The following is a 1,005,942-nucleotide window of genomic DNA, read 5'->3' as shown; positions in this document are numbered from 1 at the left end:
ATATATGTATATTATATATAAGAAAGATTTAATTTCTTTATGATTTTTATTATTATCTTAATTTTCAGTCAGTGAATATCAACATAGCTATTATTGAAATATATATATATATATATATATATATATATATATATATATAAATACTAATATCATATTTTTGTATAGATTCTAAAGTATGGAATTACTTTTTATCATAAACGTGTGAAATATGTTTAGCAATCTTGTTATATTTTATTTTAAACATCTTTAAAACAAATTTTAGCTTTAGTTATTTTATTATTACTACATTCATAAAACAGTAAAAAATAAAAAGATATTATTAAATTAAAATCAATATTTATATTTTCAGTTTTGCATTTTATAATTATTATCAAATATTATCAAATTATATATCAAAGTCTTCAAAAAATACATTAATTATTTTAAAGTTTCAGGATTGCAAATGTAAATACTTGAAATGAAACGATTAAAAATTGTTTAATTTATAAATATCATATTCGTTCCATAATCTGAATAAGGAGGCTTATTTATTCCATATAAATGACATATTAGGATATCCATAGCAAGTCAAGAGAGAATTTAATCAAATCCTTTCATATTACAAATATAGCATAAAATTCGCCCAGCGTACAAATGTCAATCAAAATGAAAGTGTTTATTTTTGGAAATATTAATTGCTCTTATTATTATTCCTTTTGATTATTTTATCTTTAAAAAATAAAATCGTCGATCTTGATATAATTAGAGAATAATTTAACATGAATTTTTAAATAAGAATATAATATTCATTATTAAATGGAACTGAAGATCTAATTTTAATTAATGAATACTTCATTTTGAATTGTGTAAATTTTCAACAAAAACAAAACATATTTTTATAAAAAAAAACATATGAACAGTTTCTCTTTTTCAAAATAATGAAATGCATTTATGTCAAACTAAAACGATTTGTATTGTACTATGAAAGATTATTTTATGTTTTTTGTTTTACTTTCCAAAATATTAAACAAATAAACGCACAAAATTTATATTTAAATATCTATTAATTGCATAACAATAATACTGCATATTCTTATTCCTAAAATTTAGAAAATTATTATATAAAAATTATTATTAAATTAAAAATTATTATTATATTTACTCATATCTTTCTTAGAAATATGTTGTAATTATATCTAATAATGCTTGACAATATGAAATTTTATTAATAAAAAATTAAATTCTTCATTAATGCGTATTTAAAATTAGTATTTAATACAATGAAACATATCAAGTGTAAAATCTCCAATTTTCACTTGTGCTATTTCCATTATTACAATTTATAGTACGTTCATATATCTATGCGATAGAAAGCATTATTACCTATAGTAAAGTATCTTTTCTTTGAGAAATAAATTCTCCTTCAATGCACATGAAATAAATTTTAGAAAACAGATTTTGCTGTCCACAGATATTCTAATTTATACCGAGAAACTCTTGGAAATTTTCTATCTACTGTAATTACAGAAAATGACGAAATAATCGTAGTACAGGATATTACGAATTTTGTTGTAAGTGGTAGACGATCCAGAATATTAGCTTGTTAGTTATTTCAAATGGAATCACCAGTTAAATATGAATGTCATAATCTAGATATTACTTTGTAAGCATGAAAACTTTCGTCATCCATAATAAGATACGTAATTTTATCATAAATTTTAAAACAAAAATAAATTATAATATTAGAGTAGTAAGAATTATAAAAAATAAGATAGATAGATTATTTGTTACAGATTAATTTTTTAACCTGAATTTACAATTGGAATAATTAAACATGTGATTGTGATATGCGAGATGGCGAAATCTATTAAATATACATAAGATGAAATTCTTGTGAAGTTAAACTTCACAAAACGATCGATCGTTTTCTTTTGCTTATACAAAATGACAACTTTCTTATGAAAATTTTTCAAAAAACAAATTTGCAAAAAATTTCTTCTTTTTCTTGTATGCAATTGAAAAAGAAGCATTATTTCATTTCCGTTTCAATATCTATTTATTGAAGTTTACGATTGTCGAAAAAAAAGAAAAAAGAAAAAATATTTATTATTCTGTAATTTTGTATATATATTTGTTTGCGTTCATATATTTTAAAAGAAACTTCAAACATAGTCAATATATCATATGATTTACTCGAACTTTTTTGAAACAAGTTCACTTTCAAATTCTTTCTCTTATTTTGTATTTTTCACATATTTTTTTTCTTTCTAAATAATATTATAGATAATATTAAACTTTACATATTTACATGTTTTAACTTACATATTTAAATTATTAACAAAAGTAAATCTTTGTTCCTTCTAACAAACAATATTATAAACTCGAAAGGCGCCATCGCAGAATATTAATCAAATTCATATCTCAAAAACTTTTTTGATTAATATTTAATTAATTTTTATGCATATTCTGAGGAGTAAAGTCTTAATTTTTTTTTTTTAAATATAATTGTGTTTTTATTATGATAATTCTATATATACATCAACATGTCATTTAGTTGAAAAAATATAAATTAGTCAAAGATATCGAATACGCATGCGCAAATAGTGTTTTCGCGCCGTGAACATCGTAAAGGCCGGCAGTTAGAATCGAACCTCTGCACGTGTCGGTTATCCTTTTATCATTTTATAAAAGAAAAAAAAAGTTTTGGTGTCGAGATGTTTTGTCTGTTTTCTATTTCAATACTTCTATACAATATGTTTATGAATTATGTACAATTGTGTAGTTGATGTTGATTCACGGAATAATTTTTAATCGAACGTGCATAATACGTATGATTGCTCACGCGTTTGAAGCATGGCTATCATGCAATCCTGTTGCTGTTGGCGGTCTGTAAGAAGAGGTAGCTTCGCTTGTGCTATTTATGTTGGGGTAAGTGCTATCATTATTTTTTTTTATTCGAGATATTTCAATAGTTTTTTCATTAACAAGTATATTTTTTTATGAGATTATGTAGATATTTAAAATGTTATATGACATGTATTATAAAATACCATACAATAAAAGAATAATATTTTGATTTAAAATATCGGTGTTCTATCGACTGAAAAAGTAATCGAAATATAAATATTTATCGAAAAAAAATAACACGTATACGCGATAAAAGTACACATTTTATCAATATGTAATACACGATATAAAAAAATGTAAACGTATAAATAGGATATATTGATAAACATAACAGTAATATGTTTCAAAATTTTAATCCTTTTTTTTTATTGTAGTAAAATAAAGTATTTCTTTGCAATAGGGATACAACAAATTATTTATAATTAATGTAATTTATTGCTTTTTGCTATATACAGTGCCTTCTTTATAAAATTAAAAAATTAAAAAACGAACTTCAAAAAATATTTATGAAATTATGAAATGAACTTTCGTTAAATAATGTATTTAATTACTTATTTTTGTCCAATGATTTAAACACAAATTCTTTTAATTGATCTAAATTCTATAAATAGATGTATATTTATTTTATTGAAATATAGAATATTATTTTATATTATGAAAATTTACCAAAGAAAAAGTACTTACTTAGTTCCAAGAAAAGAAACTTAGCTTTCTTTAAAAGAAATTGAATAAAAATAATAAGATTGCTAAATTTTTCTTATTTTACTGTTTGCAAAAAAAAAATAGAATATAAATAAATAAAAAATAGTTATGGATAATAATTATACATATATAAATTAAATTTTGAAGTCACTAGTAATACATTTATTTGATAGTTAGTAATAAAAAATTTATTAAATCCTGCCAAACTTTTGCATTATTTGGATGAAAATATGTAAATATGCAATGATAAAACGAACAAGATTTTCATTGTACAGATTTTATGATATTTACTTTTTCTTTTTAATTTTAACCGTTATAAATCATATCACAATAATAAAAAATCTTATAATAAAAAAATTTATGTATATGTGAATCATCGAAATTAATTTATCAGAATTTTATTGCTTAGATAGGATTGTATACAACTATAAACAAGTGTATTGTCATGAAATGCATTATGTATTTGTAAACATATATTCTCGTAAAGAATATTTGTTTTTATTATTTGATCGTTAAATAGGAATCATCTTTAAACTTTGCAAATATGAAGTTATTTGCATTAATATTTAGATATCCTATTTCTGAATTTGTTACTTTATAAAGAGGATTATTTAAATATTGCGTCTCTTATGATATAAAGCCGATTATTGTATTTGAATATATATATATATATATGAAATGTATTGCTATAATACTTATTTACACAATAGTTTGAACAAAGAATATCACGTTTTAATATTTTTATATACTCAAGTATATTTACTATCATTATTTATGAAAAAGAAATTGTTTTTTACTTTATGAAAATTTAGAAAAAATATAAATGTGATATATTTCTTTCATTTATACATTAGTTCAAACAATATTTTAATAGTTTTAATATATTTAAAATAATTTTTTCTATATGATAATATTTTCACATGTTATAAATAATGAAGTATTTAATTCTATTCAAATATTAATGTGAGCAATTCATATAAAAAATATGTTATAAATATACATATTGCTACGAAATAAATTTTTATTTAATTATTTTTCAAGCTTACGATTAATTTGATAAAATTTACAATTGAAATATTTCTTTATAAATGAATTCATAGAACAGAGATGGTGAAAATAATTAGAAAATTCTTTCCCGATCTCTAAAATACGACGAAAAATCGATAACATTCTACATCAATTTAACTCAAACAAAATTTCAGAAATTTCATTCCGTATACGCGGAACGAAACTAGATTCGATAGATTGGTTTTTCAAAAACTTTCTGCAATTCATTCGATTGAGTTTGAGAAATGCATTTTGGATCACTTTTTTAAATCGCGAAAAATTCGATACATATTGCAGAATAGAAAAAATTGCAAGAAAAAAAGTGATAATGATAATTAACGTTTACGCAATACATCTTTTGAATTTATTGGCGTGAAAATCACTCTACATTATAAGATCTGTCTTTAACGTTGAATTTCCACTAAAAAAAACTAGATATGCTTTCGGATTTTTCTATCATTATTCACATAAACAAAACGTCGATATATATATCTTAACTTTTATTATCAAATTCTGGAATTTCAATGATACTACAATTTTCAATTTCCTAATTTTTCAATTTTCTAATTTTTCATAATATTTCAAACAGAAAATTTCAATATAGAAATTCAATATACTTCATTCTGTAAGTAACACGAATAAACCAAGAATTCAACGTTTCAATATAATTAATATAAATTTAATTGAATATACTTACATATATAAATATAATTTTCATCGAGAACTCGTTTTACCGTTAAATTAAAGATATCCTGTATTGGAAAATTTCTCACACATGTACAAGATAACACAGAAAGGGAATTAGTTACATCGACCTGGTTGGAATAAAATTAACTTCTTGAAATTTCGGCCACATGTCGCTTTCGGCTAGTTTTAAGATCTTCGACATCCGGTTTCCGTTTTCGACGATCCTGTATTTACGATATCGTCTTCCGCGTCGTTTAATTCTTTTACGCTTTTTCGCAAACAAGTATATTTATTGTTCGACAAGATATATCTGTATCTAAAACGAAACCAATTAATTTGTATTTCGCAGCCAATACATTGATCCGAGAATAGCGAGAAATATCATTTCAAGATTCATTTTTTATATGTCATGATGTGAAATGTGTATGTTTTTTCTCGATGTGAAATAACGAAGTTGCTGCATATTTAAATTGAGATTCGGAATTTAAATTTGATTGCAATTTTTCATTCTTTGCGAAATAATTAAATTCCAGTTCATCGATCAAATTTCGATAGAATGTATACAGGGTGTCTTAAGAAAAAACTAAATAATTTTATTAATATCTTTGATATGTTAAAATAAATAAAAAATGTCATATACTATTTTTTTATTTATTTCATAAAATAAATTCTACCTATAATAAATAATAAATAATTGAAATAGAATAAGATTTAACTTTGATAATTTGGATGATCATAATACAGATCTATTTAAAAAATATATGAAAAAATCATAAAAATTCCATTATGAAGAATTTATTTCGTAAAGTAAATTGAAAAATAAATAAAAAATTTATATTCTATATGATATTTTATATTCAGAATAATCTGCCAAATATAAATTTGATTAATATTGATAAATTATTCAGTTTTCTTCTGAAATATAAATAATAAAAAGATAAAAAATTAATATGATTCTAGGTATAATTTTGTTAGAAAAATTTAATATTTTTTACGATTTTATAAAATTTATCTGAAAAATTTCAATTATATCAAAACTTTTAATAAGATTAGATAATAAAATTAAATAAGTAAGGACGAGAAGTTGAAACAATGTTAAAGTTTTAACAAAGAGAGAAATTAGTATAATTTTATCTAAACGTACAAAAATCCTTGAACGATCGAATTAAACTCGTGTAAGGATTTTATGGATTTTAAAATCAAATGGAATATATCCGCTATTGCTATAGTAATAGAAAATTTAATTTTGATTGGAATTATGGAAGAAGGGAAGAAGGGCAAAACAGCTGTATCGGCAATATTTGATGCTTTGTAAAGACATATCCAAATCGTTTGAACTGCAGTGGAATATCGGTAGAAAAGCATCTTTGAACCTTTATTACTCGAAATTCTTTTCGTTGAAGTTTCGAAGGATAAAGGGGTAAAGGATAAAAAGAAAGAAAAGCGAAGAAATAAGAATTAAAAAAGTTTTTATGAAAGAACCTGATGTCCGTTATTGCATGAAATTAATGATCAAGTTGCAAGATATAATTTATTTCAATTAAAGTCAAACTTTCTTAAATTCCAATTTTGAGTGCATTAAGCAGTGATATCTTTTGTTGATGAAGTTTCCTTTTTGTTGAATAAATTTTTTAATCAAAAGTTTTTTCAAAAGTTCGTAATAGAATGATTAACTTTAACCAAAAAGCTTTTCTTTTAATAAAACATATGAGATTTATTGGAGAGATATTATTGGAGATATTTCTTCTAGAAAGTTTTCTAACTTTATCCGATGAATACTGGAATGAATGAATGATAAATTCCAAGTCGAATATTTTGATTGATTATAATGAAAAATTATTTCTCGAAGATGTTTCTCGAAAATTTATCTAGCTTGTACACTTCACAACTTCTTCTTATGAAATACAACGTTTCAAAAATACAAGATTGAATCGTATATATTTCGTAAATTATATTTACTTTGGAATTTTAAATTATTATTCTAGAAAAATAATCGTTTTATTGTTCTTTTTAAATATATAAATATAAATATATTTTAAATATATAATTTTGACCGAGATATTCAATGAATGATAAAAATACGAGATACATGGAAAATATAGTTTTATTCATAAATTCCATTGAACCAAATAACATCGAAAAGGGATTAAAGTATTAAATGATCAGACACGAAGAGATTTCGGAACAAACGAAACAGTTTAATTAAAACATTTATGCAGGAAATCGCACAGTCATTTTAATCCCGTTTGAAAAATCGTGAAATCTAACACTTTCCAATCGATAAAATTTAATATTATCGAGTTTACAAAATGATCAGAATCGCGTTAAATTAAGATCAAATTGTTGAGCTTATGATATGATTAAAATTGTGTTAATTAAATGGGATTAAAATCGAAAATGAGAAATACGAGATACAGATATTGCTGATTATATGAGATGTTTTCAAAATTTCATACTCCTATTCGAAATTTTCATAATTAATTTAATATACGTAAATTAATAAATTTAATTTTATTTACTTCGTTCTTAATTTACGATTTGTTCAAAAAATTATTAAAATCAATTTCCTCAATAGATACATCAAACGCGAAAAGAAAAATATTTTACTATTTCAATTGTTTATTGCCATGTTTATCTTATTTCGCATTTTATAAATTTAGACAAAACGTCTATTTCTCCATGAAAAAATATTTGAGAAGGAAAAGAAAAATGAGAAATGTTAAAAAGAAAATAGAAAAGGGAGAAAATATAAGAAACGAGATATTTCTAAACCAATTACACATCTAGAATTTTATAATCAAGTTATTGCAGGTGTAAAGATATGAAAATAAAATAAAAGACATGAAAAACTTTTCTGAGAATCATCTTACCTTCAACGATATCGTTAAATGAAACGGTGAGAAGCAATAGAATAATATGTGCCATTACACAAATTTCCTATTGAGTTTCTTTAGCTGACAACTCATATCTGGTAGAGAAACCAACAATTTATCTCTCGTTCTTTCAAATAGCCTATCATCTCCTTGTGGATCGTTTTTTTTATATCACCTTTCCTCCCTGCTTTCTTTCAAATTGCTGCCATATCTTCTTCTTCGATAGTTTATTGAATTCGATAAAGGCGTCGTTTCATAGATATTTCCTTGATTACATTTTATTTCGCGATACACAGGAATTTCATGATATAACGTTGTTAGTTACAATAATATAACGTATTGTGCTTCGATTAAAATTTAAAGAGAAAGAATGCTTTTGACGAACTTTCGAAAATTGAATTTCAATCGATATATGCGTCGCTACCAAAAATATCAGAAATGGTCTATTTTCGTGTTACAAAGTTTTTAAGTTTATCGATCGAAAACTGAGAACAGTCAGATAGATGAGTGGATGGAAATACGAAGATATAATTCACAGTTAAATCAAGATATAAATGATAAAGATATCAAGATAAAATGACATTTTATATATTTAACTTTAATGATGAAATACTAAATGGCCATTTTTGCAGTTAGAAAGAAAAATAATCTCTTTCTCATCGTATCCAGAAAGGAGATAGAAAATTTTCTTAGATCTTGTTGCTTTAATCTTCGTTAATCCACCGAACTGTTAACTGACGATGATTAATCATTATTTTATATTATTCGCTTATGGATTAAATCTTTCAAGCGTATTGAAATAATTAATTTTACTTCTGCCATTTTTCTGTATCTTTATGTCATAAACTATATCGAGTTTTACATAACGTCAAGAATATTTGTTTTCATTAAACATAAAATTCTACAATAACAATAATATTCGTAATATTCTTATTACTCAATTTTTTATAATTTAATTTTATTTATAACTTTTTTTATGAAAAATTGTTCTCGAAAAAATTGAATACAAATAAATATTTGAATATTCAGTTTTAAATTTTAAATTATACTATGCGGATATTTATTCAATAAATTTTCAACTTTAATTTTTTCAAAAACGATATATCAAAAAATAAAAAAAATTTACTTTTGCGCAGTCGTCTTCGATTATCTCTTCATATCTAGTCACGTAACCAATTTCACGAGTACATGACATCTTTTCAAACTTAATTTTCTCGACAACGAATTTATTCGAAAAAAATTATCACTCTATATTTTTATTTTATTTTAAATAAGGAATCACTTCTATTCCATTCGTATGCAATTTTCGATAGATATTTAAAGATATTTAAAGTTCACGAGCGTGCAAAATCAAAAGAACAGCGACGAAAGATTGTCTTCACGCGTTGTAAATATTCGCAAAGTTAATAATACTTTGAGGTACAAAATTGGTTCAAGGCCAACATGACTATCCGACAAGAGACAATAAATTGGGAGAAGCAATTTCAATAACGTCACGTAGAATCGATCCCTCGTCCAACAAGTATAGAGGCGCAACGCACCCTTGAAGAAGCACGCCTTTTACCACTTACTCATCCTTCTTAACTTCTTATGTACCTATGTATCATGTTTCATTATTGACAAATTATTAACAAGTACGCAATTGACAAAGTGAATTTTTTAAATTTATCTATTTTACATAATTTTTCTTCTCGATGAATATCCATGAGTGATATGGAATACAGAAGTTATAAATGATCAGTGGATAAATTTTTTTATTCCATATATTATAAAATATAATGATAGTTTTTCTGATGAATTTTGATCTAATAAGAAGTCATGTTTATATTCTTTTTTTTTTCGAAAAGATTTAATTAAATCTTATTAGAATAATAAAATGCTTATAAGCATGCATTTAGAAAGGGATCAGTTAAGATTGAGCTGGAAAGTCTAAGTGGATTAACCTAGAAAGAAACAAATTTAGAATTGTGTTTTATACAGTCAACTTATTATTTTCTTATTAACAAAATAAATTACGAGATAAATTAAGTAAAATATAGAAAACTTGAAATTTTGAATCTTAAAATGGCTATAATTTTAATATTTTATTCTATGTTGAATAGAATTGAGATTAATTTTTTAATGCACTTTGAACTGAGAATTCCAATTCTTATATGGTATTCTATTTCCATAAAAGAAATGTTGCAATTTTGATATGAAAAATATAAGAATAGAAGTAGATCGATTGACAAATATGATTATAATCTGATTAAAATAAAATAGGAAAGAGAGATATCGTAAACCTTGAGAAATATTCATGAAAAATAACGAAATCCAATTTTAAAATAACTCACATAATTAATAATTGATAATTAATTCTGAATTTTTATTGAGTTAATTTTTTCCATATTCTACAAAAACTGTAATAAATTTTAATCAAAAGTCAACATTAATTGATTGAAAGATAGTAAAGTTCAATACAATATTATATGGAATATAATCCTTTTTATTTTGAAAGACTAATAATTAAAATGAATTAATTTTTAACATGAAAATATCAGTAGCTTTCATTCCAGAATTTTCCATTCATGTAAAATGTAACTTTTTTAAAAATTTTAATTTTCTGATAATATTTTATATATATATTATAAATTTCATTGCACATAAAATATTAGAATAATCAAAATATTTTTAAGATTTGAATATATACTTGGAGAAAAATTCAATAAAAGTTTTTGAAGATATAAAATCTTTGAAGATTATAATTATCTTCTACTCTATTTATATAATTTTTCAATTTCATCACGTTTCTGAAATTTAAAATTAATATAAAATATTTGATAAATATAAAATAATTAAACTGCTACAATCATTGTAAAAAAATAAATAAATATATTGACCTGAAAAAATATCAGTATAAAACATTTCAAAAAGAAATTACATACGATTTTGCAATTGGATCTTGAAAAAAATCCAACAATTATCACAATAAAAGAAATAAAAAAAAAAAGAATCAAAAATTCCACTAATGTTACTTTAAGTATATCTTTCTCATCTTCGATATTCGATTATTTCTGAATCCGATTCCCAAGTTGTTCCAACCAACTCGTACTTTTACTCGTAATCAAAATGATTTATGACAAACAGACGACTGTTATTTGTCCTTGTTTCAGATTTACTTTATCGTATTGGCGCTAACCACGGGTAAAGTGCTCCAGGGGGAGAGTCAATATCTGCGGGGGAATCGTTCGTTGCCGGAATCCAGCAGTTTCCTAGAATCGGATACCATATCCCCCAGTGAGTGTTCGGTTGCACCAGCAACGATTAGATGCAGCGGGAAAGGAATCGTGTAATTCCATTTCTCGTAATATAAGTCGCTAAACCAATCGCGCAATTATCTGAAATCATACTCGAGTAGTAAATTGAAAAACAACGAGATCTCACGTTCAACATGCTTCTGTTGCTTCAGCGACGGTATGGTTTAACGTGATGCTGTTTATATGCTCGTGCTGCGGTGTAATTTGCAACATCCTGCTTCTCTATGGGCTCTATAAGGTAAGACGTTCCAAACAAACACTTTAGTATAATGGCTTTCAACCTGTGGATTGACGACCCAGGCAAAGGGATCGTCCTTTACCATGTTTAATTAATTAATTTTAGTATTTCAATATGATTAATAAATTAGGAATTTTCAAAGATGTTCGATTATTACACCGATTATTATACCACTCGTTTGATTAATCAACACCTTGATCAACCTGATTAAAGAAAGTCCAATTTACTTCGATCAAGAAAGTTTTTTAATCAATCCAAAGTATCGAATGTATCATTAATATCGTTGTAATCAATATTTTTTCAGAATTAAGCATATCACGTAATTTATCCTAAAACTCGATTAAATTTTATTAAAAGTTCATTTAAACATTTCGATTATCAAGATATCGTAGTAAAAAGAAAAGAAAAGATAAAAGAAATTCTTAATCATTTATTATTTCCATTTTTGTGGCTTATTCGAATTTCTTCGTTCCATTGATCAATCTCAAACTACAAATAAATAGCACATGCGATTCCTAGAAGGTGTATGTATTTCTAAGAAAAAGTATAGCTCATCGGATGGCTATTTATAATTTCTGCATTGTCTTGAGCAGCATGGACTTTTGAATCTTTATATCTTGATAATCAATTGAAATATTGACAAAAAAATAATTTCAAATAACTTCAGTATATTTTTCTTTACCTTTTGAATTGATTTTGATGACAGGATTTTTATTTTCTTCTCATGATTTTCATCAAAAAATAGACTTTAGCTATAGTCCAACGTTATATTGATCGATGACCGATGATTCTTTTAGGATTATAATTGCATTATTCTGTAAACATATAAGATTTATATAACATAAAAAATGAAAAATGGATTGAAATCTAGGTTAAAAAATTGCACCTGGATAAAGGCAGGTTTTGAAGTTGCAACGAAGGTTTTAAAGTTTTACAGTTTAGATTCTTTACGACGGATATTGTCTGAGATTTTCCGACGAGTCGTATCCTTTCGAACGAAAGAGGTTTAAAAATTTCTCATCGGTTTAGATCTTGTTGGTATTGCTTGTAGATATTAATAGATATTATTTTCACATAAATCAATATGAATTGTAAAGCATTTTTTCAAATAATAAGATTCGAAGACGATTATTTAGTTTTAACAGAATGATTCGCATTAATTCTAAAATTAATTCTTAAATTACATATTTATATATGCAATTAATAACTGAATAAAAAACAATACTTACAATTTTTCTGGAAGATTTTTAATATTGAAAAAAAACTGAAATCAATCAATTTGATAAATGATATATAACACATATATTTTAATATTAAACTTTAGTTATCGCTTTTCGATTATAACATTATAGTTTAAATGAAAATGATATTGAAATTTCGTTAAGTTTCTCAAGCTATTAACGCTAGTAGTAAGTGTAAACGTTATAGTTGACAATTTTTCAGACAAGTGTATTTTATGTATATACATAGAATTTTGTAGTATCGAAAATCGATAAATTTCGTTTCGTAATATTTCTTTCTTTATAAAATTTTACAACGTAAGAGTGAATGCATATAAAAATTATTTCGAAATTTTTTTCACCCTTCTGTCCGCTTATAAGTTAAAATTAATACGTATCCCTTAAAATGATACCTTGTCTAATTAAGTTCCTAAACTCTGGTTTCATGTTTCTGTAGTACCTTAGTCGCCTAATTCTCTTCTGGGAATGTATTTTGCACCAACATTTAATAGCGAGACATAAACTCTGAATCTTGCGTAACCTTGTTCGTTATAAACCACAGTCTTCATTCCCGAGGTACGTGGTTCTTACATAAAATAGAAGTTATTAACAAACTAAAATTAACTCCAACTCTCAAGCAATCCTTCAATCATTGTATCTGTAACAGAAAGATAAAAAATGTAAGTAATACAAAGAAAAAGAAGTAATTAAAGAAAAAGAAAAAAGTTTACTTACCTTTTTGTTTTAAATTCAATCGCACGGTGGATCACATGTATGATAATTTTTTAAAATAAATTATAAAAGAAGAAAATGAAATCGTTTAAAAGAAAATTTGTAAGAACAGATTTCAATAATTTGCAATTAAAATTGATTAAATAAATATATTAATATATAAAATTAAATAATTTGTTTTTACATGATCTTTGTTTCTTTCTTTTTTTTTCTTTTTCTTTAAGAAATGTAATATTATCATATACCTTAATTTTTGCAACTATCTTCATCTATCATTTCAAATGACAGACAAATCCGACCTTCGGGGAAGATCGATACAATTTTTATCATTGGAAACACGGCAACAAGTTTTCTGATACGGAAAAAAGCATCGTGAATTGAAAGACTGAAACGAAATTCTAGTTTACTGGATCGAGAAAGATTTCAATTTTCGAATATACTGCTCTCGAAATCCATTCCTATTTCCTATCTGCATTTCATATATATTCGTGTGTCTATTTTCGTTCTCGCGTCAAATTCCAAAAGTAATACAAGTTGAAAAAATAAGGCAAAAATATTATTTCAAATTTAAACGCAAAAAAATAAACGATTCGTTATAGAATGATAATGATAAACGTGTTATCATTTATTCAAAAATAAAACTTTGATTTTCGTATTTTCGTTAAACGGGAATATAAGAAAGCAGATCTAATTAGAACGTGTTTATAATTGCATTACAAATCATTTGTTATATCGATCCTTGAAATCTATGAAAGGAATAGGAAAAGGTTAGAAGAGAAATACTTTCTGTCTAGTCAACGAGGGTACACAGAATTTATGAGCAAGATAAGACAACACCCTTGGGCTGACATCCGGTCAACCGCAAAATTTCTTCCGAAATTTTGCCCTTTTGATCGAATTGAATCTTCGTTACCTTAAAATACGATCTTATGCAAAATCGAATTAATAATAAATTTATGAAGAAAATAATTCGAACTATTATTTAATAAATAGTTTAATAACTAATTATAGAGAGAAAAAACTTCTCACTATTTTATCAAGCTCTTCTTGAGCAAAATGATTTTTTAATAACTTATTGTGAACTTTAATAGCTCTAAGAAATTTGAGTTTGTTAAATTTGTAAAATTACACGAAATCATGATTTTTTTCAGAGAAGAACAGGATTGACAAAAAGAGAATTACATGAGAATATTTTTCTTATTTGTTCGAAAATATTAATTGAAAACAATCAACAATTAAACTAAAAGGATAATTCTTTCTAAAAATTTTTATCAATCTTACAAGCGAGATCTTAGAAATTCCTGGAGGAAGGAATCTATCTAAGAAAACAGAAAAAAAAATAAATTACTTTCCAAAGGGTTATTTACTTTGTTGGCGCACGATCAATGTATCAAACTTAGAAATCAATTTTCGAGGCAATACACAGCGATTTACAGAGCAACGATGAAATAGTTCTCTTAAATCCAAAGAGAAACTAACTTTTCGAATTGGATTCTGTCCGATTCGTGATACGTTAATGCAATTAAGTTCTCGTCGAGTTGATCCGGATGTTGCCTCGGTAACGCATCCATCAGTTAGAATCATACACGTTCAACGATTAAATATTGCGTCTTCTTGCTCGAAAGAACGCTCGTCAATCTGGAATAGGAATATCAATTTTCGTCACGATGTTGATTTATCGACGCTTTTCGCGTGTAATCGACACTGCTATCACTCACGTTGTGAACGACGTCTTTCTTATGTAAAACACAGACGCAACATGATACAAAGCGCATTCATATATTTTGAGAGAACGATAATAAAGAAAAACAGGACAGTCACTGTAGATTTATCAAATATATGATATTTAATTGATCTTGTGATACCTATTCGTGTAAAATTTAGAGATGAGTAAAAAATAAATATATTTTTAAAAAAAAGAATTTTTATACAAATAAATGATTTTACTTTATGAGATTTAGTATGATTTAGTATAAAATGAGATCTATATGTACATAAAAATAAACTTGCATAATCAGTTAAGAACATAATTTTCGACAATGTAATTTGTCAATGTATTTCGAACTCTAATGTTTAAGAATTAAATCTAATTATCTTGTGCATTAAGTAACAAAATTAATTTAATATCTCCATAAGATCCAATGTGTTTTTTATAGCGTCCAATCATTTTCCAATTAGTTGCTTTCAGATAATTCGAGATATTAATCGTCTTATCGTCAATTTTCACGCAGAATAAATCCACCGATTCCTTCTTCCTTGTCCATTAGTCACTTTGTGGTAAAACCACGCGTTTATTTCGTGATAGTAATCGATGATGAATAACCATGGCAACCATTTCGCCAAGATTCTCCATATTCAGACCTTCGATTTTACCCTCTTTGTTCGCCTATTTGTCATCCGGAATCTATCATTTTTAACATCCATGATATATTTTCGTATATATCACAAATGAAATATTTTCATTTATTTTATATGTAAAAATATCTTAATATCGCAATTCTATTTAGATTTTATAGATTTATTTGTTTAAATTTTGTATTGATTTAATTTTTGAACTATTTCGTCTTTTTTTATTTACTTATTTTCATTTATTCAATTGATACGCACAGAATGAGCACAAACAAAACTCTTGTAGGATTTTTTTCACATTCATATCGCTATGTTGATTGCCCCAATTTCCATTTCTTTATCGCTCTAAGGAAAATAATTCAAATATTTGCCTGTTTTAATGTACAAAAATATATTATTGGAAGAAAAATTGTAAGTTTTATGATATAAATTGCACGTACCTTTTGTTGCATTACTTTTTATGTAAAATATATTCATTTATTCGTGTAATAAAATATATTCCTAAGAGTATACTTTGTATTTATACTGGTGTCTCTCATTTAAATTCGCACAGCATTGTTGTACTTTAATCCATTTTTTGTTAAAAAAAAGAATACATTGAACATTCGTAATAATACATATTATAATAATACGTTTATCGTATTCATTTAATTTTATTATTAAATTAAATATTGTATATGTATGAGTCAGTTTTTACATAAATTATTCATACATTCAAACATGCTAATGCATGTAAAAAAACTTTTTCATATTGAATTCAATTGAATTTTAAAAATATCTTTCGCGAATAATTACAATCCACAAGATAAAAAAATGATTTTATTATGAATAGTTATAAACAGAAATGTATAAATAATATGCTCTTAAAAATTAGTCTGTCATCTATTTCTTCTTTTTCGTCGTTGTATCAAATTAATCTATATATTAAAATGAATTCTTTTCACGCGTGTATAAAATAACAATTTCCATAAATATAATTTGCAACAATTATAAGTTAAAGAACAAAATGAATTTCCATTTTTTGCTAAAAGTTAATTAAATCTGTTAAACCAAAGTAAAATATCTCGCATATATATATATAAAAAGGTTTAATATTATGCCTTTGCGATACATTCATGCGTCAAAAAGTTGATAACATAGAGACCGTGTTTTAATTAATAAATTAAGAATCGTGATATTTATATTCGCAATTTTTTATACAAAAATGATATATTCTTTGAGAAATTTCAACAAAGTTAAATTCATAAGTGTGGGAATGATTACGTAGCTCTGCATTATTGCAATTACTTTTTTTTAACGGAACAGTTTGCAATTCCAAGAAAATAAGATATTGTTTCACTTCACAAAAGAGAGAAACTTTCTTTTCTTTTCCCGTAGAGAGCTCGTTTATACCTTTAACCCTCTGACTATAAGTACACTTTACTTCGACAGTGTTTCTCGTTTCTTGACGAGGTGCAACGAATCGGATCAAATTCCGACGAAAAAGGATACGAGGGAAAAAAAAGAAAGAAAGATATTTAAAATTAAGAATGATCTGTGAAATTATTTTCTTAAAATTGGGCTTCTCATTCTCCATTTATTTCTGTTCACTCATGATCGATGTCTTTCAGGATCAACGTGTCTTTCTCGTACCCTGGATTATCGTTGTCGTCACGACCTGTTTCGTCGATGTGGCGCACTCCTTATACTTGTTTATCGTTGCTGTAAGTATATCTTTTTTCGATTATATCGGAAAAAGGATAATTATTAATAATCGTCTCTTCGTGTGTAAAAAAAATATGTAAAAAAGATATTCAAATATTTGAAGATAAATTAAATCTTGTCATTTTTTAGTACACATATATGTATACATATTTTTCTATCATGAAAGGAACAACAGAATCTTCTTGGTTATTTAATGAATTAAGAAAAGTATATACTATTATTTGATTTTCATGAAACGAATGGATCTGGAAAATCTTTCGATATTTTTTTTTTTTGTTTCGTTCATATTTTCACATCTATCACCGTTTTTCGTGAGAACGAACCATATGATTTCTAGTTCGCGTGAGAAAAACATGTATGTGTGATAATTGCGAGATTGCCTCTGTCTGTGTGGAAACATCCATCTAAAAGAATGATCCTCCGATGGCTTCTTTTGCTGCGCGAAATACGAGAAATGGGAGATATTTCGCGATGATACGATTGGAAATGAAAGCTAAAAATGTAATTTCAAAGAAGATACGATCTCGAATATAAACATCGTCTTTGCGCGATCCGATAACGCACCACTTGCGATTCTTCTTGGATATCTTCAGATTAGGAATTCTTTGACCCAGTTTCCAAACATTTGTTTTTTAAATAGCCATTTTTATGATCCACGGATAATGAGACTTTCTCTAATAAAACGTTGAATATGAAGAGAAAGCGCTCATCATTCTAATAAAAGAAAAAAGAACTTTCCCTTTAACTCAACAAGAAATTTTGAACCAAATTCAAATTCCTCATTAAATTATCGTGGAATCTTGATTTTCTATGCACATTTTTCTTTTTCGACAAACGAGTAGTGTCGAAGAAAAATTGTTGCTCGACCACGGTGTAATTTTTTCTCAACGAGCTCGATACTCGAATCGATCGTTGAAATCGCGGTTTAAACGTTTTCGTTAAACTTTCTTCGTCTCTCCCAACTTTTCCACTCAAGTTAGCAAACTTTTCTCTATTTTTAAAATCCTGCCGTCCCACGGCTTACAACTTTTGCACGACGGCCAGAGTTTCGAACGAGAGGAGGCATTTAATGCCATCTTGGGATTACAACGAGTAACAAGTACTTTTTCTCGTACGACACCTAGTCGCGCAATTACCCCTTGTCAGAGCAAATTTTTTTCGTCCCGAAGAATTTCGTTGTACGAAGAAAAAAAAGGGGGGAAGGGTTTGAAAGGACCATCCAAACTCCTCCCTCTATTATTCTCCCCCTCTTTTCATTCTCTCGTTTCACGAACACGTTTCGCGCAGCTGCGCCGTTTTTCTCCGTGGTAAAAGGGTTGAAATGTCGTTCAGCCGCATGATTCGAGAGCGTCGAGTGCTTTTGTCCCGCGATTTTCGTGTCTTTGAAACATAAATTTATCGTAAATTCGCGCGTCCAACTGGGTTTTAATATCTTTAAATGGATGGCATACTTTGTATCCACGTATATGCGGAATAAGAGAGGAAATAACTTATTCAAAACTCTTGTCTTGTATTCTTTTTCGTTGCACAACAATAAACTTCCATCGCTTATCTAAGCATCACACGTATCCTCGATTTCAGGGTATAACAAATTTCTTGATTGAAACTTTAATTCGATCGCAATCCGATTGATTCAAGCTCCTATTGTATTCAATTCATGGTTATTGACTCGATTTGGACAGGATAAACGTGATAGCATTCCTATATACATCAAGCGATGTGATACAATTTAACCAAGAATTGATCTCCATATAGCTTACAAATAGCTATATAGGAGTTTCAATTAAGGAAACCGCGATAAAATAGAAATCCAATTTTGATGGAACAATATTCCTTAACATAATAATTTTTTCAAAGTACAACAAGAATTTTTTCGTAAGTTTTTATTCTATTTTAAGAAAGCGAAATAAAGTAGAAAATAGGGGCATCCACTTTTCACTTTTCAATTAAAGTAAAATATTGATTTTAGTTTCCAAAGATAGAGGATAGCATACTTCTATCTCGATTGGCATTTTAATCACTCTTTGACACTTTTAGAGCTCGTCACACCGGATTCAGGAAATGTTACTTTCCTTCAATGAAATTTCAACCGATGTTGTAATTAAATCATTAATTTCTATTAAAAATATTAATTAGAAGGATTAAATATTTTGTAATGTTTCAAATCTCTTTTTGTAATTTACATCCTTTTGACTAGATTCAAACAATTGCATGGATTTAAACGATTTTTCGAATAATTTTTAAGATATTTGATTCTCCTTTTATATTTTCTTTTCTTTAATTATCAAAATAATCTTCAATTTTTCATGATTATTTTTTTATTAGATAAAAAAAGATTTTGCTTTCGATTTTCGAAAGTCATCTTGATATTTTTTAACTGATACACAACGAAAATTATATATATTATGTATATTATACATTTTCACGAATTTCTTCATAATAATATAACATTTTTATACTTTTTCTTATATTGTTATATTGTTAAATTTCATTTCTCATTCTTATCCAATACATCTATGGAGCAGAGTGATCAATTTATGAAATTCTATATTTCAAGACATAGATCAGATATGGTGGCAATGATGAAATCCTAAAAGCGAACCGTGCAAATCCTTTTTAAACGTTTCAGACGTGTACAATCCCCACTTTGACAGCAAAAGGTAAAAGACCTGACATAGGTTCGATTTTCCGGATTTGTCCTAGTTTTTAGAACTTCTAGTGGAATCCGAGATTTTTCAGCAATGATCCGGATTTCACGATTTTACTTTGAGATTTGTCTTTAATAATTCTCACAATCATAAAAAATAATTCTTCCTTTTGTACGATTATCGTAATCAAAAAATAAATTCTAATAAAACGATTATGTAAAAAATCACTGTAAAACTTGGAAAAAAATTTCAGCTTTCCGATAAAATGACACTTACGTTTCGTTTCTTGTGAGAAATGCAAGGTGAAATCTGAAAACTACGTAATCCTGATACGTGGAAATATCCAAAGCGGATAATATGCAGCGATATGAGAATATAAGAATGTAGACACGTAAACGATAATGCATGTGATGGAGATCGCATGCCAAGTATGTATTTCCATGTACCGAGGGACCAGATGCAAAAGTTCATTCTGGAATAACAGCGCGTCCGCCAGCATTGTACGTTGGGATGCGCAATCTTCATTAAAAGCCCTACTGCCTCGAGCTTTTTCTTCGTAAACCAACAAAAATAGGGAGAACGAAGAAAAATACTTCCTTCTTTTTTCTTCTTCTTCTTCTTTCTCGGTTTTTGCCTCCTCGTATCCACGTCAAATTATCGTTACGAAGTCAAAAAACCGAGCATGTATCGCTCATAAAACGTGTTTCGAGAGTACCAATGGCTACTCCGAAAACGGTAACGAGTAACATCGATGTAAAAGCACTGTTCTCGTAATTACACGAACTCCACGATGAACTTCTCCACGTGCAATTTTCCTTCGAGTTAACGGCGCGTATCTTGTTTCTCTTACGATACAGAGATATAATAAAACGGAACGAAATCTACGCGCAAAATTTATTTATTCGAAGATTATTAATTGCAATATTTAAGTACGTAGTTTGTTTTATTCATAAAGTATCAAAGGATATTTACTAATGAATCTCGAAGAAATCTTTAATCATCGTTGATTACAATGTGTATTTTGTTTTAAGAAAATTTTTTCTTGCAATCAGTTATCAATTATACAATTTTAATATATATTCAATTTTTTCAAAATTCAAAGTTTAGATTATTATTTTATTGTCACGCTTGCTTATTCGATAAAATTTTTGTCAATAAATAAATGATACAGATTATTATTTATAATCGATACTCGATATTACGAGTTTGTAGTATTTACTTAAAGTATTCGAATTTCAACTTTGAAAATTGCATCGCTATATAGCGTTGCGCAATAGAAAATTGTTCTTACGATATTCGTTTTATTTTGTTACGCTTCTTTCGGGTCAATATATCCAGTGCGATTGTGATAAAATTTCCGGCGAATTATCAAACATATCGAAGGGATGTTTTCGATTTCTTTCGCATGGCGATAATTAATTTTCGATTCGTAATATCTGTAATACAATTTCGTCGTGAAAAGTCTTTAAATTGCTTTTTCTGATTGTTTCGATAAACGATTCGGATCATTGAAATTAGTTTTCCATCGATATATTATATTCAACGATTTCATCGTTTTGAAAATAAAGAAAAATCAAGGATCCCTCCCTTTTTTTTTTTACGATGCCAACGGTGTTAGAATTTTAAAAAAAAACGTATTTTTCTTTTTATGTACAAACTAATTGCCTGTTAAAAAATTAAGAGATGCAAACAACGTGAAATTTAATCTATTTCTTATGAAAAGCTTTTGTGTGTTAACTACTTTTCAACAGTATATCGAATATCATTTTATAACTGCGATCGATATAGATATATACATACACGTATAAACTTGACACGAATAATAGAGAACATCAATCTTTATTGGTTTCCCGTAATCGAAACTGTAATGATTTCTCGATCGTTCAGTAAAATTTATATTGTCATACAAATGTAAATATATTATGGTTTATAAATAAAATAGATTATGAACATGGGTGGAAAAAAAGAAAGAAAGTATATTTTGAAGTGTCGAACATATTTCATATATTCAAAAAATATTTATCGATTCGATTTAATTTTATCACGTTTTTGTTTCAGTCCACTTTTGACCCGACAAAGGTGATGCTATATACGTTGAACTTCTTCCTTTTCTGCCTGAACGTAAGTTTTAATTCAGATTTCAAGGATAAATTTAAAAGAATAATTGATTCGCACGGAATCATTGTTTACCATTACATTATCGCTTTTAATTAATTTCTCACACAATTTTTCACCATTGCAAGCTTTTTAAAATATTACATCGTATCCCATCATCTCAATTTCACTTCAATTCTATCGACATTCCGTTTTTCCGTTTCTCGCTTCTGATCTTGATTTTTATTTTTAATTATATTCAAACCTAGGTAGAAAGAATGTGTTACGTTATCAGATGACCAGGCACCGGATTTCCGGCTATATCCCACGTATCCTTTACTTTAGATATATTCCGTGTTGTGCGTGATCTCCCAGTATCAAGAATATGTGGCCGGTCGAGGCACTGCCGCGGACGACTACGAATACAGGGTCAGTATTCTGAGACTCTCTCAACGGAGACAGGAACGAGATAAGGGACGAAAAGTTAAGTGTATTAACTGTATTGTCGAATAGTTAGAGTACAATGAGATGAGAATTGCACGCGATAAATTTAAATACATAAGGCATTGTAGGAAATGAAATTTAATATTCAACGAATTTTAACGATTGATAGATATAATTGACTTAGATATAATGGATATAAGAAAATTAGAAGTGTAATAAAATTTCACGTATATAAGTAGATTCGTGTAAATAATATATATAAGATGTCAATGTTGTTTTATTACAGAAAATCTAGATATGGAATATTTTTATATTGTTATTGTATTGTATAGTAATGTGCACTCATTTAAAACGACGCAATTACGCAATAATTGTATAAAATCCAGAAAAATGTTGTTCCTATCACATTTTATTTAGGTTACGAAGAACCTCTCTGAAACGAATCTAATTCTGTTTTTATTATTCCGGAAATTCTGCTTTTCCAAAGAAATTACAGCGAAAAGGTCTCGAGAGCATATCGAACAATCGTATTATCCAAATGGAAGCTTTATGTCAATCAATCCGAATCTTTATCTGATATCGCCATTCTTTTCTTACGCTCTTCTTACAATATCCTCGAAGAATTTTATTATTTCGTTTTATTATTTCGCAGTAAAATCTCATATCTATAGAATATTAATTTGAAGTCTCCGTTTGAATTTAAAGAATAATGATATATTTATCTGTAAAATTTAATACGTGTGCTTTCTATATTTTAAATAAGATATACCTACAAATATAATGCTTCAAATACTACAACAAACTGAAATAAAAATTGAATAATACATGATTGAAAATACGTCATGCCAACGTGCATAATAACAATCAGTTGTTGTTGTCGAAAAATCAATATTTTTTTTAATTATAAAATTATTCGCCAAATTATCAGTAACACGATACAACTATATATAATATATAATATATCTGGAATACACTTCGAAGAGAGAATTTGATAGTACCTCCAGACATTGATTAATATAGATTACGTTACTGATGACGTTATAGTATACAGATCAGGCTCCTATTATTAACTTGTCGGATCAATGTCGACGATATAGATTGAGCATCATTCAAAATAATCGACATATGGGAAATTTACTTTTGATTTCACTCTCGATACGAATTTGTTCGACAAATTATTATATTCAGAAAACATTAACTTTTTAACAACAATCTCAATGCAAATCATAGGTATATAAAAACTCGATTCAAACACCGTAAAAGAAAGTTCATTTGCAATTTTCGTAATGGCGTAGATGAAATTATCTCGAACGATCTCCAATTCCGATTAAAAACTCTTCTCGACGATACCTTTGAATACAGAGAACTCGGTTATTCCAGCTTAAAGTTTTAAAGAGAAACTGTAAAAGTCTTCGTTTGCTCGTTATCTTTCCCCCCCCCCAAAAAAGAGCGTCGCTTCGAAATTCAATTATAAAATGGATCTTATGAAGCGATCTTTAAAGGTTCCAGCAGTGAGGTATGCCGTTCAGCCGCCAACTACAACCGCTACGTCTTGCCTGAGTTCTCGCAGGGCGGCAACCAACAACGAAACCAAAGCAACCGCAACGCCAACGCAGAGCCCTACCGCGGCTCAGAACACCCTCCCCTTGGATAAGAGTCCTGTCACAGGACGATCGAGAAAACACGTTCAGTTCCCTGACACAACGTCTGATAATCAGAAGGGAAAATCCGGTAAGCGATCGCTTTTCGCATATATCTAAATCATAATTTAAAACATATGTGTTTCTTGAAGATATTGTTTTGAATTGCTTTGAGTAAATAAGAAATTGCAGAAGTTGCGAAGGTAAATTTAATTGGACTTATTCGAACGATTTTATATTATTTAAAACGTTATATATCATTGCATTGTTGTTGTTTTAAAAATTAATTTTGTATCTTTCTAAAATAAATTTACAATTTATCTATAAAGAAATCCTGCAATATCTCTCTTTTTTTTAAATAATCGTTTTAATAATTAACTTTTGATTAATTATTTTGTTTCATCTTTCACGCGTACATCTTTGATATAACTTTGAAGTTATCGATGCTTTTTTACTGTTCCCTTTCAATAGTATAAAGTAAACGATGTTGCAAAATCATTATTATTAATGCAAAGACGCCAAATTACGCCAAATATAATAGGTAAGAAAAATTAGATTGGATGACGATGCAAACGATCCGATAATGATAGAAATAAACTTCAGAGATACAATGGCACGTGGTATGGAATTTTCAATTTACGTAGCATTATCTGGAATTGATCAGACAACTATATCATTAACTAAATTCGTATTGATACAAATCGATCGAAGAGTAGACTAGTTATTTCGAGCGAATGTGGGGCTATGAAACGTTTGAATTGTTACTTAAATATATGAATACGTGTATGTTGACATCAGCAAAACTCGCTTTACCACTTATGGGGACAAAATTCCATTGGAAATGCCTTTGATCTTGAAATTATGTGTCCGCGTGTAACGTGTGCTTTTACGCTTTCCTGTCTGCGTCTCGTATTACTAACACTTAACCCTTTCACTCTCACGCTAAACAAATCAACAATTTCGAAACATCGCATTCTCGCTGTGTTCGTGCCTATGTGTATATATGTTTCAGAAGTTCCAATCACGGTGTTGGTGCTTAAAATGGAACCAGAGAACGAATACACGACGTCATCATCCTCGTTGAAATTCGAGGAAACTATGACGATCGATCAAGTTCTTCAATCTCAGAAAACCAGCAATAGCCAAGATACCCGAAGTGTCCAGAATCTATCTTTGTAACCGACTGTGAACTCTTAATGGCAAGATTTTCTTATTGCCATTTTATTGCTGGTACTTTCTACTTGCGAATGGTTCAACATCGCCAATGAATAATTTATCTTACGTAAGGAATGTTCTCAAAGTTGGTCTGTGTGTGAGATAAGAGAATTAAGACCATCAATGCGCTAGTTCGTTCAAAGCGATGGTCAATTCGTATCACTGATTTAATAGACTTACCAACTTTGCGAGTTTCAAATTATGTCTCGATTCGATTCTTTAACGGGTTCTTCGTGTTTCTCTTGTTTATTATAAATTATTCGTGTAAATTCGTAATAGGATAAATTCGTACGTTTGGATAAATTGATTGGAATTGTCCAATGATGAGATAATTATCTCGTGAGAAACTGTCATTCGTCCTTTGTGTTTTATGCAAAGAATAATAACGTGAGATTGATGGCTTAATGCCACACGAGAATGAATTGAAACGCTAACATATGTTCTTTGGATTATTGTGTTAGCCATAGTGTATAGAATGGTCAAAGGCGATCAAATCGAATGTAACGATAAACGTTTGCACAACCGTCGATCAATATTGACATCATTCTATTACCGTTATAATGAACATTGATCTTCCAATTGAAGATGGACGCTTCGATAACACATCAACTATTTCAAGAGAAACAATAGCTTAATTCTCTGTTACGAAATGAATTTTAGATGAACATGCCAATGCTTGCAAAAGAATACAAGAATATATCAAACAGATATATAAAATTGACTTGACTAATGTATGAAGTTGATCAATTGTATTTTTGTATTATAAATTTTTAGACAAATGTATATTTTCGGGAGAAAAGAGAATATTCTCTTGTTTTATAATGCAATTTTTTAAAAATCATCCATTTCGTATTCCGTCGATTTAACGCTTGCCCCTTGGTTTCTATTACAAGTTGTAATGTCCGAATATTTACAAAAAAAAAGAATAATGAAAAAAATAAGTGCGTTTCTTACTCAATATTGATATAAATGTACATATTATTGTAAATTTCATCGTGTTAGTACCTGTTTATATAGAAGTCCGATGTGGACATTTGAAAGGCTGTTCTAACGTTTTCAATAAAATAATTTATGTGGTTTTTAAATCAGTAGTACTCTTATTTTCTTAAGCTTGTAACAATTTATATAATTAATTATAAATCTACAAAATGCTTAATTTGATATGTTCTCTTTCGTTAATCACTTGTTCACTCTTCGATGAAATTCTTTCTAATTTGCGAAAACGATTTTCTTTTCGTCTCTGGTAAATAAAATACTAGGTATAAAATACTAAACACGTTTAGGGCAGAGATGCATAAGAATGCAACAGAATATGCATTATATTCTAACACGACGACATTCCAGACACGCAACATAATGAACGACCACATGAAGTTTACGTAGAAACAAAAGCTGACACACGTTACTTTCGCGTATATCGGAAATATTTCGTTTATAATAACGTAAGGCAGAATGGCCAATCCCAACGAGATGCTCATAACGTAAAATAATATCGCTATCAAAGGTAACATTTGTAGATCCATAGTATATATAGAGTTTTCCTGCACATAAAAATAAATACCTAATAAAAAACTGAAACTGGAAACGCCTACTGTGGATATAATCATCAAAGGTCTTCTTCCTAAACGATCCACTAAACTGATACACACTAAAGATGAGATCAGATGCATCGTTATTAAAACGATGCTGGTATAAGCTTCTTGCAATTCTCCGTTATAATTCTCGAAGATCGTTTGATAGCCAATAAGAATGATCGAGCCTGAGAATGCTTGCAGCATCATTACACCAATACTGATGAAGATTATCTTTTTGCCACCTGAAACATCAAATATTTAATATATTAGAAATTGCGAATAGATATAGGATTTTTCTAAAAATTTTACAAAATTTAATCTACCTGATTGAGATATTAGATTGAAGATGGAAGATAAAGTTCCTTTATTACCAACATCCCATACCATGATCGAATCCATTTCCTCGCTAACATCAGCCGAATCACGTAAGAATATCAAAGAATCCATAGCTGCCTCGAATTTTTTTTGGCGTAACAAATAATAAGGCGTTTCCGGAAACCAGATAAACATTACAAATTGCAACATTGCCAACGACAACGCCACATAAGAATATTGTTGCACAGTGCCAAGCGAGCCGATTACATAGCCCAAAAGGTTACCGCAATAATCCATTAATATGAAGCAACTGCACAAGGCACCGCGAATGTACGTAGGAGAGATCTCTGTCACAAACATAGAGCCACTCGTGAAAATTATACCGTTGGCTATACCGCCTATGAAACGTGCGATGTACAAATTCTAAAAATAATAAAAATTACATTTGATAAGTATCAATATATGACTTGTAAATTAATATGAAAAATAGAAGACCGAGTTGTATAAATATTGAAAATTCACTTATGCTCTTGAAATATGAAAGGAAAATTTAAATATAATTATTTAATGAATATTCGTATTTTGAAAATTATAATGTACGTGTACCATTGTCGTTGAATTCCATACTATTAGTAACCAACTTAAGCATGTAGGAATGATGGCTAGTAATATTGAAATTTTTCTGCCTATAAAGTCAGCGATGAATATCGAAACGAAACATCCGAATGACATTCCTAATTTGAACATTGACATTAGCCAGGAAGCCTCGCTCGTAGTGATTTCAAAGGGAAGACCATCGATTATCATTGGGGACGTCCATCCCAAAAATAGACCACCGTTGAGTTGAGCTAAACACACTGTCTTATCGGAACAATTATTGGTACTATAACTTGCAAACGAATAATTGACATGTTTTATAGCATTTTTTCTTACCAACAAAAGTAACCAAGTAAAGTTTTATATTTGACATATTGACGATTGCCACCTAACTCGAACGTTTCTACGAGGAAATAAAATTGTTTCGCAACAAATATAATTGCATAGATAAAAGTATTCTATTAGTCTTTTCTTTTCAGACAAGGTGAACGAGCTGCGATAACGGCTTACTAAAATGTTTTACTATAATTATCATTATATGTTTTACTATAATTATTATTACATTTTGAATAATTACAATAAATATAAAATACATTGATAATATTTATTTTATAAAATGTATACCACGTAAATCATCATAAACTTAAATGAACTTTGTTGCCATTATTGAAAAATCTAACATTTGATACATAATGATACAACGACTCATTTGTGCTCAAATGTTTTGCAAAAATAAGAATTAAATAATTACATATAACAAACGTGAAAATCAATGAATAAGGTATATATATATAAATCAATATTCTTGGTATAATTTTTTACATATAACATGATTTTATGCGATGGTATTTTCATGTGTGTGTATGTGTGTGTGTATGGATATATCAATCTATATTTTTATAAATAAACAGAATAAACATATGTTAAAATATATATTTTTGGTTATAATATTATTAAAGACATTAATTCGTTTATATAATCAGAAATTATTTTTAAATAATTTAATTTTATTTTATAGAATTATTTAATGAATACAAAATTTGACAAAATTTATATATTTAATTAAAAATAATTTCTTCGTAAAATAAAAATTATACGATTATACATGAGGCATGTTTATTTATTGGAATACCTTAATTATTTATTGGATCATTTACTATTAATATAAGTGCTTACATACAAAATGAATAATTTATTTCGAAACATTTGGAAAATTATGAATTATCGAAATGTACATGTATATGTACATATATGTGTATATATACATATATATACGCTTAGTAACGAGCTACATGGATAGAATTCTACTTTACGTAATCTAATAACTTTTCAAAACTCAATTATTGAAAAACATATAGATTCTATTTATTTAAATACATTACTAATATATAATACATAAATTATAATTCTATATTTATTTACTAATAATTATTTCTTCCTATTATTTCATCATGTTTAATTTTTTTTATTATTTACTAGAATTCATGATGAATCAAATTATTTATTATTTTTCTTTTTACATGATAAATAAATGGATAAATCTAATAAATTTATTAAAAAATTTTATATGCTATGATCAAATATTTATAAAGAACATTTTATAATCTTTAATTTTTTATACTTTTTAATTATGAATAAATAAATAATAATAAGATATAAAATATTAAATATTCTTATATTCGTGACAAAATGTTTGATCATATGATAAATTGACTTAAATAATTTTTAAATGTGAAGACAAAAATATCAATTTCTATATATTTATATTAATGAAAAATATATTTTAGAAATGATATATTATGATAATTATATAAATTATCTTAGGAAAAATAATAAATTATTGATTTGTTAAGACAATTTATTTTGTTAAACAAATTTAAATTTTAAAATAATTGTGTTGTGAAATATCAAATAAAGACAGCATTAATTAGAGAAATATTCTCTTGTCTATATGATTTCTCAGAAGCAGTTCTATGAATCCATCAATTAAATCTCCAATTTGTGATATAGAAATGATCCAAGTTATCTTGTCAATAGTTACTATGTTCTATAATGAACTTGACTTCTTTAAAATTTCTAACAAATGTGAATATCCATATGTCCAAAGTGAATATCCATATTAAGAAGTAGTTAACAAGTAAATGAATGAATTCATATTCACAATTGAAGAAAATATTATCTATCAAATATAAGTTTTTTCTAAAAAGCTATAAATTTCTTAACGCAAATATTTTTTTCAAAATTTAGATATATACATATCTTTTCATTTTAGATAATAAAAAAAATTTACAATTTTTAATTATAATTTATATCCATGCAATTGATCCTGTATCTCTTGCAATGTTTTTCTCCTCGTTTCGGGCACGCAATAATATATAAAAATGATACCCACGATAGTGGTGAAAGAAAAGAACCAAAACGCGATATATGTCCCATACTGAATAGCAATAGGTTGATAAAAGAGAGTTACGGTAGTAGAACAAAAATAAGAGCATAACATTCCAATTGTACTGCCAAGCGCTTTAACATTCGTAGGAAAAACTTCGCTCATCATGGTGAATGGAAGTGCAGCCAAGCCGAAGGCATACATGATAATGTAAAATATCGTTCCAATAGCTGGTAACCAAATGATCCCACTGTCTAATTGCATTTCCCGAAGGAAAAAAGATAAACCAATAAGGAAAGTGGAAATGAAAACGCCCGATGCTGAAAATATGAGTAAAGCCCTTCTATTGTACCGATCCACCACAGATGCACTGATCGCCGCACATATTATTTGGATACCACCCAATATCATAGTTAAGTATTTGCCTTCTAATTCATTTTTCGTCTCATTGAAAATTATTTCGGCATACGAAAGTATCGCCATACTGCCACTCCATTGTTGAATCGCGATTAAACCCAGTACAACTATTAACGCTCTATAAAATAAAAGAAACTAAATATATTCACCCTTGAAATTAAAAGAAGTTATTTGACTATCATTGAAATTATATTAAGAATATTTAAAGTCACTTAAAGATTTCAAAAATATGATATACTATACTTCCGATTTCCTGAGATGCTGATTAATTCCCACAATCCAGTATTATTAGCCAAATCAATTTTTATATATTTCTCGATAATCTCAGCTTCTTTAGAAACATCCGTAGTTCCTCTTAAATGCATAAGAGATGTAATCCCTTCCTGATATTTCCCATGACGCATTAAATGATATGGAGATTCCGGTAATGATATTGAAATCACCGAGAAGAGAATTGGTATTGATGATGATACAAGTGCGAGATCTCTCAAAGAGAGAAACGGTCCTATCAGCCATTCAATCAATATACCAAATTTTACAGCTACAGTCAATGATGAAGTTAATATTCCTCTTATTTTAGCCGGTGAAATTTCACCTATATATATAGTGGCAGACATATATCCAATTCCGTTACTTATTCCGCAAAAGAATCTACCGACAATCAATTCCTGAGAAAGAAAAATAAATTTTTTGTAAATAGTGCAAATTTTATATTTAAAAATTCGGAATTTTTTAATATAATACGAAACATGTTTATTATAAAAATTGTAAAAAAAATATTAAATTAAATATTAAATAATACTCGATTTGCATATTTATATATCTCATAGTTAATATCAGTTATATCAGTAGTCAATATTTACATATCTATATGGCTTAAAGTATTAACTATATCTCTGAGAAATAAAACAATAAATTATAGACTAATCATTATCATTATCATATCAGTATTAACTATATCACATAAAATCATTTTAATTGAAAAATTATCGTAATTATAAAATTCATAAAATCATATTCTTTTTTTGACTTGTTTATATAATAATGAAATATACACATTTAATAAAAATTACCCATGCTGACGTTGCAAAAGCAATCATCATCCATCCTATTATCATTGGTATCGCAGTGAAAAGTAGAGTCAATTTCCTACCAATTATATTTATAATATAAGTACAAAACACTGCACCCACAGCTGCACCCATGGTGAAAATGGATGTAACCCATGTAGCTTGTTGTGATGTTAAAGGTATAGGACTATTATTTTGCATTAAAAGAGACAATGAAGGCGATGGCCAGCCAAAGAATAAACCATGTGAAATCATACCTACATTACCTAATAATCAATTGAGAATTAAACAATTTTTTATTCAATTCTATTTTTTCTCTTTTTAGTGTATTAACAATTTTAATAATAATATAATAAAATAATACACGTAATAATAAATTTAACAAAACTTACTAGCAAAAACAGCTAAGTATATTTTCTTCATGATGATGATATGGCATATGGAAAACAAATGAACCATCTAGCTTAAAGAAAGATCTATCAAATGATAAAAATAATGTACTTTATAATGTACATACATTCTAGATAGCAGATAATGGTTCCTTATTAAATCTACATAAAGTACTCATAATCATTGAATGAATGCATTGTTATCAGAATTCATCTTAAACAAAATATATCTTTAATTATAACGTGATATACTGATAAAAATATTAAAATACTATTAATACATTAAATTAAATATTGATAATGTCATAAAATTGATTATAATTCATAATATAAAATTGATAAAATATTGAATTCAATTATATTTTATTTCGACTATACGTAATAAAAATAGAATAATAAATAATTTTATATTGCAGTAAATATAATCGTATGTTATTTTATTTCTAATTATATTTTAGTAAATCTTTAATATTTAATTTATGTTATTACATATATTACTAAACTAATGAATAGAAAACAATTGTATCATATATAAATAATCTCATTAATAATATCATTAATAATAATACATATAACTATGCAATAAAGTGTTCATTGATTATTTATTTTTTATTTTGTAAATATATAAATATATATTCTTTTTGTACTGTTTTTTAGAACTACAAGAAATAATAGATTAATAATAAATACAACGTATTAAGTCTATTACAAAAGAATAGTTTTGTATGATTTATTTATGTACTAAGAGATTTATAAATACATAAAATCTAATAAATATTGTATACTATTATATTTCAATTATAAATTAAGATTGATATTGTATTTTTTATCTATTGAATATTAAACTAAATTAATATTATTAATTTGACAGTATATAAATTTATCACAGTTTGTAATGCTTGGAGTTATTTTCTTTTTTTTTAAGATAACTACAATTAAAATATTTCTATTTACAATAATAGCTGATATTATTCTTACATTTTCTTTTAATTTTATTATTTTAACAATAATTAACAAAATTTCAAATTTCATTAATCAATTCTGTCACAATTATGTAAATACAATTACCATTTGTCAAATATGTTATAAATTTATGTACATTATATTTATTAATTTACAAATAATGAATATTAGAAGCCAGAATAAATGTTAGTAAAAAATTGCTTACTAAACGACATTTATATCTTTTTATATGACAAAAGGCATTTGTTTAAATGGATATCAAATCATTGTGTGCGAAAACATGACAAAATATGATTATAAAATTGATAATATTTTGAATATTACATAAATACTGTTTTCTATTTGCATATACTATGTAAAAACACAGCCAATTATATTAAATTTCTTAAAAAATACTGAGTTTGTATTCTCTTTCCATTACAATTTTATAATACACTTTCCAACTCCAATAACAATGTACTTTTTTAATCTTATAATTTAATACATTATGACATTAAAAGAAAAAAATTGTTTCAAATTTATAAGAAACAAGTATACTAAATACAATTCGCGAATACTCATATATATTTTACAATATTTTAATATTGTAATATTAATGTTAACAATTCTTCGCCTATTTTTCTTCATATATTATGCAAATATTAAAAATAATTGTGAAATATACAATCATGTACAAATTTGTTCTACATATATAGAAATTCTAGAACAATACACGTCAGAAAGTTTATTAAAACTACAACAAATAAATATGTAAAAATTTTCATACAATACTGTTCTTGAATGCGTTTACACCAATTGATATAATACCACTGTACTTATAAAGGAACTGTTAACTTTCTTACTAACATAAGGAAAATGTATTACAAATTTACCTGGAACAATTAATTAATTTTATAAAAGAATATAATCATTTTCATGTTAAAATAACTTAATAGAGGAAACGACTCGCAGGCATATTAACTGCACCCCGACAGTTACTAGGTGGAGGATTTTCATCATCAGAATTCTCATTCTTTCGAAATAATATTGAATTATGCCGTCCGCGTTGAGATTTTTCAGCTTGATGTCTCAATTCCTCAATATAAGCTGTAGTATCATTTGCCACTAGTTCTTGTAAATGTTTATTTAATGTTAATAATTCAGGTTTATCTTCATCATAAAGTCCTTCAAATGGCACAGTTTTTTCATAAAATAATATATAAGGTGTGTCTGGTGGTTTTAAATCCTTAAAATCATTAAATGTCGTTTGTGAGACATAACTATCATTAAATTTGTACCAATTTTGTTTCGAATCGCGAGCATAAGTGAAATAATGACCATAGTCCATACTATAACCCGAATGAACAACAGCTGCATATAACTGATAATTTTCTGTAGTTGTGCATAATGATGTTGATACTGGTAATTGTATAGTTTCATTATACATCACTTTGTGCCGTAATTTTGTTCTTAATCTTGTATCAAAATCATAACGAAAATGTTTCAATATTAAAATTAAATATGTAGGTGCATGCAAAATTTTTATAATTCTTTGTGCATCACATAACTTCATACATTTATCGCAACGATATTTATTTTCACCAGTTAATTTTTCTGGTGTAAGATAATAATTTATAAGATCTTGAACAGAAACTTCCTGATTTTCTTGAATCTCTTCTGGGAAACATAATTGTAAATCGCGAAATTTATCAGTATTATCAGAACTAGTATCACATTGAGCACATTGATAAGTAATTTTACATTTTCCTCCTAATACTCTATGCACAAGAGGTACTTGACTACTTGTATCTTCTCCACCTACAGATTGTATTCCACTATCTGTAGAATCCGAATGTGAATCACTAAGTTCCTGTACTTGTGCTAAATCTTCACCTGCAATAATATAAATTTAATATAAAATATACTTAAAATAATATTGTTATACATTTTAAAAAAAAAGATTAAAGAATGAAAAATACCATGAGTAAAATCTGCTAATGATTGTGTTTTTCTTTCTAATACAATACTTCCACTTAAATCTTCTTCAGTAGTCCAACGTTTAATACTAGCTCCTTCCTCACTTATTGATGAAATATCATTTATTTCTCTATCATCCTTATATTTAAGATTAGTATTAGCTTCACTATTTATAGTAGTTGACTTTTCTTGCTCATGTAAAAGATCTAAAAGATGACTGTTGAAAAATAACATATTACTTAAATTACATGGAAATATTTTAATTAAAATTAAATGTTATAATTAAATCATAACTAGCAAAAACATTTTTTTCAAATATTATTTTAAATATTAATGTATATTTAATTTAATCATTCAAAACATATTCTCTATTAAATAACATGATTTTTTTTATTAATTAATAAAAACAATAACAATTAATAAAAAGTTAATAAATAATAATTATAAATTATTATTCTAATAAAAAAAAGCATTAAAATATTAATAATATATTAACCAGAGAAATTCTGAGCTATCTTGTTGTTGACCCGGTAGAAAATAAGCAGGACGTGAAGCTAATAAAACTTCAGTTGGTGCCAAGGAAATTCTTTTTGAATATAATAACAAAGCAAATAGATTTTGCAACTTTTTAAGTACAATTTGATCATCAGTTTTGCTTAAAGGTTTGTACATTAATACTTCATAACAAAATTGTTTAGTCATTAACAATGCTTGTAATACACTATTCATATAACATGTATTTCCAAGATTTGAAAGTCCAACTTTTCCCAAATGTGTTTTTGGAGATTCAATTATTGGTTCAATTTCTTCCATTTCATCTATCCAAACATGTTCATTCCATATTTCTTTAATAATGTGCATTCGTGGCTGAACTGGAAAGCTATTTTCTAAATTATTGCAAACACGCTGATTTGAAAATCTTAATGTAAGTATTTTCATAATATCAACTAAATTTTGTATGCATTCCTTGCTTGATTCAGAATCTTCTTTCATTAGAAAAAAAGATATCACTATTTGTGTGTTTCTTATTATACTTTGAAACAAGGTTGGAGATCCTTGTCTTTTTAATATATAAAATATAATTGTGGAAGCATTTTGACGAAATACAGGTACAGATAAAGCACGAAACATTACATCAATCTTTGCTTTAGTAACTTCAATAAGTATTGAATATTTATGTCTTTTTTCTAATCCAAGTATAAATTCCATAATCCAAATACTTAATCGATCACCTATCCATTTTGGAAGCCAACTACATAAAACTTTTAAAGCTTGAGTTAATTGGGCATCAGAATGTGATTCAGAAAGAATCCAATTAACAGCTTGTGGTATAATAGAAGGTTCTACTACTTGTAATACAGCAGCTAAGCCAGGTCCAGGATCTTGTTTTTGTTTAGTATCAGATATTATTCTATATAATGTTTGCAAACATATGAAAATTAAATTATCATTTTCAATGTTCTTAGATTTTGATCTTATTATTTTTAAAAAGTTTTGTACTTTTGTAGCATTGTCATTAAATTCTGAAATCTTTTTTGGATCACATGGCATTACAAAAGTAGACAAACTAATAACAATTGCTTCACAAAGTTTTGAATGACTCACAGATTCTGGTAAATATACACTGTGTTCTAATAATACTTGAAGTATCATTGTCAAATGAGACATATCACTGATTTCTGTATTCCTTAACATTGTTGCTATATCATTTGAAATTGAATGAACAGTATATGGTTTTTCCATCAAATATTTCGAAAACCAAATCATAATTCTTGAAACTTCTTGTACATTTTTTATTTCATCATTGAGTATTTCTCGTAAAATACTTTCATAATTATTTAATTGTCCATATACGGGCTCACTTTCTAATTTTTGAAGTCTGGTCCATCCTTCAATAACATCTGCATTTTTACCAGTTATTATTAAATTTAAACATTGTTTGATGTCGTACTTAAGAATTTGTTCAGTATTCATTGTTCACAAATTATTATTATAACACCTCTTTAAACTACTTCGCTTACAATTTTTAGCAAGAACTATTATTAACCTCAACTAAGAATGACTTTCACGAAAATCTAAATGATTTCATGGTCCTAGAGAAATAAAAAAATAAATGTCAACTTCAAAACAGAAAAAGTAACTATACATACAATATAAAATCAAAGTTTATTTTTAAAACTATAAAAATAAATAATATGTTATTTAAAAAATAATTATTTCTTCTACTCTAAATCCATTATAAATATTATATTTTTTTTATGTATTTTTATGTATTAAAATAGATTTTAATACATAATTAATATATTAAAAATTAAATACTAATATATAAAGTATATCAAAATATTTCTATTATATAAAACTACAGCTTACTTTAAGTAATAAATCTTTTATGCTTATAATTTTGTAGTTGCATGGAATCTAATTATTTTTACTATATATAAAAATATTTTTTAAGATTGCTATTTTTAATATACTATTTGAAATAGTCGTGATAAAACAGATACAAAACATGATAAACATATAAAACAATTAAATAGTCACTAGAAACATAAGAGCGTAAAATGTTGGCTATACTACAGGTTGTTTCGTTAGTTTCCATACAGCTCATACGGTACGGGACGGCCAAGAATAGCAAAGAGCACGCGAATCTAGCCGTCCTGTAACTGAGTCTGGTGAAGGCGACCGACCGCTCCCTTCATACTCCGTCAGAACGAATTTTAACGTATATTTTTTTTTCTAGAAAAACACGCGATCCGCGATTAAGTTGTATATGGAGGTAAAAAGTGAGAAACGATTGTTTCAGCGTGTCGAATCACGCAAAGTGAACTGAAGTGAAGTGGCCTCGGCGAAGTTAAAATCTAAAAACGTAAAGAAGAGAGAGAGTGGAAGAAGAGAAAGAAAGAGAAGAGACTGTGCGAAGTGGTTATAAGGTTCTTAAGTGCAGTCGTGCGTGTTTTCGGGTAATGTCTCTCGAGAGTCGTTCGAGTTCAGCCCTATTTAAAAGGGCTGAACAACTCAAACGCTGGGAACAGTCCGAAACAAATCGCGAACCGACTCAACCACGTCAGATTGCACGGAAGATTAAATTCTCTGCGGATTGTGTGTTTCTGGCAGCATGCGCGGCAGGCGACAAGGAGGAGGTCGTACGTTTACTTCAAAAGGGGGCGGATATCAACACCGGAAATGTTGACGGTCTTACAGCATTACATCAAGTAAAATTCCTTGATTCTTCTTCTTTATTTTTATTTATATTTATTATCCATTTATTATCCGTGATTTTTTCGCTATATATATCCACGACAACAAACTTGATTGAATTCCAGTTTTGTTTTCTTGTCATGTTGTTCTTCTTAATTATAATTTTTATTGCAAAATGTCACATGTTCCAGCTATCTAATTTAAATGTAATCTATAAATTTTTCTTTTATATCTACAATGTTATTTAATAATAGGAAAACATGCATTTCGCTACAAAATGCTCGCTTCCGCTATCTCTCGCAATTCAAGCCATACAACTACTCCCTCTGATAACAGTCAACAAAACTGTTTACCCCCACTCTTACATGATTATTGTTTATATATACAGCGAATGAATTTCAAAAATGAGCAAAATTATTCATAACATATTTACGAATTATAATAAATTATATTTTAAAAAGAAGTATAATAATTCTTTAGTTTATCTTAAAAATATATACATTATATGTAAAAATTGTTTATTTCATTTAATATTCATCAAAATTTATATTTATAATTATATAAATGTAAAAATTATTAAATTATTTTTCAGTTTTAAATTAATTAAAATGTAATAATAAATTTTCTTTCATTTCTTTAAGTTAATATTAATTGTCATGAATAAAATTTAATATCATATAAATTTATTATTTATTATTTTAAACTATTAAAAATTGCTTATTTAAATTATTTAATATTATATTATTTAATACTAAATATTTAATATTAAATTATTTTATATATAATTATTTAAATTATAGGAAATATCTTATAAATTAATGTTTTTATTATTATATTAATTATACTTTCAAACAGATAAATTAAATAATAAATAAATTAAATTTATACATATATAGCTTTACGCAATTAATTGAACAAAATCTCTTTTTAAAATATTTTTATTTTTGATTATTAATATAAATATTGTATTGTTCAAATAAATTTGCAATATTTATGCATATACAATATCTACAATATATTTTATTAATTAATAGTTTACTTTAGAATTTTATTTTATTATTAATATGTGAATTATTAATAATGTGAATTTTAATAATACTTAAATTGTAAAGTTAAATTGAAGATATATAAAGACATATAAAGATAAAAATATATAAATTGAAAAAAATTAATAGAATATTAATTAACTCACTGTTAATATTTTTATACATTATTATTTGAACATGAGCAATTAGAAAGATTTATTAAAAACCTATAAATATTCAAAAATTATTTTTTTTAATATATTTAAAAATATAAATTTAAACTTTTTTTTAGTAGTTTAAATAAAGAAATATCATGTAATTAAAAATGACTTTTATTATATTTTTGAATAAAAACATTTTCTTATTCAAATGTAATATTCATAAGAAATAAAATTATCATTAGATATATTGTTTAAATTTTCATAATTTTTGTTTATTATTATTATTGAATTAAATTTAATTTATAAGTTTTATTGAATGAATTATATCATAGTTATGTAATTACTAAATTCAGATAAAATCATTTATAAAGCACTAATTTATTTTTTTATTTATCTTTTTGATCAAAATGATTTATCTGAAAATATAGAATAAAATTATTTTACATAAAATATATTATATTTGTTACTATTATTTAAGTGTGATAGTAAGAGGAAGTTTAGGCATTTCATGGATTTGCGAAAATAGAATGTGAAAATACATCAGGCATCAAATGCTATTTATAGTTCTCTGTTAGAAGTCAGAGACTGCAGCATCTGTATTCTATGTCCTCTGTCTTAAAATGTTATGATACATAATGTCCTTTTTAATTTATATGTGACATCATTTTTTAAATAACATTATATTTGTCTATTCAAACTATAAAATAAATAAACAATTTATATTATATTTAAAATTATTAATATCACATTTATTTTATATGTATTATTAAAATTTATCAATAAAATAAAAAAGTTATCAATAAAACAAATTTTTTTTTCATTATTTAATAATATAAATACAAATGAAGTTAATCTTAAAAATATTTGTTAATATATTTTTAAAAGTTATATCATTGACATTTATATAACTTTTTATGTCTTGTTCTCATATATATAAGTACTGTCTTTAAGATATTTTTATAATTATATCTTATATAACTAAAAAAATTCACAATATTTCAATTATAGGCATGTATCAATGATGATCTGGATATGGTCGAATTTTTAGTGGAAAAAGGAGCTGATATCAATTGTGGAGATAATGAAGGATGGACACCATTGCATGCAACTGCATCTTGTGGATTTATATCTATTGCTAAGTTAGTATCATTTTTATCTTGATATTATATAATTAATATTTATATTTAATAATTATTATATAAAATAATAGTTTAAGAAAGTTTAAGAAACTTATTTAAATAAAAAAATCAAATTTTTACAGATATTTAATAGAAAAAGGATGTAATTTGGCAGCAGTTAATTATGATGGTCAATTGGCTCTTGATATTGCTGAAAGTGTTGAAATGGAAGATATGCTGCAACAACATATAAGTAAAGCTGGTTTGTATTTAAAATTCTTTTATAAAAAAAAATTATTATTATAAAAAAGATATTTTATAATTTATATATAATTTATATGGTCTATAGGTATAGATTGTGATCAAGCTAGAAGTGAAGAAGAAAGATCAATGTTAAATGATGCCAGAGCATGGCAATCAGGAGTAGCTGGTAAGGATTCAATCCATCCTAAATCAGGAGCTACTGCTCTTCATGTTGCCGCTGCTAAAGGCTACATTGATGTCATGGAGTAAGAATCTTTAGATTCTATTAAAATAAATTGTTAGAAAAAAATGAATAATAGAAAAAGATCAAATAAAGTTATTGTTTGTTTATCACTAATATTACAGAATATTACTTCAAGCTAGATGTGATGTTAATGCTCAAGATTTTGATGGTTGGACACCTTTACATGCTGCAGCACATTGGGGACAATTGGAAGCCTGTGAACTTTTAGTGGAAAACTTTTGTAATATGGACATTAAAAATTATGCTGTAAGATTACAATTGTTTTATTTTATGAATAACCAAAATTGTCTCTTTCATAACTTTACATTGTTAGGATCAAACTGCATTTGATATTGCTGATACAAATATATTATCAGCCCTGGAGGAATTAAAAGCAAAACAACAGTTGTGGATGAAAGATCACCCACAAATTATTAATAAAAAACAATCAACTGTACCAAAGAAACGGTTTGTATTATAAATATTTCATAATAATTAATAACTATTTATAAAAAAATTATTTACTTATTTTATTATATTAATTATTTTGTTATAGTATATCAACAAATAATGAAAATATTATAACTACACAAGAATCTGTAGAAACATTTGAAGAAGAAACACCAAATAAAGTTAAAAAGGTTGAATTAGAAATTCAATCTGATAAAGAAGATTCTAGTGGAACAAATAGCGACGTTGGTATGTTCTATTCTTTTTATATTACTTATATGGTTTGTTTAATATATGGTTTGTCAATTTGCATGTCTATATTTAAATATTTTGGTAAATTATTTAATTTTGTTACTAAATGGTGATGAATTTCTAAATTTAAATATTCTATAAATATTATTATCTAGTAAAAATATATACATAATTATTTGTTACTTCCAATTTTTTTACAATTTGAAAATATATGACAGAATATATCAGAGCACTTTCTGAATTAAAAAAAATATATTTAGTATTTTTCAATCATTTTATATTGAAATATAAATATATTCTTTTCTATGAATAATTCTTTCACGAAAAATTTGAAAATATATTCTATTTATTCTTATAAATAATTGAGAAATACTAATGTAGGTAGGAATAATTTCGTATGAAGAACATATTACGCATTATTCAGTTTTGCAAGTCTATTTTACTTACCTTAACAGCAATTTGTATTTCTTGTAACAATGCTGCATGGACAGAAGCGACACGTGAAACAGATATGGAAGAGAGTGATGGTGAAGGTGAATCTGAGACTAGCTCAGACTCACATTCTTCCACTTACTCCAATCAATCTGATAAGTCTAACGAATCAAACCACTCTCCATGTCTTACAGATGATGGTGAGTTTTGTCTGTAAGACTGTTTTTATATTTTTAAAATTATATTTTATTGCATGTATTATAAAATACATTTGTTTCCTTTTGTTTCTTTTCATGATAAAAATATTATCTAAAAAAATCGATTGTTAAAAACAATATTCCACTGAAATAAATGGATGCATATTTTATTGATGTCCTTTTTAAAGAGATGTTAAAAAGACATAAAGTTAATGTATTTTACATTATATTAATTTTAATTTAACTTTGCAGAAAAGAAAAATAGAGCAAACAGAGAGGAAACATCATCGCGTAACACTTCATCAACAATTGATACTAGTAAAGTTCCTAATCAGGTAATATTTATGTCAATATTTTTTATTATATATCTTTTTTCACCAATTTTTATAATTTGATCAATTCCTTTCAGGCTCCAATAATGCCTCCAAAACAACAGACTGATAATGAAGAAGGAATTATACCATCTTGGCGACGATCTGGCTCTTTTAGAAATAGGGTACAAAATACAGAGACAACTCACACTTTATCTTCTAGTAAGTTCTAAATATTATAGAAATTATAGATAAATATTATAGAATTTTAAACATAGCCTCATATAATTAATTAATTTAATAATCTATCTTATATATGTATAGGACTTGAAGAAAAAGATAAAAATATTAAGTCACCATCCATGTCAAATAAACTTAATACAGAACCTGATGTTGTATTAACAAGAACACATAGTTTTGAAACAGATGAAAAGTGAGTTATAATATTTAATATTTGTGATTTTGCAATTTTTTTACATTATATAAATTTCGTTAACACAACGATTTTTTATAGTACCGTTATTTATAATTTTGTATATTTATAATATTTAATATTTATGATTTTGCATTATATTGCAATTTTTTTACATTATATAAATTTCGTTAACACAACGATTTTTTATAGTACCGTTATTTATAATTTTGTATATTTATAATTTTGTATATTTATAATTTTATTTTTTATTGAAAAATTTGCAAGCATTTAACAAATTAAACATTAAATATTATAAATGCAGTAGCTTTTGAGCTTTATGCATATAGAAAATTAGTGTAGTGTGCATGGCATGATGCATGTTATGCAGGTTTTATGAGCAGTACTTGGCATTACGAGCTCGAATCAAGGCGTTTTCTTGTCCTACTCTCCATTGCTGCAACGCAGCTACTCCTACTTACACCAATACTACGACCCGTTCTGCATCTCTACGCGAAACCCACAGGTGCGCATATTTCGTACATCATTTATAATGCTTTCAAATTATAATGCTTCTTTATTTACCTTATTAAATTTCTTTCATATACTATAAATATTAATGTACGAAATAAGCTTTATTTCTTTGCTTTGCCTGGCTTCAATGTCAATTAATCATTTTTTTATATACATCACAAAATATTATATGTATTTCATAGAAAAAAATTTAAAAATGGTTGTATTAAATTTTATTTTGGTTTTATGAATATACATAACTCGTATTTTTATAAAATTTTTTCTGCAATATAACAACTATATAACAACTATACTGTTTTGACTTTAGAAGAAAAGAAGCAAAATTGAATTTGGAACTCTCAAGACTGCCACAAGGAAGCAATACACTTTCACCAACATCTACATCAAAAACAATAGTGTCAAGTACACTGCCAACTACAACTACAGCTACTACAACTGCCACAACAACAACTACTACAACAAGTCCTATTCCAACTAATCAAATACGCAGGTAAATATTAAGAAGAGAAAAAATTTATTCTAAAACTTATGCATCAATATAGAAAAATAAACTGCCATTTATAAAATATTTTTCTATAATTTTCAAATCTTAATCAATAAAAATTAAAAAAATTCAATAATTGAATCTAACAAATATAGAAGAACTTAAGTAGAAATATTTTAAAATTTCATCACTATAGACTAAAATATACATATATAAAGTATATTTACAAAATCAAAGTTTATACATTCATATTTGCATCGTGCAATGTCAATATGGCTGAGTAGTGTTCAACCAGTGGAAGCTACAACCACAAACAATTCAGTAGCAGTTCCTGGAACTCCCACTACACCAGGAGGGAGCAAGCTAAGTCCAGGAAATATCTTCAAGAATTTCTTCAAGTGGGTACTTAATACTTGACCTGGGAAGATTCTCTTGAAATGTGTGATTTTGCATATTCTATAATATCTATATACAACATTAAATTATTAGCAGTGGCATGAAAATTTGCTTTACATTATAATTATTTTTTTCAGTTGCATACATTTATATCCTAAGATATTATTTGTCCCAATAACCACTGCCTCATTTTTACTAGCAAAAATAATAAATTTAATTCAAAAATACTATTACTGAAATGATGAACGTATTAATGAGTTAATTTTGTCAGTTATTTCTAAGTAGCTTCACATATATTTTTTTTTATGAAACCTACTTCAGCAAATTTACTGATATTATCACAAATGTTATGATTTCAAATGCACGAAATATTATGAAAGGCATTAAAAAAAGTAAAAGAAATATGTGCAACATTGAAGAAAATTATTTTTTAATTTTACACAAATTTTGGCATGTTTTGAATACCTTAATGTATCTTGTTGTGCAATAAAAATTCAATTAAATAATATTTTTATTTCTTAAATATTAAATTTAAAATATTACATATGACTGTGATTGATATAAATAATAACAGTAATAAAAATATGTTTTATGTTAAAATAAAGGCATAATTATTTTGTGTAATATTTTTAAATGTTGCTTATTATTATAATATTCATTATAATTAATGCTTTTCTATTTTCTGTTAAATAAAAATATGATATTAGTACAAATTATATGGATATTAGTATAAATTATTAATATAATGTAAATTTTTGTCTGTAGATCATTTGTTCCTCCTGTTCGTGATGAGGAAAGTGAAACACAGAGAAAAGCACATGCAAAGAGAGTAAGAGAAACTCGACGTTCAACTCAAGGAGTGACATTAGATGAAATTAAAAGTGCAGAACAATTAGTAAAAAAGAAACAACAAAATAATGAAATTTCTTCTACAATATCTTCTACACAGGTAAAACTCTTTATTTATATTAAAATATTATTTTAGCTTTAAAATATGTCTATAAATCCATTATTATAAGAATGTTAATATTTAACCCAATATTTTAAACTGTAAAAATTTTATATACAATAGTGAATGTATAAATAGAAAAATTTTTTTCTCTAATTCAACTAATTTTATTAATTAATATCTCATAAAAGATTTCATTTCTATTTATTTAGATAATATAAAATTAAATTGCACTATATATATTTATAAATCCAAAATATAAAAACTTTTATTTATTTTATATAAATATAAATTAAAAACTGTTTCTATTTATATTTGTCACTACTGTATATTTTAATTCACACATTTGCAATACTTATAAAATACTAAACTTCCTAATAATAATGAAAGCTTTATAATTTTTTATTCATTTTTTCTTTTTCCCCCTTTTTTCTCTTTTTTCTTTTTTTTCTTTCTTTCTTTTTTTTTCTTTTTTTTTTTTTTTTTTTAATAACTCAGTCTGCAACCACTACCAGCAATACAGCCTCAGTGCAGCTACAATAACAACAGCAACTCCACTACTACTGTAACTACAAATAAGCCTTCTGAAGAACTTAATTTACCTGAAAGGCGACCTTCTTGGAGGTTAAAAGTGGATAATGGAAGCAAGGTTTGTGGTTTGTATATAACTTTATTATCAAATTTTTTAATATTATTTATATTATATTTATATTACATTAATATATTTATATAATTTTAAAAGAAATTTCATTACTTAGTTTCAGTTAGAAGATGCTAATAACAGAACTACTACATTATCTAATCCAGATACTGCTACATATATGAGAAGACCTTCTGCAGGTTCTAATGTACCAAGACCATCATCAGCTCCAATTGAAACTATCGCAACGAGTAGTGCAGAAACAACGGTGACATTACCACTTAGACGATCGTTAAAACAATCTGAAGATAAAGGTATATGCACAGATACATTACATATTAAAATTCTCATGTATTAATATACTTATATGAAAAAAAAAATTGTACATTACTTCTACTGATATCTTTCAGAACAAGATAAAGAAAATGATAGTAGAAATGCACAAGCTACACAAGCTGTTATACAAAGGAGACGAAGACCTAAAAGGAGATCTACTGGTGTTGTCCATGTTGATATGGATGTTAGTATTTTTATTTTTTTTTTTTTTATTTTTTTTTTTTTATTATTAAATTATTATTTGATTTTATTATTGATATTTCTTAAGTAATATATTTTCAAACATATTTCATTCTTACTCTATCTTACAATAATTTATTCTTATTACATAATAATTTATTAAATTTTAATAAATTACTATAATTAAATAATTTTAGGAAATTGATCCTGAAAAGCAAGACTTAACTGCTGGTGGTGATTGTGATGAATCTAAAATCAATCACAATGAGGTTTGTAAATTAATTTTATTTCATACTTTTTTAAAATTGTAAATAAAATTTAAATTCATAAATATAAAAAAATTTTTATATTAAAACAAAAATATTAATTAGAATTAAAATTAATTTATTAAATTTATTTAGAATAATTATTAAAAATAACTATTATTTACATTTTTATATTTTAATTAGAATAATCGTTATAAATAACTATTATAATATGAACGCAATTTCATGAGGCACAGAAGCTTTATGTTATTTTTGGGTTAGTTTCTGGGTAGATTAACCTCTATTCGTGCGTGCTTTGTTAAAAATAGTTTTCCATTTCTTATACTTCTATATTCATTAGGTCACATATTAAGACTAAATTGTACATATCAATTTCTTTATCTTATATCTAAATTATATTTATGAATATTATATTGTGAATATTTCCATATTAATTTATGAAATTTTACATCAATTATATTATCATTTGTAAATAAATAAATTTTAATATATAATATATATAATATATATTCTGTAATAATACATTACAATTGCATAATTGATATAAAATAATATAAAATAAATAAATTAAATACTAATAATTAAATGTTTGAATATATATAGTATGTAATAATAGTATTTAAAGATTGATTTAAAATAGTAAAATAAAAAAGAAAAGTAAAAAATTAATCATGAACATGGCTTGGTATTGCCTAAAAATATTCTATTGACATTTGAAACACTGTAACACTTTGACATTTAAATGAAAAGGAATTTATTTATTGTTTGCATAGCATTAATACTAAAAAAAAGGAATAAATTTTGTAAATTTATTTTACAATATATATTATATAATATAAAAAATTTATAACTGCATAAATATTATAATTATTAAAATTATTTTAACATCTCTGTGTGTGTGTATATATATATATATATATATATATATATATATATATATATATATATATATATATATATATATATAAAATAATACAATATTGAAATAAATATATCTTATTTGAAAAATTAATATTAAAAAATAATTATCTATTAAAATATTTTTATATAATTTGAAACATTATTAATATAATTAGAATTATATATTAATTAGAATTATTTAAAATTAAAGTTTCATATTTATTTAACATACAAAATATTTTAAAAATATATGTGTGTTATATATGTGCATAAAACATCAAATATATTTATTCCAACACGTAATCTTAATATTAGTATAGGTTTATACATGTGATCTATAAATAGGATACCAAACTGATGCTTTAGAGTAAACTGGCTGATGTCTTAAGTTCCTCCCAATCTACGTCAGTCAAATATCTACTGTCATTACAACTAGATCGTTTCATATTTGAGTATATTGTGATAAAATAATTTAATATTAAATTACATCACATGAAAATTTTTTAACTTTTTTTAAAAATAACATGTAAAAAAGTTATTTTTAATCTGAGAAAAACAAAAATAGATTAATTTCAATTTTAAAGTAATTTTAACCATTTTATATAAACAATGTCATCCTATAGAAAAAGATCACAAGGAAAGCCAACAACAGCTGCAGGATTAAGAGCTCAAGCATCAGCAAATGGAAATTCAATTTTTGGAAACAGATCACGAAGTATTAGTGGATTATTTCCTTTAAATCAAAATAGCTATTCTGGTTTGTTAGGTATTAATGGAAATCCTATTGGATTACCAAATTTTTTTAATAAAACTATAAAAAATAATGAATCATTTAGAAAAATTCCTTATTCAAATTCTACAAGTAATTTAAATTTTCAAAATCCATATACAACTTATGGTGGAACAGCATCAGGATACGGAAGTATAACTCTGCCAATAAATATAAACTCTTTACGTTTACCATCTTCTACAAGTTATAATTATTTAAATCTTAATTCAAATAATCATTCACAAGCGCAAAGAACAGAAAGTTTTAATAAAACAAAAACAAAACAAAATATTCAAATTGGATCTAGAAGTTCCAGTTTACAAAGTTTAGCCAGTTCTGAAGGATATATTGTAAGAGAATATAATTAAATTACAAAATTATTATATTCTTTATATCTTTAACAAATAAATTTATTAAAAAATATTTTTAATTTTTTATACATTTTCTTTGTTTTATTTTTTTTCACAGAGTGGAAACGATCGTACTGGAAGATCTAATAGATTAGGATCTATATCATCATTATCATCAGAAGCACCTTCTATGTCAATTAGAATAAAATCTACTACTTCTGAAAATGGCGAACTAGATTATAAAAAATTGTATGAAGAATCTCAGGCAGAAAATGAAAGACTCAAAGAAAAGCTTAGGCGATCAGATGAACAATTAAAAGAAACTAGAAATTTATTGGATAAAGCACAAAGTGCTCAAAATAAAACAGTCCTATCTGAAGCTGAAAAAAGAGAAAGGAGAGCAATGGAAAGGAAACTCTCAGAAATGGAAGAAGAATTAAAGGTAAAAATTAAAGATTTTTATTTTATATTTTAGTGCTTTCTATTTTGTATATTATTAAAAAAAAATTATATATATAATTTTAATATATATATATATATAATCAGATACTAAATACATATAAAATATATTATATATACATGTATATATACAAATACTAATTATATATATATTTAAAACAATTTCAATTTTTTAATTATTATATATAATTATATTTTTCTATAAATTTTTTATTATATATTCCTTAGTTAGAATGCACGTCATAATTTTTAAAATTACGTTTTGATTGTTATAACTAAATACAGAGGAAGGTGCCAGCATTTCTGGAGTGGTTAATTTGAGAGAAATTCAAAAAGTACAAGCAGCTTTTAATGCATTGCTTTTTTCTTTATTTGGCATTTTTTGGTGCTTTTATTTTTAGTACTTCTTATCAAATAATCACGCTTATTATTTATGCAATATATGATTGATTTTACTTGGCACTGTATTTTTTCCTTTTTTTATTTATATTATTTACATTATTTTGTGTGGTTTACATTATATATAAATTTGGCCAACAATTAAAAATGATATTATTACATTATTAATGATAAAATACATATAATAGTATTGTCTGATGGGACTTTTACAAAACAAGCGAATTTTGGGCTAATTGTTTCACTGTTTACAGCAATTACAAAAACTCAAAGCTGAAAATGAGAGATTGAAAGCCGAAAATCGGGCACTTACCCGCGTCGTATCCAAACTCACCAATACTACTAAATAGGTAAAGGACATAATGACAGCATCTGCGTTAACAGTGTACATCGTATTTCACGTACAACATTAATTAATTAATTGATTCCTTACGATTTTACATTCTGATCGCAATATTAAAATTTTGAAACGATGTCGCTCACTGACTTATCTTACAATACAGCTTCGCCAAATACATTACGCGTAATTGTGATTATTAAAATAGTTTCATTCTAGGATTTTATAACAGCTTATGATACAAAAATTTAAAGCTTATATAAATTTTTTACTAGATATTATGCTACAATTATGTAAAATTACGTTTTTCTCTATTTTACTAATGACACTTACAATTTTATAATGTGCATCTCTTCGTTGATTTTTATATATATTTCGTATTTTTAAATTCTTACAAAAATATCGTTTAATAAAATTTATAAAAATTTCGTTATTATTAGATTAATTATAAAAACGTTATTACTAGATTAATTATAATAATTACATTTTTTCCAAAATTGAAAAACGCAGTCTGTCTTTTGTTTTTAAATTTTAAATTCTTATTAATAATTTAATTAAGTTTTAAATTTATTAAATTAAATTATTAAATTAAATTATTAAATTAAATTATTAAATTAAATTAAAGATTTTAATAAAAAATTTATTAATAAATTACATCTATTCTTTTTTTTATGATATTTTTTTTTTATGATATTATTTAATCATATATAAATTATTATAAAATATTAAAACTTTTATAAAGTATGAAATTTTCATAATAATAGAATGTAGACTATTTCAAAATTCTATTCTGAATTTTTTAAAAATGTTAAAAATATTTTTTATTATATTTTTATATAACTTTTAGTATTATTTAATCTATGATATAATAATTAAAAACAATATTTAAAAATTCATATAACTTTACACTTTTTTCTAAGAAAGCATGTTTAAAGTAAAATCATATTTTATTGTATTCTGCATTGTTTGATACTCACAAATTCAATGCCCAATTTATATCATCTATACATATCATTTTATTTATTCTATAATAATAATTTTATAATGATTGATTTCATAAAATGCATGAAAAACTTAAATAAACAAGATAAAAAGAAGTTAATAATCTATAGTAATACTATATTATATATGTTATAAACATATAATTTATTGGAAATTCATAATAAAATATAATAACATAATAATGTTACTTAAAAATGTGAACCAAACATATAATAAAAAAAATTAACTTAAGCAATTAAAATAGAAGATAATATACATATGAAAGTACAAAATATTAGGGTATATATTAGAAATTATTTTATACATGTAATAATTATTTTTGGTTCTATTTATGCATTTAATCTCAAAATATAATATTATTTTACATAAAAGTAAAAATATATGAATAAATATCAAAAAAGAATTTTAAAAGATTAATGGAATATATTTCAATATTTTAATTTATAATTATCCTATTTTTATTATATGTGAAAGATTTCTCTACAGCATTCAAATTATACCTGCTTGTTATATTCCATTTATATTATTCCTTTGATTTTAATATATCTAATTGTTATATTATTTTAAAAACTTTATTTAATATTTGCTTGTTTTCCATTTTTTGTTTAAATTTTTTTTTTCATTTTGTGCAATTATTTTACCCACTCTATAATGGCATTGCCTTTGTATTTCTTCTTTTAATTTTTATTTTTTTATTTTTTCTTTCTTTTTTAGTAAAAAAACACGATTAAATGACACAAAATAGTTCTACATTCTTCTTTTTTAGGTGATGGACCAATTGAAATGTGAAAACCAGAGGCTAAAAGATGAAAATGGTGCCTTGATCAGAGTAATCAGCAAATTATCTAAATAATTTCAATTTTAAAAGAAGGCTGTATAGCGTTTCTTACGTTACAATTGCATTACAATTGCATTGAATGAATTGTTTTTTAGCTATAAAATATCATGATCATTATTGCTAGTATTCTTATAATGTATATTACATCATCACGTTATTGATGAATTTATTCTTAATGCTAGTAATTTAATTTATTATCAAACAAATTACTCGCGTGGCTGTGCCAAGAGCGAAGAGAGACATTGCTCCTATTCTTATTATTATGAATAGTTGACTATGAAGGATTTAGAATTTTTACTTTCTCACATTACACTCTTCCTGTCGAAGATAAATTTCATGGTTCATTTTAGAGCCAATGCTTTGTAAAACAAAATGTACTTTGTTCAAATTGATAAAAAACAAATGTTCTTTATGACAATTTTTTTTAAAGAATTCACATTATTAATGTTGACTCTTTATAAGAACATTTTGTAAATATGTAATAGGTAATAATAACGTGGCATTTTAGAATTAAATAAAAAAATTTTTTACTTTCAAAAAAACATAAAAAATATCAAATTTATTGTCTAAATTTGTTTCTATAATTGTAATGCAGACGAATTCATTAGATATTACAAAATTAAATAGAACAATAAAAAAAAAGTGAAGATAAGATAATGATTTTCATGCTATTCAAGTGGCCTTTCCTGAAAGACTGCAATTTATAATCCTTCCATCATTGCCATTTTTTATAAAAAATAGAAAATTCATTCTAAATAATGTATGTTTTAATATTATTTTATAATTCATTGTTAAGAAAATTCAGCTAAAAATTTGTTAATACATGAAAAATGTTGAAGATAATATAGTTTTAATAACTGGTATCAAGAATGGAAACTGTATTATATTACATTTATTAATTAATGAAATATATTCAATTAAAAGAAGATTTCTTCTTTTTAAATACAAATATTTATAACAAAATTTTAATTTTGATAAAATAATAAATTTATAGGTAATGAAGAAAGGACAAATAATAATATATCAATGACATGTTTTTTAAAAATGTTATTATAAAAAATTGTACAAAAATAAGTTGAAATAATTATTTTATAATAATGTTATTAAATTTTGCGTAATTATTTAGATACATTTATTACATATTATATAATTGCAACGTGTTTATTATACTCGAAAAATATTTGGATAAAATTAGCATCACAATGTTCATTAATGTATAAATATAAAAAAGATCCATTTATACAATTTGTGATAAATAGTTAAAATTTTATGAAATATGTTTTTATGTTTGAAATATTTTAAATTCTGTACTTGTTGTAAATATAATGAACTGTAATTAAAATATATAAACGAATGCATTGTGTGTGTGTATGTGTGTGTGTACACACACACACACACACACACAATCAATATATATATATAATATATATATATATCGCTAATCAATTTTCAAACGATCCTAATAATTATTTGTAACATTTAGTTTTGTGTTGATTTCATAATTCATCTTGTATCAATACATTTCCATAATATATTTATAAAATTATTCAATATTTCACATGAACAGCATGAAATGATTGAATCTTTAAAAATTTATTCATGTGATAAAAATTGATTCTGCTATTGTATGTTATACAATTATAATAAGCATGTCCCATTCTCAAGATCACATATTATGTAAATGGAAGTTAGTAAATGTGATCTAAAATTTTTGTGAAATATTTTATAATATATTAATACTGTTAAGAATAAAATTTTGTGCTAGTTCAAATTAAATTTTGAAGTTGCATAGAAGTCAATTTGTTAAATCAAAGATATTTATTTCATATTTGATTTTATATTTGTGATTGCAATTTATAAAAAATAAATGTTAAAAAAATTACTTATATATATATTTCGTATAATATTTTTAATGTGATGATGTGTAAATATGTTAAAAAATAAGAACTTCTGATCATTTATAAAGTTATTATTTAAATGTTTTTATTATAAAAACGAATGAGATGATAATGAAATATTTTGAAATTAACTTAACAATCTTGTCATAATTTTTGAAACTTTGACCATTTCTGCACATCCTTCAGTAAGTGTAACTACCTCATGTAGAAACTTTTTAAATATCTTTTTATTTCCTCTTTTGTATTTTTTGACCCATTTTGGATTTGTTTTAAGTACTTTTAAACATAATATTTCTAATTTCTCTTCATTTGATATCATAAACCAATTATTTTCTTCAACAATCTATAATGAAAAAAAAATTTTATTAATTATGAATTATTAGAAATATTAATATATATAAAAATATAAGAATAATTCAATTCTATTTACCTGTTCTGGCATCTTATTTGATTCACTAAGTAATTTATTTAACAATCTTCTTAGTATATGTTGATTTATTACTTTAGCTTGTAGTAAATCAATTGTCTTTTCAATATATTTCTGATTACACACACTAAAAACACATTATATAAATATATTTTTTTTAATTTACTATAATAAACTTACCAAAATGCGAGATTCAATTTATGTTCATCTATAAATGCACATACTTCAGAAATAAGAATTTGAGCCACCAACTGAGGCTTACGATGTTTACCATTATTTAAAATGTCACGAAATAATAAATATAATTCTAAGTTACTCTAGAAATAAAAATTAATTAATATATAATATTTTAGATATTTTAAATGTTTTAAACATACCATTATTGCTATAAATACATGTGGTGTAAGTGTGTTCTGTAATTTTTGACGTATTTGTTCTGGCAATTCTGGTAATTGCTTTTTTAAAGATGGGACATTAATTAGATTATATTTATTTTCCATAGTATTATCAATGTGTAAATATAATGGTAGCAAATTTGGTTCAGGCATAAAACGATAATCCTAAACAATAATAAATATGCAATGTTTCTTATAATAAAAATTATTACAAAAATTAAGTAAATATAAACTAATATAGTTTATATGTTAAATAGTATTACATGTTTTTCTTCTTTTTCACGCATAAGAATTGTTTTTTTGTCTACTGGATTCCATGCACGAGTTTCATTAATAACTTGATTTCCTGCTTCTAAAATAGAAATTTGTCTTTTTATCTCGTATTCTATAGCACGATTGATAGCACCTATACTTCCAATGTTTTTTATCTCAGTACGAATACCTAAAGGTGCATTAGATTTGTTTACAGAAACATTTGCATCAACTCTTAGGGCTCCTTCTACAACACAAAACTATCTATTATTTATAACATATTATTATTATTTATAAAAAAAATTGTATAAATAAAATGACCTTCCATTTTACATGAACATGTGCCTAATAATTGTAAAATAAAACAAAGTTCTTTCACAAGAGCTGCTGCTTCTTCTCCATTTGTTAAATCTGGTTCAAAGACTAATTCCATTAAAGGTATACCAGCTCGATTAAGATCAATTAAACTTCTATCATAAATGAAATAAAGTATTTATTGAAATGATTTTATTTAATGAAATAAATTAAATAAAATATTGTAATATTGTAAACAATTATTTTATTAATCATTAAAAAGAAAAATTAACAATACCTTCCAAAATCTTCATTATGAAAACTTCTTCCACTATCTTGTTCTAACTGTATCTGCTTAATTTTTGATGATTTTGTATAAGGTTGTTTATGTATTTCAGGCTTAAATACATTAAATTTAATTTCTCCATTAACAGCTAATGGTTTTTTTTGTTGTGTAATTTGAAAGCCTGCCTACAAAAAAATTATATGTAATAAACATAAAAAAATAAAAATAAAATTTAAATCATACATTATTTCATTTTTAATAATTATACTTTAGATGATAATGAAATATTATTTATAGAAATTATATTTACAGGTAAATCAGAATAAAAATAATGTTTCCTCTCAAACATTGAGACAGCATTTATTTCACATGAAAGAGCTAAAGCAGTTAATATTCCAGCTTCTACACATTTTTTATTTAATACCTATAAAAATAATATAATAAGAAATTATTAAATTACTCTATTTTAAAATACTTGTATATAAAATACTTATTTACTGGCATTGTTCCAGGTATTGCGCAATCAAAAAGTGATACAGAAGAATTAATTGGACAATTAAAATTTGTAGAAGCTCCAGAAAATAATTTTGATTTTGTTAAAATTTGTGCATGTATTTCTAAACCTATTGTAGGCTTCCATTCTCTTCTATAAAAATATTTTATTATTTTTAATATATAATATATGTATACATTTTTAGGATATTTTTACAAAACAATTAGTTAACATACTTACATGTCTGTAGAAATAGATTGAATATCACATTTTTTATATATATCTTCATAACAATTTTTTATAAAATTCTTTAAGTAAATTCTTCTACATGAAAACATCTTAAAAATATATTATATAAATAAAGTATAGCATTTCCTTATATCTAAAAATACATATGTAATAAAATTTATACAATATAAAAATATAAAAATATATATATATTTTTCAAATTTTAATTCAACATTTTAACTTATTTAATAACTAAATTTATATTTTTTACATAATTCATTTTTAAAATAAAAATAAAACTAATAAGAAATAAATTTCTCTTTGATTACAATTGTACTTACATGCATGCTTATTTAAATCTTATATATAATTTCATATATATATATATATTTTATATAAAAAGTAATGAATATATTTATATAATTTAGACATCAAGTCATAAACAATATAAATTAAATTTTTAATAATTTTTAATAAAATTTATAAGTCATTATATTGACATTTTAAGTTATATCAATCAATATTAAAATATAAGAAAATATTAAAATTTATAAAAAAATAATTTTGTTAATTAATAAATTATTGAAAATTATTATAATATATAACTTTACAAATTTATTTTTTGTAACAATTTAATAAAAACATTTTTTATATTAATTCATATATTTTTTATTATTCAATGATTTTAATCTATATAACGAATATTTTAAAAATAGAAAACATCGACTTAATTTATTTCACATGATAATACTATTGTGGCGCTATCATATGGAAGAATAAGAAGTTTAGAATTAGATACGTATCGTAATATACGTCATACGTTCGTATATCATTATAAACTGGATCATATTTATTATTATATGATATAAAAAGTAGCAAATAATTATTTAAAATTAAATTAAAATATAATTAATATGCAAAATAATATATAAGAAATACATACAAAATTTATTGTCTGTCATTCTAATATTAAAAATTAAGGTAATTTAAATTAAATTTATGTGTTTATTATGTTATTATTTTTTACTAATTTTAAAATATTTAAATAATATTAATTTCAATATTTAATTTTTATATTTATTAATCTTAAAAAAATAAAAAACAAAAATATAAATTATTATTTTATATATAAATACAAATTATTTTTTTATATATCATATAATTATAATGTTTTAGAAGTTAAAAAATTATTTACTATCTAAAAAATTTTAAATATTTTTTTTAAATATATAATATATATAAATATATTTCAAATTGCAGATGTCAAAATTAATGGAATGGCTTTTATTTGCTACTTTATTTTTTGGTATATGGATTGCTGCAATTACTAAAAATGTTAATTTATTTTTTATCGCAGAATGGAAACAAGTTATTCTTTTTTTTCCACTCATTGTTTTATTTATATGTAGTTTATATGCAGCTATTATTATTTTATATAGAGTTTTCACATTTAACAATTGTGAGCATGCAGCTATTGAATTACAGGAAGTATGTTTAAAAATATCTATAGTATTTATTAATATTATATAAAATATAAACAAATATTGATAAATTTTTTTGAATTCTTATATTTTTAGCAAATAGAAGAAGCTAAAAAAGATCTTCAGAATAAAGGTATAGTTTTAAAAAGTAAATAAAATGAAATTTTTATATTCAAAATCAATATTATCTGAATAAAATAATATAATAATATATAATTGTTCTATTTATCTTATATAAAGGTTATATTTATGTATATTTTTTATAATGAAAAAAATATTTAAATTACATAAATTAAAGAATTGTAACATAAGCAAGTATTTTCTATTTACAATATTATAAGTAATATTGAATTTATACATATTTTCTTATATTTATTAAGATTAGAAAATGCTTAAAAAAGTTTTTTATTAAATAATAAATGGATAATAATTATTTTTTTTTATTTTTATGTAAATTTTTTTTAATGCTTTTATTCATTACAAATAAAACTCAATAATAAAAATCTGATTTTGTTCAATAATATTTTTATTTGTAATCCATTATTATTTTTGGTATTTAAAATAATGAAAATTAAATTAAGATGTATATGACATAAGATTTATATATTTTAATTCTCTCTAGCATGAAAATCTTCAATGATAATTTCTAATTATATAATAACAAACATTCAATTTAACAACAAAACATCAAAACATATAGTTTATTTATGTAGAGCTATATGTTTGTACATACATATGTATGTATAATAAAATCAAACTATAATCTAATATTCAAGACTTAACTTATAACTATACTTATACATTTAAAAACAGGGAAACTAATATATTCATTTGTGCCTAGACTCATCATTTTTATTTATTAAATATGTAATTTTGCAATAGTATTTGTTTTACATTGTGCTATATTTCTAAAATTTTAATATCAGTACTAGTATCTTAAAAATTCGAACGATTCCTAATAAGTTACATATTACTATGTTAAGGCTACAACATATTGAATGCATTTTTATAATAATAATAATCTCATTGCCTTCACTTTTATAGAAAGTTAATTACAAATTTTCTTTATAGATTTATAGTTCTTGTAAGTCACCTTGTATTTATCTATTTAAGATATTCATGTATGATTATTTCTTATTAACTAGTCATAAGTTATTCGAGTTTTTTAGATGAAAAATGGATATCGATATCGAGGTCAAAACAAATTTAAAACAATATACGTATATGTTACTTAACTTTTCATTTTTTTTCACTTCAAAATTTCTTACATTTTATTATTTTGTGACAAATGAAATGACTTATAATGTGTTATTAATGAACAACTATTTTCATCACTTTTGTTTAAAAAATACAAGACTTTTTTTATACATACATACATAGGCGCAAGTTATACGCAAGTACACACATATATACATATGCAATCATACATATACGGATGCACTTACATAATTTTTATATTAGAAAGCCTATCAAATGTACAAAATATGCTTGTCATACATACATTTTGAATACACACATATCTTTATTTGTGTATACAAATTTATATGTATGTGTAATTGTACAATATCTTCACATATAAATACAAAGTATTTATATCTTTGTATATCATAATTCATAAAACAAGCAGGCTTTCTTACATAAAAATGTAATTACACTGTTCCATATATTCAAAAAACAGAAAGTTTTGCCAAAGAGTAATTTTTAGACTGCAAGGATGGATATAACACTTAATAGCAAGATAGCAAACTTTAATTGCAAAATACTTAAAAAAAGTTGTAAATTTATATATTTTGAAATAGACAATTTAAAGCTACAAAAAATTTAACACATGAAATAGTCTGATATATACTCTCAATAAAATTTTATCATTTATCAAATAATGCCAATATAAGATTAACGACTAACTAGAGAATTAATATAATAAATATGTGTGCATATAATTATATACAAAGTAAAGATGACCAGTTGAAAATAAAAAAATGCCTGTGTAATTACCCACCCTATATCAGTCCTTTAACTCCTTATTATGAAATCAATGAAATATATTACTTCAGTCATCAAGACTTTGTGATAACAAAAAATTAGCAGCAAGATTTTCATTTTTTTCACACGCAAAATAGGCTTGTACGACTAAATGTTCCGGAAATCCTAGTGCCTTCAGCCTCTCAATAGCTTCTTTATCCTGAGGTGTTACCTGAATTACAGAAGTTTCTACATCTGATCCTGTTCCTATACCTGCGCCAAGTCCTCCACTTATACCACCAGGAGCAGTTGCTGGTGTAACAGTAGAGGCAGATACAGGTGTAGTTCTTCCTCCAGTACCACCAGTAGTTTCCACTACTCCAAAATAAGATATATAATAGCATAAATATATTCAAACACATAAATCAAAACTATTTTTATTTTAATAAAAAATAAAAACTAACCAGGTTCATTAAGCATACGCACAAATGCTTCTTGATTTTGTGAAATAAGTTGTAACAATGCAGGATTGGTTTGACCAATTTGTTGTAATACAGCATTTAATAACTGAGGATTTTGTTGAATAACTTGCCGCATTTGTTGAAATTGAGGTTGCATTCGTAAGAATGCCAATGGATGTTGACCATGATCTTGAAGTTGTTCTTGTGCTTCAAGTTGATCTTCTGGTAAATCTTCAAAAAGTTGAGCTGGTATTCCTGTTAGAAGATATTCAACAGCTCTATCAGGATTGTTGAAACTTGCTCTTAATGCTTGTTCAACTTGTTCTCTTTCATACCTAATATACATGATATTATAATTAAAATAATAATTACATAGATATATTTTTTTTCTTTTATTGAACATATATCTACCCCATATCCACAATATTGTTCACCATAGTATTATAATCTTCACCCATTAACAAGGCACTTTCAGCTTGACCTCCAACACATCCAGCAGTAGTACTTGCTTCAGACTGTTCTTGTATAATATTACCAGGGCTTGATGCACCCTGAACTGTAGGATTTGAACTAGGTTGTGCTACTAAGCTATGGCAAAAATCATGTATTAAGAATAATATAATAAAACTAAAATAAAATTATTTATGAATATCATTTTTAATAATTTCAATTAAGAAATTAAATTTAATAAATAAAAAATAAATAATAAATAAAAAAGAATAAATAAATAAACTTTAATAAGATAATCTTTAAATATACTTAAAAAAATTATTATAAAATATACAATTTTACTAAATATACAACAAATTTATTAAAAATATTTGTTAAATATAGTTTTTAGTTAATACCTAGTTGTACTACTTTCTTCTTTATTATCTGCACTTGTATGTTCTTCATCGGTTGTTGTATGACCATTACCAGTCTTAAGTTTTGTTACCATAACAACTATAAACTTTTTTTCATCTATATTATATTCTGCTAATGGATGATCATCTGTTAATATTTTTCCTATAAAAATAATATATTATTATTATTAAATTATCATTACAAAATTATTCATTATTATATATAATGATATTTGCAAAAACAAATAAATTCTAATATTTTTTTAATTTTTTAATTTAATAATATTAAAATAAATTTAATAAAAAAAAATTAGTTTATAAACAGTAAAATATATTATAAAATTTACAATTAAATGAAAATAAGGTTATGTAAGCTATATCGCTCACCAGCATATATTAACTTCTGATATTTAGCAGGAAAACCTTTTTGAATTTCAATTTTTTGCTTTAAATCCCTTACCTATAAAAAGCGTAAATAAAATTGATTATATTTAAAAACCTATATATTTTACATTTACTACATTCACTTACTGTTTGCGATGGATCAATTTCTACTGTAAATGTCTGCTGCTGCAAGTTTTTTAGTGTTATAATCATATTGTAAGATGAAGAATTAGTAGTACGTTGTTGGTTGATAAAGGAAACTTTGAAGAATCTGGTGTAATAAGGCTATAAAGATGTTTTGGTAAAGATCTTTTCAGCGATGAGTCGGCACTGCTTAAAGCAACTTACAAATGCTTAACTCAGGGTAATATGCAGCTGAAAACATATGATGACATAAAGCAGTATTTCCATTGATGAACAATTGAATATATGAAGTATGTACTAAAACAAGACTAAACTAATTTAAATCTAATTTGTATTGTTTAACATTACACATATTTATTAAAGTATTTATATAAGTATTTATATTTATTTTTAAATATTCTAATTAATATTAATTTTTTTATTAAATATTGTATTTAATTAATCGTAATAAGATAAATAAAAAAAGTATAAAAAATAAAACAAATATTATATCACAACCTATCTTAAATACAAATTATGACAATAGTAAATTTTGCAATATCAGAATTATCTTTTTAACATAAACGTAATTTAGTTACTAAGAAGTCCCACGATTTTATGAAATATTTTTTTGAAATAATATACGTTATCAAATATGTTTTCAAATTAATGTAAATAATAATATAATAAATAATACAATATAATATATTATAATATATATATAATAACAGAAATGTATTTTATATTTATATTAATATTATTAATACTTTATACATATACAATATCATTATAAATTGTTAATATAATTAATATAATTATATATTTACTTAAAATGGAATATATATTATTCCAGAAATAATAAATTTACTTATTACTTTATTAAAATCTTAAAATTAAATTTAATAAATAATAAATCTATATAAATACTTTATTAGAATACTATAAATAATGTAAATAATAAGATTATACTTCTATATTTACAAATATAATATTAATTCATTTAAGACTATAATTTACATTTATATTGAGTATTAAAATTACGTTATACTTATAAATGAACATTAAATACGTTTTTATAAATTTTATTTTATAATGTAATTTTATAAATACATGTTACATTTTATATATAAATGTGAATAAACATTGTGATTTTTTTATTTATATGTTTATACATTTGTAAATAACTAGAGTAAAACTAAAAATATTTCACAGTTATAATTTAAAAATATATTACATAATAATGCTCAATAATTACTCAATAAATTAAATTATAAAATGTATTAAGATACACAAAAACTATATTGTTTTTAATATTAAGGATAGCATTCTTATTCAAAATTTAAAAAATTAAAATATAATGATAAATTTTTAATGATTATATATATAACTTATATTTTCTCTTTTAATTACATTGATTTTTTTTGACACATTGATTCTTTGATGAAATTATTCAAATTAAATTAAGTTGTTAATGTTTTAAAAATGACATTTCTTAATATTTTTACATTATTTTATAATAATTTATGATTTGAGTATCTCAATACATGTACATGAAAAATATATAAATAGTTATAATTTAAATTTTTGCAAATTATGTATATATTACGTATATTTATATATAAATTCTATATTATATGTTTACTTTTTAATAATCTTTATACAGTTATATAATAATAATTAAAATATTCTTTTGAAATAATCATTAATATAATATAATAAGAATGGCAGAAAGATTAGTAAACAAGAAAAATTAAAAAAAGAGATTAATAAACAATTTTTTAAAAATATAAAATAAAACTGAATTAATATGTTTCTTTTTTAAAAACATAATTATAATTTTATCTAACATTTATCATATTATTATTTGTCAATACATTCATCAATTTTATCTATACATTTTCTAAGTTACATTAAATTGTTTTATATTAACACTTACGAAGTAAATGCAAAAATCCAGAATGTTCTTCAATTTTCATAATAAATATGCACAATTATTCTTGATATGGTGTATTTGAAGTTACATTGATCATCTGTGTTACACTAAAAAATATATAATAAAATTATATAATCAAATTATAAAAAATATTAATAAATTATTAATATAAAATTCTTAAAGTATTTACAAAATTATTTCTACATATAAAGAAAAATTTAACAATTCAATGCAAATAAAATATCTTGACTAAATTCTTAATAAAGTATTTGATATAACATAATGAATTTTCTACATCTTACCTTTTAAACAATTACATAATACTAAATTTTTCTAGACATTTTTATGTAATTTTTTTATTTAAATATAATTATTTAATATATCAATAAAATCCAGATTTCTCTGAGTAGTTAGATTAAATATATATTAAACATATGTCAAAAAGAATGATATATTGAATTCTGCATTGATTAATTTTTATTTTATATTACTTTTAAATGATATGACATTAGTAAATATATATTAGTAAATATATTATGTAATGTATAAAGCATAGTTATATTTATGCAATATGTATATTTATGTATAAAGCATGTATACGAAGCATATGATATAAAAATATGAATAATATGAATTTTTAATAAAAAATATATAATCGAGTCACAGTTATATAAAAAATTTGAAGAATCAAAAATAAAAAATAATAAATGTAACTACATGCATATGATTAATTTTTAATTCATAATAAAAATTAAATACAAAAAATATATATAATAAATCAATAAGATTTGATATTTAAGAACTATTCATATCAAGCTATGTATAAGACAATATTAACATTCTTGCAGGATAGACATAACACAATATCACAAACACTTACAAGAACAATTACGGTGCCCTAAGCATACTTTGTTGCAGTCATCTTTACATTAGTTTGCTGTATAACATACATTATATAATGTTATATAAGTTTTATTATCAAATTTAAATTCAATATATATAATATTATAAATATGAATTCATAAATTAATTAAATAAAAACGACATTTAATTTTTCAATTTTTAATTAAATATTTTCTTAATCTATAATTATTTTTAAAAAAATAATATTTTCAAATTTGTTAAAATTTTATATTATATATCATATTATAGAGATTTATAAATGCACTTATTGTCAAGCTTTTCAATTAATATATTTTTCTGAAAAAATAAATATAATATACAATTAAAATTATTATAAAATATACAATTAAATTTATTAAGTAATAATACTTTTAATATTCTATTAATTTCTTAAAATAGCTTGATAATAAATGCAATAATGTGATGAATGCAGGTGATAAAAGAAGTATTTATATATAAGATATTTGTTTTATCTAAATACTCTGAAATAAGAAATGTTATGCATAAAATATTCTTATAAAAGATGCTTGTTATAAAAAGATAATATATTTTCTTATACCGTATTACCAAATAACTTTTATAAAAATATTTTTTTCATAACATACTTTCTTTAAAAAACATTTCATTGTATTTAGAAATAAACATATATCCTTTAAAACAAACATATTGTATATTCTTTTTTTTTTAATTTTATTATAAAATCTTTAGTTCAACAAGAATTGAGTTTTAAAGCAATTTTTAATTTTTTTAATTAAGCCTCTTTTAAGCACAACACCATTTAGTAAAAATCAAAGAAGAAAAATTATAATTAATATATAAATTGATCTTTACCTTTTAGAACATTTGATGTGTATTATTAACAATATAATGCCTAATAACAAACAAATACATCCTACAACTATATAAGCAATACCAAGAAAGGGATTTTTCCCACCAAGAAGAGAAGTAGTACTTAAAATCATTCTTTTCCTACCATTAAAGGCAGATACAGGATATGCTGAAAAAAATTAAATAAGAATTTATTATACATTTATTATTTAAAATTATTTTCAATTTGATAATTTTTACTTACTATAACTAACAATAAGTATATACTCTCCTTTTGCTAAACCTTCAGCAAAACCACCTTCTGTATGGTTTACTCTGCGATATAGTTTTCTAAAAGTAGGCAAAGCAGCAGTTCTCATCCAAACAATTAAATCTTCATTTTGAAAACCATTATTATTTTCATTTTTTTTATCTAACTCAAAAATATGCTTACTCCAATTCTTTGGTTTTGCAAATTTCTCAAATGCTTTTTTCAAATCACCTTCAGGATTTTTAAATTTTATATTTTTATCTGAGGGCCAAGCTATACCAGTTTCTAACAATGGTACGTTAGTCTTATATTTAACAGAATATAATTTTAATTCATCACTAAATAATGAATTAGCAATAGCACCACATGGTACAATAGCTTTTCCTTCATCATAAGCAAATGGTTCACAATCTCCTGAGACAACTTCACTTAATTTTCCTAATAATTGATTATCATCCCTTGATTTTACATATCTTCTATGATTTTGATAAAAATTAGTCAAACCATAATACATGTAAATTTTTCCATTGAAGTCGGAAGGTAATGTGAAGTTTAATTCACAATTACAAATATTTGAACGATTTTCTGCTATAACATCAGCACATTTAACAGGCATTCCTTTTGTATGATTAATATTTGTAGAATTACAATCAGTATAATCTAAAATATATTCTTTAACTTGATCAGAAAAATAAAGTAATCCAACTCCAACTGGTATAAAAGCAATACCAATTACAAAAAATGTTGGTAAAACAGTTCCAGCAGTAAGTATTGGTTGCCAAGCAGGTAAACGTTGCTGTTTGAATGCACTGTCTGTATTAAATAAAACATTTGCTATAAACTATTAACTATTCATTATTAATTTATATATTATATATTATATATAAATTATTTATATTATAATAAATAATAAAGATAAATTTAATTCAACATTCAAATAATATATATACATAAAAGAATATAAATAGAATTATTCAATAAAAATATTACATTTTAATAAAGATAATAACAAATCTTTTATTTTTATTATTAAATTAAATTAAATTTTGTATAATATCTTCATATATACACTACATAAAATAAATATAACCTAACAAAAAAATGAGCTTTCATAATAAAACTTACCCGAAGGTTTTTTCGTTTTAGGTATCGAACTAACTTCATTAATAGAAGTCATATTTCTTTATTAAAATAACAATTTATTTTCTTCTTAAACTTCAAAAATTAAATACTAACATTTGCAAAAATTAGACATTAATTATTTTTAAAACACTTTTGACGACATCATAGAACAATGATTAATATGATATGATAAATATCTTAAAAATTAACTTCAAATTAAATTATATCAAATTAAACACTTTTATCAATTGTATTATTTTTTATTATTTACAAAAAATATTTCTTTAAATAATTAACAATTTGAGACTTAATATAATTCAAGCTTCAAATTAATTTTATATATATATATTCATTATAGATGTTTTATTTTTATATTAAATGATTTTTAGTTCCTTACAATTTATCACTATTTTCCTAGATTAGATAAAATATAGAAGACTTAATATTCAATGCATTTTCTATGTTTAATAAACCACAAATTCCTTTAATTTTTATGATTTATCACAGATTGGATATAGCATATGTTAGATAAAGTATAAGATATATCTATTATCCCATATATTTTGTGTATTGTATTTCGGGAACAAATGAGTTAATAAATGAACCTACCTAAATATATTTAATATATTTTTTTTCTCCCATATTTCGGAAATTAAACTATTTCAATGTTACTTTCAATGTTATCGATTTACTCCAGAAGACTATAATATTTGTAATAATGGTACAATCTTGAATGGTTAGAACTTTGTTTATACTTACTGTGGAAAACTTTTGCACTCAAGAAATGACTCCAATATCCAATTATCTTATTATCTATGTTTATTCTTGCTTGACTTATTGATTAAAAATCTCAACATATCTATTTGATTCAATTTTTATGTGTATATATTATATTATATAAATATGCATTTTATATATTTTTATATATTTATAACTTATAAAGAATATTAATATATTCATAGAACATTTTTTTGTGAAATTCATTTTAAAGATTAAAATCACATAAAAATATACATAAATATTGAAAAAATGCATAAATTAAATAAATTAATATTTATATTATATATTAATATTAAACTATTGAAAATACAATTTATTATAAAAATAAAATATATTTGTATAAAATATGTTATAATTGTACAAGGGAAATAAATAACACAGACTTGAAAAACTCTAGAACTTTATTACTCATTTTTTAACTTCTCCTATTTCTGCTATGAAACTTTCTTCAGAAGAAGTATTTTTTTAATTACCAAAATTATTCTTGAGAATAAGAATCAACATGTAGTATTTATAAATATTTGTATGACTATTGTGTTTTAATATTTAAATATGGAATTCTTTAATGTTATTTATAATGTGCAAATATTATACATTAAAAATTATATAATGAATATTATTTGCATGTGGCTCTTGCATAGCAGAGAATTATTAATTACTTTATACTGACATTTAGCCTGAAAAAGAAGCAAGGAAGTCAGTAACAACTTGCTTTAATTTTGCATCAGAAGCTTCACTGATTGTGTTATCTTTAGCAATAGTATTAAGAAGATCTCGTTGACTAGTTCTGGAAAAATATGAAATTAAATAAATAGAAATGCAAAAATATATTTAAATAAATATGTATAGTAGAATTTTAAATTAAATACCTAATGTGGGCAAGAAATTCTTTTTCAAAAGCTGTAATCTTAGTAGGTTCCATCTTATCAAGATACCCACGAACACCACAATAAATAACAGCAACTTGTTCTTCAATAGCCATAGGTACTAAAAACATTAAGGAATATTTTTTATTTTTTATCAGATTTTCTGTATAATTTGAATTTATCATTTATACATATTACAAATTTTTACCATATTGTCCTTGTTTAAGAAGTTCTGTTAATCTAACACCACGATTCAACAATTGCTGTGTTGCAGCATCCAAATCAGAACCAAATTGAGCAAAAGCTGCAACTTCACGATATTGGGCCAATTCCAATTTCATCGAACCAGCAACCTATTAAGTAAAACATAAAAGTTATTTAGAATTTCAGAATATATATATGAATTAATAAATTCATTAGAAATACCTGTTTCATAGCTTTAGTTTGAGCAGCAGAACCAACACGAGATACTGATAAACCTACATTAATTGCGGGACGAATACCCTTATAGAATAATTCGGTTTCTAAGAAAATTTGTCCATCAGTAATGGAAATAACATTTGTGGGAATATATGCAGACACATCACCAGCTTGTGTTTCAATGACAGGTAAAGCTGTTAATGAACCACCTCCTAAACTTTCATTCATTTTAGCCGCTCGTTCAAGAAGACGAGAATGAAGATAGAATACATCACCAGGATAAGCTTCACGACCTGGTGGTCGCCTTAACAATAAAGACATCTGTCGATAAGCAACAGCTTGTTTGGATAAATCATCATAAATAATTAAAGCATGCTTTCCATTATCCCTACAAGAAATTATTTTATTATTACAATATTTAAAATTAAAAAAAAAATTAAAAAAAAAATAAATATTATTTAAGGAAATTATTTTACATAAATATACCTGAAAAATTCTCCCATTGCACATCCGGAATATGGTGCCAGGTATTGAAGAGGTGCTGCATCAGAAGCAGTTGCAGAAACAATAATAGTATAATCCATAGCTCCACTATCTGTCAAACGTTTTACTATTTGTGCAACAGTAGATCTCTTCTGGCCAATAGCAACATAAATACAATACAATTTTTTCTTTTCTTCTCCAGCATCATTAAATCGTTTTTGATTAATAATTGTATCAATAGCAAGAGCAGTTTTTCCAGTTTGTCTATCTCCAATAATTAATTCACGTTGACCACGACCAATAGGTACTAAAGAATCTACAGCTTTAATTCCAGTTTGCATAGGTTCTCTAACAGATACTCTTAAAAAAAAAAAAGAAAAAATATATAAACATATATTATATATATATTTGATTTTTTCCTATATATATATACATAGGAAAAAATTAAATATTAATATATTTTGTAGATCAATCTAAATCAAAAATGTCAAATATATTATGAATTTTGATCCAATTCGTTTTAATTCATTTCAAAAAATTAATTCTATATGTATATAATTAGAATTAAATTTTTATATTTATTCTTCTTTTATTTAATTAATTTTTCTTATTTAAAATAAAAAAATATTCAAATGATAATCTTCATCCTATAATATAATATAATAAATCTATTTAAAGAATAAACTTATGTCATGAGCACCAAGAATAAATTAACTCTTATAACTTAATTTTTATAGGATTATATGAAAGAAAAATATATAGCAATATACAGATTCAAAAGTTTAAAAAATTTACAAAAATAATATGCAATATAAGTATTGGCATCAAAAATTAAAACAATTAGAATAAACTAACAAAGAAAGGAAGAAGATTATTATTTTGAATATTTCTTTTAATCTCTATAAGTAAAAGGAGATAAGAAATGAATACAAAATAAAAAACTATTACTCTATTATAATTATATATAAAATCTATTTTTTGAACTAAATAAAAAATTAATGAATTAAAATTCATAGTATTATAAGTGATTTTTTTAATTCAATAATCTATCAAACATATTGAAAATTTTCAGTTTTCTCTTGAGATATTAACTTTATATAATAAAAAATTAAAAGAAATACAATTTAAAGATAAAAATACTTATACTTTAATGAGTAATTAATAAATACCTAGGAATGATGCCAGGTGCTTTAGTACCAATACGGAATCTCAATTTACTGTTAAGTGGTCCTTTACCATCAATAGGATTACCTAATGCATCTACAACGCGTCCTAACAATTCTTCTCCAACCGGAACATCAACAATAGCTCCAGTACGTTTAACAATGTCACCTTCTTTAATGTGTCTATCATTACCAAAAACGACAACACCAACATTATCTGGCTCCAAGTTTAAAGCCATGCCTTTTAATCCTGAACTAAATTCCACCATTTCATCAGCTTGAATATTTTTAAGACCATAAACACGGGCAATACCATCACCAATACTAAGCACTCTACCAGTTTCTTCAAGATTAGCCTATCAGATTATGTAACATTTGATAAAAATTAATATTATATAAACAATACATATAAATATTAATAAAATTTTTTATTTTACCTTAGGAGTTGCACCCAGAATTCGTTCTTCCAAAATGGAAGAAATTTCAGCAGAACGTCGACTACAAGATACATGATATTTGCAAGAAGATATACTAAGAGGCCATTTGACCTGTAATATTAAATTAAAATTAATTATTATTATACTTTAGAAACAGAATACTTAAACACTTATTACATAACTTGTTACTATTTGTTCTATTTATATAATCTATTGCACAAAAAAAAATTTAGAACACATATTTTAATTATCATAAAATTTTAATAAAAATTGTTATAATAAATGAAAAATTTAATAATTTTTTCAAAAGTAAAAATTAAGATAAGTGAAGTATGGATCCGTACGATTATTGCAAAGTAGAAAATGTCGGAAATTCATTTAAATATTTTCTCATAAACAAATTATAAAAAAAAAATTATTTTTTTATATTACCTGAATTGTAGTATTCGGCAATTGTCTTGCTATCGAAGAAACCAAACGTAAGGATAGAAGAGCCATTTTAATATATTATAAGCCCGTTAACCGGACTATGAATTCTGAAATGAAGAACGGTCAAGACAGAAACAGGTCCAAGAACGTCTCATGTAGCCCCACTCTGATAATCTTACCGGCAGGAAGTCAATATTCATCGATTTGCGCGTAACCTCGTATCCAGATACATAGAGTAATTCATAAATCAAATTATTTTATGTTTAAAAAACATAAAAAGTATATTATATAAATTATATTTCTAACAAATTTATTTAATGTATATATATGACTAATTAACTTTATAATAATAAGATATTAATATACTAAATTTTGGGTACGAGATTATTTGCAATTATACAATGCTGTTACAAACAATTGGCGCCAAATTTTTGAAATATTTGAAATATATACTGTGTAATAATTGCATGCTAATATTATAATAATGTCATGTTAAAATAATTATTTTATATATAGAAATATATAATTAATATTTATGATGTAATTAATGTATTAACAATTAATAAATAATATTATTGTATATATCATATATTATTTTTATAATAATTATATAGTTTCTTTCATCATAAAAAAATATATATTTGATATTTTATTTAAATTATTAACATATTAAATTTTAATAAATTATGTGCTATAATATAATATTGTATAAATTCAATGTTCTAAGAATAATATATTGTTATATTTAATATTTAATATTTTTTAATATTTTTTAACAATAAATTATTTTTATAATTAGAATAATAGAATAATAGAAATATAACAGAATAATAGAAAAGTATTTAATATCATATTATATAAGAGTTTCAATACTTATGATTTTAAAAAATTTTATTAAGTTGTACTTCTATAAAATATCTTGTTCAGGTTAAGTTGATTAAATATAAAAGCATCATTACATCGGCGTTAAAGTTTGTTATTGTTGTATTGTATTGATTAGTAATAACTGCTTTTAAAAGATATTTTATTACAATTTTTATTTAATAAAGAAATAAGAAGTTATCAAAAAAGAAGTGAAAAATGTAAAAAATTGTGAATTTTACAAATTTTACAAAAATATCTATCATTTTGTTAATTATTTTTGAGTTTTTTTTCGAGGTTGATAAATGATAGAATAAATAATCCATTGTTTACATGGATTATTACTTTATATTTAACAATATACAAATTATTTTAATTAAAACATATATTTTAGATAAAGGAAAGTTAATTAAATATAACAGAATTTTTATACAAAAATGATATTCTTAGTTTAATGAAACTATATATTTTCTATTAAAAAGTATTTATTATTAAATAAAAATATGGATTCTGCTACTGAATCAGAGCATATAGAAAAATTAATAAAAGAAGCTGAAAGCTTAAAAATTCGTTTAGAAGATGAACGACAGAAATTAAATGATATTACTCGTAAATATTAATTTTATTATTTTTTAAAAATAATAAAAAAATTTTTAAAAATGTATATTGAAAATAAATCATATTAAAATATATAATTAATATTATTGTTTCAGTTGCTAGTGTAGCAGATAGATTAGAAACCATTAGTTGGATTAATGTAAAACCACGTCGTGTTCTAAAAGGTCATCAAGCAAAAGTTCTTTGTTCTGATTGGTCACCAGATAAACGTCATATTGTATCTTCTTCACAAGTCAGAATAGATTTAATATTTTATTTAAACTTTTAAAATATTTTTTAATATGAAAATAATTCTAGGATGGCAAAATGATAATATGGGATGCTTTTACAACAAATAAAGAACATGCTCTTACTATGCCAACCATTTGGGTAATGGCTTGTGCTTATGCCCCAAGTGGTGCTCTTGTTGCTTGCGGGTATTAAATATATTTAAAATTTAGAAAAGTACAATAATCATTAATTATAATATCTTAATTATTATATTTCTTTTATAGAGGATTAGATAATAAAGTTACTGTATATCCTTTAAGTCAAGAGGATGATGTATCAACTCGTAAAAAAACTGTTGCTACACATACATCTTATATGTCTTGTTGTGTATTTCCTAATAGTGATCAACAAATTTTAACGGGTAGTGGAGATAGCACTTGTGCTTTATGGGATGTAGAAAGTGGCCAATTATTACAAAGCTTTCTTGGTCATTCAAGTGATGTCATGTCTATTGATTTAGCACCAAGTGAAACTGGTAATACATTTGTTTCTGGTAGTTGTGATAAAATGGTTTTAATATGGGATATGCGAACTGGTCAATGTGTTCAAAGTTTTGAAGGACATCAATCTGATGTAAACTCTGTATGTAAAAATTTATTATTAATATATTATTAAAATAAAGTATATTATATTACCAAATTATAAAAAAATTATGTATGTTATGTTGAATAGGTAAAATTTCATCCAGGTGGTGATGCAGTAGCAACAGGTTCTGATGATGCAACTTGTCGACTTTTTGATTTACGTGCAGATAGAGAAATAGCAATTTATGCAAAAGAAAGTATAATATTTGGAGCAAATGCAGTTGATTTAAGCATTAGTGGACGATTACTTTTTGCTGGTTATAATGATTATACTGTAAATATATGGGATACTCTAAAATGTCAGCGAGTTGCATTTTTATATGGACATGAAAATCGAGTATCTTGTTTACGAGTTTCTCCAGATGGAACTGCTCTCTCTACTGGAAGCTGGGATTCAACTCTAAGAGTGTGGGCTTAATTTTAATAAAATTACATCTATAATCATTAAATAAAAGTTAAAATTTTCTCTATATAGAATATAAATTTTAATATAATATTGTACAATATTACATTTAATATTACATTACATTTTATTTTTAATTGAGTTTTTAAAATAATAAGATATATCAAATATTGTAATATAAAAATATTGTTATAATTATTATATCGTAGAAAATAAATGGAAATAGAAATTATAATTGTCACAATTACAACAATGTGATAGCTTAAAATTAATAATTTTTAGGCTGGTCCTAATTTATAGAATATTCTGTAAATTATCTATTTAATTAAATATATTATTATCTTGTATAAAATTTAATAAAAATTCAATTCATGCATATTTAATATTATTTACTTTTTTTCTTATGTATTATTTAATTTAAATTATCAAAATAAAAAAAGTTATAATATCAATTTTTTAATCAATTTATTAATTATACAATTATAATTCATAAAAGTAAGTTATATGTTATTGGATTCATGTACAATTCATGCTTATACTTGGAATATGTATGTGCTTGCGCGCGCGCGCGTATGTGTGTTAGTACACGAATGCCTGACGGTGCACTTTATGCACATTAATAATTACTAGTGAAAAAATATTTTGTAAATTAGGTACATCAAGTGATATAAATTTATAAAAACAAAAGTTTATTTATAAAGAAAAGAAAAGAAATGCCTCAATACTCAAGTATGTATTGAAAAAATTAAAAATTTTGAAAAATCTAACCTTAAACTTTTTTATTTAATTTTATGCCGTTTTCAGTATTTGATGTATGAAGTATTTTGTTTTAGTTAAAGTAAAGTGGGGAAAAGAACTTTTTTCTAATGTAGAAGTTAATACAGATGAAGAACCAATGTTGTTTAAAGCACAACTTTTTGCACTGACAGGAGTACAACCAGAAAGACAAAAAGTTATGTTAAAAGGAATGACATTAAAAGATGATGATTGGGGCAATATCAAATTAAAAGATGTAAGAAAATAATAATATTGATAATTTTATTATAACTAATTATAACGAAAGAGTAAAACTTTTATTATTTTATTATAGGGTATTACTGTATTAATGATGGGCTCTAAAGAAGAAGATGTGCCAGCAGAACCAACTGAAAAACCATTATTTTTAGAAGATATGAATGAATCTGCATTAGCTACTGCTTTAGATTTACCAGCTGGTTTGACAAACTTAGGAAATACTTGTTATCTAAATGCAACTGTACAATGTCTAAAAACTGTCCCTGAATTGAGAGATGCTTTAAAGAATTTTCCAGGGGGACTTGCAGCTGCTGGTAGTTCATCGCTTGTACCTGCACAAAGTATAACTGCTGCATTAAGAGATTTATATGATAGTATGGATAAAGGATCAGCTTTGCCACCTGTTGTTCTTGTCCAAATGATGCATTTAGCTTTTCCAAGATTTGCTGAAAAATCTGAACATGGTGGATTTCAGCAACAAGATGCTAATGAATGTTGGACTGAACTTATTAGAATGTTGCAACAAAAATTACCAGCAAAGGTTATTAAATGACTCAATATTTTATTTTAAATATAAATAGTAATTTCAAATTCATATTAATATATTCATATTAATTATAATAATTATATATATTATGTATTCATATCAAATATCAATCATAGGAAAATCTTGCCTCAGAAAATAATGGACAAAGTTATAAACCTCGATCATTAATTGAACAATATTTTGGAGGAACATTTGATACAGAATTAAAGTGTATAGAATCTGAAGATGAACCCCCTACTAAAGGAAGAGAAGAATTTTTACAATTGAGTTGTTTTATTTCAACAGAGGTTAAATATATGCATTCTGGACTTAGAAATAAAATGCAAGAACAAATTACAAAAATGTCACCAACTCTTGGTAGAGATGCAATGTATACAAAAACGGTAAAAAATTTTATATAGTACAAAACAAAAATTTTATTAAAATTTCTTTTAATAAAAATAATATATTTTACAGTCAAAAATTAGTAGATTGCCAGCATATTTAACAATACAATTTGTACGTTTTTATTATAAAGAAAAAGAAGCAATCAATGCAAAAATTCTCAAAGATGTCAAGTTTCCACTTGAATTTGATGTTTTTGAATTATGTAGCAGTGAACTTCAAAATAAACTTATACCAATGCGAGAGAAATTTAAAGAATATGAAGATCGCTTAGTAGAAGAATCTCGCAATATAAAAGATAGAAAAGATAAAATAGATAATAAAAAAAAAGTTAAACAAGAATCTTTCTGGTTTCCAGATGGTAATAAAATACAAAATTAAAAATAAATGGAAAATCAATATTTTTATATATTTTATATATTTATATTATTATTTATATTATTACAATTACAGATATAGGATCAAATAACAGTGGTTATTATTCATTACAAGCAGTTCTAACACATAGAGGACGATCAAGTAGTAGTGGCCATTATGTAGCTTGGGTTAGACAAAAAAATGACACATGGTTAAAATGTGATGATGAAAATGTTAGCGCTGTAACTAGTGAAGAAGTATTAAAACTCAGCGGCGGTGGTGATTGGCATTGCGCATATGTTCTTCTATATGGTCCAAAAATTTTAGAAGTACCTGATACAGATAATAATGAGGATTCAAATATTAACAATAAGTAATTCTTATGTAATCAACAAGTTTTCCATAAAATCTGAAACATTTCCACTGTGCATTAGGCAAATGCATTTTTTTATACAGATGAATGTTATTATAATTTCAATGTTAAGATACTATAGCATACTATTTGCAAAATCAATGGAAATTATTTCCTACTAAATTATGAAAATCTAATAATAATATATTACTTATATAATTTTTGCATAATGTGAATATATAAAAGCTATACATTCATTGATTCTATACGCTTAGAAAATATGGTGATAATGAATCTTTGAATTATACAATAATAGATAATTATTGTAAACCATTAAAGTGTTCTTTTATAATAACATTACAATAAAATTACAATTAAAATTAGGATCATCTTCATTAATTTATCAATGTTCTCAATATTTATATTCATTTTATCAATGTTTATTACTTTAACAATATATTAAAAATATTATACAAATGTATAATATTTTTACAATAATATGTAGAACAATAAAAATAGATCAATAATATGTAATCATAATATTCAAAAAATATTTTTAATATAAATATAATTCATTATAATTTCATTATTGTTTATCCAAAAAATGAAAAAACTGAATATTATCAAAAAAAATTAATATACAAACTACATTTCTTTAAACTTAGTTTGAATATAAATTAAAAAAAGAATAGATTCCTATTAATATTTTTACGACATATCTTGTACGATGTACAATGAAAAATATTATTAATTTCTTTTTTATATTTTTTTTATAAATTATAAATTATTATATTATATTTTATTATATTTGTATATATATTTTGGATTAAATTGATAAAAAGATGTTTTTAAAAATTTGATAAAAATATTTAGAATAAATATTGATTTATCTATATTGATTGATTTATATCTACAAAGATATAACTGGATAAAACGATACAATCTGATAATATAATAAATGGGCTCTCACACATACAACATGGGTATAAAATACGATACGATATATTCCTATGCATATAGATATATATGAAAAACTTAAGATAGATAATTTGAAATGAATAACCAGTGCAGTCATAGATGCTAACGATTACGGTTCTCAGTATTATATATATATCGCATAATTTATCAAAAATACCGTGTAACACGTTTAGAAAGTTACAATCACGTGGATATACCGTATTAAATTGTTCTAATGCATTCTAAAATGTTTCGTAGTAAAATCCTATACGCATTCAAATTTTTCAGGTAATAATTAAATTGATAAAAATTATATATATATATACACATAATATATAATTATATATTATATCATTATATATCATATTAAATGATTTGATATGCATTAATATAATCACTGAAATTGATATAGCATTATACCATATTCTAGTGATATGATACAAAATTATATATCATGCTATACTATAATGATTAATATACATATCATTATATTAAATATTCCACTACATTTGTATTTGTTGCGCGCACGAATAATTAAGAAATGTTATTTAATTTTATTTGACAATTAAATATATAAGTATAATTAACAACGATAAATTAAATTATTCTAAAGAAAATAAATCAATAATTCGTACAGAAACATATAACGTATGTTATATCGTCTTTTTATAATTGTTTCTTATTTCATATATATCAATAAATATTTTTTTTATTCAATATAGCAAATCAAATATAATAATTATTTTTTAAGTAGTAAAATTAATAACAGAAATTTAAAACTACATAATAATGTATATATAAACAATAAAAGCATATATTTAATTTAGAAGAAATAGTCGAATTACAATTTTTTTCAAATGTACAATAAGATGTTTCAAATAAAAAATAAACAGATATATTTAATGAAATTATATCGCTTTGATATTTTCATACTTACATACATAATTTAATTTTTTTTATCATTAATTTTTTTTATTTTTACTCATATTTTATGTTAAAAAGATGTTTCAATTGTTCTTTTATTAATTAGAAAAATTATTAAATTAATTACAACCTTTCAAATTTTTTTTATTATTTAATTTTATTATTTATTAAAATATTAAAATATTTATTTTTTTTAATTAAAATAAAGAATAAATATTTTATAATATCTTATATGATACAATAAAGATATGTTAAATATAAAATTATATAGATAGTAATTCAACGACTTGTATTTTTGATTGAGATGGTAAAGGATCGGTTAAATTCGGTTTTAACCGAACTTACCCGAAAGTTATATTTCGCTAGTTACTGGCTACCTTCACCATGGGTGTTTTCACCTCTTTGTTGGTTTCTGATGAAAAGTTTGTTCGTTTATCGCGTTTGTTCTTGAAATAAATAATCTTAGACGTGTCTAAAATATTATACGGAGTGTGTTCATTTCGTAATTATATTTTTTGATGACAGATTGGGTCTGTGTTTTATTTTTCGCTGTTTTCAGTATCGCACATGTGAAAATTAGGATTTTGACGGATCTGATTTAATGCAATGGCGACGTTACTTTCCATTATATTGTCTACGTTTCTTTTTACCGTTGATTATTATTGTGCTTCTAAAAATTCTTGCAATTATGCAATATCAGTGCTAAAAAATCAACAATAGAAAAGGAATGATCTTCTTCTGGTGTAAGACAATTTATATTGTTCCTGGATATTATGAACCGGTGGATCTAATTTAAATCGAGCGGGCTCTCTTATAAAAAATATATATTTTTTTAATTTTATCGTAAATTTTTATGATGTTTTTTTGAAGAAATATTATTTATTTAATAGAAAAAAAAATCTATAATGAATTCATAAAAAAGTATTAATTTTAAATTGAAATTGGATTTTATTTATTATATATTTTTTTAATTTTATATTTTAAAAATTTGTTAAAGATATTTTTATATTTATTTCTTATTTAAAAAATGATTATATATTTGCATTTATATATTTGAATACGTTTATTAAAAATGATTTAAATATAATCAAATATTTAAATAAATCTTTATATTTTACATCTCTGAATTAATTTTTTTATTGTTTTTAAAAAAAATTTTATTTTTTTATATTGTAATAAAAAATATAGATTAAATTCTAAAATTATAAAAAATTTATTTTTCATAATTTTCTCATTTAAATAATTTTAATATTTATATTAAATTTATATAATTATATATAAATTTCTTATTAAATTTATTGTTTTTTAATTATGATTTTTTTAAAGTTTAAATAATTATTATAACAAAATTTTAATGGTAAAATGACCAATAGAAATATATTATTAGTATTAATAAAACAATATTAATACAATATCATTGTTTTAATAGCATTAATAGTACAAATATCTATGCAATTGGTGTTTTGCAACCTAACCTGAATTGTAAAGGGTCATATTATGACGTCAAGTTTAGATCAACACGACATGACGAAAATGCATATTCTTACTAGTAAAACATATATCTCTTTTTTGCATTATAATAATATAGTTGTTTTTTATAGTGATGTGATAAAATGTTATCATTAAAAGTGATTATCTGAATAAATATTCGTATTTATTATTCGTATTCTTTTGTAAAATCTTTAAATAATTAGAATTATATGTTGTTTGTCATTCTAAATGCAAAGTGACTCAATATTATTGTTTAAAAATTTTTTAAAACTTTTTTTAATCTTTTTTTATATGTATTTAAATTTTGAAAATAATATTATTTTATTGTAATTATTTTTTATATATTTTGTACAATACATAACAATTTATTTATATCATGGAAAATATGATTTTATATGGTTTCGAAAATTCGCGAAAATCGCCAACAATATTGAACAAAGTGCAATTGTTTCAGGAAAAAAACAAATTACAATTTGTTCTATATCTGATTTATCTAAACGTTTTTTTATCAATAAATTTGAAAGTAATTTAATTATTATATAAAAAATGACAAATTTAGTAAAAAATTTTATAAAAAGAAATAAAATTTCAAGTTTAATTTTTTTTTATAGTAAACTAAATACCAATTTTTAGTTGAGTGCAAGGTCTTAAGTCTGATGAGATGTGTTTATAAGACTTAATTTTTTTAATGAGTGTCAGATGTTTGAAATTGAACTAGAAGTGGGGATTGGAAGGAGTGCAAGTGGTCGAAGGAACGATCGGCGTCGGGCGGAGTCGACGGCCGTCACAGTCGATATCCATGCAAAAGGATCAAACATAAAATATTGGAAGAACATTTGCAAAAAGAATTTTTATATTTCATGACTCAGTGACAGTGAATTTGAATATTGGACAAATTTAAAACTACATACAAAAAATGGGTAATTGTTTCAGCAGTCCAACAGATACAGAGAAAGAAAAGCCTGATAGAATAGGCAATCCAAATATAGAGGCAGTTGCATCTCAAGCTAGTCCAGTGCCAACACCACCTCCAGATCCTATCAGGCCTATGCCACAAATTCCAGATGCGGATGTGCCAACTGCAAAAATTTTTGTTGCACTTTATGATTATGATGCACGTACAGATGAAGATTTAAGCTTCAGAAAAGGTGAACATTTAGAAATTTTAAATGATACTCAAGGAGATTGGTGGTTAGCTAGAAGTAAAAGAACTCGACAAGAAGGATATATTCCCAGCAATTATGTTGCAAAGTTAAAGTCTATAGAAGCAGAACCGTAAGTTTTAATTAGTTATTTATATTTCAATATTTATTATTTAAAAATATCTTTTTTTTGATAAATATAAAATATTTAATTTAGGAACTATTTATATTTTTATTGCAATAATTATAAAATAATAGATAATGAGTGATTATAAAATTAACATAGAGAGATTAGAATGCTAATCACATAAAAGTTTACAGTTATACATTCATTTAAGAAATACATAAGGTTATTATGTATAAGAGATATTAAATTACATATTATACAATATAATATACAATATTACAATATATATATATATATATATATATAATAGATTGAAAAAATATAATAAATCCTAATTTATTTGCTTTTATTTATTGCATTTCATTAATGGATTTTTGTTTATATCATCAAATAGTCAAATGCGATTTTTTTCCATTTTTTTTTTAATTATTCATAATAAATGTATTGGCTTTTAAATTTTTATTAATAATTAATTTAAATCAACAATATTTTTTTCTTTATCTTTCTAATATTTCTACATTCTATAACAACATTAAAAAAAAAAATATCTTTTTTTTAATATTAAATATTTTTATGTTATGTATTATGTATTAAATTTTTTATGTTAAATTTTATATGAAATATTTTTTATATCTTGAAACATCTCTTTATTTTATTCATTATTTTAATCATTATTTTTTTTAGATGGTATTTTAGAAAAATTAAACGAATTGAAGCGGAAAAGAAATTATTACTTCCTGAAAATGATCATGGTGCATTTTTAATCAGAGATTCTGAAAGCCGACATAATGATTATTCTCTTTCAGGTAAGTTAAGATATATTTGAATGCATGTTAAAAATATAAAATAAAATATAATTTATTACATTTATATATTTTCATAATTATATTTCTAATTATAAATGACTTAAATTTTTATGATAAAATAATAAAAAATTTTTTTGTAGTACGTGATGGTGATACAGTTAAACATTACCGCATTAGACAATTAGATGAAGGTGGTTTCTTTATAGCTAGAAGAACTACATTTAGGAATCTTCAAGATCTTGTTGAACATTACAGTAAAGATGCTGATGGATTATGTGTAAATCTCTGCAAGCCCTGTGTACAGGTAAGGCAAAAATTTTTATTAAATCAATATTTCTGAAATCTTATGTCATATAAATGGAGTTTAGACAGCTTGCTGCATGTATAAAATTGATTTTTAATGATATATTTTACTGAAGGATATAATATATTGCTTAATTATTAAATTTTTTTTTTATATTTATCAAGAAAATTCTTGATGAATACAAAAATCCACTTAAGAATCTTTATTTTGATATTTAATAAATTAAGTAGAAATCCCTTGATGTTGAATATAATCTATATATAATATCAGGTTGAAAATAAAAATAAAAATACAAATGCATGATTTTTGTTAACCTTAATTGTACACAAATTTAGAATAATTAATTTTATATATTATATAATAAAATAAATGAAATAAATGAATTTAATTATAATATTTTAAATCTTTTTAAAAAATATTTAAATTAAATTTAAATATTATATTTGTTATATATTTATAGCACTGTCTAAACTCCAATTAGACTTTGCTCTATAAACTGATGTATTTAATAAATATATAATATACATTTTTTAAAAAATATTATTGGAGAAATATTTAAAAATAATACACTGATCAAAATCACAGTTCAAGTTACAAAATAATACTTTTTATATATATATTTTATTGAAATTTTATTATTAATATTGTTAGGAATTATGTTTAAATATATTAATGAAGAAAGCACTAATTTGAATGCTAATAAAAATATAATAAAAAATTCTTATATAAATATTAAATTTTATAAATATTATATTAATATTTATAAGAAAAAAAAGAAAATATTAATTATTATTTTAACTTTATTAAAATTATATATTATATGTATTATTGAAAAATAAATATATATACATATGTATATATATTGTATTATACATATATTGCTAAATTTATTTTAAAAAACATTGAAGTTTAAAAACAGCTTTTAGTTTGATAAATAATCTTGCAAAGTTTGATCTCTGAATAGACTATGTTTGTTTCTCTGTTATTGCTTACCTTACCTCCCGCTGGATTTTCTTGGTAAATTGAATGTCCCAATATGACATAACATGTTAATTTTCTTTTTAACATAAATGCTTTCCATTATGTCTTTGGCCTGTACATACAGCACAAGCCCGTCCTATATGGAATAATGTATCAAAGACATTAGATCATTCCTCATTTAAATAATTCACTTTTTTTATAATCTGACATAACGTTGCTAAATTTCATAATTTTTTTTTTTTTAAAGAAAAACGATTGAAAGCACACAATTGAAAAAACAAAATAAAATTGTGTCTGTATGTGCTATTTTGATGTATTATTCATTATGAAAATATTTAATACAAATTTTTTTATATAATATTCAACAGATGACAGTATTTTATTATTAATATTTGTGTGCTTAAATCTATTTGATGTATAGGATATCTCAAATAAATTCTTAACATTACTATTAAATTATCCACATCTTTTAGTACTGATTATATAAATAGTAAAGATGTGAAAAAAGACTGTTATTATAATATATTACATTATAGTATATCATATTAAATATCATATATAAATAATATATTAAATAAAAAATAAGTATTATATTTTTTACTAATGATTGAGATATCCTATATATGCAATTTAAATTCATAAATCAGTTCTTAAAATTTATGTTTTAAAATTCTTTTTTGTATATACATTAAAGAATTTTAAAACAAATTTTCTTCCTAATCTTATATATCTAATGAATCTTATATATTTTCTGAAAAATTTTTAATGAACTAAAATAAAAAAGTTCATAATATCATTAAAAATAAATTTTTGTCTTATCAAGTTATATGATTTAATGCTCTCAATGATTGAAATTTTCTTCTATATTTTTTATACTTCTCTTTAACTTAACTTTAAGCCATTGAGGGCATTTTATTTTATTAAAACAGTTCAAATATGGTGCTACATTCTTGTTAATAATGTATATATTCTACAATGAATAAATTTTTAATCTATACATTTATGTCTTGGACTGTGCATAAGTGTTCAATTACTAAGTTCCTAAAATTATATTTAATGATTTTATATTCTTATCTATAAAAACGAATGTTAATGATTTGTGAAAAAATATTATTATATGTCAAAAATAAAGATTCATCTATTATAAATTATTTTAAAATTTTATATATTTTATATATATCTTAATTATTTTATATATATATATATATATATATATATATATATATATATGTCAAGCTCTGTAAAGTCATTTAAATGTCAATGATATAAATAAATAATTTAAAGTTTGCTTTTCATCACTTGCATCTTGCATAATAGCCACTATTTATTTTTTATGATTTTACTCTTAGATTAGATATCTTAATTTAAACAACACTTATTGTTTTATTTTATTATATTATATAATGAAATCATTAAGAACTTAATGAGTAGTTATGCAGCCTAAGCAACATCTTTAAAGGGCTTCTAATTAGGTTTGTATTTAATAGAAAGTAAAATCAGTGCTCTAAGTTTCTTTAAGAAATTTTAGAATTTTTATATTTTTTATATTTATATTTTTAATGTAATTTTAATTTATTATTATACAATTTTTGTAAAAAAGCATCTGCTATTAATGCTATGATAATATGTTTATTTAAAATAATTAAAAAATTTAACAGTCATTGATTAGCACATATTTGATTTTGTTGACAGGTTGAGAAACCTGTAACTGAGGGTCTTAGTCATCGCACACGAGATCAATGGGAGATTGACCGTTCTTCTCTCAAATTTGTAAGAAAATTAGGCCAAGGTCAATTTGGAGAAGTGTGGGAAGGATCATGGAATAATACAACTGCAGTTGCAATAAAAACACTCAAACCAGGAACTATGGATCCTAAAGATTTCTTGGCAGAAGCACAAATCATGAAGAAACTTCGTCATGCAAAATTAATTCAATTATATGCTGTATGCACTTTAGAAGAACCCATTTATATTATCACAGAATTGATGAGGAATGGTAGCTTGTTAGAATATTTGCAAGGTAATAAAATTATTTTATTTAATTACTTATGTTTCTTTATATTTATTTATTTATTCATTTATATATATATATATTACTTTTTTTAATAGGAAAAGGAAAAACATTAAATCTGCAACGATTAATTGATATGGCTGCACAAATTGCAGCAGGTATGGCTTATCTCGAATCACAAAATTATATTCATAGGGATTTAGCTGCTCGTAATGTGTTGGTAGCAGAATTAAATGTCGTGAAGATAGCAGATTTTGGTTTAGCTAGACTAATTAAAGAAGATGAATATGAAGCCCGAATAGGTGCACGCTTTCCAATTAAATGGACTGCACCTGAAGCTGCAAATTATAGTAAATTCAGTATTAAATCTGATGTATGGTCATTTGGTATTCTTCTTACTGAATTGGTTACTTATGGAAGAATACCATATCCTGGTAAATAAATTTTCAAATAAAAATTTTTTATATTTGTAAAAATTTAAATAAAAATATTTAATTATTTTCAATTTTAAAGGTATGACAAATGCAGAAGTTCTTCATCAAGTAGAACATGGCTATAGAATGCCATGTCCACCTGGTTGTCCAACTGCATTGTATGATATTATGTTAGAATGTTGGAATAAAGATCCAATGAAGAGGCCAACTTTTGAAACATTGCAATGGAAATTGGAAGATTTCTTCACTATGGAAGGTTCTGAGTATAAGGAAGCATCTGCATATTAAAGTACTAAAACATTTTATAATTTCTTGGTTATTTCGTTAATACTTATTGACAAGATATAATAGATATTTTTGAATGAGCAACGAGATAGATGCAAATTATTATATAACAATTATATTCAGAACGCGAATGTTTGTGATATTTAAGAGTATACTTTATACTAAAAGACAGTCTTCTTTCTATAAAATATGAATGATATCATTCATTTTTTCAGCAATACAATTATTGCTTTTGTTATATATTCTGGCTGCCATAAAATTGTAGAACAATTTTGTCAATTCATAATGATTATATATAAACAAACATTGAAATGTTAATTAATCGTTTTTAAGAGAGCGTAATTTACATTTCATTTTAAAAAAATGACATTTTTGACATATAAATGTCAATTATTATTCAACACTTTTTGAACAATATCTATGGGAGTTAACATTTTGTAATAATTAAAAATTTATTATTTACAAATCTATAATGCAGTTTTCAGAAATATTGACAAATTTGACACAGTTAAAAAATTTTCAACACAGTATAGATAATTCACTTAAATTTTCTAAGGAATGATTTATTAGGAACTTGAAGTATTTACTAACAATAAAAAGAATTATTATTCATCTTGGCTCATCATTCCTTCTTTTATATATGTATATATACTAAATATATATGTATGTTTGTATAAACACATTTTTATTATTATCATAAATGTTAATTTGTTTAATTATTGTTTAATTATTAAAACTTGCAATTATAATACATTTTATATTTAAAATTTATCTTAAAAATAATGTGTTAGAAACTCAGAAATGACTTCTTTATAATATAAATATAAGACTTCTTGTCAATATTTATTATAATTTATATTTCTTTCTGATTATGTTAACTCTCTATTATTTTTTAAAAAAAGCACATATTAACTAGAAGCAATGTATCTAATCTAAAAATTATTCCTAATTGTTCATAAAAAATATAATACATGTATAAGATAACATAAGAAAGTATACAAGAGTATTAATATTATTAGTAAACTATTAATATTTGAATTTTTTATTTAAAAATATAAAATAGGTTATAGAAAATTCCAAATTAGTATTCATTGCTATATGTTATTCATTTGATTATATTTTCATATATATTAATGCAGTTTAATTTTTATTTTTAAACTCAAATTTTTCATTTTTATACATTTGTACACTAGATATTATCTTATTAATTTATTAGATATATAAATTTAATTTTGTATCAATACTTCTAAAAATTATAAATTCTAAATTAAGAGATATAATTTTTGTAATTAAAATCCTTTATAACTTTTTAGTTTTCATAAAAAAACTTTAAAGTAAATAGATTAAGCATATTATGTATTAGCTTATTTACATTTACATTTATATTTGAAATTATATTTATAAATATTTACTTTTTTTTTTAATTTTTCATCATTTTTATATAATATGAATTTTATAAAATCCTATAAAAAAAGTTTATTTTTTTTTAAGACATTAAGATATTAGCTATCTATAAAATGGACATAATGAATTTATAGTATTTTCTTTCTTATTCTAGTGGATATACATAAAAAAATTATCAGAAATAAAAAATATTTGTCTAGTCAGAGACCACTATTCTATTATGAAAACTTATGCTATTAAATACATTTATATCATTCTTTTTGTAAAGACATATAAGATATACTGCCAAATAAGTATAAAGAAACAACTATTATATTATTATTATCACACTTAAAAAAAGTAATTTGAAAAAAACAGTATAACAACAAAATATCATCATACTATTAATTAAAAAAAAAAATTTTAAAAACTTAAAATTAAATAAGATTTAAAAAAATTTAATTGTTTCTGGTGGTCATCTGATGATTAATTAAAAGTATTTTTTGTATTATTTCAAAAAATTAAATCTGATATAAATAGTATTAAAACTGTGTGATGATAGTAAGAATTTAAAGAATCATTTATGTAGGTTGTCAAACTTTGTACAAAAATAAATTTTTATATAAGCATATATATTTATATTTTGTACAGTTTTATTTGATTGTAATGAAAAAAATGATTTTATATGTATAAATTTCAGTAAAGCACAAAACATTTATATGATTTTTATATAGTAAGCACAGTAATTTCTTCACGACTTTTTCAATTAAAAAAATGGAGAATACGTTGGTATATAAGTATTAATTGTGTGAAATAAAATGAAATAAAATAAATATACTTTTAAAAATAAACATAAGAACTACGACATCGTTAACAAAATAGTATTATCGTTAATAAAATTGTTTATATATAAGTGTATTATGTCATAATTATTATATTATATGCAACTTTATAATTTTGTATGTATACATAAATATATATATAGTATATATGTATAAATATTATATAATTACATATAGTACATACATATTCATATCGTGCGCGTGCGCATTTGTATGTGCTTAATGTATGTATATATATAAATATATATGTGTATATATGTATACATATAGTACATACATGCATATTTAAAATATTATAAAAACAATTTATCTCTTATTTGTAATTTTTATTGTTCCTTATCTTTCTTTCGAATATCTATAATTTACTTACAAATAATACATATGTATATGTATACGTTTTCTATAGATTAAATTACATTTTAATCATATTTTAATATATCTTTTTATCTTTAATATGTTTAAAATATATCTTTTTATTTTTAATATATTTTAAATATATTATTTCGATTAATTATTTTTGGTATTCTGTATTTGATAATATTAATCTATGTTAGAGATATATTTATTATAAATATTTTACATATGCAATATTTTACTGCATGTTATAAATGGATAAAAAAAATTGAAATATATATAAAATAATAATTTTAAAAATATGTTATTTATATAAATATTATTTTTCAAAACTATAATTGAACTATATGGATTATTAAATATGTAAAATTTTTTTAAATTTTATTTCAGTTTTTTAACGTTGCTTCAATAGTTGGCAATTGACTCTTGATATGAAATAGAAATATCACTAGGGAAAATTACTAAGCAGTAAGTCTCGACAGGTGTTTTGTACAGGTGTTCAGTCGGACAGTGGCGCGTATTCGCGTGTTCAGTACATATCTTGTATCTTCGGCACAATAAAGTAATTGATATTAAACAAATATAAAAAAAAAATGTGAAATTTTTCATTTAAAATTTTTAAAAATGTCTCGGTTATGGTGTGATGTGATAGATTCGAAATATCGTGAAAGGTGATCGTTATTAAGAATAATATTTCCATACGAAAGATCAACGGCAGACATCGTGGGATATTGCAGTTGGATATTATGCTAATCACGTTACGATCAGAATGCGAGAAGAAGAACTTGAGATATCACTCAAGGTGATCAAAAGATTAATTTTCATTTTTAATATTTTTTAATATTATATATTTTCGTTTAATATCTTTATATAATAATATATCACATTTTTATATTAATGTATCACATTACATTTTTAATGAACGAAATAAATTCACGCATTTTTAGATATGGATTAATAATTTAATTTAAAAAAATAAATTATTTATGCATACCAGACATAACATACTTATATGTACATTTATTATTTTGAAGGTAAAAAATAATAAAATTATATTTAAAATCAAATATTAATAGATTTTGAGTAAAACTATTTTAGTAAGATTTACATTAAATTTCAAATCAAATTTCGGAAATGCGTATGCGCAGTGATAAATTTACATTACGAATATACATATAATGTAACAAACCGGCTTATTACATTTTAGGTTAAGAGTAATATTTTTTCATTTCTATTAAAAATTAAATAAGAATGAATAACAAAAATAATTATGAACAAAAGTGTAGAGAAATAGAAAATATATATATATAAAAATTATTATGTACATGCATATTAATACAATTTCAGAAGTAAAATATTTACAAAAATGGCATTTGTTTTAAATAGAAACTGATAAATTTATTTTAAATTTATAATATTTAAAAAGTTCAAATCATTTTTAAACAACTTCAATAGAAATAAAATAATTCTAATTAGAAAATAATATTAATATATATAAATAAAAGAATATATATATTTTTATTTTTCAAAAATTATAAAAGATATATAGATATAAAGATATATAAATATATAGATTAGTATTTGTTAACATTATTTAATCTTGTTTCATTAATTGCAATTTCTTATTTGATTATAAAGGAATGTATTGATATTTTCATAAATATATAATTTTAATTTTGTTCTTAAAACAGTGCGTGCATGCATCGTATTTTATTTCGTATTTTATTTCGTTATAAAAAAAATAAGTAAAAAAAATAATTCACTTATCAATAGAATGTTATGTTTATTATCTTATAATAATACTAAATTTAATTAAATAATTTCTATTTTAATTCATTTAAAATTGTTTTTGAATAATATGAGAATAATTTTTTTGATTGTTTTCATTAAAATTTATTAATAATAATATGCTTTTTATATCGTTATATAATGTTTTATAATAACATAGATGTAATTCTTTTTTTTCACTATGTGATCTTTAATTATGTAAAATGATTCTTTATAAGTTTTTTATATTTAAGCAAAAGAATAATTTAATTTTAAAAAATATTTCTTATTTAATTTAAGAAAAGAAATTTTAATCTGATTTAATTATTTTAAGCTTTATCGTGTTATTCGAATAATAGTTTTTTAATAGAAATATAAAAAAAATTTATTTTTTCGTTTGAAAAATTTTTAGAAAGAATTGATTGCATGATTGCATATTGTTTTTTTCTACTTTCTTTTATGATTTTAGTGATAAATTCATAGAAATTAAATTATTAATATAATGAAATTACTATCATTATTTAAGATTATAATTAATTATACTTTTTCTAATATTGAACAATAAAATTAAAAATAAGATTATATGAGAAATTTATGAGAAAATTAATTGGAATAATTAATTTAATTGGAATATTCGTCTTCAATAAATGTTTCAAAATCGTATTTAGAAATTATAATTATTCAGATCCAAAGAAAGAATACTCATTAGTTATATAACGTTTTAAATTGACTAAATCGTTTATGGTAAATACTAAAAAAATTGATATATATTCTGTATCGGAATATTTTTTATGAATATTTTCAATTTACGAAAATAAAAGTTTCCAAAATATATATAAAAATATATATTGAGACGTTTTTTTTTATCTATATATGTATTACAGTATAAAATATATTTATTTGTACAATTTAATATATATATATTTACATAGTACACTTTTAAAAAATAATTTTACAATATTTTATCAATATAAAATAATGTGATATATATGTAAATTTTAAAATAGAATGATAATCTATGCAAAAAAATATCTTTCATTAATATTTTACATATTTTTATAAATAGTAAATGTAATAAAAATTCATAGAAAATGATTTCTTTTTGCTAAATTTAAATATTATCTTTATTTTATTAAATTGTTTGATCTGTAAATATATTTTAATTTAAACATAAAACCTTATTATTATAAAATTATAAAAAAATATTTTATGCAAATGTTTTATTAAAAAAATTTTAATTAAATTTAAAATTTGTTGTTTTCTTTCAGCATGTTGTTTTCATCATAAAATTTTATTTATGTATAGATTGAATGTAGAAATTATTTTAAGTTTAATTATAGAACATTTAATTTCAGAAATTATATTGCAATTTCAAACAATATTATTATTTCAATGTTCCGAAATTCAAATAAATATATAATAAATATTCAATGTAGAAATTATGCATAAATCTTATTGATGTTATTTCAAATTTTTGATATTTTTAATATGATATTTGTATTTTTTATATTAAATATTTATCATTAATATTTAATTTTATGAACATTGTATTTATTAAAATATATCGAATTTTCATTTATAAATCCACATATATAAATTTCAACAAAAGCTCGATCTCAAGGATTGGATCACGTTAGGCCCTTATCGATTTAACCTACTTCTTTCTATAGGAAGAACCGTTATCTCGATTTTAATAGAATTTTTTGAAATATTTTAATGAATATAATTTATTAGAATTTTTAAATTTTTAAGAAATTTAATTCAATATATTATACACAATATATTGTAAAAAAATATAAAATGGAACTTTTAATAATATTTTATTCGTTAAAATCGGTTATTAAACTATTGCATATAAAATTATCTCGTTTAATAATGACACTAATAACTTGCATCAATAAAAAATGATAGCACATCTTTGATATTGATGAGAATATGTTCATAATGAAGTGTTTCCTCTTTTTCTTTACTTGAAATTATAGTCGACTAATAACTGTACATGAAAAACTGTTAATCAACCTGAAATCATAAAAGATATTTGCACACAGTTTAACTAAATTTTTTTCTTTGTTATTTTACTTGCTTTTATTATTGCTTTTTATTTTATTGCTTTTTTTTATATTTTCATATTTTCTGTGTTTCGAAGACTAAACGATTTTTGTTTTATCGATCATTCTACTTAAAATATTATAAGCCATTATATTCATTAATTCATTAAATGAATCTTTATGCTCGAGGTTCTAATCTTTTTAATATACGATAAGAGTATTGACTCTTATAATATATAAATATTATCATTTATCATATTTGATTGATTTAAAACAATACTAATGACAATATTGAATGCAATAATATTCGATATTATCTACATCATTATTATATAAAATCGTTAACAATTGAACATATTCTAAAAAAAAAAAAAAAATAGTGCATGCTGTGTAATGAATTTTAATATTTAACAATATTATGAATGTCCTATATAATTTTTGATTGAAAAAAATCTCTTTTGAATATTTTTATCAATATTTTTATCGTTTTCTTCGTATTTAAATGTGTTGTTATTTTGTATTTGCAATCAAATGATATATTTATTGATCGACGAAATACAATTTCGATATCAAAGAAAACATATCATTTTTATAGAATTAAATTTATTCTTTTGTTAATAATAATTTTTACAAATGTATTACGGCTATTAATATCATTGCTATTATCTTCGTTGACATTACTCAATTGTTATAATTTTTTGTTATTATTTTTTGAATGAACAATTTATATTATATATTCTATTATTATATTTTTATATCGATCAATCATTTTATAATTGATTAATAAGAAAGTTGCGCGAGAAATTAGTTACAGGTTCTATGCTCTTTCTTGCTTGTCTCGATCTACAGATTTTAGAAAGTCCATCTTTCATATGATCATATCTTCTGTATAATTTGAAATTGTTCGTAATGGCAAATAGTGGAATTGTTTGCAAAAAAATTTATTGAAATCGATGATACGAGTTTTAATCCAGAAAGCAATCGAGAATTTTAATCAGAGAGCATCAAATGTATGTAGAAATTTTTATTTACAGGTGGTGATAGTAGGTAATGGAGCAGTAGGGAAATCGTCAATGATCCAAAGATTTTGTAAAGGTACTTACACAAGGGATTATAAAAAAACGATTGGTGTGGATTTTTTGGAACGGCAAATCGAGTAAGTAAAAATATAATAAAAAAAATCCTTTATTATTATTTTTTTTAATAAAACTTTAAGATTAATTATAAATAAAATGACCAGCTATGTTTAACACTTTAAAAATACCAAGAACGATGGACTATATCAACAGCTTTTCTTTTTATTATAATCAGAATCTTTATTAGAACAATTGAGAAAAATTTGTTTAAACGAGCTTCGTGATTGATAACAGTGTCTATACCTGTTTGGATGATAAAAAATATTTTATCCGTTTTGCTAATCTCGATGAAAAAAATTCATCATAATATTCTATCTCACTTTTTTATATATAAAAAATAGTTGGTATGTAAAATGTATAATGAAATTTGAAATTCCTTCGATCAGTCGGGAACTCGATCTCATTTAGTTGCTCGTGTATTATTTATCATAGGCCTTGAAATGATTGTTTTTTCAGAAAATTCTTATATCTATGAATATGGATGATCGAAATAATTACATTACGCAATATAAGGGAAAAATCATAAAGAATCGAATATTTATTTTTAGATAGATTTTTATATCCCTTTATACATTCAAAAAAATTATCTCACGAAGGAACAAGAATATTAATATCAAACATGGAACATAAAAATTCGTTTTCACGCTACGTCGGTCAATAATTAAAGACCATGTTAAAGAAGAATGTATAATAGGCATATTCTGCTTTGCATATATACTTACATATTCTTCTATAATTGCATTATATGGAAAAATGATTTTCTCTTCTCGTTAATTATGGATTTATCGTTTTCCAAAAAACTAATGAAACAATTTCCTATTATCCTTTAACTTCAATTTCAATTGCGAAAATTATTATTAAAGTTAGTATATCTAATTAAACCGTTATTGGATTTATTTAATGACATTCATAATATGTTTCCATTATTGCTTCAATTATTAAAAAGAAATTATTTTTATTTTAATAGTAAATATATTTTAAACGTATGTTTTTCTTATAAATTTTTCTAATAAATTTTTCTAATAAATTGTTTATCTTACAATTAAACGATAAATAAATTTTATATTTTTTATTTATTTTTTTGAAATCACGAATGGTTCTTCAAATTATCCACGATTATACGAATATTTTAATAAGATTAATTAGATTTTCAAAAATTCTTATGTAATCGAAATTACATTACGAATTTATTATTTTTTTATTTAAATGTTAAATATTTTGCGTACAGTTACATATAGACAAACAGCAAAACGTTTTTCTAAGAACAAGCGTATGTTTCTAGGTCCCTGAGAAATGCGCATGTTATTCGTCTCGACACAAGCTATCGTGGGATACTTCCTGATGCACATTTGCTCCGCGATAATCGTGGTCGCCTTTTTAAGAAGACTTTAAACTACTTTTTGCACCTTCTTTCTTCCAGCGCAATGCACAAAAGAAAAAAAACAACCAGAAAAAATTGACAAATCGTATGTTATATATAAAGGTCTATACAAGATCAATTATAACGAAATAATTTAACAAACAATTCTTAAAATATTTTATTATGATCGACAGATTTAATCAAATGGTAGTTTGAAATCATTGGTTTTCAGTTCGTGTTAATGAAAGCACTATAACTGTAAATCTTTTAAGTAATGAATGAAAGGTTGGAATTAATTACGGAATTAAATCAAATAACGGAATGCTAAGACGTTCAATCTTGCGCAAATCTTTGTGGACTCGTTTGAAAGAAACGCGGTCGAGTTTTCTCTTTTCCCTTTTCACACATCTTAAGTAGATCGAGGATTTTAAGTCAGACCGGTATTTTGCAACAAATATCGATACAAACTTTTAAAATTTTAAAATTTTTAAATTTTCCGATATTATGCTATGCATATGTTTTATAGGTTCTTTTTTTTCTCAAGAAAAAGAAAAAAGAAAATAATACAAATTCATACATATATTATACATTTTAAGTATAATATACCGCTACCGATGACCTTGGTCACGACAGCCTTTCATCCAACTTTATTTAATTTGCACGTTTTACATGTATATATATTCATTCGGTTGAGAAATATTTTATAGCCAAACATGCACGTCCTCAATCCATGATTTTTACATAGAAATTCTATGATTCGATAACACATTATGAAAAAAAAAATGTTATTTTCTTATTAATAAATCGGAATACTTATTTTTCGTTTCATTATCTAATATTTAAATATTATTTTTAATGTATTTTTATTTAAATATCGTTGATGAAAATACATGTCAAAAGAAAAAAGATAAATATATAATTTCTGTAGAACACTAATAACGATATTTAGTGGTCGCCGAATTGAATCTAGTTGACAGAAATTCTCCAGTAAGATATATATGGCACACTAGGAATGCTATGTAAAAAACCATTTACGTATAAATCATTTCATTGTCCGTTCTGAAGCAGCGTTTATGAAGCAATGTTACGTCCATGCTATATTTTCAAAAGCTTGAACATATTGTAAATCATTTTAATCGATTTACAAAATATCAAGAAAATAGAGAATATCCTCAAAATATAATAGAAGTCTATTTATTAAAAATTTTAATTAGAAATTTTAGTTAATATCTGATTTTTTCAATTTAAATTTTTATTGATTGAATCTAATTATTCACGAGTACTTCTATTATTTCAGTAAAAAATCATGTATAATAGGAAGAATAATATAGATCATTTAGAAATGAAATTGATTAATTCCATTTTTTATAAATTCTTAATTTTAAATCCAAAAATATATGATTTAATTTAGAAAAGTTTTCCAATTATCCTAAAAAAAATAAGAAAAATAATCTTGTTGTTTTATAGAGTGGATGGAGAGGATGTAAGACTGATGCTATGGGATACTGCTGGTCAGGAGGAATTCGACGCAATCACTGCAGCTTATTATCGCGGCGCCCATGCCTGCGTCCTCGCTTATTCAGCGACCGACAGAGATTCCTTCGACGCCATTCCTTCGTGGAAACAGAAGGTACGACTCTCGTGCACATGAGACATACACACTATGCTGAACCGGTGCAAGCACGTTTCCGTAGGTAGTCACGACGGATGGTGGAATGTGAAAGTGAAGGTGCCATTAAAGCAGGGGGCTGATTTTAAGTCGCTCCACGACTGAATATTTCTACAGGTAGCAACACACCGGTCTTAGATTGTTTTGCAAAAATATGATTCTTAGAATTATATTTTGTTTAAAAGAGAATCGATTATAGATATAAATTTATATTTATGAGATATATGGTGCTTTTTATTCTTAATCTTATTTCATTATACCGAGTAATAATTTTATTTTTTGACTATCCTATTGCATATACTTTAATCAATATATTCTATATACATAATTGTTAAATTATTTTTTAAAACATCAGTCATATTTTATTTTTATCAAATAAAAATAATCTTAAATGATTTAGAAACTTTGTAATTCTTTTTAAAACATTATATAAAATAATTTATAACAAATATACTTGTAATAAACATATAATCTTAAAATGACTTAAACAAATCAAAAATTGAATTTTTCATCGATATACTTTTTAGTTTCCGTCTACTATCACATAAAATGAGTTAGTAGAGAATAATTATTGGCGTATGTAAATACCATCGATGATGCTTTAAAGATATATACTTTTTTATAAAATTTTATACGGTGTTTTTTAATTATCTCTTTTTTGTGATTATATTTTGAACAAAATAATATGGTATTTCAAAAATTCTAATAATTTAATCTGTATTTTTAATAATTAATTTAATTTAATATAAAAACTCTATATAAATATAGAAAAAACATAAAATTTAAAAAAAAATTAATAGATGTGTTATGAAATATTATAATAAAATAATATATATATATATATATATATATATATATATATATATATATATATATATATTGATCTTAATAATATTAATAATCAATATTTGATTATTTATAACGAAAAATTCTGATTATAATTCGAAATCATTGAACATTCTCTTGAATTTCTTTCATAGAAACTTGTACACTTTTTTTTTTCTTTTCGGAAAAACACAACTATGTAAATAAATGTCATTGCGAATTGTATTTTATTCAGATATAATTTTTCTACAAATTTAAACTAATTAAATAAAACTGTATATTGTATTTCAAATTAATTTAATGATAGTTTTTTCCCTTTCTTTTTTGACCGCTTAAAATATAAATACTTTCTTAATATTAATTAAAAGAAAAAAATTTTGAATTCTGATTCGCAGACTAATAAAAACAACGATCTGTTTTTTTCAGGTGAAAAATGAGTGCGGTGAAATTCCCACAGTTCTTGTACAAAATAAGATGGACCTTGTTGATCAATGTGTCATTGATTTGTAAGCCTAACATCTAGTTTGCTTAATTAATAGTGCAATTTCAAATAATCTCAAGCATAGTACTGTTTCAGAGATGAAGCTGAGAAGCTTGGTCATATCCTAGGTTGTAAACTTTTAAGAACATCAGTGAAAGAGGATGTCGGAGTTATGAGCGTTTTCCGGCATTTGGCATCACGATGTCTTCACGAAATGCGTCGCTGTGATGACGATTATCAGGACGATTTAAGATTATACTCTGCCGGACCTAGATCTCCTTCTGTAATAAGTAACTACTTTTTACTTTTTTCTTATTCTTTCGTGTGATGTGTAATATTCCTCAATGCAATAGTTATATATTTAATTCTTCAATACTTTCATTCTGCTGTAGACTTATTATTCTATAACAGGAAAAATATTTTGATAAATAAAAGATATAGATTTTATTTCAAGAAATCTAAACAAATATCTTTTTATATTATCATACATGAATCTAATTAGAAGTTTTATTAATTAGAAGTTATTTTCAGGATACTAAGATATAATACAAGAAAAATAAATGTGATGTATATCGATAAAATAATACATAATCGGTTCACTAAACCGATATAAAAATTATAGTCATATAATAATAAAGCTAGTTTTTGGACGATTAAAAATAAAAAATTTTATTTTCATATTTTAATATTTTATATTTTAATATTTTTTTCAATATAACATTTAATAATTTTTTAATAAATTATTTTTATAAATTTACTTATAATTTAATTTTAATAAAATAAAGTTAAAAGATTTTAAAATCGATCTAACAATTTCTTGTAAACTAAAGATTCATTCGTTTCAGACGTGTGTTGAAGAACATAGAAAATTGAAAATGAATGATATCGTTGACCGCGATTTGCATTGGCTATTAAACACATTGATTTGTACAAATAAGAACAATGGAATAGTGTTGATTCAGCGTGTGGCCGATTCAACATAGATGCTGACCAATTGTTTTAACCGGTAATACGTAACTGTGTGAAAAAAACAGTGTGTCTTTCTTGGAAACTGCTTGAGAAAATGCATAATGTATTAACTATATTGGATATGTATCCTTGTATTTAGCTTGAATTGATTCTATTGATTTTATTGATATATCATCATTATATTCGTGACTCTTTAATGTATTTTTTATTTCAAATCTGAAAATATTTTAGAATTAAAATATTATCAGAATTAATTTATCATGGATAAAAATGAAAAAAACATTAAGAGATTTTTTTTTGTTCAATTTAAATTGAGATTTAAAAGATGATGATAAATTTATCATTGATATTGTATTTTATTAATCAGTTATATAATATAATGAAATCTATAGGTAAACTAACAATCTAATAAATTTGTAATTTTTTTTGAAGAAAATAATTACTTAAATAAAAAATATATGAAACAATTTTAAATAATATTTTTTAAAATATAAATAATTTTTTTCTATAAGATTTATCTTAAAAAAGAGAAGTATGAACAATTTAAAAATGTTTAAATATGATTTTAAATATGTAATGTTTTTTGGAAATTAAGTATGAAATCTTTATATCATTGAATTGATTTTTAATATTTTAATTATTAATGTGATTGATATTTCTTTTTAATGTTTTAATGTTCTTTTTAATTTCTTTTTAATTGAACATAAATAGAGAAAATTATACAATATAATAATTACTCGAATATAATTAATTTATTTGTAAACATAAATTCTACAAATTGTTTATAGAATATATAGTATTTACAGAAGTAACAAAATATTTTAATTAGTATGTATAAAACAATTTGAAGTATATATCTATGTAATATAATTTTTAACATTAATGTGTGAATGTGAAATTTTAATAGAAGATATCTTTATCTCTCTCTCTATCTTTCTAGATCTTTAATAATTTTGTAATTTATGAAAATATATACATACATACATACATACATACATATATGTATATATATATATGTTGTAGGCGCATTTAGTCCAAATGGATCCACATGTGCTCGGAGTATGGGGAATGGTACCATAGTTTTGCGGTCAGGAGCCAAGACAAAGAATCATAAGAAAAGGAATTTTGTAAAAAATGCTTGTAGATTGCTTTAGTCTTTGTATGGATAAATATGTGAAAACTATATGTAATATGTAAAAACTATAATGAATGCTTTAACCATGTACAGATTGATATATTCATATTTATAAGATATAAATAATTTTCATTTCAATATTTCGACAAATTGATTTAAGATTATTATAAAATACGCACAACATAAAGTATCAAAAACATAACAAGAAAAGATTAATGCAATTATCTTTAAACAATATTGTTATATCGATTAATTTGTAATATACACTTGCTTTGATTACATATAGAACTATCACTATATGTCTATAGTTTATTTCAATTACATATTGAATATTTATTATAATTATAAATGAAAAAATAATCCCAATTTATATAACTTTATTCAAATAGTTCTATTAAATAAAAAAAAAAGAATTTAGGAGATATAAAGTACAAAATAAAAAGAATTACATTAATAACATGAAATAAAAAAAAATTAATTCTCACATAAATTAAATAACTTTTGAAAATCTTGCCAAACTGTATATGAAATTCTTATTTTTTTTTTAATTTAAAATAATAAAAAAATATACTGAAACATTTTTATACATTGAATTTCTCTTATTGAATATTAATTTTTCTAAATATTTTAATGTTATTATGAATATATGTAAATACATTTCTTTTTGTTCCCTGTATGATTTTTTATTTCTCAATCAAATATATATCTTTTATAATCTCTATTAAAAACATAAAATTTTCATATTTTTCATATTTTTGTAAATATATTATTTGTATTGAAGATAAACATAGTGATGTTGACTGTTCACATATTAAATTAAGTTAAATTATAAATAATTAATAAAAAAATGATATAATTTTAAATATCATAATTGAATAAAATAGCATGTTTTTTTAAACGAATTTTAAAGAATTTCAAATTCTTAGAAAATATTGAAAAATAAATTAATTTATATATAAACAAATACTAATATAATGGTTAACCAAATATGCTAGTTTATAAGAAAGAAAATATTATTGATATAAACAATATTTTTTGTGAATGATAATGCAAGTTATTAATAAAAATAAAGCGTTATAATTTTTATATCTAATTATTTTTTTTAATCTATATTTTAATTTATATTAATATCTTAAGAAAATTGTAAAAAATTTACAAAGAAAAATAAATATTATAGAATGCATAAAAAATATATTTATATAAATTTTGATTTATTGTATTCTATTTAAGTTAAAAGTATTATATTATAGATTTTACTACATAAAAATAATAGATATTAAAATAAAAATTAAATTCTTGAATTTTTTTTATGAATTATATGGTTATTTTGAATTTCAAACTTGTATTAAAATTGAATTTGTATGTATCAGATGTAAAGAATATATTAATTAAATGTATAAAAAATGAATAAAAATTATATGTCTATGCACTATATCATATATTAATAATCATTTTAACGAAATAATTACATTATAACATGAAATAATTACATTAATAACATGAAATAAAAAAAAAGTTAATTCTCACATAAATTAAATAACTTTTGAAAATCTTGCTAAACTGTATATGAAATTCTTATTTTTTTTTATAATTGTAATATAAAGAAAATTATAAATTTTATATCAAATCTGATAACTTTATCTACGATAATATAATAAAGTTATAACTATTAATAACAATTAACATATTAAAAAGTCAAATCTATAATTATAATTTATATGTAATTTTCATTAACATTCCTTAATAGTTTTTTTATAGTAGGAAGCATTATTAAGTTTAAATACTTAAGATAATGATAAATTATAGATAATAACATAAGTATATCATATGTCAATCAGTAATCATATAAATATAATATCTACACAAAGAACAAATACTATAAAAATACTAATAATATGTTATATTTTTATATCTTTTAAAGAAAAAAGAAAATTAGGAGATATTTATTATTCACAATTAAATCATTAAAGACCAATGAATATAAAATGTCATGATTTACACACATTTATATTATTCATTTTTTTTCTTTTCAAATATTGATTCTAATAAAATTATTATTCTTAACATAGCTTTATTTTATTTATATATTATAACTATTTAAAACATACACAAACTTAGTTTTTATTAAAAAATTTTATGTGAATATATTATGTATGAAAATATTTTTTATATTAATTTTATATTTATACTTCCTACCATAATTAATGTTCAAATATAAATGTAATGTCTATTAAATCTTAGTTCTACATACAGTAAGATATAGAAACAATATATATAAAGAAAATAATTCACATTATATAATACTTTTTTTACATTTATCATAAAAATCATCATTGAATTATCATGAAGCACCCTGCCTTAAGTAACTTTTTGCAAATCTCCTTTAGAACTATTGCTCATTTAAGGAGTGATTTATTCAGTTTTCTTTAAAATCAATTATCTCCAATATAACTTCATAGTAATTGAACTGTGTGCATTTTATCAATATAATCTAATAATCCTTGTAATCTTTTTTTTATTCGTTTTTGATCATCCATAGTACATCCAAGAATTGCTGTTTCAAAATTTTTATCAGAATGCTCACCATTTTGTGAGGTACAAGCATTCATAAAAGATGCACAACGTTGTCGAGTTCCAGCTGGATCATTACGAAGACCAACAACTAAACTATCAATCAAACCATTTACCTAAATGAATCAATTTATATTGTTAATTATATTAAAAAATATATATAAATATATAATAATATGATTAATACTTGATGTAATGCTTCTTCTTGAATCTGATCACGTTGAATTTTAACCAATACATCAACTGTTAAACATCGCATAGACAATCTTTCAGCATATCTCAGCACATCATCTTTGTCAGCTATTTTTAAAAATAATATATAATTTTGAATATTCTTTTATAATTTATTTCATAGAAATATAAGAATAATATATTACATACTCATTAATTATATTCTTAATATATTCATATAATATAATGAAAATCTTTTTAAGATATTTCTAGATATATTAGAATCTTCTATTTTTAAAATATAAGTAAGATTAATACTTACTCTCTTCTAATGCACTAAGAATTTCATTGTTTCTAAGAGTATCTAAGGTTGTCAAGAGAGTATCCCTTTCTTCTTCGAGTCTCCAAGCATCTTTTCTCAATTGTTCTACATGTACTTCGATCTGATCAAGAAGGCTGAATAACCTGTCTTTTGGTTTTGTTAAACCATCACAATCCGCACTTTCCATAATATGTGGTAATGGACTATCCATTCTTTTTTTAATTTTTGAAACAATATTTCAATAACACAATTTCACGTAATTAAAAAATATGAAAAATTGATTTCAGTTGCAAGATACAATGCAAATGCACTAATCGCGTACAAATATATTCTCGGACTCTCGTTGCGTATACTGTACTCTTGTAATCGTGATATGAAAAGATGACTGACGGAGTATGTACGGAACATCTATATATAATTGACAACTGAATTATCAATGAAATAGCGCCAAATTCAAAAAATGTTTTTCTTCGTAATTAATTTAATAAATTTTATTATAATGTATAACAATATAAAAAAGTAAAATTTATAATATGTCTTAATAAACGATAAAATTGAATTATATATTTGTTTATTTTTTAAATTAAAATTTAATTTATTTTAATTCAAGCTATTTATTTAATATTTAATTTTTACGATTTTAAATAGAAATTTGAAATTAATCAATATTTTCTAGTATTTATAGTAAAGGAAAATTTTATATAATTAAAATTATATATAAATTATTAAAAAATGTTTTATATATTTAGTTTGACATATTATATCACTAAATAAAATAATTTAAATATCTTAATAAAAGAAATTATATTTATAATTAAAAATAATCATTTCATTTTGAATAAATATAAAATATTTTTATTATTGTATAAATATAAATTTGTATATATATATATATATATATATATATATACATGCTATATTATATGTATATAAATATAAATACATATAATATAAATTTTTAATATCTTATATAATAAAATATATTATATAATAAAAATCATTTATAATATAAAATTAATTGATTATTTTAATTAATAATATTTTTATTTTTATTATATAATTTTATATTTGACAATATTTTGTTGCTGATTTGACAATCTCTTATGAAAATATGTTCTTTTTCCGGTTATAAGGTTGATAAGGTTCATACTGATTTTTCAAATAGTTTTTTAAAATCCGATTTGCTATTAGAAATCTTTTTATTTTTTAATTATATAGTAGTTTTATATGATCTAGATACAAATATTTTATTTTTATTCTAGAAATTTCTAGAAATTAATGATATAATAAATTTTTTTCTCATTTGTTCCAGGTGATTCTATTTATATTTCATTCCTATCACAATGGTGAGTATTGAATATTTATTATTAATATATTAAAATTTTTAAACAATAATTACAATTAATTTAATTTTTATTTTGCAATATTATAAACATTAATAGATATATTAAAAATATGATAAATTAATATAACATAACCTCAAATTAATATCTGAACAATGAAATAACGTATGAAATTTTTTTAGCCCCGAGAAATCAAAGAAATCAAAGATTTTCTTTTAAAAGCCAGAAGGAAAGATGCAAAATGTGAGTATTAAATATTCTTTTATTAATTATACATTATTTATAATATTATATGATTATATATATTAATTTTTTTTTATTATAAAAATTTAGCTGTGAAAATCAAGAAAAATGCCGACAACGTTAAATTCAAGGTTCGATGTTCACGATTCTTATATACTCTTGTTATTACAGACAAAGAGAAGGCAGAAAAATTGAAGCAATCATTACCTCCAGGTATTTATTTATTTAATAATAAAGAATTATATAAATTTTTGGTAATAAAAATAATATATATTAAAAATAATTACATTGAATTAAAATTTTGTTTTTAATAAACATTAATATATTTTAGGTCTTCAAGTGAAAGAAGTAAAAAGAAGTGAACGTATGTAATTGATAGAATAAACTAACTTTTTAACATATATTGTTTATTTCTCTTATTATTACATAAAAATGGGTTTAAAAATAATGAAAATTATAATCAATAATCAAAAATTTCTTAATTTCAAAATTAAAATTTTTTTAATTTTAGTTTTAATTTCATTCAAATGTTATAAGATTTTAATTAGAGAGAGATAAAATGCATGGCTGATTTAAAAAATGCTTTCTTCTTTCAAACATATGTTGGTAAATATTCTTTCTTTCTGCTGGTGATGTAGACATCAATTTTAATTCATCATATGTATCTATACATATATTTCCACTGTTGCACATTGGTCTTTGATCATAAGGATATATGTGATGATAGTTGAATTTTATTTGACATTTCCTTGTAGTATGCTGTGTTTGTTGTTTTAAATATCGTTTTAAAGAACAATATTTTCTTTGACACAATCGAGTTTGAAGTTTCATATATTGCGCAAATAATATTGCTAATTCATCATAGGTTTCACTTATTTCTGATTTATGATTTGATACAGTAAAAATATTTTCATTATTAGAAACTAATTTTTTAGATGTAGAAACAGATGTTTGTTCTGTAGTAAAATTATTTAAATTACAATTAATAAAATTATCGAAATTGTTTTTTGTTAATGAAGTACTAAAATTATCTGATTTTGATATTTTTACAAAACTTTTAGATTCTTTTATTTCATTTTGCAATATGTCTATTGATGATTTCATTTTTTGTTGTAATTTTTTTGAATGTGCACATTTATTTAAATTTATTTGCGATTTTAATTCTTTTGATCTGTCTCTTTTAATTGTATCACTTTTATTTATACTACATATAGAAGTATTTTCAGTTTTTGAATTTATATGTAAAATTTGATTTGTTGTTTCAATTATATTAGATGTATTTGATAATGTAGAATTTGTATAGGAATTGTTTGATCTATATAAATATTTAAAATAATTAATCTATTAATTTAAATTAGATTCAATAGTATATTTATAAATTATTAAAAACCTCTTTAATTTGCCAAGAAAAGTATTTGATAAAATATCCGATTTATCAATTGCAGAATCTGAGAAATATTTTGAATCACTAACTAAATTTTTTGTTAATAAAGAATAAGGTGAACAGCTTGATTTAGATATGGAAATTTTGTATTTTTGTGTATTATCACTAAATGAATCTGTACTTTCAAATTTTAATTCTATCTGCTTGGAACTAATCTGTCTTTTAGAATTGTAAATATTTCCTGAATTCAATTTACATATTAATAATTGTTCATCACTTTGTCTATCAGATTTTGAAGATATTGTTAAAAATTTAAAATCTGTGTCTGAGAAACAAATATCTTTGTCATTCTAGAACAAAAAAAAATATAATTAAAAAATTATATTCAATGTAAAATTAAATATTAATTAAATAATACCTGATGTGACTCTTTACAAAGATTTTTTATATTTTGAGAATTTAATTCATTGTATTTATAATTTTCAAAATCTTTAATATTCCATTTATTTGATATTGGTTTAGGTACATGTTTGTACTTAGTACAAGCTGATGAAAAACACGAGAAAGACATTTTCCAAGATAATTGTTTTCTTAAATCTATATTTTTAGATGTTACTATTTTATTCTGATTTGGAGCAAGTAATTTTTTCTTTTCCTAATCATAAATTTTTATATATATATATTTATAAAAACTAAATTATCATGATTATTTGCATATAACAATTTTTAATATATTTTTGTAGTACTTGTAAAAGAGTCTTCAATTTATATTTATTTTCATTTTGTTTGTTCATGTTTTTTTGTTCATCATGTTTCATGTTAAGTTTTGAATTACGTGTATGAGATTTTAAAAAACGTTTTTTATAAATTTCTTTTATCTTAGAAAAGATGCCATCACTCTTATCTTCATTTCGCCGAGTTATATATCTTTATGAATGTAATTTTAGTATAATAATCAATAACTAAATATGCATGTGTATATATATATATATATACATATATATATATATATATATACATCATATATATATGTATGTATATATATGTATTATAAATAAAAAATATATACAAATATTACATTGCACAAACAAATTATAATAAACCTTTTAAAAATATAAATGATTTGTCCATAGATATAACGATAAAACGTTATAAATAGAATTATTATAATTAAGATGATGAATAATGTAAGAAATAATTTCCAATTGTAAGAACCACTTTCATTTTGATCAATATTATTGTAATACCTTTTCTCGGTATTAGTCATTTCCAACCTTGTCCGTTTAAGTTGCATGATAATTATGATAATTTTGTTATGATAATTATGATACAAATTAGATTATAAAATAAACTATTTGTACATAAAATCACTGTATTTTTAAAAATACAATTCATATATTAAAAAAATTAATTCATTATTTTATTGATAAAAATATCTAAATTGCAAAATAAAACATTTGAATCTGTTACATATTTTTATCTCTTTTGTTTTATTAACAGATATATCATTAGTATGTTATGAAAATTTTTAAAAATAATCAAATTTATCATATCTATATAATATCTGTATTAATAAAATTAATACTGTATAATGAATTATTATTATTATTATTATTATTATTATTATTAATTAATAAAAATTATTAAATTATTTTTATGTAACCATTCTAAAACTACAAATTACAAATAAAGTTATATTTTATATATTATTCACAAATTATTTTTACATCATGTATATCATGTATGCATATCTTAATTATATGCTATATACCAATCACTTACTAAAAACTTATTCATTACTACTTTTTATTTTATTTAAAATTTTGTCATAACATTTTTAGATATTTATTTTCATACATATAATAAAAAATATTTATTGAATTGATGGATATTTGATAGATTGTATTAAATATAAAATAACTATAAGATCACATTATATTATATGATGTGTAATAATATATAATAAATATGCGATTTAATAGGCTCTATATAACTTTTGAAAATTGAAAAAACTCTCTGTACTTGAAAAATATAAAATATCAAATAACATAAATATATATATATATATATATATATATATATATATATATTTATGTATGTTATGTATAAATAATACTATAAGACATTTTAACTCTTTTAAAACAAAACAAAATTTGGGAAAAACTACCAATTAAATTGTTGTCTGAGAAACTCAGACATTATATAATTATGATAGTTTATTGTATATATAAGTAATATCTGTTGTACTTTATACAAATTTAAACAATAGAAAAATCCCCATTTTTTTAAATTAATCTTTATCATTTTCAAAAAGCAAATTATATATGAATATAATTTTTTTGTAATCTTGCTATTCTATAATTATTTATTCATCACATTCATGATAAGTAGCTCTGCAGAAAAAAGAATATAATTAATTTTAATTTAAAAAAAATCTAAATATTTACATAATGATTACATTTATCTAAATATTTACATAATGATTTATATTTATTAGAAATAAAATTACCTTTGTTTGTCCATATTTCTTCGAGATAATCTCCTTCCATGTTCATGTGTAGTTAGGGTGTACCTTTTTGTATGAGGACGATTTGCTCGAAGTTCTCGAGCTTCTGTAATTTTAGCTTTTTCAACTTTTTGCATAAATTTTGCAATTAATTCTGGACAATTTAAGTTTTCTTCTGGTTCCCATGTATCATCTGCTGATGTAAATCCTTTCCAACGAATTAAAAATTCTCTTGTTTTATTCTTTTTAAAATGTACTTCTATAATTTTTTCTACTTCAAATTCTTTTTGATCATCTTTTACATCTTTTTCTTCATCTGATGCTATTATTTGTTTACCTATATTTAATTAAAAAAATTATATAATAATAGATCATTTTTAAAAATTTTCTAAAAGCAAAATAATACCATTTTCTGTCTGTTTTTTTGTATTATTTTTAGGTTTTTTAGATTTTTTATCCACTTTATTTTTTGGTGATTTTGGAGAAATCTCCAACCTTTTAGCTTTGATATCTTCTTCATTTTCTGTATTTTCAGCTAAAAACTCTTCTATTAATTCTGGACAACTTAAATCCTTTTCTTGTTCCCATGTGTCAGAATCTTCACCATATCCTTTCCATCTAACTAAAAATTGACGTTGACCTTTGATAGTACGTTGACTCACAATTTTTTCTACCTAGATAATTAATTATGAATAATTATTATATTTCACTAATCTTATTAAATCAATTTTATATAAATTATTTTTAATTGTAATCTTATAATTTTAAATGAAAAATAAAATATAAACAATAGATTATAAATATAATATATAAAATTATAATATATATATATTATAAAATATATAAAAATTATTTTACGGAAAACTCTTTTTTAAAAAATTTCATTTTATTTTTTCGTATTGAAACGACTTTATGATAATTATGTTATATATTTATTTTAATTGCAATCATATTTATTATATTGCAATCAATAGCAAAATGATATAATAAATCGAAACATAATATATAATACACAAGATATTAATTGTTGTTATATATTGTGTTATGTTATAGAATTGTAATGCAAATCAACGTATTAATAATTTTAAAAAACTAAAAAACTAGTTTATACTAATATAATCGATCATTTTGTGATTACTATATTAAGTTAAATTTTTTCCGACCGCCATAAGGCGGTTATCTACGCTACACGAATTCTTTTCGATCGTTGTTGCAATCGATCGATTTCTTTTTTTTTAATTTTTTTCATTAGTTATGTATCATTTAATTTTTAGAAAGATCAAAAAGTATCAAAATAATTAAAAATAAAAAATAATATTGGTTAAATTGATAAATAGTTGTTAAAAGATAATTGATAATATACATATAAAAATTTTTTAATGATTATATAGAACTGACATTTTTTTTTCATAATTTTAAAATATATTGTAATTAACAACTAACAATGTTTTTTTGTTGATAATATATCAATTCTTTTATAAATATACATTACTTTCAACCGACTAAATACGTGACTATATAGGTTAACTTTTGCATTTTTTTTATAGTAAGATGAATTTTCATAGAACTTTTATGTAATTCTATGTTAAAACAAATCAATATATTATATGTCAATTTTATGCCCTATGATTATATTAGGAATGTTTCAAAAATAAGATGACAATATTAATTAATATTTACTTTTTATGTTACTTTATTTTAAATCTTTTACTTATTATTCAACAATGCAACAATTTAGCAATTTATAATAATTTATAATGATTTAATGGATATAATTGATAAATACAATAATATAATATTATTATATGATATATAATGCATTGTATAATGCATATGTATTGTGTGTGTGTGCGCGCGCGCGCGTATATATATATATCTATATATATATATATATATATATATATATATATATATTTATATATAAATATGATTAGATTTATTTAAGTTTTTTGTAAAAATAATTTATTTTATGAAATGAGATTAATAATCATGTCTTAGATATAGCGTCTTTTTTTTATGATCGCAGAAAATCAAAGTCAATAATGTATACTTATAGATGTATCATGTAAACATATAATTGTAATATATATATAATAAACACAATAAATATGATATCTAACATACCTCATATTCTTTTTCATTATTTCCTTCTTGTTTTATTAAAGAAGATGTTTTTTGATCCTCTTTTTTGAGTCTCTTACTAGGACCAGCTTTTCCGACATTCTTATTTTCTTCTTCTCGATCTACAGCTTGAGTATCTTCAATTTCGGACTTCAGAGTAGAATTTTCAGTTGTTTCTTTCTGACTATGACGATTACGCGAGGGACGCTTTTTGGGTGTACCTCTGCGCGGTGATTCCGCGTTTTTATTTTCCTTTCCTTTCTTCATTTCGTTATTATTGTCAACTATGGTTAAATGACCGACGCCATTTTCCTCGGAATTGCTATTACTTGTTTCAGATTTAGTGTGCTTAGTTTTCATACTTAATCTACGCATACTATTCTCACAACTAAAATTTTTCTATTTTATTATGAACTTATAACTTATAAATCGTTAATAATATTCAAACACTTCCTTATTCATATAATTTTAATGATTTTATTCTTTATATTCAGAAACAACACGAAAATGGTTTGGCGGGTTATACTATAGTCTGAGGTCTCAAGCACCATATTGAAACAAAGATTTTAATACAACGCACTTTGTTGAAATAATGATTATATGCATTTTTAAAATTTTTTTAAATTATAAACAAAATGAATATATATAAAATTTGATGAATCTAAATTATATTGTAATAATATATAAATCTTAATATTAAAAAAATTTCTTTTTTAAATTTCATTTTAACCCCCTTGAAGTTTAAATCTATTGTTCCTGTATATATTTTATTTTTTAAAATTAAAAACTTTGTTTTTCAGAATTAAAATTTTTATTAAAAGATATTCTTTTTTTTTTTATTTTTTTAATAAATAAAAAATAATTTTAAATTTCATTTATTTTATAATTTTTATATATGATTATAAATTGATTATAATGTAAAAATTGTTTGATTATTTTTTGTTAATTATTTTAAATATTGTTTATAAATGGTTTTTAATAAGTTTTAAAATAATTATTTTGGATACAATATTGACTTCTATTGAATTAATTAAAAAATAAACTATATTTTTTCGGAATATTAGCTATATTCTTAAATATATAATAAATTTTTAATAAAAATTATATAAAATTTATAAAAACATTAAAAAATATGAATTGATAATATAAAACTACTTTATTATCTAATAAAAATTATGATTTAATAATATAATATTATTAAATTATTAATATATTATGGTAGATTTTTCTTCTTATTATAATTAATCTTATTATTATAATAAATTATAATATTTGAATAATTTTATTTAAAAAATGAATTTTTTCTTTTCATAAAAATATTATAATCAAATAGAATAAAATATTAAATCAATATTTCGTTGCTTTGGTAACCAAACATCAATTTATTATTTCTGATAAGACATTAAGACAGTACGTTTTATAAGACTTTTATATAAACATTAATATTTATAATAATTGTTATTTAAATTATGGCTAAGTCTGTAACTACATATGAAAAACCTTTACCACATATAAGTAAGTATAATTTTTGATTATGTAAATATAATTATTTAAATATTTACTTTTTTTTAATTTTTTATTTATTGAAATATTAAATCGAAATATTATGTATATTTTAAGAATAAATTATTTTTGAATTTCTATATAAAATATGTTTTTTCATAATAGGTTTAGCAGATTGGTATGCTAAACAGTGGGATCTTCAGCAAAATGCAGCTTTCAAAAGTGAAGATGCATTTAAATTAAGAAATACGGGGAAAATTGTTTGTTCAGAGACAATGGTGAAGACTATTTGGGATACTTACATGAATAATACCCGTCTTGCAGATAGGTAATGAATATTTAAAATCATATGTAAGAAAAATTTTTATTTTATATTATATTTATAGAGTAACAGAATTATCACGTTGGAGAGAACTATTTCAGAATTTATTAGACAAATTAGTTGCAGAAATTAAATTATTAAAAGATGAGAAACTTGATACAGAAAAAGAAATAGAAACTTTAAATTTTCCATTACAATTAACAGCAGAATGTATTTCTATGAGAGATTGTCGTAGAGGAACAGAACTTACATATGATGAAGCTGATACAGAATTGAAAAAAGAACTCTGTGTTATTGAAAATATTAAAAAATTATTAACTCAAAGGTAATTATAAAAAAAATCTGTTCATATTTAAATATATGTTTATGAACGTACAATATTTTATGTAGAGTGCAAGCTTCATGGGAAAAGCTAAATCGTTTAGAAGAAGTAAGATTTACAATGCAATTAGAAGTGGAAGATAAGGATGAAACTATTAAAATAGATAAAGAAAATCTTAATTTAGATAGAACATGTGCAAATATTAGCTATAAACCAAATGCATTAAGAACTCCAAAAGGGTAACAATAAATATTTACATAGAATATATGAAATAAATATAATATTTATTCTATTTTTTAGTTCAATATCTTATGAAGCTTGGTTAGAACATTGTCGTTATGTTAAAACTTTAGCTGATAATGAATTAAGCGATGTATATACTTTTCGAGAAGCTTTAAATGTAATGCGTGAACGTGCTAGAAATGATATTAAAGCTCAACAAGACGCAACGGATTTTAGTTTACGTAAAAGAATATATCAAACGCAAAAAGCTAGAAATGAATTAGAATGGCAAAAACTTAAAGTAAAAAATTTTTTAAATTAAAATTATCATTAATATTTTACATATAATAAACATATAAATTTGATTATAATTTATATGTATATGTAGATTCAAAAGGAAATGGAGATTTTACAGAAAGAAATAGTGAGACAAGAAGATGCTTTACTACATAAAATTGATTCAATAAAATGTGCACAAACAAGATTAGAAAATCGTACTTACCGTTCTGGTTTTGAACTTTGTCGCGATGAAGCTGAATTAGGTTTAAAAGATGAAGTTTTAAACTTGACACAAACTGAAAAAGACTTAACTAAAGTTTTGGAAAATTCAAAGTATGTATAATGGTGTATAATAATTTAGATAATATATTTTAACATATTTTTCATAAAGTGACTAAAATATATTCTACAATATTAATATATTTGTGAAAAACCTTTGGTTGATTTTAACAACAGAAAAATTGGTACACAAAAATATTAATTAATACATATTAATTTTTATACTTATTTAAATCTTACAATCTTACATTAATTCTCTAAAGGTTTCCCGCGAATATATTAATATTTTATATTTGACATATATATTTATTATTTTCTAGAGGAGCATATAATAATTTGGAAGGCTTACTTCTACAAGTTGATAGAAATCTAGATGATAAGCAACATTCTTTAGCAACAGATGTGATGTGTTTAGATATGAGAGCAACATTAAAAACAGGAGATAGAACACGATTGCCAAATGAAACAGATCGTAACATTGTTCTTACACGTATGGAAAAAGAAATACCACTTGAATCATGAATTAATTGGAATTTTTTATATAAATTTAAAAAGAATATTTATTAGATACATAAAATATCTATTTATTATATTATTTAATATTTCCATTGCACACACTTTACTATTTATGTATGCAATGTTTGTATATCATTTTTAATAGCATCTGGATTGGCTTTAATTAAACTGTATTCTGAAATAAATAAATCTGTCAATATTGGTTCTAAAGTTTTTACTGCTCTTTCATGTAATTCTCCAACTTTCTTTGGATCACCATGTTTCATTTCAAATGTAATATAATTTATCCAAACATTTGTATTATTTTTGCCAAATTGTAATGTTGACATTTCATAATATTTTCTTATATGTTTTAATGATATTTCAGGTTGCATAAGTTCTAATTCTATCATCTTTTTGTGCAATTCAAGAGAAAAAGGAGGTTGTAAACAAAGATTATCATATATTTTTCGTGCTTCTTGTATACCTAAAATAAGCAATAATCATCAATCAAATGTAATTTTATACTTTAATTACAATTACATACTTTTTGTTAGAACTAGCCATTCAATGTAAGTAGGTTTTATTTCTTGTGCAATACTTGGATGTCCTTGTAAAGCTGCTTGAAAAACTTGTTCAGTTTTTTCAGGAAACTTTGCTTGTACATGTAGTATTTTTATTTTCCATAGAGGTAATGATTTTTCTCCAAGTATTTGTGTTGCCTAAAAAATTAATGATTATGTATATAATATAGAATTAAAAATAATTCTTTATGTAATTGTACCTTCAAAAACACAGATTCAGCTTCTTTTTCTTCTCCAATAGCAAATAAATATCTTAATCTGGCATGCCAAAGACTTATACTGTTTGATATAGTTTCAGTTGCTGTGTTTAGAATTTCTTTTAATTTATTTTTGGTTGTTTCATCTTTATCTTCAATACTTAACATATTAATCTATAGAAATATTATTACAATTAAAAATTCTTTTCTATTTTATTTAATAAATATTAATTAAATGTCACTAACCCAATACAAATAATATTTTTCTTTTAATTTTTTTACTTGATGTGCTTGTGATAAAGCAGTTTTTAACAATTTTCTTTTAAAATTTGGTAAAGCTCCAGGTTTTTGATTAATTTCTATTAAACATTCTATATATAAAGACCACATTTCTTCAGTTTTAATTTTCTTAACTACTGTTTGATAAACTTTATTACAAGATGTTATACGATCTCTTAATGATGTTTTTTCTGAACTATCAATTTTCATTGTTGTATTATTACTGACAGAAGGTTGAAGAAGTCCTTCTAATTCTCGTCGGGCCATTGTATCCCACATTAGAGGTTCATGAGTATATTCTTGTATCATATCACTAAAAAAAATATTAAAATCAAACTAAAAATAATTAACAGTTTTATATATATATAAGTTATAATATAACTTTATTGTATTTACCTAAGAATTTTATTTTGTAATTTTTCTGTATTATTATGATTTTTTGCAATATTTAATAATTCTATTATAAATCTAATATCTTTAATTCGTTTTGATGCTTGTTGGTAAATGATATAGGCTCTTTTTAGTCCAATACTCATATCATCATCAGTCTCAGTTTGTACTGTATTGTCACCAATATTTTCATTCTTCTGATCATTAACTAATACCTCATCTAATTCTAATCTAAATCATAAAATTAATACTTAAAGAAATAAAAATAATATAAATATTTAAAACTTATAAAAAAAGCAATGATTTACTTGAAAGCATCAATAAATAATAATTGAGAAGTTGGATGTATATGCAAACCACGAAGAAGAAATTGACGTGCAATTTGTTTATTTTTATTTTCTTCTAATTCCCAACGTGCTGCGATATGCCAACATTTAGGTTTATCTTGATGAACTTGTAACATTCTACCTAACATGTGACTAACATTGTTGTGAAAATGCTGCCACATTTTATATTCATATTTATATTTATAAATTAATAATTCAGAAGATTTAATAAAATTATAAATTAAATACTTACAACATGCTTACAAAATTTTATGTAAGCAATCCAAAAACGAATATCATCTTGAAATCTAAATATTGCATCTTTATACAAATGATTTATTTTATTTATAATTGTATAATCAATATCTGATTTCTTTTGCATAATACCAAGTTTCTATTAAATAAAAAAAATTTTTATATTTTTTAATAAAAAATTATATTCTTAATATATTAAATTGAAGTTAAATATTATCTTGCATTCTGATTAAAATTTTATCTTACAAGTTATCTATTTTTTAGAAATGAGTTTTGAGTTAATAAATTTTATTTAACATAATTAAAGCAAATATTAATATTTTATTTTATTATTCATACAGAAATAAAATTTTTGATATAAATCCTGTCCTTAATATAAAAACTGTTTTAAAAATTGAATAGTTTTGTTCTTATGATCAGAATGCAAGACATTATAATTATACTATAATTAATTTATTAATATGTAATAATATACATCTCTGCGTTGTTTAATTAATTTAAGCAGATCCATTTCATATTGTATATATCTTAGATAATCTTCTTTAGTTTTCATATGTCGCTGAATTTTATATTCATATTCTTTAAGTTTTTTTGCGATTCCTCTATATAATTCATAAAAATATTAATTCTTTTTTGAAATACATCACAGAATAACCCTTTCACTTACCGAATTTCATTTTTATCAAAAATTTTAATTCTTTCCATTTGTTCTAATTCGGGAATCATATCCTCGCATCGTTTTTCCACAAATTCTGCCATTGTTACTTTTTTATTTAATTAACGAAATATAATTTAATACAAAAATAATAAAAACACTTTTAAGCATGTACTATTAGTCATACATTAGATACACATAATAGGCATACTACTGATACCTTAATGCTTTATACATTTGTTCTTTTACACGTACATTATGTATCGATGTGAATGGGTAAGCGTTTTACCCATATTTATGTTAAAATTTAATGCAAAATAATGACATATATCAATCGATGATTGATATTGAATTATAATAAATTATAATTAATCAATAATAAATTATATATTTAATAACTTAATAAAAAAATAATTTTTACAATAAATTATTTAGTATATTACATTAATAAATTATTAAAAATTAATAAATTATTTTATTAAGAATATTAAAAATTATACATTTAAATATATCATTTAAATATTAGAATATTAAATATTTTGCGACAATAAACCATAAGATACAGAGAGGAAGAATAATACAAGGAAAACAAATAATGAAAGAAGGATAAAGATAAATAAAAATTATGTAATCAGTGCCATCTTCAGAGTGTCGGAAATGAAACTTATGAATACTAAAAATATATTTCCAAAAATACTCAAAGAATGGCGCTAATGTTAAATTCTTATTATTCCTTTCACTGTGCTTTCAGAGAGATCTCTCAGATATATTCAAGTCTTACTATGCGTTCTACATTTTCGAAATATCTTTAATTGTTAATAGATAGCGTCACTTGTATCAATTCATGTTATATCTTTATTATTCTCTCACTATTGCTTTCTTTGTTTGTATAGTTCCTTCGGTGGAATGAAGATGGCGTCACTTGTATCAATTGTTATATCTCTATCCTTTTCTGACTATCGCTCTCCTTGTTTGTATAGTTCCTTCTGTGAAATGGAGATGGTGCCACTTGTATCAATTGTTATATCTCTATCCTTTTCTCACTATCGCTCTCCTTGTTTGTATAGTTCCTTCTGTGAAATGGAGATGGTGCCACTTGTATTAATTTCTATATCTCTATCCTTTTCTCTCTATCGCTCTCCTTGTTTGTATAGTTCCTTCGGTGGAATGAAGATGGTGCCACTTGTATCAATTGTTATATCTCTATCCTTTTCTCACTATCGCTCTCCTTGTTTGTATAGTTCCTTCTGTGAAATGGAGATGGTGCCACTTGTATCAATTGTTATATCTCTATCCTTTTCTCACTATCGCTCTCCTTGTTTGTATAGTTCCTTCTGTGAAATGGAGATGGTGCCACTTGTATTAATTTCTATATCTCTATCCTTTTCTCTCTATCGCTCTCCTTGTTTGTATAGTTCCATCGGTGGAATAAAGATGGCGTCACTTGTATCAATTGTTATATCTCTATCCTTTTCTCACTATCGCTCTCCTTGTTTGTATAGTTCCTTCTGTGTAATGGAGATGGTGCCACTTGTATCAATTGTTATATCTCTATCCTTTTCTCACTATCGCTCTCCTTGTTTGTATAGTTCCTTCTGTGAAATGGAGATGGAGCCACTTGTATTAATTTCTATATCTCTATCCTTTTCTCTCTATCGCTCTCCTTGTTTGTATAGTTCCTTTTGTGAAATGGAGATGGTGCCACTTGTATCAATTGCTATATCTCTATTCTTTTCTCTCTATCGCTCTCCTTGTTTATATAATTCCTTAGATAGACCGGAGATGGCGCCACTTGTATCAATTCTTGATATATTTCTATCTTTTTTTGACTACTGTTCTCTTTGTTTATGTTTAATTTCGATACTCTGAAGATGGTATAAATTTTGCAATTTTTAATTTATTTCCGTCTTTTTCTTATTATTTATTTTTCTTTAATACATATTTTTATATTTAAAAATTCATATATTCGAAAAATGGTACCACCTTATAATTGACATTATCGTATTATTATCCAAATTGATTGAAAATATTACCATTAGTTGTTCTTAACTTGATATCGTTTTAAAATTCAAATAAAATTATTTTAAAAAAATATTGAAAATTTTTTAAAAAACAATCTACAAAAAACGATATCAATTATTAATATAATTTTCATGAAGAAATGACTATCAAAATTTATTTGTAAAATAATAACATAAAATATTAAAAATAAGTTTAAATAAATTTGTTAAATAATAATTAATTAAATAGGAAACAAGAAAAAAAATTAAAATAGAAATATAAATAATATTAATTTTAATTAATAAAAATTAGTAAATTAATAAAATATGTAACATAAAAAACATAAAAAAAGAAATTAATATATAGAAATAATATATTATTAATATATATATAAATAATATATTATTATATTATATATAATAATATTATATATAAATAAAAATTATATAAAAATGTGTAAAATTATATATTATGTATATATTATGTATAAATTATTATATTATGTATATATTATGTATAAATTATATATATTATATATGTATAAATTATATAAATTATATAAAATTATAAAATTTAAATATCAAAGGAAAATATCAAAGAAGATTCAATATAAAAATTATTTTTACACTGATCGCAATTTGTTACTAACATATCATGTTATAAATTATTATAAATAATTAAAAGTTCAATTTCACGTTGTTTATCATTGACTATCATTACCTCACATTGTCTATAGATTTTAAATTAACTCATTTTTGGTCTAAAATCTTAACTTTATGTTTATTTGCAATGTCTGTATTAAGAATATTCTTGTTAACTTAAAACAAAAAAAGAAAACTTTAAAATGTTGATCATTTGCAATTTAATTTAAAATCAAGAGTTTGACAGCAGTTTGAAGAAGTCAAAAGAAGGATTTACATCGTGATGATATAAATTCCAGAGTCGATTTACAAGGAACAATGATTATAAGATCTAATTCTGATCGGGTATTCAAAAGTACCAATGAAGGGTGGGATCCTTCTTGATTGGCTACCGAAAATAGAGCACGTGTCCAATGATTTTTACAATTGTTATTTGACATGTGATTAACAATAACTTGAAATAAACGAGAAAAAAGCAATCAACCATAAAATAATCATAAAAATTTTATTTTTTAAATATATTTTGATACGAAATGCTAAACTTGATATTTAAACTTAATCTAATTAATATTTATTTATTCATTAAAATCTATGTTAAAGATACTTTCATTTTAGAAAAAGAAAAGAAATAAAATTACTAAAATTTTAAAAAATGTTGAAAATTGGAGAATAAAATAACGAGAAAGAGATAATGAGAATATCTTTGTATTGTTATGTTATACAGAATAATTTACTAATTATTAATTATATTTTACTAATATCTGCAGTCTAGTCTATTAATAATTAATCAAAATAATTAATAATAATCATATTTTAGACTAGATTATGCAGATATGCGTAGTTCTTGCCATCGCTTTTCGAAAACTATTATTGATGAAATATATTTTATATTTTTAAATTTAAAATATTTCGAAAAATTTTTCATGGAATATTTATAATATATTTTTTTAAAAGTAGAATTTGAAAAGCGATGCCAATTACCGGGTCTCACCAACGAGGAGGTGACTATGCATCGAGACCCATCTGAAAAAAACAAAAAACAAAAAACAAAAAACAAAAAATAAAAAACAAAACACAAAACATAAAACATTAAATAACAACAAAATTTATTAAAAAGTTTAATATATTGAATTAATATTTTTTACTTTATTGCTTTAAATTAGTATATCTTTGAATATATTGTGCTTACAATAACTGCTTAATTTTACAATACACATTTATATTATATTAACTTAAAACTTAAGTTAAGGACTTAAATTTAAAGCGCATTTTATCATTTATATCGAATATAATATCTTGGAATGAAGAAATTAAAATCTGTCTGATAATGGTCGTTGTCCAACGTCGTCCATCGATGAAGTCTTAAAGTAACTTATTCTAGATCTTAATAATAAATCTTACATCCGTCTTACATTTATCTTACATCTATCTTACATCTACCTTACATCTATCTTACATTATTCGAAAAACCAGTACCTAAATCTAAGATGCATGCATCTTATGATTTACATTGAATATAAGAAATTATAACAAATGAAAATCTATGTCGTATGATGTATCATTATGGTGATACAACGACGTTCAACGTTGTCTATCGATGAAATCTTAAACTAATTTATTCTAGATCTTAATATTACATCTTAAATCTAACCTAAAAAATATTATACTTAAAACTAGGACTCAAGTCTAAAACGCTCGCATCTTATGATTTACATCGAATATAAAAAATTGTAACAAAAAAATTAAAAATCTATGTCGTATGTTGATTATCGTGATCCAACGTCGTCCATCGATGTCCATCGATGATGTCTTAAATTAACTTAATTTAGATTTTAATACTAAATCTTAAATCTATCTTATATTATACTTAAAATTAAAACGTCATCCATCGATAAAATCTTCTTAAATTAATTTAATCTAAGATCTTAATACTACACCTTAAACTTCAAATTTTAAATCTATCTTACATAAAACTTAAAACTTAAAACTTAAATTTAAAACGCATGCATTTTATCATTTACATCGAATATAATATCTTATAATAAAGAAATTAAAATCTATGTCCAATGATGATTATCGTTGTCCAACGTCGTCCATCGATGAAATTTTCTTAAATTAACTTATTCTAGATCTTAATACTAAATCTTAAACCTATCTTATTTTATACTTAAAACTAGGACTTACGTCTAAAACGCATCTTATCGAAATGTAATAAATTATAATGAATATATTAAAATTATATAAGTCTTATTTCTAAATCTTAAACCTATTTTACATTATACTTAAAGTTAGAACCTAAATCTAAGATGCATGCATCTTATCATTTACATCGAGTGTAATCAATTATAATAAAAATATTAAAATCTAAGTCTTAATATTAAATCTTAAATTTATCTTATATTATACTTAAAACTAAAACTTAAATCTAAGATGCGCGCATCTTGTCACTTACATCGAATGTAAAAAAACTTTATTTGTACCTTCAATCTAATCCATTGTCAATTAATCAATATAATTTAAAGCAATCATTTTAGACTAGATTGAAGGTGTGCGTAGTTCTTGGCTTGCCATCACTTTTCGAAAAGTTTTCAAATGGAAATTAAAATATTTTTTTTTATTAAAAATATGAAAAGCGATGCCAATTACCGGGTCTCACCTACGGGGAGGTGATTACGCATCGAGACCCATAAGGTTGAATTTATTGAATAATTTATTGACTAATACATTGAAATGATACAATGAATTATCTACAAACTAAATCTTATATTACATAGAAAAAAAATATGATACAGTTGGTAAATAAATTATTCATCGTTGCCCAACGTCATCCATTGGTGAAGCCTTCAATTTAAATTATACTTAATAGATCTTAATACTAAATCTTACATCTATCTTATATCTATCTTACATTTACCTTACATATATCTTACGTCTTATATCTATCTTACATTATTCGAAAAACTAGGACCTAAATCTAAGATGCATGCATCTTATGATTTACGTCGAATATAATAAATAACAATAAAGAAATCTAATCATTTTAAAAGCTATATCTTATGTTGATTATCGTGATCCAACGTTGTCCAATATTCTCCATCGTTACATCGAATATAAGAAATTATAAAAAAAGAAATTAAAATCTATGTCGTATGTTGATTATCGGGATCAAATACCGTCCAACGTCGTCGATCGATGTCCATCGTTGTCCATCGATACATCGAATACAAGTAATTATAATAAAGAAATTAAAATCTATGTCGTATGCTGATTATCGAGATCAAATATCGTCCAACGTCGTCGATCGATGTCCATCGTTGTCCATCGATACATCGAATACAAGTAATTATAATAAAGAAATTAAAATCTATGTCGTATGCTTATTATTGGGATCAAATATCGTCCAACGTCGTCGATCGATGTCCATCGTTGTCCATCGATACATCGAATACAAGTAATTATAATAAAGAAATTAAAATCTATGTCGTATGCTGATTATCGGGATCAAATATCATCCAACGTCGTCGATCGATGTCCATCGTTGTCCATCGATATATCGAATATAACATATTATAATAAAGAAACCTAATAATATTGAAAGCTATATCGTATGTCGATTATTGTGATTCAACGTTGTCCAATATTCTCCATCGTTACATCGAATATAAGAAATTATAAAAAGGGAATTAAAATCCATATTCTATACTGACTATCGCGATCCAACCTTGTCCTACGTTGTCCATCGATGTACATCGTTGTCCATCGATACATCGATACAAGTAATTATAATAAAGAAATTAAAATCTATGTTGTATGCTGATTATCGTGATCAAATATCGTCCAACGTCGTCGATCGATTGGTCCATCGATACATCAAATATAACAAATTATAATAAAATGATTATCGTGATCCAACGCCTTCCTGCATTCTCCATCGTTACATATAAATATAAGAAAATATAAAAAAAGAAATTAAAATCTATGTCGTATGCTAATTATCGTGATCCAACATCGTCCAACTTCATCTAACGATGCCTACCAATGTCCACCGATGTCCATTGATACATCACATATAAGAAATTAGAAAAAGGAAATTAAAATCTGTACGCTATATTGATTTTCGCGATCCAACGACGTCCAACGTTGTCCATCGATATCCATCGATGAAATCATAAATTAACTTATTCTAGATATTAATACTAAATCTTAAACCTATCTTATATTATACTTATCATCCTAGGACCTAAATCTAAGATGCATGCATCTTATGATTTACATTGAATATAAGAAATTATAACAAAGAAATTAAAATCTATGTCGTATGTTCATTACCATGCCGTCCAACATTGTCAACGTCGTTCAATGTCGTCTAACGTCGTTCAGTGTCGTCCAATGTCGTTCAATCTCGTCCAACGTCGTCCAACGTCATCCAACAATGTCCACCGATGTCAATCAATGGCCATTGATGTCCATTGAAATATAAGAAATTATAAAAAGGAATTTAAATTTAAAATTATTCTCCTATGTTGACCATCGTGATTCAATGCAGTCCCACGTTGTCCAACATCGTCCAATATCGTCCAACGTCATCCAATCATGTGCACCGATGTCAAACGATGTCCATTAACGTCCACTCATAAATGGAATATAAGAAATTATAAAAAGGAAATTGATATTATTATCCTATGTTAATCATCGTGATCCTCCATCGTCGTCCACCGTCGTCCACCGTTGTCCAACATCGTCCAACGTCGTCCACTATCGTCCAACGTCGTCCACCGTCGTCCAACGTCGTTCAACGTCGTCCAACGTCGTCCACTATCGTCCAACGTCGTCCACCGTCGTCCAACGTCGTCCAACGTCGTCCAACGTCGTCCACTATCGTCCAACGTTGTCCACCGTCGTCCAACGTCGTCCAACGTCGTCCAACGTCGTCCAACGTCATCCACTATCGTCCAACGTTGTCCACCGTCGTCCACTATCGTCCACCGTAATCCACCGTAATCCACCGTAATCTACCGTAATCCACCGTAATCCACGGTAGTCCACCGTCGTCCACCGTCGTCCAACGTCGTCCAACGTCGTTTAATGTCGTTTAATGTCGTTCAACGTCGTCCAACGTCATCCAACAATGTCCACCGATGTCAATCAATGGCCATTGATGTCCATTGAAATATCGAATATAAGAAAATATAAAAAGGAATTTAAATTTAAAATTATTCTCCTATGTTGATCATCGTGATTCAATGCAGTCCCACGTTGTCCAACATCGTCCAATATCGTCCAACGTCATCCAATCATGTGCACCGATGTCAAGCGATGTCCATTAACGTACACTCATAAATGGAATATAAGAAATTATAAAAAGGAAATTGATATTATTATCCTATGTTAATCATCGTGATCCTCCATCGTCGTCCACCGTCGTCCAATGTCGTGCAACGTTGTCCACCAATGTCAATTGATGTCCACTGAAACATCGAATATAAAAAATTATAAAAAGGAAATTAAAATCATTATCCTATATTAATCATCGTGATTCAATGCCGTCCAACGCCATCCAACGATGTCCAACGATGAAATCTTAATTTAACTTATTCTAGATCATAATATTAAATATTAAATCTACCTTATTTTATACTTAATACTAATGCGTCTAAAACGCACGCATCTTATCGAAATATAATAAATTACAATGAATATATTAAAATTAAGTCTTAATTCTAAATCTTAAATCTATCTTATACTATACTTAAAGCCTAGGACCTAAATCTAAGATACATGTATCTTATCATTTACATCGAGTCAATTATAATAATCAATTATAATAAAAATCTAAATCTTAATATTAAATCTTAAATCTATCTTATATTATATTTAAAGCTAGGATTTAAATCTAAGATGCATGCATCTTATCATTTACATCGAGTATGATAAATTATAATAAAAATATTAAAATTTAAATCTTAATACTAAATCTTAAATCTATCTTATATTACATTTAAAACTATGACTTACGTCTAAAAACGCATCTTAACGCGAAATATAATAAATTACAATGCAAATATTATAATTTAAATCTTAATATTAAATCTTAAATCTATTTTCAAGATATCAAGAATACTCTTCTTGATCAACTTACAGCAAAAATAGAAAAACTTTTTCAAGTAATTTATTATTTAATTAAAAGAAAATTGTAATGTTCAGAACGAAGAGCAAAACGAGATAGAAATAAATATTGAAGAAAAACGTAAGATACGTCATCGATAAAAATAATAAAGTAATTGAAAAAGAGGAATATCCTATTAATCATTGTCATTCTCATGTTACGACTTACATTAGTGGAGAATCGCTGAATAGACGATACTTGTCAATTGTCAATCAAAAATTACGACAGCGGCCTAACAGAAGAAGATATTTGTCCCAGCAACACAGGAAGGAACGAGGAAGATCCTCGACCACCTATGCTGGCTAACAAAGACATTCTTCTACCGTAAGGCTTAACTCTGATCGAGTACTCGGTGGCACCAATCGATCAGAGCGCGGATCTTTGACTGACCACTGAAAGTAAAGTACTAATCTAACAACTCTTGCCACTGTTGCGTTACATGTGATTGACAATAACTTGAAATAAATAAAAAAGAAACAACAAACGAAGATAGAAATGAGGATAAATTGAAGAAAAAAGTAAGAAACGATTCGAAGGATCACATGAAACCACTCGAGATGAAAAATAAAACGAAAGATATATCAAAGAATTAAGAATCTTATTTTTCGCTTTAAGTTGAGAAGAGTATCTTGATACGGATATAAATAATGTCCTTAATAATAATAATTTAATATTCGTTTATTAACTAATATTCAAAGACATTCTGGTCTTATTTAAAAAAAGAGAAAAAAGATAAAATCGCTAAAATTTTCTTAAAAAATTATAGAAATACAAGAAAAAATTAACCAGAATAACCTTGTACAGATTTTATTACCTTCAATCTAGTCCATAGACAGTTAATCAGAATAATTTAAAGCAATCATATTTAGACTAGATTGAAGGTGTGCGTAGTTCTTGGCTTGCCATCGCTTTTCGAAAAATTTTCGAATGGAAATGAAGATATTTTTTTAAATGAAAAATATGAAAAGCGATGCCAATTACCGGGTCTCACCCACGGGGAGGTGACTACGCATCGAGACCCATCAGGTTGAATTTATTGAACAAATTGAATAGTACAATTGAAATAATACAATTAGTTATTTATAAATCTTAATACTAAATATTACATCTATCTTACATTATGCTTAAAACTAATACTTAAAACTAATACTTAAATCTAAGATGCATGCATCTTATGATTTACATCGAATATAAGAAATTATAATAAATTAAAATTTATTACGTATATCATGATCCATCGTCGTCCAACGTCGTCCATCGTTGAAGACTTAAATTTAATTTATATTAGATCTTAATACTAAATGTTACATATATCTTAATACTAAACTTTACATCTATCTTACATCTATCTTATATTATTAAAAACTAAGACCTAAATCTAAGATGCATCTTATGATTTACGTCGAATATAACAAATTATAATAAAGAAATCTAATCATTTTGAAAGCTATATCTTATGTTGATTATCGTGATCCAACGTTGTCCAATATTCTCCATCGTTACATCGAATATAAGAAATTATAAAAAAAGAAATTAAAATCTATGTCGTATGCTGATTATCGTGATTCAACGGCATCCAGCGTTGTTCATCCATGCCCATTTTAAATTAAATTATTTTAAATCTTAAATTTTTATACCAAAACCTAAATAAATATTATATTTAAAACTAGGACTTAAATCTAAAATACTCGCATCTTATGATTTACGTCCCATATAAAAAATTATAAAAAGGAAATTAAAATCCGTATCCTATATTGATTACCGTGATCAAATGTCGTTCTATGTTGTTCATCGATGTCCATTGTTTTCTATCGATACATCAAATATAAGAAATTATAATAAAGAAATTAAAATCTATGTCGTATGCTGATTATTGTGATCCAATATCGTTCAACGTCATCCAACGTTGTCAATCAATATTCATCCATACAACGAATATATGAAATTATAGAAAGGAAATTAAAATTATTATTTTATGTTGATCACCATCATCCAACGTCGTTCAACAATATCCACCGATATCCACTGATCGAATATAAGAAATTAGAAAAAGGAAATTAAAATCTGTACTATAGAGATTTTCGCGATCCAACGTCATACTACGTTGTTCATCGATGTCCATCGATATCCATTGATGTCCACTGAAACATCGAATATAAGAAATTATAAAAACGATATTAAAATCCGTTCTATATTGATTATCGTGATCCAACGTTCTCCTACGTTATTCATCGATGTCCACTGTTTTCCATCGATACATCGAATATAAGAAATTTTAATAAAGAAATTCGTATCTATGTCGCCCAACGTCGTCCAATGATGTCCGCCGATATCAATCGATGGCCATTTATGTCCATTGAAACATCGAATATAAGAAATTATAAAAAGGGAATTAAAATCATTCTCCTATGTTGATCATCGTGATTCAATGCAGTCCCATGTCGTCCAACGATGTCCACTGATGTCAATGGATGGCCACTAATGTCCACTAAAACATCAAATGTAAAAAATTAGAAAAGGGAAATGAAAATCATTTTCCTATGTTGATCATCGTGATTAAATGAAGTCCTACGTCGTCCAACATTGTCCACTGTCACCCAACGTCGTCCACAGTTGTCCAACGTCGTCCACCGCCGTCCAATGTCATCCAATGTCGTACACTGTCGTCCAACGTCGTTCACTGTCGTCGTCGAAGGATGTCTAATGATGTCAAATGATGTCCAACGATGTCCATTGATGTCAGTCGATGTCCAACGATGTTCATTGATATTATTCGATGTCCATTGATATATCGAATATAAGAAATTATAAAAAAGAAATTAAAATCATTATTCTATGTTAATCATTGTCATCCCATGTCGTTCAACGTCGTCCAACGTCGTCCAACGTTGTCTATCGATATCTTTCTTAATTTAACTTATTTTAGATCTTAATACTAAATCTTAAATCTATCTTATTTTATACTTAAAACTAGAATTTACATATAAAACGCACGCATCTTACCGAAATATAATAAATTACAATGAACATATTAAAATTAAGTCTTAATTCTAAATCTTAAACCTACTTTACATTATACTTAAAGTTAGGACCTAAATCTAAGATACGTGCATCTTGTCATTCACATCGAATGTAAAAGACTTTATAAGTACCTTCAATCTAATCCATTGTTAATTAATCAAAATAATTTAACGCAATCAATTTAGACTAGATTGAAAGTGTGCATAGTTCTTGGCTTGCCATCGCTTTTCGCAAAATTTACGAATGGAAATGAAGATATCTTTTTAAATGAAAAATATGAAAAGCGATGCCAATTACCGGGTCTCACCCACGGGGACGTGACTACGCATCAAGACCCATCAGGTTGAATTTATTGAACAAATCGAGCAGTACGTTAAATGATACAATTAATTATCTATAAACTAAATCTTAAAGATAGAAATATGATACAATTGGTAAATGATTTATCCATCGTCGTCCAACGTCGTCCATCGTTGAAGACTTAAATTTAACTTATACTAGATCCTAATACTAAATCTTACATCTATATTAATACTAAACCTTACATTTATCTTACATCGATCTTACATATTTTTTACATTTATCTTACATCTTATATCTATCTTACATAATTCAAGAAACCAGGACCTAAATCAAAGATGCATGCATCTTATGATTTACATCGAATATAAAAAATTATAAAAAATTAAAAACTATGTTGTATGCTGATTATCGTGATCCAACGTCGTCCAACGTCGTCCATCGATGAAATATTAAATTTAACTTACAGATTTTAATACTAAGTCTTACATCTATTTTACATCGATCTTACATTTATTTTACATCGATCTTACATCGATCTTACATATATCTTACATATATCTTACATCTGTCTTACATATATCTTATATCTATCTAATATTATTAAAAAAACTAAGACCTAAATCTAAGATGCATGCATCTTATCATTTAGATCGAGTATAATCAATTATAATAAAAATCTAAATCTTAATATTAAATCTTAAATCTATCTTACATTATACTTAAAAGATGCGCGCATCTTGTCATTTACATCGAATGTAAAAGACTTTATTAGTACCTTCAATCTAATCTATTGTAAATTAATCATAATAATTCAAAGCAGTTATTTTAGATTAGATTGAAGGTGCGCGTAGTTCTTGGCTTGCCATCGCTTTTCGAAAAATTTTCGAACGGAAATGAAAATATCTTTTTAAATGAAAAATATGAAAAGCGATGCCAATTACCGGGTCTCACCCACGGGGAGGTGACTACGCATCGAGACCCATCAGGTTGAATTTATTGAACAAATTGAATAATACAATTGAAATAATACAATTAGTTATTTATAAATCTTAATATTAAATATTACATCTATCTTACATTATGCTTAAAACTAATACTTAAAACTAATACTTAAATCTAAGATGCATGCATTTTATGATTTACATCGAATATAAGAAATTATAATAAATTAAAATTTATTACGTATATCATGATCCAACGTCGTCCAACGCTGTCCAACATTGTCCATCGAATATAAGAAATTATAAAAAAATAAATTAAAATCTATGTCGTATGCTGATTATCATGATCAAATATCATCCAACGCCGTCGATAGATGTCCATTGTTGTTAATCGATACATTGAATATAACAAATTATAGTAAAGAAATCTAATAATATTAAAAGCTCTATCGTATGTTCATTATCGTGATCCAACGCCGTCCAACATTTTCCATCGTTATAAGAATTAACCATCGAATATAAGAAATTAAAATCCGTATTCTATCCGTATTGATTATCGTGATCCAACGTCGTCCAACGATGTTCATTGATACATCGAATATAAGAAATTATAAAAATGAAATTGAAATCATTATAAATTATAAAAAAATTAAAAATCTATACTGATTATTGTGATCCAACGGTGTCCAACGTTGTCCATCGATATGCATCGATGAAATCTTAAATTAATTTATTCTAAATCTTAATATTAAATCTTAAATCTATCCTAAAAAAAATATACTTAAAACTAGGAGTTAAGTCTAACATGCTCGCATCTTATGATTTACGTCGAATATAACAAATTATAAAAAAGAAATCTAATCGTATTAAAAGCTATATCGTATGTTGAATATCGTGATCCAATCTCCAATCAGCATTGTCCATCGTTACATAGAATATAAAAAATTGTAAAAAAAATTAAATCTGTCGTATGCTGATTATCGTGATCAAACATCGTCCAACATCGTCCAACGTTGTCGATCGATGTCCATCGTTGTCCATCGATACATCGAATATAAGAAATTATAATAAAGAAATTAAAATCTATGTCATATACCGATTATCGTGATCCAACGACGTCCAATGTTGTCCATCGATGTCTATCGATGAAATTTTAAATTAACTTATTCAAAATTTTAATATTAAGTTTCAAAACTATATTATATCTATATAAAAGTATTATATTAAAAACTAGGAATTAAATCTAAAACTCTCGCATCTTATGATTTACGTCAAATATAACAAATTATAAAAAAAATCTAATCGTATTAAAAGCTATGTCATATGTTGATTATCGTGATTCAATGCCGTCCAACAATGTCCATCGTTACATCGAATATAAGAAATTATAAAAAAAGAAATTAAAATCTATGTCGTATGCTGATTATCGTGATTCAACGGCATCCAGCGTTGTTCATCCATGCCCATTTTAAATTAAATTATTTTAAATATTAAATTTTTATACCAAAACCTAAATAAATATTATATTTAAAACTAGGACTTAAATCTAAAATACTCGCATCTTATGATTTACGTCCCATATAAAAAATTATAAAAAGGAAATTAAAATCCGTATTCTATATTGATTACCGTGATCAAATGTCGTTCTATGTTGTTCATCGATGTCCATTGTTTTCTATCGATACATCAAATATAAGAAATTATAATAAAGAAATTAAAATCTATGTCGTATGCTGATTATTGTGATCCAATATCGTTCAACGTCATCCAACGTTGTCAATCAATATTCATCCATACAACGAATATATGAAATTATAGAAAGGAAATTAAAATTATTATTTTATGTTGATCACCATCATCCAACGTCGTTCAACAATATCCACCGATATCCACTGATCGAATATAAGAAATTAGAAAAAGGAAATTAAAATCTGTACTACAGAGATTTTCGCGATCCAACGTCATACTACGTTGTTCATCGATGTCCATCGATATCCATTGATGTCCACTGAAACATCGAATATAAGAAATTATAAAAAGGATATTAAAATCATTATTCTATGTTGATCATCGTGATTCAACGCCATCCACCGTTGTCCAGCGTCATCCACCGTTGTCCACCGTCGCCCACCGTCATCCAATGTCATCCAACATCATCCAACGTCATTCAATGTCGTTCAACGTCGTGTAACGTTATCTACCGATGTCAATCGATGTCCGTTGATGTTCACTGAAACATCGAATATAAAAAATTATAAAAAGGAAATTAAAATCATTATTCTATGTTGACCATCGTGATTCAATGCCGTCCAATATCGTCCATCGTCGTCCAACGTCGTCCACTGTCGTCCACCGTCGTCCAATGTCGTGCAACGTTGTCCACCAATGTCAATTGATGTCCACTGAAACATCGAATATAAAAAATTATAAAAAGGAAATTAAAATCATTATCCTATATTAATCATCGTGATTCAACGCCGTCCAACGCCATCCAACGATGTCCAACGATGAAATCTTAATTTAACTTATTCTAGATCATAATATTAAATATTAAATCTACCTTATTTTATACTTAATACTAATGCGTCTAAAACGCACGCATCTTATCGAAATATAATAAATTACAATGAATATATTAAAATTAAGTCTTAATTCTAAATCTTAAATCTATCTTATACTATACTTAAAGCCTAGGACCTAAATCTAAGATACATGTATCTTATCATTTACATCGAGTCAATTATAATAATCAATTATAATAAAAATCTAAATCTTAATATTAAATCTTAAATCTATCTTATATTATATTTAAAGCTAGGATTTAAATCTAAGATGCATGCATCTTATCATTTACATCGAGTATGATAAATTATAATAAAAATATTAAAATTTAAATCTTAATACTAAATCTTAAATCTATCTTATATTACATTTAAAACTATGACTTACGTCTAAAAATGCATCTTAACGCGAAATATAATAAATTACAATGCAAATATTATAATTTAAATCTTAATATTAAATCTTAAATCTATTTTCAAGATATCAAGAATACTCTTCTTGATCAACTTACAGCAAAAATAGAAAAACTTTTTCAAGTAATTTATTATTTAATTAAAAGAAAATTGTAATGTTCAGAACGAAGAGCAAAACGAGATAGAAATAAATATTGAAGAAAAACGTAAGATACGTCATCGATAAAAATAATAAAGTAATTGAAAAAGAGGAATATCCTATTAATCATTGTCATTCTCATGTTACGACTTACATTAGTGGAGAATCGCTGAATAGACGATACTTGTCAATTGTCAATCAAAAATTACGACAGCGGCCTAACAGAAGAAGATATTTGTCCCAGCAACACAGGAAGGAACGAGGAAGATCCTCGACCACCTATGCTGGCTAACAAAGACATTCTTCTACCGTAAGGCTTAACTCTGATCGAGTACTCGGTGGCACCAATCGATCAGAGCGCGGATCTTTGACTGACCACTGAAAGTAAAGTACTAATCTAACAACTCTTGCCACTGTTGCGTTACATGTGATTGACAATAACTTGAAATAAATAAAAAAGAAACAACAAACGAAGATAGAAATGAGGATAAATTGAAGAAAAAAGTAAGAAACGATTCGAAGGATCACATGAAACCACTCGAGATGAAAAATAAAACGAAAGATATATCAAAGAATTAAGAATCTTATTTTTCGCTTTAAGTTGAGAAGAGTATCTTGATACGGATATAAATAATGTCCTTAATAATAATAATTTAATATTCGTTTATTAACTAATATTCAAAGACATTCTGGTCTTATTTAAAAAAAGAGAAAAAAGATAAAATCGCTAAAATTTTCTTAAAAAATTATAGAAATACAAGAAAAAATTAACCAGAATAACCTTGTACAGATTTTATTACCTTCAATCTAGTCCATAGACAGTTAATCAGAATAATTTAAAGCAATCATATTTAGACTAGATTGAAGGTGTGCGTAGTTCTTGGCTTGCCATCGCTTTTCGAAAAATTTTCGAATGGAATGAATTAATACTTTTTAAATGAAAAATATGAAAAGCGATGCCAATTACCGGGTCTCACCCACGGGGAGGTGACTACGCATCGAGACCCATCAGGTTGAATTTATTGAACAAAGTGACTAATACATTAAATGATACAATTAATTATATATAAATTAATTCTTAAAAGTAGAAAAGAAATATGATACAATTGATAAATGATTTATCCATCGTCGTCCAACGTTGTCCATCGATGATATCTTAAATTTAACTTATATTAGATCTTAATACTAAAATTTACATCTATCTTAATACAAAACCTTACATCGATCTTACATATTTCTTACATCTATCTTAAATCTTATATCTACCTTACACAATTCTAGAAACCAGGACCTAAATCGAAGATGCACGCATCTTATGATTTATATCGAATATAAGAAATTATAACAAAGAAATTAAAATCTATGTCGTATGTTCATTACCATGCCGTCCAACATTGTCAACGTCGTTCAATGTCGTCTAACGTCGTTCAGTGTCGTCCAATGTCGTTCAATCTCGTCCAACGTCGTCCAACGTCATCCAACAATGTCCACCGATGTCAATCAATGGCCATTGATGTCCATTGATATATAAGAAATTATAAAAAGGAATTTAAATTTAAAATTATTCTCCTATGTTGATCATCGTGATTCAATGCAGTCCCACGTTGTCCGACATCGTCCAATATCGTCCAACGTCATCCAATCATGTGCACCGATGTCAAACGATGTCCATTAACGTCCACTCATAAATGGAATATAAGAAATTATAAAAAGGAAATTGATATTATTATCCTATGTTAATCATCGTGATCCTCCATCGTCGTCCACCGTCGTCCACCGTCGTCCAACGTCGTCCAACGTCGTCCACTATCGTTCAACGTCGTCCAACGTCGTCCACTATCGTCCAACGTCGTCCACCGTCGTCCAACGTTGTCCACCGTCGTCCACTATCGTCCACCGTAATCCACCGTAATCCACCGTAATCCACCGTAATCCACCGTAATCCACCGTAATCCACCGTAATCCACCGTAATCCACCGTAATCCACCGTAATCCACCGTAATCCACGGTAGTCCACCGTCGTCCACCGTCGTCCAACGTCGTTTAATGTCGTTCAACGTCGTCCAACGTCATCCAACAATGTCCACCGATGTCAATCAATGGCCATTGAAATATCGAATATAAGAAATTATAAAAAGGAATTTAAATTTAAAATTATTCTCCTATGTTGATCATCGTGATTCAATGCAGTCCCACGTTGTCCAACATCGTCCAATATCGTCCAACGTCATCCAATCATGTGCACCGATGTCAAGCGATGTCCATTAACGTCCACTCATAAATGGAATATAAGAAATTATAAAAAGGAAATTGATATTATTATCCTATGTTAATCATCGTGATCCTCCATCGTCGTCCACCGTCGTCCACCGTCGTCCACCGTCGTCCAACGTTGTCCAACGTCGTCCAACGTCGTCCACTATCGTCCAACATCGTCCACCGTCGTCCAACGTCGTCCAACGTCGTCCAACGTCGTCCACTATCGTCCAACGTCGTCCACCGTCGTCCAACGTCGTCCAACGTCGTCCAACGTCGTCCACTATCGTCCACTATCGTCCAACGTCGTCCACCGTCGTCCAACGTTGTCCACCGTCGTCCACTATCGTCCACCGTAATCCACCGTAATCCACCGTAATCCACCGTAATCCACGGTAGTCCACCGTCGTCCACCGTCGTCCAACGTCGTCCAACGTCGTTTAATGTCGTTCAACGTCGTCCAACGTCATCCAACAATGTCCACCGATGTCAATCAATGGCCATTGATGTCCATTGAAATATCGAATATAAGAAATTATAAAAAGGAATTTAAATTTAAAATTATTCTCCTATGTTGATCATCGTGATTCAATGCAGTCCCACGTTGTCCAACATCGTCCAATATCGTCCAACGTCATCCAATCATGTGCACCGATGTCAAGCGATGTCCATTAACGTCCACTCATAAATGGAATATAAGAAATTATAAAAAGGAAATTGATATTATTATCCTATGTTAATCATCGTGATCCTCCATCGTCGTCCACCGTCGTCCAACGTCGTCCAACGTCGTCCAACGTCGTCCAACGTCGTCCAATGTCGTCCATCGATGAAATTAAACTAACTTATTCTAGATCTTAATACTAAATCTTAAATCTAACCTAAAAAATATTATACTTAAAACTGGGACTTAAGTCTAAAACGCTCGCATCTTATGATTTACATCGAATATAAAAAATTTTAACAAAAAAATTAAAAATCTATGTCGTATGTTGATTATCGTGATCCAACGTCGTCCAACATCGTCCATCGATGATGTCTTAAATTAACTTATTTTAGATCTTAATACTAAATCTATCCTTATTTTATACTTAAAACTAGGACTTAAGTCTAAAACACTCGCATCTTATGATTTACATCGAATATAAAAAATTTTAACAAAAAAATTAAAAATCTATATCGTATGTTGATTATCGTGATCCAACGTCGTCCAACGTCGTCCAACGTCGTCTAACGTTGTCCATCGATGAAATCTTAAACTAACTTATTCTAGATCTTAATACTAAATCTTAAATCTAACCTAAGAAATATTATACTTAAAACTAGGACTTAAGTCTAAAACGCTCGCATCTTATGATTTACATCGAATATAAAAAATTTTAACAAAAAAATTAAAAATCTATGTCGTATGTTGATTATCGTGATCCAACGTCGTCCAACGTCGTCCATCGATGATGTCTTAAATTAACTTATTTTAGATCTTAATACTAAATCTTAAATCTATCCTTATTTTATACTTAAAACTAGGACTTACGTCTAAAACGCATCTTATCGAAATATAATAAATTACAATGAGTATATTAAAATTAAGTCTTATTTCTAAATCTTAAACCTATTTTACATTATACTTAAAGTTAGAATCTAAATCTAAGATGCATGCATCTTATCATTTACATGGAGTATAATCAATTCTAATAAAAATATTAAAATCTAAGCCTTAATATTAAATCTTAAATCTATCTTATATTATATTTAAAACTAAAACTTAAATCTAAGATGCGCGCATCTTGTCACTTACATCGAATATTTGTACCTTCAATCTAATCCATTGTTAATTAATCAAAATAATTTAAAGCAATCATTTTAGACTAGATTGAAGGTGTGCGTAGTTCTTGGCTTGCCATCGCTTTTCGAAAAATTTTCGAATGGAAATTAAGATATTTTTTTTTAATGAAAAATGTGAAAAGCGATGCCAATTACCCCGTGGTCTCACCCACGGGGAGGTGACTACGCATCGAGACCCATCAGGTTGAATTTATTGAATAATTTACTGACTAATACATTGAAATGATACAATGAATTATTTACAAATCAAATCTTATATTACATAGAAAAGAAATATGATACATTTGTAAATAAATTATCCATCTTCGTCCAACGTCGTCCATCGATGAAGTCTTAAAGTAACTTATTCTAGATCTTAATAATAAATCTTACATCCGTCTTACATTTACCTTACATGTATCTTACATCTATCTTACATTATTCGAAAAACTAGTACCTAAATCTAAGATGCATACATCTTATAATTTACCTTGAATATATGAAATTATAACAAATTAAAATCTATGTCGTATGATGTATCATTATGGTGATCCAACGACGTCCAACGTTGTCCATCGATGAAGTATTAAACTATTCTTAACTTATTCTAATCTAAACTTATTCTAGATCTCAATACTAAATCTTAAATCTAACCTAAAAAATATACTTAAAATTAGGACTTAAGTCTAAAACGCTCGCATCTTATGATTTACATCGAATATAAAAAATTGTAACAAAAGAATTAAAAATCTATGTCGTATGTTGATTATCGTGATCCAACGTCGTCCAACGTCGTCCAACGTCGTCCATCGATGATGTCTTAAATTAACTTATTTTAGATCTTAATACTAAATCTTAAACCTATCCTTATTTTATACTTAAAACTAGGACTTACGTCTAAAACACATCTTATCGAAATATAATAAATTACAATGAATATATTAAAATTAAGTCTTATTTCTAAATCTTAAACCTATTTTACATTATACTTAAAGTTAGAACCTAAATCTAAGATGCATGCATCTTATCATTTACATCGAGTATAATCAATTATAATAAAAATCTAAGTCTTAATACTAAATCTTAAATCTATCTTATTTTATACTTAATGCTAAGACTTACATCTAAAATGCACGCATCTTATCGAAATATAATAATTTATGATGACTATATTAAAATTAAATCTTAATTCTAAATCTTAAACCTATCTTATACTATACTTAAAACTAGGACCTAAGATGCGCGCATCTTGTCATTTACATCGAATGTAAAAGACTTTATTAGTACCTTCAGTCTAATCCATTGTTAATTAATCAAAATAATTTAAAGTAATCATTTTAAACTAGATTGAAGGTGTGCGTAGTTCTTGGCTTGCCATCGCTTTTCGAAAAATTTTCGAATGGAAATGAAGATATCTTTTTAAATGAAAAGTATGAAAAGCGATGCCAATTACCGGGTCTCACCCACGGGGAGGTGACTACGCATCGAAACCCATCAGGTTGAATTTATTGAATAAAGTGACCAGTACATTAAATAATACAATTAATTATCTACAAATCAGATCTTGTACATAGAAAAGAAATGTGATACAATTGGTAAATAAATTATTTATCATCGTTCATCTAACTTAATCTATATTCTTAATACTACATCTTAAATCTATGATTTATATATCCTACTGGCATCATCCGTACTAAAGATACGCTCCTATTTAACAAAAAAAAAAAAAAGAAATGGAAAAAGAAAAAAAGTAAGGGATTGAAAATATTTATGAATGAATATTTGTATATATAGAGTTGATTTTATGTTAAGGAGCGTATCATCTTACGAAATGTGCTTACAATAAACTTAATTTAAATGTCTATTTTACATTAAACTTAAACCTAAGACTTAAATTTAAGACTTAATTTAAATGTCTATCTTACATTAAACTTAAATCTAAGACTTAAATTTAATACTTAAAATTTATTTAAATCTTAAATTTAAGTTTAAATTTAATCGAAGATATCTTAAAAATTACATATAGAATAAATTAAAAATTTTATTTTGATATTTCACGCAGGAATTCCGAATATTTATTCAATTGTTTCATAATTAAAAATGCAAAAATACTAACAAATTTTATTTAATTTTAGGGAAATAGTAGAAAAAAATTTAATTTTAATTTTGACAACGAATAATTATTTGTCATTTGTTCCAAATAAATCAACTGTTTGTATCAATATATCGTAATAAGAATATTAATTTATAATATTAAATAAATTAATGTTCTTATTGCATAATGCAAACAATTTTATGTAATAGTACGAGAGTTTAAAATTCAAATGAATAAATTTTTTAGCAGTATTTTCATTAACAAATGCTGTAATAATTAGGGGCGCTGAAAAAAAATTATAGCCAAAAAAGGCTATAAGGACCACACTTGTGATCCAAAAACAGGATCATTTCCACAATGTTAGTGGAAGAATATGGGCATTTTATAAACGCAACACTACTTTCAAAAACGCGATCATTTTATAGCGCAACACTATTTTCAAAAACGCGATTATTTTTCAACGCAACACTAATTCTTAAAATGAATTTAATATAAATGCAAATGAATTGAAAGTTAATATCTCTAATTAAAACTCGAAATAAAATAAACATAAAATTTTTTAATACTACTATTTAAAAAAAATTATATTATTAAATTTAATAATGATTAAAATTATTAAAAAAAAATCGCGATGTCTCATAAAACGCAACACTAAAGCAAACGCGATTGTTATTCGCAACACTAATGCAAACCGTAATTTATTTGTCGCAACACTAATTAAAAAATCGCGATTGCCCGTTTTCCCACTTTGTGATCCAAAAGTAGGACCACATTTTTGCAGCTCTTGCAACTGCATTTTATGATCCCAAAACAGGATCACTTCCACAATATTAGTGGAAGAATCATGGGCATTTTATAAACGCAACACTACTTTTAAAAACGCGATCATTTTTTAGCGCAACACTACTTTCAAAAACGCGATTATTTTTTGACGCAACACTATTTTCAAAAACGCGATTACTTTTCAACGCAACACTAATTCTTAAAATGAATTTAATACAAATGCAAATGAATTGAAAGTTAATATCTCTATAATTAAAATTTGGAATAAAATAAACGTAAAATTTTTTAATATACTTTTTATAAAAAATTGTATTATTAAAATTAAAATTATTAAAAAAAATCGCGATGTCTCATTAAACGCAACACTAAATCAAACGCGATTGTTATTTATTCGCAACTCTAATGCAAACCGTAATTTATTTGTCGCAACACTAATTAAAAAATCGCGATTGCCCATTTGCCCATGATGATTGTACGTTGGGCCGGAATTCTCATCGGCCATACTATTACTACTACTACTACTACTACTACTACTACTACTACTACTACTACTACTGATTCTAAAACGAGCATAGTGACAAAGTAGTAACAATGACTTCCCATTCTTTGGATCCAGACAAAATCCAAAAAATGAGAAACCATTCGTTGCAGCCCCTCTTCGTGACAGTTTGTCGAGGCCTCTTCGGTCTTCCTCCTTCGGGCGCAATGCCCGCTGAAACTTAAGTCTAGGCTCGAGATTTCCTAATCGCAAAAAAAAAAAAGAAAAAAAATAGACTAAATCGCGAAAGCTGAGTGCACATGGACGACCAATAGTCATTACTGACCATTGTCCGCACATGCGCAGAATCTCGAGCGCACGTTCGTTTCGCCCATTTCGCGACCGCGACCGCGAAATTCGAAAAATCGATATAAGTAAAACCAGAAACGAATGGTCATCGATGACCACTCGTCTCAGCTCCACTCTCGATTTTTCAAATTGTATTTCCTGAAACAGGTTGTCACGCGAAAACGCGCCTACCCGACCAGAGACTGTGACAACCTGCCCGGCCCTACCTACTTATAATTAACACGCACACCAGAAAGTATACTACCTATCCTACCTAGCGCTATATTTAAAAAATGGCAAAACAATCACACCAACACACTCACTCCACGGTTCTCACACATTACACCCGGGTGCAAAAAGCCTACACTAGGGAGAACGTCCCGGGACGCCTCCGACACCCGAGTTTGATACTACTTTCACACTCTAAATTTACGTACCTTTTCCTGAAATCGACTGACGATGGCTAATGATCATTGCGTGAATCGCGACAAAAAATCGTATCTATCTCGATTTTAATTATCAATAAAAATGGCATTACTAAAATTTAATAATTGGTATCAATTTACAATTTATAATTTTATGATAATATTAACAAAATTGTAAATCGTATAATTGATAATATAATAAATAAAAATGAGAATCGTAACGATGCAATTCCACAGCCTAATCGCAAACACACATAATGTGGAAAATACATCGTGCACGATCACTAACTTATCGTCAGTCGCCGTTAAAAACTTATAAACTATAGTCATCATGCCTATTGCCTCTCTCTCACCCAAGTAACACCTGGGCACGTGAGTGAGATCGTGGCAATAGACACGGAAGGGGTTAAACCTGAAAATCCTAAACTAAAAAAATATTATAAATATCTATTTTTTCTCTAACGGACTAATATTCTTTATTTCATCATCTATTTTTACTTTAAATTTTATTTAATGACTCTAATTTTATTAAAGTTATGATATCTATATAATATCTATATAATAATAAAGCAAAAGAAAAATAAATAAGAAATTTATTTACAACAAGAAATACTAAATGCAAAATAAACTAATTGAATTGAAAAATTAAAGTTAACATTAATAACCTCAGGCGATTCCTTCATCAAAACATAGTTTCGAATTAGAAACTAGAAACACAAAGTTCAATATTATTGTTTTGATTCCGAAATCTACCTGTCGCGATATATCTTCTTACACATTTTCGTATACGAAGGAACTAAAATTTAAAATTTTATATTTTGTATTATATGATTGTTGAAAATTGAAAATCGAATAATTAAAATATATTATAATATAAAGCGAAATGTAAAAAAGAAAAGAAAATTTTTAGTTTATTAGTATTTGAGAAACGCGATGTGCAAGAAGATCTAGCCTGAGCTAATAAACACAGAAAATGTTACTACTCACGGATATAATAAATATATCCATGGTCACTATGCCCGTTGCAAAAATCTACGTATACAACCAATCACTCGTGTCGATTCGGACCTTTCGTCCTACGACATGATTGAGTGACCGGAGGAACATAAATGCATGCGACTCACCATTAGATGCGAAGAATATTGGCAGGGGGATGTTAGGAAATATCTGTAACAAAAAAAGAAACAACATAATTTAAAACATAATCCAGATTATTGAAAATTGAATTCTAAATTTAAAAATTAAAAATCTAATGATTTATATTGAGATAAAAAAATAAGAATTTAAATAAAATGATATAGATAATTACCTCTTCGCGTGATGGATGACCGCCGTATTTTCTTGAGAGAAGCACTGACTCTAAACGCGTAGTCTTTTAACGCGACCGGTTAAAAATTAAATTCGGCGAACAAACACTGATTCTAATTTCGCGTTATTCGTTAAAGAATTTAAAAAAACTTTTACGAAAGCAAACACTGACTCTACTGATCGCGCGCGGTAACAAAAATTTACTGAAAATAAAATTGTATAATAAGGGAGGGATAGGGTGGAAAAAAAAGTAAAATATTCGATATTTTTCCTTTTTTTTCTTTTTCGTTTCAAACATTTGTTTAAGAAAATACTGCTATGAGTTCTAAGATACTTTTTAACATTCAAAAATTTTTATGAATTATTTACAAAAATTTGGAAAATTATTTGAATAATTTGGAAAAATTACGTTATAATTGTTCGCTATCAAAATTTAGATTATAATCAATTATAATAAATAATGTCGCGAATTATAAATTTTCGAAATTTCTTGCAAAATAATCAAAATTTTACAAGTTAAAGATACAATAACAAAAACTTAAACTTAAACTTAAACTTAAACTTAAAACTAGTGTAGTTCTTAGCTTGGCATCAGTTTTCAAAAACTAATCATTCTAATATAGTTTTAATACAATATTTTTAATGTGATATTTCTAATAATTTGATCAAATAATATAAAACGAAAACCGATGCCAATTACCGGGTCTCACCAACGAGGAGGTGACTACGTCGAGACCCACATAATTATTATATATTTATTATATAAATAATTTTATATTTAACATTTAATTTGTTTTAATATTTAATTTGTCATTATTTATATAATATTATAGCAAATTAAATATTAAAACAAATTAAAGGTTAAATATAAAATTAAAAGAAAATTAAAAATTAAAATATAAATCAAATTAAAATTTATATAATATTATAACAAATTAAATGTTAAATATAAAATTAAAAGAAAATTATAAATTAAAATATAAATCAAATTAAAATTTATATAATATTATAACAAATTAAATATTAAAACAAATTAAATGTTAAATATAAAATTAAAAGAAAATTATAAATTAAAATATAAATTAAATAAAAATTTTGAAATAAAAATTAAAGATTGAAAATTAAATCAAATTAAAGTTTTGAAATAAAAACTAAATATTGAAAATTAAATCAAATTAAAAATTTTAACCAAAATTAAAATAAAATTTAAAAATTAAAATTAAAAGTTAAAGTGAATTGAAAATAAAATTAAATAAAATTAAAAAAAATTAAAAAGCAAATATTTAAAGTTTGAAATAGAAATTGAATGATAAATTAAAAGTAAATTAAAAATTTAAAAATTAAAAATTAAAAATTTAAAAATTAAAAATTAAAAATTAAAAATTAAAAATTAAAAATTAAAAATTAAAAATTAAAAATTAAAAATTAAAAATTAAAAATTAAAAATTAAAAATTAAAAATTAAAAATTAAAAATTAAAAATTAAAAATTAAAAATTAAAAATTAAAAATTAAAAATTAAAAATTAAAAATTAAAAATTAAAAATTAAAAATTAAAAATTAAAAATTAAAAATTAAAAATTAAAAATTAAAAATTAAAAATTAAAAATTAAAATTTAAATCAAATAAATTAATTGAAAAATGTATAATTAATGTTAATTAAAAATTAAAAATTAAATAAAATAAAAAGTAAATGTAAAAAAGAAAAAATGTATGTATAATAATATGTATAATAAATATAAGAATAAATAATAATAAATTATTCTCAATGTTATAAAATTTCAGTTAAAGTGTTATGATTTCGATGTTAACGCGACGCGAGTTCGATAGGAAATGATTGCGCGCGCCCGTTCTGTCCCGTATTTATACGAGCGCCTGAGCCGAAGTCGAACGAAAATATACGACCTTTTCCGATTATATCAAAATAGACTTTTCGAATATATTAATGAACAATTTATCAAGTTTTAAATTTTAACTGTTAATTTATTATTAATTTATGAATATCATAACAATTTTTATATTTTTATTGTTAATTTATGAATTTAACAACATATTAAAATATATATAATAATTAATATATATATTTTTACGAAATAAAGAAAAATTCTGTATTTTATAATATCAATTTGCGATTTAATATTATGTTAAAAATTATTTCTTATTATTTTATGCGAAAAATAAGTATAAAATAACACCGAATAGATTTATAGAATGAATAATTTAATAAATTCAGAATTTTTATTCTAATTTATTTATTGAAAAATATACTAAATATAACAAATCACATATATTTTTTTAAATTACACTATGTAAAATAAGATTTAATGGTTACTCTTTTTAATAATTAAAGACAATTATGTTTTCAAGACAACACTGCAGATGTGCGTAGTTCTTGGCTTGCCATCGCTTTTCGAAAAATTTTCGAATGAAAGTCAAGACATTTTTTTAAATGAAAAATAAGAAAAGCGATGCCAATTACCGGGTCTCACCCACGGGGAGGTGACTACGCATCGAGACCCATCAGGTTCAATTTATTGAACGAATTGACTAATACATTAAATGATACAATTAATTATCTACAAATCAAATCTTATATTACATAGAAAAAAATATGATACAATTGATAAATAATTAAAATTATTCATCGTCGTCCAACGTCATCCATCGATGAAGTCTTAAAGTTAACTTATACTAGACCTTAATACTAAATCTTACATCTAACTTACATCTATATTACATTTATCTTAAAATAATTTATTTTACATCTATCTTATATCTATCTTACATCTATCTTACATCTATCTTACATCTATCTTACATCTATCTTACATCTATCTTACATCTATCTTACATTATTCCTAAATCTAAGATGTATGCATCTTATGATTTACATCGAATATAAGAAATTATAACAAATTAAAATCTATGTCGTATGATGTATGATTATAGTGATCCAATGACGTCCAATGTTGTCCACCGATGAAGTCTTAAACTAACTTATTCTAAATTTTAATACTAAATCTTAAATCTTATCTAAAAAATATTATACTTAAAACTAGGACTTAAGTCTAAAACGCTCGCATCTTATCATTTACATCGAATATAAAAAATTGTAACAAAAGAATTAAAAATCTATGTCGTATGTTGATTCTCGTGATCCAACGTCGTCCAACGTCGTCCAACGTTGTCTATCGATGAAGTCTTAAACTAACTTATTCTAAATCTTAATATTAAATCTTAAATCTATCTTATTTTACACTTAAAACTAGGACTTACGTATAAAACGCACGCATTTTACGATTTACATCGAATATAAAAAATTATAACAAAAAAATTAAAAATCTATGTCGTATATTGATTATCGTGATCCAACGTTGTCCATCGATGATGTCTTAAATTAACTTATTCTAGATCTTAATACTAAATCTTAAATCTATCTTACTTTATACTTAAAACTAAGACTTACGTCTAAAACGCATCTTATCGAAATATAATAAATTACAATGAATATATTAAAATTAAGTCTTATTTCTAAATCTTAAACCTATTTTACATTATACTTAAAGTTAGAACCTAAATCTAAGATGCATGTATCTTATCATTTACATCGAGTATAATCAATTATAATAAAAATATTAAAATCTGAGTCTTAACATTAAATCTTAAATATATCTTATATTATAGTTAAAACTAAAACTTAAATCTAAGATGCGCGCATCTTGTCACATACATCGAATGTAAAAAAAACTTTATTTGTACCTTCAATCTAATCCACTGTTAATTAATCAAAATAATTTAAAGCAATCATTTTAGACTAGATTGAAGGTGTGCGTAGTTCTTGGCTTGCCATCGCTTTTCGAATGGAAATTAAGATATTTTTTTAAATGAAAAATATGAAAAGCGATGCCAATTACCGGGTCTCACCTACGGGGAGGTGACTAAGCATCGAGACCCATAAGGTTGAATTTATTGAATAATTTATTGACTAATACATTGAAATGATACAATGAATTATCTACAAATCAAATCTTATATTACATAGAAAAAAAATATGATACAATTGGTAAATAAATTATTCATCGTTGTCCAACGTCATCCATCGATGAAGCCTTAAATTTAACTTATACTAGATCTTAATACTAAATCTTACATCTATCTTACATCTATCTTACATTTATCTTACATATATCTTACATCTTATATCTATCTTACATTATTCGAAAAACTAGGACCTAAATCTAAGATGCATGCATCTTATGATTTACGTCGAATATAATAAATTACAATAAAGAAATCTAATCATTTTAAAAGCTATATCTTATGTTGATTATCGTGGTCCAACGCCGTCGAAAATTGTCCATCGTTACATCGAATATAAGAAATTATAAAAAAAGAAATTAAAATCTATGTCGTATGCTGATTATCGGGATCAAATATCGTCCAACGTCGTCGATCGATGTCCACCGTTGTCCATCGATATATCGAATATAACAAATTATAATAAAGAAACCTAATAATATTGAAAGCTATATCGTATGTTGATTATTGTGATCCAACGTTGTCCAATATTCTCCATCGTTACATCGAATATAAGAAATTATAAAAAGGAAATTAAAATCCATATTCTATACTGACCATCGTGATCCAACGTTGTCCCACGTTGTTCATCGATGTCCATTGTTTTCCATCGATACATCGAATACAAGTAATTATAATAAAGAAATTAAAATCTATGTCGTATGCTGATTATCGGGATCAAATATCGTCCAACGTCGTCGATCGATGTCCATCGTTGTCCATCGATATATCGAATATAACAAATTATAATAAAGAAACCTAATAATATTGAAAGCTATATCGTATGTTGATTGTGATCCAACGTTGTCCAATATTTTCCATCGTTACATCGAATATAAGAAATTATAAAAAGGAAATTAAAATCCGTATTTTATACCGACTATCGTGATACAACGTTGTCCTACGTTGTCCATCGATGTCCATTGTTTTCCATCGATACATCGAATACAAGTAATTATAATAAAGAAATTAAAATCTATGTCGTATCGCTAATTATCGTGATCCAACGCCGTTCAACATTCTTCATGGTTACATCGAATATAAGAAATTTTAAAAAAAGAAATTAAAATCTATGTCGTATGCTGATTATCGTGATCAAATATCGTCCAACGTCGTCGATCGATTGTCCATCGATACATCAAATATAACAAATTATAATAAAGAAGTCTAATCATATTAAAAGCTATATCGTATATTGATTATCGTGATCCAACGTTGTCCAATATTCTCCATCGTTACATCGAATATAAGAAACTTAAAAAAGAGAAATTAATATCTATGTCGTATTTTGATTATCGTGATCAAACATCGTCCAACGTCGTCGATCGATTGTCCATCGATACATCAAATATAACAAATTATAATAAAATGATTATCGTGATCCAACGCCTTCCAGCATTCTCCATCGTTACACATAAATATAAGAAAATATAAAAAAAGAAATTAAAATCTATGTCGTATGATAATTATCATGATCCAACATCGTCCAACTTCGTCTAACGATACCTACCAATGTCCACCGATGTCCATTAATACATCACATATAAGAAATTAGAAAAAGGAAATTAAAATCTGTACGCTATATTGATTTTCGCGATCCAACGACGTCCAACGTTGTCCATCGATATCCATCGATGAAATCATAAATTAACTTATTCTAGATATTAATACTAAATCTTAAATCTATCTTATATTATACTTATTATACTAGGACCTAAATCTAAGATGCATGCATCTTATGATTTACATTGAATATAAGAAATTATATCAAAGAAATTAAAATCTATGTCGTATGTTCATTATCATGCCGTCCAACATCGTCAACGTCGTTCAATGTCGTCCGACGTCGTTCAATGTCGTCCAATGTCGTTCAATCTCGTCCAACATCGTCCAACGTCATCCAACGATGTCCACCGATGTCAATCAATGGTCATTGATGTCCACTGATAAATGGAATATAAGAAATTATAAAAAGGAAATTGATATTATTCTCCTATGTTGATCATCGTGATTCAATGCACGTTGTCCAACATCGTCCAATATCGTCCAACGTCATCCAATCATGTGCACCGATATCAAACGATGTCCACTGATGTCCACTGATAAATGGAATATAAGAAATTATAAAAAGGAAATTGATATTATTATTCTATGTTAATCATCGTGATCCTACGTCGTCCACCATCGTGCAACGTCGTCCACCGTCGTCCACCGTCGTCCACCGTCATCCACCGTCGTCCACCGTCATCCACCGTCGTCCACCGTCGTCCACCGTCGTCCACAGTCGTCCACCGTCGTCCACAGTCGTCCACAGTCGTTCACCGTCGTCCAACGTCATCCAACGTCGTCCACCGTCGTCCACCGTCGTCCACCGTCGTCCACCGTCGTCCACCGTCGTCCACCGTCGTCCACCGTCGTCCAACGTCGTCCAAAGTCGTCCACAGTCGTCCACAGTCGTCCACAGTCGTTCACCGTCGTCCAACGTCATCCAACGTCGTCCAAAGTCGTCCACCGTCGTCCACCGTCGTCCAACGTCGTCCAAAGTCGTCCACAGTCGTCCAACGTCGTCCAACGTCGTCCAACGTCGTCCAACGTCGTCCAACGCCGTCCACCGTCGTCTAACGTTGTCCATCGATGAAATCTTAAACTAACTTATTCTAGATCTTAATACTAAATCTTAAATCTAACCTAAAAAATATTACACGTAAAACTAGGACTTAAGTCTAAAACGCTCGCATCATATGATTTACATCGAATATAAAAAATTGTAACAAAAGAATTAAAAATCTATGTCGTATGTTGATTCTCGTGATCCAACGTCGTCCATCGATGTCCATCGATGAAATCTTAAACTAACTTATTCTAGATCTTAATACGAAATCTTAAATCTAACCTAAAAAATATTACACTTAAAACTAGGACTTAAGTCTAAAACGCTCGCATCATATGATTTACATCGAATATAAAAAATTGTAACAAAAAAATTAAAAATCTGTGTCGTATGTTGATTATCGTGATCCAACGTCGTCCAACGTCGTCCAACGTTGTCCATCGATGAAATCTTAAACTAACTTATTCTAGATCTTAATACTAAATCTTAAATCTAACCAAAAAAATATTATACTTAAAACTAGGACTTAAGTCTAAAACGCTCGCATCTTATCATTTACATCGAATATAAAAAATTGTAACAAAAGAATTAAAAATCTATGTCGTATGTTGATTCTCGTGATCCAACGTCGTCCAACGTCGTCCATCGATAAAATCTTAAAATAACTTATTCTAGATCTTAATACTAAATCTTAAATCTAACCTAAAAAAATATTATACTTAAAACTAGGACTTAAGTCTAAAACGCTCGCATCTTATCATTTACATCGAATATAAAAAATTGTAACAAAAGAATTAAAAATCTATGTCGTATGTTGATTCTCGTGATCCAACGTCGTTCAACGTTGTCCATCGATGAAATCTTAAACTAACTTATTCTAGATCTTAATACTAAATCTTAAATCTAACCTAAAAAATATTATACTTAAAACTAGGACTTAAGTCTAAAACGCTCGCATCTTATCATTTACATCGAATATAAAAAATTGTAACAAAAGAATTAAAAATCTATGTCGTATGTTGATTCTCGTGATCCAACGTCGTTCAACGTTGTCCATCGATGAAATCTTAAACTAACTTATTCTAGATCTTAATACTAAATCTTAAATCTATCCTTATTTTATACTTAAAACTAGGACTTACGTCTAAAACGCATCTTATCGAAATATAATAAATTACAATGAATATATTAAAATTAAGTCTTATTTATAAATCTTAAACCTATTTTATATTATACTTAAAGTTAGAACCTAAATCTAAGATGCATGCATCTTATCATTTACATCGAGTATAATCAATTATAATAAAAATATTAAAATCTAAGTCTTAATATTAAATCTTAAATCTATCTTATATTATACTTAAAACTAAAACTTAAATTTAAGATGCGCGCATTTTCATTTACATACTTATGTCGCTTACATAGAATTGTACCTTCAATCTAATCCATTGTTAATTAATCAAAATAATTTAAACCAATCATTTTAGATTAGATTGAAGGTGTGCGTAGTTCTTGGCTTGCCATCGCTTTTCGAAAAATTTTCGAATGGAAATTAAGATATTTTTTCTTTAATGAAAAATGTGAAAAGCGATGCCAATTACCGGGTCTCACCCACGGGGAGGTGACTACGCATCGAGACCCACCAGGTTAAATTTATTGAACGAATTGACTAATACATTAAATGATACAATTAGTTATCTACGAATCAAATCTTATATATAGAAAAGAAATGTGATACAATTGATAAATAAATTATCTATCGTCATCTAACTTAATCTATTTTCTTTATCTACTACATCTTAAATCTATGATTTATATATCCTACTGGCATCATCTGTACTAAAGATACGCTCCTATTTAACAAAGTAAAAAAGAAAGAAATGGAAAAAGAAAAAAAGTAAAGGGATTGAAAATATTTATGAATGAATATTTGTATATATAGAGTTGATTTTATGTTAAGGAGCGTATCATCTTACGAAATGTGCTTACAATAAACTTAATTTAAATGTCTATTTTACATTAAACGTAAACCTAAGACTTAAATTTAAGACTTAATTTAAATGTCTATCTTACATTAAACTTAAATCTAAGACTTAAATTTAAGACTTAAAATTTATTTAAATCTTAAATTTAAGTTTAAATTTAATCGAAGATACCTTTTATTTTGATATTTCACGCAGGAATTCCGAATATTTATTCAATTGTTTCATAATTAAAAATGCAAAAATACTAACAAATTTTATTTAATTTTAGGGAAATAGTAGAAAAAAATTTAATTTTAATTTTGACAACGAATAATTATTTGTCATTTGTTCCAAATAAATCAACTGTTTGTATCAATATATCGTAATAAGAATATTAATTTATAATATTAAATAAATTAATGTTCTTATTGCATAATGCAAACAATTTTATGTAATAGTACGAGAGTTTAAAATTCAAATGAATAAATTTTTTAGCAGTATTTTCATTAACAAATGCTGTAATAATTAGGGGCGCTGAAAAAAAATTATAGCCAAAAAAGGCTATAAGGACCACACTTGTGATCCAAAAACAGGATCATTTCCACAATGTTAGTGGAAGAATATGGGCATTTTATAAACGCAACACTACTTTCAAAAACGCGATCATTTTATAGCGCAACACTATTTTCAAAAACGCGATTATTTTTCAACGCAACACTAATTCTTAAAATGAATTTAATATAAATGCAAATGAATTGAAAGTTAATATCTCTAATTAAAACTCGAAATAAAATAAACATAAAATTTTTTAATATTACTATTTAAAAAAAATTATATTATTAAATTTAATAATGATTAAAATTATTAAAAAAAAATCGCGATGTCTCATAAAACGCAACACTAAAGCAAACGCGATTGTTATTCGCAACACTAATGCAAACCGTAATTTATTTGTCGCAACACTAATTAAAAAATCGCGATTGCCCGTTTTCCCACTTTGTGATCCGAAAGTAGGACCACATTTTTGCAGCTCTTGCAACTGCATTTTATGATCCCAAAACAGGATCACTTCCACAATATTAGTGGAAGAATCATGGGCATTTTATAAACGCAACACTACTTTCAAAAACGCGATTACTTTTCAACGCAACACTAATTCTTAAAATGAATTTAATACAAATGCAAATGAATTGAAAGTTAATATCTCTATAATTAAAATTTGGAATAAAATAAACGTAAAATTTTTTAATATACTTTTTATAAAAAATACTTTTTATAAAAAATTGTATTATTAAAATTAAAATTATTAAAAAAAATCGCGATGTTTCATTAAACGCAACACTAAATCAAACGCGATTGTTATTTATTCGCAACTCTAATGCAAACCGTAATTTATTTGTCGCAACACTAATTAAAAAATCGCGATTGCCCATTTGCCCATGATGATTGTACGTTGGGCCGGAATTCTCATCGGCCATAAATACTACTACTACTACTACTACTACTACTACTACTACTACTACTACTACTACTGATTCTAAAACGAGCATAGTGACAAAGTAGTAACAATGACTTCCCATTCTTTGGATCCAGACAAAATCCAAAAAATGAGAAACCATTCGTTGCAGCCCCTCTTCGTGACAGTTTGTCGAGGCCTCTTCGGTCTTCCTCCTTCGGGCGCAATGCCCGCTGAAACTTAAGTCTAGGCTCGAGATTTCCTAATCGCAAAAAAAAAAAAAAAAATAGACTAAATCGCGAAAGCTGAGTGCACATGGACGACCAATAGTCATTACTGACCATTGTCCGCACATGCGCAGAATCTCGAGCGCACGTTCGTTTCGCCCATTTCGCGACCGCGACCGCGAAATTCGAAAAATCGATATAAGTAAAACCAGAAACGAATGGTCATCGATGACCACTCGTCTCAGCTCCACTCTCGATTTTTCAAATTGTATTTCCTGAAACAGGTTGTCACGCGAAAACGCGCCTACCCGACCAGAGACTGTGACAACCTGCCCGGCCCTACCTACTTATAATTAACACGCACACCAGAAAGTATACTACCTATCCTACCTAGCGCTATATTTAAAAAATGGCAAAACAATCACACCAACACACTCACTCCACGGTTCTCACACATTACACCCGGGTGCAAAAGCCTACACTAGAGAGAGCGTCCCGGGACGCCTCCGACACCCGAGCTTGATATTTCTTTCATACTCTAACTTTACGTACCTTTTCCTGAAATCGACTGACGATAGCTAATGATCATTGCGTGAATCGCGACAAAAATCGTATCTATCTCGATTTTAATTATCAATAAAAATGGCATTACTAAAATTTAATAATTGATATCAATTTACAATTTATAATTTTATGATAATATTAACAAAATTGTAAATCGTATAATTGATAATATAATAAATAAAAATGAGAATCGTAACGATGCAATTCCACAGCCTAATCGCAAACACACATAATGTGGAAAATACATCGTGCACGATCACTAACTTATCGTCAGTCGCCGTTAAAAACTTATAAACTATAGTCATCATGCCTATTGCCTCTCTCTCACCCAAGTAACACCTGGGCACGTGAGTGAGATCGTGGCAATAGACACGGAAGGGTTAAACCTGAAAATCCTAAACTAAAAAAATATTATAAATATCTATTTTTTCTCTAACGGACTAATATTCTTTATTTCATCATCTATTTTTACTTTAAATTTTATTTAATGACTCTAATTTTATTAAAGTTATGATATCTAATAATAAAGCAAAAGAAAAATAAATAAGAAATTTATTTACAACAAGAAATACTAAATGCAAAATAAACTAATTGAATTGAAAAATTAAAGTTAACATTAATAACCTCAGGCGATTCCTTCATCAAAACATAGTTTCGAATTAGAAACTAGAAACACAATGTTCAATATTATTGTTTTGATTCCGAAATCTACCTGTCGCGATATATCTTCTTACACATTTTCGTATACGAAGGAACTAAAATTTAAAATTTTATATTTTGTATTATATGATTGTTGAAAATTGAAAATCGAATAATTAAAATATATTATAATATAAAGCGAAATGTAAAAAAGAAAAGAAAATTTTTAGTTTATTAGTATTTGAGAAACGCGATGTGCAAGAAGATCTAGCCTGAGCTAATAAACACAGAAAATGTTACTACTCACGGATATAATAAATATATCCGTGATCACTATGCCCGTTGCAAAAATCTACGTATACAACCAATCACTCGTGTCGATTCGGACCTTTCGTCCTACGACATGATTGAGTGACCGGAGGAACATAAATGCATGCGACTCACCATTAGATGCGAAGAATATTGGCAGGGGGATGTTAGGAAATATCTGTAACAAAAAAAGAAACAACATAATTTAAAACACAATCCAGATTATTGAAAATTGAATTCTAAATTTAAAAATTAAAAATCTAATGATTTATATTGAGATAAAAAAATAAGAATTTAAATAAAATGATATAGATAATTACCTCTTCGCGTGATGGATGACCGCCGTATTTTCTTGAGAGAAGCACTGACTCTAAACGCGTAGTCTTTTAACGCGACCGGTTAAAAATTAAATTCGGCGAACAAACACTGATTCTAATTTCGCGTTATTCGTTAAAGAATTTAAAAAAACTTTTACGAAAGCAAACACTGACTCTACTGATCGCGCGCGGTAACAAAAATTTACTGAAAATAAAATTGTATAATAAGGGAGGGATAGGGTGGAAAAAAAAGTAAAATATTCGATATTTTTCCTTTTTTTTCTTTTTCGTTTCACACATTTGTTTAAGAAAATACTGCTATGAGTTCTAAGATACTTTTTAACATTCAAAAATTTTTATGAATTATTTACAAAAATTTGGAAAATTATTTGAATAATTTGGAAAAATTATATTATAATTGTTCGCTATCAAAATTTAGATTATAATCAATTATAATAAATGATGTCGCGAATTATAAATATTCGAAATTTCTTGCAAAATAATCAAAATTTTACAAGTTAAAGATACAATAACAAAAACTTAAACTTAAACTTAAACTTAAACTTAAAACTAGTGTAGTTCTTAGCTTGGCATCAGTTTTCAAAAACTAATCATTCTAATATAGTTTTAATACAATATTTTTAATGTGATATTTCTAATAATTTGATCAAATAATATAAAACGAAAACCGATGCCAATTACCGGGTCTCACCAACGAGGAGGTGACTACGTCGAGACCCACATAATTATTATATATTTATTATATAAATAATTTTATATTTAACATTTAATTTGTTTTAATATTTAATTTGTCATTATTTATATAATATTATAGCAAATTAAATATTAAAACAAATTAAAGGTTAAATATAAAATTAAAAGAAAATTAAAAATTAAAATATAAATCAAATTAAAATTTATATAATATTATAACAAATTAAATGTTAAATATAAAATTAAAAGAAAATTATAAATTAAAATATAAATTAAATTAAAATTTTGAAATAAAAATGAAAGATTGAAAATTAAATCAAATTAAAGTTTTGAAATAAAAACTAAATATTGAAAATTAAATCAAATTAAAAATTTTAACCAAAATTAAAATAAAATTTAAAAATTAAAATTAAAAGTTAAAGTGAATTGAAAATAAAATTAAATAAAATTAAAAAAAATTAAAAAGCAAATATTTAAAGTTTGAAATAGAAATTGAATGATAAATTAAAAGTAAATTAAAAATTTAAAAATTAAAAATTAAAAATTAAAAATTAAAAATTAAAAATTAAAAATTAAAAATTAAAATTTAAATCAAATAAATTAATTGAAAAATGTATAATTAATGTTAATTAAAAATTAAAAATTAAATAAAATAAAAAGTAAATGTAAAAAGAAAAATGTATGTATAATAATATGTATAATAAATATAAGAATAAATAATAATAAATTATTCTCAATGTTATAAAATTTCAGTTAAAGTGTTATGATTTCGATGTTAACGCGACGCGAGTTCGATAGGAAATGATTGCGCGCGCCCGTTCTGTCCCGTATTTATACGAGCGCCTGAGCCGAAGTCGAACGAAAATATACGACCTTTTCCGATTATATCAAAATAGACTTTTCGAATATATTAATGAACAATTTATCAAGTTTTAAATTTTAACTGTTAATTTATTATTAATTTATGAATATCATAACAATTTTTATATTTTTATTGTTAATTTATGAATTTAACAACATATTAAAATATATATAATAATTAATATATATATTTTTACGAAATAAAGAAAAATTCTGTATTTTATAATATCAATTTGCGATTTAATATTATGTTAAAAATTATTTCTTATTATTTTATGCGAAAAATAAGTATAAAATAACACCGAATAGATTTATAGAATGAATAATTTAATAAATTTAGAATTTTTATTCTAATTTATTTATTGAAAAATATACTAAATATAACAAATCACATATATTTTTTTAAATTACACTATGTAAAATAAGATTTAATGGTTTTTTTAATAATTAAAGACAATTATATTTTCAAGACAACACTGCAGATGTGCGTAGTTCTTGGCTTGCCATCGCTTTTCGAAAAATTTTCTAATGGAAGTCAAGACATTTTTTTTAATGAAAAATGTGAAAAGCGATGCCAAAATAATAATATTTCATAATTCATTAATAATAAATAATAAAATTTCATAATTCATTAAAATAGATAAAAAAAAAAAAAGAATATTGAATTTCTATTTTAATTTACTTATAATAATATTTTATAATATCTAATCGTTTATTTATTTCATCAATTCATTTTAAAAGTTAAATAATTATATTTAAATATTTGTAATACAATAATAATATAACTAAAGAATTTAAAGCATTTGATTCTCCGATTGTAGAATATATGATTGCATGATCAATTCAAACAAACATTTTAACTATTGTTTTATTGTTCTATATTCAAGAATTATTTGATTCTTTTTTATTTTTAACCCAATTTCATAAAATAAATCAATATATGTTAATAATAAATTATAATAAATAAATACATTCTTAAAATTTTCTTAAGTTTGGAAATATAGTATGCTTTTAAATTAAAAATTGTGTATGAATAAAATTATAATTTTATAATAATCAATATGAATAAAGAAAATATATAAATAAAAAAATATAATAATAATGATAATAATATTAAATATTAGTTTAGAACAAATTTTATAAAATTAAATAACAGAAAAATATTTTATATGTGTGATAAAAATTTAGTTAAAATATTATAATATCGATCTTTTTATTAATTATATAATATTCTTAATATATATATATAGAGGCATACATAAATATGTATGCATAAACTAACAATAAAAATTTTAACAGAAATATATTAATATTTATCATGAATGTTCATTATAAATATACCTTAAAATAAAAAAATATATTACATAAAAATAATTGAATAAGAAAATACAAAAAATTAAATAAATATTATTAACAAAAAACTATTACAATTTATGATGAATGAAATTCATTATAAATATTAATTATATTATTATAAATATTCATTAAACTTAAAAATAATAAAGTATATTATAAAAACGATAGGATAAGAATAAAATAAAAATACATACAGAACATAAGCAAATCAAACTTTTCTTTGAAAAAATAGAATGACGTCCATATTGGAACTTTTCCTGCCTTTAAAGTTGGACTAGTAATCGGATAATAATCTATCAAAAGAAAATAAGAATTTTCAAACAAGTGTATAAAATATACAAAATTAATCGATCACATTAAAATAAAAGAATAACCAGAACAAATTCCATCTTAAATAAATACGAGTTAATTAAAATAATTGTCTAATTGTCCAATAAATTGATAAAGAAAAACGAACAATTTAGTTCTCGAAAGATAATACAATGATATCACTATTTCAATTATTGAATTAAAAAGGGGAGGGGATAAGCGCGCGCAATAATTCGGCAAGTTTAAATTTGTCGAAACCTGTCAAAGCATGTCGAAATATGTCGAGCGTAATAAAAAACGCGAACTCTGAAATCCTTGGAAAAGCGATATTATGAAAACAAATAATGAATCTCGAAGCATTGAACAAAAAAGAAAAAAAATATATAAACAGTACGGAGTGATGCAGAACGTACTTAGAAACAAAATACGTTTATAATATGTATATATATTATATACGTATGTATCGATATATTTCGAATATAATAAAATAATTGATTTTATGCACGTTCCTTCCAATATGGATAAAGAGATTATAAAAAACTATTCTAAATAAATTTATTCTAATAAATTTATTCGTTAAAAGGTATATTAACATGAAAATCATCAATCATAAATCATTGTAATATGTTCATACTACCAAGTCATTTTTCCTTCCAAGCTATCCTGACAATGGAGCGAATTAATTCTTTCAAATAAAAATTAAAATCGTAAAACAAATGTACAAAAAAACTATACTAAAATGAAGCAACAAGTGAATTCGAATCTCGATTCAACGAAGCACGAAATACCGATAATCTCGACGGAAACGATCAATGGAAAAAAACACAAAAAAATCCCAAATATTAATTAATTTCGATATAATAATAATAAATAAACTATTAAATAAACGAAAATGATAATAATTTACAAATTTAATGATAAAATATGATCAAAATTACTTACTGCGTAGTAGAATTTTCGAAGCCGGCTGCGACGACACGTCCACTCACTAGCACTTTCCACAGAAAACTGACCCCCGCCCGCCAAAATTTTCTTAGGAGCCTTCTGATTGGCTGACATCGTATGATTCGATAATCGAAATCGCATAGAAAATTAAATTTATTGAATAATATATTTTATTTATTTTAATTAATAATATTAATTAAAAAATTAATTTATTTATATATTATTAAACTTTAATCTATTATTTTTTTCTTTAATTCTTGTATTTATATATATTTTTATTAATTTTTTATTCATTAATTATCGATTTATCGATTATCGATTTATCGATTTATTTGTTAAATTATTTATTTTTCTAATGATTTATTTTTAAATATTTTTATAAATTTCTTTAAATTGCTTATTTATATACATATGAAATTAATTATTTTTTATTTTATCATTTTTTGTATAATTATTTATAAATTTATTTGCATAATATAATTATTTATATACTTATTTATCCATTTGTCTAAGTCACATTGTCTTATTCATAGACATTTTTATAGATATTTTCGGTCTGTTCATTCAAATATGCATCTATTTATTTATTTTTTTTTGCTCATTTATTTGATTATTTACATATATATTTATTTATTCATTTGTGCAATCACTTATTTGTACACTTTATTAATTATGTCCATTTATGTATGCATCAAATTTATTCATTTATTTATTTATTTCTTCCATTTATTTATATATTTATATTAATTATTTTATTAATTCACTTGTCTAGTAACTTATTTATTGACTTTTTTATTTTATTTATTTATGTATGCATTAATATATTTATTTTCTCTTTTATTCCTTCCTTCATGTAGTTATATTATTTATTTTATTTATATATTTGTCTATTGATTTATTTATATAGATTTTTTATTAAATTTATTTATATATACATCAAAATGTTTATCCATTTATTCTTTTCTTTATTTAATTATTTATATTTAATAATTTATTTATAGACTCCTATTCTATTCTATTTTATTCTATTCAATTTTTTTTATTTATGCACGTATCAAATTTATTTATTTATTTAATTATTTATATATTTATTCATTAAGTTGTGTAGTGATTTATTTATAGACTTCTATATTTTATAATACATTTATGTATTCATAAATTTATTTATCTATTGTTTCATTTGTTTAATTATTTATATATTTACTCAATTATTTGTTTAATGACATAATTATTTTCTATTTTATTTATTTATACATGCTTTAAAATTATTTATTTCATTATTTTACTTATTTTTATTTATTTAATTATATAAATATTTATTCATTCATTTGTCTTGTTAATGATTTATTTATAGACTTTTTAGTTTTGTTCACTTATAAATTCATTTATTTATTATTTGCTCATTTATTTATCTATTTATGGTATATATTCATATACTGTAATTACATAATGTTTTTTAATTATTATAAATATATTATAAGTTTACATGAAAATTTAGATATAAATCATGAACAAAATAATTAAATAAAAATAAATAATAAAAGTAAAAATAAATATGTAAATATATATATATATATATAAATATATATAAAATTATGATATATATATAAAATTAAAATGTATAACTTGATATAGATATAAGTGAACAAATAAAAAATGTTTAGAAATAAGTCATTTATTAAATAAATGATTAAATATATAAATTATTAAATAAAAGTGGTAAATATGTTTTGACATATACATAAATGAACAAAACAAAACAAATCTACAAATAAATTTATAGATTTTAAATTTCTATAAATAAATTTATGAAAACTGAATGTATAGAAGAATAAATATTTAAATAGCTAAATAAATAAAGAAATAAAGAAATAAATAATTTAATTCATGCATAAATGTCAAAAATAAATATATAACTGAATAAAACTAAAAGTTTACAAATAAATCACTAAACAAATAAATAAATAAATACACAAATAATTAAATAGAGAAAGAAGTGAATAAATAAATAATTTGATACATAAATGAGCAAAATAAAAATAAATCAGTAGACAAATGAATGAATAAAGAAATGAACAAATAATTAAATAACTAAACTAAAGGTATAAATGTATAAAAAATTTGATACCTATATAAGTAAACAAAATAAAAAAGTTTAGAATTAAGTCATTTGTTAAATAAATGATTAAATATATAAATTATTAAACTGAAGTAATTAATATTCCTTTATACATATTTTAATACATAATACATAATAATTTAATACATAATTTAATACAAAATACAAAATACATAATAATAATAAATATATAGATAATTAAATAATCAAAGTAATTAATATATAAATGATACATATAATAAACAAAATAAAAGATTTATTAATTATTTATATGTATGATATTTGTTATTTCATTTGTATAATGATTTTTTTATAGATTTTATTGTTTATATCTACATTTATATCTACATCAATTTATTTGTTTTTTCATATATTAAAAATTAGTTTTGTCATAAAAGAATGAAATAGAATAAAGTATATAGATTTACAAATATAGATTTAAAAAAGCAAATAAAAAAAATACAAAATAAATAAATGTATAAATAATTGAAAAAATAAATATTTCAAAAGAAGAATATTTAAATAAAATAAATGTATGTACAAAATAAATCTATAAATAAATTTACAGAAAAATAAATCTATAAAAAATAAGTATATAAACAATTAAATAACTGAAGAGACAAATAAATTAATAATTTGTTATAAGTGTCCAAAAATAAGGATATATATGAATAAAATAAAAATGTTTACAAATAAATGACTAAATAAATATATGAATAAATAAAATAAAAACAAATAAATAAATAAGTTAATTAATTTATACACAAATGAACAGAACAAAAAGTCTAAAAATAAGTAATTGAACAAATGTATAAATAATTAAATAAGAGAAAAAGCAAATAGATAAATGAATTAATTTACATAATATAAATGAACAAAACAAAAAATCTAAAAATAACTCTTTGGACAAATATATGAATAAAAAAATGAATAAATATGTAAATAAATAAATAATTAAAAAAAATATATATAAATAATTTAATATATACTTAAGTGAAGAAAATAAAAGAGTTCAAAAGTAAATAATTAATCAAATGGATGAATAAACATATAAATAATTATATAATTAAAATAATATATATATATATATATATATATTATATATATAACCTTAATTTCCAAAAACGTAATTATTACATTTGTTATAAAAATCGTTACATAAATTAATAACAATAATTTCTAAATTATTAATCGTAATAAATTCGTTTATAGCTGTTCTATATTTATATTTATATAAAATATTTATAATATTTTAATACAGTAATTAATCGAAAATTAAAATCATAAAATAGCAATTTTGATTTGTAAAAATACATATTAATTATTACATTTAATATTATACAATAAATTTTTATATGCATAAATTAAAAATAAAAATCTAAAATTTGAAAAATTATTAATTATTATATTCGAAAACTCGAATTTAAAGCAATTGGCAAACTACGTACGTTTTTATAATTTTCGCATTCTATATATGTAAAACAGATCGAAATGAAACAATTTCTTATCAAACTTAGTTGATAAATAATTTTCAACTTCATTATAAATTAATATTTTCATTATATTATATTATATATTTTTAATATATTATATATTATTTATTTTTACATTTTTATTAATCTTAATTGCTACATCAATTAATTATTTACATATTCACTTATTTTTAATTTATGTTTTTATTTATTTACTTTTCCACATTTAATTCTTAATTCATTTTTTAATTTATTTTTTAATTTTTTATTTTCATTAATTTATTTATTCACATTCATCATTCATTTTATATTATATTTATTTTATATTTATTTATTTATTTATAGATTTATTTTGTACATACATTTATTTTATTTAAATATTCTTCTTTTGAAATATTTATTTTTTCAATTATTTATACATTTATTTATTTTGTATTTTTTTTATTTGCTTTTTTAAATCTATATTTGTAAATCTATATACTTTATTCTATTTCATTCTTTTATGACAAAACTAATTTTTAATATATGAAAAAACAAATAAATTGATGTAGATATAAATGTAGATATAAACAATAAAATCTATAAAAAAATCATTATACAAATGAAATAACAAATATCATACATATAAATAATTAATAAATCTTTTATTTTGTTTATTATATGTATCATTTATATATTAATTACTTTGATTATTTAATTATCTATATATTTATTATTATTATGTATTTTGTATTTTGTATTAAATTATGTATTAAATTATTATGTATTATGTATTAAAATATGTATAAAGGAATATTAATTACTTCAGTTTAATAATTTATATATTTAATCATTTATTTAACAAATGACTTAATTCTAAACTTTTTTATTTTGTTTACTTATATAGGTATCAAATTTTTTATACATTTATACCTTTAGTTTAGTTATTTAATTATTTGTTCATTTCTTTATTCATTCATTTGTCTACTGATTTATTTTTATTTTGCTCATTTATGTATCAAATTATTTATTTATTCACTTCTTTCTCTATTTAATTATTTGTGTATTTATTTATTTATTAGTTTAGTGATTTATTTGTAAACTTTTAGTTTTATTCAGTTATATATTTATTTTTGACATTTATGCATGAATTAAATTATTTATTTCTTTATTTCTTTATTTATTTAACTATTTAAATATTTATTCTTTTATACATTCAGTTTTCTATAAATTTATTTATAGATTTGTTTTGTTCTGTTCATTTATATATATATATCAAAACATATTTATCACTTTTGTTTAATAATTTATATATTTAATCATTTATTTAATAAATGATTTATTTCTAAACATTTTTTATTTGTACACTTATATTTATATCAAGTTGTACATATATTTACACTTTTATTTTTACTTTTATTATTTATTTTTATTTATTATTATTTTATTTATTATTATTTTGTTCATTCCTTTACTTCTAAATTTGTTCATGATTTATATCTAAATTTTTATGTAAACTTATAATATACTTATAATAAATAATTTAATGCATTTATAAGTGAACAGTAAAAAGTTTATAAATAAATCATTAACAAAACAAATGAATGAATAAATATTTATATAATTAAATAAATAAAAATAAATAAAGTAATGAAATAAATAATTTTGATGCATGTATAAATAAATAAAATAGAAAAGTTTGCTAAAATAAGTTATTAAACAAATAATTGAGTAAATATATAAATATATAAATAATTAAACAAATGAAGATAAATAAACTTATGAATAACATAAATGTATAAAATATAGAAATCTATAAATAAATCATTACATAAATTAATAAATAAATATATAAATAATTAAATGAATAAGTAAATTTGATATATGCATAAATGAAAAAAATATAGAACTCTACAAATAAATCACAAAACAATGATACAAAACAAATAGATAATGAATTATTAAATATATAAATAATGAAATATATAAATATATATAAATAAAGAAAGAAATAAATGAATAAACACTTTGATGTATATATGAATAAATTTAATAAAAAAATTTACACAAATAAGTTATTGGACAAATATGTGAACAAATATATAAAGAAAATAAATAATATAACTAAATGAAGGAAAGAGTAAAAGAGAAAATAAATATATTGATGCATACATAAATGAATAAAATAAAAAAGCTTATAAATAAGTTAATAGACAAATGAATTAATAGAAGAATTAATAAATATAAATAAATGGAAGGAATAAATAAATAAATGAATGAATTTCATGCATACATAAATGGACATAATTAATAAGGTGTACAAATAAGTGCAAATGAATAAATAAATATATATGTAAATAATCAAATAAATGAGTAAAAAAAAATAAATAAATAGATGCATATTTGAATGAACAGACCGAAAATATCTATAAAAATGTCTATGAATAAGACAATGTGAATTAGACAAATAGATAAATAAGTATATAAATAATTATATTATGCAAATAAATTTATAAATAATTATACAAAAAATGATAAAATAAAAAATAATTAATTTCATATGTATATAAATAAGCAATTTAAAGAAATTTATAAAAATATTTAAAAATAAATCATTAGAAAAATAAATAATTTAACAAATAAATCGATAAATCAATAATCGATAAATCGATAATTAATGAATAAAAAATTAATAAAAATATATATAAATACAAGAATTAAAGAAAAAAATAATAGATTAAAGTTTAATAATATATAAATAAATTAATTTTTTAATTAATATTATTAATTAAAATAAATAAAATATATTATTCAATAAATTTAATTTTCTATGCGATTTCGATTATCGAATCATACGATGTCAGCCAATCAGAAGGCTCCTAAGAAAATTTTGGCGGGCGGGGGTCAGTTTTCTGTGGAAAGTGCTAGTGAGTGGACGTGTCGTCGCAGCCGGCTTCGAAAATTCTACTACGCAGTAAGTAATTTTGATCATATTTTATCATTAAATTTGTAAATTATTATCATTTTCGTTTATTTAATAGTTTATTTATTATTATTATATCGAAATTAATTAATATTTGGGATTTTTTTGTGTTTTTTTCCATTGATCGTTTCCGTCGAGATTATCGGTATTTCGTGCTTCGTTGAATCGAGATTCGAATTCACTTGTTGCTTCATTTTAGTATAGTTTTAGTATAGTTTTTTTGTACATTTGTTTTACGATTTTAATTTTTATTTGAAAGAATTAATTCGCTCGATTGTCGGGATAGCTTGGAAGGAAAAATGACTTGGTAGTATGAACATATTACAATGATTTATGATTGATGATTTTCATGTTAATATACCTTTTAACGAATAAATTTATTAGAATAAATTTATTTAGAATAGTTTTTTATAATCTCTTTATCCATATTGGAAGGAACGTGCATAAAATCAATTATTTTATTATATTCGAAATATATCGATACATACGTATATAATATATATACATATTATAAACGTATTTTGTTTCTAAGTACGTTCTGCATCACTCCCTACTGTTTATATATTTTTTTTCTTTTTTGTTCAATGCTTCGAGGCTCATTATTTGTTTTCATAATATCGCTTTTCCAAGGATTTCAGAGTTCGCGTTTTTTATTACGCTGGACATGCTTCGACATGCTTCGACAGGTTTCGACAGGTTTAGACTTGCAGCGCGCGCATACACCCCCTTCCCCCACCCCCTCTAATTCGTTAATCGTAATATTCGACGATTAGGATTTCAGTTAAAATTTTAATTAATTCGTTCTTTTTAAGATGAAATTTGTGCTTGATTTTTGTTTTATTTTAATGTATGATCGATTAATTTTATTTTATTTTATATATATATATTTGAAAATTCTTATTTTCTTTTGTATAGATTTATTAGCTGATCACTGGTAATTTGAAAGGCGGGAAAAATTTCAATATGGACGCCAACGTACTTTTTCAAGAAATTTGATTGAATTTCATTTGCGTACTGTATGTATTCTGTTTTTTTCATTTATACTATTTTTATTCAATGGTTTTTATGATATAATTTATTATTTTAAATATTATAATATAATAAATATTTATAATGAACATTCATCATAAATATCAATAGTTTTGTATTAATAATATATATTTTATTTTTTTGTATATGAAATTTTTTTATTCATAAAAAAATTAATAGTAATCAATCCATAGTTTCAATAAAATGACAATTTTTTTCTGAAACAAATGTTTGATAGAAAGAAGAAGAAAAAATATAGAAAAAATATTTTGCTTCTTTTTCTATACATTTTCTTACCCCCCCTCCTCATTACTAATCAGTTTTATTTCCAGACAATTATTGTAATCGCGCGCAATGCGATCGGTAGATTCAGTGTTTGTTTCGTAACAGTTTTTTAATATTTTAGAGCACAATAGCTCTAATTAAATTTATTTATCAAAGTCGGGAAATTAGAGTCAGTGTTTGTTCGTCGATTGTAAATTAAACGGACGCGTTAATAGTTTTTTATTTTTTATTTTTTTTTTATTTTTAATATTCGTTTTCGGTACAGAGTAGAATCAGTGCTTCTCGAAGGAATAAAGCAGTCATCCATCACGCGAAGAGGTAACTATTATTATAACTATTTTTATAAATTTTATTTATTTTTTTGCTTTAATTATTAATTAAAAAATATAAGCCATCTTTAATTTAAAAAAATTTAAATTCTTTCATTGAAATAAAATCAGTAGATTTTCAATCTTTTCTATTATAAATTGTTATCGTGTTACTGTTCATTAGATATTTCAATTTTTATTCATATTAAAATTTAAAGTTATATTAATAGACTCTTTTTTTATTATTTCAATATTTTTATATCATCAATAGTGTATTGTTGAAAAAATAATTACATATAATATTTTATATTTTTAAAGGTGCCTGACTTTGCCGGTATTATGAACATTTCTACTGGACTTTAATTTTAAAAAATATTTGTGACCGCGTGCAATGCGGTCTGTAGATTCAGTGTTTGCTTCGTAACAGTTTTTTAATATTTTAGAGCACAATAGCTCTAATTAAATTATTCATAATTATTCGCGAAACTAGAGTCAGTGCTTGGTCGTCGCCTATGTTTCAAATCGACGCGATGGTAGTTTATTTTTTATTTTATTTTTTTAAACATTCGTTTTCGGTACAGGATAGAGTCAGTGTTTCTCGAAGGAATAGGGCAATCATCCACCACGCGAAGAGGTAATTATTTATATATATTTTTCAATTTAACTTTTTTAAATAATCAGTATTGTATTTTATGTGTTTTTATAATGTTTCATGTTTTGTTATAGTTTCCAATTCCTGATGATGATTACTTTGGCGATGACATCTTGGACCACAACAATGCAGATTCTTCGCATCATTGGTGAGTCGCATGCATTTATGTTCCTCCGATCATTCAATCATGTCGTAGGATGAAAGATCCGAATCGACACGAGTGATTGGTTGTATACGTAGATTTTTGCACGAGCACAGTGACCATGGGTATTTATCATACCCGTGAATAGTAACATTTTTTTCTTTTGTATTTTATTTATTAGATCAGGATAGATCTTCTTGCACGTCGCGTTTTTAAGATAATATTGATAGTTAATATTATATAATATATATCTAGTTATTTTAATATGATTAGTATGGACGATACAAATTAGTTTGATTGTTTATAGTTGAAAATGCTTGTGTAATCATTTGTAAAATAAAGATTAAACAACTATATGAATCGAACTATATGAATAATTATATGAATTTAGTAATAAAAAAGAATATTCGAATAAATGAGAAACATTGAATTGATTTTAATTGAATATCTTGTAGTGAAAAAGAATGTCTTTCGACTTCATGTAACGTTGTTATATAATGGATAAAAAAATCAATTATACAATAAAATGCATATTATCATTATTGATATAATAAACAATTTTCAATTTTACTTTTAATCATAATATGTAATTATTTGATATGTTATAAATTTATAATAAATATGATATGAATTAAATTAAATTAAAAAATATTTAATTTTCTCCGTAAAAAAGAAATGTATGAAATATTATGTGCAAGAAGATATTTCGCGACAGATAGATTTCTAAATCAGGACAAGAAGTTTTGCATATTAAATTTTCATTTTCGAACGTATGTCTTGATGAAGAGATCGCCTGAGGTTATTTTCATTAATACTTTTAGAGTCAATAATTTTTTATCATTAATTATTATAAATAAACATCTTTTTTCTTGTATTTTTGCTTTCTAAAATTAATAATTCAATAATTCATTAAATTTGTTAAATAAAATATTTATTAAAGAACGAAATAAAATGATATAATTTTAGCCCGTTAAATTTGCACTAATACCTTCTTTTAGCTCAGGATTTTCAGGTTTAACCCCTTCCATGTCTATTGCCAGGATCTCACTCACGTGCCCAAGTGCTACTTGGGTGAGAGAGAGGCGATGGGTATGATGACCTTAGTTTATAAGCTAATAAACATTTTTTAGCGATTGACGATGCGTTAGTGTATCGTGCACGACGTATTTTTCACATTATGTATGTGTGGTTAGGCTGTGGAATTGCGTCGTTTCATTTATCATTCCATAACAGAATATAACTTGAAATATTTAATGTATTCACGATTAATGTCATTACAACATTTCCAATAGCAATATTTATACGCAATATTATGATTCTTATTTTCAAATTTCGAAAATAATAATGATCAATAGTGATCAAATTTTCATGCTATTTTAATAATTTAATTTCTTAAAAGATATATCCGTTTATTAATGAATATTCATAATTATAAAATTAAGATATATACATGTTTTTATCGCATTTCACGCAATGGTCATTAGCCATCGTCAATTGATTTCAGGGAAATGGTACGTAAAGTTAGAGTGTGCGAGTTGTGTGCCAAGCTCGGGTGTCGGAGGTGTCCCGGGACGCTTTCCCTAGTGTAGGCTTTTGCGCCCGAGTATTATGCGTGAGAATCGTAGAATGAATGTGTTGGTATGCCTGTTTTGCCATTTTTTTAAATATAGGGTTAGGTAGGATAGGTAGTATACTTTCTGGTGTGAATGTTAATTATAAGTAGGTAGGGCCGGGCAGGTTGTCACAGTCTCTGGTCGGGTAGGCGCGTTTTCGCGTGACAACTTGTTTCAGGAAATATAATTTGAAAAATCGAGGATGAAGTCGGAATATACGAATGGAGCATGCCATTCGTATTTGACTTTATTCATCGATTTTTCGAATTTCCGCGGTCGCGGTCGCGAGATAAATTCGAAACGAACGTTACGCTCGAGATTCTGCACATATACGATCGATGATCATAATTGATAGTTGGTTGTTTGTGTGCATTTAGCTTTCGCGATTTAGTCCTTTTTTTTTCTTTTTTTCTTTGATTTGCGATTAGTGAGTCTCGAGCCTAGATTTAAGTTTCAGCGGGCATTGCGCCCGAAGGAGGAAGACCGAAGAGGCCTCGACAAACTGTCACGAAGAGGGGCTGCAACGAATGGCTTCTCATCTTTTGGGTCTGTTTTTTGGGTCCAAAGGATGGGAAGTCATTGTTACTATTTTGTCATTGTGCTCGTTTTAGTATATGTAGTAATTGTTGTTGTGTTGTCTGGCCTATTGCATGCAGGCCCATCATCCAGATCCAGTCATCATGGGCATCGCGATTTTTTATTAGTGTTGCGTTAAATGAGAATCGCGTTTGCATTAGTATTGCGTTAAATAAGAATCGCGTTTGCATTAGTGTTGCGTTAAATGAGAGTCGCGTTTGCATTAATGTTGCGTTAAATGAGAATCGCGTTTGCATTAGTGTTGCGTTAAATGAGAATCGCGTTTGCATTAGTGTTGCGTTAAATGAGAATCGCGTTTCCATTAGTGTTGCGTTAAATGAGAATCGCATTTATATTAGTGTTGCGAATTATGATATATCGCGATTTTGTTTGTTATAAATTGTTACAATTTTTTATAAAATAATATTATAATTTATACTATCATTTATTATTAATTTTTCTATTTTTAATTATTAATAGCTTTTTAATTATATAGAGATAATGATTTTTATTGAATTTATTTTAAAAAGTAGTGTAGCGTTGATAAATAATCGCGTTTGTACAAGTAGTGTTGCGAATATATTGAATGCCCAAATTTCTTCCACTTGGATTGTGGAGGTACTTATGTTCCTGTTGCTGAATCACCTTAAGTGGCTAAAATAGCTACAAGGGTGATTGTACGACACCAGTCTTTAAGAAGACTACATTGGATTTTTCTTCATTAGTGTTGCGTTATTTAAATTTGAGTGCATTAGAGTAATGTTGCGTAAAGAATTGATTTTCTTCGGGGATTTTCTAGTTATTTTTTTTTATGTTTTTTTTTCTCAATTGTAAATTAACTATTATTGCAAATAAAGCACTCATCGCGATTGATTTTATATAAAAAAAAATATTAGTTTATTAGTGTTGCGATATAAAATAAATATTCCACTCGCGGTTTGTTGCTCGGTTTTTTATCGAGTGGAAGATATTTTTATTTTCAGTAGTCCTTCTGGCTACTGAATTCTTTTCTTTTTCAGCATCCCTTATCATATTTTCTATTTGTTGCAGAAAAAATTCTTTCTATTAAATTTTTTGAAATCAGTAATGGTGAATGTTCATTATAAAACTTATCTTTTTATATTATTTCAGATTATAGTATTTTTTTTATTACTAATTTTTTTTTTTTTTATACTAATTCTTTACGTAAGCTTGTTTCAGATATGTTAACTCTCAGCAATTTGTATATTTCAAAAAAATTTGGCATTTGAGTTTATCGCCATTTAGTAAGTAATTATATTTTATAAAATTTTTTACTAATTATTAATAGATTAATTTGACTGAGAGATTATGATGAAATCAATCAAAGAATTCTCGTATAATAACATTAAAAATATAGTTATTTTCTTTTCTTTTATATTAGATATTAGATCTAATAACATATTAGATATGTTTCCTTATATTAGATATCTTTCTGTAGGAAAGATTTCAAAATAAATATTAGATTTTTATATAGATAATATTTTCAATATTAAAAATAGAGACAAATAGATTCTATATAAGATTAATAGGCGGCCAGATAGGAACAATTGAAAGTATATTTCATAACATTAGTATTTTTATTTTATTATTATTCATTATTTGTTTTAAAGATTGGTTTGGAATAAGTATGAAAATTAGGTAATATTAATATGGGATATTTGTATTTTACAGATCGTCTTGATTTCATTAAAATTTTTTTGTAGATAACATTTCTGAATAAATCTTTAAATTATCAAAACATAATACTACTATTTTAAATTAATGTTCATTCAGAATCATATAAGTTATATTAATAATTAGGATACTTTTAAGTTTAGGAATTTATACAATTCTTTTTTTTAAATAATAATTTTAAAATTTATGTAGATTATTTATATGTGGAACTATTATAGAAATATTGCTTAAAATAGAAAAAATTTGTAAGTATATGCATAATAAATAATAATAGTAATGATATTAAAATTGATATTAAAATTGATATTAAAATTGAGAATTAGTAAAATAAATATAGTTCTTTGTGCAATACATTTTATTTTTTTGATTTTTTAATTTCATGATTATCAATATTTTATATTTTCATAATAATATATATATATATAAATATATAAAATATTTATATTAATTCGAATTATCTATATCTAATGTAGAATTAATTACGATATAATTTATCTTGTAAATTTTTTTCTTAGTATATATATATATATATATATATATATATATATATTTCGTGTACATGCTATGTATATATTTCGAGGATAAAATGAATAGTGTCTATATCGACTGTTAATAAATCTAAAGGATGTAATAAATATTTTGTTTTTTTGAGATCAATATTTCAGAATATAAAATACAAAGTCCCATAAGATATTACGTCTGAATAGTTTGTATATGATGAAATTAATAAATGTTAAAAGGATTTTTTTTAAAAACTTTCAAAAAATGTTAATATTGCTAATATTTTTATTTTATTTTTATTACAAATATCTTCCAAAAGATGGCACTAATATTAAATTCTTATTTTAGTGCACTTTATTTATCTTGAATACTTAAGAGATGGCGGTGATAATCAATTATTACATTATCTTTATTCTTTTTCAATTATATGCTATCCTTATTTATATAGTTTAATTCGCGGTTTAATATCATTGAACACATCTTTCTTTCAAAACTATTCCTTAATCTTTAATATAAAAAAAATTACATATTATATATCCAGCTTATATAGAATCTATTTTTGATCTATTTACGAATATTTTATTTTCATTTTTCAAAAAAATATAAAATAATTTTATTATTTTATAATATATTCCTCAATCGAATATTATTTTTGAACTAAAGAATTATTAGATGTACGAATCGAATTTCATTTACTTATTATATATTATATAGATAATATTAAATATCAAATAAATACATTAAATATCAAAAATATTACATTATTAAAAGTAAAGATATATAAATTTATTTTTTTTATCACATAACTTTAATTCATATTTTAAAAAAAAAATAAAAATATTTTCTTTAACAAATGCTCATTTTTGAAAGAAAAGAAGTAAAAAATCGAAGAAATATTTTACTTCTTTTTTTAATCCTGTTAATATAATTTTTCTTTCAGAAAATTGTGACCGCGTGCAATGCGGTCTGTAGAATCAGTGTTTGCTTCGTAACAGTTTTTTAATATTTTCGAGCACAATAGCTCTAATTAAATTATTCACAATTATTCGCGAAACTAGAGTCAGTGCTTGCTCGTCGCCTATGTTTCAAATCGACGCGATGGTAGTTTTTTATTTTTTATTTTATTTTTTTAAATATTCGTTTTCGGTACAGGATAGAGTCAGTGTTTCTCGAAGGAATAGGGCAATCATCCACCACGCGAAGAGGTAATTATTTATATATATTTTTCAATTTAACTTTTTTAAATAATCAGTATTGTATTTTATGTGTTTTTATAATGTTTCATGTTTTGTTATAGTTTCCAATTCCTGATGATGATTACTTTGGCGATGACATCTTGGACCACAACAATGCAGATTCTTCGCATCATTGGTGAGTCGCATGCATTTATGTTCCTCCGATCATTCAATCATGTCGTAGGATGAAAGATCCGAATCGACACGAGTGATTGGTTGTATACGTAGATTTTTGCACGAGCACAGTGACCATGGGTATTTATCATACCCGTGAATAGTAACATTTTTTTCTTTTGTATTTTATTTATTAGATCAGGATAGATCTTCTTGCACGTCGCGTTTTTAAGATAATATTGATAGTTAATATTATATAATATATATCTAGTTATTTTAATATGATTAGTATGGACGATACAAATTAGTTTGATTGTTTATAGTTGAAAATGCTTGTGTAATCATTTGTAAAATAAAGATTAAACAACTATATGAATCGAACTATATGAATAATTATATGAATTTAGTAATAAAAAAGAATATTCGAATAAATGAGAAACATTGAATTGATTTTAATTGAATATCTTGTAGTGAAAAAGAATGTCTTTCGACTTCATGTAACGTTGTTATATAATGGATAAAAAAATCAATTATACAATAAAATGCATATTATCATTATTGATATAATAAACAATTTTCAATTTTACTTTTAATCATAATATGTAATTATTTGATATGTTATAAATTTATAATAAATATGATATGAATTAAATTAAATTAAAAAATATTTAATTTTCTCCGTAAAAAAGAAATGTATGAAATATTATGTGCAAGAAGATATTTCGCGACAGATAGATTTCTAAATCAGGACAAGAAGTTTTGCATATTAAATTTTCATTTTCGAACGTATGTCTTGATGAAGAGATCGCCTGAGGTTATTTTCATTAATACTTTTAGAGTCAATAATTTTTTATCATTAATTATTATAAATAAACATCTTTTTTCTTGTATTTTTGCTTTCTAAAATTAATAATTCAATAATTCATTAAATTTGTTAAATAAAATATTTATTAAAGAACGAAATAAAATGATATAATTTTAGCCCGTTAAATTTGCACTAATACCTTCTTTTAGCTCAGGATTTTCAGGTTTAACCCCTTCCATGTCTATTGCCAGGATCTCACTCACGTGCCCAAGTGCTACTTGGGTGAGAGAGAGGCGATGGGTATGATGACCCTAGTTTATAAGCTAATAAACATTTTTTAGCGATTGACGATGCGTTAGTGTATCGTGCACGACGTATTTTTCACATTATGTATGTGTGGTTAGGCTGTGGAATTGCGTCGTTTCATTTATCATTCCATAACAGAATATAACTTGAAATATTTAATGTATTCACGATTAATGTCATTACAACATTTCCAATAGCAATATTTATACGCAATATTATGATTCTTATTTTCAAATTTTGAAAATGGTCAATGGTGATAAAATTTTCATGCTATTTTAATAATGTAATTTCTTAAAAGATATATCCGTTTATTAATGAATATTCATAATTAATATTAAGATATATATGCGTTTTTGTCGCATTTCACGCAATGGTCATTAGCCATCGTCAATTGATTTCAGGGAAATGGTACGTAAAGTTAGAGTGTGCGAGTTGTGTGCCAAGCTCGGGTGTCGGAGGTGTCCCGGGACGCTTTCCCTAGTGTAGGCTTTTGCGCCCGAGTATTATGCGTGAGAATCGTAGAATGAATGTGTTGGTATGCCTGTTTTGCCATTTTTTTAAATATAGGGTTAGGTAGGATAGGTAGTATACTTTCTGGTGTGAATGTTAATTATAAGTAGGTAGGGCCGGGCAGGTTGTCACAGTCTCTGGTCGGGTAGGCGCGTTTTCGCGTGACAACTTGTTTCAGGAAATATAATTTGAAAAATCGAGGATGAAGTCGGAATATACGAATGGAGCATGCCATTCGTATTTGACTTTATTCATCGATTTTTCGAATTTCCGCGGTCGCGGTCGCGAGATAAATTCGAAACGAACGTTACGCTCGAGATTCTGCACATATACGATCGATGATCATAATTGATAGTTGGTTGTTTGTGTGCATTTAGCTTTCGCGATTTAGTCCTTTTTTTTTCTTTTTTTCTTTGATTTGCGATTAGTGAGTCTCGAGCCTAGATTTAAGTTTCAGCGGGCATTGCGCCCGAAGGAGGAAGACCGAAGAGGCCTCGACAAACTGTCACGAAGAGGGGCTGCAACGAATGGCTTCTCATCTTTTGGATCTGTTTTTTGGGTCCAAAGGATGGGAAGTCATTGTTACTATTTTGTCATTGTGCTCGTTTTAGTATATGTAGTAATTGTTGTTGTGTTGTCTGGCCTATTGCATGCAGGCCCATCATTCAGATCCAATCATCATGGGCAAATCGCGATATTAGTGTTGCGCTAAGTAAAGCACGGGTTGAATTAGTGTTGCGTTTACGAATTTCGCGTTTTGAATTAGTATTGCGATAAAATGATATTCTAGTTTGCATTATAGTTTTGCATTATAAAAGATATCGCTATTATTTGATTATGAATTAGCTTATTTTTTTATTTTTTTTTTTAAACTTGAATTTATCCTTCTAATTTTGTGATTTATGATTTCGTAGTATTTAAATCTATCTTTTTATTTAAGAAATAATAGTAAATTTTTATATTGAATTCCTTTTAAAAATTAGTGTTGCGTTGATGAATCGCGTTTTTTATAATAGAATTACGTTTGCAATTTTTGCCTGTTTTTTCCACTTGGATTGCGGAAATATTGTTCCTGCATCTGGATCACCTATTACAATCAAGAGTTTAGGTGGTTATATGATGACAGCTTCTGGAATAGCTGCAATCTTCCGTTATTAGTGTTGCGTGATGATTAAATTATGAGTGCATAAATTAATTTATTAGAATTTCGTAAATAATTGAAATAACTTAGATATCTAAGATCTGTTTTCGTGAGTTTTTTATTTTTTTTTTTTATTTTTTTGATTAGTCAAGAATTACAAATACAATGAAGCACTCTTCGCGTTTTTTTTTTGAAACTTTAACATATTAGTGTTGCGAAATAAAAAAGATGTTCCACTCACGGTTTGTTCGGTTTACATTGAGTGGATAATTTTTTTGATAATCTTTCTGATTATCTTTCTGATTATCTTTCATTGTTTTTTCTTTTTCAGCATCCCCTTATTAAGAGCATTTGTTATTGAAAATATTGTTAAAAAATATATATTTTTTTATTTTTGATTATTTTTTGATTATTTAAAATTATGAATTATTTAATAATATTTCGATAATTTGATTTTTTCTAAGAATTAATGATTCTTTTGTTAGAAATAGAAATTATTTACTTTTTATTATTTTCTATTAATGCAATAATTGAGATTGTTACAGGTACGAGTTGAAGAAAATGAATAGAATAAAGGAGGTATATATTTACTAGATACTATTATTTATTATTAAATTTTTCAATTCTGTTGTATAATCTGTTTCAGGAATCCTCCAGCTTTCAATGGAATAGAAAAAATATATTTCATAATTTTTCCATCATCAGATAAATATTTAAATTTTTTTTATATTAGGTAAAATTAGAGAAATGTTTAACTTTCTTATAGGAAAATTAATGTTTTGTTCTTCCTCTTACTAAAAAGGCATCTTCGCCTTTCCTACTTTGATTTAAAGTAGTTTCCCAGAACTTATATTTTTATTTTTCAACACAATATGATCATAAATCGTTTCTCATCTCTGAACTTCTTCGCTCTAAATTATCATGTTAATATTTGATTGGTATGTGACTTTTCACTAGCCATCATATATCCTTACTTCATATATCCTTCCTTGCATTTTCTGGCCACATGTGGTTCATGTCATATCTATAAATTCTTGAAAATTGTGTTATGTTCTATAAAATTTTGAAAAAAATTTTTTAGATTATCGATATTTTTTAGACAGGCAAGGTTTATAAACGAGGTATTTAATTTTTATATAGATGGAGATGAGAAAAGGGCTTTTAGAATAGAGGTTTTATGAAGCTTATATATTTTAAAATGTTGTGTTGATGTTGCATTTAAGATTGTTTTGTGATTCTTTATAAAAACTAAAAATGACGTCATAAAAATATATTATAATTAAATGGTGTATAATAAAGGGTGTTAATGCATGATAAGGGTGTTAATTAATGCATGATAAGGGTGTTAATTAATGCATGATAAGGATGTTAATTAATGCATGATAAGGATGTTAATTAATGCATGATAAAGATATTAATTAATGCATGTTAAGGGTTGCATGTTAATGGGTAAAATAGTGCTTTGTAGTGCTTTACTATGCTTGTTTTGCTTATTTTTTTTCTTTTTTTTTAACGCTTTTAATTATCAATTATTTTTCATTTTCATGATAATGGAAATGTAAAATATTGATGAATTATTTTTTAATTTAGATTTTAAGTTTAGTCTTCCGCGCCGGTTTTCTTTACAGTTTCTTTTGTTGCTTGTGTTGCACGACGATCAGAATATTGAACGTTTTGCAAACATGTATCAAAAGGAAAATTTATTTAAAAATAAATAAATTTTTACTAAATGGAGGGTGGATGGGACGTCGTGGTTAGGGTGGGTCTCCAATTCGCAGCAACCTCCAAGTGGTGGGACCCGGGAAATCATTATTATTTATTATACAATATATAATCGTATTGTTATATAGCTATAATGATTCAATTATATATTTTGTAAGAAATAATATGAGCTAATTGGCTGCGAGCGCGATTATATTTTTCGTGGATACAGAATTTATTAGGATGATGGATTTAATATTTTCCGTTTAGTTTATAAAATTATGAAGTATATAAGGGTTGATTTTTATTTCATATTTTTTGAGTAATTTAATTTTGCGCATGTAAGTACTTAGATTATAAATAATGTAAGAAACATTTTAAGATCTTTGTGAAGTTGGTATTTCAAAACATGAATGATATAAAGTTCTGTCACCTTTATCTGTTTCTCTTTTCTGAATAGAATAAGAATTGATTCTCGATGCCATCTCTTGAATATTTTTAAACAAATATTTTTGGTATTTCAGATTGTTATTTTATCTTATCTCGTTTTTGAAGAGATATCTTTGGCACTCTATAGATGGTGTTAGTTTCTCTATTTTTATTCTCTTTGTCTTTTTCTAATTATTTGTTGTTCTTGTCTGTATTTGTTTCATCTAAGGCTCTGAGATGGCGCTAGTTCCTCTATTTTTCACTCTATTCGTTCTTTAATTATTTGCTCTTCTTGCCTATGTTTGTTTCATCTATGATTCTAAAGATGGCGTTGATTTCATAATTTTTAATCATTTCCGTCTTTTTTCCATTATTTATTTTTTTTGTTATACTTTTGTTATACTTTTTGGCAAGCTATCAATTGAAGGGACTTTCATAATTTCTTTCTACATCTAGGTTGTATTTTAATCTTTAATATTAGAAATAAATATTATATTTTTGGTTTTAGTATAAAAATATATTTTCAGGATAATAATCTTATAAAATAATATAATTTTATATTTAATGCAAAACACAGCTCGAATAGCAGTGAAATTTAAACAAAAAAAAAAACCTTATTTTATAATGGTGAAAGTAATTTTTAAATATTTTATCGAAAAACTATCTAATATTTATTTATCAAATTTATTCTTTTGCTATTTATAATCTGGTAAAACATTTTCAAAACATGCCATTCCAAACATCAATAATTTTATTCTATGCTGCATCGGTAATATCGAAAATGACTTTAAAATGATAAGAAAATTCTGAAAATGACAAAAAAAAAATACATTGGATATTCTTCTTTTTATTAGATCTATTTTGTTATCTCGTCTATGGTTAAGCTTTTGTTAACAAATTGTAATATAGAATAAATTGCTATTTATAGTAATGTATATATTAAATTAAATCCTCGAATATCGAGATGAGCGGATCTTCGAAAATATTCATATTTACGACAAAATTTTATTTTTCTTATTCTTTTGTAAATACGCGATCATATTATTGATATTACCTTAATTATCGAGAAGTTTCGCCATTAAATGTAAGATGGCGGCAGCTATGGCTGCGGCGCAAACGAGTCGGCGATCGACACGGTTGTGCCATCCATGATGGCTGAGACAGTTTCCGAGATTTCGAGCACGGTGTCGTGAGTACGCGTTCCCTTTATCGCACGTTTAATTGCTAGTGAAGCTCATCTCCAGAACAAAAGGATCCCGGAAAGAATGACAGACAGTCCAGCGGCACTCGTAAGTGTTGTCACTGTCTATTAAATTTTCTAGAGAGAGGTATTCAGGAGCCTCGATGTTCGTTAGGTTACTTATCGAGGAACATGCGCGCATCTAGGACTTCTTCGCTTTTATATGTCATTGATTGAACGAGGATTGAGTTCATTATTACATAATATTTCGTCTCTTTCTCGACTCGAGCAATCGGTAGGAGTCTCTGAAAGAACTGATCGCGACGGGGATATGTAGTTTACCTCCGATGTGGTATAACGCGCAAACGCAGAGCAGAGGTTCGTTGCCCGTTCGCGGTTGACGTCACTGGCAGATAGTGGTTGTCACCTGTTTCTATCCACAGTGACGTCACGAGTAAACGTGACGTAACAGCGAAGATCGTTCTCTCGGTCATACCGAGAATATGTACTCCTACGTATATGACATGTTAAATAACTTACACCGACGCGTGAATAATATCTTATATGTTTATATATTTATGTGTTATTTATAATAATATTGTCCAAATTGATATTTGTAATTCGAGATGTGATACAATGTTTGTCTTTTATATTCGTTTCATGTTTAAGTACTTAGTGTGTTGCTATTGTTAATTTCGTTATTTTTATATTCTTTTTATTTAGAATTCTAATAAAATTTTTTAACATGTATTTTAAAATCGAATAATTTATTGTAGACAATATCTACATACTTTATCTATATACTTGTTCAACGATAATGTTTTAAGTAAATAGAAATCATGAAACGAAAGAGAAAGGTGAATAGCTCGAATTACAATCGGGTAAATCAAATTCTTGTATTTACTTTAATACTTGTATTTACGATATTCATATGTGTAACAAGAATTACGTATAGAGCGTTCTTTAAAACGATCTTACTTGCATTTATTTTGATCGAAAAGACGGCCTTGAATGATTACAATTTAACACTCTACAGTCAAACGATCATCCACATTGGAATCTGCGCTGTTTATTCCAATGTTTTCAAGTCTTTATCTAACAATAAAACTGGATAATGGCCACGATTATCAGTGTCGGTCAACACGAGAAAACAGACAAATAACCAAACAGACACGCAAATAAATGATTAATTCATAGAGATAGTTTTTTCGTCTGTTCGAAATATCATTTCACATATAGGAAATTTGGACTTCGATTCTATATTTATTTTCTCAATATTTTATACTAAAGAAGACATTGCGAATTTTCTTTTTGTATCTCATATTTTTCTAAAGATATAGTTAGCAAATATTCTTAGTAAAATTAACATCGAGACAAACATATTTTATTCATACAGAGAACATATTTACTTGTGTATATATCGTCAACAAACAATTATTTTATCAATATTATTTTTTTCATTATATTTCGTATAAATGATGTTCTCTTTTGAAAGATTCATTCAACGTGGCGGTAGTAGTTAAAAGTAAAAGCGGAAATGGGGTTGGTAAGGCCGACAGGGATGTAACCAAGTTAGAATGCTTTTATCGTCGAATTAAATGGCCAGGAAAAGCCGGAAGTGCGAATGCCGTTTCAGCGGGGTATTTAATTTTGTATACAGTTCGCACTATTTATTCTACTCCATCGCGCGCATCAGACTGGCTCGAAAAGTATCGCAACGTATATTCCACTAGCCTCTAGACTCTGGCTTTAATTTTGAATGTTTCGCTTCTCCTATCCCTGTTATCCATCAACGCGATAAGCTTTCAAACTATGCGTGAGTTAGTTACAAAGTATGGTGAGCAAAAGTAATCCCTTATCCCCGACTGTTCACGATTGAATAGTTCATAATTACAACAACGGACTATTTATTTTATCATGGATGATAATACAAGTATATTTATTATATATTCTATCTCAATTTAAATCAATCAAAACCGGTAATTCCTAATGTTATTTCTTGAAGTAAAGTTGAAACGAGAAAAATAAAAATAACGACAAGGAAATCGAAATTGAATATATTTGTATCTAATTGTTTTTTTTTTTTTTTTTTGATAAAAATATCGAAAACGTGATCTAATATCAGTTTTATTTCGATATGAGGAGAAACCGTTTCAATCTTGTGGCGAGATAGAATCATGTGCGTTGCATTGAATGGCTGTAATTGTGCAGCTGCAGTTCAGTAACGATTATTGGTGTAGGTGCATGTATACCAATAATGTTAACGAGACACCTCGTATATCGTAATTTCCCTCTATTACGATTGTTCCGCGATCTCCTTTTGTTTCCCTTTCCTTTCCTTTCTTTCTTTCTTTTCTTTTTCATTTTTTTCACATATTAGTTACTATAGATATTGTTTTTTCTTAATTAAAATATCCTGTTTAATAATTTTTTTATTTCTCGATACATTGAAATATTTGAAATATTTTATTTTTTAAATTAAGTTAGAAAATTAATGTGCTTTGTACGGGCCTAGAATAGGATCTAATTTATTTTTATCAACAAGGACGATATAAATTTAGTTTTTAATATATAGATATTCGAAGAAATGATGGGTCCTTTTAATGAAATAAAATGTATTATTAGTGGAAAATTCATTTTATTTTTTAAAAACTTTTAAAAATTACTTTTTAAAAATTTAAAATAGTAATAGTAAATAATATCAATAAAAGTCAAAATTAAATAAAAGTTTTTATATATGTATATATAATATTGTTTATTTTTTTAAATTACTTAAAATTTTTTTTCTTTGACTTACACAAATTTTGAATAATAAAGAATGTAATAAAAATTATATAACCATAAAACTAAATAAAAAAAAATTACTATACGACAAAAGATTGTAAACTTTCTTTATAAAATTATTAAAAATATAGTATCAGATTATTATATATATAAATCGAATTTTATTAATAACATAATTTTTTTTATATAAAGAATATACATACATTGTATTTATTTAAATTTCAAATTATTAAATTTCATATGCTTCTAATCATAATCAGACAATAATTATAAATCAAATCTTAGATTTGAAACGCAATAATAATTATTTTGAAGAAATCCAAATATTGTAAGAATTTGCTACCTACGCATTCTAATTTTTCAAATTTTTATAAATATTCGTATCAAAGAAATATCTCGGAAAAAAAAGAAATTTTTAAAAAATAGAATTCGGTAGCAAAAGATGGAAGAAACGAATAACAGACTCGAAAAAGAAATTTTCCACGAAGTAGGTAACACCATACTGACCCCCATGGTTATCGATTTGTCTCAAAGGGTTTTTATCGACGTAATGAGGGGTTAGTTAAGCAACGCGTAACGCGTTTGACCATCGATGGTGGCCGAACAGCGTGTTCTGGCAAAATTACGGCTGACTTCCCATTGTTTGGACACCAGAAATTTATGATTACGAGCTGCGCTCGCGGTCATATTCCAATTCACATGCCGAGATATTGATCTTAATTTGAATCTACTGGGCGGCGCCTTAATTCAGATCAATTGGACCACCAATTAATTCGAGAGTAACGATCAATCGCCTGTCATGGGAATAATTAGGAATCACCATTATCGATTGGTGAGAAAAGGAAAAAAAATAAAAAGATAAATAATTATCCATCGATTATATATGTATACCATGCGTGGGATAAAGTTTTCTAAGTTAGATGAAAAGGATAATAATAGAATTTCGTTGTGATTGTGTAGCAAAATGCAGATAGAAATTATTCATCGATGATTCATGTTACAATTTAAGTTGCAGAAGAGATGAGATTGAGATAAAGATTTTTATTGGAATTTTTTTCATTTGGAAATAAAAAAACATTATTATATAAGAAGTGAAACGTAACACTAAACTATTTTTTTTTTCTTGAGATTAAGAAAAAGGATGACATAAAAACGTAAGAGAGACGTAACCGAGGCTTTGTCAATATATCTGTCATTAAATAATATATCCTATTAAATTTTTATGTAATTGCATACTTTTAAAACGATATTTTAGAATTTGAGAGATATCGTTTCATTTTGTTTAAAATTAAGAAAAAAATTATTCGATTAATGTACACATATACACATAGACAAAGAATCAAAGAAAGATTCAAGGATCGTGATTTTTTGTATAAATTAAAATCGTTACGATATTTTGCTTCTTTCTACAAAGTTTTCAAATACATACAACACAATACGTGACAATATTATTTCGATCGAAGGGACAATAGAGATATTGTAAATTCTTTAAAGTAACAAGAAGATTCTTGATGTAATGGTCGCGAAGGATCCTTAGCAACGAGCGTTTCTTTTTTAATAGATTTCGAAATATATGAGATTATCTGAATCATATGTTACGAATATCAAGTTTCTGGCGAGCGACGATTATTTACGACGTTATAATTTTCAACCTGGCGTGGGATTCTAATCTATTGCTTTGCAAATAGGCCGCAAAATTCGAACGGTCTCTCGGTTAGCAACTGACCAAGAAATTACATTTTACTCGAGGGAGAACTTATTTATCGGTTCCCTGATTGTTTGAAGAGAAAAGACAGCTGCGTGAAATTTCTTGTCCCAGTCCATTGAATCACGGATCAATTACATTTTTATAAATATTTTTTCTTATCTTTCTCTTTCCCCGCGAGAAAACTTATGGAAATTTTGCGCACAAAATTTCTCTCTTCGTTCTTTATTCGACGATACTAATATCGCGTTGTATATTTTTGAAGTATTTGCGTTACATCTTTATTTATAAAAATCTCTCTTAGTCTACTCGATGTATAATACTTTTTTTAACGCAGTGTTTGCAGAAATTTCCTGATCACGACTAAAAATATTCTCAAGCTACGAGCAGTATCGCGTATGGTTTATTATAGATCAAATAAAAAAAAAATCTTACTGCGTTTGTTTTAATAAATTTGTAGATAGTCATAATAATCGGTGATGAATAATTTTCTCGATGATATCATTATTCATAAATGCGATACTATTTTTTTTTTTAGATGAAAACGATTCTAATGTTCATCTCGAAATTTATTGTCTCTGAATATGCAAATCAATAAAATTTATATCGAATCTTTATAGTTGCATCTTTTGTTACAAGCTTTTCGATTTCCTAATTGCCCTATCAAACCGCGCCTATTATCCGATTATTTGTAAAAATGGAAAAAAAAAAGTAAAACGAAAACCGAAACGATTATATTTCCGATAGCAACACTCGTATGGAACATGTATGCAAAAGAAAGCCGAAGAGATTCTTTTTCATCTTACAAATTTCTTGGAAAAGTTCATGACGCGTCACCTCCCGCAAGATAGGAAATCCACACACACGTTCACTCGCATTTGAATGCATTAACTCAAAGATAGTATACCGTTATGGCGATAAAATCGTGTTAACTTCAAAAATTTTCTTATCTTATACGAAAGGAGGAAGTAGCAATTTATTTGAATATTAGAAAAAAAAAAAAAAGAGGTAGTGAAAAATATTGGAGAACGGTACGTCTGCACGGTACGTTTTCCCGCAGCGATTTCTATTATTTAATTTAACGAGGCCCCGTTTACTATTTCATTTGCATAACCGGCCTTATTATCGGTTGTACGGTGGTCCATAATTTCGCGCGCGTTGCATTCGACGATAACTGTCGTGACAAAACGATAACCGCGCGCAATTAAAGAAACTTCCGAGAAACGAGCGCATACATCGTTTGGTTTGGCACGGTCTCCGCTCGAGGGTAACGGAAAGAAGCGGCGGTTGTTTCACGCTGCTACACTCTTCTCGGTATCTGTACCATCGTTTCGCGGCTGAATTAGAAACTGCACTTAGTTTTCCTCCGGTAAAAGATATTGGGTGGTTCCGCGTCGTCGTTCGAAGACAAATTGCCCGGCTGGATTAGACGAATGTCCCTGAGCGATCGCTGCCGAGACTCGTGTCTGGTAGAACCTGTTTCAAACCGGCTTCGAGATCCCGCCATTTTTCAATCGGACCCGCGTATTCGAGTTCGTTTGTTCGCCGCTAGATGGCAACACGAGGATCGATTTTCTCTATTTTGAGATACAGGACGATTCTTTCTTTTTTTTCCTCGATTGAAATTATTATTCCAAGCATCTTTGGTTTTTTTATGTTGTTTTAACGTGAAATTTATTATAAAAATAAGACGAGGGAAGAAAGATTGATAAGAATTTGTTTTTTTTCGTTATTATTAATGGTTTCTATAATTATTTTTTAATAGTTTTTATAATTATTTCATTTTGTAAAATTGGTAATCCGGATTTTATGAAAAATTTAAAAGAGTAAGAATATTATAAGAAAATACATAATATATGTAGAGAAGAATAGATTATAAAATAAAGTAATATTTAATGAATCAAGAAATCTCTATTTAAATTTCTTTTTCTTTTTTACTTATGATGGTAATATATCATGCAATTTGCATAAATATTCGTAGCTTAAAAATTGTTAATATTAATAAATTTTAATATAGTAAATTTAATAAATTTTATTTTTTTAATTTGTTTAAGATTTGAATTTCCTTTCTTAATTTTGTTATCAATTTAATCAAAATAATAATTTTCACGTTAAAAAAACAAATTACCAGATTTGAGCTACTGCAATCAATTATATGATACGATATTTTAAAAAAATCATTTTATTTTAGTAATCAAAAAGTAAAGAATTAGCAAGATTATGTATCATTCGAAAGGTCGATAGCTTTATCGAGAAATTTAATTTCATTAACGAAAGTTGGACGCGATAGAGATGGAATTTATTTTAAACGATTGACAAAAAGGCAATTTCATCGATGTTGCGCAATCGTAAAATCGATATTATCCGCTATTTAGCCGTGATGTTTCGATTAAACTCTTCTATCGAGTGTGCAAATATTTTCCTCATTTAGCTTGCTGCCCTGTAACCAGTGTCTGTTGGATAATATTTACATCGGCGCGGCACAAAGTCCAATGAAATCATTACCCGAGACGTCTGTCTCTCTATTTGTCCGTGGCCGACTTTTCGTTCGCTATTTCGCTGAATAACATCGCGTTTACCGCCCTACGTGTTCACATTCGCTATGCGATCAAAATGAAATTCAGGATGTGCAATTACGAGATACCTTAGAGACGTTCATCGAGAATACGTGTTATTATAAGCGAATTTAAATAATAAATCATTTGGAACTTTTCGAATAATTTTATAAAATTCAAATTTCAATATTTCGTTGTGTTTAATTTTTTAACTTGTTATGAAATATAATCTCAGATCAAAATTGTATTTAAGAAATGAAAAGAATGAAAATTTAAGAGTTGATTTCATTGCACTTGAAGAAATTTTTCGTAAAAATATAAAAATTGCTGCACGTATAATCTATCATACACTTCGTTGAAAATCAGCATTTTCAAGGGAATTTTTTAATAAAGATATTTACAATTGACTATACGAATATCGTGGGAGAAAACTTGATGAATTCATGTTTGTTGTGAATATAATTCAGATTTTTTCACTTGTTCATATCGAATATTCCCAATTGAGTACTCTCACGTTTAGTCTTTCAAGTTTCGTTTTAATATTCACTCGATTCTCTCTGTCAAGTATTATACTGCAAGTATCCGTAACAATCGAGCGTAAAACCGTTCCGCAAGAAATTGATTCTTTCTGGGACGATAAACATGATCGAACGAGGGGCCAAACGAGCGTATTAATTAAATGGCGGATTAAACAAAATGTGGAACGGAATATGGATAAACGGAACGGAATACGAAAAAAAAAAAGAAGTAGGAAACGAGGAAGAAGAGGAGTGGAGGAAAGAGGAGGGGGCTCGACAAGATCTCGCGGTATGGTTTCGAATAAAATACTACGACAAAAACGTCGCGTGAATCACGTGGAAATATGCGTACGCACAGTATGCCGTGTCGTTATATCGTTTTTGCCGGATGGCGCATTGTGTAGTACTTTGTAGTCACGTTGCATGTTTCCCAAACGTCACAATAACCGTACGCCCACGCTCGCATTGCTACTTGTTTCCAACGTGTATGTATGTATTCCAAACCAGTTCCTAAATACCCGTCAATCCTTCGCCCGGGACACAAAATATTGTTGCGTTTACACTTTGTTTATTACGTAAATACATGATACGTATGTACATAGAAAGATGGACAAACGAATCGAGCCAAATTAAATGAAATCTCTGTAAATGGAAGGTGAAATTGTTTAATCGCTTTAAATATACGAGTTGGAATAAAATTTTTTAATGACGGAGAACAAGGGATTAAAAAATATTACGATAAAATGAGATGTAACGCAACGTTCATTGTCTGAATTGCTTCTAGATCATTGTGTTGAATCGTTAATTCGTAAAAGTTTGGAGACATTTTTATAGAAATGTAGATTCTCGTGGATTTTTCAGGATTTTTAAAGAAATATTAAATTTTAATAAAAAGAATCGTCGATGTTCGAATAATTTCGTGATATTTTTGGATATTTTATTATTTTTACTTTTTATTCTTTATAATTTTATAAATCTCGAGAATCTCGACATTCTCGAATTTTTAGATACTCGACGAGAATCATTCAACAATCCGGCTCTCTCGAATTCTTCTAAGTATTCGGTTTCTGATATTTTTTCACGCATTTCACATTTTATTCGTGGCTAAATAAATAACAGAATTGGAGAACTCAAAATTTATTTATAGATAACTGAGCGAATATTTAACGAAATTCGTCCCGAAACACGATTCGGATTTTTACAGTGAGATACTTTTGAGAAGATCTGATCCGATTCCAAGCAAAAGTAGATTTTTTTTTTCGCGAAAGAGAAAAGTTCGCGGATGATTGTATTAATCAAAGAAATTCATCGAGAGAAAGTTATTACGAGTTATGTACGCGCGCGCATGGTGTAAGCATGGAATTTCGAAAATGTTGCGTGCCCGTTTAATGCAAACGCGCTCACCGCGGGATAGTTTTTGTGAAACGGTGTGTCGTGCAGCGACGTAAAACTGTTCTTTAGACACCATGCTGATGTATAACAGTATTACATGCAACACATGGGGCATGACTAAAGAGGTTGAAACCGCGGAGACTAGCGTTTCCATCAGCTTATGCATGCCACACGGCACCGCTTGTTTCTCTTTCGTGTTAATAATTGATTTCACCGGTATTTGCGTAATAAATATTCCGTTCCTCTTATTTTTAAACGCGTGCACACGTTGATTTACGCGACAACTCGAGAATCCCGTGATTTAAAATTGATAATCGAAATTTTCTTTAACCAGCATTACTCGCATATTCAATAGGAATATTGCCTTGATAACCGTTTCTTTCCATCCTTGACACAATTTTTTGATTTTGCATTTTCTTGATTTCAAGAACCAGAAAGACGGTGATTAATTGGAATTAATTAACTTCCAACAGGTATCGTTGTTGATTATCTTGATTCCAAGAACGGCGAAACAACTAGATTTCCAATTAAGCAACGCTGTAAATTAACTTTAATTTTGCATTTTCTTAATTGTAATTTCAAAATTATATTTTCAAAAACTAGTCAATTGGCCCCGTTAAGTGAGAAATGATATCCAATTAATTCGATTCATGTTAATTTAATTTTTAGTAATGCCTCTTTAATCTGTACATCGTTTCTCAATTAGAATATTTCGTGAGCTCTGTCGAGTAAATTTTACTTATCTCAATGTAGTGTAAACTCATTAGTGAATTAATCTGTAAATTCTTAGTACATGTACTCTTATTAGGTGAACTATTTATTCCTCGACAGATCTAGATAACTTCTATGTACTAGTAATCCGATCGTTTCGTTAATTTTCATTTACTTTTGAAGAGATATTTAATATTATTTCTACGTAATAAAATTTTTCGCGATTTCAAGTAAAAATCGAAGAGAATAGGACGCGACGAAGTTAGATCGATTCTGTGTGTCTAAAAAGTAATAATATAAAAAATATAGGAAATATATATAATGAAAAATAAGTTCTCTTGAAAAACTACAGACCACTAAAGGCATAATTGTCAACAGTGTTGAAACTTTTCTATCGAAACTCTATTTTAATCGATCCACTGCTTGAAAATTTGAGATAGTTCTTCGACTTTCGAGAAAAAAGTTAACATAGATTTAAATATGAAGTCACAAGAAATTGCATGACATCAATCCGTCGTGTCACTCTTCATTCAACGATACGCACTCTTAAAATTTGTTGCCAAATTTCATTCATCATATTATTCCAATTCAAAATCGGAGCGGCGGAGAATACACGTTTTACACGAAAGCGAAATGACGAGAACCGGGATAGATCGGTCTCGTTACTCTTCGGACACACCTCGCGTGAATCAACAGTTTCGCGACACTGGTGTTCTCGTTAAGAACCCAAGAATGTCCAGGATGGTGTAAGAAACCGGGCCAGATGGGATCACGGCTCGAAGAGGCACGCGGTTTGTCCTGGTTTCGCGTGTGCCGCGCCTCGATGACGTGTCCACGCGGTGACTCCTCTCCTTGTTTTCGTTTTCCGCGCCAAGCCGCGTCGCGGCACGCTTTTAATGCAACGCCTCCGCATTTCGCGATGAGAAGGCTGCTTGCGCAACACGCTCCGATCGCGGCCCGCATGATTCACGTGAAAACGACGCGCGGCGCTCCTCTCGTCCATGCTCTCGTCCTCGCTCTGTAAACCGATCCAGTTTGCTCGCCGCGCGTGCACTCCGTTTCGAGCGCTCCCGGAAGTCCCGAGCGGAAGTTTAAAGTAAATAAGAAGGGAGGATGACGATTTCTTTTCACGATTTCTTGGACCCTTGCTTTTCCTTTTTGGATATCCTAATTTTATGCAATTTTATGTAGCGCGAATCGCGAGAAAATTAGATTGGAATTTATGTAGAAGGAATTTGTGTTAAAATGGATGGAGAGAAAATTGATTGATTGGAATTTTTTTCGTGAAAAAAACCTGTGCGTTCTGTTACATTGAACGAACAACCCGAGAAATTTGAGGACAGATGAAAATTTATTTGAGAAAATTAGTAGAGAATTCGTTATATAAGTTGTTCGAGATCTAAGGGAAAATAATTCTTAAATATTTTTATAATTTTTAAAAGCTTCCCAATCTTACTTCATACGAAACATAAAATGTTTTAATCTCGAAGAATTTTAAAAAATAAAAAGAAAATACGTTAGATAAGACATTTTAAAGGAGAAGATATAAGTGTGTCGACATTTTTGAATACGAATATATATTTTCTTCCGTGGCAAAAATTCCTTCATTATTATTTATTTTGATCTTTTTATGGAATAGTCATCCGTTATGCTATTCGATATAATCTTCAGAAACAGCAGAAGAAACGATGCTCGGCCTTTCTGTTACGTAGGTGCAGCAACTTCCACGCAAACTTAATCTTGTGTGACTGATGAGAAATGTGCGCTGCGTGGTTTTAACCGATGACGTTAGAGCTTTGTTCGTGTAATGGAATTGCTATTTGTTCGCTATATTAGTGTACCGTTTCCAGATTAATATTCTACGCGACGATGGGCGCGTTTAATTGCTACCAGTCAATTATAGAAAGTAACTCTCTGTTTATCAAATGGACACTTTGTTAAACTTGCCGCGAAATAATTCACGATTCGATATAAAGTTATAATCCGTCATAAATGGTACGGCGCTCGTAAACGAAAATCACGTTTCCTTGTATAGCAAACTTTTAACGTAAAAAAGATTTAGTCGGAATATTCCGAGAAGATTGCCACAAGATGATCCGTGCACGAATTTGTAAGGATCTTGATTCGGCATCTCGTAACACGATTTTATTTCTTCGTTCGTAAAGAGAATATAAACTTGATCCCTCTAACATTGTTAAAATCGAAATTTTCGTTTCAAAATTTCAAGATTTTTTTCGCAACGTAGATTGAAAGGATTTTTTTAATTTGGTGAGGAATATACACGCTTTATCAAGATCTACTACGGTATCAACCGTGTTTCTGAATCCAGCCAGGGTAGTCAACTCCCTCCCCCTCCCCCCTGGCCTCTTTACAAGATCAGATTATATTACTTATGGCTGTACAACCTCACGGTCTTGTAAATTTAATCAACGATGCACTTGCGTGAGTTCGCCTCGTGTCAGGATCGATTGCCGCTGTTCAGAAATTTCGCGAAATATCGGATGATACTACTTCTCCTTCCTTTCCAAGAACGAAATTTCTTCTTTTTTCCCCCAAGATCGGTTAATTTTTATCGATCCGTGTCCAGGATAGCGGTCGATCGGTTTATTCATTAAAATCACGTCCCGTTCTTGAAAAGGATGTTTCGAATCGCGAGGACATTAAAGGCGGTAACGGTGAATGATCATACGGAAAAGGTACTATCGCCACAGAATGACTCACAGGGACGGAGTCTCTCTCTCTCTCTTTCCCCCTCCGATTTTCTTTCCATCTCTATCCTCTTTTCCCCAGCTCTTTCTCTCTCTGTCGCCTCTACGATTCCACGTACTGCATCTGCATGTTAAGTTAGATTGGCTCCAAGAGAACTGAACCGTAAGCCACCGGAATATACGTTGTCTTCTCCCTCGCATCTTGGCCTCTCCTTCTCCTCCTTCGTGATACACAGAGCGTGCAAACATGGCCGTGGCGGGTCGTGCACGCACACATCCCCCGATGCCGCGTGTCCCGACACGCGAGCGCGTGTGCACCAATGGTATTTGCATATTTCAAATTATTTCGAGGAAGATGCTAAGTGGAGCGTCGCTTCTGTGCAATGGACCGATCTTCCCTTCATCTTCGTTGCTTCTTTTCTCCGTTCTCCATTCTCTTCCGCCCCCGCAACCGCCTCCTTCCCCTCCCATTACCCGTTCTTTCGGCGTCGTTTCGCTTTCGTCCTCTCTCATAAGTACATGAGTGCACACCGATGTCGCGGAATCGATCCCTCGATTCTTTCCCAACTGCACTCCCCTGTGTCCCCAGTCTCGAAAGAATTAACCGGAGGAGTTTCACCTTGGCAAACAGAACCGATAGGGAAACGTTCCACGAGCTTTCTTCTTTTTATCCTCCTCTTTTCTTCGAGCCGACGATACCAGCCCGGATTCTTTTAATATCCGATTACCGTCGAATATTTGCCGCCGAGTATGGCGGTTGCTGTCGCGGAATCGCTATTGGCTTAACTTGTTGATGATTAGAGGTGTTTGGAGAGTACCAATTTCATTCGATTCGGGATGTCTGAGAGATACGAAAGGTAAAAAGTAGGATTAGTTATTATTTTTTTTTTTCGTGTGTCCAGAAGCGAGAGCGAAAGGAGTGGACGGAGTGCTTTGTAGAGATTTTCTGAGATTAGCCTTGGACTTTTTCTTTTAATTCATTTGCGAGAAGATAGTATTTATTTAAAAGTAAATCAATACGGGTTTACAAGTTTTCAAGAAACACGTTTGAATGATTATTGTCATCGTAGTTTGGCTTTCGAAAAAATTTGCGATACAAAAATGTTTCTCGAAGGCGGTAAAAATGGTATTTTTCTATTTAATGAATGGAAAGCGAGGAAGAGAGAAACATGAAGTCAGATCAAATTCTAAGACGAATTTTAGTTTGTGTTGGCACATGATGCATATCATTTTCCAGTAAATATATTTAATAAAGCTCGTTTGGACGTAAATTTTATTAGTGCTTGATTATTTGAATTTTAAGCGAAATCTTATTACTCGAATAACTGTGATTCGTCGCTACAATTATGTAAACGTTTCTATGATATAACATATATTTTATTCTCTGTTACTGAATAAATGAAGAATTAATTTGGTAAGCATTACGCAGTTATCGTGTTTGCCGTAGATACGTTATTATGTATTTAAGTGAAAATGTTTCGTGGAATCCTCTCATATTAACATGAACTTCTGTTTACTGAGCGAAATATCATACTTGGTGAGAAGGACTGAGTAAATTTCTATTAAAATGACCTGGTTGTACGAAGTTTCTTGTCCCCTGACAATTTCATATAAACGAACATCTATAACACCTAATTATTGCCCTCCTCTTGGATCAAAGAATCCAAAATTAACGATAATAATAGCAATCTTGATTCAAATGTATCAAAATGTATCTGAAATTCGTCTCTGGCTCATCTCAGAATCGGAGTTTATGTCTTTGAAAAGATATTTTTTATTTCGTGTTATACTGATATAACTCGGCTTGTACGCGTACGATGGATCGATGTAGTCGTTTCACCTTTTTCTACCGTACGATTTGTCGTAAATTTGTTTATTGGCCGCTTCGTTACGATCACTCTACGAGATAAGTAATATCGTAAACGTTCTTTTAATGTCCGCATCCGGTACTTGGCGCCGATGAACCGGCTACGATACGTTTATCCATTTACACCGCTATTCGTACATTCTTTCGCGCGGCTATTACGACTCTCACGAGATTAAGTCAGTCACGGTTTCTGAAGGATCGTCACATTCGTTTTAGCGCGTCGATTTTACGCTGTACTTTCGATTTTGAAAAATCGTTTTTCGTCGTACAATGAACGATTATTTGTTATTAATTTGTTACTTAGACATTGATTGCCGAGATTATTAAAAATATAATTATAATCGATGATCTACAGTTTGAAACGTAAGATTTTTATTATTTTTTTCCATCGTGTTCGTTATATGTAATCTGATGTTCACAATATGGAGAACATAATCATGTTTTCCTTACAAATTATCGTAATAGAATAATAAAAGAGAAATTAAAATGTGAACGCATGATCTCGGTTGGATCATTATTAATCAACGATGGTAACGATGGTATTATAAATTATTCAAGCTAAATTTTACTCGAATTTCTACAGTTTCGGACTATAATATAAAAATAGCAAAAAATTTCGAAGAGTTTCAAGATTTCGATCCAATGATCTATCTCTAGAACAATACGATATTATAAATAGGCCGTATGTATAATTGTAAATTGATCATGGTTGATCACCGTTTCTAGGTCGCGTTAAACGAGAAAATTTCAATCAACACATGACGGTTGGCCAGCTGGCCTGCTCGTAGTTTCTATATTTTGCGCAAACATCGATGGAACTGGAATGGAATGGTAGCTGTACGATGTTGATGTCGTAATTCGTGTTGACCAGCACCGCGTTGACCGTGGGTATGTTGAGCTTATTGGCCAGATCGTCTTCTTGAAATTCTCCGGTTATCGGATTCATTTGAGAGCAACGTGTTTTCGCCAGCACACACGCGGTCGTGTTCACGTATAATTGGGCTAATTTGACGTCCGTCAAGTTGAAATTGGGGGATATTCTTATGGCTTCGCCGACGCATTCCCTGAGCTGTGCGAAATACTTCTCGATGAACGATCTCGAGACTCACAATTTGTATATCGGCAAATCGAAGAATTCAATACAAATGCAATTTTCTAATTTCTAAAAAGCATCTTTTATCATTTATCATTATTTATCGTTAGATATTCATTATTTGCAACGCTATATTTACAGGATTTATTTTAGAGACCAAGACGAAAAACTTCGATTACATTTTTGTATTCGTTGAATACCTTTAAAATTGAATTTTCAGTGCTGTTTAACAGTTCGGTGTATTATAAATCAAGGCAATCGAATAGGCAATGTAAATAGGTAAAATGTGATAGATTCAATGCAAGATTGTTAAAGAGAAAAACGATTACATGGATGTGTGAATGATGTTAAAGAACAGTGATTAATCGTAGAACGAGAGATTAGAAAACATTCAGATGAATGTTTAATGTCGCATTCCACAATATTTAAGTTAGTATCGTACACATAACAAAATTGCAATAATAATACATATATACAAAAGTAAGATATACATATACTTACTAGATTTCGTTTCGTGGGCATTTTGAATCAAGTGATATGTACAAATTCATCGTATAAGTGTGTCTATGTACAATTCAGTTGTTTAGAAACTGTAAAATTTTGTGATTTAATTTTCAATTGTCTAGGATCGATAGGTTCAGCTCCTGGTCTTACGGTATTCGATTCTATATTCCGTTCACGTATGATGCAAACAGCATTCACAAATTTCTTGTATAACTTAAAATAAAATATTGATACTTTTCTGGAAGTCATCCTCAGGTTTGATGTTGTTCTTGGTTTAACTCGTGCATCCTATTTACAATTGCTTTTTCTTTACATTTCTATACGAATTATTTGAATAAAATAACAAGTGCAAGATCGTTTTGTCTTCTATCTGTTCGAGGCATGCAAAAAATATTTTAAAGCATTTCGCAAGAAAAAATTATACGATCTACTCACCAAAGTATCCTTATTTACTTGACGAACGCATTCGAGAAACGAGCAATATATCGTCGTAACACTCGTTCTTAAATTCACCATGCTCGTAGCGTTCTGTTGCAAAGATAAAAATAAATAATCGATAAAAAATTTTGATAGATAAAAATTTCGTAAAACTTACTCTCAAATATTGTTGACAGTGGCCATAATCGGTATTATTGAGGTAAATATCGGCACAATTCGAAATAGCCATTAATAAAGAGTATCCAAGAGTTTGACTGCTAGCCCTGAAGAAGCATCCGTAACACGCATCTCGACGAGTTGTATTTGATCCTTGCGATTGATTACACAATTGATTCAATAATTCAGGAATCCTCACACTACAATCCATACGGATTAAATTTACAAATTGACTAATCGATCGATTTGTTATATGAAAATTGATTATTTCGAAGAAAGGTACTTTTTAATGCCAGTTATAGATCCTAAAAATTTAGATAAACCTTCCTGTACTAGCGGTTCCACCAAGTTGACAGACGCGAGCAATATTAAAACAACGGATACACGTAGTTTCACCATCGTTATCCAACATTCATTGGTCATTTGAATGGGTATCCGTTCATGCTAGGTGCTTTATATCATAGATGAATCTGATATGAAGATCCGGGGATGTATAGCTTCCGGCAAATAAGCTTTGAGATCTCTATTTTTAGAGAAAACATCGATTTCATTCTCTATGTTGTTTTGTACAGTGATTTTAGTCCTGTTACAATTCGTAATTATTCAGAAACAGGATATCCTATATAAATAATAGCGAGATCTCGTGAAAATTCATTTGATTGTACTTGTTCCTTGTTCTATCATGAATTATTATTATTATCCGTTATGTAAGAGAATTTTATTACAAATTATTTATATTGAACGTTACACGTATGATTAATACGACTTATAAGTATTAAATTATTTAAGAATATTCATATATGAAGTTAAATTTGAGGAAAGCAAAGTTAACATTTAATCCAATAAATTCAAAGATACTTATTTAATTCTAGAATTTATCTTCCATACAAATTTAGAATAATAATTGAAAAACTTCATTCAAAGAAAATAATTTCACATATAAAATATGCCTGACAATAAGACAGTCTCGTCTGAGCACTGGATAGAATAATCTACTGCAAACTATAATTCATCTATAGAAAATTTTACTTCTCCTTATACAATTTTACATTCTATTTCTTATCTTCATTATATTATATTTTCTTTCATTTTTCATCGTTATAAAAATTTCTCGCGTTGGTCCAACTCCAACTTTGTTTTGGTTAGAAACAAACCGCGGGTAGAAGTGTAACAATTCTCACATTACCTGTGCGATCGTGTAGAAGCACGTCGACGAACACGCCGTTGGGCGTCGTTGTCCCGTAAAAATGAACCATGGACGAGAGATCTGGGACGATGGAAGTCGGTGATGGCCGACAGCTCGTTCACGGCACCAGCGAAATCGGCCGGTTTCGCGGATGCGATCCGTCAGATCGGATCTGTCTGACACGATTATTACGTGACGATATGAGGGAACCTCGTGTCGCTCTGGAAACGCGGTTGTATTCAACGTGGAGAACTATACTGGACCTCCATGGAGCATTTTTCACGCGTGACGTGGCGTGTCGAGATATCGAATAGTTTTATTTCACGATGAAATTTTTGTTCGATGGCAAGCTATTCGAAGTTGTTTTATTTATTCTCGTTTTAATGAGAATAAAGTCGCTCTAAAAATAGTAAAAGTGTGCGGAATGATTTAGGTTTTGAATCGTTATTATTTTTTTCCTTCTATCTTTCAAAATACTTGTTCGATAAGCAAGCTACTCAAGCGATATTATTTTATTTCCATTTCGATGAGGCTATTATCCTAAAGTAGGCAAAAGATAGATTAGATTGAGGAAAAATGAAAAGGAAAAATGAGATAATTACTATAAAAATGAATAAAAAATACATAGAATATTTTAGATGAAAACGATCGAATCGATACATTAAAGAATGGAGATGAGACATCATTTTTTGGCTTATTATTATTATTTAAAAAAAAACATCTTATTTATATTTGTTCCACGATTACTACGATTTTTTTTCAACTATTTGTATTATTTATTTGCGGTTGTATGGTTCCGTATAAAACTCGTTACTGCCCTCTCGAAATTGGCTCCCTTGTTGCACACCCGAGCCACTTAAACTCTATATCCTTTGCCACGTTACAATTAGGAGGAAATGTATGTTACACCTGGGCCTTATAATTTCGTGCGCTTTTTGTACCTAATATCTTGTACTTAAATATCGTCATTTTTATGCTTATTTCTACAAACATAAACTTATTTTCAAAATAAGTTCAAATGCATCGATTACCAATTCCTCTTTTGAAATGTAAATGTAGATGAATAAAAATTCAAGAGATCGAACAAGTATCATTTTACTCGCGAATCAATCGATATTGCTTGAAGAAGCATCGCAAGATCCATTATTAATAGTTGCGCGAAAAATGAATAAACATCGTGGTCGAAGTTCTCTAATTTTGAGTAGGGGAGGAAAGTGGGCCACCGTGTGCGTCCGAGACGACACACGTGCCACGGTTATTTATACGGCAGACGGTCGGGCAAGAAAGAGGCGACGTTTAGGACATGCGCGAAAAAGGGGCAAAAGAAGGAACGGATGCGACTGAGAGACGGTAAGAGGGATGATGGAGGAATGGAAACGGTGCAATCCCGATGGAACCAGAATTAGAATGACTCACAGGATTATTTGTGTTTATGTAATTCGAGAAATTCGACACGGTGGAGGGACGGTGACGTTACCAGCTGTATTTCGCTCGTCGTGAATCGGCCGAGTTATTATATTGGTTTTCGGTACGAATGGACCACGGTGTCACGTTGCACTTTTGATTTTTCGAAATTAGATTTTAAAATCGGTTGGATCTTGATCCATTGTCCGTCTACTTTTTATTATGATTTTTGAACGTGGAATCAACATATCGGTACGTGTCACGATATTAAATTATGCCCTGTATCATGACGATCAAAAAAAAAAAAATGATAAAGAATCGAATCTACACATATTACGTTTAATATAAATACGAGAAACGCAGAAAAATACATTATACTGATACTTTCGAAGAAAAAAAAGACGTGAATCGATTTCTTCCGAGATATTAAAACCATTATCTATATGTCTCTCTCTCTTTCGTTCGATATATCGAAATGTATTACTATTTCGCGACATGACAGCTGCACTTTCCTTCAAATTTCTTCCCCATCCGGTCGATCAAGCTTCGGGATTCCACTGGTAAAGAGCAATTAAACCGTACTCGGCCACCCTCCTTCGAGGTCGGCCACGATGACAGCTGCATCTCGCTGTCAATCAGTGTCCTCTTCTCGTTTCTGCGGGCGGTCAATTAAGTGGACGGTAACTCAATCCTTGCGGATGTCCCCACCATTTTATTTCGAGTCTCACGAGAATAACGAGGTGGTGGTAACTCAATTTCACGAGGCGTACGCGCGCTGTTTTTGTCAGCGACGTTTATTCTCGGCCCTTGTTCCCGGATTTACCGAATAAATAAGCTTTTCTAGTCGGATCGGCGGGTGGGGAGGGGAGGGAAAGGGAGAAGGTCCACCGAGTTGGAATAATTTAATCGCACGTTCAAATGTATATACTTGTAATACCGATTCCGAGGATCGTTTGTAACCGACTCCTATGCTAAGATAAAGTGGCTACATTTATTTTGCGATCCGTTTGAACAGGTTGACTGGAAGCGTTAAGTAACTTAAGTGCAAACGTATTCGGATGTTGATAAATCTATACCCCCGGTTATTTACCCGACACGTTGACAACCGAATAAATCGAAATCTCGGGCGAAATAAGCACTTAGCTTTTCAGAGAAAACGAAGTTCGTTTCGTGATCGAGGCTGATTTGGAAACGTACGTCGATAGTCGAATTTATGCACAAGTAAGAAAATGTTACACGTTGTATATAGCTTAGTTTTCGAGTTATGGACGATTGAAGAAAATCTTGGAAGTATTTATCTCAACTATACTTATTAAATTACGCATGATTTTTATGGATTTATATAAAATTGGAATGTATAAAATAACGTGGAAAAAGATTTAAAGTATGGCATTATAATATTTGAGAAGTAATTTGAGAAGTAATAAGAAATCATCGTTTGATTATAAAAATTTTATTTTACGTGTTCTTCGAGTAAATATTCCAAAATCGTAGATTAGAAGATAGTCAGATGGATTCATCTCCAGACATGATATTTATACGATAATGTCCTTTGTTAAGAATTTTCTTTAACGATAATTAGAAAACTAAAGTATATATTTTCCGCGACAATCATATAACTTAAAAATTACGATTTTAGAAAAGACCTCACTTTTAATTATGTCATTATTTCGGCAAATAAGTGATTACCATTCATACCGTACAAATTCATCCCCTAAGATACTGACACACATTTTTTTTGAAGAATCATTTTGCCAGACTTTGAAATTTGTCTCGACGAAGTAATTAGGCATCCAGCGTCTTACGGATTGAAAGTAAAGAGCTAAAGGTTTCCTTCTTCACCTACAAATAAAATCAGTGTTCCCCAGAAACCCAACGGCGCGCTCATTTCTGGGGATTTTTTCAAACGTAGGAAGATCTGTGTTTAGGGGTGTCATCGCCACTGGATACTTTCCAATTACGTTGGACAAGATTTCGTAAGTTCGTTGATTCGTGGATAATCATCCGCGCTTTGGTGCTCCTTATTGGATTAGGGGTCGCAGCGAGCGGCCAAATGACGGAGCGTATTTCGAATTAAAATTCTTAATTATGGGACGAAAGTGGGAGAAAATTGACCCGTGGTTTTACGAGTTTTTGGAAAGTTTGTGTACGGAGGATCACGTGGAACACACGCGTCATCTTGTGAAATTGGATGATACATAATTGAGGGTGAAACAATAATTGAATAAATTTAATTTTTCGAAGTAATTCGTTCGTCTGCTACTGTTCGAGCTTGTAAAACGAGCTTGCAACATTGAGAGCAAGTTTCGAAAGACTGTTATTTAAATACAACGAGGAATTATGAGACACGGCTAACTTAGTCTTCGGTTTAATGAACCGTGATTAATATTTCACCGTCCTTTCGAGTGTTACGTGATGAGTTTGAACACGATTAGCGTTACGATGGAATCTGTCGATGCATAATTAAACAGAGACTGTAAGTGAATGAAAATAGAGCAACGAGGAGAGATCGAGTTTGAACGTTTTATCGGGTTTCATTTTTAATGTATGCACCCGTTTCTATTTCGTCGCGAAATTACACTAGTATGTGTTTCCAGTTGGAAAATAGAAATTAGTAAATTTGAAATGGGTCGTATAGTCGATCAAGATGGATCGGTTAAAACACTCTTAACAATAATTCAAGATTAAGTCTCAAATCTCCATTCTGCTAATTCATTAATCGTCTTTAGACAATTATCTTTATCCTTTAGCATGTTCGATATGGTAAGAAAAACAATTGTAAAAAGATATAAAATGACGAAATTCAAAACAATTAATACTGAAATACTGAGCGCATGTAAAAATATTTAAAATCTTTTTTATATCTTTGATATTTTAAAAAAAAAGATTCATGATACATAAGATAAAAAAAATTCTCATATACATTCACACGCATTAAAGAGAACGTTCACTTAAAGAGTCCAATAACGACGATTCCCATTGTTGCTCGTTTCACTAACTTCTTTCTATAACCCTCGCGACCACGTATATTTTGGGGGTGAAGATAATTTTTCGCTCAATTCCCTTTCTCGAACTCGCCTCGCTCTCATTAATTTCTTCACGCCTTTATGATTCGTTCCGCTTTACACGAAACCTCCGCCGGCTTCTCCGCCCGATCCTCCCCAAACGCGTCTCAATTATTTTCCCTCCTCGCACAGCCTTTCTCTCCCGATCCTTTCTGGCCGGTTGATAAGTGCATTAGGTGAACCCGGAAATTGGTAGACATCCCGTGGTGTGTACGCACATTAACCCCACCGTTCGGTTCTCGTCGTTTCAGTCGCGAGCCGGAGGGGTCGGCCGTCAAAAAAGAAGAGGAAGCTGGGCTTTACGTGGCCCAGCCACCAGAGAGAGCAAGTCCACGTGCGCGATGTATATCAACAGATTTTAACCTACATACGCGCGTCGGGTCTCGCCCTCGAGGAATGCTTTTAGTCTCTCCTCGCTCGAATATCATCGTCGAACGATTTCGCGTTAACTCGTCGCGGGAACGTTCTCTTTTTCTCCTGTCTTCCCTTTATTTTCTTATATCCGCCGTTAAATTCACGGCTCGTAACACCGATAATATCATAGGGGTTACTTTCTACACATTTGGCCGGCATATGACGCGGCCTGCGTCATTTGGCTTCCTCTTATTTTACGTCAATTTACTCATCGTCGAAATAGTTTAGGGTTCTTTCGATTCGTGTGCAAGATGGCTAATTAAAAAGGATTAGATCAAGTTTAGAGCAAGCGGGTGAAAATATTTCTTAATAAATTTCATTTTCTTTCGAAGGAGTAAACGGATGATAATATTTATGTACGAAGAAAATGTCGTTTAAAAAAGGGGCAAGCGCGAATCACGAAACAACAAAAGGTAATGGAAACGTGGCAGTGCCATTTGGTAGGAAAGATCTCTTAACAGAGATCCCTTTCCTTTTCCCATTGCGGCCACATTTGTCACCGCGATTCGACAGATATCCGGACACAACGCACATATGTGGACATCATTTTCGACCCCTAATTCGCGCGTAACCAGAGACAACGACTCCCGCGCTTCCTCCACGGGTCGTTAGGCTTTCGAGAACGGTGTGTTGGTCTCTCCATTGGCCTTTTCACCGTTCCACTCTCTTGAGTACCACCGTCGATGAGTATTATAAGAAATTGGCGGTGTAACGTGCGTGTTGATAAAAATCAGTTGGCCACGCGAAAAGGGCATCCGGGGATCGGTCTCGGGGGTGTAATAACCTCGTCGCATTATCGTTATCCTCGACAGATACTTTCATTGATATCACGGCTCTCTCAGCTCGCGTGTCTAGATTCCTCGTGGCTCGTTGTCGCGCTGAATTTACTCGCGTATAACCGAGGAGTCCGCCTCCTACACATTGTAAACATCTTTTAACGATTATTGCCGCCTGTAAATCGTGCATCCCGAACGTTTCGTGTGCTCCTCCTCGTCGTCACGCATCCGTGAGTCCGATGACATAAACGTTTTTGGCCGTTAAACCGTTGAATTATTCTTTTTTTTCGAGTCCATGATTCGTAGAGACAAATGATGGCCATTACTTTGTCGAGTGAACAATCGGTATCGGTTATTATCGCGTTGAATTTAAGTGGAAATTTATTTTGGAGATCTCGAGAATATTTAGTCATCTGGTCGGATTTAGATTGGAAGATAGAAGATCCTGAGAATTTTGAACGATTAAAATTAGATGATCTTGGAATCTGATCGGAAGTAAAGACAAATAATGATTGCACTTTCCAGGGATACATTGTGTTAAGTACTCGGTTCAATTCAAATTCGAGACTGAGAATTCTAAAATGATAAATATAGATTCCGAGAAGTTCTGCAAATTTCGTTTTTGAACGGTATAAATAAGAGTCGTTGTTAGAGCGTCGATTATCCGAATTAATTGGAAGATAATTCTATCGGAGCAAATTGAATAATTGGTTAGAATCAAGTTTATGAAAATGTCACAACTAAAGTTAATAATAAATTTTTAAATACGAATATTTTTAGATACACGAATTTAAATACCTGTACAGATACTCATCTTGTATTCGGATAATCGCTCATTTGGATAATCGAAATTGGACGTTTCATTCTATAAATCTTTTCAAATGTAAATCTCTATCCAATACTAATCATTGATTCGCGATTGTAATTACAAATGATTTGTTGAATTATCTTTGCCACGGAATAATATTATACCAATCTGATAAATAATAAATAACGGAACGATGTACTGTAACGATAAGCCAGATACGGTATTTGCAGTCATCACGATTTCTGCGGAATATTTTTTTTTCAATTTGATTTCTCCCTTTCGTAATATGGAAACAGGAGCACGCGGAATCCGCGCGATGGCACTCGGTGTGACGCATGGTTTCGAAAAACGCGCCCCCGCAGTTGCAAATCGTCGGTCGACGCGCGAGAAAAATAGAAGCTCGCGACATTTTCGAGGAGCCTGGAATACGCTCGTTAATTTTAACGATCCCATCGAATCGACGATGGCATATACCCCCGGTGCCAACGATGACGACTCACTCCTCTGCCTCCTCATTTTCCCTCCCACTTTACTCGCTTGTATACGTTTCACATTTTGATTCGATTGGTTTGTAGCCACTGCACGTGAATAGAATAGTGGCGCCGCGAAATACCGACCCTGCTCGACGTTCGTCAAACGTGGCTCCGAGTATTTTAGGCCGTCCGACTTCCGCCCTCTCTTGATGGGCTAATATTTCACTTTTTTCTTCATGACGTAGAGTAAATAGCTCTCGTTTAACGAACGTTTAGGTACGACTTGAAAGGTTTTCAGCCGTTCTTTCAATTGTTTTTTCTAATTAGGATTTGTAGAGAAAACTTTCAATAATAAATTCTTATTCTATTTATTTATTTTTGACCTTTTATAATACGGAAATTTAATTGTGGCATTCGACTTTTTATTTTAATCTATATTTTTATTACTCTTTGATTAACTGATTATATAACTCTTCGGATAACCGGACTGTTATCTTAATTGCTGGTTGGTAGAATAATTTTGGAAAATATGAATATTATCTTTGAAACGTTCTACTCGTAGTTCCGGTCATCGAAATTTCTTCCTTTTTTCGAAAAGCAGAGAGGATAAAGTAGGAACGAGTTAACACGACGCCGTGTATATCAGTGGTCGCCGATTCACGATGGGGTCAGACCCCAAAAATTCGCTTTAAAAGTTCACACCGCGCCACAGGAATTTATCGTGGTCGCCTCTCGAGTGCTCTTAACGAAATTAAACCTGTTCAGTACTGTGCAGAATGTTCACGATGATTGTGTCCACCATGAAGCGTTTGGACCGAAATCTCGAACGATCAGTGGTAACCAATTTTCTCGCGAATTGTAAAACTGGTTGAAATTTTGTTTCCATTATATTGGATTTGAAAACTGTTACAGTATCGATTTCCATTCTTTAAATAGTTATGAGGATTATTTCGACTATTTTCTATTCTATAGTTTCTTCTATTTCGGTTCTATTTTATTGATTTTAAAAATCAATGAATATCATAAATTTTATCATTAAATGTATATATTATATTAACCGTACGATAATATGTCAAGATCTTTCAATATTCCAGTAGTTTCATTGTTCAGTTTCGTTGTTGTACAAAAGTTATACGTAACATATTTTGATTACTTAAAAGAGAATCATTTAATACTGACCAAGGCTGATTTCTTTATTAATCATTTTATTAATATTTTTCATTAATAACAAACGAATATAATTATTATAAGATAATATAAGATGTTCAATGTTGATCAATATTAAATAACTTTCTCGTTATACAGTTAAGAAATAGATAGATTGAAAATACATCAATAAATTTTTTTTATAATTCAAAAACATTTTTAAAAAAGAATGTTCGATTCATTCCGATTGATGTGTCAAAGAACAGATTTGTTTTTCTAATCCTCGATACTTTCAAAATTTATCCAGGCTCTTTGAACAATACAGTTTCCCGGAATACCATCTGTCGATGATTCATTCGAAGACATTTCCAACCGAAAACATGTGTTGGCTTTTCACCATCGATCCCACGGCAAGTCCATGGAAAAACGATACCTGAAATCACGGTCCTTTCAGGTTCCATTGTGTGGTTACTGTTATGTTTTCGATCCATCCACCAAGGATGAAGTGCCATTTCGTCACTCTCGTACGAGTCGTCGAGAATATTTCGTTCAAGGGAGGTGCACGCTCATCGTACCCCTTTTATCCCTCGTCACGACCTCTTTTTCTCTTACTCAAATTTCGTTATTTGTTTTCGAGGGTGTTTGAAGATCGTATTTACCCTCTTATATGCACTCAGACTCTCTTGACCGAGAGATCTTTCTTCTTTAAACGGTTTTCGTAGATTGTTGTCTGACAGGTGAGGAAGAAGAAACACGCGTGGTGAATATATCGAAAAGATTTAGTTTCAATGATCTCGAAATGTTGTTTAAGTTTTATAACAAATAGTATGATTAATCTCGATCACTATCCTAAAGAAATAGGATGATACAAAAAGCGGGAGAAATTCGTGTAAGGACGAGGAAAGGGAAACGAAAAGTTTTTAAGACGATCGAATGAAAAAAAAATTTGGCTGGCAAATAATTTTCTAGCGAAAACGTATGGACGCAATCGATAATTAGAAGTGACATGTACGGGTAACCTAATAAGCTCGCGTGAATGAAAATCTCGTTTTCCCCTTCGTGATTCGTGGCGTGCACCTGATCCGAGAATCGGAAACGAACGTGTAGCTGAATCGGAGTCATGCATACACGGGGTATAGATGCACGCAGACTGTCGCGTGACTTGAGAACGCTTAAATCGCGGTAATTAGAGAGGTGGAGAAGAAGAAGAAGAAGAAGAAAAAAAAGGATAAGCCAGAAACGAGGGAAATCAAACGGAAACACGGCGTCACGGCATCACGGCACGTGTCACAGAGACCACGTGTCTCGAAGGAAGTAAGCTGGCAAAACAACCCTTATCGTCTTTGTATCGTTCTTTCTGTCCCTTCTAATGAGTTCCAGCCGGAAGGAAATTTTTTGGACTTCCTTTCTTTCTTTCGCGCTACTTTTTTAGGGTGACTGCACAAAGTACTTGCAAACAGTTGCACTTGGTATAACGTATAGTAGTTTATGTAGGTCCAAGTATATTTTTGATATTATGAAAATGAAATGTAGAAGAAAACTATGATTTTTTGTAGTTATAGCTGTTGCAGATATATATTTAAATATTCAATGATGCTTTTAATGATGAGATTTTTATCAATATTATATTTTTTGATATTTTTCTTAAGACGGGAAAAACACGATTTACTCTAAAATTAATTTAGGAAGATTTGAAACTGGAAGACTAGGATAACAAATTTTAGACGAGATTTCCGTCATTATGATTGCAAAATTATTCAGCACGTAGCTTGCTTGTTGTTTAGTTATAGTTCATATTCATCAATGGCAATAGTATACAGTCAAACAGACTAACAAAATAATACGTATATACGATACTCGTGTTATCCCATCGAGGATCAAAATATATTCCATACACACGCACGAATATTCACTGTATATCCCGCTAAGCACAATAGGTTTAACTCGTCATAAAGACACAAATATCTCGCTTCGTATATTTAAATCTACAATTAATCGAGTAAATAACGAAAATACAATTGCTTTAAGTAGGTTTGAAATGCTGGTTGGCACATCGTATCCTCCAATTATGAAAAAAAGAGAAAAAGCGATACGATATCGTCGAAAAAACGATCGTGGAAAGAAGGGGATTAATATTAGGTAATTAAGTTAAAGTTGGAAGGAAGCGCGGACATTTTAAAGTAATTAGTAATTGTCGTGCGGCCGTAATTAGCCCGGTAGTACACCGTTTCCTCGTCGGCTTTGTTTAATCGACTCGAGGGCGCGTCTCCTTGAAAAGTAGTGGTGGTGGTGGTGGCGACGACGCATTCGAAGAATAAAAGAAAAGTCGTCGTCGGATACTCTTCCTCCCCTCTTAACGAACAATCGAGCGAAAATTTACAATGTCGTCGGGCGTGGGCCGCTTTGCGATTCTTCCCGCGGACGAGGCCGCGTTATTGCGAGCCGCGCGGATTAATTCACTCCGCTTTGGCCGGTTTCCATTGGCCCCGCGCGCGCAGTCTTCTTGGTTCCGCAGCTTCAAAGCGGCGACCCCGGGGAGCGTAAAAAGGGCTGGCGTTCCGAAGGGTGAGAAGCACGGCGGTCGCGCTACAGTCCCGTTTAATAATTTACAGAGCGGGAAGATGCGTGAACCGAGATCTCTCGAGTCTTAATTGTTTTTCTTTAGCTGTGCCCCGTAATGGAATATCGACGACCTGTAGTGATGGATAATGAGCAAAACAAACTGTAGTCGAGGGGAGGGGGAGGAAGGAGGAGGAGGAAACCAAGCCTTTTTTTATCCACGGGAGCAAAAGAAAGAGAGAGAGAGAAAGAGAGAGGGTCCACGATGGCGTTGCTGTCTCGCGAGAAAAATGGAGGGCGAATTTTCCCGCGCTCCCTCTTCCTTTTCGTCCCTTCTCGTTCTTCTTCCAATCGTTCTCTTTCTTTAGGTTCGCTACCCTCTGTTGGTCGCGTCTCTCCTGCATTTTTCTGTCCTTCTCGATGCTCCAGAAAGGGCGGGAAAGGGCAATGAGGGGGGCGGGGTGGGAGAGGGCTACGAGAGAAGGTAGCACGACGACGACGACGACGACGACGACGACGACTACGGCGACGACGACTACGGCGACGACGACGACGACGACGGCGACGATGGAATATAGTAGGGGTAGCGTGGTGGCGTGTCGGGTGGGGATGAAACGAATCAATACTTTTGCACTCAGGCTCCCACGGGTTCAGGGCTGTGAAATTTTGGCGCGAACAGGCCCCGCGTGCACGCTCTCTTCTCTGCAAACTCTTATTTGAAATATATTAAATATACGTTTCCGGAAATTTTTGATCGTTTAAGAAAGAATCGTACGATCTATCCGTTTTCAATCGTTCGTCTCTCGTGGAGAATTAATTATGAATCGTAAAGGGTTTAATGCGAGATATGCTCGTTATTTTTTATCATGTTGTCGTTCACGTTCGACGTTCGTATTTAACGTGTAGGAAATTCTAAGGCTCGTGCGAGCGAGTTTACGCACCGCGGTAAACTTGGCTTCAAGAAGATAATTGGTTATTAAGAGTAGAACTATGTTGATGAAATTTAATGTTGCTACGTACGCGTGTGCCCGAAGATGAAACTTGTTGTTCTTCGAACAAGTTCTTAACGCGACGATAACGGGATCGCGGCTCGAATAAATACATTCACGCTCGATTAATCGCGTTAATATCGTCCCTCTCCTTCCCCTTTCCCCGTTATTTAATTATTAACATCGCTATTACGAATCGGTCAATTACCAATAGCCGAACACGTTGCATATTTAAAGACGAAACGTATATCGAAATATTCGTTTATTTACCCGTATAAAATACAACGGTGCGTTAAATCTTCTCTATTTGTTCACGCATTTCGTTCGCAAAAATGTATGGAAAAACGTATAATAACGCGAAAAACGCGTAAAAAGTGTAATTCGAGGATGGAGGAGAGCGTGCCGCTGTGTACAAACAAGATTTCCCGCCACGCGGCGGATTCGCGAAAAAAGCAGGGAAACATAATCGAGAGCCGAGAGAGATCGTTCTCGATGTTTTAAGGGCGACACATGGCCGCGTAAAAATTCGTGGCAACGTGAATCGTTGGAGCGTAATAAAGCTTTCGAAACGGTTGCATGCGTCGCGAGCCACTACACACGCCATATACACACGCGCATATACATATACACATAAGCCGTACACAGCGATGTATCGTTGGAGAGAAAGGGTGTTAACTTGGCCGAGCCGGTGGTCGAAAGCCGAGCCCCGGTTTTACCACTTGTTTCCTTCGCTCGTAAAACTTAAGCAAAAATTGATACTCCGCGAATTACACGGATAATCGAATTTACGGCGACGTATGGCGACGAATGGGGGTAATAAAATGGTCGCGAGATCGGTGATGGCGGAATTGGAACGGTTGTTGAACGACGAGAGGTCGCGATAGGGGAAGGAAGGGGTGGTTTTAGGAGCCCTTTGACGCGCCACCGGATCACTACGGCACTGCGACCACCTCCCCCTCTAACCCCACGGCGAAACGTATACGTGACGTAGTTTAGTGGGGATGGATGACGTCAGTGGTCGATACACACGGTTCTCCTCCTCGAGTACTACGCCACCCCCTTCTAGCCTGGTCGACGCGGGCCGGTATGGGAGGGGTGGGTGGCTGATTCTCGCTCGTGTGGGTGGTTTCGAGGTGTTCGCCGTCTATTCTGCCGCAATACGAGTCCGTGAATGGCCCCAGCTACTTGCATTCTGCAATTTTCACGGGGAAGGTAGACTTCGTTATTACAGCTCGAGTGTCACGGAAAGGATGTAGGAGAGGGGACGAGAAGGGGCGGATATAAAGTGACTAAAAAAAAGAAGGAAACTGTTCTTTTTTTTTTTAACGTAGCTCGAAAGAGTGAAAATTGCGGGGAATTGTACAGCCTCGTACTTTTGCGGAGGGAGGAGGGGTGAATGAAATTAGTTTTAGTAATCGTAACCGACGCCTCCAACCTGGTTAACCGCTCGTCGTAGGGCATGGATTTAAAGTCGATGTCGCTTGGAGTTATTCGTGACGCGATTTTCTACGCTGGTCGAGAAGTGATTTCTGCTCTCATTAACGAGATCTCAATTTTCGCGTTATAATTGAATTACAAACCTTGGATATAATTCGAGTAGATTTTTTTTCTTTTTTTTCCTTCCCCCCTTTTTTTATCGCTTCGATCAATTTCGTTAAAATTACCAGACGGTATAAAGAGACGTATAAACATGCACTTTGGACGATCCAATACGCTTATCGATCTAACGACTCGTAGAAATGTGAAAGAGAGCGGTCGTAATTTTTCACTATGACGTCGTTGCGGTTGCGTTTCGAATGCTCTCGAATTCGGTGGTGATCGTGCTGCACTCCAGTCAGCAATTTAGGAATTCGCTAGACATTCGTGAAATTGGCATTCGGATTTTTAAGATCCGCTAAACGATGTGGAAGGAGAGGAGACAGATTCGTGTTTATCTCGATTCAAATTGACGCTTATGTCGGCGAACATCTTCGTAATAAGACGTAAAATCTGTTTTTCCATGATTGACCGACTGTTATTGCCGTATCTTCCCTCGCCACGTGGCGATAAAAGCTCGATTAATCGAGCCATTACGACGTCTCGTAAGGTCGCACTCCTTATACGTCTAATTCCATTCCGTCGTCCTAGTTTTTCTTCTCGTCTAGTTGTTTTCCTCGAGAGTCTATGGAAGGTCGAAGGTCGAAGAGGGTAGTTTTAACGAGTCTTACCTAGATGTCTCTCCCCCTCTTCTCATTTTCCCTTTACTCGCGTCTAAGGGTGAGGATTTCGTTACTCCAGCGTTACTCCGATAATTTGACGGTAACGGCGCGGTAATCAAGAGTAACGATCCAACCATCTTCTTGGATCTTCTTTGGAAATAGGCGAACTCGATCGTTGTGTGCCCGCTTATGATGCGCGTAACGATTTCTTCGAAAACGACGGAGCGAGAAGAAATAATAACGTTCGTACGAGGCGGACAAGATATCCCTATTCTTATTCGAGTTACGCTTTACACACCTTCCCTTTACAATTTTTACTATTCTCCGAGGAACCGTAAAATTCGACACGATGTAGCACACGATTCGATGGCCGATTCGAATAAAAATCGAAACGATCCTATTACCGAGAGTTTCAGATCGATGGACATATTACAATTTTGATTATCGATTATCGATATCTTATTGTTCTAGTTATTTTTGAATATAATAAAATAAGCACGTAAAAATATTCTTTTGTCTTTTCTCTCGATGAAACTCGATATAAGTACAATCCTCAAGTAGATCTCCTCTATTCTTTTGATTAAGAAAATAATAAAACTTTAATTATTATCACAATTTTAGGATATGATTACGATGAAATGATCCTCGTTACGGGCTCATCGAAATGGATATAATTCTCCAAATTTTTTATTCGTGATGGAAGATCGTTAGAATCTCAACGACGCGGTTTTTTCGAGGCTTGTGCGTCGACTCGCGAAGATAGATGACCCACTGAGATTTCGGGATTGCTTCTGCCCTTTCGAGATGTCATCCGTTTGTTTGAGGGAGCAAACCAGTCTGTTTAACGCCTCTTTTCCTGACAATGCTTCTCCTCTTCCTCTCGTTTACCCTCCAATAAATTTCGAATCGTTTGTGCTATTTTGGGGAAACAGGTCGGATACAACAGCATGGTTATGGGGAAAGCGAAGGATATTAGCGAAGGGTTATTATATGATCATTATGCGATAGTGGAGAAGAAATGTGACATTGATAAATTCGTGGATAGGTTTCAAGTTTATTTTGTTATTTGGATCATGTTCCTACAAATTATCGTATTGTTAGTGGATTAACTGGATTATTGGTAATCTTGGACTCTCTTGTTTCTCTTTCGTGCGCGTGTCGTAGGGAGGATTGGATTGGGAAGGAGGAGAAAGTGGATGGCAATGATATTTTCGTGACAAGGAAGGAAAATGAAACGAATGCGGATAAGAAAGCAAGTAGAGAAAGAAGAAGGGGTGGATTGAAAGCGCCTATTGTGCTCTAGGGATGATTACTCTTTGAGCTCGAGCGTTATAGATTTATCCGAGTTGCACAAAGCAGTGTTAATTTACCAGGGAAACGTGGATGAAAAATATTGCGGTAAAAATGGGATGGATAAAGATAAAAGTCGAATTATTCGTGAGAAAAATTAAACCGACTTTATTCCGGGTGAGAATTTGCACAAAATATTTGTGTCTCTAGCTTTTGATTCGACTTAGACACATTATGCAAATTATACGCGTGGGTCAGGAAAGGATAAATAAAATTTATCACGAGCGGATCGAAGCGAGAATGGGGTTGCAGTCGTGGGGAACACGTGGCACACGTGCCTGCATAATTTGTCCGTTATTTGTATCTTGCGCTTTCTTCAAAGAAAGACTCCATCGTACTTGGAACGATAATTTCGAGCATTCGGGCCCATTCAGCCTCGAAAGTTTCCATCAAACGCAGATTTGTCTATTCAAATAAATCACGTAGCTTCTTTCAATAAAGAAAAAAGAGCGGTTGACGAGGTGATGCACCCTTCGGACAACCCCTCTTTAATCCTGTACATTTAGTTTCATTATTACGCCGCAAAGGATATTTCGACTAGATTTATCTCGAAAGATCTAGCTTTTTCCGTTATCGTAATAATCATTCTTAAATTATATATATACATATATAGACACACACACACACACACACCTTCATCTAGATTACGAACTTCGTAATTTTTATCCTGATGTACCGAGGCCTGTAATTTAGTCTTAATTTCATCAAGATCGTGCTTTGTAATTCGTTTCCCGCGAATGTAATGGTAAACACTCGTTACATTCTAATCAGAGAGTAAACAACGACCTATCATCGTCGAATACACGCGTCGCACGTCGCACGTGAATTTATCTTCGTCATCGTTTAATGGTACTTTACTAAGCGCATTAACGTTCCGATCGATCAACGTTTTTCCGTCCCAAAGTTTTTCCTCCGGTGTCGATCGAGGGTGGTCGGTTCCGTAATTGGCTGTACCGAAACGAGACACGACAATGTCAGCGTCTAAATCAGCGGGCATTAGTCCTAATCACTGCCATTCATAACCAAATTTGATTTCCTTTCCCCGAGCTACGGGGGCATTCCTAATGTTTTCAACGTCCCCCCTTTCACGCCTCATTTTCCTTAGGCAGTCGTCCTAATTTCGCTCGGCCTTTTCCTCTTCGTGCTCCTTCTTCCATCTCCAAGCGACCTTGCCTGCGATTCTTTCCTTCTTTCCTTCGTCGATAGCGCATTGTAAAAAGCAGAAGAGCGGCGGTGGCCATGGCCAGAGTTGTCGAGAATATATCTAATAAACAAATTATCCTCGTTGATCATTGGAAGAAGGTAGAAAAAAATATATATTAGTTATTTGCTAAGTTTTCTCTTTATTGGTTTTAACGATCTTGAGATATATCGTAAAGAATATATCGTTTTGAAGCAAATTTTGTTCAGAGCTGTTTTAGAACGATATATATCTCAAGTTTATTAAGATCGATAAAGAAAGGAAACTAATCGTTGGATCGATTCTTCGTATAAATATTTTCCACTCGAACGAAGAAGAACAAAATTTTTTCCAACGCATTAGACGCATTAACGATCGAATCCTTTCGAAGGATCATAATTCATGTTTTCCAATTTCCTTGGTCCTCGATCCTCGAGTGTATATTCGACGGGGACAGTTCTTTTTCTTTCTTTCTTTCTTTCCACGGAGCCTTTTTCCCGACCAAAGTTCCACCAGGCACGCAGGGACGACCGCGTTTGCTCGAGAGTGACGGATTTGAGGTTCCCCACGATATCGGATAAAGTGCGTGCACGGGCAGATAAGAAAGGCGAAAGGGGCACGTGGCAGAGGATAAGCCGGAGACGAATGGGCCAGTCACGCAATTTCACGTCAAACAGAGGCTTGCACCCCCCTGCGCGACCACTTTCCAGGGCTGCTGCCCCTGCAACCATCTTACGAACTAGGAACGTGTTGTGGTTCTTACCCTCTTTGCCCGTTTCCGCACCTGCCTCCCATCCCAAAAACACACCGCCCTTCCAGGGGATCTTCCGCTAAAGGATTAGCCTCTTACTCATGTCCCGACCGACCCGAATTCCTGTAAACGTTTGCTGGGAAACGTTCGTTGTGTCGTTAGGCTAGACGTGGCAATTAACTAGCCGGACGAGGATCTTATCTCCGCGTGCTTTTTCCAAACTAATAAAAAATCCTGTCACCTGGATTCCGCGATTCGAGGTAATAACGGCGATATTTCGCGACGGTTTAATACCTCGATGGAAAGTTAACGATTACGATGATGAATCGGCTTTAAATCTAATTTGGAAAGCGAGCAAATTTATATCCGCGATATCCTCGAAATGTCACGGTTCAGCCTGAATTTTGCCAATTACGAATCACTTCGCTTCTCCGATATAACACAATCCCCGTATTTTCGTACAATATCGGACAATAAATCAACGCCCCGAATATTATTCCACCTTGAACCCGACGACGAAAATCAACGAACATTCCACGCTTCGTTACCTCCCCGATCGCGCGAAAATGGTAACGGTAATCGGATCCTCGACGAAATCCTCGACGAAATATTTTCGTAGAAACGGGAGAGAGAGAGAGGAACACCTTCCCTTATCCCTCCATTTCGTAGCGAGAAAAGGGAGCAACGGATATTAGTGCGGCGTCGTTTGACCTGGTTCTTCTCGCCCACTTATTCGCTCCTTCTCTCCAAGGGGTTGTGGAAGCCGTCATCTTCTTCAAAACAGTTGCCGCTCCGGAAGACAAGATTTTCCAGGGCATTCCCCTTTGGGATCGGAAAGAACAGGGGCCCTCCACCGGAAACCGGGAATAATACGCGCGCGGGCTCGCGTGTAAATTTCCATCTCGTGCCGCGGTCTGCTCGCTTTACTTTTCTTTGTGCCAAGTGATGTGCGAGCCGTGTCACACCGTTGTTGCCAGAGCGTGACGCATACACGCGGGCGAATTTCAATCGTAAAAGTGGCGTTGCAATTCTCATCTTGTGGGGATGCGAGCGAGGAGGAGGAGGAGGAGGAGGAGGAGGAGGAGATCGATGCGGCGATATTGTTAGAATTTTATTGCAACGTGACACGCGGGTAACCGCCGGGGATGGTATGTAGTTACGAGGGCTGAGATTCGTGTTTACGAGTCGAAACTGTCCGGTAAATTGACACACGACCACTGGCCGGGACGTTACTGGGTTTTCATCGATACTTGGAAGCCGCTTGATCAGGGAAATCCACGTGGAAGAGAGTGGCTTCGTCAGTTTCGTTTCATCATGAGGGCGCGAATCATGTTTTATCTCCCCCGTGCCCTTCGATTGCTCTTCCGCGTTCGTAGTTATCGTTGCCAGGTCACGAGATCGATTGGTCGAATTGGGATTTAAGGGATTTTTCGATCGTTAATCTGAGAACGAATTTTTGAATTACTACTCGATATAATCTTTGTGATATGAAGTTGTAAACTTTTATATCTCGTGGTTATTTCTGATATAATTAGACTTTGAATATTGTATTATTACAATAATTAGATACATGTATATCTAATTAAAGTAGAGAGATATTTTATGGCCCGATACAACATCCAAAATTAACAAAGTTCGTATATTTCCATCGGAACCAATATTAATTTTAAAACGCACCTGCACCTGTTTTCAGTAATTGCGAAAACAAGAGATCTGGAACGAGGCAAATTCGACTGGTCTGGTGTATCCAGTGTCGGGATATAAAGTAGATATTTTTATACAAAATCAATTTGTTCAAAGCAGAAATTGCTCGAGATACCAATAATTGATTCGTACATTTTTTAATCCGCGATAACGATTTCAATGAATTATTCCGCGTGTTATCGTTCGAGTACAGCCAAAAATCGGAATTCCAGTCGGTGAAATCGGAATCGTTTCTGTCTTTTTTCTTCCCATTTTAGCGAGGCTAGGCTCGCGGAACGTATTGTCGCGGTCGATCGAGTCTCGGTCGCGTTATTCCGGCAAATTATCCGCCAATATAAACCGTGTTAAATGGTAATCGTTCGATCCCTTATCTGTGCCGTTTCGAGCCGACATTACCGGCAATTACGATAGGCATCGTGGCTGGTGGAGGTCGCCGGTGACGCGGATCGGTCTGCAAAAGCTCGCTCTCATTCTCTCCATATTTTTTTCCCTTTTCGTCTCTTTCTCTTTTTATCTCTTTTGTCGGTATCCGCGCGGCAACTGTTAGCGAGCGCAACTAACGTGGACACGACATATACCGGCGACCTCGAACCGCGTTCAACGGTGCACGCGTATATGCGTGCGGACTGCGTGACATCTCTGTCATGCGTTACGAGCCTGTGGGAATGCGGATGCCCGTGGTTTCCCGCTGACTTTCATATAACCAATGCGAAATTAGCTTGTGCGTGGTACGGCTGTCCGAAACAAATCCGCCGTTGAAATTTCAATTCTCTCCCGTAATCGCTATTTACACCGCGTGTACTGCAATTTTTGTCTGGAATTTTGCCAAAGTTATCGATATTTCGCCTTTTTTTCTCCCGGATGTATAGATATATCTTCATGGTGGAGATATTGATTTTTTTTTACAGATAGATAGAATAAGTATTTTGATAGCGATTATCAATTGTTATTTATTTATATATTGGAGAATCTGAAAATATCGGATCAGGTTGGGTCGGGTTGGGTTAGATCGGGTCGGGTTCTCGAAAGCGTCTCGTCACGTATAAATATCGGGATTCCCAAGATTTCGAAAATCTGAATCGTGTTTCGAGACGACCGTGAATCGGAGGCAAAGAAATGAGTTAGTATTCGAAATAAAACTCGTCGCGAAACACGATTTTTTTCGAAACCTCGATAATCCCGATATCGTACGAGTCGAGATCCTTTCGAGAACCCGACCCTATCCGAGTATCCGAAATTTTCGGATTCTCGTTTCGAAACCTCTAGTTCCTATATTTACTGGAGACCCGCCGTGTCTCTCTGAAATTGCATTATCCTTGGAATTGGAAAAATTTGATACTCCCGTTTTACTCGAGATCCAAAAACTTTCGATAATCAGATTCAATCGGATCAGAAGCTTGAAATTGTTAAAGTTTGTGGTCAATCGTATCTGATTATTACCGGGCCGTACGGATACCGATAAGGATACCGATGCCAAATAAGGTATTCGTGCTTACGCGCCGAATCAAGTGCAATTGACTGGTAATATCGTAGGAAAACTTTCTCTTACTCTCCTCCCTTTCTCTCGTACTACCGTAATGAAAATTTATCTCCAAAATTATTTCACCAATTGACTCAAATTTCTCGAAGAGAAACGTGGAACAAGCGATTATTACAATTTTCTTCGACAGGAGAAACGCATTACGTTTCCATACTCGTTGGAGCGAGATCCAACGATCTCGATAATCTCGTAAGCCTTTGCCCCTCTCCTCCCTCACCCATTGCCCCGGGAAAAGTCGGACAGGATCGTAGATTCAGAGGGTGGCGGAAGACGGCGACGCAACGGGATTAAGAAACACGGTCCCTGGCGCACGTCGGATTTGCATGAACGCGGTGAAATTAGGGCAACCACCGGTACCGGGGTTGAATTGTATTAAATCGAGCCCCCGTCTACCTCCCCGGAAGCCAAATGGGAATCGGTGTCCAATTACGAGCGTCGTATCGTGTTGTAAACGGGTCACAGTTCTCTCCCTTGTCCGGCCTTATACAGCTGAGGAAGATGACGTGACAAACCGCGTCCATCGTTCTTTCCACGCTGTTTTCATATTTGGCCGCAATTTTCTGCTAGAACATTTGATTTACGATAATCGACACCGCGTAGATAGAATGCATGGAGGATAGGTGGAATGGGTGATTTGAATTTCAAGAGTATCGCGGGGAATATGATTTCACGGGTAGGATGAGGCTCTCGGTAATACCGCTAACAACAACCACTTCTCTCGTTACCGTAGAATTACAGTTTCTCCGATGAAACTATAATCTTTCTCTCTTTCTCTTTCTCTCTCTTTCTCGCTCGAATGGAATGTACAATTTTCCTTGGATGGATCGATAGTTTTAGTTGCGTTCTCGTATTTGGCGTATGAACCTATTGGCAACGTTGGTTTGACAAGTTTAAAAGAATATTATTTTAGCGTATATATCTTTGAACAAGTGGGTGGAAGTATGTATATTTTATCAAGGGATGGAAAAGTAGAAGTAATTTTTTTTTTCTGTATAAACAATTTGGTAGTTCGGTTTCGCCCTAATCAAAATATCGGATTTTTTGGCTAGGAAATCGAAGATCTTTTCAATTTCATTTCAATTTAACTTTTTAGAATCTTTTTTTTTTTTAAGATTTCATTTTTTCTTTTATACCGATTTTTCTATGCTTTGTATAACGTAACTTGTTTCTATCTTTGACTTTTGATGCTCTTTTGATGTGCTCACTTTTGTTACTAAAAGTTCCTTTATGTTTCTACGTTATCTTTCTTATTGCTAGAATTACTTTTCTCGTGTTTATCCCTTGTACATTTTATCCCAGAAACTTTATTTTTGAAATGTTTAGAGTGTTTTTTTTATTGCTGGAACTTTTTTAAAAAATGTGATTTTTTTTTTGATGCTAGAATTCTTCTTGGTATTTTTCATGGGTTATATTATTTGAAAATTGAATCGATTTTTAAAATTTATTTTCAAAATGTTAGCGAGATAGAGTAAAATTTTAAATTATAAAAGATATTAACTTTTGATGCTTTATATTTGTTGAAAAAGATATTTATAGGCAAAATTATATATAAAAATTTGAGGCTTGATTTTATGTATTCAAAATGATTTTCCATTGCAAAATAAATACTCTGTATGTAATTCATTATATGTACAAAATTTGATTAAAATTATATTTTTTAGATAGGCGAATTATCCTATAAAATATTATATAAACAGTTTTGTGGTTGTATATAGTTATTAATGCAAGTATATCGAGATTCGTTTATGTTGCAGATCACGTTTACAATATCTTTAATAGGATGCCTAAATACACACACTGAGAATCCTTACTAATAATACAACATAATACGAGGAGTGACTTGGTTAGAATTCGAGGAGATAAGGGGTTGAAACTTCAATTAGCACCGCGGATAATATACCTCAACTTCCGTTCAATTGTATTTTGAAGATGTATTTACCTAGAGTATTAGTTGGTATTATTATTAGCAAAAAGTTTTTGGTGAGACGCAACAATATGCAAAATTTAATAAAAATAATTATAGATTTTGAGACGTAAAATGTTATGGTATAAACACTCAAATGTATGAAAGTGTTAAATCTTTGATATGAAATAACTTAAACTTTTGTTTTATAAAAAAAAAAGTAAAAAAGATATTAATTGAACTTATAATTAATAATTTTAATATTAACACAGATTATACGAACATGGAAATGTCACAATAGAAAATATTTAATTACAAAATTATATCGGATAAAAAATTATGTTTATTTCTTTGTGAATTTACGATAACAAATATTTTCAATAATTTCTGTCAGTTAAATTTTATTATATATCACTATATTTACAATATATAATAATAATTTAAATTATTTTTTTATGTCTATTGTATATTTAAATTTATTTAACGTGTATATATTTTATATTTTATACCATAGCATTTTATATTTTAAAGATCGCAGTATTTTTAACAAATTTCGTACTTCATTTGAAACTTTTTATCACGAGTAGTATCGATTTAAAATTTTGATGTACCACCGGTTTATTTACCAAAGTCTGTATAAAAGTAACTCGCTTTGCTCGTTCAACAACTGGCCAAGCTTATCCAAACTTGCAATTAGCGAAGATACGTTCACGGAAGACGCGAGAGTCGAGTGGAAATAGCGGTTCCCCTCGCAGTAAATCCCCGTCTCTAGCAAATTTCCTGTGACAGGATGTAATAAAAGAAAGCAGCAAGTTTTCGGTAAACTCCCGTGACTGCTAACTCTATCAGGGGAAAACAAAATGGTATACGAAACAGGCGAAGGAAAAGACAAAGAAAGGAAGAGCGAGGGTGGAAAAAATTAAAACTGGAGAGTCATTGCCAAGATAGTTTTAAGCGGAACACGTGCCAAGGCTGAGTTTCCATCGATGTCACTGGGTCGCTTCTATGCTGGAATTCGTAGAAACTTAAGGCAAGAGAGAGAGAGAGAGAGGGAGAGAGTAAAAGTCGAGGATAAGCAGCACCGGCACGGACTTCCGTTGCGGATAAGGCGTTGTGGTTCCTTCAAGAAACTCACCATAACGATTCACCTTATGGCCTGTTAATGGTCCAAGTTAGGTGAATTTCCATCGTATTCAGCGTCATGGTAGATACGAATCTTGGAAGAACTCGAAAGAGAAATAAAGAGAAAGAGAAAGGGGGAGGGCTGCGTTTGAAACCGAGGACGAGCGAATCAATGATACGATTGTTCGAGATTCCTTCCTGGAATCTTTTCCCTCCGGTATCGTTTGCCAATTTTCTGTCTCGATTAATTGCAAAGATAATGCTCGAGGATATATTAACGTACCGATGGTCGTGGCGTTTCGCAAGATGATTTTGCTCCTCCCTTCGACGTCCTTTCTATTTTTACTTAATTAAGAAACGTACGATAGCGTATGAATAATTTAAAAAAAATTCAGAGCAACAATATAGCAAAATTACGAGAATCGCGTATTAAGACGAAACGAAACGATCGTATTACAAATTCACGGATAAAACAATATGTTATGCGATCAATCGATCGGGTGAGAAGGTAAAGAGAGAAAAATTGAGGGTTGATTCCTAGATTAAGAATCGTGAAAAACGATGTAAAGAGGCTATAAGAAAATGATACGTCGATACGTATCGGATCGATGAAGCGTCTCCCGTTATTTACCTTGTTTTTGGAACAAGATCGAATACCCTAGCGACAATAATGTTCATGAATTTTCCACTAAGGAGGGCGAAAAGTATCACGTGCATGTACACGTCCTGCGGTATGCTTTGTAGCGGTTTATTACGAAACTTTGTAACGAGTTACGTGACGAGTTATACGTGTAAAATCGTTTTCTTTCGGCTCGACCGCGGACGATAGACACGACATAACTTTCAGCAAGAAACTTATGCTGCGTTTACATTAGCTGTTTGTAAGCTTTCGTGTGGATACGATACTTTGCGAATAGTTCAATGTAAATGCAGCATTAAATTCCTCGAGACAATTAAATTGGGTTCACGATGTTATTTCATCGATAATTCTTGATTATATGTTCATCAGGAGCGTGAATAGTATTTCGTGAACAGTATTTGCGAACAATATGTTCATAAATGCTTGGCTGCCTTTACAATGCAACCAAATACTATCTCTAAGCTCGTAAACACATTCTTCCACGAGATGTCCACATCATGTTTATCGTTCGCAGACGAATTGCAATGGAAGAAGCGGTATTACTGTCTGACACAAACAATGAATCAATGTTTCTTAGAAATCAATCTAATAACAATGTATTTCTCGATACACGTTTCAAGTAATTATCTCACCATCGTCGCTTCCTGTAAATTCATGTAATCTCTGCCTTTACCTTTCCTTATATATATTTATTCGCGTTATTCGCGTATTCTCTTTCACCGCAATCCACTTTACACGTGCTTGTTTACGGCAAACCCCCATGCAGCCACAGATATGATTTTAATTGCGAGCTCCAATGGAATATATCGTCGAAAATGATCATAAATATTTCGAGGAGAAAAGACGAGCGACGATTCATCGCGCCTTTCGCGATTCGTAACGATTTTCTGCGCCAACAGGGGCGCTTCCGGTTATTACGATTCCGGGAACAAGAGGTGAATAAATGTAACGTGCACGGAGGTATATAGGTGCACGGTTTTATGCACGAGGTTGTGTGCATCTCGTAGGGGTTCTGTACAGGTCGACTTGGCAGGGTATAAAAGGGGTTCGCTGAGTCGCCATCCTGTCTGGGTCATCGCGTGCTTTCTACAGCCCCCCTTCCTTTCTCCCCCTGCGATCTCTTTCTCCGCTCGTTGCAGGTTACACGTCGCGACATGGAAATAATATGGCGCATTATTATCGTATTGGATCAGATTCGGTTGATTCGACACCTCGTGGAAAGAGAATTCGTTCGAGGGAATCTCGAAATTGCGAATCTTGCCGCTTCCGGTTCACAAGTATTGTGCTATATTGTTTGAGCGTGACGAAAATTTTATTTATTTGTTGTCGGTATTAACGAAGTTGAAGAGTAGATTTTATTTCTTGAAAAAGAAACAGGATTTTGAGAAATAAATTTTTTTTTGTTGAAATTATACAAAGATATTTGTACAAATATTATTTTGCAATAAGCGAATAAGCAGTTTTTAACTTTAACATTATTATATGTTATTATATATAATATATAATAATTTTTCCATATTTACTGTGTTTCCATTAAATGGAAAATAAATATTTTATTCACATTATTTGATTCCGTGTATAAATAGTAAAAAATATTTTTACTCCTCCGTGTTTTAATTTTTTTCAAATTTTTCCCAGCTCCGAGTAACTAGATTTTAAAAAAAGTTTAAAGCGTGGTTTCTTTTTTATTTTTAAGATGTTCTTTTTCCTCACGCAAAAATATTGTAAATATTTTTACGAACAATGTAAATTTTTCTTATTTAAATTCATATAATCTTCGTGATTCCGGTTCATAAATATGTCATATTTTTACATGCGTGATTAAATAGTGTAATGAAAATTTTACTTATTCTTTATCACTAGTGGATATTGTTGCGCCGGTTAATTTTGAAATAAATATAGGTAATTTTCTCGTAATTTAAAATATCCTATTTTGTGTCGCGTAATTTTCTACTTTATATCACGTAATTTTAACACAACGATCTTCTTCCATCATGAATCTGGCACAGGCGAATTTCAAATAAATATAGGTAATTTTCTCGTAATTTAAAGAAAAATCATATTTTATACTATATAATTTTCTATTTTACATAATGTAATGGTAATTTAATAATTCTCGTTCCATGAAATTCTTGTTCTCTTTCAACTAAATTCGTTCGAACTTAGAACGCGTTTATTAACGCGCGTTTAGCGAACTTCTGCGAACAAATCGATTAGTGTGCCTTAATGCTTAGGATGAGCACGTTGAAATATTAAATAGGTCGACCTGATTTTCCTCGCATGTTTGTTTCGAAAAACGACGTAGAAATATCAAGAGTTGGTTACTACGAATATTAAATTACGCGAGATATCATATCTATAATGCAATTCGTAATTTTGATCTACGAATCTACAATCTATATTTATTTCTAAAATTAATGAAAATTACACGTTGCAATCTTGAAGTAATGAAAAATTGTACATCTAGTTATTATTATTCGGTGATATTACACATAATATAGACGTGATGCATTATTCGCTATGCACTATCGATTTGCATTATCGATTTCTATAATGACAACTTCCTTTTTTTTTAATTGCACTTTCATCGATTTCTTGAAATAATTGTTGCGTCGTTATGAATTATGAAAGAAATTATAAATTATCCATATTGGATTGTGCCATAGATTAAATATCAATGCGAGTAAGTGACAAACGCTTTTTAAATATTAAAGTATACGGGGTGTTCAGAAGAGTGTGAAATAGGAAGGCAAATTTAAATGATTCTAGAGATTAAAATAAATACAAAAGTTGATAGAATGAACTTTGTTGAAGTTTTTTTTTTCACGTTATAAGCAATTTAATCTTGCTTAAATAAATGAAGTTATCTCAATTATACATTTGTCTTGCCTCATCTAGCGTAAAATTAAATTGTCTACAATCACTATAGTTAAGGAACACGATATTTATTAATGTCGAGTTATATAATATCTTCTAAATTAACGATTCGATATAAAAATATTTTTTAAAAAATAATGCATTGATTATCAGAAAAAAAATTGATGTTCATATATCCTTCGTTAAATTATTTTTCCCGAAAAGCAAGCAAGTTCTATTTGAAATATTTTTTCGAATAATTCTGCAGATATTTGCATTTATAGATTAAAAATAGGGGCATCCTGTACCTATTAACTTTTACCTACCAATTTTAGAGAGTATCTTTTGATCTCTAGAATTACTCGTTGAATTTTATAAAATATAGCACTCCGCATCCACACATTTTCTCCCGTAGGGGAAAGCAAGTTCGTTTATCAATCTCATTTGGTAACAATTTATTCCTGGCGAATCGTGTCCTATTTCGTTACGAGAGATCAGTTACAGGATGGAATAACTCACGGTTGACAAATGGTGCTCGATTATCAGATTTATAGCGCTTACAAAAAAATATCGCCAAGAATAATCAGGATCAAAAATTGCAGAGATGACAGGATGTGTATAAATTACTATTGGACAGTGGCGAAGAATATCTTTTTTTCTCTCTCCTTCTCTCCATGTTTTTAACGATCAACAATAGGAATGAACAACTATGGACTACTATACAGGGGTGGATAGATTTCAAACGAATTCCTCCGATAATTGAAAACACAGCTGGATAGAGGATGATTCGTGTAGGGAAGAGGGGAGGGAGGGTTGAAAACTGGCGAGCCCAAAAGTTCACGGGTCATCGGGAGTGATCCATCGTGTAACAGGGCGGAAGTTCAAAGTTCACTGTGCCGACGAAGTTGTCGAACACGGCGCAGGATATGTGCCTCGAATTTTAGAGTATCGTTGAGTGCGGATACTTTCGTAAATGCGTCCAAACTCGGAGAGGAGAGGAAAGGAAGGTGGAAAGAGAGAAAGCGGTAGAATCTGGAATCGCGTTTTACGATCCATATCGATACGCTTTTCGAGGATGGCATTACTGGAAACCGTGGAGACGTCTGTCGTGGAGAATTGAATAATAAAACTTGGGGAATATTTAGTTCCGTTACATTATCTTCGAATCGAACCAACCCTCTTACCTTTCAACTGGATATCCCGATAAATTTCGCCATTCTAACCCATTCAACGATCGTTAAACTTAACAGTTCTCTTCGAGGGTGCGATTCGTGGAGAGGAATGGACGAAGTTTCGCGTGCGCAAATCTTTTTTGTTTTTTTTTTATGGAATTCCGTTTTGGGAACAGTGGTCAGTCGCGTTCGTGTCTCGACGAACGTTTCAATGTTTTCAATGTTTCCTGTTCTTTCGGGTTTTTCGCGGCTGTGATGCATCGTGTTTACACGCGGCCCACCATCGCGGAATACCACCCTTTTACTATTCAATTATCCTTTATTATCAACGTTATCCACGACCGTATATCCCTTCAGGTTGCGTGCCAAGAATTTATATCGTCTGAGAATGATTACCTAGTCTGTATACAAAATTCTGGATTCTGCCAGCTTTGCCCGCGTTTGCACCGCGTGTTTAGACTGCGAATGTGTATGCCCTCGCGCGCGCGCGGGGCCACGCCAGATCTAGTCCTGAATGCGAGCCTTAATCTCACTGTGGGCGGTCGACGGTGCTTTAGTTACATCAAAGTGGCAGTAAGCCACGGAAAATTACAGCTATGGGGTTTCAAAGCCGAAACAGCTTCTATATTACTCCAAGGATTCGCTCGGCTCGTAAACTTTTGCGACAAGTCTCGCTCTGTCTTTCTCTCTCCCTCCTATCTTACTTCTCCTCTTTCCTCCTACTTTTCGCGTACGATATCTATGATACGTAGGAATTACGGGTAATCACAGCCTTGTACAGATTCAAAGATTTCCACGGATTTGCGAACGTGCCAAGATCAAACATCTCGAAAACAATATCTCATCCTCGATAGGGTGTTTTTCTTTTTTTCTTTTTCACCAATCAATTTCTCTCTTTCTCTGTGTCTCATCTTATTACCAGTTAAACTTAAGATGAAAGAAGAGAAAAAGAAATATTTTCTCGCGTACAACAGCACTTTTCCCTTTCCCTCTCGAGCGAAATTCTTTCCTCCACCGCTCGGAAAATAATTATTGCAAACCGTTACGAGGAGACATTCCTAGCTAGGAAGATGGTCGATTCACGGCCGGCTCGCCGTAATTATTCGTCGAAAAGCGCAGAAACAATTTCCAATTAAAATGTCTGGACACGAGTGTCGAAAGTTCTTCAATTTTAACGCGTTCACCCGTTGAATATCATCGATGGAAGAGTACCAGGGGCCTTGGCCTTCGTGGACAAGCGGAAAATTTCACACCTACGCGTTCTGTTTCGAATGGTCCGTTTACGTGCCCACGCAGCTGCGCCAAAAGGTCTTCTTCTCATCCACGTGTCGCCTACGCGTGACACTGTTTCACCCTTTCAAGAGGGTGGCTGATTACGGAGAAACCATGCTCGACGGAATTTTCAATCTTCTAGATTCGCGTGGGCCAGGCCAATTTTTCGCAGAGGAACATTGCGCAGATCCTTGCAACTCGTGTATATCCCCGGCTAAAGCCGCTTTCCATCAAGCGTATTATGCCGACCTTTAAAAGCTTTCATGGCGAGATTTTTAGACGTCCTGTTATTTACAAACGGATCGAGTAGGCGGATCAATTCCAAACGAGGTCGTTCCTTTACGAGCTTTTCGTGAATTTTCGAAATTTATTTCTTATGAAAGAAATTTTATTACTGATTAATTACGTCGAGATTCTACTATGTGAATTATCTACTATGTGAATCGAACATCATGTAGATAAACAGTTTTATCTATGTGATATAACATAATATAATTGGAAATAAAATGTATTGGATACATGTTACGAAGATATAAATTTTTACATGTTGTTGTTTTTAGTTGTACGTTATAGGTTTATGTTTTTCAGGATCTAGAATCTGATTTAATCTACTTCTCCTAGGGAAAATAAAAGCGAAGAAAATAAGTTGAAACGAATGGAGAATAATTTTCTAATAATTAGAAATTTAACTTAGAATAACAATTTACAAAAATTCCTCGATACTCTTACTTCTAATGAAGAGAGTCTGCATCTTCTATTCAACCCAACATCATTAAAACGATTTCTAACAATTCTAGATGCCTAAATGAATCCCATAAATCTTTCCATTCCCGTTTACCAATCACTCCAAATTTCGGTATATAAAAATAAAAAAAGAAAGTGTCAGACACTTGGACTAAGGAGGCAAAAATTTAATCCACTCCGATCCTTCGAGAGTCGATGAATTGGCCGCAATAAAACGCATCATCGCGCGCTCGTGGGACGGCTTAATAATTATTCCTGCTACACTTTCGCCATTCTACCCTTCACTTTCATCGTCTCGATTAATTGGCCGAATTAGTAGACTCTGTACCCTCAGCCAGTCGCGTAGTATAACCCTGTCTCGATTAATCCATACTTCTTCCCGAAGAATACTCGCGTTAATTGCTTTCATCACGGGCGTCGTCTCTAAAAGCGTTGGCGACGTTTCTCCCGTCTATCGTGACGCACACGGGAGAATAATATGAGACGCACGCGGGAAAACGAGCTCTCGTATATCGACGGAATAATAAGAGGCGTGGGTGAAAAAATGTGGAGAGGGAGACGGAAGGGAGACGGAAGCATTGGCAAAGTTATCGGCGATAAAGAAGGAGGGATAGTTGGCATGCTGGCCGATTCTCTCGTTCCGATTCACCCCGTCTTCTCGATCCGTCCGTCGTTTTCTTGCCCGACCAAATTCACCACCCGTTTTAGCTTTCTTACGATCGCTCCCCTCCCCTTTTTCTGCGGGATCTTGGGAAAAATATCCATGCACGATGGCCCGTCGATCGCCGCCTCATTTCTTCCGCCGCGCCACTATCGAGGAGGAACGAACGTTCCAGGGAGTGAAAGTTTCGCGCGAGATTCATCCCGCCGCCAAGTTTTCACTTTGTTTCGATGATTCTCTTTCCACGTGTATCGTTGATGTCGAGAATTTTTTTTTGTTTCTCTTGTTTTGTTTACGATTCTTCTCTGAGATTCTTCTCTTTTTTTTTGTGGTTTAATTTTTTTAAGTGGTATACGCGAGAGGAAGATAGTTCGAGGGAAGAAATGACGAATGAAATATCGTATCTTTTGGAAATGAAACGTGTTTGATCGTCGCTCGAAGTTGATCGTTTGACAAAGAAAACTTGGGAATTGTACTTTTTTCGAATCTTTTGAACTATAATTCTTTTTTTCTTTTTGGAATTTAAAAATTACTCGAAGAGGAAAATTCGCGAGTGAAATTTATTTTATCTTTCGTAAATGAAATGTATTTTGATGAAAAGGTTTGATATTCGTGAAATTTACCACATTTTGCCTTTTACCTTGCAATTTAATAAAAATGATTATATTTGTAAAATGGATGGAAAAATTCGAATATATTAGATTATATAAATTTTTTTAGTTAGGATTTTATACTAATTAATTTCTTATCTAACAATTACGATTATTATTATTACATAAATATATGTATTGATGTATCAATTTTCATCAATGATTTAAAAAATAAGTTTTCTAAAAGATATAAATTTTACTCACGAATTTTATATTTATTCATAATAGAAAAATGGTACTAAATAAATATGATTACAAAAATTTGTAACCAATTATGTGTATATATCAAACATTAAATTGTTTTTAGGAGGGACAAATAACTAGCTGATCGTTATGATAGATTCTTATTCAATATCCACGTTACTCGCGGTATTCTAATCGGTTGCTATCCCTTTCGTGCATCTGACGCGTGTGATTACAAGTCTGCAGGGAATTCTGACAGCAAAGTTACATGTTGGTTTAAAGTGTAAGCTATCAGGGTTGAAACGAAACGAACTTCCAACTTCGACTGATCGAATTACAGTGGAACTTCGTTTGTACGAAAACTCCATTTGTACAAACTTTTATTAATCCCTGATTATTTGAACTCTAATTGAACTATTATCCGAACTGCCGAATGTCGCTATACGTGAATGCTTTTACATTCTCATATATAGCATTTGAAGAACTAATTACAAAGTTTATCAAATGATTTATTAGGAATCAATTGGAATAATAAATTCGACTTGTGCACGATGATCGACTTTTCTATCGCTTAAATTCCTTGAATATTTTATATATTTTTACGTTTCTAAAATTTCCGATAAATAAACATCTAAATAATAAATCCAAGGATAATCGATCAGTATGCTTACAAAGTTGGAATATAATCGGATGATCTTAATCATACGAATTTACTCCCGACAGATTCGCATAAACAAAGAATCTATTGCAATCGTGTTTCTCTCGATACTTTCTAAAATATGAGGCCGAACCGAACGCACCATCTCCTCGAAATAGTCCCAATGCCTGGCATGAATCGAACAGAAGATACACGTTCACTTACACGGGAAGCAGTTAAAGAAAACACGCGGTGAGACAGTGAACGTTTGCCAGTTGCAATTTTAGATTGCAACCGCGACATATAAATAACGGGGACGCAAAGTCGTAAGAAATACGGTAGCCAGAAAGAAAGGATATTTTGCATTTTCTCCATTTATTTCTCGACACGGTTTCAATCTTGAAAGCACACCCTATCCTCTCCTTCTCCACTTCATTTTTCTTTCAAATAATCGAAATCTAAATCTTCCCACGATAACTGACCATCGATTTCTCATTCCTTTTTTTTGTGTATCGTATTCGATGCGACCACGCTTCTGTTTCGTCCAATGCTTTCTCTTATATACGCCTAGCACTTCTTATATACAGATGCAAAATTACGTACACGTGTACGTGGACTCGCAGGAGGATGCTTGTTCTTTTAAATCAGCGGAGAACGCAAACGAACTACGCCATTGCTGTTAGTGGATTAAAGTCATACTTTCAAGCGTTGGCGGCCAACGGACTTTTACACCAACAGACCGGTATATAAGAAACGTGTAGAAAACGTTTAGAGTGACTGCCGCCTTCTTGCGAACCTACTGTTTTCTTCCCTCTATCGCCGTGAAACAACCCTCTTATTCCCGCGCTTCTATCCTTCTCTCGCGCTTTTCGCCGAATGGACCCTTCTTTCACGTTCTGTCCGTGATTGGATTTTCTGGATTTTTCCTCGAGGCCTGACCGCGGAAAAATAGGATGCGTCTCGAGGGTAACGATTTTCGAGAAAATGAAAGGGAGTCGGCGATGAAGTAAGCGATACGTGACGAGAAGCGAATGAGCGGCAGGGGTTTGTCGCGCTTAATGCTTTTACAGGAGATGAGATTTATGATCGGTGTAAAGTAAAATACGGGCGTGTGATGGATGAATTTAATCGAGGATGATTAATTCGTAGAATTTTGCTCGATGTTTCGAAAATTAATTGGAAGAATTCTTCTTTAAAGTTGACCGATCTCTTTTCAATATCTTTTTTCCATTTTGTCTTTCTAATACTATCTTCGTTTTTTTTTGTCAGTGTATTTAATTATCACGAAAGAATTTCACTTACTCTCGAAATATAGAGGAAGATTCAGCGAAGAAGAAGATGAATCTTTTACAGTTTAAGATTGACATAACATAAATAATTCTTAACCGGATGATTCCATTCAAATTATGGGGCAACTTTCGCTCCATAATTTTCATCCAGTTTAACATATTCTTTCGGTAATTCACGACCAGTATCCGATGGCGAAACGGAAAAATCCTTTCGGGTTAATCCACGAGATGTTTATAGGTTGCCCTACAGGGTGGTCGGTTGGCCTCTTTCATAGTTCGGTCCAACGTGGTGCACGAAAAAGGAGTGGGATGGGGGGGAGAGAGTGCAGTAAAGGCACGTTATGGAGACGCGTCCAACATAAATCACCGTAGATTAACAATAAAAAAATATATTACTCCGCGCGGAATGACTTACCTCCGGCCGGAGCGACAACCACCTACAGTCCTTTTATACCGTGTGTTTGAAATAATAAACAGGGCCGATGTGTGCGTGAGCGAGCGAGATCGTATTGGTCCTACGTGGAGGGCCGAGCGGCGGGTGTACGTGCGGCCCATAAAGGGGGCCGTAACAAGGGCCGTGAACCTTATAGAGTCTCTCTCTTTCTCTCTCACGGTTACAACAACAAATTCTCGAGTGCTCGGGGAACCGCTAGCCTCAAAATCGATTTTGACATTCTTCCCGTGTTCTTCGTTCATCATCGTCTCGCTTTTTTCCACCTGTAATATTTCTTCTATCCCGCTTTAAACGTGAAATTATGGTAAATGAGGAAGGCAGTCGAGGTAATGGGACCAGAAGTCGAGGTAGTTGATAGATGAAGTTCGTAAAGAAGGGAGATAAGCTCGAGGAAGGAGTGATGATGTCGAGAGGAAGAAAAAAAGGCGTGTTTTGTCGTTACACGATATCATACACGATATCATGATCGTATAACGAGTAAATGAATTTTTTTTTTAATATTAATATTAATAAATTTGGGTGATTGTCAATAGGAATGAGATAGATGCAGCAGGCTGGCACGTGTGCAGATAGTAAAGATAGTAAAGATGGGATAAAGGAATCGCTCATGTTTATTAAAGCAACGGACGACCTAGGCTCGATACAAGCCATTTCTTTTTCCGCTCATGGGATCAAGAATTTATACGACCGAAGGGATCCTCGGATTCACCGATTCGAGGGTTTGGAAGACATTTTTGCCCTTGCTCACATACAAAATTTCCGGATAATTCCGAGTAACAAGAACAATGTGTGTATCGTAGGATGAAACGAAATGAATAATGTTCCATGGAATTTTATCAACCCACGACTCTCGTGGGAATCCACGCTCTACGGATTTCGAAAATATTCTATCTTCTGACCTTGTAAACTTCTATCGAATATTAACAATCGACTCGAGTTTACGTATCGAAGAAAATCAAGTTCCAATAATCTGTCTGTAATTTGTAATCTTTCAATCGTGTGTTTTTACTCGAAACAACATGTTGTATATCGAAGCAATCACGATGATTCTTGGATTCGACCAAGATTTCCTTTCCTGTTTCTTATGACTCGTTCATAAAGTTGAAATTAAACTCAGAATCGTTGAAACGAGTTCGTTAGAATCGATCATACGAAGGAGAAATATCTTACGTGACTAGACTCAGTGACTAGATACTGACGATACTCTGATTGTCTGCCATTTAGATTTAATTTGAAAAGTCATTCTATCAGGTTGTTGCAGATAAAATGTACGAGTTTTGAGATTTCGAGATTAGATACATCCATTGAAGAATGAGATTAAAATTATTATAATTAGTTACATTTATTTTTGCATGATCAACGAAATTAGCTTGTTTATTTCAACGATCTAACATTGCTCACGGATTCGAGCGAAGACTCGAAGGAAAGAAAAAAGAAGAAAAAAAAAAAGAAAAGAGAAAGTCGAGACACGTAATCCAGGCTAACACCGTAATAGACTGGAACTTGTGGAGTTAAGGGCGTCAGTAGCGACGAAGCAATGTTACGAAATGGGGCAGTTTTACAGGCAGTAAAATGTTGATTGGAATCCAGCCGATCGTTCCTCTCTTGGTTCCGCCAACCCTTCCATTCTCCAAGCCAGACCGGCTTCAGTTACCTCAACCCTTTTCGCCGTTCTCTGTTCCGTCTTGCTTCCTTTTGTATATTCGCTAGTATCGCCTTCCTTTCTCCCGCAACAAGGCGATCGTTGCTTTTCCATCGCATACCAAGCGTTACACGTATCTGTGAGCATATCCGTGTAATACGCAACGTGGTGGCTCTGCAATGGCGAGGTCTTCATCCCTTCGATTACCATTGATACGAGAATCATCGGCCAATAAACTTAACTCTGATTTCCGTGGTAAATACAATTTGCAGAATCACGTTGTGAACTCTTGTTTCTGCATGACTTTGCGCGTTCTGCCCCTATCTGAGACGGAACCAGAGGGACTCTTTGAATATAATTAGAAGGGGAGGAAGTTCGCGTGCCACCTTTCGAAATTGTCTACTTCGTTTTTTTCGATTTTGGTTCCGGGGAATTTTAATCTGGAAGGGCACGTAGCGCTGGATTTTGATTTTCCCGAACTTCGAGGAAATGAGATTTCTTAATGGGAGAAGGTTTTGCAAGGAGAAGACTTTTTTTTTTCGTTATTTATTGTGTCGACAGTATTAAGAATAAATGGATTAATTAATGAAAAAATGTAATTCAAAATAGGTTTTGATCGAAAGATAGGTAACCGTGCTTCGTTTATATCTTTTTATATCTAGTATTATGAACACAATGATTTTTAAACTTCGATCACTATATAAATAGAACAATTACCGATATTTATTTTAAATTTAATGGAAGAAAAAATATTCTTCTTGGAAGAATAATTTAGACAAATGGTTTAAGCGATTTCTACGAAACAGAAACTTTTCTTTATCACGGGAATTATATTACATTAATTTTGCTTTTGTTTATACCGCTTCGGAATAAAGATCCTTTTGCGAAGTAAGGATTCGAATTACAACAGACGCACGATTACGTGTTCGAATTTTCGGGAATTTGCATACACCGCGGGAAAACGTCTCGTTTCGAGTCACCGTTCTGGAATATCAAAGCAGGAACGAACCTAATTCGTAACGTTAGCTGGCACACGCGTTGCGTACACGCGCACACACGCGCGACGTTTATACGAGAAGATCATCGTTTAGCCCATTATTCCTGCGCGCTCATATCTGTTATGAGATTTATGAAGTTGATGGTAGATCAAAGAAATTCTGAATTGTTGCTTATTCGTGTTATGTCATTCGTTTCTTGTCGTGCTTTTTTTGCATTCTACTATTTCGAAATACTGCGTTTTGTTTTATCGTTAAGAAAAATAGAGACGAGATGTTAATCTTTATATAATTACCAAAAAATTTTTGAGATTTCATTTAGATTTATAATATTGCCTTGACATTTCCAAGGGAAAGAAAATAGCATTACAATATTTCTTAGATGTTGTACATTCAAAGTAACGCAAATTTGATAGATTATATTTAATTTTCGATCGAGTTTCAATCAGATATCTCGAGACGAGGTGAATATTATTTTAAACAATTATGGAAAAGACGAAGAGAAGAATGATAGAACGGCAGAATTTCGAAATTGCTTTACAATCGAGAAAGATGTGTGAAGATTTCGAAGAAATAAGTTCGAACAAGATTCTGATTGTTTGAGCGTGAATACAACAACGTTCGAGGGGTTGGAATCGCGTGACGGATGCGAGGACAGTTTGAGAAACGCGGTACGTGTCCAATAGAGACGTTTATTGTGTCCAGTTTCGTGAATTTATCGCTATATCTCATCCTTTGGAAACTTCCCAAAAACTTGCCAAGTAGTTGTCACATTTGGGTTAACCAGCTCGATGCTCCTTTTCGAAGTAGCCACCCCTCTTCGTCATTGTATTCATGAGAAGATTAGATTTGCCAAGTCGAACGTATCCTTTCCATATATCGATGATTTTCTTGTTTATTTATTTACTCGGTATTTAATTACGAAAATTTTACTCAACAAAATTCCGCAGACCGCGTTTCTCAAAAAAATCAATATTATTAAAAAGAGATCGCATCAATCTTTAAGATACTTAGAAACTCGACTAGAGATTATTTCGTACAAAAAGCAAGAGAAACCAACTTTCTTCTAAGATTCCTTTTTACAAATTCTTCTCATTCCCCGGTTCGAGGAAATTGGTTGCACGAGGTTCGCGTTCCCGATTTACTTCACGAGGCATTAATCTTGCTCCTTCACGTGGCGGAACATCAGTCGGCCGCCACTAAATTAAAGACAAAAGTGACACAAAGTTCCGACGCGACTGTTATTTACATCGTCGATACAACTCCATTAATCATCCTTATTACGGTGGACAGGTGTTAATCGGTGTTCCACGGGGCAAGGTAAGGTAAGATCGCGTTTTCGATTATATAGAAGTCAACGACGGGCCGCGGAGTCTCATTGTGATTACCAAGCAATATATTAAAACCGGGTGTCGTTCCGACACGTCCGATTTCTCGGAAGCGTAAATCATGCTTCCCCCCCTCCCCTATACTTCGAAACCGTGCATTTCACAACACTTTACCGCGTACTTCCTCTCGAACGAAAAAATCGCACGAGCCCTGCGTTCCCATATAAAGTTCGCGCACGCACGCAGGATCTCGCAGGATGCCTTGTAATTTGCATAATACGCGTTTACCACACGTCCAAGGTGGAAGGAGTAAGAGGGAGAGCAACTTGGGACGTGTGGTAACACGAGGAGCAAAGAGGGAGAAAGAGAGAGAGGAATGCGGGTTTAAAGGCGCTATTTAAATTAAAATTTCCAACAATGAATCCGGACGGGTGGTTAAACCGGGCGGCAGCCGCGCACTGCCCATTTCCGCCGCGGCCAGATGAAACCGAATATTAACTCGCGCGCGTTTGGAGTCATTCATTATTTCTCCCGCGTTTTTTCATCCGTCTCGCCTGGTAACCTCGATAATTGTAACGTGCCGCGTTATTGTTATGAACATTGTTTCAGAAACATCGATCCGATGTAGATATTTTAATGAATCGCGAGCGAGTTAGGGGGACTTGGTAGAGTCGAAGAATCTGTTCGAAGGATTAGAATTTATTTACGGATATGGCGTAAAAGGTACAGTACTTCGAGTAAGGAAATCGATCTTGTTTTTAAATAGGATTCAAAAATAGAGGAAATTGTACGAGTGCAATAGTTCAATTCGAAAAAGAGTCTTCATTAACGATGAAATAATTATTTTGCAAGTGTCGTTGATGCTATTCGTTATTGAAATGAAACTGTTTTATTCAAATCGATGAATAATTTGTAAATAAGTGTATATTGAACCCCTCTATCTATGGTTGAAACGATTTCGAAGGAATTTAATGCCGTGTTTACATTGGTCTGAGCTATTCGCGAGCCGTTTGTCAACTCTAGTGTAGATACGATACTTTCCCTGTTCTCGAACAACTCGTGAACAGCTCTAGTCAGTGTAGACTCAGCATAAAAGTTCTGAAAACAGTGTGGTATGTTGCGATGTGCAAAGGGAGAAAAAACAGCGAAGGGAGAGAGAGAAAGAGAGAGAGAGAGGAGAAGAAGAGGAAAAGGAAAGAAAAGAAAAATAAAGGAAAACGAGAGCACGTAACGAATCGCGCGGTCTCCTTCCTCTTGATTTATATCTTCGCAGGAGAATTGAGATTAACGAGATGTCTTGTTTTCTTCTTCCCGTATACCTTTGTATAATGCATCTTTGTCCCTTGCGCTCTCGTATGCGTACGAAACACCTTATTTTCGTGGGTATCGGGTGCAATGGGGGACTGGATTTGAACCAGGTCTTATTCGTGGAAGCGAATTGCGTTGTCACACAGAGACACGAGGAATCTTCATGGTATCGTGACACGTTCCGAATTTCCGTGGAATGGAAAAAGAAGGAATGAAAACGACTCGCCGATGTTCTAATTATTCACGTTCTTTTTTCTCCCATGGAAAAAACGTAGGATTGGTTACGAAACGTGTCGTAATGTGTTGTTACGAATTAACGCATCTTGGAAAATGTTATTAGATTATTTTTATTCAAGTATTTTCTTCCATTAAGAAAAGATTTTTTGATGGAATGCTCAAGTTAATAATCGCATCTACGTATATAATTAGCGAAATACTAATATAGTGCTGCCATCTGGTGTACGCGAAATTTCTTTTATTTTTCGAACTCTTCTTTTTCCTTTCTTGTTCTAGATGTAATCGATTATCAATCTACACTTTTTAATTCGTTATTTTTCTACAAACAAGCTATTAAACGAGATAATTTTTTTCTGTAAATTATTTTAATAATATCTTAAATAGTTAAATGAGCATGGATATTCGGATTTTTGATTCAAAATTCTTCACTCATCGTTATTGTATTCGTATATATGACTTTACGATAATTCGTATGTTAATTTTTATCTTCCTTTTTTGTTTCTTGATAAGATATATACTGATTTATTCAGTACAATTGATCATTTGATAGGAATAGATGTGTGGATTCGTGTTATATTTACTATTAACGTTACTACAAATTTTTCTATATATCTCTTGCATCTTTCTTTTTCGCCACAGAAAAAAAAGCAACGAACCTTTGTTGGTTACTTGAGAATTCGTTCGCAGATACTAGCTTCCGAGATAGCGACATTTTTAATTCTGATGATGCAGGTGCACTTGCGAGGTCACGTTCGTATCTCGATTTAGATCGATATTTGCGCGATTCTTTCAATGATGTGGACGTGCTATGAAATGCAGCGAGGTGAAAACATAACAGTGGAAAAGGTAAAAACGAGAAAAAGAGTTTCTGGCAGCAGTGCGTTCACTGTGGTTGCATTTCCTTTATTTTGTTCGACGCGTCATGCGAATTCGAACTTGGATGGGTACGCGTTATCGCGGCCAGTTATTACCATAGTTATCGTGATACTGATTTTACGATCCGATCATTATAATCTGAATAGAAAGACACTAAGATGTATCTTCGGTGAGCTTTAAAGAAAACTGAAAGCTCATTCCATATCTATCTTATTCTTCTATTATCTTTTGCATAATGAAAATCATGTTTAATAGATTGTGTTTGATGTTTATACATTTATGGAAGAAGTGAAAAAAAATTTATAGAATATAATTTAGAATAATATAATATAAAGTATCCAAAATAAATTATAAATTATGATATTTGAAATATGAGATAAATCATTATTTTGGTCCCAATTGGGCAATAATTCTTAACTCGAGCCGTATCCCACGACGAATTCATAGACGAAATTAATCTAATTTTCAATCTACGCGATCCCCCTCTCTCACCACAATACACAGATAATCCTCAAAGAGAGGATTAATTTATCTCAAGAACAATTCGTCCTGCGACGAGATAAAACGACACAAAGAGTGTCGTTTCCACGATTTCGTTATCCGTCCTCTCCTCGTCGACGGTGGAACGACAAATTCATTGTTGCGGGGGATCTAAATAAACATTCGTCCTCCCTTTCGTCTCGCCTCGATTCGGGCAAAAAAGGATCGGAGGTCGTGCTTCTGTAAAAAGTTTACAGCTCGGTATATATCTCTCTGGCAATCCGTGTTGGAACGGTGTGTGCACGCTGATCGAGCGAGTTAAGAGACGCGCTGTCTGTTCGTCGGCCACGTATTTAGCCGCAAAAATTGCTCACGTAGCGGTACGTGATCGCGGCGTGACGCGCCACCCTTGGATAAGGTTATAATCAAGCAGTTAGACCGGCTTGTACCTCGAAGCCCGACGTGTTTTGTGGTTAATTATACCGCGTGTCTTATTGTCGGTGACCGATCTCGGACATCTCGATGCAAAACGAATGTTAATGCGATTCCTCGAAATTTTTGGGTGTTGTTTTTTAAAGAAATGATTGGATTATTCAAAGTTGGGTTTAATTATTTTTTAGAAATAGAATGTAGGGATGAATCGATGATACAATTAAGGGATGCGTTTGTGGAAGAATTGGTATATGGATTGTCTCGGAAATAAATGATCAAATTCGATATTGATCTTTTTTGTGAAATGATGTGAGTTCACACGAATAATTGTTCTTAATTATTAAAAAACAAATACTATGTCTAATTAGTGAAGAGATAAATTTATTGAAGGATGAATAGGTAATACGAGGTTGTTTAGGTAAAGTTGTTTAATATCGTATTTTATATTTTAATTAATCTCCTAATTGGACTTATATCCTAAAGATTATTATAAAAATTATACAAATTAGATATCTGTACACGTTAATTTTCTTTTTGTGAAACTCGATCCTTGCTCGTTTAACTTTTAATAAATTTCATAAATACCTGGTATAATTCAAGGATCGCAAAATATTTAAAGCGGAATAAAAAATCTTGAGAAATATCATAATCGGTATTGTTCCAATTTTGATCCTAGTATAAAATTAAGAAATAGTAAAGCTGTGTAATTGTATGTTGATGAGCTCGAGGAATGAAAGAAACAATTAGGATAACCGAATGCGAGATATTCGTGCAATTATGCGGTCGTTCTTTATTTTACTGTTATTCGTGCAATTTCTTTCATTGCTTGTTTCATTAGTTCAATTTGCATATAAAACAATCTACCGTAAAAACAGATACGGTTAATCGCAAATTTTCGCAACAAGACAAGACATTTTCATCGAGGTGCACGCATTTCCATAATGCGTATCGTTAATCGTACTGCTCACTACTTCGTCGTCATATTCTTTACGACCCCCGTTTCCACGCGCATTTCATTTTATCCGAATTAATTTTTACGGTTGATAATGAGCTAGCAGCTCGCGAATAATCGCGAATATGCAGAAAAAGAGACGTAACCTCGAAAGATAGGGATGGAAATAGTCTTTTCAATACCTATAGTGATGGGATCAAGTACATCGCAAGCAGATTCGAACTCTTTATATGAATATTTTAAAAGAAGAGGAAATACTTTGGAGTAAATTCAAATGAAATAAATTTCTTTACGAGTTCAATTTTGATTATTCAATAAAAAAATCAATTGTCTCAACTATTTTTGAAAGCAATGATTGTATGTTGCAATTCTCGTACATGATATTACAATAAATTACAACAAATGAATATATTTGTCTCAGATAACTGTAGAACAGTTAAAGAAAACTTAAAATTCCGAAGATTTATCGCAGGGATTCACAAAGAATAATTCAATTCACTAGTAACGATTTATTTTAATATCGTACTACTTATAAATAAATTTTTCGAAATTCGTAAATATTCATTCTGAGAATCGAGCGTGTGTACCTTGCAAGTACCAAAATCAACCGTTACCACTCACTGTTCAAATCCTACAAAATCCTTTCGAAGTGAATTCGATTTAAATTTATAAGTACCAATTAAAACTCGATCCCATCACTACACACCACCCGTCACTACCGTACAATTGCACGGTAACGGTATCGTTTGTGATCTTGAGCGGAGGAAAAAAAAAAGAAAAAGAAAAAAAGGTCGAGAGGACGGGAAAAATCGAAGCGGAAGAGGCGGCCACCCCCTACTCCCGTCCACTCCCACCCCACCGTTCCGTGCTCGACGAACGTCGCATCCGGAAGTGACTCGGTGATACAGAATATTAATGAAACTCGCACACGCGGCGTATCTACTTTCATCTAGTCGGTAAGTATGCGCTAAGGGGTGTTGCGAGCGATCTGAAGGCGGTGGCAGCGCGAGACACGCACTGTCGTCGAATCAGTTTCTCTCTCTCTCTCTCTCTCTCTCGTTCTACGTGACGCGTATGGTACGCGCGCGTCTGAAAAACGCGCGACGGCCATTACTCTCGGATCGGTGGAGGAAGCCGTCTGGCGTCGTCTAGCGGGCCGCTCGAGGCATTAACAAAGTAGGGCTCTGGCGTAAAAAGGGGTGGGAAGATAAAACAGGTGAAACGCTAAAAAATGGGTCAGCCCGCCTCGCCGCGCGCACCCTCGCGCTCACTCGTCCACAAGCGTACGCTGGATCAGCTCTCGCATACACTCTCGAACATACGTTCGCTCGTGGCTGACGCGCGACCCGCCGAGCGTGTATGCGCGCTCGCTCGCTCGCCTGACAGAGGGGGTGGAATTACGTACGAGACGGTGGGAGGGGGAAGAGAGGGTGGTTGCTTCGAGTGTTCCTTTCGCGTGAAAGAGACGGTGAATCGGAGTATTGCTGGGGCGGCAGGAGAGACGGGGAAAGAGAAAAAGAGAGGAAAGAAGGGAGAGTTTGGAAGAGAGAGGGAGAGAGGGAGGGAGAGAGAGAGGTTATGGAAGAGAAAGAATGCGTCAACCAGCCAGTCAGTGGAGGAGAGAAAAGCTGGGGTGAGGAGAGGCAGGGAGGGAGAAAGCGAGAAAGAAACAGAGCGTAGGGGAGGAAAGAGAGAGAGAGAGAGAGAGGAGGGGTGAGTTTGGAGTTGAGTTGTCGGCGAATGAGGGCACTGAGGCTGGCGGCAGAGGGTGAGGCCAGACAGAGGCTATTGATCCACCAGGATCCACCTACCAACCCACGTTAGTGGGATAGGCTCGGTCTGAATCGTCGACCCACACACGGGCGCGCGCGCGCGAGCCGAGCGGCCTCGTACTACGTAGAAAATGGTTCGAAGAGAGCTCCCTTTCGCAAAACGTGTCCTTTCTACGATGATTCTTGCGTACATTCGTGCTTGTATAACTTCGCGTCTGCAATTAGAAAAATCGTTTATATCTCTTTTTCTCCCCCTTCTCCCTCCCTTTTTCGTTTCCTAGAGGAATTTTGTAAATGTGATAGGACGTGAAGAAAATTAGGGAAGGGGAGAATCGTTTGAGAAAAACACATATCGTTTGAGTAGAGCGTGAAAAAAAGAAAGAAACGTTTCGAGATAGATGGAAAAGGAGAAAGAGGGAAAGAGGGAGTATAAAAAATATTTTCATCACTTTTTGTAATTTTCCCGCGGCGAAATCTCGGCCGGATATAGTGTCCATATGCTTAGAAACAACTGATATGCAAATTGAGCACGCTACCCCTTTTTTATCCGGCCTGGTGGATCATTCGACTACGTGTAGATGTAATCTGATTTTATGACAGGAATAAATTTATTTTTCCGTATCAAGGCGAATCTGTATTTTCGGACTTGTGCTAGTACGCGTGCATGTTACGTCGAACGAAGAAAAAGTGTTGGACTATGATGTAACCTTTGGATTGGAGGAATAGGGTCAAGGGCAGTTGTGCGAACGGATCCCTTATTATAATGGCCGCAATTAGTGATGTAATAATTACCACGAAAGTTTTATAACGAAGGGGTGATTTAATCCTGGGTAACACGATACCGGTTACAGACATTGTTATCGTTGTTGAAATATTTCCTAGTTCTTTGCCGATGAAGTTAACAAGCGTTCGGTGTACAGTGGAAAATTTAATAAATCTGCAAAGCGGAAAGGAGTCAAGAGGTACGATATTTCCACACGCTAAAGCTACGTAATTAAATTACCCGTGGAAAATTTCTACATCGATATACCTGCGAGTTATGAAGCGCGTTATTAGGGATTTCATCATTTTCGTATTAGGCGCTTTCCCTCTTTAAATTTTCATTTCAAAACCTAACATATTTTACGCTTATAATAGATCTCCATAAATTGTTCCACATCATTTTAGAACCGCTAATATACTTGCTCCTATATACATTGTCGTTCGTAGATAATAGGATATTAATCGATCTCGTGCAGAACGTTGGTTATTAGATAAGAAACTCATATTCGTACGGGATAACAAACACTAAGGAAAAGAGGAAGAAAAGAAATGCGCGCAAGAAAAATTTATAAAAAACATTAATAGATATGAGAAACGTGATGAATTGATAATTACAGGCATCGAAACATCTTTCGCATTAGATAATTGGATAATCTTACGCATGATTAACATGAACTAATTAACGAAGGAAGGATGAAATGAAATTTACGTATTTATCGTGCAATTGGTATCACGTTTTTAATCTTTTCGAAGTCGACCGTGTCCTCAGGATCGTTTCTGAGCCTTGGGCCAGGATGAAGGCACTTAAAATGTTCAAGTGAAATTTGCATGACGAACACTGGATCGAGTTTTACTCGGTATTTCGACGGGAAAAAAATGATAATAATAATAATAACCAATGGCAATGCACACACATATTTCTCCGTTCCAAAGCTCTGTAACAAGCATCCTGCGGGATACATCCGTTGGTTGGTCGCGGTACGTAGCCTAAAGAGCGGGTGTTTTGCATAAATAACTATCCGGGGAGCCGATTCAATTTTCTCTAGGCGTTCTCTAACGGATCAGGTGGTTCTTAAAGTGTATCTAGTTCCCATGGAAAGTTTCTCGGATAAAGTGTCTCGAGACAACCTGTTTCTGTTGTACCAATCTTTACTTTTTCCCCTCTCTATTTTGTTCCTCGAATTTATGATTGATAAATGTAGAAAATAGAAAGAGGTGGTTACAGAAATTTGTATATATATATCCTCGTATTTAGTATTTATATTTTAATTGGTTCTAAAATATAACAAAGAAATGCGGATGTTAAGTATACATTTTATATGACAGAAATAGAGAGAATTTGATTAATTAACGAGAATAATTTTATAAATAAAATTTTGCGTATATAGTTATAAAAAATATGTGGTCAAAATATAGAAATACATATTATCATTGCACGCGGAATGGCTTTATATAAATCGAAATGAGTGTGTACTTTACGCGAATTCAATTAATAAATTCAAAGGCAAAAATAATTCTATCTTGTATGAAAATTTACGTGTATATTGAGTTACGTATAAATTTTTTTGTTAGTAGAATATCATTTTAAGATCAATCTTTTTTTATTAAAATATAACTTTCTAATTGTACAGCTTGAACAAAGCTTTGGATATGTAAAACTTCAGAGTTTCATCATACTATTGTTGTAAAAAATATTCCCAGATGTAATTGTATTTAAAACATGCTTGAGGGGCTGAAATGAATCCTCAAAGAGATTTAGTACTGAAAACAACATTGTTCCGTATAATACATTATAATTCCGTATAACACATACACATGAATTCGTTGAAAATCAGAATTTTTGTTAGATGAATTTTCTTGGAATTGAAGATATAATATAAATTATTCGTTCAAGTTTGTTTGAAAATATTAAAAAAATATAGGGCGTAAGTTTTCGCGAACCGTGCTTGACCGGTTTTTCACTGTGAAGTTTTAATGATCCACCGCTTCTTGCTACTTCATATTTTTCTCTTATTCACTTTCCAATTATTTCTTAAGCACATGGATTATGTAAACGAAAAATTCAAGAAAAACATTATGTCTTTACGTGATTATTTTTAATCTCGAATCCTTGATGCTCGATCCTTGCACACCTTCGATGTTTAATTGAACACGCAACATATAATTCCATCCAAGTTTTACGCGTTGGTCGAGATTTATTCGCGGTATACGATCAACAGATCGAATTGAAAAAAGAATGGTGATACCATCGATTTCATTAACATTCATCAGCGGTTTCAATTCTGATTCGTTCGTTCATCGTTCGAATGATCAACAGAATGCACATTGATGCGCATTATTTCGTCCGTGATTTGTCGATTTCCTTCTCCGAAAATTCGCCACTTCCAGTAAAAAATGCAAACGACGAGTGTTTGTATTTTTATCAACGAGTGGCTACATACGTATCCTTTTTTTCCATATTTCCATTTCTTTCCCAATTATATTCATTTCGATATCAACGATAACGTAGAAACATCGATGCTTCAGATCATAAAAAATCATTCAACGATCGAAACATTGAATTTCCACGAGTGCAATCATGATTTATGAAGATTCTCTTCAATCATGAAAATAATGATTTTTTATACGTATTTCATTGCTATATCATTTTACTGGAAAGAAAAGATCGTAAATAGAAGTTTACAATCTTATGAAAATAGTCAATTTTGATTCCAAATAGCTCGTATATCGATAAACGCAACAAATATAAAACAAATTATTCTCGAAGTGCTCAATTATATATATATATATATATACGGTTGTTTATTAAATCTCTATCAAATTGTACGATATCATCATGTCCCTAGAGATATAGGCCAAGCCTTTTGGTGATATACGCGCGAATTTTACGAAGGACCACGCTAATACGTTCATGGATCGAGTGTGTGCGCCATTAGTAAACGGTCGTAAATTCGTAACACGTGTAAGTGCGAGCGGAAATAATGGTATCGTGTATCTCATTAATAGCAGACCTAACGCGATTACGACCGCGAAATATGCCCCGGCTAAATATTTCGTAGCGAGGGGCAAATTGGATCGAAGGAAGATCGAACGACGGAGTATTGGTACACGTCTATTCACCGGTTTTCTCGAATTTAATTTTCCGTCTCCACGGTGGTGCGCGGCACGTCATAGTTGTAAAACATTTTATTGAGAACTGGTCGTGGGTTAGAGTCGTATTCGGCGGATACGTCGACAAGAGGGGGTTGGAAATATTCGAAGCCTCGGATAATAGTATGTCCCCCTTCTCGATGAAATACAGTTCACGGAGGGAACCGTAAAAAGTCGCGATGAATTCTAATAAGGCATCCCATTCTTTTCCCTTTCACGGACGTTATCTATTGTTTAATTTTCATTGGTTGCGTAGTTGGAATGGCGAAACGATCGGCAATATCCGTTTCCGTTCCTCTCCAAGGACGTACACGTTTGAAATAATATATATCGTAATTGTATCGTGATGTTATTTCGTTTTCCTTTTCCGTTAAAATTAATGCGATTATCCCAAACAGATTTTGTTCTTCTCCAGTTTACCGATATGCAGTTATTTTTCTCGTTTTAATTGTTCCAAAGACTAGAAGTCTAATATCTCTTAATTGGAATTCTTTTTTATCGAATGCATATTTCTTCACATCGATTAAATTCGTATACTCGATCGAATATCACGTTCGAATATGCGAAAGGTTTAACAGTTACGCATAAATCGTTTATTCAAATCACTTGGCTTTTGATATTTTTCTGCGTATTTGTCATTCTTGCAACATATCTCGGTCGGTGAAACGGTCCTTCTTCGCGGGGACAACCCTTCGGTTTCGAGTAGCGAAGAAATTCGAAGAGGGCCTTTCCATCCTGGAGATAAATAAATTGCACCAACGACCGCAATAAAGAGAAAGTGAAATGACAGAGAGAGAGAAAGGGAAGAAGGGTAGAATTGTGCAAGGGACAAAGGAAATGAGATCCGCGGAAAAGGCAGAGATATAACGTTATAAATTTATTTATGCAATACAACTTGGCCCATTCGAATTACAATAGCGCGAAATTTAATTGGATCGTTTACAGGCGGCGGTCTCTCGCGGCACGGTATCGGAATAAACGTCCCCCAAACCACCTCGGCCTAACCCTGCACTCTTCCTCCTTCGTTTCTTTCTCTCCTTCCTTCCTTCCTTCCTTCCTTCCTCGTTCGCCCTTGTGCCGGTTGTTATCGAAAAACAAAAGAGAATTCCATCGACTTTCCTCGAGCATGCGGTCGCCTCCTCCTCTTAAACTCGCGACCAGCCCAGGAGAGGAGCACTCGTGCACCCTTTACTTTTCACCGAGGCCCACCGCTGGCTGCTACGCATCCGCAAGCGATTTTATCATTTCGCAATAAAACAATTGGAATCGAGTGTACACTCGTCCCGTTCGAGGGAGGTTTTCCCTCCGTTTTCGTCCCCTCGGCCCAGCTTTGACGGCCCGGGACACGCTTTTATCCGGTTCACGGTGTGCCGCGTAAGACGAATTAATTGCTCCCCTCGAGTGTGCCGCGCAATTAATCGGTTTCCCCTTGCGCCCATTTTCCGTACGCGGGATTTTGGATCGTTTTGACGACGACGAATTTTCGATCTTCGCGATCGATCGAAATTAGAATTTCGAGAGACAACGCGTGCTAGGAGGGTGAAAGAAATTGTCTTTTTAGGAGGCACAAAGATAAAATTATGTCCGTAATATTTCTTTTCATAATCTTTTCGAAATGACGTATATTTTTTATGTCTGGCGTCTGAAAAATTTTCTTTATGATAAAAGAATAGATAATTATTTTCAAATTGTCTGTTTCTTGTATAATTTAATTATACTCTCATTGGTGATTACATATGTCAGTAATAATATTTAATATTAATAATATATATATAGCAAATTAAATACTATATAATATCATTAATCTACATTATAATATATATTCATCCTCAATTGGTCTTAAAATTTTTTCAAAGATTCTCTCGAAAATCGGCCAAATAATAACCTCATTTACTTTTTTCTTCGTTCCAAAAGATGAAGAGCCGCTTAAAAACTCGCGAAAATACTCGAGGAACCATGATGCGCAAGATTGTTCGCCACTGAAGTGACAAATATTCGTGTACCTCGGTCCCCATATTTTCATCTTTGAAAACGTTATCGTTGACAAAGTGTCTCGAAACGAGTACAAAGCAGGCCAGGAACCACCGAGGTTCCCATTTAAATCGTCGTTTCTGAAAAACATTCCGTTCTTCAACCTTCCTCTCTCTCTCTTCCTCTCTCTCTCTCTCTCTCACTCCTCGCGTCCTTCATAACGGTTTATCTCATCGAAGCAGCCCGCGAAATATTATTTCTGATATAATTCTCGGTCGTTGAGTTTCTTCTTTGGCTGCTGCACCTCGCTCTTCTCCAACCAAACCCTTTTCTCGTCATTACAATTCTCCCCGTCTCTGTTCCTCCGGCTCTTTCTAGTTCTTCGGTCGCTTCCTATGCGCTTTGGCTTCCCTTCCGTGGATCTACTTCCGTATCCCCCGTTTCATTAATTTTATCTGCACGTTTTACGAGCGGCATCCGCAGCCCGAAACAAATTAATTGCGCCACGCCACTCGAATTAATTAACGAGTCCTCGCGGCGAAACTTTTCGCGTACGCCTACCTGTTCGCGATTTTTAACCGAGACCAATCCTTCTTTCGTTCTGTTTCTTGTACGCGTAGAAGGTGAATATCTCTATGACGATTCGTTCCGACGAAGCGAGCTCCGTTTTTTTGGAAGAGGAGAGAGAATCTTCGCGTGTCGATGTTTGATACTTAAATAGTATAATTGCGAGATGATAAGCGATACTTTTTTTTAAGACTTGAACATAAATTAATTAAACTTTTCCAAGATGCGTAAAGAAAAGGATAATTTTTACTCGGACTTTTCGCTCGCACTTCGTCTCGCTGACCTACCACAAACTCCAGACGTGATTCCTGGAAAAATGTAGTACGCGTTTGAAAAAAATGTAGGTCACTAGGTTGTGATCTTAGGTTATATTAAAAGCTAGAGAAACTTCGAATCTGTATAGCCCGGGAACGAATTGAGATCGCACGATTTTCTCTATTTCCCGAGTGGATTTTGATGACAACAATTTTTAATTTTTTCGCGTGATTTTTATAAAGGAAATTCGATATTTCTTCGAATGATTCGTTATTATATACTAGCCTTCTTTTTTTATTTTCTTTTATACTTAAACTTCTTCATTCCTTGTATTCATAAGAATATCTTTATATCGATGATTCAATGAAACGAGCTCGTCTTTTCCAATTTCAATAGAGAGACTTTTGCCACGCATAGAGCCATCATATTTACATTTCTCGCGAGCCGCTAGAATGGATTTGTATGCTCGTTCGAGATCTAAATAGCGCGATTCTCGCGCGAGAAGGGGACTGAAAAACTCGGCGAGACGGTTTTTCGATGGGTTTGTTCTCTGTTTCGAAGATTTTTGTTCCAAGTTTTCGCCTCTCTCGCTCTCGTTTGAATGGTCGTCGCGTGAACGAGTCGCGTTTGACGAGGTCCAATGTGGAGGAACGCGTGGCTTTAATTGGCGCGTTGCATTGATTTGGCGGGACACGCGTGGGAACGCTCGTTAATTACAAAAGCGCCGCGGAAATTCTTTCAAGAGAGATTGAATTGGCGGGTATCGTTGAATGGGAGTCGAAGGAGGAAGTTGGAAAAGTTAATAAACACAGTTTTCTTCCCTCCTAGGAGAACTTTATCCGCTCGTGTGAAACCTCGACTCGTTAACGAATCTATAAAGCATTTAACCTCGTTAACCGTGTTTACGTTTCTGCCTCTATCGATTGATCGATTGTTGGAAACTTATATATATAAAATCTAGAAAGTTAAATACATTTATTCGTTAACCTTTCGATGAAGCAACATTCAGGAGGAACGATCGATTAATTGATCGATTGATGGCGATATTTGAGATGCGATGTAAAGATCGTGCTCAAGGATATTAAGTGACTGAGATGTGTACGGCGTGAATGAGATTGTAAGGCGTAAACTGCCTGTGAAATTAATATTGCGAGGAACTCTGAACTTTGATATCTTGATGCGAATCTTAATTATAATGGAATAGTGTTGTGTGAACTCGTGTACAAAACTCTGCTCCGTCACAGTCTATTGTAATTTTGAATAATAAGTTCGACTATTTCTCTATAAGTTTTCGATAATCGATGAAAAATATACAAAATTTTTTTTTACATTCTAAGACGTACGATTATATTTTTTCTTACTAGATATACGTTCTCTCATGATATAATTCAAACCGATTCATATTTGAACAATTATTTATCTTCCAATTGTTTTACGTAGTCACAAATTTAATTCCTCTCGATCAATCGTCCGAAGAATCGTCGACGAATGCCTCGAGTTATTCGTCGAGCCAATCTTTTTAAATTTCACTCGAACTTTCATTAAATCGCACGTGTCATTTACCTCGGCTTAGAACACGCACGATTCGAATTCAATCGATGAGATTCTAGTTTCCTTTCGTATTCCCCTCCGTTTCGCCGATTCCGGTTAATTTCCATCGTTATCTGGCGCGCGCTACCCGTGAAAACGATACACCCTTTAAAAACGTTCTTCTAATGGCGACATTGTAACGCGCGGCCCCGGGAGCAATAACTAGGTATGACCTCGGTTTACATCTAGATTTACATGTAAACGTGCGTGAATCGCGGAAACTGCCGCCTCGTGGTTCCGCCCCACGTCCCTCGACCGGCCAAGTAAATTGGTAACTAAGTGGTAGGGTAATATCGGTAACAGTTTGCTACGGGAGCTTGTTGCTGTTTGCGCTGCTGCTATTGCATACACGGGCGGAAGTTGTTTGGAAAGGATGTAGAGAGAGAGAGAAGAGGCTAACGATCAACATAAAACTCTTCTTTATACCGTGGTTCGTACTCGGTCCCAGCCAGGAAGTAGATGGAAATTCTTTCGAGTTTACCAAGGAATACGTGAAATTGTCTTAGAATTTTAAATGTTTCGCGTTATTAATATATCGCAATTTGTTTTCGTTATCACGAATCCTTTGAATTGCTTGGATCCTCCTCTTGTATCTGTATGCACAAAGTGTTTCTTCTATTTTTCCCGAGCGAACGAAAGCTCGGTCGCGAAATAATCGAGTTAGTGCATTTTAAACGGGGTTAACGACGAAGTAATGCCCCAGCTCGGATCGAAAGAACCGTATCGTCTTATATACTCGTCTTATACCGTCAAAAAGAAGGAAGGCCCGTACTCGGGACGTATTCATAGATTTTTCATTTGCATAGAAATCGTTTCGTCGAAATCGATTACGAGTCGCACGTGACCGAGGCACGCGGATGCCCCAACGATATACCTTAAGTTCGTTAGAGGGAGCATTACGCCCGAAGACGTTCGCCGGTGCAACGTAATCGCGCATAATTAACAACTGGGGCCGCCTCCCCCATTAACGAAGCGCGTCCTAGGCAGGAATAGTTACGGCGGTCACGTGTGCCGCGTATCTAGCGGGAGGGTTTGCTGCGAGGTGGCGAAAGAATATTGAAAGAACGGAGGCTTGGTTCGTGGCCACGGTTAAATTAAGTGTTTCCCTTACGACTAAATGTTTCATATGGCACTTGTAGCGGTGGAGAGCCGAGGCGAGACTACAATGGGCCGCAATAAAGTGTTAGGAAAACTTGGCCGCCTGACGGGACACGGCAACGAGACTACCGCGGTGGTCGGCGGTACCTTAAGCATACGAATATCCACATCAGCGCGGTCTGCTTCTGTGTCCTTTCTCTCTCTCTCTCTCTCTCTTTTCTCGCCTTGCTATCATCCTTTTCTCCGCTATCTCTATTTACACGATACGTGTGTGGCCTACGATGCAACCCGTTCTTTTTCACGTTCCAGCTTCTTCTCTCGGCTTTCCACGCCATCCTTCTCTCCTCCTTCTCCCTTCCTCCTCCCTCTACCCAACGACCATGAACACCGCTACCACGACAGGATATCACCAAGTAAGTTCCCGCTCGTTCGAGCAGGGTCTCAATCCAATAACCATTTAAGAGCCTTACACTCGTACCTTACACGTCGAGGAAGCCGCTTTTACACCGCGCCAGCCTCTCCCTCTATCTCTGTCCTTCTCCGATATTCTCTTCAAGATTGCGCTCTTCTTCCACCTCATCTCTCTTTCTCTCTCTTCGCTCTATTCCCTTTGCATCCCTCTGGACACGTTGGTGGATGATAATGGGGTTAGCCAGGCCATGTAAACGTACTTAAGTGTCGTTGGAAGAGATAGAGCGTGGCGTGCGCAGGATTAAAAAGCATTTGTTTCCGTATTGGTTACGCGATTAGTACAGTCCGCCGACACGAACTTCGTCTTTATTAACCGCTCAAACTGGACACGAGTTTTACGATATTCATTTTTCCTCGTTTCCTAAAAGACGTGATTAGTCTTCTATCAACTTGTCATATTGGATATAAATAATATCAAATGCGAGATTATTATATAAAATAGAATTTAAATTAATTGTTAATATCTCGTGCAATGCTCGCGAATGAGAAATTCTTATTGCTTAATGCTTATTTGTTTCACTTGTTGTTGGATTTTTCATTCAATATGAAAGTGACACGAATTACATTCTTTTCTCTACTCATTCTCATCTTTGATGTATTTAAAAATGAAAGAAGTAATTTGCAGAATGGTCTTCTTTGACGGTACACGGTGCATTTAATAATTGAAAGCACGACAGAAAATTATACATATCGATGTGAAATCTCGATGATGTTATATTATTTTTCCGTCGGATCTGTAAATGACGGTGAACGATTATTAAGGAAATAATTTTAATATCACGATACTATTCCATTAAGGCAGGTTGTATATACCAACACGGCACAACCGCAATATCTTTATGCAAAGATACCGGGAAAGGAGCGGAAGCCATTGTCATTCTAAAATTTGCTTTTCGAAGAATATTATTAATATTCATATTACCCCTCGTGAATGGTAAAGAATCATGGTGCCACATGACCAGCCATTTTCTTTCCCTCTCCTACCTCTTTGAACGCGACAATGGGTTAAGTAATGCATGTAAACATACTTAAGGGTGTCTGAATGGTTGGAGAGAGAGAGAGAAAGAGAGAGAGAAAAAAACTGCAAAGTTGAAATTAAAAACCATCGTTGGTAACGAGCTGCCATAAACACCGGTCCGCGCATTTATATTTCCTTCCCTTCCCTTCCCTTCCCTTCCCTTCCCTCTGATCACGCGAACCAACTACATCCCCTACAGTCGAGATAATAAAGAATTTTTCTTCCCGTGTCTCTTTTAACGAGCACGCGATGATTTATTTATATTGAACCTGTGAGACATTATTTTCCATGTATATTCCAAAAATGGAAAATGGTTACGATGGAGAGGAGAGTGGAAAAGATTCGATTGACAGATTTTACATTAATCGAACGTTATTTTGGCATAATTTTCACGGTTTATGCAATTGATATATTTAACAGTTTCACGTGAAGGAATAATTGTATATCGGTGTGTAAATTCGAGCTTGTATTTAATTTATTGGAATAAAATTGGATTATTTATTTATACCTTCTGATTCTGTTCGTTTACGTTTGTTTGTTAGGATTTATTCGTTTTATTCATAATCTCGATTTTGTTTATTCAAAGAGCTTGCTTCCGTTTCATGCATGTTTTTTAGTTTGTTCGTTCACACTTTCTTACTTTGTTCATTTATTTAGAATTCATTTGATCGCATTTATAATTATCCATTTTGATTTCTTTCTAATTATTTGCTTAAGTTATGTTCATTTTTTTTATTCCTCGCATAACAAGTTTTATCTTTGCTTCAACGTAATACGAGTTTAATTTCCGTTCAGTGTCCAATGATTTGTTGCGATATCTCGAACATGAAGTCACACGTGTCTTCATAGTTATTTATTATCGGTTTCCTTCTCTTCCTTTTTTATAAATTTTCCCTTTGCGTTTTTCATAGGTCACTCGTCGATATTGCCCGTATGTATAACTCACACGCCGAGAAAATAGACGATCGTACACTAATAGGATGATGGAGTGTGCGAAATAAAATATAGAAAATTTATAAAATCCCATATAACGATGATATCACCGTTATGCAGGTGAAGTTAATACGTATTGTAATTGCCCTTAGAAGACTTTATCGATAAGCTAACCAATAATTTGAAACGTTCAGTATTAAAGATTAATAGCTGTATCAATTTAAAGCTCGGCAAATGAAACGAGGCCAGCGATTAATATTCAAACAATCCTAATTTTCCCTCTTGATCTTGATATTTACACGTATTGATAGTAACGACACTTTGATTTTACATTCACTCACTTGTTACCACAATTTTTAATCATTCTCACAATTAAATTCCAACCATTAAATAAGACTAATTGATTTGTTGCAACTCTCTTCGCTTTAACGGGAATCGGCTCGATTATAACCTCCCCTGCAAACCATCACGAGGACGGAAGCAGGCCTCGTTAGATAATCCATGTCTTGGTATAACAATTACTAGGTCGATACTCGCGAGCCATCGTCCGTGCGATTAATTACCTAGCGGCCGAGTGACGGTGGTAATTGGATTGCGATGAACTCTTATCTTGACACCGCTTAATCGGCCGACCGATGATCGCTTTTTATCTATCGAAAACAGAGCTCGATGCACCATTTCGACGGAATGTTTACAAACGCGGATCGCGGCCGAGATAATGGCTAAATATAAATCGTAGGTATAGGGAATAGCGCCGCTGGATTTCGATAATGTATTCGAGTATTTGGGGAGCTGATAGGGGAACGAATTTCCGCTTCGGTATTCGCTTCGCTTCGTTTCGTTTTTCCTCGTTTGTGTGTACATTTGATATTTTTTTTTTCTTTTGTTCCCGTTAAATGTATGATTTTTAAATTTTCTGGAAATACACCGGAATGGGTAAATTATCGATTAATTATATTGGTTTTGTTTCAGATCGAAGGTGACCCGCAGAAGGAGAAGGTAAAATTTAAAAAGAGTTTTATTCCTTCGTAGAATGTTCGTAGAATTTTATCAATAGCGCATCGACTATTGAAACGTACGTTTGTTCAAAATGAAATATCGTGTATAAAGAAAAATATTTCGATCATTAACAATTCTTTCTTTCGAAACGATACGTCTCGAATAAATCTTGCATGCAATTTCTGCGAAGGGACGACGAACCCTTCTCCTCTTTGAAAGAACGATCGGGGAGTTCGTGACAGAATTCAAACAAATCTTGTCCATCACTAACCCGAACGAAACGAATTTCTGGACCCTGTCTGGAGATCAAGGCCTCGTCGTCGATCTCCTCTCCACCCGAATCAAGAAACAGTCAGTGACGTGCTACCGTGACAGAGTAGGTAGTACGTTTCCGACGACGTGATTCCCTCTTGGACGACAGATTCACTTTTTCTTGGGACGTGAGCGAAATCCAGTCGCTTTCTTGCCTTTTATCTGCTGATAGTTCTAATGCTTCCTCGTGAAAGAATGATAACGGCAAAGAAATCGAAAAATCGATTCGATTTTATACGGTTCTCTGGAAAAATCGTTCGTAATATTCGTACCATTTTTCTCTTCTTCGTATGTTATTTTTCTTGATCTATAATTATATAATTATCGAGGAACCGTAGAAAAAGAATTATTTCAATGGTGGGAAGAATAATGATAGAACCAGTGTAGTAAGTTTTTCCTTTAAATTTTGATATCTAATTCTTTTTTTTTCGATTAAAAAATGAAATATTCTTTTCTTAGTAGAATTTAAATTTTCATCTTAACATTTAATTTTATCATTTACCTTGAAATTTTTAATCTCCGTTGATCGAACAATTCCAAGATAAACGCAACTCTTTTAATTATGTCCCGACTTTTCGGCATGTGTTGCCCCTCGAAACGTTTCATCTCGTCGACGTTCCCCGAGTACATGTTCTCCTCCCGATCTCCCGACGTCTCCCTGTACTTCCAACAAGTCCTTTTATTCGAAGATTTCGCGCGAAACGAGCGGCACAACTCGAGAGAAAAGAATCGATACGTGGCTCCGATAATTCGGCGACTCGAACGTTCGTATTCGTGAATTCTTTTCCGGGTGAGCCTTTTACGGCGAACCAGTGTAATTAAGGACGCAAAGGTAGCGGTCAATTCGACATCCTGGAAGTCAGATTACGTATACACCAGCCTCGTTTAAACTTTTAAGAATCTTGATCAACCTCTGAACACTTGTCGGTACACTCCTCTCCTCTGTGTAAGTTGAACACCGCGTTGGAACACGGGCCGACGTTTGCTTTTCGAGAAAAAGAAAAGAAAGAGAAGAAAGAAACGAAGGAGCTATTCAAGTTACACGAAGAAGTGATACATTTTGTATAAACGTAGAAGCGCCATGATAAGCTTAATATGGATATTTAAAATGTGAATAAGTAAAAGAAAAGTCTTTAGAAATAGGATCGATAAATATTCACATTCTGGATCATCCTGAATAAGATGTAATGGTCATAATATATAATTCTCTGATATTTTCAAAATGATCGCACAATATTATTTATTAGTGAATTTTCAATGGATAGAAACACGTTTTGAAACATAAACTGCGAACTGAATTTCATGATTAAATTATGCGCCTTTTCAATTTCTTTTTCCAACAAAAAACGGCGCAAAGAAACGATAGAAATTTTAATTTTCACCTCGTGTTACGAAACGCGAGATAGAAAATTTGAACGAAGGAAGGGAGAGAGGAACCTCGAGGAGATGCCTGTTGTCTCGCGTTTTTCCCGTGGTTGGATAATTTTCTTCGTCGTGCGCCAGAGGCATGCACGTGGAAACAAATCTTAAAACACGAAGCCTGGGTCTTTATTGGACGACTTTTGGACGGGTAGAGCGCGAACTTTTCATAGCTGGAGGAAGTGTTTTAGTCGTAAAAATAAGTGTACTGTGTTTAACGGTGTCTTAAACAGCGAGTAACGCGTACAAATTTCTGTTGAATTCCGTATATTATATCGTTCGCGACAGGTTCTATGGAGAGAATATAAAATCTGTGATTTTTGTCGTTTCTCTTCTTTTATTATATGTGAACTGGTCGATCGTAAAACGGTATAACGTATATTGAATGTTACGTTTAATTGAGAATAATGAAATAGTTGATAAAGTAAATGGAATAATTCATAAACAAAAGCTATTTGTTAAAATGTTGAAAAATTACTAATTTATAAAAAAGATTTTAACTTGAAATTTGTAATACTTAAATGTATTGAAAACAATATTCATTCGTTCGTGTTATCTTTCACGTATCTTTATTTGTAAATTTTCAAGTCATCGTTTTCAAGCATCGTTTTGTAAAAGCTTCTCTTTTTAACTTTCAATCATTTCTCTGTTTTTCAATTAAACGTAACATAGGAAGCGAAGTCGAGTTTCAATTTAATCGAACAATAATCGATTCGTTTAAACTTTAGGAATATCACTTAATTCGGCTATTAAATAAGTCTAGATAAATTGGACACGCGAGAATCGTTTGCAAAATGTGCAATATACTGTCTTCCATCTAAATATCCACGTTGAGTCAATAAATATTAATCATGAGTTCATTTTCACGACTAATCCAATTAATGTTATTTACTGGATAACACGTTATTCGATCGAGCTCGATAGAATTTATCGATATGTCTATTCTTGTTAAAATTTCTTTGATAAATGTTTCCTAAAATTTTCCATATATCCACAAATTATAACGAGGATTATTTTAGCACGTTGATTGATATGTATCTCGCATATCGAATAGAACGCATATGTACGCGTTTTATTATTCAAGTTCTAATTCAAATGGGAATTGGAATCTTAAATGAATTAAAATTGCAATGTCTTTCTCGTTTATTAAATATAATTTATACATGTTCGTATATAACATAAGTTACATACTCGTAATATATTTTTGATCGATTCTAGAGGTCGAAACAAGCACAAGCAATTTATTAAACTACGCGTAACTTTAAATTCATATTGGACGATGAAACGAGATGAAAATAGAGATACGACAAAGTGAATAGAATGGTTTCATTTCACTTGGATCGTATAAAAATTGTCGCACATCTTGTTACTCAAACACAAAGATTACGATACTAACATTCACATTGAAATATTTGCATTTAACAATGACATTTAATATAACGTAAAATCTCATTCAGATTATTTTGAACTCGAATAAACGAAAACGTTCTTTCAATTCGAATCTGTCGATATTTGAATCTATTCACTCTCATCACTAAGTATAGTAGTGTTTTTCGCGTTATATGCCCCGGCATACGTGTTTGCAGTAGTTTGAAAATCAAATTCCACCAAGTTTTCCGGCTTCATTGATCTTTTATTGCCATCGAATGCTTTATTCAAATGGGTCGCCGTGTTAGTTAAGGGGAACGTTTCAAGGTTTCCTGGATGGCCGTTTCGTGGCGAAGGGACGCGTAAAAGTTTATCTCGATGTCTATAAAATGAGGAACGAATTCCGGTAGAAAAAAAAAAAAAAAGAAAAAAGAAGAAACTCGTCGCGAATGTACGCGAAAATATTTAATTCATGGACGCATTTCGTATGATTTATACAGGCGATACGGTGGATTCGATGTGCTTTTATAGTATTGCGCCCCGTGTCTCCTCCTCCGAGGGAAATTTGTAACTTTCTTGTATCTTCAATAACCGGAGGGAAATAACCGGCGGCGAATGTGCGGCAACTATTATCCCGGACGCTAATTTTAATAAAAGTTTTGCGGTAAAAGGGGTGTATAATTTTGATTTTCAACTAATAGCGATAAAAGCCGTCTGCTCGGTACAAACAGTTTATCTGCTTGTAGATAGGATCGAGAACTTTGTAGAATGGATATTTGAACATTTAAAGTGGAAACGAAATACTATTGAATCTTGTTTAATTTTATTTCACGTTCGAGGAATTGTTCTTTAATTATTTTTCAAGGTTTCGTTATTTTTTAAAAACGATATAACGCATAATATTATTTTTCTAAAAAGTTGTCCTATATTTTCTTATTTTGTTGTTGTTTCGTATTATCGAGGATCTCTAAATCATTTATGCTTTTAAATAAAGTTTATAGAAAATTTTATAAAAATTCGGAAACAGTCTAATTTATTTATAAGAAGATACGAGAAAAATGACAACGAGAGAGAATTATGAAAATCTTAAAACAAGAGGGGAATGGATCTCGAAAGAAGATTTTATTTTTAAAAGAAGGAAAGAAAGAAATGCTGAGAAATGCAAAAACAAACAAATCTACTCTTTAGACGAGTTCGAAAAGAGGCAAAAATCCCGAGACTAATTCGATTCACTCCGTTTAATGCACGACTCTATAAAGCCACAAAGGGATCATTCACCGACCAAATTTCCCATCATTCAAGGAACAATTACTCCCGCCATCGTCGAGCAATTTACGTATCTCATTATCGTTCACCCAGTTTCTCAATCCTCCGTAGTTCCACTCGGCCATAAATCTTCCAAAACGGAAACGACGAACGGTGGATACCGAGGAAGAGACGAGGAAAGCTGCCACGATACCGAAAAAACTCCCGTAGCATTTTCAAAATTGCCGCGCTTCGATGAAATGGCGCGTAAATCAATCGGCTTGAGCGATCGCAGAACGCTACGCTTAAATTTCTCTGGAGCAAAAACGAGTAACGAAGATGCGCAAAGTGGTTGATTGTCGTGTTACACGGTGTCCAAATACGTCAAATCGATCGATTGATCGTTACATTCGCGCTTGAAGTTATAGCTTTTGCTTGATGGAACGCGCGTTTGAAGGAAAATGGTGGAATATGTTTCGAGAGATTGAAAGCGTTTTCAGAGAAGAGGTTGGATTTGAAGATGTCAAACGAAGAAAATTGAAAAAATTAAAATTAGAACTTCAGGACAAACATAAATAACATAAAGAAAAGTCGATGTACGGAAAAGCCGGTTAAAGTTTATTAAATTATATTGAAATGAAGTTCATATTAAACAAACCGAGACTGTAATAGAAGCCACGATCAACGATTTTTGTACACCAACTTTTACATTTATTTTGGAATCGAATCCTCCAAATTTATTCCTAATAACGCTTTGTATATACGTAAGTATACGTACCTAGACGGCGCCATTACCGCGCCTAAAGCACCGAAATTATCGGTGTATCGCGTGGCGAGCCATGGGGTGGCGAAAAAGAGAGCGAATCGCAACAAATCACTCGATATCTCGGAAGCCACGCGCCGAGGAACTCGGCGAGCAGCCCGAGGAGACAGGAACGAGGGAGAGGGAGAACAGGCACAGAGAGACGTAAGAACTTTTCTTATTTACGAGCGAGCTTATTTCCTCGGGCTACTGCATATGGATATCAGTTCGGGCACAGAGCGCTGCGAGTCGAGGCGGATGCGAGAATCGGCCGAGCAACGCCCGCGTGGAACTTTAATGCTTGTACCTTCCTCTTTCCGCCTCGCTGCCCAATTCTTTCTTTCTTTCTTTCTTTCTTTTTTCTCTCCTCTCCTCCGAGAACTGCTCTTGTCAACCGCGTACCACACCACACCTTGATATATTCTATGATATACTACTATGATCACGCGTGGAAAGTTGAAGGATCGGGAAGAGACGAAGCGAAGATTCCAAGATTGATGGACGACGAACACGAATCTTGGAAACACGTCGCACTATTGGTGAAAGTAATAGCAAGTTGAAAGTTTTAATTATTTTGAAACGAACAATTGCAGTTCTGAATAAATATGAAACGTAAATTAACATAAATTCCGACAATATCATATAAGATTGGAAGATTAATATAGCATTAATGAAGACGAAAGGTGAGTATAATAATAAATGAATGTAATCATGATGAAAAAAATGAGCCTTCATGAATCGTGATGCTCAAGAGGTTAATGAAATTTTCGAGGATGTGACTGTACGCTTGTTCGCGTCAAGAATCTCCCGTAGACACGTGGAGAAAAAAAGGAGAGTGGAAAAAGGAAAAAGGAAAGGGAAGAAACAAAGAAGTTGGCAAAGGGAATACGTTCCACGCTTCTTATCCCGTGGAATCTCGTGAATGATTGCTGGTGATTTACTGGAGCCCTACTGATATCTCTCAAATCTCGAAAGTTATGGCGCTGCCGTGGGCGTTCGCAGCATTTCGCGAAAAGTCGACACCCAGATTCTCGCCCACCCGTGTGTGATCCAAGAGATTCGTCGGTTGGAAAAAAGTTTGGCTGTACACTGTCTGATCGTTCTTCTTCCTCGAACCTTCCCTCCCATTTGGCCGTTACGTTGAAATGATTCTTTTGGAAGCTGTATATTGGTTCAATGAAGAAAAAAAGAAAAGAAAAAAAATAAATTAGAATGGTGAGCGCTTATACGAGTAAAATTAGTTCGTAGAGATAAATGAAAGACCGGAATATTATTATAGATAAAGGTAATTTATTATAAGTGATTGAATACAAGAGGAAATTGAGCGTCGAAAAATTTTAAACAAGGTTTAATCGAGAAAGGATAATAAAAGATTTCAATTTTCATTACTATTACAGAGAAAAGATAGATAAATGAGAAAGTTTCAAAATTAATAGCGTAAAAATAAAAATTATAGTGGCAAAGATAAGAAGCATGATAGATCAATGGAAACAGCAGCGAAAATCGTTCGGTGAATCGAAAGAAGAAATTGAGCGGAAAATTAAAAATCTCTTGAGCCATTATTCGAGAGAAAAAAGGGCAAAGTTCGAAATCGGGTGCTGACGACATTTATAAAAGCAAAATAAGCACAATAATGACCAATTAAATGTTCTGTGATCAAATTACTCGACCAATCGATTTTCATCTTATACCTTCAAGAAACAAACAAACCCCCATTCACCTATTCCTTCCTCAATGTCTCAATATCTTAATAAATGAAAAAAAAAAACGTCGATTCGCGTCTTTCCATCGACAATAGCGTTAAAAATTGATCGGAAACGGAGAGAATCGAATCTCGTCTCTCCCCCCCTGAATGTTTGGACCCCGGTCAGGAGGGATGAAACGATATATATATATACCCCGTATATGACACCCCACACGCCGCTGGGAATTCGCGTCGCGGAGGAATTCAAGAAATAACTCCCTTTGTGGCCGCGCAGAGGGAGCTGCCGAGTCAGGAATTCGAAAGGATCTGGTAGTTTTCGAAAAGGCTCCGGAAACGCGGAACAGAGACATCCACGGAGGAGGGAGGGGATGATCCTTGCAAGTCTTTGGCGGAGTTTGGCGGGAGGAAGGAAGAGGGAGAGCCGAGAGAGACGTGATGCTGATGCGACGAGACGCGACGCAGCGTGGCGCGGCGTCCAGAGGGAGTGGGTGTTCCACCCTCCCAGGATCTATATATAAAATAATCCCCAGAAATGGAGGGAATAAATCACTCGAGTCGTGAGAGGCATTCCTGATCAGATAGAAAGGGGAGGGAGGGGTGAAACGGGATAAAAACGTTCTGTCCCCCTTCGGATCGCAAGGAACTTTGCCCTGACCACGTCCCTCTCCACCCCTCGGGCCTTTTCAACCGAGGCACTGCGCGTCCAGCCATCGCCCTTTGTGCCCATTGGCAGCACTCCATTATTCGACCACGTCAATTACAGCCCAGCACGCCTAACGACTGAAGAATTCGACGTGCCCGCGACCGCGAGACACGGCCGCCCTTACGTTCCACTCCTCCCTGTTCCTCTGTCTCTCCCCGTGGCGGACAGTCGAGCACGCTCTCGAGCCCAGGAACGCCAGGGCTATTGGGAATTGATAGGCGGAAGGGCGAGTTTCGAATCGAGGCAAGCTCGACGATTCGGATATATTTCTCCGTGGACCGCTCATTTTCATCCACTTTTTCTCCTCGTTCTTTTCATTTTCTCTGGTAAATATTTACCCCGATTCGATTGGAGTTGTTAATAAATATTTGAATTTGCCGCGTCCAAACGGGGAACAAACGGATTAGATGGGATAAGGAAGATTCGTGTGTACGTATGAAATTGCGGAATGGACGAATTAGTTTCGACACGGAAACTGTGTCAAGGATCGGGTTATTGGTTTACACGAGGTCACGAGAGCTACCAAATATATATATATATATATATATATATTTGTATGGGGTAAACCCTGAGATGAAAAAAAAGGGTGTTTTGGAAACGTTATATCAAACTTCTCGTCGAGGCTCAAGTTAAACATCGTCGCGATAACGCAATATTCGTGCCGTTCGTCACGGAGCCAATCTACCCTAAGAATCTTCCATTTGATTGCTAATCTTATCTTCAACGCACAATGAGAAATCGAAATCGCAGAAAAACGTGAAACGTTTATATAACAATGGAGAACTTTTAAGAACCAGACGAGAATTCGTTCCAAGTGCAAATAATCAAAGCTCGATGGATATTTTGAGTAATGAGTTTTCGCAAAGAATCGTTCAAAGTTCGGAGTATCGATCGGACATTCTGGAAACAACGACACAAGAAGAAGATTTGCGATAAAAAGAAGTTACCAGTTATTTTGATGCTCTTTTCTCAAATCTAATTAAAGCTGATTGCTCCAGCAAACGAAAGAAAGAGGAATAGGCGAAAGGAGATTCCTATCGACGTGTGGATCCTTTATCTGATCATGCTTCCTGATTTTTTTCTTTTTTTAAAATAAGCCTTCTTAATCTTAAGATTAACTCTTACATATATTTCGATTCTTTTTCGTTCGACCTATATTTTTCTTTTCTTGGCGAGAATTCACCGAGGAATAAAAGGAAGGGTCAGGAAGATCCCGATCAATTTTTCAAGAGAGATCGCCTGGTCCTGGCGGAAAAAGCGTGGACGATTCTAACAATAATTGATTAAGAACTGCGAGGGTGCGGATAGGGAACGAGGAGGCTGCCTTCATTATTTTTTCTCGCTCGATACCGATATCCCTCTTTTCCCTTCTTGCTTCTTTTCCTCGTGTCCTCATTGCACATGGACTCGCTTAACAGTCGCGAAATTTTCATTATACGTGAGCTTGGATAGATAAAATAAACTAGAAAATCTAATGCTCGTTGATCCTACGATGAGTTAATATTGGAAGGATCGTGTCGAGCGTGAAATTTTAAAGTTAAATTTTTTTCATAGATGTTATTTTGAGATTCTTGGAAATTTTTGAAGCCCAAGAATCATTGCTTTAACACGTAGAGATAGATAGATAGATTATTATTAATTTCCAAGTTTTTTTTTTATTTTACATTGATAATACCGTCTTTTTTATACCCGAAATAAATGTGTGAAATTCGATAACTTGTAGAATTTCATACTTTAAATGTGCAAAATTAATAATTATTGATATGAAATAACGTTACGTTTAATCGAAAAAAGGATTTATATAAGTTTTGGGCATGAGGAGACGATATATATATATATAATATTGGAAGATAAATGATTTTTCTGACTGAAATGAAATTTCTTTTATTCAGTCAAGAAATTTATTTTTTATTTTATACATGATAAGTTTTCAAATTAGATATTTTCCAGAAGCTTTTTCGAATATTACCGCTTCCTTTCAGTTCCTGCTATTATTTTTTATAAAAAGATTAAAGTATTAATTTTATTTCTTTCACAAGTTCACAATTGAAAAGTAGCACAATTTCACCAAGTTCGAAAAACAAAGTAGAAACGGTGAAATCCAATCGAGGCACCTTTCGCTCATTTATTTCGCTGTTGCATATACAGTGTATATCCTTTTTTGTTTTCTTTTTTGGCGGTCTCTCATGATGCGTCGAAAATTCCTGTAAAAAACACCTCTGTGAAGTCTCGAACAATCTTGTGCACTCGCGTATTAGAGTGACCATACATCTGAAATCATTTTTTTTTTTTTGAGACATTGTATTTTCGTTCATTATTCATTAATTTTTTGACAAATATTTCTAGATTTCATAAATTCATCACAAATTATACAAAATATTATGTCATATTTCCGTTGTCTTTGAATGCAATTTCTCACATTGTATACATCGAAATTAAATTGCGAGAAATCAAATTCATTATTCGAAGTGAACGAGTCGTTTAAGGAAGAAATGTAGATTTAAAATTTACAATTATCGTGATGCGTGTTTCTCAAAATTTCATCGAAAATATTTCGAACAGTAAAAAGCTTAAATATTACGTTGAAGATGATATATACGCATTAAAGATTATCTTTCGAATATTATATCAAAATCAACTAGAAGGGAATATAGGGAAACATTTGGAAGATTACGCGTCTGAAAATTTCATCGCCAGATGGTAGCACCGAGTCGAAATACCATCGTACTTCTTTCAACGAAGTTGAACATTAATGGGGTTAACCCTAATCGACTGTCCTTAATTTCAACTTGAGAAACACAGTTATCTTACCTGCACATATCTACACCTGTGAGTCGTTAAGTAGAAATTTGCTCTCAAATGACATCGGAGACGTGACATCTCCAGCTTGTGGAAAAAGGTTGCGGCAATGCCCATTATAAGAGCAACCTGGCGGATACGGTACTCCATATGTCGCTACCAATATCGGCCGGTCATCGATCATTTCGTGCTTCTTCTCCAAGTACCACCTCCATATCCGAGTCGGCCGATTTGGAACGGTCTGTAGACGCAACGATGCATGTCCAGCCCTCCTCTCCTCCCTCCCTTTTTTTCCCCTCCATCTTTTTCTTCCGGTTTTTGTCTCCTTCTCATCGACAAAAGTTTCGACGAGAAAAAGGAGGGGGAAGCGAAGGAAAATTTGATAAGTTTCTCCGCGGGCGACACGCTCTCTCCAAATGGATCGTTCGATCGTGCTGTGGTATTTCGAATTCGGTTGCTCTTTTTGCCAATGAAAAAGGATGCTTTCACGTAAATTAATCGAAACGTTGCGAAATTTGAAGAGTAATGCAAATTCCACCGCTAACGTTTTCCCTCTTCTCGTACCTTTCGCGTCGTATAAAACATATAGATGGAAGGAAAAAATTGAAAGGGAAAACAGGATTGCTGTCCTTGAATGGATGATGCGAGCACGGCGAATTTAAATTACTTGTTATATCCTAGTAAATATAATCTTGAATCGACCTCTTACATACCAATTTCTATGTTTGATTCGGCCTCTAGAATATATATTTATAATATAAATAATATCGTCATTATCGAAACTAAAACTAAACACTTCTTCTTCGCTTCCTAAAATCGTAACTCTTTTTTATATCTCGAGTTTCGCGTTTCGAAAACGGTCATAACTATTCTCCCGTGTGAAATCATATCCTTACGTCATCCTTCCCCCGTGTCTTCGACGTAAGGAAAACGCGCCCGTAATTTCGCCTCGACCCGTGATAAATAGACCTTATAGATGGTGGACCCGTGTCGAACATCGCTATATCTCGTTCGAGCCCTTTGAGACGAGAAAGAGAGAGCATGATGGTGGTGATCGTGTTTACTCTGCTCCGCCGGTGTGCATATCGAAGGTCTCTCCGCGGTCGGAATGCTGATCGTTCCTCCTCGAGGAGTTCGTCGTCGTCGTCGTCGTCGTCGTCGTCTGGCCGCGTGTGTACGTTCGGGCACGCACGTCTGATTTATGCGTTGTCGCGGCAAATTTATAGGTTCGCGGCCGTGGTGGAGTTATGAGAAGGAGCATCGTGACCTCCGTCTCCCAGGGAAGCGAGGAAAAGTCGAAAAGTCATCAGGTGAGACCCTAGGAGGGAGGAAGAGGTCAGGATGCTTAGTATGCGTTCCCATGCCCCCGGCGTTTCCATTAACTCCACGGCTGACTGGGCTGAGCCGAGCTGGATGTATCGTTGGACGCGTGTAAAGCATGTTTGCGAAAGATGCGTTCTTTCCTTGCGTTGGTGGCCGCATTATCGCGTTGCAATGGACATACGAGGTAACGAGATGGACAAACTTGACACCGCTCTCGTAATTCTTCTCATGAACGCGCGTTGCTCGAAATTTTTAAATTGGTATCACAACATCCCGTAATTACTAATTTAATTTACCAATATTTTGAAATCGAACATATCTTGGTATAGGATAATATAAAAATGGAATTTTTATATAATATGTTTTAGTAATTAAATCGTGGATTTTTATAAAACAAGATTATTATAGATTAATATATGAAAAATATGTGGCATTATTCGTTTCATTATATAAATTTAACGTAGATAAAATTATCGTATAACTTTATTTTCTTCTTATATGATGTGTAAATAATATAATACAAATCTCTTCATATGATTATATAACACATTATTATAGAAAATTTTGAGACGAACAAAAGTTATTTGCATATATTTCAAAGAAAAGTTTCCAATCTCAATTTTAAACATCTAATAATTACACTTTTGCATAATTCAACTGATCTCCAATCTTACGGTTAAAACCGTATATAGAAATAATTAATTCTTTCCAAAAGTTAGAAAATAGTTTTATTTTAGAAAAAAAAAGAGAACAAGATCTCACGATTACTTCCCCATTCATCCGGCTAATTATCCATCCCCCTCCTCGTAAACTATCCTGTATAGAGATTTCGGGGGGGAGGGAGACATAAAATCGGTAAACGTGTGCGGTGAACAATACATAAAGGAGGAATGCACGGGTATCGGATGAAATCGTAAAGCAGAAACGAGGATAAAAGTCTTGAAACCAAGAGACAGAGTATAGTCTATAACGTAGGATCGTCTCACGCCTACCCTTCTTTCCCGAGGTGCGGAAAACGACCCGAAGTCGTTTACTCGGTTGGGTCTCCGTGTCGTTGGTGACGTGCACGTACGCGTTGTACCATGTATATACAGGGTGAGACATCAAAAACAGGCCACTTGAATATCTCGGTTGTTATTGGCGAGAGAAAAAAAAAATGTGTCGCACCAAACTTATACGGTATCCAATATGGCGCATAATTTGATGCAAATAGATTTTCGATAGCTGAACCCGTCAAATGTGACGATCAATGTTCATACGTAAAAATAAATTATTTTCTCTTACAGTTCACGTTGAATCTCTACCTTTTTTTCGCGTTTTAGATGATACTATGATATCCTTAACATAAATGAAACGACTGTGTCTGATTCGAATTACTTTTGGCCCATGTCAGAGTGTAGATCAATTAAATTTTATTTACGTCAAAAACATGGCTTGAGGATAAAAGAAGCTGAACTTTATACGAAATACGATTTACGTCAAATTATACGCCACTCAATACCGTGCAAGTGATATATATATTTTTTTTTTCATCATCAATAAGCCAAGATATTCGGGTGATTTGTTTTAAATGTCCCACCCCGTATATGTATACACATAGATGAACGGAATTTCATGTATACGCGTAAGTTAGGGTAGTTGGCGTGCGTGTGAAAATTCATGATAGGCGGAGGAAGTTCGAGGGGGGACCAAATAAATGGAAAAAATCCATTACGCGGTTTTATTCAGCCCGCGTCACGATATCGAACTACCACTTTTTAATTATATTTCTGTTTGTGCGGGTGCGCTCTCCCTATAGGAGTCCTTCGACAGGGAATTTTTACTTCCGTAACTGGGACCAACCTCGTTTTAGATCATGCTCCCCCACGGATTCGCAGAATCTAATTATACGATGCCTCCTTGCTTTTTGTGCTTTTTGCTTTTTAACCCACGTGGATTACGTTTTGGGGACGGTCGAGCGTTGTCTTAATGTAAATCGCACGTAGAAACCGAAAATCACGGTATTTAGGGTGAATATGTTAACCCTTTGAGCGGGGAGATAGGGATGTATCTGATATACCGAACTAAAAAAAAAAAATGTATTGAAACTCGGTATTTAGGGTGAATATGTTAAATGGGGAGAATGGATATAGCTGATATCGATATTATACGTGTATCTATATATATCAAAAATGATATAATTAAAAGAATTAGATATTTTTTCATACCAAAAAAAGTGTTTGTAAACTTGTAAATGAATTATTGAAGAATAGATTTAAGATTATTGATAAAAATTCTTCCTGCTATTGAATATTCCATATATTCAATCGTTTAAGACTTACAAAAGTTTATCTTTAATAATTTCACGATCATTAATCATAGTTAAAGTAAAAGTGGTGCAATAGGAGAGGACGATTTATCCTTTTCCTCGCGACACGATTATGCAGGCTCGCGTTGAAAACAATAACGAGATCGCCTGGTTACAAATGGCGGGGTACCAATGGTGGTGCCTTTTCAGTGGTTCGATAAATTTTTCTCTTCTTTTTTTTTTCTTCTCTCCCGTGTATTTCTCTCGATTACATCCAAATTACTTCTCTCTGTGTCGTGATAAAGATTTATCGACTATTGATATTATTCATCCAAAAATGTTTATCCATATACAATACCTTTTTATATCTTTTAATTTGTATCAAGTCCAATTCAAACATAACATAAATACCTCTTTAAATAAGTAAAATTCTTCTATATAAAAATATTCTTATGAAAATTTCTAGAGGAATTCTAAAAATATCACAAAGCAATCTCAGTTTGCTCGTATCTGTTAACGACTTATCCAAAGAAAAAAATCACGAATCTAGAAAAACATTAAATGATTCTCAATGTAAACAAGCAGGAAAAAAAATTACACTTAAATTATTCAGTAACAAATCGTCCCTGTATATAAGCCATTTATCCTAGTCATCCCGAAAAGCGTTGACGAGCTCGTTTCAAACGTTCCTTCGAAACAATGGCGCGCACGGAGGGACAAGAAATTTCAAGCGGTCAGAAACGGAACGATGATTTATCGTGGTACGCGAAATGTAATACGCGGACATAACGCACGCATCGGAACACGGATCTTTCACAGAGATCAAATATTTTCGTAATTAGCCATCTACCAGGCCGCGCATCAACCCCTCCCCTCTCCCCTCTCGCATCCCGCCACCGTTGCAATTGATTTAATAAAGAGTCACCTTGCGTCCATTTCTGCGATCACGCGCAAATTGGATGGATGGTTATTGCTGCCCTCGGGTTTCGACCTCCCGTTTTCGAAATACGATTGGATATTAATAAAATAACCTCGATACGGTCGTCCAACAATGATCGACGAAATTAATCGCGGGCCTATTGTAACTGTTCTTCGACCGGTACGTAAACGTGTTTCCCATTTGCCTCTTTTATAATCCCGAATTGTGTAGCAGGAAAGAAATTTTGATTTTTGTGGTATTTCTTTCGGAACAAGGGAGCTTTCGATTCGAACGATTTTCCTGGATTTTTTTTTGATGATTATGAAAAAAGGGCGATGATCTTGACAATGTATTAAAAAAAAAGATCATTGAAATTTTGTTTTCTTTTTTGTACATATTTGTATTAATTGGAAGAATTGAAATTATAGGATGAATTAATTTAACCAAGGATCTTTTTCGAGAAATAAGTATATATTTTCCCTATCTAAAAAAAAGTCTCGAGTTCATCAACCGTCAAATAACATGTCGCGACACATCCTGTATTTCATTCCGTATAAATTCTTCGAACGTGTTCCGAACATATTCGCAGGATGTTCGATCGACACAACAAGTGCCTCTTCCTTTTTCCTGTTTTCCTTTTTTTCGATTCCTTTCAATCTATCCATCTCTCTCCCTCCTTCTTCTTCCCTTTTTCATTATTTTTTTTTTCTCTTTCCTAAGAAGTTTGGCAATTTGTAAGCCACCATCGTCCACGGGGATATAAACGCACGTGCTATGTCGTGCACGCTTCCGTGTATGTATGCGAATCATGCATATATGCATGGCACATAATATATATATATACATACATGTATATATATATAAGTGTGTGTGATGTGTGTATATATATACATATATGCATAAGCGACAGGGGTGAGGGCGAAGAAGGAGAATCACTTTGAGCGGGAGTTCTTTGAAACTGGCTGTCGCGCGTTTATTTCAATGAGGCTTTTAGCTACAAGTATACAACGTTTTTCCTTTTCATAAACGGTGAAATCCTTGGGAAGGAAGAGGTTTGTAATCCTTAAAGTCGTAAGTGTATTTCCATAACTTTTCTTTTTGATAACATGATATTTTGTGGAATGGAATTCAACTCGATGACTGAACTTTTTGGGTTTTTTTTTTTATTATTTATGATATTAGTTGGTGAAAAGTTTGGGAAGGAAGGAAATTTTTTTTGTAAACATTGATCGGAACCTGTTTTTTAAATTTGCTTAATTAAATTTGGTATCTTATAAGAGGGACTTCACTAAATTCTCCAAATTTAGATCTAGTATATTTTTTCAAGAAATAGAATTTCCTTGAAATAAAAGTTAACAGGGATCGGCATTTGCTGCAAAATAGTCGTCGATTTAGGAATAAAATGGCTAGAAATATCGGGATTATTTTTCACATACTTTTAACACACGTGTCTTTTCTACTTCATAAAATGAAATTCTATTTTTATTCAAAAATATAATTTTATTCACAGATACGTTTGGAAAGATTATCTTTGACTATTAAAACAAAAAAGAAATGAGAGATACAGAGGCTTATTTATGAGATAGTCGTAGGGGCGCCAGGGTTTTTGCAAAATTAATTTCTGTCGCGTCAACTACATATTTCCTCCGCGAGCGGACAGCCGGGAGAAAACAATTTGCGATTGATTCCGCTGCGATTGTCAAAGGGTGTTCTCTTCGTCATCCGCTATTATTTGGGTAAAAGCACAAACAATGCGCGTTTATCGCGGTCGTCATATCGTTTTTACACTTGCAATTTTCCATGGCGTTCTATCAAATTCCATTATATACCATGCGTTTTCTGTCACGAAGATTGGTGGTCTTGGAATTCTTCTTATTAGATTTCATTAGATATGATTAGTAACAGCCGATACAATATTTCTAATATAAGGAGAAATAAAAATTTTCGTTTAAGATAGTCGATGAATTTTAAACGGTTTGAATTTTTCGTAAACCATATAATTAATATCAAACAAGAGAATCGAAAAGACAAGTATTGTTATTTTTCTATCGAAATTATTCTTTCAAAATAAAATTAATTACGTAGGATGAGCTAATATTTCAATAGAAGTATTCTCCACTACATGTTTCGTCAAATGAATAAATGTAATTCTCATTTATAATTGACTCTTCCCTTCCATTCTTCTACGACCCTTATTGAGACGCGATAAACAGAAAAACTGGATGGGATAGTATAGATAGACAGCAGGCAGCGAAGTATAATTTTCAATTTTGCGATGTTATCCGCATCGATCGAAGCGAACATGAATTTCAGATTGTATTCGAGGCTCAACATCGCCGGCTTTATCATGCAAACAGCGTTTTCTGTTTAGGCGTTCGAACGAATAAAAACACGCGAAGGAATTTATGAAGCAACGGCACGAGCTTTCCAGCTGAGGAAAAAGGGAATAGTCGTCTGTCGTGAGCCGACTGTAATTCATCCGGTAAATCCTTTCGATCCTAATTTATGAAATCGTGTACGAAACTGTTCTCCTTTAGAATCGTTGGAAATGTGCCGATGCACACGTGTTGCGTTCTGTTGTTGTTTGCATGGGATGCGTCGGTGAGGTGCTGCCATCTACTCGCCTCGATCGTAATAAGTCGTAATAAGTTTGCCAATCTCTGTCAATTTTAACTCTATCGTTCCAGTTCTTTCTTTTTAAAAGCTTTGTATATTTATCGATAGAAGGAAATTGAGAACAATTGAAAGAAAAAATATTTCTCTTCGTATTGTTTCTTCATTTTTCACGATCGAAAGGAAGGTAGAAGTGCACATTCCTATTAGAATAGCAACATATTTTCTTTTCGTTGATATAGATGGATCGTTTGAAGATTCTTCCAATGTTATTTATCCTATATTTTCTTGTTAAATATTTAATAGTAATTTTCTATCGTATTCTAACATCAACGCGTCGACGTTTAAATAACTTTTTAAATGAGATTCAATTTCGTCAGTATTTCTAAAGCTCGATATCCACCAAGTTTCTTTTCTTGTTAAAAGAATCCCGATTTTTTTTTAAAAATCGTGGCCAACTCGTTAAAAAATTGGCGCCATTTCGCAAAGCGGGAAAACAAGACTAGGCGAAGTTTGGGGACGGGGAGTTATTGGTTCGAGTAAACTTCGCGTATCTTATAACGTCGGTTGTTTCCACTTTCATCCATTTCGACGAAATGAAGTTATTGTTCCTTTAATTAGATTCTCGGTGCGAAGATTCGAAGAAATGACACACCGAAACGCTCGTTCTTTAATCGCGTAACGCGAATTAAAAAGTTCAACCTCGTTGATTCCAATTTTCTTTTCCTCGCCGCCCTGCCACGGAATTTATTGCACAAGGACATCCGGCGGTCTACCAGGGCGGACAGACACGGTTTTTACCGCTGCTGAAGCGTGAACTTGACTTTGTCGAAGTTTCAGCAAGGTCCAGAGGGGAAAAGTAAAACGCCTACTTGTGAATGAACTCGCGACTGGCCTGCATCTGTTCTTAATGAAAAAGAATTCGCGACCGGATGCTTGCCACTTTTTTCTGGATCACGTTTATCTCGAAGTCTTCGCTGTCGAAGTTTCTCCGATAAATATTAACACCATTCGTCGACTATCCTCCAATTCTTGAATGCGTCAATTGTGTCTGATATACCTTTTCGATAATCTTTGTAAAAATCTTTTTTCTTTTGAAAGTACAAATGAATTGTCTGATATTGAATTCGATATTCATAAAAATTGGAAACATTGTTCCCTTTTTTGTTGCCATTGTTGGCAAGAAATAAATTAAAGAAAGAATTTTAATGCATCTTCATTTGCAAATCGAAATTAAAGAGAGGTCAATTTTGAGACCAATTCACCGATGAGATTATAGAAAAATAATTAAGAGACACACGGTAAACGGATTTGCATTGCAAACGGTCGATCACGAGCGTGCAAATAGCCACTTTGTCCGATCGTTGGAGATCGTTGGTTGAACGAGAAACCAAGTTCGCGTTCCTCGTGTACGTTAATTATCTTAAGTGGAACGATTTGATCGGCTGTATACGCGCGGTGGAAAAAAGAAAAACGCGGAAACTCGTGCCAGTTTCGAACGAACGCGATGAAGAACCAAAGGATCGATTCTAATTTCCATCCCGAATCGAGTCTTCCAGAATGGTAATGCGGTACCGTCGCATGGCCAGAGAGCGTACCGCGCTCCATATAATAACGTAAACTCTTCCCCTTTTCCGTCTAACTGCGACGTCGAATAAAGGAAATGGAAAAGTAAACTGATAAGTAGAAGATCGTGGCTTCCGTTAAACTCGGTCAGTTGCGATCGAGTACGAAACTTTCTTCTGCTGCTTTCGGTAGAACGAAATAGTGTATACTTATTGATGGCACGAGGTATTCTACAATTTCTTAAAGTAGAATAGATTGGTACTTATACATGGCGGAAATAATGCTAAGGAATGGTATACGGATAGGAAAAGAAGTATATGTGAGAAAAATAGATCGAAAGTTGCTTGAAAAGATTCTATAAATTATGGTAACGATCGCGATAAAATTCGAGAAGTCGTCGTGATAATAATAAAATTGCCGTGTAATTCATTTTCCGCCATTTCGAAATGTTACTTCGGAACGATCGTGCACAACGTTTGGAACATTTCCTTATTGACTGGATCCAGTCTTCGATGGTCTTTTCTTTTTTATTTTCGAGGATTAAGTAAGAGAATATCGAAAAGAAGACACAACGATAATTCTAAAGGCTAATAACTATTAAAATTATTCCAAGAAATAGAGAATACTCTGACATAGATGTAGGTAGATTCAAGAGAATTAAATATCTATTTTAAAAATGACTTTCCATAAAACAAGCATACACCGATTATGCGACAGTTCAACAAATCTTTTTTTTTTTTCTGGATCACCGCGATACTTCCGCTAAGAGATGGTCCATAAAGGGATGGAAGATGACTCTGGCGCACGTGTCGGCAGCGATCTTGATAGAGGAGGAACGCACGGTTGGCTGGTGAATCGTTTCCTCGTTCCTCTCGATCAAGTCGATCGGTCGACTCGAATTTAGATCGGAGGTTACGACTCGATCACGGCAAGGGTGGCCGTGAATGAGATTACGAGAGCGAGATTTCTGGACCGCAGCTGACGCCTCGAGAGGAACCACGACCGGATACGAGCGTTTCGGGAGGGGGGAGGCCGGTAATGTCATGTGGTGAAACATTTTGCTCGTTCACCCGTGCATCTCGCCATCAATTTCGCTCATAAAGCGTTCTTTGCTCGACAACTTTCAGCCTCGTCCTTCCCTCTCATTTATTTTTTGTTCTTCGCACTTTCTCTTCCCTCCACCACGCCACCCTCCCTTCTCTTCAATTTTCGTTCAATCCTCCCCCACAGCTTGTCTCCTCCACGACTCTGGACACGTTCTTACCGTTCGACGCACGAACACAAAGCAACCCGGGTCCTTCCAGAATCCACCCTTCGACCTCGTCTAGATTGAATCGGGGGTGCCGGAGGCTAGAAACGTGAATCGCATGTCTGATAAAAGAAAGAAAGAAAGGGAAAAAAGAAGGAAAGCAACGAGGAAAAGCGTGTACACTCCCTTTCGTTTCGTCTCGTTCCTTTCTTCGCGTCCCCCTGGCTTCTTCCTTCTTCCCGTGAACTTTTCACGCACTTTTGCGCGCCACGTTTTCGAGAATCGTTACCTTTCTTTTTCGTCTCTTGGTCCCTTCTTTCTTAAGGATAAGCTTCGATAAGATCTGTTTGAGAATTTGCATACAGCCGTGTTCAAAAGTTTGGGAACAATAAGAAGAAATTTTACGGTCAATTTTATTTGTCGCCGAGTAATAAAATGGTGAGTAATAAAATTAAATGGATTATTGTTTCCAAAGAAATTTCAAATATTCTATCTGTTAATTTTTCTTTGCTCAAAACAATTAAATATTAACAAGCGTTTATATTATTATTTACAAAAGGTTCTTTATTTCGTGCAAAAATATGATTATTTCCAAGTTTTGAACGATAGTGAATACTTGATAATCCTACATCTTTGATATCCGTTCGATTTCATTTTCATTATTCGATCATCTCGAGTTGAAAAAAAAGAAGAAAAAATACACATGGAGCGATTCTGTAATCCGTATCGCGGCAATCAACGATCAAAACATTGGCGGAATGCTCAAAGAACCGATTATTCTCGGATCGCGTAAGAGGATCCTCGCTGAATTCTTGGTGAATCGCATCAACGCTAAATTACACGCGATTTCGATGAGTCAACGTATTGTGGTCATCGCACATGTATGCTGAATGCATCGGTTCAAAAGGCTCGTTATCGAGATATCAAGTTTTTTCACTCGTCTCTTTAAAGTTTTTCTTCGTCGAGCGACAATGAATCCTTTACGAGCGCAATCACGGCCGAGAAATGTAACATTAGAAACGAGCTAGTTTTCCGCGTATCACGAGTTTTATTTCGGTCCTCTGATCTCATAACACATCCTCCTAGCGCGATATCCGATCGGATTTATCTCGATAAACGGCCGTTTCCTGCAAATGCAACAATTTAATCCACGAGTTTCCATGCAGTTGGTAAACAATGGGCTAATATCGTGGAATGGGTCGGTATCTAGCTTAAAGACATCGAGGAAATGCGATTGGATTTGGTGGTTGAACCGTTACAGAATTAATTGGCTCGAAATCTGCCCGATAGTGAAGATCGATTTAACGTTTTGATTATTCCGAAAGCTGGTTTGGTGCAACGATGAATAACAATTTTTCTAATTTCTTCCTTTTTTCTTCTTTTTTTCCTGCAAATTCTATTCTTTCCTGCTCAATTAAACGCAATCTTCTTTGTTGAATGAATGAATCATTCGTTAAGTCTATTTCTTGTTTATAAATGATTAAATCTCGTTATTAAATATTATTCGAATAAAGATGGCAAATAAAATTTTAGAAAGTCATCTTTTCTCCGAACAACAAAGTAAATTGCGTTCGGTAATAAAGATAAGTTCGAAAGAAACGAATCATCAAGCCAACAACAAATTACGTACGTGTATAAAAGTTAAACTAACTCGACACTATTGAGTTAATCATTTGGTCCCTGAAAAATTAAACGCGAGTTATGCATTATGTTAAAATTTTTCCAAGAAAATTGAATAGTTCCGACGAGTAATAGAAATCATTTTCAGAATAACACGTTTTCCAGGGAAAACGTTTTTATTATTTCGAAAAAAAAAACGGTAAATTAAATTAGGAAAAATGATTTAAGAGAATTGACTTGTCAGTTAACAGGAAACGATCCTAAATCGTTTCCCAAGAAACTTTAAATCACGGTTAATTTGTAAAACGCGAGTTCTCTATATACCAATTTTATCATAACGCGCAATGGATGAACCGGAAGACACGTAATCGCGCGACTTCTGAGTGTGGTCGCGATATCACGTGGCGCCGAACAAAGATTCCTCTCTCACTCTTTATCTCTCTCTTTAGATACGTAGAATCTTGATAATTCGAAACTTTATAATATGAAAACTTCGATAAGATTATAATTGTATTCCTTCTACTTTAATTCGCTACTCGATATTCCGTAAATCGAAATACGAATTATAAAGATTTGTTATTTTTGACTTCGTGTAATAATTCAAGTTCGAAGAATGCGAGAACTTCAAATACGTTGTTCAATGCTGAGAAATTTATCTAAATTTTCATCATTCATTAATGCCAATTTTTCGCTTTCTCTTAATATATTAACAAATCAAGGAAAAAAATATCGGATACGATCGACAAATTCTCTTTCGTTAAATCTTCTTTCAACTTGGATAACTATAAATCTTCATAAAGAAGATTTCAATTCTACCATCGAGTTACGAGGATTCAACTGTATACGTGCAACACGCTCACGATTCACGATTAATTTTATCTCGGTCCCGATGATGATTTTACGAGGAAGTTGATATCCGGCCGTGGCCGATGCTATGTGTGTCACTCGTTTCTGAATGAATGCACGTTCGCCGTGAATGAACGGCACCGAGCGTTATTACGCTGCACGTGAATAGCCGTTCCTCGAGCTTCCGTTCGACACGGCGAACGTCCCCCGGCACGTGACACGTTTGCGCCGTGATATCACCGACCATCGAAGAACAAGCAAAGCATATACGCAGTTCCTCGTTTGTTGGATTACGTATCCATACCGTTTCGAAAATAGACGAGTGTTGGATGTTTTTAACCGATTCGGAGGAAATATAACACGGTATGGGAAATACGATAAAATCAAATATTCATTGTGAACTTATCGGCAAGTTTTTTACTATATAAATGAAAATGTTTACGTATTTTGATATAAATTTATGATTAGTTTAGTTTGTAATTAATTATTTCATCTATGTGTTAAAAAACACGAAATGATTAATTATTACGTTCTTTTTTAGCTTTTATTTGGTTGTATATTATATATTGAGAATAATATTTTAATTATTTGCAAGTAATTTAAAATCTACTAGCCGGTTTAAAATTCATTTAACCGGCCACCTGCTCTTCCAGTTTATAGTGTATTAATTTTAATTGTTATTTATTAAATTATGTTATAAAGTTTCGTGTAAATTGAAATATGAATATTGCAAGTATGTATATATACATATGGTCATAATAGAAATATATATAAAAGAATTTTTTCTTGTAATTGAATTATAATTTATTACACGAAATTAGAAATAGAAAAAAATAGAAATATAAAATGATAAATTTATTAAAATGCTCAATACAAAATGATTATTAAAACAATTTCACTTGAGCGTAATTCTTCGAACTTGTTCTTACGAAATATTTCAAGAGTTTTATGTTTTGGATAGAATTAGAAATACGAAATGGGTAAATTTGGAGTAGTTGTACGGAGTAGTGTTTCATGATTATGGTAATAAGTAACAGTCACGAGGAAAGTAAGTATACTTACATTACCAAGTGTTTAGATGCTTTTCTAAAGTAATAAAGTAGTATGAGAATAAGTACGAAGACTTAATAATACGCAGGAAAATACGAGGAGTGTAAAAGATAGTTTTTACAATTATCAAAAATAGGCAAATTGGTGAAAAAAATTAAAAAGCATAATTCATTGTTGATTTCTTTTTTTTTTTTTACTTATTACACGTTAATTAAAAAAAATTTCGTGCCTTTTTCATTTTATATGGATGGAATAATTGTTATTCATAATTTCTGAGTGCTGTATTCGTAAGAGCATAACATCGACGATAAATACCAGCGCCTTGTTTCTGGGAATAATATTCTTATTGTGTATAAGAATTTTAATAAAGATTGCGCAACGTTACTCTTTTTGCACAAATAATAACTCGTTGGACTTTTTTACAATTTCACGGGAACAATCATTGATTCATAAAGTTTGCGTAAGCTGGTATTAGCTATAAGGTATAATGATTCAACGTAATTGCATTTTGTTTTTAAGATTCTTTTGCAATCGATTCATCGAATGTTATCGAACGTATCTTAGAAAAAGAATAAATCTTATCTATAATAATTTATGTTAATCTAGACGTTTGTTTCTAAATTTTTCTCAAGTATGATTCTTCGAATTCTCGTGAATATTACACAACATCTGTACAATTTAATTCTAATTATATCATCGTTAAAATTCATTTTAAATCCTCCTTGTTTTCTATCAAAATTAGGAAAACTTTGAATCCGTATATCTCGTAATTGAGATATCGGGATGAATGAAAAATATGATGATGATTTTCGTGATTTTCTCTATTCCCCGAGATTCTTATATAAAAAGTTGAAGTGTCGTTCTTTAAGTAACTTTTCACGAATTTTGACAATATAAAGTACGGCAAATTATTTATAACACATGTAATTTTCTGTGTTTGAACGAACATATGTTCACGACTGTTTCATAGGCTGCGTATAAAATATCCTCAATCCGAGATACAAGAGTTTTTCCTTATATCGGATAACAATCGATTATCTCGAAAAGATTAATCTGCGTAGACCTACTATATTTCCAATATCACGAATCCCTTATCTTCTTCACCGTATCTCATTCACCACAGCTAAAAGAGAGAGGCGGGCGCGCAACAATAGGACGATTATCGGGAAAAAATCGCGACGGAATTAACTCGCTTCGATAACCGTTTCCAAGCTTATCCGTAACAGTTACGCGAACATTACGCCTCGGTTGCCGCGTATCGCGTTGCAAACGCTCTAGATTCTTCCCTCGCTCGTGTGGGTGGCCGTGTACGTACGCGCCTGTTCATACCAGCGCAGGTATAATACGTACGGGTAACCTGTTGCGGCGCAATTTTTACCAAGGGTTCCGCTTCGTCTAGCGAAACTGACACCCGGCTGTAAATCACTCGCCTCGCCACGGACATGCATCTTCGGGATACGCCGCCGTTGGTCCATTTGCGATGCAGACTTATGGAAAAATCGTTCGATCCAGCTCGATTCACTCGCGCGTTTCTCGCGTTATAAAATATGCATGAACGACTCGTTGTCCTCTCAACCCTCCCCCGCAGTTCGCGATTAATGGCGATAGTTCGCGCGACGGATGTTCCAGATTCGATTGGTCGGAAATACAGGATTATTCGGGAGATAAGAAGATTCGGGGGGAGACGTTAGATTTAGTGGCTCGATGCGTGAGAGGTCGTGAATCGAAGATTGTGACGCAACACGAGACTTCGTTTTTGGATTTCGAAAGATCTGTGAGTTATCCTATTATTGATTGTTAATCAAACAACGAATCGCAAATATCGTAAGAAAAAGAATGAAGCGGAGAATCGTTTCGTTATTTCGTGATAATTGAAATCGACGGGGATAAAATGTTGGGGAAAATGTTCGGGGGACGCGACGTCACATGACGAAATCCCACGCTGTCGTGACTTTCCAAGACGAGGTTGGTGAAATTCAGCCAGTGATAACTCACTTAGTCCAAATAATGGATTTGGCCCTCTCCTCGGTGGCGAAGATCTCCTTTAATTCAGGGTAACACGAGGAGGGAGAAGGGTTCCTTAAGCGAGATTTAAAGGGCTGAATAAGAACGGACGAATTAACACGGTTGGAGCCTTTTAATTATGGGCCTCGCTCGCCGAATCTAATTTCCCTTCTGCCGAGTAGGACAAAGCTCGATACAGATTCCCACGGAACGTTCTCTCATTCTTATTTCCGTTTGTTCTCGTTCTTGAGGAGTCGCGTGCTCCAATTGTCGCGGACTCGGCCGATTTAACGCCGCTGTGATAACAGCGTTGAATTTGTGACTAGGCTATGCGTACAAGTTTCAAGTTGTTTTTTTTCTTTTTTTTTTTTTTTTTTTAGAAATTTGAGAAATATCTTTATCTTCTGCGTGCATCTGAATTAATCGATTCGAGTTGACAAGTTTAGTTTTGATCTTTCACTATTCGATTCTATTTTATGTTTTTTAGAATTATGAAAATCAAAAAGGAATGTAATAATCAGAAAAATTTTAAAGATCCCGCGATGATCCATAAATTTCAATTTCAATTTCCTTTGAAACAGCGTCGAGTTAATTTAAATTAATACAATAATAAAAAAGAAAAACCCGAGAAACGTCATCGATATCCAGAAGATATTAACTTCTCTGTCAAATTATACATATATCTCGCAACTATATCTCGCAACTATATCGAGAAATTTAGAGAAAAAGCGCGATCGATATAATTTCAAGTGGAACAACATTCAAATTAGACGGACGTAAATCCAGCAAGAGAATCGACAGCAAGAGTATCGAAATAGGGTTGGCATAATAATAGGAAATAGGTCGACATGGAGGAACGAAGGAAGTGTCATTCAAACTTGGGTGTCGAACGACGAATCGACGTAACAGACGTTGGTGTTGGTTGCATCCCGAGGTGTGTACATTTTCAGCATCCAACACCAACGTCTTTACGAGGATTGACAGATTCTTTTTTTTTTTTTTTTGCCCAGTGCTTGTATTCTCGAACCAGGTGACTTTGGAATTGTTTCATTTATTTACGACCTCGTACGGGATAATGGATAGAAGCTCTTCCAATCGGTCCTCGTAAAATCCGTATATCCGAAATCGATCGACCCGCCCCACAAACGTATTTTCGTACATGACACTTTGGCCTCGTGCGGCTCGAATCGGTTTACGTCATTCAATTACGATTTTACGTTTCTCGTGTAAATCTATTCTTAATACAGTCGGCCCATAATCGGAAACCGGGCCTGTGACCTCGATTGAACTTTGCCCGAGGACCTGAACTTTCAGATTAGATGTGTTGGTAGGTTTCTTTTTTTATACTCGAGAAATATGGATTAGGAAGAATAAAGATTCAAATATCGTTTGATATCGCGTTGGAAATTTTTTATCATTTTAATGAGTCTCTTAAAAAGAAATTATAGAAGTTATAAATTGTAGAAAAACAAGTGGCACAAATAATCGTGTTTCTTTAACTTTGTGATTTGTATAGATTGATCGATATTAAAAAAAAGAAAAACTTTCCAAACTTCGAGATTGAAACTTCGAGGATTGATTTCACAAAAAAAAAAAAAATACTTCGTATATAAGCGTAACTGCACACAACAAGCTTCCAGTGAAAATCGAGTGAATTTGCTCGGTAACAAACAAACAAACAAACAAGGAAAATTTGTCGCGAGACATTGTTTGAATCTCGAAAGAAAGGGATCACGACGAATGTATCCAAGATTTTGTTGGATTTACAAATTTACAATTCTGGGATTTAAAACGTCGCACGGGGTGAAATTTCCAACGTATACGTGACGATCCGTGTCTCGCCTCGGCGAGGGCAACGGCGCGACACACGAGAGATCTTCTAAATTTTTCACGAGCCTCTAATGCACTCGCGGATGTGTTTACAAGCGTTGGAGAAAGGAGAAAGGGTGTAGAAGGGTGTTCATCAAGGCTTGTGCGTAGTCATCGTGGCAAGGAAGATTGATATCAAAACTGGAATGACTGCAATCTCGAGGTCGCATCTAATAGTCTAGGCGAATAACAGGTTGAAATTGTCATGGGAAAAAGAAGCGCAGATAACAGAGTGATTATTAATCGTCATCGTACTTCAACTTCGAGCCTCGATTCCCAGAAATCGTTTACCTTTGCTTGGGTGCGGGTGTACTCGTGGAAAAAGGTTTGCGAGCGTTTCGTGTCGACGAAAAATTATTATGGTGGAGTTCGTCGAACGAGCCGATGCCTATTGTAAAAACGACGTTTATTGCGATGATACTTGGAAGCGCGTGGAATCGATCCACGGGGATATTCTTTAAAGTTAAAGTCGTTTGATCTGTAGATTGGACAAATGCGAATCTATTTATTAGATAAACGTTCTTTTCGTTTAATCGATATTTTAATTATATATAGAGAGCGGAGAAGAAAAGAATTTTTGATAATTATTCTCATTTCTTCAGTTTTCAAATCATTTTATAAATTGTATTTTTAAAATATATATTATATCGGTAGACTCTTGGAATAAATCGAGGAAAAATATCTTAAATTGAATTACTTATGAACTTAAGTATGATGATCGATAACACGATAATAGTGACTTAACTACCAACTTAAAGATTATTAACTTCTTAAATTGACTTCATATTTTCTTTCGTGCATTATAATTTTTTTCTTTTTCGCCATAATAACAAAAATAACTTTCTTATTTACTTACTTAACAACAGTAAAATTCCTCCCTAAAAAAAAAGAATTCACGTCGCCGTGAAAAGAACATCTGACGTATCGTAACATTTAAGAGATTAAACTTTTCGATGGAAAGGGGGCGAGAAAGCTCGAAACGAAGAGAGACAGAGGGCCGACGAGTCGCTTTGAGGGAATTTACAACGAAAGAATTCAAAGTCATAATACAGAGCTCGGTTCGTTTGAGATGGGAAACCGCGAAGGAACGACGCTCGGCGTCTAAACTTAGACGCAGCCCGATCCTCACCGACTCGCCATCTCTCCCGCGACGAGTCAACATCCCTCTTTCTATTTTTTTCTGTTTCTTTCCGTCTGTCGGATGGAAAGCCTCGTTTCTTCGTTTGAGGGAAGCTCGTGCAACAATAAACTTGGCCGGATTTTAATCGCGGCGATTCATCTCGGTGTATCGGTTAATTAAGCGAAAGTTATGCAGGTATAACTTTTACCGAATTCATTCGATTCGTTTCTCGACAATGATCGCGCCGTTGTTTCTTCGAGCTTGGAAATCAAAATTTTTCTAATCTAAGATATTTAAAGAAAATATCGTACAACGATGAAATCGAACTCATTTTAAAGTGTGAAATCTCTTCACATGTAGTTGTAAGTTCGTTTTTTTTCAAGGATAGATTTTTAATATCGTATAACAAAAATTCAATTAGCTGCAAAGAAAAATTTTTCTCATAATTGAATTTATAATAGAAGATTAAGAAAGTCTCTCCTTTAAGATGACTCTTCAAAACTTGCCGTACAATTTTTTTTTTGTTAAGTTATTTTCAAAGTTCAATAACTTGGAGAAAAGATAGTTTTTATTTTAGTTACAAAGTTTCAGATACATATTTTATTATTCAGCAAGCTTCGTAACAAATAAATTTAATTCAATATACTGTTTTCAAACTTCTGTTGAAACGATAATGGCATAACAGATGATCCATCCATCCTATACGTATATAAAGTATAAAAATTTTTTACCACACATATAAAAATTCTCATAGTCTCTACTCTACTACCTCATTACTAGCATATCTACTAATAAAACCGTTTATAAATTCTGATCGGAACGTGTACTCCTCCATTCCGCTATTTCAAACATAAAGAAACAAGGGTAAGCCCCGCAGGCTGTTTTTAAATACTCCGCGAATTTTATCGTTCCATTAACCTTTCTCTTCCCCACGAAGAGAGCCCGTAAAACACCCCATACTTACGTACACTCACGCGCCTCGTTGCTAAAATTCGCGGCTAATGGCGTCGTAACGGCCATAGGAGAGAGGAAAAAAAAAAAAAAAAAGAAAAGAAACATTACACGTTCCTCCGTGATCGATTTGATAGCGCCGGTGGTAATATGCGATGTTTCAACATTCTCGTGGGTGTAAACCGAAAGGCAGTCCTGGGTGGACGGAATGCCGGGGAAATATTTATAGCGCAAAGTGGGACAAGGGTCGTGGAGAAGGAGGAAAACTCGAAGGAGGAAACTCGAATTACCCAAAGACCAAGAATTCACCGGGCGGAATGTCTGGTGAACGCGTCTCCCTCGTCACCGTGTCCCCCGTTCGTCGCGTGCCTCCCCTTCTCGAGGAGTCGTTCATTCCTGGTGGAAGAGTTATCCGCTCCTGTCGTCGAAGAAAGAAAGAAGAAAAAAAGGAAGGAACGAAACAGAGATTCGGTTGAATCGGCATGGAAGTTCATGACCTGGCGCGTCTACAGCCACTGATTCACTCGCGGCCTCATCCTTGTATTTCCTTTTGTCAGCCACGCGTTTCGAGAGGCCAGACGATGATTTCACACGTTATCCCCTCCTCTATTTCTGTTTCGCTCTGTCTCTCTTCTATGTCGGCTGTCACTCGATGACGGGGAGGAATATTGTCGACGAAATTTCGAGGCGTGCCGCCATCTTCTTCTCTCGTCTGCATTCGGAGACACGTGTAATTACGAGCTTCCAATTGTTGTTTCCCGTCCTAGATAAATTCGCTGCGAGTGACGCGCCGGTTAATAAGTTCGAGTCCTAGCCGTCAAAGCGACGAATAATCCTTTGTTGCCGTTCAGAAATCCCCTCCCTTTCGACCGTGAATTTATCGAAATAGGGTTCCAAGTGTCTTTCGAACGACTCGAACGGGAGAGGATGGAGATTTGATCTGGATTTGAATTGGATCGAGGATTTCTGCTATTTTCGAGTCGAAATTAGACATAGTTTTCTGATACTTTAACGTTTGTGAGTAATCAACTTTTTAATTTGAAAGATTGGTACAAGCATCTTGGAAATCTATAATTAAAGATTTATGAAAGACATTGAAATACGTAGGCTCGTGATATTATTAGAAGATTCTATATACATGCATCGACACGGATCGGATATTAAATCGTCAAAGAGATACATTCTGTCACGTACGAAAAAACATTCACCGTGCAAAAATATTTCATCGAGAACAAAAATAAGAAAAGAGAGAGAGAAAATCAAAGAAAGAAACGAGCCTCTTGCCGAAAGAGGAGGATTCTTTAGAGAATAAACAAGCGCGTCAACGTATTTCCCCTCCGCGCTCAGCTAATGACCTGTTCGCGAGTTTGGCTGGATGGAGGGTTGGAAATTCAAGATTCTCACGTGGCAGGAAACGAATCGTCGATGGGACGGTCCGATCGCTAATTCCTTCCGAGTCGAGAGAACTCCTTGCAGCCTCTTACCTCCTCCGATCCATTGAACTTCTTCTCCACCTCCTCCTCTCTCGGCCACCTCCGTCGTCTTTTCACTTCTGTTCTTTTTCGTCTCACTTTTCCTCTCGTTACCTCTTCTCGTTCGATCTCCTTTTCCACTCTTACACCCCACAGTTGGTTGGTCGGTCGGTGCTGTGTTGGTATTCAAAGACCTCATAACAGACTCCTCGCTCATTCTGTCTTGTGGAACACCTTCTCGCCACCTTCTCGTCTCCATCTTCTTCTTCTTCTTCTTCTTCTCCATCTTCTCCTCTTTTTCCACCTTTTTCTTATCCAACCTGGCCAGCCATAGCCTCTCCTCCTCCTTCTCTTGCTTCTCTTCTTCGTCTTCTTCCTCCTTGGTCTTCTATTGACAAAGGTATGCGGCCATCCCCCTTTTCCACGCAAGAGAAACGAGACCAAAGAGGCAAGGAAGTGTAAGAGAGGAGGCACAGCGATGGTAAGGGGATGGAACCCGAGAGGGGGAGGATAACGAGAGGAATAGGAAAGGCAGGAGGACGACAAAGAGGCCGACACAATGACTGGCCTTTTCTCAGGCGAGGTTTGAATATATCGACAGCCCCGTGGAGGGGCATGAATTGGTAATAGAGGAAGTCGAGGTCTAACCCCCTCACACCCTCACTCTTTCTAGCGCAACTCTGCCCGTATTTCCTCATCTCTCTCCAAAGGTGTTCCTCTCCTCGCTTATTTTCTAAGAGGTCGACCTGACTCCTATCTCTAGACAATTTGTGCCCTTTCTAACCCCTCCTCTCTCTTCCTTCATCGCAGAAGTCCCACTTCTCTCTTCGCGGTTCCAGTGCATCTTCGCATTATACCATTTTCTCACGATATGGTCGGAGAGAGGCCATTCTTGAATCGTGTTTAATCTCTCGTTTAATCGATGCTTCGTGGAATTTATGATAATAAAATGAATGAAACCTTTCGCGTTGCCTTCATACAACACGAGCTCTAGAAAGGAATTCTATGCCATGTGTTGGACAATTATTCTTTTATTATTGAATAATCAACTTCATTTTGCGTAAATTAATGATCGATAATCGATGACGATTGCTATTACGGAACACGTAATGCAGACAAAATCCAAGTTTTTCAAAATCGAGATCTCTTGAATATTTGATTAATGCAGAGGGTGGCACATGTCAATTTTTTCAAAAATAGAAAAAACAATTGATAAGGAATCCGAAAGATGGAAGGTAATCGAAAGATGATCGGATTTGAGAATCCCTGCTCACTTTCTCGGAATGCCTACTATGTCGAAGGGACTACTTCGCCGTGGAAGCTACTCATTATCATAACACCGATCGCGCATTCGATCTGCCACTTTTATCTAAGAATTTTAACGCTATGGAAATGAAGCGTACGCGAGTTTCCACCCTTAACCGGTCGAGACTTGCTGAGGAGATTTTTATCCCTGAAAGTGCTTTTTCGAGAATTATGACGTCTGTCAATTGTTTCCGATATATAATGAAACGATTCATAAAAATAGGAATGGATTGTGTAACGGATCGATGGAGGAGAATGGTGTTGTTATACTGCTTCGAATATTATTAAGGGAAATAACGTCAAAGGTTCGTAACTTGTTACAATGGATGTCACGTGTACTTATGGAGCTACGTTTACATAAATGAAATTTTAATTAGTGCGTAGTCGGTGATCAAGTGAATTCTAATCAAGTTCACATTGTGTCGAACAATTGTCGGACGTTACTTCAATTTGAACGTTAATTAACATTTCGTTAACAGTAACAATACAAATAAAGCATTATGAACGAATCATATTCTATACATCCCAGGTAATTTTCAGAGAAGATTTTTTAATAATATCAAGGATGAAATAGAAATAAAATCTACAAGGATATTAAAAGACACGATATTAGATTAAAAGTAAACGCAATATAATTTTTCTTATTTAAATCATTTATAAACTAGCGTGTAAATGTATCGTATATTATGTATCAATTGAACGACTCGAAGGGAAATTATCCTTCAAAGACACAGAAACACACTCCTCGAATCATCCGTTCCAATACATCCGAACGACTTGGCGTAGCCGCGATCACCGCGAAGGATTCCGCAATTGAATTTCGATTATCAAAGCCAGCTTTCAGACCGGTTGCCCTCCGCGTGAGTCAGCTTTTATCGCGTCAGCGTCCGCTACGATCGAAATTCGACCCTCGCCCCGTAACGAAATTAATTAAAACGGACGGCCAGAATTGATATATCTGTACCCTGTCTTATTCCCTGACCATCGTCAAGAAGATCTGATAAAGCCACCCACTGGATGAAAGATCGGCCAAGGAGGAACCGTTACGAACCCCCTCTCTCTCTCTCTCTCTCTCTCTCTCGCTGTAGACAACCAAGGAGGAGGAACGTCAAAGAAATTTCACCGATGTGCTGCTCGAGACACAGTCGCTCGGCCGGAAGTGGCCCGCGTTTGGTTTCGATAAGTGGCTGTTGAGAGGGTAAATGCCGATGGAGAGAGGAATCCCCGACAAGGGGCCAGGTGGCTGGGGGCGAAGGGATGGCGGGACGCCACGAAGGGACCGAGGATTTGTTCCTGATTGCCTTTTCGCAGGAAATCGAGGTTGGATTAAAGCTTCCCGATTCGCAAGCCGATTCTCAACCTCCTTTTGCCGGATTTCGATCGCGATTGGCCACGATTCAGCCGGACCTACGAGCCTCCTCCCGTCTTCCACGATTGATACGAGTGAAAGAGAGCCGGGTTGTGGCGGTTGCCACCTTTGTACCTTTTCTACAAGGATCGTTTATTTCCGCGCTGCATATCCCGCGCGAGAACCGATCTCTCCCTCTCTCTTTCTCCGCTTCCTCGAATATTATCCCTTTTCTTTCTTCTTTTTCTTTTGTCCCTCCATTACAACCCCTCGTTTCAACCCTCCCAAAAGGAAAGCGGGAAAGAAGAGCGCAGAGAGAGAAAGGGAAAGAGAGGGAGATCGTGAGTTTCTGGGAAACGAAAGACAAACGTTTTATTTCGCGACGATCCAACAACCCCCTATCCCCTCCAGTCTTCGTTCGCATTTAACGACGATCCGGAGCGTGTTACCAGCTCGGTGCCAAGACCTGGCTCTCTCGGCCATCGAAAACGAATGGAAAAATACAGCTGGAGGGGGAGGTAGAGAGAAGAAGAAACATCCGGCTTTACTCCTGCGTAATAAAATGTCGCGGCGGTGCGCTCGCGGCAGGCATAAACTTTCTTTTCTTAATTATCGCCGCTTCGTTAATTTCTACGCGGTAGTCGTAGCTTCTCCGGGACGGCCGTGGCCCGGGGCATGACGAGAGAGAGAATGAGGAAGAAAGAGAGAGAGAGCCGCAAGAAGCCGCGTGAAAAAAGGCCGTAGACGGAGCGGAGACGAGGGACGAGAAGCCACAGTGGATGGCTTCCACCCCATTCCGAAATTTAGGGTCGAGAAACGCGAATGCGATCCAACGGATCATAAGTAACAAACCTTTGTTTTCCGGTGAGTGAGAGACACTCTTTACGAGATGCAAGTCAACTTATGGGGCGAGGGTTTTTGTCCCTTTCCCTCGTGAGGGCGAATCAGGGCCGAGAATGTGTGCGAGTCCAAGAGAGTGTGTTTATATCGTTTCGTGGATTTGCGAGAAGGAAACTCGTTCTTTTTACGGTTTCGATCTGTAAAAGGTTCTTTTTATCGCTTTTGTTTTTAATCGACCCCCAAAATTAATACGGTATAACGATCATACATCATAAATTAACAAAATTGGTTAAAAAAAATTGCAAGTGAACTCGACAAGTGAAGTATAGATCCCGATCATCCAAGAAAAAGTTTCACAACGATCTCTTCTGACTCGTCTCCCTTCGAAGAAAACATATGAAAGATACGAATTACCCGGCCGGAAAAAAGCGGAAGCTACGTGTCAGAGATTACGCGCGTGACGCGACATGGCGCGAGCGGGAAAAGCGCAAAGGAGGGAAGGGGAAGAGGATCAAAGGAGGGGTCACGCGAGTTTAATCAACTCCCATGGGAACGACCTAAGTTTTCCCAGATTCGCCGCGCGAAATACAAGAAGGGTTGGTGGTCTCGGAAAAAAGAAGAAAAAAGAAATAAACGAAAAAACGAGGGCGAGAGGAATATTTCGTAACACCTTTTCGTAACAAGAGACATCGAGGGTACACGTCCGCCTAATTGCGCCTTCTTATCGAGACTCGCTCCCGGAAATTTCTGAACGTTCAACCGAGGTGGATGTATCTACATTCAAAAAAAAAAAAAGAAAAGAAGAAGAAGGGGAAAAAATGAAATATACACGAAGAGAGAAGGAAGAGAGAGAAACGACTCGGTGAGGGAAAAGTCGACGTTACGGGGGTGGAAAAGAGCATAGAAAGGAGTGGTAGGGCGTAGGAGTAGCGGAAAGTCAGCGGGGGTAAAGGATGCCGGAGGAGGAAGAAGGGGGGCCGTGTCGCTTTACGGAATTAAGGGCCGAAGGACATAAAACCCGGAGCACTCGACTCGCTCGCTCTCACCCTATCTCCATTCTCTTTCTCCCTTTCTCGCTTTCCCCCTCCCTTGCTCCCCCCGCGCGCGGGCGTACGTGCCGACAAAAGCACGAACCGCACTGAAAATGTCATTATACAGGCATCTGCCTCTACTTTCTCTACATACACCCGCGCATACGCGTGTATATATATATTTTTTTTAAGAAGAATACCTAGGTACTGCGCGCTCTCGCGTTTTTTCGACGCTGAGTGCCGCCGTGTGCACTCGACTCGCACGCATCGTCGAGACGAGTGCGTTTGCACGCGCACACAACCGCGGAGGAAAAATCGCGTGGCGGTTGAACGTTGTCGTTTTCGAGTCCTCCTCTCGGAAGGAAGAGTACCGAATAATCGGGCGATGCGTGGTGTGCCGAGTGAAACTCGATGGGATCTTTGATGTTGTCCGTTTTTTGGTATCGGAGCTTTTTACTCGATGTCGACTTTCTCTTTTCTTTTGCTGCATTTTTACCTCGAAATTGCAGTAGACGTATGTATATATATTTAATTGAATATAGAATATATTTGAGACACGTTATTCTCTCCTTAAGATATATTTTATAAAGATTAACTTTTAATCGAATTAAATATTTATAAAATTTTAAATCTTAAGCGTGGATACGTGTATTTTGCCCGTCAAATCGATGATATTCCCAATGAGAATAAGGATGATGCGTAAACGGTCGATAAATCTGGCTAAGAAGGAGACGATATCGTGTACGTTTTCTATTATTTATTTACGTTTTCTATTGTTGGAAAGAAAGTAAGGCAAAGCGTCAAATTCCCCGCTCGAGATAATCTTTCTTGCGGAACATGAGTTATTATTAACACGGTGCTCAATCGATGAAATTACATTTCGCAAGAAGAATGCTAGCCAGGGTAATACGATAATCCGATTAACGACCTGTTACACGAGCGCACTTGAGAAACGTATCGTTTGTCTTGAGCTCGGGACTACCAATGTGCACCGTTATGTATCTATGCCAGCCTATATACATCTCCCCATAATGCTTCTGAAGTACTTACCAGTAATCGAGATGGTTGCAAAGCTTGCACGAAATTCATACATTACCGTCTGACGGAGGAAGATGGTAAATTGTTCGGGGTAATTGGCGGCATTGACTCTGTCTCGAATTTACGGAACTAGAATACGATACTTGCAAATCTCTTCCTCCTTTTTTTCTCTCTCTCTCTCTCCGTTTTATGCAATCGAATCACTGTTACTCGAACCGCTACTAACTCGAAAATAGGATAACGAGACTTATGAAACTTTATATAGGTAATAATAATTCTGTTGATTTCTTTCGAAAAAAATGTTCTTTCTCGAAACGTAAGCTTATTTAATTCTTTAAACGATTGTACGATCGTTCCAAAATATTTAATTTAGATAATCGCAACGTAATATTATATAAAACGTAAACGAGGACATGGACGATATCTTGCTATCCTTTATACACGGATTGTACGAAGATCGTTAACAAATTGATATCGAGCTATTTTTAATTTTTTATTAAGGCAATTAAATAATATTTCCACGTATCAAAAAATCGATAAATGAATTTAAAAGATTAAATATTTACCTTCCAACGATAATACATTTTATTCGATTATTGATATTTAATTCGAAATAGGGGAGTTAAAGAGAAAACGAAAGAAATATAAAAATTTGCAAAGGATAAGCAACGAAGAGCGATCGCAAATTCGTCGGAGAATTATACGAACCACGCCCTGCTTTAGCTATTCTCGCGGAACGAGTCGGTGCGATTCCCGGCCACTTTCCTCCACCACGATTTACCTCGTGATAAATTAATTCCTAAACAAACATTGCATAATAATAATTTTCATACGCAGCAATTGTTTTCAACGTTCGAGAATGAACATGAACATCCACGATGAACGAAAAGTTTTATTTTTGATTATTTTATCAAAGATCGATAATTAATATCGCGATATAAAAAAGAGAAAGAAGAAAGGGGGGAGGGAATTTTCTTTCGCAAAAACACCATTGATAAAAATCCCAGGAGCAAGTAAAACGAGAGGTTGAAGGAGGGAAGGGGACACTTCCCTCGGAACGTGATCAAAACAACGCTCTCCTCTCGATCACACACGTCCGCACACATTTCCCGGCGCATCGAGAGCCGAAAGGAAAAAGGAGGAAGGGAAAAAAAACGCAAGGATAAATATTCAAACCACCGCACAATCCTCATCCTTTGCATAACTCTATCCTTGCCCGACGCGTCGAACCCGACACGACGAGAAACAAGAAGACTCTCGAACCGATCGAATGATAGATAGAAAAAAAAGAATAAGGAAAAAAAAGAAGTAAAGAAAAAGAGAAGAACGAGAAAAAGAAGAATCCAAAAGCGAGAAGGGTGATAACGAAAAAAGAGGGGGGGAAAAACCAAATAAAATCTCGCGACCACCGACGACGACGCGATCCTCGAAAAAGCTCGTGTCACCAGCATCATCCCCGCGATTTCCCACGCGAGCCCCGGTGCATCGGACACACCCTGTATAGTTGGCGTCCTATCTTACGAGAAGTTTCGCTGCGTGTATGCGTGGATGAGTTTTCCCGCGCGCGGCAACCGGCGTCGCGGCGCGATTGGCGGATCGAAGTTAGCGCGGGAGGCCGTTAGCCCTCGTGGTCGTGGAGGGGCTGCAGGGGAGGCGCGAGGAGAGTGGGGGAGGGGAAGAGGAGGGGATCGGAGGGGAAGTTGGCGGCGGTTAAGGGGAAGGGGCGTGATCGGGCCGAGGAGGACGAGGGCGAGGGCGAGGGCGAGTAGTAGTGTAGTAATAGTAGTAGTAGTAGTAGTAGTAAAGCCGCCGCAAGAGGGGAACGGTTGGGATGTAACGGCGGAGGGGAAGGTTGGCGGGCGCAATAGTGGCGGGCGTAGTACGTAGCGCGGGCATAGTATTACTACGCAGCAGCGAGATACTACGTAGTATCCGAGAGAGTGTAGCGCCCCGCGGGGTTGCGTCCATTGATCCCCCGGACTATCTCGCTCGCTCCACCTCCCTCTCGCTTCCTCTCGCGTCCCCTCTCGCTCTCCCAGCTTTCTCCCTTTGCTTCGCGTGCACACCCCTCCCACCCTTTTCCCTTCGCGCGTTTTTCTCTTTCGCTTCGAGGCCTCGATCCCTTTCCCTCGCCTCAACCGACTCTTCGTTTCTGTCTCAATTGATACGCCCGTCTCCTTCCCTTCCATTCGTGCCCCTGCCTTTCTTCTTTCTTTCCCTCGTTCGCTTCATATTTCTCCGCTCCTCCCCGAGGCTTCGTTCCTCCTCCTCGTTCGTCTTGCTTTCTTACGCGTGATTCTCTCTCTCTCTGTCTGTTCGCCTCTAACCAGCGTCTCTCCCTTTCTCTCTCTTCGTTCTCGACGCCGCGTTCTATGCCCCGTTCACCAGCAGCTCCGTGTTTCCGTTCGTATCGGCGAGGCTCTTGCTCTTCCTCCTCTTTCCTTCTTCTGCTCCCTCCGCCTCGTTCTCCTTCTCCTTCTCGTTCGCGTCCTCTTTCCGTTTCGTTTCTCCGGTTTTTCCGTCCCGGTTCCACGACCGACGACGTTCGTCTTCTCTGTGACGGCGTGGCGGACGCCAGCCCTCGCCGCCCCCTCGAGCGACGTTCGATAGCGGAGGCCGATGCCTTTTTAAGCTCGAATCACGCCGAGTCAGCCGATTCGGCCAAGTTTCGCGGTTCCCATCGTTCGACCCGATGAAAATCCTGCGAAATAGAGATCAAAGGCGAGGCCGGGAAGAAAGGAAACGCGGCCATGCTGATGATGGCCGAACGCGCGCGCGCGTACTTTCTTCTCGGGGATGCTGTTCCGTATTACTACTACCAACGGCTCTCTCGATATCCTGAGAGTGTTTTGTAATCCGAATTGATAACGCTCGAGGAGGATCTCGAGTCGCGCCGACCGTTCGAAGTTATTTGCGAGAGATTCTTGGTCTAGGTTTATCTCCCTCCTCTTTTTAAGGCGTTCTATCTTTCTTTCGAGATTCGATTTTAATCGAAGCTTTCCTCTTTATCGAATAATTCTTGTCGTATCCCTCCAACAATATATCGAACGAATCGTCAAATTTTATTTATCTTGAAATAGAATATAGTCATATTCCACACTTAAAACTTCTGATACTTCACGATCGAAATATAATGGATGATTAATCATCCGAACGAGACAACAACACGCAAGCATCTGTTACTTCAAATTTAATTTTCGCTCGTACGACACGCCATTACGGTCCGAAACAACGACGAGCATTTCAGATTGGAGAAATCTAAAGGGATCGCGAGCACACGTGAGCTCAAAGGGAATATGATTTCGCGCTTTGAATCATCCCGCTTATTTACTCGCCGATTTCCTTGAATCCCGGACGCTCGATACACACGGTCTTGAAACTTTTCCTCGTTTATGCTCGTTTATTGCCGCGGGAGATCATGGAACGAAATGTTAACGCTCCCGGCCTGCAAACGAACCAGAGACGAGATTAGCTCGTTTCGCGGTAACCGAGATTCTTCTCCGCTTCTTTTGACTTTTCCGACCCAAATTTTCCGTGCAAATTTTCGAATCGCAAATTTTCCACGACGCGTCGAAAATCTTTCGATTTTCTCGTCTGTCGTTCGATTAGTTCGCAAAGAATTCAAGGCGAGTTGCGCCGCGGATACGTTCAACTCTCAACGAGCATAATGCACGGTGGTGAATTGCAACCCTTTGCAACCCTCGAGACTGTCGATCGATATTGCATGGAGATTGAAAAGAGGATTCGGAGAAATTAATAGATTTATTGTATAATAACTTATATAAATAAAGTTGATTCAACTTGATGACAAGCAATGGACGACTTAATTGGATTATTGGTTTTTCATTCTGATAATTAAGACAAATAATTTTAAATGGATCGTTGTGATAAGTTCATTTTATGAGAGTATATTATATAAATTGAAAAGATATGAACGTATACATCAACGAACGAATATCTACGAAACTGTATCTAGTTCCCAAAAATCAAAATCCGAACGAATTTCTTTCCAAAATACGAGAAAAAATATGTTCCAATATCGTGATAAATAGATTTGCAAAAATAATAATGTAAAATAATATCTTTTTACATTTTGTTTCAACAATAAATGATCACGATCGATCCAAAAATGATCGAGAGGAACGTTTAGGCAAGGTTAATCCATTGCACGTACGCGTTGTTCCTTCCTTTGTCGCAATCTTTTAATGGAGATCTTTGCGTCACCGCATTGTTCTCGTTATTACGCCGTGAGAAATAATTGAATCGTGCGTATTACGTCTCGCATCGTACAACTTCGTTATGGAACGAAGCGTGAAAAATTAATAACCCTCGCGTGACAAATAATGGCGGTTACGGTGTGACGTCCCGTTTACCTTCTGATCTCACCACGAAAATATTCGCCGTATATCGAACGCCACGCGGCCACCGTGTTTTACGAGATCGCGAGATTATGAGCGGTTTCGGTGAATTATATCGCGGGGAGCGAAGCTTTGCTTAATTGCCCCGTTGCTTTTTCAATGAGGTGTAGCTGCGTCTCCCGGCCAATAAGAACGAGGGGAGAGACGCCAAAGTTTTTTGCCTGCGTATTTGCGATTACTTGTATCCATTAAGAAAAGTAAAAATTGCACGACTCAGCGCGGACTTATCAGAATAAACTCGCCGATTATAAGTCATCGCGACCGCTTCGAGGTGGCAAAACTTTTTAATTGCCTGCCTCTTCTCCTCCTCTTTTTCACAAATTGTGATTTCGGGCGAAACCAATCGAATGAATTAGATTTCCATTAAATTAAATAATTGATCGATGCTAATTACGAGCTTTTTTCCTTATTTCTTTGTGAATAATGAAATAAAGGATCGAAATAAAGGAATTCAAAAGCTTTTCGCCTCCTTTGCAGGCGAGAAATTATGAAATTTGTTTTAAAATATCATAATGGCTGGGTCATATAATAACTCTTTGAAATTAAAAAATTTCCTCATTATTTATTCCAGAGAGGAAATATGAAGTAAGTACGTATTGCGTTAGCGATAATTAGAAATACCATAGAAACGAAACGACGTGAAATTACGTGGTCGTAAACGACAATTGAAACGACTCGAATTGACATTAACACTTTAAAATTCAACTTTACATTTTTTTATCCTCCCTTTATCCAATTACCATTATTTTGCGCGTCGCTATTCAAACTCGAAGAATCTACATTACTAGAAAAACCATCGATATCAAATTTGGGATAACGTCCAAACATCTTGACGTGTCTATAAACAAGAAGATATTAGACGAAATAGCTAATATTTCACGAGAAAGAGAATTAAGGATCGTGGAGGGAAATTCGTTGGCTTGGTTCGGAAAAAATCGGAATATGACAATGCGCAAAATCGAGGTGCGTGCACATAATACGCGTACGCAGTTTGTGCGCAGTGAAATGGAGCCGCATTGGAAAGTAGCACGGCCGTGTTTACAAACAGTAAAGAGCTGGGCGAGGGGAACCGGAAGGGGAGAATCGAGGGGAGTGCAAAAGCCCGCCGGGTTCTACGGCCTACGCACAGCCGTATATCGTTCATTGTCCCGTTCTTCGCCGACGCGCCACACCGAAAAACCCTTTGCACCAACTGTCCACCGGTGCCAATTTCAAATTATAATCCCTCTCCCTGTTGTTTCGCTCGTCCCAAGTTACTGGCTGCTAATGATATAGCGCGCTCGTAAAACCGAGGAACTGAAACTTTTCAAATGCGTGAAACATTTGAAACATTTTTAAAAGATAACGATATCGAATCTAGTTTTAGATATTCGATTTGATTAAATCGGATTAAGTTACTTTTTCGTTAGATAAGAATCTACTATACGATTATTAGTTAAAGTTACAATGTTTTGGGATAATATTAATGAAAAATTTTAAATTAATTATCAGCTTTGCCAATTAAGTTTCTCGACTTGAAAATTAATTGTTTTATATTTAGATTATATCATTTCTAAAGAAAAGTATATCGTCAACAGTGCAAGAAGTAACGTGAAACTGAGTACAAAACAACGATTACGTATATCCGACTTATATCCTGCGATATTTTCTACATGTTTTAAACGCTTCTAACAATTGAAATGAAACATTTACCCGTGATAAAATTCCGTTTGATCGGGATCGCCCTTTATGATTCGCGTTCGGCTCACGTTCCTTCGTCCCCGTATATGTTGGGGGAGGGTATTATTTCGCGCACCGGTGCATCCCGTCTTCGATTCGATGGGGAGGATAGCAATTTGCGTAAAGCATGATTTTTATGCGACAAGCTTCCGGGCCGGCGTCGAAAAGTAATTCACCGTAAAATCGATGGTTTACGCCGCGTGTCCGCAAAGTGTCGTTGACTTCAACCCGCTAATAGACCGAGCTCTTATGCACCCTCTTAACAGACCGTTTGAATTATTAAATCGACTTATGCCCTTGCCGCGTTCGACACGAGATGCGCACCAGCCTCGGCCTGCTGCCAGAGGCTAATTCACCCGATTCGTTATCGATGCCTACCACGAGCGGCACCTGCACTGCTTCGATGCACAGAACTCGTACGCGGAACGAAACGAGAGATATAAAGACTCTCCCCCTTCTTTCCTCTTTCGGCTTTGACCAGTTTGACGCTTATTCGCCGAGATTAAGAACCGAAGTGTCGCCCGTTGGAATGTTGAATTTTAATTTGCAGAGAGTTACGCGTTCCTATTACTTATCCTTCGGAACTGCAATATCCGAGCCAGTGCGAAAAGTCAAAGCGTTTCGCTCGGTGAGAAATCGTCTGTCTGTGGATACGATAGATTAACGACGAACAAACGTCGAGATTCCTGGATTTTATTAAAAAGGGACGTTGATCGCGCAAGCGTATCGGGGATGTGGAGAATCATAGAAGAGAAGTTATATCTTCTTGTTCTAAGGAATAATTTATCGTGTAATATAAGGCTAATGACGCGCGACAGATTGTGCAGGCTGCGAGTTTAGCGAAAAACTTTGAAAAGAATTTATAGATAATTTGTACAAATTTCGTTGTACAATATTCGTTCAATTGCGAGGAAGGAGATCGAAATGCCTTTTTTGTTCAATGATTTTCTGATCGATCTTCTTCTTTTTTCCTTTTTTTATCCGTTTCATTCGAAATATAATTAACGTAGTTGTATTGGAATCGAGAGTTAACGAGGTATTTTCTACAATTTAATTCGTTCTTTATTTTATTATCGCGCAATCGATACTCGAAGCCGTCCTTTGTGCAAGTATGCGGCCGTTTTTCGTTTACACACGTCGTTGCAAACAGGGGTGATTGTCCCTAGACCCTTTCTGTCAACCCTCCTGGACCATCTATCTGTCTGCCCTTTCATGTTCTATATATTGCGTTCTCAGTGTGCCCGATTCCTGACCTCTCTGTGAGCTTGCATCCCTTTTAATCGTTTTAACGCTATTAAAAAAAAATGGAATATCGATAAATTTTAATAATGCCGCGCGTGATCTCGGTGCAATCACTCTCCCGATTATAATTCAATCTTAAAATTAACGTTTATTTTTCTTTAAAAAATTCCCTTAACAATTATCACTCGCAAAATTGGCATTCTTAATTTTAATTTCTCCCAATTTTCTGTGGGCAAACGGGTAGCAGGTGTATTAAAAAGGAGAAAAGAGAGAAAAAGAGTTAAACGAAAATATCTCGACTAAATTTCATTCGAATCAACGATTCTCAATCCGTGGTTCGCGAAATTTTCCTCTCTTTATATATAATTATTTTTAATGTTAATTGTTTGATTATTTATTTATTTATTTCAATATAACTTATGTAACTTCCATATGGTAATTGCTAAAGTATTGAAAAAAGGGGGGGATGCGATTCGAAGAATATTCGAAAACGCAGGAGGAATTCGAAAAGAAAACAATCGCGCTACAAGTTGCGTCGGCATATCCGCCACGCCCGGGGTTGATATATCGATTCGCTAAAGGACAACGATTAAAAACACAGGGGAAAGTGAGTCGACGACACGCGTGGAACAATAAATCGAAGCTTTCCGAGCTACGACCCGGCTGGTATCCCGTGATATTTATGAGGGTTATTCATTCGGCTTACACACCAGTAACGAAACTTCCGTGCCTCGTAATTCGATCTCTCGCGTTCGTGTAAGTAGAAATTGGATAAATGCACGAAAATCAGGACTCAAACCAGACATTTATAGAGCACGTAACAAGAGAAATCGAAATTTTGATGTGGCTCGCCCGGCATTTCTTTTCTTACTTCGTCGTACGTATAATGAATATTGCTAATCGCGACATGTAACTTAATTGTAATTGTACGAAAGATAATAAAAATTTAATATCTTGGGTTTATAAATATATGAAGCTTATTATATTAAGTTAAAAGCAATTCAAATTTGCTCTAGATGAAATGAAATAAAGGTAAATTGACAGGTAAGCGATGAAGATAGAGCTGTCTCTCTCGCTTCATCTAATGTAATTGCTTATAACTTAACGCCGTGATGACGGATGACGCGACACTAGCGCCACGTGACCATTAACTACTAATAACCAGCATGCTCGTATATCTATTCATCAATTTACTTCATTATATTTCTATTAAATTAAAAAAAAAAAAGAGAGAGAAACGGATAAGAATTCAATCACTTAAGATAATGACGATATTTCGCGATATGTCAAAGGATACGTATCATCCCTTCACCGAGGATGAATACAGAGAGCACTCACGACAATCAAGTTCCATCCAAGATGGTTACATATCCAACTTTTCCCGCAATTTTCATAAATCGCGCGAAACTTTTCTCCCCCCGGATTTTCCCCTCTCTGTTCTTCCGGCCGGCTCGTACGCGCCGTTAATTAGCAGTTCCCGCCGACTTCTACCCCACGGATCACGGTTACACCACGTTCTTACAACGCCATCCCTTCGCATCTTTTCGCATCGAGCAAACTCTTTCTTCCTTCCTTAAGATCTGGTTTCTGTAACACGGAAGAACACTCCGCCGTGTTCGAAAACTTTCCTCTCTCGCACCGCTTCTCTGTCTCCTTTCTTCTTTCCTCTCGTCCCTCCGCATTTCCACCGCCTCCCCTGGCCACGAGAGCGAGTTTTCCGTTAGCGCCACGCGATTCTCGCAGATTATCATCATCGCGCGAGGAATTTCGAACGAAGGGACTTTGTGCCGCGTAAAGTCTACGGAGTTTAAGGGTCGACGAAGCGGTCACATCCGGGGGAACAAGTTTCTTTTCAGCTTGGTGGCGGCATGGTTGGGATAAACGCAGCTCGGGAAGACGACGATCTTTCGCCGGGATTCTTCGTAATTATTTCTGGCTTGGTGGCACGAAATTCCTTCTTTTCCTTTTCTTTTTTTTTTTTTCTCGTCGTAAACGAACGATCGTTGGAAAAGTTTCGCGTTTCGTGATATTCTTTGGCGAAATTTTGAAGGGGGAGAATTTAATGAATCGGGTAACGAGTACAAGTTTGAAGCCATTGACGTAGCTTTTAGAATTTATAAATTGAATAGGGAATCGAGTTGGAATGTTGTCGTTGGCGCGATGAAAATTTTAAAATTGATGAATGCGAGTGGAATACTTGTGATATTTATTATTTGTGATTTAAATTTTTTGGTCGATAATATAACTATGTATAAGTGTATGAATGATACATCGGGTATAGGAGTTTGATTTTGATGAGCTACAATTAATTCATGATAAAAGATTATTAAGAATCGCATGGGAATTATTTATACGACACATGACTCGAAAACGTGAACGAAAATTATTCCAAGTTGAATAAGAGACAGATTTGCTTTCCGTAGATAGACCCACTGTACAAATAAAAAACTATCCATTGCGAAACAATTTTCAGCCCCGTGCGATTGTTTCGCTTAATCGTTTAAAAAACCAATAAAAAGAAATGGGGAGGAGAAAAATATTTAATATAATGAAACGAAAATTTCATTTTCGTGCTACGTCCCTTCCCTTACAAAAGAAAAAAAAAAAAAAGGAAAACAAAACCGTGAAAAGAATTCTTTCTCTTTCAATTACATTTGTATCATGCATACATCGGGAATTTAGGAGAAAATCGGTGTAACCCTGAGCAGAACATAAAAAAAGAAAAGAGGAAATTCATGAATAAAGATTAATCCCGAATATATATCATTGAACATAACGTGCCCGTAATTTACATTCCTCGTAAAAATTCGTCGCTGACTTTTTCCTCGTGCTCCTTTCCCCTGTCCGCGCCCTTAATCGCGAGCACGCCGTCCCTGAAAGGGCCATTGGCTTGGCGAGGTAGAAAGAACGAGACTAGTAAATCTAAACATATTGCGTTAGCAAGGGAGGGGGGAGGAAGCAAAGAGAGGGAGGGAAGCTGAAAAAGAAAGGATGGAAGGAAGGAAGGAAGGAAGAAAGAATCGGGCGTGGTAAGAGTAAGAGGGCGAGGAAGGGGGACAGGTGGCAAAGGAAGGCAGCGCGGCCCTAAGCCACATCGCAGACGTGCCTGTGGGAATAGAAAATCCCCGTAGAACGGGCCTACAGGCCGGCGTGGCGGCGTTCCATTTATGTCCAGGAGCGTAGACACCTTGTGGAGTCTGGTGCCGTAACTCCAGAAGCGGACGAGGGAGGGAACGTTCCGTGTTCGCGAACGATGAAAAGAGAAAGGGAATGGACGACGAGGGAGGGAGAGGAAGAGAGAAACGGAGGAAAGGAGACAGGAAGAGGGAAAGATAGGGAGGAAGGATGGAACGAGGGCGAAAGGAGGAAAGCGTTTGGGCGAGGGTAGGAGAGAGAGGGAGACAGAGAGAGAGATGCAGGTGGAGAGAGATGAAAAATCGTCTGCGCGCAAGGGTTCCAGGGCGTTCACCCAAGGGTGGGTCCAGCTCCAGACACAACACTCACACCCCCCTTTTTATGGGGTGGTAAAGTGCCCCTCTCTCCTTGCTTTCGCTCTCTGTCCCTTCTCCTTCCTCTTCGCCCTCCTCTCCGCCGCCGCGGTTCACCCCTCTTCATCCCTTCCATCGAGAGCACCGGGAGGGTGGAGTACGTGCTGCGTTTACGTTGCGCCCTGCGTTATTTCGTTTCGTTGCGTGGCACACGCGCGAAAAGCGTGTGTGCCTCGTTCAATGTCTTCGATGCTTTTTTCCCTCCCCCTTTTCCTTCCGCCTTTTTTCTTTTCTTGTGACGATGAAAAAACTCTTTTTCTTTTTTTTTTTTCTAAATCACCGTACAATCTTTCTCGTGCAATCTTCTCCTTCGCTTTCTATCCATGCCAGTCGTTTCTTCCGATCCACCGTACAAAACTGTATAAACTTCTCTTAAGAAAGATACGTGGAGCATGGAATAAAAATTCTTTTCGAGATGGCGGTCGAATGTTGAATGGCTTGTTTCGTCTTTTTCTTTTTCGCGTATTAAAAAACGAACTAGATAGAATGATCTCTCTTGCTTAAACTCGATTGAAAGTAAAATATGGTTACCTCCGGCGTAATTTCATTTCAAACGAAGATTTCATCGAATCGAGCGTAGATTCGTGGCGAGATTTGGCGATTCTGGCTGTGGGGATGGCTCGACGCAGGGCAGAGTTGAGAACCGCTGTAATTAAACACCGGCAAATCCAAAGCGGCGGCCCATTAAAATATCCCCTAACGAGTGTGGGGACCACCCCGTAACCACCCTGTCTGGCGCAACAATGACTCACGCGCACCCCCGTGACTTCTGTACGCCGCCGATCGTCGATCGTTCGCCACCTAGAACACATACCATCGATTTTCAAACCTTCGAATTTTATATATACATCTCTCTTCTCTCTCTCTCTCTCTCTCTCTCTCTCTCTCTCTGTTGACGAATTTTTCATGGGTTCGAGTGGATGGATCAATGGTATCAATTTATCACCGAGAATTTTATCAATATTTTATATTAAATATGGAAACACGTTTGCGCGAGCAAGTTGATGATTAATTTCATAAGCGAGCATGATTAGTGAATATCTAGTCTAGTTTTATGTGATGGAAGTGGTAGTAGTTCCATCTAATTCTTCTCTCTGGTCGAAACTTTTAATTGGTATTTACTCATGAAAGAAAGATTTCTCTAAAACGCACAATAATCGAATATGATAAATTTGGAAACAATTGTAATTGTATTTGCAAATTGCAATTGCAAATAATTGTTTACATAATTGTTTAACGTCAACTCTTTGTTTATTTTATCATCTTCGATGCATTATTATCGATACGATAATAATTAATTATTAAAAGAAATTACAATTAAATTATACATTAAATAATTGATAATTTATTTTTAAAATTCGATCATCCTATCTAATTTTAATCGTATTAAACTTCGTTCGTAATAAACATCGAGAAATTCTACGACAAAGACATAGAATATAAACATTAATTTCTTAGTATTACTCGTCGACCTCAAAGTTTATATACAAACTATAAACGTCGAGCACCAGATTAAAGCCTCGTTGATTCGGAACGGAGTTTATACGCGTTTCGACTTTCGACCGAGAACCTCGTTGCCGCTCGCGTTCCTCACCTGCGTGCCTGGAAAACGGGTGCAAGTGCGATAAAAAGCGAAACGAAGAAAAATTCGGAATGGGCGTCGACATTGGGGAACACCGGGCCGAATTCTTCGAATTCGTTTCTACTGTATTCAGACACGAACAACAGGGGTGGATTGTGTAACTCTTGCGCCGAGAGAGAGAGAGAGAGGGAGAGAGGGAGAGAGGGAGAAATGAGAAAAAGGTAAAGTGTTAATCACGAGGACTTTGAACTCTATATACGGTTGACTGCCACCCTTCTACATTTTTGTTCGTCCATTAACATATCACAATCATCATTATGGAATAGTACTTTCGAATGCAAATTTCTTTTTTTCAATTGGTGAGATTCAATGATACAAACGTTTAAATATATAATAATAATAGGAGATTATTTGAATAGATAAGATGAATAGGTATATATTTAAATTTACATCTGAAAATTTATGGAAAATTATTTTGGATTGATTAGATTTAAAATGATTAATTTGTTTATATTATATCTATCTATCTATCTATTCTATTAATTAGAATATCACAACAATTAATTCTATTAATTGTTGTACGATTGTTGACGATTTTTATTGTTAACAATTATCTCAATTTCTTATCACAATTTTTTATTCGTATATAATTACAAACATTTTTCGAATTTCTGTTTTAAATTTCGACCCTTCCTCCAATATTAATTTATTTAATATTGGACTGTAAATTCAAAAACCTTCGCTATACGATCTCTTTGACTATAAAATCGACCGAAGTCTTGTTTAAAATTTCGTTGGTCAACCGCTTTAACGAGTTTCGCGTGACAAGCTGTAATTATATTTCGTGTATTCGCGTAAGTGGATACATAGTGGCAAGGGAGAAAGTATTAAACCACCGTTTTCTTGTCTTCCACCCTTCTCCTCCATTTTTTTCCTCGCGGCTCATTGTAACGGAGTACACACTCCAAACACGAGTGAGTTACCCTCTCCTCTTCGTGTACATTTTTTCCCGTTTCGTTCTCTCTTAACTGCCTCTTTAAACGCACTCGAACTGCGTTACCGTGCCACGAATTCTTTTGTCTCTGGGGCCGGAACACGACGATCCTATCATGGTTTCCGGGAAGATTAACAGGTCCAATTCCCTGGTCTACTACGATTCTTTGAATCTCACGGGCCATCGATTCGTCTGGGAAAAGGAAATTTCTTGTCTTTTATATTATACCGTAAAATATTCTCGATTCAATTTATCGATTAGTTCTCTCCTTGAAATAGGCGTCGTTAAAGATATTATTTTGAATTGAACAATTCTCTTCCTAGATCAGGAGATAATAATATATTACGTATTTTTATTTAAAAAAATAATTTCATCTCCATGTCATAAATAATAATATCAGAATATTCTTCTCTCGAAACTATTTAATTTCTATTTTTTCGCTGGAAAGGAAGGATAGTTATGTAAATCAAAATAGTAATACCAGTCGGGACATCCTATATTTTATTTTTACATTTTGCGGATTCGAAGAATAAGAGATAATACGTTTTCATGGATGTATAAGAATAATAGCATTCAGTACTAGGTCAAATATTTTTCGCCAATGAAACTTGAAAAATTGAACTCTAAAATGATAAAACTATATGATACTTATTATTTCAAGGTTGTTAAAATAATAGATTTATCATCGATAAATAATAATACTCGATGACAAGTATCTCCTCGAAATTGTCGTTTAATCAAAAGTCTCTGTTATCTTTATATATACGAAGATATCATATTGAAGTGTAATCTTTTAAATAATAAATAAAGAATTCAGATGGCTTTTATCTCGTCGATCGATCTTTCGAGCAAAATTAAACAAAGTAAATCGCGAATTGATAGAATCGAAGGGGATACATAAAGGGAATTGTCGCGGAGTTTTAATGAAAGACACAGAGAGACGGGTTTTCTTTTTCTTTTTCTTTTTTGTTGCTTTTCAACAGGGAATGCAACTCGCGCCTGCTGCTGTTTTATTCATTATCAACGAGCCAAGTTAAATAGCGGGCCGCGAATTAACGATAGGACAAAGAGAATCGTCGCGACCTCTTCGTTTTCCTTTGTCCTGTGACACCCAGCCTCGTGTCGATCGAACTTCTTTCGTGCTCCATTCATTTTCTATTAATCAATCTTTCATATTTATCGGCTGCTCTTTTAACGACAGAAAACTAGAGATTATAAATATAAAACAAATATAAAATTAAGCGTAATGTTAATAACGAATTAAATTATAACTTACGTCTGTTCTATAGAATTAGTTATAATTTAATCGTAATATAGAAATCAACGAGGCATCCATATTTTATTAATCTATACTTGAAGATATTTGAAGAAATAAAAATAATTACTATTTATCAGTCAAATAATTAGTTAAAGAATATTGTGCATTCGAGTTGTTAGAAAAACATACACTACAGAGAGTTTATTCGCGAACTAAATCGAGGTATTGTGGATCATCATACCGAGAGACGATGTGTACTGGGAACTATCGCGGCGCTCGTAAAACGAACGTCGAACGAAAAGATTCAGGGTGGAAGAATGTGGACATTTTTGTCGAAACTTCTTCCCATGACCGTAAATCAACATTTTAAACATCCTCGATTCTCGTTGCGAAGAGTTCAAGGGAAGAAAGATGAAGAGAAAGAAAGCAAATACGATGGAGAACGTGTGTATATACAGGATGTTAATATATTTGTGAAACATTTTAGGAAAGTTGATTTTAGAGGTGAAAACAAATACGAAAAAATTTATTGAGTTAACTTATTTAAGTTATGAGCATTGTTTTAAATTTGCGTTAAAAATAGCGATGAAGTGATAGCTTCATCTAACGTAAACTTCAATTAACTCATGCAATTAACTTAACATTATGATGATCGATACAAGCGGCACGTGATCATTAATTACCTAATACACCTTTGTATTTATTTATCTATTTGCGTATTGCTTTCATTAATTTTATACCTGTTTACTTTTTTAAATATTCTTTTATTTTATATGTCAAATATTCAAACTATTATATTTTTCGCGATAGAAACAAGATAGTTGTATTTGAAAGCCTATATTTAGCCGAGTTATTACAACGTCAATAAATAAGTCTTATTTTTACATATCAATTCTATATTTTGAAATGCTGAAAGGTGAATTATATATTAATATTTTTGAATATCATGTCATATTTGCACTCGAATCCGCCTACACGGTGAAAGGCAATGGACAAAATACAAATAATCGTACGATCGAGCACATACATTGAAACGTAGTACAAGAAAGTAACCGTTCCATGGTTCTGATATTTTATTGCGGTATTTTTACGAGCGACTCGCGAGTTATTTACTCGTAAGTTTTCCTCGCGTTTCCTCTCGATTATATAGAATCGTCGATGGATCTGTTGGTTATTTTTCGATGGAGAGTCCGTTAAAGAGTTAATCTTTTGGGAAAAATTGAATGTTAAGTCGTGACCAATCATTGATTTATCGGAAAAATTTCTACAAGGAGATGATTAAATTCATAAATTTGAGAGAGATGGATTAAAATTTTTTCCTAAACATTCCCATTAGATTTTTTTTCACGTTAACAATTTACGTTTCGTTAATTTTTTACATTATTCTACAAACTATTTATAATCAAGAATATCCAAAGAGATAAATTTAAAGATGGATTACGCGAAACATGCAAATAATCTTAACACGATAATCATCCGTTACTTTTTAAAATATACAATTAAAAGTTATTATTGATAAAAATTTAATCATTTCCATGGAAAAGAAAAAAAAGAAAAAATAATACATCACCATCGATTGTCGACGACTCGTAACGTTCGCTGGATAAAATCAACGTAAAATCGACATAAAATCGAGCCGGATACTGGTTCCAATAACATCTGGTACATCGGCAGCTTGGCTCTTCCGCTCCTCTGAGCAAAATTCCGTCTTCATCGCCTCCATGAAATTTTCATCCCACGACGACTAATCCTCCGAACGATTCCCCTCACGAATTATCTCGAGAATCATCTTATCCGTATTTATCTCGTCGCCCACCCTTCGCACCTCCGCTTCCTTCTTTTTCCTCTCGTGTTCGTTCACAACCCTCGCGCGATTTATACGCGTCGCGCGAAACGAGGAGGGAGGGCGTGTAGGCAGGCATCGTTTCCTAATTACGGGATGAGAAAGAATTATCAGGTTGGTACGTGGCTCCCCGAAGGCACGAGTCGCATTCACAACGTGTGCAAATGTTACACTGAAGAGAAACGTGCGTGCCTCCCTCTTTATAAGTTGTTTTATAGGAGAGGAAAAAAAAAAAAAGATATCGATAAAAATTTATATTTGCTTATACCTGATTATCAGGAGTAGATGTAAATTAATTTGGCATGACTTTAAGTAAAATTAAAATTTATTTATGGATAGATTGCAAAATGGTTTCCATCGTTCAATTATAATATTTGTCAAAATTGTCGTGGTTTAGAAATATTACGAATTTGTGACGAAAATAGAATGGAATGTTCGAAAGGTAATGCAATAATTTGCGTATTTAATTTTAGTTCGTGAAATTTTTAAGAACGTAAGCGTGTTAAAATTGTTCAATAGTATTATCAATAATAAACTTTTCACGTGTATGTATTCATCTAAAAATATAATAAAATTGCGCACGATATGCAAAAATACATAAAGATAAAGCAACCGTTTAAAACGCAGAAGGTTAAATAAACCATTTAGATTCCATTCTTCTAATCGTGTATATATATATATATAAACAATTTGCATAAATATCTATCCACTTAGCGCCTCCTAAAGAAAAAAAAAAAAAAAAAAAAAAAAAAGATTCCCGCATGGAACATTGGCCTGAAATATAAACGACAAACACGGTAATTTTCCGTTTCATTTGACCAAACGGCCCCGTTCGCGATGGCGAAGTTTGCAACCAAGTTTCTCGCTCTTCAGATATGCCTGCGCAATAATAATTGAATAACAAGAAGAATAAATCGAAGCACGGGCATATTTGGTGAAATTCCAAGCTTCGAGAGAGCCCGAACTTTAATTCGAAACATGCAAAGTCGAATTAGTCGAGGAGGGAGGAGTATTATCGAATTTTTCTGAAACGATTCCAGTCACGACATCTCGTCGTCCTTCTTATTTTTTTTGTTTTTTTCCATGTGCACGGCCGCGAACGCACACCAGTTGTAATTTGCCGGGGAGCATGATAAGCTGCCTAATTAAGACAACGACAGATGACGGCTGAAGGGGTGGGCTTGGAATTGGAGGAAAGAGGGAGAAAGAAACAAAGGTTGTAAATGTTTCGAGGAAGGTTTGGAGATCGGGCCGGTCTATCTCTGGTGGAACAACACGAGAATGTACTGAACCGTAACGAGCCGTAAGCAAAATGTAACGAGTTTCCAAATAACTCTCGTTATCCTGCCTTCCATCGCCATGACATTCACATCGGTCCGAATTTTCACGATGACCACTAGGGTTGAAGGGGTTTGAGGGGGAGGGAGAGGGTCGGTGGTAAAAGCGCTCGGTTCATTACCGTTTCCCTACGCTCTCAATCAAAAAGTTACAAGCAACTTGGTTTATTAAAATTCGTTAGTGTCGGCGCTTGTTACCAGCCCGGAAATTAACAATCGGGCCCTCAAGTTTTGCGCTGGTTAACGTTGGTACGTGTCAAGTGGGCTGGAAACGTGAGAGGATTTTCTTGCAAAAATATCTCGTTTATATGCGTGTAAGGGAATTCGTGGCAATTTGCTATTCGAGTTGTGCGCAGGTCTTGTTTAACACGGATGGATTTGGTTAAAGATGGATTAAAAGATTCGTAATCAAGTATCGATTTGTCGAGTGATTGATTTTTATAACGATTTAAAAATTACCTTTTCACGAAGACATCTCGGGAACTGAAAGTGGTATAAAGTGGAATAAACGAAAAAAAGTTTCGAAGGGGAAGATTCATGCGCCTCCGATGATCTTTCATCATCCGAGAATTATTACCCGCGGAATTACAGGGATTTTCAAACGTTTTCCTAATTTTAATAACGTTTGATCAAGCGTCAACACGAATCCCTCTAATCATCTTCACTTTCAGACAAAATGAGATACCCGAAATTGCCCGAAATTCCCATCATCCGTTTTTGAATCGCGACGTTTAAAGTACAAACTCGCTGTGTAATTGTGAAATTGCGCATTCATGGCTCCGAGGCACGAGCAAGGGACGAGATGAAAACTCTCCACCTTCCTCCAAACTCTCCCTAACCCTAAAACCCAACGAAACTAGATCCCACACACCCCCCTTGCCCACCACCTTGCAGACTCGCCAAGATCTCGGATAGGATATCGATTAAAGGTCGCGTCAGGGGTTAACGCCACGCGTTCCTGCTGCTCCCCCCGCATCGACGTCCCTCCCCCTGACCCCGACCCTGTGTACACGGCATTGCGGCGCAATCCCGCCCGGGATCTCGGTGTCGTCGTCCCCGACGATTCGCGGAATTTCCATTCGAGAAATGTGCCGTGGAACGGTAATAATGCCAGCGCCGTAATAAGCCGGACCGGTCAGCGCCGAGGGGTTGGGACGTGAGAGGGGGAGTCTCCTCGCTCGAACTATGCCAACTTTAAACCTCCCCTCCCCTCCCTTTTCCTTCGTATTCGCGTGCGTGTTCTCGCCAAGGGGGAGGAAGCGAACGAAGGAAAGGTGGCACCTTGCTCCGGAGGGATTCACCTGGCAATAAAACAACTGAATTAACGTTCCGCTCGCACGGCGGTTCCACTCGCCACCCCCGTCCGACTTGCGTGTCGAATATACGGAGGCCAGGTAAAGAGGGGGAAGGGAGCCTGCTTTGGTCGTCTTCGTAAGTTACCACGCATAAGTTACCACCTATAATTCACCCTCCCCTCCCCTCTTATTCTAAAACGCGGAGGCGTGCGTAAATCGTGCACGGGCCTTCATAAATCCAGGTTTGCGCGTGGCGTTAAGTCGGTGTTTTGGCCGGTTTCTCTCGGATGGGGGAGGAGGGATCGATTTATCGGCCCTTTGTTACTCGGATCTTGACGAATGATATACACGGGTTGGGTGAAATTTTCGGTTGTTCTTTGGGAACGGATGTTGTTTCGTTGGTGGAGAGTTAAGATCCGTGGGACGGATTATTCGTTCTTCTATAAATCGAATAATTTAATAATCTCGTAACGAGCGATAATTACATCGAATCGAAAGTGTTAACGCGAAATAGTACAAAATTTGTATTCTCTATAACTCTGTCTCATCTTCGAATCTGAAACGATCGACACGAATCGAATTTCGCGTTTATCGCGCATCCCCCCTGATTCGAACGCATCAGGGATGGGAACTAATATCGTTAATAAACGTTACGCTTGGACTGGCTTTCGTGGAAGGCATCGGGGCGGAACGAGTCTCGTCAAGTTAATTCGACGAAATTAAGCGGCTGGGGTAAATCACCTTTGTGCCGGATCGGGCGACCGCGACCTCTCCTTGAGCGACGTCGCCTTCCGACGTGGCGCGATTCGATCGGCCAGGAGGCAACCCTCGTCGATGCACAGGATGCATAGGATTGCTCGCATATTCCATCGCATCGGGGCGCATTGCATTATTGGGGCGGGGGTTGGTCCGACCTATGGCTGGATAAAATGAAAGAAATGGTTGGAATTTTGGCGGGAGTAAGGAAGCGAGGAATGCGCGAGACAATTGAGAAATCTTGCAGCAAACCGTTATTATTATTCGCGGGACCATTATTGCTTTCGCTCAACCGGTTGAGAAAGAAAAATATTTTTAACCGTGATAATGGTTAATAGCCGTTTTTGTAAACTATTTTGATAAAATGTAACGTGGAATTTATTTATTTATCGGTTAGAAATGTTGTTCTTTTTTTCTTTTCATTAAATGCAAGAGGGAGATAGAATGTGGTTTCCATTTAAAGGTTATTGATAAGAATCAAGCATATTGGCGAGAACGATACTGGCACAGCAACTTTCAGTTATCTAAACATGAGCGAGACGTTATGTATATATATATATATATATATATTTCGTAATAAGCTAAATGAATAAACATTTGATATTACAAGCAATCGTGTCTTAAAATATTCAGGTTATCAATTATGGGATTAAAGTGTGTCTCTATTAAAATACATTCCTTATCAATATTTTTTCCAACTAGCAACCGCGCGATATAATATTAATTTTTCTCGCGTATCTCGTTACGTAATAAAAATTGTCGAAAAAATGGATCTCTTGCCGCTCGGATTCTTTAATTAATCGCTCGCTTTTAATGCATTTAACGCGGTCTCGATTCAATCAGTGATTGGCGTTTACTAATTCACGGAATCGTCATACGGGTTTCATCGAAAACACCCGGGTTTCTTCCCTTTCACGGGTGAATTGAAACGTAAAGGGGTGGCTGAAATGAAGCGTGGCCGCGGTAATGTTATTACAAAGCGTTCGGTGGTTCATGACCGAGCCCCTCCCCCTCCCCCACTCGTGTTCATGGTTGACATAATAATTTCATTACGCTGATTGCGCCGATATACCGAACGATATAATGTTTACCAGTTGTCTCTGCGAACAACTATCGCAGTTCTAAATCGTGGACCCCGACTCGTTTTCGCGGAAGGTAATTAATCGCAACGATTGTCGGTGTTTCACCGGTGTGTAATGACTAAGAGGCGGGCAGGGAATCAACGTGGCGATCTTTCACCACTTTTATACCACTCCGTTCTCGACCCCCCTTTAACAGGATTCGTTGCACGATGAGTCAATTTTTACGAGGTACACGTAGAGCTTCCGCTCGTTTCTTCCCCCTCGATACAGGGGGATGAAAATTGTTATTGGTAGTTGGAATAAGTGTACGAATAGGTTTTGAATTATAGTAACAGTTGGGATAAGTTATGAATCGTTACAGTCCGGGGAATTGGAAGATATTTATGATAAAAATGGGAAAAGTAAATTCCATTTAAATTATATACATTTCTCGTTTATATCGTCTTTAAATATTAAATACGTTTTATCGATATACGTAAACAACAATGAAATACAATTTCACGAAATCATAATAAATTTTATGAAGTTTTATTTAAATTGTATCGGAAGATATAAGTTGTATCGGTATAAGGTGAAATTCTTTTTTAACAAAGTATCCAAAAGAAAGACTTATTTGTATAACGGATCGATCGAAGAGAAGGCAGTGTCTACTAGTGCATTTGTATCAATCGATACGATGAGAGTTAATTTTAATCAACGGCGAAACATAAGAGCGATATCCAAATGGAGATATTCTCTCTATCTTCTTTCGTTTTACTTTTCGCTCTCAACACAATTTTTCTCGACACGTTTTCTCGCGCTTCCCTTATAGCCAGCGCTGCTCATACTCTCGAGCATTTTAATTGATGAGGCAAGAGTCGTAAACCGGAGGATCGCGTCGAGTGATTAATAATAACGGGGAGAACGGAGAGAAGGGCTGCTGTAAGCCACCCCAAATTCGATTGTAGCCGAAGGTAGCACGAGTTCGCGATTAACGAAAGACGTTTCGCGGCTGCGCCCATTGTCTTTGCCTAACGAACGGTAATAAATGTTATTTTTCGCGGTGTTGTTACGGGACGCTTTGCTTCACACCCGACGCCTCTTTGTGACGGGTAATCCTTTCATTCCTCGCGTCTCAATTGTTGGCGAAAGGGGCGAGGGAGAGGGCGGGAAAATTTTCGAATAGCGGCAGCCGCCGCCGCCGCCTGTGTTTCGATTTTTAATGCGCGCCAACCTCGGTGAAAGGGGGCTTTGTGAAAAGTACCTTTCGTTGGGTGTATTGTTCGTGCCTTCCACGTCTTCTGATTCTCCATTTTTGTACAATAATTTGATTTACCGCTAGCTACAGAAATTGCGCCACGGTTGAACCTCCATTATACACGAAGTTTGGTTCCACTAAAACCGGTTCTTGTCCGGATTGTTGCACTATCTTTGCTCAAAGGTAACGCAAACAGACGACTTTTCTTTAACGCGGTGGCGGGAATAAAATTTAATTCAATATGTTCAGCGTTGAAACGAGATATTAAAGAAGTTGGAATTATGATTTAAGGAAATACTTTTATCCAAATGCTTTTTCAACAACATTCCAACTCAACCGTATCGAATTGTAGCAGGAAATTTCTTTTTAGATTTTTTAGATAGGCGTGTCTAAAATAATATCCAGGATATCTCAAATCGTGTCAACAATTTTATCATTTATATACGGAACTGTATTCTCGTTTAACGGAAAATAAAACTAGATAATAAAAAAATTATTATTCACCGAATAATAATCGATAATAATTCCAATTTCCGATCCTCGCGATCAAGAAAAGTATCCATTTGTAAAAAGGAACTCTCACGCGTCAACACAAAATGAAAGGTAAACCGTGGAAACTCCGGAGAGATATCCTACCTTTAGAAAAACAATCTTAAACTAATCCCGCTTATTCCACCGTTCAAAGAGACTACTCCCCCCTTCCGTCGGATTCAATTTTCCGCGTGAAGGGGAGGGTGGCGCGAGAGGGGTTGGTCGAAAGGCCGCGAAATTTCCGCAAACGAAAGGAAGATTAGCCCTCGTGGCTGCTTGAAACGACCTTCCAACCACCCAACCCCCATTTCCTTCCTTCCTTCCTTCCTTCCTTCCTTCCTTCCCTGCTTCCATCCCTGTTTCCTCTCTTATCTGTAGCAACCGTGTAACTCGTGCTCAAGGAGCAGCCGTTGAAGTAGCCGGGCAGAAGGTGGCGGTTTTCGGGAGGGGGAAGGCGAAAGATGGAAAAGGTCGCGGAACCCGGGGCGGGCCCTCGTCGAGAGGCATTTATAAAGCGCGAGAGAACAAACGTCGCAATTAAAACAAAGCCTACGGCATTTGTGCAGCGCTGGTTCCTGCCCTGGTCGTCAATCCCCGCGGGACCGAGGCGCAGCAGCCACCCACGCAGCTCTGGGGTGGTTTACGGGGCGAGAAACCGTGGGGGAGGGAGGAGAGGAGGGAGGGTGGATCCGACGGAAAAAACTGGCAACCTTTTTTTTTCTTTTTTCGGGGGTAACGACGATTATACCGAGCGTGGGTGAGAAGCGGGAGGGGTGACAACCCCAACCGAGCGTGAACGACCTTCTTTTCTTCCTTTTTATCCGTATGTACGACAATCGAGTAATTAGATGCCCTACGTCAGAGACCTCTGCGCAGCCATTTACCTTCGTTTTAGGCTGTTGTTTTTCCCTTATTTCTTTCTTTCTTTTACGCGATGAATTTTCAGGCGAATTTTTGTTTGTCTTCTCTTCCGCGGGGGATGATGATCTTTGGAGAGGTAGATGTAGGATGAAACGTCCCGTTCATGAAAGTTTATAATAGATAAGATGTTTCTTCTACGAACTTTTAATAAATTGTCGTTTTTTTTTGTACTTATTCATTCTTAAGAAGTTTTTATGAGATGAAAATACAATCTTCAGTAATATTTCGCTTTATAATGCAGCCTATTGTTTTCTCTACTAGAAAAATGAATAAATTATAATATATTCGGCGCAAACGATAATATTTCCCACAAACCTCTTCCATATTATCTCGAACGCTAATTAATCACTCAAAATTATATCTCCTCTCGAATTTAGAAAACTTAATAACTCAATCCTCAATTATTCGCCCATTAACTCTCCCTCTTCTTAAACCTCTCGTTTCGACCGAAATCTCTCGCTCCCTTAACGCACGCTCGTTAAACATTAAATTTCTCTTATAAAATCTATACATGCATACGTACACCCTCATTTTTACGAATACCCAAAATACGTTGGCGCTCGTGCGACGTATTATCGTAACCTGGGGCCCATGAATATTTCATAAGAGCGAGTACACGAGCGAGTGTTTATCGTGGAATCGCGGTGAAGGAGCGTGTCGCGGGTCGAAGCTGGCACGAAGACGAGCGAAGAGTGTAGCAGCATCCGGAGCCGCTCTCGAACAACGCTTGGGCACTCTCGGTGTCGCTCGATGCAAATGTTGCAGGGGGCAATTAGCAATGCAATTAAGGGGATCGCATAATTAGCGAAGGCCGCGTGGAAAATATCCTCCTCTTACTTACTTACCTACGGGAAATTCCGGCCGCAGACGCTGGAAGGGTGGCTGGTGGTGGGCGCCGATTCGTTCTCCGGAAGCCGTTCAACGGCCGTCCAACGCGGCGGTTGCACGCACGGCCAACCATGCGGCAAATGTAAAATTAATAACTGGCCCCTTCGCGTCTTCTCGCGCCCCACGCCAACCGTGTAGACAAATATTTCCTCGGCGACCGAGCGATCATCCCTCTCCCGTATGAATATTTGAGGCGAATTAATATCGCTCTCCACCGATATGGAGAGGATCGATCCCTTGTTACGCCACCCTCACCTTTATTGATAAATCGATCGGGCGCTGGGCTTTGCTGCGAGTCGATTGTGCTTGAGATATGTAGCGGTGTGGATGGCGGTTTAAGCAGGATTAGTTTTTACCTTGCTCCTTTTTTAAGGGAGGGAAAATTGAGGGGGAGGATGCGATTTTGAGTAAGCCGTTTGTCGGGAATTTTGTAGTTTGGTATTCACGATTATGTAACAAATAAACTCTTTTTCGTCCTTCTATTAAATCAAAGTCTTGTCGCGAAGTCTTGAGAAAGGAAATTGAATATTCTATAATTATTTTGAACGAGAGTTTCTTTTCTTCAATGCTGTTGTTATTCGATGGATCGAATAATACTGTTCGCATCTCACGTATGTGAGTATCGTTTGATTCGATGTTCCTTGCTTTACTCCAAATTCGAATAAAAGAAACGAGTCGAAAGAGGAAGGGAAAGAGAAACAACGGATAATTAAATAGCACGATTGCCGTTGGCGCGGCAACCACGACCACACAGAAATTCATCCTCGCTCGCTCGATTGCGTATAAACAAGATATGGGCACCCGGGCTCCTCGATACCCGGTTTAAAGCCGCTTTTCTCCAGACGTAGACAGGAATTACAGTTTAGAATTCGACGGTACAAGCCGCTAATGCCATTGGTGACAGAGTTCAGGTGATTAACTCGGCGAATCGGGGATCAGGAGTGTCTTGTTACCGCGTGAAAACAGAGAATAACGATTCCCGCGCCACCATTCGATCGGATAGATCCTGCGTTTCGCGTATTATGTTCCGGAGATTATGCGACGTAGGAGGAAGGGGAGGGAAGAGAGGGAGGGGAGGGCTGGCGGGGTCGTTGAATCGCGCGGAAGTCGATTTATCGTCGAAAGTTTCGCGACGATGCCGCGTAAAACGAACCGTTTATTTTCGAACTTCGTTACTCGATCGCGCGGATAGCTGTCGAGATATCGTGATTCAAGCAGAGGAACAGGAGGGGGAAAAATTTCCGAGCTATAAAAGCCTTTCTGTAAAATAGATTTCTAGTATATGCTCGTTTGAAATCCTTTTTCTGATTTACAAATAATTATAATTATATAACACTTGTTCAAAATTTATTCTTGAAAGAATAAAAGAACAATAGGAAAAACAGAGATGATCCCGAAGCTTATTTGTAGTTAGTAAAATTAGTAAGCAAATTTTTATTGCGGTTTCAATCAATTGCCAGTTTATTATATACAGAGAAATCAAAAAATCTTGGAACACGGAGATTGCTGAATCATGGAATATACCTGAAAGAAACTCAAATATGAATATCTACTTGTTACTTGTCCACATCGATTCTTGAATAATTCCACTCGCAAGTATATTGTGACGATATAAAATTGTTAACGACAAATTTGAACGAATGTTGTTGAAGAAGAAAGGGGAAGGAAACGCTTCAACATCTTCGTGACGCGATATCGGCGAAGAAACGTGGCGATTCACGGACGGAGGCTAGATAGTTGGACACGCGCTAAGTAGACCACTAGCTCGGCCGTTTCGTTCCGAGAGATTAATTTAGCCTGGCGCGATATCGGCGAAAGAACGAGGAAACTTGGAGCCGAGATAAACATGCTAGATTATACCTGTTGCCCACGATCCCCTGTGACCACAAGCCTTTACCCTCTTTCTCTCTCTACCGGTCATAAATTCAGAAAACCTTGGGAGCCTGTATAAACTCTGATTTAAGGCCTTTTCACGCTTCGACCCTTGGCCTCGTACAAATCGGTTTACCTCTCTATTACACACCCCTGATTCTTAACGTCGTGATTTACATATCGTCTCCGATAATGGATATCTCTCTATCTGCGATTCGTCTAAGGAAGATCAGTAAGAGTCGATAAGAGTTATTTAGCATATTTTCTATCGAATTCGCAAATAGATGGAATTTCATTACCGTGAGATTATTTATCTTATCAGAATTCGTACACCGTGAAAACTTTTAAATCGACATAAGGGTAAAACGAAATAAACGAATCCGGACGACGATTCTTCTAAAGGAAACGCAACCCTCGTTGATTCGTCAACGAGGGGGGTAAATAAACAACAGGCTCGAAACGAATCGTCCGTTGTTCAAGAATTCGTGGCGAGACGAAGAATCAAAGAGGACGAAGAAGGGGGGAGGACCCGTTTTAAACGAAATGGAAATCGTCCTTGATGCTTGCAAAGAAAACTTTCTTCGTGGCCCCCCTGCAGTCCGTAAGAAAAAAAAAAAAATTTAGAAATCGCTCGGTTCTTACGTAAAACAATCCCTTCTTTGTCCTCTCTGTTTCTTTCTTTATCTTCGTTAGCGAAATAGAGGGTCGAGGGGAACGAAGTTCAAAATTCAACGGACGCCAATTGTCGCAGCAATACGTAAGACAGGTCGAAGGATACAAAAGGGAGATGAGGACGGATAGAGGATGGATAGAGGATGGAAGGGTGGCGAGGTTAAGACGCTTGGTATGGGACGGACAGACAGACAGACAGACAAACGTACAAATAGGGGCGGATGGGGGTTAAATCGGAGTATAAACGCATCAGTAGTGATGGGACTAATTTTATTGTTGCTTATAATCTATCCAAAAGACAGACAGACGTGTTGATGATGCGAGAAACTATTAATTTGAAATTAATGTTACATTAATTTTACTAACTAGATTTTAAATTTTACACGAGAAGATTTTTTTCATCTATCGATCATCTTTTTGATTTTCTTTAAATTGTATCCCGACATGTTTTTAATGATTTTGACAAACTTTTGAAAACGTTCCGTGGCAGGATTTTCTAAAGTCATAAAATACTGGATCCTTCATTAATGTACATACTCTCAGACACTCGATTCAAAGAACAAATATCCTCGAGTGCGTTCATGGTACGAGGGCATCGTTCCCATCGCTACGCATCAGCCTTTCAGAGCGACAGACGCCTGCGTCTGACTACTAAGGGATGGAACCCCTTGCCTTTCTTTCCTCACCATCGCCGCATCGGTCCCCTTCGCTACAACATGGAAGACTACGAAGTTCGTGCATATTCTCCCTACCAGTTCCTCCCTTTTTTCTTTCCCTTTTTTTTATTCTGCCTCTTCCTTCCACTCTTCCATCGATGGCTTCCCGCAAATTCCAGTTAAAATAGGCAAAAATTGCGATCTGCAATCTCGCCACCGATCATTATATCATCTCGATTTAGTCTCGATTTGTATCCAGTCAAGATTCGAAGCAATCATTCTTGGAATGATTTGTTGGAAGAAATATTCTATTCTTAGAGAAGATGAAGGAAATATGTCGAATTATTTTGAAAAATATTTATGAGTCGTGATGAATTTTCCAGGAATTTGATGAGTCAAATGATCGATACGAAGTATTAAAATAGATATCATCGTATCCAATACTTATTTTATCAAAAACCGCTTCTTTCTAGTTATCATTCCGAGGTCATAATTAAAAGGAAAGAAATCATAGAGCGAATCGTTTTTTCTCCGTCGAAAATGGAAACGATTCATAGACTTGCTCCCTGAATCGACAGTTCCACGCAATCGACATGATCTGCGATCGACGTTATTTCATCTGTATTTCGCCGGAATGGAAGAAAAACGATGAATGAAAACGGTTCAGGAGAAAGATCAAGATGCGTTTTGAAGTACAATGGCCGTCAATAATGGGAACGTTCTTCTTGCTTCTCTTTGTCCACGCGTCAAATGAACCGTCCCGACACCGATATCTATGGTCTCCATCACTTAGCGTAGATGGCTCTCTTCTTCTCCTTTTCTCTTCCCCCTTTGACATCCCTCTCTCTCTTTCTCCCCCTCTCTCTTTCTCTCTCTCGTGTGCTAACGATGTACCCGCGTTGTCGTAATATTCCCTGCCCTTTGATACCGACTTCCTCCTTAGGTATATTAGACACCTTTTAGAAAACGCCTGAGACGAGGCGTCTCTTTGGCGCAATGCCATCACGCGCGTACTTACAGTGCAACTCTCTACAATGTGATACGTTTCTACAAAAGTGAACTAAAAATTGCGCCATTGCCTCTGCGTGTAACGTGATTAAGGGGAAATTTGAAAGATAAATACGAAGGTCTTTTAAAAAAAATATAATGCGATGGAGTTTAATCTTAAATGCTTCTAATATTTATAAATATATTTATAAATATACATATATTGATGAGTATATAACAATAAAACGATCGATTTGTACTAAGAAGTTACAGCTAGATTGATAGAATAGTAATAGGAAGAATGTATTCGAAATTTACGAAAAGAGAAGTCCTTTCTCTCTCTCTCTCTCTCTCTGATTGCTGCCACTGTGTTCGCTGTTCGTTCTATGGAAATGAAGAAGGCTGTTCATTCCGCGAGGGAAACTGGATCGCCGGTGAAATTAAGATCGGCTTGGCATCCTGAAAAAAAAAAGAAAAAAAAGGAAAGTCGTTTCCTGGTTTCACGGTAATTACCGCGGTCACGTAGATGAGACGTTATTAAGGCGCGTGTGTCCCTTGGGAGAGACCGGTTTCCTCGAAGGAAGAGACTTTTTCCCGAATTTTGTCGCAGCTGTGGGAAATTGGACCGAGAATCGAATAGAAAAAAAATGGGAGAAAAAAGGTGTGGCGAAAGAATCGGGTCGTGATACGTACGTGGAGGCAGATGGTCCAGTTGGGCGTATTCTTACGGTAAAGGGAGTCGGTGGGCGGAAACGAATTAATTTAATCGCTTCTTTAAGGAACTTGTCGCGAGTCGGACATTTTTGAGCAAAGTGGAATAGGATCATTTCGCGCCAGACGAAATCAAGAATCCGAAAAGTTGGATCAACTTAAATATGAACAACTTTTTTTTAATGTAACAGGAAATAAATATTTTTTCTTTTTATAATTTGAAACAATAGGAACGAACAATTTTTCCATTATATACAGAGATTGTAGGATATACATTTTATTAAAAATCTGCTACTTATATTTCAATAATTGTCATTTAATTTCAGGATCTTTACATAGATATTGGGATATTTTATACGATTCTAGGGATCGAAACGACGCTAGCGCCACGTGACCATTAATTACTAGTGTTATATTAGCAGTAGGAGAAAGAAACTTTTCTATTTTTTTCTTTTTCGGCTAGTAGAATTCCATTAGCGGCGTCAGACCAATAAATATCCTTAATTTCGATGTGTATTCTCGGAATTCCGGTCCTCGGACAAAGAGCGTGATCTGCGGGTCTGGCATGCGTTCCTCCGATGCCGGGACGAATAAAAAAGGAGGACGCCTCATGGCCGCGTCTCTAGGCCTCCTTCGACACCAGAAAACCAGTGTCGATGGGGCACATGGCGAAACGTAAACGCTTTGTTTCTCCAATATTACAATCGTGGAGTCGATCGTTGAACCGTGTTTGAGTAGAATCGAGAGGAAAATATCGTCGATGATTCAATGTTTAAATACGTATCTCTGTGTGATTATTTGTTATGCGCTTTTAGATGATGATGGAACGAGAAAAGAGAGTTGGAATACGAATTGTTTAATCGAACCTGTATCAATGAAAAATAAGAAGCAACAACAATCGAAAACTGCAGACATTTATGCACTCGTAGAAAATTTAAATATACGAAAACCTATATATTCATTTCCCTAAATACATTCGACTCCTAACGTCTAATCATCACCGTGTCAAAGAGGCGTCGAACTTCTTCTCTTCCAGACCTCCGTCATTCACCTCTCTCTCTCTTTCTTTCTCGACTGTTTCTGTCCGTCGAACGAGGGAATTGGAACGTCGCGCCACAGAGTATAATAGAACGATTCAGAGGCCGCGGATGAAGCAATCGCGGCGCAGTTACGCGGCAGAAGGAGTCTTAGCCTCTCCGCGTGAAGAGAGGTTGGGTGGCAGTGAGTACCGGCAGGTAGGTAAGCGAGGCTACGAAGGCGCGAGAGGAAGAGAGAAAGAAAGAAAGAAAGGGAAAAAGAGGAGGAAAAAGTTGGACCGAGAATAGAGCGGGAACGTATACTGCCTAACTAGGCTATCTATTTCTAGCGACGAGAACTGCCGCCCGGTGTGTTTCGCCGTGTTGCGACACAGAAAGAGAGGGAAGGACGGTGGAAAACAGACGCGCGAAGGTCTCTGCCCCGGTGACTCGGTTCGCAGTCGACCGGCGACGGAAATAAATTTCGCTTCTCGATGCCTATGACGAATCGAAACCTTCGATTTCGCCTCTATTATTATACACCCAGGTGCGTGGCAGCCGTGGCGACGGTTTTAAATGCTCCCCTCCGGCTAGACGGTTTTAAAACGATTCCAACCGATCGGCCAACGATATCGTTACACCCATCGTTGTACAAGCGCGTCGCTCGTGATAATCGGATAGATCGGCGATTTTCAACCGATGCGGTGTTACAACGCGGCGCAAATACCCTGTACCGCATCGATGCACGTAGTTAGCCGAGTATGGAGGAAAACGGTGTCTACTAGGAGGCACTCATCGATGTGCGAGGGTTCTATTAGAGGATTTAGATCTGTTGTGATGCTGATAGTGCGCTTGTATTTTAATCTTAATGAGTTATTTTGTTTGTTTCGCTGCTTTGAAGCGGCTCCAATTTTTCGGAATTAAAAAATGTAGACGACGTGAATGTGTTTGTATAGTGTAGAAGGAAAGAGTAATTAAGAAGAGTTTAGAGTTAATATATTATCATTGATGTCCTTATATTTCAGTTCGATTTCAGTCTTTTTTTTTTTAATTACTGTTTCTGTACAGGAAAAAGGGAGTTTATTTCACTTTTTCGCAATAATTCCTCGATTCAAATATTTACTTAATTTCTAGAATTTTTGAAAAATATATATAAACCAGAATCATTGTGCAGTATACATACAAATAATATTATACATATTTGAGACAATTTAACGCAATTTGATATAACTCGTTAAATTGGACATAAAGCGTGGATTGAGAAATAGTGGTATTTTTAGTAAATTATTTCATTCCATGAGATAATGATCGCGATAGATGTTTGCCAATGATTTTTCGGGAAGAGAGCGCTTGTGCGACGACGACACAGGTGCGAGGAGTAGGCATGTCAAGGTTATTCAGTGCACGAAAGGCAAAGCGTTTACGTACGGGTTAAGTGACACGGAGGCTGGGTGCTCGAGGCTGTAGCTGTTTTTGCGCGATACGCAACTCGCTGAGAGATTGTACGTTGCAAGGTACACACGACTAAACCGGGTTCGGTAATTTTGTAAATATTGGTTTTGAGGAAAATTGGTTCGGTTGCATGTTGCACAGGTTAGAAATACGTGTATAGATTAGTTGAAGTAGGGGTTGTTTCTTTGAAGATTTCCTTTTTGTTTTTGATAATGTTAAAAAAAAAGAGTATCTAATTTTAATTTATATTTTTAATTTAAGATTAATTTAATAATAGTTATAACGTTTGGAAATATCTTGGAGAATATTTAAAAATGATTAGTTTTTTTTTTTACAATATTTCGTAATAAGTCTTTATATTTTAAAAATTTAATTTCTAACTTTAGAATTTTCATCGTCTCGTGATTAGTTTGAATAATCGAGCGTACTTTATTTTATAACTCGAAATTTTGTAATTTAATAATTTAATCTATTAGAAGTTCAATTAATTTATATTTTAAAATCGGAACTATAATTGATAATACGTTGTTATGAACGTTTAAATTTACATTCTAGAAATAAATGGTAAACAAATATTATCCGGAATAAGCAAAACAAATAATTCGAGTATACATACATAATGTATCAATACGAAATACACATAAGGCATCTCGCGCGTAATAATATATAACGGATAATATACACAATAATGTAGCACATAATAATACAACATACATACAGCAGCGAACTATTTATATAATACGATACATATAGAATTAGATTAATGATTAATGACGGTGCACATCATCATTTCGCGTAATCTACATATTAGCTTTGCGACGTATAAATATTGAACAACCCGATACGATGTCCCAATCGTATCGTTCACGCAATGTCATTCAAAACTATATCATCCAACCACTTGTCCACGTTTTTAAAAAAAATTATTTTTCATACCTCGACGAATACTTTCGATTAAATTTTTCTCCTTCGTTTCTAATAAAAATTCACTTCTAACCGTAGGGACGCGAATGAAAGCGAAAAGTTGAGCGGAAAATTCTAAAATATAACGTTACTTTGGTCGACCCTCGTCATTTCGTTGAACTCTCCGGGCAAGGCCAGACAACAACGGAGATCCGCGGATCCATTATGGCCGGTCGAGTCGCCGCGCACCCCAAATCCTAATAAAACCCCCGTTGGCCCGATGGAAGAAGACACGGTGGAGCCCCTTTCATCCGGCAAAAATCTTTCCCATGGGCGATCGAGTGTTGTTGTACGAGGAATAAACTTATTCGTATTCGTAGTTGCCAGGCCCGTAGCTAGACCGCGCTATTCGTCCTTTTTATTTTTATCCTCGCGCGGGCACCCTACTCTTCCTCTTCTTTCTTCTTTCCCGTCCGGCTGTTGTTCGTTCCCATTCAACGGACGTTGCAGTGAGCCGCAGAAAATGGAGTTCGCTTCATTTTTCAGTGGGAAAGAAGTGGATAAAAATAAAAAGAAAAAGAGAGGCAAGGAAGAAAAGAGGGTAAAAATGTTGTTTTATGCGGATTAAATCCAGATCTTGGCGGTGCCGGTGAAATAATCGTCGAGTTATTAACTGCGAATTAAAATTTCAAATGAACGCGCGGGGGAGAGGGGGGGCGTCGCCGATCCCCAATTGTGTGAGAAAGGCGAGGGAAGGGAGAGGAAGAGAGAAGGTATCGAAGAGGGGGAATAAGATGAATGGGGAAAAAAAGGAAGCAAAACGAAGAGAGGAGTAAATAATTCCCGCATACTTTATTAGCGAGTTTAAAGACGAGGCATCGCTTAATATTCGAGTCCGTGGTGGCTCGATTAATTCATAAAACGTGTGAAAGAAGAGAGAGAGAGAGAGAGACAAATGGTTGGCCGTTGGCCACCAGATGGCGCGAGGGCAATATACCTGCGCTTCTTTTCTTCGACATCGCCCTCCTATTAAAAATACACGCGATGATTGGCGCGATTTTGGCGTGGGTAGGCGTTGAAAAAAATCTGTGAAAATCGAGACGCGATAACCCAACGACAACGACGACCATCACCGTAATGTAATGTTTTTGTTGGAGCACAAGAAGTATAGAGGGGAGGGGGATTGCCGTGTGCGTGTCCTCGCCCTGTGCACGCTACCGCGGCGTGCTCGTATGCGTGTTGGTGGCCCGTCTGGCCTCTGACCCTGAGCCTTCTTGGTAAAAGCCGCAGGTCGCTAAAATGGCACCAGACTTCCTTTGAACCGGTGCAGTGTCGTTGGCCCGTCGGTGACAGAAGGTCGCAGGTGACGAGGATCGTGAAACCAGAACCGGTTGCGCCTCGAGAGAGGAACCTGGCTCGCGCCCCTCCCTCCGCACCGGGATCGAGCTTCCACCGTGTATCGCCTTCTAAGACTTCCTTTTCGTCCGGTTTGCACGAATTCGCTCGACCACCGCCTTTCCTTTCATCTCGACACCCTTGAGCCGACTGTGGGAAACAGATGTGCGTCGGTTCGGGTGCGACGTTGGTAACGAAGTTGTGAGAGTTTTATGGATCGTTTCAGAATCTTCGAATTCGAGTCTTTTAAGACTCTTTTTCGTGAATTTTGTATTTCTATATATCGCACATCTATATATATATATAAACTAATCGAATCTTTAATAATTTTCGAATTACGAATTCGTTTTGAGAGAGAAGAAAGAAGAAAGAAATGTGACGAGACGTCGTTCGATTAAGCAACGAGATTTTACACGGGGTATTAACAGCCAAGTATCGATGATGAGACGCGATGAGTCGTCGTTCACTTTCATCATTTTCGCGGGAAATGATCTCACTTGACCCAGTCTGGCCTGGCGGTCAGGGTCAACGATGGTTCGAGGGGCTCCTCTTCCACGTACAAAGGCTTCGACCTTCGAGACGAAGCCACGGCACGCCCACCACGAGACGCCGCGTTTTCGACAGGCTTTCCGAGAATCGATACTCGGCGTATCCGTTGGCCGCATTACAGGGCCCACGATCATCCAGACGAAGTTCAAGGCCGGGATTAAATCGCGCCATGATACAGTATAGGTAGAGGGAATCTTGTCTCGGTTGATCGCTCGTCATCTGCGATTCGTTCCAACAGCGAAATCGGATACTTTAGAATTCGAAGCTAGAGACTTTCGTCTTTCTTTCTCCTTTTCTCTTCTTTTTTTTTCTTTTTCGAGAATTACGCCGGAGTTGAGAAAGTCGCACGCGTCCCAATGGAACAATCCCGAGCGTTTACGGCCCGAACTTCGAGGCTTAATTGGATTTAGACCAGATTTTTCGGGATTTCGCGGCCCTACGAGTATTCCGATATTAAAATTCGTGCAATTTCAGGACAAATTAATCGCTAATTATATATCGGATTCCAACTTTTTCCCTATCTCGGTATTACGCTGCGCCCAATTTATCATTAGAATTTGTAGCAATCCCGAACATCGAACAATTAATAAATCCATATATCCAATAAATCCTCCCTCCCAGAATCTCTCTCTTCGTATCGCATTTCTCCGAATGAATATATTTACGATAAACAAATTCTCGATCGAAAAAAAAGCAGAGGCTTTAATTGTTTACGGAATACAGAGAAACAAGATCAATCCGCTTTCCCCCGAAATTCCGGGGGAATCGGAGGGAAGCGGAAATGGCGATGGCGCGTCGATAACGTGGCGTTCGAGAATCGGGGGACAATCGACGATATATGCTAAAAGCCCTGGTAATCCCACGATCGGGGATGATCCGCGGCGCGCACGCTGTCGCGCGCCTCGTAACAGGCGAACGGCGACGAGTCGCACACGTGTGAATGACCGACGTGTGACCGCCGCTTGGTGGACGAGTCCAGACCAAAGGTTCGGGATTGCGGTAGGTCTGGAACGTAATGCAACACTCCGTGGCGGGCTTGCACGGCTCGCACGGAGCCAACCAGCCGACCAACCAACCCCATGCTACGCGGCGGACGTGCGAGAGGAACACGACGATCGAGGCCAGACAAAGCGCCAGATATGCGCTTCTTATTGCCTCACCGCGCCGCCCATTTTAATGCCTGGCTCCCAGGCTATTTATACTTTAATTGAATTTCCGTTGAAAACGCCACGCCGAACTTAACCGCGCCGCGGAACGAGCCGCTTCGTCAAAAGTTCTGATTCGATCCGATAGATCTCGAGAGATCTCTGCTTCTTGGAACCAGGATGGAGAATTACACTTGGATTATTTATTTATTCTTACATCCTTATATCTTAAATACGTCGCGATATTCCTTTCTAAATATATCGAATACGTTACGTTGCTCCTTCGGATATCTTAAAATTCAATTTGCTCAACATCCGGAAAGATTAATTAAATTTCGAATGAAATCACTCCGAGCGATAACTTTGCTTAAACTTTATTTCGCTCGCGTATTCAATTCTCCAAACAGCTCTCACCTCCTCATTCTCTAATAAAAAGAATTATCGATCAATTATCAATCTCGTTCTTCCGCGCGAGCAAATTCCGTTTAACTGTTTAAAAGCTAATATACGTTCGTTCCAATTACCTTATCGGGAAAGAAAACAGGCGTTACACGTGTTACGCGATTTGATTCATATTCCTTCTCTCTTTCTCTCTCCCTCCCCCCATTCGTGGCAATCTCCAAGATCCACGCCCGATCCCACGATTTGCCAGTGCTTACGCTACATACATCAGCAGGCTTATGCCTGATTCATAGGGAAGCCATTACCGCGGCTCGTCCGGCCGAATCGATAACCGCGAACAACGCGGAGATAACAGTCTGAACAAGCTTCCTCCCCTCGAAGCTCGCGCTCGACCGTTATCTACGCGTTTCGGGAAGCCGAACACAAAACGGGGGGCGGGGGTAAGCGTGGGACACGTACACACGTACGTACGCAAGTGGTGGTATTAGCGCGCGTTGTACACGCTCGGGCAGCCCTTTGTTCGGAGAATGGAGAGACGCCATGAGAACCACGTGTCTGATTTCCCGCCAAGTCGGCGGCCGAGTAGTACGTACGGCCGCCCACGGCGGGGCAGGGAAACGTGAGACGGAAAGAATACACCGTCATGGTGGGACGAAGGAGGATGAACTGGTGGAGAAGGGTGAACGGACGGGACGGAGGGGGAGGAGGGGCCGAGGGAGAGGAAGAGTTAAGGGTGGAGGAGGTCGGGAATGAGGGAATGGGAGTACTAAATGGATGGAGGAAGAGGAGGGAGGTGAGCATCTAACCGGCGTGCCTGACCGCGTGACTTCCCTTCTTCCGTTCCCTCCGACCTGGTACAACGTACTCGAGGTCTCCTTGTCTGCTGCGTCGCCGAGGAACGACCGGGCAGAAGGGACGGAGGATGCCTTTGGATTCGAAACGAGTTCGCAGTCTATCGAGAGGGAACGAGAAAGGACGAAGAGAGGAAGAGAGAAAGTGAATGTGTATATATATATATACGTGTGTAGCTTCTCTTTCTTCTTCCACGTTTCCCTCCTGTGTCTTGTCTCTCTCTTTCTCTCTTTCTCTCTCTCTTCCCGTTTGTGGCCGTAGTCTCTTCGAGCTCGCTCCCTCTTATCCATAATAGGACGCTTCTGTAGTGGGTATATCGTATAGTTGGCTGATTCTTCAAAATCACAACCGGGGAAAATTACTCGCTTTTTTTTTCATGGGTTCGCGAACGTCTGCGAAGCTTACGCTCCAAAGAATTTTTAGGATCGCTTTTTTCCTTTCTCTTCCCTATTTCTCTTTCTCCTTCTCTCTCTCTCTCTCTCTCTCTCTCTCTCTCTCTCTCTCTCGAGCAGGGAGAGGTTCGTTCCGCGCTAAAAATTCCACCGACGCTACTACTCCCCACCGTAGAAATGCGCGCTGCCCCCTTTTCGAATTACTTTTGTCAAATTTTCGTCGTACGTACGATCTTAAAAAAAGATCTGGCCGAATTACATTACAACTTCTCTTGAGATTTTACACCCTGTGACGCAGTGTGATTCTTTTTTTTTTTTTTTTTGGTTTTGTATTTTATTATCAGTTCAAATCTGATTGAATCTTTACAATTGGCGCAATGGCGTTCGAGGCACGATTCAAATTCAAATTTCGATGATCAAATTTAAATGGCCAACGGTCTGGAATCGAATCTCGAGAGTTTATATTTATTTTTCCACTTTGGAAACGCGGATAGATCCGGCGGGAAAGAGGGGAAGAAGCGTGCACGGATCCGTGGCTTTTGTATCTGCATCGAAAGATCCGCCGGTGGGGACGAAGTTCGCGATACACGTCGGATCCCTCGGTTCCCCGCCATCCGCCCCTTTCGAGCGGTTTCTGTCTGCGTGCAGGGTGGTGGAAGGGGGACAGGGGAGGCAGGGGAGCCACTACAGACGGCGGACGAAGGGACGATGCTCGCCGGGTTCAAATACCTCCGAGGGGCCGCGCCGCTCCTGGATTCCTATGGGCTAACCTGGAAAACTACCGGCCCGGATGACCTCGTGCCAACGCCACGACCGATGCCAAAGGTCGTCCTCGTTTGCCCGTTGTTCCCCCGCGATTCGTAATTTCGCGTAACCGTCCCCTCGTTCTTCTTTTGTCTCTCCCTTCCCAATTGCCTCATCGATAATTGATGTTTGTCGATGGCATGGAAAAAACTTTTTAAATCTCGCGATTGTTCAGGTTCGTCGTGTCTTTTTTTTTTTTCTTTTTCAAGCACAAGTTTAATTAACGCGAGGAAATTCATCGGTGTACCGGTAGTATGGTGAATTGTAAAGATGTTCGTACGAGTGGAATGATTCTGTAAGTGCCAGTGGTTAAAAAAAATACAAGTGAAAGAAAATAGAAGTTACCTGAATTAAATTTTGCACGAATGCCACGAATCTTCTTCGACGAACATTTTGACAATTTCGACAAGAAGGTACGGTTAAGAAGAGAAGAGAAATCAATTTGAACGAAGAGAGAGAGAGAGAGGAGGATGAACGGCGCGAAATCGCAACATGACCTCCCGAAGAACGTTGCGTCGGATTAGCTCGAAAGTGGAAGCGGAACGATCGAACGGTTCCAAGTCTTTGTTTGCCCTCGGCCCCAGAGCCTGCTGGCAAAAAAACGCGTCTAGACGCGAGGTTCGCGGTGTGCACAATCGTTCAGGGGTTTATCCTGATCCGTCGAACTGGCGGGACCGTTTGCTCTGTTTCGTGCCAACTACAGTGCTTGTCAGTGAATGGCAACTACATTCTTCCCGGTTTACCAACACGCCCGGCCCGCTGCCCGCCGTTTTATCGCTCTTCGCGGAATGCCGTTTTTTGTCGCGCCGTCGAATACGCGATACCGCCGACATTTTTACCTGAAATTCCGCCCACCCCCTCCCTCGGTTAATAGCCATTCGAACAAAGAAACGTACTCCTCGAAATTATTACTAAATCTCCTCGTTTCATCCGTTTCGTTCTCATTCCAATTTTTCCATTTGGAAATTCTTCGATAATAGCCGCGAAACCAAAACACAACAAAATTTTCGACGCTGTTCGATAAGGATTTTTACATTTTTCAAAAAGATTCGAATTCCTTGGTTGAAAATTTTCACCGAGCTTCGATTATTTACGTTTAATTTTTTTCACTGGTAATCGAGCTCCGTTTTAATATATATATATACATATATTCATAGATCGTTGCTCCTCGTGAAACGCAACGAGGTTGAGTACCATCACCTTCCAGGTTCCCGCCAAGCGGATTCTTCTCATCGGTTGTTGGCCCTCATTGTTTCCCGCCACGCTGCGCGCGCACGTTACCCCCCTCCTCCTCCCCCTTCCCACCACTGCCGTTACCCCTCTGTTGTTGCCGTCTCACTTTTCTCAGGCATGCTGCCTCCCCTCGTGGGTCTGCCCCACCACACTGGCAAATGGGGCAACAAACTTCCGACTGCGCGTAGGGATTTCTTCGGGGACCTTGGACCCGATCGCGTGTGCGTATCCCTTGGTCACACGCAGACAGCCGCAGGTGGAACTTGTTGGAAATTTACGTGGGCGTGGATAGACACGGGAATCCGCGGAGTCTCGTCTGTTTACATCGGCCTGTTTCGCCATAAAAATTTGACCATTTTTTCATTCATCTTCTGTCTCCTTTTTGCGTAAATTTTGGATCAGAAGACGATTTGTCTCGTTAGTTTTTTCTTAGTAATAATTTTTCGATATAGAAGAATTTGCCCATAATTTTGCGTTAGACAATTACGATGTGTACAAAGATGTTCGGGGGATTGAGGAAGATATTCGAGGATGAGTCTGTCGATTGACAATGATTAATCGGAAAAGGGGGCAAACTTGACTAGCTTGGAGAGTGTATTTTTTTCTGTGAATTGTAGGGGAAATAGGGGAGAAAGACGGATGAGTGAAATTAGGGTGTCACTGATCGTTCGTTTCGATGAAGTGGCGTTCACCTTTTGCGAATCGCTTCATAACCACATCATTGTCATATTTCATCATCAATTATCAATTTATATATCAATGATTCGCAACTCAACTTTCATCGTTGAAAAATTTAAATTTAATTAATTTCAAGCAGAGTTGACTTATTTTAATCGTCATAACCTAACATTTATACGTACCGTACGTTGCTTCCTTTAATCTTTGATCGCGAAATATATATGTTTACTCCTTTCTATTCTTTGCTAATTATTCGTTACGCGCTAATGATTCCTCGTTATCTCGTAAATTGGATCGAACGAACAAATAAATAAATTTCGCCTTATCGTAAAACGTAACTCGATGAACGCGATTCCTCCTCCATAGATGCGCGCGCACGCGATTTTGCCGCGTTAGCGATCAGTTGCGCGCGCAGGTACGCGCGTACTGAATGAAAACGGCCGGGTTGTCGAGACATCGTCTGGAATCGTGAGATCTTCATTAAGCATCCGCTTTAATTAACGACGCTTGTTATCATGTAAACAATCGATCAAGAGGTGGCATGCCGGGTCGGTAAATTAAAAATTTCCATTCTACTGTCAAGTGCTACGGGCAGGAAGATTTAATATCGGAGTAATTAAAGCGATCGGTTGTGTGTGATTCATCAAGAACGACGACCCCAGCGAGGAGCAGCCTCGATGCGCCTCGATGATGAGTACGATGTTTCCCGCGCGCGCGCACTCTCTCGTACGCTGCTGCTTCTTTTTGAATGAGCTGGCTCGTATTTCGAGTACGCATGCACGACCTGTGAGAAACCCTCTCGTTGTCGGTCGAACGAACGAACGAACGAACGTACGAACGTACGAAAGAACGAACGAACGAACGCTAAAAAAAGAAAGAGCGTGTGCGTGCGAACGAAGCGGCGGGAACAAAACCGGGTCTTGAAGCGGAGCCGGGCGCAGAACGAAAAAGAAGGACACAAAGGGTTAACAGGAGAGGTTACAGGCGAAAGATCCCTAATATCGATGGCGGTGTTTAGTCAAAGGGCCGTTTCATTCACCGGCTAAACGAGAAGATCTACCGTGTTCCCTTTCGTTTCAAGGCCAACCGCGAGCGTGCCCCTTTACCTATAAATCTGCGGAATGTTCCGACTAACGGCCTCGCGTGCACCTCTTTTTAAGCCCTCACCTCCTCTCTCTCTCTCTCTCCCCCTTCGCCCTTTCCTTCTCACTCCCGCTCGAAGCGTCGTGCCAAATGATTCGAGATCCGTCGAAGAATTTTAATTAGACGCGCCGTAAGGCTTCGCTCTCGAGATCATCCCCTTACTTACTCCGCTTCTGTCCGTCTGTCTTCGCAATAAAACCAGCCACCAACACAGAAAGAAATTTCTTTTCGTTTCTGACTTCGTTTCGCAGAATTTTTGCTAATAAAATCGCGTATTCTCTCAAATTCCAATAAACTCAAAATCTGATTCGATCCATTTCTTTCGAAACCGGTAAATTACACTTCTTCGGCGGGATAAGTCGGCAAGGATTGGGAAATAGAAAGAGGAATAGGAGGCAATAGCACGGTGGAATACTATTATTTTCTTGACCGTCGGTGTCGCGACGCGAGCAGCGTCGTGATCGAGGGTCAGGCTATCGTTTCTTCGTTACTTTAATCACCGAATCGTCTTCGAAGCACGGCCCTCCATCCCTCCTTCCCTCTCGGCCGACGAGTATCCGACGACCAAGAACACCCATTGTCGTCCAATTTTCGTGGACGACCATTAGGTCCCGCTGCTTGCTCTGCAGCCTCGTTCGTCAAAGTCCGCAGTGGCGTTCCCGGCAATAAGAAATGAAGCGAGCCTCGAAGAGCATTATAACGAGCTTCACGATGTCGCGCACGTATCGCCCTCCTCCTTCCTTTCCCTTCGTACCTACTTCCTTCTCGATCATTCGTCTCACTTCTCTCTCTCTCTCTCTCTCTTTGACACCACCTCCGACCTTGCGTTTTAAAAAGGAGGAAGTTTTTTTTTTCCCTTCCATCTCCCCTTTTCTCTCCCGTTCCTCGCGAACGGCCACCCTTCTCCTTCGACAAGGACGAGGTTAAGTGGAAAGGGGAGAGAAAGAGGGGACGGGCAGGTGCGCGAAAGGGATGGAAGAAGAAGGGTTTCGCTTAGGAAACCATCCTCGAGGAAAAAATTAAAGTTGCGACGCGTACCGACCATCCATCTCCTCTTGGTGGCGAGAGTTAACGCAACATTATGTACTCCTTACAGCTCCCCGAACTTAATGTCGGCGCAACGTGCCCCGCCGGAACTCGAGGGATTGCCTTTTTTTAACGACCTACAAACCGCCCTCGCGGCTGAATAAAATCGAGCTGCCCCTCGGTTTGTATCGAGTGACGAGCCGTGATCGATTCTCAATGACAAAAATGTGTGGTGTCGCGAGCGATAGATACAAAAAGAAAAAGGTATATTTATCACTTCTCTTAATCCGTTATTATTTTCGTGAGCGTAATATTTTCGATGCTTGATATTAGCGAGTGTAATAAAATACCGAGAAATTGATATCGGTTCGAGTTAATTTACATGATTTTGCCGTGGTACCGATGACAGCTTAATACAATGCGGTATTCCTGTAACACGCTTAATTCGTTTTGTGCTGCATTGAAATCGTATTAAATGAAACCTGATGTAAATCGGAGGAATGTCAATAAAAACAAAGCGGAAAGATGGGAACATTCGTGTTGTACGAGGATTAAGTTTATCAACTCGTACTACGAGTTACTTCTATGGAAATTACGTTCTCAGAATATCGTGTCGTAAAAGGATTAACCTAGCAATTTTGAATTCTTCATCGTCATGAAATATTTGAGAATTGTTCGAAAGTCACGAGAACAGTGCCCGGTTACTAATTGATACCAGTCGTACACGGTCGAAAGAAAAACGAATATTGATTCAAGGATAATTTTGATAATGGTTTCCAGAATAATTATAGGGATATTATAGCAAAGAGGATAAATTAATCGTTCCTTCTGTTAATTATCGATCAAAATTTCGCTCGTGTAATGACGCAGAAATGATCGATGTAAACGATATTTTATGATGAGTAATTTGGAAACTTGATATTATTAATAATGATGTCACAGACTTCCTGTTCTTCATACACATCGAAACGAGGGTTTCACTTTAGATGAATGTAGAAAATAGGTATAATAAAGAGGTATAATAAAGAAATAAAATATCGATAATGTTGCTGAATTAGTTAATGTACGATTAACCGTGTAATTCAAGTTGTACGTGATTCATATTTGTATTAAAAGTTTATATTATATTACAAATGAATCTCCTGCTCGAACAATGCACACTTTATATTCCTTATATTTTATTCCTTGTGTTTATATTTGTAACTTTAGAAAAATATAATTAGTTTCAAATTTCGTCACTTATTACATTTAAGTATATCTTATAAATCAATAGTTTTAATTACGAAAATAATCGGAGATACCGCAAGCTATGCGCAATTTCTTAAATTCTTTGTTTAATTAAAATATTCCATTGGATATCCTACAACTTTTGCGATGTTACAAAATATCATAGATGTACAAACATCTAGGATAAGTGATGAAATAATATCGAGAGTGCCTTTAATTCGTACAACGAACAAGATAAATTTGTCTTTGTCCTAAATTCAAAAACAAGAGTATTTACCATAGAATATCTCGCAACAGGGACCAAGTGTTCAGCAGAATGAACTTTGCGATCTGTGCCCGCTTGCATCTTGTAATTCACTCAACGTTCATTGACACGTTTTCTTAGTTGGATCAACGACCTACTGATTTCTACGCTTCTAACGCGTACACATCGAGCGTGCGGGCAATAACGATTAAACCAGCAAATTGTTCCGTTTGTTACACACGATATTGCCACGATACAGAGTTCTCTCAGCCAGTCTTTGTCTGCTAGGCTTGGAATGAATTATAGATAACGATTTAAATTCTTTTCCTTTGTTCGTTGTGTTCATTGTCGTAGACGTAGAATTGAAGAAGAAGAAGAAGACGACGAAGAAGAATAAATATAAAATATACAAAGGGATTACGAAAGTAGTCGTAAAAGTAGTTTTAAAAGCGGCCCAAGCTTTCTTCTCAAACGGTTCAATATGACACGGTGCTTGATTTGAAATGAAAAATTAAAAAAAAGAAAAGAAAAAAAAAGGGAGAGAGAAAGTAGAAAAGAGGAAGGCAGAGTAAATAATTCAGCTTGACACGACTCGATTTTCGCCGCTATTCACGCCAAGCGTGATTTTCAAAAGTTATTGACAATTAATGGACAGATTATGGGATTGGATCGACGTTCCTCTTCAAACTTACTTCAACGGTGGATGGACTGTCCAATAAAACAGGTGTACTGTTCTCGAAATGTTTTTCAAAGAGCTACTTATCTACGTCAAAATTCTCAATATTACGAATGTTTAAAAATAATTCTTCACGAATTTTATTTCCTAAGTACGTCATATGAAACGATTATGAACTATTTCGCACGGTACAAAGAAAGTAAGAATAAACGAATCGACGATTGATACTCTGCACAAAGAATACACGAAAAATATCAAATATTTTCCGTATATGAAATATATTAATTGTTTCGTCTATGATTATTTATACAACTTTTACTCGAAACAGTTGTACAACGGTACACGAGCAAAAAATCACGAGGAATCAGTTCCCATTACGTTACTTTCAAACTATGTCTGACAATGCATGATCCACTTCCCCTTTGCTTCCTCTCTCGCGCTAATTATACCGAGTGATCCTATCTTTATTTATACACCTTATCTTTTAATATGCACTATTACTTTGAATTCAAAAGATCTACATCAAGATTACTCGTCCAAGATTAGTAGGATATCCATCTAACGGATCACTGTTTTACACCAAGATCTTGTGTATTTTCTTATGAACGACAAACCCCCGATTTAAACCATTCGTTTAAAACCGCTTTGTCATGTATATTATTTCTAATTAACAGTATTTCTAGTTAAGAATCAGCACAATAAATATAATATTACTCGAATTGGAAAAAAGAAATTTCAAAAATCTTCCGTTTCATCGACACGAATGACAAATGATTATTTCGAAATCTTGTAAAAATCTTCCAACAACTGCTTGTTTAGAATATTTTTTACTTTAATCAACGATCCGCTGATATTAGTTGAAGGTTAAAGAAGAATCATATAGAAATCATCCATTTCTGGTCACGTAACCGTGGCCATGTCACTTTTCCCGTATCGCGGGCAATTAATCGGCCAAGATTAAATTCCTTCGCATTGTTTCTTCGAGCCACCGATCCGGTAATTAGACGGTGAGTACCGGCCCAACGATAACCTGGTTGCCGGTCGTACATCACATAATCACTGTGCGTTTGACATTTATTATGACGAACGCAACCACGATGCAGTCCACGGATAAGTTTCACGCACTCCTTGGGAAACGTTTAATGTACCATGTACTATTTTTATTCATCTTTTCATTCATCCTTTTCGAGTCGATCACGTCAGAGGTGATTCTTTTTTTAAATTTGAGTCAGTATCTTTCTACTCGTTCGAAATATATTAAGTAGCTCTTATTGTAGATATTCTAAATTTATAGTTAATAGAATTAATTGATTGTTTGAAAAAAAATTTGATCGAATATGATGGTTGATGGTTGTTAAAAGATGAAATCGTTACAATTTGTTTTCATTTAATTTGAATAGTTTGCGCAGAATATTTAAAAACAAAGATATTTGGATGCAATATGAATTAAAGACAAATGAATTAAATCTCTGTTATATTCTTCTGATTGTAAAATGTGAATTTACATAAACATTATGGACAAAGAATATTTTTATCCTTAAAGAGGAAAATTTTAATTTCGAAATTCTGCGAGAAACGTGTGTTTGACAAACGTATCAGTCACAATGTGTCCGTGAAAATCCCAAGAGATATCTAATTCAAAGGAAGGCTAATTAAAAAAGTGTAGTCCTTGAAAAGAGCGAATATTTTTGTCATGCGATACAAGTACAGAGATGCAGAGATATATCAGCTTTCTTCTGTTATTCGGGCTATAGTGGATGCCTCTGCAAATCTCTCGTGCATTTTCATTCATGTTTTCAGACACGACACTGTGCACGATAACCTCTCGACTCCATTTTTCTTTTTTCTATCTTCACTGGTATCGGCGTTTTGTTTTATTTTTTTTTTTTTTGTTTCCTTTCTCTCGATTCTTCGACTGATTAGCAGTTTTTCGTCCACTATATTCTTTGGGATAATTATACCGATGTTTATACATGTGTATGAGAAATTTAAATAAAAATTTGCGGAATGAACGTGATATGCAAAAATATTCAAAGCATAAATATTCAAAATATAATACTTTGATATTTAAAGGATGAATAAAATTTTTAATTACTTGTATGAATTATTGCAACAATTTTTTCCTGAAAACGTTAAGAATATTAAGCTTTTTTATTATAAAAAATTAACAATGGATAAACAACTCGAAAGTCTCGAAAGGATTAAATCTATCATTCATCCCAAGTCTTTATCTCGTGACGCGCACGCAAATAGAGGAATCAACATGGAGAATTGTTGACCTGTAGTTAAAGAGATCTAACATTAGTCTGTCAAACTGCGGCAGAGAGTTCGAAAGACCGAGGAAGAGACGGAGGGTGGCGATGGATGGGGATGGTTGGCTGGAAAAGCCGCGGGCTCTGCTGGCGTGTGCGCGACGGATACGTGCCTGGACTCCATTACAGCCTGAAACCACTCTTTTCTTCCGATAAAAATGAAAAAAACTGTCCTCCATCCCCTCTGCATCAGCCACCGTATCGGTAACTGCTTCGAAAACCGAGTCTATCAACCCCTCCTCGACCCTCATCTCGAGAACCATCCCTTTCTTTCCCTCCTTCTTATTCTTCCTTCCCCTTTTCCCTCTCCTTTGCTGCCATAGCCACCTTTCGAGTCAGCTCTTCGAGATATGTCCACCAAGCTTGGACACATTCGCGGACTGGCTTCGAATAGATCGACTCTACTGTGTGTGGCTGCACGTTTCCTGCCTTTCTTCTTTTCCACTCTTTTTTCCCCCCTTTCCTTTGATTTCTTTCTCTCTTACCTCATATCGTCCATCGTTTTTTCTCCTTCATTTATTTATTCATTTATTTATATTTGCTTTTCGCTCGTGCGCCTAATTTGCGACACTTTGTTTCTTCTCCTCTTGCTTAATATTTATATTTCTTGAACAAAGTTAATAATTTCTTTATAACACATTGTTGAGACGTCGAAAATAATAATATAATCGGATGATCAAGATTACGAAGGTTTATTGAAAACATAAAGATCCACAGAATGCGTAAAATGTTTAAACTGTATGATCGATAAAATAGATGCAGAGTGAGAATTTTAAAAACTTTAAATAGAACTTTAAACAGGGATTTACTTTATTCTCAAATAACCTAGTGTATTTTTCATAAATATTTATCGACATCTCGATATCTCACTTTCCTTCACAGCGATTCGTAAAAATCCTTCGTAATCTACTCTTTCTGCTCAAACATCGGAAGGCTGTCTTCCACGATTCTTCTCATCTCCACTTTGATTCCTTGACAAAAACCCACCTCTCCTCCCCATCTCCCAATAATATCGAAAACGGATAAGATGAGATAAGGCTGCGCTAAAATATTAAGATTCCGATCCACTCTGATCCGTTAGATAGCGTCAGCATCCACCCATCAGGGAGGATACCCCGTTTCCTTTTTTTTTTATTTGCCCGTTATTAATCGCGAGTCCGGTCCTCCTCCTCCTCCTCCTCGAGCGGCTTACGTCCTTTGTCGTGCTCTTCAGACGTCTGTGGAGGAACGTCCGGGGATTGCTTTCAAACACGTATCCACGTTTCAAGGATACGTGTATTCATCGTGTATCCCTCCACTCCCCTCCCCCGTTCCTTCCTTTATTTCCTTCTTACGTCTGATCCTTGTTTCCAGCCACGGTCTCGAGCGATATTCGCCGGGGTTGATTCCCCACGAATACGCGGCAGGATTTCCGCGTGCACCGGCAAAAGTGGATTTTCCTTTCCTCCCCGACGACGACGTCGATGCCGCGAATAAATCTCCATCCTCGACTTTTAAACGTTGCTTATCGTCTTACGCGCTTTGCCTCCCCCGTTTAAAATATCCTTATCCCCGTTGTTCGCCATTTTTCCTCCTCCTCTCGAGGGAGGAGGGAAGAGGAGGTGCGGTCTTGATGCCTCTTCTTGCTTGGGATCTCGAATTCTTTTTTTTCTCCTTTTTCCTTTGCTTGGACGATTAGATGATGTCTCTTCATTAATTTCGATCAAGGTTTTGATCAAGGTTTAGATACAAGATTCGGATAATTTTTTTGAATTTTTTTTCGATATCGATGCGTTGCATTTCTTGTATTTGTGGGTTTGTTTCTGGTGGTGTTTACAGGATTGAATTGTGAATGAATTTCGACGATTTGTTTCTTCGTGTTGTTCATCGAAAAATGAATAACCATTTCATTGAAATAATATTTCATCGACAAGACGATGTGTATGCATGAATAATCCAAGCATATTAAAAGTCGGAGGGATGCAATATAAAAAACATTCGTTTCAAATCAATTTTCCAGATGCATTAGTCAAAAAAAAAAAAAAAATCAAAGATATTATTCGCCTTCCAATTAATTTTATACATACATATGTAATTACAAGTATAATTCTCATGTATCAACAAACTACATATTTTATTGATAACACGAATATCGCTACTTTCCTCCACGTGGAAACACAGTCACAATCTCCGGTCGTCTTTCTAAAACACGTCGGTTCCAGAACCTCGATAAATATCCACCCTTTCACGATCTCTCGACCGTGGATCATCGTCCCCGTTTTCTCGTCCCTCAGTTTCCAATTAAATACACCTATTTTCTCCGCTCGGAAGCCGGTTTCTTATCGGCGCGTCTTGAGATACGTTCGCGACGTCCCCAGACATGTTTCCAATAGAACGACGTTTCCCTCGCGATACGTACACGCGCTTTGTACACTATTCCCCTCTATTTTTCCCGATTTTCCTCTCCTTTCTCTCTCTCTCTCTTTCTCTCCCCTACGTCCAATCTTGCTTCGATCGTCTGAGAATCCCATTCGTGACTTGGAGGGAGGAGCAGAATGGAGGAGGATAAATCGAACCAATTACTATTTCGAGGTAATTGGCTGAACCGTCGTATTTGATAGCAGACGTTAGAAATAATTAGGAATAGTTCGGATGGAAGATATTCAAGTATATGTACAGTTTGTTTTTGTTTCTAACATCGATCCTTTGTGTAGATATCTATTCCACGCGGACTTCCGGCGTATCATCGATGATGTTGACAAACGATCGCCTCGTATCCGCGTAACAGGCACGCGCCTGATCCAAATCAATTCCACGCGAACCTCGAACACGGTATAAATTACAATACTCGTTCCGACTTGTTCCCTCTTCCCTCCTTCATTTTATTTCAATTCCAATTCCCTCCTTCGTTCAATCGCATTTCTAATACGCGCTGTTACACACACACACACGGTTGAATCAACATCCACGGGAGTCAAATATTTTTTCGTCGCGTGTCTATTTACCTTCGTCGACCGATCGATCGATAATTCAGCTCCCAACCGGCCCGTGGAATCCTTTCAAGAATCGCGACGGTATCGCAAATGGATCAAATTAGAAATTTACTCGGAGCCGGGGCTTTACAAGACACATCCGATCGGTGGTAATAATTCAGTGTCGCCGCGAGCCGCCACGAGATAACTCCTCGCCAATAAATAATTCACCGTATCTATCAATCGTGCTCTTCAACGTCGCCGTTGGTTGAGATGGACCATTGGTCGGGGTACACACCGACCGATTTTATTTCGGTATCGTTGATTGACGTAACACCGATCCATGTCCACGAAGTATAGGCTTATTTGTTGATTGACTGTTCAGGAGGATGGAAATATCGTCCCCCCTGTGATAATTACGATAATTTGTGGAAAATTATGCACTTTGAATTGAAAGTAAGAAAATAATTATCGAGATATTTTTTTTTTCTTTGCTTCATTTCAGGATTCGATTATTCAATTGCGAAACAGAAAAAGAGGGAGAAGAGGGAGAATTTGTTACTGCGCGAAGGATATTTTTCTCAAACGTATTCTACACAAATTTTCATTTAAAATCAGATCTGTTTTTCGAAATAAGACTTTTGTGACTGATTGTACATATTTGGTGAACAGCGGTGACATCGGTATCGGATATAACTTGAAGATCTCGGTGAAATCGGATGGGTTCCTTTTATATTTGTCCCTCTGAATATCTTACTATGGGGTTTAGTACGTGATTGATAAATCCGGATGAGCCGAGCCGCCTGCCTTCAAACGAATTTCCTTTAATATCTTGGCCGGATCGAGAAAAAAAGAAAGGGAGAAAGAGGAAGAGAGAGAGAGAGAGAGAGAGGAATGGCGATGCAATTTCTCATCAACCCCCGCGAGAATCGCTTTCTCTTCTAGGGGAGTAAATTAGAGAATCGTGTTACAAGGAATCGGTGCTGGCTAAGTGCTCTCTTCGCGATTTATTTTCGACGCGGAATTAAACGTTGAAACAGCTTCATCTCACTTTTTGATATTCTTGTTTCAGAATGTTTGCGCGATCAATGATTATGGATATACTTTAAGGGTCGAAAAGAATTCTTGGGAATTCGAAGATAAGTATTGGCGAAATTTGTTCGTATATACATGAGTAGTAGGATGATTTAAGAAGGACAGAAGAAGAAATTTATTGGTAATTTTTTGATATATGTTACATTGATTTTGATTTTATTAAAGCTTACAAGAAAAAGCAGCTTTTTCTCGCTTATTTAATTGTTTAACAATTTCCTTTGAAATTTATGAAACACTGTTCCAGGATATCCATTCGAATATATTTCATATAATTGGAGAAGAAGAGACATTTAGAATAGTTTTGCATTCATTTATTAAATTTCATTGACCACTCATCAGAAAATATTAAATCGTGTTAAATTTGGATTTCGTAGATCCATTATAATTATGTCAAAAATAAGATTACAAATTGTATGATAGAAAAATCCATTGGACGATAGATTATTCTATATTTAATATCTGCAACTTTACTGTTGAAGAGTTATTGTACTTATGGAATTATGGCGGTAGCTTTCGAAGAAGGGCATCCGAAGTTTGACGATCTGTAGGTTGTGAAAGAGGATAATGAAGGAAGGATGACGAAGTGCAACTTTCGAAACTGTTGTGCACAGAATCGAAGCGGTGCATCGTGAGTAGATAATAACGGAAACCATTCTTATTGAATTATACATTTCAGAAAATTTATATTATATTCAGGACACCTGGATTAGAAACAGAGAGCTATTATCAGAAAATTAATAACCTTTCATCGTTTCCTCCCCTTTCTTTTCTCTTGCATACATTTAAATTAATCTTTAAAAATCCAAAATTGTATATATAAAATCAATCTAATTCTTCGTCCAAATCCCCCTCCCCCCATAATACTAATACTCCAAAACGCAAACTCTCGTTCAAATCGGAGGAGAAGGGCGAGGCGAGTGTATGCGCGTCTGGGCGGAAATAGCAGGGAGCCAGTGGATCGAGACCTCGGTATTAAATGGCCGCGTGCCGTTCGAATTCCTTTCATCCGTGCCGTACCGGTAAATCGCGAGCCGAGGCGTTTTTCGCGTCGCGTTCTCGTTGCCGTGAACTTATCGCGCAAAATCGCGAGGCGGTAACGAGGCGGGCCGTGGATGGTGCAGCTGCAACGCGCCATCCGCATCCTCTTCCCCCTCCCTCTCTCTCTCTCTCTCACCCACCCTCCCTCTTCGCCCCCCACGTAATTGGCAGTTCACGCGGCCATTCCGGTGGAAGCCGCACGCGCGCCGAGGTTTTTGAACTCGCGGCCAAAAGAATCCCGCGCGCGCGTTATGCGCGGGCAAACCAGACGCCGGGGAGGAGGCGAAGGAACGCGACGAAGGAAGGAAGGAGAGAAGGAGGCTTCCTCCGCGAGGATCAGGAGGAGGGGGAGGGGGCGAGAGGAAGAAGATACGATAAAGACGTTTCCTCTCGCGCGTTCGCCGATAGTTTCCGTTATTTTTTTCTTTCTTTCCTTCCTTCTTTTCTTTTCTTTTCTTTTCTTCTTTTTTTTCTTTAAGCAAAGGAAACGCAAGCGAGGGGTATACCGCGCGGATTTCCAGCTGCGGACACGTATTAACCGATAGGAGGGGGAGGATAAATAGCCACGGGGACAATAGCCTTTCGCGACGCTATTCGCGAAATTTATCGCGGGGAATGATTCGGTTTTTTCTTTTTTGGAGTCAGTTAGGCTCGCTTTCGCTCGCGTTCTCGGGGGAAAGATTGGAATTTTTTTTGTCGGGAATATTACGTAAGTTCGAATTCGACGATGACGTTACGTAAATCTTTTGAATAAAAGGTTCTTATATGCGGGATCGAGTGATATTTGAATCGGCGATGATAATAACGTCGTTGAAAAAGGAAAAAGAAGGAATTGCACAACGAAGCAAAATGAAAGAATGGATGAAAGGAGAAGTTCTTTGCCCGTTGCAAAGTTGAAGAGAAACTCTCTCTCTCTCTCTCTCTCTCTCTCTTGGAAAAATATACATTTGTCCGAATTAATCGCGCTAAAAGCTGCCGCCTCGGGTAATATCCTTAAAGGACGTGTCTATCGAATTTTCATGAGGAACGGGGAGGGAGAAACGGCGGTAATGTATAAAGATTCGAGAAAATAAACAAAGGAACGAAAGAAGCACGAGAAACACGGGGACATCCGGGGGAGGGGGAGGAAAGAAAGAGTTTTCTTCCCTCTACTTCGGTCATTCGTCGAAAGTGGCTACGACGACTAAAGTTCGCGACAGGCTAAGAGCTTCTCCGCCCGTCCGGGCCAGGCATTCTAAGATTGAAATTAATTATTTCTACACTCTGCAGAGAGAGAGAGAGAGAGATTTCTCTCAAGTGGTGGGATAGCCTGGAAAATTCGTCAGGTGCCACGATGACACGACGATTTCGCGTCTACGCTCAATGCGATTACCAAAAAGCGACTCTCTTCCGTTTTTTCTTTCTTTTTTTTTGGATGGGGTTTCCATAGGTTTCCACTCCATTCCCCGTTTCATTCTGTTTTTTCGCACGAAAAGTCGTTGGCATTAAACGCCGTCCGGATGCAACATTGCCTCTTCGAAATCACCGTGTTGCTCCCCCCCTCTCTCTCTCTCTCTCATTCTCCTTCTCTCTCGACTGGTTTCGCAGGGGCCACCTGCGAATATTTCGACGGAGATTAACGCGATGGAATTTTAGACCGTTTAATCGGGGCCCCCTCCCCTGTCGCTCCAGGAGACGTTCCCGGTTAATTTTCAGAGCTGGGTCGGATAGAGCGCTCTAGCTTGAACGAGTTTTGTGTACATAATTTAGTTTTGATTGGGGATGGAGGTCTTGGGATTTGGGTTTGAGTGGCGTGGACCTGCTTGTTTTTGACGAGAGGAAGTTGAAGCTCTACATATAATCTGTGCTCTTTCGCGTTAGATCGTAAGTAGTCGTTCCACAATACGCATAATTTTAATAGAAAAATAAAGTAACGCTTGATACCGTGTATCTTTAATTCATCGATCGTTTTCCTTCTCTTTTGATTATAGTTTCGATCAATTTCCTTACGATTTTCCAACAGCGTACAATTTTCAATCCCAATCTTAATCCTGCTGCAGCGACTTTTGAAACGCGACGATCCAAATATTGGACGGAGAACGTTTAATACCGCATAGATGGACGAATAAACAAAGGAATAAATTGGAAATTACCAAGAATGGTCCGAGAATCCATAAATATCGCTATCTTTTGCCAAGATATCCAATTTCCTCGGTCCAAAGGGGCAGGAAAGAGACCTCCACGATTTCGCGGATCGCCGCGAAATTACCTTCAAAATACGCATTAATTCACCGATCGAGAAAATTCATCAATCCTCCTCCACCCTTCCTCGAGAAAGAGACATCCTCCCCTCGTTCCAGGGTTAATTCGCGCTAATCCGATACGGGGAGGATTCTTCCGTTGCGGCGAATAACATTTCGATGATCGATCGCCGATCGCGGTTAAGAGGCGTATTAATTGGGCCGTCGATCGATACCTCTAATTACCGGTGCGCGCCGCGCTGATTAATTACCACCGGCTGGCCACGGCTGCTAACCAAACCGAGATCGATGCCCGTTCTCCGCCTATTCTCTTTAATTCGACTCGATCGAGTGATTATTTTACCCACCACGCGTGTTCCCCTTTCTTCTTCTTCTTCTTCTTCTTCTTTTTCTTTTGCTCGGTTCTCGCGTTAACGAAGAGGAAAAGATACGAAGGGAATGTTGAATGGAGGGGGATTTCGATTCCTGGATTTGGAGAGATTGTTAAAATTGTTTTCTTCTTTTTAAGATTCTATTTATTCTTTGTGCAAATGATTATGATTTTCCTTATGCTTGTCCGTATTTTAAGAAAAATCTCTTCCTCTTTCTCGTTTCGGTTTTCTTAAAAATCTTGGAGTCGTTGCTGAAAAGAATCATTGAGGGAGGGGGAGAATAAAAGAGGAGGACGTCAAATATGAAAATGAATTCTAAACTGCATCTTTTCTTTAACGTCTATTTAATTTCGACGCATTTCGCTCTGTAAACGGATTTCGCGAGATTGCAAGATAAATGATCGATGAGACACGCGAACTCGAGCTGACATGTACACACGCAAAGAAGAGGAATAGAAATAGGAATAGAAGAAAGGGGGGCACGTGGCGCGTTAATGGAAAAAACAGAGTCGCAATTTGCAAATCGCCATCACGATTCAGGATTCCTCGCTCGTGCGTGATCCATTCTTTTGTATTTTGGAACGTGACTCAGGATGGGTTCATTAGCATGAACTCCCGCCACGCGCCATTTCGAGAAACTGCGTCGTCGTTCAAAGCGCCGACAGGACAATAAATGATTCGGCATAATTTCGATGTTGTTGTGTCTGCATTTTGTTGATGCCCCCGTTGATGCGTCAATTTGATTATTCGAGCTGTTTTTTTGCCGAACATTCTCGAATGTAAACCGATATTTTTTTACGAAACCTTTAATTCTCCACTTTTTCTTTTTCTCTTTTTGTGATTTTTGGAATAGATTTTTGGAATGTCCAGGTATTCAATTACACTTCCTTGGTTCCTTTCTATTCGTTCTAAATTCCTTCTAAAATTATTATTTGGATCGTTTCAATTTGCTTTTCGATTTTAAAATTTATCGATTTTCAATTGATGGATTAACCTATATATTTTTTAAAACTTGAATTTATTAATTAATGACACTTGGAATTCGATATAATGGGATAAATATTAGATCGAGGCATATGAAATTGCCACGAATGTGTAAAGTTATTTAAATTTTAACAAAATATTTTGACTGATTAAACGTATCGTTAAATAATATTTGTCGCGCTTCAATTCTTGGTGTTGCTTGAATACCGTTCTATTACAATAACAAATTATACGTTGGCAAAATTATACTATATTACATACAATTTAAAAAAATCCACTAACAATCGTCAATTAAAGATTTTGATACAATCTTGCCGTTCGATAAACGATATATAATTCGACTGTTACTTTCAATAAACCTACAAATACCAAACAAAAAAAAATCTTACTGAAATAATTTATCAATAGTATCAATTGTAACATTTCAATAATCCAACAATTCAATTAATAACAAATAAAATTTCTTTGATATATACAACGTACATTCTTATACGAAAGAACAGCAGCTAGCAACCGAAAGAGAACACGTTCCCTCTTTTTTTTTCCAAATTGCCATACATCAAAAGCCCCTTCTTTGCCGTTCTCTTGCTTCTTTTCTTCTTCTTTTTCTTCTTCTTCTTCTTCTTCTTCTTCTTCTTCCTCTGGCGTGCTCGCATCCGGTGATCAGGGATAAGAACAAAGTTTGCCACGAGGACGAGCATTTTGCCACGATTTCCCGACAATTTGGAGCGATTTCACGTTCAGCAGGAGTCCCTCCGTCGCGCTACGTCGATTACGCGTTTACAGGTAATTTACTGTTTAACGACAGCCCCATGCCTGCCCGGTTGCTCAAGGACTCGACGCCGATTTAATTAGCGTTATCGCACCCTCGTCACGGTTGTCCTTACCTCGCAAAATCTTGCATTTCGCAAGGATTTCACCACTGGCCTTTACGACGGACTGCCTAACCAGCGGAACGATCGGCGGAGAGGCAAATTATGAATTTCGTATGCGACCAGAGCCATCCTCAACGTTTAACGTCTAAAAATCGTAACGAAAAGAGGAGAGGAGATATCGATCGAAATTCGCGAATGTCGGTGTTTTTTTAATTGCGAAGAAAGAAAGAAGAGGAGGAAAGAAAGAGAAGGGACGGAAATCCGTTGACCATATTTCGATTTCGCCCTCTTTTCGAACGTTTCTACCACACGTATGCACAATTAACCAAGATTGTCTGCTAATCTGATATGTAAATCCATCGAATGAAACACCCTTAGAAACTTCTTTTATGAATTTCGAGGTCGTATTATTTTTTCTCTCTCTCTTTTTTTTTTGTCGAGGAAGAAGAGCAAGCTCTTGAATTAACTGCAAGTGAGTAGGAATCGATCTTCGAATGATCTTGATCGATCTCTCCAACTTTTCCACGATTCTTCACGCGATTCTTTTAATTATATTCGTAAATTTTCGTTTTAATTATTAACTCGTGAATTATTTCAGAGAGAAAATTTTCATCGAAAGATAATTTTTAAATCGACATCGCGGTATCTTTCGACGGGGAAATAACGAAATAACTTGTAACACGTATTTTTCGCTCCGCTTGGTTTATTCTCGCGCATTATTTTTGTCGTAAGTATGGTTGATGGTAGATTACGGGTGCACATAAGTAACACAACACAAGCCGACTAAAATCAAGTTGGAAAGAAGGTGGTGGAGAAGTGGAAAGGTTCGAGATGGAAGAGATTTAACCTTCCAGAGATCCTGGAAATTATGTGAAGACGTATATACACAGGTTCCCTCTGGTATTGCGAACATTTGTCACCGCCATCTTCGAACTGTCGACTTTCAAGGCTACTCAACGAGAAATTTCATCCATGGGATTTATCCTATCCCCACGTGCTGCACTCGCATTATTTACACGCGCATTTTATCCACCGTGGAAAAGAAGAAATTCGCAAGTTCACGCGATTTAATGTTTAATTTGACGATTGACACGCGACAAAGCCGAACATTTGTCTCGAGAATCCTTCGTTTAATGGGACGAAGCATTCTTTCCATCTGGAAATTCTTCCATCAATTATTCATTCGTAACACGTGTAGAATTATTGAATCTAATAATCTTCTTGTCTCGAGGAATCCGATCGATGATTTATTGAAACGATGTCGCCATCCATAAATCATCCAACACTTGCTAATTTTAAATGTAAAAGCTTGTTAATCTATTAACGGTTAATTTATTTTAATATCGCCTGAATTTCATTATTCTAAATATTACAAGATTTAAAAATAATGGAACAACTATGATAAATCCTGTCCATTTCTTTCAGCAAGAAATTTTATTTCAAATCACCTTGTGAATTATTTATGCGAATTAATTCTATGAATCCCGATACATTTTTCAATTCATAATCCACAAATATATCGCAATGCTACTCGATAATTGACAGATGAAACGAACTTTCAATCAAGCTCTTCTTTTCCACATTTTATTACATCTTCCCTGTGATGTCCTCGATTTTTAAATCATGTCGACAAACTTCCCCGAATTCCTTTTCCCGACATACACAAAAATAATCAATAATTCGACGAATCCTAAATAAAATAAAAATTCTCGCGTGAAATTTGAAATTACCGCGGGAACGATATGAATGTTCCCAAAAGCAAAAGGTTAACGACAAACGTTTTCGTTCACCCCTTCGCGTTCCACAAGGGATTCCTCGAATTTCCTCGCCAATATCGCGCCAGCGTCGCGCTCGCATCCGGTGGCATCCGCGAGGTGCCACGTGTTTCGCGCAAAACGTGAACCCCGAAGTTCATTAGCACCGCCACGCGCCAATAGCCAGGGCCGTTGCACGCTGGCGCCGAATGGCGCGCCGTGCCGCGCGCGATGAAAGGGATCACCGGCGTAAGAAAGAATTCTTTCCGGCGTTTGCACGTGCGTCCGCCGCAGAGGGAGAATTCACGCTCATCAAATTCTTTTCGTCGCGAATATTGCCCCCGTCTTTTTTCCCCCGTCTCTTCATCTTTCCAGCGAGGCGGAGGTTGGCTGCGGGATCGAAAAAGCGGTCGGTTTTTGTTTCTTCTTTCTTTCTTTCTTTCTACGTAAAGAGAAATTTCGAGAAGAGTAAAAGAGAAAGGTTTTATATACGTAACGTGGTTCTTGGGATAATAGGTTTGGAATTTTGGAAGTGTTCCCTTCTTCTAGCCAATTCATTTATTTTTGAATCGAGCAACAAATACGTGTATTTATGAAAATTGAGTTTGTACAATTTCTGGATAAAATTAACTGGATATTCCATTCCAATCGTGGATATTAGATATCATTTATGAAATTCGAACTCGATGGAGAACGATGAACCATCGATTGAACGTATGTATTTATATATTTTTCTCTTCGTTATCACGTATACGACACGTATATATACGCGACGTATCAGCGTACAACGTGATAATCGACCTCGCGTTTCAGCATTACGCGTAGCGAAGCATGTTGCCCATTTTTCGACGTTCAATCGATAGTCACGCGATCGTCGCCGCAGCCTTCTTCCCTGAGAACGTGCCGCTCTCATTTCCAAAGGTCGATCGCCTTGTTCCAGCGTTTGACGCAGCTCGGTGTCCTTCTCGGTTGAAAATAAAAACGATGACCGCGTATAAAAAGGCCGGGGAACGTGGCGGAAAGTTTTCGTAACCGGATCTGAACGCGATGCGTGCCGCTAAATTTAACGTCCCCTCCTTCCGTAAAGCAACACCAATTAACCCGTGTCTCTCTCTCTCTCTCTTCATTTTCTTTCTTTTCTTCCTTCTTTCCAGCTCGAGGAATGCGAGATGTCGGAGGATGCGCCGATCAAGGTAATCGACCATCGTCCTTAAACAAAACACGAATTTTTATTTGTTTCGAAGGTAGGAATGATGCTCGACTCGGTTTGCAATTGCCCTTGTGGAATTTGCTATAGTTTTATTCCCTTTAAAGCTATTTTAATTTTCGTTTAGATCCCAATTTCTTCGCTCGTACCATCTTTATTATTACGTACACTCTTTGCCAGAGGCGTAGGTTCAATTATTTCCCTCAGTGATGTATCGAAATAATACTTCAACCTTCCATCATCAAATTGTTTAAGAATTACATACGTCAATTTCAAATTTCCAATCAAATAATTCCATTCTAGTAATTGAATTAATAAAATTCTAGTAAGATCGAGACACAAGGAGGAACAAGCCGCTGTGTAATCGCATCCCATTCACGGCCAAAGAAGGGTAGGGGTGTCTTTCCATCGATCGGGTATCGTTCTCCCTTCCGAGAAGTGGTAGAAAAATCGGCCGCGTAAAAATATCTTCCGTTACGACCCAGTTCCCCGGCCGCCGTTTGACGCGTCCGAGATTGCATCCGCGCACGGTGTTGGCCCCGCGTCCTCTTCCGCAATATCGTCGTTCCGCCCGTTTTATATTAAATATCCGACTGTGCTCGATCCGCTCGAGGAGGACTCGCGCCCGTTCCAATGCAATTACCGGCGCATCGATGCCGAAACTAGGCCATCCCCTAACCAGTTCTCCCCGCGGGGGTGCGCTAATCGGATGGGGAGAGGAGGGGCAGGGACGAAGAGTCGCACTTCTCAACGAGGGGGCAGTTTAAACGGGATTTTGGCCGCGAATAAATTGCCTCTGATATGTGTTTCTCTTTTTTAGGAAAAGCGAAGGAGGGGTTGTATGGATGACAGGAATTTTAGAGAAAGAGGGATCATCTCTTGATAATTGTACGTTGAAATATTTCAGATATTTATGTTTGTTTCTTATTTTCGAGTCCTACGAATACGTTCCTCGATAATTATCCCGTGTATCTTCATTCTATCTCCGTGATGAAATAAGAACAGCGGTGATTTCGCATAGCTTACATTTATTTCGAGCAACTTTTCTTCGTTATAAACCACTCGTTTATTATTTTTCTCAGATACTGATTCAGAATATCCCGCCTTCTCCATGTTTACGAAACATACAGCTCGATTCAACCCACCACCTCGATAAAATTACGCGCTGGAGCGAGGAAGATAACCATCGAAACGAGTTATCATCCCGAGTTAGACGGTTCGTATATCCGGGCCCCCGATTTTCTTCCCAACTCCGTCCCCCTCCCCTGCTTGGGCCTTCAATTACGGGCGGCGGCGGCGACACTCTCACCCCTTGCGACAGGAAACGCGGGCCCTGACGTAAAGTATGACGCGCGGAGTAATTTTAATTACGCGATGCAGCAGCCCTGAATTGTTGCTACCGGGAGCTTCAGACATATTGGACTAATTCACGTCATTCGGGCGACACTTATTAAACCCGGGAATGCCGTCAGCCTTAATCCTCCTGTAGAATGCAAGATGAGCTTGGTGCGTTAAGGGGATGGAGGAGGGGGTTGAAGGAGCGGAGCAGGAGGGTGGTTGGAGCGCCGGGAGGACGTGATAATCTCTGAGGCGAGTCCTGGGGAACTTTCCCAAGAGTCCTTCGCCCCCCTCCACTCTACTTTCGAATAATAGAGCCGCTAGTTTCGCTCACCGTTGGAAAGCCGTTCCACCCGATTTTTCCTTCGTATTTCGATCGTCTCCCTTCCTCTCGTACTCCATTTCGGGATAATAGAGCCGCTCGTTCCGCCCCGATCGTTGTCGGATCATTCTCCACTCCCGAAAAAAGGATTCTTGTTGATTTCGAAGTTAAATTAATATCAGATACGGGCTTTAAATTTAAGATACATTTCAAAATTTTATCCCTCTCTAAAGCTTCTCGCGACAGCTCCTTTTAAAAAGATGTAACTCGAGATGCTTCGAGTAGCGAAGACATCCTCGTTCCCCGATCATTTTAGGATACTCCTGTAGTTGTAGTCGCGTCGGTGGGCAAGGTGTATCGAGTTGAAAGGGACAGCAAAAGGGCCGTGGAAAAGAGCGTATCCCCGCGTAACGATTGCTCCGCTTTTGGGCCGCGGCGGTAACGAAGGCGAAACAAAACGTTGAGCGATATAATCGTTGAATAATAATCGGTGCGTGCGTCGTTATCGGGCGAGGATAACGAGCGCTATCGTTAAGTTTTAATGAGCGCTAGCCCTAAATTAATATAACGATCCGTCCGCGGACCGTGACGAGCCGACGGCCCGCGTCCAAGTCCCGTGACGTGACACGATGACCACACCACCGTGACGACATTCCCTCCGCGGGCCAACCGTTGTATCCCTCCGTTTTCCATTAATGCCCGACAATTGTCGCAATTACGTGTAAATTATTAATTGATCGCATTGCCGCGTCCTTCACGCTCGCGGTGATTTTCTTTTCGATTCGAAAATTTTTTTGAAGAGGAAGACACATCGTTGCGCTCCGCTTTTAATTCCCTGTAATCCAGTTTGTCGCGATTTTTTAAAACTTTTCAATCAGTTTTCTAAGCTTTCTATCGATAAAAATTGAGGATATTTGAAGAGGAACGATTATAAATATTCCAAGAGTTCACGAGAGTCGGGGAGAATAATCCATTTCATCGATGGTGTATCCTATCGATTCTCCCTTTCGAGCCTCCCCTTACGCTCGTGCCGCCCCCATTGTTCTGAAAATCCATTTCGAAGAATCGCGCCCAAGCTATCGATGTCAATTAACCGGCGAGGCTCGTTCGTTGATTAAAGTCATCCGTCTAGGTAATTAGTGATTAATTGAAGGATCGTCCCTTAAAGCAGCGTGGCCCGACGCAACGCTCCTCCTCCTCGTCATCGCTAATTGGGTGTAATTAGCGCGCTGCTGCCCACTCGATTCCTTCGATAAGCGATCGTTTCAACTTTTGACAGGCGGATCGAACGAATTTCTATTCAAAGATCCATAAATCAACCATCTGATGGAAACGCGCCTGGATCGCGCATCGAACTCTCTGAGCTGCGTGGCTGGAACGACGATTGTGTCTTTTAGCTCCGCCGTGCGTGGCCTTTCGTCGAGAGAAAGTGAAACGTTTTGAAATGAATTTCCAAATCGTGAATTCATCTCGACTTCGATCGAGTACAAGAGAACTTTCACGATACCTTTTCTAAAGTATAAAATTTTCTCCAATTATCGACGTCACGATTGTTCCTCCTCCATTTGTTCCCCGAGAGATTTAATTTTCTTATCGAAACTGTGTCAGAACAGCCACATCCCCATAATATCGTCGAATTTGCTCCTCCACCTGTGCTTCTTCCTCCCTGTGGAACAGAAAGCAAAAAAAGAAAAAAAAGAAAGATTGAAATTCCGACCTCGACTTCGAAACAACCTCGAAGACCCGGCAATCTAACAGCGGGAGTCGCCTCGTGACTTTGTCTCCCGCTGTTCCCGCTCCGCGTTTTCAGCAACGTTTCCAGCAATAAGAGTCGAGGCACGTTCGTTCTGGTCATAAAGAGTGCCAACGTTTGAAAGAAAAGCATCATCCGATGGTGAATCCCTGATCCGGAACGTCGTTCAATTTAGTTAGCCGATGCCGAGCCAACCTTGGAGGGCGAGCGATAATTTCTTCGGGGCGAAAAGAATGGCCGATTTAATTGCGAAAGGTATATAGTGTAGGTATAGTTGAACGAGGCTGAATAACATCACCAGACATTATTACGTTACAGTGATTCATAATAATAACAACAACAACAACAACAACAACAATAATAATAATAATAATAATAATAGAGGAACAAGAGGAACGTGTTAATTACTAATTAATTGTTCAATTTTGAATCAAAATTTTGAATCAAATTCAAAGCTCAGCTTTCTCACTGGCTTTGAATGATTAATATTCTTCAGGGGATATATTCGATGTTGTCAAATATCCAATTTTTTTTTCTATTTAAAACGCTTTGATCGTTAGCTCGTCAGACAGCATTATGCCTCGACGAAGCGCAAAGACTACGCTTTTTCTTTCATTGAAAAGAATCATATCCTTGTAAAAAAAAAAAAAAGAGAAAAGAAAAAAAGAATGTGATTTCCATCTACAGATTTGCATCGGAAGTCGAGCATCACGAAAGTTCTTTTTGTTCGATAGATCATTGAAATGATGGTGAGGGGTGCTCTATGAATAGGGGAGGTCTAAACAGCACGGCTTCTTTTTCCATCGACATGTTCGTGACATGCACGGTACCGCTCACTAACGTTTTGACGTAGATGTATTTGTTTAACATTTCATCGTGGCCGTTTCTCTCGTCGTGGGCTAAGTGCATTCAACCTTCGGTCGATAATGGATGTCTGCGGCGTAGACGCGTGGAATGAAGTTTTGACTTTGCATAAACAGAGTTGGAGGAGGAGCGCGGATGGAGTTGTTGCGAAGGGAAGATATTATTGTTGCAGTTCTACTTTCATTACGTGGAACAGATGCATAAACTTTGGAACATCTCCGCCTCGAATAAAGCGTAACCAAGAAAGGAACCTTTTCCTCTGTCAATATTTGGATATCAGAGTGCTTGCTTTGCTTTTGTCAAGATTATACGTCTTCCACTTAAGAAATTATTAAGATCAATTTTAAGGCTTCGAAATTAGGATTTTATTCATTAGAAATATTATCAGAAGTACTATAATATTCGGGAATTTTGAGAGTGATGTGATATAGCCAACGCGCTAAGCTCATATTACTTTTATAACGAATTCAAATTTCTTTATGCATCATTACCCAAGCAAAATAGACTCAAACAGAACAAGTATATTATATAGATTTAACCGATCCATTTAACCGATTTCAAATTATAAAATACAGTTTATTGGTAGTTTGATTAATTCTATTATTGAGAAAACAAACACGACAACAAATTTACAAGATCGATCTTTACTTTTAAGACAGAATCTCCTTGATTATGGAAAAAAATTTTGGCCGACCAACTTCGTTAGAAATAAACTACGAAAAATAACGGATGGAACGGATTTGGGGCAAATTTTTTTTTCCCTCCAGATCGAGGCCACGCGCACAGAAGACAGAGAGAGAGAGAGAGAGAGAGAGAGAGAGAGTTCTCGCATACATAATTCATGGAAAGACTTGCGGCGGAGTTGGTTGACATAACCGCGGCGTAACGCGTCGTAATGCGTCATAATGTATAATAATGCATCGTAGCCGGGAGCGTAATGCATGAAAATGGTCCTGCCGCGAGTGGCTTTCTTTATTTCATCGCCGCCATTAAACGCGCCCGTGATTTCCTGCTGGCACGGTGTAATCTAATTTCGCGGCTTGCTCGCGCAATTATTGCCCAACCCCCTCCCCTGCCAACCCTCCTCGCGCCGCGAGAAGGTTCGCGCGATACGTCGCTTTAATGGCCATTATTAGAACCGTGCTGAACACGTTTCTGAAACTTCCTACGTGTAATTGTCGAAACTCGATCGTGGAATCGCTACTGTTATCGGTTTTTCCAGTGGAAGGGTTGATGGTCGGTGGAGAAATGCCACTTGAAGGTATCAGGTGTACCATTATTACCATTGTGATCGCCTTTCTTTATTTTTCTTTATTTTATTGTTTTCCAACTTGTTTCCAAGTGAAAACTATTTTTTTTCTATTTTTTTCTTAATCCTTGTATCGATCCTATTCTTTACGGATAATAGAAATTTAAACGCACGTTTCGATCTTCGAATTCGAACGAGCAAAGAGGATGGAATTTACGCAATTAAAAAATTAATCACAATGTTGATTAACATTTGTACTCGACGCACGTAATTCCTTTACGTTTTTCTCCGATGATCGTTCTATAAGCGGGATAAGTAATCGAAAGACGAAACGAAAGATGCGTCGTTCCAACTTCCATTTCCAATTTTCCAAGGAATACGAAGAAGCATAAAAATTCGTATATTTTCTGACCGATTTCAATTTTATTCAATTCCATGGCCATACTCTGTGGAATATAGAGTGGCATCATTTCCGTCCAGAGTATAAATTCGATCTTGACAGAGTGGAATGTGAAACGCGGAGTCGGTACGGCCATTAATGTTTTCTCGTTTCGCGAAACAACGCTTGGCGTCGTTGCTCGTTAAACATGCTAATACACGGAAACTTAGCGTAAAGTATGGTTATTAGGGTCGTCCAGATTATAGCGGGGAAGCGGAACGACGTGGAGAGACAGAATAGGGAGAATAATATATATCGAGCTGTTTTCTCTCTCTCTCTCTCTCTCTCTCTCTCTCTCTCTCTCTCTCTCTCTCTCTCTTCCCCTTCGTTCTCCTCCTCGACAAATAGCTTAGAATAATTTAAACGTCCAACAGATACAGATGTACAAATGTTTATATTGCGAGAGACAGAGGTGGTCAAATATAGGTGGAAAGTACAATATTGAACGATCAAACGGAGATTTCCAACTCGCGTGATTTCAAATTGAGAAGGAAACACGTATTTGTCTCTCGCGATTTGTTGTCGAACGCGAATGATTAACAGGGAAAATAACGCAATTTGTATTGTATTGGGTGCAGTTTATTCCGATAATTATGCCGAAATTGGGACGGGCAAATCTGGCTTCGAAATCGTGCCCTCGTGTTTTCGTTTCGTAACATTCGTTGTGGAAAACAACATTATAGAATGGCACAAAGGAAATGGAGCGAAGACCGGTTTACATTGGCGTGGATGTTAATCGTGTATGATTGGAGGCAAAAGTGGATGGCACGTGAATCGGCTCATTGTGGGTACCAATCTTAAATTTAACCTAAACCCAATAATTGGAAAATTTCATTTGATAACATCAAATATTTTGCAAATATCACGAAGATTAAATTCGATATGTAAATGATAGAATATTATTCGGAACGATGGCCTCGATATTTCAATCATATTGTGATCAAATCACTGTGCTTTAAATAATTAACAAAAGCTACGTCACCATGATCATTTTTTTTCTTTCATACCTACTTGAAAACCACGTACGCTTGCCAAACCTTAACAGACGTGATGCACGCTACGATATAATTTATAGCCCATGATCCAGCAGAATTGTAAAACGGACAATAGATTCGATAGAATGATATATGCTCGTCGATCAATTTTTCGCGATACGGATACGAAAGATAAGACGATGATGAGGATAAAGTGGATGATCGAGGAACAGAACGAATTCCGTTTCGATTCGATGCTTAGATGGTTGGCGTGGTGCGAAGTCCACGCGAGCAAAAGGCCTGTTACTCGAGACCAGCGCGGTGTCCACGTGAGTGAGAAAACGCACATTGCGAACGTCAATGGGAGCACAGTGACGCAGAAGAAAAAGTAATCTGAGAAACAATACGGATGCGAACGTACTGTGGCTGCAAAAAGTAGTATCTGTACATATCAGATTCTACGTTTTTTTTGATATTCTACAATTTTTCTAATCGTGATGAAAGCGAGAATTAATTAATTATTACGTACTTTTTGCAGTTACGCTACAAAAGCATTCTTCGTTACTGTACGATAATTCATGGCACAGTACGACTCGTCGCCTTCCTTCCGATGTTGATGCACTTTATCCGAAATAATATTTTTCCCAAATCGAATAACACGCGTACAATCACGACGTTGAAAAATTTGGATGATTTTATTTTCTTTCTCATCGTGAATATCATATGTGATTTATTGGTAAATTTGGTAAGAATTTGAATATTTCGTTTAAACGTTCTACGTTTCGTCCATGAAACAAATTAAGATTCTAAGGTTTCATTGGATTTTACGTTTAAAGGATAATTAAATAAGTCCTGCAATGGCGCATAATATGTATTAAAATGATAGTAATATCGTTGTTAACAGAGTTCACACTTCACGTAGTAGAGAATAACGTGGGATATGCATTGAAGATATTTTATTGACAGATTTTTCAAGAGATTATAGGATAATAACCGTGAATCGGCACCCGTCATTTCGAGAATTCCACGTAAATACAAATCTCTCTGCGCGAAATGTCATCGATTCGCAGAGGAACGATCATACTGTAAACAAGATCCACGTGGTACAGTATCAAAGACACATTTACAGATTCCTTATAGATATTTCACGCTTGTTGATCCTCCTTGCGGAATCGAGAATCGTCACTGTATTTCTGTTTAATCCCCCCCTCTCTCTCTCTTTTTTTTTTTTTATCTAATTTCGCATCGAGCCTCGCGAGGACACTATCGCGATGACGTAAATGCTGGTCTGTCTTCGTGGATTCGAAATTCAGTGGTCAGCAAGAAGCATTGTATTTTGAGAAACCGAGTTTCCAGTTTCCAGTCTTATTAAAGAAGTTGTCCACTGTAATTCTTTATTTCGAAGTGCATACACGAGAATATATAAAAGATATAAAAGAGAATCTTTTCTGCTCTCGTCCTATGATAAGATTTACCGTATAAAATCATTCGATTCGACAGAAACGATCGAGTTATATCTTTCCTTTATATTTTACAAATTATACGTATTTATAGTTCGTATTGCCTTTTGTTTATCGCAAGAATGAAACAAAAAAATGTCCATATCACGGCAAGCATGATCATCATCACGTTCATCCTCAGAATTCACCCTTTTTGGTTGGAATCGAAGCCTCGTGTCGCAGCGACAATTGGATCGGCAGCTCTAGCATCGCGCATTCTATTAATATGCCAGAAACGCGTGCTATAAATTCTATTTCAACCCCAACTCCCTTGAGACAATCCTTGAGAGGCAAGGACAATCGATCCGGTATCCCCGTGAGCTGCACGCGAGCCATCTATATACGCGTACATATGTACATATATATATATATTCACACGATATAACCGTGGATCGCCACTCTCGTTTTGAAATATTCACCTTTCCCTCGTCGATCGACCCTGTCTAATTCCTCCCTCGACCTCCTGCGACCACCCCTGTTGCTCTTTCACGGACTTCGATGCCGAGATTGGACTTTGAATTTTTATGGGACGCCTACCCTCTTTCCTATTTCCTTCTCTCTTTTCTCTTTTTTATGGGGTGAATCGCGTGATATCGCGCGTTTGTCACTCGGAAATTGGCAATAGCGCGTGTGGCGTTCTCGCGAAATGTGTGCAGGCGAATTGAATAGAAAGTTTGTTGAGTTGGAAATGTTGGTTGTAAGTATATATACGTAGGAATAAAGGAGAGGGATAAAGTGATTAGTAAGTGACAGCTGTTTAATATACATATATATCTTTGGGAATGGTTTCATTCAAAATGTTGAAGCGTATTTTTCGTCCAATTATAGTAGAAATTCGTTTGTATAAATTTGTCAAGGGATGTAACTAAATTACTTTAATAAAAGTCCGTCTAATTCTCGTAAATTATAATTTTTCGATCGATTAACAAGAGTTCGTACAAGAGGAAATATCCGTAATAATATATCAAACATATCACTCGATTCGAACGAAGATTCAAAAGAGAAATCGATAGATTTAATGTATCTTCTTATCCATATATCTCGCATATTTCAAAAAAAAAATTGTCAAAAATAATAATTTCCAATAATACCCCATAAATATTCCACTCCTTGTAAAATCGCAATGCACGTTTTTACAAAACGAGCTTCGTAAAACTTATACACATATATATACATATCCAGCTTTCAATCATTCCATACGCATCGATACATGCGTAGAATTTATTTCAAAAAACTTTAATCCTCCTTCGAGCGGGAAGGATTAAAATTTCTTGTACCCACGCGGATTCGTACAAAAATTCCTGTCCCGATATATCTCTTCTAGCATCTCCTCCATCAACACCGATTTATCCCTCGAACCCTCCTCGGCCTCTCGCGCGAAAGACAATTTCAAAAATGGTCGAATCCTCCGTCCATACCTGTCAATGAGCGGCGACAAAGGGACGCGGAAAATCGGTCGTGCACGCGATAGAAACCGAATTACCGAATTGCCTTTGACAGAGTCCATTAGCAACGACTGGCACCGATTGGATCTACTCTGCGCTACCAGTGACGTCAGAATATCCCTCTCTCCCCCTCCCCCATTCCCCCTCGAGCCCGCCATGCTCCGAGCGTTTCGCGTGTGCGAACAACGTGTAGGCAACGCGGCAACAGTTTACGGAACGTCGCCGTAATGCGGAAAGGCAGGAGGAACACGCGTGTCTGCACGCATCGGGCGCGAAACGGACCTATTTATAGCGAGCCGGCACGAGGTTATAGCCGAGGTTGGGCTTCAATTAGCGAGAGTAACCGCAATTTGCTCTTAGTACTCGAGCCGTCCGCCGCTCAATGATAGCCCCGATCACGGCCAATTTGTTGATGAATTTTCGTATAATGGCCGGCCCCCTACGTTAATTACATAATGCCACGCTCAGGAGAACGGTGAACCTTGATGCCAGAATGGGGGGGGATCACTTTTCGTCGGCCACGCGACCCGTTTAATTACTCTTCGATTCGTTGCAATAATATTGACGATTCCGATAAACCCTTCATCCCAGTGATTGAAATTGATTTTTAACAGCCGTAGCTTCTCCATGTAACCGGTGCGCGTTTAAGTTGATACGGGGATGGAAGATGAACGTAGCGTTGTGAAGAATATTCGTTAAATTTATTATATGTCAAGTTTATTACAAGAGAAACTTTGAATTTGTATTCGACAAAATCATTTTTCGATATTTCGAACCATATAAGTTTCCTATGGCGCTTAACGTAGCGCACAGATTATGAATGGGTCCGCGACCTATATTTTTTCTTAGAAATTGTGTATTACGTTTTTCCAGGAATCGCTCTGTCGCTTGTCTGCGGTTTGGGATAGGTCAGAGAGTGACAAGTTCGAGTAAGTGTCAATGATAGAGATAGTAAACGATTGAAAAATGATCTTTCATCTATCGATCGAGAATCATTATCTTCGGAATTGGTTGAATTTTATAAATTGAACAGATAAATATATTTATCTCTTACATCGTCACACATTGATCTCATTAATGAGAGGTGAGTTTCATCCTTATTTATTCGAATTTAATTATTGACCAATCAAACGGGTTCCATAATTCTTGTACATCTTTAGGAACATTCCATGTTTATCACTGATTACAAACCACCGTTTCTCCATCGATGAAGAATACAGGAAAGACGAGAGATAGACAAAAGCTAACCTTTTTGCTTCCTCGCTCTCTCGAGTTGTATATCGATTGAAACTTTATGGAATTTTGATTAATACGAGATAACGATATCGATCGCGTGACCCGCGAGGGCTCGAGTTTTCGTTTCTTTTTTTTTTTTTTGCAGGAAGAAATGGGGAGTAATGGTCAAGGGCTTTGCAAATACCGTTCTAATCGTTCGATCGTTATCGCGACATTCTTGCGCTCGCCGCCTTTAAATCCATATTTCCATTTGTTACACAGGACGTTAACTATTACAGATTAATTATGATTACGCGGGACAAATGAAAAATGGACGAAGCAGAGATATAAATTCTCGATTGTGCACGCGAGCACAAGTGACGAGGAGTGTAGAGTATTGGCACAGTCACACAGGAAATATGAAACAGTTCGAGAGGAGCATTACTCGCGGGTATCCTCGGGGCTTAGGTGAAAATTGCGTGTTAACAGAGTTTCGTTTATTCGAAACGATGGGCGATCGCGATCAAAAGATATCGCCATTACGAAAACGTCTTGCGTGTAAACACGTTCGAACGAAATTGCCAATTAATCTGTAAACGTGCCAGCCCAATTAATCCTCGAACGAGGGCTGGCCTTTCGTTTCGCGATTATTCCGTGCCGCCGTTTAATTCGAATTACGAATCGCGCCCAATAATTAATCTCGAAATTTAAATTAATCGCGTCTTTCGATATTCTTGAAAATTTCTTTACCATCGGACAGTTTGAAACCTTTCCTTTCCCAATTCGATTAAAATTACCAATTAACAATTTCGATCGACGAATAAAACAGAGTTGGAAAAAGTAATCGCAACCTATCTCCCATCGCCTGACGCGTGTCGCCATAGAAACACGAGTCTCGCCCCGTTCCGGACACGAATTTCGTGAGAAAGAACGATCAGAGCTAGACGGGCGCCGGAATAGAAACCGATGTTATGAGCGGAATATTGAAGATCAGAAGGGACCACCACCCCCCTCTCCTCGACGTGGCTTTGCCTTGCTAATTTTAACTCGATTTGAATTTCTTTGAACGAGTCGCGGTCCAAAGCCCGCCAAAACCGGTCGCTTCACTTTGACTACGAGACACACAACTCGCTTCTCTCCCCGGAATACGGAAACGGCGGCGGCCAACTTTAGCGACAACTCTTGTCGCCCTCGTTTCATCCTGGCTATCATATATTCGTTTCATCTTTATTCTCCTTCCAATTTTCGCGTCGTTCAAAGTTTTGATTCGTTCGATTGGAAGCGAACGAGCGATCGTCGAAGCATCGATCGATGCGAAAATAACTCGCGTACATCTGCGATACATAATATTCTAAAAATTATTTCCATGCGAATTTCGATCACATACGTCCTTTTCTTTAATTCTTCCAGCAACTTCGAATCTAAAAGTCTCGTCCGTGTAACTCGATGCCCGTAATTCAACGCCATCGGAAACATCATATCAAAAGAAAAGGGAAAAAGGGGATAGGAATCGATGTAGGAAACGAGTGGTACAATTATCCGGTTAGTGGTATAATTTGACCGAAATTCATTTTCAACCGGACGGAAGAAACGTCAAAAAAGTGCAAACGGCAGCGGATGAGAATATTTTTGCAAATTGCTCGCGTGGCGTGCATCTCTGCGATAATAATACTTGTTCTTTATCGATCCGAACGATCGAAGTTATCGGGTTATCCGTGGAGAATCGTATTAGATGGAGAGAGAGAGAGAGAGGGAGAGAAAGATAAAGAGAGAGAGAAAATTCTCGCGTCCTCCAATGGCAATTTGTCGGATAGAGGCCGGTGTTGATCACGTGGCGCGTCTCCGAGGAGGGCGAATAAGAAGTCACGAGGCAAATCATTGTCACTTAGGGGTCGAGGAGGAGGATGTTGTTATGTTTCTCGTGATTTCATCATTAGGACGCCACTCAAACACTCAATTCATTAGCTCGTGTCGCGACTCGGTTTGACTCGGGCGCATCGCGGCCGACTCGACGTCCAACAATGAAGAGAGAAAGAGAGAGAGAGGGGGGAAGGGGGTAAAGAGCGAGGTCAACGCCAATTCGAGCGAGTTGGCTGCGAAAAGGCAGAAAGAGAGGAGCACGCCTAGCACGCCCTGGCACTAACCTTTATCCGCTCCTGCTCTTCGTCTGTTTCCTGGCGCCACCCCCTGCAAGTGGAATTAATTTCGATCGTCGATCATTACCAGCCACCGACTGATTCACGAGGCCACGTGATCGCCTCTCCTCCGGCTACGGGGTCAAGCAGTAGCCTCGTTCAACTCGTTGCGCGCCGATCTTTTCGATTGTTGTTAGCTTGATTTCGAGGGCAGATGATACGATCCTTCGCTCCGTGAAAAGAAATATTTCTGTATAAATATTCTCTAAAATATTCCCCTAAGTATCGATGTTTCGTTTCGATTGGATATTCCAAAGGATATTCCAAATACAGGAAAAACAGACGCTTGGACTATGGAGATTCTCGAGGAAATTTCCACATTTTCCTTTCGACAAAAGTTCTCATTTTGGCGAAATGATTTGGAACGATTGGATTCCTATTTTTTCGAAATCGATAAAAATGTATATAATCTAATTCGACGTCGCTTCTTTCTATATTCAAATTTTATATTACATTCGCATAATAAAAGAACTAGCCTGAAACAATTAATTCCTGCTGGGTTATAAATTCATTTAAAGCTAATATTATCAGTGGTTCGAGAGCAAGAACAGACCTCGGAAGATTCGTTTAACGAGGAAAATTCGAGACAAAAGAGCTCTTTGCACAGCTTGATTTCCGGAAAGGGAGGGGTGAGAGACAACGTCTTCGAGTATCTTCACTTTCTCCTCGGTCTGTTTGCCCGTAACCCGCCCGGTTTGCTCGAATTCCTCCCGTTCGTTCCTCGCCTGGGGGGACAACACGGCCGCGAAAAATTAACGAGCTCGCGTGCACCGTCGAGAAGGAGGAGTGCGTCTCTCCTTTCCCTCGTTCCTCCTTTTTCCACGATGGCGGTAGATTTATGTTGACCCCGGTCTCCTCTAATAAATATGCCGGAGGACTTTGCTGCGAGGAAGAGGAGAGCGAGGACCCTTCTGGTGTAACAGGAAGCGACGAAGAGGAGGAGGAGGTGGTGGTCGAGGGGCAGAGGAAATGGCGGCAAGTGCGTAAGCATTAACGGTGCGTGACGTTGGTGACACGCGATAAATGTAAATTCAGGGGTACCATTCTGTGAAAATGGTACCACGTGGCGGTGACTGATACCGATGGATAGGAAAAAGTGACCCTTTGGTGTCTCGATTTTGTTCAAAGTTTTTGATACTATGGACAGGTGAAAAGAAAATGACGAGTCTTGTGATCCAAAGAAAGTATGTACGATATGATATATGTCACTTGAAACTGAAGAGGAGGAATCGTTTCAGATTCATTAGACAGATGGTATTTCATCTAAAGGCAAACATTAATATTCTTTCTTACGTTTGAAATTTTCAAGCATCAAAAAGCTGTCGAGGCTTACGAAGATTTCCAGGATTCTTTGAATCGATACGATTAGAATTTTTCGTCGTGGAATATAGATTCGAATCTATTCAAATTCCATCCAGTCCTCGAGGAGGGCACGAGGAAACAATTTGAATCTTTGGCATGGAATATATCTTTGATACTCGTGTTCCGTTCTTTGGTCTCGAGATATATACGTAATACGATGTTTCGTGACGTGCACCATTCACGCAAATATACGCACCATTGCACCCATTGATCGAAAGTGGAATGACAGTGTTTGTCAGACGTTATCCTTCGGAATTTGATTACAGTGCTGGATAAAGAAATTAAATTCTTTCACTTCGATACACACGAAGAAGAGCAGATTTAGAATTTATTGCTTAGAAATTAATAATACTTATTAGATGTAAAATTCTTCGTCAATTTATCTTCTAATGTTTGCTTCTACTTAATATTTTCTATCTTCCCATTAAAAGATTCGTAAATTTAAATTTGATTCAAACCGAGATTACTGTTTCATCATTTTCTTTTCTTAATTTTAAACCAGAGCTAGTTTAGCTACAGACTTAGAAATTGTAACCGGCATTCATGTTAAAGTTATCAAGTAGTGGGTATATCGATAAATTATTAAGAAAAGAGGATATATTGGAATTTGACTTGCCATGTAGCAAACGTCGTGCTCGCTGATTACGATGCCACGAGATGTGAACGCGGCACGTTGTCAAATATGCCGATCGATGGGCGTGATCAAGGGAATATCCGGTCGGATTCCGAGGATTTCCCGTTGTGACGAAACGATTCTTCCCTATGGGGCGGCAGGATTCAGTAATATGCGCCTGTCCGGCCAAAGTCATCGTCCATCTGAAGCGATGGGACGCGTGATTGGAATTCGAATTTCTCTTATGGGGTGAATTTGCATTTCGTTTTCGTTGCTCCATATATTTTCACGTAATTTTCTTGAATTTATTCGCGCGATAATTGCGTTAAAAAAGTAATCTTGGAGCAACTTTTATTTTTATCGAACGATATTATTGTATTTGTAAGATTTTGCATTAAACTTATATATACGTTTCAAAATAATCTAACTGGAATATAGAATTAATATGTCTTATAATATAACAAGAAGCAACTTTAAATATAATATAATATAAATAATCTTTGAAGGTATAAATCTCATGACGAAAGTACGAGTAAGAGAATGATCATCGAATGATAAGTCTCATCGGGAAGATTTTCGAGTAGAATATAGATAAGTACACGATCAATTGTTTAAATTAATTAAATAGAGATTTTCTATATTGTTCGAATAACACAATACATGCTATATTTTAAATATATATTTTTTACACATTCAAATTTTGCATAAATACGTATCAATATCTACAGTTTACAAATTCCCAACGAGAACAGAAGAAGAAGGCACGCCGTTTGCGATATAAATATACATGTGTTGCGAGATAAAAGTTTTTCAATGAGATGGCACGCTCAATCCGTGGACAAATGAGCGACTCCTGTTTCTCTTATCGCGGATTCGCAATCGTAAGTTACGATTCGGGAATACGGGTTGGAATCTCGTGGAAACTTGGTCGAATCTCATTATCGGTAGTCTGCGCGTATCCCACGTTTCATTTAATCGAGTTTCCCCCGGGGTCTCGCTTCTCAATTAGCATTTTTCGACCTCCGCGACCACGTTGATCGAAACCCAACGAAAATCTCTAAACTTTTACTGTCGCGGTTACCAGAATACCAGAGTCGCATTCCCCTTCGATCTCGATACTTGCGCGTGGAAAAGGATAAAAAGATAAAAAGTTGGTGGTTCCCCTCTCGTGAGAATGAAATTAGTACTTGTTGTCCAGATTCCTACCTCAAATTGGTCTTCCCCTTTTAAATCTATTTAATTGACTCTGGAACTTGGTTCGTCCGCGTATTTTTTATCCAGATAAAAGATAATCGAGATAGACAATTATATTTCTGCATTTGCATTTGGGATCGGCAATTGGCGTTTAACCAATAAACAAGATGAAATTGGTTTGGAATTTCATTCTTTTAAGTGACACAGCACAATATTAATCGCATATTTTTCACCGATATGGTTTTTGTATCCGTGATAATTTTGCTTTGATATACTTCATGCCTTTAGTACGCACTAAGCATGATGATCAATTCGTTATCTTCCTCTTGTATATGTTGTAATAGGTCAAGAGACACAGAGTTTAGAAAGAAAAAAATTATCATACGTATTGGAATATGTATTAATACGAATAGTAAATAAAATGGATTGGTTTCCAAAATGATGGGACAAATAATTGAAAGAAAAGTGAAGAGAATCCAAAATCCATAACTTAATAAAGGAAATCTAATATTGTTCAAGATTTTTAATAAATTTTCCAAAATCGAAGTGCTCGATATTCAATTTTTTTCTTAAACTCTGCCGAATATATTTATCCGATTAATTTACAAAGAATGTTCTACCAATCCTTCACAATTAATCTCAAACGAAGCAAGCAAGCCTCTCCTTTCGCTTCGTCCGATAACGAAGCCAAGGCTCGAGTGTCTCCGAAAACAAGGCATCCACGGCTCCATTATCCGAAAACTGCAATCGTCGAGTAGTCTGTTTACCATCGCATCGAGTTAATCATCCTCGGAGAAGCTCACGTCGAGCTGGCCCACGTCCAACCAGCGAGACAAGAGGCGCGCCTTGGCCGCACGGCGAACAAAGTTTACCCTGTGCGCGCATCGTGGAACGTGTACTGACTGCCATCGAGTCCCAAGACCGTTGTCACAGACGAGATAAGAGGGGTGTTAGCAGTTGGCCGACGAAGCCGCGCAATCAAACGAACCGCTATTTCCCGCGCTCGGCCCACTCGACGAAGCTTTGCGTGCCCGCGTCACCGTCGTCGACGTTTGCCGTGTCCTTCGTACGTGAAAGAAATTCGATTCACAATGGAAATTGAAGTAGGCAGACAGTTGAAATTCCCTGTGTGCTCTGGTGTCGAGAGTGCGAGTCAGTAGGGAGGAAAAAGGGGGAAAGGGAAGGACGGAAAGTGACATGAATAAACTACAAGGAGAGAGAGAGAGAGAGAAGGAGGGAGGTGGTGATGACCCACTGGATAAGAAACTAGGTGGAACGATAAATGTTGTTAATGGATTGTACTTGATTGGGAAATACCGATACTGAGAGAGGGATCTTGTTGTTTGATTCCGTTTGATCTTGTTCGAGAGTCGATTACATCGGCTAATTGTTCTTACATTAGTCAGAGTGACGTGCGAAAAAATCCTTTTGCCTTTGTTTAATCTTGATCTGGTGGAGTTTAGGATGAAATGATATTTCGCGTTCGTTGAATTTGATCACAATTAATTTCACTTAGAAATTATTATATATTTTTCACCAAATCAATCACCATAAAAAATCTACGATATTCCACTTTCCTATTAGTCCTATTACAGAAGAGAATGATCTGAAAATTCCTCGTTAAACAAACAACGACGATCCTGCTCAAGATGAAAATCGCGCAGATTGAATCTGACCAATTATTATCTCTTTCGCTGCCGTTATTTGGAACTCCCAAAGTGCCTCTGTTTGCGAGCCCGCGGCGTACGTGATCGGAAACCCTCTGAATTTCGATACCAGTTTCATTTTTCTAACCGCTTCGTTACGCTCGCAGCATCAAGCGGCAATCTTTTGGCTGCGAGGTGCTCGAGGAAATGATACGCGGCCATCAAATCGATACGATTCGTAAGTAGCCGGATATCGAATTCGATCGTCCCTTCCCTTTGCGCCGTTCCTCTGTTTTTCACCCTTCTGTTTGTTCTTTCGCTTCGTTTCGAACACGCCGCAATTGGACCACGAACGGTCGTTTCGCGTCGACTGATTTCACAGATTTTGTTACTGCATCTTGACCGCTGTTAATGATATTGGTTTTCTTTTTCCTTCCTCCTTTCTTTTTTTCCGTTTTGCGGTTTCGTCGAAAGCGAGATACACTTTTTTCTTTCTTCGGCTACGTGAAATTTCTAACCGTGTCGATACCCGTTCACGGAACTTTTGAAGCGATTCAAGATGCTTCGAGATGATTTATCGTATATCGTATTCGCGCGACACACAAAAAAAGAAGTATTATCATGTTTTGAAGATCTTTTGAAACAGAAATATCGATCAAGACTCTACATTTTTATCGTTCAAAGGAAAAAAGAAACTGTGGATTTGGATTGGATCTTTTGAGAGGAGGTATTAATCATTTCCATTTAAAAGTTTTGCTTCCACGTTATTAACCTATTGATCCTTTTCGATTGTTATTAATTCTCGGATGGATAAATCACACTTTATCTGTTTATTTTTTTCCGCAAATGTTGCACAGGTCTACTCAATTAACACCGCGAAGATTCACTATTTTACCAATCCAGAAACGATATTTGTTATCAAAATGGCGGTTCGTCCGGTTCTGACTGAATTTATTATCACTTATTCCCCTCCCTGTTTCGCGTAAACATCAAATTTCCCGTAATTGAACGGCCATCACTCCCGTGGCCGGTGAAATTTCTTCTTTTCGTATATATAAAGCTCACAGGATAAAATTGATAGAAGCATGGAATTGCTTTCAGTTTGATTGCGCGACTGGTGGAACGTCTAATTACCGACACCGAATCGCAATGTGCCGGCTGGTCGAGTTTACGGCCAGAAAAGTCGCTCTTCCTTTCATCTGCAATTTATTCCCTCTTTGATACCGTGCCGTAACTAAATTGGATTCACTTTATGGAATCTTTTTTTTTTTCTTCTTCCCCTCTTCGATGCAAAAGTGTTTCGAGAAATATCCTTATCAACCGATAGAACGAAGTCCGCTTGCTTGCTAGTTTCTCTCTCTCTTTTTTTCGAGAAAGGTTAGCGGGTCAACAAAATATAACTTGCGCGGCATTAAAATTAATGCACAACGTTGACGAGCGATATTTCGACGTTGTTATTCGATGCACAGATATTCTGTATCGCGTCCATGTCGTATGACAGATCTTTTTCCTCGGAAATGATGAAACGAGGAATCCACTCAGGACCGCGCTTAGTCATTGCTCGTAAACAACCTGTATACGTAAACATTGTAAGAGGTTAGCTTATTAACATAACCTAGGTTCGTGAATCAAGGTTGCTCTTCGAGATCCTCGAAACTTCGCGACGAATAAACACGATTTGAATATATACGTCATATCTTCGATTATCATCTCCGTTTCTATTTTCCCCCTTGCATAAGATCACAGATCAATCTTGTTGGCAATCATTTATTGCGCGCGTATATTTATGTGCGATTGATTAATTATGAAAACTACGTTAACGTTTTGATAAAAAGTTCATCAAAGATTGAAACACTCGTCGTTATTATTAATTCAACTAACTACTATCAATTATTGAATAAACAGGGAAAAAATTTTAATAGCTTATTCGATATATCGCGTGAAAAAGATCTTCCATTAACACGTTTCTTTTTTTTTTTTTTTCACCATCGAGTGAAATCAACGACGAGTCTCTTAACCAGTTTCTTAATGAAAAAAAAAAAGAAAAGAAAAGGAAGAAAGATAATTACAAACGAATCTACTTCCCTTATTCCTAACATTTTCGATCGTAATACGATCCGATAATTGAAACACGCAACACGAAGAGTCTGCTCGCCACGAGCAACTGGATTAATTATCCAGGTGAGAATCGGAAGTGAGAAGGACGCGTTAAGCGGAGCGCGTTAAAGAGAAGAGGGAGGAGGTGTAATAAAGAAGCAAAGAAAGAAAGAAAAAGGAGAAAAATGGCGAACGTGCTGGATGCTCGAGGAGGGGCAAAAAGAGTGAGCGCAAAGTATTAATTTAACCGGGCGTACGCGAGGCCGGTAATCGCGAATGCGTATACACGGGCTTCCGGTTTCCGGCGGCGTGGAGGTTAGACCGAAGAAGAAGTCGTGGAAGAAGTGGTGGAAGAGGGCGGGAGAGAGAAGAGGGAGCATCGTGAACGGAAGTTGAACCGCTTGGACAAGTTCGGGACCGTCCGTTAAACGCGATTCCTACGCACCACTTCCGGTTTCCGGTTCGTTAGTCAGTCCAGTATCGTGCACTTCGCTGCTCGTCGTACCCGATCGTATCTCTTCTTTTTCGTTCATCTTACTCCACGCGAACGTTTAATCAATTTACGAAACGTTACCCTGCGCGTTTCTTTCTACATTTGTATACTTTGTGTAGTTCGTGTCGAGTGAAGAAAGGAATGTTGCGTGAAGTTGGAGATCACTGGTTTGAAAACTTGAAAGATCGAATAAGTATTGCGTGTTACTTTTGACGTTATTAAAGTCGAAAGACTTGCTTACGAATTAATTTCAAAATGTAACATAATATATTGTTCTGTAGTAATATATATTTCTCTATATATTTTTACTACTAGATTAAATCTTTTTATATCTTTTCTCTATTTAGTCTGATAGAATGTTTAAAATTTGCAACACTCCGTATTTCAGAAACGCGATAAATCGTGATAATTGAACACGTGAAATTTAGTTTGTACACGGTGCAATTTATGCTGAATCGTAATCTCCAAATCTCGGTTCAAACAAGAATTAATTAAAGACGCGTGCGAAACGAGATTGTCCCTTATAAAAATTCGCTATAATTACGGTATTCGTGCACGAGAATGAAACTAAACCTTTTTTTCGTCTTTTTCCTCTCTCTCTCTCTTTCTCTCTCTCCCGTTGCAACTAAGCCACGGCACGATACTTCACGCCGTGTTTATGTTGGTAGTGGTAACGAATTGCCGGCCACGGCTTATGCTTTGCGTCGTGTACACTTTTTGTTAGCCGGCCGTGTATGTGCGCGCTTCTGCAAATATTATACAAGCTCCTAAGGATAACGAGAAAAAATACAGGCGCGAGCCTAATATTTCCTCTTTTCCCTCTTCTCCCCACCACCCGGCGCGGAGGCCATTGTTACGTTTTGATAATCGAAACGTACGGGTTTGCGGGTGAATAATACTCTTATTGATCCACGAGATTATCGCTCGAAATCACAGCGGAAAAATAATTCAGCGTCATAAATCGGGGTGGAATAGCGCTTAGAAACTGCCATGGGAGGGAAAAATGGTCCAATTTGTTATGCTCTCTCTTGTTGTATCTTCCCCCCCTCTACGGAAACGATGGAAACGTCTGTTCATAGGATAGAACCGACGAGATTTGTATGCGCATCTTCTGTTTGGAATATTTAACGCGTCCCATTTGCTTCGTTCGCTCAATTTGTCCATCCCATTGGATGATATCTATAAAGAACCATATATAGGGATAAATCAATTCGACCTCGGATCGCGTCCTATACGTCCCATTCTAATCTTAATTGATCGCCGTTTCGTGGATCTTTTGACTTTTATCCGCCAGCGTAATACGTGGATAGATATCAATCTAGAATGAGAAACAGAGGGAAACGAGACGTTTATGGGAGAGAATTCGAGAATTTGATACGAGCGAAGGGGGAATTCAGCTTTTTTTAATTTTCCTATCTTTCGATTCGCTCTAGTTCTCCGCAAAACGGATTCTGGAATCTATCCTTCTTTAGTTAGCGAGTAGTAATTTCTTTTACGACTACGAAGACGGTTTTAAATTTGCAAAAAAAAAAAAGAAAGAACAGAATTAAAAGTAAAAAAAAGTAAAGCAAAGTTATACGGCGATTATAATTTTTCTTCGTCGATTTTAGATGTTCGATTTATTCCATCGTTTAAGATCGATATTCGATACTAGCAGAATTTTTTCCCCTTTCCATTTTCTACGGTATTTTTCAAACGGAAACCACATCCTTCCCTCCCCGACACATAGCCTGGCCGTTACGGAGCGTCGACGAAAGTTTACGGCGAATAATCGGCGTATAAAGCATGGACGGAATTGCTCAATTTGCATGATGCAGTAGTTCGATGGAAGTCGACGACGGTAAGCAACGCGTATGCTTGTGCACGAGGCACGACGGAGGAAGTGTATTAAAGCCAGGGGACTCGTGAATTGCCTTCTCGCCGTTGACTGATTCGACGTCCAGCAAAGCTGCTCCGTAGCCTAATTTTTCACCTGTTCGATGCGTGCACTACAGTGCCCGAGAAGGCACTGACGAGACTATTTTTTAACTAAGGAACTAACGCAAGTACGTACGATAAAAAAGTTAAAATCGAGTAATTTTTTCTTCTGTCGCCGTATATAATTTTCCAGAGTTTAGAAGAATAGGAAGACAATAGCAATAGTGTGAAATAAGAATACGATAATTTTATTTTCGATCGAAGGTAGGTAATTGTTAAATAATTTTAAATTTTTGTATTCTAAGAAATAATAATTTCAGTAGTGAAATTAATCCTGATCAACTCGGATGCTACGCTTTAATCATTGCAAATGTTGCATCAACCAGTTTCGATAATATCGAGGAAGTAACTAATTATTTGATGAATAATTCATAAATCGGTCAGGCGTCAAAGACGAGGGAAGCGTAAAGGACGGACCAAGAAAAGGGCTTCGAAACCTCAATTAGGGTCGCATGAAGTATATCTATCAACCTTGTTTCGTTATTGGTGAAGGGATATGTAAGTATGTTGTACACGGCCCTGAAAGTTGGCGGTGTAGTAGGAGGACCTTTATCGTTGAAGTTGCTTAACTTACGGCCATTTTATCTTTGCGTCAAAGTGACTTGCAGATAACAAAGTAGAAGTCGCGATTAAATAAAAAAACGTGAACATGGATACATTGATAGATTCAGTTTATCTAATTCGAGCTTCTATTTACGTACACGATTATTTTAATCACCGCGAATAATTATTTTATCTTAATAATTTATCTCTTCACTACGTCTAAAATAGTTAAACTAAAATAGATACGTATATGCATTTTTCTTTTTTTTTCTTTTTCAGTGAAAATTAAATTTTCGAATACATAAATAGATTAATACGATTCGTTCAATTATTACACGTAAAAATGAACGTTGTTGACGCAACGATTTAGATAATCGTTTTTCATAGCAATGAAAAGAAAAAACATTAACGTTGCTTTAACATATACTATAATCCTTCTAGTATCTTCAAAATTATTTATCCACTGTCTAGAAATATCTGAAAAATTACATTTTTTTAAAGATAACTTCATTCTTCTTTAATCTTATCTTCTTATAAAGTACATCTACTTCTTCAAAAGAAGAAATATTTCAAAATCGTATCGAAAATAAAAAGTTGAAACATCAGATCATCCATGTATTTCTTGGAAAAACCACAAAGCAGATAAAAATTAATACGAAATAAAAGTATATTTGATGCGATGTAATTCCTTCAAAATTATTTTAAAAAATTATATTTTCACACCGAATATGTGTATCAAGGACTCGATTTTCGGAAAATAATACCACTTTTGTTTGTTCCAAGAAAACAAAGAGATGCGCGAAACGAAGAACAACGCGCGCCGTGTAAACACGTTCGTCTACTTGTAACAGGGTTGAGTCGAAAGGAAGGAAGAATTATTTGTTAGCGCTTAGGTAACGAGCGACCACGTTCGAGGAAACGAGAGAACGATATACGGGATGGAATCGCGAAAAGCGAGATGGAAATAGGCGTACAAGTTGCTCTGATATTGCCTTCTCGAGGACCCGGAGATTTTGGCTTAATCTTCTGTGCCGTAACGAGCTCGCATCGCGTTTAATTGTTATTATTGCGCGCGGACGGAATCGTGGATCAAAGAAATGTGACGCTTATTCTCTTTTTAAAATTCTCCTTTTACTTTTCTTTCTCACCACATTTCTCATTTCATTTTCTCGTTACGATTAATCATCGTTGTTCGTAATTTTCAGTGCTTCTCAAATTTATGAGTGACAATATTCGACACTTGGAACGATATGATTTTAATGATTCTTAAAATGGCGTGAAATTGTGAATCGTGTTTTTGAGAAGATTAATCAGAAGAGTATGTAATTCCAAGTCCATAAATATAAGGCTCGATACTTTGCAAAAGAAAAATATTATACTTATTTATTTTTTTTTTATTATTAAGCTACAAAAATTGTACACAATATGGTATGCAATAATACAATTGTTAAGCACAATAATACACGCAAGAATAATAATCTTAATTTATTTATAGATGATGAAAAAAACAATGGAAGATTCTAATATAAATAATATAAATAGATTAATGCGAATAAGGCAACCAAGCAAGAGGATCGTAATTAACGCCTAAGATATCTTGCAAGAGTTTTCCATTCCCTCTCTATCTTACTCGTTTTTGAAAACAAATGTGTTAATATCGAGGCAAATATCTTTCATTGAATCACGCGACTCCCGAGCACAATTTTCCAACGACACCAAGGTCGATCGCGTATCATCGAGGAGGAATTACGAGAAATCACGAGCCCCTGCCACTCGAAACTCGTGGTTCTTTTTCTTTGGCACGATTGGATTGCACGCGACCAATTGGATTGGTCCGAAGCGGCTGTAAACAAATGTTGCATAACGATTTGGAAATGGACGATTTCTTCATGTTGGTCGGGCTGTAATGTTGCGTGAAAGTCTTCGAAGTTGCATGTATTAACACGAAGAGAAATCTTGGGCGGAAATAACATGCAATATACAGGTTATTTGAATTCGTTTTCTTCCTTCGACTAGCTCGTCGTATCACCTCGTCGTGATAAAAGTGTTAATCCATCGTTTTCTTGATTTCTATATATATATAAAAAAAAAAGAGAACGCTGCCAATTAAATATTCCTCCAATTCGATGTAGAAAAATCTCTCCAACATACTGTTCCTTTCGAATTCTAATTTAATTCTAAATAAATATTCGTATCTTCTCTAATAAAAATTAGAAAAATAAAGGAATAGAATTTCACGATTACACCATATAATTGACTTCGCAAATTAGAATCATCGATAAATGATAAATTTCTCAACGTCAATTGCAAGAAAAGATGGAACCTCGAAATAAATCCTTCGATAACGACTTTGATAATTCTTCTTCTCCCGGCTTCGCTGCCTGGTCAAAGCATAAAATATACGAGTTTTAACCTGTTTTGCCCAACGAACAGACAGGGTCGAAACGCTCTCCGAAAATTTGGAGCGCAGCACGAAGACACAGTTTCACCGTGTCACGTCGAGTTTCCCTACAACCGCGAAGCTTCCTTGGGAAGCGAGAAGATAATGTTTACGTAGGACACGTGAAACGACATATAGGGCCACGACGAACGACGATAAGCTGAAAATAATAGGGAACATGCGCGTTTTCCCCGGGGAGGAAGGCAGACAAAGTTGCAATGTTGCATTAATGTAGTCAGATATCGTTTCAAACGTGGCCGCGATTCGTCCGTTCCGGCGGACTGTTTGTCCTTATCGTTGTTTCGACGTAATTAGAACACCGCGCTTGTCTATACGCTTATAACAATTAAAATTATCGTTATACCATTTCTCGTAATTGCATTTTGACCATGCTCTATATCCTTGTCTTCGTTTTTTTTTTTTTTTTAAGGAAATTTATCGGCCACGAATCGGGTTTCTGGAATTTGGGTTGATTAAAAAGAAAAAAAAACACGGAAGGATCGTAGAAATTTAACGCGCAATTTTTCCAATTTGATTGTGAGCTATATTTTCCTTTTAATTTAGCTTAACTTTTTAAGAGAAATTGAATAGCAATACGTTTGATAGATGAAAGTTAAGATAGAATTTTTAAGAGAAAATTTGTCGTTAAGAGAAAGTAGGATCGCGTTTTTCACGAACATAAAACTTCCCTCGATTTACTTAAATTTATTAAAAAAACCTGTACCTCTCGGTTATAATTTGAACACGCGCCATTTTCTTATCTCACTTTTTTAAAATAAACTCGTAGCAATGAGCGACACAGACTCGTCGAAATATTATTGACCCGAAATATCAAGAATCCTAGAAAGTTCTTTTACGATTTCCAATTAATTATAACTCGGCCCGTGTTACGTTATATTTTCTCGTTTTAATTTGAAAGGAGAAAGAAAAGAAGAAGAAAAAAAAAATCTCATTAAATGACAGGACAAAGTATCAAGAACCCTGGAAAGTTATCTCGCAACTTCAATAATTCTAAGAACTTGACCACGTTCTATTTTCCTCTCTTGATTTTCAAGAGAAATTCGCTCGCAAGAGGGCGGCTCAGTGGCACGGTTCACGTTTCTTGAATCGTGAGGCGTGGAGCATTATTGATGCAAAATATTAAGAACCCTAGAATAGGTCAGGCGAGAGACTGATAACAGTGTGAACGTCGCGATAAGTCCCGTCGGTTCCCTGAAAACTGAACTCTGTCTTTCACTGGTTTTCCCTCGGGCCGAATGAATAGAGCGGACCAGCATGTAAGAACTGTGTCGCGATAAGCTAGAAACGAGCGCGTATTTCCCACTGTGAAAATGTCACTCGATGTAAAGCACGTCGTTCGTGTTGTTCGCCAATCTTATATACATATATATATATATATATATATATTTTTCTTCCCTTAATTACGACACGTTTCTTTAAAATTATTTTCTTCTTCTCTACTTTTTCTTTTTTCGTTGCGTGATATAGAGATTCTCGCGAAGGAATTTCATTTCATCAATAGTGAAAATAACTTTATCTTGCTCGAATTACCGGAAACTTCCGTTTCTACGATAAATATTTGTATTTATGCGACGGTTTATCGCTTATTTACAAGCTTCGAGCTCGTGAACCCGCCTGTGCCGAGGTTATCGAGGATGACAAGGTTGTATAAGTATCCGTTGACCATTGTGTGCGTGTGTATTGGTAATGTATATTATGTTCATAAATGCATATTCATGTGCGTTACACACTGAAAGAAATAAAGAAATGTCATAGGAATACGCAGGGTGATGAGCCTTGTAATGATTATTTCAAATGATTATTCGTTTTTTCAGAGGGCATGTGAGGATATCAATTTTTTTTTTTTTTTAATAGAATCGTGTTTAAAATAGAACTTGGATTTTATAAAAATTATTACACGAAAGACAAGGAAAACAGAAATAGAAGATATTCAGAAATTCAATTTATTTTTAATAATTTTTAAAATTATCGCTTTTTACTATTGATTTTGATTCTGATAAAAAGAAAGATATAATTTGAATCTAATATTCTATTTGAAAAAATAAACTTGCCTGGATTACCTCTTCCAAAATACCAGATATTTTTCGAATCCATTTTCTATCCATTCTTGCAGATTCTGCACATTTCTCACTTATCCTAAATATACAATAGTGTCCCCTCATATCATAAAATATCATTTCTTCCACATTTTTCAACATATATAATTTAATGTTCCACCTATCTTCTATCTTTTGACTGAAGTTATAAAGAATTTTAATAGAAATTCAGAAGCAAAACTATCGTTGAAAATTAACGTATAGAATATACAACATCTCCTCAACATGACATTTATTATTATTATTATTATTATTCATATCACTACATACAACCACCCATTAAATATAACAGATAATTAGAAACAGAAGAACTACTAGAAATAGAAGAATGGATCAAATCTCGAAACTGGAGAATTTACATTCCGTTATTGCGTTAAGCGGTGCTCGAAACATCCTCCCCCTCCCCCCTCCATCCATCCCTCCATCCAACTCCATTGTATCCACCGTCTCGAGGAAAGGCTGCCACGATGCAGATTACCCCGAATAGCCCGATAAGACGGCCGATAATACGTTTTCTATTGGCGGTAAGAAGGAAGAAAGAAAGTGCTCCCGTTATTTCGACGGATTTCCATCCGGTCCAACGCCTGCCGTCCCTGGATAGACCTCTCCACGGCCCTCTGTCTCCTCGAGGACGAGACGTGACCGGTCACCGATCGACCGAGATATCGCCGTCTCGAATCGGGGATTTCTTCTTCGGGGGATCCTCTTATCGCTGTGTCCATCTTCGTCCACGCGAAAGGGGGCGAAGGCACGCCCAGGCCTTTTGAAACGGTCAACTGCATCAGAGGGATTCCTCGCGTCTCCTCTCCATATAGGGCGAGGGGGGAGAGGAAACACGGGGTACATAGGGAACCAAGTGTATCGAGGAAATTGTGTGCGACCCTGATTTTCTGCGGCGCACAAAGTGACTTTTAGGATCGGCCGGCCGTTATCGATGCGGCCCACACCGCTTTGAAGAATTCCGCATCAGCGGAACCGCCGTGAGATTTAAAGAGAGGGCGGTGTACAAGTTCGGTGATAACGTTTGGGGAGGTGAATCGAGGGAAATGCGGTTGTTTAATTAAATAATCGAAGGGATCCCGGTTTCGGTTGCCTCGAATAAATTTGTGCAGGATTTTCTTGAACGTATGAAAAACATATATTGGAAAAAATAATATCACTTTGCGGATTTTTCGGCATTCTATTTAATAATCTTTGGGAACACAGATATTGTTAGAACTGAGAATGGATAAGGAGATGTGAATCTTATAAATAATCGAGGAGAGTAGTTGAATACAAGTGGAAGTTGAATTAATTATTTAAATACCCTTTATTTCCAGATGTGAATGAATCGATGTGAATACGAAGTAAATAAAACGAAGAATTTTTAATTTAAACGAAGGGTATAAATATCGAGAGAAGACCAGTCATCCCGTTCCACCACCTCGATAATCCCTCAGCGGAGAAGAATCTGGATGGATCAGCGGCGAATTCTCGAAGAGCTCATCAAGCTGTGGTGGTGGAACGCAGTGAGAAAGCTCGTCTCGTGGCCAGGATTCCTGATCTTTATCGCGAGCGTGATCGTGGCCGCAGATTCATCGTGGCCATCGCTGTTCATCTGGCCTTAAGCTCGAAATATCCCTCGATTCCCGTCCAAATAATGGCCCCATTCGAGCTTGGCGCAACTGGCTCACCCCCTTGTATCAACGTTCCGCGATATTCATCCGAATTGAATCGACTGGCCAGTTCCACCACAGCCGTTCAAACGTAATCGTTTCTTTCTTTCCTCTTTCTCTCTCTCTCTCTCTCTCTCTCAATTTTTCGCTAGTTTTATCCAATCTGGAGCCCACGTGCGCATCCGCGAGGTTTGATGGAAACCGTTCGAATCGTGGTGATGGTAATCCTCTGGGAATTGTTGGTATCCATCTCGACGAGAGTCGAACTTTGCTCGACGTATATGTATACAGGATTGATACGTCGCGAGCGAGTTACGTTTAGAGCATCGATTCTAGGAAAGCAAAACAAACACGATTATTATTACGCCTATTGTCAATATTATGACGACGAATGTATCGATAATAAATGTTGGAGTCGTGAAAAATATAATGGCTTGTATATTTGAAAAAGATGTGAAATTAAAGATGTTGAAGAAAATGAAAAAGTAGAATCGAAACAGTAGAGAGATGGATAAATATATTTGTGTATCGAGCATAACACAATTGAAGGATTGGGTTAAAAAATGGAATTTCAATAGAATTTTTTGGAAAATACGCTTTCGAAAAAAATTCGAAACGGCCAGATTAAAGATTTCGCTGATATTAGAAAGCAAAGACAACGATTCAATCATTCAAAGGAATGATAATTTGTCCAAATTATTCATTGATATTGATTTTAATTAAACGAGAAACAAATATATTATCGAAATCCAATCAACATGTATAAACAATATCCAATGTGTAAACGTCTCGACTGCAACGTCCAAATTCTCGTCCCCGACAAAATATATATTATTACGCGCGATCTCGCTCGAATATAACAGCAAACACTATCAGCTTATTAAACCTAAATATCCTCCCGTCCACCTATCACCTACGCCACACACCATCGTCCACAGATGCCGACATTAATTCCCCCATTCGCCATTATTCTCCTTATGGCGGAATGATCTCTGGTGGCCGCGCGGGACCGGAAACAATGCGAAGAGGTCCCGGCGGAGAGGCGGCCTGCAAGCCTCGGAGGCGTGAATGCAAGATTGCGCTTGTCGGGGCCTTTCGTGAGCCCGCCACCGGACTGGACAAGCCAGATACGTTGGAACACAATCCGGCGTCGAGGCCGCTTGTATCGAAACCTCCCTCCTCCTCCTCCTCCTCCTCCTCCTTCCTTTGCCTCGCGCCTCTTCTCCCTTCGTAACGAGCTTTGATCTCGCGGTGGCCCTATCGGTTGCTCGACACCTTTGTGCGCCGGCGAGGCACCACGGGCCCGTGCAAACAGGCCTGAGCCCAGGACCGGCCGTTCGGTTAAAGCCGAACGAAGCCAAGGAGCCTGTTTACACGATCGGTGTTTGGACACGAAAAACAGCTCGGGAAGGGAACAACAAGGCGAGGCTTGTTCACGGGGAAACTTATACATCCTCGTTTCCTGTGGAGGAAATGAGTAGATACCTCGTTGGATCGACAGGGAGGAGGGAATGGAAATGTGTTTTTAATTTATATCTTTTTCCCAGGTTGTGGATTTATTGTACATCGCATGGTATGGTTCCATCCACGGTATTGAAAGATCGTAGAAAACTTTGATGATATCGATAATCAAGTTGAGTTGGGGAAACGAAAGTTGGAATAAATTTGGAAAAAGTCTGAGATAAATCCGTACCATCATCCATCGAATTAAATCAAAAATTAAAACAGCTAGGCAAATTTCTTGCGTTTATAGAGCCTTGTGACTTTTCACGTACGAGAGAGACTTGGAAGGCGCGGAGAGAGATTCCTCAGATTCCCAGCAGCCTCTCTGGATCGAGGCACACGCTCTCTGCGGAGCATAACAACGACGGTGCCGGGTCCGGAATCTCCGTGGAATCAGTTTTAAATTCGAACTCGCGTCGGTTAACCGTCTTCGGTGAGCGGTTAAAAGGCTGGAGAGAGAGAAAGAGAGAGAGAAAGAGAGAGAGGAAAGGATCCTCGAAGTGTTCACAGAACGAGCCCTCTCCCTCTCTCTTTCTCCTCATCTCCCTCCACTCTCGGTCCAGCGACCAGTGGAATCCCTAATTGAAACATTGCCGAAACCCGGTGGGGTCCAGCGCGAAGCAGCCTGTTCCAGGAATCGTTGCCGGTGAAAAAAAGAAATTGCTGCCTTCGGACAGGCCCTTGCCGCGCCTTTCTCTCCCTCTCTTTCTCTCTCTCTTTCTCTCATTCCCTGTGTCTGTCTTTCTTTCTTTCTATTCCACACGGCCCTGGATCGTGGCGCGCGTTTCTGTCCGGGGAAAAGGGATTGGGTCGTTGGTGGGTCCGAGTCGAAGGGAGAAAAACGGCGAAAAAGAAGGGAAGAGAAAGAGAAGATGGAGAATGCGGCCAGGAATGCGTCGCACCACACACAGCGCTCTCCTCCGGCTTCTCGTAAAGCTTCATTCACAACTAGTCCACTCGATCGAGAGGATTTGAGGAGGCGAACCATCATCGATTTTTCGATACGTCGTAAGTTTCGATTCGAAACTTTTTTCCCGGAACAGGAAAATAGCTGTGTTGAACGGAACGAGTATTCTCGTTTGGAAATATTGGAAGAGAAGGATAAGATAATTTCGGATTTCTTAGGAATTTAATTTATTCCGGGAAAAAGGATGAAAAAGACGCTTATGAATCATTCTAATATTTAAATGCGGTTGCGGTGGAATATATATACGGATGCAGTTAGATTTAATCGAATAATTGAATGCATTTCTCGCGGGAAATTGATTCGCATTGAATAAATGTTCCATCGACTTTTAATTTCCGTGACGTGGAAATAAACTAGTAGGCCGATTACGGTTCTTCAAGTGAAAAACGTTTGACGAAGCCACGGGGAATCGATCAATGCTCCGTTAAAATTGCATCTAATTTACATTTCACCGGTGCACAAGTTGCAACAATTCGTGAATGCGCGTTGAAAGATTGATCAGTTCCTCGATATATATTTATTCTTGGGAATCGAAGAAAAATTTTACGATCGAGTTTTAAATTGTTACGCAGCCTCCAAGAACTTCGAGTTGTTCGAACAACTTCGAAGCGACATTTTTATCAAAATGTTTCATCAACCAATACTCGTGATGATCTCGATAAACGGTACATTAATTAGCATTGACGAAAATCATTGTCCAAAAATTTTGAATTAAATAAGTTCTTTTTTGAAAAAAGAAACAAGTTTCGTCTTTTTTGCCACCGCGTACACAAAATTTGGCGGGAAAAATATGGTGGATCGTGTTGCGCGCGCACGATCTCCCGATTGTAAATTCGCGACTGGCTGAACCGGTATCGGTTTTCACGCTCTAATATCAGGGACGAGCCGCCAAGGGGGTTAGGCAGAAGTGGTGGGCGCCGAACAGCGACGCCTACGTCGTCCTCGTCTCGCTTAGCAGCATTCCACGTTGTTTTTCCATCGCCAAGTCGAATTCCATGCACACGCTATATCCTGTCGACCAATTTCGTGGAAACTTGTTTACGATTCGTCTCGCATGATGAACTCTTATTTATATTCGAATCAAGTTCATCGGACTCTGGATCAACTTTTGGAGAACCAGATTTCCGGTCTGATAGTTCTTTCCTTCTTTTACCAAGCCGAAGGCTATATCGGTAATTTATATCATTTCCTCGGTGGTTCCCTCGTTAGGAAGGAAGGTTGGAACTCGGATGCCATTTCTTTTTCATCCCAACTTTTTCCCTTTTTCTTTCGTAATTAGGCATCTCCTCCGAGGAAAAATTCTTTTAGAGATCAACGAACGTTAAATGCGTGTAATTTGCAAGCAAAGAAAATCACTTATCAGCATGAATTGGTATAAAAATCTACGATGGAAGCGTGTTCTTGCAACTTTTCTTTTTTGAAAAAGTTGAAACAATTCACCGATCGTTACTTATCATAATCGATTATCATTAATTGTTCCAAGCTCGTGACTTATCATTTTCGCTACACTCGGTCATTCTAGAACCTTTCTACTCCTCCGATTTTATTCTCACGCTTCTCTGAACGATACATCAAACTCACCTCTATCGACAATTTAATTGTTCTTCGAATCTCTTCCATTTATCGATCCAAGTATCCAGTATCCCTCTTCCTACGCAAACTTCGCTCCGCGAAAAGAAAAAGGAAAAAATCGCTACAGACGGCTTTCTCCGACAATTTCTCCGCGATCTGTAGCGAGGCGTGCGCCGGTCGGTAAAACGGACCAGCGACCATCGGAGCTGGAGGGAAAGAGGAGGGGGAGAAAGGCAGAAAACACAGCTTGAGAACCGTCGCCGGCGCGCGGTGACGAAAAAAGAAAAAAAAAAGAAAGAAAAAAGAAAAGAAGAAAAAAGTTCCTAGCATTGTTAGTTACTTCCTTATTATGAGTGACCGGTAGTCGGGTGCCGCGGCGGTTGCTTTTGTGTATCACTTGAGGCGGCACGACGGCCTGTGAATGGCTCGGTGACACCCTGGAAACCGTCACGCCACCCAGTCTAGAAGAAATCTCCCGGTCTCCTGATGCCACGCTCTCAATTTAGCCCGCTTCGTGCACAAACCAATCGCCTAAACTGCTCTTGTTTAGCCCTTGTGCCGCGTCGTGCCATTCCCAACCGCCTCAATGCGGCCCCCCCTCATTCTAAAGTTGCGTACGCGTAACTTGCTTAAGTCGATTGAGAGATTTGTTGAGAATTTTAATCTGGATCTTTGGTAGCGAGAAATGGAAATTATTGAAGTGTATATATATATATATCGAACACAGTAGTTTCCTCGTAAATTCCTCGTGTATTTTTCTTTTTTAGAATTTATTTGTCTCATTTTCTTTTTCTTTATCTTTTTATAGGTAGATCGGTATTTGTATATAGTTGATTATCGTGCTTTGTAGTTTTGATAATTGATTATGTTAGATATATACATGTATATTAATAAAATAATATCGATACGATAGCATATAACAAAAGATTGATAAATCCTATATCGAAATAAAATCAGTGAAACGAATTTGCGTTAATGACGTATTAAAATCGAAAATTATTATTAGATATAATCATGATGATCGCATCGATATTACGGTTTATTAATTTTATTACGATTTATATATGCAGGGAAAAGCGTGTTCATGTGAGATAAATCAATAATGCTACTAGGATCTCACTTCTAACTCGTTCCCTACGTTGTATTTATTACAAAAGTCAAATATTATTCTGTTGGCGTTTCGTACACGCTTTGTGCGATTCATTCACCGCTCTGGCGATTCGACAGAAATTCATTGTCTTGTGAAAAGTGGCCCTACCGGAAGATTTAAACGAAAAATAATTGCCGCTCTAGAGGCCCTTTGCCACCGAGAGTACACGAAGAGCAGAATATACGAAGGGTCACGGGTTGTTTGTTCGACTCTTCGCCCGCATGTTACCGAAGTGGATCTATTAGATCGTGGCGATAGGAGAGAAGCCACGGGTGCCATTTTACTAACATTCACACGGTATGTACTAAACTTCCTCGAAATGGCGGGCCCCGGAAAAAACAGATGGCGACTTCTCACGAGTGAAACGTGCTCCTCGGTTATAATAGAAATTCCTTTATTTTACCATTGCATAATATCTGGAATAATGGTGTGACGTTTGAAAATGTTTCAAATTGCTATAAGAATGGATAAAAATATTACTTAATTAAAATTCCAAACTGGAATATTTAAAATTCTTATTTATAATTCCATTAATAAATACGAGACATATTTAGCGTTCTATATTAATAATTAAAAAATTGTAAATTTTTAATTATTCCATAATATAAATATTCCGCTGGGTTTAAAATCGCCTTTTCATTTTCCATTATCTTTGTAATTAAATATTTCTAACAATTTCATTCAAAATTAAAATATCTATCCGCTTGGAATCCAATAATAATTTTACTCGCATTAATAAATTTTCTGCGCCAACAATATATCCTAGCTAGATTTCTTCAAATTCTAAGGAATACATTTATTCCAAACTCGTAGTTCCTGCTTTCCTATTTCATAGACCACAGACGATTAAACGTTGCGTATTTCCATAATATCAAGTGTCGTGCGTATGCGGGCTTCGATTGACCCAAAATCGAGACGACTTTTCCCCCAAGGGAGAGCTCGACCTCGACTTTTCTCGAAAACCGCACCACGTTTCCCACGCGTTCTATTCGATCGCCCACGCGGAAGTCCTCGGTCGAAGCGTCTCGGTTCAATGAATGGTATTCTCTGATGCACTGAGAATGGCACGGAATGTTATATTGGTGAAACACCTTAGAACAATGAATTGTAGAAAAATACAATACAAAAGTCGATACGAAAAATGTCAATTTATTTATTAAATTATATTGGGTACAGAATCAAACCTTTATGATTAAAGAAACGAAGAATCTTTGATAAAAATTTTTGTACTATCTTGAAATAATAATAAATCTGAACTTTTGTTAATGTTATTTTTAGGAGTAGATAAATTAGACTGTATTTAAAATTCTATATAAAGTTCGTCCAAGCTTACTAACTTTTTTTAAAGAGGTAAAAATAAAATGTATCAAGAAAGACGGAATAATAGAGATGAAATATTTTCTCACTGATCCTTAGTTCCCTCTTCTTTCTTTTTTATACACTTTCTCGTGAACTTGAAGACTCACAAAGAAATTCCAACGATTTCCCCCCTCAAAGATGACGATGATTCCAATTTCTATTTCAACGAACGCACTAATAACTCTCACGAAGCAAACGGAACAAAAATCCAGATCCTTCGATCTACATTCCTAGTCATGATCATCTCGCAAAAGTCGATCGGTGACAGATTCTTTCCTCTCCTGGATCCCCTGTGTCTGTGACTGTTCGAAATGTTAAGGGGGACAACGCGACGTGTTAGTGGCCACGTCCGCCCAAACGCGCGCTTGCTCGCGCGCGGCTCTGGCTCCATTCATGTTTTTAAAGGCCATTATAAAAGTGACAAGCCGGACGGAGTCATTCCTCGCGAGGAAGCGGAAGTCCGCCATTATGCAATGGAAACGTCAATTTCCGGTGGCATTGTCGCGACGATCCGTTTCTCTCTTTCCATACCTCCCACACACAGCGTGGGTACGCGCGGCGGACGTAACACGCGCGAGAAATATTCGCGCGGAATCGCGTGGAAAAAGTGTGCAGTTTCGTGCAGAGGTTGGAAACGTTACGAGCGTGTTACAGGATGCTTCACCCACACGATTCGATGCGGGGATCGTTTCGAATGCGTTTCGCCGCGATTGTAAATACCGTCGACCGAGTTTGCTCCTACCCACACCAGGCTGCGCCTTTAACCGGTGAGCCTTTGCCCATTTTAGACCAGTTAATCAGCTCTGCCTACGCTTTTCGCGCGTACACTCGAAAAAGAAAAGAAGGATGGGAGAAGATAATTTTTCGAAAGCCTCGAATATCTCGAGGAACTTAGATCTTTTCCATGTTGAAATTAGTTCTCGATTTTCTCAAAGACAAGTAAATTCTTTCGTGACGTTTCGATAAGAATTTACACGTACGTGTTACATAAAATATATTCCACCGATATCTTTCCTCTTCGAAATCTGCAACCACCAATCCACAATCACTCGAAAATTGCCACGTTTGGTTAATTGCGTCCGACAGCGCTATCCCGATCGTGAATTTCTCTTCTTCCTTCTCCCTCCTCGCGTTACACGCGCGCGATTCCTTCACGATTCCTCGTCTCGGCGCGGTTTCTATCGCAAAAATCGATTGGGCCGGCGTCCCTTGGTTCGTTCGTTGCACCGCCACCTTACATTTGCCTATCTCGAAGTCGGCATCTTGTCCCCGCCGATGCATTGTGCACCGGCCCCCGGGCGCATTGGTGGACAAGCCGGGCCGCCACAGGCCTACCGCCATATTCACCGACACCGGCAACGAGCAACGATAATAATGGCAGTCGTGCCGCCCCCGTAGCCGGTATTCAACCGGCCGGTTTATCGTCCCCCCGCATCGGTCCACCTTTCGTCAGAAACAGCTTCTCTGTCTCTCTCTCTTTTTCTTTCTGTCGCACGAGTCGTGCACGATTCCCTCCCAGTGTCCCTCGGATGTCCACGATTCCGCGTGGGGTTGGATCCTTCCTTTCCTTTGATGATTCATTGTTGATTGCGGATGCTTTTAAGATTTTTTTTTGGTGAAATGTTTTTTTCCCGAGTTTTGAACGGGAATAATTTTGGAATTTTGTTAATATATATTGTAATAAGTAAAGGTTATCGAAGGGTTCATCTTCATAGTGTTTATTGCAACTTTTGAATTTTGCAAATTGTACTCTTGTAATTTTCTTTGATTATGGATCCTCGTGGATTACTTACAACCGAATTTATTTAATTGCTGCACGATTTTCCAGTGGCGAAACTGTTTGCTTTTGGTCGACGATGATTCACGCGGAATGGAACGTGTCGTTTTCGTCATTCTTTTATAGAACCTAAAGCTTCCATCCTCGAGCAAAATCGTACCTATTTCATCCATCGAACCTAAATATTATTGTTTCATATTCATTCATTGATCCACGATCCTGTCTTGTAAAAATATCTCAAAATTCACTAGACATAACTTAGAGAAGTATCGTTTTCTCTTCTTTCTTTATCAATGTTATCTCTATTACGAAAAATCTCTATTATAAATATGTAATGTAATCGTATTTCTATTTGTACATCTTCTCTTTGCAATATTATCGATACAAATATTATTTATAAAGCTATTTTTATTACGTTAGTCTTAAAACCTATTTATGTAGATATAAATATATATACATTTTTAACTTTGGAATTAATTAGCATGTGAAAAGTACGATTACACTCATCTTGGATATACTTTAATCGTATAATCTCCATATTTAAACGTTAACAATCCAAATTTTCATTTTTCTTAGGCATTCAAAAGCCCAATAATTATTATAATTTCAATTTTACAATTATCAAAATTATCAAGACTTGCAACGAAGTTAACATTCTTATCGATTAAATTATTTTAATTAATTTAAAATATATTTTTTCGACAGCTGTCATCGATATCCCTCTTTCTTCCCTTTTTTCGTACGTGTTTCTCTCCTTCAATATTCGATGACGAATTCTCGAGGAAGGGAATCGAGCGTGAAGGGCGCAAAAATTATTCTACGAAATTCTGCGCGTGTAGAGTGTGGGATAGATCGTAGGATAGCAGAGACGTCAGGGCGAACTGCATGAAAATTGGAAAGTTAGTGCTGGGCCCTGACCCTTTGCAGCCCGCGCCATATGGGAATCGAACGATTGTATCGGCGCGATGCTTGTCGATAATTTATAGCCGAATCTCGCAATCGACTCTGCTGCCCTTCCGCCTTTCCCGTGCCAATGTCCTTTGTCCATTTTTCAAACGAATTTTTCTTCTTTTTTTTTTCTTTTTGCAAATTGAAGGAAAAAATTGTAATCGATTGTTTGTTGGCGAAAAGAAGAAATAAAAACTCGCTTTCTTCGCCCGTAAAATTATGTTTATACGAGCAAGGAACGTATAAAGAAGATAGGAAATAAATCGCTGTATAAATTATCAATTTTCTCGGAATATCTTCTCTCGAACTAGAGAAATTCTATTATTCTATACACTTGCGTTATTAGCTTGATATCGATAAGAGTACGAGAATAGAAGTTGTCGTGTTATTGTTTCTATTTCGGTATGATGTCCCAGAATAAAGTCTCGTCAAAGTCGATTACGTATTTAAAACCACGGTGAGCTCTGTGCTTTCTCGCCTATGGCATTTATTCGATCGATTTCGATTTAAAAAAAAAGAAAAATTCCCTCTTAATTCGGGTCTAACTGTTGATAGAATTTTCAATATTCTCAAATAACCATTCTCCAATATTCCTCGAATTAAACAACTGTTTTGCTAATAATTATTGTTCACAAATAATTGCTTGGATATTCTGACATAAATTAAACGAGTGATATGATAATTAAACCAAGGATATTGAAATATACGCGGGAGAGATCCGATTAAAAAAGAATCTTCGATGTTTCAATTGTTACACTCGCACTACACGCGCCAGTTTTCGAAAAGCAAAGGTTATTTCCATTTTCTGTCATCGTCCGTTTCGAAACGGGATTTACGCACATGGAGAATCGGGGTGTTTGAATGGCGGCGGCAGAAATCCGTATCCAAGGAAAGCTCACGGTTCGTTTCGTTTCAAAACAAAATTAATAGGCGCGTCGAATGACCGGCATTATTTTATTGTTACGCCATTTTAACCAGGATTTCGAACGCGATTGTCCTTTACCGCGATAGAAATTAACCCGTTACGTTCTCCGATCGCGCGATTTTATCGAGTAATAAGCATTGTTACGGACCCACTCGATCCTGAGCAAACAGAAAGTTTCGTTTGCCGCAAGAATTTTCGTTAATCGCATTGCAAGTATCCCCGTTATTCCCCCATTCCGTATTGTGCACCGCGGTGGACACGAAATAACCGGAACAATGTGTTCCCCCTCCCCTCAAATTGATTTTACTCGTTTCGCGGTTTTATCGATAATATATGCAAATTTATGCGAAAGTAGATTTTACTGGCCGGGGGAGGAGGGGCAGAAAACGGAGGGATTTAACTCTTGTTTATTTCCACAATCGTGTTGTAAGCCCCTTCGTATCGAGAGAAATGAGAATCAATACTTGGTCCCGATCGTTTCTTCTTTCTTTCGACTCTCGACGACTGTCGAGAAAATGTAATGTAACTTTATTGACGCATCGATCTCGAGCGCCGGCGCCTGGAACGCGTTTTACGAGACTCGTTGAGTAATAAACTATAGCCGAAACTTAACTTTGTTTTTAAAGAATTATCAATTGTCTCGTTGTCGTTATATCCACGGCCAATTTTTACAAAGTATATCCCGCAGCGATCTTTTATATTTAAATCGTTTAAGTAAAAGTTCAATAAAAATTTGACTCTCGCGTTTATATCCACTCGTCATTTTGCTAAACTCACAAAACTGAAATACTAATTCCACCGAAGGTGAAGGGGAAAAAATATCCGTCAAAAACGAAGCATCAATCACCGAAACGAAATTAATCCAAAAAAATTTATTCTGATTCCGAATAAATGAAATAAATGAAATATAAATGAATAGAGATAGCAAGAGGATCCAGGTTCATGGTCCATCAGCGGATATTACCCATAAGTTTATGCCCCTTAAATATGGAAAGAACTTTCGTTTTTTTATTAAGCGAATAAACCGGATACACTCGCGGAGAGAGGGTATTCAGTGCTGTCTGCGGTCGCCCTTGAACGATCTATCTCGTTCCCGTGACGCGCGTTTGTTTCGCGGTTTTACGACGTTCCATGGTTCCTAGACGTGGACGCCTAGCCACCGTACACCGGTAACATGGTTTTATGGTGGAGTCATGATGCGACGCCTCGGCTGCCTCGTGACATGATAAATGGACAGGTCGATTTTCCGAAGGAGCGAGCTCCTCGTACGCATTCCGGTGAACCGTGTTACGTCAACGCCATTTTATTTCCCGCCACGACTTTGGCTTTATTTCGCAATTTATCCTTTGTCGCGTTTTTTTTCTTTTTTTTATCGATGATCGAACGATTTTTAACGGATTTTCTTTGCACTTTTTCTTTTTTTTTTTTTTTTTTTCAATGTAGTTCGAGGAAAGAAGGAATTTTTTTAATTAGTTTCGAATAGTTTGTTCGCGCGATATACGTCTGCATTGTACTGCCCTCTTTGGTTAATATTTTGAAACATCATAGAAATTCGAATTCTCTTCTATGCTCTTGGGTAGGATGAATAATTTAGACTATTTTCTCTCGATCTTTTATACAGTAATCTATTTCTCTCAAAATTTACATTATCAATTTCTATCTCATCCATTTCTCGATTTATAAAAAATAAAAGATTCTTAAGATTTATGTTTGCGCAGCACATTTCACGCGAAATTCCTCAAAATCATTCGTTTCATTTTTTCAACAAAACAAGGAAAACGGAACGAGATTCAAAATGGCTGCGCCATATATTGACGACAACGCTCGTGAAAAATTCCTTTTCCTTTTTTTTTTCCATTTCTCCGTAAAATTTTAACGCGATTGTACGCGTCGTGAAACGTATGTGTGCGTTGAATGTATTAAAAAAAAGGAAAACGTTTGTTTCTCTCTCTCTCTCTCTACGACTCTCCTTTACGACTTCAAATTTAGAAACGAATTTTGTCGGCAATTTTCGAAAACGAGTTCGACGACGAGAGACACGATGGGGTGATTTGCCCCGATTCGTCGCGTAGACGCGAGCACGGGGTGATAATGGACAGTTTAATGCGCGTTCTAGAATGTTGGTGGATGCAAATGGGTTAATTACCCCGTGGAGACTTCTGCGTTCTGCACTTACGTGCATGCGAACCTGTTTGAGTAATTGCCATTTCACGAGGCGACGACACGTGTACGATTAATCGCGAAAGACACGAAATACGGTTCGGTGGACGATCCCATTAAAACGAGAGTTCGCCATTGTTGAATCGTTATACGCGGGAGCGCATGTTTTCCGCCGCGTCGAATACTCTAATGATTTCTGCGAAACAACGTATTCTTCTTCCCGCCGTTTTCCACATTTCTGGGGGTAAGTGGTGTTTTGGAGAAATTCGAAGGGGTGTAACGACTGTCGCGAGAGTGTTTGTATGTATCTCTGTCTCTGGATTTTAGGATTATTCACATCTTTCACTTTCCAAGATCGCAATACTAAAAATAACGTTTACTGTAAGTCTCGAAGGGATTGAAATTAGTAAAAATATTATTTTCAACGGTATACGTCCAAGTATTTATCGTTAGCTGTTTAAAGAAATATCATGTATAATCGATAAATATTTAATTAGAATTTTATTCGAGAAACGAATCCTCGTTTTCATTCTAAAGCAGAGTGATCGAATCGCTATGATACACAATTTTCGAAATGACTCGTTTCGACGAAACTCATTATTCATAATGCGCACCACACGTGTGCACATTTTATTCGGGACAAAATAAAACATATACTCGAAATTAACGAGCGAATATTTCCCTCCGAATATTTCATTCGTCCCTGGCCCAACGAAAAGCCGCAATCGAAACCATTATTGCGAATAGAAACAGTCGTCGCAGACGAGGTTGCAGAAAATGTTTCACGTTCGTAACACGGCGCCAAAAAGCCCGTTAGCGCGCTTTTGAACTGGTTTATTCGGTGGCAGGCATGGATTCGAACCGGCAATGTCCTCTTCCCACGAAATCTCTTTAAATTCGCGGCAATGTCGTCCTCGACGGCCGGCGACATAACGTTCGATACGATGATCGTCGCTGTAAATGTCACGGCCGGGTTGGCCAAGTTGGACACGAACGCCTTAACGCCTAGGAAATTGGGTTATTGGGTGTATAATGGCCGGTTAGGAGATCCTTGAACTTTTTCACCAGAGTCTTCTTGGATAAGAATCTGTGTCTTAATTAAATACACAGATGTTTCTAATAGAGTTGTTCTTGCAAATGAATTCATCGATTTCTCATTTTTATCGTTTGAATCCTCTCGTTGAAAATTTATCTCATCGTAAAAGAAGATTCCGATTTGAAAGCGACGTTCCTACATTTTTCTTCTTTCAAACGAGCAGAATTTTATTTCGATAATATTTGAAAATGCAACCATGAGATATATAACACAAGAATAATTGAAACCTTCTCTCGAGGGATGGTTAACCAACACGAATTTAAATTAAAAAAGTCTGAGTAAACATTCAGATCTCGAGCGTTCAAAATTTATATATATTAAAAATCCTATCTATTTAGAAAATTATTATAGAGAATTGTATTGGTAAACATTTGGGGGAAGAAGGAAGATGAAAGAGAAGCTCGAGATCAAGATAGAAGTTTTATAGGTCTATGGAACGTATCGTTCTCGCCACTTTCGTGCGATCCCATTCGACGAGCTTGCGTGCAAGGGTCTGCGGTGTGAGAAACGTCGAAACCATAAATTCCCTCGGGAGCGGCTACTTCTCTCGTTGTTACACGAGCCCGGTCGTGCTTTAATTCGCGCGGGATTCCCGCGAGAAAACGCAACGTCGAGTTTCCGCCGTTTCGAATTTATGAAAATGACCAGCCGGTTAATTTGCATGCGCGTGTATTTACCCACGTGTAGTCGATTATTTTTTCCAACAGATTTTTAAAATGCGAATTCGAAGATACTTTCAAATTCAATATAAATAAGTAGGAAATAATAGTCAATCGTTTCGTCCATTACCGATTCCAAATTATAATTCAAATATTTATATATAAAACTTTTAAACGAACGCGTAACCGGTTAACTAAACGCGTTTCATCTTCTATCAAGCCAACAAATCATATTTAACTTATGAGATATTTCACAAGCAAACATACCTAATTGCAGAAATAAAACAGCAGGAACAAGTTGGTTCATTACAGATACTCGCACGCTTACTCCTCTCGCTTAATGAAACTATTTTCACGGTGGATTTTCACAATTGCCGATTCGAAGGGAGATCTTCATCGTTAATAATTTACTCTAAGTGTAAAAAAATGGATAGCACGAAACACGTTCCACGATAGAAGTTGCGTGTCTTTTTTGAATGATGAATGAAAAGAAAGAAGGCGAGAAATTAATCAACCGTTCCATCCTCGATGGAACACCGCTCAATTCAACTTGTTTAAAACTTAATTAAGATAGCAATATAATTTAATCGACCACGAGTCGTAAATTATTTCATCAGCCAGTCTCCTTAAAATTTTTCCAAAACATCTTACCTCAACTTTCTTCAAATACACGTATAATCATTTCAACTCTTAAACGTCAAATTATTTCTCATCTAACGAAACACTTCCGTACAATTTTCCACGAATATCCCAATTCTATATCAGAAATAAGCAATCGATGCCCGCATCTCTTCTCGCCCCTCACAAGTACCCCCATCAAACCCCGATCAAATGCAATTAAACCCCCTCCCCTCCAAGAATCCCAACGATTCCAACTGCTCGAAGCGAGCGCAATTTTTCCGTGACACGCGTCTGGAAAAGGGGGTCCGGAAGAAGCGGATACCGCGAGGCGGAGAACGCGCGTGCACGTGACCGAGCGGAGCGGGTAGCGTGGGTGGAGAGACGCGCGTAAGCCCATTGATTGCCCACGGACCATTCATGGGATCCGCGGGGATCGTGAGAGGAAGCGGACGCGGCCGTGCGTTTTCGTGTGGGATTGAGCGAGCGTGTGGGTGTCCGCGCTGCCTTATTTGTACCGAGGCGAGCGGTTTTTCGCATTTCCGCCCGAACTGCACGCACCGACAGGGCCCACCACCGGGCAGGGGGCCCGCCGCGGCCTTGCCTGGAATAAGGTGGTGGGTGGCGGTGACGGTACGCTGCGATATTTCTAGTACGATTTTTCCAACAATTCGAGTATGTGTGATGTACGAAGAGGGAATTGGAAATATTGAGGCTTATCTGTGTTTATTTACATGCTTGTATCTATTCAATGTTTATTTGGACGAGAGAACGTATCGAGGAGAGTGGAAACATTGCGTCGTTAGTAGCGATTGGGAACCGGAATCGAATACATTTGGTAAGTCTGTTATATTCCTTGGAATGTGTAATCGAGGTTGAATTTTTAGCTGAGAATCGATCGTCGTTGTTTAGGTGTCCCCTGTAGTCGGTTGGAAACGGGAAAGTCGAGTGTGGGTGGATGGATGGATGATTCACGAAGGTGGGGAACTGCGAGGGTGGGCGGTGAACGGCGCCTTGGCACGTCTTAGCTGTATCTTATTGGGTGAAAATAGATGTGCTTCTGGTGGTTGATTGGCGTGGGTATAAAGGAGATTCGTTTAAAAGTATTGTGCAGGGTGTTTCGTTTAATTTGTACGTCTTGTTTCGCGAGAACAACTTCCCCATTGTATACCCCTCTTCCTCCTCTTCGAGTACTTTCTATTCGAACAACAATATCCTCAAATATTCCTTGGAGATCGCGATCCGCGCGAAGAAAGGAGGAGAATTTATATACTTTCCGTTCCCTTCCAACCGATCCTCGAGACCTTTTATCGAGAATAAAAAAAAAAAAAAAAGAAAGAAAAGGTGGGAAGAAAATGTCAGGCTGTTAATAAAATGGCGAAAGGAGAGGGACATTTTGCCACGGTCGAAACTCCATTATAAACCGCTTAATTTAATATTCTCGCTGCATAGTCATGAAGTTTAAAGCGTTCCGTGAGACGGTAACTCAAGTAACTAAAGAAGTGGACAACTTTCCTCGTGCCTGCCCACGCGGATATTGCCCACGCGCTTCCGACTTGTTTCCCTCGCGCGGGTTATGCCCTGCCTTACGCTCTCCTATCGAACCTGAACGCGAAACAATTTGCAACCGTGTAAATTCCCTCTTCTTTTGCAACGTTATACGAAAATCTCGTTTCGAATTCGCGTGGACGAACACGCGCGAATCAGTGCCCCATTTTTAACGAAAGAGAGAGAGATGAAATAAAAAAAGGGAAAGAAAAGAAGAAAGAAATTTCAAGTACAAATGTACAATGGCATTTCTTAAATTGACATCCTTTCTCGGAGGATTTTGTTTTTAAATATCTGTCAATAAGTTTAATAAAATGGCGGGGGAAATGTATGCATAAAGCGAGGAAGCGAGAAGGATTGGAAAGAAGGATTTTAGGGAGGGAGGATATATCCTTCGACTGACGTGGAGATGTGGCGAGGCACATGTGTGGCAGGAATTTTATTCGAAGGGATGAAAATTGCGATGCTTTAATCCGGACATTGCGTATACACAAACGGACAGCAGGTTGAAGAGGGTAAGACAAGGATATTTCCGACACTCGGCGCCAAGGGTTGGGAGCCTCGTTAATGAATTCGGTTGCTTGAACGAAATCCTGTATTTCGTGGCCGGTTTTCGTGTTATGTCGTTTATATTATATACGTGTACCGTATAATTTCTCTTTGAATTCGGTTAAGTTGTCAAAACAAGTTTACCAGAAATCTTGAATAAAAAATATATATAATAGTAGCTGCCAGGTTGGTACACACGGAATGTCTCGAATAAATCTTTCTTCTTGTTCGAAAACGTGTTTAATCGAATTAATTTTCACACGAATCATTCCATTCACTTCTCTCGATCATTAGATAATTCGTTTTTTCCGTGGGATTGTCTTATTTCAACCTTTTAAACTTAAAAAAGTTATAAAGTTTCCTTATACATACCCGATAACCATTTCGAGTATCGTTCGTTAAAATACAGGCAATTTTAGAAACAGAAAGCTCCATTCACGAATATTCCATTCTCGAAATATCTATCCTCCCGGCACAAAAGGCTTATTTTTCGTTTCGACCGAGGCCACAATGGAGAGGAGAGACATTGAATGCCCGTGCTTCCCATTATTCGACTCCTTGGTGCACGCGTGCGTACACGCGACGTCTTTGTGCTCGTGGAACACCTTCATCTAACCGTAGTACACACGATACTTCTTCATCGGTCCAACTTCCTCCGCGGACGGACAGGATTCTTCTCTTCCAGCCTCTGCTGAGGAGAGTTACGCAGCTTTTGTCCTCTCGCGCGCGCACGTGAATATTCATTCTTCCACCGCATCGATTCCACGCACGCTACAACTTCATTCACCACCCACGCCACCACGGTTTTCTTTGACCCAGTTCGATTGTTTTTTTTTTTTTTTCCGCTTCCTCGCTTTTACTACGGTTTTATGACGAATAACAGGCGGAAAAATACCGAGGGAACGGAAGGATGGAACGATCGAACTTGACGTTGGTTTCGTTTTTTCTTTCTCTTTTTCTTTTTTTTTTTTTTTTAGAGGTAGAAAGAGTTTTATGGAAAGATAGTCTATAGAAGGATAGTCGAAGGAAATTTAAAGAAAGATTGGCGAAAATAATTCTTCTGTGAGCGATCAAAATTATATCAGCTTCGTACTTGAAAGTCTATTGCTATAGCATGGTCATGGAATTTGTTTTTCCGCTATGTAATATTATGAATGAAAAAATATAACGTGTTATTTTTAGATAAGAGTTTCGAGAGAGACTTTATTCGATGTATTAAAATTTTTTATTCAAATAAACGTAGGGGATAATTTATTAATAATGTAATTAATTATTGAGAAACGAATAACAAGGAATGCAGTAGGTATGTTAGCTTTGCGTCTAACATATCCGAAAAACTGTAAATTTATCATTGCGTGGGAGAAAACAATCCACCAACCGGTTAAACAACTTGGGCACGTGTGTGTCCAAGTCGTACGTTGTCCTATTCATTTTTATTCCTGTCGTACATATATAAATTATTTTTCCACATTTTACAACTTTTTCACCACTTTCAAGATAAATAATTGTACAATTATGCGTGTAAATGTATTTCCATTGCTGATAAAATCCGGCCAATAAAATTTAAAATTTATTATGTTTCTTTGAACCAAAAAGGAGAAAGGAGAAACGATCGATCGAACCGTTTGAAAATTTAATTCTGCTTTCAATTTATTTCCAAACTTTCTATATTATTCTATACTATAATAACATTTAATTTTAAATATCATGATTTTCCTGAATTAAAAAAAAAAAAAAATTAAGCGAATCCTCAAAGAAGAAGCTCAAAATTTTAACTTTTCTGATCTTACCTTTAATTTTTCCAAAATAAACAAATGCAACTTTCTACATTCCACGATCTTATCAATCGAGCCTGGTATCGCGTTTTACCACGAGATAAAACAAAAGGCGAGCGGTTTAGAAACGATTAATTACGTTTACAGTTTTATCAAAGTTGCATACCGGATTCAGCAAAGTTCGCGGTTGAATGTTTTCACGCATGCGCCCGATACAGCAACCGGTAGTTCCCCAACATGATGATTAATGCACCAGGCGATTAATTATCAACTTTGTTGCTATTTATTCGTTCTTGACAGCCAAGCGCAGCTCATAGTTCCTCTATGCACAATTGAATTTCCTCAATGCGTCTATCTCCCGCTATTAATAGCCGTGTTTCCTTCTCTTTTTCCACCATTCGTATCAATTTCCTTGCACCGTTTCCTCTTATCAACAACGTTAAATATATCAATGCATCGAAACGCAAATGCCCGATATCGAGGCCTTCTTCCTCTAGGAAAATTTCTTCTTTGCAAAAAGCGATCGACTCCACGACTGATGATCAAATTACGTACCGTTTTATCGAATTATAAATTCATTTAAATCGGCAATTTAAAAGTAATTATCCCGTTAATTTTTAAATTAATCGTACAATTGGGAAAAACGTTAATCAAGTGCAACGAATAATATATATATATATATAATGGAATAAACGTTATCGATTTCACGCCGATTAACCAAGATCCCCCCCAACATCTGTCCATCACCTCCCAATTTCTCGAAACGTTAACGCGTCAAAATCCCCCCCAAATCGGTGCAACCAAAAGAGCCGCATCCACCCATTCTCACCCCCCGAATCAAGAACCGCAACTCCTCTGGATCGTTGCTGCTAATATCGAAAAGCAATAAAATCGACGTGGACAACGGAGTGGTCCCCTGTCAAAGAAGGTTCGACCCTCCGGAAAAGGGCAACTCGTGACGCGTGGAAGGAAAGCAGGAGGGCGCCCCTCGATAATTCGGCCGACTTGGTGCCCCTCTAATCTACCCCCGTGGGCTCGGCTCGTTAGGCAATAGAAGGAAAATTTAGGTGACACGATCCCGGAAGGGAGAGTCACTCTTTGGGGCCGACACCTGTCTGCCCCTCGACGTTGCGACGCAAATCGAGGGGAATAAGGGGAGTATAAGGTGATGGCAACAGATGTTCGTCGATGGTGGAGAAGAGTAGCGGCGGGATCGAGCCCGGTTTGGAACCGATCGACCACGCGGTTTTTCCTCCTCGTGGAAGTGTATTAATAGGGGAGGATGAAGCACCTGGACCGGATAAATAACGACTCCAATATCGGGTTTAAATTATTACATATATTTGGATAGGGGCGAAAGTTTCTTACTTCTGGCCTTCTTCTATTAATGGATATTTTTCTTTCACGCTTAATAATATCTGTGCGATTCGAGAGATACATCCGACGGAAAGATCATGGATAATCTTAACATTCTAACAAAGTAAAAAGTCTGAATGGTAAAATATTAACAATGAGATTGAATTTTTGAGAAATAAATGGAGCAGGGAGACGAAAAGACTTAGATATGGAGAGAATCTTTTAGTTGATGAGATGAATCTCGCGAGATATATATATATATACTCGAGGCTCTCTTCACTCTCAAATGGGTTTCACACCCTTATTCATATTTATCAGACTATGCGAGGTATTGGAGCAGTAAGGAATTCGTCCATCTCTTTACGTAAAGCTCGTCAAGGCATCTGGCGAAATTTCATGCACCAACGCGGGCCTGATTAATGTTTACGAGAGCGGGAAAGTAGACGACAGCTCGATTAGGTGTCGCACGCGCGGCCGCTTAGCCATGTAACCGACGACAGCCGGCTGTGTCCGGGGAAAAGAAGCTCGGACGGATGAGGTAATTTATTGCAACGGACCGTCTTCTGACGCTCGAACGACGGTGAACACGATGTCGTTGCGTGCTCTCGAGAAAGATGGACGATCTTATAAGGAGCGTGAAATCGTTTCGGGATCGGTAAGGGAATCTCTCATCAATTTGCATTCTCGATACCTCTTTAACACCTTCGTGCCCACAGAAGATTCAACGGAATAGCTCCTTGACACGGAATGTGTATTTGCTACGGTTGAAATATTTCACGTGTCCTCTTTCAGAGATCGAATTCTCAAAAATCCTTGTGTACCGCAAAAGAAAGGAGAAAAGAAAAAATCGTACGATGTTTAATATTTCGTCGTTTGGATTTTTCTTTTTTTTTTTGTACGATCGTGTGCATATTCGTCGACGAAAAATTCGGGTTAATCGAACCTCATATCGTTTCCTCGCGCGTTTCCTGTCTCTTATCCGCATAAGTGGCACGAGTTCTCTCGAGTCGACGAGAATATCGCTCGAAAATAAACGGTGACGGCGTAAAACGCGGTTGAAATATGGAACGGCAATGGCAAACGCGGTGCAGGAGTAGGACGTAACGAGGCAACAGCCTCTGACCCAGCACGCACGCGTTTCCCGCGTTTATTAGGTAACGCATCATGACCGGTCCTGTTTCTCGTTGAAAACGAGCAGGAATCTTGCGGGACAAAAGCTTGTGAACGGCACACAAGCCCGGCCGGCCTCCTCGACCGTTTTAATTGCTCCTAATTTACCAGCTGGATTCCATTGGATTTATTCTCAGTCTGACGAGGTCCTAAAATAACCGAATTGGCGCGCGCGACTGATTGTTTCGTTTAAAAAGTCGGCCTCTGACTCTTCGAGCCGTTTCTTCGCAAGTCCTCGATATACTTGGTACAACGAGTCGAGCCTGAGTAGATAAACGAAACGTTTAAGAGCTGGTTTTACGTAGCTGATTAATGAAAAATATTACTTTTGTTGAATAGTATTGTTATTCGTCGATTCATCGTGACAATGCCAATTTTCAGTTTATAAGCCGCAACTAAAAGGCTCATAATATTTCGTATCGTAAAATTCATGACTTGGTATTGTGAAAACGCAACTTCAAGCTAGTCAAATGTAATTTTTAAAAAATTTTAAAAACTAATTGAATCTTATTGAAATTGGGAAAAATTTGAACCGTCGTAACTCCGAAGACAGTGATCCTCGGACAATGAATGAAAAACGATTAGAAGCGTGGAACTTTCCCCTTTAAAACGCTTTTTCGTTTATTTTAATACGACTTTTGGTTCCCGAGATATCCTCGTGCAAAGGAAAGAGTGATTTTTAATAATTTATCTTAAACCCTATTGAACCCTATTAAAATTAGAAAAAATTTAAACCGCTATAACTCGAGAAATAGCGATTTCCGGTCAATGGTTGAGAGATCATTAGAAACGCGGAACCTTACCCTTTAAAACGCTTTTTCATTTATCTCGATACCAGTTCCGGTTCCCGAGATATCGTCGTGTAAAGAAAAAGGTAATTTTTAATCGTTTACTATCTCTATCCTTGACTCTTACTCGGACCTCTCGCTCGCACCTCGGCTCGCTGACCTATCCCAAACTCCAGACAAGCGACAGACGCGATTCCTGGAAAAACGTAGTACGCATTTTTAGGAAAAAGGTATAGGTCAGTACGTTGCGCGCCCATTCATAATCTCTGCGCTATGTTAAACGCTATACAAACTTTGAATCCGTATATCTCGGAAACCGATAGAGATATCGGGATAAATCAAAAAGTGACTTCAACGGCGTGCTTTTATCTATTCCCTCAATGGATTTTGATGACAAAATTTTTAATTTCTCTCCACGATTTTTACGTGAGAACGAAGTTTTTATTTATGACGATGAATAAATGATATTATATAAAACATATGGAAAATATATTTTAGTATTCTTCGTATATTACTTGAATATTTGAATGTATTTTAATTATGTAAAAATTCTTTATTAGATACATAGCAATCAACAACGTAATAGAGGCATATTGATTGACAAATACTGGTCAATTTGATATATTCAATGACAGTTGAGAGTCGCAAGAGGATTATCCCCCGCCAAATTAATTTACTTTTTGATCCAGATGTCGGGGATTTTTTCGAATTGGGATAAATGATGTAGACTGTATTTAAATTGGGGAGAATTTGATTCATCATTTTATTGGACAATATTATTACATTTGGCTGTAAACTCCGAATTTTACAATTTCCCGCCGTTACTTTCACAGTCTGCATATATGAATTTTTAATATTTACGATATATTCAAATTTTTTTTCGCGTTAAAAATCCCGCATCATGCATCACCATCACGTGTATTCGTTTATATCCACTGACTCAACTCGCTGGATCAACTATAGACAGATTCCTTGGCGGTTTCGTGATGCAGCTTACGAAAATAACGTGCAGGCTTCGTCGGTTGCTCGATCGGTTTGTCGAAATATAGCTTTTGGGTTCGGTGGCGAGGAATGCTTTAGGGGTGTGTTGACTCGATGTTGATTCGATTCGAGAACCGTAGAATTTTAGGCAAAGATCTTGTTTTCCTTGCGGGGAAAGCACGGCAACAAATACATTTCCGAATATAAGATATGGCCCGGTAAAGTCTTGCTCCGTAGGTGAAACCGTGAATAATCGGATAAAGTTCGGATTTAGGATTTCAGCTGCTTCCTTAATCAGTCAGCTGCTACTTCGAGAAAGATACTTGGGGATATACGTGGTTTTGGCTTTAAGAGAAGTCAAATTCCGGAAAGTTTGATTAAACTTCCACCCGAGTTTGAAATTATTGCGATGGTTTTTCTACTACGAATCTTGGTTCACGGGATGAAATTGCGAAACATTGGCTCGTGTCGAAAGTTCGAAGGATTTTTCCATTCGGTGTTTATTTCCTTGTTTCCGTGTTAGATCGAGGACTTTTATTTATGCGTCGAATTTTCCGATATTTTCGCGGAAGATAAATGGTGGAAAAAACGAAGTGAACTTGACACGAATTTCGTGGAAATTCGCGAACGATGATAACGATGATAACTCGGTCAGAATGGTGGAAAAACGATAACGAGAAACAAAATAATAATCCATTATCTGAAACGAGAAAAGAGAAATAATATGCCGCGGGTCATAATGTCGCCATTATCCTCGACAAATTATCTAATTGTAGCTCTCTATGCGCTCGCCATCGTTATATAATATTCGCGAGGTAATGTTATTCTCGAAAAAAAAAGAGAAAGAAAGGAAAAAAAAATATATCGTTGAAATTATTTACAAGCAGATTTACTATCTTATCCTTTACCATAAAATTTTGTGTCGTGACTTTGCTTTATCTCTTTATATTCGTTTATTTTATCTCAATAAAAACACCGAGGAAAAAATTTCGTATTAATCAAATTTCGTAATAACGAAATACATTTTAGATTTCAAAATATTCCAGATCTTTTAAATATCTTAGAATATAGGAAACAATAAAGAGAAAATTTGTTTCTTTCGAAAAATATAACACGATAATTACAATAATTAAAAATTCCTTTTTTTGCTTATTATAAATTGTTAAAATATTCAAAGATAATAATAGAGAGATGGTAAGCCTGTTTACAATCATTCCATGGTATTTCGACACGATGATTAGTTATTTTTCCCTTTTTATTAGACATTCAAATCTCATCTCTGAGATTTATTTGCTAACAAATTAATTATTCATACAAATCAATGTAATGATATCTACTTTCCGATGAGAAGTTAGTAAATAATCTTTTAAATTACAGTATTAGAGAGATAGTGGAAGCCTGTTTACAATCATTCCATACTATTTCGACACGATGACAAATTATATATTTTTCTTTTATTTTTCTTCTCTTCTTTTTCTTTTTCTTTTATCAGGCATTCAAATATCATTGGACATTTATTTGCTAACAGATTAATTATTCATACAAATCAATATAACGATAACTACTTTCCAATGAAACGCTAGTAAAACAATCCTGTTAAATTACGGTAGACGTATTTTCTTTTTTCCTTTTTTTTCTTTTTTTTTTTTTTTCTTTTTTTTTACGTACATACTTTTAACAAGACTGAAATGGAGGATAATTTGATCGTGGTGTACCAACAACGGTTACGAAATGTTTAGATTACCAGACTTATGAAACATTTATATACAATAATAAGCGGCTGGGACTGGGAAGGGTTTTGCGGAAGCGCGTGGGAGTGGAGACTGTCTCCGGAGAACTTTGCCCCAAGCGTGTTACGTGCACGTTGTAACAAATGTTCACAATAATCGTATGATAATGGACACGGAAAACACACACATAACACACACAGTGACTTCTGTCAGCGCTATAATTCGCGGGTGTGCCAACGCTACTCCACGATCTCGACGACATTTCGCGCTCTTGCGAAACTTGCTCTCCGTTGTTTACAATAATAGAGATCTTTAAGCGTCTTATTTGACGCGAATAATGAAATTACAACAAGGACAGGACAACTTATAATTGCAATCGTGATCGAATTTTATATTTCATTTTTAAGCATTTAAATTTAAACTCTTCCTCTATCCCTACGCTTACATAATAATTGTTGACAATAAAAATATGTCTACTCGTTTCACGGCTTCCAAAATAAATTTTTTTAAATGTTCGAGCGTTAAAGATTCGCGAAACGAATCGACTTACAAATACGGTAGATATTTTTCACCGGTGATTTACTTTTTTGTTTACGACCGATTTATCTCTCGTATTTTCACCTTCGCGCTTCCCATTTCGCGTGGCGAATTCCCTGCACCCCAGGGTATGCGGCGGTGTATTCCGGCGGATGAACGACTACGTTACATCGTCCCTTCGCGTACGAATCCCGTGGCGAAAATCCGCGCATTCGCGGACGCGTGAATCTCATTAAGGCGGAAACATCGCGCGTTTCAAGCTGGTTGCACCCGTCGTTCTTTCGACACGTCCCCTCCTTTGTCTTAAACGGATTGCGGGGGCGTCGAATCGAGACACGGAGGGTATAAATCGGTGGGTGCACGATGTGTCTGGGAAGCGGAATTAATCTTTTTTCTCAGATGTAATTTCTCCTCGTGTACGTTCTTTTGTTTCTTTCTCTTTTTTTTGCATACGGTGTAACGTTTCAAAAGATTCGAGAAATGATGGCACGAGTTTTTATTATAAGCATCGCGCTCATTTGAGTCGTCGGATTTGTAAGAGTGCGGTATTCTAACGAGATATATACTCAAATTTAAGACTGAAATTAGTAGAAACGTGTAACATATGCACGTTTTTTTTTATAATTATGAAAGCAAATTATTAGCCTGTTTGGTAATTTTAATATCGACGCAGTATAATTATATATTGTCTCTATTAATAGGACTAACTTAAATAGATTGGAATTAAATTTGATAGTAATACTGTTTAAAATATATTTTGCTTAGCTAAATTATTCCAATTTTTTTCAAATATTCAAATTCATCATCGCGAATAACAGACAAGAAATAATACGAAAATTCAAATTCCCATAAAGTGGTAATTCATTATTTCAAATCTATTATCCCCTGTCTTTTATCTCGAATAGCTCAATAACTCAGATCGAACGGTATCATAATAACATTAAAATATCCCAGCAGATATAAGAATCGAATACATCATAGCCGGTCCCCGATACAGGTATCAACAGATAATTTTAACCAACGTCTACGGCAAAACAAGGGACAAGAGCTCAAGACTAATCGTCGTACCAATTACTCACGGTATATGAAATTGCATCGGATCGTTATCGAGCGATTTATCGTGTTGCAGTTGGTATTACGGCTTTCCCGAATAACATCTGTATACAGGGACCGCGGCAAAACGATCGATCTCGTATAAATGTCGTACCACCGATTCGGAGAACCCTTCACGTCGTTTGGAACATTGGCCTGTTCTCCGTGTGGCCGGGTTTACTGCTATAATCACGACGTGATTGCACTGTTACTGGTTCTTGATACCTATTCGCGTGGCCGCATAATATTGGTTGGAATGAAAGCGTATACCGGGCGATGCTGACGTGACGCCTTAATCCGTTCCCTCCCGTAGGTTCTTTCGCTCGTGACACCTCGCCATTTTTATTTCGTTGATTTGAAAGGGAAATAATGTAGTCGTGAATGGCATGTGAGCTAGTTTTGACATTGTGCGATATCCTTGATTAAAATGTCTTATCCACCGTATCTTATCTACTTGAAATAGGTTGAGAGATCGAAGTTGAAGTTGAAGTTCTTTTAAATAAATTGGATTAATTTTGTACCCTTTTGAATGGTAGAAAAATAAAGTATTTCATACGCGTTTTAATAATAAGTGATAAAAGTGATAGAGTAGTAGTAGGAATATTTCAATTAATTGATATAATAATTTTAATATTAAATTTCGACCTTTCCGAGGAGAGAATATTTTCTCTGTTAAAACCACTTCTGTGTTTTTGATCTTTTGATTTATGTAATAAATCTAATACACGGTAGCGGTCAATAGTTCCGCACGATTACCTTTCAGATAGATTATCACGCATTATAAATGCTAATTAACTGCAATCTGTAGTTGCGTGGATACTTTATTCGTATACGTGTTGATCGACAATCGACCAATTATTTACGCGTAACGTATAACGCGATAATAAATTAAAAAGATCGATAGATCGTACACTACATTAACCATTATAACCATTATAATTTATCATATTCCCACGCAGATACGTATATGCATATCGAATCACTCGAATTTTCTTTAACAAAAATAGCTGATCGCAAATAAAATAAAACGGAATGAAAAGGGAAAAAACCCGATCGATATCATCCTCCACGCTTAACGTAATTCAAATCACGCTCTTCCAATCTCACGGAATAAATATCAACAAGAATGAATTGCAAAACGTTCGATGAGCCCTCGAGCGACCAGAGTTTAAACCTCTCAATTAACGAGATCAGCGTGTCCGCTTGGACACGTTCGAGTAAACGCGCTCCTCCCATATCAAACGATCAATTATTTTTCATTCCGTTTCTCTCGCCTCGGTATTTAAAAGTCGTCGTTCGCGCTCGGTTATTTAAGTCCTCCTGTCGCCCGGAGAGACTCTCCTTTCTCTCTCTCTCTCTCTCTCTTCATCCATTCTCACTCGACATTCCTTCTCTTTGTCCATCGCACACGTAACACACGTGCGTTACGTAATCGTGCGACGCCCGCGGCCGGCCAGCCATGAATGAGTGACTCACGCAGGCTAGCCGCGTGTGTGCGTGACACCGTGGCGTGCGTACAATCACCGTTGGCCACGTGTGCGATTCACGCGCATGCGCCCCACACCTGTTTACGCGTTATTTACACCACTAGGGAAATTTACTTCCACCCTTTCGCCCACCGTTTTCGCTGGGAAACGCGAAAGTTTTCGCGCGTTTAGATTGTAGGTGAGAGATTACATCGGAAAAAGAGAGAGAGAGAGAGAGAGGAAACTCGTCGTCACGTCTGGCAATTTTAATTTTATTTTTTCTTTCGTTGCTCGAATATAATATTTCGTGTAAATTTTTATTTTTAATATTCGAAGATGTTAAAATGCTTGACTAATGGTTTAATGATTGTAGGAAGAGGTTTGATATCTTTCACGTGTTCTTCGCGTGGTGTTTTTAAAACGGTGCTTTATATGCCGGTCGATTTCGAGGGTCGATAGTGAATTTATAATTAATCGTTCGAAGAAATTTCGTACCTCGTGATACGAAGCACCGTGTATCATGCGATTGAAGATAGGGAAATAATGTTTTTATTTCTTATTCGTGGTTGTTGAACCTCTTCGTGTCTAGGATTAATTTTTATATTGTTCCAGGGATTAAGAAAACGTGCAATCATTATCAATTTTCTGCCATTTGTTGTTTTCTTCATCAACAAGCGAATTAAACTATTTCCAAATTTCGTATGAAATTCCACGAGTTTCCACTCAAAGAGGATCTCGGTCGAACCTTATAAAAGTTCGAAGCTTGATAAAAATAATCGAAACGATAATCAACGGTTTTCTCTCGATTGTATTTTGAGGTATAAAATTCCCACTCGTTCAACAATTGAAGGATGATCCTCTGAAGAGAGTAAATCGAATAAACTCAGTCATGAGTATCGAGTTGAGTTTTATGAGCAATAATTTCGGTGTTAATTTCGTAAAACGCAGCACGTATTTACCCGCTTTACGTGAGCGACGCGCGTAAAATATTATCTCGAAACGAAAATTTCGCTGGTTTTCGAGCACGAAAAAAGAAAAAGAAAGGAAAAGAGAGGGAAAGAGAGAGAAAGAACGTTTATTTACGAGCAGACTGATAAGTGGAGTTTTACACGGGCACACGTTCGCCGCGAGCTGTTTTCCTTTACGTCCACCACGGCCGCCTCTCGTGTCGATCCGTTTAATTGAGTTTCCTCTTACGCAAGCCCCGCGTTTTTCCTTCGACGTTGCTCCAGAAAGCCGCGTGGAAAACGGCGGGAGGCCATCTTTCCTGCGTCTCGACGAAATTAATTCGAATTCATCGCCCGTTTAATCCATCTCGTATCCTCCATTGCAGTGATTTCCACTCGTTAAAAGTGTTTTTCATTTTTTTTCTTTTCAATGGATTGGCGACGGTATTTTTAATTAAGAAATTTCGAGTTAATTTGTTCGTTTTTTAACGTAGAATGATTCGCGGAGGGACTTGAAAAACAGTGATAAGTCTATTTTTAAGTGTAGAGTGATACGTGTTGACAAGGAGGATGCTCTATCTATATTGGTTTATCGACGATGAATATTATGAAAGATATGTTTGTTAATGATAGAGTTTTCATCACCGCGTGATACTACTTTCAAATCATTCAATCTCTAATTACATTCAATCGAGAATATCAAATGATTCTCTCGAGCGAGAACTGCAAAAGCAATGCTATGATGATAAATTTATTTTTATTAATGATCTGTCATTGGCTAGTCGATGACAACAGTTATTACGAGATACCGAAGATGACGCATTTATAATATTGTCATATTTCGTATTTTACAAAGATATTAGGATAACAAAAAAGTCGTGTTAATTTTTATTCGAACGAGGAATTTTTCGTTAAATTAAATGGAACAACGTCGTCGTTAAATGTTTGCCCGGTTTATTTATTTGGTTAATTCATCTTCCTCGTTTCTTGGTATTTGGTGTCGTAATTTGGCTTGTATCGAATAAATTCATTTGAAAACAAACGGAACGTTGGAAATTGGAGCGACACGCTCGATATGGCGTCTCGATTCTCCGCGCGGCGTAAATAAAGTCATTGTAGGCCGTTTACGGTGTTGTCGGCGATACATTTAGAAAGTGGTTTATCTGTGACGATGGGGGCATGACTCAACCGTTCGTGTAAACGCCGTTAATACCTTTCTAGCTCGGCCATTCGACGTGGTGAAAAGAGACCAAAGTCGTTTCTCCAATTGCGTCATAAAGGTACGATAATCGATTGAAATCAGTTTTTGCGATTCGTTATACGATCTATCGATCGGTGTATGCAAATCGAAATTGTGCAAACGATTCAGTATTTTTCTGTTATTTATTTTCTTACTTTCTTTTTCTTTTTCTAACGGATCGATGGAATAATTTTGTCAACTTTTGACCTCGTAGAGATAAAAGAATCTCGAATTGGGCTCGTATCGTTCTTTACGATAAATTCATTTTGTGATAATGATACTTCGTGCTCACAAAATTTTGAAATCAACGTAGATTAACTCCCTTAAGAGCCGAATCGTTTCACGGGAGTCACGTTGACGCAGGTAGGTATAGTTGCTTAAATTGATTATAACGATCAAACATTTCCAGTTAAACGTATATAAATTTAAAATAGATACAAATTCATTCTCCTGAGGAAAGTTTTACAACACTTCTGATACATTATTTTTGTTAAAATTTAAAAAAAAAGGTAACCGATTATTTTCGATAAATTTCACTTTCTTCGTTGTTCCAAAAATCTCTTATACCAGAGGAGACGAATGTAAACGAGAGAGTTCGGATCGGCGCATACATACACACGCACAGCAGCTCTTCACTTTAAACAAAACACTCTCCACGCGTTCCTCGAGGGCGTGGAAAAACGCGGGAACGTTTTTAATTTCCCGCGAGTATATTATCCAACAGTCCGGAGATTTCCTCGAGATTTCACGGGTGACGGGGCGTGAAAACGCGTGTGTGATCGACGCGTACCAGCCAACTCGAAGCGCCTCCAATTAAGAATAATTAACGGGGCGTTATTACGAGCCATCACGTATGCGCATTCATTCGAAACCGGCTGATTTCCGCATATGGGTACTCAACATGAAAAAGGAACGGCGATTATTGCGCCTGTGGGATGCACGCTTCCTCCCCTATGAATTATGTATCGCGGCTAGCCTATCGGCCACCGCTATGTTAATTTCCTTTTTTTGTCTTTTTTCTTTTCTTCTTTCCTTTTTTTTTTTTTTCCAACGAGAACTTCTGGGATCGAAGCGAAGTGTGATGGACGTGGCGACTAACGACTGGTCCGTCCCTGCCACTCTTATCGGTCGTTTCATGTGGATAACGTAATTGGAGTAACGCGATTCGGTGAAATCACGTTTCGTTGCCACCGTCCTCCATTTGATTTCCTGGAAAATCTCTCTACCTTCCAGATGGATCGATTTTTCGACACGAATCTTCCTTTTGATCGTTTAATAATTCAGATTTAGTTTTCAAAGAATTTTGAGCAATCGTTTCATTTTCTCACAATCGTCAAACTGTCCGATTGAAAATCGAATAAACTTTTTAAGGATAACCCGTTCGAACTACTGTCCAATTATAACCGAGTACACAAACCATAGGTATAATATACCATTGTGTCCGCGAGACAAGTTTCGCTCGAGCGAACGTCCCACGTGCACGGCCATCTAGATTTTCGTGGAGCGGGTGAATAAAACCGGGATACAAACCGGCCCTCAATTTGTCCAGTCGCCGTGGAAACTCCGGCTAATTATCTCGTATCTAACGTCCAAGCGTAATTTCTCGTTTCGAGTTTCCCTCTTTTGGGACTTCCTGCGAACTCGTTTCCGCGACGATCCGCGACACGCGTCCCTCCTCGTCGTCGTATTTATAGAAACGACAATAAACGCTCGTTAAATAGAACAAGGCGAGCAAGGAGGAAGAGGAAATTCTCGTGACCGAATCCCCTAATGACCAAGGCTGTTCCGCTGAAAAATATCGTTTCAAACAGTCGTCTCGCGCAGGCAAGATGCTCGAATGCCACTGGAAGTGTCGTAACTTCCGCTGGTTCTTCAATCGAGTCGACATGGACGGATAAAGTGATCGACCTACGTTTGGAATCACGTGTTACGTTACATCGATATTCGGTAGGGGTTGGAGATGGCTTGGCAAAAGTAACGGAGGAATTTAGGGAATTTAGTGTCTGCGGAAATGAAATTAGTCGAATTAGAATAAAAGGTGATAAAATAAGAAAATTAGCAAAGCGAAGAGTTTGACAATTTGGATGAAAGTTAAACGGATGAAATTAACGGAAATTGTGGGAATGAAAACTTTGAGAAATTCGGATTTGCTTTCACGGTTAACCAAAAATTATAATAATTTCGAAAATACGGTTAGTGTGCGTAAAAGCCGAGAGAGAGTAGATCGAAGCCAGGAGCCGTAGCTTCCTCTAATTCCCGAATCTCTCCGGGGAGCCGGCGAAGGGAATCATTTTTCAATTTGTCGCCGGATTTCCACGGTGCGACGGTGTTATTTTTACGAGGAAGCCGGCACCGGGGTTACATTAGTTGTCTCGCGGCGGCCACAGGCGGTCGGCAACTTAATTTTCGGACGTTGTCCGCGCCCTGGCCGTCGAAAGTGCTCGTGAAAACAAACGAGCAAAGGACTCTCGAGCATGCTCACGGGGGTCCTGTCTGCTCCTGAGGCGAGTAACCTCGCTTCGCCTCCCCTGGGATAACGAGCCGACCCATCCCTTTCTCTTTATCCACCCCTCTTCTGTTTCACCTGACAACCCCTTGTATTCCGAATTTTGTGTTCCAAGCAATGAAAAATACGCTTCTTCGGGATGAGATTATTATTAGTGCACGTCTCTGATTTTATTACTTCGATATTCCATTTGAAATCGACGATGAGATTAGTCCTGAAAAGTTTTTCGATTGATTGAAATTTCTAGATAAACTTTTACGCAGAAACCACTGTTTACAAAATCGAGAGAAAAAGATACCCCTTCTCTCCATCCTTCTCTCGATCATAATTCTACGAGATAGACGTAAATTTAATAGTTGCGTCAAATGTTCATTCTGAGAAAAATGAACGTGATTCAACCGGTACGTTTCTCGTTTAAAATCGTAGTAACATCGCGTTTGTTTGCATATATCCCGTTCAACCTGTTGATCCGAGTTATAATTCGATATTACTGCTCGCCAACGACACGACGGATTTTTAATGTTACATTTGCTGGCATTTTTTTCAGAAGAGTTTTTATTCGTATTGGTAAATATGAATTTCTCAATATTTAGACAAATCGTTGCAATTTAAACTTGTTGCGATCTTAAAGATCGCGCACGTATTCGAGTATCGCCAAGATAAAAAGGTTCGTTGAAAAAAGAAATATACCGCGTCTTTCCGCTTCCCGCGGAAAAAATCCACGGTTGCAAAACGCGCGAAGAAGGCCGCCGCGAGACCTGTTAAGGCCCGAAAGGGATATTCGCGGCAATGTTGATTGGGCAATGGACGCCAGCCTTTGATTCCGACGATATTTACGGCGGCCACGGTTCTCGAGGTTTCACTGAACTAGTTTTCTATCGCGAGTGGTGCAAGGATACGACACACATACCTGACGCGCGGCAAACATACGTAAACAGGGAGCCGCGAAATGCGTAGAAATCGATCCGCGCTTTCTCGATCCACGGTTTTCCTTATTTCGAATATATAAATTCACCGTAGAATACCGTTTCTGAGAAACTTGAGGCGATTTTTGAATCGTCACGAGAATGTTCGATATTAGTTGGGAATTATGATAAAGAAATCGGGGTAAAAATAATAATGATTTTGTTAGAGATCAATCACAAAGAGAAAAATGTGAAATCTCAAATAGGATAGAAATAAAAAAATAGGATAGAATTATTATCATTATTTCTAAGAATATTCAAACTACCGCGATATAAGATTATTATATCGAAGAATAAAATACATTTTGTACTCGCAAAATTTTATCGAGCAATAATATTTTTTTTTATATTTCTTTGAATATTTAAATAAGAATTTTTATTTCTGAAAAAAACTGAAACTATTGCTCGTGTATGTTTATTCTAGACTGGTCGTAAAAATCATAGGTATACGATGTTGTAGTATACGGTTGAATGATGGTATTTAAGAATTTTCAGAGATGTCATTATATGTATCGTGCGAAGTTTATATAAAAAGATTTAAACGGCATTAAATATAAGTGAGTGGTTACTCGATTGGGTGGGTCGAAGTTGCTGGTGGATATCTTTAGAGTTCTAATTATGCCGGGATTGGCAGTACCATAGAAATACTTTTAGAAGCGTGATATACATGTAACATTTGTACGAGATAACATAAGTTCTCTCGGATAATTTTACAAAATTCTTTTTTTTTTTTTGAACAAGTATTTATTTCGTAATTACAATTTCAAATCTATACAAAATGTTTACATATACGCGGCTCACTCGATTTTTTTAGCCTTCTGCCATAATAACTTCAGCGTTATGTAACATAAAGGAAGTCGTAAATATTTATCTCTTTCGTGTGCACAATAAATAAGAGCGATAACAAACTATTTTAAAAATAGTTGTTATTAATATTTATTTATAACGTAGAATCAAAGGTTGCCTCGAGCTTTTTAAAATTGTATATACGTATTATATTCTTGTCTTTAAAAACAGAAAAGAAAAAAAAAGAATTTTCCGTATAGATTGAAATAAATAACCTATTCCACGCGTATTAATTAATAAGAAATGTCTCTTCCCTTAACCACCTGACCAAGAATCCATGAATCGAGAATCCATCAATTATCCTCTGACCATAAAATAAAATAATTCTGGAGGAACGTATAAGCTTGAACGTACAAATTTCTCTTTACGGGTAAAATTTCCATCCTAATTCCATCCCACGTGGAAACAGAGATAACGGATATATAACAGAGGGAGCCGAGAAATTAGAACGTGGACGAGGGAGATGAGTTAACGTGGGCCGCATGCAGCCTCGTCGACGGCGCCCATCAATAATACATGGTCGCCTGCTAAATCGGTGCTACCTGGCCCGAATAATGCCTCTAAAAATACGTGAACCCGGCTTCAGGAAGCTCTGGTGCTTTGGTGGACGCATACCGGCGGTGTCGACCGTTTTGTTCGTCGGTGACGAACGGCTCCGGCTTCTCGTGCGACCTGCGGCCAACGTTTTCCCAACGTCGACACGGAATTTAATCGCGTTTCAGGCGACCAGTTGAGGAACACCTCGATGAATTTCTCCCAGTGTCCTTGTCCTGGAGGCCAGTTGTACGTTGATTTGCTCTAGGGAAATGGAGGGAAAGAATTTCAGAGGCGAGACTTTTACCGTTTCGGTGGTCTGACTGGGACGACGAAGCTTGTGACGTTTTAATAAGTGTAACAACGAGAGTTCGATTTCAGCAGAGCTTTCAATTTCACAGAGGGCAGTGATATGCTGTGTTTCTTGGCAGTGACGAGCTTCGTTATCTATTATCTTTATTCGTGAGAGAAGTGGACAGCACGAATTTTTCGAGAAGTGGCTCGAATTTTTCTCTCGTAATATTAATTATAATTATTAGATCATCACTATTGAGAAGTATGAAAGCATCACATCAGTTAGAGCTTCATATAACATTCATTATTTTAATGGCGATTAATGATATCGTTTGAAATATCGAAAATTTCAATTAACCCCCAAAATTTATATCTTACATCCGTGCAATTTATTCAAAAGATTTCCAAGTCGATAAATATTGTATCCTGCAAATTAAAATATTTCGCAACGAAATTAAATTGATGTAAATATCGAGCAAGCGATATCTCACGAAAGAAAAATCCAAGAGATCCCGAGTCGCGATGAACAGGATCGGTGAACACGATCCTACATCGAAGTTTTAGATCTGTTTAACTCGATCCGCAACTTCGTTGCAAACTGGTGCAAGCGAGGAATCGATCGTCCTACTTTTCTGATAGCGGTGAACTGCGTAATAATTGGCGAGCGTGTTTAGATAAGACTGGTAGTCGCGGCGAAGGTTGTTAGAAAAGCGTCTTGAGAAACGACTTCGTCGTTGGCTGTTTCAAGGGCGACTCGAGGCGTCTTATTAGCCGATTAATCGGAACAAGTATCGAGAAATCGTCGGCCGCCCCGGAACTGATACGGATCTAAACTTGTTGTGTTGACCTGGAAAATGCAAGTTGCTACATCGTAGTTGTCAATTTCGATTCTTCAATTCTTTGTTGCTGCGTTATTTTCCAAAGATAATTTATGAGATGGAGAAATGCGCATAAACTTTTATGAAGATGTTAATACATAAATTTGTTTTAGATATATATATGTGTGTATGCGTGTATGTATGTCGCAATGTAGTAAATTTGTTAATGCACAGATCTTGCAAGAGGTCTCAAAAGAGGTCTTGGATCGATTGAATTGAATTGTCGATGAATAATGACTTCGTTCGAACGACAAGAGAGTTGTTTTAAAGAACGAGAATCGTTGAATAATCATGAATAGTCTTAGAAAGTATCCCTCTAAATTCAAATAAGTGTACATTTTCAAGAATGATTCATGAACCGTCGAGATTAACAAAAGAATGAGAATAGTTCAATGGGGATCGATTGATTCCTATTTCTAGAGCAATTAAACGGTGAACCAGAGAAAAAAATTGTTGGAAAATTGTTCTGGTTGATTTAGTAAGGATCATCGAGATGGAATTACTCGAACGTATAAATAATTCATACTTTTCTCGTTTCCCGCTTATTGTTACTTAATCGATTAATCGATATTCTCAGTATAATAATAAAGAGTGGAATTTGGTTGGAGATTGTTTGTCGAAGAATCAAGAGCAATTGGCTCGATTGAATTCCATCCAGTCTTCGTGAAATATTTAGAAATGTCATCTTGTAAAATCTAAAAGTAATTATTAATTTCGATCGAAATGGAGGATGCAAAGAATAGAACGAAGATTTTGTAATCGAGCAATTTTTCTTTGAATCTATTTCCATCTACTAGATCATTGCATTTACGAAAAGTCACAAATAAAATTTGAAATTCTCATACAAAAATCGTGAGAAGATACTAAAAATTTTTTCATCAAAACACAATCAGGAAATAGAGAAAAGTGTGCCATTGAAGGCACTTTTTGGTTTATCCCGATATCTCAATTAGTTGCCGAGATATAAGGAGTCAAAATTAATGCTCGAGACAAGAAATTGTGAATGAGACGCAGTGATCTACATTTTTTCGTGGAAACGCGTACTACGTTTTTCCAGGAATCGCGTCTGTCGCTTGTCTGGAGTTTGGGATAGGTCAGCGAGACGAGGTGGGAGCGAGAGGTCCGAATAAACAACAAGGAAGAAACTAGTAAACGATTAAAAATTACCTTTTTCTTTACACGACGATATCTTAGGAACCGGAACTGGTATCGAGATAAATGAAAAAGCGTTTTAAAGGGTAAGGTTCCGCGCTTCTAATGATCTCTCATCCATTGACCGGAAGTCGCTATCTTTCGTGTTATTATTATTTAAATTTTTCCCTAATTTCAATAGGGTTTAATTTTAATTTGAATTAAAAAAGCGTTATTATATGAAGTTTGTAGGATGAAGAAAAGAATGCGGAAAATAATATGTTTCTATAAGATTGAAGATTAATAAGGCATCAATGTAAATAAAACGATGATTAAGCATCGGCCGATTGAAAACTTATAATATATTGGTTGAAGATAAAGTATCGTACTGATTAATATTTCCATATCCAGTTTGAGAATTTAATAATAATGATGTAACTTTTGTTTACTTCGATTTCTATTACCCAGCACTATTTTTTTATCGTTCTTTAATCATACGATTACCATACACAATACTATATTGCGATATCATGTAGCAATGTTGCATCGATTAGATTAATGCGTAAGAAATATAGAAATAATTCTCTCAATGACCAAGTAATATTTATCTTATCATTGTTATTATTTATCGCAAATACAAAATACAAAAACAAAATAATATACCAATCTAAATCTAAATCCATTCTAAAGATATTAAAAAAAAAAAAATGATCGTAAAAAAAAACTACGTTTCAGCGTGTGCACACGTTCCTGTGAGCGTGCAAAATAATGATCCAACGCGTATCGTATGCGTGTGAAAGAGGGCTAAATCGCTCTTAGGTACGAGGACACCGACCGTCTTATTCTTCCACCCTGTTCCCCGGGGTGCGAGAGCACGCGACTATCAGACGGCAGGTGTTCGAGATTGTTGCACTCGGCAGATGTTGGCCCAGCCATCCTTACCTTCCTTCTCGCGCGCCTCTCCTTCCTTTTAGATCCTCTTCCTCTCGAGACCAACCACCCGGTGCACCATCGTTCCCTCTTTTTCTTCACGATGCCCCTTCCTAAATGTCGAACAACGGTCCCAGGCAGGATCCAGATATTCCCTGTTGCCTCGTGCCATATCCACGGTTTCATTGGATGAAGAGACGAAACGCAAGTTTACACAGTGGTCGTCCACGTTTTTTCCCCTTTTCCTCGTCTCTAATGTTTATTATGGCGAGGGTTGGATTGGGATAAAGATGAACAAGATGGCTCGAGCTTTGGGGAAAAAACCACACCTGGATGGTTGGGTAATCTGATTATGGCTGTTATACTGGTTCGGATAGCCGATATGTTTTGCAATGGTGTACGATGCATATATTCCGGTCAAGTAGAATATTTGTTTTGTAAATATACATACAATAGGAAAATTTGCAATATAATTTAAAAATTTTTTTCTAACAAATGTAAAAATCAAATTGAAACAAATATTCTTATGTTGTTTCTTTGAATGTTGAAAGAGATGTAAATGCAGCAATAAAAAGTGAAAAATAATTTTCCTCGTCGTTTGTTCAGAGTAGATGAGAGTGGATAGAAGAAATTTCTACGGTGACGACGCTCACGATTTATGCCATAAATTTTTCTTCAAAAAATATGAAAACAGTCTTCCATACATCCGACTTTCCCTTCGCCGATAAACCATTTCATTATTACATCAACAATCAATATCCCTCCCTTCGACTTTTAACGCTACATCGAATATGTCAAGTATACCATCCGAAACAAATCATGGTAAACCATTTCCTCCATATCTCTACTAACTCTCCATCCATTTCTCCCCCTCTCCCTTCGTTAACTTCCGATATCCCTGTAACCATCTCCCCGAAACTTCTCCCCAAGTACGAAAATTCAAGCACGAAAAGAACTTCGATTCTTCCACTTCCCAGCCACATCCTTCCTCCCCTCCCCCGCCTCGAAAAGTGCCCAGATAAAAGAGCCCAGACATCCAGAGACTTTCCGCAGCTCGTTCGACTGTTAGTACAATTGGTGAGCAATTTTCGAGAAAGGGAATCGGAAGTTTTCCATCGGCTCGTCAAGTTTTTTTTCATCGGCCACGGTTTGTTAACCCGAGCACAAGTTTTGCGGAAACGGTCGATCGGCTCGTAAGAATTATATTATGGCTCGTTTATGCGAAGCCGTTACATCCACGTAAATATGTCAATAGCTATATCCAGGGCATATTTCTGTTTGAACGACAATAATGGAATTTTTATGACGGCCGACAGTACGAGCGTTCCGTGCCAGATACGGGCTAAACATATGTATGAATTGCCTATAAAAGGCGGGGCCCCTCTTCATGCAGCTTCTTATACGTTCGAACGATTCGCCTTGTAACTTCCGCCGTTCAACTACGACTCGTACACGCTGTGCACGCGTGTCCTCTAACGCTTTTATGGCCATTACGAAGATAATGCGTCACCGGTGGGGAGGAAGGGGGCCGAAACCTGCCTTCTCTCCTCCTCGTAAATCTAACGCCTGGTTATTCCTCGTGGCATTCGTCGCGACGGATCCTTCGGATCGTAATAGAATCACGCGCAATGCTCCAGTGTATTTGTCCCTCGCATTATCGGGGACAAATTTACGAGGCTCCTCCTCGAGAGGAAATTCTGTTGATTGGAATCGATGCTGATAGGATTTTTCGTAACTCGCTTTCTCTCCAAGTCTGAATTTTTGGGAGCGAAGAGGAGGTGAATCGATATTATCGAAAATATATCTGTGATTGTTATCATTGAAATAATATAAAATTATCGCTGCTGTTGAAATATTATGGATGCCAAGTTTCAGAAAATAGGTTTGTAACGCGCAGCCTTCAGAGCCGCCGTTTATTTTTAACGTAATTAATCAATGTAATCGTGCAATTATTAAAATGTCCTCCTTTCAAGGAAGCTTCTTCTAAAGCTATTAAAAAAGTAATTGTCTTGAAAGTGTGTTCTTTCTATAGAATTTATCCTCGATGACTTTTTTTTTTTTCCTTTTCTTTTCTTTCACTCGCAAAGGTAAAGAGAATATTAAAAGGAAGGAATAGAAATTTTAATGACGTAATGGCAGCTTTGAAGGTCGTTCCAAAAGGCCAATTCGTAAAATTTGTTTCAACGAACAGTTGAAAGGCGATTTATTTTTAACCTAAATTGGATTGATTATTGAATAAATTATTGCGCTATTTGAAAAATAATATATTTAAATTAAAATTTGTTTCATCGTCAGCCCACTATCACGTGTACTTTTTCTACATTTCGATTCTTTTGTAGATATCTTCTTACACAACGTGCAACACGTAATAAAGAAGATGGCAAGTTGAAAAGACGCGTAGTTCGGCCTCGAGATCATCGACTCGCCCGGAGGTAAATAGGGGAGGAGGGAGAGGTTGGCGTAAAAAATTAGAAAGGAACGACCCTTGTTCGTTAGCAGGCACCATCCTCGAAAAAGAATCCATAAAAGGATCCAGCTCTTTGACAGATACACGAATCCGGCTCGTTAATTTTCTTTCAGCCAGAAAGAGAAGCCGCCCGTTATTTGTCTAGCTTTTTCCCGCGCGCGCGCCTTCAATTCGAACGGATGGAGCTATATAGAGGGTCCTGAGGGGCGGTTTCAAGGTAAGCAAAAAAGGAGGAGAAGATAAACGGTGTTGTTCAAAAAAGCTTCTTCGGCTTGCACCTGCCTGGCACGTGGCCTGGGCCGTTCGTGTGCAAACCCCTTAAAGAACGCTCCTTACTCGTCCTCACGAATTCTCGATGGTGTACCTCGATGGTGCCGGAAACCACTCTTTTCCTTTCTTCCAAGCCTTTTGCGCCGTCCCATCTCGACCGAGATTTTAACCATTCCGATGCCTTTCACTCCGTTAGGCATCATCGAAATAGTCAATTAGCCAAGTTATCGATCACGTGAAACGATCGTCTTGTGACCTTTTCCTTTTGAGTAATAATTTCAGACGATTTAACGATGCTCGAAGAATCGAGAAGGTTTATCGTGATTTTATGAAACGTTTTTGAAAATAATATTTCTATATAAATGAATAAAATACGGAATTTAACGTTGAGAATATTTTATTAAGATCGGATATGGATATCCCTCGCTGTATAAAATTTTCAAGAATCTAATAAAAACTGGAGTCAAATTAATATATTACATTAAATAAACGAAATTATGCGTTTATTGAGTTTAAAGAGATCGATTTGTATATATATATTTTTTTTATCACTCGTTAAAAATTTAACGCGAGAAGAGCAAATTCGAAATAATTCGTCGTAAATGGAAATGTCGAGAAGAGTATAAAATTCTCCTTGTCTGGTTGATAGAACGGCCGGTTTTCTAACTGCCGGCCATACTCGCATTGTCTGTCTCGCCAGAAGACGATCGATCCCCCGAAGATCCTTTCCTTCCATCACGCTCTATTAATCCTGAGCGAACGGCCTTACTCGACTGCAGTTTAGAAAGTGCTTCCGCGATCTCGAAATATTTTCTGGTCGCGCAACTGAATCGTTGATACAACACGGATGTGCCGTCGTATTTTTTCTTTTTCCTCTTTGCATTAATATAATACGGCGGAGATAACACAAATAAAATTATAACACGATTTACCATTGGAACTGTCCAAATATCAGAGTACAAATTAAACATGTAATCTACTAGATAATCTACGAATAATATCTTCCAAATGAAATTAAAAATACATGGAGTTTATTATTAAAATTACTAGAGATACTCGTTCCCTTCGAATTATTATTTATAACCTTTTATAACATACTTTAATTCTCGTGCAGCCTTATGACGTATCCCTGAAAATAAAAATTACATCCTCTTTCGAAAATGTTTACAATCGTGATGGGGGAAAAAAGGATCCGAATCACAACTACATAACTCAATAAAATTTCACCAAGAAATAAAACCTCGATCCAACGATCTTTCTATCACCGGCCGTTCCATCAACAACAAACCGCGATGAAGATCGTGGATGGGTGTGGTTCGTTTATTAAGCAGAAATCTGCGAGGGCGACGTGAAACGCGTTAAGTTGCTCGACTCGAGGGCAACGGAGACGGACGAACAACAAATAACGGGGAAGAGAAGGAGGGCACTTCCGGCCGGTGAAAGTCTAAGATACCTGGCTAGACGGCGGAGAGACTGCGTCGCACGATGAATCTCGCGGGTAAGCGGAGCGTGGGGAGCGAATGGAGCGAGACGGGGAGGTGGGAGAGAGCGGGGCGGAGGATAGAAAACAGCGTGGAGGAGAAGTGAAAGTGAAAGTGTAACGGCGGAGGAAAAGATCTCGTTCTCTGCCCGTCGTGTGTCCTCCAGACACGTTCTCTCCCACCAGGAAGACGAGGACGGTGGAGGAACGAACGGCCGCTCCGCTCGAAAATATATCGGCGGTGAGAGGCGGCCGAGAATCGGGATCGAGGATTCCTCGTGGCCGCGACCGGGCATCGTGAAAGCGGACCACCAACAGATGATCGTTTCGTACGTATGATGGAGGGTAACGCGATCGACCGTGAGGCGCTCGCTCGAGACACGCAGCGAAAGTTGTTCGAGAGTTTTGAGGCGAATGGCAAAATGGAAGAATAAAAGATGAGGGATTGCACAGGTGTGTGAGTTTGTTGACGACGATTGCTCGAGTACAAGGCGTACACTTTACGAATCCATCCAGCGATGTGTTTTATTATTATTCTTATTCGATTAGCGTCGTCCAATTTAAATGTTATCCCTTTTTTTCTTTTTTCTTGCGATGTATCTATGGGGCTCGTTAATCGAGTTACGACGATAGGGCGAGAATCGACGAGGTTTCCCGTGAAAAGAAACCCGAGATACGTCTTCGTCCATTGGCGACAGCTCGAGGGACAGCTGTCGCGGAGCGGAAATTGCGACATGTTGCAAACGACTTGCAACATGGCCGGGAAACGTTCCTTTTATTTTCCGACATCATTGTTTTCCTCCACTTAGACTTAGACCTTGGGCGAATATATGCGGCGGAACCGCGTATATTTTCTGAAATTAACATCGTATTTTCAGCCGCTGTTTCTTTTCGATGGCTCGAATGTCGTCGATAAATAATTTCTGGAACCGTCATCGTTTTGTTTACTCCCTCTATTTGTCTCATAGTTGCTCGTATTTTTGGAAATTTATTAAATTTGGCAGAATATTTTCTTACGAAATTTCTATCTTCTAATTTTCTCTCTCTCTTTTTCCTCGCGGAACAGAAATATTCGTGGAAAGTTAGACGTGGAGTGTTTACCAACGATCTATTGCCTGTCGTGTGATGATTTTTATTTGAAGTAAAAGATGAATAGAGTGATAAACAAGTGGTGAAATCAGTTAAAATAACTCGATACCGGCGAAGCGTAGTAATAAGTCTGGGAAGATCGTTTATGTAATAACAATAACAACAATAACAACAACAACAACAATAATAATAATAATTGGTTTAAATGCAACCGCAGTGACAAGAATAAAACGACAACTTGCAAAATATCGTTGCAATCCAAGCTTCGTGTCGCAAGAGTTCGGTCGTTTTCTTTCTCGTTTCTAAATTGCACGTCACATGGCGAAACAAACAACAATTGTCAGCATCGATGGACCAAGTCCAAAGTAGCTCGAGTCACGCGACCACGTATGTCGTCTTCCTGTTTCCTTTGTCCGTGACACGCTTAAGTGGCTTACGTCTCTTCCTGCGACTCGGATATATTTTTACATATATTTTCCACAGGTGGTCCGTTCAATGAAAAACTCGCATCGCACGATCTTGCGTGGATAAAAGTTCGCAGAGTTTCGGCCTTATTTTCCGCCAGAGTGAAAACGCGGCGTTGTCCACTCACGAAAGTTGAGAGTTATCCTCCGATAGTCACTTTCAAGTGGCAATGCATTTGCAAAAATATTCGCGAGAGTTGAAAGTTAGTCTGATTGTTGTAGATGGCCGCCCTCCGCCTTTAAAAAAAAGAACTGTCGAAAGTAATTCTCAACGAAGTCGAAGTCACTCTCTACCGAACGGTATCCAAAAATAATCATTTACCTTCGGATCCATTTTAAAGAAATGGTTTTCTGGGGGGAAATAGAGAACACTTTTGGTCGAAAAAAAGAGAAGAAGCAGGAATAAAAGAAGAAATCGTAAGAGAGCTTATTGTTCGCGACGGCCCACGCATTCGGGGCCGGTGAACCAGAGATCCCAACAAGTATACACACGACAAACAGCCAAAGATAAGATCTTTGGAGTGACATCTTGCAAACGACTCCCTCGGTTAAAAGGACGGGAGAAGCGTCAGGATGGTCGCGTGACTCGACTCATTCCTTGTAGCTCTCCTCGGCCGCGTCGATGATTCTTCTTTTTCCTGGTATTCTTTCCCCGCCGTGACAATGGATTCAGCTGTTTCCGGCCCTCGCGTCGCCTACATACTCAATGAAAACAACCGAAGCGATGTTAATGACCAACCTGCAGGCAGAAATCAGAATCGTGACTCTCATTTTCGCGTCTCACAGTTCAACTCAATCAAATATTAGCAGAAAGTATTATTATTGATGAATCTCCAACGTGCAACTGTTGATCACTTTCCTTGACAATAAAGCGCAGAATCAATACACTGTATTCCGCTCTGCATTCCAACAAAAATACAGGCGATTCTTTGTACAAGAAACTGACAAGCAATTTAACAAAATAACCATCGCTATGATATTATCGATAAAAAGCAAGCCCTAAAGATAATCTGAACGAAATTTGGGACAAGCCCAACAGCCGCGATTGAATGGGAAGTGGAAATGTCCAAGCCCTCTATCACCCTTGCCCCAGAATCACCGTTATCGACGGCAGGGAGCAACGAACGGCGCAACAGCGGGATCTTTATTCCCTTCCCCCGAAGAGGTCGAGGGGCAGAGGCACGGGGGTCGATAAATTCGAGGCGAAATCCTGAGGTGGTCGTGGTGCGGGCAGGTGCGGAGTATTGCGTTGCGACTCTCGGACAAAGGTCCACGTTGCTCCTCGATCGGGGCCTCGATCGGCGCGGAGGGAGAAGGCGGGGCGAGGAGGGGCGGCGGGGGCGAGGGCCGGGTGGAGAGAATATAATGCAAGCTCGGATCTTGGCCGCTAGACTCAACATCTGTCGGCAGGTGGCTCGTCTCGGACATGCTCCGTGGCTTGAGCCCTTTGTGCATCCGCGTGCATCGACCTAGCCCAGTTGGCGCGCACGCAATGCACGTGACTCGGCCGGCCGAGTGCAGCCGCCTCGACGCCGGCTGCTGCTGCTTCCTTGCTCCTGCCGCAGCGATCCTCTTGTCGGCTGGTTCTTAACCCCGAGATCCCCGAGATAAAGGGAGGATTGCAGAACCAGGCTGCTACATTCCTCTACGTTTACCCTCTGGGGAAAGGAGGGGGGAATCTCGCGACGCGGATTCTCTTATTACCTGATATCTTTCCCTCTTTCTCTTTCGTGAAAGGTGCATTGTCCGCTTTTCTACTTTGTTTTCTTTTGTTTTAGAATCTTCACCTACAACTTTTCGACTCGTCGAATTATTTCCAATTGTTTGAACGCGCGCGTATTTATCCATCGTTTCGAGAGAAGCGAAACTCGTGTAATAATTTCAGAAACGAGCTATTCGGACAGCCTCTCTTCAACCTACCTTTCCATCTACATCACCACGTAATATCAAACACTAATACCAGCCACGTTCATCGACCATCCTCGCAAGAAAGCGAGGACCGTTAACAAAAGGGGGGGCCAGTAACAGTAACCCGGCTTGAGAGAAAGAGAGAGAGAGAGAGAGAGGTAGCGATCCACAGGGAGATCCTGTTCCTGTACACTTGTATACAACCAACGCACTTGCCACATCCCATGATGTCGGCACCGAGAAGCAACACGGGGAGCGTTAATTCCACGCGGCGTGAATTTACTTTGGCGCGCTTTGTGCACCAGCTGCCGAATGAAGACAATTATTAGCGGGCAGGCGAAGGCCGGCAAAGCTCGGCTTAATACTCGAAAACAGGGCCAAGCCTCCGCGGTGCAGGCTCTAATATCACCGGCCGAGACGCTAACTTGCATATTGCACCTCGAGTTAACCGCCCAGCCTGGCATTAACCACTTTGCCTCGTTTATTATCAAACTCCCTCTCACAGACACACCATTGATTATTACCATGTGAACGTGTTGCGACGTTCAAGGAGCTTTTAAGATTAGAGGGAAAGAGAGAGGGGGAAAGGGAGACGTGACGTTCGATTACGGCCAATGGTGGACGATTAGACCCTCGAAGGATCTCTCGAGAAGCACCCACCCCGTGCGTAGCTTAGGATCGACCGCCATCACGCTCTTTTATTAATGGACATTATATCTTTTGATGAAGATTATACGTATTTCGCGGGACGGCGCCGCTGGCGGCTCTCGATCGTGGCTCTGGATTCTTTCGAGTAGACGTGCACTCCTGCGGTCTTCTGGATCTCTTGTGGCTTTCTTTTCTTTCTCTTTTGGAGTTTTTTGGAAGTTAAAAATTCTATCAAGTTGTTTTGGACGTTTAATTGCGTGGAGCGTAGAATTGTAGAATAGGTGAGCAGCATTTTAAAATAATGGATGTAATAATATATACTTTTGTATGTAAACGTGTAGGTATTTACTTTTTTATTTTTCAGAGCTTGATGATAAAAATATATATCGGAGAAGAAAGTTAACGTTTCGAAAGTATTTAGATTCGATTCGAAAAAGTCGTGGTTGCAAAGTGAACAAAAGAAAGCGTATTCCTTGACGTTGAAAAGATAAATTGTACTTCGAACGACTAGCATCCCGAACGGCAATTCAGTGGAAAACACCGATCCCTAAATTTCAACCGGGTGGAAGATCCGTTAAAGTCGAACGAAGCGATAATTCCTCGTTTGCGGAAGTTTATCAAGCGATCAACGATGAACTTTGGTTTCTGGATCACCTTTATACTCGTGTACAGTCCTTTGCAATCCTATCATTCTCTGTTATATTCCACCAATAATATCCGATATTTTTTCTTTTCTTTTCTTTTTTATAAAATTTCATTACAAATTATTTTTCTTAAGCCTATATAACACAACATTTTGATCAATGTCGATATTTTGAAATGTCCAGTCGAAACATATATTTAAACAATTTTCAGCAGCAAGAAGAAATTTTCAAGAAAAATTGCGTCGGGCAAAGTTAAAGTCTTTTGGCTAACATCATTAATATATCATCCATCTTTGTATACGAACTCGACATCTTCGACTTTGCTCCCTTTACATCTTTTACCCACTTTCTATTCGAACAACGTGCACATAGAAATTGATTGGTTCACGACAAAGCTACCGGGATTTATAATCTCCCCGTTCCATAATCAATCTTCCTTTGTAACTCGGCCGACTTGCTCTCGTACTTATTATTCTTCTGCTCCGCGTCTCAAAGTAATTCTCGAGAATCCTTGAGCATCCAGAATCACCTGGCCCAGTTGCAAAATCATCTTTGACGCCACGTTTGACGGACAATCGCAACTGTGTCATCGGAGAGACAGAATCGCGTCAATCGTGGATAAACTCGTCACCAGCTATAATGGAAAAAAAAAAAAGAACATTTACAATGATTTCTTTTAAATTAATATTAACGAATCGGCAATTATGCGATTAAACGATTAAATGCAAAAATGAGAATAAAAGAGAACGAGGAGAGAAAGAAGAAAATTTTAAAGATAAAAAAGGTCAGGATCGAAAGATTGATTGATCGAGAAGAATATATGCAACGCGTTTCCTTCTGCGTTCATAAATATTTATTATCACCCTGTGATTTACGCGACGATTACTTTTATTTAATACGGCCATCCGATATACTTGATCATTTGTCTTCTGTGAATTATAATTTTTCTTCAAAGCGGAATTTCTGCACCGATCCATCTTGAGAATTGCAAAACGGTGGGTAAGAAACGCACGACGATACGTTATTCAGACGTTACTCCGACCGAAAAGTATTCACGCATTTATAAAGTTTCGAGTGGTTGGCCTCATTTCAAGTGTCACGTCTATGCAATTATCTCTAATAAATCAATTTTCTTGCATAAAATATGAGAAGCCTCGAGCGTCGAAGCGATTTGCAAATTCTTCGCAAGTGTCTACTTCCTCGGCTCAATTTTCATAGTTTGATAATTAAATAATGAAATGATCGATAGACGCTTCAGATTTTCGAATAAAGGAGGCTAAAATGAAAATTATTCCTTAAATAACGTATACTTTGCGTACTTTGCACCAATGCATACAAGTTGATGCTAACGTATTCATTTCGAAGGATTTTTGTCGGATAAAATTCGATGGAAAATACTTTTGATTTTGGAAAATCCCCGTGACTTAAAAAAATTTGAGTCAGGTGAAATTGAAACCGTGATAAATAGTTCTTATAAGGTGATAAGTGGCATATACAGGGTTCACGTGAACGTGACAAACAGCTTCGGACGTTGACTTTAACGGACGATCTTCAATTAAAGAAAGGAGTGGCGAATAACCGATTCTCGATTTAACTGATGTCTTCATTAAGAAGACGAAGAAAATATTGACTTTCTCGAGGAATCCCTAATGAATCCAATTACTCTTGTCGACACCTACGGATTTTGTATCATAGAATTCTCTCCCAAACATCGCAACACGTTTACACGGCCGAACATTAAAATATCTCGAAATAACTATTCGACCATGACGACCTGTCAAGTTTGAAACAATTCCAATGTCTCTAACTCAAATGTAGATAATCATGCGAAGAACAGTCGCCAATTTCAATGATTTTGAAACACGCATCGTCGCAAAAAATTTGAATAACAATTTTCTTGTTTGCCAGTTCGTTTTCAAGAGGATCGAAAATTGAAAATTGGTATAAACCGCTGCATAAATGATGAAACGTCTTCGACGTCAAAATTTTATTTTCAATTTTATTTTCGGTCAATTTCGTTCGTAAAGGAAAAGAAAAAAAATTTCGAACAAAAGAAATCTACCTTGCTTATTTGATCGATACACCCTGTATAACGGCATGGCGAGTTGTTTCGGGTCAAATAGAGCGGAGCGGGGTTAAGAAACGCATCACTGCCTTGTGAACGAAGGAAGGATGAAAGGAGAAAGGGAGATGCAGTTTTACCAACTGCCTTGCAGACTTCCTGCGCCCGAGCACCGGGCCCGCTTTCGGCAGGTGGCACTTTGCAACCTTTGTGCATCCAGGCGCGCTGCATTTACCTGCGTGTGTTGCACTCACGCGATGCGACTGGCCAGGATCGTGCCACGGACAGGTGCGCTGATTTCCAGGGTTCTTTGACTCGGTTTCGCCGGGGAAAACATTGACCAACCAAGAGATTTTCGACCCTTTCCGTTCCAGCCTTTGTTCTTCTCCGAATTTCCGAGTTTCTTCGCGAAGCAGTCATCTTCGGGGGATAATATTTCAACTTTTTCCTCGACAAAGCTTCTTGATATAAAGTTTTTTGAAGAGAAAATACGAATTTCGAAGGTGTGGATATTAAACCTTTTACATAAATTCGACCACCCGATTCTCTTTCTACCAAGTTCGACTAACACCATCGATCAAACATCGGAAAAAACAAGAAGAAAACATTTAGAGGTCTGCAAATTCACGCGAGCAAGGGGTTCAGTGCCTTCTAGCCTACCTTTTCACCCTCGTCCGACCATTTTAACGCTTCCTGAGAGGGCTTTACACCGAACTTTACGTTTCTACGTTCCTTCCTTCCTCCGTGTTTAACTTTCAAACGAGACACGGGTCCGCGCCGGCAGACGCTCGTGGTGGCGTGCACCTGTCCACGATCGGCCGACTGATATACTTTTTAACGTCGATAATCGAGGTTTTGGTCTCGTGCTACAAGCGACAAGCAGCTGGTGAGCCAGATTAAAATGGCTCGGTATTTACGTTTCTTCGTGGACTGACACGCCGCGCGGATTCGTTTTGTTTCCCTCCCTAATTGCGAGGGTCGTGGCGAGGAACAGGTGTGCGCGCCTCGATTTCGGGGGGGTTCCCCCGATATTGACTGCAATTTCTTCTTTCTACGTTTTTTTTTTTTAATTTACAGTGAAGAGTGAAGAGACAAGTGAAGAGACATCTTAATTGTTTCAATTTCGTTCGAGTCACTGGATCTGGATCTGAATAATGCACAAGCTGGTTTATTGAGTGCAAGTTTTTAAGTGCAAGAAGATTGTGTCACAAATTATCAGATCTAAGTAATACTTAAGTATCTATTTTATACGTTTAAACGATTGTAACATAAAATTGTAAAAATAAATATGTACATGTACATTATTTTTTTGAAATAAAACGTATGAAATTGTATGAATTTGTTTATTTAATATCCTACCTTGGGAATTGTAAGGGGAAAGAAGGGAGGGGGTATTCTAAATTCGAGATGCAATCTTGATCCGATCTCCTGTGTCTATTACACAGTCGTAAAACGATTTTTTGGCCCGTGAATTTCTTTCAGACGACGATACCTTGCACCTGTCTACTTTTTTCCCCCTGCGACCGGGCAGATGACATTTTTCTAATGGCGATGATTCGACTGGGCCTCGTGCCATCCTTTGCACCTGGCCTCTCTTCCAGGGGATACCTTTGCATCTGTGCTCTCTTCTGTGGAAATAGGTCTTCTGCGCATGTAAGAGAGATCATTGAAGAAATTCGTACCTGGGTCGGATTATAAACGCGAAACGATTTAGGTAGAAGAAGGCAAGCTTTTTATCCAATTCTCTCGAAATTTTATTATATAAATTTCTAAATCACTTGAATCTTGTTCGACAGACAATATATCTTCACGACTCGTACAAATCTATCTATTGTTTCCTTTAATTACATATGTTATACAAATAAATAAAATTAAGAATAATATTCTGGCTCAAACTTATTCGTTCAAAATAATTGTTGACATAATGAGAATCGTTATTCCTCTGTAAATAATGGAAACAATTAATTTCCAAGCAGTCAGAGGCACGAGTTCGAGAAATAAAACGAAAAGAAATTTAACCCTTATCCTGATCCCGAGTTAACGGTGCAAGTAGTGGCTCTCGTGCGCGATAATCGTGTCAGGATGCATAAAACTCACGCACACCTGCCTCTCATCGCAGATTGAGATATCGCTGCGTTTATGTCATGATGCCGCACGAATTATCTCTCTGCAGAATGCAATTATCGGCGCCGATTACGAGCAATTAGAGATCTAGATATTCGGTCTTCGACTATTATCACCCTATACCTGGCCTCTATTTAATTAACCATAGATTGAATCTCGTTTATTATCTCGTTCCTTATCATCGCACTTATCAAGCTTCATGCTCGATCTTTTAACTGACGAATGAAAGATGCATAATCGATTGTGAAACGTTTCGAGCAGAAACTCATAATTCATTATTATAAATTAATCACTTGTTATTTTTTTTTTTTAATCAATATTCGAACATAACATAATAAAAATAATATAAAATTTGTAAAATATTTATATATAATATAAGCAACGCAATTTAAAAAACTAACTATTATTTGTCGCTGGAACAAGTATAAAGATTAAAATATCGACACCTGTTACACGGTTCATGAGAATCATTGTTAGACCTTTTTCCACGCCACAACGACGCATCCCTGAAGACCCGTGCAATAAGGTCACTTCCTTTAAGAGCTCTTTCACCTCGCCGAAAGCACTTCAGCATCGATACCGGACGTATTGCATATGCCACCTGCTCGTTTCTCTTAATTGTACGTTCCAGTTGATCTTTACTTCGCTGCAAAATAAAAGAGCGCTGCAAAAGAAGGATATATTCAATTCCCTATTGGATGATTATCCGAATATTCCGTATAAAAATTACTCTTTTTGAAAATTCATCTCTGTATAAAAAATTATGTAATCGGTCATTAGAAATAATCGAGATATTCCAATTAAGAGAAGTATAGTCTTTGAGTTCTTAAAAAATTTTAAAAATGATAAAAAACACAAAAAATGTGGCAATTCTTATGTTACAAAGTAAGTATACAAGATGACAGATATTCGAATTTATGCGAAACTGTGAAAAAAAATATTTTAAACCAGTTACAAAGTGTCGATAGTAAAAAAAATGCTAAAAAACTGAGCACGGGGACGGTGAATATATGATAAATGTGTAAAAACTCCTTTTAAGTAATGTTCTCCAAATACAAAGTCGAATTTTTGTGTCGAATGTTTCGATCGGTCGGAAAGTTCCAAGAATTTGACCTCAGTTCCGAGAATTTCTAAAATTCCAAGAATTTGACGTCATTTCCAAGAATTTCGGGGATTCCAAGAATTTGACGTCAGTTCTCGGAAAAATTTTTCGATCGACCTCCTATCGTATCATATTCTCCTGATACAAAGTCGAATTTTTGGACAAAAATTTTTCGATCGCTCCCAGAATTTCGATTTCAATCTTTTTTAATGAATATCTCGCTTATTCTTCAAAATATCAAAAAATGCTTGGAATAAAAGTTGAAGAGCTTCGAAAGGGCTATATTCTGGTGTCCTCATTTTTTTCGTAGGTGATCTCATAAAAAACTTATCAATCTCAATCTTATTTTTTTAAATGGCACCATACATTTTTTAATACACCAATCTATGTATCCTGGCATTCTGTACAAAAATGTATAAGACCACTTATAGCAAAAAATCATTAGTTTAAAAGATATTTAATAAAATTTATTTATCATCCAAACTATAATTATATTTTTTGCTATACTTCACTTAATGCTTTTTTGTAGAGCATGCTAGGATTCATCTATTGAAGTATTAAGAAATGTATATTTCTATTTAAAGAAACGACACTCGCATCTGTAAATCCTTTATGCTTGTAAATATAAAAAAAATTAATAACAGCTAGACGTGCCCCACTCGAAATCCTTTAACTTTTATTTAAAACATTTTTTAATATCTCCATTAACAAGCAGGATATATCAGATAATATTGTTCGGACACACTGAATAAAAAATTATGTAATCGATCATTAAAAACAATCGAGATATTTCAATTAAGAGAAATATAGCCTTTGAATTATTAAAAAATTTTAAAAATAATAAAAAACACAAAAAATATGGCACTTCTTATGTTATAAAGTAAGTATACAAGTGTAGATATTCGAATATATGCGAAACTGTGAAAAAAAATATTTTAAACCAGTTAGAAAGTGCCAATAGAAAAAAAAATGCTAAAAAACTGAGCACGGGGACGGTGAATATGTGATAAATGTGTAAAAACTCCTTTTAAGTAACGTTCTCCAAATACAAAGTCGAATTTTTGTGTCGAATGTTTCGATCGGACGGAAAGTTCCAAGAATTTGACCTCAGTTCCGAGAATTTCTAAAATTCCAAGAATTTGACGTCATTTCCAAGAATTTCGGGAATTCCAAGAATTTGACGTCATTTCCAAGAATTTCGGGAATTCCAAGAATTTGACGTCATTTCTCGGAAAAATTTTTCGATCGACCTCCTATCGTATCATGTTCTCCTAATACAAAGTCGAATTTTTCGACAAAAATTTTTCTATCGCTCAGGGAATTTCGGTCTTAACCTTTTTTCTTGAATATCTCGCTTATTCTTCAGAATATTAAAAAATGCTTGGAATAAAAGTTGAATGGTTTCGAATGCGCTACATTCTGGTAACCTCAGTTTTTTCGTAGGTGGACCCACAAAAAAGTTATTAACGTCAATTGTATTTGCTTAAAGGTAATGGTACATTTTTTAATGCATCAATCGATGCGTCTCTTTATTCTCTATAAAAAAGTATTAGGCCATATATAGCGAAAAACGAATAGTTTAAGAGATATTTAAAAAAATTTAAACTAAAAGACCTCCTATCGTATCATGTTCTCCTAATACAAAGTCGAATTTTTCGACAAAAATTTTTCTATCGCTCAGGGAATTTCGGTCTTAACCTTTTTTCTTGAATATCTCGCTTATTCTTCAGAATATTAAAAAATGCTTGGAATAAAAGTTGAATGGTTTCGAATGCGCTACATTCTGGTAACCTCAGTTTTTTCGTAGGTGGACCCACAAAAAAGTTATTAACGTCAATTGTATTTGCTTAAATGTAATGGTACATTTTTAATGCATCAATCGATGCGTCTCTTTATTCTCTATAAAAAGTATTAGGCCATATATAGCGAAAAACGAATAGTTTAAGAGATATTTAAAAAAATTAAATTTAAAAGACCTCCTATCGTATCATGTTCTCCTAATACAAAGTCGAATTTTTCGACAAAAATTTTTCTATCGCTCAGGGAATTTCGGTCTTAACCATTTTTCTTTAATATCTCGCTTATTCTTCAGAATATTAAAAATGCTTGGAATAAAAGTTGAATGGTTTCGAATGCGCTACATTCTGGTAACCTCAGTTTTTTCGTAGGTGGACCCACAAAAAAGTTATTAACGTCAATTGTATTTGCTTAAATGTAATGCTACATTTTTAATGCATCAATCGATGCGTCCCTTTATTCTCTATAAAAAGTATTAGGCCATATATAGCGAAAAACGAATAGTTTAAGAGATATTTAAAAAATTAAATTTAAAAGACCTCCTATCGTATCATGTTCTCCTAATACAAAGTCGAATTTTTCGACAAAAATTTTTCTATCGCTCAGGGAATTTCGGTCTTAACCTTTTTTTTTGAATATCTCGCTTATTCTTCAGAATATTAAAAAATGCTTGGAATAAAAGTTGAATGGTTTCGAATGCGCTACATTCTGGTAACCTCAGTTTTTTCGTAGGTGGACCCACAAAAAAGTTATTAACGTCAATTGTATTTGCTTAAATGTAATGGTAAACTTTTTAATGCATCAATCGATGCGTCTCTTTATTCTCTATAAAAAGTATTAGGCCATATATAGCGAAAAACGAATAGTTTAAGAGATATTTAAAAAATTAAATTTAAAAGACCTCCTATCGTATCATGTTCTCCTAATACAAAGTCGAATTTTTCGACAAAAATTTTTCTATCGCTCAGGGAATTTCGGTCTTAACCTTTTTCTTGAATATCTCGCTTATTCTTCAGAATATTAAAAATGCTTGGAATAAAAGTTGAATGGTTTCGAATGCGCTACATTCTGGTAACCTCAGTTTTTTCGTAGGTGGACCCACAAAAAAGTTATTAACGTCAATTGTATTTGCTTAAATGTAATGGTACATTTTTTAATGCATCAATCGATGCGCCACTTTATTCTCTATAAAAAGTATTAGGCCATATATAGCGAAAAACGAATAGTTTAAGAGATATTTAAAAAAATTAAATTTAAAAGACCTCCTATCGTATCATGTTCTCCTAATACAAAGTCGAATTTTTCGACAAAAATTTTTCTATCGCTCAGGGAATTTCGGTCTTAACCTTTTTTTTTGAATATCTCGCTTATTCTTCAGAATATTAAAAATGCTTGGAATAAAAGTTGAATGGTTTCGAATGCGCTACATTCCGGTAACCTCAGTTTTTCGTAGGTGGACCCACAAAAAGTTATTAACGTCAATTGTATTTGCTTAAATGTAATGGTACATTTTTAATGCATCAATCGATGCGTCTCTTTATTCTCTATAAAAAGTATTAGGCCATATATAGCGAAAAACGAATAGTTTAAGAGATATTTAAAAAATTAAATTTAAAAGACCTCCTATCGTATCATGTTCTCCTAATACAAAGTCGAATTTTTCGACAAAAATTTTTCTATCGCTCAGGGAATTTCGGTCTTAACCTTTTTCTTGAATATCTCGCTTATTCTTCAGAATATTAAAAATGCTTGGAATAAAAGTTGAATGGTTTCGAATGCGCTACATTCCGGTAACCTCAGTTTTTCGTAGGTGGACCCACAAAAAGTTATTAACGTCAATTGTATTTGCTTAAATGTAATGGTACATTTTTTAATGCATCAATCGATGCGCCTCTCTATTCTCTATAAAAAAGTATTAGGCCATATATAGCGAAAAACGAATAGTTTAAGAGATATTTAAAAAATTAAATTTAAAAGACCTCCTATCGTATCATGTTCTCCTAATACAAAGTCGAATTTTTCGACAAAAATTTTTCTATCGCTCAGGGAATTTCGGTCTTAACCTTTTTTCTTGAATATCTCGCTTATTCTTCAGAATATTAAAAAATGCTTGGAATAAAAGTTGAATGGTTTCGAATGCGCTACATTCCGGTAACCTCAGTTTTTTCGTAGGTGGACCCACAAAAAGTTATTAACGTCAATTGTATTTGCTTAAATGTAATGGTACATTTTTAATGCATCAATCGATGCGTCTCTTTATTCTCTATAAAAAGTATTAGGCCATATATAGCGAAAAACGAATAGTTTAAGAGATATTTAAAAAATTAAATTTAAAAGACCTCCTATCGTATCATGTTCTCCTAATACAAAGTCGAATTTTTCGACAAAAATTTTTCTATCGCTCAGGGAATTTCGGTCTTAACCTTTTTCTTGAATATCTCGCTTATTCTTCAGAATATTAAAAATGCTTGGAATAAAAGTTGAATGGTTTCGAATGCGCTACATTCCGGTAACCTCAGTTTTTCGTAGGTGGACCCACAAAAAAGTTATTAACGTCAATTGTATTTGCTTAAATGTAATGGTACATTTTTTAATGCATCAATCGATGCGTCTCTTTATTCTCTATAAAAAGTATTAGGCCATATATAGCGAAAAACGAATAGTTTAAGAGATATTTAAAAAATTAAATTTAAAAGACCTCCTATCGTATCATGTTCTCCTAATACAAAGTCGAATTTTTCGACAAAAATTTTTCTATCGCTCAGGGAATTTCGGTCTTAACCTTTTTCTTGAATATCTCGCTTATTCTTCAGAATATTAAAAATGCTTGGAATAAAAGTTGAATGGTTTCGAATGCGCTACATTCCGGTAACCTCAGTTTTTCGTAGGTGGACCCACAAAAAAGTTATTAACGTCAATTGTATTTGCTTAAATGTAATGGTACATTTTTTAATGCATCAATCGATGCGTCTCTTTATTCTCTATAAAAAGTATTAGGCCATATATAGCGAAAAACGAATAGTTTAAGAGATATTTAAAAAATTAAATTTAAAAGACCTCCTATCGTATCATGTTCTCCTAATACAAAGTCGAATTTTTCGACAAAAATTTTTCTATCGCTCAGGGAATTTCGGTCTTAACCTTTTTTCTTGAATATCTCGCTTATTCTTCAGAATATTAAAAAATGCTTGGAATAAAAGTTGAATGGTTTCGAATGCGCTACATTCTGGTAACCTCAGTTTTTCGTAGGTGGACCCACAAAAAGTTATTAACGTCAATTGTATTTGCTTAAATGTAATGCTACATTTTTAATGCATCAATCGATGCGTCCCTTTATTCTCTATAAAAAGTATTAGGCCATATATAGCGAAAAACGAATAGTTTAAGAGATATTTAAAAAATTAAATTTAAAAGACCTCCTATCGTATCATGTTCTCCTAATACAAAGTCGAATTTTTCGACAAAAATTTTTCTATCGCTCAGGGAATTTCGGTCTTAACCTTTTTTTTTGAATATCTCGCTTATTCTTCAGAATATTAAAAAATGCTTGGAATAAAAGTTGAATGGTTTCGAATGCGCTACATTCTGGTAACCTCAGTTTTTCGTAGGTGGACCCACAAAAAAGTTATTAACGTCAATTGTATTTGCTTAAATGTAATGGTACATTTTTTAATGCATCAATCGATGCGTCTCTTTATTCTCTATAAAAAAGTATTAGGCCATATATAGCGAAAAACGAATAGTTTAAGAGATATTTAAAAAATTAAATTTAAAAGACCTCCTATCGTATCATGTTCTCCTAATACAAAGTCGAATTTTTCGACAAAAATTTTTCTATCGCTCAGGGAATTTCGGTCTTAACCTTTTTTCTTGAATATCTCGCTTATTCTTCAGAATATTAAAAATGCTTGGAATAAAAGTTGAATGGTTTCGAATGCGCTACATTCCGGTAACCTCAGTTTTTTCGTAGCTGGACCCACAAAAAAGTTATTAACGTCAATTGTATTTGCTTAAATGTAATGGTACATTTTTTAATGCATCAATCGATGCGTCCCTTTATTCTCTATAAAAAGTATTAGGCCATATATAGCGAAAAACGAATAGTTTAAGAGATATTTAAAAAAATTAAATTTAAAAGACCTCCTATCGTATCATGTTCTCCTAATACAAAGTCGAATTTTTCGACAAAAATTTTTCTATCGCTCAGGGAATTTCGGTCTTAACCTTTTTTTTTGAATATCTCGCTTATTCTTCAGAATATTAAAAAATGCTTGGAATAAAAGTTGAATGGTTTCGAATGCGCTACATTCTGGTAACCTCAGTTTTTTCGTAGGTGGACCCACAAAAAAGTTATTAACGTCAATTGTATTTGCTTAAATGTAATGGTAAACTTTTTAATGCATCAATCGATGCGTCTCTTTATTCTCTATAAAAAAGTATTAGGCCATATATAGCGAAAAACGAATAGTTTAAGAGATATTTAAAAAAATTAAATTTAAAAGACCTCCTATCGTATCATGTTCTCCTAATACAAAGTCGAATTTTTCGACAAAAATTTTTCTATCGCTCAGGGAATTTCGGTCTTAACCTTTTTTCTTGAATATCTCGCTTATTCTTCAGAATATTAAAGAATGCTTGGAATAAAAGTTGAATGGTTTCGAATGCGCTACATTCTGGTAACCTCAGTTTTTTCGTAGGTGGACCCACAAAAAAGTTATTAACGTCAATTGTATTTGCTTAAATGTAATGGTACATTTTTTAATGCATCAATCGATGCGTCTCTTTATTCTCTATAAAAAAGTATTAGGCCATATATAGCGAAAAACGAATAGTTTAAGAGATATTTAAAAAAATTAAATTTAAAAGACCTCCTATCGTATCATGTTCTCCTAATACAAAGTCGAATTTTTCGACAAAAATTTTTCTATCGCTCAGGGAATTTCGGTCTTAACCTTTTTTCTTGAATATCTCGCTTATTCTTCAGAATATTAAAGAATGCTTGGAACAAAAGTTGAATGGTTTCGAATGCGCTACATTCCGGTAACCTCAGTTTTTCGTAGGTGGACCCACAAAAAAGTTATTAACGTCAATTGTATTTGCTTAAATGTAATGGTACATTTTTTAATGCATCAATCGATGCGTCTCTTTATTCTCTATAAAAAAGTATTAGGCCATATATAGCGAAAAACGAATAGTTTAAGAGATATTTAAAAAAATTAAATTTAAAAGACCTCCTATCGTATCATGTTCTCCTAATACAAAGTCGAATTTTTCGACAAAAATTTTTCTATCGCTCAGGGAATTTCGGTCTTAACCTTTTTTCTTGAATATCTCGCTTATTCTTCAGAATATTAAAAAATGCTTGGAATAAAAGTTGAATGGTTTCGAATGCGCTACATTCTGGTAACCTCAGTTTTTTCGTAGGTGGACCCACAAAAAAGTTATTAACGTCAATTGTATTTGCTTAAATGTAATGGTACATTTTTTAATGCATCAATCGATGCGTCTCTTTATTCTCTATAAAAAGTATTAGGCCATATATAGCGAAAAACGAATAGTTTAAGAGATATTTAAAAAATAAAATTTAAAAGACCTCCTATCGTATCATGTTCTCCTAATACAAAGTCGAATTTTTCGACAAAAATTTTTCTATCGCTCAGGGAATTTCGGTCTTAACCTTTTTTCTTGAATATCTCGCTTATTCTTCAGAATATTAAAAATGCTTGGAATAAAAGTTGAATGGTTTCGAATGCGCTACATTCCGGTAACCTCAGTTTTTCGTAGGTGGACCCACAAAAAGTTATTAACGTCAATTGTATTTGCTTAAATGTAATGCTACATTTTTAATGCATCAATCGATGCGTCTCTTTATTCTCTATAAAAAGTATTAGGCCATATATAGCGAAAAACGAATAGTTTAAGAGATATTTAAAAAAATTTAAACTAAAAGACCTCCTATCGTATCATGTTCTCCTAATACAAAGTCGAATTTTTCGACAAAAATTTTTCTATCGCTCAGGGAATTTCGGTCTTAACCTTTTTTCTTGAATATCTCGCTTATTCTTCAGAATATTAAAAAATGCTTGGAATAAAAGTTGAATGGTTTCGAATGCGCTACATTCTGGTAACCTCAGTTTTTTCGTAGGTGGACCCACAAAAAAGTTATTAACGTCAATTGTATTTGCTTAAATGTAATGGTACATTTTTAATGCATCAATCGATGCGTCTCTTTATTCTCTATAAAAAGTATTAGGCCATATATAGCGAAAAACGAATAGTTTAAGAGATATTTAAAAAATTAAATTTAAAAGACCTCCTATCGTATCATGTTCTCCTAATACAAAGTCGAATTTTTCGACAAAAATTTTTCTATCGCTCAGGGAATTTCGGTCTTAACCTTTTTTCTTGAATATCTCGCTTATTCTTCAGAATATTAAAAATGCTTGGAACAAAAGTTGAATGGTTTCGAATGCGCTACATTCCGGTAACCTCAGTTTTTCGTAGGTGGACCCACAAAAAAGTTATTAACGTCAATTGTATTTGCTTAAATGTAATGGTAAACTTTTTAATGCATCAATCGATGCGTCTCTTTATTCTCTATAAAAAGTATTAGGCCATATATAGCGAAAAACGAATAGTTTAAGAGATATTTAAAAAATTAAATTTAAAAGACCTCCTATCGTATCATGTTCTCCTAATACAAAGTCGAATTTTTCGACAAAAATTTTTCTATCGCTCAGGGAATTTCGGTCTTAACCTTTTTTTTTGAATATCTCGCTTATTCTTCAGAATATTAAAAATGCTTGGAATAAAAGTTGAATGGTTTCGAATGCGCTACATTCTGGTAACCTCAGTTTTTTCGTAGGTGGACCCACAAAAAAGTTATTAACGTCAATTGTATTTGCTTAAATGTAATGGTACATTTTTTAATGCATCAATCGATGCGTCTCTTTATTCTCTATAAAAAAGTATTAGGCCATATATAGCGAAAAACGAATAGTTTAAGAGATATTTAAAAAATTAAATTTAAAAGACCTCCTATCGTATCATGTTCTCCTAATACAAAGTCGAATTTTTCGACAAAAATTTTTCTATCGCTCAGGGAATTTCGGTCTTAACCTTTTTTCTTGAATATCTCGCTTATTCTTCAGAATATTAAAAAATGCTTGGAATAAAAGTTGAATGGTTTCGAATGCGCTACATTCTGGTAACCTCAGTTTTTTCGTAGGTGGACCCACAAAAAAGTTATTAACGTCAATTGTATTTGCTTAAATGTAATGGTACATTTTTTAATGCATCAATCGATGCGTCTCTTTATTCTCTATAAAAAAGTATTAGGCCATATATAGCGAAAAACGAATAGTTTAAGAGATATTTAAAAAATTAAATTTAAAAGACCTCCTATCGTATCATGTTCTCCTAATACAAAGTCGAATTTTTCGACAAAAATTTTTCTATCGCTCAGGGAATTTCGGTCTTAACCTTTTTTTTTGAATATCTCGCTTATTCTTCAGAATATTAAAAAATGCTTGGAATAAAAGTTGAATGGTTTCGAATGCGCTACATTCCGGTAACCTCAGTTTTTTCGTAGGTGGACCCACAAAAAAGTTATTAACGTCAATTGTATTTGCTTAAATGTAATGGTACATTTTTTAATGCATCAATCGATGCGTCTCTTTATTCTCTATAAAAAAGTATTAGGCCATATATAGCGAAAAACGAATAGTTTAAGAGATATTTAAAAAAATTAAATTTAAAAGACCTCCTATCGTATCATGTTCTCCTAATACAAAGTCGAATTTTTCGACAAAAATTTTTCTATCGCTCAGGGAATTTCGGTCTTAACCTTTTTCTTGAATATCTCGCTTATTCTTCAGAATATTAAAAATGCTTGGAATAAAAGTTGAATGGTTTCGAATGCGCTACATTCCGGTAACCTCAGTTTTTTCGTAGGTGGACCCACAAAAAAGTTATTAACGTCAATTGTATTTGCTTAAATGTAATGGTACATTTTTTAATGCATCAATCGATGCGCCACTTTATTCTCTATAAAAAAGTATTAGGCCATATATAGCGAAAAACGAATAGTTTAAGAGATATTTAAAAAAATTTAAACTAAAAGACCTCCTATCGTATCATGTTCTCCTAATACAAAGTCGAATTTTTCGACAAAAATTTTTCTATCGCTCAGGGAATTTCGGTCTTAACCTTTTTTCTTGAATATCTCGCTTATTCTTCAGAATATTAAAAAATGCTTGGAATAAAAGTTGAATGGTTTCGAATGCGCTACATTCCGGTAACCTCAGTTTTTCGTAGGTGGACCCACAAAAAGTTATTAACGTCAATTGTATTTGCTTAAAGGTAATGGTACATTTTTTAATGCATCAATCGATGCGTCTCTTTATTCTCTATAAAAAAGTATTAGGCCATATATAGCGAAAAACGAATAGTTTAAGAGATATTTAAAAAATTAAATTTAAAAGACCTCCTATCGTATCATGTTCTCCTAATACAAAGTCGAATTTTTCGACAAAAATTTTTCTATCGCTCAGGGAATTTCGGTCTTAACCTTTTTTCTTGAATATCTCGCTTATTCTTCAGAATATTAAAGAATGCTTGGAATAAAAGTTGAATGGTTTCGAATGCGCTACATTCTGGTAACCTCAGTTTTTTCGTAGGTGGACCCACAAAAAAGTTATTAACGTCAATTGTATTTGCTTAAATGTAATGGTACATTTTTTAATGCATCAATCGATGCGTCTCTTTATTCTCTATAAAAAAGTATTAGGCCATATATAGCGAAAAACGAATAGTTTAAGAGATATTTAAAAAATTAAATTTAAAAGACCTCCTATCGTATCATGTTCTCCTAATACAAAGTCGAATTTTTCGACAAAAATTTTTCTATCGCTCAGGGAATTTCGGTCTTAACCTTTTTTCTTGAATATCTCGCTTATTCTTCAGAATATTAAAGAATGCTTGGAATAAAAGTTGAATGGTTTCGAATGCGCTACATTCTGGTAACCTCAGTTTTTTCGTAGGTGGACCCACAAAAAGTTATTAACGTCAATTGTATTTGCTTAAATGTAATGGTACATTTTTAATGCATCAATCGATGCGTCTCTTTATTCTCTATAAAAAGTATTAGGCCATATATAGCGAAAAACGAATAGTTTAAGAGATATTTAAAAAATTAAATTTAAAAGACCTCCTATCGTATCATGTTCTCCTAATACAAAGTCGAATTTTTCGACAAAAATTTTTCTATCGCTCAGGGAATTTCGGTCTTAACCTTTTTCTTGAATATCTCGCTTATTCTTCAGAATATTAAAAATGCTTGGAACAAAAGTTGAATGGTTTCGAATGCGCTACATTCCGGTAACCTCAGTTTTTTCGTAGGTGGACCCACAAAAAAGTTATTAACGTCAATTGTATTTGCTTAAAGGTAATGGTACATTTTTTAATGCATCAATCGATGCGTCTCTTTATTCTCTATAAAAAGTATTAGGCCATATATAGCGAAAAACGAATAGTTTAAGAGATATTTAAAAAATTAAATTTAAAAGACCTCCTATCGTATCATGTTCTCCTAATACAAAGTCGAATTTTTCGACAAAAATTTTTCTATCGCTCAGGGAATTTCGGTCTTAACCTTTTTCTTGAATATCTCGCTTATTCTTCAGAATATTAAAAATGCTTGGAATAAAAGTTGAATGGTTTCGAATGCGCTACATTCTGGTAACCTCAGTTTTTTCGTAGGTGGACCCACAAAAAGTTATTAACGTCAATTGTATTTGCTTAAATGTAATGCTACATTTTTAATGCATCAATCGATGCGTCTCTTTATTCTCTATAAAAATGTATTAGGCCATATATAGCGAAAAACGAATAGTTTAAGAGATATTTAAAAAATTAAATTTAAAAGACCTCCTATCGTATCATGTTCTCCTAATACAAAGTCGAATTTTTCGACAAAAATTTTTCTATCGCTCAGGGAATTTCGGTCTTAACCTTTTTTTTGAATATCTCGCTTATTCTTCAGAATATTAAAAATGCTTGGAACAAAAGTTGAATGGTTTCGAATGCGCTACATTCCGGTAACCTCAGTTTTTCGTAGGTGGACCCACAAAAAGTTATTAACGTCAATTGTATTTGCTTAAATGTAATGCTACATTTTTAATGCATCAATCGATGCGTCTCTTTATTCTCTATAAAAAGTATTAGGCCATATATAGCGAAAAACGAATAGTTTAAGAGATATTTAAAAAAATTAAATTTAAAAGACCTCCTATCGTATCATGTTCTCCTAATACAAAGTCGAATTTTTCGACAAAAATTTTTCTATCGCTCAGGGAATTTCGGTCTTAACCTTTTTCTTGAATATCTCGCTTATTCTTCAGAATATTAAAAATGCTTGGAATAAAAGTTGAATGGTTTCGAATGCGCTACATTCTGGTAACCTCAGTTTTTTCGTAGGTGGACCCACAAAAAAGTTATTAACGTCAATTGTATTTGCTTAAATGTAATGGTACATTTTTTAATGCATCAATCGATGCGTCTCTTTATTCTCTATAAAAAGTATTAGGCCATATATAGCGAAAAACGAATAGTTTAAGAGATATTTAAAAAAATTTAAACTAAAAGACCTCCTATCGTATCATGTTCTCCTAATACAAAGTCGAATTTTTCGACAAAAATTTTTCTATCGCTCAGGGAATTTCGGTCTTAACCTTTTTTCTTGAATATCTCGCTTATTCTTCAGAATATTAAAGAATGCTTGGAATAAAAGTTGAATGGTTTCGAATGCGCTACATTCTGGTAACCTCAGTTTTTTCGTAGGTGGACCCACAAAAAGTTATTAACGTCAATTGTATTTGCTTAAATGTAATGGTACATTTTTAATGCATCAATCGATGCGTCTCTTTATTCTCTATAAAAAGTATTAGGCCATATATAGCGAAAAACGAATAGTTTAAGAGATATTTAAAAAAATTTAAACTAAAAGACCTCCTATCGTATCATGTTCTCCTAATACAAAGTCGAATTTTTCGACAAAAATTTTTCTATCGCTCAGGGAATTTCGGTCTTAACCTTTTTTCTTGAATATCTCGCTTATTCTTCAGAATATTAAAAAATGCTTGGAATAAAAGTTGAATGGTTTCGAATGCGCTACATTCTGGTAACCTCAGTTTTTTCGTAGGTGGACCCACAAAAAGTTATTAACGTCAATTGTATTTGCTTAAATGTAATGGTACATTTTTAATGCATCAATCGATGCGTCCCTTTATTCTCTATAAAAAGTATTAGGCCATATATAGCGAAAAACGAATAGTTTAAGAGATATTTAAAAAATTAAATTTAAAAGACCTCCTATCGTATCATGTTCTCCTAATACAAAGTCGAATTTTTCGACAAAAATTTTTCTATCGCTCAGGGAATTTCGGTCTTAACCTTTTTTCTTGAATATCTCGCTTATTCTTCAGAATATTAAAAAATGCTTGGAATAAAAGTTGAATGGTTTCGAATGCGCTACATTCTGGTAACCTCAGTTTTTTCGTAGGTGGACCCACAAAAAGTTATTAACGTCAATTGTATTTGCTTAAATGTAATGGTACATTTTTTAATGCATCAATCGATGCGTCTCTTTATTCTCTATAAAAAAGTATTAGGCCATATATAGCGAAAAACGAATAGTTTAAGAGATATTTAATAAAATTGAAATTTAAAAGACCTCCTATCGTATCATGTTCTCCTAATACAAAGTCGAATTTTTCGACAAAAATTTTTCTATCGCTCAGGGAATTTCGGTCTTAACCTTTTTTTTGAATATCTCGCTTATTCTTCAGAATATTAAAAATGCTTGGAATAAAAGTTGAATGGTTTCGAATGCGCTACATTCTGGTAACCTCAGTTTTTTCGTAGGTGGACCCACAAAAAGTTATTAACGTCAATTGTATTTGCTTAAATGTAATGGTACATTTTTTAATGCATCAATCGATGCGTCCCTTTATTCTCTATAAAAAGTATTAGGCCATATATAGCGAAAAACGAATAGTTTAAGAGATATTTAAAAAATTAAATTTAAAAGACCTCCTATCGTATCATGTTCTCCTAATACAAAGTCGAATTTTTCGACAAAAATTTTTCTATCGCTCAGGGAATTTCGGTCTTAACCTTTTTCCTGAATATCTCGCTTATTCTTCAGAATATTAAAAATGCTTGGAACAAAAGTTGAATGGTTTCGAATGCGCTACATTCCGGTAACCTCAGTTTTTTCGTAGGTGGACCCACAAAAAGTTATTAACGTCAATTGTATTTGCTTAAATGTAATGCTACATTTTTAATGCATCAATCGATGCGCCTCTCTATTCTCTATAAAAAAGTATTAGGCCATATATAGCGAAAAACGAATAGTTTAAGAGATATTTAAAAAAATTAAATTTAAAAGACCTCCTATCGTATCATGTTCTCCTAATACAAAGTCGAATTTTTCGACAAAAATTTTTCTATCGCTCAGGGAATTTCGGTCTTAACCTTTTTCTTGAATATCTCGCTTATTCTTCAGAATATTAAAAATGCTTGGAATAAAAGTTGAATGGTTTCGAATGCGCTACATTCTGGTAACCTCAGTTTTTTCGTAGGTGGACCCACAAAAAAGTTATTAACGTCAATTGTATTTGCTTAAATGTAATGGTACATTTTTTAATGCATCAATCGATGCGTCTCTTTATTCTCTATAAAAAGTATTAGGCCATATATAGCGAAAAACGAATAGTTTAAGAGATATTTAAAAATTAAATTTAAAAGACCTCCTATCGTATCATGTTCTCCTAATACAAAGTCGAATTTTTCGACAAAAATTTTTCTATCGCTCAGGGAATTTCGGTCTTAACCTTTTTCTTGAATATCTCGCTTATTCTTCAGAATATTAAAAATGCTTGGAATAAAAGTTGAATGGTTTCGAATGCGCTACATTCCGGTAACCTCAGTTTTTCGTAGGTGGACCCACAAAAAAGTTATTAACGTCAATTGTATTTGCTTAAATGTAATGGTACATTTTTAATGCATCAATCGATGCGTCTCTTTATTCTCTATAAAAAGTATTAGGCCATATATAGCGAAAAACGAATAGTTTAAGAGATATTTAAAAAATTAAATTTAAAAGACCTCCTATCGTATCATGTTCTCCTAATACAAAGTCGAATTTTTCGACAAAAATTTTTCTATCGCTCAGGGAATTTCGGTCTTAACCTTTTTTCTTGAATATCTCGCTTATTCTTCAGAATATTAAAGAATGCTTGGAATAAAAGTTGAATGGTTTCGAATGCGCTACATTCTGGTAACCTCAGTTTTTTCGTAGGTGGACCCACAAAAAGTTATTAACGTCAATTGTATTTGCTTAAATGTAATGGTACATTTTTAATGCATCAATCGATGCGTCCCTTTATTCTCTATAAAAAGTATTAGGCCATATATAGCGAAAAACGAATAGTTTAAGAGATATTTAAAAAAATTAAATTTAAAAGACCTCCTATCGTATCATGTTCTCCTAATACAAAGTCGAATTTTTCGACAAAAATTTTTCTATCGCTCAGGGAATTTCGGTCTTAACCTTTTTCCTGAATATCTCGCTTATTCTTCAGAATATTAAAAAATGCTTGGAATAAAAGTTGAATGGTTTCGAATGCGCTACATTCTGGTAACCTCAGTTTTTTCGTAGGTGGACCCACAAAAAAGTTATTAACGTCAATTGTATTTGCTTAAATGTAATGGTACATTTTTTAATGCATCAATCGATGCGTCTCTTTATTCTCTATAAAAAAGTATTAGGCCATATATAGCGAAAAACGAATAGTTTAAGAGATATTTAATAAAATTAAATTTAAAAGACCTCCTATCGTATCATGTTCTCCTAATACAAAGTCGAATTTTTCGACAAAAATTTTTCTATCGCTCAGGGAATTTCGGTCTTAACCTTTTTTCTTGAATATCTCGCTTATTCTTCAGAATATTAAAAATGCTTGGAATAAAAGTTGAATGGTTTCGAATGCGCTACATTCCGGTAACCTCAGTTTTTCGTAGGTGGACCCACAAAAAAGTTATTAACGTCAATTGTATTTGCTTAAATGTAATGGTACATTTTTTAATGCATCAATCGATGCGCCACTTTATTCTCTATAAAAAGTATTAGGCCATATATAGCGAAAAACGAATAGTTTAAGAGATATTTAAAAAAATTAAATTTAAAAGACCTCCTATCGTATCATGTTCTCCTAATACAAAGTCGAATTTTTCGACAAAAATTTTTCTATCGCTCAGGGAATTTCGGTCTTAACCTTTTTTCTTGAATATCTCGCTTATTCTTCAGAATATTAAAAAATGCTTGGAATAAAAGTTGAATGGTTTCGAATGCGCTACATTCTGGTAACCTCAGTTTTTTCGTAGGTGGACCCACAAAAAAGTTATTAACGTCAATTGTATTTGCTTAAATGTAATGGTACATTTTTTAATGCATCAATCGATGCGTCTCCGTATTCTCTATAAAAAGTATTAGGCCATATATAGCGAAAAACGAATAGTTTAAGAGATATTTAAAAAAATTTAAACTAAAAGACCTCCTATCGTATCATGTTCTCCTAATACAAAGTCGAATTTTTCGACAAAAATTTTTCTATCGCTCAGGGAATTTCGGTCTTAACCTTTTTCTTGAATATCTCGCTTATTCTTCAGAATATTAAAGAATGCTTGGAATAAAAGTTGAATGGTTTCGAATGCGCTACATTCTGGTAACCTCAGTTTTTTCGTAGGTGGACCCACAAAAAAGTTATTAACGTCAATTGTATTTGCTTAAATGTAATGGTACATTTTTTAATGCATCAATCGATGCGCCACTTTATTCTCTATAAAAAAGTATTAGGCCATATATAGCGAAAAACGAATAGTTTAAGAGATATTTAAAAAAATTAAATTTAAAAGACCTCCTATCGTATCATGTTCTCCTAATACAAAGTCGAATTTTTCGACAAAAATTTTTCTATCGCTCAGGGAATTTCGGTCTTAACCTTTTTTCTTGAATATCTCGCTTATTCTTCAGAATATTAAAGAATGCTTGGAATAAAAGATGAATGGTTTCGAATGCGCTACATTCTGGTAACCTCAGTTTTTTCGTAGGTGGACCCACAAAAAAGTTATTAACGTCAATTGTATTTGCTTAAATGTAATGGTACATTTTTTAATGCATCAATCGATGCGTCTCTTTATTCTCTATAAAAAGTATTAGGCCATATATAGCGAAAAACGAATAGTTTAAGAGATATTTAAAAAATTAAATTTAAAAGACCTCCTATCGTATCATGTTCTCCTAATACAAAGTCGAATTTTTCGACAAAAATTTTTCTATCGCTCAGGGAATTTCGGTCTTAACCTTTTTTCTTGAATATCTCGCTTATTCTTCAGAATATTAAAAAATGCTTGGAATAAAAGTTGAATGGTTTCGAATGCGCTACATTCTGGTAACCTCAGTTTTTTCGTAGGTGGACCCACAAAAAAGTTATTAACGTCAATTGTATTTGCTTAAATGTAATGGTACATTTTTTAATGCATCAATCGATGCGCCACTTTATTCTCTATAAAAAAGTATTAGGCCATATATAGCGAAAAACGAATAGTTTAAGAGATATTTAAAAAATTAAATTTAAAAGACCTCCTATCGTATCATGTTCTCCTAATACAAAGTCGAATTTTTCGACAAAAATTTTTCTATCGCTCAGGGAATTTCGGTCTTAACCTTTTTTCTTGAATATCTCGCTTATTCTTCAGAATATTAAAAAATGCTTGGAATAAAAGTTGAATGGTTTCGAATGCGCTACATTCTGGTAACCTCAGTTTTTTCGTAGGTGGACCCACAAAAAGTTATTAACGTCAATTGTATTTGCTTAAATGTAATGGTACATTTTTAATGCATCAATCGATGCGTCCCTTTATTCTCTATAAAAAGTATTAGGCCATATATAGCGAAAAACGAATAGTTTAAGAGATATTTAAAAAATTAAATTTAAAAGACCTCCTATCGTATCATGTTCTCCTAATACAAAGTCGAATTTTTCGACAAAAATTTTTCTATCGCTCAGGGAATTTCGGTCTTAACCTTTTTTCTTGAATATCTCGCTTATTCTTCAGAATATTAAAAAATGCTTGGAATAAAAGTTGAATGGTTTCGAATGCGCTACATTCTGGTAACCTCAGTTTTTTCGTAGGTGGACCCACAAAAAGTTATTAACGTCAATTGTATTTGCTTAAATATAATGGTACATTTTTTAATGCATCAATCGATGCGCCACTTTATTCTCTATAAAAAAGTATTAGGCCATATATAGCGAAAAACGAATAGTTTAAGAGATATTTAAAAAAATTAAATTTAAAAGACCTCCTATCGTATCATGTTCTCCTAATACAAAGTCGAATTTTTCGACAAAAATTTTTCTATCGCTCAGGGAATTTCGGTCTTAACCTTTTTCCTGAATATCTCGCTTATTCTTCAGAATATTAAAGAATGCTTGGAATAAAAGTTGAATGGTTTCGAATGCGCTACATTCTGGTAACCTCAGTTTTTTCGTAGGTGGACCCACAAAAAAGTTATTAACGTCAATTGTATTTGCTTAAATGTAATGGTACATTTTTTAATGCATCAATCGATGCGTCTCTTTATTCTCTATAAAAAAGTATTAGGCCATATATAGCGAAAAACGAATAATTTAAGAGATATTTAAAAAATTAAATTTAAAAGACCTCCTATCGTATCATGTTCTCCTAATACAAAGTCGAATTTTTCGACAAAAATTTTTCTATCGCTCAGGGAATTTCGGTCTTAACCTTTTTCTTGAATATCTCGCTTATTCTTCAGAATATTAAAAATGCTTGGAACAAAAGTTGAATGGTTTCGAATGCGCTACATTCTGGTAACCTCAGTTTTTTCGTAGGTGGACCCACAAAAAAGTTATTAACGTCAATTGTATTTGCTTAAATGTAATGGTACATTTTTTAATGCATCAATCGATGCGTCTCTTTATTCTCTATAAAAAGTATTAGGCCATATATAGCGAAAAACGAATAGTTTAAGAGATATTTAAAAAATTAAATTTAAAAGACCTCCTATCGTATCATGTTCTCCTAATACAAAGTCGAATTTTTCGACAAAAATTTTTCTATCGCTCAGGGAATTTCGGTCTTAACCTTTTTTCTTGAATATCTCGCTTATTCTTCAGAATATTAAAGAATGCTTGGAATAAAAGTTGAATGGTTTCGAATGCGCTACATTCTGGTAACCTCAGTTTTTTCGTAGGTGGACCCACAAAAAGTTATTAACGTCAATTGTATTTGCTTAAATATAATGGTACATTTTTAATGCATCAATCGATGCGTCCCTTTATTCTCTATAAAAAGTATTAGGCCATATATAGCGAAAAACGAATAGTTTAAGAGATATTTAAAAAATTAAATTTAAAAGACCTCCTATCGTATCATGTTCTCCTAATACAAAGTCGAATTTTTCGACAAAAATTTTTCTATCGCTCAGGGAATTTCGGTCTTAACCTTTTTCCTGAATATCTCGCTTATTCTTCAGAATATTAAAAATGCTTGGAATAAAAGTTGAATGGTTTCGAATGCGCTACATTCTGGTAACCTCAGTTTTTTCGTAGGTGGACCCACAAAAAAGTTATTAACGTCAATTGTATTTGCTTAAATGTAATGGTACATTTTTTAATGCATCAATCGATGCGTCTCTTTATTCTCTATAAAAAAGTATTAGGCCATATATAGCGAAAAACGAATAGTTTAAGAGATATTTAAAAAAATTAAATTTAAAAGACCTCCTATCGTATCATGTTCTCCTAATACAAAGTCGAATTTTTCGACAAAAATTTTTCTATCGCTCAGGGAATTTCGGTCTTAACCTTTTTCTTGAATATCTCGCTTATTCTTCAGAATATTAAAAATGCTTGGAACAAAAGTTGAATGGTTTCGAATGCGCTACATTCTGGTAACCTCAGTTTTTTCGTAGGTGGACCCACAAAAAAGTTATTAACGTCAATTGTATTTGCTTAAATGTAATGCTACATTTTTTAATGCATCAATCGATGCGTCTCTCTATTCTCTATAAAAAAGTATTAGGCCATATATAGCGAAAAACGAATAGTTTAAGAGATATTTAAAAAAATTAAATTTAAAAGACCTCCTATCGTATCATGTTCTCCTAATACAAAGTCGAATTTTTCGACAAAAATTTTTCTATCGCTCAGGGAATTTCGGTCTTAACCTTTTTCTTGAATATCTCGCTTATTCTTCAGAATATTAAAAATGCTTGGAATAAAAGTTGAATGGTTTCGAATGCGCTACATTCTGGTAACCTCAGTTTTTTCGTAGGTGGACCCACAAAAAAGTTATTAACGTCAATTGTATTTGCTTAAATGTAATGGTACATTTTTTAATGCATCAATCGATGCGTCCCTTTATTCTCTATAAAAAGTATTAGGCCATATATAGCGAAAAACGAATAGTTTAAGAGATATTTAAAAAATTTAATTTAAAAGACCTCCTATCGTATCATGTTCTCCTAATACAAAGTCGAATTTTTCGACAAAAATTTTTCTATCGCTCAGGGAATTTCGGTCTTAACCTTTTTTCTTGAATATCTCGCTTATTCTTCAGAATATTAAAAAATGCTTGGAATAAAAGTTGAATGGTTTCGAATGCGCTACATTCCGGTAACCTCAGTTTTTCGTAGGTGGACCCACAAAAAAGTTATTAACGTCAATTGTATTTGCTTAAATGTAATGCTACATTTTTAATGCATCAATCGATGCGTCTCTTTATTCTCTATAAAAAGTATTAGGCCATATATAGCGAAAAACGAATAGTTTAAGAGATATTTAAAAAATTAAATTTAAAAGACCTCCTATCGTATCATGTTCTCCTAATACAAAGTCGAATTTTTCGACAAAAATTTTTCTATCGCTCAGGGAATTTCGGTCTTAACCTTTTTTCTTGAATATCTCGCTTATTCTTCAGAATATTAAAAATGCTTGGAATAAAAGTTGAATGGTTTCGAATGCGCTACATTCCGGTAACCTCAGTTTTTCGTAGGTGGACCCACAAAAAGTTATTAACGTCAATTGTATTTGCTTAAATATAATGGTACATTTTTTAATGCATCAATCGATGCGCCACTTTATTCTCTATAAAAAAGTATTAGGCCATATATAGCGAAAAACGAATAGTTTAAGAGATATTTAAAAAATTAAATTTAAAAGACCTCCTATCGTATCATGTTCTCCTAATACAAAGTCGAATTTTTCGACAAAAATTTTTCTATCGCTCAGGGAATTTCGGTCTTAACCTTTTTCCTGAATATCTCGCTTATTCTTCAGAATATTAAAAATGCTTGGAATAAAAGTTGAATGGTTTCGAATGCGCTACATTCCGGTAACCTCAGTTTTTTCGTAGGTGGACCCACAAAAAGTTATTAACGTCAATTGTATTTGCTTAAATGTAATGGTACATTTTTTAATGCATCAATCGATGCGTCTCTTTATTCTCTATAAAAAAGTATTAGGCCATATATAGCGAAAAACGAATAATTTAAGAGATATTTAAAAAATTAAATTTAAAAGACCTCCTATCGTATCATGTTCTCCTAATACAAAGTCGAATTTTTCGACAAAAATTTTTCTATCGCTCAGGGAATTTCGGTCTTAACCTTTTTCTTGAATATCTCGCTTATTCTTCAGAATATTAAAAATGCTTGGAACAAAAGTTGAATGGTTTCGAATGCGCTACATTCCGGTAACCTCAGTTTTTTCGTAGGTGGACCCACAAAAAGTTATTAACGTCAATTGTATTTGCTTAAATGTAATGCTACATTTTTAATGCATCAATCGATGCGTCCCTTTATTCTCTATAAAAAGTATTAGGCCATATATAGCGAAAAACGAATAGTTTAAGAGATATTTAAAAAATTAAATTTAAAAGACCTCCTATCGTATCATGTTCTCCTAATACAAAGTCGAATTTTTCGACAAAAATTTTTCTATCGCTCAGGGAATTTCGGTCTTAACCTTTTTCTTGAATATCTCGCTTATTCTTCAGAATATTAAAAATGCTTGGAACAAAAGTTGAATGGTTTCGAATGCGCTACATTCCGGTAACCTCAGTTTTTTCGTAGGTGGACCCACAAAAAAGTTATTAACGTCAATTGTATTTGCTTAAATGTAATGGTACATTTTTTAATGCATCAATCGATGCGCCACTTTATTCTCTATAAAAAAGTATTAGGCCATATATAGCGAAAAACGAATAGTTTAAGAGATATTTAAAAAAATTAAATTTAAAAGACCTCCTATCGTATCATGTTCTCCTAATACAAAGTCGAATTTTTCGACAAAAATTTTTCTATCGCTCAGGGAATTTCGGTCTTAACCTTTTTTCTTGAATATCTCGCTTATTCTTCAGAATATTAAAAATGCTTGGAATAAAAGTTGAATGGTTTCGAATGCGCTACATTCTGGTAACCTCAGTTTTTTCGTAGGTGGACCCACAAAAAGTTATTAACGTCAATTGTATTTGCTTAAATATAATGGTACATTTTTTAATGCATCAATCGATGCGCCACTTTATTCTCTATAAAAAAGTATTAGGCCATATATAGCGAAAAACGAATAGTTTAAGAGATATTTAAAAAAATTAAATTTAAAAGACCTCCTATCGTATCATGTTCTCCTAATACAAAGTCGAATTTTTCGACAAAAATTTTTCTATCGCTCAGGGAATTTCGGTCTTAACCTTTTTCTTGAATATCTCGCTTATTCTTCAGAATATTAAAAATGCTTGGAATAAAAGTTGAATGGTTTCGAATGCGCTACATTCTGGTAACCTCAGTTTTTTCGTAGGTGGACCCACAAAAAAGTTATTAACGTCAATTGTATTTGCTTAAATGTAATGGTACATTTTTTAATGCATCAATCGATGCGTCTCTTTATTCTCTATAAAAAAGTATTAGGCCATATATAGCGAAAAACGAATAGTTTAAGAGATATTTAAAAAATTAAATTTAAAAGACCTCCTATCGTATCATGTTCTCCTAATACAAAGTCGAATTTTTCGACAAAAATTTTTCTATCGCTCAGGGAATTTCGGTCTTAACCTTTTTTCTTGAATATCTCGCTTATTCTTCAGAATATTAAAAAATGCTTGGAATAAAAGTTGAATGGTTTCGAATGCGCTACATTCTGGTAACCTCAGTTTTTTCGTAGGTGGACCCACAAAAAGTTATTAACGTCAATTGTATTTGCTTAAATATAATGGTACATTTTTAATGCATCAATCGATGCGTCCCTTTATTCTCTATAAAAAGTATTAGGCCATATATAGCGAAAAACGAATAGTTTAAGAGATATTTAAAAAATTAAATTTAAAAGACCTCCTATCGTATCATGTTCTCCTAATACAAAGTCGAATTTTTCGACAAAAATTTTTCTATCGCTCAGGGAATTTCGGTCTTAACCTTTTTTCTTGAATATCTCGCTTATTCTTCAGAATATTAAAGAATGCTTGGAATAAAAGTTGAATGGTTTCGAATGCGCTACATTCTGGTAACCTCAGTTTTTTCGTAGGTGGACCCACAAAAAGTTATTAACGTCAATTGTATTTGCTTAAATGTAATGGTACATTTTTAATGCATCAATCGATGCGTCTCTTTATTCTCTAAAAAAAGTATTAGGCCATATATAGCGAAAAACGAATAGTTTAAGAGATATTTAAAAAATTAAATTTAAAAGACCTCCTATCGTATCATGTTCTCCTAATACAAAGTCGAATTTTTCGACAAAAATTTTTCTATCGCTCAGGGAATTTCGGTCTTAACCTTTTTCTTGAATATCTCGCTTATTCTTCAGAATATTAAAAATGCTTGGAATAAAAGTTGAATGGTTTCGAATGCGCTACATTCCGGTAACCTCAGTTTTTTCGTAGGTGGACCCACAACAAAGTTATTAACGTCAATTGTATTTGCTTAAATGTAATGGTACATTTTTAATGCATCAATCGATGCGTCTCTTTATTCTCTATAAAAAAGTATTAGGCCATATATAGCGAAAAACGAATAGTTTAAGAGATATTTAAAAAATTAAATTTAAAAGACCTCCTATCGTATCATGTTCTCCTAATACAAAGTCGAATTTTTCGACAAAAATTTTTCTATCGCTCAGGGAATTTCGGTCTTAACCTTTTTTCTTGAATATCTCGCTTATTCTTCAGAATATTAAAAAATGCTTGGAATAAAAGTTGAATGGTTTCGAATGCGCTACATTCTGGTAACCTCAGTTTTTTCGTAGGTGGACCCACAAAAAAGTTATTAACGTCAATTGTATTTGCTTAAATGTAATGGTACATTTTTTAATGCATCAATCGATGCGTCTCTTTATTCTCTATAAAAAAGTATTAGGCCATATATAGCGAAAAACGAATAGTTTAAGAGATATTTAAAAAAATTAAATTTAAAAGACCTCCTATCGTATCATGTTCTCCTAATACAAAGTCGAATTTTTCGACAAAAATTTTTCTATCGCTCAGGAAATTTGATCGTAACATTTTTTCTTGAATATCTCGCTTATTCTTCAGAATATTAAAGAATGCTTGGAATAAAAGTTGAATGGTTTCGAATGCGCTACATTCTGGTAACCTCAGTTTTTTCGTAGGTGGACCCACAAAAAAGTTATTAACGTCAATTGTATTTGCTTAAATGTAATGGTACATTTTTTAATACATCAATCGATGCGTCTCTTTATTCTCTATAAAAAAGTATTAGGCCATATATAGCGAAAAACGAATAGTTTAAGAGATATTTAAAAAAATTAAATTTAAAAGACCTCCTATCGTATCATGTTCTCCTAATACAAAGTCGAATTTTTCGACAAAAATTTTTCTATCGCTCAGGGAATTTCGGTCTTAACCTTTTTTTTTGAATATCTCGCTTATTATTCAGAATATTAAAAATGCTTGGAACAAAAGTTGAATGGTTTCGAATGCGCTACATTCCGGTAACCTCAGTTTTTCGTAGGTGGACCCACAAAAAGTTATTAACGTCAATTGTATTTGCTTAAATGTAATGCTACATTTTTAATGCATCAATCGATGCGCCACTTTATTCTCTATAAAAAAGTATTAGGCCATATATAGCGAAAAACGAATAGTTTAAGAGATATTTAAAAAAATTAAATTTAAAAGACCTCCTATCGTATCATGTTCTCCTAATACAAAGTCGAATTTTTCGACAAAAATTTTTCTATCGCTCAGGGAATTTCGGTCTTAACCTTTTTCTTGAATATCTCGCTTATTCTTCAGAATATTAAAAATGCTTGGAACAAAAGTTGAATGGTTTCGAATGCGCTACATTCCGGTAACCTCAGTTTTTCGTAGGTGGACCCACAAAAAGTTATTAACGTCAATTGTATTTGCTTAAATGTAATGGTACATTTTTAATGCATCAATCGATGCGTCCCTTTATTCTCTATAAAAAGTATTAGGCCATATATAGCGAAAAACGAATAGTTTAAGAGATATTTAAAAAATTAAATTTAAAAGACCTCCTATCGTATCATGTTCTCCTAATACAAAGTCGAATTTTTCGACAAAAATTTTTCTATCGCTCAGGGAATTTCGGTCTTAACCTTTTTTCTTGAATATCTCGCTTATTCTTCAGAATATTAAAAAATGCTTGGAATAAAAGTTGAATGGTTTCGAATGCGCTACATTCTGGTAACCTCAGTTTTTTCGTAGGTGGACCCACAAAAAAGTTATTAACGTCAATTGTATTTGCTTAAATATAATGGTACATTTTTAATGCATCAATCGATGCGTCCCTTTATTCTCTATAAAAAGTATTAGGCCATATATAGCGAAAAACGAATAGTTTAAGAGATATTTAAAAAAATTAAATTTAAAAGACCTCCTATCGTATCATGTTCTCCTAATACAAAGTCGAATTTTTCGACAAAAATTTTTCTATCGCTCAGGGAATTTCGGTCTTAACCTTTTTTCTTGAATATCTCGCTTATTCTTCAGAATATTAAAAATGCTTGGAATAAAAGTTGAATGGTTTCGAATGCGCTACATTCTGGTAACCTCAGTTTTTTCGTAGGTGGACCCACAAAAAGTTATTAACGTCAATTGTATTTGCTTAAATGTAATGGTACATTTTTTAATGCATCAATCGATGCGTCTCTTTATTCTCTATAAAAAGTATTAGGCCATATATAGCGAAAAACGAATAGTTTAAGAGATATTTAAAAAAATTAAATTTAAAAGACCTCCTATCGTATCATGTTCTCCTAATACAAAGTCGAATTTTTCGACAAAAATTTTTCTATCGCTCAGGGAATTTCGATCTCAACTTTTTTCTTGAATATCTCGCTTATTCTTCAGAATATTAAAAATGCTTGGAATAAAAGTTGAATGGTTTCGAATGCGCTACATTCTGGTAACCTCAGTTTTTTCGTAGGTGGACCCACAAAAAGTTATTAACGTCAATTGTATTTGCTTAAATATAATGGTACATTTTTTAATGCATCAATCGATGCGTCCCTTTATTCTCTATAAAAAGTATTAGGCCATATATAGCGAAAAACGAATAGTTTAAGAGATATTTAAAAAATTAAATTTAAAAGACCTCCTATCGTATCATGTTCTCCTAATACAAAGTCGAATTTTTCGACAAAAATTTTTCTATCGCTCAGGGAATTTCGGTCTTAACCTTTTTCTTGAATATCTCGCTTATTCTTCAGAATATTAAAAATGCTTGGAATAAAAGTTGAATGGTTTCGAATGCGCTACATTCTGGTAACCTCAGTTTTTTCGTAGGTGGACCCACAAAAAAGTTATTAACGTCAATTGTATTTGCTTAAATGTAATGGTACATTTTTTAATGCATCAATCGATGCGTCTCTTTATTCTCTATAAAAAGTATTAGGCCATATATAGCGAAAAACGAATAGTTTAAGAGATATTTAAAAAATTAAATTTAAAAGACCTCCTATCGTATCATGTTCTCCTAATACAAAGTCGAATTTTTCGACAAAAATTTTTCTATCGCTCAGGGAATTTCGGTCTTAACCTTTTTCTTGAATATCTCGCTTATTCTTCAGAATATTAAAAATGCTTGGAACAAAAGTTGAATGGTTTCGAATGCGCTACATTCCGGTAACCTCAGTTTTTTCGTAGGTGGACCCACAAAAAGTTATTAACGTCAATTGTATTTGCTTAAATGTAATGGTACATTTTTTAATGCATCAATCGATGCGTCTCTTTATTCTCTATAAAAAGTATTAGGCCATATATAGCGAAAAACGAATAGTTTAAGAGATATTTAAAAAATTTAAACTAAAAGACCTCCTATCGTATCATGTTCTCCTAATACAAAGTCGAATTTTTCGACAAAAATTTTTCTATCGCTCAGGGAATTTCGGTCTTAACCTTTTTTCTTGAATATCTCGCTTATTCTTCAGAATATTAAAAAATGCTTGGAATAAAAGTTGAATGGTTTCGAATGCGCTACATTCTGGTAACCTCAGTTTTTTCGTAGGTGGACCCACAAAAAAGTTATTAACGTCAATTGTATTTGCTTAAATGTAATGGTACATTTTTTAATGCATCAATCGATGCGTCTCTTTATTCTCTATAAAAAAGTATTAGGCCATATATAGCGAAAAACGAATAGTTTAAGAGATATTTAAAAAATTAAATTTAAAAGACCTCCTATCGTATCATGTTCTCCTAATACAAAGTCGAATTTTTCGACAAAAATTTTTCTATCGCTCAGGGAATTTCGAACCTAACTTTTTTCTTGAATATCTCGCTTATTCTTCAGAATATTAAAAATGCTTGGAATAAAAGTTGAATGGTTTCGAATGCGCTACATTCTGGTAACCTCAGTTTTTTCGTAGGTGGACCCACAAAAAAGTTATTAACGTCAATTGTATTTGCTTAAATGTAATGGTACATTTTTTAATACATCAAACGATGCGCCTCTTTATTCTCTATAAAAAAGTATTAGGCCATATATAGCGAAAAACGAATAGTTTAAGAGATATTTAAAAAAATTAAATTTAAAAGACCTCCTATCGTATCATGTTCTCCTAATACAAAGTCGAATTTTTCGACAAAAATTTTTCTATCGCTCAGGGAATTTCGATCTGAATCTTTTTTATTGAATATCTCGCTTATTCTTCAGAATATTAAAAAATGCTTGGAATAAAAGTTGAATGGTTTCGAATGCGCTACATTCTGGTAACCTCAGTTTTTTCGTAGGTGGACCCACAAAAAAGTTATTAACGTCAATTGTATTTGCTTAAATGTAATGGTACATTTTTTAATGCATCAATCGATGCGTCTCTTTATTCTCTATAAAAAAGTATTAGGCCACATATAGCGAAAAACGAATAGTTTAGGAGATATTTAAAAAAATTAAATTTAAAAGACCTCCTATCGTATCATGTTCTCCTAATACAAAGTCGAATTTTTCGACAAAAATTTTTCTATCGCTCAGGGAATTTCGGTCTTAACCTTTTTTCTTGAATATCTCGCTTATTCTTCAGAATATTAAAAAATGCTTGGAATAAAAGTTGAATGGTTTCGAATGCGCTACATTCTGGTAACCTCAGTTTTTTCGTAGATGGATCCACAAAAAAGTTATTAACGTCAATTGTATTTGCTTAAATGTAATGGTATATTTTTTAATGCGTCTCTTTATTCTCTATAAAAATATCTCGCTTATTCTTCAAAATATCAAAAAATGCTTAGAATTAAAGTTGAAGTTCTTCGAAAGCGCTATATTCCAGTGGTCTCAGTTTTTTCGTAGGTGAACTCATAAAAAACTTATGAACCTTCAAATTATTTCTTTAAATGGCATCATATATTTTTTAGTAGATGAATCTATACATCTTAGTATTCTGTATGAAAAAGTACTATGCATTATATAGCAAAAAACTTATAATTTAGCAAATAATTAATTTAAATTAAATATCTTTTAAATTATTGGTTTTTGTTGTGCTATAAATTTTTTAGTATAAAGATTTTCTTATTCCGGAGAGAGAAATAATCGTGATTCAATCTCCATTATAATTAATTTTTATGATCCATCTGTTCATATTCGATGTTCTGTTTATCATTTTAAATTACCTTATCTATATTTTTTATAAATTTCTCCATCTTTCCTAGATTTCATCTCGCTTTCACACGTCGAAAAGACTACCGACATTATCATTTCAACCCCCTTTTACAATTTTATACTTACCTACCCTATACTTACCTACCACGTGGCGCGTCCACTGGCCTTACCCCGTGCACAGAGGGCTATCTCGGGTATAGAACACGTGTGTGAAGCTGATTAGCAATCACGTGAGCAAGCCGAGGAACGCTTCAGGCTACCCTGCATCGGCTTTGTTTATCGCATGGCCCACTGGGGCAAACCTAATAAACCGATCGAACATGGATGGAGGGACATTTGGGTTACGCAAGCGTACACTTCGCGTGTATACGATTTTTCCTTTTTTTTTTCCTTGTTTTTCAAGGACACCGTCACGACGACACGAGGATACGATTAAAAACGGCATCCGCCTCGATTCCATAGGAATCTTTCGAATCCGGGGCGATGGAGGATTCCGCGCGCGTAAACGTGATTAATCGAGGCGAGTCGAGGGTCTTACCAAGAGGGTGGCACGCATAAAAAGCTCGTGCCACCCGTCCTAGGATTATATTTATAAAAAAAAAAAAAACATAAAAAGGGAAGGAATCATTAATCCCGCACGAATAAGCCGGGGAGAAAAGGTTTCCTCTTCTATTTTTACGGCAACGTAACGCCACGCGCGGTAAAAATAAGATTCGCAGAGATCGGCTGCGCGGGGGAAAGATTTTGTTTCCTTACCGGATTAAAGAGGATCTTCTGGTATTTATAACGACTGAGCAATTCGCACTTTACTATTAACTAATTATTTAACACTACTTCTTTGCTTTTCTATTTTCGATCTTCTTTGAAGCAATATTTTCGAATATCATTTTCGTTGGAATTTTAATTAGGAAATGATAGGATATTTATGTAGGATTTCTTGAGAGGCGAAAAATATTGAATTTAAAAGTATATTGAAAATATAAGAATAATAAAATATATTTTTTAATGTAAATCTTATACGGTTTTCAAAGATAAGGAAAAAGTTGCTTCTTAAGGATATATACTAAAATTTTATATCTCTTTCATAAAAAAAAAAAAGAACTAAAGTATCATTCTATTCTAGAGTAATGATATAACAGGTATGTTACGCAATATTTATGAAGAAAGAAGACCGCAAAGAGACATCTCATTCGTTATCGATATATAATTGAATATATATTTATATTCACGCACACACGCATATTCAATTTCACGTGTAGCCACGATAGGAGTTCGCAGGATATCGTCGAATTCGCAAATTGTTGATTACTCCTCCTCCGATCCTCGGCTTCAATTCCGTGAACTTCCTTTTCAAACGCGCGTGTCAGCGTTCACGGAATAAATGGCATCGTATGAACCGCTTCCGTGATACCACTCAGAACTGCGAAATTCGCTTATTAGAGATAAATTCATTTATTCAATCCCTTTAATCTAATAAACGGCAATTTTTACGCGTCTTTAACACGTTCAACTTGAAAAAACAGATTTAGATATATTAGAAATTACGAAAGTTAGAAATTCAATTTTATACTTTTATATAAACTATAGATACATTTATTTGTCGTAACTTATTTTTCGATATATACGAAAGAGGATTTAAATTTGAGAAAGAAGATTCGTAATTTCAACAGAATATTACGAATTATTATTTCGTAATTTCTCTTTCCTTCTCTATGATAAAACAACAGTGTGACAAAACCATTGTCAAATTATTCGGTGTCCATTCCCACAAATTAACCAATTACACAAGATTCGTGTCGCCACGAATTCTTCGTCCTCGTCCACAACCACCCCCTTCCATATTAATCGCGCGTTCAATCGTTCCGGAAATTTAATTACGTTTTTGTCCAAAGCCCCAGGGATTTGTTGACAATTCTCGTAGAGGCGAGTTTCTTGCCGCGATTACTGCCGCGTGCTCGGCTAATTGCTTCTGACTTCTGCGAGTTATCGTTATCTCTTCTTGTCCTCGTTACGATTAATAAAAATATCTATGTCCCCCGGTGTCGAAAGAAAGAAAAAAGAGGGAGGGGGAACTCTGAGGAGGACGAAGAACGAGAGAGGGAGAGAAAGAGAGGAAAGGAAGAAGAAAAAAAGTAGAGAGAAAGAGTGGGTTGATTAGGCGAGGAATTACGGAAGTTATTGAAGCCGAGTTATGCAAGGCTGTGCGGCAGGAGCGTAAAAACTGGGCGCAATCGCGACTGGCGCCTCGTAATGGGCATGCCTACGGCGAGTTATGGCGCGGCAATAATTGTTTCGTAAGCCTCTCTCTCTCTCTCTCTCTGCCCACGTTTCGACTTTAGGTATCTTCTTGCGCTCCTCCTATTTACTGGCCGGTGTGCCGCGAAACGTCGCAATTTAATTTCCATTAAATTTTACGATTGCAACGAAAGTGTTGCGCAGCGGTGGCGGTTTCGTCACGCCACCGCGAAACTTTCGACAAGTGGGCCGTGTTATATAGCCCGTGTCACGCGATTTTCACGTGGAAATCGGGGGAGGATTAAATTTCTTCGGGGGAGAAGGTGGGGAAACACGGTTTCGATCGGAATTGGGGACGGGGTTGAGTGACCGATTTTTATTCGAGCGCAGAAGGGATGACTCGTTGGTGGAAAAATGTTCTATTCTTTCAAAAGTGTATACTTGAATGTAAATTGTTTGGAGTAGAGCGTTATATAAATCGTTGTGAAAATTAGGTAGGAGGATGGTCGTAAATTTATACTTTATTTTTTCACTATGACTATGTACTTTATCTGGGGTCTTTCGTGGATATAAATAGAAATTTTTTTTTTTTTTTTATTATTATTGAAACTCAAGAGCAATTTGATGATTTTATCATCGAAGGATTTAAATCGTTTCCGCATTCACAGAGATGAAGAAACTATCCATCAACGAGATATCGTAATAAGTCATTCTGCTTTCGTAACTATCAATCGTCTTGTCGGAATGACTTGCTCTCTTGCAAGTATTATTATTATTATTATTCGTTACTCGGTTAAAAAAAAAAAAAGAAAAAAGAAAACAGAGGCGCCATTTATGACGTTCTATTCGAATCTAAACAATCTTGGAAAAAAAATCTTTCTCCACATTTATGCAATTTATTCTCAACTTTAACCTCTAAACGTAACTTTTCTGCGTCTAAGAGAATTTGCAAAGAATTTCTTACAAGAATAATAATAATAATAATAATTTTAATTTTTAATTTTTTCTTCATCTAATCTCAATTTTCAAAATTAGGAATAAATGGATAGGGGAAATAAATAACAATTTAAATATTTTTCAAAGATTTGTATTTATTAAGAATCGTATCCAACATAAATGACATCAGTTTACATTTTTTTTATTGAACTTGTTGTAGATCTCTATACTCAATAAGAGATCCTTATAAAAATAATAAAAATTTCACAAAGATTGACTGGCTTACTTCTGTTGACACCCGATATATATCCGCTCACGAAGTGGAAAAATCTACGCAGCTGTGAGATTTTTCGGTGGCGCAGCTGTGTATGGGCGGAGTATTCGTAGAATTTTCTCGGGATAATTCCTCTTATCTGGCTATTCGGGGGCCTATCGTCAATGTTATCGGGCAGAGAGATAAGAACATCGTCCCCCAGGAAGTGCACGCGATGAGAGGAGAGTCGGTTAGGTGCACTTTAACGATCCGTCCGCCCCATCGGCTCCGATTACCGTGTAAACGCCATGAAAAATTGTTCTGTTGATCGACTCGAGGCCAGAAGTTCACCGAACATCGATCTTATCGATGCCAGATTATCGAAATACGCCCCCAGTCCAACTCAACTTCATCTTCGCTAAGATATTTTCCTCAAATCTTCCGCCATCATATGTTTCAGGCCTCTCCATGAAAATTTCCCGTTTTCACGCTCTTTCCTATGTTCACACGATCTGGAAATAAATAATATTAGACAACAACATTGAATTTAAGAAATTTTTATACTCGTGAAATGGTTTATGAAAATTCGATCAACCTGAATCAAAAATAAATCTAGCAATATCTACACGATAGAAAAAATTTCAAGCAAGAATTGCATAGTTTCGAAAGAGACCCAATGATGTAATTATTGTCGAAAAAGTTCAGGATATTGATTGTTCTTTTCCTTTCTTAATCCATGCAATGCATTCTTCCAAATCAACTTCAATCATCAACTACATCCATCGGTATATTCAAAAATCTTACAGTATATACGCTTACGCTTTTATTTTATTTTAAATAAACGATTCTAAAAATATATATATATATATATATAAAGCAAACAAACAAAAGAAAAAGAAAAAGAGAAAAAGTCACGGCGCATTTATAACGCTCGCCTTGACACGGTTCCTTACCTGGAAGGAGGTAACGGGATTAGATGGACGGTCGCGTGCGAAAAAATCGTTGCGAAAAAATCGCGGCGAAAATCGTCGGGTTTCCTTTCCTCGGTTGTCGCGCTGTTGCGCGATTGGCCCACGTGGTCGCGATTCGCGCGCCTCCACGATGAAGGATCGATGCCACGGGTCGGCCATCCGACGATCTTGGCCCGGTTCCCACCGACGCAGCCTCGGGATGTCGCGTGCCTTCCACGTATCGCAGTCTTTTCCACGTAAATATCGCGGTTCCGACGATGACGACAACGAAGCGCGTTTCGACTCGATTACGAGAGCAACTATGTACACCGTGATTCCTTGTAAGGCGGTTCGAAAGTAAAGGATGCGCCTGGCAACCGATTCCCCGCTGGAGATGACTTCATCGGTTCGCTGGCCTCGTGTATACGGGGTGTTTATACATTTGTGTACCTTTGCAGAACAGATTCTGTAACAAAATAAGTTGATCGTTCTTGCGTTTGGTTTAGAATCGAAGCATAAGGTATAAGATATCGAGACGTTTTATAAATATTGATCGTGGTTAGTAAATTATTAGACAGTATCTTATTATACTATTGCAGAGTCGATGAACTGGTAATTAGGATTACAGTGGTACCTCGTTTAATCATCTTTTTGGTTCGAAACGACACCGTGCTTGTTCTCGTTTAACAAATCCTGAAAAGTGTTAAAAATAAGGGAAATTAATATATTGTTGTTATATTAATCACAGAGAAACGTTAAATCTTCTTCTTTTCCAATAACTATCACTTAAGAGAAAAACTGTATAACACCTTAGACTCGAAATTAACTAATCGAAGTTCAAAATTTGTCGTATTGTCGCAAAACGAGATCCAAACCGAGGGGAAATGAAATTTCCTCTGCCTGGCAAATTTCTCAAATTTAAACTTCCTTCCACCGATCCACGTTGCGCGTATGTATGTATATAATTCGAAACGTTTCCATAGAAATATTGCGCGAACAGTACGGAGCAAAGTTCTCGGGAGCAACGAGCTTAATCGTTTGATCGTTTGACTCTCGATCTAACGCTCGATCTGGCGCTGCTGGAAATGAGCACAGCAAAGTCATAGTCGACGAACGAGCGCGGCTGTTAAGAGGTTAATCGGCAGAGACCCGACGAGATTCGTGTGTACCGAAATTGTCCGGTTGCTCGTTGCCCACCCGTTCAATCTAAACCGTCGTCGTCGGTCCGCAATTGCTTTCTCACGCTGCACGCCTGGATTCGATGCTAAACCTAATGGAATCGAATACAATAGAACTCCATTTGTATATGAAACTGTAACTCACCGTAACTAGGCTGTAAGTGTAACTAGGAATAGTCCATCTAATAATTCCACCAGCTGCTATTTTTCGTCCGATCAATCCGAGGAATTTCGAGTTCGTGTAAAAGGGAACACTTTCTCTGAAATGGATAACGATGTTATCGTGACTTTTGCAAGATAATAGGATAATTCGATTAGAGTTTGGATATAAGATTCGTGTAAATTTCATCGCTTCGATGAAAATTTTTTTTTTCTTATGTGTATTTAATTAAAGTGATTATGTATACATTTTGCTTAAAGTGATTTTTTACATTACTAAAGAAAATTACTAAAGAAAAATAATGAATGTCAATATCTGTTTTTAATAGTTATTGAAATATGTTATAGCGGTTGAAAGATAATCTAAATAATAGAAAAAGGAATATAAGGATTGTTAAGAGATATCGCACATGATCGATAATATTGGCGAGATAGTATTGTTAAAAATATTGACAATATTGTCAATATAGTTTTACAATGATATTTTCAATCCGCTTTAATGTTTTTCGAAACTGCACACGATCAATAATATCTATTGTCAATATTGACAAGCGTTGATAACTATTGACAATATTATTGATCGTGTGTAGTTTCGAAAAACATTAAAGCGGATTGAAAATATTATTGTAAAACTATATTGGTAAGTTGTAAGTAATAGTAATACTGATAAGTGTTGATAAGTATTGACAATATTATTAATCGTGTACATACCTCGAATATATTTGTCGAAGCATATCAAACTATATAAGTGTAGTAAATTTTCTACCTTCTCCAGCGTCGCCAATAATCAATACAAATGATCAGTGTGACGTTAAACAACAGATATAAAAGAAGAAAAGAAAAAAATTTTCATGAATATTTTAAACGCTTCGTACAAGGGAAGAAGCAAAATTTCACACGTATCAACCTAATATTATTCGTTACATTTCCAACGAGATAACGAAATATTATATTTTATTGTTTGTAACGTAATTTAACCTATTTGATTTCGTTAATGACTTCCATTTGCCTGTCCGGGAATGAAACTCATAATGATCGCTGAAGCCAGCTCGAACATTCGTCCGCCATTAAATAAATTAAGCTCGAGGCCCAGGTTGCCCTAAAACGCGTAAAAGTTTCTTGAGCCGTGTTTCCATGATGCGGTAATCTCTGCATATTTCAGCAATTTGAACTTGGGTCAAGAAAATGGATGCAAGAGTAGTTCTTTAACGATGCACTTCCATTCGAGTCTAGCTCTTTGAAATTTCTAGGGACATTCAAGCGATTGGCTGACTTGCACCGCGAATTTTTCTGTTTTACCTGATGTCGGTAAAAGCGAACCAAAGCCGCGCAGCTGTGTCCGTCGTTGTTAATTAATGCTAATACGGATAACGAGTGTTGGTTACTTTGTAATTCGACGACGGTTTAGCACCGCGGAAACCGTTATCCGGACTTAGCCAAAGGATTTCACCTTCCTTTCTTTGTTTCTCTTCTCTCCTCTTGGATAGAAACGCACCAACCGGAGACCAACAGGGACCATTAATCTTGTCGTTTTCATTAGATCTTACCACTTACTTTGTGAACACTCGTCCACAAGATCGCGACAAAATTGTAAATAAACGACGAAAACTCGCGAAGCTTCTTCTTCTTCCTTTTCTTCTCCCCCTTACCATGATACAGATCCCTAGACTTTCGGTTCGACTCGATCCGTTTCAACCCGCATAAATGGATGTATTTATACAAGTTTTTCTCCGTACAATGGGGGATCCGGCCGTGTTGGGTGAAAGATAGGTTTCTCTAGAAACGTTATTCCCAAAGTTAGCTATTCACTCGGTCATTTGAATTTCAAGTTTCTTCAAGGCTCGAACCCAGCTCCCGGCTCGATTCCTAATTCGGGACGGTTGACCTGAACCTCTCGAAGATTTCTTCTCTTTCCCAAAAAAAAAAAAAAAAAGAAAAAATGTGTCGATCTTTCGCTATTTTTAACCTATCCACCGATTAAAAGTGGAGCAAAAGAAATTGACCTGATGACCACCTGGGTATTATTATACGTGATGTTCGCTTTATATTCTATGATGTAGCCTGTGTGAAAATAATGTTTACGAAACAAATTTTCTGCCAAGCTTGGCGGTCTAATCGCGATTCCAATGGCGAATAAGCAGTCGTATTTTAATAACAAATTCCTCGGCCTGGATCGACGTGGTGTGGGCTTTCTATTCGAATAATAGATTCGGTCAGTGCGTCTACCTTCCAGGAAAATTCCGATCGTGCTACGTTTACAATCGCCTCGAATTCCTTCGCGCTCGCCCAGGCCTCCAACATTGACGTAAGAATCTGATGCATCGTGATCGATTCGGTTATTCATTTCTTTCCATTTTTCAACAATTCCATCTCCTAATTATCGACGATTCTATTATGATTTGAAATAAAAAATCTATCGTATCTTTATAAGAAAAATGTGCAGTAATTTTGAGAGTTTCGAATTGAAAAGAATCGCGTTCAATTTTCCATTCTACTTTTCGATACAAAAGATCTTCAGAGAAATTCTCACTGCGAAATTCTTAATAAATTAAGAATGAATTTCCAATTAATTTTAATATTTGAACCTCCAAGATAAAACAAATTATCTGTTCGGGCAATATTATTATTACATAGTATAATATTATCGTATTATTAATATTAGAGAAACTGCGCATAACATAAAGGCGGAGAATAGTGTTGGACTGTTTAAATGCAATATTTGATAAACAAGAATTCTAATTTCAATTCTTTCGTAGCTCAAACGATACACGAGCGGTAACCGCGAGGCGGTAACCCGAAGCAACGGTGTTCCAAGTACTTAGGAATGTTAAGTCCGAATAGAGAAATATTATGCGATTCACACCTGTTCTCGAACGAAAGCAGGCCGCGTCAGAGCGTTTAGAATTCCTTGGGACGAGCGTCACGCGTCGCATTCCGTGTCGCGTCGCATGTTCACCGCACCGGATCGTCGCCGCCATACTTTGCTGTCAGTTTTTAATCGGATCGAGTTGACATTCCACAGACTGACGAACAATCGGCTCGTGTGGATAGCCAGGCCAACTCTGGACTAAAGGTAGTTTTCATTCAGAATAAAAATTTTTCTATCATTCGCTCGATCCATCTTTCGATTAATAATTTGATTAAGAGAACGAATAAAGACGAATGATTTATTTACATTTATATATATTTTTTTGACCATATATTCTTTTAATAGATTATATCTAAAAAAATATATGAAGCCAAATAAAATGTATCAGAAGTCGATCAGTGCAAATTTTTACCGACGTATCAATTAAGTAATTATTTCAATTGTTTAACAGTGAGTTATCGATTGAAGATTTGAACAAGTTATATTCAAAGATTTCTGATATCGTTTCCAATATAAATATTTTTGGCGATTCAAATATATTCAATTCGTTCTCTTTGACAAAATATTTTCAGAGAATTAAATTCAAAAATATTCCATGAATATATTAACACCCTGTATATAGATACATAGAAATTTAATAAACGTTAATTCAGTACATATTTTCATCTCATGATGCAGGGAGCTAAGCCTCCGACACGAAACATCAAAGAGCGATTTTTTTTTATCTCGATATTTTTTCATGTTCTTATCTGTAGTGACAGACATGAATGAAACATTATCAGTATCAGTTTTCATTCACAACGAAGGATAAGAAATTTCAAGGATATCTTCTGGCAAATATTTGATCTTGAATTAGTAAATACGTCATTAATAGCACTATTTTTACGATACTTATCAAAGTTTATTGGTCTTGGAATTTTTTTTTCCATCACTTCCTGTCCCCCTGATTATCAGTTTGTCACGAGTTCGGCTTGCCAGTGGAATATGCATAAGTAAACAGGCGTTTCACTTCTCCTTGCTCGATATATTCGTTCAGAATGCCAGTGAAATTCTCGAAAACGTTCACTATCGGCATTTCTTTTGACCGGCTGACTTGATTTTACCGAACCGTGCACCACCATGAATATTTAATTTAGTTTCTAAAACTTTTACAAAAGGCGAACAATTCATGATAATAATCGAACGAAGAAAGTATAAATTCGCTATACGTTCCTCTCAAACGATTAATTTTTTAAAATATTTATATGTCATCCTATATAAATTACCCCAAATATTTCATTTACAGTTATTAATCGTTAATTTAGGATTTAAATGAGTAACAGAAACGATGAAATAATAATTTTCGATTCAATTAACCACGACGAGAGCACGAAATCGACGAAATGTATGATCGTTCTCCTCGATCACTCTGTATAACTCTGTTTAATGACTTTTTAATAGATTGTTAAGGCCGCGTTACACATGCGACAGGCAAGGATCAATTTCGAAAAGTATCAATTACGGAAAGGGATCGAGGCGATAAGATGGCGAACCTGACACGAAACTCCACACGTTGCCGATACGAATTACTAGACTGTTCTATACGCGATCCGCGATAATAATTTACGCGGCTCTCTAATTACATCCACACCACTCTGCCCTCCCTGGAAGTGTACTAATAACACCGGGACAGGGTTGGCCGTTTTACAAATCTCGCATTTACATTTACGACTCGTAACTTACGACCTGGCGGCTCGTAAACCAGTTGAACGTTAACGATAATTGCGCCTTGGGTCACGCTCGCCTCTCTGTACATATATATATATATATCGTTTCTGATAAATTTCACCTTTAATTAATTTGCACCACCGCTTCCTCCATCTTCCGTCTTGCAACTGGCCCTCCCCTTGATCCGATCCCAGTTATTTCCTTGTGTATTTTCTCGTCGAGAAGAGCAATAGAAATTATTTTCAAGGATGCTTGATTGCTATTTCCATTATCGTTTTTTTTTTACTTTGCATACCGTTCAATTGGAAAAATCCTTTAAAAAATATACTATTTATTTTCTGTGACACGAGTGATTTTTAATTTTCTATTTACAGATTAATCGTTATTCAAATATTAATAACAGCATATGGAATACACGCTTTACAGGAAGAAAGATTTACAGGCCTTTTGGACGCGAGATCCCGATCTGTAAAAGGGTTGAAGAGGCGTGCATCTGTTACGCCGATGCGTGTTCCGCTAATGAATTTAATTTCTAACGGGGAGCACGCGTAATCGTCGCTCGTTTTCACGCCGTAAAATTAATTAACTGCGAGATAAATTTCGCGGTTGTAACGCGGCCTTCGAGAGGCCGCCTCGCGACAGATTTAATCGTGATTTATTAACACCACGACGATCACCCTTACGAGGAGAGAGGCTTCGCTTCCACCGGTTGATTGTAATCGTAATGCAAGCGTTGGTTATTGTTGGCCTCCTGTAGGGAGCAAGATTAATGAGCACCTCGCATTAGAACTGCTATCGACTCTTCTCCCATCGTCTTCTCCTTGTTGACACATATATTCTTTTTCTTCCTTTCTTTCTGTCTTTCCTTTTTTTTTTTTTCAATGTCTTTAAACGTCCCGTCGACGATTTATCACTTTTAATTGGCCTGCACCCGAAGTTTGTTTACGCTTGTAAAGGTATCGATATGATATCGCGTGTCGTGATCGAGATATAGGAGAACGAAGAGAACTTGTTGTTGATTTTCGTAAAATCTATTACTCGATTCGATGCACGATCAAACTTGAACTCTGACTAAAAAGTAATTAATAATAAAATACGTTTAAAAGTTCGATGGATTAATAGACTCGATCCTCCACAAATGTAGAAAAATAAAAATAAAAAAAAAAAAATCTCCTCTATCCATCGTGTTATCATCATTGAGAAGATTTTGAATGAAATTTCGCTTTTCGATTCTTCATTCTACGAGACGGAGAGGCGTGCCTCCGCGGCATCGCTTTCGTTTTGTAATTGCTGTCCGTCTGGGTGGAAAAATTTAATTATGTCGACGGCTACGGTGGTCGTAACGGATGCGAGGAAGTTATAACGGCGGACAGTAAAACTTTCCGCGGCTTCCAATTACGATATACTAATACCTGTAAGGTCGGTGGGCCCTTTTCTAATAGCGTCGCGTAAAATTGAATTTTATGCCGGGGTAAACGCGATATCCGATCCACGCGCACCATTTTTCGAAACTTTGGACGGTATATGAAAATAAAATCGCGATCGATGATCGATATAACGGTTTAATAAAGGGTGTAATTGTTTACCTCGCGGGACTTTAAATTAAAAACGGTAGGGCGTGTTTCGAGCAGAAGATGAAATTGTGGAGAACGGTGAAGGAAACGCGTGTGTGAAAAATTTCTTCTCGCAATATCCATGCAATCCAGCGGAATATATTAGCAATATTGATTATTTCATCGATTACGTATTTAGTAACGTATGCTAAAGAAAATACAGGTGAAATATCTGAATGTAAAGAATTTAAAGAGAGATCGTGTCTTGCGATTTAAGTTGAATACATATCGGGAATTTCAAAGGAATCTCGAAAAGTTTGCAATGTTTTCGAGATCGCGATATTTGATGTATTTAAAATTTCTAAAATTCAAGAAGATTCAAGGAAAAATCACACGATCAAATTCACCATTGGATAGATTTTATCGTGTCGATCCTCGTTTCCATGTTCCACTCAGTTTTTTAATTAATTCGTCACGTGATTAATTACGATTCCATCGATGTTCTTGAAATCTATTCTCCGCGATCGAAATCGTAATTTGAATCATTATACCATTGTACTTTTGTGTAGAGTTCACTGACTTTTTCGTCGAAAGTGAAATTCATCATCTATAAAAAGAACGATCATTTCTGGAAAAATCTTTTCTTCCTCCAACTGGAAAATACAGTTACAAATTATTCGAGAAATTTCAGATATTAAATAATAAAAAAAAAGATAGTAAAAAATTTCTAACTTAACGTTTCATTAAAACCAAGTTTTGTCTATGAATTTATCTAGATATTTTTTTCTATTTGTTTAATCGAAGAAATTTTTTTATCGTGATTTTCTATTCCATTCCTTAACTGTCACGCTCCATCAGAGCAGTAAAATTTACACGCTCGTGCAAAACTTCACGTATACCTGCATGACATTTGGACTGTTTAACATGCGAAGTGCCGGACAAAAAGTCGTAACTTCTACTTATTTACGTGAAATGCGTACCTTCCTCGTCACACGTGTGCCATACACATTCCTGAATTTACATGACTCGTTTCACATAACTCGTCTATTACCTCGTTTTAACGGTAATACCCTACACTTGAACTTTTGTCCTCCTCGAGGATCGCTCTTTAGTTTTGCAGAAGATTTTGTTAAAAATTTTGATCAAAAGATGGTATTTTGACGAATTCCGTATAGTTTCGACATCCTCTCACATCTATTCCAATTAACATATTTGCTTGCGCATCAGAAATTTATTCGCTAGAACGATTTTGAAATTGGTAGTAATCTTAATCCTCAATATTTAATTTTCAATATTTTCATTTGTTACGTTATTTTATGTATTCCTTTTTATCCTATTGAGGCATCGATGAGCATCACAAACGCACACAGAATCCTAAAAACTAGTTATCAATATCTCTAAGAAATAACAAATTTACCCTCGATCAAAATTCTTTGATATTTCTCCCTTCCCTGGAAATTTCGATCCAGCGGCGATCCGATGCTCGATCAACCGTCAAATTGTTAACGACACGATCCCACGAGAGAACGACGAGAATCAAAAGGAAGAATTTTCAGCTGACTTCAGGTCTGATCTCGCCGCGCGTGTCCTTGGCGGGGCGAGATAGAAAGCAGCAACGGTTGAAAAGGAGCGGAAACGGGCGTACGTAGACACCACGTGTCTCGTCTAGACGAGATTGCGAGAAGTCTGTGGTCAGGTTGAGGTTTAGATTCGCGAGTATTATTCTTTCCACACGTCGAGAGAGCCCGCTTCTTTCTTCGTAACTCCTTAGCTCCGGCTTCGGATGACATCGACGATCTCTGTCGGGCATCATTGCCACCCTGTAACACGAGAGGGCCGCCATCTCGGTGTTCTTCTCACCGTGCGTTTCGCCCGTTTCTTACGACACATTCGCCGTTTCTTTTTCTCGCATTTTCCACGCGGGACGATGCATGCTCGAGCAACACAATAAACTGTGCACAAAATCCAACATTAATGAGCCAATAATATTTTCCTAAGCGTGTGGAATAATGGGCAACGGATAAATATTCATCGATACTCTCTCTCCTCCGGAATTATACACATCTTGAACAATATTTTCTTTTTCCGTGTAACGGAATAAATGAATATATAATAAATACTGCTGTTCCTGGCCAAAGAAGAACGGTTCTTCTTTCCTCTAACGAGATACTGTTTCCTGGAATTGCCTCGGTCCCAATTTTCATAGGAGCAGGCTCGACACAACACCGAGGGCCGAATGCCTGTCGGCCCGTTCAACAAATCAAGCAACCCTTGGCGGTTCGGGGATCAAACGCGGGCCATTCCATTCTGAAAAAGCGAAAGGATGACTGGGCAGAGGAGGCTAACTCGTAACTCGAAGCCGGTGAATCAGTGTGTCGGCGCCTAAATTTCTGAAAGGGCCTCCGACTGAAACGGCGCTTGGCCCATTCCCGTGGCTGGACCCGCTCCCACGCGTGAACAACCTGCTCTTCTGGCCACGTTGGAACACGTGAAGATGATGCTCTCGTGTCTTTCCGTCATTCTGGATTCCAGAGTATCCTGGCGTTGCTTCTGCCCAGTCATGTGTTCTCTTGGCCACGTCGTTTATCCACGAAATTTATTTCATTTCGCATAAATTTGACGATCGAAATTGTGCTTAATGCGAGTTATTAAGAGATTAACTTGTGATATTGAACATTTTATTTGCATTGAAAAATTTGTTATGTTACTATGAATACTACTCATAGTTGAAAAAGTTTTCTTCATTATGATATAGTTGGTATATATTTTAGAATGAACGAGAAGTGAAGTAAAAATTAGATCATATCTGTGTGTTGTTCGAATTTTGATTAAGCACGTATGCAAATAATAGAAAGAAGTTTCGGACAAGCCAAGAGTAATCCAATAATAAGATTCGTAAGTCGTCGATTAAATGAGGAAATTAAACGATTGAGAGAAGATGATATATTAAAGCTGTAAAAAAAAAAAAAAGAAAGAAAGAAAGAAAAAGAAAAGAATGGGAACTTGGTACTTGTCGGTTCTCTTTGGGATTTTAATGAGCTTCTAGTTTCTGCTCTTATATAGCGGACAGGGCCTATGAGAAGAAGGAAGAAGGCTCGTAAACAGGATTCTAAATCATCCTGCGAACCACTATGGAATATCATTATCGCGTGATCTTTCGAGACAAGCGTTTCTTCAAGCTCAATAACGAATCTTTCGGGATTACGGCCATTGTCCTCTCTCTCTCTTGCCAATTCATTCTTGGAAAAGTTGCGTGAAAGATTTCGAACCGCTTGGCACGCTTCTTGGTAAATTTCAGGATGTAAGGTGAGAAACTGTTCGGGATGCGGTTTAACTGCGTTTAGAAGCTCGAACCGGTAGTTAAAATATGCTTTTGGGTTTCTCTTTGTTTGCACATTGCAAATACATTGGAAGTTGGATAACTGTATTGAAGTTGAGATTCGAACTTGGTACTTATGAAGCGAGGTTGAAGTTTAATCTTTGCATAGTTTGTCCAGAGTGTTTCTTTTCTATTTGAAAGGATTGAATATTGAAAAGAATGATCGTTGAAAGAGAGGATTGAGTCAAAATAAACGGAATACAATCTTTCTGAGCAAATATATATTTTGCATCTCGGTCGTTTAGCAATATTATTTGTTTATTAATTATCGTTATCTCAGAAAAAAATTGGAAAAAATTTGGAACTTTGTATCTCATTATATAATAGAATATAAATCCCATGTAAGGGATCAAAAAGGGAATGAATTTTGTTCTGGATCAATCTACGAAGAACAATTTTCTTCAAAGATCATTTTAATTCAATGTTATTACAATAAGTCTTTGAATATACGTATTTATCTACCACCGATTATCACCCACTTGTATCTGACGATTAACAGAAACTCCTCTGGAAACGCCTCTAATCTCGAAAAACTAAAAAAACCCAAAGAAACGGAAATCGTAAATCACATTACGATTCCAAACAGATCTGAATCCAGAAATGAAAGAAATTCATGGAAAAAACAACCAGCCAGCCAAAAAAAAAAGAGAGAAAAAAAAGGAAAAAGAAAAGAAACATGTAGAAAGTAGAAAAAAAGGAGAAAGCTGAAGTACGTACAAAAGAAAGACAGAGAAAGAGGAGGGGGGGAGAAAGAGAGGGAAGAATACAGAAAAATTCTGAAGTCGTCGGCCTGGCACTCGGATTCCTTTGTTTGGTCTACGCTCCGTTGCAACAGACGGATAAGAAACGACGTGCTAGCAGGCCGACAGAGTTTCTCGACTCCGCTGTCGGTTGGTGGTCCCTCACGAAGAGACGAATGGTATGCGGGGACGGTGGGTCCGCTCTCCGCGGCGGGGAGCGTGGTGGGGGCTCGCAAGCGGGTCAGGTGGTGGGGGTAGCGGGCCTGAACGGTTCCCATTCCGCGTAAGTGGGGAAGGAGTGGGGAGGGCGAAACCGTGGGGGTCTTGTGAATGAATCTACCTGCCTCCCTTCCCCTCGCCTCGTCGCTCGCCGCGGCGGCGCTTTTGTTCCGCACTCCGATTTCAACCTGGAATTCTACTTCTACTTCTTTCTCCTCCTCCTCCTCTTCCTCACCCCTCCCCCCGTTTCTTTCTTTCCCTCGCCCTTTCTTCCTTTCCGGACCCCCTTTTTCCCGTTTTTTTGCCGCTTTCTCTGTCTGTCTCCACCCCTCGTCCCCTCCTCGTCCCTCGACGGCGCGCTCGTCATTCGTGGAATTTCGTCGTAAAGATGATCGAAAGGGAAGATGGGTTTAGGGAGGGAGGGTGAGGAGGGGAGCCTGCTGCCCGCGTGGGCAGAACGTGTGAACGTGGACGAACAACGACCGGCGATGATTCCTCTCGAGGCGATTGGCTTTTAAGATGCGCGTTTCGTTCGATGAATGGTATGGAACGTGTCGGTGGAATGTAATTGGATTAAATTGGCCTCTCCTTGAAACGCGCATGGCGTTTCCTCATTTTTTTTTTTTTTTGGAATTGAATAAATTAGTTTGGATATATTCGTATTCTTTCTCTTAAAAAGATACTTGTAAGTAATTAAATCGTCATATCTTTGTCTTCGTTTATCGTGTATAAATGTTATTTTGCTGCTCCATCTCGCGAAATTTGTTTCTGGTATTTCTGGTGTGGCCGACGAACGGCGAAACCGGACCTCGTCAAAGAGGTTGCGTGGGCCGCAGATCGGTAGAAACGTGTGACCGGAGCCCGTTGAAGATTATTACAGAAGACACCTGTTGGTGTTCCTCGCAAATTCGTCTGGAACGAACAGTTCTTCCAGCCTATCCGTTATCGTATCGTATATTGCTCGGATTCGAGCTAGATTATTTTTAAATTTTCGCCGAAATCCGAGGATTTCTTTCTTTCACCCTTTGCCAAAAATTATTTCTCGTAATATATATTGCTTACAACTCGTATTAAAGTGAATGGTTCAGAGACGAGATATTATTAGAATCTTTTTAGAATTCGTTTTTAACAATGGCACACGTACAATTGTATTATTTTTTTAGATAGTATTGGGATACAACGTATATTTCATCCATCCTAGAGAATGGAGGCGAGATTAAAGGGATCCCTTCATCGTTTCCAATTACACCATCCTCCAATTCGTTCTCGACGTCGAGGGGAAATTAAGGAATTTTCGCGAGAAATTATGCGCATAATCCGTCGAGATGCACGTGCGCAGGGTAGTTGTTTGCGTTTCACGTGGTCGTTGGAAGGTTTTTCGGCTCCACCATCGTGGAAAAACAAGCGGTTCACGAGTTGGAATGGAGCCGTGATGGCCGTTTGTTTGCGCGACGCATCGTTGAAAAAGAAAAAGAAAGAAAAAAAAATATGCAAATCGAACGAAGACGCCCGGTTTTTCTTGGTTCCGAACGTGGTAAGGAAACGTTTGGCAACCGGTGAATCCTGCTTTCTCTCTCTCTCTTTCTCTTGTTTGTTCCATTCTCTCCTTTCATTCCTCCTCTTCCTCCTTTCTCCTTTTCCTTTAGTCTCTTTTCAGGCCACGTTACCCGACGGAGCGTCGACCTAATCTCCATTTTCCAGCGTCACACCAGCGTGTCCTTTTCAAGATCGTGAATTATGGACCGGCACGAAAAGCTGCTACACACACATCCGCCGCGCGGACCTAACTAAATGGTAATCGAGGACGATTTATCTTCGGGCTCGATCGAGCTTACCCCCGACCCCATCCCCCTCCGCTACCATTTCACGTCATTGTTCGATCCATGTAAGAGGCACCTGCCACTTGTTGAACCCGTGAAAAACAGAGAACTCTCGCAGTCCCGTGGAGAAAATCGTGTATCTATAGCGGGGTTGAAATCGACAATCTCGAATCAGTGCGTACGATTTCCAAGGATCGAGATATCATTTTCTCAAAAGATGTGTTCGAGGAAATTACTTTCGCTCTTCCCTCGACACAGTGTGTTTGCTTTTTCCAAAATTTCTATTATCTCCTAATCCTCGTAACTCTCTCATCGATCATTTAAATATTCTAGCGAGTAAACTACTCCAAGACCCTGTACAATGCAGTGAATGAGAATTCAATATCGTTTCGTTCATCGCGACGAAAGAAATATTGAATGGAGAGGAGAGGAAAAAGAATAATTCCCAACAGTGACACATATTTTACCGTAGCGCATCGTGTATTCATCCATTGAATCGCATCTCGAGAGCCCCGCGGCAAAGAAGAGGGAAAAGAAGGCATTTTATTTTCGATAATTGGCAATAGTCGATGATCGTTCAACGATTCAACGATGTTAATCAATATCGCGGGGCGGCGAAAAGTTTCCATCCAGGTATTTTAACGATCTTCCGGGAAAGTCGCGATCTTATTAAGCTCGAGGGGTCTTATTAAAATTTCTTCGCTCCGGGAAACGACATCAATCGGGAATAAGAGTCGAGTAAAAAAAGGTCCGGATGTTTAATTCTGGATAATTGATACCGCGTATACGCAAACCTCGAAGACCTCGAGTTTTAAATTACCGCGTTTCTTCAACTCGTTGCTCTCTTCAAATGCCGTTCCTCATTGTCCAACACCTTCCAGATCGCTATATATTCAACCTCGTCTTTCTTCTGTTGATTCAACGGCTTTAAGAGTTCAGAAATATTTTTTATTTTAATCTTTTGCAAAATGTTTCTTCATAAAATATACTTGCAAAATAATCGACTCTATCCTGTTTCGTTATACAATGACTGGTAAAAATGAACTTTCCACATTCATCTCCATTTCCCTTCGACAGAAAGAATAGAAAAGAATCCACTGCAGAAATCGTTTATTCAAATCGATTAGTTGGCCGTTGATTTAAGAGCCATTTAGGATTCTGTCTATTCGAAGAATGCGACAACAGGGAACGACGGTAAGTTTGCAGAACTGGTGGAGGAAAATTTATGAGGTTCATACGTCCGTTTCGGGAAATATTGTTTCTCGCAACGGTTGACACGAGCGTCGCGGAGGTCGATAAACTTGAAAAATTATTCCGCGAGTCCGTTTCCGTCATATTTCGGAAGGGCTACTACTTTTGGCCCCCAAGGAGAAAAATGTGCCACGTGTCAGTCCAATTTCCAAAGGGCTGAGAATCGTTTTACTCGATCGTGCGTGAACACTGGCTCGTTTCGAATCCATTCGTCACAATCCTCGTGTCTAAATTATTCCCGTATTTTGACATGTTGAAAACACGTCTCTATGAGTCTCGATGAATTTCTTATTTTTATTTTACGATTTCCTTTGATTCAATTTAAGGGAAACAATATCTGCGAATGGAGGTATCAATCGCTGCGAGCGACTCGTTATGCAAGGACTCGTTTTATAAACCGATAAATGATGAGTTACGGTGTATTATATAAATACAAGGTTAATATAATTAAAATTTACCATATAAACGCTTTAATGCAATAATATCTACGTACACGTGCTTGGACGGATGGCCGTTGGAAGTGAATGCAGGAAAAGTCGACGATTAAATAACAAATTTCAGACAACAATGTAACAACCAAAGAGTATTAAGTATAGAAAAGAGAAGAATCGTCCTCTCGTTTCAAAGACGCATCTTAAAAGTGTGGGAAAAACGGAGTACAATGATCGAACAATAATAAATGAAAATATGTAAATATCATTTCGTAGTTGGAAAAACATTCGCTTGCAGTTGTCCATCAAGTTGCACGATCCTTTGTGCATATGTATGTACGGAACGGAAGTTATTTGTTGCAAAATTCTATCGATGCCATGTACGGGATAAATGTAGAAATAGATACGTTTCGAGGCCGACTATTACCGGCATGCTCGGTTCTCGAGATATCGGCCGTTTTGCATGCAAGGTCGTGCAAAGAATTACATATTGGCTTAGACGAGTAGAGGAGCCGAATGTCTTCGAGTTAATTTTCAATTAAGACACGCGATGTTGTATCTTCGACGAGTGTTTTCAATCGAGTTCGCGGCACGAATATTAATACCGCGCATCAGTTGTACTTTTTAAAAAATTTTTTATTAACATTCGAAGAAAAATTTGCTCGATCGTACAAACATCTCGAACACGTTCTAAAAAAAAAAAAAAAAAAACAGAATCGAACAAAAATCTAGCACGTTTTTTTGAAAGAGATTTTAAAAAGGGACGTTTCATACCGGGTTGTTCGTGACCAGCTTCTAGAGATTCTACGTGCATAAACTTCTACATCACGGGTTAACCCTTTCTGGACGATGTAAACAACTATTTTACCTAACATGTTCATCTCGCTACGCTGCAAAACTATGTTCCGTGAAAATTTTGTTTGCCTTGCCGTCAAAATCTCGAGATTTGTCGACGACCATCGCATTTGATTTCGTCGGGAAAACACGATTTCTTTCTTCCTTCCTGTATTTCTAAGATAAAGAAAGATTTAAATATATTTCGAACGAAAATCATATTTCACAAAAAAAAAAAAGAATTGTCGTTCGTAAGGAACGAAGCGAAGTAAAAACATTTTTGCAGACATGTAATAAGAATAATTTTGGAATCTATAATATGTATGGAAATATAACCATAAAGATAAAGATAATAAATTCTTTAAATAACTTTACGTTTACATACCGTTTTCATGCTAAACGATCGAAAAATAATATCCAAAAAATGGCCAGAATATCAACGCTAATAAAATATTTCTTCACAACTAAATATTAATATTAATGTTTCGTGCATTTCTCTAACATCATAACCAACATTTTTTCCCCTTTATAAACTGATAAACTTAAAATCTTTCCGCGTACCATAAACGTGGTACGTAAATTTTTCGTTCGAACTCAGGATGTCAGGGATGGCCAAGAGCAACAGGATGTAGGAAAACGTCCATCGCTGAAGCGTGACCGTTGGCCACCGCAAATTACGATTATTCCCGCTGTTTCCACCGAATCGTCAAATCGTAAACGTTGTTTACAGGATATGACGTAACGAGAACACCATTATTCCCGGCGATATTACCAATTACCTCTCTGTGCTCCCCTCCCCCATCGCCCTCCTCTCTGTTTCTTGCGATCGGCCAGTTTCTTCCTCCCCTTCTCCCATTTTCTCCACTTCCTACGTGTTTCACGGGGAGCCACGGATGCATCGGCTTGTCATCGTGTAACGGTATCACACGCACGCCGTTGCACAACGAGAAAGAGGGAGAAAGAGGGAAGAGAAGATGGAGCAAGGAGCGAAGAAGAGTAAGGAGGAACGAAGAGGTCGCTTCCTGCTCCTTTCCGCAATTTCCGCTTAGGAATCGCGAGCTGATCATCCTGGTTGACAATAAGAGGAAAATAATTAAGCGATGAGCGGATAATTAAGCTTGAACCGTGTAGAGAGACTGGTTTCTTACGTATACTGTGGCCAAATGCACGATTCCTTTTGGAGAGGTTTGAAAAAGTCGTTTCTGCAAATTAATTACAGTCCAGTGTGATGTAAGGTTTTATTCTATGCAAGTTCAATAACGATTTTATTTTAGCAGTTCTCAATATTATTACTGTTTTCGTATTTCCAGAATCTTTGATTTGGAGAATGAAACAAGAGAAATAGAGATTTACACTCGTCTCGAAATATTCATTCTGTAACAAAATTATGTACCGCGAATATTTTCTCTATTAGAGTCTACCATTTTTTGCAATATCAATTTGCACCTTGAAAAACGACTTCCAAGCGCATGAGCCCTCGAACCCGAGAACGATTCCTTTCCCAACGACCGTTTTCCTGCGGCACCGGTGTCGTTTCCGGGAAACGGTGGATCCCTCGATCGATCGCCGATCTCTTAATTGCCCCTCGATTCGGTGCTTTCTCACGGTTTCTTGCCTTTATGCGTACATGATCAGAGCAGATGTTGCGTAGGGATCGAAGGGGATCCGGGCGGCTTTGTCGATGATGGCTCGTGATTCGATGGGAGAAACCTGTTGATGGAAATAGATATAGACTGGATTACGTTCTTTTATATTGTGAACGAGAAATTTGAATAAATTGATATAAATAAATAAAATTAATTAGAAAAGATTGATTTTTAATGATATTTTTCTATATATTCAAAGTGTATTCGCGACAAAAAGTTTCTTCCAATTTTCCAAATGCGTGAAATTATACATATATCGTGAAGAACATTTAAATAAATGAGACGAGTAAATAATCTGAAGATTGGAACATCGATAAATTTAAAATTTTCTAAAAAAAGAAAAAAAAACATTTTCATTCTCGAAACGACTCCATTCCTTGAAAAATGTATCTTTCCTTCGACGATCCTTTACACAAAAGAAACCGTTTCCCCACTCTTAACAAGAATTCCACTTACCTCGAGTCAAGAGCAGGGAATTTTCTTTGAACAAGAAAAGTTCCAAGTTACAAACTATTCTTTTCCAGTCGTTAATTTACAACTTCTTGTCGTTGTGTAAGACTAGGTAGATTTGTTTCTTGAAAACTCGAAATTTTCGAAGTGGTTCGACCTTTCTAGGAAGGTTCCGCTATTAGTGGATCCTTTGCGTCAATAGATTAGAAAACAAAGTTCCCTTCTTTTTCTCGAAACCGTCTACTTTCTTTCGACATTCTCTTTTTTCTCAGTATTTTTTTTTTTTTTTTTCTCTTATTTCTCACCAGGATTATCCCAGTGACGAATTTTTTCCCTCAGAGTTGTCCTTGCATCCAGGAAATTGACCACGAACATACCATACAAAACGACGATTCTTAAGATTAGCCAAGATCGTAAACGAAATCTGTTCATCCTTGCAATCCTGTTAAAACAACGAAAAATTATTTTTCTTGTTTGAATATGAACGCTTTTTTTATAGCAGGGATTGGATTTTTGAGATATTAAGGATATTTATGATGTTTGATTGGAAATGAAAGATTTAAGTTTAAGTTAATTACCGATTATTTTAGAAAATGAACGGTTAAATATCAATCCTCGTTTTTGTTTCTTCTGAAATTGAATTCTTATATTTGTTTTTCAATTTCAATAACTATAAGTGGTTGACCTATCAATAGTCGTACGATTAGTAATAATTTGATGATTACTGGAAAGTAGATTGTAACTGCAATAAATTTTCATTACGGGCTTGTCAATCATTTAGTTTCATATTTCCATTGTTCACTCGTTGCCCCTTCTTTAATTCGTCAACAGTAATTTAGCAATAATGTAACAAACATATTTCCTAGTGTTTTTCTTGATTTTAAAAACTCGATATGCGGAACAATGCTCGATAGATATGTGAAAATTGTGTTTTACAACGTCGTACAACCGATTATGGAACACGATCAATCGTACTTTTCATCGTCGAGCCGATAAGAAGAACCACCTTTAAGAGCCTCCTCGTTAAACTTGAAGTTGCTGTAAGGAAGATTCACCATAATTAGCGTTGCTGCGGATGTCAGATGTTCCATGTTTTTAAGTGATAATTATCGAAACGACGATAGATATAAAATCTTGGCTTAGCTTGATAATGATCCATCATTAGCCATTATCGTTTATCGATATTCGAGAGAATCTTCGATATTTCTAATGCCTATATGATTAAAGATTTTTCTCCAAATATATACATACCTTCTTAGACACGACGGTTTTGGCACGGGATTAAAAATGAATTTAGAAAAGAATTGGAAAATATTTGGAAAATAATTATTCCATCATTATCAAGAATTCTCGACGCAAGACATAGAAAATTCATTGATTTCAATTGCCGATAAATTTTAATAATCGCGTTCTGGCATGACATTTAAGATATGAAAATTTTTTTAAAATTTATTCCCCGTATAACTTATTTGATCGTTTCTTGGAAACGAATTGTGAAAAGATAAGACAAATTTCAATTTTCGATCTCATTTGCATTATTCATAATATATATATATATATAAATATCGACGACGAAAGGTGAAAGAAAATTCGAGCGATCTTCGTCCATATTTTGCGCACACGCGTATTATCGCACGAGCTACCAATCGGAATCGTGGTACGCGTGCCTCGTAAAAGCGAGCATTATCGGTCGAATAAAAATCGAGAGATCCGTGTTGGGGCCGGATAAGAAAGGTCTGTCCACGTTGGTACACGCAATCGTGGACGTTAATAGGCACGTCATCGGGCGGAGCGCGCGAAGCCTGGTGAACGGTAAATAAAAGAGAATGTTCATTACGGGTCGAGGGAACCGGCTTAACGACACCTGTTGGACACAGTCGTTTTCCTGTTTCGTTGGCCAGCCCAGAGAAGAAAACGGGCTAAATGGTGCTCGCGTATTGCGCCGCTTCTTGTATCAGCGCCGCGCTCGAAATAGCAAAAAAGCGGCCAACTCGCGATAGATTTTTGGATTATAATATCGCTGAAAGAAAAAAAGCTTGAGCAGATTGTTTTTCGGTTTATTAAAAAGTTTGAAAGAAAGGAAGAAATGTGTGCGAAATTGTGAGAGATAGACGGATTTTTTGTCTTGCTTTTACTCTTTTTGGAAGATTCGTGAATGATTGATTTTTCGTGCTCGTTGAAATTTGGATTGATTATTCGCTTCTTAAAATTTAGAGAAGAAAATAACGATAGAAGATTGATCATCATTTCGCAAAAATCATCCATCTTGTTAAACGTTCCTCCTTTGACATGTTCGTTGACATTGGCACGGTCAATCAACGCAAGAATAAATTTCTATTGTCGGAATTGTCTTGAATATCCTTGTCACGGTTGTTACGGTTGGAACATTATACTGTTTCTTTCATTGGTATTTTTAGAAGCTACGAAGCCAAATCAGTGCGAGCACGTTGGATGGCCAAGCATTATTATACTTGTCTTTTGGCCAAAAATTCATATACTATTGCCTTTCTGTGACAATATGACATTGTACATGACGCGCTTAGATAATATCACGTCAATTTTTATAAGTTATGACAATGTCGACAAACATGAAAATGTCACGAGCAATTGATATATAGCTTTTCGAAAAAATATATCGGCAAATAATGAATTCACCCTAACTTTCAGGTATATACCTACTAATAAAAAAAAACATTTTTCTTGGGCAGGAACGATAAATGAATAATAAATATTTTCCAAAAATCTATATTTAAGAAATATCGAATATTCTATAAAATCTCAAATTCCACCTTGAACTATTTTCAATAATAATAAACGAGCCAAGAAAAGCGATCCTGAAAATTCTCTTAACCGAACAGCTATACTTATTAATTCTTAGATGAAATAAAATATTATTTCTCTGATTTCTCTAATCCCAGAGACGAGTCCGCACTCGTCAACTTTTTTTTGAAAGTTTGTCAAAGATGTGGTGAGTCAAAGTTTTGAATCACGGTTACGTTCCCGTTGGCGGATATTTATTTTCACACAGGTATGAGTGATACAACGATACAAAAATAGATGTTGTAAAATGAAAATATCTCGACGGCCGACGATACGTTTCCTGCCAATTCACTTGGCAGAATGCACGCTATCTGCGCTCGCAGACCTCGAATCGCGCCCGCTGACAGCGTTAATTGCCGCGGCGCCGGTTCTCCTGATATCGGCTGACGGAACGAAGGAAACGAAAATGAAGAGGCATCGACGACGTCTTACCGCCTTATCGTGCCCGCGATAACAATTAACCGGTTAATTCCCAAAGCAGCGCGATAACGGATATATACCACTAATCGGATAACCCTGGTAATGATTTCTTTCCAATGAGATACGAAGGAGGAAGCGAAAATAAATTTTTCCACTCCTTTTTCTTTTTGGCGACTCTCTCAAGTGATTGTACACCTCGAATGAAACATGGTACGAATGTATTTGTGAAATATGAAAAAAAGAAATATGAAAATTCGTCTTACTTGACCAAGAAAAATACGATTTGATACGATCAATTATTTGATGATTTTCGATAAAAAACAAATATATCCAAGATATTTTTTCATAAATTTATCCTATGATTCGTGTCGATTATTGACCCTACAAAATTTGACGAAAGTTGGAAAAGTCGTTGCTGGCCAGATCTGTTGGAGAGGTGGAGACCTTCGTGATATTTACGTAATCATGGTGAGCGGAAATAGACGCAGGACCTCCCGCTGACCGAAAAGCGAGGATTGTCGTCAGAGGACACGATAATATCGACGACTAACTACGATAACGAAACGATGAGTCGACGTGATCGTTGCCATTGACGTAATCGAATTAGGGAAAAAAGTCTGCAACGTATAATTGTCCCAACTGAATCTAAAATAAGTGGCCATTTGCTTTGAGAACCATTTTCCAAAATCGTGGCTTGCTCTAGAAAGATTTATACACTCGAGAATTTCAATTCTCAGATTTACGCATTTGTCATTGCTACGAGATTGCTGCAAATTTCTACGAAGGAACAGCGAAACAGCAAGATTTTAATCGTATAAATCTTGGAACATTTAAGTAAATTAAAAATCGTATTGTCGGACGATCAATTTTTAAGAAATTAGAAAAGAGAAAAATGTATAAATTAGAAAAATAATTGATCGAAATATAAATGATACATCGAAGATATTGTTCAAAAACTTTCACTAATAATGCCTATCCTTTTCGTTCGACGACAAGGTACGAAGAGGAAGAATTTTTCGATTTCGATGACGAAAATACCAGAACGTCCAATGTTCATATTCGATTTAATCCCAAAGACTTTGGACTTCGAAGTGACTAACATCTGTCAGATTAAAGTCATTAAAGTCCGGTAAACTGATCGAAGTGCTAGTATATACTGGCGAAGCAAACAAGTCTAAATATCCTTCGTCACCGAATACATATAAATTCGATTTTGAATAATCCAAGAGGAGGAGACAAGATGGCGGACATACCAGTATATAACATATATATATTTTCAATCCACGCATGGACGAGGCAGCCTTCCTTTTGCCGTGACATAAATAAAAACTGTTCCTCGTCGAAATTCGTGCATGACGACGAGAAGGAAAAAAAAAAAAGGAAAAAAAAAATATACGCTTATAAATATGCATCGTGTTTACCGTATTAGATACGCGAGCTTCGCACGGAATACGTCAGTTAATGAAAACTGTTTTTCGCGTTTATCGCATCCTTCGTCGTTATCGAAAGCGCCTCCAGCGGATCGTCTCTTATGTCTCGAACACGTTGTTTTCCATAGATTATAAGCTACACGTGCCGAATGATTTTGCAACTGTTCAAGGTTTACGAACAGCGAAAAAAAAAAAAAAGGAAAACGGACGGATAGTGCGAATGAAAATCGATGCTTCGCGTGGATAATGCATCTCGATCTGAAACTTTCTTTTTCTTCTGCGTTTGAAGTTGCTCGAAAAAATGATGAATGATTTATTGGTTTTAAAAACTATAAGTTTCTGGTTCTGATTTTTTTGTTAATATTTATATAACAATTAATATGTTTTATCAAATCTATCCGGATTATTATTATTATTATTATTTGCTTTCCAAGTTGAGAATCTCATAATAAAAAAAATATTAGTGAAATTAAAAATTAAATAATGTTATAAACGTAAGGAAGTATATTGACACAAGAGTTTAATTGGCAATCCAGTTCGTTCGTTCGATTTCAATCTCTCTAAAGGACCGCGTTGCTTTTTATGTTTGAGAAAAAAATATATATCTGCACAGAAAATTACGGTACGAGGAAGGAAGACGCTTTAGAAGGAAATTCCGCAGTTTGGTTTTGAATACAGGATGCTTAAATGTTCGTTTAAGGATAGACTGTTAATGAGGGAAAAAATTAACTTTCCTTGAAATTAATAAATATTCGAGATAAGAAGCACTTCCGCGAAGAAAATGCAGTTTCCCGTCCTAGGAAATTATGATTTCTTGCGATGATATTCCTTGAAAAATCCTCGGCGAATGTTAATTACTTCTTCCAAGATTTCATAAAATCGAGATTCAAGCGCCGTTTAAAAATTTATATCGGCAAAAATTTTTGTTTGATCAGAAACATTTTATGGCATCGAGATTATTAAAATTGTTTGATATTATTATTATTAATAGTAAAAGCAGTTATCAAATAATTATTGTTGGATTTGAAAATCTTTTTAAACTAAATTAAATTTCTCTGGAATATCATGCTTCGACAATTCCTTCAAACATTCTCCGATATTTCCAATATTTTCTCTTTTTATATTCTTTCTATGATATAACTTTCCTTATCCCTTTATCATCTATTCAATGAAAACGTATTAAGATGAATAAAATGCGATAAATAATAATCAAAATCAAATTCAAACGAAACAAATCAAACTCTATCCTGTAATCGCTTCACACTTTTGAAAAAACGAATTTCATCTTCCTGTTTTCCTTAAAAAAAAACGGATATTTCAATATTTGAACAAAAATTTTTCAAAAAAATGACTTCTTCCAACTAAAATTTAAATATTTCAAAAAAAAAACAAACAAACGAGAATATGATTCAGCAATCATAGCCGACATATTGGCTGCATAAAAATGCAAATCGTTTCACGCGTGGATATTTTAAAAAGTGTGAAATATTTTAACACGACAATCAATCGAGGAAGAAGATAAAATTCCTTCTATGTATAAATATTACAAAGTGATCAATTGAAATCACAAGAAATATACGCTATATTACGTGCTTTGTCGACAAACACATTAATATCTTTTATAAATTCACGATACGAAGTTCCATTTGTTACGTAATAAAGCGTGAAACTTCGCGAATACATTTTTTTTGCCAAGAATATTCTTTGCAACATTCAAAATTTCGCAATATTTGAAATAACAAAAGTACCATTGAATTACCATTGAAAGGATTAATCCTTTCTATCGCGAGATATCGTTGATGCGATGATATTGGACAAGATATTTCGTGCCGCAATATCGTTTACGTGATATCACGGAGGAGATGTCTCGCGTGTATTTTATTAGAATATGAAATGTATCCATCTGAAAATTTGAAATAAAAAAAAAAAAAACGAAGAAGAAAACAAAATGTGGAATACATATTTCAAAGTATCCGATAACGTTCAATTTTAACACGTTCAATGCGGATGACGTGAACATATGTGTCATAGATTTTTCGTGGAAGAAACGTAAAAGGTGCAAAAGAGTTTTCGGATAGATATTCGAATTTCCATTTCCATACGCGTTCTCACTACCAATGTTACCATTCCGAGATCTCGATGCATTTTTCCCTCTTGTTTTTTCCTCTTCGTATCAAAAAAATTAATATACCTGCAATCTTTGATATACCATTTTGAATATAAATTAAACAAATATCGAAGGATAAAAGATAAAATATTTCATCCTTAGCGTTGCATACAAACGATATTACGACAGAAAACATCTGTCAGCGACAAGATATCTCGTCCAAAGTTGCGAAAAAAAAAAAGAAAAAAACACCGGTGCCCTCATTACTCCTGGCAATATGATTCTTTTTCACGTGATCTGCATACGATCTTTCCATTCCCCGGCCTCGTTTCTTAAATCGTTTCATAAAAATCTGAAAAAAAATTCTCCAATACTTATCCAATTAATTCGCAAACGAAACTTAATCCGCTTAAACGTGCGGTCCCCGAAACAAAAATAAAAAATCTTCAAGTAGAAAGGTTCGAAAGGTTTCCACGCTTAGAAAAAAAAATCTCGAAACAAATCTTTGACCCTGTTAAAAAACGAGATCCTCTGGAAGCGATAAGTTGGCAATTCCTCGGGGCCAACCGATTGCGTAATCGCGAGCGTGGAGGAATTTCATCGAGCTGTCGAGACTTTAACGAGCGGATAGGCGGCCGGTTAATTCGAGATGGCGGCTAATCACGAGCGGGCCAGCGTGTGGGTATCGTTTCGCGAGAGCGGGAAATCGGGGGCGCGGAGAAACGCGGCCCGGAGCCGGATTCCGCGCGTGCCTTTCAAGGTCCCCCGCGAGTCCTCGATATCGACGCGCAGACAGGAAACGGTGTCTCTCCGACCGATAGCCCTATTTTCTATTTTCTTTCCTTTTTATCAATCGTTCGAAACTAGTTCGCCTCCGACCGGGTGAATGGCGTTTCAGTTTTCTTTCGCTCTCGTTATTTCTCTCTTCTTTTTTCTTGAACTTGTCAACATCTCGGAGAGGGGGCGAAGTTACGATTAATCGACTGTAAAGAAAAAAGGAATATCTATCATATAACTATCATATAACTCACATTAAACTTAATATTACGCTTCCAGGATAATCCAACAGTGATGCAATAATTCAAAGAGAGTCAATTCAGAGCCATTTTCTTATATGTACATCCATATAAGAGAATTTAAGAAATATTGACATTATTGCGAAACGTGTATTTTACGAAGTAACAACAGCATCCTCAAACACACTCTCCAAATAAGTTCTTAATAGTCGGTTGAGCGTAGAAGAAAGTAAGCACCAGGATGTGGTTTTGAAAAATCCGTGGTTCCACGTGGCGTGGCCACGGTATTCTGAATGGAATTGCGTCCTCTCGAGACCATTCCATTCCTTTGGAAATGAGCTAGGAGCGCGTTCTGCGGCGGGGCGATAAGCGGTACCGATAACGGGGAGAATGCGCTGACCGGATTTCTCGTCCCGTTGGAATTTCCGCTGGATCCGGTGATACACGTTTCCCCGTGGGGGAAGTCGAGTGACCAGGTTCGCGATTCGTCCGAATTATTGTAAATATTTCTGCGCGAAAACTATCCCTCTGCTTCGCTTCACGCCGCGATTTTCGCCCGGAAATGGGGCCGGTTGGACGAAGTTTCCACGCTGCTCCAGCCTCGTGTGTAACAACGCAACGAGAAAACCGGGACTTTTTACCGTTCCCCACCGAGAGTAAATCTGTGGAGTATTTTGGTTGTGAACGGTGAAACTGAACGAAAAAGAAGCTTTCGAATTTTCATTGGTATATGTAATAAATAAATTTATTTTCGATGGTAAAAGTGTATTAAATCTTTCCGCTGTAAACATGAAAGTATTTGATTAATACTTTGAATTTTTGTATCTCTGTAACGATGAATTATCAACAATTAATATTAATTTAGACTTTCCTCAAGAAATATGAGAAATTAAAGGATTAGCCTCGATGAAATAAGTGGAGGATGAAATTTACAATAATGTCCGCCAGAAGAACAGCTTCCAACCGAATTGTCTGTTCCCTCTCATAAAAGAAAGATTTACGCCCGGAAACGGCGAAATGCCTTCCTGGACTCATTACGCCATCGGGATAAACACGAAGGGGAGCATCGCCTAAACAAATCCGAGAATAACCACGGGGACACGGGTGAACCGTAATAAAATCGAATCGATAGCCGCGGATCGTACGTCACAAATTATCCAATTGGCCGAGAGAAAAGATTTATTTCTATCGGCTCCCTTAATTACGTCACCCTGTAATCCAATAACAGTTACTCGACGTTCCAAATCACGCTAATCCGTGGATTTTGCGCCACGAGGGAAGGGAGGAAATATTCGAAAATGGCGCGGTTCGTGCCAGAAAAAGGATGCAAAATGGAAACGGGAGAGGCAGGAAGTTAATACACACGCGTTTTACGAATGAATACTATGGACGTGATTGATTCAAGGAATGAAATTTTCTTTCTTATTCACGAATATCGCTGCAAAGAGTGCACCATTATATTTGTAATAATAATTCTTGTTAATAATTTTTTAGGTACTCTCTGAAAAAAGAAAATCGAAACTACGTAGTATATACTTTCAATGAGATTTTTAAAAATCCATTTTCTGTCTAATCACATTTATCTTACATGTATGTATTTATATAACTATAAAAGTTTGATATCAAAAAGGAACGTTTTATTGAAAGTACGTACAACACCGTATTAAATTGGAATTCTTTGCAGTTTTTTGCCAAATAATCAAATACTAAAATAAAAAAAATAAATAATACACTCTTCGAGAGCAAAATAATAATAAAAAATTTCGCGAAATGTACGAAAGACAAATTGAGAGGTAAAACAAAACTTTCAGAGGAATGCTGAATAATAATGATATCCTATCGTCGAGTTATTCACTCGGTGGAGGAGCGGGGTTGAAAGGAAGAAAATAAGGAAAACACGAGGGTTGGCGAGGCTATCGCGGATCCGGGATAATAGGCGTGCCGATGTGCCATTAGCGTGTCATTAGAGCGTCATTAGCGCACGATACGCAAAGCGGAGGCGCAGGAAGCGAGCGATGTTTGTTATTTAAAATCCTATCCAGCCATCCTGCGCCAAGCGCCACCTGTAATTGCGGCAACTATATAGAGGAATGGCTCCAAACAGGCGTTCGATTCCCTCCTTTGAGAAACCGGATTCGACTCGATTATTTTCCGCATAAATCTACTCCGTGATTGGCCAGTATCCTTTTTTCTTTTTGTTAATAAAACTGAAATGAAAATTAATCCGATTAATCTACGTTGCTCGTCACGGCTCGATAAGTTTACCTGCTCAATGATTGGCTAATAAAAAGAAAGGTTTTTCTTCTGCAAAGGAAAAAGTCAAAAGTTGAAATTACTTCAGAAAATTCTAGTCAACTTTCTACGTTCCCTCATTTTTTGGAACAATCTGTATTTATGTATACGTAACCGTTTCCTACTCGTTCCATCATTGAACGAACGAGACAAATTATTGGAGGGGATGTGATTAATAGCGGTTAAGACGAGACAAGGGGTCGAGAAAGACAAGAGAAAGAGATGTGAAGGGAGGTAGGGTGGAGGAAGAAATACTTTTTGAAATCCAGCTCCATAGATGGCAAGATATTTGTGTTGAACGAGGAGGTCGCGCAATTATATGGCGGTGATTAAGGTCGTGGGAGGCCATTAAGAAAAGTTTGAATAATCTACGCGCGTAAAGATTTAACAGGCGTGCGTCAGTTACCACATATTCGTTATCGCGGATTTTTGCCTTATTTTCCTGTACGTCCGCCATTCCTGTGGAACCGCTTCGTCGCCTCTGTCAACTTTTAATCGTTGCTCTTGCGAAATAACATAACAAAAAATATATCCATCTCCCAATCTTGACTAACAACAAGTTTTCCTCTCTTCTGAATTCATTCCAATTTTCGATATGCTCTGACATGAAATTGAGACTCAGACGCTTTAAACTTACTTCATTCGACGTGATTTTCATTGAAAAATATTCCATTTTTCATCATATATATCACCATTGAGCTTGAAGAATTTACTAGAATCACTGTGAAAATTTTCCTTTCGTATATCTGGAAAGATAATCCAAAAGGTTTTAAGCCATCGATGAATCTGCATCGTCTTTTCAAAAATGGTGGACGTCGCAAGGGCCCCGAAATGAAAGACAAACGGAAGAAACGTGGGGCACAGCGGAGCATTCGCTGCGACGATTAAGGTGCGCGCTTGCTCGTTCTGATTAAACAGGTCGAGCAACGCGATAGAGAGAACGAGACTGCTCCAATATTGACTCGCCGTGTTTGGGCCCCTTTAAGGGACTGATTACGACACTCGTTCACATGCGCAGCTTGTGCACACATGTCACTCAGGAATTTTCACGGGGCCGACACACGCGTGTTTTAATTCCACGCTTTTTTCCCCCTATTTGCATCCGTATGTATCGAATAACCCTTTTCTCGTGCGATTCGATAACATTTAAGTGAGTTTTATAATGCTTCGAATTCTTTTTGTCTTTTTCCAGTGTTCAATAACTGTTAACCGTTTCAAAGCATTCAGAAGTAAGACTTTTAACATTCTTTCTCGTTTTCACTCGAGAATATTTTTTACAACAAAGCGATTTGATGTTTTCATTCTTAAGAACGAGCTTTCAAACGCAATAGGTAGTCAAATATGAACGTAGCTTAAAAAGAAAACCGCGTGAACATTCACGAAAGATTAACACCATTAACGTATCAAGATTGTCGCGTTTCACCGTTTTAAGAGGTTTCCAAAGTTTTCAATTTCGAGATAAAGAGGCTCGTTTTCAAGCAGTACACCAAGTACACAGAGAAGGCTTATCGATCCGATCCGAAATTGCCAGATTTCGCCGTTGAGCGCAATTTACAACGCGATACAGTAATTTTGCGCCATTACCGCGATCATGGCGGTATATTTTAGCAAAAGAACCCCTGGCGCGGGTTGTTTCACGTTGCGCAGCCACGATATAAACCGATCAAACGGTGGCCAATCCACGTTTCTGGAACGCGGTTCGTTTCCCTCCTTTCGCGTAATGGTTAACCGAAATATCTCTGCATTTTGCAAAACCCTATATCCAACAGAAACCCTATATCCTTTAAAGAGCCTTCCGATGTATCGTCGCGTCTCGCATCGTTGCCCTTTAATCCTCGAAAAACGAGGATAACACGATTTATTAAATTCTTGTGCGCGATTATTATTGCGATCGATACCCTTTATATTTCAATTTTCTTCGTTCCCCTCTTCTTCCTTTTCTTTTCTTTTATCGAAACCGCAAGAAAAATATTGGCGTGATTAGAGATCGAGTTCCCGGAGAACACGTCCGATTCTTTTGTATCGTTTCTTTCTATACACGAGATTACAAATATTTTCGACAAAAATCTCGGTTTACGTCGTAGCCTGTAATTTATCCTTGGCGAAACTTCCGGATCGCGTGTCGGTCCAACTTTCAGCGACCTGCCACCCCTTACACACCGCTTGCGTTCCTGTTATTTCGCTTTCTATTATATCATCAATGGCGGCTACTTGGCTTGCTACCGGGTCAATTCGGATGTACCTCTTCCTTAATTCCATATAATTTCTTTTGCCTGTAGATTAACTTCCCTTGGCCAAGACGCGTTTCGAATACACGGTCGTTTTTACACGTTCACTCCTCTGCACGTTTCACGTGTATAATATCGAAAAATAGTTCGAGCATAGAGGCCTCCATTATCCTCGAGCACGAGATAACCCGAATAGAACTACCCGAATTCGTATCGCTTTAATCTTTAGTCTCTGAATTTGCAAATTTAATCACTTGTATCACTAATTGATTTCAAATAATATATGCCAAAGCGTCGTCGCGTTTATCGTATTTGCATTAAATTAGAAGCAAGACTACTTGACAATGCAAATGCCCGTTCCAATTTGCATTTATGTAATGTATATCGATAACAACCCGTCCAATAATTTCTAATTTTAATTTTTATTTCTCTCTATTTCTATATATTCGTTACACCGAAACAAGAAGAAGAGGAGGAGGAAAGAGAAATTAAGTCCACATGGAAAATTTCTTGTAATTAAATCGGTTGCTCAAAAGGTTAACATTTCCATACAAAAAAGGTAATCAATCGAGGAAGGTCGAAGACATGGCCATCGGCACGATCCAACGATAACAAGAGCAACGGTATTCGCGTGTTTCGTCGCGAAAATGTGTCGGTTCATTCTCTTCGGTTCGCATAAAAGGCGCCAGACAACGCTCGATAACGGATCGAGCGCGTACGCGCCGTGAGAAAATGATGATAACAACGTTCCACGTGTTCCGTGATGCAACCTGTGCGTACGTACGAGCTTATATGCGCAGCGATACGCGGCCGTTGATACGTCGAGGTCGAACGAGCGTATTAATTTCTTCCAATATTATAATAGGGTGATCGAAGTAATTCTCAATATTTTTCGCGGGCTAATCCAATCTATCCAAATTTGTACACGAGAAAATATTTTTTTCCAATCGCGATCATCCTTTTTTCGTATCATGTTAACCGAGTCGTGATGACGGTATTTTTATATATATTTGATGACTTTCGTTTTTTGAAAATATATGAGAAATACGATATGCGTGAAAGGCAACTTTGCAATCGTACGATTCCTCCGTTGCGTAGATTTTTCAGAGGAGAATTAGACACTATATGGCAAAAAATATAGAAAAATATGGAAAGAATCGCCGTTTTATTAAATTGCCATTACATTGCCAATTTTGACGAAATTCTAAATATTAAAAGATATCAGCGAGCAGTTGCAAGATATACGTATCTCATCCTACTTAAAAATTGCTGAGATTACTTAATACTATATGTCACTTAAAAACAAAAAGCAACGTTATATAAGATATGAAATGGAGACCCTTTCTCAGCCAGTCTGATAAATATCAAATTTATCATTCGATTAACCAAATATGAAAAATTACATTAGCTTTCCAACTTTAGAACGTCGATCTATTTTAAATTAAATTAACGAATTTAGGGAAAAATTATTGGCACGAGAAAATTCGATCGTCCTCCAAAACGTTGTACGCTTTTACGTATCATGGCCTAAATGCAACATTCTCGAAAATTTCCACGAGCCTCCCCTCACGTTTCTCGCCCATTGTCATGCCGTTTGTTTTAAACCGGGAACGTGCGTCAATTCTCCGTGTAATTCAACCGACCTGTTATGTGTCTCATGTATATGCATGCGCGGTCAATCCAGCGCATTTTAATCGCGACAGCCACGAAATCGCGGTTCAAGAACGTATGCACAATCACCGCGGATACATCTATTTATCTTCCAACACTCGCTTGCGAAATGATACAGATTATTCCATATACTCGTGCATTTTCCATCCATTAACAACGCTCCAAACAACGAATACGTGGTCGTTAACAGATTCTTAAATTGACGTTTTTTCTTTTTCCCCTCCGAAAAATTATTATTATTAAAATTATTATTCGTATCTCGAATGATCAACAAAGAAGAATGGAAATTTTCCAATTGTCACGTCCAACGATCGAACGAAATCGAATATCTGTAAAGTTGCACGCGATGCGCCAATTGCGAAATCGAGGATCGGAGAGGAATCAACCACTTCTGTCCGAGCTCGGTTTGACATTTAATTCGACGATCGTGCAATCGATCCGACACAACAAATTCACCCATTAATCACCCAGCTGTCGATTACATAACGCGATTGTCGCACAACTTGGTGGAAATCTTCGCTAATAACCTTCACATTCACCGTGTTAATGAGATTCAAACGGTCGAGGAATGTGCCTGGATAGATTTACATCGTCGACACGTTTCCTCGATCTCTGATGCCAGGATGCGTCGCCGAAATTGAAAGAAAAAAAATCTCGTCGATCTCCATCTTCTCGAATCTGTTCAAAAGAAAAGAAAGTTTTGTTAAAAAAAAAAGAAGAAGAAATGGGCTGGGTTGAAAAGGAAATCGTTTCTCATTTATTCTCGATACGAAAAAGCTTTCGTTTTCTATATATAATTCGATCCTCGTATTCGCAAGTTTTTCTTTCACCTTCGATATGTCAACATGTCAGAAGATATGATATGCCGTGACGGCGAATTTGACCAAGGTTTCACGTTTGACGCACTTGCAAAATTGCCACAATCTCTCCAACCGTGAATCGATTATCACAATGACGTCAATTTTCATAAGTGTTTTGTAATGAATGTTTGCGATTCGTTTAATAATACAGGCAATTTTAAAACATTGATGTTGAATTTCTTGATTTTTTTTCTTTTTTTTCAGAATTATCGTTAAATTTACTTAACTACATTTACGAGTAAACTCAAGTTTTTGTGCCACGAACAATTTCGAGAAATTTATAATAAAAAGAAACTTTGATTTATAACAATTTTACATCAATATATTTCTTTGAACAGGTCGAAACAATTTTAAACGATCATTCAATTCCTTATACAAAGATAATTTTAAAACTATTCCGAGCGAGAACTTGCAAAAATAGAAAATTTTCTCAAAAAGCAAAATCAAAAAGAAACTCTCTTCAAAGAGAATCGATCAAAATAAATATAAATGGAGAACCGTTCAACCGGAACAAGAAAAGAAATTGGGTGAAAAGAAATTTCATCGATCGGGGAACGAAACTCAAGTTCGAAACAGGGCAAACAAGGGATTAATTGATAGCGGAGCGAGTTATCGGACAAAGTGAAGTACTTGATCGTGTCCGATCGAAATTCGGGGCTTCCTTTTGTAACCAGGTAGAGAGCCTTGGGTATCGGTGCCGTTCAACAGGTGGTTCACGATTGTCATCACACATGTGCGGATTAACCAACCTTCCCTCTCTCTCTCTCTCTCTCTCTCCCTTTTTCTCTCTTCCATCTCTGGTTCCACCGGTGTGTAAACGCGTACATAGCCGAGTGGAGGAGGACACCCACACACATCGGCGGGCTCGCGTCTATTTGTCAGGCACACGAGCTATCGGTGTACAGGAAGCGGAGAGAGCTTACCGCGACGATGGGTCGCTCGAGAAGGTGAGCATATGTAAGGTTCAAAATGTAAGTACATTCAAGAGGTCCTCGCCTTTGCGCCCCGTCATTGGACACCAGTTGCTCTGCCGAGTCAACCACGGCTCGAAAAGCACCCGCGTCCTGGATAAGGTTAGCGGGATAAAGCGCTGTTCCGCGTAATTGCCTCGGTTAACCCCCTTCTCCTTCCCCCCCTCGATATTTGCCTCAACGTTCGTCCCCGCTTCCGCTTTAACGGTGATACTTTCTCGTTATTTTCTGGCGATTTATTTATTTGGAGAGATTTTTTTTTTTTCATGGAGAAGAAAGTTCGATTGATCATTTCGTGTCGTTAAGGAAGGGAAATTTTTTTATTGTAAAATTTGGACAATCTTGAGATACGAAAGATACGTCGTAAATGATATTATTAGTAACGTTATGATGATGATACGTTCGTTGTAGGAGAAATTGTGAGAAAGAAGGATAGAATTGGAAGCATTGGTATTTTTAATTCGATGCTCGAGTAGTAATCATTCGATTCTTTTAGATGGAATTGTACGTGCTTGTATGTGCCGTGATTCTTTGTCACTAACAATAAGAATCGATACTGCTTGAGAGGTCACACTGTACACACGTTCAAAATAGTGCACGATAGATATGAATTTTGAATATATCCATCCAAATGTACTTTCTTTCCGCCTGAGAATTGAATTTTGAAAAATTTCTGAGAAGAATTCTCGCGCGTAAGCGAGCATATTTTTAAACTGGTGTTTTTTGGAGGAGAGGGAAAGATTGATTTTTATTATTTTATGGAGAAATTGAGGTGTGACGATTGGCGAACTGAATCGCACTATTTGCCGACACGGTGTTGAATATTGTAGAAAGGCGATGGGGAGAATTGGCCACTTAAATTCTCGTTAAAGACCGTTTCTAATTGATCTTGGTTCTAACGCCACCCAATTAGGAAAGCACTTCTCGTAAAGGAAACCTTTAATGAACAGTTTAGACTTATTAACCCTTTTGAATGACTATGGTCTACTCGCCACGAAATGGTCTTCGTGTATTATATTGGTCGAATGATTGCCGTCAAATGATCTTCGTTCTCTGCGAGTAAATTGTGTGATCGATATAGATATTACTCGTATACTCGTCGATACATTCGAGATTGATATACTTTGACAAAACTTTTAAAGAATATACGATCATTCTTTTTTTTTTTTTTGATTTATTAAAACGTGATTCATTATCTTCATTCATTATTTACCGTCTACCTATTCCACGACATCCTACGAAAAAGAATTGACTTTCTTTCTTAAATAAGTTTCCATATAATTTTGTCCAATATCTACTATCCATATAATCTCTTCTCTTCTCTCTCCTCCATTTTCTCAACTAATAATCTCGATTGCCACACCAATTCTTCTTCTTCTTTTTCCAAAAATCAACCATCTTTCCTCTGTTTCGCCAACTACTAATAATATTCATTCTTTACCACTACCACACCAGACATATTCTTCCCATCTCCCCTCTCCTTAATCGAACGACGCGACTCGTATCGAGGGGAGGAGGCGGTGACGAGAGGTGGCCGTGGCAGATGTCCCCCTTCGCCTCCAAGGTGGAGGAAAACAGGAGTCGATTCGTGGATCGGACGTAAACTCGCGCGAGAAGCACTCTCCGCGGAAAATGGGAATATCCGGGAAGCAGCGAAGCGAGTGGCCCCGGGTAATTGTGCACTCTTCCTCCTCCTCCTCCTCCTCCTCCTCCTTGGGGGGCGCGGGCGGTGAAAAGCGATGGAAAAACGATGCCCCGGGCCCCCCGTAATCGATTTCAATTAGCGAAACTGCCGCGCCCAAGGACATTCCTATGAGTACCGTTTACATGGAGAGGGCCTCGGGGCCAATACCCGGCCTTTTTCCCTCCGTTCGTCGATTTTAATTGGCAAAATTCCCCAAATGCCTGGACGGTGCCCCCCTCCACCCTCCGATTCGTCGCGGGATCGAAAGCAATTGGACCACGATAGTAGTGATTTCCTCACTTGGACTTCCTCTCCAAGCGAAGTAATATGTTAATATTTTGGGGGTTGGTAGTTTCCTTCCCTTCTCTGGTTAATATAATGATTTTCTAATCGTTATTACTTCTCTCGTGTAAACTCGAATAAAACTCGTTGATCAAATTCCGCCACGGATGGGGAAAAATCCTTTTCCATTGGCAAAAGCACAAGTTGAAGGGGCCTTGAAATCAAAAGTTCAAACAAATCCTCTCACCCTTCTTCGGTGCAAAATGCAATTGCTCCACCATGCTAATTAACCCTCGCATGCTTTCTGACATCGGGTAAATACGGCGCAGGAGCCAGGAACGACGCGAATGTTGGGCCTGTTCGCGAACCTGGAGCAAACACCATTGTGACGAGAATTTCAAGCATGGCACGAGTGGCGTCTCGCGTCAACCCGGGTGAACCGGGTTTGCGTGCGAAAAATTAAACATACCCAGCCCCCGCCTCGCCCGGGGCCACGAACAAAGCGTTCCTTGGTAAACAAAGGAAACGTCTGTTTCTTATCCCTCGTTTTTTTTCCCAACCCTCTCCCCCTCCTCTCCGTGTGTCCCTTTGAAGAGCAGCCGCGCCCGAGGGGGAGAATCTTGCTTTCGTTCGCCGTCCCCCGCGATAAACTCTTCCGGTAATTGTCGTCGTAGGAGGGAAGGGGGGAAAGGGATTTGGACCAGTTCTGTAACTGGAAAACTGGCCGCAATTTCGACGAACGTTGTCCACTTGCTGGAAATATCCATGATGATATCGTTTAATTTTTATCGAGAACATTTTTTTTTTAAGTTTTGTGTACTTACTTGATTTGTCGTACTTACTCGGGATAATATTAATATTTTTATTGGTATTCGATTTTTTTTTATAGACGTAATATACATGGACTTCGTGGAAGAATCAGTGAGAATTGGAGCTCGACTCAATCTATCTTTTATTCTGGAATATATTCGCATGATTAAGACAGATTGTCGGAAAAGATTGATAAATATTTAAAAATTATATTCGCTCAATTTAAATATTATATCTCGTTTGAAACTTCATGTTCCATGTCTTTTGCTCACCTGGTATATACGAACAAACTTCATTCAAAACTGGGACATATCCTTCTCTACAGCATGTGGTGAATAAGAGGCACTGTCACTTCAACATCGTTCGAGTTATACGCCGTTAACACATGTACCTATTGCAAAATTAATTGCAACGATTGATATGTCACCCGAATCGGTCCACAACTTTCCTGCGCGTGGAAAAAAGATTTAAAAGAAAAAAAATTCTACTTTCCCATAATTGGAGTAAGTTCATGATGTAACGAGGTATTTATATCAAAATTAATTCCAACGACTGACGTGGCGCACCAGATCGACCCACAACCGGCGACTGTAAGAGAAAGGAACGATGACTCGATTGGGATAAATTATCCAGAAGCTAAATCCATTCTGTGATGTAACACGGTCGAAATTTACAAGAAAAAGCGACCGATCTCTCGTCGCCTTCCACCGAAATATTCCACGATCTCTTCTTTCTCTTTTCCTGTTGTGCTTCGTCGTTTTTTCCCCCTCGATTTCTTTTTCTTAACTCGTAATAATAATCAAATAATCTTGATACCTCCCCTTTTGGACTTTTTTCGAGTTTTTCTTTTTTTTTTTTTTGTTACATAGATTCTTCGTGAATTTACAGATGTACGGTATAAATAACACGATAAATAAAATATTCGAACGATTGTACGAAATGTATATAAAAATTATTAATTTTCGACTCATTTTTTCGTATTTGAAAAAATATTCAATATGAATCTCCACGTGCTTTTTTTAATACGAATTATTTAGAATTTGTTCGAAACAGTTGATCGAAAAATTAATGCCATATTCAAAGAAGTCGATATCGTCGATGATGTTGTATACATGTATATATATTTTTAAAACTATTTTATTTTCTTTCGAGCGTGTCTTTCAAATCTTTGTCCAAACAATTTTATATATTTACGCTCAATTTCAAATAGAAGAGAAACTATTTCGCTCGAGGTTTATTTAATCGAGCCAACTTCTTCCATTTACTTATATTTTAATATACCATAACCTTTCATGAATATGTTAATAACTCTCGCCTATTTTGATCGCTTGAAAAATGAGATGCGCTTCTCGTTGCAGAAATCGAATCGCGGTAAACATCTAGGCACGTGTCGCCGTTGATTATCTTGAGGAAACGAGGCAATTCTCGTGTCGGTTGTGTATTTTACGAGACACTCATTATCGAAGAGGATTATTAATGAAATATTTACGGGGCCACGGGTATATACAATCGTGATGTAAATTTATTACCGGCCGACGATAAGCTTCGCGGTTTCCGCATTTGCAATTATGTATCCATATTAATGAATTATTGGTGTACGATCGGTGAAAATTAAAATAATCTCCGGTTTTTATCGTTTCATCGCTCGAAGCGATCTCTCGTGCCGATTGCTTTTTATTCCCCGCCAGATATTGATCGCAAGGGATTACAAAAACTGTCCACGGTATCCGGTAATTAGTCTCCATAAAGAGAATATTTCCAAACCAAAACTCACCTTGCTTTTCGTCGTTTTCGAATAATATTTAAAGGTATACACATATATATTTGCATTCACGCGTTGGCCGCGCAAAATTCTCTCTCCGTTTCCAGAAAATTCTCGATAATTCCGTTCGTTCGGTCCGGCAGGGGCGAAGGGTCCATGTTAAAGCGACGAGGTCCTCCCCCTTCTCTTCCTCGTAACAAACACAATCTTTGCGCCCACGGAACCGATAAACGAAATAAAATATTGGAAAATCTCATGCATATACAGTATCGTGGCGCAAACTCGATTGCGGGGGCGGAAGACTCCGGTTTGGTTCACCGGATGCGAAACGAATCCCTTTCCACCGAGGTCTAACCTCGTTCCGACGACTCTCGGATCAAATTTTCGACCATCGATCGTACACCCTCCTTGTGGAAATCAAATTTTTCCACGCATCTTGCAAATTTTCTACCGAATCATTCCTCTTCTTCTTCTTCTTCCTCTTCGAGAGAGAGAGAGAAAGAGAGTTTATCCGTGAAAACGATTTCGAACAACGGGAAGGGGAATAGCACGATCGGTGGAAAAATTAGAGACTCGCGTGATGCCGATGCGTAGAAAGAACTAATCTTGGAAGATGGAACGAGCCAACTAATTTCAAGGAAGAAAAATGATAGAGATAAAGAATAAGGGCAAAATGGAAAAGTTCTTTTGTATCAACAACTAAGGTAACGATATCTGATATCGAATCATTATCCAATCTTTAGGAATTTTTCGAGCAATCTGACGTTTTTGTTTAAAAGAACATTCCATACGCGTTAACACGATCGCGCAAGAATATAATAGAACAAAGATTTTGAAAAGGTTCGACAAATCGAAAGTCGTTCGTGCCATTTCCTTTATCGAGAGAATCGTAGAAATTCTTACTTATCTCTGATTTATCTCGATGCTTAATGCTCCATTTTCTCCATTGTGCCTCGAATCACAGACAAAGAAACAGGTGCGAAAAAAACCAAGCTTTTCCCTCCCCGATGACCAATGGGAAACGGGATCTCTTTGTGAAACGTCGTGAATACGAAATGCGTATCAGCCGTGGAAACGATACGTTATCAACGACGTACGCACAACAACGTACCGAGACACGAGTACCGATAAGATATTAACCGAGGCGCGCTCGTTTCGTTTGTTTTGTTTATGGAACGGGGAAACCACGCGAAACGAGCGTTTGCGGGCTTCGTTTACCTTTATGATTTGTATTCGTTCCCGTATAATGTCACTTTCTACAGAGGCCCACCGAGCATTTCTACTTTCACTTCTGCAGAGATACGTTCGAGGCGCGCATGCGCGCTCGCGATAGCGCGGCTACTCCAATTTCGTCGCGAATTTCACCGCGTCTCGGTTTCCAATCGGCTCGAAGCTGAAATGCCGATTCGACGCGATGATTCCGACGGAATAAAACCCGAATTTCACCGGTTTCTATTCTCAATCAATTATCGAACAATTGGTTTTCGCGTTTCGTTCCCGGTTCACCATCCGTCGTGAAACATGTATATGACGATACGTACTTCTCGGGATAGTTGGAGAGGAACGCGAGAGGTTATTTTTGAAGTTGAATTATTTCGACGATCGTTGCAACAACCTTTTCCGATATACACCGGATAAACCGGTTGCTATTTCAAATATGGAAGAAAGTTGCGAGTACGTGGATACGAAAATGATAAGCTGGACGAGCTTAAATCTGGATATTTCTTGCGAATTTAAAGTCTTGGGATAAATTGCTTCCCATTTATTTGATATATCGGACGATTATTCAGTGTGCCCGATTTGAACGTTATTAGTAGTTAAAAATCCGAGAGACGTTTTTTCTTTTTTCTTTTTTTGTTTTTTTTTTTAAACGAGGGAATATCGTGACGATAATTGTCCGACCTTGCAACAAAGTCGGTTCTAGATCCCTTGTTAATTGGCTACCATTAATTTTTCATTTTGTCTTGATATACGTGCATTTGAAATAAAGAAAGTTTTACTACGATATTGCAATTTATTTTTAAATGGATAAATTCACACAATATATATGAATTCCCCTTTTCACATTTCTCACAACGTTGCCGATTAAAGTAGACTTTAATAAAGTAAATTTATCATTAAGATAGATTAAACTAGATTTACATTAAGATAACGTGATATTTCTTTACACACGTACAAACGGTTAATATAATTCGGTTAATGAATTGTTAAGTATCCAATTATTTATGAACAGAAATGCGGATTATTACACTTAATTCCCTACGTGTATAATGATTAATCATCGATCAAAATCCGGATATGAAAAAAATAAGACTCCTTATCATCGAGAATAAATCTATTCTTGTGTTGCATCCGTGTAAAAAAAAAGCGTGACCACTCGAAATCCTATCGAGGGGAAAAACCGAGCAATATCGTTTAAACACTTTGTCAACTCTTCGCTTATCTCTACTTCGCCATATGATTCGCTTTAAGAATGGAGGACACGCTCGCATTTGACGTCATTCCTTGGATCAACCTTGGATCGCCAATTGGTGGATCGAATAGACGGATCGGTCAGAAAGAAGAAGAAAAAAGTCCAAGCGAAGAAGAAAAAGAACGAAGTCGGTGCGACACGGTGCTCTCTGATAGAGCGTGGGTGTCGTTTTCCAAGAGAGCCTCCCTCCTTTTCCAGCGGAGGGAGAGAAAGATCGTTCCGTCTCTCGGTCATCAACACGCCACTGTGACGATAGCAACGACGCACCATGCAAATTAGACGGCCTGCAGCCGGATAACGGTCGATTGTATGCAAATGCGATCGGATTCTGACAGCGACGCCCAATCGGATTCTCTGCCGATCAGCGAGGATGAACTTGGGGATCAACCGGATGTCCCTTCGATATTCGACTTATCGTTATCGAGACCCAAGGATTTTCGCGCCTACGCCTATGCTTCGAAGCTCGATCATCAATCGAGCGACCCGTGTGCACGGTGATCGAATTTCGTCCACGATTTTTCGAACCGTTGCTGCGAAGTTGAAACTGGGAAAGGTGTGCGGTTTAGCGGACGATTAGGTATATTGCACGCGTTATGGTAATCCGAGTGTTATTGAAAATACGTGTCGTTGAATTTTCAGTTCTACGCGACGAGTAGAGTGAGATGACTATCATTCGATTTGATAATCTTGGATAAATAGAAAGATAGTAAGTAGAAATCTTGTAGACATTTTAAATCAAGCATTCGACGCGACTTCCGCCATCATTTGTCGCCAACAGCTTTTATTTCTATTTTCCACGAATTTTTTAAACTTGGAAATATACCTTTGGTTTGCGCCGAGAAAAATGTCAAGTGGAATGATTACTTTTCGGTTAACAATAGGCAATGAAATATGATTTATCGGTCGTTGTTTTGTTAATCGAAAGAATCTTTGAGATTCTTTAAGCTTACATCACACAGTTTGTATTTAATTATATAATACTTCGAAAATTGTGAAAAGTGAATTTGCGAGCTATTATAAAGTCTTCGATTATCTATCGAAAAAGATCATAATATCCCGATTAAACTAAATCTATTTTCCGAGATTAAAAATAAATCATCCCGAAATACACATCTTACGTCAAACATAGCACGAAATACGTACATATATATATATATACACACGTTCTAGTAATATATACGGTAAGCTGGTAACGAAACCGCGACAGTTAGGAACGTCCTTGCCATAGCAGTCGCCCACGTGTTCTCACTTGGCCACCTACTCGCTGCATATTGTCTCGCAATACTCTTTCAACCTTCTCTTTCAACAGTCTACGACACCTCTCGGTTGTCACTGTTACCGCCCCCGCAACCCTCTCTCCCTTTCCTTATCTCCTCCATTCTCCCAGTAGGTGCACCATGATATGAAAAATGAGGAGGAAGAAAGGCGCGGAGGGCTGATAAAAGAACGAGGGAGGTCGATGTGTATATATATATATATATATGCTTCATTCTCGTGTTCGTCTATTTACATAATTGCGGGCTTACACAATTTTCTTGTCGTAACTCATTTTTCACGCCATTTAAAGCTGGAATTACGCGGCATCGCTAGATTATTCTATAAATGGACGACAGTTGCTGCTAACTAATGTAATATAACATAAAATGGCAGGCGAGAATCCGAGGGATGAGAATGGATGAAAATTAGAGGGTAGATATTCATTTCTCCTTATCGTTCGATCAAATTTCTTTCTCCTCGTTTTAGATAGGTTGGTACGTGTGCGTGAGCTGATTCCAAATTACAGTTTTCCATCGAGAATTTAGCGTTTGTTGGCCGACTGGTATAGGTGTTTACCTTTTGTCCCCAAGGTGGAGTGGTACCGTGGTCGAGAATCGAGGAGAAAACGAAGTGGAAATTGTTTGCCTTCTTCAAACTTTGGATCCCCGTGAGATAGTGGGACGAATTGAAAATTGGAACGGATAAAGTTGAGAAACGACGACACGTTTGATTCTTATTTATATCAAATTCTACCTAACTTGTATTAGATAATAACAATTTTCGATCGAACTCGAGCGTTGCTGAATTGTCGTTCGCAATTACACGAATATCTGCTACGAGCGAGAACGAAGACGTAATACGATATAAAGAATGCGTGGTAATTTGAAAAATTAAAAATGATAATCTATCCAATTATATAAAGTTTTATTACGGGGCAAAAGAATGTTATATAATAATTTCAAGATATTAATAACATCCTTTCATAAATTATTATTTTAAAAACAAAATGTTTCGTTTATCAGATCGTGTAATCGAGCCATCAACGATACCGTCGTTATCGTTATTTTGAAACTAATGGAACGTCGTTTATTTATTTAAAATGGCGTCAATAGTTAGCTACGTGGCTATCTGATTCAGATCCGCTATCGATATGATCAATAATCCTATCCTATCGTCGATCCACTTCGTTTCTTCGAGGCTCGGATCTACGCGAAGGAACGGGCTACTGAACACGAACTTAAAACGAGTGAAAAAAGAAGGAAATTTCTTTGAACTCGTAAAATATAGCGGCGCCATTAAGCGTGGACACTTTTGGCGAACGGGGCCGAGCGAGGAAAGAAACAAAGTTGGTTCTAAATAACCGGCGGAGGAGGAGAATTACAACTAGGAGAGAAGAATTACCATTAGCAGACGTTTTCTCGCGGTGTCAGCGATCGATACACCGCGAAAGCGGAGCAAGAAAGTGGAAGAGTCGGGGTTTCCGAGGGAATTAATCGCGACTGAAAAGTTTGGAGCGCGGTTGTTTGCGGATTTTCCGGGTGTGCTAACGAGCCGCGAAACTCGGGGCCCCCTCCTGAAATAAACGAGTCAAATCCCCGAATGGCCCGGGCGGAACGAGCCAACTGCGCCAACGATCGACCTGTCGATCCTCGCCAACCCGCAAACTGTTCTGTAAAAACAATTGCTGTAATTTACGGCCCCTTTCCCTTTCTGCCCAGATGTCTCTTCTTTCGCAGCTCGAAATCCTCTTCGTCTACCGAGAAATTAAGAGAAATTAAATTTCGACGATGTTCGAGTGTTGGGTATTTTTTGAACATTATTTTCGAATATCGTATTTCGTATTATCTCTTAGAGATTAAATGGCAATTGTGTTTTATATGACGCTCACGAAGGTGTTAACGGATTCGTTGTTGTTATTTTATAAAAGTATCGTATTCAAGGGATGGAAAAAATGATGAAAATTGGTTGATTTTCAAAGAAATTTCTTATAATAAAATTGTTAGGTAATTATGCTCTTACAAATTTTCAAATTATACTTAGAATATTTAGGTTAGGTTAAATTGCAGAACAACTTGTTTGCAACATGTTTTTGTAACTGTTCTACGTTTCACTAATTCATTTTACGTAATACTAAAATGGCACTTTAGATAATTTATTTGTTTTTGAAATGGTCGAATATATTTCTTTATCTGCTCTGAGAAAAATATTGCGATAAAAAAAAATGCCTCTTTTTTTTCACGATTTTCCTTCTTCTACGACTAAAAAAACAAAAGCATTTAGATTAGTTTCTTTCAATTGTTTTTACACCTTGTAACACTAGACGTTTACGTAACAAATTTACGAAACGATCGTTCCGTTCTTAATTCTTCAATCGAATTGTTGATTTTTCGATTGTAGAAAATATTGGAACGTATCAAAGTTGAAGTAAATCGTACATATCACATGTTTATTCGATTCAAAAGCCGTATCGCCTTGCTACTTGTTGCGATCCGGAATTCCATTCGCGGATTATGTAATAAGACGTCAATCGGTTCTGCTTTTCTGGCTATCATTATGCAAGAATGTTGCACGGTAGAAGCTCGGCCAACTTCAGACCCCTTGAATACGTTTGCATTTAATTATTTGCGGAATTTCGTTTCTAATTAATTCTTTGATATCGTTCATACATAATAAATTTTCCAGCCGAAGTTGCTCGAAATGTCGCTAGATCGATCACGAATACAATTTCCTCTGAAGATTCTTCTGTTCGAGGAAACATGTACGAAACACTATCCTTGTTCCATCACGATTCATGGTATTGTTTCCTTATGGTGATCTCTGAATACCTCTGAATTTATAGTTGGAAAATTGTCGTCAATGTTGGTCGCTGATGAATTGATTCGTGACGCAAAAAAAAAAAAAAAAAAAAAATTGGTTAACTCAATGACGCATGAATTTTTTACGAGAGTGGGAACACACTCGAATGTTTTAAAAATATTTGTACAAATTGCCGGGGGGAGGAAAGAAGAAGGTTTCTCGTCATAATACTTCTACAAGGGGAAGTATCAAGTTGAGTGAAGTATAACTATTTTTTTACGCGTAGAAAATTTATACGAACGATGGATTATTTTAGATTTTAGATTAGATTAGATTAGAATCGTGAAATAAATTCAGATTGAAGTTAAACTTATTCGATTGCCATTACTGAAAAGCGAGATAAGAAGATAATTGCAAATTCAAACTTGAACTAAATTTGTTTCCAAACTTGTTCTAAACAGTTTCAATCCTTCATTTAAGAGTCTCATCTAAATCTAACTTATTTTTTATTTAGCAAGATTACCAAAATACAGTGAACAACTCGCAACATATTTCGAAACCCTGTTATTTTAACCAATAATTTAATCATTAAGTGCCATCATTTTGTCGGAATGTGCACGCAAAGTATTTAAAAAATTAAAAGACAATTAAAAAGTTTCCATTGATACAAATATTTTCATTACTTTATTCAGAAACTATTTCAATTGCACTCTCTGACAATAAAAAAAAAAAAAAACACGAAAAAGATCAACACTTGAATATTTCGAATCGTAAATAAAGATAAAAATTTGCTGGCATTTATCCGATCCCACCTCGCCAGTCTCGGGGATTAATTCATACTTGCCTTGGCGCAACAACGTCATTTAATAACGTCAATAACACGTCAAACACAAAGAAGAAGCGTACAATAACGAGGATTCATAAGAAAGGATGATCCGTTTACTTAGCTATGAAAATATTTGCGCGGATATTTGCGCAGCACGCGACACGATCAAAAATACTTTACTAATCCCCTTTTACACGATGCCATTCCAACCTGTTTCGGGCAAAGTGCACCGGTTAAACATAATAAAGATCTTATCGTCGTTGATCCCGACACGTCACTTTTCATAACGATCATGGCCATCGATATCACTGAGCGATATCTCGCGTTTGTTGTTCTATTAGCCGGTGATGCGTTATCGACGACGGGCACAACGACCAGTTACAACGAAATTAATTTCCCGATCGATATCAACCGATAATTGCCGATCAACGATAGTACGTCATTGCGTACTATCGTTGATCTCTAATGCAAGTAGAGTCGCAATTAGAGTCATTGAAATTGAGGTAATCAGATATCGGCGCGTTGAATTATTTAATTAAAACGATGAGAAGATAGAAAGACAATTCCAAGTTATCGCGAGATCCGAATGTATTAATTTTGCTACATAATTATATGTATCTACACATTTATTATTTATCATATTAAGTGTACGAATGAGAATATTTAGACAAGTTTCAACGATCGATCAGAAATTCCGGTCATTTTATTCAGAGGGTTTAATGATTGTAATATATGAGAAATAATTATTAGAAAATTCGTGATATGAACGTAGACGATTTATTGAATGATCTATTGAAATTCTGTAGTAAAACTCATTGATCGGAAATACCGTTAATCGTCAATGAATCGAGTGGAACCGGTTTCGTAGTGGGATGATTTATGATTTCGAAATAATCGTTAGATCTCCGTTAACTTTTCGTTTCTCTGTCAGCGTTTTGCTCGTATTTCGAACGTCTTATTGATTATTCGGGTGATTATTAGATCGTGTTCTTTCAAGGATGAAAACAACACCAACGTAATCGCGACGAATTGAAATTTCACGCAAAAATATCTCTCTAATCCTAATCACTTTTATCTTTGCACAGGGATTGATCGATCTAACGCCAGTTTTAATTATCAGAATTTAATTAAATCTCTTGGAGATATCTTTGAAAAAGCGACTAGTTTGAATCTCAAGGAGTTAATTACATCTTACATCATCATCGACATTTCCTTTTCCTATTCGTATTACACGCGTTAACAACGTTAAGAATTATCCTCGTCATTCCTTGTTAATATGTTATTTTTCTCTATATTTTTTTTTCTCGTTTCATTCTATCCGTGGCGTAATTAATTTCGCAAAAAAATAAAAGAAAAAAAGAAAAGAAAAAAAAAAGGACACAGTCACAATTGATGTGATGGTTTATTACGCGCGTGGTTTCCGCTTTGATCGACCATTGCAATTATCGTGTTTACGTTATCGTGGCTAATGTGATACATTGAATCGAAAAAAAAATAATCGAACGTCTAGTCTTTTTTTTTTTTTCGCAATAAACGAACGATAACGTAAATAATACGAATAAATTGCTCGTTCGAGATTTATAAATAATCTCTTCTATTATCTCCGCCATATTTTTTAATAGAATGTAAAAAAATACAGTTTGAGAGCAAAAAAAGTTTTTCTCGGTATTGACGCATTTACAAATTGATTTTTTTATAACTTTTTTTTTTCTTATTAGCAAATAGAATCGAGAAATAAAATCGAGCGAAGCGAATCTTCTAAACGACAAAACTATAAACGCCAATAGTTTTATTTAGAATTTCAATTACAACGATCTAATTTTTTAACTTAATTAGTACATCATTCGTTATTGTACGAAGACGGAGAGAGACAGAGGATCGAAACGATTTAGCCGAGGTTCGTGATTTCGCAAAAAAACGTAAATTATTCAATGGAAAAAGCAGCTCGTATAATTACGTCTATAAATAATATATACAAAACTTATCCTCTCCTTCGTTTACATAATTCCCGTGTTTGTAATTTCGTCGCCGATCGGATACCTGTATGTACACACTGGCTTGATAATTATCCTCGTTCTTTAAATATCTCGGCGAATAAATATTAGAGATTTCGCGGGTCAGATAATAACGAGGGAAAAATTTACGACCCGATCGAACTTGGTCCTAAAAGAAATTCCTCGAGTAATCATGGTGTTACATGAATTATTTATGATCCACGATTATTAGAATATTCCTAAAAAAAATTATAATAAGAGATTCGGGAAATCGATGCAATTATCTGGATTGCAATAAATTTTCCTCCAAATTCCAATAAATTACCTTAATAATTACTCGAAGATTCATTATCGATTTCAGCGATTTCAATAAAATTCTAAATAATTGGAACATAACTTTAGGATTAAAAAAAATATATACATATATTTTTATTAATAACATACGATTAGTCTCTCGAAAAATTATCGAGATCTTCGCTATCCTATTAACTTAACGATTTTTAATTTTCTTTCAATTCTATTCCCCTGAAATCGCCACGAAATTTCTCCACCGAGCTGTGTACGAGCTGTGTAAAAAAGATCTTAGGGGGTTGGTGGTGGAAGGGCGTGAATTCGAGTGAATTTTATTAAAGGAAGACTCGGCCGTGGTAAAAAAACCTCGAACTCGGCCCGAAGCCGAGTAGGATGGCCGATGAGCTCGAAATATTTTTCGGTCGCGGTGGTCGGCGCAACAGGTGCACACCCGCTTCTGGCCTCCATTAAAGTGTTTACACGGGAGACAAGAACTTTGAACCGTCCGGTTTAATCTCTTAAGCGTTTCCCGGACACGGAGGGGAGAGAACGGACGCCAATTGTCGGAAATATTTATGAATTACGTCATTGGTCGCACTCTCTGAACCGATGAACCTGATGCGCGGTTCATCCGACAATGGCAATGAGTTAACGACCCCCTCAAGAACAACGCGCGATCAGGAAAAGACTTTAACTTTATTATCGTATTATATGCAAGGCTAAACTATCGAGATTCAACTATGAAAAAAATATATATTGCGGGTTCCTTTTATGAATTAAATTGTTTGCGAATACGATTAGAGATACTCTTAAAGATAGAGAATTTATTTTTTTATTTTCAAAGCAATATTATAACGCGTATTTGTGTCTGAGTCCAGATCGATCGAAGAATCTTTATTTATATAGGATTGATCGAGGTGTAACGATTACTTGTGACAGTTAGTTAAGATTTTAACGATGCAAAAAGCTTGACAGTATAATTTCAATGAAAATCGAAGTTTTCTCTAAAAAAGGAAGCTTTCGCGTCTTCCTTTTTATCTTGTTTTTTTTTCTTAGAATTTATATATTATATTTGTTTCCATTATCGAGCCACGAACCGAGCGCGAAAATCTTCTCTCAGGTTTTCTATTTTATCACGGGATACCTATCACGACGTTGCCTGCGTTAATTTTTGGATATTTTGGCGCGGTTAAGTGTGCCTGAAATATTTGGGTATCGTACAGTTTAAGTGGCCCGATGTCGAAAATGTTTAACGAGGCATTTACGCCCGCCTCCTGTTTGAACAACCCGGCTCGTCGGTATTCAAACTTATCTCCTCGTTCGACCAGTTAAATATTTTTGAATCTTCATCCTTCGTGTGATTATCCGTCCAACGATGACGAAAATTTCCTCTCTCGTTTGAAATATTTCCGCTCTTTTTGTTGAATCCATTCTAAAAAGAAAAAAAAGAAGGAAAGAAATTCTTTGATGTAATTCTTCGACTCACAACGAATCTTCTGTTTAAAACTGCATCGGATTTTATTCAAGCTACGTTTCGCTGTAACTTAAATGTTTTCATCGATTTCGCTCCTAGTTCCATTTTTGATGAGAATCTTTATTATTTGTCTGATTCTACAGTGAGATGAAAAAAAAAGATCGTTGCGAGAATTTAGATTTCGATTTCAATGTCCTCGAATCGCGTTCCCTTGAAATGATATTTATACCAATGTGGGTGTATCGTTGGAAACGTTGTAGCATTGAAAACAACTTGTACTCTCGTCTTCATTGTTGTTTTGACGTTGTGCGAAGAAGTCTTCTCGAGGGATTATTGGCAAAGCACGCTTATTTTCGATTTTTGAATCTAAATTGATTTTTTATACGATAGTTATAACATTTTAATATCAAATTAGAAAATCAATAGTACAGAATCAACGGAATAGAACAATGAGAGGGATCAACTTAAATAATGTAATTTAATTTAACCATCCACGATGTGAATATACAACGTTTTATAAAAATCTAAATTCCATCTCATATTCCTTCTAATATCATGTGTCCGTGCAAAATTCCTTTTATGAATTTTCAATAAATAATAATTTTCCTCGAATAACTTCACTTCCTCGCACATCAGAAACCCAGAATTTCAAGATTTTTCCGCCAACGTGACGATTTAACCGAAGGAGGTGGTTATCGATCACCCGACACGTGTCGGTCTAGACAGATTGACACGGTAACCTATCGGTTAGCCAATAATACTGAAACCTTAGTGGGACGTGGCGACATACACCGCAACCCTTAACACACCTCAGCTATGCTAAGTTGCGCGAACAACCAATTTGTCGAGCTAACACGGCGAATTTCCACCAATAATCTTTTCTCTTCTCAAAAAGAGAAGAAAATAATCATCACGCAATGTATTTGATCAATTTTGATTATCCAAGGGTGGAAGAGTTTTTGGAAGAGTGTTTCAAATAGATTGGGGGATGAAGATTCAATAAGAAATTGAGGGTTGCTAGATTTTCGAGGAATAAGAAACTCGTTCGATTATCGAGTTAATGAGCGTCGTTTCGCTGTATCCGATTAACAATGATAAATTATAATCAATTGCTTTTTGCTGATAGCTTTCAGTTCAAGTGCGATGACAACCGAGCGTGGAGCATCCGAGGAGCGTTGATACATCGATTCTTTGGGAAAATGAAGTTGCGTGAGTTGATTGATCCACTTCAATCTCGGTACACTAACAACGCATCACATTTTGGAATACATTTGCTTCGTTTAGGTTCCATCAAAATTTACTAATACTTTCATCTCTCTTTCCTTCTTCACGATGCTTATATTTTTATTCAAATCGTCATTCGAGTAATTTCTAGGAAAAATATAAAAAAGTTGAATCTTTGAACTTGTATATTCCAAAAATTATAATTTAAAATTTAAAAAGCAAGCCCGTAAAATTTATTTCGATCCCTTGCTTGTATTCAAATATATTTATAATTTGTCGCAAAAATCTCTCCTCCAGCTTTTTCCAAAGGGGCAAAGCGACGAGGAACGCGGTTGGATTGGTCGTGAACGGAGGAACGAAGGACACGTGGTGGAGGGCCGGTTGCTCTCCATTCTCTGGAAATCACGGCGGTCGTTGTCTCTCGATCCACGCCGCTCTCTTTGCTCGCCGCTCCAAAGCTGAAATTCGAGCGCCTCCGGGTGCTGCGGTTCATTCATCATCCCGCGCAACGGAATCCACATAACTGGAACACCTTTCATCCATCACGTCTCCGAAGCACGGCCAGACGGCTTCATCCGATTATATCCGGATCCGTGGGCCCCCGATCTTTATTTCAACCGCTTTCTCTCTTTCCGCGCACGTGCGTTGTTAACCCCCCTCCCCGAGAGAATCTGTACCAGGGAGAATCCGCCTTTCCACTGGATCTGCTCGGTTAACTCGACGGTTAGCGTGGTTAACAGCGTATTTATTACAGCGAATAAGTATTTTATTCGTAACAGCAAAATTATTTCAACGATTGATTTCAGCGATTTCGAGGAGGGGGATGAAAAATTTTTTAAAATATAACAAGAAGGTTGAATAAAATATCGCGATGGATTCGCTTTTTTCCCCTCTTTTTTTATTTGTAGCGAACTCTAATGAATCATAGGGTTGATCGTAGGGATTCGTTAAAACAGATTTCCTTTCTTCTTCTTTCTATAAGAGAGAGGGAGGGATAGTTTTAACGAGATCGATCCCTTTTTCTGCATTTTCATCAGCTCCGCCGAAGCTATTTCAGCCCGTGGATCGTTACAGAAGTTTTCCCTCTGAACAAATAAGTATAAGATCGCGTTTCCAAAGAGTACTGTCGATGAGTTGCAGAAACGTTGTATCATAGAACCGAGGTCGACTTCAATAATATGTAGCTCTCTCTACGTTTTCGTTTCGGGTAGAATTTGTTTTCGATAAGATTGATTTATCTTCCTCCATTGTTTCACCTTTCGTTCAGGAAGATTGATAGTTCCCCAAGAAATGGTTGCTGCTGCCGCTACTGCACTTCTTCTTCCCGATTATACGCGAAACGAAACGTTTTTCGAAGTAACATTAACGCAACAATGCTTCCTACAGGATCATTAGAAATGCAAAAGGGACCGAGGAGCGTTTCAAGGGTCGTTTGTCATCGAGCCAATTGTAGAGGAATCGAAAAATTCGCCCTCGTGGCGCCTTCTTTCATAAATATGCGAGATAAATGTCGCATAACGCGGAATATTATTTTCCTTTTTTTCCTCTTAACATCAATCCAACCGAAATAACTTTCCATTAGAATCGAATTGACTCAACGAACTGAAGCGTGAACGCAGGGATAAAAGAAAGAGTTAAAGTGTTATCAAAAATAATTTTCCAGCAAAAGCGTTGCATTCGAACTCTCCGATGACAATTATTTGGATGGAAAAAAAGACTCTTATATATTAAAAACACAAGGAACGTTCAACGAATCGTTTATCATTTGTCCAAAAGAAAAGAAAAGAATCGAAAACTTTGCCTTCGAGCTTCACGCCTAAATAAAAAGGCTATTTTCTCCGCTCCGAGGAGGAATAAATCTATCGGCCGGCTCGGTGATCAGATAAAACCTGCGACAATAATTAATTTTGTTGCAATCGGATCCGCGACATGCCGACGACCCGGTTCTCTCTCTCCCGTGTAGAATTATTTGCATAAGTGAAACCACTTGCGAAAGATAACGTACTAGGGTACCGGCTAGAAATCGGTGTCCGTGTCGCGTTCGAGGAAGCAGCGAGTCCTCGTTTGAAACTTTTGTCACGACAATGGATGACAAAGTAAAGTCTCGTAAACTATTACTCGTTGATTACATCAGTGAACAGGAATGCACGTAACATACATGTGTACGGATATTTATATTATTCTTCAACCGTTCCAGCTTCGATTTAATCGAATAATACGTTCGATGGAAGTCCATTCCATTCTCTTATTTTTATTCGATTGACGAAAGTACACAGTTAAGATTATTTAAAATTTCGTAAAATAATTTTTTAGATTTGTTTCGATAGGATGGATATTTCCTATGATAGGGTTCTTTTAAAATTATACTTTTCGTGCATGGTAAATATTTTATCAAACTACGTAAGCAGTGACGAAGAGCAAACTCCTGTCACAAGTATTTTTTTCATAGTCGCAACTTCAACTTACATTCAACAAGCAAATAAATAAATTCATTAAATTGAATTTGCAAGAATTCAAACTCGAAATCTTATAGTATAATCCACCTATATGTTTGGAATGTAAAGGGGGTCAAGCATCGAAAAGCATACGAGCGTGGAGTGCAAGCAAACTAGAGAAAATGTCTACAAACCTTGTGGAAAACACGGGCAGTATTTCCTTTCCACGAATTCCTCCGCGATCGGGGAAGGCGAGGTTCATCGAGGAGGGGCTTTCGATTTTACGCAATTCTCGTTTCGTTCGAGCAACCAATTTTTTTTCCTTTTTCTTTTTTTCTCTTCTCAGAAACTATTCCGATGATTTACCGCACAACGTGTACGTAAACAGGCAGCGAGCAAGATCCGTTCGTCGATGAGGAATCAATTTTTAGACATGGAGTTGCGCCGCAAAATCGATCGTTGTTAAAGATAAAAGTGTAAATTTCTTTCTCGTATCTTGTTTTCTGATCGGCTGTTTATACAGCAGGAATCATTAACGAATTACCGGAGAATTCGTTCGAATATACAGTAACCTTCGGACGGTTATACGCAAAACAATAATTCTGTTTTGTATCAATGTAAACTTCTACTTCGAGGCGATAGAATCTTCCACGAATAATAATTTTCAATATTTCTTCATTTTCTTACGTAAATACAACTTTATTTCGGGAGCAAAAATTTAGAATGTCCAATCTCCTACTTTGCTCTATCACCATTTATAAAAAAAATATTTCGAGAGACCGAAATTGCGATAAAAATTTATAGGATCGCTCGAATTTCCCCCTCATTGCGCTCTACCATATCGTCAAAGATTTATTTTATCACGCACGAATTTCCTTGTGAAATAACGTATGGAGACATTTTCTATCTATCCAGGAGGAAGAGGACACGGAATTAATTTCGATTTTTCCTACGAGATTGAAAATAGTTCTTCGAACTATCGTAAATCGGTTTTTACTGCGTGTTTCACCCGCCTTATTATCCACACGGCCGAAAATACATTCCAGCCCCTTGCCACAAATTTGAGTCGCCACGAATTGCGCCACACTTGCGTCCGACCTGCCACGATCCTTATTTGCATCCGAAGATCCCATGCGGGTGTCTAGTTGCGTTTCCACGTTTCTACTACGCATACGCACCGCCACGAAACCGTTTGACACCGAGGAAAATAAAATCGAAGATATTTTTTTTATACAATATAAACGTTTCATCCTTAAAAATAAAATAGTTTTGGTTCGTTGAGCGATGATGGAATCGTGAATATTTTTATTATTATTATTATCTCGAAAGATGGTAGGAATTTATATCTTATACTCGAGGATTGAACGGGCACGTTTTCATAAGTTTAGGAGAATCGAAGGAAGATTTACATTCATATTGAATCATATGGATATACAATGAAATATAATGCGATATGAAAACCGTAAGATCGATCCATCGTATCTATTTTCAATTTTGAATCATCTCTTAAAGAAATTAAACCATTGATTAAAGGTGAGTTTCAACATATCTTTTAATATCATAAATCGTATAACAATATAAATTCATTCATTAATCCGGATAATGAACGGACTAACACCATAAATCGCAGTCTCCATTTCATCGCGAATCTAACGCAAATCTAAAAATTTAATTTCTCTTCTTCCTTTCAGGATCCCGACGCAGACAGCGATTCTAGCGTTGCATGTAACTCCGTGATCGTAAGTAAAGCCCAGAAATACTTTAGTTTCTAATTTTTTTCGAGGCAAATATCCTTGGAAGAATCGGTACGGAGGATGAAAAAGAGGATGCAAAAGAGAGATGTGCTTATTTATTGCGATTTTTAATAAGCGATGTTGAAAAACATGGTTGCTGATGATGAAGATGAATTTTTGGGATATTGACTTTCCTGTTAATATCTTAGAATTAATCGAAAGGGGAAGATTGTACAATTGTTTACAATTGTTTATTATTACAAAATTTTTGACAAAGTTAGATAATTTTTCAATTTAAGCTTCTTTAAGTAAAAATTTATACTCGTTTCGAATCCTCCCAAAAGTATCTCATGAATATATTTAACAGCAGTTTCTCGATTATATTATTAGCATTTCATCCATATTAGGTCGGATAATCGATTTTAATACTATGTACATATTACAAACATAATATTATACAATGTAATCCTATATTAATTTTAATCAACTGTCTACAATTATCTATAGATTTACATATTTACGTATTATAAATTGATAATTCTAGTATTAAATTATCCTGTTTTCATCGAGTCCTTGATAATTGTTCGAGTAAACGGAAATAAATTGCATTATTTATTTTTATTGTGTAATCGAAGAAAGATATTCATTTTACTTTGAAACGTTTCTTCATTCTTTTCTTTATTCTTAGGCGAATAGAAGAAAATAATAACTAATCATAACTTCTTTCCTTCTTTCTCGATTAAATAGAGAGAGATAAAAAAAAAATTTTAAATAGAATTGAAAAAAAAGGAATATCTCAAAGAGGTACACTTTGAAAATTTCCACTCGAAACCGATAATGTGCGTTTATTTTAAGGAAATTATCACGCAGCTGATGATTCTTTCTTTTCTTTTTTTCTTTCTTTCTTCCTTCCTTTCTTTTTTTTTTCTACTTTTCCGTATTTATAATGAGCATACGACAAAAAAAAGAGACCTCTCGATAACCTACCACACATTTAAAGTTCGAAGATCATTTCCTCAAACCGTTTATTTTCTCTTGTTCAGTTCAAACGAAAGGTTAATACGGTAATAGTGACTCTGAAATGTCGCGCAATCGCTTATCTCAACAAATATTCCTATTATTACCGCGAAAATACATTATAGCATTCTTTCGCCTAATTATAGTGGAAAGAATAAGCGAAGTTGATAAGCAACTGTTCGTGAAACCTAGACTACTTATCGCGTTGCAATTTATAAACAAACTTAATCTGAACGTGAGTCGTCGAGAGTCGAAGGTTAAATGTTAAGTTTCCGTTTCCTGTTAAACATTCAGCTTCGATAAAATCGGGTATCGATCGATTTGTGAGTGATAAATTATTATTAAACAGGAAACAGGAAGATAGAATAACAGGAAAATATCATCTGCAGAAAAAATTCCAAATTGTATTCGAAATCTAGCAATAATCCAGAAAAAACACTATCAATTCTGGATAAATATCCGGAATTAATTATACGAAGTTTATTATTTAGTGACTTATTTTTTAAACTGTGCGATCCCAAAATAAATTATTTTCTTGTAATTGTAATCGCGTATATTGCAGCAAGAAAATATCGTCAGATCCATTCAACAATTTTAAAGAAACGAGAAAAAGAAAGCTGCTTACCTATTTACTATTGTTTCAAATTTAAAATTAAAAATATATATAGTATATTTTTTAAAACCTCGAAATTGTTCAGCTCCCTGCGAAACGAAATATTTGAACGATCGATTAACAAAGAAACAATTCAAGAAACAGTTCAAGATCCGCGACGAGTTATAAAATTTCTTTTCACGCGAGAAACGACCGTTTCAAAATCCTCCGATTCCTTTAATTGCCCAATTAATAAAATTAGAATCGACGAATCGCTTCGCAATTATCATAAATTTCCGGAATTTCAATCGGTCGAAAAATTCGAGTGATACAGCATCTCCAAGTTATTACATCCGAGTCGACAACGGGGGTAAGGAGAAATTGAATCGCTCGGTGAAAAATCCACCAGCGTAGCTGTCGGCTCCTCGCCTGTCTCGCCGACAAATGGCTGAAGAAGTCTCCCCTCCCCTCCCCGATATACAGGTGTCTAGAGAGTCTAGGTCTCTCGCATAATAAAGACGTTCCTCCCTCCTCCCTGTTGCGCGTCTTCCATAACCCCGTTGTTGCCTCATCCGACAAAAGGCATTGTTCTTGCGAGGCGGCGCAACCGAATAATTGCCTTATCGACGCGGCGCAACTTTCCTGAATTGCGTACTTGTTGCACCGGCTTCCCTTTACGCTCCGTGCACATCCCTCTCGAGCCCGCCAACTTCTCTTCCACCCACGTGGAACCGCGCGACGGAGGGGCACGATTTCCTCGCCTTTCAACCCCCTTTCGATCGATCCTTTATCAAAATTATTTGTCGTGAAAAAGTTATCCTATTTGATTATGCACAAAACGAAACTCTATCAGAGGCTGTAAAAGCTATCCTCTACGTCTTCTCGAATATTTTTGAAATTATTTATTAATGGGGAGGGGATAGAAGTTGATTTGGCGTTTCAGTAAAGTTGCACGCATGCATTTCGCGGTATTTAGAATTGTGCATGGAGGATGTTGAAGAAATAGGTCAGGGGTGGTAGGAAGAGGGGCGAGAGGAGGGAACGGGGTGGAAGGAGAAGAGTAACGAGCGTAACTTATCTGCGACGTGCAGGCGGTACGCGTAAATCGTTTCGTTTACCTTTTTGCTCGGTCACCCCCGTCTTCTTTTCGACGCCCACGGACACGGGGGGCCGGTTGAATGGGCGAGGACAAGGGGCACGTGCGAACAAAGATGCGTGACATAAGTGCAAACGCGTAATAACCCACCGATTATCCTTCTGCAACTCAACACACGTGGTTTTCTTAACTGCTACTCTTTTTCTCTCCTTGAGGATTTATGAAGGATTTATCTTTTGGCAAGAGATGTTTAGGATATATAGGATTTGAAATCGATTTTATGGTAATAGGTAACAATTGAACGAGACAATATATATTATCTTTGTTTTACAACGAGGAATCTGCATAAAGTAACTTTTGAAAAATTGAATTAGATTCTATAATTAGTTTCTCTTGGCTTCGAAGGATTTCACAAATTAATTAATCAAATTAATATTATTATTAATATTGATTTTTATAAAATGAAAAGGAAATTAATATAACATTTGATCAAAAAATCATTTACATCCCGAGACGAATAAATTAGGATATTACGACTAATTGAACACGAATCAGCCGATTAATTAACCGAAATCTCTATTTGGCTCTAGCCAAGGCAGCGTGAAAAGAGAAGTAGGTCGAGCCTCGTGCAGAAAGTTCCGTTAGCGGCGTTACATAAAGATTTCTACTTATTATCGCTATAAATAGAACTATAAATACGCGAAGATCGATGAAGGAGAGAGGCGACCTTGCCGGTGCGCCTCGATCATCGTCCATTTCCAAGAAAATCGTGTACTCATCCTTCGAGCAACCCCAAAACAATGCGGTCATCGCGAAAGGGTGAAAATAGGATGTAAATAAGACGATTGATAGATAAGATACATGTAATACAGATACGTATGGTTGTGCAACGTTTTAAACGTTAGAAAAGAGATGAATATTACAGGTATTTCGATCTTTGAACCATTTATATCACTTTCTAATTCGTAATTATTTTATTTTATTTCATTTATTTCGTAATAAGGATGTAATACTAGCTATGGATAATGGATTTAGAAAATTAAATAATAATCGCAATATGTGAGAAACATCGAATGCACAATTTGAATATTTATATTTTTAATTAAAGTTCGTAATTCTAAGGAATGTCTGCATTGATTTCTGACATATAATTGTTGTTTCAAATTAATAATCTTAAAATGAATATTATCGAAATTTGATAATGTAAGAATTAAATTATAAGATGGAGAAATTCTATGTAAAGATAATAAACCTGTATACAATATCGGTCTTCTTCCATCGAGATTTACACAAACTGTCTCCGTTTTTTCGTGAATGATGTAACAATTCTTTTTTTTTTATACCATTTCACGATTGTTTCCATACTACATCCTTGACGTTTGTTGAATAAAGAAGCGAGGAATCACCGGGAAAGGCTAAGTTTGAATAATTAAGCGATTTGTCGTGCGCACTGTCAATATTGTGTCTTTTATTATTCATCATGGCTCGTGCAAGTATGTCAACCGTTTCCGTGATTGAAGCATATAAGAGGAAGTTCGGAATGTATTCTCGAGTCATTGGATTATGCTAATGCTCCGTCGTGTACGATCAATTCGGACTTTTACCGGACAGACAGTCTGTCTCTACGTCGGTTTCCAGCCAAACAACTCTCGATCGAATATTATCGAATGGATCGTAGACAGATTGACGACACGAGGCAAAAAATTATCCGATCTTTCTTTTTTTCTTCATACATTACTTTTAATATTCTTAAATTTCTATATATGTTAAAAGTACATGCTGTATCGTATCGCTAAATTACGCTTAAATTTAATCAAATACGAGATTTAATATATGGATTTAAACGTAATAATTAAATTAATTGAATTGAAAAATAAGAAAAAAAAAAAAAAAGAAAAAAAGAAAGCGAGAGATCATAATTTAGAAAAATTATAAAAACAAATAATAATTTCCGCTTTAATTGAAAAATGTTAATACGAATAAGAAAGTTGAATACTACATAAATTTTCTATTAAAAATATAAACATTTTTTTTTTTTTCCAATCCCATGTATCCATACGTAATTGAAAAGAGTAAGTTTCTCGAGAGTCATTCTCAAGAGTAATTTATCAACAACATTAACAATAACTTTACTGTCGAATAATTACTCTCATTACAATGTTCACTTAGCAAGAATTCCCAAGTTTTACTTTCAAATGGATACCGAGAATCATCTTCTCAACATTATTTCTTACAACTGACTACCTTATTATAGTATAATACTTATACCAGTATATACCGCATCACTATAATAATTTTCACCGTTTAAAATTAATTATCTTCCAAGTATCAGACACTCACTCTCACCACAATATCGATTCCTTCAATCCTCGAGAATTCTTTTTTCTCCCCTCCCCCTCCCCTCTCTTCCCAAACGCATCCAAACTCTCGAGAATTATCTCTCAACATAATTCTCTTACATACATGTGCGGACACTGTGTATCGAAAATTGATCGTCCAATAATAATCCTCACTGTTCGAGGATTAATCTCCTTAAGTATCGAAGTCAACCAGATCGATCACTCTCACCGTTTAATGTCCACTCGCAAGAAACAACTCTCTCTCTCTCTCTCTCTCTCTCTCTTTCTCTCTCGAAAGAGTTTTGCTCGCGTCTATTCGCATATCAAATACGAAGAAAAACAGTTCTCGACACTCTTTTTACTCGAGCATTCATACTCGTAACGAACAATGTCATCGAGTCACGGTCGTGGGACAGAAGAGCAACAGGAAGCGCTCTTCCCGTTTTTGTGTTGCTAAGGTCTCCCTCTCGTCGCAATCTTGATCGGAAACGTTGCGCGCAGACAATCGCAGAATCTTCGATGGAAATGCAAACAAACTTGAAGTGACCGTGCTTTGTCACCTTGCGGGAAGTGTCAAGTGACGACAACGCATAAATTCGAGAAATGCAAAAGAAAAGAAAAAAAAAAAAAAGAAGAAGAAGAAGGAAAAAAAGAAAATAAAAAAAAACGAGAAATTGATTCTCACGGTTCACGTGTACATGTCAATTAAAAAGAAATATGTTTGCGCTTGTGCGAAATGTGAAAATAACTGGTTCTTCTTTCTTTCTTTTTTTTTTCTTTCTTCTTCTTTTTTTTTCTTGGTTTCATTCGTTGAATTTATCGCTCGATGGACGAGCGTTTATAATATCGTTGGGATTTATTATCGAATTCGAGCGAGAGATCGATATCTAGAGATAAAGGCATTCTTTCGAACGGTATTATTATTTAATATCGATCGCATTTAAACGTGATCGTTTCGTTTTCATTGGAAAAATCGAGTGATAATAATTGTAAATAATTGAAATTTTAATTATTCGTTGGTAAGTATCCGCAGTGGATCGCAGTTCATCGTGAAAGTTTCAACGAAAATTTCGCCCATTCCAAGGGATGATATATCCTTTCCTATATTTCTCTCTAATATTCCACTCGTTGGAAATTTTCCATTAGTCCCGATACAACCGAGGTTTCTCAAATAGTCTCCGTTTCTCATCGTACATTTATGACTTGTCGATTCATTCTCGCAACAAAATGAGCCTAATCAGCATTGTGTGCTGTATAATTTTGTATGTATAATGTAACTCTTAATTACTTTTTTTTTTTTGTATATAAAGGATCATTAAAACTTGCTAAGTGAAATAAATTAAATTAAATTAAATTTTTTCTTTTTTACATTTAAGTTTTCCATAAATGCATAAACTATCTCTATTCGTTAACCTTCCTTCCATCTACGTGACGTTGATCAATCGCGTTTGCGCAAATTGCACAAATTGACGTAATTATGGAAAAAATTAAATATCGAGTGTTGTTGTTTTCAAATGAAATATAACGCGATATATATATTTAGTTGGTAAATGTTTCGTTTTAATCGCGGTGGGAAATGAAGTTTAATTTAACAAGACTCCTCGAATAATCTCCTCTTCAATTCGAAAAATTACCAAGAACGGAAATAATTACTTTGTTTTTTTTCTCAAATTGTCATACTTGTTGTCATTATCTTGTTCATCACCTCGCAAGGATTCATCGTACTTTAATCGTAGGAAGATCAACAAGATTTGTAAGCGCAATTTGTCGCGGCTTTGACTTCTCGACATTAAGAAAAATCAACAAGAAGAAGAAAAAGAAAAAAAAAAAAACTCATAAAACTACGATTAATCGCGTGAATATTAACTCCGTTGAGAAATCCTCAAGGAGAACTGATTCTCTTCTTCTGCAAGCAGGTTTCAACGAAATGAAATCGATTATGCTTGCGACGATTTTTCACGAGAAAATGAAAATGAAAAATTATCTCATTCGAAGATTAAATGATCGAGAAAAATGAAAAAAAAAAAAAAAAGAAAAGAAAGTCGCTTTGTTCATTCAAATAAACTAACGTGATTACCTCGAATAACGCATAACTACACGTACGATAAGATATCTTAATGATTATTTTTCAAATAATTTACTCGAATAATGGCCACGAAGAAAATGAGATGGACGTAGTTGGAATTTCGCAGCCCCCCTTTCGAGCAAACTCGATAACGTCGATTCTTTTTAAGTGTAAAATTAAAATCACTCGGTGTGCCAATATTAGCATTCGTCCCGATGGATCTTATCGGTGAAAAATTTATAATTAGAATGTCTTAAGGGTAACGATCGATGTAACAGTGATTCTGTATAACAGATTCCTTTGTTCGTTCCTCCAAGCTCTTAGCCTTTTCGAAGTTGAAAAATTTCGAAATATCCTCGATTACTTTTATGTCATCGATACGAGAGAAGTGTTGTTTATTACGAATGAAGGTATAATTACAGCTTATCATCCTTCACATAAGTCACACGTGGAAATGATTGAATTGTGAAATTACGTTGTGTAATTATCGTTCGAAAATTGAACTTCTTTTTTTTTAAACGATAAAAATAACGCGCAATATTATTGAAAAAAAGAAAATAAAGTAATTTCAGTAATCGAGTTACATTAAAATACATTATACAGTATATTTGACTAATGGATACTTCGATTCAAGTCCATTAAACAAATTGATACAAAAATCATTTTTTTGATTTAAGAAAGAACAAATTTAACGTATTATCACGAATATTTCCTATTTTTTTTTTTTTCAAAATATATAGAAATGATATCAAAACGAAACCATTAACAATCTTCCCCTCTTTCCAGACGAATAGAAAAAAAAATATCTATTAAAATCGCGAAATTACGAAATTTACAAGAACAATCGGAACGATCTCTCGGTTTGTACACGAAAATTTCTTCCCTATCCTCGTCACGAGACGGGGCCGAAAGAATAATAGAGGCGCGGAATGGAAACAGGTTCGTGTCGTCGATAACACGGGATAAAATAATTCCAGCGCCATCAGGAAGCTAATCTCAGGAGGGTTAATCAGCGTCGGAGGCCAAGGAGCCGGGTAAACTTATTCCGCGGGCGTGCCAACTTCAAAAAGGAGAGAGAGAGGTGGCGTCCGTGTAATTACAGGACTGGATGGACGACGGCCCCCCACCCCCGTCTCCCGTGGGACATCGCGACAAGAGGGCACGGAGGCCTATCGACTACTCCATTTCCCCCGTCCCTCCCACCGTCTGCCGCCATTTCTAACTAAATTCTCCCTCGATTCTCCCCGGACGAAAGGGAAAACGCCTCTCCTTGGAACCCCCGCGCCGCTTGTTTTTCTTCCAGGGGAATAATTTATTAGGGGGCCCCGTTTCGATGCCACGGCGAAGAAAAGAAAAAAAAAAGACTTTGGAAAATCGAACGAGGAAAATCGTGATACCTCTACCGATAACGAAACGTTGTCGCGCGGGAAGAGATAAAGAAAGAGGATGCTTTTTTCCCCTCTTCTGGTTCTCCTCTTCGTCTCCCCGTTTAAATTTGTGCTCCCTCCGATTGTTCGTATCGATGGAAAAATTGGATTTTTATGGAACGAGTATGTAATAAGAAGCTTGTAATACGAGATAAAAAAAAAATATCAAAGAAAATATGCATATTTAAAATGTATCGAAATATCACGGCGGAAGAGAGAAATATAGATTGTGTTCGAAACGAGAAAGCGTGGTTAGACGATCGGTTGGATTATTAGCCGAGCACTCGACGAGCATCGTCGCGTTATTCTTCTTTTTCAATCGTTTCGATGATCGAATCGAGAGAGAAAAAAGTGGAAGAAGAAAAAAAAAAGGCGCCTGTTGAAGGCGTCGTCGTTCCACGAGTCGGGAACACGATAGCGGCGACATCGATGTTTATTTCATTGCGGGCATTATACGTTCACCGAAACGATTACATCAGCGCGGAAATTATTGTTTCCGATTCGAAACGTATTTACTACGCAGCATCGCGTACGAATCGCGTAACAGAATTCTTGCGTTCCACAAGAAATTCTGTTTCGTAAGAGTGTTTCCGCTTCGGAGCCTGTCCTTGCCAGCTATTTCGACCGAGCGGATTCGAAGCGATCGTTCTTTATTGGTAACCGGCCGAGGTATTGGAACGTTGTTATCACTTTGTAAATTTCTTTTTTTAACTCGAATTGTCCTGATACAACGAAAAAAATCGTAGAAGAACTGATAATGAAAATTCAGTGACGAAAAATTTCAGGGGGTGAAATCCATCGCTGGCAAGTTTCGATGTTTTTTCGTGTTTTCTTTCTTTTTTTTTATCGAAAACGAGGAGGAATATCGTAATTTTAAGTTTCAATTTTATCTTCTTACAATGAAAGTTCGTTAAGTAAAAATTTGCCACGATATCGATACCCGTATTTTACGTATAATTACAACACCAATTTTAGAGCTTCCGATATGCGTATTTTTTTTATCGGTAACAATTTTTACTTTTGACGATCATTCAAAATAATAGGCAACGCTCTTCGTCTCCGTAATTTACATAAACGGAAGAGAGGATTCGAATAAATGTTTCTCGGTGTTTTTTCACGCAAGACTTTCCATCCTTTCGAGCGCATGTTCCGGCCTCCCTCGCCGTTTTATCGCAACTTGATAATTATTCCGTTATCCTAACGCGCAAAAAATCGTACTGTGCTGCCTGCCAGATGATATAGAAAGTAACAAAGCATATTAGATAATGTTTCCTAAACGATAAAATAATAATAGAGCGGAGCACATATTAATGCCGCGATAGCGCAAGGATTCATTTCGCCTGCGCCTTCCACGACGTATCGTTAATGGATGCGTTAATAATGCATTAGAATCGTTGTTAATATTAACCCCCAACGATACAATATTTGAGGAATTTAAGCGGCGATGACGTTCCATTACGAACATAATATTAATCCATTTACGATGTAACGAAGCTTGCCTTATTTACCCGACAATTGCTCGAATAACACCTTGTTAATTTTTGAGAAAAATTTTTAACTGGAATAACTATATAGAAACGTGATTGAGTGGAATTCCATGGGCAAAGAAGAAAAGATTTCGAGGAAATTTGCATAAATGATTTTGCAACAGAACTAGTATAGTAACTAGTCTGCGCTATTAACTTAAGAAAGGAAACAAAGAAATTTTGAAAAAAAAAAAAAAATAATAAATTAATTAATACCGTCAGACAGATTTATAAACAATTTCATTAAAAAAAAAAAAAGAAAGAAAAAAAAAGAAGAAGAAGAAATTAATTTCCATAAAAATATCACGATATTTTTCGTTACACATATAAAGTAGTGAAAAGAAATGAAAACACGCTTGAGGATTATCTAATCGGGTAAATTTGCCGGTTGACACGTACACAATAAATTGGCGAGCACGAGGCAAGTCGCGCGATGTCCAGTTGATTATACGTATTATATATAATTAAGACGAGGTTTAATTAACTCTGTGGCACGTGGCGTGCAATAAATGACGCAAAAGAACCTTGACACGCAGCGGCGTACTCGTTTTCCATTAAGCGTTATGTGCAAACAATTGACCCTGTTTCACCCGTATATATTATGTTCAGGAAGCGAAATAACTTCGATTCTTCGTGGTCTCTTTCTCTCGGATACGCGAGGAGGCTTGACTTTTTTTTTTTCTATTCCTCCTCGAACATGTCTTCCTTCCCCTCAAAAACGTCATCGCGAAAAGAGACGATCTTTCGTGAAAAAAAAAAAGGAATCTAGATTTAACGAGATATCGAGGAAGAAGCTTGCCATCATCCCAGTTCCGACATATAATCGCAAACATTTATTGATCGTAATAGTATCCGAATACACGGTACGAGGAGAAAGGTATAATTAAATGAATCGCAAAATTCGAGACTAATAAAAATAAAAAGAGAAACGTTGGTGATTTACGAGAAAAGAAAAAAAAAACAGGATCGTCCAATTTTTCCACACGCGAGAGAATAATTTGGCTTGATGGAAAAAATAAGAAAACGGAAGAGACAAATTTAAAGATATCTCGATAATTCAGGAGAAACGACGGAATAGGCCTACATTGCCACGTGCCAGTCACGAGGATCGACATTTTGAAACGCGGGCACGTGCGTTGCTAGAATCAACGCGTATACGATTCTTGCTGTACACGATGTCGCGTGCAAATAATCGACCTTATTTCACTAGCGATGCGTGCATTATCTTCAGGAAGTGAACCATACGCCGCTGCTTTTCCACAGATTTGTGAACTGGAAGGGTTAGATAACGATATCGCCGATCCCCCGCTTTTCACCGGTATTATTTCTTATATTTTCATACTCTCCGTCCTTCTCTTTTTCTTTTTTTCTCTTTTTTCCTCTTTTTTCTTTCCGCGTTATTATCGCGACGAGCAGTTTTTCGGCACTCGCCGCTGATAATGCTTTGCTGTCTATTCGACCGAAATTAAAATCATTATCGCGAAATGAAATATTTCCACCGAGTTCGGAAAATGGAATAAATCGAGATTAATATCTAAAAATACGAATCTTTTCGCTGTTATTCACGGTAGAACAAATTATTTGAAAACAGAGAGACTCGTGTATAACAAGTATATCCAAACAATTACGATATTTCGTTTAATAGAAATTCGTATAAGAGAATTTCTAAAAATGTATAATGATAATCATCGTCTAATATTAGATTGAAAGAACGTTTACCTTTAATTGATCAAACAATAACAGTTCAAATTAAAATTAATCCAGATATCACGTATATATCACGTATATGTAGATAGAGTTTCGTTATTGTAAATTACAGCTACGATAGAAGAGGTAGAAAGGGAAAAAGGAAAAATGGCTTGGACGAAAAGAAAGTGTTTTCGACGAACTGAATACCGATCAGCACGGCGCGCAAGGAACACCTGGGAGAGGAGCGAATAGTGTCGTGGTAGAGGCACGGCGATTACTTATTTGCTCTGTTAACGAGGTTTCCACGGGGGCGAGAAGTCTGGCATCGCTTTAACGAAGCTCGTGGCACGTACAGAGCAGACATTAGCCGGTGACGGGACAGGCAAAATCGAAAACAGCCGGTGTAACGTCGTCTACCGGTCACGTATTCGACCGCATTGATCGTCGTTCATCGATAATCTTATTTCGTCATTGCTGTGTACACGGAAAAACGCGGTGTAAAACGAGGAGTGCAGCCAGAAAAATGCCAATTCGAAAGATATGTGTGTGCGTATTTCTTGGGGAAAAGAGTCGAGATAGGATAGGGCAAAATGGCAGCTTTGGTTTTCAACATATATCATTTTAATCTATGATAATTCTCCTTATTAAATTCTGATTATCGATTATCACGTTGCCTCGTAATTTTCTCTTATCTATAAAACACATACATCTCCTTAATTCGTTAAATATTTCGTTTAATTAAAGAGGGCACACACGTGGAGAACTGTACGTAAGTGAAAAAGAAGTAGGAGTAATTGATTCTTAAATTTTTCTTTCAACCAAAAAATTAAAATTACATACACTTTAAACGGAATTAATTACTTCTTTAGCCTTGTGATCCTTTGTTTCATTCGTTTGGAGTATGAATGATCCGTATCACTATAAAAACACAGATCAAAGAAAAATACCGCTCCATCGATCGTTCTCGAGTTCGAAGTGTTATACATAATTAAACAAATTGTAGAAATGAATTTAAATTCGCAACTTACATTTTCCGTTTGTTTTTTTTTTTTATTAAAGGTTGTTTTCCTTGCGAGGGATTAAGATTGCACTTTTTTTTTCGCGAGAAACGAACGCGAGAGTCGACGGGAACCGTGGGTCGATCGAACCTACACGACACGGAGTTTTCATTCATCGCTATAAATATGAATGAACACCGGTCGCCGTTAAAAGAGTCGTCGACCTTTTTTTCGGTTTCCCATATGACGTTACCGCTACTATATATATATATATATATCCTCGCTTTCTGCAGTTGGTGATGAACGTGGTGGAAAAAAAAAAAGAAAAAAATACACACGTAGGACGTATTCTCGATTTGGATCGACCGATTTGCAAATATCAACCTCGTTCTAACCACCACTATTTCATCGAAGGTGTCTAGGAAATCTCAAATCGAATTCCACTCTTTCCAAACAATGGTGTTACTTTCTTTTTTTTTTTAATTCGAAAGTGGAATGTTTCTTCATCGCGATTTTTTCGAAATTCGATAACCTTGAACGACCTTGGGCCGTGGGTCGTTCAACTCGATTCATGGTCCTCGTCCGTTTCGCAAAACGAAGGATTTCACGCGAGGGGACGTGAAAAGTGCGAGCGTGAAAAATTGTCGCGCTTCGAAAATGCGACGCGTCATCGTGCATTTCGATCGTATGGAACCAGCGCCGTCTTCTTCCTTTATTGTCGATGATCGAGTTACGGATAGCAAAGAAATTTTGAAATTTCGTAAGAGATGGAAATGAAGAAGAAGAAAAAAATTGGAATATCAATTTCCCCTTTGCCGATCGGCCGAGAGTTATTATTATTCTCGTGCTTGTCGACAAAGCACGGCACGATTTCTCGGAATCCCTTGCCGTTTCCTAGAACGCAATTTGTCGTAATAATCGTGTACTCGCTGTAAACGACGTGCATTCTCGTCGACGTTTGTCCATGAATTACGCCGCTTACCTAATGCCACCATCGAGGCTTGGCGCCAGCCAAGTAAAATTCGAATTTTACGTAACCATTTAATAATCATGGGGGTAATTGGTATACACACAAGGCTAGAGAGGGACACGCGTCGTATTCCAACAATCGTTCCGCTCAAACAATTCTAAAAATGCGATCGATCGAGTTAATTATCCTTCCTTCGCAATTCTTTTTTGCGTGCAATTTATATCGCGTTACGATGTGCTAATACGGAAAATTATAGGAGCAGTTGACTCACTTGTCGATACGTCGATAGCAATAATAATAATTAAACCAACAGCACGAACTATCACGAGTTATATTTATTATTTTCCTTTCCTTGCAACTTTTCTACGAACGTTTTATTAGAGATGATATTAATAGATCTTTTAATCCATTTGTACGAATGATAATAATGACGATGATGTCGTTTGAACCCAGATTTTATCACGCGAAAATCCGAACGTGTCTGTTTCCTTAATGAACACTTTGAACGTCCCCTTTTCCATGCATCGACATATAGAAAGAAAGGCTTCGACGTCTGTACGAAAGTATTCGCTGGTTGGCGAGCAAGGGGAAACACAGTTACGTGACACAGTTACGTAATTAGGATTTGCCGGTAACATTGTTATTGTTCGCGTAAACACGAATGGAACAGCACATGGTGGATGGAGCTATATTTGTCGCGAGACAAAACTCGAGCAACGTATTGGATATAACGGATTACTTATATTAGAGCTGCTATAGAATGTTGATCTTCGATGTCCATTACAACGTATGCATGAAAGAAGATGAAGAAGAAAAACGAGATTATTTCTGTTCTGTATACACACATTAAAAAAAGGAAAAAAGGAGAGAAATGAAAAACTTGGCAAAGCTAGGCTAAACCATCCTCTTACATACGTTTCAACGTTTATTTCTTTTCTGTTACGACTTAATTCGAGGGAAATATATCGATACACGTGAACAACAAATATGATTCACCAGTCGTAGACGTGGACGTTAGCTTCCAAAGCTTGTTATTACCAGCTATTAAACTTTAACAAAAATACGAAAATTATTATATACACAATACGGTATAACGAAAGGATCCTCTTATTTGCTACTGGCAAAATTCAAGAAAATCAATCTATAGAGTGGCATAATTGGCGCGCAACGTGTCCTGTCAGCCAATTCAAAGGGAATTCCATTTCGACCTTCGTCCGTGCCACCTGGACTCGCCACCAAGCCTCCGTACCTGCGCGTCCAGGATATTTGCAATATCACTCTCCTATAAATAGCGACTCCTTTGGAATTTCTTGTGCGTCACCGGGTGTTATTTACATCGCCGCCAATCAGATACGAGCGCCTTTCTTCCGAGAAGCCTTAGCGCCATAATACGCGGGGAACGTCAAGCAATATACACGTCATATTATTAGTGGAATTACCATCGGGTCGTGTCTCTATTCAATTGTGGCGAGAGTGGATACACGCGATGATTAGAACGTCGCGCAGATTCTCGAGGAACGCGTTATTAGGTGGCAAGCTGGCATTTCCGGCCCCCTCCCTCCCCCACCTTCAGGCAAACCGCATGCATTTTTCGTCTTCGATTGCGTGGATTTTACGTAATATACTTATAATATATTGGTGGACGTCGTGTGTTGGAAGGTCGGTTTTTTTTTTTTTTGCTAAGTGGAAAAATTTACGCTCGGCAAGGTTTCCAATTTTTTTCTTTTTCTTTCCTGTCGTGTCTCGCTCTCGCGCGTATCATTGCGAGAAATTCAATATTGAAATATAAAAAGTGATAAATGTAATGGTAATGATTTTTGTTCGTGATATATGAAACATCACGATCGATCGTAATTATTAATTGGAGTCAAGTTAAAAAGCATTGTAAATAAATATTTTCACGCTAATTATTTATTATCAGTGGTGAAGAAATAACGAAGAAGATCCACGTGTACGAGCGTTATCAAATTCAGAGATTTAATTCGGCACGAAGATCAAGATCAAAGACATCCGAATCCTCCTCTTCTTGCACGTCCTCGTAACGCGCCGTAAGAACCGGATGCGAATCTAGCGTTATGCTCGTAAGACCGTGATTCCATGTCCGCATCACGATGAGATTAGAGGAAAGCACGGTAGGACTGGACGCCAATTAAACGAAAGTCGCGATCGTGCGCCGCGGCGCACGACGGTGTAAACTGTAGCAATTAAACGGAGAGTATGTTTTAAGGTGACGCTCTTCTGCTTCCGTTAGCTCGTTGTATATTTATGCACCGGTATATACCGCCAGGAATCGTACAGTCCAAGCCGAGAGATCAATCGCAAAGTATAGCAAAATGTCAGGGAAGTTAAAGTAATCGTTGAATTAATACATATCTTTTTCATATTATATGTTTGCCAAAAAAATCCATAAGATTCATCTAACTAATCAACGTTAAACTCATTTAATTAAATGAAGATCGAGTTTCATCCAAAAGATTCTTTAAATCGATTTAAAGTCTTCTGTATACCATTAATAAGATCGTTGCAAGCAATATTCTTTTGTAGAAATAAACGTATTTATTGTTTAATTTAGTTTAAAATTCGATTAAAATTAAAAAACTAAAATTTAAACCGCTACGAACGTAATGACTTCTCATCGGTGAATGAAAGACCATTAGAAGCGTGGAACCTCGCTCTTTTTCATTTATCTCGATACAATTTTTAGTTTCCGAGATATTGTCGTGTGAAGAAAAGGTAATTTTTAACCATGTATCTTAAATTAAATCCTATTAAAATTAGAAAAATTTTGAATCACTATAACTTGGAAAATAATGACTTCCGGTCAATAAGTAAAAGGCCATCAGAAGTGGGGAATCTTACCCTTTGAAACGCATTTTCGTTTATCTCGATACCACTTTCGGTTCCCGAGATATAGTCGTGTAAAGAAAAGGGTAATTTTTCATCGTTTATTATCTCGTCCTCCTCGCTTACTCGGATCTTTCACTCGCACCTTGTCTCACTGATCTACCCCAAACTCGAGACAAGAGACAGACGCGATTCCTGGAAAAACGAAACTACGAATTTCTACGAAAAAATATAGGTCACCGACTCGCGGGCCCATTTCTATATCGTCTTAAGCATTATGGAAACTTTAGATCCTTGTATCTCGGCAACCGATCGAGATATCGAGTGACTTCGACGGCGTGCTTTTCTCTGTTTCCCGAATGAACAAAATTTTCGATTTTTTCCCTTTTTAACGAAAAACCCAAGACAGATATTAATCAAGAGATATCAATCCAAAATGGAATAGAAACATGAGGAAAATTCGAAACTCTCGGTAAGAATGATAACGAAAAAAACATTGGTCTTTATGTATGTGGTATATCGAACAAACATTTGTATTTATATGATAATTTTTCATTCTCTCCAGCTTGAATTCTTTCTCCGTTATTATCGAAATTTTCTCTTTCTCGGTCATTAGAAAACGTGTTAACGAATTTAGTTTCGCTGTTCAAGTGAAATTTGTAAGCATTAATAGCTATGCGGACACAACTGACTCAAAATATGTCAAGTAGTAATTATAATTTACAGGTTTCTCGATTGTAAACCAAGTACCGTTAGTCATTACATTCCATTCATTTAACGCACGGAACCGTAAAACGGAATACAATCTACAACCCCAAGCGAGACCAGCTGATGCCAATTTTTAAAATTCTTTTTTACGATCGCGATCTCGCAGCTACATCTTGGCCATTGAACATTATAACTGAACATATATACTACGCTTACATTGTTCGACGCACACGCATCGTATACCCGGTATTCACCTGTCGCCATGATTTCCTATCGGGGACCACGACACGGGTTATCGGTCATCGACACGAGCACGGCCTTGCCATCCTGCCTTAAACCGAGAAATTCAATTGGCCGCGTTACTTCTCGCTGAACTTGTTTCCTTTCTAGATAAGATTCAACCGAGATTCCTTTGTGCGGAGCACAACTAGTAGACGGTTTGCTATTTCAAAATACTACGTGGCGCGTGGTGTTCAAATGGTGTCATACCGGCGTATTCGTTCCATGAACATCGTAAATTCTTCTTTTCTCTCCATTCATTTTACGTTACTGATCTTATCCTTGCCTTGTACAACGGCTACACGGGTCATCGAAGACAGTGAGGATAATAACGTTTATAATGATCGTAGAATTTTATTTCTTTTGGAAGAAGCAATAAAATTTCTACTAGAATTATTAAACAGAATTATTCTCAGTATTGAATATGTTAATTAAGATATACGACAAATAGAAAAAAAAAATAATAATAATAATAATAATAATAATAATAATACCACAGCCAACTATTATATGTTTATATTGAAAATATACGGGTATATAATAATCGATAGAAAATTTTTCACTCGTAAAACTTTTTCACGTTCAATGGACACAGTTTGGGCACAATTTCGATTACGAGAGAGGCGAATCTATTATTCGTTTCTCGACCCATTATCAAAAATCGAACGCCACTCGCGACAAGGTTGAAGACAAAAGATGTTATTAAACTGTTTTTAAACCTCGCTCGAAAATGAGGCAATTTCCCTTTCGCACAAGACAACCGTGGACAATGGAGAGATGCCAGGTACGGCAGAGCGGAGCGGTTAAAACCGGTAAAGTTTCGCACGGAACAACGCCGATCTATCTCTGCCCGGCGTAAACAGCGTTACGTTTTAACGTTAATTACGCCTTTTGACCCGTTTAGCTTTCACCGTGACATAAGCGGCTATCAACAGCTGGGAATTCATTGCCAACGGGCCTTAAGCCGGCCAGCTTCAACACTCACTTCTCGATCGTGTACCGTGACGCGTTTCACAATGTTTCGGTAAACGAGACCATTCTACTCTCGTTTATCCCCCAAGAGTAATTCCTCGCCGATAAAATTGTAAACGGGAGGGGATCTGGGAAGCTCAGAACGTTGTGTAAAATATTCTGTGGCGGGAAGTTCGAATCATCCGATTCAGATTCGTTGAAAAGTAATCGAAAATCTTACGATTATATTTGAACGCATCGCCTTGGATCATTCTTCGAGAAACAGATTATGGATGAGAGTGTGATCGTTTAAAAATCTTTTAATCTCTTGAGATACGATTTTCTGAGACTTTCTAGGATTTTCATCTTGCGAATCAGGTCGTTAGATTTCAGATCGCTCGATACAATATCCGATTCGAAGCGTTCCAAATCGCATCATTACCGACACGTCGAGCATTACTCGGTCTAACGTCACCTGGCGTTCCCGATTTCCAGCCCCAGATATCGGCAAAGCGTTTCGCCGGATACACGCGATCATCGACGAAATTCGTGACGGGTGGACAGCGAGTGGGATTCGAGGCACGGTGGTATCCGATAATAAGCCCGGCCGATTCTGCTCGGGCAGAATTAGGACTTGGATGTCTTGTCGAGATCTGGATGGAGACGTCTCTGAGTTTGCAGAGTCGTGATCGAGTGTCCCCTTCGAAGATATGTTAATTTCGTGATAACGCGTCAAAATGTTTGGGCCTTCTTTTTATTTATTCTTTAAAATAATCAGTTTTTTATTTTTAACAAAACTTGGAGAATATATGGAATAATTTGTATTGAAAACTTTAGGGGATTGATATCTAGACTTTCTCAACTGCTCTACATTATAATCATAGACACGGCTATTCGAGTCAGAATTTTCGAATCAAGTGAACTTCTTTTCTTATAACGTTGGAGTATTTTCGCGAGCTACTGTATATGTTGCGTTTGAAATCTTGAAACTCTTTTTATTTTTTTAGAAAAATCGTGATTCAATTATAAGATTGTGAATAAAAGGATTTGCAATTTTATGAGTACGTAGAATACTATGAGACTAAGAGAAGAGATTTTTAAGAGCTAATATACTTGAGATTTTTAAAAGCCAATTATGCAATAAAATTGTAGATAAAAGGATTTGCAATTTTATGCGCTACAAAACTATGGAATAGATTTTTAAAAGCCAATATGCACTTAAAAAATTGATATTACTAATTGTGTAATCTTGTGTAACCCTGTTTTGTTATTTAAGAAGCTTTTTATCTTCGTGTTGTTTAACTCGAAAGCTATGACTCTCAGATAAAAAAGGTTCTTGTAAACCAATGGAAGGAGAGCAATGATATTTAAAACCTGTTGGTACATCAACGTGCCCCTTTTTTTTAATCGTGTTATGCTAATTTCTTTTTTCACGAATAACTTAAATTTATGACACTGCCAATCCCGATATCATTTCTCATCTCTGTGTCATTTGTCGTTCTTACTACGAATCTGTCAAGCTATTTAGATATTAAACCATCTTTTATTTTATAGAGAGCAAAACCCTTAACCCTTAAACTTTAATCTTCAGAAGATCGAGGTCCTATTCTAAAATTCAGTATCTCTCGGACGTATCGTTTCGATTTCTAAAACGAAATATAAAAATTTGAAATTCATCCCCAAACAATGCCTCCAACATTTCGATCAAAATTGCAGGATCAAGCACTCTTACTCTTCCCGAAAATTCATCTCTAACGAAAGACAATAAACGATACAACAAAGCGAATAATAATAAATTGATCGGTTTAATCAACTTCCCAACACCACTCAAGCGTCTCCCCCTAAAATATTTAGCAATGGTGAAAACGAGAATCGCGGGATCGCATCGATACAGATATCCCAATTACGTTCTCCCAAGAAAACGACGGGGCGCAATATTGCGTCAGTTGATATTATGCCTGGAAAGAAAATACTTTCGCCCATATTTCACGTCCGACGCCGATAGGTGTGCCGTGACTATTCACGGTGACAGACACGAAAGGCCGGCTATCGTGCTCGCTTTGAGAACCCCGCTGATAACACCGACGATATCGTTCCCGTTACACGATCTTGCGTAACGTTCCGCCGCGGGATCTGTACGTGCACACATACTTGGCCGTTCAAACTTGACGGTTCTCCGGACTTTCGAACCGTGCAATGACCGATGAGCGCTTAACTTCGACCACGGTCGACAGGTGAGGCGATGAACAATTTTTAAGGAAGACTTGCTCCCTGCCTTACTTTTTGCGAGAATGTATATTAACAATCGTTAAATGAAAAATGATACGTATATCTCCGCATTAATTTTTTTCTAAAGGAAATTCGAACACATTGTTCTTCCATTCATCTTCCTCGACCTCGATGCCTACTTTTACCGTCGATATTTTCGAGTTCTAAGCTCGCGAATGGGAAAAATTGGGCCGCATCCTCTTCAGAAACGAGACGCCTAACCGGATTGACGGCCGCGTGAACTTCAGCCGCGCCGCCACGCGCCATTTTTCCCCGATGTGGAACGAGCCTCGCCTTGTCTGTTGACATTCACGCGCAATGCCCCGGCTTCTTCGTGTTTCGACAACAATGACTCGCGACTGTAACGAGCTGCGTGGCGATTGCGCAATCCGCGAGGCTGCACCGCGATAAAGGCGTCGAGGCGTCGCACGATATCGGCTCGTCGACCGGGGTTCCTTGCAGTGCAGTTGCATCGGGATGCGCCGACAGTTTCGCTCAACTTGCGTAACAGCATACGATTGATCGGTGATCTCATTTCACGCGGAGATCATTTCTGATTCAGAGTGTGCGATGCACTTTCTCTCGATGATTAGAATTTCTCATTTCTATTTTTTTTCAATAAGCGAGCATAATGAAATTGGTGTTATTATTATTTAACGTGGTGGAAAACTCGTTCGCGTTTTTTATTGTTGTTATTTTTTCTCGAGAAATCTGAACAAAAATTCCGCATACATACGCTTATTATATTACGTTTCTGACATTGCAGTTTCCTTTATACCTTACGTGGACAATTTGTAAAAAAATCTAGAAAAGTATCATACACGAGATTTTGTTATATTATCCATACGTTCGATCATTTGGATCATTTGTCGGATGGTAATCGTTCATAATTAATTTGATTTATCGATGAAAGAAAAGGGAAATAGAACGGCGGAATCCATCTGTTAATCGTTGTACCTTCCATTCGTTAATCATCCTCGCTTTGCGATCTCTGAATCACTTCCTCCCACGTTATCCTCTCCCATCTTGATCGTATTATCCTCTTAATATTAATCCACCGGTTGAAAAATCGGGGCAACATTCCCCCAACAGGGCAGAATTTTAAAGACGCATCATTCGGTTTAACATTCTCGCTCCGCGCGTGTGTGTGTCTATCGAAATAAAGAAAAATTTCTTAAGCCCAGTTTACAACAAGTTTCGAACCAAACACAACTTCTTGTTTCGATCGATCTTAAGTCGTTCACAATCGCTCGTATAAACTCAATGTCAACGAAATTGGAACGACTTCCGATCGTTCAGCTACAAGTAGCCCATTCTATTCTATTTTTGATCGATCGACCCGATCAAAAGTGAGCCCGATGTAAACGCGGCTTTATAACGCTGTACCCAGTTTCTCGTGTCTCCATTTTACACGCACGTTATCGATCTATGGCTCCGTGTTTTCTCTCTCTTTCTCTCTTTTTCCACGAAGTGAAACGCGCGCGTTGAACGACAGTTTCGCGTTTCAGATTATATCGCGAAAATCGATTTATACGCATTGGGAACAACGTATCTGTCGGCTGCACGCAAGAATCATAAGATAAGATTTTTCGATCGACGACACAGAGATCCTTGAAATATTATATATATATATCGTGGATCGATGTTTCATCACGAACAATTAACGAATGATTTCGATCTCTCGCCTCGTGCCGAGAGAGAGAGAAAGAGCTTCGTTCGTCGCGAATAGATAAATATAATCGTAAGAACGTTGCCCGGTTATTGGTGTTGATTGTGCTGGTAATAATAATCCGGTGCACGGATCCGGAGATAAGATTTCCGGATTGAACGGGACAGCCGAGTTATTATCGCGGTTAAAAAGCAAGATATCGATAGGCTCGTCTCGTTTATGTATTACGAGGAACGTAACCATCATTTGGATTTGAACGATATTACACAATGTCGCGTAACTGTACTAACTCATACGCTTCCGGACGAGCGATTCTATCGCGTATATTATAACATTTTGCGAGAGGGGAATAGATATTTGAAATAGATGTTCGAATCGAGATAAATACTTTATATTATAATATTTTAAATAACAACACTTCAACGTAATACGTAAAAATTGTTGGTCGAATTCTTCGAGTTAAACATCGATTCCCGGAATACATACCACCACATACCTCCACGGATAAAGTCGATCCATTGCACTTACAATAAGTTACTCCCCGTTTAACACGATTAATCGTATCCACGTTAAGTTTGAGGCAACGATGCGAGGAAAATTTGGGAGGAAACAGTGGAATTTTTGCGGTGGCTCCCGAGTAATCGATTCGATAAGGAAATTACGACGCGAGCCAACTATGCTCATCCGCGCATTCCCGACGAGAGTCACGAATGGCGCAATTGATCCACGATCGTGGTCGAATCAATAGGTCGATGCCGGGAACGACATTCACGGGCCTCTGTACGCCTTTACGTTACGTCATCAACCGCGTTCCGTTCTCGCGGCCGTCCTTTAACGGAGCGGCCACTCCGCGCGCTTTGATTTCGCATTCAGGTGGAAAAGCGGTAAACGTACGCCGAATGATCTATCCGGCTGTCGTTCCAGTTGCAACGATAACACGGATTCGAGTTTATTTTCATCCCGATCGGATCCGCGTTACGTTTACGTTCCACGCTATTTTTGGCGTCGAGAGCCTTTTGTTATTCTAATTATAGGAATGCAACGCGCGGAAATTAGAATTTACAATGTGTAATCCCTCGTGAAGTGGCGAGAAAAGGAAAATTTCGATCGGAGAATCTCAAGTCGATAGCCTCAGGCTTTTATCGTCTTCTTTTAATCTTCTTTCCTTCGCTCCTGATAAATGTAACAATTTTCCCGCTCAGCGGTTAAACTTCGATCCTAGGATCGATCGGCAACGAAAATTCCATTATCTCTCGGAGTTCCTTCAAATTTTTGAACCAAAACTATCCCATTCCAAGATGCAACCACAACCACGATCCACGCCAACCTGTCAACCTATTACGTCACCATCCTCCCCTCCCCGATCGAATTCGCTCACAACTTGAGAATTTGCAAGCAATCCGATACCCAGCGTCCGCATTCCTCCACCACAATCGACGAGATCCCTTCGCAGTCCCTGCAAACCATCCGCACGAGGAGGACGGTGCTTTTCCACCGTTTATTTTTAACCACCCCCCTCCCACCAGCAAGCCCCGGCGTGCCAAGAAAAACGGCCCGCGAATGGGCTTAACGCGCGTTTTCGATCCACGTAACCATCCTCGATCCCCCATTCCCGCCCCCTGCCTGCCGACAGTTCCGATTATTTACGTGCAGGTACGCGTACGTACGCGGCCGCGCAGGCGACGACGCGACCTCGCCGCTACGTGCGCACCGCTCCGAATCACCTGGTAAAAACATGCAAGTAGGCCAGATAGTCGGGGCCCTCCTCCTCCTCCTCCACCACCTTCTCCTCCCCTGTCTAGATACAACGCGACGCAATAATTCACCGTAAACTTTCGACGTGTTCACCGCGCCTCTTTGTCCTCTCGCGCCTCTCCCGCCCCCAACCCCTTTCACCCGTCAAACGTGTTGGACGGATCGTGTTCCCATCAACGAGAGAGCGAGGAGAATACGGTATACGGGGGAAGAAGTTGCGAGGAAGGTGTCGGTTTCAAGTACGAGCAACGTCCTCGTTGTTGTGTTATAATGGCGGTGATGGTAATAGGTGGACGGCTTCTGGCCGACCGAATGGTGTTGTAAGAATTAATAGAAAGTCGAGAGAGTGGAAGCGTTCTTCTTTTTCTAGGTCTCGGGGAACTATGGTTGAGTTGTAAAAACAACGGAATTGCCGTCCGAATTTTCGAAGGGAGAGGTCGAAGAAGAAGGGGAGATACATTGTGGATGGTGTTTTTTGGAATATTTTAATGTATATATATATTCAGACTCAGATGATTCAATTGTGCATCCAGCTCGTTTTTCTAATTACGGAGTTGTTAGCGTACCGTGTTACATGCATTTATTTCGTTCGTAACAAACGTTTCATGCAATTGGAATAATTCGGTTGGAGTTGGTTTAATGGGGCATTGATGAAAATTTCGTTCCATTAAATAGAGTTTTACTGCAAGCTTATAATTCGTTCGGATAATAGGAATCCACTAACTCTCCCCACCATTCTCGTTTCTTTGTTCGTATAATAGGATGTTTATGTAACCGGATTTATACTCGCCTATTTGAAATACGTCATTTTTACGCGATTGTTTTCACTAATATCATAAGTTCGGATAAGCGTTATGCTGTTAGTCGGCTCGCGTAACAGGGACGCAACAACGAGGTTCGTTCACGATGCTGATTCGCCTCCACAATTCGGGTTCACTTAACTGTAACGAAAATTGACGAAAATTTTCATTCCCGTTAAACGGAGGATATTTCGTGAATTTCTCGATTCCACGCTTCGCCTGCCATCATTTTAATATCCCAAGGATTATAAAAAAATAATCGAGTGTTCAAAGGAGGCCGGCTAGAGGCCGTTTAATCGCCACGAAAATTCCAATGAACGGAATTCGGTTGCGCGAATTTCTCCCACTTTCCACGGGCTATCATTTCGATATTCCAAAGGTGGTTAAAAACAAGGAGCTAAGCTAGAATTTACCTAATCATCGAAAATTCCCATAAATGGACTTTTGTCTACACCAATGAATTCGACTCTCGAGTTCTTTCTTCGTGTCGAAAACGTACGAAAATGTAATATGGAGTTCTCTCTCTATATATATAAATAATAGGATCTCTCATTCCCGATTATTCAATATTAAAATATCGCAAGGGTTGGGAACGATAGGCCATTCCATTGTGAACGTGCACGCTCGGCCTGGCAAGAGAAAGTCGACAAGAATTTTTGGCGCGAGTTTCTTTCTCGCGTGGGAGGGAAATTAAATCGAGATTCGCGATCACGATTCGTTCACTTTGCAAAGCGATACCGATCGTTCCTATATATACATACATATATTTCTATTCCCTCTTTCTCTCTCCAAGAATACGTCATTCCCCTAAACGTGCAACGTTTACCAATAATACCAAGAATAGAGAATTGAGATTCCACGCGAGGCGAGAGGAATTGGAACTTGTTGCGCAAGCGTACAGCGGCGCATCGAAATTTCCTTGGCCGATTGTCCGCCGCGAAATCCGACGGCCGGTTCATGTTAATTAAATTTAATTGATCATCGCGCTGGCGCCACGGAGCGTTTCATCGGTGGCCGCCGTATCAAAGGGGATGCCAACGCGTACGCCGTTAATTTATTCCCTGACCGCGTAAGAATGCTCCCCGCGTGGCCATAAATTTTTTTTTTCTCCTTCGCCCTGTTAACGGTCCGAGGGGGGAAAGAAGAAAGGAAAAAATCGGCCGAGAAGGCTCGAACGAGAACCGCAATCCTTCGCGTGCCGCGTGATAACAGATCATTCAAACAGTCCGTTCTCACGCTGTTGCGGACTTGTTGCCACACGAACTCGTAATAGGCGATTGTTGGTGTTGTTGTTTTTTGATTTCGTCTCGTTTCTTCATCGTTCGATTACGTGTATTATTGTGATTTTTTTAACGCCGTTAGTTTACGGCTATAATACGATCCTTTTGATTATTTATCATATAAATTGTTGAAAATAAATGATCTATCGATCGATAAAAATAAAGAAGTTTTTGTTTCGTTCAACGTATCTTGGCTGTGTGATAAAAGTATCGTAAGAATGAAAATAATTTAATCAACGTTAACTGCGTTACTTTGTGCATTACGAAAATCACAAATATTATGATTAAACGGGCAAAATATTTTTCTTAAAAACTCGTTTGAAATAAAAAAGCTCGAGTGATGACACTTTTTATTATACAAAAACTTTTAAAATATTAGACTTTTAAAATATTACTTATGACATATCTGATCTGATAAATATGCGACTAGTTTTAAGTGGACAAGATATCGATTAATAAGCATGTAAAATTATTTGAAGTACGAAAAACGGTAAGTCAACTAACTAACAGATCATTCAGGGATTAACTCGATTTTATATATAAATAAAAATTCTATTCGATCGTACCGATTACATCAAATTTTCCCTTATAGGTGAATATAACTTAAAAAAAAAAAAAAAAATGGAAGATACTTGGTTTAATTCTTAAAATCAACTCGAGGGATTACGATTCGAAAAACATTTCTCGAGAGAATGAATCCCGTTCCCGGAATCGTGGCACAAATATCACGAAACACATCATAAACGTGTGTTGTTATCCTCAATTCTCAGATGCACGCGAGATGATGCTCGAAATCGCTAATTCCGCTTAATTTATTCCAACCAGCGTCACACTTACCCAAGAACGCAACACCGAGTGGAAAAGAGGGGGAGGGGAGGGTGGAGGAAGAGATTCGCAGAAGAAGAAGAAAAAAAAGCAACGAACTTATCTAGGGATTACGTAATATCCAAGTTGCGCGAAATATTGCGGGGAATTGGAGACAGAGAATCGCGACGAAAATCGTTCAAGGTTCCGGTTACGTCGGATCGTGACGCGTTTTAACCAACTTTCTTGCGCCATATTGCATAATATCCGCACCGATCGATATTCCACGTTACGGCGTTACGTGGAAAATAAGAAATAAAACGAAAAAAAGAACAGGCTAAGATTCTGTCTTCTTAAGGATAAAGAACGCATTTCGCTGTTTCGAACGGTATCTCAAGGTAATTCACCGGAAATTCGATTAAAACGGCAAGTCTATCGATCACGGGCGAATCTAGGCGAGCGATAGCCCTTACTGCGCACTAGCGTAGCAGTCTACGTAACTCGCAATCTGATTGCCCCGCTAATGGGGCAAACGGGGAAGCCACAGAAGGCAATTGACACGTGTAAACAACGGATTGCGCTCGAACGTTCGTCGCAGCGGCGAAAACGTTTCGTCGAATTCACAGCGCGCCTAGGTGGGCTGCTAATTACCGATGCGCCAATTGATTTTCTTCGCGTTTCACGTATCGCAGGGAACGTATCGCGAGGGAATGGAAATGTTCCTCTTTGCAATTGTTCCGCAAACTGTTACGGCGATTCTATGAAACGGTGTAAACCCTTTGGAGGGAGAGGAGCGGAGGGAGGGAGGAATTCGTGGAAGTGTGCTGCAAAGCGCACACTTGATTCTCGAAAGGAGGAGGAACAATGGGACAGAAATGTCCGAAGGAACGATCCTAGAAGCGATTCCACTTTGTTTTCGTAGCTGCGATGCGAGGAGAGTTCGGTACAGGCCGTTTCAAGGGGGAACACTGAAACGGTATCGTTTCGGCCCGGGAAGGCCTTAATGGCCGTATATCGTAAAGTTACGAGTGGTTCTTAATTGGTGGATAACTTCGTTCTAATGACGTAATTAGTTTCTCGACCAAGTTGCCGATAAGTTTACCGATCGGAAGGACACGGTTACCGTTTTAACGACTTCAAAAGTTCAACCTTTTTACCCTTTTAAGCGCAATCTTTTGCGGCATCTTTGCAGAATCCATTACCTCATTAACTTTAAACTCTTTTCTAGTACATATATATACATATCGTTACATTACTTCTTCCTTCCGTGAATTTTCGCAGATCACATAAAACTTTATTTTACAACAATCGATTCGATCGAATTACGAACACGAAAATATCGAGGTTTTTTAAAGGGACGAGTAAAATTACACGATCGCATCTCATCTCGACCATGAATAAGCAAGAAATCCAGAACACGGCCGATCATTATAAAATGCTAGCGTTGCGTTCGGTAGTTAAAACGTAGAACACGGTATTGCACAAGAGGATGCAATACTATCCGTCCGATACTTGTTCCTGTGCCTGCAAAACCGGCGTCAAACACCTCTCTTCTACCCGTCAACTTCGTTTCGAGCACGATCTACGCGCATGATCGTGAAAAAAAAAGGGAATAAAGATTCGCGCGAATGACGCAAGCTGACGAAAGGACAGCCCCCCTTTTGAATCAACCGGTACAGACTTATGGCGCAGAGTGCTAAGCACCCAGTTTATGTAATACACGTAGCAGATATACACGTACCTGTCCACGTGGTGCGGCGGTGTGCGAGCGCGGTCACACGCGCACCGACACGCTCCGCTCGCCTAGCGTACACACGTACACGTACACCACGCATGCACGGGCGTCGCGGTCTCGCGCACGCGAGCCCGTGCCGCGAGAACTGCGCCGCGACCTACTTGTCTAGGCCACTGTGTCTGCGTTTCTATGTAAGGCTTTGCGTTTTGTGTGAAATTCGCCGCGCGCGATGCGGAATCGCTCGCGAGTATACACCTTCCTGCAAGATTCCAGGCGATCGCCGATCCTCGACGAGGCGGATACTCGTCTCGCCGCGTAATCGCATCCTCCTCCGTCGCGTCCTCTCGCGGGGGCGAGCTTGCGTATCGATTTTAACGAGGTACACGTGGGCTGAAATTGTTGCGGAGGGCCTTGTATTTCGGGATATTTTCTTTTTTTTTCCTTTTTCGTTTATTACGAAATTTTTGATGAAACGTTATTGGAAGATATTGGATGATTGTCGTGGTAATTTTAGGCGACTCGTGGATCGATTGAAAAGGGAAAAATCGTGGTTGGAGAATGGTATTAGTTAATTGCATTACTTTTTTCTTTAATCGTTTTCGGTATGGAAATCTCTTAAGAGAGATCCCTGTTTCGAACTCGTATCGAGGCGGACTTTCGACAAATTGGTGTTTGACACGATTCTGCTACTTTTCCAAGACATCTGGTAAATTGAAATCGATCGATCGCGGTTTGGAAACTCTGAGCTAATCCGAGAGGAAGTTTCGTCGACTCTCTTCCTGAGCTGGACAGTGAGCGCATTTTCTCGAGAAGGAAATTAGCGCGGACAGAACCGTCGACGAATATTCACGAACGATTTCTCGTCTTCGATCTTCTTTCGAATCGAACGAATTCGTTAGTTTCGCGAAGATGACCTTGCGCTCTTTCCTTTCGAATTAATCGAGTCGACCCTCTCGAAATACAATGATATAATAATCTCGATGAGAACGATTGCCGATGACGAGAGGCAGCCGAATTCTCGCGCCAAGAATTTCTCGATCGAAGAACCGGAAGACACATCAGATGTTTGTTCAGGTCTGGTGGACCTGATGCGCAGAGTGGATCGTCGGCCATCACTTGGTCTAAACAACAATTAACTACAGTTACAAGTGCGCTGGATTCCGGGGAATCTGGAACGCGACTGTAAAAAGCAAAGTCAGCGGTGTGTCTCTCTCCCTCTCTCGCGCTCGTCTCCTTTCTCTATCCTTTCTCCTCTCCTTCGCTCCCTCCTCCTCGCCCCCTCCCTCCGGAGTTCCGCAGTCGATTCCAGTTTATAACGGCGACGTTCGTGACGGCGATGCTCTCGAATAGCTCGAGCCAGGTACGTAAGGAGGGGAAGACGAAACCTTGGCAAGAGGAGGAGAAGGAGGAGAGGAAAAATCGTGCGAAACAACGCGCCTCACGAACCGCGAACACGAGGGACAAGAAGAAAAGACCCTTGGCAAAAGTAGTCGAAGGGAAAGAGAAGGAGAGAGGATCTTGGAAAGGAGGGAGGTCGAGACAGAGGCAATTTCTCCGGAAGGTTGTCGGCAGAGATGGGGCGCGCGCTTTCTTCGCCGGGCGCTGCTGCAATTTTGCGCAATGCAGGTCCGCCGATGGGTACAACACAGCAGCCACCGAGTATCACCGCTCTCACTGCCTACGTATTCCAGTTCGGTTAAACTGGAACTTCTCTCTCGAAGCCAGGTCGACTTTCAGGTCGATTCGGAGAGGAGCAAGGGGTCCAGACGGCGCTGTCGTCGCCGGACGATCCACGTCAATGGTGCCACTCTCCTCCTCCTCCTCCTGCTCCTCCCCCTTCCCCCTCGCAAGGTGGGAGGATTTGTTTGTAAACACGGCCCGTGGCGAGTCGAGTTGCAGATCGCGCGATCCGTGATGCGGAGGTGGGAATGTTGGTAGAACGGATGGGGAGGGGGAGACTTTCTCCCTCCGAGGGGGTTACGTAACCTGAGCGCGCGCCTGTCGGCCGTCTGAGCGTTGCGGGAACGACCTACTTGACCTACTGTTCCTAAGCGCGGCCTCCGTGGCGAAGGGGAGGAGGAGGTGGGGAGGAGGATTGGGGATCGGCGGGAGTCGAACGGGAGAAGAGCGGAAACTGGAAGAAGGGCCGCTCGTGAGTGTTGGTCGATCGGGAGCCGTGCACAGTTTGCTCGTGGGATTCGCGGATTTACCTCGTGGGAGGTAAGGCCGATTCTTCCAGACGATAGTCGGTGGAAAGGTGTAGAAAAATTTGGGTTAAGGATTATTTATTCGAGTCGCGAGCGGTTTAAGGTTGGACGGAGGGAGGGAGCAAGGGGGGATCTTAAATTGCTTATTGCTCGAGTAAACGGGAGCCAAATGATGTATTTTTATGCCAATTTTTATGTTTGTTTTGGAATCTAAAATTGAGCTTCGAGAATGAGCTGAGTATTACGAATGTATTAATATCCTGTATATTAGATACATCTTTCTATCTAGGTTAAAATGCTCTCGTAATTTGTTGCTATTTTTACTATCGTTCTTTGTATTCTTCTAGAAAATTATTACGATTTTCTTTCCAGAGTTCTGGACATCGGGATCTTGGAACAGTTTATATATCAAATGATTCGATGCATGTAACGCGATATACTGGCTCTGACTGGAGTTTTTAAATAAAGTCAGAAAGTCCTGTATGTACTCTTGACCATATCTAGGATCAAGTGTAATGCATTCCTCCTCAACGAGGCGATGCAAAAAGAAAAATGATAAAATCAGTTCAGTTTTCCCGTATTCTATATCTCTATATCTGAAATTCTAGATTTCAATTCTAGATTTTAGCTAAGAAAAAAGCTAAATTACCGTTCTTGAGATGCTTGTTTCTATGATAATTCACGGCTACCGTTTTGGCCATCACTTTGACTTCCGTTTATCACGTTTCGTTATATAATACAATTGAGAGGAAATTCGTCGATGCATGGTTTGAAAGGGGCCATCTCATCGAATATTTGACGTCGTTAACCGAATATTCGTATTCGCGTGTACGAGACGTTTTCTTAGCTATTTGGAAACCGACGTCCAGATCTGTCTGTTAGATATGTTTTTAAACGGCTGGTCAACGTGAGCCGGTTACAAAAGAGAAACTTTGTGGACAAACGGCGCACACTTTCTTCTATCGCGACCACGTATTCCCGGTATCAGGATCTAGACTCGTCGAATCAGACGGAATTCTTCCAACCGGTAAACAACGACACGGTTAAATTTATATATATATATATATATATACAATTCTTGCCGCTGGTGTCCAGAGACTAGACAAAGGCTGAATTTTTCGAGGGATACAGATTAGATCGCATTGAACCGAGAGAGGCAAGAATTAGAGGACACATTGGAGCGTGACCTATTTGATCCATTCCATCGGAGCGCACCAAGTGCAATTCGGGTCGCTACGGTCGACCAATGCACTCGACCCACTCGAGATACGAACGAGCCATGTCCGGTCCATCTGCCACGAATCCTTAAATAAACGACCCGTGAATCCAGCGGCCGTGTTAAAAATATTTCAAGTCCTTCTAGAAGTTCGTTTCTTCTATGGAAAAGTTCACGAGATGCCAAGGATGGTTAGCGGCGGTATCGGGTGGAAAGGTCAACGTTGAAAAGTTCACCTCTTACAGAAATCTCTCAAATTATTAAGGGATGTAAATTAAATCGAAATATTGAAAATATCGAAGTTCTGAAGATAAGATCAAGACCAAGAATCATAGAATTATATCTTTTTTTTTTCCCCGATACAAGTGCACGAATTGTTAAAATTAATTAACGGCATATTCGAATTTAATCATATTTATTAACCAGAAACGGACTTCTACACGCAAGTTTGTAAACTTTATGACGCATGGAAAAAAAGATCTCAAAAGTTAAAGAAGAATAATATCATTCAATTTTAAATCGTTTCCATAAAAACTACTATTCCATTTCCTAAAATGAATGTTCCTAAATTCTTTTGATTCTGTCGAGAACATCCGAAACTACGCATAAACCGAAACTAAAAATAATATATTTCTTTTTGATTAATTTAATCTTCTTAATTAATCCCAAACTATCGCTACATCCAAACCTAAATCATCATCCTCTTTCAACCGTGCATACGTATACAGTTTACCGCTATCCTCGTTCTAAACCTACTTGCTCGCGTGCCGATCGTTGCCTCGTAACGAGTCAGCCAATCGTTCCCAAACGCAAATTACCGATCAGACCGGGATTTAACCGAGATTGATACCGTTCTCTCTCTCTCTCTATCTCTGGCCAATTAATTCCCATCCATTAATGCCGTAGACGATTTTCCATTTAATTGGGGCACCTGGACGCGCCCGTGGCGTCGAAATTTTCAAACACCGATTCATCCATCACCGCGCGCGGAAACGAGTGGGTCCAGCTCCGCTCTTTGCTCGACCCACTCGAGAGAAGACCGGAACGAGTCGTGTCCGGTCCCGATGTAATCCGTAAATAGACGGAGATGGTTGCCAAACCGGCGACGGTGGATTATAGACGAAGGGGGTACCGCGACATCAACACGGAACGAAAATAGTCGGGATTAGTAATTACCGCCCTCGATGAATTACGTTCTTCGTTCGTTTCTTTCGTTTCTTCCTCGAGAGAATTCGAGATTCTTAGGAGATATTCTCCGAACTCGAAGGAATTATCTTTGAATTTATTAATGAAAAAGGGAAAAAGTGCGTATGATCGGGCTCGATATTTTATTTATTTTTCTTTCGAGTATTTATTGCGTAGGATGTTATCGTTAGGAGGGTGGATTCAACAGAGCATGCTTGGAAATAAATAATTATTTGAATGTAGGACGAGTCTCTTATCGAATCCTTTGTATATATATTTTATATGTAAGTTACTTAACACAGAGATCGTTTAAGGGAGGATAAAAATTCTTCTCTCGAAGGAAGAAATAAAATTAGACTCTATTTCGAAGATTCTCATCACGCAAGATAGAAACGATGACGCGGTATATTTGCTTTTCTACCGTAGGTGGCCACGAGCGACCCATTTCGGCCAGTGAATCCGCGAAAATAGACGCGATGCATTGCCAAATTCGTACCGCGAACAAAGTTTCGAAGCCCGTACCCGGGGATGATTCGTTTCAGGGGAATCGTCTTCCGTGTACTCGAGAGGAACGACGTCCAAATAACGTCGTAATTCTTGCCCCGCGAGAGAGATTCGTTTCCCCCTCCAAACGAATTGTTTACGACCGCTTGTTTCCCTTCGTTTCACCGCAAGATACCAAAAAAATCATTTCGAAAATCGTTCGAGTTTCCATACTCCGTTGAAAATTCGTTCAAACACGTTCTTCTTCATTAAAATCCAGCCAGAAGAAAAGAGTTATAATAATTATGAAAATGAATTAAGAAAATTAATCCTTGCCACGATACAAACACGAAACTTAGATGTTGCTTCTTCGCAATTACCTTTCATCAATGGAATATATGATTCCCTAATTTATATTGATATTAATATTAATCAGGAGAGGAGAAATTTTCGAAACTCGATCGTTTCTTTGACATTCGCGCGGCTTTTGATTGAAAGAAGATGGGGGTTGAACGATAATCGCCTCGTGGTCGTCTTTGGTCCGGGCCAATTTATTCGTGAGAGGCCGGAATAATTTGCCAGGAATAGTAGTCGCGGCCGATGGCGTCGGTCTGATCATTTCGGGAGTGACCTACTGCCCTTATGCGGCGCGCGCTCGATCCGCCTCGAATCACGCGGTCGAAAAACCGATTGCGTACGATCCGCCACCCGGCAAAACAAATGTTAAACGCGAGTGCGTGCCACGAACAGCTTGCGAAGCTCTGGCCTTCTTGCCTCGAGCGAGTCGAACGTGTCACGATCGCTATGTCGTCGAGTATATCGTTACGTAACGCCTCGTCAGATCGAAAGGGTTGATTCGGTGACCGGCGTGGTTTTTGCACGATTTACGCTTGTGGTTAATTATAATATATCGATACTGATACGGGGATAAAATTGTAAGGAGAGACGCGAAATGTTGGAGGAGGATTTTATTCGATTATACGTTTATTGATTATTATTATTATTGATCGTATTGCATACGTGCGTTCAATTTTCGTGCCAACTCGATTGCGGTTGGAAGAAATATAAGAAAGAGGAGAATAATCTCTTATCCCAAAAATGAAATGTTCGATGATCTATTTTTATTACACGATTTATTATCGATCATCGATTTCAATTCTGCGAACTTCTTTCTTTTTTTTCAACATACGTTTGTTTATATTCGCAGAATAGATGATATCATATGCTTATGTCATCCAGAAAAATTCACTTATACTTTTATCAATGAATGAAGGATTCGATTATACATAGTATTCTACGTTAGAAAAAAAAATTTAGAAAACGGATAAAACTGTATTTATTTACATAATATATCGCTATACATTATCTGACCGGCGGAACCTGATGTGAAACTTCGGTACGAGTTGCGTCAGGAATGAAAGTAGACCCGCCAAATGTCATACTCTGTGTAACGGACACTAACTAAAGAATGTTAAATACCGCAATAAAACATAGATACCTCAAGATTTACGATTGGATCATAAATGAAATTAGGATTCTTTATCTTGCGTAAAATCGTATAATAGATCATCAAATAGGCGAATGATTAAATATTAACCTTGCAATAACCGTTGCTATTGCTTTCGTATCTTATTAAAGTCTTTCAGATTTGAAAATATTTATATAGTGTTAAAAAAAAACATATTTATAAAAAAATTTATGATAACGTGAATAAGTATACATGCCATTACACGTGGTATTCATGATACACGTGGACTTTAGAGAACATAAATAACATTGGCCGCCTTGAAGTTCATATTATCGTAGGTTCTCGCTGCCAAGCTTGCGAGAACTGCGCGTGCAATACGCGCGTGCAATACGCGCGTGCAGATGTTCGTGTTTGTGGAATACAATGTAAGCCTGACTGAAGTTGAACAGAACTTGAGAATAAAGCTCGATTCAATGCACGTGTTTCAATTTATCTACCACAATATATACAATGCTAATCCACTATAAATACAATATTAAGAAGGAATATTTGCACCTACTTTTTTGTATTTCATAAAATATAATTAAATCCGAACTATCGATCTAATTTTGTACTGTTATAAAAATAAAAGGAATGTAGCCGGAGTTCGAAATATTTTTGGCAGATACTATATTTTATATAAATACCTACTACAAAAGTTCTTTTATACAAAGTATCCTAAGTGTGCCGTTCCAAGGTTAGAGAATAGCAAAGCGGCGAGAGAGTTGAAACATTGGCACAATTTGAGACGAAAACGCCCACGGTTTTCAAAATAAGAGATAAATAGCTAAAAGAAAGGGAGACTGGCACGTTTCACGAACGAGAGATAACACAAAACTCGAACAAGAATCGTGACAAAGATACTCTTGAAACAATCGTGCAACGATTGTTTCCTGTCAAAACCCCTTAACAAAATTCCTTCCCGCGAAACGAAATCGTACGCGCCACCTTTTAAACGCGTTAAATAATAATTCTCTTCGCAACGAAACCTTTATTGCCCCGGGCCAAAAATCCCCAAGAATGTCAAAAACAGAAATTCCGTATTCACAAACGAAAGCAGAAAGTACGAACCGGCCACTACTTCACTTTGATACAAAGATTCGAAATAGCTAAAAAGTTGACTCGGTCCTGGTCTCGAGGCGTGCCTTCGAGGCATCGCCAGTCTCATCATCGCGTAGGAGCGAAAAAACGAACGCGAGGATGAAGACAATTTCCCGCGTTGGCCGTCGTAATCCGTACACGCGGGCGTTATACAATGTAATCAGCGTGGAATGGAACGGAAGCCCACGTCCCTGGGAAGTCACGTGGCCACCCGGTCCTACGGTTTCTCTCTCTCGCTTCTCCGATACTTCTCACGACACTTCGCGGAACTACGGCACGCCGTCTCGTCGAACGATCTTCCCTTCGACCGACCCTAAGAATGGCCGCCCGTTCACCTTGACCCGGGTCGGGAACGGCCATCGAGCGCGTTCTCCACGCGCGCAAACTTCACCGTGATCTTCTTTTGTTCCCAGTTCCGTTTCTGGATCGCGGCCGAGAGCGACACGCCGCGTGTGATTAGGCCTCTAAGCCCGTTCACACGTTACACGGTGGGGTGCACGGTGTGAACGATACAGCTTTTTAGAAAGTGACGATGTTATTATGTTGTACACGCCGACTGAACTACGATAATGGAAGGGAAACCGCGTAAACACGGAAGAAGAGGTTTAGCTTGGTTTCGAGGATCATAAGTTCAGGAGGAAGTGGTGGATGTAATTAAATCGTCACTCGAAACCGAGGGAATTATAGAGGGATAATTCACGGAATGAAGCGGAATGGAAGAAGAGACGGCTAAATTTAGCAGTTGATCTTAATGATTACCTCTGGAGAAAGTCTTGTGATCCAAGTTTGTGCAGTCCGTATGATTCTGAACCGAAAGGTAGATTGATTTATGTGAATGTAATTAAATAGATTGTCACTCGAAATATCGAAGATATTACAAGAATAATTTATTCTGTGGGAAGAAACGAAAGTCTCTCGCTGGAGGGAACGTGTCAACGCTTCGCGGACATAATGCATCAGGCTGATCGTTGCGGGATGTAGAAAATCGTCCGTGAGAGTAGAAATCTAACCAGAATATTCTGGAGAGTAGGGAGTCGATGTTTCTCATGCAGACACGCACGGTTTCTCTAGTTAAAATCTTTTCGGATCGTATCCGAAAAAGAAAAAAGAACGGTGATACGGATAGGCTGTTCGAGAAAATTATTAGCGGAATAAGACCAATCGAAATTCAATTCTCGAAAGAAATTCGGGTTCTGATACGGCGTGATACGGTAAGTACCGGGAATTTCGCGCGTAGTTGCGACAGACAATGGGAAGAAGATTCAGCGTGAGGACGATAGCGAGTTTCCTGTTTACCAGCCCACGAACGGGAACGTAGGTTGCAGCTGGCGTTCTAATCGCGAACGTGCCGCTATTCGCACGCTGGTCGCGCTTCTACGCGAATACGTGTGTGAATCGTCTGGCGACAAAGCCTCCAGACTACCTCCATTCACGTCTATTCGAAGAAAAACGGGGAAACAAGGGAAACGGGAAAATGAGCTGGAGAATGTGCACAAGCCTCGCATATTTATTTTCCCTAGGCGCCGTTCAACAATCGTTTGCTTTGTTTATAAAATATCAATGAATGGAGATGATTATTTGTACGATAAACTGTTACCCAACTGTTCAAAAATCGGGATCTAAACATTCATGAAATGATGAAACCGATTCTTAGTTTGAATATAGTTCAGTATATTCAGTGTTTGAAGTTCAATTTTTAATAATCACCTTATTCATTATCGTTCGTTAAGTTTGGATTGTTCTATGGTCAATGTTGAATGACTTGGATAAAATCGAGATTTAAACGCTTGTAAAGTAATGAAGTTGATTCTTAGTCTTAATATGCTCGATCAAAGCTCAGAGTTCATTTTGTATTAGATCATCCTACAAATTTGTGCACATTCCTTATTATGGTATTCAGAGCAATATGTAATTGCTATGAAAAGATAGAAGATAGAAAGACTCATTCTATAATTTCTTTTCATATTTTGATAAACATTACACCATCTGCAGAAAATCCTGCAGTAATTAAATTTTAGTTTCACTAAAATATTTCTAGAAGTAATATTCCTTGAGAAAGTCTTGGAACATTATGATAAATTTATGATAAATAAATAAATCTCAATATTTGGTAAAAGAATATAGCAATTAACACAGAATAATTGCTTTCTCGTCTTTTAAAACCTACAGTAATTAACTCATAAACTTATTTCTTTATTTTCTTTGTTATTCAAATTTTTTTAAAAAACGTTTCTTTAAAAATACTAAATTATACTTTTGGTATATTAGAAATAAATAAAAATGTTTATTTTAACGAAAATTCTGATATTAAGAGATACAATAACTAACATAAATACCTTATTTTCTCGTGGATGCATTAGTGGATGCGAATAGACATACCGATGACTAGAATGATGATGCCGTCAATGACGATTCTGCTGGAACGGCTTCTCTTTGACGATGACACATCGGCAGGAATAACTGGCCGATTTAAAAGCGGCTGGTTAATCGTTACTGGCGTGTCCGTAATTGCCTCATGTGGCTAATAATAGAGCATCTTAGAGCTGGCTTGATTCAACATGCCTCCGTGCTGATTCATCCGAGACTTTTGTTTATTGTTTACGTTCCGGAGGCAACAGTAACTTTTCTCTCAGTTCGAAAGTGGAATATCATTTTGATGATTGCTTCGACTTGAATTCAGAAGAATTTGCATAAAGTACTCGTAAAGTACTCGTCATTTGCATAAATCTGAAAAAACCATGAAGAAGGTTATAAAAATAATATTAATATTTTATATTGATCAATTTTTCGATTTGTATTTAACGTTAATAATTCTTGTTTAATACAATGTAATAAGATACAAGTATTTAAATATTTTATGACACTTGTTTCTAATAAAATGTTAGTAGTCGATATAAAATAAAAAATTTAATAGCATAGGTTAACGAAGATATTAATATACTATTTTGTGTCAAAATAACCTATACTATATATAATCTATACTACTTTTGTACAAATATATGAGAGTATTATATTGACTTCCAATATTTAAATAGCACATATTTCTGTCCTTAATTAACTTTTCTTTTAAATCAATTTTGTATACACAAAATTCAAAAAATGTTTTACTCTACGAGGTTATATAATTCTACGAAGAGATAATAGCTTTACACATTGTGTTCCAAAACTACATTTAATTAAAACATCCGCGAAATGAAAATGATTTTACGGTTTAATTTGTTTATTGTTATCTAGTATAAAATTCAAATATACCTATTGTATAAGGTGTATCTCACTTAGAAAGGAACAATGATAACTTTCGACAACTTGTATCGACTTCTAATACATAACCAAACCTGTTTCTATACTTAATTAAGACATCTACGAAACTCAAATGATATTTTACTTCATATTTGGTATTGAATATATCGCGTAATAGGTATTTATTTACGAAGAATCAGAAATAGAACAACGATTTAAAAATAACTGTATCAAGGAAAATACTTCTAATACTCAATATCATACCAATTTCACATTAAAAAATTCTTATCAAATTTCAATTTAATCTTTCGTCTAGTTATGAAAATCTACGTGAAACAAGATTTCTAATATCCTTCACTAATGGATTTTTCTAAAATTTCTAGCTATATATTATTCTTTTTTCAGTTTTCACTTACACTTAACTAATATACAAAATGGCGTAAGATTTTCAAACAGGCTTGTATGCTTTTGACGCTACATGCTTTAAATACTACGCACTTTCGTTAAACAGTATAACTTAACAAAGGTAACTCGGGAACAATGAATGCAAAGCAGTCGTCATTAATTACCATAACCGCACACATTCTCTCTCTAATTCGACTGTGACCACATTCAATTGTTATACTCAGTTCTAGTAATAGCAATTTTTATTATCGTGTACACATCGACTCCATATTTAGAAACTAATAATATTTGCTCAGTGATATCGCGCACATACCAGGTGCGCACGCAACATACCTAGCTGCTTGTTCTAGGCCTAAAGCCGCACGCACATGCGTCTGCGTTGTAAACATCATTCGTGGGAGCCGCAATTGCAACTGATTCACATTCCATGTGAGCGAGGCCAGTCTCTAGGTCATCGACTAACGAGCACCGTGGGTGCACCAGATTTTATGGAATTATACCGATAAAGTTGTATTCGGAAATTAATGCAATACAGCCATATCTGACCACTAGGGAATAGCCATAAAAGACTAGTTGCTAGAGGGCGCGACAAGTTAACTTATGAGTCTAAGCGTTGTCGGGGTGAAAACCGCCATTTGTATTCTGTTGCCAGTGGCCCAGGCGTGTGTTTTCGAAGAACGATTAAAAGGAAAGACCAAGAGGATTTACTACGTCGTTGTTCGTGCACGCGATACCAGAGAGAATACGAAGCTGACCTCCGCGTTTACAACGTTACGATAAATTGCGTAAACGGGTTGTCGCGTGCGCCAAAAGCGACCAGCTCGGATGGAATGTGTCACGTTTCGCTCGCATTTTATCCACTCTGTCCGATTCAATCGATCCTTCCAACCAACCAAGTATGTATCCCACTATTTCCGTATTCGTCTTAAGTTTTATAGATTGAATTCCTCTCGTGATTATTTACCGTTTCTTTGTGCGGTAACATATGTGCGCATCGAAGGTTAGGTTTTATAATGATACGTAGCCGCACGCATCGCCATTGAATCGCGATTATAAACGAGCCACAATTGTTTTCATGCCTCGGTTTATCTTATTCTATACGATGTAATGAAATCCAGACGCTATTATTACTGTTACGCGTCCTCCATTCCGGAGAACGCAGCCTACTCATTATCGGCAGACGATATTGATTTAACGAAAAGAAAAAAAGATTATTATAGACGTAAATCGTGAACACATAAATATATTATTCGATCGATCGATCACACGATTCGTCTGGATTTTATAGGCACGACAAAAACACGACGTATGAGAGTTATGATTATTTATTATCGTATTCGCAATAAATGTGGATTATCGAAAGGTAGCCACGCTTTTACTCGTCTGACGTGGATGAGTTTACGCGAAAGTCGCGGACATTTGTCCACAACGCAGAAACTCTTCGAGATCGTAAACAACACAAAATGAGAAACAAGCCCCGCTACTTATTCGCATTCCATTCGTGACACTGTCCATGTTTATTACAAGTGGAAGGACAGCTCGGTGCAACGTTTCTTTATCAAGCGATAGAAACGAAGATCGACCTTCTGTCGAGAGCAGATTTTATATTTGAAAATTTCTTTATACAAATTTTAATTTTGATATCGAGGTAAATTTATCGATACAATTTTTTGTTTTTGGTAAATTTTTTGGGAATGGTTAAATATATCACAAAGGTGAATAAATCAAAACGAAAAGGAAAATTATGATCTGCGCAGTAATAAATTTATTGTTTGAAAAATAACAGTGATATCATCGTGTTTTGGAAATTAAGCAACTGTAAACGTATGTTTACGCATATTTTATTTGACGTTTATTTTTCACTGCCTTTAATGCTTGTCATATTTTATCCGCATATAGAAAAATGCGAAGTAGACAAATATTTTATAAATTTATTACGCATTTATTACGTATAATGCTTAATTTAATTTTGAAATAATCAAACGTATTTATAAATTTTACGTGTTCTTATTAAAATTTTAACAAAAAACAGCATTTTAATTAATTAGAAATCTAATCTATCTTTCTTTTGTTTAATAAAGTGATCTTTTCGATAAAAAACGGATATTTCTTTATTCCAAAAAAAGAAAGCATATTTTTTTCTTCAGAATCAATCCTGGGTCGCAATCTTCCTCATCTGAAACCACTTGTCTTCGTTGGTATAACATCGTAAATACTAAAAGAACGAGTTTAACCATAAATCGCATACACGTTTCTACACGTTTACCTTGTTCTAATGATCCAATAAACTCTGGAATATCGTTTATTTACAAACAACTTACGTAAGAATTGTTTGCATACAAAAATAGAAGCACCGGGTATGTTTCAAACCTGGAACATAATCGTTCGAGATTTCACGATCGATATAAATATCGTCATTACATCAGTTACGATAATTTTTCACGGGACAACTAACTATTTCTACCCTGTCCTTCATCATTCTTTAAAACAGAACTACAAAATATACAAAGATATATTTTATAAAAAATTTTATAACAATAATTACGAAACAGTCGAGAGAGTGGATATTTTTAGAACCAACTGTTCGCTGAAATATTTTCCCTTTTCTCGATCCGTCGTTAGAAAAAAAAAACAATCGTTTTTTTCCAAAATTTTCTCCACAGCAAAAAATGTCACGACTAATTTTTATTGTTAGATATAACGCAACATCCACGTCTCTACCATTATTTAGATTTTTCCTCTTTATTCCTAAAAAAATATCAAAAATTCTTTCAAAGTCTCGTCATTCCCCCAATGATTCTTCTCTTGTGTTTTCCTCGTAAAAAAAGAAAAAAAAAATAGAAACTAAAAACATACGAATTCGTAACAACTAATTATAAAGCATCATCGGTTATATAAAAGGTTGATGGCGTCGTAACACGAGTGTCGCCATGCTTGGTGAAGAGACAAAAAAAAAAAGAGTAAAAAAGGGACGACAAAACGGAACGACACTTGACGCTTTTATTATCGGTGCCGATGCGTAGACGCCGCGCAATACGGCCGCGGGGATGAGCACGCGCCATCGCCGTCAGATAAACCGTAATTGCGCGAATATAAATGCACGTCATTGTTAGCACATGATACCCGTTACTCGGTAGTAAATCGTGCGATATTTAATACCCGAGGACCGAGGATCGGAAAAACGCCTAATCTAGGAGCATGTGCACTCGCGAGTGTGTACATTGGATGCACGTGCGCACACACCTGTTCTCGTTGCGTTTGGAAAACTGATATCTTGCCGATGAAAAACACCGCTTATTATTCTTTATGTTTGTAGACAATGATTTCGTTCCTCTCGTTCGAATTTTTTATTACCTCGTGTTATTATGTTCTCTCTTTCTCTCTCTCTCTCTCCCTCTCTCTCCCCGAAACTCAACTCTTTTACGATTCAGTCAAATTAACTCGGCTCTTTGCCTGTAATTATGTAATATTAATAACGTAATAAATTTAATGTTGTGAAATAAATATTTTATTTTTAGAAATGACTTAAGATCAGAGGAGAAATATCAAATGGAATAATAAAACTTAACAAATATAACGAGTCGTAGATACGCTACTGTTCATTTATCGCAACAGAAAATTTGCAATTTTTGAGTTATCGTTGCAGAAAAAAACCGTTTCGTATTTGTATTCTTTATTAGTAGGATCCTGCGAATGCATTTTCATCGTGCTTTTTCAATTTTAATCCAAGAATCTTATATTATTACAGATAAAATTTTTATCTCTCGCGGTATTGTTCGCGATGAAGTAATCACTTATAGGAAATATAAGAAACTTACTTATATTTATTTTCATCGGGATTATGTACATCAAAGTAATATAATAATCGATCACAAGAAAGTAAATACAATTCAGAATCGTAGAACAAGTGTTATCAAATTCAATAACGATTCTACTTTATATAAAACTTGATGATGAAGCAAATTTTTTGCGCAAATAATGCAATCACACCAACTTTCACTCGAATCGGAATTTTCATTTAATAAAAGTAAAACACGATGAACAATTATTTTTCCAAGACCGTATCAACCCCTCCACGAGAGATTCGTTGCATTGGAGTGTGCGCGCGACGCTTAAAAGCAAAAAAAAGAAAAAAAATGGAGAAAAGCGACGAAACGCCACGTTTCACGCGGAAAGTAGTCACGATCACGCAGCGTGCACGCTATCGTCAACGTGCAGACAAAGTGGAGTGTCACGACCGATGGGAATAACAATGGCAACAACAACAACGAGGGCAAGTCGGTTGTGTGACGCGATCGGTCGAAAGTCCGGATTCGCCGACGGCCTGGTTTCCGGCGATGGGCAAAAGTCGGCCGAGCAACTGCGGAATTACCGTTTCCGCGAAATGCCGGAATAGAATCGGTGCCGATTATCGATGGTCAATATTTGATTTTCTTACGACTCTTCGCGGAATCGCGCGCACTTTATCCCGTGTTCCGCGAACCTTGTCGCCGATGCTGATTAAACATCGTTTATCGTCCCTTGCAATCGCTTCATTTTCAAAAAAATATATATATATATATATAAAGTTTATTTTCTTTTTTTTCTTTCTTTCTTTCTATCTATCTACTTCGTGAAAATCAAGGGGTGGAGAGGGAACTTCTGGCAGAATGATCTCGAGTATTCACTATTTTTCTCCTTTTTCCTTCAATTCTATCTATTCTGTGAAAATTGCTAATAGAGAGATCGAGAGAGAATTAGTTATTAGTTTTGGCGAAGTGCTTTTTGTCCAAACGCGAGGAGGTTCATTAAAAGTTATTGGATTCATAAAACGAGCACATAATGTACATTTTCTGTAAATATTCGAAGTGAGTTCATTCGAAATTATTGACGAGGAAAATAGGCTTTATGTAACAGTGATATAAAACTGAAAAAAGAAAAAAAAAGAAAGAAAATTGCTAAATTGAGAAGTGAATAGGAAATAGGATCTGTATTGTCTGCTGGTTGCATAGGAATTGTTTCCTTTTTTTTTTTATCAACGTTTCTTTTCATGCATCGACGCATTTTTACAACAACAAAAATAAATAATTTTCGAGATTATGCTACGTATGTACGATATCAAACGTAGATATTAAATCGATCTGAAATAAATACGAAATAAATAAACAATAATTACAACTTACAACTTTCTTTTTAATCAACTAGAAAACTGTAAAAAAAGTGAAATCTTTGGTTATGCATATAATTAACAATCTTAATGCCAACGCACGTAAAAATTTTTTCCAGAGCTTTTATGAACCAAATACTTCCTTCCAATTAACATTTTGTTTTTTCTCTTCTTCTTCTTCTTCTTCTTCATTGATTCTTCATTGATTTCAACTGATTTCCCATTAAAATTTTATATACAAATACAATATATTTATAAGAATTACATCATTTTACTTTGAATCGGCCTCGTATTGCCGAAAACTTTTCGCCGGAAGCGGTGATTAATCAACGTTTCCAGGCCACGAGATGGAATTTGATTTTTTCTTCTTTTTTGCTCGCGCATTGTGGAAGAATGAGTGAAAGGAGCAAAGAGAGTCCGGCAGAGATTGCCGGTGGATACCTCTCTATTTACGTGTATGCGTACATATTAGGAATGACGAGAAACGCGGCGCGTTTGATAGAAAATATCAACGATTTCTCACGCTTCTTCCCGCGGACTAATGACACGTACGCTTCGGGCTATTGATATGTCGTGCAAGATACGTGACAGCTTGATGTATCCGCGAAAAATGTGTGGAAACCACTTTCGTGCGCGCGTGTGTGTGACACCACTATTGCCAGATCGATCCGCGCCGCTTCTTTGAGATCCGATCTCGAGCCTCATCCTCGATCGATCCTGAATCTTCCGAGGAAAGGATCTCCCTTCCGCGCCGCATGCGCCCACTTCTGAATGGAAATATTCCCCATGCACGACTTTCTCTTTCCGCCACTTTGTTCGAGCTCAACTTGTTTCCCCTTCCTGCTAAAAGTCATCTGTCGAACGAGCACTTGGATGGAACTTGATTCGACAATACGAATTGCGCGAGTCGTTCTTGTCGGATGCGCGATAGATACATCGGTGTTTTCATTATTTATCGTATGGGTGTGTAGGAACAACCGTTATCCACACGCACGCGCATCCCCTTAACCGACGAAGAAACTTTTGACGGATGGAGTTCCGCTTTTTCCTGGCAATTCCGCGGGTGGCAAGAAATTTTATTCGCGGGCGGGATCGACGCGATGACGGCTACGAGTCGGTTTAAAAAGGGACATAAATCGCGCCGGAGGATACTCCGTGACAAAGAAAGATAACCGATGCGAGAACTTGTTACGAGCATTGCTCCCGCGGGGGAAGGGAGGGGGGAAGGGTTGACCGCGAAAAACCGTCGTAAAAATCGGAAAATTCCGCTGTTTATTCGCTATAAAAGTTTCGAGATCCTCTATCCCGTGGAGAATGACTAAACATCGAGGATTCGAGGCTTTACAACCGTAATAGTTCAACTTTATTGTGGTAAAAGTGAAAGAAAATATCGAAACGAAGGGAAGAGATTAAGCGATCGTGCACGTCGTCGAATGTTTATATTTATATTATTTTTCGTGGAATTCGAAGAAGTCTACGTCGCTCGTAAGTAAGCTAGTAAATAAATAAATAACACATCGAGTTGAAGAAAGATCGGAGAATTTTCATATTGTTTTTCACGCGGGACACACGCGGGGAAAATATTTAAAGGAATATCGATATTTTTCGTTTTTTTTTTTTATACTTGTTCGGACTTCAATGCATTCTGAACGTATCTGATCGATTGGCATTCTAAGTTCAGGCATGGCTGGTCTTGGAAATCGATAAACAAATTGATCGGCAATGCGCGTTTATTTCGCGCGTACCCGCTGTTTTATCGGCAATTAGAAAGTGGATATAATGAATCGGAAGGTAATATCAGCGAGCACGCGATGCAAATACTTTCTATTCATAAAAACAAAGTGGATTTTTAAATCGGAAAACGTTTGACCTTATGGAAAACACGTTTCGATGAATGGCGGCGAAAATTGATTTCCTAAATGGCATCGTAATACGTCGCGTGTTGTTTGTTTGTTTGCCAGCCTTTGAGAAATATCGTAAAAAAAAAAAAACAAGATACGCTGAGAACTATTGCGCATGCATCAGGAAGTGTAAGATAAAATTAATTTTAGAAATGATTAATGACATACATACAGGATGAATCGATTATTTGTGTTAATGATCAATTATTTTTATTATTAACGAGCAAAATTTTTTTTTTCATATATATATATAAATGAATACAATTCGAAAAACTTTTAAGAGAATGACATTTGATCTTTTCTATGTTATATGTTTTTTTTTTTTTAAGGAAATTGCAATTATATATACATTAAATGTATATATAATTAAAAAAAAGTCATAATTATTCGTTTTCTTTGAAATTTATTTTCTCGTTAATCGTTATATAAATAGATTTATAGACAAAAAACAAAATTGAACGTGATCCTGAAAATTTACTATAAAAAAGAAAAAAAAGATCAAACGTCATCGCCACGAAGAGAAAAGATTTTGATCGATCTATAAATAATGAAAATAATTCATGCCCGTCATGCTCGCACGCGTGATCCATCTATCAATATTAAGACGTTCGATCTTCATTAAGCTCCAAGAGTTTACATTTCCAAAAATCGTATTTATTCCTTCCGACAAATCGAAAAAATATACATATAAATATCACGCCTCGATCGCAACACTCCTATTATTACGAATCGAGATACTAATATAAAATATTCCAGGCGATATTTAGCCGTGGAATTCACTCGATTCTATAAGTGCCCCATGACGCCGCCTCCCACGCTCGTTACGCGTCTCTGCAATTCCTATTCTCGTCCGGAGCCATTGATTCATCCATGTCACGACCACGAATTACTTAAACAAACAGCTGCCACCGAACCAACACAATACATTCTCGGAACTCGAATGAAGCCGCAATGCTGGCCAAACAGCGGAGCCACGCTTCGAGAAGAGGGTTGCACCCGGAAGTCGCCGACAATTCCAGCTGCGAGGATCGATCGTGAGATTAATCGTAAATTCTTGACTTGAATAAATCTGGGAATAGGAAACCGATGTAAAGGGCGAGGAATATTTCGTGCTTCTGGATCGTTATTCACGCTTGTGCATCGCGAAAGAATTAGTAAATAAAATGGAGTCGTGGCTGTTGATGATCGATAAAGATATATCGAATTAATTTGATCGTAAACAAGTTGCAATCAAATTAGTAAACAGACTTTATTACATTTGCCATTTTACCTTTATTTGAGTATAATTTATTTGGAAAAAAAAATCAACGAAATATAATTTCATTCCATAATCTTTATAATAATAATAAACACGAGGAGGAAAAAAACTAAAAGAAAAAACTCCAAACTTTCATCCGTTATCTGATTTATTTATCGTCGCTGTAAACTGCATCGTTGTGAAGTGATTTTTTTCCCCCCTTTAATCGGACGTAATTTCGCAGAATTCATCAAACGCAAACACTGAGGATTGATCCTTAACCTTGTTTCCTCCCGGGAAAAATATTTATCCGAATGATCGTCGCATCATCGAATCGCGCGGCTCGTAAATATATATTGACTTTGGTTATTAAAAAGAAGGAGAGAAATATATTTGTCGATGCTTAACAATGTTATTCCCCGCAATACTAGGAAACATGTGAGCAAATATCGAATATTCTCGGTAGAAACGTGACATTCCTGGCTGAGAACGCGGCGCCCGATCTTCCCGCGAAAAATTCCTCCCTCGCGGACATTCTTTCGCGCGCCTGTTCCCGGTAGCAAGTTGGCGCGAGTTCTCGCGTTCGACATCTCGCATTCTGGACTCTGACCGCCTCTCTTCTCTCTCTCTTTCTTTCTCTCTCGAAGAGACAATTAAACGGTTAAAGAACGCTCATTGTCACGCTGTTAAACACGTGACGAGATCATCTTGTGGCGCGAGAAACGGCATGCACTTATACGTGGCACGCTAATGGACGAAAATTCGATGCATGTGGAACAGTGTTTTCCAAAATTCTTCTTTTTTTTTTTCAAGTATCTTCATACGTATAGGTATGAAATTAATGTTAAGTATTCGTTTAATATTCGTAAAATTTGAAATTTGGAAGATGGCAGAATAATAGTTCATTTCTCATTTTTTTTTCACGTGTATCAAAGTTTCCATTTAACGAAATGTAAACATTGAAATATCTTTAATGAAACAAGAATCAATACGTTATTAACTACGATTGAATGATGAAATCTCAATCTTTAAACGAATAAGTAAATTAATAAATCAATGTATTCCCGCGATATTGCTCCAAAAAATCGAAATCACTTTTCGAAAAAATTCGTTTACCATGAACGAATTCGTAGCAACGATTTCGAATCAATAAACGACAAAATTATTCGACAAAATTCGATATATCTGCACGTCCATAAATAAATTTATGATTCTAAAAACTTTTGCCCGATATTGTACACACATTGTACGTACATACACCGATCCATCAATTTTCGAAGTGACTTTGATCTCGTTACGTCAAATAACGAAACACCGATTTCCCATGAAAATCATCGATACCTAATATCCAGAGGTAGATAAAGACTAGGTAAAAGTCGGAGGAAAAAACGGAGAGAGAAAAAAAGAGAGAAAAATACGAGTATCGAGGGTAAATAAGCGAAGCATCGATGTCCTCTCGTTGTTCCCGGAAGCTTATCTGCCTATCGGCGATTGGTCGAAGCGTGAACGTGCGTATCGTACGAATTTGCACCTTTTGCAACACGATTCTTGGCCAGCTCGATTCCAGGTAGTCGGTCTGCCGCGAACTGCGCAATATCGGTCCGAGGTTCCCGATTTTCGAATTTTCGAAGAAAAATCTGAATCCTGGAATGGAAATTTATTCGACTCGCGAACCGTCAGTTCGAAGTTCGATTCGGAGAAAAATTTGAATCTGATGGAAATTTGATCGCGTTTAAAATTTTTTAAAGGAGCGCACGAAATAAAATTAATAGATGGATTCTGAAGTAGGTCGGATTTGAAATATTTTGCTGTACTGTTGTCCGATTTGAAATTCGATTTCTTCAAAAAAAAAAAAAAAGAAAAATCTGAATCTGAATGAATTTAGTCGTGGTTAAAATTTTGTGAGAATATTTTTCATGCACGAGAAGTTATTAATTCGTTGGTGAATGAATTTTTCAAAGTAGGTCGCTTTTCGAACTACTTCTACTAGAGAGGAAGCTATGTCAGTGTTTCAAAATAATTAAAATTACCACTTCATTGATGAACGCCACGTCAAAGTGGGTCATATTCGAAATACTTTGAGAAGTTATGCACGGACGCCGGTATAGTTGGCTCTCTTCGTATTTCAAAATAATTAAAATCACCACTTCATCGTCGAATGTCACTTCAAAGTACTTCCCTTGGGAAGTTAAATGTATCAGCGTTCTTTCCTTTTTTTTTTTTTTTTTTTTTTAAATGATAGTTTTAGTGAAATTGCCTTCGTGAGAATCGTTATTATCGAAATTCTTTGATTTGGATAATATAATGAATTTTAAACGACTCAAGATTAAAGTAAACGCTTTAGAATCTAACTCGCTCTTTTAATGACTTTCATGAGATACAATATTGATCATTATCGAAAAAAAAAGTCAACAAATGATCAGTACCATTGCATAATCAGAATTACCGCATTTCATTTGTAAACACGGAAAAAAAGAGGCAAACTAATTATCTTCGTCGGACAAAGAGAGGGAGGTGTGATTGAAAATGTAAATTCCTCTTGGAAGCGTGAAATTCACGGTACAACGCATACTTGGAAGCATAAAATTCACATTATCTCGAAACCGATACTATTCCCTTCCAAGAAAATAACATATTTCTCGATTTCCAAGATGCGTAAACCATCGCCACGCGTAAATGCGCGTTTCGATGCGCGAGGAGGTTGCGATATTCGGCCGATCCTCGTATCGAATTCCCCTGTATATTTAGAAAACGAAGCGGAAGAAAATTCGCGGAAATTCTAAAAGAGACGATCGATTTCGATCACGTGAACATCGAACACGAGTCACCTCCCTCCCTCCTCGTCGATTACCGAGTTTCGAGGCTCTGGTTTCTTCAAAAGGATCCCAGGAGTCGTAATAAAGTCGTGATTCGATCGATATTTACTCCACGTGGAATTTCGCGGATGCGAATATCTGGATGCGCGTCTTTTTCACGCGGAAGCCACTCTCTGACATTTCACATTCTGCTGACACGTTATTGCGCAAACAGCCACCGGGCACCGTACCAAGTCGCATGACTAAAGCTACGAGAGTCAATGGATCGTCCAAAAATATAGATTCCCTCCAGACGAACCGCTGTTTAATAGGAAACACCACTGAAAACCGACCCAGAACCACGCAACTCTCTCTGACAGAATGGCGAACTTAAGTCGATCCGATATTTGCAATTATTTTACAGTTGGTCGAATCATTGGTAGAATCGTTCGTATATCACAACGAATTACTTGGATAATATCAAAATAAATTTCAAGAGACATTGTTATCGCTTTTTGCCGGCGGTTAAATATTAACAGTTCGATTTAAGAGATTTAAAGTCTGGTCGGATGAAAATAAGAATTTTTAGGAAAAGAAAAAAAAGAGTATTTACGATAAATAGTTGCTTTTTTTTTTGATCGATTCTTTTCTTCCTTCGTGAAGAATAATCTACGATGTGTAACACTTTATAGGCAGTATTAGTTAAAATGATTATTTTGATATATACAGAGATACGATGAATATGATGAGTTTAGCAACACTTCATACAATGCATCAGACGGTAAAAAAAAAAAAAAAGGAAAAAAATTAACATAATCGCCAGTCAGTCGATGCGTTTAGAATGGAAATGAAGAACTTAAAAGTCGGAATGTGTGAGTTGACGCGTTTCGAAGTGTGATCAAGGAGCAGTGTGATCACATCGGTGTGGACATAACTGTTGTGTGCGTTTTCGCGTTCCCGTTTATCATGTCTAGGTCAAGAACAGGTTGCGACAACATGATTTCCACGTAACAATGCGAGTTCGAAAAATCGAAAGCGTATTTATTAAAAAAAGAGACGGCGTTTTAATCGATGATGATCGTGAATTATTAATCAGTTAACTGTGTAACTTTTGCAAAATGCATCATCATGTTGTGCAGCAAAAATATATGAGATGAAGATACACTCGTTATTATTAAACTACACAGCTGTATGATTACTGTATAATTGAATTATCAAATAATTCGAATGAATTGTTGAATAACTTTATCGCACGCAACACGATGAAAAAATTTACGATTTCTTCGGTTGCTGAGCAAGTTGTGGAGAATCAACAGGTTAAAAGAATATTGAAATTTTGAATCGAAAACTATTATTAGCCGTGCGTCGATAATACTCGAACTTGAAGCTCGCATTAATGAATCTTCGTATCATCGGTAATATTGAATTTGAAGATTGTTCACACTAATGAATCTTTGCTCACATTAAATATTGAACTTATTCAACTTATCGCTCTTTCGCTACTAATGAATCTTTACTTAACATAAATATGTCTTCGCTTATATTAAAAGTAAAAAAAAAAAAGGAAAAAATGATAGAGTAAAAGAAATATATCTAATCCACCAATTCTCAGATGTACAGGAATTATCGAATGAATATTTAGGATCGTTTGGTATGAATCGTTTCTTCAAATTATTTTTCTTTTTTTTACTAAAAGGAAATTGCATCTAGTTCGATGACGCTAGTGATTGTTCGTGGACGCCCACCACGACCGATGACGCCGCGGAGAAAATAAATATGAATCCTGCGAACAGAGGCATAGATATCTATAGTCACGAAGCCGAGTCATTGAAATGTCATCGTTTCCGTAGAACGGTTGAGCAATCGTTCTCTCTGCACGCTCGTCGCCTCGAAAGGGAATGATGATGATGATTATTATTACTATTATTATTATTATTGTTGTTGTTATTATTTAAATAGAACGCAGTTTCTGCGTTCCACTTGCTGCCAGTTTCCTCCTCCCGGTTAAACTGACTACTTCCGCGGCCGGCGTGTTCCCCTCCATCATCGAGCGGAACACTTCCGCGCGCTGAATCAAATACTCGCCAACCGAGTTGATCATCTAATCTCGTTCGGAGATTAAGCGTTTAAAAAAAAACGTTTTCACCTCGATTCGAGGGGTCGTGGGTGAATTCTCCCCTCTCGTGCAAATAAATAAATAACTTCTGATCAATTTTAAACGCGCGAACAATTCATGGTTGAGCCAGGCTCGTTGATATATTTATCCATCGTCTTTCGCAAACCAATGTGCGACTTGTATGATTGGTGAATATCAATCATATGCACGTAAGTTATATTCGAGTTGCTCTCTTTCCTCCTGTTCTTAAAATTTACAATGAGTTTGTTGTAAGAAAATTTGAAGAGGTAATATGATTGGTTGATGGAACAATGTCGCATGATATTTCAATATATAAAGGATTGAAAATATAATTGTGATAACGTTTCCATCGGCTCCATCGGATTGTTGCTTGTTTTCGCGAAACGTGTCACGTCGATTGCCTGCCTAGCCATCCGCTTTTTTAAATCGGCTATTCAATCCGAAGTAAACAGGCAAGGTAATAAAGAAAGCATCCGACGGAGGAATGTTAATCGCATCGGATGAAACGCAAAACAAACCGGAAAGAACGCGATTGCTTCGATTAGCGCGTAACCCGTCGTTCGTTCTTCTATTTCCCTCTTCGAACCCTATTCAACGAAATCTCGACGATCGCGCCACCACTCCTCCCCCCATCCCCTCGCAATCGCTTAATCGCGATCGTTTAAATCCCCTCAACGAAGAGAGAAGATTGCGCATTTTCATCCGACACCTTTCGAAAAATTTTTCTTATCTCTAAAAAATTGATCCGCTCAAATTTCCCGATTTTTATCGAATTTTTCCTATCCTTGGATCGAACTGTTATCCCATTTGAGATAATACAACCGAGGGAACAGATCTGTTGAACAAAAATCGTGATCCACGAGGAGGAAATCGTGGAGGATGGAATATTCCTCCCGATTTTTCGATTCCTTCTTCGAAATTCCTCTCCTCGCCGGAGCGTGGAAACTCGTGGAGGGAATTGTAGAAGGCAGCTGGCTCTCGAGGCGAGCCGCGATAACAACGCGGTGCGTTATCGCGTAGAGACGAGGCGTCGTCGTTGTCGGCGTTGAACGAGTCGGGTTCGTTGAGTTCGTTACGGTTCCTGATAAAAAGCGTTCGCGATCGTGCAAGCTGCCCGCTTGTCGCCGCGTTTCATTCATGGAAACGGCCGGGTACGTAGCCTCGTGGGATCAATGTTTTTATTTCCAGCGGAAGACCAATATCGTGGAGGCCTGATAACCGAGCCGTACACGACACGACGCGGAAGCGCGCGTCACGACCGTGCTCGGATACTTTACTTTTCTTCGCCGCTCTCCATCTCTATTTCTTCCTCAATTCACGCGTGCCTTTGCTTTTGTTTCCAAATCCAAGGAATATAGGATAGTAGATAGAGTTTCTTTCGCTTCACCATCGAATCGGTACTTTGAACGGAAGATTATTTCAACTTTGTTGGCGAAAGAAACTTAAATTTCGTATTACATGGCGAAGGAATTAGATTAGATAAATAATTATGTAGAAATTCCTCGAACGATGTATATTATTGTTCGAAAAATATTCTTCAGAGTTTCTTTTCAACAAATTTTCCTTGTTATCTCTTGGTTGAAATAATTATAGTTGAAATCGTTATATAAAATTGCGGAGATGGCATACTGAATGCAAATGATGCTTTGTTAATATTTAATTAATTGGTATACGTTCACAAATCGGGTGTATCGAGATTTTAAGCAAGATCGAAATTTTTCGAATCGTATCTTGGCTATTTCTCTAGATCTCGAGTATTATACATGTATATATAGAATTGAAGTAACTTCGAGGAAGTTTGATATACTTTATATCTACTTTATCATCGTTATCATCGCTGCGAACGGAAGTCAATGTGAAATAATCATTTATTTTTAAATATGTTTACCTGTATCTTTCATTTTTTTCTTTCAAACTTCCTGTTTTCGCGAATTCAATTCAGCAAATATATTTCCAATTAATTTCGTATTTAGAAAATTATAAACAAATATAACATTAGACTTTTTGATTAAAATGATATTATGTTTCTCTAGGTGTATTTTTTATACGTATTATACAATCATATATACGTTATCTCTCAAGGAAATTCATTTATCTTGAAAAATCTGATTTCAATGAATTGTGTACATACAGATCTTAATCAATATCTGTATATATATATATGTATATTTCTCGAGTCTCCTTATTTGTACAAAAGATTAGATCATGAAAATCAAGACGAATTTATAATTCGATTAATCCACTTTATACAGAATCTTTTCAATTTTCTCTTTCATCGTTGGTTTCATTTCGAAGACGCAAGATTTAATGATGTTTGATTTTTTTCTGAAAAAATCTAAAGTATACGAAATCTGAATATCTCGCTTATTATTATCACTTTGACGTTTCGTTCGATCAACGTTTATTATTATCAACCGAGTTTTTTTCTCCAAGAATTATCAGCCTATTTTCTACGACACGAGATTAAGCAGAATTCTAATCATTCCAACTTCTCGTTTATTATTTTTCATTGCCTTGTCTTCGATTCACCTTCACCGCACGTACACGATTACATATCTGCTTCCACAAGCTCTTAGCCTTCTAATCATTGAATCCTCGATTCAGAATGACGTGGCTACGTGGTTAATCAAGATCTTTTTTTTCTCTCGTCTCGATTCGGGATTTCCTTACCGGGATAAGATTAGTCCCTCGGATAAGAGCGTGAAGAATCGAGGAACGCGGAAGCAGTTTGCAGATTGCAGGTCGATGCAATCTCGAATTATCATCGATCCTGTTTCGCGAAATATTTTTTTCGATCGAAACGATTCAAAATAGGCGATTCTTTTTTTTTTCCTTTTTTCCTCCAAGCGATAAAGAATTCGATGTAAACAGTGAATAACGCACAGCGTGACTAATATGATCTTTCGATGATTTAATCGCGTGACGGATAAAACTGGGCGTGCACGATGCGTGTCCTACCAACGTTATTTGCCACGAGTTTAATACGATATCTTATGAGGATTTAATTGTGGCATTGGAAATTCTTGGAAATAATTTTTTTATTCTTCTATTATTACTATTTTTTATATATATATACCGGACTTCTGTTTACGCAAACACGTTCGATCGATCGTCCGATTAGTTCCGCGTATTTATGTTTTATTTATTCGCAAAAGATCATATTTGTGAGATAGAAAAATAAAATAAATATCCTTTTTTCATTTCTTCGCTGAAATAAATAGCGCACCTCTTACACGTTACTCGTAACACATTCAACTAATTCCGCTCGTTCATCAACAACTTGTACGTTATTCGTTGCCTCGATCGACGACAAAGAATAGGTCTCGCGATCTATGAATCCCTCCTGAAATAAAACAAAAATAATCATCTTTTCCGATCACGGCTTCAAGGAAACCAGCTCCCCTGAATTCAAACACTTCCATTCCAAGACTACACGACAAATCACCGAAGGAGGAGCAGGAGGATCGTCATTCCCGCGGATTCAGCATGCAACAGCCGCGTCCGATCGCGATGAATCCTCCTCGAAGGGGAGGAGGATCGTCGCGCGAGATCGTTAGGGCACCGGTTACACAACAGGCGCTACGCTCTCGGTTGCATAATAGCTCGAACCGAGCTATTTATACGGATCGGCTTATAGGCGGCTTACATAAATAGAACGACGCGTGCTTGCGCGAGCTTTTTCCTTTCCTTTCTTTTCTACCCGGCCTCGACAAAGCGAATAGCCAGCCGCGGATCGTGTCTGGCTTCTCTTGGTATCTCGTCCCTCGACGCGGCGATGATTCGCTTGGATCGTGGAGAATTCGTTCGATGGCTTTATTACCGCTTTATCTCCCCGCCAGAGAGAGATTGCGAGCGTATGTTTAATCGAGAATTTCGCTCGCGAGTCTTACTTCTACCCTTGTTCCTTGATTGGCTCTCCCTTTCTTCCTGCGTTCTTCAACGCGACCATTTCCTTCATCCCGCGGAAACGGTAAGGCGACACGAGTCCCTTGGAACACACGAGTCAGGGGGATTACAGGAGGAATACCGATTGATTTACAGGAAACTCGAGTCGACGCTTTACGGGCCGTGTAAATAACAGGGCGTTAATGCGCGTCCCTTCCCATCCCTTCCTCCTCAACCCCTCTAAACGTTAGAAGCTAAATTTTCTATTTTGAAAACGTGATCGTTAACGCTGAGTCCCGGGGCGTCGGTTGTCAAGGGGGTCAAGGGGGAGCCCGGATGATCCCGGAAAGTGGGCGCCCAAAGTGGGGCCCCCCCGCTTCCGGCTCGAATAAAACCGTCTACGGGTCGAGCGGAGTCGAGGACGGAATTAGAAACGTTATAAACACGGGCGCGTAAATTTAGAGATGGCCGCCGCTTATTGACTGCCAGCTGCTTGTTTACGGGGTCTAGGGAGGGAGGGAGGGGTGGTGGTGGTTGGTTTTACGAGCAACACCAGTATTACGTATACACCCTACGCTGGTGCGTCGCGGCTCGCAGTTTTTTGGGGACGGAGTGACGGCCACGTGGCACATCCTCGTGGTGTGAGCGGCGTACATGGAAGCGGGGTGATGCATGCATGCATGTATCGGTGGTGGTGGTGTAATCTTTGACCTTGTTCGCTCGCGACAACGTTATTTGTTCGCGGTTGTTTCGCCTTGGAAAGATTCTATTGGATTTATGAAAGTGGTTGTACGGTATTATACGCCGTATACGATATAATCTTGATACGCTTTCCAAAGAAAGAGAGAAATACTTGTTTGCGTCGTGTTGTTTATACGTGTAAAATGGAAAGAACGTGTTTGAGCGTGGTGGTTTCACCGTCGTCTACCGTGAACGGAGAGAAAAAAATATCATAGTGCAAGAGGTTAATAAGTTTGAAAATACGTTGTCAAGGGTATTATTTTAAGTAATTCTTTTTCAGGATAATGGGATTATTTATCGTTGCTCGTAGAAATTTTGTAAAATTTATTCGCGAAATTAAATTTCCCATTATTGTTATTAAAGTAATTTATAACTAATTATGACTGAATTTTACCCGTAATGCCAGTCTCATTAGAGGCTGAAAAATTTTTTTACATTTTTTATTCATTTCTATTTCCTGTGATTATTCCAAATAATTATTTTTAAACTTTAATCCACCGATCACAATATTGATCGTAATGAACTTTTTTCCGAAACTTTTCCAATTTCTTTTCGATGAAATCGAGAAGGAAAATAATCCGAAACGCGGCCTGTCGACAATATAAAAATTATAACACGCGGTTAACACACCATTTGTAATAAAATAACAAGATCAACATAACAACTCGAAGCTTATCTTCGAAGTAATTAACGATCCATAAGAGTTAAATAATCGAAAAACATTAATAAATTAATTGCCATTCATATATTCATCAACCGTCCAACTAAGTAGCCGATGATAATTTTCCATTTAACGTGTCATAATGAGAGAAGCGAATTTTTTTTAATAAGGTCAATGGTCAGAGACGGTATAATGTTATTTTCGTGTTTAATTCTCTTGTTTCTCTCTCTCTCTCTCTCTCTCTCTCTCTCTCTCTCTCTCTCTCTCTCTCTCTCTCTCTCTCTCTCTCTCTCGTCGTCCACCTCACGAGCAGCAGCTGTTGATTTCGTCGATGGTATTTGGGACATTCCGTTTTGAACAAAGTGAAGAAATACTCGATTGAATTATGGTTGTTATTCAACCCGTAGATGTCAATGGGAATAATTTAACACAGGAATTCATCGATTGAATTATTTCATCGTGTCGTGTTCGAAGTATTAAGAAAAAAAAAGAAAAAAAAAAAACTCGTGGTTAAAAGACGCCGATTGAAATTGCGCCGTGATTTTTCCAACGAGGAATAATCGTAAGAAGTGTTGTCATCCTGTGTATATACCTGTGTATATACGCGAGCCACGTCAACGATAACGATAAGATATAATAGATGTTTATCTGCACGCTTCGTAATTATTATGCAATCGTGACAGTGATTTGATGACGTGGCCCCACGTTACACAAGGGACCGCCGGTTTCCAGATTGAAATCAATCGTGAAAATATTCCACACGCGAGGAATATCATCGGAAAGATCTCTTTTCTTCTTCTTCTCCTTTTTTTTTCTTTTGCGTTCTCCTCGGAATTCTTTCGCGGTTCGCGCTTTTGTCTCAAACATTCGTTAGGACATTCGTCGAGGAAAGCGAACTTGGATTAACGTAATTTGGCAAAATCGATCGTGACGTCGATCCTCTTTCGTATCCACCGTCGTGATAACAACGGAACCGTGCACACGAGATAAAAATCTAGCCACGATTCTTCGTCGTAAAATATATTATATTATACACGTATCGCTTAATTTCATTGTCGTCAATTTCAAAATCCATTTCCTGGTGGAAAGGTAATGCAACACCGTTAGCGCCTTGTTTAGGCGATTCGTCGAGCGCGTAAAACAGATAACGAAATAATTAATGTCGTTCTGTGACACGTTATGATGCTAATACGATACTTCTTTTTTCCAACTTGTAAATTTTTCAACTCAACCAATTAATCTTAACAACTGAAACGCTTGGGAATATCGGTGTCGAACGAGTAAAAGAAAATCGACTCCAATTTCAGCTTCCTCTCTTTTTCCTTTTTTTCTTCTTCGCGAAGCGAGAGGAGAGGAAAGGGCGGGGTTGTTCCCGCGAACATCCACCCGGGTCATCCGCAACGAGACGATCGAACGTAATGCGCAGGAAGGAAGGAAGGAAGGAAGGAAGGAAGGAAAGCTCGGGGAGGGGGGAGATTGGCGTTATTAAAATTTCCAAAGAAGCGGGCGCGTCGCTTAATCCCATTGTGCACCGGCTGTTTATCTATCCGGGCTGTTTCCAAGCGGCGCGCTATTTTCGTCCCCCTTTTTCTCTCCGCCGCTCTTCTCCCCTATTTTTTTTCATGAATGACCCGCGAGCTTGCAGAATGGCTGGAAACTAGGACGACAGAAACTGTGTCATGCACACCGCGCGCGCATACACACACTCGCACGTATTTCGCCCGCTTCAATAGACCCAGAAGCTGCTTTCGTGGCATCGCCATGCAATCGTGAATATTCCGCTTCCTTCTCGCTTCGCCCTCTTTTCCTTCCCTCTCCTTCCTCCGATCTATCGGAAGAAATATCAAATATTTCTCCCGTCGAATGTAATTAATTTGCTTTACCAATACTCCTCGATTTCGTCCCTCATTTCCCTCCTCCACGTCTCTAAGAAATTTTCCTTGACACTTTCGAGATTGGTGAAACGGTTGGTGTGTTATTGGTAAATATTAGGAGGATATTTGTTTCGATCCATGTTTTTAAAATCCATATTTCTTCGTATCGATACGTGTATCTTATTTGAAATTGAAAACTATTTTTTCTTTTCTTTTTTTAATTTAAAATATGTGGATGAAATATGAAGATCGAGGGCCGAATTTTCTATTACGATTTTATACGAATAATTTCGCAAATTATTATTCCTTTGATTTGTCGTACCTCGAGGAAGAATTCGTCTCCTCGAAAGGGTTGAAACTTCGATCTTGACGAAACTTATAAATAAGGGATTTAACATTTTTCCCCCCTCCTTCTCTCCTTCCCCTTTTGATGATTTACAACGGAAGCTTTGAAACGGATTTGCTCGATCCCATCGAGTGAAGAGGGCACGAACCTCTTCAAGTACGACGACTCTTTTGAGATAAAGGATCATCTGGTTGTACGTTGTACTCTTTATCGAAGAATGTCCTTTCTCAACTTCACAGAAACTTTGCGCTAAACAGGGGTCTTTTTCGATACAGCCCTCCCCTCGAAGGATAGCCTTCCTGCACACCGATGGTTTCCGAGGATAAAATACAGCTCTAAAGTTGAGAAGGAAAAGTCTTCATCAAGCTTCCAAACTGCAGTCTTCTCCCCCTCCCTCCCTCCCTTTCTTTCGAGCAACCATCTTTTTAAATCGAAACTCTTATGCAAAACTCTCGAACTCTGCATTCTCGTTAACTTTCGTCGGAACCCGTGGATCCCTGACTTTTTGTGACTTTCCAATCTAACTCGAGCTTGAATTAAAAAGAACAATGGAGCAGCGGCGACTTATAAAACTTATCCCTCGATGACTAAACAATTTTTCTCCACGATTTTTTTCATATTTCCTAATGAAACGAACCTTCCTTTTTTTCCATTACGACGTTGTCCGTTGATTGACGAGATTTTTCGAACCAAGTCCTCTCCAGCCATGATGGTGGTTAGGTAGCGCGCGTTTAATAAAGCAGTGCGATAAATCGGCCGTTATTGAAGGAGATAAACGTTCGCTCACTCTACTAAATATTATTTGGACGCGAGGTATACGGTTTACGTGCTGGAGTATGGGCTATAAATATCACCAGGCTAGGAAAGTGACGAGCTTGTTGTTTAATGCTTTCACCCAGGCCGTAAATAATAATGAAATCTCCCATAAGCTCGATCCCTTATTCCATTCTTCTTATTTATTAGGCTCCCCTTCGGCCACGTTAGTTTCTTCCCCACTTTGAAATTTTAAGGACTCGACTTAATGTTGCGCGGATCATTGGAAAACTCGAGAGAAAGAATGGTCAATTTGCAATCGTATATAATAAATCGATAATTTTATCACCTTCGAATAATTCGATCGTTAAGAGGATGAATACGATTCTGAAAATGGAAAAAGAGATGGAAAGATAGAAACGAACGAGGAGATAAAACGTCGATTTCCCTTCCTCCTCCCCCAATGGAAACTTGCAAATTTACTTTCGGATTTCGACGAAAATCCATTGTCGCATACGTTACGATCCGAAAACCCACGGATCTCGTGCGGTGGAGTCGGGCGTGGATCGTATCCCCGGAGCGGAATTTATGCCGCGTATTTTGCTCCTCGATTCGAACGGTGTTATAACAACGGCTACAATTTGCCAGAGGAATCGAACACCTCGATATTGGCTAATAATCTTTTATCGTGCACGGCCTCCGCTGTCCGTTTTTATCGCGCATTGTATAAAAAAAGAGAAAGAAAAAAAAGAACACCGCAAGCGCATCCCACCGATCTTCCTTCACGAGCTGTTGTATCGGTTTATTTTTCGTTGTTTCTCATTTTCCTATCCATCTATCTATCCACCTTTCCGCAACTCTCACCGATTGTTTTGCGAACAGCGTCGCTCGACACTTGCTTCCTGTTTCTTCCTCTTTTTTTCTTTTCTTTCCTCACCGAGTCTCGAATCATTCTAACGATTAGTTGCGCGCTAATTATTGACAAGAAAGATAATCAATTTTTGAAATAAGATTATAAAAAGAAATTGTAAAGAGGCCTCCTCGCGCGATGTTTCTAGCGCTTCCGGTGCACGTATTCACGTATGGAGGACGAGGATGTTCCAGATTCGGTGCACTTAGAGATTCGAAAGTCGGTTAGCAATGTGAAATTGAAATTAAAAGGGATCGGGTTTCAAAGGGGTCATCGAGCGACGTCGGTTCACGAGGCTCGATAATCGATTTACGTAAAGTCAAACTGCGATCCTGGTGAACGATATCGTATTGGAAAATCGCGGCCGATCGATTAACGATCTCGCTTTCTATTTCCAAGATGGGCAAAAATATTAGGCCCATTCGTTAAATCTATCTAATAAGGAATTATTCCGATATATAAAGTCTTCCTTCCTCCGATTCATCGAGTTATACGTTACAAGGCTTGTGCCTTGAAAAGGATCTTTTCGAATTATATTAACGAAATCGTGTCAATAGGGCACAATTTACTACTTTTTCTATATTTCATATCATTCCCGACAATTTATGCTCGAAATTAGCCGATCATATTTTCCCGAACTTCGCGACTTCAACTTGTTTCGTCGTAGTCTCCTCGTTTCAAAACTTCCATCTTAAATGTCGTAAAATGAAGTTTCAACGCCTCGAATAAACTTCGCTTTACGATATCGTCCTCGTGTTGTTTTCATTATATAAATCTCCCCCCTTCCTCCCTTAAATCACATCGAACAATATTCCCTCTCGTCCCTGCGATCGCACAAATAGCGATCCTCACCTCGACTTCGTAAACTCGTTTGCATATTTTGTCCCCGTTCTACGTGGCGCCGTCGTATCGGTTCACCTAATTCTCCAAATTCTGAGGTCGAATAATCCCCAACCAACCGATGATCGATATTTATCCCTTAATATACCTGTCAGTGAAACTAATTACACCGTCTACGTGCCACCCGCCAGTAAGTCGGGAATTTTTGGCCGGGGTGGCCGCGCAACCTCGGCCAAGAAATCTATCAAAGTCAAGTTCTTTGCGGAATCCGCTGATTCCTCGTCAGGCGTCTGCTCGCTAATGCGGTTACCGCATATATACGAATCATCCTTCGTTTCCCCGTATCGAGGTTCCTCCTCTGGTCCTAAGTTTATCCAATTTCCTCCCCCTCCAATTTTTTAGCGAATTGAGGGGGAAATGCACGAGGTGTTAGGAAAATATCGACGATTTTTTGGATTTACGAAGGTTGAAAGTGCGGAGCAAATTTTTAGGAAAAGATTAAAAAATACGATGCAACGCGAGAAGAATAAACATTTATCGTTTCGATTTAACAGAGAGAATAAAATTCGTTCCCACGGTCTTCGAAGTACAACAATAAACGTACGTTTATCACGTGTTAAATTCATTGAGTACAAAACATTGTTTATATACATTTCCACCGATATATACCAATTCCCCCCGTCCATATGAGTCACGTATATCGAATACGGACTACGCGTGTAAACAAAGTCGAGTAAAGTGTATCGTTCAGTGTCTCGCCGAATTTCTAACCGCTCGCGTGCTCCTGCTCGCTTTCCCCGTGGAAGAATTCTTATAATCGCGTTTCCGGTCGTGTCGTGCGATCAAGATGGAGGAAAAGGATTGACGGAGAGGAGAGGAAGGCGGCGAGCGTGTTAACGAAAGTGAATCCCGTTTCTTCCGTTGCTGAGGTGCGCGTTTCGACTTTCAAAATAGAGAACACCGAGCACGTGCAATTTAGAATTGTTAAAAACTCACTCCTTTTTCCCCTCCCCTCCTTTTTTCCACTGCTCTCCTCCGTTTCGTAGCCTTGTTCTCACGAGGAACGTGCTCGGGGGGAGGAGGCTATTAGAAAGGCTATTAGGCTACCGCTAATAGATTCGTATCTCGACAGGAACCAACCTGGTCAGGCTTGAAAATCTAACGGTGTCCCGTGTTAACGGTGGTCCATCCATGGATCGTGCGAAGGCGTTACGAAGAAGATCGGAGGAAGGAGCGATCGAAGGCAGACATCGAGAACGTCGATGATATTCTTCGCAGCGGAGATCATCTTCGATGTCGCTGTTCCGTTAAATATAGTGAAGTCGCGGTGTTAAAGTGTTGCTTGGTTATACGTTTCCATTTCTTTCTTTTGTCATTTTTGCACGTGGGCTTCCGTTCGATTTGGGTTGAAGATTGGACGTCGTTTCTTGTAACTCGCAATTTTTATTCGCTTCTCAATCTTCGTTTACACGATGCACGATTAAAATGAGGCTCGTTCGTATCGAGATACGGGGATTGAGAAATAAATAATCACTCGGGATCAGTTGTAGCGTTATCGTGTAATAAGGAACAATGGTATACACGAGTAATTAAAGCACAATTAAAATAATTAAAATAGTGGAATTTGTAAGTAAATAAGTAAGTAATGGGAACAGATTAAAACATTATAAGTAATTACAAGTAAGATTTCAAAAATGTGAAAATTAACTTTTGCGTTTAACGTGTTGCTTTATATATATAAAAAAAAAAAATTAACTCCGAGACTAATTAATTTTGATTTCCAAACGGGATAATCGATGCCGGAGAAACGTTGCACTTTCGAATAATAGAATAAAATTTTCGATTCTAGGCTTTAATTAATCCGGTGTATACCGATGATTCATTTTTGACAAATTTTTTTTTCTTCTTTTTATTTCTCGGATACAACAACAAGATATATCCCAGATCGTCGAACAAACGTGATATATACATATATATATTCATCCCTTAATGCGCGAGCGGAATACAGCTGCGCGACATTTCAACCTTTATTTTCTCCCTTTCAAAATTTGTCTCCGTTCGATTCGGAAATAGATTAAAAAATAGCGTGAAATCGGTGCGGCCTAGTTTCTCGATACGAGCTAGCCCAAGTAAACACAACGGATTATACATCGTTACTCCCCATCCAAGGGGGCCAGGGAAAACGTTTCCAATCAGGAGTCAATTACAGGCCAATGATGTCATAGTCATTATTAGTGGTGCAATTGCGCGGAATGTCGGCCACTAAGTTATGAAACTGCAAGAATCTATTCGCCGCCACGCGGTGGCCTGTAATGTGGTACACTTTCTCCCGGGCAAGATAAATATCTTGCGTGTGTATGTGAGACGCCGGTGTTCTCTTTTAAAACGCGACTATTTGCCAACGCTCGATCGGGCTCCCAACGCGAAAACTCGAGCAACAGAAACTCTAGCCTCTTGTATAACGAGAGGATTTCCATTTCTTTCCCCCTCTCTTTATTGATTTATTGAAATATTTGTCGTTCCGTTTTTCTTCTTTCTTTTTTTTCCTTCTTTTTTATCCCTGTTTCTCTGTTTGTCTCTTCCACCTATTACTTTCTTCTCTCTTCTTTTTTTATTTTTTTTCGAATAAAGGGGAAGGGGAAAGATTAGCGTCGGTGAATCCGGGATAGATTTTTCTCGATAAAATATATGGGAATTCGATCGACACTCGCGGGTTATTTGTTCTCCAAGCATTCGATATATATGTATAGAGAGAGAGAGAGCACGTTTGCTCGATGATACGGGCGTTTCGCTCGGAATGTCATGGATTATACTATCAGAAACTATCATTTCGTGGATTGTTCACGATGGTTTGATCTATCGTTTACGCGTTCTATTTTTTTCCCCTTCCCCTATCTTCGGTGCGATTGATTAAATCGATCGATACGTTTAGATAATATTTTTTTAAATAAATATCTGTAAATATCCACCGATCATTTTGTGCGCGAAACAAACCTACTTTATTAAAGATTTGAAAGAAGGCTTGAATTGAGAAAAGAAGGAAGAAAAGTCGCCATTTTGACCATTGCAAATGAAAATTCCTCGAGAAATGTTGCCTGCCGTCCGAGTGACTCACATACGGATCGCGTTATGACCTCCGTGCAATATCGATTCGATATTATCGGTATTATTAAAGCTTCGCGGAGACAGCATTCCGACGCCGTCCATAAACGGAAGAAGAAAATAACTGGCGTTTCAACTGGCCAACATAGTTGGCATTCGTCCGACCCTGTCCACCGACCGAGCCCGGCTTCGGATAAAAACCGTATTTCGATCAATTATTCGTCCTTCTGTATATCGCGCGCCTATAAATCTTGCGAGTTTCTCTCGCCAGTGGAGCACACTCTCTAAAGATTCCAAGGAGAGATTCCGGAAGAATAAACGGCGAAATCATACGTTGGAAAAATGCGTCCGATGTCTGTCATTTTGGCAGTCGTAGAAATTAACCGTCGGAGGCGGTGCAGGATTGTTACAAGGAGAATTCGATTTCAAGATGGCCGTCGGTTTCCAGGGTACTCGTGGATAGCTTTCATTTAAATAGACAGGCTCTCCTTTTCTGCAGATCGACTTGCGGCTTCCAACTCTTCCTCCTTGCCCCGAACTACACATTTCAATTATATCCGGACACGAAGGGAGGGAAAAAATGAAATAAATTGGAAGGAATGGGATACCGATATCGAAAATTGGAGGGAGAAACCTGTTCGACTCGGTGGAAATTTGAAGTTTTGCTCGGCAGAATCATGGTGGACGGCCGCGTTTGCGGAAATCCTTGCCGATCCGTGAGCCGCGAGTCCCGCAAGGCCGTTTTAACGCTGGAATTCGGGCCACTCGTTTCTCTAGAAAGGAGCACGCCGTTCGCTCGCTCTCGCGCGCGCACTTCAAATAATAAAAACCACGCGCCGTTCTCCCGCCCCGCTCCCGTGTTTGTTTTTCGCGCGGATTTCGATCCCCTCGGCTGAAACGATCCGAGAGAAAGAAGTTGGAAAGCGAGCGAGATTGTTGTTGCTGCTCTTTTATCGAGAAATAATTCCCAGATAACGGAGTTGATCGTACAGATACTTGATATAGCAGTAGCTTCGAAATTTTATCTTCCAACTGATACCTCAACGATATCCATAAAATCAGATTTTATAGATTCAACTCGTCCTCGATTTTTATCTCGACAAGTTTCACTGTTTCGTTCGAATTATAAAATTAGGATCCGCGCCCGTGGGATGCTTAAAACGTACGTAAATGTACGCCCGTGAATTATATAAATTTCGAAGGCGTGCTCGTTGGTTACGTGCGCGCAAAGGCCATTGTGCCACTCCAAGATTCCAACGTGAATCACGCACCGTGCCCCCGGACCGTGCAGCAGCAAACGCTCGCGCCTAATCGAGATCGGGCTGACTCACGGCCTTCCCATGACCACCGAGCAGCCAACTGTGCGTTTATGATCGCCGCCTTACGCTTGAAAACTTGGAGATCCACCTCGTCGATCGATCTCTCGTCAACGATCCCCGTCGTTGAAAGGTTTGCGCGCACGGTTTCCGTGGGAACCGATCGAGAAACGGGTCGAACGCGATCGCGCGGAAGGTCCTCGCGATGACGTCCTCGTGAATCGCGATAAGCGAAACCCGGCATTGTTCCGTGGAACCGAGATCGCGGGCTGATTTTCACGGGAGAAATTTCGCACACGATTCCTCCGACGATTAAAAAATATATACACAAGAGAGACTCTCCCATTTCGTCTTCTATTTTTCAAGTTTTCGGCGATAAACGAATAATATAACGAACGGATGAGAAGACGAAGCGCGGTCGGATCGATGGAGATGTTTTAATCAGAGAGAGTTAATATATACACGTTTTTACTTTCTCTTGTTTTTGTTTTTAATATTACGTAAAATTATGATAAAGAGTTTCTCCTTGGACAGGAGAAATTAAGAACTTTACCCGTCCGCTTGAGCGAAAATCAAATTGGTAGGATTTTGGGACGAATAGAGAGATCGTCGTGATCGGTTTCGAGGATGAGTCAGAAGATTTAAGGAAGCGCGGAGCTTGTACGCGGTTATTTCGGCTCGGCAAATCCTTGCGCGGGGATCCGGCCGACTATACGCCGCCTCGATGCCCATAAAAGGGCACGAAACTGCCGAAACCCGTGCGACTCCTTGGACAACAACGGGTTGAAATATTCTTATGACGAGCGAAACCGCTTCTTATGGAGGTAATACCGGGAACAGCTTGTCACCGATCACTGTACGTCGCGTACGTGAACCCTCCTCGATCGTTCGATTTCGATTTTCGACCGATGCGCGTTGTTCTTTTTCCCCCTCGTCCGTTTCTTTTTTTTTTTTTTTTTATCGCAAGATCGATCGAGATCGAGAAAATTGTCGACCGAAGGATCCGATCGAAGAGAAGGAAGGGAAAGGAAAGCGATTTTTAATGGGCACTTTACAGTATATTAATTCATTTTGAAAGACAACGCTCTTCGTTCCAGAATATGTTTTCGATAAATTGTTATTGGCCGAGTTGATAGATAAAGATGCGGCCACTTTATATAATGGTGTACAAATAGCTTTTGACAAGTTTAAATAACAATTGATTAGGTATTTAAAGTAATTAGCAATGGAATGTGATTACGAGTCGAATTTTTACCGCTTGAAGTTTGTCCTAATTTTATTTTATTTTATTTTTTTTTTTTATTTATTTATTTCTTTTTCCCCTCTTTTATACGCGAAGATTAAGGATCAACGTCGTATTATTTTTTAATTCAAATTTAACGTCGCGCGAGGTGTATTTATAAATATAGTATTAAAGCCGGCCGCCATTCATTGGTATAAAGAAGAAAGTTGCAGAAAATGTTTTTTTTTTTTTTTTCTTTTAACTACGTTCCATATATTCATACATGACGTATATATTATACAAATGAGTCTCCTTTTAAAAGCAATTTAAAATACGCAAATGCACTTGATAAAAACATCTTATTTACGTGATAACGAATCATGTGCAAAAAAAAAAAAAAAGAAAAAAGAAAAGATATCGTGTAAAGCCTGAGAATTGAAAAAACAAACGTAGCTACTTACTTTATCTTCGTATCGAAAATATATATATAAATTTCGAATGGGTAGGATCATTTTGAATATTCTCATAATATTCTCCGCGGACTAATTGGCCTACATTTTTACAATCGTTTAAGAGAAAGAGACTCAAATGTATATATATATATATATATATATACGCACTTCCATTACGCGATAACACTCCAAAATCGGCGAGGAATTGTTTTAAAATAATTTAAAAATTCTGTTGGAAGATATGCACGAATGGAAATAAAGTAAAGTAATTTTCGAGAACGATTCGGGGGAATCGTAGTCCGAGTATTAACGCATCCCGAACAGGTCGATCGTTTCGACCAGCCATCGACCCCGCCATTATGTAAGGATTATGCATTGTGTGTATATATACATTATTGCGCCAAAGGCGCACGCGAACTCGCGCGTATGATTCAACCGAATAACGTTCTCGAGGAGAATACAGTTAGCGGAGAATCCACGTTAGCGTTAATCTCTGCAGGTGCCAACGTGGTACTTGCCAATTAGGACGCTGCTTATTTTCAACCAGATTGTTCAACCGAATTCTCTCCACCGAAATTTTTATTACAATAAGACGAAAATTCCTTCCTTCCCCCCCTCCCAAATGAATTAAATATTCGGGGGAAACATTGGGATTGGACAGCTCTTTTACTTTTTCTACTTTATCCGAGGAAGCCTCTTCTTGTGTTGATTCGAACGAGAATTCCGTTGAATTCCTTTTTATTTGTACGAGTTAAACATCTCATTGGGAGTAAGATTACATTTTGAGTACGAAAATTCTTTCCTTTAAATTGCGGATAGGTCTCTTTTTCCCATTTCTTTCTTTTACAACGTTCGTGTACGAAAACAAGTCGAAACTGTACTCTTTCCTTTTGTGAAAATATACGAGCGTTGATACAGCGTTTAATCTCGCTGCTAGTTGAAGAATTTAAAATTTATCTTCATCGCGGAATCGCTTTGCGGATATCGAAGCGTTTCACCGAAAGAAACATTAGATTTGACGTATCTCGCGAATAAAATAGATGGAAAAGCGTAAATTCCTCTCTCTCTCTCTCTCTCTCTCGCCCAATTACACGAGGAAGAGGAAACGAAGAGGCGTACATACGCGAAGACGTTTGAATGAATAGAATATCGCGTTGCTCGTAATTTCCTGGAACATTACTCGCGAATACCGGTGCGCATGCGCGAGCGCTAACGCGCGTGCAAGTATTTATCTCGTCACTGCGCGAGCGTGGTGTAATCGCGAAGACGATGAGCGCACGGCTCGTTGCCCGCCTCGTAGACCAAGCCGAACGGAATTCCGGCTCTGCAATTGCGGAACGCCTCGGCTATTCCGTTCCACGGACCTCCCCTAGACGCGCGCGACTTTTACATTTTTCGAAACGAAGAAAACGAGGAGAGAAAGAGGACTCGAATATTTTAATCGGTTATAATTGGCCGAATGGAAATGTCAAGCGGTTGACCCCTCCCCCACCCTTCGGTGAAACTTTCGATTAATCCTTGCTCGAGTGAAGAAAGGAAAAGAAGAAACAAAGAGGAGAAAAATAAAAGGTACGTAAGAATGCATTGCTCGCTCGCTTTGCAAGGTACTACTACTACTACTAAACGAGTGTTTTAATCAACCGAACGTTGGACTTATCAACGAAGAGAGAGGACCTGCTGGAACGAAGCCGAGGCCTCGAGATTGGGCCCCCTCGTCCACGGTGGTCCACTCTGGACGACGTATTAATTGAACCATTCATTTTACCGGCCGATATTAGGCGGTTTAACAAGGGAGGGAAGGAGGGGGAGGACGAGGAATCTCGCGAGAGATCCGAGAGAGGAGCATTAACAATTCCAGCGGGGTTCCAGACTCGTTTCTTCTCTTCTCTCGGGGGTCGAGGCGGGTGGCATCGAGATCGGCGAACGCGGACGAGAAACAAGAAGGAGATAACGCGACGACGTTGAAGAAGCGTGAGAATCGAGCGCAGGGCGAAGGGGAGGTTAAGGAAGAGAGAGAGGGAGAGAGAGAGGAGGAATGCGCGCCGCGGAAGGTGCCCGACCGAGAAAAAAGGGAAAGAGGACCGCGAAGGTCGGCGAAGAAAACGTTTCTCGAATGGAATGCCGGGCGAAGTGTGGATGGACGAAATCGGAATCGCGATTCGTGCGCAAGAATAAAAATCGGTCCTTATTTATCGACCTGTAAACCATATATATATATATATACTCGCTCGTCCTTCGACGGAGATGGAAGTTAAACTTGGTTCCTTTTTCGAAATTTTTCCTGTTCATATCGAAACGCAGACGATTGTATTAACGCGAATCGAGAAGAGGATACGTTAAGAAGAAGGAAGGAAAGATTAGAGAAGAGTGGCGAGTGAAAAACGGTTACCGACTTGGACGGTCGAGGCGAAGACCAGTTCGGGAGGAGGATCATTGAACGGAGAGGCCGAGCGAGCGAGCGAAGTGAGCGAAGTCGGGTATACACGACGAAAAAATACAAAGAGCAGAAGAGAAGAAGCGTGGAATGCAAAGAGAAGAAAGGGAGCGCTAAAACCGGCAGGAGGAGGACGAGGAAGAGGAGCAGCAGCGGCGGCGGCGGCGGCGGTGGTGGCGGCGGCGGCGAGCAACTGGTGGATGGTCGGGTGGAAGGGGCGGCGGAGCGGGGAGGGAGGGGGAGGGAGAGGAAAGTGGCGGGATAAGGCCCTGGATGCCCTGCGCCGTTGCGCCAGGGGCGGTTGTTGGCGGGTGAGCGTGCTAAGAATACCGAGGAGGAGAGAAACGGCCGGGAAGAATGTAAAAGACAATGGAATGTGTCGCGTCGCGCATGCGTGGCTCCGTGGAATGCGGCCCCGTAACGGCACATCCGTTAGCCACAATGTCTGCCACGAAACGCGGGGCCTTATTGCGCGCAATCGCTCTCCTCGCGCTCCCCGGCCTCTCTCGAACCGCCTTTTCCTCGCCGCCTCCGCTTCCAAGCGCGGACCGAGTTTCGACGCCGCTCGGAGGAAGGAACGGATTCGCAGGCCGGAAGAAAAATCGGCTTTCGCGTAAGCTTTTTCCAACTCGGTTGCTTCACCCCTCCTCCTCCTTCCTCTTCTTCTTCTTCGTTCCTCCGTTATGACGTAATTTGTTTTCGTTTCGCGCCACGCGTGGGGCTCGTTAACGCTTTGGAATGCGTTTTGTTGGAAAATTAATTTGAGAAGTGGAATGCGAATGAAATTTAAGCAAGTAATAATAATTACGATAAAACGATCTAGAATCGGGGAAACAGTTGGATTTGTAAATTATTTTATCAGAGAGTGTGTAATACGTACGAAAATAATGCACGAGGTTGGACGAAACGAGGGGAAATGGTTGAGCTCAAGCGTAACGTAACGGAGATGGAACGCGAGCCTATTCTTGGTTGATAGGTAAACGATCGCGGTGTCGTGACACCGGGTAACACGAAGTCGAGGCGATCAGGTGCTCCCGACCGAGGTGGAACGTTGCCGCTCTACTTTATTCCGGTTGTCCGTGAACATGTTGATGGCAACGATCGTTAAAAATTTCTCGACCGCGTCTCATTCTTACTTAGAATATATCTCTCCAAGTATCCTCAAAGTATATCGATACACTTCTTGACTCGACAACATCGAAAGGATTAATATCTTCGTAAAAACTTGCTTGTATTGTACTAACGATCCATCGATCTCGTGGATAAAAAATGATGATTCGACAAGGAAATCGGAATAAACATCTCGTTGAAAAAAATTCGAATCCTTCTTCCCTGCAGAGTGTTGAACCGAATTTCTACCCGGTAATAACAACATTGCGTGCTGACAATTATGTAAACTACGCGCGTTATATAAGGGAATTCCAGTGAGAGCGTGTCGTAAAAAAAAAAAAAAAAGAAAAAATAAAGAGGAACTCGTTTCTCTGGCACAATAACAGTGAGCGAGGCCTTTGAAAGAATCTGGGAAGATTTTGAAATCTGGAGGAGGGAGAGGATGTTACGCGTTTCTATCGATACACGAAAAATCGGCATGTAACACCTGTTCTCGAGGCGAGTCGTGACACGTGAACCGTTTCATCGTTTCAAATAAAAAGAGGAAGAAAAAAGAGAAACTCGGTATCCGTTCGTTCAGGGAAACTGGAATTTACGAATCATGGCCACGGGTACACGTGGCGAAATAGCACGTTATAACAGCCTATATGGCTGGTAGATATAAATATCGTACATTTTATGAGCAGCCAGAGTGATTCGACGCTAAATCGACTAATTGACGGGGATATTTCAATATTTAATGTCGGTTAATCGTCGATGATAATTCATTATCGATCAATTAACATCCGTGCACGTGATTTTCGCTCAGAGTTATTCCAATGTCTCAAGCACAAGGACAGTATCGATGCTATTTATTGCCTGTCCTTATCTTTATGCCTCTGTGTTTCCTAAGGTGCTAAAGAATATCGTGTAATAATTTTTATCGGTGTGAACGATTGTATCGCTCTTTTCTTCGATGGAGATATTTCTCCAGTGTCGATATTTCCAACCAGTGGAATTTCGAATGCATAAATATATTCGAAACGCTATAATAGTCATCAGGGAGGGAGTTGTATCTAAAACAATTTCTTTTTTGCAGAAGCACTTTTCTGTGCTTTACAATTATTATATCCCTGAAAATATTTGTTACAACGAAATGATGAGTTACTGAAACATTTAAACGTATATAAAGTTTTCTTAATGTGTTATTTGTTAACCGCCAGAAGATTATATTTTGAAAATAACACCGATCCTTTAAGAATTGATTACACATCCCTCCAAATCGACATTCCTGGATTAGGAAAGGAATTATATTTCTTATAATCCGTAATCTACGCTCACAACGTTGCGACGAACGGGCAAGAATTTTTGTCATCTCCACAATACAACGCAACTCATTAGATGTAAGCTCGTGTAAGAAGTGTAGACATTTGTGACTGGTTTCAAGTGTAATAACCTCCCGTAATTATCCGTTTATTTTACGAATAACGTTAACGCGTCTCGTTTAACCTTCAACTTGAACCGCAAAAAAAAAAAAAAATTGCACGAGCGAAAGATGTCGCTGCCTGCCGTACAACACCGAGAGGTGGAACTTGGACGTTTCATCAGCGGAAGGGTTAACAACCTCGGAACTGTGCCTTTCCCATCGTTCTTGCCCGATCCCCGCAAACACCAGTCCAATCTAAACACACGAGATCCGGCAAAGTTGCCGAATTTGGCATTGGAAGCCACCGGCAGTTGTAAAATTACCTCGTTGTCGAGCGTCGTCGCTCTCGAAGAACTCCCCTTCTCGAGGAACTTGATCCACATTGATTCCAGCCAGTAACGATTTTGGAAATTAGTTTTCACGTTGGTCATATCGTTTGATGTATAATTACCTCTTCGAAACCTCCTTACTCGACAGATAAGTATCCATTCGGATACTTTGGATAGTGAAGGAAAAATTAAACAATTTTCAAACGGAAGTCGGAATAATCTACCTGCATGCCAAGAATACCAACGATTCTGAAGATCATTTTCTGCAATTTCGAAGAAGGAATAAAATATATAATTCCATCTTCTTCTTCTTCCGAATTAATTCGAGATTCGAGGACGAAGACATTCTCGCGACAAAGTGGCCAACAATTCACACCGCTATCGGTTCCTATCGAAACCTCGCAAAGTGACTTCTCCCCGCGACACGCGGGGAGAGCAATCATCATTCGGTATGAGAGGAGGGGAGGCGCTTTCTCGAGCTTTTTCGCGAGATAATGAAAGCGTGTCGCGGGATGCAAGCGAGTTTGCCTTGATCGTCGCGTGTACGTACGTAGAGCTCGCAACGTTTCCTCGAAAAGTAGCCGTAAACACGCTAAAATGTGGCTCCTCCCCCTCCCCCCCGACATGTAGCGAATGTTAATGGCCGAGCTAACGGTGGAATTCCTGGAAACCCGGCTCTCTCCGCTATCGAGAAGGGAACGCCGCGAGCGACCTCTCAGCTACAAAACGCCCCCTTTTTCCTTCTCCGAGGAAAAACGTCCTCGGGATCGCCGATTATCGAATATCCCCTGCCCCCCTCGAATATGTTCCCGTTTTCCCTATTAACCTCTCCCAGAAGGAGAGGAGCGAGCGAAAAAGTTGGCTCGTTTGGCGCCCGCTTATCTCCAATTCCTTCCTCCGCCCTTCTTATCCGCCCGTGCTTTTCCTTTGCGAGCCGCGCTCGCAAATTAGAATCCTCGATCGGGGCAACGAGTTAACGAGCCATCGCGGGATTAAAGGGCCTCGTCGTTTACTCTCCTAAGGGCTATACCCTCGCTGATTGCATCCTTTTCACAATTTTGCATTCTGCCTCTCCTTTCTTTCTTTCTTTCTTTGCTTGTGAAACGCGTATCGATCAGAGCGATGATTTCTCGTCGATTTCGAGGCGAGATTGAAAGAGTTTCTTCTAGTTTTCTCTCTCTCTTTCTCGTGCACGCGTTGTTCTCCGTTCGGGAAAAAATTGACTCGACCCACCTTCGAATCGGGTTGCCATTCGCATCCTCGCCAATTTCTCAATAATGGGGGAGGGGAGATATTCGAATATCGAGCTGGTAATGCTTAAACTTGGCGAGTTTCATCGAGGCAGGCAAACACATCGATAACTTTGTCAAAATTTCGTACGCTGTCGGAATCATAACCAGGACGAGCATGTTTCTCCTCGTCAGGATCACGATATCGAGCGAAAGATCCATCTTCGCGGAAGAAGCTCGAAGCTGTTGAGGAACGAAGAAGGATCGGTGAAGTCGAGATCGAAGATAGTTTGCATTTCGATCCCAGCCAATCCTGCTTAATCGTTGTTTTTCTAGTCGAAAATTCTATCGTTGGACGTTCTTCTCGCCGATCCACGAGTGTCGAATGTGAGAATAAACCGAATGCATTAAAAATCGAATATTTTTGGCAGCTCTTGTAAGCTTGTTAGAAAAAGAAATCTGTATTTAACAATCTCGACGAATGGCCAATGCCTCGTCGCATCCATTATCCGGATTAATTCGTCGCGACACGTGTCGATTCCGCATTGAAAACGTTAAGCAGCCCTGCAGCACAAAGCACGGAGGATCAGAATGGCGATCGAGAAGGGGGAGGGTGGAATCAACCCCGAGAAGCGATCACGATTATCCTCCAGTCATCGTGCGGATCACGGCGAGCGAAACTTGGAGAAGAAAAGGTGGATGGATTTCGATTTATCTTTCGGCAACGAGCTCCATCTCGTTAACGAGCAACTTTTACCTCCGCCGTTAAATTCCACCGCAGGGATATCCCGTTGGCCACGAAAATCCAGATTTCCTTTCCAAACTTTCCTGACGGATTGATCCCAAAACTGTGGGCACGTCGATCGATGGAAATTATTCTTTGCGGATCTTATTGGTGAACTTTTAACTTGTAAATTCTTACGAATTATATCGATTCATTTTGGAGGATTTTTGAGGAAGCGATTTCGGGAATTCGCGTTTCACTGTCTTCTGAGTTGCTTTCATCTTTCTCGCGCACAGAATGATGGAAAAGAAATTTTGTCGGATTATTTAAGAAAGATTCGATAACGTTCGATTCACGAGAGACGAGATATCGTTGTCGAAATTAAACGTTGCAATTGCAGGGAGGAGTGTCCCGAAAGAAATAATTACTCTTCCAATAATCGATCAAAGCAGATATCGTTAATCGCGAAAAATTGCGCTTTCGATATTAGCTTCGCTAAGAATGACTTAATATATTTATTAACTGACCATACACGACACACGCGCGTGATTTCCGGATAATACATCTTATCGACGATATTTATCTACTTAAAGGCCACTTAAAAATACGATGTTTCTGCGTGCGTAACACATTTTTACGCATTCTTATTTATTTATTTATTCTCGGTAATATTATCGGTCGGAATACTTTTATTCACGGCCGATTATCTATCCGAATATACCCGATAAATAAAATCCCCTCTTAAATTCAACAAAACCTCTTAAACTTTATTGCGCAAAATGAATATAATTCCGATCCTCTGCGACGTTATTACCGACATATCGAAAGAATTATCGTATCGTCGATCGTATTTCGTCCCGAACGAAATTGAAGAATCTTTCAACGAGAGCTAGCTCCCCCAAATTCTATTAATTCCTCTCTCGTTAACAGTTTGTGCGAAAAATCCTTCCAATTCGATTCCTCGAGGAGGAAGAAGGAATCTTTTTGGAAGAAGAGCGTGGGGCGGGGGAGGACTCTTATCGAGATCCGTACGAGCGTGTCTCGGAGGATTTTCCGAAATGGAAAGCCAGATGTACGCGAGATCCTCCGACGAGGTCTTGATCGATGAAACGACGAATTCGTTTCCATGGGAAATCGGCTTAGAGGGAGCGAACAACTCGGGAGAGGAGATCTGGATTTTTGTTTCTTTTCCTTCCTTTTTTTGGAAGCAAACCGACGAAACACTCTTGTCGCCGCGCTGAGCCGACTTTTCAGGGTCGTTGAGTCCCTCCTCCGCGGGACAGGGGCATTGTTCAAGAGCTTATATGCCGCCCGATGGCCGCCATTGGTCCAAGCGTGCCAAGCCTGTCCGTAATTCAGTCGGGTAATGGCGATGCAATAAAAGAAAAAGAAGGGGAGGGAAGGAAGGAGAATAAGAGGAATAAGAAGAAGAGAAAGGAATTACGCGCGTCTTCCGGGCCACGGAGCGGAACGCGCTCACTTCCGGGCGTTTTTCGTAAGGGCAGTCGCATCCCTCAGGGCGAATGAGGCAATGGAGGGCGACAAGAAAAGACTTAACAGCGACAATGGCGCGTGATTTAAGGAAATCGCGGGCATGGGGATACTTCTCCGAACGACGAGAGAGATCGTACGTTTCAGTGGCGTGTAATGGATGCTATAAACGCTCTTGCAAATTTATGGAGCCGCGAGGATCGTACGTAATGACGAACACAACACGTTTACAATTCCGTGGAGATATACCGGTCGGAGTCGTGTTGATTATTATAGCCATTATTTGGAAAAACATATATATATTTCATCCTGCCTGTGTTTTAAATCGACGCTCGAAAGTAAAAGCTACTGAAACGTTTTTCTACTTTAATCCCGATTTCGAGTCGAATAACACGTCTGCTTCTTTCCTCCTTTTTCCTTTTTTTAACTCGCATGCATTCGCAGTCTCCATCCGGAGAGGAGAAGATTTTAAAATTTCACGTCCGTCCGGTAACGTTCGACTGCACAGGAAAATTGAAGGTCGTGAGATCCTCGACTCTCCCCCTGGATGGATCTCCTCGTTCGACGAGTTATGCAAAAGAAGTTGGCGTGGGAGCCGCGTGGGACAAAGGAAGTGGCTGGAGAGTGCCGCCGCGGAAACGGGGAAAATAAAAGGAGAGCGGTGTCGCTCTGGATGGACAGGTGCGCGCGCGCGCTGTCCCAGCGTCGTGGCGAGGGAAAAGAGAAAAAAAGAAAAAAAGTAAACGCAGACGTACTAATAAACGGAAGAAATTTCAAAATTCTTACGTAAGCATCGGCCGCGTTGGCGGTGGCGTGCTAATTTCGATAAAAAGTTTATCCTCCGCGCGGATTCCTTTCGAAACGAGTTCGAAACACGGGGCAGAGAGAGAGAGAGAGAGAAGATATAAGCGCAAGCCTTTGATTTGAAACCTCAAAGAAAAGATCGCTAGGCGTTGGATCGATTAGAAACCTCGTGGAAAATAGGGGGGCTTGTATAGGTGTTCGAGAGTTGGCGAAATAGACTCATCGGTGGTGGCGATGGAGGGAAACTGAAGAATGCGGAGAGGGAAATAAAAGGAGTGGATGGAGTCGAAAGGAGGATGCTGAGGGATGAGCGAGAAGGACAAACGGAGAGAAAGAATCGTGGCGAAGGAAGAAGGAGCAGATGGCGAGGAGAGAAAGAGAGAGGGATAAGAGACTGCGGCACGACGTCGACGACGATGACGACAACGACGACGACGACGACGACGACGACGATAAGGTGGAAGAAGGAGAAGAAAGGAGGCGGAAGAGCGAGAAGGAGAATGGAGAAGGAAGCAGCTAGGGCGAGGAGAAGGAGAGGATGGCCTAAGGTAGCGAGAGTGGAATACTGGAATGCGCTCCCAGAGGCCATTTCAGTTCGATGTCCTCCGTTCGTTCTCCTGTCTTGCCCACTCTTTGCTCCTCTCTTCCTCCTTCTTTCTCTCTTCTCGTCCTCGTCTTTTCCATCGCTTTCCGTTCCACCGGCCTCCGGCTTCTCTTCGTTCCCCGTTTATCCCATTCCTTCTTTCCAACCGAACTCTCGCTCTCCCTCTCTCTCTCTCCCCCAGATCTTTGCCCAATCGAGATCCTCTTCCGACTCCTTTCGACTTTTCGCCAAATTATACGGCCCTTTCTTGAAAAATTCCTCGGGATACGACTCGACTCGACTGCCAACCCGTTGACGAGCCAACCAAAGATCGAGGATCATTTTCACTTCGCTCCTTATCTCTTCTTCTCCGAGTAATTTAATTCCTCGAAACGTGGATAGGAAGGTGATAAGGTTCTTTTTTCTTTTTTCCAGACCCACGATCATCTTTCTCTCCTCTCCTTTCCAACAGGATTCCAATTAACGAACGATGAAAGAGCACGCGCGCCTTGTTATAAACACAGGTTGAATGAATCGAGCGATAGCCTGCATTCTCTATACTCCTCGCGGATTAGAGCGCGACAGGATCGGGTCTCTCTTCTCCTCGTTGCTGACCTTTGCAAGAATTCCTCCGCTCCGGCGCAGCGTGATCAGGAAAAATTTCAGATATGCGAGTTAAGAGTTAGTCTCCTCGTGGATTCCAAATATACATCGTGTAACCTTAACGTGACGAGGAATTGCCTTTTTTTCTTGGACTGTCGATCGATCAAGGATTCATCGGCAGAGAGATGTGAATCGAACGAGGGATATAAAGCGAGATTTTTGACGGAGAGGCGGAGAAGCGTTTGGGAAATTAACACGTGGTGTGCCAGATCGGGAGGAAAGATTCTCTCAACGTTTAATTGCGCAATGTTTACTAGTTGGCCTGTAATAATATTATTTGGCACGAGGAGGCTCTAAAAGGTTGAATCGGAACGCCAGGTGGAAGATTCCATCGAGTATGCGAGTGCAGATGTTGCGGATAGTTTCGGGTATTTAATTAGTTGGCTGGGTCTTGAGTAACCGTGCAACACACGTACAATTTAATCTCGGATCCAGTTTGACCTATTTAACGAGATTCGTCAAAATTAATCGTATCTAATTACGAATAATTTTAGAGATGCAGAAAATAATATTTCCTCTCCGACGTATCAACTTACTCTTATCTCTATAAAATACGTTTCATCGCGCCTCTTGAACACCTTTCAAACGCGATCATCCATCTCCCTCCCCGACGATAATTTTCACCCCTTAACGAGCCTGCGCCCGGAATCTTCGTCGTCATCCATTAACCCTGGCAATAATACCGTCGAACTGACGGCAATTACGCGCGCAATCGAGCCGCATAGGCGCATACTCGGCGCCATTCTCACGCATCCGATTGCTAATCTTAATCGCCTAATCGGACGCTGGTCGATCGACGCCCAATGGAATCGCCTGGCACCGAGTTTCGCCTCTGCTCTCCCTCTCTCTCTTTCTCTCTCTCTCTCTCTCTGGAGCGGAGAGGATCGTTTATCGTGGGCGACACGTGTCGCAGAGGCGAGCGCAGGCTTGGAGTCGCGAGGTCCGTGTTATCGTACCCTGTATATTGTTTCCACCGTCGCGGATCGTACCAAGCCGTGTCTCCACGTGTGTCACAGCCGGTCGGCCGGTCGCTGGTGTCAGCATCGCGGGCCCTCGCCGCGATAAAAGGGGAACTAGACGAAACGTCTAGCCGGATAGCAGCGAGGGAACAGCATCGTCCTAAGCATTGTTCCTACCTTGGGAACGCGGCGTTGGGTTTCAAAAATTGCAGCACGAGGAGACGATAGGAGGCGATAGCAGCCTCTCGCGCGGATGTGAGAAGCGTGGAAAAGACTATCGTTGCTGCCGTTTTAATTGGGGAAGGTAGATTTGTTTTATTTTTATCCCAAAAATGAAATCATAATCGGATCGAAGAATCGTTGGGAATTTTCGGAGAGGAGGATTTGATTGCGTTATTTTTTTTTTTTTCTAATTATACTATCTATGGAAATGAAATTCATTTGCATAGATAAGGTCGTCGCTGCGTTCGGATTCTGTCCTCTTATTGGAACGTAAGGCAATGTGATTCGAGTGGAATTACGTGATTACGATCGTTGGTTAAAAATTAATTACATTTATTTTCAATTATGCGCAAGAACATATACGATCGCCATTAATATCAAACGGGGAATATGCAGATTCTTTATTCTTTGAATAAGCACGTGAGGTGAATGTCATTTTTTTTATTCTTAATTTTTAGAATATTCAGACAATAATAAAATAGGCAGGGAGATATTATATTACAAAAGAAATTCATTGAACGAGCCTGACAATTATTCATAGGATAAGCTGGAGTTTTAGCTAATCGGATATTAATTAAAATTTTACATACATGAATGGAGAATCTATTGTAGTTTCAGTCATATAGCCAACCCGTATTCCATCTAAGAAGAATATATAGGGGACGATTTAATAGTATTTTCGAATACTTGTACAAACACGAAAGTTGTTTGAATCAAAACAAGTTTATAAATCTATTTTTAAACGTCCTATATTTATTCGCCTTTTGCGATTGCAAAAAAAAAAAAAGAAAAAATAAAATAAACGTTTCCATTATGCGAATCTCCAGCGTGAAAAAAAATATTCCAATGCCCGCGATTATCATAACACCACAAATATTACGAGTAAATAAATCTACAAATTTCATAAATAATTCCTTTAAGTAACTGCACTTACTTACTTGCTTACTTACGTAACTCTTCTCTCGCAAATTTACTTACGACTACTGTTCTCTTGGGGGAGAGAGAGAGAGAGAAAACAATTAATCAACCACTTTAGACGTCTTAACAAATTGCCTGGAAGCTGGCGAACACCATCGCGATTATCTTTGTCCAATTTTACGACGGTTTCGTGACGGAGCGTTTATTTTTAAAGTCTGCCCAGTTCTGTGCGTGTCAAACGCTTAATCTTCCCCGATAATTAGCGTAGAACGTTTATGGTCCGGGCTCCATCCCGCGATTGACGTCGACGAAAGATCTCGCCACGGTGAGGAACGGATGGTGGGAAACGGCGCAACGATTCCCCTCTGATTTTTTTCTTTTCCAATTCGCGGCCAAACTATATAGCGTGTCATACAGCGAGAGGAGGGAAAATTACGAGACACGATCGAAATTTGATCGACGTCGCTGCTATTCTTCCGATGGACACGGAAGAATACTTGGAATACGGTTTGTGATCCGAATTTTGCCGAATTTCAACGTGTGTTGATTAATTTAAATTTCGAACGGATGGTATATAAAAATATTTCCGATTTTTGTACGGACTACGTGATCTATGATCGTGAATTTTCCAATCGAACGAATCATTTTCCGCAAACATTTGGATCGAAGTTCGCCTTTGCCTAGCATCGTTGCGCGATGAAATTGGGGAATGGAGCGGCGTGAACGGCGGCTCTCTTCTCCGTTTAGTTTCACCTGGCCAGTGAAAGTTTCGCTAATTTTATGCTAATAAACCCAGAAGGATCGTTTTCCAGAGACGCGAATTAGAGGAAGCGCGCTCGTTCTGGAAGAGGTAAACCGCGGTTCTTTCTCTCTCTCTCCTCGAACGGGGGATCAAAGTTCGACGGGAAGAAGAAACGTGGGAAATTCTCTTGGAGCCCGTGACGACAACATACTTCCTTCGATGTGGTAACGAGGAGTAAGGATTCGACTCGAAGAAAGACGATTGATACCTCTTCTCCTGCGCATCCGGTTCCTCGTAAAAAAAGGGGGAAAAAATGTAAAAGATATACGGAATAAAACGAGATAAATCATACACATTCACGGTGCGAAACACAGACACTACGTAAAGCATTGGAGCAGACAATATAATGACATAATTGCGAGAGTGAATAAATGTTGAATGGAAAAAAGTGTGAAAAAATCGTACGAGTGAATGCAAACCAACGAAACTTGTTCTTTTTTTCGAACGTTTCGACATTCGGGAGGAAAAGGATATTTTTTTCTCGCCGATAGAGAAGAAGCGATATAAAACGAGAGAAAAATATATATATATATATATATATTTAAAGGTGGAGTCATTGACAGCAGCGGTCAAGCGGTTTCGAGCGTGTAGTTTTCGTCCGCGACAAACGGTTTTGGCCTTGGCGAGGCTCTCGCGCGTGCGGTCACTTCCGCGTCACCGGTCGACGTAATTCGCATAAATTTCCAATACCAACAACGCAAACAGTTTTCTAAACTGTCGCAACCGCTCGCATACGCTGAGGCCGTGCATAAATCTTCGTTCGAATGGTAATCGAGATTGCACTTAGCGCGCTCCTCTTTGCACGCGAATCTCCGCACGTGCCTGCACTCCAGCTGTTTCCACGTTCCATTAAAACCTGCTATACATACATACATATATATATAAACCTTCGAATTTTTGGCACTGCAATGCCCGTTGCGATCATTCACGATCCCAAAATTTGTGAGAAGGAATTCGATGAGACTCGTGCGCGTGAGGATATGCTCGATTCAAGATAATAGAGATTCGTTTAAGAGCTCGTGTCGTTCATTCGAAATTAATCGATTATAATATAAGGAGGAGGAGAAGCAAATTCTAATGAAAGCGATTTGCGACAATCAAGAGATCGATCGAATAGCAACGGTTGGATAATTTAATAGTCGAATCGATCGTAACGTAAAGGATAAAGTATATTTTCGAACGTTACGTTTGTTGCAGACAGCTATGATTATATCGAGGTATATTGATATCGAAAATAACTACGGCCGGTTAAAATAGCACGCTGCGTTACATTGTATTTACGTCACGCGTAAACTGGAGTCGTAAACGTGTTGGAATAATAGGAAAAAAAAAAAAAGAAAAAAAGAAAAACTTCATCAAAGTCTCTCCACGTGTCTCGTGACGCGCATAAATTCAAAACACGCGCGTTACATACATACGTTGCGTTACATAGAATCGCGATACGAGCAGCACAATATCCGTGAAATTCGTTCAAAGTCTCGAGAGTTGCAATCGAGGTGCGCGAGCGCTCTTTTAATCTCCCAGAATTGATTCTTCGTTAACTATGCTAATTAATGTGCGAAGGTTATCAGTCTGGAATTACATTCTCGAATTGTGTCTCGCGGCTCTTATTCTTCTTTCTTTTCTCTCCTTTTTTCGATTCGTTTTCAAGGTCGTTTCGGAGGAATCAGCTGTTGTACCGCGCGTGTAAGTACACACCTGACCGAGCCGAGTGACTTTTCGGGTTCCACAGGCTTATATCCTTCGAACGTTCGGGACGGGTGGCGCGGAATTTTTATTTCGTTCGGTATGCGCGAACGGTTGAACGACGGCGATATGCGAATCTGGAACAGCGTTTCTCAACTCTTTTTTTTTTCGCAGCGTGTTTTCGCGATACTCGCGAAATTAAATTAAATCCGTTTGGGTCGCGGGATGATCGCAAGAATTAGAATAAAGGTTTCGCGGAGTGAAATAAGGATTTCTATCTTTTTGAATGGAATTGTGCATTTTTTTTTTTGAAACTCCTGCAACTTCGGCTAATTATAGCGAAAGGATAAAGCAGTATTTTTATTATTTATACATTTTCCTTCGTACATTCTTTCATACACTTGAGAAAACAGAGATAATCTTCGAAACTTTTCCATCTCTGGCTCGTTTTTTGAAACTATTTATATATTTATCTCTGCTCAATTTTGTTTTATTCTATATATATATGTATAATAAATCCTGTATCTCGATTTGGATGCGCCTCGAGCTAACATTTCTAGCGGTTCGTTGTTCGTTTGATTCAAATATCATTGAATCCATAGATTGAGAAACGCTGATTTCCGGATGGTGGCGATCTTTTTAGCGGGGAATTATTGCGCGAGTTACATCCGACGTGGTCTCATCCGACGCGGTTTGAAATTCGTGGAATTTGCCGTTTTCTATGTGACTGGTAAAAAAATGGCTGGAATAAAACCATCGTGACAACACCGAGCAAACCAGCGATGTGTGCAAATATGTTTCTTCTGCAACGGTTAAACAGCCCAGGCGTGAATCCCTCGAAATACTAATTGTTCGCCGTAACATCGTTATTTGTCGAGATATTAGCGGCGCGTTGTAATGTTTAATGGACTTTTTTTCCCTTCTTTTTCTTCTTCTTCTTCTTCTAATCCAGAAGATTCCCGGTATCGTTACGCGGCAAGATATGTAACGTAAATACATTTGGAAATAGACGTGCGCACAATAATTCTAGTATCATCCCTGACCGAAAGCTCGCGATTCGTTGGAAAATAATCGTACTTTCTGGAATGTGAAGTGTCAATATAGGTGTGTAAATAATAAATAATGAAAATCACGGGGAAAAATATATTTGGTTCGATACGAGATAAAGGAAAAAAGGAGGAGGGAACATTAATAAGTTAATTACGAACAGTTAACTCGTACGTCAACACGCATAAAAGCGTTTAGATATGTTTGGAACCGTCACGAGATATTAGTTGGAAAGTATTTAAAAACAAAAATTCGACGTTCTTTGACGAAACATTTCACAGAAACGTTTCCCTTAATCCACTTTCATACGATAATTGATTCGAATCGGCATAAATCGTTACTTAATCGTTGGCTAAATTCACACCACCCCGTCCACTGCTTATTATTACGTATCAAATTTTTGTGTCCCCGAGAAATGAGCCCAAGAACCGATACGATTTATTTCACCATGTGTCCCACCACCGTTTATGCGAAACAAGGATTACGTATTCGACCAGTTGTTGCGCCCGTGAACACACGCCGCTAGGATCCGTTGCGCTGTGAATTCACCGAAGCGGCTCTCTAGAATTCGCGATTTATTGCGGCCGAGATCTTAGCGGCGATTCTACGGGACTCGCGTGGTTGAAATTTTATGGTCATTCGCCGTGTATTTATAGCTCGCGGGGCCAGAATTATAGTACGAAAGATTACGTTAATATTAATAGCCGTTGAAGCCACGACACACGGATCGAATACACGGTTCTCCTATACTCGTTTATCGCCATCCGGGGAGGAAATAGAAATTTCGAAAGCGAGACGACGCTGATAATTGGGTAAAGGCCTCCTTTGAAACATTTCCCCGCTATTTATAAATATCCCGCACGATTAACGCGATTCTCGGTATTAATATATATACATATATATATATAAAATACGCATTAAAATTCTCGGCAAGAAATTCTTTGTATTGTATTTTAATATTCAAGAACTGGATATACCGGAGCGTACGTATTAAGATATCCTTCAAATGTCATCCACGTTGGGCTCGCCTTAAAAAGTGGTGGAGAGGAAAATCGAGCCAGTTCCCAGGAAAAATAAATAATATCGATGCAAATTGCCGGCCGCCGATCGATATACATTTTATCGGTAATTTATTAATACTTTTCCACGTTGCTATTTTTTTTTTTTAATCGAAACACGTTTTATCGAAAAACGCTTCGATCGATTCTACCCTATAGTGGTCGATATCTTGTATCGATTTGGAATGAACAAAAGAGAAGTATTAATAGATACCTTGGCTACTGTCACGGCCGTGTAATCTCAGGCGGGGAGGATCGGCGCGTATCGATTCGAAGATTCGTAAATTGGCGCTTTGACGATGATCGAGCCGCCGCCTCGACAACGCTGTTAATGACCGAACGGAGCTATTGGAGTCTGCTCCGTGGAACGGCGACAAGGTCAATGGGTGATCAGCTGGTTACCACCAGGTAGCACCTGGTGCGTGAGAACCGGCCAGCACGACGGTTAAGTCGGTTTCTTTATAAATAACCGTGGATGGAGGAGGAGTCGCGGCCAATCGACCAAAAACCGATTCTAGGAGGAGAACAGATATAGATTTTGCCATCTCCGTTGCACGTGCAGCAAGATTAATCGCGGCGCAAACGTGCACGAGGCCGCCGACGCTATCGCTTAATTTACGGCGACTTATTGGGTGGCTAATGTATTAATTCAGGACCCGTCTCCCCCTCTCTCTCTACGATCCACGCGATCGTATGTATATGCGTGTGTGTGTGTGTGTGTGTGTATATTTGGTGAGAAAAAGCGTTGATCGATCGAAAGCGATTGGGTAACTGAACGAGGACTCGAAGCCGGATCTTTCGATTGTTGTATACTCATGGGAGTAGTATTCGTGAAACGATTGTCGTCAAGGATACTTTGCGTAGCTCTCAGTAGTTCAGAGTATGTATATGTGTGTGTGTGTCTGTGTGTGCAAAGCGAGCCACGATTATTCGCGCTTGGTTTCTCGAGTAGGTGGAGTTGTTGCGCGCGGTTGATAGCAGGATATATCAGAGTCGATGTTTTCGTAATCGGTAATCGTTTGTCGATCGAAAATTGGCATTTGTCCCAGAGAACCGGTGTAACTTTTTCTTCCCTTCGTCGAGGGAACGTGTCCTTTTTCTTCTCTCGATATATAGGGAATAGGATTACCTACGTTTATTATTAACTCGATTTCCGAATAATCCGAATATTTATCGGAGCTAAAGCATTGTAAGATATCAAACTGATGATGTCATCGCCCCTGACACGAATGGAAGAAAAAGTATATATCTTACCGAGATCAACTAGAAGAAAATCGATTTCTAATTGTAAAAGTAACAAGGATACTCAACGAGTATAAAAATACTATCGAGAAAGGGGATGCGTTTTTATTTTTCGTGCTTCTAGAGCGCGTATGTAGCCGATATATATATATAAGAAGGAGCGCGAAGGAGAGCGGTTTCCATTTCGATCGACGTAGCTCAGTTGGCCAGCGGACCGTTCAAAATGGCTGGCCTCCTCTCGAGGATGGAACGGGCGACGTCCTAGGGACGAGCAGCTCGTAATAAAACATACATATTTAGTAATAATAGAATTGGCAAGCGGCGCAGCCAATTACATAACGGAAGCGGAAGAAGAAAGTGAGGAGGGCGAGCGAGGGGGAGATGAAATTTACGGGCGTTGGAAGGGCCGCACAAAGGTGTCGTTTCGACGGGATAAAAAGGTGGCCACCGATAAGGCAGCTTGCCAGTGTCGAGCCGCAATTTTAAGCGGAAGATACGTACTACGAATCCGTATTTCCTCCGCTTCTCTTCTCTTCTCGTCCCTCCTGCTACGTCACTCTTCCCTAACGGTCTCTTCCCGGGCGCAATAATGTATCCCACGTAGGGGAAAAGGACGAAGAGGAGGAGGGAAAAAAAGAAAGGAATCCCGATGCTTTCTTGGCAGCACGGCTATCGGATATTTCTCGTTTGGATTCTTTCTTGGAGCCCCCGAGACCGATCTCGAGCGAAGATATTTCGCGAGTGGATTAAAAATTCTTCCCTTTCGGCCATTAAGCCGACCAATGGATCTTACTAAAAATTTATTGCTTTTAGATTCGGTGTTGGTATTTTTTAACAGTTAGATCTTTCCTTCCGATCTTCCCACAAGATCGAAGTAAAAGTATTCTGTTTACGATATTTTCTCACTCTCGCTTGCCAATAACGGAGCCAATACGTTTTTATTATTATTCCCAACGGTTGCAAATGATGGGGAGCCGAGGTTGGACATGGGTCAGGTTAATACGATCCGATTCGAGCTACATAAATAATCGCCGATGCCCCTGATCAGAAACAGGGGAAGGGCACAGTTCGTTTCCGCCAGTTTACTTCTCGTGTGACCGTTCTTTGCGCCCAATTTGCTCCAAGTTTCGTGTGCAACGGGTTGCAACAATATTCTCCGCTCCCAACGATCTCAATCTTATCGTTACGGCGTGGGAGGGAGGAAGGAAGGAAGGAAGGTAAATCGGTGATCGGGAAACAAGCAACGACATCGTAAGGAAGTAATCATCCCCCTCGGTTGCTCTTAAATAGCATCGATCGATGGCCGGGCGCACCCTTTCGAAATGTCGGCCAACAACCGAAAACCCCTTCCTCCCCTATCCCTCTCCTCTATCTCTCGTTCTTCGATTATCAGGCTGACAGCCTGTAACCGGAAACGGTCGCCCTCCTCTTGATTTATCGACACCAGGTCCACGCGTGATCACAGCCTGATATATTTGTTTCTTCTTCCTCCTCTTTTCCCCGCGGATACAAATTGAAATTACGATTCTGAAATAGAGAAGGAGAAAAGCATTCCTGCTCGGTGGAAAAATCGGCGGGAGCATTCCTCGAGAGGCCCTCGTGACGCGGGGTCAATGGACAGAATGATTCATACCGTCTGTCCCAGAGGCTGGTTACGAGACAGTCTGGTTCTGGAACGGCGTTCGAACGGCGTCGATTGCCCGAAGTGGACGTCGCGAGCTGTGCACCAAAGAACGGCAACACGAGCCGGCTATGCATCCTCGCATTCCTCTCTCACGCTGCGCCGGCCTGAGCCGGCCCACACACAACTATCAAACATTAGAGGGAACCCCGACGGCCACCGACCAGCTCGTATAAGGCCTGTCTCGCCTCCTTGTGGGCCCCCTCTCCGCCTCCTTCCCCGGCCACGGGCCTCATCCTCGGGAGGAGGCTGCCTGCCCTCCACTTTGCGCGCGTGATGGCTCGCGACCCTGCACCATACCATAGATATCGCCCAAGACTTGCCCTGCCTTCGATCCTGTCTCTCTCTTTCTCGAGTTCCTGGAAAAACAAAACAAAGAGGAAAGTGCCAACTCGCTGGGACTAGAGTTTTTCCGTTTTCTGCGTTTCTTCCGCAGAGAGAAAGAGAAAAAGAGATTTTAATCGTGGAAGAGGATGGAAGGTGTCTATTTTCGCATTCGAGAGGAATATAGACTTATTCTTTGGATTTGGAAGGAGATATTGATATATAGGCGTCCCGAAGATGCGAGCAATTTTTTCTCTCGACTTTGTTTAATGGGTTATTAAAGTGATCGAATTTTAAAACACGTAGATTTGTAGAAATCTGTACGGATTTTAACGGATTTTTCTTATAAACATTCTTGCTGTGATGTACAGAGGGTATGAGTGAAGAAAAATTGGCGGTTGGATTCTCGATGATCTGATAAAAAGAGATCTAAGAAAATTATACGTGCCGGGCCCGTAATCGGAAATGAAACTCAACTCATTAATGCAAACTAATTTTCTTTTATCCTTTCCAAGATCGTCGAGGCGAAACTTTTTCACTTATTCTTCTTTTTTTCTTTTCCGGTTGCTTATTATAAATCATAGTAAGAGGTGGATAAGAAAAAAAAGTCTCATTCGATTCTTTCATCTTTTACCAATTTGAATCAAAAATCATTCAACTCTCTCCACCCCTGTCGCTTCGAATCGAAAAATATTCACCGCGAGTGGGATCCCTTCCGAAAGAATCGCGAGAAGCCATCAGGGAAATTTGCAAGTTTCAGGTTACGCCGCTGTTGCTACGCCGACCGGCATCGCGGACGATCCTGGCTGCGCTCCGTGAAAGGGTGAACAGCCACGAGTATGCACAGATTTAATGATGCCGCGTTGATGTTCATTAAAATTCCATTTCGATGTTCCGAGGTCCAGAGCACGGCCCCAGAGAGAGAGTAAAGGCTGCCCGCGATCATAATTCGACATTATCCTCACGAATTGGCGACTTTCGACGAATCTTCCACCCCTCGAATTTTCCATTTTTCCGATCAACTAGATCTGTTCCATTATCGACGCCGGGAATTTTCGTCGTTTTTCGAGGAAATATCGGTGAGGAATTTACGATCGTGCCCGGCGAGAAACAGTTATAATGTATGCCGAACATCGAATATCGGTATCCACGATCTTCCCGTCCGTCTTTTCGTTGCATTCTTCACGATACCGTGGATATCGCGCCGCGAGATCGATGTAACGTGAACGGGAAATTAACGATTCTTTCCACTCGAAATTCGAAAAAATTAAATCCTTGATAAAAATCGACGCGTTCTATTCTACCTCTGTAATCTATGATCCCATCCAAAATCCGTGACGGATTTTCTTTGAGAAAAAAAGAAAAATTGAAAAATAGTTTCCACGATTTTCGCAATTAGAAGTCGCTTTCCCTCCTCTCCAATGGGAAATTGGACACGGCGTAACACCGTCGAGACGACGCGCCGTTCCCGCGCGAGGAACAGTTAGCGGACCTTGAGAGTTGGCGATGGTGTCTCTGCGAATTCACGGCACGTCCTCCTAGCTAGACGACCGGCGCGATTTACGATCCGGAAACGAGGCTGGCCGGACGTCGACCGTCCATCCGCGTGTTCGAGATATCGCGATACCCAGTGGACGAATCCGTTGGAGTTGGCAAGGAAAAAGGGAGAGTAAGCCCGCTCGGTGTATAACGGATAATCCTTGGGATACTTGGCGACGGTGGTGGTAGACGGGGAGGGGAGGAGGGGTTGGTGAAGGCGGAAGGAGCGTAATTTCTCGATCGTGAAAGCATTAAGCAACGTCAGCTGGGCGCAGGGCTGCTGTCGTGGCCCGTAGCCCGATTCATTAGTTAAATAATGCCGGCGCACGGTCAACGGCCGCCTCGTACAGCCCATTCGAGTTAACTTGGCTGAATCGCGAACCAGGTCGACCAGCTTTCCTAATATCCACCCTTCCTTCATCAGGCCTACATTTTCGGACTTATTCTTCCGATACTTCTTCTCTAATCTTGTTCTTTTGATTTATTTTTGTTTCTCTTTTTTCTTCTACTCCAGAGAGATTATCGAGAGACCATCGCTTCGTTAGATTCTTATTTGTGCGAGGAATGGACGATTTATTAGCTAGTAACGCGAGATCCCGAAACGAAGGGAAAAAAGAAAGATGCACGAAGCGAGAGAAACGCTCTCTCAGATCGAAAGGCAAGAGGCGAGATTCGAAAGATGAAAAATGGCGGTCGAGGAGCCGTCGAATTTCCCGAAGGGGAACGAACGGGCCGATTTATTTATTCAGCCCCACGCGTTTCGCGCGAACTTCTCCCATCGTTATCGTGGCCTCCTACCTAAAACGGCGTAACCCTAACGACTCTACGACTCGTAGATAGCGCTCTATCCTATCGTGGATCGTAACTTTCACGTTCGACTACCAGAAACTTTGAAAGAGAGAGAGAGAGAGAGAAAGGCTCGCGGAAAAGTGGGCGTCGTTTTATTGCCGCGATTCGAACTCGTTCGGATGCGTATTACCGCATAAACTCGTCGTCGTCGTTTCGCAGAAACGAAACAAAGAGGCGGGGAGAGGAGAGGAGCGTGTGTATAGATAACATGTGGGGAGAAAGAAATGGACAAGAAGAAGGAGCGAGAAGGGGTTGGCGAGTTGAATGAGAGCGCACGAACGAACGCCTCCGCTGATTTTCCGATCGGATTCCAATGCAGGAAGAGGAAGAGAAGGTCTTTGACTCCTGTGTGGCGCGGCAGACCGAGTCTGGAGGCTGGTTGATCTAAATACCGAGTAGATACGATCACGATTCGAGATCCTACGCACTGCCCGCGCTGCGTTTGCCCCTCTCTATTATTCTCTCTTTCTCCTCCCCTCCTGTTTATCTGGCGGAGAACCGATAATGTAACCGGGAATCGGCGATCGCAGGCGAGGAGATAGAACGAAGAGAGAGAGAGAGAGAGAGGCCCGGATACAGGCGACGCATTTAGCACCGGCCTTAAGAGAACCGGTGTTAAAACGGCGAATCGGCGAATGGGTTTTGGGAAAGTCGGCCGCGAGAAGTTTCATCCTTTCTACGGCTCCTCTCCAGGCCGATCCTCGACTCGACGAGGAGGGAGAAGGGGGATTCCCCTTTTGTTCTTTCTCCTCCACCGCTCGCTTCTCCACCGATCGCTATCCCAAGGAATCCGGCCGGATTTTTACCGACCAACCCTCCTCCCTCCCCTCTCCTCGATAGTCGCGATCTCCGTCCGGGATATCGATGGATTATCGCCTGTGAATTCGTTATTATCGATCGGCAGTGCCTATTCGTGTATCAAGATGGAAATGTTACGTTTTACGTTATACGTTTCTCTCTCTATATATATATTTTTCTCTACTCTTCTTTCCTACTTTTCTTCAGTTAATTAGAAAAGTTGGTCGAAGGCAAGTACATAAATTTTGATTTTTGATTAGAAGGCTTCGATTTAATTATCGAGCTTTCAACGTGCTCGGGGTGTCGCGTGATTACCAGAACCCGTCACCTTTACTTACCTTTGCTTACCTTGGATCTTTAAATAGAGTGATCTTCGACGGATCTTATTTTTCCTCCCGTCGAGCATCGTTAGACATCCGGTTCCACGTTATTAGGGGGTTTTTTCCACGAGGGGATTGCAGCAATGTACACACGGCACGGGCAACGGTGTGTGCACACTGTGTACCGAAGGATCGGTTTTTGAAACGATTCCCTTGTCGGAGGACGATGTTTTCTCTCTTGTTCTTTCTCTTGTTCTTTCTCTTGTTCGGTTCGGGGAAGAAAAATTCGAGGAACAAACGCGAGGTGGGAACTCGTCAAGAGAAGGAGAGGTTCCGCGAACCGCGTGGGCCGCGTCGAGGAGCTTTCGTCGGGAGAGCTTGGTCGTGAAAGTGGCCGTTCACTCGAGGGGACGAAAAGATTCCCCCCGTGAGTCGCCGTGCGTGTTCCTTCGTCTTTCTTGGTGACCTCGCTACTTTCCACGCCGATCTTTTTTCCCTGCCACGGGCAAACCGACGGATCGGTATAGTATCGAGAAAGCTTCGAGAAAGTCACCTGCGTCGATCGACGATTCGTCGCTGAAACGTTCTCTTTTTCAGATTTTTGGAAACGGATCATTTCGTTGCTTGATGCTTCGTTGTGCATTTGACCCTTTGTGTTTTGGAAACACAAGAATCGTTATCAGAATCGTTTTTATCGATTGGCAAACACTTTTCAAGATAAATTTATCGGAAAATCGAAAAGAGGAGAACCGAAAATTACATACTTTACGTAAATAATATAAATAAACCTGTTTCGTTAATCGACATAATTAAATTATCTTCGTTTTTTCAGTCTTCAGGAACGTTTCGAACGAGTTCAAGCTTCCCTCCGAGCTTTCTCGAATCTTTTCTCGAGAAGGGCCAACGTTACTTTCGATTCCTCTCGATTAGCTTAACGTTTACACTACCCCGGATCAACCCTCCCCATCCGCGAGGAGTTGGTAGAGGGAGGAGGACTGTTTTCGATCGAAAGAAGATCGAATCCCATCGGTGAAAGGAAGACAGGCTTGACACGATCTCTCGGCCTACGTGCCATTCGAGAACTTCCTGCTTTTATTCCGCCCGTGAAGATTACGTTTTCGTGTACCGTCTTGTTCCAAGGATAAGATACCTCGGGTCGGAGTGCGCGGGGATAAATCGTTCCCTGGATTTATTCCGTCCCTGATGGAATCTTCTCGACCATCCCCGAGAAAAGTTTGGTCACGGAGGAGAGAAATACTCGATACACTGCCCCCCCTCTCTCTCTCTTCCTCTCGCTCCTATTTTAATTCTTCTCCTCTGCCCGAAAAGTATAATTATTCTGCATAATAGAGTAGAAACGCGTGTGATCACCAATAATTGATTTGAACATTGGATCCATTTTCACACGTGAAAATGAGAGATATTAGATTTCGGTTATCAGATTCTTGATCGATCGAATTATTTCAAAGGGAAGGAAAAAGAAAAAGGTGAAGAGCGGTGGAAAAAAAAGAGAGGAGAATTCGTTTATTATCCGGTTTATTAACACCGGTGGCGCGAACCTGGTCCGCGCGATTTGTGCGAAACTCGATCGCGAACGGTTCGCACGATCCATTCCGAAACTAGATCGGATGTGTATCGAGGAAGTCGGGGAGGGGAGGGGAGGAGGCCGAATCTTTGTTGAGCAGGGATCGACACGGATCGTGGATTTCTATTAAACGATCGATAATTAGAGGGGAAAGTGAATCGACTTAACCGATCATTCGCGGTCGAGAGACAAATTGCGAGACAAATTGCGAGACGTGCTCTCTCTCTTTCTCTCTCTCTTTCCTTCTCTCTTTGTCGCTTGGTCGAGTATAAAGAAGAGAGTGTCGATGGCCGAGATCATTCTGCCGAGGATGGTGAGAATCTTTCTTATGCACAATTTCTCCTCGCGAACAGTGAAATTTATCTTCGCTGTTGAGATTCGAATCCGTATAAATTTTGTCGCGAACCAGGAACAATCTCCTATCTCCTTTTTCAGGCGGGATATAAGATTTCAATCCGGAGGATGATTTCAAAGTTTAAGGTTATATATAATATATATACCTTAATTTATATATCTCGTGAATTTTCTAATGTAAAACTCGATATTAGATATTGAATGAACAATATGAGCGCATCCCACGTATTTCTTATCGTATTATATTAAAATATAATAATTAGAATCAACGTTCTAGATAATCTAACTTTGCAAGAGAATCTATTTTACTTTTAAATAGAAAAAAAAAAATAATTAATACTTTCTTTACCTTGCGCTCTTTATTCTATCATTGACAGTGATGTATTCTTAGAAATCTCATGCGACGCGATAATAAAGTTTGCGCGATCGTGTGGACAAATGAACGTTTTACGAAAATTTCGACGACCATTCTTTTCGAATCGGCATTAACCGGAAACAACGAGCGGATCCCTGAAAAATTCGACTCGGATAAATGAATTCTGAGGCCGAATTATCAGCGGGGAAACACCGATAAATCTTGGTACAAGTCAGCCCCTTTTAATTACGGTGTTACGGAGCAAACATGGCGGTGAGTCACAGGGCCACCCAAAAACGAAGAAGCTGAGTCAAGCACGCGTCGTCAACCCCCGTCGGCTTAATTCGGCTGGATTGGATCCGAGAGGAAATCCTCTTCGAGGCAATCGGAAGAATCATTTCTAGAAGCCCGTTCCTTAATAACCGGTGACGCATAGGTTTTTGGCCGACACCCCTTGTGATTCATCCCTTGTTACGTCGTCTATTCCCAACTTTATATTCCAATCACCTGGAATATTTAAAATTCTTCTTGATTCTTCTACTCGAGGTATTTAGATATTTCAAACGTCCAATATCTTTTTCCCGTCGAGGATAATTAAACTTGGAACGAGTATCTCCAAATATCCGGCATTGATAAAATAGGGTTTGAAAAGTAAATTTTGCTCGACGCGAGGGAGCTTCGACTGCGTAAGTCGGTGATATTTTCCAACCCTCTGTTATTGTCCATGGATCGCAAATGGACGCGTTAACCCATACTGAAGGAAGCTTGAAACGGGATAAGGAGGCGGCAAAAAAGGGGAAAGAGGGTGAAAGGAATGGCCTGGGGTGAAAGGGAGAGAAAAAGTAGTAGGTATCCACGAAAAACGCGGAAGAAACGAAAAAGTGCCACGTGAAATTGGAAGATGGAGAAGGAGAAAGCAATTCTCTGATCCTCCCTCCCTCCTTCCTCGTGTTCATGCAGGTTTTTCTTTTTTCCTTTGCCCAGTTCACAGAATTATACCTGAAATTTGAAAGTGATTCTACCGTTATATTGACTTACCTGTCGCCTTTCTCTGGATTCCTCGCCTCGAATAACATAATTATCCCTTTTTTCTTTCACGGTGAAAATAACCTTTCCGTCCCAAGGATAATCCCCATAAACGATCTTTGTTGAAAATGTTCCGAGAAATATTACCATATATAATCTTCTTCCAAGGTTACATCGAATAATACAATTATACTTCTTCTTTAAAAAAAAAAAGTTTAACATTATGTAAAATAATCTCTCTTAAAATTAAACTCGTTTTTTACGGAAGGAAAGAAAAAAAAAGAATTCCAACTCGCTGCGAATACGAAAAGCGTGTACACGTAATTTATTTTATTACAAATCATAAAATAATTTAAATTCGAACGTTAAATGAAGAAACTTTAACTTTCGTACTAACTACAAAACACAATTTTCATAATTGATATTCACTTTGCATTCAGAAATTGAAGATATTAATCGATCCTCGATATATATTTCTTCTCTCACTCGATAATTAATATACCAAAAAGGAAAAGGAACAATCTCTTTAACTTCAAATTACTTAATTCATCATCCTTGGAAGAAAAAAGAGAAGGAAGAAAGAAGTACGTATCGGAGAAAATCCTTGAATAGCGTCTCGAAGACGCTAGTCTTTCACCCGATCGAGGAAGGATCCACGTGTGCTGCACCCCCTCGACATGCTGACGCCTTCTTCGCCCCGCGTGTAGGCGAATTTTCACGGATCCGGTGCGCGTGGGAGGGCGTAAACACGCATTGTATCCTCGTCCGATGAAACATGAAATAAGCAACTCCCCCCCCTCCACCGGATATGACGGGTGGTATCGTGATTCCTCCTCCATCTTTGCCGGGCTGCAGTCTGCAGAGGAGGCGCTTTCATGAGGAGATCGCAATCTTTTGGTGCTCCCATAGGATCCATTGAATTTCACAGACGAATCCGGAGGACGAGGCAATTTATGTGTCGGGCGCAGGCATCGGAAGCGTGCTTATAGGGGTGTCGTATTGCGGGATGGATTGATAATCTCGATCTTTCTATTTCTTGCATTCGAGATTCCTGCCGTTGGGGAGAAATGCTTCTTCATCTTCTTCTTCTTCTTCTTCGTCTTCATCTTCTTCTTCTCTGTGCCGATCGATTACACGGATGTACGCGTAGATACAAATTGTCGCGTATATTACGTGAATTGATGCACTGGTTCGATTATATCCGATGTATATATAAGGATCAGGAAAATTTGGTAAAGAAGTTGAACGATGTGTTTAATTTCTCGGCCGCGAAAAGAGAGAAAGAAGAAAAGGAGCGAAGACGAGCGGGGAATGGAATTTATTTCTTGGAAAATTGGCTTCAATTGGCAGCGTCCAAACGATGGAGAAGAAAGAAGCTTTAAAAATTTTTTTTCCTTTTACAAAGATTTTACAAAACGTCTCGCTCTTTCGAAAAGATTGAAGCATTCCTCCGTTGTATTTACGAACCGAAAAGAAAAAAGGAAGAAATTCATCGCGCTCGAGCGATGAACTCTCCTCTCGAACCAGCTTTTTTTTTCAATCGACCATCCATCGCCAAAGATGAAGCACACGCGTTGCACAGGATTCCTGCGCAGGCCGCAGGTGCATCTTCAGTTTGTTCGAACGAGAAGAGGAGGGGGGAGATGCAGAAGAAGAAGAGGAGAAGAGGAGGATAACGAGAAGAAGACGAGACAAGAGCCGAGGTCGTTCTCATCGATGCACGCTCTCTAACTAGCCTCGCGCTACAGATACACGCAGGCGTCACGGTTGCATCGCGAGAGAGAGAGAGACTATCCAACGTATCGAAAGGAGACGAGGAGGTGGAATAAAGAGACGGAGGAAACGCGTGGATACAGGATGCTAAAGAAGGCTAGCTCGAGCTAGCGACCTTCTAAGGCCGCGTCGAGCGAATGCTGCTCGCCACTCTCTTCGGCTTTTTTCCCCTGGCTGGTCCCCTCTCTCCTCTCTCTCTCTCTCTCCCTACTCTCTTCGACCAGACATTTCTTACCTCGTCGACGATGAAAGGCATTGGCCGCAAACGATGGAAACACGGAAAGCTCGGCGGATCCTGTTTCCACCACCGAACTCATTTCCTCGCCGGCCAATTGTGCCGATCATCAACCGTTTCCCTTCCTCCTTTTCACGATCTTTCGATAATTTTTTGAAAATGCGGAGTATTTCTTCTCTGGAATAGGAGGATCTAGAATGGATAGGGGCTGGAAAGATAGAGAGGAAAGGAAGAGCGAGGGGTTAGGTGTAAATTTGAAATTCGTTGGAATTTTAGAGAAGAATTTGTGAGCGAAAATGTACGGTGATTTGAAGAAGAAGGCTATTTTTCGAGTCAAGGATTTCTAGAATATTAGTAAAAATAAATTATAGGTTTAGAATCTTTAGTTTCTTTGTTGTGTTCAATGGTAATAAGAGACGTGTTATAAACAGGATTCTTCCGAAGGTTAATCAGGTGTAGGTAAGTGAGTAACGGTTTCCAGTACGTGCGGAAAAAGTCCTTGGGATCTCTCCTCCTCTCAGGTATCGCGCTAAATACTTGCTGAAAGCACAGAAACACCATCAATGTGTCCGCTGATTGGTTGCTTCGAACCATTTTGTTTCCCAGTCGACGGTATTCTCTTTGAACGAAACGAAAGCGACCGAGGCTCGCAAGGACAGTTTCGATTCGGCCGTGAAATCTGACCGAGTGAAAATTCGAAGCTCGAATTCAAGATTCGAAGAGAGCCGACAAAGGCGACACAAGAGTGAGTTAAATATATTTTCCAGACAGTCCAATTTACATTACACGCCGATACGGGGAAAAACTTTGTCAAAGAACCATTCCACGAATCGTTTTCCTGGGGGATTTTTCTGCACGAAAGAGAGAAAGGAAGGTGCTCTCTCTGGAGGAAATTCAGATCCTTAGAATGTAGGGCGAGGAACAATCGAATCGGCGCGCGAGAGCGAAAAAAGTTGGAAAAGTAAAAGTGAAGGAACGAAATACGCTCGCCTAATTGGGATTAACGTTGCCTTATCGCGGTGGTTGATTAGCCACGAAACGGATTCCGGGAACGATCGTTTAATAATATTCCGTTACGTTGGACGTACAAGGTGAACCGGTGTGAAAGGTGATTGCAACGCGGATGCATTTTTATCCGCTTCCACAGCTTTCAAGAAAACGTATCCACGATATTTAGCAGATAACGTGAGCGAAATTCCAGATTCGACCATCTTTTATTCTCTCACTTCTTCTCCGATTGTCTTTTCGACAGGCTCTCGCGGGGGTGGAAAAAATTCAAATCCAAGCGAAATATTTCAATTAGTACGAAAGAAAAATTCTTAAATATAGGAATACTTTTTTTTATAAGTTACGAAACCTTTTACACGCAGTTGTATATACATATTTGTTACAAGTTATATAATTTTACATAACGCTCGATCGATGCTCCTTCAACTACGAAGATTTCGAAAATTCTTCTTCGTCTTCCGCTTCGTCCCTTCTTCGAATCCAGTTCGTCGTTACGTTTCACACTAATAATCGAGAGGGTAAATTGATTAAAACCGACCAATCCGTATCTCTTTTATCTATTCCAAGGGGGAAGAAAAAATGTTCCCTTTCGTCTTCGTTCCACGGTCGAGAACGTTGCAATTTTCCGGCGAGCGGCCGATATTTAAACTCCGGCTCCGCCTCTCCCTTCCCCCCGCGCCACTTTTCTCGGTGACCATTGACTTAGAAACTTTATTACCGTCATTATCGATCACCGACACACACCGTGTGTATATAACCGGCACGCAGCGAGAGCAAGGTTGAATTTAATTCCCCGCGTGCCTATCGTGCGTCACCGATTCTTTCCACGACAGATTCGCTTCGCCGATTTGCCGGAAATAATTCCGACCATTTTATTGCCGGCGCTACGAAACACGCGATACGATCGAGCCTCGTCCCGAGTCTTCTCTTCGTCGACGAGGATTCGAAGAGAAAGAAAGGGGGAGGAAAAAATAAATCCCGCTGTTTGCTATCCGACTCGAAGAAATTTTCCCTTCGTTACGTTCCGTCTAGAGGCGCGCGTTGTGAAATTTACGGAGGGAGAAATGGAGCGTTGAAAAACGGGGAGATTTGTAAATTCTTTTTGTTTTCTACTTTTTAAATATTTGCAATTATCCGCGATTATTTACGAAAGAGAGAACAAATAAAAATTGAATAAAAATAATCCACCGATAGTTCTCGAGGATACGCAGTATCTTTCAAAGCATTTTTGTGGTTAAACGCAAAAACACTTGACGATGTTTGCATTACCAAGTAGAGGCTCGTCAACTGGCACACGACATGACATTTTCTAAAGTAAGGTTGAATACAAGTTGACGATACGTGTTTAAATTTACTAGCGGGTATCCTCTCGATTCGATCGTAACATCCACTAAAATCCTTCGCGACGAAAAAAATACTCTTCAATATCCAAATATTATAACCAGCACACGTTGCGCTTTTAAACGATCCTCGTGTTTCGACTTTTCCCCGAAATTTGAGAAGAAGCGAAGGGACGAAACAAAAATGGGGCCAAGAGAGGAAGGAAAACTGTAGGTTGGGGAGAGAGAGTTGGGCAGAATTCTCGTGTGCGCATATCTCGCGTGCACTTTCGTCATCGGCGTGCCCCCCACACGCGAGATGCACGGTCTCGCTGGAAGCAAAAGCGAAGAAAACGCTCGGTATCCGGGGAATGCCGGCTGAGGTAGGAGCGGCCGTTGCCTGCCAGGACACGCGAGGATCCTCTCAGGAGTCCATTCCACCGGCGAACAAGGACGTACCGCAGAAATGAATTCGACGCCTCGTTCCTCGAGTGGCTCGCGCTTCGTGGATCAACAATCTTCGCGCGCTCAACATCACAAACGGCCGGCCATCCTCCACCACAGATTCTTCACCAGCCGTGGAATCTTCGTTTTCTATTTGAATACGCGTCGCCGTCGCTCGGACTTCGACTTCGCGGAATTCCCCGACCCATCACTCCTCTCGGAGTAGTTTGCATCTCGAGGGGGGAGAAAGAGAGAGAGACCAAGTCGAGAGCACCTCTTACCCGGAATGTCCTTCCCACAGAGAGAAGAACTTCTGAAAAAAACTTCCTCCTCTTCTACTTTCTACCTGTACAAGCACCGCGGTGTACTTAGCAGGCAACACGTTTTCGATCTGCCATGTTGGAGTGTAGTTCGCCAGTAGTATCGTGTCCAGGCTCGATTATATCTCAGCGGCAGGTAAATTGGCCTCGCCGACCAATCGTCTTAAGAAAACGAAGCGCGAGATCGTATTTAATAAATCCCGATCCAGCAAGCTTCCACTCAAGTTTACCACTATTGCTATCATTAGGACAGGATAGGATGAGTCAATTGGCGAAAAGTACGATGGCGTTTAACCGACGTCGCGAGAAAAGATTCTTGGAGGAAGAATCCGTCGAAAGTTTCGACTTTTCTTTCGAATCCGCGCATTTCGGTTGATTTGATACGCTCGAGTAATACGAAATAAAATATTGGAGATCGAGATATCTGGCAACAAGCTCGGATATGCTTATCTCGATTTATTATTAAACAAGGGAAAACGAAAGTGAAACGGTTCGATCGCTCGTCGTTGCAACGGTTTTACACACGGCCACCCTTTTCGTCGACGTCCACGTTCGCGACGAGGAGAAAGCACTCTCGAGCCGAGAGAAACTCTCGATTCGCGCCGCCGTTCAAGTTCGAAAAGAAAATCCTTCCGCTCGACTCGACAATTATTCTATAATGAACAGTGTCCGTCAATGTTGTCCGTCAATCATCGGCAATAACCGTCACGTTGTACGCGTCGACGCGTCGTAAATGGCGAACTTGGCTCGAAATGGACTCCAAACAGAGCCGAACGGTCGGCCATCACGCGAAACTCGCCCGATGACACGATTCGCCATGGGAAAATCACTGTGATCGCGGTGAAACGATCCGATCGGAATTGTAAAGTACCTTTCACGAGAGATCACCGCGGGGGCATAGGTTTTCCTTTATTCTTTTAACAACGAAATATCGCCAATTCCGGACGTTATTTTTTTTTGAAATAGATTTCTTCTTTCGATAAAGATCGAGCATGACGAGAGTCTTTACGACGAAAAGTCGAATTTAACGTCAGGCTCGACGAGTTGCATCGAAGTTTAATTTGGCGGACTTGAATATAGTCTGGAGAACGAAATTTTCAAGAGGATTAACATTAACGCGGTTGTGATAAAGTTAATACGGTATCAAGGACTCGCACGTGAAGTCATTTTCTATTTTTTATCCAATATCTTCCACCCCAAATAGAATTCCTATTCAAATTTACGTCCTCGAGGAACACACCAATTTCCTCTATCCTAGTAATGCGGAATAAAAGCGCGTTAATGGTATATCATTAGCGCGTGAACCGCCTCTCCATCGTTCTCTATTCCACTCCGTATAATCTATCGTGGAATTGGATGTAATTTTTAAATTTCTTTTTCTTCTTTTTAATTAGTGATCCATTTGTTATCCGTGTTGCGATCATTTGCCATTCGACTTTTTCCATTCCCACGAACGAATAATATTTTCTTTAACACACGATTTATATATTTCCCCGGACGAGAACCTTTTTCTTACGTTGGATTTCTCCTGGAATGCGGAACGGATACAGGTGTAGATATTCGGAGGTATCGATCATTCGATCGGTGGAAATTACGAATGTGTATTATATACGCATAGGCGAGGCGAGGGTACCGTTTCGCGGTGGCTTGTTTCGGCGGCGCGCGGCATTTATCAATCGATACACTGATGGATCGCGGCAATAATCGAGGCTAGGACTATTTAGCGAATTTCACGGCCGGCCGAGAACGCGGTCTTCCAACGAGGTTGAAGAACCTTGTGAGAACTCGAACGACCGGGTTGTATCCGCTCGTTATTGATGGACAGGGAGCGGAGGGGTTGATGTATCGATCGATAACGATACCGTGGCAAGATTGCCCCGTCACCGTAGTAAATCTTGCAAGGTGTATTATACACACGTCTTGGGAGCGTGCGTGTCGTCGTTGTGATTCTGAATAATGCGGAGGGGGGAGTCCCTCGAATGAGCGAAATAAAATTCAGCGGATGATTTATTCGGTGATTTAAATTAATTTTTATATATATATATATAATATATATTAATTTAATATATATATTATAATTTAAAATATATATTAATTTAAATATATTTAAATATATATATATATACGAAAATGGAAATTTGCAAAAACTTCTTTCCGTGTGTATATTTTTTATTTCTCTTTTCGTAAAAGAATTTCTCGTGCGAGAATTTTTTCCAAAAAAAAATCCCCTTGCGGGAAGTTGAAGAGGCGCGGTTACGAATTCAAATTGAATTACAAGGAGGAAACGAGTGGTTGTGTCCTCCTTTCCCTTGCTTAAACTTTACGCAATACGTTCGAAATGTAAATATAAACATTGTGTATCGGCGTAACGAGTGGAAACGGCGACGAATCGAGCACAGTCGATCGAATGTCCGCCACGCGCGCGGTGTCGAGTGACTTCTGGCTTGTCGCGATCCAGCGAAAACGGGCCGGGAATTCGAGGCAAGGCGAGGCAACAAAGTGGAAGGCGAAACCTTTCGAACGAATACCGATCCGATCGAGCGCGGCCAGGATCCGGTCCGGCCGCGCCATTTTAACCCTTGCATCGGCGCGTGCAACCTCGAAAGCGTGCCATATTTGGTCCTGGATTGATTGACTCTAAAAAATTCGACGATTATTTAATTATCATAGGGACAATTTATCGAAATTTTGTTAGATATTTTGATTGAATTTCGTCTGGAAATATTCTTCACGCGATGAAGATGTCTTTAATCGTTTCATATAACGGTCGTATTTCGAGTGTTTTTATATATTTACTTCTCTTCGTGAGAATTTAGATTCAATTTAGATTTCGTTTAAAAACACAAGTTTTTTTCCGTTTCGATGAATATTAATAACGAATGATAAGATTGGAAACGGACGAAATAATTGGATAACAAAAGAGCACTTTGGGGATATTTCCAGATGTCGAAGGAATCCACGAACGGAAGGAGGGCGAGCGTGGATCAGGAATTCGCGGTGGAACGATTTATAATTCGAGGCCGATTACGCGCGTCGCCGTGTAAAGCACGCGTGCAAAATACGCGTAACGAATGAAATACCGCGAGATTCGCGCCCGTTAATCGCATGGACACGGGGCACGGGAAGCAAGCTGCTACAAATCTCGTCCCATGGACGAGACATCTGGCCATTATTCGCCCCGGCCGCGGTGCATTATCATCGAAATCGGCAAATTCGCAATAGCGTTATTCCACGCGTTATTATCGCGCGACTAAATAAACGCCCCGCGTGGCGGAAAACAACTGTCCAGCCGGTATTAAAATACCCACATATTGTTTTTTGCCTTCATCCACCGCTCGTTCGCTCCAACGATTTGGAAGGGAAGAAAGAAAATGTCGCAAATGCGGCGCGAAATGTATTACATCTGTAGCGAGCGAGGTGTAAAAAGAAGGGGAGGATCATCTATCGGGTACGATTGTCGAGCATTTTCCAATCGAAAAATAGAATTCTGAGAAATTGCGAGAAATTTATGGAACTAATTATTCGAAAATGCGCGATTTTAATTAACGCTGTGCTGTTCTCTTGATTGTTTCGTAATTATAATTTTTAAAAGTTGATACTTGTTAAATGTTTACTATCAGTGATTCATGGAATCGAATTTGACTCTTCTTTGATCTTCTTCACTTTCTTTTGATCTTGTTTCCTCGCTATTTTTCTCGAAATATATACACGAAAATATTTTCCCATTTTGTAATAACAATAAACAAAAGTGTAAAGTTACTGTTTAACTGCCCGTGCGCCGTACGGAAAAGGATCCTCTCGCAAGATTCGTCGACTTGCTTCGTTTCTACCTTGCGATATTACACTTTTTACGATTTTTAACGAGGAAACCAAACGCCAAATCCTAAATAAATGAAGAGCCTTCGTCTTTCGAACGTTCAAAGAAACGCTAGATCTCCATGGATTCCGTTAACAACACAACATAAAATGCTTAACGATCCTCGTTTAAAAAAATCCTTATCCGCCAAAAATATGCGTCCACGGAATCGCAACACGCAGAAACATTTTCACAAATCGACGCAAAATAGACAAGTTAACAAATTACGAATAAATATTCGAATAAATGACTTGGTATCTGTCTGTTCATCTGTCGTCAAGGAAGAATGCGCTCGAGGAGCCAGGAATCCTTCGATTGGGCGTTTCTTTCTCGATCGTGTTTTCTAATCAAGTGACGTAACCGCGCGGTCCGACATTTTTTCACGAAATCGAGGTCGCCGCCGAGGAAACGCAAATGCTGGAAGAATCGTGGTCCGGTAACGCGATCCGCCGCGACTCGGTTTCTCTCCTTTTCTGCTGATCAGGCGTTGCACGCCGTGCCGCGCAATATTTTAATTGCTGGAACGCGGAAGCGACACGCTTCTTCGGGGACACCGGTCTCCCTCGGCCAAACCCCGATCGGGTTCCAATTGATCCGACCTCGCATCGAGATGTGTACGTTCTGAAAAACGGCCTCCTCCTCCCATGAAACTATTATTCGATGAAGCTATTGTTCGAGGGACTCGATTAAAAATGTGCAGATGTTACAATATTTTTTAGAAGAATCTTTGGTTGTTATGAAAGGAGAGGGAACGAAGGTATAGCAGGTGCGCAATTGCTACGACGTAATTGCGCGTAAATGGAAAGAATTCGGTTTGAAGAAAGGGCAGAGATGAAGGAAACTTGAAAAGTGAATCTCTTCCCCCTTTCGAAAAATATTTTCCCGCGTCGCGGTCTAGAAACTTGGAGGAAAAAGCAGAAACTTTCGAGTATAATTTTGTGAGGCAAGTGTATATATATTTTGAACAGTTTGGTTCAATTACGTTGCGTAATCCTGTTAAATAATAAACAGGCGGAGAAGTTGGGAGGAGGTTTTACGAGGTTTACGGGATCCGAGGTTTTTGGCAAGTGGGCTTTTTTTACACTTCGCCTAAAGTCAACAAATTGAATTAAGATTAGGAGTCGGGATATACAAAACGTCTTGCGGGACGGAGGAATACCATGCGGCCTATTTCGGGAATCGACTCGTTTGAAACGAAACGGAACAAGCGAGGTTGGTTCGATATCGTATCGATGCGAATAATTAATAATTTAATTAGTTTTATCCGTATTATAGTGGCTGGCGCGGAATGGCCGAGGGCCTTTTGCGGCATTCCCCGACAGTTATTCGGGGCCAACGATCGAGAGGCTCGCGGAACGGGTCCCTGAACCGCGTTTCCACCACCAGCAAACTTCCTCTTAGGTCTTTCTTCTTTGACGAAACTTTTCACCAAGTCGAAGAACGCCCTTGATCGATAATTTTTTTGAACTTTGAAAAAATTTCGTGGCTTTGAGTTTTTTCTTACGTCAGGATGTTAGGATTGTTATTAATTATTTATGCATAAATGGTATGGGATAATGGGGATGGTTTGGGAAAATTACTACCGTATTTGGTTATCTCAGAAACGAGACTTGTCTCGGTTTCATATCGATAAACGTGCGTGAGACACGTCTCATCGTGGTAACAGGTTTAATTTTTACGTCTGAAATTATTGACGTTTAATTTTTTACTTCGATAGATAATAAAGAAAAATAAAATTATAAAGTAAAAATAAAAATATCTCGAGATTACCGCGAGATTCGCTATCATATCGTGTCATAGGTGTAAGCATCGTTACGAACATTGTTTATTAATTTTTATGAAATTTTCGATATCTAATCAATGTGTAATATTTTACGATAAAATTAATAGAATTTCGAAATAATTTTATGGAAATATAAAAAAAAAAGAAAAACGAATCATCAATAAAATGTCCATTGTAAGATGTTGATCTGCGCTTTAATTACGCGTTATTGAAAATTGTTCGTTTATCGACTCGGACACTCTTATCTTTCACGGGAATTCGCCGTTTCCGAGAACCAGTTTCCCCGCGAAACATCGTCGTATCGCGTCGTTGGAAATGCATCGGCGTTTTAAAATAAGGAATCGCCGCGTATTTCTGCTACCGGTAATACTCTTATATATATGTATTTATATACGTTCGTAATACACGATGAATTGAGAACCGGCCGTGTAACCGCGAGGATCGCAATAGGAACAACTCGAAGAATAGATCTTGGCCGACGAGTCTCTTATTCGTCGAATGCCGTACGAATCGAGTACAATCTGTTACAATATGTTGTACAATCTGTTGCGATAAAAACGCAATTTTTCATACTAATTTCTCCAAGCGTTTAGTTCCATTTCTGTTTTCTTTTTCTTTTGGTGGCGATGATCGTTTCGTTTCGACCGATAGTTTGTTTCCTCGCGATTCGTTCGTTCCCTCCCCTACTCTTCCAAAGGATGGAAATTTATTTGAGAGTGAAACTTTCGAAAACTGTTTTCAGGAACGTTTGTTTGTTAATGGTCGATGGTTTGGCTGGGAATAGACACTCCGAAAGTGGATATAAAGTGGTTGTTGTTTTTCGAATCGTGGAAATTTTTCCACGGTTAGAAAGTTAAAAATATTGTAATATTAATTTCTCCTCTAATAAATAACATTTATGTAATTTTCGCCGAGTTTAGAAATTTTTCCAAGCCGCGTACATCTCTCGATAGAGCGACGCCGAAGGAATTTAGAAAAAAAATTTATAATTACTGGCCGTTTAATTTTTTATTATCTTCCCCGCCACTTTGGAACGTTGATATTATTCAATCCCCTTATTACAAACGAGGCTTCGCGTATATAAGACTTTCGGTCGAAAGTTGGGGAAGAATCGGTTTACAATCGATCAAATTGGAAAGTTCAGCTCGTAAAATTCTTCTCCAGGAAATAATTTACGGTTAATATTATGTGTATTCGGTTACATCGCTGCATAAACGGCGAGGATAAAAAATACGTAAACAAATCCCTTCGATCCTATCCTATCCGATCGAAATAAAATCGCACGACAATAGAAAAATAAAACCTGCTCGCGCGTTCGACGATATATTTGCGTCGTGGCCTAAATGAAGAGCGCGAAAATAAAAAGAAGAAGAAAAAGTGCGCAATCATGGAGGGAATATACAAAGTTGCTAATAAGCCGACGTGCAAACCAGAAATCACCGAAACTCCCGTGTTATTTATGCAACCGTATCGGCCGCGAGGAAATTTACGAGGAAAAACAGAAACTCGTAAACCACGTGATGTGAACGTAAATTTCCTTGAGCGAAGGTAAAAAAGAGTGTGGCCGCGAGGACGGGGAAGCACGAGTTCGAAGTCGGCTCCCTTTCCCTCTGCAATGATATTTTTCGCCAGTTAAAGATACGTAAGATTGATTTTTAATAAAAAAGAGAAGAGAAAACGAATTTCGAATCGTCCGTTAAATTCAAAAGAAATCCGATCGAATCTCTCTAAATTTCTTCTGAGATGTTCTCTCGAGAAATTGTTATTTCCCTCCGCAACTTCTTTGTGAAAATTTCTCGAACAGGAAAGAAAAATTGGAGGCAGAATTGGTTGCATCGTGGAACGCGCTCGGGCCTCCAATAAAATTAGAATGTTGTCGCGCGCGAGCAGCCGGGCAAAAACGGCGACGACACGCGTACTCTAACTGTACAACGACCGGCGGATGACCGGGCTTGCAAAGCGACGCCGAGCTGAATATCGCGCAAAAAGCTGCCACGCCGTGCAAATGGCATCTCGCGTTTCGACGAGAAGGGCGTGCGATCTCTTCTGGCCATCTCTCGGCCGGATACCTTGACGCGTGCATATCTCGACCTCGAGGAGGACGGGGAGTAAAAGAGAAAAAAGTGCGCCTGGATGGGGGAAACGCGAGTAGTAGTAGTAGTAGTTTCCACGTGTTGGGTTTCAATAAGGGGCCAGCCTCTGATTTTTCTAATCACCGAGAAAACCACCGCGGTTGGTGTTGTTTATCTGGAACGAGCCACTGCGACAGTAAACGCGCTCTCCTCCTGTACCGGATGTGGCTTGCAGAGAGCCGAGCCGGATCGTAGTGGCCCTCTCTCGTACCGGTTTCCCCCGGACACGATCCAACGCGGTATAGGTAAACGAACGTCGGGAAAATATGTCCCTCTTCCATGAAAGTGTACTCGTGACGTCGACCCGCAAAAGATTCGTAAGATTCTTGAAAATTTTTTAAACCTTGGCGAATAAAGAAGAATTAATAAATGCTCTCTCAATAGAAAACTGACGAGATGCAAATGGCCATTTTTATTATTACTATTATTATGGAAAAGAAATTCGAAAACGATAGTGCGTTGCTTTGGAATCTGGAAAAAGTTGTGGAAGGTCATGGAAGACAAGCTTTCTTTCCGAAGATTTATGCGACAACGTTTGTGCGCCAGTTGTAAGCGGTGTCTTATCTAACTTGGACGCACGGCTATTCCAATCTCCGCTATATATTTGCGTCACTAATTACACGAGACCGGTTGTACGCATCGGATTCGCGTCATTGAATCGCGAAATCGAGTCGCAATTAGACGTAATGGATGAGGTGACTGTAAGAAGATGAAGAAAGAGGAGGAGAAAGGAAAAAGGAGAGGGAAGAAAAGCGCAGTTTCTTCAATCTTTTCTCGTAGAACGTGAGATCCCTTCGTAGTTTTCGAGCCAGTAAAAGGCAGAGAGAATAAACGCTCGAAACTTTATCGAAGATAACAGGCTCGAACGCTTAATCATCGAAGTCGTTGATACTCTTCGCCAACACATTGTTCGTGACACACCGCCAATTCCTTTTCATCGACGTTATCTTTTAAACAATTAGTCGGATATATTTAAAATATTTAAAATAGAAATAAACTGAGAGCTAAAATGGTGGCTTTATTGAAAATAATATTAATCGAAGCTCGATATAACATCTTGTCCATCGAGGCTAATTATCCATAATTGATCCATAATTCTTCACTTTCCGAACGTTTGTCCTTCTTTGTTTTTCTCTTCGCTTCGATCATCTTACAGATTTTGTAAAATTAATCTTATTATATAATCCACTTTTAGCACAGATAGTAGAAAGAAGGATAAAATTGAATCTTCCTCGGCAAACAATGCCGCGAAATTGCCTAAATTAAACTTGGTTTCCAATCAATAAATGCGAATCCAATACGTTATCCTACGCAATTGCGAAAAAAAAATGCCAAGCCTCGAACACTCGAGAAGTTTGCCGCAATAAAAGCGAACTGGAGAGAGAGAGAGAGAAAGAGCCCTCGCAAAGTTATCCACTTTCAGGTCTCGACGACAAGTCGGTGGCTTTAATTTAACCACTTAGCTGCCACTTGCGCCGCAGGTAGCGGGCGAACCCCTGCCGGAATTCCTGTCGAAGACACGGAGGCTTCGACAACGGGCCAGAACGGTGGAATGCGGGATATTCGCGGCCTGGAGGCGACCACCGTTGTAGCCGTTCCTCTGTCAATGCTTAGAAAACGAAGGGAAACGTCGCCGACCATCCTTTCCTTCGCGTGTTTACGAGGGACTCGATGTCGGTGCTATGTCCTTGCCACCCCCCATCGAAATTGTGAATGGAAATTCTTTCTCATGGTAATTTACAGTGCTATCGAAAAGGTGTTTGGAAAAAATGGTTTATTTATCCACCACGTTTCTTTATTAATCATTCGAACGAACATCCGTAATGATACACTGATCGATTTTTATTCCAATATCTCATCATCCAATATTTTCACATTTTAAGGATTTAATTATTTAATTGTTGGAAAATTATTTTTTTTATTTGTTAAAACTTGCACTCGTGTCTAGGAAACTGGTCCAGAGATTTAATCGTTTGAAGAACTCGAATGAAGCGTTACGACGACACTCCTCAAACGCTTCGCGACTGACCATCGTCTCTCCTCGCTTCGTTTCGAAAGACGGGAGAAAAAAGAGGGTGGCTGGAATCGGTTCGAGGCTAACCGTTGGTGTAACCCGCGTGCGCAAAGCCGGTTAACAATGAGGAGCTCGAAGGGGGCCGATAATTAACCGAGAAACCGGGCGAAAGTCGCGTGGAAAACGCGTGGCGATCCATCTTTCGCGTTCAACAGGTATCCGGATAAATTCCAGGCGGAGAGAATCGAGAAACCCTCGTGGTATGTTTGCTCGAGCCCGAGGGGGGCGGCGGGAAATGTTCGGATGCCTGATGTGTCATTGCGTTCCCGGGCGCCGTTTCTAGCAGCTACAGTTACGTATCGCGATTGTTGCGCCGGGATTCCGGCAAATGTCGTTTCCCCCGTTTCGAAGAAATTCCAGGGTAATAAGGATTATCCATGGATCGCGCTTACAAGCGAGCTACGACGTATTAATTATCGTCGTCTGATCAAACCTCCAACTCCACTAAATACTCTAGGAAAATAGAGAATGTTGTGGAATTGTACGATATTTATGTATCTTTTTGTATGAAATCGATATAATGTGACAGCGTGATGATTTGAAACGAAGAAAGCGATCAAATGTCGAGGCCTGGCTACGTTAATCGATTAATCGATCGGGGCCTTTGATCTCTCGACATTGCGTAGAGGCGATAATACGTTTAAGCGGACGAACATCTGGCGCATTTACGTCAGTTTTTCCAGCTCGCGAGCTCACCTGACCGGTGAGGCGTTGTGTTACGTCAAGGCGCGGCGTCCAAGCTCGCAGGTCGTGAACCCCGCGACAGATGACGGAAATAACCGACCTAACTCTCTTAGCATCGCGAAACTGACTCGAGAGATGTAGCCGTGATACTATCTTTACTCTTTTTCTCCCCACTTTGTTTGACGAGCCGGCGAACGCCCGTTAAGTCCCGTTCACACGAAACGTGTGAAAAATATCCTCCAATTATAATCGGCTCGAGAAAGAATTACCCTTTTCTTCGAAAGCTACAACGAGAATAATAAGATCTTGTAACACGTCGGTTAAAAAATCGAAAGAGGACATCTCTTAAAATGATGATGAATAGTTGAAATGAATATCATTCCTATCCTATCCTACCCGAGTAAGTAGCGAAATGGCGTGGAAAAAACGTTTGGTCGAACGGTTGTACAGTCTTTGGAAAATTGGATCGAACGGTCGTGCAATTCCGTTACCCCCTTGAAGAAGAAGAAGAAGAAGAAGATGGTATCCGCCATGTGGCCTCGCTCCTCTCTCGATGTCGGTTACACGAGGCCGGTGTGAGCAACGCCTTTCGAACATTTGTCTCGTCTATGTTTATGCCGTGTCGTCTTCTGGCGTCGAACCGGATTTATCCGGTGGTCCCGGTGCACCGGCTACCATACTCGCGACACCTTACTCGACTTAGCACGAGTGACTTTTCCGAAGGTAAATATAGGCGACCGTTCTCGGTGTCGACTCATGCCGTTCGGCAGTCGATGCCAACCAGCTACGCGAAAGGACGCGAGCGTTGTTGGCCAGGGTGAAGGGGAGCTCGCACAAGTCCTCGATAGCATAGCTGGTTATCACTTGGTTCGAATCTCGTTTCCGGATACGGATTATTCCAGTGATCGGCCGATTAAATTATTGGGTGATTTAGGTAAATGAAACGATGAGTAATTAATCGTCAAGGGGGAGGAGGAACTCGTGATTTTCATTCTGAAAATCTTATCCTGTCGTATCATTATTATATCTATATACTATTATTAATTCGTTCCAGGCAATAGAAATAAACGTATTTATCTCGCTATATATGTTAAACTCTATTAAAATTAGGAAAAATTTAAACCGTTGTAACTTGGAAGATAATGGCTTCCGGTAAATGGATGAAAGACCATTAGAAGCGCGAAATCTTACCCTTTAAGCGCCTCTTTCACTTATCTCGATACGACTTCCGGTTGCCGAGATATCCTGCCGTGTAAAGAAAAGAATAATTTTTTAATCATTTATCTCGAGTTCTAAATTAAATCCTATTAAAATTAGGAAAATTTTGATTCGCCATAACTCGGAAAGTAATCACTTCCGGAAAATGGGTGAAAGACCATTAGAAGCGCGGAATCTTGCCCTTTGAAACGCATTTTCGTTTATCTCGTTATCATTTTCGTTTCCCGAGATATCGTCGTGTAAAGGAAAAGATAATTTTTAATCGTTTACTATCTCCATCCTCGTCGCTTACTCGGACCTCTCGCTCGCACCTCGTCTCACTGACCTATCCCAAGCTTCAGACAAGCGACAGACGCGATTCCTGGAATCGTGTCGTATTTTCAGGAAAAAATATAGGTTGCGGACCCATTCATAATCCCTATAATATATCCCTCCTTTTTAAGCTTCGTAGACATTTTGACTTCTTTTTATAACCTCGGCAACCGATTTATTTTCTGTGTGGATTTTAATGACAAAATTTTTAACTTCCTCGAGCTTCTCTTGAGTTTCGTTTTAAAGATTTTATCGTATATAGAATATCGTATATAGAAACATAATTTAGCATGTTTACGTAATATGATATGCTTTTATAGATACAGCAATCGTAAGAAGAAAATTTAATTTTTTTTTTTTTTTTGAATAAGAAAACAAGTTTTAACTTCCCTCAACATTCGAACAGTTAGTCTTGAAATGATTCCATTCCATACTTTTCTTCTTCGTATTCGTCAAAAATTCCAGTCGTAAAACCGATCGTTCATCAATCTCGAATCGACGCAATCCGGCAAATTTCCATTCTTCGCAAGGTTAAATCTCAATCCTCGATCCTACGTGTCTAATAAAATCATCGCCGATCCCTCCTCCGCCTCGTTTAATTACGAAACATTAATCCGCCGTCCAATTTAACGCGCCCGGGTGCCTGAAACAGCCTCCTCTTATCTCTTTATCCGCCGTCTGAGCGCAGCTGCATTCCTGCACGGTGACACAGAATTTCTCAGCGCATTCCGGCCGCGCGGAATCGCGGCCCTTTCCCGTGGCGGAGAACGCGAACGTGGCTGGTGTGGCTATTTTTCGCGCGCGCTCGTAACAGCCCGCGCGCGTTCTGCCTCGATCCCCGGAGATCGGGATCGGGATCGATCGAGAGACAACTCTTGTTCGAAAGGGAGGAAAAATTACTTTTGCCTACGACTTAAACGTCGATGCGTTTTCGCACATCCAGCTGTGTATGGGAAGAAATAGCAAAAAATAAAGTTTTTTCGACGAATTTTATTTTATTAACTGAACGTAGTAAGTCGATATAATTTAATAATATTGATCGCGTTCCAGGCAATAATTGTTCAGAATTTTAAAAAAGGAAAAAAAACGTGGGATCGAATATAAGTCGATATAAAAAAGGAACGAAATACAAGAAATTCGCGCTGAATATTTTTAATATTAGACCGATATCGAGGAATAATGGTTTTATTGAAAATTTATCGGAGAATCTACCGCGTCATCCGCGTTATCAGGGAAATCGTATCACCACGACCGGATTGATTTCTGCACGATAAGAATTTTCACGAACAACTTCCTATTCTAGCATTTAGTCAGTCATCCGCTGCTACGTTCGCCTCCTCGTTCGACCACTTCACGAATTTCGCGAGCTCGAATCGATTTGACAGGTAGGTGCACTTTTCGCAAATTTTACAACTCGTATATAAAACTCGACATAACAATCTCGTATTCCATTCCATATCCAGGACGCGTGGCGGAATAATCATCCGCGGAATATAATTCGAAGGAGTCCTCTTCCAATCGAGTTCGAGACTCTCGTAATAACGTATCTCCCTTCCACCAAGTAGAATCGAGAACGTAAAAAAGGGACGGAAGAAATAAATAAAGAAGCTTGGAGACGATAAAAAACAAAGAAAAAAAGAAACAGGTACTCGCATACATTTTGTCAATTTGTATCGTCGGCCCACATTCTTTATCACTTGGATATTCGAACCTCTTCCTCTCCCTCCCTTCGCGTTTTCCACGAACCACTTTCAAAACTCCCGAAACTATCCAACTTCAAATCTTCCGACAGAGACATATCGAGACTCCTCGACCGTTCCAAGACTTTCGAATTATATTCAAACCGATACGAATCGTAGCCTTAAAAAGCTTGGGAATCGTTCTCGAATGATCGAGATTCGATTCGCCGGTCGATCGATCGATCCCGTGGCGCTTTGCTTCGTAATCAAACGAATCCGCCCACGGGAAAATTCGACGTCCAAGAATCCAAGAATCGTGGATATAAATATCTATCCCCTTATTCCTAACGTGTAATAAATTTTCGCAGGCGTGGACGACGATATTCGTCAGAAAACACGGGATCCGAACAATGTGACTGGCGAGAGCGGACTTTTGTATGCGCGGTGTATATATCGACATAGTTGCAGTTCGTTCGCCTACGAGTGTCGTATCGTACACTCGTAAACATTTATAGAGCTGGTTTCTCCTCCCCCTCTCCTTTAAGCGTCTCCTTTTTCCACCTCCGGAGTGCAGCCGGGGCGAGCTGAAAAGTGCGTTCGTCGAGCGGAGACCGATACCGACTCGTTATCGACGATCCTCAACTTTAGTTTCTGCTCCGGTAGAAACGTAACGGTGACGAGTCGAGCATGCTCGAACATGAGAAGGAGAGTCACAGGAAAGGACGAAATTAAATCCGTTCGAAGATCGGAAGAATCATTTGGCAGATCCCCTTCCATCCTCTTCCACGTGTCGCGGTAATTCGTTCCACCACACCGTCGTCGTGATGTATAATACACTGGACGCTCGCCAACCAGCTAACCTTCCACTCTTTCCCTCGTAATTACCGAATTTTCGAACAAAACGTCGCGAGCGGCGCCTAGCCACGGACGGATTCGAGGTGATTCGAGGTGTTCGATGACATAATTTCGTGGATGTTTACGAAGAGGATGTTACATACACGTACATATACGTTGGAGTAAGGGTGAAGGGAGAGTGAGTGATGTCGTCGTGCAGAAGACAACGCAGCGCCGCCGCGTCCTATTTCATAAGGACGGCAAGAAGACTTATATCGGTGAGTCTGGAGCGATTCAAGGAGGGATGAAATTTTTAAGATCCGTATAATTCGAGGATTCATCTATACGAGATTTGTTCAGCGATCCAACTTCGAAACGGACAATCGATTCCTCTTTATTACCCTCCACAGCAAGGAGGCAGAGGAGGCGTGTATATCTCTTCCTCTGTTCGTCGACAATTGGCACGGGATACGCGTGGCTTTTCTTCGGGACTTGTATAACAACGAGAAAGATTCGTGACTTACAACGAATCTATCTGTTGTAATTGATCGAAATTTTACGTTTTAGCAATCTTCGTGTATAGGAGATCGATGTGTTCGGTGTTGAAGAAGGAACGAGTAGTAAGTTCTGAGAGAGGAGGCTAGGATAGAAGTTACGCTAATTCTTTTCTCTCTCTCTCTCTCTTTTTTTTTTTTAGGCTGTCAACACACATTTATCGGTTGATAGAAGAATTTAGGTTAATGTAGCAATGTTGATACGGAAAGGACGTCGAACTGAATTAGCCGGTTCACTTTATCACGTGATTTGTTCATCGGGTTAACCTTTAACTGGCCAGAGTAGAAGTTAATTCGATCGTGAATAGCACGTGATTGCGCTGCAATCTAAAACGTCAATAACGACGGTAAACAATGAAGGACGTTGAGTAATAAACACGCTGCTATTAATCCGAGAGATACGACGTCGCCTGAAAGAAAGAAAGAAAAAAAAAAAAACAAAAGTGACGAGCAAAAAGCGAGATATCGCAATTGAATAAAAAACGTAGAATCGATAGAATCGATGATCTGTCACAATAATATGCAATCATCTTCTCATCTTTATCTATCATTAAAATTCATCAAAATCTATTTCGTTCAAATCACGCGTTAAACGTATCGCTTATAAACTTATCTAAAATTCGCGTTACATTGGCGTCACTGAGATCACGATTAGATCAAACTGACGGTTTTCTTTTCAGAAAGAAAGAAAAAAGAAAGAAAAAAATCTCCTCGCAAGGCGACCATATCCTTATCTGTTTGTTTATCGCGATAAATATCATAGATACCGTATTGTTGTTGTCAGTTATTGGAGGAGAACTATCATAAAAGAGAGACGAAATTTATCGGGTGATCGATCCTCGTCGCACACTCGGCGCCGTGAGCAACCCCGAAAACCGACACAAGATACGCTACGATCTTTCTTCTCCCTTTTGTCGTTGGCACACGGCCCGATCCCGGTGATGCACGATGTAGCCGAATAAATCAACCGTGTGTCGGTTCTTCACGTGACGAGCCGACATGTGACGTCAGAGCCAAAACGTAGTCGGATATAATACATAATGTTTCAATGGCAAATATAGACACGCCGCTCGTTCCCCTTCATTCTTGAATTTCGGCTCCTGCGATTACGTGATTCTGACGCTGGGTAATGTATATATAGATGTACATTTTTCCAATGTATAACTCCTCGTAGAAGGATAATCTGAATGCTTGAGTTTATAAGGTTTGTAGTTTTAGGAACGAGTGATGATAATAGTATGAGAGTCACTGTCTGGTGAACAACGTAATCTTTATTATTTCGAATATAATGGAAGAATCTCTGGAATGATTCCTCTTCTTCTTTCTGATATTGGAGAATGGCCGCCGCTCGTAAAGAAAGATAATAATTACAGCCCTGTCGGAAGAGAATCGTTGGAGGAACGATTGTATCATTGTTGAAATTCGATCGTTCTGTAAAATAAATGTTTTATAATTGAATATGTTCGATCGATCGATGATACGAAGAGAAAAAAGAGAGAGAGAGAAGGGAGAGAAACGCCAACACCGATGTATAAGGAACACGCTTTAATCGACTAAGATTAAGTATCGGGTGATTACGTAAGATGGCAGGTGATAACCTCGATGCCTCTCGATAAAGAAGAAAAAAGCCAAGACGCCAAACAAATCTTTCGTCTATGTGACCATGTTTTAATCGCGCGATGTGTGTACATCGGCTTTGGCTATTTAAATCGCTCGCTAATTTAAATATTCGATTATCTAATCGACACGCTCGCGATAGAAACAGAATTTCATCAGATAGCGATAGCGGTAGTATTTTAAAATACAACCGTTCTATTATTTCCATACGGCATTATTCATTAGCGCGCCGTCATTTAGATAAACAGAAGGTAGGCAATTATTTGCCAGGCGTCATCCCAAGTTACAAAGTTTCCAGGGGGAAGCGTTTCGTATCGCTCGATTGTTGCGTTGCCACACGATTTTTCGTTGGGGGCCCGATTACGTCCACGGTCGAGGGTACACGTGTGCGCATTCGTTTGGAAATGAGCAAAAAAAGAGAGAGAGAGAGAAGATGAAGGAGAAAAAAAAAGAAGCGCAGGTGCGAACGCGTGCACCTGTGTTTTCAGCTGGATTTGCTATGTGTTAGGTTTGTTTGTAACGTCAACAACCGATGCTCTTCCACCGCGGAAACATTTTTACCGTCGTACGTGTATATATTTTGACGATTAGAGAGAGAGACTGTGCGTATATATATATGTTATTCTTGCGATAACGTCAGTCTTGGTGTACAGGAGGGATTCAGATTTTTGTTTCGAAAACAATCTCGGACCTATAATCGAGGATTATGTAACGCGCGTAACGAGGCGTTGATGAACACGTGCAAACTACCACTGTTTGCCGATTTTGACAATTCGAATCGATAAACATAATAATACTCGTAAAATCGCTAGTTCGAAACAAGATATTTTCCCTTATTTCTCAACAATCATCTACACACCATCCGAGCTAAGCCGATGGTTTCCTGTTCCCTCGCGAATTTATACTCGATAGGCACAGCATCCTACCACTCGGGGGGATCTCGAGGATGAAATAATACCGAAATGTCACCCGGTGGCGTCATTTTCACATTTCCACCTCGCCTTTTTCCATTCCTCGCGCGAACAAATGCATAATTCATTTCGGACCGCGTGACGTCCCCCCTAAATTTATATTGCGAGGGCGTGCATAGACACAGATTCGTAAGTTTACCAAAAACGTTTTCTCCAACCCTTTCGAGCGTCCTCTCCTTACGCGAGCATTAAGCGCACGACACGCGTGCGAGCCGCGCGTAATTTATTCGAGATATTGTCGTACGAACGGGGTAGCGCTGTACGATTATCGGAAAACAGGCGAAAGAAGGAGCATTTGCGTTCGTTGAATTATCGAACTGGTTCTACTATGAATTTCCATTTCCGGCTCGCGTTTGTTACACGTCACGGCGGCTAACTTCGTGAAAGCTTCTCGACGATTATTCATGACGGTTAATTGTGAACGATGACTGTTTGTTATCGAGTTTCCTTTAAAGAATTCCTTTTTTATTTAATTTCCTTTTTCTTTTTTTCGTATTTTCTAACGGCGAAAATTGAGAGAGCAAATAAGGAATATATTTCGCGCTCGAGAAATAATACGAATATAATGATTTAAAAAAGAATCTATTTAATTTCTCTTCCAACAATAACAGTCTTCGTAATTCTCGTCTCCAACGAGTTCGATAAGTGAACGATACGCGTCAAGCGATATCGAAAAAGAAAGAAAAAAAAAAAAAAAAAGATAAGAAGCGACACTTCTTAGAACTTTGACTACCTTCCTCAATAACAAACGCGTAACCGACTCGATACGTCACACGGCCGTACAAATATACATTGGCGATATTTCCGCCATAATACGTCTTCGTATTTCCACCGATCGTGCGACGTGAGAAAGGCACGGAAACAAAAATGGAAACGAACCGGTCTATTTTCATCGCGAACGTAACGAGACAGGACGTAACGTGCGCAGGAGCGAGCGAGAAAAGACCCCGTCGTATCGCGACGACTTCGGTCGAGGAGGTGAAATCGGCCCCAAAAATAATCCACGATGGACGCTCGTAAATCCGCGAGAAACAGGGGTAGAGAGATACAAAAGTTGCGCTGTGGACGCAAAGCTCGATCCTTCCCCTTTGTCGTAATGACAATTAAGGATGTCAAACCACTTCTTAATCTAAATTTAACCGTCGATACTTCGGTTTGCTTGTTTCCCTCCCGTGGCTGTTTTAAACCGGGGCAATGAATCTCGAGGAAACTTGATCGAAAGGAAAAGGACGTATCCAGAAACGATATCCAGGCGAACGATTCGACCGTGACGAACGGTCGTGTCGCGCCAATATCTTTTCCCCTGCCTTTCGAAGAAAGCAACGAAAGGGAGTTAGCGGTATTGAAATTTCGCGCGGGACCACTTTACCCACCGCTATCTCCTGATGAAAAATCGGACTCGGTATTAGCGGTTTTGCATGTGTTTTCCATTGTCTCCACCTGTCATCGTATATCAAGCCGCCCCTAAATACCGATTCCTCCTATCCGGGAGAATTTCGCGCGAACGACGTACGAACCGTTGGAGCGTAAGTGCACCGATCGAAAAAGCTTCTCCTCCTCTTCCTCTTTCTCAGGGAGAGGGAGGGAGAGAGAGTGTCCGTTATCCGACGGCCATTTAGTCGGGCGGGCAATAGGAGGCCCGGCATCGAAATAAATTTATATAGTGCGCTAAAGGGAGGGGGGGAGGGCGAAGCAAGTTCCAAGAACAGAAAGGTCGATCGATCGTGGCAAGTGAACTTCCGCGATACTATCGACGTGTATTTATACGACGTGGGCGCGTTCGACGGACGACTCGCCCTTGGATCACGATAACGCGTTATCGCGAGGTCGAGAGGGTTGCGAGAGGGGAGGGAACGGGGGTGGGTTCGATGATTAATCGGTACTTGGAAAGGTAGGGGGAGGCTACTAGAGATGATGCGGCGAAATGCAAGTGAATTCTTGCCGAGGAATTCTTAATGCAACGATCGAGTTACGAGGAAGGAAGAAGGAAGGATCGTGAATATTTTTATATTCGTTACAATGTTTCGTTACGGCTTTCCACCGCGATTTTCCACGCTCCTTCCTTCTTTCCCCCTAAGATTCTGGCTAATACTCGGAACAGGTTTCTCGGGTGGAGAAATCTTCGTGACTCGCCTCGATGATTCGCGTTGCCATTTCAACGTCAATCTCGCGGACGTGGATAGAGGAACGTGGATATCAAGTTGGACGATATATAATAATCACCGAAGGATGGAGAAGAAAATCTCGGCGCGAGGAAGAAAGCGAAAGCCGTAGAATTTCGCGGTTTAAAGGTCGGAGACTGGTTGGTTGGATCGAGATTTCGCGATAACCTCCTCCCCGATACCACCGAATCTCGAGTCGAGAATGTTTGGCCGGGTTAATGGAGAACGTTAGGTGGAAATCCGATATTACTTTTTCTGGACGGGCCTCCAATCTCTGGCCGCCACGGATTACGAAACGGAAATGGTTGGTCGATATCGGCCGATTCTCTCGTCGCGTGCACGCGTTAACACCGATCTCGAACGATTGTCGTAAATCAAGGGACGTTATCGAGCAATGGAGGATTTCGTTTATATCGATCATAAGCGTGCATGTTTAGAACCGTTATCTTGGCGACGACGTCGCGGGTATAAATATTTTCTTCCGGTAGGATCGCGTTTCGAAATCTTCGCCTGTGGTGGGTGGGTCGAAAGGGGGGACGAAAATTGGATAAAGTACACAAGAGGAAGAAGAGGAAGAATTCCGGGAGGGGGGAGATTCCAGAGATTAAACGATACGATACGTTCATTTCAACTTGTGTATTTTCCTTTCCAATTTCTTCCAAGAATCGACAGTGATAAAATTATTGTAACGTTGTTGTTCACGTATGTACGTGCTCACTTCTTGTTATTATGTAAGCAAAGAATTCCAGATACTTGGAATTCTTTATTTTCCAGAATACACGGTGGTATCTAGTATCCTCATTCAGATTGCTGGTACAATATCTGTATTGTAACCTCGCATCGAAACGTTTGCAGATAAACTTTCTCAAGTTACAGATTAACATATGTGTACGCGTGTATCAGAAGTTGCATAGGAAATTTTTCGCGAGCGAGACAAGCGACATTGACCCAACGGAGGATTCCCACCGTACGTATGGTCCCGCTATTTTTGGCGAAACGTTAAGAGAGGTGATAACAATTCCAGATAAAAAGCGGTTTTATCGTTTCGAAAAAACGAGCAACGATCGTTTCGGCGTGTTATTTAAATTTCGGGAGGGCTTAATCGTGAAGGAACGGAAAGCGCGCGCGCATATGTTTTTAGATGTCGCGACGACACATTGTCGACTTTTTGCGTTAGAGGTTACCGATAAATCGCTTCCCCCGCTCGCGTGATCGTGAACAAATCGGCTTTCGAATTGTACACACTGTTTAAGTGACTGCCTCGTGACATTCGTTGATAACGAATTAAACAAACAAATTAAACATTGCATCATTTCATATGTAAATCTATTATTGCTCTCGAGGAAAAAAAAATGGTAATTGAGGAATGTCTCGGTTGAGTATACCTGTACGCAGCTTTATAACGTACAACTCGCGTTGTAGAATGTACAAAAAAATGATGTTAAAAGTTTTACCTTTGTCCATTTATTAATCGCCTATAATCGGATAAAATAAAAAACGCATAACATTTTATTTTCGATATATTGTAGACGAGAGTGTATACCGAATACTTCCATTCGTCCATTATTAATATAACTTATTTTTCAGACGAATAAGCCTAACGAAATTTTCCACGCGTCTAATATAATGATACGAACGATCCAACTCTTGTTATTCCCTATTTGGAGATCACAGTTGGAAGGAAACGCAGAAACGTATGGCAACACCGAATACAACCGATATAGTTTCCTGTGTTGAGCGACAGAGGTATGCCGCGAAATGGACGATGTAGTAGTGTGCATTTAAGGTAATCAATGATACTTTGCCCCGTGACACTACAAAGCCATTCGGGATTGAGTTAACGAAACTCGTGGGACGAATTCCATCGATCGGTGTGATCGGCCTCGTCATTAAGAAAACACGCGAGGAATGTCATTTCTCCTCGATCACTGTCCCGCCCGCTGACTTTCCGGCGGCATTGTTTACGATTGTCATTATTCGCCTTTCTCACCCCCGCTGGATCTCGCATACACGTCCTGTGCGTGTGCATAATGCCGACGACCACTTTACTTGGGTATAATATAACGTTGGAGGCGAGTTGAATTCACACCGGTGGTATGCAAACCATCCGCCATCGTTCCCCCGACACGGCTAATTTTCCTTTCCTTTTCATATTCACTTGCGCGCCATTTTTACCGTTTCCATGCGATGTGAGAAGAGAGAAAAATCGCGCAACGAATTGCGATTTTTAATCATCCCACTGCGACCATCTCCTTTTTTACTCTTTATTTTTTCCCACCGTTATTAGTTCTCGAAAGAATTATCATCGCTGTGCATCGAGGCTTCTCGTTTTTCTCAATTTTCTATTCGCTCGTAGATTTTGAAAGGAAGCAAGGCTATTGAATTGTTGCTCTCGAACTTCCGTTTGTCGAAAGATTAAGATTGGAATTCGAGATGTAAGCGTAAAGATAGCCCGAGGAAGGGTTAAACCAAGACTTGATCGCGAAATTACGCTCGATCGATCGAATCGAATTGGGCGAACTTGCGGGCGAAACGGGATCCGAGATAAGACGCATGGCGTCGAAGCGTGCAAATGGTACTTTCAGTTGCAACGGGTGTTTTCATTCTCACCTGCGAATGAACCGCGACCGCGGTTCTTGATTCGAACGCGTAATATTTTCATTGGCGACGAATGGACGACGAGGCGTAATCTTGTTTTCGTTCTCCGCGGCGAAACTTTCTTCGAAGGCGAAACTCGTATTCGACGACGCATCGCCGATTCGCTCGTTAACTCGTGGAGATAAGAGGCCGAAGGAACGGACGGGGCTCGCTTTCGTTCCCTCCTTTAATCGAGCTATTTACTCCCACGATCGTGCAAAATATTTACGCCGCCTCCGACGAGGACTTTTACGATATTTTCCCCGGGGACGGGCCGATATCCCTTTTGTTCAGCATGCTGCTGCCCATTACCGTTCCATTATTTCGGCCCCTGTTTCCTCTTATTCGAATCACGGTGGCCACAACATTGGAGATATTTCTCCTCCGGACAGAGGAGGGGGATTTCCGAGAAAGATCAGGTTTGCGTTTATCTCGCGATACGCAGGTACGAGGTGAAATTTGTGTCGTCGAGGTAGGTATTTGGTCGAAGGTCGCACGAACTCGGGGTATTCGAGGCTCGTTAAGACTTCGAAAGCCGGAATTTCGTCAATTTTCGATCGGACGTTTTCGTAAGAGTGTTAAAGGATCGAGAAAGTGACAATTCTCGATTCGGTCGATGGCTATTGGAATTCTTTAATAACGATAGCTTGATGAAGTATTACTCAACTCGTCGTTAATGAGTCGTGGTAGTTGGTATGTTGAAAGAATGTTGATCGTAAATTTAAAATAGTAGATAGATTGTTCCGATAAATCCGTTTACCATTTCGAGATCATCAAAGGACGAGTATTTTTCATAATATTTAATGCGACGCGTTCGATTTGGATGGCCTAATAAAATTGAAAATAGAAGGAGAGGAAAAGAAGTAATTCAAATTACTCGCCACGCTGTTTCGATCTAATTCGATCCAACTAAGAAGGAAGAAGAGATATTCGTGTATTCCTGAAGGAGAATACGAAAGAAAATTGAGAATGGAACAATTTTTTTAAGCAACATTTCTATTAGCTGTATCTGGATATTGGGACGAGCTGTTTGCACTACGGGATTCATTAATACGAGAAGAAGAGCGGGGACTAAACTACGCCTTGTGAAAAAGTGAAACGTTTGCCGATGTATACTTTCAATTAGCGAATGGATGAATCGCAACCGGCAATTAGTCGGCCAATATTCGCACGATCGCGATTACTTCGGACGATTCAGCCCCGTGAATCCGCTTCTGCTGAATTTTATTTAACTGGTTCGTCCATTTTCCGTCCGATCTCAATCTGTTTGCGAAATAATTAGAAGTAGGTAAAAAAAAAAAAAAAAAAGAAAAGCGGCGTTGTTACAATAACGATATCTGATATTTTTCTTTCTTTTCTTTTTTACAAGTAGAATCGTATTGATGCAAGGAGTAAGCGTTAAAGCGATCTAGAAGCGATGTGACACGATGTCATACACGTAAATAGTGGAAAACAAAAATTCGAGAACGAGTATTTCTTTTTTTTCATTTTTCATTAATTCACTTTTGTCCTTTAAACGGTTAAAACAATATATATATATATATTTTGCAACGGTGGCTAAGATTAAGGCCCACGTAAAACTCACCTTCGTCGCCTTGAGACGTCTGTGCTATCGTTATTGATAGTGTTATTATGCAGAATCATATTTTCGTCAATGCACACCGATCACGATGCCTTGCTCGGCACTGGCGTGTTTTTTTGGCGCATAAAAAAAAACTCACGCTCGTTCCACGATCTTTTCACGATCGACTTTGTTAAAAATACCTTTTTCTCTTTTCTTTTCTTTTCTTTCCTTTTCTTTTCTTCAACCGTCGAACCATCGAAATCTATCGCGCCGATCCGGAGTCCGCGCGTTTCGCAAGCAATCAGCTTGTGTAATAAAAACGAACGGACCTCGTTAAAAACGCGTTGCTTCTCCGTTCCTTCATCCCGTTCTTTATTTTTTCTTGCTCTACCCATTCTTTCTTCTGATCTTTGTTTCGTTTAACCGTGCTAACGTTGGGATAGTCAGCCTGTGGTATCCTGTTACGCGAGGATATAAACTCGTGTGTTCACGAGTTTCGCGTGGAAAGATTTTTCCGAGAAAATCGGATCGATAAAAAGAAAAAGAAAGAAAAAATACCCGCCGCTCGTAAATTTTTTGAAAATCTTTCCGAGATTGGAAGGCCGGCCGCGATTAGGATTCGATCTTTGATTACGCGAGGTCATGGCAGACCTCGTTCTCCACACCACTCGTCCACTTATCATCGAGCCGTCCTCGAGCAGAATTCTGTCTGCGTGACATTGAAAATTTTCGAGCGATGTTTTCGAAGAAATCTCACGCGTGTCTCTCCCCGATCGACGAGGAAGAGGAGGAGATCGGCCGTCTCGGCTTGAGAGAGCAAATATTTTTCAGCTGTTGAGCCGCGTATACGCGAGTGGTTACGTCACAGGAATCCGCGAACTCGAACAGGCGTCGTAAATGCGATCTGCGAATGTAAACACGTGTTCCTATTTTTCCTTTAACTAATCTATGCTATTAATATTTGTGTGCCGAGCGGCTTCATTTATAGCCGTCTTTTATGGCCTCTTTTACGAGCGGCATCCTCACCAGTGTAACACACATCCATCCTCCTAAATTCGTTCCTCCGCATCGCCGAATAGAAATCGTCTCTCCATTCTCTCTCTCTCTCTCTCTCTCTCTTTCTCTCTCTCTCTCTCTCTCTCTCTCTCTCTCTCTCTCTCTCTCTCTCTCTCTCTCTCTCTCTCTCTTTCTTTCTATGGAAAAGGAAAAACTATGTACGGTGTCGCAACTAAACGTACGTTTTCACGATGTTGCTCGAAAACTTCTCCTAATGAAGCTCGACCGTTTACCGACCTCTCTCTCTCTCTCCCTTCACACACGTACACATACACAATCGGCAAATTCGATTAGCAACTTCCCAACGCGAAACTCGCAAAGTCATCGAACTCTACTTCAAACGGAACTAGGTCAAATTATCAGACCCAAAGAAACGGAGAAGGAGGAGGAGGAGGAAGAGGAAGAGGAGGGATCGGAAAGCGGGATTAAAAAATAAAAAAGAGCTCGTGGATGGTTACGGTTTAATCTTCGGTTTAATCGTGCGTGAGAACGAGGACGTGTTCTCGACAGATGGCGAGGTTTCGCGATCGCAGATACCCTTTTGCCCCGCGAAACTTTTCCAAACTGGCTTCCTCCAAGTTCGCCACTTGCCGTCCACGAGAGGAAGGAGGAAAGAAAAAAAGGAAAGGATTAGGCGCGTCGTGGGTGACGTCGTCGTCGTTGGGTTCGATCTCTCTGATCGGGTGGGTAGCTCGCTTCGCTATTAAGCGACGCTATTGTACGTGCACAACGATTGGGGAGGAAGAATATTTTCGTAATGGCGTATGACGAATTATAAACTTCTCTCTCCTTCTAAACTCTATATATATATATATATATATGTTTTGGACACTTGAATTTCTCGAGAAGAGTCACGCAAGTTTTCCGCCTCAAAGTAACTCGTGTGGAATCGATTCTTTTCGAAATTCATCATCGTTTTGATCGAGAGAGATTCGTGGAAATCTCGATCGTGGGATAATTTCTTTTCCCCCGGGAACGTTTCTTTCGAGCGTTTGCGACAAGGTCGGGGAGGAGGGGGAAATTACACGTTCTTTTGTCCGCGGCAAAGACAATTTCGGTCACTTTCGCATTCAAAGCGTGAGCGAGCGGAATCGACGGAACCGGGAAGATGTGGGTTTTCATCGAGTTAGCGAACGACGTTCTGTCAGGGAATACAAATCAGGTCACCCTGTGCACGGAGGCGCACCCACACACGTGTCCACACGTGTGTATGTGTGTGTGTATCTGCCCGTTTCTGTCCACGGATCCGTGATAAGGGGCGGAAGTCGGGCCGCAGAATAGACGGCCACCTACGATCGATCAGAGATTCCACCGTTGGGACAATAAGTTGCCTTGTTGACACGCGGTGTTCAACCCCCTACTTCGCCTTCCGAAACGCCTTCCCTCTCGAATATTGCATCGTCCACGTTTCGAGGGAGCACGTTCAAAGTATACGCCATCCTTAAGGATTTATTCGATCTTTAATTCGATCGTGATTCCCTACAGAATTCGTCTTATTCTTCTCGACTCAATCGACGGTTCTGCGCCGCTCTTCTCGGATCGATCATCGTGAAGAAACTCGGTGTTTCGATGGCCATGGATTATTGTAGCACGAACATTAGGCTGGAAATTAGATGAAAGGAAACACAAAAGTAGATAAATTTCGCGAAAAGAGGGAAACGAACGCGAGCTTCGCTTTATAATTAACCTTACAATCCGATCGAATTAATCGCCAAAGCGTGACAAAGTCGAAACTTCGACGACACACCACGTGGTCGTGGCCAAAATTCGCTTGGCATCTTTCGATTGTGAATACATGCCACTGAGGCACGCTGACCGGGCAAATCGAAACGATCCGATAGTCGAAAGCGAGGTCGTTTTGCATCAACTGCACGCCTCGTTTTTCGCTCTTCGTCCGTACGAAACCTTCGTAAATCTTGCGAGAAAAAAAAAGAAAAAGAAGAAAAATTCGAGGGAAAAAAAGCGAACGAGTCGAGGCGAAGTTGCGAGCGAGACGAATTTAAGCGGACCTCGATTTTCGCGATAACTCGATATCTCTAAACCATCGATCTCTTTCTCTCATTGATAAGACGACTCGTCGCGTGTAAACAGTGTTTCACAATTCTTCGACAATTTGTCAAAGTGTCGCCGAGGGAAACGTACAATATCGTGAGATTTACAGACAGTCGAGTGGACGACAAAAAAGTCGGAATACACGGAATTTCGATCGAGACTTGTTTAATTAAATTACCGATCAATTGAATTTTTCTCCACGTTTTGATCCTCTAAACATCTACCCTCCCAAGGAATATCATACTCGTGGTGCACGGCCGTGACATTAATGTACTGGTGGTAACTGAAAAGTTGATGAATTTCAAGTGTGATCGAATGAGGTGGCTCGCCGATCATCTCGTTGTGCAACAGTGTCATAAATAATCAGACTGCGATTATTGCGCTATTATTAGCTGCTTGTGACAGTGTGTGCAAATTAGCCAGTGTATATAAGAGATCGCGTCGATATTGTTTTTAAATTAAATTTAGCGGATCGCTCGAAGGAAGAAGGAAAGATTTCCCCGATTAATTCTCATCGTAATCGTTGTGAGTCGTCGGGATAAAAAAAGGGAACGAAAGGGCGGCGAAAGTCCCTAAAAATTACTCTCGATGTCGAATCGTAAATGGACTTTAGCGCACGTGTATTATTTTTTCCCCTCTGCTGCTGTTCACTCGTGCAAATTGTTGTTTCTTCTCGATTATAGAACACGACACAAGACGCGTTTTTTAAATGCGTATGCAATAAAAATAGACGCGAGACGATGATCATAGGCGGCCGACGAAACGATACGATATATTCTCGTTTACAAAAGAAGAGATTAACGGGATAATAACGTCTGGCCGATCCCCTTTCTCTTTCCTCTCCCTTTTCTCCAACTAATCGGGCACGATAAGCCGTATGAAACGCGGCCGAGATGTTATAATTTCTTCCGACGATTCTCGACGGATATCGAGCGACACGCGCGCCCGATTAAACTTTGAACTCCTCCCGCGCCGATCTTATTGCCCGAAAAGCGAACAGACGATTGGAACGAAACTCTTGGTGTCTTACCCTCGTTCTCGACGCGGCCCAGATAAACGACGACGACGAAGACGAAGACGAATTGCAGATGTTATTACATACGTTTCTGGCTGGTGGATCTTATCGCGTGGTCCAAGTTTTCCAGGCTCCCGAAGGATTAATTAATCGCGAGGAGCGCGATTTCTGAAACTCCATAATCTCCTCCTCTTCCACGTAGAAGCGGGGCCTCGCCTGGTGAATGAGGCTTTCGAGGATCGGCCGACTCCCTGCTCCACCAATGATTCACGCAGCCTACGCGATTTACTATATTGCTGTAAGTGACCAAGGCGTCGTAAACAGCCGATAAAACGGTACAAATACTTTTTTATTTATTGCCAGACGCGGGCATGCCTCGCATTATCGGTCACAGCGATACATTCCTCCTTCTCCCCCTCCTCTTCTCTCTCTCTCTCTCTTCCTCTCCTCGTGGCTCGCCGTCTTTCCGCTCTCCCGGCCCGTGTGCACACAAGCCGCCTCGTGGTCGGCCCGCTTTATCCGCATTGTTCTCTCTCCGCTGCTCTCTTTTTCTAATTGCATTTCTTCCGCACGTCGGCTATCCGGTTTCTCCTCGATTAATCCCCTCCCCTCCCCTAACCACCCACCCACCCCTTTGTTTTTTCCATTCATGCGAGCGAGCGCGGCATGAGACGACGCTGCCTCGGTTTCGCCTCGAGTAGGAAAATTACCGCGCACCAACGCGTGCACCATTCGTCTATTGACTTTTGTTCCCCCTAGTTCGCGGCTATTTACGGGGGGAGGAGACGCTCTAATTGCCCCGTCGCGGTTTTTTTCCCCCTTATTTTCGAGGATGATTTCGCTTTTCTAATTCTAACTTCTTTTTTCCTACGAAAAAGTTTCGACGAGATTATTATCCCGTATACATTGCTCGGTATAAAAGGAATTTATTCTCGTGCCAAACATTTTTTGGATAATCTATTAATTTTGTTTATTCGACATAAAAATGTTGTCGATAAACGGATGAGTCGATTTATCGATGATTATTTGGAAGTGAAGTAGGCTCGAGGGGAAATAACGAGCGTAGACGGTGTATCGGTACACACTCTCTCTCTTCTACCGGATCGCCGACCATGCTTTTCCCTTTATATTATTCTTTTTCTTCTTCTCCTCCTCCGCTCTTTCTCCTCCTCCGCACAATGTGATCGATAAAACGTCGGCCGACTTTTTATCGGCGCACTCCTTGGTAACGCACTATCGAGCGCGCGGGGCCGGCGATTTCGCTCGAATTCCCGACTAATTAGTCACGTAAGCGCTAGATCCTGCAATCGGCGATCGCTCTGGAATTCACCGATCAGATCTGACGCGATTGCGCGCCACGAACGTCGATCCGTGTCGGTTGGGGCCGAGGTTCCCTGTTCCCTGCTCGCGCGATCACTGCCCGATAACAACGAGACGAAATGCCCCGCTCGCTCGGTTGAAAACGCGCCGCGGCACCCGATTAATCCACAGCCGAAGGGACCGAACGCTCTTGAACGGCCGATGGAGATTGAAATTTCGCTGGGCCGGGCCCCGTTCTCGCGTGCACGCACCTCGAAAGAAAGAAAATCGAGGGTTGGTGCGTCAGCTTGTGGAAATTACAAGGCTTTAATACGATAATACGCGCGGAATTGGCGCCAGGCGAGAACCGTTGTGTGTATCGCTCTTATTAAAATATTTGAGATCGCCGGCAAAATAAATAGGGGAATTTGCATCCCGTTCTCCCCGCCAGATTCGTGGAAATTAGAGTAATTTCAAGCGTCCTGACTATCGTAACGACCATCCAGACGGCTGTTAATAATAGCTATTTAATGCCATCCCTCTCTCTCTTTTTCTTTCTCTCCATCGAAAAGTTGAAATTTTTCTACACCGCAACTATAATGCTACATCTCGCTACGCCACCCGCTATCAATTATAATTGCCCGGAGGGGAATCTCTCGAGCAACTTTGTTTCGTCTATCTTGCTCTATCTCCCTTTTTTCATCGAGTTAATGCCTCCTTTTTGCGCCGCCGCTTCTGCCTTCCTTCCTTCCTTCCTTCCTTTCTTCTTTCCATTCTTTCGCCGAACGATAAATGACCCAAGATGTTTTTTTCAACGCTATTTAGCCAGAATCTTTATAAATTTCGGGAAAGAGAGAGGAAAGTTTTCTTTTTTTTAACCCGAAAACCGTTTGGTCGAAAGACGAAGCGATTATCTCGATGTGCTCCCGTTTATAGAGCGCCGTGAAAACGATTGAAATCATTGTTTTATTGAGCGACACACACGCGCCGGAGGCGCGCCTTTATTTGCGAAATGTCCATTGAGGCTCGTGCATTCATTAATTAGCTCGGCCATTTATTCTGCCGAACCCGGCTGTTTTTCTTCCACGTCGAACGTGGCGTACGATCCAACAACAAAGGCGAGGTGGTTGTCGCCGCCGATCGTTTTAACAGCGTAACACGTTATGACACGTTATGGCACGATACGCCGTGAGTACTTGTTTCTTCGAACGATGTCGTCACGATTTTTGAGAAAGACGCGTGGGGGCATCATTTCTTCGCGATCGGTTCGCCACTGATTCGCATAACAATAAACGATTAATCATCCGCGTGTTGCGTAGCACGCACACCGTGTGTCCAATAATCTAGTCCAGTAAGTAAGTCGTAGACAAAGGAACGCGTTTGTATCATTTGAAGCGATTGTCTTTCATTCGATAGATGGTAGGAATAATATCAAAAAAAAAAAAAGTGTTTTTACATTTTTTTGTCACGGATTAATAAATTTATCACGTGGAAAAGTTATAAAGTTTAATCCTTTGATCTAGGATTAATAATTTTCATTTAGACTGGAATGGAGTTAATTTAAAATCTATTTAAAAAGTATATCGAATTCGGTCTCGATTTGAAAAGATACATCGGAAATTTCATCACCCGGAAAAACGGCGAATTAATTTTTTCATATTGGAGACTGGTTCGACGTTTCCCTCGCAAGAAACGGAACGGAATGAGAACAGCGTTCGTTCCTAGGTGATTAGTCACTCGTGACCGATTTTCCAATGGTTTTCTGGCACCGATATTAGCGTGGCAAAACTGCATTAGAAAATGCATTCTACATATCGGTTCCACCACGTACAATCTTCCGCGTTTAAACGTCCGACATTCCGTCAAGAAGAATAAACTTGGGATTTTTTTTTTTTTTGTAATTTATAAATTCTGCAATATTAATTCTCGTAGAAATCGTAAAAAAAAAGACGGGATACGTAACAATCAAACGTTGCAATTCAATTTCGAAATTTAATAATATGACGTCGAGGAGGAAAATTATTTTCTATGGTCTCGTAAAAAGTGTTCCCGTGATACAAAGGGCGTACGTCATATTTGCCTCAAAGAGGGAATGCTTTTTTCATATTACTATTGAAATGATTGTTTAAACGAGAAATTAAAACGATCAAAGGACGGGTAAATTTTCACGAAATGTTTGACGATTTGTCGGATATCGATGCAAATTTTCCGCATTATGTAAACAAGACCGTAACTTTTTCAATTACATTTTTATATGTTTGCACAATTGTGTCTCTTTATTGCTTTGTACCGAGTGTAGCGCACACAGGGGACCGATGATAAGTACACAATATTTTCTGTTATATTAGCTGTTAAAACTAAATATTATACAATTCTGTGCTTTACTTCCATGATTCGTGCGCAATTACATATCGTAACTTTAGACCAATAGTCGCTAATCGTTGTAATTATTATTTTTTTTTTGTTTCTTCAATTTTAAATCCTCTTCGGAATTTTATCACTTGATTCGATACAGATTTTTCGATACAATTCTTTCATAAAGCGTAGCGACAAGATAAATTTATCAACAATAAGAAATTCTTTAAACGCTACGATTTCTCCAAGAAAAAAATACTTTCCCCGTGAAAAGGAACTCGACGATTGTCTAGAAATCGATTTTCCTGTATTTCGCGTACGCGAAAATCTGCAACAAATTTCTCTCCATAAAGCGTACTGGCATAGGTTTCGCTGTAGGGTCAGCGTATGGATAGAGGTAGGGAAAGCCGTTATTTCGGAAGCTAGGTCGGTTTGGCGAGAAGCAAAACGATATCGGAGACTCGATCGAGCAAACAATGATTCGACTATTCCGAATGGCGTGTATATTTCAGTATTCGGCGGCCTTCGCCGGAGCTACCAGGCCTCGGCAAAGAGAAAGGGAGCAGGAGAGGGGAAAAAAGGGGAACAAGGATTTGTTTTCATTGACATACCAGAGCGGAGCTCGGCTCGTTTCGCAAAAATCTATTTTCGCGCGCTAATTATGTACCAGCACGTCACGAGACTTCTCTTTTTCTGTCTCTCTTTCTTTCTCTCTCGTTTCACCGCGTATTTTGCCTTCTGTGTATCGCCAGTTGGTCGGCGACGGATGATTGTTTGCATTGCGACGAGGCTCTGGAGCAAGCGATCACGATAATAACGTTCCAAGTTCGATGACTGCATGACATATTAAGTGGAAACCCTCCTCCTATCGGGATGAAAGGTCTTTTTTTCCATAGTCATTTCACGAGATGATCGAATGCGAGCGTAAGCGAGCGTTCTTCCCATTGTTTACCTCCTTAGGTTATGTTCGTCTAGATGGCTCTTCCGTATCGACTGATGGAATCTTTTCGCGCTTGCATCAAGGGACATCGAGTGCCTAATATTGACTACGCGATTATGAAACGCGAGCAATCCATGTACTTGCTTATTTCGAAGTGAAATATTTCGACGAGAACTCGGCCGATATTCTTCGCGATTTGTGATTCAAAGCAAGCGGGTCGTGATTCCTTCGAATTCGATGAATTCGAGATGAGCAGGTTAGGTTTGATTCGAAATATAAAGAAGGTGAGCAAGGTCCGGTCGTCGATCAAAATATTTCTAATCGCGGATGACTAAACTTTGCCTTGTGCTGCAACGAGACATAACAACGGCAATTATTCATTTAAAGAAACGATAATGCCCGCTGATTCGCGGAAGAGTCAATAACTGCGAAACCATTCCTGGTATGCTGGACTTTGTCGTTCCGCTGCGTCTTGTGCGGCAAGACAATCCTATGCGGAACGTGTAAACAAGATATTAACGGTTGAACGTTGAATAACAATATTCTTAAATGGACTAGTCAGGGATATTAATCGGTTTGGTTGAGCGATGCTGTCGGCAAACATCGCTCGAGCACGCAAATGCGTGCTCGAGGGACTGTTCCATTCGGTTCGGTCGCTCGAATAAATGAACCGAGATTTGTAAAACGAATGACCATCGTCAACGGTGTACGGAACTATTCTTCATGGCTTCGAACTATATCGAGAGAGAAATGCGAAATTTAATTTTAATAATATCGATGATGATTCGATATTTAAACCCATGATTTGATTATATTTTGACTTTCTTTGTCTTTTTCCGCATAGTAATGACGGAAAGGAAAATCGAGGCAATTATTTTTTACAGACATATCGAATACATTTCCCGATTTTGTTTAAAATGGCACATTGTCAATTTGATCATTATTTTTATCGTACGAGACACGTCTTGATTTTCCGCACGGCGCCGCGAAATAATTGTTACACAATTCCATTGTAAAATATTTGTTATGCGATTTGTAGATTCACGTATACAAGTAAGCGGTATGTATGCCCGCATACATTGAAGAGTAACGTGGTTGATGTACTGCATTCTTGAGATTACGCGTGAACTACTTTTCGAGAGAATGTGTTGCGATAAATTTTTTATCAGCCCGTTGCGTGCTCGATTGTATCGAGCGTGTTGTGATTAGGTTATCAATATACCGTGTTTTCAAAACTGCCAACAAACGATAGATCAATAATCAAATGTGATACGGAAAATATCGAAAGTTTATTTATTATTTATTCACAGATTAAAACTGCACACGAAACAACATCGAATTGTACGTATAAAATATAATTCAACCATGTTACACATTTACACCTGTACATGATTACAGAAAAAAAAAAAAAAGAAGTTGTAAAAAGTCTCGACTGATAACTCGAAATCAAGTTCCAAGAGTATACTAAACGTTGGAGAATGGTAGAGTTAGCAAGAAACGCGTAATTCATTCTTTCACATTTAAGACCGAATGAATAAACGTAAAGAAGGCTTTAAAAGGACAAGCGTTTAAGCAGTCAGGGAAGAGGGAATTGCTAAGTGGCAGGGCAAAGAAGAATACTAAGGAAGGCATTCGTCGGGATACTCGCGGAGAACCGACCGGATGCAACGCCAGAATGGAAGTGCAAGCCTCCGCGCGCACAAGAGTCCGTTACTCGCATCGGGTATTTCCCAGAACGCGACTATAAACAAACAAACACACCAAGAGAGAGAGACAGGGCACTGTGCGCGTGTGATCCTTGCCCTCCCTTCCAAGGCAACAGCACCGACGAGCCAGAAGTTCGTCGAAGTTGGGAGGGGGATGAGAATACTGGCGCCGTCGGTTGAGTAACCCCACCAGTATCATTGCACATGCGCATTGCGCGGGATTCCCCAGCCATCCCCTACTACCGGTCATCTATTCGTCTCCCCACCACGCAACGTCTCTTTTTCTCTTCTCCTTAGGCGGCGATCAAATTCGCACGTAAAGTCGTTCTGAACGTTTGTCTATGATGACAAACTATCCACAGTGTTTACTGTCGATAATGCACCGATCTTAAGCGAAAGAATCGAATTTATTGGTTATCGACAAGTTCGTTTAATAATTTTCACTCTTTCCAATGCGAAAGAAAATAGACATTTCTGGGCAAACATATCGTAGGAATGCGTAACAACTCTTTTGATGTTTTTTTCGATACAATCGACCGCTTTGTATCGTCAAATATCATTCCGATATATCCTGCTCCGACTCGATTCATTTAAGAATATACATAAACGAACAATCGTTGCAACGATGTCGAATTGTTTGTTTCAAATATCATGGAATTTCATTATTCGAATCTATGATGTCGCACGATAGTAGTTTTCTAAAAATATTTTTTTTTTTTTACGTTATTATCGATAAATATGTAAACTGTTCCGTGAAATATTAATCTCTTTGACTAGATTTATTGAAACGAATTATCAAGACTTTGAAAATATTTCTTCGAAAGAATTTAACGGAACCGCAACTGAAGAAAATGATATCCCAGCAACCGTCGTCTTTTGTTTTTCGTTCTCTGGTATCGGAAGAAAAAAAGGAAAAATGGTCATACCAGAGGAATAAGAAGAGAAGAGAAAGACTCGAGGTGTCTCGATGCTTTCATTGCAATTTTCGCACTTGACCGCAGGGGTAAGCGTGCTTTACGATCCGCGGTAAGATTACCATCGATGCTGGAGGTGGAGGGATCGCTACCCCTCGATCTCCCCACCACTATTCCCGGATGCGGGTCTCGTTTTCTGGTGGTGGAGGGACGCGATAGTGGGGCTGGGTCGAATGGTGGGGAGGCTTGCCGCCAACGAGTGGCCGATGGTGGGGGGAAAGCGCGGGTTAGCAGCCGGGACACGCCAGGCGTAGAATTCAGTAAGCGAACGGCTCTCAACGGCCACGAACGTGTTTTTCGTTCTTCGGTTCCCGCGCATGCATATATATGTATATATGTACCCGAGACTGATCCGAAAGAAACATAATCGAGACGCTGTCGGAAATTCGCATCATAACTGTAACGAACAACCGCGACACATACCGGATTTCAAGAGAGTTCACTAGCAAAAATAGTTCTTTGGTTTATTCCATTTTTCATTCTTCACTTTTATTTTCGCAACTGTGGCTTTAATAATTCAAACTGGATTCCAACAAGCAGTACGTGTCGCGATTACATCGCGGCTACCGGAGGCTTAAAAAATTATTCAAGGTAAGAAGAAAGCGTCTCTACGATAACCCTTAAATTTCAACGCGCGGTGAAAAAATAACGAACCAGTCTACGAAAGATGTGATCGAGTGTGACGCCGCGCGGCTACTCCCGTTCAAGTGCTTGTTCTTGCGGAAACAGAGGGAAACTTTAGAAATATTTCGTACCTGTTTACAAATGATCCCACCAGATCCCGCGAAGTGTCGTTTAGGGAATTGGTTGTTATGACAATAGATTAACACTCTTCAACCAATCACATTTGATTGAAACTTATTGTTTATCATTCATGAAAATTCATCAAAATGTTCAACTTGCTACCAAAGAAAGCAATGTTAGAGTCGCTTTATTCTTTTGTTCGATCAAATATCTGAGAATCGTCCGAAGCTAACGTTCCCACGGATCGCGATACTGTTGTCGACGAAGAGAGTGTGGTAACTTTGTACTCAAAAGGCGCTATGGGATGTTCTATGGGATGTGTTTTTCGATTGGTAATTATTTCATTGCGGCAAACGGATAATTTTTATTTTTCGTGCTCGTTCGAACATTTCTTTAGTGATCATAGCTCGTTCGTTAATTTTGCCTTGGCGGGAAAATTCGTGAAGTTAATTTCGCTTTGAAATGTCAAATTAGATAAAGCTTTCGTCGAAGCCTATTCTCAAAACGCTCTTCGCGAATAACGACGTTTCTTTTCGGGAGAAAGACGTATCAACGGCATATTTTAATATTCCTCGAATTAAAAAAAATCGGTGAAACGGAGATTTTCGACGAGATTTTGGTGACTTCGGAAACGAAAACGAACAGTGAATGCAGATTCGGTATACCAAAAAAGAGGTGAAAGAAGGAGGAGGTTAACACACTGCCTCGAAGCATGAATAATTTACGCTCGCTCGAATTTTAAATAAATTCGCCCGGAGCCCTTGGTTCCAAAACAGGCAACGTAATCACGACACGGTTCGAAAGTTGTTTACGTTCACTGTCGAACGCAACTGCGAATTTTCTATAGAAATAGTGCCATTTCACTTAGTGTTAAATCAAGAAATAATTTCTTGAGCTCACGACAAATTAAAAATTTCCATATTTGTTCAGTGACACGTCTACGAGTGACAAAATACATCTCCGTTCGAAAGAGACGCGTAGACTGGGACGGTTACTTTTTCGACCGAGAATGCTAGTCAAATGAACGTCCGTACGAATATTTATTACGCGAAAAGAAATCAACTGAAATGTCAATTCCATTCCACTGTTAAAAAAAATACGTACGATTCGAAAATTTATATTTATATATAAAAAAAAATATTTACAATAGAAGAAATAATCGATAAGAAGAAAAAATTTATATTCGTGCCTATCGAAGTGTGGTTATCGACTAAACACAGCGTTCCGCGTGTATCAGTCCTCTCTGTATTTCGGCAATGGAAACAAATTGACGGGAATGCTGGAAAGTATCGAGTCATCGGGAATCTCGAGAACGGTTCAAACGCGATACACGTGAACTTGGAGTGATCGCAAAATTCCGCTACACTCGAAAGAGACTCGAAAGAGGAGCGAGGGAGAGAGGAAAAGAAGGAAAGAGGGAGTGAGTGAGAGATCGTTGGGTAATGCTCATCGAGGTCCGCGACCGAAAAAACATGTTTGGATCGTCTGCGTGTTTATACGATAGGATGTGAAAGCAAACAATTTTGTGGCCGTGTTGGTCACGACGTAGCTCGATCTTTGTCGATGCCATGCTTATCTTTCGATGGTACTCGAAAAGAAAAAATAAAAAACTCGAGCGATCGCGAACGTCTATGGCTCGATCAATTGTTTTAATGCCATTTCTCTTGGACACAGGATGCTTTTCAAATATATGCTATATCAAATAATGTTTCTCGAACGGCTACGACGTAGCGTCTCATAATCATCGATGTGTGTAAATATTTCGCGCGCAAGATCGATTGTCCTCTATAGCACTCGTAATTTTAATTGGTTATATCATTCGTTATAATGTGAAAGACATTCGATTGATGTTGTTTACAATTTGCCGATGTTCTTTATTTCATAAGTTTGTGCAATATATAGTACATTTTTCTTGTGTCACTAGTAAACAACTGTAGAATCCTTCCCAATTAATTACCTCTTCTGCTAATTTCGTATAACTCGTATAATTCGTATAATTCTTTTATAACGAACATTCTGTGGCATTTTGTTTTCTCTTGCACGTTAGTGGCAAATGTACAAATCGCACTGCTTCTTTTAGAGCTTTTTTAGAGCTTTTTTTAAACCAAGGCACCAATAACGATAGTACAAAGATTAGAAATGTTATTGTTGCATTCTCTGTAAAGCGACAAAGTCGGAATATAATATTCGAGAACGACTGTCGCTTTTTTTGTTCGATGCTGATTCTCATCCACTTCTTTGTGCAAGTAGCAAACGCATACACATGCATATCGTAGGGATAGTAACAAACAATAAATACTCTTTTTATCTAATTAGCGCTTTGGTAATTAAGCGAGCTCGTGTAAATAAACAAAGATCAAGTGTACACGAGCGTAAAAGACTCGCTTAGAACATTAATTCTCGGCTGAGAAATCGGGCTTGCTGGAAAATCGACGCCGTTCCTCTCGAGACCCTTTTATTAGTCTCTCTAGAACAGGCAGCTCGGGCCGTGGCGTGTTCCAATTTAGTCGCACAGCCCGCGCGCGACACGTTTCTCAGCGTCTGCGAATGCAAAACATCTCATTCACGGGCAAAAGTGCTGGCCGCCTGCGCCAATAGGCGTAGTCCCTTCTGGTAGCCGGCAAAAAACTTGATGCGACAGAGTGGGGGTACACGATCATTGCTCTCCGTCTCTTTCCGTCGCCCTTCGTGCTCGTCTTCTCGTCCTCGTCTGGTGTGCGTGTCTCTATGTGTGCGAGCACTAAGGGAAAGGAGAAAAGAGAGGAAAGTGTCGCGTACCATCGTCAGAGGGCAGCACTCGACAGGCTGCAAGAAAAACATAACCTCGCGAGGTTAGAGCGAGAGAGGCGGAGAACGAAGGAGCGTTTACAAGGCGCGCGGATAGAGAATGCGCTTGTCCATGAGAGAAAGAGACGAGACGAGCAAGGCTAAAATTAGAATGTCCGTTGGAATGTTGCTGGGTTGTGTGTACAGGGTGATTCAGCAATCGCAGGAGGATAGAGAGAATTAAACGCGAGGGAATGAGAGAGATGAGGAGTTTAACGGACGCCCGCGAGATGTTATACGTTTTTTAGATTGATTGATCATTGTACGTATTTCGAATTTCATCTTCCGCAAAACTTCTCCATTATACGTATTACGTATCTCGTTTCTTCTATCATTTCCCATCGTGATGAGATTATTTCTCGTATCGATTTCTTCTCGCGTTTCTCGAAATTTGTTCCAGATAGAATGTGTCGCAAGGTCATCGACGAAACGAAATATAATGCATCGTCGCAAGAAAGGTTATTGTTCACACAACTAACACTACTCGTCTAAGTCGATAAGGTTGAAAGCGCGCGCATGCAGCTATATATCTACGTGAGAGCGGTTTATTTTAAACGGAGCGCGCTCTCTCTGATACTCTTGAACGGTATATATCTACGATCTAAGCAAATTGCGAGGTCGTAGTGGAACGTTAGTCGGTATATCGATTATCCGAGTCCCCTCTGCTTGAGACTTCTCTCCTTGATATCTAGCGATCGACGTTGCTCTCTATCCTGCGGTATCCGTCGGTGGTTATCCCCCTTGCTTGCTACATAGTGAGGGAGGGAGAGAGAGTAGGAGATAGAAGGAGAGGGTGAGAGAAGTAGACGAGTGTCAGGGGACCAAGGAATAGATAAGCAAATAAATAAACTAGCGGGGCAAAGCGAAAGCCAGCCAAGCAGAGGGAGTAGTAGGGCTGCTGTTGGGTGGCTCTCGGGCAAATGCTCGACGAGGTCGACGTCCTGACACGGATGGTTGACGCCGTGGGGCCCGCCTCGTAACCGGCCTGGAAAGAAGAACGAGGAAAGGTAGATAAAGAAGATGAAAGAAAGGGCCTTGCCGACTTGCGTTTTCATCGTCTAAATATAAATTCTTCCTTCTCTCGCTTACGACCTTTTCCTTGTTCTCATCTTCTGTTGCCGCCGCAAATTCCTTAATTAATTCGTCGAAATCTTTCAAGTATGGATATATTAGCAACACCATAATCGCGGTGTAATAATTATTTACGATTCCTTGCGAAATTTACGAGGAATTTAATAGTTCACAAATACGAGAGGGAATATTCAATGTTGTATAGATCTTCTTTCATTCCATTATTTCTTCGACATTTTCTTTTTTTCTTTATAAAAGAAAAAAAGATCGATGAAGAAGATTCCAGATGAGTAAAAAATGTTGCCGTTATTTTATCATTAACGACCGTTATTCAAACCTTATCCCAAATCTTTTGTTGCGATTTCGCTTTGTAGATGCCATCCTTTTTCTACACCGGATACCCTCTGTCGCTCATTTTCGGCAATGGCGTCTCGTTAAGAGTCGTCGTCGATATTTACCCGCGCCGTTGGCAAAAGGTTTCTCGCAACGCGCATTTCCTGCGTCTTTTGCTCGGCGAAAAGCTTGTTTGGGGAGTCAACCGGTGTGCAGGTTTGGGAAACGGTCAAAGACCGTTCCCTGTTGAAACGGGTAGTGGGAAAGAAGGGAAGGTCAGAGAAGAAAGGAGAGCATTTCGACGGAGGATCATCCGGATTCTCTTGTTCGAGGATGAGAACTTGTTCCTTTCTTTTATAACGGCCACGGTATAACGCGGTATTCGTCTTTGGACGGAAGTACACAATGGTGATGGGAGGAAGGAAGCGGCAAGAGAAAGGGGCGCGATCGTCTTTCGGAGCGGAAATGAAGCGATCACCGCTTAAAAATCATCCTCGTATGCGTGTACAGCAAAATCCTTTTTTTTCTCCCGACCAATCCATTGAATTTCATCATTGTCAAAAAGTATCTGACGATTCTTTGACCCTGTTATACAGCTGTTACATATGTTTCTTTATGTTCTCTGAAGATAAGAAGCATCCGTTAAAATGCATATATCGATTGATCGTGTCGACGATGCGGTAGAAAGTCGCCTTTTTAGATTACACAATCTGTGAAATAATAGATATCGAGTCATGGTCGAATCGCGCGCAGCCTTGATCTTCGACGTACTTTGAATACGAAACGCAACTCTGTGACATTTCGGTCGCTTTCGATTTTGGCACGGAATCGTCAGGTGGTTAGAATGATTGACGATTAAACGACGAGTCCGTCATCCTGACCTGCACGACATAGCCACGTGTCGGTTATGATGACGTCACTTCCGGCGCTTGATTTCCTGGTACCGGACGATCGTTAGCGGATGAGAAGAGTTAAGTGGCCGGACACGAGTTCATGCCTCCTTGCGCCCCACCACTTAGCGATTGGAACGCTTTTGTATCTTGCAGAAATTGACGCCTCGAAACGAAACGCGAGCGTAACTGCCGCCAGTGGTCACTTCGTTGCTTACCACTAACAGAGTCTCTACGAAACCACCACTAGCCAAGAATTTGGCGCTTAGAGCGAAGACCAATTATTTTCTAAAAAAAAAAAATAAAAATAAAAATAAAAATAAAGTTAAAATAAAATAAAAGAATCGGAGAAAAATCTTTGTCGCAGATATCCGTGTGGGCTTAACTCGGGAGATATACTGCTCGTAAAATAAATAAATACGGTGGATAATTAAGTCGTTGGCGTTTCCGTTGCAGCGTGTGGCGAACCAGGCGCTTACCGTTTCGCCACAGCCGGCAGTAACGGTGGAGGGGCCGGTGTCCAAAATGTCTCCACCAACGAACGATGTGACCAATGGTGTGGTAGCGCCACCCAACACCCTGGCGCCCCGGGTTTCACCGACCACGAACCCGGCCCTTACCACCATCAACCCGCCAACGCACAAGCGGACTCCCAAGGACTTCATCTTTGGCAAGGCGATCGGCGAGGGAAGCTTCTCCACCGTAAGTGTATTATCCCTTAACTCGATTAAATCATTAAGAGGCCCCGAATTACGAGCATGGGATGAGAGAAGAAAAGGAGGGAGAGGAGGAAGGGAAAAAGTGTCACCCCCTCTCGAATCCTCTCGGTGTGACTCCTCTCTCAAAACTTTTCCCTTATTACCGAGAAAAGTTTCCCTGCGTACCGGCGGTATAGTGGCGGTCGAAACTTTTTCCAACGCCTCCTTCCCATCTTTCTCCGCTTGCTCGTCGTGTTACGAGCTACACCTCGAGCCTCTGTATCGATCTAACGTGTTCGTGGTCGATTCGCAGGTTTACCTCGCCAAAGATATCCACACCGGGAAAGAGTACGCGATCAAGGTGTGCGACAAACGTCATATCATCAAGGAGAAGAAGACCGAGTACGTGAAGCGAGAGAAGGAGGTGTTGAACATGCTCGCGGGCGCGAAGCACTCGTTCGTGCGCCTGTTCTGCACCTTCCAAGACGTGGAAAGACTCTATTTCGTCCTGTCCTACGCGAAGAACGGTGAGCTCCTGCCGTACATCAACAAGGTTGGCTCGTTCGACATCGAGTGTACCAAGTTCTACTCGGCGGAGATCCTTCGTGCACTCGAGTACCTTCACGGTCTCGGGATCATCCATCGCGATCTCAAGCCGGAGAATATCTTGTTGGACGAGAAGATGCACGTGCTCATCACCGATTTCGGTAGCGCCAAGATCCTCAAGGACCCGGAGACGGTGACGCATCCCGCGGCGGACGAGTCGCAACAGCAGCAGCAGCAGCAGCAACAACAGCAGCAGCAGCAGCAGCAACCGTTCCGAAGAGAACGCAGGGGCTCGTTCGTTGGTACCGCCCAATACGTGTCGCCGGAGCTGTTGACCGATAAGACGAGCAGAGCCTCCGATCTCTGGGCCCTCGGCTGTATAATCTACCAGATGGTCGCCGGTCTGCCCCCCTTCCGCTCCAGGAGCGAGTACATGATATTCCAAAAAATCCTGAAGCTCGAGTACGAGATCCCCGATGGATTTTGCGAGCTGGCGAGATCCCTCGTCAGTCAGCTGTTGGTGCTCGAGCCATCGCAGAGATTGGGCGCGCAGGACGAACACGGCGCCGGTTACCCAAGCATAAGGGCGCATCCGTTCTTCGAGGGTGTCGACTTCGAGACCCTCCACGAGCAGACACCGCCGCCGATATACCCCTACCTACCCGGCACGTCGGAGAACGAGGAGCTGAGGTCGCAGTACAGGGTTCCCGATCACCTGGAGCCCGGCCTCGACGACAAACAGCTCACGAGGCTTCTCGGTCTGGGCATCGGCGAGGACGATGACGACGACGACGACGAGGACACCACCACTACCGAGCGCGAGAAACCCGCGCAGACCAGCACCGTCGTATGCGAGAAGCCGAGGAGGACCAAGATCACCAGTGACGGTAACATCGCCGACTTAACGCCGGAGGAGATCAGGAACCGATTGGAGAAGCAACGTGCCTCTAATCAGTGGGACGGGTTCGTCGAGGGGAATCTGATATTGAAGCAAGGATTCGTTAACAAGAGGAAAGGGCTCTTCGCGAGACGGAGAATGCTCCTGCTCACTACCGGACCACACCTGTACTACGTTGATCCTGTGAACATGGTGCTCAAGGGGGAAATACCCTGGAGTCCGGAGCTTAGGGTCGAGCCAAAGAGCTTCAAAATTTTCTTCGTCCACACGGTGAGTATCTCCCTTTTATCTTTCTTTTTCCTCCTCCCTTCGGATGCATCCTCGTTCTACAGGGACAATTTAATCATTTATATCTCGTTACAGCCAAACAGAACGTATTATCTGGAAGATCCCGAGGGATTCGCATTGGAATGGTGTAGAGCGATAGAGAATATGCGAGTCCATTACTACGGCCTGCAGGAGTCCACCGCTTAAACAGAAGACTGATGAACGGAAATCGTTTCGGATGGAACAGGGCGAATGAACGTTTCACCGATTACGGTAATCACAATGTCCGCGGGATTCGATCGCGGATATATCATTATCCGTTCGTGGCCAGAGGAGGCGTTCGTATAGATGGTTTGTTAGCATTGTAACTCGGCGTTAGGAGGGATTCACATTCTAGGATAGGTTAGCGTTTTTCTAACGCTTTCGAAGCGTTATGTACAGTTTAGGAAAAATTTTCTAGGTAAAAATTTAATGTGTCGGCGGCCCTCTGACCAAGCTCAAGAGGGATACGCCCACGAGAAGAAAAGAAAAAGCGTATCGAAATCGTGCAGTTATCCATCTTTTTTTTTTTTTTCTCCCACTAATTGTATCGTTTTGCTATTTATTGTCGAACTCGGATGAACTTGATAAAAAAGGCTGCACGGCGTCTTTTAGCACATGAATTACACAGGGAATAGCGAAATTTGTAGGCAAGGTTTTTAGCTGTGTATATTCATTCGCACAGCGTTTGAGCGCTGCGAGTGACGTAACGTTCGTGATCGAGGTCGCCTGATCCTTACTTTCGTTATAGAGAAAGGAAAATAAAACTGTTCTTCATCCGCGCGAATTTCGTTTAAATATTCATGATACGTAATCGAAACATCACAATCAAAATTTCAATCGGATTAAGCCGATGCTTCGTAAATATTTAAGAAAAGAAACGAGGAAAAATAGTATATATATATACTGGTTGGACCATAATAGGACGAAGATTAATGATTAGATTATAAGATAGTGAATGAAAATCAGGCGTACATCGATCACACGCGTTTATATCAATAGCAGCGTGTAGCAATTTTGTTCCAAATATAGTCAAAATTAATATAGAAAAATTATGGGCGACTTTTTTTTAGAAAAGAGAGAATCGACAGCAACGCGAGAGAGCATGTAAATTCATAGTTATCTGCTCGCTGTCGATTTATCAACAAATCTAGAATGTCAATTTATATAGTCGAAGTTAATCAAAAAAAAAGAAAAAAAAAAGAAAAAAAAAGAAAAAAAAAAGGAAAAAAAGAAAAAAATGCAGTGGGGACAACATTGCCGCTTTGCAGCTTTAATAAACAGTTTACGTTGCCTGAAAGGGATTCCCGGAATTTTGCGCGTTGTTCCGTTGAATCTCTTGCTCTCTTCATATTACAGTATTCTTCTCGTTATTCGTTACCCCTTTTTTTCTTCTCGATACGTTGTAAATATTAGCGCGATTTCACGAAGAGCAGGCTTCGTAAAGCATATATCAATTGTATACATATAGTTCTATATATTTGTAAGTACAAAGATCGTTGTCCGACCACGGCGTTTTTTCCATTCGTTTCTTAGTTCGATTTATTTTGTCTCCAATCTGGCCCTCGCGGACACGATCGAACAATGTGTGTATAGCCGGGAACTATAGAAGGACAGTGTTTAGAATCTTAATCGGAAGAAATAAATTTTAGTAGTTGTTTAAAAATGGAGGATGAGATGGAAATTAGTATTTGTTGTACAAAAAAAAGAAAAAAAAGAAAAAAAGAAAAGCGGTGGAGATTGGGAAGAATTTTCTCTTCCTGCGGAAGACTTGTGAAACAGGAATGTGACCTTATGAATTAAGTAGATAGGTAATAGAATCTAAAAAAAAAAAAAAGGATAGCTTTAAGAGTAGTACCCCGTATAGATTTGCGAGAATCACACACACGAACACATACACTATCACCACCACACTCGTTGCGTTCAAACTATTGTCGTTGTCATTCTTACTATAATTTTTTTTTCTAGTATTTAGTAAAGCTATTACGATTGTATCGTTAGCGATATTAATTAACTATTTCATCGTATTACAAACGTATAAGTATTTTTTTCCCCTCGTAATTGTCGACGTATATTTAAGTATAAACGATTCTGTTTCTCTTCCTTTCTTTTCTTTTCTTTTCTTTTCTTTTTTTTTTTTTCATTTTTTTTTCTCACGCGCGATCTTTTGTTAATTTATTATTCGCCGTACACGTCCTACGTTTATTTATTTTTTATCGTTTATGTTTCCGCGTTAGATCACACGCCTCGTTTACGCGTAGATCACATACAGACTTAGTACTACTACCGCTGCCACCACTGCGATCATTATTATTAGTGCTATTACTATTACTATTACTGTGTCCATTACTATTGCTATTATATTATCATTGCTGCATACGTAGATACATGTATACGTATGCGTGCGCGTCACGTGTATATGCGTATGCACGTGTTTATAATGCGTTCTGTAACTTATATTATTACTATCCTCTTTAGATGTAATTTTAGATACTTTGTAAATAATACTGCCAATTTATCGCGCATCGACTTCCGAAACGCTATTCGTTCTTTTCGTGCGCGACCAAGTCGTGGCCAAACTGTACGATACAGCTGTATATTATCTATACATAAATATTCTATATACACATATATATTATATATATATATATAAAAAGGTATATATATACACATAGATGCATACAGTTATATAAAATATTTATGAATTGTGAATAGTAGTTAGGGAAATCGTGTATAAACGTTCGTTCGTAGGTTATAGGCCGAATACGCGCTTAGGTTAATACTTTGTTGACGTTACCTTTGCCACGACTCGATCGCGCCATTTCATTATACTACGTTGTACTATAAAGACATCCATATCTCACCATCTCCTCGCGATATTTAGGAGACATAAACAGGGTATTCGGAGAAGGGATTTGACGGAGAGTGGTTTGGTCGTCGTGCCTGCGAAGCTGCACGAGTATGCTCGAAATAATGGTGATTCGTTTACGGATCGGCATTGTCCTTGTGCCCAGTGGCTTTCCAAAATGACCGCTTTTGGCGTGCCACGTACGGTGCTTGCGGGCGAAAACGGGGCGCACAGGCTCGACGATCGTCCATTCTCTCGTCGTTTCTTTCTCTTCAACTAGTGAGAATCGATCGCGAGGAGGTATCCGATAGTTGTTGTCGATAATTTCCTTCTTTCCATTTCCTATCCTTCTTCATCCATGCAGAATAGCGTCTCGGTAGTAGTAGATAAAATGAAGCATCAACGCAGTCTTTCTGTCGAAAACGAAAGCATGCGTCGAGGGCGTTCTCAAAATTTCAGAGGCGTGCGAATATTGCTTTATCAGAAAAGACGCTTCAATCGTTCACGGTCAAGTCCGATATTATAGTTCCTCGATGTCTCGACGAATTGTTTCCTTTTCGAAGAAAGAATGCGTTCGATGTCCTATCATCGATCGAACCGTTTTTAATCGCGGATCGGTGATACGGTGTGCGGCACTTGCGTTTCCATTGTTGTAAACTTTGCAGGTTCTACGTTTTATGCAGACGTTGCAAACTTTCAGATGGAAATGTACATATATTTTTTTTTCCTAAGCGCCGACTCCTATCGAGGGGAAAGGTAGTCGCTTTTATTAAATAGTTTTCCGTCGGTTTTGGAGACTGGTCTTGAGATTCCTAACCTCAAAGGGCGACGCTTACCTCCTTTTTTATTATAGTTCACTTACTCTAGCTGAACTTAACAAAAAATCTCTAGTGTGTTTGTTGAGAGGCGTTCAACGTGAAAGATATAGCTAATTTAATTTATACGCTCAGAAGAGAAAAAAATACTTAAAAAATCAAGAACATATGTATGTAAAAAAAAAAAAAAAAAGAAAGAAAACATTCGAATACACTAATGTAAATCACGCAAGCAATAACAACAAGGCCTTGCGATCATTCAAATGCCTACCGTTTCGGCGTAATAAGGACGGTTCAACTATTAATTGCAGTATTACTAAATGTATACAGACTAAAATACACTTACACGCCAATACAACCTACACAACAATTTACGTATACACACTAAATACTTCACATTGGATAAGAAGACTCTGTAAATAGTTAGCACGTAATTGATATTATAGGCGACAAACCTATTAATATTAACATCAAATTTATTTATAGTAAATTTTCCGAAATATCGTATATATTTGTGTTATTAATCAACACGACCTTTCCTATCCTGATTTTATCATCAATTATAATTATAATTTATTTAATATAATTAATAATTTATAATTTCGAATAGTTTTACTTTTATATTTAAATTATATAAAAGGATTCTAATAAATTTTTGGTAAGTATATACAGAATGGAGTATTTATTTATATTACAATTATTGTACACTGCATACTAGTTACAATATTTAAGATGATATTAATGTTAACCCATGTTGCATAAGAATATTTTTATCATTGAACTGAGATATAACTTAAAGAATTACAGAAAAACACGTCTAGTTATATGAATAATTTATTTCATTTAAATTATTCTGCGTGCTACATTGACGGTAGCGATCCCCTTAATGTGTTAAAATCGAAAGACTTTTTTTTTAAATTTTATCAGATAAATGTATTAACAAATGTCTTTTTAAGTCCGGCATATTTTTTGGAGTGGCTGGACATTTGTGACATTTTAACGGTGTATTCAGATACTGCGCACTTTCTTCAGATTTCAACTTTTTTAATTCACCTTTCTCGCGCAATTGATTACAAATATCTGTAATTTGTAAAAAATAAAATGTTTTTTTAAAAGTGATGTTTTTTTTAAAAAAACATAGAGATATATTTACCTGTTGAATGTAGAAAGAAAGGTGTTGTAAATGAATTCCAATGATATTTGGTCTTTAGACAAGGACTATTAAAATCAGTACTTATTACATGTAAATGTAATCTGTGCATGCTTGGTACAGCATGATATCCAATACTGTATAAAAATAATATAAGTATTATAAGTATATGTAGTATACTTATAATAACTTAATTTTAATGATATTAAATATAAATAATATCTATACATACAGGAATTCAAATTCCTTATGTTCTTTAGTTAAATCTTCAGCAATAGCATGCATATGTAATAATAAATCTTCATTTTCTTTTTTTACATGCCACAATGATGGAATATCTATTTTTGGTATGATTAAATAATGATATTGAGCTTTTGGATATTTGTCTTTAATGACAATTATTTTATCATCTTCTTTTACTTTATATCGAGGATCTTCCATAGAAACGAGTAAGCCCGTTGCCCAATGATGCTTCTTAGGGGCTGTTGCATCACTTGATGTCACTTTTGGTTTGCGTTTCATTGTTATTTTTTGATTGTCACTTTCAACAAATTGTAATTTTTACTATAATATATACTCACACAATGAAACAAATTTTAGGTAATTTGTCCTTTTTAAAAATAGCATAATGCAATACTATAAATAATAAAATACCAAAGTATGGAAGAATATATAATTAATTCAATGTTGTTTTATAATTATATTATAACTTGATTCACTTGACAAAAAAATATAAAGACTTAAAATAATTATCAATCAAAAGTATTTTTTAGTAATTTTATACTAAAATAAATTAGTGTATAAAGATCAAAGAGGTTATGTTTGTGATATGATGTGCATTATAAGATATAATACATTGATAATTATATGAAAATTGATTACGTTTTATTTGGAAAAATATTGTACGCACATAATCACTATACATGTTTATAAATTTTCATGTCTTTTGCACTTACTCGATTTTATTCTACTTTATCTTTCAAAGTGCGAAATAAAGTTACTTCAGTTTGACATTTATGTATAGATCAACTATCATTCGAACTTATTTAATGCGCATGAGTACGCGCATGCGCATTTAGATAGTTTTTAAATTTATATTTATAAAAAAATTCTAGATGCATGTAGTTTTAAAAATAAAAAAATTAAAAAAAATAATTTAAAAATGAATTTAAAATATATCATGATAAGGTAATAACTAACTACGATCGATGTAGAAAGAAATAAATAGCTTAGTGAATAACTTTAAATTTATTTATTTACTCAAATGGAAGGCAATCGATAAATTTGCAACAAATAAAAATAAATAACACTCTCTCTAGCAATAATTACGTGATCGTTACTTAAACGTACATTATTACAATAAATTCATAGATACTTAACAAAACTTATATCTTTTTCTTTTTCGCATGCTCATACAAAATATGTTCGTGTATTGTATGTATGTGTGTTCGCGCGTACGCGTGTTTGTATTACATTATTTTTTTCACTTTCAGTACAATCTCATGTAGCTTGTTATTACAAGTATATGTCACAAAAATCCTATATACAGACGAGTTTCGTCCCGTAGAATTTTTAATCGCTTATTTTTTTTTTTTTGTTGTTTACATATTCATCCAACAATACTCATACGTTCATTATACAAACAAAGACACTTTCACGCGTCTCATGACAGACTATCAGATTCGCACAGCCTGACAAATCAATCAATCGATAGATTTCATGATTCATGATTCGAAGAAAATGAAATAATTACAGGATTGCAATGCTAAGCAACGTTAAAAAAAAAAAAAAAAGAAACAAAAAAGATGAGGGATCGTGCGCCGTATGCTGATCGATGTCATCATATGATGTCGTCCGCTTACTTGTAATCATTTATACGCGACTGAGTTGTTTTATCCTAAATAAATTCATACAAGCAAGCTCATTTCATGGACGACATATCGTCAGCATTTAACGACTCTAATTTTACGTATGATACAATATTTTACAACACGATACAAACATTTATTGTCATGGCAACGGGTGATATAATTATAATGACGAAGCGATACGCGGTGGCAAGGGGATTTTTGGCACGATTTTTTACCCCGATTGTGCACCATGTTCTCTCTTTAATTTTCGTGCACATATTTTTCTATTTGCACGATTTGAACTTAAATGCAGAATTAATAGCGTAATCACAAAGCTATTTCTAATAATATTTAATCAAACAAACAAAATAAATGGTACAAGCTTCGATTTAAATGCATCGATTTTGAATTGACCGCGTAAAGATACGCTAGAGGGCACTGTAAATTCAGTAGTTCAATTATGGCGGGACTGAATGTTACGCTCGAGTTTCGTGCCGAATATTTCTTGTTTTATTAGCTTATTTTTACTTGTGATTACGTTGAATAGTGAATTTCTTAAGTAATTATTTAAAAGATAGTGTTTTCGGGAAATGATTTTCGTTGAAAATGAGAATTATTTTGCAAAATATCGCAAAATAAAAATTACGAGTGATTGCTTGGCTGTTTCTACGAGGAGCATGGTGTCTCGGGGCCTCATGTGATGTTTCTCTATTGCATGTGAACGTTTGGAATGTTGCATATTTTTGCTGCTTCTTTGTGCGATATGGAGTGAACAATGATGGTATGTACTTGCTTGCCAAACTGCCACTTTTGATTAATGAAAATAGGGGATCATTTGAATCGATAAAGCAGTCTTTGCACCGTAAATTTGAATTCATTCATTTGTCCAGCAAACAATTAAATTGACATACTTGCTTTAATAAAAATAATATAAATTAAAATAATTTTGTTGGACTATAATGTAAAAGATTGCTTTGTGATTCAATTGTGACATTTTGAGGAAAATTTAATAGCTCTAAATGGGGTTTCAATTAGCACCATCGCTGATCACATACGCTAAAATCGTTTCGATACACTCACATACACATTTTCACATACATTAATCACGCTAGGTAACATTGCACTCATTACATTCGCTCTTTATTACCGACTTAGGCAGTGCGATCCTTTATCGTTACGTCGGCGTACGAAGCCACTTGGTTCTGCAAAGAATGCCTCAGAAAAATGCAGGACTTTATGCTTTCTATTTTATGTTCATTTATAGTATAATAACACGAAACATAATAGAAAGTTTGTTTATTGTATATAATATTGCCTTATATGATATGATTCAATTATTATAAACATGTGTTATTCCGAATTGGACATAATGCGAAATACAAAGTTAGGTTAGAAACTTCGGTTGATCAATTAAAATTCTGAGACGAATTCTTCTTAACTTTTGCTCAAATATATGGACAAAAGCGCGGCTCGTGGTACGCGTAGCTTCGATCTCTTGCTCGTTTGAAAACATGGAATGTCACAAAAACAACAAAAAAGATTCGTAAAGGGAAACGAAAAAACAGGAGAACCGCACAATACCCTGACATCGGTATATTTTTGTCCGCACCCATTCTGAAAATTTTTATGCGATTATTGATTAAAATATGTATGTGTAACCACTAACATCACATGCTCTGCCTTAGAAAAATTATGTATAGCTGTGCGGGAAAGCCGTCGAACTTTCTTTTTCCTTTTCTTTCTTTTTTTTAATTATTTTTTTTCCTTTTTACTTCTTTCAACGCATGTTTACTTTCGAACTCGGCATACAGCATTGTATTTTATATATATGCATATGTATACGTGTATACATATATACATACATATGTTTATATATATGTATAACCATAAATTATGTATATATATATATATATATATATTCTCGTAAATAATTATCCCAATTATAACATTATAATTGAATACGGTTTTGTTTTGGAGAAATGGGGTTGACAGAAATGAGATTGGATGAGGGAAGCATACGAGAAAAACATATACGCAGCTTTCCCGTTTTCCTGTTTAACACACACGCTATTCGCAGTTATTAAAACTCAAGCAACACACGACTGTAGACTGGATAGTAAAAACTAGCTAAAAACGCTCGTAAGGAAATTCTTTGGAGAATTTTGAAGATATCGTCGTTGTTGTCTTATTTCCATTTGCGGGACGTATCCGCTATTTTGTTTAGTGGTTCGTCCTCGCATATCTTTACCTTCGTTTCTTTCGAATGAACGATCGATCGAGATACGCGATATCGTTTTCCAGTGAAACCGTTTTTTGAGCTCTTGATCGTTATATTGATCTCAAGTAGCAACGATTGCAGAAAATGACATGATTCCAATGCTCGATCGATTCCGTGAAACGAAAGAACGAAAATTCTGTGCATTGGTACTCATACTGACCGAGGAAGACCAAAATATACGTGCATTCTCTACTGACAATTATCTTCTATTATAAAATCCCTTAGAAACGATTGCTTCGTGGTCTTGTTCTCACCCTTGTGCTTTCACGCTACGATCCTCTCGCAATTTTATGCACCTTTTTTTCACGCTTATAAATTACTCACCTAGAATTTCGAACTTCGATTGAAAATAATACAGCTAGTTATTCCTAATTTCTTTTTTTTTTCTCTCGTAAGAAAGTTCTCCGCTTGATAACAAGTAGCATAAGTTTTACGTGTAAGTACAATTCTTTTAACGTTCACGGGAAGTTGCACAGCGCCGAAGTCGCTGGAGAACAATGTCAGAGGCAAGCAACTGCAAAACGGTTCGTAAAAATGCACCAAAAAACAGTCACAGACTAATCACAATATATAGCACTTGGCATTGCCGTTGGATCGTCTTTGTGCTTCGCTGGATCTTTTTTCGTTTCCCGTTGATTTAAGTACACAAGGCCGAGCTCCGAGGAAAAATCTCGGGCTAGGTCGCGAAGTCGACTTTGTCCCAGGTTAAAAGATCGGAAGACATCTTGAAATCAGAGTCCTCCATGTTGAAGAGATCAAACGGATCTTGGCTACTGGCTAACAGCGGATCGTAAATATCCGTGCCGCTCGACAAACTCGTCGGTGGCGTCGGTTGATGATGATTCGCCACTGTCGTGGAAGAAGTTGGAGGAGATTGTGGCATCAATGAATCGAGCCAATCTGGATCATCCATGTCCATGGGCATGTCGCCGATGTCCATCAACTCTTGAGGCGCTTCCATCTTTACACCCAAGTCGCAATCCAATTGACTGAAATCCATCGTGTCTAAGGTCTCGAGATCTAGCTCGAGTTCCTGAAATGTAAACGCAATACATGTATTACCATTTCATCAATGATTCGAACAAGTATCTTGGATTAATTTCGAACAATATCATCCGCGATCGGGCTTGATACCTTAAGGTCTAAATTCGCGTTATCCGACGACGTTACTTCTTGAGGAGGTTGAGGGTCGGGCGACGCTTGCTGATTTGACTGCGGGCTAAGAAGCATCGCGGCGTCCAGCTCACCTTCCGAGTTTAACAGGTCTGTGTTGAACGAGGAGATCTCCTCTTGCTGCTGCAACTGTTGTAACGCGGTTGGCAGCTGTATAGAGAAAGTTGCCAGAGGCAAAGGAGGCGGTGGCGGTGGCGCCGGCGCCGGTGAACTCACGCAATCGCTCTGGGAAACCTCCATCGCGATGGGGCTGATCGGACTGATTGGACTAGCAGCGGCGAAAACCAACGAATGACTTTGACTATCCGCTGGCGCCGTGAATACCAAGTTTTGTTGTAGCTGTCTGTTGGGTGTAGTTGGCGTGGCCGGGTCCTGTGCGGCGCTCGGTGGTAATTCGCCATTCTTGATCAGGATCTCCAGCACGTCATCCACCACTTGACTCTTGATATGACTTTTTTGAACTGGTTCAATTTTTACCTGAAACGGAATAGTGTCGTTTAAGCGAAACTTGAACGAAGGACAAATTCTTCTTCTTCTTCTTCTTCTTCTTTTATATCTAATGCTGTAGAGAGTGGTATCATCGTTCACCTTTAGTAACTTCGCGGCTTCATCGTACTGAGGTGGTGGCGGTTTCCCATCCTCTGCGGTAACGGTTTGTTGCTGCTGTTGTTGGGCTTGTGCCACCAACGCGCTCAACAATGTTCCATTCAATTTCGTAGGTTTGGGTAGATTAAAAACTATCGCAGCAGGTATTTGAACCGTCGCGCTGTTCTTCGTCTGGTTCTTCTTATTGTTAATCGCGGTCAAAGTCGAAGAGTCTAGAATGGCAGTAGTATTATTTGGCTGTGCCTGCAGGAATGCGGCGAGGCTAGCTTTCGCGTTCAGCTGTTGGAACGTAGCGTGTTGTTGTTGCTGCGTCTGCTGCTGCTGTTGTTGTTGACTTTGCTGTTGCTGCTGCTGCTGCTGCTGTTGTTGCTGCTGCTGTTGCTGCTGCAAATGCTGCAACTGTTGCAAATGTAGCGCCAGCTGCTGCTGCTGCATCTTGTTCTGTATATGTTGCTGCAGCACCAGCTTCTCAGCGTGAACTGTAGACGGTTGGGTCTGACGGATCTGCTGAAGTTGCTGTTGAGATTTGTACAATTCACGTTGCAACTCTTCTATCCGTTTCCTTTGCTCTTTGATTATGTCGTCTCCTGAAACACGGACTATATCGTGAAAACACCGACGTGTGTTGCGCTCCGAAAAATTCATTTCTCGAAATGTTATCTCTTGAAAATACAATATTATAATTCATAAGAAATATGATATGTTTGAAGTACCTGGAGGACTGGATGGATCATCGTGCTCGCTGCCATGCGGTGAATCGGTCCGTGGACTATTCGGTTCGTCCTTGACTGCGGAGCCAGGACTCTTGGCATGGGAGCTAGACTCGTCGGACGTCATTGGTCCCGGAGTGTCCATCAATATATGGCCCATATGCGTCACGTGGGGCCCATTCGAGTTAGACGTCGAGTTGCCGCTAGACGATTCCGTGAACGGCTTCAATCTCTCGATCAGCTGCGGCTTCGAGCCAGATACAGGCAAGTTTCGACGTTTCAACTCCACTTTGAGATCACTTACTGCAAGGATAACATTTATCTCGATAATTAATCCTGTCATTCTCCATCCAAACAACGAAGCGATATTCACCTTTCATATCTTCCAACTTGCCCAAAGGCCTCAAAGGTGGTTGTTCAGAGGGATTGTTGGAAGAATTCGAGGGTGCGGGGCTCGGTGCGTTCAAGCTGCTCCCGCTAATGCTACCAGCGTCACTTGCCCCGCTACTGTTCAACGACAATGGCTTTTGCGCTGCCGGTAGAATGATCTGAGGATACTAAACAAGGTAATCGAATTATGCAACGTTCGAATTTTTGCTTAAACATATATATATATATGTATATACATGAAATCAATGTTCGAATTGGGTAACCGGCGTTGGTTGTCTCGTAACTGAAGCTCGATTATAAATTTAGACGTGATAACGTAATTGCTATGCAAATCATGGCGGAGAAAGTAGATACGTGGCGTTAACGAGATATATCCGGTTGAGATTCGTCCACTCGCTTGTTACTAACAGGCGTGGAAAGTGGACGCTTTATAACGACATTTCTAATCCTTCCAATCACTTTCTTTCACTAACGCGTGTACCTTGTGCTGCCATTCGAGCTGCCATTGTAGGAATAACTGCTGCTGCTGAAGAAGAAGCTCGTAGCTGGTCTCGCCGGGTGGTGCCGAGCCGAGACCGGAACTCGTGGACGACACCGAGGTTTTCTGCGCGTTTGGCGGCCCCTGAGAACAATCGTTCAACATCAATCATTATTAATCATCGTTTCGCAAGACAGAACAATCATAAACAACAGAAATCACGAGACGATCTAATTTCGTTTTTCGATATTTCAATCAAACTTCTTCTTTTTCTTCTTCGAGAGAAAGAGAGATTCGAAGTGGGGGCTGATGGACGAAAATGAAGTTACTTAGGTTCGAGAAGGATCGAGAACGTAAGAGAGGGCAAGGAACGGGTGATAAATGATACATCAAGATATTTTCTGCGCCTTCATTTGCACGCCCGTTCCCGGTTCACACCAGCAACGCCACATCCCGAATGTTTCGGGAGTCTTTGGCACCTATCACGAACTTGCCCGGCCCTCTTTTCCTCTTTCTCTCGCTGCCACTACTACCTGGACCCCCTTGGAACACCGCTTCTTCGCCGCTTCTTGGCTTCCTCTCGCTCTTAGGCGCAATTAGCGCTCGAATTACTCAGAGCTAACGAGGTGGGCCTCGGGCTTTGGGCCCTTCGAGAGATCGCGAGAGTTAATCACCCGATACGATCTCCTTCTGCGTTTCGCCCTTTGACTATAGAGAGAGAGAGAGAGAAAGAAAGAGGAGAGAAGAGAGAAAGAAAGAGGAGAGAAGAGAGAGAGGAAGAATCGGTTCCTCGCGGGCTACGGGAGCCGAGATTTACCGACGGTCTGTACCCCTTTTTATTCTGCTTTCATCCCTTCCCCACCGTCCGCTCTTACTCCTTTTTTTTCTTTTTTTTTATTTCTTTTCCTCGGCCATTCCCGTCCGCTTTCTTTTCTCCCGTTTTGTCCTTTTTTTCGCCCCTTACGAATTTCGTGTTTCTCTCGTTTGCTCTTTGTCTAAGGCCCCCCCTACTTCTGTTTTGTCTTTCTCGGTCTTGATCTTTTTATATTCCGTTCCGTTTTTCGTCCCAGTTTCTTTCCTATCTCCTCTAATCGCCGGTACGCTGCGACGATTATTATTTTACTCGAAAATAAAGGTGGAGGTTGGTGGAGATTTAAAATTTTATACCCAGCCCATAAAAATACACGTTACACGTATTTTTACTTTCGCGTACGGCCAAGTTTAAGCAATATATTCGCACCTTGTGCACATAAAAGCTGCGCGTTCACGCCCACCGGTTTTACCCGACAAATATAAACGGAATTATAAAAGAGTGAAAGTATTAAAATGCCTACGGTCGATTCATCCTGTATTCTCTCGCGTATTATACAATGCGCTTCGGATACGTATACATCGATAGTCGAAGAGCGACGAATCCCTCGGTATCAGAGAGGAATATAATGCAACAACGAGGATAGATCGCAACGAGAGACTTACTTTGTACTCGTGAAACTTGATCGTACGTGTCTTCGGTTGACTCTTGGTCTTGGACTTCTTCCTGTTCTTATCCTTGCCGGGCGCGTCGCTCCTCTGACACGTGGAGGCGGCGGCTATGGGGCTCGCCTGAGGCCTGGGGGTGATGGCGGCCGGCGGTGGTGCCGGTGGCGACGCTATCGAGATATTGGAAAGGGGGCTCAGGCTGGATGTGGTCGAGCCCAAGGACATCGGACTCGGCGCCGGCGCCAGTGGAAGGAGGGTCGTCGATGGACCGTTTGTCTGACTCGCCTGTTAACAGAGATCGTTGCTCTTTTTTTCTCCTTTTTTCTTTCTTTTTTCCCTTTTTTTTTTAACTCCCGTCGAATCCTCGATTAATCAGCTCGCATCGGTGCACCGCCAATTTATGAGCAGCGCTTAACGTCCGACGTAAATCTATTTTTGCCCCCTCGCTCCTCCCCTTTACCCTTCGGTGCTTTTTCGAACATCGACATCGTCGTCGAACCGTCCCCTCCCCCGGTTTATTGTCCCCTTAAATGTCTTTCTTTCTGCGGAGAGGGGGAGGGGAGGGGGGGACGGACGTTATCGTCCATCTACATCGGCCGATAAATCAAGCATCCCCGGCCAAAGAGGATTTACGCGGTTCCTCGTCCCGGCTCACCTGCGTGGAAGCATGTTGTTGCTGATTATGCTGGGCCTGTTGATGGGATTGCTGCTGCTGTTGTTGCTGCTGTTGCTGCTGCTGTTGCTGCTGCTGCTGCGAGCCGACCACGGTGTTGCACAGCTCGGCGAAAGTTTGTATCGTCGACTCGTTGGACGCTTGTTGGAACACAGGCGACGTGGACGAGACCACCACGGCACCGCCTGTCGTCGGAATACTGAGGGAGACGGTCACTATCCCAGCCGAGGCAGCCGCCGTTTCCAGAACGTCCGACCGGGACTCCAGCTGGGGCGAGGGCGCGCCTTCCGAGCTCTGGGAGTCATCCTCGAAGGTGATGTAGTGGTCTGGGTGTTGGGGCTTCGTTACTTGGCCCTCGCAAGTGGCCTTGAAGGGAATGTGACCCTCTGTACGGGGGACAGAGGAGAATGAATCGAAACGCGTGGAAAGATACGCTCGAAGAGAAAAAGTGATTAAGCGATGCTCTTTTTTTCACGAGGATCATCTTTGATCAAAGACCGCGGTTGAGTTGCGGTGAGCACGCTCACCTTTGACCGCCCTTTCGATAGGCTCCTCCGTGTGGAGAATATTCTTTTGGATGAGCTCGAGCGGTCCGGGTCGATGACTGAGCTGGTCGTTCAGCTGGTCGGCTAACCTGGCCTTCTTCAGCATCCGTTGCCTCTCGGCCAGGCTTGGATCCACGTGACCCACATCCTCGAGGATATGCTGCCTGACCAACTCCTCCCTGCCTGGTCTCTGCTGGATCTTCGCCTTCAGAAGATCACCGGTTTTCGCCCGTTCCAGTTGCTTCCTCTGCTCGTGGAACGCCGGTGGCGTCTTCAATGCTACGGAAAGGAGAAAAAAAGAAAAAGATATTCGTTACCATTCCTCTACAAACGAACTTTGCAAAATTTACAAGCTCGACTCGGATCAATATCGTTTAAGAAATTTAAGTGGACAGATCATCGAAGAAGTTTTGGAAGCCGGAGCAAGATTCAAATATAGATTCGAAGAGAGAATCGAAATGTTTCGAATCCCAATCCTATCGGACTAAGACTAAGAAATCGGAAACAACACGCGTATCGACGTTTCCTCAGATGAAAATACATATTTAGCAATCTCGCGGGAATTCGTTTACCGTTCTATCGTTCAACTATTTCAAACACCTAAATGTTTAAAATACGGTTTTATCGGAAGTATACCGTTTCGATCGAAAGATTAATTTTAGACCTAGCAACCTTGCGGGCGCCTCGCCGCGAGGAAGCCACTATTTCCAGCCGTGTTAAAAAACACCGTGTGTCGTTCCACCCGCTCTGGAATTAAAAATTCTCAACCGGCCTGCCTCCGTGATTTTTATCTCTCCGCTGGAGACACTTAAATCACGGCCGGATGGCGTATGCGGCCACTTTCATCGAGCTTTCCTCGATGACGCTCGACGGCGAAGGGCGCGATCTAATAAAAGAAACGGATGAGAGAAAGAGAAAAAGAGGGAGCACTTTCGAAGCTTTTAGGACGTGTCCTCCGACGCATGCTGCACGCATCAATTTCCGGGACGATCGCCCTCAAAGGTTTTCGATGTCCCTCTCTCTCCCCCCTCTCTCCGCGAGAGGCGCCATTTTGGTGTCAACGTCAAACGCCTCGAGACGACATTCCTGCACGCCATTAAGTTCCCGGATAAATGATCCTCGAAGCGTTTTCTCTACGCGCACCGCAACTATTTCCGGACGAGGGCAGCTTCATAACACTTCAGAATATAAAAGCTTCGCGCCAGTTACGGTACCAATATTGTACACACGTGGCAATGTGGAAGTTACTCCTGCGATTTTATCCTGGATAAATCTCGCCCAAGATAAATTCCATTCGAATTGCTCTCTTGACGAAAAGCGAAAACGTTTCTCGAAGAAAGTTGCTCGTTCCGCGCTACGATTGTTTATTGACCGTTCTTCCATTTTATTGCCGTTTTTAATCGTCCGTTTAGAGAAAAATAGAAAACAACAATATATATATATATATATATACGAAATACAAATAGTTGTGAATTCGGCAACTTAAGTATCTTTCTTTCATTAATTTATCGATTTATATAATAGTAAAAGTTACATATTATTTGTCCAACGATAGGTGAAATCTTATTATATAGGAGTACAAGCTACAAGTCACTAAGTAAATTCGCTCCCAAGCATTTTCCAATATATGCACGTATAGGTTCATTACGTTTATTAATTGATGTGCATTCGTGTTCTTAAATAAAAATCATGATTCGATGGTATCTCCGTTTATCGTTGTACATACACGATTGAGTTGGCCGCACAATGGTTTGGGCCGAGGCTTGTTAGCTGCACGGAAATCGGTGAACCGCGAATCTGAAACCGCTTGCAAAGATAGGGAATGGGGAATGTAGTCGAGTCTGCGTAGGAAATGCTAAAATTAACCCAACGATTCGAATCAATTAGGCCTTTCCAACATCCCCGAGCAATGGCTCGCGGCTTTTGTCTCACCCACGCGTGTTCCTTAGCGAAACCCGCCGCGGGTTGTATCGCCTCGTATTCGCTCGGGCCAGCTGTGACCCAATTGTCTAGTTTCTCGTCGAGTAAATCACGAGTCGATGGACGTCTATGAGGGAAAAGCAAGAAAAATAAAAAAAGGGGCTTCGAGGGAATGTTTATAAAAGTGAAGCCTGTACACGGTGTTCGGACAAAATAGGTGAAAAATTTGAAGAATAAACTCCAGATCGGCGAAGAGATTTTTTTAAAGGCGTTCGTTCAGAAAATTTTCACGCACGACACGAGTCGATATCGATCCGAGCACTGCTATTAATGCTACAAAATTGATATATAAAAAAATATATAAAAAAATATGTTGTTTATTTTTTAATTTCATAATAAACGAAGCTTTGAATTAACTTTTTGCTTGTCAACGTTCGGAAGTTTCGATGGAATTAAAAAAAAATATTTATTTCTCCTTCCTCCTTTTTTTCGATTAGATTAAAAAAAAAAGGCAAAGGAAATTAAATAAAATTCAAAACATTCGAATTTCGTTCGATAAATTTAATCGTCGCGCGATATACTTTGTTTATATACACGGAGACGATATTCGAGTTTCAAGTGTAAATAATATTTATACGAAATCGAAGGCAATTACGTCCTCGAACGCGCTCGTGTTTTCAATACAAATCGAATCGTTCCATTTGGGTGAAAGCGTCCGCGCCGAGCACATCGTTTCGAGCGCTCCTCTTCTATTTCTTTCGTATTAACTTTAATTGTTATAACGTTATAAAAAATCGTTGTAACGAAACGATTTCTTTGCAATGGTAAAACTTCGGCTTCGATAATTCATCGAGTTACGTGCAAATATATATTTATGAACGACGTTCGAAACAAGATTCTTTTCTTTCATTAAAAAACGATATAATAATTTAAACAGACAAAGAGAGAGACTTGCAAGGAAGTTAATTTTTAACAAATTAAAATTTACAGTAATGTATACATAATATATATATATTTATTTTGGATAAATTTAAAGAATGCTTTTTTTTTTTAGTTCGAGAAATCACGAATTATTTGATCGATGGCGCATAAAAATAAATAAGGATCGTATTTCATGGCAATCGTCTCGTTCCAACTGTCCGCATCCATCAAGTAGAATCTCCTCGAGTAATCGTTGAAACAAAGAGCGAAGATAACCGGCACCCCTAAATCATCCGCGATCGGAGTGGACAGACGGCCAATCGAGATTCCGGATTTACGATCCGCGATCGAACACTCCTAATCGCGATCGTCCTTGCACAACGACTCGAAACAGCGTTTCTTATTACCGCGGCGTTGATTAGCGTTGAATTATTGTCTTAGTGGTGCAGAGAAGAATTTTCGTTGCATACTTTCTTTGGATAAAAATGTTGCTCAATAGTTAGTTAATAAATTTTAAACACTGCGCGCTTTGTGTGAAGAATTGATATAAAAATACGGAATATTGAATGGCGTTTTAGTGCAATCTACTCGCGAATAAAAAGTTTTATTCGAGTCCTGATCGATTGTCAAACGCGAAGGAAAATTCGCACGAATCGCGTGAAACGCTCGATTTAGATTTCACGATTCTCGTTTCTTGTTGTTTCTCAGCGGTTGGTTCATTGGCGAGGATCGCGCGTGGGTGTATTGTATAATATAATAAGGAAAATTTCGTCGATTATGCAACCGTTTCCATAGTGAATCGAACGGCTTCATTGTTTCCATTCTGTTCGCGTAAACAGATATATATTTCGCAATATATATACCTTGAATGGTTAAATTCGTTGGAAAAAATTTTCTTATTTCAAGAAAAAAACGAATGATTCAATTAGGTAATTCTCGATCGATCGTGAAACATCGATTCATAATGATAAAGGGATAATATTTGTAATGACACGATTAAAAATTTACAAAATTTTTTGAATATTATCTGTTATTATTGTCTTTGATCCGTAGAATCGTACAATATATTTTTACATCGTGTTTGATAGTCTTTGCAAAACGTTTAAAATAATTTTTAAATTATTGTTGTTACAAATGAATCGAGGTTCGATAAATAATTTTTACACTTTTCGAATTGTCTTGTAATATTACGTTTCATCGCGCGTCGAACACCGTACATCAATTCTTAACCTTCCCATAAATATTTAACCGCGATATTGTTTAAAAAAAAATCACAAGAGAGAGGCTATCATTAGTTTCAAGCGTTAAAATTAGTGTTCTTTATTCCGGTAAAATTAGCATGGTATTGCAACGCTAACCGAAGAAATTAATCGCGGCACGTAAACAGATTTACAACAGTCATTGCGAGCCGTTTCCCCGAAAAAACCATTACCCGTTACCACGCGCGATATCTTCGACTCCTGGAAGCTGTAAATGAGTAAATCCCGCGGAACGAAATTGCACATGATGGCTCGCATGAACGCCACTCGAAACGGAGGGTATCGGCCGTCGTATTTTCTACCCACCTCGCGATAAACAGGGTGATGCATATTTCGTGATGCGTGGAATTTCGCGATTACGCCGCCAATTAAGTTTGTCCCGTGCCTGGTTATATACCCGGTGCAATTTGTATTATATATAAATATTTAAAAAATGGATAAAGCCGCCTTCGAATAAAATCGATTCGTTCAGAATTCTCTGCCTCGTTTTTATCATCATAAACTTTACTCGAGCTATGACAATGCGGTTGAAACAAATTCTCCGATCGAGTCGGATCTCTGATAATTCTAACGTTCGGCGACCGACCAGTTTCTTACCGGTTGAAGCCGCTGGTATCAACGATTTCTTGGGAAGGAACGAGATATCGTCAGAAAAGATCGGACGAGGCATTAGCTGGCAATTGATCACCGTACGTCAATTTAAGGTACTTTAGGAAGTCGCTCGTGTCCCAGTTACTTCCTTTTACGAGGTTGGCCGAGCCATCACGGGCAATCGCGTGGTAATTAAGTTGTAAGTGGATTAATCGGCCGTTACCAAGGGGAGGAAAAACGCGACACGTTGACGAACTTGTTAAATCTAACTCGAATGCCCTCCTCTCTCGTTTGCCGGCCAAATAAATTTGTTCGATCGTATATATATATATATATAGAGAGAGAGAGAAATCGTTTCCCTTTGCCTCTCTCGCTAAATACCCGTTAAATACCATAATAACCATCGGTATACCAATGACGAACTCTCCTCGACTTTTTTGCCCACAGTTTTATTGCGGCTGCTACTATCTAATCCTAATTGAATTTACTCTCCGAGAACCGCTGGAAACCGCGTCACGTCCTTATACCCGCTTTATCCATTCGAAAAGAACCGGCGAATTGGAATAAAAAAGTAATCGAAAATTTTCATTTACGGGCCGGTATCTACTTACATGGCATGATCCCTTGCGCAACCAGCTGATTGATGGGTCGCCTCAGCGTAAGCTTCACCTTCAGCGCTGCAACAGAGAGAACAACAATTGTCTTTTATTAATCCTCCCTCTTTTTCTCGCCGATAGATCTGTTCCACGATCTCGTATATTCCCCCTCGATTCGATGCTTATCTCGTGCAATCCATTCCCTTAACCGTTCGATTAACCCATCTCTTTCGAGCAAACCCAACTCCACGAAACATTCGTGTGATATATACACAGGTGCAAATATTTAAGCAAATATCGAAAATGTTAAAAAAGAAAATTCTCAGAATAAAATACTTTACATCATTTTCAATCGTGTGTAACAACAAGTACTCGTAGTATTTTTATCCTGCGAAACATTCCTTTGTTTTTTTCTTACGAAACCCGGTTATTTATATCGAGATTACGCCTCCTATGGAACAGCCGCGTAATTTCACCATTCCTCGTAAAAAATCGGATGATCAAAGTCGATCGGTGATGGCCATTTCTCGGTAGCCAATATTTTCTTTCTCGTCTAAGCTGTTCCATATGGCGTGCGGGTCGGAAGGGAGAAAAAGCACGGATTCCCTTCCCGACCGCCAGTCGGTTAATTGGACCACCAAAATACGCGTCGTGCTTTTCCGCTCTTGCTTTCTTCAATTCGGCCGCTAATTTTAACCCCCTCCATCTCGAGTATTAATTAAAGAGGGTCGCCTATGCGGCATAAATTTGGTTTTTTCTCGTATTTTCTTCTCATCCATCCCGTTCGACGCGAGGTGGATCTCCTCCGCGATATTACGGGACGCCTTCTACACTGGTCTGACCACGCCAACCGGATGCCACCACGTGTAACGGGATTTGCGTACCGTATTGTCGGTGTAACGTTGTTTTTCATGCGGAGACAGCTACCTGTATTTCACGAACGGCTACCTGAAAAGCCGATCCTCGTGTTGCGCGGATAGGGTAGGGTTAGGGGTCAAGTGTCAGATTCTGTGAGCTTCTCTCGTTTGCAATGGGGTGTTGAGTGTGTAAGATAAAAGTCGTAATGGCGGTCGTAAACTCGAGGGATTTTTGGCTTAACCTTTTCTTTCGTAGTTTATTTTATCATTGTACAAATATATATATATACAATAATCGATCGATCTCGCAAAGCTGAAATCTTTCTCAACTCGTTCATCACCATGGTTTTAAATATTTCAGCGGCTTATAACAGAATCCTTTACCTTTCTTTTTCGCAAGAAGCTTCTGATAAAATCCATCGAAAGAAATTCATTCACGAGTGGTCGAAAGTTAAGACATCTTATTATAAAAATGTAACATATATCTTCTATTAAAAAGAGATCCATTTGCACGTTTGCAGACATGATCCGCGAGATTCTCGAAAAGAGTTGGGCGACGATTCGGCTAATTAAAGGACGATGACGGTGGGTCGTGATTTGGAAGGGGGATCCGTTCGCGGATCAAAGGTCGACGAGGGGCACGAAGAGGGCGAGCGAGCGTGGCGTGGATCGCGGGCCTGGCTACAACAAATTAACACACAAAGGGCCCCCGGTTATAAATACGCGGAGGACGCGCGGGTCGGATTGCATAAATTGGCGGCGTAAGAGGAAGAAAACAGCGGCCCGCATGGGGCCCGCGCGCGATCTGAATTCAAAGCAGGGCCCGTGTGTGTGGGTGTGTGTGCGTTTGTTATAGAAAAATGTCTCTCCCCTCTCGGTTTATTAGTCTGCCCGCCCCAAAAGGATCAGCGTTGATCTCCTCCCTTGGTCGGGTCAGATTTTTTCCCCCCTCCTTCCTTTGAATACGTTTCGAACAATCGATTCATCCGCGAATAATCGATCGTTTTCCTAATCGTTCTTATTCCCCTTTCTCGTGCTAAGTTTTGAAACAAAGTTTTGTCAACCGCTTTTGAGAAGCGTTTCCTAAAAAAGATGTCCATATTATTATACAAGTGCACTTTTCAATGAGAAAATCGGGAAACGAATCGACGATTTGGCAAAAAAGTAGGGTGGAATTTTTTTCTCTAGAAAATTGCAATTTTATTACAGGCAAAGAAACGAACTAAATCAAACTTTAAGCAGGAAACATTATCCGCTTTTGGTATTTCTGTTTATCTACCGAGAATCTTTTAACCATATGCTCTCGCTTATTAATCGATCAACAGCGGATCCACATAGGCCCGTGGAAATTTATGGCGCTGAAAGGCAATTAAGGGGTGAGGACGGTGGTCAAGGAGAAAAAAATTCGATAATCCTAACGAGCATTCCTCGCCGTATCCTCCGCTATCGATCCTGACAATCACGCGTGGAACGCGCGTAACTATGCGCGAGATTGCATATTTCTCCCCCGGTGGCGGAGAAATTCGCGAATCCATTGCTCGAAATCTGCCATCCTTGGGAAACTCGGTCGAAAAATTGTCTGTCGTGATCGAAATATTTTTCCTCGAGTAAAATTGGAAATTTATAGAAACAGTTTTGATTTACCCTTTAATATACAGTAGGGGACAGTGGAATACGTTTCAAATCGCGTGTAAAAATATCCCATTGCGCGATCGACGTTCACAAGCTAACATTATTATTTCAATTGCCCGATCCAATAAGATTGTTTATTTTGGAGATCAAATCTCTAGTTACTGTCTCTAGCTGTACGAAACACGCGAGAATATCGCTATAAATAATTGTATCGGCGAATGAAAAAAGATATACGGAGGAATAACGAGGAACTGGGACGTGCCTGAAGGTATCATGGTCCACAGAAGACAAATGGTAACGACCAAAACGGCTACTAGACGCAAGTGCCAAAATACACAGCGCCAAATACTGAGCCAACGTTTCTTGTATCGTTATACGGACACAGTTGTTTCTAATTCGGTATCGCGTTTCATCTTCTTCTTCGCCCCGTGGACCCTCGATGAGATAAACCCGAAGAATTATTAACCCGTTTTCGCCGAGAATCGCAAGAGTTTATCATCCTATATATATATATCCTCTTTTCCAAAATCACTCTTATCTTCCAATCAATTGCAGATAAGATCATGCTAAATAATAAATATGCGAATTGCCCTTCTTTTGTAAAATTTTGATAAAGAATATCCTTAACCACATTCGTAAATATCCGCATCATCGATCAACAAATACATAAATTTCGAAGAGAGAGTATTTGTAAAACGGAGAAGAGTGGAAAGAAGAGACCACACCCTCGAGGGGCACGCACAGGCCGATGATGTACAGTGATCGAAAGTCAGAGATCGCGATTCCGTGCGCGGAGATGGACGTTAACGAGCGGAGGATGGACGAGGCGGAGGTGGACGAGGCTCGCGGACGATATTCCGAACGGAGCGAAGGACGGTGCACGTGCATAGTTGTCCCATGTACCCGGTGGGCCGACAGCTCGCGACTCGCCGGCTCGTGGCACCGGCTGTCAGGGTGGCACGCGGATTCCAGCCATGTTTCGCATTTCTCGGAGATTTCGCCGTTGTTCCCCCTCCTCCCTCGTCGCGACGAGGAATGGGCGCTAGGCGTTAATCGAGGCCCGCTCTCAAACGCCATCGCGCCACTTTCCGGAACGAAAGATTCCTGAAGAAATGACCGGTCGATTGTTTTGGCCGGATGCCAGTAGAATTTCAGTTGCTCTTCCGTCTCGGTTAACATCTTTCGGTTTAATTATCTCGGTTAATTATTTTCTCAAAATCGGTAAGGATATATTGTGCGTCGAGATGTTTATTTATTTAATATCGTATTCGAAATATGGATAAACTTAATGATTAATTTCGCGTGAAAGCGTTTGTAATCGATGAACGTACGAAGGGAGGCGCGATATTTACAATTTAAATTTCAAGATCATAGATTATATTTGCGCAAATACGAAAGCGAGAAAGCCGAGGATTCGTTCGTTTTTCCAGAATTTCACACCGAGGATGCCGGAGATACCAGAGAGGATGCAGGCCCGCGGTGTTAATTGCGCGGTTCACGGGGTTCGAGCTTCAACTTACGGCAGCTACACTCCATAAGCATTTACGCAATGCATAGAATGCAAATTCGCTTGGTGCATTCCTGCCAAATGAATCCGACCGAATTGCTCACTGCCGCCACCTTCGAAGGTGATCGTTCCGGTCACTGTATGCCGCTTCATTGTTCGTGAACGCAACGACAATACTTTCTAGTTCTTAATTACTGCACTCTATTTTTAAAATATTGCAGGAAAAGCTGGTTTCTTTGAAGGAATACCTTTGTTCCATAAGATGCGTGGCAAACAGTCGATCAAAACTTGAGATAACGACGAATAATTTCATCACTGGTCAAAGAAAGATCCAAGATCATTCAACGAAGAAACAACTCTTTGACTCTTAAACTCATCGTTTAACTATTCGTCGATGTCTTTCAATTTGTTACAAATTGTCAAAAAATCAGGAAATTTTCAAAACTTGCACATCACATTTAAAACTACGACTTCCAACACTTCACTTCCAAATATAAAATTGATTTCCCGGCTTATCCGACCACGTCAATCATCGAGCAATCAAACTGAATGACTGGGGGTCCCGATCGAGCCCCAATTTTTTGAAATTGAAAACGCTCGAGACGACGTTCCATGAAAGTTGGCGAGGCCTGGTGGAGCGGCGCCGCCAAATACGTGGCCACGAACGAGGGAGAAAGATTATGATCATTAAGCGCGTCATTACCGGACGTAAATTAGAGTGGTTAAGAGTAATTACGCGGCAGCGAGAGAACCGGCCGGAGCACACGCTTGCTGACACAGCTGTCGATCGAAGTTAAACCTTCTGCCGGGGGAATTAATTCGTGCTGTCGCATAAACTGTTGCACCCGTTGAAATTCAATGCCCACGGGGCTCGTACGTTCTTGCGTGAAAGGGGCGCCTTGCGATCGCCCTCGGGGTTTGCACGAATCGAATACCCGTTTGAAAGATCGCTGGCAAACGAGCTTTATTATATATTTATACGCTTAACTTGATTCCTCGTCACTTCGTTCATTAATCGTCCGTTTCTCTCCCCGTTATTCGGCCACGAATGTCGGTTTTTCCTTTTTTTTCTTTTTTTTCGATTCCGATCAGATAGACGATATTAAGTGGGCCGTATATTTTTGTTTATGATAAATTCATTTCACGAAGGCGGCAATTTTATGAGATATTCCACTTTCGCTTGAATTTAGGTTGAGCAGATGGGGTGTGTAAGATATTTCAAGTTTTAATTGCTTATAAGTTGGTCTCGGTTAGTATTTATATTCAGTTTCTTTGCTGAGATATATATATATTTAAAAGTTATTGGTATATTTCATGGTATGAACGATATTCAGGTAATTCCAAACTACAAAAACATCACTTATTCACTTTGCGTTAGAAATACCATACAATACGCTTCTTTCTTCCCAACATCTTGCAAGAAAATGCAAAACATTTCCTCGCGACTATTTAACGAATTTTTAAGCAAATAATCGCAAGATTTGATCAAGGACACGTCAGATTATCCAGATTTCGTCGTTGTACCGGAAATGCAAGTCATTCAAAATCCATTATGAAAGAGAGAGAAAGATAGAGAGCGAGAAGTTTTCGAGCACCGCGAGTTGTCGCCGAGTTTTACGACCTTCCCTTCGCGTGCCTGTTTTACGACGAGACCCATCACGCGATAAATCAAACCGGCAAGAATCCTAAGCATGGCTTCAGAGCGTTAAGGAGTTCCAGAAGAGTTCGAGATTTCTTCCCGCGGTCTCATAAATATCGGGCTTTTGCTACTTTGACCCCGATCTTCGACGTTTGTTCCCCGTATACGATTAATCGTTTTACAAATCGTCGCCGAGATTCCCGTGGCCGAAAATGGTGGAAAATTAATTGGTCGTGGGACAAAGCTCGAAGAAGAAAAGAAATCGGGGAGGGAAAAAAAAAAAAAAATATGGAAAGCACGAGCGCGAGTGGAAGAGGTCGAGGAGCAAAAGATTTACCGGTTAAATAAATCGGGCATGTGGCAATGTGACGGATTTTACAGGTTCCTCGGCCACATTGTAACGCATCGCAGCCAGATTTATTTGATGGGCGCATCGTGAATTATATTCGTGTAATTTCAAAAACGCGCGTTAAATACGAATTTATATAACATCTATTTATACGGTTGAGTAGAAATTGTTTTGGGGAAGTTGAGGCGAGGAATATAAGAGAGGGAGAGAGACAAATTTGGAGGTTAAAAATATAGGCAATGTAAAGGCAAATTAATCTATTTGCTCAGAAATTTTTTTCTACGTCCGATGAACGTTCAACTGCTTCGGACGAAATCGTATAAATAATTTCAAGTGTAAAAAGCTTACGTAATTTTTTCTGAACATTTCACTTTGTATGTAATTTTGTCACACAATCTTTTCATGATTTTTGAACGCGGAGAAATTCTACGGAACGTTTAAGAAAAGGACTGCGAACTTTATTTAAAGGTTAAAGCTATTAAAAGAGGTCACGCGTTTCGGAGACAGCAAGAAGCGGAAGTCGGTCGGCCATCGAGAATTCGAAAAGAGGAGCACGTGAGCGGCATGAGATGCACAAGTTGGCCAGAATCGCGGGGGTGATCCAATAATACGGCAGCTTTGGGTATAAATAAAACCACTAGACCAGAGGATTACGACAGAGAACTCTTGTCTTCCTTCTCTCGTCATAGTTTCTCCATCGTTTCCCCTTCGTATTTTACGGTTCATCTTCTTCATCTGTCCTCGCTTATCCCCAATATTTCGAGCCAAATTGGATCGATTAATGATAATCATGGTCGAGTTTTGAAATAGGAACTTTTCCAATTTTTTATTAAATTCGAAAGCGTGTTAACGAAAGGAGTATAAAACTATATCTAATTAATCATCTCGACACAGATGGATACGTTTTGCATCATCATCTCACTTTGTGACTCGTGAATAAATCATATCGCGAAAATAATCTATTTTCAAATAGAAAAGCTCTTCGAAATAGATTTCGACTATTTTCTTTTTTTTTTTTTTTAAACCAAACTTCCTCGTAAGCAGCGATTCGTTAAGCCAAACGTGACTAGGCGTGTTGCAAAACAAAAATAATCCCTCGGAAGAAGAATAGGCGATGCGTGGAAGAAGAATAACGAGAAGCATTTTGAGCACGTTTTGATTTACTCGCCGCGCGTAATGTCCCTGTGTTTTCTTAGACAACTAACGGCACGTAAGAAGAAGAAGAAGAAGAAACGATAGCGGTAATAAAATAATTTTTAAATCTAAAAGAAGACGGGCAAGAAAATAAAAAAAAAAAAATAATTTGAAAACACTCGGGGAACGTTTCGACAAAGTTACAAGCGTTGTAGCTTCTTCTTTAACCCACACGGGAACGGAATATGATTTACGCGGCAATGAGAAACGGGAATAAAAACAGCGGCGTTTGTTTAGAAAATAATCGCCTTCTCGTATGGCGCATGCGCGTGTCGGAACAGGTGAGCGCTTTCGAAATCTATTACGCATACCCCTTGTGTTTTTCTAAGCCACGATTAATCGAGTCGATTTAATACCACTGTCGTCGCATCGTAACATTTCAATGGTGTAACCGGCCTGTAAGACAAACATTAAAGTGAGGATAAAATGTTATACGTGAATTCTTCGAATACTATCATGCATGGGTTTCGAGGTTGCAGAAACACGATATTGCCGATGAAAATATGTCGTTTGAAAAAAAGTTCCACGAATAGTTGCATCGGGAACAGTTTGGCGTCACCAGAGTGGACTAATTAAAATTCGAGGGAGCGCGTTGCGAATTTATCGGTTGAATTTTTCACCGACGCATTTCCCGCCATTGTTCGATGGCCAGTTGTGCGCGCAGCTGGCCGGAGGACGCATGCGTCGTGATCGCTTGCGTCAATCAATCGAACCTATCGTTCTTATGCAAAATGACAAGTTTCTGGTTAATTTTTAAAAATGGATTTAAAAAATATCGACGATACATCGAAAGCTTAATCAGTATCCTCTATAACATTCCGATTAATTCTTTTTCATCACGTTTAATACTTTTCGTTTCATTCATCGTATAGGTTAGGTTATCGACTCTTATCTATTATGAAAGGCGCATTAAAGACGCATGCGCGATTACTAGCATCCATCAATTGAGTTGTTCATCCCATAATGAAAAGCTTCCAGTTAAAAAGTGGAATTTAACACGAATATCGTTCAAGTTCCGTTGGAATATCAAAAGTTACGAAACCGTGCCGCCTTCCTCCATCTCCCTTCTCTATCAAGTTTATTCACCGCTTTTCATTTTACTATCGCGTTAGGTTAGGTACAACCCGTATCCGTTGAACGGTATTAAGGAAGAGACATCGTTCTCTTACCAACGATAATAAATAACCGTGGCCGGTTATGCTCGGCCGTTTCACCGTCGGCTATCTGAATCGATGGAACGAGAATTGATGATGCTTCGAAGACACACCGAGTTGCTCGACTTCTCCGCAACTCCCTTATAACTGATCGTTCCTTCACTGATTCACTCCGCTAACTGCTACAGCTGCTACGTTATAACTTCGTAAAGAAACGATAACAAACAACCCCCAACCATTATGGTGAAACAGTGAGTCGCGGGGTAGAGGTAATCTCTGTGAAAATACGTGTTTGGGTCGAGCAATTAGACGCATAAGTCGAAGCAAACCTCGTAAATCATTCTTCCGAGAGGGACATTTTATTCGAAAGATCCTCGGGGGACAAACGATTAAATTTGCTGGGAACAAATTATTTTCCATCCTAAGTTTTACAATTCTTCCAAACGATCCTTTTAAACTTAAATCATCGCGTACCGAGTAGAACTATCATTACACATCCGTATCCAAGTATCCATTCGGAATTTTCCTTATACAATTCGATTTGAAAACCAGAGTTCAATCAGAAGTTCCTTTTCTATCGGACATTAAAAAACAACAAAAAATCTAAATCCTCATTAAATAAATTTCTTCGAATCTGAGTCGAGATGTTTAACGTGGTCGCTTAATTTTTAAGTAACGAGCAAATTTATCGTCGTAGCCCAGGAGGAAACCCACGAGCACGAATCGGCGAGGAGAATCACGAGTCAATCTCGTCTTTTGTCGGCTCGTCTCGCGTGCACAACCTCGTGCACGGTCGCGAATCGCTTTTATAGGCGAGCACCACGTATACACCGACCACTCATATATGTACCCTTGTGTACATTAGCTATATGCGAGCTTTAACGCGGCGTTAGCACGCTCCGCCTACCGGCTACGCCTTCTAATCGATGTACGCACTTGTCTTTCGTAACGCTTCTCTCCTCTCCTGTCTCTTCTCCTCCAACACGGCGATATCCCCCCGCGTTTTCTTTATTTCCCCTGTGCGCATACCGGGGAGAAACATACAGTTCCATCATCTTTTTTACTCAGCCAGCCGTCGTTCCACCCTGGTGGCCCGGGCCCACAAGTTAAACGGACAAGTGTTTACGCAAACGGACGTTACGAGGAAGCGTTGCAACCGACGATTGATTAGATCCTTTCTATACGCCAACTTCATCTATTTTCTCTTTTTTCTGTTTTAGACGAGAGACTGGTCGGGAAGACGAGACTTTTTTTCACCACTCGGGTCTTTCGATGGCTCGTTGAATCTGTGTGGTATGAATTTATTAAATTCTTTTTTTTCTACTTTAATGTAATCACTTTTAACAACGTAATTATATCGTTTTATCAGGTGATCAGTGATCTAGGATGAAGGGAAGCTTCTCGAATCTTGATTCTTTTAATTTTTCTTGCAGAAGGAAATACGATAAATGTGAATCATTATATTTTATACGAAAGTGTTAAATATTTGAAATCTTTACGACGTATCGTATGATTAAACACGTTCAATCTTCTTACACTCGCTGTGCAATCTGTTACCTAATCGTAATCACGATTATTCAAATTACACGTTCAAATAAATATTCAGTTTCGTAAATTTAATTTCGAAAAAAGCATTATTGCCGCGTGGACATCGTTCAATCGTAGAAAAACAAGGAAATTGGAAGTTGCACGATGGAAAAAAAAAAGATAATCAAGTGTTTTCGCAGAAAACATTCCTTTCTCCCTTCCTAACCCATGCGGAAAAAACACAAGGCATCCATATTCCCTGGTTACGACCCACGCAAAAACTTCGCGACTCTCACCATCACACTCGACTCGAGGAAAACGCAAGAGTTTCGTCGAACGAAGCTCCATGTCGAGGAAAACTCCCTGTCAATTCTTTCGTGTCATAAATACGTCGACCCTTGGTCGACCAAGGGTTAATTAAACGTGTACGCTCTCTACGAAGGAAACGTTCTCGATCTCCTAAAAGAGAGCAAAAAAGAGCAGAATGCAACTCGAAAGAAGCGAGAACGAATGAACAAGAAGAAGAGTCACTCGAGAATAAGAATAAGAAGAATAAGAAGAAGAAGAAAAAGTGGCACAAGTCGAGTGGAGCAGCAACGTAGTAGTCTGGCAATAGGTGTCTGGCCGAGGGGTGGCGAGGGGGAGGACACCCGCCGATTGATATAACGCTACGATTTGCGTAATATACGCTCACCCGTAAAGCTCTCGGTGATTTATCCCGGTAAATAAATAGATTTCGGTGTTGTCAACCCCGTTTCCAGCGGGGAAGTAGGGGGAGGAGGAGGGATCAACGCGTGTCTTACACACGGCGGTGGCTTCTCTCGCGGTGGCGTGCAGTCTGCACGCGTCCCGTATCCGATATACTCGCGTACGCGTGTGGTGCAACGTCCTGTGGGTCGTGGGAGGAGCGGGGAGAAGAAGGGGCGAGGGATTAAAAATACTGGAATAGGAGGCTGCGTTCCCAACGGAGGAAAAAAACGTGCACACGAGGGAGAGAAAGAGCTAACGGATCGGAGGGAAAAAAAGAGATGTATAGGGAGATGGTGATATTTCAGAATTTTTAGGGAGGATTTACGAGCGACAGACGCCACGGCGATGACTCGTACACGACGGATCCTCGAGGACGGGTATCAAGGGATCATCTCGATCTGACGTTCTTAATTGCCTCTACGGTGAAACAATCTACGGATTAAGAGAGCGGATCCGCGCTTCTTCGAGGCGAAACGCGCGGTCGGGGCTGGTTGACGTTTATGAGGTTCGTTCACGAACGATCGCGTCGGCGATTGGTCGATCTGTAGGATGACGATGCTTAGCCTCGAGGCGTAAAATTTCGGACGAATCGAGTTAAAAAAAGAAAAAAACTGTGTCTCTTTTAATAGATACGGTTCAATGGCCGTGTATATTCCTCGAATACTCGTTTCCTTCGATGCAAAGAAAGAAATGGCACGATGACGATATCACGAGAGAAGACGAAAATGGCCAAATATCCATCTGCTGCCGTCAATTGCGAACAATTCGTTTCTCGAAGAAGGAAAATCGTGGAATTTATCATAATACATCAGATAAATTTGATGCAAGCCCCGTTCATATTTCGTACACTCTCCAATAAAACGACGAAAATCCGATCGTTAAGGTATTCTCGTCTAAGCAAATCCGAATAATCCCCGATAGACAAGAGGGAAGTTCCCCGTTACCTGTGTTATGGTAATTACTACACGTGTAAGGCCGGCCTATGCTCCCGCTCATTGGCATTGTTTCAAGAGTATTGTCGTTCGTTTACTATCATGCCGGTAAATCAACGTTTTTACGGCGGCACGCACCTGCCGCACTAAACGTTGCTTCGATACACACGAGCTATGCGTCCATGGGCGAAAGTTGGCCCCGAACGCATATTAATCGGCAAGTGACGCGAAACGAATCGACAGAAAGCGTCCCGTGTACGCTATACGTTAAGCTGGGACGCGAACAAATTCTTGCCCGCGAGACAGCCAACCCGTTTTCACTTTTGGTAATTAGTCGATTACACGCCACGGGAATCGCGTGCTTTCTTCCGCGTCCAAGGTTTCTTCGTGACCGAATGAATCGTCGCTTTTAATCCGGCATCCACCGCTTTCCCGAGAAACGAAATCGATTTGCATCGATAATGAATATCGTGTAATTGGAAATGGAACGGAACGAGTGTATAAAGGGAAAATTAGCGGGAAAGAATTCACATCTGGTTCTTAAATAAATGGATATTGTAAGAAGAAAATAGTGACGCCGAATATTTCCAAGTTTTAGTTTCAACAAAAATTAATCAGGATTATCGGTGCGATAATTCTCAACGTTGTATCGAAAACAAGGATACTCTTCCTCGGTTGCACGGTATATAATCGTGAATCGTGTGCCCTTCCACGAATATATATCTCCAAATGCCTGATGTTTTCGAAGCGTGTCCGGGGGCCGAAAATAACCCGAGAGAATCGGAGTGTCTCGGTTACGTCTGATTCCCAAACACGAGCACGGCACGAGTCGGTCGTTGATGAAGCGTTTTATTCTTAGAATGAACATCGGCGTTGGAAAAACAGCGTAAAAACGACAGGTATATTACAGGGGAAACACAATACGGGCGCTTAAATATACACAAGGGCCGGAGGCGACGAAAACGAAGTTCACGCTTTTATCCTTCATCCTAAATGAGTGAATCATCCCCACGAAAATTGGAACCTTTTTATTTATTATCCTTGCTCCCCCTCTTCCTCTTTCTCTCTTCTTCAACCAAGATTTCTGTATCGACTCGATATTATTCGCACGATTCATCCTCTCTGAATGATATCATCGTTGCTGGAAGAAAAAAAAGAAGGGTATATGTACACACATACACACATACAAGAGCCTCGAATTTATGCAGTTCGAAGTTACGTGAAACGGAGTCTTTAATTCTACGGCGAGGCTTCCATCGAAGCCGGGGAAAACACGGTTCATAAAAGCGCCTTTGTATGCATCCCGTACACCCACGTGCCTACTTAACCTCGCTCTCCTCTCCTCCCCTCCCTCACGGAGCGGGCAACGTGGATGCTGCCATCCCTCCAGGTGAAACCGTTTCCTGTGTCGCAAGCCACTTCTCGTCTCCTCCCCTTCTCTCCTCTCTTTTCGCCTCTGCCTCTTGTTTTCTTTCCACCGATTCTCGCCGACCTCTTCTCGCTCCTCGAGAATAACATTATACACGCATTGTATTTTCCCAACTCTCCTTGGTTCTCCTCCCTTTCTCTCTCGCCTTTCTCCTTCCTCGTTGCGCAACTCTTCTTTCCCTTCTTCTTCTTCTTCTTCTTCATCATCATCATCTTCGTCACCGTCATCTCTTTTCACCAAAAACACGCCGTTATTTTGTAAGCGGTCGCAAACCCGAAATCCCACAATTCCACGTTAATAACGCATGTTTATTATCGCCCCGTTTTCCCTTGCGACACACGACGAGGAAGAAACGACGATCTCTCCTCTTCCCATCGTTTCTTTCTCCTCTCTCTCTCTCTTTCTCGCGGCTCGGCAATATATCTGGCCGGCGTGGGCGGCCCACGTGGGTTTGACAGCTAAGCCCACGGAAACTGGTTACACCCACAAGCGCGCAGGTCGCGTCGGGAAGAGGCACACGCCAGGTAGGCGCGTTCACCGCTGACAACGGCGATCTTCCCTTGTCGCGGACACGTGGCATCCAGCCCCACACACCACGAGTCCAAAGTTTTATAGATCGGCTGTCGTCTAATCAGATTCCTCCCTCCATCCACTTTCTTCCTAATAACGTGAAATTACGAGTATCTTAAGAGTCTCAAGAGTCTTAAGAGACGGCTCTCCTCCTCGATACCCGGTTTTAAAATTAGAAAATATAATCGTGCATCGTCTGAATCTGTACTTCCACGATCGAATCGGTCAGCGTTCCGGGATAACGTTGGTAAGCGTGGGTAAACTGGCGTGTCCAACACAAAGAAGGCACGTACGCATTTTTTCTCCCTTCTCTCTATCTCTCGTTTCGACCATCTCCCGCCATCCACCACCATCCCCTCGCCCATCGTGCCCACCGCATCGAGCACACCTTCGCGGACAATTAATTTACCTCACGGCGGAGGTATATAGCCCGGAGTGTATCGCGAGCTTTACAGGCGTAGTTTGCTGCCGGCCATCCAGAAATGGAGTTGGTTTCGCCGGTTAAGATACGATCGGGCACACATCCTCGCCGCAACCGCGTCGAGAAAAACGCCATAACTTCGAGTCGTATATGGCGGCAATGCACAGGTGCATGCCACCGTGCATCTACCTCCCCCCGTCCCCTCCCCGTCCTCCTCCTCCTTCGGCCCCCACCGCCACCAACGGCCCCGCCGCATCCAGCCATCCGCCACCCCTTCTTCGTGGACCCCTTTTCTCCTCTCCTCGATACCCTCCCGTCATCGTCGTCCTCGTCGTCGTCGTCGTCGTCGCTCACGTCGATCGAACGCGCGTGCAGAATGTCAATTGTTCCCCTCTCTCCTTGTCCCCTCCCTGCCTCCCGTTTCGCTTGTTTTCTTCGCTTCTTTTCCCCTCTGTTTTTCGCGCTCCGATCCGGCTCTCCGGCTCCCTCCCCCTCCCTTGGCGAGTGACGGGAGGCGCAGGCCGGGCCCGAACTCTTTTCCAATCTATGATCGTAGGAAGAGGCTGGGTGGGACGGGGTTTCGAGTGAGCGGAACGAAAATGGTGGAGAACGGTTCGTTTCGTCGGATTCGGGCGGCTCGTTGGATGAGAGAAGGTTTCTTAGAAGTTTCTTAAGTATTCATGGCGATTCGAGCGAAACCATCGACTTTGAGAGTTATTTCCGGATTTTTTAGATAGTAGATTTTGAAAATAATCGTGCAAATTTCAAAAGAATAGAGGCATGGTCTCATACGAGTGATTCATAAAAATTCCATGTATTCTTCTGCAATTCCTAACCTTCTGTTATTACTAAACCGCGGATGCAAAATAAAATTTGTACAGAAATGAAGACGTGTACAGCTTGCGATATAGAAATTTATAAAACTTGAAAAAGAAAAAGAGAAAGACCTTTCCTTCAACTAACAAGATCATCTCCTTAATTCCTCCCGATCGTTTCGATCATCCTCTCGCCGCAAAACCAATCGCTATTTCGACTCGAGCCATCGTAAATATAACTCTCAACCTCTCTCTCTCTCTCTGGATATCGCGAATCCTGTCGCTCGCTCCGCGTCCTTTACCCCTTCTATTATCCTCTCTCCCTGACGGGCGGCCGCCGGTGCCATTGCTCGGTTGCCAAAGACGAGTGGTAACGAGCCGGTAAAAAATAATTAGTATGTCCGTCGACTCGTTGCTTCTAGAAATAGACCGGTCCGCATAATCGGCCGCCGATTCCGAGACCGCTTTGGAAACCTGCCGCCGAGGCTTTTGCCGAGTCCTCTCGCGAGGTGATACCTGCGAGGGGCGGCTGCTCGTCCGTGTGTGCGGACTCCGCAGAGCGAGGGCTCGAGACAGCACGCGAGCGCTTTCCTCTCGGCTACGCGAGGGAATTCGCGAGATAAGAGCGCGCGTAACACGGCCGACTCGGTTGGGACGCGAGCTCGTTATATCACGGTTACGGGTGTACGCGACACCTGGGCTGACGTTTATTAACCGGCGATCGAGATAATGATCTCTTATTAGCCGGGGGATCGACTAATAGCGCGGCCATCCTTTCGTAACAGGGGTAAATTATCCTTCTCTCTTTCTCGGAGGCAATGATCGCTCTCGTTTTTTTCGATACGTCAACGTTTGAGCGATGCGTTGTTCAATAAACGACGATGGAATACGCGTGGTTTGAGGAAAAATTATCAATCTTCTAGTTCTTTTTAATAAGTTTTTCAACGATAGTATCGTTATTCTGCCTCGCAGATAAACTCGAGTAATATAATTTATTAGCTACACGGTGATAAACGTGGAAATCGTCCCCATTAGTGAATGGATATCAACTATATCGACTAACGTTTGTAATTTACATTTTAACGTTTTCACGACAAATTTTTATTACATCCTTAATCTATTGTATCTTATCGCAACTAATACAACCAATCAAATATGATATAATAAAATAATGATAATACTCGACACGTGCATACATATCCATTTTTCACCATTGAAAGCAATTTTTTCGGGCGCGAATACAATCGGTTGAAAAGAGGAGGCGATGAAAGAGGTTGTCGAAAGGAGCGTTCCGCGTACAAGCGGACTTCATCGCGACGCGTGTCGCGAACACTGCTCTCCTCTCTCTCTCTCTCTCTCGCTTTCTCTCCCCGTTCGAGCACGCGGTGAGAGTTGAATTTATGAATGAACGAAGCGAAGGGCGAGCGTGGGCTCGCCCACGCGCTTTATCATAATCGGAACCTCCTAGGCCTAGTCACGCCTGCCTGCCATAATGTGGCTAGGCATAGAGCAAGGTTGAAGCGGTCGCAAGAGCGTTTTCGAGCCGATGGACGGACGGATGAATGAATGAAACAGCGACCCATTCACCGATTGCGAGACCGCATCCCTCCCCCGCCGAGGAATCAATGCTTCTCCTATTCTAATTTATTCCCGTGCTCGAGGATTGCGAACGCGTCGTCGCGCCACAGGGGAGATCGGATGCTTCTGTTTATCGGAGGAGGAGCGCGACCCACTCTCGAGAGCTGGCTCGTGCTCTTCCTGAACACGGCAAAGGTGATCCAGAGAAGCCGTGCTGATGGAAAGAAGCGTGAATGAACGAAGGGCACGCGTGGGCCGTGGCGACCTACGATCGCTGACGAAATCGACGCTACCGATGCTGCTTGCCGCTTCTCGTTTCCATGCTTTTCCTCGGATTGAACGAGATCTGCCCGCCATTCAAGATGTCACGTTTTCGCTTGCGAAAGGGGACTTCTTTTAAGGATGTATAGGCGTTTCTTAATCCGTTTCTTGATGATTGATCATTCGAGATTCTTGAAGTAAACTTGACGCGGATTAAGAGGATTAGATGTGTTAGTGGAGATGGATATTCGTTTGGAAAATAATGGATTTGTTACAGAAGACGTGAAAAGAAAAAGAAACAACAGGTTGCATCACGTTCGATCGATCCGAAACTGCATAAAATTGCGTGGCATTTGAATATTGACGTGGGCGTTGGATGATTTACACGAATCTAATTTTGCATTGCGAAGGTCGTAATGTTTCGATGAGATAAAGATCGGTTGCGACACGTCGCGAAATCACCCCGGATCCATCGTAAACAAATGCAATTCTTCACCAATTATCTTATATAATATGATATCCAGCTCGAAACTGGAACTGGAATTTTTAAAACGATTATATTGCGTGTTATACCACATCTTTAACCAACAAAAGAAAAAGCAACATCGTTGGTATCTAATTTTTCTTTTTCCAAATAAAGGAAAATAAAGGAAACACATTCCGTAAAGATTAGTTTTCAAGGGGGGAAAAAAAGGAATTCTATCGAGGGAGGTGACAATTGGAGGATGAATAATAATAAATGGTTGCACGGTTTTCGAGACAATGTACGCAATCCCACACAAGAATTTCAGGTGTTTCGACTAACGAGCGATTTGCATGGAACAACGAACGCCAACGAGAAGGAACCAGAGCGAACCAGTTTCGAGTCGGATACATTCGTAACTCTTTGGACGCGCGTAACCCGACAGGGGCTCGAGCCTCGCGCCCTCCCTCCCCCCTTTCTGTACCCTCGTTCCTCATCCTCGATACGGCGAAGCGAAAATACGCTAATTACGGTTTGAAACTCCCGCGTTACGACCCCTGCCTCGAGACGTTCCATTACCAACTGGCGTTCGAAGGCTACATCTTGTAATTACGCCGATCACCATCGCTCGATACCATCTTATTCGGCTTAGCCGAGTGGCTGGTTGCAACGAAATTACAACCGCCTCTCGAAGGGATAATCTTCGAGAAATGGATTTAAGAACGGACGGATTTATTGTATCTTCGAATTCAGAGAGAGAGAGAGGATCACTCGCTTTTCGAGTCTAAAAATCTGGAAAATTATATTTTTCTAAATGGAAATAACGAGTTGAGAGTGACGATTGATTGTTCTTATAATATACATTGTCACAGAGAATGTTTTAATTTATAACAAGAGAGACTCTTGTTCTTGGACGAAATTGGGAATTGAGGCCGATCGCTTGACAGTAATATGACGATAAATCTCAATTCGTGGCAGATTGTTTATCGAGAACAACGCGTTTATAATCGAGACGAGTAAATTTTATCGATGATTATAATAAGAAGGAGGGAAAAAGGAAGTAGTTTCTCAGAGCTTGCGCCAGTTAATTCGTTATTTATTTCCGCGATTCTCCCTATTCATTCCTTCGAATCCAACTTTTTGCCAGGACGTTCCACACCGATTTTCCCCTGTTTTCCCGCGAGCGTGAACCGGGACTCGCATCGACTCGCACCGGGTTCCTAGGAACGCGTCTATCGTCGACAATTATCGCAACCAACCGACAGGTGGATGGGATTGCAACGCGGAAAGAGAAGGAGCGGAGGGGGGCAGAAAAAGAGTGGCGAGCATTTCCGTCAGACAGTTTCATTCTTTCCACCACTTGTCTTGTCTCAATCCTTCAATGCGAAATAATCCTCCAACCGATGACTATTGTCGAGTTTGATCGTCGAAAACGAGACATCTTCTCTCTTTTTTGTCGAATCTCCACGGCACGGTTTCGAAATTTTCCCCCCTTTCTACTTCCCTGCATTGCCACGTTTATCACTTCACGATTTGTCGATTGGAGAGATGAAGAAGTATAATTTTTTAATTAGAAAAAAAAGAAAAAAAAAGACAGAATGGCAAATGGAACATTACCTTTGTCGCGCTTGATGCGTCTGCAAATGGCGCACATGCGTCGCGCGCAGTGCTGCCTCTCGGACTTTTGCTCCGTGTCCAAGGTAACCATGATTGATGGATATTTTTGAATAAACAACCACTTTCTTCTCTCTTTATACGCGTGAAAAAATATATATATATATTTGTGTGTATTTATATTAATACACGCGCTTCGAAATTTCACTGAACAAGTTCTCCTGTCATTACGGATGGGAACGAATCGAGTTCCCCGTGTTTCCTTCAACTTAACACTCTCACAAATTTCGAACAATCTCCCGTACGGGGTGACACTCGAGGGCGAGCACTGTCAAGTTTCACGCATTATCACAGCTCATCTGATTTTCCGCACGGGCACTGACTAGATGATGGAATAATCCTCTTCGAAAATTCACACCGCTCCTGGCCACCGTACGATGCTCGACGCAACCCAACAATTTGCGGATCCCTGCAACCATCGAATCTTAGAATCGATACTCGGACGCACCTCGAGGAATCTCTCGTGGCGAGAGAGAGAGAGGACCCTTCCCCCCTCCCCGCTCGATAATTTCTTTCTCAAAGAAGCGGAAAAACCAAATTAAAGATAATCATCGTCTCGGCGGAGAGAAATATTACGTATATCAAACGCAAGTGACTCGGCCAATATTTTTAAGCCCGCTCTTCGATTCGTCCGCTCGTCCTCCTCGTTGCCTCCATTCGCTGGAATGTTGCCCGAACACTTTATGAACACGGTTACATTTTTAACCACCGGCCGCTTAATTAATCGTCAACATTTAAACAATCGCCCGTTCGTGATATAACACTTTCTCTCTTGGCTCCCTTCTTGATTGGAAACCACGACTACGACGGCCCACGGTTTGAATTTCACGCGCGTTTTCTCCTCCTGCGCGCAGCACGTACACGGGAATTGATTTCACCTTTATATATATATATATATATCTCGTTAACCGCGTGCACAACCGTTGCGTTTCGCGCGATTCTTTCGACTAAAGCGGAGCCCGCTAATAACTACGCCTAATCGACGCGGGGATGACGAATCGCGTCGCGTAAGTAAGCTCGCTCACCGCGCGAACAATAAAATTGCGGTGAAACGATCAGGCTCCGCCCATGGAACAGAAAATCACCACCTAATGATTTATACTTATACGATGCACATATACTATACATAAAACACAAGCACAGAATCGAAGCTGCTGATTGGAAACGGAGAGTTTTGTCCGAGAAAAATCTTTGACATACACACACACACAACATATATCGCACACGTATGTTCACGATTTAATTTCAAATTGTTGAATTCGTTCGAAATTACGCGTAGTAAAAATACGCGAGGAACGAATAGAAGGCGGAAATTTCGGTCTCATCGCGAGAACCTTCTCTGTTACCGCGGGTCCAATTAAGCTTAATTCAATTTAATTAATCCCCGATCTCTGGGTCCCTCCGGAGGGCATGGAGCGGGCAATTAGCGGCGAGAGATCGGTCTCAGCGCCTAATCGTATCAAATTAATAGAGTTCAAGGATGGCGAGGACGATTTTTTTTCCCTCCCTCTCCTCCTCCTTCTCGTTCGATCCGTCCGTTTCTTTCGGTACTTGCGTGGGCGGCGTTTCGCCGCTGCACGTCGCGAAATTACGGTGAATTATCGGCGGCCGGTCGGAGGCGCTTCGTGGAACTTTCGAAAACGTGAGAGGTAAACACTTGCCCGGCGGCTACCCATTCAGAAAAATTGTGGTGAGTGAAAGCAACGCAAAAAAAAAAGAAAAAGAAAAAAAAAGAAAGGAAAAAAGAAAAAGAAAAAAAATGTCGATTCCCGCCATAGAAAACGAAGAGGTTTCCTCTCCCCACGGTTTTCACGGAGGATATATCGCGTGGTAATTTTGTATGGGGGACGCGGTTTTCTTTTTTTAAAGCTTTATCGAAGATTCTACGGTATAATTATCAGGTAGCCGGGGTAGAACGTTAGCATTAAAATCAAAAAAAGAAAAAAAGGAAAAAAGGAGCGAAACCTGCCACCTTGAAGCATCGCGTTTATAGATGAGGCCCGACGACAATCAATTATCCTATATGGAAAACGTAAACAGTCCCTGCCTCGTAGGCGCTCGTGTAAGACGTTACGTGCTATTACCGACAAATCGATTTATCAGTCTCACGCATAATTAACACCTTATATCCGTCGTATTCAATGTCTCTACAATCAGAAACATAATCTCAATTTTATGTATATATATATATATATATACTTCGTATTTCTTGACGATTCTACTTCATTTCGAACGTGGCTCCCAAATTTGGAATCCACCTTAATACATCGCGTTATTACTAGAGAGTTGTATTCTTACGACATGTTATCCGATTGTGAGTTCATAAAATCGTTAAACGTACGACAACTACACATTATATACGAATGAATATGACTATTCTTAAATATATAAATGATACAGATAAACCAAAATCTCGATCTCGTTCGCAATTAACTGCGAACTCTACTATTCTGCAACTCATTAAATTTAATGCACCATCGAAAATGGATTACATAACGAATTATTCCCCACAGCCGAAATCCTCTCTCTAAGATATCTCGCCGATCGCTCGCGGATTAATTCGAAACAACGTGTAATAATTACAAACTTCTACAAATCATCACGATTACTGTAAAATTGAATTTCGGTTTTTGAAAAGTCCAAGATTTCGATCATTCAAATATATATATATACTTTTTTAATCGATTTAATTTACAATCGATAGAAAAGCGGTCGGTCATCAATTGTCCCGATTCCTGCAAAATCGAGGAGGAGTCGAAGGAGGACCGGCGGCCGGAGACTTCGATGCCCGCGAAAGCGATGCGCCACGCGGCGCGCAATCGCGGCGAGTGGTTTCGCCACCGGGCGACGACGTCGCTTTTCGTCCTCGACAGGGCTTAATAACCGTCATCGGGAGAGCATTAAAACGCGGCGGCCACGAGGAGGCTGTGGAAGCGGCAGTGAAAGTTGACAAAACACGGTGGAACGTCGGTCGACCGACGTGCGTACCACGACACCCACGTAACCACGTTTAATTAACACCGAAATTATCGAAGCTTGGGCCGCGATCACGCGCAGATACGATCGTTCTCTCGCACTAAATAAGCGCCCACGTAATCACGCGACTCTCCTCCCTCCCCTCCGATTATTATGTACATTTTTAATTATCTCGAGATCTTGGTCGCCCACCGAAGACGCGTTTACTTCGCGTTTACGCTCGATCGTTCGTCCCCTTTATTGCGAATCCTTCGTTTCGCAATTTTTCGCAATATGTTGTTTCCATCGCTTTACAGCGATAACGCTCAATACTTCGTCGACGAACGTTCTTAGGATTCTTTTTTTAATGTTTAATTTTGATTTTAATTCGAGGTAGATATAAATTATCAAAAGTCATGCAAAGTGGGAATAAATGTTCTTTTTTTTCACTAGAATTTAAAACAAACTTGTATCATCTGCTCGACATCAATATTCTGTTTTATATACTGAATTTTGGTTTCCTTTATCGTAATAGTAAAGAGAAACATCTTCAAAACGATGAAAGAAATTCAAAAACACGATAAAATGTGCGGTTTAGCTTCTATGGAAAAGGAATCTTGACGTCTAATCCTCTAAATTTCACGTCGTCGTGCACGAATTTCGAATAATTCGAGATGTACCGCCCACGAAATACTCCGCTCGAAAATTCCATCCCATTTGTATGTTGATGGTTTCGAAAGTTTTCCCTCGATAATCCCGATAATTTTGATTTCAATTCGATCTTCGAGCGTCTTCGAGATACGCGTTTCCTAGGCTAATTGATACGTAACACCGGGTACCATCCCGTTTTCTCACCCTGTTACCGCAATTTCCCCTCATATATACTTAGCGCAATCCGATTTCACGTTTCTCCCAATTCGCAACCGCTGTTTTATCCGTATTACCACGGTTTGCCCCACCATTAGGTGGCATTATCGCATTATCGCGACCGATTACGCAATCGCAATCAGTTCTACCGGATTACTGGTATCGCGGATCGAGATGCGTGTTTGCCACGTGATTACCCGTAATCACTGTTATAAGCTCGAGATGAAGGATCAAAAAAAAAAACGAGATCCTTGGCGTATACAGGGTGTTCTACATTCGATCCTAGATAGATACAAAATACAAAAGTTGATGCGCGAATATGCTTATGGAGATAAACAAATAATTTACATCGTACAATATATTATCTTATTTTTTCTTCGTCGATCTGTCATCAGATCTCTTTTCTTTCTTCCGAATTTCGACGTGATCCTTGAACGTTGATGAGATATTATTTGTTTACGAAAAGAATGGATGAAGAAATCAATTAATTAAGGAGGATAAAAAAGGAGAAAAGAATCAGTGAATATGAAGGAGTAAATAAGATATTTACGCGTATTAATTTTTTCGTTTTCTAAGTATCGAAATATTCCAAGGATCGAATATACGGAATATATTCGAGCACCCTGTATATTCTCAATTCCCGACGAATCTTTCTTTCTCGATTTTCAACCTACTTATCACGGACATCGTTATTAACCGGCGGGAATTCGATCCGATGTTCATTAATCCCGCGACGCTTTTCTGCCGTTTTACAACGCCCCGCTTAATTAACCATGGCCAGGTTAATAGCGCAATTTGTTACTTTAACGACTTATCGAGTTACGAAATTAACACACTGGCCACTCTTGTTTATCGAATCTTCTCCTTTGCCACTGTTCGCGCAATCGATGTGAGATAAAACGATACGAGTTGTTACAATTTTAGAAGTCGATATTTAACCTGAACAATTTTAATACATATCGGATGGGAAATGTTCAGCGAAAACGACGACAAGACGATTGGATCTAATTAGAATTTTGAAATGAAATCGTCATATCTTCGAAGAAGTGTTCTTCATCCGCGTATTTACATATCCCAAATAAAAGCAATATCTCAATTATCCCCGTTATTCCAACCGAAATCAAATTATCGTTTCATCCAGTAGACGAGTAACTTAATTGACGCGGTTAATATTTCGATATAACCTACATCCGTGTATATATATATATATATTCTCTCGAGTCACGGTACGCAAGCACGTAGAAAAGTGTCGATGACGAGTTAAAAGGAGGGAGGGCGGCGGATTATCGAGGCGGATCACGGCCGATCCCTGATAAAAGCGGCTCGTCAGCCGAATTTCAGGAGAAAAAGTAAAGGGGGTTGCGAAAGAGAAATCGGCCGGCGGACCCTCCTGATGCCTGAGGAGAGGAATCGGTTGGCCCCTCCCACGAGGCTCCCTGGCGGCTGGCTGGGCTGCCTCGGCCTCGACACGCATTTCCAAAGACTCTTTTCGTCGTCACGGACCCATCAGCCCCCCTCCCTCCCCCGAGTAACCGTCGATTCTTATCTGATCGTGCCGATCCTCCCATGATCTTTCACTGCGGCTCTCGCGCACGAATTTTATTTCTCGCGTCGGACCACGCGTTCGATGGAAAACGGAACACGATCTCGCGCCCGATCCCTACGCGGTTTCGATGTTATCTATATGCCGGCCGACAACTGACAATCAAGGATTCACGATTTCACGAAACATTTCGACTCGAGAGAGAAACGAACGAATCGACGACTCAATGATGATAACGACTCGGTGGAAAGTCAATAAGATGCCATCCTCGTACTCCTTTTGGGAATAGGGGAATATCTTGGAAGGATATAATTTTGCGAGGCTTGACTTTGACGCGAGCCGCGTCCTGTCAACAGGAGATACAACAGGCATTACCGGTGAAAGTGGCGTGTACCGCTAAACCAAAATGTCCACCACCGTCTTCTTCAACGGGGGACTAGCACGCACTTTGAAACGAAACCGGATCCCGTTCCCAGCGAATATTCGAGTCATTATGGCACAGTGACAGCTCCTTCTTCCACAGCGAGAGAAATAAGTTTACGAACCCGGTATCGATTCGCCCAAGGGGACCCCCCGATTTTTTTTGTTTACCAATATCTCCACATTCGAACGCAACGTGCCTCTACAATCCAATATACTACTTCTCCATTATTCGTCATTTTTTTCCCCCCAACTTGACGTGAAATATTCGTTCTTGCTTATTTATGCTTATCCACCGCTTCGTCTTTAAACCCGCGGTTAATCCAACGGACGCTTGCTTACTTTTTCTCCATAAGGAGTAGCAAATCCTTAATCTTCAAAAGTCTGCCTGCAAGAACGGTTGCGTCGAATGGCAGAAGGCGAGATCCCAGTCAATTAAAGGGGCCGCGTTACTCCTCGTCGGCGAAGGATTAAAAGCTCCTGCTCTTCCTTCGCCGATCGAAGGCGGAATCGGTATGAGAGAGAGACATTAACGATCGCGTTTCAACTTCGATATCCGGGATCACAGTTGATTTAATTATTGGAATCGGTTGGTTAACATAAGCGATAAGACGCCGCCACGTGTCCTCGCCATCGAGATTATTTATCGACGAGATGACGGGGGGCTCCTCCCTCCCCCCGTTCCTTCGATCGAAAATAGCACAATAGCCGAAGCTCATTCCGCGAGCGAGCGTAGATTGTCGCGTAGGAGAAACGGTTGTTAACGGCTTTTCGACGTTCCCTCGACGAAAAGCATTGGCGCTGTCGCCTTTTCGAACGGTCGAGGTGGACGACGAGTCCAATCCCTCCCGTCGCGTAAAATCTACTCAACCGAAACCCACGTAACCGAAACGTAAGGCGAGAAAAACGAGAATTCCTCTCCTTCTTCTTCCCCTTTTTTCCTCTCTTTCTTGCTCCTCTCCTTTTTTCTCCTCTCCTCGAGGGGGCATTGGAACGGCGAGAAGCGGACAACCGAAGGTGGAGCGAGAGAGCGAAAATAATAATCTAAAGCGGGCTTCGATTATTGTGTAGTTGGAAAGAAGTGACAGTTGCACTGTTTACTCCTCGTACTTTGACAAGAAACGGAGAAGACGGCACTGTATTCGCACAGGCTGGGTTGCTCGATCATCGAGATTCCAGAGCAGCGCAGCTGTCCGTATACGCCACTCGTCGGGATTACTTATTCGTTCCGTACGTATTTCTTCACCACGCGCATAGCCGAGTTTATCATCCCTCCCCTCCCCCCTAAATATTCACTTCTCGAACGGATGCACAGGCACGAGGACAGAAAAACTGGCGCGGAGGCACAAAGGAGGACGAGCGGAGAAGAGCGGGCTATCCGGCGAGATAACGACAGGATGCGCACCATTCAATTTCATCCGCGAGGAGCGTCGGCGGTCGAGCAGGAGCATGTTAGGCGAGGCACACCTCGTACCACACCGTCCTTCCGATCGACACACGCGCACACACCATCGGCAAGCACAAGTCACGAGTCACACCACCGTCCAAATTCTTTTCTTATTTTTATCCCTCCACGAAACTAACACCACGATCACGTAGACAAACAGATACATATATATATACGTGTACACATACATACATATCTATCTAAGCACAAAAGAAACACTCGTGCTCCTAGTGGCAATCCTCTGCTGACGAACTCTCTTTCCCTCTCTCCTTTTTCTTTCTCCTTTTCCCCCCCACACCAGAAGTGCAAAAAAAACTCCCCTTCCCTCCTCGGGTCGAACACCCCACAGGGTATATCGGCGCGGGGTTGACCGTTCGGGGTTCGCGCACTATAAATACCGCACACACGTCGAGGGTCGCGCGCACGTGGCGGAGAAGAGTTGGCTCGAAGGCTCGAGGCTCGAGGCTCGAGGCGAACAACAACGCGGCCGTTCCCAGCGTTTGGTGGAATCGGTCGGAGGCGGGGGTGGTGGGTATGCCGCGGGCGGGATATATCGATGGACGGATCGATCGATGGATCGATCGGTCGGCCGGTGGTTCGATGCGGTGTCGCGCGGCGCGGCGCGTCGTGTCGCGGCACGACACGCGATAGAAATGGGGAAAAAGGGAGAGAGCGAGAGAAAGAACGGGCGACGTGCACGGGCGGCGACGGAGAGAGGGAGGCAAAAAGGGGAGAGAGTGGGAGGGAGGGAGAGAGGGAGGCAGGCAGAGAGAGAGAGAGAGGGAGAGAGAGAGAGGTGGGAAGAGAGAGAGAGAGAGAGAGAGAGAGGGAGGGAGAAAGCACGCGCTTCCTGGGAGAGAGAGTGCGATCTGCGCCCGCTCTCTCGGCTCGTCTCTGACTGGTGTTGTGTGCGCCGCTCACGAGAGAGCACAGCCTGTGCGCTGCGTGCTGGTACACGGCCTGGGGGCCACGTGACACGGTCCCCTGCAGGAGGTAGGACCGCTTCGTCGCCCAGCGTCCCTACCCCACTATTCCCCGTTGTATGCGTCGGCGCGCGTGTTTATGCGATTTGCGCGCCAGTGTGGAGCGCGCGTGTGGGCCGCATTACGACCGCTGGCCCGTGACACCGAGCCCACGGCGGAGGGAGAGGCCTCCGGCTCCCTCTCGCTTCCCACCGAACGAAACCTTCGCGCGCGTATTCGTGCCCGACAACATCCGACCGAGCCAGCATACGAACGCCACAAGATCCTTCCAGTCGAAACTGAAGAAGATCGCCCGTGCGACGAGCGAGACAAACGGGACGGGCGAGAAAAGAATCTTTGAGGATCGAGGAGGTCGAGAGAGAGAGAGAGAGAGAAGGAGGGGAGGGCAGATTTCGGAGGAGTAGAGAGAGAGAGAGAGCCGCTGTCGTGGCATCCTGCGCAGCGAGTGCAAAACGATGCAGAGGCGGGTCGAGGGGAATCGTCGAGGACTGCTCCGCGGCGCGGTGGTGGGGGTAGCGCGGGCCTGGTGGTGGGGGGAGGGGGCAGCATCGAGTGGGAGGACTGGGGCCCCGTTCCACGTCGCGCCAAGGTGGGGGGCGTCCGGTCTGTCCTTGTTCCACTCGCTCCGTGGCCTTTTTCCCCGCCGTCAGGCGGGAGGGCAGAGGGGGAGGAGAGGCACGGTGGATGCAGGTAGGGGTGGGGCGGCCTACGACCCCGCCAGGCGCGTGCCCCGAGTCAGCTCGTATACTCTACCGCGCACGATTGATAACGAGCCGTGGCGTACCGCGGTGGTTTACTGCCGCGAATTTTTCGGCTGACCGACCGAATCACCGGCCCCTAACTCATTTCTGCGCGCTCCTTCTCTCCGCCGCGGCGAGAGAAGAAGTGCTTCGCACTCGCACCACCGGACGACGATCATCGGTCTCGCGTGAAATCGCGGCCAATTTGGCGAGACAAATTATTCGGGATATCTTAGAAAGCAGGATGAATTCGATTTCGATCGAATCTCCGTTATCACGACCCGTCGAACGCGTCCTTTATTCGTACGAGTTGTTGTCCCTGGAACGAGATGAATCGGTTTCGCGCGTAGTTTCAGTGGTTGGCCGTGCCAATCTATTTTCCGCGCGTCGTCTAATACCGCGGAACAGGCCTCTCGTCGAAATATATCCCGTCTCCCATCTTTGCGCAAGAGGCGCATCGGTTTCAGAGGGACCGGGTCCGTTTCACAGCCGCGATATCGTAGCTTTCTCGACGGTGGAATAGATGAGACAGCCGAGAGGTCGAGACGAGAGCCAGGCACGGTGCTTTGCTTGGTTTACGAATATCTGGGAAAAGATGACGGAACGAGGACTGGTGCTGCATCGCGCACCAGTGTATTTATAGAATAAACGAACGAAGAGGATCGTAAGCTAATGGCCGCATAAATAGCGCATCTTTCTCGAGAGGCGGCCGCGACTTTTTAACCGGAAGGAAAGCTCTCTCTCTCTCTCTTCGAGTTTTTAAAAGCGGCTCGTAAACGAGATTCATAAATCCAGGCCCTCGTTCAACACGGCGCGGGCCGGTGTCGCGGCGAGTGTCGCGAAGAAACCGATTATCCGGCGTTGAACACGGGCTGTAAAAAAGTTACACGAAGGGCGAAGGGAACAAGGCGCGTGATAGGATTACCCGATGGATGGGTCGGGGAGGGAGGGGCCGAAAACTCGAGGAAGTACGGACTTCCGCGAAACGCCGATGGAATTTTAAACGATCATATGTTCCCCTCGAATCCTGGCCAAGCCTCTGTCAAGCTCTAGATATATTTAAGCTTTTCGTATTTTTAGATTCAATTTTTTCGACAGAGAAAATTAACATAATTTCTTTGTAAAATCTTGGACAATCTCTCACGTGGAAAAGCATTTTACCTGGTTATTATAAAAAAAGAAGGAGAATCAGTAGCACAATTCGCAATATTATGTCGAAAAGGAGAAAACATATAAGTCTAATTATACGTGCAAGGATTAGATTCGATATAGAATAAAGATCGTAACAGGGCGTTTATTACGTACTTTTCTCGAATGATCGGTAAGATAATTATCAGACGCGATATCCGAGGATAGTGGGCCCGATCGTTTGACCGGAAGTGAAGTCGCCCACGCGATCGATTCGTCCGTGATAAGTTGGCGCCGCGGGGTGGGGGCCCGCCAGGTACCCGTGGCGTGCTCGTCGCCGATCGGGTCACCTCTCTCGCCCACCGTTTCTGTGTTTTGTAAATCGAAAAGTCGATTTCGGAATTGCTCGCTACCGCCCACGTCGACCTCGCGTTTTCGACGAAACAACGTCCGGCTTCGCCTACGTCCGGCCAGAAGGGCGTCATCCCAACTTCTGAATTCTGATCTCATAACGTTGTTCGAACAACGCGGTGGTTGGCCCCCGACAACGAGGACACTCGTCGAAGGGGAAGAAGAATTAAGGAAGAGCAAACTCGTGTTTGGACGAGATGTGGAAAATAAGAAGAGCAGCAATTACTCCTTAAAATGTCATCGACTCGCTCGAGTCAAAGTTCGTGTCACGCTTCCCTATATTTTTGAACGGAGAAGCCTCGAATAAAGTTGCATTCCGAAACGTGTTTCACTTGGCCATTTATTTTCGATTTTAAGAATTAAATTTTCGTCGCGATTACGAGGATTATCTTCGTAAACCTGAGACGATTAAATAAACGAAACGAAAGGAATGTAAGAATGGAATGTAAAATACGACGTCGATGGCGATGATAACTCTCGCGTTCTCGAGCGTGCAAAACAAGCGTGAAATCGAAAGAAGGCCCGCGAAAAGGCACGGCCAAAGAGTCGATCTTATTGACAGTCGGTTGTTCGTCGCGGTGGATTAAGGAAACGGGGCTTAGAGAGAGATCCTTGCAGACGATCGTCTCTCGTTGACAAATCGTTCCGATTGTCGCGTCGCCCTTCTTATCCGCTTATTACACCCAGGGCCCAGACCGTGGGACTGATCGATGCAACCACACGGTTAACGTCTAATAAGCCTCTCCCTACATTCTCTCCTTCTACTGCTCCGATAATCCGGACTCGGATCGAATATTAAGTCCGACCTGTTGAAAATCCGATGACACCTCGAGAATCGGAGCGATTCGAACTCGAGGATGGATCGTGGTCGAGCTGTGCGCATCGAAGTCAGTTCGAGTTTAGCAAAAAAAAAAAAAACTTCATCAGAGATAATGAATAAGGTCGAGCGAGAGAAACGAGGGAATGAGACGAAAACTAAAGAGAAATGTTAACAACGTTAATTAGAAAGTAGTGGTACTGGTACGATTAGATCGTTAATTAAAACGATGCTTACGTATAACACGAGAAAATGGGTATCGCATATTCAACAGTATATAAGAATTAATCCACTTTATGATTCGTATTCATTCAACCGTATAATGTGCATATAATAAACTGCGTGGAAATTAATCGACTATCTTTCGAGTTAGCCGTAAATTTGACGAAAATTCGGAACGAGCGAGTTAATCGCAATTAATCAGCTTGTCGCCGTTGGTATATACGTATTTTACATAACCCCCGTTAATTAACTGGCTTGATTAACTACCACCGCGACGATAACTCTCAACACCAAGTTCATAAACAAGCCGGAGAAATTATCTCCCTCCGCTCTGAAATTTGGCCCCTCCTCCTTCGATCTAAAATCGGCTATAAACGTTAATTAGCGGCCTCGCAGTCCATCGATAGTCGACGACCTTCCCCTCCTAATTTATGAATAACGATGGCGCGATCCTCCTCGTCATCAAGGATGGCGGCGGCGAAGGAGGAGGAGGAGGAGAAGCGGAGAGACGGTGGTTTTTGCCACGATCCGCTCGAAGGTTGTTCTATTAATTTTCTAACGCACTGTCCGAGGGAATCGCGAGGTGAATGCCGCCGCGTCGCTTCTTACTCGACGATCATTACCGCGTGTTGGGAATGTTAACGAATGTTTCGCACGAGGTTTTGCCACCGTTGCAATTTTCGCCGCTAGTTTCCACCGGTTTAACGGGGGATCGACGATCCTCGGCCACGTCGGGCACCGGTTCCACGACCGATTTCGATCAATTTCCACAAGATTTTCCCCGGAAGATTAATCGGCAGGTTTACCTCTTGTTCTACCTCGAACAAGGTGATTATTAACTATGAATTGAGATTTGAATAACAACAATAGCAAAACTCCAGGATCGACTTGAAAAGTAGATCATAGATGTGCGTTCATCTAAATTCTAGAAAAATAAATAACGAGGATTCCGAGAGGGGAATTTGGGTCAAAAATCGAAACTCACCGTTATCCGATTGTTGATTGGAGTTAATTGCAACGCGATTAAATTGGAAAAGGGAGTTTTTTTTTTATTCCGAAATTGGAAGTCTTGGAACTTCTAAATGTCTCTATTGGAACGGCAGCTAATTATCTTGGGAGAGCAAGATGGCCGCAACGTATTGGAATTCTTTGAACCGCGAACGACGATACAATATAAACACCCATTAGAGATCGAATTCGATCGGAGCAATGTTGCACAGTTACCGTTCCAATTATCTGCAATTTGTATTACCGTTTGCGCTGGGATCTTTAACGCGCTTGCACGTCATATATAGGCGACGATCAGGGACGATTAATTTCGACGGGAAATTCGCCGCGATTGCAAAGGCGAACGTCTGAAATATTTCTGACGATATCGGACAATAATTCAACGAACCGTTGAAAGGTAGCTGAAAAAGAAGTTTCGTTAACAACCAATTTTTCTTCTGCTTTCGTCGTGCTACTTTTAAATCAATCTTTAGGTAAAAATCGTTTTAAAAAATGATTATTTTTCTTAATTACATTACATTAATTTTATCTTATTTACATTTACATACTTCTCCAGTTTCTAAATAAATTTTGTGGCATTTAAATTTAATACAAATTCATAAGGAATATCACAAAGATTTGTTTAAGTTAGATTTTTTTAACATTTTTGATAATGATCGATAACGATTAATAAGAAAAGAAAATTTAACGAATATTGTTATTTAAAAAATACGTGTAAACCAATTATTCAATTCACAATTATTTTAAAAGCAATATGTTTTCAATTTGATATTCGATTCGAGGATTGCTCGGGTAAATGAGTTTTTAAAGAAAAAGCGTGTTTCGAGGACGGCCCGATTAAAATTTCTCACGAGGCCGACCAAAAATTTTTCTCAACCAACACTTGACCGATTTTTCAGAGGCAGGTTTCCGTATTATGCGATAAGCATCAGTCTCGTAGCTCGTCTGAAGTGGCCTGTAAACACAGCCACCTGAACTAGTTGATCGTGGGTGCCGCGCGGATACGAAGCAGGAATTCGAAGAGGCTCGAGAGACTTGGGTACCGTGGAAAAGTGCGTCGTATTTCAATGCTCATCCAGGCCTTATTCAACCGGCATTATTATACCGTTTCACACGTTGGCGGAAAGCTTCTTCGATTATTCGTTCGATATTCTACCATAAATAAGAAATCTTTACTTTAAAAGTAAGTAATTCAAATTCAACTATACCCCGACTTGTACTAATTTTGAATTTTTACTTTTCTATTTCACTCGGATTTCGATTGGACAAAAAAAAAGAAAATTACGAATTAAGACGATAAATATTAGAAACCCGTAAAAACTGTGTATTATATCCCTCGTTATACTCCAGTATGACTCAACGGATCGGATCGGTATTGCGTGGTGTGACCGAAAATTCGGCCGAGCACCAAAAGATTTACACGATCCTCGCCCGCTAATTTATGCATTCTCGTGCATTCGAGGGCGTTAAACACTCTCGTTTAGAGAGTCAGCAACGGCGCGAAATTAAGAGCGGCGCGATGCGGATCGTAAAATAATTCTGCGACTCGTGGAGGGATATGACGCGGCGGAGGGATGTTGCGCAATCGATCGCTCGACAAAGAAACAGAGGCAGAGAAACAGAGAGAGAGAGAGAGAGACGAATCGAAATCGAAGGAGAACCGAAAGGAGACGGCATTACCTTAGCAGCAAAGACCAGATCGAAGAGCGCGCACCCGGCACCACTTAAAATTCCTCCATGATAAAATTGTATTTATCGGCAATATATTTCGGCATGTTCAACGCAACGGATGAATATTGGAGGGAGAGGGAGAGGAACAGTAGTGCGCAATAAAAGCTGTCGCTATAAAATCCGTCCCCTCGCCCTCGATAATAAACCCTCGATCCGACTTTCCATTCTTCCTCCCCTTTCCACGCGACCTCCTCCGGTCTTTTTCTGTTTATTGGGCAATTAGAGGTTTGCCGGGTTGCGTGCTCGTCGCGCGACATTATAACACTTTCCGCGGCCGAGCAACGCGCAACACCGAGTTCAAGGAGTTTGCGTTACGACATAAAGCGGCGCTGCGTTACGCAGGCCAATTACGCCCACGCGCAAGCCTCGGTGTCGCGCATTATGAAGTTCTTTATATTATCGAAAGAGAATACTTTCCGCCACAATAAGGCTGAACCGTCTGATCACCACTTCGTAAATTCGCGGATTTAACCATCCCCCTTCCTTCCCCCGGATCGAATTAATCGCGTTGTTATTCGAATTCGTGATCATTTATCATATCGAGATTCTTATTCGAGAAAGAAAGTAGAATTTGAAGGAATATTTGACGTGGGAGTTGATGTTATGAAAAAATAATTTTGAAAATCTAAAGATTAATATATATATATATAATATAGAATCGGTTATTATAGCATTCAGGAAAAAGTAAAAACGAACGTGTAATTACATTTCTGGAACAAAAATACGTTTGGAAAAAGTTGTCGCTCACGTATATTTAAATTTTCTATTATAAATCCGCACGATAGTCGAACCTAATAGTTGAACCGAGATTTATCGCGGCCGTTTCGCCGCGGGACTAATTTAATTCGCCGCGAAATAAACTTCACGGACCGGTGGCCGGCGCCAGTGCAGTTTATTCCGCGATAACCTTTTGCCGGTGAATAATATTTGCCTTATGGTCGGTGCCGCGACATTGACGAAAGAGAAAATTACCGAGCAAGGGAGAGAGAAAAAAGGAAAATTGGACGATTCGAATTTCGCAATTGGATAGCTCGAAACAAGGAAACGTATGGATGACGACCCACATATCCACGATTCGAAAGAACGTTTGGCTTTCGCGTTTTGACCACGGCTAACAATAGATCCCCTCCAAGTTGCGTCTACCTCGCTTCAACATCTCGCTCATAACGCTCTTCGACTCGTCACTTATTCGTGACGAGTTATCAAAGAAATATTCCAATTTTTCGATTCTTCACCATAGAAATCTTTATAATACGAGTAGTCAAAAACTCAAAGTTTGGAAAGTCTTCTTTAAATCAAAGAAGCTTTTCGAAAATTTAATTAGAAGACTGTACGATAGGGTTTTTGGATTATTTGAACACGAATTTGGAGAAAATCTCAAAGATTAAGCAAAGAGAAGGGGAAAAAAGAAAAAGGGATTTCGAGCTTCGTAAAATTTTTCGAATCATTCATCTACAATTTACAGGCGCGTAAGATATTCCTCGTTTATAAGGGAAAGATTTATGAAGATGCGATAGTCATAACCGAAACGGTACGGTTAGATACAAGGTGCAGAATCGCTTGAAAGATCAAACGGAATCGTAATCCTCTTGTTTTCGGGACATAGACGCGGAATAGTTGTGTCTCTGAGTTGGAGAGATTTGTAGGGATCTATTTAGCAAACAACTGTACGAGTTCACCTTCGTTGAAACGGTTGAAAATTCGGTTGGTGCGATGAAAAAGACGAGTGCCCGTTTGGCAACCGGCAGACTAATAAAATAAATTGTGCGTGAAGAAATTCGTGCAAGTTATGTCATTGTGCGTCACTGGCATTTAATTTACAACGCGCTATACGTGACCAGTGATCTAACCTCCGAATAATTCTTCTAGACAATATATATACGTGTACAACCTCTCTTGTGCATTTTCCTCTTCGAACAATTGGGATAATTAGGAGAACGATATAGATGACGGAATATCAAAATTATGGATCACGTAAATATTCGAGAAACACTCGAACAATCCTTAATAACAATCGAAAAGTATTTCCATAACCTCGAAAATAAAAATCTCCAAATTGTACAACAAACTAATTAAACAATATACATAAACACGTATGATCGTATCATCACGAGGATATTAACGGGCACTCATCTTCGATAAAGATGTTCTCCTGGACGTGTTCTCGGACATTCAAAAGGCCCAAGATTAGGATTAATAAAGCTGACAAATGAACACGAGCGAAAGCGTTCGTCTCTATCCGCAGATATAAATAATAACAATCGCTTCAAATGTCCCAATTCGCAATATCAATTTTGTCCAACAATATTTGCTTAAAGCTGAAATAATCGTAAAACATGGATTTCCACCGATCGAGCAACAAAATAATTTCAAAGAGGATCCTCGACAGGCATGCGGAAACGGCCGAGCTCGTATACTGGCTAACAGATCGTCCATTCATATCGCGGGCCGTGGCGTGCCAAAAATCCGTTGAGCATTCGATAAAGGCTTGCATGCGTGGTCGTCCGAAATGGCACGCGCTCCGAATAAAATTTTCCTTCTCGATATGCGAATCGATTCCGCGTTCGTGTGGGCAGCACACGAATTCGTAAGCGGACGATAAGCATGGAGGCAATTATCCGCCGATGGCGATCACCGGTTACGAACGTGTTTATTTGTTCTGGCAGAAGACGAATGCCAGAAATACGATAAAAGCCATGGCGACGATTAACGGGAAGACGATTGGCGGTTAACTCGTGATTTTTGTACAGGTATTTGCTCGGATAGTGTGGGACGTTGTTTACGCGGAATACGTAAATTGGCAAGGATGTCGTTGTTAATTCGTGACGCCTTCAGAACATATATATATACATGTGTATTAATATAAGCAATTTATCGAAATATAAAATTCCACGCATCGTTTAGATTTGTAGAAATTCGAAATGTTAATTCATTCATCCTAATAAGGGCATTGCAAAGAAAAATAGAGTTGAAAGTTTGAAAATATAATATTCTTTCCTGACAAGATATCGGTGACAGTAAATATATATATATATATATCTACGAGTCGATCCGAAATGGTACCTGCGAAGGTAGCCAGTAGGCAAATTGTTGTATACGCGTTCACCAAGTGGTATGACTTGGTTTCTCACGATTCTGTACACGTCAGAAATTTATTACAAGAAGTTCACTTTCAACCGCCTCCTAATTGGCACCGGGTGCCATTTTACTTTATACGGTATCCCGGGCCGCTTCTGTGTTTTCAAGCGAGCAGAATTTGCGTGACCGCGAGATTTATCGACAGCCGGTTCGATTTCCTTTTTCTGCGTTCGAAACGAGGGAAATATTTCCTTCCCGCGAAAGAAAAAGAAAGGAAAAAGGAAAAAGAAAAGGGAGAAAAAAAATTAAGAGTAAGGGGCACGGTTAATTACACCAGGCCGCGTACACGAGGATCATTAGGGCGCCGTCGAATTTGTTACGCGTTTCTAAAAGCAAATAAGAAATTAATACCCGGCTCCGTATACACTTTACACGTCGTTAAAACGCGACGAGTGGCGTTGGCGTTGCATCACACGCACGCCAATTAAAATGAGATTATTGAAACGTCACGTCCATCAAAGTAGGTTGGAAAGAGGAGATAGAGGATCCGGGGGCAACGTGTAATTTCCAACGTGTGTGCCGTTACGGAACGGAACGAGGTCAGAATGAATTATTACAAACCCTTCTCGCGTTCGAGAACATCCCGGAAACAACTAGCGAGAAAAAAAAGGAAAAAATCGAACTCACGCGCAAATACAAATCCCCTTCTTCGACTGGCGGATGATTTGACGATCGTACGAAAATCGGTTCGTTGGAGCGCGCTGCCTTTGCATCTCGCGGCGCGATCTCTTCATCTCTGAATCTTGTGCTGCGTTTCCTGCGACGACGCAGAGAGGATGCAGAGGAGCGGAACAGAAGCGGTGGTAGCGCATGGGATGATCGAATCGGGACGATAGCATTGCAAGTGTTCGCTCGCTCACTCGAGTGGGACTATTTTTCCTCCTCCGGCTTCCTTTATCCCGGTTGGTACAGATTCCACCGCGAGTGCGGCATAACCGCGATAAATTACGAGGGTGGAAGGCCGAAAGGGAACGTTGTTGTCCGCGAGGAGGGAGGGGGCGGAAGAGAGAGAGAGAGAGAGAGAGAGAGGAGGGAAAGGACGAGTGTAAGGAAGAGCGGGGCTCGAGAAAGAAAAACGACGGGTGCAGCTCGCTTTGCACACAATTTCCACGTGGTCGTCGGCCGCGGCGGCGGTATCTTTGCGCGAAAATAAAGTGTCGTTGCCGGCTCGCGCGCTCGCGCTCGCGCACGCGGGAAAGAGAAGCGAAAGGAGCGCGGGTAAAGGGAGGGGGAGGGAGGGAAGGAATGGTAGTGAGGCCCTTATTAACATTTCTCCGGGATTCGAGGCGAGATTAAATTGACAGGAAGGATTTGCGAGTCGTTTGTTACCGGCTGCCCCCTTGTCCACTCTCCTTCTCTCTTTTTCTGATGTCCCTCCTTCCTTCCTTCCTCCCTTAGCCTCCTTGCCTCCACGTCGGATTTGTTTGCGCGCCGCTACAAAAGCCGATCTCCTCTTCCTCCTCTTTCCTTCATTCACCTTCGTCCTCCCTCGATCGGATCTCGTCCCCTTCGATCACTCTTTCGCGCTCGATCTCTCTTTCGACTGCGTTCCTCGTCCCGCCGGATACGTAATTATACGCACGCTCCACGATATATCGATAATTAATACGCGCGCGGGGAGGGAAGAGAAAAGGGAAGAAAAGGAGGCGGATGCAACGTGGATTTCCTTGATTATAAATTCGAAGGATGGAATGTACGACGACGTTAAACTCGTCCAACATTTTTCGATGTTCTAGAATTTGTCAAGTCGTTTATAAAGCAAGTTGATTCCGAAGGGAGCTGATTAACTGGGGAGGGAGAGGGAGGGGGAGAGCTCGGGCGCGTGTATAAATGTAACGAGGGAACATCGAACGACATGGAAATATGCGAGTACATCGTGCGGTCGTGGAAAACTTCGGAACGCCATGTTTCGATGGAAATGTCGCGATTTGCATAAATTAGTCGTTGTCGTAATGATTCCAGTCGACGCGGTGTTCTCCGCTTTGGTGAGCGCCCGATCTACAACGCAGCCAACTATCCGGAAATCGTGCCTCCTTTACAGCACTTGAAAACCGTATCTATCGCGATGGCGAGGGGGATCGGCATAACCAGACACGCTTCAAGAACCAACAAACTTGTAAAGCCTAAATTAGTATCGTTACGTTTCGAGCTCGTCAAATGCAAGGCACTGGAACATCTATTTCTTTTTTTTCCCCCCCACCCCCTTTTTTTATCGTAAGTTTATTACGAGGACTGGTTCCAATGACTTCTCGCATTCTGCAATACACGTATACGTTCTACGTATATATATGTGTGTGTGTGTGGAAAAATGTTGACTACAACTCTATGAAATCCCGCATTCGAATTCCATTTTGGACGATAAAACGTTGTCATGATTATTATTCACGGGAAAGAAGATTTGCGAAACGCGACGATGCGATTTATCCTTAGTTGCAATTATCATTGAAGGAAAAAATTAAACCAACGTGATCCTTATTGATGTCCACCCTTCTATTCGAAAGGGATATAAATATAGGATTTTATACATTTCCATCCGTTTCCATCCTCTAAGAATTAAAACCCGGAGGGAACAATCTCCGACGAGTATCGCCAGTTTTGCTCGAACCATCTGGCGGGCAAGGTACTAACAAGAAAGCGCGATAGATCTTCCCGAGGGCCACTTGTATTAGCGTCGCCGGAACAAGCCGGTTGCACGGCGGACGGGCGCAGCCGCGATCAATCGCGACAATACGTATTCACGATTCACGATATCTCGGCGGAGAGCGGCGTGTTCCGGAGCGGGTACCGCGCGTGTGAGCGCGCGATCGCCGGAATGCAGGTAAGTACATAGTCGTGTTCGGCCGTCGGCGTTGCCCTGCCAGACGCATTTCTCCCGATAGAGACGAGAGGGAAGAAAAGGAGGGGAGGGAGGGAGGGAGGATTCGAGATCCCGCCGATCAATCCATCCGCCCGTCGATCTCGATCTCGTTTTTTAATTACGCACCGGCCTCTCGAATCGCTTCGTCCGTGGATGAGTGACGTAACGTTTCGGAGTAAGAGTTGGAGTAACGATAAAAGCTATCCTTCTTTTTCAAAGTTTCTTTTAAGTAGTTTTGGCAAGAGTTGTTTGCAATTTGGAATTTTTTGTTTTTGTTTGATAGACGATAATGGAATAGTTTTAACAATTGGAAGAATGGAATAAATTACTTTTATATATTATTATGTATATGCGTGTGGAAGTTTAGTAAAAGTCGGACAACGAACGCATTTGCTACACAAGTGTAGTAATCATTGCATCGGTTCCTGGTGCGTTCCCTTAATCACATGCCCCTCATTAGTAGGCGTCAAAGGTACCGACTATGTGGCGAAAGCCGAGTCTCTTTCTTCGCCACCAATCCCTTTAAACTCCGATTACGCCTTTTTCTCGCGCGGCAGGGCCAGCCAACGAATTGGGCCGCGCGATGAAAGGCCGATTTTTTCGAATTTAATGAACCGAACGAGACGCCCCGATTTCTCGATCGAAGAAAAAGAAAAAAAGGAACGAAATCTCCGATCCACGTGGCACTCTGCTTTTTACCAGTCGGAAGTTTTTAATACTTATCCCGCTCTGCGCTTGTTTAATGATCGACGATGAGTAATCTTCTCGAAAGAATAAGAAGAACAAAAACCTTAATCAACAACGATATCGTTGAAATCTGAAGAGTTCCGTAAAAGGACTCAAAGAAGAAGTATATAAAAATAGGGCATCTCGAATGAAAGAAGAAATCGAAAGGGAAACATTCTCACATAAACTTTTCCTTCGAACGATACATAAAGGAATTTGTAGAACTCGTGGCAAAACCGTCCGCATCAAAGTACCCCATACTCTGCAGAAGGAACAACCTCGTAACGAGAAGCGTTTCATAATTGTCCTTAATCTCTCTATCGCGCGGCGACTCGAGATGTTTCCAAAGAATACCGGGAATTCCTCGCAGGATGTCGCACATTTCACTGAGTCGAGACGGCCGAAAACGTATCGCCACGACAAGAATCGCGCGATAATTTCCACGCGAATGTTCGAATAGGTTCGGATGCGCATGCGCCCCGACAAGTTACGGGAACCTGCGCGCTAATGATGCGCAAACGACGTTGATTTACGAGGACCGATATCTCCTCGCACAATACAGGCGATAATTTCGCGGTCGTTAAATCAACCTCGGATTCTGGGTGAAACGTCGCCTTGTCTGTGGAATGGCCCCTTTGAATCGGTCTATTGGAGTTGAACCACTATTTCGAGAACTATTCTAAGTCGGGTCGAGTTGTCGTCTTATTAACAACGCTCCTTTCGACATCTGTCTCCCAGCAACCAAGCTAATAACTGCGCCGGACACTTGTGGCACTGCATTGTGCAAAGTTCTCGATATCCAGCGGGAAATTTGAATTGGGACGAAAATGGAACACGATACGAACGATGCTCGAAGGTATTATAATTTTTTATTATATACGGTATAATCAGATACTTTTATCGTCTCGATACAATTAAATATTAAATTAATTCGTGAAATCAATTAAAGATATTTCGTTAAATCTACAATTTCGTGTAAACTCTTTATTAATCAAAGGAAAAAATATCTCTTCTAGATATGTTTCTTCTTTTTCATAACGACGATTTTTCGCGATGATCGAGTTAATTTAGATTTCAGATTGAAAATTATTAAATTTTTTTTTTTGTATCAATTAATATACCGATAATTTGTTAAAGGTGAACGTGATAAGATATCGAAAACGTTTCGATCCAGTTCCATTTGCTCGATGTAAATGGCGCGCAGCAGAGACGACGTTCGAAACTTTATTCCGACTTCCGAATCGAATTACTCCATAACGCTCGTTAATTCCTCGAGTTTTTACAAGCGAGATAGCAAAATCTCTTCATTCTTGCGGGGAGAGAGAATTCCATTACCGCGATCGATATCTCGATTAAATAGAAGTTCGATCCACATTCCACGAGGTACCGTGCGAGTTAGCGAGGCGGTATGCGGAATATGAAGTATCATTAAATAACCGCTTTCAATAAGATCCACGATCCGCGTGTGGCGTGCATCAAATATGATTTTCAACCAATTAAAATAACTTTTTTCCTCCCCTTTGTAAAGCGGAGGAAAGAAAAATAATGCGGGTAATTGCAAACGCGCGTTCCGTAATTAGGGAGTAATAAATCGTGGCTGATGTCATAATTGAGCGTGCAACGTGTTAAGTGAAATAAGGTTAGGCAAATTGCTAAATAGCGGCGTTAAAATAATACTTTGCATGTTGTCCAACGATATTTCGTTCGAAACGTGAGATAAATCATTCGCGTTGCGCATATTTCAATCGCGAGATACTCGCGAGCCGCGTATATATATATATATATATATATCTTCTATCGTATTTAAACACTTTCTAAGAAGGAAAAGGGAGATTAATAACCCGATTTTTACACACGCGAACATTATACCGATACTTTTTCCCTTTTTTCCCTCTCAAACTTTACAAAGATAGAGATAACATTCCGACGTTAATGAAACACTTCCACTTCGAATTTCGCGTTTCACATTCAAATTCAATCGATCCACATTTGTCCACCCACAAATGTTATCAATCAACGCGTCTTGCAAATCTTTCGCCACGTATTCGTACTCGTTTATCGAGCGCCTCCCAATTTTTTCCATCTTCCTCTTCCAGTAAGCAGTCGAATAATATTATCCAAACTACCGTCGATACAGTTCCGCGCTCGTCTTTCCCCATATACAACGAATTCTCTCGTAAACACGGGCGAGAAGGAGCCGGCATTAAATCTTGCCACGTCGTAAGCGGAGATTATTCACCGGCGGCGCAGCACCGCGTTAATTGCTCGTTAATTACCCTTTATCGCGTATCGCCGCGCCGTGTGCACCACACGCGTGTACCTCGGTCACTTCGTTATTCGGCAATTATTTTCGATAAGCGGCGGGCTGTCGGTTCGGTGGTGCTCGAACGACGAAACACGCGGTCGGATCTCGCGGTGGATCTAATTGATCCCCCTGGATACCTTAAATTTTTCGACTTTGCCCGAGAAGACAAACGTGACAGGGTGGAAGCGAGGGGAAACGAGTTCATTTGAGGAAAACGAAGGACGGTGTCGTAAGAAGAGGTTCTTCTTGGTTCGTGCTCGTTTTTATGAAATTTCTATTATGGATTGAGCCAGCGATCGAATATAGACTATATTATGTTGGTATTTTTGCGAAGCATTATTACACGGATAATAAATTAAAGAAAGTATCATTATCGAAAAATCGGAGTGCAAAAATGTGGAACGTAGATAAATTTTTGTCTACAATCGTATTAAATATCGTATTAAGTATTTTTCAATATCGAAAAAGAAAATCAGAGATTGAGATTTGAAAATTACCTTCTCTTGGAATAAATTTGAAAGATAGTGGAAGATGAGGCTTTGACGCCAAGATTAATTCAACGATCTAACAACGTAACGTGATACGAGATAAAAAGTTTTCTTTGATCGAAGATAATATAATCGAGAATTACGGCCTCGTATCGTATCAGTCTTTTCAAACAGAAATTAACACAGATTAAACAACACTATCGTTTACAAAAGAAAGGGGAAAAAATTATTACACAAAGATTTATCATTGGAAATTCCAAAAACGGAACGTTAAATTGTAATAATATTCTTTTCAAAGGTTCAAAAATAACGTCGCTAAACATCTGTGGAAAGTATATTCTCGAACTCGAAAACATACAATCGATGTACCGCAGAATCGATTTCGACGTGAACAGCGAAACGCACGGTAACCAATTTAAATTAATGCCGCTCTTAATGCGCCTTACGTGTTTTATGCGTTTTCCCCGCTTTTGTCGTATTTATAGCTGTAGTCCCCCGATGGGGTTTTCGACTGGCCGCGGCGTTTGTCATTAAAAATTAAAACCATTCTCCTCAGAGGACGGTTATTTCTTTCTTCTCGAAATTTCATTTCCAAATTTCACACTACGGATGGAAGACGACACTCGCGCGGCGGAAACTTAATTACACCGGATTACCTGCGAGAGTGGTAAGATTTATCACGCACCGTCGAAATAATATTGGAAAAAATCCGGCAAAACTGCGCGCTTTCACCGTAGAGACGCCGGTGTCTTTGTTGTCAACTTCCTTATACGAAGGACCGTCCTTGCTTGCGCCACAAGATAAACTGGTCACGTCGATTAACGCGACATTATTTCGATTCCTCGCCTCGACACCACCGCAACATCCTCCCGAACGTCAGGAAACGTCGAAACCGCTCTGCCTCGATGCACGGAGATCCTATCCACGAATCTCGATTCCCAAAAAAGAAAAACCCCTTCGACGGGATATTTCACGGAGAGAACAAGTTTATTTTCTTCTGGAAACAGAGATCTCTTTTTTCCTCCTTCTAAATTCTAATCCATCGAATATATTAAACAAAGATACCGGGTGGATTTACGTAAACGGGGGGAACAATTTTCGTTCGTTGGATCGAATGCCCGATCTCAATCTTCCTCATCACTATCATTTTTTGATTCCATAAAAATAAGAAAGGAAGTAGAGTTAATAATCGTAAGGCTCGATTTCCACGATCGCACATTTAAGAATAACTCTGTACTTAACGAACGATTACCAGAATGGGCATCAAACTCTCGCGAAATTCCCGCGACTCGGTGAATCGCGATGTGGGTCAAGGGCCTACGAGCGCGCCTGCTATCAAAGGAAGTTACCGCGCGCGGGCTTTTCGTTAGTCACACTTCGACTCAAGGAAACTGACCTATTCATCTTTCGCGGAACGTCGAGCGCAGCCTGCTCTGTCCTCGATTTGCATGGTGAAAGAGAGACAGAGAGAGGGAGGGAGAGAGAGTGCGCGTGTTGATCCAACGCGATTAAGCGCGGTCACAATAAATTCCCATTAAACGGCACGTCTTCCCTATTATGCACGCGCTGTCGGTACGGATATTTTTACGTGATTACACTGGACGGAAAGTTGCGCGTGAAACGCGATATCGTAACGCGTTATCCACGCAATTGTAACGAGGAATTCGTATTCGAAATAATTAGATAAATTCGAAGTTCGTTTCACGGGCAATTTTCCCGGATCTAATCGCTAATGATCGTCCATCCAAGTTTTCCAAGGAAAAGAGTTATATACAGCTGTAGGATGTATCGATTTTATTTAGAAATAAAATCACTCGTTTCAACGATTTCGACGTTAAAGCAGAAAATCCTGTCGAGAAAAATAAACACGCGTTTATTTCCAGCGAGCGGTATTGTACACGTAAGTACGTATGTATGTAAGTAACGTCAACTTTCATCTCGCGAGACGGCTTATCTGAGCGCACCAACGTGTACACCCATCCGGCTATCTGTTTATCTGCCGACCGTGGAAGAATCATCGGCATGCGTTTCTACAGCGGTTAGGATGCGTGCAAACACAATGTAATGCCGCGATAGCGCTCGTGTTACGTGCCCTCCTAGTGTCTTCGCGTTTCTCGACGTGGCCTGCGGACCACGTTGCATGTTAAGCGCGGTCGTGCCCCCTCGAGATACGTCCCTTGAAAATCAAGCGCGTGATACCATTTGTATCTCCCCTCCCCCGTCTTCCCTATCGATCTCCCGATACCCGGCGAGTTAACCGCCTACGTCAAGCGCCTCTCTCTCTTCCACGAGAAAACGGGGGGATTCAAGGGGGAGGGGGAAATATATACAAAGGAAGAAACGATAATGGGAACGAACCGAACGAAATCGAGTGAACCGAGAGAGGCCATAGAGCACGCGCGCATGCGCTATTGCCTCGTCGGGGCTACCGGGGCTGTAGCGCATGCGCCCACGCCTACGAGCGCACACAACGCTCTCTGGAATAAATGCGTGTTTATCGCGGCGGTGGCGGTGGCGGCACTGCTTTTGAAGCTGGCAGCCAGCTCGTGCTGCTGCTGCTGCCGCTGGCTTCTTCTTCCTCCTCTCTTTCTCTTTCTCCAGGATGCTCGCCTCTCTTCCTCTTCTCCTCGCTTCTCGTGCTCGGCACGGAGAGAGAGAGAGAGAGAGGGGCTCCCTCGCAGATGGGCCCGTCCGATTTACATAAGGCCGTGCTCTCCTCCACTCACACCGCCACTCGGTGGCCTCTCTTATTAACCGTGCGCGCGCGCGTTTCACGCACACGCGTACCGTTTATTAAGGGCGCAGCGCACGAGCGCGCACCGCGGGGACACAGAAGCGCCGCGCATGCCTTGTTGCGCTAACAATACGACCGCCCACGTACGAGATATCTCGTTTTATTATTATCCCTCTGTCCGCTCTCTTGCCCTTTCCGCCTCCTCCCTCTCCCTCCCCTCTCTCCAGCTTCTTCTCTCCCTCCCCGCCTCTCTCCTCCGCTCGTGCTCGTGCTGGATCCCTCGCTTCTTGCTCCCCCAACCCTTTTTTCTTCTTCCACCAGCGCTATTACTTTTCCTCCTCTCCTCGTTGTCCTTTTGCTCGGCGACCGCTAGAGTATCTCGATGTGCCATCCCGCTTGCAGCTCCTCTTCTCCTCCTTTTCCTTTTTGTAACCGAGATCGGGTACGAATCACGAATCGAAGAGTTCGCGTGGAAATCTTGTGTTTATCCCTTCGAACACTTCTCGTGGGTGAGAAAAAATTGGAGACGAGGGAAGGGATTTCTACCCCTTTTCCACCTAGTCGGCTGTTGGGCCCCATCGGGATCAATATATAACGCGCACGCGCTTGTGCTCGAAATGGCAACGAGTTACGAGGAAGGGACCACCTGCGTCAAATCGCATTATACGAGAAACGATACATAATCGCGCGGGCAAACTGGCGTGCCTGTGTACATACCTCGCCTCATAAAGTCGTAGCTACGACAATGTTCGCCGGAATCTTTTTGTCTGTTCGTCCATTGTTCCGCCACGTCGTCGAATCGTCCTCTATTTGCTGCTACAGGGTGTCGTTAATATCGTATACGGTCTTTATATGGATATCAAAGGTGTATGGACATACTTCTCGCATAATGGTAGCGTTTGCAACGCTGTTTCGCTCCCCTTTTTCTACCCGGTTACCGGAGTTACGTGCCCGCCGCTATTATAATATCTTGCTCGTACACTTTTCTTCTCTTCTTTACCCCCTTTCCTTTTTTTATCCCTACACGTTTCTCCTTCCCCTTTTTTTTCTCCTCCAATTTTTCATCGTTACGTCGCAAGTACCATATTGCCTCATTCTAATAACATAAAGGAACACGTGAGGTCTTCGGCGGTAAAGTTTATGACACGATCGTGAAGGACGATTATTTTTGAGCGGAAACATTAAAGTATTAGCTGCAATTACTTCTAGATGCACTTTAGAATTTTTAATTTCTTTAATGCTCAATAGTTAAACGCGTTATAAACCCGATATTTTCGAAGCCTAATAATATATCACCTAACTTGCAGTGCCAATCGGATGCCAAGTTTCGAACTTAGAAATCCGTGATCTTTGGAAATCTCCAAGATTTCACGCTCACGTTTAAATATCCATCCTCCCTCGCCGGCAGCGAAGCTGCACCGAAGAGGGTAATCGCATAAAAATGGCGACATTTGGAAATGTTGTCAATTAATTGGAATCGATGTACGATTTTACAAGAAACACCTTAATCTCTCGAACAACTCGTAAGAGCGATTATCTTCCGTTAAAAAACCTTTTTATTCCTTATTTCATTATCACCTCGCAAGATTAAATATCACGATAATGAATTCGCACCATCACATTACGAATGGGCGCCAAGTGTTGTATGCAAAAAGGAAAGGGATTGAATGGAGCACCAGGAGGGACAGGAATTATAAATCGAAGGTCAACTCGCTCGAGACCCCGCCGCGTCGTCGATTCTTCCAACGGATTCTTAAGGTAGCCGCGTCATTTTTCACGCCCCTGAATGCGAGCACCTCACCTCGAAAAACGCGGAGAGGGGATGAGAGAGGAAAGCCAGAAAAGAGGCGACTCGTCTGGGCGATGATCTTTTCACGACTAGGATATACCTTGGGAAATAAAGTGGCGGAGCATGAAAGTAGGGAGGAAAGAAAGTAAGAAGAATAATCGTGCGTGGATATCGCTTGTGTGTCACGTCGAAGCTTACTCTCGGTGGACACCGAGAGAGGTCCAAGCGCTTGTCAGTGCGTGAAAGTTCGGAACAAAGATAAATTTGTACCGGTGCGTTCTCCACCCGATGTTCCCTCGGTTACCACATCGATGCTCGCCTCCTCCACTTCTTTTCTCTCTTCTTTCTCTTGCGCGTGCTTTTACTTATCCATAAAAATGTCCACGGGACGTTGCGTTAGATGGGCAACATCACGGCCGATTTAGTAGAACAGCTTGATTCTTGTACGACGGCAAATTGCCTCTTCCAACTCGGTTATTTATAGCGGTACGTGATGGAATGACTTTTAGGGGGGTTTCTCTCTCTCTCTCTCTCTCTTTCTTTTTCTTTTTTATTAATCGACAAACAATATTAACCTACTTCTGATGAAATAGGAGCCGAAGAAAGAGAGTTGTATCGATACAACGTCCTCACGAATTATTCCGTGCAGAATTTTTCACCTAGTCATCCGGCTCGTTATTTCTACTATCCTGACGCAGCAAGATCGATCAAACTGAGACTCGCCCGTGCCAAAGAAAGAATTCATCTTTTTGACGGCCGAGGAGAACGTATCGATTACAAACGTACGATCCTATTCCCGTGATTCTAATTTCTCGATTCTCATCGAAATAACATATTGGGACGATATCTCTAAACTTGGTGGAAGGAAGAATATAGAGGAAGAAGAAAGAAGAGAGAGAGAGAGAGGAAGGTTTCACAAGGAGCGAGGGCACAAAGGCATCGCGAGCATTGTCACTGACAGAACAGAAAGCTGGTATACCTGACGCCACTATCATAACGTACGAGCAACATATCGCATGACAAGAGAGGCCCCGGGAACACAAGGCTCCGCTGCTGACCCCTCTGACCCCCGCTGTTTTTGTGCCGGTCCCTGTCGAGTCGGACCTTTGGGTCCTGGTCCCAAACTGCGAAACATGCCGACACGGTACCGTACCCCCGAGGCCCTCTCACGAAACTTAACCATACGTGCGCGCGCGCGCATGTGTATGTACGCCGGACCCCTGCACGTGAAACACGATATTCACCGTTCTGGGCCACGAACTACCATTTCGTCTCTGCACTTTCTGCCCCTTTTTTTTAAAGACCAACTTCCTTCACCGACTCGAGAAGCTCCGAGCACTTCTCGACGTCGTTGTCGAGAGGGCGAAGAAGAAAAGGAAAAAAGGGGGGAGAACAGCAGAAGTTCGTTGAGAAATCGAATCGACGAGTTTTATCCATAAACATCATCGATCTAATCATTTCCCAACCGCCGTTGTTCGCCGACAGGTGCACGCCTGATGGGAAAGAAAAACCGGCGAAAAAGTCGGTCGGATGATTCACGATCGCCGATCGGCGAGCCGAATTAGGAGGATCTACCTGCGCGAGCGTTGTTTTACGAGGTCGCGGCGGCGGCGGCAATAAGTAACGGCAATTACAAGGAAACGCGACGCGGGTTGCGCCGCCGTTGGCCGTGACGACACGGCGCATGCTCGGTCGCCGCGGCGCATGCGCGCACCAAGCGCGGCTGCGCGTACGGTATTTAAATTAACCGATCGATCGGCCGTGTTCACCTCGCACATTATGCAAATGCCGTGAAAACACGTAAAAGTTTTCTGCAAAACCAATTACGCCGACGCGACATCGGCTGGCCCAAGTTAATTGCGAATTTTTGCCGCGTCCAGTCATTACGCCGGACTCCTCTCCTTCCTCCTTCTCGTCTCGCCGCTTGTTCGAGCTCCTTCCGCTTCGTCGCTCGCCTTTCCTCGACACCGATCCTATAGAAACCGAAGGGGGAAGGAGAAAGAGAGGAAGAGAAAAGAGAGGAGCGTGAAAGGAGCGCGGAAGAATGTTCCTTTTGCAATTCCATGGCAGGTTGTGGCCGGGATACGGCCGGGCACGAGCCATCATTCTTAAAGGCCGAAAATCGATCCACCGACGTAAATTGTTGGTCTTTAACGTCTCGGGACGCGAGTCACGGAGTTATTCGCCGTTTAAGGGACATTCTGTCCAATGGTGTTCATTAGTACAGAGGGAGGGGAAACAGTTGGCCGTTTTCGCGGTTTACGAGCCGATGAGATCAACTGTTGCCGCTTGCGCGTCTTCTTAAACGGGAATGGGTGGTCACCTCGACCACCTCGCTCGAATGATTGTTTACGACGTGATACCGATTCCGTATAATTATCCGCACGATTTTCATTGATCTCAATTACACCGCGAAACGGCCTCGTCTTTCGAGAAACGAATGTGTCATCGATATCGATGCGCAGTTGAATGATAATAATTTATGTTTAATTAATTTAATTAACAACGTATCTTTTTTTTTTACATCCAGAGAGAAGAGTATCAACAACCGACCAATCCAATTATTGAAAGCGATTCGAACTCTTTTGATTCTTCTCCTCCAGTGAAAATAACTGGGCTAACGGACACGCGTGAACCTGCGTGTGTAATTGATTCGAGCGATAGAGATCCGCCAGTGATGGAACACGGTGAAGAGAAATGGTAGCATTATTCATTCGGACAATTTGTCGGCTGCGTCGCGACCAGCGATGAGATATGACGCTCCGTTATCGGATTTCTATCCAAGGATCTATTACTCTTTTCCGGGTGCAATGAGATTCACCAGAGCAATTTCTTTCTGCTCGCCACGCTTTCTTTATTCGTTCGTTTTCCTTCTTTCATACGCGATGCTCTTCAAACATTTTTTCCCGAGGTGTTATTTGCTCGGAAAGTGAACAAATTTCCCGCGTCTCGAGATTTTTAATTACGCACAACCTAAGAATTCTTATTGGATATTGATATTATATCAAAAAAAAATTATCTATATTCGATATTATTGAACAATGTCGAACCAACGATTAAAAGCGCGTACCCTCGTTCGCCATATATATATAAAAAGATCGCGACGACCTCGAAGGATACGCTTTCGAAGCAGTTCATTCGCTCTGGTCGTTTGTCAGCCTGGTTCACCTATTTAAACGTCAGAATCGGCGACAAGTGTCGACAGAGAACGACTTCACCTAAGTCAGCCTTGATACATTTCGCCCACGCGGCATTCGGAGAGCGGCTTTTCCATCTTCCGCGTCCCGTACACCTACGTACACCTCTTCAAGGCCGCCCCAGCCCTAATCATTACAGCTGAACGCGTGGACACGCGCGCGCGAGTTGACGAACCGTGAACCACCTTTTCACTCCCCTCGGGTAAACAACGTCCTTCCCCTCCTCCTCCATGCGTCCCCGTTTCTTCCTCTCCTCGTCGAAAACGTGGATCCTCGAGAAAAACGATACTCCTCCAAAGGTCGAATCCTCCGGGCAACTTTCCGGTTTCTGGGAAACACTTTGATTCTCGAAGCGATATTTCTCGAGCGAAGGAAACCAGAAATGAAATTTCGAGGGTATCAATTTTTTGTTTTCAGATAAGACAGATAAGATTTCTAATGGAAAGTATTTGTGTAAAAGGATGAAAGGTTCGTGATGGAATGTTACGTACGATTCGCGTGAAAGTGTAAGCTGGCAGAAATATTGGAGAAACAAGTTATCGAAAGGAACACGGAGTGCTATCTTTTAATGAATTGGTACAGGTTTGACTAGACAAAAATTCGGCCGAGTATATCGGTGTATATGCCTGTATATGTAACTTGAAAAATATTTTTGCATATACAGGGGAGAACCTTCGTATTCGCGGTTGATTGGTCCCAAGACTTTCAACGGTAGTACAACTTTATCGCGTGTACATATATTCACGTATGCACGTAGATACGTCCATTACACGAGATAATATTTTATTTATCGCACGAGACACGTGAAGTTTTAATTAATTTGATCGCTATTCGTTTCTTTATCCGATATCCGACGCAAATTTTTCATCGGCCGAAATATTTCTTGGCGAGATTTAAATTTTGGGAAGAAAACGATCGAGGAAAACGATTCCTTGGAAAAAGAATTTCGCAATTTCGTGCCGCTCGTACGTCGGTTCGTTTCGAAGTTCGACCGCCTTACCGAATCGCTATCACAATAAAACCCCGTCGTTCCACCTTTCACTCTCGTCAAAGCAATTACAATTCCGGGGCGGCTAATAGGTGCGTGACACCGAGAGACGTTAAATCCCGAGAGAAATCCACGACAATCGAGACAATCGAGAGAGCGCGAAAATCTCTCGATTCGAAAACGCAGTTTGAAAACGAAGAACTCGAAGAGGCACGGCGCATCCTTCACACGAGTTAAAACAATTCTCTTCGACGAAAGCCATGCCTCGATGAAATTTCGAGCTCGCTTCCTCGAGGAGAAGTATTTTTTTTTACTCTTCGTGAAAATATTTAAAGTTTCTTATTATTTTATTTTTCTAAATATATGGAAATATTAGAAAAGTTCAGTTTATCCAACAAGAGTCAACGAGATCTTCAGAGCATGCCCTTCATTTTAAATAAAGAAGCAAATGGATAAAGCGATATTACAATAAGGAAGATCGTAAGATCCAAGAGAGGATCTCGAATTGGAAGAGATATTGGTGTTGTCACGCGATCGGGCAATTGTCCATAAGCAACACGGCCGATTCACTTTGAACAACAGACGTTGTTTCTCCGATTTCCCTCGTAAACAGTGCTTGCAAGTGATTTTAATAAAGCAAAGAAACGGCGGCGGAACAATAATTCGACGACGACGTTTCGAGCACGGGTAAAGCGAGCCCGATCATAACCGTTGGCATAATTAACGCAAAAGGAGGATGCTCGAAGAGCCGCTCGCAATATACACCGTTTCTGCAATCTTCATACCGTGAAATTAAACGGCTTCGATTAATGGTAATTCACGAACGGGTTAAGGCTGAGATTAAAAGCTGATATTACAGTTAAATCGACCTTAACGAATGCGATTCGATGTTGATGGTTAAACGCGATGGTCAAGCGCAAAAAGATATTTCGTATTGACTTAAATCTGTCGTCTAATTACGATTTCTTTTCTTCGTATTCATTAAATTTCTCCCAATCTTTCCGCGACATATGCTCATTTATATCAAAAGATTTGATTCAACTCTCAAGTTTTTAACTTTTTATTTCTAGAAAAGTGAAAAAGAAAATAAACATATACATTTGAAATAAATGATATTATTCGTGGAGCAATTCGAAAACTGCGAGACATGCAAAGGAATCGCTCGAACCACGATTTCCTCTCGGTTCGGCTCGCCGCCAAATGAGACTATTAGAGGACGAAGAAAATTGCACGATCTTTTGAAATTGAAACGAGAGGAAGGCGAGAGAGTGGAGAGGCAGGCGTAGCCGGGTGGTCGGCATACCGGGTCACTGGGTCTAATTAGGTAATTAGCAATTTGTACTCGATCGAAACGAACCCCTTCCCTTCCCTCGTTGTGCAACGATACACACGATACACACCGTTTCGTACGAGATTACGCGAGGAGAGGCTCTTCTTCCTCCTCCTTTTTCCCCCTTCCTCTCGCAAACACCGAGAAAGCGAGGCGAAACAGGAATAAAACGAAGAGGAAGAAAATGGTCCAAGAGTTTTAAGAAAGCGGACGGGCCCTTTCGAGGCAATTACGACAGGCAGGCGAGACACGGAGGGGGAGGATAATTACTTTTCGGTGTGCCTGTTCTTGCGTCGAGGCCAGGCCTCTCCTCGTTCGTTCCTTCGTTCGTTCGACGAGAAGAGCCACGGCTGTCGAATACCGCTTTCCAGTTTTAATCGCGGCGATCGAGAAAAATCGCGCTCCCCCACCCCTCTCTCTCTATATATATATGTATATATGTGTGTACTAGTGGAGGTCCGGGCAAATTGGCCGTACTTTATGTCACGCGGCGTAATTTACGCGTCGTTCGCCGCCTTTTCGCCGCGAGGTAATGAAATGGTAATAACAACGTTGCGATTCGGGGACGAGCCTCGGGCGGCCATCATTACGCCGCTAATGTGGGAAATTGTGGGCCGACCGGGATGGGGCAAGCGCCGCGGAACGTGAGACGATTTAACGCCCGTTTTCCCTTTCGTTCTTTCTTTTTTTTAATACGAAATTTGGAAAGGAATCTCATTCTTATTGAAAATTTATAGCGAACAATTGATTGGATTAGCTTGGGATGATTCGTTTATATTATTTCGATTATTATATATATATATTTTGGTCAATCGCTGATATCGCGTTAAATAAATATGTTGATTATCGCGAGATGTGGATTCGTATAACGTCCTTCGGCGTGTTTACGGCGTTAATAATTTGAATCAATGTGAGCCATGTTTGTCGGCGATATTCCAAGAATATCGGTTCCCGTGCCAACGAAAATATTGTACATAATCGCACGGCAAGCGTCAGTTTCAACGAATCTCGAACACGATATGAATCGTGTCGTTGCTAGGTTCGGATTATCATCGTGTTGAATTTTAGATCGATAGATGAATTTCTCTCTCACTTTTGCACCTTCGCTACGGCAGAAGAGCGGAGAGCAATTCTCAATTTTAACAAACTTCTCGTAATAACGCTCGCCTGGAATCACCCAACACAACGGCGGTAGTAATTGTCGCAATCTCAATTTACCGCATACCGCGTAGCTCAAACCCATTATTCCTGTTACACAGAAATAGGATTATCACGGAGAGAGAGAGAGACGATATACCCGATCAAAGGTCTCCACGATTCAAACAAGAGATCAGGAGATTTCCACCGTTTCGTAACAGGGATCCATTCCACGAGAAGATTTGTCAAGTGGATGGCATTTGGCGAATCAAATTCTCATCTCATTATTCCTGTCACCAGAAATAAGAATCACGAAGAAAGGCAAACGTAGATCAAAACAGTACTTGATCTAAACTAATCCAGATCCAAAGTAGAATCAGACGAAGGTAGACTCGATCTTTCTATCAGAAATCCATCGTTAGGACTATTTTAACGGAAAAAGAAAGGAAACAGACAACAGTTGGAGAGGATCCAAGTGGAAGGATTTAGTGTTCGTAACGGAAAACGACAATGAATGGCCAATGGTTTCCACTCGAGGAACGGTTGCTCGAAGGGGAATCGATCGCGAAATTTCGATCGTCGCGCGCGAAGTCTCGGATGGCATCCGGTTCGGCATCCGCTCGTCGAACGCGAACCGGTCAATTTCTTCGTTGAAGGAATTACACCAGATTTTATCTGGAAGATCTATAATGGCCGGGTGTTTAAAGCCGGGGCTCGACGAGCGGAACGGCTTCGAGGAATTAAAAAAGCGGCAGCGCGCTCAGGATCAATGCCTTTTGTTTCCTCCTCCCCCTCCCCGTCCGTGTGGCCATACTCGTGACGCGGCCTACCGCGCTTCCGCGTGTCTCGAAGCCCGGAAACAGCGGATCCGCGCGATCATGGATCGACGCGTGGTCCTTGGATCGCCTCTCCGGCCCACTAAGGGAAGCTGGCCGTATACGGCCAATTATGAAGTTTTTCACGATGTATTAGGCGAGGCCTTGAAGGCGAGCTTTGTACCGAGTTTGATCGCGAAATTTTCCACTTCGTGGAAGACACTGGAGTTTGCCCGCAATTGAATCGATCGATTTTCTATTATAGAAACTAAGGACGAATAGTTTGCTTTCATTCTCGTACGCAACTAACCGTTAAAAGAGAAAATGGAATGCGGATGATTGAGAGGCAAGGTCAAAAGTTATTAGAATTAATTATAACGATTAATTATTACTGATAACCTTTTTCAAGTTACTTTTTTGACACGTAAACGTACGATAAACATGATATAAACGCCGTTCGTTTATATAATCCACTCGGTAGCTTCAATTTTTCGAATGAATTTATATATTTATAAAATCGGAAGCAAAGCTGAATTTCTTCGCAGCCGGATAGCAACGTGGCGGCATTCCGCCTCTCTCTCCCTCTATATATATATATATCGCGATAAAATCGAATAAAAGAGATCCTTGCGAGAGATGAATCCGCGCCGGTTAGAAGGATAGGCGGCTCGTTACGGGCCTCGCGTTGGGAATGACAATATTTCCAGGTAGCCAGTCCTCGTCAGGTGTTCGGAGTTACGATAACGTCTAATAACAGCGGCGATGGAAGTCGGCACGGAGCGGTGTAACAGAGACAACGAGAGGAAAAAGAGAAGGCCAGCGCGCGGCTCCGTGACACGCTGCATCGGGCCAGGTGGCCGACCGATTTGCCGCGACCACAATGACGCGTGGGCCGTGGAATTGTCCCGCGTCCGGCCTTTCTACCCTCTCTCTCTCTCGTCTATCCTCGACACATGACGAAACCGACCCGTCACAGATCTCTCCGGGACAGAGAAATTGCATCGAACGTTACGCGATCCCGTTTCATCCACCATTATTTTCCTGCATTCCATTTCCTGTTCCTGGACCGAGGAAACTTAGCCGGGATAATGTTGAATTACGCAGGGGGAATGAAAGAGACGCGGATACATAGAATCACCGGTTGGAAATATTTCGTTATCCGGAACAAAAGCGACGTGCGCGAAGGTCTCTCTTCGAAATTAGGCGCGGAAGGAAGAGACGGTGTCCCGTTCGATTCGTCGCGCGTGGGCGTCGGTGTAGGAAACGATTCTAAGCAAAGCGTCGTCACCACTCGGTCACCGGAGTTCTTTGGCTCTCTCGAGGATCCCTTTCCTTCTTTCCCAGCCCGGCCGATCGGGCAGCCTTGATGAATACCAACGATCGTCACTTCCTTCCTCCCGTGTCAATGTGTTCACACGTCGCAGTGAATTTCAATTCAACGCGCCTCCTTTCGATGCACGAATTCCTCCCGCTTGTCCGATTCTAATCTATTATTGCTTGGGTCGGTTCGAGGGATGCGGAGAGAGAGAGAGGGAAAGTGGAGGAAGATATTTTAACTTATTTAGATAGAAAATTACGTATTATGATCGATATAAAAACAAAGTTTCGAGTTTAATTTTAAACGAAAGAAAATTTTCGTATATGATTCGCATAAGACAGGATCGTTTTAAAATCAATATGTTAATTTACGTAATAACGTTCGCCAAATCGATCAAAATGTCTAACCGTACGTATGAATTACAAACAGCTGGTTCGTATAAACCGAGTTCACGGTTGGAGTTCTCTGTATCCAACGTCAGTTACGAAGAAATCCGGTCGATATCGTTTATCAAATATCAAAACGTTCAAATTGACCGGATACATCAGCGGAGTTTAAAAAGTTTTCAAACAATTGTTTCGACTCGAACGATCTTTAAAAGATTTCCACAAATTTGTAACATGTAATATCATCGCTTGACAACTTTTTCAAATAAGCGATAGACTTAGCTCGTTCTTCGAATCATTGAAATTATGAAATGTCTCGCGCGAAACAGTACTGCAACTAGTATTAATACCACGAACGAAATCAAGTTTTCGATACTTTCGAATCCGAGTCGAATACAGGCAAGTTTCACTTTCCAATTTTCAATTACCCGACAATCGACAAAGCCGATCGTCGATGAAACTATCCTCGCTAAGCGTAATCGTTTCGAAACAAGTGTGTTACACGTGGAAACAAGTACAAACCCGTAATAAACCGTAACAAGTTTCAATGTTAAGAAAGATTCGAATCTTTCGCAACCGCCTACTCCCACGCACGCCGTCCCATCATCTCCACCTCCGTTACCCTCTCCAAGAATCGTAGGAAAGTCGAGGAGAGAAAATAGTCGGCGCGATTGTCGGTGGATTGGCACGTGGCTCGTCGCCGGTCCATTATAAAACACCGTGTTACGTGCGTGGGCCGTGCGCGTAAGCATCGCTAGGTGTTGCGCGTCTCTTTTCCTCTCTTTTCCCTCCCTTTCTTTTTTCTTTCTCCACGAATGCACACGCACTCGGCTCGGTCGCAAGGATTTTTAACGGTGACGAGGCGGCTGTGTGTATACGTACATACACATACATACGCGGCGATTTCAATGCGATACTTTCAGCCGTGGCTCCGATTCGACATATCTCGATCCGGTTCGCCCACGGTGGACCCGGAGCCACGTCGATGGGTATGAATATGCAACGATAACGCGCGCGATTTATTTATAAGTATGACGCGGGGATCGATCCCTCGAGGTGGCAGGCGTGAAAAATCGGCGTAATATTATCAAAACGCTGATGTTATGAAACCGATGGAAAGCGGCCCGCGCCGATATCACAGCCGGGAACTCGTATACGCGACGTGTACGCGGTGGAATCGATTAATCTTTCGTTTTTGGACGATAAGAATGGATAGCAATTGGATGCAAGTTTTTATTGTTATTATTTTATATATATATATAATGGTAACGGATATTGTAACTCGGATAAGAAGAAACGGATGATAAAAAATTTTAAACGATTCTAAACTTGCAACATGTATCGATGTTTTGAATAAAGCATCGAAACTTATTCCGAATCTACTTCAAACATTTTAACTGGGATCGAATATGATAAAAGAGTCCGTTCGAACTGGTCCATCCTGTACAGGGCGGCGGAACGTGTTTGCTTCCGATTTTTCTCCGTATTTTTCGCGCCATCGTACGAATTGCGGAGCAGTCGGGCCGATTGGTTATCTCTGTTCGAGTGCGCGATAAATTAGATAGAGCGCAACTATTTCTCCGATCCGCGAAATCGATCGCCGCCCCAATTTATGCCCGACACGTGTGGGATTACGGGAGCCTTCCCTCCTCCTCCTTTTCCCGGCCGCGTCGTCTCTTCGAATGGAAGAATCTTTTTAGAGAAACAAGGATCTCTGGTGGATCGGCGCGTGGTAAATCAACCGTCTCGAAATGGAATGGCGATAAGTTAAGAGGGACTCGTTAAAATTCGAGTAAAGTTTGAGTTGTACACGTGTAACGTGCACCGTGTGTTCCACTTTTCACGTTGGATAATTTTATCAAAAAGTTGTTCGGCGAGAATGCCAAGGGAGAAGGATTAGTTGCAGTTGTACAGCGAATCGTGTAAGAATAAGTGTATATGTATATCTTGTATTGCCAAGGATAGTAGCTATTTTAAGATGGAGCCTTTGGGAATATTAATTCGACGAGCTCGGATAACAGCCCTATTTTTGCATACAATTTTCTTCTTATTCAATGATTGAAACGCAATCTCGAGATGGTCGACAGGTAATTATCGAACACAGGTGCGTAAATTATTGCGCACGGAGAAGTTCCACTCGAGGAAGTGTCCTAAGTGAAATCGTCAACGACCGAGTCGCCTCCATCGGTGAGCTGAACGCGTGGTCAAGAAGTAACGACTCTGGCTCGGCCTACGCGTTCCCTCTCCGATTATCCGCTGAATAATTCGCGCCCTTTCGGCGGAACTTAAACTTCCAAGCCTAGAATTTCGTCTCACGAGGTCGTAAAAGCCGACAGACGCTTTTACGGCCGTCGAGGGACGCGCAATTATTCTGCTTTTTATTCAATCAATTTATAAAGATCGACCCAACGTAGAAGAAAAAAAACAAACGTGTCTTATTATTGGATTGGAACGGATTTGTGGGAGCAAAATTGTATTGGAAAAGAGATATACATACGTACACAAAGTTTCAATCAAAATCCTCTTCGAAACGGATGAATGGTATTCGAATATTTTCGCCGTATAAGATGGTTTCACGTTAGGAAACGAGGAGATATCGCTTTAATCGACAGCGGGGCCAATTAGCCGGCCATTACGAAATACGTTTGGTCGGGGAAGCGGTGAAAATGTTGGCCGCCACGTTCTTCTTTTCCTCACATGTGAGAGACAAAAACAAGCTCGACCGCTGTTATAATGGAAAATAAGGCTCGTCGCGTGGGACGTTTCATTAATGAAGATGTCTCATTAAGCGGCTCCTCGGCCGCGGAGGAGAGTCTCGAGGTTATCGGCTCGCCACTGGCTGGAAACGAGGTCTTTTCTCGGCCCATGCCGCCCGTATAATTTTGACATAATTTTCCATTACGAAACTCTGGCCGCGCATCTTTATGGCCCCTGCTCCTTTTCGAATTTCGTTGACCCCTTTCGTACCCCTACGACCGATAATTACACTCGCGATCGTGTTCTTCGATTACTTAAATTACCGATTCCGAATGTCTTAATCGCGGATAACACGGAATCGTTCGAATTGGTTAGATGAACCTCGCTCCCTCTCGGAATTTTAAGGATTTTTCGATCCCCGCGGCGACTTGCCTCGAGATGAAATCCCGAGTTTCTTTCCTTTTTTCTTTTTCTTTTGGAAGAAACGTGTTCCCCACGCCGTGGAATGTCGAAATTATTGCACCGTATGGGCACAATGTTTGGCATACGCGATAAAATGTCGTAACGAGCCTCTTACTCCTGTCAGAACACACCAGTTGTGCTCCGTGTTATTAGCGGAGGGAAAAAGAGGAGAAATTTCACGGATTAATAACGGTCGAATCGAGAACGAGCTTAATAACCAAATAATTAATTTTCGTACGAAAATAATGAAACTTCGTAACACGCTCGTCCCCGTTAAACTCTAAATACTCCGATAATAACAACACGTTCGATAATAACAATCGTCGAAAATCAAAACAGTTAATATTTCTACGAAACGTGTATGTAAACAAAACACACTTAAGAACGGAACAAAAGTCGAGTGATCGCGTAGAATCACGGTCGCCCGAGCCAGTGTAACGTCGACCGTGGAACGTGATCGAGGCAAATTTCACCAAGATACATTTTATACATTATATATTAATCTTATTACATTAAGATCCGTGCCTACGTTCCTCGGGGCCTATCCACTCATCGAAACGATCTTAAATTACACGCGGTTCCCTCGTCGAACTCGTCTCTCGAAGTGTTTTCGAGTCACACCCGGGTCCAGCCGCACGCACATAATAATGGCGTTCTCGCGGAGAAAGAGGGACAACTTAGATTGCCGAGAAAGAGAGACACCGGGTCCAGGATGGAGGAGCAAGAGAGAGGAGAGAAAAAGATACTCGATCTCAAATCGGCCCGCACCCTTCTGCCAACAGAATTTACGATTGTCCACGCGAAAGCGTAGGTAATCGTCGATGATATCACCGTTATAAATAGGCACGCCTCCTGTCCCCCGTATATTTATACACCGTACACCTACCTGTCCACGCGAATATTCTCGCGCGCGATTCCTTCTCCCCCTTTACCCCCACCTATCCACGATGGAGTCGATCTGACCGTGTACCACACACGTACACACGTACAGGTGTACAACTCGTGCCTCTCCTCCTGAATAGCGAGGCTGGAATTACGGGGGCAGCTGCCCACAGGGGAGCAAGTTTTCACCGTCGGGAAACGCCGTGTTCTGGATACTCCGCATAGCGCCGATTTTATCCCCGATCGAGGGGGCGAGAGTTCGAGTCGAGGGGGAACGAAGGAGTTCGCGATGTGTGTGTGTGCGTGTCGTGTGTGGTGGAAGGGGAAGGGGAGGTAAAAGTGAATGAAATGTTAACGCGGAAGGCGATAGGGTTAAGTAGATAGTTTTCTTGTGTTCACGGAATGCCTGCTTATTCTTTCTCGATTCTTTAAATAAATCCCCTCCATCTCTTATCCGGAGTTTATGTACGTAGCTGTCTCGCGAATTACGAATTACAAAATGTAAAGAATTGAGAATTTAAAATCGGCTCTTTCGAAAGCGTTTAGATTAATTGATTTTATAAGCTTTTCTTTCTCCTCGAAAACGCGATCTTAGCTGTAGTAGGTATATTTTAGCTTCTTAGCAGGAAAAAATAAAGATCGACGCCACTGTCGTCACGTATAGATATAAGTTGCTCGATTCGGTTGCGCAAAAAGTAATTGCGGCCGATAAACGCGACGAAATGACGTTCTAAAAGGCTTTTAACGAGGCCACCATTTTGCGATTCGAGCGCAGGGAAGGAAGAACGAATCGGAACAAACGCGCCGCGGGGGTCGCCTCGACGTATTTATACGTCGATCGATCCCGTCGAATCGCTCGCGTGCTGCGGGGTATAAACGTATTCGGCAAAAAAAAAAGAAAACAAAAGCAGTCGCGGCTCGTTTGCCGGTGAAATCAATTTTCGGCTACGTTCTTCACTTGTCTCGTCTCGTCGCGTGCATCTTCGGCCTCGATGAATTATCGCCGACCACTCTCATTGTTCCACGATCACGATCTTACAACTCGCTCAACTCGTGGCGTCTATCTAACCGCTAACTCTCTTCCTTGTAGTGAAAATAAGGAAAAATTCTTTCTTCAAATGATTTGGATAAGAATTTTGTGAAATTATTGCAAATGCAGCAGTTGATAAAATAATCAATAATTATAAAAAAAATATAAAGAATTTCAAGCTTCACTCCCAATTCCATATATATATAAGTTCCGAAATTAGAGAAGTTTGTAACAAAAATTATATCTAAAGTAACAAGATTGCATTAGTAATTTGCAGAAATGGCGGTTGAATCAAAGAGGGAGAGTTTGATCTGCTACCAGGGGATAACTGCAACCTCGAGTGTCGGACGCAGCACAGTTGCGCGATTACGGGCTGCCACGCATAATAACCGAGGACTCGAGACACCGATCGGAAACGAACGTCGCACGGGGGACCGTTAGGCGTTTTCATCGGTTATTCCGGACATCGAGACCGCCACTTCCTCCTCCGCGCACGCTGGAAGTCGAGATTGATCGGGGGCGTGTACGTGCCCGCGATGCAACGGGAAGCTTTAACTGATATTTTTAACGCCATTCGTTGTCAACAGACGGGAATAAACGATCTCTCATCCGTGTTAGTTTAGTTCGATGACAGATTCGTAACGGAAGAATTGGCATTTATTTATTTTTCGAATAAATCTTTTCCAATGTAATCGTTTCGAAATTTAGAATTAAGACACGGGAATCGAAAAGGGATTGTCAAAAGTTACAATCTGTTTTAACAGCCACGCATATTTTCAATTCAATTTTTACAAATATCTACATATATTTGTTAACGCTCGAAAGAGAGGATCGATCCTGTTCGTTCCTCGTTTAGAAAAAAGAAAAAGAAAAGAAGAAACAGGGACAAACACCTGGTTCCCTCGATAGTTTCGGTAACCACGAACGTGAAAAACGTTAATTCGCGGCAAGGGCATATATCGTTCGGCACGAAGGCCGATAAAATTGACCGGTAGCCGCGCGTCGATCTTCCGTTACGAGCGATCGACGGTGCATTGGCATCAGATCGGCCGCCTCGCGACTCGAGGGATAAAAACGGGTCCGTGAGGCGGAGGCGGCGCGATCGTCGGGAGAAAATGGCTCGCTCGCGGGCGGCCGATCGTCGACGAAACGGGGACGATCGAGGCGAAGGCAAGAAGCGGTGAGGGGGAGGGCCTTAGAAGCCGCGGCGTTCTCGTTTTAAGGGTCGTAAAGCGCGGCGACAAGGGCAACAGGGAGCGTGCAAAAAGGGAGCAATAAAATGTAAATGTACTCACATTCCTTGTTGCGATCCATGGCGTGTTGAAGGGACGAGTCGTCGACCTCCGCCTTCGGCGGCGACTGATTACCCTCGGCCATCTCCGCGCCTGATCCTGGAACACCCGCGGCCTTCCTTCCTGCCACGTCCGCCGCTTTATCCTGCTGCGGCGAGGGCTTCGTCCCTTTCTTACCGTTTCCAGCGTCCCTGCGGGTCCGAGAAACGAGCAAAACGTGCCGTTTTGTGAATTAATCTTTCATACGTCGATACGTCGATACATCGAATCCTTGGTCTCCTCGTGTAGAGGAGGGGGAGGGAGAGAGAGAGAGAGAGAGAGGGGGAGAGAAAGAGAGAGGCGAACACGCCGGCAAAACGAGTGTCAATCGAGGCTGGGCTCGATCATCCTCCCCCCCATCCCCTCAGCCCGCGTGTTTTTGCCGATGATGAAGGAATGACGGATCAATCGACACTCGAACGGAATCGAGTGGAACGTTTTCATCAGAAAGCGACGAAAACTCGCTCTCCTCCCTCCCTTCCCCTCCCCTCCCTCGCAACGATCGCCGAGCGACTGACCCCTTCCGATTCTCGGCAAGAAATCGTTCGAGGGATATATATCGGTAGCGTCTTTCTCTCTCTCTTTCTTCGAGGTTCTAATAGATGTTGTCCTTTTCCTCGTTCGACGAAGCGAAGGTTTCGTTTCAACTCGATCTCAATGATTATCCGTTTCGAAGAGTCTGTTTGAGAGTAAATGTTTATTGTAGGTTACTCGTCAATTTCCAAGTATTTTTCATAATTTTTGGAAACGATACACGTCAATATTTTCGAATTAATTTTTCAATTTATCCTCTCGTGTTTCAGTTTTTTCTTAATCATTTCCCGCTCGTTTGGTAAAAATTTAAAAAAATTGCACGACAAAATTTCCACCATAAATTCTCTTCTCCCTCCCGCTGCTGAAAGAAAAATCGGCGCGCTCAACCGCACGCAACCGCAACTCCCCAAAAGATCGCGTGAACAGGCTTTAATTTATCGCGAAAGAGGGTCGGTGACAAGCGTGTATCTGCACCCGTGCAGACGCCGATTTTTCTCACGGATTCACGGTGTAACAAAAGTAGCCAATTAAAGTTTATCGGGGGACACGTACGTACGCGGAGGTAATTTCGAATTCCCCGGCAACTTTGTTACGACCCGCGCTATCTCCTGCCTTTATTAACCGTTATTTACGTTTACTGCCGCGAATCTTCTCGTGGCCAGTATATTCTCACGTTCTCGAGATGATTTACTCGGGTTGATAAGCAGCGATATAACATCGATACGCTTCATCTCGCGGCGTTCCAACGCGAGGATAATCTCGAAGCTTTGGACACCGTAAAACCGGGTCATTCTTATAAAACGACAAGATAAGAGGAATGTCGACTGTTTGATAAAATTGTTACCGGCCGACGAGAGAGAAAGAGAGAGAGAGAGAGAGAGTTTTCTAGATAATATTAATTCTTATGACTTATGTGAAAATTAATAATTGGATGAACAAGATGAGATGACTTGATACGAAAATCAATCGGTGGCCATCGATCTATAAATAATCACCTCTCGTCTTTGGATTCTCGCCTGCCCTCCTTCCTTTCCCTTTCCTTCAAGCAGTCCACCTTCTTCGCCTTGGACTTGGACTTGGTATCACCTTTGACGACCTTGTGCTCGAGAACGGCGCTGGTGTCGGCCGCCACGATGCCCTCGGTGTTCAACTGTAATTCACCGGAAGTACTCGACGAGGAGGAAGTCGAGGCTCGGGTGTTGGTATAGTCCTGCACGGAGGAGGAGCGCATACCTCGTTATATCGTTCAAGGACGCTCGATCGAGGGCGCAAAGGACGATCAGCTTACCTTAAACCACTCCGGATATATCGCGCTGATAGTGTCCAGAAGATCCTGATCGAGCTGAATCCTCCAGAACGGGGAGCCGCTGTCCAACCTGTGGCCAGACTCTGAAACCGTCAAAACGCCCAAACGTTTCTTATATATACATATATATATATAAACATATAAAGATACATAAACTTACATAACAATCGAAACGAAGACGATTTCTACATCGTCAATTCTTCTCTCTCCCCCCTTTCTCCAATTCATCAAACCTCCACGTAACCTCTCCCTTCCCCATTTCGCCATCATATCAGCGTCGTCCACCCACGACGACGACGACGACGAGCGAACAGAGGGCCAAGTTTTTCGAGGCGAAAATTCGGATCGGCGACCCCGTCGATCAAGCCGAGGGGAGGCGATTAAATATAGGATTTAGAGCGTGCAACCGTTTACGACCCACCGCGCGAAGGCTGACCGGTTCGGGCCCCGAGGAGTCATTCCCACCGCATAAGGGCTAATGGTACCCCCGACGACCAATAGCCCCGAAGGCGTATCAAAACCTCACGGAATGCCGGCCCCCCCCGGTTTCTTTCGCGGATTCCACGGGATTCCCTGCCTAATTTAAACGTTGGTTCCCCGCCCCTCCTTCCCTTCTTCCAAAGGGATCACCTCTGGACACGAAGCAGACGAAGGACGGGAGAAATCTGTCCCCATCCCCCTCCATTCCCCGCTTTCGTTTCCTTCGGCGGGGATGGGAAGGAAGGGGGATGGAACACCTCGTTACGACGACATTCTACGACGGGCCGAGACGCGTGCCCTGCCTTCGTGATCGAGGCCACGGAGGAACCGGGGAAGAGGGAAGAGGAAAAAGGAGGGAGAGGTTCCGCGGGACTTTCGGAACAGAGAAACAGCCGACAGAAAACACGGGTTCGAGGGCTGCTGTTCCCTCGAAGCGAAAGGGATTTCCCGCGTCACGATCTTTTCGCGTGGAAAATATTTCGCCAGATAAACTGTGACGAATCGTTGGAGCGTACAAAGTATTATCATCTATCATCGATTGATAAATCGACGTACGATACGTAGAGAGTTAAATGAGTTGCGTGTTCCGAGGCAACGAGGAAGAAAACAACACGTTTTTGTTTTTACATTCTTCTGGCCTTCTAACCTTCCTTGTTGGTATAATAATAACAAAAAAAACTTGAAACAATATAAAAAGACGAGGCTATCAAAAGGCTATCAGCATCATAAATCTTCTTAAATAGCTCGACTCGCTGTTCTTCTTCTCGATCGTACCAGGAAGTGTTTTATATAAATATATATATCCCCTGCCCTCGAAACACTTGGCAGATTAGGAGATTTCACCCTTAACCCGATAAAGCGGGGAATAAATGGTCAATCAGTATGCGCGCGGGGGACAATCCGCTGTAAATCACGCCGTGAATCATTCGTCGACATAAATCTCTAAGACGACTGGTGGATCGATTCGATGTTTGGCCCCTTGGACACATTAGTTAAACGCTGCGCATGCCATCGTTTACGGGACACGAATCGCGAGCACACCGCCCCGTGGAATCCTCCCGAGCGGATAAAAACCGCGACGACGGCGACGGCCTAATAGCGCCGATCCGAGGGCAGCCAGGTCGGAAACCATGCATCACCGATCCCACGATATAATGCACCTCTCTCCTCGAAAACACCTTTCCCTCTTTTGGGAGGGTAAGTTTTCGAAACGAACTCTGGATGCTTCGAATCGATCGTGTCTATCTTATTGGAAAGGAATAAAGAGGCTTTTGCCGATCGTTTCGAGAATCGTGTGCGAATTGTATCAAAAGTTATCGCGAGTTGAAGTATTCACACGCCACTATTTTTCACGTGTCAAGATTTATTCGTATCTGTTAGTTCCTATTCCGCGTCTGACCGACGTAACGCAACGTAATAGACGGTTTTATCGGATTCGATTAAAATGACACGAAAGCGAGAAGTATTCTACGCTTAACGTTAGAATACGAATACGTGTTTCGCTTATTTCCAACTGGTTTTCCGGGGAGATACACGGGTTGAAGATCTCGTTGGATGGAATACTAATTACGTCGCGTATCGTGGCCCATACGTCATCCGAATAAGCCTCTGCCAACAACTACTGGTTTCACGCAGAAACCGCTGGAGGAGCGATCGACTAGTTCCTCGAGAGAGAAGGAAGAAGAGGGGGGAAGAGGGGGAAAGAAAAAAGGAGGAGGGAATCTGCGAGATCCTGGAAGCCGACACGATCGACTAGCGAGAGACAGCGCAAGAACGGTCAACGTGGCCACCGAAAACAATAACAAACCTCGGTGACTGGTTCAGCCGATCGAAGCAGAAACCTCAACCCCTTTGCAGAACATATTCCGTGGAAGACCCCGAATGCGAAATGCATTCCTTGGAAGCGGGCACGGCATCGGCCGCCAGTCGAAATTCGGGCAAATAAATCTCGCGCTTCTCTCCTCTTCTTTTCTGTCCCTCCTCCTCCTCCAGGGAACATCTCTTCGCTTCTCGTCGTCCCATTCGTCCTCGTAGTCGTCTTAGTTTGTCTTCTTCTTCTTCTTCTTCTTCCTCTTCTTCTTCTTCTTCTTCTTCTTCTTCTTCTTCTTCTTCTCGCTCGTGAAGATCGTTCGATCTTCGATCCACTTGCACACTGACGAACCCGTCCTCCGGAGGAACATGCTCCCGAGTATATATACGTGTATACACACGAATTCGAGTGCGTTTTATACTGGGTGGCGTGATTTCGACTCATGCACCACTTACATTGAGCCGTTAGACTTTTTTCTTTTTCTCTGAGTTCGTGTACTTTGAAACAATTTCGTTTCGAACAATCGCGAAAATTTTGTAGAGGGAAAAATCAAGTCAAATCCAACAAACGTTGCGAAGAGGTTTGGTTGTTTTGATCCAAAGATTTCGGTCTTATTTTCTTTTTTTTTATTTTCTTTTAAGGTAATTGAGATACAACGAGCTTTAATTATTTTTCATGTTGCTCGTAAGCTTATTTTTTGGTCTTGTATCTCTCTCGAGATCATTAAGATCCGGCCCTCGTATAATATTATTTTTTTTCAGTTCTTTATGCATCGTGATGGACTGGTTAAAAAAAAAAACAGAAAAAAAAGAAACGTCCGATTTAAAATTACAAGGAAGCGCATCGACAGGTATTCAACATATTTTATACTCCAATTTGGACAATTTCGGTGCTTGATTGATTGAACAGGTGCACCATTTTTTCGAAACTACCGAAACGCGTAATCCTTACCCTCGCTTCTCACGTAATTCATATTTTTTCCCATCGATCCATCAAACACTTGCCCCTTTTCGACATCTTCCAACAAATTTCGAATAGAGATTCACCCTCGTTCTCGAGCATCCTTACACCCCAAGCGCGATCGATTCGCGGCAAACACCCTGTACAGAAGCATCGTACACGTGCACAGGTTGCGTTTTGCACGCGAGAGAGAGAGAGAAAGAGAGAGAGGGGAGGGGGAGGGGCACGTGCGTGTTCGCCCTTGCATCGTGAGTCACTCTCTCGTCAGGGTCTGCGCTGGTAGCCGCGAAAAACTGCACACTGCACTTCGGGAATGTCGTTGGCATGTACAGGGTGTTCTCCTTTGCTGCTGTCTGGCTGGCCGACAAGAACGGCCGAAGAAGCTTTGCCTCGGGATTTCGCTTCCCCCTTTCTTCTCTCCTTTTTTCCCTCCGGCTCGCGGCCCTTTCGGGGAACCGACGCGAGTCTCGCAGGGCTCTTCCTGGCTCGCTCCCGATCCCGAGGAAAATTTTCTTTGACCGGTCTCGTCTTCTCCCGGTCTAACGTGGCAGGGATTATACTTGGAAATATCTTTATCTTATCTTCTCGGCAATAATTGGTTTGTGGACGAGGATATATTTTAAAATGTCGTATTTCCTTCGTATTTCCTTCATGGTGATAAATAACCATATATATTTTCGAATCTTGTTTTATTTGCTCATTCTCTTTCGATTATCCGTAAGGATTTGAAATTATATAATTCGTTGGTAATATATTCTTGGTCTTCAAAATCGAGTTGGTCGCACAACCTTCCGACAAATTCCTCTTTCCAAGATTTAAGGTCGATACATCCTTGAAAAAATAATTTCTTTCCACCGATTATCGGTGATTATTTCGGATATTGGATTCGGAATCACGCGATTCTCGAGAGAGAGAGAGAGAGAAAAATCGTGTCCATTCGAAGAGAAAATGCTCGTAATTTCGAGAATTAATTGTGGCAATTTAAAAAATTGCCCCCACGAACCGGATCTCGAGGAGGAGAGATACGTGTCCCAGGATCGTCTCCTCGATACTCCTCCGATGACTTATTACGACGCTCTTCTTCGGGACTCGTGCGCTGCCTATTGCTCGTTTTTCCACTCTCGTCGAGAGATTATTTAGCACTCCATTTGTCGGCGGCATTGCTGGATTATAGACCGTCGAGATCGACCCAGTTCAGAATGACGCGGCCTCTCCCCTCCTCTCTCTCTCTCTTTCATACCGTTTTCTTGTTCGTCGATCTTACTTCTTCCTCCGAGTGCGAGTAATGATGCATCCCGTGCATCGATCCATCGATCCTACGTGTTGTTATTTTCACGCTTGTTTGCTCGCCCGAAACAATGTTTCGCGGTGGGGAGAATGATCCCTGCTCGAATCAAATTGAATTTTCCGCTGGATAAACGTTCGCGGATTATTTCCTTTGGAAAACAATCTCGCGATATTTAGCAAATTTATATTTAATTGCGCAATCTGATCGAGCTCAAAAAGATATCCTAAATTTGCGACGATGTGCGTGAATCGCTTATTATTATTTCTCGAATTTATTTATTCATCTATTTTCATAATATGTTCATAAAATGGACAGCTATAATTCCACCGTGTAAATTAATTTTTCTTCTTTTATTCGAGCAATCCTTTCGAGCAATCTTTCGAGATAAATTAGCTGAAACTAGAAACCAGATTTTCCAATAGCAATAACGCGATATTTCATTGAAAAGGCAGGCGTGTGTGTGCCTTCGAAATAATCTCGAAAGAGCGAGACTCGGAGGAGAGGAACGTATGAGGGAAGAAGGCTTGGCCACAATAGCCGTGCTTTGCCGCTCATTAGAGGCGAGGTCATAGGTCGGTTGGAACCGGCGCTTTGTGCCTCTCGTTCCTGTAACTCACGTACAAACAATGTCCACGCACGGAGTGGATCCCCTTTTCTTGGCGAGGGCCAACGTTAACCCGGCCTTGTTCGATCCTTTGTCCAAAAGTCAGCGGCGTTAATGAAGCGAATTTTCTTTTTCTTATTCGACGGACGAGTGCGTCGTGGACGTAGCCTGGAGAGCAAAGCTCGCAACGGGATAAATTCGCTTCCGTTCACCCGATTAAAAACCCTCCTCCTTCGTAGGAATTCTTCTTCTTCGTCGATCTTTCAATAAATTGAAAGAAGAATATTCCGTAGAAGAATCGAAAAATTTCTTTCCACGATCGGACCTTGAACCTTGAAAGGTTGGAAAAAAAGGAGAGGTTGGTGCGCACGACGTCCCGCCTTACCCTGTTCCGTTTTTGCTTCGTTACTCCGTACGTAATTTCGTTTGGAACGGTAACCTCTCCCAAAGGAAGGAACGAAAAGGGGCGTTGGAGCAACTAATCATCGATTAAGCTCGAACGCGAGGCGATGGTGGTCGTAGGAGGGGGGAGGACCTACCTCGAGAGCCACCTCGAGAGCTTCCACGGGGTGTCCCTTTGTTCTCGGCCGTCCCACACGGTCGGGTTCCATTGAACCCGGTACGATTATAAATTGCCCTGCGAAAGCGGCTTGGCTGGCCTATGCTGCACTTTCCACACGCGTAACCGCGGCCAGGACAAGCGAATATATACAAGCGCGAAGGGGGCCGAGGCGGGGGAGGGAGACTTATTTACCGGAGGTACCGGCCTCCACTTAACCCGTAACCCCGAGCTTCGTATATCTTGTCGACAATGCGTACACCGATGAATTCAATACCACGGCCAACCCCTGCACCCCATCACCGCTCGCGCGCATTCCCCTCAATAAAGAAGAAATATGGCGATGGATGCTTTTCATCGCGCGCTTCTGCTGCTCGCGACGGAAGAAGGGACGATGGGCGATCGAGATGAATTGTAAGATGAGAGTCGCTTTTCGTACGGTATTGAAACAGGGGGAGACGAAGTTGTAGAGATTACCGGAATTTTGTATATCTATACTTTATCGTTCCATCGGGGGATCGAGATTTCTCTGAACAAGATCGATGCTACCGGTTCGATGTCAGGGCGCGTCCTTTTCGCGTCTCTTTTTATTTTTCCTCTTCCACGACACGATGCTTCGTGGGCGGAACATTATGTAGCTGACGAAAGGAAAGAGGGGCCGCGCGGCAGATCGATTTGCCTGAATCATCTTTCGGAACGGAGTCGATCATCATCGCGCCACGATCTCGGATCTCGTTCGCCTTCTTCTCTCTCCTTCTCTCGTCGATAACGATCGATCGTGGGCGGGAAGAAGGTTGGCAGAAAATACGCGAATCGGCCCGATTGAATCATCCTCTGGCCCGGTCTCGAAGCTACCGGCCACGAAGAGGAAATATCGAGCGAAGAATTTTTAGCCTCCAAGTGTCCACGAGAGATTCCCAAGATTTCGAAACAAAATGACGAAAATAGAATTCGATAGATGATTCAAAATTTCTGGTTTTCACTTGAAAAGATATTATTATTTCCACGAATAACGTCTTTTACGATCGTTGCTACGATTTCGTTGCAAATAAGAGTATTATCGGTTAGCGATACGAGTTTTACCTATATTTTCGCGAACGAGGAGCCACGAAACCTGAACCGCCGAATCCTTTTTCTTTGAAGCTGAATTATCGGCCGATCGAGGAGATTTTTACGAGTGCGTGAGGTAATTGAACGACGCGCACTCGAAACCGGACTCGATTCGTCCCGAAACTCTCGCGTTGCAAACAAACACCGAGAGGAAGCCACCGTCGTTGGACGGAAGACGAAGCACCGATTTCACCAGCCGAAAGATTCCAGCTCGTAAATCGTGCGCCCGAGTTGCAAATCGATACGGAGATAGGTTGCTACTTTTATCGGGATGGCGAGTCATAACCGAGATTACGGCCCTCGTTTCGGGACCAGGTAATATCGGCACGAGTCATGGCAACCGCTACCACTTTGCCATCCACTCCCCCTTCTTCCTTTTTTCCAAGAGGCGGAGAGAAAGAGAAATTGAGCAAACCATTGGTATATGTAATAAACGGAAGAAAATTATTATTAACAACTCTTACATCCCACACAGGATTTCTTCCTATCTCTCTCATTTTAAACTAAACTCTACAATACATAAAACTCTACATAAAAGTTGGAAATAAAAAGGAAGGGAGGAGGAAAAGATCGCACGGAAATCGAAGAACGGATACGTAACGCAGCCGAGCAAGGAGCGTTTCGTGCAGCTACGTCGTCGCCGTCGTCGTCGTCGTCGTAACACAGCCGGTGAAAGTCTTGCCCGGCCAGGATGATTGATGTCGCGGGCGCAGCTCGGGCCGGACAAACCTCCCTTCACTTCATCGTCGGCTTCGAATTCCTCGTTTTATCGGAGGCAGGATACCCCTCGCGGTATAAATTTCTAACGGCCGATAGCGAGCGATTTTTGAAATCGCGGATCGGTTTCGTGAGAAATGTCGTTGGGAATGCTGATCCGCCTCGTTGGGATATTAATAATCGGGTGCGGGGGAAAAAGGCGGGTGGCGGTCGAGCGCGACGGAATATTTGCACGACACACGAACCGAGGATCGAGGGGGTCGCTCGAATACGGAAAAACCTCTGCTTCGAATCTCATGTATCACAGGATTCTCTAACAAACTTTGTGAAAATTTAGATATGTTTAGAGTTAGATCCTCACGAGAAGACAGAAATAGCTCGTCTATCGCATTGCATTTCCTTTTCTCTTTTTTTCAATCACAATTTTCCTATCCTATCCGTGGAACTTCGTCGAGATTGCTCGGGCACGTGCACATTATTCCTCTAACGTTTATCGAAGCCCAACCCACCTCGACGACTATTCCCGACAACTGCTCCGCTCCGTGTTTCCTGACATGCTCCAATGTTCCAAAAGATAAAACTCAATCGCCAATATACCCGATCTCTACCCAATTCTTTCCGCTATTAATTGCCGCAATCGTTTCGACATTATTCCTCGAGGAAGAGGCAAAATTACAATACGCAGGCAAAATTTCCAGGGAGGCCGTAAGCGAATGCCATAAGAGAAAAAGGGAAAATTTATCCGCGAATAATGAAAATAAATAATGGGCACGTGGGCAGGGGCGGTCACGGATCTCGCGCTCGGGGAAAAAGCGGCGTTGACGACCCACGGTGACCGTGTTGAGCGAATGAAAATGTCACCGAAAACCCGATAATCGGCCGTGCTTATCATCCTCCCCGACGATATCCCCAATAAAATCGGCGAGCGAGTGGCAGCCAGTGGAAAGTTGGTGTTGCACTTGGCGGCGGTTTATAGTTGGAAATGACATCATCTCTCTCGGCCAATCTCTCGAGGCGTATACACCTAGCGCGTAATCGTCGGACGAAGGCGTATCAGCTGTGTCGTATCTTATTTCCGTCTCGTAGGTATACGCGCAATCGTCGTCGTCGTCGTCGTCGTCGTCTTGGGCTTGGGTCTGGGCCCGGCGGAGCGGAGAACGAGAGAAAGAGAGGGGGGGATAGAGCCTAGGCCGACGAGAAAAGGCGAGGAAAGGGGGAGTAAGCCGCGTGTGGGTCGCGTGTCGGTGAAGCGAGGCTTGTGAGCCTGGTCTAGCCAAGCGTGAGATGACGAACAACCTTGCAGCGATTCGCTAATGGCGCGCTACTGCCAAGCGTAACTTAATCTTTTCGGCTCCCACTTGGATATCGTTGCTTATCGCGCGAGATGAATATCTTGTTTTCATCCATTGGTGAAAGACAATTACCTTTCCTCTAATTTCGATGAACGAGTATCTCGACGAATCCTGGAGAGATGGAAAGTTGTTATGCAAAAGAAATGGCCCGATGTTTCGAAGAGGACCCCGATTCGCGCGTTTCCGCGAAGCTGGAACGCCCGTTCGCCGCGCGCATTCCTAACTTTCTTCTTCTATCCCCGAGGGCTTCGTGGTAGCCGAATAGAGAGTGCGCGGCTCGTTTTCGGGCGGATTCTAGAACTGGGGCCGGATTCGTAGAAGCAGGGGGCAGAAAGAAGCGTCACGTTCGATTTTAACGACGAAACCCGGGGATACGATGGAATTATTAATCAGCCGGTTTCTTACGGGGGGAGATCCTCGGGGATATAACATTAGCAATTTCATTCGTTCGCGCTTCCAGGATTCGCATCGATATCGATTATTTAACCAACTTCTTTTCACCAGTTCGACGCTTTCATATCGCCCGCGGAGCCGAGGTTTTGCCCGCCTCTCCCCCTTCTCTCTCTCTCTCTATTCAGCTCCCCTTCGTCGCCCGTTTTAATTAACCGTCCACCGGTGGAAACCTCTCTCGAATCGCATTCCCTGCTCATCCTCAAGAAGAAACAATAGGATCGCTCCACGAGGCTTCTTCTTTCGACTCGAACGAAATTATCGTTTACAAAAGTATCGAGATGACTACGAATACCGCGTTCGTCCGCTGCAAGTCCGACCTCACGTGTAACGACAATGATAAACCAGAACTCGGAACGTTGTTGGAGCATCGAAACGAAAGCCCGTCCATAAAGTTAACGGTACCCTAATCCCCCTCGAGGAGGGGGAGGAGGAAGAATCGAAATCGAGGGAAACTGTTAGCACTGATGAGCCACGCGTGGGCCTGCACGCGCGCACACGCACGCACGAGACGGCACACACGTCTGCTATCACGCCTCCTCGCGTGACGTCACGGCACGTATCGACGCTGCTCCCAGAGGAGCAGGCGAGGGAGGGAGAGAAAAAAGGCCTCGGATCGGGCAGGGAAAAAAGGAGTGACCCGAACCGGTCCACCGCCGGGTCAACAGCACACACGCCACCCCCGTAGGGCTCATGCAACGGCCTCGCCGCGCATCTAACGGGTGTTCATTTAAAAATCTCCTCGCGCTCATCGCGTTGACGGATTGGAAAATGAGGAGGGGGTGATGATCCTCCGCCCTTTTTTCCTTGTGCGGAGAGAAAGAAAGTTGATCCTTTGGAATGTAAACTTTCAATGGGTCGTAAGGAATAATCAGGCATGAATTGATAACTAATGCGAGATTAATTTTGGTGCCGCGATCGGATCCTAATCTCAGCTCAAAAGAGAAAGAGAAAGACGTGGATGTAACGGTGGAAGAAATAACCGGTAGCGCCCGATGATCCAATTTACATTTTAATAACTCGCTGGTTGCGCAGCATCCGGAGAGTCTATCTAGATATCAATGGTTCCAATTACAAGCTGCGGAGGGTATACGTGAGAAAGTAGCAGAAGGTGATAACGAGGCCGATCGCCATCGGTTAATTTACCCCCAGAAACAATCACGAAGAGCAATAGGGCCGTTTCCTCGATAACGAATCGCATTCCCGTCACATAAAGCGTTGTTTATTCGACATAGATCGAGGGAAGGATCAGGCTTCGTTCGCGGATAGCGGAGGCATCTTCGTCTTCTCTATCATCTCGAGAGTAGTTACCTTATCGATTGATAATTTACGTGGAAGCATGGCCATGCGATGATGCGATCATATGTATGTATACATAATGTCTAACGGCGTTGTTAAAATTATTATTTAATGTTCACTTCCGTGTAACATCTTCTTACACGTGTTTCGGTAATTTTCGTGAGAAGAATTTTACAAAGATTTTTGATAAATTCGCAAAAAAAAAGCTGGATATAAACAGATACATCCACTGGCCTCGATGATTGAATTATTACATCAAAAACGGATACATCCTCTGCTTAATTAAGGATTTGAGTGCCTAGTTAAACTCTGACAAATTAAAATCATAAATATTGCAAGATGCACGACTTCCAATTACGAACGAGTAATCACCGTGCAAATTTGCCGTGCATATTCCTTTTCAACGTATCCACTTCCTACTCTTTTATGAATAATAAACTGAAAAGCATAAAACTCTTCGTCTTCGATATTCACCGTCCGAGTATCACATAGCGTAGTACGAGGACATCCCGCTCGTAACTGCGCGTAAACGAATAACACGTCGAAGAAAATTTACGGCTTCTTCCCCCCTCCCCACCATCCCCCACGTTTCACGGCGAAAAAAACCGTGAGAACGTTGCATCTCACCCCACGTGTCTCGAGAGAGGAGAAAAAGGAGAGAGAGAGAGAGAGAGAGGAACGTCGAACAACACTCGTCCCTCTTCTTCGACGATTACGCGAAACTCGATCAACGTTTTCGAAACTATGCGCGTGTAATTGCGGCACGAATTCACGGAGAGAGGGAACGCGCGGAAATCGTGCGAATATCCTGCTCGGTATCGGTGTACAACGAGTATAGCCGAGGGAGCAAAAACCGCTTTACAACACCGATAGCAGGTTATTAGCGAATCGTCCTGGCTCCGTCCATCATCGCCGTCCCCCTCGCGTGTTTCCAGATCTTGCACCCTTTTTTCCCCCATCGAGGCTATCGAGGCTGGTTTCCGTTTCTCCAACTCGAGCGAGCCGGTCAATTATCTTCGGAATGGAATACAAGATAATAATAAGTGAATATTAGCGGCGTTTCGGAAGTTTAATGAAAAGGACGTGGCAACGCGAGCCGCGAGCCGGTAGCAAATTATTCCTGGATACCGGCACGCATACCTGGCCATCCTCTTTTACTACTTGGCCGGGTATCCCGCCATTTATCATTCCCTACCGTGCAATCGAAGAGCGCGGCGCGAGCTACCCGATGGGAAAATGAACGCGTTGCCGGCGTAAAGAGAGCTACCGGCGATCAACTGGCCGAATCCATCCGCTAGAATCGATCTAATTTGAGGCGATTTCGACCCCCAGTGCTTGGCAAATCGCTCGAATACTTATCGCCGATAAAAATCGGCGAAAAAGATGGGATTATAACGTGGATAATAATTTTCGGACGAAATCATCGAATCAGTTTTAATTACCGTTGTATCCAGACTGCGAATTTTCCACGCGAGAATTTTACGAGATGCGCGAAAGATCGAATTCTATTAAAATTAACAACGGAACTTTGAACCGCTGTAACTTCGAAGATAGTAACTTTCGGTCAACGAACGAAAGATCATTAGAAGCATGGATCTTTCCCCTTTAAAATGCTTTTTTATTTATCTCGATACGACTTTCGGTTCCCGAGATATCACCCTCTAAAGAAAAGGTAATTTTTAATCACATATCTTAAACTCGATCGAATCCTATTAAAATTAGGAAAAGTTTGAAACGCTGTAACTCGGAAGATAATTACTTCCGATCAACGAATCGAAGACCATTAGAAGCGGCAATCCTTCCACTTTAAAACGCTTTTTTATTTATCTCGATACGACTTCCGGTTCCCGAGATATCATCGTGTAAAGGAAAAGGTAATTTTTAATCGTTTACTATCTTCGTCCTTTTCAGTTATTCGGATCTCTCGCTCGCACCTCGCCTCACTGACCTATCCCAAAGTCCAGATAAGAGACACGATTCCTAGAAAAACGTAGTACGCGTTTCCAGGAAAAAATGTAGGTCACTGGGTCGCGGTTCCATTCATAATTTTCGCCCTACGTTAAACGTTACGTGAACTTCGAGTCCGTATATCTCGGCAACGGGTCGAGATATCGAGATGACCCAAAAAGTGACTTCAATAGTACGGTTTCCTCTACCCTTTGAAACGATTTGACGGTAAAATTTCTTGTTCCCTCTTACGCTTTTTACATGAAAAAGCAAAGTTTCATTTTTGATTTTGACCCAATACGTTAATACGATATATTTCCTGTATATTAACGACGGTCGTTCGATTAATCACTGTGCGAACTCGCGTCCTTTGATCGTTGCGTAGAAAAGGAGGGAGATTTTATTAGATCGAAAAAATTAAAAGGCGTCTGATCGTGTTCGACGATAAACCTTATTGAACGGGATCATTACGAACCTAAAAGCTTCTTACGGATTTTACGAAGCATTCAACTACCCAGAGGTGACTCGACGCGTTTTAAAGAAACTTTCCCAAAAGCGCACGATGCAAGGGAGGCGGGAATCAAGGATGGGGGAGAAGGTATAGCCAAATTTACGGTGGAGAACAAAGGGAACGGTTCATCGCGCACAATGTGGAGGGTGCGCGGTTATTTATTACGCATAAAGATTCGCGTCAACGAACGGGCACCACACGGTTGCCATACTTTTCGCGCCTCTCCCCCTCCCTCCCCGATGTATACCGCCCGGTTTAATTATTTATTGCGCGTAAAGGTGCCAGAGAAAAGCGTGCACCGTGCGCGAGCGGAGAAAATTCTCGGGAGACCTGAGGGCGCGTCAAGAAGCCTGGAGACGCGCCAGTCCTCAGGTCTGATAATTTATCGTCATGTTGATTACCTCGTAACTTACACCCACGGGACAAGAGAAATGTTTTGTCGCTCCGTTGAATTATCTAGCAGTGATACCGGGGAAAAGATTCGAAAATTCGATCGATCTCGTATTCTCTCGTATGAAGAAACGGTTCCATGGCGCGCAGCGTAACAATTATCCTTCGAATATCCTTCGAATATCCTCGGTTTCGCGAAGGAAACCGAAGGGGAGGCTCGTGAATCGGGCTGACGAGCGAAAGGAAAGGCGGAAACGGCTCGCTTTGGCCGGCCGCTGATTCCGTGTTCGGGATTTTCGAATCCCGAAGAAGAAGACGGACGTCTCAATCGGCGGCGCGGAACGTCCACGGTGGTCGACAATGGCGAGCAATCGCATATATATCCCTGGCGAGCCGGTGTTCACGCCTGCTAATCACCCAAGGTTCAGGCCTCGGTACGAGGGTGATTAATGGATCGAGGCCGCGTCTCGGGTACCGCGGGACAAAGTTACGAGCCAACCTACCGCAGCCCTATATCAATCCTGATTTCCTGAGCCTGCTCTCACAAAGGGGCCCTTCTCTCCCCTTCTCTCCCCGCCCCAGACCCAATGCCCATGCCAGATTCCTATGGCACGGTACAATGAAAAGGCATGCGTCTTATCCTGTCCCGATTTATTCCCCCTTCCCAGGGCCCCCTTCTTGACTAAAATTGTGTATTAAAAACACATGTACACGGGAAATACGGCAGCGTTATTTGCGGATTTGTATCCTTCGATTCTTCTTCTCTACGAAGAACCATTGGTGGACGCAACAATCTCTTTCCACCTCGTTGAACGATTAACGTTTTCAAGAAATATTCGTAATAATCGCAAGTGAAGACATCGCAGATTCTACAAAGGTATGGATTATCTGTCGTGTTATACACAAAGTGATTGTGATGATCCTCGCAGACGATCGTCAAAAATTACCAAGATGGTGGTCAGCTGCAAGAAGGTAATATCTCTGCACGTTACGCGGAATAGCACGGATAACTGGAAACGAGAACTCTTTCTCAAATCGATTTTTGGAAAAATAAATTTTTGTAATTTTAATCGTACAACGCACCAAACTTACAATGGATGAGATCCATCAACGAACGCATACATCCGCTGTTACCCATCCGGTAGTAGTCCCCGTTTCCTCGAGCCACCTCAACGACATCGTTCGCGCCGCTCATCAACAATGCATTAACACGTGGCCAGAACGTGATACTGCAATCGGTGCGAGTCGGCCAATCGTATGCCGTCGGTACCGTTAAACCGAAAGAAAAAGCAAAGAGGAAGAGAGAGAGAAAGAATTGTCGCGGGCAGCATTAACCCTCTTCCTCTCGTCGGCCACGCCCGACTCGTTCGTCGCGAAATGATTTATTCGCGATTGCGTCGACGTGCTTTTTCTCCGCCTCGCGCGCTATATCGACCTTAATTATCGGGTCACCCCATAAATAACGCGGATCTCTCTCTCTCTACTTTTTTTCACGCCCCTGGCGCGAGCAAAAAGAGAACAAGTGGCGGCGGCCTCCCTTGCCAATGGGACGAGCGATTCTCTCTTTCGTTGGGAGAACGTTTCGTATTGGTCATTAGCTGGTCAAGTCGGTGGCTCGGCTAAAAAATTGGGATTTTTTCAGAGAAGATAAATTTAAGAATGAAATCGGAAGAGCGAGCATCAACCTCGCCTCTCAGATTGAAGTACTCTCGGCTGTATTTTGCTGTATAATTACAGATCAAATTTTCGTTCATTATCGAGCGAGACATTTTTGTTCGTTGTTCGAGGAGAGGAGAGGAACAACAAGTTAGCAGGATGAAACTGTCGACGAAAGGGGCATCGAGCTAATTATGCTTCGTATGCGAAAGAAGATTTATCGCGTTTGCATTTTCCACGGTGCGTGCGGTTCACCTACGTGGATACGCATACCCACGTCCTCCTTTCGGACGTGGGTGGATCCTGACGACTTAATATTACAACTGCAAATGATATACCCACTTTCGTGCAAGCTCGAAAGCTACGTTGCGCTGGAACATCAACTTCTCATTAGGGAAGTGGAGCTTTAATTAACCGTCTGTTGGAAAATTTCGATTTTATTTGTAGATAGATAGACGCATTCTATTCTCGATAAAATTTTGGAGCAAACGAACGATCGATATTTTGCTCGATTCGTGTCAATCTTTCCGTATAAATCTTTGAATAGTCGAGTAAAATTTCAACCGGTTCCCTGTACAAGAAATAACAATAATAATAATGATAATAAGATAAAAGAGAAAAGTAGCCGTAGCTGCACCGCTTATCTTACTTAACTTATCGTCAATGTTGCAAATGGACGATTTCCCCGGTCCGTGTATAGAGAAATGCAGAGATAATGCGCAATCTTAACAGGTAGAACCGGGGCACCTCTGGTTTGATGATACCAGTGTACACGACGTAACGCGTAATTTGGCAGCGAGGTTGGGATATTTGGAGTAAATTATAGGTTCTTTAAATGAAACATCAGTTTCGTGGGTTGGTTCTCAACCTCGCCCACTTATTATTACTATTTAATACGGATATTATCCGTAAGAGAAAATGGTTGAATTTCACCAAGGACCGGTTAATAATAAACCGTGTTCGGTTAATGAACGTTTCTCGATCGAATTATAATCGTTTGAGGGGTGATACGCAAAGATCAATCTGGTATAATATCGACAACGATGTAATAACGTAAATTGATATTCTTATCGATGGAAGTGTACAAACAGTTATTTACAATGTACAAAATATAAAGGCAATCTTTCGAAGGCCAATAAATTTATTTTCATATTCGTAACAAAGTGTTCATTCGAATAGAATTTTGGATTGTAACGAGAGTGCATTTTCACGGTGAGTAGTTGAATATTCAGATATTCTGGTAAGAGCTCTAGATCGCATGGTGGCATTCGAAGGTTTAATTTCTTCTATCTTTATCGATGAGACAAACAAATTGCTCGATAGACTAACGCCTTATTGTTACTATTGTTTGATCGTGATCGACATTTCCATTCTGAGAAGTTTCTGATTTCATCTATCGATACTCAATAGAATATTTAATAGTCAAGCAAAGAAATATCTTTCCAATATATAAATAAATCAAATAACGTTTGTCGAGAAAGTAGAATTAAAAATTTTATCGAGGAAAATTCGTTGAATTTAACTCCACATATTAGGCAGAGTTAAGAGACGAATTGAACGTTCATCCATGGGGACCATAGATTGAACTGTGATTACATTCGTCATAAAACATAATCTATGATCCATTTAAGCACACTGACTGGAAACATCCATTCCTGGATCCATTCCTCCTCATCTTTAATCGACGAGGAACCAATGTCGATTAATTAAATACCGATTGGACTCTGAATCTATAGAAATTGAGAGAATGTAAAGATATGCGCTTAATTTCTGCCGAAATAAATCAAATTAGTGATGTTTTATTGTTACATATATATAAAAGTGGATAAGTTATCGCCTCAATCTCGATTATTTCCGATCTCGCACGAACAATCGGACACTAGATCTATAATTTGTATTAATTGGTTCATTCTTCACAGAAATATATATATATAATAAATTTCTTTCTCTTTGTATATACATTGTAAGGCCGATATTATTTAAATGTTAAAAGGCCCTCCTCTTCCAGCCAAGCAACAATTCATCGTTTCGAGAGATCAGGCTCCGCCCTCGCGTACGTCGGTCAATCATCCGTCAAAATTATCGATTCGATCGGAGTGAACGGAGCGCGATTGTGAACGATGCTTAAGCGACTCCCCCTCCTTCTTCCTCTCGGTCAGCTCGAGGAGTCGGTGTTGCAAGAGAATTCCTCGCAAGCTGGTTGCAAACGCGCTCATTATGCGGTGACATCTAAACGCGTCCAACCCGTGGTCCAATGCCGAGGGATCACGCGATCGTTTCTCGCGGCCGGATGTTAATTTAAGAAGGCGGCTCCTCGAGAACACGCCCCCCGCTGGATTCGAGCCGATCGAATCTCCTGAAAAATCTCCGCTTTCCCATGGAATCGAGATATATTATGTATCCATGGGTGGAACGGCTCTTCTCATTCCTCTCCGTTAGGAAGAAGAATATCGAATATTGGTTGAAATTATGAGATTAAAATATCGATGCTTGATGAGAGAACGACTCGATTCTCGATCTCTATTGATTTCATTTCAACGGACGGAAAATTTAATAAATTTATATTCAGATATGTATAATACGAAGCAACGTTGGAAAAACAAGTAAAGAGTTAAAGAATAGACGTAAAATACGTTCTTTCAGTGGAATGATAAATAAACAATTAAGAGGAAGGAATGTTTAACAGGTTAAAGCGATAAATCTTCGGTTTTTAAATATCCATCTTCTCGTTTCCCATGGAACGATGGAAGGTCGAGGATTTATCTCTGCTCGAGGGTTCGGTCGCGTGACGAACGAAAGGTTCTCCTCGGCGAGGAACGAAACGAACGTGCGTCGCCGATGACACGGTGAAAATAACACGGGTGACGACTTTGTCCGCGTTGGATAATTGTTTCTCCTCTTCGTCTCTCGCCGGTTTAAAACCGTGGCAAATTACACGTTCCCCGCCAATTTTCTTCGTTCTAGATTATACCGTGTGTTTATTCGATAATAATCTCGTACGGGATCACGTGTCGAGAAGACGAGGCGGATTATTCGTGTTTAACGCTTGTTACGCTACCGTTGCGTGCCGATCGGTATTAGTAATAAATCTACATTTAATGCGCTATAAATGGACATCGGGAATAATATCTGTCGTTAACTCGTCGTGTTACAAGTTGCTCGTGTTTCCAACCTTTCCTTTTTTTTTTCTCAAGAAAATGTGCAACTTTGTGCAACTTTGTATAAAAACTGACCCCGTTTAATTTGCATTCTACTCGTTTTTAACTCGATCTTCTCCCTTTTCTGGAACTTATCCCCTAATTATACATAATTTCTTGTCGCGTTGATCAATTTTGATGCAGGGAGTGGGTTTTATAGACGATATTATTATAGAAGGGAAGACTCAATTTAAGTCTCTGTCGAGGGTATCTTAATCACTCCCGTGACGTCATTGTGCTTGCAGATATTGTTCGCACTTCCGCAAATTGCTATTAATCGTGGCCTGTGATTAATGACGACAAGCCGCGAACCCGATATCTCTTGTCGATCGATCGATGAATAATCGATCGGAGTACGGCCGTTCTATAAAACGATTCTAAAAAAAAAAGAAACGGCGCTCGAGTTACTCACCGTTTTTTTTATCTCGCTGGAATCAAAGATCGATGGAAAATAACAACGTGCCTCTTTTGTGTCGCGAAACATATATGAAACAAAGATTCTGCGAATTTAAAGATTCATAGAAAACATGTTCGAAAAACTCGATTCTTAACCGATCGAGAAATAATATCGGGGGAAGGGGATCGAAAGATGGGAATCGAAAACAAATTTCTCGAAGTTACAAGCTCACGAGCGATAGGCGTCGTGTGTACAGGACGGGTGGCAACCGAGAAATCGACGAAACGATGCGTCGAGTGTTTCTCGCGGACGGCCGATAATTATCGAGAAAACGCGCAACGCCCATTCGATGATTAATTGAATATTAACGACGACTGTTGCTCGCCTTGTAATTAGGTTTCGAGAGCAACTCAACTCGCTTACACGTTGAGAAACGATTTTTAAGGCCGCGAACGCTGAATGGAAGAAATATCGAACGTAACTTTTGTCACGAGATATTCTGAAGATTTATTTTATCGACGCTATTCTTGAATACGTTTCCGTAAACCTCTCCGTGTGTTTCTTTTCCATCAAATTGCGTAATAAAAAGATACACAATTATTATACATTTAAACACATATTTTACCAAATTTTATCACTTCGATTCGTTGAAACTCGAGAAACGAAATTCCCGAAACGAATATGCTTATGAAAGATAATAGCACGAAGCAGCTCCTTCGGTTTGGAAACGTAAAGGTAACCAGGTAACGCGGAGAAATTTCGGGGCAAGCTTTAAAGGTCGTTCCCGGATCGAAGAGCGGCGTCGCACGGTGGCAAATTACGTCGACCGATTTCACGGCGGCCACCTCTTAAATGTCGGTCGTCAACTGACAGGCTAACGATCACGTGGCCGAATTGATGACTACCGTTACCTTAATCACAGGTCGGCAATCGCGGCTAACAAGTTAAGGATCGAGGGGGGGGCCTGTGCGTAGTCGCGTGTTGTAACTGCAGCAAAGGAGCCATCGATCAGTATTCGAGCGTAACTCCCTTTCGATCCTATCCACGGTGTACGATTCGCGATTATTGGAAATTATGAAGGGTTCATTACATTCGATGGGTCAAAGTTGAAGGATCGAGAGATGATGGTGAAATAACGTATTGGTCTAACTGAGTTCGGTAATTTTTTCTCTAAATTAAACAATCGAATCGATTGATCTTATCATTGGCGAATTCAAATAGAGGTAAAATAATTATTCAACCATTTTTCTAATAACTAATTATTCTTTCAGGTTGCTTTGCGATAGATTAAACGACGGTAGAGAATAAACTAAATTATGAATCAAATAAAATTTCATCTTTCTCTTAATATCTTAAGAATTCGTCGATGCATTGTTATATCGACTATTTGAAATCAAGATTATAAATCGACGATCCAATGAAAAGTAATAATATTCCGTTGCAGCGATTCGAGATAAATGCAATTCCGGATAAATCGCTTTGAAGAAATTCATGGTCGTCAAAAAATTGCGCCTCGGAATGGGAAGATTTCAAGATTTGTCAGAGTTAACAGAGAATTCCCGGAGATATTTTGATAGTCGATAGGTTGACAAGACCAGTTGCACCGCTAATGTCGTCGTTAAAGCATCCCATTGGATGGATCACACGCAGCAAGCGAAGCAGTCGCGTATTACGATCCCTCGGCCGCGTTTGTTCGACGTGATCGGCGCAAACGAGGAGATGTTCCTGTCGGATCGGGGCGTTTATCTCCGATCTGTCGATCCTGCCTCCGTTCCTCGCTATACCAAACACGATTCTCCCCCCTCTCTCTCTTTTTCTCCTCTTCTCCCCACGATCCTTCGTGGCAAATCGCGTTTACCATTCGCGCCTATGATCGTTCCTTTCCTTCCACTATTCGAATACTTGTTTCTTTCCTTCTTTTCTTTTCCTTTTTTTTTCTACACGATGCTCAAGTAGACTTACAATTTATCGAACGGTTTCCTGTGATTTGGATATTTTTACACTTTGGTTAAAAAAGAGAAATACTGTCGAAAAGTTAGAGTTAATTAAATTATAAAAAGAGGAAGAATAATTCGTTCATCAGGATATCGAGGGATCCCATGGAAGCCGATGGAGGCCAATAAAACCGAAAGTTGAATGACGATAATACCGAAATGAATCACAGAGTCCCTCCCCCCTCCTCCCCTGCCGAGACTCGCGACAAAACGAATTTCATCACCGCCGGTTATTAATTCCTGGTGCTGCGTTTTTCTTGGACAACGCGCTCGCATGCCATAAATATGACAGCCATAAAATTCGACCGGTCACGTTCCACGGTTTTTCTCCCTGCCCCATTGCTGCTGCCGGCCTCCAAGGGCTCGAACGGTAATTCCTCTTTGGGTTGCGCAGCTTACAACAATCTATGCTGCCCCGTTCGGAATTAATCTTCGCGCAATCGATACCAGACCAAATAGTTGAGGCTTTCTTTCTTCCCTTCTCCGAACGTTTTTATTCTCGTTTTACGCTTTTAATTCCAATCATCCACTTTATTATCTCGCGAAATATCCCGATAGCGTCGGACGCTTATCGTGAAAAACTTGTCGTTACTTTCCGATTCATACTTTCAATATATCCGCGAGGAGATCGAGGATTTTAAAGCAAACTAAAGCGCCTCTGAGAATACCCTCGGTGGTTTGAAACCAACAACGGAACAGCTCGATGCGCTCGGGTGCACGAAATCGTGGAGGCAGAGGATCCATCAATCCGCGAGTCACTCGATCGATCGTATCGATCGGAAGGGTACGCGCCAGCTCGAGCAAAGTAGCCAGAGAGAGAGATCCCTGTCCACTGGACGCGATTCTCGTCCGCTTGTCTCTCATCCGGATTACGCGAGGATACTTTCCCACGGGTTTTTCGCGGCCGACCCTTTTTCCAGCATCGCTATCTCGATCGAGGCATCTATCGATTGGAAATCGGCCCGCTTCCGAGAAATTGTCCCGCGAAATATCGTACTCGATTATTATCGGTGGAGGATCTGGAATATTTGATAAAGCGATTTTTCAGATGGTTTTTTACGACGCTGGATAAACAGGTGTGAAGTTTGGAAGAAGAATAATAATAAGGAGGGATATATTATTGAGGGTCGAGGGTATTTCCATGCTGTTGTTGTTTTTAGAGCAGGGCTTGTCCCACTGTGATTACGTAGAACAAAAGTAATAGGAATAATTGCAAGTATAGGGAAAAGAAACTTGTATAATGAAGTAAATAAAATTTCTCGCAATCATGAAACCGTATCTTTAGCAAATAAATAACGATATTTTATTTTTAGATCGCGCAAAAAAAGTATCAAGAGAAAAATGTCTGTATATGCGTGAAACAGGAAATCTACAGTGCTTAATATTAATTGCACGAACGCGAATGAATCTTTAATGTTTTTCTCAATGCCGTCCGTAATTTATTCTATCCCCAATAATATTTATACACAAACAACTGCAGAGAGAAGAGGATTTTCTTTTCGATCCGAAACTTAACATACTCGAGGACGAAACTTAAAACAAGAAAATCCTCCTCCTCCTCCACAAAGGAACCGTGACCATCCATCCTCTCCAATTCCATCCAAACCCGTTCCAAAGTATCTCTCCGGGCCTACGAATAAAATGAAATAATATATCAATACGGTTTCTTCGGCGCGTAATAATAAACGCGGCCCGTTAAAGGATATCTGCACGATCCGCGGAATTAATTCGAGGGGCAGAGCCTTTAATTAAAACCCGTCTAAATCTCTCCACCTCCTCGGTATCGCATCGACCGATCCCCGATATCTTTTAAACATCGGGGTCCCCGCCGAAAGGAATTCGTGTTTTGCGGGCGAAGCGAATGCCCGTGTGTCGAAACGTTGGCTAGACGGAGGGAGTCGACGCCCAGATGAATATGAAGCCATAGATTATTCGTTTGCGCCCATCAATCTGCACCTCCCTCCTCTCCTCCCCCGGCTCTGGTGGAGGGGCGAGGCGGGTTCCCCTACGTGATCGGACGTTCCGTGGCCAGGAACCGGCGATATTAACCCATTAACGTCTATAAATCGTCGCCGATGGAGCGTGAGTCGCCTGCAGAGAGAGAGCGTATCGCGACGAGCATTTCCAATGCCGAATATCACGTGGTCCCCACGCAGGAGGAGGAGGCGGCGGTGGCAAGACGAGGGCGGATGAAAAACAGTCGCGTGCTCGCGACAGGGAGAGGCGGAGGCGCGTAAAACAAGGTGGAAGAGAACGCGTCACGTCTGCGGAACCGCTGCGGAAATGCCAGCTCGTGACTCGTCGGACATCACGTGCCACGGTACCGTGCCTCGGGGACCCTCGTCCACCATTATATTTCCCTTTCGCCTTCTTGTTAAACAGGCGGACCTTTCGATCGCGCGACGACCTCGCGAGGAATTGTATTGGGTCAGGTAATAAAGAGAGAGAGAGAGAGAGAGAGATGTAAAAGGTCCATCTTATCCGTTAGTCTCCTCTCGATCGAATTATCAAACTCGGAAAAAAGTTTTGAAAGAACCAAAGCACGATGTGTATTATTTTCGTGGATATTTTAATGTTTAATTTTAAAAGAGGCTATCGGTTATGTTAATCACGGGAAAGACAATTGACACGTATTATTTCTGTTTGTTAAATTATATATTATTATAAATACGTATTAGCTTAATTGTCCCATCGCATATTTTAACTTGAAAATAAAGAGGCATCAAACAATATTCGGCGTTAAAAGGAGGTTAAAATATTCTAAGTAATGAATATTAAGCTTTTCCTTTTTCCTCCGTGATTAGAAAAACAACTTTACCAAAATTAACGTAATGAGATATAATTACAGAGATGCAAGTGTACGATTACAATTATCTACACGTGTATTTCATTTCTTTGTATCTAGACACAAACGTCACAACAGCCAAACGCGTTCCCAACGTTAGTTATGATTAATCCACCGCTCTATTCGAATGATCTTTTTCACTTCACCTCTGCACGACACGATACATATTCAACATTTCCGAGTAATCGCGTATGCAAAATCACCAAAGAACACAAGCGCGCGCGTGCTCGCAATCGAATTAATGGATAAAGCTGGTTAGAGTCGATTAGAATTCTTCCGCGATACAAATTGATTTCGTTCGAGCTGTTTCAATACGTCGTAAATAATTTCGCCCGAGCAGCTAACCAACAGTTTCACCCGCTAAATACTGGTAAATAGAATCTATAACTCGCTCATTAAAACTCGTAGGAGAGTTGAAAATTCATTTTCAACTCGGCGAACAAAGGCTGACTCGAATTTAATCGGGCGGGAAATTTGCATGAAATTAATACCCGCGCCTAAGGGTGTGTCCGATACGTTGAATATATACGTAAGAAATTCTCTTGGCCGCAACGATCCTAATTGATACGTTTCAGGTAAATCCGCACGCTTTACCCGTACGCGCGAGATGAGTTATCGCCGACAATTATCATGGAGTGAAATATACCCGTGGAGAAGGTCAGCCGAGGTGAGCCTCGTGACAACCTACGATTATTTCCAACGCGCGAGCCAGCTTTTAAAGTGTAGAGCCGGAAGAGGGGCGCATGCGCGATAATTATCGCCAATGCTCGGCTTCGATCGATCGGGAGGTGGCCCACCCGATTCGATCCACGAATACGGTTGAGTCCGATTTGTGCGTGGAGGTTGGCACGATTTCTCGAGTACGAATTCGAAATACGTGGAGAAAAATTACTAGTCGAAGCGTGGAATATGAAAGAACACGTAATTAGGAAAGAATAACTCTGTCTTCAACGCGCGATTGATTCATGTTCCCACGAATTGTAGGATCGTGATTGCCTGCCGAATTCGATCGCCGAATCTCCAACGGAGACGATGTTCGAAAACGATGGTGTGATTAATCGAGTGCGTGATTCGCGTGGATTAATTGGCGTATCCGATGAGCGACAGTTAATCGAGTGCCAAGAGAATCGTGTCCGCTTGGAAGATATTAATTGATTCACGGACACCACAGCTAATTGCGCGACCCCGTGGTTGAAAGCGGCCCGATGTTTTCGGTGATTTACGAGTAACCAAACGAATTTCACCCGAAAATCTGGCTCCTCCTCGAACCCAGCCTCTTCTTTCGTTCATTTCTCACTTAACGCATTCCTGTAAACGGAATCCTATATTCTATATATATAAAACTCTTATCCTATTTTCTTTCTTCGATTAAAATTATCACTATATAAGGTCATTTACGATTTCGTTTACGCTTATTATCAAAAATTTCCATTATCCCGAATGCGTTAACACTTTGATACTTTCTCTTCTCGATTTGCAGGCGATGTCTTCTTGTCAGCAAGAGGAGGGGAGTCGTCGCTTGACACAATCGATAACAATCGGAACGCTGTTTCGCGCGAAGCAACAAGCAGAAGTAAGGAAAGAGTCGCGCCGTTTAATGGAGCGGTGTTTTCGCGGTTGCCCAATGTCGTAACGCGTAACGACCACCGCGTAACGCCGCGCTGTTAAAGATAATGAGCGGTGTGATTGATCGTAAAGGTAATGACCATGGAAGCGCGCCGTGCTCCACAACGCTGGGAAAAAAACTCGGCCCGGCTCTGCTACGATTTCCAAAACTCCGCGGGAGGTGCTCCCGTTACTTGGTTTTATTCTGAGGGGGGGAGAAGAGCCTGGGTCCGAGATAAAAAAGGTTCGTGCTACGGCATTGTTTATATACTCCCTCGAGAGCCTCGCGCATGGTGAGTTAATAGACTAACATAGGCTGTTACCTTTAAACGAAAGGTAAGTCCAAAGGTAAAAAGGTACAGTTGCATTCGAAATTCGAAGGGGATCTAGTATATGGATTGCTTTTAAAATATAAAAGTATATATTTGGGATTCGAATATTAAAGTGGAATTTGAATTTCAGTATGCCAAGATTTCCTTTTATTTTTGTATAGGCCTATAGAAATGGACAAAGTTGTGTCGTTTAAAAATTTTAATCGATTATTTATAAAATGATGTACATGTAACACGCTTTGTTTTCTGTCTAATTGTAACGAGTTCATTGAAAACGTAGGCCTCGTTTCGAGAGAAATCGAATATATCGTTTAATTTAAAAAAAATCACTGCTACTAATGAATGGAATCAGTTTCCTGCTTCACCGGTTCAAGCGTCATTTCAAAGCCATTACCGTGGTAAAGAGTCGATAATGGTCGGATAAAGGTATCGGCACAACGGAAATTAGCAGTTGAAAAAACAGGTCGGTCTGTTTGAAGATCATTAGTTAACGATCGTTATTTAAATAGACGATATTTAAAGGGGAATATTAAATAACAGAATTGTGCAAATGGCGTTTAAAACCTGGAAAAAGTGGCAATGGAAAGGAATGTCTGCGTCGATCGATAGCGACGGTTCTCAATTTCGAGAATTCATTTTTTAATCGAGAGAAACTTTTTTATCGGCCATATTATAATAGAAATAAATTAATCGAATCGAGTTCCACTTTCAAAACGAGATTAACGAGTCTCTTCTAACAGGATGCTAAAATGGATCTCAGAAAAATTACTTTACTTAGAGTAATTACAACTTTAAAATCCATGTATAAAAATTACTTCAAGAAATAGCAGTCTTATTAATCCGAAACGGTTTCGATCATAAAATTAGCAATTAGGTTTGCACCAAGTAATAATATTCGCAAAAGAATGATAATTCGTATTGGTTTCAGACAGATGGAAAATTCGAGGGGTGGCCAGTAGCCACCAAAGGGTCGGGGGTTGACGCAAGCGCAAAGAAAAGATAAGTAAAAGGCAGCAGCCAGCTTGAATATAACGTAGGTGATTTCAGCAGAATTCATGGTTGCTTGATTACAAGTAATAAACCGAGCGTTAGGACAAGATTTATGAGCATCTCCGGGCACCTATAGTCCCTGATCGCCACCCTGGGGCCCTCGTTTCTGTTCTTCTTTTGCCGCTCGAGCCGACCCTCTTCCTCTCCGCATTCTGCACGCGAGAACAAAAAAAAAAAAAAAAGAAAAAAGAAAAAAAGAAATTCGAGTTTTTCGTGGAAAACAACCCTTTGATTCGTTTCGTCGATGACGCGCTAATCAGCAACCAACGCTACAATTCCTTTCAAATCGCAAGTCATTTATTCCAATATAATATTTCATTTATTCCAGTACAGCTACACGAATACGACGATGAAAGACAATTGGAAGAAGAACAATTTGAGACAATCCTCGATACCTTGCTAATTTTGCATTTAATATCACAAAAACCCCTTCTTCTCCTCGATCATGAAACAAAATTATATCCAGAATCGATCCTTTTATCACCGACCACCTAATCCCACTCTTGAATATCGATTATCGCTGGTCAATTATCCGGTCATCAATCCATGTCCACCGTTCCACCCACGAATGGCGGTTCTACACTCGATCGTTTCACGATCGAAATTCTCCGGGATCCAGCGATGCATCATCCGTTTATCGTCTCGTATCGTATCGTAGGGAGCCGGCTGCTCAACAAACTCCGCTTACCTTTTTTATAAATGGATTGCACGGATTCGTCATTAGTTTATCTCGCTCGAGTTCTCACGGGCGAGGGCGTATCGGTATCGGCTTGCCCGATACCGATTAGTCTTCGAGACGCCTAGCCCCGACACCGCGCGGCTTTATCTGAGGAACGAAACGGCCGTATCGTTGGTCGGCAGTCGGGTTTATTCTCCTTCGTTAGCGGACTAAGATAGTCCGTTTCCTCTTGCCTCAAGTTTACGTATATTTTTGTATCAATTTTCTTGTCTCCTACATCGCAATCGTTGTCAGACGCGGTATGAAAGCACTGGAGAAAACGAGAATATATCTATCTTGACGATTTTTTAACGCGGATGAAGAAATAAAGAATTTTCCTTTTCGATACACCTCCCCCCCAAAATCTTCTCTGGTACTGGTGGTATTTACTTATGCAAATGAAGTAACGGGTCACGATCGACGCGTGTTATGTTCACAACGATAATAACGATACGTACACGATTTCGAACGTCGGAGAGGACAAGGCGGACCGGCCATATGCCGAGAGATCCTCCATTTGGCCGATCCCTGCTTAAGGCCGGGCCGTGAGTGAGTCGTGAGGCGCGCAACGATGTTGTAAATTGGCGGCGTTCACCGATAAACGCGAAACGAACCGCGAATTAATCATGGCGCCCGTGGGGGCCGCGGGCCAACATTCGTTTTACTCGAATTATTGCGCGCGCGTGGCACCAAGCGTTGGAGGAAGCGTTGGAGAAGACAGGGCTGGAGGTCTTTATCAGCTGATCACTGTGATCAACGCGGGCCAAATTATACTTTTTCGCCGAGGATTTGAGGAAAAGTAATCCCGCCCGGCGAAATTACGAGGCGCCTCGCGAGATTGGATGGAGCCATTGAATTTTAGCGGGTAGAGTAATTGGAGAGAGGGGTTAATCGATAATTTATAAATGAAAAATGGGATTGCGAAAGGGGATTTTATTTTTTATTATTGGATAAGGAGGATGATTCCTTGGAAGGAAATTTTGTGTAAACTCGTTAAGCGTTAAAAGCGTCCCTTTTAAGAAGATTGAAGAATAGTTTAACGAGAAATTTAATTAGAAATCGTGCGTTTGTCGAGAGGTTGTGATTAAAAGTTAAATTAAGAACCATCGTCGTGTCGCTATTCTTGGATTATTGAACGCAGATAACTGAAAAAAGTCCCCGTTGAAATTTCTGGTCCAATTCTCTGTCACGTGGCCATAAATCGACACGAATCATTCGCGAATCATTCCTTTCAGACGGCTTTTCGAAACGCAACCAGTTCCATCAAAACGATCCGTATTTTACGCGACGATGAATGGCGATGCTTGGGGAAACGTGAGGTGCATATTTAGCCGGCCGATTACCACCGGGAAGATTTGGGCCCTTGGGTGGTCGTGGCCGCTCGAAATTCTGATAAACACTTTGGAACGAGCCTAGCGACTATCGAGAAAGCCACATGTTTTTCTCCCTCTTCTCTCTTTCGAATAATTGCTGTGTCTTCGATCGGTATCAACATCGGTACGTGCAAAACTTTCGTGTGCTCAACGTATTTCACATCTTATGCTTGGAATTGTTTAGAAAAAAGAATTCGAATCTGTTCCATTGTTTTTTTTTGTAGATAAACAAAGTATTAAATTGTTAATTTTTGTTTCATTCGACAGCTTACCAATTACACGCGTACGTATAGAAATATTTAATGTCGGATAACTTGGCTTAATATTTACCATAATCAAATTTCGCTTCCCGAAAAACGATGTGAATACAAAGCGGCCTTACCTGAAACACAAAAAAATGAAAAATTCTATAAGACGAGTATATCGTTCGTTATTACAGTTAAAGCATTCGTTCATTTCATTCTCCATTTTTCCATCCCTTCGAATATTATCGAGACGCGAAAAGAATCAAATGCACCATTCGAATTAATCAATTATCGATCATCTTTGAATTAATTCAAAGAAAACCTTCCACTTTCTAATTTTTTAAATTTGCTAAATACCCATTTAATCAAATCCAATCTCCCCAAAGTTTCTCCTCCATCTTTCTGTCCGCCCAATTTACAGGAGATCCAATGTGTAATCTCTTTCTCTCTCTTTCTCTCTCTCTCTCTCAACCGGTCGTGTACACGAGCACAATTACGACTCACGAATAATTAACGCTCGGTGTTGAATAAAACGGTTTCGGTATGGGAACGGAGAGGAAACCTTGGACTGGATATTGCGAAATCACGAGCACGCTTGCGAGGCGACAGGAAAAAAAAGAAAAAAAAAATTGGCGAGGATCTTTGCCTGGAGATCGCGGCAAAGATCATTGGGCCACAATAGCACGTTCGATCGTGGAATTATGCGTCGATGGCTATCGATCTTGGCGTGGAAGTCAAACAGCCTCGTTCGTAATCTTGGCCCCTATTACGAGGGCAACCTCCTCGAGAGACTGCAAATCACTATCTTTCCCAGCTACGCGGGCACCGATGATCGTTTTACAAGCGAGACCGGCATAATCGTCGGAGGAACAGCGAGGCACAGCGCGTGGTTACTTTTACACGTCGATGAAGGAAAGCGTGCAAAATCTGCCGTTTCACGGAGATGCGAAGCCTGAAGCTATTCTCATCAGAGAAGGGAGAATATATTCCGTGGATATCGTCTGATATTCTGATATTCGATTTATTCCGTACATTTTTTCTTTTATCTCCAATGGTTTAAGAAAGAAATTCTCGTGTTTATGCACAAAATATCGTAGAAAAGAAGCGATCGAAACGATTCTATTTCTGTCTTTCCACCGTTGAACTTGGGATCAAAGAATTTTCTTTTGATTATCAATTGAAAGAAACAATAGAAAATCACTTTTTCCCTCGAACGAAGAGAGCTTTAAAAAAAGAAAGAAATCGCCTTAGCAATCACAGAAAATCAACTCGAGACGAACTCGAGCATCTGACAAAAACTTAACTCAAAAAAAAAAAAGAGAAACATTTAAAAATCTAAAATCGTCAAAACCCGTTTATCCCGTCAACCTACTTTCACGCAAGTTCGAATAACGGTCGAGATGGGCATAGAGAACGCTTCTACAACTCGAAAATAATGAAAGGACGAGTCATCCGGCCGCATCTCGTCGTTTAGCATCGTCTTCGGCGCGAGGGTTGCCCCTCTCGCGCGTTGCGTAACGCTGGCGCCAGGCCGCAGCGCCGCGGGGCCCAACGAATGACTCACCGTGGCGAAGAACACCGTGGCCGAGGCTGACCCACCTATCGCGCAACCGAGGACCCGTCCAAGGTGCCTCGGAGACAGTTCGTGAGAGTGACTTGTTCGTCAGGACGATGCGGCTGACCTATTTTTTATTCCGTTTTGCGCCTTGCCAGAATAGCGGGGCCTCGCTGGAAGGACTCTCTCCACTTTTCTGGGGAAAGCTCGACCTTGATGCGATTCTTTACCCTCTCTTCGAGGATCGCAGGAACACCAGTGTTGCTTGTTGCTATTGAGTCGTGAAATTGAAATTCGTGATTATCCGAATTTTCCTACGGATTCCTGAAGTTCGTAAATTTCATACATTTCGATTTCCTCTTCAGACTTTTATTACGCTGGATTGAATAGATAATTTTGTTAAGCAGCATTAGATGATCGATTACCGTTATCTCCTCTTTCAAATAACTTCAAAATACTGGAGAATCGGTCTATCCAAAGTGGGACGAAAGGAGAACAGTGAAATTGCTGGTGGATGAGATTGCATAATCTGGATCTCGGATAGAGGAGAAGTGATAAAAGGGCGAGATCGGCGGACACGGGAGCCGAAACGGCGACGGGGAGAGGGAGGGGGGCTTTATTGCAACGGGCCAGGATATAAAACTGCGGGCTGCAAGGCTGGCCGAGCGGTGGTAAAACAGCTCAGAGAGCCGGTCCACCGAGGTTCGCGATCCCGTCGGCCGGCTATACTTTCTTTCTCGGCCTCTCACGCGGCATCTCACGAGCGGCCTGACCTAAATGATCATCGAATGCTCGCTCCGCTCGGCTTTTATCGCCCAGCGAAGCCGCTCTTGCTCCCTCGCGTACGCGAGGGATCGTTCGTCCTTCGATCGTCCCTCTTCCTCTCGAACCGTTCGCGAAGTAGAAGTGCTTTCCTCGTTTATCCGAATTCCAATATTCCCTTTTTTCATCCAACCGAAGCTCGCGTCCTTCCACGCGAATCGCTCGCCAATTTTTCTTAACTGGGATTCCATTTTACGAGAGTTCGTGCGATAAGAGTACTTCTCTATTTTTATCACCTTGGATCAACGTATTTAATAATAGATATTTATACATTGCATTAACAGATATGCATATTGCACGTTCGCGCATTAAGCAGTAATTTAGATAACGGCGAATAATAATGATAAATAGAATTTTTCGCCAATCGAAGAATATTTCGTTTCGATAAATGGAACTCCCTTTAATAGATTCGAACTATTTTTTTTTTTCATTTATTCTCAACCTTGCATCGAATTTTAACCGAGACTAATTTAAAAAGGGTGGGCTTCCTACTCCGAGTAATAAATTATCAAACGTATCCACGTTGCGAGAAAAAGAGATTCGTTAAATTTCACAATCTTCACGTTCCCCTCGTTAATACGTGGACATCGACATCCATCATGTTCAAATCTCTCGTCGTCATCGAAACGTGTAATTCGATACGTGTACGTATTGTAACGGTGTGCGCAACCGGCGTCCGAGGCATCGAAATCGAGGCGACGATTTCGTCAAACTCGTTACGTTAATGTTCGAGGCCCAATGTAATTTCGATACATAACGCTCCAACGTCGCATTACAGAGATTTTACATCCGATAAATTATGCAAATCGCGGCCGAGGAGAAATTGGAAATTCGACCGTGCAAATTCGATTCGCCATGGAAATTCGCCGCGGCCTGGCTCCCGTTCCTTTCCTCTAATTACACGAGTGCGATCCGCGACCAGGTCGCTCGTAGCGCGCGTAACGCCTCGAATCCCTTCGTTTCTTTATTTTTATATATGTATATATGTATATAAAACCCTCGATCTTCCCGGCTGTCCCTCGAAGGGAAACGGTCGAAAGGAAGAAGGTACGTCTACCTCGGAGGGAACTCGGGGCGATGGTTAATTACAATTGGCAAGCGTGGTACTCCGGTCATTCCGGCAATTAGTCATGCTCGACAATGGTATTAAGCCGCGGTGGAGGATGATCGATAGCGGTGCGCCATCGGTGGATGAACGAGGGATGGACAGGCAGATTGTTCCTCCGCTGTAATAATCCTCTCGTTCCGCGGGAACAAACCGTGATTAATATCACGTATCGCGTCCACGAGAGGGAATTTTCGATAATAAGCGAGATCCATTATTCGCCGATACCTTTGATTTGATTGAATTCTTTTTTTTTTCTGAACGATCGTGGTTAAGCTCGCGATAAATAGAGAGTAAATAAAGATTTGTGATTATGATTATGATTTCTGGGCGAACTTACATTTCACGATGATAATTGTGAGGGACGAGTTTTTAATAGAGTTAGAAAAGATATAGCAATTTTCAAAAAAATTATGATATCTTATCACTCGTTCGTGAAATAATTGTGATTGTAATTTATACGTATAACTTATACCTTTGGTTAATATATGGATTGGAGATGTATATTCAGTGAAGAACGGGAAGGGGATGAGACTACCTTAAGGAAGAATTCCACGCGGTCCTCGAATTTTTTGGTAATCTCGGCCAATATTTCGACGGGGTATCTCGACAGTGTCACCGGTGTTGAGCAAGTAATGAGTTGTAATTTGTTTCGGGAATGAGATTGAATTTGTTAAACGCGCATTTCTCCGTTCAAGTTTAAAAGAAAGTTTATTTAATCGATAGAATGAAAAGATATCGAAACGAAGAGATCTTCGAGAGAAACGGATTCGCGATAAATTTATAAATCCATATACAAACAATCAATATAATTGAAATATCTCCACGCAAGCTAATTTTTCCCTCTCCACCAAGAATTGCTGAATAATCCTCCCAAGATCCAACAAGAACAATTACTAAAAAAAAATTTAATCAAAACGTATCTCTTGCGTTAATAGGAGGATCCTTCTATTAGAAAATTATTCGTAGTGAACGAACAAAGTGAATTACACGCTCGATTAAAATGCAATCCCGTGAGAGGCGAACGGAATAATCGAACAGAAATCACGAGTCGAGGGCCTCGACATTCCTCCAAACTTAACGGCGATTGGGAAAAGAAACGAGTAGCGTGAGAGCGTCGTTCGAGGGAAGGCCCCTTCGAATATCGATCGATGCCTGTGTTTTGTCGCGCGCGGCGCGTGACAGACGAGCACACGATGGGATCCTGGCACACATTCCGCGCCGGCACGATCGCGGCGCAGATCGTTATCGAGGCCGGGCCATCGCCGTTGCGAAGAGAAGCCCGGAAGAAGCGGTCCTCGGGAGAAGGTCGAGGAACGAAACGAGTTTCTATATCGACGTTGGCCCCGGGACGTATGTATTTTCGAGCGTTCGTGGCTACCACCACGGGGAATCGCTTTAAGCCACGTTTACATTAGGCGAATCTCGATCTCCGAATATTCAATACGTCCCACTGAATACGCCGCGGTTTGATTTATACGGCGATCATTAACTATCGGTAGCTAATATATCTTCATATATTTGTTTATTTTTAAATGAACGAACGATTGTCAATTCTCGACGAACGTTATCCGATCTTGCATCCATCCGATCGTCCGTATAATCGTCCATAATTTAATTTCGATATGTTTTATAATTGTTTGCGAGAATAATTGAATGAAGAAAAAAAGTTGACTCGATGATCGAAAGTCGTAAAAATCCATGAAATCGACTCGGTTCACCGTTTCAGCTCCGATCCCCCTCGTTGGACCGAAAGTTGCCTAATGTAAACGGGGCTTAACGAATCGCGATCGTCGGGTTTCGCATGGGTGGAAGGCGGAGGTAGTCACCAGGGGAAACTCGTTTGTTGGTTTTTGCCGTCCACGATCCAACGGCAGGGAGGGAGCTGTAGAGGGAGCCGTAGGCTCGCGGCACTCGTTCCCCGCCAATCATCGATTTTTGTAATTTTCCGTGTCGGTTTCTCTGTCTCTTGAATCGGTTAGCTCCTCGCGACGACGACGCACGACCCGACTATCAGTCACGCCGTATGAGCCGCTTGTTATACGCTGATTAAAGGAGACGACGTGGTTTTCTTCGCGAGGATTCACCGTGCCGCCGATCCTCTCCGAGAGAGGACAGGCATGTATTTATCCCCCCTCTCTCTCTCTTTCTCTCTCGATAGCACGTCGATCACCTTTCCACGGGTGAGCGCGCTCCCGCGGCTTTCCTCTGTCATCCGTGACCTTTGGTAGCCCCTCGGCTGTCACGTCTCTGTCACGACGAGGTCGCTTTCCGCGTGTCGCTTTCGACGCTGCATACCACCGCCTGCTGCTGCCCCGTCACACGCTGATAATCATGATTTGTGCGATTCGTGATGTTGGGGGAATCCGTGATTTTTCTTTTCTTTTTTTTTTTTGCGAGATTCAACGATGGAGGATTCAACGATTTTCTTGTTAAATTATTATTATTATTACGTAAATAAATATTCTCTATCCGATTCCAGGGTTATACGACAATGGTGTAAAGTGTTGAGATAAGATATCTCTAATATTTCTATTTATAGATATGAAGATACGAAGTTACACAAACGTGTGATTAAGAGGTAAATCAAGACGAATCGCTTTCAACACAATTCTGATCGAAAGTTTCGCGATTTTTCTCATCGTGGAGCAAAGTTGCTGGCAAATCGGTTGGTACAATAACCTGGGCGAGATTTTCCCCCCTTGGCCGGGTTCCTGTCGCTTCTGTCGAACGAACGGGCAGTAAATCGACCGCTCGGCTCATGTCTTCCGTCTCTCCTCGCCGCGCGAAGGCGTGCACCGAACGAAAGCGTCCGCCAGAAAAACTGTCGGCGAGGCGTACACGTCGCATCGAGAACCACTATGTACGAAGATACGTCAAGATTACAAAGATTAATCTCCCACGGCGACCGCGTCCTCTGAAAAATTGCCGTCGAAAACTTTGCGCTATGAGGAGAAATCTTGGCTCAATTTTTTTTTCTTTTTTATTCTTTTTTCGTCTCCACAAGCGATCGTAGGTTTTCTATTTCGTCTCTCACGAAATTTAACGAAGTAATAACTTAAAGACAAAGGTAAACTTATATAGTCGAAGAGATATTTTCAAAAGAAGGAAAATTTTAATACTGAAGTTTCAGATTTTCTTTGCCCTTCTTATTATATCACAAAATTATGTTTAAAATATTCGGACTCTGGGCCGAAAAATTTTAAGATATCTTTTCTTTTTCGCATCTCGAATGGATTTATCACCATCTCGTTCCAAGTCTTTTATAGAACTCTGCCAATTTTTATAATTTTCCCGCGGCCCGGTCTATCAATTAGATAAAGAGAGTGCCAGTGTTGGAGACTAGTAATGGAAAGTCGAGCAGCCGGCGAGATCCATTAGACGATAGCGTTATTCTGGTATTTTCGACAATAACTCAGCAACCTTGTTACATACCGTGCTGTATATGTATCTATCCACTGAACTTTTTGCCCGGTAGCATATTAAACGAAACCGTTAAATCAGAAGAACTGCCAACTGTCGGCGTAAATCCAGTCGATAAGATATATCAGCGGATAAAACGAGTCGACGTCGCGAAAAGTTGAGATAATTTTTTTTCAAGTGTTACGATCGGCGAATAGAGACCAGGTGACATTAGAATAATTGTCACTTGAGTTTAACTGCGTGAATGATGAACGTGTCCACCGAATAATATTTCGATCCTATGTTCCAACCACGCGGCAATTTGGCTTGTTTCGAGAAACAGCTAAACACGTTTAACTTCTATCCACCGATGGAAGATTATTGGAGTTATCGAGGCAGAACTCTACGTACAATGATCTACGTAACATTATAATATCCCACAATTACATAAAACGATAAATTTTTCCTTAAAGCAACGTCGTAAATAAAGCTGATTCAAATTCAACGAAATTCACGATCTCTCCTGCCAACCTCAGTCACGAGTCAATCGACACTCTGCCTCTCCCTCAATGAAAACATAGCCAAAAGAGGCACACGCTTTCAGAGCGTTTTCGGATAAAAGCATTTGTTGGGAAGCCGTACCCTGTGAAACGCGAGGACGAGCAGAAGGTAGAGCACCGGCCAGTTTAGACATCGATTTGCAAGGGAAACTTGGGTAGAGGGAGGAGGGAGCTGGTGGATCGTCGTTATGCGGGGCCGAAAGAAAAAGGCCCGCTCCTGTTCGCCGCATGTCCCGTGCCCCTCGTCGGAATTTACGAGCCGGGAGACAGGCCGAGGATCGACGACCGATACACGTCCAGATCCTATCTAACGGGTGCCCTCCGCGAAACTGACTTACGAACCTGACGCAAGAGGATTGGCGAGAGATGCATCGCCTGCGAGACCCGGGGAAACCGGTGGAGATCAGAGTGATGATGCGGATGATTTACTCCGATGGGGATTTGCATACGCACTCCCTTCTGAATTTTCAAAATTTCCACGAACTCGGTCGATTATTTCAATTATTTCTAAAGGAGTAAATCTTCCAAGTGATTCTCTCGATACCAAGCGACACTCTTCGTAGCAAAGAACAACGCCTTACGATCCGCCCCTTCTCCATCCTCCTCTCATTCGTCTAATTTATTTATCGCCGAATTTATTAGCACCAATTATCGTCGAATTAATAAAGGAGTCCCTTAGCGACCTCCACCAAGGCGGTTCCTCTCGTTGATGACCCGATGACGCGGCGAAGTTATCTCGTATCCATCATTGGAAACGATTCGATTGTATAACCGCGTTGCGCAAGAAGATCGCGCGGAATCCTCGCGCGATTTTTCACTGCGTCCAGTCTGCCGATCAACCACCTCGAACAAGAAAGGGGGAGAGGGAGGAAAGAGAGGATCGGAGGGAGGAGAGAGAAAGAGAGAGGGGGAGGACGTCAAAACTAACGACATTGGCCGGGGTCCCTGGAGACCCGGTGGCGACGAGGGCAACCGAGGCCAGGAGCCACCTCGCTCGCCCTGTATCGGTACGAGGACGAGGAACGAGTCATCGAGGTAGCCGAGGCGATTCCTGGTAGGGCTGGCCAAGACGTGCCTCGAGAGACAACTAACCGGCAGTGCTATGCCGTCTGGACCAGCTCCTCCTCGATATGACGCTTTGTCCGCCTCGTTCCACCTCGCCCTCTCTCGCGATCGCGGCCCTCTGCCTTCTTCCTCGCCCGTTTTCTTCCGTCTCGTGCGCGTCCACTCGCTCGCAGCAGACTGGCAGGCGCAGAGGCAGCTACGCGATCCCAGAAAAAGATGATCCTCCGTTGCACGTGCAGATGGGAAATCACAGTGCCCGATCGAACTTGAGTCGGTGTATTTCTCTTTCGATTCTCTTTCGGCCACGATTCCCTGATAATAATTCGTAAGAATCATTTTCATACGAGCAGAAACGAATTAGGAAAGTAGTTTGTTGCACATTAGTTGGAATATCGCAATTTCTGAAATTGTGGATTTTTAAATTTTCCGTTGACCAATTTTAAATTCCTCGGGGTGAGGAAATTCGATTTCGATTTATTACACGTCCGATTAAAGAGCTAAAGAGAATTGAAAAAAAAAGAAATGTGGAAAGGTAACGCTGTACGAGTTAAAGGTACGACAAGTCTGCAAGTCCTAGAAGCATAAAAAGCGAGTATTTCAATCGGGCACTTACATAAGTTGCAGCTATGGGACCACCATCTAGGCAAATACCGGCACGTGAGGGGAACACACGGTGAAACTGAGCCAACAGCTTGCGATCTCACCTTCCTCCTTAACAAGAACCTTGTTAACCAAGACCCGAAAGGTCAAGCACCTTCCACGACACCGAGGACACTGTGCGCGCAGGAACTCAAAAACTCAGGCGCCATCGCCGCGCGAGAGACGAGGTCTTCCGCTTCCTCGGCCAATCTCCTGTCCTCACCCATCGAGAAACGAATGACGAAGGGCCTGTAACGTGCTCCGCGTCCAGCTCTTCCACAATTATCATCCATTTACCGACCATCAAGCACTTAGGGACGATTACGGCTATCATAGTAGCAGGTTTCGTCAGCGGACCTCGAGCAAACGTGACGGACGGGTCGTAATGGCGCTCGTCGCGCGCAAACGATTAGCGGATCCACCTGTCATCGTAGATACACGGCCGCTCCCAGCGAAGGGGGACCCCCATTATCATCGCATCGAGGCGCCCTAATGCCTCGTATCCGCTCCCCACGCGATCCCCGGATCAACAACCGATCCCTTCGCCAAACGAAACGCTCTCAAGGATCGGGATCTAGCAGATATGTCTCTCGACTCATCCTCAAAACGAGTCTTGAGGAAAATTTGAACGAAACTGGACTTATGCGGATATTCCATTATACATCTATACATCTCGGAATCTCAGAAAATCGTTTTATAGGAACAAGTTATATCAAGTCTATTGATTTCTGACACGGAAAGAACCTGCACAGAAACTCGTGCACACAAATTCGCAAGCGAGTTTCGTGAAATAATCCTTCATTCCGCGCGACAAAGCGAGGTTTGGACGGATCGCCGCAGAAAAATATCTAATCTTGACGCCGTGGGCGCGCCACGGCCGTCGTAAAACATTTCCCGCGCGCCCGACAGATCCGTCAGCTGATTGCGCCAACGAATTTTTACCGGGGCGCTTCTTGCTCGGGGTGGACGCCGCCACGAGGACGCACGTACGGGCGAACACAGGCGCGGACGGGTGGAAACGCGGGTCGGCGAAAGCCGAAGGCAGAAGCGGGAGGAGGAGGAGGGGGAGGAGGTTTTGCGGCGAGGAGGGACGAACGGACGGATGGACGGACGAACGGACGGACGTTGGACCCCGTTCTTTCCTCTCTCTCTCGGTCTCTCCCCCTTTTCCTCGATCCCTCTCTCCCTCTCTTTTTCCATCGAGCGTAGCCAATGAATGCCGATCCACTGATGCGTCGTCGGCTGGTTTGACGAGGCCTGATGGATGCTCCTGGAATCCCGGGACTCCGCTCGGACGCGAGCACGGAACGAGCAAAATCGCGGCTTAAATCGGCAACACGCGCGGTTAGATTATTCCCGGGACCGGTCAGACCCACGATACAAACGATCGCCGCCCCTATTGTGTGTATCGGGACACTGTACGCCTCTAAGTCAGAGCCGTTGCCTCTCTCGATAGAGCTGGAAATACCGGACGGGGAACCGATATCGCCTCTCGATCCGCCGGGAGGAGGACCTGGATTCCTGTCAAGAGACTGGTTCCTCCGAGAGGAATGCCGCGACATTGTTGTCGCGTGGAAACGCGCAAATTTCTCTCGTTATAAGGGAATTTGATTTCGGCGGGAGAGCAAGGGAGAAATTTTAATCCTCTTCGGAATCTCGAATTTGGCAGAGAAACGCGATGTACGCGTATATTACTCTCTTTGATATATTTATACGTGATGCTAAAAAGGGTTCCTGATTTTCGACGAGTACGAGGAATAATCGTAAAATCGTAATGAAATTCAAAAATGGCTGTGCACCAATTTTCCGTGAATGCGCGTTTCATGGTTCATTTCTTGGAAAAATTCACGATGAGCGTCACCCGAATTGATTACGTTTAACAAAATTAATTGAATCCATTCTAGAGAAAGTATTTGAATATATATCTCGGAATTTCCGTGTTTCGAAGGTATACACTTAATTGAAAAGTTTGTTCTCTGAAAGGTAAATTGTAAATCCTCGAGCTAATCTCGAGTTAGGAATAAACGGGATTATCTTAATATTTCTAACGAAATCGCTCACTATTTAGATTAAACTAAAAACCTCATGAAACGGAGATTACGAAGATTAACATTCTGATAATCATTGCAATATACACTTCTCGTTACAAATTCAAATCTCAGCCTCTCAACGTTAAATTAAATTACGATTCGCACGGACGAAATTAATTATTCGAAACGAAAAGGAGAAGGGAATTTCGTCACGGAATCCCCTTTTTCCAGGATTCCACTCAACGGTGGAGAGTGGAGCGAATGATTTACCGCGGAATAAATTCAGCCGGGCGAAAAAGAAGGAGCGTCGGGTCTAATTAAGATTCGAGCGAGTGTCCCGAAAACGAATCGTGCATTTGTTACGCGAAAGACGAGCGCGAGTTTCGTGGAAACAAATTAGCATCCCGTTCGGTCTAATTATTCCGCGCTTTGAGGAAGTAGCGGCGCGAAAAGCCGCGGGCCGTAATTTCTATTTTCGCGCTTTCGTTCCGGTGCGAGGGTAACGGGATGAAGAATGAGGCCAATTAACCACTATATCATTAGCTGCGACACCATCGTGGCCGAATTGCCTTTCCTTACCGGAGTAAATCATCTCTGGATTTTGCTCGAAATACAACATATTAGTACGTTTACTAATAGCTTGTTCAGCGAGCGAATATCTCCGTGACACGTTGTAGATTTGTATACATCGTGTACTTGAGTTTCTTATTAATTCTACGATACCCTTTGTGAATTTTATCCAGATCGTATAAATACATTTTCGTACATGAAATATACGAGTATCTCTTCTTTGGCATAAAAAAAAAAAATCTCAAAATTTCATCGATTACGAGATGGAAGAGGAACAGGAAGAGATACGACGCGTAAAACTTTAAATACGATATATGAAGAGAAGATAGTTGCACACGCAAGCACATTCAAGATGAGATCAGCAGCACCCCGTCGCGAGATTGGTGAAGCTTCCAGGTTGGCCCATTAAGGGAGCAATGACTAAGGTAGAGGGATCACGATTCGTCTAAAAGTGCCGCGTTATTCGTCCGAATTAATATTCGAGTCTCGATATCTCTCATCCCGTGTACGATATTAAACGCGGTTCGAGGCGCACGCGTTCTCGCCGTTAACGTTAAGCGGCGGCCAAGAAAAATCGACCAACCCGATCCGGGGAATAATTCATCTGTCAGTACTCCAAAACGAGTTACAAGAGGGTGCAGGTGCGCGCCTATTAAACGCCGGTGACGAAAACGAATGACGCGAATAAATCTATTCGTAAATAATTCACAAGACGACGAGGTGGTTCCTCGAGAGAGCTCCTTTCAAATCACGCGCCATTATTGTCGCTTTCAACCCGACCACCTCTGAACCCCCGTGCCTCGATCATCGATCTGCCACGAGCGAGTTTCGTTCCACCTTTATTGCATCTATTTAGAATTCTATCCCTAATCGAGATTAAACGGAAAATTTCGATTGTAATTGAAGAGAGGAGATAATTCCATTACATATATCCCTGGTCACGAACAACTAGCTGATCAAACTGAGACATTTAAGTACAAATAGAAATCCATTGATGATAAATGAAGTTCGAATAAATGGATTCAATCGTACGTCTATAGACTCGTATAAATCGTATCGAATCAATTGACGCCGATCGATAATCGCTGTCCCACGATCAGAGCCATAAAAATCGAGCAATCATCGAGCTACGGTTCCCGGGTCGCGGGTCAATAGTATCGATCGCGTTCACATAGCCAGGTACCATATCGCAAACGAATCGAGGAGCGCGATCGACGTCGAAGAAGAAGAACAGGTGGCGGCCGTTACCTCCCTTGTTTCCGGGAACCGAGAGAGAGAGAGAGAGAGAAAGGGAGAGAGGAGAGCCGCGTGTCCACCGAGCCAGGCTACCTAAACCTGGTGGAAAGGCGCGCGGCAGGATCCACCACCAGTGGATCGCGCGGCAGTAACCCAAACGACCGACAATATAAGCCTGTACGCGTCGCCGATAGAAAAAGGGGGAGGGCGAAGAGGAACGATCTTCCACGTTTCCAAGTCGCGTTATTATCGCTGATCACGTAGCTACTTAGAAGCGGCTCTTCTCTCTCCGTGGCTTTTATACCGTAGGCATCTCTACTGGGCAAGGTAGTCGGGTGAGCCAGCCTGGTTTTACTCGTTCCCTGGTCCCTGCCGCTTCAGCTACCGCGCCATCTCCTTCTCTCCCTCTCTGATCCTTATTCCTCCTTCTACCGCTTCTGCTCTTTTGCCGTTGCTGCGCTTCTTCTTCTTCTTCTTCTTCTTCCACCTCCTCCTCTTCCTCCTGCTGCTCCTGCTCCTTCTCCTCGTCTCCTGGCCTCTCCGATCTCTCGCGCTGGTTCTCATTCCAAGCGTTGCGCGCCAGCGCGGCTTTGTAGGTATTTGTGGCTCGGTGCAGACGACGAGCGGTCCCGGCTCGGCCAGACAGCGCTGCGCCTTCGCGAGCTTCCAGGAATCGGTGCACGCGGGAAGAAAGGAGACGCTTGCGGAGAAAAGCGCTGGCCGAGGCGGACGGAGCGAAGAGGGAAGAGTCGTGGGGCGACTAGACGGTGGGAACCTTTCCCGGCGCGGACGAGAAGCCTACCCGACACGTCCTATCGGCCGTGTCTTGTTTTGACGCCGAGTCAGCCGAGTCATCGACCTCAAAGGTCGTCGTGCCATCCCCCCGTCGAACGGAAAAGCGGCCCCGATCCTCCGCTTCCGCTTACGCTCGCGCTCACACCGCCTCGTAAAAAGATTCCCCTTCCGCCACGTGTCCCGACACCTGCCGCGCTCTGGGAAAACGCCACTGTTTCGGAAACTACTTCCCTCCGCGTATTTTTTCGTTAACTCGGGGAAAACTTTTACCGAGAATTTCGATGATTATCGATAAATTTCTACGATGCTTATGACCGTAGCAAGATAAACGCAGCAGGAGGGGAAAAAATGGAATAAAAAGGAAAATACTGGATATCTTTGGATCAAAATAACGCAGCAGTGGTGTGGTTACTAATAAGAGGAAGTCTAACTGGCTTTCGCGTTTCTTTGTCAATCGGAGAACCAAGCATCCTGGACAGGAGGATACGGTAGATACGTTAGTTGAAATAGTAGACGCACGAAGAAGTTACTTTGCATCGATAACGCAAATAACTCGTTCCTCGATTGGCTACCTTCCGTTTCGAGTTTTCAGAGGCGTTAACCTCGCCGCGGCAATAAATATTTTCACGGTGGACTTCTCGAGGAATTATTTCTCCGTGCCGATCAGCCTGGCCCGCTTAGTTAAGCCCGCTTAAATTACGCGCGCGTCCGAGCAATCATTTAGGGAAAACAGTAACGCGTGCCTTTTGCTGGAGGGTATCCGCTGACTTTTATTCACCGGGAAGAGGCCTCCACTCTTCCTTCTTTCGCGGTGGGAGAGACGCGAGGTGGACTAGGCACCACAATAACTATCAAGCGGAGCTTATTGTCCTTCCTTCAGGGATGCCCCCGGCCAGGGCCAGCCGAAGGGGTAGGCCCATTGTTGAAGACATACGCGTGTACGTCCGGCAATACGCAGCCGCCTTCTCTCTCGCCGCTCAAGATCTATCGTTGGAATTTGCGTATGTAGATTAACTCCCCTGCCGGGGCCTATTGTTCCCCAAGAAGAAAGAGGACGAGCGGGAGGCCGCGAGTATCTCTCCAGAGGTATACGCCCGCTCGTTAAAAGGTGACTTTGCCGGAACAGAGAGATGCCGGTGATGAGAAACGCGAGCAGATCTTGGCCTAGCTTCTGCTCGATATATAGAATAGTCGCGCGAAAAAGGATCCTTGATAAGCAATTGTAACCGAGAGTTCGCTGTTGCATTTCCATGGAGGGAATTTAGAGGTTAGGTCGCGACGTTGCGGTACGTATTTTATTAAAACGCGATTGATCTTAGACAAATCTTATAACTATGTCGATGATTGTTCATAATATCTCGTGATTTGATTCGGTATTCGACATTTCTAATAATTTCGTATAATTATATTTCGTATACGGTTATTTTCGGAAGATTCTATGTAGTAGTGGATTAAATTATATGAAACGATGTAACATAAACAAAAACTCACCAGAAACCATCAAGGGATATTCAAGGACAAGAAACGAACGTTAAACGGCACCGTACGTTTTTCCATACCGAAACCATACATACACTCGTTTCTCCAATAAATCGAACAGAAAGAAATCGCATGTCAGTCAGCGACCGTAAACGTCACCCGACACGATTTCCACCGAACGAACGGTACCCGGTTGGAGGTTGCCATCCGCGTAAAATCACTGCGGCAACGGAATTTCAGAAACCGATGTTACGCTCTGGGCAAGAACCATCGAATGCTAAAATACAGTGGCAATTACCTCGGACTCGGACATGGCCTGGACCAATTAAAGGAAGGATAGCAACCGACGCGACCGAGGATATCCCGCGACCCGTGAAATCTAATGCGATCGCATGCGCGCGCATCGCTTCTCTCTCTCTTTCTTTCTCTCTCTCTCGCTCGTTCTCCTTCTCCCTTTTCTATCTTCTTCCTTCATGCTGTGTACAGTACAGCCAAGGTACGCGCATGCGTGTGCACATGCGCGCTGCGTGCGTGTGTCCAGGCTCGTAATAAAAAAATTGACGACATCGCCACCGCGCCGGCGACACGACGGCTCCCCGCCGACCAATAGCTATTGATCAGCGGCTCTCTTGTGCCTGTGCGTGGCCGACGGCTTTGGAAAACGTGCAACAGATCCTTGGACCGAGCAATTCGAAAGGGACATTCGAAGCCACAAGCTTGCCCCTTTAAAGTTGGTCACAATTTATTTCGAGCTACGTGGATACTACGCAGCATCCTGTTCCCGTCCACGATCCCTCGCTGTTCGAGATTTTCCAATGGATTGAAACTTGACATGAAGATGATTGCACTTCATTTTGAGGTATTATTTATATTTTCGAATATACTCGATGAACGAAATATATATTCGATTTACGAATTTAGGTTCATAATACGAAAGTTATGAATATTTCGATATCGTATGATTTAGAATAGGTTAGGTTATGCAAAGATCCGAATATGATGACGTCGTATATTTATATCGTCGAAATGATCGAAAAAAACGTGATCAAGAGATTATTTGGTAGAATTCAACGTGACTGGGAAAATATTTAGCGAATTGGTATAGTTATTATATAGAATTGAGATGATTCAATTAGAAGAGTTGTAGAATTATGTATTTATATATAGGGTTATTCGATCTTTCTCCTAACATAACCTAACTATCTTTATTGTAAATTTTTCTTGGATTTCTATACATGTATACATATATTACGTATAAAATTCACTTTAATTATAATATTTTTCCGTTTATTAGATGAATTAGTGAATCAATTTCCGATATAAATATCTAAAATAAAGTCGTACAAGTATAATTCGACTTTAATTGACATCATTGACATATTATACCATTTATCGATATATAACTCATACCATCGACATTAGTGCGATTCGGCTGTTGAAAGTCGTAGGTCTGTCTGCAAGTTGTAATAGGTAACTACGCTCGTTCGTTATCCACGACGTAGTTCTGCGTCGTTTACCGCTGCCAACTATCTCGATTACTGTCCGAGAAATCGCTGACTTGACGACTCTTCTCGCGAACGATGTTTCAAAGGACATTTAAAGAATCCATCGCGTGAATATTCCTCATGAATCATCCTAATTGATTTATATCTCCGTCCGGTTATTTTATCGCGAATTTCACGTTATTCATTAAAATCTATATTATCGAATGTAGAATTCGAGGGATCGAACAAAAGAATAATGATCTCAAAATTCGAGCCCAAACGATTTACGATTTCCTCCTGGCCAAGACGAAATGCGATGATTATCGTTTACAGCCGGTGAAACGCAGTTGTTAGGCCTCGTTTCGACTGCCAAACGTAGAGGAGACAATCGTGAGAACGCAATTAAGTTTCCAGCCAACGATTCAAGCCAAGGATTCAGGCTAACATGGATCATCCTAACCATTACGTCAGTCCCACGCAATATATTATTTACGTTCTGTTCGAGATGTTATTTATTCTTTTCTCTCGAATAATCATCTCGTCAAAAGCATCGATTGATAAGATTTTTACGATCGAATAAAAGACTCGTTCAAGCACGCACCTATCGCCATTTATAAATTGTTTACACTAGAAACACAGGTATCGTTATATACATATATTTACCAACGATTTGAATAAGCGCCGGATATTTGAAAACATGTATGCAATTCGCTGAGAAAAATACGTTTTCTCAGACATACGATAATTATCTTAGAATAAATCGCGGATATCGTGCATCGTCGACAAAAAAATTCCACATTGTACTGCGAACGCATCGAAAAGAGAAAAGGAGGGTGAAGAGGCACGCAGGAGAGGTTGGGTGCGTGGGAATGCGTTTCCATTAAATCGGTCGATTTCTTGCTCGGCCACGACGAACAAGCGACGAAATCGAACATAAAGCACGGTAACGATTCTCGGTCAGGATGTCGTGGACTTTCTAGGATGCTTCTTCTAGGGGCTTTCTCGATCATCGATCTTCCGCGTCTCGTTTGACCAACCCGGTGAACGGTGACACGGAAGGCGTCGTAAGCTTGATTTATGAATATTTTTCTTATACTTGTACATGTGCTGTCCACGATCGCTCGAAAGTCGATAATGTTTTGTGTTGATTTGATTTCAGATGGTCCCGAAGATCAGATAGATCCAACCTATGAAATTACTGTCAAGATATCGAAGACAAGATGATACGTTACACGGTCAATCATATATTCTCATACAAGACATTTTATCTATTTTATTTTTGTTAAAACTTTGTGTAATTCCTTTCATCCCACAAATTTTTATCATTACTTCGATCGTTTGAATACAATGATGTACATTATCTAAAATTTTTGTCTATCTCATATTATAACAAGATATTTGAAAATTACGATAAAGAGATTGCGATAAATAGATATTTAGATTTTTGATTTTACAATTATTAAATAACATTGATTTTTTTCTTTCAGAATAGAAAAACACTCCCCATACTCCATAGTCATCGAATATCTATTTTCCCGAAAAGAAATTAGAATACACAGCTACGCAAGCGTTCCCTCTTTAATCGACAGTATTCGAGATTTAATCAATTAAATCAAATTACCCGTCACGCAAAATATCTAAACCTAGAAACTCCAATTTTGGATCCTGAGAGAGGTACCCGTCTGAACCAGACTATTGGCAACCAACGAGAGGCGGTCGCGATCGAAAGAGACGAAGAGGGTTTAAAAAAGGAGCAGAGCCAGGGTCCGAGGCGTGTTTCAAAATCGTCGCCGCGACCTTGCCGGCGAGGACGCCGCGTTTCTCCGCCGCGCGTTCTCGATCACCTCTCTCGATCCATCGAACGATCGATCAGGTCGGCCCCCAGGTACAGCTGACCGATGACTAAGATTACGCGGCACCGGCCGATTGTAATTGGCTCGCGCAAAACCTATCGCGTGCGCACTCGCCTACGCAGTAAATCAGCGGCGGGTTAAGGATCGCTTATAAATAACCAATTAGAGACACCTGCGTTCGTCCTGTCTCCCGCGTCGAGCGGAGAGCCGACCTTATATCCCCGCGGAATGCAGATGCGCGACCGTTTCGCTTTGATCTTTATTCTTACGCGCGGTATCGCGCGCCGCCGATCCTTTGTACCTCTTTGTATCGACAGTTATACGTACCAGCTGGCATTTGTACCTGGCGGACCTTTCGACAGGGAGGGGAGAGGAGGAAAAAGTATGCGATGCTGATTAATAGGCGAGCCCCGATGGTGTTTCAATCGCCTTGGATCCCGGACAGGAAAGCGCGCCCCGTTTCACGGACACACCTGTGTCTTTAAGAACACGTCTAAAGAGGGAATCTAAGAAGGTTTGTGCAGAAGCAAGGAACAAGGATACGATGAATGGGGATGAATGGGGTGGGCTTTTTTCACGATTCTTATTGAGGATTCTTATTGGGATGTCCATCTTCGTTTCTGGTTGTATTGGGGACATTAGGTGGAAAATATATGTACGTCTGATGGATATCGATCGTCGAGATATCAAGTATAGGATAATATCGAGCTTCTCTATTCTATTTTAATTTTAATTTCTACTTTTAATTTCTCTATTCTATTCTATATTTCTAACGTCTTGGAAATTTCATTTCGCTTTCGTTTTTCTATTCTGTGCGATATTATAAAATTATGGATGTCTATATCGATTTTATCGATGCAAATTTTCTTTAGAATTATTCCTTAGAACGAGCTCCAAACGAAAAAACGAACCTTGCGAACGCACAATACGGTTACTTAATCCTTCCACATTTAATTTAATTAAATTTAATTTGAAACAATAGTCTCTTATCGCGAAATCATACCTTCCGATTAACCGTAAAGGTAACAAAATCTCACCTATGAACTTGCCATTCGTTTCACGATGCACTCCGGCAGAAGGAACAAAAAGCGACGCGAGAGGAGGACAACGAGGACAGCTAGCCGGTAGGCAATCGACGATACAGGGAAAGGAAAGAGACAGCTAGAACTATGGAAAGAACAGAAGGAACGAACACGGAGGCTCGCGTCACGGTATATATGGATCGTTGTTTGTGTTGATCGCCGTGCAACACGCCACGCAGAAACACATCTAGTCGCGTGGGAAGATCGCGCTCCCATTACACGTCGACCACGGTAAAGTTACGGCGTGTTTTTCTATTCATTCGAAATTCGCGCGTTTTCTATGATTATCTGAAGTGCGATGAGTTCGGTGATTGGCCCGCTGGCGCGCATGCGCTCAGAGAAATTTACGACCTCGCATGCGAACTCGTCGCGTTAGTCTTCTTCGAAAAGTGATTCGTGAATTGTACGATAAAATAAAAGATTCAGTTTGTGATTTCGCTTTGTTCTTTGTTCATTGTTCAATCTATCGCCTAAGTGATTTTCTTCCAATCCAGTTTGACGAAATATACAAGTAAGTGATAGCTTCGTTCATACGTAGGTAGCTACACACGAATTTCATATTCGTTGTAGGTTATAGGTTAGGAAATTGGACATTGCGAGAAAATATTATTTCTTAGTTACTAATAATACATATAATTTAGAGATAATGCGAAAATATAGTAATGTTTATGTAAGAAACAAGAAAGAATATATTCATTGTTCACTTATTTATCGAATAATTAAAATACGATGTAAAAACGCGACAGAAGAATCCTATATTTTACGAATACTGTATTTCACAAAAAAAATACGCGACAAAACGATAATTATCGGTCGACAAAATGATTCTTAATAACGTTCGCGATACGAGGAAGAGTAAAATTTATAAAGATCCAGGATAAGCGAAGCTGTGGACAAGCACTTACGCTTCTTACACATCCGCCTAACCTAACCGACACACTACACAACCTGCAAAAATCACTTAACAAAAACACTTCGCACGGGAGAACAGCGGTCATAAACTACCAATAAATTACAAACCGCTGTACCGAGAAAACCATCAACTTAATTCGAAACGAAGGTAGCGGGATTACCGGGGCCTCGTCCACCTCGGTCTCCCTCTTATCCTTATCTCGTCGGTGCGGGTAATTGAATTAAGTCGCCTCGTTATTTCCCGCGGTAATCTCGTGTCCGCACGGGGCGGCTTCGTCGTTGCGGATCTCGTCCGCAAGGCCTCCTCTTTGCTTTATTGCCCGATACAATTTGTCCCGGTCCCCCGTTTTATTTATCATACCCGGTGCCCGCTTCCGAGAACCAGGTCCCGATTCCTCGATAAGTTCTGGTGAAAAGAAGTCGGACGGGAAGCCGAGTATATATACGTAGGATAGCACGGTTGGTGGAGGGTTGCGAAGGTGGGCAGCGAACTTTAATTTACACTCTCGGTGATTTATCCCGAGGCGGCCTCCACTTCCGTCTCCGATTCGACGATCGCCGCGCTCGCTCGTTTCTTATCTTCGTTTTTTTTCTCCCCCCTTTTTTCTTTCTTTCTTTCTTCCTTTTTCCTCTTTGCCGCTCCCTTTTCTCTCGCTTTCGCCGCGAGTTTTCGGGAGAGGCTCGCGCTTTTTGATTTACGATCCTCGAAGACCTCGAGGCAGCGGAACGGAAAGGCTGAGAGGAGCCGCGGAGAGGAAATGGAGAGAAACGGAGGAGGAGAAAGAGAAAAGAGGCCGTTTGTTTTGCTCTTTTCGAGTCAATTTCGACAGTCGCCTCGTTACTCCGTTGAATTTACGACGCATCGGGATATATCGGCTGCGAGAGACCCGCGGCTCTTGTCGAATCTTGTATTTGAACGTATTCGAACCCCTCGGCCATGGATAAACGCGCGAAATTATGGCGGAGGCGAGAAACGATCGGCCATCGGGTAATGATGATTAATAGATTGTTCGATCGTGGCACGTATCATGCGTTAAGGGAGTATAATGTGTATATATATATATATATATGTTATCTATTTGTTATCTATTTGAACGTGATAAATGTAGTTTCGCGAGATCGAATATCTTATATTAGATCTTGATTCGATCATCGATATCTCGTTCAATACAAATTTATGCATTTATGGAAAAGTTAAATATATTCATATTTAATTTGATTTTGCAAATATTCTATCTATTCTCTACTTTGTTGTCACGTGTTTTTTCTAAGAGGTGATATTTTCTTTTGAAGCAAGACACGTGGGTTATTATTCGACCGTATTATTATGCGCGTAAACAAGTTCCTCGCGATAAACATTTCTTATTAGTCATTTCCTATTAGTCATGTTCAGGTGGCGTCTATTTACAAACTTATCTAATAAATCTTATCTATTAAAAGGTTTCTTAATCCGACAAACAACAACAAAAAAATAAATAGAAATTATCCTTGCAAAAAGATTTATCACGAAAGATCGCTGAGAAATAACGCTTAATACATTCATACGTCGCTCTTCTTCTTCGCATCGAAGATTCATTTTAACTAATGGAAGACGCTCTCTAAGGCAAGTCAATTATTAGACATTATCGAGAGATTTATCTAAAAGAACGAAAAAAAAAAAGAAAGAAAAAGAGATCACCCCATCGTTACATTCGTAACTTCTTAATCCTATCCTTTAACTTCGATAATATCAAGCATTCAACCAGCCATTCGCGGATCGCACAAAGTATCAAACGAAACCGAGCCCACGTCGCGCATTCAAAAACCAACAGACGATTCCATCGTCCGCGGTACAAAACAGGAAGAAAGAGCGAAGGGGAAAATAAAAGTAGCAGAAGAAGAAGAAAAAAACCGCGGAGTAATTTAAACTCTGTGAACGAGAGGGAGGTAGGGGGTTGTTTTCGTCTTGTTTCGAGATCAAATCGGCAAACGTATCGGTCGGAAGCGAGCACCGGTGCCAGAAAGATTGACTTTATCTCGTGGCAAACCGATGTTCCGACCCATCGAGACGGGTCCTCTCTCTCTCTCTCTCTCCTCCCGTTTCAAATCCGACCAAGGAATTACCAACGAGGGCACAATATGTCGGGCCCCATTAAAATTTCGAGCGATGCAAATGAAAGTTTTTCGGGTCCCGCGAAGCTTGACAAGCGGCTGCTATTCGCCCTCCGCCCGGGCCCGCTTTATGCGCCACTCTGGACGAGTGACAGCGAGGGCCCCGCCGGAATCTTGTATAATTCGTCCGTTGGATGGAATTAATGGGCCGTCCGCGAATTTATCACTCGTCGGGGCTCGGGGACGGAGTCATGGATCGAAGGTGAATATCGATTTCTTCTCTTTTCGAATTTCGTGGGATGGTAAGGAAAGGGGGGAAAGAGGAAAGAGTGATTTCTCGGAGCGATCTTGGAACTAGGATAGGATGACACGAAGATTGTGAACGAGGAATTTGAATAAGGAGTTTTGTTTTTGTTAATGTTTTAAATATATGATAGATATTGGATATACAATGCGAATATATTTCTTATTTACTTCGATATTAGCCATCTAAATTATATCGATAAACGGTTTTTATATTGATTTTCAAGTGTGTATCTCAGGCGAAGATGACGTTTGACGATTAACACGAGTTTTTCGGCGTCCCAAATTTAAAATTATTTAATAAAATCATTATTCGTCATTATCTGCACTTAGAACACGTTGTAATTTTTTGAATGAACGTGGATAATGGATAATGGTTCGTTCTTCCTTAATGAATGCGCAACAATCGGTTCATCTCAAAACAATGGACTATAAAATTAATGGTTCGCGAAACGCTATCCTCACCGTGCGAAGGATTGCATCTATTAATTTATAATAATCTCCATTAATTTTTTGCACAAAGCGAAAATTTCGTATTTCGAATTTTATTACGAATTCTGCAACAAACATTGATTCATTGTCCCAGTTAACCACACGTAATTTCTTTCTTTCGCCCATTCATTTATTTGACGAATGATTCCAAAGGAGGAACACGAAGGAATTCAATTACGATTTGTGGAATTACCCGTTGCAAATGCACCAGAGAACCACTCTCGAGACACGCGTTTCACATTCGAGATTCTTAATTAATTCTCCCGTGAGATTTACGGTGCCATTCGTTACGTTCAATTGCGCTGTATATTCATACACCGAATAGAACATAATCGTAAGTATCGATAATATCAAGTTTTTCAAGATCGCGATACGTTGATTCAGCTCGTTTTCGTCACGAGAGTGGACAACGGTATCAAATCGAACGTAGAATTTGAGATAAAATATCTTCGGTGCGCTATATACATTCGAAATATGTAAATTGTTTTATCATGAAATTTCTCGAAAAGGAATACCGGTATATATATTATCACCATTGCTGTACTATAAATTACAATAAAATCTCCCTATATAATATGATATATACGCTAAAAACTAAAAACTATTCTAAAATTATCGAATTCCCAGTATCGAAATATTGGAAATATCATTGGATAAACGGACCAAAATTTTTTCTATTTCTTTTTTTTTATTTACCAAACGTGCACAGACCACGGTTTGGGATTCTAATCCGAGCACCGCGTAAACTATCCTTTAAGAGGCAGCAGCGTGTACGCTGAGAAATCAAGGGAATTTCGCTTAACGAGTCGATTAGAATTCGAGAGCCGAGCCGCGTTACAGGAATTTTATATCGGCGATTTATCGGCATATAGTTTAGGAGCTAAACGGAATTCCACTTTCCGAACCGGCAGCTTCCGTCTAATTTTATCGGCTTCGTTTCCTTCTACGTGCCGGCAAGCATTCGAGGAATCGATATCGATTAGCATCGCGCGTTGGATGGCGAAAATCCGGCCGTGTGTCGCGATCGAGGCTTCGCTTATAGATTATAGGATCGTGAATTTTCAATTTTTCGTCCAACTATCTTCGACGATAATTCAATTTTCGGACGAGTTCAACTCCCGTTTCCGTTTAGATTTACGCGTACATCGAGGATAGTTTCGAAATGGAGATTTTAATTCAGGGGGTACAGGTGTAAGAACAAAGTGTCGGGGAAAAGTTTTTTCGAAACGCGCGAAGAACATTGGCGTGAAACGTGTTTTGAAAACGGATCTAGCGAAACAGGTAGCTTAACTAGTTTAATAACTAATTCATAAGTCGCCTGCCTATTAATAACATAATTTTTATCGCACGATATAATGTAATATTAATGTGTCGATTCTAGATCGATCACAGATTGTTGTATCCTCGATAAATGTTACTTTTTTACGTGTATATATATATATATACGTATTAATAATTAAAAACTAGATAAACTGTTTCACAGTCTAACATTTTCAACAAATTTATTCCCTTTTTATCTCGCTGATAAAAATCCGATTTAGATTAATTCTAACGAGACTCGATGGAGAGCGGCAATTTTCAACCCCGAATAAATTTCATTTATCGTCTATTCGCGATTGCGCTTGGTGCACCTTGGTCGATAAATTTATCGGGTGTACAAATTTTCTTGACGATCTCCTACCCATAACCTCTGTCGGAACTCGGACTCACGAGCAGGTTGCCTAATCGAGGAACGTCTAACGGGTGTCTAAATAATTCCTACGTGAACGGATCCCCGTGGGCCGCGCAATAAATTTGCACACAAAGTGCTCTTTGTGCCCGATACCCCCTTTTGCACCTTTCCGCGCCGCTCGCCTAGCCGAGCTTCTTCTTTCTATTTACGCGCGATCTTTTACCCGTCAGAGGATTTTATTTCCCTTCTCGCCCCCCTCCTTTCGTTCCCTTGGAACAGAGTGCCTCGTCCTCTCGCTCTCTGGATTTTATTGTCCCTCGGGATGTTCGTTGCCTCGGGAATGGTTCATTCCAACCTAACGTATTTACGCTTCGCTTCGTTCAAGATATCGTTTTCAAGATTAAACTTTTATCGCTTTCGTGGGAATATAAACAAGGTTTATTTTATTCCTATGTAAATACGTATTATATACTATTATCCTGTAATTCTTTCTTTCTATATATATATATCTATATATTATGCATATATAATTTCCGATGATAATAATTCAAGAATTTTTTTCATTCGACGAGATAGCGAGATGATTCACGCGAGTTGGATCGAATCAGAAAATTCTATTAGACTTTTTTCTTTCATCCACGTTTAGATAGAATAGAATTTTGTAGCGAGAGTTGTAAAATTGTAAAATTGATCGAGAATTTTCGATTTTAGAATTAGAAATTTTGTTTATAAAAAAAAAAAAATGTGCGAATAAACCAAGATTTCGAGTAATTGATTCGTAGAAATACGAGAAATGACAAATTCAACGATAATATTATTCGATATTAAATCAAAATTATATCCGTGTAATTATCTTAGAATTATCTTCGCACGTTTCACAAACGATCGTGACTATTTTATCTTCAAGTAAGCTCGTTTCTCGCGCCATTAATTTCACCCCGAGGGTGCTAGAGAAGAAGAAGAAGAAGAAAAAGAGGAAGAAGGAGAAGAAAACGGGGAGTGGGGAAAAAAGAAAAAAAGAAAAAAGTGAGGACGAAATTAACATGACCAACGCGAATGAGTTTCGGATTGTGGGCCACGCGGTCGCTAATGATTTAACGAGCCGGTGGCACGCGATGGGCGTGGATTCCGGCAGGAGATTCGGGAATTAAGATGTTGCAACCCGCCATCCGAACCCTCCATCTTTCGCGGAATCTCCCCTTTAACGAGGGAACCATTGTCTTGATTGATTTTTGCCACAGATCTCCCCGCCTTCCGAAAATTTTAAGCAATTATTCCTCTTTTTTTTCTTCTTCTTTCTCTTCTTTTTCTTCTTAGGCAGGATGGGGAACAATTTTAATAGTTTGACGAAGGAAGCGAGGGGGAAAAAACTTGCATCTGTTCGAGAGAGGTGAATTCATTAAGATCGAAGGTATTCGTTAATATTCCATTTCGCGGTTGCATCTAGTTAAGATACGGAGGGTAGAATTAAGTGCGAGTTTAATGGATATTAAGAAGGAATGTTGATTATGATTTTTTTTTAAATTTTCGATACTGATTAATTAATATAACGTGTCTTTTAAATATTAGATTTTGAAAGATACGTCGAAATTCTTAGAACAAACGTGACCAATTATTGAATTCCATCGATCAAATCAGACAAAATGTATCTATCTCCACGAGGAAAAAAGAAAAAGATTCTGAGACCTTGAGACAACAGGTGGGCAGATATGTCGCATTCTTGAGATACACGCAAGAAATAAAGAAAAAAATCGACGATAGATTCACTCTCATCTTTCCTATTTAATCCTCGGTTAATCAAAACGAGCTTTTTCATCCATCTTCTCGAAAAATTCGAACGTGGCCCGATTTCGCGTGCTAATAAAAGTTCGTGGACCAACTAAAGACGAAAGAGATCGAGAATCAACGCGCTAGATCACTTTCATAGCTTTCGATTACTACTCGAAAGCAATAAAGTATACAAATGAGGTTGATTATGAGATGATTATTTTATAAGTTATTTGAAGTACAAGTTGAAAATATCGTTGTAACATACAACTGTCTTAAATAATATATTGCAATTCTTTAATCGAATGACTTTAATCAAATTGTGTATATTATATTCATCTCCAAAATCCGATAATATTAAGATTATTTAATTCACGAGTTTTCAAAGTATTTCCAAGATGTCAACAATACCCGATAACTTTCTTAAAAGTAACAAAAATCTACTTGAAAATATTTTCATCCTCACCCCGTTCATACAACATTTGATATACCATCCAGACAGACTCGAAATCTACTCGTAATACGCCTTATCCCATCTCCGATCGTGGAAGATCGAGAGGTGCGTTTACAGTGGCTAGCGAGCAGGGTACCTTGTCACCTTGAAGCTATTGCTCGAAGATATTGTAGGTTGAGTGTAGGTAGGCCCCCTCTCCTCCATTGAATGATGATCCAACCACCTTCTCGTGTCCCTCTCTTTCTCTCCGAGCCGATGAAACGGCTGGCGTCCCTCTGGTCCCAGATGTCTGGCAGATTTTCACGCGGATCGAGAACGAACGAACGAACGAACGAACGATCGAGGAGAAAAAGAAGGAGGCGATGGCGTCGCGACGACGAGAATCGCGCGTGGAACGCAACGGTCGCAGCGTTCTCGGCCGGCTTCTCTCTCGCTCTGAAGGAAGGAGGAACGTTGGTCAAGAACTGTCGATCGCGTGGCACCTCCCGAGAGGGATCTCGATTCTTCCGCCGGTTGGGAAGGGTAACCTCTAGCAGCGACCCACGCGACCACTGCCTCCGCTCGCTGCCTCCGCACGCAATCCGCCTCTAACGGATGTCCGCGATCGCGGATCTCTCGATTCTCGAGCGAGTAGTGGCTCCAGGGGGATAGATCGGACGATTATCGGCGAGTTTGAAGAAATCGGCGATCGAAGAATGGTGGATGAATCGGGGGAGAGAGAGAGAGGAGGGGGCGATTCGCAGTAGGTCGAGAAATAGAGGAATTGAAGATTCGCAGCAGTCGAATTATTATTCAAATTTTCTCTCCCCTGCTTTCGAAAACAATGTGATAATTTTAATTTCAAGATTATTTGAAATGGAAATATCTTGGGAGGTGTTGGGAGTTCTAGAGCCCCGGTTCGAATAAACTTTAAATAATCGGTATTGAAAGGTATGGCAGTTGGGAATTTATGCGATGTAAATAAACGAAGGAACAACAATCGGAAGGTGCATCAATCCAAAAAATTATTTCTCTACGTCTATTTCCATCTACATCAAACAAATAAACCGTCTTACACACGTCTTATATATATTTAATCGGCAGAGGATTCGAGGATTCTCCTTCTCCCAAATTTATAAAACTATAGCTATAAATTTTTAAAAAGTCAACGGAGTTCAAGGACCCCTCCTCTTTCACTTCCTTCTTTCCTCCTTAAAAATATACCATACGAATAAAAGATCGGGTTTTAATTTCGAGAAATTAACCGCTGCACACCCGATTATACGCTCTCAACTCTCGCTCGTGAGATCTACGTTGCAAGAGCGAAGCCATTAAGCCGTTACCAGGCCGTCACCCGTTAGATTTCGACGCAAGGATACCTGTTTATAAGGCGGCAAACCGCGGCCCCACGTTGTTGACTGCGAGAGAGCCCGTGCACGCCGACGCATTCACCTGTATGACGTAGTCCACCGGATCGGATAGGATCGGGCAGGCTCTAGAAGCGGCGATTAGCGGGGCCGTGGGCGAGCGGATCGCGGAGGAGGAAAGGCGCCGTGGAAAAAATGGAGACCGCTTCGTGTAAAACTAGTTGATGACGTGGTGTGCCAAACACTCGTTCGAATTCGGCTCGGGGAACGAACTCGCGCGGGTCTTCTCTCTCTTCCTTCCTTCGTAAGATGATACCAATCTTCGTGGATGATGAATTTTGGAAAATTGCTTAAAACAAGTAAGAAAGAAAGGATTTGAAAGAAAAAAGAAACGTGAAATTTGCATCGATTAGCAATATCCGTAGCTTTCCTAGGACAGGTTTTTAAGAGAACTGGTAATGTATAGGATCTTTTTATTAAAATAAAATTCCTTCCTTGTCTTTTTGAGACCCGTTTAAAAATTATTCGTGGCATTTTATATAGATCGCGGTGATCGCAAGTGAATCACGGAAACCCGTTCTTCCATTAATTCATCATTGAGAAGCAGAAAATGAATAAATTTTCCTCCCCTTTGCCTAACCTCTCCCCGATCGCGCAATAATTCTCTCCACACGGTTACATAGCTAACAGCCTGCCAGAAGAAGACGAAGCAATCTCGAGCTTTCTGATCCCCGGCGAGATCCCCTCCGATTATCTCGATCCATTCCGAAGCGACGACGAAACGGCACCGGTACCCAAAGATTACGTTAGGAGGAGGAGGGCTGGATTCGAGCCGGCCGTTTCACTTAACGATCCGATCGAGGGGGCCAGAAAACACGTGGCGGGTTCGAGGAGGCGAGCTTCCTCGTATCTCATCCGTATCTTCGTTCCGGTGAAAAATGGGCTTGCGACGGCCAACTCTCTCACGGGATCCGCGGCCGGCCACGACGACACGGCGACACCAAACCGATCGCGTATCGTTCGAATATCCCCTGCCTCCTGCAAATACGTTCCACGTATTAATCCCCTCCCCTCCCCTCCCCGGCGCGATGATTTATTCCCGAATTAAGATCCGGATCCGGATAACGGTAAGTGGGGCGCGTTGGACCCTCTCCAAGATCTTCGAAAGGCCTTCTTAAGTAGCGTGACATTCGTTCAGAGTGTAAAGTGTGTTTTACAGAAGATATTTGCCGAATCGAGGGTTCAAGCCATCACCGGATATTCTACGTTATTAATGAACGAGCTCCTACACGAGAATAGTGGTTACACCATCGAATCTCTAATTCCAAGAATCGAGAATTACTGCACAAAAGAATATCGAAGTTCGTTTATCGAGTTTACGACGAATTTCAATTAGACAGAAAGTTGTCACGCTCCAAAGATGTTTCACCGCCATATACGTATTAACATATTCTGTAGGAGACAAGCTGGACAGATATAACGAAATAGACTAACCCTCTCTATCGATGCAAATACGGTGATCGGTGGTTTCTCGGTCTCTTGGCGTATATTTACGTCTAGCCGAAGGGGTCTCGGCCCGTTATCGGGCGAAAAGTCAAAAAGGGCCGGGTGCCCCGCGAGATTTATCGCGGAGAAGGTGGTCACGTGGCCAATGGACCGTGGACCGTGGCGAGTGTAAACACGTGTTCCTGCCGTTGTATCCGACACCATAAAACTGGAGCACTTGATTTTACTGCCTGTCGCGGCCCCAATGGCGGGTCCCTCCTTCGATAAAAGTGTCCGCGAGGGGCCTCGAAACGCGCCACCACGAATCTCCTCAGCTCCCCTTTCCTCTCCTTCTTTTTATTGGATCGGTATCTCGGGACACGCGTGACACGCCGCTTTCCCCCTTATTCTTCCTCTTCTTCTTCTTCTCCAGCGCGCCGCCTGGAGGAAGGGAAAGGGGAAGCTAATAAAATAAAATATTCTTAATATTTACGAGCGGACGACTCGTTGCCACTTCGAAGAAAGTCTTCCGTGGAAAGACTTCTGGTCGGCAGTCTTTGTTCGAGGGGACCGCGATTTATCGGTGGACACCGGGGGTATGTATAAGGGCCACTTGGGGGTCATCGGGGTCCCCGTTTTCGATGCCGAAGAGATACTCGAGGAACCGGTGCGTCAAGGAGATCGTTTTTATAGGCTGGCCGGATAAGAGTGGAGGATATTTATTGGAAATGGGGATTCGGGAATTGAAACGTAAGGTGCTTTGCTTTTTTCTTTTTTCTCTTTTTGCGAAGAGTATCGATAATATTCGGTGGGTTTTAACGTTTTGTTGGTGGAAATCATACGTGTAAACAGTGTTAAGAGGCGTCGTTAGGTGTCAAGTGTACGACGAAGTGAAAAACAAACACTCCATTTCGGTCATTGTCACCTGTTGCACTTTTCCACGACCCACACATCCCTCTTCCTGAAACTTGCGCAACCTCGTGTATCCAAGCGCACACCTCCTCCTCGCAATTTCCATTCAAACAATCCTCCAGAACGATTGCGAGTGGAGGAAACTTGGCAAAATACCAACGAAACTCCTTCGTGGTTGGGCAACAAACAACAAGCGCTCGAGGAACGTCGCCGGGACACAATCGGGCGGAAATATTCTCAGAACGCTGCGCTCGCGACGATTGCGCAACGGAAGAATTACCTGTTTGCCTGGTGTAACACAGGTTAGGAAATTAGGTGGAAAAACGAAAAGGCTCGCGGTCGATGGCAAAACTTTCTTAGAAACCGCTTTCGCGGCCTAGCTCGAACGCCTGGAACACCTGCCACCTCGAAGCGCGACTCGAGCAAGAATAGAGGTTTTTCCCAACGATGATCAGCCTCGTTGGGAACAATACCCGACGGGGCCGTAACAAGCCCGACTTATGACGTGACGATGTTTGATAAATCGATTAAACGATCGGAAAAACTGGCTCGATCGAACGACAATGTTGGTTTCGCGGAGGGAAACGTGCCTCGAATCGATGAAACGCGTATCCCAGCGGGAAGTTCGATCGATCGAACGACGCTGGAAAATTACCGGAAAGTGGCCGTTCGTGACTGGAAGATTACCGAGAATTGCCTATTTGTCCTTTGCACCGTGCGTCGTTAAGGGTTTGTCGACTCGATACGGGGGAACAACCGATAATGTCGATCGATGGATATACTTTTTACGCCGCTTCCTTTTCCTTTTTTCTTTTTTTTGAATTTGTCTTTGCTCCGTAAGGAGTTTCAATCAAGACGGTGTTATCGAACATCTATCGTTCACAGCTATCACTCAACATTCCTCGAACATATGTTGGTGAAATATTCGATGTTTCGAATTCTAAAGCTTCTCGACAAACTGGCTCCTCCTCGATCGAGGAATTTTAATTAAAAATCGAAACGTAAACAACTCGGAGGCCGGGAATCCATTCGAACAAAGGAATTATACACCGCTTCGAATTATATTCCTCCGCATCTTTTTCTCCTCCGCGTCTAACGCAACGATCCAAGGTTCGTCGTCGAGAGACGTCGCCGTCGAATTAATTCGCGGCACGTACGCGGGATCGGCTCTCCGCGCCGATTTCCAGGTACGCGAGGAGAGCGTCGCGCTTCGAGATCGCCGAGCTGCGCTTTCGTCGCGCGGAATTAATCGATGATTTAAAGGTGGGCAAGGTCGATCGTCGGCCGATGATTCAGAGGCGGTGAGTAAGAGGCATCTCGTGTTCGGACGTGTTTGGGACACGGCGAAGACGTACGGGCCCCGGGAAGAAAAACGGGGCCCGAATTTATCTTGTTGATCGATCGCCCAGGCAGGAAGAGGCCCGTCCCCGGCCCTGCTTATCGGCCCAATCTTCGCTCCTCGTATTCGACAATTCCCAACGCGACAAATTTTTGCACCCCCGACACGCGGCTGTCGATCCAAAATGATGGAAATATCGCTTCTTGCTGAATTCTGGGAATATCTGTTTCACTCGGGGCGTCCAGGGATTCGTGGATTCGTTCGCGCCAATTTCTTGCAATTTTCTTTCTTTTTTTCGAGATATATAAACTCCTGACGCGTGTATTTAAATATCGGCAAGTGTAAATGATTAAGATTATTCTATTCTGGAAAGAGAAAAAATAAAAAAAAATGTCAAACTCTCTTACTGCGATAATATCACTCCGTATAAATGCGAAAAGAAATTGTGACAAGTTGTTTAGCTGTTACGAAAGAGAGTTGTAATTTCAAAAAGAAAAAAAAAAGAGAAGAAGAAGGAAAGATGAAGGAAATACCGTTCCACTTTCTCAACCGGATCAGGAAACACAAGTAAAGAAATCGGGCACGTAGGGTGCGCACAAGTACTCGACTTTCGAGCGTGGAACAAAAGCGCGCACGAGGTCGAAGCATGGTTTAATTAAGCGCGGCCGCTATTAGGGCCGAAAATTCGCGAAGCTCGCTTTAATTTGGACCGGGATTTCGCCACGGTAATAAAACGAAACGGACCGATAAAAGAGAAGGCACAAGGTGTCCGTTTGACTGTCCATCGTGGCCGTGCTCTGTAATAAAGGCGGCTTTGCCTCTGCCCCCATTGTCTTGCCTCCACCTCTTTCTCTCTCTCCTTCCTTGCTCCTGCTCCTCTTTTTTTTCTCCCTCCTCTTCCCGAGTCACCCCCTTCTTTCGTTATTCCGTGACTCGTTATCCCGTCGTTCCGGCTCGTTCAGAGGCAACCGTTTCCTCCCATGTCCCGCGTGCCACGCGGGAAAAGTTTATTGTTAAGGGTCATTTTAGAGCTTGCTCGTGTCCGTAAAACGATCGCCGAAATCAGCCCAACGGCAGTAAAAGTGGCTTTACCCTCCCTCCGTCCTGGTTTGTTCAAATTCCCGTAGAGAAATCTTTAAGGTAGCGATATTGACATGGTTTCAGATTTTCAGATTTGCTTTTCACGATTGGCGTTGGCGATGAAAATTTGTAATAACAGTAATATCACACTGGAAGTGGAAAATATAGAAATATTTAGGATAGTTGCTTCACAACTGTTAATAAAATCACTTCTATTCAGCGTCCCATACCGACTCGAATAATAATCAGCAAATACAAATGAACAACTCGAGAAATAGAATCTGGAAATTACATTACGTAAATCTTAGATGCACGCAAAGGAAGAAAAGAAAGAAAAGAAACCGAGAAAAGAGTTTCGTTTCAAAACAAATCACCGTTCCTCCCTAAACGATCTCATAAGGAAACGATTGGTACGCGGTGGCATCCAAAGACATCCTCGTCCGAGAGGAGAATCCGGCTGCATTCGATGGTGCCAGGTATCCGTTGCGGTTCTGGTTTCTGGTACTGGATTCTGGTCCGCAGACGGGGGCCCCCGATTAAAATGGAAACAAATGAAGTTGGACGTAATGAGGTCCTGCGGTGAGGGAGAACCCGTTCTTTAATTTATTCCCCTCCTTCGGCCAACCTCTCTCTTTCTCTCTCTCTCTCTCTCTCGTGTTACGCTTCTCCTCATCCTCGATTCTCTATGTACTTCCACCGTGTTCCCTTGTTCGCTCTTCATTTTTCATCCTCCCATGTATTTCACTCCGTTCCGTGAACTTCCACTTTTGTCCTGATACTTTCTCTCCTCCTCCTCTCTCCCTTTTCGATCCAATTCCTCTGATCAGGGATACCTGATGTATTTGTGTAGATCTGTTCTTTTGCCCGTCCGAAACGAGTCTGTTTGGGCAGTTCGAGCGCATGCAAGAAGAGTCTGCCACAAAAGTTTTATTTGTTAAATCTGTTGTAGGTTGTTTAATCGACGTGGAGCCAAGGGGGGGAAAATTTAAACGTTTGTCTATCGTATAATACCTGCTAAAAACACGATTGCATTGTAATAAAATGATGAAGTAAAAGAAAAGAAACGACACGTGTTAAGCAAGAAGCAAGACACAGAGTCGCGCTTATTCTTATTCCGTTCGACGAAACTTGACCAAAAACTTCAACGTTCCTGACGTTACGTAATTACCTAAAATATAACTTCGGAAGCGATCCAAATCCGATGTAGAAAGCAAAGAGGCGAAGATTTCACCGCGACGAGACCGATCCGGTTGACAATGGGTTGGCAGAGCGGCCGGTTGACATTATAAATCGCAATCAGTGGCTACCGAGCTATCAAAGGGGGAGAGGAGGAAGATGGGCGAGAGAACGGAGAGCAAGGAGAGGGGCGGCGCATTATGCAACCGCGGGGATGACCGGATCAGGAGACAGGTTTATGGGCGTTAAAAAATGGCCGGGCCCTTTAAACCGCGTAATTAAGTGCCGGTATTTTAAGCAGCAGTCAGAACTCGAATGCGCGAGTGAATTATACCTACACGAGGATACGAGTTCAAAACTCACGTGGAAATTCCTTGGGCAATTGTTTCCTCGCCGATATATTATGCAGTTTCTCCTCTTTGAATGGTGGCGCACGAAACAATGAACGAGGGGTGGTACATGATATGACGTTTAAAGAGAGAATTTTCTCTTTTTTTTTCGGCCGGGGAAATGGGTGGAGAGAGTTGCGTCAAGTTGAGGTATTTGGTGCTTTCACCGTGGATATATATCTTACGCGTGATATATTTTAAAAGTCCATTTTCTTCGGACGCTCTTGCGTAACGATTTATCGAGCAATAAGATCGGCGAATCGATAAGCGGGGAAGTTGTAAATTGCAGTGTTACCGCAATGTTCTCTCTACTCTCCAATGTTAATTTAGACACGACGATCTCCCAAAATTTCGCTCGATAACAATTGCTCGATTTTTAATTATAAATTTGCAGTGAACGAATGGATATATCAATTTTTCTCACAGAGAAATTATAATAATAAAATGGTATCAAACTCGACGAAGAATCACTCGCAATAATGTACAGAGTTGATAAGGAGGTCAACTGTCGATCGCAAAACGATCAAGGTTCCCTCTCGGATAGAAAAACAAGGGCGCCAAGTGATTTCTCGAAAATTAAACACGTGCGAGAGCGTGTAATAGCGTGGAATCTAGTGAATCACTTACGGTTTCCCGCGAACTGGTAACAAGTGGATGCAGATGAAAGTTCGATGCTTACCTGCAACAGAAAGAAACCGGCAATTAAACTCGTTGCCTCGTTGCGTCACCAATGTTATTTCGAAATCTCTTTCGACGTTGAGGTAAGGAAACGTTTAGAAATTGCAATTCGTTTCAAGAATTGTTCTGAAAATTTATAATACAACGTTGGTGTTTGATTGAATTCAAAATAAAAAATTATATCCCATTTATTGAGATTTCAGAATCATATTCAGTTGTTTTTCTCGGTACTGAAAATAAATCGTACAAGTAAATTTTTAAAGATACATTTATTGTTTACAATAATTCAGAAGAAACGAAGTAATCTAGGATCGTTCTATTTTAGATTTCCTTATCTTTCAAAGTTTCTTTTCAAAATTCAAGTTGAAGATTGGTAAGAAAATGCAATGTCTTCAGAGAAATCCCACCGAACACAAAATCATTTCACGTGTAAGTTATCGATCCATACCCTGATCTCAATGTACCGAGTTTAATCTCTCATAAAGAAAAGAAATAGGATTGATACAACACGCGTAATTCAGTTAGCTCAAGAATACCTCGATACCAAGAATACGTTGTTATATGCAGATTCGATGCATAACGATTCGATAATGCACGAAGGGAAATAAGAATCGATGGAAGATCGAGAATCGATTCCAATCTTATTGACCCTTCTGATTATATCGGCAACGAGATTTAAAAATGATTCTTCAACTTCGAAGAATCATATTCCACGTATACCTTGAAATACATTTCAGCATTTTTAAACTTCGGATTCAAAGTGATACGAAAAGTGATACCAAATCCTTTCAGAAATATCGTACTTCCGTATTAACCTGACCCTGCAAATAAATAATCCATCATACAAGACGCGCACGATACGGCGATATTTACGTTATCTGTGAAAGCGATACACCAAACCCCTCTCCGCGACAAATTACCCGCGAAAGTAAACAACGTGAGCGTGAATCATTCGTACGTTTACAAAAGGAATTTAGAATGTTTCGGCACGAAGCACAACCTATTTAAGCCTCGTGCGTATACCTTTCAAGAAACGATCATCCGCATCGCCGGAGAAATCAAAATGGCGGGCGAGCGAGCGCGGCTAGCCTTCATCATCCAGCCAGATTACAGGGTTAGGGATGCCGATCTCGATGGAAAAAACGCATCCGACTACAGCATCCCGCGGTCTATCTTATCTGATCTCGCACTTGCAGAATGCGAATCACTTTATGATACGGCCGCGTTAACATCAAAGCAGCCTTGGGGCCACTCGTTCCCGGGAAATCCTCCTCCTCTTCCTCTTCTTCTTCTTCTTCTTCTTCTGCTATATTCGATCCGTCCTGCTGTGGAACGCGGTGGATATTTGAATTTTAGCAGGTTCTTTGCGACGTTCGCGTGACGATGCAAAGGACGGAAAGACGGCAAAGGAGTACAGGTTGAGGGAAACGGAATCTGGAGTAGATATTGTACGGAGATATTTGCCGAATTCTTGCGCGGAGGAAGGGATGTTTCACAAGTGCACCTTGGAATTTGTGGATATTCTCCCTGCCACCTGTTTGTCGAACGTGTCGTGTCGAACGTGGAAGAACGTTTATTCGAGATTATTCGAGGCAGAGAGATTCTTTTAATCTTCGAGAATATTGGAGTATTTTAGACTATTACAACTCACTTTAACGTAGAATTTTATTACGACGCTGTTATCAGAAGAAGTTTAATCGGTGGATGTGATAACACAGGATGTGCGCGATACGTTGCTAAGAAAAATTCGACGACGACAGGTGAATCGTTTTTCTTTTTCCCTCCCTCCCTTTTTCGAGGGGAATTTAGACCTCCCAGAGTGTGTCGCGACAAGTACAACGGCTTCTTGTCCACAATTGGAGGGACGTTCAAAAGTAAAGTTTTGGAGGAAAGTTTGGCGAACAAGTTTTTCACCTGGTGGCAATTCCTTCACGTAAGCGAAGCTACGTCACGGAACGGGTATGGGGGGTCAATTACAAAGGGAATGGCGGCTCGCGGGGCGAAATTCAATTACGTTAGAAAAACAGGCTGATCCAGCCGTCACAAACGAAATGGCGGCGGACGACCGTGCCATGCTTTGTGCAGGGACAAACACCACAGGTATCTTTCTTTCTTTTTTTTTTTTATGTTTTAAGTCGCTGTTATCTCGATCTTCGACTAAATTAGAAAAATTTCACCAAGAAATTGAAAGAACGTCGAAGAATGGGACGTTCCTTCTATTTAATTTCATTAATTTAACAGGAAATTCGTTGATTGAAAATTGACTCAAATAAAAAAGAAAAATAAATAAATTGGAAAAACCTTCCCAAAGATAATAATAAAATCTTGGATCCCGAAGGTCCTCTCACTCGTCACTGGAGGCGCGATCTAATCGCGGATTAGGTCATAAGCGCAGCCTTAGGGCGAGTCGGGCAAGAAAATAGGTGGCGGAATAGCTGGCGATCCGCGACATGCTTACGCAACCAGCGTAATTATATTTATTAGACGATGAAACTAAACAAAGTCGTTTCCACCATCGAGGGATTCACCGGCGCGTCTCGATACCGAAAGCACTAGGGTTCGTCGAGAGATGCTTTTTCCTTTTTCTTTTAATGAATATATACACGCTTCTTGGTTAATTTACGACGTCTGCACAAACGAGACGAACTCGCTTCTTTTTGCGGACACCGCAAAGCGGTTCTCGTGACACGCGATTCGCGTGATCTACAGGCGACGTGGGACGTTTAGAACGTTTCCTCTCGATTTCGATTTTATACTCTTGCATCTTCTTTTTCTGTTTAGGCTCGTTGGAGCGGACCTGTCGCGTGTTATGGGTTTAGAAAAGATATCTGAAATTCGCTCGATTCGAAGAGGGAATTCAAACGAGAATTTTCAAACTTTCTTCTAAATTTACAGAAATACATATATTCCCGTCGAAACTTTCAATTTCGGAGTAACGGAGCTTTTCCAAAAATCTGATTTAATTAAAATTTAATGGAACGTCCCGGAAAATAAAGATAACGTGATGATTCGTTAGCGCGACGAGATCCATCTCGGGGGAAAAATTCCACGGTTCACTTATGCGTAACGCGTGTAAAACGATGATAATAATTAATCACGAGGCGGAGATGGTGGATCTGGGCCCCGTATATATATATATATACGAGATAACGAGCAGACCCGTTAATTTAAGTAACTGTTACGATCTCGTGCGATTGCACAACGCGCAGCAACGGCGAGTGCACGCCTCTCTCGATCCCTGTTGGATCTAGGATCGACGCACATGGCGCGCCGATAGGTAACGATCCGAGTGAATTTTCCACCTTAAATAGGCAAGACGATCTGTCCCTCTATGGCGAAAAACGAAAGGCGTAACCTTCGGGCTCACCTTCGAGCAATTGATCTTCTTTTTCCTCGCAGCGAGAAACCGAGAGGACGACCGGCTGCGCTGCTGGTTTGTCGCGCGAACAAACTCGTTTCTCCAACTTTTGCGCGAAACGAATATACGCTCTCTTCTTTCCTTTTTCTTCTCTTTTTCTTCCGCTTAATTGGATTTTTCGAGAAAAATGATTCGAGTATTTTTTTTCCAGCGAGAAATCGTACTCGGCGTTTAATTTAATCCATCGAGAGCTCCTCGGGTATTTCGAGGGGCATAAGAATCGGATAATCGAAGTGATTCGTATGAAAATAAATTTAAAGCGTAGAATTACACGTATAGAAGATTATTCGAAAGTTTCTCCGTGACACGTATAAAAAAATCGACGAACGTCGATCGAGATAGACGATTAATTATTCTCTAAATGATGACGTTAAGTCGATATTCGCGCGCATGTTCGACGGAATAAAAAAATGAAGGAACGGATACACGATTATAATAAACGAATCCGACACTCTCATGCTAATGAGACAGCTAATGCCAAAACATACTTCATCCGGCGGAGCTCGATCCGTCGCAAGGAAATGTTTGACAGTTGTATTCGATTTCACTCGGAAATCGCGTCACACCGATGATTTAAAAAAAGAAAAACTTCGGGAGACGAAATTTTTATCGATAAAATTACAATACAATTATAATACGCGTCTAATTCGCCACGAGACTGCTATAATATGCAAATTTAATTCGCGACGTTCGAGTTACGCGACGATGGAACGAGAACAAGCTATTGCGATAGTTTTTATTATTACCTGAGAGAGAGAGAGAGAAAGAGAGAGAGATAATTATCAGCGCGTGTTGCATTCACCCACGACCGCTTTTTTACGGCTCAACGATTCCTCTTGTGTTCCACTTCTATCCGTGCGCGCTCCACTATTCACTTCCCTCGCAGAAATTTATTAGCGGATATTTATATGCAAATTTGTATTTTCGTCACCACGATGATCGTAGAAGTGGAAAGTGATTTAATCTTTGAATCGCGGCTACTACAACAGATCTTCGTACGATCGATCCTAATTTTACATTTAAATTTTAATACATTATATTTAAACAATCTACAAATCCAGGTAAAAATTGCATTATTCGTACGTTTACATTCGTCCAACCTTACTCTTTAACCTCTTTCGACAGAGACAAGAAGAAGGAAAAAAAAGGAGAAGAAGAAAAAGAAGAAAAAAGAGAAACACGAGGGAGCAAGAAAATAAATTATGCGTGATTTGCCGCTAATTTCCTAAAAGACAGGCGCGCAAAAGGCGCCGTAAGAGGGTCGGAAAATTCGAAAGCGGAGCCCGAACGTTCGTTAGTCCGAATTAATTACACGTCGTTCCACTAACGACTGCCGTTTTCAACGCCTCTTTTTCTCGCGTCCCCATCATCCATCCACCTCTCCCCCTCCCCGTTCCCTCCAACTCTTTCTCCTCTCCACTCGCGGCCAAGCAACGTTGTTGGCCTCGATTTGTCAATCCACCCGACAAATCCTAAGTAGGGACTTCAAGTGTCGCCGCTTTGGATTGAAAGGGCACCGTTTAGTCCAGCTGACTTTCGTGCGTTCCGCGAGATCTTTACGACGACGCGTTCGCGCGGCGAACGAACAACCATGAAACACGGCCATTTTTTCTTTTCCTCTCCATCCAACGACACGTCGATCGTCTATCCTAGTTTTTTCAGAAGAGAAGTGATTTTGTACAGTCTGCGACGAATAGCGGAAAAGGATGCTAATTATTTTTCGACAACTCAGTGCTGCTTCTACTAACAAATGCGAATTTGAATTTTACAGTTACATGCAACATAATTCGAAGCATTGGAAATCATACGATCCGTCACGGAATATAGCGATAGAAGGATTATTAGAAAGTGTAAGCGGCAGTATATGTAAATGGGGCACGAAGATAAGTTTAATAGCGATCGTTTGATCGAGATTATTGAGGATTTTAGAGATAACGTGTCCGCATATTGATTTCTTATCGCGGATTAAAGGATTTCTAAGTGAGATTTTAGATATATATATATATTACTTATCGAAGAAACTTCTTTTTAATTTTATTTCCTGTCGGATTCCCGATTAGGGATGCGGTATTACGATATCGCGAATGATTGATATAAGGAAAAGTATGATTTTTCACGATGAAAAGAATCCATTAATTCCACACCGACAATCACCGCCGGTTGAACGAAATCACGTGTACGATGTACATTACACGTCACTCGACAATATTTCTCGAAAATATTCCCAGAGATATTCTCTCTGAGCTCTCGAAGAGACGGGATGGAGCTCGTTTTGCAAAATCCACGCTGGTAGGCGGGATTTTTGTTGGAATGCGAAAACTTGGCCAATGACAGCCACCTCCGAACACCAGCAGATTCGCCAAGTCCCTTTCCCCGAGCTCTCTCCTATTTTAAAAAACGGCGACATTGGACAATGTCGGTGAATCGCGACTCGCCATTCATCTTCGGGAGCGCGCGAAAAACAATACATCGTTTGGCAATCGCATGTATCCTACGTATAAATTTTACGCCTGCAAAGAAAATATTCCCGATGATATTTGGCACGCCAACCGGTCCACGAGCCAAGAGGAAAAATAGCGAAAATGGCGGCCGCCGCCGCTGCAAATTATCCCCCGATCCTTGTCACTCGTTAAATGTTTAGCTAACCGTTGGGATGGGTAAGAGACGGTTTATGCGTTACACGTGTAATGTCACGGATGATCCGTATAACGCGAAAATAAAGCGAGAAACGAGGAAAATAACGGAGGAAGATTTACGATTGTTTTTTTTTTTTATAGAAACCGTCCCGAATTCCCTCTCTCTTCTAATCAAACAAATATCTCCGAAGATTATTCCGCGATACAATTTCTTCCAATCTTTCGAATTCGTTTGATTATTTTCAAGAGCCGAGAAAATAAATAATGACGACAGGGAAAGCCCTCGTTCATCAACCGAGGGAACAATGGCTTCGCTATCTGCAGAGTGGAACGATCCCTTGTAGAAGCTTCCTCTTCAGTGAATGAACGAACAATCATAATTCATAGAGAGGTTTACGCGAGCGTGACGCGGCGCGTAATGGCGGCACGCGACAAATCGAGCGGATCTCGAGGAACGGCGGTGTCGCGTGTGCCCTCGGTCTCGGAACGCGCGAGCCGAGTCTCGATTTTTGTTGCTCAGCCCGCTTGACGGTTTGCGAGCGGAAACCGGCGGCTAATGATAACTTTGCCTGCGCGATCGGTATTAATAGCCTTACGATTGCGCAGTTGTTCTCTCTCCCCGTTGGGTCATTACACGCTTTTTGCGGATGGCTTGTTAATTTATCGAGATTTCATTGCTCTCTTTCCTCTTGTTTATGCACCAGTGATACCGACGTTAGGAATGGCAGGGAAAGGAGGAGGGGCGTTTCGTTTCGCAACGGGAAAGCGAAAGAGCGTGGAAAATCGTGTCTCCGAATTGTGCGACGATTCTCGAGGCCAGTATCATAGAATTATCACAAAGTTATGAATTTTGCGCGCGATATTCGTGTTCCTGTTACGAATTTAATTTAATTTCGCGATATACGCGAGTTATCTAGTCTTCCTTGTCTCGTTAACCTCGATCGTCAATTTGTAACGAAGTTTCGGATAAATAGAGGATCGGAAGATATTTAAAAAAAAGAAAGAAAGATATTTCAAACACGCGAAATACGGATAATTTTAATCGGTTAAAAAGGCGAGGGACCGTGTTTATTCACAGTCCATTGCGTGGATACGATAATCTGTCGGCGATCCGCATGCAATCTCGCCGGTAAATCATTCGTAGAGACGTTACGCAAGACACTCGTTTCATTCATACACGCCGCTGGCTAATTATAATTCGAAAGGCGGCGATCGACGCCGCTTTTTACGAGGCGCGCACACTCTCGGAAAGATCGAGAGGGGGAGAAAAGAGAAGAAAAAGAAGTTGGGAAAGGCCGACGCTGAGAGAGAGAGAGAGAGCTTCCTCTCTTCGCGCGGAGATGCTGCACGCGTTTCGAAATTGCCGTATAATCATTGTCGCAACGATGCTTCGTGTCTTCTCGTTCGAGACTCTCTTGTACCTCCTCGTCGTTCTTGAAAACTGGCGAGAACGAGGCTAAGCTTTTATCCATTTTGGAGGAGTAAACGTTGCGAGGACATTGGTTAATTCGTCCTCTTCATCTTCGATTTCACGAGATTTCATTATTGAATCGCGGATTGCTCGAGTACAACTATGGAACTATTAAATGATTTGTGCAAGTTTGATAGAATTGTAATAGAAGTAAATATCTCTCTCTCTTTTTTTTTTAGATACAACGTTTATTGTTCTGTTTTTAAATTTGAAAAGAAACCGACGTACCTTCTTCCAGCCAGTTGCTCGGCATTAAGATCCGCGTTTCGTTTCGTGCAAATCGATTATCTCGGGACGAAAGAGTGGCGACGAGGGATCCGCGAGCTGTCCGTCACGGAGAAAAGGATCAAGGAAAGGGAGAAGGTGAGAGATTAAGGGAAAGGATCGGGAAGAAATAATTACGAAACCCTCGGGGTGGGAGAGATACGGGGATTAATATCTGACAACGAAATCTCGGAAGGAGGAAATTAATTTCACCGGTGCAATTAAGATGTTGATCCTCGTGCATGTCGATCGAACGATTTCTTCCTGAACAAACCGAGATAAACTCTCTTTTCCCTTTATATGCCCTTTAACCTCGAGAGATCTGGATCCGTTACACGTAGTTGCCTGAACATAGGATCAATTTCAGATTCGATACATCGAATTTGATCCTCTCTCGTGTTAATAATCGATCTTTCAAACGTAAAAAGCTTCGAAGATTCATCGTCGTGGAAAGTTCGGGTTTTGCAGAAATTCCCTTGGCGTGATATCAGAAGAAGAGAAAGAAGCACGCAACACGAAACGGGACGTGGCCCGGGATATGGCGACCTTTCCGGTTTTTTGGTATTCCTCGAGGAGGAGCGCGGCAAAGTCGCGCGCTTATAACGGGCCTCGTTCCACGGTTTATTGCCCGTGCACGCGGTTCCAGGCATATCCTCGAATCGGGGAGGGGATTGGGGCGCGCACGGAAATGGAACGATCTCGCATAAAACGCGACACGGCCCTTAATCATCCCCCGGCCGAGTGAAAATTAACATTCAACCCGCGCGTACACGATTCCGCGCGTATGCAAACCACCTGTCCTCGCCTCCTTTACCATCTCTGCCTTTCTCAATTTCGCTCCTCTCGCCGCATTTCTTCGTTTCGCGATTGTACATTCATATTTCTTTTTCTTTTTTTCCTGATGCGTCTTTCATCTCCGATCAACCGAGAGATATATTCGATTCCATCGAATCTTATTCTTTTCTTCGAAGTAAATTTGGCTTGGAACGAATGGATATCTTGTATAAAATATGTAAAATTCGAACTTGTAAGGAATCTTTTTGGGAATCGATAATATCCGCGCGTGAATAGCAATAAAAAAAATACCGAGGTATCATTTTCGATTACATCAATCCCTGGAACGCAAATCGTAAATGTTTCTTACGTTCGTTATACTCCATAAATATGATCGGGACGCGGTTAAATATAAAGTCACGAGTCAAAGGAGAAATAAGCAGCGACGGTCGAAGAACGTTCGAACGTTTCGTTAAAAAAAGAGAAAAGGAAGGAAGAATGAGAGAAAAAGGAATTAATGAAAACAATAAATAAAAAGAGGCAGAAGAAATTTACTCGAACGACAGAATCTCTCCCCTTATTTCTTAATGGATAACGCGGTAATATTTAACGGGCTATTTAACGGAGCCTCGATGCTCGTCGTCCGGGTTAAGACTTAATTTACAAGCATTATCTTCGGCCTGGATGGCATTCCTCTTATCTCTCACCACTTAACCCCTTCGCCCGTGGCCGAGAACGCGTAAAATGTCAGCGTGGCCGACGATGTCAGCGTGTCGGATACAACAGGCTCGGCTAATGTAGATTAATAAGCATTATCTCGGCTCGAAGCTCGTCCGCGATTTACGAACCAGTTTCGTTTATCTCCCGTTTAAAACCGTTTAAAGTACAAAATCCGACGTTACGGCTCCTCTCTCTCTCTCTGAACGCGAAAATATTATCGCCCGGAGAACGAGGTTTATCGAGTTTATAGGTCGTGCGACGTAACGGTTGTCGAACAGTGATTAAGAGATATAAAGGGAGGGATACGAGGCTTTTTTAACAGCGATCGAGAGTTGTATCGTACTTCGGTTCGGAGATTTTCTTTTTATCGCGCGAAATCAAATTTCTTACGGATGTTTCGCGCTCGTAATTCGCGAAAATGCCAAATTTAAACACGCGAGGCGTTGGTTAATTTCTTCCCTTGGAAGGAAGTGAACGGACGAAAAAAAAAAAAAGAAGAAGGGAAAAAATCGAACAAGCGTTTAAGACGTGAGAAGCGAGGACAGCGAGGGACGAGGATTTCTCGGAGCGGAGAGATTAATCGCGGCGCGGGTCGGGTGTATCGAATCAAGGCGACCCAGTGCGCGCGAACGAGGAGGAATTCAAGCGGCTTTCGACAAGCGGCAGGGTCGTGTGCCGCTTGGCTGCGCTCAGTTACGCATCGGCTACCGGCCTATCAATGAACGCGCCCACGCGCGACTTGCTCGAGATCGACAGCCTCTCCTTCTCTCTCTCTCTTTCTCTCGCTCTCTCTTTACCGGCTGCGCAAGGTCGTTTAATTCCTGCACGCCTCCAGAAAATAGATTTCACGAATGCAAATCGGCATCAGCGGTGCGCCGACAGTGCGAGGCGAAAGTGAACGGCGCTCGGTGCACACCCGAGATTCGATGCGTCGCTATCTCTCTGTAAGAGAGGAAAGATCGTGCAGAATCTGAACGGCGGAGTTTACGGAGATTTTGTAATTTCCTATATTGCGTGGCGGAGGGAAAACAATGGAGTTTATTTATTCTTCTCTCGTATAGAAAAATCGAGGTATATACGATATCTGAATGATGAGGTCATTTCGCTCGGGTCGAAACTTTAAAGAGACGTAAAATAATATTTATATACAAACGAATACAATTCGTGAATCATTTATTGTTTACAACAGTATCGGGATATCGTATATATATGGGCTTCTGCGAAGAGAAATATGTAAATAAATTCTATATTATCTTGTTTTTCACTTTCATTCAATTTCGTAAGACGCACTACGTCGACGCCATTTCCTCAAATTTTCGAAACGAACGAGCAACTGTTCATCCGTCGAGGAAAAGGATAAATTCGTCAGCGTGTTCGGGACGAAACAAGGGATCTAAAGGCGGATCTCCGAACCCGCGTCGAATCGAGTCGGTAAGCAGTTCCGCTGCGTTTTACCTCGCCTTCAGCCATCGGATTATCAATGAACGCCCACGTGCCCAGGATCGATAACTCACCTTCTCCACTCGTCGTCTCTCTTTCTCTCTCTCTCTCCTTCAGCCTGTCTCGTTCCATGCGCGGCTCATTTACGAAGCCTTCTCGAGGCGGAGGAGAGGCAATCGAGTGGCAATTACGAACGATCGTACGAAGCGAAACGAAGAAACGGGTGGGAAAGCTTCTTCCGCCGCGCCCACGCGTGGAAACAGCCGCGAGCCGTTGTGGAGAAATCGGAGAAATGGAAGATGGCTTGTTAAAGTGATCACGAGACCAAGAGAGGGATAGACTATAGTGATAATCTCCTCCATTTTTTCATTCTTTCTCGCAGCGATGATGAGAATCACGTTGAAAGTTTTGGGAATAATCCTGCACAATGAAACGTTAAGGATAATAATTTTGAATAATCGTGGAATTTTTATTCGAGGCTATTCGAAATTTATGGAGAGTAGAAAGATTATTTCACGAGATCGAGATATGCTACACGCATATTGTACACAACTGTTGAGTATTGCTCAAAGGAATAAGAAAAATAAAAAAGATAATACAATGAATATATGCGCGGCTGCAAGTTATGGAAGGGTACAGGGTTATTCGCGCACATGTTCCAACGCAACGAGGCCAATGTTCTTGTTTGTAATTAATTCCACCTCCACATCCACGGCGGATAATGACGGCCATGACCTTTTGCGCGATCGTTGACAAGTAGGCGCCATCCTGAACAGTTACGTTTCTGAGAGGGCCCCTTTCTTTTCTCCCTCTTCAAATATACGAGGATCATTTATGCTCAAGTATTAAAAGAAACCGTGGCGTTTGATGGATGACCAAGCGTTTGGGCCCCGCAGAGGATATATATATATATATATTCTTTTTTCTTTCTTTTTCTTTTTCTCGGCCCCCGGTTATTCATTACGACGCTCCCTGTTTTCTTTCTACCCTCCCCTCCCCTCTCCTCCCTCGATCGCGATTTCGCTCTTTTTGCCCGCAGTTTTTGCAGCGCGCGAAGCGAAACTTTACGGTGATTCGGAACGACTTGGACGATGCCTTCGACAGCTTCGAATATATGTGGCGATGTCAGGTGTTTCTCGTACTCTTCTCGCCGAAACTTTACGATCCACTCCCTTTCGAACCGAGTACGTATATTTACCCTGCGCCTAATTTTTTTTCTTCCTTACTCCTCGTACTAGATATATATTGTCGTAAAATTATTTAACTTTAAAAACTGTAGTAACGGATTAAGATTATCCAAGACGAGCTGGAGTTATAAACAAGTTGTACGTTACTCTTCAAAAAAAAAAAAAAAAATACAAAAGACCTTCTAATGATCGGAACAATGAAATCTCAAACAGGCCAATAATAAGTCTCTCTGGACAAGCTCTCGACGAGATCGATGTATCCTTGGAAATAGGCGAGGCTAGAAGATAAAAGCTCACGAGGGTGACGTGATATGTACTCACGCGTGGGAAGCTGGTTGTCACCATTAACCAGATCGGCCGAGTCAATTTTCCTCGCTCGTCAACGTTATTAACCTGCCAGACGATCGTCGATACGAATTAAAACGGGCAAAAGCGCGGTCCATCCTCTCCGATTTTGTCGGGATAATTGAATACCTGCCGATTCCCCTTCGTCGATACCCGTCGAAACGAGAATGATGGAGGGAACAACGAGGGACGAGATTGGAAGGAAAAGGAGAGGAGATCGGGTATTCTGGCCCGGTTTTCCGTCCAGTCCACCACCACACGCGGACCGGTATAATGCGTCGGAGCCGAATTATTACCGCGGCATGCAGATGAGGCTACAATCGAGATATCGCGCGTACCTGGACTCGTACGTATGTATATATATATATGCTTGAGATAAGATCATCGTTGGAGCTTCGTGGTCTGCCGAAGAAAGGAAAGTACGAAAGTTGTGATACAATTTCTTCCTTAACGATGAATAACTTCAATACTCTCGTAGGCAATCGTTGAGTCATTATTCATGTACATACGAGTATTCGTGATAATATCGATAATTGCGACACGTAGAATAATCTACGATTACAAAAAAGAGTAGCAGAAAAATCTTGGAGCAGAATTTTCTCCTTCGAACTATTCGTTTCTCACTCTCGAGTAGATTAATGAGATATTCCGGGACGAAGCAAGCAATTTATCAAATATAACAAACGTATAAACGTAAATTCTATCCAGTTTTGATCGAACGAGGGAAAATGTTACTCGAACTAAAAAACTCGGAAGGGAATCGATTCCCCAGCAACAAGACGGCGCAATCGCCACCTGTTTTCGAAGATTATTTTTACACGCCTGTGGTGCGCATCGCGCGAGCGTCATCCTTCATTCCGGAAGGTGAGGCCGAACATCGTCGTAAGTCAACATTTCGCATCGGGAACATTTGAATAATAACTTCTGTACGACACACTCCGAGCGGCCAACAGCGATATTTTATCGAGATCGTAAATCGATACCGCGGACTCGCGGTAGCCTCACGACACGTGGGCATCTTGTACGCCGTAACGACCCCCGTGTCGTCTGTCATCTTTCCTGGCCGCCGCCGCCGTTTCCTTTCCAGCCAGATACCTCGTCTCGCCGGCGAAATTACGTTTTCATACGGATGGCCATTCACCGTTTAATTTCACCGTGAATGAAATCCCCCCTCCGTGGGTCGTTTTTCACAGGTTATGGAACGGAATATTCTCTTGAATCGCAATTTTTCATTTTAAATTTAACTTTCAAAACTGACAGAAACTCTAGGACGAGTTTAGAGGGCGATTTTTTTTCCTTGGATCCTTTCAATCGGAGAAACGAAGAAAGATAATCGTATATTGTTCTCGACGAGGATAATTAATATATAAGAAGAATCGAGACTTTACGCTCGCATAAATCGTAGCAGGAGGACAAGATACGCGTATTTGCATGATGTATTATTACGTAGATTGGAGAAATTCTGTCAAGTCACTGGCGAAGAGTACACTCTCGACTGGACACGTATCTTCGCTAATTATCCCACCTAACCTGTCCACATAATCGCAAAACCTTTCTCAATCGTTCGAGGCACGATCCAAGGGAAACAAGCTTGCCACGGACGATCAACCCGGGGTAAATAAGAATTCCATCTGCCGATTAGAGAAGGTGGGGGCGTCGTTCGTGCGGTGAATCAGCGCCTGTTTGCCGCTAGGTTACGCAATCGCAATATCTGTGCGTCGGATATCACTTTGTTCTATCCGATCGCCTCTTCGATTCGCGCGAAAGGATGCAACTTCCGAGTTCCTTTTTCATCACAGCTCGCATCCAGAAGTGTCTTTTGGAGAGATCGAAATCTTCTCCTCCCTTTTTTTTTCTTCGAATGGCCGCGATAAATCGAGGAACAGATTTCTTCGATGGAGTTGCTCAAACCGGATTACATTAATGTTGTTGGTTTAAGGAGGATGGAGAACATTGTTGGATAGAAGAGGTATAGGAATGATTTTTTCCAACAGTCCTTTGGATCGAATCAAAAAATTATCAAAAGTCCATTATCCAAATCGACAAATTCATTATACATCCTTTTTAAAAATATAAATCATTCATGTATCGTACTTTAATTTTCGGATACTTTGCGTGTCTCTTCTTCTTTTTTTACGGTTAATCACGACAAATTGATATAAATCAATGACCCATCACGATCGCGTTCGATGAAAACAAATCGTAAATCTCGTACTACGTCGGGGGAAGAAGCGATACGATTTTGAACGAGGAGTTCGATCGATAACGATCGTCGGGGGATCGAGATCTCTATCGAAAGTCGCGAGATCCCCTTGGCGAGATTGGCGGTTGTTTCATAATTCGAGAGTCGAAACGGCGATTTATATCTCGCGCCGATATTTTCGATCCTCATCCTTATTCGTCCCCCTGCCCCTCTCGATGCGTGCAAGATGGCCGCGGATAAGGGCGCTCAACAATGAGATGATAAAGAAGACGAAGAGGGGGCCCGAGGCGGCAGTGGCGTGTCGAGTGGGCAGCGATTAGGATCTCGCGAATTATTATTTGAGCTGAGAAAAGGGGTATTGGCACGTGCGAGTTGAATTGATTCACCGAACCCGATGCTTATATTACCGTTTATTGCCACGCGACGACCAAATCGAAGGATCGAGAGATTTTATTTGAAAAGTGGAAGATTAGAAAAATACAAAGAAAAAGAAGAAAAGTATAATAGAGGCGATTTATTTTTAATCTCCTAATAAAATAAGAAAATAAGATTCAGATAACGGCGATAATGAAAAATTCTAACGCGTAGCACGTTCGATTTTCGCATAAATCTACTTAGTCATTGTTACAACGTTCGAGTAAGAAGGAAGGAGAAAGGAAAGAGGAGGCCTCTCGGGTAGAGGAGGCACGAAGAAAATTACTCGAAGCTGCTAGCTGGATGTGCATTAACCAGCGCACTCGACGCTTCGCAAACACTCGTTCGCTGCCAAGATCCCTGACAAACACTCGGGGTCTCTAACAACAAACGAATGGTAATTCTTATGCGGTTTGCCGAGGGCGATAGCGAAGAGATCGATTCGATCTTGTTCTCGCGTGATTCATCCAGCGTTTTCTTCCTCCAATCAGAAATTTAGAAGATCACATATATATATTTTATCCTCGTAAATTTCCTCTTAATTGAACGTGAACCATTAAACCATTCGATAAGAATATCGTTAAACGGTGATAAAACTCGTCGATTTAAATTTTGAACCCGAGATGCACGAGATTAATTTTGTTAAAATCAAAAAAACAGTGCAATTTCCGATCAACGATGGTTTCAATGAAATTTAAAAATTTCACCCTGAAGAAAAATTTCAAAGGAATCTTCAATCACGAAGAGATGTATGTTTTTAATTCGATAAAAAAGATTGAAAAGAAGATTTCGAAACTCGAGGAGAGTTATATGGAATGGAAAGATGATAATAATAAATAGGTTCGATAAATTGTCCAATGAAAATGTTCACACGTGCGATCGAATCCATCGCTATTCGACATATTCACGTAGGAGTGAAGTGACGTCATATAACCAGCTGTTTCATTAGGGGAGCTGGATAAAAAGCAATATCAACGATAGGGAAAGAGAGAGAGAAAGAGAAAGATTGCACGCTGATATTATTAGTGACAACAAGGTCTGCAATATGATGAGGCAAGGATTTACGCCGGGATGGATTATTAAATATGTACTTTCACGGGATGTATCTGCATAATAAACGAGATCGTAACGGATGTATAAAACTCTACATTGTTGATCGACTTCGAATCTTCGAGATCGAAACCACGACATAAAGTATACGACGCTCGTCGTTGATCGAATAATATCGGTCATCTCCTTTCAGGAACGTTACGATATATTAATCGTTCCTCTTAAAATTTATAATCCTTCCTTTAAAACGAAATTCAATTCTTTTCCTTTTTTTTCTTATTTCTGCGAAAAAATTTTTACGTACGAAGCTTGATATTGCTTCAGGTTTGTCGACCTGTAGCGCAATAAAAATTTTTATTACATCCCGAAATCGTTAAGACGAAATGATATCAAAAATTCATCCGATAAAATTCCATAACAATGATCCCAAGCAAACACTCCGACCAAATTAGAATCGTACCTCGAAAACCTCATCTCTCCGATTAATTCGATTCCAAGGCTCGTCAACGCGTCAGAATATCGACGCACATTTGCAGAATAGTAAATGATAAAAAAAAAAAATAAAATAAAATAAAATGAAAAGAAAAAAGAAAAAGTTTCTTTACGATACAGAAATACACGGATGCGAGGAACGGGTCTCGCAGCAGAATGATCCAGTTCACGGATCGTCGCGCAAGATGCAAATGGCGAAGGAGGAGGGGGAGGGGTACGCAGAAGGCGTAAACGGTTTGCGCGCGATCGAGGATCGTCTCTAGGTCACTGGCCAACGAAAGTTACGTCAGGTTTTGGATATGGTAATACCGCATTCCACGGCCGACACAACACCTTTGCACAACCCTCCCCTCCCCCCTTTCCGCAACGCGGCTTAGAGTGGCCGCGATTATCTCGAAAATACCGCCATTACATCAGCTGTTCCTGAAGGGATCGAGGCATTTCATTAATAACCACCGCCTCTCTTAATAACGGTCGATGGAGATAATCGCGACTCCGCTTCCGCCACCAGATTTAATGCGAGGTATAATACCGATAACAAGACGCAAAAAAAGACTTGGCGCGCGCTCCCCCCCCGCCCTCCCTCTCTTTCTCTTTATCTCGCCCCTCGCTCGGATGTAACACACCGGTTTGCAAATTGCGCGTATGCAAATTAGAGAGGGAAATTTGTCGGCGAACGAGCTCTCGCACGGTTTCACACTTTGTTCCCGAGTCGCGAAATTGTTTCGCATTTTTGCTTATAATACCTTTCCGTGCGATCACCATTCGGTGAGGAATTTTTTTCCCTTTTTTCCTGTCGTATATCATATCGAGAGACAGCGACCGGGAAAATTTAACATAGTTGAAGTTGCTCGCATGCAAGTTGAGCTTCGATAATCTATTGATAATCGAAATGTGACAATAATAATTAATGGAGATAATTAAATGATGCGAAACGCTCGAAGCGGATAAACGTGTCATTCAACGTGTAATTATTTAAACTTTCCCAAATTTTCGTAAAAGATTTTTCGACAGGTATTTCACAAATTCGATTCTCGTTTCGAGAAGTTGAAATCCGCCACCATCGAGTAATTTCTCTCGAAAAGTAAACGCGTGTCACGTTACGCGGGAATGAAAAAGATCGGTTACGAGTCTTTCTCGAATTTCCTGCATCCTCCCCGTCTTCGTTGTTACACGGTGTCCTTTCGTCGAAAGATAATCTCACGTTACACGGAATTAGAAAAGCGTGGAAAACGAAGGGAGAGAAAGCGCTCGTCGAAAGCGGCACGGCGCCTCGTGTGTAACCCGAGGCGCGACAAATCAAACATTATCCGGCTAACTGTGAGTATTATATTCACATACATGCCGCGCGATTCGAGGCATAATTGCCGCGCAGGTTTGTCGAAACGGATCGATAACGATCTTTCGGCGGCGTTACTCGGCCCGCAACTTATGCAACCGGCGGATAACCGTTAAACGCTAGGAAATGGCGCGCGACTCTCGTGGAAATAAACGTCCCCTTTGACGTAGATAAACATCGCGCGAATAACGTGATTCGAGTCCTGCCTCGCCCCTTCGATTTTCCCACTCGTTTCCATGCTCGTACACGTACTTTGCGCAGTTTTCTATAGGTAGAGCACATGCAAGAAACGCGTTCAGAAATTCTGAACCAGTGGTTCTCGCTAAAAGGAAATGATAAAGAAGAGTATCTCGAGGATACTCGAGACTCGTTTGTCGGCAAGGATGAGTGGAAAAAGGTATAAGCATGGAAAGAGAGATAAACAAATTTGAAGAAACGTGATTCATCGCGATGTATTGTTTCACGTCGAGGTTTCAACGAGGTTTCAACGTGTAAGTGAGGTTATTAAACATGTAAACGAAATAAACAAACTGATAGACGGGTACGTAACGGATAAAAATAAAACTCGTACACTTGAGTTAAAGTTTCGCGACGATAAAACCTTTTGTCTTTTAATTTTCCTCGGAAAAGGGGAGAAAAAAAGTCAAATTGCCATTCAAACAGTGGTCTATTAAAATTGATGCAAAGGAAACGCGGGATGAAAACAGATAAAAATTGGGAAGAAATCTCGATAGGCGAAATCAAGAGGCTGCTTTCGACGAATCCAGCCCCTTTATCTCTCATCTGTTGGCCATCTTTTCCACAGTGCGTAAACGGGCAATCGCTCAAGTACGAAATCCCGGCTCTTTTGTCGGCACGCTTTCATTTTCGCGCCATTTTTGGCGAGGCCGCTTTCGCCGGTTATTAGTTTAATTCGAGATATAAAAGCTGATGTAACTTGCTTGCAATTAGCTACCAGGCTTTATCGATCGCTGTTTACGAGTCGCGCGAAGGCCAGCCGCGCGGGACTTTCGAAAAATTGATACCGGCATCCTCGACGAGGTCTGGGTTAATTGCGCCCCTAACAACCTCCTGAAAATGAACCTGACAAATTGGAACGACCCCTCAAGGGAATATTCCCTTTATCTTCTCACCGCGTGGAAAAAATGTGTTTCAACAATTGGAAGATAACTTTAGACAACGTTTTTCTTATTCGAAATTTTTTTGGAAAAATAAGTTAGAGAACACGCGTTTCAATTTATCGGTTATTAAACGGTTTGTACATCAGAATAATTTTCTTTATAGCTTCCCTGATTCAGACTCGGAATTGAACTTTTAATATTTTTATTTTTGATTTCAGGTGGCATCAAGTTGATCGGTAATCTATCTATTTTCGTGGCATAACAACGACGTTAACAGCGAGTTACTCGATTTGCGAAATGCTTTCGCAACGGATTCGAGTGTCACGATTTACTCGCCGAATCGAATAATTTTTATTCCTTTTGAAAACCGTAAGTACATATATATATATAAACTTGTTTACAATCGATTGCAACAAATTTACTTTAATTACGTCCGATGATGGACATGGTTCATTAGGCGAATTTTATATCGGTTAGCACTCTGAATAGTTGCAATGGATAATCATTAACATCGATAGTGTTTCGATATTCGAATGTTTGCTTGTTAATTCTTTTGCATTCTCGATTATGTATTATCGACGTGGATACTATATATAGAACATAATTCGAATAATAACAATAAGGTTAAATAAAGCCAATTCTAAATAAACCGTGGTCATAACTTAAAAAAAATAAGTTAATGGTCTTTTTTTTCAAATCGATTCTATTATATTTCCATTCAATTGACTCGAAAAAGCACTTAGTATCATAATGCTTTTTCAGATCACGATTAGATTATACAAAATGTACAAAAATTTACAATAGCCAATGCAAAGTAGTAACAAAATATTAAACTTTAAACTTTAGAATTTCCTTTAGAAAAAAAAGACAAAAGATGAATGAATATTCGTTGCCTTTTAAATTTAAATTGCCAACAATTGACCAAATTTTTCAATCAATATCTCATTGCAGGAATTACTCCGAGTCGATCATAAAAATGAGTGTGTATAATGTCAAAAAAAAAAAAAAGAAAAAGACGAAAAAAAATAATAACGGTGAAAAATAAGGAAAGGCCGAAAGATGGAAGATAATTGAGTTGCAACAACAGGTGAGCCCCCGCGAGAAGTTGTTTAGGGAGATCCCGCCCCGATAAGGCGCAGGCCTGTAAATAAACGTAATCGTCCAGGAAGGCGGGATTCCGGTGAACGAGACGCGTTTACGCTGCGAGGAGAGCAGATGAGATCTGGCTGGTAATTGTTTCGACCGGCCACGTTCAATTAACCGGCCACGGTTGACGTGACGTATGTATCGGCGGGACCCCGTTCAGGACGCTGTTGAATATTTATTGAAAAATTTAGACGGGTTGGCGAAATGGAACGGAGGCGATGGCGCGAGGTATAGGCCGTAATTTATTTCGCGTCACTTTTATCGACGCGATCACCGTTGAATTTAGATGGAAAGAGAATTCGAGCAGGGGGAGGAAACTAATTTCGATACCTAGATCGAGGAGATAAATGACAATTTTAAGGAAATAGATCGATTCCAAGATTCAAAGAATCGCGAAAATTAATATCACACGTTTTTGATCGAAACATTTATCATAAATCGAACTGCTTCGAGATAAATATCCACTTTCAACGAATGGTACGACCGTTTGGGAAGAAGAAGAAAAAGAAGAGAAAAATAAATGGGGTAGAATGTCCGCGATATCGAAACGGGTCTAAAGATGGGGAAATAATAAAAAGCGGCAAAAAATCGGAGAACAGTGTCCAGTGTTTACAATTACAAGCCCGAGGAGACTGTTGTTGCAGAAGCGAGTGGAAGGAACGGTTGCTGCTCTCCTCCTCGCGTAAACCAGCGACGAGCGGCCGATTTAATCTGCCTCGGCTCGTACATCGATACACCACAGAAGCGTGGTATACGCGGCGCGATATTATCTACTTCCATTCTAGCTACTTTATGGATCCATAGAGACACGCCGGTAATAACACGCGGTGCGGTACCCCAACCTAACCCAGCCCCTATTAACACATTTGTTCTTGGTCTATCAGATCTCGAAGTAACTACGAACGCAACCGTGACCGGCCAAGGAAAAGAGATTAGCGAGCGGAAGGAGAGAGAGAGAGGAAAAAAAAGGGAAGAGAGAAAGATCTCGTGGGTGGAGGAGGAGATGTCGGAACAACGATGGATCTACGAAGGAAAAACGATCCTTCGTTTACGAGCGAAACGCGGATATAATTCTCCTATCCTCATAAGAGATAATACCGGCTTGGATTTCTGCACGTTTTAACGCGTCGTTGACGTTTAAACGTGCATAAAATAGGATCTTTATTAAGATACGAGGCGGAGGATAAACTTCGCCTTGAAGTTGTGAAGGGATGAGGGAGGTTCGAAAGGAGAGGGAGAGGAAAGAAGGAGGTTGGAGGAGCTTTCTTCCGGCGTCCTTTCGTAAAATTGATGGGAATTAATAGTTGAGAAAATGGTGAAAATTGTGCAAATTCGTGGGATACGTGGAGGCGAGTAAATAGAGTTTAATGGAGGAGCGTCACCCTCGAACGAGGCCAATCAAAAGAAAAAAAGAAGGAGCAATTTTCGAACAGCGTAACAAACGCATTCGATAGCTTTCCTCGATGAAAAAAGAATTGGAAGATTTTATCTGGACAAATCACGAAGAGGAGAGGCAGATGTTGAGAAATATATATTCTTAACATTTATTTAGTGAAAGTTTTCTTTTCTTTTGCGAAAAATCGAATGTTATCGATGGAATTGACTATTAATCTGATATAACATATTTATTATATCGGCACGATTGAAAGGATCTTTTGGACAAACGATCGAAGATTTAAAAATCGTTCACGGGATTCAAGGGTTAATCATAAAGTGATTCGTTGTTTCAATGTTCCTAAACAGATACCAGGCAAACATCGCCACATGCGGAAAACATTGCTTGTAAAGAAGAGCGTAGTTATTTCTAGTTACAAGAAACATTCTGTCTCGAATTTACACTAAGCCTTTATCCCACTTTACATCGTCGTTCTCCTCTCTCTGTCTCTCTTCAGGATATCAGGAAACGATCAGTTCCTTCATAAATACATATTCCACGGCCGTAAATATCCATTCGTTGCAAAGTTTCAAGCCGTTCCAAATTACCGGGCAATTCTCGAAACTCTCGAAATCTTTCACCGAGAAAATTGTAAAATCGAGAAACGAGATGACAAATGGCACCGCATCTCGCGTGAAAAAGTGAAATATGCGTCGAGATATCGAGGGGGAGCGCAGGAGGGATGGATAGTCGTGGCACGATCCGGCATCCCGAGCCTCCATCTCGGACAGAGGACGAGCAACGCTCGTCACGATACTCCGCGCGTCCACCTCTCTGCCAAGGATTAAAAACACCGGCGAGATAATGGTATAAGGGAGACGGATGGTAATACACGAATAGATTTCATTTCACGGCTGATGAATTTTCACGATAAGTTACAGGCATTCCTCGACCTTTCCTCCTCCGACGTGGGGGTTCTCGGCCCCGACACGCGCAAGGGCGTCTAGTAAAATAGTAAAATATCGCCGTGGCGCGTTTTTATCGTGATTTTACGACACCTTAAAAGTTTGCCCGGCCCGCGAGATCGACAGTACGCCCCTATCGTAGCGGCTCGCACTTAAACCGTGACAAATGTCACCACCCACGCCGAAGATATCCGACCGTGTCTATATTATATTCCTCCGGCCAATTTCGGGACGCGAATAAATTCCGCCTATTTACAATCGCGCCCGATGAGGCATAAATTTCGGTTCGTTCCATCCGCGCGGAGACACGCGCCCAAGGAAAAAATGCCACCGCAGGCGGGGGCGGGAGAATTCGATAAGAGGAGAGACTTTGCACAATTTTTTTACTTTCATTTATTCATTCGCTCTTTCATTCCCCCTTTCCCTTTGATCCATTGGCGTCTATTTCGTGCATTGTTCGCGTATGAAAAAGCGAGGGGAAGATTGTCTCTGAACTCGGAAGTTGTTTCTCGCGAAAGATTGCGCGAGGATAATAAATATTGGAACTCGAAATACTTGCTACACAAACTTTAACACGTATATCTTGCAAGATATTGAAACACTCGTGGAATAACGTAATTAAATCATTTCGACAATCGTCTCTCCTCTTCGAGATCCTGGCTCCGCAAGATCATTTTTACAAATTTTCACAACACGAATTGTAAAATTTACATTTACGCCACCTCGTCTCACCTTCCTCTCTCCTTTCTTGCGAAAAAATCACGAATTCTCGTGAAAAGTAACATTTCCAAAAATAAACTCCACACCTCGTCCGATCCAAAAGCCCTTCCCCCAAAATTCATCATTGGAAAAAAGGAGAAAAAGGACACGCATACCTCGTTAAGAGGAACACAACCGAGCTACCTTTTCCAAATTGCGCGAACACGAGCGCCTCGGAAACGGTAGCGGAGGCCGATTAAAAAACGGCCTCCCCGGCCGGCCGGCCGGCCCTCCTCCGTGACAAATTGATCGCCACGATGACTAATCGCGGCCCGCTAATTGCCGGCGCGAGGCGAGGGGGTCGTCTAATTAATTAGTCAGTCGCTAGCGGACGGTGGTGAGCAAAGGGCGGCGAGAGCACGACCGATTAGTTCGGTAGGCGAGAGGCGATAATTGCCCTCACCGATCACCGATGCCGGATAATTACTAATTATTACTAATTAACCGGACCGCCTCGAAGGCCACGGGTGAATCGCCGCCTAACCAAGAGGGGGAGGGTTGTTTCTTCTTGGGCGCCAAGACGGACGAACCTACGCCTGCTGCCTACGCGCTGCATCGCGTTTTCGATCCTCGGCTGATTCGTGGATTCGTGGAGGAGGGCGTTGGTCGCGTTAATCATTCGGATGGATGGGTAAACGAAGGGTAAGTTGAAACTAGCGGAAGTGAATATGGTTATTGGAGAATAATATTGGGAATGATATTTTTGTGTTTGAAGATTGAGATTCGGAGCGGATCATCGACCATGATGGGTATTCTGTAAATGATATTAAGGATTGGTTTCTTTTTTTTTTTTTGTGAGGATGATACGAAGTAGAAGATGGGTGGTTAATTTATGGCCAACGAAACGAAAGAGGATTTAAGAATTTCCTTTTCTTCTAAATAATTGAAAAAAATATTATATCTCGCGGGATTTCTTGTTTGTTAAATCTGTCAGGAATTTTGATAACGCGTGATCCGTGTTTTGAAAATTTTCCTTGAAATTCGTTTCATTGAGATTTGATATATACATTTTTATGATAGAATTTATGTCTTTATTCAACTATATAAATCAATGATAAAAAGCAAGCAAGCGTATTTATTGAAAATTTATACGAAGCGGTGTGATTTATAAAAAGTACGAAGAAACGTTGATTCTTTCACTATCGTAATCAGAATCTGATAAAATTAAGACTTCGTTACATGACGGTATGAGAAAAAATTATTTACGAAGTTATGGAACAAGAAGTAAGCTTTATTCCAATATTATGTATTTTTTTTTATAAATATTATACATAAAACAAAAGCAATTTGTTATCGAGAAAATCCATACATTATATTTTAAGAAAAAAGGAAATTTCGCACGAGAATACATTTTTTTTTTTTCTTAAAGGATAACTTGCATAACAATTTCTCTTGCGTAACGATTTTAACGATTTTTCTTACTCGAGTCACATGCAAATATATTATCGCTTTGACCATATACAGGAGAAATATAAATTTCGACAAACTAGTATATATAATTCCTTTTAATTAAATTTAAAGGTTTAAATTGGTTAAAAGGTTGCACGCTTGATTATCGTTGGATAAAATTTCTCTTCTTAAAAAAAAAAAAAAAAAAAAGAAATGACACAAGATAATTCAATTTATTGACACATTATAACTAAACAAGAGTGTAAAGGAAAGATATTACCGTTTACATTATTATATTATTCTCGAAACCGGATTAGAGACGTAAGATTTTTACGAGGAGGCTGTTTATTAGAGTCACGCTTCTCACCGATGAGAGAAAGATTCGTATAATTTATTATATAAATTAGCAAACGTACGAGTAGTTTCGTAACGAGCTCAAATGAAATTCAACGCGTAGAGCATTTTTTTTTATGTTTTTCTTTTTCTACGAGTCAATGCAATTAACGAATGCAATTACATTTCTCTATTCGGGATTAAAATAATTAAAAATACCCGATGTATAATTCGGAAAACTTTTAAAATATTTAAAATCGGAAACACGTTCATTTAGAGGGAAGGGAGGAAAGAAAAAAGTGCAAATTACACTTGCAAAGTAACGATTATTTAACACGAATAATGATATATCAATTATCACTGTAGATAAGACTCATTTACGTGTACAAAAAGAAAACAACAAGTAAAAAATTATATCTCCAATGATATTTTTAAAAAAGTTATTTTTCCATTTTTACTCGAAATTATCTTATCGCGTGTAAAGCGCTCTTTAATTGCGCTTCATTTGCGTAAAAAGGAAAAGAAAAAAAATAAAAAATATAAAATAAACGGAAGCAACGACCGAATATCTTCTACCCGTTGAGAAACGAGCCAAGTTCAACGTGCTGTCAATGAGATTAACCCATTACCCGCGACAAAACGCGCGACGAATTACGATCTTAATTTCCCCCCTTCGTGATCCGGATTCGCGATAACGGGGCGGCCATCTTTATCCGCAGCCGTGACTCCGAAGCCGCGGTCCTCGAAAACATCGAAAATACGAAGGGGAAGAGAGGAAAAGGAGAAGAAGAAGAAAAAAAAAAAGCCGAGAAGATTCGAGAGCCTCGTCGTTTCGAGAGATGCTATAACGGCGACCGGTCGAACAAATTTCCTTCGATTCGACCTTAAACGCCACTCGAGGGGGAGGAGGTAAACGAGAGGAAAGGAGAGGGGGTGAAAGAGAGGGAGGGATCGTTATCGAATCCTTGGAATCGAAGCGGATGAAAAAGAAAATCGAGCAGGATCTGCGGAGTCCCATTGAATACCGGCCCGGACCTTATCGGCGATGATCGTCTTAATAAATTGTCAGGGCACCTCCACCTTTCCACCCCCTATTCCGATCGAGCGCGCGGATCCACAATCGGATTTTATTTCCGCAGCGAAGAGAGAAACGATTTTGGATAGGAATCAACCGGCTTACGTAGCAATTATCTCTGTCAACCGGTCACGTTTCCCTTATCGGCCTTTCGTTTGCCGCCCCCGCCCCCCTCCCGATCTATCGTTTACCGTCCACCTCGTCCCCAGATCCCGCTTCGATAATCTCAGCCACTTCCGGATACGCGTTTTTGCATAGGGATGGTTAAAAGGACGTGGCCTCTAAATTTTGTTTGAAACGAAGCTATCGAATATCTCCCCCGGATTCAATGGCGCATCTACGCGAGATTTCGGTATTGGCTCCTCTGGAACAGGGATATCCGGGTTATGGCGAAAAAGTTATTCTTTCGATGGTTCAATTAAAGTTAAAAGAATATTTACCCGTGACCCGCTTCGAGAAAAAAGCTTCCTTACCTGAAACATAAAAGAGGTATTAAATTATTGGATTATCGGGCTTTTGTGTTTTCTTTTATCTCGAATTCACACGAGAAAGCAATTTCTCCCTCACGACAGAAATTAATCGTGTCACAATACGCGTTCAAATCTTAATCATCAGTCCCTTCTGATGATTTTGATGATGAGACAATCAAAATCAGCCTCAAAAAAAAAAAATACAGCGACGTAAATGATGACAAACACGGAACCGCGTTCGGGGTGGATTTTTCGCGAGGGGGATCGACGGAGGAATCGGCTCCTGGAAGCAATTGCGGGCTCGCAAAAGGGGGCTGTTATCTGGACGGCGGCGGCACAGGGACAGGGCTTAAATCTCGCCGGTATCTCCTCTCCACGGCGGTAACAAGTTTCAATTCCTACCAATTCCACGGCCATACATCACTCCCGGTAGATACAATGGTGACTTCGGGGGGCTCGGGCCACGGCCTCGGACTTCCATCCACGCGGACGATAAATATCTTATTGTGCGCGAGAAAGAAGTATACTGGACACCCGTGGAAACCGGCACGCCGATGCCGATATCTACCGCGAGAGGATGGACCAATGAGGGGGCCACGATCTACACGGGGATAAATATGTGTGTGCGCGTGTGTACGTATATAAATTTTGTTGAAGAGGAGTGTCTCCTCTCGATTCAGACGTGATCGTTAATTTAGGGAGAGGAGAGGACGGAGGGAGAAAGATCTGTTGGGTGTTAAATATGATCTTGTTGAAAGTTGGTATGCAAAGAATGTCGATCGAGGTTTTCTTTTTTTTTCTTCTTTTCATTGATTTAAATGTTTCTATGCATTCTATACGTATGATATATATATGAAAAGATTTCAAAGATATTCCAAATAATTGACCGTTAAGACTTTATTAAAATACAAATTTATAATTTTATTTCATTTATAGAAAGTATCTCGGGATATCGCCAGATTTTTAAAGACACCTCTGAGTAAATTCCAACATTGTGCATCGTACGTGCGCACACGTACACACACACGCGTCCTCCTCCCCTCCCCGTAATGAATCGCTGTAATTAACTGGAAATATGATGATCGTAAATCGCCTTTGTCGCTCGTAACAGCTGATCCATCGGGAAGACAGAGAGAAGCAAGTCGGGCGATCTCTCGGATGATTGGGAGCTTCGAAATTGCCGATCCATCGATCGTTCCACCGGCGAACGATGAATCGCGGGGAGAGCGTGGCCGATCGCTTCCCGCAACGAACGAAACACGGGAGAAAAATATTTCGTTCCAAGAGATAACTAGCTTCCGCGCCGATCTTAAAACCGATTTTTTTCTCTCTCTCCGCCTCTTCGTCCTCGTCACACCTTGGCGCGCCCACGCTAGCGCCATCCTCGTCCCCCAGCCGGCGGATCGCTCTTTTAAACGGGCAACTGTAACGAACCAGCTTAACGAATCGCAAAGTATAGTTATTAAAAGGGAGGAGGGCATCCACTCCCCTCCTTCCCCTTCTTCTCGATGCACATCCAGGTACAAAGTGGGCCTCCAGAAGCAGGCCGAGGCGACAGGGGACCGGGCGGGTGATTTTCGATTTCGCAAGCTCGCCACCACGTAAGAGGATCCGGATCTTCCACGAAGAAAGGTACGGCGGAGGAAATTAAAAAAAGAATGAGCGACGTGAAGAGGATCGAGAGAGGAGGCGAAATTTGAATATGCATAAAGACGTAGGGCGATCGCGTCCTCGACTCGTGGTTGGTCGACTCTGCGCGAGACGAGGAAGGAGCGCACGATGGAGGAATTTTTAATTGCCGGATATACGATAATAATTTAAAAAGGAGGCGTCAAAGATTAAAATATAACCCCTCGCGCTTTATTGCAGCACCGCGCCTCGGGCGATTCGAGAGGGACATCGATGCCAACGATTTATGCACTCCGCGCACTCGAAGCGAACTTGTCTTTTCTTTTTCTTTCCCCTCCCCCCTTTTTTTAAATCCATAATTTTCGATCGGCGTTAAGAGAGAAATTCGAATACTTGGAGGGCGAGGCGTTCCTGGGATTTTTCTTTCACAATTCATTATCATATGGGATTTAATGGAAAATAATAATAAGAGTTATATTAAAAAAAGAGAAAGTAGAATCTGAATTATATATAGAAAAACGCGAATGGAAGGGGAAGACGAAGGAGAACACGCGTTTGGAGGATCGCGTTTATCTACGATCTGTTCGTATACGTATATATATATATATATATGTGTATATATGCGGAGGCTGGAGAGCGACAACGAGGCTACATTAATTCCGATGTCGGTTTAATCAACGAGCCAAGAAATCGGAGAGATCTTAGCTCCCAAAGATAAGATCCCTTCCCCGCGTGTTAACGTGTTCGATCGACGCGTTGCTGGGCGTTAAATATCGACGATTTCAGCATGCTCGTTAAGGCATCGCAGCGATACAAGTCGCGACGCCTTAATAAGCGGCGTTCCTCGCCCAGATGCGACGACGACTCGGAGAACAACTTCATTCGACTTCGTTTTTCCCATTTTCGATCCGTGGGATAATTTTCTCTATTTTTGCTCGACGATTTTCCAGACAACCTGTCTCCAGACCACCGTCCCTCGCACACAAGGCTGAACCGGCAAATAAAGTGTGCGTTCCGGACAGCATTCCTCCTTTTAATAAAAGATCCCGGATTTCTCAAGTGGATCTCAAAAATTGAACGGTAACTTGCTTTCTCCGATTCGTCGCACGATTGAATTTTTTCATCTCCAAGTAATGGGTTAAGTCCGCTCCATTTATTCGATATTTTTTCAATTTTAAAATGATTCCAAGAATAAAGGTTGAAAGGAGAAGGCTCGAGATTCTGATCTTGACTTTTATTTTTCTTCTTTTAAATCGTTTTCAATATATATCTTGTCTCGTACAAAAATATCGACTCTGAGGTATCATCTACGACACGAGAAAATCGTGTCTCTTTCGAAGTACATTTTAATGTTTCCAAAGAAAAAAAAAAAAAAAAAAAGAAAAGAAAAACGAACAAGATACTCCATACTTTTTATCAGGGCACTCCTTTTCTCCTCAAGAGAAACAACAACGTCTATATCCTGCCCATGCGGGGAAAATGGTCGATTTGAGAGACAGGAAATAGATCTCGATCGATCCCCGCGTATCCATAAATCGCGGCAAAGTGGCTGGCTCGTTGGAAAAACAATCGGTCGCGAGAGACAAGGGGATGACGTAATAGGGCGTAACACGTTTTAACATTTGCCAGGCTATGTTCCTTTTCGCGGATCGTTTGAAAAAATAATTGCGCCAGGATTCGCCATAGGCGCGAGTATCGTTTATTTGGAGACCAGTGGCCGCCACCCACGCTGACCGTGATGATGACCGTGTCGATTTTCGTCGATTACGAGATCTCCTCGAAATATTATCGGAACTCTATCTCGATATTTATCTCGCGCACGTTCTGTCTATTCGCAACAATAAAATTATCACGTTTAATTTATTATTTATAAGAAGAGACCACGATTCATTCAAAAATTTCGCGAAATCGTTTCGATTTATTTTCTTTCAAAATGATCTCCGAACCCAACGAATTTTTGGGCTAAAAGACTTAAATCGAATCTTCGATTATAATTTATCACGATTTTATCATCCGCAAAGTTTGATAATTCTTCCAATCTTCGTAATCGTTTGGGATCGATTCGATCGAGGATAAAATTCCCGATATCGAAACGAAAGATGATGTAACAGCCGGTTGCAATGAAAATAATCGAAGGAACGAGCGATCATTTGGATCTCTCTTCCGTTCAACTTTTCCAATCGACAAATTTATCCATCCTATGTGAATCATAATAAAAAGTATTGTTTCGCTCGATTCGAAGACTATTGCCGATTACACCGATTGATTGCGATACGATTTGTTTTAATCTTGCCTCTCTTGGGCGAAATCGTTTCCTTTAGAAAAGAAGGAAAGAAGCATGAAGATTTATTTAATGATCTTTATAAATGGAAGATAGAGGAATATTTTTATATCGGTATTTGTTAAGTAATTTGTTAAGTAATAAATAAGATATGAAAATTCTCGCAGAATCTTTTTTATCTCACATGAAACAAAAAAAAAATTGTGATATAATCAAAAATATATATCGTTAAATCCTTGGTGAACTATATTCTTTAAAAAATCATCAAGATAAGACAAGATTTCAAGAAAAGATTGATAAACACTATTCGAGATAAAATAGATAAAATAAGAATATACTCGTGAAATATTCTACTTGTAAATCATAAAGTTGGCGTTATCCTTTTTACTCGACGGAGAAGAATTCGATTCTCTGACCCATTTCCAATTGTTGCCACGTTTCCAAACAACGTTTTCCAATTTCCTCGAACTAGCCAAGCCAATTGGAAAGCGATGAAAAACACATCCGTGCCTCGGATACCTCCTGCTGTTCCGCTCTTTCCTCGTAATCGGCAAGAAAACTCGCGAACAATCGATTCCACGGAACGGATCGAGCGATCGATACGGCCGGGAGCGCGAAACACGGGATGCTTCTCGATGCACAACGAGTTTACAAAGTAAACAAGAATCGATGCACGTGCAACCGGAGAGCCTCCACTCTGTTCGATGCTGTGCGGTGACTTTCATTCTTGCAGTCAATATATTGCGCGATCGGAATTTTTATACCCGTGTATAATATATAAATTCGTTTTTAAGGCAGATAAACGTCAGTTAAATTTTTGCCCACAATTTTCGATTTTCGTTTACGTTTCATGCCTTTTACCTTAACCTTATATTCAAATCGGGTATCTTTTCGCTTTTCATTTTTTAAGGAATTCGATACGAGGAATGGGGGACTGGAGTTGGAATGGAATAGAGAAAAACCTATAATTTTCTCTCAATTACAAGTTACAAGTTAAGTTTCGATTAAACGGTCATCGCGAATGATTTCAGATCCATTATATTTTTAATCCTTAACGGCGATCACGCTTCGAGTATAAAATTTTCATTTATAACATGTGGCTGTTGCAAAACATCCACATCTTCTAGCGAGAAGATTCCGCGAGAACGATTAAAAGATGGAAGAAAATGAATGGGATCCAAGAAGACTACAATGCGACCAATTCTTCTATCAGTTGCAACGTAGAATCCTATCATTAACGCACCCCATTCTTCCTCCAGGACGTGTCCACCGTTGTGCACACGCTTCCACGTGGATCCCTCCCCAGGTGTTTATCTCGCGCAAATTAACGAGCGAACCGTTCCAGGAACGGAGAGGAAGCGGAGGAACGTTCAATTAATGGGGCCCGGAATATTCGTCCGGCTCTCCGCCATTCTGGTTTTTCAGGTTCTCGGCGTTTCACGGATTCGCCTCGACCAACGTCGAATTGATGCACGAGGCTCGTGTTTTATTTATTCGAATAGCTCGGGTCCCGTTTTTCCGCTCTCTACGCAGGCCTCTTATCTGCCTGCACTTCGAGGCCTGAGGGGGTTTTCGAGTGATGGTTTGTTTGGTGAGGAAACACGAGTATTATCCATGAGAATCTATGTGACCGATCTCATGATCGAGTTCGAGAGCTTCGATTAGGGAGGATGATTAATTTAGAATGTTTAAAATTTGTTTCCCGATCGATTCATTTCTCGATGAAGAAAGTCGTGAAATGAAATTTTCCTCGCGATCAATCCTCTCAAGGGGTGCGTTAATGATAGGATTCTACGTTGTAACTGGTAGAAGAATTGGTCGCATTGTAGTCTTCTTGAATGAAATTTAATAAGATTGTATAATTCGGTATAATTGTAAAAAGTTGATATATATAATTATTTGAATATGTCCTCGTGAATAAAAGTAAGATAATAGAAGAAAATTAAATTTATCTTTTATGTTTATATATTATGTTTATTGTATATTTTTTTTTTTCAAAAAATAAATTGTATGACTAAGTACACATAAATACGCATGCAAGTTAAACATGCAAGTTATTCATATACGAATAACTGTTTGTTATACAGGTGTGTATTTATATCGTTTGATATTTTTCAAATTATAATAACAATGGATAAATTATTCATAGAGCAGTTCTTTTTATCTCTTCTATAATAAATTTTTATTATCCGTTATTATTATACTATATATTATAATCAAAAATAAGTTAAAAAAATTCCACATCGTTCTATGTCTTATGGCTACGAATCACTTTGCCATAAACATCGATACGCATTGTATAATAATAGCAGAATAAACGTAACGAATAAATAACTTGAAAAAATATAATCATCGAAAAAAAAAAACAAGAAAAGAAAAGAAACGAAAATGATTCTCCTCGACGTTTATTAATTCAGTCAATGAATAAATAAAATGAGGGAAATAAAATTCCATGCAGCGGTACAAAATCGTATTAATAAGGATTTCGATAAGATTGATAAGAATTATCGAGTATCGATCAAAAAAAAAGAAAAACAGAAAAGAAAGAAAGAAAAAGAAAAAAGGGGAAAAAGGACGAATTTAGTGACAAATTAACGAGGGGGGAAGGGAAGCGAGAAAAGAGGAAGGAAGATAGCTCTGGCCCCGAGTAGTCGATGAAAAATGCACGCGTCGATAAGAATCGGCGGAGAGGGCCGTAATTACGAGAGCGAGCGATTTTTACGTGCGCGTGACATCTAATTAAAGTGATTGGCAAGTTTAACCGCTACGCCCGGAACCTTTATATACCGGTCCGTGTATAATTTCACGAATCCCCTGCATTTATAAACATCAAGGTAATGATTACCAATTACGTAATTTTATGTGTTTTTCGCTGCCTTCGATTTACATGGAATGCAAAGTCCCTCCGGCTACGTCCCCCTCCTCCTCCTCCTCGAACGAGTAGGCCCTCGGTGGCGAGGAAACCGGCCGTGCGCGCATCATCGTCCGCTTTGCTTCCCATTTGCATAACGATACGCATTACGAACGAACTAGCGTCGTAAAATCGAATTAATTAAGGGACATCAACCGTGCAACCATCCCCCACCGAACGATAGCGGCCGTGTACACCGAAAACGAGGCGGCCGTGATTTACGCTCGCGGCCCGATCGAGTCGCGATTATGCCCCCGATTCAATCTTCTCCTCGCTCGAGCCCTCCTCCTCGTGAGTGAACCGAGACGCGATAAATGACACTTGCGCGTTGGGTGGCGTTCGGGCAATTAGCCGGGATGAAGGTTTCAATCTCTTCTCTCTTCTCTCTCTCGCTCGCTCTTCCTTTTTCACATTACGTAACAAACCTGGCGAATTTTTCCCTTTTCGTCTTTCTCCTGCGAAATTTGAGAAATATCGAAAACGTTGAAAATGTTGGGAAATGCACAGGGATATGTATACGTACGAGAAAGTGGGAAAGCTTAGATAAATAGAAATATAAGTATAAGCTCTCTTCTTGTTCTTTTTTCTTTCCTCTCTTCCTCTCGCAGATAATTCCAGTCGAGCAGGTTTTCACGCGAGTGGAAGCTTTTATAAGGAGGAGCAAAAGTCGCCGGGCATAATAAAATTCTGTGAATCGCACCGATTACGTCCGCGAGGAATTAATCGGGGACCGAGTCGGTTTCTCCGGTGAGAACACAGAAACACACCTGTCTCGTCCCAATATCGAGAGAACTCGTGCACGACTTTTTAAATTACGCAAATCCGCGTGTCGTGAACGAGATCCGTGTGACTTTTATCTCGTAGCAATATTGTATAGAGTGTACAAGAGAAATAAGGCCGTGATTCCGCGTCAATTCGATAAAGAGAAGCTTGAAAAAGGATCTGATTTGAGGTAAAATATATATATATATTTTTTAAATAATAAAATAATCCACAGGGAACGATGATTACTTATTATTTTTTTCTTTATACACCACCCTGTACATCCAAGCGAAGGAAAATTTCGTGTACTCTGTCACTGAATTTGTATAGTAGGCCCATTTACTTTCAATTAATTTATATTTATATCGCTCGTTCGAAGCCCAGGCCACGAATGTGGATCGTAATTTAACGCCTCGGAAGCGGATCGTGAAAAATACGTCTATGAATTTGTAGAATGGTGAGAAATTGAACGAAATCTTTCGCGATCCTTTTAAATTTTCGAGAAATTTAAAATTGTTCCACTGCAATTTTAAAAAAATTATTAATAATTTGAAAGTGAAATGGTCGAGTTTTCGTTATCCTTCAATTTATCTAACCGATATGTACATCACTATATTTGCACACGCTCATCAATAAATCAATTTTAAAAGCGTTTATATAACCGTATGTGTCACGTTGCGCATTATTATCCTGAGTGTACTTGCAACAATTTGACCAATTTATTTCTGCTGTCTCTACGAGCTGTTTCTACAAGTTGTTCCACAAAATTGAACATTTAGAATCTTTTTGTAGAACGATTACATACGAAGTAAGTGTAATTCAGAATTTATTTTTATTCGTCAAAATCAAACAGATATCCATGAATTCTTTTCTTATAACAATTGGTAAAGGAAATCGATTTTGTTGGAATCATTTGCAAAAAGTTGCAAATAAGATTTATAATAGTGATGGTGAAACATAAGAACGATTTATTTTATTCTCAATTTTATTCTCAAACGCAGAAATCAGATATTGGGAAATAGATATGAGGTACTAACGAAATATCGTTATTTCTTTATTTGATTCAATTTGTCAAGTTATTAAAATTTTTTTAACTTAATATTCAATTAACATTTAAATTTTTATGTATAGTATAAATCAGGATAAGATAATTTCGATATAAATTTAAGATATTCTTTTTTAAATTTCCAAAAATTTCAGGTCTTTGTCTCATCACAAATCAAAAATATTTGATCAATTTTTCTCGTGAAGTAGTATAAGAAAAAAGATTTCTTCGAAGTAACTTATGAAATTTTTAAAATTGAATTCGATTCTCAAATATCGATAGATTCGTTCGTTGATTGAATTTCAATCAAAATCGTACGAGTGGTTTTGATAGTTTGAACAGAGGGGAAAAAAGTATACATGATATTCGGTCGAAATTAAAAATAATTTGAGATTTTATAAACTTGAATCACAATAACGTGAAAAATATTTTTACAGATAATTTGTATTTTAAAGCATAATATATAAGTTATTCGCATAGGAATACCGAATCGAAATAATATATTTGATAATGTATAGAATCTTTATCACAAAATCTTTATGAATTTTAATTAGGATATAAAAATACATAACAAAAATTTTCACACATCACAAGTGATTAGTTTTATAATAATTAAAAGAAAATGAAACGAAATAAATATATTTATAAATAACTTTATAGATATAAAATTAAAAAGAGATAATATTATTCGATATTTCATTTTTTTTTAAAATCAACTCTATTCAAGTTAAGCTAACTTTTTCATTAATAATTTCAAACTTTTATATTTGTGACATTATATTAGGCGTCAAATTTAGCTTCTATAAATTATAAATATCTTGAAATTATCATAAACATATCTAAATGTGCATTATATTATCAATTAGCTCTATTTTTCAAGTATTTCATCGCATAATAATATACACTAGAAAAATATCTGTTTTTGTAAATCTACTGTAATTTTATTTTACATTGAAATGCATTTTATTTTATCGATAAAATAATATCTAAATATTTTTCATATCACTAATTATACTTGCTACAAATATTTATGACATATTAACATATTATCTCAATAATTGTCCCTATTGTAATCAATAATTATCTCAATAATAATACACATTGACCTTGCATTTTGAATTTTTTTTTTTTTTTAAATAAGATTACATTATCCATCTAAATGATGAAAGTTAAAGTAATTTTATTTGAATAAATAAAAAAAAACGAAACGAAATAATTTTTAAATATTTTTTTCACACAGAAAAACATTAATTAAATATATATTCTTATATAATATATATAATATATATAATACATAATATATATCTAATATATTCTAATATATTCTTTATTGAATATATACAGGAAAACATGGAATCGTGTATGAGCAGAACTTGTTCGTCAGCGTTGCAATCGTCACCAGCCTCGACATTTACTTTCTTGATACAAACGTTAATAGCGGCTCGTTGTAAACTGAACAACCCGGATGAATATCCCAGAGATCGCGTAAATGAGGTTTTAAGATCGAGCATGGAATTCGATTTTGTGATCATCGGTGGTGGAACCGCGGGATCTGTTTTGGCTCGCAGATTAACGGAAGTGGAGGATTGGAACGTTCTGTTAATCGAAAGAGGAGAGTACCCTTTACCCGAAACTGCATCCCCTGCTTTCTTCACCATGAACTTGGGTTTGTCACAAGATTATGCTTACAAGGTAAAAATAAATAAACTAATTTTAATAGTTATTTATAATAGAAGAGAGAGACAGAAGAGAGAAAAAGAATACGTGTGTTTTCTTGCTCTTGAAAAAAAAAACGATACGAATTTTATTTCAATAATTAATTTCAATTATTTGAGAGAAGTATATAAATTACAATATATTTGTACAGAATAAGTCATGTAATCTAATCATTTTAAATAATTATTTTAGAAGTCTATTATAATATAGACTTCTAAAATACAAAATCGACAAAATCGAAGTGAATCAATTATCAATTATTAATTTCTCAAAATACAAACGTTTTCTTTTTATTTTTTTTTTCTTTATCTAATTTTAATCATTTCTATAAAGATCGAATATCAAGAAGAAGCCTGCTTGAGCCAAATCGACAAACGATGCAGATGGTCGAAAGGTAAAGCCCTCGGTGGAAGTTCCGTTATCAACGCCATGTTGCACATCTTTGGCAACAAAAGAGACTACGACACTTGGGAAAATTTAGGAAACCCCGGATGGAATTACGAACAAGTACTCCCATACTTTAGAAAGTCGTTGAGCTGTGCACCCGAATTCATAGCCAAATATGGTACCGATTATTGCGGAACAGACGGTCCTATGAGAATCAGAAGTTACAATTACACTGCAACAAGTGAAGAGAACATAATCTTGAAAGCCGCGCACGAGGCGGGATACGATATTCTCGAACCATTGAACGGTGATCGCTTTATCGGATTTGGAAAAGCGATGGGTACCCTCGACAATGGGCAACGGCTAAATTGTGCGAAAGCTTTCCTCTCCCCGGTCAAAGACAGACAGAATCTGTACGTAATGACGTCGAGCAGAGCGGACAAGATTCTGTTCGAGGGCGAACGTGCGGTCGGTGTACGAATCACTTTGAGCAACAACGAATCGGTGGAGGTGAGAGCGACGAAGGAAGTGATTCTGTCTGCGGGAAGTATAGCCAGTCCTCAGATACTGATGCTCTCGGGAATCGGGCCGAAAAAGCATTTGAAAGAAATGGGAATACCCACTCTCGTCGATCTGCCTGTCGGGATGAATCTTCAAGATCACGCGATATGGTTAGGATTATTCTTCTCCTATATGAATGAATCGGTGACACTTCCTGACGCGAAGAATCAGTTAAACGATGTTTATGAATATTTGGAATTCAATTCTGGCCCATTACGCGTCCTTCCACTCGATCTCAACGGCTTCGTGAACGTGGACGATCCTCATTCGAAATATCCGAATGTTCAATTCATGTTCGTACCGTATCAACGTTACAGCAACGATTTATTATATTTATTGCAAGGATACAATATGAACGATGATTTTATTCAAGAAATACAAAAGGATATAATGGAAACGAACTTGATCTCTATTTGTCCTATATTGATAAGACCTTTGAGCCGAGGTTTCCTCGAGTTGCGTAACACTGATCCGGCCGATCCTATTAAGATCTATGCGAATTACTTCGTCGAGAAGGAAGATTTCAAAACGTTGTTGAAATCCGTGAATATCGCTAAGGATTTCTTAAACACCGAGACTATGAAGAAGTACAACATGACATTATATTATCCTAACATTCCCGGATGTCGACACACGAAGCCAGACACCGATGAATATTGGGAATGTAGCCTCAAACACTTGTCTAGCACGTTGTTTCATCCGTGTGGAACGGCCAGGATGGGACCGGCTAACGATTCCAGCACCGTTGTGGATTCGAGATTGAAAGTACACGGTGTCGAAAATTTGCGAGTGATCGATGCGTCGATCATGCCGGAAGTGACGAGCGGGAATACTAATGCGCCGACTATGATGATCGCAGAGAAGGGAGCGGATATAGTTAAACAAGATTGGGGCGTAAAGATACAGATATGAGAAACTGACATGGTTTCGAAATATTATATGTAATCAGTATATAATAATCAGTATATATACATGTTGTTTTTATATAATCACTTTCGTATAATTATCACGAGAATATTCTATAATATTGTTCATACTAGTGTTTTAGCAACTTTTAATTTTAATCGAAAAATTCAAATCATATTTTAGGAGCATTTTATCATCATTTCGATCAATTTTTCAGTCAATTTCTTCTAATTTCTATGATTAAAATAATCGCTTCGAGATTCGACTCGAATCTATCTGGATGATAGATTATGGAAGTTTTTTCAAAATGAATTCAAACCTGGAAAAAATATTGACGACGATATATGAGCAATAAGAATTAATATTTTAAATGAATAAATATTAATATTATAAATTAATAAATAAATAAACAAATATAAAGATTGCGTTTTATTTAACTTATTTTGAAACATTTCGAATATAGTAGGATATAGTATTCCTTCAAAATAATAAAAATTATACTAACCTTATTCTATAGTAAATGTTTACATCGATATTTGATTTTAAATTTTTTTTAAGAATATTATATCTTTTTTTTATTCGATATGATCAAAGGAAATTTTAGATAATATCAATACCAAGGAAATTCTTCAATTAAATCATCTGTTAAACAATCGAAAAAAAAAAAAAATATTTCTACCTTAAATATTTATTAGCATAATTACTTCAATTAATAAAACTTTCTTTTTAACATATTTTCAATATTCCATTGTTTATAAACAAAAAGAAGGGTTGCCAGGCGGAAATATCCTTTCTACCACTTAAAGTGAATCAGTTCTTCTTTTCTCATAAGAAGAATACGTAACGTCATTATATCTCTCTCTATTAGATTATACAAAAGTATGTCATGAGGTCAAAATTAAGTATCATATTGTAAATATTTCTTTATCTAATTTGTTTACTCTAATTTAATTAATGATAATGTTACGTCGCATATTCTTCTGCATAAAGAAATTAAATTATTTTTAATTATAAATCTATCCTTTTCTATTTTTAAGTTTTTTCTTTTTCTCTTTTTACGCATTTTTAAAAAATGCGTTAAATTTTATTTATATATGTAAACAAAAAAGATAAAATTTTTTCTTTCAAATAAGAAATTAGATATCATTTATTTATTTATTTAGTATTGAGAGTATTAAATTAATATTCTCTTAAAAATTCATTCATTATTGAGAAATTGTTATTAAAATTAATAAAATTAAATTAAATAAATAAAATTATTTGAAATTTTTATGGTCAATTATATTTTGATGTTTTCTGATCGTATAATAAAATTGAAAGAATGTGTATATTTCAAGCAAATATAAAGTACGCAAAAATGGAAAAAAACTGTTTTGATATAAGCAATTTGAGATTAGCCATGCTTGCTTATTATTGCTCACATTCGGCTTGATCTTCTCGAGTCGAATGAGAGTATTTCGAAGTAACGGTAATAATTATAGTAAAGTAGTAAATCAAGTAAAAATATTATTTTTGCTCGAAAAAAAAAAATATTTTATAATCTGAAAATTTAAAAATATAAATTGAAATCTCGTTATATTATTTAATTTCGCGTTATTTCTAATTTATTTCATGTTTCGTTTATCTCAATCTTTTAAAAAAAACTTATTTTATGTGAACAAAATTAAAATTCTTAGATTATATTAATCATTTCGTATCGCGTATTAATTTATTTTATATCTCGCTTACTTCAAGAAGAGAAAAATTTGTTTTATTTGTAGATTTAGTTCTTAAGGAAAATTTTAGAAAAGAGAGGGGATTAGTGATATGAATGTAATAAATAGTTGCTCAATTAAGATTTATCTTGTGAAGAGAAAAGTTAATACAAGAAGTTATAAAGAACGCAGATGAACGAATAGGTAAATATTAACAATTTTTTCTTTTTTAAATTAATTTTATTTAAAATATTCTTAGTATTTATCTTCATAATCATATTTAGAACGAAAATATAAAGATATGCATATATTCGGAATTTTTAATATAATTTTCTAATTCTTTTTAAATGATATAATTTTTACATTCTCATTACTATCGCTTATAATTATTTTTACAAAATTAATATGAAATATGCGTATAAATACATATAATAGGTTATATCATTTGAAAATTCAACAATCGATCCACATAATAAATAATTTCTAAAATTATGATTCAAGAAGAATCATTTGAATTGCGTTATATTTTTATCGCTCAATCCATAAAACTCGATTTTAATTTATAAAATATTCGAAAGAAAAAAATAAAAAATAAGAATTAACATCTAAATATCATCGATTAATATATTTTATATTTCATGAAGAAATGTATTATTATAAAGAAATTATTAATTTCCGGTGAATAAATCAAGAAAAAAAACACGGAAACATGGAATCGTGCATGGCCAGAAGTTGTCCGCTCCAATCGTCGCCAACTTGCATCTTTACTTTATTGCTACAAACGTTGGAGGCATCCTATTATGGATTAAGTAATCCGAATATATATCCCAGTAATCGCAGACAAGAGATTTTAAATACAAAAATGGAATTCGATTTTGTGATCGTTGGTAGTGGAAGTGCGGGATCCGTTTTGGCACGCAGATTAACGGAAGTGGAGGATTGGAAAGTTTTGCTAGTCGAAAGAGGAGAATATCCTTTACCCGAAACAGTGATTCCTGGTTTTTTCCCCAATAACTTGGGTTCGTCACAGGATTATGCTTACAAGGTGAAAATAAATAAGCTAATTTTAATATTTATTTAAGATGAGAGAGAGAGAGAGAGATAATCGTATGTATGTTTTCCTGTTCTTCAAAAAATCGATAGGAATTTTATTTCAATAATTATTTTTCAGTAATAATTCATAAATTATGAATGAATGATATGAAATAATCATATAGGAAAAAATGTGCAAAAATTGCACGTAAGAAGATCGTATTTGATATATACTTTGTATTGGAACGTTAGTATTTTCTTTTTTCTTTTTTTTTATACATATAAGAATTATCATTCTTTATTGATATTGGTATAATTACTTACAAGATTATTTGTTTATAAGATTATTTTTTTATGAAACGAAAAGATATTTGTTCCGTTGTCTTCTTTTTATTCTTCGTATGATTTATAACGTAAAGTTTATACCATTATATCATCGAAGCAAATCATTAAATCAATAAATATCGTAATTATTTTCGCAATAATTCTAATTATTCATTTTTTTTTACTCATATTTGTTACACAACATTATACTTGAATCGTCATATCGTATCGCATGTTTTGCAAGAATATTTTTTTTTCTTGTATTTATCTTGGATATAAAAAGAATAAAAATCTTCTTTACATAATCGTATTATCACAACAATTTCAACGATTCAAAATTGGAACGAATAAATTTTAACAACATTAATTACTAACATAATAAAACGAAAGAAAAACGTTTCATTCCTTTTTTCTTTATCTAATTTTAATCATTTCTCTATAAAGGTCGAGAATCAAAAAGAAGCCTGCTTGAGCCAAGTCGGCAAACGATGCAGATGGTCGAAAGGTAAAGCCCTCGGTGGAAGTTCCGTTATCAACGCCATGTTCTACATCTTTGGTAACAAAAGAGACTTCGACACTTGGGAAAATTTAGGAAACCCCGGATGGAATTACGAACAAGTACTCCCATACTTTAGAAAGTCGTTGAGCTGTGCACCCGAATTCATAGCCAAATATGGTACCGATTATTGCGGAACAGACGGTCCTTTAAGAATCAGAAATTACAATTACACTGTATCAGACGCGATAAACATAATGATGGATGCTGCGCACGAGGCGGGATACGATATTCTCGAACCATTGAACGGCGATCGCTTTATCGGATTTGGAAGAGCGATGGGTACCCTCGACAATGGGCAACGGCAAAGTTGTGCAACAGCTTTTCTCTCCCCGGTCAAAGACAGACAGAATCTGTACGTAATGACGTCGAGCAGAGTGGACAAGATTCTGTTCGAGGGCAAACGTGCGGTCGGTGTACGAATCACTTTGAACAACAACGAATCGGTGGAAGTGAGAGCGACGAAGGAAGTGATTCTGTCGGCGGGAAGTATAGCCAGTCCTCAGATACTGATGCTCTCGGGAATCGGGCCGAAAAAGCATTTGAAAGAAATGGGAATACCCACTCTCGTCGATCTGCCTGTCGGGATGAATCTTCAAGATCACGTGACGTGGTTAACGTTTTACTTAAGCTATGCGAACGAATCGACGCCTCTTTCCAACGACGAGAATAATGAGATGGACGCTATTTACGAGTATTTGAAACAAAATATTGGTCCTTTACACACCCTTCCAATCGAATTCACCGGTTTCGTGAACGTGGACGATCCTGATTCGAAGTATCCGAATGTCCAATTTATCTTCATGCCAATACAATTTTCGAACCAGTTAACAAGTTTCCTACGTTCGTTCAATGTGGACGATGAACTGATAGAAAAGATACAAGAGGATAGCAAGAAAATGAACATAATTTTTGGTATATCTGTATTATTGAAACCTTTGAGCCGAGGTTTTCTCGAGTTGCGTAACACTAATCCGGCCGATCCTGTCAAGATTTATCCGAATTACTTCGTCAAGAAGGAAGATTTCAAAACGTTGTTGAAATCCGTGAATGTCGTTAAAAATTTCTTAAACACCGAGGCTATGAAGAAGTACAACATGACGTTATATTATCCTGACATTCCCGGATGTCGACACACGAAGCCAGATACCGATGAATATTGGGAATGTAGCCTCAAACACTTGTCTACCACGTTGTTTCATCCGTGTGGAACGGCCAGGATGGGACCGGCTAACGATTCCAGCGTTGTGGATTCGAGATTGAAAGTGCACGGTGTCAAAAATTTGCGAGTGATCGATGCGTCGATCATGCCGGAAGTGACGAGCGGGAATACTAATGCGCCGACTATAATGATCGGAGAGAAGGGAGCGGATTTAATTAAAGAGGATTGGGGTATAATGATATAAAGATGAGAAATTGAGATGTCATAGAGATAAATAATAAGTAAATAAATGATTCTATTATTGTTTTATTATATATGTATATACATATATATAATAAAACCTATGTAACAATGTATATTTATTGAATTATTTTTATGAATCGAGATTGGCAGTTTTTAATTGCACTTGGATTTTGTAGTATAATACTTTAGTCCACATCCCAAAGCTTGTTCTTGCAACTTTTTGCAAAAAATTCTCATTTCACAAGCGTTCGAACAGGGGCGATCGTTTTTCTAGTTTCTACTAGAATTAATTAAAACAATTAGTATGGAGATGTCGATTTGAATTAAAAGGATAAAACAAAATTCGACATCGATATCGAAAAAACTCAATTATCATTATTATAATACGTTATAATACATAATAATCTTAATAGAAATTCTCAATCAATTTTCATTTGAGAAGCATATTTGTAAAATTTATAAAATTTTATGAATTATCAACTTATGACAATCTATTATGTAAATGAGAAAATTAAAGTAATTTTATTTTAAAAAAACGAAAGTCTTTAAATATTTTTCATTTTCTTATGTAAAAAGAAGAAAAACAACAATTATTCTATTTAAAATATTCATTAGTATAATGATTTTGATAAAGAAATAATTGTGCATTAATTCAAGGACAACTCTTTATATATAATCATTTCCAAGAAATTTTCGATATTAATTTCGATAAGATTTATCGTATCTTATTTTATGTAATTAAAATTTTTCTTAGTACCTTAAAAAATGTAAGTCTTTAAACTTTAAACTTTAATTTTAAAGATTCCTTTAAAAAAAATTTAAATAATTTATTAACGTTTTCTTTAAAATTTTTATTTTATTTTAAAAGATAGAGACCTTCAACAATATTATTTATAAATCTATCAGAAATTTCCATTGAAAAAAAGAAACAATTGCTTATTTATTTCGTTAGAAATTATTATTATTACTATTATGCAATGAATATACTGTACGTTAAGAACGTTAAGAATGAAAATTTGATTGATTATATTATTTATTTTTAGTGGAATATTGATCTATTCACTCCTCTCGATAAGTACTATAATCCCTCAAAGTCAAAATATTCCTTCGAAGAATCTCTTTATCGCCTTTTTTTCTTATGCCAGAGGCAATTCAATAACTTTGTTTATATAACTTTGTATTTTAAACGTACAATATAATAATGCAATTGTAATCTGAGATGGCAATATTTGCTTCAAAATCCAATTTGACTATAAAATATTGTGAAATGTTTTTATCATTGAAATGAAGTATAAGTATAAAAAAAACAAAGTTTCTTCTAATTCTTAAACATTTACATTTGGGGAAGGAGACGATATACTTACTTATCTGTCTAAGAGATAATTTATATTTCACGTAAAAAACAAAAAGAGGGAGAAATATATATATATGACGTTTTGTCACGTTATATTCGTCAAACGTTATTTGAATATTGAAGAAAATAGTACAGGAATCATTTGTTTAAAGTTTATTACTAGGTGATTAATATAATTAATCTTGAAAGTCTTATTTTATTCATAATATTTTAAACTAATATAAACATTTGCAATTTGTTGCCAAAAATATTATTGCCATAATAATAACAAAAGAACATATAAAATTTTAAATTAAAAAAGTAAATTAAATTCAAAAGTTATTTTCAAACAGAATACCGTATGCTAGACATTTTCTTATATATAAAATTATTTAGATTTAAAAATTTTCATAAACAATATTCCATTCAAATTTGTCTTACTCTAAATTAATTCTAGTTGAATAAATACACGAAAACATGGAATCGTGTGCGAGGGGAACTTGCTCCTCGGCGTTGCAATCGTCGCCAGCTTCCGTTTTCACTATGCTGATACAAACGTTAATCGCATCCCGTTGCGGATTAAGCAATACGAATAAATATCCCTCAAGTAACGAAGAAGAAATTTTATATTCGGGAATGGAATTCGATTTTGTGATCGTTGGTGGTGGAAGCGCGGGATCTATTTTGGCTCGCAGATTAACGGAAGTGCAGGATTGGAACGTTTTGTTAATCGAAAGAGGAGTGGATCCCTTACCTGAAACCGTGCCACCTGGCCTTTTCAACAATAATTTAGGTGGACCGCAAGATTACTATTACGCGGTATGTAGAATTTTTCGTTGATTATTTGGAAAAAATATTCATTCACATCTATTCAGAGGAAATTATAAATTCTTAGTGTTTTTAAGTGAAAAATGAAAAATTAAAGAAAGAAATATTATTTGATATTGGATATCGATTAAATTTCGTAATTGTTAACGCTTATTAAAAAGCTTCTTACAATAAAAAAATACATTAGACTGTGAGAAAATTTTTCATTTTTTATTTTTTATTTCTGAAAAATCATGAATAGAAAATTAAATTAAAATTCCCGAATTTCAAATTAAAATCATTTATTCCCACACAAATTATATTTGTTTTTCACTCTTCTCTAACGCGATATAAAATGTTTCATGAATGAAATTACGAGTTACGAATTATTCCATTATATACCATTTATATTAAAAAAAAACTTTCTTTCGTATTACTTTTAATTAAAAGATCGAGCCACAAGAAGGCATCTGTCTGAGCATCAAAGACAAACGATGTAAATGGTCGAGGGGCAAAGCACTTGGGGGAAGCTCGGTGATCAACGGGATGATACACATCTTCGGGAATCGAAGGGACTTCGACGGTTGGGCGAGTCAAGGAAATCCTGGATGGAACTTCGACGAAGTACTCCCATACTTTAGAAAGTCCTTAAGCTGCTCGCCCGAATACATAGCCGAACACGGCGACAAGTATTGCGGGACGAACGGTCCCCTCAGAGTCAGATACTACAATTACACCGTGACAGACTTCGAGGATGTAATTCTGGAGGCGGCTCGAGAAGCGGGCCATCCCATTCTCAAAGCTGTGAACGGCGATCGCTACCTGGGATTCGGAAGAGTGTTGGGCACCCTCGACGAAGGGAGACGGCAAAGTTGCTCGAAAGCTTTCCTGAGTCCCGTCAGAGACAGGAAGAACTTGTACGTAATAACGTCGAGCAGAGCGGACAAGATTCTGTTCGAGGGTAAACGCGCTGTCGGTGTTCGAATCACTTTGAGCAACAACAAATCGGTGGAGGTGAGAGCGACGAAGGAAGTGATCCTCTCGACCGGAACTATGGTCAGCCCGCAGCTGCTGATGCTCTCGGGCATCGGGCCGAAAGAACACCTGAAGGAATTGGGGATACCCGTTCTGGTCGATCTGCCCGTTGGGAAGAATCTTCAAGATCACGTGATATGGTTCGGCCTGTATTACTCTATCGTGAACGAGTCGGTGACGTCCGCCCCCACTGAGCAGGATCAATTGAACTCCGCTTACGAGTATTTGGAATTCGACAGAGGCCCGTTAAGGACCCTCGCCAACGACCTCGTCGCGTTCATCAATCCTATCGATCCTGAATCCATATATCCCGAAGTGCAATTATTGTTCTCTCAAATCCAACGCTACGATAAGAACGGGTTAAAGAGCCTGTTGCATTCTTACGACGTGAACGATAAGATTTTACAAATAATGACAGACGAGATCATGAAGAATGGCTTGATCACCGCTTACGCCTCGTTAATGAGACCGTTGAGTCGAGGGGTGATCGAATTGCGTAGCGCCGATCCAGCCGAGCGGGTAAAGATTTACTCGAATTATTACACCGTGCAGGACGATTGGAAGAGATTGATGAAAGCTGTGCCAACGCTGAAGAGTTTATTGAACACGACGATCTTGCAGAAGTATAAAGCCAAGTTCCACACCTTCGATATTCCCCAATGTCGCAACATAACCGCCGACACCGAGGAATATTACGAATGCAACATTAGGCACGCCACTGGCACGAATTATCACGCGTGTTGCACGAACAGAATGGGCCCAGCCAACGATTCCAGAACGGTCGTGGACGCCAGATTGAGGGTTCATGGCGTGACGAATTTACGTGTTATCGATTCGTCGGTCATGCCGAACATCACCAGCGCAAATATACATGCGCCTACCATGATGATCGCTGAGAAAGGAGCGGATTTGATTAAACAGGATTGGGGTATACGAATATAAAGATTCTATTATATAGGATGTATATAGCGTAGAAAATTGATAATAATATCGTATAACTAATGAAGAAATTATTGTGGACGTTTAATATCTTCAATTAAATAAATTATAATATGAAAATCGATCGATCTTTCTCTCTTACACCATTTTTGTTTTTCCAATAAATATATTATTCAATCATCTATAATATATATATATATTATGCACATACATGCATACATGTGTATATTGTATGATTTTCTTACGTATACATGTATAAGTTATAAATGATGGTCAGTCTTTGGAATTATACAGATAAGATGAAAAGATATTTTAAATAAAAGTTATGTATCGATATTGAAGAGTATAGATTGTTAATCATTTATATAATTCAAATTGATTGGTACATTATTATTATCTTTTTTTTTTCACTCGAAAAAATATTATTCATTAAACATTTTCGTGAAAATATTGAAAAATCTAAAAGCGTAAAATACAAATACAGATGAGATGGGAATTAAAATAAAAAAAATTAAAATATCTATATAAATAATTTGTACGAAAAGTATGTTTTGAAAACGTCTCAATACCAGCTATAATAACATACAGTAAAATTCTCACAGACTTTCTTTCGAAAATATTATAAACTTTCTATAACTTCTACTAAGGAAGAACTAATGTATCTCCTTTGAATAGAAATATTTTTTTTAAATATTATTTAAAAATATATTTGAATAAAATAATATATATTTATGTATCTTTTAAAACAAATTACATTAAATTAACGTATTTTTCTGATAAATTATCACATTTAATTTATGTTTATTTAGTATACTTTTAACATATCCTTTTTTATCGATGAATAATAGATCAAATTTTAAATAAAATTATACATTTTACACAATTAGACTGTCGCTAAAATATTTATATATTTTGATATAATATAATATCAATTAAATTAATTATTAATATATATATATATAATATATATAATTGATTATAGTTGTATATATATCATAGCAGTAAAGTAAATATCATAGCAATATTCTATGAAAGTCACATCATTTTTAAATATATATAAATATTTTATTTTTTCAAAAAGAAAACATAAACACAAAATATTTTTAAATACATATTAGCATAATTGATACCTATTCATACTTTAATTGATATCTAATTTTGCGATATCTGTTTAGCATAGGTTTTACATTTTACAAATCATGAATAAACATTTAAAGAAAATATTTCGAAGAGATATTTAAATATTTTTTTAGATTGGAAAAATATTTGATTTGAAATTCGATAAATGTTGATTTAAAAATATTTAAAGAATTTATTGATTTTTTCTTTAAAAATAAATTTTCAATCTTCAGAAAAAAGAATTAAATATTTAATCATTAGCAGTTATTCATTGGATAATTATTAACATTTATTAATATAAAAACAAAACAAAATTGGCCTATCCGGAGACGTTTCGATCTCTTTTATTTATATATGTGAAATCAAGAAGATAATTCCATTACATCATATAACTTTAATATAAAAAGAGGGAGAAGCTTAAGTACATATACATACATATATATATATATAGCTTTGTCGTATCATACACGATTAAATGTCGTTTGCAGTTTGAAGAAAGAAGTGTACATAAGGATCATTTCATAAATTTCGAACAAAAAAATTTACGACAAATATTACATACTGATAAGTTAAATAAGGTAAATTCTCTTAATATTAATTTCTTATAAAAATAGTCTCATTTAAATCTTATTAAAATTTCAATCTTGTTTAAATTAGACATAAACATAGAATATTTTTCCCAATAAAATATTAATTTATCTGTAATAATAACATTCAAAAAGACATATAAAAATTTAAAATTAAATTAAATTGACGGTCAATAACATAAATGATAGAACAATTTTTCATTTAAATTTACTTTTCATTTTCAGATTATTAATTTTCCTTGAACAAACATGGAATCGTGTATGAGGGGGACTTGCTCGTCGGCGTTGCAATCGTCGCCAACTTCCATTTTCGCTATGCTGATACAAACGTTAATCGCATCCCGTTGCGAATTAAGCGATACGAGCGAATATCCTAGGGATCGCAAAGAAGAGATTTTAAATTCGAAAATGGAGTTCGATTTTGTGATCGTTGGTGCTGGGAGCGCGGGATCCGTTTTGGCACGCAGGCTAACGGAAGTGGAGGATTGGAACGTTCTGCTAATCGAAAGAGGAGAAAATCCTTTACCTGAAACCGTACCACCTGGTCTCTTCTTCAGTATCCTAAACGGATCGCAAGATTATCGCTATGCGGTAAGTGGAATCGAATAATTTTAACGATCTATCATTCATCTTTAATTACTCTCTCACCCTCTAGAGAGATTGTATTCGAATGCAACGCGAATAACGCGAACGTTCGAATATAGAATACTTTTATTCCGAATGTATATCGACTACTCATTCGAATTACAATAATTTTTGCAAAGTGGATACATAAAAAAAATCACGCACATCTCTCCATTATACACGTTGTACTTTACAGCGAAAAATTTCTCGATTAATTCTTGATCATTTCTCTACATGTGAAAGCTCGAGCAGCAAGAGAGTGCCTGCCTGGGTATGAGAGACAAACGATGCGCATGGTCGAAAGGTAAAGCCCTTGGCGGAAGTTCGGACATCAACGGGATGATATACATCATAGGGAATCAAAAGGACTTCGACGATTGGGCGAACGAGGGGAATCCCGGATGGAGCTACGAGGAAGTGCTACCTCACTTCAGAAAGTCGTCGAGCTGCTCGCCCGAATTCACGGCCAAACACGGTGACAAGTATTGCGGGACGGACGGTCCCCTTAAGATCAGATACTACAACTACACCGTGACAAACTTCGAGGACATCATTCTGGAAGCGGCTCGAGAAGCGGGCCATCACATTCTCGATCCGGTGAACGGTGATTATTACCTGGGATTCGGAAGAACGATGGGCAATCTCGACCAAGGGAAACGGCAAAGTTGCTCGAAAACTTATCTAACCCCCGTGAAAGACAGGAAGAACTTGTACGTGATGACGTCGAGCAGAGTGGACAAGATTCTGTTCGAGGGTAAACGCGCTGTCGGTGTTCGAATCACTTTGAGCAACAACGAAACGGTGGAGGTGAGAGCGACGAAGGAAGTGATTCTGTCGGCGGGAAGTATCGCCAGCCCGCAGATACTGATGCTCTCGGGAATAGGGCCGAAAGAACACCTGAAGGAATTCGGGATACCCGTTCTGGCCGATCTGCCCGTTGGGAAGAATCTTCAAGATCACGTGATATGGTTTGGCATGTATTACTCGTTCGTGAACGAGTCGGTTACGTCCGCCCCCACTGAGAAGGATCAATTGAACTCCGCTTACGAGTATTTGGAGGCGAGAAAAGGCCCGCTGGCGACCCTCGCCAACGATCTGATCGGATACGTGAACGTGGAGGATCCTGATTCCCCGTATCCGGACATCCAGATACTGTTCTCTCAAATTCAACGGTTGGACACGGGGTCGATGAAGATGGCGATGGCTTCCTACAATACGAACGATGAGATCACGCGGATAATGCTGGACGAGATCAAGAGAAAGGACTTGATCACCATTTACAGCTCGTTAATGAAACCAAAGAGTCGGGGCGAGGTCAAATTGAGGAACGCCGATCCGGCTGATCCAGTGAAGATCTACTCGAATTATTACACCGTGGCCGATGATTGGAAAAAGATGACAAAAGTTCTGCCGATTCTCAAGAGTTTGTTGAACACTACAGCGTTGAAGAAATACGGGATGGAGTTTAACATTTACGATGTCCCCGAATGTCGCCATTTAACCCCCGATACAGAGGAGCGTTACGAATGCGTGATTAGACACGTGTCCGCCTCGAATTATCACGCGTGTTGCACGTGCAAAATGGGACCAGCCGGTGATCCGAGAACGGTTGTCGATCACAGGTTAAACGTGCACAACGTGAAGAATTTACGAGTGATCGACGCATCCGTCATACCGAATATCATGAGTGGAAACATCCATGCGTCTGTCGTAATGATAGCCGAGAAGGGAGCGGATTTGATCAAACAGGATTGGGGCATAAACGTATGAAACAGATTGATATTGCAGACCGTACATAAAATTTACATAATTGTGTAAATTTTACGTAATTCTATATAAAAACAAAACGGAAAGTGTAAAGTCTGGAAATACAGCTGACTATACAAGAGATAAAAATTTTATTTTGAAAATGTCTGGATGCCAGCTACAATAACATGGGATACAAAAAAAAAAATAGAGATTTTAATTCGAAAAATTTTTATACCAAGATCAAATGAATAACAGGACGAATCAATATCTTTTTCGATATCGACTAACGCAAATTCCGCCAAGTATGATGGCACTAATCAGAGTGACCACTGTCCATTCGAAATTAATGATGTTGAATCACTTGACACCGTTATGATAGATTGCTAGTTCGTACTTCAAAGCTGGCCACATCTGGTACGCAGAATCCATTGAGCAATCGTATCTGAATAGTAGTTTATTAATATGCACAACTCGGAGTGGCTCAATGGAGTGGTTCAAAAATAACATTATGCGATAAAATAACAAATTCCACAATTTTACACGAAAAGCTTCGAAAACACGAAATGCGATGTTAATGTTTAAAATTTTCTGCTCATCGATCCAGAATTATTACAATAATCTTTTCTTTTTACGAATACGTATATGCTAATACACGATTATTATATATGATAATTGTTTAACAATATATATTGTTATACAAAATCTTATTCCACAAGAATTATAACACTCACAATATTAAAATAAATTTAATAAAGCAAAATAAATTAAAATAATGAAGATGAAACGTAGAAATGAAATTTTAGATATACATCTCGATGGTCCAATGAAAACTACTTTAAAAAGCAACCGATCACGAATTCCTCGTCATATTTTTCGCTTTATCAGACACCGTTGTCTTTCCAACAACTTTTACAAAGTTACCAAGCGGCGTGGCGGAAAAACAATCTGGAAGAAAACGCCTTTCAGCAATCGCGTGGAAGATTCCCGCATAAATTACACGGATTGGAATGAAGCGCGAGCATCCCTATCCACAGCCTTATCCTCGCCTCTTAAACGATCATAATGGAACGATGAGAAACATGAAAGAATGCTTGTTTGCACTCCAAATTACCCTATTTGTAATCGAGAAAGTTATAAAAAGCGCGCGTTACGAAAAGAAAAGAAAAAAAGAAGGGAGAATCTCCTCTTACACGTGTCTTTTCCTTTTTCCATCGCTCAATTCGTTTCCTAGCATATAATAATAATAAATACCTCCCACGTATTTCCATACGTGGTCATCCCATACGGAATGTAGAGACTCTGAGACTCACTTTTCTCCTACAAAATTATAAATGGTGTGCACTTTGGACGACTAATGCTTCTTTATAATTCCCTCAGAGGATGCATGATATAAAAACTAAGGAATTTTCTTGAGAACAATCATGCGAACGATGTGTTTCTCGCACGTGCATCGGTATTGTGAAATTAAATAAGGGAAAAGTTATTTTGAATAACAGAATTTTGAATTTAAAAAAAAAGGAACGAAGTCACAATCAAATATCGATAATAGTTTGTTTTTATTATTTCTTCTTGCTATGAAAAATTAGAAAAACTTCGATCGGCTATAACTCCGAAGATAATAATGCCTGGTCAATGGATGAAAGATCGTTAGAAGCATGGAATCTTATCCTTTAAAACGCTTTTTCGTTTATCCCGATACGACTTCCGGTTCCCGAGATATCATCTTCTAAAGAAAAGGTAATTTTTAATCGTATATTCTAAACCCGATTAAATCCTATTAAAATTAGAAAAACTTTGAAACGCTATAACTCGGAAGACAATTACTTCCGGTCAACGAATCAAAGATCATTGGAAGCATGGATCTTTCCCCTTTAAAATGCTTTTTTATTTATCTCGATACGACTTTCGGTTCCGGAGATATCGTCGTGTATATGAAAAGGTAATTTTTAATCGTTTACTATCTTCGTCCTTTTCAGTTATTCGGATCTCTCGCTCGCACCTCGCCTCACTAACCTATCCCAAATTCCAGATAAGCGACAGATGCGATTCCTAGAAAAACGTAGTACGCGTTTCCAGGAAAAAATGTAGGTCACTAGGTTACGAGTCCATTCATAATTTTTACCCTACGTTAAACGCTATGGAAACTTTGAGTCCATATATTTCGGCAACGGATTGAGATATCGGGATTATCCAAAAAGCGATTTCAATGGTATGGTTTTCTTTACATTCTGAGTGGATTTTGATTGAAAATTTTTAATTCCTTTTTGCACTATTTTTTTAATGAAAATTTGACTTTAAGTGAATACAATGATTTGTTGTCGTGATATGAAGTATATTGGAGCTTAATTTAATTGTTACATATATTTTTTGTTTATTTTGAATAATTGAACATATTTTATATGTTATATAAAAATTCTAACGATCTAATAATAAAATTTTGGAAATTTTGTATCGTCCCGATTTTCTTCGTGATCACGACATTATAATGATCGATCACCGAGTCGATAATACAAATTCGGGAATTCCTGGCCGACTTTTGTAAAACGGATCGGGTGTTTAGGGTGAATTGAGAGAAATTCCATTTAAATAATAAATAAACGAGCATTTCTACCCGAATAATGGCCCGAAACCACGTTTCCCGCGCCACGAAGACAATGATAGAACAAATGATAGAACGAGATTTGGCAACGAAACGCCTAAAGTTTGCCTAACATTTCCAGCTTGGCGCCGCGGAAAATCGGTCGAACAAATAATAACAGTCTAAAGAAACTATATACTTCCTCCACATAGCGAGTCGCCACCTATTTATTTCTCGCATGCACGATCGGCTCTTGTGGAACCATTAAGCCTCGAAACAAATATAACGGTCGATTCAGAAGCGACCAGCCACCGATCGAAGGAAGGGAGAAGAAAGGGGAGGGTATATATTCCACGTTACCGTGGAATTATTTAGCATTTATGTCGGCCAGATTTATGCAACCGGTAGAGCGCGGCCGGGGCAAACGTTTCACGAACGCTTTTATTGCGGCTACACCAAATTCATTACTACGCCTCGTTTACCCGGTATTCGTCTGCTCGTTATAATTGCTCCATTGTGTCCGGGCCCGAGAGACTTGTGCCGCACGAGAAAAACGAAGGTACAGCGAGGGAGAAAAAGAGAGGAAGAGAGAGGCGAGGAGCACCTTTGAAACCAGTCGACCACGCCATTGTGTGCCCCGGACTTTTCGCATAAAACGGTCTTTACGGTCTAAACCGAAACCGATGACGCAACCAATCCTCGGCTGGAGCCGCGAGAAGAACCCAGAATCGAGATCGTAAACGCGTGTAATACGAGGAATGGCGTCGCTTTACCTATGGTGAGTCCTTTTCGAAAAAATAAAAAAAAATGTTTTGGTCCAAGAGAATCGAAATTGAAATATAACGATCCAAGAAAAGGTATGAAAGATAAAAAAAAAAATTAATGATGAATACATTGTAAATTTCGTACAAACGTGCAAATATTTATTCAGTTTAATGATGAGACTCTTAATCTATTCGATTTAAGATTATAGAAATTTTCGTGCAAATTTTATTTTTCAGAATTTTATTAGAACAATGAGGAAAATATAGAAAGGATTTCTATGCGGAATTTAACGAGTATTATAAAGTAAATGTGATCTACGACTGATGAAGCACTTTTCTGGACTTGCCCACGTAAGATTTCAGACTTTATATCTTCGAATCGTAAGAGCTTTTGATGGTAATAAGATTACAATCAACAAAAAAAAGGATAAGAAGCAAATATTACGCGTGTTACAGATTTTCATCCGCTTAATACAATTTTATCCGCGCAAATAAACTTTGTTACTCGATTACAAAAACATGCAAATGGTGGACCCACTGTACAGCGAATCACAATTTACACAAATTTTTATTCCATATCATTTTTCCCCCCCCGTTTAAAATTTTTATTAAATATCTATTGATAAAATTCTCTTATCTGGCCATGAAAATATGCAAACAGTGAATCGACGGAACAAACGATCATTACACAAATTTTCATTCATCCAGTATCTGATCCGATATTGGACGATCACGAAAATATGCAAATAGGGAATCGATACAACGACGTTTACACAAATTTTCATTCACACCAATCCGTATCTGATCCAACGTAAAACCCCACGATATAAATTCCTTGGTTCGACGACAAAGATATGCAAATAGTGAACTGATACAACACGCATCATTACACGAAATTTTATTCACAACAACCTGTATCTGATAATGCAAATTTAAATCGTAGAGCGTGAAAAGACAATTTTTAACAAAATCCTTCGTTTTCGAAGAATCGATCTTGAAATTTTTTTCGCGCGAAAGATACATAAGAATCGATTCGAATTTTCTTCCCACGTAATAATAATTCAACAGCCAGAGAAGAGTAACAGAAATGATGGCACGTTAAAAATGCTCTAATATTCTTTACACTTTCACTTTTTCATTCGACGCCACAATTTTTTTTTTTATTTCGATTCCACCGAAACCGCCCTGTGTAATAAATTCGAAGCGTTTCCCAATGTACCCAATCGTCAATCGTCCTCTAAGCAACGCGCAACCAGTATCTTTCCCATCGGAGAAAACTCGTTTCAAAAGTGCTCTGGCCGGGATTGGACGAAAAACGCGCGCAACAAGATAATGGGGAATAAACGAGCCCACGCTTGCTCGAAGAAAAATCGGCAAAAGGAAACTCGTTGAAACGTGGAGGAGCGTGGAAATAAAGAAGTCGGGAAACGGGCGACTCTCTGGAAATGACTTTAACCTGTTCGCTCGCCGCATCGGAACACGAGACAAATTTTATTAGCCTGTTACCAAGCATAATAACGCGGGCCCGCTTCAACTTTTATCTCGCTCCCTTCCCCGATTATTTTGTTGTTTGTCTACCTTTCGTAAATATTTTTTTCTCCTTTGAATTTCTTCTTGGAACAGAATATATATATAAGTTTCGTTCGCAGGGAGACGAGATGAAGGTGTGACGTCCTTGGGACTAAGGAGAAATTAGATATGCGGATTCGGAAGTTCTATCTAAAGCCTCGGGATGGCGATGAAATAATATAAGATTCCGCGAATTCCGGTTAAGATAAGATGCTTATGGCCCTCCTACTCGAGAGTGAATGTGTGCACGAGTGGTTCGTGCGATTGGGGGCCAGTCGTTTCTTTTAACGTAGTCCGGTTATGAACTCGAAATAATGAAATAACGAACAAGTATCGAGAAGGATTTGAAGATGTACATATTTCTGAGAAGAATCGAGGAAAGGTATTCCAAATAAATAATTTTCCTTTTGAATAATAATAAATTAATTGGAAATAAAGTTACGCGGATGTAGGAGAAATTGTCACAATTTTAATATCCCATTCAAAAAAGAATAACGATAAAGTGAAGAAAATATCTGGAATAATTACTTCAATAATTTCGATACTTAAAAATGTGACACGATCATCCCCTACCATAAATAAAATTGTTCATTTCTTGTCTTCGTAAAGGTATGGGTATAAAAAGGAGAATATTTCAGGGAACGCATCAGGAAGAAAACGAATTCGCATAAAATACAATTAATAAACAAGTGAAACGAGACGGCCACGACACGTATATACACGAGGTATACACAGCAGCAGCTGGTGTAACGCGTCCATCCAGACAGGTTGGTGCTCTCTCCGAGGAAAAACGCGGTCAACAAGTCGGCACGGGAATATTCGAAACCAGCTGATTGGGCTTCCCGCTACAAATAGGCGGGATACGAACGGCGGCCAGCCACAATTTATTTCAATAATTCGGCCGTTAAAATGCTCATCGGTCGTCTCGCTGCGAATCCGAATTCGGAAATTCTGGAATGGTGCATAAGCGGAATAACGATCTTGGCACTAGGCATCCCCCGTCCATGACGAAATAAAACGTGCCTGTTCATTTCTCGGTGCAAAAGTCTCTTCTTCGCTCGTTTGATTCAGTTCGACGCTCCCCCAGCTTTTTCTCTTATTGCTTCTTTTATCGTGGCTCCTTTTGCGGCTTGATGATACGAGAAAATACTCAAGATTTTTGTCAAATTGTATTTTGTAAGTCTCAAGCGTTTGGAAAAATGTAAGATATTGCGTTTGAAATTATTGGTATCGAGTTTCTAGCGATGTGAACGATGGAAATGGTAAGGTAAGTGGTTTGAGAATATTTAGAGTACTTTGAAATTGTTTATTTTTAATTGGTTTCGTATTTTTGTGCAGGAAAGCTGATTTTTTGCGATTAGAAGAAAAAGATCACGTAATTGCAATGTCCATATTTTCGAATGATTCCGCAAGTAAAATAAATTTCTCACCCAAATTTTCCAATGTATTACAAAATTGTGAAAAGATAATTACAACACCTTGACAATCATCAATTCGCTAAGCTACAAAATTATGAAATTGTTTTCGAATTATTTCATTCCCTCTTATTGAAAAAAAAAAAAAAGAAAATCGAAGAAACCGAGAGATGTAATTAAAATTGATATTTATCTCGCGAGAGAAAAATAAGAAAAGGAAATGGAGCGGATGATGGAGCGGGTACTCGAACAACAGCCATCCAAAGAGCAATGAATCGCGTCTCTTTAATTGCTCCACCCATAAGCGCAACCGAAAGAAAATTAAATTACAAAGATTGATACGTCTGTATCGTGAATACGGTGGCGCGACGAGTCTCGTGTATCGTCTCGAATTTGAATTAGGTGAGCCGAGTAGCAATTTCGTGTACCAATATGTGGCGCAGACGAGGCCACGAGCAATAATTAAATGGTAATTAAAGAATTTATTTGCAGTTTGTAATCGAGATTGTATATGCGCGGTGTACGAGATGGTAAGGACCTCTTAATTAACCATTAATTCGCATCGGGTGCACGGAACGAATTGTGCCGCAGGGTTTTATCCGAATAAAATGTGCGATCTCGCCAACGGTTTGTATTTATGCTAAAGAGTTCTTACACGTATAATAACTATATATAATTCTAATTGTTATTCCTTATGATTCCTCATATATCCGCACCCACTTTTTTTTATCACTACGTAATTTTCGAGGTTTGATTTCTTGCATGAAAATTTTTCTTCGAGTGTTAATAAATGTTCTTGCTGAAACGAGAGCAGTTCATATTAAAAAATGTTCATTATAAAAAATTTAATACAACATCAATTGATCTGAACTGCGTATCATGCACGAATTCTATACGCAAAAATACTTAATCGTGTCTTCAATCACGTTCGTGGAAAAACTTAATTTCGCGCGAAAATCTCACATTTACTTCCTCTCCACTTCTTCCATCCACTCCTCGTATCATTCCCGCGCAATCGATCGAATGACGCGACTTTCTCTCGATAATAAATCAATTTACGATTCACGATGCGTGTCGCCTCGTTGTCAGAAATCGTGCGGAGTCATCGGCCGATCGGAGCGATGGCGCAACGGCGGATGTCGCCGGGGAGATCCGATATCCGGCGACGAATTCGCGAAAGCCGCTCGTTAGCGCGATTATTACCAGCTGATTCATGCCTTAAACTTACCTCGATCCAATGGATCGAACAATGAGGATCGAAGGAAGGCAGGGGCACGGGATACGGGGCTGGTAATAAGCCGGGGCGGGGTTCATTAAGAGCATTGTTGCATCCATCTCGAGCATGGCCGCCTCCCTCCTTTTTACGTCCACGCGTGCACAACTCTTCCTCCGCTTCTTTCGGAACGAAATCCCAAGGATCGAAGGGAGGACACGCGTTTATTTATCCACGCTCGTCGTCGATAAGATGAAAGCCTCTTGTTGTACGAAATTTTCAACGTGTTGCCTCGATTATGCTTTTCATTTTTTTTTTTTTTTAGGAGGGAACAGCTCGATTTACAAATTTGGAAGGGGTAGGGGGCGAGGCGGAAAGGAGGGGTATATTGTTGAGAGGATATTGAGAGTTGGAGTGGAAAAACGAGCGTGGCGAGAGAGAGTGTGTATAATTTTGATTTGGTTTGCGAAAGGTTTTTACAGGTATTTTATTTCAATGGATTATTATTTGGATAATGTATTTGTCTTGGAAGGTTTGTTGTTGGAGTTGTATAATCTTTTCGAGGACATTTATTTTTTTTTTTAATAAGCATCGATAGTATTTTATTTCACTTGACAATTACTGTTTCGAAAGTATCGTAACTTTAATGCCTTGCAGAGTTTCTGAAAGAAGAATTTCATGAATGTGTAATATTAATATTCTGTACATCGAAACGATCAAACGGAGTAGAACGACATGTCCAAGAAAATTGGAGATTTAAATAAATTGGCTGGTTTTTTAATAGCTTGACGGAAGCCACTAATAGAAAATTACTAGATAGAATCGAAACAGAAATAATTCGTTGATTCATAGCACAGCCCAGTTTATTAGTGAATTGGTAGTTTTACGTGTATGAACGATGAATCGATGTTTATCCGTAGCCTATGATTCAAAGAGACTTATTTTTATCAAGTACAGAAAACAGAACGTCTATTTATTTTTTGGCCAAGAATTTCAACGAACAAGTGCATTGCCATGCAAAAGTGAAAACTCTGATTTTACGACGAAACGATTATCAAGATATATTATCGTTACAATCATAATACACAAATATCGTAAGGTATATGCATCTTTTAATCGCAAGATTCCGAAGGAGAGCCATAATTTTAACTTGAGGACAAATGTGAAAATATATTGACTCATTCGTCACGAATTTCAACAATAGTTTTGCAATACAGACAAAATCGTGGGAGGTAATGACAAGTTTAACACCGAAGAGTAAACAACCGAAATAAACGAGCTCCCGTAATAATTGTTGCGACAATGCGTTATCCATTTCTCGAAAAATATATACGTCTAAAAATCTCCAATGGCTTTTCATCAAAACATTCTCGAATTTCCATCACGATTTTATCAGAATTTTATGCGATGTTTAATGTTGGTTATATTATCATGTTGATGTACCGTTGCACAGGAAGAACATCGCGATGCCAAATTGTTATCGCGCGAAATCTTGCAATTTGAATTATTTTTATCGACGCATGATCTCGCTCGAATTTCTATAATTATACATCCGCTTTAATGGTGAATAACTTTGAGAGATGCTTTATAAGTGATTTTTTTTTAAGGAAAACGATCTTCTTCAATATCCTCGTAAGAATAAACTTAAAATTGCGCGAAAAGGAAGGTTATTAGAGATATCTTAAGCTACAATTGAATCTTAAAATTCAATATCAATTTCGCTTCTTCTTAATCATTTCAATTTTTCATTCGTTCAATCGCATGATCGCATAATTCGAGACAAGCCTGTCAACTTCTTCCGAAAGATATCACGTGATGAAAAGAGTCATCGAGCCACACGAAACGATATATTTAATTAGAGGAAGTTCCTCGATGAATGACAAGTCAGCCTCGTTTGTTAAACAATTATGTCAATGGTACCTTAAAAAAAAAAAAAGGAAAAGAAAAGAAAAGAAAAAGAGAGATAATGGACGGCGAAAGAAGAGGAAGAGATAAGGATGCGCTTAGTCGAGGCCATCGAATAATTAATATTCTGGTCGGCTAATGGCGTGCATGTAGCGATATTATGCCGGTTGATTGAGCTCTCTCTCGAAAATTCGCTGACTCCTCGTTGCTCATTATTTCAATCGAGCCTCGTAATACCGCCACCATCCCTTTTGATCCGCTTAAGAATCCCTCCTCCTCCTCCTCCTCTCTCTTTCTTTCTCTCCTCGATCCCTGTCCCTCCCATCGTGATCGTCTTTCGGATCGTACGGTTTCTCTGATCTTATTCGCTCGTGATGAGCACCACGAGAGAGTTGATCACGCAGCCGTAAAAGCGTCGAAAGCTTAAAAGGCGAAATTAGAACCGAGATCCATCTCGCGCTCGGGGCGATCTCTCGAGATCTTGGTCCACGATTCATCGAGTTTTTAATCTTGCATCATCAGACATCTTGTATCATCCTGATTTCGGCTCTCGATACGCACAAGGAAGTGATTATTCGTTGTATATAAAAGTTTCGAGAGCCTTATTTTCGAACGGGGGCTTTTAATAGAAAACATCGGATTTAGAAAAAGGATTATATATATAAAATTAATAAGGAACAAAGTTCACTTTCGCGCACAATCTCGAAACGTTATTATAACGATTTTGCGCAAGAAGAGGAAAAAGATAAAAAAAATCCCCCAAGGACGATTAATTTAGAACTTTAGAATTTAGAACCTAGATTAGAACTTCCACAGTGGTTGATACAGTCGTCATTCGCGAATAGTCGGCTCAGTCGGAAATGATATTTCGCGCCAGAAAATAGGCTGCGTATTAATACCATCCTTATTAAACCGTGTGTGTCTCGAGATTTGATCCGTAACGTTCAGGCGTGGCCCGAAGCTTAATAAGCACGGGTTCCTGCCAACAAGCAACGGCTGTGCGTGATTAAACGAACGTTGGATCCCTCCGTACGTATTTATACGTATTTCGAATTGGACATCCGCGCGGAACCGATAAGTGAATCCTCGCTTCTCGAGAACGGCTTCACGCTCATCGACCACGCTCCCGCGGCCATAATCCCCCTTAATTTTAACCGACTATATAACAAGGGACGGAAACACGTTTTCTTTCCTTCTTTCTCCCCCCCTCCCCCACTAGAGGTCGTGGTTGTTTAATTATAGAGATTGCGCGCAACATCCAATCTAGAAACGATTTTAGATGGACAATTGGGACGGTCGCGAGGGGTGGTATTCCGCTTCGAATTTTGGCGAAGCTTGTCCGCGGGCTAGGCTAGAAGCTAGACGCCATACCGGGTGTTGGGAATGTGTACAGGGACAACATGCCACGGATGTTTGGTAGTGCAAGTCCCGTTCGGGGATTGGTTGCATAACAGGCAGACGGAAACTCGAATAGAAAGGAAGGGAGAAGATTTTGTGCCAGCACCGCAACCGTCCCGTCTCACCACAATTTCGCTTTCTTTGGACCGCTTTGCGGAGTGAATCGGTCGAGTTGAGGATCCATCGAGTGTAAGATTCGTATCTATGGTTTATATTGTGAAGCGCGATTCTCCTTTGAGAATGTATGTTTATGTGCGAAATTTTATAAGTGTGTACGATTGATGAGTGTACACGATAAGGATTACAACAGGGACTATTTATACACGATTTCGAGTCAAATTTCAGATTAGGAATTGTTATTATATTCTGCTGAAAACGATAACACGAGGGGAGATCATAATTAATGGGAAGAATTTAAACATTTGTTTCTCTCCAAGTAAATAAACTATTGTGATAAATATATATAAAAGAAGATTCTTCTAATATTATACCAATAATTAAAAGAATACCACGAATTTCACGAATTTCAAATTTCCCCAAATTTGCTCATCGGTCAAAGATGGCATACATCGCGCATCAGAAAAACGTTCGATCGAAAATAAATAGTTTTTCTTTTCCTTCTTTTTTTTTTTTTTCTTCCAATCGAGAATAGATCCGCTCGAAAATAACCGTTGTCGTTGTTGACATCGACGAAGAATTGGGTCGGCGGATTCCCCTCGAACCACGTACCTACCCAGGAAATCGATGGTGAAGAAGACTCGGCCATCCCTCGTTACTTGGAGTTAAACGGGGGAACAAGCCCTTCCGCCCACGTGGCCAACTTTCGAACGAGAGGTTGAAATGATCTCGTTGTCAACGAGCACTCGTAACGCTTACGAAAATAGAAAGTGTCGCTCGAAGTTAGGGCCGTTTTAGTTACCGGTTAATAGCTGCTGGATATCCTAAACTTCTTCTCGCGTGACACGAGAATAAAAAGAGTAAAATGTGGATAAGAAATTAAAATGGACAAGTCTCGAGACCCATTATTCCAGATTGAGAAGCAACACATTGTGACGGTACAACTTGTGTACCGTTGTTTCCCATATTCGTCGATCATCAGGAAACGAAAATTATGATATACAAGTATCTAAGAGATATAAGAAGGAATCTTGGAAGAGACTAGTCGAAGTCATCGGTTTCGGATTATTTATGATACCGTTTAAATTTTGATGATGTACGAGGATGTATATTCTGCCTCGTGTCATTGAAACCTTCGTCAAGCTGTCTTTAGAACGATGTTGACCTATAATCGAATGTCGACGTCCATCCACCGGAAGGAATTCTAAAAATGAAAACGTCCTCTCTTCCTTTCTTTTCTTTTTTTTTTCTTCCGCTGAATTTACAAATCATCATAATTGAAAATGTTTTTTATCGAGGACACAAAAAGACATTTCAGAAAAATACGGTTCATTTTATATTTGGGGAAATCGAATCTGATGAGTCGAGGAATTAAAATAAAAACAAGCGAGAAATTTAAGACGAAGAACGAGAACGAAGTGGAAATGCTGCGATTTCTCAATCGATTATCATTATTTTCCTCCCTCCCATTCGGAGGGAACACAATGGAATTAACATTCCTGGCATAACGATTATAGGGTCGTCGCGGTTTTTCTCCATTCCACGCTCAAGGATCTTCGGCAGGATCGCGTCAATTTTCAAGAAATTCCTCCCTCGGTCGGCTTGCGGTTTTCCCGTCATCCAAGCCGCATCAAGGATGCGCCTTTCTCTAATTCGTTATTGGCTACCGTTACCTATCTCCGGTCTCTCGAACTTGGAACGAGTTCGTCAAGAAAAACGAAATATAACGTAGATATGGCACGCCGTGCAAAGATTCATTGAAATTCAATGAAAAATTGTTGAATTAATTGAGAATTGTCATCGAGATTGATAATGCATACGAATATATAATCAGTTTGATTATTCGAGCACAGGATGAACATTCGTTCTTTTGACGCGGTATTTAAAAAGAAACGATTTGTTATAATTTTTTTCTTTCTTTCGTGATACATCGAAACATTTTTCTTATACGAATATCGAATATTTGTTATATAAAAATAATAATTAATCCATACCATATTACAGTTAATCGCTGCTTAATGTCCCGTAAATGATCGCCAATAATCGCTTACCTGAAACAAACAGGAAAAGAGATCGTATATTTCGATATATTCGAAAAGAGATGATGATTTTACGCGCAAGGACGTTAAAGTGCACAGATACGGGATTTTGGAGGGGAGGGTATAATATCCTTGAAGTATGAATATTACAAACATTGCATAAACATTGTTATTTATCTTAGTGAGGATCGCCAGAATGTTCATGTTAAAATAATAACGCGATGTCTGCCAATGTCCCCAAGAAACTGGCTGACGGAAATCGGCTCTATTATGATTATCCCGCTTGTATATCGTTTAACTCTGGCGGCCGAATGATTTATGATACTTTGAATTTATCTCCGCTTAAAAATCATTGTTAAATAATAGTCTTTGCCGGTGAAGACACAGTGGAACCGGAAGATCGAGAGATACATCTAGATTTTTATTCGAATTTGCTATGAATTTTGCTTTTGCATATTTAGATAATAAATGTCTATAAGAATATTTGATGATACAAAATTTTTTATAATACATGCATCTAGATTTTCTTTAAGTCAAAATTGATATTTCAAAATTACTATAATTTTTTTAACGAATCTTGAAATTTTGATTTATGATAGCTTTACACGATACTTTCTTCGAGTGAAAGTGAAACGATCAATCATTAAATGATATTTCATCGAAAATTAATAAATTCATACGAAATAATAATTAATCCTTTTTTCCTACAAAGAAGAATATCGTTAAGAATAAAAATTGCGAATACTCTTTAATCTTCGAGTGAAATATATTTATGCATAAAACTATCTCTATGCTGAGTTTATCGCATATGTAATGGTGTACGAGATTTCCAGAAGGTATACTCGAAGACTCATTGGAGCAAATGTGCATGCGAGCATCAGTTTCGCGGAAGTGGAAGTCATCAGCAACCATGTTTCGCGGTCATTTGGACGCGCTGCATGACGAATCTATTCTCATTTCGCTTTACCTCGCACGAGTGATGTTGCCTAGGCTACTTTCGGATCGTTTCGTAATTATACCAACAGATTTCTTGGTGCAAAATTTCAATAAAATCGAAACAACGTTTCAACAAGTTAGGTATTACCTTACTTTTTCTTCTATTTTCTGCTCATCTCCAATATACCAAATCAAATCGTTTCAAAATTTTCTTCGTTTTTCGATTCCAACAGATTGGAGAACAACGATCTAATATCAATTGATCCAAGAATATTTCTCGACGAGAAAGTGTACATATTTTTAGAATATTTTTAGAGGATCAATTCTAAAACTCGAAACAAAAATTGATGTACAAAAATATGAAGCTTACTACAAACAATCTATTATAATTTTGTGTTGTAAAGCGAGACGAAGATTTGATATAAATCTTAACCAATTTTTATCGGCTTCTATAATCAACTCTCCAAAAATTCCTCACCAATATATTGACAAATTTTAATTAAAACACGTTCAGAATTAATCGATTCAACTCGTCGACGTTAAAGTCACGTGGCCCACGAGCCAATTCAGCTTATTCCTCCCTCCTCTCCCCAGAATCTAGTAATATCTCACCCGTGTAATTCGGTTGAAACGAGGTATAGGATCGAAACCAGTTGGCGTAATCGAACGTCAAATCTTCGAGCGTTGCCGCCGTTATGGAGATCATTACCGGCGCGAGTATACCGGCGGCTCGTCTCGCAATTATCGAGGCTGGCACGCAGCGCTACTGATAATCGCCACTATTAGACAGCAAGAAATATTCCCGATAAGTGGTTTCCAGATAAAATCATTGCGCGTGCGCGAGCGCCTACTCGTTACCGGCCATTTTTTTATTGACAGCCCCGACTGCATCTTAATCTCGCCCCCTTCCTGTTTATTGATATATTATTACTCTGGTGCAGAAATTTCTTGTTTCACGCTTATAACGCTGGAAAATCTATGTTAATTTGAATTAACACATTGTGACATTGATAGAATTCGAGAATAGTTTATTTTATGTATCGCAATTTGCATGTTTGGAATGATAATTATAGTTAGACGGTGTTCGAGATGAAATTGAATAATCTCGGAAAATTTTCTGAAATGGAAACGTTTATATGACACGTTTGGGAATAGTTGGGAATACTTTAAAAATTGATCTAATCTAATCTGATTAGATCTAATATATCGTTTATCGAGTACTATTAGAAAATAGAATAGATTGCAGTAAATGATTATGCGAATATTTCTGATTTCAAGAATTTATTAATTATTCAAATAAACAACGATATTTCCTATTTAACAATATTATATAACGGCCAAGAATATTTATTTAAACTTTTAAATCGATATATATTTTTTATCGAGTCATCGTTAGAAAATATTTGGAGAAACATGGTATGTAAATGAAAGTAGAGTTTGAGGAATAAGTGATGCGTGACAAGAATGTTTGGCGTCTTCACAAAAAACAGAAAGTAACAGAGGAATTTTGAAACGTTTTTCACGATTCTTCCGTGAATTCCCAATGTCTTTCGCGCGTATTCTTACATAACACTGGCATAAACAAGTAGCGGTTGCTCAATCGGTTGCGAATCTTCGAAACGAATAAAATACATTACGAAAATTTATCCACCTATTCTCGAAACAAACTGTACGATCCTACTCCATACGAAAGAACAAAGAACCACCGAAGCCAAGCCAAACGTTCAACATTTTCGAAGAATTATCGAAACCAATCCCCCCTCCCCCATAGAACTGCTATTATTTCCATCATATCAACGATCAAAATTTTCACCTCTGTAATAATATTTCCAATTTCGAGTTTTCTTCAATTCGATTAGATCATTCACCGCTTCGCACTTCCCCACGCACGCTTCTCCGTCTCTCAATTTCTTTATTCCCATTTTCAATCTTCTCCATCACGTGGAATAGTCGAATCTTTCGTCATTAACCCGATCCCTCGATATGAAGCTCAACTTTCTCGAGGTAACCGCATCCATCTCTCGCTGGTATCGGAGGTAGAGGAAAACGTGAGAGGTAGAAAGAGGTAGAAAGTTCGGGAATCCTTCCAAGTTTTGCACATGGTGGCATCGGTAATTCGGATTAGGTCTGACCGCGTTGCTGACCGGCCGTTGCTAGATAGACGGCGAGCTTCTACCCGCAGAGGAGAGGCGTGGGGGGTGGGATGCTGAAGAGGGAAACGGAGGGACCGACCGAGGGGGTGGTGGAGGGCGAGACGTAAGAAGTCAAGACGCAAATAGAACTCCCAAGTTAGACTAACGGGCTTGCCAGAGGTGGATCGTGGAAAGGAGGAGAGAAAGGGGAGGCAAGCGCACGCACACACATGCTCACCATCGTCTACTTCTTCTTTCCCTTTCCCTCCTTATTCTTTTCGCGCAAAACTCTGCATCCACCCTCTTTCTCGCTATCGCTTCACTCATGATGGTTATCATGTGGATAAATGGTAAGTGATAGGTTTCTTTCTTTTTCTTTTTGTTTCAGGCCGACGCACTGAGATGACACTCGACTCGAGGAACGATCGGTACGCGGAACGTACGTGGCTCGTTTCGAAGTGGAGCATAGGTGGTTCGAGGGATTCCTGTTATAGCATGCGTTTACTTATCTTCGCGCGAGAGTTTGAGAAGGTGAGGAGGACACTCGTTGGAGACACATTTGGCGAGATCTAGAAGATAGGGATGAGGAACGGAGGTATGGAAAATATACAGGAGGCCAATTTCCAGGAAAACGATTCTCTGCTCTGGTTCCGGGAGAAGATAAATTACAAGATGGAAAAAGGCTTCCGCGTTGTTTGTAAATTGTAGACGATGATTTCGTCTATATCTGTCTATGTATTTTTCCAGAATTTCTAGTTATTAATAAATTATTTTATAATTTTATTTTATATTTTAGTTATATATTTTATAAATAAGTACAAAATGTATAAAATCGTGAAAGAAGACATGTTTCCCATTTCCTGTTCTTGTAAATGTTCCGATACTTTATGTAAGTAACTTATGTTTTTCTTTTCTTTTTTTTCTTTTTTTTTTGAAACTCATTTAAACTCGAGGTTTCTTATTTTGTAAATATTGAAAAAAATATCTTATTAATAAATGATTTATTAACAGAAAATATGAATATTTTTCTTCGATTTATTTATTTCGCCTTTTCTATCTGGTTTTCTGAGCAATCGTACATAATATATTTTACCGTATTCCTTTGGTTATATATGCGTCCGATTTCTATTTTAGCTTCTTTCTCATTTTTCCATGTCCTGTTATTTAATTATGCTGCGTGACGAGTTTATCGATGTGAAATTCAATCAATAAGCCAATGATGCTTGACCGAAATTTCTATGTGACTAATCGAGAAGCTGAATCGAGAAGTGATCGAAACTCTGGATTAGAGAGAGTCGAGAGGAAAGGATAGATCGTTCGTATCGAGGAAAAAGAGAAGGAAGAATCGAGGAATCAGCAAACGAGGGTGTGAAAGCAGCCTTTCCTCTGCTGCTTTCCTTGATTCAATATTTGCTCTTCGGATAACGAAGCAAAGGAAGGGGGAGAACTGCAACTTCGTGGCCTCTGTTATGGAGGATTCGGTCGGTCGACGACAGTTTTATGAAATCAACGCCGTGAGAGCTTTTTCTACGGATTTTCAAATGGGAGAAAATCGACGATGCACGGGAAAAATGATTGATTTTCGACGAAACATTTCTCGTGTTTAATATAGAAACGATTGCTAACATAGAAATTCGTGATCGATTTCTAATTTCGTTTATTCGTTGAAAAAGTAAAGAAAATTTATTTAAAAATTTTAAACACTCACTATGAACGTCTACGTGTAATTTTTAATTTAAATTTACGATCGAAGTTTCTTCCAGTTTTTATCGAGGATTTTCAATTACGGAATTGGTAGAAATTAGTTAAATTGGGAATATTTAGACATATCCCTGATTCAAATTTAAAACAGCTTCGAAATTTCTATTTTCACGAACTTTCAAGCGAATTGATCTCATCTTCAACATGTGCTACCTAGGAGATAACGTTAGTTCGTGAAGGTATTCGCTCGTGATCCTGAAACGTGATCTCATCTTCATGGGCGGAAGAGTGGAATTCGTTGGGGGGATACGTACCGATGAAAAAGGGAAATGAGAGAAGATGGCAAAAAAGGAAACGAAGAGAACTCGTGCAAACATTTCACGGTCCCAGAGGGGGTGCGGAGAAGCGAGCACTTGCCTCTTCGCGATCTTTACATCCGCACTTTAATATATTTTTATACCTATCGTTGCGACCAAGCGCGACGACCCGCTGACACCGAGATTTTCTTTCCACGTCACGACCCAATTGCAAACAAACCGTGAATAACGTGCTCGAATCTCTGTGCACTGCACTGCGAGTATCAAATAAAATTTACGCAATTCTCTTCGCAAATTTCCTTATAACAAAACTTTCTCGTAAGAGCTATCAACTTTAATTAATCGCCAATATTGTTATTATTCTTCAATTTTTACGCAGTATGATATTCCAATTAATGAAACGTGAATTCCTAGTTTCGTAATTCCTAGTTCGTATAAATTTAAATATTGCACAAACATCGACAAATTACTTAATACATTTAATGCGTTTCCAATAGAAATGCTAAACAAAGTCTGATCCAACTTTCCGTTATTCTGTCAGATTGCGTGACCGAGTTTCTGCCTACTCATAAGTTCAGCTCGATATAAAATCTCTCTTCCTCTCTTTCTTTCCTTTTTCTTTTCTTTTTTCCCCTATCTTTTCGACGAGGTTTTCGCTTTCGTCCACGACATTTTGTCGCGATATGTTCGCAACAGTCCAAGTCACCACGTGTTCCTTTTTCCACCATCTTCTCACCGCGTGCCTCGTTCTCCGTCGTCGGCCGCGATTACTGATTTTTTATACGGGAAAACAACGCAATAGAGTGGGAAGCGGGGTCGAAAAACGTCGTTCCATGCGACACAGGAATTTCACGCCCACGCAAGACGCCGTTATTCGTGGTGATAATTCTCGGTTCAGTCCTCGGTTCAGTCTCTCTCTCTCTCTCTCTCTCTCTCTCTCTCTCTTTTTCTTATTGGCGCGTTTCACTGAATCCATCCCGTGGTGATTACGTGAAATTACCGCGGAGAAGGGGTTCTTGATTAATAGATATAGCGCGACGGGGGCGATTCGCCCTCCAAGAATTATGGAAGGCAGGTGCCGCGACAAGAAACGGAACAGTCCAGATTTGACGATTTCTTTATTCGCCGATATACTGCTTCGTTGAAAAATTACGAGGGAGCATCCCTTGGAATCCGGTTGAATCGTTTTCACGAAAAGAAGATCGTTGGACGGAACCGCTTAATGAAGCCAAACACCGAGGACGACATTTTTATTATATGATCGATGTTATGCCCGTTTGGAATTAGTGGTACCAAGTATAACCAGTTGGAAAGAAGGATTATCGTTACTTCTTCCAAGAAGCTGACGATTCTCGCCCTCCTCGTGCTCCACTTATATATTCGATTTTGGATTGTAAGAAGAAGAAAAGAAACGCGGACTGTATTCGTGTATTTGGCCTTAATATACGATACGATCCAATTTGTATCAATTTTTAGAAACGTCCCTCCCGTCGAATATTTTTACACTTGCAAAGATCAAAACTTCTCTTTCTCCAACTTTAACTTCTTCCTCTGTATCGTATAAAGAAAACTTAATGTTATAACAATCGTGCATGCGATCGATCTATTTACGAAAACTTATTACAACTATTTAACGCAAGCTCTCGTTAAAAATAATTTTCATCTGAACAAAAACTATATACTTTGGAGAATTTTTCTCTCAAATATACTCTCACTCTCGTACTCTTCCATATTTTCAAATGCTTTCAAACTTACTCGATCGAAAAATTTAAATTCGACGAAGGAAGTCGTCGATGGCCCGCCTTCCAGCTCTAATAACTTCCGCAAACATGCCCGGCCGGGAAAAGGAGACAGGTATTAACATCGACAGACAGAAAGACAGACTGGTCGAATGCTCGACCCGCTTATCGTGACTCATTCTAGAAAATGTGGAGTTGTGCCAGCCGACAAGAGGGCGGATGAGGTCGCTTGGCACTTCGACCCTCGTGGTAATACATCATTCGGCTCTAGTTTTAATATCCATCCCGCGTTTCTCCCGCTGACGTTTACTTCTTGGTTCGTCGTTCGCTTATATTTAGCGATCGATCTCTGTCCACAATGGGCCACCGATTCGTCCAACGAATCCTCATCATCTCGCCATCACCGAAAATATCTCGGCGACCGAGATAAATATTTATTCGATGCAATATAGTATTTTTCCCGTACTTTCTACGACCATCAGGAATGTCACTAACATTAATTTTGAAAAATATAATGACTCTAATACAATTTAGAGGATTTTAAAAACTTCCTTTTTCATCTTTCATAACAAATTACATCCGCAACAAATAATATTGAAAATTTAATTTAATGGTAGATTCAGAATTATTTCGAATGCTATTAAATAAATAAGAAGGACATTGATCGATATTTTCATCGAGTTTTTTTCCGTAAATAGACGCACGATTCCAGCGACAAACGTTTCGATGTAGAAGAGGATCTTGTTCTTCTCTAAGGGGACCGTTCCCCGGAAACGAGCGGTCTCCTTACAGAAACGGTTCGCAGTTTCTTCTTCTTACGTAAACCAAAGCTATCCGCCTTGTTTTTACTCGGGCTCGGGAATGGCGGGAAACGCAGGACGCGGCAAACGTCACGTTGGAAAACATAAAGTCACGAATTTATGCCGGCACACGTATACATAGCGACACCGTGCACGATTTCGTCGATCTATTTCAAAGCCCTTTCTTACCCGTTTAAAATATCTCTTCCCTCTTTACTTTACTCACCCCTTTTTGCCGCACTCTTCTCTCACATTTTTTGTCCCGTTTTGCTAATGGAAGATCGGTTACTCGTCGCAACGTGCTTGCAGAATATATCTCTATTATCTCGAGGTACTCGTTACAACTCCGATATTAGAGTTTATCGAATATTCTCTTTCGCGATTATTCGAGTACGTGGTTAAAGAACAATTTCATTAAACAGAGAATCCTGTACTACATATTAGAATAATTCTAATTCACTGTATTATTCGATGTAATTTCGAATCTATCGCTCTACAACAGATTCACATTTACACGCTTTGTTACAATAATAATTATCATCCGTGTAAAAAAAAAAGTACACGTGCACTAAAAACCATTGCAAGCAATTTATCTCACTCACAGAACAATCAACTATAAAAAAAACTAATCTCTAGAGGCGTTGTAAAAAATCATCGAACAAAATTTCGTTTCAATTCGGTCGAATTACGAGCGCAAAATTGAATTCGTCAAGGGCGCGTACGATAAGGGAGAGGGGGGGATGATCGATAAAATGAATGGGGGAGGAGGGGGAATGTTTCGTAACGGGGAATTTTTTCCTTTTTCCCAAACGCTCGTCAAGATAATGTCTTAACTGGCCGTTACTCGAAGTCGTTTGCACATCGATCTGAAACGAGTTTAAGTAGCCGGCAAAGTCGTTTACACCTTCCACCAAAAAGCTGTCTGTCTGGAGGGCCTGCACGCCGATTACCGCATCTTTCTTTATAGAGCGCAACATTTACATGCACGGTAAGAACGATCGCCTTTTTTCTGTCTCTCTCTCTTTCTCTCTCTCTCTCTTTGTCCTTCTCCCTCGATAAAACGTGGATAAGTCTGCTTTCACGCTACGGATGGATTTTGTCCCGTGGAGGGGAGTAACGCTAAGTGGCGCCTCGTGGTGGTTAACCATAGGTGGTTAAAGGAAAGTTTATGCCCGTTTCTTTGGGGATTGCCCCGTTGAAATTGCTGCTCGAAGATGAAGCTCCTTGTTTATGTAAATATATACCTTTACGATGAAGAAATAAAGAGGCGAAGGAGCCATTAACCTTTAGGAGGGGGTAGTAGAAAGTTATTATAACGAGCTTGAGACTTGCACGAGATGACAAGTCACTTTTATGCAAAATAACCTGCTTATATAAATGCATACAATTAAAATATCATTAAAATCGATCCTTGAATTGGTGTAAGTCCGATAATATTAATATCTTCAAAATGTACAGTGCTTTTATTTGCAGGAAATAGTAGTGACTATAGTAGTGCTGCATGTAACGTGATGATATTTACATTTCATATAAATTTTGCATCGTGATTTATAAAGAAATGATTGTACGAAAAAATAAATAAAATGTAAGTGCAATAAGAAATGATTAAGTATCCTAGATAGCATATCTAAATTCAACGAAAGTCCATTCCGTGATTAATTTGTAATCAAAAATACAGTTTGTGCATTATCATAAGAAATTAAAATATTAAATTTCGGATGTTTTATGTCCCAGGTTACATTAAATACTAAAGAAAAAGTGTAATATAGACAATAATTAATATAAATTAAATAACTATTAAATTAACGATTTTTTCCTATAAATGATCCTATATATTTTTGTAGATAATGCTAAGAAGCATAAATTAGTCCACTGAAAAGTACATAGTGCCAATAAAAAAAATAAGATTGAGATTGATAAATTTTTTATAAGTCCATCTACTGAAGATAAAACTGAGTGCACAAGAATATAGCACATTCGAAACTATTCAACATTCATTCAAAGCATTTTTTGATATTTTGAAGAATAAGCGAGATATTCAATAAAAAAGATTGAAATCGAAATTCTGGGAGCGATCGAAAAATTTTAGTCCGAAAATTCGACTTTGTATCAGGAGAATATGATACGATAGGAGGTCAATCGAAAAATTTTTCCGAGAAATGACGTCAAATTCTCAGAATACCTTAAATTCTCGGAACTTTCTCACCGATGGAAACATTCGACACAAAAATTCGACTTTGTATTTGGAGAACATTACTTAAAAGGAGTTTTTACACATTTATCATATATTCGCCGATCCCGTGCTCAGTTTTTTAGCATTTTTTTTACTATCGACACTTTGTAACTGGTTTAAAATATTTTTTTTCACAGTTTCGCATAAATTCGAATATCTGTCATCTTGTATACTTACTTTGTAACATAAGAATTGCCACATTTTTTGTGTTTTTTATCATTTTTAAAATTTTTTAAGAACTCAAAGACTATACTTCTCTTAATTGGAATATCTCGATTATTTCTAATGACCGATTACATAATTTTTATACCGTGTGTCCGAACAATATTATCTGAAATATCGCGCTTGTTAATGGAGATATTAAAAAATGTTTCAAATGAAAGTTAAAGAGTTTCGAAAGGAGCAAGTCCTGCTGTTATTAATTTTTTTATATTTACAAGCGTAAAGGATTTACAGAAGCGAGTGTCGTTTCTTTGAATGGAAGTATACATTTTTTAATATTCCAGGAGATGTATCCTAGCATGCTCTACAAAAAAGTATTAAGCAATGTATAGTAAAAAACTAATAGTTTGGATGATAAATAAATTTTATTAAATATCTTTTAAACCAATGGTTTTCTGCTATAAGTGATCCTATACATTTTTGTACAGAATATCAAGACGCATAGATTGGTGTATTAAAAAATGTACGGTGCCATTTAAAAAAATAAGATTGAGATTGATAAGTTTTTTATGAGACCATCTACGAAAAAAATGAGGGCACCAGAATATAGCCCTTTCGAAGCCCTTCAACTTTTATTCCAAGCATTTTTTGATATTTTGAAGAATAAGCGAGATATTCAATAAAAAAGATTGAAATCGAAATTCTGGCAGCGATCGAAAAATTTTTGTCGAAAATTCCACTTTGTATCAGGAGAACATGATACGATAGGAGGTCTTTTAGTTTAAATTTTATTAAATATCTCTTAAACTATTCGTTTTTCGCTATATATGGCCTAATACTTTTTTATAGAGAATAAAGAGACGCATCGATTGATGCATTAAAAAATATACCATTACATTTAAGCAAATACAATTGACGTTAATAACTTTTTTGTGGGTCCACCTACGAAAAAACTGAGGTTACCAGAATGTAGCGCATTCGAAACCATTCAACTTTTATTCCAAGCATTTTTAATATTCTGAAGAATAAGCGAGGTATTCAATAAAAAAGATTGAAATCGAAATTCTGGGAGCGATCGAAAAATTTTAGTCCGAAAATTCGACTTTGTATCAGGAGAATATGATACGATAGGAGGTCGATCGAAAAATTTTTCCTAGAAATGACGTCAAATTCTCGGAATCCCCGAAATTCTTGGAAATGACATAAATTCCTAGAATTTTAGAAGTTCTCGGAACTGACGTCAAATTCTCGGAAATTTCCGACCGAACGAAACTTTCGGCACAAAAATTCCACTTTGTATTAGTAGAACATAACTTAAAAGGAGTTTTTACACATTTATCATATATTCGCCGATCCTCTGTTTACTTTTTTACCATTTTTCTTAGTGTTGCCACTTTCTAACGGGATTAAAACATTTCTTCTCACAATTTCACACAAATTCGAACATTTACTTGGATACTTATATTCTATCATGAGAACTGTCATGTTTTTTGTATTTTTTATCATTTTTTTAATTTTGTAAAAAATCAAGGACTGTACTTCTCTGAATTGGAATATCGCAATTGTTTTTTATGACATATTAAATAATTTTTTATACCGTGTGTCCGAACAATATTATCTGAAATATCGCGCTTGTTAATGGAGATATTAAAAAATGTTTCAAATGAAAGTTAAAGGGTTTCGAATGGAGCAAGTCCTGCTGTTATTAATTTTTTTATATTTACAAGCGTAAAGGATTTACAGAAGCGAGTGTCGTTTCTTTGAATGGAACTATACATTTTTTAATACTCCAGTAGATGTATCCTAGCATGCTCTATAAAAAAGTATAAAGCGATGTATAGTAAAAAACTAATAGTTTGGATCATAAATGAATTTAATTAAATATCTTTTAAACTAATGATTTTTTGCTATAAGTGGTCCCATACTTTTTTGTATAGAATGCCAAGACTCATAGATTGGTGTATGGAAAAATGTATGGTGTCATTTAAAAAAATAAATTGGAAGTCGATAATTTTTTTATGAGACCACCTACCAAAAAACTAAGGTTACCAGAATGTAGCGCATTCGAAACCATTCAACTTTTATTCCAAGCATTTTTTAATATTCTGAAGAATAAGCGAGATATTGAATAAAAAAGATTGAAATCGAAATTCTGGCAGCGATCGAAAAATTTTTGTCGAAAAATTCCACTTTGTATTAGGAGAACATGATACGATAGGAGGTCTTTTAGTTTAAATTTTTTTAAATATCTCTTAAACTATTCGTTTTTCGCTATATATGGCCTAATACTTTTTTATAGAGAATAAAGAGACGCATCGACTGATGCATTAAAAAATATACCATTACATTTAAGCAAATACAATTGACGTTAATAACTTTTTTGTGGGACCACCTACGAAAAAACTGAGGTTACCAGAATGTAGCGCATTCGAAACCATTCAACTTTTATTCCAAGCATTTTTTAATATTCTGAAGAATAAGCGAGATATTCAAGAAAAAAGGTTAAGACCGAAATTCCCTGAGCGATAGAAAAATTTTTGTCGAAAAATTCCACTTTGTATTAGGAGAACATGATACGATAGGAGGTCTTTTAGTTTAAATTTTTTTAAATATCTCTTAAACTATTCGTTTTTCGCTATATATGGCCTAATACTTTTTTATAGAGAATAAAGAGACGCATCGATTGATGCATTAAAAAATGTACCATTACATTTAAGCAAATACAATTGACGTTAATAACTTTTTTGTGGGTCCACCTACGAAAAAACTGAGACCACCAGAATATAGCCCTTTCGAAGCCGTTCAACTTTTATTCCAAGCATTTTTTGATATTTTCAAGAATAAGCGAGATATTGAATAAAAAAGATTGAAATCGAAATTCTGGCAGCGATCGAAAAATTTTTGTCCAAAAATTCGACTTTGTATTAGGAGAACATGATACGATAGGAGGTCTTTTAGTTTAAATTTTTTTAAATATCTCTTAAACTATTCGTTTTTCGCTATATATGGCCTAATACTTTTTTATAGAGAATAAAGAGACGCATCGACTGATGCATTAAAAATATACCATTACATTTAAGCAAATACAATTGACGTTAATAACTTTTTTGTGGGTCCACCTACGAAAAAACTGAGACCACCAGAATGTAGCGCATTCGAAACCATTCAACTTTTATTCCAAGCATTTTTCAATATTCTGAAGAATAAGCGAGATATTCTAGAAAAAAGGTTAAGACCGAAATTCCCTGAGCGATAGAAAAATTTTTGTCGAAAAATTCCACTTTGTATTAGGAGAACATGATACGATAGGAGGTCTTTTAGTTTAAATTTTATTAAATATCTCTTAAACTATTCGTTTTTCGCTATATATGGCCTAATACTTTTTTATAGAGAATAAAGAGACGCATCGACTGATGCATTAAAAAATATACCATTACATTTAAGCAAATACAATTGACGTTAATAACTTTTTTGTGGGTCCACCTACGAAAAAACTGAGGTTACCAGAATGTAGCGCATTCGAAACCATTCAACTTTTATTCCAAGCATTTTTTAATATTCTGAAGAATAAGCGAGGTATTCAATAAAAAAGATTGAAATCGAAATTCTGGGAGCGATCGAAAAATTTTAGTCCGAAAATTCGACTTTGTATCCGGAGAATATGATACGATAGGAGGTCTTTTAGTTTAAATTTTATTAAATATCTCTTAAACTATTCGTTTTTCGCTATATATGGCCTAATACTTTTTTATAAAGAAGAAAGAGACGCATCGACTGATGCATTAAAAAATATACCATTACATTTAAGCAAATACAATTGACGTTAATAACTTTTTTGTGGGTCCACCTACGAAAAAACTGAGGTTACCAGAATGTAGCGCATTCGAAACCATTCAACTTTTATTCCAAGCATTTTTAATATTCTGAAGAATAAGCGAGATATTCAATAAAAAGATTGAAATCGAAATTCTGGGAGCGATCGAAAAATTTTAGTCCGAAAATTCGACTTTGTATCAGGAGAATATGATACGATAGGAGGTCGATCGAAAAATTTTTCCTAGAAATGACGTCAAATTCTCGGAATCCCCGAAATTCTTGGAAATGACATAAATTCCTAGAATTTTAGAAGTTCTCGGAACTGACGTCAAATTCTCGGAAATTTCCGACCGAACGAAACTTTCGGCACAAAAATTCCACTTTGTATTAGTAGAACATAACTTAAAAGGAGTTTTTACACATTTATCATATATTCGCCGATCCTCTGTTTACTTTTTTACCATTTTTCTTAGTGTTGCCACTTTCTAACGGGATTAAAACATTTCTTCTCACAATTTCACACAAATTCGAACATTTACTTGGATACTTATATTCTATCATGAGAACTGTCATGTTTTTTGTATTTTTTATCATTTTTTTAATTTTGTAAAAAATCAAGGACTGTACTTCTCTGAATTGGAATATCGCAATTGTTTTTTATGACATATTAAATAATTTTTATACCGTGTGTCCGAACAATATTATCTGAAATATCGCGCTTGTTAATGGAGATATTAAAAAATGTTTCAAATGAAAGTTAAAGGGTTTCGAATGGAGCAAGTCCTGCTGTTATTAATTTTTATATTTACAAGCGTAAAGGATTTACAGAAGCGAGTGTCGTTTCTTTGAATGGAAGTATACATTTTTTAATATTCCAGGAGATGTATCCTAGCATGCTCTACAAAAAGTATAAAGCGATGCATAGTAAAAAACTAATAGTTTGGATCATAAATGAATTTAATTAAATATCTTTTAAACTAATGATTTTTTGCTATAAGTGGTCCCATACTTTTTTGTATAGAATGCCAAGACTCATAGATTGGTGTATGGAAAAATGTATGGTGTCATTTAAAAAAATAAATTGGAAGTCGATAATTTTTTTATGAGACCACCTACGAAAAAACTGAGACCACCAGAATATAGCCCTTTCGAAGCCGTTCAACTTTTATTCCAAGCATTTTTTGATATTTTCAAGAATAAGCGAGATATTGAATAAAAAAGATTGAAATCGAAATTCTGGCAGCGATCGAAAAATTTTTGTCCAAAAATTCGACTTTGTATCAGGAGAATATGATACGATAGGAGGTCTTTTAGTTTAAATTTTATTAAATATCTCTTAAACTATTCGTTTTTCGCTATATATGGCCTAATACTTTTTTATAGAGAATAAAGAGACGCATCGACTGATGCATTAAAAAATATACCATTACATTTAAGCAAATACAATTGACGTTAATAACTTTTTTGTAGGTCCACCTACCAAAAAACTGAGGTTACCAGAATGTAGCGCATTCGAAACCATTCAACTTTTATTCCAAGCATTTTTTAATATTCTGAAGAATAAGCGAGATATTGAATAAAAAAGATTGAAATCGAAATTCTGGCAGCGATCGAAAAATTTTTGTCCAAAAATTCGACTTTGTATCAGGAGAATATGATACGATAGGAGGTCTTTTAGTTTAAATTTTATTAAATATCTCTTAAACTATTCGTTTTTCGCTATATATGGCCTAATACTTTTTTATAGAGAATAAAGAGACGCATCGACTGATGCATTAAAAAATATACCATTACATTTAAGCAAATACAATTGACCTTGATAACTTTTTTATGGGTCGACCTACGAAAAAACTGAGGTCACCAGAATGTAGCCCTTTCGAAGCCATTCAACTTTTATTCCAAGCATTTTTAATATTCTGAAGAATAAGCGAGATATTCAAGAAAAAGGTTACGATCAAAATTCCCTGAAGGACAGAAAAATTTTTGTCGAAAAATTCGATTTTGTATTAGGAGAACATGATACGATAGGAGGTCTTACAGTTTACATTTTTTAAATATCTCTTAAACTATTCGTTTTTCGCTATATATGGCCTAATACTTTTTTATAGAGAATAAAGAGACGCATCGATTGATGCGTTAAAAAATATACCATTACATTTAAGCAAATACAATTGACCTTGATAACTTTTTATGGGTCGACCTATGAAAAACTGAGGTCACCAGAATGTAGCCCTTTCGAAGCCATTCAATTTTTATTCCAAGCATTTTTAATATTCTGAAGAATAAGCGAGATATTCAAGAGAAAGAGCTACGATCGAAATTCCCTGAGGGATAGAAAAATTTTTGTCGAAAAATTCCACTTTGTATTAGGAGAACATGATACGATAGGAGGTCTTTTAGTTTAAATTTTATTAAATATCTCTTAAACTATTCGTTTTTCGCTATATATGGCCTAATACTTTTCATAGAGAATAAAGAGACGCATCGACTGATGCATTAAAAAATATACCATTACATTTAAGCAAATACAATTGACGTTAATAACTTTTTTGTGAGTCCACCTATGAAAAAACTGAGGTTACCAGAATGTAGCGCATTCGAAACCATTCAACTTTTATTCCAAGCATTTTTCAATATTCTGAAGAATAAGCGAGATATTGAATAAAAAGATTGAAATCGAAATTCTGGGAGCGATCGAAAAATTTTAGTCCGAAAATTCGATTTTGTATCAGGAGAATATGATACGATAGGAGGTCTTCAGTTTAAATTTTATTAAATATCTCTTAAACTATTCGTTTTTCGCTAGATATGGCCTAATACTTTTTATAAAGAATAAAGAGACGCATCGATTGATGCGTTAAAAAATATACCATTACATTTAAGCAAATACAATTGACGTTAATAACTTTTTTGTGGGTCCACCTACGAAAAAACTGAGGTTACCAGAATGTAGCGCATTCGAAACCATTCAACTTTTATTCCAAGCATTTTTCAATATTTTGAAGAATAAGCGAGATATTCAATAAAAAAGATTGAAATCGAAATTCTGGGAGCGATCGAAAAATTTTAGTCCGAAAATTCGACTTTGTATCAGGAGAATATGATACGATAGGAGGTCGATCGAAAAATTTTTCCTAGAAATGACGTCAAATTCTCGGAATCCCCGAAATTCTTGGAAATGACATAAATTCCTAGAATTTTAGAAGTTCTCGGAACTGACGTCAAATTCTCGGAAATTTCCGACCGAACGAAACTTTCGGCACAAAAATTCCACTTTGTATTAGTAGAACATAACTTAAAAGGAGTTTTTACACATTTATCATATATTCGCCGATCCTCTGTTTACTTTTTTACCATTTTTCTTAGTGTTGCCACTTTCTAACGGGATTAAAACATTTCTTCTCACAATTTCACACAAATTCGAACATTTACTTGCATACTTATATTCTATCATGAGAACTGTCATGTTTTTTGTATTTTTTATCATTTTTTTAATTTTGTAAAAAATCAAGGACTGTACTTCTCTGAATTGGAATATCGCAATTGTTTTTTATGACATATTAACTAATTTTTTATACCGTGTGTCCGAACAATATTATCTGAAATATCGCGCTTGTTAATGGAGATATTAAAAAATGTTTCAAATGAAAGTTAAAGGGTTTCGAATGGAGCAAGTCCTGCTGTTATTAATTTTTTTATATTTACAAGCGTAAAGGATTTACAGAAGCGAGTGTCGTTTCTTTGAATGGAAGTATACATTTTTTAATATTCCAGGAGATGTATCCTAGCATGCTCTATAAAAAGTATAAAGCGATGCATAGTAAAAACTAATAGCTTGCATCATAAATGAATTTAATTAAATATCTTTTAAACTAATGATTTTTTGCTATAAGTGGTCCCATACTTTTTTGTATAGAATGCCAAGACTCATAGATTGGTGTATGGAAAAATGTATGGTGTCATTTAAAAAAATAAATTGGAAGTCGATAATTTTTTTATGAGACCACCTACCAAAAAACTGAAACCACCAGAATATAGCCCTTTCGAAGCCGTTCAACTTTTATTCCAAGCATTTTTGATATTTTCAAGAATAAGCGAGATATTCAATAAAAAGATTGAAATCGAAATTCTGGCAGCGATCGAAAAATTTTTGTCCAAAAATTCGACTTTGTATCAGGAGAATATGATACGATAGGAGGTCTTTTAGTTTAAATTTTATTAAATATCTCTTAAACTATTCGTTTTTCGCTATATATGGCCTAATACTTTTTATAGAGAATAAAGAGACGCATCGACTGATGCATTAAAAATATACCATTACATTTAAGCAAATACAATTGACGTTAATAACTTTTTGTGGGTCCACCTACGAAAAACTGCGGTTACAAGAATGTAGCGCATTCGAAACCATTCAACTTTTATTCCAAACATTTTTAATATTCTGAAGAATAAGCGAGATATTCAATAAAAAGATTGAAATCGAAATTCTGGGAGCGATCGAAAAATTTTTGTCCAAAAATTCGACTTTGTATCAGGAGAATATGATACGATAGGAGGTCTTTTAGTTTAAATTTTATTAAATATCTCTTAAACTATTCGTTTTTCGCTATATATGCCCTAATACTTTTTATAGAGAATAAAGAGACGCATCGACTGATGCATTAAAAATATACCATTACATTTAAGCAAATACAATTGACCTTGATAACTTTTTTATGGGTCGACCTACGAAAAAACTGAGGTCACCAGAATGTAGCCCTTTCGAAGCCATTCAACTTTTATTCCAAGCATTTTTAATATTCTGAAGAATAAGCGAGATATTCAAGAAAAAGGTTACGATCAAAATTCCCTGAGGGATAGAAAAATTTTTGTCGAAAAATTCGATTTTGTATTAGGAGAACATGATACGATAGGAGGTCTTACAGTTTACATTTTTTTAAATATCTCTTAAACTAATCGTTTTTCGCTATATATGCCCTAATACTTTTTATAGAGAATACAGAGATGCATCGATTGATGCATTAAAAAATATATCATTACATTTAAGCAAATACAATTGACCTTGATAACTTTTTTATGGGTCGACCTATGAAAAACTGAGATCGCCAGAATGTAGCCCTTTCGAAGCCATTCAATTTTTATTCCAAGCATTTTTTAATATACTGAAGAATAAGCGAGATATTCAAGAGAAAGAGCTACGATCGAAATTCCCTGAGGGATAGAAAAATTTTTGTCGAAAAATTCCACTTTGTATTAGGAGAACATGATACGATAGGAGGTCTTTTAGTTTAAATTTTATTAAATATCTCTTAAACTATTCGTTTTTCGCTATATATGGCCTAATACTTTTTTATAGAGAATAAAGAGACGCATCGACTGATGCATTAAAAAATATACCATTACATTTAAGCAAATACAATTGACGTTAATAACTTTTTTGTGGGTCCACCTACGAAAAAACTGAGGTTACCAGAATGTAGCGCATTCGAAACCATTCAACTTTTATTCCAAGCATTTTTTAATATTCTGAAGAATAAGCGAGATATTCAATAAAAAAGATTGAAATCGAAATTCTGGGAGCGATCGAAAAATTTTAGTCCGAAAATTCGATTTTGTATCAGGAGAATATGATACGATAGGAGGTCTTCAGTTTAAATTTTATTAAATATCTCTTAAACTATTCGTTTTTCGCTATATATGGCCTAATACTTTTTTATAGAGAATAAAGAGACGCATCGATTGATGCGTTAAAAAATATACCATTACATTTAAGCAAATACAATTGACGTTAATAACTTTTTTGTGGGTCCACCTACGAAAAAACTGAGGTTACCAGAATGTAGCGCATTCGAAACCATTCAACTTTTATTCCAAGCATTTTTTAATATTCTGAAGAATAAGCGAGGTATTCAATAAAAAAGATTGAAATCGAAATTCTGGGAGCGATCGAAAAATTTTAGTCCGAAAATTCGACTTTGTATCAGGAGAATATGATACGATAGGAGGTCGATCGAAAAATTTTTCCTAGAAATGACGTCAAATTCTCGGAATCCCCGAAATTCTTGGAAATGACATAAATTCCTAGAATTTTAGAAGTTCTCGGAACTGACGTCAAATTCTCGGAAATTTCCGACCGAACGAAACTTTCGGCACAAAAATTCCACTTTGTATTAGTAGAACATAACTTAAAAGGAGTTTTTACACATTTATCATATATTCGCCGATCCTCTGTTTACTTTTTTACCATTTTTCTTAGTGTTGCCACTTTCTAACGGGATTAAAACATTTCTTCTCACAATTTCACACAAATTCGAACATTTACTTGGATACTTATATTCTATCATGAGAACTGTCATGTTTTTTGTATTTTTTATCATTTTTTTAATTTTGTAAAAAATCAAGGACTGTACTTCTCTGAATTGGAATATCGCAATTGTTTTTTATGACATATTAAATAATTTTTTATACCGTGTGTCCGAACAATATTATCTGAAATATCGCGCTTGTTAATGGAGATATTAAAAAATGTTTCAAATGAAAGTTAAAGGGTTTCGAATGGAGCAAGTCCTGCTGTTATTAATTTTTTTATATTTACAAGCGTAAAGGATTTACAGAAGCGAGTGTCGTTTCTTTGAATGGAAGTATACATTTTTTAATATTCCAGGAGATGTATCCTAGCATGCTCTACAAAAAAGTATTAAGCGATGCATAGTAAAAACTAATAGCTTGCATCATAAATGAATTTAATTAAATATCTTTTAAACTAATGATTTTTTGCTATAAGTGGTCCCATACTTTTTTGTATAGAATGCCAAGACTCATAGATTGGTGTATGGAAAAATGTATGGTGTCATTTAAAAAAATAAATTGGAAGTCGATAATTTTTTTATGAGACCACCTACCAAAAAACTGAAACCACCAGAATATAGCCCTTTCGAAGCCCTTCAACTTTTATTCCAAGCATTTTTTGATATTTTGAAGAATAAGCGAGATATTCAATAAAAAAGATTGAAATCGAAATTCTGGCAGCGATCGAAAAATTTTTGTCCAAAAATTCGACTTTGTATCAGGAGAATATGATACGATAGGAGGTCTTTTAGTTTAAATTTTATTAAATATCTCTTAAACTATTCGTTTTTCGCTATATATGGCCTAATACTTTTTTATAGAGAATAAAGAGACGCATCGACTGATGCATTAAAAAATATACCATTACATTTAAGCAAATACAATTGACCTTGATAACTTTTTGTGGGTCGACCTACGAAAAAACTGAGGTCACCAGAATGTAGCCCTTTCGAAGCCATTCAACTTTTATTCGAAGCATTTTTAATATTCTGAAGAATAAGCGAGATATTCAAGAAAAAGGTTACGATCAAAATTCCCTGAGGGACAGAAAAATTTTGTCGAAAAATTCGATATTGTATTAGGAGAACATGATACGATAGGAGGTCTTACAGTTTACATTTTTTAAATATCTCTTAAACTAATCGTTTTTCGCTATATATGGCCTAATACTTTTTTATAGAGAATACAGAGATGCATCGATTGATGCATTAAAAATATACCATTACATTTAAGCAAATACAATTGACCTTGATAACTTTTTTATGGGTCGACCTATGAAAAACTGAGGTCACCAGAATGTAGCCCTTTCGAAGCCATTCAATTTTATTCCAAGCATTTTTAATATTCTGAAGAATAAGCGAGATATTCAAGAAAAAGGTTACGATCAAAATTCACTGAGGGATAGAAAAATTTTTGTCGAAAAATTCGATTTTGTATTAGGAGAACATGATACGATAGGAGGTCTTACAGTTTACATTTTTTAAATATCTCCTAAACTAATCGTTTTTCGCTATATATGGCCTAATACTTTTTTATAGAGAATACAGAGACGCATCGATTGATGCATTAAAAAATATACCATTACATTTAAGCAAATACAATTGACCTTGATAACTTTTTTATGGGTCGACCTACGAAAAACTGAGGTCACCGGAATGTAGCCCTTTCGAAGCCATTCAACTTTTATTCCACGCATTTTTAATATTCTGAAGAATAAGCGAGATATTCAAGAAAAAAGGTTACGATCAAAATTCCCTGAGGGACAGAAAAATTTTTGTCGAAAAATTCGATTTTGTATTAGGAGAACATGATACGATAGGAGGTCTTACGGTTTACATTTTTTAAATATCTCCTAAACTAATCGTTTTTCGCTATATATGGCCCAGTACTTTTTTATAGAGAATTCAGTGATGCATCGATTGATGCATTAAAAAATGTACCATTACATTTAAGCAAATACAATTGACCTTGACAACTTTTTTATGGGTCGACCTACGAAAAACTGAGGTCACCAGAATGTAGCGCATTCGAAACCATTCAACTTTTATTCCAAGCATTCTTTAATATTCTGAAGAATAAGCGAGATATTCAAGAAAAAAGGTTAAGACCGAAATTCCCTGAGCGATAGAAAAATTTTTGTCGAAAAATTCCACTTTGTATTAGGAGAACATGATACGATAGGAGGTCTTTTAGTTTAAATTTTATTAAATATCTCTTAAACTATTCGTTTTTCGCTATATATGGCCTAATACTTTTTATAGAGAATAAAGAGACGCATCGACTGATGCATTAAAAATATACCATTACATTTAAGCAAATACAATTGACGTTAATAACATTTTTATGAGACCACCTACGAAAAAACTGAGACCACCAGAATGTAGCGCATTCGAAACCATTCAACTTTTATTCCAAGCATTTTTTGATATTCTGAAGAATAAGCGAGATATTCTAGAAAAAAGGTTAAGACCGAAATTCGCTGAGCAATAGAAAAATTTTTGTCGAAAAATTCCACTTTGTATTAGGAGAACATGATACGATAGGAGGTCTTTTAGTTTAAATTTTATTAAATATCTCTTTAACTATTCGTTTTTCGCTATATATGGCCTAATACTTTTTTATAGAGAATAAAGAGACGCATCGACTGATGCATTAAAAAATATACCATTACATTTAAGCAAATACAATTGACGTTAATAACTTTTTTGTGGGTCCACCTACCAAAAAACTGAGGTTACCAGAATGTAGCGCATTCGAAACCATTCAACTTTTATTGCAAGCATTTTTAATATTCTGAAGAATAAGCGAGATATTCAAGAAAATAGGTAAAGACCGAAATTCCCTGAGCGATAGAAAAATTTTTGTCGAAAAATTCCACTTTGTATTAGGAGAACATGATACGATAGGAGGTCTTTTAGTTTAAATTTTATTAAATATCTCTTAAACTATTCGTTTTTCGCTATATATGGCCTAATACTTTTTTATAGAGAATAAAGAGACGCATCGACTGATGCATTAAAAAATATACCATTACATTTAAGCAAATACAATTGACGTTAATAACTTTTTTGTAGGTCCACCTACCAAAAAACTGAGGTTACCAGAATGTAGCGCATTCGAAACCATTCAACTTTTATTCCAAGCATTCTTTAATATTCTGAAGAATAAGCGAGATATTCTAGAAAAAAGGTTAAGACCGAAATTCCCTGAGCGATAGAAAAATTTTTGTCGAAAAATTCCACTTTGTATTAGGAGAACATGATACGATAGGAGGTCTTTTAGTTTAAATTTTATTAAATATCTCTTAAACTATTCGTTTTTCGCTATATATGGCCTAATACTTTTTTATAGAGAATAAAGAGACGCATCGACTGATGCATTAAAAAATATACCATTACATTTAAGCAAATACAATTGACGTTAATAACTTTTTTGTGAGTCCACCTACGAAAAAACTGAGGTTACCAGAATGTAGCGCATTCGAAACCATTCAACTTTTATTCCAAGCATTTTTCAATATTCTGAAGAATAAGCGAGATATTCTAGAAAAAAGGTTAAGACCGAAATTCCCTGAGCGATAGAAAAATTTTTGTCGAAAAATTCCACTTTGTATTAGGAGAACATGATACGATAGGAGGTCTTTTAGTTTAAATTTTATTAAATATCTCTTAAACTATTCGTTTTTCGCTATATATGGCCTAATACTTTTTTATAGAGAATAAAGAGACGCATCGATTGATGCATTAAAAAATATACCATTACATTTAAGCAAATACAATTGACGTTAATAACTTTTTTGTGGGTCCACCTACGAAAAAACTGAGACCACCAGAATATAGCCCTTTCGAAGCCGTTCAACTTTTATTCCAAGCATTTTTTGATATTTTCAAGAATAAGCGAGATATTGAATAAAAAAGATTGAAATCGAAATTCTGGCAGCGATCGAAAAATTTTTGTCCAAAAATTCGACTTTGTATTAGGAGAACATGATACGATAGGAGGTGTTTTAGTTTAAATTTTTTTAAATATCTCTTAAACTATTCGTTTTTCGCTATATATGGCCTAATACTTTTTTATAGAGAATAAAGAGACGCATCGACTGATGCATTAAAAAATATACCATTACATTTAAGCAAATACAATTGACGTTAATAACTTTTTTGTAGGTCCACCTACCAAAAAACTGAGGTTACCAGAATGTAGCGCATTCGAAACCATTCAACTTTTATTCCAAGCATTCTTTAATATTCTGAAGAATAAGCGAGATATTCAAGAAAAAAGGTTAAGACCGAAATTCCCTGAGCGATAGAAAAATTTTTGTCGAAAAATTCCACTTTGTATTAGGAGAACATGATACGATAGGAGGTCTTTTAGTTTAAATTTTATTAAATATCTCTTAAACTATTCGTTTTTCGCTATATATGGCCTAATACTTTTTTATAGAGAATAAAGAGACGCATCGACTGATGCATTAAAAATATACCATTACATTTAAGCAAATACAATTGACGTTAATAACTTTTTTGTGGGACCACCTACGAAAAAACTGAGGTTACCAGAATGTAGCGCATTCGAAACCATTCAACTTTTATTCAAAGCATTTTTTGATATTTTCAAGAATAAGCGAGATATTCAAGAAAAAGGTTAAGACCGAAATTCGCTGAGCGATAGAAAAATTTTTGTCGAAAAATTCCACTTTGTATTAGGAGAACATGATACGATAGGAGGTCTTTTAGTTTAAATTTTATTAAATATCTCTTAAACTATTCGTTTTTCGCTATATATGGCCTAATACTTTTTTATAGAGAATAAAGAGACGCATCGATTGATGCATTAAAAAATATACCATTACATTTAAGCAAATACAATTGACGTTAATAACTTTTTTGTGGGTCCACCTACGAAAAAACTGAGACCACCAGAATATAGCCCTTTCGAAGCCGTTCAACTTTTATTCCAAGCATTTTTTGATATTTTCAAGAATAAGCGAGATATTGAATAAAAAAGATTGAAATCGAAATTCTGGCAGCGATCGAAAAATTTTTGTCCAAAAATTCGACTTTGTATTAGGAGAACATGATACGATAGGAGGTGTTTTAGTTTAAATTTTTTTAATATCTCTTAAACTATTCGTTTTTCGCTATATATGGCCTAATACTTTTTATAGAGAATAAAGAGACGCATCGACTGATGCATTAAAAAATATACCATTACATTTAAGCAAATACAATTGACGTTAATAACTTTTTTGTAGGTCCACCTACCAAAAAACTGAGGTTACCAGAATGTAGCGCATTCGAAACCATTCAACTTTTATTCCAAGCATTTTTTAATATTCTGAAGAATAAGCGAGATATTCAAGAAAAAAGGTTAAGACCGAAATTCCTGAGCGATAGAAAAATTTTTGTCGAAAAATTCCACTTTGTATTAGGAGAAAATGATACTATAGGAGGTCTTTCAGTTTAAATTTTTTTAAATATCTCTTAAACTATTCGTTTTTCGCTATATATGGCCTAATACTTTTTTATAAAGAAGAAAGAGACGCATCGACTGATGCATTAAAAAATATACCATTACATTTAAGCAAATACAATTGACGTTAATAACTTTTTTGTGAGTCCACCTACGAAAAAACTGAGGTTACCAGAATGTAGCGCATTCGAAACCATTCAACTTTTATTCCAAGCATTTTTTAATATTCTGAAGAATAAGCGAGATATTCAAGAAAAAAGGTTAAGACCGAAATTCCCTGAGCGATAGAAAAATTTTTGTCGAAAAATTCGACTTTGTATTAGGAGAACATGATACGATAGGAGGTCTTTCAGTTTAAATTTTATTAAATATCTCTTAAACTATTCGTTTTTCGCTATATATGGCCTAATACTTTTTTATAGAGAATAAAGAGACGCATCGACTGATGCATTAAAAAATATACCATTACATTTAAGCAAATACAATTGACGTTAATAACTTTTTTATGAGACCACCTACGAAAAAGTGAGACCACCAGAATATAGCCCTTTCGAAGCCGTTCAACTTTTATTCCAAGCATTTTTTGATATTTTCAAGAATAAGCGAGATATTGAATAAAAAAGATTGAAATCGAAATTCTGGCAGCGATCGAAAAATTTTTGTCGAAAAATTCGACTTTGTATTAGGAGAACATGATACGATAGGAGGTCTTTTAGTTTAAATTTTTTTAAATATCTCTTAAACTATTCGTTTTTCGCTATATATGGCCTAATACTTTTTTATAGAGAATAAAGAGACGCATCGACTGATGCATTAAAAAATATACCATTACATTTAAGCAAATACAATTGACGTTAATAACTTTTTTGTGGGTCCACCTACCAAAAAACTGAGGTTACCAGAATGTAGCGCATTCGAAACCATTCAACTTTTATTCCAAGCATTTTTTAATATTCTGAAGAATAAGCGAGATATTCAAGAAAAAAGGTTAAGACCGAAATTCCCTGAGCGATAGAAAAATTTTTGTCGAAAAATTCGACTTTGTATTAGGAGAACATGATACGATAGGAGGTCTTTTAGTTTAAATTTTTTTAAATATCTCTTAAACTATTCGTTTTTCGCTATATATGGCCTAATACTTTTTTATAGAGAATAAAGAGACGCATCGACTGATGCATTAAAAAATATACCATTACATTTAAGCAAATACAATTGACGTTAATAACTTTTATGAGACCACCTACGAAAAAGTGAGACCACCAGAATATAGCCCTTTCGAAGCCGTTCAACTTTTATTCAAAGCATTTTTTGATATTTTCAAGAATAAGCGAGATATTGAATAAAAAAGATTGAAATCGAAATTCTGGCAGCGATCGAAAAATTTTTGTCCAAAAATTCGACTTTGTATTAGGAGAACATGATACGATAGGAGGTCTTTTAGTTTAAATTTTTTTAAATATCTCTTAAACTATTCGTTTTTCGCTATATATGGCCTAATACTTTTTTATAGAGAATAAAGAGACGCATCGATTGATGCATTAAAAATATACCATTACATTTAAGCAAATACAATTGACGTTAATAACTTTTTTGTAGGTCCACCTACCAAAAAACTGAGGTTACCAGAATGTAGCGCATTCGAAACCATTCAACTTTTATTCCAAGCATTTTTTAATATTCTGAAGAATAAGCGAGATATTCTAGAAAAAAGGTTAAGACCGAAATTCCCTGAGCGATAGAAAAATTTTTGTCGAAAAATTCGACTTTGTATTAGGAGAACATGATACGATAGGAGGTCTTTTAGTTTAAATTTTATTAAATATCTCTTAAACTATTCGTTTTTCGCTATATATGGCCTAATACTTTTTTATAGAGAATAAAGAGACGCATCGACTGATGCATTAAAAATATACCATTACATTTAAACAAATACAATTGACGTTAATAACTTTTTTATGAGACCACCTACGAAAAACTGAGATCACCAGAATGTAGCGCATTCGAAACCATTCAACTTTTATTCCAAGCATTTTTTAATATTCTGAAGAATAAGCGAGATATTCAAGAAAAAGGTTAAGACCGAAATTCCCTGAGCGATAGAAAAATTTTTGTCGAAAAATTCGACTTTGTATTAGGAGAACATGATACGATAGGAGGTCTTTTAGTTTAAATTTTTTTAAATATCTCTTAAACTATTCGTTTTTCGCTATATATGGCCTAATACTTTTTTATAGAGAATAAAGAGACGCATCGATTGATGCATTAAAAAATGTACCATTACATTTAAGCAAATACAATTGACGTTAATAACTTTTTTGTGGATCCATCTACGAAAAACTGAGATCACCAGAATATAGCCCTTTCGAAGCCATTCAACTTTTATTCTAAGCATTTTTGATATTTTCAAGAATAAGCGAGATATTGAATAACAATGATTGAAATCGAAATTCTGGCAGCGATCGAAAAATTTTTGTCCAAAAATTCGACTTTGTATTAGGAGAACATGATACGATAGGAGGTCTTTTAGTTTAAATTTTTTTAAATATCTCTTAAACTATTCGTTTTTCGCTATATATGGCCTAATACTTTTTTATAGAGAATAAAGAGACGCATCGACTGATGCATTAAAAAATATACCATTACATTTAAGCAAATACAATTGACGTTAATAACTTTTTTGTAGGTCCACCTACCAAAAAACTGAGGTTACCAGAATGTAGCGCATTCGAAACCATTCAACTTTTATTCCAAGCATTTTTTAATATTCTGAAGAATAAGCGAGATATTCAAGAAAAAAGGTTAAGACCGAAATTCCCTGAGCGATAGAAAAATTTTTGTCGAAAAATTCGACTTTGTATTAGGAGAACATGATACGATAGGAGGTCTTTTAGTTTAAATTTTATTAAATATCTCTTAAACTATTCGTTTTTCGCTATATATGGCCTAATACTTTTTTATAAAGAAGAAAGAGACGCATCGACTGATGCATTAAAAAATATACCATTACATTTAAGCAAATACAATTGACGTTAATAACTTTTTTGTGAGTCCACCTACCAAAAAACTGAGGTTACCAGAATGTAGCGCATTCGAAACCATTCAACTTTTATTCCAAGCATTTTTTAATATTCTGAAGAATAAGCGAGATATTCAAGAAAAAAGGTTAAGACCGAAATTCCCTGAGCGATAGAAAAATTTTTGTCGAAAAATTCCACTTTGTATTAGGAGAACATGATACGATAGGAGGTCTTTTAGTTTAAATTTTATTAAATATCTCTTAAACTATTCGTTTTTCGCTATATATGGCCTAATACTTTTTTATAGAGAATAAAGAGACGCATCGACTGATGCATTAAAAAATATACCATTACATTTAAGCAAATACAATTGACGTTAATAACTTTTTATGAGACCACCTACGAAAAAAGTGAGACCACCAGAATGTAGCGCATTCGAAACCATTCAACTTTTATTCCAAGCATTTTTCAATATTCTGAAGAATAAGCGAGATATTCTAGAAAAAAGGTTAAGACCGAAATTCCCTGAGCGATAGAAAAATTTTTGTCGAAAAATTCGACTTTGTATTAGGAGAACATGATACGATAGGAGGTCTTTTAGTTTAAATTTTTTTAAATATCTCTTAAACTATTCGTTTTTCGCTATATATGGCCTAATACTTTTTTATAGAGAATAAAGAGACGCATCGACTGATGCATTAAAAAATATACCATTACATTTAAGCAAATACAATTGACGTTAGTAACTTTTTTGTGGGTCCACCTACGAAAAAACTGCTGTTACCAGAATGTAGCGCATTCGAAACCATTCAACTTATATTGCAAACATTTTTTAATATTCTGAAGAATAAGCGAGATATTCAATAAAAAAGATTGAAATCGAAATTCTGGGAGCGATCGAAAAATTTTTGTCCAAAAATTCGACTTTGTATCCGGAGAATATGATACGATAGGAGGTCGATCGAAAAATTTTTCCTAGAAATGACGTCAAATTCTCGGAATCCCCGAAATTCTTGGAAATGACATAAATTCCTAGAATTTTAGAAGTTCTCGGAACTGACGTCAAATTCTCGGAAATTTCCGACCGAACGAAACTTTCGGCACAAAAATTCGACTTTGTATTAGGAGAACATAACTTAAAAGGAGTTTTTACACATTTATCATATATTCGCCGGCCCCGTGCTTACTTTTTTACCATTTTTCTTAGTGTTGCAACTTTCTAACGGGATTAAAATATTTTTTCTCACAATTTCACACAAATTCGAATATTTACACTTGCATACTTACATTCTATCGTGAGAATTTCCACTTTTTTGTGTTTTTTATCATTTTTAAAATTTTTTAAGAATTCAAAGACTATACTTCTTTTAATTGGAATATCTCGATTGTTTTTTATGACATATTAAATAATTTTTTATACAGTGTGTTATAAAGATATTAAAAAATGCTTCAAATAAAAGTTAAAGGGTTACGTGTGAGGCACGTTCTGCTGTTATTAATTTTTTTATATTTACAAGCGTAAAGGATTTACGGAAGCAAGTGTCGTTTCTTTGAATGGAAGTATACATTTTTTAATACTCCAGTAGATGATTCTTAGTATTCTGTATTAAAAAGTACTAAACCGTATATAGCAAAAAATTTATAGTTTGGATGATAAATAAAATTAATTAAATAACTTTTAAACTAGTAGTTTAAGTAAAGTTTTTTGACAGAAATGATCCTTTACATTTTTGTAGAAAATATAATAGGATGCATAAATTGTGCATCAAAGATGTATGATGCCTTTTAAGAGAATAAAGCTGAACTTGTTTCTCGCAATGTTTTTTGTTTTCATTTTATGGAATAAAAGACAGGACGACTTCATTATCGAATAAACACAAAAATACACATCGAATTGATCTGATTGAATCAAGATTTAAAGGAATAAAATCTTCAGTTTCGCGTATCTAAATTGAAATTTGCCGGATACTCTTTCACATTCAAAAAATCGGAGCGAAAAAATCAAGGATAGTTTGTTTTCAAAAGTTCTACAAATTCGATTCGATCTCAACAACATAATTCACAGCTGGTTTGCAACGGACGTATAATTTAATATTCAAAACGGAATACGCATCGATCGAATATCTCCACGACAAGAAGAAACGAATCTTAACGTCTTAACTGGGCGGCCTGGAAACAGGTTTAGGTGGTGAACTCGGGCTCGGCGCGAGTTTGCACCTTCTGAGAAAAAAAATCCGGGCGAAATGATCGCCGTATAACCACGCAATAGGCGCGCTAACTACACGCGCGGCCATCGATATCGAACGCTTAACGGAATTCCTTCGCAAGGAAATGGTCATCGTAAATAATGCACACGCTTGATAACGGCAACCGGCAAGTGCGTCACTCGCGATTTTGTAAATTGATTGTTATCGAGGACTGATATAGGCAAGAGAAATATTGCAAGAAGTGAAACGATAACGCCGAGGTAATGGCCGAAAATTCCTCCTGAATTTTGTACTACCGCGGAGAAATAATTTTTTTTTCCTTCCTGTACGAGAGAAAGAATTCTCTAATATCAGTTTTGAATTTTACGATGATATTTCACTTGTGGTTTATCTATAGTGGACGATTTTACTGGACATGGTCAAAAAAATATATTTCAATTTATTATTATTTTTTTGATTTAATTCAAATCCTTTTGAAAAATTGCAAAATTCATTTATTTCACTTATGACAACGACAGAAACGAATTACATTCTTTCCAAGCGATTTAATAATTTATTCTAATCCGATTCCTCGAGATTCTTCATAATCAGTGATCTATATCTCAAATATACTTCGAAGGTCTTAGAAATTATATGTATATACATATCGTTTGACGAGCCACATAAACAACTTGTTATTCACAAGAAAGATAAATTTAATATAAAGTCGATATTTCCCGTCTAGATGGGTCTCTCCTTGATCTACGACATGGATCTTTCAAATCTCTAATCCTCCTTTACACGCTTCCTATCCGATTTACACGCGGAATGCGAACTCTTTTTAAAGAGCAAGATCAAACAGGTATCGTTGATACGTGAATTTTTAAGCGAATCATCTCTACTTACAAATTAAACTTTGAATATTAATTATTATATAGATTAAACGTTATATATATTTTTGAATGAAATATCGCAAAAATATCGCCGCGGATCTATCCCATTCTTCCAATACTTTTACACGAATATGTCACAAGTTTATATTTTCTTTGTTATTTAATCACAGAAAATACAGAGTTCTTTCTCGGTTAATAATCGAATTTCAACCGTATTCCTGGCTGTATAGCTCGCAAGATAACAACTAATAACGACTTTGTGCAATTTGCTTTACGCAACGTTTCTCGTGTCCATTAAAGCACGAAACGAAATTCGATTCCACACATCCCGACATTAATTTCGATTTCATTTGAAAAAGAGAGAAGATCGATTCGATTCGTCAGAGAGAGAAATTTCAGAAGGTGAATTTTGAACGAAGGAAGGCGACGAAAGTGACGAAAGAGAGGTGGTAACAGGCGACGTTTAAAGGCAAAAAAGGGGCAGAAAGATTCGGTGGAACGCTTTACATAGCGTTTGCCAACGTCTGGCCATGCCGGGAATGGCAAAGAGGGGAACCGTTCTGCCTTTATACCGTCTAATACTACGGACCGAAATATCCGTAATGCAAGGACAGGCCGGGTCTAGCCGGAGATTTTCGAAGGCTCCTGGATGATGCCTTATGAAAATTTCCAACCGACGAGAGGCAAATTCGCGAATAAACGTGTTTCTTTTTTCTTTTTTTTTTTGATATACAATCCATAACTTGCGTTTCTTCTCACCGAGCAGCTGTAAAAGAAACGAATTTATATCGCGCGTTCACACGCGATGGATCGTTATTATAGAGTGATTTTAAGAGGAGATAGATTAAACAAGGAAGTATCAAGCGTATTATATTGTTTGGGCGCGGTTCGAAATCGAGTCGACGATAAGATTTATATCATGGCGCTTTATCGAGTTGAAACTTTCCAAGGCGAGTGAATTGAAACGATGGTTTCCGTAATCGTAGCTTCGTTCAATATTTTTTTTTGTATTATACGAGACTTTGAAATATTGAAATATCATGGAGAATTCTGATATACGTTTGTACATGAAAGTATTATTACTTTTCGATTGAAAATTATCGCGACTAAAGACATTTAAGTTTGAATCGTGAAAGGTAGAGGAGATATTAAATTAATTTTAATCCAAGCAATTTTGTATTCTCTTATTTCTAAAATAACGCATTTATTAAACGGACGCTAATTACATTCTGGTATCGAATACCATTAGAGGAAGAAATTAACTCGAATAATCATCTAACCCACGTTCCAACATATTGAAAAAAAAAAAAAGAAAAAGAAAAGAAAGGAAAAAAGTAAAAGTTTACCTCGAGAAAATTTCAATGGGCGAAAAATCGAATCGCGCGTCCTCGCTCTTGAACTTGTCCCGATCCCAATGATCCCCGACGAATCGTGGGCGAATACACGGCGTGTCGAAAATATCTGGACGGTCGATCGATCACGGTATCGCGCGTCTCGTGCACGGCATTTTGGGCGCGAAAACCGATTCTTGGGCGAACAAGGGGGAGGGGGTCGTCGCGTGGGTGAAATGTCGAACGGTCGCGCCTCCCTCGCGAAATTGCACGAAAATCCTGTGTGACGTCCGCGGCACGAGTGTGTTTATCGTGGCTGCCAACTAACGCCGCGCCCCTATAATACCATGGCAGAAACGATGAATTAATTCTATTCTAGGACAGGGAGCGTCGTTTATTGGTTGCTCCGCGATTCACGCGTAATCGCTCGAGAATTTTGGATGCTGTTGCAAGGCCGAGTGTAAGGAAAGAAGGCAGCTCGAAATACTTCCTAGGATAGAATTCGGTGCGGGCGGCCTGCATCGTTTTATCGCGTTTATGTATGTATGGGGGGACGATAAAAATATATAGGAACATTTGGAGTTTTTCTTTGAAGAATTTTGTTGATATCTCGAATAATTTTTTTCTATAAACGGTCTTCTTTAATTTTCAAATGTATAAATTTTTAATATGTAAATATTTGTGACAATCATAAGAAACGATCCTTCCGTGATATTTGTGTAAACAAAGAAGGAAAGATATGGACGAAGAAATAGCATATAAAAATCGGCGTGAGTATAATGATTTTGACAGGTTATTGGATCTCTTGATTTTGGCATGGATATTTTAATGTGTGTAGTTCAACCAATGCCAATTCATTAAGGAATGATCTAAAACTTAAGATGATATATTCTATTTTATTTACGTCTCTTCTTCCTGTGCCCAATAATTCGGTTCTAAAATTCATTGAAAAAACGAAGCGCCATTTAACAAATAGCCAACGACTGTAAATCATCATCCTCATCATCATCATCAAACTCTTCTAAACACGAAATCGCATCAAGAGAACTTTCATCGACCGATCCACGCGAAATTAGAGATAATAACGAGATAACAAGGAACCCGAGCCAGAAAAATTTTGACAAATTCGGGGCATTAAGTTGTCATCGTTCGTAATTTTAATAACGAACGAAATTTCCTGCATAAGAGGCGTTCGACAAGAGATCCAATCCAGAAACGGCTACTCAGCGCAGGACACAGTTTACATTTCTTCACTGATTAATAATGAGCCGTCTACGCGTGAAATTGAATAAGAAACCGTGCATTAATCACGAGACTTTAAATTGGTCGAGTTACCACACCGAAACAATTTACCGTTTTTCACGTGATCTCGACCGAGACAGACACACTCGTAGGTGGCCTCAAACTGGCCTCCATCTTGGTAAAAACACGTCCAATTGTGACACTAACGAACCGTTCTCATCTCTCGTCCGATATCAATTAGAGATAACATTCGTGAAAGCCGTCGAACACCTCCGAATATTCGCAATTTTCTTTGGTGTGGCAGGTGTGAGAGCAGAAAGAGAAAGAGAGGGGGGGGGGAGAGGAGGAGGAGAAGAGAAACATCCGGGTATGTATATCGTAAAAATGGGGACGACGGTGACGAACAGTTTTACGATGGCGTATCGTGACCAGCTGTGGAAGTGTTGCGAGTCGTGTTTCGCGGAACGTTCGTCAAGAGGAACGTTAGCTGACATTTACAGGCGCGTCTATACTATAAATTGCCCGCGAAATCGTGATCGTTCGAGGTTCATAATTATGTCTAGTGGGCGCGTTACGTTCGCGTGACAAATGATACCAAATTCTCGTATTTTCGTCCACTAACCGCGTATGCTACCGTTTATTTCTGTCCACACTGGCGAGACAACGAATTATCAATTCGCCGATCCTCACCTAATTTCGTTACAGGGTGTGGTCATTTGAAGCTCGATTAAACCCTATTAAAATTTAAACCTCTGTAATTACAAAAATACTGATTTCCGGTCAACGAATGAAAGACGACGAGAAGCGCGAAATCTTGCCCTTTAAAACGCTTTTTTATTTATCTCGATACGACTTCCGGTTCCCGAGATATCGTCTTCTAAAGAAAAGATAATTTTTAATCGTATGCTTTGAACCCGATTAAATCGTATTAAAATTAGGAAAACTTTGAAACGCTATAACTCGGAAGTTAATTACTTCCGGTCAACGAATCAAAGACCATTAGAAGCGCGGATCCTTCCCCTTTAAAATGCTTTTTTATTTATCTCGATACGATTTCCGATTGCCGAGATATCATCGTGTAAAGGAAAAGGTAATTTTTAATCGTTTACTATTTCCGTCTTTTTCGGTTATTCGGATCTCTCGCTCGCACCTCGTCTCGCGACCTACCCCAAACTCCAGACAAGCGGCAGACGCGATTCCTAGAAAAACGTAGTACGCGTTTCCAGGAAAAAATGTAGGTCATGGTTTCATTCATAATTTCCGCGCTGTGTCAACCGCTATGGAAACTTTGAACCCGTATATCTCGGCAACGGATTGAGATATCGGGATGATCCAAAAAGCGATTTCAACGGTGTGATTTTTTCTATTTTCTGGATAGGTTTCGACGACAAAATTTTTAATTTCTTCTCGCGTTTTTTTTTATTAGATATGCTAATAAGTATGTTGTTCATCATGTGTTGAAATCGATCGTGTGAATAAACAAGATTCGCATTAATTAACGTTCTACTGTAATCTCTCCTTCGATTGGACCATAAATTTCTCTTTAAATTGATCTATATATAAAATTTGGCGACAAAAATTGTTTTTTACATAATACAGCGTCAAATTTAATCGTAGAATTTTCGAAATCTACATCGTGTCATGATAACAAAGTTGCAAGGAGCCAACTACGACTCCCCTCCTGATGCGTATTCAAGCTTTTAATGGGTTCAAATACATATTACCAGCGAGACAAATCGCGACCGTTATTTCCAAGGTTGCGGATAAATCCGGCGAACCAGTTAGCGGAGACCAAACGTAAATATCAGTGTTGAAACGGGCCGTTCTGCGACGCGACAATTTACGTTCTTCTAATGGGTAGAAATAGCCGGTTCCGATTTCGTTCCAGTTCATCGTAGATTTCCTTATTTATTGACATTCTTCGATATTTCCCTTCTCTTAAAATACTTTTAAATTTTAATTCACGTCCATCCCATTTTAAATCTTTTTTTCTTTCTTTCGTAATTATTTAGAATAATATAGCAGGCCATCTCCGATTTCCATCCAAATTTAGCCTGAATCTATTTCAAACTTAACCCAAATTTATTCCCATATTTTAGCACGATGTTTAAATATTCTTGCCTACATTTGACATCAAATTTAATCCTATCCCATACCTTAAAAATACAACATACAGTATCGAAAAGATTTTCAATTATTTATCTAAGAAAGTCGTGAATAAAAAAAAATCTTGATAACAATATAATTTCAAGAACATAGAAATGATTGAGATAGTTTCTACTGTAAATTAATCTTTGATATTAACCTTTTTTCTTCGTAATTAAAAATACAATCGAATTTAATTGATCGATAAAGCAGAATTAAAGGTAGTTGAAAACGAAATAAAATGGTGGAAAGTAATATGGCATATAAAATCATTCGATAGCTAAGTTCCAAGTAGCTCGGTTCGATACATAAAGAAGTTATAGAGTCATTAAAGCGAGCATTTCAACTGGGACGAATCGCAGAACGGCTGTCATCGCCGTAATAATATTCCGACCTCGCGAATTGCTTCCAATTTTCTCAAGAACTCGTGAAACGTTTCGATTTGATAAACTTGTTTATCCCCACGTGACACTTGATTGAGCTTTCATTTCAAATGATTCTTCTTACTGTCATTAACATTGGTGAATGAACGAAGGTACAATTAGATAATTTTGCGATGATCATTATTTGATTCGATACAGATGTATCCGAGAATCTATCACGCAAGAACGAGAATTTATCGATTCTAAATTCTAAATACAGATATTTCTTCGATCCTTCGTGGTAGGATATCCCTGACAAACGGGCTACAAATAATTTTGGAAGTGGCGACGTGTTTCTCGTTTAAATATAAATAAACGCGTGTTTAACGACCAAATTGGCCAGAAACGTTTCTCGAGGAAGGGGAGGATGGGGACAAAACGATCGACAATATGTCCGGAAGCCAGCCAATTCTATCTATCAGCGGTCGTACAAAACTGAATAGCAGGAAGTGGATAATGAATAAAGGCAAGTTTCGAGATTCGAGCAACATCGGGCATTGAGGTGTTTCCTGGTTGACGACTACTCTTATCAACGACTCCAATTGCCTCTCGAATGTAGTGTCGTGACGAAAACTCGCCAATCTCTGACCAGAGTAAACAAGTTCGATTCAAATTGAAGTTTCAATCGATTCGTTCGCTTATTTGTCGCTTACATGCCCGGCGAACTTCTCTCTTCACGTCCAAGAAAAACAATTCGAATCGATACAATCAGCGTCGTCGTTTAATATCTCGCGGCCAATTACAAATGTCGAGACATTTACAAACTGTTAATTCTTGTTTCATTCGAAACTTTGATAAACAATTACGCGATTTATTTCGAGGGGGATGAAAATCAATCCTCTTCTTAAAGTTACGATATTTTTTTTTTTCCAATTACAATCTATAACAAAATTTTTGCGAATACGAGTATCTTTACAAACTACTCCTCTACGAAACAACTGAAGAAGGTTTTGGGAGGGGAGAAAAACAAAAAGAAGAGCGAGAATCGAGATTTAGGAAATCGGCGATGATCGTGGTTCATTAATTCCCGGTGACAGGCACAAAGCTGTTTACCCGAATAAGCATGGTGATGGTGGCGGCCGAGCGAATTGGAGCAACGCGACGCCCGGTTCTCCAAAATGGCGCGCGAAAAAGGAAGCGACGAGAATGGTATTTCGTTTGGGTACCATCCAGGTCATGCTCCGGCCGAAGATGAGGGTGGAGAGGTAGAGAGAGGAAGGAGGAGGAGAAGAAGAAGGAGAGAAGGAGGAGGAAGAAGAAGAAGACGACCGAGACGAAGACGAGGAGGAAAGAGGCAGAGGAGACGGCGAGGCCGCGAAGCGGACAGAAGCGGTTGACAGAAGAAACAGAGTTAAAGAGGTTGGGCTGGTCTCGTGTTGGGCTCATTAAGGGCTACAACGGTGGAGAATAGTCACTTCCTAGACACCCAGCCAAGTCTGTGCCAGGCGTCGTCATATCTTGTCCGATCCTCGTTTTTCATTTGCTACTGCCTCTTGTTCCAGCCCCGTCTCTCTAATCTCTGTTATTAAGCGCATGTTGTGTCACCCGATCTTCCGCCCTCCGGCTGAATTACCACGATCCCTTTGGTCCACGCGAATTACACACGCTATTGCTGCACATCTCCTCCACCGCCGTTCGTCCAAAAGGGCAACAAAACTGCAATTCCTCCTCCTCCGTTCTAAATATACCCAATGAAAGGTGAAACGCGCGATTCGTTCTGCCGATATCCAGACTTTCCGTTGCAAAAAAATTCGTTGTCTTCGTTTAAAAAAAAAAGCGGCTAGATTTTATTTAGATTATCACATTTGTTATATTATCGTAACGAAGATTAACAGAAACTCGATTTACATTTAAGCCAAGGGGTTCGAATTTGGAATGAGATATGCGCCGACAAATTTCTCGTCGAGGTTTTGAAACGGCCGAATATACACAGATCGATACACGCGCGTTGCTCGCCGTCACGATTCGAGTTAGAATGCGAAACTCGGACGAGAAGAAGAAGTTTCTTACGGAACTTTGTGATTTACGCGCTGCACGCTAAATTGCCTACAGTTCATTGTACAGCGGCAAACATCTGCGCGCACACGATGGGGCCGATGAATCAATGCCGGTTACAGCGATCCAGCAACGCGAACAGCCGGCCGCGCTGTATAATCCGCGCGATCTAATTTCGTGAACCGTCCAACTCACTGACTCACTTGGCATCGTCCCGGCCCGCATATTCTTTCGTACGTCGTTTTCACGGAAGATGAGGCCGATCTCGGAGGCACGGAGGAAGGTCGCGGCACGATTGGGATGTGATATCGTGTCTCGTGAAAAAGAAGAGGAAAAAAGAAGGAATCAGTTTTTTTTGTCGTGTTATTGTTATTGTATTTATCCCATGGACCGATACGCGAGGAAGGCGGATGGTATCGTTGGGAGGCAATGTTTATTTCGATCTTAAAGTCTGAGCTGCCTAGATTAGTAGGTCGCATTTATATCACTATTCCCCGCCACTGTTTACTGCTGCATTTTTAAATCACTTTTTACGACCGACAGCAAGATTTGTTCCGAGGCGGTTGGAGGTCTATTGCGCATCAAGGTCAAGGAACCATAAAACACGATGGGAGAAGAAACTGTTTTTTCAGAAGCCTTTCTAAAATACCTCGTAACAATATTGTTCCCGACGAAATTACTATTTTCTTCTTTACAACTCGACCTTCGCAATTTTTTCTTCTCGAGAGAGAGAGAAAAAAAGAAGAAGAAGAAGAAAGGAAGAAGGAGACGAGAGAGAAGGAGAAGGAAAAATAAAATAAAGGAAGGATATGTGAGCGGGGGAAAGGAATTTTAATGATGAATTCAATCCGATTTCTTCAGGTTGAGATTCTTCTTTATCTTTAAGAAGGAGACCAGGTGCAAGGTCTCCAAGAAGGTGGATGCAGGAAGAGAAGCAACGTTGGGTTCGGTTCACTGGTATCGTAAATGAAACGAAGTCTTCGAGGACGAGGTGGATATGCACCGTTGGCGATCCGTTTATTTTTACAGCAATGCCAGGGTGAACGCTCCGCGGAATGTTTAGCTTCGGCACACATCTCGTATCCACGCGCGCGCGTACCTAACCTATATGCTTACAGTTTGCACGATTATCAGTGGTTACTTGAAATTCCGATGACGATGACAATCGAAATGATTTATTTTATTCGTTCATTCAATTACAGAAACTCTTTTTCAGTGGTCCGGCTCTTTTAAAGCATATACTCTACTCACGTTCAACGAGAAAGAAGGAATCAGTATTGCATAATATTTATTTATAATAAAATTGTCAGATATTCTTCAAGATTTTTTTCAAGACTTGGAACATCAAAAATAAATCTTTGATGGAGGGATTTAATCGTGATGGATGGACAAGGAGGGAAGAGGAAAAGTAGACTCTTGTCATTTGAAAAATTCTGGAAGGATATTCTATTGTTTGAAAAATAAAAATAAAATTTCAAATCCAAATATACAACTGTGAATAGTTACTTGGTACACAGTCTAGTCGAAACACACACGTTTCTCTCTATTATATTTCCATTCTTCTCTCATAAAGTCCAAACATCAAAGCTCCTAAGACCCTACTGACCCGAATAACGCAAAATTTCGATCAAACAAACAAAATCGTTCGAAACGAATCATTTCGACCATTTTCAATTTCCATCGTTCGTCTCAAAATTTCCCAGGATCCTTTCACGCCCTTCGCGTAACAACAAAACTCAATAACAAGATTAGACGAAGAAAGTTTCCCGGGAAATGTCACAAATTGAACCCGCGATGACACGAAGACTTTTACACGGTAAAAATGGAATCAGACCGAGCGAGGAACGAAAAGAAAGTGAAAAAGAGAGAAAGAGAGAGAGAGAGAGAGATTTCACTATATTTACGCGTACGCTCGAGGTTCTCGGTCCATTAGCGATGTTTTGCGCGAGTAAAGTGCGTGCGAGCACAGCTGTTACCGCGTAAACCATGCGTACGGCTGCCAAGAGCAACAGGAGATCGGTCGCCTGTGGCCACGGGCGGTGGTTACACGCGAAGAAAGAAAAGAATCGAAAAAGAAAAAAAAAGAAGAAAGAAAGGAGGGAAAGATGGCGAGATTATCTTGGATCTCGATCGATAAAAGGCGCGCCATCGTCGCGCTCGGCCTCTCGCCGCCGCCACACCACCTGTCCCCGTCGTCAACGACTCACTTCCTTCTCCTCGGGAGTGTTGGAGCGCTTCGAGCACTGTCTTCCGCGAGGATGGCTTGATCGAAGGGGCGGATCAATTTATGGGCGGATTGTGTTGTGAGAAAGATCGGTGATCCCGCTTATTTGCCACCGACGTCGTCGAAACACCGCTTAACTTTTTGCTCGGTTATTTTTGCGGAGGACGCGATGTCTTTCTTACGTAAGGTGGCGGTGGCGGGAATTAAGCCCTGGGTGTCGAAAGCCGGTGGCTCGAATCTTGAAAAGATATTGCGAGGGAACATTTGCAGCGAGGATCGATTCGTCGTTCTTTTGTTCTTTGATTCTTGGAAGCATTGAATCGAATTGAAGTAGATTCGTAGAGGTAATCAGAATGGAAATTACAGGTACAATTATTTGAACAGAATATATCTTCCCTTTTTTGGAATGATTTGAACAAACTTTGATACGAGAACGAAAAAAGATATTGAAGGGGAAGTTTGATTGATTTAAGGCACATATTCCATCGCTGTTTAACGTTACACGAAAAATGAAAAAGAGTAGAAAGCGAGTATTCCTGATTGATTTTTCATGATGAAGAAGACACGTTGCTTTTCGACTAACGAGCAAATTTTACGTGTTTTCAGAAAAGCGAACGAGAAAGAAAGTACGCAGAAAAAAGAAAAATGAATAAAAAGGTGCCGTATTCCCATCATTGAAAGAAAATCCTAGAAAAGATTCGAGTGCTTTACGAACCGCAGCTAATGTATCACGTGGCTATTTTTAAAGGATATCTATTAATACAGTAGTGCACTTTGTTTCACGATTATACTTCCTCGACGTGATATTCAAGTCCAAGAATACTCGACTGTCCGTCGTCGAGGATTTGTCTCTTGTAGAACAGAAGAGCCACGAGTTTCGAGGTTAATTCTTGAGCGCTTATTCTCAACTCATTATTCCTTTTTTTTTCAAACGATAAACGATAAAGATCTTTGATCATTTACCTTTGCACCTTGGCGATTTTTTATATTACTCCTTCTTCTCTCCCGTGATTCTCTTTTAATGATAAAATTATAACTTCATAGTCTATAAATCAAGAGCAAATATCTATGCCAAACAACAGCGATACAATTGGACCTTCTGAAAATCTTCCGATGGGAAGAATTTTCAAGCTCTTAAATAATAATAACTGAAACTTCAACAATCAGATTTTACTTTACTTCGTTAAAAAAAGAAAAATTTCCAATCCTGGCTCACATCCTAACCTCCAACTCTTCCCCAAATCGTTCACATCGCCGAGAAACAATTATTCCAAACATTCGCGCGATAATGCATCTCGTAAACAAGCCCGAATTCCTCGGGTTAAACAACCCTCGACGGCCTTTACACAATAGCACGATCCATAAATTAGCGGTCGCGGTCCCCGTCGAATTTAATGCCGGCCGACACCTCTCCAATAATAAACCTCTCGTGTCTTACGCGCTGCTGGCGCTAGTGAAAGGATAAAAGTGGCGAGGCTGAACGGGCACAGAAGGGTTGATGAAGCCAATCCGTGGGGAGAGGGGGGGAGAGGAGAGGAGAGGCGAAAAGTTCGCACGTAATCGGCCGGCGACGTAACAACACAGGGGGACGTGGACGGGGAGGCGCGTGTCGGTGGTGCATCACACGAACGGAACGGAGCCGGCGTGTTACACGAATACGAGCGGCGTACACGCTCGAGCAAAAAGTGTGAGGGTGTCGCCGTTTGGAGGCCGGCCAACGAATGAAAAGCAACCGAGAACGCGAGCGATCGCTGCCCACGCATCGCCGCATACCGTCCCGATAAATAATCGAACTAGGCGTACCTTAGTGGACCATCGCCCTGCCAAATCCGCGTCCAGCCAGCCTCCTGTGAAGGTCGTGCCGTATATAGAATTCCATAAGGGGTTTGGAGAACTTCGAGATCGATCCCGTTTCTTAAAGTGGGATATTTTGTAATTGAGATTGCGGGGGAAGAGAAGAGAATGTAGAATGTTTGGTTAATTCGAGGGAAAAGATCATCAAAGGGATTTGGAAATGGACGAGTTTGGAGAAAGAATATCGATACAGTTGTTGATCTACTGTTCGGTATTTCTGTGATAATTTTAATGGGGTATGGAAGGTAAAAGGGATTCGGAAGTGGCCGAGTTTCGAAGTAGGAACGTAGGCAAAGGTGGTGTCGTAAATAGAATTTCAAAGGGGTTTGGAAAATTCGATGTAAAATCGATTTGATGTTAAAAATATTGTTTGATCTATTTTGGTTCATAATAATTTTAAGTCGAAACGGGGTAGGTAAAAGGTCAAAGGAATACTGAAGTGGCTAAGTTAGGAAAAAAAAAAAAATGAGCATAGTAAAAGGTCGTAAACGTAAAATTTCAAAGGGATTTGGAAAATACAAGATCGATTGAAGTTAATATCTGATTTAATGATTTCTCCCGACATAGATTTAATCTTTAAAAAATACGTATTCAAGAATACGTAATAACATCACAACAATACTTAATCTAATTCCATATCATTTTCCTGTTGCCATAAAACGATCTGGACGTTTAAAACCAGTTAAAAAGCCATCTTCTAGTCGTTTTGGATGGATAAAATCACCGGTTTTTCAATTCCATTGTCCTGATCGACCTGAATGACTCTCTTCGAATCAGTCAGATTTAAATTTATCCATCGGCAGATGTTGGATTCCGAGTTTACGATCGTCATTCGCGAATCTACGGCTCATTTTTAATACTACTAATTCGAGAAAACGTTAATTCGATCCTGCAGAAATACGCGCGTAATTCCACTCTCGCATAACGTTCGTTACGCCATCATCGGCAATCGTCGATTTAAAAGCATAAAAGCGACATTTCACGCCGAATAAACCAAATTTCACAGTTTTAGATACGTGTTTCGACCACGTTCGACACTCAACAGAGATTAAACTGTCGCAACGCGAGGGCCGCTCGTTGCTGGAAACCCGTCACCATAAATCAAAACACCTGCCAGTCCGGTTTTCCCATTGGTCTCGCTGAAAAATCGCTATGACGAACCAATCCCGATCGATCGTTTTAATCTATTCGCCCAAGCTAAGTGTCCTCGTATCGGGTTTTTCTTTCTTTTTCTTTTTTTTTCTCTTTTCTTTTTCTTCTTCTTTTTCTTTTTTTTTTCTTTTTTTTTTTTTTTTTGATTAACGCGAAGAACAGTCTGGCGGAACGTAAATCAAAAAAAATTTTTGCAAGACCGGGCGCATTGGCAAGGTGGACACTTTTAGATGGAAATTTATAGACGCTAGATGTCGTTCGAGGCATTCTCGTGTCGCATGATCGAACATTTGTCCAGCCCGCCCACGCGATATTTTATAACGATTCCGTGGCCTTCACGAAATATCACAAAAGCAACGTGAGAGAAACCGAAAGAGAGAGAAAGAGAAAAAGAGAGAGAGAAAAAAAGAAAATAAAGATCGAAATAATTCAAAGCTTACGTAATGGAGGAATAAAAAGGCGCGGAAATAAAGACGGTGTACGGCCAGAACGGCACGATATTTCACTGTCCCTCGATAAACTTTCCTCTTTGAAGAACAAGCATGATCTCGTAAAGAAAAAAAAAAAAAAGAAAAAAAAAAGGAGAAAGAAGGAAAAAGATTGGGAATAGGTATGATCATTCTCGAGCGATCGAAAGGTTTAAAACACGATGACATTTCTCAGTGGCCTGGGACTGAAAAGCAGCATTTATTGTGTATTTCGAATTTCGACGATATACAATGTATCTAGTGTTAAATCTCTGGTGGCAATGATATAACATCGGTTGCCTCCATACGATTCCCGATCGCGTATTATTATTAAACGTTGATGCATCGCCGTGGAATCCGGCGCGTATGGCGCTTTTAATGCCCGTTGTTTCAACGTTTCTAGTTCGATCGGATCCGTGGAAATATTGATATTGAGTGTCGATCGTGTCGGCCGTAAATTCTAAAAGACGTATTAGTCGGAAAGATTTTCGTGTCTTCTGATTCGATTAAATGAATCGTTTCATCGAAATAATTTCGTTTCGAGTGAAATTTTTATGGATGCAAGATATAAAAAGGATCATAGAACAACAATTTTGAAAGTAATGAAATATGAAATTCTTGATATTCTATCGATATTTTCAACAATGGATGAGAAAAAGAACTTTAAATTATAGAATAAGAAAATGATGGTTATTTTCAACGTGTAATCCATTATACGTGAGTTAAATACAATGTACAAGATTTTCTGGAATAATATACGTGATATTTTCGTGACGTATCGCTTTAAATAATTCAAACTCCATTTAAAGCGAAAGGGGATTATTTCCTGAAAAGGTAAAACAAACAACAGGGAGTGAAAAGATTGGCTCTCGAAGAAGAGATTCTACGAGACGGTCAATTAACTTATGACAGGGCGCTTGCTTCCCTTGGAAAGTTAATGACCTCTATCCAAGGGACCAGGTCGCTGATTAATGAAGAAGGTAATTAAAAGGGGCGGACGTTCGTTAACAAGACGAAGAAATGGATTCCTGGTAATCATCGACTCGTCTCCCGTATCATATATCACATCATCTCGCTGTCGTTTCGCAATATTTCCCATGTATTCGAGGTCTTTCGAAGTAATACCCTATTATCGACTCGATTTCGAACACACTGTACCCGTAATTAGCCTTGTAATGCTTTATAAGAATAGTTGGACGAGCTGTAATGAATCTACCCTTCTTCTTGAAAGGCTGTCTTTTTCGATAGTACTCAAAAGCGATAATTCTCGATTTTTCTAGTAAAAAGAATAATTCTAGTCCCTCGAGTTAATAGAAAGAAATTTAAAGTTTAATCGCGAGATTTTTTTTTAAATAAGGAAATAGTACAAAGTGTTTAATTTATGAATTCAACATGATATAAATCTCTGTCCGAGATACAGAATTAGATAGATAATCATTAGATAAGAATTCTGAAAAAGAAAAAAATATACGAAAGAAATCATGTTATCCTTTGCATATGTACACGTTTCGCAAAGATAATAATAAAAAGAATAATAAATCTCTTCGAAAATATCTCGTCAATCTTTATTTTCTCTCTTTTTTTTTTTTTTTTTAACAATACACTCGGATCTTATAGATTTCTGGCGCGGTAAATTCCAACGCAGGACCTTGGCATTTGGATGCGTTAGAGCTCGGATCTCATAACATCCCTTTTCACTTCGTTTCGCTTCGATACGAGAGAGCGCTTGCAAGCGCGCGTCCGTGAAAATGTGTGTTTACAAGACGTAGACCTAGCGCACACCGTGCGGAAAAGAAACGCGGAGCCCGACTTATCCGCGTATTTATAAATTTTGTTTAAGAATTCTGGATGCAGACGGTGCCGGTTTAGCGGAAACGTAACCGTGCTCGCTAAAAACAGAGAGAGAGAGAGAGAGAGAGAGAAATCCTTTTTTTAATCGCAGCCATCTGGACGAATCGGGCGCTTTGACGTTTCGAAAAAACAAAAAGAGATACGGCAGCGAAACGATCGGGGGCAAAATCGGTGGAGGAAAAAAAAAAAAAATGTAGGCCGAAGTGATCGTTACCATCCCTGACCGCCTCGATGTTTGCATAGACGATCGATCGGGAAAGAAGAAATTCAAATAAACGGGCATCCATCCGATAACACCTCTTGACACTACACGCTTCGATCCTGCAAACACGCGCTTCTATCCCGCGAATTCTATCCCCATTCTCCCCTGAAGAGAAAACCGTCTCTGATTCTCCATTTTGGAAAAAGTTAAACGAGGATTGATGTTTGAAGAAATGATCGAGCACGTTGATTGTGCTGAAACAAGGATAAAACCTTGTAGAAAACAACAAATAGATAATTCTTAATTATCAATCCAGATAGACAAAACGCATCGAATACAAGTCAATCTAATCGCTACTAATATAAATTATTACGTTCTGTTTTAGAAAAACAACGATATACATCTTGCGTCATCGATCAGGAAAGAAATCGATCAAGCGAGAAATTTAAAAGAAAAAAAAAGGGAAATAACGTAAACGTGTAACGTCTGAGAAAGAGAGGTTTGCGTTACTCGTAGGATCATACGTGTATAGGAAAGGATAAGAGAAACAGGAGAGAGCAGAAAAGAAGGCATGAATCCAGGTGGATAAGGGGCGCCTCTATTCGCAGATAAGAGGGTGAATAACCGAGGATAAAAATACTGGCGGTGAGGAGCGGTGAGAGGCTGAGAATGAGGAGGGGAGGCGAGGGGTGAGGGGGTGAGGCGGAGGAGAATGTAGTTGGACGTGGTTGCCATCCGATTGGAATGCGCTATGCGCGTTCGCCTTGGTCTGCCTCAAGCCTGGTCCAAGTGTCCGGCCCCAGAGACGCGGAATAAATGACCCACAGATAAAATTGCCTCCTCACCCGTTCCTAATTAAGAACGATTTTTCGGCCGGAAATTCGACTTTTCATCCGCTTTACGACCACACGCCATCTGGCTTTTCTCAACGGCCTGCCTCACAGTCCGAGAAACAAGCAATTTAATGATACTTTCGCGGTTCTCTCTTTTTCAACTGGTGAAACGGCTCTCGATGAGATACGTTTTATTAGACGAACCCGGCTGTTGAAACAAGGGAAAACTTACGTTCCTTATTTACAATATACATTACGTTATACGAGTTTAATGGAGAGATACCGGCAAACGTATGTTTTAACTTTTTTTGGTATTATTCATTTTCTTTTCCTTTTTTTTTTAATCGTAAGCGATAGCAGAATTAAAAAAGTGTTGTGTAGAGAGAGAACGAGACAGAGAGAGGAGAGCGAGGGTGTTGACATCGCCCGTGTTACGATTCACCGACCTACCCGCGGCAGCCAAGCCGCAGAACTCCCCACCGTGAAACACGCTCCTCTTTAAAGCTCTATCCCCCAAGAGAAACAAACAGAAGAAACCAACGTCATGCAAAAACGGTGTTACACCCTAGTTACGTGTATACAAACCGATCTATCATTAACAGCATCGTCACAACACACGTGAAAGAGAGATAGAGAGGGACAGAGAAAGAGAGAAAAAGAGAGGCACAAATACCAAACAACGCCAAATACCGAACATCTCTCCAAACAGGATCTCCGACACAGGCAAATCACGGAAGATAAGAGGATAAGAGGGATCGGTTAATAAGCGCGATGTTAAAGGGAGACGTGGTAAAAAAAAAAAACATTTATTATCAATATTTATTAATCAAAGTTAGTAAAATAGGTTTCGAGTTAGTAGAAACGGGGGCAAGTGTTCCTCGTGCTTGCGATGGAGAAAGCCGCACACGGGCGTCGCGGCCAAGTGGTGGCGTACCGTCACAGTGTTTACAGCGCTTCGCCCTCGGCTCAGGCATTCTGCGGTGACCTCGTGACCTCACCGATATTCCATCGTCGGTTCCTGCACTATACACACGCACGCAGCCACGCACGTGCACACCACAGGGAGCTGCACGCGTGCAAACGACGAGAGATCAGGTCGGACGACGAGCTCCTCTCGAAGCACGCCCACCCCCCTTTCTTCTTCTCCTTCTGATTTTTATACTTCCTCCTCCTCCTCCTCCTCCTCCTCCTCCTCTTCTTCTTCTTCTTCTTCGTAGTTGTCTTTCTCTCGTTCACTGGAGCAAAGTGGAAGCCACCGTTTCGTCGACAAACGCATCGGCCTCTCTCCAAACTTTTGCTCCCGTCACTTTTGCCCCGGCATAACTTGTCCAGGCGGTTGTCAAGCCACGACAACCGAAACGATCTTGACAAGCGCCTCCAGCGGATTACACGCGCCGGTCGCTTCGATCATTGGCCCGACTTGGTGACCAGCGAAAATTTTGGATAACGTCGATCATCGGCAAACAACTTGCTAATATTTACGGATACGGTCAGTGACATGTTTGTCACCGTCGCAGATGCGTGGTGTTCTGTTCGTGGAGAGATCTTGTTGGGTAATAGGGAGAAACATACACAGATTTCAGATGAGCAAGATCGAAGGAATTCTATCGATGGAATCGTTATTTCTTTAAATACGAATGAATGAACGTTTCAGAGGAAGACGTTTCGCACTTTTGTTTCGTTGTCGTAAGAAGAAGAAGAAGTAATGGATGGATGAATAGAATGAATTTATTTCTCGTGACAGTTTCCAAAACTCATATTTGTTTCGTCTTGGCGAGCAGTAAAAATGATAAACGAAACGATAAATATTTTTAATCCTCTCTGATAGCCATTAACCGATGCATTATTATTTCGCGAGTAGTGACAAGAATGAACGAACGTTCGAAAGTCATCGATTCGCACTTTTTCGTTTCTCGGATAATGTGTCTCTTCAAAATTCACCAATTCACACTTTTTATATATATATATATCGTAGAAGTACTCTTGGAAGCCTCGCTTTAAAAATCGTAATCTAATTAAACATTCTATACAGTTCTTAACTCTACGAAGGTCTATCAGACAGGAGTGTACTTGTGGTCCACGTTACGTGAGCATTTATGTACAACGCCGGGGATGAACGCCCTCGACGACTTCTTCTTTACAAGGGAATGCAACATCGTCTCGCTGCGGGAATGGTACGTTCGCTTTCGTTTCCGCGAGACGCAGATCGAGGAGATCCTTCCTCTATTTCTCCGCGATCCGATTCGAATCCGATCACTCGTTATCCTCCGCTTCGCCTGAAATATTCCTTCTTCCCGTCCCCAACATCTCATTCGAACTCGTTCCAATTCACCATCGAAATTATTCGAATTGCACGCCACTTTTCCCGACCAACAGGGACAGAATTGTGATTATGGTCTTGGAGAAAGTTGCAGCACTTTCGTCACTTGAAACTCTCTTCTCACTCTCAACCCCCCGACTGTCCTCGAACCTTCGTAAACAGAATTCACGAATTCAACAATCGCGCAAATGAATCGAGCCCCCCTCTTCGATTTCTCGTCGATTATTTCCAAACATCCGTCGAAATTTTCCAAGTTCCTGGAGCTTGCACGCGAGCTCTTCGATTATTCCTCAGGTCGAAGGTCGTCGCACTTTGTTTCGATCACGATGTATATATATATATATACACACACACACATATATAAATATACATATATATATATATATATGCTCGATGAGGCAAGGAAACGTGTAAAAAAAGAAAAAAAAAAAAATCGTGGGATCGTTGAGCGATCGTTCGAGGACGTTTTGCGGGTGTGCTCACATCGCGAGGTGGAGGGCGTCTAGGTCGCCGTAGCGCCTCGCAGCCATGTCACACACGCACTGACGGACGCTCGACGCCGGGACGCCGTCTTCGGCCGGACTCGGTCCACCCTCTCGGCAAGCGTCGGGACGCCTGGCTGCGGGCCAACGCGAAACTCGCTGGAACGCCGCCGAGGGGCGCTCACGGTGGACCGACTAATTTTCTAGCTTCGTACGGATCGTTTCGTGCGATCGCACAGTTCGTTATTTAGTTAGTTTCGATTATTGATGTTCAGTGAGGAGACCCGTTATTTTATTTAATGATATTTACTCTCAATAGGAAAATGAAAAATGTGAGTAGTTTTTCTCTCTCGAATATATTGGGCATTTATGATGAAATCGACGTATTTTCTTTGTTCGAATTTGACGCGATTATTGCGGAAATTTGATGGAATAAAAATTCGTTTCGTTGCTCTCGAATTAAAATAAAACTATTTGTGAATGTTTCAAACAAGTATTCAGCCAACGAGTTAAGAAAGACGGTGAAAATTGACATGGCGTGTTCGGACGTCAACAAATTATCCGACAATCTTGCATAACCAAACCACTCGAAAAGATGCTGCGCTACGTAAATCGAGAGGAAAGGAGCAAATTTTTAAAATTGTTTAAAAGTCGCATCGAGAAAAAAAGAAGAAGAGGAAAAAAAAACAGTTCAATAATAGCGACGCAGATTGATGGAAGGCGCGATCAGGTCGAGGAATCACGTGGTCGAAAGCACTGGAACGGTTGGTTAGAAAGGCGGCGGAAACTGGCGTAACCATTGATTTACGAATGACAATAAATCCAGCCGCGTTATCCGTGCCAAAAGCACCTCCATCCAGCCCCGTGAATGATTCCTCGAAAAACCGATTCGCGAGAAGATTAGGGGAACGGTCGTTAAACGGCCGCCTCGTATAGGAGGAGCGTCGCACGACGACTCTAAAACGAAATTTGACGGATGGAGAGATGCGGAAGGAAGGGGAGGGAGGGGGCTGGCTGGATCGAGGGGAATAGGCGACTTTAGTGGAGGAAAAGGTGAGGCGACGACAGCGAATCGCGAGTGGGTGTTGGTCTTCGTTTATCTGTGCTTGTAATGACGTCACCGCCTGTATAAAGGGGACTCTAAATGCGAACAGATGGCCTCTATAGTTGACCATAGACAGTGGAGGAGCTCGCGGAATCGCGGAAAATAGACGCCATCGCTGGGTGGCGCTGCACGAGGACGAGCGATCAGACATTCGAGAACGTTGGATTGCATTATGATAAAAGTTGAATAATCCATCGAGATTACCTATGATATAAATGGTACTCGTCTCCATCATCCTTATTATTTAGATTGATTCTTGAGAGAAATCTCTGTTTATTTCTTTGGTAAAAATCATGGATTTCAGAAGCGATGCCTTGTTCTTTTGTGAATTTTTAGATTGAAAAACTATTATTGTTCGGAAATAAATGGTGTCACGAACTATTTATTATTAAAGATGTATACTATTGGTGATAATTAGACTCGTCGTAATTTTGCAAAATGGCTGAACTCTCTGTGCTCAAAAATTTATTTTTATGGAGTGTAAATTTCAGAATTTGGTCGAGTTAAATCGGATTTTCGAATAGTTATTCAACTTTTTAACCGTATAATCGTTGAATGGTTATGATTTAAATGGAATTACGTAAGTGTTTTAAAACATTCGTTTTTGAAACAGCTTGGTACGACGTGGTGAAAACGTGGTAACATCATTCACGAATAACGGGAGAGATTTATGAGTGACGGAGTTCAGGCATACTTGCAAGGAATATATTTCGAAGTCATTTTGCTACACAAGGCTTGTAAACAACATTGGTCGACAAATTTCGCATAAATTAATTGTTATAAGAGCGTGTTCGACTGTACATCAAAGAACGCAAATAAACTATAATGCAAAGAAATCATTAAAGAAATAGACTGATTATTTCGATTGGAGAATATTTCTAGAGAGAAGCTAAAAGAAACAACAAAAAATTGTTGGCTAAGGCTTATTTATTAAATTATAAGCAACAGAGCGAAATTCTATCTCCGTCACCATCACCACACTTCGTCCAAGACAAATTTAAATAAATACATAAATAAATCTCAACCGAGGTATATTTCGTACAGTCACTTTTTGTGCTTATTTTAATCTCTAGAATCGAAAAGCGTCGCGCAAATATATTAATCTAAACGTAACAACTTTCGCCCAATTTAAATCACAAGCTCCACCATAAACGTACTTCGTAATTCCAATTTGAACGTAACCAAACGACAATCTAACAAAATAAAACGACAATAATAATTTCATATAACAACTTTGCCTTTGTAAAAATATACACCTCTTCATCCGAAGAAAAGAGAAGAAAACAAAAATACTCGCTTAAACTCGATCGTTTTCTTTATTAACTACCCTTACTTACAATCCTTATCAATATTTAACTTCCAAGCTTTTACGAGAGCAGAAAAAAAAAGACCAGAGGACAGAAGAAACGCGAAAAGCACGCATCATTGCTAAAGTTCTTCTTATTTACACACCATGGTCGCAAATTTCGCGAGAAGAGCGCGTCGTCGACGCGAAAAAAGCGATCGTTAAAAAGGGAGGGGTGGGAGAAGAGCGTGTTCCTCCTTTTCCTTTCTTTTCCTTCCTTTTCTTTTTTCCTCCAGCATTATTTCTTCACGAGCGGCAGCAGTCAGCCGCAGTTGAAATGAAAAGGGTTGCCCCCCTCGCGAGAAACCGATGGGAGGCGTATACCGGACGAGTTTTATCGCGCGAGCGCGACGAATAAACGACTCCGCTCGAGAGCGGGAACGGGAAAAGGGGGGCAACTGTGAGAAAGTAACGAAAGTAAGGTTTTATCGAAGCCATGGGTGGCTGGTGTTGCGCATGCAAGAACGTACCTTACAAGTTAATAAATTTCGAGGTTTTCCTCGTGACCGTGCCGTGGCTGTGTGCGCTGTTCCCCGCTGCCGGCAGCATCCGAAACAATCCGCTCGCCTTGCGAGTTTCACAACCACCTCGAGGTTTCTCCTGAAACACACGGCGTCGATTTCGCGTTACGTCGCAAATATTTCTTCCCCGCTTGGAAACGAGGGAGCGTCGAATCTGCTCGATGATGGTGGAATATGATGGTTTATGTTTATCGTGGATGCACTATTTGGAGACGTTGAGGAGAGAAAAACTTGGCGGGTCGGATATATTTTCGATTCGGAGAGAAATTCGATCGTATATATCCTACGTTTTTTTATTAATAATTTTATAAAGAAAGAGAAAGGAATAGTATGGTGAATAAATGTGACGATTTTTATATCGTACTCTGTACACAAATATTCCTGTTCAAAGGTGTCAAAGAATTTTATGTATGTTTAATGTCGAAATAAAGATAAAATTGAAAAATTAATCTCCTCGATCGAAAGGGTGAAAATCGTTTCAAGGTGAATAGTGTCACATTCGACTCGTTATTTCTGAAAAAAAAAAAGAAAGAAAGAAAAGAAAAAAAAAAAGAAGAGAAATCGTCGAATTAATAGCATATACCTTAAACGATACTCATGAATAACTCGAATGTGTCACTGGCGAGTGATTCATCGGCTCTCGTGTCAAAAGATGAACTAAAAGTAAGAATAGAAAAAGTGAGAAGAGAGGAAAAAAAAAAATCGAAAAGAAATTGTAAAAGAAATACACGTTCAACCGCGGTAACAGTTTACAAATTGATAACGTGTTAATTTAGGGGGAGGGGGGGAGACAATGATTATCACGTGATAAACAGAGAAACAGAGAACTCGATCGGATCGAATCTCGTTCTCAATCTTGGCAAGGACAAAAGTTGCAGGTAAGGTAAGCAGCTCGAGAAGCATTGCACCTAGCTAGTGGCAGCTACCTAGAACGACCTAGAACGGCCTTCGACGGCTACAACTACGCAATGGCCGACCAACCGCGACGTAGAAGGCGTATACTGCTTAAAACGATGCCAGTCCCTCCGCTATACTATTTTTTATCGACCATCGCGAATACTGTGAGAAAAACACCTGGCTAGAAGAAAGATTTACGGGCTTTTTTTGAAGATGGAAAAGATTCGAAATCCTCCAGTATTCCTCCAGTCGATTCTTCTTTTTCTGGTACGAGCTTGATATCGATAAAAAAAGAAAACGATTTATTACACACTTTGAAATACTTTACCTCGTGCGATATGAATCGCTGTGAAAGAGGAATTACTAGAAAAAATTGCCAGAACCGTTCTACGAATGAAATCTCATGACTTTCATAATTCTAATTACTATATACCTACGCGTAGAATCCTTACGCGTATTTTTATAAAAAAGAAAAAAAAATTAAACGCGATAAGAGACGCGTGTTTACGAAGATGAATCGAGACCTCTTTCACGAGGTAACGTTGCGGTTCAAGTTGCGCAAACTCGAGCGATACCCATTCTTGGATCATCATTGTAAAAAGAGACACGTATCGCCCGTGAAGAGCGAAACAACATCGTTACAACGGCACCACGGTGGAAGGACCGATGTAAATATGTAATAAATTTCACTGAAAAGCTGCACGGGGCCGAAAGTGCGGATCTGTTCGGGGCATAAATCGTGGCGGCGTGGTACAATGCGAACAGCGCCTCGATTAATGTTTAACAAGGGTGTCGGAGTGGATTTCGCGGTCGTATCGGAAGCGGTGTATATACCGCTCCTCCTTTCCTCCCTGCTCTCCCGGATGCAAAGCAGAGCCACGAGGAGGAGGAGAGCCTTAACCTAATTAAGGAAGACAAGAGAGGCGTAAATCACGCGGCGAGGAGAAAGTGATGACGAGAGATAAAGCCGCGAGGAGAGCCACTCTGTCCTCTCTCTCTCTCCCTTCGTGGATTTATCTTTCCTCTCCTGTCCTGTCCTCTCTCTCTCTCTCTCTCTCTTTCTCTCTGTTTCTTTTTCGCGCGTGTCCTCCGCGGTATGCGAAACGAGAAGAAGCCTAAACGAAAGAGAAGGCGAGATCCAGTTTTCGAGCCTCGCGGAAGAGAATCCCAATTAAATTGAAACTAAAGTCGGATATCTTCTTTCCTCTTATTTCCTTTTATACTTTAGGAGGTTTTTTATTATTGATTAGCAAGATGATTCGAGCAGGAACTTTTTAGATTAGATTTTTGATCTATTTTTTTTTTCTTTTCTTCTTCTTTTTTCTCAAATCTTTTCTCTATACACGCGTGTTCCTTTACCTTAGACGAGTTTTTAACATCTAAGCTAGAAGCTTGATTAATACACATATTAGGCGCAAGTGGGTCGCAGTAGATCTCGTTAAGCCTACGTATCCTCGCCTCTGTTCGCTGCATAAATCTGCACGTAGAAATGCACGTGCACTTTAGGGCGGGTACGCACCTGGGCGTGCACGCGGCTGTCGACGCAAATAGGCGTGCGTGATCCAGAATGGACAGTGAATTTGCAACTTCTCGTGGTTATCGTGCTCGTTTAGAGAACACCGCCCGAAGCCGTGTAATTTTTAATTCGTTGTGTTATCGCGCGCGGGTTTATAAAATTAAAATTTCCACGCGTTTATCGGCGATGAAACTTGTAAATTCAACTCGCGATCGTTGATAAATTTATTTCTTATATAAAGAAACTCGAGATTAAAAAAAAGGGTAATAGTCTCCATTCCAGATACTATCTTTTATGAAATATTTTCCAAGTAATTATATACATTATTTCCAAATCATTTTATCGAAGCCTGTAAGTCGTCCACTTTCCCAATCTTTTTCATTTCCCAATCCTTCGTCCAATCGAAATTTATTTTTCCAAAAAATAAAAATTCGCCGTCCATCTAAAGTTTCACTTTCACACCCCTTGGTCGAGATATAAATTAAAAGAATTGCGCGCTCATCTTTCCGAGAGCGAGGGTTACAAATGTTCCTCGAGCATAATTCTGGTAAAACGTGAAGCGTGTTTCACGGGTGTGATGTACGCACGCTCGTGTGCAATACGTGCGTACGTAATACGCGAACGTGCGCGCCCGTCTTTACGCGCCACGACAGGCAGAAATGTTTTTCTTGGGCGCGTGGACGACGTTCGCGTCCGTGGAAGTCGGCCAATGAAGAAGAGAGAGCGAGAGGAAACGCAAGAAAGTATAAGTCGGTCGGACATCGAGGAAGGGAAAGCAGGGGAGGGAGGGGTGGAACGAAAGCGGACGAAAATAAAAGGTGGGCAAAGAGGAAACGGTGAATCAAAGAGACAGCCGTTTCGGGGGATGTTTTTCTAACGACTTCATCGTCATCCCTTCCCGAGCTGTCACGCCGAAACGAGCAACGTTCTTATCTAATAAATTATCAGAATCAGAAGTGTCGCCGGTGGAGAGATCAGATTCCTCCACGATCCCGACGCCTGTCCGCTTAACAGTTTTTCCTTGTTTTTGCTCGAGACGGCACGGCTCGCGTGCAAATGTCTCCTGTCGTTGATTTTTTTAGGAGAGTATGGGTGGAGTATGGGTGGCGACGTGGAGACGAGATGATATTTACAGGAATGAAAAGTCAATCGAGTGCACGCTTTTTTTTTTCTTTGAGGTAACTCTCCGTTCGTCGTGTCAGTAAAAAGTGTAGTACAGTGAAAAATATATTATTATATTATTTCAAATTTTTGCAAAAATTATGCATAATATTTTGACGAAAAAAAAAGAAAAATAGCCATGGAAATATTTGAAATCGATCTAATCGATTATAATAAAACTTCCAATTTAGTATTGTGATTCACTCGACAAGCATCCGATAAAACTCGTCCAATACTAACAAAATATTTTTCTCGTCGTTCAAACTTCCCATAGACAAACACCGTCCACCCTTCTAAATCTTCCAAACTTTTCATAAAAGTCACTACCGAAGCACGACGCTTGATAAATTAATGCTTTTTAATTTAACGATCCACGGAATCAGATGGAAATTCGAGATTCGAGATCGCGGCTAATTGATTCGAGGACAAACGAGCATCACGATCCCGTAAATCAGTCAGAACGGGTGCTTTAACGGCGTGGTTCTCTCTCTCTATTTCTCTTGAGGATGCTGCGCCGATAACACGGAAAGGTTAGATTATGTTAGAAGAAAGAAAGGTGTTAACGTTTATTTGTAACGAGTGGGTGGAAAATAAAGAGAAACGTGGTGTCGTTCAAAGAAGAGCCACGTGTCATTATTTACACGAGTCACGGAACGTTGATTTCTAACGTGATGGCTGGGAGGGGAAAAAATATTTTCATCGAGTATTATGAAGAATGTTTTATTTTTTAAATAAATATATCTATATAGGGTGTAAATGCAGCAACGCAAAATTTTTAAGAAGGGACGAGTCGCGAGAACTTTTCCCTTTTAAATGGAATAGCAAGAAGATATTAAAAGAATGGATTTTATTACACTACAACGAGATAGATGATTGGTAGAATGATCTCTCCTCTAAACTTCTTTTCACTCTTACCTAGAAACTACCGCTTTCTCGAAAACCCAAAATCACAGTGCAATCGTATTAAAAACCTGTCTCTTCGCCAAAAACGATCGAAAAACCATCATGCTCTAAATAAACCTCTTAAAACCAGAAGGAAACCTAAACCACCTTCTCGAAAAGCGAGAAGCAACGCGCGCTTAATCCAAACGAAAGGGAAAGAGGGTGGGGAAGAGAAAGAAACATCGGCGATAAATAAAAATCCTCGTATTAATAGCATCGGGGATCGTTGGCGACGCGAGACGGTAGACGGAAAAAATGCCGACAATTCGAGGCGAAGAAAAAAAGGAGGAGGAGGAGGAGGGGGCCGAATCGGTATGATCGAGAGTCTTAAGGCTTCCAAGAATAAAATGCACGAGCAAAAAGGGGTGGCGAAGGGCCGGTTTCCCGGCGACCACCCGGTTCCACGAGCGCGATACGCTCCAATTTTCCGCGGCGCATCGCTCGCGAAACACGGTGGATTTACGATCGCCGCCCGATTTAGAGGCGCGCGGGCCGCAAACTAATTGCGGCAAAACGATCCGTCCGCGGGCGGCCAACCGGATTAAAAATGAAAGCGGCAATAATAATAATAATAAAAGAAGGCTGGTGGAAGGCTGGTGGGTACGAGGGCGATGGGTCGGTCGAGGCAGCTGTCTCGGGGAAGAGAAACTTTCGATTTGTGGGGAAGGGAAGTGGATGTGGGAGGTGGTAAGTCGTGGAACGCGAATTGGAAGTGTCCCTCTTGGTATGGGCACAAGCGTGGAATAGAATTTTATCTTCTAGGGGATGGAAATAAAATTGTACACGTATATTTATCGTGGATATGGTCGAAGGTGAATAAAATTATAGAAATATTTTAGCTTTCTATTATTATCTGGTGGAATATTGTTCGGAGAAAAAGTTAAAAGGTATGCACGAATGTTAATCCCCCATCGGATTCGAAAAACGTTAGAGAAGTAAGTAGAGGAATTTTATGGGTTAATAAAATAAAATGTAAGTACGGATAAATAATATAGATACACGAGTAGTAAAATTTAGTATCGCGGTCTTTACGAGTGATTGTACACCATTTTGAATCGATAAAGAATTCCTGATTTATACCAATCGGACGAATAACAGTGTTACACTGATTACAAAATAAAATAAATAATTTATCTCCATCGTCCCTCCCTCTTTTCCTTTATAACGTAAAATGAAACGCACGTAAAAGAGCGGATTCATTCAGAAAAAAAAAAAAAAGAAAGAAAATCCCCGTTTTAACTAACGCGAATCGATAATATTAATAATATACCTCGCACCCTGTTCGTTTCCCAACCGGTATAACGATTTCCTTATTGCAACACAGATCGCGCCGTAACTTCGTTCCATTTTTCATTCCTGCCTCCTCCTCCTCCTCCTCCTCTTCTTCTTCTTCTTCTTCTCCGGTGGAGAGGGATGACGCATCGTGGGACACGCCGTGTATTCAAGAAGCCAAGAAGAAAACTCGGTCGTTCGATGATCGTTTCCACCGTATTAACCGCTAATGTGCCGGTACTTTGCGTCCCCGCCACGCGATCCCAGGGATTCGTCCCTTAAATAACGCGACAACCGGCGTTAAAAATTGGTCAATTAAGCGGCGGCCCACGAACAAATGTCGCCCCATTATAAAAGTGCAAGCCCCTTGTACACCGGCGGGCAAAAGTCTCGCGGTTGACACGACTCGGTTAGTCATGAATCCTTGCTAAAATATAGCGTCACTTTGTCCACCTTCCCCCGTCCCCTCTGTAATAACCCTCCCTGGGTTAAAACCGGCGTTTTCCAAACCAGCTGGAGAAAGAAACTTTTATCGCGTGATAACTACGATAATTTGATCGCGTCGATTATCGCGATTACCTTTCGCGACGTTCCTTTTACGGTGTAGTACGACAGAGTTTCAAACGTGATCTATACCCCCCCTTGTTTCAAATGTCGCGACAGGATGTGTCGAAATAGTTCTATGGATCTTTCACCTTTCGAGTGAAGAAGTTAGAAGAGCTCGTCATCATCGGGATATATCAGGATATATCGTGATTGAGAGAGTAGGGATTTTATTGAAAATAATTCATTTGGTTCGAAGGAAGGGGAAAAAGAAAGTAGCAAAGCATTCTTGGAACTACGAATAACGCCGTTTCAATCAAAGAAGGTGCGATACGATTAACTAACTTTGGTCGGATCGAAGAAAGAAAACACGAGGTATAAGATCGAAATTTTTATTTTAATAAATGAAACATTTAGTCTCTGACGAAACGCTCGTGTAAAATCACTGGAATCGCATAACAGCTCGAAAGGAAGGAGACGACAACGGTTCGCAGCCTACCTCCGCTTACTTTAAAGGACGCGAAAACGAAAAAGGGAAGAAACAGTTACTTCGCTTCTCACCCAATACCAGGGATGGAGAGGAACGGATTAAACGTGCGGCGCATCGAGTCGAAGCATTGAGAAATTAAGTAATTTTCACATGGCCGCGCGGCATAATTCACGTTGCCGGGCATCGACTCGTAAATAATCGGTTCCCTCGTAAAAGATAATCGGGAATTGCGTCATTACAAATGGCCGAGCCTTGGCTGTGCATTACCAGAAGCAGCTTTTACGTCGCGACTGCGCAAATTTAAAAGCTATCGTTGGTTGCAAATTAATCGGCCGAGGTTGAACGAGTCGAGGGGGGAGAAAGATACGAAAGAGTGGAGAAAAGGAGACGGACGAGCTATCTTCCTGAGGAGACAGATGAGGATGTTTCATTGAGAGTCGGCGAATTTCGAGAAGACGAAGGAGATGAACCGAGCTTACGCGTGTTGCATGTACGTGAACGCAGAGCGAGAAAGAGAGAGAGAGAGAAAGAGAAAGAGAGGAGAGCAAAGGGAGAGCCAGGAGCGGGTGGATGCATTCAGGTTATTTCTGGATCGACCCAGATATCCGCCGACCGTGTTTTCTTGGACCGTGCTTTAAACTGTTTCGGATAATTAACGAATTGAATCGCATTCGCGCGTGTCGGTTGCCGCATTGTCCTCGATCCCGCCGCGGACGAAAACTTCTTTCACTTCAAAATTTACCACGCCGGGCTACCTTGCCCTACCTTGTCCGCGCGACAAAGAGCAAAGGGAACGACGAGGGAGAGGAACGAGAGGGGAGGAAAAGAGAACATCAACCGATACGCGCTCGAACCGATTTATTCTGCCACGTTGGAATTAAATGCCAAGTAGCAACCCGGCCGGTTGCGAACAAAATTGAACAGTCTCTCCCTCTATCTTGGACACGGTTGGCACGTCTCGCGCGTCGTGTATCGTGAGATATCGCGTCATTGAGACTTGAAAGGTGGCGTGCATGCATGCACGCCACGATGGGACATGCTACAATGCTGTAAAACCCGGCCTACCCGACCACTTTCTCCGCTTGAACCAATTAACCCAAAAATCGGCCGAGCAAGGACGAACAAATTACAGCACAGTTTCGCGCTCCCCCGTTCAAATAATAAATTTCAATTATACGAAACTCGAAACAATAACCGGGGAGAGGAAGAGATAAGCGAGACGGGGGAAGAGTTGGGCGATAAATATCCGGTTGACGGCTCGGTTCCGGGTGACGCAGCGCCGGTAGCCGCGGCGATCACACCACGCGTCCTCCTCTTATCTGGCGAGATTTTTCAACGAGGGAGGGGGACAGGCGTGAGCGACACCCGTGCATCGAGAGCAACGAGGCGTTCGACCCCTGGACGCTGGAACCCGGCCTGGGGTGGTACTTAAAGTCGCGCGAGGGGCGATAAATTCGTCGCCTTGTAAACGACACGTATACACGCGGTGGTTATATACGCGACACCGTTGCTCCCTGGGTCCAGCTGTTTTTAATATCTGGCTGGGGAATCTTAGCGGCGCTAAGTGCGTCGAGTTAGCGCACCGTAAATAATAAGAGAGGATGGGACGAGTTCGACGAACTTGGAGAGAAAACGCTGCGTCGAAAATTGAAATATAACGTGTGTATCATGGGAGGAAGTGTCGCGTGGTCGATAAGGAAGGTAGAAAGGGAGAGGTTAAACCGAGAACGGTGAGAGCTAGGAATATTGGGAGTCTGTTGTGTTCACGATGTGATTCAGCGTGTTTATAACGATAAACGCGACTCGAATGTTTATAAGAGATTCTTAGAAAACTGAATGAAGTCATTCCGTTTTGGTAAATAAAGTTACGCTTGCCTGTGCCTCAGTTGTGTTTCGTACGGCTTCGAGAGGCAATCGAGCCCGTCTTAATCTGATTTTGTTACGCGTATTTCATTATATCCGATAAAATTTATCGATCATCGAGTGAATTTTTAAGCGAATTCGCGAAATAAACCTCTTTTCATAAAAAGTTTTCGCAATTATACAATAATTCAGCGGTGAGTAAAATTTTTTCTTTAAAGAAGCGTATAAAATATCTTGGGAGAAATACTTTTTAGAGAAAATCAAACCGGGCGCTTACTTTCCTTGAATCTACTCGAATCCTACTCGAAAATAGTTGAATAATACCTCGTTCTATCGGCACCCAATACGTAATTTTCGAGAAGCAAGCAGGACCAGGACGTTAATACTGGAAGGACGAGGAATAATTTCGAAAGAATCCTGAGAAAACCACGTCAGACACGGAGTGACGAAAAGGCACGATCATTAAAATGCACGATGCAAATACGGCGTTTTAACACGTTCTCCTACTGAACAAGTCTCGCGCTCGCCGCTTATTTTCGTCTTTAATTGGTATCGCGCTGTGCGGTTCGTTTAACGCCTGTTGCCCAGTTGATCGATGTATCGTAAACGTTTATTTATAGCGGCTTGTCGCCGGTTATGACACCGAACGTTCGCAACTAGTTTCCAATCGATGATCGGGCTTCTCGATCGAGCGACTTTCAGGAATTGCGCGGTCGATTGCATGGAGGCCAGGAGGCCTGACACCTCGTTCCTCAAACGAGGGCTATTGTGCCTAAGCGTGAACGAATTTACAGTTCGATTATGCATTCGGACGTGGTTCAATCGAAACGCTGATTGTGCAAAAGGATCGATTAGCGAGATCGTGTATTTAAATCGTTAAACGATACCTGCACGAGTGATATACAAGTAAGTAGAGTGGATACGCGTGTGAATAGCAACGCATCGATTTATTCTTTTTTGAGAAAGAAGAAAGGAATATTCGATTTCGATCGATGGAATTTTCTAAGTGGCGCTGTTTCTCCCCCTGATCAATAAACCCTGTGTAATCGATGATGTTCCGCCTTACTCCCGAATATTTCGGACTTGGAATACACACTCGATCCGAATATCAAAGGAAACAATCGAGTTTGGGGATAATTTCACGGATATCCGCGATCGAGGACGTACCTCCCACGGCGTTCCATCTATTTTAAGGCAGCCTCAGCATCGCAAATTACGCTTGACACGCTGTAATTTCTCGGCGTGATCAATGTCCAAAGCAACAATATAGCACGCGGCGGCCAGTGTCGTATCAAAAGACCGAAGGACGATATACGTATCGTCTCGTGAGTTCTTTTTCACCGCGGCAACAAAGCGGACAACATAATCAAGGTGAGGAGGCTGAAAAAAACTCCTCGCGGTGTCTATACACCTGGCCACGATCTCGTTACGATAACGCGAGGATGTGTTCGAGTAACGAATTCGGGGCCATGATCGTAAAACACTTTCTTTCCGCGCGAGAGGCAAATATTGGCGCGCAGGATTTAAAAAAGGACGAACAAATTCGAATCGCTCGAAATCGCAAGGAATATATTTGCCCAACTTTTGACCACTTATCCGCTCTCCTAAACAATTCTCGAAAATGAAGAACGCAACCGAGTAAATTCGACGATTCTCAAAGGTTCTCAAAAAATTCTTCGGATTTTTCAGACTGTTCGACTCGAGGTATTCGAAATCCCATCGCTGCTCACGAGCCGATTGCGTAACGCTCCCAACGCTCGAAGAAAGAGAAGGAAAAAAACTCTCGCGTGCACGAGATCGCACGCGTGTGTACGTGGCAAGGTGAGCCGCGTGCGCGAGATATCGCGAGCGCACCTTGTCGTCCCGGTGTTGGTGGCGTAGGATGCGTGGGTGGCGGCTGAGTCATCCGCTTCAGAAATACGCGTTCACCTTCCCTGCGTGCAGAGAGAGAGAGAGAGAGAGAGAAAGAAAAAAGAAACCACGATGCGTCTTCGATTTTTCGCGGTTCGCAACCGTGTCGTCGTCGATTTTCGTCGATCGGCCATCTCGAGAGTTGGAGAATTAAGAAAGATCCCTCTTCCTCTTCTCTTCGATCGATCTTGTTCTGTTGGTTGGGATCGAAATGAAGACGAAGAGAGAGAGAGATTTGGAAAAGCTCCTGCTAGTAGGTATCGTAAATTTAGGCGTATCGTTATGCAACATTTACAACGCGGTTGTAAATAACCGGGCAGAATGCTAGTAGACTGGTAATAAGCGCGGATCGCGCTTTAATATTTCTGCGAGAGAATACAATGGGAACTGCTTAAAGGTCGGCGAGTGTTCGTGACAAATTTAACCAAACGATAACAAGCGTGTACGTAATTCTTGGATGGCCGCTTCGATCGCGATCCTTCCCGACTCGATCCCGCAACGAGCGAAGTAAACGAAACCTCCGACCCGCGTACTTCCCTTCTTTCGCGTAACAAGGTTGAAGGTATGTAAAAATAATCCCCCTCCCCTTACTTTTATCACTCGCCGATCGGTAAATGCGCACACCCGCCAATTAGACTCGTTTATGCAAGTCAAATGCTTAAATATACGATAATTATATCGCATCGCGTAATTAAACGCATTAACAGAGTTGCGCGATAAGAGGAACATTTCGATATGAAAAGATTCGCGTAGCAATTATGCGTACAAATTAATCGATGTAAGGAATAAAAAAGAAAAAGCTACCTCTCCAACATTATCCTTTCCACCGGTACCGCCGTTTATTTACGACTCTTATTCAATCTTGCGCCAAAATGCCATATGGAAATTCGTTATCCATTCGTGTCCATTAGCATATATATATATACATCGATAGGGTTGCATCGTTTCAATAATTTACGCCGATAGATTGCGCGGCTACAATAACGGTTAAAAACGGTTAAAAACATCCGAGGAGGGGGATATCTTCTCGCTGCTTTATTTATCGTGGCCGAGTGTCTCATCGAGAGCGATTGCGCGAGATAATTCGATGAGTCATGGTTAAGTGGCAACCTGCGCGACGTCCAATTACCCGTAAGGTCGCGCCTATTCAACCCCGTTACTCCCCATCAAACCGCATTCACGTCGCCCGCTAATGCCGAGGAAAATGGAAGCAAATACTCGGCAGTCGAATCGGCCGACACCGCAACAATGAGATTCATTGGAGACCCTTATTAGGGTCCGCGCGATCATCTCGCGGTTAAATTAGCACGTTGCTATACTAATCTATGGCGTGGTGAATCATAAGCACTCGTGGTGAATCGCGACTCCACCTTCGATACGCGGTGTCCGCAACGCTTGGATCTCTCGTCGATACGGCGTAAAACACACGAGAGTTTCCTTTTTAATTCTTATTAACAAACGATTAAATTTAAGAATTAAGGTAAATGTAAGATAATTAAGAGAGATAATCGAGGAATCGTTTCGTTTTGTGATACAAGCTCGTGAGAACGGGACAATTTAATGGAAGGAATATAATTTGAATAATACGATATTTATTTCTTAATACTTTCTCCGCCGTATCGAAGATATTTTTAATCGACGATATAAATACAAAACGAGCCGATTTTCTTCGTGTTTTATCTTGCAAGAAATATTCTCCGGTTCTACAAAACCGAACATCCTATACGCGTACGATATTAAAGGGAGTCGCATTAGTAACAGCTTGTATCGGCTTTTTGGAATAATTAAATAAACGGTATCTCGGAGCAAAGATTTCGTAATGATTAATTGCGAGCGGCACGGCAACGTGGATGTCAGAAATAAAAGTACGATGGCGGGCCAGGCGCCTCTCGAGTTTTCGTTACCGAACCGTCGCTGGCAGAATCTGTCAGGCCGGAAGAAAAATGGGTAGAAGATGGTGCAGATGGCGCGAAAAGAAAGAATAATACATAGGATGCAACTTTCGATAAGCAACGCGTAAAATTAGAAATCCCGATTTTTCAATTGTTCCCTACAAGTATTCACAATCTAGAAAAATTTTGCCTCGAGTCGTCTATCACCGACGCGTTCGACCGTAATTCTACTCTTCCCTTCTTTATTTCGAATATTCGTTCTCCGTTATTATATACTTGAACGGACAACAATCCAAGTAAATCGAATCTCTCGAAGAAATATTTCAATTCTAAAATTCGAGTATTCCATTGGACTCGTCGATGTAACATACGTCTCCTAAGCTCTGTTAGTTTCCTTTAGATTCGAATATACCGGGAATAACTGTAATCTTCGCGTAACGAGCGTCTTCTAAGCTGTTGGTCGCGAAGGATGCGGTTGTGATTACGCTGCGCGCATTAATTGCCGGTCGCATTAAAGAAAGTCGTTGGAGCTCCCCGGGCCACGGAATAAATAATTACCTCTTAATTAAGGCACTCGGGACCGAACATCTGTTTCTGGTGGGATATAATCTGTGCTCTGTAACTCGCTTACATATCATACTCCTCCTTTTTTTTCCCCTCTCCCTCGAAAATAAAGTCCTGATTTACGACGTTGATCCCTCTGCGACGTGGCCGACGCCGCCACCGCGACGAGGACAAATTGCACACCCGTGTTACTTCCTTTCGCATTATCGCATGAATTATATATTTGAAGCGGTGCTTTGGCGGTGGGGAGGGAAAAAGGAAAGAAGGGAAAAGGGAGAAAGAAAAAAAAATTGTGTAATCGCGACCGCGTTCGAACCGCGGGAATATTGTTTGTGTTTTTACCAAAGCTGCTCCCTCAAAATATATCGCGCCGTGCATCTTCTTCGGAATGCGCTCGAAAGAAAGATTCTTTCCTCCATTCGAATGGAGAACGACGGAGAGGTTAGATACGGGTTAATGAATTTCTTGAAATTCTTGGAAGAATACCTGTGCTAACACTGAATAGAATTTTAACAGATGAACGGTGTGTTCACCTTATTTATACCTGAAATGATCGAATGAAGAAGTTAGAGACTTGTACACAAAAAAATTATACAGGAAGGCTACGTATTTCTGAGACACCGTGTGTACGAGAACACTAGAATTAGCATTACTTTTCGAAAAATAAATATTCGTCGATACAACGTAAACGGATCTTTGAAGCAATTCACTTTCTCCCTTACGTACCTGCCTACACATACACACACACATATATATATATAGCAGTGTTTTTGTTTATGCGACAGCGCGTAATTATGCAAAAGTTTTCCATGGCTCCGTACACGCGGCAAAATATACGAGGACAAATTTACGGCGGCCCGTTTCGTAATTTGTAAATTCAAGAAAGTATCCGCTCCCAGCGTGCAACTCTTTTTCTCTCTCTCCCTCTCTCTTTCTCTCTCTTTAAATACGATCCGGGGAGAGATTAAACGCGATACACTTAATACGCGGCCAGATAAATCAAACTGGTAATACGGACATTACACGTTCGCGGCCGCGTGACGGCTCACTTAAACAACATCGGCTAAATTTCATTGGGGCCGATTTAAGGAAACGCGTGTTAAGCCGCGGTTAACGTTACGATTAAAAGCTCGTTAAGAAGATTTACAAATTAATTTTTCACCCGAATTCGAACGGGCCCCGAAATTGAACGTGTCGTCCAGGAATAATCCGGAACGACACACGACTTTAACATTTTAAATTTGTTTCAAAACCGATTCCGAATGGATCGTCGTGGAATGCGATGATTAATTAAAGTTACAGTTCCTACGGATTGCTTTTTCTATCGAGGAGTAAAACTTTAGAAAGAAGGTGCATTTCGAAAATTGTTCGGCCCGTATCGGTAAGAAAGGAGACGAGGAATGTAGGAAAGTAAAAGATTATTGTTCTAATCCGATTATACGGGAAAATTATCCGGTTTCTTCCTGTACATAACGGACGAACGATGACCCAACCGAAACCTTACGAAACCAAGATGCATAGAGATTCAATTAGGATCGTAGAGAATTTGAAAGTTTCGCTTTCTTCCCTCTTCACGTTGAATAACTGGCCTCGTTATGAAGTGCGCTTCGCGATGTTGCGAATATATTTTAAGTATATTTGCGTGTATATAATTAAATTGGCGGTTAAAAAATTTTCAATCTTAAAAGAAGCGAGAAATAGCATAAGTACGGCACAAGATCGTTTCGACGATTAATAAAAAATAATAAATTTCAATTATTACACATATTGCTTCGTGTATAATTATTACACGAATAAACTTAAGTGTGTATATACGTACACATATATAAAAATACATAAAATATATTCAAGGTGAAGCGTCCATACAACGAGAAATTCTCCGCAAGATTTGTTTTACAGCACCCCGTGCATCGTGGAAAAATAAAGGCTAAAATATTACCGTATTAATTCTAACGGAAGTTTCTCTCATTAGTGTCCACGTGCACACGCGACCGCCCGTTTCATATTTCCATATTGCGAAATCCATTGCACCGAGTCGTGTATCGAGTCGAAATCCTTACGTCACGCCTCTCCTCGCGAGACGAGGAGATCTTTTGATCCGGGTTAATATCTCGATCGCGAGCAACGGGTTTCATCATCCGCGCGGTTATTCGAGGAACGACTGATTGATAAGCGAAACTAATTAGCGGGGAGAAGAGCGAGAGAGAGAGAGAGAGCATCGAAGACGAGATATCCGGGGGGTGGTTGGTGATCCTCCACCTGATCCAGCAATCCGTATATCGTTTCCTCGCAAATTGCTCGTTCGCCCGTTACGATACATTTGTATCGCATAACGCGGCGTAACGTGGGCACACGCACGATTTCATACTTGCATCGCCAACCCACGCACGTTACCCATCGAACGTAACGTGACCTCGTTCGATTAATGCAAAAATGTTCCTCCGTGCACGCGGCGCCCATATTTCCGCTAATACTGTCATCGAGAAAATGATTTATCATTCGCCCTTCGTGCTCCTCTCTTGCGTAAAATTTAAATTGAACTTGGAATAATTTTAAAATTAGATTAATTGAATGGATTGTCCTCGTCGATGGAGATGAGGATTTTTTTTTCTTTTCTAGCTTTTAGAAGAAGCTATGTTCGCGGAAATTTTTTTTAAGAATAAGAATATGAAATATGAAACATTTATTTATTTGTAACGTTGGAGAGATAGTTTTAAGGTGATATTCGTTGGCGATGGGATACTTTGATCAAATTATTTCCCTTGTCTTGTTCCGAGGGCTCGAACGAAGAGAAAAGAATTTTTCTTTTATTCCGGTTGTTCCAACAAGAGCTTGCACCAAATCTATTCTCTCTAAGAATGTTTCGTTCGCCTTGAGGCAACCGAAATAGTGCAGACCTTGCCGGAGTCGTGAGCACGGCCTCGAAAAAACGAAATCCGCGAATAGCGATGGATGTGATACCGAATAAAGGAAACTGATTCTCAAGTTTGTAAAATTTGAGATGTTAGAATCCAGAGTCGAAAACAGATATCATCCCAAAAGATTTATTATCTCAAAGTGAAATTCTTCGCAAACATCCTAAATTTTTTCCAGAGTTCTTTGATATGTTATATATCAACAAGTCTTCTAAATGTAATTCTTAATATAGATAGAAATATAGAGAAAATACAGAAAATACAGAAAAAAAATATCGATTATAATCACTATAAAATCAGCAATGTTCCCACGTGTTATCCGTAAAAAGCGAATCTACGATACAACAAAAATAACTCTCCTTGCCGTCTATTATACCAAAAATTAATAATTCACTTCGCCACTTTGAACGCGCGAAATCCTCTTGAAAGCGATTTCAAGTTGGAAAGAAATATGATATACAGAAAATAAAATCGAAGATGGCAGACTCCAACGAAACAAGGTTCTATTGTTATTAAAAAAAAGAAAAAAGAGAAGAAAATTTTAAAATAGCAAAAAAATTATACCAAAAATTAAAAGTCACTTCAACAACGGAATCTTGAGAAACGATTACGAAACGGATAGATATATAAAATGTAAGAAATAAAATGGCGGTATCCGCGAAACGAGATTCCACGGAAGTAGCAGCCACCCCCGATGGCGGTGTGGAACAACGGCGCAAGGCGGTTTGTGTTTATATGGCCGTTTCAACGCCGGCGGAAATTTACAGCCGGCGATCGTAAAACCCGGAGATGCATTTATACGTGCCGGATTTATATGTTTACAGCGTGCGCCGAAACCACGGGGCGAAAAGGGACTCCTGTCGAACAAGAAAGACGAGACAGAATTATGTATGGACCGAGTTTCATTTACGCACGAAACCGAATCGTTCGGTTAACTCGCAGTTTCGTGAGAATCCGATGTAACGATTCGAAGCGAAGGAATTTCGATCGATCACCCGTTCCTTTATCCTTTCGAGTTTGCTTCCAGATAGAAATTACTTTTTCTTTTTTTTACGTGGATTTTTAATTCACATTTATTTCCATTTTTAACAGCTTAGTAGTGCGACTTGTAATTTTGTTTTAGAAAAGCTAAGTATTCGAAGTTGTAATCTTTTAAAATTGGAACGGTGTCGAGATAATAAAAAAGAAAATTTTTGTTAATACAGAAAAATGGAATATTTATCCGTATCTTTTTAAAGCATTACGTCAATTTTTCTCCGAAAATTTACATATACGGAATAAATTTATATTGATGATTATATTTTCAAAATTCTTCGTACAATGTGAACGTGGTGAAAGTTAAACCGAAATACCTGAGAGACAGTATTGCATGGCTCGCGATAAACCAATATTGCAGGTAAATAATGGCCCGTACAATTAGAATTTTTTATCAGAAAATGTCTCTTAAATTCACGCTACTTTGGAATCGCATTCTACACCGAGAACCGATGCGACATCGATTAAAATCGATAAGCGAATTGAACAGCGAATCGATGTTACAGGCATTAAAACGTATCGAGGCAACGGGTCGAACGGGCAAAATTAAACAGCTTGGTTGTTTGTCGAGACCACGAGATCCAAAGATGACGTCCTCCTAAATTTCGGATACAAATATCACTTAAAGACACCACGTCGACTGATGTAACTGTTTTGGATTTCATTGCCAAACGATCGTCACTTGCACCAGAACGAACCGGCTCATGTGACGATCCAATGAAACGAAAGGATCCAACAATTAGGATTCTCTTCGACACCTTGACCTAGTCATGGAACGTCATTGACGTCATCGCGCGGTTGTACGATCAGCTTAATATGATTTATTTCTTCTTCTTCTCTTTTACCTGCCTTTTTTTTTATTTATTTCGGATCATCGTCTTTATTTTTGAAATTGATGGAATCGTGACGTATTTAAGAATAACAATCGAAGGTGCACGGATTTTATTATGACAGGTGAAAAATACTCGATTCAAATCTAATATCTCGTGAAATTGATTCTCTTTTATATTCTTTTCGAAAGTTGAAATCAAACATCTTTGATCATTTATGAAGAAAATTCTATAAATTCATCACTTATACCGAATTATAAAATTTTTCCATGCTTTGTGACAAAATTAAAAAATAAATTAACGAAACTGATTACTCGAAACGAGTTTGAGAAAATATAATCATATTGCATAACATCGTTAACAATTTCAAAATCCCTCCGACATTGTTCGCGTTCATAAGAAAAAAGAAACTATATTAAAAAATAAAAATGAATAAAAAGAAGCAATTTCCAATTATACTCTCTCCGTTCAATCCGTCTGTCCACCAACAAATTGGACGAGGCCGCTGCTAATCCCATAAAGCCTAGGAACGGACAGCGCCATAGCATCGAGCGAAATCGATTAGACGGGGGGCCTCTTTGAACCTTGGTGTCGCGAGTAAACGAATGTCACCGCGAATAGAATCGAGAAAACAAAGTCGTATCTCGGCTCGGTCGACGTAGAGTCCCAATCCCGATAGGCTTTTAAACAGAAATCAAGAGAGACGAGCATGCGACGCGTGGCGCCGGTCGTGTAATCAAATTAGTTCAAAGTTATAAATAATGTAATTGGTTTGCCTCCTGGTGCGAGGCAAGCCACGAGGAGATGGACAAGGGAGAGCCAAGTCTATCCGTATCTCTCTCTCTAGGCCGAAAAGAAAGGGGAAGAGGGAGAGAGAGAGATGGAGATGGTGGCCGATCGAAGACAAGGATAAAAAAAGAAACGCCTCGAGCTACCAGAGGAGAATAGAAGAGGGGCGAGGGTGGGGGAGGGGATACGAGAGAAACATATAGATTAGAATTTTACGGTCGGACGCGCCACGTGACACCAACGCCAACGTGACACGAGGGAGGATTAGGCTCGATCCAACCTCTTCATTCAGATATTCTTCCTGAAGAATATGATTCCGAAAGTGATTCGGTGAATGAACTCGGGAATTAAACGGGGGAGAGAGGATTAAAGTCGAGTAATCTTGGTGAAATCGTTCTTCGAGGCGATATATATATATATAGCGAACGCGTTCGAAGAAGGATCTACCCAAGGATTAAGATTTTTTTTTGTTTTGTTTTCCTTTGTTATTACGAATCGAGCAATTGTGTGAATGGATTCTCGGCGAGATTAACGCAGTTGTCGCATCGAAGAGATGCGACATAGTTGGCTGCCATGGTTATTTTTAATTGCGGCTACGCCGTGGTAGGACGGCTTCATCCGCCTCGCCAAGAATAAGCCGATAAAGTGTTTAGGCATCTTGTTTAATCATTCGGAATGGGATTTTCCCATCGATCGATGGAACACATGAAGTTTGATTTAAGATTCTCTCTGAGAGAGAAACGGCATGTTTATTGCCCTTTTAGCAGCCTGGATTATGGTCGTTAACGTAGGATAACAAGCGTGATTAATGTTATATCAGTATTGTATTGGAAGAGGAATTAAGTAACCCTGTTCTTTATTTATATGACTTTTATTACGAGAGATTACCTGAGATTTTGAAATTTCTTTGAAATGAACGTGTAAGATGCGAGTTTAATAGGAAATAAAGCTTCTTCCAGCGTTATTTTCTCGTGTTCTAGACGCGAAAGAAAACCATTGTGACCATTAATAATTGAAAAGTGGAGCAAAAAGAAAGAAATAGAGATTTAAAATTGGTGGTCATAGTAGAAACGTGGCGATAATTAGAATTCATAGACGAATCATTATCAAGATTATTATCCAATGAGACAAATTATTCGAACTCTTTTCTTCGACTTTCAGACGATTTCTCAGTTCAATTAAATCGATTAACGAAGTTTCGTCGCGTTTTGACCAAAGAGAATGTGAATCTATCGAATTGAAGATGAATTGATTTGAAACTCTGCATTTTGTGAAGGATTATTGGAAAATTTTGATTTCTGGAATTGTTTAAATTCAAATTCATAGCTAATCAATGGCAAATTTTTTGAATTTCGAGAAGAGTATCACTCACTATGTTAATAAATTTTTCCATGAATTCGAATCTCGACAACTCGAAAATTTCTTAAATTTCCTTGCCAAGAATGTAATCGAATATGCACGCCTATTACTCGACTATTACTCAATCCATTCTCAATCGAATTGGCCCGTAATTTTTGCAATTTTTTACATTTCGAGGGGAAAATTCTTCGTTTCTTTGATGCTTTACAATCCCTTTAATCGGCATTACGAAACAAGCCCTAAATCTGTCAGTGAATTCTAATCCAGACGTAGGCGTTGTCAAATGGCAACGACGAGCGCCTAAGCCGATGCTGGTCTGAGAATTCGGCTTAACTATTTCGGGTTCCCGTGCCGGCGATGCCTGTTTACGACGGTCTCATGACCGATTTTTACACGACGAAACAAAAGGAACACCTTTGCTTACCAACTATCGAGGTCGCATCTATCGAGTGGTCCGAGTTTCAAATTTCGCGCGCTTTTCTCGCACGACTTATTTAATACCGAAAATGAATTTGACCGAGTAAAATAAAATTAATCCTTTCTTCTATTAGTATGAAAAATATCGCCACTTGTTGAGAATCAATTTTCTCGAAATTGATATTAGAAACATGTTATCATTCTTAAACTACGTATATACATATATAAACACAACTACGCCATTGGATAATACAATCTTTCTTTTTTTTTTTTCATTTGAAGAGAGAGTCGGTTTCAAAAGAAATTTTAGAAAGTTATTTATATAACTCGAAAAAATCCGACTTTGAAAGTGCAAAAAAAAGTACATATTATAAATACACAACACACAAACAGATGTAGAGAACAATCTACGACGCTTCAACAATCCTCCAAGCACGATTCTCCATCGCTCGAAATTCGCAAAGTACAAAACGAGCACGGTTTTGCTATGGCGAAACGTGCCGCGTTCCTTTCCGCGTGTTATGGGACAAAGTAACAAGCTGAACACGAATCGCGAGAACGAGTCGCGATTCGAGCAACTCGACGTATTCCGAAAGGGCGAATTCCTGCGGCAGGCAGGACCAATTTATCCAGAGTATACAGAGTGTGCGAATTTCAGAGGATGCAAATAAAGCCCGGTTGAAAATTAATAATCCGGAGTAACGGTTGACGAAGCCGGCCAGGTGTTCTCGCCTCCCTCTTCTCCCCGATTTTTGGAAATGTGTTCCAAAAACCGTGCCTCCCCCGCTCCGGCCGGCCCACTGTCTTTATTTCGAGAATCAAGAATGTGATAACTCAACCAAGCCGAAATAATTCATACGAAACACCCGGTTACGCCATACCCACCAGAATACGTAACAACCGAAATTCCTGCGCATTCGCCTAATACCAGCCGGTTAAATTGCTGCATTCCGCCGCAAGCTGCGTATATTTGCGCTTTATACGCTTAAATACAACTGGCAGTGGCGGTTTTATCCGTGCAGGGGTGCATTATGCAACCAAAAAGTCGTGGCAATTATCGAACAACGAAGGATGGTATAATGGAAGACGATAAGATGGTTCTTAGATGAAAATTAATTTGAACTCTACGTTGATTTTAAAACTGCTTCAAATTTGGTTTATTTAAATATCTTACTAGATTAATTTAAGAAAGAGATAGATTAATCGAGAAAAATAATCTAACACTTCGCATCCAATACAATTCCAGATCTATTACAATTCGATTCGTGCATGTGCCAGAGGAGTAAATCTAATTTGGATCTTATTTAAAAAGATACCAGGGGAAAAAAAGGAAAACTGGCGTGTTCTGGTTTTTCATAGGATCCCTTTCAAAGAAAAAGACAGAGTGGACCTATTTGACGAATCATTAAGCGAAACGCGAGAGAGAGAGAGAGAGAGCGCATAAGTATTTGGCAAAAGCAACCCTGCCAAGCGGCGGTCCTATGTCTTCAACGGATACTTTTAACATAAACGTTTACCGTTTTCTGTTTTAATGATTCGAGACATTTGGCAGCGGATGACAGGTGCGAAGTCCGCGATGCCCGACTAGAGCTTGAATTAGAAACGAACGCGGACACCCAAACACGAGCAAAACTGTGTAATTCCCTGTGTAAAACCGTTCCGCCCCATAAATTTCATCTCCGTGCCACGCGAAATCGCCGTTTCCGTTGACCAATCGATTAAACGATTAACAATCGCGATTAATCACGGATTAAAAACCCCTTTAACCCGTTAAGCTTTCGCGCCTTCTCCAACAACGAATGATCTCGAATTATCGCTTATCGACGCCTTTAATCACACTGGACACACTGAATCGCTGAATGCCGATTTCGAAAATTCTACCCGAGACTAATACTCGAGATTAGAGATAATCGCGATCTTATCGATCCTTGTATCACATACATCGGTGCGAGAGCCGGGCAAGGAAATCAAACTGATGCCGATTCGAAGCTAATCGCCGATCTTTATCAAATGCAAAAGATCGAAAATCTTTTTGCATCATCGATTTGGAAAATTCACAGGGATGAAAATGTCAGGCGATGTCGGAGAGGAGAGCCGAACTTTTTCAAACTGATATATCAGAAAACGTTAAATAGGGAGGAATGTAGAATAAAATAGCCTTGAAAATATCTACAAGGTGCACACTGTTGAGAGCCAACAGTGATGGATTAATATTGAAAAACACCTGCCAAGAGATATTTAGCTCTTGTACTTAACTTGTTAAAAGGAAGCACAAAAGTTGGGCCGGGCAATATTAGATCCTAAATAGAGAGCGACGATGAGAGATCCAATTTCGAGCCACCTTCCGAGCAACGACGGGGGCACGCATTTACCTAGGTGTCGAATGAAATTTCACGCTTTGCATCGTGCGAAACATCCGTGGACATGGTGCAAAAGGGTTAAATCAGTGTATCTGGGTAAATCGCAAATCGAGACGGTCGCGAAGCGATTATAATTACTGCGGAGAACGGTTTCGTTATCTAATCATCAACCGAAAAGCCTTTCCTCGCATCACGGATCGAGCGTGTTTCACACAGCGCACAACACCGCTCTAATGAACGTGATATACACCCCGTCGCACCTGTTGCTCAAATATATGCGCTATATCCAACGATTCCACGGTGATAATAAATTGGTAGATGGTAGAAAACCGCTTATGAAACTCTGAGAGAGAACTAATTTTCCCTTGGGATACGAATGTTTATTTCGAATTTACACGTTCGAATTCGCGCGATTTTAGATGAAATAAATAATTGGTAGAGCGTATAATAAATATTTTTGCTCAGTTATGTACGTGCGTAAGGGAAATTTGAATACACGAGGATATAAATATCCAAGATATATTATAATATAACGACGACGAAGGAAGGTGTGTATCTTTATAAATTAAAATATCTATACTTCTTGGATAATGTAGCTTGCAAATTATGCACAGCTTTGGCAAGGGAAGTTCGCAAAAATTTATTAAGAGATAAAGAAATATCATTACCACGATAATTACCACGTTCGACTTCGTTCATCGACCTCCCCTCTCACCCCCGGCTGAGACACTCGCCGCGTCCATTCCACCTTTAGCTTTAAAAACTTTGGCTTTAAAAATAATCCAAACCTGAACAACGATCGGGTCGAAAAGATTTCTTTCTTTCCTTTTTCTTTTCTTTCCTCGAGAATAGAATCGTGGGACGAGAAGGGGAAGCCGTGAAAGCCGCGACGGGTGCAAAATTTTCGGCCGCGTTATTGCAACGCTGTTATTTCAATTGGTCGACGAAACTTGGCACGAAGTACAACTTCATTTTCGAGATCGGTAGCTGCGATAGCTTATTACACGCGACAAGGGGTTTTTACTCGATCGTCGGAGGCGCCACACGGGAGACACGCCTCTCTTATTCCTCCCCTCTGGTCGGAGGAGAGGAGAAAAGTTCTTTTCTCGCTAATTTAGGAGGCCTCTTAAGAGTTGTGAAAGAAGCTGTTTATAATGGAAGGGAGGGGAAAAGTGGACATCGGTCGGGAAAGAGAGGAAAGAGTTGTGAATCATCGGAGGCGGAGGGGAGGAATAAAAATATTGTTTACGACAAGTACAAATTACCGATCGAACGGTTTTTAAAGATAAACTCGGCTACGATGTGAATTCATTCCGTACGAAATGGCGCGTCCGTGTACAGGGGATCGTAAAACAAGACGATAAGAGTGCTCGACGACAGGAATTATGATCTGTTTACCAGCGGGAGGATATCGATCTCGTTGCGGTTGCTTCACGCGAGGCGAAAGTTGGATTAATACCCGGGGAGACCCGTTTCAATGTTTCGATAAAAGTATGATTTATCTCGGGCCAACCGGCCAACGTGGGCATCCTTGACTTCGTTATATTGGCGCGAAGTAGAAATAAATGCATCGCGTGTTGCAACAAACAAACTTCTAAACGGTTTAAATTCATTTTAATACTTGAATTGCCGGATTACGTAAAATGATACGATCTGTTTATCTTCGAATTCCTCTCGAAAATTATAATTGTTACATCTCCTTGATCCAAACTATAAATCTAACTTAAATAAATCACAGACAGATCGAAATCGATCAAACCCCCTTGCTCGAATTCAAAAATTCGTTTCGTTGGAATTATTCTAAATTTCAGAGTGGAAGAAAGTTGAAGAAAACCCCGTTAAATTCTTTCCATGTCAACAAGATTCGTGCTGCCAGCACAAATCTCTATCTTCATTATCCTCGATTCCGTTTCCGAGAACACTAGGCTCGCTCGTTTCTAAGGAATCTGTCCGCAGGATAACGCGAATTACGATTCAATGAGCGCATTGGCGAGCATGGGCTCATGGTATCCGGTGCATTAAATCACGAAAATCGCGTGAGCTGCCAAAACGACAATAATATTCGTCGCTGAGCCGACCTACGCGTCTTGCACGCCTCTCGCATAATAATGCGCCAGGGAGCAGTAATCTGTGCCAGCGCTGGCCACTGCCAGATTCGAAATATGCGAGCGATTAAACGAGAGGGCTTTGCGCCTCGATCGTGAAAATGACAAAGGTTTGCAGCGATGGAAAAGAGAAAATATATATATATATATATAATTTTTCTTTAATTTCTCAAATTTTGAAATATCATTTTACATATATGTGTGTGCGGATCAGAGGCGCGATTAATGAAATTGAATTTGAAGATTCGAGTGTAAGATTCGAGTGTAGGCAGAGGAAGCTCTTAATTGATAGGAGAACTATGATTAGCAGTACGGTCATATCTTACTTTGTAATGAAATGCAAGCAAGTGTAACGACGTCAATGGACTCTATCCAATTTCAACAAGTGAATACCTCTTTGATTACATTATGTTCTTAAGTTGTCACGGATACACGTGTGTGCATTAGCGGTAGAATAACCAGGTTGGTCAAGTTCCAGAATGTTTCGGTTCGGTAAGAGATGATTGGATAAGAATATTCTAGCGAAATCCCTCCCCGTCGCGGGGAACTGAACCGTAAAAATTAAAACTTAAAAGTGGCGGAAGAACAATCATTCAAATTAAATTCAATTGAAGTCGATCGATCTACGATCAAAGGTATCGTAATAATTGCGAGAATGAATCCGCGAACGAAATTTGTCATCGTCAGCTAAAATAAAAAAAAAAAAAAAGAAAAAACAATTTCCAGTTCGAGTCATCAATCAGTCCCAGATCTAAATATTGCTCGGAACTCATTAAGCGTCTCCTTATGTCACTGTTTTAGAGATAACTCAACAGCTTTCATGGGTCGGATCTGCTTTACCCTGGTATGTCCGCAGTTTGCTTGCCAACCCACCGAAGACCACGGCTATTTGTCCGGCTTGGATTCGCCTTGTTGAACCGTGAATTCAAATTAATTAAACAAAGAGTCCGACCGTGCACTTACACGCACCATATGTCATTCACCCGATTACATTGTATTCCCGGTGAAAATAACAGTTTTGCAACGCGAATTCTTGTTCTTCGTATTTCCCGCTACTTTTATACAAACATCTAGCGACATCTAGTAACGTACGCTACGAGATACGTATGCGCATATCTAGGGAGATACGTGTTTTACGAAGACAGTTTTGTCCATTTTTTTTTTTTTAATTAGAAATATTATATCTTGCCAAAAGCAAAACGAAAAATGTCAAAAAGAAAAAGTAATCCGAGGAAAGCCATTAGCTGCTATCTAAATGCAAATTTTCATTCGTTTATAACCAATGAAACTGCTATCATCTTAATATCATTAATGTAAAATATTTTATTTATGTTGTGCTTCTACATAAGAGAAATACAGGTTAATAATTTAGATAAGTGCAGGTTGATACGAAAACTTGTCTCGATACATAATCTCGTACATTAACTAGATTAAATACATTTTACACCGTCTCCCAGTAAATGTACAATACAGATATAAAGATATGCTTTCGAGCGTGTCTTCGACAATGTTCCAATGTTACTTTTCTTTTTAAAAAATAGTTGGCAAAAGTTCTTAACAATTAACAAACTGTGTTAATTAAAATTTCTGAATTGGATATTATTCTAATCGGAAACTTGGTTTCCGTCCTAAGTCCACGATTTCGATGCGAATACTAGATGGAATGATTTACCTAATTAATTTCTACTTCTTCGATTTTCAATACGTAGTAATTTTTAAATCTCGATAAAGTTTATTATCTAATCTCATTTCCCAATATTCTTTCATCTATCGCAGATACGGATATCAATTTTACTGAATGGCAAAGATATCGAGCATGGAGAGGTAAGGTGGATCGGGAAATCGAATGGTCAGCAACAGGAGTAGATTTTATCAGGGAGGTGTTCGTGCAAGTGCGAACGCGACCGCGTGGCCAGAGCCATGAATAAATATCGGCTTGGCGTAAACCTGTGTACACTAGTCCTATCCTATCTGTTCGAGGATCTTCGGGACAAGTTCAGGTTTTAAAGATCGCAGATAGGGGCGATCGATAAAATTTAATGCTTAAAAATAGTGGTTACCCTCGTTAAACAGCTTGTTAATCTTCGAGATAGGCACAGCTTCCTTATAAGCTATAATGCTTTTATTGCGTCGGATAATACGTATACGATAAAACGTAACAGGTTGATAAAATATGACACACAGAACGATAATATTATTGTATTGTTATTTATATATATATATACGAATTCCATCCTTTTAGATCGTTCATAAACATCTCGAAGCGTAAGAAGCAACAGCAACAAGTCCTCGCGAAATGACAAATGTTATTACGTTAGAATTTACATTTGTATCTATTCGTTGGAATTTTAGAATTAGATGAATTTCTAATGGATTGATTTCAATCTCGAACAATTTGAATGAAATATATATAATGGAAGGAACGAATGAATTTCGATCACGTTCAATAAATTGTTGGTTCGTTGACAGGTTTGGATAAATAGATCATATTATAGTTCAAAAGTTCTATCCAATGATCGATCATCCCATTCTACTCCAAAATATTATCGTGCAAGTAATCCGATTTTCCTGAGCGATGAGTCTAATCCTTTTACATTCTAACCCAAGAGGATAAACTACCTAAAATGATATTACAAATTTCACATCCTTCATAAGGCAACTGTTAAAATTGAATTGGCCAGGAAAAGCTAAAGCTACACACATTTTTCATTTAATAATAATTATTTTCGCCTTTCGAATTTCTCATGAAATTCTATTATACATGGTAACAACATACTACATGTTTAATTGCGTTAATTACTAAATAATAATTTCTCTTTATCCGTAATGTATACGTAAAAAACAGAGACCTGCTTATCTAATACAATTCGATGCCATAAATTCTTTCGACGCAAGAAATTGGCGAATATTCCAAATTCTCGAAGAGATCGTGCTTCTCGTTCCCGATATTCGATCGCATCCGAGCGCCATCGAACGCCACTATCGATCCTTTTTCGATTCCTCGAAGAGGGAGGCGCGATCTCGAGCTCGCAAAAATCGAACGAAGTAAGGAAGACATAAAGGGAGGAAAGAATGGAAACTAAGGAGCCACGTGTGTGGTCCCGTCGGAGCACGTGTCGCCGAGTACGGGAACGTGAGTTTTTACACGAGATTGGGGATCCGCTACTCGCTTTTTCCCGAGGAATGCCGAAATTCCGTGGCGCAGGCTAACTCGAAAAGCGAGCCACGCTGGCCGAATCCAGAATTCGACGAGCGAGAGCACCGAGCAAGAAACAAGCTTGTAATTATCGCGAATCTCATCCCTCACCCTCCACCCACCGCGATCCTCTCGAATCCAGCGAATCGATCACTGTCAATTCTTGCTTCTTTCTTTCGTCGAACTATTCGCATCGGGTAACCGGAAAAAAACTAGCCAATTAAGCGATAGACGATTTATCGCGGTATATGATCTTTTTATTCTCGTTTTTTCCTTGCGTTTCTTTTTTTCTTTTTTAATTATCTTCTTACGCGTACGTTTCACAAATTTGATTTTTGTTATTATATTTTTACCGGAAAGATATACCTGTTTCAAAGACGCCATTTTGATCCCTCGATAGTACTATTCCATTAAAAGAATCTCGATATTATTATTAACATTAAATTTTTGTCTTTAGAATACTATATTCTGATTGTGCGGATTTTTTTAGATAGTTAAATCATGATATTGTAAGAATTATGGATATATTATGGAATTATGGATATACGGTTTGTTAGATAGATAGATAACAGATTAATATATGTGTAATTTGAATTTATCTGATGATGTGATTTAAAATTAAAATTAATTCAAAATAAGAGATATTTGTTACTTATTTGAATGATACTATTTCATCAATCGTTTTGTTATATCAAATATAATTTTCGATATCCGTAAATTTTAACACGTATATCAACAAATATATATTTGTAATATACGTAAAGATAAAGATAAAAGAAATATGTATATATGTATATTATACAGAATAATTGATAAAGTATAAAATATGAATAAAAACGAGAATACTTATATATTGTATTAAGAATTATATTTGTTATGGCAATTTAATTAATATAAAATGAAAATAAAACTTTATAGGAAATAGAAAAATAATTATATGAAAAATGAAATATTTTACAATATATGATTTTTTTCGAAAATAATGTATTTAATATGTATTTAGAAACATTATGGATTTAAAATATATGTACAGTTATATATATATAAGAAAATATATAGAAATATTTATTCGAAATACTACACGTGGAGACATCTGTTAGGAGCTACCGTAACTATAAAATTATCGAACCTTATCAATGTCTCGAAGCAACGTTCGTCAATGCGGGAGGCCCAACTTAACCCCAAAATAGAGTAAACATTTAATAAAAACTAAAAAGAAAAACCTATCAATAATATTTGTATTTAATTTCGATGAAAAGTAACAGAACACGTATACGGATAAATAATTCTAATCTTATTATTGAAAGAAAGTCTGAATGACATAATTGAAAGGATTATTTGTTCCGGATAGTTTCAATACGTCTATTTATAATTAACGAATAACTGACTAATCTTATTCGAAAATATCGAATCAGAAAAAAATAGATATGCGAATGACATTTGAAAAAACAATAGATTCACTTTAGAAGATAAATATAAAAAGTCGTGCATAGGAACAAGGGTGTGCAATAACCATGCAAAGCATTTGAATATTTCGATGTAAGATTTTTAATTTAGAAAGATTCTTGTACTCACCGGATTGTAGAGGCCCTTAAGGGCCTATGCTCTGGATTCCAACAAATTATATTCAATTCCTTTAACACTGAATACCAAAAACACTTTTCCGAATCACTTGTCACTAATTAAAGGCCTCACGATGCCAGCCATGACTGCCATTTGGCTTTCGTTTACTACGCCAATCGCAAGATGGCAGAACGACGCAACGGAAATATACTTGTGAGTTTTCAACTAAGATTATATTTTCATTGACTGTATAGTTATTTGATTTTTCAATAAAATACAATTATTTTATAGGAAAAATTTAATAATTATATAAAATAAATATAAAACTGTAATTAAAATAGACTGTAATTAATATAATTAATAAAAATATATAATAATATTTTTTTCGATATGTTTATAAATTAATAATTATTATTTTGAGTAACAAAAGTAAAAATTTCCAAAATAGTTTAATTTAAATGAATATAATTTTGATGGTTTTAATGAATAAGTATCATTAATTTATTAGTTTGTTAGTTTATAACTTCGTAAGTTTAAATTAACCGCGTTATGAATGCCATAGTTGTCTTACTGTGACTGCGCGAGAGGTTATATAAATTATAAAAAATGGTGAAAATTCTAAGAAAAGTGATATTTTTAGAAGAATTAAAACCGATATATCATAAACCTTTCTGTATGTTTTAATAATAAATATCTAATATATATAATAATGTATGATTAATGTTATAGGGACGAAGGCAGCATTACTATGGGAAAAGTTTAAAGAAACTAACCCTATATTAGGATTATTTGTACCTTTAGCTGCAATAGTAATTCCGACTTTAGGCGGAATGATATTTTATAAAAAACTCCATGAAAATCCTATTCCAAAGTATTATGAGTATATTATTGGTAAGTATTTAATATTTATTTTCAATTAGTTACATTCTTATATAAGTGTTTATATATAGTAATGTTTATAAAAATTTAACTGTAAATTATATTAATTTATTTTATATCATTTTAATATAAAATTTTATATTTATTCAATTTCAGTTATGAGACCTGATGATCCAGCAGTTCAACATATTAGAAAAGATGAGTCATTGAAAATAGGGAGATTACGTGAAAAGGATACAATTCTTATGCCACATTAGTTGTATATTACTTAAATGATATAGTAAATAAATATCTGTTATTAAGTAAAATCATCATATACAGTAGTTTTAAGTCATTTTATCAAGAAACTAAAAATTAAAAATATAGTAAGTGTAATTAAATTATAGCAATATATTAAATAATTTCATATACTCATATATATATATATATATATATATATATAGATGAATAAGTTTAAATTATATAAAACAATATTGAAAATTATTTTGTAAACATTGTTATGCATTTCTATAATTAATATAAAATATTGGCACAAAAATTCTATTGCATTGAAAACTAAATCTTAATTTTCTTAATAATATAAATTGTATGAGACTTCAATTGGTTGGATTTTTATTAAAAGATTAATTTCTTATATCTTCTATAACATGTATTATATATTTATATTATATATATATTTTTTAAAAAATAATATAAAAAATTTCAACTTTTATTTATTATTAAAAATGTAAAGTCTCTATATTATGTTATCAATTTATTTAAAAAAATATATTTACGATGTTTTTGTACTGCATTTATTTATAAAAGCATTATTTTCGTTTAAAAAAGAAAAAAATTTAGAGAATAAAAAAAGTCTCTACTAAAATATAAGTAAGAAATATATTACCGAAAATTAACCATATTAGATATTTACATATATTTACAATATATTTACGTATAACATTTTAATAGATTGTATATATACGTTTACATTATGATTGAATATATTCAAATATCATCTAATAAATATTTTAAAAGAGCTCAACAGAGATAATTCAAAATTTGAGCAAAACAACACATTTAGGCAAAAAAAGAATAAATAAATGAAAAATAAACATTCGAATCTATAAATAAAATGCGTATCAAATTTATTAAAAGTTACATTTAGAAATTTATAAATAAATATATTGAAATAAAAAACAATTTATCGATTTATCAATCAAATATAGATTATATTTTATCAATCATATTTAATCCTGATAAATATAACGCAAATATCAAGAACTTTTTACTGAAGTATCTTGAATAATTAATAAATAAATTTAAATAATGTAAAATAAAAAATTGAATTAATAGATTCGAATAACAAATTTATCCATGTTAAAAAAAATTTTCAATTTGAATGTAAAATATTCGTAACATCGTTTCGTGAAATATAATAATAATAATTGATTAAATAAAACGATGATTAAAAAAGTTATCTTTATTGATATTTGATTATAAATTTTTGATTATTTTATTTATTACAATAACTGAAAGTAAATTTAAAAAGAAATGCGTAATAAATAATATATATACGTATATATGTACAAATAGTTACAATTTAAAAAAAAGAACCAACAATAGAAAAAACAAAAAAGGTACAAAACATTTATTCGCATCAAGTATGCAACAGTTTAACCTAAACCTGCCCTGATGTAGCAGGAGAATTGGTGTTGCACCTGATGGTAGCGCGCAAGATCGTGGGATCATTACGACCTGTGTCTCCTTCTGTAACGTGCATATACCCATAACAGCCATAACATGGATGAAAGTTACCGGATAATAGAAAAGAGAGAAGAATAGAGGATGGTACAGTTCGGAGCAACGAAGAAGGCCAAGTTGATGGCAGAAAAGATAGAGACACGAGTAAGAGCAACGGGAAAGAGGATGGATAAAGCGTAAAAGAGAGACAGAGAGAGAGGGAGAGAGAAAGGAATACCTGGCGAGGGATTTACTTTCCAAAGGGCTAACTTAAAGCAAGATAGCGAGGAGGAATAAAGGAAGTATCGAGTATCGCGGACTGGAGGAAAGAAAGCAGAAGAATAGAAAACGGATAGGCGGTGGAAAAGAAATGAACAGAGTAAAACAGAAATACTAAGGGAAATAGAGTGGAAGGGGCGAGATGGGTGGGAGGGAGGTTGGGGAGGCAGAGAGGGGTGAGGCAGAGAGAAGGAAAGCGGCAGAGAGAGTAGAGGGACCTCCGCACGATACGGACCACCCCTCGGTGGTTTGCCAGTGGTTCAGTCAGCGCTTCGCACCGGCGTCGCTTCTCTGCTGGTCGGTGATTTGTCTCGGTCACAGCCTCGTGCGGATAATCGCGTGGTTCATGTCGCAGGATCAATGAGAGAAAGACGTGTGCTTCGCGGGAACAATAACAAAGAGATCGTCACGGGTGCTGGAATCGTGTCCGAGAGGTATCGACAGCATCGTGCGGAACAGGAGTGATTTCGCCTCTTCCGGTTAAACTGGAGGGCGAAGACAAAGGATCGCCGCTCGCAAAGTCGATGCCGCTTCGTCTCGTGGGTGTTTGAGAGAGTGACTTACACTTGAAGTGAGGGAAGAAGGATACGGGACTCGAGGGAAAAGAAAGAAGAGGTAACGCAACGAGGACCTGAACGGGTCCTTAACAGCAACTGCTGTGCATGTCTCAAACCTCGTTCCGAAATTTTTCACCTCACGAAGCTCTGCCTACGTCCCTGAGGTAAGTGTATGTACATTTTTCTATACATTTTTCTTTCATTCATTCGATTTGTCACAATGATATTTTCGCAAACATTCATTTTTCCACTCTGTCCACCCCAGGATGTAAAGAGTGTTACGTTAAGGGAAATTTTCGTGCATTTCAGAAATTTATAAATTACAACAAAGGGGATGATTTTGAAGATATACGTTTAAATATATTTAGATTCAACCCACATTGATCTTTTCACTTTTCAATTGCTTCGTAGCTAAATTAAATTAGTAGACTACTTATCTTAATAACCAGTTTATTAAGTATCTTTCTTTCATTTCCTTCTATTTCCTTCCTTTTTTTTTACTCCTTCGCTCGCGAAATTTTCGATCACATCGGGGAAAACATTTACGATTGCAGCCCGATTTTACAACAGCTTTTCATTGCAATCGTAATGTTCCATTGCAATTTGATCGTCAACCAATCATTACGTATGTGATCAATCCTTAACTCGCATGCATTTTCCATTTTCACGACCGATGTTTCGTAACGCGAAACGTTACATTAACATCAATAATTTCCTAATCCAACTTTTAACAGCAACTTTTCTTCTTGAAAGAAATTTTGAAAAATCTCTGACGGACACCCATGTTCCTCGAAACATCTTAACAATACTTCGCTCCCTCCTTCCACCTCGCCGCGTAACCATATCGCCTCGAATTGTCTAACCAAGTTTCAGCAAGCGTGTTTAAAGTCGGTCGATCTAAACAGATCGAGTTATTCTCGCGCGCGATGTTTCTTATCTGGCGTTGCGGCATCCAACACGGGCACAATGGCCAAGTTCGGTAAAACGAGTCGTAAAACGAAATTGGACCGCGGCCAAATCGAGCCACCATGAACCGTGGAACCGTACACGCCACCAGAAACAGCTGTTAATCCGACTTGTTGCACCGGGCAAACGGAGCAACCCACGCTTCCAATCTCACCGATGCGGTGCACCGACTCTTTTATTATTCGGCAGGAATCTTAGCCACGTGCATTTCTCGTACCGTCGTTTATTTATCTATTTCTTCCTCCTCCTCCTTCTTTTCAATCTCTTTCTCTCTCGCCGAGTTTGCAGAAAGTTCACCTCGTTGTAATTAACTAGATATGGGGAAGGGAGGGGGTCGATAAACGCTTGTTAGGTATATGTACGTGTTATCTCGCGCAACTATTCCAGATGTCGGTGGCTTTAAGGTTTAAACTGTAAGTCACATTAAAGCTTGGCAAATTCAACGATAATATGCAAATTTCGTGAACACGGAAATTTCTTGCAATATAATAATAATAATAATAGTAATAGTAATAATGGTAAAGGTGTGTGGCTACTTTATTTATGATTGGGGATTACGATTATCCTCGTATACTGGAATTGCTATTATGAGAACGTTTTTTTCTTTTCTTTCTTTCTTTTTTTTTTTATAGAAGCGAAATAAGGTTTCTAGGCACGAACGATCGCGTGATATTATAAATGAAAATTAGCAGTGTTAATGAAATTAATGAAATAGAAACGTATACGATTATTGGTGTACGATTATTTTGTGTTTGTAAAAGTAGTTTATAATGTATTTGAATATGGATTTATTTGGATCCATAAAGATATTACAGAACTTTTTGGAAGATTAATCTATTCTATAAAAATATTATGATTTAATTCAAACGCATTAATTATTCTACTCGCGTGTTAATTATCACACAATGAATCGTACAAGTAATACAAGGAAATACAAGGGAGAAAATAAATATAAACAAATTATTATATATAAGAGATATATTTTAACACAATGATCAACAAAGCGAGAAAACTTGTTCTTTCTTTCAACTTTCCGATGGAATATTCTAAATAATTAAACTAAGAAGATTACGTCGTATTTATCTCGACAAGATTTTCCGCTGTTTCTCGAATGATAAAAACTCTGTTGGAAACAACCGTTCCCCTTATATCTTAACAGTAATCGACATTTTCCTCTCCTCCTATTTCGTTCGTTCTCTAACTAATTTTTTTTAATCCTTCGACGACAGGGAATTAAATCGAAACGAACCCCTGTATAACTGCTAATTGAAAAATACGCTGTCATGTTGTCACAGTTATGTAAGATTTCCCGGAACGTGTGTACCGGCGTTTGCGCCAGTTGTGTATCAGAAACGTGCGATTGTTCATCAAGATAGATACGGCCGGAAGTAACGTGTCCTCGTTTTGAATATCTATGTCGAATATATACATAATATATACATGTACGTATAAATTATTGGATTAATATTGGTTCGACGCGATACAAAACTCGATTATATTATTAAAAATGATTCTTCGTTATCGAATATCGATATTTGCAAGAGATTTTATTGCGCATCAATCAGTGAGAGATTTTTTTTTCCATTTTCCATAACGTACGATCAAGAATAGAATTCCTTGTGATTGAAAATATTTAGAAAACGGCGATACGTTTAGCTACACCGAAATTGATTCTACATTAAAATTGGAATTTTTTTGAATAGGTTATTCAATTTCGAGAGAGAAAAAATTTCATTCGTTCAAAACGAAGCAAATAAAAATTATGGAGAACGATACACAGAATTTCGTTTTTCTGAAATACTTGGGGAGAAGGATTTATATATTATTAATATAAAAGAACGATGGAAATTATGCAACGTTCGAGGAATATTAATGGAATAAAGACTGTTATACGAACCTATCAATTTTCCAATTCCTTTCTTTATTGGCCGACAGACGAAAAAAAAAAGCAATTGATCATTCTCGAATAACTATAATAAACGACGTAGGCCGTATTCTTGTTTATTATCAAGATATTAATATCGATATTTCTTTACGTGACGTGAACGAAATCAATGAAAGTAACATATTAATTCGCGAATAAAGGACAGATTTGCAATTAAAGGTTTCTGCCTACATTTCATATATTCGATGTCATAACGATGAAAAATATCGTTTGTTGAAAGTTGAAAGAGCAATTTTATTCGAGCACTCTTTTTCGTCCATTCCATTGAAAATTTTGCTTGGAAAAATTCTTTCAACGTACATCAATCGATTCGAGAAGAGTGAAATTTATTTCACAAAGCAGTTTAATAATATGATAAATCTTTTTTAAGAAGAGCCATAGAGATATTTCAAAAGAGATGACTATATTTGACGAAATTTTATAACTGGTATACAATAATATCCTGAAAAAAGAAATAATTATATTTTCCACGTACAATTGGTCACGAAAGTATCAAAGTTCTTCCAAGTATTTTATATTTAAATTTGATATATGATTCTTTTCTATAGATTCTATTTTCTTCTTCTAAATAATCAAATTAACATATGATTCTATTCTAGATTATCCTCAATGAGAAACAAAGATATTTTTCAATCATCGTATTCAAAGATATTTCCACTTATAATCATTCCAACAACTGCTCTATTTCGATAACTGTTATAAAAATCGATCTTTTCTTTTTTTATTAATACTTTGTTAAAAATTTTTTCCCACAAAACTGATAGATAAATAATAAAAGGGATGTTTTATTCGGGTATAACCTTCTAAGAATAGAATACGGCGTGAATTTCGTTCTTCGTATTCGCTACGAGCGCTCCAAATTCCACGACCAAGAGGTGAGTGGAGAAAAAGCTTCGAAAAGATCGAAGTTTACCAAGAATCGAAACTTGTGTCCGATATTCCACGGTCTGTTCACGTTTTATCGAATTATCGCTCGTTGACGTTACGAAACCTTCTATAGGAGACGAAGTCCCTTGAAAAATCGAAAGATACTCACTATTTGAAGTCGTGGAAAAAGTTTTCGAGGATATCGTGCTAATCGTTCACCGACCTAAAATTCTTTTTCTTTGATCTTGATTCTATAATTCAAAGATCGATTGTTCGAATGATTATGATTCTTGAAAAACTCGATAGAGAAAGGAGGGGAACGAGAGAAATATTTATTTATTTAACAATTATTAAATTTAAAAAAAAATATTGGATAACATTTTGTTGGAATTTATCGAGCGAGCTTTATAAATTTTTTTTTTAAATACCAGAGAATTTATTTATCGAAATAACTATTCAACAATAACTTCTCAGACAAGTACAAGGGAAAAATTATACATGTACAGATTTTTATAAAAATCATGATTTCGCGAAAAATTCTATAATATTTTGTACGTTTTAATTCCGAGGTGATTGTCCAGATTAAAAAAAAGTGACATGTATTTTTCTCCCATGGAAAAAATTCACATAGTTCGTAATTTAATGAAATACGAATAAAGAGAAGAATTTTTATCTTAAAATAATTGCTCCAGTGATTAAAACACGTACTATAATCCGAGAATATAAACCATCAGATGACATATTATATCGTATTTATCGACAGCAAAGAATTTAAACGATGCATCCCGGTTTCCAGATTCTTCAACATTCAACAGCCCATAAATTATTGGCTGAACCGATTTCAGAGTGGAAAACCACCACCCATACATGCCCAACGGTATATATTTTCCAAGCACAGAACGGTAGTTTTCAGTTCCACTTTCACAAAGGCGTATACATCAATATCTCCTAAATCGAGTCAATCTTTATCCCGATTCCTCGCGACCCAGGAAATCGGTTGAAACGACTAAATCGGGGAAGCATCGTAAACACGTTCCATATTTCAAATCCGTGGATTTACCATCTATTATTATTATCATAAGCTGTTCTTTCATTCCAAATGAAACTGTGCTACATTCGATGGTGAGAATTATATTATTTACTTCGATTATGAGAAGCATATTTTGAAAACGATATTAGATTATTATTAATTACGTACAATTAATAATATCGCGTATTCATTTCGTTTGTTTTGTTCCTCTCTGGTAGCCACGTTTTATAATAGCACAATTATTAAGTATATCATATTGAAAGTTGAAATTTCTCAATATTCGTTTCGTTCTTTTTGGAAGAATGAAATCTTGGAGATGATCGCGTTCCATCTTCAGGCGAATTTGGGTGAAATTTCTTACAATAACATCACGAACATAATTTTTCTCCTTAATAAAAAGAACGTCATGTGCACCATGCGTTTCTGTTTCACAATAACAGCAATAAATCCGCCGGCTCGAATCATTCAATCGTGACGTTTATTCCTTGGAAAAGTCACCGATTTCCTGCCCCTTTCGAACTCGTGTCACCCGTTATTCGAGTTTTCCTCGTTCGATGAACGAGAACTTATCGGTGTTTTCGCGATCCTTGCTTCCGCCTCTTTCCCCTTCTCTCACGGAAAAGTTTTAATGACCTCGCGCCTTTGAAAAATGTTTTCCTCGCAATAGAATCCTTCCTTCCTTTTTCTTTCTTCTCTCATATTTCTCAAGAACAAGCTTCAAGAGCGATTAAAACAGATTTTCTTCTTTCGGACATTTGAGAAATTTACTCTCATCGCAACGTATCGAATTAACATTCCCACAAGCTGCCAACGAAAATCCACCATCGTCACGACTTATTCTTTCTTGTCATCAAACTTTATTAAAGAGTCGAATTGGCACCGTTTCATCGTCATTAACCTCCCTCGATCCTCCCCCAGGATTCGCGCTATTTTCAATCGCTAATCCCTCCAATTTCATCGTGTAATACGAAACGAAAAATCCGCGCACGGATGATATCGATCGCTTGAAGCGAATGGCAAGAGACTGTTTTGACGCGTGACGAATATTTGGACGAAACGGAATTTTTACTATTTCTCTTTCGAAGGGACGGTTTGGAGGCCGGATGCGCTGTTTACGCGCACGCGGTTGTTTAATTGCGATTGCCAATCAATCGGAACAATTACGCCCGCTTAATTACCGAAATTTGTTTCTCACCGGCCGGTCTGATGATGGAGATCGATCGGCTCTGTTGTTTTTAAATTCTCGCCCATATTTGTCTAAAGTCTCGATCGAGATAAATGAAATGGTTGAACGCGTTAAGGGAGAATTCTAATACGAGCTGGTTATTATTCAAGTAGCATTCATCGATTAAGCAAGTAGATATTAATGGATCAACATATGTTAAACGATTTATGATTGGTAAAATTTATTCGCAAGGATATTTCCAATCGCGTTACGTTACGTAAAAATTTCTATCAGTTCGATTAGAAGAGGGAGGAGTGGAGGAGATCGTTATCAAAGGATCGGTTAAATGTACAAAAGAATGGACATTTTCTTGAGGAAATTATTTAAACGGTGAATTATAGTCCGTTTAGTCGCACAAAAGCACCGGTTCGGTAATTGGAAAGGAATAAAGAGAGGAAGAAAACGAATGAATTGGCGAAAGAAAGGCCGCGCACAACCATCTAGCAAGAAATTTTTAATAGAATATCTCGTCTACGAGACGAGTTGATCCAGTTTCAGTTTCCTCCAGGGGTAACGGCGGCCTTTCACATCTTCCTCCCGTTTAAACGGTAAAAAACGGTTCGCAGTTACACGCCCTTCGATTTTCAGTTTCATTCATTCCCTACCTCCCTTCTCAATAGACAGTTCAATCTTGGAAATGGACCGGTGTTTAGAAGCGGAAGGAGTCGAAGAACGTTTGAGTCGAGAATTTGCATCAAAATCGAAACCGTAACGAGAATAAATCGCAATTTCAACATCCTATTTCGCCCATTGTTACCAACGATTTCGTTATTTTCGCGAATTTCAGGGGATTCTCCGTTATTCGTATTTATCACTACGTTCCATAGTTGTGACAAATCGAGGCGATATACGTTGATGCGTGTACCGTCCAAACAAATTTTCAATAAAACGAATACCGTCAAAAGTTAATTTTCACGTCATCACGGTGAAAAATTATCAGAATCGTTTAATCAAAAACTCTCTCGCGGAGATTACGTAAAAATTATCGAAACGGAATTTGATTTTCGACAGTCCCGTCGAAAAATCATTTCTCCAAATGTCGATATCATCGACGATCGCTCGATATTAATATTCCCGCTGAAGGGACCAAAGGAAGGGAAGAAACGACCCTTTGGAAATCTCCTCTCTCCCCTCCTCTCTTCCCCTCGAAATCACGTTTCCTTTCGGCCTCGTTAATGGCGCGACGTGATCAATAGAGGCGTGATTCGGACACACGGAAAGCGGAAAGATTAAGGGCTTGTCGTTGCTCGTGTCGTACTCCTGGGGAAAATTCCATTTCCCTGCAATCGGCAAAACGCACGCATATAATCTATAGGGGAAAGGGGGGGAATGAAGGGAGTAGAACAATTCGAGCGAACGTTGCATTGAGAATGTACTTGCTCTTTGAGCAAGAGCAAACGAAAGCAGAGGCACGGTTGAACATTCGACCTCGAGTGGTAGCTTTTAATTAAGCTCAGTCTATTCGACGAATTAACCGCTTCGAGCATTTTTTTTCTTTCTTTCTTTCTTTTTTTTTTTCCCCTCTTCCACCGGCTTGTTCGACAAGAACATTCTATTAATTCGTTCTATTAATTAGCCAAGAGTTAAAACGGTGGAAAATGACAAGTTCTGACGACACGGAGTGTTTGAAGTTTTGAGTTTGTCTTGGGATATGCAGAATATCGGATACAGAGTAGATAAATTGTAATTGATACTTGGATTGATTGATCGAGATATAATCTAAGCTTGGAACTCTGATCTTTTGATCACAATTTTTAAAACTTAACAGATATATCTTTAACAGATATATGTAAGCAAAACAGAGACTTCTCATGGAGCTCGAATTAAACGATTGCTTCGCATTTTGATAAATCTTAAAATTTACGATAGAATCGTTAAAAGTACATCGTAAACAAATGGTTGTTTCGAGAACTTAACGTATATTAAGAAAGCATATATCCAAATAAAGGCGAGATGTTTTATAAATATTTCCTCGAAAGTGGAAAGTATGTTTCGAAAGATAATCATATGCTGGTTCAACACGAGCCCTTGTTGAATTCAATTCAATTTATCCTGCCAATACTCTCTCTCTCGTCTTTTTCGCCGACGCGCTCTAATAAATCGGCTGGCTTCGAAGATCGTTACTTAAATCGAAAGACGATGGGAAGGGAGCGAGCGTGAGAGTAATCGCGTTGCTCTCATGCAAGAAAAATCGAATTCCGAGAAGAAGAAGGGTTTTGAAAAGAAGGAGATTTTGTGCAAACGAATCAGCTTTGAAGCTAGCTTTAAAGATTCACTATTAATATTATTCACGTATTAATAATTAAAGATGTAATTGAGAAATAGAGCGTTGGGGTGAGGATCGTTATGATTCCAGTTGTTTTGCTTTGATTCAGATTCTTGCTTGAATTGGAATGCTGTTGCAAGATTTAAAGTTGATTTTTTTCTTGGAGAAAGTGAAATTTCATTCCAATTTTCACGTCCAATTTAATCTTTAATCCCCTCTAAGAGGAGATTTTTTATTTTTTAAACGAAAAACTTGCGAACGATACTCTCCCTTTCTCGAATTTAATAATTCGAGTTGAACTCGATGGGAACGATAGACGATTTCTCTCCGTTCATTCCTCGAAATTCACTTCCCTCTATACTCTTTAAATTTAAAAATACTTCGATTCGAGATCGAGTAAAGGTAAAATAATAAATCGTGGAGGAATAATTCAAAATCGTTGATTTAAAAAAATATAATAGAAGAAATTTTCCCAAGACCACTGGATCGTAATAAAATTCCCTCCACGGCGCTCTCTCCTCAGGAGGGATATGTCTCCTCGGGGATTCATCGGTCATCGGGAAGAAAACTCCCCTTCTGTTTCGCTTAAGTGCACCGAGAACTCGTAACTCACGTTTCCAGATGTTCCAGATGCAGAGAATCGGTAATTCCCGAACTGAATCCATCCCCTAATAATCCAATAAATGGATAAGTTTGAGCGCACTGCACGTGTACATCTGATCAAAATTTGCGAAGAAACAAATCTTGTTCCATTGCAGTTGCGAACGCCACAGTCAAATGGACGATCTAAACGCGATCTAAATATAATAAGGTAATTAATTTAATTAAAAGTTTCGATATCTGGAACTCGGATTTTTGAACAGCACTGATCAAACTCTCAAATTAAGTTAAAGTTTTAAAACGAGGAGAAAATAGATGGAACTTATATGTATAATACTTTAATACTATGCTATTATCCTTTGATTTCCTTTAACAAAGTAAATTTTGATAAGGAATAATTAAATATTACGCTTACTTATCTTGCTCATACTTATATATTTGAAAGATATTTAACATCTTCGATTTATCCTTTCACGTAAAATGCTTCCCTCTTGATTCGGTGATCGGAACAATAAATAGTGACGATTCGAAACATTGTTTCCTTATCACTTATAGATAATAAAAACTCGATAAAGTATAAGTAAAAGACCTGATAAGTGTTCCTACCGAGATATTTCCAGCGAAACAGGATCCCCGTGGTATCCGAGTTAAAACCGAAAAGATGTCAAACCTGGGTCAGCGCCGTTTCCTCGTGCCGTTAAATACGGTTCCGTGCGAAACGTAAAAAATCCCGGTCAATTAGCTTTAAAGTTAACGACACCCCCTGGTTTTCCAGGCTATTAAACCGGCCGTTAAATATACACGGCGATCGATTACACCGTTTTATTTATAGGAAAAGTTTTATGTCGTGCAACTGGTGTTCAAGGAACTCACCTCCCCCTCCGCCGTTTTATTATCCGGTCAATAATCTTGAAAAAACATTGGGAAAGACTTACAACTTCTGGAGAAATCTGTCTTAACCGAACGAATTGGATTTTTGTTTCTCGTACGAGCGCTGAAAATTGCGCCTCGAGAACAAGTTGGAAGAATCTCGCTCAAATGATTCCTCGTATTAACTTATAACTGTTCCACGGCTTGAACAATTCTTAAAATACACACGTGTCACATGCGTTATAAAAATTCGAAATCATGTTTCCTATAGAAATTAAAACGAGGGATTTTTTTTACACAATTGGATAATTGAGTTAACTAGATCTCACAAATGTCATAAAGAAACTTATAATAAATATGTAACGATCAATTTTCGTTTCGCAAAAAAATAACAAAAATAATAATTTAATTGTTCTTTTTTCCTTTCTTTTTAAATTCATTACAAAGATTCATTATCGATTCCAAACTTTCGATCGACACGTTCCTTGTGATACACGCGCTACTTGAACGTGTTGTTAATTCATATCTCATGTTATAATCCCACGTTTTAAATAACTAACGCTCTAAAATCTCCATAGAGTATCCGGAAAAGAATATCCTCTGCTCATTAACGGGGGAATTATCGTGTTCTCTTAAGGTAATGCTAATTACAAAACGGGGTGTACGGTCCCGGGTGTGCGCAGTCTAGCGTCTTAATAAGGTGTCGGCTAAAGTTCAACCGGCTAACTGATAAAACTGGAGTGTAACACGAGTGATAAAGAGCCCTGTGTAGTCAACCGGCTATTAAACAGTAAAAGACTTGGACATTAGCTAGCCCTGAAACCGGTGGACCGTGAAACGTGCGAACGGGGGAAAGCACGAGTTGTTATCGAACGTCGGGGAAATACATAGAGAATTTTCGATGGGCGCCATTTTGAAAAGCGAGGAAGGGATGGGAAAAATATAAAGGAGTCATTTCGTCATTCCCTTTATACGGATAGAGATGCCCAAGTTGAAATATTCGCATTTCGCCGTGTACGGGGTGGAAATATATAATTTCCGAATTATTCTGTGTCTCATTGATATAGTTACAGCGTTTCCTTTCTTTTAATAACAGATAATAACACGCGTTAATTTTCTCCTTTCCTTAATTGCAAGAGATGGATTAAAATTAAAAATATTTAACTTTCGATTACGTTAAACTTCCACTACTTGATCGTTAATCCGATGATCGTATTCGTTTCAAGAGAATATTCTTCATTTTATTTAGAATATTCGTACAATTTGTTTTAAGTATAGAGAAAATGTCAACGTTAATACATGCACATACTTAGCTTTCTACCGGTTCTATATAACGGATGGATGCAAGTTTCACGAGTGTATACCCCCTAATAAGATTGATCGATAATTCGTGGATAAGGTCGTCCTCTTCTCTTGCATTATTCAAACTTCATCGAGATTATTTTTTTACACAAATAACACGATGTACCTTCAACTTCTTAGTAGTTATTAGTTGATTACTTATTATCGAGAGAAATGAATTCTCTCCTAACAATTTCCCTTCCCTCCGATAACTTCGAGTATACAAATTTTACGTAGCATCCTAGCTTTTCTGTAAATTGTTATAGATAAAAAGTAACCGAGAAAATACAAAAAGAAGAATATTCGTTTCTCCAAATCCTTGCGTCCAAGAAAGTATATCTATTACTTATCCGATTTAGATCCAGATATTCGAATACAGACAGACAAATCATCTTGCCCATCAAATTTCATGTACACGAAATACCTCTGATTCATCTATTTCATCTCAATAATTGTAATTTAATTGAAAATAAATCTGGAAGAAGAAGCTTATTCCTTATTTCTCCATTGTTTGAGTTATATAACTTAAACTTTTTCCAAACTTAGAATAACGAGAGAATATGCACCTCAAGTATTCGAATTGCTAAAGTAGTCGATGGAAAGAAACATCCCGAGGGAATGGACAGCGTCGCCTCGTGTTGGAACGAATTGCTCGAGGCGAAAGGGTTCAGGATTAAACAGAGGGAGGGGGGGAGTAATCGTCGCCTGCGTAATTATATACCGTGCAGTGGTCGTGCCGCGGGGCTGGAATCTCATCTCGCCCTATAATAGAAAGCTTGTATCCCTCTCCTTCGTTTCGATTATGGATTATGAAAAAGCTAATTCGACGGATTAACTTGGTGGCATCTCGACCCGGGGGACGGTTCCTTTTCTTTCGACTTCTTTCGAAAGTTCAAGGCCGAGTTATTCAGGAGGGGAAAGAAAAAAAAGAAATCGAGGAAAGATAGTTAAAACAAGTATGTATATAATTGATTACGCGAATTTGATCTGATCGCAATGAGAAGAACGAAAGAATAATATTTATTTAAATGTTAAATGTTAAAAAAAGAGATTTTCGTCAAAGCGGAGTATGATTATTAGATAACAAAATAGATCAATCTTGCAGGATCTTCTCATTTAACACGATAATATAACTCGTCACGATAAAAAAAGAGAGTAGAAAACGATAATTTATTCACCGTTCAGCAAGATTTGAGGGCGATGAAGTCAAAATCAATGGTCGAAATCGAAATTATAAAATTGGGGAAAGAAAGAGGAAAGGTTAATGTTTGTTATTGTATCGAGGAGAGAGGCGTGTATTCGTTCGGGTGAACTTCAAACACGCGACAGTAAACAGTAGGAACAGAAACACAGAGGCGGGCAAGGGAATCGAGTCATTCGTATTTGGTAAGCGGCGATCGTCGAATCCGCTTACGGGGATTGCGGTGTGCGAACATCGACGGAATAATAGTCGACCGCGCTGCAAGAATTTCCTGTAAATTGGTGACGTCCGCGCGACCAACACCAAACGTAACAAACGTTTCCCCTTCGAATACCACATTGATTGATTTTTTCCAAAGTTCGTCCTTTCATCGAAAGAAAAGTTAATCGCGAGAATTATTCCCTCGATAAAATTGCTTCCCGTCAAACCACGAAGCAGAGCTAAAAGATCGAACCCCTTTAAAGAGGTAAACGCGAATTATTGATCGTCGATCTTATCCGAGAAGAAGAAGCGACAAAATTGAAAAAGATTCAACCGAAACCATTTGATTCGAACTACATTATTGCGACGCTTCTAATCCCTTCTCTAATTTATCAACGAGGCGTCGAATAAAGTCGCTGTTTCTGCGCAAGCGGAATTGGCTGCAAGAATTTTACGCGGAAAAAAGGAACGAAATCAAACGTTTCGATTGATCGAATAAAGGTATTGGACGAGCAACGAAATTCTCGTGCGTGGAAAGCAATCGAACAGAGGATACAATTACGATCCGATTTTCGAACATATATATCGCGCGTGGATATACGTTTTCGTTTCGTTCACGGCGTTTCTAACGCAACGATGATTTTTCTCGCGCAAGCTGTGCAACGAGCTAGTCATCGCTCGGGATCGATAACCGGAACATCTTTTATTTATTGTCCGTTTTTTCGGCCGCGTAACGTGGCCGTGTAACGTTACCCCGGCGAGCAATCGATGGAAACTGCAATTTTGGCGTTTCGCTTTCCGCGTATTGACGTTTGTGCGTGTTAGCTTCGAACGTGCTCTATCGATTTATTAATTCGTCCATTTGTCTTTGGTTGGTAAATTGTTGCACGTTCGATGATAAAGTATCGTGTCTTGGAATTATGAGTTGTGGACATGACCGAGTTTCACTCTCAATGCAGTGTTCAGCAACGATTGTTCCAGAATTTTATTCTCAAATATAGTGTTTCCACTATAAAGATTCCTTCTTTGTGTTTTTAGAAAAAAGGGAATAATTCCGAATTCATTTATTATTGTTGTATTTTCGATAACTTTTTGTTTATTTTTAATAAGAAAGTATTAACGAAGGAATTGAAAAAGTTAGAAGTTGAAGAAAAATCAATAAATAAAGGAATGAAGAATGTTGGAAGATCGATTCCTTTCTTTCAATTCAAGAAACTCTATTTTTAGAATTTTCTGAACAAAGTTGTTTGAATAAACACGCCGTGAAATTATCTCCCGAAATAATTGTCCCAGAAAAACATCGAGAAAATGAGCGCAGCAAGGATCGCGAAAATATTACGGTTCCTGTAAAATTCTGCTCCAAAGAAGAACATATTACGATGCTTCACAAGCGCGTTTTAATTTTGAAAGCAGCACTGTTGTATGTATGTACAGTTCCATCATTCTTCATAGAACATGTAAAAAGAAGTTCTTGACGAAGGAATATTTCTTTTTTTCTTTTTTCTTTTTTTCTTTTTTTCTTTTTTCTTTTTTTTTTTGTTATTATTTCCATTCTCATTGTTATTTCTTTCGTACTTACAGATACGAATGCCACAAGTATCGTAAAAAGTGTTTCGAACCGTGTAAAAATCCTTTATTATTACTTGTTAAACTTCATATTTCATGACAAACTGGCGGTATAACTTAATCGTGATCATTTAACCGAGAAATATGACGTAGAGATAATAAATTTCCCTTTCGAACGATGAAAACGTAGAACAAGTTATTGTAACAATAATTAAACTGTGATTTTCGTGCAAGTACATATTTTTTACGTTTTATATTTTTATGAAACGAATACAGGATGTTCGACTACAGGTGTCCATTCTAAATTATGAAATTCATAAAACTCATTTATATCGTCGATTTAAAAAAAAAAGATTCAATTTACTTTAATCAAAGAACGTAATTTAAAATATCAAATGCTATTATACATTCAAATTAAAAGAAGTTTGAATCACAGCGATTCCCAATGGATGCAAGGTTAATAAAACCGGAGAACTTTGACTTTTGAACATTTCTCTTTTCATTTATTCCGAAAAAAAAAGAGTAATCATTTTTAATCGTATACTTTAAACCCGATTAAATCCTATTAAAATTAGGAAAATTTTGAAACGCTGTAACTCGGAAGATAACGGCTTCCCGCCAACGAATGAAAGACCGTTAAAAGCAGGGAATCTTGCTCTTTGAAACTTTTCTTTATTTATCCCGATACGATTTCCGGTTCCCGAGATATCGTCGTTCGAAGTAAAGGGTAATTTTTAAACTCTATTAAAATTAGGAAAACTTTGAGTCGTTATAACTCGGAAGATAGCGACTTCCGGTCAACGAACGGAAGGCCATTAGAAGCGGGGAACCTTGCTCTTTGAAACCCTTTTTCGTTTATCCCGATACGACTTCCGGTTATCGAGATATCGTCGTGCAAAGGGGAGGATAATTTTTAATCGTTTACTATTTCCTTCCTCGTTGTTTATTCGGACCTCTCGCTCGCACCTCGTCTCGCTGACCTATCCCAAACTGCCGACAAGCGGCAGACGCGATTCCTAGAAAAACGTAGTACGCGTTTCCAGGAAAAAATGTAGGTCACGAGTCCATTCATAATTTTCGCGCTACGTTGAACGATTATGGACACTTTGAGTCCTTATATCTCGACAACGGATCGAGATATCGGGATGAACCAAAAAGTGACTTCAACGGCATGGTTTCCCTTATTTCTTGAATAGGTTTTGATGACAAAATTGTTAATCGATTCCCCTGTTTTTTATACGAGAATTCAAAGTTTTATTGTGTGTTTACTTGAACGTAATGGTCCGTTATTGTAATCTAGAGCGTATAAGGATATCATTTAACAAGTTTTACATAAACGTGACGTATTTTCCGTGTGGTTAATTGAATATTTGAAGATACGATCAAATTATGAGGCAACAATAAATCCTTCTCGCTACGCGAGTTATCCATGTGAATATTTCATTTCCACTGAATTCGAACTGAATGTGAAAATTTATGGAATACGTGGAAGAATATTGCGAAATGCGCGCTACGAGAAGACGTCACCGCCATTAACAGGCAGAGGATTAAACCGTGCTGTCTATCTTCCTTGGAAAATTAATAAATGTCGTCAGGGAAGATGATTGGCATTTGTGCCGTCGTAAGACGAGATTAAAATGATAATTAACACTTATTAGTTACCCGTGAATTTTAATCGCGTTGAAAATTCCAATCTGTTTCATTCCTCGCCGAGCAAGAAATGTTTCGAAGAAATTACTCCCGTCATCAACCGTAACGCGATCAACAACTAACTGTGCAGCATCTTATTACGTTATTCTATAAGTGAAAAACACGGGGAAAATTGTGAAAGATATAAGAAAAGTTGAAATTGGATCTCATGGATCTTCTAAGTGAGGAAAAACAGTAACGAGTAACATGAGCCTTATTTTCACAAAATGAGATAACTCTTCTATAAAAAAGAATCGCTGTAATTCTATACGTTCAATAAATATTCTCGCTTCGTTCACCTAATCACCTTCATCGGGATTGAAAAATTACGTTTTATTTTGTTCCACCTTTTATGTTTTCCTTCGTGACAAAAATTTATTCGCAAATGTGTCGGCCATCCTTAGCAGCAAGAATTAATTACTACGAATCGAAGAAACGTTGTAGTCGGTTATTGGCCACTGCAACCGGGGGCCGGCCATTTTCCAGAAGGATTACAAGAGGAACAACGAAATTGCGTCGAAGTAACGGGAGAAAACTTTGGCCCGTTAACAAAGTTATAAGTCACTGGGCGAAAGTTGCAAAGCCAATTTCACAGCGGGGCTGTACAGTCTCGAGCGACTGTACGCCAGTTTTAAATTACTATCAATCCTTCCCGTTTTAATCGCAAATTATATCGTCTGGAATTCGTGTCCGAAAAATCTAATCGCCTTTGAATGTTCTCCGTTAATTTCTAAAAGGATAAAACAACCCTTCCAAGAACAACCCTTAAAAATCAAGGCAAGTGATGAAAGGGGTGATTGGAAAGAAGATGCAACGATAATGGTGATTCTTCGAATTCTTTTTAACGAAGACTGTCCCCGAAAAAGAGAGAAAAGCTAAACAATTTCTCGCGTTATTGTATATACTTTGGTGTCGATGCCCCCTGTCCTACATTCCATCGTCCCTGGAGCACGAAGTAGAAAAGGAAAAATCGCGCTCTGAATTAATTAAAGTATCGCTTTATACTCGCGAAAATTCTCCGGGGCAAGCGACGCGTGTTTTTATTCGACAAATAGAAACGCGCAAGGGGGAAAACGCGAGGGAACGGACGATCCCATTTCCGATGGTTTGAAATTTTCGGATGGAACGCCCCGCTTTAAAACCAACTCGTCCCGAATTAGCGGATCGAACGGTTTTTCGTACGGACATTTTTAACTGGATCGCCCTCCTTGATCCACTTAATTTGAAAATCGATACGACAATTAAATCCTCATCCGTGACCCAATTCGGCACGAACCAGTTTCTCAAAGAAATCGAGAATATTCCTTTCGAGGGATGCTCTGGAACCGATAATCGCTTCGTGAGAATTATTCAAACTCTCGATTAACTCGACAAAATTATTAAGCGATGTTAATAACCTAGTCTTGCTTCTCATCATTATATTTTAATATCATCGTGTCATCATATATTTATACATGTATACACGCACTTCGTATTTCTCAAGCACCCCACATCACTCGAAGAATTAATAATCGAGCTTACACGAGGATTCAACGATTCAAGATGCCTCCTTTTCCAAGAATAAATCAGGCTCACGAGCGAATCGTCATCGCCGCTCGGTGATTTAACGCCAACTCCCCCTAAGGATTCGGGCATGAATACAAACGATAATAGCCCGATTGTGGGCGATCCTTGCTCGCAGACCGAGTGGCGTCTATGCAAATGGCGGCGAAATGGTAACCGCCTGGAGGAGCGCGTGGCCGTCCTTGGAACGGCCGACCGGCCGTTCGTTATCTCTTATCTCGGTCACGTATCCCGTGGATGGATAATCGTGGCCCTCAAGGATTCGCAGTCGCGCCATTGGGAACGACTTAACGACCGAGACAAGCTTCCTCCCGCGATTTATCCCTTCTCGCGAACAGTTGGGCGAAAGTTTTCTTTGTTACTCGCGAACTGGAGGGTGTGATAATACCTGCCTCGAGATTGACTGTGCGCTGGAAAATTGTGGATAATTGTAAATGATTGAGATGGAAAGAAGAGGTGTAGTGGAAAAGAGTGATATCGTAAATATTGTAAGGTTGAAGATTGTGGAGATGCGAAGAAAAGAATTAATTTGAGTGTATTATTAAAATTTTTGAAAATCACGATTAGTCGAACAATAATGAATCCAATGTGCAAAGTGAAGCAATAATCCTTTCCTTTCTTTCGTTGACATTTAATTTTATTCCGGAATAACACGAAGAAAAAAAAATTGGATTCGTGATAAACTATGAAAATTATGCTTGATATCAGTTGAGATTGTTTGTGAAGAACGTTTTCATTGTTCGTTGAGGCAACACGCAAGGTAATAAGAAACTTCGAGTATAAGGATAGTATGGTTCTATTTTGTGGAAAATGAGGAAGAGGAAAGTGGAAGAAATTTTCTGTGTAAACGAACAATCGTGCTTGTTAATCCACGGAAATATAATACTTACAATTGTTGATCCATATTGCAATTTCATAACATCGAGTGCATTAAGGAATTCTTATAAAAGACGCATTAAAAAGGATATTTCATATAATAAAACAATCATGATGTTTTAACTATTGTATCATTTGACTAGTTAAATCCTGGCGTTTCATTTACGATAGAAAAATATATAACGAAATAAAGAACCATTTATTAAATCTGTGCAATATCGTTCTACAGACAGGTACAAACGATCGTTGAAATTTAAAATTGTATATTTCGCTGCACTGTTACTATTTTCAAAAAAACGTTTCCAAACTTCCCCTTTTCCATTCTGCGTACCATCCACTTCCAAAGCTATATTTATAACCCTTTCCCTAATCAACTACATTAAGAATTCTTCTTTCTTAACGAATAAATATTCCTCAAATTTTCCTTTTCCCTGCGCGCAAGCATCTAGTTTCCATTATACAATTTTCTCCAATTAACACACAACAGTGATAATAATTATTTTAACGAGCAAAAGTTGAACGCTCTTCCCTCGAAAGAAGAAACGATAAAATTACCTCAATTACCTAATTCCCCCCATCATATAACGGTTATATAAGTTGCAGCATTACTCAACCCCTCCTCTTGTATCATTCCACGTTTTAAAAAAAGAAAAACGCCGTGTCAAAAAGCTACTCGTTCGTTCGCTTAAGCCTTATCTTGCCTCCCCTGGCGAACAGGATTCGATCTTCAAATGTGCGTTTCTCAAACCGTGCGGGAATCGAGCGTTTTATCTCTTGGAACGAGATTCAAGACGAGGACGAACAAATCGAGGCAAGCAAACAAATCGATTCCCACGCTTGTTTCCGCCCTATTCTCGGATTATACGATATCATCGTAACGCACGATTTCGGATGATGATTTCGAAATCAATTCCGGACAATTATCGACGCGGCTCTCCTCGGATTGTTTTTTCGCACACGCGTTGATTCAACCAATCGTCGTGTATAACGGATTGGGTTGAGGAATACGGGAAATCCAATTCTGGAAATTTGTACGTTTCGAGTTACACGGGGTGCATTGATTTTGATGAGGGTACACAGCGGAGAAAATGGTTTCTCGTTATCTCGTTTAGAGATAAGTAGATTAGATGGATAATCCAAGAGTGAAATAAGGAAAGTATTTAACGAGGAAATTTATCGTTATTATTATTTTATCCTTGATGAAAGTGCAGAAAGTAATCTATAAATATAAATAAAATTCATGATTGTACAAATATTGGATAACTCTCTCTCTAATTTATAGTAATCTTGTTTGATAAATATTTCAAGAGAAATCGATAATTACCCATTTCGATTAGAGTTTCGTGAAAGTAAAAAAGGATATTTCATCGAGGAATTTTATTGTTCGAGCATCTCTCTTGTTTTCTTTTTTCGTGCTTTTTCGAAAGGAAACCCATCCCAACGGGAGCAGCAAAAGATGGCGAGAGAGACAAGACTGGTTCTCTTATTTGTCCGGTGTAAAAAAAAAAGGAGAAAAAGAGAGAGAGAGAGAGGAAACGACTTCGTATAACGTCGCGCGTTTCAAGAATCGTTCAAATTCTCGTTTTATTTCCCTTTTATGTGCGACGAATTTTTATATAATTAGAAATTTAATTCAAAACGGATAAGGCTAATAGCTCAACGTGATTAATCATCGACGAGGGAAACGCTGTGCGTGTTGTGTATATTGAACTACTCCGTTGTGTAAAGTGCACGTAGAGGCTCCCATTAAACCTAGTTACGTCGTGGACATTGACTGGAATCGCATTACGAACAGCTTCACGCTGTTAAGGATATCGTGGTATTGTAATGGATGAACTTGAATCAACATTGGAGGAGGAGGTTGAGGGCAGTCTGTTTGGGCAAGCTCCCTCTCGAGATTTCTTTCGACCTAATAATCCTCGATGAATGCAATTTTTAAGGAAACGTTGCTCTTTTCCCCCAGGAAATTTCCTTAGTTAATTTCGAATGATTGACTCTCGTTGACGTTGAAATGACAGTTATAAGGAGAGAAGAAAAATCAAGCTTCTTCGTTTTAAATCTTCCCCATTGGAACGCGATCTAATCGATAAACGTCCCGAAGCCCATCCCATCGCATTTTATTATGCCAAAACGGATCGAGTCAACACTCCTTTTCACGAAGGATCGAACGAAATAATTACGATTCGTCGGAAGAAGGACGAAAAAAGAAAAGAAGAGGACAATGCGTGATATGAAATAAAAGAAGAAAAATGAAGGAAGAAAGAGAGAGAGAGAGAGAGAAGGGGAAAAACGATTCGACAGGGGAGCAAATTTATTTAAGAACAACTCGACAGACGCCTCGATAAACTTTCATTTCGGCCACTTTAAGCAAACGTGGCGTCCTTCTGGTCGCCGTTTGTTCCAGGGGATGCCTCTACCTCATCTGACCGACACACCACGCAGTCGACGATCACCCCTTGAGATTAAATTTCGAAGAAAAAAGTTGATCGAACGACAAGGGAAAGAAAGGACAACTTGGCTTCGAACGGAAATATTTTCTACCTTATTGAATATATCACGTAACGTAAGATTGGATCGCGCGCGGAATATCGATTAAACAATTTTTAATTTTTACGTTTCGTTTTTATATAGAAGTGAGAAAACACAATGATGCTATTCTTCTTCGAATTCTTACATATTTCAGAAAAATCTTTAACAAATTCGTGGAAAAATTATCGCGATGATAATCTATTATTCACGATCATTCGCTTGGATCGCGGAATTTTTACGGAATTTCTTATATAATTTGGATAAGTTTGGAGTTTATGTTAAATAATAAATTTACGATAAGAAAAATATTCTGCTATTCCGCTGATAGATTCCTACTTTGTTAATAAATAAGGGGATAAAGGCACGGGGCAGGTAAGAAAACGCTTTTAAATAACAGGATCGGTTGATCCCCATAAATCCGGGGGTGGTTCCTCGTCGTAAACTTCCGGCGAGCGAAATTGCCGAGATAAACTCGGATACCAGGAGCCAGGAATCGCAATAACTGCCGATTACATTCGAAACGGTAATAAATCCGATATATATTTTTATTCTCAATGTGCCGTTTCGTGATTCTTCCCCCGTCTTGAAATATTTAGAAAAAGAGAGGAGGCCTTCTGCTCCTTCTCCTTCCACTTTTTTCCAATCAGCGCCGTTTAAGCTTCCTCGATCGAAACGAAGCTATATAAACGAAAGAGAAAGGAAGAAACAGCGTTACTCCAATCTTGGACTCTCGAACTTTTAATAATTTTCGATCAGGTGTCTCGTTATTTTCGTTATTCGTGAATCCATGGTTCCGATATCGAACGATTTATTGCATTGATCCTTCGTTGCATTAACGATTTAACGGATTTCCGGAGTCCTGGGAACGGAATTTTTCACGAAGGAGGACTTTGCTTGCTTTTCCTTGCGATGCAAATAGGTCGGTGAAAGTCCTGGGCGTGTTTCAAGAAAGAGAAATAGCCTTTAAGATGAAATTTTCTTCGGAATTTTTGACGACGATTTTTTTTAATCTCGTGAAATTTTGTCACACGAAGGCTTTGTAAATCAACGGTTTATAAATCAGACGATCAAATTATTCGTAAAACAGCGTGTTTTAAAGGCTCGTATACGAAGAATGCATATAATATTTAAAAGTTGTAGAAAAATCGATATTGCTTCCTTTTTTTTATATACCTTATTTTAGACGTTTCTCGTTTTAACGGTTATATTTCATGGAAGTTTTGCGTTATACGCCACGCGTAAAATATCGTAAAAGCTACGTATGCAATTCCCCTTGCAATTTTGTTATCTATTTAACGAAGAGTGGAAACAGATGCAAAAAAATTATGCAAAAACAGACTTTTTTCCTCGAGAGGATATCTCTTTCTATCCCCATCGATACATTTTTTCGCAATTTATGCGCAACGAATCGATCGCGACTTCTTTTATCCTTATACAAATATTACGTGTTTCAAGATCATCGAAATCGAGATGAGCAAGAACATCGTACATCGGATAAAATAGCATCAAAGAAACTCAAAAATCAAAAGCGCGTTGATTCGCGCGATCCTCTCCAGAAAAATAACAATTCTGAACATCCGTCCGATTTTTGGGAGACGTGTAGAAATCGCTCTACACGAAGAAGAATGGCACGTAACCATTGTCTCGGCAATGGAAAGCCGCATCAACTCGTGCACAATACACCGAAGAGTCGAAGAATCGGGGGAAGGTGGAATTCTAAAGTTGCCTGTTATACTCGTTTTGGTCTTGGCGAAGGGAACGACGATGTTTCCTCGCATTGTCGTTCGAGCAGGCCGAGATACGATTAAGTTGGAAATGGAAATTTTCAACGGTTTTATTATTTTGCCCCAACTGGGTCGAATGTCTGGCCGAACGAGGTGGTGTTTCAGAGGGAATGAGCTGTGAATGAGCTGTTGCTTCGCGTATTCAATTCGTATCGATCCATACGTAACGCGTTAAAATCCCCGTTCGATGGAGGAGGAAATTAATACGGTCCGAGCTGCCTCGTTTACACTCCTAATTATCTTAATTTCCTGAATTTCCTCGCCATGCGAAAATTTCCCAGACAGAAGGGACTGTCAATTTCGCGATAACATAAGAACACGTTCAAATTGAGAGATTTAAAAATCTTTGATCGAAGATAAGAAAAGAAGTTTGAGGAAAGGAGATGTCGGCGATCTTGCGACGCGATAAAGATGCTGAATGGTCGCACGGAATGGAAACGCAAAATTGGCAGTGAAGTGGATAAGAGAGGGACACTTTTATGGACGATCCCTGTAACGTTCGTATTACACGCGTATCGCGAAGCACTTTACTCCCCGTGACTTAAACTCGAGTATCAAAAACTTTTTGAAGGATGAGCGGGTAGTTTTTTTCCAATATATCCGCGATATGCACGACACTCCCTTTTGATTTATGAAATCGACCCATGAAGGAATCGATCCCTCCTATTTTACGACAATCTCATAACGCGTATACTCGGATATATGTATATCGATGCTATCCACTTTATTTGAAGGATAGACGAAACGAGGATCGTATCCTGGATCTTTAAAAAAAAAAAGAAAATTTCGATTTTGTCTATTCGAAGAATTTATCTTATTGATTTCTGAAACTCTCTTCGAGGATAAAAAAAAAAACATGGAGATACTTGGAATTTAGTTCACTTGTAATTGTCGGATTATCGCGTAATCGTGCAATAGTGAATTATTTCTTGCGTGAAATGTCAAAATCTTTCAACGTTATTATTCCGTACTAACACACACCGTAAAAAGTTTTGGGAAAAAATTAATTAGTACGCGTTTAATTTAAAGTTAAAAAATTGCAAGTTGAGAATAACTTTTATATTTTCAATTATTTTTACACGAACACGACGAAAATGAGCGAAATGGGACACGTCATATCGCGGAGTTATAATTTAAGTTTTGAATTTTAAATCGGAAGAATAAAAACAACATGTGTGTGCGTAGATTTAGCCAATATTCGATGAAGCTGCTTTTCTATTTCACCAATCAAAAACAATGTGACAAAAATGTTTCTTTTTTTTTTTTTTTCGAAAAAAACAATCGAGGGCGGTCAAATTAAAAGGTCCACGTGTTTTTTAATAAAACGTTCAACCAGCATTTGTGAAAGCGGAGATTTCGAGCTACAAAAAGTAGCAATTAACCGAACCGAAATGCGTGCCGGTTACCATTATCGAGTTTTACGTAATAACTCTCGCCTCTGTAATGGGGTTGCGTTTGAAATAACAATTTGGACAAAAGAAACGGCAATCGTGTCATAAATGGCCCCTGTTCGTGCCCTCTCTCTTGGAAACGGATCTCCTCCCGCTGTGGCTCGGATTCAATTTGAAATACGATGATAATTGCTGCAGCGATGGAACACAATGGGATTATCGAATCTTAAGGGATCCTTGTGCCGGCGTTTGCTTCGAACGGAATTTCGAGGGATGAAGTTGAAAGTGAATTTTGAAAATGATATATCGAACAAACCGTGTAACTGTTTACACGTTAATGGGGGGAAAAAATGGGGAAAATTACTTGATATTACGATGAACGATGATTTTTTACTTTTCGAGTACGAGAATTCCAATTTCAGAAGCAAAAATTCGTGGATTTTTATTTCGGTTACACGCTTAATCATCTCTCACGAATATATATATATATATACACGTTTCAAATCCGTTTTGCCAACTTGCATACGAGCATTTATAGCACATTTGTGGGCACATTTATCGAGCGTTTATAAACGTGACCTACTTGAATCTCTCGTCCCATTGATGAAAATGATGGAGTCTTTTTTTCTTTTCTTTTTCTTCTTTCTCTCTACTTATATACTTACCTAACACTCGTAAAATATAAACCGACGTATAATACATATAAATCATATATTTCGTTTTATCACTTTCTTTAATTTTATTATAGTTTCTATTGTTCATACAGCCGCGTCATCCTCCATTTCCATAAACATTATTCAACGTACTACTTTAAAAATAGGTTAACACATTGAATAACGGATAAAGGGGGATTTCTCGAATGTCGTGATCGCATCACGGCCGAAATGATCGTATAAATCAAAGTAAAGTGTGCGTTCGCAATTGCGTGACGACTCGCGTACAAACATGTATACGATACAGACGAAGAAACGGACATTTATAGAAGGATCGAGCCACTTATCGGGACACGAGAGTGCTCGAGACGTTTGCGTGGAATATTCGGATGTTAACTGCGAGGGGATAATGGAAGTTGAAAAAGTCATTCGGGGGCAGGGGTTCGAGGTAATTATCGGTAATAAATCTGAAATTGATCTTGAAATACTGTTTCGTGCCATTTATTAATTATCGATCGTGTAAACTTATTTGAAATGCAAAATAAGGTGTAATAAAGCTCGAAATGGGGGAGTATTGTGCACGAAAGATGCATTAAATATTCCGATAGAAGATGTAATACGTAAGAAGGAAACGAGATACGTCGTTTAAAAGATATTTAGTCTCCAATGTTATTTATCACCATGTTTTTAAATTTGTGGAAAAGTTGGGGAGGAAAAGTGATACGTGAAAGAAGAAGAAAAGTACGCCGGGAATACGAATGTCGAACTGTTATGAAGAATCGATGATTCATTCATTGAGATTGAACGCGCAGTAAGAGTGAACTTGGCAGAGTAATAAATTCAATTTTCCATCCATTTTATATCTATTGAAAGAGAAAAAGATAAAGTATTTCGAAGCGGGATATCGATAGCTAATTGTTGACTTGTTCCTCGCTCTCTTACAAAAGCAAATCAATTATTATCTCTCGCGCTTCTTTTATTTACGTGTCGTTATAACTTTTCAATGAAACTTTGAACTTTTTTCTTCGCGCCTATTTTTTTTTTTTTTTCAACTCAATTTTTGCATTTCCAATATATCTGCATAATATCGTTCCCTTCTCCTAGTGTTCCACTTTATTTCCATGCAGATATTTAAAAAAAAAAGATAGATCATGGAACGTCGCGAAAAACAACGGATAAACCGACGGTTTGCCAAACCAAATCGTTCCTTTTTATCCGTTCCACGTTATAACGCTTTCTATTGGTTTCGATCACGCATCTGATTTGAATTATTCATGATCACGAATGTGTCCCTGTCCTTTGACACGGATACGAGAATTAAATGATAACCTAAAATCGTGTTTTTCACGAGTACGTCGAAACGATCAAACGAATAGATTTGAAAATGATTATGTATTATAAAAATTTATATCGAGGCTTGCTCGATTAAGTTATAAACGATTCAAATTCGTATTGGAGAGAAAGTGAATTTTGTGGAAAATTTTTAGACGAATATTCAAAGTGATCAACACATTACAATATAAATTTCTATTTGAGCTTCATCTAAAAATTAATCTATAATTTAACAAGTAAGATATAACACATGATATTTTTGCATATCATATCAATTTTCGTGTTTGTTCCAACTTTTCGGAATAACCGAATCTCCAAACCTGTTCCACGCGATAAATATTTACTATTTTAATTCGCCAATAATCGTGTCCGTTCGAAATCCTATTCCATCTTGTTCGTTCTGTCTCGAGGAAAATACGTGTGGGATAATATCATATTTTTACTCGTAACGTTTAATTATACGCTTTATTTCTGGCAGATCTCTTTTTTTACTTTTTCGAGCGGTAATTGGAGATCGTGCCAATCGAACTTAATCAAATTTCTTGGAGCAGCCAGCCCGTCCATTTGCCCCGCGACCCGTCTTCCCGACAATTAATGGAGTTGCGATCGAATAAAAAAATCGCCCCGTGCGATGCTTCTCCTCCTTTTTCTCTTTTTTTTTTTTTCGTCCACCTTTTTCTTTCTCCCTTCTCTCTTTGTTATTTGCATATTACACGACCCCATGTGCACAATTTTATCGCGCTTGTTAAGGGAAAGTGGGACGAATCCCACCAGCGCCAACTTTGTTCGTTCATTCGTATAAAGGCTGACAATATTTCTTCTTCTTCTTTTTTTTTCTACTTTTTTCTTTGTAATTTTTTCCCCCCTACACATACAATGATACTCTATTAGAAAAAATGAATCAATTAGTCGGGGAACCGTTTCGAATAGGAAGGAAATACGAGAGACGAATTTTCGTTTCGTGTATAACATTCGATATTAGTTAGTTTCTCGTGTACTCTGTAAAAGTGATTTTCGATGTTTCTTCTTCTTTTTTCTTCTTTTGGCAACGTTATAACGAGAAATGTTGTTGTTTGTTAAAAAGTAACGATTTTGAAAAGAATTCTTTTTTATTATTATTATTATTAATCGTTTTTACAGTAGAATCGCGCACTAGTGCAGTTAATTCTCGTTTCCATCGCTAGATAGTAGCACCTTTCTTTAAAAATTAAACGAATCTATATGTAACGAACTTAGAACGTCAAGAAAAATATAAAAGTAAATGTGAAAGTGATTCGAGTCGATGGATCTTCCTTCAACTAGATCTATCTGTTACATCGTTGTAACGATATTTTAATTGATTTATCCGAGACAATAAAAATAACCGTAAAGAGAACGTTACGAAGAGGCAAGTTATTTATAGTTGCACGCTTTTTATCGTGTATACCACGTTCGTTACTCGAGCGTGTTTCGCGAAACTTAACGCGAAACCCATTTCCAACGTTCTAATCCGTCGAATCGAGGAGCAGAGCAGTTAACGGAGACTTCTCCTCGCACTCTCCCCGAATAAAATAGAAATTTTTTAACAGAATTTAATTTCGCGAACGGGACAAATCGGTATAAGAAAAAAGTTGCACGCTTTTCCTCCGATTAAACAACTTACGCCTTCTTTTTTTCGCTCTATATCCCCGAGATCGTATTTGTCCGATCTCGGCTCGTTTGATCCCTCGTTTCCAAGTTTATTTTTTTAAAGGACAAGCAGCTTCTCAACTTTGACTCGAGCATCGAGCGTCGATAAAAAAGAAGAAAAAGGAAAAGAAATTGATCCAGGAAAATCCGTTGTGTAACTCGACGTGGCGTGTCGAGGAAGACGATGAAGGCTTATAATTTTTTACGTGGCCGGGCGTAACACTCGAAGAGAAAAAATCGAAAGAAGACCTCTCTCCCTTGATCCCGATGTACGCGGGATAAAATGGAAATGCCTTTAAAAAAAGAAAGCTGCCCCCCTTGGGGGAAACTCGATAACACGAGCCGTGATATTTAGCCGTGTGATTAATAACGCCTTGCCACTCCCATTTTTCTTCCTACGTGTTTCCTTGTTTAACCACGATGAGAAGGAAATTTTCTTGATATATATATATATATACTTCTTTTTTTTTCTTTTTCGAAGAAAATTTCAGTGAGAGAGAACAGACAGTTCCTCGTGTTACGATAATCATTGAATTAGAATCGATTATAAATTACTTTTAGAGAATTGGATCAATTAAGGAATAGAAAAGAAAATAAGTAAATTGTGATAACGAAATTTACAAAAGAAAACATCTTGGTGTTGTTTCCGCTTACTTCTTCTATGATAAATTCCGATCGTAATGATGAAACTCTTTCCGACAGTATAATACCTATCCAACGTTACGTCAGTTGTTAAAAATGAAAGACAAAGAAGGACTTTCAGCCGGAAAATTGACCTTTCATCTCGAAATGTCACGTACGATCGTCCCTCGTTGCTTCATTTCTCTTTCTCTTTCTTCGCCCTCATGGAATAACTTCTTTTCGCAAAATTCCAAATTCCACTTATTGCACTTTTATCCTCGACGTGTTTTTACTCTCTGTGTTTTTACGATCGTTTGTTCAATCTGTTGGCTGCGAAATGGATTATTATTCAAGAACCTCAAGGACGTGTTGGTCGATCGTTGAAAAAGGATCGAGCAAGAGCGCAGGTTACGATAGATCGCGTGAATTTATTTCGAGTTTATCGATTTACATATATGAAGAATCCGTTAATTATTGAAATTGTGCCGGAAATTACGTGTTCCCGATTCATCCACAATTCGTCTCGAGATTATCGGCCGGCAAGTAAAACGAAATTATTATTAACCAATTCTACGATCTGTGCATGCTAATTTGCTCGATCTGAATAAATGATAGAAATTGATCAAACCTAATTAACCGACACTACTGGGCGACAATGTCACGAATCCAGGTCGGAATCCTAAAATCGCATTTAATTAAATGTCCGTTTAATTACGTACGCGGAAATACGTGGTGGTACAAAAGCGACGAATCTTTAGAAATTTATATGAAAAAGTATTGAAATTGAATTGTTATTGTGCACGAGACCACAAGAGAAGAATTATCAATTCTAGGGGATAGAAAGTAAGACGAAAATTGCTAATCGAAGAAAAAAAATTAACTAGATTGAAATTTCAGCGGTGAAAGTAATAGCGGGTTTGAATTAATTTTAATTTAATTCAATTCGATTTAAATAATCGGTGAAAATGAGATGAGATAATTAAAAATTATTTACCGTTTTAATTTCAATTTTTTCCCGCCGATTTATTCATCGGTTTTTACCTAGAATTCCACGGATCAAATTTCCCACAGGGAATTCGATATTTTTGCATTTCAACAAATTGGCTCGCGATATCGTAAAAAACGCGCAAAAATATTTTCAAAATGGTCGTTTTTTTCCTTTTTTTGATCAAATTATTATACCTTCTTCGAATATATATTTCCTTCCAACCGATATAATAATCGTGCGCAATGTTTGCAACAAACGGGCCGATTTTTCAAGCCGATAATACGCGTATAACAAGAACTTTTTCCAATTAAACAACTGCATCGATGATCACGATAACCTTCGTTAACTCGGTGTTACGTATATCAATGCGAGAAAAAATTAAAACTGTTAATTAAATCTGTCGTGTTCACGCTACGTAAACAATATTTATCGCACAGTCGGAACCATGTCTTGTAATATGCGCTGAGGATTCCAATATTTTCGTTCCTGAATTCTTCTATTAAGTTTTGCATTTAATATTTTTCATTTAACGAAAAACTGTATTCAAATATTCAAATAATTTGTAGAAAATATACATATCGTGTTGATTAATATATATTCTATATTTTATATAAAATATATGCAAATAATAGGTAAATAATAATAGGTAATAATATTAAGTGTAAATTTATTTCTGAAATGTTATTATTAATTAATTATTATGTACATATATTATGTACGTACTTATGATCATTTGCATTACATAACGATTTTTTTTCGTGATTTTCCAGGAAATTAACATTATTTATATCCAATTTATAAATATTTATGGGTTAAAGTATTTTTTCTTTTTTTTTTTTACCTCACTTCCTCCTCTATTATGAATGTTCAAATTTTTCGTCGCGTCGTAATGTTTAATCTTATCATAATTATTCAGAATTAAATTCGTTTTCAAGTGTTTTAAGTATCATCCAGATAAAATTGACGTAAAAAAGAAATACGTGCATTTGCATAAAGATTAATTATTTATGTGTGTATATATATATATATTTTTTTTTAAATTTCACGACTTCAAAATAATTTTATAAGAACGAAAACTAAAATTTTTAAATCGATAATATTTCAAGAATTTAGCAATAACGCGTATAGAATGTTAAATTGTCGAAAAGGTAAAGAGGTGTCGTTAATTGTACTTAATTTAGAATGCACAAGTAGTGGAAGAAGTCCGCGAAATTTGGCCGAGTTCCAAGTAGTAGAAAATATAATTTCTGTTCTGCACGTCCAATTACACGCCGGCGGAGCATAAAAACGCGTCACGTCGAATTTAACGAGATCACATGCCGCGAATTTGTTCCACTGGTATTCAGAATATTGGATTTCCCGGTATCGTGTTCACTTTCAAAAGAAAGCGTATTATATTTCGTATTAACATTTTTTTCGGCTCGGCGATGACACTTGCTGATTGATGAAAATTCGATACACGCGAGAAAAAAACAATTGCGTTGAAACTTTATTAAAACTTGCTGATCGATTAAAATATATATTTTAATACAAAACATTAACTTTTCTTTTCTCAAGGATCTCCTTCACAAACGCAATAATTATTTCCAAATTTTATACACTCTGAAGCATCAATTTTTTGTTTTCAATACGATATTTCATTTTTCCTCCTTTCTTTTTCGTTTTATTACTTTATTAAAAAAGGAAAAAAACCATCTGTACCGATCTCCAGCAAATTTTTACATACAATTATTGTTTGAAAATATCGCTTCACGTTTTTACACGCAATTTTTCAACACAAATTTTTTTTCTCCTTTCGAAGTAATGAATATTCAAAACAAAATTTATATTCACCGATATTTTTTCTAGAAAGGAAACTTGCGCGGAAAATCATCGATACAACGATGGATCAATCGAGAGTAAATAAATTAAAAAACTGAACGAAGCTCCCAACTTCCAAGCTTCGAAATCACTCCGCCGAGGCTGAAATATTTCGCAGATTTTTTAACTTGCACATCGAGCTGGATCCCTGTTTCAAAAATTACTTGCGCGGTTAATATTGATCGATAAGGATTTTTGTTTCAGCTGGAGGCGTGCGGCCGACTCGTGTGCTGCGCGCAGAGGCTGTGCAGAAGCGGAAGCGCAACAGAGGAGGCCGAGCAGCGAATCAACCGGGGGCGAAGGGGTGCACAGGCGGGCCCCGAATTGGAGGGGCCCTCAGGCTCGGAGGATGGCATCCTTCCGATCCCGGTCAGCCCCAGCCCCGCGTCCACGTCCTCGCAGGAGGACGCGTGCAAACCACCACCCCGCAATTGCTATCGTCTGGTTATGCTCGGTAGCGCGAGAGTTGGCAAAACGGCCATTGTAGCACGGTAATTTTCTTTTCTCTTTTATATATTTTATATATTTTTTTTATGTTGAAAGAAGAGAGAACGAAGGGGGAATTCTTGCAATATATAAAAATGCGTGGATAGGAATCGAATTACTGTTTTGTCAATGCGATATTATTATTGTAAAAATCTTGTTATATAAAAAATGCGTTACGCATAAAAAGTATCGCGATTGGCAAATACACGTAAGAAATAAACGAGGGAATTATTAACGCGTTTCGAAACCGACTTTCAAAGTCGAGAATATATAAACACAACGAATGTATAAACAGACGATCGAAAGTCGAATTTATTATTCGATAATCGGGGAACGAATACACGGGTACGATCGTCGACTTTAGTATGGAACGTGCGCGGCAGGCGAACACATCGAGGAGATTAATAACAAGGAAAATTAAATCGATCGATTATAATTGATTCTAGAGTTTATTTTAACTGACCGATGGTTGTCGGTAAAAACGGATCGTGATTTTTTTGTATCGTTTATTATTTTTATGTATTATTAACATATAAGAGAAAAAAGAAATGTTACGTATAACATATTTTTCGAGAAACAAGATGAATCAAGTTTTGAATATTGTTTTTAATAAGGTTATAGGATTTAAAGATTCTTTTTTATCAAGAATTTGAGTTTTCGAGTATTTTAGAATTAATCCTTTGAAGGCTTTTCCCTTGCCATCTCATTCTTTTTTTTTCTTTTTTTGAAGGAATTACAGAAATTGGGTCGTGACACGTGCACAGGGAATATAATTTTGCGAAAAAATATAAAAATATTTTCGGATTTTATATTTTGAAACGCGACCAAGATTGCTACTTTATTCTTTAGTCTAAAATCCGGAATGTCGTGAATTATTATTCGTGGACATTTAAAAAAAAAATTGTCAAAAGGAATATATCATATTCCTTTGATGATAACATAAATTTGTTATCAACTAGAAAATTATGAAATATATATTTAACATTCTGAAATTGATTTGCTTTATAGAAAATTTAACATTTTTATAAAAAAAAAAAATAAAAATACTATTGTTTAAACGATAGTAATTGTTTCAATATTTTATAACTTATTTTATACAAATTCAGAAATTTGCGTTAAAATCTTTTATCCGGGCCAAAAACAAGCAAAGTTCAAAGACTTTTTGAACAACGTTCAAAATGGTAACGAGCGTTTATTTGAAATATTATTCCCAATTGATTCGACGTACAATCGAAAGAAATTCCTCGCTGTGTCGCGATTCAAAGCGATTCTGACGGTGATATTATTGTATTTTCCCCACGATCTTGTATTTTTCATCGGTGAAAAGCATACCGCTTTCAGTTTAAAAAATACCATCTCGTTGAAAGCTCGATGTGAGGAAATATAAATCGTTCAAATCGATTCCGTTAAATCTTAACTCATAAAAAAAAGAATTCGTCCTTTATACCCGTTAAACGAATTAATATATCATTATCGTCTTTTTATTTAATCCAGTAGTTCTTTCGATTCACAAAAATATAAGTCTCAACGTAGAGAAATCACCGAAAGTTGAAAGTATATCTAAAAATATCACGAAATATATTTTCCAAAATGTAGCTCACTCATTTTATCGATCAGCGAAAAAATTTCTACTTTAATTTGTACGAAGAATTTTGTAGAAGGATTACGTAATTTGTTTCGCAGCTTTTCGTGATTAAATGAAATTTCCAAATTTCAAAATCTTTTTCGCAAAAAATTCCATCAAAAATACAGAGAATATAAGTAATTTCTTTTCTGCAAAATCGATAAAAAAACAATATTAAAAAAAAAGTTGGATAATTACATTCGATATCTATATATATATATACATATCGATCGATGTACACCGCATCTAACACTTTTTCACCGATAACAGCAACGATCGTACGAACGATGATCAAACTCTGTTGCCGTGAACGAAACCATCGTATCGGTTCGCTTCCACCCTCAAAATCAGAGGCGCTTTCAACACGGTGATATTTTTAACCGCGGCGGGTTAGAAAATGGACAAGTGTTCGCCGGCGTGGGAAACGTGTCGTAGATTTAGAAGCAGCACGATCGAGCAGAAATCGTCGAAAATTCCTTCTCGATCCGATTCGAAAAGTTTTCAACGACAGCGAGAGCTCGTTGCTTTTCCTTTGTTCACGATACGAGTTTCGTTTCTAAACAAGGAGTTTCGCTCGCCTCGAATTCGATTCAGTTCGGTGTAAATGCGGCTGGTATTGTCTCCGGTTTCGTTAACCACGCGTTACGACGGTCGACTTGCTAATGGACTCGCCACGGGAATTTCCAGTTCGGTTTCTCGACGATTCCATTCGTGGTCTTATCCTCTGAACTGGAACCGGAATAATTTTTGTTAGATTCCGTTTCTTCGTTTCGATAGTTCGTGTGTTTTCATTTTTCAGTTGATTTTTTTTCTCTTTTAATAGGTTTTAATTCTTATAAACATGCATTGAACGATAAAGATATTTGCTCGTTTTTCTTCATTCGTTCTCTCAATATTTTTATCGAATACATTCGTATTTATAAATTGTTTTTCGTGTAATTTGCTAAAAGAAGATTTCTCTCGATTTTCCATTTTCGAAAATTTATTAAAAAAGTTTCGTGGTTGATAAAGGAGAATGAAGATAAATAAAATATTTTTTTACCCGCTTGAAAAAAACACGAATGGAAACATCAACAATTTCGAAAGAAATATCTATGATAATTCCTTTCCATTGAAATGACGTGTATACAGATTTTTATTGGATTCTGTAATTATTACGCAATAATATAACGCATCAAGTAAAATCAAAAATTACACACCATCTGCAACAATCCAAGCACAACAAAGGATTCAATATTTAAAACTTGATTTATACATCTTTATTTAATTTCGCAAATAGAAACGAGCATTTCGACAAAAGTTACGTTTACAAATTGGATCGCACTCCCCACAACTTTTCCAGCGGGATTATTAACGCGTCGCAGTGAAAATTTTCGATATTTTCCTTCCCGTCGATTCACGTTCCGCACGATCGAACTTGGTCGGCTCGCGCTAATAGAACAAACGATTTAATTTCGCACGAAAAATAATCCATCGTGAAACACACAGGTGTAACCGTTCGTTTGTCCCGGCGAATATATTTTTGACTCCAAAAAAAAAAGATGGAGATGGAACACGCGAGTGCGTTGTTCATAAATAACAATTTGCTTCATAATTATCGAACCTTCCTTTTTAATATGATGTAAAATGCGTACGAATTTCATCGCAGATTTTTGTCCAACAAGTTCGAGGAGAGTTATACACCAACGATCGAGGACTTCCACCGAAAGCTGTACAGGATTAAAGGCGAGGTCCATCAGCTTGATCTTCTGGACACGAGCGGGAATCATCCGTTTCCGGCCATGCGACGATTATCCTTCTTAACAGGTAAGTCAATCTGTTTTAAATAATCGTGAAAACGAGAGGACAAGAGGGAATCGTTTTTCTTTTTGATAAATGTATTTTCATTCGAGTTTGCTAGATATATATCGTATTTTTTAAGAGAATACGAAACTTTAGGTAGAAGTAAAAAGAATTGGATTCAGAATGTTGTAGCTATTTTTAAGAATTAACTTGGCACTGGGTGTTTGATTTAATTGTTTCTCTCACGCGTATATATATATATATTCTTGTAACGCAATAATGTCGAAATTTAATCGTGTCGATGCGTGTAACCAAGTGTCAGAGGACAAATATTTTCCCAATCCATATCCAAACATTTCCAAACACTGGCGTCATCGTAACACCTTCCTGCATCGTCGTTTTTTAGAAATAAATTAACTGGAAAAAATAAACTTTATTAACTTTAGTTTTAAATACGCCCGATATATAATAAGCTTGCGAAAAATTCGAATAATCCGACCTTTAAAAGGCCAAGAAAGAGAATATAATTCCAAAAAGAAGGAATGATAAAATTTCGAAATTGCTTTGCAATTACATTCTTTCCATTAAAAAATAATTATTAACGAATTACTGACGGTTCGATAAAAATATTTCTTTTAAAAAATCTCTAAAATATACAAATATTAATAATATTTCAAACTGGAATACTCGCATCCTAATCCATTATCGATGAACAATTCAGTTTCGTCGACCTTCTGGACAACGACGAATTCTTATCGCATCTCTGCCAGATAACAGGAAATTTCCGTGTATCGTCTTAATACGTACAGATACGTATAGATAACAGATCCTCGACTCGAAGCCGCAAGTCATCTCGCCAACTTGTTGAGCATCCTTTCTTCGAGCTTCCTCCGACTCCGGATGGAAGTTTCGTGCCAAGTTTCCAACCACTCCTTCGATCGAGGATATCGGCGTGCAACACTTAAACAGCAAGAAGAGGATTATATTCCCGCGCCAACAAGCTGCCGTTTTTTGGATTCGAGGAGAATCGATGGCCGATACACCTGCCCAATTTTCCAAAACGCGTGAATCAATATTTACACAGAAATTTCCGCTGGATGGTTTCTAGGACACTGTGAGGAGGAAAATTTCCGCGAAGTTGAAAGAGGAAAAATATAATAATTTTAGAAAAAAATCTACAAGTGGCCAATCTCCGACCCGACGTGAAATCGAAGCGAATTATTGGACAGAAGAGTTTATTTTATTTTACTCCTTTTTTCGGAGAATCGAAATTGAAACTCGAGCAGAATTTTTCCAAGTTTTCAAAATTTCGTTCACTCCTTGGAAAAAGATTGTATACTTTTTATTTATTCCCGTTCTGATTCATTTTTAATTATTCTCCCTCCCTCTGCTTCTGATTGTAACAGAGTCACGCGGCCAAACGACGAGGCTCGCGTTGACGGCAGTTGGAGAAAGTCGCGGAATTCATTATCGGAATAAAAAACAGAGGCCTGCGATAAATTCGCAATTATACGCATGAAAAACGCATTTGCATCACGCATGGCACACGTGACGATCGTACGCACGGAGTACGCGTACGCGTATTGATCACATTCGGTTTTGAACCGCACGCAAGCGTCACGTGTTTGCCGTGCATACTCGCATCTACCACGTGAACCGCAAAAAAGAAAGAAGAAAAGGGAATTATTATTATCGACCGAGTACGTAATTATCGCATGGAAAGTCGCATCGTGCCGATTGACTTAACTTTTAATCTAAAAAAATTGATAAAATAAGGAAAACGCGATAAACTTATTTTCCGCTAATATATCGTAGTTACGAGTTATTTTTTTTAATAAAAATTTGCGCCATCACAATTTTTGTATATAAAGTATCGATGAAGAAAAGTAGCGATTCGATTTCGTCTCGTGGAATGATTATTACAGATTTTCAGACGTTCGAGAGAAATCTAAAGTAAAGTGTAAAGATTTTTATAGGAATTTTTTTCGTTCGAGGAAAAGTAGTATCGAGTAATTTCAACTTGCTCAAAGATTATAAAAAATACGTGCAGTAAAATTCAATTGCAATTGCAAGTTTGAATCTATGAAAAGAAGCAGGATCTCAATGATGCGTTGTTGTACACTCTGACTGATGGAATCCCCTTTGTTTGTTTAATGTCGCGTTCGTCGATCAATTGGACGGTAGTTGGACATCTAATTAAGACGTAACGTGCCCCCTCTCTCGTTCCTAAGATTGAGATTTGAATTTCGAATCGTGCCTCCTCTCCTGGATATCGCGTTAATGCTCCACGATCCATCTTCCACGAGGCTATTTATCGTGGAATTGAAGTTCGAAGACACTAAGAGGCTTGGAAAGTTTCTGGAAACGAATATTTGCCGAGCGATCGTGCTGTGACGACACGATTTATCGAGCGATAATTATCCTGGACGATGATGCGTGTAACAGGATTCTTTCTGAAAAATTGAGACGAAAAATTCAAATAAATAAAACCAAAAATTTGTTTTCCTTTCAAAATGTATTTTTAAATACACTAAATATTGAATATTATCGGAAGAAAAAGACGAGTTTAATTTTATAAGAAAGTGATGAAACGTGTTCGATTTTTCTTTGAAAAGTGGAATTTGAGATACGAGGAAGAAATGCTTTTTCGAAGATCAATTCGTGCTCGGTTGAATTTTATCGAAAGATGTTTCTCACCATAAAATATTATGCTTGTACGTAATTTCAATTAACACGATAAATTCTACGTGTATAATATACCTATATATCTCTTCTATAAACCAACTCGTAAACCATCATAAAATTAAGATAGCGTTAGTACATCGAATTGAAACGTTAAAGAAATAATCGCGCGAGAAACATCAATACGATATCTACTTACATAAATTTTAACGATCATATGTAGCAATTTATAGCGACTATCAATACTTACATTTCAACTTTATCCTTGAGATCTCGTTTCTCGAATGGAATCAAACAATAAAATTATTTCTCCAATTTCTCTCTCTGCAATAGAATTACGATATTGATTAATTATTGAATATTAAACGAAAAAAAAAAAAAAAAGAAACTAATAAAATTTGCGCGAGCACGTTCGTAAATTACAAAATGTTAAAAAATATACGATATCGTTCACAAATTTTAATTTCGTCGAATATTTAGTATCTACATATATAAAGAGAGAGAGAGAAAGAGAGAGATTAGAGGCAGCCTCGATCGAATTTCCATACGCTTCGATTTAAAATCTGTTTACCGTTTCCAAGCGTATCCTTTCTCCACACACATGGACAGATAAGAAGATATATCTTTTCGCGTTCTTGTGCGACCAAAATTGCGAGGAAATGGAATTATTAGTCTATTATGCACGGATTTTATTCTCCGTATATATTCAGTAAATACAGGATTAATAATATTTCCGTTGTTATCATTATTCGGATATGATTTGTTTCTAAATATATCTCAAGACCTATCAAACGTTCGTGGAATTACTTATGAAGGTTTATTGAGACGATGGGTAACACGATGTTATACGTACACTACCTACGTGACCAGTACTTTACATAACAGGCAATACGATAAGGCAATATTGCCGAGCATGGTACAAGCATGGTAATAATATTAGAAAGCCAATTCCAGCAGAAGGATTTCGCAGATAGAATTGTAATGGAGATCGAAAATTGGGATCTTTTCCAAAGAAATTCCGGATAAATTATCTCGTGCGAAAAATGTACCATAAAAAAGAAGACAATATGAGACAATATCTGAAAATTCCCGATATATTGGATGGAGAGGATAAGGAAGAAAAACATAAAATAAATAGAATATATATATATATATATATATATATATATATATATATATAT

At 37.2% G+C, this 1,005,942-nt stretch overlaps 30 protein-coding genes, 13 long non-coding RNA genes and 1 pseudogene across 108 annotated transcripts in view; 22 read left to right on the top strand and 22 right to left on the bottom strand.

The window, feature by feature from the left end:
- Nucleotides 1-2,472: 2,472 nt before the first annotated feature.
- On the top strand, nucleotides 2,473-28,522 carry LOC108002566 (uncharacterized). 4 transcript variants are annotated; one of them, XM_017064312.3, is made up of 8 exons: nucleotides 2,473-2,907; nucleotides 11,348-11,471; nucleotides 11,644-11,729; nucleotides 17,641-17,733; nucleotides 22,441-22,503; nucleotides 22,822-22,905; nucleotides 24,423-24,651; nucleotides 25,573-28,522. In XM_017064312.3, exons 1-8 carry the CDS (start codon nucleotides 2,833-2,835, stop codon nucleotides 25,737-25,739), a joined length of 921 nt encoding a protein of 306 aa, XP_016919801.1. In that variant the 5' UTR covers nucleotides 2,473-2,832; the 3' UTR covers nucleotides 25,740-28,522. The 4 variants fall into 4 exon arrangements, with proteins under 4 accessions (XP_016919801.1, XP_016919802.1, XP_016919800.1 ...); XM_017064311.3 differs by having other exon boundaries at nucleotides 2,476-2,907; nucleotides 22,822-22,959; XM_017064313.3 differs by lacking the exon at nucleotides 17,641-17,733 and having other exon boundaries at nucleotides 22,822-22,959.
- On the bottom strand, nucleotides 4,971-8,727 carry LOC133667010 (uncharacterized). 2 transcript variants are annotated; one of them, XR_009832064.1, is made up of 3 exons: nucleotides 8,193-8,727; nucleotides 5,333-5,638; nucleotides 4,971-5,258 (listed from the first exon to the last, which is right to left on the bottom strand). It is a non-coding gene; the product is annotated as an uncharacterized LOC133667010 (long non-coding RNA). The 2 variants fall into 2 exon arrangements; XR_009832063.1 differs by having other exon boundaries at nucleotides 4,971-5,638.
- LOC108002539 (uncharacterized) lies at nucleotides 24,765-32,678 on the bottom strand. The gene is made up of 7 exons (XM_062085748.1): nucleotides 32,527-32,678; nucleotides 32,138-32,400; nucleotides 31,308-31,732; nucleotides 30,565-31,182; nucleotides 28,271-28,592; nucleotides 27,673-28,087; nucleotides 24,765-27,591 (listed from the first exon to the last, which is right to left on the bottom strand). The coding sequence occupies exons 1-7, from the start codon at nucleotides 32,591-32,593 to the stop codon at nucleotides 26,963-26,965; spliced, it is 2,739 nt and encodes a 912-aa protein (XP_061941732.1). The 5' UTR covers nucleotides 32,594-32,678; the 3' UTR covers nucleotides 24,765-26,962.
- A 541-nt stretch (nucleotides 32,679-33,219) lies between these two features.
- LOC108002564 (ubiquitin carboxyl-terminal hydrolase 35) lies at nucleotides 33,220-38,027 on the bottom strand. The gene is made up of 4 exons (XM_017064309.3): nucleotides 37,813-38,027; nucleotides 35,939-37,535; nucleotides 35,445-35,659; nucleotides 33,220-35,358 (listed from the first exon to the last, which is right to left on the bottom strand). Exons 2-4 carry the CDS (start codon nucleotides 37,414-37,416, stop codon nucleotides 34,415-34,417), a joined length of 2,637 nt encoding a protein of 878 aa, XP_016919798.2. The 5' UTR covers nucleotides 37,417-37,535; nucleotides 37,813-38,027; the 3' UTR covers nucleotides 33,220-34,414.
- A 230-nt stretch (nucleotides 38,028-38,257) lies between these two features.
- On the top strand, nucleotides 38,258-52,973 carry LOC108002538 (protein phosphatase 1 regulatory subunit 12A). The gene is given in 23 exon segments (XM_062082118.1): nucleotides 38,258-38,654; nucleotides 40,835-40,965; nucleotides 41,088-41,206; nucleotides 41,294-41,453; nucleotides 41,554-41,698; nucleotides 41,766-41,899; nucleotides 41,988-42,130; nucleotides 42,589-42,765; nucleotides 43,015-43,097; nucleotides 43,172-43,295; nucleotides 43,398-43,506; nucleotides 43,877-44,011; nucleotides 44,327-44,509; nucleotides 44,788-44,901; nucleotides 45,665-45,848; nucleotides 46,347-46,377; nucleotides 46,380-46,405; nucleotides 46,408-46,497; nucleotides 46,607-46,802; nucleotides 46,899-47,008; nucleotides 47,202-47,273; nucleotides 49,408-49,731; nucleotides 52,250-52,973. Coding segments are annotated over 23 exon segments (3,126 nt in total). The 5' UTR covers nucleotides 38,258-38,405; the 3' UTR covers nucleotides 52,337-52,973.
- A 1,305-nt stretch (nucleotides 52,974-54,278) lies between these two features.
- Nucleotides 54,279-57,341, bottom strand: LOC108002545 (glutamyl-tRNA(Gln) amidotransferase subunit B, mitochondrial). The gene is made up of 11 exons (XM_028669103.2): nucleotides 56,936-57,341; nucleotides 56,607-56,704; nucleotides 56,372-56,519; nucleotides 56,184-56,297; nucleotides 55,886-56,058; nucleotides 55,615-55,763; nucleotides 55,305-55,540; nucleotides 55,024-55,206; nucleotides 54,827-54,963; nucleotides 54,650-54,773; nucleotides 54,279-54,562 (listed from the first exon to the last, which is right to left on the bottom strand). Exons 1-11 carry the CDS (start codon nucleotides 56,939-56,941, stop codon nucleotides 54,347-54,349), a joined length of 1,584 nt encoding a protein of 527 aa, XP_028524904.1. The 5' UTR covers nucleotides 56,942-57,341; the 3' UTR covers nucleotides 54,279-54,346.
- A 10-nt stretch (nucleotides 57,342-57,351) lies between these two features.
- LOC114578120 (dolichol-phosphate mannosyltransferase subunit 3) lies at nucleotides 57,352-58,286 on the top strand. The gene is made up of 3 exons (XM_062082318.1): nucleotides 57,352-57,575; nucleotides 57,855-58,082; nucleotides 58,172-58,286. The coding sequence occupies exons 2-3, from the start codon at nucleotides 57,855-57,857 to the stop codon at nucleotides 58,229-58,231; spliced, it is 288 nt and encodes a 95-aa protein (XP_061938302.1). The 5' UTR covers nucleotides 57,352-57,575; the 3' UTR covers nucleotides 58,232-58,286.
- A 619-nt stretch (nucleotides 58,287-58,905) lies between these two features.
- Nucleotides 58,906-62,115, bottom strand: LOC108002573 (UV excision repair protein RAD23 homolog B). Of its 2 annotated transcripts, none has more exons than XM_017064324.2 (6): nucleotides 61,875-62,115; nucleotides 61,731-61,803; nucleotides 61,347-61,506; nucleotides 60,910-61,086; nucleotides 60,502-60,833; nucleotides 58,906-60,415 (listed from the first exon to the last, which is right to left on the bottom strand). In XM_017064324.2, exons 1-6 carry the CDS (start codon nucleotides 61,938-61,940, stop codon nucleotides 60,126-60,128), a joined length of 1,098 nt encoding a protein of 365 aa, XP_016919813.1. In that variant the 5' UTR covers nucleotides 61,941-62,115; the 3' UTR covers nucleotides 58,906-60,125. The 2 variants fall into 2 exon arrangements, with proteins under 2 accessions (XP_016919813.1, XP_016919814.1); XM_017064325.2 differs by having other exon boundaries at nucleotides 58,906-60,412.
- Nucleotides 62,116-62,916: 801 nt separating this feature from the next.
- On the bottom strand, nucleotides 62,917-67,609 carry LOC108002568 (cell cycle control protein 50A). Of its 2 annotated transcripts, XM_017064317.2 has the most exons (5): nucleotides 66,890-67,609; nucleotides 65,759-66,577; nucleotides 65,518-65,683; nucleotides 64,664-64,720; nucleotides 63,835-63,890 (listed from the first exon to the last, which is right to left on the bottom strand). In XM_017064317.2, exons 1-4 carry the CDS (start codon nucleotides 66,939-66,941, stop codon nucleotides 64,708-64,710), a joined length of 1,050 nt encoding a protein of 349 aa, XP_016919806.1. In that variant the 5' UTR covers nucleotides 66,942-67,609; the 3' UTR covers nucleotides 63,835-63,890; nucleotides 64,664-64,707. The 2 variants fall into 2 exon arrangements, with proteins under 2 accessions (XP_016919805.1, XP_016919806.1); XM_017064316.3 differs by lacking the exon at nucleotides 64,664-64,720 and having other exon boundaries at nucleotides 62,917-63,890.
- Nucleotides 67,610-68,049: 440 nt separating this feature from the next.
- On the bottom strand, nucleotides 68,050-71,665 carry LOC108002567 (ATP synthase subunit alpha, mitochondrial). Its single transcript, XM_017064315.2, has 8 exons — nucleotides 71,468-71,665; nucleotides 71,036-71,146; nucleotides 70,605-70,954; nucleotides 69,439-69,795; nucleotides 68,959-69,340; nucleotides 68,741-68,885; nucleotides 68,536-68,653; nucleotides 68,050-68,453 (listed from the first exon to the last, which is right to left on the bottom strand). Exons 1-8 carry the CDS (start codon nucleotides 71,531-71,533, stop codon nucleotides 68,339-68,341), a joined length of 1,644 nt encoding a protein of 547 aa, XP_016919804.1. The 5' UTR covers nucleotides 71,534-71,665; the 3' UTR covers nucleotides 68,050-68,338.
- Nucleotides 71,666-72,394: 729 nt separating this feature from the next.
- Nucleotides 72,395-74,578, top strand: LOC108002546 (guanine nucleotide-binding protein subunit beta-5). The gene is made up of 6 exons (XM_017064277.3): nucleotides 72,395-72,546; nucleotides 72,720-72,934; nucleotides 73,039-73,175; nucleotides 73,241-73,359; nucleotides 73,438-73,795; nucleotides 73,886-74,578. Exons 2-6 carry the CDS (start codon nucleotides 72,829-72,831, stop codon nucleotides 74,213-74,215), a joined length of 1,050 nt encoding a protein of 349 aa, XP_016919766.1. The 5' UTR covers nucleotides 72,395-72,546; nucleotides 72,720-72,828; the 3' UTR covers nucleotides 74,216-74,578.
- A 176-nt stretch (nucleotides 74,579-74,754) lies between these two features.
- Nucleotides 74,755-77,238, top strand: LOC108002544 (ubiquitin carboxyl-terminal hydrolase 14). Its single transcript, XM_017064275.3, has 6 exons — nucleotides 74,755-74,929; nucleotides 75,034-75,212; nucleotides 75,291-75,755; nucleotides 75,878-76,144; nucleotides 76,218-76,506; nucleotides 76,599-77,238. Exons 1-6 carry the CDS (start codon nucleotides 74,914-74,916, stop codon nucleotides 76,877-76,879), a joined length of 1,497 nt encoding a protein of 498 aa, XP_016919764.1. The 5' UTR covers nucleotides 74,755-74,913; the 3' UTR covers nucleotides 76,880-77,238.
- Nucleotides 77,239-77,290: 52 nt separating this feature from the next.
- On the top strand, nucleotides 77,291-87,032 carry LOC108001965 (tyrosine-protein kinase Src42A). 15 transcript variants are annotated; one of them, XM_062082014.1, is made up of 7 exons: nucleotides 77,291-78,099; nucleotides 81,163-81,501; nucleotides 82,180-82,301; nucleotides 82,442-82,605; nucleotides 85,279-85,606; nucleotides 85,696-86,031; nucleotides 86,111-87,032. In XM_062082014.1, exons 1-7 carry the CDS (start codon nucleotides 78,047-78,049, stop codon nucleotides 86,317-86,319), a joined length of 1,551 nt encoding a protein of 516 aa, XP_061937998.1. In that variant the 5' UTR covers nucleotides 77,291-78,046; the 3' UTR covers nucleotides 86,320-87,032. The 15 variants fall into 15 exon arrangements, with proteins under 15 accessions (XP_061937998.1, XP_061937990.1, XP_061938061.1 ...); XM_062082006.1 differs by having other exon boundaries at nucleotides 81,160-81,501; XM_062082077.1 differs by having other exon boundaries at nucleotides 77,616-78,099; nucleotides 80,838-81,501.
- A 1,824-nt stretch (nucleotides 87,033-88,856) lies between these two features.
- Nucleotides 88,857-100,495, top strand: LOC108002537 (ras-related protein Rab-23). The gene is given in 8 exon segments (XM_062082106.1): nucleotides 88,857-89,697; nucleotides 93,745-93,866; nucleotides 95,129-95,276; nucleotides 95,278-95,312; nucleotides 96,674-96,836; nucleotides 98,127-98,206; nucleotides 98,278-98,471; nucleotides 100,174-100,495. Coding segments are annotated over 8 exon segments (906 nt in total). The 5' UTR covers nucleotides 88,857-89,664; the 3' UTR covers nucleotides 100,305-100,495.
- LOC108002547 (BAG family molecular chaperone regulator 2) lies at nucleotides 99,884-103,743 on the bottom strand. Its single transcript, XM_017064279.3, has 3 exons — nucleotides 103,350-103,743; nucleotides 103,044-103,156; nucleotides 99,884-102,972 (listed from the first exon to the last, which is right to left on the bottom strand). The coding sequence occupies exons 1-3, from the start codon at nucleotides 103,558-103,560 to the stop codon at nucleotides 102,739-102,741; spliced, it is 558 nt and encodes a 185-aa protein (XP_016919768.1). The 5' UTR covers nucleotides 103,561-103,743; the 3' UTR covers nucleotides 99,884-102,738.
- Nucleotides 103,744-104,265: 522 nt separating this feature from the next.
- On the top strand, nucleotides 104,266-105,336 carry LOC108003272 (large ribosomal subunit protein eL38). Of its 2 annotated transcripts, none has more exons than XM_062081999.1 (5): nucleotides 104,266-104,491; nucleotides 104,662-104,695; nucleotides 104,875-104,935; nucleotides 105,026-105,148; nucleotides 105,267-105,336. In XM_062081999.1, exons 2-5 carry the CDS (start codon nucleotides 104,693-104,695, stop codon nucleotides 105,305-105,307), a joined length of 228 nt encoding a protein of 75 aa, XP_061937983.1. In that variant the 5' UTR covers nucleotides 104,266-104,491; nucleotides 104,662-104,692; the 3' UTR covers nucleotides 105,308-105,336. The 2 variants fall into 2 exon arrangements, with proteins under 2 accessions (XP_061937983.1, XP_061937982.1); XM_062081998.1 differs by having other exon boundaries at nucleotides 104,298-104,482.
- Nucleotides 105,322-106,893, bottom strand: LOC133665639 (uncharacterized). Its single transcript, XM_062081988.1, has one exon. The coding sequence runs from the start codon at nucleotides 106,037-106,039 to the stop codon at nucleotides 105,476-105,478; it is 564 nt and encodes a 187-aa protein (XP_061937972.1). The 5' UTR covers nucleotides 106,040-106,893; the 3' UTR covers nucleotides 105,322-105,475.
- Nucleotides 106,155-106,890, bottom strand: LOC108003271 (uncharacterized). Its single transcript, XM_062081992.1, has 2 exons — nucleotides 106,738-106,890; nucleotides 106,155-106,669 (listed from the first exon to the last, which is right to left on the bottom strand). Exons 1-2 carry the CDS (start codon nucleotides 106,888-106,890, stop codon nucleotides 106,280-106,282), a joined length of 543 nt encoding a protein of 180 aa, XP_061937976.1. The 3' UTR covers nucleotides 106,155-106,279.
- Nucleotides 106,894-108,489: 1,596 nt separating the features above from the next.
- LOC108003270 (chromobox protein homolog 5) lies at nucleotides 108,490-111,321 on the bottom strand. Its single transcript, XM_062081984.1, has 4 exons — nucleotides 110,950-111,321; nucleotides 109,232-109,499; nucleotides 108,829-109,162; nucleotides 108,490-108,712 (listed from the first exon to the last, which is right to left on the bottom strand). Exons 1-4 carry the CDS (start codon nucleotides 111,319-111,321, stop codon nucleotides 108,685-108,687), a joined length of 1,002 nt encoding a protein of 333 aa, XP_061937968.1. The 3' UTR covers nucleotides 108,490-108,684.
- A 336-nt stretch (nucleotides 111,322-111,657) lies between these two features.
- LOC108002575 (tektin-B1) lies at nucleotides 111,658-114,599 on the top strand. Its single transcript, XM_017064328.3, has 7 exons — nucleotides 111,658-112,461; nucleotides 112,615-112,777; nucleotides 112,836-113,096; nucleotides 113,162-113,332; nucleotides 113,394-113,616; nucleotides 113,704-113,927; nucleotides 114,194-114,599. The coding sequence occupies exons 1-7, from the start codon at nucleotides 112,416-112,418 to the stop codon at nucleotides 114,393-114,395; spliced, it is 1,290 nt and encodes a 429-aa protein (XP_016919817.1). The 5' UTR covers nucleotides 111,658-112,415; the 3' UTR covers nucleotides 114,396-114,599.
- LOC108002574 (U3 small nucleolar RNA-associated protein 6 homolog) lies at nucleotides 114,390-117,833 on the bottom strand. 2 transcript variants are annotated; one of them, XM_017064326.3, is made up of 9 exons: nucleotides 117,067-117,833; nucleotides 116,875-117,001; nucleotides 116,398-116,538; nucleotides 116,127-116,317; nucleotides 115,825-116,049; nucleotides 115,396-115,741; nucleotides 115,153-115,323; nucleotides 114,916-115,090; nucleotides 114,390-114,855 (listed from the first exon to the last, which is right to left on the bottom strand). In XM_017064326.3, the coding sequence occupies exons 1-9, from the start codon at nucleotides 117,156-117,158 to the stop codon at nucleotides 114,500-114,502; spliced, it is 1,824 nt and encodes a 607-aa protein (XP_016919815.1). In that variant the 5' UTR covers nucleotides 117,159-117,833; the 3' UTR covers nucleotides 114,390-114,499. The 2 variants fall into 2 exon arrangements, with proteins under 2 accessions (XP_016919815.1, XP_016919816.1); XM_017064327.3 differs by lacking the exon at nucleotides 116,875-117,001 and having other exon boundaries at nucleotides 117,067-117,404.
- A 4,113-nt stretch (nucleotides 117,834-121,946) lies between these two features.
- LOC133666704 (uncharacterized) lies at nucleotides 121,947-143,513 on the bottom strand. The gene is made up of 4 exons (XR_009831198.1): nucleotides 142,760-143,513; nucleotides 128,435-142,617; nucleotides 128,086-128,350; nucleotides 121,947-128,003 (listed from the first exon to the last, which is right to left on the bottom strand). It is a non-coding gene; the product is annotated as an uncharacterized LOC133666704 (long non-coding RNA).
- A 3,257-nt stretch (nucleotides 143,514-146,770) lies between these two features.
- Nucleotides 146,771-149,126, bottom strand: LOC133666786 (uncharacterized). The gene is made up of 2 exons (XR_009831446.1): nucleotides 149,007-149,126; nucleotides 146,771-148,932 (listed from the first exon to the last, which is right to left on the bottom strand). It is a non-coding gene; the product is annotated as an uncharacterized LOC133666786 (long non-coding RNA).
- Nucleotides 149,127-166,845: 17,719 nt separating this feature from the next.
- On the top strand, nucleotides 166,846-168,348 carry LOC108002551 (uncharacterized). Its single transcript, XR_001766883.3, has 3 exons — nucleotides 166,846-167,290; nucleotides 167,599-167,914; nucleotides 168,007-168,348. It is a non-coding gene; the product is annotated as an uncharacterized LOC108002551 (long non-coding RNA).
- An 11,443-nt stretch (nucleotides 168,349-179,791) lies between these two features.
- On the top strand, nucleotides 179,792-670,821 carry LOC107994871 (3-phosphoinositide-dependent protein kinase 1). 8 transcript variants are annotated; one of them, XM_062081852.1, is made up of 7 exons: nucleotides 620,503-620,519; nucleotides 636,228-636,309; nucleotides 636,388-636,569; nucleotides 636,972-637,715; nucleotides 664,660-664,905; nucleotides 665,215-666,615; nucleotides 666,709-670,821. In XM_062081852.1, the coding sequence occupies exons 4-7, from the start codon at nucleotides 637,644-637,646 to the stop codon at nucleotides 666,817-666,819; spliced, it is 1,830 nt and encodes a 609-aa protein (XP_061937836.1). In that variant the 5' UTR covers nucleotides 620,503-620,519; nucleotides 636,228-636,309; nucleotides 636,388-636,569; nucleotides 636,972-637,643; the 3' UTR covers nucleotides 666,820-670,821. The 8 variants fall into 8 exon arrangements, with proteins under 8 accessions (XP_061937821.1, XP_061937840.1, XP_061937865.1 ...); XM_062081849.1 differs by lacking the exon at nucleotides 620,503-620,519 and adding an exon at nucleotides 628,850-628,867; XM_062081843.1 differs by lacking the exon at nucleotides 620,503-620,519 and adding an exon at nucleotides 635,919-635,935.
- Nucleotides 192,930-196,873, bottom strand: LOC107994790 (uncharacterized). Of its 2 annotated transcripts, none has more exons than XM_028665198.2 (4): nucleotides 196,595-196,872; nucleotides 196,313-196,511; nucleotides 196,153-196,245; nucleotides 192,930-195,189 (listed from the first exon to the last, which is right to left on the bottom strand). In XM_028665198.2, the coding sequence occupies exons 1-4, from the start codon at nucleotides 196,732-196,734 to the stop codon at nucleotides 194,872-194,874; spliced, it is 750 nt and encodes a 249-aa protein (XP_028520999.2). In that variant the 5' UTR covers nucleotides 196,735-196,872; the 3' UTR covers nucleotides 192,930-194,871. The 2 variants fall into 2 exon arrangements, with proteins under 2 accessions (XP_028520999.2, XP_061936746.1); XM_062080762.1 differs by having other exon boundaries at nucleotides 195,078-196,005; nucleotides 196,595-196,873.
- On the bottom strand, nucleotides 263,692-269,828 carry LOC107994791 (uncharacterized). Its single transcript, XR_009831931.1, has 2 exons — nucleotides 264,639-269,828; nucleotides 263,692-264,031 (listed from the first exon to the last, which is right to left on the bottom strand). It is a non-coding gene; the product is annotated as an uncharacterized LOC107994791 (long non-coding RNA).
- On the bottom strand, nucleotides 280,451-307,853 carry LOC114577086 (uncharacterized). The gene is made up of 2 exons (XR_009831930.1): nucleotides 307,409-307,853; nucleotides 280,451-302,805 (listed from the first exon to the last, which is right to left on the bottom strand). It is a non-coding gene; the product is annotated as an uncharacterized LOC114577086 (long non-coding RNA).
- Nucleotides 339,306-347,137, top strand: LOC114577087 (uncharacterized). 2 transcript variants are annotated; one of them, XR_009831928.1, is made up of 4 exons: nucleotides 339,306-341,341; nucleotides 341,532-341,613; nucleotides 341,699-342,749; nucleotides 342,818-347,137. It is a non-coding gene; the product is annotated as an uncharacterized LOC114577087 (long non-coding RNA). The 2 variants fall into 2 exon arrangements; XR_009831927.1 differs by having other exon boundaries at nucleotides 339,306-341,613.
- LOC107994795 (uncharacterized) lies at nucleotides 366,372-383,225 on the top strand. The gene is made up of 3 exons (XR_009831926.1): nucleotides 366,372-373,469; nucleotides 373,526-375,126; nucleotides 375,304-383,225. It is a non-coding gene; the product is annotated as an uncharacterized LOC107994795 (long non-coding RNA).
- LOC114577083 (uncharacterized) lies at nucleotides 394,267-398,424 on the top strand. The gene is made up of 2 exons (XR_009831929.1): nucleotides 394,267-395,592; nucleotides 395,667-398,424. It is a non-coding gene; the product is annotated as an uncharacterized LOC114577083 (long non-coding RNA).
- On the bottom strand, nucleotides 464,596-510,844 carry LOC107994794 (uncharacterized). Of its 2 annotated transcripts, XR_009831925.1 has the most exons (15): nucleotides 510,649-510,844; nucleotides 502,763-510,579; nucleotides 502,523-502,637; nucleotides 502,150-502,433; nucleotides 501,928-502,048; nucleotides 485,151-498,561; nucleotides 484,478-484,937; nucleotides 483,906-484,341; nucleotides 483,250-483,513; nucleotides 482,952-483,177; nucleotides 482,583-482,871; nucleotides 466,987-467,101; nucleotides 466,255-466,356; nucleotides 465,667-466,129; nucleotides 464,596-465,225 (listed from the first exon to the last, which is right to left on the bottom strand). It is a non-coding gene; the product is annotated as an uncharacterized LOC107994794 (long non-coding RNA). The 2 variants fall into 2 exon arrangements; XR_003696843.2 differs by lacking the exons at nucleotides 464,596-465,225; nucleotides 465,667-466,129; nucleotides 466,255-466,356; ... (5 more) ...; nucleotides 484,478-484,937; nucleotides 485,151-498,561 and having other exon boundaries at nucleotides 498,614-502,048; nucleotides 502,763-504,733; nucleotides 505,156-510,579.
- On the top strand, nucleotides 583,373-587,101 carry LOC107995021 (uncharacterized). Its single transcript, XR_001765451.3, has 2 exons — nucleotides 583,373-585,066; nucleotides 585,270-587,101. It is a non-coding gene; the product is annotated as an uncharacterized LOC107995021 (long non-coding RNA).
- Nucleotides 670,822-670,977: 156 nt separating the features above from the next.
- Nucleotides 670,978-672,543, bottom strand: LOC107994706 (aprataxin). 2 transcript variants are annotated; one of them, XM_017051723.3, is made up of 4 exons: nucleotides 672,421-672,543; nucleotides 671,697-672,005; nucleotides 671,468-671,601; nucleotides 670,978-671,394 (listed from the first exon to the last, which is right to left on the bottom strand). In XM_017051723.3, the coding sequence occupies exons 2-4, from the start codon at nucleotides 671,984-671,986 to the stop codon at nucleotides 671,228-671,230; spliced, it is 591 nt and encodes a 196-aa protein (XP_016907212.1). In that variant the 5' UTR covers nucleotides 671,987-672,005; nucleotides 672,421-672,543; the 3' UTR covers nucleotides 670,978-671,227. The 2 variants fall into 2 exon arrangements, with proteins under 2 accessions (XP_016907212.1, XP_061937921.1); XM_062081937.1 differs by having other exon boundaries at nucleotides 671,697-671,967; nucleotides 672,046-672,503.
- Nucleotides 672,544-672,701: 158 nt separating this feature from the next.
- LOC107994781 (myocardin-like) lies at nucleotides 672,702-963,875 on the bottom strand. 25 transcript variants are annotated; one of them, XM_062081678.1, is made up of 17 exons: nucleotides 963,731-963,871; nucleotides 880,811-880,867; nucleotides 842,426-842,458; nucleotides 816,019-816,070; nucleotides 751,390-751,490; nucleotides 751,097-751,311; nucleotides 749,532-749,719; nucleotides 686,949-687,014; nucleotides 681,629-681,925; nucleotides 681,084-681,487; nucleotides 680,426-680,713; nucleotides 678,953-679,093; nucleotides 678,455-678,638; nucleotides 678,085-678,384; nucleotides 677,354-677,970; nucleotides 676,727-677,242; nucleotides 672,702-676,625 (listed from the first exon to the last, which is right to left on the bottom strand). In XM_062081678.1, the coding sequence occupies exons 2-17, from the start codon at nucleotides 880,811-880,813 to the stop codon at nucleotides 676,269-676,271; spliced, it is 3,762 nt and encodes a 1,253-aa protein (XP_061937662.1). In that variant the 5' UTR covers nucleotides 880,814-880,867; nucleotides 963,731-963,871; the 3' UTR covers nucleotides 672,702-676,268. The 25 variants fall into 25 exon arrangements, with proteins under 25 accessions (XP_061937662.1, XP_061937660.1, XP_061937664.1 ...); XM_062081676.1 differs by lacking the exon at nucleotides 816,019-816,070 and adding an exon at nucleotides 780,382-780,433; XM_062081680.1 differs by lacking the exons at nucleotides 816,019-816,070; nucleotides 963,731-963,871 and adding exons at nucleotides 780,382-780,433; nucleotides 882,404-882,534.
- Nucleotides 696,484-696,802, top strand: LOC107994788 (uncharacterized). Its single transcript, XR_001765387.3, has 2 exons — nucleotides 696,484-696,558; nucleotides 696,635-696,802. It is a non-coding gene; the product is annotated as an uncharacterized LOC107994788 (long non-coding RNA).
- On the bottom strand, nucleotides 705,958-732,415 carry LOC133666974 (uncharacterized; annotated as a pseudogene).
- LOC107994785 (glucose dehydrogenase [FAD, quinone]-like) lies at nucleotides 799,796-855,073 on the top strand. Of its 5 annotated transcripts, XM_062081795.1 has the most exons (5): nucleotides 799,796-800,484; nucleotides 835,162-835,312; nucleotides 835,895-836,030; nucleotides 852,428-852,775; nucleotides 853,133-855,073. In XM_062081795.1, exons 4-5 carry the CDS (start codon nucleotides 852,434-852,436, stop codon nucleotides 854,657-854,659), a joined length of 1,869 nt encoding a protein of 622 aa, XP_061937779.1. In that variant the 5' UTR covers nucleotides 799,796-800,484; nucleotides 835,162-835,312; nucleotides 835,895-836,030; nucleotides 852,428-852,433; the 3' UTR covers nucleotides 854,660-855,073. The 5 variants fall into 5 exon arrangements, with proteins under 5 accessions (XP_061937779.1, XP_061937772.1, XP_028521143.2 ...); XM_062081788.1 differs by lacking the exon at nucleotides 835,895-836,030; XM_028665342.2 differs by lacking the exons at nucleotides 799,796-800,484; nucleotides 835,162-835,312; nucleotides 835,895-836,030 and adding an exon at nucleotides 838,879-839,830.
- On the top strand, nucleotides 856,098-859,777 carry LOC107993950 (glucose dehydrogenase [FAD, quinone]). 3 transcript variants are annotated; one of them, XM_062081893.1, is made up of 4 exons: nucleotides 856,098-856,121; nucleotides 856,414-856,551; nucleotides 857,040-857,392; nucleotides 858,148-859,777. In XM_062081893.1, the coding sequence occupies exons 3-4, from the start codon at nucleotides 857,057-857,059 to the stop codon at nucleotides 859,663-859,665; spliced, it is 1,854 nt and encodes a 617-aa protein (XP_061937877.1). In that variant the 5' UTR covers nucleotides 856,098-856,121; nucleotides 856,414-856,551; nucleotides 857,040-857,056; the 3' UTR covers nucleotides 859,666-859,777. The 3 variants fall into 3 exon arrangements, with proteins under 3 accessions (XP_061937877.1, XP_016906126.2, XP_061937882.1); XM_017050637.3 differs by lacking the exon at nucleotides 856,098-856,121 and having other exon boundaries at nucleotides 856,395-856,551; XM_062081898.1 differs by lacking the exon at nucleotides 856,098-856,121 and having other exon boundaries at nucleotides 856,419-856,551; nucleotides 857,010-857,392.
- LOC107994782 (glucose dehydrogenase [FAD, quinone]-like) lies at nucleotides 860,148-863,898 on the top strand. Of its 2 annotated transcripts, none has more exons than XM_017051836.3 (3): nucleotides 860,148-861,181; nucleotides 861,455-861,816; nucleotides 862,255-863,898. In XM_017051836.3, exons 2-3 carry the CDS (start codon nucleotides 861,475-861,477, stop codon nucleotides 863,779-863,781), a joined length of 1,869 nt encoding a protein of 622 aa, XP_016907325.1. In that variant the 5' UTR covers nucleotides 860,148-861,181; nucleotides 861,455-861,474; the 3' UTR covers nucleotides 863,782-863,898. The 2 variants fall into 2 exon arrangements, with proteins under 2 accessions (XP_016907325.1, XP_061937805.1); XM_062081821.1 differs by having other exon boundaries at nucleotides 861,122-861,318.
- LOC107994783 (glucose dehydrogenase [FAD, quinone]-like) lies at nucleotides 865,328-868,641 on the top strand. Its single transcript, XM_017051837.3, has 3 exons — nucleotides 865,328-865,475; nucleotides 865,710-866,075; nucleotides 866,352-868,641. The coding sequence occupies exons 2-3, from the start codon at nucleotides 865,734-865,736 to the stop codon at nucleotides 867,876-867,878; spliced, it is 1,869 nt and encodes a 622-aa protein (XP_016907326.2). The 5' UTR covers nucleotides 865,328-865,475; nucleotides 865,710-865,733; the 3' UTR covers nucleotides 867,879-868,641.
- A 63-nt stretch (nucleotides 963,876-963,938) lies between the features above and the next one.
- On the top strand, nucleotides 963,939-964,913 carry LOC107995005 (uncharacterized). Its single transcript, XM_017052220.3, has 3 exons — nucleotides 963,939-964,391; nucleotides 964,448-964,609; nucleotides 964,754-964,913. The coding sequence occupies exons 1-3, from the start codon at nucleotides 964,325-964,327 to the stop codon at nucleotides 964,852-964,854; spliced, it is 330 nt and encodes a 109-aa protein (XP_016907709.1). The 5' UTR covers nucleotides 963,939-964,324; the 3' UTR covers nucleotides 964,855-964,913.
- Nucleotides 964,914-991,900: 26,987 nt separating this feature from the next.
- LOC108004114 (dexamethasone-induced Ras-related protein 1) overlaps nucleotides 991,901-1,005,942 on the top strand; it is a 24,079-nt gene continuing 10,037 nt past the window's right edge. Inside the window, exons 1-3 of one of the 2 annotated variants that reach the window (XM_062081911.1) lie at nucleotides 991,901-992,166; nucleotides 998,392-998,678; nucleotides 1,001,946-1,002,103. In XM_062081911.1, the coding sequence (XP_061937895.1) occupies nucleotides 992,011-992,166; nucleotides 998,392-998,678; nucleotides 1,001,946-1,002,103 (601 nt within the window). In that variant the 5' untranslated portion in view covers nucleotides 991,901-992,010. Of the gene's footprint in view, nucleotides 992,167-997,550; nucleotides 997,690-998,391; nucleotides 998,679-1,001,945; nucleotides 1,002,104-1,005,942 lie in introns of those variants that run through there. The other variant, XM_062081922.1, reaches the window with a different exon arrangement.
- Nucleotides 999,362-1,003,927, bottom strand: LOC133666980 (uncharacterized). The gene is made up of 2 exons (XR_009831947.1): nucleotides 1,002,887-1,003,927; nucleotides 999,362-1,002,496 (listed from the first exon to the last, which is right to left on the bottom strand). It is a non-coding gene; the product is annotated as an uncharacterized LOC133666980 (long non-coding RNA).

The sequence above is a fragment of the Apis cerana genome, linkage group LG1 (genome assembly GCF_029169275.1).
Source record: "Apis cerana isolate GH-2021 linkage group LG1, AcerK_1.0, whole genome shotgun sequence".
Lineage (NCBI taxonomy): Eukaryota > Metazoa > Arthropoda > Insecta > Hymenoptera > Apidae > Apis > Apis cerana.
Note: the sequence above shows the minus strand (reverse complement) of the source record. Positions and strands in the feature narration are given on the sequence as shown.

Excerpts from the sequence above, each read along its gene's own strand:
- LOC114578120 (XM_062082318.1), top strand. The coding sequence starts at position 57,855 with ATGTCAAAATTAATGGAATGGCTTTTATTTGCTACTTTATTTTTTGGT. Across the intron at positions 58,083-58,171 it reads CAGCTATTGAATTACAGGAA|CAAATAGAAGAAGCTAAAAA; the intron begins GTATGTTTAAAA and ends TTATATTTTTAG.
- LOC107994783 (XM_017051837.3), top strand. The coding sequence starts at position 865,734 with ATGGAATCGTGTATGAGGGGGACTTGCTCGTCGGCGTTGCAATCGTCG. Across the intron at positions 866,076-866,351 it reads CGCAAGATTATCGCTATGCG|CTCGAGCAGCAAGAGAGTGC; the intron begins GTAAGTGGAATC and ends TACATGTGAAAG.
- LOC107994790 (XM_028665198.2), bottom strand. The coding sequence starts at position 196,734 with ATGACCAATGAATGTTGGATAACGATGGTGAAACTACGTGTATCCGTT. Across the intron at positions 196,512-196,594 it reads TCTATAACTGGCATTAAAAA|TGTGAGGATTCCTGAATTAT; the intron begins GTACCTTTCTTC and ends TATGGATTGTAG. Across the intron at positions 196,246-196,312 it reads ACTGTCAACAATATTTGAGA|AACGCTACGAGCATGGTGAA; the intron begins GTAAGTTTTACG and ends TCTTTGCAACAG.
- LOC108001965 (XM_062082006.1), top strand. The coding sequence starts at position 78,047 with ATGCATTCTAAAATGTTTCGTAGTAAAATCCTATACGCATTCAAATTT. Across the intron at positions 78,100-81,159 it reads TACGCATTCAAATTTTTCAG|CAGTCCAACAGATACAGAGA; the intron begins GTAATAATTAAA and ends TAATTGTTTCAG. Across the intron at positions 82,606-85,278 it reads TCTGCAAGCCCTGTGTACAG|GTTGAGAAACCTGTAACTGA; the intron begins GTAAGGCAAAAA and ends TTTTGTTGACAG.
- LOC108002546 (XM_017064277.3), top strand. The coding sequence starts at position 72,829 with ATGGATTCTGCTACTGAATCAGAGCATATAGAAAAATTAATAAAAGAA. Across the intron at positions 72,935-73,038 it reads GAAATTAAATGATATTACTC|TTGCTAGTGTAGCAGATAGA; the intron begins GTAAATATTAAT and ends TTATTGTTTCAG. Across the intron at positions 73,360-73,437 it reads GGTGCTCTTGTTGCTTGCGG|AGGATTAGATAATAAAGTTA; the intron begins GTATTAAATATA and ends TTTCTTTTATAG.
- LOC108002539 (XM_062085748.1), bottom strand. The coding sequence starts at position 32,593 with ATGGTTCATTTGTTTTCCATATGCCATATCATCATCATGAAGAAAATA. Across the intron at positions 31,183-31,307 it reads AGCATCTCAGGAAATCGGAA|AGCGTTAATAGTTGTACTGG; the intron begins GTATAGTATATC and ends TTTATTTTATAG. Across the intron at positions 28,593-30,564 it reads CAATTGCATGGATATAAATT|AAAAAATGCTATAAAACATG; the intron begins ATAATTAAAAAT and ends TTTGTTGGTAAG.
- LOC108002544 (XM_017064275.3), top strand. Across the intron at positions 75,213-75,290 it reads GCAATATCAAATTAAAAGAT|GGTATTACTGTATTAATGAT; the intron begins GTAAGAAAATAA and ends ATTTTATTATAG. Across the intron at positions 76,145-76,217 it reads ATGCAATGTATACAAAAACG|TCAAAAATTAGTAGATTGCC; the intron begins GTAAAAAATTTT and ends TATATTTTACAG.
- LOC108003271 (XM_062081992.1), bottom strand. The coding sequence starts at position 106,890 with ATGTCTTTCTCGTGTTTTTCATCAGCTTGTACTAAGTACAAACATGTA. Across the intron at positions 106,670-106,737 it reads TTTGTAAAGAGTCACATCAG|AATGACAAAGATATTTGTTT; the intron begins GTATTATTTAAT and ends TTTTTGTTCTAG.
- LOC107994781 (XM_062081665.1), bottom strand. The coding sequence starts at position 882,497 with ATGATCTCCATAACGGCGGCAACGCTCGAAGATTTGACGTTCGATTAC. Across the intron at positions 681,926-686,948 it reads TGCGCAAGGGATCATGCCAT|CATTGAAGACGCCACCGGCG; the intron begins GTAAGTAGATAC and ends TCCTTTCCGTAG. Across the intron at positions 678,385-678,454 it reads CAAGTTGGAAGATATGAAAG|TAAGTGATCTCAAAGTGGAG; the intron begins GTGAATATCGCT and ends TTATCCTTGCAG.
- LOC108002573 (XM_017064324.2), bottom strand. The coding sequence starts at position 61,940 with ATGATTATAACACTAAAAAACTTGCAGCAGCAGACATTTACAGTAGAA. Across the intron at positions 61,804-61,874 it reads AAATTGATCCATCGCAAACA|GTAAGGGATTTAAAGCAAAA; the intron begins GTAAGTGAATGT and ends CGCTTTTTATAG. Across the intron at positions 60,416-60,501 it reads GCGTATGCTTAATGAACCTG|TAGTGGAAACTACTGGTGGT; the intron begins GTTAGTTTTTAT and ends CTTATTTTGGAG.
- LOC107993950 (XM_062081893.1), top strand. The coding sequence starts at position 857,057 with ATGGAATCGTGCATGGCCAGAAGTTGTCCGCTCCAATCGTCGCCAACT. Across the intron at positions 857,393-858,147 it reads CACAGGATTATGCTTACAAG|GTCGAGAATCAAAAAGAAGC; the intron begins GTGAAAATAAAT and ends TTCTCTATAAAG.
- LOC108002566 (XM_017064311.3), top strand. The coding sequence starts at position 2,833 with ATGGCTATCATGCAATCCTGTTGCTGTTGGCGGTCTGTAAGAAGAGGT. Across the intron at positions 2,908-11,347 it reads CTTGTGCTATTTATGTTGGG|ATTTACTTTATCGTATTGGC; the intron begins GTAAGTGCTATC and ends TCCTTGTTTCAG. Across the intron at positions 17,734-22,440 it reads TATACTTGTTTATCGTTGCT|TCCACTTTTGACCCGACAAA; the intron begins GTAAGTATATCT and ends TTTTTGTTTCAG.
- LOC108002568 (XM_017064316.3), bottom strand. The coding sequence starts at position 66,941 with ATGACTTCTATTAATGAAGTTAGTTCGATACCTAAAACGAAAAAACCT. Across the intron at positions 66,578-66,889 it reads TAAAACGAAAAAACCTTCGG|ACAGTGCATTCAAACAGCAA; the intron begins GTAAGTTTTATT and ends TATTTAATACAG. Across the intron at positions 63,891-65,517 it reads CACATCAAATGTTCTAAAAG|TGTAACACAGATGATCAATG; the intron begins GTAAAGATCAAT and ends TATATTTTTTAG.
- LOC108002575 (XM_017064328.3), top strand. The coding sequence starts at position 112,416 with ATGGCTAAGTCTGTAACTACATATGAAAAACCTTTACCACATATAA. Across the intron at positions 113,097-113,161 it reads AAAAAATTATTAACTCAAAG|AGTGCAAGCTTCATGGGAAA; the intron begins GTAATTATAAAA and ends TATTTTATGTAG. Across the intron at positions 113,617-113,703 it reads TAGAATGGCAAAAACTTAAA|ATTCAAAAGGAAATGGAGAT; the intron begins GTAAAAAATTTT and ends ATGTATATGTAG.
- LOC107995005 (XM_017052220.3), top strand. The coding sequence starts at position 964,325 with ATGGTGAAAATTCTAAGAAAAGTGATATTTTTAGAAGAATTAAAACCG. Across the intron at positions 964,392-964,447 it reads GATATATCATAAACCTTTCT|GGACGAAGGCAGCATTACTA; the intron begins GTATGTTTTAAT and ends TTAATGTTATAG. Across the intron at positions 964,610-964,753 it reads GTATTATGAGTATATTATTG|TTATGAGACCTGATGATCCA; the intron begins GTAAGTATTTAA and ends ATTCAATTTCAG.
- LOC107994871 (XM_062081837.1), top strand. The coding sequence starts at position 179,966 with ATGACAGACAGTCCAGCGGCACTC. Across the intron at positions 179,990-254,246 it reads CAGACAGTCCAGCGGCACTC|ATCGAAGGTGACCCGCAGAA; the intron begins GTAAGTGTTGTC and ends GTTTTGTTTCAG. Across the intron at positions 520,762-664,659 it reads TTGCATGTAACTCCGTGATC|CGTGTGGCGAACCAGGCGCT; the intron begins GTAAGTAAAGCC and ends TTTCCGTTGCAG.
- LOC107994785 (XM_028665342.2), top strand. Across the intron at positions 852,776-853,132 it reads CACAAGATTATGCTTACAAG|ATCGAATATCAAGAAGAAGC; the intron begins GTAAAAATAAAT and ends ATTTCTATAAAG.
- LOC133665639 (XM_062081988.1), bottom strand. The coding sequence starts at position 106,039 with ATGAAATCATCAATAGACATATTGCAAAATGAAATAAAAGAATCTAAA.
- LOC108002547 (XM_017064279.3), bottom strand. The coding sequence starts at position 103,560 with ATGGATAGTCCATTACCACATATTATGGAAAGTGCGGATTGTGATGGT. Across the intron at positions 103,157-103,349 it reads TCTTAGTGCATTAGAAGAGA|CTGACAAAGATGATGTGCTG; the intron begins GTAAGTATTAAT and ends TTTTAAAAATAG. Across the intron at positions 102,973-103,043 it reads AAGAAGAAGCATTACATCAA|GTAAATGGTTTGATTGATAG; the intron begins GTATTAATCATA and ends TGATTCATTTAG.
- LOC107994706 (XM_062081937.1), bottom strand. The coding sequence starts at position 672,091 with ATGCTATTTTTAAAAAGGACAAATTACCTAAAATTTGTTTCATTGT. Across the intron at positions 671,968-672,045 it reads CCTAAAATTTGTTTCATTGT|TGACATCAAGTGATGCAACA; the intron begins GTGAGTATATAT and ends GCAAACCAAAAG. Across the intron at positions 671,395-671,467 it reads TTTCTTTCTACATTCAACAG|ATATTTGTAATCAATTGCGC; the intron begins GTAAATATATCT and ends TACAAATTACAG.
- LOC107994782 (XM_017051836.3), top strand. The coding sequence starts at position 861,475 with ATGGAATCGTGTGCGAGGGGAACTTGCTCCTCGGCGTTGCAATCGTCG. Across the intron at positions 861,817-862,254 it reads CGCAAGATTACTATTACGCG|ATCGAGCCACAAGAAGGCAT; the intron begins GTATGTAGAATT and ends TTTAATTAAAAG.
- LOC108002564 (XM_017064309.3), bottom strand. The coding sequence starts at position 37,416 with ATGAATACTGAACAAATTCTTAAGTACGACATCAAACAATGTTTAAAT. Across the intron at positions 35,660-35,938 it reads GATAGCTCAGAATTTCTCTG|TCATCTTTTAGATCTTTTAC; the intron begins GTTAATATATTA and ends ATTTTTCAACAG. Across the intron at positions 35,359-35,444 it reads ATTAGCAGATTTTACTCATG|GTGAAGATTTAGCACAAGTA; the intron begins GTATTTTTCATT and ends ATATTATTGCAG.
- LOC108003270 (XM_062081984.1), bottom strand. The coding sequence starts at position 111,321 with ATGCGTAGATTAAGTATGAAAACTAAGCACACTAAATCTGAAACAAGT. Across the intron at positions 109,500-110,949 it reads ATAATGAAAAAGAATATGAG|GTAGAAAAAATTGTGAGTCA; the intron begins GTATGTTAGATA and ends TTAATTATCTAG. Across the intron at positions 109,163-109,231 it reads AAAAAAACAGACAGAAAATG|GTAAACAAATAATAGCATCA; the intron begins GTATTATTTTGC and ends AATTAAATATAG.
- LOC108003272 (XM_062081999.1), top strand. Across the intron at positions 104,936-105,025 it reads CAGAAGGAAAGATGCAAAAT|CTGTGAAAATCAAGAAAAAT; the intron begins GTGAGTATTAAA and ends ATAAAAATTTAG. Across the intron at positions 105,149-105,266 it reads GAAGCAATCATTACCTCCAG|GTCTTCAAGTGAAAGAAGTA; the intron begins GTATTTATTTAT and ends AATATATTTTAG.
- LOC108002574 (XM_017064326.3), bottom strand. The coding sequence starts at position 117,158 with ATGGCAGAATTTGTGGAAAAACGATGCGAGGATATGATTCCCGAATTA. Across the intron at positions 116,318-116,397 it reads TAAAATTTTGTAAGCATGTT|CATTTTCACAACAATGTTAG; the intron begins GTAAGTATTTAA and ends AAAATGTGGCAG. Across the intron at positions 116,050-116,126 it reads TTATTTATTGATGCTTTCAA|ATTAGAATTAGATGAGGTAT; the intron begins GTAAATCATTGC and ends TTTATGATTTAG.
- LOC108002545 (XM_028669103.2), bottom strand. Across the intron at positions 56,059-56,183 it reads ATTTTTATTCTGATTTACCT|GCAGGCTTTCAAATTACACA; the intron begins GTAAATATAATT and ends ATTTTTTTGTAG. Across the intron at positions 54,964-55,023 it reads ATGTATTTATAGCAATAATG|AGTAACTTAGAATTATATTT; the intron begins GTATGTTTAAAA and ends TTTTATTTCTAG.
- LOC108002567 (XM_017064315.2), bottom strand. The coding sequence starts at position 71,533 with ATGGCTCTTCTATCCTTACGTTTGGTTTCTTCGATAGCAAGACAATTG. Across the intron at positions 70,955-71,035 it reads TTCTGGGTGCAACTCCTAAG|GCTAATCTTGAAGAAACTGG; the intron begins GTAAAATAAAAA and ends ATAATCTGATAG. Across the intron at positions 69,796-70,604 it reads GCACCTGGCATCATTCCTAG|AGTATCTGTTAGAGAACCTA; the intron begins GTATTTATTAAT and ends TTTTTTTTTAAG.